At 35.1% G+C, this 1,153,433-nt stretch overlaps 1 protein-coding gene and 2 long non-coding RNA genes across 12 annotated transcripts; 1 reads left to right on the forward strand and 2 right to left on the reverse strand.

Annotated features, from left to right (window-relative positions):
* Window positions 1-14,428: 14,428 nt before the first annotated feature.
* On the reverse strand, window positions 14,429-16,751 carry LOC138919732 (uncharacterized). The gene is made up of 2 exons (XR_011430191.1): window positions 16,550-16,751; window positions 14,429-16,149 (listed from the first exon to the last, which is right to left on the reverse strand). It is a non-coding gene; the product is annotated as an uncharacterized lncRNA (long non-coding RNA).
* Window positions 15,985-952,998, forward strand: CDH12 (cadherin 12). Of its 6 annotated transcripts, none has more exons than XM_070245950.1 (15): window positions 15,993-16,629; window positions 204,671-204,779; window positions 310,752-310,831; window positions 555,789-555,935; window positions 674,850-675,265; window positions 754,341-754,635; window positions 857,772-857,891; window positions 869,650-869,817; window positions 892,516-892,703; window positions 907,123-907,376; window positions 923,000-923,136; window positions 941,216-941,337; window positions 944,945-945,062; window positions 948,230-948,481; window positions 951,638-952,998. In XM_070245950.1, exons 5-15 carry the CDS (start codon window positions 675,035-675,037, stop codon window positions 952,135-952,137), a joined length of 2,385 nt encoding a protein of 794 aa, XP_070102051.1. In that variant the 5' UTR covers window positions 15,993-16,629; window positions 204,671-204,779; window positions 310,752-310,831; window positions 555,789-555,935; window positions 674,850-675,034; the 3' UTR covers window positions 952,138-952,998. The 6 variants fall into 6 exon arrangements, with proteins under 6 accessions (XP_014590415.3, XP_070102051.1, XP_070102054.1 ...); XM_070245952.1 differs by having other exon boundaries at window positions 16,332-16,629; window positions 555,793-555,935; XM_014734929.3 differs by lacking the exon at window positions 204,671-204,779 and having other exon boundaries at window positions 15,985-16,629.
* LOC111769827 (uncharacterized) lies at window positions 493,906-556,008 on the reverse strand. Of its 5 annotated transcripts, XR_011430188.1 has the most exons (8): window positions 555,908-556,008; window positions 542,386-542,545; window positions 540,357-540,494; window positions 537,033-537,188; window positions 517,805-517,907; window positions 517,099-517,321; window positions 502,022-502,195; window positions 500,374-501,724 (listed from the first exon to the last, which is right to left on the reverse strand). It is a non-coding gene; the product is annotated as an uncharacterized lncRNA (long non-coding RNA). The 5 variants fall into 5 exon arrangements; XR_011430189.1 differs by lacking the exons at window positions 500,374-501,724; window positions 517,099-517,321 and adding an exon at window positions 493,906-495,721 and having other exon boundaries at window positions 502,022-502,237; XR_011430187.1 differs by lacking the exons at window positions 517,099-517,321; window positions 517,805-517,907 and adding an exon at window positions 505,494-505,582 and having other exon boundaries at window positions 500,370-501,724; window positions 502,022-502,237.
* Window positions 952,999-1,153,433: the final 200,435 nt, after the last annotated feature.

Consider the following 1,153,433-nt stretch of genomic DNA (forward strand, 5'->3'; position numbering starts at 1 on the left):
AGGAAAACAAACGTTTTCTCCTCTAAAACCAACCATATTTCATACAATGAATATACATTCGTACAATGTATAACAGAGCAATATGGGAGAATAAGATAATTTTTTTCCTTTCATAATGTCAATTTTGGTTTGAGTATTCTAAACTTCTCTGTCATTCTACCATTCTGCAAGCAGGAAATTGTTCCCTTTCACATATATATGCTGATTAGTACATCTAGTATCAGAGGAACTTTTTGTATTTTCATGCAGATGACTTTATCTTTTGACTCTCCAGTCATTGGAAGGTTGACTTTAACTGTAACTTCTGCCATCGGGTAAACCAACCAGTTTCAAAGTTGGATGCTTATTCCACGTGAAAAACAAGTAAATTAATAGTTCTTATTGTCTCAATTAAGTTTTCTCCAAGTTCTTCATTACAGTCTGGGAACTTTCTGAAAAGGTGTTATTTCTTTTTGCCTGGACTATATTTATATTCATTCCACTTCAGTATGTCTTTTCTTTTTTGCCAGTCATATCTTATTTCAATCATATAAAGCTTACAGTGAAGTAAAACTCTTGTTCATACTCATGCATGATGCTATTTAGACAGATTTTTATCACCCAGGACTTGTAGATTTGAGTGAAGCAACAGTAAAGAAATTTGACATCCTAAAATTTGTCATTTTGTAAGGTAATGATTTCTAGTATCCCTTAAAGTTTGTGCTAATCAACTTTTTATTGCAAATGGAATGAACTTTGCTTGGCCAGTTATTAGAAACTCTGCCTACCCTTGGGTGCTCTTGGATAAATATAACAACATAGAATGGGCTGTTTATCACATAGAGCCCCTAAACACCTCAAAAGACAGCAAATTTACATATTATTCAGTTGAATCCAGTATGTCCCCTCTAGGACTGAATAGGATGATGCTACAACAGATATCTTTCTATTGTGTTGGTTTAATTTTATGTTTTTATTTTGTTGTTTTTTGATGAGGCACACATCCACCTCTCCATATTTTAAGATTTTATTATTTTCAAGAGTAGTCTTTGGACTTTGGCTTAGCCCTCCTGACACACAACGCTGAGTGGATAATATCACTAAATGAGGGAAATGACCTTTACTTGCCTACTGCCTTCATATTCTTCTTTACTTAAAAATATAACTTATCCACTATTAGCTGTTGTTGGGTTGCAACTTTGGGAGTTTCCTGGGTGAAATCTAAAACTGGCTCCCAGTTACGGAGGGCAAGAAGAGACCAAAGAAAGAAGCAGACCACTCCAGGTTGCTAAGTGGCAGGGGTTTTTTTTTTTCTGCTTTCTCTCTCCAAATCCCCCCTGGTACATAGTTGTATATCTTAGTTGCAGGTCCTTCTAGTTGTGACACATGGGACGCCGCCTCAACATGGCCTGACAATTGGTGCCATGTCCGTGCCCAGGATCCAAACCTTGGGCCGCTGCAGCGGAGCACGCGAACTTAACCACTCAGCCATGGGGCCGGCCCCAGTGGCAGGTTTAAGTAAAGAAACTTACATGAGGCTTGTCTTGGGCAGCAGCGAGATGAGTATATCTTTGCACCCACCTGCCAGAATCTTAAATGTTTATAGAGAGGCCTTACCTGGCTTCACTCACGTATACACCATCCAGATGGTCTTGACCACACACTGCTCCCTCAAGGCTCCCTCTTTGAAAACAGCTCCCACTGTGGGAACCGTGGTCAGCACACACATTCCAAGGACAGAAGAGGAGGTGAGAGGCCTCCGACTGCTGGACTGCCTGAGTTCAGATCAGGGTCAACTGGAGGTCACATCCTGTTGACGACCTCCTCCAACAGCTGTTTGTGGGCTTCTTTAGGCTGGAGTCAGTTTAGAGATTGTTTAATTCTATCATTCAGAGTCGGTCTGAGTTGTAGGAGCAAATAAAGGACATCGATAGCCAAAGACTAAATTAATGCAGGCTTCTCTGAGAAATGTTTGACTTCACACATCAATGGTCATGGAAAGAAATCTAAGAATAACAAAGGGTTTTGGAAATAACACAACCCCTTTTCTCTCTCTCTTTTTTTTTCTCTTCTTATATATACTTATGTAAAAATATGATTTTTCCCCTCTCTGATTATTCTATTTCAGTGGCAGACATTTTACCATAAAACCTAGCATTACAACAAGCACTTAAAATATATCCTTTTTATTTAAATGTCTTCTTAAAGAGAAAAATAGTAAAGACAAATAAGAATGTTGCCAATCCAATTAAGAAATAAATGAACTATGAAAATACATATAGAAAGAGGAGATTAAAACTGTTAAAATGGAAAATAGGATATTGATATAAAATATAGCTCAGTATTTTATATTAGTACCTCCAATTTTGAGTATTTATACTTCCAGAGGATATATCAGAGATATATTGTAAAAGTTACTAATCAGGAAAATAAGTAGATTTTGTTTTAAAATCAATACAATATCTATAAGAAAACAATGTTTGTTATCAAACTAAGCAATTGTTCAGAACCACAGAATGTATTTATTCAATAAAAATTAGTTCTATATACATTTTATAGAAAAAAGTATGAAATATACTTTAATTTAAAAACATTATTTTTATATCAAATATTTATATAAGATTTGGTCACAAAATTTAAATAATTTAAATTTATGATAGATATAACTTACAGGCAAACAGAAATATAAAAGTGTCAAAAACAAAAAATATTCAAATTTTAGGATTTGCAATGTATTCTTTTTTTATATTTTATTTTTATTTTTATTTCAGTAGCATTGGATTATAACATTGTATAACTTTCAGACGTACATCATAATATATTTCAAATTCTGAGTAGATCGCGTCATGTTCACCACCCAAGACTAACTATAATCCATCACCACACATGAATGCCCCATCACCCCTCTCCCCTTGCCCAACCCTCTTTCCCTCTGCTAACCATTAAACCAATCTCTGTTGCTATGTGATTGTTTGTCGTTGATTTTATTTTCTACTTATGAGTGAGATCATATGGTATTTGACTTTCTCCCTCTGTCTTATTTCACTTGGCATTATACCCTCGAGGTCCATCTATGTTGTCATAAATGCCCGGATTTCATCCTTTCTTGTTGCTAAGTAGTATTCCATTGTGTATACATACCACATCGTTATCCATTTGTCCCTTCTTGGGCACCTAGGTTGCTTCCAAGTCTTGACTATTATGAATAATGCTGCGATGAACAGAGGGTTCATGTATCTTTATGCATTTGTGTTTTCAAGTCCTTTGGATAAATACCCAGCAGTGGATTAGCTGGATCACATGGTAGATCTATTCTTAACTTTCTGAGGAAACTCCATCATGTTTTCCATAGTGGCTGCACCAGTTTACACTCCCACCATCAGTGTACGAGGTTCCCCTTCTCTCCACATCCTCTCCAACACTTATGGTTTCCTGTCTTGTTAATTATAGCTATTCTGACCAGAGTGAGGTAATATCTCGTAGTTTTGATCTGCATTTCCCTGATAGTTACTGATGTTGAACATGTTTTCATGTACCTGTTCGCCATCTGTATATCTTCCTTGGAGAAACCTCTGTTCAGATCTCTTGCCCATTTTTTAATTGGGTTGTTGGGTTTTTTGTTGTTGAGATGTATGAGTTCTTTTTATATTTTGGATATTACTCCTTATCTGATATATGGTTTGCAAATATCTTCTCCCAATTGTTAGCTTGTCTTTTCGTTTTGTTGATAGTTTCCTTTGTTGTGCAGAAGATTTTCAGTTTGATATAGTCCCATTTGTTCATTTTTTCTTTTGTTTCCCTTGCCCGGTCAGACATGGGACTTGAAAATGTGCTGCTAAGACCAACGTCAAAGAACATGCTGCCTATGTCTCCTTCTAGAAATTTCCTGGTTTGGGGTCTTAAATTCAAGTCCTTAATCCATTTTCAGTTGATTTTTGTGCACCCTGTAAGATAATGGTCTACTTTCATCCTTTTACATGTAGCTGTCCAGTTTTCCCAAAACCATTTATTGAAGAGACTCTTTTCTCCATTCTATGCTCTTGACTCCCTTGTTGAAAATTAGTTGTCCATATATGTGTGGGTTTATTTCTGGGCTCTCGATTCTGTTCCATTGATCTGTGTGTCTGTTTTTGTGACAGTATCATGCTGCTGTGGTTACTGTAGGCTTTGAAGTATATTTTGAAATCAGGGAGTGTGACACCTCCAGCTTCGTTCTTTTTCCTCAGGATTCCTTTGGCTATTCAGAGTCTTTTGGTGTTCCATACAAATTTTAGCATTCTTTGTTTTATTTCTGTGAAAAATGTTGTTGGAACTTTGAGAGGGATTGCATTGAATCTATAGATTGCTTTTGGAAGTGTGGACATTTTAACAATGTTAATTCTTCCAATCCAAGAGCACGGAATATCTTTCCATTTCTTTGTATCTTCTTCACTTTCTTTCAAAAATGTTTTATAGTTTTTGATGTACAGTTCTTTCACCTCTTTGGTTAAATTTATTCCTAGGTATTTTATTCTTTTTGTTGCAATTGCAAATAGGATTGTATTCTTAAGTTCTCTTTCTGCTACTTTGTTGTTAGTGTATAGAAATGCAACTGATTTTTGTATGTTGATTTAGTATCCTGCAACTTAACTGTATTCATTTATTATTTCTAAAAGGTTTTTAGTGGATTCTTTAGGGTTTTCTATATATAAAATCACGTCATCTGCAAATAGTGACAGTTTCACTTCTTCTTTTCCAATTTGGATCGCTCTTATTTCTTTTGCTTGCCTGATTGCTCTGGCTAGGACTTCCAATACTATGTTAAATAAGAGTAATGACAGTGGGCATCCTTGTCTGGTTCCTGTTCTTAGAGGGATAGCTTTCAGTTTTTCTCCATTGAGAATGATATTTGCTGTAGGGTTGTCATATATGGCCTTTACTATGTTGAGGTATTTTCCTTCTATAGCCATTTTATTTAGAGTTTTTATCATAAATGGATGCTGTATGTTGTCAAATGATTTCTCTGCATCTATTGAGATGATCATGTGATTTTTATTCTTCATTTTGTTAACGTGGTGCATCACATTGATTGGTTTGCGGATGTTGAACCTTCCCTGCATCCCTGGAATAAAACTCAATTGATCATAATGTATGTTCTTTTTTATTTTGAGGAATATTAGCCCTGAGCTAACATCTGCCACCAATCCTCCTTGTTTCGCTGAGGAAGACTGTCCCTGAGCTAACATCTGTGCCCATCCTCCTCTACTTTATATGTGGGATGCCTGCAACAGCATGGCTTGAGAAGCAGTGCATAGGTCTTCACCCAGGATCCAAACTGGCAAAACCCAGGCCGCCTAAGTGGAATGTGCAAACTTAACCACTGTACCACTGAGCCAGCCCCTTTATGGATTTTTTAAATGTATTATTGTATTTGATTTGCTAGTATTTTGTTGAGGATTTTTGCATTGATGTTCATGGGTGATATTGGCCTGTAATTTTCTTTCTTTGTGTTGTCCTTGGCTGGCTTTGGTATCAGGATAATGCTGGCTTCATGGAATGAGTTAGGAAGCTTCACCTCCTCCTCCATTTTTTGGAACAGTTTGAAAGGGATAGGTATTAAGTCTTCTTTGAATATTTGGTAGAATTCACCAGGGAAACCCTCTGGTCCTGGACTTTTATTTTTGGGAGGTTTTTGATCTCTTTACTTGTGATTGGTGTATTCAAATTCTCTACTTCTTCTTGATCCAATTTTGGAAGGTTGTATGATTCTAAGAATTTATCCATTTCTTCTAGATTATCCTGTTTGTTGGAGTATAGCTTTTCATAGTATTCTGTTATAATCTTTTGTATTTCTGAGATGTCCATTGTAATTTCTCCTCTTTCATTTCTGATTTTATTTATTTGAGCCTTCTCTCTTTTTTTCTTGGTGAATCTAGCTAAAAGTTTGTCAACTTTGTTTATCTTTTCAAAGAACCAGCCCTTGGTTTCATTGATTTTTTTCTATGGTTTTTTTAGTCTCTATTTGATTTATTTCGGCTCTGATTTTTACGATTTCCTTCCTTTTGCTGATTTGGGGCTTTGTTTATTCTTTTTCAGGTTCCTTTAGCTGCACAGTTATATTGTTTATTTGGGATTTTTCTTGTTTGTTGAGGTAGGCCTGAATTGCTATTAACTTTCCTCTTAGAACTACTTTTGCTGTATCCCATCGATTTTGGCATGTTGCATTTTCATTTTATTTCTCTCCAGATTTTTTTTGATGTCTCCTTTGATTTCTTCATTGACCCAATCATTGTTCAGTAGCATTTTGTTCAACCTCCACATTTTTGTGGCCCTTCTGACTTTCTTCCTGCCGTTGATTTCTAGTTTCACACCTTTGTGGTCAGAAAATATGCTTGGTATAATTTCAATCTTCTTAAATTTATTGAGACTTGTTTTGTGGGCTAATATGTGATCAGTACTGGAGAATGTTCCATGTGCATTTGAAAAGAATGCGTATTCTGTGGTTTTTGGATGGAATGTTCTATATATATCTACTAAGTCCATCTGATCTAATGTGTCATTTAAGGGCAATGTTTCCTTTTGCTCTTCTGTTTGGATAATCTATCCATTGGTGTAACTGTCTGTTAATAATTGCTTTATATATTTAAGTGCTCCTATATTTGGTGCATAGATATTGACAAGTGTTATATTTTCTTGTTGGATTGTTTCCTTTATCATTATGTAGTGTCCTTTTTTCTCTTTTGGTACAGATTTTGTTTCAAAGTCTATTTTGTCTGATATAAGTATTGTTACCCCTGCTTTCTTTTCTTTGTCATTTGCATGAAATATCTTTTTCCAACCCTTCACTTTCAGCTTGTGAGTGTCGTTAGGTCTGAAATATGTCTGTTGTATGCAGCATATATGGGTATTCTTTTTTATTCAGTCGGCCACCCTGTGTCTTTTGATTGGAGCATTTAGTCCATTGACATTTAAAGTAGCTATTGATAAAAATGTATTTATTGCCGTTTTGTTACTTTTTTTCTGGGTGTTTTAGTAGTTCTTCTCTCTTCTTTTCTTCTTCTCTTGCTCTATTCCCGTATGGTTTGATGGCTTTCTTTAGTAATATGTTTGATTACTTTCCTCTTACTTATTTGTTTGCTTATTATAGGTTTCTGGTTTGTGATTACCATGAGGTTTCTATATAATATTCTGCATATTTAACAATCTATATTGAGTTGATAGTCTCTTTAGCTTGACCTCTTTCTAAAAGCTCTACTCTCTTAATCCCCTCCTCCCACATTTTATGTCCTTGAAGTCATATCTAATCTCTTCTTTCGTGTGTGTCTAACCATTACCCTCTTATCACTGAATAGATAATTTTAGTACTTTTGTCTTTTATCCTATATATTATCTTCATAGCTGGTTGATCTGCTACCTTTACTTTATTTTTGCCTTTACCAGTGATTTTATTGCCTTTTTTTTTGGAGAAATTTCTTATCCCTATTTGCGGTCTTCCTTTTCCCACTTTAATAAGTCTCTTCAGCATTTCTTGTAAAACTGGTTTCTTGGTTATAAACTCCTTTAAGTTTTGCTTCTCTGGGAAGCTCTTTATCTCTCCTTCCATTCTGAATGACAACCTTGCTGGATAGAGTATTCTTGGCTGTAGGTTTTTTTCCTTTCAGTACTTTGAGCATGTCATGTCACTCTCTTCTAGCCTGTATAGTTTTGGCTGAGAAGTCCACCAATAGCCTTATGGGCTTTCTTTTGTATTTCACTTGTTGCCTTTCTTTTGCTACTTTTAGGATTCCCTCTTTATCTTTAATTTTGGACATTTTAATTATAATGTGTCTTGGTATGGGCCTGTTGGTGTTCCTCTTGTTTGGTGCTCTCTGTGCTTCCTGTACTCAGATATCTGTTTCCTTCCTTAGGTTGGGAAAGTTTTCAACTATTGTTTCTTCAAATAGATTCTCTGCCTCTTTGGCTCTCTCTTCTCCTTCTGGGTCACCTATAATACTAATGTTAGCACACTTGGTATTGTCCCAGAGTTCCTTTAGACTGTTCTCATTCTAATTCTTTTTTTTTCATCTGTTCAGCTCGAGTGATTTCTGCTCGTCTTTCTTCCAGCTCACTGATCCGTTCTTCTGTATCATCTACTCTGTTAATCAGTCCCTCTAGTGAATTTTTCATTTCCAGTATTGTATTCTTCCTTTCTGATTGGTTCTTTTCTATATTTTCCAATTCTTTGTTGGTGTTCTCACTGTGTTCATCCCGTCTTCTCCCAATATCAGTGAGCCTTTTTATGAGTTTTTGTTTGAACTCTTTGTTGGGTAGATTGCTTATTTCTGTTTCATTTAGTTCTTTTTCTGGGGTTTTGTCCTGTTCCCTTGCTTGGAATGTATTCCTTTGCCTCCTCATTATGCCTCTTTCTCTGTGTTTATATCTTTGTATTAGGTGAGTCAGCTATGACTCCTGATCTTGGAGAAGTGGCCTTATGTAAGATATGCCTTTTGAGGCCCAGCAGTGTGCTTCCCTCTTGTCACCAGTCCAAATGATCCACAAGTGACCCCTGTGTGGGCTACTTGTGTCCTTCTGCTGTGGCAGCATTGCTCTTACTACAGGTACCCAGGGAGTCTAGTCTTTTCCTCCCTGGCCAGCTGTTTGTAAACCAGATTTGGGGAACCCCAGCACTGTTGGATACAAGGACTAATAGCACACTCATGTTATAGTTTTCTTGTTAATTGAGTAGGTACCCAGTGTAGCTGGTTGCTAGGCTCAGGGGCTTACAGTTGCTATAGGCCTCTGATCTGCAAGGCTGTTGTCAGCTTTCTTAGGATTGCAGCTGAGTGGGGCTTACCCTAGGCATGGGAGCACCGAATTGTTTTAGGCTTTGGAAGGTGGAGCCAATCCTCTTTGTGGCTGATTGTGAAGCACAGGTCTTCTGCCACTGATAGGCCCCAACCCCACAGCTCCACAGACACTGTCAACACAGCCCTGGTCTATGCAGACTTCCTGACCTCCTAGAGTATACCCAGCTGCCCCACTGCAGAGGCTCCCACCTCTCCACCAATGCCTCCCACCGTTCACCTGGTCCTCATACAGTCCCTGCCCCACAGACACGGACACACTTGCCTACCTGTAGAGGATCAAGTCACCCAGTCTATGCAGGCCCACAAATAGCCTGAGAGCTTGCTATTGGGTATCACCAGTCCCTAGGGCAGGCTGCCTACTCTGGCTGAACTGCATTAATTCTGGGCTCTAGTGGGTGTGGCAGACCCCTGGGCTATTAGGCCAGGGGAAGAACTTCAATGACATCTGCCAGCATCTGTGTCAGCACAGCTGTACTAGGTCACAACAATGGCTTCCACCAATGTCTCAGTCTCTGGAGAGGTCACACCTCTCACTGAGATGTGCCCAGAGCCTACCAGGTGAGTCTCTTTTCACCAAAGAACTGTGCAGCTTTCTTTTTTGTGATTTTAGGTTGCTCTCTGAGATGGGGGAATTTGTGCATGGGCCCTTTAAGAGCCAGGTTTTATTGGCTTTCCTCTGATAGCTTTTCTGGGGGTATTCCCCATTGCAGGTAATAGCCAGTGAAGCCAGATAGTAGGACATTCGTCTCAGTTGTGCTGAGTCTGAAGAATACTTACGGAGGTAATGTGCCCCTGATAAGGTCCCCAGTTCTCCAGGGAGGACTGCGTACCTTAGAGTGGCTCCTGCCTGGTTGGCTGTGAAGCTCTGTCACTCACAAAGGTGGCTTTCTTTCTCTCCTGAAGGAATTTCTGCCTCTTCTGCATCAGTCAGGACTGTCCCTTGTTGTGGGCGTTCTTTTTATCCAGTTTTCAGTTTGTTCTCTAGGGTAATTTTTCCAAGAGTAGTAACCTGGTGGTGTCTGTGGGAGGAGGTGAGTTCAGAGCCTGCCTACGCTGCCATCTTGACGAGATCTTATGATGTACTCTTAAGCTATTAACATATGTTTGAATTTTTAGATTGCATACTCTGACAGCAGTGAAATATAATGTATGTCATATAGTACTTTTGCAATGATTTATTTACATTATTAATTTGTTGCTATTATCTTTAGTATAAAGTTGACACCCAGATATATAATTATATCATGGATTAACAGAATATTTTTGTCACTTAAATTTTCTTTGTAAAAATGAATATTAAACCGGACCCATCTTTTCTCTACAAGTAATGCTCACTCCAAACTTCTCAACATCAGACAATGGCACCAATATTTCATTAGATATTTAAAATTGAAAATTCAGATTAACGTCTAATATCATCCAGTGCATTGTCATCTATCTCCAAGAAGTCATGACATCTTATAATTTCTTATTTTAAAATTTCACTTTCATTTCTTCCTCACTCATCTTAATCTATGTCCTACCCATCCCTGAATAATGATATTTGCTTCATAATGGTGCCCCTTCCTCAATTCCCAGTAGATTAAAATAATAACTATTTTATAGTTGATCTAACATATGTTGAACCAATATACATATTAATTTGCCATAACACAAGTCCTATACCCCAACCAGGCTGATTTGCAGAAGCTTTGAGCCTGAATATGTGAATCTTTCTACTTACTCAAATTGTACTCTTTTAGCACCCTTAAAACCCAGTGATGTTTTGTGATGTTCCCAATCAACTTTAGGACATATTAGTATTGCCCACATTTCTTGTGTTTCTCATTTTCACATGTTCACTAATACCAGGGGCTGTCCCCCAAATATACCTAACCAGAGTTTTTCCAATTGTCAGGAGTACCTGGTGGTAGGAAGGTGCGAGCTGAGATTCTACTGATTGATGGCAGTTCACAGGCTAAAGAGTAAGTATTAGTATCAGGTGGTGCTAAATAATAACTCAGTTTGGGCATGTGTCATTTTGAGAAAAAAAAAAAGAAAAGTATTAGTATGAGATACACTGAATATGAATCATGATACTGAATCCTGACTGATTGATTGTCTGCATGGCCTTGAGCACAGGATATTTCCCCTCTGAGCCTTAGTTATTTCACCTATAAAATGGCAATAAAAATATCTTCTTACATTATGGTCGTGAGATTTAAATGAAGTAATATTTATGTCAAACACACACAGGGTCTTTAAAAATTAGTTCCTTCCATATAAGACTGAATTCCATGTACACTTCTAATCAAGATAGTAAGACAATTACTGAATAGGTCTGATCACCTGTTCGCCCCTTTGCTGAGTCTGAAGTTTGCTGTTTTGTGACAAAGGCTTCTGCTAATTGCATCTTTTCCTTTTCAAATGTTATATTTATTTCTGTTCATAATGGAGATGCGTTTATAATCTTGGGACAAAACACTATTTTGTTGTAAGAATATTTAGTTTGCATATAGTTGGTGGCAAAATATGTAGTTGATGTAAATTTCTGTGGCCCAAGGCTTTTTCTTGAGTCTACAGAGATTACAGGGTTTCCTCTTTTGCATTCACCATTCACCCCTAACACAAAGCAATGTACACTGTAAAATTCAACAATTATTCGTTCAATGGGTTATTAAAATATCAGTCATCTTTTGAGGGGAAAAATGCTGTTTCTTAAGAATCAATATTTCTCCCACCGTTGAAATCAAAACCCATAAAGCAATATTAGAGGCAAGCATTAGAGTTTAGTGATTATGAAAATGAGCTCTGGAGTTCAACTGCCATGATTCAAATCCTGACTCCACTGATTACTCTGTTTATGACCATTATAGGTTATTTAACTTCTCCATGACTTTGTTTTCTCATTTGTAAACTGGAGAAAATAATATTACCACCTTCACACGCACTATGAAAATATAAGTGAAATATTTAACCTGACATAAGTGATATAATAAGTGAAACATATAGTGAAATAATATGCCTGACATCTAGTAAGTGCTTAGTAAATATTAGCCCATTTATTATTAGTAATAATTGTTGTAGTGTTTTATTATTGTTATTGGATGACTAGTCAAATCTCTTATTTCCTGCTACATTCTCTGGCAGTAGGCTCTGTCCAGTTATTTTGAATCATCAGCTCACCCTGGACAATCTGGGTCTTCTGCTTTGATCTGAATCCCAGAATATTTGACACGACATTTTTATAAGTTTACTTTCTCCTTTTGCCCTTTGTTATTGACGTAACTGTTATCTTAGGATATCAGACGAGAAGCTTACACTTTTTTTGGACCCCCTGATTTCAGTTGCAGCTGAGAGGCACTGACCCATGTGGTTGTGATCCACTTTTTTACTCAAGGTGAATCCCTCAAGTGAGCACAGCTTGTCCTTGCTGAGGACAGGCTCCTTTTACACTGAAAAGAATGATGGGAGTCACTGTGTCTACATGTGTATGTATCAGCCTAGATCAATAAAAGGAGGAAGCTTCTAGCCTTTTGATTGGAAAATTCTTGGAGGTATTCTGTATACTTCTCTGGAAATCCCTGTGGAACCAAGCCATGTTATACACAGCTGCCACTTTGATCAGGCCCCTTTGCACTGGTTCTGGAGATCACCTGGTACGTAAACTACGTGCTCACGGGCCTTTGATTCATCCTCTAAAGAGAATACCAGCAAGGATGCATAATCTCCCAGATTTAAAACAATGAGCACTGATTTTTTTTCCTTCTCTCTACTGTCTGCACCCACATTTAATAAAATCTCAATTATTCTTATGCAATTTCTTATATTCGTCTTGTTTGTTTGAAATTGTTTCAGTTTAACAATAAGTACAAGATATGAAATGGCAAAACAAAGGTAAAGAAAATATGATCTCTATCCACCTGGTAGGCAACCTCATCTTTTAGTTTTAGTATCAGAGGAGAATGTGGTAGATCATACTATTCTCCAATGTTTCTCTTCCTCTAGGAAGGTTATATGTCTCTGTCACATTGACATCACCCTTAGCAATGTGTCTGATTTTATTTGGCCAAGGAAATATAAACAGAAGCGATGTTTGTCACTTTTGAGCCCAAGTTATTCTTTTTGTTGCTTGAACAAGGATCTCCTGGTTTCTGTGTCTCCTCATCCTCTTCTGTAAGATTGGAAATGTTGTGAGGCAAAACTATACTTGACCAATAATAGACATGTCGAGGATACAGAGGTGCTCATTAAGAGATGGCTACAAACTTCCAAGGAAGACAGGTGAAAGCCTGAATCAAGACAATGACAATTGTGGATAAAATAAATGATGAAACGACGCTTTTAATGGTATTTAGGAAGTCTAGTTGATGGAACTTGTTGAGTCATTGAATGTAGGTACAAGGGTGACAGTGCTTGAGTTCTGGCCCATATTACATCATGCTTTAATGTTTCACAGCCTTGTGATGAATTTTCTTTTGTTTACTGTCTTTCTCTCTCTCCCTTGCCAACAGAGTAATCTTCTTATAATTTTGATGATGTCATTCCTTTTCTAAACAGCCTTCCATGGCTCCCCATTGCTAAAGAATTACTGTTCTTTCCTCAAAATGATTTTGAGTTTCCCATTAAATACCTTGTCCCAGTCATCACTTTTGCTTTAGCACTGGTTTCTTACCTCTAATTCCTTTAATTCTACTTATTTGTTTTAGTCAGGTTAGATTAGGTTCTTGGGTGGCAACATACTCTCCCAAATTTCAGTAACTTACAAATGAAAGCTTTATTACCCTTTTAAGCTACAGTTTCAATTTTAGGACAGCTAAGACTCCAGTGTTCTCTTCATTCAACAGACCAGGCTGATAGGAAAGCCTCTATATGAAGTGGGTACAACCTTATATTTGTTCTTCAATATTCTACTTGGAAATGATAATGTTCTCTTTCATTCATCTTTCAAAGCCAGTCATATACCAAAACTGGAAAGAAGTAAATTGCTTCCCCAGGGTAGAACAGTAAAAATCTGTAAAAAGCACACTAATATAATTTCCCACATCATCGTTTTCACTCTATTCCAAATCCCATTGATTTCATAAATCCAGTTGTGTCCACCCCATCTTCAAATGTCACTTCTTTCTCAACTCTTGCCATCTGTACTAATTATATGGCACATCTTATAATGCCCTAGGCAAGGGTTGGCAGATTTTTCTTAAAGAGACAGACAGTAAACATTTTAGGCTTCAGGTCCGAGGTCTTTGTGTCAACTACTTAACTCTGCCAATGTGGTGCAAAAGAAATCATAGAAAATACGGGAAGAATAGGTATGACTGTGCTCCAATAAAACATTGTTTACAAAATTAGGTACTGTTGTGCTGCAGTAGCTCGCAGACCCCTTCCTTAAGCAATGACTCAAACTTGAGGGTGCCTTGGAATCATCAGAAGGGATATTAAAACATGGAATTGTGGATACCACTCTTATTAGAGTTTCTGATTCAATAGGAATGAGGAAAGGCCTGAGAATTTGCCTTTTCCTTAAGTTCCCAGGTAATGCTTTTGCTACTGGTCTTGGGACCACACGTGCAAAAACTGTTGACCAATAGAACAAAGACAATATTCTGTAGTCAATGGCTTGTTATTTGTGATTAACAAATGAATTCAAAGAATTGAATACATTTTATTATGAAAGAAATAAACAATGTTTATTATTTTCATTTCATTAGCATATTCCTTTCTTCATGAGAGCCTGGTGACTACACTTAGCCGGAGAATGCCCTGAATAAAATTTTCTTGCCTACAGGAGTGAGTTACAACAAAGTTATCGTTCACCTTTTTATAGCGACACAGCATACAGTGCTGTAAGTATTAGGCTTTTCCATGCCTCCTTCATATGATGGACAGGTAACAAAATTGTTTTGTTTTTAAAGTCTCCCCAAGCTATTTCAACTTGTCACGATGCACAAAGCTTGGCTACACCAAATGCATCAACCCATTTGTCTTTCTTCAGTGGAAGAAAAAGATTTCAGAAAGACACATTTATTTTATTCTTATTCAACAGTGACATCGAAAAGATTCTTATTTGTGTAGTTGTTCAAGCTACCAATCCTACCTGTACTTATGTATAATATTTAAAACTGCACAGACATTTTGTACTCCTGAGATTTTTTATATACTTAGGTTAAATGGATGATCTCAAATATTGCTGCATTCTTTGACATATAAATGATAAAGTCACTTAGATTCTTGGAGAGAAAATAAATGATTTCCTGATGAACTTTTTTAAGTAAATTTTTACTCAATACTTAGCACTTCAACAGTGAAATTGTTGGAGCTCATTGAGTGAACGTGACCGCCAATTGACCCGTGAGCTGGATCTCAAGGATTAGAGGCTCCTTATCTGCCTCCTCTGTACTTGAAACATACAGTTGGTCTCTGTTCCATACTGGGAGCCACTTCAAGGTTGCAGCCTTGAGAGTAATACCCTTTTACGACCATTTGAACTGTGTATGTGATTGAACTCCGTTAAGGCCTCTATATAAACTTTTAAGATTCTAGCAGTCGAGTGGGTGGTAAGTTCCCTTCCTCATTAAACCTGCCACCCACCAATCTGGAGTGGCCTGCCTCTCTTTTCCCGTCTCTCCTTGCCCTAAGTGCACTGGGCCAGTTTCAAATTTCACCTTGGGGAACTCCAGAGGTTGTGAACAAACAGAAATATAAAGAAAGATCACCATGGATAAAGCATGCTTGGTGGTTTTGGAATTTAGAGGAAGTAATATTATTGTTTACAACAGTGTTACTCTTCATTATAAGAGTTTTTTGATCATTATAGTACTCTGTAAAGTTGCAAGTAATCGCTAACAAACTCCCTCACTAAGAGAAATTTATATTAATTTAAAAAATCTTACAATAAATAAATACGCCAAAATTAAACAAACGAGACGAATTTATATAGTCTGAACACTTTTCAGTTGCCTGTAGAATCTGGATCAAGTTCAATAGACACAGGTAAATAAACTAGAAGAAATTGCTTGAATAAGGTAGATAGCATCACTTAGCAGCTGATTCTTGTTCCGACAAAATTTAGAGAGTAAGACAACTTTCAAGTAAAATGGACTTGATTTTCTTGTTCCCCAAGAGAAAAGAATCAAGCTACTTAGGTAGGTGGAGTGAGGACTAGAACCGAAGCCTTCTGCCTCCCAGCTGATAGTTCTCTGATTTTCCACAGTCCTCGAGCATTTACACACCAGCTCCAGGCGCTACCTAAGCCAGGTGCTCTCACTTTTCCAGCCCGGATCTTCACTCACTCCTAAGATCCTTTAACGAGTGTTCTGAGAGCTGTGCAGTCCTTCGATTCATTCAAAGCATTCTACAGCGAACACTAGGGGGGAAAAGAACAAACAAGATAAATTTCAAATATAGGATTCAATTACTTTTCACAACTCGATGATGTGTCAAAGGCACGCTGTGTTTTGTTTTGAGGGCGGGGAGATGACTGGGAGGGAATCCTGGGCCCCCATTGGCTGGCCGCTCTCCGCTGCAGTTGAGCTCCAGCCGCTCGGAGAGGATTATTGATCTGAAGGGTAAACGTGGAGGGAGCCACAGAGAGGGGTCCAAGCGTTTCTGAGAAGAGAGGCAGCCTCTTCCAGGAAGAAAGTGGTGTCTGCTGGCTGCCCAGCTTGGAGAACCTTCTATGAATAAACGGGGACAAAATGCAAGGCAGTTTGTTGCTACAGTGATTTAGAAGGAAAACAAGAGGGAGAGAAAGAGAAAGGTCTCACCTTCCGTGCGAGCCGGGGTTGTTGCATCCTGCTGCTGCCGTCTCTGCTGCTGCTCCTGCAGCTGCCGTGTCTGCCACCAGGTAAGGCATCCTTTTTTGACTGGGATTGCATCGTGTGTGATCGCTCCAGGGCACATGCACAGAAATTCATCCATGATTAATAAAGTGTTGCCTGGCATAGTCAGAAGCTGAGCGAGGCTGCACACAGATCTGGCACCTGAATTAGGAACTGGTGCGTGGTTTTGCTTTGGGAAACTTCGATAAGTTCTAAACAAGTCTCCAGTCTCCAGAGCGAGAGGTTAAATTAAAAGGGGAGGGAAAGAAATGTTTTAACCACTAGTATACCTTACTTCGCACGGCTGAATTTTCAAATGAAAATAATTATGTGTGCTAGATGCTCAATTGGTTAGGTTCTAAATGGCTTTATTGATAGCCAGTTTTACACAAAATAATTAATACCTTATTTCCAAACAGCTTCTGTAAATACCCATCTCCACTGATTTTTGTTAATATAGGGTAACACCGCTACACCCTTCTCCACTGATTTTTATTAAGATATGTACATTTTAAAACTTCATTCTTCATGAAAAAATACAACCGTAAACCAATTGAACTGTTTTAATAGCTATCCTCGCTCTCGGTGTACAGCTATATGAGTTCCCTACCACAAAACTAATTTGGGACAAGTGGAAGAGGTACAGATTACCAGCTCTGCTGCGGGTTATATAATATGCATTTCAAAATTATCTTAAGGGTATTAATCATTTGGTGGCACATTTAAAAAGGAAGACATATGTGCAAGATAGGGCATGCTAGTAAATCATTTTTCAAGGAGACTTTCAGCATTTTACAAGCACTTTCTTTTTAAACATCATCAGTTGTTTCTCTCTCCATGGGCATCACAGTCGTTTCAGACGCTGTGTAGTTCAGGGAGCTTGATGTCTCTCATAGACATATTTCTCTGTACTCTCTGGGGAGGGAACTGACATACTTTTGGCTGATTCTGTGACCATGTCATGATTCTCAATTTCTCATCAGGTATTTTGAAGCTCATTCACAAACTGCTCAGCTAGAAAATTACCTTACATACTGAGGAGGAAAAAAAATTAAATAGAGTAGCTTCTGAAAATGTTTACAGTTTCAGATTACACTATACATGATCAAAACATGGAAATCTAACCATGTCAAGCAGATATTAGTTTGCATCTCTTTGCAGCACACTTGATTAGTTTTAAGATTTATAAAATAGCACCCAGACACACAATGGTACAGAAATATTGAGCCTCATTAAATGGCATCACTTATTCATTAATTATCCTAGGCAATTTGAGAATCATGTCAACTTCTATGTCTGCATTATTATTTCTAGAAAGGAATTTAACTGAATAGGTTTTTATCGTAAATATTTCCATGATTCCAGCAGAAGTTCTCTTCAGAAGAAAGGCAGGTGGTTACTCTTTCCAAGTCATAAGCAGTTGATTGACTAATTGTTTTTGACTGCTCGAGAGCGTTGCCACACACAAAGTAGGAGCTTCCACTTAACTAATTTCACTAACTGGCTCATCAGCTTATTCAGTAAGAAGATCTAGGGACGATTCCATTCCTCCACCTGCTATAGAAACTACTGGACTAAAAAGAGGTTTCATATTAACTTGAATTCAATTCCAAAATGAAATATATTTTCCTTCATTAAAAGCTTTTATTTCAAAAACTAACTTCCAAGTTTAATTCTGCCATTGTTAAGTCTCTTCCCCATTTTAAAAAAAAAAAATTTCTCTTGTGTTGTGTTCAGCAAATCTCCAGTTTCTGGATTCGTAACTTCTCCTGTATACCATTTTCAAGCAGTAGGGGGAAGTTTTCAAGCCAAGAATGCTTTTTTCCTGCTGGATCTCATTCCTTCCACTGATCTGCTTAGTGATTTGATCATTTTAGATAATTCCCACAAAAAGGGGGAGCTGAATTATTACGGGAGGGAGCTGTCATTTGTCCTACATGTGGGATGATATTAAGTTCTCATCGGAGCAAAAAAACTGCTTAGTTTATGGAAAAAATCCCTGTTAATGCTTCATGTGACAGACTTATACCTCAATATGACTGCATCCTTTAAGGACGGAGCACTAAACTGATCTCCTAAGACTGAGCATCTTTCGCATCTGGTATTTTGGCAGAACGTATTTCATGTAATAGCCTGTGATATTGGTTGAAATCAATCAAGGATTTATCATTTAGGTTTTATCATTTTGTGGTTGATAAGAATATCTGTCACTCCTACCCCTTAAAATGCACTGTGATGAACATCAAACCCCTCGTGCTGATGAAATGGAACTGCAAATAGTCTGCTTAAACTGTTCTTACATGAAATGTGAAATATTACTGTGTTTTCACACCTATGCCTTTTAGATGTCACATCATTAAATCTATCAAATAATTGTGATAGGAGGATGCATACAGTGATGGTTCTCTTCAGAAGTGAGCCATGTTTTCATGTAAAAATATCAAATCTAAGGACTTGTACAATAAATTAACATCCTAGTAGACTCTGTCATAAATGTCTTCATACTTCCAAAGGAAAAGTGTGATTACAGATGTCTCATTTAAGGTAAGATACTATTCCTTTAGTCTTTTAACAAATTATAGCTGTTTTTAAAGTAATTATGTCCTGTATTACCATGTCAGCATTACCACATCAATAGATAACATTTTGATTATAATGTGGCATCAATTCATGATTCTATTTATATTACGTGTGAAAATTATTTCTCCTTTTCTGTTTAACAAATATTGAGTCTTATTTTTATGAATAGGCTCAATTTATATGGAGAAAAAGAAAATAAACTTACTCATTAAATAAGAAATGAAAATTTATTATTTGTACTGGGAACTTTTCCTTTTACTTTGCTAATACATGATAATTGAACAATTTACATTTTTATAGCTTTTAAAAGCGTTTTAACTTTTGGCTTGAAGGCAATTGCATTTTTTTTTTGTGAATTACTGTGCTAAAAGGGTCATATGTCATCACGAAATTTTAAAAGGAAAATGTGTGTGTGTGTGAATGTGCATAATGCTGCCTGTGTTGAATGTCAGTAGTAGTTACTTAAAGTTATTTTTAAGCATCATGTGATAAGATGACTAATACTATGGAGTAACATTTTAAAAAAGGCTAGGAGAAAGTTATGACTATTGAAAAATCAAATAGCAGATGAACTTCACATAATGTTATTCTACTTTTTGTGAGATCTTGGATAAATGTTCTAAGAATTCATTTATTCAATTATTCATTATTTCATAATTTAATAAGCACTTGTTAACCTATTGAAAACAGGGCCTAGGTTTACTATTTTTATGAGTTTAGCTTCATTCACATTTCTATCACTTTATCATGTTACAGCTCATGGTATCAAGGGATCAATTAAATCTTCAGTGTGCCTCAGTTATTTTTTTAAATAAAGGGCTATGGTATTCTTTCATAACCCTTGCTCTGTGAATAAGTCATTACGCTATAAATGCATTTATATTACCTTGAGTATAAGGGAATATGAGGAGTATGTTATTGAACAATGTAAAATTCTTCTTAAAATATGTACATCTCATGCATGTATGTGCGAAGATTCTAGTGAGAGAAGGTGAGGCCACAATTTGTGCACAGGTACTCATTAGAGAAATACAGAGCTTATATATTAACTCCTAAATCTATGCATTCAGATGGCTGAATGATGCATACTTAGTTCCAAGTACAAAGTAGTAGTTAAGCATTAGGGCATAGTAGGTTGTGAATATAGACTTATCCACAAAATACTATGCTAGTGGCAAGTATGATTGATTATGCCTTAAGTGTGCCATATAATCAGTGGGTTCTATAAATCCTATTTGCTGGAAAATTATTATAGCATACAAAGAATGTTTTTCTCCGTGCAAAGATGAAAGTCTTGATTCATTGTCTGCATGATTTGGAAAGATCAAAACTTGGGAGTCAGACAATGGTTTGAATCCAAATTTTTAGAATTATTCTGTGGGCACTTTAGGGCAGGTTACTTTTTGGTTCTTGGTTTCTTCTCTTGATTTAGTATATTACTTCATAGACAATACTCACTAATGGTCAAGTCTTTCTCCTTTTAAACTTCTATGACCATATAGCAAGCTAGATTGTTAGAGATTAACTACAGCCACTGCTGGCCTGCTGGGTTAGATGAAAATATGTAATGGCCAGGATTTGTTGTGTGCTTGAATTTACTTGACATGCTGGGATGGAAATAGTCCTCAGGTCACTTACCTAAAAAAAAAAATTCCACTTATTTTTGGCAAGAACACTTTCAATAGACAGGCATGGATGTTTCTGGTAATTTAAAGAATCAGTGAAGTTTAGATTGATGAAAATTTTACCATTATCTTTCAAGATTTACAAGTCAAGCAAAGAGGAGACTAGGAGGTAGCTAGAGAGAGAGTAGAGAGTCAAGGGAAGTTTGTGGGATTGTGTTTTTTCTGGAGACTTGAACATGTGAATAGATGAGGTGGAAATCATTAGAAAGAGAAAGGAAAATAAATGTTGGATCAAGGTTTTAGAGTTTTGGAGGAGGTCATTGAGAGGGCATGACTGCTCATTGACCTGCAAGCTGGACCTGGGCACTTGGACGTTTCTTACCACCTCACCTGTCTTTGGAACGTACATGCTGCCCACCATTCCCACACCAGGAGCTGTTTCAGGAACGCAGCCGTGAGAGAGTAAGGTATTGTTGAAACTATCTGGACTGAATATTTGACTGACCCCAGTTAATGCCTCTAAGATTCTGGTGGGCAGATGCAGAGATCTACTCATCCTTCAGCCACCCAAGACAGGCCTCTTGTGTAAGTCCCCTTGTTTGTTAAACCTTCTACCTATCAATCTGGAGTGGCCTGCCTCTTTCTTCAGTCCCTCCTTGCCCTCCTCTATGGCGGCCAGTTTCAGATTTCACCCAGGAAGCTCCCAAGTGTGTGAACCAACAGAGAGAAGATGAAAATTTATAATATCCAGGGCAGAGGTGGAAGAAACAATTAGATGTCATTAATTTTAATAATCCAAGTGAAATAGTATTCAAAAGCCAAATATCAAAGAATTTTAGCTGACATTTTGACATTTATTAAAATATCTTGAATGTCAAAAAGGATTGTTAGGAAATAATCAACCAAAATGTGATCCTAATTAATTTATCCAAAGTAATACTTTTAAACATAAGTGATAGAGATACAAATGCTTGGTAAATGCTGAGAAGTAGAAAAAATTAACATTAATAGATTCCATTCTTCCAATGAAAAAAAAGTGTTGGAGTGCTATCATTAGCAGTAAATGGTATGATGCATTTAAAACTATTTCTGAGGAGCAGGATATGGGAATGCTTGAAGCAACAAGCAAATAACAATGTATCCAAAGTGAAATGTCCTCCCACAACTTTGTGAGTCAATATTTATTTCACTTGCTGCAAATGATGTGATTTCAGGCAGATTTAAAAGCAAGATTTTACTGAAACTTGACTCTTCCCTAATTACTAGCAATAGGATAGTGATTGAAAAGTGAAAAGTAAGGTCTTGGTGAGGCTTTGTTATATGTTTACTTAGCAAGAATGCAGAGCCCAGAATAATTTTCTGAAACAGAATGATGTCTCACAGTGAGATATCTAGTTATCTTAGTCAGCATCCAGTATTTACGCCAAACTGCCTACTAAAAGGAGGTCACCATTATTAGATCCTAACAGAGAAGGAAGTCCAGTATTAGAATGTAACTGTTGTAGCCAGAATTAGTTGTGTCAGATAATAGAGCAAATACAGTTCATTTTTGTGTATACTAAACATAAATAATAGAAATTGTAACAGCCATATTAAACAGATAGTTATTCTATAATACATTCAAATCTCATTATTTCACATGTTTATTTAATAAGGAATTTTATATGCTTATTATTATATAACAGCAGTGATGAGGAAAACAACTGTATAAATGAAAATATAGGGTGTGTGTTCTGCCCCAGCCCAGAAGTTTACACACACCTCCAAATTAGAGATATTGTCAAACAGGTGTTACTTTTGACAAACATAGATTACAGTCAGGCATGTTCAAAAGACACAATCACACTACAAAATTACAGGCTGATCTTAAGAGAGTTTTGGCTGGATTGTAAAATGTGGAATCTTTTTGGAGGGAATTCTCGCAGTATCCATCAAAATTCAAAACGCGACAATTCCAGTACTCAGATTATTTTCTGCATAAGTACTTCCCAGCGCTGGTCAAGGCCTTCTGATTTTACTCTTCTGTCACTAACTGCTTCTCTTTCTCCTTTGCTGAGTTCTCTGTCTTCAGATCTATAAGTAGAAACTTAGCCTATCCCAGATCCCAGTCCTAGGCCCTACTCACCTTTCTATATAGAAACTCACCTAAGAGGTAATCCTATCCAGTAGCACAGGTTTAAATGCCATCTGAATGCCTCTTTCCAAATCTATATCTTTGTCTCCAATCCCCATGCTGAGCATCAGACTCCAATTTCCGAATGCCTACTCGATAGTTCTTCTTGCACAACTATATTAGTCTGCTCAGGCTACCAGTACTAAATACCATAGACTGAGTGGCTTAAAGGAGAGCAAATTCTTTTCTCACAATTTTGGAGGCTAGGAAGTGCAAGATTAAATTGCTGGCTGATTCAGGTTCCTGGTGAGAGTGTTCTTCTTGGCTTGTAGATGGCTGTCTTCTTGCTGTTTACTCACATGAACTCTTGTTAGTGCTGGTGCAGAGAGAGAGAGAGCAAGCTCTCTGGTGTCTCTTCCTATAAGACCACTAATCCCACCATGAGGAACTCATCCTCATGACCTCATCTAATTGCTTCCCAAAGGCTCCATCTCTAAATACCATCACATTGGGATTCAACATATGTGGCCCCTGAATTTTGGGGGGACACAATTTAGTCCATAGCAACTTCTAATAATCATTTTATACACAGCATGGTCAAAACCAGACTCTTGATTTCTACCCCTCCTGACCTAAACCTAAATACACTCATTTTCCTCATTTCAGTAAATTCTATAATTATTTATTTAATTTCTTAAGAGCTTAGGGTTAGCTCTGAGGCCTTGCTTTCCTCCCTTCCCCCCGCACTCAGTGCCAATATTGAATCCACTGGCTCCATAGCTTCATTGTCTAAATATAGCATTATATTTAGGTAATATATAGTGCTCACCTCCCCCATAGCTCCCTGTGTTCCAACCACTATTGTCTCAATCTACAAACTGGTCTTCCTGCTTCTACTTTTGTCCCCGTCCCCCAATTCATTGCACAGTAGCCAAAAGTAAGCCATCCAATATCACTGTCACAGTACTTTCCATGGTTTAAAGCCAATATCTGGCTTAGCCCCGCCACCCCATCATTTTCTATCTCATTAGGCTACATTCATCCCTGCCACAGGGACTTTGCACTTACCCAGCTTCGCCCTTTACCTCCTGTAGCTCTTGGTTTAAATGTCCTTACTTTGGAGGAGCATTCTCTAACCACTGGCTGTAAATAGCACTTCCTTCCCCAGAAGAATTATCTTTACTGTTATTCGTGTTTAATTTTCTTTGAATAGGACCTGCTTCAGCTTACATGACATTGCATTATATTGTCTGTCTTCCAAAATAAAGTGCAAACCCCATCAGGGAGACCCTCTACTAGCAGCTGGCATATAGGAGACCTCAGTAAGTCTAAGTGTTTGATGAAGGAATAAAGGAATGAATGAAAGAACAGATATGGGCACATAATAAACATACACCTGCATAGAAAAGGAGTTTGAATGATTTACATGACAATATGTTGAGAGCACTATCTTTAGGGACAAGAGTGACACATACTTGTGAATTTTTTGACTTTTTATAGTAGTATATTCATGCATATAATTTGGCCTGTAAATGTAATAATCATTAACGAGTCATGCCATTTGTATTAGTACTTGTTACTGAAACAGTGTTCTCCTGTTAAAATGATTAGGGGAATAAAAAGAATATAATCTGTGTCAGCCTACCAAAAAAAAGATGATCTTAAAGTTAAGGCAGAATAATGTGGATGAGTACTATAGCTATCTTTTCAACTCAAGATTCAATACTATGTCTGTGTATAATGTCCCTGATCCCCCATGGTGTCTACAATTAAAACAAACCTCCCAGGATACACTAAAAAGGGGGAAGAAGGCTTTTAAAGATTTGTCTTAATTGGCTCTGAGATGCAGTTGTGTTATCTGAAGAGAACAGAGGAGAATCAGTATTAACACCTGGACTCCTGTCTCGGCGAAGTCCAGAGCTCCTAAAGTAACAATTAAATGGCTTAATCTGAAAACCCTCCAAGGTTTCATTCAGTAGCTCTCTTCAGAAGGGCACTGCTAATTCTTCCTGAATTGCTTCTAACTGCACTGCCTTAATTTGAACAGTATTCAAAATTCCATTCTCTCTAATGGAGTTAATTGCATTATGAAAGTCGGCTTAGAGTGGAAACTTATTTCCTCTTGTGGAGTCTCTCTCTACAGAGCCCATTCTTTTCCTTTCAACTTGACATATAGCCACATTTGTGTAGGATCATGTCACAAACGCACTGTGTTCTGTTTAAACTACATTTCGAAGAATATTCTTTAAAATATTTATATACCCAGCAAAGCACATTAGCTAGCCAAAGCCCCTACAGTTTTGTACATGCTCAGGTTGTCTGATCTAATAGACTCTAAGTTCTGGGAACATTAACAAATCTCTGAGCTTTTAAACAGGCCATGACCTATCATTTAGAGGGCTACTTCAATAAAGCGGAGGCTCACTTAGGTTAATGACAGATCATGGAGCTGTTTGATTTGCAGTGAGCCAAGTTACCCATTATCCCGAACATTCATGTGGCTCGTGTTAGCACATCCAAATAATGAGTCAAGACTCTTCCCTTGCTCTTGCAGATTTCCAAGTCATTACAAGACATCCTTGTGTGCAAGTCCGTGAAGCTTTATGCCTGATGACTTCAAATGCATTACTATTTTTGCCGAAAGTATGAAATTTCAGATAGGGGTCAATTTCCTCATGAGAGTGTCAGCTGCTTATGCAGAGTTCATCTGGGCATCTTTTGAACAAAAAGGCAGACATTCTCTCCCTCTCCCTCTCTGTTTTTGTTTGTTTGTTTTGTAATTTTCTTTTCTTGATGAAGGATAGAGAACCATGGACGGCTTTACATAATTAAGTATCCCTCTAATTATATTCACATTTGCCGTCTACCCTTGTTCCTCCATGCATATATACACAAACATGCACACTGGCACGCAGACAAGACCAGTAGACATTGAATCAGTCTGTAATTAAAAAAAAAAGTTACATCAATTATAAGCATCATAACAAGGAGCCACAATCTGCTTTATAATGTCAATATAGTGATTGCTCCCCCTCCATGTCTGTTTTCTGTTAATTCTATACGGTCTCTTTAGAGGCACCTGTCCGTGATAAGAAATCTTGAAAATTAAGGAAAATACACGGGAAATATATTTTAATTATTTTGGAAAGTATTTTTGTAATGCCCTCACATTTATGCTTATCAGCCGTGTGTGCAGACGCACACACAAATGTTAAAAGCAACTTCTTCAGTAAGATCTCTCAGGTTAGCTAAATGTTTCTGATAGAAGGCAATAAACCCTTTTGGCATTAATCCTTCCCCAAAATGAAATACTTCTACACTATAGAGAAAGCTATACGAAATATGAATGACAGGAGGAAAACAACTTCATTTATTCTTGTGCTGTGATTTGTATTGTACAGATGACAACCATGGGGGAGGTGAAAAACGGTGAATTCTTCTGTGTTTGGTGCTAATTTTACAGCACTATAGAAAAAGAGCATTGTGCTATATTCTGGATCTCTAAGTGGGTTTAGTTAAAGATGGTCCATTAGTTCATGTCACCATAGATAATTAGCAAGTTATGTGTATTTTTCCAATAGACTTGGGAAAAATTTCCCAGTATCGTTGATTCACAGAGAACTACCTTGCAGGATTACTACATTTTGCTTCCCAGTCACAGAGCTGTGATTAATAACTTTAACACAGAGCCAAGATATTTTCATTAATGGTTACGTAACTAATTTTTGTAAATGCATTTATTCTTCCGTTCTTTAATGCCAAAGAAAGTTTCAAACTCCATGAAAGTAAGGACATAATTGTAGGCTGAAAATGTAGAGCCATAATTCGCTTTACAGAAACAAACAGAAAATGTACCTTTCTCTGACAGAAATTAAACAATTACAAAATGTGTGAAGACATTTCCTTACTTTTCCCTTGGTTTATTACTAACAATTAAAATGCATTTAGAAAACTGTATTGGGAGATTTTACCATGACCAACATCAATTTGGAAATTTTTGATGTCTGAGAAAATATCGAAACTTCTCGTAGTTTCTATTCTCCATCCATTCTTTATTTCTCAAAATATTTTCAACTTTTTCTCTGGTCCCGTACTAAAAAATCCAGGCAGTTTAACATTTCCTATTTTATTATGGAATTTTATCTTTTGTTCTGGAGTGACCACTCACCTTATAACTTACTATTCTGGAAATATCTTGCCTTATTCTTGATTTACTGTGTACCTTTAGCCTGTAAAGGCAGCGGATCGTTGCTTAATACTCTATTCCAGGTTGTTTACTTGACCTTAGCTGTGGTCTCTGACTGTTCTCAGCCTCTGTAACAGTCAATGGCACTTCAGTTCTCCCTTGTGAAAAACTCTCTTGGGCCATGTCTTTCATGGACAGCCTTGTATTGGATTACACAGCCCTCCTCTTGAGCTCTACAGCCTGTTTCCATCCATGTTCAGAGTCACAGAACATTTATTTCTCCCTTATGTTGTATACAGCCTTTTCTTAGCTGTCTATGTACATAATTTTAGCTATCTGCCATTTAAACTATTTTTGAGATTACTTATTTAACATTATCCATTTCAGGTGACATGTTTACATTTTAAAGGAAGCCATCTGGAAGTAGTGTTTAATGCAACTAATGACTAACAGAGTTTGGGATTCCATTACAGTTCCATGGATGCTATTTTGAAGATTTTTTTCCTTTTCAAATATAACCTATTTGGTGTTTTCATCAGTTGTCATCTGATGTATTTTGTCACCTAGATGATGATTCTTATTTTTCTTAAGTATATTTTTGTATTTTATTATAAGTATAATGCATGCTCATGGTGAAGAAAATCAGTTTGCTGAATGTGTTGAACTGAAATCTTCATCTCCCTTCTTACTCATGTGTTGTTTCATTTCCCAGAGGTAATTGCTCACACCAGCAGTTTCCTATGTGTTCTTCCAGAAACTTTCTGCCAACTCATAAATGCATATAGAAGACCATTCTTGGTCTTCAATTTACTTAATGATTGTTTGACCTCGTTACTTTCTTTCTCCTTAATACAAATTTTTTTAACTTGAATTCCCAGATGCCCGCATACCTTTGGTTCTACCCTTTAACTCATTAGCAGTCCCTTCTCAGTTGTATTTGCTGGTTCCTCTCTTATCCCCTTAATATTGAAGCAGCTTTGGTTTTCTCCTGTCTATCTACACCCACACACATGGTTCCAAGTTCATCTTTTAAAACACCATATGTTGACAACTCCTAAATATATCTCTCCAACACAGATCTCCCAAAATCTTATCTTCTATCCCCAACTGCTTTCTTGGCATATGATACACTTGGATACCTAATAGATATCTCAAATTCACATGTCCGAAATGAACTGTTGGTCTTCACAAATATATTCTATTCTCAGATTTTACCGTGTCTGTTGATAAACTGTATCCTTTTAGTTATTCAAGCTAAAATTTCTCAAACTCTCTTACAGCCAGTCTCTCACATTGCGTATCTAACATGCCAGGAAATCCCATTGGCTCTACTTCCAGAGTATGTGTAGAATCTTATCCATTCTTAGCAGTTTCACTGTGCTCACCATGATTCTAGGAGTAATAATTGCTTACCTGAATTACCACGTTAGCCTCCTAACTCGTCTCCTTACTTCTAGCCCTCTGAACATTAGCCTTAACAACAAGGGTTATCTTTTAAAAACATGTTAGATCATGTCATTCCCTCTGTTCCAAACCAATTGATGGCTCTCCATTTATCTCAGAGGAAATGCCAAGGGTATGTGTGATCTGTGATCCCTCATTTTATTTCTGATCTATTCTCCCTACAGTCTTTCCTTTGCTCATTCTGCTGTCACAACTCTTCCATTTGCTTTTCCTGGAACTTAATGAGGCTTACTCCCACCTTCTTGGCCATTCTCTCTGACTAGAGTGCTGTTTACCAGACACCTAATTGGCTAGCTGTCTTCCACTGTCTGTTCGAGCTCACTCTTCTCTATGAGATATCCTCATTACTCTATTTGATAGTGTGAGTTGCACAAAACTCTCAGACAATGCAACCTTCTTTAATTGCACAAAATTCTCAGGCAATACAACCTTCTTTATCCTGTTCTACATTTTTCTTTTTCTATATTATGCATATTATTTATTTCCACCTCTCCTTTCTGGAATACAAACACTTGGAGAACAGGGTTCTTTACATCTTGTGTGCTGATATATCTCAGGAGATAAGACTAGCAACTGGCAGACTAGCACATAGTAAGCACTTGAGATATTTGTAAATAAATTTTGTATGTATGAATAAATGAATGACAAATTACTCCAGATTTCTTAAGCCTTTTGTGTATTACAAGCGTACATGAGCATACATTAGCATGAGCACACACACTCACTTTTTTTTAAAGGAAAAAGAAAAAATGTAAGCCATATTTATTTATAATGAGAGAAATGCGGTTGAATTTTAGGGCTGTGAGACGAAACATCTACAGGGCTTAGTTGGTTCTGGTTTGTTGGTGTGTGACTGTAATTTTGTGGTTTCAATTGCACTTGATGAATTGAAATCAGAGTTTTAACCTGATTGTTTCTGAAGATTGTTTTCAGTGACAGTGGAGGATAAACAAGGTAAAAATTACCTCTACCTACTGCTCTTCTTGCATCTAATATTCATGAACTTTACCCTTTGTACTTTTAAGTGTTCAGTAATTTACAGGGTGAAAGTGTACGTGTGGATGTCTATGAGCACATGTGTGCAAACAAGTGTCTATTTATGTGTCTGTTTGTTACTAAGCTGACTTGCAGCAAATCAGAATTTGTAAGTTTTCCATGGTGTAAGTCATTTGAGGTGTAAACTAGACATGGAAACATATATACATATACATATGCACATCCGGAGAAAGAGAGAGATGAGGAGAAAGCAAGAGAGAGAGACAGAGAAGGAAATTTAAATGATGTTTGTGAAGCATAAGAATTATGCCCTTTTACATCAATTGTAAATATCCTTTATAAATATTTTAGAATGATATTTAACCCCTTAATTTTTCTCACGTCACACAAAGAATCTAGGCTACACTAAGAAAACAAGAGAAAGAATTTTTAAAAATGTCAAAATATAGTTAGTAAATAATATTTTGTTAATATAAAAACAACAGCAAAAATCAACTCTTAAATGGAAAACTTGCATAAAAGGCTAAAATGTGCCTTTTTTTTTTTTTTTATGAGATGTCTCTTGCCTTTAGGTATATACCCGCTTATCCTCCTGTCTTAGTTTGTTTGGTTACTATAAAAAAATTCTGTAAGCTGGATGACTTAAACAGAAAACATTGATTTTTCACAGTTTTAGAGGCTAGAAGTCCAAGATCAGGGGGTTGGCAGATTAAGTGTAAGGGCTACACTTCCTGCTTTATAGCCGGTAGTCTGCTTGCTGTCCTTGCATGGTACAAGGGGAGAGAGAGCTCTGTAGGGTCTCTTTTATAAGGGCACTAAACCCACTCATGAGGGCTCCACCCTCATGACCTAATCACTTCCCAAAGGGCCCACTTCCTAATACCATCACAAAAGGAGCTAGAATTTCAACGTATGAATTTTGAAGGACACAAGTATTCAGTCCATAGCACTGCCGTTAGTGGAAGGTATTGTTGCTGTTGTTTCAATATTGATAAAATTAACTGTTGAATCAGTGTATTAATTAGGATTTAGTCGTGGAAGTGGAGCCCACTCTAAATTTCATGAGAGCAAAGGATTCATTTTCAGAATGAATTTACACAATTGAGGGTGAGATGGGGAAGGGACAGTCTGGACAGGGGTGCAACTGGGGATCAGAGAGAAGCAGCCTCTCCCCATTCTGACTGAAGCACTAGCAGAGGTGGAACAGTCACAGCCAGGAGGAAATCTGGGAGTCCAAGCATTTACGGCCACTGAGATGGCAGGTCATGATAGGAGCTCCTGCAGAGATCTACAAGAAGCTGTTGCCTCAGCTGAGTAACTACCTCTGTGGGTCTGCAGCCAAGAAAATAGGGGAGAGTGGCCTTGAGGCTGCTGTGCATCAGCATGGGCAGCCATCCAGAATTAGGAGCTGATGGAGGAATATAGCAGAGCAGCGACCAGCTGGGCCCACTTGTCTGTCTCTGGGTCTGTCCACCAAATTATCTGTCCACCATGGTCTTTGACAATAATGGTTGCTTCTTCACCTCTGTCTTCCAAATTGTGCTCCTGGTCAGTTCTCATCAGCAACCATCTGAAAGGAGAATCTATGAAACATGTTCCCAGCTTCACCAAGCTGATCTAGGACAATGCAGCCAGTTTATTTCTCATCACTCGGGCATCCAAACACACCTCTTTCCACTATGTTTATTTTATTTATTTATTTATTTTTGATGAGGAAGATTGACCCTGAACTAAGATCTGTTGTCAATCTTCCTCTTTTTGCTAAGGAAGATTTGTCCCTGAGCTAATATCAGTGCCAATCTTCCTCCATTTTGTATGTGGGATGCCACCACAGCATGATTTGATGAGCAATGTGTGGGTCTGTGCCCGAGATCCAAACTCGAGAACCCCAGGCTGCTGAAGAGGGACACACGAACTTAACCACTATGCTACCAGGCCAGCCCCTATGCTATATTTAACTTCCACATAAAGGAAATAGCAAAATTAGGCTTCCACCTAACATGATAATCCTATGGTTCAACATCTAAGTGCAGTTTCTATGTAAATTATGTTTAATGTCTGATAGCTTATTATATTTAATCAGCCTGTTTTTACTCTGTAGTCTAGTATACATTAAGTAATAATGAAAAGCAATATGTAATAAAATGTTCAACACTATAGTTGATCCAGAATGTACATGGAAAAATATGATGCAATCTTTGGCTTCTCTCTTCATAATAATGAACATATTTTTACATAACTAAAATGTCAACAACCTATTGGTATTCTCACTTATGTTTATGTGTAATACGAAATGTTTATCTGACATATGGCAGCAGTCTGGAAAGCCTGATAATATGCTTGAAATTTTATCCTCATGTATTTAGAATTATTTTATTTTGAAGCTGATGTCCCATGTCCATATTAGTTTTCATTCTTTAGTGAATATGTGTTTAGTAATCTAATATATGCCAGACCCTGTTCTAAGCACTGCGTATATAGCAATGAAAACAACAAAGTCCTCATCTGTGTAAGACTTTATACAATATTCTTCTTTTGCCTCTAATTCATATATCCCATTAAGTGATAACTCATTTGGAGCTAAAGAAATTCAGATAAGGAAGTTAAGAAAATTAGTGTGGTAGTTCTGGATTAGTCACAGTCTTGACATTCCCATGAAAATGGTGGGACTAATGATAGTATTTATTGTGAGGGAACTTCTTTAGTTACTTCTTCAGTTTATTTACTATGTCTCCGATAATCACTTGAGCCTAAAATAAAATAAATTCCCTCAACGATTTTTGTTAGTTCACATAGCTTTCTTTTTTTTTAGCAGTAAAAGTTGAAATGTAGTTGTCATATAACCTGATATTAATTTTAGGAGTATAACATAATGATTTGATATATGCATATATTACGAATGATCACTACATTAAGTTTTGTTAACATTCGTCACCACAGGTAGATACAATTTCTTTTTCTTGTGATGAGAACTTTTAAGATTTCCTCTCTTAGCAGCTTTCAAATATACAATACAGTGTTATTAACCATAGTCACTGCGCTGTACATTACATCCCCAGGACTTATGTATCTTGTGACTGGAGGTTTTTACCTTTGACCACCTTCACCTGTTTTACCCACTCTCCCACCCCTCTGTTTCTGACAGCCCCCATGTGTTCTCTGTAGCTATGAGTTCCTTGTTTTGTTTTGTTTTGAAATTCCGCTTATAAGTCGTATCATACAGTATTTGACATATTTCACTTAACAGAATGCCCTCAATGCCCGTCTATGTTGTTGCAAATGGCAGAATTCCCTTGTTTTTTAATGGCTGAATAATATTCCATTGTGTGTGTGTGTGTGTCTCTGTGTGTGTGTATCACATTTTCTTTATCCATTCATGCACCAGTGGACACTTAGGTTGCTTCTCTGTTTTGGCTGTTGTAAATAATGCTGCAGTGAACATGGGGGTGCATATATTTTTTCAAGTTAGTGTTTTCATTTCCTCCTGATATATACCCAGGAGTGGAATTGCTAGATCATATGATAGTTTTTTTTTTAATTTTTAGAGGAATCACTGTACTGTTTTCCAAAATGGCTGTGCCAATTTAGATTCCCATGAACAGTGCACAAGGGTTCCCTTTCCTCCACACCCTTGTCAAAATTTGTTATTTCTTGTCTTTTTGATAATAGCCATTCTAACAAGTGTGAGGTGATATCTCATTGAGGTTTTGATTTGCATTTTCCTGATAATTAGTGATGCTGAGCACCTTTTCATGTACGTGTTGGCCACTTGTATGGTCCTAGTGCAGTGGTATTTACAATTAATTGGCCACAGCCAGTCGCATAGGTTTCTGTCACCTGGAGGAGAATATTAATTTGAATCAAATTGTCTTGATTCTATAGAGAGAGATTGGATGTTTAAAAAAAAAGCCCCTCCAGAGGTATCAGGTTTTTCCCTGCCTAGCTCATATAATGGTTTGTCTTTCAATTAGGCCTCTTTTCCTGGTGTAATTCTTCTTGCTACATTTGAAGTTTTGTGTTACACAAAGCACCCTTTATAACTTCTTTTGAAGAAAAGAATGATACACTTCCTGTGCAGACATTGCTACAGTTGACCAACAGCTCCCCCTCTCTTTATGGGATCAAAGGAAAATCGTAGTTTCAACAACATTGACCTTAGCTGGCCTCTGACTTTGTTTACTAAATGGAATTTGACCCACAGGTAACTCATTACCTATAGGAGAAGTTAATTGCTGGGTTTTTCCTCTCCAATCTTTCTTCCACTGCCATGTCAACCAGCAATGGGGGAAGAGTGAGATGCTTTGGAAGTGAACTGAAGAGCCATTGCATGGAGACAGCTGCCCTAGAGAGTTGCCCAGACCCACAGTTGACTTTGTATGAGTGAGAAATAAATAAATATAGAGTAAAGGAAGGTGGGGCTAATGGTTCATTGGTGGAAGATCCTATAGTGAGTGCAAATACAATCCCCTTGCTAGAAATAGGTTACTGGTGAGATAACACCATTGAAAATTGTTAGATTCACAGAGGGATAATGACAACTATGCATGATCACTGAATAAACTTATCTCTTTATTACTGAGATTATTCTCCTTGATCTAGTCCTGATTCAAAGAACAAACGAATCTTTAGTTATATTTTTACTCCTAACACCGGAAAACTATTCGAATAATATTTAACTCCTCAAGTAAATGGTACAATATATTTAAAATATTAGTGTATTTTATAATGCTGCTTCTCATCTGTAATCATTCTTTTAGGACATTCTACTTCTCAATAATTTGTACATCTATTAATCATTTGATTGTTTTCTGTTTCCAGAATATTTTCCCCATTCAAAAACTAGAAGCTATAGCAGGCCTAAGAATTTTGGTCCTGAAAAAGCAAAAATTAAATATGCTATGTGTTAATAGAGTATGGATAGGAATATAGGAATAGTAATAATATGATAATTACATTCACATTGAGTGTTCCTCTAAAAGAGTTGTGCATTTTAACAGAAGACTAACAAATTCTTACAGGAGAAATCTTCAAAATCCCTTCTCATTGCAGTATTTTGCTAAATAGAAATGCAAATTTTATTGCCAGATTGTGTGGCTTTTTGTTTTCTGAGCACTTGCAGTGCTTTTCATTTGCTGAAATGCTAAGTTTATTTTCCATAGTGACTTTCTTTCCTTCCTCCCACCTTCCTTCCCTTTCTTCCTTCTTTCTCTTCTTTCCTTCCTTTCTGCCTTTTTCCTTCTAAATTTTTCTTTTGAAATAAAATATCCTGGGCCCTCTGTAATTGGGGAGCATTTTTTCTAATAAATTTTGTTTTTATCATAACATTATCATCCCAGTTAAACTTCGTTCCTTAAGACACCACTCCACACAATAAACAATGCTATCTCTCAAGGAATGTGGTTCCTTAATCTCTTATTTAAAACTTTACCTAATTTTTAAATTTTCCCTGAAAGCTTTTGTCCCTATTTATTTCTATTCTTTTACCATACTTATTCTTATTTGTAGGTCAGCTGTATGGTTTTACTTATATAATGACTTAATACACTATGTTTTAATCTTTCTCATTCATAATCAGTTCTTATCTGTTGAGCACCTACTATTTTCCAGTCCCTCATTCTACACTGTAAATCAAAGGATGACTAAGATGGACATATTCCACCTGCCATAACTCCCTTCCCTAGTATATGGTGAATGGCTCATTCTTTGTAAAAGTACTATGTAAAAATATGATCATCTAGAATACTTGTTAGTAATATCTGATATGATATACAGTTGAAAATAATTGTAGTTTCTTAACAATGTTCCAAAAATAACAATAATAGATTAACTGGCTTCCAGGATATTTGATCTACTCAGTGTGTAATTTCTACAAAATGAGTATAACCTACTTTATTCAGGGTCATGTTGAACTTTTTCTTGCCTTTGTATTGAAAGAGAATAAGATTGGAAAAGGGAGCTTTTGAACTATACCTGTTTTAAAGTCATGGTGAAAGAGTACATCGTTTTGTAATAAATGTGCTCATTACAATTAACATTTAATTACTACATATCTAGGAGAGCTCTACTTGGAAACATTTTTGTTAGCATCAAGGTCAAATTAATTAAGTACTTAAATTTTCTCAGTAAATATCTTGTCATTCTTTCTAGTCTTCCCTATAATTATTATAAATTAGTTATTTTTTTTTTCTCCTCGTGCTCTGTAAAAATCACCACTCTGGGTTTTAAACATAGGACCTAATAAAAGCCATTTAACTCTGCCTCTTCCCTAATTGGCACAGCTGAAAGGTACTGATGCTGACCGCTCGCCTATTCCAAATGATAAGGATGTTTAACGAATGAAGAGTTTTCCAATTACAAAGTGCAATAGACACAGGAAAAATACTTTGTGTTCAGTAGTTGAAGGTCAAGGATTATTAACTAAAACATCTGATAGTCATGCTGTCCAGCATATCTCAATATCTCATGGGGAAACAGTGAGTACAGAGTTAATGGGTGGGTCACGTCCTTTGGTTCAAAACAAAACTAAAGAGGATGATTGCACATCTTAGATGGAGCCGATGTTGTTAGTGAAAGTTTATTTCCTGATGGCTTTACTTGATTTATGAAAATAATCATGTTACAGCACTGATTATCTGGTTAATGAAAAAGTGATTTTGCAAAAGTGAGGGTGGAATTTTGGTGTATCATAACGTGTCTTGATTTAATCAAATGACCATTGAAACATTACACATTATGACTATTACCAAAAAAAACCTCAACAGAACTTGGCAATTCTATGTCCCTGAAAGAATAAATTATTCCCACAGAAAGTTTTTAAAATACTTAAAAGTTCTGAATAAATTAAATCAAGGATACTGTGATCTACTGTTTCTGTGTTTTCTGAAATAAGAGTATTTCCACGTATGTACCAATTCTGACTTTGCGAGTTCTTGATAATTAAGTGAAGATATTTTGTTATGCAATTTGTAATATGGTACTTCATGATCAGTTCTTTAACACAAGGAGGGTGGTTTGTCATTCACTTTTCCATCACCAATTTAGCATAGTTTGCATTTTAAACTGGCTTTATGATTTCACGAAATCTGTGGCATACAGGGCATTTTCACTGAGTCACAACTATGTGGCAAGCACTGTATTCTTGTCGGAAGAGATTACCATGAATGCAGTTTTATCTTTTCTTTCTTTGCTTTGCTGTCTAGTCGGTGTCCTACCAGCACAGTGCATTGTGACACTGTCAGGGACATAGAAAATATTCTGGATCTGTTTAAGTTGATTCTATTGGCTACATTCCTTGGTTTTGTGAGGCGTTATATCTGTATTCTAGCTAAAATTAAAAACGCAATCCAAACTACCAGATATCTAGTTAGAAAATCATTAAAAAGTAGTTAATCCAGACTAGGAAAAAAAAATTACTCATGCAAAACCTAAACTAATGACTGGGTATAAAAGAGATTTCGTTGGATATATATTTTCAAGAGGAGAATTTGAATTTTGAAAATAAAGTATTTACTGATTAACAAAAAGACAATGATCTTGAAAATTAAAATAAAAAGTTCCTGAATGTTATTAAAGATGTTCATCAAATGTGAAAGGATAATTGCCCTAGATTTATTAGGACGTCATTGGCCTCCAAAGTCTCAGGTCAAAAATAATATTTGTATAAAAAACTGTTTGTTAGAAACTGAGATGTTTACTCCTTCTCGTCCCCCACAATTGTCCCTGGATCTCCTGCAAAGTCACATACTTATCAACTATTGAAATGAATTATAGGATAAATGGACAAAAAGGTACTATTTTTTATTCTGTCCTTATAACAAATATATTTAGAATATTTTGTTATGATTACATTTTACAGTATTAATCTTTTTACAATTCCTTGCCCTTAGGTACCTATTTCTTTGTGTTTTCCTTCGTGGATGTCTCCCATTTAGCTTTGATAACATCCCCAATTTCCATACCTCTTGGCTTATCTTACCCCATACATTCTTTCCAAGAAGAATCACCAATCTAATAAACTTAATGAACATGTCTATGATAAATATTCCCAGGGGACGTCTAAAGCGCTGTCCAATTCCTTGAACTTCAGACTTTGCTGAGACATAAGAATGAAACTGTGACACTCATGTTTCTGTAATTACTCCCAGTATTTACAAAAATATTGGCTAATGTTTTTAAATATTTACTTAGTGTCAGATACTATGTTAAGTACTTTCCATATATTATCACAGTTAATGCTCCAATAACCCTCTGAGCTATTACATTTTCCATTTTACATATGAAGACACCAAGTCTCTGAGAAAGATAAATTCAATGGCAAGGTCACAAAACTATTAAATGGAATAGCAGAGGCTGGAAGCCAATTGTGTCTGATGCCAAAGCCCATCCTCTTAGGTATGATTTATACCTCCTCTATTTTTCACTGTAGTCAGTAATAGCATCTTCCAGCCAGTCATGCAAATCTGTAACCTGGGAGTCTCCTTGACCCTTTCTTCTCCTCCACTCCCCCACCTAATCAATCACCAAGACTAGATAAATTAAGTTCTAAATATCTCCCAAAGATATTCCTATTTACTATTTTTTTCACATGGGCTCTAATTATTTTTCCTGCCGAGTTAGCTTGTACCTTAATTGGTGGTCTTGTTTTCTGTTTTCATAACTCAACTTTTGAGATATAGCTAATGCAATCTATCCAGGAGGAGTTGGCCATACCCTTTCAGTTGAGCTCCTCAATTTACTTTTTATCAGCTATAGAGTAAAGTTTGAGGGCCTAAAATTGGTACCTAACATGTTCTGCCCCACCTTTTCCACGTTCATTTGAAACACACACACACACACACACCCACCCACCCACCCAACCACCCACCCATATTTCTTTGCCTCTTCTATTGCATTTTCCAAGATGACTCTCATTTTCCTTTGCTTACACACACTCGTGTTTGAATACTCGATCATTTTCTAAGAAAGCCTTTCTTGAGTTCTCCTTACCTTCAAATAGAGGAGTGACATCTTCTGTTTCTTCATGGAATTCCATGCTAACTCTCTCCTTCACCTTATAATGTTTGATTTATTGATTTGTCTCTCAACTTAGACTGTATGTACTTGAAGGAATCAATAGAGACTGATTCATCTTTGAAACACAGAATATTTTAGGTAATAGGTGTTCACTTATGCCTGAACTGAACTAAAATATGCTACACAAGTTATATAAAATAGATGATTTAAGGAAAATTCTATTGATATAGCTAATTGATGAAATGGAAATTATGTTGACTTCACTTTTATTATGTTTATTTTGGTTATTAATGTTAGATGTCAGTCATATACTTTATATAGCAGTGATTGACAAAACACAGTACATACAAATTTTGGAGAGGAGTGGAGAATATATAAAGTTTTTAAAAATTCTCTCCCTCTAATAGAATCCATTAAAACTAAATTAATATAAGATAAAATAATTGGACTTGGAATTTAAAATCAAATTTAAATATGTTTCACATTAAATTCAATTCTAAGGACAGTTTGGAAGATCACTCATGAACTGATTTTTTTGGAATCATAGAAAATAATTAGATAAAATATAAGAAGGGGTGTATATAAACATAGAACAAAATTTTATGAAAAGGAAGGCAGTTAACTGACTATTAGATTTGGACATGAAGGAGAATATTAAAAACAGAAAGTTCCTCTTTATTAATTCTTTGTAATTGGATATTTTTTCAGTAATAGAGATTTAGGAGACATAATCATTATATTTGAAAACATATAAGCAAATAAGTCAAAGTTCTGATTAGGGTTCATTTATACTGTGGGATGATATTCAAGCGCTAGTCTGTAACAAGTTATTATATATATCATATAGATGTTCTGTGTAAATTGCTAGTTTTAGAGTTTTTTAAACTATATAAATATTATGCAATTTTCACATACCTACTAGATAGAAATATATTAAATAAAATTTTTCCTAAACAATTTGATTGTCTAATAGTGTATTTCAAATAGATGAAAATTTATGTTATGAATTCAAATCACAGAAATTCATGATTCATCTTCCTTACTATGCAAAAATAGATAAAATAAATAGTCCAGGTTCATTAAACCTTTCAATGAGATTAAATGAGAAGGAAATTAATTTCATTTTCAAAATAAGGCTTTGATTAACATTTTAAAAAATTGTCAACCTTTAGTAGTGATGTACTAACCATGTTATATATCCTAATATTTGACAGATGTTATATGCTATTGTAATTTCAAAGGAAAAAACTCTAATGTTACAGAATTTTTGGTTTTTCACATTCATCCATATCAATCGTCTACTGTCAAAAAACAAGCATTTATTCTCATGCTCATGTGTTTACCAATTGACTATGATTTGCTTGATCAAGTCTGTCCTCGGCTGGGCCACTCTGTTTCAGGTTCTAGTTAGCTAGGTTTAGGTCACTGTAAATGTAGTCATCCTGGGGAACTGTAAGTGACCATGACCACTTGGGGCAGAATCTTCACATTATGGCAACAGAAACAGAGGAGGGCCAAGCCAAAACAAATGAGAACATTTATCATTTCTGCTCTTTTTGAGGTTCCATTGGCCAGTGGAGACACATGCTCAACCCGAAGTCAAGGTGTGGAGAAGAACATTCCTCCTACCAGGAGGCCAGGACAAGACTGTGGTCATATAATTTTATTACAAATGAGTAAAAAACTGGGGCCACTAATTCAATCTACCAAATCATTTCAGAATTTTATGGAGGGAATGTAAAATACAGCCACCTCAGTTTTCTCATCTATAAAATGTTACATATCTTAAAGGGGATGCAAAAACTGTGAGCTTTTGTGAATTATATGAGATAGTTTTTATAATGTGTCAAACAGTTCTGAGTTTACCTGACCCTGAAAATCTTTGTTACAACTGCAGAGAGTTAACTAACTTTCCCAAAGTCTTCCAGCTAATAAAAGAAATGGAATTTAAGTCTACTTATGTCTGATTAAAAATCTGTGCTTTTCCTCACTATCGTATGCCTTCTTCTTTTCCAATAACTCATCTATTATTAGAATTCCTTCTAAGCAAATGCATTATGAAATTGACCAAACTTCCTTTGATTCCTTCAATATCAAGGACCAAATTCTTCTGGAGGCTGCTGTTTTGATCTTCAGAAAAGTTGAGAATGATCTTCATCTAACTTCTTTTTGAAAGATCCTTGTTTGAACCCTAGGAAAATATAGAAAAATAATAACTTTCCCATCAGAATATTTAGGAAATCAGTAAAATATTTGTTAAATGAATGAAAACACATATACACATATAGACAACTACCAAATTCACCATTCCCAACTTTTTAATCAATGCCTCAAATAACATATTTTTCACTTACATCATTCTTATGTCACATTGCTCTGTCTAAACTTACCTGTATTTTTCTGTACCTGGAAAAACCTTTGGTTTTCTAATGCAGAATACAGTGAGAATCATGACTTCCATCTATTCAAGACATTATTGTCCAAATAATTTGCCCTCGGATCATATTAGTTTATCTGGTAAGCATAAATATTTATTCCTTCTTTGCTACTCTTACTAATTTCAAAAATCCTTAGGTATTTTTCACTACATGTTGTTATTGGATTCAGTCTTTGAGATCAGCTTTTCAATTTATGGCAGGTTATTAACTATCCCTTCCTACCTCATGTCAACCGGAAGCATGTGTGCAACCTCTAACTTGGAAATATAGATGAGTGTTTAAATAAAATGAAGTTGGTAACAGATCCCAGTGACATTCCGAAGAAATGCATATCAAAGTTTTCTTTAATAAAAAATCAGCATCGTTTTGGTAAGGCCATTTATTCAGGTGACAGTTATCTAATTTTTAAAATAGGTTTGCCCAATATCTTTAAATTTTGTCCACTCATATATAACCTATAACCTATAGAGAGAATATTTGTAGACAATTCTTTCTTTTCAGGTCCCCTGAGCCATAAACTTTGTGATATTTGTAGGGTAAAGGTTTACACTTATATATGCCCACTGTCATGAAATTGTTTTATACTTTCTAATAAAATTCATTGTCCTTTTCGTATGCTATACTTTCTCTTTTGTGTCTGACTCCCGCAATAGAACCATGTAATCCAACTATTCTAGTCTCCCTCAGAATGTGGGGTTTACTGGGTTTTATGAATGTGGAATTTCAGAACTCAGACCCATGCAATTTTACTTTTAAAATAGTTTTTATTAAATATTGAGTAGACACAAGTGAATATTTGTAAACTATATGTGAAGCACAATGAGAAAGGACCCAAAGAAGACCAGAGTAAAGAATAAAATTAGTGTCATTAACTTTGAATGCCCTGGGCACCGTTTGTAGTTTCCTGCCCTCATTCTCCTTTTAAAGGCAATTACTATCCAGAACTATGAGTTTATCATTCTCTTGCTTTCTTTATGGTCTTAGCAAATGCTTATTGCTTTAAACAATATAATTTTTTAGTTTTAAAGTTTTTTTGATTGACAGTAATGATTGATGTTATGTGTTCCCTCCTGAGGAGTATATGTATAATTCAGAAAGGTTTAATAAACATGGGCTCAGTAGGAAAACTGTCTAGGTTTGAGTCGTGACTCCTCTACTTATTAGCAAATTACTTAACTTTTCTGCACCTCAATTTCCTAATCTATAAAATATGGAGAATTAATGAGCCAGCTCATATTGTTAAGAGGATTGGCTAGGTTATAGTATTTAACAGGTACAGAACAATGGTGTCACATAGTAAACACTATCTAAGAGATTTCTACTAGTTTCTTTCTTGAGGTTAATTCTATGTTCTCAAGTTTCATTCTATTGATATATGTAGCAAAAATAACTGTGATAACATGATTCTTGATGTCTGATACGTCAAGTCCCAACTTTGTGCTATGTGTTTAGGAGTCTAATAGCTATTCTTGATACTTTACTCGTTTTTGTAAAGTTTAGTTTTAGCTTGTCACGTTCCAGATAAAAAGCAAAAAACAAAACAAAACAAAAAGGCTCAAGTCTGGGGGCCGGCCTGGTGGTGCAGCTGTTAAATTCTCACAGTCTGCTTCAGTGGCCAGGGGTTCGCCCATTTGGATCCCGGGTGCAGACATGGCACTGCTTGTCAGGCCATGCTGCGGTAGGCATCCCACATATAAAGTAGGGGAAGATGGGCACAGACCTTACCTCAGGGCCACTCTTCCTCAGCAAAAAGAGGAGGATTGGCAGCAGATGTTAGCTCAGGGCTAATCTTCCTCAAAAAAAAAAAAATTAAATAAATAAATAAAAAGACTCAAGTCTGTTGATTTATAGATCCAATCTGGAAACATCGACATCTTTTATCTGAGTCTGAATAAAAAAATAATTTGTATTTCTTAATTTATTTAAGATTTCCTTAGTTTATTACAATAAAGATTATACTTGCAAAATTCTATCTCCATAATACATTTAGAATTGTGGTATTTCCTAAAAATGAATTATATCATCTGTGAGTAATTAGGTTTTTTGTCTTTCCAGTGCTTATTAACTTTGCTTGCATTCTGAGTTGACTAGGACTTCCAGTACACGGGCCGATAGAAATGATGATAGCAGCTTCTTTGCCTCCTCACAGAACTTACATGCTTACTGGTTATTGATTCTGTCTAATTCATCAATCGGGGAATGAGATGTGCCCCACAATATGTATCCAGACTGACCAAATGTCAACATCTACCAGTCAAGTCACCACTATCCTTTTTCTGATTTTCTGCAATGTTCTCCCTTCTTCTGCCCTTTGTCACTTATAATCTATCCTCAACAAAGCTGCTAGATTGATCCTTCTCATATGAGAGTTAGGTCACTATTCCGCTCTGCTCAGAACTCGCCAAAGGCTTCAGATCTCATTCAGAGTACAAGCCAACTGTCTAAAGAGGACTTAGAGTGGTTTAGAGGATGCTACATGATCTACCTCTCTGACCTAACCTGCTACCAATAGTCTTGCCCTTACTCCCTCATTCATTGACTCACTCATTCTCCCACTTACTCACTGACAGCTATATCGGCCTCTGCTGTTTCCTAATCAAACCAGACACCCTCCCAGTTCAGAGCTTTTGTACTTGCTGTGCACTCTGCCAGGAGCATATTTTCAGATATCTGCTTGGCTTACCCTTTAACCTTCTGTTCAAATAGATCTATTCAAACATCATCTCCTTCTCCATGAGACTTACTCTGATCACCCTATCTAAAATCGCAACCCTAATCCAGAGTCACTAAATCTTTCCCAGACATTACTTAATATATCTAGTTGATTGTCTCCTGCTTCCAAAAAGTACATGTGTATGTATATATGTACATATGTATATATACATGCTTGTATGTGTGCCTATACACACACACACACCATAAAGACAGAAGGTTTTTTTTTTTTCTATTTTATCTTCTTATATCATCGATGTCTAGAACTGCACATGGCTCCCAGTAAACATTAAAAATAACTATTGAATGAATGAAGAAATAAATGAATGGATGAATGTATAATTGTAGATATATCTCTTTTTATAGTTGCTTGTTTTCTATATTGCTGGGTGTATAGAACATTAGATTTCAAAACCTCTCAGGAGAAGTAAAACTTTTTCTCACTGTGCAACATTGCATATAGTTTCTTCAGCTATATTTTCTTGTTTATTAACTTTCTATTCAGTTGTGTCTGAACTACTATTAAGCAAATCTATTTACTGTTGAGTTTCAAATATATTTTTTATGTCTGGATATCTATCTTATTTGTACTTAGTTTCCTGGAGTGTTTTTTCTGTCTTTCATCATTCTTATTTTCTTTTCCCTTTTTATATCTTTAAAACATCAGACCTATATTTTATAAAGTATTTGATAGTTTGCATTTTTTTATGTGCCTGATACTCTTGTTTGTGCTGACTTATGCATGTGGTGGTTTGTTTCTTTGTGGGGTGTGTGTGTGAGAGAGAGGCTTTATCTGTGATATCATATATCTTTCGATATTAAATGTAGGCATTTTCTGAGGCCTGCATTGGGGTGGCTTTGCTCCAGAAGGAATTTGCATTTACCCCTTCCAGGTGCCTAATGAAACTCTTAGCCTAGACTATTTTAAGCAAATTCTCAATTTTAGGTTTTTTGAACTACCTATTTTATTATGGTTGCAAACATATATGAACGGTGGCTTTGGATAAATCTTTTTAAAGAAAATATCAACCACCCTCCCTCCTTCCCTCCTTCTCTCCCTCCCTCCCTCCCTCCTTTGCTCCCTCTCTTCCTTCCTTCCCACTCAGCACCAAGTCTTCAGACTGGATTCACTGCTGCGCTTGACGAGTTGGGTTAATTTCAGTTCACTTTTATGAACTTGTCATTTTGTTCCTATCAGACTTGGCATCTTAGGCAGTACCACTTTGTCACCTGTCCCTTTGGCTCTACGACCACGAAAAATAGACTCGAGTTCTCAGAAATACTGGCAGACTGTATGCCTGATGCAATTTCTGCTTACATACCACTTAGTTCTTGGCCTTTGATTATTTCTTACATTTTTTCCCAGCTCACTGATTCGTTCTTGAAAGATTTTTAATCAAAACTTTTAAAATTGTTTTTATTAAGTGGGCTGGACAGGATTCTTAGACTGCCGTACTGCTAGAAACGGATGATAACTAATTGCCTTGAAACCAATCTCATCTCTCACTAAACACATATTATTTCCCTCCAGTTGACAAAGTATACAAATATGGCTACTGAAAGCAAATTACTAGCAACATGTTAGCTCTTTAACACAACCAATGAATTCTATTTTCTAGGCATATTTCAGAAATAATGTCAAGCTATTTTAAAACCTCACTTCGCTATTGCCTGTGATCAAGTCTGATTGTAAAAGGAAATTATAGTTAGTCAGTTTGATCTCTCTGCAACCATTAAAATCATTGAAATGTTTAATTTTTGTAAGTTAAAGTATGACATATTTACCAAGAATCATTGCTTTAAATATTTAGATTCTTAAGCAATAAGCAAAATAAGATTTTAATTTTAGATTTTATTTTTATTTCAAAGGATGTTATTCCTTGCTCCTCTTCATGCCACTGTCCCGAGGAAAAAGCAAATAGCTGGCATGGCCATATTCCTCCAACTTCAGCACCCCTTTCCATCTACCGCACACACACACACACACACACACGCACACACACGCACACACACACATACACAGTCGTATGAGACCTAGGGAAATTAGGCAGAGCTGTTTCAATCAAGAGCATTTCTTAGAGGAGAGAGAAAGGGAGCATGAGAATGAAGGATGGCAATGAGGTTGGGTTGGAGGGAAGCTTCGGTGTATAATACACAATATGAAGCAAGTAGAACCATTTCTTGGTAAAACTGTGATAGAGTAAAGTCTTACAGGCGAGTAGAGCTGACTAGGACTGTGAGGGAATGAGAGATGCTGGGTCTGGACTTTGCAGTGGGTTTGAATGGCTGCCTTTATAGTATATTCTTAAAGTCTCCCTAGGATAGCACGTCTAGTCTAATTGAAAATGCAACTTTGGAAGGGACAAAGTGCTATTTGCAGAAGGTCTTTGATTCTGGTCTAGTTTCCTGATATTTAAAAGCCATTGTTGAATACATACCACGCTTTGCTGCAGTTTGATTTTTATGTTCTATTTTTAAGCACAACCCACATACTACACAATTCTTCCACTTTTCATTCTTCAATACCTTTCACTCTCCATGGTCCACAAAATCTATTTCAGGGTTTACTTGGAACATAACTAACAGCATGCCTGCAGTGAATTTAAGATGAACAACCCTAAAATTCAAGAATACCAAATTTGTGCTTTATAATTCCTTTCATACGTGAGTTATGATATTAGGCAATACAGTTTTACATTTTTATTGGATAAATGGTTAACAAACTATGCCGTGAGGAACTTGTGCAGCATAGTATACAGCTATCTCTTCTTAGGTGGTTATAATTTTATTGAGATCACATGATTAAAAGTATACATAAAATATTCCATGTGGACCTCTGGTTGAAGTTATTAGAATTAAAACAGATGATTACTATGTAAAGGTATGCAAGAACATAGAATTTTCTGAACCAATTTATAAATAATGTTAATTTTATTTTATTAAAACTATTTGAACCCATTAAATTAATTTGACACTTAGCATTTTTGGCTTTTTAATACAATTTTCAGAAACATATAGGCATTCCCATAAGATGATGAAATCCTAGCACAGGTTAATATATATTTATTTGTTTAAATTCCAGAACATGTTTTATTTGTTCAAATTCATGTTTATTTAAAATAAGGTTGTGATTTTGTGTTTATGTTTCTGTGTTATATAATATGGTATATTATTTTTATAATTACAAAACATTACAGCTATGCTAAAGAGAAAGGATACTTACTACTTCAAAATTAAGCTTTTTCAGATTATTAACAGAGAAGCATCACAGAAATCACAGAAGTATTAGGTGAAGTTTCTCCCAATGCCTGTCTTCTATTGCTCTTTTATTGTTCCTATTTTCTTTAGGGTTGGTGAATGTAGCCCAGTACTTGAAAGTTTTCTGCCAATAAATGGGTTCAACAAACTCTAGTGGTTTATATGAAATTCATGGTGCTATTGATGTCTGGTGACACAGTTATCATTAACATTAATGTAACACTTAAAAAACTATATCATATATTCCTACCAACATTATAAATGGATCCAGCATTAATATCACCAAATGTGTGCATGAGTGAATGAACAGGACCATTTGAAGAAAGGTGAAAGGTGTGCTCTAAATTCCAAAGTATTTATTTGTTGTCTGATATGTTATTTTGTAATTTTTGTATGTGTGAGGAAGACTGGCCCTGAGCTAGTCTTCCTCTATTTTATGTGGGATGCCACCACAGCATGGCTTGACGAGTGATGCTAGGTTCACACCCAGGATCCGAACCTGCGAACCCCAGGCCACTGGAGCGGAGGGCGGGAACTTAACCACTACACCACTGGACCAGCCCCAGTAATTCTTATTTATGGACTTTTTGGTTATTAGTTTATGACTACAGATATGACATCTCTGCAGTAATGCAATGGGGATTCTTTCTGCCTCTTCCACTCCTGTCAGTGTTGTCCCTTGTTTTGGGTTTCTTTCTATCTAGTTTCCAGTTCTCTCTCAGGGGAAATTCTTCCACAGGTAGTTGTAGATTTGTTGTATCCATGGGAGGAGATGAGTTCAGACTTTTCCTATACTGCCATCTTCCCAGAATCCACACTGGGGATTCTTAAAGACATCAAGCCCTTTAATTTTTACAGCCTATGTATATTAGTCAAATAATTATTGGCTTTAGTAGAATCAAGGATTGATGTTGAAATCATGATGCACAGGTTTTGTACTCTGCCCGGCAAAGGACTTTGAAAATCAAGATTGAATTTAGATTTTTGAGTAGAGTCAAAGATGGACTAGCTAAGTAATCAGATCAATATATCTCATTATAGAAATTAAATGAATACATATAAAACTACAATTAAAATATCAACTGACAATTTTGAAATCTGTATTTTTATAATTAACAGATATTTAATTTTTCATGTGGTTGAAATATTTGTGAGTCAAATTAGCAAATTTTTAGTTTGAGAATATAGGTGTTTCTGATAAATTTGAAGGAGCATTTGGGTCCTTCAAACTTAATTATATCATTTTATTTTAAAAGATTTTAAGTAGGAAATAAGGAGGCTTATTATGTCACAGGTTTCTAATGTGAACAAAATAAATTTGGAAACCTGAGCAGAAATATTATGACTGGTTGTAGCATTGTCTTTGTATAGAGACTACCCTAGGGTGAGGCTACTGGGAGGTGGAGGGAGATTGATTTAGATCTGAGTTAGATAAGTTTAGTTTAAAAAGAGGAATGTTGAGCAGGCAGAAAAAAATATATGATTAAATCTATTATGAAAATATTATTTTCAGTGGAATCATTAATTATATCTGTTTCTTTCCTAGTTTTGTGGCAAATACTTAGAGATATGCTTGACTTTGACGCTAGTTTGCTGTTGCAAAGGGAACTCTCCGCTCAAATATCTGGGTTGACATGGCAGAAGTTTACCCTCCATTGACTTCAAGAGTGGGTTGTGATGGGGCCGAATAAGTCCCTTCAGGGACTCAGGCTGAAGAAGGCTCTGCCATAGCTGTATGAGCTAAAATTTTGTCAATTTTCTGTCTTGTGCTACATCTAATCAATGCTAAAAGTGTTTGAAAAATTGGTATGTTAATTTATCTATTTTGCATGGCAGCAAGTAAGTGTTTTGACTCAATAGTAGCTACATTGGCCTAATCGCCCAAGAAAAGTAGATGTTTTCCTCTATGGTTCATGTCAAAACTGACAAATTGATCTTTCTTGGACTATTAGCTAATGTATTCCCATTTGCCTTTTCAGTATCCCTGATTAGGCAAGCTCTCTGCACTTAAAAAATCTAGCTATTATAAAGATTTCAAAAAGGAATTCTGCAGTCCAGAAAGAAATAAACGTATAAGCTTCATGGACAAGGCCTTGATTTGAATCCTGTCAGGACCACTTCCTCAGGAGAGTTGATTAACTTCCTTGGTGTCAATTTCTTCTTCTATTAATTGGGCGTAATAAGAGAATGACCCATCACAATGCAGCAAAATTCAATTTCATTCAAATTTCTCAACTTCAAGTCAATTTAAAAATAAGAAAGTAACTTTCAAGTAATGTTGGCAAGCAAAGAAAATGAAATTTATTTGTGGTAGTATGGTGCTGAAGATGAAGCTAATTTTATTCCCTATGAAAGGTTTCTGATAAAATCAGATTAAAATTATCATATTCATCCCAATAACATTGTCATTCCCCTTCCTGTTGTAAGCACTGGCCATACAGGACTTCTGTCAAGTCCTTTCACTCCTTTCATAATTTGCACCTCCTTTTTTTCCAAACCTAGAACATAGTTTGTTTCTCCTCTAATATGATAACCCATCTAAGGTCTTGCTCTTTCAGGTCACAGCCTATTCAGGTTTCCCCTCACAGATTCTCTCTCCAGGAGGACACCTCCATGTATCCTGATGTCTTACAGATCTCCGTATTTCCCCTCCTGTAGTCTACATCATTCTTAATTGTAATTACTTGTTGAAATTTGTGTCTCCTCTCACCCTTATAATTTACATAAAGGAAAAGACTCCATCAGTCAGGTTCATTGTTGCATCTCTAGTTTCTATGCTGAAACCTCTCAGATAACAGATACTCAGATATGGGAGAGTGACAAAAGGAAGAATAATCTATTTAATTTCTGCATTACTACATTACTCATTCTGCTCAAATTTCACCATTGACTAAGGTTGCTCTCTATGCAACCAGCTTCATTTATGATGAGTTACATGTTGTGTCCTCCTGCCTGAAGCAGAAGTTAAATGTGATCATCACCAACTTATTTCAGGATCTAGTGCCAACTCTTCTCTATTTGGCTTTCGTTTCCTCCTCCCTAAGCAAAAATCAGACCCTCTTCTCTATGCCAAAAACAGTAGGTGTGCAGTTAATATTTTCTGACAGCTTGACACTTCTAATATATTATTTCTATATCCATTTTTTTCTCCCCTAAAATCATCTGGCAGAAGATCATGTATAATTTGTAGACATTTTTTGTTATTTATCATTATAAAAAAACTGCCTTTTTCATCAATACCACTGTTGTATACATACAATTTATTTTATTTTATTCATGTATGTAAGCAATCTAATCATTGTGAGCAGTATGTTTTAAATTAGACGTAATAAACACTACCTATCTAGTTACACTAGGTGAAAAAAATCTTAGAATGACCAATGACTATATTCTGAAAACACAGTAATAACCACAATAAACCAAAAAGTTGCTGGAAAAATTATGCTTAGCTATGAATACTAAATTAACGTTAGAATTTTTTCTTCTTTTGCAGTTAATATTTCCCTTAAGTTGTTGTTTATGAAAGCTTGATTTTACGCCTATTGAAATAAGAAATTATTTGCTAAATAGGAGATCAATTAATTAATAGAGGCATAGTGGTATTTATGACTTGTCATGTATATGTCAAAACAGAGACATTCATAATCCTATGAATCTTTGTGTAATTTTCTTATCCTTATTCCTGTAATTTTTAAAATAGCAAGCACTGAATTCTTAGTAACTATTTGTCTATTTAATATGTAGTTATACAAATTTCATTTTGGATTTAGATTATCTTGGTGAGGCAGGCAAGGCATTTTAGTGTGTGACTAGAACATATGTTTGTTTTTGGCATTGCAGGTTGACTGATGGGGCGATGTCTGGGTAGGTCCCCATCTGGTACTCTCTGTGGGCCAAGCAGCTATAATGCTTAATGTCCTTAGATTATATAAGGAAATAAAATGTCTTCATTCCCAGACAGACATTATTTTTAATGGCCAAATAACAGATACTCAAGCATTCCTTAATCTCTTTGCAAACTGTTTAATGTGAAAAAGTGGGCTCTTGTCAAAGATATATATAATTTTGGAGAATGGGATTCTGACATGGTATTTATTTTCTATTACTCCTTAACGATATTACCACAGATTTAGAGGCTTAAAACGACACACACTTATTGTCTCATGTTTCTGTGCGTTAGGAGTCAGGGTGTGGCTTAGTCGAGTCGTCTGCTCCAGGGTCTTGGAAAAGTTCAGTGAAGGTGTTGGTTGGGGCTTCATTTCTCACCTGAGGCTTGACTGGGAAAAGATCCAGTGCTAAGCTCACATGGTTGGTAGCAGCATTCACTTCCTTGTGGGATCATTGACTTAGAGCCTCAGGTTTTTTGCAGATGAGCAGTTGGTCAGGGTCTGCTGTCAGCTCTTTGCCATGTAGGCCACCCCAACATGGCTATTTGATTCTTAGAGGCCGGTGAGGGAGAGCAACACTCCTTGGAAAGATGGGTTACAATCTTATGTAACATTGCTATAGAAATGACACCTTTCCTTGTATTCTGTTGGTTAAAAGAGAGCCCCAGGTCTCACTCAAAGATAGGAGATCACCAAAGGTGTGAAAACCAAGATGGGGGGATCATGGGGACAACCTTAGTGTGTTTTTCCACCACAGAGATAAAGAAGTAAGTTTTTATGGTGGTAAACATAAGAAGAAAGGACAACTTTTTGTGTGTGTGAGGAAGATTGGTCTTGAGGTAAGTGACATCTTTTGCCAATCTTCCTCTTTTTGCTTGAGGAAGATTGTCACTGAGCTAACATCTGTGCCCATCTTCCTCTATTTTATGTGAGATGCCACCGGAGCACAGCTTGATGAGCAGTGCTAGGTCTGCACCTGGGATCTGAACCTGCGAGCCCTTGGCCGCAGAAGCAGAGCGTGCAAACTGAACCACTACCCCACCCGGCCAGCCCCAAGGATGACTTTTTATAGCCTAGATTCTAAAATGTATAGGATGTTTCAAGACAGAGCATTTATTAAGTTTCAGTAATCCTACAACTTTTTCACAAGACTTGCACTTCCCTCCCTGGCCACAGTTAAATTTGGAATCTGTTCATGTTACTACAATTTTAGTTGTCCTCTGTAGTGTAGGCTAATAATTGTCCCAGATCTCCCAGAGCACAGAAGCAAGAGGTTTTATTCATATCCTAGTAGCTCTATTTACTCATTTACAGTCTTACAAAAAACTGTTTTTTATTAGGGTTATTTTATTAACTCTTTCTCCTCAACCCCAATATTCCTCCTGATCTCATCCTTGAATTCATAAAGAAATCTGACACTTGAATCGTTGTCTTCCTCACTATACCTAAACCAATTCCCAACTAGATGAGGTCAGCCACCTTGCGATGGTGACCTTTTGCCTGCTTCTCCCCAGTCACAGGGATCGACTCTTCATCCCTCACACACACATTCACTGTCAGTTGTCGTCTTTCTTCTATTTCATTCAGCTCCCTCTAGTCACAAATTTTTTTGGCTTCACTTGCTACTACACATTCTTTGAAACAATGACATCAAAGTCCTATTATTTGACTATGAACTTTATTCCGGGCTTTGTTTTCCTCCCCAGGTCCTTTTGAGCCTGTCCTTCAGCTTTATTGGAACTCCAGTTCTTTGAATCCTCTGTACTGCACTTTTCCCACACCCCCAAACATGAGGCTTTAGTTCAGTTTAGTAACTTTTCTTTCGAGCAAATTACAGCCATAGATTCCAAATTTTGGTCTGCTAAATGGATCACTTTTTTTTTTTTAGTTTCTTTTTCTTTTTAATATTAGATATTTTTATCCACATCAGTCTGCCTATGTTCAACTTTGCTTAATGTTTTATTTAGGTTGAGCGTGGAATACATGAATATGTATATTTCTAAAATATATATACACATATTTAAAAGTATTTTATTCAGGAGATGTGTATCTTATTTATATACATATATTTCTTTCTAGAATATGTCCTTTATAAGAGTTCCTTATTTTACGTTTTAACATTGGATCATGTGGTTCGGCCTGACAGAAATAACTACGCCTGTACTCTATAGAATTATTCTTTATTCAGAAGTCAAAATATATGGTCTGCTATCTTATAACTAACTCTTGTAAGAGGAAAAGATAAACTTGTGATAACCTTCTCAAAATAGCAAGTGACAAGTGATATGCCTTAATGAATAAAATATAACTAAAATTTCTTAAATATACTTCAGGCTGTACTTCAAATTAAAATTACTTCAAGCTGTAGGAGTCTCAGAATTATTATTATTTTTTTTTTTTTTACCATTTCTTTGCTAGCAGATGGGTTTAAAGAATTTATCCTACCTTATTGTTTAGGCATTTCTGTTCTTTTATGACATATTTCTCAGTGCAACTACTTGCTTCAAAAGATCATCAAAACTAATGCATTACATATGTGCCTCAATGTGGAGTTGAATATTGTGTGAAGATGTGCCTATTAGTATATCTATATAAGTTTATGATATTTATAACAAAGTGACTAAATTGCAGGCTATTCTCTTTGCTCCTAGTTTCATCACATGTAATAAAAAATATACTAATACAAGTCTCTTGCTTTTAAAGTAATTAAAATCTCATTTAACTCTATTTTTTAATGTTCAACAAAGTAAGCCTTTTAAAACCTCTGAAAAAGGGCCATAAAGATATCTCATTCACTGTTCTTATTAATCAAGCGTGATTTGAATCCATCATAGTATCTAATAAAGTAGTTTGTAAAGCAGACAGTTTGGTCTCTGAAGTATCCTTTCCCTCTGCTTTACATTACTTCGTTGTGTTAACTAGACTATTCCGTACGGAATGGGGAAACACTTGGAGTAGATAGCATGAATATGATTAATTCTTATAACATTCAAATGAATTCTTTATGTAGATAATGTGGACCACTCTAAACACTTGTGTGGAGTCTTTTATCTAATTCAGTTCTTTTGAAATTGTATTTTGTATACAAGCTGCTGCAGGATCTTTTAGTCTATTGTTGTTTAAATATTTTCATCAAGGAAGAAGCTTCCTACATTATTATTTCTTATATTTGAAATTTATTTAATTGTATATGATGTATGGATTAAATAGTCTAAAAATATATAAACATTACTATGTGCATGTATGCACTCAGAAGAATACAAATCTGAAATTTCAGAGAATAAATTAAAATAATATAAATGCCACCTGTCATCACATCACCCAAAGTTAATCACTCTTAAAATTCTTCTAGAATGGTTCCATATTATTTCCCCTACACATCTCATAAGTATATAAATATTTAACAGATTTGGAATTATACTGCTATGTACTCACGTTCAGCTCTTTTCAATCAAGACTTACATCAGTGTTTTACATGCCTCAAAACACATTTTAGTAAAATAAATGTAATTGCTAATTTTTTAATAATTTTTATTTGAAATATATTAACTATACCAAAAAGGACATAGTATATAATAAATATATAATCACAAATTAAATAACTTTATACCCAAAACTCATGTTAAAGATAGAAAATCAAAAATACCTTTTAAACTTTTATCATGACATTTCTCAATTGCATTCTAAGTCCTCTCATTGAGAGGTAACAACTATTCTAATATTTAAATAATCTCTTTTTGTGTTTATTACATTGTTAAGCTATATTATTTAACTTTGAATACACTTTTGTATAAATGGGATCATTCTGCGAATAATCTGATTGTGAGGCCGGTCACATCGACACATGAAACTGTAGCACATTCAATTTCATACTGTGAAGTACATTATTGTACAAATATACCCCAATTTATCTGCTGTTCTGTCAACTTATATTTGATATGTTTCCTTTTGTTCTATTAGCATAATGCAATGAAACAGTGTATATGTGCAAAGATTCTCTGAGAGCGGCAATTGTTACATCAGAGATTTGCACATCTTAAAATATGTCAGATAATATTAAATTGTTTTCCCAAGTCATTATATCATTTTACGTTCCCACCAGCAGTGTACAGCATTCCCACTGCTTCATACTTTTGCCCATACTTCATAGCTTTAACTACTTCTAGGTGACCTTGTGATATTCACTATTATAAAAAAAAGAAGAACAAGGGGCTGGCCCCGTGGCTGAGTGGTTAAGTCCGCGCGCTCCGCTGCAGGCGGCCCAGTGTTTCGTTGGTTCGAATCCTGGGTGCGGACATGGCACTGCTCATCAGACCACGCTGAGGCAGCGTCCCACATGCCACAACTAGAAGGACCCACAACGAAGAATATACAACTATGTACGGGGGGCTTTGGGGAGAAAAAGGAAAAAATAAAATCTTTAAAAAAAAAAAAAAAAAAAAAAGAAGAACAAGAAAGAAACCACACTTACTTTAGCATGCTTTACTCAACAAGTTAAGTTTCAATGGCTCATACAAGAGTGTTTGTGCAATTTCATAATTATGTAGCGCTTAATCTTATTCCATCTGTGACAGTTACTTTTATGTGTCAACTTGGCTAGACTATTGTACCCAATTATTTAATCAATCATTAATCTAGTTGTCTTTGTGAAGGTATTTTATAGATGTAGTTAATGTCTATGATAAATTGACTTTAAGGGAAGGAGATTACCCCTGATAGTTGTGCAGCCCTCATCCGATCTTTTGAAGCTCTTAAGAGGAAAGACAAGTTTCACAGAGAAGAAATTCTTTCCGAAGGCTACAGCATCAAATCTTGCCTGAGGTTCCAGTCTACCAGCCTGCCCTACAATTTGGATTTTGTACTCAGGATTGCAACATCACTCCTTCCTTAGTTTCCAGCCTCCTGGCCTGCCCTACAGATTTTGGATTTGCCTGTCCCCAGATGCATATGAGCCAATTCTTTAAAATCTCTCTTTCTCTGAGTCTCTCATACACATACACACACAGCTTTAATTTTCTTCTATTCAACAAAAGAGAAATAAGTTGGGGAACAAACTCTGAAACATTATTAATATATGCATAGAGATCTAATATTAAACATAGGAAAAATATGTGTCCAAATTCAAATGTAGAAATTATAAAATATTTCTCAGTCTTTGCTATATTTATTTTGTTTTCCATTTAGTGGCATCTGAATATTAGGAATGAAAAACACTTTCTGAAGTAGAATGAATCTAAATCAATTCATATAAACATCAAAATGTAGCAGTATACACTTTTACTTTTCTGTGCTTGAAGAAATTTCTTCATTGTTCAGAGTATGCAAGCAGTTCTTTCATTTTTAAGTATACTTTTAAAGAGTAGCTCTTGATTATTTTTTCTGTAAAAAACATATGGACTTATAATAACTCGAATAACTCTCAAAGAGGTGTAATGAAATTTACATCTTATAAATAGCATTTTGCCAAATACATACTTTGCTATTCCACAGAAATTGTATAGGCTCCCATCCAAAATTTGAGTTGGATGTCAAGACTGATGACACCACACACACACACCAAGGGGCTTTGAGAAGGTATATCACTCACACTGTGAGGCTTTCTGGGGAGAGCAGCAGCGAGGATCCCGTGTATCCAACATGGCCTGAGGGAGCAAGGAAATGACATGAGCTTGTTTATTTGTTTTTTGGGGATTTTTTTTATGGTGGTAAAGGAGTGTGGCCAGAGTGTGGTTTGAACTTCCAGCTGATGCTAAAAAAGGGACAATCAGAGCTTTCATATCACCTTTCCAGATGTGGAACAGAAAAGGAAGAGGGAGGGATGAGGCTTAAAAGCTCTCAACAGTTAAACATAAACAATGGAGTCCTACTCTTTATTACATATGGGTCACAGGAATTAAGCATAGGGTGAAGCCATTATAATTTATTTTAAGGGGTTTTTCATTCTCAATAATCCTCGTAGTCTTAACTATTCTGGAGTTATTATAATAGTAAAAAGAGAAGAAAGTTCTTATCATGTTTTTGGAAATTTTATGGAACTTATACATATTTTTATCATTAGTAGTCCACTCACATTCTCAAGCACAGTTTAAAAGTGAAATTTTACAAATTGATTATTTAGATAAAATTATAACTTCTGTTATTGGAAATGTAGTAGATTAAATAACTTGAAATAATGACTGATAGAAACTTCTATAAATGCAGTCGTTTAACATAAAATAGTATTTTGAACACAGAGAAAAACTTGAGAGAAGGAAACACTTCCCCACTGATAAACACCATTTAGGGTCATACGTGGGAGAGCTGATGATGGAGCTTCCTGTAGTAGGGGGTTGGGAGGAAAAGCTGATCTTTGAAACACAAGTAGAGGCTTGGGAATTAATAACACTTGAGGCCAAGACCTGGGATCGTTTTGATGAGTTTCCATTACAAGTTACATGTAAATTTATAGCCTTGAAGCAACTGACAAATTAAATGAAAACATAGACTGGAAATAAATTAGAAAATTTACGCTCTAGTATAAAGTTCCAAACTCTGTTCTCCATAGACTCTGCTTAGAGAAAAAAGAAAGTTTATCTTAAGAACTCAGACCATGGATTTGTGCCTGTTGTATGTTTGGGATACTAATTTACATTACTTACCTGGTCTGGTAGAAACCAACATGAGAAATTAATACAAAATTAATCTGGAATTGATTATATTCCTGAAATTCTTGGTATAAGCAAATGAAAAGGCACTCTGAAAATTTAAGACTCAACCTGGTATCTAGGGGTGCACTCAGAATAAATCTGTCTAAATATTGCCTCATAATTCAAAATGACAAACACATGAGGATGAAAGAAAATGTTTTATAATGACTGAGGGTACATGACCCAAAAAACAGAAATACTCTAATAATTTATCATAATAAAGAAACTTGAAACAATAAGAAACTTTTAGGAATTAGAGTTTAAATTCAGTTTGACTAGCAAAATTAGACAAAGGTGAAGAGAGTATCAGTGAATTGAAACAATAATTCTGGGAAATGATATGTAACACAGTGTAGCAAGTTGTGACATGGAAAATATAATGGATATTAAGGATAGAATTAGATGCTACACAGGTACTTAATAGAAATTTTAGAATGAAAATTTCAAGAAAATGAGAAAGGTACTATGGATAGAGTAAATTAATAAGAACTTTTTAGAAATTAGTTTTATAATGACCCAAGCAGAATGAATTAAGTAAATCCACATCTGAACATTATAATGAGACTGCAGGAGAACAAAAAGAGAGGGCACCAAAAAAGCAGCCATTAAATAATAATAACAAATCATATACAAAGAATGACAACAGGAATGAAAGCAATCTTCTCAATAGCAGCAAATTATGGCAGGGGTCAATGAAAACTATCTTCAGAATCTGAGAAGTGATTGTCTAAAAGGTTCACATTCGCAGCTAAATAATTCTTAAAAATAGAGGGTGAAAGAAAGGTTTTAAAATAAAATTCTGAAAGAAATTTTAATCACCAACAGTGAAAAAACTATTAAAGGACATGCTTCAGAATTCCAAAAAATGAATGCTAAAGAAAGGATAAAGGATTCAAGATATTTGGTGAGCAAAGTTGATAAATATACAGGTAAATCTAAACAAGTGATGGATATTTAAAACAACAGTAAAATTAAAAGTTAATATATATTTATTACTTTGCCATATCTTGCACAGCTGCCCTGACAACAGTTTAACCCTCCTTCGGAAACATTTTCATGTAAAAAAAAAAAATGCCACAGAAAATTAATATTTGAAGGCAGGAATAACATTTGGAATCATAGATCTTCCCATTAAACACATACAAGTCAGCAGGTAAGATATATATTGTAAATATTAGGGAAGGTAATTCCATCCATGAACTTGACTCAGAAATTTAAATGTTGTTTGCTAAGATTAAAAGTAGAAGCAGGATGTCAACAACACTGCAGGATGTTAAAAGACAATAAATTCACCAGCCAGAGGGAATCAAAGGGAATTGGAAAGCAGTATAAAAAGAGCATAAAATATTCACTAACTTAAAAAAAAAAATCTCCTTTTAAAAGTCGATGACCTAAATAGCTCATCCAAAATCTCTTTAAGCCTTCCTAAAGATGGCGTGTTGTTGCTCAGTTGATGAAGGCTGCCTTGTTAATTAATATCTTTGACCCATGAAGGTACCCCCGGGACCCAGTCCTCTGATGTACTGAAATATTGCAACTAAAGTCCGTGGAGATCAAAACCAGGAAAAACCTGACCATGACCAGTTCTAAACTGTAAGAAAGAAAACAAATTCCTTTAATCAAGAAATTTCAAGTTGGGTTGAACAACGACATATTTGTTGTTATTGTTGCTGATGCTGCTGTAGATTTTCCATATCAGTAACAGCAGAAAAAATACACACATCAAAAGTGAAATTGTATTTCTGGTGGTATTTATACCAGGCAGTTTACAAAGCACAAATATAGCTTCTCCAACAAGCTCCGAATCCTTGGGTCCTCCAAGCTGAATTAGCTACTCCCTTCTCGGTGATTACCAAAACATTTCCCCACACTTACTGTCCTAACTTAGATTATTGTGTATTACTAGGATATGTGCTGGGTCTACAATAAAGTCCATTCAAATATTATGAATCCAAAGTTAATTAGATTCAAATTTCCTAGGAATAAGTATTTATTATTAAGTAGTCTTCTCGTTTGTACAATTTTTGTTGGATTTCCGGGAATAAGACTTTGAGAGCAGGAATTGTGCTTATTAATATGCGTATGTGTTGTTTTGTGTTTTGTAAATGTCTATATCCTGTTGTACTTCAAAAACTGTGTATATATACATATATTTCCTAGCATAAAATAAGTGTTCACAATGTTCAATAAATATTCATTAATGAATGTGCAGGAGTACTTTAGATTAATGGAGATAATTATCTGTTGGAGATTTCAACAAGATAGTTGTTTGGAATTGCATTAAGTCAATTAAAGAGCAGAGGTGTTTAAAGAGGGTGTTTGATGTGAAAGTTCTCTCACTATAACATCTCATCATCCCAGGTCGAAAATAAAAGTTTAACAGCTATTCCTCTCTGACCATTTTAGTGTATAAGTTTCCAATCCATTAGCTCAAACAAGTTAATGCAAATACAATTATATATTTTAAAAATATACCGAAAGTGCTATATATTACAAAGATAGAAATTATAAATTATTTTGCAATGCATTTACATCAGCAACCTTTGCACTAGTCTATCCATTTTAGGGAAGAACATATTTCTTCACTGATTTTTAATGTTCCTATAATATGTTTTTTTCATGATCTCTATTCTAAATGCTTTATCAAATGCTAGGAATTATTCTCACTGCAAATTCAGTTTCTACACAGAGAGGAGGATCCTTAAACTAGTGATTCAATGAACCCAACGTATGTAGACAATTTATTTTAATCATTATGAAATTTTTAACTAAAACACCCAACATTTAGAAAACATACTCTATATAATTATTTGAGAGTTTCCATTATTAAAACAAAAATATTTATATAAAATATGTAAAAATACCACCTCATGCAATAATATAAAATTAACTTCTAAATACATCCTTTATTAGACTATCTTGTGAATGCTTTTGAAATTATTTTGTTAGGTTGGGGCTAGTATTGTATTTTATATCCGTATTATTATTCATAAACATGTATTTTGTGATAATAATCAAAGTATGTGTGTATGTGTACATAGGTATCTGTGGTAATGTGTGTGTGTATGTATATAGATTTGGATTTATCAGTCTGTCAATAAATTAATATATAAAACAATTATAATTTTTCTTTTTTGAGGAAGATCAGCCCTGAGCTAACATCTGCCACCAATCCTCCTCTTTTTGCTGAGGAAGACTGGCCCTGAGCTAACATCTGTGCCCATCTTCTTCTACTTTATATGTGGGACGCCTGCCACAACATGGCTTGCGAAGCAGAGCATAGGTCCGCACCTGGGATCTGAACTGGCGAATCCTGGGCCGCAGAAGCGGAACGTGCAAACTTAACCTCTGTGCCACCAGGCTGGCCCCAAAACAATTATAATTTATAAGTAGCAAATATTTACCAGTGATATATTCAGCAAATTAACTATCAGATTGTAGACCTCAGAGGAAATAGGAAGTTGAAGTATCTACATTTAGATTTAAATTGAAGAGTAAGAAGACTGAATTTTGGGGAATTATCCAAAGAAGACAGGACTAGATTGAACATTATAAAGTGAAACTGAGGATAACCTGGGGGATTTTTTGAGGGAGGGGATAAGAATAGTATATAAGTGTAAAGTGAGAACCAAAATAGGTGACAGTAGGAGGATAGAAAAAGTCTATTTTTTATAGGTTTGCCAAAATCTTCCTGAATAAAACAAAGCTGGTAAGAAAATGTTCACTTTTCAACGAGAGGTAAGACTGAAATAACAATATGCACATGACTGTGTTATGACATTTATTCCTCAAAAGCAGCCCTATGAGCCAGGACTATTATTATTTGCATTTTATACCTAAGAGAACCAAGACCCACATTTTCTAAAAATCACAATAAGGGTCTCAAAATTCCAAACCAGATACATTCATTTCTAATTAGAAATTATATTTCAGTAAAAGCTTGGGAATTAAAAGTTAAATGAGATAAAATAGTAAAATCCTCTAATGTTTAAGGCAAAGGGAATTTTCTTGATTGTTAAGTGTCACTGAGAATCTTTTATTTCTACACAGATGAAAATTCCTTCTCAAAATTTTCTCCAGTGACTATTTTTCTTATTCTTGTTTCTTGTTCTGCGTTTAGGAATATATTCCAAGTAAAAGGTATGTCATTTCTTAACTTTACTTGTGTGGTCTTTATTAGACCTAGAAGCCAATTAATAATAGAACAAATGTTTCTTGCCTGGTGAAAAGTACATACCTTCTCCAGGTATCGCTTATCAATAGTATTCTATTTCCCCAATGGCCCCCTCCCGTCTTTCTATGTCTGAGGTGGATGATTCCACTCCTTATTCCCTCTTTGCAATGCATTGTGTGATTAGACACAAGGTCAGTTTTAAATAAATAGTATTATTTTCCAAGACTTATTTCTTCTTTTGGGATATTTCTCCTCACTGACTGTTTTATGTACCTTTAAGACATAAAAAATAACAAGGCAATTAAGAACAGAGATAATCTGACTTAAAATAAAGAATATAAATAAATAAAAGTAAGGAGTATGTCTATGGAAATCTGTAAATGTGGTGAGTGTCAGATATAGAAAAATACATTTTCTCGGAATTAAATACAAATTTCATGTTGGTAGGGAAATTAAGATAGCGTGCAATTGTTAAGGTGTGCCTGGAAAAATCCTCTCAGAGTTGATGTAACATGCATGTGGCTTAAATGTCTCAGTCTTCGATTTGACTTGGCTTTCTTTTTTTTGCCTTTAGCTTTTGCTTTATCTACCTCCTGGCAACAACTTACTGTCGTCTTTCCTCTCTCGAGGTTGCTAGTCAGCCAGCGTCTTCCTGTTTGGGTAGACTGGTATTTTATACTTATGATTTTTGAGGTTAAGGTGGCATCTGAGTATTGATGAATATGGCTTAACTCTTGATACAAATTTTAAATATAACCCTTTGTGTTAGTTTTCTACTGTCTCAGTAACAAATTATCACAAATATAGTGGCTTAAAACAACACAAATTTACTATCTAGCATTCTGGAAGTGAGAAGTCCTAAAATCAAGATCCCAGCATTCTGGCAGGTCAGAGTTCGAAGAGCAGGCTCCCTTCCTTCTGCAGGTCTAGTGGAGGGTCCTTTTCCCTGCCTTTTCCAGCTTCTAGAGGCCGTCTGCAGTCCCGTGCCTGTGGCCCCTTCCTCCTATCCTCAAAGCTCTTAGCTCTCCTCTCTCTCTCCATCTCCTCTTTCACTTTGACTCTCTAGCTTCCCTCTTCTACAAATTCTTGTGATTACATGGTGCCCACCTGGATAATTTTTTCGTCTCAAGATTCTTGCCTTAATCACATCTGCAAAGTCCCTTTTGCCTTGTAAGTAACATATTCACAGGCTCAAGACACTTGGACGTGGATATCATTGCCTGGCATGGGGAGGAGTTATTCTGTTTACCACACTTATCTGTGTGTTTTCCCACATCTATTTTTTTTTATTCTCTGTAAATCTTTGTCCCTTTCTGTGAATCTTATATTTAAGATCAAATTTTAAAAAGTAGAGTGTTTTTTTTCCCAAGGAGAGATTCTCCCTGAGCTAACATCTGTTGCCATTCTTCTTTTTTATTTTATTTTCCTTATTTTATTTTTTTTCCTTCCCCAAAGCCCCAGTGCATGATTGTATATCCTAGTTGTAAGTCTTTCTAGCTTTTTTATGTGAGTAGCCACCAGAGCATGACAACTGACAGATGAGTGTGTGGTTCCATGACCGGGAAGCAAACCTGGGCCGCTGAAGTGGTCAGAGCACCGACCTTTATCCACTATGCCATCAGAGCTGGCTAGCTCTCTCTTTTTCTTGTTAATTGACAATTACTGGCTCTTTTGTCGTCATTATTGAGTGGGTTTCTCATACAAATTCCCCTCATAGATAACAGGTCATCTTATGGATGGCCTATTTGACTCAGATTAGGCCCTCGACCAGTTAAATTGGGGTCAGAGTTGACAGGTCACGTGACACAAAGCATGTTAACCTGTAATCAGAATTATATTGGCTACTTTATTCTGATGGAGCTGTGGATATGACAGACATTCAATGTCTAGTGGATTCTTTGCTAGTTTTTCTAGTTGTGAACAAAGCTGGTCAGTCAACCCCTTATCTGTTTGTCTGAATGCTTCTGGATGAGATGAGGATTGAATAGATGGGAAAGCTTTCAGACAGCAGGAATGCCTGCAGGAAAACAAAGATACGTGAATAACATGGAGCTTTCTGCGACACATCAACTGTTTGGTACAGTTGGGATGTAGGTTATCATGGCCATGAGATGTGGAGAATTTGAGAGGTAGGCAGAAGTTATGGCTAGAGAGAATGCGTGTTTTGGTATATTAGCTCCAGTGACACCTTAGAGTTCGTATATAAATGATGCACCATAGGAGGCATTAAGATCAGCTAGAAAATGTGTGATGGTACTTAGAGTAAGTGCAAATTGTTAAAATCAATGCATTAATAGTAATGGGAAAAAAGTTTTAGTAAGGGTAACAAGTTGTTAAGAGAGGTACTGCCAGGATATAGTGCCCGTGAAGGAGGAAGGGATTTCTTTAATCTTTATGCTGCTTTTTGGTGGTTCCATAAAACAGAATTGGAAATGTCCAAGAAAAGCAGTTAAAGGGTGAGGGCATGTAATGAGTTCACGTTTTATTCTGCTGCTTAGGCTTCAGCAAGCATTTTGTAAGACTATGTCACAGCAGTTTTCCCTCTTTTCAAATAAGAATGTTAGACAAATTGATCAGAGAAATGCAGTAGATTGATTTTGTTCAAAGCGTTCCTTATAAGATTCTGGTGACTAGGACATATAAATCTGAACATGATGATAAAAGGTATGGATTCCTAACTAGGTGAAGGACAGTATACAATGGTGTTAGTCTAAAGAGAGGGTTCTAGCACATCCCTAAATTCAGTTCCTTCCATTTCAGTAGCTGTAACCAGTCAAGTGGCAACTTGAGAACTATAGAGTAGTTATAACCAAAGATTTGAGTATGACAAAAAGCAGGGAGGCTTGGTGCATACTTTATATTACAGAATAAACAACCCACAATATTTGGACAACAGAGAGTGAAGGACAAAAACTAAGAAGCATTTTAGAGTGATAAATGTAAGGTCTTGTCCCCAGGTCCAAAAAGCCAACCATAGAAAGGAGGGAATCACTTAGCAATAGCATGTGTAAAGGGGATTGCAGGTTTTACTTGACAGCGAGATCAATACAAATCAATAGTGTGATGTACCTCCAACAGAGCTAATGGGATCTTATATTTCATGAACAGAAATATAGTAACAGATTGAAGAAGTGATAGGTGGGCTATACAGGAGTCTTGTCAGTTCTGGGGAACATACTTTGAAGTGCTTGGGGAAATTAGAATAAATTCAGAGAATGACAACCTGAGAAATGAAAATAATTATTGTTGAGGGCCCCCTAAGTACCTAACATTTCATAACCGCTTTATAGAAATTACTTCCTTTATCTCAAAAAAAGAGAAAAGTATGAAGTAGGTGATGATGATGAAATATCTATGGGTGACATCAGGAGAAGTTATCTGCTTGTCACCCAAGGAGACTCTCTGATACAATTATGCTGACGATCCAGCATCTGGTTCCTGGCCACACACTGGATCAGAGACTGGATTTGATCAGCACAAGAGAAATGGATATATCTCTCAGAGCTGATTCAAGTTCACCAAGTTCGCAAAGCCAGTTTTTACCCTGTTTGACAATTTAATAGTTCTGGGAGGGGAAAAAAATTAACTACAACAACAATGATAACTAAAACTGATAAGGGACCAGGCATTTCTGTTTTCTCGGCAACATATGTTGCTGCTGTATACATGGTACACCAAATTGTAATCAGAAGGTGGTTATACACCTGTTACCTTAATGGGTCTATATTTGACATAAGCCACATAAATAAAGCCCTGATTCATGACATTGTCAGCTCTAAAAGATGTTTCTGTGGGCACCACCATTGGTTTATATGATTAAAATTAAACCATCCCAAGTTAACTCTGACACACCATTGAATAGAAGATACATCTCAATTTTAGGAACATTACAATGTAAACAAAATAGTGTAGAGTTGGTGAAATATGTTGCATATAGTCCTGCCAGCCTGAAGAAATGTTTGTTCACATTACAGGGAATTTTCATATCTCAGCTCTAGAACATTACATACAGATTGAACGCCTAGTGGTATTGTTATTTGCCTATATCTCTAAGGATGGATGTAGGCATTCTGTTCTTTGGTGGTGGGTACCCCAAATAGTGCCTAACAGCATTACTCTTTCTATTTTATACCCATAAAAGCTTAGACTCAGGTAAAGAATCTTTCCTAGTTATTAGGCTTACAATGCTTTTTTTTTCTGGCACTACACCTCTGCTGTTGACTATCTCATATTGCTCTGTAGACCAACAGGCAAGAAGGAGAGTCAAATGAAGCTTCAACTTAGAGTTTCAATAAGTTTTAAGGAGACTGTAGTTGCTATGTCATTGATACGTTTTTCCAAATGAAATATGCAAGATAGCTCACATTTCTTTATGTTCTTGGACTAAAGTTAATTCACAGCTATAGTCACCATCCCTGAGGACTGAAGGAAAGCTAATCTTGGGCATATGGACCCTCCTCCAAGGGTCACATAAGATTCTGAGACATTTATATGGTATCTGTTGAGGAGAGGAAGGTCCCTTGTATTTAGTTCCTCATGGTTTCCATACATATCCTCTCAGGAGAAGCTGGCATGATCCCTAAGGCAAATGACTGTTTCTCCCATGCTAAGCAGAACACACTGGGGCTGTGACTGTCTTCCTGCCCAATCTCAATAATTCTTGCCCCCAGGTAGTGGGACATGGCCTCTGACACTTCACATAGTGGCTCAATTGATTTAGGTGTTCACAAAAGGCAGGAGAAAATATGTTCAGGTAGATTTGCTTTGGCCATGCAAACTTCCTTACCCACAAAAATATGGCTAATATTGTGAAACAGGATGTGGGATGAAGAGGATCAGAGATATAGTGCAGAGAAATCATAAATTAATATCTCTGCAACATTTCCTTAAAATGGCTTTCTTCAAATATTTGAAAAATTGCCAGGCAGAAGGATTCATTTTTATTTCACATATCTCCAAGGAGCAATATGAAACCAATGGATAGATTTTCTTTAAAGACCAATCTTAGTTTATATAACAAAGATATTTCTAAGTTAAGATTCTCAGTAATTAGGTGATCTGGCACAGTAATGATTCTCTATCTGCAGATGTGATGAGAAGATCTCTCAAGATCAATTCTATAAAGGGAGCTTAAATATGAGATTCCTTCATTCAACAAATATGTACTGAGTATCACTATGTACGAGGTCCTGTTTTAGATATGATGATTACAGCACTGAAAAAGCTTTGATAGGATGGAAGTTACATGGATCATTTTGCTAGGTTATTCTAACTTGTAAGTACTGATTTTTTATGAGTAGAAGTCTTTGAAATAATCCATTTATAGTTCAGCAAGTAGAATACCCTTATAGAATTGTAAGAACTACTGGTTGGTATTGGCTTTCTTCTCAGATAATAGGAATATCTAATTTATCTGTACCCTGTTACTGATCCCATTATCTGTTTTGTTAATGGCTATCACTCCCCGAACCATTTTTTTCATTAATTAATTGTATTTATTTATTTAGTGAGGAAGATTGGCCCTGAGCTAACATCTGTTGCTAATCTCCCTCTTTTTGCTTGAGGAAGATTGTTGCTGAGCTAACATCTGTACCAGTCTTCCTCTACTTTGTGGGATGCTCCACAGCATGGCTTGATGAGTGGTGTGGGATACAAACCTGCGAACCTTGGGGCTGCTGACGCAGAGTGTGCAAACCTAAGCACTACGCCACCAGGCTGGCCCCTCCCCCCACCTTAACTAGGCTTTTTCTGTCTCTTGTCCTTTCTTCTTTTTTTTTTTTTTTAAACATTGGCACCTGAGCTAACATCTTTTGCCAATCTTTTTTTTTCTCTTCTTCTCCCCAAAGGCCCCCATTACACAGTTGTATATTCTAGTTGTAAGTCCTTCTGGTTGTGCTGTGTGGGACACCACCTCAGCATGGCTTGATGAGCGGTCCCATGTCCAACCCCAGGATCTGAACCCATAAAACCTTGGGCTGCTGAAGTGGAACGCATGAACTTGACTATTCGGACATCGGGCTGGCCCATCATTTCTTTTTTAATGGAAAGCCCATCTCCTACTATATGTCACCTGCTCAACAGACCACATTTTGTTTCTTCTTTGTAGTGAGCTGACCAATCACTTTTCAACAGTTTTAGCATCATTTTTAATATTAATTTTTTTGAAAGGTGTTCCTCTCTCATGAGCCACATTGTCACTTGACTTAAAAACAGGCCGTTGCTTTTGTATGTTATGTTTGTTAAAGTTCAGGAACTGCTGTTGTACCAACCAACAAATATTTTTGTCATTTTTGTATCTGTATCTGATAGGAAAAGATAAGGAATTTTAGATTCTTGATTATCTGAGCTTTTATTCCATTTTAAATAAGTCCACTAAGTGGGAAAAAGTAACATTAGAAAGAATTATTTAATATGTAATTTATATTTTATTATTACAAATAAATATATAGCTATAATACTTACCTTATCATTGGTAAAATGATCTCACTTAAAGGTTCATATTTCATATTGAACCAAGCAAATTTCTGTGCTGTATTTAAAAAAGAAATCTTTTAGTTTTAAAATTTCTGCAATTTGAGAGTTTATCATCCAACAAAAGTAGCCTGTTGTAAATCAGAGATATAAAATCACAAAGCCTATGAAAAGTTGTGTCAAGCATGAAATTAATACGTCTGAGACACTTTTATGAGAAATATATTAAATCCAATAAGTTGCTTTGTTCCAGAACCCTGCAGACTTTAGTGAAATAACTATAAATTTGTCTCTTTTAACTAAAAGAAATACTCGTATTAACATTTTATGCTGATATTAAGTTTTATTACACACTACTGCTTCATTTTTAAACTCCAAACATGATTAATGTGTGTTTACAAATCTTGTTTTCCTGGGGCATTTACAATTATATCTATGATACAACCTTTTTGTACTTTATCTCATTTTAATTTTTAAATTTCAGAGTGTTTCATTGTGCTAAGCTTTACCTGTATACTGATGCTGTAAAAATCCATCCTGATTCCTTAACTATAATATCAAATTCAAACTAAAATTCCCTGGAGTTTTGTTTTTCTCTTGCCTTTCATCTTTTTTTTCTTTCATTCCTTTCTCTCTCTCTTTGTCTTATTTTTCAATTGTTTTCCTTTTTTCTTTTGTCTTCTTCCTTTTTCTTACTCTAATATGCAAAGCAAGGGCTTAAATTTATGACCTATTTTTTTATTTTACGCTCATTACAGAAAACTTAAATTGTGATACTCATTTATTCATCCAATGAATATTTATTAATTACCTGACATATGCACTGAAGACATAGTCCCTCATTTGCATTTTTTCAAAAACATTTATTAATTGAGTTTTAAGACAGGCTTTATGCTTGATTCTATGTTTGAATCCATGTAGGGAGGTATGATGGGGTTAGGAATGTGGGCTCTGTAACCAGACTCCTTGGGCTGAAATTCTAGTTCTGATAGGATGAACTTAATATATATATATATATATATATGTAAAATTATATACATATATATGTTTATGTGTATATGTAAATGCTAAACATACATAAACTAAAACATATATACACATGTATATAAAATGTGTGTATATGTATATACTAAACATATATAAGCTGTAACAGTATAAAACATACACACTCATGCATGCACACGCTCTTTTGGCTTCATCACGTTTATTTTCTTTCTTCATATTGTGGGAAGACTCTAAGTTGGTCTTCAAAGATCCTTGCCTCCTGTCATTCATGTCCTTGTTGAATTCCCATTCCTTGAGTGTGGCTGAGCTTACTGACTTATCTCTAATGAATACAATACAGAAGACATCTTGATATGTCATTTCCTAGATTAGGTTACAAATCAGACTTAGGCTTCTGTCTTACTTGCCTCCTTTTGCTCTCTTGCCTGCCCTGAGTGAAACTGCCATGTTGTGAACTGGCCTATGGAGATGCCCAAGTAGCAAGGACTGATGATGCTGGATTATAGCCAGTTGAGGATCTGCCAACAGCTACGTGAGTGAACTTGGAAGCAAATTCCCTGTTGGGCCTTGCAGTGTCTCTAGTTACAGTTAATACCTTGATCGAAGCCTACTGAGAGACCCAGAGCCAGAGACACCCTTAGAAACTATGAGATAATGAATCTTTGTTGTTTTAAGTGAATAAGTTTTGAGATAATTTGTTATACAGCAATGGATAACTAATACACTGCTGCTGTCCTGGTATTGATTAGGACTAAAGTCCTTGAAAAGGAAACATTCTGTGTGCTTTTTGCAAATGATGTGAAAAATGGTAGGTAGATATGTTAGGGTAGCAGCTCAGTGGGTTAACAAGAACAGTGTCACATTAGTGGATCAGGAAATCAGACAGTAGGACACAAATGGCTTTTAATTTAAATATAATACAATTGAGTGCATTAAAATTAAATTCATTAGAATAGAATGTTGTGGAATAGAATGAAATGAAAGAAAATAAAATAGGAGAGCAAAGAATAGAAAATACCTATTTGTTTTGGAAGTAAGCAGGATAAGTATTGCGGGGGGGAGTGCGTATGTGTGTTTGTGTTAGAAGTCCTAAGAACATGTGCACATTGAGTGATTTGCTAGAAGGACACAGTACTCAGAGGCAGTTGTGCTCATGGCTATATTTTATTAACACAGTCAACAAGGGAACAGATGGATTAGACTGAGCCTGGAGGAATGCAGGAACAGATTTCCAATATTCCCCTCTACCCCGACTCCCACTACACACACACTGGGGCAGGGCGGGGTGGTGGTCACACAGAATGTATTCCTTAATCTAGCAGCAAAATGCAACAATGTGTGTGCAGCCCAGGAAAGCCTGCTTGACACTCAGAATCCAAGGTTTTCACTGGGGACTGCTTATGTAGGAGCAACAACCAGCCAGAGCTATTACAATTTCAGAGTTCAAGAAGAAAACTGGGTGTTCAGTGGCCCAGGTCGGTAAAACAGCAAGGTGCCAGCTGCCAGCTAAGGGCCAACCACAAAAATGGGCTGTGTTGAAGATGGCAACTTCAGGCCTTCTCTGTTAACTCTTTCCTGTGTAGTGTGTGTACATATTTGCAGATTTGAAAATGGTAGCCTTTCTCTTCATATCAAACCTGAAATAAAAAAATCCTTAATAATATTCATTCCATGTCTCCTCAATAATATTCAATCCATGTTTCGTCTCTGAACTCTTTCTTAATTTCTTCACCTGAACTTCTACACAGTATTACTTACGCTTCGATAAGGGAATGTGTTTGGTTCTTGCAGCTATTATCACAGATGTTCACTCTTACCTGCCCTCCTAACCCAGTGCTCTGTGACAATAGGCGTTAGACTCTGTAGGGAATCAGAACTTGCTACCTCAAGATGTGTCTCTTTGATGTGAGGATTATTTTTGTCTGGTTATTTTTTTAAAAACAACAGATATGGGAAAAGCTCTGAAAACCAAGTAGAAGTTACCTTTTGTAAGAGACATTTATATTTGTAAGGGAAATCTCCATTTGTAAAGCTCTCTCTGTACCAGGAAGAAGGAGATGACATTTTCTCTAGAAACTCTTATCAGTGCGGAAGCAAGGACTTAAATCTGCATGATAACTTTAGTCTTATTTTTAGTATTTTTTTCTGGTAATTTCCTATAACTGACCCCCCCACACAGAACATCCTCCTTTGTCTTTACCTGAAGATGGTATTTAAGGTGGTGACCTCAGCCATTCTGTCAAGTTGCTCAATTTTCCTGGGTCTTTCCCATGTATACCTGTTATAAAGTTTTGTTTGGTTTTCTCCTGTTATTCTGTCTCATATCAATTTAATTTGTGGCCCACCCAAAAGGACCTAGAGGGTAGAGGAATTGTCTTCCTCCCCTACAGTTTGGCGACTTGGATTGGATCAAACTTCACTGGCTGGGTGCTGCTGGCTCCTGGACTACTGCAGCCGAGAGATCCTGCACCCCTGACAAGAGCTAGCAGGAAGTAAGAGTTCTTACCACGTCAGTCTCCCGGATCTCTGCCTGCAGGGTCCAGTGGAAGCAAGAGTGGTGAGGTTTTTTTCCTTTTCTAAATTTAGATTAGCAGGAGAAAATATTGGTGAAACTAGCTTCTTGGACTCAGTGATGCTAGGAAATTTGGTTTGAGTACTCATTGGTTAATTGATCCTTTTCCTCCCAGAGATAATCACTATTTTCCCTTGTCTCTGTCATTTTCTGTCATTTGTCATAAAAATGAAAAAACATGGGGCAAGTCGCAAGACACACGCATCTGTAAACCTGTTGTCTGGAAATATGCACATGAGGTGAAAGCTGTTGCTAAGGGCATCTCAGAAGCCAAAAAGGCCGCACATTTGGTGGGCATGGGTTGAACAGTTAAGAGCCATTAGGGTGCTTGCCACTTCAGGAAGATTCCTGTGATAGGATAAGTTGGACCATAGAACAGAGTAGATGACACAGGTCCCCTGCCAACTTCAAGAAAATGTCTGTGCAACAACCGGTGACTCTGTAAACTACACACATTGCCCACCCTGCAGCACCTTCCTCCTAGGTATTAATCTGGCTCCAAGAGACCCAAGGCTTAGCTAAATTGTGACTGTGTATATAAGGTGAGGTTTTTTCTTTTATCTTGATCTTTGTATTGAGAGCTTGGCTTTATGACTTTTCTAGTCTCCACCATCTGGAGGATGCATGTACCAGCGTATATCTTGGCTGTCAGTCAAATAGACTGTGGTTCTGAGACATATTCTTTGTCTGACTGTGTCAGCTCTCTGGGGAGCTTGTCATAAGGGGTCCCAGTTGCTTTCATAAGGGGTCTTTATCATCTCAACCATCATTGCTTCTTGTGTAACAATGACCTTTGCTTTCTTAGACTATTTTTGGGAGTGAACTTTCTGGATTTCTTCTGGAGACTCCTTTTGCATCCATGGTTAAGCTTATTGGCTTGAGATACTGTTAAGATCCTACTTGTCAATGCGACCATACGAGCGGTCATTTAAACTGGAAAAACTTCTAGATTGGAAAGAAATTTTGAGATCTTTTATCATAATTGTTTTAGTGGTACCTATAAAAAGGCCAAATTAATAAAAAGAAATACAAAAAAATAATGACTAGCTTTAAGATCCCGACTCGAGCTACAATTGAATTGAGAAAATGTAAAAGTATATGTGTTGATAAGATTATAAAGGTTGGAATGTTTGAGCTAATTTTATGTAAAAAAGTTATATCAACTTTGCCTGAGTATATTTTAAAAATGTCTGACTGGGAATGCTTCCCTTATCCAATACTATAAGACCAGTACCTATTGATAAAGTCCTAATGGAAATTATGACTGTAGCTATAAGAGTTGATGGAGTTCAGATGAAACTTTTAGAAAAACTGATATATTTACAGGCTTTATGTGGGTTATTATATCTCTTCTTGCCTATGTATTTTAGATTATATTGTGGGGATAGACCTTGTGTCTCACTGGGGGACATTTGCCCTGCCTGATTGTAAGACAGCATAAAATCTGCCCTTTAAATAATGTTAATAAAACTTACAAAAGGGAAGTCAATAGGGTTGAATAAGCCCACAATGTATGAGGGAAAAACTAGAGGCTAATATCGGACGCAAAAAAGAAATGATAATAAAAACCCCTTCCCACAAGTAAATTGGTCTAGGCTTAAGTTGTACACTTAGAAAGAGGGCCTTTGTTGAATGCTATATGCAGACTTTTAAAGGTTCAATACATTGTCCTGAAGTTTTAGAACATAAAAATCTTCTGATTCCCCTCTTAAGTTAAAAATTTCGCTGATATAAAGAAGCAATTGGAAAAATGTAGCTGGAAGAGTGGGCAGCCTCTTTTTGTCATTCAACCTCTAATCCACTTTTTTGGGGGGAACTAGAAGCAACTGTCTTTGTCTTGCAAATCTCTGCAAGGTGGAAGGTATGGCTCTAGAAAGCAGTTCAAAAGTTCATTTGTCCTTTGGCAATCTCAAAGCCTCCCCCATTCCTCTCAAAATACTCCTAGATATTGAGACAAAAGATTAAGACATTAGAAACTGATAAGGCAAATATGCTCCAGAAACTCCATCTTGAAAAAAAAAAACTTGACTGGTTTCTCTGTGCGTTTATGATGTAAATTTTCTCTTCCCTTCTTCTCTAAGATCTAAGAGCCATTATTTGAAATGCAAATGTTTCTCATAAATTAGTGAGTTTTGTATTGCACCTGATTCATAAAAATTTAACAGAAGCTATAAAATCTCTGTCTATGTCTACCTGTGTGTTCATATATATCTTTATGTATATGTTGTAAATGTGAGATATTTTCTACCTGTGGATGGTGTGGCCAAAATTAAGAGTTCTGTTTAATTGGCTTAAAGTAAGCGCTTGCATGAATTATTTCTAAATATAATAGAAACTAACCCAAATGTCTTTCAAGTTAAGATGATATGAAATAATCTTTGGTGAATGAAAGCTTGTTTAAGTTTGTTGGTTTGATTAAAATAGATGCATCCTAAGAGTTATCAGCATTGGATATGATTCACACATGCAGCCTGGGTTTATTAGTGAAAGAAGTTTATGTTATCCCTGTTACAAATTTGTCAGCAAAAATACCTTAGAATGATAGCTAATTTTGTCTAATGTCTCATGAAGTTTTTGTGGGTAATCTAAACACAATTGTTGGAAACAAATCATTTAGATGTAAGTGACATAAGAGTTTATAGATAAACTTTTAGCAGTAATTATAGTTTATGGCATGTGTATTTAAAATAATTTTCAAAATCTCTGGTAATTTGAAACTTTGTTAGGGTAAATTAAATAATAAAGATTTATTGAGTATCTTGATCATTTACAAATAAGATAAAATACTGAAACATTAATTGCTAAACATGTCTATGTTTACCTACTTTTGTCTTGTTAGAGAGAAACTAAAATGTGTTTGGGTATATTAGTAAACGTGTCTTGTATTTTATTAAAAGATTGTACTATGAAGTAATGTGTTTCTAGAAATTATTAAAAGTGTTTATAAACTTGCCAAGCCACAGAATGCTAATGTAAAAGACAGTTTATAATTGCTTACTTAGTTTTTACTTAGAAATTAAAGTTTCTAAGGGTTAAAAATTCTAATATGTGGTTAAAGTTACTAAAAATTAGGGAAAATGTGTTGGTATTCAAGGAAAGTAAGATATACATTTTCAATAAAGAAAATGGAAATATTTCGGTCTGGTTGGTTAAGAAATAAATTTGTCCTGAAGTTCTAGGAGGAAAAAAAAGAAGGTATGGGACAAATTCTGAATGTAAAAAATAAAAAATTGTAGACATTTTGTGGAGGAGGAACCCTGAGAAAAGAGTTGTACATGGTCAAGAAATTCTGTTAATCCAAATGTCAGAAAAATATTTGGCAGACATAACCAGAAGTAGTAGAAAATACCAGATTTCATGGAATGAAATTTAATTAGCACTGATCTAGTTGAGAATCAAGAATGTGCTGAACTTGTCACCGTCATCTTATACTTGATAAAAATATAAAGTATGAATCAAAGTTATAAGTGATGACAATAACACTGACACTTGAATTTAAAAAATTCCCTAAAGTAAGAATAAGCCATTCCTGAAGCAAAGAAAAATAATTAAAATATGTTTCTACTATGTGAAGGATCATGCAAATTATCTCATAAGCCAGTGTTTCACAAACTGCATACTATCTTAACTATTATTTATGTATTTTTTAAGTTTATTTAATTTATGTAAAGAAAAACTTTAAAAAATAACTTAATAACAGTACTGTGAATGTAAACCTCATATCACTTGTCATACATAGACCATGTACTCCAAAAGGAATACACTGGAACAATATTTTACAATTTTAATTAGATATTGTTGGCTGCCAATGCATCTGAGACTGAAAACCTGCTTTTTGGTACAGGAGGAAAATAGAATAATAGAATTTATCTGGGGCTAGGTTATAATGGGTCTAGTAAGAAGAACAGATTAGAATGAAGTAGGATGGGGTGGTATATGGTGAGTTTTTTATCCAGGTAAGACATGATGACAATCTTTTAAAGAATAGTTTTAGTAGGAATTTGAGGAACATTTAGGAAAGAAAAATTAGTATCACATGGTGGTGACCAATTTAATTAGAATGAGTTGGTGAGCAAGAGAAGAATGTAGTTGGGAAGAGGAGTGTTTGTCCCAAGTAGGAGATATGTGAAGTGGACAAAGTTAAGAGGGAAGAGAAAGAGTATAAATGTGAATTAGAAAGTGGCAAAATATAGTAAGAAGCTAGAAATACAAGTCTTGGGGTCAGGACAGAGGTTGGCTGTACCAAGAAAAATACTAGACTAGAGAGAGAAGGAGGTAGGTTGTAATTAAGTCATAGCTGGAAGTATGCTAGTAATGTAACACTATTTGTACAAGAAAATGAAAAATAGATGAGAAATTTTTACAAAAATTAGAAGGTGTGTCTTGTGAAAAAAAATAAATGATAGACTAAATACCGATTGATATATTGACAATATATGAGTATGAAATATGTTATATATTTAATTCTTAATAAAAATTTAGAGAAAAATAATTGAATGATCCTCTCCCTCACCAAAAACACACGAAACAGGAGAAAATCTTGCAGTGAATGACACATCAATACATCTTTGTGATTTTAAAAGCAAATGAAGCAAATAACTTCTTCAGAACTACAATTTGATGAGTTGGGTCTCAAAGCATCATCTGAATAAGCAAAATATGCATCCACAATGATAACAAATCATCTTATTATTTTATATGGCAATTCTATAACTATAGAACACATTTATTAATGTTCTGATTTTTGACTCCTCTTCCCGAGAAAACCTCTTTTCAGTGAATCATCTGATTTTAATGAGGCCTGTCTTAACCCAATTTTCCACAGGGGTTAATAAAGCCAGAGTGAGGCATGGAACTCAGCAATGTTCTGAGAGAACCAAGCTGAATTCATTTCTATTAATGTCTAGTTATTCACAGCTTTACCTTAACTTCAGCATAAAATTCATTGGGATAGTGTCTCTCAGATATTTATAAACAGAAGTGAACTTTTCCATGATGTTTTATGAACATTACTCTTGATATAACATTTAAAGTGTCACATGTATATTTATGAATATGTTTCAATGTGTAACAGGTCCAAACTGTAGGTGTGATTTTGAACTTTGGTCCCCAATGTAAAATCAAGTCATTTTCACATGATATTAAATTTCTCAAAATTTAATTTTTGCATTGTATTATAAAGTAGCCAAGTGGTATTCATTAATTTTTAAAGCGTGGAAAAATGACATCTAAATCTGTCTCAGTTTGATTTTATATTATACTTAACAAATGAAGAGATCCAGATGTAATCTGTTTTTAATGTAAGTGAATGTTATGGGTGGTGTTGCACAGAAGAAGTAACTGGAATTTCCAATTCAGTTTTATGAATTAATGCTCCATGATTGAGCTCATTTATTTGTTCCATTGTAAAGACTTAAAGTGTGCTCACTGACACATGATCTATACAGGCTTATCTACCAAATCCAATCCATAGTTTCCACATAAGTTTTCCAGTTGAGAACAGATAAAAAACAAGCAAACAAACAAAAATCCCAGAATTTTATATCTCATAGGAAGATATCATCAAATAGCATTCAAATTTTGGACTGCCAATGACTAGGTAACCTAGTTCATAGATAAGAATCTCAAAAACATCCATTTATTTTTGAACATAGTCTTTCCAAAAAATCATCTTCACCATTTCCTGCAATTTCTAGAAGCTTGAATCTCCCTCATCTCATGATTCTTCCCCCGTAAGTGAATTCTGGCCCAATAAGCAGGGGAAATTAATAGGTTCAATTACTCTGGACCAAAGAGAACAGAGTCTATTAAGGGACAATTGCACTCACCTATTTTCAAAGGAAAGCTATCCATTGCTGCTGAGAATAACAGCTAACAAAGCTTTTCAATGGCAAGTTGGAGCTAAAATGAAGGCAAATCGGTCAGTAGAAAGGGAGAAATGAGAAATGAAGAGTCCATTGGTGGGAAGAGACTTGAGGAATGTTAGCTTAGTTACTGCAGAGCCAAAGAAAAGAAATAGACCAGAAGGAGGAAGAAAGGATGCGTTGGCAAAAGCCTTATATAAATAAATTACGCTTACCCTGTGCCCCAAGTACTTTTTACTTCTAATTCCTGTTGCTGAACCAAAAGATCTGTATTGATTCCAGGCCATGCAAAAATATTTAATCTTTGGGATGATTAATGACATTGAATGTGACCAAGGTTCTTACCACAGTTTTGAGCAGCAAAGCTTTGCTGAGAAATATCAAGCTTCATTTTTTTCCCTTTTTAAGTATAACACTTTGCATAACATCTTACAGAATTGGAATGTACACTTTGCAGAGGATTCAAAATATATTTAAAAATGTAACAACTTGACTATTTGAAGTGATCAGCAGACTAATCCTGGCTGTGAATAGTTCATCCAAATATTCACTCTTTTCATCAGTGTGTCATGTTTATAGTGAAGAGAGAGGATTTATAGGAATGAATAAAGTTATATACTGTTTGCTTTGCCCAAAAATATCTTATCAGTTGGGGTGCTTGTGTTAAAACTGACAGTGAGCTGTTCCTATTGTTGCTAGAATTACCATTTACAAGCTATGAAAGCAAGTATTTCTACCAAGAGTATATGGAAAAACCTTTTTATAAAAATTATAAATACATCTTTGTCCATAGATCATACATTTTAAAAACCAAAAGCCAGCATTATAATTTTTCTATAAGCAATTTTTACTTTATTATAGAGAGAAGATAGGTTTTGACTATATAAATACAATAATTTAGAATGTATTGATTGTGTATTATATACAATGACCTGAATTCTGTGTGATGCACTGAGGATATAAAGATGAAAAAAATGAAGGAATAGTATCTATCTTCAATGACAGGGTTAATTATTGTCTTAATTTTTGCTGATTTTTTATTGTTTTAATGAAGTTCTCTGATCAAATGGATGACTCAGAATAAAAATAAGTGATTAAATTTATTTTATTACTTTATGTAACTAGGTACACATGATCTAAAATCTCTATGTAATTCCTTGTCAAAGATAGGAAATGTCCCTTGTGAAATGTATGTGTTTATAGTGAAGATATTTTCTCCCATATGTATGAAACATATTTAAATATAAATCATTTGGAGACATCCATTGCTGCATTTTTTGCTCAGTGTTTCTCAACTAGAAGGCTTTGATAAACATCAAAGTGCTGATGTTAAAAAAGTAGAAACTTTTAGATCCCAAGGTAGACAGTAATTTAGTTGTACAAACTTCCTTCAGGATTGAAGTACATATAAGTCTTTGAAAACTGAAACCATAAGACAAACTCCAACAATTGCATAATAGAGTTTTTAAAAGCTATCAAAAGTTTACTATATTATTTTAATGAAGAGAAATTCTAGACTAGATTTCTGTCTTTGGCTTTGGAGAGTAAACTCTTTTTGTTAATGATTTTGTCCTAAAAATAAAATTGTATTTTCATGACCACTCAACAGTTGAAAGGCATATTGTTAAGTAAAAATTTTTTAAAAAAAAAATGAATAGATTTGGGACTGTACTCTTCAATACTTTAGTTTTTGAGCTTTTGTTCCGTTTGGGAAAATGACAATGCAACCCAATTATTTCAATTGAGTAAAATCTGTTAAAATATAAGCTCTCTAGAGAATGATGAAAAAATTTCAATCTGTGAAATTGATTTAGGAGTAGAGATTGACTTTATATTGCTGATTAAAAATAGCCCATCTTCTTGAATAAAAATAGAAATTAGAGAAATTTGAAGGTGACAAATATTTTCATTTAGAACTATGTTATACTTGATGGATGCCAAACACATTATGTTTAAATAATTCAATCAATTTCTAATTTTTATTAGCTTTCACTGTATGTTAGTTTGTTGGAGGAAGAATACTGAGCCCCCTCTCCCTGGAGTTAGACTTCTCTGAGATAACAATCCTGATCTCTTGCCCACCTGCTCTTCTCAACAAAGAAGTAATAATTTAAGGGTGGACTAGAAAGACTCAAAAGGTGGGAGAAGTATAAATGATTCCGTCTCAGCCATTTCCTCACATTATTTTAGGAACATATCTGCTTATTGCAAATGCAAATTCTCTTTCTTCCTTGCTTTGAAGAACAGGTCCCATGAGAAGAGGCTTCATTTTGTGAAATCTTTCAGTGATTTTACTGAGTAAGCTGATTAGTGGGAGTATCGAGATAGTAGCAAGCCCAAAAGGCTGAAAAATGCAAGTTACATTGTTCAATCACAACAAAAACAGCAACAGCCAACTGAAGGAAAACACGTATTAATGTTTTTAAAATTTGGAGTTGTGAAAATTTTTCCAAACATATAATGAGACTCATAGAGGAAAATATTTAATATGTTTATGGCAAAATAAACATAAATAAATTGAAAGGGAAAATAATCAGTTGAGAAAAAGAGATTTGCAACTCACATAGAATCGATGATTTCCTTACCCCCAAGAATTTCTTCCAAATTGAGAAAAAAAAAGAATGCCAGTCTTTTCTGAGCCTCTACCACCAGAAAAAGGGTAAATAATGTAAACAAACATTTCACAGAAAACCCCCACACAGTCAAGCACATGAAAGATGTTAACTCATAGCTGCTGGAAATTTAATGCAATGATTTAAATAATTCAGATAAGGTCATGCTTAACTAGTATACATGTCTAAACTTTAATAAGACTAACTCATCCCATAAAATCCTGACCCTAAATGGGAAGCAATTAAATAAAGAATATTTCAGTAATTCTAATGAGAACAATTGTGTATTGATCCTAACCAATACACCTAAACAATCTCCACAGAAAAAATATATGCATCAAGCAAAAAAAAAGAAGTTTGTATAAGTAATAGACAACAATTTACAAATAAGTAAATACAGGTGATGCATTAAATGTAATGCATTGAAGGTTTACATTACACGCTAAAGGAAGAAGAGCAGACTTGATGGGTAGTAGTTGGTGGAAGAAGTGGGGAGAATATCATTCTTTAGAAGAATTTTCCTCTTTCTGTGCAATTTCTTCATCACTTTTTTCCTTTTCTAGACAATGAGACAACTCATGGCTATCTAGCACTTAAACGGCATCTAAACACAAAGTTATCACCCCAGACACATTTAGGACAACACAAAGGGTAAGACTACAATACTTGGAAATGTGCAAATCATGCAGGTACACAAGAGACTAAGATATGGTTGATGGTGCCAACTCTGCAACTTTTTCACTTGGCATACATATGTATGCTAAATTGTGTGTTTGGGATTATCTGAACAAGGCGATGCATAATTCAAATGTGTTCCATGTGATATTTCTAACTAGAAACTATTATCTTAATTAGTTGTTGTGCCTTTGCCTGAAACTGTAATGTCAGAATATCATTTCTTTTAGCTCATCAATTTAGCATGTTTTGGATCAAAATGCTGGTAATAAAAAACAATAGCCATTCTGGCATAAAGTTATAAACTGGACAGTAAGTAAGTTTGTAATATATATACCAAATTCAACATATTGGTCACAAATCATTTTCCTGATTTCAAATACTCTTTTTCACAGCTCTAAAATTTCTCACAACCCCCATATCTTCCTTTTCTAGAAAAATCCTGCTCCCCTAACAATTTAGAATATGCTTCTCTCTGAAAGTCCTTTCTGATCTCAGAGTTTGGTTAGAAATATGTCCTTCAGTGCCTACAGAGCTTTGTGTAAGCAATTATCGTAAGCGATAACATATTGTACTGTAATTGCCCAGTCCCCAGTCTGTCTCAGCTCTGCACACCTGAACACACACACACACATGGACAAAGGCTGTGAGCTCCCTGAAGGATGGACATGGGTCATGTATTCCTGTGTCACTAGTGTTTCTTAAGTTGTAGGTGCTAAATATTGATTTTGTTGAATTAATTATTTATAAAAATGATCAAAAGATGTAATAATGTAAAGTGGTAAACTAGCCATAGCTTTCTTGTTATTATATTTATTTATTTGTGGTGGATTTGTTGGCTTGCTGTTTGTTTTAACTAGTCCAAGATCTGGATAAATATTTTAGCTATTCTACTTACTTACTGAGTGTCCCTAAACTTACTTAGCCTATCTAGAGATAAATACTCAGGGTAAGTATGAAGAAGTATTGGGAACATACAATCAACATGTATATATGTACTTTGTAGCACATGTAGAATATGCTGCTTACGTTTCAGTGTACCTTCTCTTCCTTTTCAACCTCTGCACAGACCTCATGAAGCCGACTTACAAAATATGTGCTAATCTCACCAAAACGAAGAAAATGTAATATTTACCTCAATGTTGTTATTATCCACAGTTCTCTGTTACTCAAATATATTAGTTTTAGTTCACAATTATTTCTTTATTTCAACATTCTACTTCTCTGAATTAAATCAAAATGCACATATTAGAATAAATATATTAGATTGGTTAAAATACAATTTTCAGTTTGGCTCAGTGGCTTGGCCAACTCAGGAATCTCCCCTGTTCCTAAAATGAGATTTTCAAGTATATCATTGTGAACCACCATGACCCTAGGGTAATTTTATGGACTGTGATTTTGTGTCAGTGATATATTGGTTTCAGAGAAGGCACAAATCTAGTTTTGATTGTGGCATCCTTTAACCTGTAACTTCTATGTAACAATGATAAATTTTAAGGTTATAATGTAACTCCTCCTGTCAAGGCTAATGCATCTAAACACAACCAAGTCAGGATTTCACTTTACCTTGAGAAAAACCTGTGCTTCTTCAGTTTAATTCATTGGAGTAATAATTACCCATGGGAAAAAAATATATATGTATTCTCATTATCTATACATATGTTTAGAAAATATGTATAGATAATATGAATGGATATTATATATACATATTTAAATGTGTATATATGCAATATATAATGGGCAAAGTAATTAATTTTAATTAGTTTTTAACATTTTTATTTGCATACAGATTTTTGAAACTGAATTTCTCTTTTGAATCCACAACATTATTAAAAACAAGCATGTTTAAGCGTCATTAGGCCTCTTTCCAGGTGCTAGGATTTTTGCAGTCCTCATCAAAGAGCATTCTTAGTCCTACAGGAAGTATTTTGAGATTAAGCTGTGGAATATATTAGAATTTAGAGTGTACAGATATACTGACCATGCATCCTTGCATTAGTTAGGCATGGTTTCTACCCACGTTGCATGGCACTCAGCTCTCACAGACATTTCCCCCTCTCAGCTAAATTTAAGTTCAGATTATCACAGAAATGTGTAACTGGTTTATTAAAAGACCTAGGATTTGTGAGATATAAGCAGAAATCAACTTTATTTTTCTTTTCTGGAAAGACTTGCTCTTGCACCTATTCTGAGGGTTGATCCTTTGACTCTTGAGTGAAATCAGTGGAGAGTCCGCGGCTTTTCTATGCATTGCTTTTCTTATTTGGTCATTTTCAAATGAACTCTCAACCTTGACCCCTGGCTTCTGGCAGTCCACTCCACTTTTGAGGACACCTCGTGCTTCTTGGTGGTCTTTCTGAATGCAGTGAATTTGAGAGCCCCCAGCACTAGCTTCTTTCCCAGTACTATTGAACTAGAGCTCACTTCTAATTCAACCATCTTCATGCACGTGTTGCCAGGACCACTCTACATACTTGATGGAATACCTTATTCGTAACTCTTTATACTGTCTTCTTTTCCAAACTTATTCCCTCCCTCCTTCATCCAATATCTTCTTGTCAAGTCTCAGTGGCCTTCTTGCTGTTCCTCAAGTACACATGACTCGGGACTTTGTGCTTTTAGTTCTCTATGCTGAGAATGATCTCTCAAAGTTTCCCATGGCTAGTTTCATTTCTTATTTGAGGTCTCTAGTAAAATGTCACTTCTTTAAACTGACTTTCTCTAATCATGTTATCTAAAGTAGCACCCCTACCATACCATACCACACATCATTCTCTTACACCTACTTTCTTTCTTATAATCCTATCCACCATCATTATCTAAAATTATGTTATATAATGACATGTTTACCTGTTTGTTTTGTGTGACTCTAGAATTAATTGTGTCACTTTTATTAGTTAGAGAAACAGAGAATCAGTATATCTGTTTCTCTCCAGAGAAACAGAACAAGTGTATATCTCATATATATTTTTATATAGCTATATGATATAATATAATAGTTATATGAAAACTTTGATCCAGTTTTTGATTACTCTTTTATCCTCTCCCTTTCATCAGTTGGCTCATTTGTAAATTGAAAGAGTGGACTAGATTATCTTTTGTTTCTTCAAGATCTGATATAATATGCTTTCGTATAAACACAGTGTCTTTTTTCAGATTTGTTTTCCTTTCATTATAAAATGTGGTACTAATCATTGTAAATGCCTGTCAACCAGGGACTTTCAAGAATACACTTGGCAAAGTTGGGTTAATTACTTGCTGTAACAAGAGAGACTATACATACAGAAAACATTGGATTTCTCAAATAGGAGGAGGGAGTGTTAGCGTAGAATATTTGTATGATTGAGGACGTGGAATGAATCACAGAATTATCTTGCCAAGGATTTGACAGAACAAACCATGATGTGTTTGGAACAGTCTGTAGTGTTATCATTGTAACAATTGGGTTCATCAGGATTTACTTTTAGATATGTTTATCTCATATCTTAAAACATATGTTCTAAATTAACTTGTGTGTTGAGTTTGAGTTAGATAATCTGTGATGGACGCTATAACTTAGTGTGGCAAAGTTTGTTAGTTTTGCAAGTATGGTGCGGTCCAATTGGAAAAGCTCCACCTGAAAAACTAGCTACCAGCAGAGACGTTTTTGACTTTATTGTTATAGTGCTCTAGGGTTGTAGCAAATGTTTAAAGATAAAATATGAGTAAAGCACTTGACCTATGGAAGGCACACAATAAATATCTATGTGAAGATTAGGCATTACTCACCAATTATCAAAAACAATACAATATTAAATAAATAGGATCACACAGTTAAACTGGATCATAAGGCTACAAATAGAATGGAGACTATATTGTAAAGCTGATAGCCAACTGCTATCATATCATTCGTTGCACCTCATATGTATTTGTTTTAGAAGATCTTTTTTCTCATTAAATGACACTGTGTGACTAAAGGAAGCAAACAGAAATGATCTCTAATATTCTTATTTAATCTAAGGATATGTTAGCATTACCATGATGATCAATCCCGTATACCATAGGGAAACATTCGTCTACTTTCTTTTTCTTTTGTGGTTGGAATGGGCAAAAAAGGAGCAATTCTAGCCAACTGAAGCCTCAAATAAATATACAGATTCTCAAGCATCAGAAATCTGTAGGAGTTGCTGACACAATCAAAACTTGATGAAAAGAGGGAGTCAGAGACTTAGTACCATAAGCCCTCTTTCTCTGTATGCCAACTTTGCTTTTGCTTTTCCTTACGTGTTCTCCTATTGTAGACCTGGTACGCATATGTCTATGAGAAAGAGAGGGTTTAGGCTTGCTTTCTACCAATCCCCAGGGAAGGGCTCTTTGGCCGTCAGCTGTTAGACTTTACACTCTTGTCAGGAGGATGGGATACTTTAAAAGTCCATGCCTGGGGCGTGTGAACACCTGTGGAACCATGGAGGAGTCACCTGCGCTGATTGCCTGATTAAGACAGATGGAAGATCAGCAGTCAGTGCAATCCAGTGAGTGTAGCATATTTTATATGAGTCCTGTTGTAAGAAGTTGCGGTGTGTGTCTGTCTCTGTCTCTTTAAGCAAAGAAGCTTTCAGAGACACTGGCTTTCTGCTGGTTGAAATATAAGCCAAAGTAAGATGGGCCAGTAAATAGACAAGTTACTGGGTGTTCTTCACCAAAAATTATCAGGAGTCCTATCTTGGATTTCTATAAAATATCGTAAGAAAATATTAGAATTGTTTTGATTACTTGTCGTATCTCTCCTAAAGTCAACTCATTTGGCAAGGATGTGTCTGAGGAGTTTGCTCATAATATTGCCTATTTAGCTCTTCATTTTCCTCCTTTAAAGAAAAATTTTAAAAGAATAGCTTCCTGCCTGTGAGAATTAGTCAGAGGTAATGAGAAAAAAAGTACAATTTTTGTTTTAGAAAAAGCTTTAAGGTTTTTTTGTTGTTATTGGTTTGTTTTTTAGGGGTTGTTTTGCTGCAAGGGATCATATTGAGTGCAGATGTGAAAACAGTCTAAGCAGAGAGAGTATATTTCTTTAACGAGTTATATTTTAATTATTTTAGTTTTATTCTTTCTACAATTTTTTATCTCACTACAAAATAATGATATTGAAAGAGGAATATCTACTTACCTGTGTGGAGTTATTTGTTTAATTTTATTTGTTTTCTCATAGTTATAGGACGGCAGGTTACCTCGTCTATCTTATTCAGTTTATATCTAGACAATTAAAAATGAGACCCAGAGAAAGTAAGTGATTGTTCATGACTGAACAGGAAGTCAGTAGCAGAGACTAGGGTGGATCCCATGTTTCTCCACTCCCAATGTTGGGATCATCCCACCAATATTCTTAATATTTGCCTTTTTCTCTTTGTAGGTGAAGTTAAAGAACTGAATATAGCTCATTATTAAAATGTTAATGTTCTGAATTCTAATCACCATTAATTTTCAGAAAACAAAACTTATTTACTCTACAAATATGATAATAAGAAATCACTACTATATGGAGAAATCACCACTCTACACTTCAAACCCATTTGGATTATCAGTTCTTTAGGGCTGTTTCCAGATCTTTTCAAAATTGTGTCCCTGTGTCTTGGCTCAATTCCTAGAAAACAGTAAACACTCAATAACTAATGTTTTTGAACGGAGTTTTTGAATTCAAAGTCAATTCTATTTATTTTGGAATACATTATGATGCATATTTACGTACCAGATGATAGAACTATCCAACTACGTTTTGCGTAGAATTAAGATTTCTCCTTTCTTGATGTAGTCTTGACAATAAATTATAGAAGAAAATAGATTTTATGAATTCTGTAGTTTATGAGAAACATAACCTGAGATGAAGTAGATATAAAAAGTCAAAAATTGATTTAAGTTCAGTCTTTCTGCTATCTCCTAGAAATAGTAAGAACAGTTAGATAACAAAGCCAAATACTGACATCAAGTTTTTCTTGAATTTATTCACTGAATTTATAACTGCAATACCAAATAAGCACATTGAATTATACAATCAGCCTATTAAATAATACTTTCCTTTCTTTAATCAAAGACCCCAGTTTAAATGTCTATGCTTTATACCAAAAATATGAGGTCAAAGAGAAATACTGCCTTTAAAAATGGCAATATTCTAAAGCCCAGGTATGAGTTAGTATTTTTATGTGAAGCTTTGATATAAGGGAAAATAATATTTTGTTTAACTATAGTAGGTTGTCATTCCCCATCCTCAAAACAATATATTTTTAAAGAAATTGTAGATATAATTTTGTTTAATGCTGCTCATTGCAGGTGGCTGAGTATAATTAGTGTTATTAATTTGGTTCACAACTCTTTGCAATAAGCAGGATAGTACATTAAAAATCCATAAATAAATATTCTGTAGTGACTATAACATTCATATATTTAGGTGATTATTAAATTATAAAATATTCCTGCTTTTTTTTCTTTTTAATAAACTCTGAATTGAACGGTGTGGGGTTGGCTTAATCTGTTTTACCACTCAATGGACCTAATATTCTCTTGAGGTAGCTGCATCTTGATTTAGTTCATTTTCTCAGATTTAGTTGAAAATGCAAACAAAACAGTACTATGAGTTCAAAAATAATGTTTTTGTGTTGAATTGCCAATGTAAAGCTGTCAATCAAAAATGGCTGTTGATTAATAATCTAATGCTTCTCTCCAATTAAGGGGTATTCAAAGTCCAAGCTGATTTTAGTGTTACACACATTCATGGACCTCAAGAAAACTGGGTATTCATTTTGCCTTTTTACCATTGCAGTGGCTTAGTATTGAAAAGTCCTATGATTTTATATAAATTATATTAAAGATAAAATCAATTCCTAGACAAAATGGATTTTTTTTAATTCACAAATGTTAGATTCAGTATAGTCTATTTTGCCAACATTCCAATCATAGTCAAATACATACAATAAGTGTAAAAGTATATAGGTATCTTCTGAAATTTCTTATAAAATGACACAGACAGTTAGTGGGTACTGTCTACGCATCATCTATCTTAAGAAATAAAATAATACATATTAAGTTGAAGTCTCCTAAATGTGTATTTCATGTTCTCTTTCTCTCCCATCCCATCAGAGTGTATTTCTAGAGTACTGTTTGAAATATATTAAAGTTTACAAAATGGACTTATAATTTGCGAATCCTTCTGCAGTCTGAACTTGTCATCCATATAGTATTCTAGTAATTTATCCATAGCTGCAAATGTTTTTCAGTTTTGCACATTTTGACTGCTGCACAATTCCAGTGTATGTATTCTGGTATTTACTTATCCATTCCCTTGTTGATGTAATTTTTTTCCAGCTGCAAATGAAGTTGCAATAGAGGTCCTTATGCATGTCTTTCTGCACTCATACAATCATTTTTCTAAGATATCAGAAGGATTTTGTATATATGGTATGTGCATTTTAAATGCATGTGTATTGAAATTATTCTTTAAATTGGGTATGCTGATTGACACTGTCGCAAGCATTGTATAGAGTTCCCATTGCTCTACATCCTTGCTAATAGTACTTGGAAGTCAGATGGTTGTTTTGCCAGTATGATATTTGTTAAACTGTATCCTTTTAGGATTTTCATTTTTACTTCCTTGAGTATAATGAGATTTAGCATTTTCTCAAAAGTTTATTGGCCATTCTTGTTTTCCTTTCTTAAATTACCTTCTTGTACTCTTTGTCCATTTTTTTTCAACTTATATGTCAATCATTTCATTTTAGACTTGTAGGAATACTTTATATATGTTCAATAATCCTTTATGTTAATGTTTAAACTTTAAGGTAGTTGACTTTATGAGAGATTTTTTTGTGCTTCATGATGTGTGTATCTTGTTTAAAGAATTATGCAAACTAAGGACATAAATAAAATATACTATCTTTGTTTCTAGAAGTTTTGAAAATTTACTTTTATACATGTATTTCTTTGTACCCAGAAATTTAAGGGGTGTGTAATTGCAAAATAGATTTTAAAAAACCTATTAAAGGTGGAATTGTCTCATAAAATTTTTTAAAAATTAAAATAATTGATGGGATGTCTTCACGTCACACTGCATGCATCACCAGATTTAAAAATTATGAAACATGTCAGTAAAACATTTGATTATGTTTAACTATAGTAAATGCAATAAACTAGCTATGTGTGGATATGGTAAGGTTTGGTGAGGATGTATCTATTGAGTGCATTGTATTAGATTATAACTTCTGCAAGATTTGTGTCAGAAGGCTCAAATTTAAAAACCAGTCTTCTTCTGATCTATAATTTTACCTGGCCTGACTATGTAGAAAGGAAGTTGCACATACACATAGAACCAAAGTGAAAAGCAAGCTACTTTTAAAAAGCTAAAGTGTTTTTTTTGAGGAAGTCCAGCCCTGAGCTAACATCTGCCAATCCTCCTCTTTTCGCTGAGGAAGACTGGCCCTGGGCTAACATCCGTGCCCATCTTCCTCTAATTTCTATGTGGGATGCCTACCACAGCGTGGCTTGCCAAGCAGTGCCATGTCCATACCCAGGATTCAAACTGGTGAAGCCTGGGCCACCAAAGTGGAATGTGCACACTTAACTGCTGCGCCACCCAGCCGGCCCCTAAAAAGGTAAGGGTTTGAATGGCAGATAAAATATAGTCAATCTGACAAGTTTCCTGTACTTTAACTAGTAAAACTGATCTACCCTAGAAGATACTGGTGATAGTCACTAACTCATGTCATGTGGGACTTGAGGTCTCTCACAGTCTTCTATAAATCTGTGGATTATGCAGGCCAAAGACAGAGGGTTTTCATATTCCAACAGATGATTGACTCTCTCCAATGGATCCATAGCAAGGAAAACTTTCCTACATAATTAATTACTATGGTAGACTAGACATATCCTTCTCCACTACAACAGTCATGCCCACTGGGAATCATACTTAAATTCTGTATTTAGTAGACATTTAAAAATTAACTCCTTAGGCTATCGTTAGTGTCACTCAGGTGCTTTATGTCTAAGACTGTGCACTTTTTGTGTGGGCTTCCTTTACCAATGGTGAACGTGAAGCGGTCTAAGACTCAGTGATTAGGCGAGCAGAAATGGACCTCATTTACTGCCATCCTCTGATGCTTGTCCATTATCCTTAATCATGGGAGTAAAGAATAAAATGGTTATTCTTTAATGCAAATTTGATTGCCATGTATCTTGTAATGCAGTGTTTTCATTAATGGTGATTTCTTTTATTTGGGTTAAGAAAAAATACAAGCAGAATTACCTTGGTGTCAGTTTTTATGATAGGCGTACAAAATATATGCTAATTCCTCCGTCCAAGATTTAATGCATTCAATTGTCATATGTCTTGAATATCCTTGTATCTGTAACAATTTCTCAGACTTTCTTTGTCTTTCATGATCTTGTTATTTGTGAAGAGTACAGGCAAGTTATTTGGTAGAATTTCCAAGAATTTGAGTTTTCCAGATACTTTCTCATGACTAGTCTCAGGTTAGCTGTTTTAGGTAGGAATGCCATAGAATTGATATTGTACCCTTCTCAGGGCGTCACGTCAGGAGGAATGGGGTGATAGCTTGCCTCATTAGTGGTGATGTTCCCTTTGATCCTTCATCAAGGTGATTAAGGTGATGCTTGATTATAGAGTCAGTATTTTGCTTTATATTTCAAAAGTAATTTTGGAGGAGATTGAGATCATATAATATCACCTTTACCCTCTAATTCATTGTCCATTTTGATGATTCATTCCACGTTTATTAGTTAGACTTCTACTGTAAGAAAAAACTCTGCCTCTTTCTTTCCTTCCTTTCTTCTCCCCTTCCTCCCTTCCTTCCTTTCTTCAATTATGTATTTTTATAACCATGTTAGAGTAGGGGAAAATATGTATATAAAGGGCAACAGTTGAATATAACTCCAGATTAGATTTGTTAATTATTGATGAAAAGTTCTTCCTTTATAGTAATTATAGAGTGGTTTTGTGTGAGAAATAGAACTAAAGAATTTAGGAGTACAAGAAAAAATATCTGCAATTTATTTTTAATTATTTCAGTTAAAAAATGCATTGAGTGTTGAAGAGAGAGTGCACAAGTGGTAAAGTAAGCAAAGCAAAATGTTAACAATTTAAGAATCTGGATAGGGGCTGGCCTGGTGGCACAGTGGTTAAGTTCACATGTTCCGCTTTGGTGGCCTGAGGTTTACCAGTTCGGATCCCAGGTATGGACCTACACACTGCTTGTCAAGCCATGCTGTGGCAGGAGACCCACATATAAAATAGAGGAAGATGGGCATGGATGTTAGCTCAGCGACAGTCCTCCTCAGCAAAAAGAGGAGGATTGGCAGCAGATGTTAGCTCAGGGCTAATCTTCCTCAAAAAAAAAAAAAAAAGTATCTGGATAAAGAGTGTATGGAATTTTTGGAGAGTTATTCTTTCAACTTTTCAATAAAATTAAATTATTTCAAAATTAAATGTCAAAATGATATGTCTGTGTATTTACTCACTAAACTTTAATTAGATTTCTTTTCTAAATTTGTAAAGCTCATACTATCTCAACCTTTTCTAAAATATTAAAATGTATTACACAATTTTGTAAGCCACAGAGAGAGGGGCCCCAAGGAAACTGAGGTTTATAAATATCTTAGACTTATTTTTTTCCTTGGGAAGATTCACCCTGAGCTAACATCTGTTCTCAATCTTCCTCTTCTTTTATGTGAGCCACAGCCATAGCATGGCCCCAACAGATGAGTGGCATGGATCCACGCTCAGGAAACAAACCTGGCCCACCAAAGTGGAACATGCTGAACTTAACCACTAACCACTAGGCCTTCGGGGCTGGTCCTCTTAGACTTTATTTTACTAATGCACAGGGAAATTGGTTGAAGTTCTATATCTTAATTATTGTTCACTTCCAAACACTGTGTATTTTTTGTGGTTCTTAGATATCATATTGTGTAAGTAGAGATTAGTGAATTTCACTTGGTTAATAAATGTAACTAAAATTTAGAAATGAAATGATCACTCAGTGATCAGAAAGAAAATAATTAAATTTTATCTAATTTGGAACATCTCTAGCCAGTGGCTTATCATTCTTGTGGCATGATGGAAGAAAGGACATGTGGGTCCGTCTTTTAAACTTTCTACTCTTACTTTTATAGATTAGAAACCAAAAGGCTGAACAAGCCACTATTTAAAGGAGAGCATGGATTGACTGAACAAACTTTCAGAGATTCAAGTAGAAAAATGTGAAATTCATGTGCAAGAACTGTTGGTAAATTTCATTTTTGATGTGTTTGTGGGAATTCACATTCAGGCATTTTCCAATTTTAACAGAATTGACCACGTTTAATTATTTAAATATATTCAGTTATGTTTACAATTAAGTCATGACACATACGATGACTATTTACATTATTTCACAAATTAATATTATAGTCTAAATAAAAAGATACAAAAGTGAATTGTGCTTTCCTTTAGATTTTGATATTGATAGTTTTAGATCAGTAATGTTATTTGAACTAAAGGAAATATATATCACATGAAAATACACTTTCCCACTAAGTTACATAAAATATGAGGCAAATTTTTATCATTCTATAGATGAAGAAAGGTAAGGTCTAGAGAACCAGTTCTCAGATTTTTCTCTTTTTATAAAGACACATTTAAGTTACACGAATGTTCAATTATTCAACATATTTCTAAAGATATTCTTAGATTATTAGGTTGCAACAAAGATAAAGAATCAGTAGGTTGTCACTTGTCAACTCTCAAAAAGATGATAAAAAAAATAACAATAAAGCTCTGTTTATTAGACCTGTGGCAGTAGGGTAGAATATCAAAGTGAAGATTCCTATTGGTGCATTAGAAGTGTAGCTCTAAACATAGATAATTTTAGTGTTTTGTGTTTTTAATATTTGGGGATCTGAGCTCACATGGTTTGTGGAGGACATTTACATGCAGGGAGGGGGTTGGGATTGAGCAAAGTTCATAACATAATAGTTTGGAACTGACCATGCAGGAAAATGTAGAGACCTTGAAGCAAGTTACAAGAACTAAACTGTTGTTTGCAGAGACAATTGTTTGCTCAGGTAAGATAACTAATGTCCTGATAAAAAAACTTGTTTGCCCGGTTGAATAAAATCTGTCCAGATAAATTTGTTTACAGGAAGTTCCTGAAGCAAACAGTGAAATTATTAGTTTACACCTTATCTTCCTAGAAAAGGATGGCCTGGCCAAAACAAATTATGTCAGTTTGACACAAATGATCTCAGTTCTCCGTCCTGATCATTAAGCTATGTGGATTCAAGTATTCTCAGCTCCATTGTCAAGGTTATAAATGGTTCTCTTGCTAAAAAGGCGATGATATAACTTTCTGCCCCATTCAGGAAATGATATTGGAATTGTAAATCACTGAGAGGGATAAATCACTCTAATTTTTTAACATAAAATGAATTATTCACTAGTGTCATTTTTTCATGAATAATACTATTCTATCATATTATTTATTAAAAAAACCTTTAAAACACAAAGATGTAACACTCTTTTTAAGAACCACTGCCAGAGAAGAAATCTAAATGCCAACAAATTTGTATGATAAAATTGAAATTTCTCTTTTCTAATGCCAAGAGAAAGATGTGTTAGTAAGAACCTATTCCTATGATTATTATTACTCCTTCTACATAAGAACCATGTACTTTAAAATACCTAATTTCCTTTATGCACATTTATCAGAAAAATTTAGGTTAACCACATGTACCCACATACACACTCAGTATGCACACACACATTTAGTAAAGGAGGTATTGGCTGGGTTTTGGAGTAAGATATAATTGACTTTGATTTTCAGTTTAACTATTGACTAGTTGTTTGGTCTGAAACACTTCTCTGAGCATGCCATTTTTTTCTGTCTGCAAAATTAAGACATGGAAGCCTATAATCTTTAAGATTCCTTTTTTACCTTTTTCATTTTATAAGGCTAGACTGTGCTTGTGTGTGAGTGTGTGTTTGAAAAATTGTAAACTCTTAAAGATTCTGTAGAAGACTAAGGCACAATTGTCATTAAGACATGGTAAATCACATACAAGTCTGTATTTTAACAGCTTTGTGAAAAAAACTAATTTTTTCTTTTGTGATTTATTATATATTTTCTTTAGAGTTAACTATAAGCTCAACAAGAGAAAAGATTTGCTGACATTTTTAATGACCAATTAAGATCAATTTTACTAATAGAAGAGTTGCTTTCCCAGTAAACTCTTGGTATACATAAATTGGTTTACAGGAATTTCCTCAATCAAACAGTAAATTATTTGTTTTCACCCATATCTAATGTCATATATAAACAGAAAAGCTTATTCTGACTGGTAACTTCATAGGAGATTTGGCTTATAAGGTTCAGAGAAGATATTATTGTTTGTATCCATATCATGGGTCTCTAGAATATTTCTTAATGTTCAGATTGAAAGAAGGGTAAACTCAGAAAAATATTTCCTTGTGTAGTCAAAAGTACAGAAGTTTTCAGGGGCCGGCCCCGTTGCCGAGTGGTAAGTTCTCGCATTCCACTTTGGCGGCCCAGGGTTGGGATCCTGGGTGAGGACATGGCACTGCTCCTTGGGCCATGTTGAGGCAGTGTCCCACATGCTACAACTAGAAGGACCCACAACTAAAAAAATATACAACTATGTACTGGGGTGATTCGGGGAGAAAAAAGCAGGAAAAAAAATAAAAGTATAGACGTTTTCGGTACAGTGAGTCTTTTAAAATGTTTTTCAGGAGGTTTAATTCAGTTTAACAAACATTTACATAGCCTTAATATTGTAAATAATCATTAATTTGTAATGACAGACTCCTAGTTGGCATGCCCTGGGATGCATGTCCTTCATAAAACTGTGCAAGGGTACCCCTTGTCCAGGCAGTTTCAGTTTTTAACGAAAATAAGAAAAATGAGTTACTTTCAACACATTTTTATAAAGATTTAAGAGATGACATATGTGAAAAATCTTTTAAATATGAAATGCTATGAGTATAAAACCCAGGATATAAATCAAGGAGCAGAATGCTTCTTTAGTCTTCATGAACAAGATGGCATCAATTTGATTTCAGGTATCTTTGTCACCTGGCACTTTTTGAGCTGGAGACCTTTGAATACAAATTACGTCTGGCATCTTTAAAGTGTCATTTATTAAGAAATGAGAGGAAATATTAAGGAGAAGTATGACCAAAACTATGATATCTAAGGGATAATAAAATATTGAACTCCGTTTGTAAAACAGTATAAGGATGCAAACACCATCACCAACGCAACTGATATTTGCATGAATAATGAAGAGTTTTTAAAATTTAATTTCCCATATGGAACAAAATGATTGTCAATTATAATAAAAAAAAGATTGAATGCTTTCTCTGTGTGTTGTGAGACTGAATATTTGTGTTACACACACATAGGGCTATGCTATAATTATATGTCTGGTATATATTGAATTTCAATTACTGAAATACAAGAGAGTTTCTACAGGACATATGTTTAGATAATGAGGTTGCTTTGAAAATATAATCTCCTTCTCTGCAAATAGTGTACCAGAATATCTGACATTTTTTTGATTCATATATTTTTCAAATATCTATTGAGTACTTCCGATTTGTTAGTCAGTGTTTTAGGCACTGAGAGTAATACAACTAACAAAATGGAAAAAACTCCCTTCCCTCGAGAATCTTATCTTCTATGTAGATTCTAGGGTTAACCAAGAAACTGGATTGTCTTACTAGTTAGGACACTTCCACAAAGCGCCTAATGCTTATGAATGGTGTGTCAGCCGTCAACTTCTCAGAAAGACCACTAGAAAAATTGTTGATCAAGCAAAACTAAGTTTATTGAATTTGCTGCTATAAGGGATGTGGTGGTGAACTTTATGTGTCAGTTTGGCTAGGCCACAGTACCCAGATAAGTGCTGAAAAACTTCTGGATATTGCTGTAAAGGAATTTTTTGATGAGATTAACATTTAAATCAGTAGACGTTGAGTAAAGTAGATTATGCTCTAAAATGTGGGTGAGTCTCACCTCAACAGTTAAAGGCATTAAAAAAAAGACTGATAGATCTCATTTAACTTTCAAATCCATTTGGACAAATTCATCGAACAACTTATAGTTTTAAATTTTGTAATTTGTAAGATTTAACCATAAAATAAAATGAAAAGTTCTTAATGTCCTACAATAGATAACTTTAAAAGATAATTGGGCAAGCCATATGATGGAATATTATACAAACATTTTTAATCATGTTTTTCAAGTTTGTTGAATTGTTTGCAAAATGCCGATTAATTGAGAGATGTTAAATGGAAACAAGAGAGGATATATAACACTGTATTCAATGTGATCCCAAATATATGAGCTTGTATATGTGCATGTGTCACTGTTTGGGGGATGAAGGCACTAGAATGAAATCTATGAAAGTTTCACAGTGGTGATCTCTAGGTATAATATGCTAGCAAATTTCTATTTTTCTATTTATTTATGATTTTCTAAAATTTTGGAATTTTCTATACTAAATATTAACATGTCTTTGTTCTTTTACAATTGAGGAAAAAATTAATTTTATAAATGACTTTTGTCCTTCAAAGTAACTCTCTGGAAATCCACACAGTTATTGCAATGATGCTACTCTTGTTCACTTTTTTAATTATCTCCAAACTCCGTCCATGGCCAAATAAAAAGGAATGATTTTACCTTAAAGAAAAAAAAAAGACTCATCTCCTCTGAGGAAGGGAGAATTCTGCCAACACATTGCCTTTGGACTTGAACTGAAACATCATTTATTCTCTGGGTTTCTAGTCTGTTAGCCCATCCTGCAGATTTTGGACCTGCCTCCACAATCATGAGGCAATTTCTTAAAATAAATCTCTCTCTATATAAAAATACACATCAGAAGCTTTTCAGTTTGATGTGTCTCATTTGTTTATTTTTTCTATTGTTTCCCTTGCCTGATCAGACATGGTGCTTGAAAATATGCTGCCAAGACTGTTGTCAAAGAGCATACTGCCAATGTTTTCTTCTAGATGTTTTATGGTTTCAGATCTTACATTCAAGTTTTTAATCCATCTTGAGTTAATTTTTGTGTGTGGTATAAGATAATAAAGGAAACCATCAGCAAAACAAAGATAACCTAACAATTGGGAGAAGAGATTTGCAAACCATATATCTGATAAGGAGTTAATATCCAAAATATATAAAGAACTCATACATCTCAGCCACAAAAAAACTAACAACCCAATTAAAAAATGGGCAAAAGATCTGAACAGACATTTCTCCAAAGAAGATATGTGGATGGCCAACAGGCACGTGAAAAGGTGTTCAACATCACTAATTATTAGGGAAATGCAAATAAAAATTACAATAAGATATCACTCCACACCTGTCAGAATGGCTATAATTAATAAGACAAGAACTAAAAAGTGTAGGAGAAGGTGTGGAGTAAAGGGAACCCTCATACATTGCTGGTGGGATTGCAAACTGGTGCAGCCACTATGGAAAACAGTAGGGAGATTCCTCAAAATGTTAAGAATAAAACTACCATATGACCACCTACCCCACTGCTGGGTATTTATCCAAAGAACATGAAAACACAAATGCATAAAGATAGATGCACCCCTATGTTCCTTGCAGCATTATTCACAATAGCCAAGACTTGAAAGCAACCTAGGTGCCCATCAAAGGAAAAATGGTAAAGAAGATGGAGAATACATACAAAATGGAATACTAGTCAGTCATAAAAAAGAGGAAATCTTGCTATTTGCAACAACATGAATGGACCTTGAGGGTGTTATGCTGAACGAAATAAGTCAGAGGGAGAAAGTCAAATACCATATGATCTTACTTATAAATAGAAGATAAAACAACAACAAACAACACATAGAGACAGAGTTTGGATTGGTTGTTACCAGAGGGGAAGGAGATGAGGGGGCAGGATGAAAGGGGTGATTAGATACATGTGTATGGCAATGGATTGTAATTAGTCTTTGGGCGGTAAACACGACGTAATGCACACAGAAATCGAAATATAATGATGTACACCAAAATTTATATAATGTTGTAAACCAATGTTACCTTAATGAAAAAAAATACGCATCATATCGCTTCTGTTTCTCCAGAGAACGCTGATTAGTACAAGTGACATCAGTATCTTGACAGTGTCATAGAACATCTCAGAAGGAAGAAATCAGGGACAGATACATATAAAATTTCATTAAAAATGATTTCTTAATACATCTGGATAATTTTAAGTCAAGTCTTGCAATTCAAGGAACTGGTTCGGCTTGGGCAGAGTTTATGACCTAACAGCTCTGGAGTGACGGACGTGGAGAGGAGAGCGTGTTGAGGCAGGTACTGAAAGACAAGACATTAGTGCTGATGGTGTGCCATTTCGGTTGGTTCAGGGACTTCAAGGAGCAAATATCTCCTGGGGCAAGCAACAAAATTGTTTTGCCTAATCCTAGTAATTTTTTTTTTTTTTTTAGCACAAAAATAAGGAAATAAAGTTTTCCTGGAATTGCTTAGAACTGGGACAGGAAAGTATGTCATTTCAGTTCTAAGGTGTACATGTGTATACCTGAGGATGGAGAAAAAGAAATTACAAAGAGTGACACAAGGCTTTGGAAGAAAGAATCCATTTGTCGAGGCCTCTTTGAAATCAATAGAAGTATTTCTTTTTTTTTTTTTTTTGAGATTGCAGAGCTGTCTCATTAGTGGAATACATGCTGGATCACCAGTCAGAAGTCCAGGTTACCAGTTCTGATTCTGCCTCTAACTTTAGGATTCAGCAAGTCTTTTGACTTCTCTGAGTTTGTCCACCTTCCCTATGGTCTCCTGACTAGGATCTTTTTCAGTTTTAAAGTCCCATTATTTCCTTAATAGCGAATAGAAATAGAGAATGCACACTCTAATTATTAGACTCCTAAGAGAATGTCTGATAGAAAGATGATGGAAGTGAAATTTTGGGACAAACTAGAGGATGGTAGATTTCTCAATAGTGACTGACCGTGTTGAATATAGAGATAAATATTTGAACCCTGCTGTCTTTCCCATGGTATTTTAGTAGACAGTTTTGCAGCCCTTCCACTGGCCACTATATGTAAGTAATTAAGTAACTAACTGACTAAATAATAAAAATCAGGTTGTTGCAACTACGAAGATTTAGTCATTAAAGGGATGAGCAAATCTTTACAACTGGAACAGATGATGTAAAATTCTAGTGTTATTAAAGCAAACAAAGTTTACTCTGCTTGGTTAATGCAGTTTAATTTTACCTAATAAGAGAATTCTTATTTTTGTGGCTAGAAAGACACCAAGTTCTGGAAAAAACACAAACAAAACTCCTACCTATTAAATGGATGTTAGAGAATTTAATATCATGTTTAATCTTTACTTTCATAGTTCACAACTTTTATTTGTTCATCTAGGAATAGTTTTTGTTTGTTTGATTTTCTGTGGGGTACGAAGCAGGGCAACATGTACACCACTGCTGCTTCCTGGTAGGGACTATGGGCTGTCTTATTTAGAGATGCTTTGCTAGAATCTTCTAAGATAGTTGTCAGAACAGTTTCATGTATTTTAGAAACAATCTTCTTTATTTTTGTTACATGCTAAAGGAATAAAACTCTATAATTTGTGCTATAAATAATGCACTTATTCAGTAAAATTAATGTTGCGCTGCACTGTTCACCAGTTCACAGTTCTATGGCACTGGGTGACAGGGAGTTCCTGCCACAGGTATCAGCTGCCGCCTGTGCTATCAGTCTCCAGCAGTGGTTCTGTTAATTATGTTGCCGTGGTGTCTGAGGCAGATAGCAATCACTCCTAAAGAGCAGACAGATTTAAAGAGGCAGAATTAATTAAAATTGATTCATACATTGTGCCATGTGGAGATCTGCTGGGAGCCTTTCTTCAGTACATCCCTCCCCACTTCATGGTGTTGTACAACATGGTACGGGTGGGAAGCCCTCCCTTGGAATACTAATTATGGAGCTTGAATGGGATTAGCCGCAGTGATTGGCAGTGTGATGCATGAAAGGATTTTGAAATGTATTTCATTTAAGGGATTTCTTAAGGGACCAATTCTTTCTTCTGACTTTTATAAGTGGTTATTGAGAGGTTGACAAAGCTGAAAATCCAAGGTCACTAAGGATTATCAGAAAACTTGCAAATGATTACATATTTTGATAGTTGTTCAACACTGTATGCTTTAAAAAGGCATGTGAAGTATTGGAAAGATGATAACAGCAGTATAAGTGTATCAATGTATGTTAACAATTGTTGTTTTTCTTAATTGAAGGAATTTGAATTATAAAATTTATACCTGAACATGGGAAAATAGCTAATAAGAAAACAACTTGATAGTCATATCGGTATTTTTATACCACGTGTAACTAACCGTTACCAATTTCCATGAAAAAGTGAGACAATATTACCTTTAATGAAAACAATCTAATCCTGGACACCATGGGTTGTGTGTTTTTTCACCAAGGAAATGAATTATTTGATATCAATTCTAAGCTGCTGTAACAAAGAAAACCTAAATACTTAAGCAAGATAAATATTCTCTTTCATGTAACCAATGCAAATATTTAAATGGCATAAATGTTATCTTTTATGTAAGAGTTCAGAAGAGAATGTTCCAGGGATGGTAGTGTGCCGTCTTCATCTTCAGCACAGCTTTTACATATGAGTCCAGGTTCCACTATCACATTTTCAAGAAGAAGTTACGTGTGGGAACATCACCTCCAGGAAGGAAGAAGGCGTACTTCCTTGCGTTTACAACTAGGGCCCTGAACTTGTAAATATCCCCTTGATAATATACAATCAACCAATCATTATTTGGGTGCTGCTGCCAAGCTAAATGCCCATTACAATGGAGGAAAAGAGGATGGATATAAGTGAGGAGTTAGCATCAACAAGAAATACAGAAATAAAAGGAACAATTAAAATTAGCAAGTTGAAAGATTTAATAATGGCCTGAGTTTTCTTTATGTTTCTCATGATTTCACATTTCATATGTTAAGAATCGATTTTAGAGTTAGAAATTTAGTATGGAAGATAAATCATTATTTAGATAACAATATAAGTCATATGAAATATTCTTTTTTTGACATATTTAACATATATTAAGAAATAGTATTTTAAATACAAGTGTAAAATCAGAATAGGAATAAATAAGGATTGGAATAGAAACTTAACGGTTATGTTTGTCTCTTTAAGTATTCTTGATGTCTTAAAATTGACTGAAATGTGTCATTTCTTATAACAAAAGTTTCAAGAGAATTTATACTTCCTTTAAAGTTACAAATATCATGTATGAGTGTTGTTACTATCACATAATAGTGTTTTAATCAAGATTTGCTATTTTAATATGTGTTTATTCTATCAACAACCATATAGAGACCACCAAAAATGTGTGAATATGCCGTCATGGATTTTAAGCAGTACACAGCAAAATGAAACAGGCAGGACTCATTGCTTCAAGGCACTTAGAAAGCTGTCATTTTTAAAAGAAGGAAATTTTCAGAGGAGAGTTACAGCATCAAATTTTCTTAAGAAAGTTTTAGTGAAGTTGTCCAGGTCAAGAATTAAAATTATAGTCAAAGCAAAGGATGTAATATTACCTTACAGATACATTGCATCCCTTTTCACAATTCTAACTTGTTTATCCAAAAGTATAGCATAACAATTTAGAACAAATTAAAATAATTAGAGAATATTGTCTTTTTCGATATTTTTTGCGGGCTATATATGAACGAGTATATACCAAAAAAATGAAAGTTAGAAAAGTCTTAAAACTTTAGAAGTATAATCTTCCTGAATTTCCTGCACATCCATTTGGGTAAGCAAAGTTTAGAAATACAAAGTTTGAACGTTCTCTGCTTAACATAAAACGGGAGTGATGTCCAATTGTTCTGAATTAAATACTTTTGTTTCTAACAAAAGTAGTTTTATGAATTAATATATATTGTCTTTATTTTTTAAAATTTTGCTTCAAGTGGCTCTTTATGTACTACATTTGGAATAAAAAGCATGTGATTATATCAATCTTTCTTAAGATAGCCATAACTTGGAGAATGGTAAAATCTGCATTTACATTCTCTTGCAAGTTGGAGAGCTGTACTGAAGAATAGATATGAAGTGAGTCTAGGTTTGTTAACATTTCCTCAAAGTACTATTGTTTGGGGGAATTTATATGTCCACATATGCCAATGACTTTCTCTCTGAGGCAAAGAAAATTGATGGCTGTCTCTTCAAAGTAACCTGATGTGGAGACAGGAAGATGAGGATAGATTAGTTATTCTTCAATGTATTGCTCACAAGGTGCAGATGTAGAGTTTTGAGGTGGAAAGAATCAATTGTAGCTATGTGAACATATGACCTGTAGCTGTTGAATATATGGAGGCTGATTTTTCAAATTCACATATTATTTACACTTATATCACTTTAAATTCGTTATATAAAAATATATTCCTTGATTATAACTAGTTAATAAATTGAAACAACTTAGAAGTAACAGTAGAGTTTCACAGGTTTTATATTCCATAGCACACTTCAGCATATCACATAATCTTTGTGGCTTACTAAGTTAGATGTTAGCTTTGAGAAGAGGAGGTCAATGCTGTTGTGATTTTGGAGGAGGAGAGAGTAGGGTAGTGTTTAGCAATACTTGGGAATTAATTTTACTTTCTCCCCTCCCTACTCCCTCCCGCACCCGCCATATCTTGAGAAAATGGCTTCCCTGATGCAAACTGTGGATCAAGAATTAAGAATGCCCAACATCTCTAACATTCACTAAATTGAGAGGACTTCATAGCAGAAACCTTCTTTAAGGGGGCATTACATCTACGGTGCTGTAAAAACATATCTAATACCCAAATAAAAATGTGTTATTCCAGGATTGACTTTATCACTTTTGATACCACTATGGTATAAAGTCATTTTGCTTTTTTTAATCATAATATTTATGTTTAAATTTTCTAGTTTAAAATATAACAACATTCTTATGTAACGATAGAACCATAACATTAATAGATTTATTCCTTTTTACCATGTGAGAAGATTACTGAGAAAAGAATAATGATTTGATTAACTGAGAACGAAAATTTTGTAGGTATTTTGCAAAAGTATTTAGTTCTTTCTACCATTATTTTCTTTTAAAATTATAAGGAAATATATCATAATTTGATCATTTATTTTTTGTTAATGTTGAAGTATGCCTTAAAGGCCACTATTTCATTAATTTACTCTCTTTTTAATGCTTGTATTAGTTTTCTATTTGCTTCTATAACAAGTTGCCACAAATCTAGCGGCTTACACCAGCACAAATTATTTATTCTTACCGTTTTGTAGGTTAAAGTCTGATGTGGGTCTCACTGGATGAAAATCAGGATGTTGGCAGAGCTGCTTTCGTTCTAGAAGTTCTAGAAATGAATCTGTTTTCTTGCCTTTTCAGCTTGTAGAGGCCTTCCACATTCCTGGGCTCATGGCCCTTTACCTCCGTCTTCAAAGTCAGCAACGTTGCATCCCTCTGTCCCGGCTCTATGGTCACATCTCTTTCTCTGACTTTCCTCTTCTGCCTTGCTATCCCCTCTTGTGATTAGATTGGGTAGATCAGATAATCCAAGATAATCGCCCCACTATAAGGTCCTTAACTTGATCACACATGCAAAATTTTTTGCTGTGTAAGATAACATAGTCCCAGGTTCCGGGTATTAGAATCTGGGTGTTTTGAGGGGATTGGGGGTTATTAACCTGCCTAACTCAATTCTCTGGTTTTTTTTTCCAACTGGGACACCTTAGAAATTGCAGTAAGATATAAGAAAATAGATATTCAGACTAGGAGGAAATAATTGCTTGAATCCACACCAATTCCAGTTTTATATTCAGATTATTTCTGTCTTTCTCATTTTTAAATTATCATGTGTTATTCTCTCCTTGCTTTTACTGAAACAACACATAATTTAAAAGTTCAAAATACTTTACAAACAGAAAAGCTGCTTCCTCACTCTTTTAGAATCCAAACCTTATTTGAGAATATTATTCTTCCCATTGTTTTATAAAAATTATATTTGAATTTATTGAAGTTTAATAAGTAATAAGTATAATAAGTCCATCCTCCTAAAGATAATAAAATAAACATGTGATTTTTCTTTAAATAAAAATAATATGCATTAATGTACATAAATAAATAATGCTTAAAAAGTATCAAAGTGCCAGGAAGCATATATATATATTCTTGTGTACCTTCAACTTATTAATCACAATAGAATTTGGAATGTTTTATTTTTTTAAACTTCAAACAAAAATATGACTGAGTCATGAATATTATGTTCAAAACCAATGCTTTTTACAAATTGCTTAACAGCAAAAAATAATAATTTCTATTAGAATAAGATATATTGTATATGTTGGAGTTATAAGGGAATAAAATATTTACTGACCTCTACTTCATAAAAGAAATTTCCTACAGCACCTTTCATTCATCGATACAATAGCGCTAAGTTGTACCATTATTTTTCCAAATTACAAATGGAGAAACTGAGGTTGAGAGCTCATAACCTAACTGCAACATCAATAATGGCTAAGAATTAGGCCCATGTTTGAAAATTAGTAAATTTCAAAATTGGTAATATTTCAAATATGTAAAATGTTTTACTTCTTCATACACCTCTCTACCCTGAAAACTTTTCGCCGTAAGTATACTTTATTTTGTTCATTATTTTAAAAGAGTTAAAAGATTGTAAAAAATATCATCATAGTACAAAACTTAAACTGCAGCACACTTAGGATTTCCTGAGAACCTCAGAACTTGTTATAATCTTCACTTATTAGCTTCATCAAGTTGAATAATTTACAGCTGACAAGTTCTCTGTGATTTATCATTTTTAGGGAATGCACATGATACAAAAGCCGCAAATACACTGTATCAAATGCATAATATTTTGAATAAAAACCAGTAAATATAAAATTTTTATCTATAGTGAAAAATGATATTAGAAAACTGTACTATGAAACTTTGATTTCAGATTTGTCACATTAAATATTTTGTGAATGAAACCAGCACCCATAAAATTGGAATGGATAAAACTAACTGATTTAAAGACTAAATAATACAAAAGACATTAGAAAAGCGGTACTATGTACCATCCTGTACATTCAGATTTTCTTGTACTTCCAGAAAGACCTAATTTCAAACCCCAGTGTTTCTGGTAGAGATTATCCTCTTTAATTTAATTATAAAAATATGTGGTTAAAGAATAAGGGGTATTTATATTCACAAGGCAGAGAAAGAACCCATGGGTCTTGTTCTCCTCTTTCCCTCTCCATCTAATAGAAGGTCTCAAGTAAGACAATAAAATTTAAATATTCGTATAGATATATGACAGTACTGCTACAAACTCCTAACTGTTTCTTTCACTTCCGTCTTCTCCCCTCCAGGCCATTTCCCCCTGCTGGCAGGCTTGTGCAGCAGCTCTTTCATGGTCTCATTTCTCCGATCTCCTTCCCTGTCTCCTCTTTTCCTTGATGATTCTACTTCTTCAGGTCTCCTGTTAGACTCACCACCACCTACATTCATCCTCTTTCCACTGAAGATCCCATAATCCATGTTCTTCCCACCATCTGCAATACTCACCACACTGTTTTTTGTTTTTGCCTATTCACTTGTCTAAATCCCACCCCCGGTCTGTGATCTGTATGAAATCAGAAACACTGGTTTCAGTTGTTACCCTAGTTTCTAGAACAAGCTACTACAAATATTCATTTAGCAAACACATGGACATTTCTTCTTGTCAACTGGTGCACAATGTAATGGCTTTATTAGTCAAATTTCTGAAATCTTTCACATGGTTTGCTGGTATTTTTTACTGATTCAGTTGCTTCCATAAAATGGTCGTCTTTATTTTGGTTTGATAATGGATGACTGCCAGGTTATTTTTGTCATTGAGATGACTAAGTCATATTTAGTGCTTTTGATTTCAAATAGTCAATCTGGATGATTATATTTGAATTAGGCATCACAAGTTCAAGGACTGCTTAATAATAGACTTGAAGTTTATAAAAAGAGTGTATGGGTGATGGTCAACAGCTGTTCCCTTTTTCACTAAGAGGAGAAAAGGAGGAGATGGGCATAATAATTGCAACAGAAAGGATGCAAGTTAGATAATAGGGATTTTGATTTCTCTGGTTTTTTGTTAACAAAATAAATAGTTGCTGAAAATTCATAAGAACTAAGAGAATAGTAAGATTTCTTAAAGTTAAAATTTAGAGGACCGAAAGAAAATCAATCCAGGGGGCTTTTCTTCTACTCAACTACAAAAATATATATTTCAACTATTTCTTTCTCTTTCCATTCCTTCTGATTCAACTCTATTCCAACACCCTGCAATATGCTCTAATGGCAATCTTGGCTTACACACTTTCTTTTCTTTCCTTTGTTCAACATGTATCTTCAAAAATATTTGTTTTTCTTTTAAAGCCTATTGGATCATCCCCCGCTGCAAGCAAATGTTCTAATGCTTTTGTTTTGCATTTGGAATAAAATCCAAACTCCTCCCCAAGGCCCACAAGGTCCAGTGTCATCTGCCCTTTATCTGTTTCACCAAGTCATCTCCCACCACACCCCTTCAGTCAGTATATCCAACCCGTTGAACTTCTTTCTCATCCTTGAATGATCAAGCTTGTTCATATCTTAGTCTTCATAACTGGTGTTTATCCTGCCTGACTGTGCACCCCAGGATCTAACACACCTGGCTGTTTCCTGTCCGTCTGATCTCTGCCAAAACCTCCACACAAGATGTTCAACGGCCATCCTATTCTCTCTAAGGCTGCCTTCTTCTGCATCCCTCTTGCCTTCTTTGTTTATTTTCTCCATGGAAATTAATACTATGCAAAATCATCATGTATTTAGGTGTTTGTGTGTTTATTTCTTCAAGATAAGATGAATCCCAGGAGAGATGACTTTTTTTTCGTCACTACATCCCCAGAACCCAAAACAGAGCAGGCGAAGCTTGATAAATGAATACGTAGGGAAAGTCTCATGTTTAGGGTACCACTAGACTCAGGAAACAAGAGCAGAAGGAAGAAGCATAATGCTTCATGAAAATAGTTGTTAAGACAGTCTTCATACTTTTTTGTTTCTTTGAAAGCCTAATTATTGAAGTCACTCTACTGTTAATTAATTTAGTACATGGTACATTACGTGGTTTTTTTTCTGTAATGTTGTATATTAACAAATATTGAAAGAATCTCTGTGGGTATTTGAGTGCAACCATTTTCTCTAACGGGACTACCCATGGAGAAAATTTTATAAATCTATGCCTAAAACAATATTAATTGTACCTGCCGTGAAGCAAAAACAAAATAAATAGCAGCTGTTGCTATAATACATTTAGTTTTTAATAGCTAGTACTAGATTTGCTGCTTTTTCTTTTGAACATTTCTACATGGAAATGACAGCAATTAACTTAAACTATAGAGCATCTGTGAGCTGACTTTGTTTGGTCTTGTAGCTGATCACTTTTCCAAAAAACAGGGTAGCATCTGCTGGCTAATTGTGTAGAAAATACCATCCAAATAGAGTGTTATGTACCAACAGTCTTTAGACAGAGGTTATGAAATGTTTATGTACATTTAATGACACTTTATTATCTCCAAAATAATAAGTGTGTATGGTAGCATCCTATCATAAGTGTTTCAAATAGAATATGATCAAAATATTACTGTGAAGTGTTGTAAGATTATTGAATGTGTTTTTCTAGCTGGCAGTGTACCCCAAACTAAATCCTTCAGAATTATCAGTGAGCATATGACACTGGTTTGGCAGCAGATATATTTGAATGATCAACTGCAATTGCTTGTAGACACCTTCTAAGTGGGTATCAGAAACATTAATGTTCTATGTTACTTTTCTGCTCTATTTTAAGAATGATGATAAATCTTCTAGAGGCTAACAACTTACTTCATCTGCAAAATAATAATGATTTATATGACATCTAGAGAAGCTATGTTAATTAACTTAAAATGTGAACATAATCATGGGTATAAAAGACTCTCAGCAGTATGTTGTCATGACCAAAAGATACTGAGACCATGTATTCTGGGGAAGACAAGGTCAAGTACTTTAAAACGTTATATATCTTAGTCATGATGTAATAATTTTATCTTTGTGAATTTCTATGTTACTCAGATATTCTCCAAAAAGGACCTCTGGGCTCTCTTGATCTATCTTACAAACATTCTTAGATGAGTTCCATCTTAAAGAAATTATATTTCCTTTTATCTTACTTTTTAAGCTGTGACCTAAATCTTTACTTTCCTGCAAATGAAACCAAATTAAATTCCTGAAAATGTGTTTGTCTCTCCTTCTTTTACTTCTCTTTCCTTTTCAATACATTTGACAATTCTCAGTAGTCATTTAGTATCCCAGCTTTATGAAATGTAAAGGTTTATTTTAAATTCTTAGTTCTTATTCCAGAGTTATAAACTTTTCCTCATATTTTCTCTCCCTACCTTTTTTGAGTATGTATTTCCCTAACGTTAAATATCAACTGCTAATGGCCACAAATCTATATACTCAGTTGAGACCTTTCTTTTGAGCTGCAGAGCCACCTATCCAGGTGTTAAATGGCTTTACCTTCATATCTTCCAATACTTCACTATTATTTTGTTCCGAACCTAACTCTTTTTCTTCCATTACTTCCCCAATCTACTTCTAAACATGAATTCTCTACTTTAACAGTATCATCAACATCCAGGATTAGAACTCTAGTATATTTTACATTATTCTGGCTCTTATACTGCCCTGCACAGATTAGTCACTAAATCCTCATTCTTAGAGAAATCTCTCTTTGGATGTTGGCTCTTTTCTATATCTCTATTACCACATCTAGTGGCTTGTAAATTTTTTGGTCCCTTAGTTCTAGTCCATTGCTGTTATCTTAATTAGGTTATCCTATCCTGTTATCTGGACTACTGCCATGGTTTTCTAATTGGATTCTATGCCCATTGTTCTTCCCTATCCAATCCCATTACTTCTGTGATTCTGTGAAAGTAGATCTCATTATACCCATGGTCTAAAGACTTCAAATGGCTGGGCATTACCTTTAGTATAAAGTCCAGTTTCCTTTACATGATATTCAGGACCCTCCACAATTAGAACACAGTTTTCCTTTTCAGTGCCACCTCCCGTGGTTCTTTGTGTTCTAGTCTCAGTTTAAATAGTAGCCTCTATAGTTGCTTTCCTATTCTCTCCTGGGGGGTGTGGGGGGATCCATGTCTGATCCACTTTGCTCCCACAACTGAAATAGAATACATCTATTATAATATTTAAATATGTAATTGTAATACAATATGCATTTTTCTCCACAGGAAAAATGTGTGTATTAGGTTAGGTATAATATTTTTTCAGAGGGGTATTTTCAAGATGTAAAATAATTAAGGAATGTGTAGTGAATGAAGGAGTGATAAATTGATAATTCTCATGAATGGGGAAATTGTATGTCTGTATGTGTGCATAAGCGAATATGTGTGTGTTTATGCAACTCATCAATAATGGTACCAGAACACAATGAGTAAGTACTATTTGTGGTAGGATGTGTGCATATACTAGGGCGGAAGTATCTGTTTCTGAACAAGTGTTGGGTGGAGGGGGCTACTTCTCGGTGCCCATTTTCGTGTTCTACCAGAATTCGATTTTGCCTTTTGTTTCATGAAGTAATCACCCTAAGTGTTTGGCGAGAAATAGATAATAACATACAAAGTGGATGTTTAAAAACCTTTGCCTTTCTCAATTGGATTTCCTGGGGCATTAGATGTATTCTACTTATACAGTAATACAAATTTGATGTTAGTTAAACAAAAAGTAAATGACTTTGTCTCTATGTAGTAAATCTGTAACATTTCTTCCTTGGTTTTATAATCTGGTCCCTCTTTTAGTGTTTAGATCTGCAAGACCATTAAAATCATTAACTCTAATCTAAAGAGAACTTGGGGAAACATCTAATATTCCAATTATGTTATTTTACACTTCATCAAAATATAAAATGCTGCACCAGCTTTGCAAAGCATTCATTAGGCATTCTGTGAAACAAAGAAGTTCAAGACAATAGAAAATTTTCTAACACTGGAACCATATGTCCCTTCCCAGACTCATTTCTCACCTGATCTTCAAGCATGTCTTTACCTGAAAGTGCCAAGCCCTCATGCCTCTGTGCTCTGCATCATCCTATTGCTTCTGCTTATAGTTCCAACTTCTGCTGGCAAATTACAAATCATGTGTCAATGGATCAGTTGTCTGCTCCAACATGGCCGCTATAGCCAAATACTGCGCAATTAACCACTCCTTGCAAGTGTCTTGAAAGCATTGTGTTTAAAACCTGTCAGCATCTTGCGTTGCCTTCGCACATCAAGTTTTCTGCATCATAGTCATTCTGTGCTACACCTCTTTATGTTGGTCTCCTTAACCAATGGGTTCCAAGGGTAGATGTGGCTGGAACATATAGAACTCAATATGAAGGCAATTAATAATTGATGAACTAAAGTCAAAGAGCTCCTAATAGTATAAGCCTTGAGAGAGATTATTTTTGTTTTTTTTTTATTTTCCCATTAAAATATAATGAAACAACATTTCTAAAGAAATTTGATGGGAGACATGGCAGTTAATTTAATATTAAGATTTCATTACATCATTACAATATCCACAATCTCTGCTAAATATTTTTCTAATCTTTCATTTCTGTAAATATAATACTTGAAATTCAGTCTTTGATATACTCTAAAAACAGAGGTTGCTTTAGATCTTAAAAGTGTGCTTTTCTTTCTTTGAATTATAAAAGATAGCCTAAGTCTTTCATTAAGCTTCTGGAAACAGTGTCCAAAAGACAACAAAATGCATCTTTATTTTCATTCACACAATATTCTGCACTGAGTCGGTCAAGGTTTTGAGACCCTGCTTTTATCTTTATCTTTTATCTTTTCTTTTTTTTTCACCACCACCCAGGCCTCACAAATGTTTCACTCGGGTTCTCATTTTCAGTGCTGCCAATGTTATCTATATTTTGGGAGTACTTTGCTGCATCCAATCTACCCATTTATGTCTCATGTATTCCATCATCTTCTTTTATACAGAACCACTTCCAGTACTGTGGTGTTTGAGCACTATCTCCTATATTTCACTTAAAACTGAATGGTACCAGAAATCAATTTATTCAGTTGTGTCCAGAAAATAGAACTTACGCTCATCAGCACATTTGTTTCATTTTTTAAAACCATTCTTTATTTGTGTCTTGTGGTTTAGCTTTACCACATTTTATTTGAAGATATTTTTCAAATAGTTTATTTCCTGAAAAAATTTTAAACATTCGTTTCTCCAAAGCCTTCACAAAGGCAAATATCTTCACTTCGGCACTTCATCAGTTCTGTTTTTAGTGATGATAGCGTCCCTGGGCTCTTTATGGGAAATGATTCTTCTCTACTCTAATTTATTTAGATGGAGACGAATGTTTCTCGAATTACCCAACTACAAGAATTTGAAAACTGTAAACATACCCTACTCCCAAAGCTATTTACAACTTTATTACTGAATTAATTTTGACAAATAAAAGACCCTAACTGATAATAAATTACTGCTTCTTGTTATTGCAAGGCAAAGCTAGAAAAACTAGAAATTATAAATTATTATTTGAGAGTCATCCAGTTTGTTATGCTCTTATTGAAGAAATGAGTCATAAGAACTCAATATGCAGCTCAGTTATAATTAAACTACTTATAAAGGAAGACAAAATACCCACTTGAGTATAATATTAATTTATTTGGACATATGCTTTGAATATTTTAATATCACCATAATTCTAAAAATTACAAGTTATTGCCTATGGATAAAGTCTCTCTATAAAAGAAACTTACAGTAACAAGCATTTTTATCATTTTTCTTATGGACTAATTATTCATGTGGCCTGGCGTTTTGTGTTTTAACTTATTCTGGCCCCATATTTAAGTTGCTAACGTACACATTGCTTTCAAGGTTTGGAAGCATTGAGGGAGCTGAGCTAGGACCTCAGAATGAAGGCAGTAGATATCAGGAGATGGGGGTGAAATTCAAGTCACCTTATATCTCACTACTTATACAGTTCTCAATTTTTAAAATTTCTATCAATGATTCTGTGCACAGCTGCATTTCAGAGGCTACTACTATCTGTGTCCATCACATAATGAATATTGCTTTTGTCTTTCTGTAGTCATGGTTTGAAGCATAAGAATTCTAATGTAAATATCTAAAACTAAATTTTCTTATTTAAATGTGCCATAGAATTTTATAAATGTATTTTGCGCTGAACTAGAGAACACGCTGATTTGATATGTTATGTCGTGATGCTCGGTTAACAGATGTCTAATAAGTAACAATTTAATACATTGCAGTGACAGGTATTGAAAATTAAATGAAGAAGAGCGTACAAACATAATACGCTCATTAAATTTCAAAACAATAACGTGTGGCTTTAAATATCTTGCAGTTCTCTGAAACGAGTTGGCATAAATAAACAGACACGTGCACACCTGTAATGTTTAACTGTTTTTATTGTTGTTAGTTTTCCAAATGCAAACAACTACAGTAAAATCCCTACTTTGGCAAAATTGACATTGTATCCATATTTGCAGCTTTTTTAGACTAATCTCTGTTAAAGCAGGTATAAACACAATAAAACAGTGATATTTGCTTTGCCTTCCTTATGTCACTTTTTAGCAATACTCATTAGTAGAAAGAGAAGGTGACTTTATTTGTATATTTTAATTGTTGTTATTGTCATGGGGTTTGGGGCATTGATAATTGGATATTGCCAAACAGCCCCTGGAGACCAGTTAGCAAAAGGAAAACTTGCAACGCTCCCATCTATGTTTCACTTAAATGCCTACTTTAAGTGGTACTCAGTAAAGCTACGAGTTCCATATATACAAATTGTCTTCATGCTATCCTCATACACAAATTATGCTTTGGACAAATTAATTACTAAATACTAAAATATTTTCTTTCATTTGACAGATGAACCAATTATTATATTTTACACCTGGACCAATTATTATGTTTCACCTACTATAAATATTTTCGACCTTTTAAATTGTTCTGTCTTTATAAGAATATAACTTAGATCCTAGAATGACAATCTAAGCAGCACTTTTTTTAATTATATGACTTGGATGTTCCTGAGTGAAAAGATTTAATTTTGAAAACATGTCAAATCTTTGCAAATTGGTCTTTACTTTTAACACAGATATAATTTAAAAATATCCCCATGGGTGCTTATTTATGCGTTTATTTGCTTAACTCTTCATTTGAGAACTTGATATAATTGGCACTAATATTCGTCTATAGAAGCACAAGGAAGAGAGATTTGAACAAGACTGGCATGACATTTCTGACTTTATGATTTAGTGACGTATCATAAAGCAAGGATAAAGTTTCCTTCCAGTGTAAGTATAGACAGGTCAAAGAGGAGTCAATAATTCCAGAAGAAGACCCAATATTTAGAAATATTTAGTATTTATAATATATAGGTATATTTAGCTAGCCAATGCTTAGTTATTAAGTGTTAACTAGGTATCAGTTTCTTTTCCAATTTTATTCTTATTTAGATTAACTTATTCTCATACCAACCCTATCACGTATATACTGTTACCGTCTCCATTTATAGATGAGGACACAGCTTTCCCAGAGTGAGACAGAGAGTAAGGGCAGAGCACTGTTTCCTGACATTGCACATTAAACATTATGATAAAGGGGATATTTCAAGTCCATGGTAAAAACATGACCAATTAACAAATTTTTTTTAGTTTAGTGCCAGATTTTTTGGCAAAACAAAAATTAAATACTTACCTGATGGTATGTGCAGAGGTAGATTCTTGCTTAATTTAAGATTTAAACTACAGGGGCCGGCCCAGTGGCTGAGTGGTTAAGTTCAAGGGCTCAGGGTTTTGTTGGTTTGGATCCCGGGCATGGACATGGCACCACTCATCAAGCCATGTTGAGGCAGCGTCCCACATAGCAGAGGCAGAAGGACCTGCAATTAGAATATACAACTATGTGCTGGGGGTCTTTGGGGAGAAGAAGAAAAAAAATAGAAGAAGATTGGCAACAGATATTAGCTCAGGTGCCAATCTTTAAAAAAACAAACAAAAAAACCCTCTAAAACAAGATTTAAACTACAAAAAGGAAAAAAAAAAAAACCCAAACTCCAAAACATAGAGATGGCTACCTATAAAGTTTCTGGGAGAAGCAGAGCTTTTAAGGTGGCACACCATTAATCCCTTTAAATTATAAAAAGCTCTTCCATGTTACTAAGGGGGAAAAATGATATCTCAGGAGAAAAATTGGCTAAATAATATAAAAAGATAAAATTTTAATTGCCAATGAGAACTACTAATTAACCAAACTTAATTAATGAGTATTTTTAATGATAAAAATGGATCTGTAAAATGTTAATAAAGAGCATTGGCCAGGATATGATGACAGGGAGCCTGGTTTATAATCCTGGTGTGATACAAGGTGGTATATATTCTGACAAGGCAATTTATGGTTCTATGTCAAAAATGTTAAAAAATACACTTACTATTTAAACCATAAATTCTACTTCTAAGGAAGTATTACAACATGCATTTCAGATAACAAAATTGCCAACGGTATAAACCTGACTTAATAAACTATTGAACATGACATACCTCGTAAAAAAGGACTTCAGACAGTCAGGGGCTGGTAGGCAGGAAGTTACCTATCATTAGTGTGAAATAACGTCAGCCATTGAAGAGTTTGACTGTTTTAATACAGATTGTGTATTTTTTTCATAAGATAGAGATAAAAATTGCTATTCCAGTGAAAGATTTTATAAAATGTATTGCTAGCTTTAACATGTTAATATGCATTTAATGTGAAGATGTAATAAAGTTAATCTTTCAAAATATATAACTATTCTGAACTATAAGTAAAATAATCAGTATAATACTTTATGTATAAATGCCTTTAATAATTTGTCTTCTCAAAATATTAACCTGAACACACAGTCTTAGAAATAAGAATGCTAACAACCTAGATGAGTGCAACCTGAGGAGAATAGCATTTTGTGTTAATTTATTAACACTCATGAAGGACAAACATATCTTATCATTTGTGTGTCATCACTTGTGTTACAACTTATCATGTCAATACTCCTTATATCATCCACTCTTGTATCACAGCATGTATTAGTTGAGGTTCTCCAGAGAAACAGAACCAATCAGATATATTTACTTGTACATATATATAAAGATTAAGTATCAGGAATTGGTTCACGTGATGCTGGAGGCTGATACATCCTAAGAGCTGCAGGGTGAGTCAAAAAGCTGAAGACCCAGAGTCTAACGTGTAGTTGCAATTTGAGTCTGAAGACCTGAGAACCGGGGGAACTGATAGTGTGGTTCCAATCAGGTCTGCAAGCTCAAAACCCAGGAAGAGCCTCTGTTTCAACCCAAAAGCAGTCAGGCAGGAGGAATTCTCTCTTACTCTGGGGAGGGTCAGCCTCTTTGCTCTAGTCATGTCTTCAACTGATTGGAGGATGCCCACCCATGTTAGGGAAAGCAATCTGCTCTACTCAGTCTACACATTTCAATGTTAATCTCATCCAAAAATACCCTCACAAAAATAACCTGACCAATGTTTGACCAAATATCTGGGCACCCTGTGACCCAGTCAAATTGGCACATAAAATTAACCATCTCTTGAAAGAATGTGAATGTGTCTGTGTGTATGTAAAATAATATGTTATAATATATAAAATTGTATAAAATATTTAAATGTCCTTTTTCAGTTGGGCAATAGATCCTAAATATGTCCATCAATATGCTTTTGTTAATTAATTTGAGCAGCCCACTATGTTGATTTGATAGTTCCTTCATCTAAATGTCAATGGTATAAAATGGAGACTTCCTGAATATAGAACTTTCTGCAAGTTATCTGCTTTGGCTATCCTCTAAAGAGAAATGGCAGACTACAATTATGCACTGCATCACCATGTTTTGGTCAACAATAGACCGCATATACAATGGTGGCCCCGTAAGTTTAGTACCATATAGCCTAGGTGTGTAATAGGCTATGCCATCTAGGTTTGTGTAAGTGCACTCTGTGATGTTTGCGCAAATACGTAATCACCTAACAATGCATTTCTCAGAATGTATTGGCATCATTAAGCAACAAATGACTGTAGTCCGTTTCTCATCTACTTTTCCTTAAAGACATTTTCACAGGCTTTCTGAAGATCAGGCCCCCTCTGATTCTTTATCAGCTTTCTATCTTAGAGCATACCATGTGGACCCATTTTGCTTTCTTTTCTTATTACTGTTCTACCTTGGTTTTCTTGTTCTTAAGACAGAGGGCAGAGCACAATCTGGTCCTTAGGACCTTGATTACACTGAAGATAAACCCTGTTTTTTGCTCTTCTTGTTGTTATCCTTAAGATTCCTAATGCATTTTAATTAAAATAAGGAAATCTTTGTATAGAGGTCTTAATAGTTGACTTCTCAATATCTGTTTCACCCCAAATCATGATAAGCCCACGCATCTGCTAGAGATTGAGGTATTGTTGAATGTTTGACCCAATGCTGACCACTACGGTGTAGAGAGAAGAGTGCTAAGAGAGCTTCTGGGAAAGGGTCACTTCTCCTATGAAGGAGACGGATAAAAATAGTGCTCTCTTCTTCCTCTGAACATTACCATAGCTGGATGTTATTCCTACATCAGCTGCAGCCACCTTGTAACAATGGGGGAGGTTAGCTTAACAGCAAAGTCTTTTTACACATTGACCATGAGACAATGGAAACCAAAAGGTAGCCTATGGAGTTATCAAGCTGCTGTGTCACCCAATTCTGGAGCCCACCGACCTCTAGTCATCATGCTTGGGAATACAAACAAACAAAAATTCTCACTGTTTAAGCCAATTTGATTTGAAATTTTCTGATATTTGCCACTCTTAACTGATAATAATGCTATTAATAGAAGTAGCAAATATGGGAAATAACCTACTTGTTTTATTACAAGTTCATCTTGAATCTATAGAAAGACACATTTAAATTAATAATATAAAAGCAAGGAATCTATCATAGTCTTCACAGATTTTCAAAGTGTAGCTATTCTGAAAGTGTAGCTAACCAAGTGCAGCTAATTTTGGTGGGCATGTTTCATGAAAACTGCTCTTTTTCACTGAAAGTCATCTGGAAATTTTCCTTCATGTGGGCTTACCTTTAGACAGGATGATACAATCCAAAGAGAGCAGTGGATGCCTCCTACCTTCACTCTTCTCAGATAATTCACTCCTCTCAGAAACTTTTGACTAAATATCTCTTGAGTTACACTAGATGTCAGTTTCAAATATTTTCTTTTTTTTTTAATTGCTTTTTCTCCCCAAATCCCTCCAGTACATAGTTGTATATTTAAGTTGTGTCCTTCTAGTTGTGGCATGGGGGATGCCGCCTCAACATGGCCTGATGAGTGGCACCATGTCTGTGCCCAGGATCTGAACAGGCGAAACCCTGGGCCCTGAAGCGGAGTGCGCAAACATAACCACTCAGCCATGGGGCCAGCCCCCTCAAATATTTTCTAATGTCTCTTCTTCTACATAACTAAGGTGTCATATTGTGGGAGATTTTCAAATTAGAGCAAAGAAGGAACTTGAAATCCCTTTTTGTTTCTAAAGGGGACTATAGTTATATTTTGCTTTTATAAATAGAGACGTTTAACAAAATAACAAGGTTTAATGCATTATTTTTCAAGACATTATCTTTCTTACACTAGCTCTCAGATCTTCATTTAAGAGGCCAAATTTCGTAGATAATACCATCTTAGCCTATTGAATGGGAGCATGCAAGTGTTCTTTGATTCACAAGACTAAGCTCTCCCTTCCCAACTCTAGGGAGACCAAGAATTAAACCATCTGCAGAAGGAATCAATAACAGACTCCGGAATGCACATAATTCTGTTTGCCGTATCTTGCCCCAGTTAGAATATATCCCAAATGTCTCAGCTCTAAAAATACTTGTAGCGATTTATCTGAAGAAGCCATTTTCTTGAATCCATCCATATTATATAAATATTATGTCTATATTTTTACAAATTGGCCCAAAATAATCAAATTAATGGAAAATATTTCTATTCCCATAACTATTAGTATACTGTCACTTTGAGATTTTCAATTAGAGCCACTGTCCTATGTGGTTTCATATCTGGTCTAGGTATCACGCTTTGCTTCTTTAAGTTTCAAGGAAATATACTACTTGGCACATTAAAAACATCAAATAAATATTTAACAATGACTTGTAACAATCACTTCCGTAAACAGAGCAAGAATCACAAACAATAGCCTCTTGAACAACTCATCCTAAGACATAATTGGAGTTGAGTCTTCCTTGTACTAATGAATATGTAAGTAGAAAGAGTATTCAGAGTAGCTGAATGAAGTCCACATTATATAAATAAATGGCATGAAATTAAGGAAACAGAAGCTCCTTTTTCTGAGAAATGCAGTGTTAGTTCAATTTCCAAGTATTGAAGGCCACACTGCAAGATAAGGAATCTGTATGTAAATAAGGACATTCTGTTTTTTATTAGAGACTAGAAAGAATGTTAATATTAACTACACAGAAACATATTCCTGTTTGCCCAAGGCAAATTGCTTAACATTCTAATTGAGAAATCACAAATTCGATTTAAATTTAACATCTTAAAATACATTAATTCATGATAAAGACATCCAATTTAGTGTCATTTATTCCTCCCTACATCGAGCAAGATCTAGGGGCATAATGTACCCCTGATTCATATATCTGGAAGCTAAAGTTTAGGGAGCTTGCTTAAGGTTACAGAGAAAGTAAGTTTCAGAATTGGAACCTAACTCTACACATTTCCGTTTTACTGGTTCTTACTAATATTAATACGTAGTAATAGAGGCTAAAAAGGTTCTATTTTTTCTACCCTAAAACAGTAAGTACAATTTGAAATAACCCCTTAAATTATAATTTGGACAACATAACTTATGTCCCCTGAAGTAGAATAAATTCAGTTGAATATTAAAAATGTTTCCTCCTAAAGTATTTCTTCCACATAAAAGTGTCAAAACTAAACTGTGTGTAATAATTTGTACTCTAAAGCTATTCTGGAGACTGAATTTTTGAGGTCCAATTGAGCATATATTTAGTTATTATCTCCCAAGAAACACTCTTGAAGCATCAAAAAAAAAGATTTATTCCAAAATATAATAAATGTATAAACAAAACACACTGAGAATGACAAAAGAGAGGAGCAGCTAAAGTGTGATGCATTTCAGGAAGACAGAACTCAGGCAAAACCACACTGATGGATATGTGGAAGCAGAGGACATCGCTCAGAGCATTTACAGAAGGCTCTTCTATGGGCAGGAGCTATTTTTCATTGCAGAAAAACCTTGAAATAGATAAGTATGGGCAACTAAAGCTGGAAGAGGACAGAGGTGAGTGATTTCCTAAAAGTCTTTGGAATGACTTCTTGCACGCTATTTCTCTGCGTGTGTACTCCTGCCTCCCTCTTCACTCTGTGCACACACCGTGTGCAGTAGAATAAGTTGCGTCTAGATAAATTAGGGAAATACTTTCTTAAAAAATTGATTCACCTGCATTGGAACACAGAGAACTGCAAAATTGGAGATTGGAGATTGACAGTGTAAATTTTTTTTTAAATGGGAGAGGATGGAGTGCTTTTCTGACTCCACTTGACATAAATACTCCGAAGTGAAGCCACTGAAACAAGGTACATCATTGTCCATCTGTGACCAAAGGCAGTGATTGATAGATTAAAATAATCCCCAATATATATTTATTCATTATATAATTATGGAATTAAAGTTCATCAGAAAGTTGGAGAAAATTAGCACCAAGAAAAGATAATGAGGAGAGTGGAAGACAGATCTGATCCCTGAGGATGCAAGTAATGCAAACAAGAAAAAAGGATCATAAAAAGATTTGAATAGGTGAGATTCAAGAAGATAGGCAAGCAATGAAATAAGAATATGCTATCTTGGAACAAGAAAATCAGATGGGGCTGGTCTGGTGGTGCAGTGCTTAAGTTCACACGTTGAGCTTTGGTGGCCCAAGGTTCGCCATTTCGGATCCCTGGGTGCGGACATGGCACCACTTGGCACGCCATGCTGTGGTGGGTGTCCCACATATAAAGTAGAGGAAGATGGGCACGGATGTTAGCTCAGGGCCAGTCTTCCTCAGCAAGAAGAGGAGGATTGGCAGCAGATGTTAGCTCAGGGCTAATCTTCCTTTAAAAAAAAAAAAAAGGAAAATCAGATAAAAATAACTGTTCTTTGAAATTTATAGATATATCAATGGAGATAACTAGCTGTAGCTGTAGATATAGATCTACTTATATAGATGTGAATATACAGATATTAGAGAGAGAGTGAGAGAAATGTGACTGCCAAAATTAAAAATAAAATTAAGCAAGAACTTTTAAAGAAATAGCTAGTCTTCAAATCCAGAGACTCATCCAACCCCAGGAACGACAAAACAACATAAAATTCTTCAAAGGGATGCATTTCTTTCAAATTTAAGAACACATTAACCAATTGCACACAGGCCTTGAAGTCGGAGAAGAGGTATTCTGGGGAATTCAGTTGGTGAAAATTATTTTAGTTACTGATTTATTTTAAGGCTTAATCCTCAATCAACTTGCTTTGCAAACGCTTAGAATGGCCTTTTATAACTTATTCAAAAGATATATGAAAACAAAATAAAAAACCTGGAGACCTTGATGAGTTCTTGATGTCTGGAGGTATCTTAGGAAGAGGTCATATTTTAACATGTTTAGGAATTAGCGACTGATTCTTGCATTTTCTAGTCTCTCTCAGTCTTTGGTATGCCAGCCATTGTCTTGAAGGAGTACTTCTTCAGTCACTTCTGTAAAGTTGTGGGGAAAATTGTACCTAATTATGAAGGCATAACTTTGGAAAATCAGTCTCTGCCATGTTAATTCACTCTAGGAATATGAAAATAACCATGACTACATGTCAGTATCACAGAACCATTTTAATAAGTTTGGGGAAGCTATCTAAAGATACCATCTTTTTGTTTTTCACTTAATACATAATATACATGTAATGTCACCAATCTCTAACCTAATCTCATTTTTAGATTCCAACCACTCCTTGACACCTATAAATGGGGTTAGAATGAGTGAAGAATAGACTACGGTAAATTACCACCTGCCCACATTTTTGATATCTGTCTATCCATGTTCTATCTGTGTTTCTATCGGCCAGCTATCTATCTATCTATCCACTTATCTATGTATTACTGTTCTAAAGCTTCAGCTTCTCAACATCCTGGTGGAGCAGAAATGTATCTTTTGTACTAATCAGTTAGTATCTGGGTTCTTAAAACTCTCAATTCTATATCAGTGATGTAAATATCTATCCTAAAATAAAGTAATATCCTGTCTTGATTACTTTCACTTTGTAGTATGATTTGAAATTAGGAAATGTGAGTTTTCCAATGTTATTGTACTTTTTCAAGATTGAGTTGGCTGCTCTGAGTCCCTTGATTTTCTACATGACGTTTAGGGTCAGCTTGTCAATTTCTGCTAAAATGTCAGCTAGAATTTTAAAGGAGAGTTCACTTAATCTGTAGATTTCTTTGGGTAGCGTAGCCAACTTAATATTAAGTCATGCAATCCATAAACAGTGGGTTAATTTCCATATATTTAGGTTTTCTTTAATTTCTTTCAAGACTGTTTTGTAATTTGTAGAGTGTAAGTTTTGCACTTGTTTGGTTAAAATCATTCCTAGGTAAAGTATTATTCGTTTTGATGATATTGTAAATGAAATTGTTTTCTTAGTTTCATTTTCATCTTGTTCATTGCTATTGTATAGAAATACAATTGATATCTGTACAGTGAGCTTACTATATACATGTTATCAGAATCTACTTCAGATTTGTTCCAGAGAGAATAGAAACTTTACTCCTCTGTATCCTTATTCCCATTTTTCATGTTAGTAGTGTTATGGAAATGGTATCTCTATATCTTGAAACTGAATGATACATTATTATAATTATTACATTGTATAATTTTGTATCTTTTTTAAAAAACTGAGAAAAATAGAACAATTAATTATTTACAAGGTTTATTATATTAACCTTCTTATTTACCATTTCTGGTTCTTTTCATTAGTTCCTGTGAATTTCAGTTGCCATCTGGTGTTATTTCCTTTCTCTAATAGAGCTTTGATTACACCTACCTACTTTGTGCTGTTATTGTCAAATATAGTATATGTCTATATATTATAGTCCCAATAATGCAATTTTATACACATTGTTTTATACAATCACTTGTCTTTTATGATTATATAATCACCTGTTCTGAATTCTTCCTCTCCCCTCATCAAATCAGTGTGCCTCTGCTCCAGACATAGGTGTGGGGATAGTGGCCTGCTATTCTTGGAGTGACAACCCTGCTTTATGAGCAGAAAGCTGGGTGGGGCAGGAGTCTCTGATCTTCTCTTCTTGCCTCTCCCAGGGTGGAACTTTCATGCTATGAGTGACTTGGGATAAGGGTCTTCAGGGCCCCAGTATTCTCATCCCGTTGCATATGAGGGAGAGCTTCCCCTCTACAAGTTGGAGCTAGATGGAGGAAGAGATAGCAGACGTCTCAGCCACTCTTGCCTAGAACAGAGCCTCTGCCTGGGATAATAAGAAATGGTAATGCCCTGCCCCTCCTGGGGAGATTCTGTAGCCCTGGACTAAAAGCCAAGGGAGGAGGAAGCCCTGTGTTCTTGGCTTTACAAATCCAGAATACAGCTTCCCTTATGCTAAACTGGGAAACCTGGGAGGGATGAGCAGATGGTAGCTCAAAAGCCATGGACTCTGGCTGTTCTTATACAGATTCAGTTGATTTTCTTGAATAAAAGTTTGGTTTTTTTTTTCACTTGATGTATGCCTTTAGGAAAATTTCCAGAGATTTTAGTTTTTAATTTTTTTTTTCACCAGTTGTTGTTTTGTTGGAGTGAGTCTAGAGAATTTCTCACATGACTATTCTGGCAGTCTAGGTTGTATTTCTACAAGTAGACTGACATGTAGAAGTTTTGTACTTGTTTCATCTTATGTTTCTGTTTTAGCTGCTCAGAAATACTAGGGATATTTTCATTTTCTCCTAAAATATCTGTTTACAAAATGATAAATTAGACTTTTTATTTTCTTTTTTTTTTTGAGGAAGATTATCCCTGAGCTAACTACTGCCAGTCCTCCTCTTTTTGCTGAGGAAGCCTGGCCCTGAGCTAACATCCATGCCCATCTTCCTCTACTTTATATATGGGACACCTACCACAGCATGGCGTGCCAAGCGGTGCCATGTCCACACCTGGGATCCGAATCGGTGAACCCCAGGCCGCTGAGAAGTGGAGCATGTGAACTTAACCACTGCACCACTAGGCCGACCCCCAAATTAGATTCTTAAATGTAACATTTTCCCAGGAAAAAAAAGTGGGTAATGGCTATTAATACAGATTTTAAATGTATTATGGGTCTCAGAATTTTTTTATTTTAAGATTTTTTTTTTTCCTCTTTTTTTCTCCTCAAAGCCCCCCAGTACATAGTTGTATATTCTTCATTGTGGGTTCTTCTAGTTGTGGCATGTGGGACGCTGCCTCAGCGTGGTTTGATGAGCAGTGCCATGTCCGCGCCCAGGATTCGAACCAACGAAACACTGGGCCGCCTGCAGCGGAGCGCACGAACTTAACCACTCGGCCACGGGGCCAGCCCCACAGAATTTTTTTTTAAGTAAGATAAAATAAAATTTTTTAAACTCAAAATGTAGTAAATATAATTATTTTATTGTAGTCCATAATAAGTAGGATGTAAAGAAGTTAGGTTTTTTCTTTCTACACATTAAATTTGCAATCTTTTTTGTGAAAGTGATTGTAAAATAAAATTACCAATAAAAATTTGTTTAAACCAACAGAACTCTCCTATATTTTTTTCCTTTATTGACATTAAGTCTTTTCTTTTAATCTTGATTTCTATCTTAAAAGATGATAGGTGGCCCTGGCCAGTGGCACAGTGGTGGCACGTTCCTCTTTTGTGGCCTGGGGTTTGCCAGTTTGGATCCCAGGTGCAGACATGGCACAGCTCAGCAAGCCATGCTGTGGTAGGTCCCACATATAAAGTAGAGGAAGATGGGCACGGATGTTAGCTCAGGGTCAGTGTTCCTCAGCAAAAAGTGGAGGATTGGCAGCAGATGTTAGCTCAGGGCTAATCTTCCTCAAAAAAAAAAAAAAAAAAAAGAAAAGAAAAAGAAAAGATATGTAGGGAATAAGGAATACCAATATATAGTTTTCTTTATTTAGAACAAACAAGAGTATACTAGAATTTGTGTATGAATAGCAGAGCTTTTCCAAAATTCACTACATCTATCTATGGCAGTTGAGTAATATGAAAACTTTTATTATTCTTCCTGAGAAAATTAATTAGAACTAGAAAAAAGTGAATCTATTATTGGGTTTAAACCAAAAACTTAGCGCTCTGACATACTAGTGTATTTTGTCCTTTTGTATCTTAACTGCTTTCATGTTATACCTTCAAAGTAATATACACATTAGTATGTTAAATCTTTATCCTTGTGGAATTTCATGGTTTTACTAAATTGGAGTTTATATTTCTCTGACATATTAGCACATTTATGGTGAAAAAAATACATTATTTGTAAAGGAGTTTACAAAATTTTTAAACAACATGTCCCCTTGATGGACACTTTTACATATTCGTCATAATTTAAGATATTACCATTCTCCAAAACCTCTACAAGCTATAGGAGCTAATGTCTGTAACAGTAGTGAAATTTCTCTTACCTGTCAGGTGTCTATCTCATCACCGTGTTGGGGAAGAGTGGCAGATGGAAATGTTATTCTTCATCTCCACCAGTTCAGTTATTCAGGTGTAACAATATCAATTAGTCAGGTCAAGTTTCGGAAACAGTCATTTTGCTCATGGCTGAACCAGACATTGTCAATTTTGCTACACTTTAAGTTTAAGAAAATATTTTTGTCCTGAAATTTCCAAAGGCGGATGTCTGTAACCACAAATTACAGCAATAAATCAAGCTGGAGCAAAGCAAATGTTAGACAAAAGAGGCTATTACCGTTGACCTTATATAATGTAATCTCTGCTCTCCTATAAAGAGTCGTGAGGACCGTAACCGTGGGATCTGCCGATGGACCTTGCTGTGCTCCCTCTGTGGCTCTTTCCTATTCTGAATAGTTTCCATGTACTCAGTGTTTTAGGTTCTTACTTCTCACTGGGGCTTCCTATGGTCTTCATTGATGTATCCTCTCCCTGCAGTACAATTTCCACACTCTCCAGAAACTATGCATTTCTTCTCAGATGATCACAGCTAATGCCCTTTATACAATTTACTCCCTTTTTCCAAGTGTTTTATTTTATCTAGAACTGGTTAAATGCCTTATGATAATTTGAACTAAGCGGAATGTAGAGGGAGAAAATTAATAAGAAAAAGACTAAGATATATTAAGTTAGGTTGTTGCTTGGCATTTGTATAATTCTGAATGGGTTAAATGAATCCCTGTAGTCTGCATTATTTGATCATTAATGTTCATTAAAACCGTTTAATGGAATATGTCTGTATTCCACCAAGAGTTCCAAGAGAGGTTAATGATTTTGGGGGGTTTTTTGCTGAAGAAGATTCATCCTGTGCTAACATCTGTGCCAATCTTCCTCTATTTTGTATTTGGGTTGCCACCACAGCATGGCCACTGACAAGTGTTGTAGGTCCATGCCTGGGAACTGAACCCAGGCCGCTGAAGCAGAGCACACAAAACTTGAACACTAGGCCATGAGGCTGGCCCCAAGAGTAGTGTTTTAAACAGTTAGTTATTACGTTTTAGCCATATAATACCGTATTTTAAAACACCTGTTCTTAAGGTATCATAAGATTGTTGCTGACTTTTTTCCTATACATTTTATTTTAGGTAATAAAAAGGTAATAAAAAAGGTAAGCTTTTCTAAATAATGAAGCTCACCCTCAATTTTACATCTTCTACTCTAAGTATTTTATTTTCTTCTTTCTAAAGCTATGTCCTTTTACCTCTTTTTCTCACTCAATAATTGTTTATTACACAAATATGTACTAGGTGGGGAATTAATTATACTAATAATTTTTAATCAGTTAAATCAGTAGGTAAACTAAGGTAAAGAAAAGTATTTCTGAAATAAGACTAAATGTGGTCTTTTGAGTTTCATTACTACTTATGCTCTACAATGTAAACATTTTGTTATTGTTTTTGTTATTTACTTTCTGGCAAAAGATTAGGTAGAGATCACACTATGAAATTGGTTTGTATGAGACATTATTAATTTCCTGATATATCTTAAAGTGAAGATAGGCACATCAAAAGATTAGAAGAACTGTGCCTATGCTCAAAATTAAACATGTAGGATAAAATATACAATATTCCCTGGTAAAAGAAGACATATAATATGTGCTGCTTTTCTATAAAAATCAGTGAAAAGCCACCGAGAAATAAGAGAAAACAGATTTAGTAAAACCTTGGGATGATTCTAAAATATTGCTATGGGATGCTTTTGTCTTTATGTCTCCTGGAAAGAAGCAAAAGTGTAGTTTTAAGTATATATTATTCCATAAAGATTGTGTCAGTAGAAATTTCCCTAAATGATTATACTCTCTGAATCAAATTTCTAATAAAGTGTTGCTTCTACTGAATATGGGCTATATTAACAGTACCTTCAAGTTCTATGTGAAATGCACACAGACTACATTCCAATACTAGTTGGAACAACTCTACTGAGCTTTGAAAATTCTTCTTGTGAGGAAAAGGATAATATGAATATAGCAAGATTATGTTGCTATGACAACTATGACTTCTCTATTTCTAGCATTTCAACTTTTAGCCTTCGGGTTGTATTGCCATTTTCCCCCCTTATCTATCTGATACATATGTGAAAATGCTGACTAAAGTATAACAAGGACAAAATATTCATAGCAGTTTTTGAAATATTATCCCTCAATAAAAAGTACATTAAACTTTAAAGTAAAAAATAAAAAAGGCTGACTCCAACAGACCAAATACTTTATTTCCAATAATATCACAAGTATGTATGTGTGTATAAGGAATGTTATTAAGAGTATACGCTTTTGTTAAAAATTTGACTCGTAGAAAAAAGCAAAGGCAACAGCAAATTAAATACAATAATTTCTCTTGTATATGCATTTACCAAATAACACAGGAAGGATTTTCTTGGATTCAACCAATGGATTATCTCATCTAAATTAAAAAAGTAATATACACACACATCTATATATACATGTTAGTTAATTGACCTAAAATATCTTATTTGTGGAAGATATCTATATTTTTATAGAAATATAAACATTATATATATAAAAGTATAAATTATACTGCTAGTAGTTTATGCAAAGTGCCATACATAACCTTTACAACCATGCTTTCGAGTAAAACTATTTATTCTAATTTTTTTAGACAAGGAGTTCCAGAGTCAGGAAGTTTAAATAATTTCTATAATTTAAGTGAAATGATTAAATGATTGTTAGATAATAGAAGATCAGAATTTGAATCCATATGTATTTTGTAATTATTCCAGAGTAATATTTGAATCAGAAACTTGGTCTCTTACTTCTGTTATTAATCTTTCAGAGATTACAAGATGACTTTTGGTATAGACATTTCTTTAGATTGTTTTGCAAAAATTTATCACAAACTTTAGTACACTGAAGCCCAAGCTCTCAAATGAGTAATACATTCATTTTTCATTTATATAAATAATATTTTCAGTCATGGCTGCGTTCACGGATGTTTCATCCATTGATTTTTTTTGCAGGGGTAGATGCCTCAATTCCAGTTTCTTTACAAGTTCCAAAAAGATTAGTTCTTTGATTTGATTTGTAAATAGAAAAGTTCTTCTCTCCTCTAAAGGATGTGTCTGTGTTTACCTGTGTAAAAGACTACTCTAGACATATACTCAAACTTACACAAGGATCAATAGATAACATGAATAGCCCTATACCTGCTACACAAATTTACAATTAAAGACCTTACAAATAAAGAAAGTAGCTGACACAGAGGATTTCAATGGTGTTCCATGAAACATTTAAAGAAAACATATCAATCTTAAACAGTCTTTTTCAGAAAATAGAAGCAGAAGGGACACTTCCAAACTCATTCTATGAGGCCAGCGTTATCCTAATATCAAATCAGATAAAGGTACTACAAGAAAAGAAAATTACCTCATGCACTTAATTAGATAATGTATGAAAAGCTATGTTACACAGGAATTAGTGTATATTTAGTTCCCTTTTCTTCTTTTAAATTAGGAGATCTCAACAGTTTTTGCAAATGTATCCTCATGGGTATAATTTATTTTATTTTTTTCCATTTTTAAAATTATGTTCTAAAAAGGTTGAGAATTCAGAGGTCAACAAATAACACCGGTATTTACTATACCGAAATACTGAACAATTAAAAACAATACAAAAGACCATCAGGTGGCAGTCAATGGTAGTGAATATTTATTGGATGCCAGATACTTTCCGAGCATTTGATTTATTAGCTCATTTAAATTTTACAAAAGACTGGAAGAAGGAGATTGTAGTGTCATTTTTATTTTAAATTTGAGGAAACTGAAGAACAATGTAGTTAAGAAGTTTGTCTAAAATCACACAGCTAGTCAATACGTAGGTTGGAATCATACCCAGGTAGTGTGTTTTTAGAGATTTAACTTTATATCTGTGAACTCCTTGGCTGGAGAAAGGTGTTGTCAGATGGATATACCAATACTCTCCCAATCCCAGGCCTGGACAAGGCCCTCTATTTCATCCCAGGATAGCAACCAGAGTACACCTTTGCTGAGAGCTGGCCAATCCCAAAACAAACACAGAAGAGGCTGATAGAAGTGTTCCTTGGTTGCTTCAGCTAATCTCACTGATCAGTCACTCCTGTCCAGGAGGGAACCAGTGAGGCCAACTGTGTTTCTGGAAGACAATTTTCTGCGCAAGGAAAGAAGAGAAGTTTGGAATGAATGCCCCGTTAATAAATAACAAGAACACCTAATAACATTATTTTTATTTCATTTGTGGTTTTGACCATGCTACACCATCTATTATTCATTTTGTAGATTCGAGCTTATGAGAGAAGAAGAGAGGCTGACTTTACATGGAAGTGATGTATAGTTCATCAAAGTTTTATATTAGCAAAAATATGACATCATGATGCATATAAATGAACCGACAAAGCACTTATAGAAGTTAAAAGAGGAAAAAGTGGTGGGAGAAATGAATCACAACATGACACATGGGATGAAAACGCAGAACTAAAAAAAAATAATGACTCACAAAGAAAATGGCAGTTTAATTTCAATAAAATTTGTGGTTCATATAAATGTATATTTTTGAATTTTACTGATTTTTTACATATTTCTTTTGAAAATATGTTTAGGATTATACATGTATAAAAGCTAAAAATGAAAAATTCACACCACATTTTATTTTTGAAAATATTTAATTAATAGCATCATAAAACTAATTAAGTAAACAGTGATGACAAATGAGTTTTCTTTTACTCATTCAGTAGAACTCTGTGAATAACTCAGAAAGAAGTAAGGTAGTTTTAATCTTAATTTGAAAGTTTACTTAAGGCCAACTGGTATTTAAGATTGTGTTAATTATCTAATACTGGTTCTTAATAGAGATAACTTCAGCTATTTCTCAATGACACTCTAGTTTTTCCATGATACACTTGATACACAAATTATTTCAGGCAATATTTTCATGATTTGCTTAAGTATTATGAATTATTAAGTTCTATAAGTATATATAAGCATTTTAAGTATTAAGTATTATTGCTAAGTATTATAAAATTATTTCATGATATATGTGATACACAAATTATTTCAGATGATTTTTAATGATTTACTTAAATATTCATTTCATAAAAATGAAACAAGTTTTGCTTCATTTTTATCAATATGGAAAGAGTATTTCAAAAGGAGACACGTTGGTTTCCTGGGGCTGCTGTAACAAAGTTCCACAAACTAGATGTGTTAGAACCACAGAAATTTATTGTCTCACAGTTCTGGAGACTGGAAGTCTGTGATGAAGTTTTTAGCAAACTTGCTCCCTTCTGAGAGTTGCTTCCTTCCAAAGGAGAGTCTGTTCTGTAACTCTTTACTGGCTTCTGGTGATTTGCTGCCAATTTTGGTTTTATTTGGCCTTTAGATCCATTAATCTGATCCCCATGTTCATTTTCACTTAGTGTTCTCTCTATGTGAGTGTCTGTACTCAAATTTCCCCTTTTTATAAGGACACCAGTCATATTGGCTTAGGAACATACCCTACTCCAATATGACCCCATTTTAACCAATTACATCAGTAATAACCCTATTTTCAAATTAGGTCATACTCTGAAGCACTGATGAATTGTGAATTGTGTCACCCCCAAAATCATATGTTTAAGTTACATCAGCTAGTACCTCAGCATATGATTGTATTTGGTGATAGGGTCTTGAAAGCAGTAATGAAATTAAAATGAGTTCGTTAGGGTGAACGCTAATCCAACATGATTGGTGTCCTTATGAGAAGAGGAGACTAGGGACAGACTATACAGAGGAAAGACCACGTGAAGACACAGGGAGAAGACAGCCATCTACGAGCCAAGGAGAATGGCTTCAGGAGAAACCAACCCTGGCAAACAACTTTACCTCTTACTTCTAGCTCCAGAATTGTGAGAAAAAAATTTCTGTTCTTTAAGACACTCGGTCTGTGCTACTTTCTTATGACAACTCTAGCAAACTAATATAGACCTCAATATATGAATTTTTGGAGAATATAATTTAAACCCTAACAGGGGATTATCTTCTCTGATTTTCTTTTTGTTTTTCCTTCAGTATTGTTATATATGTTTGGTCAGTTGTTCCAACTTACCTTAAATTATGATTAATACTAATTTTGTGTTTCAAGCAATTCACTTATGGCATTTTAATTGTTTAAGAGGAAGCTTTTTTTAGCTGAGCAATGTCATAGTTGTGTATAAAAAAACTGAGAGTTGTTTAAATTAGAGAGCAATTCTTTCATTATAAATTGATCCATAAAACAAAAATGGAAATCAGGTAAACAATTTAGAAGTACATTTAAGTTCAATGTAAGGAAAGACCTTCCAAGAATTAAAGAGTTACAACAATATTGCCTATCCCTTCTAGAAGTAAATTTGAAATGTTCAGAGATCATTGAGTATTTGTGAACAAAAGATGTTGAAGAATGCAATTGAGATTTTGCAGAAAGTTAAATTGGATTGCCTCCATTCATTCTCCAACTCAAAGATTTTAGCCTTTTGTCTTAAAATAAATGAACAATGTGTATTTTAATTTCCATATTTCACTTTCCATTGAGACATTGAATTGTATATTTGACTTCAGATAGGAAAAGGAAGTATTTAATTTACCTCAACTTTTACAAAAATCCTTAGTTTAAGAACAATAATACACTTAATTTCATAATCTGTAACATCCATATTAATTTTTTGGTTTTATTAACATACTTTAAGTAGACTTGTCTTTTAAATACCACCAACTTCTAACCTACAACAGCTCTTAAAGCCCTGGTTCTCAAACTTGGTTTACATGAGGAACACTTAGAGATTTTATAAAAAATTGATGACTGGGCCATACTCCAAGGATTTTGATTAATCTGTAGTGAAGCTAGGCATAGGATATTTTAAAAATACCTCCTAAGGTTTTTAAAATGTGGTAAAGTTTAAGAACCACAGTTTGTTTTGTTTTTTGTTGTTGTTGTTGTTTTTTTTGAGAAAGATCAGACCTGAGTTAACATCCACTGCCAATCCTCCTCTTTTTGCTGGGGAAAATTGGCCCTGAGCTAACATCCATGCCCATCTTCCTCTATTTTATATGTGGGATGCCCGCCACAGCATGACTTGCTAAGTGATGCCATGTCCACACCCAGGATCCGAACCGGCAAACCCTGGCAGCTGAAGTGGAGTGTGTGAACTTAACCTATACGCCACTGGGCCGGCCCCAAGAACCACAGCTTTAAAGGATGCTTTTGGTGAAAATGAGGCAGTGGAAGAAGAAGATTAGACACATCTGGGGAAGAAGGTTATTGAGATCACTTGATTACGAAAAAACTTCCCAATGCTTAGCAACAGCATCATTCTAATATTTTAATTGTGTAATGGCTAATAAAGAGTGATAAATTTGACTATAGATATAAGGCAAGAGAATTTTTAGTGGCTGCTATTTTTCTGTTTTAATTTTTGTCTGTGTCTATATTATTGTATTTTTCCTAGAGGGAATTATTTTTATGTGTAAAAGGAAGAAGTTATTTCAATCCTAATGGAAAACTTTTAAATGACCAAAATTATACAAATCATCATTCCTATATTTGATTTTTTTCCCGGTGTTAGTTTCCACTTATCTAAACTCCAATTACTTAAATTTTAGAATTCTCAACTTTAAGATGAGCAAAGTATTTTGAATAGCTACATCTGTTCAAATCTCACAGATGGCCTTTTGTGCTTTTTTCTGAGTTCTTTATAATTATGTGTGACACTGTTCTTCTTTGAGAGTTGGTGTGAATGTACTGGAACATTATATTTCAACTTGAATTCAAACATGTTCAGCAAGGTTTGCATTAAAAGCTGTAATCATATCCTCTGTACATGTAGCTCTAGGGCTAAGATTAATTTTTCTTACATTGTCTTCTGCCTACGGCTGAAACATTTTTATAAAAGTATTGTCATAGACTGGCAAAAACGTATGTAGCTCACTAAAAACTGATCCCAGGGCAAGACAATTTGTCTCATTTATGATAATAATTTTCTAAATATCGACTCCAGGGTTTTAAGAATAATCAAGGCCAAAGAAAGATAGAAAGGTTTAATTTTATTCTTATTTCTTTTTTGTCTGTTTGCTTTTTAAATTTCTGGTTGTAATTTATCCTTAGGATTAATATGCGAAATAGACAATGAAGTCCACTCTTTCTAAAGATGTATTTTCCTTAGGATTGAAACATAGATGAGAAGCTTTCTTTCCAATTTATTTATTTTCTTAATATAAATACGTTCTTCTAAAGTTTGATTAATCTAAAAACTAACATTCTGAAAACTAACATTTACTGTATAAGTTTTAGTGTTCTGTGACTTTATATACCTTCATTTATTACCAACAATAATTCAATATTTTAGGTAATATGATTACAAATTAATGAATAAGAACACTGAGTCCTAGAGAAATGAAGAACTTTGTAGATAACGTCATAGAGTAAGTGACAACCTTGGATTTGAACCTGGTTAGCCTGTTACGTAAGGCTACGTTCTACCCCCCTATGCTGTTAAAGTGGAGAAAAATGCAAGACAAACTTCTAAAGCGCTGAATGAAGCTTGACAAAGAGGATTTCTGCTTTCAATAATAGCAGAGTAAGTATTCAGGCCAATGCTTTGGCTGAGGGCGACCAGCAAAAGTTGAAAAATATTAAAAAGAAAAAAAAAAATCTTCCTAAAGATTTGAAACATGAAGAGAATTTGTCCAGCCTTCATTGGCCTGAAGTTGTAGGGGACTGTGTGGAAGATGTGAGGAGGAAATTACTTCTACCAACAACCAGTGAGTTTGGAAAGGATCCTGAGACTGAAATGACAATCGTAGCCCTGCCAACAACTTGCTTTTGGGTTTATGAGATCCTGAGAAAAAAATCCTGCCATGGCATGCCCCAACTTCTGACCTATAGAAACCTTGAGAAAATGTCTATATTTTTAAGGTGCTAAGTATGTGTTAAATTATTGTGACAGTAATAGAACATTAATACAGAGAGCTAATCTATTGTGAGGAACTGCGGCTCTAAAATTTAGAGAAACCAGCATTTGTGAATGCTTTTACACTGGGGGATATTTGCTAATCCTGAAGAGAAGACTTGGAAGCCAGGCAATACAATGCCACCCTACATCCTAAGGAAAGCAAAAGTAGAGGCTAGATCCAACTATATTTGAGGGCTCTGATAAAAATCTGCATTTTGGATGAGGACCAGGAAAGACTATACCTTACATTTAAGACTAAAATAAGTAAAGCAGTTATCATGTGACTTGTAGCATAGCTTCAGTCAATTGGTAGTGCCAGTGAATCTCATTCGCTGAAATTGGGCTAAGCCAGTGGATCTCAACTGGTGGTAATTTCTCCTCCCAGGGACATTTGGCAATGTCTGGAGATATTTACGGTTGTTCAGAAGTAGGGAAAGGGGGATGCAATTGGTTTCTAATGAGTTTAGAGACCAGGGAGGCTGAACAATTCCCTACAATACATAGAACAGTCTACTATGACAAATACTTATTTGTCACCAAATGCCAAGAATTCTACAGTTCATAAATCCTGTGTTAAGTTGCTCCCCGATGGCTACTGCCTGCAATCGCCAAGGAGAAGCAAATGCAGATCTTCTCTGGAATAATTTAATATTATGCTGGTCTGCAAGATCTTACCACAAATGGTTTTAGGAATAAAATATCCATCATGAAATAAAAATTAATAAAGCAGTTGAGAAGACAACATGAATGACAACCAAAAGAAATACAACTATTCTAAGAGACCCAGAGGACTTCTGGATGAGTAGAATCATCATAGACTTTAAATAAGTACCCTATTCTACTTAAAAGGTAAATGACAAGATTAAAAACTACGGCAGAGAACTAGAAAATATAAAAAGTTGCATAGCAGAATTTCCAAATAGAATGACAAAGTTACCAAATAGAATTACTAGAAAAAAAGAGCAATAACTGAAATTGAGAATCCAATCAATGGATTTGAAAGTAGAGGAGATAAGATAAAGAGAGAATTAATGATGAGGAGGATCTGGATCCATGAATCAGAGAGAGATGAAAAGATGGAAGATTTCATAAGAGATAAAACTACTTTGAAAGTAGAATTAGAAGAACTTACATATTTATTTGGAATCTCACAAGGAGATAAGAAACCAAATGGGATAGTAGTTGTATTTGAAAAGATTATTACTAAGATTTATTAGAAATAAATGAGACAGTAATTTACAGATTCAAAATATTCAACAACTTTTAAAGAGGAAAAATTCAGAGAGATAACTTCAGAGCTAGTACTAGAAGTGTAAGAATGCAGACAACAAAAGTAAAAGATAAGTTAAAAACTTACATAAGAAAAATGATACACTACAGTGAGAGGAACAATTGAGAACTGACTTTAAAAAAAAAAAAAAAAAAACAGTAGAAGCCACAAGATCATGGAGTATCTTAAATGTGATGAAAGAAATGGAAAAAAAAAATTACCAAAGTAAAATTCTCTATCTAGCTAAAATATCCTCCAAGAAAAAAGGCAAATAAATGCATTTTCAGGTTAAACAAAAAGGAATTTCTTGCCAGGAGATACCAACTTAAATAAACATTAGTTGATTCTCCTAAAGGAATACTAGGCTATATTTCAAAGATACTAGAAACAACAAGGCACAAAATGGTAAACATGGGGAAATCTAAATGATACTGACTGGATGAACAAAGTCATATATAAATAAAATGCACAGAAAAATACTATAAAAGTTATGGATGCAGTAAATACTGTTCTGATTTTCCTGTCCTGCCTGGCAGGATGAGTTACAGTACCAAATAAACTAAATGGCACTATCTTCTTTTTTTAGCTAATAATAAAGAAATAGGAATCAAAAGTTAAATCCTTCAAATCTTCTTTTCAAAATATTTAGCCAAGAAAAATATATACTAAAATAGACTGATCAACAGCCAAATAATATAAGCAATTGATATCCTACTTAATGTTTCATGTAGTTATACTTAATACTGGATGGAAACATCATGAAAGACCTGTTCAAGTTCTTGTCCATTGTGTTTTCTATATTGCCAGTTCCTTGTTAATTCTTAGTAACACATCTGATAGAGATCAAAGTGGAAAGCTGATGTTCACAATTCATCTAATAATTAGGAGCCTTAAACCTCTTTGTTCTTAGATACAAATTGGTGAGAAAATCTCCCATTTATTCCTTTCATCTCTTTGTAATAATTAATTAAATCATTTCTGAAAAATGCTTTTTGGGTGCTAAAGGAAAGAAATGGATAATATTAGTCTAATGTTATATATTTTTAAGAGAATAAGAATGCTTATAAAACAAAACAATGTGTAAGTATTCTTTCAGTTTTTATTTTAAACACATAATGTACTGGCCCAGCAATCACTTTAGGTCCTGTTTGTACTACTTCTGGAATGAAGGTCTGAAATTCTTTGTTCTAGGAAAAGTGAATCATCAATTTCCCCAAGAATCTATTCAATGGTATTGAAATAAGCATAGAGCTTTTGTGAACTTTGAAGTTTTCTCTGCTATAAAAAAAATCAAGTCAAGATGTCACTATGAACCTAGTAGAATGGCCAAAATTCAGAACACTGACACCACCAAATGCTGACGATATGGAGGAACAGGAACTCTCATTCATTACTGATAGTAACGCAAAAGGATGTAGCCACTTTGGAAGATGGTTTGCAGTTTCTTAGAAAACTAAACATTCTCTTACCATGTGATCCAGCAATCAGGCTCCTTGGTATTCACTCAAATGAGTTGAAAACTTATATCCACACAAAAAACAGCATGTGGATGTTCATAGCAGCTTTATTCATAATTGCCAAAACCTAGAAGTAACCAAATTGTCCTTCAGTAGGTGAATGGATAAATAAACTGCGATACATCCAGACAATAGAATATGATTCAGCACTAAAAAGAAATGAGCTATCAAGCTGTGAGAAAACATGGAGGAAACTTAAATGTATATTACTAACTGAAAGAAGCTGATCTGAAAAAACTACATACTATATGACTCCACCTATATGACATTCTGGAAAAAACAAAACTATGGAGATAGTAAAAGCAACAGTAGTTGCCAGGGTTTAGAAAGGAGAGAGTGATAAATAGGCCAAGCGCAGAGGATGCTTAGGGTAGATACATGTCATTTTTCATTTCTTGAAATGCACAGAATAGGCAACACCAAGAGTGGACCTCGGTGAAACTATGGACTTTGGGTGATTATGATGTGTCACTGTAGGTTCATCAATTGTAACAAATGTACCACTCTGGTAAGGAATGCTGATAGTAGGGGAGGTAATGTTGGGGGTGGCTGGTGAGTAGGAGATTTATGGGAACTCTCTACATTCTGCTTAATGTTGCTGTGAACCTAAAACTGCTCTAAAAAATAAAGTCTATTGAAAATTAAAAATTAAAAAAAAATCTAAAACAAGTATATGTTATACATCTTTATACTTTAAAATAAGATCAAATTTTATGCATCTCAATTTAGTTTCTACTGTCTGCCTCATGACCATAAAAGAATATAGATCTATTAATGTCCTTTCCATTGGCAATATGCATTGTATATTTGGCATAGTATTTCATTAAACTCATACAAAATGAATAGGTCAGAGCCAAGGATAAAATAGAGACTGAGCTACATTAGCTTCAGAGCTATAAACAATATGAGCCTTTTCAGAGGTTCCTGTCCCGTAGTAAAAAATATAATTTTCCATTCTTTATGTTTTCAACATCAGATACCATAAGTTTGTATGGCACTTTACAGTTCAGAGAGCATGCTGACATATTATTTTATTCCTTTTTTTTTAAATCACAGCCGCTAAATTAGAGGGTTCATATCATAGACTTATTTGGTAGGTGAGCAAACAGAAGCTTAGAGAGAATTTATATGTGATGTCATAGAGCTTGTAATTGTAAGAAGTGCATTCAAATCTGGAGTTTCTGGAGTTTCCTTCCTATCCTACTATTGCACTTCGTAGAAACAATCAGAAGAGTTGATGAGAAAAGGCCCATCATAGTTACCTTAAACACCACAAAATCCCAACACACTAAAATTGTCAATACAATTTTATTTTACTGAGAGTTTGATGATCTGAGTATTCTGATAGGCTCCTGATGAAAATAAAATTCGTAAAATTCTATTGGAATGCAATTTGAACAATCTATAGAATTTTTTTTAAGTCCATAGTCTTTAATTTAGTAACAAGATATTTATTCCAGGATTATCAGAGCTGAATTCATAATACTGAGAAAATGGAAAGATTTTTAAAATAGAGGAATGATTAGGTGAACCATAATACCTCTAAAAAATGGATCTTTATGCAACCATTTAAAATTATATTTTGGGGGGCCGGCCTGGTGGTGTAGTGGTGAAGTTTACACAAACCACTTCGGTGGCCTGAGGTTCCCTGGTTTGGATCTGGGACATGGACCTACACACTGCTCATCAAGCTGTGCTGTGGCAGCATCCCACATAGAAGAACGAGAAGGACTTACAACTAGCATATACAACTATGTACTGGGGCTTTTAAAAAATTAATAGCGTTATATTTTGAAGAACTTGTGGTGACATTGAAATACAATTTTGTGGGAAAAAATGTGAAGTATTGTGTTAACAGTGGGTAACTGCAAATTCTCCTTTACAGTGGTTGTGAATTCAGACCCCAGTTCCGGAGTGCCTGAGTTCACCGTCTAACCTTGGCAATTGCTACTGAGGAATTAACACAACCTTTCTGTTCCTCAGTTTGCTCAACTGTAACATAGAGAAAATGGTAGAACATATTAATCATGTTGTGAGAACTGAGAAAAGAATTGACATAAAGAGCTTGGAACTGTTCCCAGAACATAGTTCACTTACTTGTTATTATTGTCACCCTGTGAACTGAGAGTTTAGGTATTCTATTTCTTTTTTGTCATATTTTGTTTCCAGAAACTGTACTTCAAGAAACCAGAGGACATTATTCCTAAAATCATTTACCAGTTCCAAACAAACAGTTGAAGATTACTTTACCTCCTTCCTCTTTCCCACTTGTAATTACCCAAATAAATCCTAAGAAAGATAATAGGAGGAACAAATATACTACCTTTTCTTTTTTTTTTTTTTAAAGATTTTATTTTTTCCTTTTTCTCCCCAAAGACCCCCAGCACATAGTTGTATATTTTTAGTTGTGTGTGCACTTTTAGCTGTGGCATGTGGGATGCCGCCTCAGCATGGCCTGATGAGTGGTTCCATGTCCGCGTCCAGGATTCGAACCGGTGAAACCCTGGGCTGCTGCAGCTGACTGCGCGAACTTAACCACTTGGTCACAGGGCCAGCCCTATACTACCTTTTCTTAAAGTTACTACCTTGAAGTTTAGAATCAACACAGAAGGTTCTGAAGGTACTGGGTTCAAGGACAAATGACTCTGCCCAGAGGTGACCTCAAGTTTTAGATCTTTGTCTGGTGTGAGGGGCATTTTGTTGTGTTATCTGTTCATTGGGCCTTCACAACCATCTTAGCTCTTAGCCCCTGACTGAACTCTGGTTTTATATGTAGTATTCTTATACATGTTCTCTCTATCCACTATCAGACCCCAATTTAGGATTAACACTTTTAATTAATCCTCTGTCTTCTATTATTTTGGAGCAGTTTATAGAAATGCACACAGACTTATAATCTATCAAGTTTCTTTGTACTTGTCATACAAAATAGTACATATAATGTGCTTTGTGTAAAACTGATACTGCTACGTGTGATTGACTGAGGAACATGGGAAGCGTGTGAGTTTATTTTTTTTCTTCCAACCCCTTTCTACCTTTTGTAGCTTTGTGGATTTTTGAAATTTTCCACAATGAGCACAACTTGCATTTGTAATAATAAAAAAGGCTATTAAATGAAAGCCTGATAAACCTTTTAGAGGAAAGAATTACCAATTATCTTCTTTACGGTAGCATTATATTTTCTGATCTCCTTCAGAGTTACTATAGAGACGTATTGAGTTATATTGCCCCTCGAATACAAAGTGCTTTTCAGTGTTTACAAGCTATATTTAAGGGATGTCCCCAGTGAAATGCAGCTTCATTTAGGGTGATATTTTACAATAACTCTGTGCCAGAATGATGCAACAGAAATAGAAAGACCAGAATTATACACTTTGCTCATATACAACTCAAGGTGCATAAACACATATGGGTAGAAACACAAATCTAGCATCAATTTTAGAGTTCTCCCTTAGAGAGCAGTTATTTCATCTGTACGCTCATTCTTCTTTCATACTTGATTATGCAAGCACACACTATTTCCTGAGTGAATATGGATATACATCTGCTTCGAGGGGACATATGTATGAAGTAGCTAAAGTCTGCAGCTATGTGTATTCATATTTGGGAATACATCTGGGTGGATTTATTTTACCTAATTTAACTGCAAATCTTATGTGTTTCACTTGAATTTGTGAACATTTAAATCAATTGCAGTCTCTTGATTCTGCCCTGACTTAAGATTTATGACATTTTGCACTATCTATCATAGTTATAATTGAAAATGTAAGGCTGAGTTGTGTATTTTAACTGTATAAGCTTAAGGAAACATCTCTTATTTATTGTTAAAGACCATGGACTTTAAAATAAAGAGTGGTTTTAACATAAAGGATGTCACAGCATGGCTTCGTTATATGACTCTGCAAGGGACTGAATTGTGACTTGCTTAAAGGTGACCAAGACACCACCATGCACTCTAAGTCTCCATGTCTCAAGGTATTTACTTAAGATGGAACCATGCAGACTACCTGCCGGGCGATGTGATTGTTGCTGGGGATACGGAGATGCATGAGATGTTAGTGATTTCTAAGAGCTCACAGTGCAGGAGGGAAACAGATAAATATGTACAGCCCAATCTGGTAGCTTCTATAGTATATGTTCCAACAGTATCACAAAGATGAGAGGAGACATCTGAAGGTGTGGTCAAAAGACAAAGGGGGATGGACCTATGTTACTAAAAACCTGTCCATGGAAGAGCCAGTTTGGAGGTGGCACAAAGGAAATCATTCTATTCTACTTTTTTGAGGGGTAAATTTTAGTGCTGAGGCAGCAGCATATAGATAGAGAAGAATAGACATATTGCCCCTGTGTCTTAAGTGTTGTTGAAAGTGTGATTGAGAGGCTTCTGGGCTTGTTTCTGCCAAGGCAGGCCCTGAGAATTTTGTATGAAGTCAGTATCTCTAAGCAGCTCTAACACTCAAGGAGCTTGCTGTCCATTGCAGGAAATATGCATGTTATTGATTATTGGCATGAAGAGCAAAACTGCTGAAGTCTAAAGTGTGCACAGAAGGTTGGGAGGAGCACCAAGAGGGGACTTGCTACCCTCAAGGAGGGATGTCTGAGAGTATAGTTTAAACATATGATGCATCTTGCTTTTAGACACATTAATGTCAAAAAATAGTATTTTAGGATTGAAGAAGTTCTGAAATTAAGTGTTCATAAAGAATGTAAACAGTCTTATCACATATGTGGAAGGAAAGCTTTTCTGTGTGAGGATAATGACATAGCAAAATTGTGAAATCAAAGACAGAATATGGACCCTCCTAAGAAAGATAATCTTTTAATGAATGCATTGGGGATACAGATGTATATTTTAAATGGTGCACAGGCATGTTGATAACTACAATAGTTTCATTATGAGGTCAAGGATTGTTAAATAATATTAATGTGTTTTCCCAGAAGAAATTAATTTATTCATGTTACATATTAAATATGTCCCTGTTTAACTTGAAACATCTGTGAGAAAATTTTTTTGTGTGTTTTTTAAAGATTTTATTTTTTTCCTTTTTCTCCCCAAAGCCCCCTGGTACATAGTTGTATATTCTTCGTTGTGGGTCCTTCTAGTTGTGGCATGTGGGACGCTGCCTCAGGTGGTTTGATGAGCAGTGCCATGTCCGCACCCAGGATTCGAACGAACGAAACACTGGGCCGCCTGCAGCAGAGCGCGCGAACTTAACCACTCGGCCACGGGGCCAGCCCCTGTGAGAAAATTTTTTTAATCATTTCAAGTGTTTAAATTTAATCTCAATATGGACATTTTCTGAATTAATATTGCACACAATTTCCCTAAGTATATTTTTATTATTTATTTTCATTTTGTGAATTTTTTTTGAGTTTTATTGTGATATAATTGACATACAGCACTATAAAAGTTTAAGGTGTACCACATAATGGCTTGACTTACCTATATTGTGAAATGATAGCTACAGTTAGTTTAGTTAACGTCCATCATCTCATATAGATCCAAAAAAAACAGGTTTTTTCCTTGTGATGAGAACTTTTATGATTTATAATCTCAGCAACTTTCAAATATACCATTCAATAGTGTTAACTATAGTCATCACGTTGTATCTTATATCTCCAATACTGACTTATCTTATAACTGGAAGTTTAACCCTTTTGACCACCTTTATCCAATACCCCCAGCCTCCTCCCCTGCCTCTGGTACTCTGGTAACCACAAATCTGATCTCTTTTTCTACGAGTTTGTTTTTTCTTGTTTTTTAGATTCTACATATAAGTGAGATTACACATTATTTGTCTTTCTCTGTCTGATTTATTTCACTTAGCGTAATGCCCTCAGGGTCCATCCATGGTATTGCAAATGGTAGGATTTCCTTCTTTTTATGGCTGAATAATATTCCATTGTGTGTATATGTGTGTGTGTGTGTGTGTGTGTGTGTAAAGAAGTTGCGAGACATACGTATATATATATGTATGTCTCGCAACTTCTTTATCCATGTATCTGTTGATGGGCACTTAGCTTGTTTCTATATTTTAGGTATTGTAAATATGATGCTGCAATGAACATGGGGTGTAGATATCTCTTCAATATTCATTTTATATTTTAACAAGAAAAATATCCATTATAAGTATCAATTGTAGAAATGTTTTGGGTAATAACTAATTATTTAGACTCATCTCTCCCTATCATCCCATGATCTGAATTACTGGAGAAGGTTTGCAATCTGCAGCCATTTCTTCCCATCCTGGAGTGAGGAGAGAAGAAGGAAGGACACAAAGAAGGTGTCTTTTCAGAACAGAAAACCCGATTTCTTGTAGTTGACAGAAGTAATAAAGCTAATATGTTGACAGGCATTAAGTGATTTAATCCACATAAAAGTTATTTGAAATAAATGCTAATACTGCATCCACATGGATGTGGATATGTAAATGAAGTCTGAAAGAGACTAAATAATAAGTCGAAGGTCATATAGCTAATAAATAGGAGAGGGAAGAATCTAAGATCTTTCTGGAAACCGTATAGAGTCTGCTAAGCCTTTAAAGTGGAATAGTGAACAGTATGTTAGAAACTATAAATTATTCTCCTTTTCTTTGTCCTGTACACCTCTCCCTCAAGCGAGGTGTCTAATGCCTTGCCACTTCCTGCACTGGGCCAAGAAAATCCAGAAATTGTGGCCCACGGGGAGGAATGTTTTATGACTTCAAGCTGAGAGAACAGTCTCCCCAAGACTGCCCTCATTTCAGACACCAGCCACAAGTTTGAGGGTCCCAGGATCATTTCCCCTTCAAATCAGCTGGTTGCAAATTTGAGAGTCCCCACCGTCACTCTCAGGTTTGTTAATTGACTAGAATAACTCACAGAACTCAATGAAAACACTATGTTTACATTTAGTAAATACAGCTTTTGGTGGCTAGAGTTTTAGTTGGAGCTTGATCACATACTGCCTGCTCTGGCTGACTGTTAGCCTCCAGCCTCTCCCAGAAGTTTGGGCTAATACCTTTAGTCTCTAGATCTCTGCAGGTTAGACCTGATAGCCAGTGTCCCAAAGCCTCCAACATAATTTACACTGTGGGACTGTCTAGTGGCCAAAGTTCTAGTAAAATAGAGGCACTCCTATCGGGCAGGACATTCCACATTGTAGTAACTGAGGGCTTGCATACTTCACTACACAATGTCCCATAAATTTAGCTTAAGGAACTAATATTTATAATGCCTTTTTAAAATTAACCTAAATTCCTTGAACAAAAATCATAGAGAGTGTAAACTACAACAACAAAAATATCTTTCTTCCATTCCCAATATAAGCACCATTGGAATCTGTCGGATATTTTATCCCACGTCTGTGAAAAGTGCTTACCTTCTGTTAAATTCTCCAACTCTCACTTTATTGGCAGGGGTGAGACTGGCGTGGATGGAAGGAGTGGTTTGATTTTTAAAGCTAGTATTTACCATTGTATTTTTTCACTACAAAGCACAATATAGCTTCCTATAATCTACATTGTATAACTGGTTATAGACATTACTTTCTAAAGACCTAAACTAATGCTCTTTTCAAGAAATGGGAATTGTGTTTTTGATGAATTTGAGTAATTTTCCCAATAAATGCATATCTAATAAACATGTATTAGCTAAAACAGCCATTCTTAAAATGCAGGATGCAGTCAGAAGGTGACAGCATTAGTTGTCTTAGGACTCTGCTTGTCAATTAAACGCACATGTGCTTTATGAAAAGCCAAAATGATAGAAAGCTCTCTCCATTAGAAGTCCTCCTGAGGAATATGCTTATTTTGCTTCACGGATGTAGATACTAATCTTTTAGGCAATATCAGGAACCATGTTAACATTTAGACAAAATGGTCTAGGTTAAAAACAAATACTACAAAGCTGTGTGGGGCTGGGCAGAAAGTGGTTCCCTGATTGCAAACCTCAGGCAACAACATGAAGCACTGTAGCAACAGGTCTCCTTAAAACCAGTGGACTGGGACCGGCCCGCTGGTGTGGTGGTTAAGTTTGCGTGCTCCACTTTGGTGGCCCAGGGTTTACCAGTATGGATCCTGGGCATGAACCTACACACTGCTCGTCAAGCCATGCTGTGGCAGTGTCTAACACAGAAGAACTAGAGGGACTTACAACTAGGATATACGACTATCTACAGGGCCTTTGAGGAGAAAAGAAAAAGAAGAAAACTGGCAACAGATATTAGGTCAGGGCCAATCTTCCTCACCAAAAAGGCATAAAACCTTAGGGAAAAAAACAGTGGATGTTTACCCACCCACCCCCACACCTTAGCATATAATCCAAGTATTTATTCTAGAGATGGCACCTCTCCAAAAAATGACTTCTGGAAAAGAGATTTTTTCTGTATTATATATCTGCCTACCATTTCTACACTTGCCAGGCGCTTTGGGTCACCTTTGCACGTCCTTTCTTCTTTAGGGCAAATACTCCAGTTACCTGTGTTTTCATCCTTCCCTTCCCCAGTCTATCAATAAAGATTCGGCAGCTGTCTTCCCACTGGCTTCAACCGTATTTTGGTTTTCACTTCTAGCTTTCTGTTATCTCAGTGTTATCCATTGAGTTACACGTATTTTAATGAACAGTTTCTGTGTTCTAGTTTGAACTCTGAGAGGCAAATACTCTCTTTTATTCCTTTCCATTGGCTCCTACGTCAGTCATCATGTTTAGTACAGAGTTTCAGCACAATAATTGATTGATGAATCAATGAGTAAATGAAAGAACTAATACTTTCAGATTTTTATCAAGGATGCAGGTGCATTCTTCAGATGGAATTGACTTGTATTGTTCTTCAATAAACTGAATAAATAATATCAAATTATAATTCATGAAAATATGCTTAGGCAGCTGAGGTAACATAATCAAAGTGTATTTTTCAGAGAAACTAAAAAGATGGATAATTAAGATTCTTAGATTTACTGATTAATACCAGATGACTCAAGAAATACTGTGATTTTAGGGTTTAATTTTTAACAAGCACTTGAGCGCCTGTGCTCCTGATTAAAGAGGAATTTAGATGCTCTAGATAATAGATGTGCAGGATGGCAAAGTTAATGTTATGTTAACTGATAGTCTGGAAGCATAACTTGCACTTTGCCCAAAAGGAAATTCAGTTCTCTTGTGCATGGAATAGACTTCCCAAGGGCTGGTGGTTAGGGATAGCATTTCTTCTAAAAACAGGATTTCAATCTGTTCAACTACTCAAAAAATTCCAGGTTAAACCCAGGAGTTTGATTCCAAATAGCATGGAAAGGATCGTGTTGACCTGAATGCTTTTTTCTCTTTGGTGAGGAAGATTCATTTTGAGTTAACATCTGTTGCCGATCGTCCTCTTCTTTCTTTCGCTTGAGGAAGATTATCCCTGAGCTAACATCTGTGCCAGTCTTCCTCTATTTTGTATGTGGGTCACTACCACAGCATGGCTTGATGAGTGGTGTAGGTCCACGCCCAGGATCTGAACCCACAGACCTGGGCCACTGAAGCAGAGCGCACCAGGCTTAACCACTATGCCATGGGGCTGGCCCTATTGGCCTAAGTACTTTTTTGGAACAGGTTTCCTGAAATAAATGGACCTCAATATGACTACTGAAGAACATCTGGTTTAAAATATTATTGCAATATTAGGTGGATATATAATAATATATAATATACAATAATAATATATAATATAGTAATAAATTAGCTGTTAAATGTAAGGTGTGGTGGTAGTGAGTTCTTCAGTAGGGCAGGGTCATTTAAATTTATGAATTATCTCAGTTTTAAATTAGCATTAAATGAGTATTATACATTTTTCTCTCTTTTTCCCCCTTCTCTTCCTTCTCCTCCTCCTCCTCCTTTTTTTCTTATCCATATCTAGTGAAAAGGTCTAACTGATTCTTGAAGTGGGCTCCTCATGACCTATGATCATAGAGTTTATTTTATGATTATTTTATGCAAATATGTGTAATTACCATAACTGAAAGCCAGAAATATGTAGAAGGGGCTGGGGATCAAATGAGAAGAGCTATTCTTGCCGCATGGAGCTGATGTTCTATTCCTGTGACACACCACTCATGCCAGCCAATGACATACTCTCCCGTCATGCTGGGTCTACTCTATTTAGGAAGTATCCTAGCAAAACCTAGAGCTGAGAGAGAGCTCAGGCTTTGAGGACTTGGGCCAGCTGATGGCCTAGTTAGAACCAGGTGTTTGAACTGCTCTATTTTAGAAAATAAAAAGATCTAGGGAATAGGAGGGCAATCAAAAGGAGAAACGATCATCGTTTGAGTGCTAGCTCTCCGGTTGAAGGAATCTGGTCAGAGCATTTTAGAAACTTTCATGTATAATATAAAATGATAAGTTGTGAGGCAGTTGGGGAGTTGAAATGAAAGAGAAGCATTGAATTTTATTTCTAGAATGACATAATGTGGAATAGACAACAACAGTAAGCTAAGTTGGTTCCAGCATTGAATGTATAAATAAGAATACTGATTTAGAGCCATAGATGAGAATGGGAAGATTGTATGCCCCCAAACTTGAAGATACGTTGGTGATGCCCTTAGAATTGCCAGAAGCCATGCAATGGGTAGAACTTGGGTTATAAAGGTCAGGATCAATAACCTGACTTCTGGATAACATGAGAAGTAGGAGGAGGATGTTGTAGGACTAAGCAATAGAATGAAATAATGTGTCTGATAGCACACACCTGCCCTCTCCCATCTTCTGTCTATCATGATTATACATATCTCCATAGCCACTATCTTATTATACGTATCCCTAGCATGTAATTGATTGAAAACACTTATGGAGTGGATATTGTGTGTTAGACATTTTTCCAAGGACTTTCCACATGTCATCTCACTTAATCTCACAACAAGTCTGTGAGACATGTCTGTTATTGTTCTCATTTTACAGTGGAGGAAACGAAGGCAAGGAGGCTAAGGGACTAACCTAAGCTCATTTGACGAGAAAGTTACGGAGCAAGGATTTGGATTCAAAGCTGGGGATCTTAACTATTCTCCTCTGATGTGACGCAAGTGGGCACAGTCACCTGCTGTAGACATCTCGAGACACTATTGTGGAGCCCAAGACCAAGTGGATTGTAAATTATCTGCTAGAATTTAATAGAAATTTTAAAAGGAGCTTGTCTATAGGGTTCCAAATGTTTATTTATAGCTATTTAAATATGTTCTACAATGTCCATTTCTTCAAGGGTACATATGATATTGGAGAAGGTAGTATATATTACTTATTCCTTAGAAAAATTATTTCTGGAGAGTCACGATTTCTTTTGTACAAATTCCGGCTCCACCTCTTATTAGCTTTGTGACTTTGAAAACATAACATAAACTTCATTATGTCTTAATGTTCCCAACTATAAAAAGGGGCCTTTAATGGATACTTCACAGAGTTTATCATAAGGAATAAAATAATATATACTTTAAACTTTTAGAACAGTGCCTGCCACAGAGGAAGCCATCAAAAACATTACTTATTTTTATACCATAGTTATCATAAAGTGGGAGAGCTGTAAATAGTAGAGCTGAGAATATAAGCATCGAATGCTCCAGGATCATCTAGACTAGTTGCCAAAAGGCCTTTTGTTGATTAAAGCAAATGCAAAAAAAAAGGCGAGTTTGATACTAAGCTTGTAAAGTGTATTTTATATTTTTAATGAAATTAAAAGTAGATAAAAGGTATACAACTCTCATAACCAAACACATTTTTATAAGCACAAATGAATATAGGAATTTTCAGGCATAAGTGTTTGAAATCACATTTTTATGTCAAAGCATTTTTTTTTTAAAGATTTTATTTTTTCCTTTTTCTCCCCAAAGACCCCCAGTACATAGTTGTATATTCTTCGTTGTGAGTCCTTCTAGTTGTGGCATGTGGGATGCTGCCTCAGCGTGGTTTGATGAGCAGTGTCATGTCCGCACCCAGGATTCGAACCAACGAAACACTGGGCCGCCTGCAGCGGAGCGCGCGAACTTAACCACTCGGCCACGGGGCCAGCCCCAATGTCAAAGCATTTTTTAAAAATAATTGTATTTACTATTTTAAAATATACACTCAAATTTCATGGAAAAGAAGGAAGCATTACTGTCAAGGTCATAATAACACCTACATCACTTAGCATTTTACTATATGTCTGGCATTGTTGGAAGTGATGCAGGTTAGGACATTGATGTAGATGTAGATATAGGCATATATATGTATAATATTTATGAAATAAAATTTAATTTGGGCTCAAAAATGCCCTGCCTACTAATGGAGTGAATATTAGAGAATATGGATCTTAAATGGTAGCTTTTAATCCAAAAATTGCAAGTTAAGCCTTGGGTACGTTATGAATTCAGTTTTGTGACACATGCCCTCAAGAATTCCTTTCAGAGAGTGTAAAGTTATTACCTCTGTACTGTCAACACATTTATTTAAAGTTTTTTTAAAAAATTAGTAAATCAACTATTAATTTCTCCTTTGTTATTTCATAAACATTTTTCAGTTTTCTCTAAAGAATTGAATAAGTAAACAAATTGTTTAGGAAAGTTAATTAAAAAAAAAACTTCCCTAAGACTATGTATATGGTAAATACTATACTCATTTAGTATAGATTCATTTACTGGGAATTCTTAAATCTAAACATAGTGCCAGATTTATTTACGTTGGTTTGTTTGTTTGAAGAGGGAGTTTTGCCCTGATCTAACATCTGTTGTCAATCTTCCTCTTTTTTTTTTTAGCTTGAGGAATATTGTCTCTAAGCTAACATCTGTGCCAATCTTCCTCTATTTTGTATGTGGGACTCCACCACAATGTGGCTTGATGAGCAGTGTGTAGGTCTATGCCTGGGATCCCAACCTCCAAACCCTGGGCCACTGAAGTGAAGCACGAACTTAACCACTACACCACGGGGCTGGCCCCAATTTACAGATTACTTTAATGATTTATGATAAGATCTGCTAGCTAGTGAACTTACAGGAATATTTAATTGCCAAGCAAGTAAAACTATGAATTTTTTTTTCTAAAGATGAATTTCATTTCTTAAAGAATGTGATCCGTTTTGAAGTCTGTATGTTTTGCCTGTGGGGTGCTGAACCTTCTAAAATATTGTCACACTACATATGGAGTGGCAAAGACTCTATAAAACTATTTTCACGCCCTGTGATTTTATTTAACTCCCTGCTGTTTTCTTTAGCCATTTAATTTGCCACTGTGGTTTGGTGTCTAGAATCCAATGGAGAGTAATGTGAATACCCAAAGTCCCAAATGTTGCCATTATATTACTTTGACCTATCATGTTCATATGACACTATGATATGTTTATATTTTTTATTACCTCCTTTATGGTAAGTTTTGTTCTTTACCATTGTCTTTTTTTTCTGGATTATCTCAATTTTACAAATGGTTTGTTAGGAGAATACTGTGATAAAGAGCACCACCTGATACCATAAGAGAGAAACAAACAGCTTAAGATGAAGACCCTTGATTATAGGCAGTTGAACTGATACAAGACATTCGTGCGTGGTGCATTGTGACCAAATAGGTATTAAGGAAATAATACATGCACATAATTGTCCCAATAAATTTCAAATATATCATTTTTTAATCATCATAACAATTCTATGAGGTTACAATTAATCTATTTTTTTATGAGGCCGTGAGCAGATAATTTTAAGTGGCAGAACCCAGATAGACACAGCTTCTCTGACCCCAACTACCATGCCATTTCCATTGAGGCCATCAACTAAAACAGGCAAAAGACCAGCTAATTGTGAGGCAGACATTAACAATTCTACATTCTGTGATGGGAGGGTGTAAATAGTTGGCCTGCTGTATTTTTGGTTGTGTTTTCTCTTTAATTGCATCTGAAGCCACAAAGGCCACTATTATACTGTGTATATTAGGCAAAAATCCTTAGCCCCCAAAGGCCTAGATAAATAACATTAAGAAGTGGTTTTGCAAAAACCAATTCATTGATCCTAAGTAGAAACCTTTTTCTGAAAATCATTATGTAGCTCAGCTGTCAACAGTCATTACCATTGTAGCTTCTCTGGCTGATGATGTCCTTGTACCTATGTTAGAATCTGAACTGCACAGTGTGTGGAAGGACAGCTTGAAATGTGATGGATAAAAAATTGTTTTGAAAGTCAACTCTTACTTTAAATACTTAAGTATATTTTATTTCTGTTTACTAAATGCAGACTAAACTTAGAAGTGGAAACTATGAAACATAACATATTAATTTCTCAAAGTCAAAACTAGGAGCTGGAAGTTACCTGAGGTAGTCACTCTATATTTTTGAAATCAGTTTGAGTTTTATACTAATTAGGAAATAAGCTTGACTATGAAAAAGAGACAGAAAATAATATACATTATAATACATGAAGGATTATTTCTCTTTCATGTAGCAGTTTGGGTTTCAGCAATCCAGTAAAGCTGGTCTCCGGGTTCAGAACTATCAGGAAGCTGACCTGCTTCTGTTTCATTCTAGGGTATGTGTCCTAATGGTCTGAGGTAACTCACAGACACCAAATTCCCACCAGCCAGAAATCCTACGTATCATCATCTCTGAGCACAAGGGAGCTAGAAAATATAGACTCTACCCCAGTGTGGCTATCCACCAAGGAAAGGGAAAAAGATTGATGTTTTAAGATTATCATAGAAGCACAACTCTCAGTCTCTGCCATAGGCTCAATGATCTGAGCTCTTCGTTTTGTTCATAACAAATTGTATTTTAAACTTTGCGAATATTTTACTCCAAAGCTAATCTATCAAAATTACATGGGTTTCCACTTTTTGATGGATTATTCATTTTTAACTTACAATCTCTTCTATTCGGTGAAGGTGGTCTGGATGTTACATTAATTCTTTGAACTTTGTTGAGAATGCTTTATGACCTAATATAAAACTAATTTTTGTAAATAGTTCATGTATACGAGAGAAGAATATGTATTTTCTTATTATTTGGTACAGAAATGCACATTAGGTCAAGACTGTTAATTGTGCATTTTCACTGGCACAAATTTAAATCTCTATCATTTTTTTTCTGTTTGATTGAAGAATTAATGAGGGAGAGATTATTAAATCTTCTGTTAAGATTAAGGATGGCTCAATTTCTCCCTGTAGTTTCATTAATTTTTGTTCTACATTTCTTCAGGTTGTTACGTGCATACACAATTAAAATTTCTGTGTATTTCTGCCCAGTCTTTGCACCTCCTTGTGCCAAATATGGCTTTTTAAATCCAAACTGTTTCTTCTTCTGGTTATTTTTTGCTTGAATTATCACTTTCCATTCTTTTTCTTTCCCAAATCTCATGAGGACTGGCCTGCATTTAGGAATTCTCAGGGGGTTTTCCTGCTCCTTTTCATGCCATCATCACATGGGGACTGGCAGAGGCTGAGCAGCTGTCTTGATGTCTCCTTTGTTGCTGGGGAAATTTTCCCGCATCCACCCTTTCGTGTTGGAGTGCTCCTCTTTGTGTTTTGGTCTCAGTTCAAGCTCCTGCTTGCTGGCACTAAAGAGCTGTTCCCTCTCCCCTCTCATGGCCCCGTGTCCAAGCTCCTTGTTTATGAATACAGCTGAGTGACCACAGTGGTGGCAGCAGTTTCCGTGGCAGCTTGCACATTGATTTTCAGCTCTTGCTTGCTTCATTTTGCCTCTTGAGGACTTCCCTGAATTTTTTGCAAATTCAGTTTTATAAACATATTTATCTGGCATTTCTAGCTGTTTTTAGTTTTATCTCCAGGATATTTGATCCTTTTTAATGTCATAAACAGAAATCTCGCAAGATTATGGCTTTTGCTATTCCCTGATAATAGCAAACTATATTCTACATGTGGGATAACTACTCCTACGTTTATGATACATACTTTTCTTTTACTCACCTTAAATATCTTTTGTCTGCATTGTTACTAAATTTTAAAAATAAACATATAGATTTGGATATAGGATGACATCATCAAATCTAAACTAAATAACTCCAGCCCCACATGTATGGCATCCACCACATATTGGGCCATGATCTCTCTGTTCCCCAAATATGCTGGCTTGGAGATTGTCTGCTTCCTCCCTCTATACTGTCTTTGCACATACCATACAGCTGTACCTTTTGCCCAGGGGTGTGTTTCCTTCCCTTTCACAAATCCCTCCAACCTCACTGTGATCAATATTTTCTCAAAGGAAACTTTTTTGACCTCCCTTACCCTATCAATTCACAACTATAATTTCTCAGTGTCATTGTGGAGATCTTAGAACGGGTGGTAATTCACATTTATGTGAGCCTGGGAGAATGTGTTTCTCTGTGTGCCTCTGTTTGTTTTTAGTAAGAGTGTTTTTAAGCCATGGACCCTGTGTGTCAGAGCTAACTTTATATCTCACGTACTAACCACACTGTCTAGTACAGAGTAAACTGTAAATATATGTCAGTTTCATAAATGAAATACTGTGTGAATGATCTACTTGAGTGACAAAGTGAGGCAATAGGCCTTGGTAATATTTTCCATTTGAATGCACAGCATTTTTTTTTCTTTCTTTCTTTCTTTTTTTTTTTTTTGCTGAGGGAGATTTGCCATGAGCTAATATCTATTGCCAATCTTCCTCCTTTTGTCTGTGAGCCACTGAAACAGCATGGCTACTGACAGACAAGTGGTGTAGGTCCACACCCAGGAACTGAACCTGGGCTGCTGAAGCAGAATGCACTCAACTAAACCACTAGGCTACTGGGGTAGGCCCTGAATGCACAGCATTTTCTGAGATAGTGATGTGTTTATTTACAAGAGACTAGTTGTTACCATTTCTAACATTTCTACCTCAGCATAATTTTGGGCCAGCCTCCAAGTCATTTTATTGAGAATGGATTTGGCCTTATTGCTTCAATGTTATGGAGCCAATTAAAAATTGAAGACTAGATTATTTTCCTAACAACTACAGTTTCCCTGAACTAGCATATTTTTTGGAAACTGTTTGTTTTAGTGTCTTCCAAACTCCTATGATCAAAATATACCTCCAAAATAAACTTACTACTAATTTTAACTTAGAAGAAACTGTGCTCTAATATGAAGTGTGTGACAGCGGAGAGTGTAAAATTTAAGCAGATCTTCTGGTTTTTCATTTTAAAAAGGATGAGTGCAGTAGATTTCAGATTTGAGCCTAGAGTAAGTGAATAAAATATTTCACATGTCATAATGGAGAAAGAAATTGTTTTTTATGAAATTTCCAAAAAAGATTGGTTTCCTCACAAAACAGTAATTTTTTGGAAGGGCCACTCAATGTGATGGTTTTGTCATTGATGTTTGATTGTTTCTGTCATTGCAAATGACATTGATGATGTACAAAGACTTAAATACACCATTTCTTCCTTTAGTGAACTTAATGTCTAGAATATAGATGGCAGATGATATACAGAAATGACTAAAAAATAACTCGGAAGGACATGGTTGAAATAAAGGTACAATCTTAGTTAAGAATTAACTATCATTTCATGGGGCCAGCCTGATGGCATAGTGGTTAAGGTTGTGTGCTCCACTTCAGAGGCTCAGGGTTCTCATGTCCATATCCCAGGCATGGACCGACACGCTACTAATCCAGCCATGCTGTGGCAGTGTCCCACATACAAAATAGAGGAAGATTGACACAGATGTTAACTCAGGGCCAATCTTCTTCACCAAAAAAAAAAAAAAAAAGGTAACTATCATTTCACTAGAGAAGATATTTCTTTCCTGTTGGTATTGTACAATGAAATTTCAGGGAAAAAAATTACAAAGAAGAATTTAATTTGAGCAAATAATTGCACTCACACAGTTAAGGGACATTAACAATTACTCTGTATGTTCAACATGAAAATGATCCTGCAGAGTTTTGATTGAAGGGATTTATGCATATTTAGTAGGTTTAATGTTGTGTCTTCTTGAATCACTCTGCTGTTTGATGTGGACGGGGGGTGATTAGGTTGTAATAAGACCAATTCACAGTGGTGCATCCAAAATGAGAGTCCAGATGTGTGATAAGTGCAAATGGGACACTACTGAAGAAAAATGTTAAAGCTGCAGAAAAGACACTGGTACTTGGCTACTTGGATCTAGGAGATATTCTTGAAATGAGCCTGTCTTGTTCCTGCTCCAGTTCGTTTTGTTATGCAGTATGGAATGTGATATTAGAATGAGATTTGCCTCCCCTTTCAGAAGAGTGGTGAAAAACAAACGGAGATAATGAGATCACATATTATAAAGAAATTAAAACCTTCGCTTCTCTGGCTTTGATGCCTGTGAACAGTGTTTAAAATGCCAATAACTTTTGGCTCAATAATTCAAATAATGGAACTTTAATGTAATGAAAATTTATATGAAGAGATACTCATTGTAGCAATGTTTATAATAATATATTCAAAACAAGTATTTATCCATGGATGAAGGACTAATTAAACTATGATTATTAAAGTAGTTAAATATTATATACTCTCTAATTGAGAGATATATCAGTCTTCTAATGCATGGGAGAACTTACTTTAAGTAAAAAGCCAAAATATTAAATTTAATTAGGAACACAAAACCAAAGAAAATAAATCACAGAAAAAATGAATAAGATAAAAAAATTTATATTATATATAACAAATTATGATTTGTTATATATAGTTTTCTTCCCTGGTTTGAACTTTTTAGTGTGTGTATATGTCCCATAATGACTCCATTACATTTATAATATGGACTACAAATTATAAATTATCAAATAAAACCGGGGTAGATTTTTTAAATACTAAAATTGAAAACGACAAGCATGCATGTTAGTTTTAGATAGCCAGGGCGATAATTATGAGTTAAATCCATTTGGTTATTAATAGAAAAATTTAAGAACACTTTATATATGTATTTTAAAAGACGCAAAATTTATGTAGAAATGAAATGGGCTGGGTGTCTGTACCTGCCAGCAAAACCTACTAATGTAGTTAATGCTCTAGAACTAAGCAGTCAGGGCCAGCTACACTTTATCTCAAAAGGGACTTTTTTCCCCCAAAGCTCCTTTAATGCTTTAAGGTACCAATTCTGTAACTGGACATTTTCCAGCTATCCAAAGTCTCTTCAAAATTAAATGATGTAAATAACACGTCGTATCAGGTTTTATGACAACTATTCAATAAAAAATGCAAGTAAACCACAATGTATAGAAACACCTTCCTATTTACCTTCTTATAGCCTTTTGATAAAGTATACCATTAGCATAGGAAAAAAGTGATGCTGGAGATATTATCATCATTTTTAGTCTTATTAACAAACACATAAAGGTAATGATTAAATACCAAACAATGTGCTAATGTTTTCTTTTTTCGTTTTATTGTATCTCTTTATCCCTCTGTGCATATTAAAAGGAAAAAAGTAATTATCATCTCACTTGGTGGCATATGTAGCCTTATTTTTTCAGCTGTGCCATTTATTGAATTTGAAGAATGCTCTTTATTGTTTCCTCCCAAAATACTTTAATATTGAAAATGTTTTAATAAGTTTTATTTTGAGTTGCATAATTTGGGAAATGTATATGTCTGTGTGAGTGTGTGTTGTTTTCTTAATGAAAGCCCATTTTTCTCCCAAAAGTTTGCTTTGAATTCATATTGTGAAGTGGAAGCTAGAGAGTTTATATTGCTACCAATTTCCAATAGAATCTGAAGCTCAGTGATATGATTTTGGACTTGTGATAGAAAAACGGTATGTTTTACTGACCTTGTTAATATCCTTGCTGCTCAACCATTCATTAGCTTTGTTGCCCTGAGCAAGTATATTTCAACTTTCTGCCTCGCAATTCCTTCTTCTGTATTCTGGGGGAATATAAATCACTACCTCGAAGAATTAATGTAAGGGAGATATGTATATATTTTTCCCTTTAATTTACATATATAAAGATGGCCAGGTCCATACAGTATTCAAAGATGATTAGTAATTTATTCAATGAGATTTTTTTTTGTACAAACCAAGGAGAAGATCTATCTTCATTTCTAACATTATGTTGTTTGCACATGATGGAAGGACAGTGGAATTTTATAAACCAAACCATAATGTGTGAGGCAAAAGAAAACTGATTGTAGTGAGTGCATCAGAAAATTTGTCTCTCCAAAAGGTGAGACCTACAGCATAAATACCACTCATATGATAGTGTAGATTCAACATCTGTCTAAAAAAATTGGGTTCAGAGTACTCTAAAGAACATAAAGGATGTGGATGACCTTATCAATAATGGTAAATATTATTTATAATGTTTTCCAGAATATTAAATATGTTATGGTCTCTCCCTCTGAGTTTAAGTGGTTCTGGATTTCCTATAGTTATTATTATATATTATAAATATTCTACCAAATTGTTTTTAAGCTGCCATATGTACTAAAACTTAGTTACACAAAATCAACCCTGAAAGTAGGGTTTGCTCTTTCAGTTTCTTGCCTGTGAATTTCCTGCTGGACCTTTGGGACTCTAATGACATAACCCTAATATTTTATGTGATTTCCCTTGGGAGTATTTCAAAGTAGTTCTGGCTTAGCTGAAAATACATTTGGTTGCAAATAACAGAAAGTAACTTGAACTGGATTAAGCAAACAGATTTTATTACAAGCCTATAGGGCTATTTTAGTGTCTCCAAGGCAGCGGTACCCTTTAGCCAGACATTTCTCTCTCCATTTCTCTGCACACCATTTTTAGCTTTAACTCTTGGAAGTGTCTTTTTGCTGTTTTCACTATCTCTCCATATGCATAGGAGAAAGTGGCCACAGAAAGTTTCCAAGTTTTGAAATCCTCAATTGCAACAGCTTTTAGAATTTGTGTCTGAAAAATATTATCAAATTTATGGTGGAGAAAATTTAAATATCCTAAGTTAAAACGCAAGTCAATGATGTAGAGAGCACATGACAGAAAGAAAAAAATGTTTGAGAACTTGCTGGATGCCCCTTTTTTGTGGGAGAATCGCTTTCAAAGAAAGGAGGATCTTTTATACTGGGCAGCCATTCCGGAACACTTCAGCCATATTACCCTTAACTATTTGTCTGTAAGTCTTAATAAAAATAGCATATATACATATTATACTGACTTTATTTTCTTTATGAAGAGCCACTAGTATGACGAAGGAATATTTGGGATGGAAAACTAGTTCCAAGTTCCAACATTTCCTATTAAAATTGTATTTTAAAATATCATTGTCTTTTCTATGATACTCAGTTCTGTCATTCCTCTTTCATATATATTTTATTTTGATTCATTGATGTACAGCAAGAATACCAAATTAACCCCAATGGGAAAAATAAGTATAAAGGTAAGGTTCAAAGAATGATAAGGATACTTAAAATTTTTCTGTCATGTTTTCCTTGGCTCTGGACTGTCATTTTAGGGCTTATCATTCCAAATAAGATTCTTATTTGGAATCTTGTTTTGCAATTATAGAGACTTGATTAAACTTTTCACTTAGACACTCATTCTGTCAATAATTCGTTTTGAGTACCTCCTCTTTTTTTGAGAAAAATGTGCCAAGTATTGTAAAATATTGTTTTAAATAATTTTCTATGAACAACTAGTCAACAAACAATCTCAGGTGAAGGATAGTTGTCATGGAATAATGTCATACAGATGGTGTTGGATGTTTGTACAAATCAAATTCAGAGAAAAGGGAAATCATATTAAGCTATGTTTCTCAGAAAAGGAAAGATGACATTACAGCTGGGAGTCTAGACAGATGAAGATGCTGTGGTATCCAAGTTGGGGAAAAGATTATCCAAAGATACACAAAAAGAGCACAGTGTCTATTGGTGTGGACCAGAAAGATCCCTCTGACAGTAACAGAAATCCTTTTACATAAACTGAGGAAAGAAAAGTTGGAAATGTTGATAAGGATTAGAGTGTGTGTAGATTTATGGTTTTACATGGCAAAGAGTGGGAGAATATTCTGTAGGAAAAGGAAAACTAGTAAAGATTTATGGGCAGGGGAATGAAATAGAGAGGGGGAGATACAGTAAAATTCACCTTTGTTCTTTGGCAAGTTGGGTTGAATCGGGGAAGGAAAAATGAGAGGAATAATTATTCATTGCAAAAAAAAATTAGTTTACTCATTCAACAAAGTTGTTTAGTATTAATGCAAAAGGAGGTGATAAGCCTTTGAGGAAAAGATGGTAAAGTTTGGAGCATTGTTAGATAACTTTATGTCAAGAGACCACGAGTCTCAGGCCAACCCAGATGAGATTCAAACTGCTCCAAAGATCTCTACAACAAACACACATAATGGAAAAATCAGCAGAGAAAAGTGAAGGTTGCTTTTTGTAGTTATCAAGCTTCTGTTCCAATATGTGCCGTATAGAGCTATGATAAGCTGGGCTGGGAGACATGACCAAGCCAGAGGGAAAAGAAAAATGTTTTCTTTCACCTTAGGCAATCCTCAGATATAAGAAGGTATTACATTCCTACCAGCTACATGAGAAGTCAAAACAGATCAACAGATCGAGGAGAGAGAGAGAGAGAGATTGCTTGATTGAGGGAGAAGGGGAGAATTTCTCAGGCCATTGTACCACTTAGTTCTCATGGGTGTAAAGAAAAAAGAAAACACCAGAGAAGGAGGAGGCTGAGCAGTGGAAGAACTTGACCATAGAAAAGGCAGGGATTACAATCTGAGTGGTGGGAGATTGTCAGAAATGGCCTCGAGTCAATCGTTCCTATCAATATATAGGTAGAGGAGGCTGAAGTTCCTAAGTACCTTTCTTGGGATTGCCAGTGGGTACAGGCCTCCTCCTAACCAGGAAAAGAACCAGAAATCTTTCTACTTAGGCTGGATAAAATCAATGACTAATAGAATAATATTCAAAATACGTGGAGCAATTAGTGTGTGCTAAGCACTGGTCTAATGGGAACTCATGCAATCCTTACAGCAATCCTGTGATAGGTAGTGTTATTATTATCAGTAAGTCTATGGGGACACGGAGGAAAATAACAGTTAAGTAATTTTCCATATATCACAAAGTTAGTTAGTGGAAGAGGCAAGATTCAAGGATAGGCCTTGTAGCCCCATGATGTGCACTTAACCGTAATATGTTACTACCTACTACCTTACCAAAAAAGAAGTAGAAAAAACCAAACACTTAGAACAAACTATATAACATTTAAGAAACACTGATGCCAAATACAAGCCTCCATTGTCAAGCCACGATCAAAGATATTCATGATGCTTGTTATCTGCCATTGTCTTTAAACTGAAGCTACTGCAATGATTTAGAAAAGTCAATTCCTTGTTCTCAGAGAATTTATATTCTAGAAGGAAGAAGTCCAAAATTAAACGTTAACAAAGTTATTTCAAGAGTGTTAAGTACTATGAATAACACAAAGATTTTATTCATTTATTTAAAAATACTTATCAATCACCTGCTATGTTCTAGACACCCTCAGACAGTGGTGATACAACAGTGAACAAAACAACAAAATCCTGCCCCCCAGTAGCTTGAGGTCTTGTGTGAGAAAGTCCACAATGAACAAGTAATAAGTGTTATATCAGATATCAGTAAGTTAAATGGAGAAAAGTAAAATAGGGAGATTTGGGGAAAGATGAGAATTCAGTGAGTGAGTTGGTACTTTAAACAGCATTGCCCATCAAGGCTCCACTAAAAACATAACATTCACCTGGTGACCGCTAATGTTTGAAACATTGTGCAAATTTGTATGGGTGATGTTACAGAGAATATTGGGAAGGGAAACTATTTTAGATTGAATAGCGAGGGAAATCTTGTCAGAAGATTATGGTTGAACAGAGATTGTGATGATGAAGCCTGGCAGGGAAGATCTGGGAGTCAAAGTTCTTCCAGATTGATATAAAACTAGCAAGAAAAGGCAAAGCTTTAAGACATGATAGGTATTAGAGATCTGGAGCAAATCCAGAGAGGCTGGATTTTATTTAGGGAGGATGAATGTAGTTTTAATTGAGGTCATAGAGAGAGGCAAAGCCAGTGTTTGTAGGATTTTTCCATGATATTGTAGGGAGTTCAATTTTATTTTCGGGACAAGAAGTCATTGAAAATTTTAAGCTGGGGAGTGACAAATCTGATTTTGTTTTTTAAAATTCTATTGCTCTAGAATAGGGATAAGATGATGGTGCTTAAGACAAAGATTGTAGCATTTCAAGATTGTGGATATAGAGAGCATTAGGATGGTTAAGTGATGTTTGGAGATAGTGCTATTTATGGATTATAAATCAAAGAGGATGTAATTTACTAATAAGGGAAATATTGGGAGAGCTTGGAGAGTAAGGATAGATGTATTATATGTGACCACTTTGAGATAACTATCAGACATACAAACGGTATGTCAACTGAGCAGTTGATTATGGGAGTCAGGAGCCTCTAGATAGGTCTTTCTGGAGATATAAATTTAGAAGTTTTAGGCATGTGGATAAAATTAAAGCCGTGAGATCTGATCAGATTAACCATAGAAAGAGTGTGGACAGGAAAGGAAGTGAGTCAATGACTGAACCCTGAAGAAAAACTGATAAAAGGGCAAAAAGATAGAGTATTCAGAGGAAAAGGAAGAAATCCAGGCTACGTTTTTCCTCTGTTAGTAGAAACAAGCAAGAAAATGTGAAAAGGGATGTCCTGAGAATGTCTTACAACTCTCTATTTCTTAAAAAATGTTTTCGGCTGTAATACAAATGCAACTTTAAATTGGCTCATAGTTAAGGATTAGTTTATGTCTCATGCACCTGGGTACTCAGATGTAGAGAGGCCATTAGGACTCCTGAATTCAACAGCTGATCGATGTCATCAGAAATCTAGACTGTTTTCATCTGTTTGTTACTGGCAATATTAGCTCTGTCTTTTGAGTAGTAAGAAGTTGGCTTGTAAGACAATAGCTGTAGCTGTCCTACCTATGATATCCAGATTCAACAATACTCATAGGGAAAAGAATATCTTCTCTTGTAACCACAAGAGAACTCAATCCACTTTGAGATTTAGAGCAAATCCAGAGAGGCTGGATATAAGAGGATACATATAGAAGATAAGGAACTTTACCGAAAGTCATTCAACTTATTTCACTATGTGTTTCATAAGCCAGAGTTAAAGAACATAAACATATTTGAATTAATCACTGGCAATAGATAAAGCAATAGACCAAGAGCAAACCAGGTCTTATTTGAGTTAGGACTGCTGTCAGCCACCCTAAACACATTCCTGTGTATCATAGGGAAGATTCCTAGACAGAATCAGAGTGCCAACAGGAAAGAAGAATGTGGGAAAAGATGCCAGACAGCTGGTAGCATTCAATACAAATCACTTGTCCACTGATGTTTGAAGGGGAAGAGAAAAAGAAACACGTTAATAAGAGAAGAGCCTGGAGGACATTTCACAGAGTTTTAATTTGTCAGCCTGTCTTTAGCACTCCCCAGATAAAAAGCATACACCAGTAGGTATGTTCCTTTAGTTCCTGTGGATGCATGAGATTAGCATAATATAATGACAATAGACATTAATATGATTCACCCAATTCTCCCTAATTTGAATTGTACTGAAGCTCATTGGGCAATTTTCTGATTGTAATGTAGCTTTTCATTTGAATATATCTCCAGGAAGAGAACATTCTGTCCAAAACAGAAGTTTCTATATCTCTCATGATGCCTTCTGCCTTGTTTCTACGTTTACACTTGTGAGTTTGCTTAACATGTATTAATTTTCATATGATTGATGATATTTGTGTATTTTGGTAAAACATCTGTGGTATCCTTCTCAGACTGGATCTTCCAAAGGCCTGAAGCCATGTACTGCTTCCATATGGCCCTGCTTAGTATCCAACAATTCTTCCCCAGGGGCCACTGTCCTCCTGTTAGGCTGGATATTTTTAGTGATACAATTCACGTGTACTTTAGAGGTTTTCTATAGTAAAGCTTTTTCAATATTTTAATACATCAGTAAATCCTAGATAAGACCCATGGGAACCCTTTCACACTAAATTCCACTTTCTAGTGAATTGTGTTAACACACACTTATTGGTAGCATTTCTAAGTAAATTGTTCTAAACTGAACCCTATCTGGCAAAGATAATCACAACTTTAAGGAGATATTTTCAATTATGAAATCACTAATGCGGAATAGGATCTAGAAGATAAATAAGAGTGGATGATCTTAGAACTCTTTTGTGCTAAAGAACAAAACACACCAGATATATAAATAAGTCTGAATCGTCTCCTTTTATTGCTCTTTCAGCTCGTGATGCACACGAGAAGAAATATGTAAGTGCTCACAGCCTTTTATTTCTTTCTTGTTCGCATCACTGCTTTAGAGGCAATACACCAAATTATTTTTCAGATCAGTACACCCTCATGCATTCTGTTCATAGAATACACAACTTACTTTTGTCTTAACAAGCAATGCACATCAAACACAAAGAAATACAGGTATCACAGCTACAACTATCTTGGAACCTTAGGTCATTTTATTCCTTTTTTCTCATACTGTTTATATCTGTACTTCTTATATTCTCCAGAGAGAGAGGAGCTACATCTATCCATAGATGGATAAAATTCACCTCCTTTCTCCCACCATGAAGCATGTATATGAGAATATGTGCTGTTTTTTATCCTTGAATTACTAAATTTCTATTCATTGTCTAATTCTCCCTCTCTCTCTCATACACACACACTATACATCTATAAATCTGGGGATTGCATGCAGCTAGATGTGATGCTTTTTACTAACAGAATCTGTTAGTGAGAATGGCATCAATTAAAACTCTGTGATGGACACACGTAGGCAGATTCACCCTTTCAGTCATCCATGAAATAGGCATGCTTGCAATTTTTCATATAAATATCACAATGTATTTTAAGGTTCTAGTGAGTTTGCATGACTAAGAGAGTCTAAGATTATGTAAGTCAGTAAAGCTGTGTTTTCCTAGTAAAACACCTTCATTTATGTGATCATTAAGAGTGTATGACCTATGTGATAGTTTCCAAAATATAAAGTGAGTGTGATTGTATTAGTCTGCTTGAACTGCCATAACAAAATACCACAGACCACATGGTTTAGACAACAGAAATTCATTTTCTCATAGCTCTGGAGGTTGGAAGTCCAGGATCAACGTGCCACCAGGATTGATTTCTGGTGAGGCTGCTCTTCCTGGCTTGTGAACGGTAATTTCTCTATATCCTCATATGGCCTCTTCCTCTTTGTATAAGGACACCAGTCCTGTTGGATTGGTGTCTCACCCTTATGACCTAATTATCCTCCTTAAATGCCTTAGCTCCAATTACAGTCACCTTGGGGAGTTAGTGCTTCAACATGTGAACTTGGGCAGGGGGAACAAAATTCAGTCCATAACACCAATGTTTTGCTAAAGCAATTGGGATCTGCTTAAGAGTGAGTAGTTGAATAGATGAAGTGCTTCTCAGGGTCTGCTTATGTTTCCTCATATAAAGCAGGGGCTAGCTCTGAATTTAACCTGTGACGTCTCTGAATCAAAGCCCTTTCCACTGTCACCTGAAACACATCCTTTCTCTATAATTTAATATAATTTGCTTTACCGTTCCATGTGGGAAAAAAAAAATAAAGACTACAGTAGCATGATGTGTCATCAAATGAAAGTTTTTATAATAGTACCCTAAAGAAATTCCCTGGTGAACTGCCATATGAAACTAACCTTGGTCTCAGAATCAGTAGGAAATTCCAAATTTTCTCAGGGAGATTTCTTCTTAAATCACTTCCATCTGTATTACAAGATAGGAATTATTGTTAAGATTTTATTTTCTTTGAAAGTTATGTACTTGATTTATGCCATAAGGACAAGGGATGTGGTATACACTTCCTGGTAACTTAGTTGTTTTAGTAGTAATGGAATTACTGGCATTTCAACCTTGTGATAATATGGAGCATATTAGGTAAAAGACTCCATGTGTAAATATTTTATAAACACTAAGATGAGATACTGATTCTGTTGAAATATGAAGTGAAATATTTATTGGTGTCAAAGGAGGGACAACATGAGAAGCCATTCTAACTGATAGAAAGCTACACCTTAAAAAGAAGCCTATTGGGCCGGCCCGGTGGCGCAGCAGTTAAGTGCACACATTTCGCTTCAGTAGCCTGGGGTTCACCAGTTCGGATCTTGGGTGCAGACATGGCACTGCTTGGCATGCCATGCTGTGGTAGGCGTCCCACATATTAAAAAAACAAGTAGAAGATGGGCATGGATGTTAACTCAGGGCCAGCCTTCCTCAGCAAAAAGAGGAGGATTGGCAGCAGTAAGCTCAGGGCCAATCTTCCTCAAAAACAAACAAACAAACAAAAGGAAACCTATTTCCTTATTAAGAAACGTATTGTTACTATTAAATTACCTATGGTTATGTGAGTACAAAATATGCACTGATCAACATGCTGATGAATGTAAAAAGAAGAATGAGGATGTGGAAAAAATATATATTTAGCCTGTGAAAGTGCTTCATAAAGAAAACGTATTAGCACAAAATAAGTGCTAAAATGTATTTGACAGAATTTGATATCTATTCCTTTCAAAAATAGAGAATTTCTGTCCTCATAATAAAGTCAATATGCTAATTTACTTTGATACACATGGAAATAAAGTGAAATTATGGGGAAAAATTTTACTTTTAAAGTACCAACACTGAAATCAAATTTTTTGGTGGGGGTTAGAGACAGACACTATTTGGACATACATTAATATAACTTAAAAAACAACTAAAAGAACCAGTGTTGACAGAGTATGATTGTTGGATACAAAATTAATATTCATAAAATTATAGCCAATTAAAATAGTGAATGGAGAAATTTAAATCATAATCTCCTCCTTGAGAAAATAGGAGGGAAAAAAACTTTACCAAGAAATATATAGAACATACAGGAAAAAAATATAAGAGCTTCCTGAAGAACAATGAAGAAAACTTGAATATATGGATACGAAGTTTTAGATGTCACTAGAAAATGTTATTCCAATTTCAAGTATTACACATTTCACCTTTAAATTCCAAGTGATTTCAACTGGAAGTATCCAAAAAATTATTGCTATTATTTATTAAAAAGAATAAACAAACAAAAATTGTCAAGAAGAAAGTAGAAAACTTAGAATAACAAAGATTTAACACCGTATTATAAATAATTTAAAAATATAATATTCTATGATAACGAAAGATATTAATAATAGAGGAATTGAGTAAGTGGTGTAGGGAAATTGTACTATCTTTGCAGATATAAAATAATTTCTAAAGAAGTTTAGTGGAAAATGTATGATAACTCTTCAGTAATTACATAATAAATGTATCATCTAAAGAAATAGGGAAACTACAGAATATTTAGTAATAATGTTAAACAACTAATTATTTGGAATTAATTGGAGAAATATTCTCACTCAACATATCAAGTTAATTTAGAAGAATTTTAAAATCCTGATATAGAAATGAGACCACATCAATAGCATGATGAAATGTAGGCAAAATTTTCTTAGGTTTTATGATGTAGAGGGATTTTCTAAGGTGAAAAATCATGGATGGAGGTTGTAAAGAAAATGCAGCCATTCTCAAAAGCAATTTGTCATTTTATTTCAAAGCTTTAACAGTGTTTCTTCTCAGTTGTCCAGTAATTCAAGTTTTGCAATTTACCCTAAGGTAAAAATATCCATCATGTAGTTATTTCATCAACGTGAAATAGTAGAATAGATGAGTAAGTCATGAAACAGTGAACTATTATGCAACCATTAAATTAATAGTCTAAAGATGTATTTCATAACAAAGCAAACACACAAAATTTTTATATGTATACATATATTTGTATTATATAGCTTTAATAAATATATTTGATTGGTAAATTATACAGCATAAAGTTTGCGTTTTACTTAATAGGACATTCTATTAAGTAAAATACGTTTCATTTTGTTTAATTTACATACATATAAATTTATATACATAATATATATAGTATGCATATAATATTTAAATATTGTAATATATTCAAATCATATATGAATAATATATTCATATGAAATGTTTGAAGTGAACCAAATATTAAATTTATGAATGGTTTATAGATAGTGGTTATTTATTCTTTTTACTTATTCTTATTTTTAAAAGGAAAAGAACACAAAATGCAGAATCTCATCAAACTTTGAAATCATTCTACAGGAACATCCAGATATTGTTATTCTTTTTTTTGAGCTGACATATGAAATCTATTTGCCAACTTTGATGTTTATTTCCTTTTTTCCAAGCTTTTTTAATATTGTGCACCTGACATTCCCCTGTACTGGGGTGACAAGGTTGAATTAAATAAAAGTCCCATCTTCAATGGCCTCATGATCTATTAAGTCAGGAGGCCATGGAAACAATTAGCTGAAATGCCATATAAAGAATGATATTGTTATTGTGATAGACACAGTGAAAAAAGAGACTGGAAGAACATTTAATTTTTCCTTCCTTCCTTTTTATTTATCTTTTCTGTGATTCCATTCGTAGTTTCTCTTAATATTTAATAGAAGTTTCCAGTGTGTTAGGAACCATGCTAGGTTTTATTTATTTATTCATTTAAAGATTTTGGCATGAGCTAACAACTGTTGCCAATCTTCTTTTTTTTTTTTTGTCTTCTTCTCCCCAAAGCCCCCCAGTACATAGTTGCACATTCTAGTTGTGAGTGCCTCTGGTTGTGCTATGTGGGACACTGCCTCAGCATGGCCTGAGGAGCGGTGCCATGTCAGCGGCCGGGATCTTAACCTGGAAACCCAAGCCCCCATGCTAGGTTTTAAGAGAAAGGAGACCTCTATGCTGAGGGCAGGGAAAGCAAACAAAAGGGGCGTATTTCAACTTTGTCTTTAAGGAAAAAGTGAATCACAAAAGATCTCAAATGGCTTCTGCCTGGAATATTCAAGACCCAGGTGATGGTGTTTACAAAAGTCCTGAAGGCTGAAGGCATGGCTTCTTCGTGGAAAGATTTTGAGGAGCTACTGTACTCTGTGTATTCGAACTCATTACATTAAAAGTTTAAAATGTCGTTGCTCTATGCTCAAAACACACCTTCCAATTAGGTATTATGGTACAGTTTTTAACAGCAGTAAACCAGGATTCAAATAAATTGTATTTGAAGTTGTGTTGGTATTACTACCTGTAGTAAATGACAGAGCCATGGTCCAAGTCCAAAGTCTTAGATTTCGCTGTTATATCAGACCCCAGCTGCTGTGAAGAGCTATGTTATTATACTTACGGAGGGACTTCTCACCAAATCTTGGTGAAAAGATAGTGAATTATGAGCTGGATAATGTAACTATTAGTTAACACGGTATCTAGTGGGTTTGACAGGAGCTGAAGAACATAGATCAATGTAAAAATGAGTAATGCCCAGTTGAAGCGTATGTTTTTCTCTGTCCTACTCAAAAAATGCATGCATAATTTTTTGTATTTCCATTTAAAATGTTATACGTTCAGCTGCACAACTGTAACTTTAAAACATTTCGTGACCTTGTTGAATTTCCTGCAAGTTATACATAAGCTGTTGCTAAGGAAAGAAAACAAACAAAAACCCAAGTCAATCCTAAGCAGTTTTAACAAAATATTGTATCTAGCTAAAGGGAGATGAAACTCACTGCATTGATCAGTCCATCTGTGGTGTTGAGTTTAGTTGTGGGCATGGTAGTCTGAAAGATGTTAGCAATGTTGTCCAATGGAGAACTGAAACAATGTTGCATTGTCTCATGAGAAGTGGTGAAGAGGCTGAAACTGTGTACCTGGGAAGGACAATATAATGGGGAAGAAAGTACAGAGAGAACAATAAAATCTTAAATACTGAAAATGACTAAAAATTACCAGCCAATGATTTTTAATCAGAACTTAGAATTTTCTAATTCCCTGAGAGGTAAATATCAAGCACAGAGAGTTATGGTACCAGGCCTTTTCCCCACTGCACAGTATGCTGATGACCGAGTTTTGCAGCAGAGAAAGGGTTTATTCTTAAGACTGCCAAGCAAAGAGACAGGAGAACAAGTCTCCAATCTACCTCCTCAAAAATGGGGATTAGGGACATTTATGGGATAAAGGGGCAAGGTGGTCTGAAGTGTGGGGGTAGATCATTGGCGTTAAGGAGAAGCGAGGTAATTGATGATCTGAACAAACACAGTCAAGCTTCACGGCTCTTCATAGATGCATGTTCATAAAATGGTGGTGTTAGCATGATTTGAGGGTGGAGTTTTCCACACCTCTGACATCAGAGGGTCACCTATCAGATACCTGTGCAGGCCTGGTTGATGGGTCAGCGGTCTCAACCGGCCTGAACTAGACAAGAAGTTGACTCTCAGTTACTGAAAAGCAACTTAAGCACCCATTACCATGGTGACCCAAGGGTCAGAGATGATATCTATAAGGAACCTAGTGGGAGTCTGGTAATATATTGCTTATCTACCCGACCTTTAACAACAAGCAGCGCTGCTAACATTGGGTGGGCAAACGACTAAAGGCTACAATTAATAACTACCTGGAAAAACAATTTAGTTCCTAGCTACTTAATCGTTAATGGCTATCTGGCCACCAGTTTCGAGAGGGATTAAGGAACTTGCCGAGTGGCAGAAAAGACAAGTGATTTTTCTAATCTTACAAAAAAATTTTGAAGATTGTATGTCTTTGGACTCAGCCCATTTCTCTTTCCACCATACTGTTCTTGTTCTTATGATACATTCTTCTTCTGTCCCTGGCTCACTCACACACACACACACACACACATATATATGTATGTATGTGTGTATATATGTGTATATGTGTGTGTATATGTATATATATATATATATATATATATACGCATACAATATACTTGAGTTAAAATAATTTCCTTTGTCGTTCCAGAAGGAGGATTTAGAGTTTGCCAGGGAAGGGAGTCAGCAGAAGGCTTAATTTAGTGAAAAACTTGCTAACAATTAGAATTTTTCAATTATGCCATTGACTTCTTTAAAATATTGTGAACACTTTTCATTTGAAGTGTGCAATAAATGCTAGTGGCCATTTTCTGGGCTAAAGTTCAAAATTCTCCTGCTGGTTATTGTGAACAGATAATGTTTGAGGTCACTTCAAATTTCCACACTCTGATTTGTAATTGAGTTATTATCAGGGTAATTTAGTGGATTCTCTAAAGCCAGGGCAAACCAAAGACAGACAAAAAAAGTTTCATGGGGGCCCGCCCTGTGGCCAAGTGGTTAAGTTTGTGTGCTCTGCTTTGGTGGCCAGAGGTTTCACCACTTTGGATCCTGGGCTTCAACATAGCACTGCTCATCAAGCCATACAGAGGTGGCGTCCCCCACGGCACAACTAGGAGGACCTACAAGTAGAATATACAACTATGTACTGGGGGGCTTTGGAGAGAAGAAGAAGAAGAAGAAAAAGAAAAAAAGATTGGCAACAGATGTTAGCTCAGGGCCACTCTTTCAAAGATAGAAAAGTTTCATGGACTATAACATGTAGTTTTATACAATAAACTCACTTCCAATAATATGGACTTTGCTACTTCATACTTCTCTTTCTGCAAGCCTAATCTTACTAGGACAGCGAAAAAAATTCTAGTCACGTTCAATTTTCATTTTTCATTCCTTTTCCAAGAAGGTAATTCTTCCTTTTTTTGTGTACCTTTCTAAATCTCACTCATCCTTTGAGAACCAGGTGAAATACCATTTTCTCTGTGATGTCTACCTTCCAAAATTCAAGTTCAGAATTAATAAGTTCTATCTCTTTCTTTTTTTCTTTTTAACTTTTTATTAAGATTATGATAGTTTACCACCTTGTGAAATTTCAGTTGTACATTATTGTTAGTCATGTTGCAGGTATAACTAAGTTACATGTCTCAGGCTGCTATAACAAAATATCCTAGATTGAGTGACTTAAACAATAGATATTTATTTCTCAATTTTGGAGGCTGAAAAGTCCAACCTCAAGGTGCTGGCAGATTTGGTTCCTGGTGAGAGCCCACTTCCTGGGTTGCAAAGGGCGACCATCTCCCTTTGTGCTCACATAATCTCTTCTTTATGGGGGCATATAGAGCTGAAGCTGTCCTTTCTCTTCCTCTTCTTATAAGGGCACTAATCCCATCATGAGGGTGCCACTCTCTTGACCTCATCCAACCTGATCATCTCCCAGAAGCCCCACCTCCAAATACCATCACACTGGGGATTTGGGCTTCAAATATAAAATTTGTGAGGACATATTTATATCCTGAGGCAAAATTCTTCTCCAGCTGGGAAGCTGTGACATCAGTAAGTTATGCACTTCCAAAGTACAATGGTGGGACAGGCATAAGGTAGACATTCCCACTCCAAAAGGGAGAATCAGAAGGAAGAAAGTGGCGATGGGTCCCAAGCAAATCCAAAATCAAAATTCTATGATAACTTAAGGCTCAAGAATAATCCCCTTTGGTTCAAGGCTCTGTCCACTGGACCTAGTGGGGTAACAGAGTCACCCCCAGACCTAAGCAGGGTGACTCTGCCCCTTTGGCCCTACAAGCCATGCCCACAGGACTCTCTGCAGAAGCCCCATCCACAGCCTCACTCTTAGTGTTCTCGTCCAAATGTGCTTTCTCCTTTTTTTGCAATATGGTTAGACTGAGAATTTTCTAAATCTTTAAGTTCTGGTTATTTTTTACCTAACAAGTCCATCTTTAATTCATTTCTCTCTTCTCACATTTTATTATAAACAGTCAGGATAGACCAAGCTGCTCCTTCAACACTTTGCTTAAAAATGTCATTGGCTAAATATCTAATTTCATTGCTTGCAAGTCCTATCTTCCACAACCACTAGAATATTAACACAATTCAGTTGAATTCTTAGCCATTTCATAACAAGGATCACCTTTTCTCCATGTCCAATAACAGTTTCCTCTTTTCCATCTGACACATCATCAGAATGGCCTTTACTATGCACATTTCTACTAACATCTTATTCATGATTATTTACATATTCTCATAAATAATTTTATTTTCATAAAAAAGAAGATGGAAGCTTTCTCTATAGCTGGCCTCTTCACTTTCTGAGTATCCACAAGAATCGTTTTTAAAATCCCTTTATGGCAATCTTGGCTCCTTCGAGCATATACCTCAAAACTCTTCCAGCCTCTACCCATCACTCGGGTCCAAAGCTGCTTCCAGATTTTTAGATATTGTTATAGTCGCACCCCAATCCTGTTACAAAAATCTGTATAGTTAGAGTTCTCCAGAGAAACAGGTTTATAAGTCTTTTTCTCTAGAGGTCTGCTTCTGTTTCTCTGGAGAACTCTGACTATGCAGAGAGAGAGGGAAGAAGGAAGGAAGGAGAGAGAAAGAGATTATGAGGAATTGGCTTATGTGAGTATGGAGGTTGAGAAGTTCCGTGATTTGCCATCTTTAAGCTGGAGACCCACAAAATCTGGTGCGTGTAGTTCCAGTCTGAAGGCCTGAGAGCTAGGAGAGCCAATAGTGCAAGTCCCATTCTAAAGGGCAGGAGGAGACTAATGTCCCAGCTCCAGGTAGCAGATAGAGAAAATTCTCCCCTTCTCTGCCTTTTGTTCTGTTCAGGCCACCCAATGGATTTGATGATGCCCACAGGCATAGGAGAGGCAATCTGCTTAACTCAGTCTATTGATTCAAATGCTAATCTCTTCTGGAAACACTCTCACAGATATAGCCAGCAATAATGTTTAACCAGACATCTGAGTATCCCATGGCCAAGTCAAGCTGACATATAAAATTAACCATCACATTATAGAATTTAATAAAATGTATTTTATTATATTTATTTGTACCCATGACTTTGCCCATAGACTTTGCAAAACTGAGGAATAAAGACCACATTGTATTTCCACTTTGATACAAATCCCTAAACCCCATCAATTTCAATTTACCTCCTAATCTATGGACTTTTTTTATTAAATAGTATTTGGATAGAACTGAATATTTGGAAACTAAGTAGAGTTAGTTGGACATACCTGTCCAGTTTGTACCTCATGTATTATCCCAATCAATTTAATCTTGTTTTGACTGTAAGGCTCTTGTAATTTATATGAATGAATCCTTTTGGAGATAAAGATGTGAGTTGACTTCTTAGTTATGTATTTCTACTTAATGTGGGTAAAGTGTCTTCCAATGTTAATCACTTTTATTTTGCTATTTATAACTGCTTCATTGTAATGTTAGAAAAGGACCTCAAGGATGTACTCTGAATACTGTGTACCTGTTCAACATATGTCATCTTGTTAAGGGTTCTAAGAACAAGTATTTTCTTGGGATATGCCTTGCATATTTCTACTGTTAGCTGAGGACCAAAGATATCATGATGGCCATGTGGATACTACTTAAGCCCAATATCTCCCATCACACCATTCCTTATATAAGTATTTTCTTTCCACCTTATGCACCTGTACAAGAATCTCTGTGATTCCAAATGTTTGAAACCAAGAGAAGATATGTATTGCTGAGGCTTACTAAAACACTAGAGATCACCCATGGTGATAATAAAATTATGTACAGAGTTGTTGTTGTTAATTTTTACTTGTATCTAGACCACTTCTTCCTTTTAAAAAAAAAAAAAAAAAAACTACTTCTTTTAGTTTAGGCTGTCAATATTTTTCACAGCTCTAGTTACAAAGCAGAATATATTATTGCACTTTGAAATCAATCATTTAACACCTGCTCAGCAGTAAATAAATGTTAATTGGCAGTTTTGTTATCATTCAAAATACCCTCTTTCTAATTAATTCAGAGTGAGATTCTCAGTCATCATCCAGTTCTAACCTAAGTGCCAAGAGCCTTAAAAATATGAGATTTCAGTAATTAATAACATAGAGCATTACGCCACCATTGATAATGTTTGTGTTTATGTGTTACGGTTTTATATAAAGTTATACAACATCCCATCATTTTTGGCACTCTCTTTTCATCCAATGCAATGACAAAATGTTTCTTCCATTTGTTTTTCTTGAGAAATTCCCTTTCAGTGGGATAATTACACACTCCTTTGATTTCCAATGATGAGAAAAACACTCAGGTTGGCAGATGGTATTATTGGTTATTGAGAAAGTAATATAATAGAAATGTTCCATTACTGTAGGATCTGCTATTAGTTGCCCAATGGATCCAAAAATCTGCACAAGATGAATTCAATGTGAGGGAAAAAAAGAGTTTCTAGTTCAAATGATTCACTATTTTTATTTGAAAGCTGTGAGAATAATTTGAATATACACGTAATTCTCCAATCAGTTTATATTATTTTATATGATTGTACCCATAGAACTTATTAGGATATTTTAGACATTTAAAAAATAATCATTATTTTTACCTTCCCAAATAACAATTTAATTTTAAATTGTCTGTACTTTTCTCTCTCAAATTGGAATTAACTTGTAAGTTAATATTTGTCTAGTTTGCGTCTTGACAGCATTTCCACATATACTACCTCATTTAAGTCTCATGAAATTCCTGAGAGCTATTGTTACTCATATACAACAAGATACACAAGTGTATGTAGGGGAAAACAATTCTGTCGAGGTCATATATATGGTAACTTGCAATGTTACCTGTATATTTGATTGAGTCACCTGTACTTTTGAATGAACAGCTGTAAATCAAGGATTCCCAGGACTCCCTCCAGTTTGATAACCTGCTAGAGTATCTCACAGAACTCAGCAAAGTACTTTGCTTACTGTTACCAGTTTATTAAAAAGGATACAACTCAGGAACAGCCAAATGGAAAAGATGCATAGGGCAAGGTATGGTGGGAGCTTCCCCACACCCAGCCAGCACCTCCAGGTGTCCACCAACCTGGAAGCTCTGTGAATCCAATTGTTTAGGGGGCTTTATGGAGATTTAATTACAAAGGCATGATTGATTATTTTATTGGCCATTGGTGATTAACCCAATCTCCAGCACTTTCCTCCTCCCCAGAGGTTAGGAGGGTAGAGTGAAAGTTCTAAACTTCTAATCTTTTTGGTGACTAGTCCTCATCCTGAAGCTATCTAGGGGGCCACCAAGAGTTGCCTCATTAAAACAGAAGCTGCTCCTATCACTCTTATCACTCAGGACATTCCAGGGGTTTTAGGAGTTCTGTGCCAGGAACGAGGACAAAAACCAAGTGTCTTTCTCATTATAACACAATAAGGGACACTTGTTATTTAGGGGTCTTCAATACACAAATGAATAATGTTAATAAATGTTAGGGTACTGTATCGACATGGAAGCAATATAGTTTCATTAAAGAATAACATTTTAAAGTATGATTTACCTCATCACAAATTTCTTAAGCAGTGACTGAGAGAGTCACATGGAAAAAATTTCATTTATTTATTTAGCTAGCAGAGGGAATAAGGAAAAAAAGAACATTTTAAGAATGGAATTCTTTCCAGAACAGCAGATGTATAATGAAAAGACAATGCAGGGGACAGAAATAGGTAAAGATACCCTATGGAGATCTATTAGGAGCTAACATGCAAGCAGTATGTGTTAAATATGATATTAGAAGTTTTATATGTATTACTGAATTCAATCCTGAAAATAATGCATTGAATTAGGCACTTTTATCAGTCACCCCCATCCTGGTAATGAAAACACGGAGGCAAGTATCTTATTCAGTATTCAAAAACCAACCAGCTAGACTCTTTAACAAATGATGCTGGGGTAACTGGATATCCACATGCAATATATGAACTTGCACCCTGCCTCAAAAAACTCAAAAAATTAACTCAAAATGGATTATAGACTAAAATATAGGAGCTATATATTATAAAGCTCTTAGAAGAAAACAAGAGTAAATCTTCATGACCTTGGGTTAGGCAGACTTTTTAGACATGATACCAAAAGAAGAAACAAGAAAAGGAAAATTAAATAAATTAAATGTCATAAGAATTATAAAAATATTTGTGCATCAAAGGATACTATCAAGAAAGTAAAAGACAACTCACAATATGGGAGAAATATTTTCAAACCAAATATAAGAGAAGCATATTGTAGAATATAAAAATAATTCCTACAACTCAATAAATAGAAAAATAGCTCAATTTAAAAATGGACAAAGAAGATAGACAAATGCCTAAAACCATATAAAAAAAAGTTCAATATTATTAGTTATTGGGGAAATTCAATTTAAAACCATAATGAGATACCACTTCTCGTACACTTGGTGGCTATAATAGGGTTGTGAAGATTTGGAAAAATTGGAATCCTCATGTATTGTGGATGGAAATGCAAAATATGTGGAGCTGCTTTGGAAACATTTTCAGAGTTTCTCAAAATGTTAAGTATAGTGTTACCATATGACCCAGCAATTCTACTCCTATATATACTTAAGAGAAATGAAAATATATGCCCACACAAAGACTAGTTAACACTTGTTTATGACAGCACTATTTCTAATATTCGAAGAGCAGAAATAACCCAACTGTCCACCAACTGATGAATGGAACAAAAAAGTGTGTTATATCCATACAATGGAATATTATATGACACTGTAAAGGAATGAAGTACTGATGCATACTACAAGGATGAACCTTAAAAATATGCTAAGTGAAATAAACCAGTCGGAAAAGACCACATATTGTATGATTCCACTTATATTAACTATCCAGAATAGGGAAATTTATAAAAACAGAAAATAAATAGTTGTCCCATAACTGAGGGTGGAGTGTAGGTACAGTAACTGACTGCTAATGAGTATGGGGTTTTATTTTGGGGGATGAAAGTGTTCTGGGATTGTATTACGATGATGGTTTCACAACACTATGACTATATTAAATCCATAGAATTATACATTTTAAATGGATGAATTGTATTTTATACGATTTATATTTAATAAAGTCATTTAAAAATCAATGGGATAGGAATCCAAGAAGTTTGACTTCAAATAACCAGATAAAATATGTATCTAAATTGTCCACCAAACATTTACATTTATTGTCAAAGGTAGAAACTTTCCCCTTGGCAAAAGTAATTTTGCACTCCACTTTTTTGAGCCTATTATCAGGAAACAAAAACCTTCTAGTATTATTAACTGAGAAACACTGTTTAGTATTGACTCGATTGAAGGTTAAATGTAGTTTGGTATTGATTGTGATTGAAGGTTAAAAGCCATTGATTCAAGATGTGTGTGTATTTAGGCACACAAGTGTGCATGTGAGCTGTTTAATGTATGTAGAAGTCTAATTTGAATGGAAGCTCAGACATAATTCTTAGAAGCCTAATGCCAATTATGGTAGCCCTTTGATGTAAACTCTTTCAGTAATGGGGCAGAGAGAAAGTTTTCATTTTATGAATGCAATCATATTTCTTTGAGATATTTAATAAGTCCAGATTCTTCGAGGTTTTTGAAAACTAATAAACAAGTTGTGGCCCTTGGGTTATGTTTAACATGTAATTGCACTATATAGCTAAGTAAAAATATCAGCAATTCTCACTTTGACTTCATGAATCACTCTAATGACAGTGCTTACGATGAGTGTATGTCTAGACCCTCAGCTTTTAACTCACCATCATTTCTTCTCTACTATGCTATTTAGACTCAGTTTTTAATTAATAAATTAATTTCGCTAGTCAAAAGCCAGGGACCTTGCACAAGTAATCTATATCAGAATATTTGTAGCTGTGTCTTGCTTTCTGTTTAGAAATCACTGGACAGTGGGAAGCAGGACTATTAGTGAAATATATGTTGGAAGATGTACATTGAAGTCCATAATATTGTCTTTAACTACAGTTATATCACTGCCGTTTATTGATATTGGCTTTATGTTAACCAAGAAGGATTAAATTGAGTGACTAGAGAGTACTGATTCTACACATTCCTCGTGTAGGCCTTAGGGCAAAGGGATCTCAAGCCGACTTCTCCTGGCTCCGTGCCCTGCGTCATTTCTGGGAAAGACAGGATCCCTAGAGCTGGGTAGCATGTGTTGTGTTGGAACTATGTATGCTTGCAGGTTATTATCCTAAATGAAACCTTTTCCCTACTTTAAATCTGTTTTGCCCAAGTTTCATTCCTAGTTATTTGTCCACTTTCTTCTTGAGCAAGGAAGGTGGTAAAAACTAAAGAAGGGAGGGAGAGATGCTGATTTATTTTAGGCACTTAGTTCAATTTGCTTTTTACTTGTTTGGGAAATTGCTTTTTCAATGCAGAAAAATGTGTTGCAGTGAAGTAATTCCATGGGTTTGATGACACTGCAGTGTGTTCCCCCCTATATCAGTTCCCAGTGTAAATGAAATGCACGGACAGCAGGATTACCATTATTTACTCCCTTTTATTGCCTCTCTCTTTCTTACCTACTAGATTACATGTGTGTTAACCGAAGTTACTGTTTACACTTATTTAACAGTATTGACTGAAATAACCCTGAATCTCCTCCAGTGAGGACTGATTTAGCTACAAATCACTGTTCCAGCTCTGAAATCATTAATCAGCCTTAGGCAAGATCCATTATGTGGGATTTCAGCGTAGAAGAAATATTAACAGCTCCCTGGAAGAAACGTTACCTTCACATTGGCTGCAGCTCCCCGCTGGAGCAGCAAATTACCCTCAAGTAATAATTATAATACATTAGTAGAGGTTTAATTTCCAATAAGTGCTGTCTGTTTAAGAAATGGCAATCTCACCATGGCTCAGAGAACAATAGATCATGTTACCAGCAAGAATAAACCTACATGGAATTAAATGAAAGATAATAAAAAATTCATTACAGTTTGAAAACTGTAGAAAAAGAGAAGCCAACGTGAATTTCTCAGTTGCATTTTTACAGAAAAACTTCATGTTTGTAGATCATTTCACTGGATGATATTAGGTATGGCTGTGAATTTTTCTTCTTTACTTGATAGCAAAATTGTTCATTTCTAGTTAACATCTAGTATGACCAGTTAGTAATAGCTTTTTTCTGAGCGATGGAAGTTACTGAAAAGAGGAATAGAACTGTAGGGAAAATGCGTTCTTTAGCTTACTATGCACAGTGACCCACTTTCTGCATCCAAATTAATAATTTTAGTAAAAATTTTCAAAAGTATAGGAACATTAGAATTTCATAGAAGAAATTCTTATTGAGATAATTCTACTTCAAACTGACCTTAGAATATTTCTATGAAGTTGGGCTTGTAAACAATTTAGAAAAATAATTCCTGATTCCTATGAAGTTTTTAGAATAATCGGAGTTACAGGAAGGCAGTAAATCTCCACTTAAAATTTTGAATAGAATCTCCATTTTGTACAAGGTACCGTAGTAGGCATTTTTATAGTGTATGTTGAATTCTGTCGACCTTTTGGTGTGAAGTGTAAAACAAACATAAATATACCAAGACTTTCTTAACTTTAAGCGCAGTGAATTTTATTTATATTACTTTTTAAGTTTTACCAAACTCTTTATTTCTTCAAAAATTATTAAGTGTCTAGGCAGTGTCTATAAATAACAGAGATATTTTGAAGTTTTGACGTTTGGAAGTGTCTTGTGCTAAAGCAGTCTGTACTGTGAAGATGTTTTTATTTTAACAGCTGAACTCAGTTCGCATATTGAACACGTTCTAGTCCACTGCATCAAGCAGATTATGTATGTGCCAGTGTTTGAAAATTGCTCTTCAGGTTCAGTGAACTATTGATTGAAGGAATTCAAGGTGATTCCATTACTGGGTAAAGAGGTTCATATTTTCTTAGCACTGTAGAGTTTGTAGTTTGATTTATGTGTCCATGAATGTATATGTTTGGAGATTTGGTTTTTTCTTCTGTTTTACTGTTTGATGGATTTCGTGTTATGCTGTCAGATACAGAAACTAAAATAAAAGAAAGCTGTCATAAGTAGGCTCTGCCCCCATTCTGTAGTGAATGATGCATTACGATTGAATTTGTACAAAATTCATCAAAAACAAGCAAAAAAAAACCCTCCTAATTCTATCTAGAAATCACACTGGAGACTTAGCTTAGGAAATTACCATGTTTTTCAAAATCTGAAACAATTGCAATGTTTCAAAGCTTATTATATTTAGCAACATTTTTGAAAATATATTGCATCTTTAGTTATAGATATCTTTGGGAGGTGGAATGTACAGAATTATTTAGATAATTTAAAAAGTTGAAGTCAGTCATTAGCTCTAAAACACCCACAGATTGCCCATTTTATGGTTAAATATGCAGCAACCCTCAAAAATGACTCCCTAAATTCATTAAAACTAAAGTGATGTGACAGATCACGGTTTTGCAGCCCCTGTTTCACCCAGCATGCGATGATCTCCACTAATTACCTGAAGAAATATGAGTCAGGCATGCAATTTATCAAAAGGCTTTTACACTACCAGATTTTTTTCTTAAGTTAGAAGGAGATGAAACACAATTAAAAATGAACTTTACTGCTTCATGCTCATTGTTAAAATATGCCATTTGGTAATAAGAGAGAAATAGCTAAGAGGCATTTTATATATATATATTTTTGTTCTTGTTGTTACATAAGTAGATAACCAAGGGCTAAATCACTTTGCTCAACAGTTATAGCTGTTGTAACACAGGTAGTACAAAAATGTATAATTTCATAGCACTCCTGTGTTAAAGTATAATTTTAGAGGTTGTCTATTTAGAAATAATTCAAGTGGCTTAATCATGTGGTAATTAATTAAAATTAGTGGATTTTTCAGACACCTTCTACTTGAGTTCACAGCCCATAAGCATATAGTTGCATATGAGCAACAAAATATCCTAAGAATTTTAAAGTACATTTAAAAAGTGTAATGAATGTTAAGTAGTCATGTTTCTCATAGACGAGTATTTCAATACCTGTGGATAAGAGAAGGTATATAGCATTTGGTGTACACTAAATGTATAGTGATATCACCTTGAGATGAAATTTTTCAAGGGTACAGAGGGTGAGGGTTAGTGAAGGGTCCATTCCAGAAAGAATGAGAAAGAGATGAGATTTGAATAGGAATGTAAATGAAGAGTGAGTAGTACATCCTATTTAACTCCAAAAGGCTTGACCTGGCTGTCCAAAGTGTATCTTGTAGGAATAGCTGAATCAGCCAGTCATTATCCACATATCCTAAAAAGTGGTTGTCAAGGACTCCTGCTATCACACGGTTCAGGTATGGTTATTGAAAGAGTGATAAACATAGAGTAAACAACTGCATTTCATTCTAGACCCTACCATTTTCCAGCTCTGTGTCTTCAGGCAAGCCATCAAAGAGCTCTGATCTTGTTTCTTCACCTTTTATGTGGAGTAACGATGCTTGACTTGAAACAGACTCATAGATGCAGAGAACAAACTAGTGGTTGCCAGTGAGGGGATGGGTGAAATGGGTGAAGGGGATCAATAGGTAAAAACTTCTGGTTACGAAATAAATAAGTCCTGGGGATGTAATGTACAGCATAGGGAATATGGTCAATAATATTTTAATAATGTTGTACGGTGACAGATGGTAACTAGATTCAGCATGGTGATCATTTCATAAAGTATAAAAATATCAAATCACTATGTTGTACACTTGAAACTAATATAATATTGTACATCAATTATAGTTCAATGATAAAAAAATAATAGCAATCTTTGACCTAATGGCTACCTGCTATTTTTTTAAAAAATAAAAAGAGAAGACACGATGTATTAATAATAATATGAATCATAATAATATCAAAGATAATTAACAATAATAATAGCAACAAGGTTTCGTCAGCACTCATTGAGTCAGTATGCTAAGTGCTGTTCACATATTTCATTTCTTATGTTACCACAGCTATGTGAGATAATTAATATCACTGTCTTCACTTTAGAGTGAAGAAAATAGAGAAAGATTAAGTTATTTACCTAGGTCATACAGTTAGTGAACGAGGGCGCACATTCAGTTCTGTCCAACCCCGGAATCTAAGCCAGGAGCTAAACAGTCTGTGTTGCCTTCTCCACTCCCTGTTGATTAGGAATTGTTTACAGATTTCTAAGATAGACTTTTCAGGACAGTGTTGTTACCTGGTTACTGGCTGCTCCTGAGAAGCTTGCCTTCTAGCTCACTGTTCTATAAATATCAAATCGAGTAAATGAGGCGGTGAATGCTCAGAACCTACACAGAGATATGGTCTGGTGTTCTATCAGACCTCTACATGATAAATCCAGAAAAATGTGGTTTTTGTCTTAAGTGTAAGTAGCTTATTTAATAAAAATAGTTCCTCTCATTTTAATTGTTATATAGTAAGTGGACGTGTCTTTATAATTTTACCTGTATTAACATCATTGTGCCATATCTTCCAGACAGTAGCATCTACAAAATATATTACCATCTGGAATAACTAGGGAGTAGAGGGGCAAATGATTATACCTCATATACCTCCAAGATTTTGCTATTATAATTAACAATTAAACTAAAATTCAAATTAAGTGATATATTCTGTGTACAATTTCTTTTACTCTCCAAATAATTTGCCTAGGAGATCTGCCCTAGGCCAAAGGCAACACAATCACTATGAATAGAAAGGGCCAATTAACATATTAGAAGAAGTTTAGCATCATAGATAATCTCCGTAAGGACTGACCCCTGGTCATGCATCTTTTTTCCTCTAGCTGAGAATCTTAGAGAAGACAAATCAAAGGTTCAGATCATTCATATTGTTATAACTATGTAGTAAGAAAGAACATTAAATTTCTTCAAATTGCATTCTCTTCACACAAAGAGAAGAAGGAGAAGGAGATGATTTTGTTGTATGTGAAGTTCCTAATTCTTTTTTCGTGAATGTGAGATTTCATCTTGGTAGGAACATACATACATCATAATTCTGATTCACCGATTTTCCAATTTTATTTACTGATAAATATATTTTATTCTATTGTCTAAAATTATACCTAATAGTTTTTGATTGTAATAGTGATGACATCATTGTATTCACTTAGGAAATGAATTATTGGCATATGCTTTTACTATGCCTGAAGGCATATATTTTAAGACATTGCAGTTACAGATTTTCATTGCAACACATAGCTGGCGATTACTGTGAATGTGCCTTGTCTGATTGCCCTGTGGATAACCTCAAATACACTTCCATAAACTTGGAAGTTTAACAGAGATATATTGATTTCTTAATTTAATGGAAAAATGTCTGTGTAATATAAAATAATGGATTCATTTAATGCAGTTACATCTAAGAATACAGATCTCTGAAACTCATGCCTAACATGTACTTAAAGTGATTAATAATGAAACAAAAGGTAAAGAGAGAGCTTTCCTCGTTGATGCTGTAGGGTAAGACTAAAAGAATTAGCTCTTAACATTTGGAATTCCTAACTACTGAAAATAGGCAAGTACATTTTTTATTGTCCTTTTCTTCTTTGTTTGAAAATAACTAGTTCTAAATAAGATCAAATATTAGAAAAACATTTTTGGCTTTTACTTTTGTATTACCTCCTTTTATGACTAAGTAATAAAAGCAAAGGTTATTTTTCATTTGTTTGTTTGTCTTGCAAGGAAGGATTCGCCTTGACCTGACATTTGTTGTCAATCTTCCTTCTTTGTCTTTTTTTTCCTCCCCAAAGCCTCAGTGCATGGTTGTTAATCCTGGTTGTAAGTTTCTAGTTGTTCTTTGTGAGCCACCACCACAGCATGACAACTGACAGATCAGTGGTGTGATTCTGCAACCCGGAAGTGAACATAGGCCACCAAGGCAGAGAGCGTGGAACTTTAACCACTAGACCATCAGGGCTGGCCAACAAAGGTTTTTTTCATTTTTTTTTTTTTAAAGATTTTATTTTTTTCCTTTTTCTCCCCAAAGCCCCCCGGTACATAGCTGTATATTCTTCGTTGTGGGTCCTTCTATTTGTGGCATGTGGGATGCTGCCTCAGAGTGGTTTGATGAGCAGTGCCATATCTGCATCCAGGATTCGAACCAATGAAACACTGGGCCGCCTGCAGCGGAGCACACGAACTTAACCACTTGGCCATAGGGCCAGCCCCCCAACAAAGGTTTTTAAGGTTAATATAAAGTACAGTAGCACCCCCTTACCCACAGTTTAACTTTCTATGGTTTCAGTTACCCGAAGTCAACTGAGGTCCAAAAATATTAAATGGAAAATTCCAGAAATAAACAATTCATACTTTTTTTTTTTTTTGGCTGAGGAAGATTCACCCTGAGTTAACATCTCCTGCCAATCTTCTTCCTTTTGTCTGTGAGCCACCACCACAGCATGACCACTGACAGAAGAGCAGTGTAGGTCCACACGCAGAAACCAAACCTGTGCCACTGAGGCGGAGTGTGCCGAATTTAACTACCCAGCCACCAGGGCTGGCCCAGCAATTCATAAGTTTTGAATTACATGCTGTTCTGAGTAGTATGATAAATCTCTCGCTGTCCTGTTCCATCCCACCCAGGACGTGAATCACCCTTTTGTCCAGCGTATCCATGCTGTATACACTACCTGCCTGTTAGTCACTTAGTAGGCCTCTTGGTGGTTATCAGGTAACTGTTCTGATTTTGCAGTGCTTGTGTTCCAGTAACCCTTATTTTACTTAATAATGGCCCCAAAGTGCAGGAGTAGTGATGCTGGCAATTCGGATATGCCAAGGAAAGCTGCAAAGTACTTTCTTTAAGTGAGGAGGTGAAAGTTTACAACTTAACCAGGAAAGAAAAAAATCATATGCTGAAGTTGCTGAAATCTGTGGTAAGAATGAATGTTCTATCTGTGAAATTGTGGAGAAGGAAAAAGAAATTTGTGCTGGTTTGCCTGTTGCACCTCAAATCGGTTTGTATAGGGAAAAACATAGTATGTCTAGGGTCAGGTACTACTTGCGGTTTCAGGCACCCACTGTGGGTATTGGAATGTACCCCTCAAGGGTAAGGGGGCTACTGCTGTACATTTTCTGGTTTCATTTTAGCTCTTCCTTTTAACACTGCCTAGAACGGGCATGTTTTGAACAATTTCAGAGGATAAAACTAATGTTCTTGTCATACATCATCAAATTCATTGTTATGAATCATTGATTCATGTGATCCACAGAGGCGGGGAGTAAAAAGGATGAATTTGTTTTACTCTTTAAAAAAACCAAAACACGTTTAATCTTGGAAAAGATTATCCTTTTATTAGTTTTATAATATCATTAAAGTTAATTTTCTGTTGTTTTGGACAGTAACACTAACAACTTAATTAAACTGTTTGGTAACATTTCATTGTTAAACACACTCCCAAGAATATGCCTGGGCATAGGTATCTAAGAAATACATTTAATATTGTTTTTCTTTGTACAATGAATGTTGGTTTATTGAAGATTTTTCTAAACCGGGTATATCCATTAAGACTGGTTCAGGATTAAATGATAATACCCAGTGATTGTTTCTAACCAAAGAAACAGCGATGTGGAGGTGTTTCCAGGAAGGATGGTTTTACAAGCAGCCTTTGGGAGAGGCAGCTGCATGTGTCGCATCAACAGTGCCTTGGGGCCCCTATTTCTCCAGCTCTCTCACTTGTCTGTGCATCTCCACTGAGGTTCTCCCAGTCTCTGAATAGCCTAGTTTGAGACAGGAGCCTGAACTTTGGCTAGACATTTATGATTAGGGTCAGAAGCATCAATAAAACCCATCCATAAATCAGTAAATATCTCTCACACAATTTAACTTGTGTTTGCATCAGCCAGTAGCATTCAACTACCATTAGGCACTGTTTGGGGTCAGAATGTCTATTTCTTTTAATCAGTGTCCCCATCCACCTCAAAATTATTAAGGTGGAGGACACTATTGATTATCTAATCTATATCACAGTATCTGATAGGTTATATAGACGCACATACTATTGAGGAATCTACTCTCTCAACGAGAAAAGAATTATGATTATTTATAAAAAATAAGTAAAATGTACACCTAACCATTAGTAGAACTTAGTCCCCCCCCTCCCCCCGAAAGAGGTCACGCACTTTTATTCTTCATATTTCTTCAAAGGAAAATAGTAAATCCAATGAAGTACTCTCATAACATGCAAATAGGTATTATGGAACTTACCACACTATGGATGTTTATTTGACTTGTCTACCTCCCAGAGTCTAGAGCAAGGGCTGACTTTGCAGACAGTCTGTATTGTCTTCTCCATGTTTCCAGTAACAGCAAAGTGCTTGACAGTGTGGTAGAATCCCCTCCCCGCATTAAATGGTTAGTGTACAAAACGGTTTGTATCTGGCTGGAATCATCATGGAGTAAGATGTTCTTTATTCAGTAGGCATATTCTGAGTGGCAAGTCTGTGGAAGGCCCTGTGCTGGGGGTACAATGAGAAGCAAATGAGTGTGGCCCATGCCCTTAAGTCTAGTGGGGGACAGACAGCCATGAAGTCCTGCAAGTAAGTGGGAAATTAGAGTTATATGTTCTCTGAATAAAAGCTACATCATGCCATGAGCATTCATGAGGGGGTCTTGACAGTTGTCACCTGGTGACTTCCTAGCGGTAGTAAATGTATTGGGTATAGTCCTTTAATTTTCTGGTGAGTTTTGCCTCAATAAGATTTACTCACCATTTACCTTATTTATGCCATATTATAAAAATTTCATACTGATGTATCAACCACACAAACAACATAGTACTGGGGACGTATTATGTTGTGAGTGTCTGAATTTGTTGAGAATAATTACCAATTCAAAAGTTTGGGTAAAGAAATTTATGAAAATAGTGTTATCTCTAAATATTTTCTGTTCAGTGGTTATGATATCTTGAACTGCTTTGCTGTCTTCCATGTTCTTTAATGAATCTGAAGACCCTTCTTTAATAATAAAGCTATAAAATGTACAATTATAAGAATTTAGTCTCAATGTTCCCAAAGCATGTAAACTTGCTTGCTTAAATTTTAGCACTGATATTATTTGATTACAAAGAAATGAGTCTTTAATAGTCTACAGTATTTGCCTCTCTCTGTTCCCAGAATCACAGAATTGTTCTGTTATTTTGTTCTGTTGTGCTGTTATGCCTCTATGAGGGGAAAATTTCTCAAAACAGTCTTCTGCTTCATAGACATGTTCCCACAGACCTGATCTTATTGGATAAGTAGATTCTGTTCTAAAGGATCTTATATTTTCTTTATTTGTTATGAACTTGCTTGCCCAGTTAAGTGCATTGTTTAGAGGTATCCATATGAAAATTGACCTTTTCATTATCTGTTTCAGAGTGGGAGTATGGAATAACTGTTTTTCCGTATCACCATTAATCTTCAAAATTACCTTTATAAACAAGTGCTCAACTTCACTGTAGAGAGGTGTTGTGAGGACTCTGGAGACGGGGTTCATGTTGACTTACATAAACAATTTCTAAAGGTACCATTAATAAGTACACTTAATTTTCTATAGTTTGGGGGCGTCTGGTGAAGTTGGATGAATTAGACGCCAAGGTAATCTACACAACTCATTTTTCCTTATAGTTAGAAGTAAGTTCCCTAGCAAAAACTCTGCAAGACCTATTATTTGCAGTAAAATCAACTTCATTAAAAATATATTAATATGAAAAAAACATATTAATATGAAATCTATGTTAAAATTGTTACTGGCTGCCAAATTTACCATTACTCAATGAAGAGATAAAAGATACAAAGTTAATATTAATCAAGTAAGCAATAGTACAGGAAGCATAATAACCAAGGGCAGCCTTCTTTAGACCACAATCTTTTATCAACCAACAAGAAAAGAATTAAATGCAAATAATTTATGTTCATTAGGTATTCCAGGAAGAACCTTTATTTTGCCAAAAGTTGTTACTGTATTTAAAATTATGATAGGCATTTGGGAACAATATAATTGCATTTCTTTAAGAATAAATGATCAAGTTTATTTTTAGTGAAAACACTATGAAATGTTATTAAAAAGGAATTATCCAGCTGATAATAAAAAATCAAATTATGTACTGCATAATTTACACTCAGAACACTTATGATTTCAAAAGAACTAGAGATAACTCAGTGAGAGCTGGAGTATTGATAATTGGCTTCTTGTACAAGGGGTTCCTGAAATACGAAAGATTGGTTTATAATGAAGATTATGTCAGTCCAGCGGGGAAAATAGAACAATGTCCAGGGTCAGAAAAATGAAGATTGCGGCTGTCATGGAGAGAAATTAGAAGAGTGAGTTTTAGGTAGTGTTCAGAAATGACATTAGGTATGGAATATGTTGCAACATTTTGGAATACCTTGAGAACTCAGGAAACAAATTTAGGCTTTCTTCATATGACTAAAATTGTGTTATAGTATGCAGTAAAGGAATATGGCAAAATTCAGACCCCACACATTTAAACTGGACATTGATCCCATCATTCCCAATCTAATCTGTCTTACTTCCAACACATGATTGAGAAGATTTATCTATCTTTATTGACTAAAGACAATCTTTGGTTATGGTAATATGCAGACAATGATTGATAACATAAGAGTTTAAAAAATCAATAGTAATCATTTGTCTAATTTCACTTACTGGAGGGGAAAAGCTCTTTCACCACATGTATAACACTGCTTCAGTGAAGGTGGCATAATATAGAGGAAGCATGCCAGGTGGACTTTATAAAGGGGGTTGAGGCAGTAATGAGGGCAAAATACACACACAGCAGAGGATATGTATTTTTTTCCCTAAAAGATGTGTACCCAAAAAAGAAAAAAAATGAGGAAAGCAAAAGTATTGTGTAATAGTCATAGACACTTCCTGTTATTGATCAAACACTTTTTCTCTACTTCCTTGACTCACAGTGAGCTTACCTTTCTTAGCTTTTCTTGCCAGGAATGTTGCCCATGGCTGAATTTTAGCCAGTGGAATATAAAAATGGTAAGCACTGTTTCCAGGCTTGGCCCATAATCAGGTTCCCCTATGATAGTGCTTCTCAACCTGGGGACATTTTGCTCCATAGGCAACATTTGGAAATATCTGGAGACATTTTTTATTGTTACACTGGAGTGTCAGCTACTTACATCTAGTCAGTAGAGGCCAGGGATGCAGCTAAACATCCTATAATACACAAAACAGTCCCCACAACAAAAAGCATTCTGATCCAAAATGCCAGTAGTCCTGAGGCTGAAAAACTCTATTCTGTTTTCCATATTGCTTCCAGAATATTTAAAGTCTAGAGCAACCTTGGAAGCCAGATGTTAAGAAATTTGTGAGAAAAAAGTAAATTTCTTTTTTTTACCAGAGGAAGATTAGCCCTGAGCTATCTTCTGCCAATCCTCCTCTTTTTTCTGAGGAATACTGGCCCTGAGCTAACATCCCTGCCATCTTCCTCTTCATTATATGTGGGATGCCTACCACAACATGGCTTGCCAAGCGGTACCATGTCTGCACCCGGGATCTGAACCGGTGAGCCCCAGGCCCCAAAGCAGAACGTGCGCACTTAACCACTGTGCCATGGGGCCAGCCCCGAAAAAAGTAAATTTATATTACAGTCTGTCCCTACACATTTTAAAAATATTTTACTTATAGTAGTAACCTTACCATAACTAATAGAGAAATAAATAGATTAACTTATTGACATGCATCATAAGCTACTTCCTCCAGCAGAAAGTGGCTGGAGGAAGAAATTTTTAAAAGAAAAAGAATCATAAACCTATTACAGCACAAAGTAAAGATTCCACTTGATTCACAACATTGACAATTTTAATTTTGAATGCTATTTGGTGTATCGTAATGAGAAATAGAAGGAGATAAACACCCACATTATTGAGGAAAGTGAAAATTAACATAAAAGGTCTACAGTTTATTTTAAAAATATATCAAAACCTTAAAAAGATGTATAGTCTAGCTTGGACTTATATAGAGGAAAGATTTATGAACTCTATCTTAGTATTTATCATGGGGAATGCTTGTAAAGCACCACATTTTCTGAAAATAAGATAGTTTAACAACCCCCTGTGGTATATATCAATATGATGAAATATTTTCCACTATTAAATATCATTGGTATTTAAAAACAGCCTATCATATTATATAGAAATATGTATAAGTGAAGGAGAAAGATTTATAATCCAAGAAGAGAGCAGTGGTTGTTCTAGGGGGTGGAAGAGCGAGTTGTTGGGTTTTTTTAACCTTATCTCTATATTCTAAATTGCATAAATAATGTTATTTTGGTAATCATAAAATCTTATTTTAGAAGAATAGGCTTTAAAAAGCTGCTGAGTCTACATCCTGCTCAACGCATGGGGCCTCAGCATAGTGCTGCAGGACATTCCTTGAATGCCACCCACCAATGTTTATTTTCCTTTGGAACTTTTTCTTACATTTTACCTTTTGCTTAACTCCTGACACAAAAACCCTGCTGGCGATCAAATAAAAGGCCAAGAAAAATGGCTTAATAGTGAAAATCAATGCATAAAAGAATTGGGGAAGTAATATAACCAAATATACAATGTTCAGTCTCCTACACTACTTCATAATTCTGACCTCTTTCTGCATCATAACGAAATAACTGTATGTTAGGAATATGCTCAGCTGCTCCTAACACAAGACCCAAATCATGACTCACACAATAGACAATATATTTTGTTCATATAGAAAGAAATATTGTCCATCCATTTTGTCACAAATGACAGGATGTCCTTTTTTAATGCTGAATAATATTTCATTGCATGCATATGCATATATATATGTGTGTGTATATATAGATATATCTATATATACAGAAAATTTTCTTTATCCGTTCCTCTGTGGATAGACAGTTTCTTTCCGTATCTTGGCTATTGTAAATAATGCTGCAATGAACATGGGAGTGCAGGTATCTCTCTGAGATCCTGATTCAATTCTTTTGGATATATACCTAGAAGTGAGATTACCAGATCATGTGGTAGTTCTATTTTAAATTTTTTTAGGAATCTCCAAACAGTTTCCAAAGCTGCCGCACCATTTCACATCCCACCAATATTGTACAAAGCTTCCAATTCTTCCACATCCTAGTGAACACTTATCCTTAGTGACATAACTTATCTCTGCCAGTCACAGAAGGATGAGTACTGCATGATTCCACTTATAAGAGATATCTCAAATAGATGAATTCATAGAAGCAAAGAATAAAATAGTGGTTGTCAGGGGCTGGGTGGGGTGGGGTGGGGAGAATGAAGAGTTGTTTTTAAATAGGTATAAAGATTTAGTTACGCTAGCTGAAGTTCTAGAGTTCTGCTATGCAGCATGGTGCTTATAGTTAGCAATATATATTGTGCACTTCAAAACTTGTTAAATGGGTAAATCTCATATTAAGTGTTTTTACTATGTAAAGCACAAAAAGAAAAAAAAAAGACAAAAATCCAAAAAGAAAGGAGCACCAGGAAACTTTGGGAGGTGTTGGATATGCTTATTACCTTGATTGTGATGATGGTATCATGGGTGTTTGCATATGTTCAAATTCATCCTTTTGTACATCTTAAATATGTGCAGTTCTTTGTATATCAATTATACATCAATAAAGCTATTTTAAAAAGGAGGAGGAGGAAGAAAAGGAGAAGGAGAAATCTAGAAGGAGAAATCTGGAAGGAGATGGTGTTCCTGTTTTTGTTCTAGGCTACATGTTGAAATGAAGGACCAGCAATGCCCATCATGTTTTTACCCTTATGGCTGAATCCACAGTGTCAATGCTTACATTGCAATCAATCTGGGGTGATAAGAGGAAGGGCAAAAGGCAAAAGCTTCTTGCAGAATGAGTCCATGCCATTTAGTAAAGCCTTGCTGGGAACAAGACCCAGTGACTTGTGTTTATATTTCATTGGTCAGACCTGGGTCACATGGCCACTTCTAGTTGCGGGAAAGACCAGGAAATGCAGCTTTTGGTTGTATATGTTGCCACCCTTAAACTTCCTTAGTAAGGAAGAAGAAGAGAATATATTTTGAGTGGACAACTAGCTGTGTCTGCCACAAATACACATACTCTGAATCCCCAAGACTTTCTCTTTTCTCAGTCATCTTCTCCCTGTCCAGCTCTACTCTTACAGTCTCTCTAATTTTGAATCTGGTTGCATATTTAACCATATAAAACTATTAGTGTTTCCTTCAGTTTCGAATGAGAAAGTTCATCCAGCACTAATTCCTCCCTCGGTTGAATCTTTATCATACAGGCTACGAAAATAACTGTATTTCGACCAATCTACAGATCTGTTTAAGGAGAAAGTATATTAGTATGCTGTATTTGAGAATGGATTCTTAATGAAAAAATGGCTAGAGGGGAAAATGTAATTTTATTTTCATCAGCCTGAGGAAAAGAGCAAGTGTTATGATAACACATTTGAAGACCTATACCAGTAATGAATTCTGGCGCCTCAAGTTAAACTAAATGCTGGCATTGTTAAGAAATATTGAGGTGCTTAAAAAATAGGAGTGCAAAATCAAACTATGAGAGAGAGAGAGAGATTGAAGAAATGAGGAGAAGGTGGGAGAGGACAGAGTGGAGATATAGGAGAGATGACAGAAAAATCAAGAGAGGCTTCAAAATGGAGACAAAGAAGTCTGAAAGAATTCCTTTAATGTGGAGAAAACCCCTCTAATTATAGCAGTGAAGTTAGAAAGATAAGATACAAAGGTTTACTTTTGCTGTAATAAAAAAGTGTAAGCTGATAATAAAATAAATTAGAAAGACTAAATAGCACAATTGAAATGGGAAATAATGGGGAAATGTTCAATTTTTATTGAAAAAAAGACAGAGTAGTGTTTCATATTTGCTAACCAATATGGATTTTTAGAACTGTGGATGATTTGAGGAATTAGAATGATTTTTTTCTTACTATAATTTAAATGTTCTTTCTTATAATATAGAGAATGAAATAGTCACTTTGATATTAAGTGCGTTTCTTTCTAATTTCTTCATACAACCTTAAGGTACAATTGAATGGGAAAGAAGCAAAAGCAGATAAAGTGCATTACCGGAAGCGATTATTGTCACTACGTAGATCAGGCATGGGACATATCTATTTACCCTTAGAGCACACTTCAAATGTTTAGGGAAAATAGGTAAATAAGTTCTTAAACTTCTGTGAAGATTTTAACTGTTCTGTTGGAGGTCTTGGTAAAAATCAGTTGATTCTGGATACCCTGGCACTCATCCAGCTAAGAAGATAACTGTTCATAATCACCTAATTATGCAGTATCACTTCGACCCTCAAAGCAGAAACCACAGTAATGTAGATCAGAAGAGATAATCCTGAACACACACAGCCTCACGTTTTAGAAGGTGGACCCAAACAGCCCAGAGGCCAACAGAGCTACCCCATGGAACTGTCAGGCTGCTTATTCCTAAGGATGGGTGGTTAAAACTGTTGCCAAAAAGCATCTCACATGACTCTCATTGCCTAAGGTAACTGACTACTTAGCACACAATTCTAATATGTCTTATTAATACATACTTTCAACTCACACACAAACACAAAGACTAGAATGCAGAAATTGAAGAAGACGATGGAGGGCGATAATTCTTTGAGAATTCACAAAGGGAAGTCTGAGTTAACACAACTGAAATCCTACTAAAGGGAATTTGCTCCTAAGTAAAATGCCAAGATATGTAAGTATGTTTCTTTTCTTTAGAGAGACATGAAATCCTCCTTGAAGTGCTGCACAAAACAGAGACAGTGCATATTATTTAATTCTGAAGGATCTGTTGCGCATTCTGTGTAGAAGGACCTATGTGTGCAAGCTTCCTGCCATAAGAGTGAGGGGAGGAGAGGTGACATGGCCAGTGCACAGAAAGGATAATTAGCTGAAGCACAGATTGAGGCAGAAAGTCAGAGGTGGTTGGAGTCAGAGAAAAGAACAGAATATGCAGGGCCTTATAGGCCATACTAAACATTTTGTTGTTTATCTTTAAGAGCTATAGCAAATAATAAAGGTTGAAACATGACCAAAATGAGTAATTGCTCAATTAGTTTGAGTTTTTATATGTAATCCTGCTATTTGCAAAATATTAAAATAGCCAAAACTCTACCCAAAAAAATTGAATGTGATGGCTTTAACATTTTTATTATGGAAATTTACCATAATGAATAATTCTTTAAAGCCGAAAGCTTCGAATAGTAACAAATAATTCTCTTTTAATAATATTTTATGTGCCTGGTACTGTTCATGCTTTATATGTGTTATTTCTGCTTGTCCTATCATCACTGTTGAGGTTGGATTTAGTCTCTCTTTCTCTCTGTCTTATTTTCCTACCACCTCCTACCTTTTTCCTACCAAATTACCCTTATCATTTTTTGCCTTCTTTCAGCCGAATTTCTACAAATAATACCTGAAATATTTGAGCACATCTAATTGTAATTTAATGTTATAATATTAAATTCTTTACTGAGTTCAAAGCAATTATTCTTATAACATAGCATGGCTCATTATGTATGATCCAAAAATCTATGTGGATGAAATTAGGACTTCAACAAAATTACATCCTAAAGTTAAAAGAAGCCTGCAGAGATTTCACTACATTAAAGTATGTGATGAACTGTCATTTTCCTGAATATTCTAGATCAGCAAACGTTATTAAAATGAAACAAAGCCTTACTACAGTGAACATTCATATGAGGCACTAAACATTCTCAAAATAAGTACTTTTACTTGTAAAGAGCAAATTGCTTTAGAGAATGTAGATTATTTACTATTCTTCGTAATAGCCTAGGGCAATATATAGAATATTTAAATTTCTGATTAAAAAAACTAATATTCAGCGATATAAAAAAGTAAACTGTAAGAATAATGAAGTATATAATTTTAGGATATAAGTGGTGTGTCGTCATTGTTGGTTGCATGACCTTGTCTTCCATTACTGTGACAGCTAGCTGTCCAGTTTGCAAAATGCGAAGTCCAATACTGAGGTAGTCATGGGGAGTGGTGTGTGAGCTTTTCGTGCAGGAGATGGAATGATTGAATGAAAGGTGTCTGGAAAATGTATGACCCTGAGGAAACAGTCCTTTCTTTCTCTTCTATTTTGTGTCTTTTAACTGATTCTCATAGTTTAGTTAAACATGCTATAATTTTTAGTTTAGGTCATCTCCAGTTTTTTATTGTTATAAATTTGAAATGAGCATATTTGGGCATAAACTCTTTTTTGTATACTTAGACTTTCTCTGGGTAGGTGCAAGGAGTAAAACCTTGATCCCAGGTGTATAAATATTTTTAGGATTTTTATTGTAAGTTTATATGCCCTGTTATGTATTAATGGGAGAGCAGATGATTATTGGTAAAATTTGGATCCAAGACCAAGTTTTTTGTTGATATTTTCCCTGAACTTGCAGTGTTTTAAAATCGGAGTGTCCTCCCTGTTAGAGAAGAGTGACTGACTATTTAGTTATAATTATACAAATATTGGCAGCAATCAGGCTTGTTTTTCCTCTTTTGCCCAGCAATCCGATTGCAACGTTATTAACAAACACTTCCCAGCGAAAAGATATGGGATCCTATGCCAGAATTACATCTTTAGGGAACAGCTGACAACAATTTCATCAAAACTTTTAAGGCTCACGACTAATTATCAACATTAAAATAACCTATTTGTATCCTGGCTGTCTGCCATTGCCATATAAATGAAGCACAAGTGTGGGTGGACTGATTTTATTTTTCCCCTTTCTGACAGTTTGATTTATTTTTTAACAAAGTATTGGCCAAAATATGCCACTCTTTCTTTTACAAGACCCATGCTAAGGTGCTAATGTGTGCCTTCCCTTTTATTTCATATGTCTCCTTCGTTGTGTCTTCCATTCCTACAAAAATTCATTCCGCAGTTCCCCTCTAGCTGCACTTTTCCTTCCTATGAGGTTGTCCAGGCAACCCCCACACCATTTCCTCTCCCAGCTTATCTTTCCTTCAATTAAACCTCGATATCATATGCCTTGACCCCCTAAGACTCTGGTCTTGCCTGAGTCCAAATGACAATGTCTTTCTAGATGATGATGGTAAGACATGGTTTAGCATCCCTTAGATGTAAGTTTTAATATTTTAAAGATAATCTCTCATTCCTTAAACCGGAGACTGAATAATATGGACAATTGATTCTGTGGTGCTTTTCAGCTTTTTTCACAATCCACACTCAGGATTAAACTAAAGAAACACATGTGAAGAGAAAAAAATAATGAATTCTCTCTTTGTGAATGAATGATTGTGGTTAAATATATTTTATTTTAAATGTTCATTTCTTGTACAAAATGAAGCAATTTACAAATGCTAGTAATTGAATTTAAGTAAAGATGTCAGAGAGAGTCAGCATTTTGCTGTGGAAATGAATCTGTCCTGGGACTCTAGGAATCTAAATTATTGGCCACTATTGTTACTCTAAATTGCAGAGCAGCCTAATTCTATGTTTTGGTTCTTTGATCTATTGAAGAATGGGGTTATATGAGTACTGAAATCATTTAACATATTAAATCTATGGCTAGGGTATATTGGAAAGCATAATCTGTCTTAACTAGTATTTAAAATAAAAAAACTATTGCATAGTTGAAAATGAATCATAATACTTCCGAAAAAAATATTATGTGCACTCAGAAAGAATGTTTATTTGGGATTTTCTTATAATTCTGTGTTGGAATAACACTAAAAATTATAATCCCTCCTGAAACTTTTAAAGACAACGAAGTGGATGCTTTTAAAAGAGGGACCAGCACTGATAATGAGGTTCTGGCATTCAACCCAGGTCATAAAAAGACAAACAGGAGGAAAGCTAATTTCCTTCAGGATCTTCAGTTGGCTGCAGCTAATTCTTTGTTAGGAATTAGATTAAGTGCTGGAGTTGTATCTCTGAAATGATCGCGTATTCACATTGATTGTACCATCTCATTAGCTTTCTATTTGTGTAAACAAGGTTTCTTTGCTTCCCCTAATTGCGCATTAGAAGTATCAGGCTCTACTGGGAAGGAGAAATGCAAAATCTAATACAAGGTCTATAGAGATGTAATTGCAAAGAATTTGGAAGTTGCCCTGTTCAGACTCCTCACTTCCTTAACGTGAAGTAATGAAAACTTGGAACTAGTCGTTTCTTGTTTGTATGTTTGCTTTTCCTCCTGAGAAAGCAAAGTGTATTTAATCACTGCATTTTTAAATGTTATCACTACATCAAACTCATATTTAATTTTTAAAGGGCCACTACAAACTGGTGGTATTACTTAAAACCTCACACTTTAAGAATATCTAAATGGAAACAGTGTATTAAATCCATGAGTAAAGGAAGTGCACAATATGTTTAAGAATTAAGACAATTAATAAAACAGTAAACCAACATTAGTATTGGAGCCTGAAAAAGAAAATTCCCTCTTTGTACCTTTTTGAGTTAGCAAACAAATTGGCTGAATTTTCGTTTAATTGTTTTCTGATTTGTAACGTTATTTTCCCAATAAAATATTATCTTAGAACTTCTAGTATCTTGGTAAATGTTGCTAGGACAAAATTGGTCAATACCTTTTGTAGCTAATATGTATAATTTCTAACATAGCTGACTGATGTGAGAGAATTAAAGTAGTAACTACTGCCAGTCAGGTATTAATCTCCAAATAAGAAACCGGATTGAAGTTTTAATGTAGTGAGGAGTGTAAATTCCTGTCCTGTTACACATCCTGCTCTGTAATTTAACTGCCAATGCATAGCAATAAATGGTTGGGCCTAAGCCAAGCTTTGCAATTAGAGTAACCCTGAAATAGAGCAACTTTCCTAAATGCACTTTGTGTGTATTTTTGTTTGCACAATACATTTTCACAAGAAAATATTAACTATGACTTAGATAATAGTGTGATATCATATTAAATTTCCTGATTTTCATAATAGCACAATTGCGGTTATGTAAGGTAATATTTATGTTTTTAGAAAATCACTGAAGTATTTAGGGATAAATGTGAGTGACGTCCGCAACTTAAAATTTTTTTAGTAGCTCTAAGAAAACCCATGTGCATATATATTTGTGCATGTATGTATATAGAGAGAGTATTTATAGTGTATATACATACATATCTATCCATCTGTCTGTCTATCTATCTATCTATCTATCTACCTACCTATCTATCTATTTATAGAGTGAGAGAGACAGCAGAGAGAAGAGAGAGACTGTGATAAAGCAAACTGTGCAAAAGTTAGTAGCTGGTGAAAACGCACAGTGGTAAATTATACATGTCTTCTTTGTTCCGTTCAAGCAATGTTTTTGTTTAGTTTTGAAATTATTGAAAAAGTTACATATGCATGCATAAATGTACAAGTATATTTTTTTATTCTGGCTCATGTTTTCAGACAAGGTATGCATAAAGCTAGCAAATTCAACTAGAACTTTTTCTTAAGTATAGAATTTCTTTCCATTAGCATCAAATAGAATCCATTCTATCACACTATTCTCTAACTTGCTAAGCGTTTTTCTTACAACGTTGTGAGTCAGGTATTATATCCTCTAGTTACATGTGCTAATCCAAGCTTTGAAAAGTAGGCAATTTCTCTAAGCTAATAAACAGCAGAAGCAGACTTGATAGACAATTGTGGATTCCCAAATCCTGTGTGTGTATGTATACACTATCAAACTTCCACTTCAAACAGTACAGTTAAAACATGGCTGACCTAGAGGACATTGTGCTAAGTGAAATAAGTCAGACAGACAAAGACAAATACTGAATGATTTCACTTATTTGTAGGATCTAAAAAATGAAAAAAAAAAACAACTACCAAACAAAACAAAACAGAAACAGACTCACAGATACAGAGAAGAAGTTGGTGATTGCCAGAGGGGTGGGAGGTGGGGGCTTGAACGAAATAGGTGAAGGGGATTAAGAGGGACAACCTTCTGTTTATAATAAGTCACAGGGATGTAAATACACCATAGGGAATATAGTCAATAATATTGTAATACCTTTCTATGATGACAAATGATTGCTAGACTTATCATGGTGATCATTTCATAATGTATATAAATGTCAAGTCACTATGTTGTACACCCGAAACTAACATAATAGTGTATGTCAACTATACGTCAATTAAAAAAAAATTGGCTGAGATTATTCCATTCCACATATGGAAAGAAATTGTTTCAAATGGATACAGAGAAAAATAAACAAATTTAGATCTTTCTTTAAATCCTTCATTCCATTTTTATTCCCAGTGATATTTTAATTCCAGGACCCCATGTGAAAATTGCCCTAGATAAATTCATCTGTTACCCCCATTGATGATTTTACTAATAGAAATATATTTAAACTTTTGAACTCTAAATGAAAAATATAGAATAATCACCTCTCACAAGCCTTTGCTTTGGAGAAAATAATAGTATTATGGAAGGCAGTTTCCTTCAGTGAAATGTACCTAATTTATGGAGAAAAGCAGTTCTCAGTTTTGCTACATTGCAAGATTTTTTTGGTTTATCTCTGACTCTGACTCGTTCAGCAGATCTTGACAGAGCAACAAAGGAGTTTTATTAAGGGGCTGGGCAATAAAGATTCAATAGAACTCTTGAGACATGATGATTTTTTCCTTATGTGGGAGGATGCCTTCTTTCTTAGAGACTATGACCAGCTGGAATTATCCTATTGGCTGCCTTTGCATTACCTCCAAGACAAGCATAAACTAAAATGAAAGATTTCTGAGAATTGCTTTATTTCTTCCAGAATAAGAACACTTGTTTTATTACAGCTGATTTCTTATCATGCTCTCTTTTAGTCAGAATTGTAAATTCCATTGAGTTTAAATAGATATCTATAATACGTCAACTTTCCACACACATACTACAGAAGAGAATATGCAACTTTTTGTGTTAAAAAATCATAGACTAAAATTATATACGCAAAGCGAATATATAGATAAGCTGTGTTTGCTGTATCTCAGTGGTTCAGAACACCTGACTTGGGGCGAGATAAATCCAAGGGCAATACCAATTAAAAAAAATTACTTAGCAGGGGCTCCTGTACTCTTCATTAACCCACAAATAAGCAGGGAATCATGAAACGGGAGCGGACTCTCCTAGGGGGTCTCCTGCACTAAAGGGGTTTCTAGAACATCACTTATTGCTGTGCTCATGTTGTTTACATGGCTCTGTCTAACCTTTTTTTAAACCTAATTTGGATCTCAAGAGTAGTAAGGAAACCCGAGTTGTGAGACCTTGAAATTCATTATGGAGACAAAAAATATAGTTTTTTGGTTTTTGAAGAAAAACAAAAAGAAAATTGAATTTAAGTTATTAAAAAAAGACTCATGGAAAAATCATTAGGGTTTTATAATTTAAACAGAAGATTTCTGAAAGTGCTGAGTGTTTTAAATTCTTGTTAGTAGCTGTAAAATTTTATCCAATGAGATCTGATACTAAAGATTTCCACGTAATGTTTGGCCATCAACAGTGTTCTCACAGAATATCTACACATTAGGTAAAGCTATTTGTATTATTCCATTTTTAAACGAGGAAAATATAACACTGAGGTTCAGGAATATTGTGCAGTGATTCAGGGTTTTCACTTATTTATTCATTTGAAAACACGCTGTACAACCCACTGAGGCAGATACAAGGAAGAGTAAGAGATGAATCTTTTCCTCAAGGCATAAATCACAGGCCGGGAACTAGAGTTGAGATTATCCTTCCTAATCTAGTGTTCTTTCTTCTAGAGTCACAGCTTCCTGTTTTAAGTGGATGTTTTCACTAAATGATCTCTATTGTGCTTCTCAACTCAGAGTCTTTTATTCTTTGAAATTTTATCAACATTGGACTTATAGGAAAGTAGCATGAACTAATGCTGCTACTTTTAAATCTGAAATGATTTCTCCGTTGCTTCCAAACATATAACACCTGTTCCTGTATTAGCCCAGGTGCATGTTGCTATTTCTTTTCCACCCTCTGAAGCTCTCATTCTTTTAAAACATGGTACTGAAGTGAATGTAATGTGTTGTTGCTTGCGTTCTGGATATCTGTATTTCTGATTTGGCAGCTAAAGATAAGATTAGCTCTTTTGGCAGCCACATCAAATTCTAAGCATATATTAGTCCTACTGTGGACTAAAACATCCATGTATGTATAAATACATGAATACATGTACACTGTGTCTTTTGATGTGTCTCAGGACATTTTATAAATTTGAGCTGGGCATGAAACGCTGCCCAGCAATTATCGAACATTTTCACGCAGTCTCCTCTCTAGGCGACTGCTTCACACCTTCTTCGTTTCTGAAATCTCCAATCATTTCTTCCCCATTCTCCTTTTCAACCAATTACCTTCCTGACTATTTCATTGTAGAAATGAAATCCATCAGGATAGATTAACAAATCTACCCACTTCATCACCTTCTATATCCAACTCCTCTGTTTTTGCTGTGGATGAAATTTCTGAACTTTTATCTGAGGCTGACCTCTCCACATATGTTTGAAACCCTTTACATACTGAAGGACACTGTTTCAACAATTTGTTTCTTTATCAATAATCTTTTTCTCTTTGCTGAATGATTTCATTATTCACTTTTTTAAAAAACAAAATAAATTTAAAAATGAAATAAAATAAACTTTTCTTTTCCTATCACCTGCCACTACACTTCTTCCAGCTCAGCAGGAAAATTCCTAAAAATAGCTGCTTTTATAGATTACATTCAATTCCTCTCCTCTCTCGTTTTTATTAAACTACTTTTATTTGGCTTTCTTCTCCCCAATCCACTGAAACTACTCCCGTAAACGATATCATAGTTCTTGACTGAGTGCAATCACTGGTTCTCAGTGTTCATCTTACTTGGCCGATGAGACGGTTGACCACTTCTCGTCCCGACCCAGAGTCCACTTAGCTTCTAGGTCACCACAGTCTCTTGGTTTCACTTCTACTCACTTTCCAAGTTCGCAAACCTCCTCTGCTGATCCTTGCCTTCCCCCTGATCTGCTAAGGTTATACAGCCTCGAGACTTTGTCCTAGTCTCTTTTCCACCTAGACTTCCTTTATTGGTGATCTCATCCAGTCTCCAGGCTTTAAATGCCATCTGACCTAGATGATCCTTATATAATATACAATAATAAGATCTATTCTTATTATATATGCATATATATCTTATATATAGTAATATTATGATATATGATATGCAATATTATATTAATATATTATATATATCTTATATATATTTATATCCCTAGCCAAAGTGTCTACCCTGAACTTCAGCCCGATGCATTCAGTGGCTTACATACATTATCACTTAGATGTCAAAGAGACACTTCAATAATGAATATGTGTATGGTAGACAAAAGAGTGTCCCACAAAATGTCCTTATCTTAATCCTCAGAATCTATAGATATGCTACCTTACATGGCAAAAGAGATTTTGCAGATTTTGATGAGGAGACTATTTTGGATTATTTAGATGTGTTCTATATTAAATTGTATGGGTCCTTAAAAGTGAAGACCCTTTCCAAGCCTCATGGAGGTGTGACTATTGATGAATGATCAGAAAGATGCAACTTTGCTAAACTTGAAGGAGAAAGGGTCACAAGGCACAGAATGGGAGTGCTCTCTAAAAGCTAGAAAAGGCTGGAAAATGCGTTCTTCCTTAGAGCCTCCAGATGGGGAAGTGGACCTACTGACACCTTGACTTCATCCAGCTAGTTCTGGAGGTCTTCTCCCCTCCATAGCTCTCAGATGATAAATGTGCATCATTTAAGTCATGAAATTTGTGATATTTTATGACAACCATAGAATACTAATATGATGTATGAAATTGAAACTTTACTCACAAATGGCTACTGGAATCAGTGACAGCCAAGATGGCTCATTTGCAATTTCTGTCCTGTACCAGGTTGTATGTTTGCTGTTTTCAGACCAGGAGATTTGAATTTATTTAAAGAAACCAGGTTCTCTTTCAATTCCGAAGCCACCATGAACTTTCATTGTTTATTTTTCTAATTTGTAAGTAATAAATGCTCCTCAAAATTATGCTTAATCAGTCACCTTTCTTTTCAAACCAAAAGTAATTGTACTTCAAGGACAAGCTAAGAGAAAACTTAGACATAATGTTTCTTGCTTTCTTTTTCGTCAAATATTATTACTCTCTGTGCTCAAATTATTATTTTATTTCTTCCTAATTTTTAATTTGCTTTATTTTGAATGAACTTGAGTTTATACTATGGAAAATTCTGTTATAAGGCATTATGGAATAAATGTAGAAATACAATTCATTTGTTGGTTGTAACTGTCACCATAGAAATATTTCCTCATCATATTAGTTTAAAAATATGGACTAGCTACGTCATAATACTGTGAATAATAGAGTAGTAAAAATTCATGTACCTGTGATAATTAACTGGAAGCCCCAGAGGGCTTCAGTCGTAAGTAGTGTAAAATTATATGATACAAAAAGAACTAGTGAAAAGAGCTATGTTTTTTGTGTGTCTACTATTATTAAAGTTTCATTTACATACAATGAAGCACAGAAATCCTACATGAATCATTGATGATCGTTAGATAGGTATAAACTCATGTAATCAGTCTCTAGAGTATGGTATAGAACCGTACAGCCCTGAAGCACCCACGAGGCCATTTCTAGCTAATCCTTGGGTACTTCTCCACTCCAAATAATCATTATTCTGATTTTATTTTTTTCCAGTTTTTAAAATTTCATATAAATGGAATTCTAAGTACATCATCTTTTCTCTCTGGAGCTTTCACTTTGAACAATTTCATCTATATTGTTTCATCTAGACATAGTTTATTTTATTGCTATGTAGTATTTAATTAAGAATATAAAAATGTCCATCACAGCATTATTCACAATAGCCAAAACTTGTAAGCAATCCATTTGCCCACCAACAGGTGAATGGATAAAGAAGATGTGGTATATATATACAATGAAATACTAGTCAGCCATAAAAAAGACAAAATCATGCCATTTGTAACACGATGGATGGAGCTTGAGGGTATTATGCTAAGCGAAATAAGTCAGACAAAGCAAGACAAATACCATATGATTTCACTCGTATGTAGAAGATAAACAAACAAGCTCATAGATAAGAGAATAGATTGGTGGTTACCAGAGGGGGAGGGGGTGGAGGGAGAGTGAAAGGGGTAAAGGGGCACATATGTATGGTGATACATAAAACTAGACTATTGGTGATGAATGCGATGCAGTCTACACAGAAGCTGAAATATAATAATGTACACCTGAAATTTACACAATGTTATAAGCCAATATGACCTCAATAAAATAATTTTTAAAAAAGAATATAAAAGTATATGTATTCAGTATATTGTTAATGGACATTTTGGTTATTTCTAGTTTTATCAATTGTAAATAAAACTTCTATGAACATTTTTATGTATGCCTGTTTGGGGCACATACGCATTGAATTCTTTTGGGTTTATATAGGAATAGAATTACTGAGTTATATGGAAGGCTTATGGTTAGCTTTGGTACATACTGCCAAAGCTGTTCACAAAGTGATTTTTTAATCACTTTACACTCCTTTTAGCAATGTGTACAAGTTCCAGTTGTCCATATATTTCCTAATATTGAGAGACTTTTTAAAGTTTTAATATCAGCTACTCTTGTGGTCATATATCTCCTTGTGTTTTTAATTTAAATTTTCCTGATGATTCAACAATGTTGTGCACATTTTCATATGCTTATTAGCCATTTGGAAATTTTCTCTTGTGAATTGCCCATTCATGTCTTTTGCACATTTTTAAAACAGGTGGCCTATTTTGAATACACTTTTAATAAGAAATATCCAACTTGGACTCAGCTTTTTTCCCCTCCAAATAGCAAGAGGCTATAGAAACATCTACTTTTTAAATTCAAAATTATGCAGAGCAAATCTACAGAACACAGTAATTGGATTATTAGAATAAAAGAAAACTCTTGAAATATGAATACTTTAATCCAAAAAAGTCCCCCAACATATAGAATATATAAGAGCTGTGGATTTTGAGGAAAAAAGGTCACATATATACACACATACATGTTTGTATCAGCAGAGGCTTTAACGCTAATCTCCAACATATACAGCAAGGATAAATTTGACTTGCCTGAAGTCTGGTGATGATGCAGAACAGCATTTGCTTGACTTCTCCTCTTCCGCTACAGTGACACTTGAAACATTTCCAAACCAGTGTTCTGTGTCTTGGTGATTGGTACATTCATCATCACTGTAATGTCCTGTATAAAAGTAATTAAGTGAAATTAAGCCCTACACAAGAGACACACCTGTGGGTAGACTTAGTTAAGATTCTAATTCCTATATGCAGAGCACCTTCAAGGATTTCTGTGTGGCTGAAGGAAGGGAATTGTGAGATGAGAGAGATACGGAGCATAAAGAGGAGCAAATGACGGATCCTGTGGATCACGTAACCCATGGTAAGGACTTTCAATGTAATTCCTCTGTTGAAAATGCAAAAAGACTTTCAAATATGGGGTCCTTCTTGAAAAATGGAGTAACATATACAAAGACAAAATGGATCTTGTTTACTTGGAGAAATCAGTAGGGCAAGACGTTGGTGGAGTATGGAGGAGGGGTTATAAGTAAAGTAATCGTGTATGAAGTTATGAAGGTTTTGATTGCTGTGCTAAGTGTATTCATTTTTTTTTTAGGAGAGGAGTATAAAGGAGGATCATTGAAAGTTTTTTTGCAAGGAAGTGACACTTTATAAATTGCATTTTAGAATGGTCACATGGGAGTGGCTTAGATGACAACAGATCTGGAAGTAGGGATATTGGTGAGGACGCTGTTGCTAGCATCTAAGCAAGAGGTGATGCTGAATTAGTCCAGGGTGTTGTCAGGACGGAAGGAAGTAGATTGAACTGAGACATATTTCTGAGTTAAAATTGACTAAACTTAATGATTGATTGGTTGGATAAAGGCAATTGACATAAGCATTTGGCTTAATAATGGTGGTAGTAAATGAAGACAAAGAATTCTTGGCAAGATAATGGGAAATGAGAGGGGGATAAGTTAATTTTTTAAAGCTTTCAAGAGCAATTGCGTATTAGGAAATTGAATGTTGTAATCTGGAGCTTAAAGAGAAGTATGGGATGGAAACAGAAGCTTAGAAATAATACATTGGTGATATTTCAAACCATGAGAATGGATAAAAGTATCCGGGGGAGACTGTTATGTATGTATGAATTTAGTACATAACGACAATATGGTGAGAATAAACTCAGCATGTTGAAGAAAAAGCAAGATCAGAATGGAATACTGGGAGTAAAGTGGACCAAGAGCTTGGATGGGTAAGATGCAACCTGATCACATAGCTACCTGTGGACCTTGGTATGGATTTTGGATTTTATCCAGAGGATGTTATGGGAAGCTGTTAGATGATTAGAAGCAGGATTCTGACAGAATCTAATTTGCATGTATAAACAGTTATTCTGGCTCTTGCTGATTTGTGGAGCATTGGAAGCTGCATTACAGGTATTTTAGGAAGGTATTGCTATATCCTAGGTGCGGGATGACAATGGATGACAAAGAGTTTGGTAGTGGGAATGATATGAGATTCAGAATATATTATAAAGGTAGAGCTAACAGGAATGGCTGATGGACATATTATGGCATTTGTGAGAATAATAGAATTCAACAATGAATTCTAGGGTGTTTACATTTTACTCAGAGTTACGACAAATGATGGTTGCACTGGGGAGCCTTAAGAAGAGGAAGGTTGTTTGAAAGTTGGTATAATTAAGAATTAAATTTTCAAATTCCTGTTTTTCACCTAAGTGAAGATGTTAAAAGGTAGTTGAATATATACAAATCTAGAACTTAACGAAGAGCTGAAGGCTGACAATATCAATTAGAGATTACATTTAGGAGTTATTTAAAGCCATGAGTCTGAGCAAGGTGACCTAGGTAATGAATATGTATAGAGATGAGAACAGGCATGTAGCTCTGGTGAAGACAATGATGATGATTATGACAATGCTATTTATTATTTAGAGGACGTGGAAAAACTCCACCCATCTGACTAAAATATACCACTCTTTCTAGTATCTATAATTAAAGCCTATTTTCTGAATATTAGTGAGTTTATAGGAAGTGACTATGTTGCGATATGTTTTGTGTTCCCCATAAAATTTCCATCTAATATTTGGTTCCACTCTACAGTTGCTTTGGGCAAACAGCCATTCAGCCCCCTCCCCCTGTCCTCTTCTATCATGAAATAACCAGTCTCAATGCTCTCATATACAGAAGTTTCTAGGTGTTCTCAGGAAGATTCAAATTTCTCGCTAGTCATTTTGCAGATGATAGTTTTTACTATCTGAATCCCTCGGAATCTCTTTCCCACCTGAAGCAGTTTATCTAATTATTTCTTGAAAACACATACATTTTTGAATAATGCTTGTATATTTTCAGACAAATATTATAACTAAATAGAAACCTGATTTTTTGTTCTAATTCGTATTTTTGAAATCCTTTTTTTTTTTTTTTTGAGGAAGATTAGACCTGAGCTAACATCTGCTGCAAATCCTCCTCTTTTTTGCTGAGGAAGATTGGCCCTGAGCTAACATTTGTGCCTGTCTTCCTCTGTCTTATATAAGGGACATCTACCACAGCCTGGCCTACTAAGCAGTGCATAGGTCTGCAACCAGGATCCAAACTGGTGAACACCTGGCCACTGAAGTGGAAAGTGCAAACTTCACTGCTGCGCCGCTAGCCTGGCCCTTTGAAATCCTATATTTGATATTAGCTATGTAATTGGCATACAGAGTTTAAAAATTAAATCTAAAGAAATTTAATTTTAATAATGTATTTAAGGAGTTAGTGCAAGATGAGATTATAGAAAATGGTGAGAGAACAGATAGTAAAAGGTAAGACAGGCTTTATGGAATCATTTGAAGTTGTTTAGAGGGAGTTGATCTGAAATGTGGCTACTCAAACACTGCCCCATAATTCAAGAACTGGTTTAGAGCGTGTGATCCAGTTTGACTGATGGTTCTGGTGATATGCTTCACTTACTCTATGATAACAGTGGGCTAAAGAATGTCAAGAAGGAGACTCCCTTTTTAATATATCATCTGTAATTTTCCCTCTGGACAACACTGGTGTTGATTACCATTGTGCTCTGTGGTTGTATGTTATTATCTCCTAAATATAGTGCAAGAGGTGATTTACATAAAGAGTTCATTCATCTACTCACTCTAAATCCTCATTATATTGTTACTTTGCTACTCTCTCATCTCAGTATATCTGTTACATCTTGTCTTCATTACCTTACCTTGGACATGTTTCACATTTTAATCTTTTGCCATTTCATCATTACTATATATATGAATATACTATATATATATATATATATAAATACATATATATATGTATATATGAATTCCATCCTAGAAGTATTAAACAGCCACTCAGAGCCTAGATTTTAATCATCTGATGTATTTGGACTGTATATTACCTTCACTGTTGTGCTTCTACTTGATTCTTAGTTTTTAGAATTCTAATTGTTGTGGACTGAATGTTTGTGCCTCCCCACACTCCCACACCAAATTTATACGTTAAAACCCAAATTCCCAGTGTGGTGGTATTTGGAGATGGAACCAGTGGGAAGTAATTAGGCCATGAGGCTGAAGCCCTCATGATGGGATTAGTGCCCTTATAGGGGATACTAGAGACATTGCCACCATTCTTACTTTCCACCATGTAAGGCTACAAAGAGATATCAAGGAAGAGTGCCCTCACCAGACACTGGACCTGCCAGTACTTTGATCTTAGACTTCCAAACCTCCAGAACTATGAGAAATAAATATTTTTATTTAAGTCACCCAGTCTGTGATATTTTTGTTATAGAAGCCTGCACTGACTAAGACACTAATGCTTCAGTGTTAGAGAGAGAACTCCCCTGTGATCTTCAGAACCTAGACTTTGGGGAGATTTGCTCCTTTATAATATTTTTCTTCAACAACTTTATTGAGATGTAATTCACATCCCATACCATTTGGTTAAAAGTGTACACTGAAAAGCATGCAAGTGCCATTTAAAAGTGTGCAATTCAATGGCTTTTAATTTATTCACAAAGTTGTGTGTGCATCATCACAATAGATTTTAGAATATTTTCTTTACCCTAGAAAGGAACCCTGCACCACACAGCTGTCTGGTATTTTAAGTAGGAGAAAAATAAAGCAGAGAAGGGATACAGAAGTGTGGGTTTTGGGTAGGGGGAGGCAGTTTGCAATTATAAATGGAGGTGTCAGGGAAGGCTGAGGAGGTAACTTTTAAGTCAAGACCTGAAAGTTGATATGGGCATGGCTTTTACTTAGAGTTAGATGGACTTTCAAAGCTCCCTTCATAATCTTTTAAAAATATTTGGGGTGTGGTGGCACTTGATGCTGTAAAATAGCGAAGTCCCTCTCCCTGTACACTGAGTAAGGAGTCTTGGCATTTTCTGCTCTAGAAAGACTTTTCTGATATTAAATATGAAAATCCACCAAATCAAAATATTAATTACAGCGCTAACAGTAAAAACATGCAATGCGCATATCAGCAGTTCTCCTCAACTGTCTCCATGAAAGACTCTCACCACACAGTGTAAAGATTCCCATTCAAATAGGCTAATATCCCAATGCTAGTTCTTTTTGTAGCCTACTTGCCGTGGCTCATAAGAACCCGCCATTTCTCTTCTTAGTAATTCAGATTCTGATGCTGTAAAGTGGCTGTGTGATGGGTAGCATACAGAGAGGCTTCATAACCCCAGGTCATTGCATACTTGTTATCGCTCTCTCATGCACAGAATGAAAGAGGTTAGCAGGCACAAAATGGCCTGGTAGACATAGTACAGTGCTTAATGAGCAGAGCATTCTTTTCCTCTAACTTCCAACTGTCTGGGGCAGTTATGGCATCTTTCTAATCATTCTCTTGCAATGTATACATATGATGTTGTGTGCAAAGAACGTTTCTAAGGGAGTAATTGATAACCAGTTATCTCTGTAAAGGGGACTGTGATTACTCTCTAAGTATTCAGTTTAAATGTCTCTTATATTTCCAACCACTGCTTTATTCTTTGTTTATACAATGGTATCACAAAATATGCATGCAAAGACTAAATATGTTATATGTAGCTTAAGAAAATAATAAAAGGAACAGGCTTATACCCAGCATCAAGCTTTGGAGATAAAACAAATCCTTCCCTTTGAAGGATCCTGTGTGTCTCTTCACAAGACTTTATTTTCCTATCCCCTTGGTGGTAACCACTAATCTTGAATGTTTTATCAATCACTGTTCAGCATTTCTTCATAATTTTATCATGTGGGTGTATCATTAAGCAATATATTGTTTCCAGGGATTTTTAGTTTTGACCTTTATATAATTAGAGTCATACTAAAAGTATTCTTTTATGATTTAATTTTGTACACATTGTCTTGACATTTATCTGTTATATGGATACACAGACACATATATATACATATATATGCACTCAAATAAACTAATGTATAAACTTATGATTTATATGTATATCTAGATGTATCTTTATATGTGTGTATGTATATATAAATATATGACTTTTATTTATACATTAAAGCAGTGTGCTCAACAGTCTTGTGCATATTCCTGATAAGAACTGAGGTTCTCAAGGAGTGGATGTCAAGATTTTATCATATCAGCCCTCTTCAGTTTTACTAGGTCATGCCAAAAAATGCTTTCCGAAGTGATTGTAGCAAATTTGTACCATCGTCAATTCATGAAACATATACTCTTTATACAATATCACGTTATACTGTCAAATGTTAAATTACCGAAATGCTATATGGTATTTGAGATCATAAGTTTTCACGATGTTAAGTGACAATCACTGAGATAAAACTCAACTCTGTTTTCCTACGGTTTCTCGGTCCTTCTTCTTTACTGTCCCACTTGGATTATTATGAGAAGACATATGAGTTTCTTTGCTCTCCCAGTCTCAGATGTGTGGTACCACAATAGATGGAAAGAAAACTAGCATTGGCCAAGGAAAACATCCGTGTGAGGCATAGTTCTGCCTAGCCTTGGGCAATCACCTATCCTTTCATTAACTCAGCCAGTTCATCTGTAAAGCCTATTCAAAATAATGGTTGCTGTAAACACTGGAAATGTAGTATTCACAAGCCTGGCAGAGTGCCTGGTGCATTTTAGGCAGTTAATAAAAGGTAGTTAACATTTTTATTATGGGGATTTCATATCGAAGACTTTAGTCCTCATTTCGCCTTCTTAGATTTTTTTTAACAATCTCTTTTCTTCTTGTCCTTCACTGACCAGTTTTACTTTATCCATCTACAAATAGCTTGTAACTGAGTACATTTTTCATGTTAGAGACTAAAAATGTCATATTTTAATGATTGGTATTTCACTGAACTGTGTATTTGAAGCCTAAATCCCAATGTTTTTACTTTTTTCTTTCTTTTCCTTACTCATAGATTTTCTTGTTAAGCTAAAGTAATTGGCAGGAAAAAATCCTCATTTTAAAATGAGAAAGATGTCATAGGTTATGTAATTCTTAGAAGGATAAAAGACAACTGTGGGGATTTACCCTTTAATGTTGCATAAATAGTGGACACTACACTGAAAAGATAGATAAAATAAGCCCCTCAGAAAACAACTCCACGTTACAAACTTGGCCTCTGAATACGTTGATGATTGTGTTTGGTCCAATCATATACCCTTACCTGTGCCTACATGAAGTTAAATCACACTGACAGGTTCCACTTATAGCTAATCATGCCTGAAAAACTGATGGGAAGAGTTGTGAAAAGGCAGCTCCTAGAAGATAGTCTGGCCAAATTTTCCTAAACCCAAGACAGTGAGCTCAAGAGAGCATACAACCCTAGTCATTGGGATAGAGTGAAATTGCTGGTAGTCAACGCCATCTGGTGCCCAGATCCATTGAGGTCTATTGAGGGTATAAGGTAACAGAGCTGACCAAGAAACATAGAAGAATTTACCTACTCAATCTGTAAATCACTGTAGTATATATTGTTCTGTTGTCTCGAGGCTGTCAAAGTTCTACTCCACACAACAGTAGGACTGAATATGATGGTAGAAAAGCAGAAGACGAGATCACTGGGTGACGAATTGTGATACTTCAGTTAGACGTGTCTGACTTGCTAATGCTCAGGGACACTTGGAGGAGGGTGTGCTTCTGGGAGATTAGAAGTTCTGATCAGCAAGTGGATGCAATGACCTAATTAAATTTCAGTTTTAAAAGTAACCGGATTTCTGTACATAATGGAGTCTAAGAATATTTGAGTTGAACTCGACTGTGAACATTAGTGGCATATTATATTTAGCCAATTCATATATGATGAAAGGTCAGCTTGTATACTCCTATTTCTGTCATGAACTTCTGTATTTTAGGTGAACAGTTACACTGAAAATAAAAATATCAACCTGCATCAGCACTTGTCAAATTTATCTTCTGTTTCCACATTAGGGTGGAAGATAAAATACGCTTCTTAAGAACCACTTCAAATTGTAATAAAGTGAATTATTGGCAATTCACAAATGCTTAGTTAAGAATTCGAGTTAGAAATGAGTTTTCAAAAATGTTGATAAATCAGAGATGGTGTATACTTAAACCAAAGTCTACTTTTCAAAACAAAAATATAATATTGGGTAATTTTCAACTTAGAAGAAAGGAAACATTTATAAGACAATGTTAAGTGAGACTTTCTATAGGAACATGAGTTCAGGGATTACCTCGGAATGAATTGTCGTAGGATATTAGTCCAGAAGTAGTCGACAAATAAATATTGTAATTATAATAGCAAATAATAGTATCAGCAATAGAAAATTTAGTAGGAACTTGATATGGACTGAATTGTGTCCCTCCCAAATTCGCATGTTGGAGCCCTAACCCCCAGTGTGACTGTCTTTGGAGATAGGGTCTTTAGGAGGTAATGAAGGTTAAATGAGGTCATAAGGGTGGCGATCTAATCCAATAGGACTGGTGTCCTTCTAAGAAGAGGAGGAGGAAACATCAGATTGCTCTCTCTCTAGGCCGTGTGAGGACACAGGGAGAAGGCAGCCATCTGTAAGCCACAAAGAAAGCCTTCACAAGAAACCAGCTCAGCTATACTGATAACTTGATCTTGGAATTCCTAGCCTCCAGAACTCTGAGAAATAAATTTCTGCTGTTTAAGCCACCCAGTCCATGGGCCTCTGTTATGGCAGCCTCAGCAGACTAATACAGAGCTAAATCATTATAGAGAATAAAATGAAAATGTTTTCATAATGGAAAATGTTATAGGATTTAAATATTAATAATATATACTATTATTGAATTTTAACCTTGTACCAGTCATTCCCCACATGAGATAACACTATAATTTTCCCGATGGGGAAACTGAGGTACAGAGAAGATAAGTAACTTGTCCAAAATCAGTCACACACTGGAATGTGGGAGAGCCAAGTTTCTAGGTTAGGCAGTTTGGCTCAGGAATCCGTGTTCTCAATACTTACAAGTGAATGAGGGCCTTTAGATTATTTGTGCTATGAAGTTATTCCCCCAGTAATGCTTCCTTTATGTGAATATTTTTTTTTTCCGAATGATCTCTTGGGTTAACTGAAAAGAGGAAATCTTCAGAGTAGTTTACGAGTTATGAGTTTCAGAAAATTAGTTTCATTACTTTTCCTAAATGACCATTTATTTGTATTACTAAACTGAATGTGTGACTAGTTTTTAAAGTGCTCTATTTTTTATTAAGCATATAAACTAATCTAGGTCATGGATCTTATAGTAATTTTATAAGCAGTGTTCTCTAAATGCATCTGGCAAAGAAATGCCATTTCTTAAATCCTAGTGTGGTATAAAGCCGTCTAACTAGAAATTAGGAGACTTGTATTGTTCAGCGTTCATCTCACTAACTAGTCTTGTGACTTGAGCCCCATCTTTAAGTATTTCAGGGTTCTTTTTGAATCTATAATGTTGCACTAATATTTGCTCTGATTATTGCCAGTGTGTTGAGAATCAAAGGAGAGGAGCAATTATCCCACAAGTTTCAGCATTCTGTTGTTGAAAGATACTTTTTAAATCAGGTAGTTAATCCTCTCCTTGGGAATGAGGAAAGTGCGGATGAATATTGGTTTAACTTATTTACATAGCTAATCACTATAGGAGCATGGTTATAACTCAGAACTTCTTATTGCTCATGTGGTTTTTCTTCAGGAATTGAGATTATTCCCAATTTATGCCTGAGTCCTAACCTACCACTTAATTCTTCGGGCATGTATAGGAACTACCAGAGTGGTTGACTAATTAGTTGACCGATTCATTTTCAGTAGTTGTATTTCTCCTTAACCTATTCCTCCTAGCTCAGGGAAAAGAAAGGAAAGCATACTCTTATGTGGAATTTTCCCACCTCCATGATGCAGTATCTTTTATTTTTATCAATGTCATCTTCTTTGGCTGTTGCAAAATGGCACTCTCTGGATACGCAGCATATTGTTTCTTTTAAACCCGGAAGTTTTTTTAGTTTATTTCTTTGTCTGATCTATTTCCTTTTACAAATTTGCAGAAGATCTTTCAATTCTTAGAATGTTTAACGTGCTCAACTTTAAATTCATTTGACAAGAACTTATCATTAACTTGTTTGTTTGTAACATTACCGAGAATGTGCTGAATAATTTTCGGTGTGATATTGCCCACAATTCCTTGCCAAACAGAACTTAAATTTTGTGTATATTCAGAAAAAGACTAGAAGAGGTTTATAGTAATTCTCTTTTCCCTTCATATGAGCTATTTTACTGATTTATTGGATTCATTGAAATATAGCATTTGCAGCAAAAGGAAACTCTGTTTTTAATCAATGATAGGCAGATCACACAAAATTCAGGAGTTCTATCGGGACCTAAAAAAAGTAAATCATGATAGTAAGTGGACATTAATGTGAAATCAGGTAACTTCCCAGAGTGAACAATCGATGTGATTACAATAGAGATTTATGGGCTGAGAAAACGATTGGGAGTTGCTATTAAATGCTACAGCTATTTCAAATCTTAATGTTATTAAATTTTTGCAGTCCCTTTCAATCTTCCTTGCACTTTTTGTTTTTCTTAATGCTAGGAGAATCAGGTATCTCTGTGACCTTACTTTAATTTGATTTGGGCATCAATACAAAAGCTTCATAGGCACATTGTGAAGTAAAGTGATTTATTTTTCCATTATTACCTCTGGGAATTATGGGGCATCCTGGACATAAATTCCAGGAGAGCCCCATTCACCTGCGCAGTAACAAAAAGAAAAGTCAGTTCTAGAGACAAATACTTGCATAGTAAGTTAAGGATGAAATTGGACTGTGTATAACCGTTAAATTATTCCTTTACATGTAGAATTTTTATCTTAACTTATTTTTATGTAGTGTTTCACATTAACTTTGTAAAATTTTACTAAATAGATGTTTTCTAGTGACCCTTAAAAAGCAATATTTTGATGATGTGAATGTTAATAAACTACGTTCATTGCAAAACTTGCTTTTAATAAAATATAACAAAATGATAAAATTTTTGACTAGGTCTTTTGACTAACTTACTTATTGCTACAACTTGCATTGCTGGCTTTCTCATTTTCATAGCTATTGTGCTCACAAATAAGATTAACCTGGTGCCATAAATATCATGAACTTTATTCTTTTAGAAGTCAGCTACCTTTCTTTAATATCAAGGTCATGGATTTCACTCCTAAACCCATCTGACTCTTTTTCAAAGGAATGTCATCTCAAGGTCATAGGGGAGAGAAAATTTATGAATCACAGAAAATCAGAAAGACTTAAAGATCGTGCTTCCTAAAGAATATGCCCCAAAGGCTCAATCCTCATGCCAGTGAGCAAATTGTGTTATTCTAGTAACCTAGGGACATGAAATATTTATATATCGTTTAGCTCAAGAGTAAGCCATGAATATTAAATTACTCATCTTTTCATATAATATTTCATTTATGAATGGGGGAAGGGAAAACTACAAATTATCTTTCTGTAGAAAAGTATTTGAAATTTTTTGCGTTACTTTGCTCTATTACTGATGTATATTAGTAAGTGACATTGAATTTTCCTCTTGCAACAGTGAGTTTACATTGATACTTATCTGACAAAAATTTGAGATCTTACTACATCTCAGACCCTGTGCAAAGATTTGGGCTTACAAAGATGGAGGCAACATTTGTTCCTTGGCCACCACCACAGATTGCTGTATAAATAAATGACTAAGATCCATTCATTCTCCAAAAACATGTATTGAGTTCCTCCTATAGCAATGAACAAGGCTGAGAAAGGCCCTCTTTCCTGGGTTTATATTTCAGTGTGAGGAAACTGATTAACAAATAAAAATAGATTTTAAAATATCAGAAACTAGATCATGTGGTCTTGGAACACTTCTTTGTGGAGACATTGCTTTGGCTGATACTGAATGACAAAGGAGCCAGCTGAGTAAGGATCAGTGAGAAGAGCATCTTTACAGAAACCTTGATAGTACAAAGGGCCAAAGCAAGAATAAACCTAGCGTCTTCAAGTAAGAGAAATAAGTCTAATGTGGCTGAGGCTGAACACACTTCACATTTATTTCTAATGTGAAATAAAGTGATGGGGGGGCAGGGCACACATCAGAAAGAGCTTTAGAATAAAATATTTTTATCTAATTTTAAGGGGAGGCTATAATTTTAAAGAACTTTAAAACTGAGAGTGAAATGATTAGTCTATATTCTACAAATGAGTCTGGTGGCTGGTATGTATGGATGTATGAATTGTGGAAAGAGAAGAAGCAGGGAGACTTAGTTGTCTAAGTAAGATGTAACAGTACTTGGATAATGGTGAAGATGAGAAGTCGATGGGCTTTGTATGTTTTGCTCATTGATAAGATGTGGGCATGGGAAAGTTAAAAAAATAATATTTTTCAATGTTGGCGTAGTAAGGAATGGTCAATTAATGCTATGTGAAGAAAATAACACATTTTTCAGAGAAAATGACAACTGGACTATTGAAAATTCAACAGCAGCAAAAAATAGGATGTTAAATTGTAGGTAGAGGAATGAGCTAAGGATGTAGCTATCATGCTCAGATAATTCTGAGTATTCCAAAGTGATTAGAACAAAGAAGGAGAGAAGAAAGGGAGAAACAATATAATTAGGACTAGTTTGTGAATGTGCTAAGTAATTTGGGCAAGGCTGTAGGAAATGGGAATAGAGAGAATATGTGTTTTCAGGTTATTAAAATAATGCATGACCAAATGATATTAGGTTTTCTGTTATTTGTAGTTTTCAAAGGCTTTTTATACATACTATTACATTGGATCACACTGTCTAGCTAGAGAAAAAGGAAATGTCATCCTCTCTCCCAGCAGATGCCAGCATAAAGAGAAGCTGTCACGGAGATTGGCAAAACTGTAATGAATTTCTGGGCAAAATGTGATAGATAGAATCCATATCAAAAGAATCAAATGAGGATATGTTTTCACTGTGTGGCTGTTTGCCACACAAATAGCATAGTATTCAGGGGTATTTTGTTACAACTTCCTTTATTATTTATTTTCTGTCTCTGCCTCCCTTTTCTGCTAGAATATAAATTAAAGATGGTATAAGTTCTTGTCCATTTTGTTCCCAGGTATATTCCGTGCACCAAGAATATATTCCATATACCTGATATCTAGTTGGTATTCAATGTATTTGTTAAATTTGTTAATGTCTTTTTTTAAAAAAAAATGAATGAAGAAAGAGGAAGGAGAAAAAGTCTTATTAGAAGATATTGAGTGAAAGATTTTCCTTAGCTAAGTCTTCCAGATTAATGGATTGACTACATATGAATCGTTGGAGACTCTAAAACAATAAAGATTTGGGGGGCTAACCCTCAAAATTCTCATCCAGCTGTATTGAGGTGAATCAGATTTAAATATTTCATGTTTTAGTACTGAGTCAGGTCATCATGGGCATCAGAGAGCTAACCAGAATGCAGCTAATAAGTGAAGATAGCATCAAAAAACTGAGTTTAATATGTAAAAATGAGATGATATTTTCACTGACAAGGACTTTAGTCCTTGGAAACTGGAGAGCAAAATGTTATTTCTAAATCTCATAAACTAGCGTGTACAGAGCACTTGCTAGCCTAGTGATGGTCTGAGTCCCTCTTGGTTGTAGTTCAGTTCAGGGCATTCTCCAGGTTGGCTCACGATCACTGTGGACAGTGGCAAGATGGCAACTTTTAGACAGTGATTTGCTGTTCAATCAATGACAATTTGAAAGAGAGGTCAGAGGTCATCTCAGAAAGGTTAAAAGATTCACCTACTCATATTAGTAGTTACTGGCAATGTTGGGACAAGGACTCAGGTTATGTAACTGTATATAACTCTGGGAGTGTGAATTGATACAACTTTTACTGTCTATATCATTCTCTACTTCGTGCCAGGATGCTGGGTTGATTGTCCCTTCTCTACATGTATCACATTACTGCTCAGCCTCCTACTTTGGTTCATGCTATCTTCACTCCATGAAATGCCCTTTCCACTAATCCTCTTCTTCATAACTAACTACTACCCATTCTTGAGCAGTTTAGCCAAGATATCTCCTTCAGGCAATCTTACCCAACAACTATCATTTCTGGCAGGGTAGGTGCTCAGCACTTTTCCTCATGTAACTTTCTGAGCATACCTCTAGCATTAAGATTTAATATTTATGTATTAAGCTCCCCCGATTGACTCTCAGTTATTTGATGATTGTTGTATAGGCTATTCTCAATCCAGAACTTAATATAGTTCCTACCACATAGAAACTGAACCATGATTTATTTTTGTTATTTGTGTGTGTGTGTGTGTGTGTGAATGAATTGAGCCATACTCTTTGGTTCCTCCATCGAGTCTTCATCCTTTGAATATAATATTTCCTGCCAGAAGCATTTTCAGGAAAAAAATAATAATGACAACAGCATAATTAATAATAATAACTCAAAACTGAAGAAATGGTACTATATAGAATCTCTATTTGGTTTATAAAGTTGATATTGCTAGCTCTTGTTTTCTCCCTGAAAAAAATTGCCATAGTAATTGACTAGAGAGGAATAAGTTTTCATTAATATACTCGATATACTTTGATGATTGAGACTCCTAACCAATTACAATTAAGAAGATAAAACAACTTTTACGTCAACTAAAAAGAAAGAAAACATAGCTTTTGTTGATTTTTTGCAAGAGGCTTTAATGAGACCGTGCTCCTTAATCGTCTGCTGATCGTGAGAGAGGAAGTGCAATCTGCGCCATTTTGATGTTCTGACTGGGCAATTTACTGTACTTTATTTCCTGACTGTGAAATTGAGTACTTTTGTCCTGTGCTTATGCTGCACTTTGTAGCATCTGCTTGTTATAGTAGATGTTTTAGTTTCGCATTCTTCTTTCTTTTTCTTTAAAGTGATTATCACAAGTGTAATGAAGGATTTTTCAGAGTTAACGTGTAGCTGGTAACATGTACTTAATATCCACCTGAAGGGTGGTGGGTGGTTGCCATTGCCTAGAGATGAGATTAGCACAAACAGTCCTGAGCATGTTTGAAATAGAATGTCGCTTAACAGACAAGTTGACTTATTATTGGTATTACTAACATTTATAAAGATTCTTTTGAAATAATTGTAACCTTATTTTGTTTTACTCCCAATAAGGGGTAGTACATATCTCAGTATGAGTTTTTCAGTATAAGAAAATGACAATTTTTTTGTGACTCCAAGAAACACTGTACGTTTATATTTTCTAAGGAAAAGAGAAACATAATGTGCTATTTTAAACATTGCTAAACATCTAAAGAATGCCCTATTTTGTGTTCATAAGCTGAAATTTTACATATGAACATAACACATTAAAGAGTTAACTAATATTTTTATGAATAGATATATGATTGCTGCCTATCATGGTAGCTTAAAAAAGAAACATTAGTGGAGTCTGGATTACCTCAGTGACCTTCATCCCCATAGCCAATCAATGAACAAGTGTAGCTTTGATGGGTGGTCCTTCCTTAGCATCACCATCCTAAGGAAAACCAGTATCAGTCTACCGGAACATCCATCCAGGTGCCCTTGGATTCAACTTGTCATCTTCCAGTGCTCCACAAATGCGCGTGCATTTATTTATTTACTTTTTAAAACATCTTTATTGAGATATAATTCACATGCCATAAAATTCAACCGTGTAGAGAGTATAATTTAATAGTCTTTAGTATATTCATAGAGTTGTGTGACTATCACCACAATTTAAGTTTAGAATATTTTCATCACTTCCTCCCAAAGAAAGGCACCCATTAGCAGTTACTACACCTCTCACCCTCCCTCTAGCCTTTAGCATCCACTAATTTTACTTCTGTCCTTATAGATTTGCCTATTCTGGACATTTCATATAAATGTATTCCTACGTTACATGACTTTATGACTGGCTTCTTTCATTTAGCATAATGTTTTCAATATTCATCCATTTGAAGCATGTATTAATACTTCATTTTTTATTGCTGAATGATACTCCATTGTATGGATATACAATACCTATTTATCCATTCATGAGGGTTTTTTTTTGACATTTGGGTAGTTTCTATGTCTAAGTGTTATGAATAATGTTAATATGAACATTCAGATTTAAGTTTTTATTTCTACATATGTTTGCATTTCTCTTGCATGCACATTTAGAAGCAGCGTTTGCTAGGTCATATGATAACTCTGTATTTAAGTTGATTTCTATACACTGACCTTGTGTCCTATAAACTTGCTGAACTCATTTATTAGTTCTAATAGATTTGTCTGTGTGTCTGTGCTTTCCTGCAGATTTTCTAGATAAAAGAGCGTACCATTTGTGAATAAAGATAGTTTCAAATCTTCTTCCCAATATGAATGTTTTATATTTCTTTTTCTTGCCTAATTGCCCTAGCTGAAACTTGTGGTCAATATTTCATAGAAGTGGTGGGAGTGATTTTAGTGGAATGCTTTCAGTCTTTTACCATTAAATGTAATGCTAACTGGTTTTTTCATTGATATCAGGTTGAAGATTTCCCTTCTATTCATAATTTATTGAGTGTTTTTATAATGAAGAGTGTTGGATTTTGCCAAATGCTTTACTGCATCTATTGAGAGGTTCACATGGGGTTTTTTTTCTTTATTCTAGTTAATAATATTAGGTTGACTGATTTTCAGGTGTTAAACTAAAATTGTATTTCTTGGATAAATCTCAAACAGTCATGGTATACAGTCTTTTTTGTATGTTGCTAGATTCATTTGGCTAATATTTCATTGATAATTTATTAATCTATATGTGGAAGGGATATTTGTAGTTTTCTTTTCTTGCAGTGGCTTTGTCTGCTTTTGCTGTCAAGGTAATATTGGTCTCATATAAGGTGTTGGAAACTGTTGTCTCTTATTCTTTTGAAAACTTCCAGAAGGATTTGTATTACTTCTTTAAATGTTTGTTTGAATTCAAGAGTAAAATGATATGAAATTGGACTTTTCTTTGTAGGAAGCATTAAAATTGTTAATTCATGCCTTTACTTGTTACGGCTTAATTCCTATTTTTTATTTTCTATTCGGTCAGTTTTCGTAGTTGATGGGTTTCTAGAAGTGTTTCCATTTCATCTAGGTTGTTTATTTTGTGGGTATACAGTTATTTATGGTATTCAGTTAAAATCCTTTTTATTTCTCTAAGGTCAGTAGCAATATCCCATCCCATATTTTATTCTTTACTTTGGAAATTTGGTTCTTTTCTCTTATTTTTCTTTGTCAATCCAGCTAAAAGCTTGTCAACTTTATTGATCTTTTCAAAGTACAAACTTTTGGTTTTATTGATTTGTCCCTTTTTAAAAATTCTGTTTTATTTATCTCCTCTTTAACCTTTAATATGTCCTTCTTTCTTCTAGCTTTGGGTTTAATTTGTTCTCCTTTTTCTAGTTTCTAAAGATGGATGATTAGGTTATTGGATTGTGACCTTTCATTATTTTTAATATAGGCATTTGCAGCTATAAATTTCCTTCTGAACATGGCCTTAACTATATCCCATAAGTCTGGATAGGTTGTGATTTTATTTTGATTCATCTCAAAGTGTTTTCTAATTTTCCTTGTGCTTTCCTCTTGTATCTACTGTATGTTTAGGAGTGTACTGATTAATTTTCTCATATTTGTGAATTTTCTATTATTGATTCCTAATTTTATTACATTGTTGTGGAAGAATATACTTTGATTGATTTCTATGCTTTCAAATTTATAGAGGTTTGCTTTAGGGTCTAGCATATGGTCTATCTTGGAGAATGTTCTATGTTCACTTGAATATATACTCTCTCTATATATATTCTATTTTTGTTGGGTAGAGTGTTGTATAGATGTCTGCTAGGTCTAGTTGGTTTATAATATTGTTCAAGTCTTCCGTTTCCTTGTTGATCTGCCTAGTTGCCTATCGATTACTGAAAGTGGGTTATTGAAGTTTCCATCTCTTATTCTTGAATTGTCTGTCTCCCCTTTCATTTCTGTCAGTTTTTGCTTCATATATTTTGGGGCTGTGTTGTAGCTCCATATAAATTAATAATTGTTATGTTTTCCTGATAAATTGATACCTTTATCATCCTATTATATCTTTCTTTGTCTCTGTAAAAATTTTTGTCTTAAAGTATATTTTTGTCTTTTGTTTGTATAACCACTCTACTCTCTTCTACTCGTTTTGGCTCCTATTGGCGTGGCATATTTTTTTCCGTCCTGTTACTTTTAACCTCTTTGTTTCTGTAAAGCAATTGTACCTCTTGTAGATAAGATAGAACATACAAAAGCATCTTTGTTTTTATTTTTAATCTGCTCTGTTAATCTCTGCCTCTATGCCTTTAGATTGGAAGGTTTAATCAATCTATATTTAATATAATTACTAATAACATAGTATTTACTTCTATCATTTGATCTTTGTATTCTATATTTCTTTAGGTCTTTTTTGTTCTTCTCTTTTTCCATTGCTGCCATCTTTTGTATTAAATATATAATTTCTAGTGTACCGTTTTGATTCCATTTTACTATATTTTTAAACTTATCTTAATGGTTGGCTTGGTGATTACAACAACCATTTTAACTTAAAGCATTCTTGTTCAAATTCATGAAAACTGAATTTAATAGTATACAAAAGCTTTACCCAGAAAAGCCCTTTCCCTCCCTCTTCTTATGTGGGATTATTGTCAAATTACATGTTTATATATTATAAGCTCATCCAAAGATGTTTATAACTATTACGTTATGGAATCTTTTTCAAATAATAGAGAAGAAAAGATTTACAGATCAAAATACACTTGTACAGCTTTTATATCTACCTATGTAGTTACATTTAGTATGTTCTTTATCATTTTTTGTGTAGTCAAGTTACTATTTAATGCCCTTTGATTTATGCCTAAATGATTCCCTTTAGACTTTTTCATAGGGCAAGTTCATTAGCAATGAATTCTTGCAGTTTTTGTTTACCTGGGAATTTACTAATTTCTTCTTCATTTTTAAAGATTAATTTTATTATATATAAAATTCTTGATTAACTGCCCTGTCCCTTGTTCATTTTGAATATGTCCTCCCACTGACTTCTACTATCCATCCTTTCTGATGAGAAGTCAGCTCTTAACTTAATTGACGATTCCTTGTATGTGATGAGTCTCTCTCTCTTTCTCTCTCTTCTACTTTCAAGAATTTTCCGTTATCTTTGCCTTTCAACACATTATGGCGCATTTAGGTCTAGGTGTGCATCTCTTTGAGTTTTTCCTTTTTGGGGTTCATTGAGTTTCTTGGATGTATAGATTAAGGTTTTCATAAAATTTAGGAATATTTCAGCCATTATTTATGTATACTTTCTGATCCTTTCTCTCTGCTCACACTGAGACTCCCATTATGAATTTGTTAGTACAGCTGATGGTGCCCCATGAGTTTCTGAGGCTCTGTTCATTTTCTTCCTTATTGTTTTTATTTCTCTTCCTTACCCTGGATAATCTCAATTGACTTGTGTTCATGCTCACAGAGTCTTTCTTCTACCAGCTCAAAACAACTTTTCAACTCCAGAATTTTATTTTCTTTTAAAGAAAAAAGTAATTTATCTTTATTGTTATTGTTTATCTGATGGGACATTGTATATAAAGTGTCCTTTAGTTCTTTAAATATATTTTCCTTTAGTTCTTTGGATATGTTTATAATAACTAATTTAAAATATTTGTCCAATAAGCCCATTATCTCATCATTTTCCAACCATGTTAAATGTTTCCTTGATATTTTTCCAAATTTACCAACTCCCTCACTGAATTTTACTGAACTTTCTAGCCTCTTATGTAAATATACAGTCCTGCATAAATTTGTTCTTGGAGTTAAAGTTCACTTGGCCATGATGCCTTGTTTTTAAATGCATTTCTATATTTGGTTTGATACTAAACACAAAGATTTTAACAAATGTATTCTTGACTGACTCTGGCCTACAATTCTGCTTTCTTACCATCATGTGGCTACCTTTTTACAGCCCACAGCCAATAACTACAGGATAAAATACTTTTTCTTTCCTATAGAAGTGTTGTATAGGCTAAATTATTTAAACTTTGAATCTTTGGTAAAATTTAACAGAAAATGATTGAATCAGCATCTGAATTTCTGTGTGTGTGTGCATGGATGTGAGTTAGGGAGAAGCTTTGCTATTGATCCTCTTTATTTACCATCTACAAGACCATTCACATTTTATAATCATCTTGAATAAATTTTGGTAAGCTGTATTTTTTTAGTAATATGTATTGAATCTGAAGTTTTAGATTTAATGTTGTAGGGTTGTCCATTGGCATAAGCTACAGCAATTGTAGTATGTCCCTTTTTTTGTTTCTAATGTTGTCTAATTCGTTCTCTACTTTCTTGATGAATCTCGTCAATGGCCTTTGCATTTTATTAATTTGTTCAGAGAAATGTTTGTCTTGGTCAGTGTTGTTTGCTGTCTTTCTATATTACAATCTTTTTATTCACAATTTTTAGCTAGTATTTCATCACCTCTAATTTCTTTAGGTTTATTCTGGGGCTCTTTCTAAGGTTTCTCAGGTTTCATGTTCAGTTCACTAATTTGGAACTTTTCTTATTTTCTAGTGTAGACGTTTATAGGTCTAACCTTGAATACTGCTTGCAGTAGGCAGACTAATAGCACCCAAAAGATGTCCACATACTAATTCCTGATTCCTCTGACTATGCTATCTTATGTGACAAAAGGGACTTCACAGGTGCAGTTAAATTAAAGACCTTGATGCATGAAGATCATCTTGTATTATCTGGATTGACCCAATGTCATCACAAAGGTTTTACAAGTAGAAAACAGAGGCAGAGACTCAGAGATTTGAATGTGCCATGTTGTTGACTTTGAAGACAAAGGAAGGTGCAACGAACCAAAGAACGCACGTGGCCTCTAGTACCTAGAGAAGTCATGGGAAAAGATTCTCTCCAGGAGCCTCCAAGAGGAATGCAGCTCTGCTGATGCCTTGATTTTAACCCAATAAAGCCCATTTCAGAATTGTGACCTGCGGAACTATAAGATAATAAATTTGGGTTGTCTAAGCCACTAAATTTGTGGTAATTTGTTACAGCAGCAATAGGAATGTAGTATATTTGCTGCATCCAAAAATTATGTAGTTTTGCCACTTATTATCTTTAAATATTTTGGAATATCCATTAAAATGTCTTCTTTTCACCATAAGTTCTTTAGAGGTTTGTTTTTTCTCTTTGATTTAATGTCCAAATGAATGTTTCCTAACTGAATTAGATTATGGTTAAAAAATGGGGCCGATATGACACTAACCCTAATGACACATATGGCTTATTACTTGATCATTTATTATAAATTTTATGTTTTATTCTACTAGAAACTTATAGAATATTGCACTCTAAAATAGAAAAGATACAATATTCTATAAACTAGAAGTACATCAAGTTGTTAATAATTGCTATTTTGATTTGCTATGTTTTTGTTGATCTATTTTTTTTAAAGTTTGTCTTTTTGCTCAAATAATTGCTGAAAGAATGTGTTAAACTCTTTCCACATAATGTAGTTATTTTTGTATTTGGTTTTGTGTTTGTGTTTCAACTCTATTTTTAGTCTATGTTATTAAGTTCAGACACATTTAGAACTGCTCTATCTTCCTAATAAATTAAAATTTTAATCATTATATATAGCAACCCTCTTTATTTTTCACTTATCATTTTCACTCATTACAAATCATCATGACAATTTTCCCTCATTAGTAACTTGAGCGATACATTTTAAAAGTTGTTTCTTAAATTTCGGTATTAATTTGTAGCTTCATGTGGAATGGCTGTTCTGGGTATCTGTTCTTCCATACTGATGAAATTAAAACTATAATTTGTATCTTATATTCTGACAATCTAGTTTCATTTCATATCTCTACACTTAACTATAATTTTACAAATACACTGGTTAATATTATATTCCCCAAGATTGTGAAAGAATCTGAAAATATCTTCAGTAAAATGATGTTATCCTAGGTTCTCTCTACTTAAAAAGAATATGATTACATTCAATATCCATGTTGCAAAAATGATTATATGGAAAGGATTTTGCTTCTATTTTAAATTTACACAGTAAAATAAAAATAATTTTAATTTACTCTGGTTTTCTTGAAAAAATAAAAAGTGCTTTGCTGTTTCTAGAGCATCCAAGACACCAGCAAGGATCAATTTACAATGCTGATAAAGCAATCGTGTATACATTCACTAGGGAAAAACAGAACACTAGTAAACAGCAGAGAAATTGTTTGTTTAGAAAATATGGAATTAATTTGCAATAAGTCTCAATGTATTAAGGGAGATCTCACTCCGCAGGAGAACCAAAGCCCAGGTTTTGGTGAGAAGCATAGGAAAAAGGTTGAAAATTTGGTATAATATGCAATTCAAATGAGTTGAAGTACATATGTGTTGGTATAATAAAAAAAGGCAGAGTTCAGATAAAAGATTCGAATACGAAAAAGAAGAATTGTATAAATCCTGATTAATTTGTACAAGTACAAAGCACAAAAATTGTTAACTAGAAATGTGTATTCAGGAGTCAGAGGCAAAATCATAAAAGTATAATTGAAAAGCCAGATGCCCATATAATAAGGGCTCTAGTCAGTGTTTAATATAAAATCAGCAGGGGCCGACATCCATTTGGATCAAAGTAACAGAACTTGCTGTGCCATCTTGGCAATTTGCTCAGATGAGTTCTCCCAGAATTGTGCCTCTTTTTTAAACAATATGCTGAATTTTTTGGTAAAGTTCAACTTATAAAATATATAGTCTTTCTTCTTCTGAAAAGCAGTGCAGTGTATGAAAGGCATGGAGATGAAAACAAATAAACAAAAGAAACCCTCACTGATATAAATGAATCTTTTCTGAGTCGACCGGTAGAAATCTGGCACACACAAATAGTAAAACGAAATAATAGAAAGCAAGAAGGGCTTTAGAATTTCATGCCCAAAATGTTTTTTAAAACATGTCTTTGAATAACCTACAGAAGCAAGAATTACCCCTCAGTTACTGACCCCTGACTTAGATATTCAGGAAATGTGAGACTTTTTCAATATTTGTGGTGATAGTCAGACAGCAGAGAGCTCAGAGCTGAGTCCTGCTGCCAATTAAGGTCAGCACACAATTGAAAGTTCAGGCACAGTGCAACAAGGGCTTTCTAAAGGATGCCCTGGGTATTGACAGAAGCTTCCTAGAGCACCCGAGTGTAAACCCAGGACTATGCCTACAATTGCCATTGCAGGCACATCTCTGACTAAGGCTGCCGTGGGTTTCTGCAATGTTGATCACAGAGGATCCCTGGCCTTGGTGCCCAGGCCTCTGGAAACCTGCTGTTAAAGGCCCACAATATAGAGGATTTATCTATATCTGGCAATCATATTGCAATCATTATTCTAATAGGAAATGATATGTAATACTGACTTCTGAAAACTAAATATCATCTTAAAATATAATCTGTGTTGTAAAGGAACGGGTATTAATTTCGGAGGCAGAGAAAGCTGAAATAAAACTCCCTTCTCAGATACTTTTTAGCAAATTGACCTTGGCCAAGTTGGTTGACTTTTGATTCTCAGTTTCTGCATCTGTGGAATGGGCATAGTTTATCTCATACATTCAGCTTAGCATCAGTAACATATCAATTGCTTATGAACAGTGTTAGGTAGTGTTTTCACACCTAGATTCTACATTTGGCAATTTCTGGGGAAGAGTGAGATGGATTTCCTGCTCTTGTAAAATGAAATTACTTGGCACCAGAAGCCTATGCTTTAGAAAATACAGATTACAACTGAGTTTGCAAGTTATCCTCTAAGTTGGGTTTGGATAAGCTACTTCTCTATGTTGTTCTCCTTGCTTGAAATGAATTAGTTTCTATGTTCAGATAGAAGCAAACAAGGGCAGAGTCTATTTAGTGGACATTCATGAAGAATCTGGTCAATATCAGGTTACCAAATGGAAACTGGAAGTTCTGAAAATAATATCGGGTGCTGAGAAGATATAACAGGATTGGGCAATGAGTCAAACTGTAGGCACAAAGCAGAAATGTGGTAATGGGCAGACTTCAAATACAACAGTTCTTAACACTTATGGACAAAGACCTTAAGAAAAATCTTAGGTATTATAAAGCAATGTTCCTCCTTTTTTCATAACAATAAGAAGTAGTTAATTATTATTGATGCTTTGAAAATGTCTTTATATTTTTTCATTTTGAAAAACCTCAAACAAGAAAAGTAAAGGGGAGAATCTAAAAAATATGTCACAATATTATTATTGAATGTTAGCTAGATAAATCAAATGCTCCACTGATTTTCCCTAAAGAATTTTAAACATAATCACACACATCTTGATATTTCACCCTGAAATATTTCAGTATATACCTGTGAAAAAATGAGAATGGTCTCCTACATTTCACAATTACATTTTAACTCTAATTCCCTAATCCCGTCTAATTCATAGTCCCTATTCCAACATCTCCTATTTTCTCTAAAATATCTTTTATACATTCTTTGTTTAAAAGAAGACACAACCAGTGATTACAGATGACATTTTGTTCTTATGACTGAATTCTTTCTCCCCAATTTTTTCATAACATTGACTTATTGAAGAAAACAATCCATAATCCATTTGACGTGTAGGTGTTGACTCAATACAATTTAAATATCTTTGACATTCATACTTCACAAGTGATGCTGTATATTATTTCAAATCACAAGGTATCCAAATCTTTGGTCATCCCACCCATAACATTGCCAAGACTAATCATCGATCCAAGGCAGTGACATCCAGATCCCTGTAAAGACTTGCATCTCAAAAAACATATCATCTGGGGCCGTCCATGGCCAAGTGGTTAAGTTCACATGCTGCACTCCAGTGACCAAGGGTTTCACAAAGTCGGATCCTGGGCGCAGACATGGCACCCCTCATCAGATCATGTTGAGGCAATGTCCCACATGCCACAACCAAAAGGACCCACAACTAAACTATACAACTATATACTTGGGGTATTTGGGGAGAAAAAGCAGAAAAAAAAGGAAGATTGGCAGCACTTGTTAGCTCAGGTGCCAATCTCTAAAAAAAAAAGGAAAAAAAAATATCATATGAGCTGATTGGTAGATATCATGTGAATATCTAGCTCTCCATTAATCCTCTACCCAAAGATTTCAGTATGTGTGGATGCTCACTTCCTTGGAGGCTAAAAATTAATTTCCAACCCTGCCATTCACCATACATTCATTATCTGGTATTCTTATGTAAAGAAGAACTTTTCCTCATCACTGAGGTTATTTGATTAATTTGAAATTAGTTTCTAAAGGAAAGGCAGGATAAATAATTATTTCTTTTCCTTTATAAATTTTTAAAGTAAGAAAAGGAATATGATAGTCATCTCTAATTGTGACTTCTTTTTCTTCTTTGCTCTTTTGTTAGTTTATCTTGTTTTGGCTCTCTCTCTCCCTTTAATTCGTAGCAGGAAACAAATTTGGTTTGACAGGGATCTCAAAGAGTAGCATAATCTTCCATTCATAAAATCCTTGCTAGTGCCTAAAATTTCTCAAGAACTGGAAACCTTTCTTTTCCCAATATTTCCAAATATAAAAGTGAAAAAAGTTTCTGATAATTTTTTACACACCAAGATTATTTCCTTTAGGTAGATATAGAAACAGTTTAGCACTACAGAGAAGCATTTCACCTGAGCCTAACACAATAGTGAAGCAAAAAGGATATAGTTTTCAGTCATTAATTATGGTTAAAAAAAATAAAAGCTGTGATTACCTAATTAGGCACACATTCAAGACTTTCATATAAAGACCTAATCAAATAAAGGCGATGAAGGAGTCATGGAATTCTTGTTCTTGCTCGTGATTAGAGTCTTGGTTTCACATTTTATCTAAATGAAATTCTATCACGGATTAGCTAGGAATAGGGATGCAAACACATAAAACACTCACAACCATCTCCTATGACACGATCTGGCCTTTTCTAACATCTCTGTCAACTCCTTTTCATAACATTCTCTTTCACACTAAAACATGCTCTCATGTTTTAGATTTCCCTAAATTAACTAGTATCTATCCAATTAAATTTCCACAAATGAACTTATCTCTTTGCAATGCTGTTTTCCCCTTTTAGATAATGTTTCCACAGTCCCTTTCCCACTGTCTTTACCTAGTTGATCTGCTCATCCATGATGGCTCAGGTCAAAATAGCTCCAAATAGGAAAATCTTTCCTGACCTCTCAGGTAAGGTCAGGTTCCCAGCTTTATTAATAGCCTGCAATCTTCCTGCGTGGCATCTATGCAGAGCATGCAATTGCATAGTCATTAGGACATTTGAATAATGTGTGTCTGCCTCTCCCAGTTCTCAGAGGGAAGAGTATGTGTTGATTTCTCTCTGCCATTGCTTTGCAAGAAGCCCAAAAGAGAACCTGGTGTATCATAGACATTAATAAATGCATGTTGAATACATCAGTGCAACCTGATCTTTCATCTCTACTAATAGCATCTATATTGATTCCTGCCCTATAATTTATACGTTATAAAATGAGGCATCTGTACACAGAAAAATATATAGAGAGCAAGATAGGAGAGGAGACAGGCTCTCACTTCCTATATGTCTGCTTTAGACTTTTTTAAATCGAGAAATATATTCTTTCTGTAATTAAAATGTAAAATAAATCTAATAAAAGATGTTGAACCAAACCGTTTTGTAGCTATTTGCTAACATCCTGGGAATCTATTTATTTCCATACATGTCACACATATGATTCCCAGTGAATTAAAAGAAAATATTTAGCCAAAATATTCCCCTACCCTTCATCAAAGCAATCGCCTCTCCATATCACTCAGCATTGCATTCGCACTCATCCTTGCCAAGTTATATTTTATTTTGTCACGTATGTATTTTGATCACATTTAATCCTTTCTGGAACAAGTCAAGACATGCATAAATACATACCTAACAGTTTGGAAACAGCATGTAAAGATGTTTTGGCAATTGCAGATCTATACTGAATAATTTCAAATGTATAGTTTAAGGCACTGATTTATTTACTATGTACTGAAACAGATTTGTGTCTCATAAATCATCACAACCTTGTCAGGGCACTTGAGCATTTTGACTTTCAATGTAGCTACGAAAGCTTGCAGAGGATGCCCACTGTGTGATTGCACAGGGTTACAATGATCTAAAAATACTACTTACATATATTTCTGTAGATATTGTAAGATTCAATAAGGAGGCATTAAAGTCAATATCAATATTTATATTCACTACATTTAAAAATATTATCATCCCTTTATCTGATGATTCAGTCTAGAGCGTAACCAAAACTTATTTTTGTTTGAAGTCATCACATTTCAATCTACCAGGGTCAAGAGTGATAGATATTTCAGGCTTTCCATTTCTGTCTCCTATTTACAGAGGTTCATAATTCAAAAGGAAAATTAGCTCTTGGATGAAATGTGACATGTAGATTTTATGGATGCCATCATATTAAGATGCGTATCACTCGCTTCCCCTTTTTTACCTCACCTAAACCTGCAAGAATATGAATGATGTGGAAGAGGCTGAAGATAAAGTGAATAAGGAAACCATCATATTCTGCTATACTCAATCTTCATTATCTGTAGCTTTTTCTATTTCATTTCTTCCAAGTTATTTCTCTGCCTTAAACTGGCCAATATTTTGGTCACCTAACCTTTAAATAAAATCTTTAGGGAATACGTCAGGTTTCAGGAGCAAATTTTATGCCTTAATTGCTTCCAGAAAAGTATATGGATGTTACTGAGTTGCACTGGAAGAGCTCACTCATACATGGAGGAGAAGGGCAGAAAAGGACAGAGATCTAGTTAGATAATATGATGTAGTAGAGAATCCACCAGACAGTCAGAAATACTGAATTATACTCGATTCAAATACCAGAATGTGCATCAGAGTGAACACGTAATTTAAATTCACAGCACCTTAACTTCATAGTACAAAATGGGGAGGCTCAACCAGATGAAATTTATATTTGCATCCACTGCTAGCATCACATGATTCCATGAGAAAAGGAAAGTAACAAAGATAGACAGATAAATTTGTAAGTAAAAATAAATGTATTTAGAAAGATACATGATCATCAATAATTGTCACAATGCCTTTCTTTTCTTAGTTTTATCCAACCATCATATTTCTGAACATATCTTATGTACCAAATACAAGATACTTCACAATAATTAACAGAAAGTGTTCCCTAATTCAAGGAATGCAAAATATAGATCTCACAGATATGCATACACTACATTGCAGTAAGACAGGTGTTAACTTGTATAAAATCTTACAGAAATGTAAATGATAAACATCAGTTTTTGCTGAAAACTAATGGAGCTTCCACAGAAGAATAAATTTTGAACAAGATATTGAAGGGAGAAAGGGAGCTCACCAGAAACAGAGTAACAATATAATAGCTTGATTATTTAAAATAGCATGGTTTTAGAGCATAGAGTGAGGCATATAACAAATAAATAGGGGCCGAATTTTAGAGTCTTATATACATGATTAAATATTTTGTAGTTATCTCTCTGAACATGCAGGGATTCCATTCAAAATCTAGTGCATTTGAAAATAAAAATCAGATTTTCAATTTTGAAAGAATACATTGGTTTACATCAGAATGCCAAATTAGAGGTTTGGGCAGAAATTAGGAAAAGTGATGATGAGAACCCAAACAAAGGTGTATCTTCCATTTGCCTCTCCCGATCCATTCTTCATCATTGTGTGTCTTGATCTTTTCCCTAGAAGGCAGAGCTAAGTGGATTGCACTCTGTTGCCATCTGATCTCTGATTAGATTCTGCCTTCAACCAATGGAAAGTAGTGACAGAGGATTGGATAATAGGTAGAGAGTCAGCCAAATTTACTTGGCTGTATCCCTCCTGAATCATTTCTTTTCCAAAAACCACATCTCTAGCCAAGCCACCCTCTCCACATTAGCAGCCCCTCTGGTTTCTGGTAACTGTTCTTTCCTTGCCCTTTCAAGCTGACTTGTGGTAAGGGCTACTCCAATATTGACAGTCCAGGGTATTGCATTGTCTCTGCTGATCTCCCTATGCCTTGTCCTACAAATAGTACCCGTATTCAACATTGCTCATTCAGCAGATTTACTGAACCACCTTTTGGCCACTGACAAGCTTACTCATAGAGATCAAGGTGAAAGGGTGACACCAAGAAGGATTAAAGAACCAGAATTGGCAGATCTTGCTATTTATTCAATATGACGAGTGAAGTTGATGAGTTGAGGGTGATTGTCAAGTTTGTGACTTAATTGACAAGGTGAATGGTTTTGCAGTTGATTCAAGGTTAAATATAGAAGGCGTGGAAAGTTTAAGCGTGTATAACATGAGTTCAGCTTTGGAATAAGTTCGTGGTGCCACAATAACCTCCATATATTAATATCTAGGAGATGGTTAGAAATATGTATCTGAAAGACATGAGTGATATCCAGGATAAAAATGTAGGTTTTCACATCATTAGAATATAACATGTGAAGTTAGGAGAGCAATGAAATTTCCCAGCAACAATGAGCAGAATAGATTAGTTGAAAAGACTGATAGATACTACAGTTTACATTAAAGAGTTTGGGTAAGGTATCATAGAGTTACATTTGAATTCTGTATCATGCTGGGCAAATTAGTCATTGGTTCCTATCTACCCTCATCTCTCAAATGGAACAACATGCAGAATTGCAATAATATTCATATAGTTATTATAGAATTACTTGCCACAGTGTCTGGATCATAGCAAGTGATAAAAAAATCATTTTGTTTTCTCTTCATATTGAAGGAGAATTGGGTCTAATTATTAACAAAGTATAGTAAGAGCACATTTGATATACTAGCATAGCAAAATATATGAGAAAAACCACAACGAATGCTAAAATAAGACGTTAAAAGTTAGGATTACGAACCTAATGTTTGTTTGAACCAATTGCAATTATAAAGGCGAGGAACACTTTAATTTCTGCACTAACAATAGTAAATAGGAGACTGTATTCTCTTTACTTGAATATGTATCAGAATTTTTGAGAATCCACAAAATATAAAAGAATTGAGAATTGTTGACATAAAAAGTGTATAGTATAGAAGCCGTGTTCTCCTATATCCATATGACCTAATACATTTTTACTAGGCGGTTGTTATTTTTTAATTGACTATTTTCCTTATGTGCATTAATACTGAAATCTTGCATATCTGTGAACGTCCCTAAAGATTCTAAATGTATGATGACCCAGATGGAATAAAAATTTATTTCTTGCTTTCCTGAAATCTAAGATGAGTGTTCCATTTGGTGGGAGGTTATCTTTCAAGATATGATGAAAGAGCCTATTCTCCTTCTATCTTTTATCAGTATGGTCTTTTCATGTATTTTCCAAATTTGCTGTACTTGTCTCCATCAGGCCAGCAGCAAAAACAAAGAGTAAACAGAGCCACCATGAGAAGTTTATATTGACCAGAAGAGGTCTGGAAGTTCACATTATTTTGGATAGAACTTAGTCACAAGAACAAACTTAGGCACGTTTGGAGAATTGTAGTTTAGCAATTTGCTCAGGAGGAAGAGGAAATCAGATTAGCGAACATGGAGGCAATGTCTACCACAGACGGGACTGCAGAAGTCCACAAGTTTTCTCATCCACCCTGTTTCAAAGTTTCTTTTACTAACATATTAGTTCCATTTATAGATCATCTTATACTCTAACACATGCATTACCTCTTCTGAGCACATATAGCATTTAGCTAATTTATTTGACTGCCATAAAATCAGAGCAGAGAAAACAGCAATCAAACACAAACGTGAACACACAGCTTTGACTCCATGGTACATTTTACTGAAGACTGACAGAATTTCCTGCATATTTCCTAAGTAGAACTGATTGACTCTATTTTTTTCTTTTTCTTTTTCCCTTCCAGCCTTCTGCATTGTACCTAGCATTCAGAAACAGCTTATCAAAGCATTTTGTTAAACAAAGTTCTCTTCTTGGAAGGAATACTGATTTCAGTTACTTAGATTTCAGTATTCATCACCACTGTATCTGTGTGACTACATATACTTATATTTTTGCACATGTAGAATTTTGCAGGCATTTTGAACTTTTATATTCTGAGCAATCAGCTAAGAATTAGAGATATAAAGATACATAATATATACTAACTATTTTTAGAGTGTAGCAGAGAAAGCACTTAGGCCAGAAATGTTAGTGCATATTATATGTGCTACAACAGAAGTGTGTTCTAAGTACAATAAGAATACTAAGAGGGAGCTTATGTCTTAGTGGTGATTCCCCAGATGCCAAGATAAGGAAAAGTTTTCCCAGCTTAAGGAATGACATGAGCGAAGCACTAAAATACTTTACGTGCGTAAATATGAGCAAGTGGTTGATAGGGCCTGCATTATCTTGTGGTGCATTGTAAGATGACACTCTAAAGACTGTAATAAAAAAGATGTTGACACTTTGGTGAGAGTAAGGGCTGGGTGTGTCTTCATCGCTGAGAGAGGCCACCCCCACCCCAATCTTGGTGGTTCCTCCAGGATTTGAACGGGCCAGATACCCATCTTGATCCCGTGGCTGTCCCCTCCTGGCTCCCTTGTTGTTCCCTGCTTTGGAGTGGTGTGCCATGTTTGAGAGAGCACTGGAGCTCACCCAGATGGGGCAGGGCTCTCTCCCAGGGCTTCAAGTAGTACCCCCCCCCAGCTCATGATCACCTGGGTCCTGAGGGTCCAACCAGAAGGACTGGATCTTCCAGGGAGCTGGTGTTCCTGGGTGACCTGACAAAGGACAGTCGTCTTCAACTCCTGCTGCAAGACCCTGTGAGGCAGGTGCAAGATGCTGCTCACCTGGCTGCTGATGGCCTGCACCACTGCTGGGAGTCCTTTTGGCATTTCCAAGCCTCCAAGATGCCCGTCTGCTCCCAGACCACCCTGGAGCAAGTCATTGGCTACAGTGCACACTGATCCTCAACTGGATCTACCACTCTCCAAGGCCCCTCTCAGAGGAAGTGTTCTTCCACATCCATGGCCTGCAGCAGTCCTTGCCGACAGCTCCCTTTGGAGTTCCAGTTCTTGCTGATCAGCTTATTGGTTAAAGGCATTGCCATGATAGGGTGGAGATGCAAACCAGTGCTGATGTCAGCTTGCTCAGACACCAGAATTAGCCTGGCTTTTCTAAGCTCATGCTGTGACCCAATCTGATGCATGTGGACTTCACGGGCTGGCCTCTTGGCCATAATATGCCCAAGAAGAAGATGATAAAGAACCCACCAAGGTCTTCCTGGAGCTCAAAGACGCCAAGTGCAGCCACAGACACTAGGACTTCTGGCTTGAGGAGAAACAGACCAGATTTTCCTCTATATTCATCAGGCCTGCAGGGAACAGGGGAGGAGCTAGCAGTGGGCCCTGGCCAGGCCTCAGCCTGGCCTTGGGTGGAAGACTCACTTGACGCTGATCTACCTCCTGCCAGGCTTCACTTTGGCCTTCACACTCCCCTTCAGGGATGGGAGATTGGAGGGAGACAGATTACATTGCAGGAGAGCCCCTTTCCTCTTTGTGTTCAGGAGAGATGGCACGGGGAATATAGTTGTGCGGCCCTCAGGAACACTGTAGTAGACGTGAGACATTAGCCTCCTTGTGCAGCCCCAGGACAGAGAGACAGAATGTCCTCGAGCTTCACATGAGGAAAACCACCACACACTGACCACTTGTTCAAGGAACTCGGAAGAGAAAGGGGTGTCCTTACCTCCAGCCACTCTCCTGGGTGTTACCTGCCAGAGATGATGGTGGAAGAAAGTGAGTCAGGGTCAGTAGCCTTGCTAGATACATTGGTGTCCTTGGAGTGAGCGAGAGCCCTGGGGAGCAAGCTGTGCCTTCGGCCACATTTGAACCCAGGAAGCAAAGTGGGTAGGCACAGTGGGGTAGCCATCTGCCACAGGGTCCCCAAAGCACTACAGGCCAAGTTGCGAGAACCTTGGCCAACAACAGGAGAGCATCTTGATGATTTTGCCCTTTTTAAAGGTTTTTTAAAAATACATTATTTTTGTTTACTACTTTGTTTTAAATACCTACAGCACTTTGGTTCTAATGATGGTGATTTCACTTTTTGTAATGTTTTTCTCTTAAGATTATTTTGGTAATTTTTTTCCCCTTTAATGTGTACTTTTGCTGATTGCTCATCTGAGGAGAAGGAGTAGCCGTTAATTCTGATGGCTTGGGATTCTTTGTAGCTTCATGTGTGGCTTGGGACAGTTCTCTGCGTGTGGGTTCGGCAATAAAAAGTAGGTTGGGTTAAGAATCAGAGATTTGTGACAACTGACAGAGCCCTGCCAGTTCTGGTCCTCTTAGCTATGAGTGCTGAGCACAGGGGAACTCATTAAATAGCATATGCATAAAAAAAATAGCTGATATTTACCACCTGTAAAAATTCACCACCTTTCAGTAACTTTATAAACATAATCTGTTGTCTTCACAGTAGACTGGCTGGATGCATACTACGTGTCCGATCCACACACTGGAATTTCCTGTATTCTAAGACATGGCGTGCATAATTCCTCCTTCCATCCCACAGCTATAATGAATCACCTGTATTCCCTAGTGAGGCCAGATGCTCCACCTGTGAACTAGCTCCTCTTGCCTCTCACCTTTTCAAGGAGCTCACTTTAGCATCCACCCACTTTCTCCCTCCTCACCAATATCACTCCTCTGTGCATCATTCCCATTAGCATCAAATCCCTCTCCTAAAGCCATTTCCCATTTGATCATCCATTCATTTCTTGCTCCATCTTATAGGAAAGCTCCTTTGAAGTATTGTCTGTCTCTAATATCTGTCATTGTTCATCTCCCATTTTCTTTTGAACTCTATAAATTCATCCTCTAATACCCATTATTTCACCAAACCTGTTCCTTTTAAAGTTACACTGTGAAACCACAGGGTCCGTTCTGTGTTCCCTTTGTCTCCCAGCAGCATTTAAATAGTACATTACTCCCTTCTCCTTGGAGCATTCCTTCCCTTGGCTTCTGAGTCACCACACTTGCCTGGATTTTCGTTTTCATCACTTCTCACTGCTGCTCAGGATTTTTTGCTGATACATCAGATTCCATGATATTCACCATCATAATGCCCTGCCACTCCATCTTTAGTCTTCCTCTCTTTTGCAGCTATGTGTGTGATATCTATATTTCCACGTCAGCTTATTTCTTCTGCCTCTGGGCATTTTTATTTGGATGTTTCATTGGCATCTCAAATTTAACATTTCCCAAACTGAACATCTCATTTGTACCAACATCTAAGCAGTGATTATTGTAGTGCAGTAAAGTGTTTGTGTGAGTGTGTCTTTTTTTGAAATTGTTATTTTTTTTCTTGGGCACTCCACCCATTCCTGCCTTTTTCTATGACAGCTTTCTGACTCTATATTTCTTATGCCTTGCTTCTGTGTAAGCTTCTTATTTGAAAGAAATTTTTCTGCTTCTATAATGGACTGGATGATCTATAATACTTTGATTCACAGGCTGACAAAACTTTCACTCAAGTCAGTCGGAGCTGTGCTTGAATAAGGAGAAAGAAATCTGCCTCTTACATCTAACCTTTGTTTTCTAAGTTGAGTGTATGTTTCTTCCGGAGGTGGTATTATGTCAATGACAGACTTAGAGTCAATTATCTTCAAACAAGATCCTTTCTCCAATCAATAAAGAACATTTTCCTATTTCAGTTGGCAGACATGAGTTAAATGTTGGCACATCGTTCAAATACTTATCACTCTGTTAATGAGGGTATTATTTTTTTGTAATCCCAAAGGAACTGGTATCACAAAATGCTAGATATAATGTAGTGTATCATGAGCGACAAGTGCTTTTAGCTAGTAGTAATTATAATGTACAGTTATTGACATGAGAATATATTACCTGTCACCTCATAAGGAGCAATATATTTTGGGAAAAATATACTATTCTGGTTAATTCCTATTTGATCATTTTATTCACAATATCCTCTCACCTAGCACATTTCTTGAATCTTCTGCATGACTTTTATGGTTTCATTCCATGCAAAGCTTGACTATTACATTAGGAAGACAATGACTGGCTGATAAGTGACCTTGAATCTGGAGGAAGCAATGAAACAAGAAGCAAGATTCATTTTGCTTTCCTTTTGTTCAGAACTCGTTTTAGTTATTTATAAGGTAATGATACTTTTCCTTAATTGTTGAATTATCCTGACATGCCAGGCTTATTTAATTTCACATGGCTAATCTCAGTAGAATAGCGAGATTAAGCAGAACACTGAGTCCATCATCCCAGTAGTTATGAGACATAAATTCTTGGCTGAATGGAACCGTCTGGCATTTATTGAATCAACATAATCAAAGCAGGTCATAGGTGAGGCAAGTTTTGCTTTTTTACAGAATAACACAAGCTTGTTTCCTTTATGACAGCTAATTATATTGGCACACATCAATAAATTATGAATTCTTTAATAGGTGGAAATAATCAGGAGTTATTTTAAATCACCATCTTATTCAAATGTTAATATTAAAGGAAAATGCGTGGTTTGAATCTTTACTTAATGGTTGATTTCCATACGTAGGTATTTTCCTTTGAATGTGTCTTAAAGGTCTGGTATACTGCTTGTGCCATTGGTGTATGGTTGCCATCTAGAGATATATATATATATTTTTTTTTTCTTTTTTTGAGGAAACTTCTAATAATAGAGAAGGGACTGTGTTTCGGGATAGTATATCCAGTTTTCTCCTTTCAAAGGAAAAAAGACATTACTTCAAAGTGAGGTCAACCTAGATTTTAACCGCATCTCTGTCCCTGAATAACTACTTGTTTGAGATGTAAATCGGGACTCTCTAGCCTCCTTTGTCTTTTCACAGGTGTTGAATGTCATAACTCCAGCTCTAGAAGATATAAGGATTATGTGATCCCACATATAAAGAAAGTGTCAGGTAGAGCAACTTAAAATAATTGGCTGGCAAAAAATAATATTTTTCTTTTAAAATGGGAGAAAAGGTTCCCAAAAATGAGTTACAGTTTTTGGTGAATGAAGCCATAATGATGTGTGATTAGCTCGATTGCTTGGGACGCCAGGAGACCTTGGTCCTATCTAACGTTTCATATTTTACCACATTTATGCTTTAGTATTATTTCTTTGTATACCACTTTTTAATTAGCTCTGTAGACTCTCATTTCAGAGCCTCCAAAGAGAGTCAATCTTCCTTCTCTTAAATTTATGTTTTATTATTTTTCTTAGGGTTGATCTGAGTGTGTCCCATATTTTGATAGAAATATATCACTTAACAATATCTTCCCAGAAAAGTTTCTGTCACAATGTAGGTTCACAATAAAAATTCTTCAATGGCCACATCTACCCTGATAATAGCTTCATTTTTAAATGTCAATTATAAATAACTTTATCATGTTGTATTTGTTAACAGTTCTACATCTTTCATTTCTTAAAGGGAAGACTTTGTGAACCTGTTAGATATAGAATTATCACTGTCTGAAATCTACTGGAATTGAAATATTTAGAAGTCCAAATGTTCGAAGTTAATATGAATCCTGCCTATTATAGGTTGTGTTTTCCAAATATATCAAGCAAAAATGGACCTCCAGCTTAGTCCATTAAAATATACTGTTATATAAAAGATGTAATAAAAAGGTGAAAAAAATAGTGTACCCTAAAACTTAGAGTAAAAACTTACCCAAAAGAAAGCTAGCGTTATTAGCATAATTATTTAAAAAATCGCAATAAAATGAAATGTATATTCATAAGAGAATGGAAAACTAAATTATTTCATAGTGACACATGAAGTAACATAGAAATAGAAATGAATAAACTACAACTATATTAACACTGTAGATAATGTTAGAAATGCAGTATTAAGTGGCAAAAATAGCTTCACAATCTACATGCAATAATACACCATCACCACCCTCTTTTTTTGGTGAGGAAGATTTGCCCCGAGCTAACATCTGTTGCCAATCTTCCTCTTTTCTTGCTTGAGGAAGATTAGCCCTGAGCTAACATCTGTGCCAGTCTTTCTCCACTTTATATGTAGGTTGCTGCCACTACATAGATGACAAGTGGTATAGGTCTGCACCCGGGGTCTGAACCTGTGAACCCAGGCTGCCAAAGTGGAGCACACCAAACTTAACCACTACATCATAGGGCTGGACCCCCTACAATTTTTAAAGAACTCAAAAAATGAAAAAAAAATACATATACCTGTTATAACTAGAGATACACACATGTCTGCTGAGACTATAAAAATGAAGATAAAATTTAAAATAGATTTTATTACAGTGGTCATCCTTCAGCGTAGAATAAAAACAGGTTGATGGGCTAGGAGAATAGTACAGAGGTAGATAACAACAGCAACATTGGTACTAAGAGCAGACATTTAATAACACTGTGTGCCAGACACTGTTTCAAGTGTTTCACACAGAGTAACCCATTTACCACTCATAATCATCTTATACAACAGGTACCACCGTCACCCTCATCCATAGATGAAGCAAGTGAAAGATTCTGCCCAATGTTATGAAGTTATTACCACAGAGCCCAGATTAATCCCAAATTTCTGAGTCTAGAGGCTGTGTTTTTCATTATGGAGATAAACTGTGGTGTCCATATGATGTTCAAGTTACTTTTATTATTATGCTAGTTTTTAAAAAAAAAAATGAATAAGTCAGAATCAAGTACATAATATGTGCCTGGAAGCTGCCAAAATACACACACACAAAAAAAACAATGGCCGTTGTCCAAGGTGGTGTTCTTTGAGAAAAGAATGTACAACATATGATTCTATTGGGATCTCTTTATTTCCTGGTTAAGAGCAAAAGACAGTATGTGCTATAAATATCCTAATGATAATGAAGAATATACATATTTAATTTAATATTTATGTAAGTACATTTGTTAATGTTCTAATGAACTGTTGTTCACCTTGACTAATTTTTAAGCTTTCTTCTTGGGAGGTTGTATCAAATATTTTATATAGTCCAGTGTTGTTTGACTCTAAACTGTTATGTTTTGCAGTGTTTTAATAATCCAGAAGTAATTTCATTTTATAGAGCTGATAGAAGTGAAAATATCCAAGGACATAAAATTCCAGTGATAAGAAATGTAGACAAGTTTTTAAAAAGGATGTATTTTTAGGGTATTCACCAAAATATACTGGAAGAATTCATTGGAGAATGGCCAGAGGTCATCATTAAATCAAATATTTGATCAAACATTTTTTGGATGCTTCATAGTATATTTTCACTTTGTATACTCATGAAAGAGATATTTCCCTGTCACAGAAAATATCTAATTTTTTGTCCAGTGATATTAAAGTCACCCAGACTGGAAATTCTCAAAAAGAAAAATTGTCAGTTAGGGACAGGGAGACATTGACTATCCTTCCTTTTGTTTAATTGTCCACCTCCTCGAGTATTTGCTTTGGTACTCTCTATTACCAACTTTACCCATTCCCAAATCTTATGTCTTCTTTCCTCCACCCAAGGTTGATTGAATGATATAGAAGATGACTGTTCAGCCAAGTGGATAATGAATGTTGTCATTTTCTGTGCTGGGGGATATGTTTAAAGAACTAGTTTAGGAAGAACATGTTCAGAAATGTTGAACCGTAGGTAGTTGTAGGTTGTCCAACTGACAGCATTCAGTAGGCCATTGGATATCTGGAGCTACATCTTATGAGAGAGATCTCAAGCATCAGACTGAATTTTGGCATCCAAGTTGAAGAACAAATGAGAGCAGATAAAGCATAATTGGGCTGCAGACAGATCTAGCACAAAGGAGGAAATAGCACTGATATTATCAGTTAGAATATTGACTTAGTCAAGAAAGGTCAATGACTGCCAGCTGTGTACACTTTGGAGAATCGCTTAAGTTCTCTAAACATCAATTATCTTCCTGTGGGGGGTGCAAAGGTACAGGAGGGGAAATGGAAGGATGCTGCTATCCCTGATTATATTTGTTGATACATATATACATATGTATAGTCGTGAGGGTCAATTAAGATAATGTAAGTGAGAGTACCTTGTAAGTTACTAATTAAAGTTTAAATTATAACTAAAGTATTAAACAAACAAGAAATATTACTATCATCGTCATGAAATACAAATTATTGGCAAGTTTTTCCTGCTTCACAAAAATACTGGGGCATTTATGAATTCACCAGGCAATACATAATTATTTTTGCATTCACAGGGGAATGTCAAAGTTATCTTTTCTTCTTGAAGTCCATTTCATTCACAGAACCTTAAAGGTGAAGTGGAACGTCAGGATCACATCATCCAAGCCCTAAATTTTATATACACAGAAAATACACACTTAATTTGATACAATTAGAATTCAGGTCTCCTAATTTGTAGTTTAGTTCTAAAATTTACACAGTGTGCAATTAGCCAATTGATTTAGAGTTGACTCAGCTCTTCAGAACCTTCCTCATTTCTAATCAATTGATTCAATTAACTCATAAAATATTTTCTATTTCTTTGATTCTTTGTAGCATCTTTTTATTTCGTAAAGTTACTCTTATGAAAGAGAATTTTTTGAACGAGTGAATGCATAATTGGAAATGACTGTGAAGATTAAATTGTTCTTAGGCTCATCATGGCCTGGCACATCAACTTCTGCAATAAAATATCTATTGCAATTCCAGACATTTTTCTTGAGATCATCTGCCAAAATGTCTTTGTATCTGTGTTTAACTTGGATGTGACCTGTGAATAGATGCTCAGGACGTGTCAGATATGCTCTTAGTGTTTTCTGAGATCATAAGTGATGTACTGTATTGAATTCTGTATCCTACATTAATCACACTATACAGATGAAGTTTCTACATCGGAGAGAACCAACACCATAGAAATATAGGTTTATGAAGGGAGAATAATTGTATTTAACTATATAAAGTAGATTAGTGTGTTTTGTGGCAGTTTTTATGTCACTTTTTTACATGGACTTTCATTAAAAACTTAATAGCCTCTTTGGTTTAATTGTTTGAGCCACAGTTAAAACTGCAGGAAACATAGCTGTCTGTGCAAAATATGGTGGAAAGGATTATTTAATCTTGGGAAAATTACCGTGTTCTGAATAGCTGAAAACTGCACTAAAGCGTTACGATGAGAAGTAACTCCAAGGTAGCTATGGATCGTTGAGGGAAGGCTGATGGAAAAGTCCATTATGCATTAAATTTCAGAAGCATTGGGAGAGAACAAAGAACGGCTAGTCATTGTTTGTTTGTTTTTTTTCAGCATGCATTCCTGAAATGAACTTCAAATATCAAGATGCAGTAAACAAATCATTTTGTCCCTACAAAGATTAGATTAATATAAATACATTGTTGTATTTTCCCCCATTTGCATCAGCAAATTAAAATCCTCATTTCAGCTACTTCCTACAGAGTTTCAGATGCTTACAAAGACTTGAGTTCACGGATTTCTGGTATTCATACTGTACACCAGGAATCATCCAGGCAACTCTTCTCAGCATTATGCCCAGTGCTGAAATCTTAAAGCAAGTAATTTATGGCCCATACTTCAGGAAGCCAAGAGTGCCAGAGTGGCTAGGATTGAGCTTTTAGAAGCTAGGAAGTGGTGAGAATTGAAATAGAAAAGCCAGCTGGGCAGTGCGTGAAGGGCTTTGTATGCCACATGCATTTGGAGTGTACTTGTCAAGTATCAGACTTGTATGTTAGACAAATATAATAGGTATCTGTTATTTAGCTCATTGAGCATTTTCCTTTTTGAGTATCAGGCCCTCTCTATTCTCAGTCGTTTTCGATTGAATAGATATTAACACACTCTTCATTATAGGACGTGTATGAGTCTCAGACTTGGCCACTTGAAGCACAACTTCCTCTGATCTTTCTTATAAGACATATGACAAATCAAGTATAAATAATACTTATTGATCATAGATAATTGTTTGAAACTATCAGGTAATAGGTATTTTATATTGATCCCATTACTAAATTGATATAATATAGCTAAGAGCACCATTATGAGAACAAACAAAAGAGCTTGAGATGTAAGCCAACAAAGGTAAGTGAAACTGAAGCATGGAGAGAGACAAGTGACTGATAATGTTATCTGTATACTTGGGTCCAGTCATGCCTGAGGCAGAAATTTATTCTGAATTTTCAGTCACTTTGCCCAATGAATTCCTGTCTTTGATTGTTTGAATCAATTGGAGTTAGATTTTTGCCATTTTCAACTATGAAGAAAGATAATTAAAATGGAGTAGTGTGATTTTTTTTTAAAACAGATATGGAAAGACCTGAACCAGGAGAATAAATAACAGCAGGGAGTTTAGGTATAAAATTAGAAGGATATAATGATTACATTTGAAGGTAAAAAAGAGAATAGTAATTATTATTCCAAAGATATTAACTAAAACAGGGAAAATGAAAAAGAGATGGGAAGACTTCTGGGTAGCTAACAGGTGATGATTTTGTTTTGGGAACTTTGGGTTTTGGTTACCCATTTGAAATTAATGTGAAATTTTAGAAAGTATTGGACATATTAGTTGGATATTTGAGAAATTTTAGGCCAAAATATACAGATATAGGATTTGTTAACATTGTTGAGAAAGAGAATGCTTGGAAGCTAATTAAATATACTAGTGCCTCGGATATTGAGGGAAGAGGATGTCCTATAGAAAGGAATTGAGAGCTTCGTAATCAAGAGTAGATTTTATGCAAAGTAAGGGTCAATAAAAGACTGATGGATCTTGCATGTAAAACATCATCAACATTCCTTTCAAGAATAGTAAAATGGTGAGAGCAATTATCAAATTGCAGTGAATTTTAGAAAGATTAGGGGTTAAAAAATTAAGCCAGAAAAGGCAAATCATCTTTTTTAATAAATCTGACAATGGAATGAAGGCAAGATATTGGTTGATTCCTAAAGGAAGGCAGGTCAGAAAAAGATTTAAGCAATATTAAAAAAATTTAAAATTTTTGTTCTGAATTTATGAAAGTAGGAGGAAAAGGAAGTGAAGGAGGAGGACAGATAATAAAAGATCAAAGCCACAGGAGAGAAATAAACTAATTTTATATGATTCTGGAGGAGGCAGAAGATCGTAACCTTGGGAAAGGGTGGGAAATTGTTTCACCGGAGCTTGGAGGAAAGAGAAAGTGAAGATGAAAATTAGTTTTGAGATATAAGGCAGGAAAGAATAAAACATTACTGCTTTTGCTTCAGTGAAGTAGGAGGCTAGGTGATGTGCTGAGAATAAGGCCATTGGGAGTGGGGGCCTGAGAATAAAGGTTCAAAACAATGATAGCGGAGAATAAAGAAAAGGCCTAGATGAATTGATTGGAGATAATTTTTTAAAAATCCGTGAATGTAGCTGAGTTTCCCGACAAAGTTAGAAACCTTCCATTTGTAATGGAGCCTTTCTGTGAATATTTCCATTAATGATGTTGTGCTACCTGACACAGGATCTGAAAAGGAAACGATTGGGGGTACTCTGGCTTATTTTGACTGCATGATTGTGGTAGAAGTTAGAGTAGCAAATAAATTAAGACTGATGGTGGAAAACGTGGTTGAGAGGTTGCCATGATGAGCACAAGTTCAAACTGAATACCTTGTGAAATGAACTCTCAAGGGGGCAGTACACTGGGAGAACAGGTTTATTAAAGAGGAGCTAGCTAGAAGGGTAATCACAGGGAAATAAAGAAACTGTAGTATCAATATCCAGTTCTTAAAAACCATATGTCCTTGGTGATGACAAGGCCTGGGATATATCTGTAGGTAAATAATACCATTTAATATCTATAGTACTGTACACATTATAGGAAATTCAAGTGGAATAGAACTGAAATTCATTGTTATGATGGGGGTAGTGTTCTGGAAACTAGAGTATTGAAAATGAGCTAAAAATGTGTATATTATGAGCCATTTTGGAATTGAATAATAAAACTTGAAGAAAATGGTAAGAAAATAAGAACAAGAACTTTTCACAGATTGGCTACATTCAAAATAGCATGTATCAAAAAAAATTGACCCCATATTCACAGTAAGAAGTAGATTTACAGACTAGTAATATATTTTCCACTGTAAAATGAAGAGGATGTCATTTTTTAATATTGTCTAGGACATAACTTCTGGGATATTAATTCCTACAGGTCTTTCATTCACTGATAAATCTAAGAAAGTTACTTTTAAAGTGAAGTTTATTTTAGTTCCATATTACTCTTAGTTGACTATACTTAAATATTGTATTTTATAAAGTGTCAGTATGGCATCTGAAAAGAAGTAGTGATATTCCACCTTTCAAGAAAAGTGGTTGGTCTTATATTACTTTGTGGTATACGATTTAATAAATGACCTACAGGCAAGCATTTGTGAGACTGGATGTAGGTGAGGGGGAGTTTAGAGATTATAAACAAAATTGCATTAACGCTAGGCTGGAGTGACTTAGAGAGAAAAGGAAAGCGATAGATCAAGTTTAAATGTGCAACATTAATGGGAGTTATGGGCACACATCTCAAAATGAATATACCCAAAGAATTTATAGAACACCTCTCATAATTGGAAAAAGACAGATTTTACAATTATCCTCAGGACAAGCCGCCGATAGAATAAAGTACATAGCTTTACTGTCAAGAGAAATGTATGAGACAAAAGGGAGACTTAGTTGAAATTGAAAGAAAGAAAAGAGGAGGAAACATATGGGCTTTGCAATAGAATAGAACTACAAATAGGTCCTCATTGGAGTGGAATACACTGAAAACATGTATATGCTGGACTAAAATTAAAATAGTGTTTGCTACTAAAAAACTGTAAATATTGTTTCTTGAATAAAACAACAATTTAATAAGCATTCTTGTCACATAAGTAAATATGTTAAATCTTTGATATTCTTACTATTTTGAATCAATTTTAGAGATTAATCTTTACCTTGGCTTATCTTGGATATGTTAAAAATCACTAAAGAATATTTTTCAGGAAAACATTCTCTGTAAAGCAGTGTTTAGCAATTTTAATTTTGCAATCAGTTTTGTATTAAATATTTCCATGTTATGTGGAAGATGATTATAATCTTTAAAGGCCTAAAATTTAGATTTCTTTTTAATTCTTTAGATATATCAAACAGTAATTTCATGTGCCATTGTATAATTTATACCTATATAGATGTATCGATGTATAAAGGATTTTATTTTTTTTCATTTTATTTCTTTTTCTGCTTTTATTTTTTGATGCTCAAGATGTTCAGATTTTGCCATTTAAAAGAGAAAAGGAGTACATATTTAGGGAGATGGCCTGTTTGGCTGCCTTAAAACTAATGTAAATGCATTTACTGCCACTGTCAAATATCATTTAAATTCCTTAATGATGAGCAGTCTCATTTTCTTAAATAACCTTTTGATCTTATAATAGCCTTAGATTTACAGAAAGTTGTAAAGATAATGCAGAGGATTCTCATATACACCAACCTCAGTTTCCCATGTGTTACTTCTTGCATTAGTATGGTGCATTTGTCCTAATTAATGAACACATGGTAAATTTAAGATGCCTCTTAGAATCTCAACTGAAGTTGACTAATAGTATTTAGAACCCAAATGAGAGGTGTGGGTTAAATATATAAATTTGGTAGTCATGATCAAAAAGATGATGAGATAAAATAATCTGGGATGTGATTTTACAGAAAAGAGAAATGTGGGTATATATGGGGAGGAGAAAAAGACCAAGAACCAAATTTTGAGGTATTCCAACACGGAGATGCCTCTTTTTCTTCACCTAACCTCTTTCTAAATTCCGTCACTATTCTGATCCCACTCTTTGCTCTGGTGGACTTTTGTTTTACGTTATCTCTCAAAAACCATGATACCCCAAGGCAAATAATCTCCTATGTGTGATATAAACAGAACAATGGAACTAAATTGATTTAGACAGTTTCTTTGCCTTAAAGGAATCTATTATTATTTCACTATCCCAGTTTAGCCTTTTCACCATAGTTTTGCTTCACATAGCCATGTGGTCAATTAAAATCCACCAATTTCTCTTTAGCCAGTTCTCCTTTGTGTATTTATATACATGAATTTTAAAATATCAATAAAAGTGTAAAAGTTTGTTTTCTTCGTTCCTGTCAATCATGGCTACTGAGAGCATTTGGTCTTGCTATTTTTCCCAGTTTGAAGTTCTCCTTCTACTTGATATGTATAGTTTCAGTGTCTTCACTGTGATTGATCAAAATGTTGAATGCAACTGGGTATAGAACAGAGTCCATAAAGAGAGCTTCAGAGGAAGCTTCCCAGTCGAGAACTTTAGCTAGAACCCCCTTTTCAACTCACCAACCTACCCATCTCCTGTAGAGGATGCTGTTGCTGCTGTGCTCAGATGCCCTGGAATTCCTGTTCCTATTTCTATGTGCCTCTCTACTCACTTCAGCGTGTGTGATTCCAGGTGTTACTCTTCTATGGGAGATGACCCTCCAGCAATAGGAGCTTCATTGCTTGAACAGAGAACTAGAAACACCTGGAGGTATATATCACCCCCCCCCCCCATGCTGGCCCATAGCCAAACTAAATTCAGGAGTATAATGTCCATCTTCTTTGCCTCCAGCTTGACAAATTCAGATGACATTTTGTCCATCTCGTCTTTTAAGAGAATTTCAATGGCTTTTTTGAATACAAGATGCACAAGCATTCTCAATATGACTTTTGGCGAACACGTTCTATGGTAACTTAAAAAGAAGTGATACTGATAATTAAGGAAATGCAAATTAAAAGCATGATGTGTTTTGACAATATCATTTCCCACTAACAGGATAAATTTTAGAAGTTTGATTAAACAAAGGTTATTAAAGATCTGGGACAGTGGAAGCGCTCATATACTCCTGTAGGAACCATTTGGGATATCTGGGTAAAGCTGAAGATGCAGGCTCCCTGCTGTTCAGTCATTCAAGCCTTGTTGTGAGTAGACATGTGAAGCACTCATACATTCTTCATGTACAAGAGAGTTCAAAGCATTATTTTAGTGAGAAAAAAGAAGGAACTATCCAAATGAGAATTAACATAAGAATGTATGAATATAAAAAAAATGGATGAGTATATTTTGTTATGTTTGTAAATGAATTATGGCTGCATGTATCACTGTGGATGCATTTCAATAATGGAATATGCAGGTCACGGGAAGAAAGCTACATAAGAATAGATAAAATATGATGTCATTTATATTAAGGAGAAAACATTTCTTTGGTTAGTAAATTTAGAAATACATACATATGATATAAAACCACGTAGAACATCAAAATTGAGCTAATGGAGGGGGGCAGGTATAAATAGAAGCAATGGGAGAAGAGTATACTGGAAGCTTCCAAGGTCTAGGAGTGTTCTCTTTGGGGCCAGATGGTAGGCACATGTGTTTTTTTAATCTTCAAGCTATAAGTACATATTACCTATAGGACTCTGAACATCATCCTAATTTTTAAAAGGAAATAAAATTTAGTTAGCCATAGGAATAGCTCTTCTAGTCATTACTGCTTTATAAGTGTTATCAGTGTTAATCTCTTATAATGCATCGTATCATGTTACCAAGAATACAAGTGGAGCTTAACTGATGTGTTACATAACTGATATGTAAAATGTAACCTCTTCTCTTCTTTAAATATCTAGGATATTTTCCCACTTCTAGTTGCCTGATTGACACCAGCCAATCTTGCTCTCATAAAATTTACTGTGAGTTTTAGTGTTCTCAGAAAGAATATTTTTAAGGCGTAGGAGAGTTCAGAAGAGAAACTTGTTGAAATTCTTCCCCCTCCCCTGTTTCTAATAGAAATGTTTCAGCCCATACCTCTCTTTTCATAGGGTAAGAAAACTTAAAAATGTATTCAGAATATTTCTAGTTCAGTCTTTGGACTATGTCTCCCACATCTTGAGTATTCTTAGAAAAGCAAAATGCATAAATAAAGGAATGGATTTATACATATATAAATCATAAATAATAACAAAATCCCAAACAAAATTTATTTTGCCAATTCAATATAGTACATATGGATGAGGTAGCTACTCAGTATTATCACCATTATTTAATTAAAGAAACAATATTTTAAGACTAAAATGGAGAAACAACATTAATTCAGAATAAAAAGAATTCTCTCCCAGGGAAAAATCAGCTGTTGACCTCATAATGTCTGACATGTATGAATAGATGAATTTTCATCATCTTTTTCATTTATCATTGAACTGGAGACAATGTCACCCAGGGAGGCATACACACCAGCATAAAGGAACCATTATCCATAAGCTCCCTACTTTGAATTAGAAGGACATCATAACTATAAATTGCACATAGAGATTGGAACACTTTATATGGCGATTAGGTTTGAGGATTTTAATGCTGATGTTAAGCAGTACAGTTTGTAGAAGTGCTAGAAATTCTAGGCCTTTGTTATGTCTCTAATTGTCCAAACCAGAGAAAAATAGAATGCATGCTGAGATAAATGTGATCACTCACAAAGCAGTTTCTTGGTTAAATCATTTTATTTAAAAGGCGCTCACCACTGGAAAACAACACTGTAATGTCAGTAATTGAACTCTGAACCTAAAATACAGCAACACAAGAGAAGGAACAATTCAAGACCGAAATGATCACATCAAATTAAATAGCGGTTTAATTTCCCTTTTGGAGAAATGTGTATTTAAGTAATATTTCTACCAAAAAACAAAAGGAGAACAGGAAGGAAAGCAAGAAACAGCTAATATGTTGTAGGCTGTTTCTGGATGCGCATGAACCCAGGGATATTAAAAAGGAGAGATTTTGATTTTCTGGGAAGGCAGTGGGAACTGGTTTATTTAATTATTTCTTCTAAATTTATAGTCATGTACCCTTTGCTGAGCCTGTAGGCATATTTATAATCCAAAACCATATTCTATAAAAGAGTGGGACTTGTTTTATGAGCACTTACACACAATCTAAATTGTACAACATAAAAGTGTAATACTGACTCAATTACTAGCTTGTACTAATATGTTGAGAACACCACCCTCCCCCCCGGTATCACTGAAGAAAAACATTAATAATTCCTACCAGAACTTTAGAAAAAGGTAATACAGACTTAGAAGATGCCGTTTTTATATCCTTTCTGGAACATGAGCAATTTTAAGATCAAGATGCATGACAAACAACCTTATGGAAAATATTGATACTTACGGCTATGGCTATTGAATCTTTTCCTTTTTAAACTTTTTGCATGATATTCCTTTATTAGAAGTAGATGAAGAGAAACTGACATAAAGCAAACATTTAAAGAGAAATGTGTAAAGATAATGGAAAATAAGAGTGATGAGAAATGATGGAGTTTTTGGCTTTCGGAACAGCCAGCCAAACCGCACAGGCTCCCATCCACTAGCCGGGTTATTATAAATGCTAATACATTTAAATGGGTTTGGAATTATGTCCCCGGTGATCCTTGAGCATACTCAAGTATTTACAGAGGTTAATTTGGGACGACACGGTGAAGCGCTTTACCAGCTGTAATTTAGGTTAGTTGTTCTTTTTAGGTTGGGAGGCCATCACGTATTCTTTGCACTAAGGGAAAATTTACGTCTTGTCACAAATTATTATAAATACAGCTAACTTTGCTGTATTATAAATACATCAAACTCCTTTGGTGAGTATTGTAAAGATGTTTCTGAAAGAGAAGACCTTGGAACAAGATCAGTACTTCAATATGTTTTCTGCTACCCGGACATAGTTGTTAACTGTCTAATTTGCCTAAATTATCTCCTAGTGTCCTCTTAAGTGGAAGATATAACCTTATCCTCACCATTCCGTTAACTGCCTATAATCTTTGGAATTGTTTACACTTTATCGAGTTTCCTTCTGGGCTGCCTCCCTACCTCAGCCTACACATTCTGGAACTGCTGCAGGTTTATTACTGTGATGTAGGAAGTTATTAAAATATGTTAATTTACTTGACTGAGTTGACTTTAAATTACGCTCTTATAACTCCCTGCCTTCCAGGCCGTCCACACTAAATAATACCTGGAAGAAAATATTATTCTGTGATCAAACAGTTATTCAGAAAAAAAATTATGAGTTTCTCTTGTAACTGTGACCATTTCCACTGTATCAGCTCTATAATTTAAGGAAAATCAGTGGTAGCTAATGTGTACAGAATGCTTGCTCTGGGTCAAGCAATCTCCTACACACTTTGCATCTTCTAGGATGGTCTATGTTTTACAGATGAGGGCTGAGAGGTTGAATAAGTTTTACATCGTAGAACGAATCAGAGGTACAACTGACAGTCCCCCCAGGCTGCCCGGCTCCAGGGTCATGCTCTTAGCTATCGTAATATGCAGCCTTTTAAATGTTGTGATAGGGAGAAAGAGGGGCAATCTTTCCACATTCAGAAAAGATATCAGTACCATTTCGTAAATACAATTCTAGTGAAATGCAGATAAAGCCTTGGATTTGTTCTTTTGGGAAATGAGGAGTGCCTGAGACAGTTTGTAAGAAGTTACGGGACTTCATCAGATTTCTGTTTCAGAAAGCAAACTCTGCTGGGGAGAAAAAGATTGGAAAACATCCTTACCTTGGCACACATGATCTTTATGATCTCTATACCCCCAATTTTCACTTCCATCCTCACCCTCTCTCTCTAATTTCAATACTCACTCCATTGAACTATTTTCGGTTCCCCCAAGATGCCAGGACCATGATCCCCTCAGAGCCTCTTCACCAGATGTTCCCTCTGTCCTCTTCATACCACACCCCAACTTTCATGGCTGCTCCTCCTTCAGGACTTTGCTTCAGGGGTGTTTCCCCTGATACTGGCTCTTTAACTGCCAAGGCTGTGTTAAGGATCCTGCTCAATGCACAAAACTCCATTGACCTCAACAGTACAGCAATTGCATTTTAACATATCTGTTTCGCTACTCATATAAGGGCACTAGATGTCTCTTATTCATCCTACTTCCTGGTGTGCTATTCAAAATATCTAATAACTGGTGAAGACAGGCATTTGGGGACCTAACACCCACATGAAGGTTGCCTTCTCTTCCCCGTCCCCCACCATGGTTTTATCCTCCTGGACAGTGTTTGTGTAGTGGGCATGGCTTGGCTCTCTGAAGTGTGGGTAAGGAACCAATAATGGAGCCCATAAGCCAGCCAGTGGGAAATTGTAATGGGTAGCTGGACATGGCTGTCATACAACCAGAAATTCTCCTGGCTTCAGCACTGGAGCAGGACCCACGATACCTCTGCTGTAGCAGGCATTAAAATTTAAGTTGAAGTTTATACATCATAGACACGTGGGAGGTTCCCAGAAGAACAGTAAATAGAATGGGGACTTTGGAGGTCTCTGAGAAGTGGTTCTTTACCACAGTGTTGGGTGTTCATAGGCATTTTCAAAGCCACACAGATGTATACCAGCTGGACATCAGTTCTGCTTATATCTTCAGTTCAGAGTGCACGAAGGCAATCAGCTCAGATTTATGGAAGGGTAGAGAAGAGGAAGAGAATGAAGGAGGGAGACAGGAAGGGGTGGAGGGAAATATTTTACCAAATTTTAGGAAATAAAGGAAGAAGTGGCTGCACCATACACTCAAACACAAGGTCCACACTGGCTCGAGCACACCACATATGGGGCAGGGCTCTCCCTTTCTGCATCCTTGCTGTTAATTGTAAAATCTAGCTTATTGTCCGTGTCATGAAATCCAAGTTCGTTTCTAACTCCTACTCCTTGTAGAGATTATTGAGATTCATTTTACTAACATGAACAACTATAATATTTTTTTCAGAATTGTCTAGACACAGAAACCAACACAAGTGTAATTTTAGCTGGATGCAAAATGTGTAAAATAAAGTCTGTATTGAGTGCTTGTGTTTGTGATTGCAAACATATTTTTACCTGTTGGGGGCGTGAGGAATCTTTAAGTGTTGGGACATTCATCTTAGAGACTATAATCAATAGAGCAGAGTACGCTAGCTCTGAGAATCATGTTTCTGGGGTGTGAAAGCCACCATCTCATACCCTGACTGTACCTGATGGCATGTGAGTGAGTCAGAAGGCAAAGAGTAGTTCCTAGGAGTCTCACGAAGGCCAAATTAGGAAGCTAAGATGTAGGCTTTTTACAAAAACAAAAGACAGGGAACACATATAGTAAAAGAAGTTGATCACATGGAATTTGAGAAAAATAGAATGTGTTATGTTAATTCATTAATTTATGAAATAATAAAGCCTACTATGTGTTGGAGGTACACACTTAATAAGACGAAGTTGCTGCCTCCATGAAGTTGACCGTCTAGAGGGGAAGACAGGCTGCATGGAGTTAAACAGAAATAAATGGTGCAATAGAAGCTAGAAATACATTAGGTGAAGGTACATTAGTAAAAAAAAGTAAGGGAATAGAAAAATGAAACCTGGAATTGGAGAGGGTAATGAAATTCAGATAAGATGTTCAAGAAATGCTCTCAGCACAAGTGACACAGGAAAAAAAGAGTTGAAGGATACAATGGAGTCAGTGAAGGGAAGTGTGGGCAATAGAGAACCTGCTGAGGCTTCAGCCAGTGCAGACCCCACATACAGGAGGTAGATTGGATGGGTCCATGGTGAGTGAAAGGCCAGTTTTGCTGGAGAAGAGAAAGAGCAAAGGGAAAAGCAAAAGAATAAGTTCAGAAAAGAAATCCCATCATGTGGCCTTGGGAAGGCGGGGGTAAGGAGTTTAAGTTTATTCTCTTTTTAAGTGTAATAGGGCACTATCATATTTTATAAGCACACCACGTGTGTGCCCAAGTGTATTTGACATTAATCATCCAAATACCCAGAAGACTTTTAGTTATGATCATCTCTGTATAGATAGATTAGAAAGGATTTGTATTTTCCTGTCATGGAGAATTATAAACAGGTTTATATTCAGTAACATACTAATAAATCCTCAAGTTAAATGCAGTTCACTTTGTAAAATGGCAAAAAATACAGATCATAGTGAAAAAGCAGTATTTTAAATATTGTTTAAATTCCCATGTAGTCCTTTCAAAAAATAAACACATAACAAATATTTTCCTCAAAAAACATTTTAAAGAACAAAAATAACCTCCAAAGGTAATTAACCCACTATGTAAGCATTATGTTTTGTAATAGTGTATATAGAAAGAGACAGCACTAATGATAATAATTAGAGAAAATGTGGTATTACATGAAAAACCAAAAAATCAGAAGAGAGCTCCCTGATCTAGCCAGAACCACTTTGGGGGCAAATGTAGCATAGTCTATCTTCTAAGGTTGGAAGAGAAATAAATATTCCAAAAATATGCTTTGGCAAAAATGAGACTTCTTTCCAATGTAGTTGATTTTTTAATTAACATTTCTGTTTTCTTGATATAATATTTTATTCCAGGAAAGCTAATTCCTACCAGCAAGGTTTTCTATGAGATTAAGTAGAAAAGATGAATTAAGAAAGTTTTCTTATGCCCTCCATCTTTGACTTTTGCCTTCCTTCTTATGAGAGGTAGTCTTGGGGGCGTAGTCAGTCTCCAAGCTTCTTCCTGCTTCTAGTTTTGGAGAAAGGAGGTGAGCAGGGGAAAGAGGAAAAGTAGAGCTTATAAGGCTTTATCAAATATTACACAAGAGACCCCAGCAACAAAGACTTTTGCACTTCAAGGAGAGTCAGTGCTGTGTGACACTTCACTGGGGAGCTAGTTTCTTCCGAAGGGAAATTTGATTTCAGCGCTTTAGAGGGGGCATACTGTGTGTCTTCTAACATGCATTGATCCTCCCCAGCCCAGCATAGCAAATTCATGCTGTGGATTCTGGGAGATAGACGTAATCCCCAGATTCAAGGAGTTTATCTAACACTTTGTTCATCAAAGATCTTAGGGAACAAACGTGAACAGTTGAAGAAAAAATAAACATCGTGGCATATAGCATATATAGTCCTAAATAGTCCATTCCAATACACCATAGCATTTTACCACTAAAATGGACCTGAATAATCGACAGCAAAATTTTCTTTTTTAGAAGTGATTTCTTTCTTTCAGAAAGTCAATTAGAGTTAATATGTACCAGTCAAGAAATGATTCTGGTCATTATTCCTTGTTTGTTTTCTTTCTTTCTCTTTTAAACATTTATTTCACCATTTGTGGATTCGAGCAGCGATTTATATGAAATGTTCAATAAACTTTAACGCAGTTAATTTGTTCAATTTGGGGAAATCCCCTCAAAAACTGAACGTATAACATTTAAGTTTTACCTTAAACCTCCCAGGAAGTCTTTGAGACTTGGAAACTGGATTTAAAAAAATCAGAAACACATAAGATATAAATTAAATATGAAAAAATACATATATGGTATGTCCTTGGGTAATAAACGCACTGATTCATAATAGGAGAATGTTGCAAAAATTTTTTCAAATAATGTTCTGTTAACAACTCCGGGTTTTGTATTAAAGGAGAAATAAAACAGCTTTTACTGGCTCCCATAGGAATATCTCCCTCTTGTTAGCACAAGTTCCACCAGTAGCGCAAATTTAAAGAATTTCTTACATCAGCAAAAGAGGACATTTCATGAATCTTAGAGACGGACGTTTTGCATTGAAGCAAAATGAACATCACAATTTTGTACTCTTTATTTTCATTACTCAACTTTTTAAAATACAACGCATTTCAGTTCTCAAACCTACGTAGAATCACTTGAGGGTGGAATAAAATAGATTGATGCCTGCTGATAGTTCTGAGTTGTAAAATAGTTGTTTCACCTGCCATGTCTCTGAGAGATGAATGAGGATCACATTTGGATCCGTTTTTGGATTTGTGTAAAGGTCCTTTTAATAGAGCACACAATAAAATTACAGTACTATTTCTTGACACTACCTTTATTCTTTCAGAATAAGTGAGGTAAGAATTTACTTAGAAACCAGATGAGGGGAAGAAAATCCTAAGTTTTAGCCTTTACACTATTTAATTGAAAAAAAGGATGTCTTTTTCCCTATATATTATTATATAAATGGAATTGATGTTAACCTGAGACTTCTACAAATCCAATGTAACAAGCCTTGCTTTTTACACGGTTTTAAAATGAGTTCAGAGTAAGGATTTGAAAACCTTGTTACCATCTGAAAAAAAAAAAAATTAATCCCTAGGGAAAAGGAATTAGAGGAAAAAGGAACCCTGCATGCAAAATTACGTTCCACCAAATGCTTTTGTGAAAGGAATAAAACAAGTATGGGGTTTTCTTCTATTTAAGTAATGAGGAGAGACAGTCCCTTTGATTTAATTGCTCAATGCTGGTATATTTCTGTCAAATAAATTTTTAAGGAAGGAAATATTGTCCCACTAGTAGTTATTTTAGTATTAAATGTTAAGGAAAAAAAGACATTTTATTTCATCATATATGCCAGTACATTTCAGCACCTTGATTTTGTTCAGTAAGTTAGAATTGCAGGCCATGATAGGATGTTACATGGCATGTCCTTGAATTAGTTCCTCTGAGAGATGAGACGTATTTAAATTATTAGAGATCTAAGTATATTATTTAGTTACTTTGTGTTACTAGGATCCAGTGTGCTCTTAGCATTTAATCTTCCTCTTTAATGTATTCTTTAAATGTTTGTCTTAAGAGCTTTTATTTAACTTCCTGTTGCCTACATCACTTAGAAATTATTGAATTTGGGCACAGACACATTCACTATTTAACACATAAAATTAAATGTCACGTCAGAGTGGAAAGGGATTGTCTTCATTTCTTACAAGCATTTGAAGCAACTCTAGCTGATGTCTACAGACAAGGAAGCTGCAAATCCAGACAGATTTAGTATCTGATTCTATTGTCATGCTTCCTCTACATACATGCTACCCCAGGAATGCTCACGTCTTTCTTTTAAAGAATCATCTAACTCTTGCAAGTACTTAGCCAGCCATGTAATTGACAGCTTGAGTCTCAAGTTTAATAAGTTCTCAAAGAAGGTAAATACTACATAAAAGGAAAATTAAAGTGCCAAGCATTTTTACTGTACTTCTTTAATCCTATGCTGATACTCTAAAAGTAAACTCTCATTAGCGTAGGTTTTTAGGTGGCTTAAATTCTAAAAGGATTTATATAGAGTTCAAAGAGCCACTAGAATCTAGAGTATGATCCATTTGTTTTCGTTTTTCCCCTCAATGCCTTAGTAATAAGTCAAAGCCTTCCACATTATTTTACTGTTATTTTAATGTTTACATATAAAATTAGACGGAAATGGTGTCTTGCAAAATGGTATGTTGCCAACACTGAAGAAGTTAAGCAGTAATAGTTTACCTGCGTTGAGGAATGGGGAATTATGTTCACAAAAGCTTAACACAAGTCCACCGTAGGGTTGACAATGGCAAGAATAAGTCCAAATATAACATAGGACATGAGTGTCAAGAAATGTATTTAACAAGGTATAAAGTATGCTGATCCCACACCTGCATCTGTTTACAGATCCACGCAAACATTTACCAACTACCAATCGCCAATCAATAACTAGTCCAATTTTTGGTGATTAAGGTGTGTTCATTCAAATTATATTACAGAGCCATAGTAACCAAAACATCATGGTACTGGCACAAAAACAGACACACATCAATGGAACAAAATTGAGAGCCCAGAAGTAAACCCACACGTTTACGGAGAGCTAATATTCGACAAGGGAGCCAAGAGCATGCAACGGAGAAAGGAGAGTCTCTTCAATAAATGGTGTTGGGAAAACTGGACAGCCACATGCAAAAGAATGAAAGTAGACCATTCCCTTACACCATGTACAAAAACCAACTCAAAATGGATTAAAGACTTGAATGTAAGACCCGAAACCATGAGACTTCTAGAAGAAAACATAGGCAGTACGCTCTATGACATTGGTCTGAGCAGCATATTTTCAAGTCCCATGTCTGACTGGGCAAGGGAAACAAAAGAAAAAAATGAATAAATGGGACTACATCAAACTAAAAAGCTTCTGCACAGCAAAGGAAACCATCAACAGAATGAAAAGACAACCTAACAATTGGGAGAAGATATTTGCAAACCAGATATCAGATAAGGGGTTAATATCCAAAATATACAAAGAACTCATACAGCTCAACAACAAAAAAACCAACAATCCAATTAGAAAATGGGCCAAAGATCTGAACATAGATTTCTCCAAAGAAGAAATACAGGTGGCCAACAGGCATATGAAAAGATGCTCAACATCATTAGCTATCAGGGAAATGCAAATCAAAACTACAATGAGGTATTACCTCACTCTGATCAGAATGGCTATAATTAACAAGACAGGAAACAACAAATGTTGGAGAGGGTGTGGAGAGAAGGGAACCCTTGTTCACTGCTGGTGGCAGTGCAAACTGGTGCAGCCACTATGGAAAGCAGTTTGGAGTATCCTCAGAAAATTGAGGGTAGATCTACCATATGATCTAGCTATTCCAATGCTGGGTATTTATCCAAAGAACTTGAAAACACAAAGGCATAAAGATACTTGCACCCCTATGTTCATTGCGGCATTATACACAATAGCCAAGACTTGGAAGCAACCTAGGTGCCCATCAATGGATGAATGGATAAAGAAGATGTGGTATTTATACACAATGGACTACTACTCAGCCATAAGAAATGATGAATTCCGGCCATTTGTGACAACATGGATGGACCTTGAGGGTATTATGCTGAGTGAAATAAGTCAGAGGGAGAAAGTCAAATACCATATGATCTCACTCATAAGTGGAAGATAAAAATGACAAAAAACAAAAAAAAAAACACATACCATTGGAGATGGGACTGGTGGTTACCATTGGGGAAGGGGGGAGGGGGAGGGCAAAAGGGGTGATTAGGGTCACATGTGAGGGGATGCACTATAATTAGTGTTCGGGTGGTGAACATGATGTAATGTATCCAGAATTTGAAATATGATGTACATCCAAATAAAATAAAAATTGGAAAAAAAAGATGTGTTCAATCAATATTTGCGAAACAAAACTTTGACACGTTCCATCTCTGCACTTAACAAAGAAACAAAAAAGCAAAAGACAGCCTTGTCTTCAACCGCTTCAGTTTGTCTTTGTTTAATATAATTAAGGAGAATAAATTGTACCAGAAAATATCCTCTCTTTATAAAACCCCACTTGGTCAAATAATTTTCTAGCTTTTGAGAAATAACAGACATGCATTTAAAAATTGCCCTAAATGTTCCATGGTTCTGAGAAGATTTGAGGAAATTGGAAGGTCCTGATTAAATGGAATCGGTTGCCTTGTACGTTGGGAAATGAGCCCTGACAAGGAACACATGCTCCTGCCAATCAAACTTCCTTGGAGCAAACAACCTTGCTTTGAAAATCTTCTGAGATGGTATTTCTAGTTTTAGGATTTTCAAATTGGACTTTCAGGTTAATTGTCACTTACATTAAATGGTGCCTGTGTAGCACTTTTTCTGGACAACGGTAGAAAGTGAATCTGACATGGCATGGACAACTCAAAACCATGGGATGATGATGCCAAGTGAGGCATCTTTGAGAAGTTATTTTGACACATAGTTGTTATAGTTAGCTTGAAAATATTACTCCTTCAATATTACAGCAAGGATATTAAAAAATACTAGAAGTTATATTTAAAAAAATACACAAGTTATACAGGCCATGCTTACTCTACGGATTAACTCTTTTGCAGTCTCCTCACTTAGTCCCTTAGTCACCTCTTATTTGTCATGATGTAGTTCGTGTGTCGCAAAACCAATGGGAGGAAAATGGGCACAATTATAGGGAGCATATCTATAAGCCTCTCTTACAAAACAGCCTTAACAAAATAGATCAAATGGTCAAATGTTCTGCACATGAATGTCTCCTGTCAAGTGTGTTATTAAAACACAGAGAAAATGGCAGCAATAATACATCACAGAGAACCACAGCATGATACTATTCAGCAGTGGGTTTTTTTGTTTATTTGCTAGCCCTGCGTCTAAACTGTTGAGTACTTTTACTAAGTAATTTGACATGTAAGTATCTCATGATGTACTAAGTGGGGCCTAAATTCTGGAAGGTAACCTGCTCACTTTGCTTGTCAATAGTTCATAAAAACAGAGAAAGAACAGTCCTGAGAAGCCTCATGCTTTTTTTTAATTTTTTTTTTTTTAGTGAGGAAGGTTGGCCCTGAGCTAACATCTGTTGCCAATCTTCCCCTGTTTTGTATGTGGGATGCTGCCACAGCATGGCTTGATGAGTGGTATGTGGGTCCATGCCCAGGATCCAAACCTACGAACCTTGGGCTGCCAAAATGGAGCACGCAAACTTAACCACTATGCCACTGGGCTGGCCCCTCGTTATTTTTTTTATGCCACATTTTTGTTACAGAATAACATAGCAACTCGTACAAATATCTTCAGGTTTTCCCATCAATAAACATAATTGGTGATCTGACCATATAATCTATTTTTTTGCATCATTCATCTATTCTTCTCTTTGACTGGAAGCTGGAATATGCTTCAGGTATCAGTCCAACTCATTCAATTTGCAAATAGGGAAAGTAAAACCATAGGGTTTTACACTTTGAGTGTTGTTACACTTTGTGTAATACAGCATATGCAAATACCTGGAAGAGGGTTTTGCACACAATAAGGGCTCTTTAAATGTGACTTTTCTTTCTCCCTTTTGTTTCCCAAAGCAAATAAAAATTGCATATTTAGGGAAACAAAGGAAGTGTATCATTTACATTTTGGAGGACAGATAATTTCTGAAGTATTTTTTTGTACACTGGCAAATCTCAAAATTCATCATTAAAGTAAATGAGTTAATAAAAAATAACATACTAATATATAAAGAGTTCATTCCCAAAGACATTACTTAACAATTTTTTTCAACGTCAACTGGTGATCACTTTCATAACTTTTGAATATACATGTATACCTGTATTTATTTATTTATAACCCCCCACAACATAGCTTAACTTTTGCACGTGAAAAATATAAAGATGTATTTAATTTCTTCTAGCCATCTCTTGTTCTATTCAACACAAGGTTTGAATTTATATCAGTCATATTCTTCTTTTGGTACTCTCTGTAACTTTAAAAATGTACATGTGAATATCTTTTTTACTGTGTTGTGAGCTTTGGGTGATTTTTTTTCAGCTTCTTGCATTGTAAGAAGAGGGCATTAACTCCCTGATATTTGTCCTAGTTTATTTCTCTTTAAATTTTTGCCAATTATACTTTTATTTCTACAATCAGTGGGATTAACATTTAGATTCCTTGCAGCAACCCTAAACATCTCATTTCACTCTGAACAAAAGTATACTATAAACAATGAGAAACAAAGCACATGCTTACAGAACAATGAATATTCAGTTTTTGAATCGTGTGCTTTTCAATGCAGGAATGTGAAAGTATACATCTCCTTCTCTAGAAGCTCTCTCTCACAGACCTGGCCCCAGTGTGCCTCTGTTCTTTGACTCTTCCTTCCAGGAGGTTTCTTTTGCTTTAGTTTTTCCTTTTATTGTTTTAAAAATTTGTACTTTAACCTCTAAGAGACCATATTTCCATTTAAGAAATGTCTCCTTAAATATCTCTTAACATGATGGATGAAAATATAATCATCTTCTGTGTCCTGTGTTATCTCTCTTTCCTCTGGGGTCAAGTTGTTTGTGTATGTTGGCATTTTTTGTGGTGTTCTTTGATTATTCATTCATTAAAGAAGAATGGCTGCATAACTGGCTCAACTTCTCTCAGTCAGGAAAGCAGAAATGTTTCCTTCTTTGATCTCCACATTCTGGTGTTTTCTTTGCCTGTTACTTTCATAAGAAAAGGAAAAATCAGTCCCTCTCAGTTTCCAATTTGCAGAAAGTCATCAACCTTCCACTTTCTTTGCTGATACAGAGGTTTCCTTTTTTAAAAATCTGCATACTTATGTTATTGCTTAGTAGGAGAGACTGGCCATGTCAATTTCATTTTGCTTTCTACTTTGTCACGTTCACCTCAATAAATGAAGCATGTATTTTTTTTCATTCTCAGAACTTTAGTTTTTGTATCATCATCTCTTATCTACACTTGTTAAAATGATGAGAATATCCCTTTTACCCTGCATAAGCTGCCTTATGATTTGAATTTTAGAAGACTGTATTTCTTTATTTCTCTTCAATAAGAAGATTAATCCATTCATGTTTTCGTTCATCCAAATATGTTTCTACTTAATAAATATTTAATATTTTCTATTCATGATCATAAGTGGTTAGGATTAAAGGATGAATAAGGCTTAGTTCTTACTGTAGAAGAGCTCAAACTGATGTGATTGTTATGCAATACTTGACACAGGGCTAACTTGAAATTTTGTATTCTCTATGCAATTTAGAGATCCTGTATTCCAGATTCTATTGCACTCCTTCCTGACTTCAGCTTCCTTTGGCAAAAATTGCTACCCTCGTCTTTCTATATAACTCACTTAACTCGAAGTTGAAAGTGAATTTTTGCCTGTATGTATTAGATAGACTTCATATTCTGGGAATTCTCACATATAATGTAAAATCCTCACCTGAAAATGCTATGAAGAATTACTTCTAACTCTCTGAGGTTAAAATTTAAAAAAAAAAATCACGAAGAAGATTATCTTCTTAGAGATCCAGCTCTGCTTTTAATCAGAATTTGTTTTAATATATATACTATAATTATTTCAAATTAAATTATAATGAATTATAATTATTTGTTAGGTTAGAATATTCACCATTGAGCTGATGAAGGGGAAATGGGATATTTGAATAATACACACTGTGCCTACGTGTGGGGAAGAAAAACAAGTTTTCCTAACTCACTGGTCTTTGTCTAGGATGCCTATAACTTTTACGCAACCTAGCCAATTATGATGCTTTTTCAGGCTATTTGAATTTTGAATGTCTCCAAGTATGACAGCTTTTATTGAAGTCACTTTGAAGCTCAAAAAATTTCTAAAAATATTGACAAATGCCATTGTTCAAGACCTTTATTTTTTAACCAAAACTACCCTAGGAATTGAAAGTGAATATGTTTTCATCAATTTGTTGTTTTCTTTATTTTTAAATGCAAAAGAAGAATGATTTGAGGTGTGACAAACATCAAAAACATAGTGTTACCATCTTTTGTATCTCTTGTTGGAGCAGAATATCAACTAGCCTCACCTTCTATGTACCAGACAGAAGAATATTTAGTTAGGCACAAAACAGCATTCTGCTCTAGGAAGCTTACAATTCATTTTGCTGTTTAACCCTAAAGAAAGCAATTTTCTGACTCTTAGAAAATCCACAATGTTACATAAGTTGTAGAAATCAACAGTTTCCTAAAGCGTTCTAATATAAAATAAATTAAACATCTTTATAAGGAAGATAAACCAAAACTTGACTTTTGTAACACATCACGTCCTTTTCTGTCTCTTTATTTTATGAGGATTCTTGGAGGAAGTGATTTTATTTTCTTATATCCCTTCAGATAATTTAAATTTGCAATATTATTTTTGCTGTTCCTGTTTTTGTCTCCACATTTCATTAATCTTATGGTGGGTAGGGAGAAAAATGTTCCAATTAAGCCTATATAAATAAGAAATTTGAGGTAATTTTAAAAGTATCTTAATCAGTTTAAAGATGCCTTCACTCACATAAATTATCATGAAAAATACAGCTTTTCCCCGGCAATGACTTAGAGAATAACATGTAAATACATAAATATTAGATAGTGCTTCTAAGGTCCGCATGCTGAGTTAAATCTCAAAGGATCTATTTAATAAAAGATATAGGACTAAAGGCATTGCTTTAGAAAACAAAACAAAACAGATATTTCTTTGGGGGTTAAAAGAAATTTAGGGATTGCATATAGGATGCAATATGTAAAAACATGAAAACTACTTTGATTCATAACCTAGAGATGCTACAGAACTTAAGGTCAATAACACTTGATGAGACATACCATTGCCATACCGGTGGCAAACGTTAGTCTGGCTTGTCCTTAAATCTTTCTTTTGTGATTGTATGCACAGCTGTCTTAACTTTCATACTGTTACAATTTGCAGACATACTGAGAAGAAAACATGGAAATTTATCTATGTTGAATATTACAAGCAATTAAAAACATCTAAAGGCTAGCGTCACTAATAGCCTCTCCTTTATGAGTGTTTGGTTAGTTCTTATTTTATTTTTTGGAATAAAATAAGAGGGTACATAGCACTATTCCAAAATGGTTTATATAATTTTGAATTGAAAATAAATGTCATTTGGTGTTTTTCTGATATATATGTTCATGAAGTAAAAGGCAACAAATTCAAGAATCTTTACCCTGCTGTTGTTTTCGCTTTTGTTATTCGATTTCCCTTTTATTGGGATTCTTGTACAACCTAGCCCATGGTTCCTATGACCTTTAAGTTGTTTTATGGGATAAAGTTACTTATCTGCCAGTTGCACTATCAAGACCAGAAGAATAACCTATTTATTTTTATTTGAGCAACAAATCTACAGCTAGTTTCCCAGTACTCGGGACTTTAGCACTTTAGCGGGTGTTGGATGGGGTGGTAAGGAGCAGAGGGAAAGAAAAGAGAGCTGTGAAAGGCAATCACTTTAGCAGTCAAAAACAAGCAAGCAAGGACTGGCCTCTCTTTTCTCTTTTTCCATTAGTAAATACCATTTCTATAAATAATATTTTTTTCACTTTACATGTTGTCCATTAATTTCCTATGATACAGAGGAAGGCTTATCTAAGTTCCACCTCTCCCTTCCCTATTTCCTTAGAAAAATGGTTTCCGGTCGCCATTTTGTAAAATAAGGAGATAAACATTCCCACGCTTTACCATCCCTTTCTCATCTCAAGCCTTTTAATTGCATGTTCTTGTTCTACAGATTCTTCTAATTATATTAATGAGTGATTTTAAATTTCTCTTCAGTTTCCTAAATTATCATCTCCTTGGGTGCTAGAGTTTTTCTCTCCTTGTTTATCTTGGTGTTTTTATTTCATATTAGAGATTTTCTCATCTCTATTCACTTTATGTTGTCTCTTCATATTTAAGGATGAAGCCACATGAAGGCTAACTCTTAGTGGGTGAGGGTTGTCCCCTGCAGACTTCACTTCGTAGTTGTTTGATAGGAGCCGTCATACCCTTGGGAGCCTCCCCAAATGCTAAACGAAAATGGTTTAACACATTGTAGCTACCTTTTTCAACAAATATTTCTTTTAATGCATTTTGTGTGTCCCCCTATCCCGTCTCTCTCCTCCTCGGTCGCCTAATAATCTTTTCATTCCTTTGAAGTAAATGCTAGGCTCCCAGGTATGTGAGGTGAGAAACAAGGCAGTTCCAATTATTTACTTTCAATTAACCCCTCTCATGAACACTCTTTCCACTTTTCTTTGTAACTGCTCCCTCTGATTCAAAAGCCTCTCAGTTTTTTATTTTCCTCAGTTTTATTGAGGTGTAATTGAAAACTAAACCTAAATATTTTGGTTGCACAAGGTGGTTTTTTTAAGATTTCTTAACAAACATGATGATTTAGTATATATTTCCACTGAATACCATTAAGTCAACACATCCATCTCCTCACAAAGTTAGCTTTTTGTGTGTGTGCAGTGATAACACTTAGGGTTCTACTGTCTTAGCAAATTTCAAGTATACAGTCCAAACACTGTTAACTACAATCACCATGCTCTGTATTTGATCTCCAGAACTTAATCATCTCATGGCTGAAAGTTTGTATCCTTTGAACGATATCTCCCCATTTACCCCACTCTCCGCCCTCTGACAAGCATCGTTCCACTCTCTGGTTCTGTAAGTGTGACATCTTTAGATTGCACATATAAGTGAGCTCATACAGTATTTGTCTTTCTATGTCTAGAAGCCTTTCTCTTTGGCAGAAACTTCTCGCTTTAACCCTCTGTGTATGCTCTCGGTCCTGACCTCTGCAAATCATTCCATTCTGCCTCTTTCATGAGTTTGTTGAAATCTCTGACTCTCATTGACTCCTCTTCATTCTCCTCATGAATACAAGTTTTTACCAGTGTTTCTCTTTTATTGTAATTCTAGTTAAGCCTTAGGAATGAGCCTTAGGACGTAAACTCAGCCTGCCATGTAAACTTGAAGCAGCGTTGTCTTTTCTCAGGGTGTAAATAACTCGGACAAAAATTCTTACTTTTCAAACTTAAAAATAAAAAAATTACACATTTAAAAGTTACTGACAATTTTATGTTTCCTAAAATAAAAGATTGAGTATAATTACTTAATTCGAGTACAGTCAGCTATCCTTCACAACATGAACTTCTAGCGTAGTATTTTATTGATTTATTTTGTAATTTCCTTTTAAAATATTAAGATTTATCATTTAAATGATTATGCAGTTAACTATTGGTTTCCAAATTAGGCCCAAATAAAGTAACACATGGAATCTTGACTTGAGCTTTCTATAAGTTTACGAGATTGCCCCACTGAAATTGACTTTCAAATATTATATTTATGTTCTTGTTTCTTTTTCCTTTTGCATTCTCTCACACCCTCTTTCTGTTAGTTTATATGATCACATCCAATGCATATTTTCTTTGACAGAAAAGCTGAAAATGACTATCTCTGCTTTGGTCATCTGTAAAAATTACATCAATTGTTCAAGTTTCCATTCAGGCAAGATCTCTTAGGCAATGTCATCATGGCCTCTCAGAGCAGAGTAGGATGTGTTTCATCCACTCTCCCCTGACCTATTATGGAAATTAAATTGCTAGATTTCTCTCATTTTGCTTGCAATTTTTTTTAGGGAGGAAATGTGCTTTTAAATTATTGAATTCTGTTTTTTAACTTGGTCCTTTTCTCTAGGATATGAGAAAATATGTGTATTTAAAGAATAATCATGTGCATATGTGTTGCATATATATTGTCAAAGAAAAATTGCACAGGACACATTAAACAGGCAAGGAGGACTTTATTCAAGGATGTTGCCATAGAGAAGATACATGAAGCTCAACTCCCCTTAAATAAAAGGTGGGAGAATTTTAAACACTGGGGGGAGCTATTGGAAGAGTACTGGAGATGTTAGCTCGGAGGTTGGGCCGTGTGACTGGGCCATCTGTGTTTGCTCGTTGGCCATCACTGAAGTTACGGTCCTTTCTTCCTACGGAGACTAGGAGATGGGGCTCTATCTTTCTTGATGATTGCATTTCAAGGGGATGGCTCCCCAATGCTTGAGAAAAACTTTCTTGTGTTATAAAACTAGTAAGAAGCTTAGAGCAGATTTACATCTCCGAGGGGTAGAGAACAAATTTGCAAGTTCAAGTTTTGTAAAGTAAGTGCTCTAAGAAAAGGGAGGTCAGAGGCCTATAGGGAGGAAAAAACCTTTCTAAAGTTTAGTCAAGCTGAGGGGAGCATGAAGGATGTTTCTGTCAATATTCTCTAATAAAAGATCTGAGCTACATCAACTGTCTTATATACAATTAAGAATTATTTATGTATACTTAACCAAAAGCAACATACAAAAACACTATATATGAAGTGCAGTCATCAATTAAAATTCTAAACTGGCCAGTAGTTACCAGATAGCATAATGCTAGATCTCTCCATAGGTGTTTGTTTCAATAATAGTCTGGACTGAAGCATTTCTGGATACACATACTGAATATTGACCCATAACTTGTTCTTGAGAAAATATTTTTGTTTGTGCCTTAAATCACTACCTTTCCTCACTTTTCTGTGAAGATTGAGTATCAATCCATGAGGTTGTATTTGTCCATTCTTTTTCCATAAAAAGTATCACAATTTTTTTTAAAGATTGGCACCTGAGCTAGCATCTGTTGCCAATCTTTTTTCCTTCTTCTTCTTCTACCCAAAGGTCCCCAGTACATAGTTGTATATTCTAGTTGCAGGTCCTTCTGGCTCTGCTACATGGGACACAACCTCAGCGTGGCATGACAAGCAGTGTTAGGTCCCCGCCCAGGATCTGAGCTGGCGAAACCCTGGACTGCGGAAGCAGAGCACAGGAACTTAACCACTCGGCCACGGGGCTGGCCCCCACAATTTTTATTTAATAAATGTTTTGCACATTCCACTGTGTCAGTGATTGGGATTAACTTTAATAACACTCATTCCCTGACTTCGTGGATTTTACAAGTTTGTTTCCTGTCCAAGACACCCGCAGAGTTGCTTTGAGGAGATGTTAACGCGCTATGCCCCTGCCTTCAACAAGGCCAGGGCACTGGTGTGAGTGATGCCCTTGCCAAGTTTATCTGGTGCCTCTCTAATTGTGTCCTGTTTTATACCACATGTTAAAATTTGTTTTTGAACTGAATGTAGAAAAATATTTCTTCCCTTGAAAAACTAAAGTATTTTCCCTAGCAGATAATGAGAAGAAGGTGGCTGATGATGTTTTTGCTTTTTTGTGCTTTGATCTGCAAAAAATTTATCAAAAAATACAATTTGACCTGTAGCAATTGTACATCTAGTACATATATGTCTTTGTTTTAAAACATTTTCTTTTTACTGTAATGCATATTTTTCTTGGTTTTTATTTTTTATTTATATTTTGTTATAGTTTTATCATGCTTTTAATAAACTGCCTGAAAATCTTTATGATATGTTGTGGAGAATAAATATAAATAATCTTAAATACATGGATGCTTAAATAAATAGATGCTTAAGGAAATAAAATAATACTTAAGGAAATGCTGAGAGACATGGGTTTAAATACACATCTATTATAATGTCTATAAAAATCAACTGTTGAAGATGACCATAAGTTGAAAAAGAATTTTGAAGTATGTGGGGAAAAAGATAGTGTCTCTGGCTTAATTATTTTATGTTTAAAATCCATAATTCTAAAGAGGACTTTAAAAAAATTGTATCTTTTGAGTTTCTATATTTTGCAATGTTTTGTCCTTCTGGAAGAACCAAAGGTTGGATATTCTTCCCACACACCACTCGCCTTGAGGATATTTTTAGAGATGGCGTTTTATTCTCCATAGGCATACTGCCGCTTTCATTGTGTGGTTGGTCTATTGTAAAGGCATGATGGCGTGGTGTAAATGAAGCATCCGAGGAAAGATTTAATCTGGAGCTGTTTGGTTTAGTCATCTTTGATTGTTTTCCTGTGAGAAAATTCATGACCTCATTTGCTTTATTTGGTAATTTATAAAAGAATATATGAAATGTGTCTATAATATCAATTTAAGTCATAGAGTTTTCCCTCTCCCTCCCCACCTCTCTCTCTCCCTCCCTCTTCCTTTCCCTCTTTCCCTTTCTCTCTGTGAGAGGAGAGGGAACATGAAGCAGCATTTAAGATGAAACTAGGTGTTTGGGAAGAAAGATGGTACTATGAGATAAGCAGAGTGACAAGGAGGAATTTCCATTTAATCTGCTTCATCCCGCAGTATTCTGTGCCAGATTAAGTAACATTATCACTCATATGAGATTTTTTCAAGGCAAATATGAATAAAATGTACTCTCCTTGGGTAAGCTATGTTTTGTATTAATTTAATTATAGTGTCCTATCACTGTGATTAAGTGTTCTTGAGAGGGTAATAGCTAGATCACTACAATTAACTTATTTTAAGTAGATTTTAAATGCCCTTGTTTGATTTCTGTTTTTATTTCTTCTCTGTGAGAAATGACTTATGTCACAGCACAGGCATGTAAAATAAAGTAATAATCTCTACATGCAATTAAAGGAAGTCAGTAGCAGTAGTAAGTTACTCTATGCTGGCAGACATCATTACATAGTTAAATAGCCCACTGTAGTAAGTATCATTTTCTGAGAAAGATATACTGGGTAACATCGTGTTGCATTTAATAAGATGTTCACCGTGAAGTAGTTTTAGACATTGAAATAACCTTCAATTAATTCATTAAATGAATATTCCCAATGTACTCTTTTTTGTGATATATAGATAGACATTTTTTTGAGCTGTTCTAGGTTCACAGCTAAGGTGCAGAGATTTCCCATATGCCCGTTTCCTCCATACATGCATAGCCTCCTCCATAATCAGCATCCTCCCCCGCAGTGGTACATTTGTTAAGACTAAGGAACCTATGTTGACAAACATAATTACCCATGTTCATAGTTTACATTACAGTTCACTTTTGGTGTTGTACTTTCTATGGTTTGGACAAATATTTGACATATATCCACCATCATAGAATCATAGAGAATACTTTCACTGCCCCAAAAATCCAGTGCTTGGCCTGTTCATCCCTCTCTCATCCCTAACCTCTGGCAACCACTGATCTTTTTTACTATCTTCAAAGTTTACCTTTTCCAGAATGTCATATATTTGTAATCATACAGTGTGTAGCCTTTTCAGATTGCTTCTTTTACGTAGTAATATGCATGTACGTTTCCTTCATGTCTTTTCATGACTTGACAGCTCGTTCTTTTTAGGATGAATAATATTCCATTGTCTGGATGTAGCACAATTTATCCATTTACCTACTGAAGGACATCTTGGTAGCTTCCAAGTTATAGCAATTATAAATAGAACTGCTATAAACATGTATATTCAGGTTTTTGTGTGGGTGTTCAGCAACTTTGAGTAAATACCAAGGAGCACAAGTGCTGAATAGTATGGTAAGAGTATGTTTAGTTTTATAAGAATCCACCAAACTGTCTTCCAAAGTGGCGGTACCATTTTGCATTTTCACCAGCAATGAGTGAGAGTTCCTGTTACTCCACCTCTTCACCATCTTTTGGTATAGTTTCTGTTCTCGATTTTGGCCATTATAATAGGTATGTAGTGGTATCTCATTGTTGTTTAACTTGCATTTCCCTAATGACATATGATATAGAGCATCTTTTCATATGCTTATTTGCCATCTATGCATCTTCTTTGGTGAGATATCTTTTCAGATCTTTGGCCCACTTTCTAGTTGCCTGATGTGCAATTGTCTCCTTCCTCCTGGTCTGGGTTGGTGTCTGTCTTAGTCTGCTCAAGCTGCCATGATGGAATAGCACTGACTGGGTGGCTTTAACAACAGACATTTGTTTTCTCACAGTTCTGAAGACCGGAAGTCCAAGACGAAGGTATCCAGCAGGGTTGGTTTCAGATGACGCCTCTCTGGCTTGCAGATGGCTGTCTTCTTGCTGTATCCTTACACAGCCTTTCCTTTTTGTTTGCAGGGATAGAGAGAAATTTCTGGCATTTCTTAGTTTTCTTATAAGGACATCAGTCCCATTGGATTAGGACCGCACCCTTATGGCCTCATTTAGCCTTAATTACCTCCTCAAAGGCCCTATCTCCAAATATAGTCATACTGGGGGTTAGGGCTCCAATAGATGAGTTTTAGGGGGACATAATTTAGTCCATAACAGTGTCTAATGCAGACAAGTTTTATAACTTCTGAATCTATTGATGTTGAGTGTGACCAGGTGTAGTCTTGGGAAACTGTACATTTGGTTGAGCCTAAGGTAGATCCCCTGGGGGTGTTGCAGTAACAGTTAGCAAATTTATATTTATGTCATACAATAGTGATAAAAACTGAATCATACTTGTGTCACTGGTTGTCAGGACAATTAGCAACTCAATTAAATGAGATGTCTGCAATGTGTTGGGAACTATACTAAAATCTTTACTGGGTTTCCAATTTAATCCTCACAACATCCAAGGAGGTCATCCTCTTATTATTAGTACTGTTCGGATGAGGAAGCAAAGCCTCTAAAATGTTGTGGTCCTTACCCAAAGCTACATGCCACTGTGTTGTGTAGCCAGTATTTTATTAAAATAGCTGAGTTTAAACTTTGGTCCAATAATCACCTAAACAATTTTGAACACCTAATATACCTAAATTTTAGCTACATGTATCTCAGAGATAAGCTTAGATTTGTTATGTCTTTGCTTTTCTTAATTGACATGTTGATGATTTCCAACATTTGAATTACTGGGTCAGTATTATTCGCTTACTAATAGTATCCAATATTACCACCATCTAGTAAGTGCCTGCTGTATTATAGACACTTACATGCATCAGCCCACTTCTCATAGTAACTATTCAAGATAGTAGAACTTACTGCTGAAATGTAGAATAGAACACTATGGTTTCAAGAGACCAAGCAACCAGCCCCATGTCATATAAAAAATGAGTGGACGACATGGATTATTCAGGTTCTTCCACTCATTTATCAAATACATATTGAATGTACACTATATCTAGATATTTCTTTTCTGGATGTTGGGGACAGAAGAAAAATACCTGGCTGAAGCAAAGTAAAGGCAGAATGGGCAGAAAGGTGGAGGTAGAGAGAAAGCAGAGCCCATAGATAGGGTTTTATGTGCCATTGTGAAGAATTAGGATGCTATTATAATTGCAAAGGAATGCCAATAAATAATTTAAGCAGAAGAACGTAATGATCAGATTTAAGCTGGTAAATGATTATGCTTCATACTGGCTGGGGAATGGCCTCTAGGGGCAGGAATACTATCAAGGAAAGCATTAAGTTTGCAATATGTGGACAAAAGTATAATGATAGCTTGGACTCAAGTTGTAGTAGTAAGGATCTTAAGCAGTCAATTCTAGAGATGCTTTGGAATTAGAATCAACTGGATGCTCTGAAGCTTTCAATGTGTGGTGCATGAAAGAGAAATTAAGAGCAACACCTTGGGTTTATCCTGAGTATCTAGGGGAATTAAGTGACATTTACTCAGAAGGAGAAGCCTGAGAGGAGGGATAGGTTTTTGTGGGAAAATAGGATTTCTTAGTTTGATGTCTAAATTTAAGCTGGTTATTAGGCAATCAGATTTGTTAAATTGGCAATGGGAAATGCCAGTCAGGAATTCCTAAATGAGATCAGAGCTCAAGATCCAAATGATATTTAAAATTGTGTCACTAGAGGGAATCAGTTAGGGATTGAATGAAGAATAGAAGAGAAGACCGAAAACCAAACCCTAGAATATTTCACTATCCAGTGACATGAGGAGAAACCAGGAGAGGAAAAAGAAATTTCTTCTGAGATGTGAGTGAAACAAGGAGAGAAGGAGTCATGGATCCCTAGGGACAAGAGGGTTTCAAGAAGTGGTTGTGTAAAATGTTGCTGAGAAAGTTGAATGAAAGGAAGACCAAGAAGTAACTATTGCATTTGGTGGGATAAAGTTGTAGGTGAATTACTCTGAAGGTAATTTCAGTGAAGTGGTTGGATTTAAGTCCAATTTGGACAGGAAGTGAGTGAAACAACCAAGTAGAGACAGCAACTGCGGTGAGAGCTGTCAAGAGTTGTGCTGTGTAGGAAATCTACAAATGAGAGCCATAAGTGAGAGTACTTTGAAAAATGTTTCCCCTTTAAGTTAAGCCATGTTTGCTTTTTTGTAAAATCTGGAGATTGTCAGTCAATACCTGATATCCATTAAGAAATCAGTGTTCACTGGAAGAACCTGCAACTAAGATATACAACTGTGTACGGGGGGCGGGTTGGGGAAATAAAGTAGAAAAAAAAAAAAAGGAAATCAGTGTTCAATTATGTCACAATGGATTTTTGGTTTGGAAATTAAGCATGACACCAATAAGAATAAAAAATCCATGAAATATCTCTCTATATTAGAAAGTTCCAATGTTTTAGAACTACATATCCACTACTGGAAGAATTGCAACTGTTGTACTATATAAATATTTCCTTCTTCATTGATGAACAGGTTATATACAGAATGGATGACCATATTACATTGATTTGTTAGTTAAAACAAATCAAATCTTTCAAAGAACAAAATATAGTTGATAAAAGGACATTAAGTGTCTTGGCTGTGATGTGCATGAATTGGGATTTGAGACCCTACACACAGCAGTGTTGGGAGATTCAATGATGGAGAAGCAGATTTTTTATAGCTTCATCTCCCTCCCACCTCCAGAAAAGGAAAAAAAAGATGCCTAGGTTTGGGTTTCTCTAAAGCAAATCTTGAGGCATGGGCTTGGGGTCAAATAGTTTTGAGGGGAAGCAATTTCAGGAAGCACAAAGAGATAGTGGGAAAGTGAGACGGGGAGGGGGGGGTGACAAAAAAGGGTGCACAGATTACCACTATGAGAAACTGTGGTTCAGTCCTGCTGGCAACCTTCTAAGATAAATTGTGGAAATTGCCTCCAAGTTTTCTCACTGCAGGATGAGGAATCTGAGATATTTATTAACTGTCTCTTTCCTCTTAACGGTTGTCCTGCCCCACAGCTGGTCAGATATGATATAGTGATACACACAAGAAGCATCCAGTCTTGAGGAAACTGCATGCAGCCTAGAGAATCAGCTAAAAGGATAGGGAGAGACCCTGACAGCTTAGCTATACCCACCCAGCATATTGACCTCTTCCTAAGATCTTTTACATTCTGTGATGGGTTTATAAGGGGGGTGGGGGCAAAATTAATTTCTCTACATTTCTAGAGGTTTTAGAACTAGGAAGCACTAGATATACTGCTTTTATTATTATCTAGACACGTAGAAATACACTGAGAAGATTTACATTATAAAGCCAGATAAAATATGAGAGTGTTGCAGGAGCATTAGAGCAGACATTTTAAAATAATGATCTCCACTCTCTCCACTTTCATTTACTACTTTTATGGCAGGAACAAAAATGAGAACAATGTGTTTGCCGAAAAAACTGTCTCAGCTATGTTAGCAAGACCATCCATGCCAGCACATTTTTTCTTAATTGATATATTTTGTGTACACCCAAAGTCTTTAAGGTTATTAGGGAATATATTGAATGACAGGTTAAAAGGAAAATAACAAATGGACCCATCACATAGATTTGTTTTTGTAGACCTTAGATTCAGGAAGTGCCATGACATTTATTAGACAGGCTCAAAGAAAGTTTGAATTTAAGATCAAATTAATTATGCAAATTGACAGAATAATCAAAATAAATTATTTCACTCCTTTGGATCTAGTGTAGTTATTTGCCTGTGAAAACTACACCATTGGGCCAGCCCAGTGGCGTAGCAGTTAAGTGTGCACGTTCTGCTTTGGCGGCCCTGGTTTACCAGTTCGATCCCGAGTACGGACATGGCACTACTTGGGAAGCCATGCTGTGGTAGGCGTCCCACATATAAAGTAGAGGAGAATGGGCACAGATGTTATCTCAGGGCCAGTCTTCCTCAGCAAAAAGAGGAGGATTGGCAGCAGATGTTAGCTCAAGGCTAATCTTCCTGATAAAAAAAACAAAAAACAATTAAAACACTACACCATGTAAGGTTAATAATAGAAGTAGGTGGGGAGGAGGAAGGTTTCCAAGGAAAAAATGGTTCTCAAGAAACTTCTTTTCAATGCCTGCACCATTCCATACTTCAATACTCCGCTCAATGTGTTTAATTCACTGAATTTTTGTTTCTATAAATTTCCTTAATTTAATTCAGACCAGTTACCCATTTAAACATTGAGTGAGCTATAATTTAGGTTAATTAACTCATTATCAAAACACATTGAACAAAATATGATATATTAATTGATACATTATTTATAAAAATGCATGTTTATGTTTTTGTCCCAGATAGGCTATATTAACAGCCCTGGAATATGTTGACACACATTTTAATTTTATCTCAAATTCAGAATGTAATATAAATAGAACAGGGAAGTACTGTTTACTGAGATTATCTAATCAGGAAAATGGTATAGTTTAGAAAATATAACAATAGTGTATTATCTGACAATATTCTTTCAGAAACAAACCCATTCTTCATTGAGAAGAAAATGGGCTGACAGCTAATTAATGCATTTATACTCTCAGAGTTCTGAATCACCTTTAGCTTCTCAAGAGAGGTATATCCCTGTACAAACTCTGAAGCCTATGCATAACTATGTAACATATCTCTTGTTCTCTATAAACAGATCCAGTAAATAATGGACTAGACATTCACAAGATAACCTTTAAAAGTAACTCACACTAACTCCCTATTCAGTTCTGCTACATGACTGTTTTAACTTTCTAATTAGAAGAGTTCTGAGATGAACTTTCTTGAGGACACTGTTTTCAGCATATACGCTATAAAACAGCCCCTGAATGGGCATCAAAATGAGTCAGTATGATTTAAACTGCAAAAGTTTTCTCCTAAGGTATGACCATCTGAAACACTTTACAACCCAGTTTTGAGATGTATATGTGTGTGTATATATAAACATGTATATATATTTTTTTATCTCGGATGAAATACTGAGTGGACTAGCCTATTTGTTTTGCATTTGCTTGAGATCAGAGTAAAATAAATAGGTTCGCCTTTTGTAATACTGTGAAATATGTAAATACTAAGATGGTAAGTGGAGCTCTAGAAAATAAATTTACTTTGACACATCATGCAAAAGGCTTTCAATATGTTATTAAACATGTTATACGTATGAATTGTAGATCTTGTGTCTTTCCTAGAAAGCACATTACACTTTATTCCTTCTTGACTATGTAGAAGTGACGCACTTTACTAAATTGGGATGCCAGGCAGTAATAGAATGTTCCTGATGTAATGTGCTCTGTGATTTATGGTAGAGTTCAGCATAATGCTAACTGAAACTTCAAAGAACAATCTTTTCTCCAGATATGCAATCCAGGGCTCACAGTATTTTACAGATGGGGTATTGCTTAATATTATCTAAATTAAACTGACTCGAAGTATGGAAATTCAATGATCGCTTTGTTTACACATAGAAATTTAGGCAATAAAATGGTCTGAAAATTCCAGAGAGTTTTCACAAATCTCTGTTTTTTTAAATTTTTACTCACTGCTGCTATTGCTTTCATAATTTGTATTCATTAATATGCATTTTTATTTCGTTTACTATAGAATTAATAACATGAATACACTGAGCAAAATAGTAAACTGTGGTTTTATGCCACAGCAAATGTATACGGTGTTTTACTGACATTATTAACTCATACACATATTTAATAAAACAAATATTTCATCTAATTCTTCACAAATAAACATTTTTCTCAGTTGCTCTGATAATTTTACCTTGTACTTTAGCGATTATCTATTCAAAGATGTTAAAGATGTTCAAAGATGTCAATAAATGAGAAAAATAGAATGAGTATAATTATATTTTATATTATTTATTAATATAGCATTTAATGTATAAAAGGAAATATTTTATGGATTAATGCATAATTACTAATGATTATGTTGTCTACAAGACATATCTTTATTGTTATGAATGCTTACCAAATGGTCTAAAATATATAGTCTGAGCCCACCAATGATAAATGTTGCTACCCTTATTGCAGGCTTGGCATAGAGTTTGTTATGACCTTGCTCTTCCTGTTCCCCAGGCATCTCCTGAATCATCTATGGATCTGTATTTTAGCAGGTTTATCTGTCTTTACTTTGTCCTACATGTCTGTTAGTATGTTAATTCTTATCACACAATTTCAAACAATGTCATGGCTTGAAGTGGCAAAAGCATGACCTGCCATTGCTGAAACTAAAGATAGTTCTAGCTGATTGAAATGCTGTTGTAATGGCTTTCTGTCTACGTATTCAAGATAACCCAAGACCATTCTGTACAGGCAGAGTGGCGCCAGCATGGATGGATATGGAGCCAGTAATAGAGATGGCTTCTTTAAGTCCTTTGAATTACATTGCTCTAAGAGTCTCAGCACAATGACATCATAAACTTAAGGGTAGGAAACTGTTCTCCCTCTTTGTACACATATTCACCTCAAAGGTAGACAGAAGCACCTTGTAAAAACCCGTCACAAAATCATGTGGTGCCTAGGCAGAAAAGTGATTGAAAAATCATGTTATGTGTTGTGTGTGTGTTTTTATATAGACTGGTATAGTATATATATATTTTTCAAAGGAAACACAGAATCAGAAGTGTTTTCACTTTTTTTTTTGCTGGGAAAGATTTGCCCTGAGTTAACATCTGTTGCCAATCTTCCCCTTTTTTTTTTCCCTCTCCAAAGCCCCAGCACATAGTTGTATATTCTAGTTCTAAGTCCTTCCAGTTCTTCTGTGCAAGCCACCACCACAGCATGGCTACTGACAGGTGAGTGGTGTGGCTCTGCGACTAGGAACCAAACCCTGGCCGCCAAAGTGGAGCATGATGAACTTTGACCACTAGGCCGTCAGGACTGGCTCTGGTATAGTATTTTTTGCCAGTTGTCAGTAAAATATGCTTTACACTTGGCTTCCTCTAATTTGAAAAATGAAGGTCACCTGTAGCATCTCCTTCCAATGGGGCACATTTGATGCTCTGATCATATAGTCATTGCATGGGAGGGAAGATGTGTTACATATATGTGTATATATATAATGTGTTCTACTACAGGGTATTTTTAATGTACTCACTCAAAGATGGATTATCTGAAATTCTAATATAATGGATGTTCTTTTAATCTTGTACAGAATGTAAGGGTTCTTAGGCTTATAGGAAGGGACCTGCTCTTGCTACAGAGTGAAAGGGTCTGGAATGATGGTGTGGAGTTAGTTGCTGCTACCAAATAATTATATGTCATTATAAATGGAACTGATCTGTCCTCATCAATTATCTTCTTGTCATTGTTTTGGCTGCTTAATTTTTCATCAGATTTTAAACAGCAAGAACCTCCACTTGTGAACAATGTGTAATTTCATATTGCAATGCATCAGTGGAAGGCAAGGATGATGAGGAGGAGAGAACCTAGAGGAGAGAAGAGAAAATGGACCCATTTTTCCCACATTGTTGTCTTTTCTCACTGCTTCTACATACTTTTCTTTTTAATTTTTGGATATGAAGACAAAGACAAAAGTCTTGATATTTTTCCAACTTTATTGAAATATAATTGACATTTAACACTGCATAAGTTTAAGGTGTATCATGTAATGATTTGATCTATGTATATATTGCAAAGTGATGACCACAGTGGGGTTAGTTTACACATCCATCTCTTCAGATAGTTGCAATTTTTTTCTGTGTGGTGAGCACTTTTAAAAGTTACTCTTTTAGGAGCTTTCATATATGCAATACAGTATTGTTAAGTATAGTCATTAGGCTGTACATTACATCTCCAGGACTAATTTATCTTTTAAATGGAAGTTTGTACCTTTTAACCACCTTCACCCATTTCCCACTCCTTACCCCCTGACCCTGGCAATCACCAATCTGTTCTCTGTTTCTATGAGTTTGGTTTCTTTACATTCCATGTGTAAGTGAGATCATACAGTATTTGTTCTTCCCTGTCTGCCTTATATCACTTAGCATAATGCCCTCAGGATTCATCCGTGTCATCACAAATGGCAGCATTTCCTTTTTTTTTTTTTTTGTTGAGAAAGATTAGTCCTGAGCTAACATCTGCTGCCAATCCTCCTATTTTTTTGCTGAGGAAGACTGGCCCTGAGCTAACATCCATGCCCATCTTCCTCTGGTTTATATGTGGGATTCCTGTCACAGCCTGGCTTGCCAAGCAGTGCCAAGTCCGCACCTGGAATCCAAACCAGCAAACCCCAGGCTGCTGAAGCAGAACCTGCAAACTTAACTGCTGCACCACCAGGCCAGCCCAGGATTTCCTTCTTTTTTATGGCTGAATCCATATACATATATGGATGTATATAACATTGTATATATTATGTATATATGTGTATGCAACAATGTATATGTATATAACATTTTCTTTAACCATTCACTCATCAATGGACATTTAGGTTGTTTTCATGTCTTGGCTGTTGCAAATAATACTGCATGGGGTACAGGTATCTCGTAGGGATATTTATTTCATTTCTTCTGGATATATACCCAGAAGTGGAATTGCTGGATCACATGATAGTTCTATTTTTAATTTTTTGAGGAACCTCCATACTGTTTTCCATAGTGGCTGTATCAGTTTACTTCCCCACCAACACTGTACAAGGGTTGAGAGGAAAGTCTTCAGATTACAGACTTGTCCCAGGGCAGTGAAATCTCTTAGGGGTGCCAGGAGCTGCTTATTTAAAAACTGTTGTGTATTTGATGCATCGTATTTTTCACAAAACTAGGCATGTAGTTTGAAATATGTTTACAGGTATGGGTATTGATGCATAGGGAACGTATCTTAGGACCAAAGATTTGGACTGTCATAGGACATTAGCTGAACTTGGAAATTCTGAAATTCAACATCATTATTTTAGATATAAGACCAAAGAAGTCCAGTCCATTAAATAAGGTTAGCGTGACAGAGCTCGTTTGCGGTAAAAATGTGAACAGAGCCTAGATTGTCTGCATCTCTTTTATTCATTTTCTTTCTATACTGTAGGTTCCAAGAATGAAGAAAATCACATTTATTTCTTGGGTATACTCTTATTTTCCTTTTGGTAGTTCAAGCTAGAGACACTGCTGACTCCAGTGCCCATGTTCAATGGATATTAAGCGAAGATATCATAGTTTGATTATTAACAAATTTATTTTTAGTCTAAATAATTGTTTTGAAATAGTCTCCAAATATTCTTGTCAGTCATTAATTAGTGAATATTGACTGGAAACTTTTGAACTCTCACTGTCCAGTATCAATTTAATAGCTCAATTCGCCAGATTTTCTTACAGGCTTTTTATATTCAATAACAAACGGAAAAAGAAGTACATTACAGCATTCAACAAAATTTTTAAAAAATCTTAAAGTAGTGTGTGTACATGAAACCAGAAGAATGTACGTACTATATTACTGGAACACAGTCTCCCTAGGTTTTGTTGTTACCAAAGGTGTGTAATTTATTCTCTTTTTATGTGAGTGACATTAAGAAATTTGTTGGTGATTTACATGTTTTGTGTGTGTTTATCTCATTTGATCCTCCTATATATCCCATATTGTATATGGCCTAGGCATTTTTTACCCCATTTGACACTTAAGAAACAATGGATAAAAGATAATTTATTTGCCTTGTCTCACAGTAAGCTAGATAGAGAGATTGAGAATGAACACAATTCCTCTGGCTCCAATGTTATTGCTCTTTTCCCTTAATTGAAGAATTGTAGGAACTTGTAGTCAGAGTTTTCTTTGACCTTATTAAATAAGTTACTAGAAAATTAGCTTTTTGTCTGAGAAGACACACATAGGAAATGCCTTGTGAAAAAAATCCTATTTATTGGTATTTGCCTATATAGATGCTAGTGTCAAAAATAATCAATGCCGATGAACATAAAATTGAAGTCAAACATCTGTGACTTCCACACACACTTTTGCAGAGACTGCTATAATCTGTATCACTAACTTAACCAATTAAGTTCAACATCCTAGTTTCTGTTGGCAAGTGTTACTATTTTTAGGATTTTTCGTCATGTCTTACGTTGCTTTGTTGCTCTTACACCTCATGAGAGAAAAAATCACATTTATGTTAATTTTTTAAAAATTCCCTACTGTAGCCAAAGGGTGATAAACATGAACTGTCTCAGTAATTAAGTCAAAGTGCTACTCGTAAGTTCCACTGAGAAGAAGCCATTGCTAAAGGTGGTTACTTTAAATACAAACCAATCATTAATTTCAAAGCCGCTTCTGGGAACTCTCCTGGTGATTATAAATCACTAAAATTGGTTTACAACTGCACTAATATACTTTAAAATAACTTAGTAGAAATCATGATTGAACAGCCAGTTGGCAATCTGAATCATTTTCTCTTCTTCACACATTTATTTTTCACCCATTATTCTACAGGAAGCTATCTGTTGGATTTCAGTGGTAACGTGTAATTATTTATTAAAATAAAAAACAATTTTGCTTTTGAAAACAAGGTAGGGTTTATGTAATAAGAAGTTGTGTGTCATCAAGAACATGAGAGTTTTACTAAGAGAGATAGTAATATTATCTTTACTTATTCTAACCTGGAGGTAAAAAGTATCTTGCAGTTGTTACCATGGATTAAACATTATAAATTAAAACCATGATCAGAAAACTGCCATCTCTTAAAAGTAATGTTATAGTCATTTTTCTAAGGCATGTACCTCTTTCGAAACTTAGTAGAATGATCTATGAAAGTAACATAACAGAAATAAATCTCATCTTTAGTGGCTTTGCATTCTGAGTAAATAAAAGCAAATGCCCATGAATCAATTCTGCTCAATTCAAAACTAGAAATACCATATGATGCAGCTATTCCACTTCTGAGTAGTTATACAAAGAATATGAAAACACTCATTCAAAAAGAGATACGCATTCCTATGTTCATCACAGCATTATTCACAATAGCCGAGACTTGCAAGCAACTTACGAGCCCATCAATGGATGAATGGATAAAGAAGATGTGGTATATGCATACAATGGAATACTACTCAGTGATAAAAAAGACAAAATTTTCCATTTGTGAAAACATGAATGAACTTTGAGAATATTATGCTAAGTGAAAGAAATCAGACAGAGAAAGACAAGTACCATATGATTTCACTCAGATGTGGAAGATAAACAAACACATGTATAAGGAGAACAGATTGGTGGTTACCAGAGGGGAAGGGGGGAGGGGGGAGGGTGAAATTGGTACAGGGGCACATGTGTATGGTGATGGATAAAAACTAGACTATTGGTGGTGAGCACACAGTCTGTACAAAAGCTGAAATATAATAATGTACATGTGAAATTACACAATGTTATAAACCAATATGACCGATAAAATAATTTATTTAAAAGAGATATGTTAGTGAGTTATAAGGTGCTGACATTGGGTTCAAGTCCTGGAAGAGTCAGAAAAATCCTCATTGGAGTCCTAATATTGCCAGGTGTGTCTTTGGAAAAGTCCCAAAGCTTAGATCCTAGTTTTACCCTCTTGTCACTTGAGAGGCCAGAATTATGTCTCTAAGATATAGGTCCTCAGTCTCTCATTGGTAACTTTGGAGGCAAATGGATTTTGAAATTCAGGCCTTTTTGGACTTTAAAATGATAATAAGGCAAAAACAAAGTATATTACATAACATCACCACTGAGCTGTGCGAACACACCTTGTCATGAAACACACAGGGGACCGCCAACAACCTCAGTAAGGAGACGCTTTCCCTCTCCAATGGCCTCACAGCAGCCTGTCAGGTTTTGCCACCAAGTGAGTTTGTGCCAAACTTTGAACAAATATTTTCTCCTTCAGTATACTTGAGATATTAGAATTTTAGAAAAACACGGTGTCTCACACCACACAGCTTGATGAGTCTAAAATTACATCCAGTCTAGATGCTAGGGCTTTATATCATTTTGCTGAACCTTGAGTGTTTCATCTCACACTTCATGTGCAAGAGACCGAAGCAGGAAATGATGAGTTTTTGGCAAACTGCCAAAGCCCTGCAACAGCTGCATGTCCAGGTGGGACTTGATGGGGCTTTGACAGGGAAAGTGTCACTCAAGTGTCTGCCACCATTGTTGTCTCATGGCAGGAGGTGGGCCATTTGATGCCTTAGTGGGCGTGATAGCTACAATTAATCCTCCTGGCAGCAATGGCCTGTGCTCAAGACTTATTCATCATTTCTAAAAATACAAATCTAAATACCAGAAAACAAATGACTTCCCTCGGAGACCAAGAGACTGGACCTCACCCCTCCCTTACTCACATAACCCTACCAATAAGAGTGAGACCATTTTTACATCTCCACTAAGAAATGCTTAAAATATGGAGACTGCCAATCATGAAACACAGGTGTGGGTAATTAAAGCATTGAAAATAATTGCTATGTATATATAAATGCATGAGTGTATATCCAGACATTATTGATGTGTCACTCATCAAGTGATAATTTTTCTTAACAGAATTATATCTTTTTTTTTTTTTTTTTTCCATTTTTGGGTCTTTCTATTAAGTGAGCTTTCTTGAAACTCTTAGTGAGCAGAGGCCAGGAATGTTCAAGTGAACCTGGCTTTACAAATGAATGTATTCTTTAAATTTGAAGGTAGGTAGAACCATATTTTAATTTCACTAGAGTAACAGGATACTAAAAGTATTCCAGTGTGAATCATTTTCTTCCTAATGCATATAACGTCTAAAGTACTGTAGGCTTGAGATTTTACAAATCGATTTTTTTAACTGTATAGTAATTTGTGAATTAAAAATAGCTTCAGAGGAAGTTTTTTGTACCATACAACTACTAAATGCTTTCAAAATGTGATAGATATATTCTTCCTTTTCTGATTTCTCTTCTAAAGATTGAATAATGTTTATGGAAAATTTTAAATTGTCAAAAAAGCCCTCTTAAAATGGCTTATTTGGACTTAAGCACAAATCATAATTTCTACAGTGTTGCATAATTTTTCCTTAAATGTAATATTGAATATTGAATTAATGATGTGATACAGAATTGCTCTCTCTCTCTCTCTCTCTATCTCTCGTTCCATAGATAATATATACAATATGGTATCTGATACCACATGCATATATGGACATGCTCATCCTCAAGCTATGCTGTGTGACATTTCGGTAATTAAAAATCTAAAATTACTGTATGCTGAAAAAATAAATATTGTCTCTTTGTCAATCAGCACACACGTTTTGTTGTTCGCTTGGAATATTGGCTTAAAAACAAGAAATCAGAGTAGAACATCTCATTGACATTCAATAGGAAAATAGTGCTGACAGAATGTTACAAGAACTAGAGTGGATCCAGTCCAAGAGAGTAAATTAAAAACAGTCTGATAGCTGTCTTAACGTTTTACAAGGCAAGCAATATGATCAAGTTGTTGAACTGACATCATAAAATCATTTGAAACCAAGATTGGGTTCTGTTTCAGAGATACGATTTTTATAACCTTGCTACTTTGATTAAACAGTGCAACTCTGAAGCTTAGGAAAGTAGGGCATCCATACAGATTGCATACATAAAGCCCACTCATTCACTCATACATACTTTTATGTACATCCTCAAGGACAAATGAGCAAACTTTTCCTGGAATTGAATTTGGGCATCACCTTATTTATTTGGCCACTTATCCGTGTCTTGCTTTATAAACATCGCATATTTACACGAAGTTCTGACATGTATTTTCATACAATTCATCCTCTTGACAGTGCAAACCGTGGACAAGTGAGAGTGAGAGTCTGCTTTGCCACCTGACACAGGAAGATTTTTCACCACCCTTTCCAGGAAAATCTTCTGCTCCATCAGTTTTTTATTCACTTGTTCATTCATTGACTGGCAACATGGTCAAAACTGAAATAATAATACACTCATTAACTTGGTGTGTATTTATTGAGCAATAACTGTGTGCTTAGCATCATTCTCAGTGATTTGCAGGTATGGCCTCTCCTCTTACAGAGTCCCACTTCAATGAAATATCTTTCATTGAGGTCACCTTATTTATGTACATTAAAGGAAGAAAAATGTGTCATTCATTCATTCACCCAGTGATTCAAGAAATATGTGTGTAAATATAAGCACATACTGCTTGGTAGTACACAGAATGTCAATATGCACATGTATCATTTACTCTTCTAAAGAACATCCTGACATTTTGGATGTGAAAGCTGTACCTAGATCTGTGTACAGATTTCTATCTATGTAGTGTAATATTATTAAAATTGTCATATATGTTATTATGTAATGGATTAGTACAACTGGCGAGATCTGTGGTGTTCTATTTCAATGTGGTACATATGCTGTGGCTACTCCTCAAACATTTTGATATCTGAAAACAACAGACAAATACATAAATTGAGCATCAGTGTTACATAAATGTTTTTATAAAAGTGTCAATCTGAAACAGATCAGAATTAAAAAACCCTGCTCCTTCACCAAATATTACTTGAGAAGTCTTGATCTGGACCAGCGTTTCTAAAATGGGTATGACTCTCTCCTCCTCTTCTCTGTCTGTGGCATTTGGGAATGTCTAGAGGCATTTTTGGTTGTCACAACAGAGGGACTGGTCGTGTCACTGGAAACTATTGGGTAGAGTCCAGAGCTGCTACTAAACATCCTACAATGTGCAGGATTGTCCCCCGTAATAAAGAGGTTTCCAGCCCGAGATGTTAGTGGTGCTGATGTTGAGAAACCCTGCTTTAAAGCTAATCATGAAAGCTTGGAGTTTATAGCATAGAGATTACCCCATCTGTGTTATCTCTTCTTAAAGAGAGAATTTCCCTGAGAAAAATGTTAAAAGAGTTGATAGTAAAGTGATATGAGATGAGACTAGAGAGAGTAGAAGGCCTGAGAGAGTGTTGCAGTAATTCAAGTGTGAAGAGATAGAGGCTTTGAGACCAGAATAGACAGGGTAGTGAGTAAGAAAGAGGAAAACAAATGTGAGCTGGATGGGATGGGGTGGAAGTGAAGAAGGAAGGATTAACTTTAGGCTTCCTGACATGTCAATCCCTTGTGGCCCTGGGAACATACTGCTGGTGGTACTGGCAGTAATTGGAGGAGACTGAAATGGGAAAGATGAGCCAGTTTTCAGATGTTTGTCTTATTGCATGATGCTAAACATCCTACAACACACAAGGCAGCCTACAACAAAGAATTATGCATCCCGTAATGTTTATAGTGCCCTAGTTAGATAACTCCAGTGTTGTGGACTGAATATTTATTTCCCCATAATTTGTATGTTGAAGCCCTAATCCTCCAGTATAAAGATATTTGGAGATGGGACCTATGGTAGCTAGTTAGGGTTAGATGAGGTCATGAGGGTGGGGCCCTGTTCTGATGGCATTAGTGCCCTAGTAAGAATACATGTCTGAGAGCTTTTTCTCCCTTTCTCTCTCCACCACGTGAGAACACAGTGAGAAGGTTGTGTTCTAGCTGCAAGCCAGGGAGAGAGCTCTCACCAGCACCCAACCGTGCTGGCACCCTGATTTCAGACTTCCAGCTTCCAGATCTGTAAGAAATGAATGTCTGTTGTTCAAGCCACTCAGTGTTGTTTTGCTAAGGCAGCCTGAGCAGACTAATATACTCAGTCTAGACCATTTCAGACACTAAACACAACAGTCATTCCCAGCTTTTTCTTAAAGTGTTAAGAAGTGATACCACTATATAAAATTCCTCTTAGATTTCACAAATATGTTATTTTTATTTGGAATAGACCTTTTCCTATGCCAACTGGACTGGATTTAAGATTGTTTCTCTTTCCCGTTCAAGCATCACTCTTCAAATCTGCTTTATTAACATCACAATTTAGCAGCAACATTCTTACCCAGTTGATAGTTGGATATAAAGAAGATTTCTTTACCAATATTTAATCCCAGTACCTTAAAGTTTTGCTTAATGTGTATATTACTAGAAATTTCAGCCTGTCTTGCTGCTCATTTTCTATTAACGGCACAGTAAGAAAATTTCTGTCTCAAGGTCATAATAAAAGGTGTTTATTTGATCAGAAGCAAAGCCTTCGGTATATCAGCAGTAACCAGGTCAAAGCCCAAAGGTTAGGGCTTTAATCTTTTTAATGAATTTTGAATATTCCTTTCAAAATTCAGTGTTATTTCTACAGGTCACAAACGAGGCCATTTACATCAGGAAAACCGTAGAGAAATAAAACTAAGAAGAGGTTTTTGTGCAATCAAGTGGACTCAGAGCTGAGCTAAGCATTGGAATGTGTAACTTAAAGTTCATACAATTAACCTGCCATGTAAATAAACGAAAAATAGTTCATGGTCCCCAAGTAAATTCAGTTTTTTATCACTGCTTCAGTGGTTTTAGCTCCACGTTTTTAGCTATGCATGTTTTGTTATATACCCTACAGAACTTCTAGGAAAGAGGCAGAATTTTAGGTAGGATAATCAGTATGGCCACACTTTATCAACGTCATATATGATGTTGGCTGATGCAACACATTAGCACAGTTCGCAACAAATAAATAACTACATTAGGACCGGGAAAAGCACTATTTCCAATATCTAGCAAATAGAAATGCCTCAGCTAGGTAACAGCGACAATAACAATAATTGCTAACATTTATAAACACAAGCAATATGACAATTACTTTGTTCTGTTTGGTGGCCCAGGGTTTACTGGTTCGGATTCTGGGCATGGACCTCTCGGGCCGCTTGTCGAGCCATGCTGTGGCAGGCATCCCACATCTAAAATAGAGGAAGATGGGCATGGATGTTAGCTCAGGGCTGATGTTCCTCAAAATAAAAAGTTATTAAAGATAAAGAGATTATATAACAGTAAATTTTTTTTTTTAAAGATTTTATTTTTTCCTTTTTCTCCCCAAAGCCCCCCAGTACATAGTTGTATATTTCTCGTTGTGGGTTCCTCTAGTTGTGGCATGTGGGACGCTGCCTCAGCGTGGTTTGATGAGCAGTGCCATGTCCGCACCCAGGATTCGAACCAACGAAACACTGGGCCGCCTGCAGCGGAGCGCACGAACTTAACCACTCGGCCACGGGGCCAGCCCCTATAACAGTAAATTTTTTTAACAAAAACTGTTTAGTATCCGTTTGGTTATGTAATTGCTATTACCCTGTTTTAGTTATCTAAAGCTCTCTAATCAACCATTCTCAAAATTAGTGGCTTAAAAAAACGGCAATGATTTATTATTTCTCAGTGGGCAGATGTACTAGTCAGAGGTTCCCCAGAGAAACAGAAGCATAGAATCAATTGGATATATATACAAAGATATGTTGTAAGGATTGGCTCACACGAATTTGGAAGCTGAGAAGTCCCGTGATCTGCCATCTGCAAGCTATAAACACAGGAAAGCCATCGGCATAATTCAGTCCAAGTCTAAAGGTCTAAGAACCAAGGAAGCCTACCGTGTGAGTGTCAGGCTGAGGGCGGGAGATGACTGATGTCCCAGCTCCATCAGTCAGGCAGAAAAAGGGGTGAATTCTCCCTTCCTCTGCCTTTAGTTTGATTTAGACCCTCAGTGGAATGGATGAGGCCCACCCACCCTGGGAAGGGCACTCTGCTTTACAGAGTACGCTGATTTAGACGCTAATCTCATGCGGAAACACCTTCACATACACACCCGGAAATAATGTTTAGCCAAATATCTGGGCATCCTTGATCTATTCTAGATGACACATAAATTTGACCATTACAGCAGGAGTGAGTTGTATGTATTTGCTGTTCCACACAGTCCTGGCTTTATTCACAAGCCTAAAACCCTTCACTCTTCCACATGGTCAGTCTCTCTCTCTCTCTTTACACACACACACACACACACACACACACACACACATTGGGGTGGTGTCTCCTTTTTCAGTAGTCTAGCTTGGACATCCTCATAGCATGGTGGCAGGTCTCCAAGAGGAGGAAGTAGAGGCTGCTTCTTCTCTTAAGATGGTGCTCACAGGTCCCAGAACATCACTTCCACTGCAGTCTATTGGTCAAATTGAGTCTACCAGGCAAACTAGATTCTATTCCTTGATCTGAGAGGATATGTATGGACTGTCTAGTCAATGATTTTTAGCAAATTTTAGAATCAACAATAAAGAATGTTTTAATTGTTTTGGACATATTTAAAGCATAAGGAAAATAAGACAAATAAGGACTTTCATTGCACATTTTATGTGTTACTGATTAGTTCTAAAAAAGTTTCATAAAAGCAAGGACTAGAACTTCTAAAAGTTCAAATATGACAAAAATGGCTATTATAGGGCTGGCCCAGTGGCGTAGTGGTCAAGTTTGTGTGTTCCACTTTGGCAGCCCGGGGTTTGCTGGTTTAGATCCTGGGCATGGATCCACACACCACTTATCAAGCCATACTGACAGGTGTCCCACATATAAAATTGAGGAAGATGGGCACAGATATTAGCTCAGGGCCAATCTTCCTCAGCAAAAACAGGAGGATTGGCAGCTGATGTTAGCTCAGGGCTAATCTTCCTCAAAAAAAAAAGGGTATTATACATGTATATATTCTTGAAATTGATATACATGCAAGTATATATTAATCTAAATAAACAAGCACCTAAAAACTCCTCTAAATTGAACTCTTAAAAATTTTACAGAATTTTTATTATGTTTCTCAAAATTCTTGAAATGTCCTACTAGCCCCAAAATTTTCTACTGTTCTCAATAAACACTTGAGGTTTCACATGGAGTTACTACAGCGGCTACCATACTCGAATTTTAAACCAGACCTACATTTCAACATGCGAGGGGCCTATGCTTTCTTCTGTTTTATTTTTGAGTTTTCAATATGAGGTTTCTTTAATGAATTAATTACTTACCTGAAAAGCGAGGATAAAAATCTCACCACACAGCTTACACTCAGAGAAACAAGATCCATGATAGATTTAATGGTTTATTCAAGGTCAAATAGCAGGTCTATAAGAAACATGCAGAAAAAATGTCTCTTGACTTTGAATTTTTGCTCTTCAAAGTGACAGTGTTTTTTATATCATAACTGGTATATTTTGACAATAGTAGAATTATACAGGAAAAGAAGAATTGTAAGAAATATGAGAAGATGTAAAACAGGCTTCTTAGCCTTGGGACTATTTATATTTTTTCCCAGTTAAATATTTATTGTTGGAGGCTCTCTTGTGAATTGTAGGATATTTAGTAGCATCCCTGGCTTCTATATAGTGGATGCCAGAAGCACCTGTTCTACAAGTTGTGACAACCAGAATGCCTCCAGCCATTGTCAGATGCCCCTTGCGTGGCAAAATCTCCCCCAATTGGAACCACTTGTATAAAAAAATTTTTTTAAATAGTTGATGGTTGGAGAAGAACATGAGACAGACAGAGTACAATACGAGAACATCCATTTTCTTTGATAATTCAGTGAGGGAATTTTCAGGGTTCCTTCTTTCAAGCATCAAATAGCATAGAGATTTGCCCTGTATATTTTTGTACTATAGATTGCAATAGTTTAATGTTTTCTACCTAATGTACTTTTATTATTGAATGAAATAATAGCATTACACAATGCATAAGATATTATTTAATATTTTAAATTTTTGATTATACGCTTGTCACAAATATGTCACAATCAGTATAACCATTCCACAAGAGCTTTTTAAACTTTACAATTTCCATCAATTCTAACACTTTTGGGGATCACTTCCAGGTTTTAGTTGTGCCATGTTAATATCAATTCACATCTGAGACTTTGTAAACAGAAGTCATCAAAAAAGTTAAGTGCAAGAAGGATTCAGCATACTATAAATTTAAAAGTCAAAGCTAGATCTGTACTTCCCCATGGTGAAATTAAGTCAAGTCTTAATTCAGCAGAAATTTAAATTAGCAGAATTAGAGCTTGGATAAGTTATTTTTGAGCTCTTGGAGGCATGCTTAAAAAAAAAAAAAAAAACAGCTGGTATGTCTTAGATTGGTTGGACCCAGATTTTTTACAAATTACTGAATTTTTCCTATTAGGAACTCTGAAACTATTGGATGCAGACAAACTATGAGATAGCTATCATTTGACCATCAGAATTGTCTATACCAAAGCAAATCAGATAAATCAGATGGTAGCTCTATTCCTGCATGTATCATAGTATTACAGATAAAATCCCCTTAGTATGAGCAAAGGAAGCCTTGAGAAAGTACAGGAAGTATAGGCCAGACAGAAGGCCTGCATGTTATTGTGCCTGTGTAGGCGTGTTAGCAATTTCACCTCACTTCGGTGGGATTCATACCAACATTCAGAAAGGATCTGAGGAAGGGCCCACGGATGGGCCTTGTACCCACAATCCATCCCTTCCTTGGAGGGTTCTTTCCTGTTCAGTGTCATGGATTTGAAAGGAAACCAAAGCTGAGTGTTCAACAGCACAAGCTTTATTCAATGGCCAAAGAATGCAGAAGCGGGAACAAAGTTTGCCAATCAACTTCTCAGCTCTTGGAGCAATCAAGCAGCTGTTATAATGGGTCAAGGCAATAAAGCGGAGGAATAGTCATAACAATACAGGGAACTGGGCAGGCTTTTCTTGAAAATGGGGTGTCCAGCTCTTTTCTTTCCTCATTTGGCCTAGTGATTCCTGTCACAGCAGCAAGTAGGTGTGTCATTTAGTGTGGTAGTGTATTATAATGAATGTATAATGAGCTGTGGAGTCTATGTCAGCTCAAGTTAGACCACCATGTTGCCTTCAACCAATTTAAACTGGTCCTGACCACAGATCTTAACTATCTTCTCCTTTCTCCCTTTGTGGTTTCCTGTAAGCTAAAGGTGATATGGTAGGCTTGTTCTGAGTAGGTTGTGGTTAATATTTTATGGAGCCAGGGACCAGGGTAGCAGGCATCAGAAAGCCTGGTGAGATGTGTTCACATGCATTGCAGTTAATGTTTTCTCTCTTTCATTTTCTACCTTCTCTTATTTTCTGTTTCTTATTCTGGACCTCTTGCTCAGCCACATATAACTTCTTCCTCAAAATCCCTGAGATGTTGACCCCTTTCCACACTTCATGGTACTCGAGAGAGGCCCCTGACCATCCCCAATCTCAGGATGGCATCCTCCTCCTCAGCCCTGCCTAGTGGTCCAGAGTCCAGAGACCCTCTGTGGCAAATTCTCCAGGACTAACCTGGGGCTGTCATCATGTTGTGGGAGGGGCTGTTTCCTGGCTGTACAGGAAATCACAGAGAATTCAAGGTCTAACTGCTTCTCCTACAGACTTTGAGCCAGTCTTTCTAATTCTACACCCATGTATTTCCTTACATTGGAAGGCACAGGTTGCCTCTCTTTCTGTGTCTTTTCTGCGTTCTTTGGTGTGAATTGGACTTCCTCTTGGCATTCTTACCGACAAATTAACTATTATTTCTCTAGTGTTCTTCACCACTGCCCCATCTACTTTTTAGTATGCCAGATTTTGTTACTGTTTTCTGTTCTGCTCTGTATAACTTTGCGGGTGTTTGTTTTTGTTTCATTTAACAATTATAGTACTGGTTTTTCAGGAAGGAGTAGTGATAAACATATCATACCACTATATTTAACTCTCATGTTTAAATCTCTGAGTAGTTCTTCAGAGTAGAAAATTTAGGAGGTAATTGAAAAGACTGCTTAAAGTTAAGACAACTTGTAACTTTGATAGAAATTTACACCTACATGAACTGAGTGTTATTTTACCTTAGAAAATTAAGATATTTTCACAAATTAGAAGATTGTCATTTAATATTTGGGTTGTTGGACCCAGTGCTCTCTATGTTGATTTATATGAGCTGTTACTTGTATCTTTATTTGCATTTTATAGTGTTAATATGAGAAACTCAGGATAATAGGTATAATTATTTTAATAAAAACACTAATAAAACTTAATATGTTACACATTTTTTTACATAATATGTTACACATTAGAATATATACATTTTCTAAGTTCAGGGTGATGTTCAATCCCTCCCCTCCCAGCTACACCCCATGTTTTGCAGATGAATGCACTGAGGATTAAAGTGCGAATGTTCAGTAGATCATGTTAATGAATGTGATGGATACAGCAGCCATTCAAATTCAAAGTTAAAAATTGGCCATGCCATTCTTTTGTCCTAGGCATTTGTTTCTAAGCCATTTCTAGTGCACCATTTGATTGTAGGAATGTAAGATGAAAATCAGTGAAAAGAATTAAAGAAGGGAAACACTGAGATGACACCGTAGCATTCATAACAGCACTCATTTATCTTCCCCCAACTAAAAAGCCTGAATTTCCAACAACAATTGTATAGAGCATATTGTGATTAGACAGCAAAATGAAATTGAGTTGCACTATTTGTCTTCAGCATGTAGCGTTTGGTTTTTAAGAGGTGGGAGGTGGACAGAAGAAGATGATGGGGAGGGGAGTAGGTATTTATGGATTTGGGGAAAAATTTCCAAAACACACACATACAGAAAAACTTTCATGAGATGAACATGTGTATATTCATGTAAAAAGATTCCACAACAAATATTAAAGTTCTGTAATGAGGAATGTAATTTTCCAAAGAAGAAATTAGCTAGGATTGATAGCCCCCTTTCAGAAATTTATAAATATGTAAATTGCTTTGATAATCCAGTAATAAATATACCTATAGATTAACAGAGAGTAATTAAAAATTGAGAAGAGCTATTTACTATTTTATTTGCACAACTACAGATATGATTAAAAAGTTATAGTTATCCCAAAGCCTTTTGTTACCATTGACAAAACTTTGAATTTTAAAGTATATTATTATTTTCATCACTATTACTTTTAAGATGGTTTAAGAGATCCATTCAGCCACTTTTGGAAAAGTTCAATATAAATCATTAAATATAGCTATTTTTTTCACTAGAAAAGAAATTGCACTTTAAAGTTCAAACCTGGCAAACTGAGCATTTTAATGAGGCAAGTATTTCTACTGGGCCAAGTTTCTTCAGAGAAAGAATAATTCTATGCTTTTAGCAAAATGTTAGACATCTTTAAACACTGCCCTTCTGAAAACATCTGAAGCCAATATATTTTAATAGACTTCAAGATAATCTCTTGTCTTTTCTTCCAGATGAGTCCATATAAAATTCATTTAGGTTAATGTGGACGTTAAATATATGAAAAAGCAGAATTAGGACAAAATGGAAAGTTACACGCTCTTATAATATCCCAAAGTTACCTTGTCCCACAATTTCATTTCCTGGAACAAAGATGAGTTCTTTTCCAAGTGTGATTTCATTACAGATCCCATTCCTGCAAGACCCATCCTTCAGAAGGGACTTACTTATTGCTTGGTGGTTTGAATTTTACTTAAAACAGACATCTTTAACTTAATAATAGCTAACAATTTGAAGCAGGAATGGCAAAAGTCTAACTTGAAAGTCAGTTATTGTACTGAATAGAGAACTTGAATCCTAACAGCTTAATTTCAAGCTCTTAGTGTTGTGTTGTTTCTTTGATATTTCCCGGTATATATACTGTTTCCCAGAAGAAGTTTCTTCAGGTAACAGATTTGACAGTCAGCAGTATATGAGTCCACAGAGGGTCCTTTTATGCTGACCCTTTGTTTTTAGATCCTGGAAGAGAATGATCCTTTTGTAATATATTACAGAGCAAAATTTTTCTCCCTATTGCCAGTGCCTGCTTGCACTGGGACAAAGATGACCAATGTCTCTAATGCCTTGCTCTAGTCTAAAGGGGACGTGATGGTTAATTTTATGTGTCAACTTGACTAAGCCCGGCAGTGCCCAGATATTGGGCCAAATATTGTTCTGGGTGTGTCTGTAAGGATATTTCTGGATGAAAGTAACATTTGATTCAGAAACCAGGTAAAGCAGATTGCCCTCCCTAAGGTGGGCGGCCCTCATCCAATCATTTCAAGGCCTGCAGTGGTGAGAGAAGTGAAGAGGTCAATAAAGTCAACAATAAAATGGCGAGGCAGGAGGACTAACCTGCAGCGGTGATAGGATAGGAAAGAGGTCATTGGATATAAATGATATTATACAGGTAGAACATGAAAATTTTGATATCTGGGAAAATAAACTATGAGAGACAGACCGAAATAGTTCAAGACAATTCAGAAATTTGAGCCATAGATGATTAGGAAAGATTGGTTTCTTTCCTGGGTGTGCATGAGGTGAGTTTGTTTTGAGCCATATTACATTTTAATGGATAGTGGTATATTCATGGAGAGATGTCAGGCAGTCTATTGAAAATGGAAGGAAGAGAGTCTGAAGCCTGTAAAGCATATACAGATATAGAGGTTACATAGAAAATATTTGAATATATGAATGTATGTGAGACTCCCATGGAGAAGAGTATGAAGAGAGAAACAGTAATGACACAAAATCAGTACTGGCACCTCTTTTAAGGGAAGCAGAAATTACTGAAGGAGTCCAGGGAAAGATAAAAGAAAAAGAAAATCCAAGAACGGGTTTTCAAAGTCAAGAGGGAGATTAACCACATGAATTTCCACTGAGAGATCCAGATACCTAGTGGTAACACCAATCAGGAAGGATTTTCCTCAGAATTGCAGGACACTCTTGAGAGATCCATTTCACCAGCCTAATGATGGCAGAAGCTATAGTGCCCAAGGATACGGTGTATGAGTGGTTGGCAAAGTTGCTCCTTTAGCTTAGGAGTCAGCAATCTTTGGCCTGCTGGTCAAATCTGGCTGGCCAACCTCTTTTTGTAGAGAAAATTTCATTGGAATACAGTTATGTTCATTTAAGTACTGTCTATGGCTGCTTTTACAGCACATTGGCCTCATGGAGCAGTTTCCACAGAGACCTTATGGCTTGCAAATCCTGAAATATTTAACATCTGGCTCTTTACAGAAAAGATGGCTGACCTTGCTCTGGCGATAAACTAATATTGCTAGTAAAATGGTGCCGTAGTGTCATAGGACACCACTGCAATAGTTAACATTCGTGTTTACTTACGAAGACTCTCCATCACTTTGTGGTTTGGTACATGGATTAGGCTCTCCATTCATCTGGAAGTTGATTGAGGGTAACTATTATATGTCCTTTCTATTCTGTTTACTAAAGACCTGACCATAAATACAGGCTCCAAAATTTTAATATTGCTCCTATTTACTTTTTTACTTACCACATTCAAAGAATAAAATGTTAAACATTATATGTGCAAACTTCAGAACTTCCAAGAGACTAACAAAAAAGATGAGTTTAAAAGTGCAATTAATATATATTACTAAGATAAAACATCATTAAATATTAATATAATAAAATATTAATTTCGATCAATGATTCTGCTTCCCCTGTTTAATTGCCCATTAAGTTGCAAACAGATAAAATTCAAAATTCTATTTGACAAAAGTGGAAACAAAACACTTCCTACAGGGATTTTTTTTTTAATGAATTTTATATTACCAGGAGCATGTTAGGAACAGGAAGCATACCATCCCCTCTCCTCTTCCCACCTTCTCCCAAGATAAGGAACTATCTGTTAATAAGAATATGCTCTGGTGAGAAAAAGAAGGGATAAAGAAAGCAAGCTTAATAGCTTGTCTCACAAATAATGCAACAGAGCAAAGACGTCTAAAAGGTAGACAGCAGAACTGCACAATAAATAATTAACTCAAACCAAGTGCAATATATTTATGCATACCTATGATAAAACAATGGATGGTCCTTTTAATCTAGTTCATGTCTAGATGCCAGATATTTCATTATATTATGTATGTTAGTCACAAATGTAGTTATCTACAAATAACTACATTGTCTTTCTAAAATATTGACGAAGAAGTCCATTTTGTTACATATGGGGGTCACTGAAGAGCTACTTTACTTACACTTGAGTTGATGCTGTTAATTAGAACCCTAATTTACTGAGCTTGTGCTGTGTTGAACAAGGAACGGGCATTCCTTGTACCAATGAGAGTGCTGTTCTTCTTCTCCATGGGCCTTGCCCATCTCTCTCCTGATGGCAGGGTCGGAAGTCAAGAGTGAGGCCAACATTGTTAAAAGATCACATTCTTGGAATTCAAGGATCATGGTATATCTAGTCCAAGAAAGGTCATGGTTGGAAGATGTAGTGTTTGACAATTATGCTGTAAAATTCCCAACAGCAAATTTAACACATCCGGAAAGAAAAAAAGATCTTTCCTATTTTTTAAACTAATCTAGGAGAGAAATGAATTCATTGCCATCATTACCAAAACACGGACACAAACTTTGGGAGGGTCACTGAAAGCCAGTGTTCATGGACAGTTCAGTGGATGAGTAATGGCATAAACTTTATTAAGTAAGTGGCATTAGGGGACTGCAGAGGCAAGAAGCTCTATATTGTTTCCATACAAGTGGACTTCAAAAAGCCATTGTGAGTAATAATACAGCTGCTACCTTTTTCTTGTGGCAGAACATGTAAAACTAGCCAATAATGGTGCCTTCAATAGTAAAGAACACAGATAGAGTTTCTGGACCTGAACAGAGTGAGATGGTGCTTGGACACTAGGAAGAATCTTCACATGCACTGTTTTGGCAATACCCAAATACATTAAATCCTCTTTTCTACCCTTATTCTTAATCTTCATCAGTAAATCACTACACCTCAGATGAGGTGGGTTATAGTACAAATTTTAATCAAATTGTTTGTATAGACAGGGGCCCACAGAAATACCTGCTTGGACCCTGTGCAACCTATGGGTAAGTCTGTAGAGAGCTGCTGTAGGGAATGATCATGAAAGTTGATGGAAATATCATGAAAAATATGCTAGGAAGCTTGGCGGGCCCAGTGGAAGTTGGAGGCCAGGCAATTGTAATGGCATTAATCTATAAAATTGTGAGATATTCTCTCCCCCAGCATCTAGATGTTGGTCGTTGGAACAGGAAAAAATCGTCTTTGCTTAGATTCTGGTAAAATGTAAATAGAGGAAAAAAAAGACAAAGAATAAGATTGTAGATACAAGGGAATAATTAACTACCGTTTTGTGGTACCATGGCTGGGTTGGGGGAAAAATCTTAAGGAAAATGTAAGGGTCTGGTGTTCTTCACAATTTATGGCAGCAAATACGGGCATCTTATTTTTATGTGGCTTTGATGGCCACTATTTTTTTGTAATCTTTCAGCAGGTTACTTTGTTTTGAAGCCATATCTAAAGGTACACTGATCCCGGGACCTCTACACTGTTTTTTTGTTTTTGAGGAAGATTAGCCCTGAGCTAACATCTCCCACCAATCCTCCTCTTTTTGCTGAGAAAGACTGGCCCTGAGCTAACATCCGTGCCCATCTTCCTCTACTTTGTATGTGGGATGTCTGCCACAGCATGGCTTGATGAGCGGTATCATGTCTGCACCCAGGATCCGAATGGGCAAACCGTGGAGTGCCAAAGTGGAACATGTAAACTTAACCACTGAGCCACCAGGCTGGCCCCCAAACCTCTACACTTTTAACCTCATTATTTCTTCTTTCTGAAACCACCTGTTATTTTTCCTTTCCTTGGAAAATTGCTATTTATCCTCCAAGATCTACTTCAAATGTTTAAACATTTGTGAAAAACCTAATTCCCTTGGCTGTGTCAGTTAATTTCTTCATCTTTGTGCCTCTATAGAACCTCTTTTATATGACTCGCAATATTGTATTTCAAACATTTGCTTATGTGTCAATTTTATCTTTGATTTTGTATATTTCCTCAGGACAGAAATTATATCTAGTCCATTTTCTTAGTTGGTATCTATGCTGTGCTTAATAGTTTTCTGAATAAACAATAGAATAAATAGTAGAAATGAAGCGTGGAGAAAAAAGTAATGAACATACTTTCTCTCTGGCCTTTTTTTCTTTTCTTAAATAACAGTAGTACTAAAAGGATGGTTCTCTGCCTTCCAATTCAACAAGTATTAATATATGTTTCTAAATATATGCACGTTTAATGCCAACATAACTTCCATAAATACATATGAACAAAACACAAGAAATATATGAGCTTGAGACAGAAATGCAAATTACCAATTTGAATAAACCCATTTATATTGATATTAGGAAGCTTAAGATTTGAGAGGCACAAGTAATCAAAATAGAAACTATAGATCTTTTTCTTCTCTAAAGGAAATATTGAAAAGCCTATGTCCTGAATTTTTAATTTGTTACTAATTTATTGCTAGGAAAAAATAATGAAAACTGTAGCTTTAACAAGTTTCCTGATATGTAAACCCTAAAATATAAAGTATCAGTAATTTATGTGATAGAGTTCAAGCTTGTTAGTCCTGTGGTTAATTTTCTAGTTTTAAAGAGGGTTTTTGTTGTAATAGTGTGATTTCCTCCCACATCTGGAAGCTCTAAATCATTTTTTTAACAAAGTTTTTCTATAGTTTCCTATTTGATAATATTAACTTTGTTTTAGAAATGATATTTTAAATTCCCTACAAGCATAAACATTTTTAAGTGAATAAAATGTGACTTTGTTATCTGAATGATCAACCTAAAAGTATAGAACTTACATTTTATAGATATTCAAGACAATTAAATTTTGGATTTTCAGAAAGCGAAATTTTAAATATAATAATATAAATAAGTGTTAAGGGAAATATTTAAACAATGTTTACAAATATAAATGTTAACTCTAATTTTCAAGCAATTTCAAAAAATATTTCCAAAACTCTAAATACTTTTTATTTTGAAAATATAAAATATTTTAGAATTGTTTTATGTCTTGTGGCTTTTATCTTTCCTTCATTGGTCTGTGTTTAGAACTAATGCTGTTTTAAAAGGCACATTATTTTCTTCTACCGACATATAACCTCACTATATGCACTTTAGAAAATAAAAAAAGACACTCAAAATTCAATGATAAAAACAACATAAGTTAATTTTTTGTGTGTAAAGAAGTGTTCCCCTCATCTTAACTTCTTTCATCTGGTATTTTTGTCCATTTATTTTTTTAACACCTCTCTGATGTTTCTTTCTATTTCTGTATTTATATCTTGTTTGCTTTATAGCATTTTTTCTAGTTGATATAATGAATATACATTTCAATTTTATTGCCATTATCATAAGTGTTTGTAGTTATAAATGTAGTTTTCTAATTACCATTACCAAGAATTAGAACATAGCAATTCACTTCTTACTAAAAATGAAAAAGTACTTAATTTTTCATAATTTTATTTTACTACTTCCCAGAATTTCTTGATATAGTGGAGATGTTACATCTCTTCTCTTTCAGGAATAGTAATTGTCATTTATATTCTATTTTATCCTTGTATATAGAATTATTTATACTTGTGTCCTTAAGTGTCTTTTTTGGTTGTTTTTGAGTTTTTTTGTCAGATCGTTTATGCCTAGAGTCAGAATTTTGGGTTATGTGATATTCAGGAGTGTGACAAATTATTTGTAGGGTAACTGTACCAATTCGTATTTTTGCCAGTATTGTATTCAATTCAATTCAATTCAATTCAAATTGTCCTCCAATTTCAACACTGGCCATTTTTATACATTTTATTTTTGCCAACTTAGGTGTTGTAAATTGCATCTCACTATGGCCTTAATGTGCTTTGATCTCTTCACTAGTAAATTTGGGCATCATTATAGAGATTTTAAGAGTCAGTCATATTACTTTGTTTCAAAAATAACAGTTTAAAGTTTCAAGTAGTTTTATAGTAGATTGTTTAATTGTATTGTAGAGTTACTTTTATAATCCAGTTAATGATTATTTGTCACATCCATAACAAATATTGTTTCTCAATCTGTGCTTTCTCTTCTTATTTTATTATGTCTCAATGAACAAAAATTTTTAGCGGTGTTATAGAAATTTATCAGCCTGTCTTTGTATGGATAGTATATTTTAGTACTTTTCTAATAATTTTCTATGCCATGTTAATAACTATATTTTATTATATTTTGTCAAAAACTTAATACTTTGATCTTTCACATTCAAGTGTTTGGTCTACCTAGGATTGATTTTTGCATATTGAATGAGGTACAGATATAGTATTTTTTTAATCAGAGATAATCCAATTTCTCAGTACTGCTTATTGAATGGTCTATGGTTCCCTACTAGTTTTTCACATCTGCCCTGCTCTATGTCTAGTTTTCATTTGTGTGTGTATGTGTGTGTTTCAAGGCTCTCTCTTCTATTTCATTGATCAATAATTCTTTCCCATAGCTCGTTTCCTACTGTTTTAAATAATATATTTCATGTCAGTATTCAGTAGGACAAAACCATCTCCTTCTTACTTCTTTATTAGTATTTTAGATATTTTCAGACTTTAATCTTCCATATTAGTCAGTATCAATTTTACAACTTCAATGAAAGAAGCTTATTCTTTTTGCCTGGGATTATTTGAACTGGTAAATTCCTAAGATTGATTCAATAAACAAGATATCTCTGTCCACTTATTTAGTTCTTATTTAATAGTTGTCAATCAAGTTTTACAATTGCATCAATAACGGTGTTAAAAGAGAAATGAGGCATATTAAAGTTTTTTAAGAATTTATCTGAGCAAAAATCAATTTGAATTGGGCAGTGCCAAACCGGAAGTGATTAGGAGTTCTCTGCCAACAGGAGCTCAGGAAGACTTCTATAGAAAAAGTGCAAAATAAAGAAAGAAAATCTTTTGATTGGGTGTAGCTTAAAGCCTAGTTGGCTGTTTGTAATTGGTTGTCCTTAGGTTTCAATTTTGTGACCTTGAGGCATTTATGGGCTTAGATGTTGGTTTGCTTGTGGGGGCTACTGTGGCATTAGAGCCACCTCAGTCTAATGGCCGCCTTGTTTAATTAATTTAACAAGGGTATTCTACCCCTTTTTGTTAAGTTTATTTCTAGATATATTTAATGAATATTTATAAGGTGCATGATTTTAAAATTGCACTTCTTAATTCTTGTTTCAGGTCTATTGGAATGCGATTGTCAAACATTGTTCAGAAACTTTGCTAAAATCTCTTATTACTTGAAAATCTTTCATGGATAATACTTTCAATTTTTAAAGCAAAATACACTTACATCTCCAAATAATATTCGTGTTCTTCCTTTATAATCCTATCTCTGTTGTTTCTCATTCTTTTCTTATCTTACTGAATATAAAGGACATTCATTATGTTTGGTGATTTTCGACTACAGCCCTTTTTATTTGTTGGAAACTAGCCTTCAAATTTCTTTATGGTGTATGTTGTGAGTTCTTTTCTACCCTGATGATTATTGTCATTTGGAAGCATTACGCACCCAATCCGCTTTAAATTTGAATTTGATATAAGGATTGATTTTGAATCAAACAAATAATGTAAATTAACTCTCCAAACTCAAATGAGAACCTGCCACCAAGGACTCGTCCTCAGAGCAGACTGTTTTTAAATAAAAAAAAATCCCCAGGAGCTGGCCCCATGGCCTAGTGGTTAAGTTCGCACGCTCCGCTGCAGGCGGCCCAGTGTTTCATTGGTTCAAGTCCTGGGCGTGGACATGGCACTGCTCATCAAGCCGCGCTGAGGCAGCATCTCACATGCCACAACTAGAAGGACCCAAAACAAAGAATATATAACTATGTACTGGGGAGCTTTGGGGAGAAAAAGGAAAAAAAATAAAATCTTTAAGAAAAAAAAATCCCCAGACACAGCGATGGAATTTCTTTGTCTTCTAGTTCAAGAAAGCCTTTTTATTTTTCTGTATGTGTAGCTTTCCTAGAGCTATTTATGCAGTTTTCTCAAATTTACCACCATCTCTGTGCCATTTCAAAGGCTTCACCCACAGAAGTTTTAAGCAAGCAACCCCTCAGATGCTCAAATAGTGACTGGTCTAATACTCACCTATCCCCATGTACTTGTCCTCCAGCTTTGCTTCTCACTCTGGAACACACCTTTTCCTTGCATTCGGACTCATCCGTTAATCTAAAAATCTGTTTGTGTGTTTCTGCGTATTATGTTTTATAACTACTATGTTCAAGTAGTTTAGTAAAATTTCTATCCCTGCATTTTTTGGGAAATCATTAATGTTATTTAAAATGTTATGTTACTATCAGTTACCTTAATTCAGATAGATGTATTTTTATCTTATTCTGTTGTTGTAATAACTTATCTCTCATATTTTGCTTCATTTGCCCCGTAGTTTCTTTAATTTTATGGAGTGAATATACTTGTGTCACTTTAAAATGCATCTTTCTTTCTTTCTTTAACATATTGTTTTTCTTAATGTGTTCTGCATTTTAAGTACTCTATCCTTATCTAATGCAGATTCCTTCCCAGGACTCCTGATGTATTTTGAATATAGAGATTTCAAGTCAAGCCTAATACATATTGCAAAAGGCAATACTTTGATACACAGGTGATGCTGGAATGCTCTAGGGTCTGAAGTTAGAAACCTGGTGACTGTGATGTCCTCTGCTGTGTTCATCAGTCAGTGGCTGTGAGGAGATGTCAAGGGCCTGGAGAGCGCTTATAGCTGAAAACCTGTCAGTACATTTTCTTTGCTGCCTCAGTAACCAACTTTCCACACCTGCTTTGGTTGAACCTCCTTCCCCAGTAAAGTTCAGCTGTGTTGGGAGAGAACTTGGCAGCCTGCAGATGTCCCATTTGGTTTGGTTGTGGTTTGTTGGTGGACCTCACAGCGTGGCTGCTTTTGAAAGTTCTAGAAACAAAGCCTTTAAAGGAATTCTAAGTGCAGTGCAGTGAATGCACCTAAGTACCTCAATCTTTTAACTCAAGAGACATTAGTGGTATTTTACCAGCGTATTCTACCTATTTTCTTTCATAACATTTCTTTGGAAGAAAATTATTACAAGTATGTTGGGATTACTTTTGAAATAGGCACGTGTCATATTTTGGGCAGAGATCTGCTTCTGCTCCCTTTCAGTACTGTCCACATTAATACAGGTTTTACCTCTCTTTCAAACCCTTTTCGTTGTGGTAAGGACGTTGGAAATGAGATATTCGTCTATGCCTAAATGGCAATTTTTGCAGTGAGTCCTTTTACCTGACATTTGATAACTACTTTTCCTCAGCTGGTATCAGTCCTGGGCATTCCCACCTCTGCTGAATAGCCTCATGACCGTGCCCTTGCAGACTGTACCTGTGCTGACCTAGTGCCCTGGGTCTTGATGCACAACTACTACCTGTTTTTTTTGACAGTTCCCTCAGCTGACATTTTTCTGGTGCCATTTATTTTCATTGCTGTGCGTCTTTACCAGTACCCCACACTGAAGTCGGTTAGCTAATTATAAGGGGCTTATCTTTATTCCAGAAGCAGGTTGAAGAACACAAAGCAGTTTATCTAATTCTTTGGTATATCCTCCTTACTGAGAAAACGGGTATCCGGACTCACTGTTTTGTCACCTAATAGCCTTAACTAAGTATGATATTTCTCCTGATACTAATGTTGTCCTCTTTTATTAAAGTTCAAGATGCTGGCCCACTGTGTTTTCAAATATTTATGTATTCATAACTCGTCTTACTAATCATGATCTGTTTTTGTGATTATTCTTCTTGACTAAGTTAGGTGTGATAATTGTGATTATGACATAATAAAGCAATCCTTTACCTGCCTTGTTGGATGTCATCCATACTCGACACACACATGCAAACTCTCATACATACAATTATACGCACACATATAGATATCAAAAATAAAGATATTTTCCGATAAATTATGAATAAAAATATTTTCATGAATTTAATGGTTGAAATAGTTAAGTAAAGCAATTAGCTGTATCTGCATTTGTTATGAATCAAAAGCTTTCAGATATGTTTCTAGGAATTTGAACAAAGCTGCAGTAAACACTCTTCTGCATATCCCTTTTTGCACATGGGCAAGACTTTGTTTAGCAGATGCATGCGGGAATGGAATTGTAGGGCAGAGGTTATCTGCATTTTCACCATTGTTAGATATTGCCAAATGGTTCTTCAAGGTAATTGTATCAATGTTTACTTCCAACACAATTAAAATTTTCATCACTCCACATCTTTGCTAAATGTTGATAATTTCAGACATTATATTTAATAAAAAAATTTTTTTTTGCCAATCTAATTGAATATGAAATGATCTATCATTGCTATTTTATTTTGCATTTCTCTGATAATGGCTGACATAGAATCCCTTTTTATATTCTTATTGTAAATCCTGGTCTTCTTTTCTCTAAATATTCAACTTATAGCCTTGTAAATTCAATATTTTTTTATTGATTATTGAAGTTCTTCATGTAATCTATACTCAAAACTTTGTTCCATGAATGGCAAATATCTTCTCACAGTCAATGACATGATTTCTCCTTTTGTTTGTGAAGTTTGATTTTGAATACCTGATTTTAATTTTAATTCAAATTTATCATTTTGGTTGGTACTTTTAACATTTTCTTTAAAGAAAGATTTTTTTATTTCTATGTCATTAAAAAAATGCTATGCTTTTTTTTTTTACATTTATAAGCTTTTATTTCTCTGCACGCCTGAAAGTTATTTTTTGTGTATAGTATGATGAAAGAAATACCCATCTATCTCTGTAACAAGTGAAGATTATATCAGTCCTATATTGCCTTTAGTATTTGAAAACGATGTTTTCCTTGTGTTTGATTATATGTCTGATGCTCCCTGAGCTATACACACCGTCTTATGTGAAATAGACTCAGGAGGAAGTTGTTTTATCCAATAATTTTTCTCTCTCCTTTGGAAGAGGATAGGAAGAAAATCTACAAGGTTGTCTATAGTAGGCTGAAAAATAAACTCACAAAATATCGCCAGATCCTAACTCATGAAACCTATGAATGTTACCTTATATGGCAATAAAGGATCTCTGCAGATGTGATTAAGTTAAGGATCTTTAGATGAGGAGATTATCCTGGATTATCTGAGTGGGTCCAAAATGCAATCCCATCTATCCTTATAAGTCAGAGGTATAGGAAGATTTGGCTCAGAGGGGAGAAATCAATGTGAAGGGGAGCAAGAGATTTGAAGAATCTAGCCTTGAAGAATAGAGTGATGTGACCACAAAACGAAGCATGCAGGCAGTCATTAGAAGTTAGGAGAGTCAAGGAATGGATTCTTCCCTAGACCCTCTGATGTGAGGACAACCCTGCTGACACCTTGATTTCAGCCTGGTCTTACTGATTTCAGACTTCTGACCTCTAGAGCTGTGAAAGAATAAATTTCTTTTTCTTTGAACCACTACATTTGTGGTAATTTCTTGCCACACCCAAAGGAAACTGATACAGATTTTGGTACATTTGTACAAAATTTCTAATATAATTTAAAGATATGAAATGGCTTAGAATGTCTTTTGAATATCATTCTTTATTGTTTTTAATCTTTAAGATTTTATTTGACAGGTAAACAATTATAGTTATCAGATGTCTTAATTTGCTTGGGCTGCTATAATGAATTACCATAGATTGGGTGGCTTAAACAGCATTTATTTCTTATGCTTCTAGAGGCTGGAAAGTTCAAGATCAAGGTGTCAGCAGATTCAGTTCCTGGTGAGGATGCTTTTCTTGCTTTTCTGATGGCCGTCTTCTCCTTGTATCCTCATGTGGTAGAGAGCAGACAGAAGCAAGCTTTCTCCTGTCTCTTCTTATAAGAGCACTAAACCCATCAGGAGGGTTTAACCTGTATGGGGGTTTAACCGCCATAACCTAGTGACCTCCCGTAAGCCTCACCTCTAAATACCATCACACTGGGGATTAGCGTTTTAACATATGAATTTTAGGGGAACACAAACATAGAGTTTATAATACCAGAATAACAGAGTGATAAAAAGAGTTGGTGATTTTACTTCTAGAAAATAGCAGTTATGAATCTAGCCTATTATTATCTATATTTTTCACCCAATTTTCATGATAGTGCTGAAAGACTTATAAGTATTCTGATTGCCATTTGGTTATAATGGCTAATATGTAGATATTAATTTTAATTATATTATAAGTTCATTAAAAATAAAATTTCTCAGATAGGTAAAATTGATAGAACTCACACTTCTTGTCTTTAAAAAGAAAAGTTGAACCATATGAAAATACAGACACAGTAATAAGATGCATCAACAGAAGAAAATATGTTAGTTCTTATTAAGTAATCTATATTTCCTCATGCTCTTTTTATTGTTTCATTGTATGACACTCAGCAAAAATCGATCAGGCAGCTGTGCCTGTGTGCACAATATTATTAAAGCCTATTTTCCTTTTTCAAGCATGATGAACTTTAATAGGGATGAATGATAACAAATGTCCATGGGCTTTCTCAAAAATTCTTCAGAATCAGGCACCAGACACGTATTTTCTCACTTGTATGGGCATCTATTTTAGTCAATCTGATATATTACTCAGAAAGGAATATTTCAAACAGAAATGTAAGATGTGTTTTCAATAATATACTCTATTATACCAAAGATGCTGTTTATTTGAAAAGTGTTATGGGATTAGAGTCAGAGATATCAGTATTAAGTAATGTTTGGCTTCATAGAAACAATTATGGATATGTGCATATCCACATTAGTATGAATACATATATTTCCCAGCTCGGTCCACTGAGCTGAGAGGGATTAGAATCAATGGCACCCCAGCATCAAGGAACACACCTAAGGCCCAGATGCTGATTTCTACCATTCACCAATAAAGGAACAAGAGATAATGCTGAGTCTAGGGCTGAGGTGGGGAATATATAAGATTAGCATGAACCATCTTGTAGTGCCAGAATGTAAGGAAGTGCTCAGTAAACAGACTAATTGTGGTATGTCAAAAGGTCACAGAGTCAAGTGAAAGAGTTCATAAAGGCCAAAGCTGGAACAATTAGAGCAAAAAAATAAATAGTTTAGTATTGGGTTATAATACAATACAAAATAAGTATCTTTGAGTTCACACTGATAAACATAAATTACTGACTGAGTGAGTGAATGACTGAATACACAAGCAAGCAAAGAAGCAGATGGGGAGAATAGACAAATCTTTCTTGCAGAAGAATTTAAATTTTCTGTCTTTTTTTTTTTTTTTTGGTGAGGAAGATTTGCCCTGGGCTAACAACTCTTCCCAATCCTCCTCTGTTTTTTTGCTTGAGGCAGGTTAGCCTTGAGCTAAGATCTGTGCCAATCTTCCTTTACATTGTATGTGGGATGCCTTCACAGCATGATTGACAAGTAGAGTAGGTCCACACCTGGGATCAGAACCTGGGAATCTGGGCTGCAGAAGAGGAGCACACAGAAATTTAACCACTAGGCCATGGGCTGGCCCCTCAAATAAATTTTGTAGATCTTTCCCCCTCAAGAAGGTGGAACTTAACTCCTTACCCTTGAATGTGGGCTGTGTCTAGTGACTTGCATCCAAAGACAGTATGAAAAGGAAAAGCAAAAGTCATGCTGGGGACATGCACCCTTAATATGAAGTGATGAGAATGACATTACCTCAGTGGTCTTCCTCCAGAAACCAATCTAACAAAAAAAATTAGACCTTCCGTTCCCCCTATTCATGAGAAAAAAATAAGGCAAATTCCGATTGAGGGACATTCTATAGATGTCTGATCATTACTCTTCAAAACTTTCAAGGTTATCAAAAACAAGGAAAGTCTGGGAAGCTGCCACTGTCCATAGGAGGCTGAGGAGTTATGAAGACTAAATTCACTGTGACATCCAGAACAGAAAAAGGACATTAGGAGAAAAACTAATGAAATCAGAATAATGTGTCAATATGGGTTCATTTGATTGTGTGTATCAGTGTATCAAAAGTTGTGACAAATGAACCATTATAATGTAAAATGCTAACAATAGGAGAAATTGCATGTGGGTTATACAAGAACTCTGAACTATCTTTGCAGCTTTTAAGTAAATGGAAAATATTCTAAAATAAATATATATTAGAAAAAACATTTGACATTAAAACTTTGTGTATGTTTGTCTTTCCAGCTTTGGCTCTATTTGGGAATATAGTCCATTTGGAACTCAGTAGCACTTTGGAGTTATAAAGAATGCCAGACTTTTTAAAGGTAGGTGACATTTAAATATCATCAAGACATACACTTTTCACCCCTTAATAAATACCTCAAAATTCAAATTCTTTTTAAAACTTCTTTACTTTTAAAAATACTGATTTCATTAAAGATCAGAATATTCAAATATTTATATACTTACAGGAAGTGGCTGACATAAATGTGACAAAATCATGAAACTTAAGCAATCATTTCTCTTATCAAGAATTCTATATTTTTAAGCTTCTTTATTGCATTTTTTCACACTGTTTCAATTTACATGTAGATTTGGGAAGACCTGGTGGCTATGTGCCTTCTAAAGACAGAAATTGATTTTCTCTTTTTATGTTCTTTTTTTGGTGACACTTTGCCTACTCCCTCATAATTAGTGGATATTACTTTTGTTAAATTGGATATGTTTCATTTCAAAGGCAAACCTCTGATGAAGCTCTGACACCGGAAACAAAGAGACAATGTCACAAATTTTCTTATCTTTATTAATATTAATATGACAGAGTCTAGTTCAATTGTTTCTTGGGCAGGCAATTGTAGGCTGCTGTTCCTTTGTGCATGGCAGGAATCTAAACCCTGAGATTTCGACACTGCCTACTTGGTAATTGTGGCGTCTATTCGTAGAGTATAGTCAAAACAAGCTTTGTATTTTCAGTTCTCAATCAGTGATCAATTAAGATTAACCGTTTATATAATAGCTCTGAAAGAAAGGTTAAAGAGATAAGGCAAACATCTAATTACACTGCTGTGGGTTTATGGGTCTTACTGTGATATTCATTCAAACTTTCTCTGCATACTCATATTTAATAAGTAGAAAAATCTTTTCCTTTTGTTTTTAACTTTCCTTTTATGAGATACATTTACTCAAAAAGCATTACCCATGAATCTAGTTTTATAACTATCAAATAACTTCAAGTGTCAGATTTGAGTAAAATCTATACAAATTTTAGATATAATTTTTCAAGATTAAAAGTGTGAAATGAAATTAACCATTTTGTATCTCAAATACTATTGATTCCTAATCCCTGTTGTCATCTATTTTATCCTCCAGTTTGTTCTCATCAATATTCAAAATTTCCATATAGAAAATATCTTACTTAGTATAATTTTTGCATTTTATGGAAACTTTGACTAATTTTTAAATCTCTATCTTGAATAATTTTGGAGTCGGGGTTTCATTCCAGATCTTATGCTCAGATTGATAGGGTAAGAGAGGTTAATATTTCAAATTTAATTCTTGTAACTGGCAACTTGTCCTTCTTAGAAAACCATGATTTCATCAACATAAATATTATCTGCAATGCAAGTATGAGGAATAAAAAAGTAATAGCACACCATTCTAATTATTAATATAGGACTTTGTATCTTTTTCTTTAAAGCTTGATGAAGCATTAAACATCCAAAGATCCAAATAAAAAAGGAGCACACTCTTCTCAAGGTCCTTTAGGTGTCTCTGTGCTATAACCAAAGATAAAAAGAAATATATAAGAGTTTGATAATCATTTTACATAAGAATAGTTTAAAGATAATAACTTGAGAAAGGGTAAATTTAAAGAAATTAGAATGTTCACTTGTTTTCATTCAGGAAAGAGTTCAAATTAATGCAGAGGACATTTGAAGAGAATTGTTTTCCTTTTAATGTAAGGGTATTCATAAGCTTCACATATGAAAATAGACCTGAAAGTGATCTCATTGGAATGATATAATAAAATAAGGAGTAATATCCAAGAATATTGAAGATAGAGGTGTCAAGCCAAATAAACTTAGTATTAAAATATTTATCTTTCATTAATTTAATTTTGAATAGAGTAATGTTCTGGGGCCTTTACAATCTCACCATCTCCTTTCATAAACTCTTTTTTGACCAATCTAAGGAAGAGAAATCTATTTCTCCTTTAAAATTTTACAAAATGGACCGTTTGTTCTACTCACTTATCAATTATATCCGTGATTGCCTAACAAGTAGTTAGATTAATTTATTATAAATCGTGCAAAAATGAGAAAGAAATCACTCTTTTTACATATGGTCAGAGTACTCTCATAATATGTAGAATACTTTTTTGGTCCAATATGACAGATGCTATGGTTGTAGAGAAGAAGTGGGCTGGGATTTCTTCTGCATGTTATGGTTGAAAGGGAAGGGGAAACACAGAAAAGAGACATTGGAGCTGGACTTGAAAGAGAAGTGGATACAAATAAGTAAAGAAGAGGGTATAGATGTATAAAAGGCATGACAATATGTAATATTATTTCATGTTTGGTGAATTTTAAACTATTTGGGGAGATAAAGAATGCAGTGTATATCAGCTATGGGGGTAGTTGGTAGATAAATCTAGAATATGAGGCCCAGATGATGAAGAACCTTGAATGAATGTAAAAGCACATCTGGGCTGTGGGATTCATGTTTCATGTGTTGTGGAGCTTTATTTGTTGTTGCTGCTTATGAATGTAGAGAAATAACCTGGTCAGGGGCATGTGCGTGTGTGTGTTTAAGAAAATGATTGCTGGCAATGTATTGGGAGATTATCTTTTTATATATAGTTGTCTAATCTTGTGGAAGCTTCAGTTTCATCTTATTTGTGTCTATCCCCTGTAATTTCTTAGACAATGAATTGTAGGTAATCAATATTCAAAACATTTGTTTCTTTAGAGATATATTTAAATAGTTTAGGGTTTTTTAGGATTCCTTTAATATTTCATTTCATGAGGACAAGGAGGCAAACTGCAGTTGCAAAAAGAAAGTTCTGGAAATGAACACAGAAGCTGACACAGAGGTAAACAAATCTAAGATCTATCTTTAAAAACAGTCTTTAGAGCCTTGGTATGAATATCAGGTCCTGACACTCAGAGAACACCACCTCTCAGCAGTGATGAGGTGAAACAGAAACTGATGGAAACACAGAGAGAGCAATAGATCTGCTCAGCCAGGAGTGGATTTGAGCATTTCTGATTTTAGTGCTCACAACACCCTGCTGAGTTGACAATAGGGTTCAGAAAATGAATTGCAGAGCCATCTGTTTAAAAAAGAAATGCACTTTGTAAGGCATTACTAGAAATCATTTTATACATTTTGTTAGTGTGGTTTTCCCTGATGGGTTATTGTTTGGGTTGCAATTAGCACATCTGAAGAAAATAAATGCTGGGATATTTCTAATTTTTGGTAATTGTCAAAGGTTAGTCATTTGAGACAGGCCTGTTAGGATTACACAATGGACTTGTCACTGGGAATTATGATTCATCATCTACACAGGATAATAAGAACAGAAAGGAAAGGAAAATACAGAGGGAGTTGGCTATTTCAACTCAGACTCTGCTAGGCTTTTTATGCAGAAGCAAGAGTTGTTCCAGTTGCTCATGATTGCTGTAAGCTTCCAGGATTATTAAAACAGGTTTACTACAAGGGACATCAGTAGAAGAAAAACAAAATCTAAAAAAGATACACTGATCTTCCATTTATTTTCCTGTATGTAATTTTCTATTTTTTTCCTCAATTTTTAGTTTAAAGAGCCATGGGCCACAAGATGCTCTTAAAATCTCGCACACTCAGAGACTCAAAGGTCACTTATTTGTGTCTTCATTCCATGGCACATATTTTTAGTTAATTTTAAAGGTCAGTTTCCTTCCGTGAACCTAAAGATGGTATTTGTTAAATAAAGAAGAGAGAAATAAATAAATGGGAGCTGTTTTTTCTAGCTTTAAAGTAATCCTGTGTATATGTCATCCTGCTTTGATGTTATGTGGCAGATCACGATCTAGGTGATTGTGCTATCATTCAGGTTAGCTTAAAATTTCTTCAGTACATAAGCAAGGGGAAATGCATGTTGTTTTTGTTCTAATAAAAACAATCCTGCAGGAGAGATGAAGAGAATGCTTGATTATGGTCTATGGGACAACAATCCATAATTTACTTTGCAGATGTCTGTGTAATTTAAGCAGCAGGCAGAACAACCACACAGTTGTAGCTGCTCTGGGGACAGGATACCAAGAGGCTCATAAATCATAGTAAGGATTAAAAGCAATGAGCATTCATCTTCTGAACCTCATAAAGGCAATATTGGGAAGCCAAAGATTAGAACATATAGAGCCTGGAATCTCTGTGCAGGCATAAAAGGTGTCACAGTTTTTAAGGCTCCTCTCAATTAGCATTGACCTGCTATTTACAAGTCAGCAGAACATAATTTTAAAGTTGATTAAAAAAGGGCCCCATCCACATCAAAATAAATTAAGTGATAAGATATATTTCTAGGGTATATTAAAAATGAAGTCAAATGATATGGAAACGCTAATCATTTTTTTAGATCGAAACATGTTTCTTCTTGGATAGTATATGGGAAAAAAAACCCTTAATATATCCAATACAAAAAGACCTTCTTGTTGAGCTAAACATTTTTAAATCGTGAAATGTCATGAGGAAATTCGAACTTCAGATTAGTCAAGTGAAGGAGAGACTGACAGCTGGATCTCTCCTAAAACATTTAGTAAACAAATGGCCTGTTACTAATTGTTTATATTTGAAAAATTATTCTCATCAAAGGTCTTTGGATGCAAATGAGTAAATCGTATACAGTGAGAGGTTTCATTTTTGTTGAAAATTGGAACTTTGATCAAATTTTAAAGCTTTTGAAAAATTCTCATTTGTTAATTTTCTCAGTATTCTTTTATATCAGGTTCATGGTATAACTGAACATGGCAATTTTATAAAAACACCAGACTAGAGCAGAGAAGAATAAAATCACTCATTCAAGGATAATTATGAGCTTATTAAGGAGACCCAAATAGGTTCCAGTTTCTGATTCCCTAGTTTAATATCAAATATCCCTTGAAAATTATTATTTTAATGTAGCCACTACATAATTGTCTATTTTAGTTAAGGGAGCTATGGTGTGGCTAATCCAGAGTGGTGATAATGAAAAATATATAATTGTGTTTGGCATTGAAATGTATTTTGTGTTGATATTTGAACATGATTTCATCTGACATTTAGAAAGGCACAACTGCTCCATCTTTGAAAACAACTAGACTAACATAGCAGATATTGGAATTTGGGCTACTTCTGCACTGGGTGTACTCTATTCTACATGCCATTCTTGGGACAAATAACGTTTCTTTCCATTTGGCAGGCAACGCTATAGTATTCTAATTTAGTTCAAATATCTTTTTAGCTACCACTTTCCTTCCTCTGGAAAGGTGATTAAGTATCATATGCTTTGATACAAGCTGGCATAATGATTTTATAGTAAGATAGCTTTATTGTTTTGTGTATCATTGTATTTAATTGTTCCTTTATCTGGTTTCTAAAAATACTGTGCTGAATTACCAGCAATAACTCCAGAGAAGGAGGACCTGGAACTCTGAGACTCAGCTAGGCTTCTTTGCTACATAAAGTAAGACTAGTGCTATGATAAATATATGGGGGAAGCATATTGTATATTTTTGGACTAAGGATAGACTACGTCACTTTTGACTTCATAATAGCACCTATTTAACCATAAAATCATGGTTTCCAAGATCTGCTAAAAAACAATAAGCTACCATTTTAAAAAAATCAAGTATTTGCCTCTATGTCTACATGTATGAATTATTATTTAAATGCTTATTAAGTAGGGAGGATATATTCGAGACAAATGATATTATATGTTAAATGTATTTTTAAATGTAACATTTTAAAATGTTCTTTTATATTTCAAATGCCTCTGTAAAGTGGGTGACATAAAGACAAAAATAAGTCACTTTTTCTCTTGATCTTTTTCCTTAATTTTCTCCCTAGTTTACATAAAGCATCCAATGCTTGGGGGCGAGGTGACATAGATTCATGGGTTAATTTACTCAAAAATAGTTATTGAAAACTATCTATATGTTACTTTGTGTACATATACACAAAGAACTCTTCTCTGGGTCGTGGATAAATTTGTGAAAAATATTAAAAATTACTAGTCACATTGGTACTTAGAGTCTAGTGAGGAGAGTGAAAGCAAACAAAGCATGTAATATTTAAGTTATGGAGAAATCTGTTTATAGAAAATGGTAAATGTTATGCAGAAGATGAGCTGGCAAGAGTGAGAGGACGGTTCTGTGTTACAGAGGAAAGGGGAAATAGTATTTTGCAAATTTTAAAAACATGATTAGAGAAGATCTTCTCAATAAAATAATATTTGAGAAGCCTTGAAGGAGATGTGGGAGCGACCATGAAAATATCTGAAGAAGAGCATTCCAAAACAAACTAAAAACTTCCAGGCTCCAAGGGGGAGCCATTTGAAGTGCACAATCAAAAACCAGCACCAAGACCAAAGTGGCGGAAGCTGAGAGAGTGGGGAGGACTGTGGGAAGCGAGTTCTGATAGACAGCGGGCCTTGGAGGGCAGTGTACAGGCCTTGGAGGGCAGTGTATGGACCTTGTTTGTCCTCTGAGTGAGATTAGAAGGCGTTGGATGGACCTGAGTGGAGCAGTACCATGATGCATTTTATCTTTTAAGGGGACTTCTCTGGCTGAGGCATTGAAGATGCACTATAAGGGCACAGGAGTGGAATTAGGGAACCCTTTTTAAGGCGGCTACAATGACCCAGGTGTGTAATGACACTAACCAGAAGTACAGCAGACCAAATGGTGAGAAGTAGGGAGATTGAGGCAAAATGATTTGGGGGCATGTCATATGTGTGACATGAGAAAATAAGAGAGCTCCAGAGTGACTCTATGATGTCTGCCCTGAGCAATTGGAGGATGGTTTTGCCATTAACTGAGCACATGAAGTCTGGAGCTGCCTTTGGACATCTAAGAAGAAATGTTGACTGGCAGTTGGATATATTCACATGAAATTCAGAGGCAAATTCACTCTAGTATATAAATTCTCTGATATTTAACTTACGTCTATTTTTTAACAAACACTTGCATAGTACCCCTGTCTATCAGGTGCTGTTCTAAGCATTTTGTATGCATTAGCTCATTTAATTTAATCCTCATAACAACTTTATGAGACAGGCACTATTAACATGATCCTCATTTTGCAGATGAGGGAAATGAGGCTAAGTGGGTAAAGTAGTTTTCCAAGATTGCATAGCTGGTGAATGACAGAACTGGGATTCACACCCAGGTTGTCTAGTGCTGGAGACCATGTTCGTAACCACTACTCTATTCTCACAACAAAATGGGTTTAAACAACTCCATACAGGATTAGATCATTAATGGAACAAGTTTAGAAAAGAATAGGGATCCAAGAACTAATCTCTGGGGCACAGTAGTCAGAGAGATGAAGAGAAATGAAGAGAGACTGAAAAAGAAAAAGTGGTCAGTGCAAGAGGAGCAGCAAGAAGAGTAATTGATTGAAATGAAGTGAGGGAAGTGGTTCAACTGGGTCAAGTGCTGCTGATGAATCAAAAAAGATCAGGACTGAGAACAGACCATTGGAATTCACAATGTGGATTCCATTGTTTACATTGACAAGAGCAGGGTTAATAGACTGGTGAGCAAAGTTTTGATGAGAGAGCTTTGAAAGTAAAACAAAGGCAGAGTTAATTTTCAACATCAAGGCAGAAGCTTGAAAGGAATGTGGAGAAAGAATAGATTTTCTAAATATCTTTAACTCCCATTTAGTATTGAGAATAGGTGTTGAGAATGAAATCAAGAAGTTTCTCTTTTATATTTCAGTGAGGATGAAAGCTTGGAGTGGTAAGACATCAGCACAAGTGGTGCTTTCAACAACAGCTAAGCCATGAGGCTTATCGCCCTGTTACTGATTGAGAAAATATGACATAATGAAAGGAAAAGAAATTTCTTTTCTTTACTGCGGGCTGGTTTTATGGGGAAACATGTAAGATGGACATGAGGGAGAGTAGCAATCAATTTATCTCAAGATGTGAAAGGTGATCCATTGAATGAGTAGAGCTAAGCACAACAGAGGGCAAGGGAGTCCTTATCAGTGCTTTGGGGCACTGGAGAAGACAACAAGGTGGCCACACCGAAAATCTGCAGCCTGAGGAGAATTATGAGGTTGGAGCAGCATGGTTAACTGAGGAAAGGGCATGGCTGAATTGAGAAGAAAGGTTGACATATTTATTGGCCAAAAATATCAATAAGATGTAACAATTATCCCTAAGGAAGCAACTGAACTCAACATACCTCAGAGACGCCAGCCACCCTACAATGCAGGATCACCACAGTTCCAGGAAGTCCTCTTCCTCCCAACTCTAAGGGTCACGTGAGCCCATTTTATCTTAAATACAAGCCAAGGGAGGGATGGAAAAGATGGAATAACACACCCAAAATACTGACATTCATCTTCACAAATTACTGTAAATTTTGGACCTAACAAAATCTAAAACTGGAGGAAGGATTGCTCTTGATAAAAGTCATATCAATTCTGAAAACAAAGACATGAGATTTTCATTCTATATCTAAATCTTACTGCAAATATAATCTGTGACATAGCAATCCATGCCACTATGAAAAGAATGCATAGGACAAGTGACATCTTATCATTTGGGGGCACTGGCTAAAACTAATCTTAAATAATATATAATATCTCAATGTTGTTTTAATAAATGCCCTTTGTGAAAATATAGGTAGATGAAGTTTAAAAGACTACTTTTGATAATGTAGGTATAAGGACTTTTCAAACTTAATTACTATATATCCTATTAATGGAACTGTCTTATGAGAAACCTCAAAGTAAATTTATATCTGATCTTTGGATGTCACAAAGATATGGTTCTTGGAAAATCAGAGCAAGGTAAAATCGTAGGAAAGGTTGTAATTTGTATCTATGATAAATCTGAGGGAGCTGCCTTTTTGGTTTATAATCAGGATACAGCATGGCTTCTAACCCTATAAAAATCTCATTATTTAGCTTTGGTGATTGGGGTGGGTAGATGCCTGAAATGCTTTACTCATTTCTGCTATTGTCATACCCTGACTCCTGTTGAGACTTTAGAGTACCCCAGTAATTGAGTTTGGATCCAGCCATTTTAGGCAGTTCCAGTACCCTGGCAGTGATGTACTGTGTTTCGTATTCTGTGGTTAGAAAACCTCTATCATCATTTCTTGATAACATCCCTTGATTTTTATAAGCAACTCCTTTGGCAACACAGAGTTTCATCAACTCTTACCACCATTGTGAGTTTCGTTGCGACCTTTTATCTTATTCCAAAACCACTCTCAGGATTTCTGCACCGTCTCTTGATCCTACAGCCTTGCTGGGTTGAGTTTCAATGGTGTGGCCCTTTTCCCGCTTCCTTATAAGAGCACCCTTGGAGGGTACCACTTTCTCACAGATATTATTGCAGCAAACCATGCAGCTAAAATATTGGGCGACATGCAGATTATTTAGGTGTAATAGTTTGTCTTTAAACCATTTGGAATTTTATGCTATTTTAAAGCAAACAGAGACACACTTGTGATTCATGGTTCAAAATTCACAAAAAAAATGTGTCATACACATTTCAAATTATTAAGGAAAGATTATAACAAAGTGACACAGATCAAAATAAATCTACATTATGTATCACCACTTTTCCTAGAACACGTAACTCAAAGCCAGAAAAAAACCTTTTATGTCATCAAAATTAGGACAAAATGCATCAGTCACCATATGGTTAACAAAGTAATGTCTACTCCATTGGGCCTTTTTGAGTTGCCTGGATAGTTTAGGTTCCAGCATTTAGATGGAGATGTGGCACCAAATTGTAGAAGTTATAAGCACAGACCTTCTACTGCATTTTCTGGGTTCCATTCCAGGACAGCCATTCATTGGTAGTGTGAACTTGGGTGAGTTATATAACCTCTCCATGCCTCAATTACTTTATTTATAATATAGAATATTATAGATCTAAGAGTAGTGTGCATCTCATAATGTTGTTGAAGGATTATGTGAGTTGATATTTGTATATATTATTTGTAAATACATAGAACAGTGTCTGACCTGTAATAAACCAAGGTAAGTGGTTTTTAATAAGTAAGTTATGTTTTTCTTTGTTTTTCTCTGGGATTTGGAGGGAATGGAATGTCCTCCTTCTTCTATATTTTTTTATACCAGAAAGCCATGGGTCCCTTTCAATTTCAAGCCGGCTAACTCCCATTGCTGACATTTGAGAGATTCATACTCAGTTTCTATATCTATTTTTTTTTTTCATAAATTCTGCTGTATTCTTAGTGGTTGTTTTTTCTGAACTTTGTTTTTCTCGTATTTCCAAATGTATTCTTTATGTTGTTCTCCTAATTACTTCATCATTCAGTTCATGAAATGTCTTAAGATGAACACCTACTTCTGATATATATATAGAGAGAGAGAGAGAGACAAGTATATGTGTGTGTGTGTATCTCTCAACTGGTCAGGCTCTTTTCATACATTCTCCACAGCAAGATTTCACTGCCCTGTGGAAGCTGCTACTTAAACTGTGGACAGACACAATGTTCCTTGGAAATAATAGAGTAGTCATATAAAACACATTTTGCCGAATAACCCTGTCAATTCAATTAATATCTACAAAAGTATATCCTCTTTTTCTAGCATTTACTAATTCTTTCCTAGACATGAATAGCCTATTAACATAGTCAATGTTCTGAGATTCTCACGGAACATTTTTAAGGAATGTTCTATGAAGAGCAGTAGGCTCCTTTAAAGTTTTTGCTGCATACGGTGAGACAGATGGAGAAATTCATTTTTTTAAGCATGATATTTATTCCCTCCTTCCACATTGTTTGAAATTCATTCTTCCTCTTGCCCCTCAGGGATGCCTGTCATCTAAGCACATGTTGGAAACTAGATGGAAAGCATATGTCCTGTGTGTCCCCTGGGTCTGACAGAGGGTGAAATATAGGATAACTGCTTCTTCATTTGTGCAAAAGGGATTTTCCTTTTTGCAGCCAGAATCCTTTCCATAGTGCAGGATGCTGTGTTGTAGCCTTCTGATGGTTTATTTATCATTGCAGTTTATTTCATAACAGTACAAGTCTTCTCAAAGTTAGGGAATATTGAAACTTGGCATAAAGGTCTCTGGGATATTTATATGTCTTAAATTGAATTCTCTAACATTATCCAGAGTACTCCCTGTGTTTCCAGAACAGTGATAAGTAATTCTCGTGATGACTTTATCCTGACCTTATATATCTGAGAAGGCGATTCTCCATCCTGTACTCCATGCTAAACCATATACGCTACAAAACTGTCAGTTTCTCAGCTACAGCCCTACTCACTTAAAGGACTTTCACAAGCTCACACTTTGCCCCCTCCCCTCCTGCCCACCTACACACACCCAGACTAAAGCAGCACTAGAAAGAAGCTGGACAACAACTGCTCAGTGAACCAACATGCTATCTTTATACACTGATACTTAGTGTTAAAAAAATCTTCTTCAAATCTTAAGTTGAACCATTCATAACTGCTGTTTTTGTAGAGCAAAACTGAGTGATATTGGCAATTTTTTTATTATTCAAACTATATGCATATAAAGAGCATTAGTTATGAAAAAGAAGAAACATTGGTTATTGATGATGTTAACAGACTGTTGGATGGGGATATTATTTATAAGTTCTGAATTTAAACTCTGAACATATATAAACTATTGCCCATAAGGAGAGAATACTTATCATGATCAAATATTTTTGTTTTGATTTTCTTCTTTTCACCTTGTTGGTGAAGGAGGGATTTCTGCCCAAGGTTATAGCAATGGCTAAAAACACAACACCTGACACAGGACAGATGAGATTGACAGCTGCTTATTAGTTACATAAACTCGCAGTCCAGGGCAAGAGGACAGTGCACTGTACAGGGACACATGGGGGTTACGCTTGGGAGGAATGAACAAGCAAGGGCTGTGGTAGACAGGCTTCGTATTAACAAGGGCATGAGATGATCTCTGGTTCCTGCAGGAGCACTGTGATTGGTTTGTGTCAATCATCCTCCAGGCTGTCAGGGAGCTGACATTTGCTCCTCAGGGATAATCAGGCATTGTGCCAGCTCCCTGTGACCATGAAGGTTGTTTGACTAGGGGATCTTATTGGTCAGAACACATTAGGGAGGAGAACTTGCCTTGAGGACATTCGAAGTCTCCTGGTTTTCCTCAGATGCCAAGGCACGCGTAGTATCAGGCCTTATATCACATGTGGTGGTGGATTTACATGTTACATAATAGGAACATAATGGAATGGTATTTTTTTAATAGGAAGTAAATTTAACATTATCAACAAAGTAATTTTCAAATTTTTCTTATAGGAAATCTTTGACACCGCTCCAAGTTTTAAATTTAAACTTAAATTAACTAATATTAAATGAAATTGAAAATTCAGTTCCTCAGTTGAACTTGCCACGTTTCATGTGCTTGATAGCTACATGCATGTGGTTCATGATTACTGTACAGACTACTGTTTTGGATGAAGAAATGAACACTCAAAAACTTCACTACTTAGACTAGAGAAAGCAGAGATTACAACTTGGTTCCAATCTTGCTGAAACTGTCACATATTTGTATTTCTTGATTTGCATTGTATGGGTAGCTGAACTAGAAATGTGGAAATAACTCCCTATAAGAGAAGGTATTGAAGGAAACACATACACAGATGGAGGTCCAAATCAAAATTATGAAAAAAATGATTTAAAAGAATGGAGAAATTGAATCTTCTCTGTCTAATTTAAAAATTTTATTCTAGTGCCAGGGATAATGACATATTTGAAATAATGTGTGCTCCCTGAACCTTAAACCTATTCTCAGCGCCAAGTATAGAAGTATAGTGTCTAGCATGTATATATTCATTGATGCTTGAATGAAATTTATTATGTGCATTCATCCGTTGGTTCATTCATTGATCTGACAGTTTTCCCTGATGTATTTCGAGCACCAATTTGATTGCCTTTGAACAGTGTTGAACAATCCTGATATTTTTCTGCTCTTTTGGAGTTTACATTGTGATTGAGAGTGACATAAGATTAACAAATAAATTATTTATGTGTAAGAAATGATTAGAGATTAATAAAGCCCAATAAAGTCAAACAAACAAGTTGATGTATTAGGGAGACACTGGGAGTTCACTTCTGATTGGTGGTCAGAGAAACTGACTGGAAATCATTTAAGCCAAGATATGAATGACCAGGAGGAATTTGTGATATGACCACATGCATGGAGAGTTTACCGGGGAGGAGAAGAGCTAATGAGGGCACCCAGGAGGAGCAAGCTTGATATACTAGAGGGACAGAAGAGAATGCCATAATGACTGGAGTGGGTGAACAACATGAGTGAGCGAGAGGAGGAAGTCCAAGAGATTGTCAGGAGCCAAATGTTACAGGGCTTGTTGGTCATAGTGAGGAATTTGGATCTTCTGTGTGATCAGTGGTCATACGAGTGTACCAAACAAAGGAATGCCATGATGACAAAACACAAAGTATTGCTAACTTCTGAGGAAAGCAGAGGAGGAAAAGCTGGTCTACAGTACAGGTATGTGGGAATAACGACACCCTGGAAGAGTTAGACATTGAGACAGACTTAGAAGAAATAGCAATATTTTGACAAATTTAAGACAGGAGTGCATAATAGTAGAGGAGTGAAAAATTGAAAAGTTTTAGGAATCGGAAAATCATTTGGAATAGGTGAGTTACATGATTAGAGTGTGGTATTTGTCTAGAAAGAAGTTTGTGAAGGTAAATTGAGTCTTGTTACCGTCACTGGATGTCTCTTTATAGATTACTTGCCCTTCTCTATCTCTTTTGCACACCCAGCACACTGAATTCTGGAGGTGAGAGGAAAATATCCATGGACCTGCCATCTCTGCTTCTGCAAAACCATCTCTTGGTCACAGCTTCCAATAATCAGGAATGTTATCTGTTTTAGGCTGAATTTTCTCACCCCCCAAAATTCCTATTCTGAAGTCCTAACCCCTATTATCTCAGAGTGTGACTTGAGATAATTTCCTTACAGAGGTAATTAAATTGCTGAGGTCGTTAGAGCGGGCTCTAATCCAATATGACTTGTGTTCTTATACAAAGAAGTACTTTGGACACAGGAACAGAGAGAAGATGATGTGGAGACGCAGGGAGAAGACTGCCATCTACGAGCCAAGGAGAGAGGCCTGGGACATCCTTCCCTCATGGGAAGAAGCCAGCCCTGCTGACACCCCAATCTGAGATTTCTAGCCCCCAGACCTGTGAGACTGTGAATTTCCGTTGTTTAAGCCACCCAGTGTGTGACACTTTGTTATAGCAGCGCTAGCAGGCTAAAACACCATCCCACGGCCATTTTATGAGCCATGACAATGGTTTGTCTACATAAATGGGATCCAGGCAGTTTCACATGCAAGAGGGGGAAAGCTGGGTTGAACAGAGCTGTGCTTCCACCTCTGGGCCCCAGTGCCAAACCTTGACAAACACTTTACTGCTTCTTTACAAAACCTGGAAGGTTGGTACTCAAAGGCACTAGGAGTATGTCCTTCCTACACTTTTACTATAAAAAGATCTCTTTCCTTATAGAGGAAATAATGTTAACAGTGGCAAGGAATTGTATGAGTTTTATTAAAATGTTTGTATTTAGGAGAACAAAGCTGGCAAGCTATCCTTATCACCACATTTTGAAACAATTGCTGAATAAGGAAATTCTAGAGTTAAGAAATCTGCAGAAGACCATATTTTTCTCCTTTTCTTCTACGGGTTTTCTGTCTTTATGGAATCTCGTCTCATGAACAGGAGATATTTATTAGCACTTGGTTCTCTGTTCTCCTGTTCTCTGACTTATATCCCACTATGAGATGTCTTGCAAGGCAGGAATTTCTTGCTCTGATTGACCCATTACTAGTCACTGTAATAAGAAAAAAGCAATTCTGTATGGAATCTAGACAAAATGGATTGCTTTGAATCTAGGGCAGTGCATCTGGGATCAGTAGGAAAGGAGTGTAAGACAGTGATGTGAGAAAATAAATACTAACTTTATATAACAGACATCTTCCCTGCATTGCAGCCAAGTTTGGCTTGAAATCAGTAGTTTAAGTTTTTCCTGTGAGTGAGTGGTGAGCATAACATCACACCATAAAAATATCCATTCTCTATGGTTGAAAATATTTTTCCAGGTAGAATGAAAAAAAAAAAAGTGAAGGCAATGTACTTATCATTATTGTTCCAGCCATTAAGATTGTACTAGTTATATTCAGTGACAATATAATTTAAAAATCATACCTTTTATATCTCAATAGGCAGTCTCAAAGAGTATTAAAGAATAATATGAAATTAGGATTTGACATACATTTAAGTAAAAGTTTTTCACTGTACACGAGCCATCATGAGGTAGTCTAAAATAATAAAGTTACGCTTGCAACTGTAAAATTGCAGCTTACACAGCTCATGTTTTTAATAAACTAATGTCCGATTAAAATTTAAGCTAAAAATTATTTTTGTGGCCATAGCTTCAATATCCAAATTGTTCCTAAAATTATGTCAATAGTCGAAAGGTCATTTTTAATTCTAATGTCATTGTTTAGCAAAATACAAAGCTGTTATCAAATGGCCTTTCTTTTCAGGATTAATAGAATAGACTGCTGGTTTTTTTAATTTTGTTTTTGCTGAGGAAGATTAGCCCTGAGCTAACATCTGTGCCAGTCTTCCTCCACTTTATACATGGGTCACTGCCACAGCATGGCTGATGAGTGGTGTAGGTCTGCACCTAGGATTTGAACTTGTGAATCCGGGCCACTAAAGCAGAGCATGCCGAATTTAACCACTGTGACACAGGGCAGGCCCTAAGACTGCTGTTTTAATGGTACCTGGGGGGCCAGCCCGGTGGTGCAGCGGTTAAGTTCACATGTCCCACTTCTCAGTGGTCCAGGGTTTGCCAGTTCGGATCCTGGGTGCAGACATGGCACTGCATGGCATGCCATGCTGTGGTAGGCGTCCCACATATAAAGTAGAGGAAGATGGGCACGGATATTAGCTCAGGGCTAGGCTTCCTCAGCAAAAAAGAGGAGGACTGGCAGTAGTTAGCTCAGGGCTAATCTTCCTAAAAAAAAAACAATTTAGTGGCATCTGGGATCTGTTTTAATCAGATGTGGGAAGACATGCAGACTTGGAAATGACTGTCATGAAGGAATAAGTTTTTGCTCATAGTTCCCTAGAAACAGGAGGCATGGCACACCACACAATGCCACATGGGGAAACACATGGTTGAGAGGCAGAGGGTATAAGGTGGAAATGTGGAAGAAGAGAGCATTTATGGAAAGCTTTGTGGTTTCAGCAGGAAGGACTGGGTGAGGTAGGGTAAGCAGGTTTAGAGCTTGCTAGTTTGAATAATTTCGTGGGCTTTGAGGCATAGTTGTTTGATGCCTAGCTTCAGGTGGATAAAGGCCCAGAGTGTGAGATCCCAATAGAGAAGGTAGTCGGTGAGTGGGCTCTGATTGGTTTGCTTGCATAATGAAAGGGGCATTCCTAGTGAGTTGTTTGCCATCTAAGAATTGGCTACACTCTGTGAGGGGCAGTCCCTCCAGGGCCAGCAAAGACTCAAGGTGTCAAAGCACCAGAATGTAGAAAATGAAAGGCATAGTTCATACAACTGTGTTCCCTTGATTTCCTTTACAAAAATTGTGATTTTTTTATCTAAATTTTTTATATAGTCGCGACACTGGAAAAATAAAAACATTGAAATAATGGTAGGGTAAATTGGCTCCAATGGAATAAATATTTCTTTTATTTTATGCTATATTAGCCATAAAAGGCCTTCTACTTATGATTTAAATGACTGTCATTTTTCCTGCATAATTTAAAAGTAATGAAGGAAAAGCAGACAAAGAATATTATCAGATTTTGTTTGAAGACTGACTTAGCTGTCAGTTTCAGTACTTTCCTATAGAGGTGTGTAAACCATGTTAAATATGAACACTACATCAGTATGTTTCTTTGTTGCAAAGTACTTTCCTCTGAGTTACATCATTTCCAATTCTAGAATATATTACATGAATTTTGCTTTTCCCATTAACACTTTACTGTGATGGATGTTGTATACAAATAAGTTATTGAAACCAATTGACATTTATATTATCCGACATGTCTGTTGGACAACATAACTATGATGGATTTATGTAACCAATCAAGTATGTAATTTTGACAAAATTAAACTTCAGTATCTAGTGTTATGTGCAAATATTAAGCACTGTTCTCAGATACTTACATACTGTCCTTTGTTTGTGTGAGGTATTTGCTCATATGTGTATATGTGTACACATGTTAACACGTGTGCCTATGCTAGTCCTGTGGGAAGCGGTTTTTGCCTTCCTAAATGTTGTACCTGAGTTTTAGCCATTGACCAAAAAAGGAAAGGCAATTCTTGAAAAAAATTTTTTCTTCTCTGACTTAGATCACTGACTTTTCTGCAACTCATAGACTCGGTGTTTGGCTCCGCTTTGTATTTTTGGTTTTTCTTTTGATCATTCATGCAATGTATTTCCATGTATTTCTTTCTTTCTGTGTCTTCAAGTTTCATTTTCTTCCATCTGGTTGCAGAGTTACAATTTCCTTTATCCAATTCAAGACATCTCTGCTTTTTTCTTCTATCATTCATCGTGAATCAATGTGATTTATATTTTACTCCTATTTCCCACTTTATCATTCACCAAATACTCTGCTTTAGCAGTCAATATCATTTCTTGTTTTTTTTGTTTAATCAAAAATTTGCATTTTTCTTAGCATGAATTTAATCTTAAATAGTCCTATTTGCAGTTTGTCCACAGACAGCACTGTCTGACACCAAAGTTATCAGAAGATCCTTACAAACACTTGATCTTTCTGAATGTCAAGATGTGGATGTAAAAATTGGAGATAATGACCACCTCACCTCACTGTATGACTCATGGTGATATATACTTTATAATTATCTATGGTCACTATGTCTGGTTTTAAGTAAGGCTTTTCAAATCTGCACCAGAAGGGCATGAACTTTCAGCTATAAGATGAATAAGGTCTGAGGACCTAATATAAAACATGGTGATTATTTTGTTGATTACCTGTGTTGTATAATGAAATCAGCTAAGAGAATAGAATTTAAATGTTCTCACACACACACAAAAAAGATAAACATGTGAGGTCATAGATATGTTTATTAATTAGATGAGGGGAACCATTTCACAATGTATACGTATATCAAATCACCATGATGCACACTTTAAATATCTCACAATTGTATATGTCAATTATGCCTTAATTAAGCTAAAATTTTTTTTAAAATGTCCCAATGGAAATTTTTTAAAAAGTTATTTTTCAAAATTGTTAGTTAGCATTTCTCATCCTTTTGCTTCATCTGCAAATCAAAGCACATTTCTACTTGTATTGATTGAGATAGTGACAGGATGAGATTTTTATTTTTGTCTAAACTCTTAAATCTGGAAAGCAAGTAAAGTGATAATACGGATCAGTGGGTGAGGGTTTTTATGTGTTGGGCTACAATGTCCTGAAGGAACTGGTGGAAGAGAGGAGAGGAGAAAATTTCAGGGACTATAAGTAAAGCTATGTTTCTGAGAAGGGAGAGTTGACATGAAGCAGTAAGTTAGAAAAGGGAGCTGTTGGGAAGAAGTAGAAGGAGGTTCTGGCTGGGTTAACCAAGAGAAGAGGCCTGTTGAGGTCTGATGACCAGAGGCTGAGGGCAGACATGGGGCAGCAGCTAGCAGTGAGTGGATGGCACTCCACCTCCCGCGTTGGTACTGCTGTCCTGTGGGTCCCTCTGTAAACATTCCCAACCCTGTGCTGGAGACCTCCCAATATTGGACAAAAAGTGCTTGAACCTTATTGCCACTCTTGGGTTATATATCCTTGTTGCCCTGGTATTCTCTTAGCAAAGTGCTTCTTAACAAAAACATTACAAGTGTATGAGCAAATAGTAAAATAGAAATGTGGATATTAACTTCATTATTTTGCTATGATTAATTCCTCCCTTGTAACAAAGATGTATGCCTCTATTTCCTGGAAAAGTATAAAATGATTTCTTGCATGTTCTGAAAGTTTCCTGAGTCCATGTGAATATATAAATTGAGCTAAAATATTACTTAGAGCTATAATTTAAACTTATGGCTAAAGACATCAGGAAGGAACATGGAAGATAAAATTATAAAAACAGTAGCCTAAATTTAATTTAATCAAAATAATTTCTAGAGAAAATCTGGATGATTTAACTCTATGATATAAAAGAAAAAAAGCATAAGAACAGAAGAAGGAAGAGAGATTTTTTTTAAAAGGGCTTACAGAAGGTACAAAAATTTCTATAAATAATAAACTGTAAATAATATTCTGTAAATAATTCTGTAAAAAATAAACAATTGAGACGTTTTTGTGCAGCTAAGCAATATTCATGTTGAGGATCTTCACTGAAATGCCAACAAAGAGAAGTACCTCCAACTTACCTTTTTTACAAAAAGCAAAATTGCATTAACATTTTCTACAATAGGTAAAGTTTTATTTCCTTTAATATTCTTTAGACATTTTAAACTATGTATCCAAAGAGTCTTGAAGAATGTAATACTATATTATTGTATAAATCAAAAATTGAAGAAATATACATTAATTTGAATAAACATATTTGTGGAATACAAACAATTGCTAGAATTTGTACTACTTTTTGTGAAGTTCACATATGCCAGGAGTACCTTGGATGACCCTCATCGTTTCTGATTACGTAAATCTGTGTATTTCAGTTGCCATGGCATCTCCTTGATGATTAAGTCTATATGTTATTTAAAAACAAGTTTATCTTTACTCTCTGAAAACTTTTGCAGGTTTGAAGACCTAGAGTACACATTAGCATGTTAGTTCAAGTTCATGGTGATCATCTATCATTCCAAATTCAGTGATTATTGTGTACACTATTCCTTAGACAATTCTCACTATGCTTTCCAATCCTTTACATGTCTCAGAGTGACCACAACATAACAAAGGAAGTAGTGTTTGGGGAAAGATTTCAGATCTAAATATAGCCAGAGCTAGGCCTACTCTATTGAATACCTCAGTTTACTTTCCCACAAAATTATCTTTCAAATAAACCTCATATGACAAATCTGCTATTAAGACCTACCTGTGAAATCACTGGCTTTCAAGAAAACAACTGTTGACAATGTGGACAATCCTCCTCTTTTGACTTGAGGAAGATTGTCCCTGAGCACATCTGTGCCAATCTTCCTCTGTCTTTTGTATGTGGGGTGCTGATGTAGCATGGCTTGATGAGCAGCGTGTAGGTCCGTGCCCAGGATCCGAACCTGCAAACCCTGGACTGCCAAAGCAGAGTGTGAGAACTTAACTACTGTGCCACTGGGCAGGGCCCCCCAGCATAAATATATTTTGCAGTATATAATTTTACTTAAAAAATTATAGATATTAATTTTTAGAAAACTGAAAATTTGCTAGAGGGCAAAAAGAAAATAATAGACATTCACAGCCCAGCATTCAAAGATAACGTTCGATATTTTGATGTGTAATTTTCTTGAATTTTCTGTGTATTCCTTCTAATTTGTAAGTTTAGCAGCATTATACTTCATCATCCTCTAGATAAATCATGAATCACATAGACAATTCCTTACTGTTGAACAAAGTTTATTTCTGAACTTTGAGTTCCCAGCCCTGTACGACCCCTGCCTGACATCTGCTATCACTCACTTATTCTCACTTTCTATACCCAAGTCTAATTGATCCTGAATAGGTCAAGCTCGGTTCTGCCTAAGGATTTCACATTGCTGATCTCTCTGTAGGTCAATTTTCCAGCAGATATTCACAAAGCTCATTCCTTCACTTTGTCCAGATCTCTGCTCAGATGTCTCCTCATTACCGAGGTCTTTCATCACCACGCGATTTTAGGGTGGCAACCCCAGCAACTCTCTATTCCCTTCCATCGCTTTGCTCATTTGCCTTGTATCATTTGTCCTGCACCGTTAGAAAGCAATCTTCATGAGAGCAAAAACCGTGTCTACCAGTGTATTCCCAACACCTCAAACAGCTCCTGGCACAGAGAGAGTATACCCTAAATAGTTATTGAAGGAATAAGTGAATATGTTTGTATATATTTTTGTTTTTCTTGTTTGTACTAGCTTTGTTTCTCTAACTACATTATGAGAAGCTTGAGGCAGCAATAGTGTCTTACATTCTTTGTGTGTCTTCTGAACTTTGAAGAATGACTTGACAAGGCAAACTTTTGACATAGCATTGTTTCAAGCTAATTTTTTTCCAAATTTTTCTTTACAAAGCCTATATTTTCTTTTCTAATTGGAATGATTAATTAAAAATCAAACAAAAAAACAAACCTTTCTACCTTGAAAGGAACAAAGAGAAGAGAAAGGATGGTAGTTAGACATGAGAGATATATGTGCCTTCCTATAAACCTTCTGAAAGTCACTAGATAATTTTTTAAGAAAGTTGAACGAAGTACCAGCTAGGCAAATGAAGCATTAAATTGACAGAGGGTGTCCATCACTGAAAGAACACTCTGGCCAGATGGATGAATTGACTGCATTAGCTTGGACATTTTATAATGGACATATATCAATTCATCATCTCCCAAGGTGAATGGTATTTGTTGGGAAAACCTCTGACACAATCTTAGTTATCACCTTGGTAGAAATTTGATGATAGTACATAAGCTTAACATATGACAGGGAGTAAAAGAAAGAATATTCAGAGGAATGTATTTTAATAGCTTGTTAAGGAACAAATTGTACGATTCTCTCATGTTGATAATATCAAATTTTAATACTTATATGCTAACAATTTGCCTAAACCATGCCTCAATTAAAAAAAAGTCTTATGAAATGTGATAAATTACTGTTTGTTACTGACAATTTTATAAGAAGGGATGGATTCCGTTACCTAAGAAATAAATTTGAAATAATTGGTTTACTTTTAAGAATGTTTACCTCTTGCTTTGTTCCACTTAATGGCACAGAGAGAGGCAAACTGCTTTTTGGGTTAAACTGGAGATTTTTTGGACCATAAATCTAGACAGGATGGAGCTAGGAGAGCAAATGATCAGTTAACATGTCGAGCACACTGTGAGGTATTTACAGACAGTGATTTTGTGAAGAGAGAATGCTCTTTTTGCGAAATACATGAAGGAGTCCTCTGGAGTATGAATCAGGGATCCTAGGTCTTTCTGAACTTGGTTTTCTCATTTGTAATAGGAAAGCCCAGTAAACAATCTATAGGGTTGTATTTGTTTGCATTAAAACATGTTGAACAAATATTCACTATAGTCTACCATGGACTGTTCCAGAAATTAAGAACACTAAGATAAAGGAATCACATTTCTTTTTATTGTATAATGGGGGAGAGGATATATAAGTCTACAAATAAGAAAACTGAGGCAAAGAAAGCTTGAATTTGAAGAGTGTTAAATGATTAAATCCATTTCTCTACTAAAAATTGACAGAGATAGTGAAGAATGGCAAATCAGTCATTAAAATAATAGGGAAAAATAAATCATAGGCAGGTTATGAAGATTACATTTAAAACTACTGTACTATCCTCGTGAGTTGTATCTGAAGCCAGAAAATGTTCACTGTAAACAGTGTCCTCAGGAACACCAGGGCGCACATGTGTCGTTGGCACCAGTGTTTGAAATATGTATGATTGCTTTTCTTTTTATGTACGCAGTTAATGGCTCCTAAATCACTCAATGGATAATAAGAACCTGAAACATAAACATGCTAGAACACTTTGAAATATTAATATAGTTAATTGGATTTATAGTGTCATTCTCTATGATAAAAAGAGAACAGAAAGCTTTTTCCTCCATTTTCACTCTTCGGATACACTAGAAAAGAACGTTCAAAATTATCTAAATGATAATATCTGTCCATTAGCATTTTTAGAAAAAGGAAAAGAAAAATAACACCCAGGTAAAGATTTATCATATATCAGATTTAATTATATTAGTAAGTGGATACACTTTGTGATTTTAAATCCATAATTAACAACAAATGGATTTCCCCCCCTATTAATGCAATCCTTCCAGTAACTAGACATTTAAGGCAGAGCAAGTCTTTTAGGCTTAGAGAATAGAAGTCAATGCACATCATAGTATATTTGCTTTTAATATTATTTATGTGAATACTTTGACAGAGATAGCTAAACTTGCACTTCTCTATTTGAACGTGCATTTCTCTTTCAGATATTGTTAATATATTTAGCTGCTAATGATTGTTTTAGACTGTTTGCTTAACAAAATTGACTGATCAAAAATTATTTCTGAGCTTGAATATTTAACATACAAACACCAACGAAAGTTTCATTTTTACTTGGCAATTTTCAAGTAAAATTTGACTTTAAACTGGATTCTTCCCTCATCAGGAACACGCTACACAGAAACAGTGAATCTTTCATGGTGCATAATAAGAGTCAAATCCACAACTGGTATTCAAAGTGTCTTGTCATGTTGCGAGTGATGTGGTCTTATTCAGAAAATGCCAGGAAATACAACTGATAGTGGAAAGGTTAACTCATTTGTACCATTCTCAGAGAGCTAAGTTTTCTTATCAGAGTGGATTTGTGGCTATGATTTAAGATGTGAAACTTTTACATTATCTTGCAAGACCATTTATTGTACACGGTACAGGTGAAAGAGTTGAAGCTGCTCATGAAGTTTTCTGAGGTTTTGGTTGTTTGGTGGTGGTTGTTATTGTTTTGCTTTTCAGCTGTGGCGGTGATCCAATAGTGTAATAACCACCCTAGGAACAGTGTGTGTGTGTGTGTGTGTGTGTGTAAAAAGTTGAACAGGTGGATAAAGCCTAATGATTCTCTAGGTGTGGAGGAAGAAGACCTCCTGCTGGGCCTTGGGACAGATTTTTGATAAACCACCTCAGTCCATCTCAATATGATGACTTCTCTACCATGTTTCTACCGTCTTCCCAATTATAAAAATTGATAAATAAATGTTTGGTTGGGACTCATAAGTTTGGAAAACATTTGAAGTTAGAGATTAAATCATCCATAATACACTAAAAATTTCTGAATGGCTAGTATATCACCTTATATAGAGAGTATTGGATAAATACTGTATACAGTTTTAATACATAAATTTGAAGATACATCTATGAATTAAATTTTAAAAATACTTCAATATATTAATAACACTTATGCATAGTATTTTATACAATTAAATATATTGATCATATAAGATGACAGAATATCCTTTATGGTCAATTTAATCTTGTCATTTGCAATGATACTAAGTGTGGTTAGGAAATGAGAAGGACAGCAAAATGGGTGCAGAAGGGGCGTGGGACTGAGTGACATTTCACAGGTACCATTGATGGTATTACTGGCATTAAATTTGGTAAGGAGAAGAGATGAGCCTTGATTGGTTACTTTACAAAATGTGTGAAGCCCATAGTTTCTTAAGACATGAATTTGATATTTAAGTTCGGTTAATCATTTCTTGAAATCAATTTAATTGCACTATGAAATGCACCATTTAATAAATAGTAAACCATCTCACTTGACTTTATTCTTAACCTCAAATTGTCTTAAAGACAATAAAATCAGATAATTTCTATAGTAAAAATTACAATTTATAAAATTCTGATCTGCTTGCATTATCAATCTATTCATCTAAGTATGAAATCGTGTGGAAATTGACATCGTAATTAAGGAAAAATAAGCAGAATTTCCAAACAGGAGAAATAGACAGCTGATAGACCACTAAATGTGTATTAAATCAATCTTGCTTTACCTCAAACTTCTATAAAGATAGATAAGTAGAATAGGTATATGAAGAGAGGCATAATTTGAAAAGCAACTATACAGATGAATGCTTAATATATTTTGTAAAATATATAGCTAAGGATTTAACATTTAAATGGAAGGCGCTTTTTGCATTACTATTTTTTTATTAGTATATTCATGGGTCAGAGGAAAAATAATCTCTAGGAAATTCTGTGAGTGATTATGAAATGCAATTTTTATAAGACCAGGTAAATTACAGCTAACATAGCTTCTAGTATTTAAAAGTGATCTGAAATTTATGTTTAGAATATCTTGTTTCTTGGCAAATATTTTAGTTCCTGGATATGTTTTTCCAACTATGATGTGTGTCTTTAAAGATTAAAATGCAATTTCTTAGTTTTGGAGTAAAGAGATTTGAGGAAATCTGAATGAAAAAGTCTAAGGGAAACATCTCTAGTAACTGTCCGTTATAGAATATTTATAGTTTTCTTTATGTAACAGACTAGATTTAACCTCCCTGTATTTCAGTTTACATCATAGTGAATCTAATATCAAATAGAAACTATATTTTTTGTTGTTAAATATCCAGTATCATTATGCATCCCTTCTACTGGAAATATATTTATATTAACTTAGTCAATGTTTTTTACTTCCACTCATTCTGTTAAATATTTTCATTATATTCTCTAATACTTTTCTCTTAAAAATATAAATTATTGAGTCACAAAGTTTGTGTTGAATAATTTCCTATTAGGGGACGAGTATTTTTCCTGTATTGAATGATAAAATTAAAATGCATGCTGTTCCATTTGTAATATAAACTTAAAACATTTCTGAAGAAAATTCAAACAATAGGAAATAATATAAGTATGAAAGTTAAAAATTATGCTAGCTCATATTGTCCAAGTGAAAATGCTGTGTAAATTTCAGAGACATCAGTTTGGACAATGCGACTTTTAGATTCAGGTAGGAGGGCCTCCTGTCCTGTTCAGGATGTTCTCTGGCCCCGCCTCTCACCAAGATGGATAGATCAAAGGGTTCCAGATAAAGTGCCTACAAGATACCCAAACACCCTCTGGCCAACCTATCAGAGACTGCTTCCAGGGCCTGGTTGATGGTGGAGATTGGACTCCATCCATCTAACCTGGACATCCAGATTGTTATAAAGGTTTGTCAAGGTAGGAGAATGGAACGTATATAATAATTTGTTAACTTGATTCATCATCTTCGACTGTTAAGACATATGCTATCTGGTTCTTCATCTGTACTTTTGCCTGAGCCCTGTCAATGTCAGAGTTGAGCCTGCTTTGGAGACATCTTTCTGTGATAATGTGTATACACAACAGAAAAATCAAAAATACTTTGTCTCATATACTGATCGAGGTATTGTATATAACCATTAATAACCTCATGTTCTATATATAATCTTAGTTTTATTATACTATTAAATTTTTATGTCAATTTGGCCTTATTCATCCTCTTATTTATGTTGCCACAATGGAGGTAATCATTGTTCATCACATAACTCAACCAGGTTAATTCCCTTCCCAACATTCTCCTTTACTATCAGTTTACTATGATGTTTTCAATCACCTGTGGCGTTTCTCAGGATTAGTTTTCTATCATTACCTATATTTATTTGACCACTAAGTTTTGCATCTTCTTCAATACTCAGTTGGATTTACCTCTTTATTCTTTATCATGCCATCCTGATGAGAATCACTTACCTCAGTCTAATTTCTGCAGTGTTTCTTGTTTCTCCTGACATCACGCCTCTTCTGCCCCAGAGTATCTGTCCAGGTTATCTGCCACAGCTACTTGAAAATAAGGTTCTCAGCTTTTCCTTTGGGACCTTGCTGCATCAGAGTTCTTTGCTTTCTCACCTGACTGCAGCCATTCTACCCTCTGACTAGATCTTCAGTATTATCACCTCCTTCTCCATTTTTCAAGACACACGTAAAAGAAAATAAAAAATCCTCTTCAACATCATGCTATACCTCTGACTCCTTATTATTAAGTATTTAATTAAACAGCTCAACAGTATGACAATGTTGTATATTATGTAAGAAGATGAGCTCTCCATTACAGTTCTGTTGCTTCACCATTTAGTAGCTGTGTCACTTTGGGTCAATTAAAATTCGCTATGTCTCAAGGCGTGACTTTTCCTTTTCTTCAAATCTATAGGCTTTTATCATGTATTCTGATTGAATGTCAGTCTGTGATTTCTTGAGATAGTGCACTGTTATTGAGAAGAATATAGAGAATGACAGAAACAAAACCCTAAGTTCCAATTTACACCAATTTACACTTATATCAGCTTTATCACTCATAATCTTAGAAATTGACGAAGATAAAATCCATATGTGTATACCAATTTAGACAGGGTTGTGATGTATATAATCACATTAGTTAGGGCATTAATTCCTTTTTAAAGCTAAGGACACTTCTACCAGATTCAAGTATTTTGCAATTAATAAAATACAGACCTAGTTTTATACATCTCTCCAATTTTAATGAGATTACTTCTATATCATCATGTGTAAGGGCTTTATCTCTGTGCTTCCTATATACTTTCTGATGCGGGCTTGGTGAGTCAAGGAGTTGAAAGAAAGATTTCTTAGACCCTCAAGGTCTGGCAGTAGTGCTCTTTTATTCAGAGAATAGAGTGGAGTAGCATGCGGACAGGACCCATGGGAGTAACAGCTGCAGGCATGGGGACAGGACCCATGGGCAGTGAAGAGCTGCAGGCATGGGGACAGGACCCATGGGCAGAGAAGAGCTGCAGGCATGGGGACAGGACCCATGGGCAGAGAAGAGCTGCAGGCATGGGGACAGGACCCATGGGCAGAGAAGAGCTGCAGTGTGTGGATGGTTAGAGCTAAATTTATAAGGCATAGGTATGTGAGTTATTTCATTACAAGACAAAAGAAAGATCATGAAAAAAATCATACAAATGGTAGCAGTGTAGGTGGGGTCTGGTTATTGGGTGGTCCTATAACTTTAGATAAGAAATCAGATTGGATTAAGTCAGGAGTCCTATGCTTCCAGAGGATGATACAGATCAGTATGTAGAGCAGGACACCTTGGGCTTCTCCCTGGGGCAGGCTTGATCCTCATCACTTTCCAAAATGAAAAATATTGAACTTAGATGAACGCTTTGTGTACTTTTATTCATTCAATAAATATGTATTTAATACTTGCCATGAGAGTTTTAAAGTGTCAGGATACAGCAGCAAAAAAAATTCAAAATGCCTCTTATAATTTAACTTATTTCTTAGTAGGGAGCAGCAGGCAAAAAATGTAGTAGATATAAATAGATGCTAAGTGCTATGAAGATATAAGTCAGGGTAAGTACATAAAGAGTGATGGATCAGGATGTGGCTCTATTTATATAGAGAATTTGGGAAGGCTTTTTGAATAAATTGATATGTGAGCAGAGATGTGATTTAAATAAGGAAATGAGTCATATCCAAAATTAAGGGACAATTTTTGGAAGAGGGAAAATCCAGAGCCAAGGCACAGATGTGGGAGTATGTATGGAGTGTTCAAAGCTCATCAGTCATTGTGGCTGGAGCAAAATAAGAAAAGCAGGAAAGATGCAAGAATAGCTGAGGAGAGACAAGAATTCCAAGGACAGATTGGGTAGGACCACAAAGGTCATGGTAATGAACTTGGATTTTATTGTAAAGATCCTTGTAAAATGGAAAGTCCTAGAGGGTGTTGAACAAAGAAGTAATGTTGTATGATTTGCATTTGAAAGAGATTGCTTTGGTTTCTGAGTGAAGAGTAGGATAAAGGAGGACAAGTGTGGATAAAGGGAGACCTGGTAGGAGGCTGGCCAGATAGGAGTCAAAGGTCTTATGAGCCTAGATGGCGTTGCTGGGTGTGGTCAAACTGTGGATCTCTTTTCAAAATTAAAGTCACAAGGGCTTGATAGAGTGATGTGGGAATGAAATAAGAAAGTATTAAGGACTACTCCACAATTCATTGTGATTTGTTGAGATGAGAACCATGGAAGGCAGAGATGCTGATCTGGGGGAAAAAAAATCAAGGATTAGTTTTTGGAAATGTTAAGGTGTAAGTTAATATAAGTAATCAAAGTGGACATGTCTAGTACCCAGTTGGATATACGTATCTGCATTTAGGGAAAATAGGCAGATTATAAACTGAAAGATGAAAATTAAAAGAAGATAGATGGAATTGAAAGCCACAGTATTGCATCAAATTACCTAGGAGGTAAATATAGATAAAGAGAAAGGGCCTGAAGACTCAGCCATGGGGCATTTTAAAATTCAGAACTTAGTAAAAATAAGTGAGATGTGACAAAGATTCTGTCCTTGACCAAACTTTAGTCAGTCTCCACAATTTTGACCAGGCCTTGACCTTGGCCCTCATCCTATCTTTGACCTGAACAGCCTAGTCTTAGCAAGACTCCTGATAAGTCAGTTTAGTGGGAATCGCCCTACCCTTGATATCTGATCAATTTCTTCATTCCCCACCTTTGATGTGTAAGTCCTTGATCTGCCTTTGGCAAGAATCATGTTAAGTCAGTTTTGCAAGAATCCTTTACCCTTGATGTCTCCTCTTAATTTTCATCCTTTGACCTCTTCTTTCTGCTCTTTGGCTCTAAATCCCCAGTTGTCTTTGCTCCATTCAGAGCTGAGCACAGTCTCTCTCTCTCCAGTTGCAATACCTCCATTGCAATAGTCTTGAATAAAGTCTTCCTTACATTTTAACAAGCGTCAGAATAATTTTTGCCTTAGTAGATCCAGCAAAACAACCTAAGACGAAGTTATCCACAAAGTTGAAAAAAAGAGAGTGAATGAGTCTCTGGAGAGTGACGTCCTGGAAACCAAATATTATTGAAAGCGCTTCAGAAAATAAGGTGTGGTTGATTTGTGTCCTATGGTGTAGAACAAGGTAATGACTGTGAACTATTGGGATGTGAAGTCATTGATGACCTTAAACAAACTCTGACCTGAAGGAATGGAGATGAAATATTTGGAGTTTGTTCCAAAGAAAATGGCAAAAGATGAATTGGAGACAAGAATGTACAGACTTGTTTTCCCATAGGACTTTTATTTAATATTGGAGCAGACATAGCCTTGTATGTGGAGAGGAATGTGGGATCAAGGAAGTATTTTGCCTGTTTTAAAATAGAATGTTGTATTATCGAATAGTTTTACATCTCCTGTTGTGATTCAACAAGAACTAAATAAAATAATGATGTTGGAAATATGGAAGACTGTTGTAAGAGCAGAATGTTTGAGTAGGAGAGATGTTATAAGATCCCATACACAAGGGACAGGTAGGCATCAGACTTAGATAAGAGCATGACAAATTCTTCCATTTTAACAGAAAGCAGGGCAGAGAAACGCACATGCGTATATACGAGTAGGGAGTTTGTAGATGGGGTTTTGGGGGAATGTATGCAATTTTTCTTCAGAATGCTTCCTATTTTCTAGAAAATAAAGGGAAAGGTCATCAGCAGAGAAAGAGAAGAAGGTATTTGAAGTTTGACAAGAGAAAAAGTGCAGACTTCTCTCCTTTGTATGTGGGAGAGGGAATTCATTAGGGAATCTATTTGGATTCCAGGTAGCACTAATGGTCCCCTTCAGGGAGATGCTTATGAATTTAAAATAAGAACAGTTACCGTGATTGTGTCTTTTTCTCCAATCGTCAAATTTCGTTTTTCAGATGCAGATGCAGAGGGGCAGGGATGTTGGATAAAGCAAGAATCAGGGTTTTGTAAGTAGCGTATGATGGAGGGACAAAGGAACAAAGAAGCCGAGGGCTGGGAAACACCCTATAGTTAGCTCAAATATGGAGATAGTATATCTGCATATGTATCAAATAATCTGAAAACCATTATCTGTCTTAAAAGTGGAAAAGAATAATTGTATCAGGTCTTCATAAAATGAAAAAATGAAGGGAGATAAAGGTTTAAAATATCAATAATAGATGTGCAACCAAATTAAGAAACCGATAGTTTCCTATAACTTTCATAATCCATGGTTCTTTTAAACCAATTACATAAGATAAAATCTTCAGAATCTACTGCCCAGATCCTCAAAGTATTTGCTTATAAAATAAGAATCCTTTCAAAACTTGAGATTCGTATGCCTCCCCGCGTCAGGACAGGATGCTTAAAGCAGCAGATTGTGCTCTCCAGTGCTCATTAATTGTTCATCACGACAAAAGATGCCATGCTGGAAGGCTGTACCTTGTCTTTGATCTTTTCACCTCCGCCAGGGTTAACCCAGCAGTTTTCATTCTCTTGTCTTAAGGGTTCCTCTTTTTTCCTCAAAACGAAAAAAAAAAAAAAAAGACATGCAGACTCACTTGATTATGTCAAATGAGAAAGGAGAATTTGCTGCAAGGCTTTGAGGAATTACCCCAACTCTGAAGTTTTGGCAGAAACAAATTAGAAACTTCTCTATGAGGGTGAACAGTGAGGACTTTTTGTGCTTCCTGTCCAGGAAAGTGTCTGGACACGTTCACCTTGATCACAAAGTCAGCCTCTACGCATATATAATTCCCTCAAATGGTAGAGGGAAGAAAGTTTAGAAAGAAAATGAGAGATGAATATATACCTGTTAATAATTAGTGAAATTAGATATAGATAGATAATACTGGAAAATAAATATTTGCCATTGAATCTGTGGTGAGTTGAATTGTGTCCCTCCCTCCAAATTCGTATGTTGAGGTCCTAACCCCCAGTGCCTCACCTTATTTGGAGATAAGGCCTTTAAAGAGGTGATCAGTTTCAAATGTGGTCATTGGGGTGGGCCCCAGATCTGATATGGCTTGTGTACACAGAAGAAGAGGAAATATGGATACAGACATGCATAAAGGGAAGATTTAAAGTGGCTTAGGGAGAAGACAACTATCTATACGTCAAGGAGAGAGTCCTAGAACAGATCCTTCCTTCATTGCCCTCAGCAGGAACAAACCCTGTCAACGCCTTGATTTTGGACTTCTAGCCTCCAGAATTTCGAGACAACAAATTTCTGTTGTTGAAGCCAACCAGTTTGTAGTACTTGTTACAGCAGCTCTAGCAAACTTACATAGAACCCATTTAATTTTCAGTTAATAAACATTTGTTTGCTTTCTACTCCATGCTGGATATAGCTTGAGGTGCTCTGTAGGGTCACACGCCATTTGGGAGTTCTGAGTTTACCTACTTGTTTGATGATGACAATTGTCCCAGTCCCTCATCCTCACAAGATGTTGAATTCCTTGGTCTGAGTTAAGGTCCAAGAATGAGAACATTTATTAAGTATCCCAGGCAACCTTAATCTTCAAGCAAGTTTGGGAAACTGGAATTTATTAGAAGTTTTATCAGTAATGTAAACAGTTACAAGAATTTCAGGTGTGTGAAAGAAAGAAGAAAGTGATGTATGACATGAGAAAAATCTGATTATTTTCAATATATTAAACATTGTAAATACTTTATTACTTTGGAGAGGATCTGAGTGTATATATCTGTATCTATATGTAAAATCATATCTATCATATATATGTGTGTCTATATACTTATATCTGTATTTATATATCTATTGATATAATGTTTTATTATAAATTTTACATTAAAGGAAGAGGAGGCAAAAAGCTTTTATAGTTTCAAACTACATACACTATAAATCTCTAACGACATCCTAGGTATCTAAAACAAAACTACCGAGAACTATAGAATACAAAATGCTCTTAATAAACATCTTAATAAAAGTGAATTAAGTTCTGTTTTCATGAAAGAGGTAGGTGTGTCATTAATTAATAACAATTGAGATTTCTCACTGTGCTTCCCATATACTGAATGTTATATTCAGAGAATGAATTACCTGCAAATTGAAGGGCAAAGATATTTCACATATTTATTTTAGGTGGGTTAACAAGAGCATATATGGAAGCCCCACTATTACATATATAATTTTGAATGATATATATGATTATGTAATTAATATATCACAAGTCTTTAAAGTAAGAAATTTAAAGAGTAGTTGGAGAGATATTAATGCATTGAGTACTGTTTTTGTGCCAGTCCTAGTGGTCTGGTGGTTAAGATTTGGCTCTCTGCCATGGACTGGGTTTGTTTCCGGTTAGGGAACCAGACCACCCATCTGTTGGTTGTCATATTGTGGAGACATGACCCTGGGGAATTGTTCCGACTGAGGGCTTCAACACAGGCCCTCCTCTCACAAGCCAGGCAGCTGATACAAGAATATAAATGGAGATCTACATACCATCTCTGTCAACATTCAAAATTTTAATGCAAGCTGGCCTATCAAGGCTCCCTCTCCCCTGCCCAGATCTATTCTCACCTCAAACTGGTGTGAGCCTGAGGGGTAGCATGGATCTGTGGGGACTGAGGAATGACAGCTCTTGAACCTGGGACAGGAGAATCTTGTCAATCTCCTCAGGGAGCTTCTCCATGTCTCATTTTTCCCAAGGATTTTCAAGCAGTTCTAAGTCTCTCTAAAATGACACAAAATTAGCAGAGGTAAGGTGAAGGAATTAGAGTTGGTATGCACCCACTTTGGGGCCTTGTGGTAGCCAGTCAAAACCAAAGCCTCCTCTCTTTTTCTGGCTCAGCAGTTCAAAGCCTGAGGTTTTCTCCTCTCTGCCCTCCTTCCTACACACACACAGACACACACTCAGACACACCTTCACAAATGCACAGACTCGCATATTCTCACACATTCTCTTTCATGCTCAGCCATTCTCACACACTCACCCAAATCCATTCACAATCGCACTTTCACTCATCTCACTCACTCTCATACTCACATACACACAACTACAAAACTCTCACATACTCTCACTCATACTCAATCACAAAGATTCACTCATATCCTCATAGATCCACTCACACACCCACACACACACATACTCTCTATCACCCAAATTCTTTCACAAATCACCACACACCCCTGCACAAACTGTCACACACTGTCATACATTGTCAAACAGACTCACACACTTGCACAAACCACACACAATCACACATGCCCACGCTCACTTTTTCACTCTTTCAGACTTACATCCTTTCGTCTACAATTCAACTTTGTCTTAGTTCAGCTTTGGGGTGACCATCTTCCCATAATCCCCAAATGCTCATTGGGTTAATGAACTTCTTAGAACATTAAAAAAAATCCCACATCATTTGAAAAAAGGAAAAAAAAAAAGAAACATTTTGTGTTTCAGTTATTTGTGATCTGAAGGGTCTTCTAAAGCATAGGGTTTGGGAAAAGGGGTTATTGACCTCTGGGCAAGGTCTGCAGAAGGAAATGCTTCCAGGCCCTACAACAAAAGAAAGATTTGGCAGATTGGAGAAAAAATAAGATGTTACATAGAGTTGACTTAGTCAAAATAAGAATAAAAACTGTGTTGTAAATGGTGGCAAGAAGACAGGTCATGTGAGGTCCTGTAAACCATGGTAAGGAGTCCGAAGTTTATGCTGATGGCAATGAGAAGGTGCTGGTGAGTTTGAGTAAGAGAATGAATTAATCTGATCTGCTTCATGAAACTAATAAATTCCAGTGGACAAATGTGGATGCAGAGAGAGTTACTGGACTATTACAGTTTAGATAAAAGTAATTGTGGTTTGGATTATGGTGATAGTAATGGTTATGGTGAGCAATGGATGCATTTGTAGTCTGTGTAAAAGATAGATCCACTGGGTCTTGCTAATGGATTGGATGTAAGAAGTTCAGGGAAATAAGGAATGAAGAATGACTTCTAGCCTTTGACATGACACACTGGCTGTGTGATCATGCCATTTACTGAAATGTGATAATAATGTTGGAGATAGTTGTGGGAGAAATAAGTCAAGAGTTCTGCTGTGACATGTTTGTTTGAGATATCTATGAGACATCTAAATTGGAAACATAGAGTAACTAGTTGGATATTTGCTTCAGAGATCAGGTCAGGGCTGGAAATATAAATTTGGAGGCAAAGATATATTTGATGCTTTAGAAATGTTGTTTTTCCTATGAATACAAATAGTATACAGATTTCCAGCAGGCAATCGTCTAGATATATGATAGCAGTCCTGGCTGGAAATCAGTACTGAATTTAGAGATGAAAGAAATTCCAGAAGCTTAGAGCTAGGAGGACATTTTTCAAGTTGACTTTATTGATTTCCATTAAATTTGGGGGAGGAAAGTGACTTTTCTCACTCTTTACATGTCACTAGGAAATCCAGGATGTGGGAATCACTCCCCCAAAGTTTCCAAATATCAGAGAAGTGGGGGAACTTCGAGGAAGAGAGACACAGAGATAGGAAGAAAGATGAACAACGGCAAAACTATCGAGAATTTTAACGTTTAATAGAAGAAGAATTGGATCCTATAAAAGGAGATATCAGTCTTGTCAAAAGAGTAGAAATAGAGAAAATTTCACTAATGTAAATAAAGGGAGGAAAGTTTAAAGATTTTTCTGGAATGAAAACTGCTGTAAGAAAGATAAGATAAAATAAGATAAGGACTGATGAAAGACTGAAAAGAAATGAAAAATACATTAAATATAGGCAAAATACTTTGGGAAAATGTTTGTATTTTAATGTAATAGAATTTTATTCCATAATCATTGCTATAGACTGAATGTTTGTGTCCTCCCAAAGTTCATATGTTGAAACCCTGATCCACAATGTGATGGTTTTAGAGGTGGGGCCTTTGGGAAGTAATTAGGTTTAAATTGGATTATGAAGGTGGTGTCCTCAGGATGGCATCAGTGCTCTTGTAAGAAGAAGAAGAGACCTGATTGTTCATTCTCTCAACCTGCACACACCAAAGTAAGGCCATGTGAAGACACAGCAAGAAGGCAGCTGTCTACAAGGCAGAAGGAGGGCCTTCACCAGGAACCGAATCTGTCTGCATCTTGACATCCAGACTCCATCACTGTGAGAAATAAATATCCACTTGTTAAGCCACTGAGTCTATGGTATTTTGCTATAGCAGTCCAAGCTGACTAAGCAAACCATTGGAGAAAGTTATAGACTAAGATAAGAATTTAATATTTGGGTGGGATTAGTGAATGTGTTTTATTTTCTGAAGGGTATACATTCTGAATTGGGTTTTAAAAAATTATCTGCCTTTTACTGTAAAATAATACTTAGAAATTATTAAAAATTAAAAGAGATAAATAACATTTAATTTATCCAGTAAATTAATTTATTAATATATTAAAAATAATTTACTTAAATGATTTATAATTCAGTGGCTTTACTTTTAAGAATTTTATGCAAATATTCTCAAAACTTTATTCAGGGTTTAGACAGAGGTGTTGTAGCTTTCCTTTATTTCTCACCCAATATTTTTTATATATATATATATATATATATAAATGAATAAATATATATTATATAATATATATTATATATAATTATACATATAAATATATAATATATAATAATAAAATATAATATATAAGTAAATATATATATATTTACCCTTCTACTTTGATTTAACTACTCTTCCATTTGTTTATATATTCAAAAATATTTTTAAATAATTACACACCAGGAATTTGGCTAGTACTAGATATTATTATATTTTCAGTAAATACTGTTTTTTAGAATCCAGGCAATAATCCCCTGGGTATATATGTTTTTGTTTATATAATTTAACCCCATATGGTAAAATATTTTCTGTATCCTTATTTCTACTATCAATACATTTATATTTACAAGACATTTTACATTTAGGACAATTTTTATTGAGCAGGCTCTCAAAAAAGGAATTAAGAAATCAGTCATTGACTACTTAGGACTCTACATGAACATTATCAAAATCCTATTCAGAAGTGTTGTACCATTGACACACACACACACAAGCAATTATGAAAGCAATTCTTTACAGTTGTTGTCAGCATTGATTGATATATTTTACTAATTAGATTTGTGAAAAAGATATTAATCATATTTTATCTCATCTTTCTTTTATTGCTTTTATTTTAAACATTTTCCCCGGTTTATTCCTAATTATACTTTATCTTCTTAGAAATTATATGTTTGTGGTCTGCCTATTCATTTACTAGAATCATGGTTGTTTTATTCTTATATCGTTTCTTCACTTAACGATATGTTGTTCTCTTGGCATCTCTACTGAAACAAATTTTCCATCATAGATTTTGGTCATGATTTTCCAACCTCCTTACTACTTGCCCAATTAATGAAATTCACCATATTTCTATGGAGTGAGTTAGGTTCTTTTCTGCTCTGGTGACACTCTTGTGGCGGTAAGTTTTTCATGTGTTTTCTAGTAGTTTGTGGGTTTATCTTTAGTGGGTGCTGTCTTCTCTAGGAATTTTGTGGGTATTCTGTGTTTATAAACATCCTATGTGCAGATTTTGTTTCTAATTCTGCTAGGATCCAGTGGATTGTATTAGTTCTGGTTCAGTTTTCATGTTAATGTCTCCTGAGACTCAAGTTTTCACAGGGGAGGTCGCCACTGATTTTTCTCCGATGACTCTTTTCCCACCCGTCATCCAGAATAGGTAGCATGCCTCTAAATCATGTCCCAGGCCAGGGGTATTTTTCTATTTCCGGTTTAAAACGCTGGAAGTCCCTTCTTAACTCAGGCATGTACAGGAAGCCCATTTCCAAGTACCCTCCAAATGATGGGGATAGCCTTGTGTCCCAGAGTTCCACAGATATTCAACACTGGCTTTTAGGTATGTATCTATGACAGGTTTTGACCATAGAGGTTTTGTCATAGAGAGGGCTCCCTTCCCCCTCTCAGGTCTCTGGCTCTCTTTGGTTCTGACAAGTGGTTTCTGATTTTTGTTTTTCACTCACCCATATATGTTTAATGTTTTTGACCTATTATTTGTCAGATATTGATGAGGAATTTTCCTATAATATCCTTAACTAATTCTTTATTTCAATGTGCATAGTTTTTGGGGGTTATTTTATAGTTTCTGTTAGACCTCTAAGATTCGTAAGTTTTCATTCTTTTAGTGTTCCATAAAGATTCCTTATAGTACATTTCAGTTTGCTTTCAATGACACTTTGGTCCATCTGGAATTAATGAATGTGTAGTATGAGGTAATTTGTACAATGAGGTAAGGCTTTAAATTGATTTTTTTCAAATGTTAAATTTCAGCAATATTTATTGAATACCCTTTCTTCACTCTTTCCTGTGATGTTTTTATACAATGTTTAATGAATTTCTATAAAAATAGAGGAGTATAATGATAAAAACTAAAAGGACCATCAAGATCATCTCCCTAGTAACTGCAATTGAAATAAATAAATAAATAAGAAGAAAATAAATAGAGACAAAATAAGTGAAATATGAAATCTTCCATCACCCTCCACCCAGCGCCTTCCCAAAGGATTGCATGTATTATTTATTTTAAATTAAAAAAAAATTTTTTCACACAGGCAATCATAGTACACACATTTTCCTCTACCTTACTGTATTCACTAATATGTCTTAGAATATACTTTTCTGCCCTTTGAGATCTACCTCATTCTTTCATGGATGCACAGTTTTGTTTTGTTTTGTATTTAACCTATGAAAGACTCATAGTATGTTTAACTGGTTGATCTCACTTGAATGTACAGCTTTTCCTTACAATAACAAAATAATTATCCTGCACTCACTTCTTGTGATTATTGGGTAAAAATAAAGCATATTTAAATATTGCTAGATATTGCCAACCAGTCAAGTTGCATCCATTAATTTAAATTATCATCAAAAGATTATGAACATTCTCATTTCCTATGCCATTGATGTTACATTGATGGATATCATGAAACTTCTTAAATGTCTCTCCCATGAGTGGGAAGTTAAGGTTCCATCTTTGTTTTGATTTGCATCTACTAAATTATGAGTAATTTTTGAGCTGTACTTTAAAAATTTGAATGAATGAGGCTCAAAATTAAACTAAATAATACTATACCACAATTTTTGTGTTTATTCATCTTTGTCTTTTCAAAAGAAAGAGAAAAATTCTCTAGGTTTTTCAAAGTCTTTTCTAGAATTTTGGCGTTTTAAACTTGATATTTACTATTGCCTTTATTTTCTACTTTTTCCTATTTCCTGCACTTGCTTTATCTGATCTTCTACTTATTTGGGAAGTCATCTATTTATTAATCCATAATTATTTCTTTTCCTCATTTTATATGTCAATTATTTCATTCTTTTAAATTCATTGTCTTATAGTATTTTCCTTATTATTTTCCTAATGTGCTCCACAGGAGTATGATTTTCTCCTCCACATGCTGCAATTTTACAGCAAAGTTATCTTCTGTTTCTATTACTATTACAGTCATATGCACCTCACTCACTCATTTGAAAAATTTGAACTGACTCATCTGAGAGATCCTTAATCTTTATACCCCTTTCACCTACTCTTGGCTCATACAATAATTGATTTGTTTGCTTTATTATTGATCTTTTTACTTATTATTTGATTTAAAAAAAGCATAGCTAAACAAAATTTTAATGTTAAAATATATTAATTTTTCATTGCTTGTATAAGATTATGTAAGAGACATAGTAACTGCAATCTTAATTTTGGCATTAAAATAAGAATGAAATGTTATGACTGATTACACTTATTTTAAATTTCATAATATGAATGGTATTATGTACATCAAACAGACCAAACAAATAAAAGATAGGTAAATAAGAAAATTTGCTTCATGACCTGATATGATGAAATGTCTTTTTAAGATGAAAAACTAAAACATGAATGGTAGATAATTAACTTTTCAATTACAAAGGAGTACATGTTGTACTGTGAAAATTCCTGGAGAGACACCTAAAGCAGTTGGACACTAATGCTATTGCTGAGGGTACAGTTTAGCTTCATACCATGATTATAGCAATAAAGTTAATGATCTCATTACAGTCACGCCAACATTTTTATAGTGCTGTTAAATGGATATACTTATTCAAGGTGCATGCAAGGGAGCAGGTTTTAATGGATAAAAAATTAATGATATTTTCTGTCATTTAGAATTTTTTCAACTTGAAATGAACAGGAAGCATGATTAACTATAATAGAAATACATTAAAAGGAACAATTGAATGAAAACACTTTGAACCTCACATTAAATAAAAAGTAATTTTAATTTGAGTTTATAAAGGAGTGTTATTGAAATACAATTGTAAACTAACTAACATGCAACTTTAAAATATCTAAAAGAATATATTATATGTTAAATTTGAAAAGAATAATATTAATTTTGTGATATCTTTTTCAAAATTCAGACATTAACTGTGTAACAGCAATTGTGTAATAATTAAATTCTTAATAGTTGGTCTGTCAGCTAAAATCTATGATACATTCAAGGGGATATTTATTACTCTTCTAGAGACAGAACAGGCCATACTTAGTAACGTGTTGTTTTAGGTTGAATTGTGTCCACAAAAAGGATATGTTGAAGTCCTGTGTACCTATGAATGTCCCCCAGTTCCTATGAATGTGGCCTTTTTTGGAATAGAGATTTTGCAGATGTAATCAATTTAGGATGAGGTCATTAGGGTGCGTGCCAATCCAGCATATCTGATGTCTTTGTAAGAAGAGGAAAAGATGGAGACACACAAGGAAAAGACAGCCTGTGGCAATAGAGGCAGAAATTGGAGGGATGCTTTGCAAGCCAACTAACTCTTAAGAGTTGCTAGCAAACCACCAGAAGCTAATAAGAGGCAGGGAAAGATTCTCTCCTAAAGATTTCAAAGAGAGCATGGCCCTGCTGACACCTTGATACTTCTAGCCTCTGGAACTGTGAGGCAATATGTTTCTGTTATTTTCAGCCACTCAGATTGTGGTATTTTGTCATGGCAGCCCTAGGAAACTAATACAGGTATGGAGCATTTGGAATGTGTCCTCTGGCAGTTATAAGGGCATTTGTTTGGCAAAGGAAAATAACTTGGCTTTGAGTGAATTTCACTCATGCTCAAAGTTTCAGAATCTAGGACAGTGTCTGGGGTCTCTGATAGCTTTCATTTTAGGAGAAGGACTCAGAATTTTCAGAAGATAAATTAACCTTGGTTTTCTTTTATTTTGGAAAGAATGACTTCCTTGGCACAAAGAAAAAAGAAAAATCCATAAATAATTCAGTTCAAATCAATAAGGTTGAAGTCCCAAGCTTATTCAAAACTATTGTGCACCCTCTTGATCTACTTTGCTATGATTATCACACTTGTCTTTTTACCTTGAAGCTCCAGCAAAAGTCAACCACGCAGAGATACTGTATTCCTAGGTGACATATATCCTAAGTTTGAGAAAATATGTCAGGATTTTGCATAAATTATGTCAGATTTGAAAGTTGCATGAGCTAATACATTTATATCATGAATATAATTCGAATGAGATTTAACCTTCAAAGGTTTGAAAGTCTTCTACAGAAATGCTCTTTCCACTCAAAGACTTTGGAGCTATAAGAAGCAGGTCATAGATGTACTAATAAATTAATAATTTTATTGTGTAACATTCCATAGTCAGCTCTGTGCTATTTAATTTAAGAATACGTATTACACAGTACAGCATGACCCCACACTTGCACAGCTCAATATAGTAGGCAATGTAAAGTTAACAAATATGTGTTACATATATAAGAGTATCAATATAAGAGATTCATAGGATCTGGGAAAACCTCACTGGAAGTCTTAGATCTGTAAGCAATGATATACAGGGGTTGGTTCATACAGGCCCATGAAAACTGGTTAATTCTCAGGAATTTTGCAAGGTAGATGTTAAACAGAGCCATTATTAAAAATTAGTTACATATTTATATCTAATTATATATTAATTACGTAAAACATTGGTAATAAATATTAACAACTCATTTGTTTCTTATTATTTTTTTATATTTTCTATTATCAATGTTTCTGAGGCTGTTTTATATCCATTGTACCAAATTGCAGAAATACTATATAATATGATGTTATTATATGTCTCTTGCCAACTCTGTACACTATTCAATGATGGCAGATTGGTACCTTGAAATCAACCATGCTGGGAGTATTTACAGAACAGAAATTGGAAAACATTACTAATCGGTTTTTGTATTTTTTTTTCCCCTAGAGATCTAATTGTTAAACATTAACCCTCACACCACTTTTTAAGGTGTGCTGAATTTCTCGTCTTTCCTGGCCATTGTTTACCAATTCCTTCTTTTAAAATCCTTTTCTTTACTCAGTTTTCATACTATATCACATCCCTAGCTTTCTTCCTGTCTCTCTGGGTGCTCCTTTTTTACAGGCTACCAAAAACTCAAAATGTTGGCCTCAGTCCTGGCATTTTTCTTCCATCTCACTCAGTATAGGTAACTTCACCCATTCCCATGGTTTTAAATGCTATTTGTGTGTGGATCACTTCCAAATTTATGTCTGTGTCAGACTTCTGCTCTGAAATCCATAAATTCATATATATGAATTTCTGTAATTGACGTTTTCTCATGTATAGCTTACAGCATGGTTCTCAAATTTCAGTGTTTGTTAAAATAAACCAGAGTGTGTGTTAAAATTCAATTACTGGGCCTCAACTCTATGAATGTCTTATTCAGTATTTTTAGGGTTGGGCCTGAAAATCTTCATTTCTAGCAACTTACCAGTGATGCTGACAAGCCGAGGACCATACTTTGAATACCACTTGTTTACAGATAGTTAAAGCCTATCATTTCTTAAATGTATCTGTTGATATTTTCAGTTAACCAGCTACTCTCTTTTATCCATCTCAGTAAATGTTAATAGACTTTCAATTTTTTGCCAGTTTAGCTGATGTCATGCTGGTGTAAGCCTCCATCAACTTTCAACTGGGACAACTGCAATGGCCAATTTACTGGATGTTCTGCTTGCAATCTTGCCCTCTAAAGACACACTTCACATCACAGCCAACATAAACTTTTAAGAACCTACATTCAGATTTTATTTAGTCTTGTCAAATTTTCTCATATTTTTAAAAAAATTTACAAAGGTGCCCATATCCTCATTCTTCTTTGCCTCTTAGGGCTCATCTTCTTCTCCACCTCCATGCCTTCACTTGACTTCTGTAAAGCTCTTTGGCCATGCCAAGCGTCTTTCCCCACTTAGGATCGTCTCACAGACTGTTTCTTCTCTCTTTTGGTAGGGGTCTCATTAGTGCTGAGGGACTTTCAAAGACAATTTAAACATAAAAACAGAATATTCTTGTATCAATAGAGTTTAAGTGAATACTTTACTATGATATATGAAAAACTTACTGTTCTTTTCATGCAGAAATCATGTTTCATCTTAAAAATCATGTTTCTTCAAATTGAGCTAGAAACTTAATGATGCTTGTTAATTTCTAATGACTAAAATAAAGGCAAATTCAGATTTCCCTTCCTCACCATCCTTATGGACTACAAGTTTTAACGAGAGAGTAAGAATTCAGAGAATAAATTGTGTATTAACAACTGCATTTTGTTTGCACTGAATATGCATTTAAGGATTTCCAGAAAGTGACATTTTCCATTTTTAACTTTTCCTTCATATTTTACCTCTATAATTATAGTTTATATCCAAAATGTAAATATCTTCTATATTTTGGGTAGTATAATAATTTTAAATACCACATGTTTGTGGATTAATGAAAACTGCAATAACAATACCAAATACTGTATATTCTTTCAAAATGGTCAAATGTAGGTCCACAGTGGTAAGTGGAGTCCCCAAGACTGGTAAATCAGACTTTGCTAACCAGGGAAGGGTTGAATTTTATTTGAAATAGATGGAAATCATTGGTGGATTTGAGACAGAAAAATTACATCGTGCAATTTTATGTTTTAAAGAATTATTTGATCAGCTGAGTCATATGGGTCAAGAATTGAGGTGGGATGCCAAGTTAAGAAATTGTTGCAATAATCCAAGTGCAAGATTATAGTAGTACTCAGAAAGAGAGAAAAAATGGACAGAGTGAAAATATTATTTCAAATTAGAGTTGGAAAAATATTCTAAAATAAATTGATATGAAGGATAAGGAAAAATGTATAAATATAATCTCTATATTTTTGTCTTGAAAAATTGGATAGGAGGGGTGTTCTTTGACAGGAGAAGACTTTGAATGAGCAGACTTTAGAAGGAAGGTAGATCCACATTTCCCTTTAGCCATGGTAATTTTTAGATTTTACATGTTTATTCATGTGGAGATATCAAATATAATTCTAATACCTGATGTATGGCAAGAACATGGGGCATATCATGTGGCCACTAACTTGGAAGGTTACTTGGCTTTGAAGAACTAAAAAATAATGTAAGATATGCTTGTAAAATTATTCACTGATTTTAATGAGCTTTGAAAGAGATTATTACAATTTTCGAGATGTCATAGAAATGACAATTGTGAAATATCTCCAACCATTTTCTGTAATTTTGGTTCACTCTATTTTCAAGGACTTAGTATTATAATTTTATTGTTTTATAATCAGGTAGTTTTGTAGACATTTAAGAAATAGATCTATGAAATCACCAAGATTAAAAAACAAAAAGAGAGGTTGTCAATAAAATAACAATGCAACACTGTCCATATCAATGAACTGAAAGGAATGTGTTAGGATCCTCATGTAGATGATCTCCTCTCCAGTATGGCTCATATTTTTCATTTTACAGGAGTAATTTATATTTCATCTTGCCTATTGCTCATTAAAAGAAATAGGTCCATATAATTGATATAAAATAAGTTCTCCTTGTGTTTAGCCATTCTAGTATTTTCCTTCATTAATGAGGAGAACATAGTGTTGAGTGCAAAGTTAATTACAATCAATTTCCAAATCATCTCATTTAATATAAAAAATCATTTTATTTTCAAAGTTATTTTCTGGTTATGCTTCTATTATATCAAAGCTTAGAACAGAGTTGGTCATATACACTCTGTAAGGTTTTATGTTGAGTCTGAAGACACCTAAGAAAAATATTATTTTTGAAAAATACTTGTTATCCAAGTGAAATTGATATGACACTCCCACTCTTACAATTCAGCATATCTGAAACATTCAAAGAAAAGACTGTGAACCCTCCCAAGATCCACATGTGTCTTTTGTCAAGGGAGTTAATCGGGTGAGAGATGAAAGAAGAAATGCATATTGTGCTTCCTGCAAAGAGATAGATTCATATTGCACTCAAAACAAGGAGTTTTGGATTTCCTTAAGTTGTATACAAAAGAAGTGCATAATTCTGTGCAAGGATTATTGAAAACTCTTGTTCATTTTGTCAGTGTTATTTGTTTCTTATCAAGTATTATATTGGTTTCTGTATAAAATAGGCAATAACACTGAAAGGTTCATTCCATGACATCGGAACAAAAAATTAATAAAACAATATATTCCAGGCATTATATATATATATATGATCAACTGGAAACCTTTGTACTTTCTCCCTCTTTTGTCCTTTTTAAATTTTGCTTTTTGCTTTATGCTTTTTGTTCTTTTTTTTGTTATATGAAGACATTTGAAGTGAATAAGAATTCTTGTGACTCTAACACAATTGTACTTTTTACTCAGTTGACATTTATTGAAAAGAGGATCATCATAATGTATTTATACACATTATTTCCGTTGCTGCTGCTCAGTAGCAAAAGAAGCCCCAATTATTACACCGTGTTATGGATGCCTGAAGAAATATATTGAAAAAATGTAAGAAACGTATACTCTTCGCATCTAACATCAGCCTGTTTTCTTTTACCTTTACAAAAATACTAAAATATTAATTTTAAAAACTTTTCCTTTAAATGATTTATAACTTTAAATATTTCTTAGTGCTGCCTTTCTACCATATCTGGAACCATTCAGTCAAAAAGAGATTTAAGTTTAGTGTAATTATTCAGGGATTTAGGCAAACGTAGGATAAAGTCCCCTGGTGATTGTTCTGAATTATTTAAATTACTTAATTGTATCACCATAATTTACCAGATAATGGCATTTTGATTTGGGCCTCTACATAACTTCATGTTTGTTGAATTCCCCTTTAAAAAACTGGATCTTATTATGGTTATGTGGCTTAAAATGTGCCTGTTTTATTTATTTTTGGGGGACCAGGTAGGAAAAGGATAGAGGAAATTGAACTCATTAGCATCATTTTTATGCATTGAGTAATGTTAAAATTTGAAGATGTATTAAGGAAACTCACAGGATAAATATAATGATTTAATGTTTTCATTTTTATTTAAATTTGTTTTTTTGCATTGCATAATGTTTGTCTATATCCTTTAATATCATTACTTTAAATAAAATAGCTTTATTTTAGGTATGTTGTAGCCAGTGGTAAACCTGTTCCCCAGATATGTTGTTGTTTTTGTTTTGTTTTATTTTGTTGGTTTTGTTGTCTTCAAAAGTTGGGAAATACAAGGGACATTGAGAAACTAGCAATAGTTTTCATTTGCTAGCCAATCATAAATAATTATCTTGAAAGACCTGTATAACAATTAATAAAACCAAATTAGAAAAGTAATTTAGTAAAAGATTAATTGTATATCTACAGTTACTAGCTCCTAAATTTAGAATTGGTCCATACACGTTTGGTTTCATTCATTTAATACAGAAATAGTTTCCTTCCTGTGTCAATATCTTCACTGATTGACTACATTAGAATTTTTTATAGCAATCCACAATTTTTAAAATGAGATGACACTAGCCATCCATGAAGCTTGTTAAATCCTAGTTTGAAATTTAGTAAGCTTTGGTGTTGTTACTGAATAAGTGAAAAGTTTACTTCTTGTGAATTTTCTTTAGATCTCCCAGTCAATATGTCTCTATTGACAAAAACAACCAAACTGTACTAGAATAACTTGTCCAAAATAATTCATCACAGAGAATTATGTAATAAAGGAGATTTGGGGCAAACTGAAATACAAAAGAGTAGTCTATGGATAAAAGAACAAATATCAATGCATAAAAAACTTATGCTAAACTACTGGAATTAGGACCATTATACAAGAAAAGTTTATCACTCTTTCTCATAGTACAGTATTCAATAATATAAGGGAATATGCATTCCTATACAGAGTAGAAGAGTACATGTTGGAATGTCTATTTAGTATGCTAATGCATGGAAGCATAATGCAAAGGAAGCATCTTGTACGTAGATTTATGGTTAGCATTATTGACAAGGAGCATACTTATTATTCAGAAGAACAAAACATCTACCTCATTGATGGCTGTAAGAAATGGATATTGGCTATTTCAATTCAATGACTACTTACATCATTTATATCTCAATCTGGGTTGACCTAATAAGTTACAATATTAAGTTCTTATATGATTTAAACTTGAAAAATACTATCAGTCTTTATGTGTATTTTATAGATATGTTTTAGATGGTCACAGTTTGAGTACAAACAATTTTGAAAAATATACATTTTCAAGGAATAAATCAATTCATTGGATGAATATGGCTATATTCAGTAAACCTAATTGTTTCTGGTTTTGCTCATCTATGTTCCACGAGCGATGTTTGATTCTTTCCGGGTTCCTTCTAGATTTTACAGTCTGATATATCAGGGAAGAACTTGACTATATCAAAAGGAAATCTTTCCATCTCTCCATTTTTCTGTTTGCTTATGAAGATTCCATCCCAGCTGTATGCAGATACCCTCCTACAAAGGTTGTCTATGGAAGGTCTATGTAGGGGAACTACAGGTAAGATATCCAAGAGATTTTAGAGTGGAGGAGGGAGTTCTGATGAATTGATACAGTGCCACCTGACAGAAAAGGCAAGCTGCAAAGGGCATTCATAGCCACAGGGTACCGGTGCTAACACACCAGGTCAGTGACCAGCGAAGGAGAGCTTTCCTGCCTTCACTTCTTGTCTCTCCTCAACTGTCATTCTTTCTTTCTACCTTTGGAGGTGGTGAAGAAAATTCCTTTGTGTTTAGCTTGTTTATCCTGTTTTTTAAGACCCCAGGGTCAACCTCACTTTTAGGCCTCATTCATTTATTTAGGAATGTCAGTCTTTTGTAGGGTTTGTATCTACTCATTTCCCCAGTCAAACTATAGTTTTCTCAAGAGAATTCTGAGATAGTTCTTTGTGTTTCCCATTAATTGGTTGCATTTTATGCTATATCTAAAGAAATTTCACAGAGTATTTGTAGCATATGTATGGAATCCTTTCCTTGTTTCCAAAGTGAATTTACATATTTTACATTAAAAGAAAAGTCTTTTGTAAAATCCAGTTGTCTTCTTAGAGAGATTGTAGTATCTCTGACTTACATGCCTTCCTAAAAATAGTATTTGGTTATTTTAGATAACATAACTTCTAAGTATTAATTTTGAAAAAAAATCAGTCAAATCTTTTTGAGTCTAGAATCTATATAATCTAACGACTAAAATACTTAAGCAATGTGATACATTTTTCTTCTCTTTTTTTCTTTTTTAATTTTTTTGTGAGGAAGATTGACCCCAAGCTAACATCTGTTGCCAATCTCCCTCTTTTTGCTGAGGAATATTAGCCCTGAGATAGCATCTGTGCCAATCTTCCTCTATTTTGTATATGGCATGCCACTACAGCATGGCCTGATGAGTGGTGCACAGGTCCACACCCGGGATCCCAACCTGTGAACCCCGGGCCACTGAAGTGGAGCACATGAACCAGGCCAGCCCCTATTTTTTCTTTTAAAAAATAATTTGTCTTTATTAGTGTATAAAAGAGACCAAAAAACTACTGTGATATATTGGGAATTAGAAAAGCATTAGCGACCTGAGTTACTTTTAAAAAGAAGAAAATAAGACATTTATTTCTTACATTTTACAGAAATGTCATTATATTATCTACTCTGTGATAGTATATTTTATTTCTCCTTATAGCAGATAATGCCCAAAGAGCACATGACACATTTCTAAATTGTCTTTTTCTTCCCTTAAAATTCTTTCCATATTGAAGGAAATAGTCAATAATATTCAGAACGGTTTATTTAGTTTGTAGTTACTTAAATCATTATCTGAAATACTCCTCAAATGGAATTTGTTTTCAGTAATGTATTTCTGTTTAAAAGTCTCAAAATATACTGCTGAGTTAAGCAACTGTAGGAAATGGGGCTTTGGAGAGTTATAGGTTATTCCCATTTTACCCAAGTCGTCTTTCTTGACTGGAAGATTAAAAGCTGTCCTCAAGCCAGGTAAACATATTTTCTGAAATTTTGCTGGAAGAAAATGTTAAAACTGTATGACAGCATCAGCAACTTTGATGGATCTTTGCATCTCTAGGAACAAAGCACGATGGCAGGTTGCCTTTATTCCTATCAGTCAGTCCCACTGAGGAAGATATAGTTCTCATGGAGGTGATAAATATTTAGCATGAATAATATCAGCTTAATTACACAACCACAAACTAGAACAAAAAACGTCCTTGAAATACTTTTTTCCTATGAGAATTGATGTTTTTGTCCCATGGAAGCAGCAAAGAAGAATAAAATATATGGCAGTACATTGTGTGTGTGTGTGTGTGTGTGTGTGTGTATTCACAGCAAATCGAATGGATTAATAAAGCTCCAAGGCTACTTTAAATGTCTTATATTCACAATATGACACCTATTTGACAACTGTTATCTGAGACTTCTCAAAGCATCAACTCTTACACATAATTGGTATGCGACTTTTTGTTTTCATGGTAGTCTTAGGATTTAACAAGTCACTCTGGGCTCATTTTACATATGACATCCGAGGCCTTGTACTTAAGCAATTAGTTGTTAATTACCAAGGCTGCCTTGAACCTTCTCCACAAGATCATTCATAGGTGTATGACCTAGTGAAATTTTAGTGTGGGTCTGTAGCCTGAACAGAAAGTCTATGAGTAGGAAACAAATCACAAGAAAGTCATTTGAGATTGAATGGGAATCTTTGAATAGTCTTCTATTTCAACTGAGAAGGTTGCTCCTGTAAATATGCATAGATATTAACTAACCTGGAACTTTTTTACTCAATCTTCTTTTGAGCACTTGAGCATTGTTTCAACAGAGTGAAGGAATCCTGATGAATAATGCTCTGTTTAAATGAACATGAATTAAAGTTGGCCTATGCAATGCCTATGCCATTACTAGACATTGAAGAAAAAGCATTCAAGATGTTGTCTCATCAACATAGTGTTGATAATAAATTGTTATCAATTGGGGGGATTTTTTACATCTCAAGTAACTTAAAAATGATTAGTCTGATGATTCAGTTAGTTACCTATACCCAAGTTTGGAACCAGGAGCCCTCTTTACACCTTGGATGGAACACTGATTTCCCTCCAATTCTCCACCCCACCCCCCAATCCTGTCACTCAAAGATAATGTGTGATAACACTCTGGGCTCTTTGTCCATTCTCAAGACTCCTGATCTATTGACTGACTGTGGATCATCCTCATGACTCCTTTCCCAGTGGATGGAGACAAATGGGAGGTTGTCTCATACTGAGTTGCCTGATCATACACAAGCATTAGCACAGGAATATGAACAGAATAAAAAGCAGGAAGATCTCAGAAAGTATCTAGTGTCCCAACGAGACACAAATACAGGTCACTGAGACATCAATCAAATCTGTTCCTCAGAGTATTAATAGTGTCTGTTAAAAATGTAAAAACGTAAAAGGAAAAGACAGCAAAGAAGTGAAGGGCGCCAAAGTGGAAAAATGTGGAAGAAGGAAGAGTCGGCAAGATCAGTGCTAAAAGATAGTAATCTTATAGATTATTTTTGTCACTTTCTTTCACATATCAGAGTCGTTTTCTCCACTGAAACACTTTTATAATTTAATGAATGAAGATAATAATGCAATCATGAATAACATAACTATGAGAAGAATTAAATGACATTTTAAATATAGCCATTCAATCTGTCACTTAGTATCACATTAAAAAAATACTCTTGTTATTTTTAGACTTCCTGGAAGGAAAGATCTCTTATATTTCCTCCTTCTATTGACACAAACTAAGCATTTAACATTTTTATCACTAACCAATATCTATAAATAAAAATATTTCTATGTCCAATATCACAGTCATTCTCAAACTCATCATATGCTGACTAAAAATTCAGACCCCACTTTTTATAGCAGTACCATTCTTAAAAAGAAAATGTACACATCAGGATATTGGTACTACTTAATTGTTGAAAGCAAAAATTCATCATTCCTTTTTTGGTGTTGGAGTTGCTTTCTTTTACTATGTAATTATTTTGCTACAAGAATATTTAATAAGGAGACATTTTACAACCAAAATTATACTTGAAATCATGGAAAACACAACATAATTACTTGAGTTTGAAATCATGATTAGAAAGCCAGAGGAAAAATGTGGTGATCCTCTAGAAAGATTTTAACAGGAAAAATGCAGAGGTGACAGTTAAGTCACTGAGTTTTGAAGGGATATCTCTACTGTAATTTTTTTCAACAAGGTTGGATTTGAATGCTGACAATTAACTGTCTTAACTTTAAATAAATTATCCAAAATTAAAAAAAGAGTAATTCTCATAGTGCTAATTATTATTTGAAGCATTTTTTTCACAACTAATTTTCCTGATAATATAAAATGTTTGAGCTTTTAGTATTGTTTTTATTATGGGATCATGAGTGAAACCACGGCTATAATAAATCAACCTGTATTATAGTAGCTATGATTTCATTCACTATGGCAGACAAATTTATTTTCTTAGAACCTTAAATCAGATGGTAGGCATCATCACTTAAACTAATCTGCTGAAAATATTCTGGAGGTATCAAATAGTGAGCTGAAATATTTTAGAACAATTTGTCTTTATTAAAGCAGTGATAAGCATCTGTATTTTCATATTAATATCTGGACATTCTTTTATTTATATTCCTTTATAGTCTCCTTTTTTTCACAATTCTAGATTACATTAGAATACAAATAATGAAGCCTACAAAATATATCTATATTTTTGATTTTACTAACAATTGTCTGCATGCTTGTAATAAATGGAGAAAAGTAAAAAATATGTTAATCCAGTCAATGTTCAGTTGGAATGATTAAAAAAAGAGAATGTTTTACAAATTACAGCCGTTGACCAGTTTTAAGTTAATGCAATCAAAATCCACAATTAAAGGATTGGAATAATGTAAAAAAATATTTTAAGCAATTTTTTAGATTTTTCAAGTACATGATGTTCATTATATTGCCACATTCCTCTTATTCTAGCAATTGTATATCTGGTGCATACTAAAATATGCTGTCAATGAAAGGTCATTAGTTAACTTCTAGAACATACTGTCAGATAAAAATATATCACTCTATTAGCTTTAAAACCAACTCTCTAACGAGGGAGTTGTTATCAATTACCTCCCAACAGAGCATGAAAAAGCAAAAGCAGAATAATTAAATATACATGTATATATTCACAAATATTTACAGGTATATTTTGGAGCAAGAAGCAGATACTATCAGATCAATCACACAATAAATAATAGACCCACCATATAAAACTGTGCTCTTTCTGTCCTGCAAGAAAGCATATGGCCAAGGCGGCGAAGCACTGGCTGAAATGTAACCTGTGCTCTGCTCAGCAGCATTTTCATTCTTGTGGTTGTACCCACCACAATGAAGCATATTGTTCTAAGCCAGCTTTAAGGCAGGCTGAATAATTCCCACCCCAAATATCCACGTCCAAATCCCCATAACCTGTGAATATTTTACCTTGCATGGCAGAAGGCACTTTGCAGATGTGATTAATTTAAGGATCTTGAGTTGGAGAGATTGTTCTGGGTTATCCAGCTTGGCCCAATATAATCACAAAGGTCCTAATAAGGGGGAGGGAGAGGGTAAGAGTCAGAGAAGGTGATATGAGGATGGAAACAAAGGTTAGAGTAATGTGGGGACGCAGGCCAAGGATTGGCAGCAGTCTTTCCAGAAGTTGGAAAAAGTAAAGAAAACAGATTCATCCCTATTACTTCCAGAAGGAACACAGTTCTCCCGACACTTTGATTACAATCCAGTGAAACAGATTTTGGAAGTCTGACCGCCAGAACGATAAGATAATAAATTTGTGTTGTTTTAAACATTCTGTTGGTGATAGTTTGTTACAGCAGCAAAAGGAAAATAATACAACCTTACAGATTAGAGTTGACTCTGATGGTGGAGGAGATTCAGGAGGATAGCAATTTCCAATACACATCAAAACTACACTAAGATGTCACCTTACACCCATTAGAATGACAAAAATATCTAAATCTAATAGTAACAAATGTTGGAGAGGTTGTGGAGAGAATGGAACCCTCATACACTGCTGGTGGGAAGGCGAACTGGTTCAGCCACTATGGAAAACAGTATGGAGATTCCTCAAAAAATTAAAAATAGAACTACCATACGATCCAGCCATTCCACTACTGGGTATCTATCCAAAGAACTTGAAGTCAGCAATTCCAAAAGTCCTATGCACCCCAATGTTCATTGCAGCATTATTTACAATAGCCAAGACATGGAAGCAACCTAAGTACCCATCAACAGATGAATGGATAAAGAAGATGTGGTATATATATACAATGGAATATTACTCAGCTGCAAAACAGAACAAAATCATTCCATTAGCAATAACATGGATGGACCTTGAGGGAATTATGTTAAGTGAAATAAGCCAGTAAGAGAAGGATAATCTCTGTATGACACCACTCATATGAGGAATTTAAAAATGTGGACAAAGAGAACAGATTAGTGGCTACCAGGAGAAAGGTGGGGTGGGGGTGGGCACAAAGGGTTAAGTGGTGCACCTACAATACGAATGACAAACATTAATGTACAACTGAAATCACACAAGATTGTAACCTATCATTAACTCAATAAAACAAAATAAATTAAAAAAATAAAGGATAGCAATTTCCAGTTTTAAATGTACTGTGGGTATCATGATTAGTTGTGGATAATCTCTATTCCAACATCTTGCATTAACAGCAAATCTTGATCAAACATACATCACCTTGCACTTTAATTCATACTTTGAATTTCTCAGTAACTATCAAGGAGCATCTCAGTTCCCACTTCTATACAGAGCTTTTTCTACTGTTTATCCCATCTGAGAGAATCCCCATGAACAAAACGCTTTTAAATTTGTTCCCTGTTCCATGCCACACATACTTTGATGGCATACCATTCTATATATCCTCTACCACTTTACATTATACTAGCTATTTTATAGTATAGTATACTACACTATACTATTTTTTTTTTCCTGAGGAAGATTAGCCCTGAGCTAACATCCATGCCAATCTTCCTCTATTTTATCTGTGGGTTGTTGCCACAGCATAGCTGGCAAGTGGTGTAGGACCGCACCCAGGATCCGAGCCAACAAACCCAGGCCACTGAAGCAGAGCACACCAAACTTAACCACTAGACCTTTGGGCCAACTGCTATACCAGCCTATTTTTAAGAACCTGGTCTTATGTTCATAAGGGTGAATATGAGACTGAAATTCCTCTTCTATCTGATACAGGTATAGGGACAGAAAACTTTTCCTTTCTTCCCTTCTTGGTTTGTTCTCTGGTCTAATAATCAAATTGATATAAGATAGATTAACAGGAGAAAAACAAATTTATTTGCATATGTACAGGAGCCACACAAAGACATGAAGACTTGAAGGCAGTCAGGCAATTGAGGCTTATATATCCTGAACTAAGGACAAGTGGGTAGCAGTCTGGAGCTTCAAAGGGGAGGAAGACAATACAGGAAGATGAGAAGAACGAATGTTTGGTAAACAAATGTTTGCCATGACATGAAGATAAGTCTTTCTGAAATTAAAAGTTATTTCTGGTAATAGCACTTTTCTTGGTACAGGCCCCCCATCTAAATTCTTTTGTGCAGTTAAGGGAAAGGTAAAAACTTTTCCTGAGTCTGCTGGATCTTAATCACCTTAGCACAAAATAATCCACATGCCAAAGTGGCACATTTTGGTGTGGTGCATTCTACTCCCCTTCATGGTTTTTAGCTTCTGAGCAGAGATAGTGCTCATTAATACTGTGATGATGAGCAGAGTAATAATAATTATTTTGCTGGTGTCTCAATAGCAAAAGTTATAAATGTAAATATATATAGGAAAAGGACGCAAGAAATTAGTTGTCTTCAGAGAGCTCCCTCTCACATGAACATTAGCACAAGTTCATTAATAAAGAGAATTTTCAAGCTCCCTAAAAGTACCCAGATGATACTGCCTAATTCAGGTTCCATTTAGCAATTCTGCAAATTCTTCAGAAAATGTAACTTGAGACATTTTCATGGGGATTTTTACATCCAGCTGACCACCCCTAAAACTTTTAGAGGATGTCCACCTTTTTGCATGCTTATTTGATGGATGTTGGCAGTTGGTAACAACACTAGGTTTTCTGAGTATTTATTTTCTGAACAGGAGATTCGAAGATCAATTTCCAAGAATAGCACACTCTAAACAGGATCAGGACTTGGGTCTCTGTGAGATCTATTTTTGGAATGATGCCTTAGTATTTTGAAAGACAAAATGTCTATATTACCTTCATTGAGGTCAATAGTTTTCAGTTTTGAAATGTTAAAGGACTTCTCAGTTTGGTAGCATAAAAATTGGTGAAATTGATGGCTCATTGTTTCCCTGCACTGAATCATTTCCTAAAGAAACTAAATCCATTTTTACCCATGAAACAATTTCCACATCACAATAATTTTTTAAAGATTATTTAGTGATTAGGAATTTCATAAATATTTTCTTCAAACATAATGAATTATAAAGGTATTTTTAAATATAGACAGTAACATTTGCCTTTTTATTTACGTCTTTTTGCCAAAGTAAGGAATAAGTTTTTATTTCTACATAGTATACCTTGTCACTGTCCAAATGTCCTTGGCTTGAACTCTACTAATTTTAATAATTATTTGTATTAACCAGATAATAGTGTCAATTTACATATCCTAAATTAATATTGGAGGTCATAATACATTTCTTTATCCTTTCTCTTTATTTGACTTATCCATGGTGATCAAATTAACCTGATCTTAAATTTACATTTTGCTTTGTAGACATAAGCAGTGTCAAATTATTTGTCTTAATTAAATCTCTCCCATCAAAATGAACCTAATTCCTTACTGTCATAAGCTTAGCTAAATGAGAGGCTCATTCTTATTTTCACATTACTATATTTATATTGTTTTTAAGCTATACATTAACACTATTTAACGTAAATTTACTTCTTAAGTGGGATTTTTGAATTTTTGTGGACTTTTAAAAGTAACTCTCCTTAAGAATAAAGAATTCCTAGCTAGGGACATTATTATAGTACACATAATTAATATTTAAGTTTTATCAGAGGATTAATTTACTATTTTTGTATCACACTTTTTTGATAGAGTCAAGCATAAGCACTGCTGTCCAATAGAACTTTCTGCCAAGATGGAAAAGTTCTGTACTCTCCAGGGTGTTAACCATTGACTACATAAGGCATTGAGTGTTTGCAATGTGTCCAGTGTGAATAAGGCCCTAAAATTTTAATTATATTTAATTTAACTAATTTAAATTCAAATTCACACAGCCGAAAGTGCCTTATGGCTACCATATTGAAAAAAGTAAGTCTAGAATAAAGAATCATGAGCTATGTTTTAGATCTGGACTCTTGCTTAAACTTGCCACTGAGTTGCTGGTTCTATTGGAGACAGTCACATCTCTTCTCTGAGCATCAGTGTTTTCATTCAATCAATTACAGTTTCTTACTAAGTATCTATAAAATCTGTGAACTGTGCTAAGTACTATGGATACTGATCATGAAGTCAGAATTGGTACCTCTTCCCATTCTGTAGAGAAAAATGATGCTAAAGATGCCATAATTGATTGTTTAGTTAAAATTGTGATAGGTACTCTGGAAGGAAAGTACAAAGTACTATGAAAGCTTGTGAGACAGGAGAGTTGACCAGGTCTGATGGGTCTGGAAAAGCTTCCCAAAGGAAGTGATTTTTGAGTTTAGCTTGGAATAAATGGTAGACATTTTTTTTTTTTTAAAGATTTTATTTTTCCTTTTTCTCCCCAAAGCCCCCCAGTACATAGTTGTATATTCTTCGTTGTGGGTCCTTCTAGTTGTGGCATGTGGGACGCTGCCTCAGCGTGGTTTGATGAGCAGTGCCATGTCTGCGCCCAGGATTCGAACCAACGAAACACTGGGCCGCCTGCAGCGGAGCGCGCAAACTTAACCACGCGGCCACGGGGCCAGCCCCAATGGTAGACATTTTTAAGCAAAGACAAGTGAACCTAATTTGCTGTGCACTCTGCTAGGTGCTAGAGACTCAAAGAGATTTTACTACCCTGAAAAAAATGATGGGGTAACAAACAAACAATGTAGGGATTGTGCTATCATCAATTCCAAACAAGTGTTCCATTAAGTAATCTTTATGACAAAAAAAGATGATTTTTATGTTCCAAGATATTTAGAAAGCGAGGTTTGACAAAGAAATTTCTGTGTACTGAGACTTATTGGAACCTTGGGTATATTTAAAGTAAAACTTATTGGCACCTTGGTTATATTGCAATCTTGGGTATTACAAATCTTGGAGAACACCTTAACTAAGAATTCTTTCCCTAAACTTTTGTAGCCATAGAAAACTTTTTCTTTTCTTCTCTTTTCTTTTCCTTCCTCCTTCTTCTCTCCCTCCTCTTCTCCTCCTTTTTAGGTGGGAATTCTTAGCAACATAGATTCCATCATTGACTTATCCAAAAGCAATTTTGGAAAACTCAATTATATTTATATTTCAAGTCCCACCATTATAAAATAAGGCTATACTTTTAGTTGAGTTTGATATCGTTTTATTTGATTTCCTGTTTTTAAATTACTGACTCAGCTATAGTCTACTTTGAATTTTTCTGTTATTGTTTGTAAAATTATTTTCATTATATAATCATTTTTCCAATAAATAACCTGAGTTGATATGTGGTCAATTAAATGACAGGGGCCTCTTGTCAGACGGTGCTCCTGATAGGTTTGCTGGAAGTTTTTTTTAACTAACAGTTTGCTTTTTCTGCAATATTTCGACATTTCACCAAACCCAGATTTTCCAATCTACCACTAGTCATTTAATCCATCCTCCCTGATTCAGGCATTCAGGAGGAGAATAGCATCAATGTTTTGGTGTTTCTTAGCTTGGCTCCATTTCCTCCTCCTGTGTCGTGCTCTTGTAATATCCAGTGTACCTGCCAGATGGAGGCAGCGACAATGCCATTTTATTTAGTCTAAAAAATTCTTTCCTTTATGGTGTTGTTTGTTTAAAAAATGAATATTTGGGGAGTGTTACAATCTGCATTTATTAACCATTTATTATTCACCAGGCCCTTTTGCTGGTGCTACGTGGTTGCGGCATTATCTCATTTACTTTACATAACTTCCCCAAATAGATATTATTATGCTCCCTTGAGGAAACTGGCATTAGAGGAATGAAGTCTACCCAAGGTCTACCTGTGTTTTCTCTACCACATCAAAAAAAAAAAAAGGATAATTCCTATGTGGTTTATTTGTGACCTCTTTTTTTTTTTAAAAAGAATTGAGATATAATTGACATATAATATTATATCAGGTATACAACATAATAATTTAATATATGTATGTATTGTGAAATGATCACCACAATAAGTCTAATTAACATCCATCCAGTTATATTATAAATTATTTTGACTTTGGGGATAACACTCAATGCAATGTGGCTACTGAGACTGGACTTTGTATCTTGACTGAAAAAATTGTTTTCCATTAAATAATATTATAATCAAAGATAACAAAAAATAATTGAGAAGATCAGATTTCCTCACAAATTTCTGATATCAGTTTATAGATTGACTTGAGTAAATCAATTATATTACCTTTGTTGTGCTAAATCTAACCAGATGAAATTTATTTCAACATTTTGGCAAATTTTATTATTTAATTTAGGTACCAATGGCTTGAAATAAATTTTGTGTCTGATTCATTAGGTTAAAAATTCACTGTAACTCTTGGAGAGATAAGGATTTATGTCTTAAGATTCAAGCTCTCCAGCTTATTACTCTTCTCTCTTAGATAAGAAAGAAATTAAAATCAGTTTTTAAGGACATTATAATTAAAAGATGTAACTGACGTTAATTTTTACATTGAATTAAAGATTGACTTTCCTATTCTTTTCAGATTTTTATTTTTATTTTTTTCCCCAAAGCCCCCCACTGCATGTTTGTATATCTTAGTTGTAAGTCCTTCTCATTCTTCTGTATGATCCATCACCACAGCATGGCAACTGAAAGGTGGTGTGGTTCTGTGACTGGGAAATGAACCTGGGCCACCAATTCTGTGAGAGTGCCCAACTTTAACCACTAGACCATCAGAACTGGCTCTCTTTCTGGATTTTTGAAAAGTATGCCATGTTCTTGTATCTGCTTATACTTGTAGTTGTACATGCAAATACAAAGGCTTGAGAGGACTCTACATCTTCTTGGTTCTACTTACAGGAATAATCATCACACAGACTCAGCCTAAGGTGTGATGGCCTTCTCTCTGCATAAGAACACAAGCCACACAATTCATTTTTCATGAAAGAATTATAGAACTGAATTATTTTGCTAATACAACAGCAGCAACAAACAAAAAGACTGCCACATTTTTCCCTTAAAAACTAACACAGACTAACAGCTTTAGCATCTTTGAAAATTTTGGTAGGGAAAAGGGAAAGAAGCTGGGACTAACAGATAAATATTAATATGCTTTAATCCATGGAATTATAGAGACAAAAATAGCATAAATTTCCTGAGAGGATTTCAGACAGAATCAGAGAAATAAATCTCTTATCTCAGTCATGAAATATGTAATTTTAAAGGAGGCAATGGAATTGGGAGAGTAAATAAGATTAGATAATAGATCCTGTGTTAAATGACATGTACAATCCATATTGTATGTCTAATATGATGACAAGATGCAAGGAATATGAGAGGAAGGCATTACAATAGATTGTGTTGATTATTATTCTATTTAACTGAGCAAAATAGAGGTGAAAGATCATTTAGAAGTAAGATGATGAGGTCTACTTTGAACACGTTTTATTTAATGTTTCTGTAACACACTCAAATGGAAATATCTGGTAAGTCAATGGAAAAGAAGGTGGTCAATTTAGGACTAGAAAGGAAATTGAAATGGAAGAGAAAATTTGTGAGTATTGGATCACGTATTTGAAGATATAAATATAAGTACATATGTAGAGAAAATATGTAGAGAGAAATTTCTAGTAAACATCAAACTTCAAAACATCCAGACTACAATGATTTGAGGGAAAAATTCTCCTCTGATTTGATTTTTACCTTTTCTTTATTCTCATCATCCATTTCCCCAAATTCTATCTACTATGTCCATATTTCAACAAGTCAACATTCTGTATAGATCATATGTTCTGAACAGTTGTATAAATATATTTGTGGAGTCATTTCTTATGCATCTCTATAATTCTTTTGTGTTTTTGAGAAGAACTGATTGAAAGTTTACCATATAAAAGGTGATACACTGGGGCTGGACATACTTAGATACATGAGAAATGATTTGGGACCAGAGAGACTCAGAGAACTTGTAGAACACAAAGTCTAGTAGGGGAAACAGGCTCCTTTACAAGAGTGCAGGCCTACATATTATTTACATTCCGTGGTAGATTTAAAAGGCTATGATTCTGAATTCTGAATTTTAATCCTCATGCTAAACTCATTATTCATTTGCATTTCTAAAAGTTACTTCCGAAAGGTAAAATGTGTACACACGCAGTTAGTTGAAGGACGCTTGCACTGTGGAGAGCGTGTCTGCGTTTGAATTCTTACCCAACTAGTAAATATTGGGTCTCCTTGAGAAAGTGCTTAATTTTCATAACTGTTTGTCTACAAAATAAAGGCTACCATATAACTTATTTTGTAGCTTTGTTGTAAAGCTTATAGTATATTTATTAAATACCTTGTACAGATCTTGTCATATGGTAGGGGAGCAATAAATATTAGCTATTATTTTTATTTTAAAATTTTATTATTATATTACTTACTATATGGTAATTATTTATTGACATATCTGTTGAATCCATTGGATTGTGAATTCCTTAAAGAAAGAACGCATTCCTGTGAGCTTTAATATTTTCAATACTACCATTGTATCAGGTACTAACAAGGCATTGAATGAATTTGTGATGAATTAATGAATGATTGCACAAACACAGAGAAGAATGATAACAAGTGAAATTTGAATGTGTAATTATGAAAGAAAAACTTTTATTAAATAAAGGGTGAAAATGTGAGCTTATTCAATGTCTGGGCCTCAATTCAAAAGAAAGTTAATCAAGAAGTGTATAAAGAGAAATGAGTGGGGGAAGAAATTTAAGCATAGGAATAGGGGACGATAAAAGAGATGTCAAAAAAAAAGAAATATTTTTTCTATATTAGAAAATGTGAAGAGTAAATTATCTGATAAGCATCTTGTATCTATTAAAATAGTTTCGAAAATCCAATCAATTAAAATAGCAATGACATACCACTACACACCTATGAGAATGGCTAAAATCTGGAACACACTCAACACCAAATGCTGATGTGGATGTGGAGCAACAGGAACTCTTATTCATCACTGGTGGGCATGCAAACTGGAACAGCCATTTTGGAAGACAGTTTGTCAGTTTCTTACAAAACTAAACAAACTCTTATCATATGATAAGGAATTGTGCTCCTGCGTATTTACCCAAAAGAAATGAAAACAACATATGTTCACACAAAAACCTGCACACAGATGTTTATAACAGCTTTATAGATAATTGTCAAAATGTGGTAGCAACCAAGACGACCTTCAGTAGATGAATGGATAGATAAACTGTGGTATTTCCAGACAATGGAATATTTTTCAGTGCTAAAAAGAAAGGAGCTCCCAATTCATAAAAAGACATGGAGGAAACTTAAATGCATATTACTAAGTGAAAGAAGCCACTCTGAAAACGCTACACAAACTATGATTCCAGGTATATGACAATCTGAAACAGACAAAACTGTGGAGAATATATTAACTGTGAGTGTGAGGCCACTGCAAGCATATAAGCATAAAAATCTTTCTAAATTTAATATGTTCTTACTTGTTAATATGAATAGGTCGCAGTGTGATGTGCCAGGTAAATGTTTATATTCACACCCTTTTACTTAAAATAAAATTAGCAGCATACTACAAAGAAACGTCTAAAGAATGTTTAACCTGCAGGAGCTTGAAAGTGAGCTACTTGCCAAGAAAGAAAATAGTTTTTAAATTTAGCTTCTTGGTAGGCAAGAAACAAAACCAAATCATCGCTGGCTGTCCCACTATATACAAGGATAAACAATTCCATTTGCCAATATTTCTACTGTGTGATAGCCACTTATTCCAGAGATAGCTTCTCAGTTACTTAGTAACAGTTTGTTGCAGTGTACCTATTCAGAGTTAACATGTGCTAGAAAAGATAGGAGGAGAGACAGATGTAGTCTTGTAGTTGATTTTCAATAACCATAGCACTCAGTGAGAAAAAAAAAATTAAGAAATATGAAAAATGCTAGGCAAATAAAACTAGACTGTTAAAATTTTCCAATTCAATCTACTCAAATGAATATGAATTCTTATTCATTTTCTAAATGAATTTTCCCCAAACCCAGTACTTATATTCAATGATATATTTCTTTCCTCTTCGCTCCTTCATTTGCACAACATAGCTACCAGTGTCCTGTTTCTCTTTACCTAAGAGATATATCACTGAAAATTCTTTTATCTTTCTGCCACAAGCCATGAGGTTCAAGTGATCCTCATGAGGTTTGAGTGATCCCCGTTATTACTGGAAGCACTATTAATTTGAACACTTGAAAGATAAAGTTTCTGGAGCATGTAAAGACTACACTGGAAGTCAATGGGAGATTACTTCTAACAAATTAATTTAGCAGAAAATCACTCCCCCACTAGGACTGCAAGTATTTAATGTATTTCCTTAAGTAGTAAAAGGATCTTGGGGATATATATAAAAGGCAAATAGAAAAATAGTCAGTCTTAATCATGATAAATGGTAGGTTCTGTAACCAATACATTACCCTGGGATAATTCCGGTGGTGTCTTTGCATTGAGTTTTTATTAGTCTCTTTCAATTGTTAATATCTCATTATTTGGCCATCAATATTGGGTACTCTTCATCTCTCATTCAAAGGTGCCATGACTTTGAGCAGGCCAATTAACTATACAGACTGATTTTTTCAATGTCACAGATACAACCTAGTAACTTGCAAATTTGCCATTAGAGCTTTGTATAGATGTTGCAAAGACTACAAAATCAAATAGATTCCAATATGGATAACTTAGCATGAAACATTTCTACTTCAAAAAGAGTAATCTCTATGGAGAACATTTTTGTTACTTTGACCTAATAAATTCATGTTTACTTTCTAGAGGGTTTACTGAGGCAGAATACAATACTAGATATACATGATGCTACAGTGGAAAGAATAGAACAGTGTCAATAGGAGAAGTGGAAAAGAAAATAATATGCATCATAGAAAGAGGTGCAAAATTAGTGATATCTAAGAATTTTTTTTAAGAAAGTTTTCCTTGGAGGATGAGATTAAAGCAGTTAAAAGAAGGTGGAATATTGATTGACAGAAAGAAAATTGAGGGCTAAACAAGAAGTAAATCAGTAGTTTCAGAGATTATAATAAAGATATTTTATATGAGGATTGCTGAGAAGTTGATCTGTTCTTAATTGAGTTCCAGTCACAATATAATGTGAAAAAAAAAATGCTGTAAGGTTGAAGAGAGCATTTTTGAAGTCTTGGAGATTATGTGATTTTGCTTTGAGGTATTTGGGATCATCAACATATTCCCAAAAGAGGATTATTCTCTCAGCTTAATAAGGAATTTCGTGAAGCCTGGCAAGTGGATATGCTAGAAAAGAGAAGAAAACTGCTTTAAAACCAAGACAAACTTTGACTGTGAGGCTAGTCATCTGCCTTCGTTGGATTTCCAAGCTTTCCACTTTTCTTTGCCTCACTTTGTTCCTCTGCTCATGCTATAATGCCTCTAGAGTGTTTGACTCAAGGCCTAACACATAGCAAGTGTCCAAATAATTGATTAATAGAAAGCATATATTGTAATAGAAAGCCTAGTCGAATAATAGAAAGCATATCTATATATAGTCTATAGAATCAGCTACTGTGACATATATGTATACATGTATATATATGTGTGTATGTATATGTATATATGTATATCACAGTAGCTAATTTATTCACATCAGTTAATTGGCTGTAAACGATTTTGATATTTTGCACATGACATGATTTTGATAGTTTTTCAGATCTCTCTCTCTCTGTGGAAACCCTCCAATACCATTTACCATGTATATATTCCACATTAATGTTTATGCTTTATGTAAAAGAAATTATAAACTCCTAGTAAGATCAAAAAGATTTCTACTATGGATAAAAATATATCTTTATAATGTACAGATACCTACAGAATATTATAGAATATCTCCTTTCAGAATTGGACTAGAAGAAAGCTATAATATATTTAACTTGTTCTATAGAGTTGCGATGTTACCTCTAAAGTCTAAACTCGTTCTCAGGCTATAAAATTAATAATTGGTACAATTTAGTAAATACTATAGTAGAACCTACCAATAGTCCTTCAACATCTCTTCTCACTTTCTCTTATAGTAAGAGGAGCCTCAAATTTTAGCTCTGCATTTAGTTTTTCAGAATAAAAAACTATATTTCTAGTTTTGTTGTGAAGCTAGATGTGGCCCTGTGACCAGTTTTAGACAAAGGAAAGAAAGCAGAAATATTGTGAACAGCTTTGGAGCCTTTGTTAAAATAGAGATCATAATGTCCTTTGTTCCTTTTCTTCGGATGACAGACCGTCAACTGGAAGATGGCTTCATCTCTGAGGGCTTTTCGGAGCAAAGTTGCTACACCTTTCCTGGATAACCTAGATCTATCTAATGTTTACATGAGAGGGAAGTTTTGTCTTCCAATGAGTTTGAAGTGCCTGCTTCACAGAGTGAAATATAATCCTGAATACTACAAGCATATCATGTATGCTGGCCATTATTTTCTATGTGTTTTATATATTTGATCATGCGTATTTATACTATAATGTGTAAGGTATATTACAGCCATGCAACAAAGACATTCTATCTTCAGTTTATACAGAAGGATATTGACTTTCTTGCTCTAAAATAATCGAAAGCTTTCATGGAAAGAAGCAATGTCTTGAAGTCCTTTAAACGCAATTTGCCAAATGAAAGTCAATTTACCTCCTGAATGTCTTGCAAGTACTTACTATAGGAATACAAAAAAGGCAAAGACAAAGGAAAAAAGCAAATAGAACTTAAGCTCTGTGTTAAATGGTTTTAGTTCCATGACCAAGTGGGCTAGTTCAGAGAGAAAGTATTCCATTTATTCCCTGAAGAGGATAATTGATAGTTACTTAGTATCCACCTACCTGTCCAGACATCCATCTCTAAAAGGGAGAAGAGCAGGAGAAGGAGTGGCACAGGGTAGAGGGTACAGGGGAGGGAAGAGGAAGAGGATGGAGGAGGAATTGTTTGGAGAGATAGAGAAGTTGAGGTGGGGTGGGAAGAACGAAGGGAGGGAAAATAAAAATTTCGTTCTATGAAGTATTGGGATGAGTGTGCTTAGGCGGGGGATAGATCAGGCAAACAATCCAAGCCCATAGTGTGGTTTTGACTAAAACTCCAATTTTCTCTATTTGTAAAATGATACAACACAAGAAAAGAATGACTATGGTTAGTATGACTAACTGCAATATAAAGGAAAAAAATAGGCCATTTGTAACGGTGGAAGACAATTGTCCCAATATGGGTTGATTTACTGGAATTAAATTTAGATCCATTTGAATGGCTGGGAAGCCAATGAAATCCATCTTCATATTGATATTGCTTCGCATAATCTTTGTATTGATATTTATTTATATCAATAAATACTTAGTTATATTTGAGGCTTACTTTTTTTGAAGGCAACTGGAATATTTGAAGTATATTTCCCTTTCATTTTATATTTTATTTACCCGAGGCAACTTCCGATCATATGAAGTCAAATAGCAAAGTATTTATAAATATAAAAGGAGTATAAATGGACCAGAAGTATGATTCAACACTATATTTATTTATACTTTATAAGGCTCATTTTATTCTTTGAAAGCAAACAAAAATTAATAGTCTGTGAAAGAAAATAGATTTGAAACAGTCATGGGACAAAATTGAATAAAACATTGTAAGAGGATAGTGGCTTCTGTGTATCTTAAACAATAGCATTGCACGGCACTGTATACAAATTTACATGTGTTGGAATCAGCTTTTCTAGAAAGTCTGTGTTGATGATACAGGAACATGTGAATATGTGGGTGAGTTTATTATACAACATCCTTAGAGGTGTGTGTGTGTGTGTGTGTTTGTTCCTCCAAGTAATTTGATTTTATGTGATTGCTAAATGAGGATATTTTCTTTAAATAAAATCATCGAAATGGTCTTATTATTTTTATTGTTATTTTGGTATACAAGTAATACATATTAAGAAACTAAAGATCATTCTTTCTCCATATAAAAAAACACAGAGTACAATTTGGACTAATACAGTTTAGACATGCTAATTATGTAATGTATGAAAGCAAATATCTTTGTTCAAATAAACTGAAGAACTATTTTATCATCGGTTGTTATCATTCATATTGTAAACATATTTTACAATGATAACAAAATAGGTCAAAATATTTATAGACACCTACTACATATAATAACATTACTCTACAGCAACTGCTAGATCTCTCAGTGACGCACTGCAATATAAGAGTGTAAAAAATAAAGTTCTGTGATAAGAGGTCTTTTAGTAAAACAATTTCAATTCTAGGAAGTTATTCCAGAAATGTAGTCTCACATGATGTATTTATCCGGACACTCATTGGCACACTATTTGTAAAGGCAATACAAAACCTCACCAAACAAAATGAAACTAAATTATGACATCCACAAACCCATAGTAAATAACAAACCTAGAAACAGCCTAGATATTACTAGTAAAAATAAATTATGATTCATATAATTGAATATTATACATTCCTTTAAAAAGAAGTAGATATGAACATGCTAATGTGAAAAATTCTCCAGAATCTATCATCAAATGAAAAAACAATTTGCCGATTTTACACAATCCTTCATATCAATGATATGTAATATAGAAGGACTTCTCATTTTTTATTTAATTTTCCTTGTGTTATGTTTATTTGTCCTACATATTTGATATTTTTTATTTAATATGAGTTTTAAATAAATTTTTGTCTCGTATCTGATTAGCCATAATAAATCATTCATTTCTTTTTTCTCAGATTACGTTATTTATAGTTATATTATGGTTAAATACAAAATCAACCATATGGGTTTTCCATTAAGTCAAATATAAAGAACAGAGACAAAAGAACAATGTTGAGAATAGAATGAACAAGACTAGGTAAGGAGAGCAAGGCTAGGATAATCCGAGAAGAGGCAATGTCATGAATAAAGAGGAATGTGATCATACATAAAGAATACTGAATTCTCCAGGAAGACGGAACCTAGACTGCATATCAGCTTTTATTGAGTAACAAAACACCACATAATACCGTGGCTTAAAACAGCTATCATTTATTTACTTTCTGATTCTGAGGGATGGCAGTTTCTTAGGGCTCAGTCAGTAGTTGTTCTTTTGGTCCCACTTGTGTTTCTGTGGTCACTTGCCACTCAGTTGGGGTTGGCTGGTTTGAGCTGGAGTGGTGGGGATAGCTAAGCCATATATCTCATTCTCCAATATGTTCACCTGGACTTTTTCACCTGGTGTCATTCACAAAGTTCTTAAGAGAGCCAAGAAAGAAGACAAGCGTCACTGCATCAGTGCTGACATCCTGTTTACTGTGATCCCTGTACAAAGTAAGGCACACTGCAAACCCAGAGTCAGAGTAGGATGCTGTTCACAGACACGTGGCAGGAGGATGTGGATACAGGGAGAGGAAGAATTTGAGGTCATTTTTACAATTTGTCACACTGGTCCTCTAGGCACAAATTTTTCATGGACCTCACACAAATGTAATATAGGCACCCCTTTTGAGTACCACCAAAATGTCAACAAATCAAGTAGACCTATCCCGAATTCAAAAACGTCAGGATGGTAAGAAATGCAGAGAAGTCCCAGGGTCATGACAATTCTAAAATTCCTCAGGTCAATATTGCCAGACTTAACCTACTCTGGAGACAGAATTTTTCTTGACTAGATTCAAGTTCTGCTCCCTGAGAGTGGCTCCAAGTCCCTTGTTCTCTACTGTTTCTGAGGCAGGGTTCCTGAATCTAGCAATTCTCAAAGTGATGCTTGGACATCTAGGGTACCCTAGGACCTTTCAAGGGATGCTGAAATCAAAGCTATTTTCATAGGGACATTAACATATTATTATTACTATCATTATTATTATTTTATTGTTATTATTTTTACTGTGTTCACAGCTGCACTGATGGTGCAAATCAATGATAAGTCAAATTGCTGGCATGTTAGCACAAACAAAGGCAGTGACAGCAAACTGAACTGGGAATATTCTTCGCCACACACTCATAGGAAGAAAATCAAAAGCCTGTTTGACTTTGAATATCCTTGAAGAAGCAGTAAAAATTATTAAATTTATTAAATCTCACCCCTTGAGTACCTAATATTTTAATATACTCTGTCATGAAATGGGAAGTGCACATAAAGTCATTTGATACACACTGAAGTGTGACACTTGTATCAAGAAAATGCACATATGGGATTGAGTTGCCAGCTGAATTAGGCATTTTTTTCATGGTCTAGTTTTTACGTGAAAGAATAACTGATAATCTAGGGTAATTCAGACTGGTTTATTTGGTGGATATTTTATCAAAAATGAATGAACGAAGCATGTAAATTCAAGGAAGATAAATGACTGTATTTGTGGCCAATGACAAAATTTGAGCTTTAGGCAGAAGCAAGAATTTGAGAAAATCTGTTTGTATCATCACAAGCTTGACAGCTTCCCAATACATAGAGCTTTTTTTTTTATTAGATCAGTGGTGATATTAACAAATACCATTTTATATTATTTAACAAAATGCGTCAACCTTAAAAGATGTGTATAACTTAATTACCAACATTCTCCAAGTGACCAATGTATGATATCACAAAATCATGAATGAATAAATATCAATTCAAACTGCAAGATAGTAGAATTGATTTTAACTTTTAAGAATCCATAACTTATCAAGTTTGGGGCTATTATCAAAGAAGAATATTGACAATAATCTGAAAAGGCTATGAAAATATGCTCCTATTTTTCTGCTATATATTTGTGTGAGGCCGAATTTTCTTTATATGCTTCAACTGCAACAACATATCATGACAGATTGAATGCAGAAATACATATAAGAACGCAACTGTATTCTATTTAGCCAAACATAGAAAAATTTGAAAAATTTAAAACAAGGTCCCTCTTTCCACTAACATTATTTTGTTTTGGAAAATATATTTTTTACAAAATATGTGATGTTATCAATTAGTGGGTTGTTTATCATTATAAATAAATCAATATTTTAAAATTTACACTTATAATATTCTATTGGCAAATAAGAGATATAAACACGTAAAGAAAAGTTCTCTGAGGTCTGAACAATTTCTGTGAGAACAAAGATTTGAGGACTCTCTTAGTAACCTTTCAATCCAAGATGGCAGGATAGCTCCCTTAAAAACTTTGCAAATTTTCTATTTGGATCCATCCTATGACCTAAAAGCCATATTCACAATTCTTTTTAAGACAGTCTTCTCTATACTTTGAGTGACCAGACTGGTGTAAATAACCTTAAGAGTTTTAAAAGCTTCCTTTTTTCCTAACTGAAAGATTGTACTAGTCACTGCCTTAAATCTTTCAGGGATCTCAACCAGGCGTAGTGGAGCTACACTTTTGACTTTATCTTTACTCGAAGGTCATTTGTACTTTCTGGCTTAAAAAAGGAGGAATTGAGAAAGAGGTTAAATTTCCAAACTCACTCTAATAGTTTATTCTTCCCATTCTGTGCATTATTATACATAGCTTATGGCAACCCATTGGTACTTTTATCATATTCCAGGAGATCATCCTACCAAGATCTATGAGTACATTATACTTAAACTTCCTATCTGCAAATTTACAAGAAGACATAGTTTTGCCATTTGTTGTACAACTATATAATATGTGTTACCATTTTTCAACCTGCTCTAACAGTTTCCTCCCTGCTTTTATAGCCTCAACTAGTTTTTTTGTTGTTGTTTATTTTTTATTTTTTTGTTGTTGACATTTTCAAGTCTTTGCTGACAATTACCTTGACTCTTTTCCATTGCCCACCAAAGCCTGTTTCCAAGGATAATTTCAAATGTTGTAGGGTTTTTTTTACAATTGTACCTTACTCCTAGAACCAATTTCTGTCTCAGTAAGCTTTTGCTACGTAACAAAACTTTTCTGCCCCTTTTAATTATTTGGCTTGGTACTTTGTACTCAGCCTGGCTCAAATGGCTTCACTTACTTGTCTGTGAGCTGCTTCCCTCAGCAGGGCAGCCCTATTTCTAACTGAGGTGCCAGGGCCGTTTGTCTTTCATCTTCTAGAGGGCCAGCTTGAGCTTCTTCTCTTAATGGTATTGGCAAGAATCCTAAAATAGCAAGAAAGAGGACAAATCCCACTGTGTAAGTACTTTTCAAACATTTGTTATTGTCATTTTTGCTAATATCCTATTGAACAAAGCAAATCATGCAAATGGAGCCAGAGTCATAATGGAAGGCAAAATCTCACAGAGTGGGTATGTGTATAGGAAGGGAAAGACTATGGCCTTTTTGCAACCGACCAAGAAGTGATACACATTTTAAATAGTTTTATTAGTAGAAAAGGTAAATCCTGATAAACTGCATTTCATTTGATTTCTGAAATTTAATAATTGAAGTTTAATAGTTGTGGTTGGAACTTTAATGTTAGAATTGTGAATATGCAATGTATTTTTTGTTTCGTTATCAAATCTGTGATTCAATGAAAAAACCATAGTGAGGCTAACCATTCCAAATATATGAATTACCTGGTATGAGGTTAACATTTAGAAATTTTTCATGAGTACATTGAAAAATTAACTTCCATGAAAACTGCAATTCAACTGTACCCCACTAAGATTTTAAGCTACTCAAACTTCTTTGCTCTTGAAATATTCTGCTACTGACCATCAATTATCGTGTAGGAATATGGCACATGTAAAATCTTTAGCAGAAATAGGAATTTAACTTTGTCATATTGAGCTTGTTAATCTTTATTCAAAGATCGATATCATGATATTGCAAGAGTGTGAATAAGCAAATCTTTCTATCATTAAAGCGGTAATTGATTAAAGGTTAATATTGTGTCTAAAAATCAGTCTGCATTTTTGACATCAAAATAAGCATGAAACTGAATGGCCAAACTGCTTTCATATATAGCAATTATGTTAACTATGTGTGTTGATTATTTAGACTTATGTCTGGAGATGTTAAATAGATTTTAATTCTACATGTTCTTGCCTAACTATTAACTTAAACATTTTTGGTTTGAAACAAAGCATATAGTTATAAACACGAAATATGTTCATTTATGTACACACAAAAATTACGTACATAAATCATCTGAGTATAAATTATTTTGTTTGCATTTGGGGGCTAAATATAATTAATCACCTGGCTTAGAAAATTTTTCATTAAGCAGTTTTTAAAAAATAAAAAGTAAAAAATACTAGTGATATGTACACAAAGAGAGAAAGCATTCAAAATTAGCTATAAAGAACAGAAAACTTAGATTCACTTGGCATTATTTTTCCAAAATAGACATCAACATATCAATAGATTCTGAAGAAAATTAACAAACTGAAAAATAAAGGAGGGAAAGCTGAATGAAATAGTGGAAAGCTGATAAAGTAATGTGAGGATATAGTATGTGTGTGTGTGTATACCCATATGCTATGCTGATGTAAAGAAATGTTATTATTTTAAAACACAACTTTGCCTTAAGCTCATATGCCATAGCTATTATTCTGTAACTTTCCATCCACAGCCAGATGCCTTGAAATAGAAATATGAAAGATTGTGTCTGGATCCTCACTACCCATTTATTCACCTTTCAAAGCAGTATAATCTCATTTCTACCGCTACCCTTCCACTGAGGCCTCTGTCAACATGTTCACTATGACCTTCTTGTTGGTATAGTCAATCTTGCTTACCCTTTGTGTGGCATTTTAGACTTCTGATCACTTTTTGCTCTTGTAATTCTGATCTCTCAGTTTTCTTCCCAGGCCTCTGTCCTGGTTTTCCTATAAATGTTCTAGCCAGAATGCTGGTTCAAGTTCTCTTCCTTTGTTTTTCTTAAACCCTAGTGCACTTTGAGCTCAACGCTTTCTCCCATGGACTTTTCACGCCATATACAATCCCTGGGAAACATTTTGTCCTCACGTAGCTCCAGAAATCATTTACATTTTGATGATTCTTGAATCTACATCTCTAGCCTCAAAATTTTCTCACTGTGGGACTACTAACTGGATAGGAGTAGTATACAGAGTTAAGCAAATAAAATATTGAATGAGCTATTTAAAAACTAGCAAGAGCAATGAAGTTCTCTTTCTAGAGGAATTGCTGTTAATGTAAGACGAGAACTAGAATGATAGCTGATGTCTATAGGGATGCAGGCTTGAAGGAATATTACTTTGATGACAGGGAAGTATTGAGCATTTGAATATTTTGATGAAAACAGCTAGAGGGAGAGAAATATTGGAAATACAATAGACTGTGGATTACAGATGGAGCAGAATTCCTACAAAGGAAAGAAAGAATAGGAGCATAAAACACTGGTGGAAAAACTGGCCTTGGGCACAAAGAGAAACATCATTTCCTCAAAGAAAGAAGGGATTAAAATTATATAGAGCCTATGTTATAGACCAAGGAGTAGGCATGGATTTCTCATGCTCGACATTAGGCATCTTTTTATAATGTGATATTTCCTTCATTTAATTATGCCATATTTTGCTTCTCAGTAATGAATATAATAAATTTACACAATACTTTTCAGATGGTTGTTGTCAAAGTTATATAGAAAAGGGAAAACCTATAAATAGTAAAGATAATTATGAACAATGTAAGTCACAATTAAATGACTATTTTGGTAAAGAAAATGTAGGTTTTAGCTTCTATTTTTGAGGTAGCTTTTTTGCTCACCAAATAGTTTTATATGCTATCATCCTATTTAGTATTACTCTCCATGAAGATAAAATAACAAAATCAACATCAATTTAATAAGTAATACATTTATTAAACACATACTTATTTGTAAAATATGACTTAAAATTGTTTTGTATTTTATACAAATAATGGTTAACTCTAATGGCTAACTGTCATTGGTCCTATAAAAGAAATTGAGAACTATACACACATTTCTGAATTGCAATAGAACTTTGAGTTCTAATTCAGCTGACTATACCATATGGACCCAGACTGAGTTATGTACATGTTTTAATAGTAATATTATATGAATATGGTGGTTGATATTTCATTTTAAAACACAGGAATGTCTTTTTATCTCTGTTGGAATTAGAATGGTGGAAGCTAGCTGATTCTTATGCACAGTAAAGTTTGAAAAACACTGATCAAGGGAATACTGATATTTTCTTCCAAAGATGATGGAAATTTCACAACGTTGATGTCTGGGGGTGAGGGAAGACATTTTAAATTAAAAACAATTATGGTTTAAAAACACATAGCACCTTAACCTACATATTCTACTGTCACTTGTCAACTGAATAAATTGAATGCTTTTAGAGAAGAAAACAAAAACATTACCATTGAGAACAAAACAAGAACATTACCATTGAGAACACATTGGAGTGCAAGATTACATCATTATTTAATTAATCTAACTCAGTTGTCACCTCAACAGATAGATTGATGAGGTGTTCCCCCGAAGTCTTCATGAAAATTCACATAAACCTGTCCTGTAAAGTCATTATTTTCTCCGGAAGCTATATAAGAACCATGGCTATTGTATTAAAGAGTAATATAAATTGAAGCTGTCTTGTTTAGATTTCTAAAATACAGCAACAAAAATATGTAAGTTGAAAAATAAGCATACTTTTCAATAATGTAAGTGAATGAATTACACTGATTTGAAAACTAAAATTTATGTATTTCCTTCATTGTCCTCTGGGGGAAAATAATGTTTAAAAGTAGTGACATAGTCCAATCTTTTGAGCTCAAATTGTGCTAGCCAATATATTCTTAGAAAGGCTTGTGGTTTAAAATCACGTGGTGGAGTTTCCCAAGATGAGCTGCAGATCTCATGGACTGTCAGAAAGTGGAAGGTATGGGGTCCATCTCTTACCAATTGCTAATCATGCAATTTGAGCAAATGACTTACACGAAACTCAGTTTATCCTCTGTAAAGTTAAGATGATAATTCTTACCTTGTTGGTGTATTATTATCATTAGCAGTAACATATGGTCCCTGGAATATGGGTTGTCAATGTTATAATGGATCTGTTAAGAAAAAATTATACTATAAAACACATTCATATTTTTAAATTATTGTGAATGGACTTTTAGAAATGAAATCCATTATTTTATTTTCTCGTTTTTACCTTCTTTTCTATTATGTATTTTGCTGTTACTTTTCTAAACAATTTATTTCTAGATACTTCTTCCCAGTCAGAGGCATCAGCATTCCCCTTTTACAGAGTGTCTTTATTCCAAAAATGATATTCTTTGCTTTAGATTCCATCTTTCCTATATGCTAGCTTCACTTTTCTTTCTATTTCTCACCTATTCCATTTTTCTCATAACCTTGGCCAACTGGAAATGGTGGTTGGCGTGCCATATTCAAAGTCATTCATTTGTTATGCTTTGTCTTCCCCCTTCCTTCTTTTGGGCAGGTGCTGTCTCTTCCTTTCTTAGAGTGACTTTCCTCTCTCAGAATTTGGTTGCATGAAAACTAATAGACACTATACTCTTCTGTATCCCAAATAGATTTTTTGTAATAGTCATCATCTTCTTTGATAGAATGATATACACTTATTTATGTCCTATCATTTTTACTATGCATAATCCAAATGGAATGTCAGTCTTAATTTAACCAGGAAGCAAAATTTTAATAATAACAATAAATATAACTTCATTTTCATAAGGTAATAATCACAGTCTACACTTTTTCATATTTACTATATACCAGCCACAATCTAAGCATTTAATTTTCAGTTGTGAAAAATAACAGTAAGTGACCCAGACATCCTTCCCCAGATCTACCACATCTCAGCCCCAAACCTTCAATAACACCATGCTCTAGGCACTTGTTACCAATGGTGCAGCGCTGGAGTGCAGGCCTTGACCTACCCTCCCTTTCAAAAATAAGCCTGTTTGCTCTATTTCAATGGTTCATCACACCACTGAACTTTTATTAATTTTGTGTATGAAACACTAAGTAGAAGCAATAGATTTGTTTTCAATTATGATATAGAAAAAAGGAAATCCAACCCAAGATTAATTAAATCCAAACCAGAAGAGGTTCACATTTGGCTGTTAACTTCGATTTTGTCGCAAGAGACAAAAGAGACTTGACCCTCATATTGTGCTTATTTTTTCAAATCAATATGCTCTGCTATTCCAAAGCAAACAGTAAGTCTCATCCTTAGGTTGTAAAATAGATTAGTTTTCTACTGGGGAAATAAGAAACATAAATAAATAAAACATGGGGTATATTCCTCTTTTTTGTTTTGTTTTTAATTCATAGACACTCTTAGTATATCTACTTAGAGCCTTGGAGCATGCTGTGATACATTTGTGAGCCTCAAAGAAGCAGACTAGAAAACACAGATGAAACCATACGTAAGAGCTTTCTCCATGAGGAGGAGAAAAACACAATTTTCGAAGTGTCAAAGCGGCTTAGCTGCTGTGGAAGTCTTTAATACAGAAAACAGAGCTCCAAGAATATGCTCTCTTTTTCTTTGAGAACTTACATAAGAGACTTTTACTTTCTTACTTTCTCTTGCACAAAAGATACTTTGAAGTATTTGTAGATAATCCCTAGAGATGTACTTTGGTTACTCTATGTGTAGGTAGTTTTCTGGAAATTTACATTAGTACATTAGTATAAATATCTAGCCTACAGCATATAGTTTACTACTTTGGTGATAGGTAAGTCAGTATGGCAGATTGTGAAATACTGATAATAGATGCTCAGAGAACTTATTAATTATCTACTGAGAAAAACTTCATTATTTAGTGGAAACAAGATCTACTACTATTTTGGGGAGAAAATAAAGTGAAAATAGAAGAATAATTTACCAGTAGAATTGGTCATCATTTGAGGTTTTTTTCAGAATGTGGCAGAATCTGCTTCTCCTGTGCATTCTGGTTTAAATGATGTTGGGTCTAATTTAGCAATGTGGGCTGAAATACAAATACATGCACACTAATTTATATGCAAATAATACATTTATATATAATATGTATTTGTGTATATAATAATAATATACAATTATAAATAATCCATACATATAGTATTTGGGTATGTATAATATACACTTCGAATCTTAGAATGCTCATTGGCAGTGAGTTGAAATTTCTGATTGCTTCTGTTGCTCCAGGTCATAAGCTTGCCAGATATTTTGAAGAATGTCTTAAAAATTATTTTGACAGCTAGAAACCTGCACACTGGGTAGTTGACCTATATTGGGATCAACTATTTTGAAAAGTAAGCAGGGTGGAAGAGGACATTTATGTAGGATCCTTCTGTGCTGGATCGGCCATCACTGTAGTGCTGGGGACATTGATTTCAGTTAACAACTGCCAGCCCCCAAAGAAATTGTCTCTGAAACTCTAAGTATCTCAGGTTTGTTACCTTTAAGGATTTAGCTTGTTTAATCACAACTTTTATAAACAGACATAAAAGTGGAAATCACACCATTCTGCTATGGGTTTTACTTACTTGTGCTCCTTTATTAAAGACAGTATTTTAGCTAGTCCAGATGACTCGATAACAATAACTAATGAGGTTTTACATTCAAAACTTCATGAAAACCAAAAATAAATTCAAAATCCCAGATTTTAAGGATGGGATGGAGAACAAAAAAGTATGGTGTTCCATCCCCAAACTCGCAACCTGGTGGAGAGAGAGAGAAAAACATAGGCAATTTCCATACTGTATTGTAAATGGAAGGAAGATGTAAAAAGCAAGTCATTTGTGAAGATGGGGTTGAACAGGTAGTGTGATCTTGACAGAGAAAAGGAAGGTTCAGTAAAGAAAGGACAAGTAATTGTTTTTGTTCGTTGAGTAAAGTGGAAAAAGAGAAAGGATAAGAATTATAAATAAAAGGAAGAAAGGCACAAAGGCTTTGTAGAACTGAGCAAACTAGTGGCTTTGGAAGTTTCAGTATACTGTGCAACTAGTGTGATAGGAGGTGTGGGTGATTGGTGAAGAATGATGCCAGATGGGTAACCATAGAAAAGATCACGACATATGTCAACCTCAGGCAGAGGGCCATGAGGAAGATAAAAAGGGTTTTTAATTAGGTAATGTCATAATCAGTTTGGGATTCAGAAAAGTCATTCTTACTGTAGAGTGCAGAAATAATTAGAGAGGAATAGAAAGCTTAGAGTCGGGGATATTTTAGTAATTCAAACAGGATATGATAAAGGTATTAGCTGAAATAATGATAGATGGACAAAAGTAAGTAGATTGTAAGCTATTAAAACCATTGAAGATAGGATTTGGTGATTTCTTGGCAATGGCTGCTATGAGAGAAGGAGAGATAAAGGGGAACACAGGATTGTGGTTTAGGAAACAGGGTGGATTATAATGGTGCCTCTCACTAAAACATGCAGTCCTAAGAGGAGATGTTCAGAAGAGATGGGATGGATAATTAGTTCAAATTGTAATTTTGGAGTTTGAGATGGCAATGGCTCATTCAAGGGGACATACCAGGAGCCTGTGCATATAATTGTGTATACACTGATGTAAAATTCTGCTGAGAGAGCCAGGCTGGATTTTTTTTTTCTTGTGTCACTCTCTAAAACAGGAACAAAATTGAACCCAAAGTTTCAAATTTTCTCATTAGTTAGGATTAGGTCAATGACCATATCCAGGTAAGAAGAAACTCATAGCATTTAATCTGATTTATATTCTTTCATATTTGTGCTTTTCTTCCCAATATGAGTTTGTGGGAGTATGTTGCTTTATTTTCCCAAGGCCTATGCTCATATGCTTGTTATAAGTTCATTACAGTATAGGTATAGATTCTTTCGACTCTATTGCATATTGCTTCCTTTAAATGTATTTTTCAAAAATCTGTTTGTTAAATAATCAACACTCAATAAACAGGAATAATGTTTCTCTAGTTGCTACTATCTAGTTGCTACTATTAGTCTCTCTAATCTTGGAGACTTTGTCCTGAATATCTTACAAATATGCTTATTGGATCATTGTTTTTGCATGTAATTGGCCCTTTTTTAAATCTCATTAATCTTTAGCGGAAAGAATAACCTCTTTTTGGGAATCTCAACTTGAAACAAATCACCAGATTCAAAAATCACGAACATTATAAAGCCTTTCAGTATATTCTCTGTAAACTATAGCTCAGGAACTTAAAATTAATCAATTTACCTTTAATATCATGTTGGCAGCATTTTTATGTCAGTGACTGCAAATTAGGATAGTGGAAAGGTTAAGGGACTGAGGAGCCCCAGTGTTGAGCGATGACTCTCACTTACCGTTGCACTTCACCTAAGCTTTAATTTGACAACTTTACCTCCTAAAGGTTTGTATTCTCATCTAAATAATAGGGAAGTGAACCTTTCACTTTCCAACCTAGTAAGAATGTTGCAGAGATTAAAATCAAAGGAGATTATGTTTATGAAAGCATTTTGTAATCTTCAGCTACCTTATAAATATAAAGAAGTGTTATTACAGTGTTGGCTTTGCTCTGGCTTTTGAGGACTTAAGATTCATTAGGTCAGTCTGGTTAATGTGGTTGCCTCCATTATGTCGCTATTAAATCACATTGACTGATTGTAATGAGATTTATTTTTAAAAACATCTTCTTTCCCACTCTGCCTACCATTTTCTCTATCTCAAGTAACCAATTAAGATTTGAGCTATTTTTCTTTTTCCATTGAGTTCCTATCTTTGGGCCGATAGAATTCTGGTTAGAGAGCAGCCCTTTGCTCCTGCATTGGAATATGTGAGAGCTATTGAGGTTTCAGAAAGAGGTGTCAACTAAATATTTTCAGAAGGCTGAACTAATACGGTAAAGATTCTGGAGAATTTTGCTTATTTTTAAACTAATTTTTTAAATATATGTTTTTTCAGTATTGATTCCCAGTGCTATAGAATCAATTTACTAAGGACATGAAAACAATGAAGCTAGTAAGATATATACACTAGATTTAGAAAATAAATCGCTACCGGCTTGTAAGCAAAATGATGATGATATGTTTTTGACACATAAATATAAAGTGATTCAAGGTATTTAACTTTAAATATTCTCCATGGGTAAACACTCATTTTCACATGTAATAGTTTCTATTATCTTCTAATTGCTAAAACACCACGCTGTTCCTAAGAAGGCACAGGGCAAACAGAAATCCTGGCATGCCTCTAATTGCAAAGTTGTTTCCTCAAACACACACTTCCTTTGTAATTATTCTTTCCTTGCTCATTTCTACAGGTATTGTGCTGTACAATATATCATGTGAAAGGTCTAGTCGTTACCTTGATGCATGAGATTCATTTTACTGGTTAGAAAGGCATGGCTGTTATAGCAGTTTAATCAAATACATAATTTAGGCAAGTATGTAAGAACATTTGTTCTACACGTTAATGTCCTCCTATGATGCTGCTTCTATGTATTTTAGCTAATAAAACGGCCAAAAAGGAGCAGACAAGGCAGGCTGCTTGATTAGAGGGATAAAATGAAATGGGAAGTACAAAGCCAAGTTTATATTTTTTATATCACTAAAATGAATATCAGAACTTGTAGCATATAAAAGGTCTAGAGATTATAGAACATATAGAAAGCAGAATTGAAGGGAATCAAGGATTTTTATTCTAGTTCAAATTCTACCCTAATCCAGGTAGATAAACTTCTGTATGCCGACAGCCTGAATTTCCTCAATTCAAAGTGAAGGATTTAGGGGGTGGCCCAGTGGCACAGCAGTTAAGTGCACACGTTCTGCTTTGGTGGCCTGGGGTTTGCTGGTTAGGATCCCAGGTGTGACCGTGGCACTGCTTGGCAAGCCATGCTGTGGTAGGGATCACGCATATAAAGTGGAGGAAGATGGGCATAGATGTTAGCTCAGGGCTAGTCTTCCTCAGCAAAAAGAGGAGGATTGGCAGCAGGTGTTAGCTCAGGGCTAATCTTCCTCAAAAATAACAACAAAAAAATGGATTTAGATGGCCGTATCTCAAAAGTCATTCAGTTTTAAAAATTGCATATATATGTATGCATACATGTGTATATATGCGCATATAGTTTATATGTACACTAATATATATTTTATATGGTTTTATATATAAAATTATAAGATATATATCATTTCTAAGGCTACTGACTTAGAACTTCCTAATATTTGCTGGTACAGATTGTGTGTTACATGCAAACATATACGATAAAAATTAATCCTATGATTATTCTTGAAAAGTACCACAATTGCTCTTTCTTTCCTTCCTCGAATCTTGGCATTCACCTACCAAAAAGACTTCAAAACAACATGTCAAGTGGGTATTATTAGTATCTAAACATGATACACTAACATGATGTAGTTGAATATTATATCATGCTGTATTATATTTAAGTATACAATCATTATCATTTTATAGTCATTTAAAAAATCTGAGGCTGGGTGAGGTAACTGATGCACCTTGGGTACCCCTCTAACTACTGACTGCGTAAGAACAAGAACAATGGCAGCTACCTAAGTCTCAGTCACAGTATCTCACCACTGCAACATATATCCTACTTTCTTTACTTATTTCGTACTAGTAATGAAAATCTAATGATGTTGATTATAACAAACTTATGGGCTGTACTAAGCCCCTGTTGTAAATGATGAATTGCCATCCTGCCTCTTGGTCTTCTCATGGCTGTGTGAGAGTTATTTCTATTCAGATAATGCCATTTATGACTGAGGCTGCTCTGAAGTCTTTCGTTGGCGATATCTTGGCGCAGGTCATAGAGCCTATGTTTATACCCTGGTTACATGCATGTTGTAGTTCCTACAGGGATTGTGGTTTCCTGAAAAATCTATTTCTGGAGCATACTGGAATGACTACAAACTGAATGAATCCCTTCATTATCTGTTCAGCCCATCACTATATGTTGAGCTGCTCAAAAAAGGAAAGTGCCTCCCTAGGGATTTCATTGAATAATTAATTCTCTGGAGTAGATTCCTAGGGTGCAAAAGCTTGCTTTATTACCTAGTAGTTGTGTGATGCTACTGATGTTATTTAAACTCCTCAAGGCTTCATTTGCTCACATATAAAGTGAATACACTCTATATCAGCTTTCTAACATTTCCACAACAAATTGCCACAAACTGGGTGGCTTAAAAGCATTCACTCACAGTTCTAGAAGCCATAAGTCTGAAATCTAGGTGTCAGCAAGGTTGGTTCCTTCTGGAAGCTTTGAGAGAGAATGTGTTCCATGCTTCTCTCACTGCCCTTGGCAGTAGATCCACTTCTCTCAGCATCCTTGTAGTCATTTCTCCTTTATTTGAAGGTTAGCACTTTCAGCTGAGTAAATTTCTCAGCCCACTTCCTACATGAAGAATTCTTTCTCTTCTAAGGACACTCTCATTGGATTTAGGGCCTAGCCTAACTGGATGATCTCACCTTGAGATCCTTGCTTTAATTAGATGTGTAAAGACTCTTTTTCCAAATAATGTCACTCTCACATATTCTGAGGGATAAGACTTGGACATATCTTTTGGGAGTTCACTCTATTATTAATTATGTGTGTGATAGTTTGAAAATTGAATGAGATACAGCATTTGGCATGCAATATACCTCAATAGATGGTATCTATAATTAGTGTGTATCATTCCTTGAGTTTAAGGCTGTCGTCTTCCCACCATAGCTGTCAAAAGAACATAACAACAAAAATATTATGAAACTACTATAAAATATAATTAACTTGTGTTATATAACAAAATACATGCTGTAAAACATAAATACCGAATTCAGAGAAGGAAGACATCAGCGATAGATGACTATTTTTCAGTGAGTAAAGATCCTGATAGAAATAAAGAGTAGGTCCTGTGTGTTTTAGCGAATGGGGAAAAATGTTGTGATTGAGGTGGGGAGCTCTAAGTTTTAGGTCTTAGATGGCAATTATAGACAAGATTATAATTCAAATTGTGGCTGTGCTACTGAGTGGATTTCATATGCAGAAGAAAAGTTCCAGCACTGTCCAGAAAAATGAGAAAAAGTGAAAACAGTTGTCTGACAAGTTGTCTACGTAACAGTTTAATTTGCCAAATCTCTTAGTTATGATTAAGCTTGGCTAGAAATAACAAGGATCACAAATAACAATAGCTTTACAAAATAGAAATTTCTTTCTTTCATGGAGGAATTCAGACGTGTGGAAATTAAGGACAATAAGATCCTCTGGTCCACAAACCACAAAACTTGTTACTTTTATCATGTTGCACCTTATATAGCCACAAATCCCAAGGTCAACTCACTTCAAATTGACCAATCTACAACAGCCATCTCATCTGTGTTCCAGTCATCAGGAAGGAGCAGGTCAAAAAAGAAGAGACAAAAGTGGCATACTAACCATCATTTAATGAATGTTTCTGGAAGATGCATATACCTCCTCTTACTTCCCATTGGCTAGAACTTTTTTGCAGAGCTACGCCTAACAACAAGACCAAAAGAATGCTACTTGCACAGCAAAATATCTGACAGTCTAATGATATCAAAGAAGTGAAGAAAATAGATTATTTCTGCCAAAACCTGTCTGTTTAGAAAGTTAACTACTTGAACATACCATTCAGTTTTCTGTTGTATACATTCAGCCTCTCTCCAAGGGTAAAAAAATTCCTAAAGTCCCAACAGGTTACCTCATTCAGCTCAGTCTCCAAGATCTCTTTATGACATACAGACCCCTTTATCAGATCCAGATATAGCTCTTCGTTGTACTGTGACCTCTGTAAACAATAACCTCTAGTGATTTTCAAAAACATATAATAAAAAACAGCAACAGCAAACTGAATTTAACTTGCCAGGCAAAGAGACTCACCAGTGCAGGAAATTCAGAGTGCTTCATGAAGGGGGCAAATTTGAGCTTTCTCACTGCTAGGAAGGGTGGAAAGTGTGTTATCTTATTTCTTCTTCTTATACTAGTGAGATTGACAATGTGTTCTCTGGTTAAGAAGGAAGAAGTCTAGGAGTCTGCATACAAATGATTAAAACAAGAGCCATCGTTCAGTGGTCAGGCCAGTGAGGTTCTAGCCTAGTGGAGTCATTCAAGATGATTGTATTAATAGCTTTTGTTCATTGTAATGGTTTGTGATAAAACACAGCAGTCAGTTTTCCCATTTTCTGTTCAAGCACTGCTCTAGGTAGAAACATTTCCTTTACACCTGTAAATCGAAATTCAGGTGATGTGTCCCTAATACTTGCAGTATACAATTGTATTGAGGTAATGAGTAGTCCATTTCAAAATGCACCTTCAGAAAAAGGAAGAATGGAAACCACAAGGCAGTCATTAGTCCGGGCAGGACTTGAAGGCTCCTTGCACTGGCTCTGCAGTTAATTTCTGGTAGACCATCTGTTAGTGGCTGGATTTGCTCTCTGGCAGGAGTTACCGTTTTCATTGTCCTCTCTGGCCTCTGGATCCCTCTTTCTGGAAGGTTTATTTTTATCCATTATACTCTCTGTCCACATGTGAAGTTGGCAATGAAACAGATGTCCTTTTCAGAGGCCGAATGACTTTAAAATGACAATTATATTGATGTAGATTTGTTGGCCTGGGGATTGTGTTGAGGAGTGGCAGGCTATGCTTGCAATATTTTGGGGATTTTTGCAATATGATTCTCAGAAATAAACCTTAGAACATTTCTTACACATTTGTTCTTTGTCATATCCATTTGAATATATATATTAAGTCTGAAACTGAAGAGTTTGATATGTTACGCTACTTGTACAGATAGCTAGCTAGCTAGCTAGATATAGATTGGAAGATGGATACAGATTACAGATATAGACTGATAGATACACACACACACACACACACACACACACACACACAAATATACTAGCAGAAATACCGCATACCGTTCAGAGACAAAAAAAAATATATCTTTTTATTTACTCCCAGAACATCTACTACTGTTGCTGTTTACCATCCCCAGCCCCTCATGGGGCTATGTAAAACAAGCCAATGTCCCATGAGCATAGAGAATCGTCTGCACCGTAGGAGAGGAACTCTAAAGTTATGAATCTTGAACCTTATATAGGTTCTGACGCCTCTCCTCCTCCCATCTGGAGTTAAGAGAAAGAACTTATCTTTATTCTGGAATGTAAACAGATCTTCTCTTGGGGAGGAGGAAAAATTCCATAACAAAGAATGTAAACCTTGGCTCCTGGAGAGATAAGAAAGGCTTTATTATCCTTTGAACAGGAAGAGATGTCTCTGGTGAAAGGAGAAAAAAAAAGGCTTCATGTATCTACTACCTTTAGGATGCAAAGAGCAGATGGTACTGGGAGAAAAGAGAAGTCATTCTCTATTATTATAACACACAAATTTAAGTTGTTTAGGAGATCTAGCCCAAGCAGAAATACCAAAAAATCCAGAGGATTGCCTTGCAACACCACCAATCATCTTACTAGATGAAATCTTTAAGTCTAAACACTTATATGGTTTGGGTTCCATTCACAATGACATCTCTCCTAATTTTGTGGTTGATAACTAGAAATTATTTTAAAAGGGAGAGTTGGTTTGAGGTAGGAATCCAAATCAGATATTTTACCCAGGCTGATTTCCACTGTTTGGTTAAGAACTCATAATGGAAGGTGCTGGAAAAAGACCTGAGGCCCAAACTTATCTTCTGCTGAGGCTTCATCTTGAGATCCAGTGCCTAGAACTGCTTTGTTGTGACATACAGCAGCAGTTGACCTTTCAACCCAGAGATGTACCATATTACTGGTCTGCTGTTAATAATTGTATGCTGCCTTCAGAGAAGGCCTTCCTCAATATAACTGTATTCTTCTTCATTTCTCTGAGCATGTGTTCCTCTATATGCTAAGTTATTCTCTTTCTTACCAGACTTTCCTAATAGTGGCATGAGCAGTTAATACACAATTTATTTTGATTTTCTCTGTATTAGTTTTCTAGGATTGCCATAAAGTGGTGTCATAGCTTGAGTGGCTTAAATAACAAAAATTTATTCTCTCACAATTCTGGATGCTAGAAGTCTAAGCTCAAGGTGTCAGCATGATTGCTTTGTTCTGAGGCCTCTCTCTTTGTCTTATAGATGACTATCTTCTCTATATCTTCACGTGGTCATCCCTCTGTTTGTGTCTGTTTCGTAATTTCCTCTTAGAAGAGCACTCATCCTTTTGGATTAGAGACTACACTAATAACCTCATTTTAAATTAATTACCTCTTTAAGGACTTTGTCTCCAAATGCAGTCACATTATGAGGTACTGGGGTTAGTACTTTAACACAGGAGTTTGGGAGAAACATATTTCAGCCCATAGCAATTTCTTATAACATCTTTTTATCATTCAAATTCACCAGTACCTGATCTGGCTTAAGAGGGAAAAAGGAAATTTTTACCATATTTTGTTATTACATTATAAGTCCACAGTGTGAGTCCTTGCCATCTGCTGCTGGACAACTTCCATTAAACCAATGACACATGTTCTGTTACTTCCAGCAACTCACTTCCAAATTATTAAAAGTCTGTGTCACTTGGGATTTAACAAGAACCACACCTAGCGGCAGGGAGCTGAGAGAATGTTGCCTTTCTTCTAGGTGACCAAATGCCAACTGAAGAAGAGTAGGATGAATATTGAGTGTTGGGAGGCAACCAGAGGAGTCTGACACACTCAAGTTTATATATATATAGCAGAAGAGAGAAAAGCAACGATTATTCTTTTTAAGCCATGTTGACCCAGAAATAATTTAAGGCAATTAAGAGAGAAAATATGAAATCATTCAAGAAGACAAACGCTACTGGAGATATTTTAGAATATGTGGCAGACAGTGAGAGTGACTGGAGAAACTTTTGATTCAACCAGATTTCCATAGTCCTCATTACCTTCTAATGCTGATCTCTCGAGCATATCTCTATGCCCTCATTTTCTCTTTGTGCACCAGAAACATTGAACAGAAAAATGACTTTTTAAAATAGGGGGCCAGCCTTGGGGCCCAGTGGTCAAGTTCACACACTTGGCTTCAGTGGCCCAGGGTTACACCGGGTTCACACGGACCTAGCACTGCTCATCAAGCCATGCTGAGGCAGCATCCCACATAACAGAAACAGAAGGACCTATAACTAGAATATACAACTATGTATTTGGAGAGAAGAAGAAAAAAAAGGATTGGCAACAGATGTTAGATCAAGGCCACTCTTTTAAAAAAAAACAATATTGATATGATTTCAGTGATATTTCAATACAAATCCTTTGTGGAATATTTCAATATAATTTTTTGTAACGAGAAACAGCAGTAAAAATTTCAGTTTAAAGAAATCTTACAAAGTATATAAGCCAATCATTGTCAATACAAAGCAATCTCAACTTCTGTGAAGATGATTCCAGGAGGAAGAAAAGGAGTAAGTCTAAGATAGGAGGTGAGGGATGGGATTAAGGATGAGAAGGAAGTTAGGCACTATCTGGAAGACAAACCACATTGCCTCTTCCTTCTTGGTCTCCTTCACTGGCTCATTCTCCTCCAATAGTGTGTGAAATGCTGGAGAATTCGAGGGCAAGACTTATCCCTCTCTTCTCATTTATTTTCATCATTTTTAACAAGTTACCTCACACAGTCCACATCTTTAAATATCATCTGTGTGTCAATGTCCACTACATTTATTTCTCCAGGATTGGTATCTCCACTGATCTTTAGACCCATGTATCAAACTGCCTACATGACATTCGTACTTAAATGTTAGGGGCATCTGATATTTAATATGCCCCAAATAAAAATATTGATTCTCAGCTCCAGATAACAAAATATTCTATCCCAGTTATGTCTGTCCAGGCACTCCGAGAGGCAGAACCCAATATGAAATTAAATGTGCAAGGATTTTATTGGAGAGTATTAGCTTCCTGTGGCTGCCATAACAGATTACCACAAACTTGGTGGTTTAAAACAAAAGCAATTTATTCTCTAGCAATATTGGAGGGCAGAAATCCAAAATCAATGTGTTGGCAGGGCCTCAGTGCCTCCAGACACTTAGGAGAAATTTCATTCCTTGCCTCTTCCAGCTTCTGGGGCCCGTTGACAGCCCTTGGCTTCCTCAGAATATGGTCACATCACTGCAATCTCTGTCTCGATGGTCACATTGCATCCTCCTCTGTTTCTCTTCCATGTGGCTCAAAGATTCCTCTGCCTTTCCCTTACAATGACATTTTTTTTTGGATTTAGGGCCTACCCAGGTAATCCAGGATTATATCTTCATCTCAGAATCCTTAATTTAATTATATCTACTAAAACCATTTTTTCAAATAAATTAACATTCACAGTTTCCAGGGTTTAAGATGTGGAAATATCTTTATGGGAGCCACCATTTAACCCACTACAGTGTACCCGCTAGCCCTCAAATTCATATGCATCCCGTGTGCAAAATATATCCAACACACCCCCAAATTTCCAGAAGTTTCAACCCATTACAACATAATATAATATAACATAATATAATGATAATAATAATGATGATGTAATTATCTATAATATAATAATTATCCGTATATCATGATCTTAAAGATCAAAATTTCATCATCTAACTCAAATCAGATGTGGTTGAGACTCTGGGTATGATCCATCTTGAGGCAAAATTGCTCTTCATTTATGGACCTGTCCAACTAGAAAACAAGTTATGGGCTTCCAAAATACAATGATGGCACTAGTGCTGTTAGGATAGACATTCCAATTCCAAAAGGGGGAAATTGTAAGTAATAAAAAGGTCACAAATCCCAAGCAAATTTAAAATCTAGAAAGACAACTTTTATTAGATTTCAAGGCCTGAGCGTAATAATTTGACGCATAGCTCCACTGTCTGGGCATGTGTCTCCATCTTTTGGGCCTGAGGCTCTTCCTCTCTCTGCCTCAGAGTTATTTTTCCTTTTCCTTGAAGGATTACACATATTTGTCACTGAGTAGCTCTATATTCCTGTTGCTTGCCTGTAGAATTTTGGAAAGCTAACAACTTTCTGTCATATTCTTCTATGCTTTTCTTTCCAGTCCAAGATGGCAATATTCCTGCTGATATAACATGCTCAACAATCTTGTGGGTCTCCTGTGTATGTCACAGTAATCCAGACCATTTGACAAGAGGGTCCTCCACAGATCTTTCCTGGATAAACTCATCTCTATTCTTGGCTTTTGCTAAAACCTTTGAATTGATCCATAATTCATAAACCTTTGATGTAAGGCACACTCTCGGACCTCTGTCCAGAGCACACATTCCCATTGTCGAATTTCCTAATTTTAACATTCTTTGTAATTTGAACAGGCTGAGAACCTCTCAAATCACCAATTGCTGGTTGCTTTTTCCTTAAGAGTTCCTTTCTCAATTTCCCTTTTTCCTCTCACATTTCCTATAGGCAGCAAAAAAATCAGGGTGCACCTTCAAGATTCTGTTTGCAAATTGCCTCAACTAAATATGCAAGTTCATCACTTAAAAGTTCTACTTTCCATGCAACAGGAGAACATAATTCAGCCAAGTTTCTAGACACTGTATAACAAGGATTGTCTTTTTTTCTATTTTCTAATTACCTGTTGCTCATTTCCTCCTGAGCCCCCTCTAGCAGTACATTTAACACTCATGTGCCCACCAATATTCTATTTATGACAATATATTTCTTCTCTAAGGCTTTAGACCATTTCTCTACCATGCTCCTTAGTTCCATCTAAGCCTTTGCCAGAATTGACTTTGGCATCCATATGTCTAGCTACAATCTCTTCAAAAGCAATCCAGGTATTTCCTATCATACTTCTGCAAATTCTTCCAGCCTTTAACCATTACCCATGTCCAAAACCACATCCACAGTTTTAGGTACTTGTTACAGCAGTACCCCACTTCCAGGTACCAAAAATCTTCTTTAGTTTCCTATGAATACTATAACAAGCTACCATAACAAATCAGTGGCTTCAAACAAGAGAAATTAATTTTATCATAGTTTTGGAGGCCAGAGGTCTTAAAACAATGTATCAACAGTGCCTCATTCTTTCTAGAAGCCTAGTAGAGATTTTGTATTTTGACTCTTCCAATTTCTGTTGGTCATCAGCATTTATGGATTCTTTGGCTTATGGCCACATCACTCGAATCTCTGCCTTTTTTGGTAACATTGCTTCTTCCTCTTCTCTAGGTCTGTCTCATATGCCCTCTGACTTTCCGTTATAAGGATACTTGTCATTGGATTTAGGATTCACTGAGATAATCTAAGATAATCTCTTTATTTTAAGATTCTTAACTTTGTTAAATCTACAAAGACCTTTTTTCCTAATAAGGTAATATTCACAGATTGCAGGGGTTAGGATGTGGAGCTATCATGTTGAGGGCCATCATTCAACCTGCTACCTATAGGAAATACCCATGTAAGAGAGATAGGAAGCCTGCAGGTGGTCACAAAAGAAATCTGAACACAACAAAGATCTCTCCCTAATCATGGAGAGTGGTTGAGAGGTTAGCGTGGAAGTGTTACAACTGCAGAGCAGTATATGGAAGGTTTTCCCAAGCAATCTCTCTGCCACACTCAATCTATCTCTGTAAAATTGTTGTCCAGGCTCATATCAGCATCACCTCTCATCTAGATTACTGCATTTAACTCTAATTGAGACAGAGTGAGTTTTAGTGTCTTGTCTGTTACAAAGCCAATAATGGTGCAAAAGCAGCTGAGAGAGAGATTCAGGGATCAAACAGATGGAGATCAAGTGTCAGCTTTGTGAATTACTGATAAAAGATGGAAGGATGGAGTGTAAGTGTAATACATGGGTTCCTAATAGTCACATTAAAGTAAAATTAACCAACACAACTTCAAGCTTCTCAGCAGACCATAGGCACCCTCTGTTCAGGCAGGCTGATTAGAAGAGAAGAGAACCCAGAAAAGACTTCGTCATTCATGTCCAGGTTTTTCCCCAAAACACCAGTCAGTAAGTCTCCCTTACTATTCTAGACCAGACTGAATGAGGGAGTAGAAAAAGAGGCCTAAACTGTTACCCAAATAAATGTCCCTTCACATGGAAGCCTGAGGCGTGAGGAACAAGTGTTTCCATCCAACATTCTCCGCAAGCATGTTCAATCCCTCACCTTTTTGGTAGCTTTCATTGTTGCCCCTTGCCGAATCTCAAGTTCTATGATTAAATTCCTTTGTTTTAGTCACCATAGTATTATTTGTATGTAAAAAAGAAGAGCTTTCTGCTTAATAAAAACTGATTCTGTTTTCAATTTTAAAGTCTATATATTGTGGACACATCTGCTTTCTTAGTTTTCCTGCTATGGTTAGTCTTATTTGGTTGGTTTATATTAACCACTATATTTATGGGGTAAATGCTTGAGTCTTTATATGATTTCTTATTTTCAGATCTGAACTGCACAGGGAAACCTCATAACATTTTTTTTTACACAATTTCATCCATAATAAATAAACATTTTATATTGATCGTTCAGGAGGGACACTGATTCCACTTGTAATGGATTTTATGTAATATGTTTACCATTTTACCATATAGTTATAAAATATGTAATCTGTGGGCATAAAAATGAATCACCATGAAAGAGAAATTCTCCTATTATTGATGTGGGATAAGAGAAGGAGTAAGAGACAGGGAACTTTGTTGCATATAAGCCTTGAAATAATTCAAATAAAACTGCTGAACCCAAATTTTGATGAGGTTTTTGAGATCTATCTACACTCAAGAGGCTGGTATTCAATATATATTTGTTGAATAAATGAATTACTAGTGATTGCTAAATTACTTGGAATTGTTTAATTTTTTCTATTTTATTTTACATTAGGATTTTGAACAATAAGTCCCTACTACTTGGAATGACTTTCCCAGAATCTTCCTATTTATCCTTCAGGTCTCATTTTGAATGTCCTCTCATGTGGTAAACATCCCTGACAATACCCGGATGTTTCTTGTAGAACATTCTGCACATGGCACTGTCATAGAAAAAGATGTAGCCCTCTGTTCCCATCACTAGTACAGAGTGACATCACTGTTCCTTACTCTGTCATAGAGTTGCAACCCTCTATTACTACTCTATCAGGGAATGTATCAACATCCCAACCAAACAAGGTCTAATCCAACTCTGCCTCTTTAATAGCTAGACTTTTTTTCCGCATTAACATTTGAGTCATGTTTTTAAGGTCAAGATATTAAGGCTGCTATTTTTAAGTTCCCATAGTCTTTGGGCATAACTTATATTTATGATTGTAGAGTAAAAAGTACTATGCTGGAATGATTTATATATAGCCTCATATGATGCTTTTCATGCAAGTAAGGTTTGCCCTTGTGTTCTTGGCCACGATTCTGTCTTTCCCACTGTTAATATAGCAACTGTCGAAACAGCTGCTGCCCTAAACCTAGAGGATGCCATTTTTTTTAACAAGTTAAAAAATTACATACACATATATATATAAAACTACATGAATATATAATATGAATATAATAGTTATCTATATGAATATATATGTGTATATATATATGTGTGTATATATATGTACCAGGGCTTTTGGAATTTGCAAGGTAAGATGTTACACAGATTTGCTTTAAATGGAAGATGTCTATAATAAAAATATTTTAAGAATTATCAGTATAGGTAGATATAGATTAATTTTATTTCAATTCTTTAAAATTTCTATGGAAGGAACTCAAGTAATTTTAGAATACTCTCACAGAGAAAAGTTGTGATCATTTGAAATAAACTGAATTATTATTATAGGCCTAGTTTTATAGTTACTTGCTATCTAAATAAAAAGGATTGGGTGTTACAGGTTTTAATTTGCCTAATTTTGTTATTGCAAATTCAAAAATGTTAAGCCACATTTCATCTGCTAAGAAGTGCTTTTTAAAGGATAAAGAACAATAAATCCAACTGATAAGATTTCTTTTTAGGTTTCTATTTTTGAGTCCAATAGTCGGTATTAAAAAATATTTGCTGAATTTAATTGTAGGCAGGTCTAGAGTTTTGACAAATGTATCATACTGCCAAAATACCCATTTTCTCTGATAATAAGTTTTCCATAATTTTTCCGTGGCTTCTAGGCCAGCATATTAAGAGGTATATGCAGAAAAAGCCTAAATGGTGTATGTCTGCAAGGATCCTAGAATACCTATGAATCTATACCAATACCAATACCTATATCTATCTGTATTTTTATATGTTTACATATATGTAATATAGTATATAAAAACATATATAGGGAAGTGAGAGATAAGAGATCGTCTCCATGCAATGTTGATTATTTATTGCCTTTACTACTCATTTTTTAATCTCAAAAGCAAGTCTAACTACATTATTTATCAAATCATATAAATTATGGTATTATGTATTTCTTAAACTTTATTTCTGTAAAGGAATAGAATTTAAGTCTGTGTCCTCCTCACCTACATTTTATTTGCATACCAAGCAGTGCATTTATAGTCTTGCCTTGATATTTCGAGGAAAACTCACTTTCACTTGAATGAGAATATTGTTCATTCTTTTATAAAACTGAAATTATGAAGCCTACTTATTCTTTAAACCAAAATTAGATCCTCAGTATGACCATACATGGATTTCAACTTCCTAAGAATTGTACGTGTAAATAAAATATACACATATGTGGTTCTTGGCAGTATGTAAGCTATTTTATGTCAGCTTATTCTTATCCATTTAGGTCTTTTTTTCTTACTTGAAAAGTAAGATAAAATTAAGAAAGGGTGATATTGTTAAGGTCATATTAATCTATAATAAATTAGCTTTTAATGTGCCAAATAGTAAGTCCACCCAAAAGCTCATCACTTTTCATTTTATGTATTCAAGTAAATGAGTCTGGGAGACTGATAGCCACCTAGGAGGACATCACTCTTGAAAGCCCAAATGTAACATAAAGGAAATGGACATTAGTTGGAGCTTACAGTAATCTCAGAGGATCTTTATAGGTATCAGCTTAGTCATAAATTGACAAAGAACCTTGTTTGCCCTCGGCTGTCAAGAAGCATAAGAAAAGATGTTTAAATGCTTTAAAAAACTTTAATGGAAGGCCATTTGTTTAAACTCCAGCTGTGGTACTTTGCTTGTATTATTTCCTTTTCTTGGAAGCATTACAAAAAATAAATATAAGCCCTCCAGTTATAGATTTTCATAGCTACTCAATGCTTCTTCTGTAATCCCCAAAATTGATCAAACTACATTTAAGAGTTATCAAAAGAGTTATATTTAAGTTAACATTTAGAGCTCTTCCCAAAAGCATTTCACATTGAAGTGATGATATTCTGTGTATATTTAAATCTACTATAATTTTAAGAACTTTTTAAATTGATTCTATTTTGTAAATAAGATTACTGTACGTAATGTGTCATAAAATTGTATTTTGTTATGATGCTTTAAATTGAGATTTATGAAAAAGATCTGATATCAAAAAATAATATAGGCATTATAAATCCCTTTTTCCTTGTCTTGGAATTTGTAATTTTGATTAATATCCTTCTCAGATCTTAACATGAAATTTTTTTTTAATCTTTATAATCTCAGCAAATTTTGTTTATATGTTGGTCTTTATTTTTTATCTCAAATGAATTGTCATATGATCTGTAACTATTTAAACACCTCTTAAAATAACATGCTTTTTTAAAAATAAAAAACCTTATTATAAATTAATAACATTTCACTTTCTGATCTCTTTACCTATATTTCCTTTACATGTGAAAGAGTACTTTTCTATTGTATATATTTTCATACTATAGGGTATGAAGTAAAACTCACATGGATGGAGAATACTCATTTTTGAAACCAAATCCAGGCCTCCTATGTGTTCTGGAAGTCTAATCCCACAGTGACTTCAACTTCCCAATATCCCGGTAGCAGTGACTCTCTTTAGACGCATGTAGCTCTTAGTAGAGCCCAATTATTGTTTTTTTACTGGAATTACTGCAGTACGGAAGAATATCATCTTGACCGGTCTTACTTATTTCTCCAAATGGAGGAATTAGGAAAGGGTACTTAGTACTTATAGGATTGGTTTTAGAGCCGGGACTGGGTGATTTTAACACTGATGTTGTAACACCAACAATTTGTTGCATTAGACAGAGGTTATCACGCAATGGCTTTGGATTTCTGGGCAAGAGATGAGGTTAGTTTTTGAAGTGAATATTGTGGAACAAGTTGCTAGTCTTGTAAGCTGTTTAACTGGTTCATGTCATATATGATAGAAGGCAGTGGTTCTTAGAGCAAATTACTTAGGTTTATGTTGGTGTCAATTAGCAGCCCCTCCCCCCAAACTTTTACCATTCTTTAGTTCTAAGCTTAAAGATATAACATTGTAATGAGACCTGATTGGTGTAGATCTCCACTACTGTATAATGTATGTATAATATATAGAATGATCATGTGATAAGTTTTTGAAGGTAGTTGTTTCAATACGTTTGTCAGGGTTTTTTATTCTCTTTGCTGGAAGGTAATTTGTTGGATCATTTGATCAGTAGCAGTTGCACAAAACGTTGAATTCTCTTAAAGTCACTCATTTGAGCACTGCAACACTGCACATACCAAGCGAAGGATTATGATCAGAACTGTAGTTCACTTCTAAGGAAGGAGCAAAGAGAGCTCAAATTAGAGAACAAGAACGTATCCCATCCACTGGTCCAAAGAACCATAGAAGTCCTTTTGGGTGTATTAGCCAAATTATCTAGTTTCCTGATTTTTTTCCTAATTGTTTAGTAATATTCAGAGTAACAGGTAAATCTGTAGGAATGTAAATACAATAATCTTACCCTAAAGCAATATAAACTCTACCTCACTCACAGTTACTTCTCCAGCTGCCCTATTCGAAACGCTTCCTATCCAATTTCAAGAACCCCTTTGATAAAGAATCTTATGTTCTTAGTGACAATATTCTAGTTCTGCTATTCTCTGAACTATAGCATGAAGGAGTCTGCTTATTTCCACGACTGCTAGAAGACATGAAAAAAGAGATTTGGGGACAGAAATTGGCATTGCAAAATTCTCCTTTAATAGTTCATTTGTGAACTCAAATACAGGTTGTTTTTCTCCTTTTAAAAGTTAAATTATCTGAAGAGCTCTTTCTCATTTCTGAGAAGGAGCCAAAATAAATCCCAAGTTATACTGGGGGCGATCCTGGGGCAGATATCATTCTACTGAGATAACAGACCCCCATCCAATTTGTAGATAGCAGCCAATAGGCTCTTGTGCCACAAAGTCAATGCCCATCTTTAGAACCACCTGTGGCCTGTTTGCAGTTAAAGTCACTTGAGCAAACCCAAAGATAGTTTTTTTTTTCTTCAAGATTTTATTTTTCCTTTTTCTCCCCAAAGACCCCAGTACATAGTTGTATATTTTTTATCTGTGAGTCCTTCTAGTTGTGGCATGTGGGATGCCACCTCAGCATGGCCTGATGAATGGTGCCATGTCCACCCCCAGGATTCGAACCAGTGAAACCCTGAGCCACTGAAGCTGGAGCGCGCGAACTTAACCACTCAGCCATGGGGCTGGCCTCTCAAAGATGGTTTTGTTTCAAAGATAGCTAGAGTGTATTTTAGTAAAACAAAATCAAGAAAGGGATTCAGAAGCAATAAGCTATAACAACTAAGGGTAACACATAGTTATAGGCAATACATTTAAAAATATACAGTAATTTTTAGGAATGTAACTTTTTAAGGCAATTTTGGTCAAAATAACTAAGCAATTTGTCAAAAGTTCAAAGAGTTGATGAATATTTTGGTGATAAAAGAAAACCTCTGTTACCTAGGCACAGGATAATTTGTCCAGTTTACAGAAAGAAGTTCAAATTCTAATTTTAATTCCTACAAAACATCCAACTCACAATTTGTAGTCAAGCCTTAATAATCATATTACTTTATGAATTATTCTGTGCATATTGAGTCAACTTTATCAAGCAAACTTAATATAATTCATTTCTTTTAAATGAATAATGGTGCATATTATATAAATTTCAGCAAAAAGATTCACATTTCTAAACTTTTTACATTTATGGCATGCCCTCAAATTTATCTTTTATTATATTTTTAGCTATTAATAAATTTTAGAGTTAACCTCAAATGTTCAAATGTGACTATGTATTTAAACACACAATAGTGTATAAGTATGTAAATAGATGGCATAATTAAAACTTTTAATTTTGGCTTCAAAATATAATTAAACTTGTCACCACATTAAATAATACAATGTATGTACTATATCATTGATTTCTCATCTTAATGAACAATAACAGACAAAATATTTATTATTGCATATACATATTGCAATTTCTCTGTGAAGATATATATCAATTATCATATTTAAACCAAGTAATAAACTTTCTTTCCAGATACAAAAGAAAGCTAGAGAGCAGGAAGCCGAGAATTATTCAGATAACACTTTTAAATGAATACATCCTTTATATCCCTGTATTTTTTAAAGTGTCAAAGAAAAATTGCACTGGACAGAATTAAGCCAGAAAGCTTTTATTCAAGACTTGCAATAGGGTTTCACACTATTGCAATAGAAGAGAGAGATTGAACTCAACTGCGCTAAAACAAAAGGCAGGAGAGTGTTTAAGAACTGGGTTGAGCTGGTAGAAAAGTACTGGAGGGTGTTAGCTGGGATTTTGGTCAATGTGGTTCAGCCTTATGTGTGTTTGCTAATTGGTGCTTATGGATTTTAGGCTTCGAACCTGGCAGATAAGGACTTCCTCTCTCTCTCTCTCTCTCTCTCTCTCTCCCTCCCTCTTTGGATTACATTTCAAAGCGATGACTCCCAGGTCCTTGAAAAAGACATTCCTGGGTTGTTAAATCTACAAGAGGCTGGAAGAAGATTTACTTTACTAGGCAGCAGAGAAAGAATATTCATTTGAAAGTTTTCTAAAGTAAAGGATCCTAGAAAAGGGAAGTCAGGGACCTAGAATCAGGTCTGAACCTGTCTAAAGTTTAGTCAAGCCCCGGGGAACATTAAAGTTATCTTGGTCAAAAGTGACAAAATAAAGAAAATTACATATATAGAATATTATACTATATATAATCAATATGTTATTCTATATTTTATATAATATATATTATTATTTTATAATAATTATGTTATATTATACTCTACATTATTTGAGAACATAAGTATATATTGCCATATATACTATATATTATATGTGATATATATAAATGCTAGATATATTAAATATGTAAATATATATTTAAAGAGATTTGCATCTCCACAGTCTATTAATCTTTAGCTACCCTATATATAAAAATAAGGAGGAAGTGCAGTTTAAACTTATATTTTGTGGCTAATATGTATATGTTTTTCTTAGTTGGAAATTATCTAAATATCCAAAGAATTGCAATTTAATATTAATTTGAGGTCTTAAATTTTACAGAAGACAAATAACAGTTTAAAACAACATATTAAGAGTTTACGATTTGTAGTATTACAAGAATTCATAAGATTTCACCCTTGTAAACTATATCCATTAAAAAAAAGACACATTATTACAATTGCATTTAGTTTAACACTTTTTCGTTTTAAAATAAATCCTATTTATTGCTAAATTTAGCCAATTTGTAGAAACAACGATAGCATATGGAACCCATAGAACTAATGTAGGAAATTTATAACATTCAAATCTTAGGAATTAAATCCATCTTATTATCTAATGTGTATTGTGTTATTTTAACATTGTGTTACCATAACAAAGAGGAAATAGAGTTATTTGTAAGCTAAAATTCAGTCACTTCAATTTGTTCAAAAAGTCATACATTAATCAGTTCTGTTGTGTGAATTGTTTCTAATGTAAATAAACTTCTGTACTCATACTTCAAAATTTTTGAAGACTTCTAGATTCATGCCAAGAGCTTTAGGAGTCTAGCCGGTCTTGTTCAGAAACCTAGGCCATTACCAAATTCACAGTTAAACTTTTCTTCTAAGTTACAACTTTGGTAATGGACAAAACTACCGGAGAGAATTTCTTTTGGAAATTCTATAATATTTATCTAAACTACATTTCCTTGCAGTTTGCATGTAGTAACAAAACAAAGTTTCCTAAGAGAGGGAAAAAGAAAGCAGAGTAAAAGAATTGAGAGAGAGCTGTCTTCAGACAGATATGAAATAATTACTATAAAAGTCTAATTTTCTTTATGCTCCAAGTTTGGGAGAAAGCATACAAATGAGAAAGGGAGATCTCCAAATGAGAAGAATTTTTTCTTTTGGTTATAATTAGTCTCTTAGATGAACCTCTGTGTTCATGTGAAAAGTTTCCCAAAGTAACTAAGGAAATTTTATATTTTTCTTGGTTTTCTAACTAATACCAGTTAGAGAAATATAAACATGATTTAAAAGATTATTTTGGCCTGGACTGTTTAATTGTCTAAGACCCTTATGAGAAGGAACTGCAATGACCAGTAAGAAAGGAGCTCTCAGAACATGAAATTCTACCAGCAATATTTTTTCTACACTCCAACTTTATTCCATGCTTTAACAAATGAAACTATTTAGTGATGTCACGTACTCAAATGCTCTCTTGCCATGCATTTGCTTATGGTCTCTCAAAATGACATCCCCAGGCATGGCTTTCCTCATCTCTATTAACTACAATAACCATCCTAACATTCTTAAAATTCCTCTTGATTGACACTTTCCTAAGTCGTTTTGCATTATTCTAAATGTATATCATATTCTGTGTGAGCCATTGGATTAGTCCAGGCACGTTTCTAAAGGCATTTCCCTGGCTCTTTCTAACATCCTAGTCATTTTGTGGTAGTTATTGAATCTCCCCCATTAGAGTGCTAGTCTTCTGAGAGCAGCAACTCATTCATCTTCAGATCCTAGTAATGCCAACACACTTTTTCCAATTATGTTTATTCAATTAAGGAAATTTTAATACTGAATTTAGCCCAAGGTTGATCCAGTCTCAGTTCTTGCAAGCAGTATTTTTCTATTTTTTTAATATAACACTAATACTAAATTCTGATTTCACCACATTTACAAAATAAAGGAAGTTAAAGATGGTAGGCTGTATAAATACATTCTAGCCCCCCACTCACTGACTCCTGAAAAACCCATTAAAACATTTTATTAGTATTATAAACCAACTAGCAAGGAATTTGCAGCGGATATATCATCAAAAAGTTTTTGAAGATGAAATCCAGACACACTAAGTAAAGCTTAACCAATGGGCCTGAGAGATTTAGATCTCGAAATGACAGAGGAGAAAGCCAAGAAGCCTCACAATGCAACACTCATGACGCAATCCTGTAGGACCTACTAACCACTCAGTGACTGGTGTCATTGAGAACCTTTGTGAGAAGTGAAAGTGGGCTTACAACAGGAGGATTAGTTGAAGGTCCATATATTTAATCTCTGTTAAATTCCCTGGTTCTCTTTTTGTATTCATACTACCATATGAAAATCTCTCCCTAGTCTGGGCAGAAGACTGAAGATTTATTTTTTGGAGAAGTTTCTTTTGTGTCTGTGACTTAGAGAAAACCAGATAGATTTGAAGATAGGTGTCCAATGTGAAAACAAAGGGATAAATTATAAGTTTGCGCACTGAAATTTTAGTCCCCCAGATTTATTCCCTATCCTAATTCAAGAACTATGATAGAGGGTATTATAATCTCCATAGGAAGAGTTTTCTGTTAAGATTTTGACCAATCCTTGCCCAGAGAAAAAGGAGACAATTGGCCAGGGTGCCTAACATCTGAATAATAAGAGATACAAGAAACGAAAATAGAGAAAGTGTATAGGAATAAACCATTAAAGAAAAAGTAATAAATACAATGTTTCAGAAGTACTTGTTTTCATATTAGAAGAGGTCACTGAATGGCCAAACCAAAGGCTGAAAATACTCTTTTCATTAAAAAACAGTCTATTTACAGGATTTAAAAACAGATTTTCTGAATATAGTAATTTTGACACCTTTTTGTTTTCTTTTCTTGATGAGGAAGAGTAGCCCTGAGCTAACATGTGTGCCCATCTTCCTCCATTTTGCCTGTGGGATGCCACCACAGCATGGCCCAATGAGTGGTGTGGGTTCATGCCCAGGATCCCAACCCACCAACCAGGGGCCAGCAAAGCAGAGCATGCGAACTTAACCACTGCGCAACCAGGCTGGCCCCAATTTTGTCATTTTGGAGATATTGTAAATAAAAGTTTATAGGCCAAATGCATAATTTTTAATTGACTACTGCTTGAGTGTTTGGAATGTGCATAATAGTTTCACATATTCTCAAGGAACAGAGTCAATAAATACACTTTTATTCCACTTCATTTTGATAAGCATATATGAGAATGACATTTTTCCTCAAGGGAAACAGAAAATATTGAAGTTGTGATCAACTGCATCAGTTTTTATTCTCTTCTGTTAAGATCAATTACTTTTTTTTCTATTAAAATGAACATTGTCATAATTTGTCTTCTTTATTATCATAGAGGAAAAAAAAGGGTGGCTCAGTATTGTATCCCCCAGCATTTCTTATGTAGTACCTCTTTGAATCTCAGTTACATGCTTTATGAGTATATTTATTGTACTGAAAGCCGATTACCTAATGGTTTCTACGTTGTTCAAGGCAGTAAGCCAGGATTTCTCTAACTTATAAGCATAAGGATTTTGATAGTTAAGAAAATTTGAGATTTTTGTATTAATGTACTCTGTTTACATAAAAATGAGATTTATGTCATCTGTGCATTCTTATTATGCACATTTTCAAAATTATGAGACAATTACATGAATTGCTAAAACAGTAAGAGATGGCTAATTTAATTTAACAAGGTGTAACTACATCATTATTCATATATCATAAAAATAGATATATTAGACTTGGAAATTGTAATAAACTGTTAATTTTAAGAATGCATGTAGTTCTTAATATATATGCCTATCTGAAAATAATTAATTACATTATGAAATATATAGTGATTTATATTTTATTCATATTATTACTTAAAACAATATGCTGTGACAAGTAAATGTTGAAAACATTGTATTAGATAAAACTCTATTACAAATAAGGTATCTTAGGAGAGGCATTTTGAGTTGACTCCATTCTTTTTAGATATTCAGAGAAAGAGATAATAAAATAACATCTGAGAATAAATAATTTAAAAGGGATGAAGAAATTTGTCTATGTAAAGCCTTTCTGAAGAAATAATTAGTATGAAATACATTTAAAAATTCCCAGTGTGGGTTAATCAATTTATTTTAATGTTGCTTGAGGAGTAATGATTTGGCCACCTTCTGTTAACTCAAAAGTCTATGCCTCAATTCTTCTATGAATTTATCCTTCTTTTCCTTTGTCCATCTCTATTCTCCACTATATTGTAATATCGCAGTAGTGGTAAAATTAGCATTTCTAAAGTTTGGGTGGAGCTTTACAATTTAGCAAACATATCAAACACATTCTGCCACTAGAACCTCACTATAGTCCCTCGAAAGGTGTATTAATATTCCCAATACATTATTAAGCAAATAAATGAGGACCAGAGGCTTAAGGTTACACAGCAGATAAATGGAAGACATATACTTGAAGTACAGATCTGTTAACATTGGTTTCAGTAAAAAATTCTGTTTCACAAGTGTCACTTTTTTATTACCCAAGTAAACAAGTCATTTACTCACGTCAGTGATCTATTTGTTTCATGTCCAATGGATGATCCATTCTTGGATCGTGACTTGGGCGATCCACAGTAACTTGAACCCTTGAGATATGGAAATCTTAGAAACATGTATTGTCTTTCTAGCTAGAAATAGCTAAGGTGCTATTTTGATATGTACTGACCATATCTCCTTCCCATCTTTCCAACTCTTAGAGTAAGTGAAGACTAATTTTACCCACAAACAATTCATCCTAGAGCATGATCTCTTTTTATCAGTTGTATTTTGCCACAACTTGGCAGTTTTTTCCTTAAAGGGCAGCAAAATAATTTTTATGTTTCCCCAGGACTTCATGAGTTTATTACTGGAGTTCTGTTACCCTCCATGACTTATTTTTCCTAGTATCTAGACAACTATCTGTGCTTCTCAAACTCTCTATGGTATTTACTTTGACAATCCTAAATGTTTCTTTTTTTAGTTTAGTTTCAATATGATACTATGTAAACAAGCAAATCTATAAAACAAGAGATAGATTTATTAGGTAAAAAGCAATCAGCATCCATTCCATTGTATTTGACTAGTTTTACAAGTTAATTCAAGTGAAAGTTAATCATCAAGCAATAAATGTAAGCATATATGAATCATTACACTTTGTGACCTGGAAAAATAAATATCATTTCTCAAGACAATTTTCTTAGCTGTAAGTAGTAACTCAACACTAGGTGAATTTGGATCAAATGTTGCATAATTCTCCAAAAGCATAATGTAACTTGCAAAATTTTGTCGCTATTGATTTTATTCTTAAGTTTAGGAAAGATTAGTGACTCATACGAGGAGATGCTACCCAGTGGCTTTAAACAGCCAAATATATACAAGAAAAGTTCTTTTGAGTATAAATACTTATAAAATAATCCCTCCTTTGTTTCTGGAAATTATATTAGTGGTCATGTTAAGTGATTTAAATCCTCATTCATAATTCTTTATTTGAATCCATCTGAACCAAAAGTTTATTTTTCTGCAACTCTATAAACTATGTGATTTTACTTATCAAAACTACTTTTGCTATATAACTACTTTTGCTATATATGTCTACTGTAGGTGAGTTATGGCACTGCTTCTTCGGTTAATGGTAGCGTTTCAGGCTATTCATCATTAACCAAACCAAAAGATCCTGCATAAATATTTGCAATGAAATAGTTTTTGGGCAGGCTATAGCAATATGTGTGATCTATATTTATCAGAGGAAAAATATGAATTTCAAGAATGAGGAAAAAGTCCTTCAGCTGATTCCCTTCCAGTACATTAATGCATTTTATCTTGAATTTCAGTAGTTTTGGAATAGCAACTGATTCTGTATATGCACATATTGGTTTTACCTGTACGTGTTACAACAACTCCATTCTGGGATGATAATTTTCAGGACCAAAACTAAAAATATTAAAATGTAAACTTAAAGCATGTTTTTGCACTTTAAGTAGTAGGGGGGAAGTCAAGTGCTATTAATCATAAAATACAATTTTCTAAACTTTAACAAAGGTTACATCCTCGAAACTATTTTTCTCCGTTAGTGAGTGAAATAATAGTAGCATTATAAATTAACCTCTACGACATTTCTGGAAAGTTTTAGAAGCAATGCAACATGGTATGACTTTTCAATTGCAACAGATCACCTTTGGTGTTATCATGGCCACTAAATTAAATGAAGCATATGTGAGTTATTAGTGTTAGGCATTTAGGGTGCCATTCACCCCTTCTTCCATAGGTTTAAGGAGATATGACACAAGTGTCACTAGTCAAATGAGAAATGAAATATGCCTTTATCAAGTGTTACTGAAAACTGAAAGCATCATATCGCAAATTTGGGACAAGAAGTGAGGTGTTGAAAGGAATAAACTCTTTCCCAATGGGGATGTACAGGACGGAAAGTTGGGGAGTAGCAGACTTTTGCGGTGCAGTTGTGAAACATTTGGTTCAACTAGTTCAAAAAGAATAAAGCTCATGACAACTTACTCTGTCTGTCCTGCTCTCTTTCTCCAGCTGGATGCAAGTGAGGAAGCATCTGGCCCTCACTGCACTGGAAGCCATCCTATTCCACCAGCAAAGCTCACTTTAGACTAAAGCTAGAACTATTCATCCCAGTGCACATAGAGAAACTGTCATGGGCAACCTTGTTGAGCTACTGAATCTACCAATGTTTTATAAGCTCTGTACCTACCACTGGATAGTCTATTTCCTTGAACCAATAAAGCCCTTTAATATGTAAGTTTTTCTATATAATGGAAACCAGTTTACAATGCACCTAAACTTTTGGACAGAACTATAAGATTAAAAGAATATGTGTCCTTGATAGTGTTGAATTGCTACATGAGCCAAAACTGAAACTCACATATTCACACACGTATACTTACCTAGAATACAGCCTTAAAGAAACTGGTATGAAAAATTTAGGAAGTTGTAGTTTGAGGTCCACTTATTGCCTTCAGTAAGGTCCCATAATACCTGTGGTGGTAAGTAATAAGCCAATACATTATCATTAATGACTCAGCCCATTCAAGTGTGAATTTCTGTTTAACAGCCATCCAGGGCATCTTAACTGATTATTATTTTTTCTCCATTAGTATGCCAACCATCCTGACCTAAGCTGGCATTATCTCTAGACAAGTTACTAGGAATAGCATTTTCTCTTAACTAATTCCAAATTTGTCCTGCAATTCATTCCTCAAAGTGAATGCAAACTTTATGTTAGGAATACAAATCTTATCATATGTTGTCCTAGCTTAAAATTCCCCAAAGGTTTTCCAGATCTCTAAGGATAAAGGACAAAAGCTTTACCATCTCCCACAAGGTCCTTTAATGGACTAGCTCCTATACATTGAACCCAAGAACACAAAATTGAACTTATTCTTCTATACTCTTTCACTACTTTTTGTGCTCCAGTGAAGACCTTCTCTCAATTCCTTGAGGGCAGCTTGATTCCTCTTGCATAGGTGCTTGGTATATGATATTCTATACGTCTAAAATAAATATAATTGCTTTTAAAAGCCGGTTAATTTACATAATGTGTAGAGCACGGAGATGCTCATAAAAAGATTAATGTTCATATAGATTAACTACTATATTGATAAAGTCTCTATTCGAAGTATTAGTTAACTGTAATTAACACTGCTTGGTAATATAAAATAATTAGATGGGAATGCATGGAAGACGCAGTGCAAATTCAGTTTATTTTTTGAAAGTAACATCTAAAATTATGTTACTCTATTGATAGAGAAGTAAAATCATATTATTTTAAAATTTAAAATCAGAATTCTTTCTTTCTATCTCTGCAAATTTCAATTTATGAAGTATTAAATTATATTGTTTACAAAGACATTGTGTTAAAATCAGTATAATTTTGCTTTGCTTTATCTTTTAATATTTATATGTACAAACATATAGAGTATATGTGCATTTATCTGAGACTTTTCCTACTTTAAATCACAACTCTTTTCATGATATTTCTTTGAGTTCAATAGTTCAACAAATATTTCAATTGTTTTTAAATTATCACCTAGAATAAATTACACTTATTAAATTCTCCAGCAATTAAAAACAAACACACAATCGAGAAAGGAAATTCTCTTCAGTAAATGGTGCTTGGAAAACTGGACAGCTACATGCAAAAGAATGAAAGTAGACAATTATCTTGCACCATACACAAAAATGAACTCTAAATGGATTAAAGAGTTGAGTGTAAGATCTGAAACCATAAAACTCCTAGAAGAAAATATAGGCAGTACATTCTTTGACATTTGTCCTAGCCACATTTTTTCAAATACCATGTCTACTCGGATAAGGGAAACAAAAGAAAAAGTTAACAAATGGGACTACATCAGACTAAAAAGCTCTGCAAAGCAAAGGAAACCATGAACAAAACAGAAAGACAATCCACCAACTGGGAGAAAATATTTGCAAATCATTTATCAGACAAGGAGTTGATTTCCAAAATATATAAAGAACTCATATAACAACAAAAAACAAACAAACAACCCAATCAAAAAATGGGCAGAGGATATGAACAGACATTTTTCCAAGGAAGATATACAGATGGCCAACAGACACATGAAATGATCCTCAACATCACTTATTATTATGGAAATGCAAATCAAAAGTACAATGAGCTATCAACTTACACCAGTCAGAATGGCTATAATTACCAAGACAAAAAACAACAAATGTTGAAGAAGATGTGGAGAAAAGGAACACTCATACACTGCTGGTGGGAATGCCAACTGGTGCAGCCACTATGGAAAACAGTATGGAGATTTCTCAAAAAATTAAAAATAGAAATACCATATAATCCAGCTATCCCACTACTCGGTATTTATCCAAAGAACTTGAAATCAGTGATCCAAAGAGATTTATGCACCCCTATGTTCATTGCAGCATTATTGACAATAGCCAAGATGTGGAAGCAACCCTGGTACCCATGTATAGATGAATGGATAAAGACAATGTGACACACACACACACACAATGGAATACTACTCAGCCATAAAAAAGGCAAAATTCTTCCATTTGTACCAATATGGATGGACATTGAGGGTATGATGTTAAGCGAAATAAGACAGAGAAAGACAAATATTGCATGATTTCACATATATGTAGAAGATAACAAATACATGGGTAAAGAGAACAGATTAGTGGTTACCAGAAGGGAAGGGGTTTGGGGGGTGGGCAAAAGGGATAAAGGGGCACATATGTATGGTGATGGATAAAAATTGTACTACTGGAGGTGACATGATGAAGTATATTCAGGAATTCATAAACATTAGCATGCACCTGAAATTACACAATGTTACAAACCATTATAATCCCAATAAAATTACTTGGAAAAAAATAAACAAGTAAAAAAACATAAAAGAAACAAAACATCCCAAAACTCTTAAAGAAAATTTCAACCTGCAAAGAATTTTCTTTTTTATTATTAATCATACCCTGACCTATATTATCATACTTTACCTTGAATTATTTGCTAATTAGAATATTTCTTCCTGCTGTCCTTTTTGTACTTCTTCTCTCTAAGCTCTTTACTACATTTTCCAAATAGAACTCTCATTTGTGTGGGTGTTTACTCCTACTATATCCCAGCATGGGACATCTCTTTGTTAATCCTGAGGGCCTTGTTAATCATTACATCTTCTCCTAGAGTTTTTCCACCTGTTTGGCTTTCTGGTTTTTCTAGTTGATGTCAGAGTAAGTCAGGTTTTCTAGTTCTTGGTCAAGTCATTGCTGTATACATGGCCTACCCCTTTATAAGTTGCCTTATGTTTTTATTCTGTTTCCTCAACTACACCAAAGTTTCCTCTTGAACTTGGCCATATTTTATCTCTTTAATGAGTGTATAATCTTGACTAACACAAGTCTGGACACATTAAAGATGGTGAGCTTTTTAAAAAAGTTTTGAATATTAGGTATTTTTCTATTAAGACAATGCTTAGGTAAAGATGTTAACCAAAGAATTCGACAAAAATGATTCCATAAAATATTAAATTTTCTGAAAGAAACCTATGTATGATAAATCCTGACCAAGGAAGATGTAAAAGGTTTGAAAAATTTATTCACAAAAAATGATTTACAAATTTATTTACATGACAGACTCTGTTGTTTGTCTACTCTGTAGCCATCACTTCATTGCACTCATCTCGTCTTCACTCACGGTCATAAAGGAGACCATGCAAGCCGAGGGAGAAGTTTTAATAGTCTAAGTGCATTATGATGGGCTATTTTTTCTTGATGGTGATTGGCTGAAGAATGGCATGTGTACAGTGAGACACACGTCTCAACAATGAAAAGTAATTGAGATCTTCTGGGGTGGAAGGGTGTCTAGAAATAATTTGTGTCTCTTGAAAAGGGACACAAGACAGGAGTGCTTCCTTTTTTTCAGCTCTTAATATTCCCATTTGATTGTGATACACATTTTGGTCTATGCAAGTGGCCAAAGACAAAACATTGACGTTGACAGAGTGAAAGGAAAATAGGCTTCTGATGATGGAATCACTGGAATGATGTACCTGTGGAAATGTTTAAAGTATATTAATAATTCATATTGCTTAAGTCATTTTGGGGAGGATTTTTCTGTTATTGAATCTGAAGCCATCTAAACTGACACAGTGTATTAAGGAAAATGTAATTGATGACAAATTTTCGTTAATAGTTAGTAATTAGTTACTAGTAAACACTAATAGTTAATTTATTCACTATTTTACTTCGTAAGACAGTCATTTCACATGTCCTGACAGTCACTATCAATGATTTTGAGTGTTTGAAAATAGCACAAAGGGACAAATTTAATTTTTAATCGTCAAATTCAGCAAGTTGACAGCTTGAGATTTCATTTGAAGATCTTAGAAGGATAGCATTAGCACTCTGAGAATATGGGAAGATGATGGCATCTCTTCAGGCCTTCAAAGGCAGTGATGCCCTCATTTTGTGTGGCAGAATTTATTACATTCATTTTAAAGTACATTTAAGAAGTCAAGTGAAGCTGCTTCCTTAAAATCTGAAATCTTAAAAGCATGAGTTGATTTTTTTTTTCCCTCTGCATTTTTTAAGAACTCTGTTATGCCCAGAATTAAATATGATACCGTCTCTAGGGTGACACTTTTATGACTGTTTTCTAGAAAAAAAATGGTGGGAAAATGTGTTTAAGTGTATTTAAAGAAAGACTATTTTTTCTTCTGAGTTATTAAAATTTTCATGAAGTGCTGTTTACGTATTAGAAAATAACATCATAGTATTTCCTAGAAGAAAGTTCAGCAAAAATGTTTTCTTCTTGTCCACTTTAGCGTGTGAAGGAGAAGACAATGCTTTGCCCTTAGATGTTTGTTAACACAGGTTAGAGGGACATGAAATTCCAAAAAAAAAAAGAATAAAAATATCTTGAGCAACTATTTTAGAACTTCAGTTCTGTAAATGGTATAAATATCTGGCAAAAATATAAAACTAAAATATATACAGTAAAGCTTAAATTTAAACACTTACATAATTACTGCTGATTAATAATGAAAATGTATTTGGTTTTAATTTCACAAATATAGAAATTGTCTTAACATGTTTCTATAAAAACAGAAGGCTGAAGAAGTTACATTTCACTTTTTCTTGAGTATCAGTACAAATGTTTGATGATTATAATTAATTTTGTAATTCTGGTGAAAATTCATAGAGAAATAAAAGGCTGACTTTGATGTACAGACATAGGTCATGTATTTGTAGGCAAAAATAATGTGTTAATCATCTCATTTATAGAGAGAATTAATTTTATGGAGATAATGTGTCATATGAAAGCAGCGGTAGATACAAATCTACAAGGAAACTGCAATATTTAACACAATTTTCATTTGTTGAATCCATGTAGAGGTCATAATATTAATTTTGCAAATATTTATGAATGTTTAAGTATGTGGAAAAAAATAGGTGAATCCTGGAATAACGAAAATGCCGCGGTGTGATCTGTCCTCTCAGAGAGGAGTGGATTCCTGTGTTTACCTGATCTGATCATTAAAATATGAAACGGAAAGACACATCATGAGCCAAGCAGAAGTGGGAGGATAAGGAAGCCTTTGACTATACACTCAGTATCGAAAAACCTGTAACTCAAAATATGACTGGGGTCCCTGGGCATTCTCTGCTCTCACAGAGTGTCTGCCTTGAGGTCAAACTCAGCTGTATGTTGCATTTCAAGCAATATAAACACAATTCTGAAACTATAGCCAACTAATGTATGTTTTACTAAATATTTGTGGGAATACAGAATGAGGGAATATGTAATACACTAGATTGCAAACTATCAAATATCCCATGCAGATCTCATGGATCCCAGCTTCTCTTCTTGACTTCCTGTTCCTGGATCTCCTTCTTTTCCCACCAACACCTCAACACTCCAGCACTTCCTCCTGCCCGTTCCAAATGGCTGAAAGGAGTGATATAGACATGATTAGGACAATTAGATCAGCAGATGCCTACAGGAAAGTTCGTGCAGCAAGGAGAAAGGACAGAAGAAGATTTCACTGTATGAAGTTTAAAAACAAAATCAAACAAACACACAAAGAAGCAAACAAAGAGCTTCATAGTTCCCTTTATGCTATTTTCTAGAAGTAGTTCATTCAGAAATACTTTCTAGATAGATGCACTGAGTGTTATCAAGTTTTATTTTTCAGGCTTCTTCAATTAAAAATAACCACTGGATGCTTGTTGAATGAAAAATAAAATATTCATGCCGCCTGCCTTTTTTTTTTTTCCTGCTAATCAATACAGTAGCTTAGACTAAGTAAGTTTTTTTTTTTATTTTTTCCTTTGTTTTTCAAGTGACTCTGACAAACTGAAATTAACTGGCAGGATGATGATGTTGAAACATTTTTCTTGGTGAGGGAAGTGGTTAAAAATAATAGCTTCAAGGAAGTTGTTGAATTTTTGTGGATCAATTAATTTTGGAATCAAAGTTATACTAGATTTATTTAAGAAGATAACTTTTCTCCATAGAGATTTAATTAATCTGGTTGGTTAACTTTCTCTACTTTACGCATCCATAGAACTTCTTTCCCTTTTCTCATGTTGTGACATTTATTAATATCTATTTATCATATGCTTATTTACATATATCTCCTTAAGGAATTATAAGTTCTTTGAAAATGACATCGTTATCTTATTCTTCTTGTGTAATCCAGGAGCTGTGCATCAAGAATTTATTTAATAATAGCATTAGATGAATGTCTCAGTGACAAAATCACTTTCTAAATATTACAATCCAAGTGTATTTTTGAAAAAGCAGAAATGAGATAATTTTACTGGAACAGTAGCATTTATCAACTAGACACGATTTCTGTAGATATTTGAAAAGATTAGATTCTGAGTTTCATTATTTTTTTCAGGTTATCACCCATTAACAATGAAAAATAAGATTCACACCTTCAAAATTGTGTATGCTTATACTCTTGCAGAATTAGTCCTGCCTGTTATCTCTTACAGAGGGAGAAATACACATACTAATGAATAAAAAAGTGAAATGCTCAGTTATGGTGATATAAATATAAATATTTGAGTTTTGGAGTTGAGTGAACTCAGTCGTATTGACGGAAGGACGTCAGTTCCACAGCTAGTCTACGGTTCAGTTTGAAATGTTGCTTAATGTGTTTGTATTTAGAGAGTAAATAAGTTTTTTCTATTTTTGCTTTTTCTCTGTGAGGAGTGTTTACATTGATGTCAATGTGGACAAAAGTTTGAAATACTTAAATTTTGTTCTTAACCTAATTTCTTATATTTTAAACACTCCCTTTGCCCCAGATGCACTCATGTGCAAATTCTGCCCCATCCTCACATTCACAGTAGAGCCATCTGACCCAAGACCAAATTCATAAAAGTATTAATCTAGAGATGGCATGATGCTAAGATAACATTAGTGAATTATTCTGTTTTAAAATTCTCTGAAGCTATTCAGTTATCCAATCAATTATTGAGTAGTAACTATGTGACTAGCATTCTTCTAGGTCCCAAGATGCTTGAGTCCCATTTCTTCCCACCTCATTGTTATGGTACAGCTGTGCTTCGGTTTGATCCACCCATTCTTCTACATTTATTTTTCTCACCTGTAGCTTTGTTCTAGAAATGTAAGCCTCCCTATTTCGTGCCGTAAACTGCCACATAGAAAAACTTCCATGTGAAATCTCAACTGCCACAAGTTTATCAGAAAATTATCATGAACTAAGTGACTTCCCAGGAGATACACAAAGTTAGATTGTATATCAGATCTCCTTGTATTCTATGCAATTCACCTAGAAATCTTTTCGGTTATTCTTTTTACTCCTTAGACTGCACCATTTATTAAAGCATAGCCCTTTTCTTCCCAGCACTCCTATTCAGGGCACGTGAGCTTCCCTTCTGCCTTCTCTCTTTGTCTTTCCTCCCCATACCTCTCTAACCCATAATGAATACTAACCTGAAAACAAAACAAAACAAAGCTGTATGACTTCATTTCTTCTAGGTCATGCAACACCTTTTTGGCACAAAGCCATGTACTCATGTTTTAAACCTGGACTGTATGAAATTGGAATTTACAGATACCTTTCTCGGTATCACTTTCAATACCTATTTTACTGCTAACCACAGACCCTATGGTGGCCTATTGGGGTAGGAGAAATATGAGAGGAGGAGCAAGAGGGCAATGCCTTTATAGGCCACGGGATAAAGGCACTAGTTATGAAAACCATCTGATTAAAACAATGTGAGAGTTGGCAGAATATGAGGAGCCTTTCAAGGAATATCTATTTTCCTCCATCTAATTTTCTCTGTTATCTAATAAGAGATGATGAGCTTTTACTTGGTTTGATTAATGATGATGCAAGTATTGACTTGACTCCATTTCTACTCAATACGTTTTGTCTAAATCAACATAATATCTTCAGTTCCCAGAAGGTGCATTTTTTTAAAGCTTTAGATATGTAAGGTTCTTATTTCATTGTAGGATGATTCAAACAACAAATATGTTTCTGAACAAAAAAATGTAATAATTATGGACTGAATGTTTGTGTCCCCTAAACTTGGTATGTCAAAGCCCTAAACCCCAAGGTGATAGTATTTTGAAGTGAAGCCTTTGAGGGGTATGGAGGTTTAGGTGAGGTCGTGACGGTGGGGCCCTCGTAATGAGATTAGTGTTCTTGGAAGAAGAGAAGGAGACCAGAGCTCTCTGCCTTGTGAAGATGCAGCAAGAATGTGGCTGTCTGCCAGCTGGGAAGAGGGCCTTCTCTAGGAACTGACTCTGCCTGCACTGTGATCTTGGACTTCTTAGCCTCCAGAACTCTGAGAAATAAACGTCTGTTGTTTAAGCCATCGAGTCTATGGTGTTTTGTTACAGCAGCTTGAACTGAGCAAGACAGAAGTCCAGGTTTTCTGCTATTGTACTCTTCAGCTTTCCAAGAACGTGTACCTTTGGGGGAAAAAAAGCAAAAAAGGAGCTTATTAAATCTCAATGTTTTGCCTTTTTGGAGGCAATTTCAATCACTAGATATTAGGTATGAAACAGGCATTCTAGAAGAGCAGAAATGTCTTCGTATATTTTATAGACATCACACTCATATTTACCATACTCTGCCTATATAAAAGGCACAGTTAGCAGATGATTTAATGGTTGTTTTCATTCCCTAAACTCAGTGTTTCTCAAATGAACTAACTGCATTTAAAGATCAAAATATTTAATAAAAATTTAAATATACCTGGAAAAACATATACTGATAAAGGCCATCTGCATTTTTCTATTAACTTTGCATATTGATAAATTTAAGAAACTTGTAAAGATATTTCCATTAATCATTTACAAACTCAGTTAAGTGTCACATTTTAATTTTATTTTTCTTATCAATTTTCTCTTCTCTTTATTTTTCTCTAAAATATATCATTTGAAAATATGTATCTAGTTAACTCAGTGCTTCATCTATTTCTATGTCATAATTTTTAAAAGTTCTTTATATGTCTTCTAGGTAAAAACGTAAACACATGGAAATTTTGTTCTGAATAGTATATTTATTCTCTACATTAAATAGCTACCTTGGTAGTTTGGAATTTCGTGAACCATCATCAACAAAACTAGGATTCAGTGAATCAATTTATATGGGCTACCACCAATTTATTCATTGGCATGGGAAAGTAGAATATGAGAATCTTCTTTAATCACTCCTATTGTTACCATGGATGAGACAAATAACATATTTAGTTAAGTTGTAAATGAACTTTCTCTGTGAACACTTTTTTCTTTTTACAATTTCTGCCTAATTCAATAATTCTGTATGAATAGGGACTGGACCACATAATATTGTATTCGAGAAAAAAATCGGAGAGCGTTTAGTTTTATTAATTTTTGTTTGGACTTATCTAGGTATGTTGTATTGTTGAATTATCCATATTCATGACACTCCAGATTGTCAGTGAAGTGTTAAACATTGAACAGACCTGTGAACTCCGGCCATTCTCAAGTTCTATCAAGGCAGGATGTGCCCTTCTGTTTTTAGCATCAATAAATCTACCCACTGATGGCTATATAAACAGCTTGAGAAAACTGTTGATGTACCAGCACAGAAAACTAATTAGTGCTGCCTAGATTTTTCAATGCACTTTAACAGTATGGGAAGAGCTATAGGTAACAATATTGATCATAAGTTCAAAGTCCATATTTGATGAAATATGCATTAAAATATCAAGCAGAAATGCCCCTGAGCTTTTATAACGTTAGAATTTTTTTGACAAGAAAATATGTATTTTAAATAGAAAACAGTAGCTGCTGTTACAACACTACTTTGTCTTCTACCCATTCTGTCTATACCCATTCTGACTATTTGATCTTCTGTATATGTCTCACATTGAAATGCAAGTAATATGAGTCTTGCATTGGTTCTACACCTGAAGGAGAAATTGGTCAATGTTTACCTGTTAATGATAAACATAAATTTATGAATTGCTTACTGACATATATTCCCATTTGTAATGGAGTACTTTCTTAGATCAATCCAAGCCTTTTTACTTGAGTTAATGTGACAGTAGTCTCTTTTTTTAATTATAAAATACAAAAAGAGATTAATATGATTATATATTGACAATAAGTTTACCCATTCCCTCATTAAATAGAGGCCATTTTTTAATTAATTGGAGTTTTTTCCTTTTTTACAGTCGTGATGGTAATTATTATTTTATGGATTATGCTGTCGTCTATTTGAAGGATTGACTTCATATTTAGTAAGGAATTTCTGTGAGCAGACAACTTCGAAATCTATGCAATCTTTTTTGATATGTCAGTTTTAAAATAGTTGTCAACTGTCCACCTAAATAAAAGCACAGGTATAAGTAAATACCAGAAATCACAAATAATTGACAGTAGCTGCAAGAATAAATAATACACTGACCTCTCATGGGAGTACTCAACCTAGACAGTTTTGTAATTCTGCTGATTTTTTCTGTTTCTGCCATTGTCACTCTCGGTTTATCAGAAATAACTATATTATCAGTTTGTCTTTTTTTAAATGGCAGAAGAAATATAAATAACGTCTCTCCATCTATATATCTATCTATCTACACATAGATACATATATAGAAAAGGATCATTCAACCAAAGTCTTTTAATTGTTCAGAAATTATATATAGTTGCCCAATTTAGGTAGTACTTTATAAGAAATAAACACCCTTTGCTTATAGCAAGGAAATAATTAATGACTTTAACATTTGGGACCAGTTTTGTAAGAAGTCATGTGGCCTACATTTAGGCAAGCCATTTTGGTGGTGGCAGATAATGACCTGAAGACATAGTTTGGCTGGAGAGAGCAAAACAAGGAGATGGGAAACAGGGGAAAGATGGTTAGCAGAATATGTGAAAAGAGTTGGTGTTATACAGTGGGAGACTGATTCATAAGGATAAGGTTACAGACAGATTTAGCACCATCAAGCTGATTCCAACTCCTAGAGATTCTGTGTGTAGGAGAGCACAAACCTGCCCAGACTTTTTGCACAGTCTTCTGGTTCTGTATCAGACAATGCTCTGCTGTTCATAGGGTTTTTGTGGCCAATATCTTCAGAAGTGGTTGGCCATGTCCTTCCTTGTCTGGAAGTTCTGCTGAAACCTCTCCACCATGGGCAGCCCTGCTGGTATTTGAAATACCGGTGGCGCAGCTTTCAGCATCACAGCAACATGGAGCCACCACAGTAGGACAACTGATAGGTGGGTAGTGTGATTCCCTGGAAAGGGGGAAATGAACGTGGGGTATGGTGGTGAGAGCGCTGGGTCTTAACCACTAGACCACCAGGGCTGGCTATATGGATAGATGGTCAGTGATCAAATGGTCAAAGAAAATTTAACCACTAGCAAATCTAATATTCAGTTTTGACCTCTTTGTTTTCTGACATGTAGCCTTCACGTTTCTTTGCAGAAAGGTAAAATTTACTACATATCGAATATGAATGTTTTTAATTTTTTCATTTGCAAACTCTAAGTAAATGGGGTTTATGTGGATAAAAAATCATACATCAGCTCCAAGAGTGAGAGGAAAGTGAGATTAGGAACTCAGCATTTGCTGTGATTCAGAAACTTGAGTGATGATGAAAATCAATCAGTCTGAGGATTAGTAAACTTATTATGGAGGCTCACCTGAACTACTCCAGAAAACAGCATAGGAGATTCAAGAAAAGTCTACTTAAATACTAAGGGCAGTGTGAATTCAGTTGACGTTCAGGTTATTTATACATTGTAAATGGAATATAAAACATATTTAAAATGACAGCTTGGTTGACTTTAAATTCAGCTAAGCAGTATAATGAAACCCATGTTCGTCTAAATGTTATACGAATTATCTTTTTCTAATATATAGTGTCATAAAGTAAAGTTTTAGAACCTGTATGATTTCATTGGTCATTAGTGGGGGCTTTCATATTTAGGAAATATTACTATTCTTCCCAAAATTTGCATAAATAACACAAATAGATTGCCTTGATTTTATGAAGCTCAAAACTAATACATGTTTGAATTTGACTTTTATTTATATGTGATAATTCTTAGCCTCTGGGCAGCAAAGTTTTTGCACTTGACTATGATGAAAAAGTCTGTTTGACCATTCTAGTTGTTTTTATTTTATATTTGGTTAACTTAATACTAAAAGAATAATGAATAGTTTGCTTATTTAATGGGGCATTCTCAGTAGGCCTGTGGTGGGATACGTGGACTGATCATCTGTTTAACTGGTTGGATAATCCACTCCAAAGATTATTCCTGTACCTTTCTATAAAGATATTCACCAATTTCTATTGTTTAGTCATAGAGAATTATGACTCCTTTTAAACTATAAAGTTGTTCGTGTGTATGTTTATGTATATTTGTATGTATTGCTACAGGAATATGTTTGTTTCTTGATTCATACCCAAACCCATGTACGCCATCCTAAGGGATCCAGTGAAGTGCCAAGAATGCGAAACTGTGGACGACTGGGCACTGGATGATGATCTGGATAAGATCTGGAACCAGGATCCTCTTTCTGAGGACGGCTTTTTTATATACATTGATACAGAATAGCTAGCATGCATTTACATGGACAAACCAGTTCGTTTAAAAAGATGCTACCACATTTTACTTTAAAAGATACCAAAAAATAGTAAAAAAAAGATGGTATATTTTTAAATAAAAAATCTGGATGGTACCGGTATTTAATCTGTGAAGTTTTATAAACAAAACACCCAACAACTTAACCAATGTTTATTATCCTTTAATTGCTTATATTAGGACTTCAGTACATCAGGACTGTTCCTAGGTGACAATTTTAGTTCACTAAAGGCAAGCTATATTCTGATTTCCAGTGTTGCCAGAGCACATTTATTTAAGAGCATTATTACTGTATAATGAGAGAATCCCCCTTAGCAGCAAATTATCCACAAAAAGGAAGATATTACCCACATTATTTCTGCTTCAAAATGTAAATTTGTTTAGTAACAAAAGTAATTATGATGCCCAAATGGAGCAGACATCTAAAATCATTTGCAACAATGAAATTAATTGTACTCAAAATGAACACCTGGCTGTAAATCATTCTCCTTATAGGTGTATATGGTCGTGAAAGACAGCATGGTACATGGATTGAATAAGGGCAATTAGATGGAGAAGTCTATAGTGTGAGTCCCAGCACTGTTGGAACTCATGGCCTCAATCAATTCAGTTAAATTTCCAGTGCTTCAACTCCCCACTTTGGTAATATAGTAGTGTTATTAACCCTGTGATAAAGATCAAAAGAAATAATGCAATAAAACTGTTTGAAAATTATAAACCATTACATAGATGATATTTATTTGTTTTATTTAGGACTATGAAATATAGCGGGCAGATGAAAGAGTTTTTAAATAACTTTAATAATCATCTATAAATGTGTATGTCTTTTTATCTCTTAAAAAATATTTTCAGGGCCAGCCCCATGGCATAGTGGTTAAGTACAGTACACTCCACTTTGGTGGCCTAGGTTCATGGGTTCAGATCCCAGGCATGGACCTATCATCATCTATGCTGTGGCGGTGACCCACATATAAAGTGGAGGAAGATTGGCACAGATGTTATCTAAGGGCTAATCTTCCTCAGCAAAAAAAAAAAAAAAAAAAAAAAAAAATTCTCCAATTTAACAATCTAATTCATCTGAAAGTGCTGCCTTTGGAGTTGGCTCTAATCAGTGCTACAAAACATGGAATAATGCCATTCAATTCTTTCACTATTTGTTCCTCCATGGTCACCCTTTAATAAGTCCTGGATATCCCTATCTAACCTAGATTTTGACATTCAGCCATCTTCAGTGAGCTTTACCTCGAACCAGGACCAAGAGCAGAGAACCTGTGCTGCCTTCAGGAGTTCTTGTCTAATTTATATGTGCTTTCTGAAATAGTCTGCTATCTTCTATTTGGGTGTCCAGACATCTGGATGTAGCAGATAGGAACTTCCCAAAACTACTGACTCCAAATTTTCTTTTCTCACCACTTGTGGTGGTGGGGTTGAGGTGGTGGCAGGAGACAGCTTACTCTCTTTCAGGAAAGATTCCTTCAGTTCTTCGAGAATGGCCAGATACTTGGGGCTCCGGTGCTTATGTACTGAAAAATAATTTCTTGCCTTATGTTGTCAAACCCATTTCCACTTTTTCCTCACCTATTCTCTAGATTACTGTAAGATGATCTGGTTTTGCCTTTGATAGTCCGACAGCAACTGCTCTGAACTCCTGAATCTGGGAACGTGGTCCACTGTTAGGTAAGATTTCACTTCTAGGACAGTGCTTTGCGGGTCTTGAATATGAGCGTCATCCTTTCCCAAGGGAATTTGTTAATTGTTCTCTCCCTTGTGTTAGTGGTTGGGCATGGGATAAAGGTTTCAGCCTCTGCAACTTTCCGCCATTCACATTTGCATTTCTTTGTAAATTAGTTCTGTCTTCTTTCAAGCAATCCATGTACAATCCATATATACCCGGGGTTGTAGACATGTAATGCCTTGTGCTTCTCAGAAACAGCTGTATTTTAAATGAATGTCACTAAGATAAGTTGATCTTCAATAAAATGTAGAAAAATGAGGAAATTTAAATAAGCAAAATTGGTAAACCAAATACAGAAAATATCTATCAAGGTTTTGGATGGTACTCTTCTGAGACTTTCATTTTGCATATATCATATATTTTCTTACAATAATAATGAGTTCTAATCGTATCCATATTTTGAAACTTGTCTTTGTGGTTAGTAACATATAACATGTATTCATTTAAAAATATTAAACTATGAAATAAGAAAATGTCCATTTTAAAGGTAGACTAAATACCACTGTTTGGATATATTGTATTTTAACCAATCCCATAAGGTGGGACATTTAGGAATTATCTAGGTATTTTGCTCTTATAAGAGCACATATTTGTTCCTACAAGTTATAATTTTTAAATATAGAAAACTATTAGACCACACAGGTTAGTCTTAGGAATAGTCAAATTAGAGTCTTTGGGCATATTTCAATGGGCCCATTCACTCCCTGTAATTATGTGGAAAATGTTTGTGTCTGTGCATAGGTAATTAATTCCTAGAAAGGAATTCCATATTTCATCAAATTTTCAACGATTTAAAAGATCAATTATGTGGGGTTTTTTTTCTAGAAAGGGCATCCAATGAATATAATAAGTAAATAAGCACTATTGGCGAGACCATGGTGGTCTAAGGCTTTTGATGACTCTAACAACTTTATTTTCAGCTCTGTCATAGTTCTGTCATGTGCTGCATAATGACATTTTGATCAATGATGGACTGCTTATATGACGGTGGTCCCATAAGATTAGTACCATATAGCCTAGGTGGGGAGTAGGCTATACCATCTAGGTTTGTGAAGGTACACTCTATGATATTTGCACAATGACAAAATTGCCTAATGATGCGTTTCACAGAATGTATCCCCATCATTAAGTGAGGCGTGAATGCATTCCAGAATCATCTCACATACTCTATCCCTCTAACTAGCATAAATGAGGACCTGTTTGATACCCAACTTTGGCAATACCACTAGATAACATAGATTTTGTGGTTTACAGGACTGATTTTGAGCCTCCACTTTATGTTGAGTTATTATAATTACTATATACTTTGATCTAGTCCTAGTCTTTTAATTTTAGTCCTCAGTAGATTGTGTTACTAGTTCTAACACTGAATACACTAACTCAGCTGTTTCCAAATGTCTATCTATAACCATTTCCAGCTGCATTTAGTATACTGACCAGATGTCAGAGGGGAGAAGGTGTACACATTGTTCTGCTTCAGGTCACGTAACTATTTCACAAAGAGCTCCACCTCCAGTGTTTCTATTAATCTCGAACAGAGAAGCAGATGGCAAACTGATTTTCTTTTGTGACATACTAACCATTAATAGTATCCCCAACTTGATTTTATTTCCCAACTCTTGGTGAAGAAGTCTGCGGGTAAGATTTATAACATTGTCTTCCATCTTCTATTTTTTCTCTCATTGGTATTCTTTATGGGGCTCATAAACTCAGCAAGTCGGCAGGCTAATCCTGTCAGATTTCAACTTTTTCTTTTCTCTGTAATTCTGTTGCTGCCAGAAAGCAACTTTTACATTGTAGAGTTTTTTTCCTTTCCTTTTATTTTATTTTTTTTACAATTCTCAGCATCGCTGTGCCTCCTAACACTAGGCAACATATAAGAAGGAAAAAAAGATCAGAAATATGAAAGAAAAACAGGATAAGCAACTACAAACACAAACTACTGAGTAACAATAGACTAGTAGACAAGGATAGACTCAATTTTATTGCCAGCGGATAGCAGGCATAAAAATAATGCAGGTTTGTGAAAACTTAAAGGGGGAACTAGATAATAGAGAAAAAAATATTGCTGAATTTCCAAGTACAAGAACGTGGCTGAAAATATGACCCCAAACACCTTACAGGGTTTTAAATAGCAAACATTTTGATGAACTTTATTTTTTAAATATGTTATTTCTTGATAAATTGGAAAGTAAATAGTGACACCAAAACTCAAATTTGATGCAGTCGTAAAACAAAATATACCCCATTTCATTCAGAGAATTAACTGTGTCTCTTTCCCAAGAGAAATGCTTGCTGAGTTATTTTTCTTTCCAGTTAGTACTATCTGGGGCATTGAAGCTGATAGTAAGGAAAAATTCTATTGTCAATATAGTCTAGAACTTTTCATTCCTACCATGATTATATATAAATGGCAAAGTTTTAAAGTGACCATATTCTTTAAAATAATTTGCATGCCTTAAATATCTGGAGAAGAAAAAGATCTTTGCCCTCATGGATCATAAATCACTATATGACTATAATAGAATTCTATGGGGGAAATGCATTAAAATAATATTTTATATGAATATATTAGAAAGCTGTTGCTAATATTCTAACTTTCATAATGCATGCTACAACTATGGCTTTTGAAATCCATATAAATTTACTGGTAAGACACGCACATGCAGCCTTGAAAACCTGCATTTTAGAAAGTGTGATGGCATATTATTAAATTATTAGCTAATTAATTTCAAAATGGCAAATGACGTACCATTTTGAAACATTATAGTTTTTGACTCAACTCCCCTTGTCTTCAATGAGAATCAGTAAGCTTGGGGCAATGTGATAAAGCATCCATTTGTATCTTATTTATGCTAAGCCAACATTCTATTTGAGGAAACTGCATGCTTACGCATTCCAGTTGAGCTCATTGGCTTGGCAAGGCAATCAGCTTTGGTTGACTTATCCCTATCCATCACTGTGCAAAGCATGACTTAAGCCTCCACCCATTATTCCTCTTTTCTTTGCATCCATCGTCTATCAGTCTAATCTATTTAAAGACATGTCCTCATTTATTTCTATCTTTGCTATTTTGTGTTTTTCTTCATTCAAACAAATCACGATATAATCTTGGGAAGCTCTTATAGGACATGGTAATATGTCTATGCATTTTTACTGCTATTGAGATTTCACAGCTACTTGGACATAATATACCATTGTGTTAGCAGATGAAAAAAATTGAAGCTAAAAACTTTATTCTATGAAGCCTGAATATACCTAAATCCATTGTCTTGAGCTTAGTATTAAAAACTTGTTTTGGGCTGGCCTGGTGGCGCAGCAGTTAAGCCACACATTCTGCTTCGGCAGCCCAAGGTTCGATGGTTCGGATCCCAGGTGTGGACATGGCACCGCTTGGCACGCCATGCTGTGGTAGGCATCTCACATGTAAAGTAGAGAAAGATGGGCACGGATGTTAGCTCAAGGCCAGTCTTCCTCAGCAAAAAAGATGAGGATTGGCAGCAGTTAGCTCAGGGCTAATCTTCCTAAAAAAAAAAAAAAAGAATTATTCACTAAGTAAAATGTAATTTGAAAATCTGAAACCAAAGGAGTAAGTCTTATAAACAGAACTGAAATGTGAATAAGGCATATATAAATAGAGAAAAAGAAATTATAATTTCCCATTGATAGAAATTCAGGTATAGTATGATTGACATCATTAACAAGAGATTATCATTCTTTCAATCTGAAAGCGCCTTAACACAGTGGTCCAGTCCAGATGAAACTGGCATTTATTGAGTGCCTGCTATTCACCAGAATAGACATTTTTTTTTTGTCTATTCTCACGCAGACACAGAGTTTGAATTCTGTGTCACTGATGAGTGCCTGGCATAATAGACATCCCATCTATATCTGTTAAGTAAGTGAATTAATTCAATCCATATAGTATCCTGCTAGATTGATTCCATTAGTACCAGTGACAGATGAGCAAACTGAAGCTGAACACTCAGGGTATTAGAGCTAGCAAATCCCAGGGTAATGATTTGATTGCAAATATCCTTGCTTTCACGTATCAAGTGCTGTCTCTTCATGGTTCTATAGGCATAGAAAAAAAACAAAATGAACAATCACTTATTTCTCTTTTGTCTATTCTCATGGTATATAGTTCCGTGAAAAAACACATTTCTGAGTTGAAGCTTTAAATAGTGAACCAAACTTAAGCAAAAATGAAAGCCTTTTTTATTCTAATCAAATTAGTGTTGCATTGACTTAGTTCAGCAGACAAAACAACTTTCCATACCAGAAATAAACGAAAGAGGATTCATGATTTCTGGAAACTGACAGTAACTTCCATGCCCTCCTTGAGGTTTCACAGTGGGGTGGCATGCTCTCCTCTGCTTCAGAAGCTCCCAGGCTGAAAGGGAAATAATGATTTTTTCAGGAAAATGGCAGAAGCCTGTGCTGGGGGCGGCCAGAAGAGACTGTCCAGATCTTTACTCTCTCAGGGCTGTGGTAGTTTCTGCTGCCTATATTCTTGGTGCCCGATTAGACCTCATTGCACTACTGGCCTTCTCCAAAATAACAGCTTTCAGATTCTGCCCCTCACAGCAAGGTTCTCTGGCCATGAGCTTCAGTTTTGGTTATTGAAAGGTAAAGCATCCTAATGGAGACCTGAACAGCCCCACAGGCAGAATGCTTAACCAAGTTCCTGACCTCCGCTTCAGAAAATCTTACTGTAAATTATTGAAATCCATATGGAGTTGCCTAATTCTGATTGCATTACAGACAACATCACACTGGGGTGTTAAAGCTTTTATGATTTCATATTAGTCTTACTACTTATACTATAACTAATGCTAATAATAATACTAATGGCAATACTGCTAATACCATAAATAATAATATTAATCACCACCATACACCTCAAATAATGTGTGGGTTGAAAGTAAGCAATAATAGCATCTGATATTTATCCAGTACTAAACGTGGCTCTTACAGCCACAATCCCTTGTATCCTTTGGAAATGAATCCAAGGTGGATATTAAGCTCACTTCATAAATGAAGAAATTCCATCTGCAACTGGTTTGGTCTGTTACTCAAGTAAGATAACTAGTGAGTAGAGATGGAGAACTCAAGTCCAGCTCTCCACACTTCAAATCTTTATTTTTTGCTTCCTTCTCCATTACCTACAGGTGATCTGAAGTGTACACACTCCACTCTGTAGTGAGTAAAACTTCAAAGAGTCGTTAAGATATAAAACTCCCCAACCTTAAGGGTTTTGACTTTTCCTCTGACCTCTTCCAGCAGGTTATACTATACATGAATAGATCCCTTTAGAAAGAGCTCATAGTGGGCAATCAACCCTGGAACAACTTTCAACTATCAAGCGATGTCAAGGGCCCCTGTAGTGAGTACCATCGTTCAGTTTCAACCTTCCTGTGATGCACCAATTTCCAGGTTAAGATTTCCTGCACGAGATATTTTCAGTAAGTTTTTGAAGTGTTATTTTTATATTACGAAAACCTAGAATCTATTAACTGGGGATTGCATTCACAGATTTTTGTGTGGAAAGTGACATCTATGATATTTTTCACAGTCACTTACGTGGTGTTCTCTCTCAGGGTACCTGGAGCAAAGGATAGGAACTGTTTGTGTTAAATTTTGACCACAGTGCACCAATTAGTGAAGTAGATTTGAGGTTAATCTGGGGAGAAAATAAATTTATGATTTTAGAAATTCTTTAAGAAATTAGGTAAATAAACCTAAAAATGAAAATGATCCCTTTTCAAAAGTGGTATAAAAGGAATTCTGTGATATAGGGACGGTTAAGATTGAGGTTAACCCAAGGGAAATTTCTAGAATAGCATTTAAGTATGCATAAGAACTTAAGACAAGCAGTAATCGCTGAAGCCAATCTTAGCGTCAGAAGAACATTGTGAAAACTAGTTCCGTTCTTTTCTTTTTTTTATATAATTAGTAAACTACAAAACCTTGAAACTGATATGATTATATGTAGTGTATCTTGATTTTCAGTAAACCTTTGACAAAGTTTCTTTTAATCTTCTCTTCTGAAAAATAGATAAAAGAGAACTTGTGATGATGCAATTCAGTGATTTTAATTGGTTAAGCAAACATACCCAAATAGAACCAATTAATGAAACTGCAGTCGTCAATCTAAGGTTAATAATTAAAATATCTTTAATATATCCGTATTTATTCATGTTGCATATACATTTAGCATTTGCTTAGCAACTTATGTGAAGACAGCAGTACAAGTTAAAGAGTCTGTGGCTGACAGAAATCCAGTTAGGAATCTGATGCCTTAGATTCTAGAACTGTGACTCAGAAAGATGTCTCTAGATTGCAATGATGTACACTATTTAACAAGGCGTAGGAGAACTTTCCATGTTAAATTTCACAAGGACCAACAGAGAGGGAAAGGGACTAGATTAGCAGCATTTCCTGTGAAAATGGACTACAGGTATGGGGCCACAACTGACTGCAAATTCACTGTGGGCCAACAGCATGATGCGGATGCCAAAAGAAAAAAAGACCAAAGTCACTTGGGCTGCGTTAATAAAAGAATAATTGTCATAGTAGAAATGCAGTGGACCTTATTACCCAGTCCTCACCACATCGGTGCTGGGGTGGGCTGTGAAGTTCAACATCCTGTTTTATTTTGAAATTAACACATTTCAAAATCAAAAGTAAGGACACTGGCAATTTTGAAATCTATGTCAATTAGAGAGATGAATCATCAGGGGAAAGGTCATATTAAAAGAGTTTTAATAACTTATCTAAGTGACTCTCAGACTACCTTAGTGAGGAGAAGATGAAGAGAGTTTTAAATTTGAGTGATAAATACACACACAGACACGTACATATTATCTATTCAGAGATGAAGCAGCACATTACTTTATGAATTGGTTGTCACTGGAAATATCTACAAAGGTCTGTGTTGTTAATGAAACATCTTTACATTTATATGATATTTTATGCCAGAGTCAAATTAATCCTGGGAAAGTCATGCTCTTTTTCATGTTTTTTTTAGTTTATTGATATATAATTGACAAAATTGTAATGTATTTAAACATACAATGTGATGATTTGATATACATATACATTGTGAAAGAATTATCACGATCAAGTTAATTAACATATGCATGACCTCACATATTTACCTTTTTTTTCTGTTTTGCGTAGGAACATTTCTATCCTCTTAACAAAATTCAATAACAAAATATAATATTATTAATTATATGCACCATGTTACACATTAGATCCTCAGATTTTCATCTTATAACTAAAACTATGTAGCCTTTAACCAAACTCCCTATTTTCCCCACACCCTAGCATGGGCAACCACCAATCTATGCTAAGTTTCTATGAATTCAACTTTTTTTTTTTTGGTAAGGAAGATTCACCCTGAGCTAATATCCATTGGCAATCTTCCTCTTTTTTGTATGTAGGATGTCTCCACAGCATGGCTGGTGAGTGGGTTAGGTCTGTGCCCAGGATCTGAACCCGTGAACCCTGGCCACTGAAGCAGAACGTATGGAAATTTAATCACTTGGCTGCAGGGCCAGCCCCTGAATTCAACTTTTTTAAAAACTCCATGTATAAGTGGTACCATGTAGTATTTGTTATTCTCTGTCTAGTTTATTTCACTTAGCATAATGTCTGCCCAGTCTAACATGTTCTTGCAAATGGCAGTATTTCCTTCCTTTTTAAGGCTGAATAATATTCCTGTGTGTGTGTGTGTATGTGTATGTATATATGTATATATATACACACTACATTTTCTTTATCCATTCATCCCATCAGTGGGCACCTAGGTTGTTTCTATTCCTTGGCTTTTGTGAATAACACTTTTATGAACATGAGATCTATGAACAGATATCTCTTTGAGAGAATGATTTCATGTCCTTTGGATGTATACCCAGAAGTGGGATTACTAGGTCACATGATAGTTCTATTTTTAATTTCTTGAAGAACTTCCATACTGTTTTCCATAGTGGCTGTACCAGTTTACATTCCAACCAATAATATACAACAGTCTCCACATCCTCACCAACACTTGTTACCTCTTGTCTTTTTGATGATAGACATGTTAACAGGTGCGAGGTGATGTCTTATTGTGGGTTTTGATTTGCACTTCGCTAATGATTAATGATGGTGAGTACCTTTTCATATACTTGTTGGCCATGTGGATGTCTTCTTCATAAAACTGTCTTTCAGATCATTTGCCCATTTTTCAATTGCATTATTTGGATTTTTTTGCTATTGAGTTGTACAGGTTCCTTGCATATTTTGGATATTAACCGCTTATCAAATAGGAACTTTGCAAACATTTCTCACATTGCAAAGGTTGTCGTTTCATTTTGTTGGTGGATTCCTTTGCTGTGCAGAAGCTTTATAGTATGATGTTGTCCCACTTGTTTATTTTTGCTTTTGTTGCATATTCTTTTTGTGTCAAATCGAAAAACTTATAGCCAACACGAATGTCCAGGAGATTACTACCAGTGATTTCTTTTAGGAATTTCACTGTTTCATGTCTTATTTTCAAGCTTTTAATCCAATTTTGTGTTGATTTTTGTGTATGGTGTAAGATGGAGGTCTAGTTTCATTCTTTTGCATTGAGATCCATCCAGTTTTCTCAGCACCATTTATTGAAGAGACTGTCCTGTCCACATCATATCTTCTTGGTGCCTTTGTCAAAAATGAATTGACCATATATTCATCGGTTTATTTCTGGGTTCTCTATTCTATTCCATTGAATTTTTTGCCTTTGCTTTTGTTTTCAATTCCCAAAAACCATTGCTGGGACTAATGTCAGGGAAATTGTCACCTATGTTTTCTTTTAAGAAATTTGCTATTTCAGGTCTTATATTCAAGTTTTTACTCCATTTTGTGGTGATTTTTTGTGTGTGGTATGACACAGGGTTCCAGTTTCATTCTATTGCATGTGGATATCAGATTTTTGTGTCAATGCCATAATGTTTTGCTTACTAGAGCTTTGTAATATAGTATAAAATCAGGGAGTGTGATGCCTCCATCTTTGTTCTTTCTCAAAATTGCTTTGGCTATTTGTGACTTTTGCGATTCCATAGGGATTTGAGAATTGTTTATTTCTATTTCTGTAAAAAAATGCCATTGAAATTTAGTTAGAGATTGCACTGAGTCTGCAGATTACTTTAGATAGTATGGACACTTTAATAGTGTTAATTCTTCCAACCCATGTGCATGGAATAGCTCTCCATTTATTTGTGTCATCTTCAATTTCTTTCACCAATGTTTTACAGTTTCAGTACAAAAATCTTTCACCTCCGTGGTTAAATTTATTTCTAAATATTTTATTCTTTTTGATGCTTTGTAAATGGGATTGTTTTCTTAATTTCTCTTTTCAATAGTTCATTGTTAGTATATAGAAATACAACTGATTTTTCTATAGTGATTTTGTATCCTGCAACTTTGCTGAATTTGATTATTTGTTCTAGTAGTTTTTAGTGGAGTCTTTAAGGTTTTCTATATAGAATATCCTGTCATCTGCAAACAGAGACAGTTTTACTTCTTCTGTTACTGTTTGGATGCCTTTTATTTCTATTTCTTGACTGATTGCACTGGCTAGGACTTCCAGTACCATGTTGAATAAAATTGGTGAGAGTGGACATCTTTGCTCCTCTGATGGAATGAATTCCACTGCCATGTCTTTGAGTTCGCTGATCTTTTCTTCCACTTGAAATAGTCTGATATTGAATTTTTCAGTTCAGTTATTGTATTCTTAAGCTTTGACTTCTGTTTGGTATTTTTCAAATATTTTATATCTCTTTGTTGAAATTCTCATTTTGCTCATGCATTGCTCTCCTGACTTAGGTGAATATCTTTATGACTATGATTTTGAATTCTATTGGGTAAATCATACATCTCCATTTCATTAAGTTTGGTTTCTGAGATTTATCTTGTTCTTTTTTTTCTTTTTGGTAGTAGGGTGGAGGAGATTGGCCCTGAGCTAACATCTGTGCCAATCTTCCTCTTATTTTGTATACGGGTCACTGAGTCACTGCCACAGCATGGCTTGATGCGTGGTGTAGGTCCACACCCTGGATCCGAATCCATGAACCCGGTCTGCCAAAGTGGAGCACACCACATTTAACCACTACGCCACCAGCTGACCACATGTTCTTTTGTTTGGAACGTATTCTTATGTTTCTTCATTTACCTTGACTCTCTGTGTTAGTTTCTACTCACTAGATAAAACAGCCATCTCCTCTAGCCTTAGCAGACTAGTTTTGCATAAAAGATGACTCTCATTAATCATCCAGACCTGAGCTCCTGGTTGCCTCTCAAATATTTGTGATTTTCCAAGCCACAGTGTTTATTCCTAAATGGCTCCCAGTAGTTGAGTGTGGGTCAAGAGCCATCAATGTCCCAAATGGGAGGATTGCAGTCAGCATCTAGATTTAGGCTGATTAGAAGCCAGACTCTCAGGCAGCATCTGGGAAAGCATAAAGTCAAATCCTTCCAGGGAAAGTCTGTGAGTTGGACATTTTGCTGCGCTTTGTTGGGATTGCAGCAGTGAGTGCTTGCATGCCTGTTAAAAACTGCTTCTGTTTGCCAAATTACTGTGGGACTCATGAATGCAAGCCTCATTGACTATCATTGTTAAGTGATTAGGGGTCCTATCCCTTGGATGGGAGCCTTCAAAGTTGGAGTACCAGGTGTGTGGTCCAAACCCTTTCCTCCTGAGAGAGAAGCTGGGAGTTCCCTCCTGAATGTGTAGCAATGTGCTGAGGGTGGGGTTTGTGGGGAAAGTATGTCTCAGCCTTTCCTCCCATTTTGTTGTGAGTATTTTCTCAGTTACTCCACCTACAGGAGTCACTCAAGTAGTTTCTGAATTTCTCTCAAAGGGAATTGTTCCATGCTTATCTGTATATTTGGTGTCGATTGGAGGAAGGAAATTCAGGAGCCTTCTGTGTCACCATCTTGGTCCACAGTCTGAGTAGAATTTCATGCTTATTTTTAAGGGAAGTCTTTAGAGTGTGACAAGTTAAGCCATTTTCCTATGTTCATGTATCTAGTTAGCAGCTGATCTGTAACTGTCTTATCTGTAATTCTCCCTTGCTAGTACATAGCTGTCATAGCTACATAACTGTCAGTCACCAGTGGTTATTGCTATAGATGAAATATGAGCCTTATACTACCTTAAAATCCTATAATGAATTGAAACAATTCTAATTTTATTATAGGTTAAGTGGCCAAATTAATTTCGTTATTGATTTTCAGATTAATCAGTATCTTAATATTGTCATTGCTTTGTTATTGATCCACATACAAATTAGTCCTGATATATGGCATTTTCATCACTGGTGTAAAAAACAAAAACAGCAATTAGCTTTAAAATTTTTTCCAAAGTGGTCAAATATGGTCATGGTTTAAGGATTCAAAATGATTGTTATGTATAATATAACAAGAAAACAAACATTATTTCCTGGGGGTTCACAAAAATAATTGAAAATATATATAGTAACCATATATTTGTGAGTCAGCTATCTTTGATGTCAAGGACCTGAGGCCCAATTTTTGCTTATGACAAGGCAATTAGTTTTGGATGGCTTCCTCCAGACATTTTTCACCATCATATTATATTAGAACTTTATTTCCTCCAAGCAGAAGACTGTAATCCATTTTTCAAGCCCTTTAAGTTGTTTCTTAGGTGATTTCTTATATTTGGCTTATCCCAAAGTAACAAAGCTTTGAGTATTTACAAAGTATAAAGAGTTTCAGCCTGTTATTCTCTTAAATGAAGTAAAGATGCGGTACATTAAGGAGGAAATTAATCTACAAAATGTGCCATGGTAAATTGAGCAATTAACACTAGATATTTATATTGAGACTTTACTATTGCTGGATATTCTTGAAAAATTGGAAGTAACTGTCAAGTATGTCCAAGATGTACTTTAAAATGTCTTGAGAGTTAGGCTTTCAACTGACCTGTATCAATTCTCACCAAGAAAGAGTGAGGTATGCAGCTTCTTTTCCCCTTTTATCACCTATGATTCTGTGTTGTGTGTGTATTATATGTTCTCTTTAAACTAGTTTCTGAGATTTATTTTTGTCTGATTTAAACTTCTTAAAAGAATTTGATGGGTGGAGAAGTGTGAGTATATGGACAATTTTCCATTTTAGTTTATATCCTACCTTTAAAATATCAGGAGATGTAGAAATTTGATAAAACTCAGAAGTAGCAAGGCTGCCTCCTGAAATCTCAAGAACAAACAGCAATAAACTTTACTGAATGCTCTGGAATTTGTGCAGCCTATGTTCCTACAGGTTTTGAAGAGAGATGGTATATTAATTAATGTATTACTCAAATCTCTGATAAACATTGTAGGGTTTCCAAGAGTTGTCTAACAGCTCAGATAGACTTAGGATATGTTATTGACTAGAACAATTCTCTTCCCTCTTCCCAACTCCTGCTCCCAAACTCAGCAACAGTCCCTCTGTCTCTATAAAATGAAAAGATCCAGAGAACAAAGCACTCAGGTTACATAAAAAATCCTGGGTTTGCCTCCTGGTTTTGCAAAAAAGATAAGATTGCCTAATGGTAAAAGTATCTTATCTAAAAGTTTTTGATGTAATGAATGGTAAAAGCTGAGTGACTGAAACTACTGCCATCTGAAATAGTAGCCTCTTTGATGTTGCTCAGCATGTTCCTCACCTCTGTTTGGTAAATGCATCCCTCTGCTGCTCACCTGACGTAGCCACAGGGAGATGAAGTGGGAACTGTGACAATAACAAGCCAACACCCTTTACTCATGGCTTTTTATTCTGGGTTCATAATGAAAACCATGTTTATTGAATCTTTGTATCACATCTCAGTGTCCAGCACAATCCTCTCTCCGGGAAGTCCAAAGGGGTTTCCTTATATTCAATTTTGCTAGCTCTAGAGTATGCTTACCTTTTCAGTAGCCACTCAAATCCAACATAGCCTCTATTATAAATCTCACCATTCTTTATATTGAAAGATCATCTGTTTTCATGGGCAGCATGATTTCTGATTATTGAGAAATTAGGCAGTTCTTAAAAAGGAACAATTTATATTAGCTGAAGTTCAAAAAGCATACTATAGTATAATAGAGTAAGAATCATCCACATAGATTATAGAATGTTTTCAGATCTGTAAACCAAATGACAGGCTGCATGAAAATCTAGACCCAAAACTTAACCTCAAATAAAATTTCTCATTTATATTGCAATTATAAAGAAACCAAGGGATTGACTATTAAGACCGCAACAGATTCTGAATAATGGTTTTCTTGGAAAATTGTAGAGATTTTTCTTCAGTATCCCAAGTCATTCTGAAGTGTAAATGGAACATAGATGCTTAGCCTTCAGTAAACTGAGACGGAAAAGCTCTGATATTTCTACTATTGACATCTACGATAGTTTAAAATATTTTATAAAACTTCACAAGACTAAGATACAAAACAGAATTATTGTCTATAGAATATTTGACTTAACTTCTCAAAACAGCCATGGTAGGCATTCAGTTAATATTTGGGAATAAATGAGTAAATAAGTGAGTAATTCCAAATAAATGAACATTTTTTGAAGAGCATTTTCTAGTTATCAAATTCACTAAAGTAGAGTTTAAAAAACAGCATTTTCAGAAAATGTCACTAAAGATGTCATCTCATGGGGCTAAAGAAACTAAGTTTGATAACTTAAGGAAAGTTGCAGGAAACAGCATTTTCCTTAAGTGTGCTAATGTTTAACATACATATAATGTTCGAATAGCCCCAATTTGTTTAAAAGACACTCTGTAAGTATAAAAATTCTCTAGAGTAAATTCATTTTAATGTCTTTCCTTCTTGTAAGTGTTTAAAATAAGACAGTTGAATAGATATTCTTTGAATATATATGTGTATATTGTTTTTATACTGTGGTATAAAAATTTGCCAAATACTTAGTGACTTAAAACAAGAAACATATACATATATACACACATACATACATGCATGCACACATTCACATATACAAGAATATAAGAAATAATTAAAAGTTTAAATTTCATAGAATCCCAACACATTATTGAGAAAAATCCTTTTTGTGTATATGTGTAATGTTTATCTCTCACTCTTCTGCTCTTTATTTTGAAGAAAAAAATAAATACTTTACACTGATACTGGTCATCTGTTTTCTTTCATTTGTTTTTGAGGACCTGCCAGAGGCTTGTGAATTCTGTTTAGTAAAATTATTGAATGATATTTTCACTTTTCAAAATGAAAATCTGGTAAAGCCAGATTATGTTTTCTATAGTTACATTTATTCACCTTATTCTTTACTCAGCGTGTTCCTCAATCCAATTTCTTTCAAGGTTATATTCTCTAACAATCTCCTTCTCACGAATCATTAGCTTCATCTGTCCCTTCTCCTCACTCCACAAATTAGCTCAATTATTTTTCTTTAAGAAAAACAAAACAAAAACTGCCCCAAACCAAACATTTATAAGCATAACTAACATTTATTTGAGCACTTTCTAGGTGTCAAGCTTTCAACCTGAATTAACGAACTTAACCTTCACAGCAATCCTCTGTGATAATAATATTCTTACCTTCTTTGACTAATAAAGTCATTGAGCTACAGAGAACTTAAGTAATGTTCACGACACTAAAGAGCTAGGATTCAAATCCAAGCTCAGATATATTTTCTGTTTGCTGAGTCTGTTAGCTCTGATGTCTCCAAGGCAGAAAATGCATACATGATTCCTTTCTAGACTGTGTTATTTTTGTACTTTGGTATAAAAATTTTACCACAAATTTTGTGGCTTAAAACAAGAACCATTTATTATGTCACACTTTCCATGGGTCAGGGGTCTGGACACAGCTTGGTTGGTTTCTCTGCTCAGAAATCACAAGGCTGCCATGGAAGTATCACTAGATTTTGTTCCCTTCTTAAATTCTATGCCCTCTTCCAAGCTCACATGGTTGGTGGCAGATTTTAGTTCCTTGCGGTTGTAGGACTGAGGCCATCACTTTCTAGTGGGTGGTCAGCTGAGGGTGACTCTGCTGCTAGAGGCCCCATTAGTCCATCACTTCCCTTGCACATGGTCCTTCACAGTCCCCCTCAGAACATAGCATCTTAGTCCTTCCAAGCCAGCCAGAGAATTTCCCTCCCCAGTCTGCAAGGAGGGAGTCATATACAGTAACATAATTGCAGAAGTGACGTCTCATCATCTTTGCCATATTCTATTAGTTAAAAAAAATCACAGGCTCTCAGGGACAGCAGATTGTATGAAAGTGCAGCTCATTGCGAGCATCTTAGAATTTGACCTAACATACAGACCTCTCTGTGCTCCAAAGCTTTGTGCTTTCTTGTTCCCTTCCCAGTCCAGCCTCTTAAAGGAAGAGTCCCTATTTGCAGTCTGGAACATTTTCAGCTTCTCTGTGAATTTCGTCCTATTTAAATCTGACCCTACACTCAGTTTGGTATTATGTTCTGTTCTGTTTTTAACCTACATTCTATTTAACCTTCCTCTAGCATTAATTGATGTGATATTATTTGACTATCCTATAGAATTGATTATCAAGGTCAATTTTATTGTTCTAAATTGAATGTTAATTCATTGAGCCTGTAATACTCAATTTATTTGAAAATCCTCTTTTCTTTTAATTTTGTCCTCTCTTTATCCTGGTTTATCCGCCTTTCTCACTCCTCCTCAGTTTTCTTTACTGGCATTTAAATATCAGTGAACTCAAGTTTCTTTCCCTAGACTCTGAGGCTTCTTAGTCTTTCTACTTCCTTGGAACATCCCATATGCAACAATTCCTAAAATCAAGCCCTAAATCCAGATTTTTTAAAAGCCCATGACAGATCTGATCCAAAATCCAGTTCAGTATCTTCTCTATTTTCCTCCCCACAAGCTACTCCTCTCCTGTAACAGTCTTTGACTGGCTTCTATTGCCATATGTAGACATTTTACGCCTTCCCCATTTTTTCTATTCCTCTCCTTACATCTAGATGGACACCAAATCCAAACGTTTTACCAAACAAATGGCTCTCCAATCTGCTTCCACGTCATTTAGCCACTTCTTTGGTTCTCATAATCTCTCACCTAGAATATAAAAACACTACCTCACAAAATGTTAGAGGTTTTTTTCACACATAAATATTCCAATTTATTTTTAGGACATGAACACAGACAAAAGTGCCCCCCCCCCAATCATTAATGACTGGATATATGGCTCTCTAGGACTACATATTGGCATGGTACATCCATGCGTTACATTTTTAATAAATGTATGTTAAGCAAATAAACAAATTCCTACATAAGCTCTTCATTTATATGCCTGATAGATCTTGTAGAAATCATATTTAAAAGCATAAGTTACAAATTCTAAGTGAAACCATTTGACAGAAATTCATACCATGTGTGAAGAATAGTAGAACTGGAAATCCTAATCCTGTGTTTTTAAAAAGTAACAGATTTGGTAAGGTAGAATCAATCACTTAAGTGTTAATTAGAAGTTTAAAAAGTATAGTTTGTGGGCCTCCACATTTTGTGATTCAAGATAATCTGTGCAAAGGAATGCTTGTTAGCACTGTATTCTTTTTTCTGTCTAAACCCAGCCACCCATCTCCATTTTCAAATACCATCAATTAAGCCATAGGGACTATATTCTTAGATTAGACACTTGTTCTTGTACATTACAGTTCCTAAATATATTTGCAAGTGTACATACAGCCAGCTAACATAATTAACCATTATAGTCCATTTACATTTATTGTAGAAACTTATTTTTGGGATCTATTTATCAGATTAGAACTGACAAAATCTCTCATGGGCAGATCATAGGACAAGGTCATTTTGCTTAAGTAAAGACTTCCAAAAATTTAGTCTGATGTGTAGCCTTGAGAGGGGAGTGATCCTACGTATCTTAGCAGGAGATGACTCCCAATAGAATAGGCAGAGAATAGTAACTCAGAGAAGAGTTATAGGCTCTCAAAACTTGAGAGGTAATGGAGTAATAAGAGATAAAAGGAGAAATATTTATTCTTTACCTAGGATCAGCCCCTCTATGACCCTCCAAGGGAATAATTTATTTTACATGGATGTATCTTGAGAATATACGGAAAGTATCAGTCTATTTTATGTAAATTGCCTCCAAAATGCAATTGTAATTTTTAATAGAAAACACACTTATGTTATACACACATTAGACACATACACACGTAGACACATGCAGACACATATCTTGTCTCCCGGTCAGTGGCCCTCTGGGTAAACTGTCATTTCTATACAAAATAAGAAAATACTGACAGTTCATGAAAAACATTACCATTTAAATGGATACCTTGTTTTTTGCTTATTTTTATAATAAAAAAATGGCTTTTTGTGAGTGTGTTATGGGAAAAAACAACAATTCTTCCTTGGTAGGTTTGGAGATATTGCGTGTTGACCTTTCATTTCACAGGAGTCCCTGAACATGGGGACAAAGCCATCTGACCTTGTGTGACACCAATTGGACGTTTCTATTGTATTAAATGTCTAATGTCAACCAGAAAATATACGTTTTTCTACTCTTTTGTGACCTTTAAAAGAGTGATATCCTTCCTAACAAAATGAGAAATAAGTACTATGAAATGGTCATTTAATCAAAAAAAGTTTTGTTTTTCTTCCCTCAATGTATTTTTTCTCTTTACTAATTGGAAAGAACAAGATTCCAAGATTTCCTAGCCAAGATGATTTGCTTCAACTCTTTTGCTACTTTGCATACTTGAATATTATTTTCACAGTCAGGCTTTGAGACAATGTATACGAAACTGGAATAAGTGAAATGCAGCATATATTAGCGTCTTTTGAATATTTTCAAGTGTTAAACCTTGCCCTTTTATACCATCAGGATCAGTGTTGGAGCTAGAAAAATGACCTGATATGCAGTATATTCTCACTGTCAAATACAGACACAGAATCTGACAGGGTTTTACACGTACCATTTTTCACAGCTGAAAAGGAAACATTTCTTCCTTATGTCTATTTCTTGTTCTACAATCTAGTCTGTCTAGGACACTTTTGATCATGCATTTGATGCAACGTGTTGTTGGATGCCTGGAATGTTAATGCGGTTATTCTTTGTAGTTTCATGAGATGTAAAACCAACTGGGAAATTAGAATCCTGCAGAAATAGATAAATCCTTGATTAAAAGCATAAATTTTGTTTTGCTTTGTTTCCAAATACTGACATTAGGAGGGAAAGGGGAAAAAAAACTTTTGTTAAATGCGTTTAATATCTTGAAAAATATAATATTTCACCATGATATTAACTACCCACAATTGGATTTATTAGGGCCCATTCCTTTCTAGGATCGTAGTATGGATTTCCACCTCATTAACCCAATTTATCTATCTCGATGATCCGTATTGCTTGTGATTACCTCTGTTTGGAGGTTAGTTACACAAATGAAATGCCTTACTCAGATTGGAAAGTGAGTTCTATATTTCTAGAGTGCTGATCATCGATACTGTGGATTTAGATCTTTCAGTTTGTTTTATGTAGCTAATGTGATGTGGTAGAAATAGAATTTAGGTTGCTTTCAGGATATGACATATATTTTTTCATAATAGTGTTATATGAAATCGACATGGTAAAACTCTCAACATTTATATTTCTAATATTGTCTAATTAGACTTTTCTCTCCTTCTAAAAGCAGACTTTTCAATACACTTTCTAGCTTTCTGTTTGTTGTTTAATATTATGACGTTTATTTGCTATATAACAAAATGAATACAGGTTTAAATGCTATCAAAAGAAGCCTATTTTTTTGCTATGATTTATGTCTTAACATTATTTGCATATAAGCAAATAAATAATTTTGGGGGGATTTTGCCAAATTTTAAGAGATATATTTTTAGGTCATCAGCAGGTATAATTCTCCAACCCAGAACACTACTATTTGCTTGTGGGGTAATTTCTGCTGCTGAGGCCTGTGCCCTGTTTTCCACTGATATTGAATTATTACCTACAGCTATAAATCTTGAGTCAATTTCCTATGAATGGTATTTTGCAGGTAGAGGGTATACTAAGCCTACCTCCCACTTAGATAACAATCTCCCACCATGCTTTATCAAGTTATCCAGCTTCAGTTTATGCTGTCTAATGTAAACTGACCTCTAATTTTCCTATAAACTATTATATTTGATTACAAGTTGGAATGATGGAAATCTCATTTTCAGATTTGGGATAAAGAGACTTGTTGCATTCTACTATTAAAGAACATATGAGACAAAGGAGGACATTGAAATAATTGTAATTAGATATAGGTCCTTGTATTTACTTAAAGCCTTATTAAGCTGAAAATAATAGATATAAATATATATATATATTTTTTCCTGCCATTTAAAGTTAAGTGGTCAGATAAAATTCTTAAATATATTTTGCAAAATAATACTATTTGATTATTTATTGTAATACAAGAGTGTGAATTTTTCTCATGTGTACTCTGTCTTATGTTAGATTAGAGCTTGAGATCCACTCTTAGTAATGAGCCTTGATAAGTTAGTAACTTTCAAAATTTTCTTTACACAATTCTACGTGATGCATTGCAACTTATAAGGAGCACATTGTCACCCCATAAGTGAGGTTGTATAACCCAAGGCTATTTCAAAATATTGGGATATATAAACCTGGCTTACCTTTTTCTCATGAGTAATAAATGGTCTTGCTTTACACAAAAATCTATATGTTAATTTACCAATAAGATAAAAATTCTATAATCTTAAACAAAATGTTGAAATTCACTAAAATACTTTCTGACTTCTTATTTATTAATAAATTTTTAAGTAAAATTTGCATCCACAAATCACTTTGACATATGATTTGGATAAAATTTCTTCATTAAAAGGTCATCCATGCTGACGTCATCTGTTCATTGCTTTAAATTTTGTGTTTTGTGTTAAAAAAATAAATACGTTTTATGCCTATGCAAAACTAGCAAAGGGATTTAAACAGCATTCAATTTCACTACTGAATGTGAAAATTTACATTAATAGCATGTTTTATTTGGACTAAATTACTAGGAAATTTATCTCATATTTATCAATTTGATGGGCCTCATGACTCTTTGAGATAAGTAAACTACTATTATGTACATTTACAGATGAAGAAATGAGGGTTCAAAAAACAAATAATTTATCTAAACTTCAAGCAATGCTGAGATGTAGACTCTAGACCTAGTATAGAGCACGTTTCTTCTTCCTCTCCTCTCCAGAATTAAAAGCAAATACAAATTAAATAAAAAACCCAAAATATTCCAACACTCAATCCTGTGCTTATTGTGATACAACTCTACGTCTGCTTATTTTAATGTCACTTCTTTATTCCTTTATTTTGTCCCTCTCCTGGATCTTGTGCTTACAGACCACCAAGCATTTGGGGGATATGTTGCTTGATTCTTCATCAAGCAAATGAAGCCTTCACACTATTATTTTCCATGCTTTGTGTTAAGTAACATGCCAATAAACACAAAACTTATAATCTATTTGAATGTCTGATCATAGATGAGTATTTTATAGTCAAATAAAGGCCAGTGGATAAAATTTACATGATTTTTCTGTTCATGAAAAAGTCAGTATTCATGAATCTAAAACTGCTCTAAAAAAAGGTCTTAATGAAAAAAAAAGTCAATGTAAATAAGTAATCCGTCTCCAAGACAGCCCAGGTGACTTTTTTCCATGTCATGAGTGGTTTGAAAATATTTTTACAAAAGTAACAGTACACATGCATAAATGTTTATGTCTAATATAGTTTTTAATTATAATACTGTGAATCGTGAAGATTGAAAGTAGATCTAGTTTAATTTCTATATTTTTAAGAGGTAAGAGATATGAAACATACAGAGTATAGAACTACTCTAATTCTGAAATAATTTCACGTTTGAGGTGGAATACCCCACTGTATAAGTTAAGCTTTCTGATAGTGGTACACAACTCATGAATGATAAAGCATCATGCCATTGCTGATCAATTACAAATGTGACTGTATTGCAGCAAGAAATTGTCTCCTGCCTAAAACTGATTATTCTTATTACCTGACAAGTCACTTCACAATTTTAAATGAGAACTGAGGACCAATAATTCAGATTGGTTGCACCCTTAGGGTGATTGATAAGGATTTAATTATAAATCATATTTTAATTCAGTTACTCTGCTCAACCAAGTATAACTTATGAAATTTAATGTATAAAATATTAATTCATGCTATAATTGAGTTTGTAGTTTTACAAGGCCTCACTGGCCCAGAATGCTGTGCATGACATCAAAAAAGATAGCTCACTAACCTGCCCAGTGAATGAGCCTAATAAATAAATCCTGCACCATCAATAAAAAAGTCTGTGTTTGCAGTTTCTTCACTTCTCATCAAAATATAGCAGAAACAAAACCGAAATAAATGTGATTTCAAGTTCTTTAGAAAGACAAATTCAAAGTTAAAATGCATATGGAGTTCATAACTGATTTTTCAACCTGTGTCTGTGTCTCTGAGAAGTTATCATCATCATCATCTATTTCTATTTATTGAGTTCCCACTGAGTATTCAGCACTGGGGCAGACTAAGCAGAGAAAATAATGATAGAAAATATTTCTGGACTCCTAACCTTCACAAGAGTATTATTTCATGCATTCATAAATAACATTAAATCAAAGCAGGTTGCCACTTATTGTTTTAAATTAAAATACATTTACAAAACTTCCCAGTATTTTTTTTAAAGGATCATTTTTTCTGCTCCTTCTGATAATATTTTTGCCTTTTAAAGAGTGGCCTTAACTCCATGAGAAGAATTCTAAGCTGATGTCTTTTGAGAATCTTTTGAAGGCATATTGTTATGCTTCTTTTTCAGCAGACCAAAATGGCCTTTATGCTTTTCATTGTCTGCTATGGTTTTTAAGTGCTTTTTAAGTTTTCCTGACTCGCATCCTACACAGGAAGCTTCAGTGAATACAGAATGTGTGGCTGCAGTCAGGAAAGTCACACTCATTAAAATGATATTCTGAGGTTGCCCATTTATTTGCTATTTATGAAATGCATATCGAATTTGCTTATTGTGTAAAAGTCAAAGACTGATTGTTCTGTCAGCACTGGAGACAGAGCTTTTGATCTGAAATTTAGCTCTCTATACTTTTCGTCTCTCCTAATCATTATAAGAAGGATTTTCTAATCCTGAGCTTAACCTGTGGTTGCTATAAGGATAGCTTGCTGCTTGCTAGTCTATACCAGGAGGGGCATGTGGACCAAAAGATCTCCACTGAGCTACTACAAAAATAAAGCGAAAAAATTTAACTCAGCCCGTAGGACAACAAATTGCTATTGAAATATAAAATGCAAATAATGTAGTGATGCTTTTAGTATTGAATTGATTGTTTTGGAAGACAGTAATTTTCTTCTTGTTCCCTCTCAGTTGTGTGGCCCTTTTACTAAAATTTAAGTTTCATAGAATGAAGATTGCAGTATTATTAACCTTTAGTCAAAAATAATTATTTACTGTTTATTTTGTGCAAGCTGGCATGGAGCAGCACAGAAGTACTTAGAATAATTTCCTTGCCCTTTGAGAATGTGTGATAAAGTCAGACTGTGGTACATTGTGTTGCTTTTATTCAACATGTGTTCTGACCCTCCCTTCAAGAATTGTAGACTAGAAATATCTTGGATTGGGGATCTTCCACTAGCCTGGAACCCAGAGTGAAGAGAGAGACCGATGACGGACATGTGCTGTAAGCAGGAACTAAACTTTTGCTGTTAAAAGCCCTGGAGATTGGACAATTCAGCCTAAGCTGATTAATACTGTGAGAAAAGTAAAAGATAGCATGTACAATTTTTAAATTTAAATCTCTTTCTCATGTGGAGTTAAATACTCAGTACAGGTATAGTCAGTAAATAAACATCACGGATTTGATTCCTGGGGTTTTGCTTATTTCTTTGTTTCCATTTTACCCAGGTATGCACTGCTTTAAGAATATTCAATATGTGATCATTTTAACTCAGAAATAAAAACTTGGGAACTTTATTTTATAATATGCTTTATTGAAGTTATTTTAAATGGAAAAAAGCCATGCAATTTTTAAAATAATGAGTTTACACATTTAAAATCATTACTGCATAAGTTGGACAACTCCTTTGCAATTTTCCTACCCAAGGTAATTAAATAGAGTGACTTCGATGTATAACCTCTCTTAATTATTTTAGTAGCATATATTAATTTTTAAATCTCCCCTATGTGAACATAAAATCACTTACAGTTAATTTCTTCACTTTTAGTACTCTATGTTTTCTGGTTTCTTCCCAGGCATTGGTTGATTTCTGTTTGCTGAACTTTTATTTTTCTCATTTTTGCACTTTTTCATGTAACGTGTCAGAAACTAATCATGGGAACAAATGTCAACCTCTCCTCCTGGGTCAGAATAAGGGAGGACCCAAGTGGGTTTAGTTCTTAAAGGGCTGCTTTAGTTGAAGGTTGAAGACAAGAATATGGTTCCCCAAGTATTTTACAACTGTGTAGTAGATTTAAATCTCAGTACCTCTCAGTCTCTCTTCCCTTCTCTTCTCCTCCTCTTCCTCTTCCTTCTCTTCTCTCCCCCCATCTCTGTAGGAACCCTAAAATGATCTCAGTGGTAAGGATGATGTTTTATTCCTCTAGTTCACATGCCCTTTATTTTAGTATGAAATAAAAGTTAAACTGAGAGATTCGTAAATATAGTTTGCACATATGTTTGAAGAACATTTTGTTAGTCTAATCACAATACGTTTCTATTAATTTCCATTTGCATAATTAAGCTCATGTTTTTTAAGTTCTTCTGAAGCCAACTATATTCTTATAAGTTAAGAAGTTCCAAATAGAAGAAAAAATATTTCTATAGAGTACTAATAGCTGTGTCAAGTTTGTTGTCTTTTATCGCTTCCTTTCCATAGAGGACTTTGGTTTTGAGTTTTGTGGGTTCTGTTCTTCCCTTCCTAAAAAGGGGTAAGAGGTTGACATCTTAGCTTTCCAGTGAAACTTTTGCTTCTTCTAGACTCCACTCCTTATTCTCTCCTGTTTCTAGAGTATCATGGATGATTCTATTTCTTTTCTAATTCACATAATTGGAGCACCCATCTGCATTGCTTATCCTTCCTTTAATGCACAGTGCTGAATTAGCCTCTCTAAAATATTTCCTGATTCGCTTTAAATCCAAAAACCTAAATAGTTCTGATATTTCCATGCCTTTGCTACATAACACAGATTGGCTGTGAGATTAAATGTCCATTTTCTCTTGAAAACTGAGGTTATGGGAAGTTATACTATATAACATTGTCATAAACGATCATATATTTTTTCCAGGCCTTCAAAACTTTGAGAATTTTTTTTTCCTTAAGCAGCAACCTCTAACTATATAATTAGTGTGTGAAGCCGTCAACCACTGTTCCTCTACTGGATATATATTTTTAATGATTGAGTTATACAGGCCCAAGGATCATCACATATAAATAATTAAAATAGTTTCAACATTTGAGAAATATGCTTGTACATATACAGGTGTACTAATAGAGGCATGTATGTATGGACAGACAGGACAAACTGAAAGGGATTTCTTCTAAAGACAATTTGCAAGGTTGACCTTGTAGATGCCCTGGAAGAAAATCTACTTTGAGTGAAAATCAAATCTGGCATGGTCAGCAATGGCCTGAAGGCTGAGAGGTCAGTGACATGGCTTCAGGTACAGCTTAATGCCTGTTGCTTGGATTGCCTCCATGCACGCTCATTAAACTTTTGTGAACAGTCATTGGAGAGAAAAATAACAACACTATGGAGGCCGTGCAATCTTCTAATGGAACTTTGATAAATAATACTCATATAGGACTAAGAGAGCCTCCCCTTACGTGTTTCACACGAGTAATGAACTTTGATTCCAAGCTGACAATTTGATCACGAGGTTGCATACACTCCTGAATGGTAGGTCAGCAAATGCAGTGTGGTTAATCCTTGCAGGAGGCGAATAGTCAGGAGCTGGTGATATCAGAGGCAGCCCAAAAAAAGGCAAATTGGCCAAGTTTATTAGGGCCATGTGATTTCTCCGTAGACTCTGAAATACCAGCAATAAAGGTAGCTGTACGTACAATTGAACAAGAATTTCTTTGTTCCCACCGGCTCTTGAGATCCAAACACATGAGGACTGCTTTCTGAAGTGATTTGATTTGACAGTTCGCCTCGCACATAGAAGTTACTCTACTGACTGTTTACAAAATGAAGTCAACTTCAGTTCTTTAATTTCCTCAAAGCAACTAAAACGATTCCTCCCTAATAGAGATTCTGGACTTTGTAAATTAAGATGGAAGAAAGAAGAACTTGTAAGGACAGGTTCAGAAAAGGCAACATTTGCCTTAGTTTCTTGAATGATTATGGGACTTATTATCTAAACACTGAAGTGCAGTTCTGACCAAACACACTAATTAAAACTGAATTTTTCTGTATGTCAACACATTGGCGCCATATCACAGCTGTCTTAAGTGCCCTCTGCTTGGTGCATAGAAACCAAATCTGAGGATTTCCCTTTGCATCTAAACCTATTATAACATCATTAATTTTATTATAATTCTACTATTAGTATCATTAATGGCATGAACAAGGATTATTCATTGTCCAAATGCTTATTATACTTTGTTTTCCCTATAGCTACAAAGTGCAAAGTAGATATTTTTTTAACAATACGTATAAAAACTTCTCTTTTTGTAAGTTAAAACAACCAGAATTATAGGGAATACCTATCCAGATTACAATCAGTTCAACAAACACTGCAAATGTATGACATTCTATGATTTTCTCCTTCTTGGTATTTGTGGTTGTGTTACTATTTCTTTAAATATATATGTATGTATATGTAGATATATGTGTGTATACACACATATACATATATATACGTTCAGTTGTATATATGTATGTATACACAAAAATACATACACAAAAATATATCTATGGATGAGGATTCTTGTTTCAATTAAAATATGCAAATATTTGTAATAAATATTTTTTTAGGCTCCTTTTACTAGTTTCTTTGTGACCTGAAATTGTCTACTGAACTCTTTAAGACAGTCTGTTTCCCTTTTAGTAGAGTAGCAATATACTTCCTGGCATCTGGATGCATAAAACGTTCCAATAACGTTATCTTTAAGTAAAGAAAAACAAAATTAAATATTCCGAGGCATAGGGAATAATAATAATTATGGAACTTGCCCATAGCTTCTGGCACATATTATTTGTTTGATTTCTGTCTTTTTCCCTACTTATGCGCAATTATATATCATGATTGTAGAAAACCTAATTATAGACTTTGTACACATCTATAGAGTGGTACATATCACTTCCTCATCCTTCTCTTTTTAGTATGTTTAAAAATTAAACACTGTTAGAGTTAGTTCCATACAGTATGATAAATGGAGATTTAATTTGGGGAATCTGAAAACAGGAGGTATATTTATGGAATAGTGTGCTGGTTTCAAAAGCAAGCAATGAAAATAAATCAGAATACATGTGATTGCTATTCAGGAATAAAACAATCGTTTAATTTGGTATCAAAATCCCCTTTAATTCAGAGAAAGCATCATTCAGTCTTAAGGAAATGAAATAAAATGATATTGGAGTCAAATGGAGCTAAGAGATTAGAGTTAAGATAAATGAAATTAATGCAAAGAAATATTTTTGTAAAATTTTAAATGCAAAGAAATCCTTTTGCAAATTATCTGTTTGTAACATATTTTGTGATGCGCGTGTGTGTTTGTATATGGGGGCTTATTTGGAAATGGATTATTTTGTATCTGAGCCTTATACCAATGAGTGTATGAATTATTTAATATAACATATTAATACTAAAACTAGAACATTTCTTAGCATTCTCTTAAAATCTTTACTATTACATGACTATGCTTTAGAGATAGTTTAATATTTTGGGATCCTCAATTCACGTCATTCATGTCTGTCTAGCGCACTTACGAATATCTATGTACCATTCTGAAGTGTCCCAGGTCATTAAGACTAAGATCTGGAGGTGGCACATATCACATTCTCTTGTCAGGACTTTGTCACTTTTTCACTTCTAGCTAGAAGGGAATTAAGAAATATAACCTTCAGCTGAGTGGTGCTTTGCCCAGTTAAACCCTAATGCTATGGAAAAGAAGAGGTATTAGCTGTCTGCAACAGGATTTGAAAAAATGGAATTTTTAATTTCTGTTTCAAACCTCATTCATGGAGTTCTCAAAAGGCGTTTGGCAATGCAGTCCCCTAGTTCCTTAAGCACAAACCTAGATGCCACCCTTTGTTACTCCACTCTCTTTTCTTCTACCAATTTATATTCTTTCCAAAAGGTATTTCCAAATTGATCCCCAAAAGTTCAGAAATCATTGTCCAAACTTTCCCCCAGACTCAAAAAATGTACTTATTTCTATAACCAGAATAGAATTCACAGTCTATGTTCTAATCCCTCACTTTCAGACATATGCTCTTTCCAAACCTTGGGCTTTCACCTTAATTTTATGACTCAATATCTCAGGTGCACATGTATGACTCCCCACTTGGCTACATTTTCTTAATAAATTCTCTTTTTCACTCTCAGAGATGTTATCACATCTCCTGACTTCTAATTCTCCATAAGCCTCATCTATTTTCTTTCTCTCACTTGTTAAGTGAATAGAAACCTTCGTATGAAAGCAATCTCATCTTCTTGACACAAAATCTAAGCTCTCTGCATACACTGTTTTTTCTACCATGATAAAGGGGTAAATGATCTTTTCTCCTGTATAACAGAACAGCCCAGAGACATATGCTTTCATCCACTCAAGGATTCAAGCATGTTGTATACAAACATATTGTAAAATTAATATTTTCCTAACCAACTTTTTTTAAAGACTCCTGTAAACCCCATGACCTGTTATATTTATGATCTTTCTTCACTTCTTTTCTTGGGTGTCTACCTTCTCAAGGTTTCTATTCTATCTCCTCAATTGTACCTTTTTGATCTGCTTAGACAACTTTCTCCCTTCTTCCCATCCTGGACATTTGGAGTGCCCTTTACTCATCCTCCTATAGCTACAAACTCTCCCTACATGGGATACCATCAAATGCCATGTATATTAGTCTACTCAGGCTGCTATAACAAAATACTACAGACTGGGGCCTAAACAGCACAATTTTATTTATTTATTTTTTTTGCCATTCTGGAGGCTAGAAGTCCAAGGGCAAGGTTTTGGCAGGGTTGGTTTCTTCTGAGGCCTCTCTCCTTGACTCACAGATGACCACTTTGTCCTCACATGGCCTTTCCTCTGTGCATGTGCATCCCTGGTGTCTCTTCTCTCTTCTTATAAGCAATCAGCTATATTGGATTAGAGTCCCACCCTAAAGGCCTCATTTTAACTTAATTATGTCTAAAGGGCTTCTCTGCAAATATGATTCTATTCTGAAGTACTGGGGGTTGTGACGTCAACATGTGAATTTAAGGGGTCACCAGCCAGTAACAACATCATTTTTTAAAAAACTGATTACTCTCAAAATTATGTCCAGGTTCTTTAGCTCTAGGATTTATACATAAAGTCTATTGACCTTGCAAGTTTGATGTGTAATATACATCTCCAAATTAATGTATCCAAAATAGAACAAAACAATACCTGGAAAAAACACATTCATCTCTTGAATGGATATTGCTATAAACTCCTAATATCTTACACTTTCTGTCAACAAGCCCTGACCCCATCATATATTTTCAAAGCAATCAGAGTGATCACTTTTAAATAAAACTTACATAGTCTGATCAATCAATCTGGGTTGCAGAGCCTGAGTGTTCATAGGAAATGAGACTAAGGGCAAAAATTGAGACATTCCCAGGCAAACCAGGATGGATTGGTTACCTTAAGTTTATGAAATGTTACTCTCTGATCAGAAAACCTCCAAAGGGCATTCGTCTCACCAGAGTTACTGTCAGAATTATTTTAAAGATTCACATCCCCTTTCTGACTTCATTTTCTGCTTTTTCTCGTCCTAATTTGGCTTCAGACAGGCATTTATAAAAGCGTTGCATATTCTCTCTCCAAAAAGTCTAGCTTCAGAACTTGTTGTCTTGATAAAAAGTTCGAATATTCACCCTGAGCTGCCCTGGGACAAAGATCTCAAGGGTCTCTGAGGCAGTGGTTTGCAGCCACAATCCCCCTCCCGCCCAGGAGGCAGCCCTGTCCAGGAGACTGGAGACATTTGGCAACATCTGGAAAGAGTTTCCGTTGTCACAACCTGCAAAGGGGGCGCTACTGGCGTGTAGTGGGTAGAGATCTGGGTTACTGATGACGTGCGCAGCACAGCCTCCAGGACAAACTACGCAGCACACAATATCAAGGGTTCTCATAAACATTGTCCTAAGAGATGGGATGAGACAAAGGAGAAATGTTTTAAGAGGAAAGTAGAATGAATCTCTTAAGTATTTGAAAATATATTCTTGTCACATTCGTTAACTTGTTTCTGTGTTCATCTGTCCACCTCTATACTCATACACCAGAATGTAAGCGGAAGAGACTGTATTTTCATGACTAGAATCCTCAGTGCTTGGAAAAGCAAGTGCCACAGAATACGTGCTCAATCAATCCCTGCTGAATATATGAGTGGAGAAAGAAAAGACATATTGGTGTTAGAAAGCAGAAAACAATTGATTTACAAAGAGGTAAATAAAGACTTTTTCCCTCTAAATTGGCAAGATACTGTATATAGGTTTCTCATTATTATTATCAGTGTGGTATATTTGCAGCATCCCAAATGCACAATAAAGCACAGTGAATGAAATAATTCAAGTGAGTAATCTCACAAAATACCCCTTTTCATCTCCACACCCATAAGTAGAGTGAAAAGGGAAACTAAAAGCTAAAAACATGTGAATGAATGAAGAATAATGAATGAGTGTATTAATGAATAAATAGGAAATTAAAATTTTAAAATGTAGGTATATTTATTTTTTAATTCTTATTTCCTGGTGTCATCTAACTTTTTTAATTAATGTCTTTATTTTAAGATAATTGTAGTTGTAAGAAATAATAGATTCCGTGGATCTTTTACCCAGTTTCTCCCAACATCTTGCAAACCTGCAACAAACTGTAACAACATATTTTGAAACAAACTAGATTCAGAACATTTTTATCACCTCAAGGATCCCTCGTGGTACCCTTTTAGAGCCACACTCACTTCTCACCTGGCCCCCATCTGCTCGGCATTCACTAGCAACCACTAATCTTGTTCTTCATTTCAACAATTTTGCCGTTTAAAGATTGAAGAACATCATATAAATGGAACCTGAAATATGTAAATTTTTGGAAATGGCTGTTTTTTTCGCTCAGCATAATTGTCTGGATATCCACCTAAGCTGTGGCCTGCATCAATAGTCTGTCCTTTGTATTTGCTGTGTAATATTCCGTCACAGGGATATACAATATTGTGTTTTGTGATTCATCCATTGCAGAACATTAGGTTTTTTGCTAGTCTTGGCTATTATACATAGAGCTGCTATGAATGCTTATTTACAGGTTTTTGTGTAAATATATGTCTTCCTTTCTCTGGCATAAATGTCCAGGAGTAACCCAGATCCTATGGTTGTTGCATGTTTAATTTTCTTTTCTTTTTTAAGAAACTGCCAAACTGTTTTCCAGAGTGGTTGTACCATTTTACATTTACACCAGCAATGTTTGACGGATCTTGTTTCTTGGAAGCCTTGTCAAAATTATTTGTTGTCAATATATTTTATTTCATTTTATATGATTTTACTTTTCAGCTTTATTGAGATATATTAAAAATTGCACATATTTAGTATATCCATTTTGATGAGTTTGGACATATGGACACACCAGTGATAGCATCACCACAATCAAGGTAATAAACATATTCATCATCTCCAAAAGCTTTGTCGTGTCCCCTTGGCCTGTGTGTGTGTATATATGTGTGTGTGTTAAGAACACTTAACATGAGATCTACCCTCTTAATCAGTTTTTAAGTAAAAACACCATATTGACTACAAGCAAAATGTTGTATAGCAGGTGTGTGGATTATTCATCTTGTGTTCCTGTAAGTTTATACCCATTGGATTATAGCTCTCCTTAGCGATAACTTGTGATTTTAATAGTGCTATTCTTTTTTTAACATTTGTTATATTTCTCTGCTTAAACTATCTGTTCCCAGAGATTTCTTTTTTTTGGGGGGGAGGGGGTTAATTACACATTCAATTTTCTTAGAAATGTAGAGGGCTATTCAGATTATCTGTTTCTTATGAGATGAGTTGTGATAGATGCCTTTCTCAAGGAGGTGATCCATTTCATCTAAGTTTTCAAATGTATGCATTTAGAGTTTTTCATAGCATTTCTGTATTTTGATGTCTACAAGTTCTGGTGTGATATCCCTGTTTCATTCATGACATTGGTAATTTGTGTCCTCTCCCTTTTTTTCTTTGTCAGTTTTGGTAGAAGTTTGTCAATCACATTAAACTTTTTAAAGCAGCAGCTCTTTGCTATATTTCTTTCTATATACTTTTTCTGTTTCAATTTCATTGATTTCTGCTCTTATTTACATTATGTCCCTCCTCTTGTTTGCTTTGGGTTTATTTTACTCTTTCTAGTTTTTTGAGGAGACAACTTAGATGATCAATTTGAGACTTTTTCATCTTCTCTTGTATATTCTTTGGTGCTGTAAATTTTCCTCAAAGCTATGCTTTAGCTCGTTCTAACAAGTTTTGACATGTTCTATTTCCATTTCAATTCAGTTCAATGTATTTTATTTCCTTGAAACTTCCTCTTTAGCCCATGGATTATTTAGAAGTGTGTTGTTTAGTTTCCACATGTTGGCAATTTTTCTGTTATCATTCTGTTATTGATTCTTAGTTTGATTCCACTGTGCTCAGAGAACACACTCTGTATGATTTTAGTTATTTTAAACTGAGCAAGCTTGATTTTATGGCCCTGAGTATGGTCTATTGCTTTTGTTGCATGTCATGTTACACATGTCAATTAAATCCTACTGGTTGATGGTGTTGAGTTCTGTATCCTTGTTGATTTTCTCTTCAGATGTTCTGTCAATTGTTGAGAAAGGGATGTTGAATTATCTAACATTAATTGTGGATTAATCTATTTTCCCTTTTGGTTCTATCAGATTTGACTTCACATACTTTGTAGCTCTTTCGTTTGTCACATACAAATTTAGGATAACTATATGTTCTTGTTGGATTGACTCTTTAATCATTATGTAATATCTCTCTCTGTCTTTTGTAATTTTCTTTGCTGTGAAGTCTTCCTTATATGATGTTAATATAACAATTACTATTATATTTTGATTAATGTTGATGTGATATATCTTTTCCATCCTTTTACTTTCAACCAACCTAAATCATTATATATGAAGTGAGTTTCTTATAGCATATACATCATCTTTTTAAATCCACTCTGCCAATCTCTATCTTTTAATCAGTGTATTTAGATGATTTACATTTAACATAATTATTGATAATATTGACACATTAGGGCTGCCTTTTTATTTTTGTTGTCTGTTCTCTGTTTTTTGTTCTTTCTTTTTTGTTTTCTGCCTTCCTGTGGGTTACTTGAATTCCATTTGATATATCTATAGAATTCCATTTTGATATATCTATAGTGTTTTTGGCTGTGCCTCTTGGTATAGCTTTTCTTGGTTACTCTGAATATCAAATTATCTATGCATAACTTATCACAGTGTACTGCTGTGACATTTTACTCATTCAAAGTGTAGAAGTCTTACCTTCCTTTATGTCCCTTTAGTTTCCTACATTTATAGTATAAGTGTCTTAAATATTTACATGTAATTAGAACCACACCAGACAATGTTATAATTTTTGCTTGAACCATGAAAGATACTTTAGAGAAATAATAATAGAAAAGTAAATGTAATGTAGTTACACAGATTTTTATCTTTCTATTGTTTGTTCTTCTTTCTTAATGTTTGAAGGTTCCTGCTATCATTTCTTTTCAAGTTTGAGATGTCTCTTTAACCATTCCTTTAAGATAGGTCCTTGGTGATAAATCCTCTTAGTTGCATTCTTCTAAAACTGTTTTGTTTTTTCTCTAATTCCTGGGATATATCTTACTGGATATAGAATTCTGAGTTGACAATTCTTTTCTGTCAGTACTTGAAAAATGTTGTGTCATTTTTTTCTAGCCTCCATGGTTTCTGATGAGAGATCCACTTCATTTATCTTGATTTTCTCCTATCGCTAAGGTATCATTTCTCTCTTGCTGGTTTTTGAGATTTTTTTTCTTTATTTCTAGTTTTCAGAAGCTTGACTAGGATGTGTTTTCAGGTAGATTTATTTAGGTTTATCTTGTATGGCATTCATTCATATTAGTGAGTCTGTAGGTTGATATCCTTTGCCAAATTTAGGAAGGTTTTAGTCATTATTTTTTTGAGCACTTTCTAGCCTCACCCTCTTTCTCCTCTCTTTCTGGGATTCCAGTGACATGAATATTAGATCTTTTGCTATAGCCCCACAGGACCTTGAGATTCTGCTCATTATTTATCTAGTCTATTTTCTATTTGGTTTTTAGACAGCATGATTACAATTGTTCTCTGTTACAGTTCACTGATTCTTTTCTCTGTCCACTCCATTCTGCTGATGAGCCCATCCATTAACTTTTTTGTTGTAGTTTTCAGTTCTAAAATTTCAGTGGTCTCCACTGAGCCTGGGGGGCAGGGGTGGAGGTTGGCTGCATTACCATCAGTGAGGATAAAATCTCAGCTCCCTACTTGACCTTCTCTGACATAACAGTGACAGTGTGGTTTGGGCACCTTGTTACAGCCTGACACGTATAGAAGTCTTGAGTTCCCACTTGGCTTTTCCTGGCATGGATGAGATAAGGCAATAGGTTTTTCCCTGTAGTGTTTTGCTGAAAGACAGCCATTTCTATCTAAATATTTCTGTATTGCTTAGCTGACCCTTTCCTAGTACTTTGGATGGAGAGTGCAGGCCTTTTTAGGGCTTTTTCTCTTCACCCACTGGCATTTCCAGGACACCAGCTTCTTCAGCTCCAATCTAGGATATATTAGGTAAAAAAGAAGACCTAAAGAATACATCATTGTGTCATTTTGTGAGTTCTGAGGTCTCTAGTTTATTTGCTTTTTTTCTCTCTACCTTTCAGAGTCTTCTATGTTCATTTTATATATAATGCTCAGGAGTTTGGGATGTACTTAGTGGGAGGAATAGGGAAATACACATCTACTCCATCTTTCTGAAATTAGAAATCTGATCAAGTCTTTCAATTCTAAAACTTTAAGAGTTCAATAGTCCAAAAGCCATAAATAGTCACTTATACTTTAGAAAACCCAAAGCAGTAAGGTGAATTGTCTTGTCCAGCTCTCAGGGCAACTTGCTAACAGAAAAGATCATAAAATTGGTCACGAAATCTTTTTCAATATCATCCTGTTTCTTTACAATTTAAGATAAGGATAACTAAAGATGACTGTGCAGTTCCATTAAAGTTGATTATCAATGCACAGATTCAGACATGCCACCTATAACTTTTTTTTTCTTGTCCTCTTCTTTGTCCCCTAGAGTAGCCATGTAATGCAAACAACTGATTTCTGACATCTTTAAGAAAGCTGGTAGTCCTGTAACCCTTGGTCCTGGTACCAGAGAATATAAAACTGAGCCTCCAGTGTGTCTTAATCCACAGGAAATAAACAGTGTCATACAAAGACATTTACATTCTATTGGATCAATGTAGCCTAATTAGTTTGTCCCTTCACATTCTGGAAGCGTGATATAAAAGGCAATGCTGTCAGACTTGGGTTTTAGTTCTCGTTCCGTCTGTGGCCACTATGCAGACTATGAACTCCTCCTCTCCATAAGATTTCCAACAATGACTGTATTCAGCATTGTTAAAATGATTAAATGAAATGATGTATGTTAAGGTCATACAACAAATTACATATTTAATAAGTGGCAGATATCAGATATGTAGTCATTTTGGGGGATTTTTAAATTTGGACAGTGAAATTACACAAACTGTTAGAAACTTTTCTTTGGTTGTGAGAATGTTTATGACATTTTTAAATAGTACATTGGCTTTAATCTATATTTGTCTTTTCCGTGAGACGATTTAAAATTTTTCTGGATTCATTAATTGGCAAAGGTTAATGATACGAAGTCATCATGGAACAAACAATTTTTTTTCTCACTATGACCTTTTAGAGACTTATCATAATGGTAAGAAAACGTGGTGATGTGATAGGTCATCACAAAGCAGGTTCTAGTCCCTGCAAGTGACACGGACCAGTTATGCAGCTTGTCATTAAAAAGAAATTACCTTACAAATCAAAAACCTATCATATTCATTCATTCAGGGTATACCCATTCCATAATCCAGTCAACATATTTGTAAGAACATCCAAGTAGATGATATATCCACTCAAAATAATCCATTTTAGGTCATAATTTCTAAACATATAATTTATTTTTATTAACCACAATATATAATCTTTTGGCAATAATGTATTTCTAAATGAGCATCCTCACCTTTTTTTGGAGACAAGGAGTACATATCTATTTCTAAATCCAGTGTAATTTGGCAGCCATCCTTGAAATGTTCCAAAAAATGACTAACTCGGTTATTTGAGTATGTATTCTTTTTAGCTTGCACCTTATAAACTGGCGCTTCATAAGCATGAAAGTTTAAGGAACACATCATATTTCAATGTATAGACACCATTTGTAAATATTGTGAAATTAATAAAACACAGGAATGTATTTTAAAATGTATATTAGAGCGTCGCTTGTTTCAAAAAGAACTTCAGGTGAATTAAATATGTTCTTTAAATGTGACAAAGCAATATAAAATAAACTAGGGAAGTAATATTTTAAGAAAGTTAAAATAAAAAGAATTGGCAATAAAATAGAGGACTTTACAGCTGTAAAATATGCAAATACTCTAAGAATTACATCCACATAATTAACCAGAATACCATCTGAGTTGCCAAGGAAAATAATTTTCATTTTCATTACTGGGTGGGAAGGAACATCTGAGACTTCAGATGGTGAGTAAGGGTGACTTTGCCCTAATTCATGAAAATCAGGACAGCACATTTCAATATGATCAAATTACAAAGAGCCCAGGGAGCATCCATGACGATAAAAGATGACTACGATTAAAACTTGTGTTATTTAGACATTGTTATCAACACCATAAGTATCACCATGTGCTCTGCAAGCTGCACTGTGCCCTCAAGGTGGTCATATGGATAACAAGATCAATTTTTCCTCTCTATTAAAGGCATGCTATGGGACACGCTTGCTTGAAATAAAAAGAAATTTCAGCATGCCAAAAAGGAAAATGTCAAACTGGGGTCTTATCAAATTATACAGGAGAGTTTGGTCGAATGAGGCACTGTATCATGAATTATTGCATTTTGGTCTATGTTGTTTTGTTCTGGTTGTTTTTAAATCTTGATGTTTATTTGTTTGTTTGGCTGTTTGTTAAAGGGAGGACTTAGCCAGAGGATTTTAGAGAGCTTTGTCATTTGGTTCACACTCCCCCAGGGATAAAGCTTGTTGAAGTGGTTTATTTTGGAAGAATGTTGACTGGCAGAAACTACCTAAGGAGGTGGTTGTCAGTCCTGGGGGAAACTCATTTGGAATGCGAATTTTCTGATGACCTGCTCTAACCTTAAAACATTGTAAATTCAAAAATTATAGTTTGGGGCTCATCAGTTAGCATCTAATAGCTTACTCATATTTGCATTTTGAATATTCAATGGTATCCATACTTTTATCCACTATTTCCTCTGTTTTGCTCTCTTTTCTTTCCCTTTTTACTTTGTCTCTATGACTATCTGTGATTCTTAAGCACATAATGTTTTTTGTTGTTCTTCTATTAATCCTCTAAATTCTTGGGATATTTAGAAACATGCATTCTCTTGTGACTTTCGCTAAACTGATAGGCTTACACAACAACTTTAGAGAACAGGGAGTAATTTTTGAATACTCTCTTTGTAACTGAAACTATATTTTTTTGCCAACCTCAACATATAAGATGAATTAGAATTTGTATTGAATTGAATTGAATTGAATTTGTATTTCCATGTGAGTTATGAGTGAGATATTATAAAGCTTGTATGTTAAGTGACTTGCATCTATCCCATTATTGAATATGTTATATTATATTGTAAAATAGATTACCTCTCTCTATGTCTGCTTTTCTCTTATTTAGAAAATGATTTTTTTTTTTTGAGGGTGTGAAAATTTGCACTTAGTGCATTGTGGTAAGCTGAATAATGGCCTCCCTAAAATGTCCACATCCTAATTCCTGAAACTAGTGAGGATTAACTTATTTGAAAAACGAGACTTTGCAGATGTGGTCAAGTTAAGGGTCTTGAGACAAGGAGATTATCCTGTGGGCCTGGGGAGTCAGAGTCAGAAGAGAAGGGGATGTGAGGAGGGAAGCAGAGATTGGGGTAAAGAATTTTGAAGATTCAGGAAGGGGCTACAAGTCAAAGAATAAAAGTGGCCACCAGAAGATGAAAAAGGCAAGGAAAGGGATTCTCCTCCCAGAGTCTCCAGAAGGAATCATCATTGCAACACATTGACTTTAGCCAGTGAAACTGTTTACAGACTTCCGACTTCCAGAACTGTAAGAGAACAAATCTGTGTTGCTTTAAGCTACGAGGTTTGTGGCAATATGTTATGGCAGCAATAGGAAACTAATGCAAGCATTTTTTTTTAAAAGAGGCTTTATTGAAATTTAAATAATTATTACATTTAAGTTTAGTATATTTACAGAGTTGTGCAGCCGTCACTATAATACAACTTTAGAACAATGCTATTACTCTTAAAAGAAATCCCATGCCCACACTTTAAGATATATTTTTATTAAAAATAACACCACTGCTGCTTCATATAGGTGGCAGCATCCCAGTGATAATTGCTCAAAGTAATTCAACTTTTGTTAGGAATGGAGCAGGGAAGGGAATAGGAGTGAAGGTGGGTAGAGACCTTTGGGGAAATGCCTGTGGTTCCAGATCATTTACAATAATACTCTTCCATCTAAAACATCGATTATAATAAGTCCAGTTTAATCTTAGAATAGAAATGAAATTTAGACAGCATCTCTTTCTTTCTTCTATCTTGCTTATTTCAGAAAGAATCTCAGATGACTTCAAAAGAATCTAAAATAAAAGCAGGGAAAATATATATAGAAATTTAAATTTCACTACAAAAGATGTCTGGGAATTAAGCTAAAAACTGCACACTGTAGTGATCCACATTAGTTACCTGAGTTAGAACAGAAGTTGGTCACTGTACGGGAGGAAGACATTTTCTCGACCCGCTCTGGATCCTTTTGGCCAGAAAATGAATTAAACTCACATGAGACAGAATTATAGGAGAAAATTAAATAAAGCTTTATAACATGTATACATGGGAGAGGCTCAGGAAAACTGAGCAACTTGCCAAAATGGCTGAAGCCACCTTAAATATTATCTTCAGCTAAAGACAAAGGAGGATGTTGGGGGTGGGGGGAGTCAGTTACTGGAGGTTACCAGACAAGTACAGTAAACAAGAGTAAGATTATTATACAGATTTATGTCCTTGCCTTCCACATCGATAGGAGTTTCTAGAGATAAGGTCATCACCCCTTCTTCCTGGTCCAGAGAGGGAGACACCTTTACAGATGGAGATTTCCCTTACAAATGTAAATGTCTCTTAACAAAAGGTAAGTAAATCCTACTTTTCAGAGTTCCTTTTCTGTCTGCAATTTTTTAAAAAGTAACCAGCCCCAAATATTCCTCACGCCAAAGAGACATATCTTGGAGTGGCCAATTCCAGTCCCCCACATCACTAAGCTTTTGAAAATTCTTGTGAAATGGTACCCTTTGTCATCCCAATCTTAAATGGCCTTGAAATAAAAATCAACTAATTGTCCAGGGAAAACATGATACTTCTTCATATACTAATTAGAAATGGATTTAAACTGAATGGTGTTCTGATGAAGGCACTGTAGCAAAGTGGAATCATTCATCCACAAGTATTTATTCAGCCTACTATGTGTTGGACATAGATGCTAGATGCTTAGGATGATCAAAGAAGAAAGAGATAAAATATCTTGCATTCAAGGTACCCAGATCCTTTCAATCAGCCACTCTAATGTCCTTTAAAGAAACTTGGCAACAAGTTACCTATAGCTGGCGGCAACCCTCACAGTCACAACTTAGTAAAACCATCTATAAAGACAGGCAGGACTGTGTCCTTGAAAATCATTTAACGTCACAATTCTTTTAGTGAATTTTGGCTGACATTGATTTGAGATTTTACTCCCTGGCAAATGCCAGAAATACGGATCTTTTATCCAGCCATGGGAATTCAGAGCCATGTTTCTTAGGAATAGTCAAGGTGTGGTTAGGGTTATAATCCTTTTATGGAGACTTAAAATCTCAATAAAGCCATCTGGGGTGAGCAGTGGGCATGTCCACATTCAGGACTCAAATTCGCTTTAGAAAATTGTTTCGAATCAGATTCACCCAGAGAGCTGTGATAATGAAGGATTCCAGATCCACTCTATAAAGCAACTTAGTTTCACTCAGAAACAGTGTTTCTATTAGTGGATAACTAAATATGTTTGGATGAAAATAGTGTCTTAATAAAACACCCATAGAACTTTACATTGAAAAGTGATACTTTTCTATATTAAAAAATAACCAATTAAAAAATGTGACTAACATTTTAAAACTGTAAGATTTTTAGTGCAGGGGCATGGCACCCTTAAAAAAAAATTTGCTCACCATTTTATCCCTAATATTTAGATTGTCATCTTATTAATTATTTTGCCAGTAAGTAGAATGGACAAAAATTTCATTCATCTGACCCCACAACCCAGGGTTTTAATAATTATAGTTTATTGAGCACAAACTGTGTGCCAGAAACTGACTCAAATCCCCATTTAATTTCTATGATGTTTTATTAGTAACATTTTAAATATTTGGTAAATAAAACTCAGAGAGGTAAAGTAAGTTTGTTGATGTCACACAGATGGTTCTTAGGCAAATGGATTGTTTAAAGCTCTTCTGCGACTTAAAACACTTCATTTTTAACCAGTTGATTCTTCGTATGTCCACCTCCAACCTCTTTCTCTCTCATGCTCTCATGCTGAGTCTCATTTTCCTTAAACCTAAAGACAAAACATATTGTCAGTGCCCACAAGTACCAGACACTTCACTAGGAATTGTTCAGATAGGTGTTACTCTATTATTACCAAGGAGACAAGCTAAGATGTCCTAAAGTTTTTGCTTGATATGAACCTGGTTCAAAGAAGAAAATGATAAACTGTTGATGGTGGGAGGAAGCATTCTTACAAGGAGTGAACATTTACCGGGCTAACTTGGAGGCAAGAGAAAATATTAGTATCAGAAGAAGACCCTGAACGAAAAGATGAAGATCTTAAAGATCATGGCATAGAAACAGAATTACAGCAGTTCAGTTGGTCAGAATGTAGGAGAAATAGTGTTAAAGAAGTTAGCCGAGGCCGTTATGGACCCATCTAGAAGGCAGGGGAAATTTGATATGTAATTTGAACAGGGAATGAAAGAAGACCATTCAGCCTGCCCTAGCATAAATGTAGGCCAGGAAATAGCCACAAATATCAAGAAACAAGAAAAGGCAGTCAGGAGTAAGACAGCTGCAGCAAAACTATAAAATATAGAGCAGATAGAAAAAACGAGAGTCAGCATTTATGAGACCTCGTGAGTGAGTGCTTAGATATGGGAGTGACAGGTAGAATGCAGTAGACACTGTGATACATCCCCAGTTTCCCTGCAAGGAAGGACTTTTTCCCAGCTTCCTGCAACTGGGAGCTCCTTCAGGGTGCTCCAGTTGCACAGCGACACCTCTTCTGAAGCCACACCCTTCCCCGAGGCAGCCTGCATCCCATGAAAGATGAAAGAGGGGATAGAAAGGTCTAGCCTTTTGAGGCCTGCTGAGGACGATTTCACAGACCATTCTAGCCTGCCAGAGCTCTGCATGAGTCTTCATCCGCCAGCGTGGCGCTCCAGCTTCTCCCACTACCCCATCCTCCTTTTTCCCCTTTCTTTGACACAGGCTGATCCTTAAAAATATTTTACACCTCAAACACCATCTCAGTATCTGCTTTCAGAGAACCCAATCTGTGATGATGCCCAAGTACCTGAATTGAGACTTCATTATCAAAATAGAAAATACCAAAGGGGAAAGTGGTGAAAAGTAATATACTTAGTTTTAGAATATTGTATTGGGATAATACTGGATGAAAGAGATGAAGATCTCCTGCAGGTAGAAAGATATTTAGGACTGTAGCCCAGGAGTAAAGAGTGAATGGAAAGCCATATCTATTTTTTTTTAAAGATTTTATTTTTTCCTTTTTCTCCCCAAAGCCCCCTGGTACATAGTTGTGCATTCTTCGTTGTGGGTTCCTCTAGTTGTGGCATGTGGGACGCTGCCTCAGCGTGGTCTGATGAGCAGTGCCATCTCCGCGCCCAGGATTCGAACCGACGAAACACTGGGCCGCCTGCAGCGGAGCGCGCCAACTTAACCACTCGGCCACGGGGCCAGCCCCTCTGAGAACTCTTTTTTTTAAAACAAATCCAAAATATCTTTCATGTTTCGTATATGTTGTAGATATATTTCATAACCGATTTTTTCCAAGGTTCTAATTAAAAAACTTTTACAAAACTATTTTGTGTCCATTATGAGCAAATTTTAGCAATCTTTTTATCATTTGGCTATTTTAATATTTATAAATTAATTCTGCTGTGTAATTTGGCATCCTCTAGCGTGGCTGAAGGCTTACAGCACACAAGTCCACATCGAAGTCAAGATCCCATTTCCTTAGCAGCTCTCTCCAGATGTGGCATCTTGTATGTCAATCTCTTTTCTTTATTGCCCAATTTTATACATAACTGACAGGGCGTCCCAATTGCCTGGTTATGATATACTTGCTTCTTCTTTGGTGGGAAAGTGATTATGTTTTAAGGGGCTTTCTACACACGCATTTGTCAGCTTTTAGCTGTAGCTTATGTCCTCACGTTGTAATTGATACCCAAGGGTAACTTGTACATTTAAATGAGAACAGTTAGTGATCATTCACATCATATCATCTATAAACACAGGAAGAGATACAAAAGAGTCACTTTCTTTACTTTCATATCTCCTACCTATGTATTTGAATGCTGAATGCCATCATCAGGTTTCTTTAGTTCCAATTGAGCCCTTTTATGCCATTATGATTTCACTTATCTTTACTTAATAGTATTGGATTCGTGCCAAGTAAATAATATATACATATATGGCTTTGAAATTAGACTTAAGAATGCATAACAAGAGAGGCGTTTACTGCTAATAATCAGATGAAAATGACTATGTATGTACTCACATACACACACACATACATTCACATACATCCTTTGTCTTAAAAAGGTGATGTGGAGCGCTTGCTCCTATAAAGGACACAGAGTAGCTAAATATTGGTTGGAAGAATTAACATAAAGATGCTATGCTCTCTTATATCTAGTAAAACAGGCAAAGATGTTCAAATGAATGTGCTCTGTGGTTGGGGAGACTTTGTGTCCTGGTTTGCCTAGGATGGTCCTGGCTCATGCCTATTGTTGCTACACTGTCATTGACAGCATCCCCGTAACTCTCCAAAGTATCTAGGATTGCTTATTCAGTCATATGACCTCCTTACCTAGAGTACTTCTAGATTATAAATAATCTTATCAATATGCCAGGTAACATGTGACCTGTCATAACCTTTTATTGAATTTTTTTAAAATAATTTTGATCTATGAACCAAATCATTAATTCTAGAAGGAAATATTTTTAATGCTTTTGGAATTGTTGTAAAGTGCTTATTAGAATCCGTTTTGAAAAAAATACGAATTTAGCGTTTAAAAAGTAAAATGGTCTTAAAATATATTAGTTCATGAATCCTGTGGCATCGACATGATGTGGTAGAATGACCCCAATCCACAACGCAGCAGAGTCAGCCGTGTTTTGATGGGCTAGCAGACTTCACTTTCAGTGTCCTCTACTGACATGGTTGAACAAGGGTGAAATATCATTTTCTAAAGTGTTGTGTAGGCTCAGAAGATTAAGCCCATAAGATAATCAGTTGTGAACTGGCTTCTGTGCTACAAATCCCTTCAAAGTATCTATGATTCTAGGAGTACTTGGATAGTGATAATTAATTCATTGCTTTTGTGAACTCAGATTGGCTTTTGTTTTTGTTACTGCTGACTTTATGATGTAGACATCGTGATATCGGTAATAAAAACATCATCTCATAGTATATATTTATTCAAATTTCTTACATAAACATTACTTCTCAGATAGAAATATGCTATATTTTCAGTCAATTTGTGTATTATAATCTTCAAAATTGTGATATAAATGTTGCATTAACATTATAAACACTCCTGTGTCCTATGATAGCAGCTTCATGATGTCATCAAAATAATGTGAATAAAAGTAATTATTTAATTTAGGCATGATCAGTAAACTTAGGTAACAGATATTTTCAGTGGATCGACTTTTTATACTGAAACAGGTTTGTCATTATGTGGACAAAGGCCATTCGTACTTTTTTTTCTTGTAATTACTCCAAGGGGTCGGATTTTTTTTTAAAGAAATGTTTTCTTCATCTATTTGAAGTGTTCCTTTTCAATGAGTTGTCTTCCTGTCATAATGATTTGACATTTAAATCAAACTTACTATCTTCAGCTTTCTAATTTTTAATATTTTGCCTTAAAATATTTGCATCTGCTCTTTTTTTAAAATGTCTAGTTTTCTTTCTCTCCCTTCTTCCCTTCTCAAACAAATATTGACAAAAGAAGTACGCATTCCTTGTCTCCAAAACCTCAACCATACTCAGATTTCAACATTTATGATCCAGGTTAGCCTTTACCTCAATGCTTAACATTATTCTTTGAAGATTGCCAACAATCTCTTAGCTGAGAGAACGAGAGCGTGTGTATATGGGTGGTCCACGTGTGATCTGACATTCCTAGAGCATTTGACATTGATCGTGATTTCTTCTAAAAACTTCCCCTTTTTTTATATATTAGTACAAAGTGTTCATTTTACTCTTATTTCCAAAATCATTCCTTTTTTGGTTTCTTTTTCTCTGGGTATACATGTTTTCAAAAAACCTGTGCTGTGACAACGTTTTTACTCTTTTACAAGCTGTCCTCCTTTGAGGATTTTGTATTTTCGCTTGACTTGAACTTCTATGTAGATGATTCTAAACATTTTAGACTCTCCTAAAATGAGAATTGCATTCCCGACTGCTTCCTTGACATCTCCATCTGGAGTCCCTGTAAGCAGCTTAAATTCCCCACACCCAGAATTTAATACCCCCTTCTCAGAAAAATGTCTACTCAGCCTGCATTATTTACACATTTTCCCAGTATCCCAGCAAACCTCCTGAAGTAACCTTTGATGACACCTTCTTTCTCACACCATACATATACTTGGTTGCCAACTTATATAAATTTGATTCATGCAGTGCCTGGTTTAAATACTTCCTTATTTCTAATTTCTTGACATGTGGACTAATTTGCCTATGCCTGTGTGAATATGGATATTTTCCCCTGCACTTGTATACTCTGTAAAACACTTTGTATATTTCTTTGTTACTTTCTTCTTACTCTAGCTTTGTTTTTATTTTCTTGATTGTCTAAATTAAATTCTCTTTTCTACAAATTCAATCACAATCGATGTATAACATCTAAACCTGACAGGATGATTTTTTGTATTTTATGAATTCAATTATTTAATTTAAATGAATTATTTTAACATATGCTTGAAAAAAGTGAGTGAAGCATGTTTAAGTAGTTAATAAGTACCATTACTATAAAATTAGAGGTATTAGTCACATCCTTACATGACCGTTATGGATTCTGCATGGGAACAATATTACACATACTAAACACAAAAATCAAATACTTAACGGCCACATTCTTGCATTTGAGAAATGTTTTGTAACATTTCACAGCATTATGATGAAATATGTTATACTAAGAATTGAACTTTATTGCAGAAGATTAAAAATGTATGGCTTCAAAATTGTTGTGATTCACGGTTTTCAAGTGAAAGCTATAGAAAGATAGGGATGGTAATCAGTTCTCTGAAAGTGACAGCTGTAATAACGTGGCAGGGAATTCTCAGAGTAGTTCATGATTTTGACCTTTGGAAGGTATAGATTTAAAGGGAAATTTCATTTGGAGCCACAGATGGAAGAAACATCTACTTTCCTTGGCTAATATTAGACAGTCATTTAAAAATCGAGAGGCACCAGTTGTAAGCTTTGCACAGAGGAGAGGAACCCCTGTATATGTATTGTGGCTTCTTAATAAATGTTGTTGTCATAGCTGTAGCTTTTACATAGCCAAAGTGCATACCACAGACCCCATGGCACCCACAGTTTTACTTTGTGGCTTCTGGCTGTCCACATCTTTAATGCAAATGGATGTACCTTTTAGGCAACACTATTTTTGTGTGGAGTAATTTCGTTTTCATCCAAATGTCATTCTCTTCAGCATTTATTCACTCCTACTACTGTTCTACCTTAGAATGAATTCCATCTACCTTTGCTTAAATGAATGCATATGGATTTTAAAAGTGGGATTATAACCTCTCAATCTATTACCACCCTCAGTTTCTATGCACTTCAGTGAAACTCAGTTGTAAGCTTTAGCTAATTTGCTTAGGATTTATTTTTCTGAAAAGGGTGTGAATTTTCAAGAGTTGGACAAAGAAATAAAATGACTATCTACAATTATTACTATACCGTTACTATACCAAATTAAAATTGTTTTCTGACCGAGTATCAAAAAATGTTTTGGCTTTTTCCTAAGCAACAAAAGACAGTTTGACAAAGTAAGTAGAAAACAACTACTGATTTATCTGCTTAACATGTTGTACAAAGCACAGGGACTTGACTCAGAGCACAGAGTTAGGGAAATTTGGAGCTAAGGAAACGTAAGACATCATACCTGACAATGTCTCTCAGCCAGTGGAAAGTGAAGCCAAAGATCCTCAGTGACTTATTCAGGTTCACAGAACTAATTAGTGTCAAAAATGGCACGAATCCCGCATTTCCAAGCTCTTTTAAAGAAGTTCTCTGCATTACACTATGTTACTTCTTTCATAGTGATTTAAATAATAGTATTTAAATGCTTTCTTAGCAGCAGCATTTCATAATTTTTACGAATTCATCCACAAGTAGCCTGAGTATTCCAAAAATTTCGAAGTCAGTCCTTACATCTTCTTTGCAACAAACCATTCATTGGCTCCCCCTCTTATTGAGAGATAAAGCCGAGCGCTTTCCAGTAGCCTACATGGTCCCAAGTGAACCATTCCATCCCTGCTCTCAGTCACCCCAATCCCTAGGGTTCACACTTCCTCCTTTCTTTTCCTGGAATGCTCTCCCCCGAGACAGAGGTAGGATGCAATCCCTTACTTTCTCTAAATCTTTAAGTCTCACATTCTAAATGAGTCTTTTCCTGACCAGCCTACTTAAAGTTTCTGTTTTATTCACTGCCATATCTCTACCATCAATAACAACATCTGGATAAGGGGAGACCATCAAACATTTTGCTGCTAAATTCCTAAATTAAAGAACAATGCAACAAACATGATATAAGGATAAAAGAGAGTGTGAATCAAATACTTCTTTGTTGATTTCCCAAGGATTTCACAGAGTTATTAGCAAAACACAAATGAAACCTTGGAATTTTTCAAACCTTACCAATATTACTTTCCCTGAATAAACTGCTTCTGTTTCATTCTATCCCGTAGTGTTCCTGCTTCTTTCTTTTCCTGTAGTCTTGGGGGCTAAGAGATATTTAAGTCTCTTTGTCATCACCAGTATAATCAATTAGTGGTACATTGAGAAAAGTGGATATTTAAAGAAATCTTTATTCTTGAAAGGATAGAAGTGATGTCTATATTCAAAAATTATATGTATTCTATGGGAGTTATGTTAATATTTGGAGATAAAAATAGCTTCAAAATATATTCAAAGCTTCCAGCTCCAGAATCCATCAGTGGAAGAAGAGTAAATAGATCAAATGTGGTAGCCACATTTTATGGAATATTATATAACAGTATGGAGCAGCAGAATAGATGTGTACACAGAAACATGGAGAGAACTTTAAAAAACACTAGTTATTGAAGAGATAAGAAAGAACATTATACACACACATATATGTATATGTGGCATGTGTATACAGTGTGTATATATGTATATGTGTATATATGTGTAAACACATAGAGCTTACTAAAAAAGTAAGAAAGATCATTATATATACATATGAATACATACCTACATGTGTATACATTCACAGAAACAGAAATATAGACCTGTAACCTTTATGTATGTAAATTAAAAAGCATGGATAAAAGTCAGAATATGGATATTTAAAAACTTATGCAAACAAAAAATAGTATTAAGTACATGAAAATGTTCATCAATAATTAAAGAAAGAGACAGAAAATAAGAAGAGATAAACGAACAAGCAAATGAACAAATGAAGAAAAGGCATTTCAAAGATAAATGATGATAATATGCCCTGATCTGAAGAGTGCGATTAATTAAAATCAGCCAATCAATCAATGTTTCTGGTGAAATCAGGACATTCCTGTTTCTACGAAAGAAAATATCGAATGTATATTAATTTTACACTGTCAAAGCTAATTCTATTAAGACAGTACAGCAAAAGCCTTATTTAATAATATTTTCCATTTTTTTCTTGTAGACACATAAGCTAATTGAATGAATTACATGTGAATTATACCACAGTTGTTACTAATATAGATTTCATAACTCTTTTTGCTAATTAGTTATTACTTTGTAGTTAAATATTTAACATAGACAATGACTTCCAAATTTATTGGTGTACCCCTCGCCCCAAAACAAATCTGGGAAGTTTCCTTTTTCTCTTGAAATATTGACCTATACAATTTAGTGAGTGTTTCAAAAGAGAAAGTACCAAATTATTTTGGGAGCAACTTATTTTAAGGTTCTGCTCTATACATCTGCCCATACCAGAAAATATCATATAATGTAGGGAAAATCCTAAATAGCTAGTGAAGGGGGGACAAGCAAAATAGATGCTGTGTTAACTAAATGGCCCACTGTTTATTATATGCATAATAATTTGCAAAGAAATGGTTTACCGGACTATTGCTAGAGAAAGAAGTAATCTGAAAACAGAAGCAGTACCCATTATTGCTAAATAAAACAATATTCTCTTTTACATGTTAAACACTTCGTTCATTCATACAGTAAACAGATATATATTAAGCACTTTTAACTGTCATGAACTTGGGTTCTAAGCAGTGGAGATACAGCAGTGAAAAAAATGAGAGACAAAATTGCTCTCCTCCTAGAGTATATACTTATGAAAGCTAACAAAATAGAAATACCCTTTTTGAAAATAAAAGGATAACTAAATTCTCTTCTGAAAAGTAAATAACTAACTTAAGTAAAATTATGTTAGATAGTTGCATAAACAAAAGAAAAAAACAGGAATCTTTTGAATTTCATTAGTTTAAATTTCTCTCCTGCATACATCATTTATGGAGAAAATAACCAAATGGACTTGATTCTTTGAAAACTGAGGAGCAAGTATAAAAACATCCCAATTTCATTAAGCTTTCTCTATCCTATAAAACCTTAGTCTTAGGAATGGTATTTTTCTTCCATAAATTCTCTGGTCCAGCTCTCTGTAAGTTCTCTATAAGTCTAAGAGTCTTACCATGAATAGTTACACCACAAGAACATTACTGCTGAAAAGTGAGGCCTCAGAAAAGACAGAATTGTTCTGTGAAGAAACAACAAGTTATTTAAGTTTGTTGATAATTTCCAATCACCAAAAACTCATTCTGGGAGTAAAGATTCTAATTTTTAATCTTATATTAAATAGTATTTTTAAATATGAATTAATCAATGTTCAATTAATTTTATAACATTACTTTTACAAAAAGAGATATAAAGCTAGGTAAACAGATGTAATAGAAGTGTGGCCCTAAGTCATTGAACACCAAATAAGAAGGTTTTATCTTGTTTTACAGTCAACAACCAGGGGATAATTACTTTGTTTAAAATCAACATCTGCCATCTATGTTTGGATAAAAGATTTATTTCAAAATTTGAAGATAAGAAACAGGAATTACACAGAGATTAAGTGATTTAACTTAAAATCAACAGTGTCTTATCTCCACTTTAAAATCTTTTCCCATCTTCAGCTTCAATCCAGCAATCAAAAGTGATGTTTGGAAAATATTTTAATCCCATTTAATATCCTTAATAATTGAAGGGAAATTATGAATGCAAATACAATTCATGTGCTATAAATCAGGTTTAGAAACAGCTTCAAGATAGTAAAGAAGCACTTTTTCTCCATAAATGTTATTGGTTAACTTTGGTCAAATCTAGGAGCGTTGAAGGAATGCAGATAAAGTACTGAATTGTGAGGGTACTCTAATAAGATATCAGCATAAATACATATTTTTTAAAAGCGTTATGTAATTTAAGTATATGATATTATTCAACTCATTTAGAAATACATACTGATATACGTACACACATATATACCTCAATTTGCCATGAAAATAGAAATATACACGATAATCATTTGCTTTTCCAAAGGAAGTATTTGTCCTCTTGTGTGCTTTCATAGAGCTGCTTGTTCCCTCTGTGCTAATGCTTTGATAATGTTGTACGTAGGAGTGAAGCCCAGCTGCATTGCCTTCAACATTTAATTGTCTATTGAACAAAGTGGCAAAACTTTATTGCTTAGAAAGCTTTACTGAAATCATTTGAAAGCTCTTAAACCAGAACCAACTTCACTCTTCTAGCAGATTAGCACAATTGAATTTCCTCTATTAATAAAAATGCTATTTCTCTAAAATAAATAATACATAGCTGAAAATATAGAAATCGAATTAATTAGGAGAAACTAAAATCTATCCAATAGTTTGTTAAGAAATATTTCATACTTCTTCGTTTCATTATGCATTGCTTTTCTACTTTGGAGCTTGCTTAATTATAGGAGGTTACGGTGAACTACAAAATAAAGTTTCTCTCTAATTTGATAAGTATTTATTATAAAGTGAAGATTATTACATCTAAAAATATTTACTTTAATATTCATGATCTAAACCAAAATTCTTATTCACTTGATCCTTGTTCAGTTAACAAGTTCAGTTACCAAGTATTGAAGAAAGTTAATACACAATAACCATTCCAAGTGGTTTCTTTCTTTCTTTATTTAATGGATACATTAATAGCACCTCTTTATTTAATGGATACATAGATTAAGCATTTAACTAATAGATGAAGTTCTAGGGATATATTTTTGGAGTAGTTTCCATTTTCCGAGTTTCCTCTAAAGCAGATTGGCAAATTACTTCATGTGCCCTGTAGTCTCATAGATTATTAGCTGGATATTTTGCTACTGCCATGATCAACAATTCGTTTGCTAGTGGGCCTGTGTTTCTAAACAACAAACATATATTACAATTTTTCAAATACATTTTTATAAAGATATGCCTGTGTTGTATTTTTTCCCCCTTCGAGCACAGTTTTTCTCCTATAGGTGTCATACACTTAGTGTCCATTAAATCTTTCCATACAGAATTAGTCAATTCCAACAAAATTAGATTCCCATTAAAAATGTTTTGTCGAGCCAGCCCTGATGGCCTAGAGGTTAAAGTTCGGCATGCCCTCTCTTCAGTGGTCCGGGTTCGTCTCCTGGGTGTGGAACCAGGCCACTTGTCCGTTAGTAGCCATACTGCGGCAGCAGCTCACATAGAAGAACCAGAAGAATTTACAACTATACACAACTATGTACTGGGGCTTGGTGAGGCAGGGGGAGGGAAGGAAAAAGGAGGAAGATTGGCCACAGATGTTAGCTTAAGGCAAATCTTCCCCTGGGGAAAAAAAAAATGCTTTGTGAAACTTTAAAGTAATAAAATGATGTGTTTGCTAATAACTATAGAAATGATGCAAATTTTTATAAAGAAAATGCAAGTATTACTTGGCCCTTCTAATGTTTTTCTTATTCCCCAATACCTTAGAAAACCAGTATTAGTTTGCCGGATTCTTTTACACTTCTATAGAAACATACACAGAGATTCATCTATAACTTTACTAAATGCATATAACATATAACATGCAGCAATTTATTTCTCTTTTTAATTTGTTCACCCCCTGATCAGTATTTATTTGTTATCAGTATAAGAAACATCTAGTTTGATTTTTATTTGCTTCAGCATGTCCATGATGCAGACATAACACATATTTATTAAACCTATTGTCACTGAATGGAGCAGTTAATTTACGTGTTCTAGCCACTAAAATAACATTTTAATAAATATATTTGTATATATGCCCACAGGCGTTGATGCTTTTTTTTCTGTAGTCTAGATTCCTAAATGCAGTAAGCTGGGTCAGTGAGTATGGATTTGTAATTTTGATATGGACTGCAGATTTATTTTCGGAAACAGTGTAGCAGTTTAGCGCCATCCAGTGATGCCCATCTCCCTGCATTATGGTGCGCAGTGGTAAACACTTGAATCTTTAATCCATATGATGTTTGAAACAAGGAGCCTTGTGGTTTTAATTTATATATTCCTAATCAGGATTGAGGTGAATCCTATTATTGCATTGTTTTTATCATTTAAGTTCCTTCCCTTGGAATTTATTATCCATGAAAAGAGAAAAGATAAATTGTACCAGATGCAGGCAAAGACTTTATCCAAGACTATTACAATAGGAAAGAGAGACTGAATTCAACTTTGCTGAAACAAAAGATGAGAGAGCTTTTAAGCTCTGGGGTGAGCTAATTGAAAAGTATTGGAGGACACTTGTGGGCAGGTTAGTCAATGTGATTAGGCCGTCTGAGTTTGATAATTTGTGCTTGTTGAAGTTAGGCTCTTATCTTCCCATTGAGACTTGGCGATAGGAGCCTTACCTCCCCCACCCCCAGCATTATGGAGATGTAATTGGCATATAACACCATAAAAATTTAAGGTGTGCAATGTGCTGATTTGATACATGTATATATTGCAAATGGTTACCACTATTGTATTAGCTAGCATCTCCATCCTGTCACATAATTACCATTTCTTTTTTTGTGGTAAGAACATTTAAGATCTACTCTCTTAGCAACATTCAAATATATTATGTAGTATTAGTAGCTATAGTCACTGTACTGTACATTAGATCTCCAGACCTTGTTAAGAAGTCTATCTTTCTTGATGATTACATTTCGAAGGAATGGTTCACAGGTCTTGGAGGAAGACATTCCTGGGTTGTAAAACTGGGAAGAGGCTGGGGGAAGATTTATATCTCAAAGAAGCAGAGAAAGAATTTACAAGTGCAAGTTTTCTAAAGTAAATGCTCTAAAAAAAAGGGAGGTCAAGGAGCCTATAGTTAGAAAGAAACCTGTCTAAAGTTCAGCGAAGTTCAGGAGGACCTTGAGTCCCTCTTGGTCTCTATATACAATGTACCTTGTGCCTGTGGCTCCCTCCTGTGAAGACGATTTACTTGCCTAATCCTGTCCCCTCAACCCCCAACTAGATGAGAAATTAGTATCTTTTAATCCTTGCTTTACTTCTGCATTTTGCTGAATTTATCTATCTCATCTATTTTTAATTCAAGACTATTAAATAGTTACTAATATTGTAACTCCTCTCAATAAAAGCTAAATAACTTTTAAATAATGCATTAAAAATTCTAATTCTATTATTGGCTAAAATGTGTGTTTATAAATATATTGTGAAATTCGTGGTTTCCTACATTGCCTTCTTATCTTTATTTCCCATTTTTTAACAACTCTGTCCAGATTCTAAATAAAAATAATTTCTCTAGTGTTGTCCAAAGACACGCAGGAGACACAAACTCTGACTTTTCCGATGTTTGATATTAGCTTCCTTTTTATGTTAAAACTGGAATTGTAACAGTTGACTGTGCATTACACTCTTGAGCAGCAGATACTTTCTTTCCGTCACCCACACATTGTATTCCAATGCCCTTCAGTTTCCATTGAGTTGATGAGAAATCCCATGGTTGGCAGATTTTCTATCCATTGTAGGAAAACTTCTTTTTCTACTCCAAAGATTACAAGATTTTCTCTGTATTTTGAATTAAGGATTTGTATAAGGATATTATGAATTGTGTGTCATTTTTTATTAATCCTGTCTGGGACTTGATAAGCACTTTAAGTCTCCAGGGTCAGAGAAAATATATCTCTTATTTGGTTTTCTTTTTCTTCACTTGTTTCTCTTTCTGGAACTCCTTCTTCGACCACCTCTTGTTACATCTGCTTTGTGATACAAGTTTGTTTGTAGTTCCCTGTATTTATTCAATATTAAGAGCTATTTCCTCTCTCCGACTGCAAAATGCCAATTGAGTTTTAGTTGTGATTATCCTGTATTTACATTTAGTTAAAGAAATTTTAAATTCAAAGTGTGTTAATACCAGACATTGTGTTTGCTTTCTTCCAAGTAAACATGGCAGCCCCCTGTAACCCCCAAGAGTTTAGATTTAGTTGTAGCTCTGGGCCAGGTGCTCAGGATCAGCAGGATCAGGCAGCTCTGCATAGAGGCACAGGCCTAAATGGGAGCCATTTTACAGGTGGCAATTTGCAACCCAACTGCCCTTAGAAAACATGACATTTCTCTTTATAACTTCAGGAACATCCTCTCCTCCAATTCTGGTTTTCAGTCCTTATCTGGTTCCAGGGAGAACAAATTATTTTCTAGAAAATCCTGAGGAAACTGTACATTTAGATATACTTTCTATATTCAGCTACCTTTTTCACCAATAGAAGAAAAGGGTCATCAACATCCCACTCTAAGTTTTCTCTAACAGTTCCTTGTCTATATATCTCAGCACCTTCCTCAAAAACACAAAATACGCACCAAAAGGCAGCTCATTCATATCTGTCATTAACTTATTCTCCTTTTCTTTTCCAAAAAAATCACATCTGTCATTTCTAACTTTAATAATATAAATGAAATAGAAAAGAGATACAAATATAGAAATAGATATGGAAACGTCATTCTTTTTCAATGTATGATGACGTTGTAAAGAGGCACTTAATAAACTAAATGTATATATTGCCTTCAACATTAATGTTACAGCCGTACATTTATATTTATATATAATTTAAGTAAATTGATCACATTTACCCTAGATACTTTTCACTTCTCTAATAAGCAGTAGATTTTTGCTGATCTTCCCTATCCTCGAGTCGAGATAACTATGGTTCAGATAGGAGAGAGAAGGAAATGTATTTACATTTGTTCTCAATGAGCTAGAGAATGGGTACGGCTTTTACTTAACAATCAGACATTTTAATCATGGAATCCAAGAAGATCATCTTAGGGTACACTAAAATCTGAAATTATATCTAAAGGCACCCAGAGAGTCATAATTAAGTAGAACTTACACATAAGCACCTGTACACCATCCAGGATTCATTTGGTCGACTGCATAGAATGCTCTATAAACATTCAAATGTGTAGACTACAGAGTCTACACAGAGAGAATAGCTATAGTAGTTCCTAGAAAAGGAACTGAGCATGGTTCTCTAGAAACGCGTTAGTAATATTTATCTTGATAGCAGTCTATCTCAGAATATTCCATTAAAGAATCTCAAACCAAAATTTATATTATAACTAATTTACTTTTATATTTTATGTTGTATCATATACTTTATATAAAGTATTTTATATATTTTATTAAATTAATTTTATTTACATTATGCAAAATTTATCTTTGGAAATAGAAATTGGCATTTATATTATCAAATATAAACCAACCTCCTTCTGAGTTACTTTAGCACAATATTGGAACACTTAGTGGAATATTAATAAAACCTAAATTTATTTAGCATTCTTTGGCTGTTGGTAAAAGACATCAAAACAACCAGATTTAAATGGCAAAAGGAAAACATTCTTATAAGGCTATAGAGATGTGTCATGGGACCAAAGGCAGGAATATGGCCAAGTGTCTGAAAGCTAGAACAAAGTATTAGAAGAAGAACCAGGCTCTCTGTCTCTTATGAGCACTGCTGTCTGTACCTCTACTTGATTAAAACACATTGGAATTTCTTTTTAATGTCTAATGAGTCGCCAAGGGACCTTCTAACTCACAGGAACAGGAAGGCAAAGCATCCAGAACAAACTGCATTGCATCAGAATGTCTCAATATCACCAAATCCAAAATTATATATAAACAATAATTTCATTAGAAGTAATACAAAATATCTTAGTTTTCAAACAAGCAAATTCAGTCAAATATGTGGTCATATCAACTCAAGTGGTCAAATCAAAACTTACTACAAATTATTGACTCACTGCTTGATCTAAGAGCAGAAAACAATATATGATTTATTTGTTGAAAATGCTGTGTAGACAAACTTCTCTCTATAGGTGAATTTCTGTTATATTCATCCTTCTTGACATGCTGGTTGACATTTCCCTTATATTTCACAAAACATGGATATTACTTTTGTTCCTCACCTTGACCATTTAACACTATTGCAGAAGATGAAACCTGACTCTGCTTTTCTTTAACCTTGTGTGTCTTGAATTTCATTTATACTTTTAGGTTTATATAGCAGAAGTGCTACAAAGTAAAAGAATGGCCCATCTACTTTAGGTGCCAGCCAAGATGGATGGCTTGTCTTAGATGATAGATACTTTTTCAAGCCAATTGAGTGTCTGATTAATTGAAGAGGGAAAATTATGGCAAAAGTTGCCAGCATGCCATTTATTCTCTTTCTGTTTTGCGTGACTTGCCTTTGTGAGAATTATATTTTTGATCGAATTTCTAGCTGTATTGTTTTGGCCAGAACATTACATCTAAGTCATTTTGATTCTGCAGAAATTGGGAAGCAATGTATAAGATAAAGTGCAGGAAGAAATCTCTGAGGCTGCAAGAAATAAGTAACTATCAATGTATATTATAAATGAAACTAAGAATATTTATATTGCCAATAAGGCATAAATCTGCTTATTAATGTTATGTGATAATTGATAAAGATAATTATAAACGTAAAGATAAATTTATAAAGATAATTCTAACTAGAGTGTATATGCATTTATTCCATACATGCCTACACGTGAACAGGAACGTTATCTCCATGAGACAGCACCGTCACCTTCTTCTCTGCTTGGTCCTCAGAGGCAAGAAAGGGCCTGATACCTAGACACCCTCAGCAAATAATTGTTGAATGAATGAAGGACCTGACAATCTTTTACTACTCTTTCTAAAATTTCCAGTGTACAGAGAAAGAAAAAAGAGCAAATTACAATAGGATGTTTCACAACCAAAAGTTGATTTTGATGCCAAGATTAAAATTATAAAATCCAGATTTTTCCCTCTAGTTCAGTCTGATATAGGGTTTATATAATTCCATATAATACTAATTCATTCATTCAACAGATAAATAGTAGACATCACTTAAGTGTTCAACCAAGTGCTAAGCAGTTTTATTGTTAATTCTCATAATATCCTGAAATAATTATTGATTTTCAACTTTTACATGAGAGAACAAGACTCAGCATATCTCTTCCAAAGCTATATGAATAAATCAATTATCTGCAGGAAGTGTACATAATTATAATACTGAGGAAATGTTTGTCTAGGCTTCCAACAACGCAACCAGTCATACATGTGGAATTTTGAGGCTGAGTTGGGAACAAAGCAAGAACAAATACACAAGGCTAACAGATCTTCACGTACTTTATAAGTCTTGGGAAAAGATTTTACTCCTGTAACCATGACCAAAGTTTTTTTCAGGAAAAATAACTTATTTTTCTAGTTTTAAAAATCATGGTTTTGATGGGGACAAAATACCCATATTTTTCTCCATTATTATTCAAGTAGAGAAATATATATCCACCTATAAATTTTCTTCACTGCTTCTCTCATTTTGAGTGAGGACTAATTGATTTTTTTGGTGACTTTATTCCATGACCTTGTAAGATAAATAACCTATTTCTCAAAGCATGCAATTTCAGCCCCAATAGTAGACTTTAAAATTTAATGATTCATTTTTTATTTGCTTAACTTTAATTGTACTTTGTTTGGTTCATTTCTCATCTCCTTTTTTCTCCTTTGTGTTTATTCTTTTCATCTTATTTTCCTATTCTTCCTCCTTCCCTCCCTTTCTCCTGGCCTTCTTTTGTTTGTTTCAAACTTTGTTCTTTCTTTCCTGTTTCTTCCGACTCTAAGTTGCCTCTCAATCATTCTCATCTCCTGAAAATCACGTCTTTTGTAGAGTCCTCTCCCTGTGAGTGTTGGCTGGTGTAGCGACTTTTTTCTAACCAATAGACAGTAGCAAAAGTTTTGGAATGTAATTTTCATGATTGGGTTGCGTAAGATTGTGACCTGCACTTGCTAGCAGATTCCCTCTACTGCCTATTTGGTTTTCATGCTTTGCTGAAACAAGCTGCCATAGTGTAGAGGCCACATGGTGAGGAGCTGGTGGTGGTCTTCAGCTAACAGCAGGTAGAAACTGGAGCCATCAGTCCAACATGTCTCGAGAAACTGAATTGTGCCTAAAAGCCTGTGAGCTTTGAAGTCGATCCTTCCCCAGTTCAGATTGAAAATGAGACAGCAGAGCTGACTATCATCTTGATTGTAGCATGTAAGAGGACCCTGGTAGGTCTGTGCCTAACTCCCAACCCAAAGAAACTGTCAGCTAACAAATGTCTATTGTTTTATCCAAAGTCTTGTGGTAATGTTTTATGCAGCAAGAAATAAGAAATACATAAGTTTTTCTGTGTTACTTGCTACATTTTTCTTCATATCACCCTTTTAAAAGATAAACTGTCCTTCAAAGGCATATTTTAAAATTTGTTTGATAGAGGCAAAGAGAAAATGTTCGTGCTTTGGCATGCTGAAATTTTAAATTTTTAATTCTTTTTTGTATTCAACATTAGCTTGACTACCATCTTGATTACCAATAAAAAATGTAGTTGGTAACTCAATTAAAGCCTTTATAAAAGTGGCAATAGCTCTTATTTTGAATGGTAGAATATCATAGTATTATATAGACCTGATTATGAATTATGTGCACCGCAATCAATTCCAATTTCATTCTTAATTCAGTAAGAACACTGCTTTTGCCCCAAGATTATGATCCACCTAAATTTGTATTTGTCTTATTGTTGTAGAAACAAATAATTTTATCCTTCATGTTGAATTTTTAAACTGAATGTCCAATAATATTAGATATGTTGCTATGACAGACTGAATTTTTGAACATTCTTTTTGATACCATGAACTGGATGAAAATATTGAACTTATTGGAATTAATAAATTTTCTATTTGAAGCATATAACAACCAGGGCTGGGACTAGGGTGAGGCAAGTGAGGTGTTTGGGTCACAACATCAAATAAGACACTCACTGTAAGAGCTAAGCAAGTGTCAACTCTGCATTTGCACATTTAACTGACAAGATCTTTTTCTATTATGGTGCCCATAATTAGTTATCATTACTTCACATTTTGTACATGTATCAGAAATCATAAAATAAAAACGAATGAATTTAATTTAGAGGAACTATTTATTTGGTAAAATAAAAAGTCTTGCTCGCAGAGTGATATGTACATACATCTTTTGTGGTTACACACTGTAAGTGCAGTCTTGGAGCGTAATCTTCTTAAAAATAACTGGTAACTTTTAAGAAGATGTTAATGCTTCTTCCATAAATTTTTGTCTTCTATTTTCCATTGACATTACTATCAAACCCATGGCAGACATTGGGCAAATATTTTGCGCAGGTTTTATATTCATCACTGCCTTTCTTTGTAAACAGAAATTTAAGACTTAATTTTTCATTAAGCATGCATATGTTTAACTTAGTGATGCCAAATCATTTATTGTAATTTTTTTAATGTGTAACCAAGAAATAAAACAAACATCAATTTAGACCATACAATAAATGACAAAACTATATAGAGGAAACTTATCCATCATGAACCCTATCTATTTTCCTGCTCAAATTAGATTGGTTTTCAGGTGTCCCTATTTGAGATTCAGCCTCTACTTCGTTTACATATTTTAATTACTCTATAGTTTCATACTTTTCCTGCTGACCACTGCAACCAGCAGCCTGGCTGCTTGATTTATCTGGAAGTTGGTTGCCTGGGTTGCAGGATAACTGTCTGCAGGAGCATCAAATATCTGTCCATCATCATCGGAGACCAGAGGGAGTACCTGTCAAGCATAGTTTTTTATCATACTCCATGGTGTCTTTTAAAGCACAGAGCATCTAGAAAGTGTCAGGAAAAGAGATATGGATTACCATGGGTCATCATTCACATTTAGCCACATGTTACAGTGAGAACTGTTCTTGGCACACGCATCTCACAGACCACTAGGCAAGCCTGTGCAGAACCTGTGAGTACAAAGGGGAGTCCTGCCAAACCATTCTAGAGTGTTTTATTGCAAACATTATTAATAGTCCTTTGTTTAAAAACCTGGTTAAAATATGGGAAACTAGACAGTACACCATGACAACAGGCACAAACATCAATTGCCCCAGTCTTACAAAAGGTAGTTTTTGATGTCCATAAATTGTGTCTTATGCCTATTTTAGAAATAACAGAAAGTATCGTAGAGAACCCACACATCCATCAGATAATTAGTAATAGAGCTAAAAATTGAAATTAGGTTATCTGGGTCTAGAATCCAATTTTTTTTTAGCATTACACTGTTCCACAAAAAATAGAATACTATTTAGTGGATGAAAGGTTATTGCTTCCTCGTTTTACTTTAACCGTAACTTCCCTTTATACAATATCATTATCATGTTTTCATAACTTTTCATAGATAGGCATTTCAAATTACCATATACAGCAGATGTAACAATTTGCAATGTGTTTTGTGACTTTGTTTCATGATGAAATGTATAATCAAAATTACGTCATTTAGGAATTAATAAGATGTAATCAACATACTTCTTTTCCTTTTAGATTTAGAGTAATCATACACACTAAATTAATATAAACAATGTATAGAAAAAACTGTTCTTTATCACTCAATAGAATGAAATGAATGGTAGTAGTTTACCATCCAAATTCAGTTGACTCTTCAATCGTTCATAGAAAATTAATAGGAAAAATAGAAAAAAAACCCAAATCATTAAAAATAATGTTCTAAGTAAAATTTTATAGCATCAGAGATGACTACACATAGTTTCATCAAGGCACAACTTCTACTAACTTTGACCCTAAAGCCTACTAAAAGTACTAGGTGAAGCTAACGTATTATGTAGTAGTCATGGAGCATAAACCATCCACTAAACTCGACTTACACTTTTTGTTCAATTTATATTACTTTTCAGATGTTTCCGTGTTTTAGTTGGAATGCCAACTTTATTAATTTTTAAGTATAGATGAATATTTATATGCATTATAGATGTGTAAATATTTGTCTATAAGTATGGATATGATATATAGCACATCCATATGTGTGATATTATTGTCTTTTGCCAGCTATTTGAAATAACAAGGGTTTGGGAACTTTGAAGTGGAAATATTTAGATAAATTTGTCTATAACTCGTACTGTTTAGTATCCTTGGTGAGCCACTCAAAGACCTTGTAAACTCATCCAAAGAGATTTGAATGATATTTCTACATTTATTTTGCTGCTATTTTAGCTTCCTCTGATCTCTTGAAATAATGACCCCTACAGCTACCTTCTCCTTTGGTCCTTGGAAAGCAAAATTATTTGTTCTTCAAAAGTAGGAGAGGAAAATACACACCTAGAGGGAGGGGTATATGCTACATAATCCATCCAGGAATATGTATATTAAGATCAAAGCTCTAAAGAATTAAGATATCATTGAGTAATAATTAATATGTATTTATGTTTAAGAAAGAAGATATTCTACGCAAATGAATTTTCAGAGAACATGGATTTATCCTTTCAACTGCCAAAATCTGACTTAAAACAATTTATGGCTAGAAAGATTTCTACAATGCCGTCCTCTCTCCTTCTCTTTCAGCAGAATCAGGTGATTTGTGTCTTGTCATTTGTATAACTCAGCATTTTGCAAGGAGGGAGAGTTAGATACTCATTTGAACGCTGTCTCTGGTGTCTCATTTATTTGATTCATTTTCCCATCCTTCTGGCTGACACAGGTTCAGTAGTTAGGCCAGGTGGTAGAGCCAACAAATCTTCAATGGGATGCAAAGTGTTGGCAAAATCAACAAAGCTCAAATCTGAAATGTCACACCAGCATTTTCATTGGCCTTGCTGCTTTGCTTTATTCAATTAAGCGAGAAGTAACTTGGCTGGTGCATTACTGATTTCTGTGTTCTATTCTATTTTTAGTTACAATATTTAAAATATCTCCTTTTAGTACAGATTATGGTACTTTTCCATCATTTGCTGTTTAGCAATTAAGTCAACAGTTTTTCTGCTCATCTGTTTTTAAGTGAAATGTCCCTTTTTCTGGAGTTTTGTGCTCATGTTCCCAAGTGGCCACCATCAGAAGAAAATCAGTCTCTATTTCTGTAAGACCGTTCCCATAAGTTGTACTATCCAGCTAGCCTGGTGTGCTGCTCACTCGTGTCAGGATAGGAGACACAGTCTTACCTTGCTTCAACCTTACTTGGGTATTTTCTCAGAGCATCTGTGTGTCATGAAAGTCACTCGCCAAGGCAGAGTAGCACCAAGTATCTCAGAGAAGAAATCTCCAGGCAGAGTGACCTGTCCTAGCCACCCCGCCTTCTCAAGATATGTTCAGTGATGCAAGATTTCTACCAAACAAGCCGGGACTTTTATGGCCCGAGTCTCCTCCAGTAGAACAGGTTGACGAAGGTTCTGGGATCCGCCATCTGAGTGCTTGGTGACAGCAGAGACATTAGGTCAGCTGGAGTCAGTTTGCCTGCCACTGAAAGTGCACTTGGCAGAGGAATACTGGTTGTTGTTGCAGGGAATAGCAGCAGTAGAACCAGCTTAGGCAGAACTATCTAGCAAGGCTTGATGGCTCTGGTTGGGAAGCAGGTTTCAAAGTCTGTTGCCCAAGGGTTAGTTATTGGGGTTAATCTACTACTTCAGCCAGCAGTACAAGTGTTAAGGTTAAGGGGACATAGAGTACTGAGTAAGATTACAAACACTGAAAACTGACTTCTTGAGTTGAAATTCTGGCTGTATGACTTAGCTACCCAATCTTGGGCAAGTGATTTAATCTTTGCCTCCATTTTGGGCATGATATTTGTAACCTAACCCATAGGATTGTTGCAAGATTGAAATAAATTATTGAAATAAATTGCTTAAAATAGTGCCTGGTACATCATGATTACTAAATAAACATAATTATTATTGTTATTATTTGCTCAGATGCAGGACTTCTTTTAGTGTCAATGTTCATTTGCAAACTGAATGATAATTTCTGCTCCTGCTGAGTGAATGATTCTTTCAGTCCACTCAGATTATAAATCTTCCATCAAGAGTATGGGTTGTGACAAGTCAATGCGCTATTGTTTCTTTTGACACCAATATTTGTTTATGCTAAATCAGATACCCCATAACATAAAATATTAGGTCAAGATAATTTGAGCTGATAAACCTATCTTACGGATGTTTTTTGACTGATTTATCTTTATTCTCCCACATGTCAAAGCTTTACTCATATTCCAAATTAAGATACAGTATCAGATTTCTTTTATCATCCATCCCCAGAATCTCTCCTTTAATATCCTATTGTCCAAAGATACAGTTTACACTTTATAGGTTGAAGGGAATCATTCAAATAGTGGTCAGAAAGTACAATGATGCTTTTTGAAATAATTCAGTTTCACAACATTTTAAACTTGATTAGCACAACCTCAGTCTAAATTACTGAGATAATGATTAAAAGGAACGGATGTGGTCCAAACTCTCTATTCAATTCCAAGAATAGTTGTTATCATGCTGAAGATCTTAAAAATGATATGATCCTTTTACAGTTCTCCATATTTCATGATAACACATGTTAATTTTAAGTATCAAATACATGTGCTATGGAGGATGCTTCTTTGTCATGGTAAAAAAGAGCCCAATGGGCAAAAAACTAGATGTAGGGATTTCTCTTAATCCAAACTGGCATTTCCATGTCTTCAAACAACTTCTATGAAATATTACACCTTTTTCACCAGCCTCAGAAAATCTGATTTACATAGTTCTATGACTAAGCCACACAATGAAAGAACTCTTACCACGCCTTTTCAGTTATGCAACAAGGTGTTTGAGCTGATTTCTTAATTATTGAAATGAAGGGATAAAAATAAATGATTTAAGCTGCTTACATTAGAAATATTTTTTAGAGCCTGATTCCAAATCTTCTGACACTGATTTTAAATCTTTTAATACAGACCCCAACATTCAACTTCCATGATTAAAAACTAATTGTAAACATCTCTCTTCTCTATGGCTAAAGCAATTTTTGTATTCTTTCCATTTCCATGACATGATTCAGTTTAATGAAAAATAAAATATGAGTAGATTCTTAGTTTTAGTTTTTTTTAAATGCAGATGTTATTCAAGGAAGGTTTTTATTGTGAGATACTGCAGGATATTAGGACTCAGAAGTTGGTGTACATTTCTTTTGTTGAGTCAAAATAAAAGATTTTTAAGTGATTCCTTCATATTGGATCTCATACAATATAGCAAAAAATCTAAGTTTGGCTATTTATTTTTATTAAATCTGGTTATCGAAATGCACCTGAAGTTTAGATTGAGAAATAAAAATCATAGGGGCTGGCCTGGTGGCACAGTGGTTAAGTGCGCACGTTCCACTTTGGCGGCCCAGGGTTCACCAGCTCACATCCTGGGTATGAACGTGGCACTGCTTATCAAGCCATGCTGTGGTAGGCATCCCACATATAAAGTGGAGGAAGATGGGCACGGATGTTAGCTCAGGGCCAGTCTTCCTCAGCAAAAAGAGGAGGATTGCCAGCGATATTAGCTCAGGGCTAATCTTCCTCAAAAAAAAAAAAGAAAGAAAAATCGTAGATGCATATGACTAAAGTCTTGCATCTAAATTATATTCCAATTTATCAGGTAAATTCACTTTGCATAGTGAGCTGATAAAATCTGCCTCTAGACTAACAGGCGCTTATTAAAGTATTTCACATAATTTTCCCTCTAGACTAAAAGACTCTTATTAGAGTGTTCCATATAATTCATCATACAGATCCACACAGACTTTTGTGTGTACATTGCGTTTTTATGGGTATGCAATACAGAACACGAATATGCATATATGCCTGAGTTACTGAAAATAGTAACAGAAAAATAGTAAAAATGATACACACAAACTTATATTTATGTTTAATGTATTTGTTAGCCCTAAAATATTTCCTTTAAAAACATTGATATTCCAAGTCTAAAGTCTAAAACAGAAGTCTCAAGATTTCAATCAGGATTTCTTAGCAAATAAATCTTATAAATTAATTTTAAGTATGGTTCCAGACAGTTAAAAGTAAAGAGTATATGTGGTAAATCCTTTTTTAATTAGATGAAAAATTCAACAAAATTGAATTATAAAAATTGTAATATTTATTTTGTTAGAGTTTGTATTGTTAAAATTACTTGGAAATATTCACATGGATTTTCTTTTACTTTCTTCATTAAAACCCCATGCCCTTATCCCAAAATGTGTACTTTAAAAGAAAATATGTAGCATATACTTAGCACCATACTTGGCACATAATACTACTAAATAATTGCTCACTATTATTGTTTAATTCCTATTATAACTAAGAATAATTGAAATAATGCACACAATGTGCATAATACAGTACCTGGTATAATGAATTCTCAATAAATATTAGCTACTATTGTCATTCTCTTGGTGAGGCCCTAAGTATTTATAACTGTGCCTATAAATTCAAGAGTTTGCATATCCTTTAAAAGTCCCAATTTAATTCTTTTTGATGAATATTTCTGATTATACCTCTCTAGTGCTGTGATTTTACACAGCTTAAATCAAGAAAGATAGAATATTTCACTTCAATAGATTTCTGTTTCCTCACCTTTTACGTTATGATTTTGAGTTAGAAGGAAGATATATGAGTAGATAGGGTAAGGATGAGGAAACAAGCTAATCAGTCTTCCTATTTTGCTCATAAAAACCAAAGTAAAGCAATACATTTTGGAGACTTTCCTGGCACAACCTGGTAAGTGGAAGCAAAAGATTAACTCTATCCATGCAACTTCTTCTTCAGGCAGTAAACACAGAGCTAAGGAGCTGAGAGTCTCCATTGATCAAATGGAAATATACAAGCTATTCCAATCTTATGGTAAAGTTTAATTAATGAGATCATACACATAACATTTCCCAGAACTGTAAGTGATATTATTTGGTTTCTCATCCTAGTACAAGGAGTCAGATGGCCCTTGTTTCCATTTAATGCTCGAGGTGTTGACGAGAAGAGAAATGTGTGACAATACTTTGTCAAGTAGTATGTTAAAATCCTGGTAATACGGACTTGAATTAACTAGTTACTTGTGAAAAATATGTGCTTTTTTGGTAAAATTCAGAGCCTTTTTCTAATTTTTGATAAGAAGAGTTGCAGTTACGGCAAGGATTTTCTCCAGGCCAGAACTCAGAAGTTTACCGAGAATATACACTGCTCTCTGTAACTTTGGAACAGGGAAGAATCCTTTTTATTAAAAAAAAAAAAAATTTTATTTTTCCTTTTTCCCCCAAAGCCCCGTGGTACATAGTTGGATATTTTTAGTTGTGGGTCCTTCTAGTTGTGGCATGTGGGATGCCGCCTCAGCATGGCTTGACAAGCACTGCCATGTCTGCGCCCAGGATCCAAACTGGCAAAACCCTGGGACGCTGAAGCAGAGCGTGTGACCTTAACCACTGGGCCACGGGCCAGCCCTGGGAAGAATTCTTAAAACAGCAGAAAGCTCAAACTCTAAATGAAAAAGAAAAAAAAAGAGAGAGATACATTTGGCCACATTAAAAGTATATAAAATGAAATATAACATGAATTTGATAAATTATAAATTCCTCAAGCAAGAAAATTTGCTTTAAAACAAATGTAAAAGTCAAGTCATCTAGGCATGATTTTGTTATTCATCTTTTCTCCAATTTCACCTAGGTAGTTATATTAGTTTGCTGGAGCTTCCATAGCAAAATACCACCAACTTGGTGACTTAAACAACAGAAATTTATTTTCTCACTGTTCCAGAGGTTAGAAGTCCCTGATCAAGGTGTTGGCAGGTTTTCTTTCTTCCGAGACTTGTCCTTGGCTGGCAGATGGCGTCTTTCTTGCTGAGTCTTCATATGTTCTTTTCTCTGTAGGTACATTCCCAGTGTCTCCGCTCATGTCCAAATTTCCTCTCCCTATAAGGTTGCCAATCACATGGTTTAGGGTCCACCTTAATGCCTTATTTTAACTTAATTATCTCTTTAAATACCCTATCTCCAAGTACAGTCACATTTCAATTATTGGGGATTAGGGCTTCAACATATAAAGGAAGTGGAGGCGGGGGGTTGATGAAGGGGGGTTGGCACAGTTCAGTCCAGAACCTTAATATAAAATGGTGCAACATAAAGATATATTTTATTTCAAAGTTTAAGAAAAATATTGAAAAGAAAATGAAACACCAGTAAGTGGGAGCCGAGTCTAAAAAGGATATAAAACACTCAATCATATCTTCAGTCTACTTAAATCCAAATAAAATTAGTATAAATTTAGTACCGTAGTATGACTACTGGGGTGTGGGGGTCAGGAGGAAATACTTTGAAGGCCCCAGTTTATTGCTCATGTCTTGGTGAGTAAAAGCCCAGACTGCTCTATGGGCCGTGCATGGGTGCTAGAAATGAAAATCCAGTCCCTGGAACCTCTGTGTCTTCTGAAGCCATCAAGGTCTGGCTTTGACTTCTCTCCTCCTTTCTACCACCAGGGCATTTTTCTGTCTTTCAAACTGGGCTATATATTTAAAATTTTATGTTATATTTTATCCAGAATGTTCTGTGTGTTTTTAGCAAGATATAGATTGTATGTACAAGCTTAATCTTCCATGTTGCCCTCAGGCTGATTTCTATTTCTTTTCTTCCACCTCGGGGTTTTTTAATATTATTATGTCCAAGTTCTAAGGTCAACCTGAATAGTATTGGAGGACAAAAACAGATGCCTCATATCATAATTTGCTCCTTTTACTTTTTCAATTACTTTTGTTATTTAATATACCTTTGGATTAAAGAAACTTCTAGTGGAGGTCATACCACCAACATCCAGTTAATTAAAAATAAAGGAGTTATTTCTCAAACTGAAAGTCTGGTCTTGAATCTAAAGATAAATCTCATTTATTAAAGAAAAATATGATGAAAAACTATTTGTTCTCATTACAAAGAGTGTGCTATTTATATAGCAAAGAGAAAATAAAGTTAAAATGATATGAAAATACTTCAAAATTTATGAAATCAGACATGAAATACCATGGAAGACAATTGATAATATTCCTTTTACTTTTAGTAACAGGAATGGAAAGATGAATGCAATGAAAAGAGGAATACTTATTCTATAGTTTCCATCTTGAGAACATCAAGTCGTTAATGAGGAAAGTGGGATACAGAGAAAGAAAAATAAGAAGACATTTAAACAATAAACAGAATTCTAAATTTTCAACCCTTCCCACAGATGGCTTTAATTTAGAAGATACCTTTATGTAAATAATGAGTCACATAACATAGAATTTAAAAAAACTACTTTAAAATATATGAATATGCATGCAATTATCCATACTGAAATCAGTAGAACCAATCACCATTTTATAATGTGAAGTATCCTTCCAGGAAATGCTTGTGTCCTGATGATGGTAATTTGTTTTTCAAATTAAAATTAAAATTGGTCTCAAGTTTGTGCTAGACATCTATGTGGTACCAACTTCAGTGATTTTAAACTATTTCCGTGGAACATATTTGGTACTTTTTACTCTTGACTTAATGCAAAAATATAAATTATTTATGCCATACAGAAATGTGTAATTGACCTCAAAACATTCTGTAAGCAGAGGACCATTTCGGATGAAGGATGGAAATGTTGTCTGGGGTTTCTCGTGTCATGAACTAACCAAATATCTTGCTCCAGTCTAAGACCAAGGCACTTGATTCCATTTTGTTCTTTGTGGCTAGTTTTACATTAATTTCAACATGGAGTAAATTACTCTTATATAGATAATATGAGAAAAATTATATGTAACAGAAGTTTAAAATATGCTTATTTGGAATAGATTCTATATATTTAGGAAGAAATTCAACTCAGGGTGCAAATGACGAGGTTAAGTAGATTTAATAACACACAAATAAAATTACTTTAGAATAAGGGTAACTAGCCTAAAAAAGTGGGGAGAGGTTAGACATAGCTACAGATGCCAACAATGTGGTCTGTGTTAGATATTTTGAAGAATGGAAAAAACCAAATTACAGAAAGAAAACAGTTGCGTGTGTTAATTTAGTATCTTCCCAAAACACTGTTTATTTTTAACCAAATGATAATAATAACATCAATTAAAATGAAATCTAAAATACTAGTGCTAACGAACACTTATTTTTTGCCAAGAAGTGTCTAAGCACATGTATTAATCATTCAATACTCACAGCAAGCCTGCATGGAAGATACTATTATGACACCCATTTCACAGATGAGAATGCTGAGACAAAGGGAGGCCAGCAAATTTGCTGAAGTTCATAAAGCGTCTAAGTAGGAGAGCCAGGATTGAGGCCAGGCAGGATGCACCAGTGCTGATGCTTTCAACCACTGTACTAACCAATCTTTTTAATATGCATATGTGTGTGCCTCCTCAGTCCCTCATGAAACGTATATAAGGAGGTTGCACCTTGTGTATGGTACAGGATGATATATAAGAGATGCTCAATAATTAAAAGCAGGCTATTACATAAGAGGTGCTCAATAATTAAAAACTATCATTTTCCTAAAATAAAAAGTTATTTTTACAAGATGGATGTTTCTACTTGCCGAATTATACTACTATGTACGTTCTGCAGATAATGAAAGTAAAAGAATTATAAAATTAAAAGCAACACAATGCACAGTCTGAATAACTATAATTAGTTAGACATGGACATTGCCTCTATGTGAACATCTTATGATAAGCAGATTTCTTTTTCTAAAAGTAAAATCAGAAGTATATGTCAAAATTTGTCTTCTTCAATTTAGACACAATATGTATTTATTTTATAATTTGGACTAAATTTATAATAGTTTGCAACTATACACATAACATTTCTGTTCTCATTAGAGTTGGGCATTCTTTTTCTTTTTCCTTTGGTTTGCTAACCAGGATTAAAACTACTGTTTCTCTGTTTCATGCAGTTTTAGCAAACAATATTGCCTTTATTCCCCAGAAAATGCTTCTCCTCTAAAATATAATGTATTCTATTTGACCAACAGGGTATGTGTTTATATATATATATATATATATATATCATGTCGTATCATATATCATATATCTAATCATATATATAGTGTGCATATATATACACACCGATACATATCTATATGCAAATTCCTGTGTGTGTATGTGTGAAAGAGAGAGAAGGAACGAGAGAGAAAGAGATTGCTTTGAAATTTCTATTCAAAGCAATAACTGGACTCATTCTGCATGACCATTAGTGGGTTTAAGGCAATGTTGACGCTTCTAACAGACTTTCCCTCATGTCTCCCCATATCCCTTACACACTCCCCGTTTCCTACCTACCACATGTATGTTAATTGTTCCCAAGTTGTGGCTGAAGATCATTCTACTTTCTTAGATGCTCCTGGAAATGCCACATTGATCTTATATAAGCACAAAGTTTATGTGTAACAGTTGGAAAGTTTAAAACTGCAGGAAACAGAAAATGCAATTTAAAAGCACAGAATGTTATTTTTTCCAATGTAAAGACTTGGGAAGTCCACATCTAGGCTCCAATTCTGTTTTCTATGTTTTTCTTGGTCTTATCTTCCTCTGTATTTTGATACCCTCATTGAGGTGGAACTGGCAACAAACACACAATAAAAGGCCTCTCTTCTTGCTGCTTTCTTTTAAAGAGAAAGAGAACCTTATATGAAGGACGCCATCTGTCTCTCTGTCATTTGTTGGTTAGAGCTATAAAGAGGGATCACTAATATTAGTCAATATCAATCAGAATTTTCCTGAGAGTGATACAAAAACATTCTACCCTGAATCAATAGGTGGACCTTCTAGAAGTAAATACCTTTTGAACATAGCTGAGGTCCCTCAGGGGAAAAAGAAAAAAAAGGATGACTGCTTGGTGGGCAGCATACAGCGTCTGAAATGAGATGTTATTCAATGGCAATAAGGATTTGAAATAAGGCTGTCTTTATCAGTCTGGAACATAGCAATCCAATTTCATAATCATATAGATCAAATAAGCAATGCACTAATTTTTCAGTTTTCACCTAGTTTTGTCAGATTCCAGAAGTCATGGCCTATTGACCAACACTCAGTATAGAGTTCAGAGTACTGAAGAATTAAGACAGATTACGTATAGCCAGTCAATCAATGGAATAAAATTATTCAACTAGTTTCTCCAAGAATAATGGATTTTCACCTTTATTGCTTTTCCAATCTCTCCTTCCTTTCTCTATAAACACAAACACGATAATCATGCATTAGCAGTGATAAGATATGCCACAAAACAAAGTAGTTTTGCAGACAACAGAAGAGGTGGTGGTGAGGGAGCTAAGGTGACTAAAACTTCCTAACTCCAAGTGTCTCAGTTTTTGTTGAGAAAGTGCAGAAACGTACATAATTGTGAGGCTTTTTAAAATTTTGTAGCTTTGAAAGAAAAATGCGTAACAATGATAGATGTGGTTTAATCTGCATGTATCACAGGCGGTCTAAAATATGATTCACAGAACTCCAAATTATGTTTGACAAAAGAAAAAATGTAGTGGCTCTTTCAGATAATGAAATCCTTTTTTTCCCCCCAGAATAAATAGAAACGTAGTGAGTTGAAACAATTCAGTATGTAAAAGAAGGTTTTACTTTTATCGAAGTCACTTATAAGTGCTTTTCTTTTAGAAATATCCATTGATCAGTAGACTATATAAAATACATTCCATGTACAGATTAAATTGTACTCTGCAATCCAAATGTTCATTTATTTCTTAAAAAAAATGGATGTATACCTTAAATGTGCAGAGAAAAGTTAAGTCACAAGGACTTTTACATACTTCTCCACTCTAAAAATGGGTGTATATAGTAGTGACATGTAAGAAAATTATATTAGGCTTGGTCATATTGAAGTGAATTTAATTCTATGGTAAATGGATGACACTGTTTCTAGCATCCTGTCATGTATAGTTGAATCTGTCAGATCTTCCCAGAACAATACCCTCTCCCAGACAAAAACAATTGTCCATCCAAATAATCACTAGGTCTTGCTATACCTAGTACGTATTGTCATACCTAGTATGTCATACCTAGTATGTGTTGTCATATACCTAGTGATTACGTATTGTCATTTGTAACTGTTTCTGAAACACTGTTAATTATTTTAACCTGTCTCTCCCCACTATTAGAAGATGTCTTGATAGAACAAACTGTTTATTATTTATCATTGTTTCCACAGCCCTCATAGCACAATATTGGATATATGTATTGTGTAAATGAAATAAATGTTTGTAGAAGGCGTGAAAGAAGGAAGGAAGAAGAAAGGGACTAATCTAATTAAGAATGATTCATTTTTTAATAACTAACATCATGTGACTTATTAAGTGGAAAATAATCTTAGAAAGAAACAATCTGACTCCACTATTTTCTTAAGTGGTTTTAAAGCCTAAAGTGAATTGTAACTTATAATAAAAGGAAGGCTGGACCATATTTGGGAAATATTAATTCCCCATAGATATGCCAACTATGAGAATATTTTACAGATGAATCACTCTTTATGATTACATTAATTTTAAAAAGATGTACATGGACCGTTCTTAATCTTATAATTAACAAATATTGTAGCTGGAAATTAGTAGGTGACTCAATTTTCGGATAGTAGCTATCCTTGCTTTGAAATTTTCAACAACGTTCTCAGTTGCCTGGAGACTCCATAGCTTGGCAATCTCGCTGAACTACACATTCCTCTGCCAACAGTATCTGCCATCCACAAGACTTTGTCCATGCAAGTTCCCTGCTGTGGGCTACCCTTGCCTCCATCAGCAACTCCGTGGAATCTCAGAAATCTCTCTGTCTGGCCTAAAGGCCACTGCATGAGTACATCATCCCTCAGTGTTCTCAGCGGCATGCCCATCCACTGGGTGTTGCAGGCACAGGGCCTGGGGCCTGATAACTTTGCAAGGGGCAACAAAATATTTAAATCCTGGAAGAAAATCAAAATGAAACTGCAAATTTGAGATTAATGTTTAATTAAAAGTCAACAAATCATAGAATTCTGTTAAGTAGCACACACTATATTTGAAGTGAGATGTAATAATACATTAATATGTTTAATATACCGTTGACTTAGCCTCGAAAATTAAGTGAGCCCAATGGCTAAGGGAATTTTAACGTGACCCAGTTTTTAAGCTTCTTCAATCTTTAGTTGCACTAATTGTGTTTGTATGTATTTTATTTTGCTTTGTACATGTTTATATCATTTTACATGTTTGTATCTTACCTTCTATCCTATCTTAGAGCTCCTTGAGAGTAGGAAACACTCCTTTTGAGTGGAGGCTGTTATTGTCCAGAGTCAGGGGGACACCAATTGAGTTAGTTTCTATTTTAGTACATTTTTCCCAATTTGTATTATAAAGTTGTTTTCACAGCAGTCTTTCCAATTGATTGAGAGTTCCTGGAAGACAGAAACCATGTCTTCTCATCTTCAACTAGTATCCTTTAAAATGAGTAGATTTCAATGAATTAATTGATTATTGTCAAAATAATATACCCAGATAAAAGAGGCTAAATATTCTCACTATCAATTCTATTCCTAAATAAGAAAACTAAATGTGAGAGAAAAAGAACTTTGTTCTTTAAAGAGAGAGTTGAATTGTAATTATAACAAGCCTAATAGTTAAGTATTCTAGAAGTTGAAGAAATTATAACTAGATTGTTAAAATATACCAAAATTGCATCACAACTGATTATTTCAGATTTTCCAGAGGTCCTGATTTCTTAACACTAATTGGCGAGAAAAAAGAGTTTGCATTACAATCAGTCATTATAATTTCTGCTTTAAAAAGTAGCCCATATTTCTCCTATTTCCAATTTCCTTTTCCTCATTTCTCCTAAGCATTCTAACCTTCTGTCGATAGATGTTATACATAACAGATACCCCACTCATATTTTGTATGTAGCATTTTGTCAGAGACCGAGTCACATACATCTGCTGTTCTCTGGCCAGAGCTCTTGTCTGATTTAATTTGTTGTCCTTGAAGTTTGGTGGCTAGCTTCTCAGGTAGCTAAGAAAACTTGAAGCTAACAGAAACTATTCGGAGAAAAGTTATTGTGAAAAGATTGTTCTCAGTTTCCAAACTGAGGGTCATTTACAGCAGCATGACCTTGACAAATGTCTATAAGTCTACGAATGTCTCGCCATAAACAATTTGGGGTGACAGGCCTATAACACATTGCAGACGCAGATTGGATTCCCAGCAGGGCCCATGCCAGCTCACACTTCTTGCCTTACACGTGCAATACCAGAAAAAGTTATGGTTAAGGAAGAAGAAATTTCTTTCTTATATTGAGAAAGCAAAATCTTATATTGCAACCAAGTAAGTGAAACATGATCTCATAGTCAAATTGCTATCAAGTTTAATCAAAATCTACCATCACATACCTCAGAGGGCATTGACGGTACCCATAATATTATCTGTGATCATTTTCTTTCTATAAATAAATTCCTGTAAAACACAGTCCTGGACTTTCGGGAGCTAGGTATGAAATAAGATTGGATCTAGTCTTTTTGAGATGAATTAAGACCCCAAATGCCCACTCTAACCTCACTGAACTGACTAGATATAAAGTGAGAGAGAGAATTAGCCCTTGTGCCCGCTTTATGCTGTGTGACCTTTTAGATACTTCCGTCCTGGGCAGACCCTCATTGTCTGAACATCATTTAAATCACACACTCCCTCAGGGGCTCTTAGCCTTCAGGGGTCTGACCCCTTCTCAGAATAGTGTTTCTAAATTTATCAAATGAAAAACTTGGATTAAAAAAACCCAGATTTATCTGAAATATATTTATCAATATTTACATTAGGTGACATAGTAATATATGCATGTAATTGTTAATATATTAAAAAAAAACCCTAGTAGTGGACCTAATAATTACTACAAGTAAGTATAAAAAACATTTTGTGATATTTGCAACAACTGTAGGTGAAATGAAAATAACTAAGATTGTTTCAGCAATAAAATCACAGACATTGACACCACTGCTGTGGTTTGCTGCCTAAATACTTACTTGAAGGAAACACTAAATTTCTGTTAGAGAATAATGAGAACAAAGATGTAAACAGTTTCCACCCAAATTCATGAACCCTTAGTTGTGATCCCTGAACCCATGGAGCAGAGGACAAGTCCATCTCATTTAGATTCTCATCCAGAACCAGTTCTCTTCCCCAGTGCAGACGGCTTCACCATTCAAGATCTGAGCTGTGGTCGTATCTCTAATTGGCTCAGGAAGATGTAATTCATTATCAAACTACTCAAAGTTTCAAAACTGCTGGCATGTGAAGACTGTGACCTTGCTGTCATAACCGTTCCCAGTCATATCTCCTACCAACGGCCCCTGACAAATACCCCCACACCTTAGTTGATTTAGACCAAGCCAAATTAAATTTCTGACTCTGTCTTGTATGTACTGAACATTTTCATACCTCTATGCCTGACTTCTCTGTTTACGAATAGAATTAAGCTGTCACTAAACCTAGTAAATTTTACTGCAAATGCAAATTAATTTACATAACATAATATAGAAGTAATGAAAGAGTATGGAGAGAGATTATGAGCAAAGTGAGGAAATAAATTTATTTAAACATTTAAAAATGTTCGACTTCACAAATGGCTAAAAAATAAATAAGATCCCATTTCCTAGCTGTTCAACTAGAAATGCATGTGTCTATTTGTGCCTGTGTGTACATACACACATAGCTAATTTTAGGTTGACAAGGATATAGGTTAATAGTTATATTCAGTAAATAGAACACGATCAAAATATATGTAAAGTAGGTGCATACATCTTTGTTTCAGGAATATCATTTCCAATCATCAGTCCCTAGGAAACGATAGAAAACTAGTAGACCCGTATGTGAGATGTTCAAAGTGATGTGGTTTCTTAAAAGGAATGACAGGAAATAACCATTCTTTCAAACAGTAGAGAAATAGGTTTTTAAAAAAAAACTAGCAATTTTTTTGACATATTAAATGAGAAATATCTAACACATTGGTGAAGAACACATAATATAGATATGTTGCCTGCCTTTGAATCCTAGCTTTACTATCTCATAATCATGAGAACTTGAGCCAGTTACTTAAACTCACTAATTTAAAGTTCCCTCTTGTGTATAAAGTAGAGTTAATAATAATACTTAACTGGGAAATTGTTGTGAAGATGAAATAAGGATACTTTAAGCACATAGTCAGAGCTATGAAAGTTTTAGCTATTATTATGATTATGATTTTTATCATTATTATGGCTATATAAACACTATAAAGTTTTAAAATAAGATGTAATAAGATCAAAATAAAAATTGCATCATTACATCTGATAAAAACATGGATGCATATACTCCCCAAGTGGAATGGAATTACAAAAAGGCCAGGATGTTATTAGGGTGATGAGATTTTCTTTGACTTTTAGCATATATTATAGTGCTTGACTTGTATTTAATAGTAGACTCCTGACCTTGCATTCTTTAAAATAGCTTTTCTATATGAATGGCTTCTCCTGAATTTTCCAGAATGGCAGTATTCATGTTGCAATGGAATCCTTTGTCTTTCTTTTTCTCGTACTCTTTTCATTTCTTTCCTTTCTATTTTTTCTGTTGTTACTTTACATAAAAGCATTAGTGTGGTTTGAAAACGGTTGCCTACAGACTCTGAATGATTTAAGTAGGATATATCTTGAAATAGAGTGTCCACCCGACCTTTTTCTTTCCAAAATCTTTAATTCCTGGATCCAATCATGATACAAACTCACTTCTCTTTGACTGTGTCTTTACTTTTGGAAGCATATCTACAGAAACAGAATGGGAATTGTATCATTAGTGATATAAAATTGGACTAGTATATGGAATAGGATTGTATAAATTGCTACTCTTTGGTAATTTCAATATTATATGAAATGAGGAAAATGTTTGTGGAGTTTTATGGTATTTTTCAAATGGTTTGAGAAGGTTATTGATATGACAGTTTCTTTTTCTCAACAGAACTTTAACATATTTTACATAGTTGTCTATGTGAAATACTGAGAGATTGGGTTGTTGTTTGAGGAATAAGCCACCTGCCATGAAGGCTATTTATTTTATGGCCACATATGTTAGTGTTAGTTGCTTGGAGGAAAGCCATCATTTTTTGCCTTCTCTCTCTCCTAGAACTGTTCTTTTAACACCTGTGTGGGATACATGCAAATTTAACAACAACTAAATAACTTGAAAATAAGTATCAGCCAAATGGTTATTCTTATTTTGGGGGGATACATTTCTTCAGTGTTTGACTTATGTTGGCACCACTTAGAGTATTGGCTATGTTAATTTGTTTGAAAATTGGTAAATTGCTCCAGGCTCTGACCTTATATGCCAAGATGAGCCCAGTGTGAATTCTTACAGTTGAGTTATAAACCTCTGAAGAACAGTTTTTATTATAAAAATGCTGACATTACCTCAACTGTAGCAGGGTGCATGATGTGGCTATAATTTTGTTAAAAACAGATACAAGTAAAGTAGCTTATGAACAACCAGTGTATCTTTAAAGTAAAATGGCATTGAAGGCAGAAAAAGCTGAAAAAAAGAGAAAGGTTGACAAGAAATACATTAAGAAAAGTTAGACAGCTCAGAGGATAAATAATCAATCTTTTGGATATTTATTTTTAAGCCAAATTAAACATATGAAGAATACTCCAACTTCAGTGAAGGAATTATGCACAGTATTTTATATGGGGTCTATTGAAAGATGGGTACTTTATAGTTTGTGATGAAAGTGTTCTGTAGCATGAGGTACATTAGATTGTTTCAAATTTGTATTAAAGTGCTAAGGTTTTAGCATTTGTACAATAAATTAAAGTATTTGTTATAATGCCCCTTGCTTTATATGTATCCAGTCTGACTTAAGTAGAATACACGTACACATATTTTCTCGCAGAATATAAATTTAACTGTTTATACAGTTATGATGATTTGCCTAACCAAAATATACTCTCAGTTTTTGGTGCACTATTATTAAAAGAGCAGAAGTAAGCCAGCTAACTATTTTAGAAGTAAATTTTATGGGTCAGAGCTGTTATCCTTTTCAAAAAGTTTTCCCACTTTATAATGATAAAATTTGATTTTTACCAAATGATATGGAATATATCATAATCCTGGGCTTAAGTATTGCAAATTAGTCAATTCAATACGACTTTCTGATTACACATTTGTATCGCTATTCTCTAACAAGTATAGTAATTTTAATTTATTGTTTTGATTCTTTCTTTCATTTTCTTTCTTTCTTTTTCTTCCTTCCTTCCTTCCTTCCCTACTTCCTGAAGTCCAGAACAGCTTCATAATGTAATCGAGACACACAACTATAGATTGGTATTCCCTGGATTTTAATTAATATCTATTAGTTCTTAATTTCTACACTTAAAGTTTCTTAAAAATCCACAAACAATTTTGGTTAAATATTTGAATAAAATAGTATAGATGGCTTATTAAACATTCAGCTCTCAATTATTGAGAAAACTAAAAGCATTTACCTGGAACAATGAAGCATCCATTAAGTTTTCAGATATGTTATAATTAACCACAGGTGTTTAATATATGAACATCGGAAAATGATTGTAAGGATGCAATTATAATTATATCATAGTTGTATAATGTGTTTATCTTAGGAGCACCTGCATTCCTTAGCATAAACATAGAACTATTGTGCACCTTAGCATAAAAAAAGACAGGATCATTAAAAGGCAAAAACTAAACCTTGTCTGAAGGATTAACTCAGTGATCTGATTGATCTTTTATATCTTTGATGATGTTAATTTATCTCCCTCGAAAGTGGCAACTGGTACCTGACTCCTTTCAATTTAATCTCCAGAAATTTAAAATTAATTCTGCTGGTGAGAATTATATTTTTAAGTAGTTCTACCAACACTACTAAAAAGAATGAAGTACAACACAAGTAGCCTGATTTTTGTTTGTCTGTTTTCTTGTATCTCTTCCCAGAATGAAAATTCCTAAAAAAATATTTAAAACATGGGCTGTAAAAGATTTTAACCTAGCCTAAGGAGTTTGGTGTTAGTCAAGTTCACTGAAAATGATTCATTAGAGGGACAAATTCCCTATTATCTCATTTATATGTGGAATCCAAAACAAAATATCACCAAACTCATGGATACAGAGAACTGACTGGTGGTTGCCTAAGGAGTGGGGTGGGAGGTGGATGAAACGGGTGAAGGTGGTCAAAAGGTATTAACTTCAGTTATAAAATAAATGTCTTGGGGATGTAATGTATAGCACGGTGACTGTACTTAACAATACTGTATTGTATATTTGAAAGTTACTGAGAGAGTAGATCCTAAAAGTTCTCATTACAAGAAAAAACCATTTTTAACTATATGTGGTGATGGATGTTAACTAGACATATTGTGGTGGTCACTTCATAATATATATGTTTAGCAGGTCATTATGTTATATATGTGAAACATATAATGTTATATGTCAATTATATCTCAATTAAAAAAATTTAAAAAAGACAGAATGCATTCCAGCGACAGAGGGGGGTGAAGTTACATTACTCAAAATGATCAGTTTTGAAGATATAAATAAAACAATATTGGATAATGCTGCTTTATTTTTTGTTTAAGCCACTGTCTTGATATGAAATTTCACACACATACACAAAATTTAAAAGAGAGGGTACATGTAGTTTGCTCAAAATCCTCTTATTTCAAACTGAAAAATTGGCACTGAACAATAAGATACTGTTTTCTGATTATTTAAGAAAAATCTATATAGCACGATTGTGAAGGATAACCCATTTTTATTTTCTTGTACAGTCAGAGACGGTGTTTGATGGTGTCATTTCTAGATTTAAAAGACACACGTGCCAACTTTTGGAAGAAATATTTCCACCTATGTATTTTTAATGATGCTACTGCGCTGTTTCTTCCATCTGTTAAAGAACAGCTCTGCTCACCTTTAGGGTCTTATACTACTAATCTCCGTATATGTTTTATTATTAATTTGCCAGAATTTGATCTAAGGATCCTCAATTCGATCAACTTCAAAGATTACCTCAGCAGAGGCTGAATTAATTACACTTGAATAGTTTGTTCTCCAAGGTAAATATCTTTAAAAGTACATCAGTGCCGGTAAAAAAAGTCCTTTGCATATCTTAGATTACCTGCAGATCGAGGAATAAAATGAAAGAAAAACAGCAATAACCCAAGTATTGTAGGTTTATGAATGAAAACGCCGTGATAGTTTCATTATTCTTAATCTCAACCCATAAAAATAGTACACTTTCCTTGGGCTCAATGAATTAAAACCTAAAATTGGCAATGTTGATATATACAATGGTCTTTTGTGATGGAAAAATTGCCCATAATTAGAATGATGGCTATTGACATTTTCACTCTCTCATTTCAAAGTGTTTCAGAGCTGGGAAAGTATTCCCACAATCTGAAATAACCAGCTTATTTATGAAAATAAAGAAGATGATTTCTTGTAACTATGATGGTTTAGACCAGATTCAGTCTTCAAACTGGAGTATTAGCAATCTACTGGGACATAAGAAGAAAATTTTTAAACCTACAGTAATATATGTTTTCCCCATCAACATTTTCTTATGGTTGCAGATTACAATAAAAATTACTTGTTGGTTATGTAGAATATGCATATATCTAATTTTAAAAAATCATGCATAGAACATTTGAGGGTCAAAATTAATGGGTACTCAGATTATCTGAGTGAAAGACGTTTTGCTTGTTTTTGTTCTAATTTCCAGTTTATCATGAGCTAATCTTTGTATCTATATACTGTTCAATGAGGAAGGTCCATTGACCACTGTAACTTATGCTGTTTGCCTAAAATATCCAAGTAAGCACAGTAAATTGTTACATTTGTGTATAGAGAAAATACATCTAAATTGAATGAACCCGTTGACACTGGCTACATCCGAGATTTGATTTAGGATAAAACAGTATGTGATGTAATGTATTAACAAGAGATTATTGAATAATACAATATTTTAAAATAAAAGATAATATTTGGAATATTATATGATGTTTGAAGTATAGTATAGCATAAAGAAACGTGACTTTTTCCTTCACAAATATCTAGCTTTCGTTTATAACTGGTAAATAAAGCTACACATACTTATTTATGATTCTTAAACTAAAATTAGGAAATTTTCAATAATGATACTCAAAAATTAACTGAGGTTAAATAAGTGACACAGCTAACAACTTAATTGAAATAATTACAATTTATCACAAAAATACATGTCTGGATAATCTGATAAATGGCATGTTTTAAATCATTTACATATGTTTCTGTGCCTTTTTTCATTTTGCTCAAAGGCTTATTTTCATATTTTATTCATATACTCCCTACAAAAACACTTTATTTACATTGATCCTCAAAATAATGATTCTACGTGCTTTTCTCAACATTCTCTTTCAATCTAGTTCCATAATTTCAGAGGTCTAAGTGCTCCCTCTGCCGCGTCCTCCACCTCCTCCACCTCCTCCTCTTCCTCCTCCTCCCCCTCTTCCTTTCCATTGCATTCTTATGCTATTCTCTCTGAGTGGAGGTGAATAGAAATGATGGTTAGTAAATGATGCAGGATAAAAATGAGAACAGAGTCTTTTAAAAGCCGGTTTCAAGGTCACTGAATAGAAGTAATATCGCTGAACATGTGCGTTATACATTTACAAATATTTCAGTATCTTTCACAAATATCCGCAAATTAGGATCACAACAAGGAATCAGGTATTTGAGATAACTGTCTTTGAAAGAAATTTGAGCAGGAAAAAGAACTTGAGACGTAACTTAGCTTACATTTCCAATGAAGCTAAGTCTCTTTTTCTAAGTCTCTTTTTCTAGTCCTGCTCCAGCTTTTTTCTTCTCTTCCTCTTTAATGTAACCTGATTGTGCTGAAACTTTTAGGCAATACACTTAAACAATTAGGTTTAGATAAACATGAAAGAAAAATACCTTATTTCTAGGAATTGGATTAAATGAAGGTACAGAATGAAACATTTCTTTGAACTCTTTTGAAATTTGGTAACTCAAGGTCAGGAAAAAATTACTGAATAAAGAAGAAATTAAACTAAGACTTCACAGATGTGGAAGAGTTATTTAGAAAAAGAGAGACAGGAAAGATATTCGACTGAGAGGGAATAGCAAGCATACAAGCCCCTGGAGGGGAGGAATAATGGTGTATATATATCAGCGACTGAAGCCAGTGTGTCTGTAGACAAGAGTCTCAAAGATTTGTGGAGCTTGAGCGGACTGGGAAATGAGGCAGGTGGCAGTGCAAGCAGGAGAGAGTCCTTGAAGTTGTGGGGCAGGGAGATAATATGATAAGATTTGACATTTGAAAAATAAATAAGGGCCTGGCCCTATGGCATAGTGGTTAAATTCAGCATGCTCCACTTCAGCAGTCTGGGTCTAGTTCCAGGAATGGACCTACACCACTTGGCAGCAGCCATGCTGTGGTGGCAACCTACATACAAAGTAGATGTAAATTGGCACAGATGTTAGCTCAGGGTGAATCTTTCTCAGCAAAATAAATAATCAATCAATCAATCAATCATTCCACCTAAGACTGAAGAACAAATTAGGGGGTGTAGGGGAGGAGGACATTTCCTCTCCGCAAATGGGGGTTCATCTGGCCAGAGAACGAATTAAATTCACATGAGACAGAATAGCAAGAGAAAATTAAACAAAGCTTTATGAGGAACCATGGTCCGGGGCCTTTCTTCCCAAAGGAAGAAAGGGCACCGAAGAAGTGGGGTACACAGAGTGGTTATATACCCCCAAACAGGGTGTTTCACATATGACTGAAACGTCCCTTTTACAATAGTCATGAGGTTGCCCTGTCGGCACAGTGCTTGATGGACACAGCAGGTAGTGGTCTGCTGTCTCAGAGGGTGTAGCCGGAGGCAAGTCAATTATCTGGAGCTGGGCCGTCACAGGTGAGTGCAGCAATCAGTTCCTAGCCTAAAGAAAGATGCTTAATCCTTAAAGAAATGCCAAAGTTGGGAGGGGGAGGGAAGTCACCTACAGGAGGTTACCAGACTAGCACAATAAAATGCAGATTTAAGTCCTTGCCTTTGGCATTGATTAAGAGTTTCTAGAAAGAAGGTCATCTCCTTTCTTCTTCCTGGTACAGAGAGGGAGGCACCTTTTACAGATAGAGATTTACCTTACAAATGTAAATGTGTCCTAAGGAAGGGCAAGTTCCATTCCTCAGAGCCTCCTTCCCTGTCCCAGTTTATCAAAAGCAATCAGCCTCAAATAATCCTGATGCCAAAGAGACATATCTTGGGGTGGCCAATTTCAGGTCCCCACAGGGGCAATATGTCCCAAGGTACCAGTAGGAGGCTGTTGCTGTAATCTAGGAGAGGCACTGGTGGTTCTGGTGGAGATGATGAAAAATAGTGGTCTTTGGGGGAGATTTATGAAGGGAAACTTTTTAAAGCTTGTGATGATCTGGATATTGGCTGTGAGAGGGAGGCTAATATAAAGATACACCTTAGGTGTCTTATTAATTATTTAGATTGTTGATTATGCCATTCAGTGAGAGTGGGATATTGAAATAACAATTTGGGAGGAGGCAAATAAAATTAAAAATCTGAATAGAAATTTTTATTCAGTAAAAGAAAGTGTTGGAATCCAATCTCCAATCTCTTCTTCTTAATGTGTTCTTTGTAATGTGCAATCATGACATATCCATAATGATGCTACAGAAAATTGCCCTCATCATACATAGATAAAAATATGGTTGTTCCATGTACTCTATGTGCTCATTCCATTTTTTATTCATTTTAAAAATTAAGATGCACCTAACACCTAGATAATCAACATTATTCTTGTAGTAACTTTTACTATAGTATTTTACTCTTGTTCTGTTTTCTTTTGTTCCTGAAAAGCTATTCTTATTGATGACATATCATAGAAAATATGGCAACTGAGAACCAGGGAAATTATTTATTCATCAACTCATTTGAATAATGAGGGATTGACCATAGAAATCACCAAATCTGTTTGCTGAGATGCTGTTTCAAAGAAGAAATTTAGTAGTAGTATGTCTATATGTTAAAGGAAATGTGTTATTTTAAGATATGATTATATTTGGGAAGGTTTAAAAAATACTCATATGTTCATTATTATATGGTGTATTTGGGAATGTTTTCAAATATTCAGTCACAAGGAAGTGAATCTATTTTTTTCTACTGTTTGGACAATGTTCTGTTCATTTAAAAAATATTTTGTTAAGTAATGTTTTCCCCAAAGGGCAGAATTAACACAGCTCTACTAAGATTGCTCCAATGTAGAGAAGATGGCAGCAATAGTCGATGTTGTCATTTTTTGTGGTCAGAGTTGTTTTGGTTTTATACAACTATTTCTTTAACTTAATAAGATTGGCTAATGTTTATATGAGTGTACTCTGTGTCAGGTACCAGCCTAAGTGTTTTTCTTAAATTAAGTCATTTAATAAAAAGCATCTCTGTTTTACAGATGAGGAAGCTGAGACATACAGAATTTAAGAAATGGACCCATTTTCACAAGTAGCAGAGCAATGAGAGATAAGGAAAATGTCTTGTTCATGCACCTTACTTTTGAAGATATACATTAGTTCCAATGTATACTGATGTTTTTCCAAACTCAGTAATTTGCACAATATTCTTCAGCAGGTACCCTACTTCAACAAGTTGTGCCCTCTCTCACCTATACCTTATTGGAGCCTCTGCGTAGCCTTACCACCATCCATCAGTCTCAGTAGAAGACTGTCCAACACCTAACCATTCCTCTGGTGTTCTCTATCAGAGGAGCCTGCCTTCCCCACAGTCTTGCCCTTCCAATGTATCTTCATCCTCTTCCAATGAAATCTCAACCTGACCCATTTTAAAACAAAGAAACAGGACAAAAATAAATGAAGTATCAGCTTTTCATCTGCCTCCTCTAGCTCCTTATTATCCAATTTGTCCCATCCCTTGAGTCGCTAACCTCTATATGTACAGTTCTCAAGTTCCCAATGTTTCATTAGCTTTGGAAATTGCTTCTATCTTTTTTCTTCCTTCTATATTTAACACTCAATGCTAAAATTGCTTCCAAATTACATAAGTTTCACTCCTTATCTTTTTCCACCTCTCTGTAGTGTTTGTCTTTGTAGGTCCCTTCCTCTTTCCAGGAAGTGCCTTATCATCTGCCCTTTTTTTTCCACTTTTCCTGCTGTAATCCAAGGTGACATTGCTACTTTCTGCAATGGCTTTTTAGCTGGTCTCCTTCCATTAAATGCAAGTCCTCTCTTATCAGTTCTCCACAAAGCTGCCTGAGAGTAGAGAGCCTACCTAAGCCACATATCTGATAGTGCCTCCTGTCTGTTTGAAAGCCAATGGGATGCATTTTGACCTTTTTACTTTAGAAACAATATGATATTACCGGGTTTTATTTTTCAAAAATGGTTATGCAAAAATATCCTTTCTACATGCTCTTCTCCAATGTGTTATTGACTTTTATACATTGAGAGATGGGGTCTAATTCCCCTTCTCGTGAACATAAACTGTATTTAGTGACTAACTTCTAAGGAATAGTGTGTGTGAAAGTAGGATGCGTGACTTCTAAGACTGGGTGACAAAAGGTGATGCCCACCGTGGGAACCCAACACATATCTGTAGGAATTCTGATCAGAGCCCCAGCTGAGGTTTCAGCTGACTGCCAGCATCAATGGCTCAACGTGTGAGTGTTGGAGCCTTCAGGTGATTCTGAGCACTGATGGGGAGTGGGGCAGAGACGAATTGTTCCTCCCAAGCCCTGTCTAAATGGCAATTCATAATAGGTAAATGTTCTCATTTTTTTAAGCCACTAAGTTTTGTGGGTTTTTCTTACATGGTAATAAACAAAACAAATATTTTTCTTCTTTTTTTTAATCTTTTGCCTAATCCTCCAGTCTCTAGTGCATCCTTAGCTCAAATTATATTAAACTCTGAAATTCCCTATAGTCACCATGTTTTTTCAGATCCCAAGGCTTTTGCAAATTCTATTCAGTTCTTTCTGGAATACTTCCCAACCACTGTACTTTTTTTGGGTGGGGCTATATTTTAACGCTCAATTCAAGGCACTTCTTCTAAATGACTTCTCATAACCCCCAATTTGCATTAGAATTCCATTCTTTCTTCGCATCGCATATAATGCTATATAGATGTTGGATTAATACAGAAATGAATTAATAAGTTCTAAGTGTATTACATTGCAATTAAAATCCATAATATACTAAAATACGATAAAAATAATGTAACAGAATTTCTCTGTTACCTTTCTAGTAAAAGTCAACCTTAGTAACTAATATTAATGTCAGAATCTTAAATATGAGCTGACAATAACAAACGGAGTAGTGTTAGCTCTGCTATGTTTCTGTTTCCTATCCTAGGGGAAATATAGTTGGTTGATGATTCCATTCATGAATTGTAATCTTATCATTTCAGATACCTAGGAAGTAGCGACAGTACTGGCATTTTATTGTTGCTTTTGAATTGTATTAAAAGTAAACCATCTCCTTGAGGCTCTTTGATGTGTAGAAATGTTCTTCTCCCAGATTTGAGTTATGGATACAGATCTTGCTCTGTAAACCTCATCTCTGCACAGTTCATCTCCCCTGTCAGTGCTTTCATTATCTCTCATCCCACCTCCACTTCCCCCACTACCTTATCTTGTCTCCCCATGCAGCTGTCTCCAATCACACTCTTTCGTGACCACTCCACTTCCTTTCTCTGCTCTCCTAGGACTTTATACCCTGTGTATACCTGTAGCAAATTGTTATGCTTCCTTTAACCATGGCAGATAATTCACAGGGGTCCAGTGAATAGCTGTATGACTCTAACATCCACAGCTGTTCTATGAATTTAAAATTAATTGACACTATGGTTCAGTGATAATTTTTGTCATTTTTTTCCTCAGTAAAAGAGATATCAGTCATGTACCGTCATGCGCTGCATAATGATGTTTCGGTCAACAACATACCACATATACAGTGGTGGTCCCATAAGATTATAATGGAGCTGAAAAATTCCTATCACCTAGTGGCATCATAATGTCATAGCACAACACATTACTCACGCATTTGTGGTGATGCTGGTGTAAAAAAACCTACTGTACTGCTAGTCTTATAAAAGTATACCGCATAGAATTATGTACAGTACACAATACTTGATAATGATAATAAACAACTATGTTACTGATTTATGATTTACTGTATTACGCTTTTTATCATTAATGTGGAGTGTACTTTTTCTACTTATATTTTAAAAAGTTTACTGTGAAACAGTATGCAGTGTTATGACGGCAGCAGCCTCATACATCTTGTGTTGACCATGTCTCCTAATTGCAACATTTCTCTTGTGCTTGATTTAGTCTCGTGTTGTTTTGTTCATCATGGCCTCTAAGCATACAAAATCCACTGGTAATGTTGCTAGTAAGAGGCTATATCCAGGAATGACCTGGAATCAAAATTAAAAGTGATTAAGGACAACAAAAATGGAAAATTAGTGATGGTTATTGCTTCCCAGTCAGGCATGTCCCATTCTACCATAGCTGCGATCTCAAAGAACAAGAAAAAAGTGGCAGAAGCAGTTAAAGGATCTGCTTCATTGAAGGCAAAAAGACTCTAACAAAAATTTCCTAAGGGCTTATGTCAGACATAGGGAAACTTCTAATGACCTGGACTGAAGACCACACACAAAAACACATCCCTCCCAGCACCAGGATGTAAATAACCAAAGCAAAAATTTTGTTTGCGATATTGAAAGAAAAGGCTAGATCCAACTACAATGTCGAATTTACTGCTAGCTCAGGGTGGTTTAAATGATTCAAGAATCATTATTCATTACCTAACATGAAAAGGAGTGGTGAGTCTGCAAATGCTGATGTGAAGGCAGCTGTAGAAATTTTGGAAACTCTAGATAAGCCAATCATGGAGGAAAATTACTTGCCAGGGCAAATATGCAATATGGATGAAACCTCCCTATTCTGGAAAGGGATGCCTGAAAGGATGTTCATCCATAAGGAGGCCAAGTCAATGTCAGATTTTAAGGTTTTTAGGGACAGGATAACAGACTTGCTTAGGAAAATCTTGCAGGCTACAAATTGAAACATTTTATGATCTGGCATAGTGAGAACCTCAGGGCCTTCAAGTGTATCAATAAGGACATACTGCCAGTATACTTACAGGAGCAATAAGTTGGGTCATGGATGACCCAGCTCCTCTTCCAAGATGCCCTTCTGAATTGCTATGCCAGCAAAATGGAGAAGTACTGTTTGGAGAATAACATACCTTTCAAGATTTTGCTTATTGTTGATAATGATTCTGGACATCCTCCTTTTATTGATGACCTTCATTCCAATATCAAAGCAGTATTTCTCCCTCCAAACAGCACCTCTTTGACCCAACCAATGGATCAGGAGTTCTAGCAGGTTTTAAGGCCTGCTACCTGAGGAGGACCTTTGCCCAGGCTATTGCTGCAACCGAGGAAGACTGAGAAGACACTGATGAAATTCTGGAAGAAGTACAAATCTATGACTGCATCAAGAACCTTCGTTGACCTTAGGGTAATGTCACCAAGGAGTATATGAATGGCATTTGGAAGAACACACTCCAGAGTTTTGACCATGACTTCAAAGGATTTGCCAAGGATGAGGAGGTTACAAAAATCTACAAGACTGTGGTTGAGATGGCAAACAACTTTAACCTGGGTGTGGATGAGGATCACATTGAGGAGCTCCTAGAGGTGGTTCTTGAGGAGTTGAAAAATGAGAAGTTGTTGGAACTGGAACAGAAACACATATTTGAAGAAGAGGCAAGAGAAAATAAGTGCAAGAGAGGAAAAAGAAGGGACCTGAAGAAAATTCAGTCAAGGGTTTAACAGAAGCTTTTACAGACCTCAATAAGCTACTTAAAACTTTGCAAACATAGACTCAAACACTGAAGGTTTTTCATTAAGAAAACAGCACCATGGACATATTTCTGAAAGGAGTGATACCTCTTCAAGAAAAGCTTCAGGCAGGTCCTTAGGAGGTATTCCAGAAGAAGGCGTTGTTTTCATAGGAGATGACAGCTCCATGCATGTTATTGCCCTTGAAGACCTTCGGGTAGGACAAGATGTGGAGGTGGAAAACAGTTATATTGATGATCCTGACCCTGTGTAGACATAGGCTACTGTGTGTGTTGGTATGTTAGCTTTTAAAAAAAAGTTTAAAGAGTAAAAAGAAATTAAATAGAAAAAAGCTTATAGAATAAGGATACAAAAAAGGAGAATATTTTTATACAGCTGTGCGATGTGTTTGTGTTTTAAGCTGTGTTATTACAAGAGTCAAAAAGTTAAAAAAGTAAACGTTAATAAAGTAAAAAAATTACAGTAAGGTAACGTTAATTTATTATTGAAGAAAAAATGTTTTTTGTAAATTTAGTGTAGCCTAAGTGTACAGTGTTGATAAAGTCTACAGTAATGTTCAGTAATGCCTTAGGCCTCCACATTCACTCACCACTCAGTCACTGACTCATCCAGGGCAACTTCCAGTCCTACAAGCTCCATTCATGGTACGGGGCCTATACAGATATACTATTTTGTTTTATTTTGTTTTGAGGAAGATTAGCCCTGAGCAAACATCTGCCGCCAATCCTCCTCTTTTTGCTGAGGAAGACTGGCCCAGAGCTAACATCTATGTCCATCTCCTGTAGTTTATATAGGTGGGACACCTACCACAGCATGGCTTGATAAGTGGTGCCATGTCCGCACCTGGGATCCGAACCAGCGAACCCTGGCTGGCCAAAGGGGAACGTGTGGACTTAAGCGCTGCGCCACCAGGCTGGTCCCAGATATACCGCTTTTTATCTGTATTTTTTCTATGTTGAGATATGTTTACATACACAAATACTTACCATTGTGTTAAAATTGCCTACAGTATTCAGTACAGTAACATGTACAGATTTGTAGCCTAGGAGCAATAAGCTATATCATATAGCCTAGGTGTGTAGTAGGCTATACCATCTAGGTTTGTGTAAATACACTCTATGATCGCACAGTGATGAAATAATAAGCAATGCATGAGTGTAATCACAATTGCATGGCAGCATAGTATTTTCTTTGCATATTCACAGAAAAATTCTAAAGGGGTTTATAAATTCATCACTACGTATAAGTCCCAAGTTTTAAATTTCATATTGATGGAATGGAAAATTGTAGAAAGAAAGGAAAATAAAATTTTGCTTAAAGTTGTATATAATGAGAAGTTAAATTTCTGTATAACATTTTTATTGAGAGTATTCTTATGTTTATTAGAAATATGTGATTTTTTTAAAACACTATTGTATGATAATGTTCTCTTATTTTTCTGATAAGCAATAGATCATAAGTTCAAATTTGGGGCGCACTATAATTTATAAATTCAGCCACGATTAATACACAGCTGTCAAACTTAGAGAATGTGAAAAGAAACTTGAAAATAATATGAGGCTGACTCCTCAGCAAACACAACAAATGTATGATTCGAAAAATAAGTATTCTAGTCCCATATCTTCAATCTCTTTTTATTTTCATTTTGTATTTCATTCCTTGGATTAGCCAAAAGGGTGGTATCCAGAGGGGATTCTGTGCATGCAATCAATTGCAAATAGACTTTTCAGAATTTACTTATGCCCAAATACCCTTTGTGTAAAACAAGAAAGACTACAGAGGTTGCAGAAACATTATTTTCTCTCTGATTTGAAATATCCTTTCAAATTGTTCAAGAAGCCTGAAAATACTCCTGGGAGTCTTTTGGTGTTTAGTATTTGAAATATTAATAATGAAAATAGGCCAAAATTGGAAAATGAGAGCTTCTTCATATTAAAATGACCTACCTTGCAAAAGGTGGATTACCAACTTTAAACTCTTGGGCTTCATGCAAAGACATTGAATTTTTCATGGACCTAAGCAAGATTTCTTCATTTAAATTTTGAGCATACATCTGCCCACATACCTCTGTGCATTTGTTTAGAACTGAAGTTTACATGTAATTTTTGCTCCTTATAACTATTCATTTCTATAATAAAACAGTTCACTAGACAGTAAAAGACTTATAGATCTTTTTCAGTCACAACTTTTATTAACATGGAGGAAAAGTATAGGTCAACTTTGCCAAACTTTTTTAGCATCCTGTGAGTGTGATGGTTTAGCCTGATGCACTGTGAGGTGAAGCATAATGAAGTTTTTCTTGGGCTGAATGGCCATTGTAGTCACTTAGATTAATGGTTCCATGAGAAGATAAGGAGAAGTAACTGTGTGTTTACTAAACATTACTAACCCTGGTACAGCATGTGTAATTGTCTACTAGGCTTGACTCTGATACTAATCAGTAAATGTCCTTGAATAAGTCATATAAACTCTCCAGGCTAACTTGCCTACTCTGGGAGTATTCTAAACTGACATTAAAAGTCTTTTTAGCATTAAGAGTACAGATGTCTTAGATTCTTAACTGTGGATAACCCTAGACATATCTTAAAACTTAATGTTAGTCTAGAAATTTATTTATATAATTGAGATGATTGATATGATTAAATTGTAGAGCTTAATCACTGTATTAAAGGTTTGGAATATGAAATGTTAGCCTTTTATTTCTTTACAACAATGGTAACTTTATTAAGTGGAAATTTGACTCATTCTTTTGAAGAATACAAAAGTATTTAAGAATGAATTAATGTAAGTAAAGTTTTATAAGTAAAAAATAGTTCTAATAAATAGATGAATGTAACTTCATTTCAAATACTTTTAGTTGAAAACCTGTCATATGTCATTACCAAAGCCAGGTTCATAAGTCCTTATTGAGAGAATGTATTTTAAAGTTGTTCTATGAATGACAGTTAATAATCTCTTACCAAGGAATTATGTGTTTAGTTGAATTGTAGAACTTGGTTTTAATAAAAATAAAATGTTGAATCTTGAGCATTTCTCTGTTTTCTTTTCGAAGATTTATCCAAAATGACTTATGCATTTTGTCTTTGAAATAATGCCAGCGAGATTGAAAGGATACTGCCTTTTCAATATTGTCTTCATTCTATGTTTCATCATTTTCTTCAGAAATGTGAAACTTGAGTCACTGAAGGAGGGCTGCAATTTCAAAGCATACACCTTGGAATGGATTTTATTTTTGTATTTTTAGTTCAATTCTGGTCTACTAATTTCTGTGATTTCCAGACTTTAGAGATTGATGTTAGCTTTATTAGGAAAATTGTACAAATAATTTTAGACTACAAAATATTAAAGCTGGCATTATGTCTCACTGCTAAATGTACTGTCTCCAGTGCCTTATACTGAGTATGTCACTAACAACCATTTTTACTTTAATTAATTGACACTGAAGTATACTTCAACTTCAAGTATAGTCAACTGGACTTCAAAAATATTTCTTCTTTAAAACACAAAGCATCTCCTGTATGACTGATGTCACCAAGATGGTGACATAGTGCCAACAAAAATAATCCATAACCAATCTATAAATGCAAATTTGGGTGAGTTTATTCAGAGCCAAAATGTGAGGACCATGGCCTGGGGCCTTTCTTCCTGAAGGAAGACAAGGCACCAAAGAAGTGGGGTGCACAGAGTGGTGATATACCCTCAAAGAGGATGTTTCACATATGATTGAAATGTCCCTTTTACAATAGTCATGAGACTGCTCTGTCAGCACAGCGATTGATGGACACAGTAGGTGGGTCTACCATCTTGGTGGACATAGCAGGGTGGCAGTTCTGTCGTCTCTAGGTGGGTGGTCACAGGTGAGCACAGCAAACAGTTCCTAGCCTAGGGAGAGAAGCTTATCCTTAAGGGAATGCCAATGTGGCAGGAAGTTGCACCTTTATTGTAAGGGCATTTGCTCTTGCCATAGTAAAAATGTTTAAAGCAAATATACAATGCATGCTCAATGGCTGTGTCAGGCCCTTTTGGATAAACAAAGACAGGCCGAATTAGGTTTACACCAATGGCTTCCTCATATACTCTAATATACCCTATTGCTTACCATTTCTATTTGTCAGGAGGCTTCTTAATTTCCCTCCTCCCTGTGGGTTTATTGGTTAAACAGGTACACAGTGATCAGTTTCCTCTAAGAGAAATCCAGAAACTAGTTGAGTGAGTCCTACACACTGGGTGGCTGAGAAAATGCCCATATAGAAATAGGTAGGAGAAGCTGGAACACACTCTTGGCATAAACTTAAGGCCCTTGAACAAGGCCTTAAGATTGAGAGGGAACCTCCAAATCCCAGCTTCTCCCTGAGGAGCAAATGGTTTGGATCATGCATATAGCACCTCAATCTTCTGCCACCCAAGGGTTAGGCCCCCAGCTGGCCTAGCTCTGAAAACCAATGGACCTGGCTTCCAGGAATCCCAAAAGACTATAGCAAACAAAGAAGCAGTTGTTAAATAGGGGCGTGAGCACTCCTCTCCTCACAGCTGTGCCCCCAGGGTTAAAACAGAGGAAGCCAACAAAAACACCTGTGTCACAGTTTTTCCCAGGAAAGGGTTTGACTGCATACTCTACCAGCTGCTGCCTGAGGGTCCAGCTTCTAATCAGCCTGCATTTTAGAGCTGACTAAGATCCTCCCCAGAGCCCAAAAGAGCAGATGGCTACTTCTCCCACCTTCTCCCTCCAGCTAGCTTCAACAATAAAAGCAAATCACCAGCATCTCCCTGGAAGGAGTTGTCCACACATCTGGCACTCCTGCTTTTATGGCTGCCACCTGAGGGACAGGCCCTGAGATCAGAGTATAAACAAATGAAGCAGAGCCTAGAAAGACAATAGAAAAGATCAATGAAAACTAAGAGCTGTTTTTAAAAAATATAAACAAAATGGACAAATCTTTAGCTAGACAAAGAAAAAGAATAGAGAAAACTCAAAAAATAAAATCAGAAATGAAAAATTAGACATTACAACTGATAGCACAGAAATGCTAAAAGATTATAAGAAACTACTATGAAGAGTTATACACAAAAAAATTAGATAAACTAGAAGAAATGGATAAATTCCTAAAAACATGCAGCCTACCAAGACTGAATCATGAAGAAATAAACCATTTCAAATAAAGAGAGCCATTACTAATAAGGAGGTTGAATCAGTAATCAAAATACCTCCAATAAATGTAAGTCCTAGACCAGAAGTTTCACAGGTGAATTTTATAAAACATTTAAAGAAGACTTAATATTAATTCTTCACAAACATTTTTTAAAAAATTGACTAGGAAGGAACACATGCAAACTGACTTTATGAGGCCAGAATTACCCTGAGACCAAAGCTAGAAAAGGGATGCTAAAAGAAAAGACAATTACAGGCTAATAGCCATGATGAACATAGATGCTCCTCAACAAAATAACAGCAAACTGAATTCAACAGTACATTAAAAGGATCACACACCATGACCATGTCATATTTATTTCTGTAATGGAGGGAGGGTTCAACATATGCAAATCAGTAAATGCAACACACCCCGTTAACAAAACGAAGGGTAAGAATCATATGATCATCTCAATAGATACAGAAAAAGCATTTGACAAAACCCAACATCCTTTCATGATAAAAACTCTCAACAAATTAGGTATAGATAAAAGGTACTTCAAAATAGTAAAGGCCATATATGAGACGCTCACAACTAACATTATACTCAAGGGTGAAAAGCCGAAAGTTTTTTTCCCAAGATCGGGAAGAATGCCCATTCTCACTATTCACTTTTTCAGCATAGTACTGAAATTCCTAGTCAGATCAATTAGGCCAGAAAAATAAATCAAAGCATCCAAATCAGAAAGGAAGAAGTAAAATTGTCTCTGCAGATGACTGATATTGTATATAGAAAACTGTTAGATTCCACCAAAAAACTGTTAGAACTAATAAACAAATTAAGTGAAGTTGAAGGATACAGAATCAATATACAAAAATCAGTCTCATTTCTATACACTAACATCAAGCTAAGGGAAAGAGAAATTAAGAAAATAATCCCATTTAAATAATATCATAAAGAATAAAACACTTAGAAATAAATTTAACCAAAAGGATAAAAGCTATGTACACTGGAAACTGTGTCATTGGTGAAACAAATTAAAGAAGACACAATAAATGGACAGATATTCCATGCTCACAGATTTGAAGAATTAATATTGTTAAAATGTCCATACTACCCAATGCTATCTACAATTCCAGGCAATACCTATCAAAATTCCTATGGCTTTTTCCACAGAAATAGAAAAAACAATCCTAAAATTCTTACGGAACCACAAAAGACCCCAAATATCCATGGCAATCTTGAGAAAGAAGGACAATGCTAGAGATGTTATAGTTCAAATGACATTACAAAGCTATAGTAATCAGTATGATATTGGCATAAAAACAGACACATAGAAGAATGGAACTGATTAGAGGGGCCCAAAAATAAACCCATGCATATGAGGTCAATTACTATTCAACAAAGTTGCCAAGAATAGACAACAGAGAAAGAGTATTCTCTTCAATAAACAGTGTTGGAAAAACTAGCTAGCCACATGCAAAAAAATGAGATTGGGCCCCTATCTTAGACCATAAACAAAAAATCAACTCAAAATGGCTTAAAGAACTGAATGTGAGACCTGAAACCATAAAGCTCGTAGAAGAAAACGTAGATAGTAATTTCCTTGACATTAGTCTTGGCAGTGATTTTTTGGATTTGGCAACAAAAGAAAAAATAAGCAAGCGGGACCACGTTAAACTAAAAAAATTCCACAGCAAAGGAAACCATCAACAAAAAGAAAAGGCAACCTGTGGAATGGGAGAAAATATTAGCAAATCATATATCCAATAAAAGGTTAGTATCCAAAATATACCAGGAACTCACACAACAAAATAGCAAAACAGTAATCCAATTTAAAATTAGCAAAGAAGCTGAATAAACATTTTTCCAAAGAAGACATAGAAATGACCAACAGCTACAGGAAGAGGTGTTCAACCTCACTAGTCATCAGGGAAATGCAAATGAAAACCACAATGAGATATCATATCTCATCTGTTAAAATGACTATTGTCAAGAAGACAGGAGGTAACAAGTGTTGGCAAAAAGGGAACCCTTGTAGACTTTTATTGGGAAAACAAATGAGTTAAGCCACTATGAAAAACAGTATGAGGCTTCCTCAAGAAATTAAAAATAGAACTACCACATCCAACTATCCCACTTCTGGGTATATAGCCAAAGGAAAGAAATTGTTATCTCAATGCAATATCTGTATTCTCATGTTCACAGCAGTATTATTCATAATAGCCAAGGAATGGAAACATCCTAAGTGTCCATTGACAGATGAGTGGATAAAGAAAATGTGTTTATATACAGAGGAATATTATTCAGCCTTACAAAAAGGACATCCTGCCATTTGGGAGAACATAGATGAACCTGGAGGGCATTATACTTAGTGAAATAAACCAGACAGAGAAAGAGAAATACTGCATGATATCACTTATCTGTGTAATCTTAAAAAAAAAATTGTAGAATGGTGGTTGCCAGGGACTGTGGGGGTGGGGGAAATGGAGAGAGATTGGTCAAAGGATATAAACTCTCAGTTGTAAGATGAATAAGGTCTGAGGATCTAATGTATAACCTGACGACTATAGTTGATAACACTGTCTTGTATGGTTGAAATTTGCTAAGAGAGTAAAAGTACTCTTACCAACAAAAAAAAAAAAGAGAGAGAGAGAGAGAAGGGTAAACATGTGAGGTGATGGATCTATTAGTTAACTCAATTTGGAAATCTTTTCACAATGTATACATATATCAAATCATCACTTTGTACACTTTAAATATCTTACAATTTTATTTGTCAACTATACTTTAATGAAGCTTTTAAAAATATCCACTGCATAATTTGGATGTAAATTAGTGTTAATCTAAATGGCTAATGTAATAATTTTATGTGAAATGGAGCATCAAGATAAACTTTCAGATTCAGCTGATATCTCACTACTAATTTCAGATTCAGCTGATATCTCACTACTAATATGCTGCACCTTCTTACCTGGCTCTACCACTGATCTCCGCTCCCCACGCCAGACCTAAGTTGTACATTTATCATGAATGTTAATAGTAGGAAGATTTATGACCTGGAACATTCATGATTCAAAAAGAATTGATTTAGATTATCATAATAGGAGGATGGTAAAACTGAACAATTTCCCTGGTGTAGTGTTACTATTTATCTGTATTCTTGCTAATGCACACCTATAATTGAGATTTAGACCAGATCCCACTGGATATTTCCCAGAAGACTCCCTCCATCCTCAGATATATTAAAAAAAAATCTGTATCTCAAGAGCTAAAGGTAATGATATATATTTAATTACAGTCCGCATGAAAATTGTGCCCTATAGGAAGGAAATCTTCCTTGGGTCTTCGGTTCTATTTCATTACTGCTAGTTTTAACATGTATATTTACAATTGAATTAATTAAAGCATTATAGTTTTAAATTTTATAATTTTCTTAATTTTATTTCATAGTCTTGAAGTCCCTCTTGTTCCTCATCTAATCCATCAATAAGTCCTATTAGGCTTTCTCAGAAATAGATCTGGAATCCAAATGCTTTTCATAACATCTACAGATTGACAGTGATCAAAACCATCTTCATCGTTTATTTGAAAAATATTCTCCAAATGCCACCCAGCTCTCATTCCAGATCCTCTTTACTCATCTTTTCACAGTAGCTAGATTTTAAACCAGAATACATCCTTTCTCTTCTCAACCACTTCAACAGCTTTGCATCTCTCTAGGAATAAAACCCAAAATCCAAATGATAAACAATATGGTCCAACATCGTAATCATCCTGTTACTTTTCTGATGTCTTCTCTGAGCACCTCCTGTCACACTCAATGTCTAGCCACCATGCCCTCACTACTCCCTCCAGCATGTCAACTCACTCCTGCCTCATGGTCTTTGCACTTACTCTTCCTTCTGCCTACAATGCTCCTCTCCAGATACCTGCATGTTTTGCATATGTGTTGAGTAACTTCCCTTCAACAGACTTTTATTTTTCCTTATAAATATCCATTACTAGAAGAGCTCTAATAAATTTGTGGTAACTAGGACATTCACCAAACTCACATTTCCCGTATTTAGCTGTTCCATTTTCTATGTCAATCCAGCTAATTCAAAATACATACTGTTATGAGTAATTGAAGGAATCATACATTGTTATGTATTAAACAAAGGATAGAAAGAAAGTTTAAGAGATTAATATTTGAGAGGTAAAATCTTTTAGAGTGCTGCAGTCTAGAAATAAAACAAACAAGGCTGGCCCCACGGCATAGTGGTTAAGTTCAGCACAGTCCACTTCAGTGGCCTGGGTTCATTGGTTTGGATCCTGGGTGCAGACCTACACCACTCATCAGCCATGCTGTGGTGGTGACCCACATATAAAGTGGAGGAAGATTGGCACAGATGCTAGCTCAGGGCTAGTCTTCATCAAGAAAAAAAGAGCAAGATTGACAGCAGATGTTAGCTCAGGGCTAATCTTCCTCAGCCAAAAAAGAAAAGAAGAAGAAGAAAAGAAATAAAACAAACCAAGGCAAGTAGATCTATCAACAGAAGGCATTTAATATAGAAGATTATAGGTACTGGACAACTGAAAAACAAAACTAAAAGGAAGATAAATCAGAACTAAAACCCACAACAGGAAGCATCTATCACAGGAAACAAGACTGAAGAGGAAAGGAGAAATGATTGGCTTCATCAAAGCTAGTAGCTCAGAAGAGTCGTCCTATCGAGTTGGTGCTCAGCTATCTGTGGAAAGAACTTTTCCTGGATGGGACTGGAGTCTTTAAGAGGGTACAATAGCATGATATGTTTGGCTCAGGAGGAGCTAAAAGAAGCCGAAGGCTAGAACCACCTATCATTGCTTGGGATATACTCCTTCTGCTGGAACAAAAATAAGGAAATCCTTCTTTTACCCCTTTCCAAAGCCCTCTAGTGCTACCAATCATCAGCTAGGAAGCCAGCTGGCAAAAGCGTCAGGCACTGAGGTTTAACAATGATTTGCTGTCCTAACATTGGCAGTACAGACTATAGAAGAATGGATTTAGAGACAAGAGATTCGAGATTCAAATTTGAACATCATTTTCTAGTCTTTCTTTTTGGAGGGGGGGAAGATTAGCCCTGAGCTAACATCCTCTGCCAATCCTCCTCTTTTTGCTGAGGAAGATTGGCCCTGAGCTAACATCTGTGCCCATTTTCCTCTGTTTTATATGTGGGATGCCTGCCACAGCATGGCTTGATAAGTGGTCCTAGGTCAGCACCCGGGATTCAAACTGGCGAACCCTGGGCCACTGAAGTAGTGCATGCTAACTTAATCAGTAGACCACTGGGCCAGCCCACGTTTTCTATTCTTTTGGAATGAATATATTAAGTTAAATGATCAAAAATCTAAGTCCCTGAAATTTATTGGTTCTGCCTCCTGCTTAAATGCCTACAGATAGTTATGATTTAATATAATAACGTCAAACAAAAAACATTGAAAGAGATAGAAGTGGCATTTTAGAATAAATGAAAATGCATGCATGCATATCCGAGGATTCACGTATAAATATAATTTGGTAAAATGGTTGAAATATCCAGTGCCGTTTAAATGTCTTTACAAATGTTGCAAAAATTCCCTAATTATTCATATATGAATGCCCGCTCTATGCTCTTTAAAATATTCTTCCTGATTGACTAATATTTAATACAAATGTAGGAAAACACTCATTTTATGATTAGGAGAATAATAGTTTGATAAAAATAGATACAAATAAAACATATAATGAATGTCAGTAGTGCTATTTTTAGAGCTTATTATAGAAGCAACACTATTTGATTGTTTCAAAAATTAGGTGAGAAAATGTTGGCAGAGATCTTATCACCATACCTTTACACATAAATGACAGTAAGAACTATAATTAAATCTTTTCATATATGATGTAAATATTATGCAAATTTGCAATGACTCATGAAAATGAATGTGCATGTTCCAGACTTAATTTAAAGAAATAAATGCAAAATTTATTCAAAGATTCTATTGCTTATTTTCTTATTGTAATTCAAAGATTATAACTTTGGTTGGAATTAGTTTCAACTATTTATAGCATATATTTGTAGATATTTATCAATAATGTTTTAATTAACTCTCTTGTAGTCGTAGTGAGAAGTAAGCTGGAGTTATTTATGTTGATAGTGGGTCTTGTAATTGTTCTGATACAAAGCAATTTCAATCAGAAGGTTGAGTGTTTTTTGTCAACCTTTTAGAACAAGAGCTTTCTAAATATTCTGAGTGCAACCCACAATAAGGAAAATATTTTACTTTGTGTGTATATATATATATATTTTTTAATACTTGAAACAATACTAACTCTTACAAGATAAAACTGCATTTGATCTAGGAATAGGAGTAGGAAAATCTATCTTCTATTCTATTCTATTCTATTCTATTCTATTCTGTTCTATTCTATTCTATTCTATTCTGTTCTATTCTATTCTATTCTATTCTATTCTGTTCTATTCTATTCTATTCTATTCTGTTCTATTCTATTCTATTCTATTCTGTTCTATTCTATTCTGTTCTATTCTATTCTATTCTCGTTTCCATTCTTCAGCTATTCCTCTTCCTCTTCCTTCTTTCCTTTCTCTTCCTCCCCCCTCCCCCCATCCTCTTCTTCCTCTACTTCCTCTCTTTTCTACTGTTTCTTCTTCTCTGCTGACCATAACCTACTATGTGAAAAATAACTATTCTGGGGATATGTTAACAATAATTACTTTAGAAATGTTATTCTTCCACCTTCTTGCCCATAATGATGGAAATTGTGCTTAAGTTCTTCAGTGAACTGGAGGAAGGGTTTTGTGTGTTTCTTTGTTTATGGCTTTCACGTTTTGAACTGCCTTCTTGTTTATCACACGCCTGGTGACCTTTCCTTTATCCATTGCATATCTACATTAAAACCTAAATACATGTCATTAATTAGATTGCATTATTTTTCTAGTGCTCATTTTTACATATATGAAAGTAACATGGATGAAAACAGTCACAGTTCAGTTGTCTAAACAAAAATGTAGGGTATCGAAAAACTCATTTAAATAAAAAACAATATTTATCCTTTTTATAAGTACCTAAATATTCCAGAAAGAGTGGATGGAGCTGACTCTGGAGTTAAGAAAGTCTAGACTGGTGTTTGAATTTCTGTGAGTAAATGAATTCCCTTGAAATGCACATATGGCTATGTAACAAATGAGGGGAAGTGGTTTTTAGTGAATTCTTTTAAACAGGTACATGTTACAATATTTCATATTAAGGAAGATAATATATTGATTGTAAAAACCAGTATTGGGGTGGATGTTCTGATACACTTCTGGAAATGCTGTAGAAGGAACTAGTACCACAATGACCAACATGAATCTTACGTTTTTAGTAACTGTAAAATGGAAATGAAAAAGTGAACAAAGTGTCTTATTCTGCCCTGGTACTCTGTGTATCCGATACCTGCTAACCTATCACTCTCTAATAATGGATTATTTCGCTTCCTGATACAGTAATCTCAATTTATCTTTAAATTATAACTATACTGGCAGTTCTCATTCTATCTATCTATCTATCTATCTATCTATCTATCTATCTATCTATCTAGATACATATAGAGAGAGAGGGAGTATACATGCAAGAGAAAGAAAAAATCTGTATCATATATTTTTGTCTCTTAAGATACAATGAATGTTTCAATCAACTTTAATTTTGATGTGTTTTAACATTTAAATCTTTGTGTAGTGGATACTGTGAGGGCCTGCTTAGCACTGATTCCTCCCTTCCTTTTTCCTTACGGAATCCCAGTGTTATTCTATATTCTCCTCTCCCCGACAGGGCTCTGTCCCTCAGTGGCTGCTTATCAATGTGCATCTCTTAAATCGTTTTGTCTAACGGTAATCTTATTTCCTGGAGAGTAATTGGTTAAAGAACAGACTTATACCCAATTCCGGTCAATTAGTGTTAGGGAAATTCACTGGGAGTTTTCTGAGGAAATAGCAATGCTTCTGAGAGACAGAGAGAGAGAGTAAGCTATAGGAGTAAATCATCCCTTTCTTTCTATGGATATGGATGAATCTCAGGACTATGTAGTCATCCTTCCAATAAAGAATCAACATTTTTACTAAATTTTGTGATTAATATGCATTTTTCTTTTGATGAGTCTCATTGATTGAAACACCATGTGTACTTGCTAGAAATTCTTGTATGTCATTTAGCATTTCACCAAATTATATTTTCTAAAGAGAGTTCAAGAAAAAAAAAAATGTGCTTCTTTCCCCAACATCTAGATTTAATATGTAGTTATTTTGAGAAGAAATGTTCTCAGGATCTTCTCTAATGTCTAAAAATTTTGGCATAACTTGATACCGAAGACTATCATACATTTGGAGCTTGCTGAACAGCCATGCTTTCTGTTTCAAAATGAACAAGAGGACCATAAATGTGCAATCAAATGAAACTGTAGGCAAGCAGGCTCTTACTATGATATTGTATTCCATGCAAAATATATATATTCCTCCTGGCAGCTTTGGGCTTGTTATGGCCATATTGGCTTTTAAAATTAGCAAAAACCTTCTTTCACACCTATTGGATAAAAAAAATTTTGATTACCTGCCTTATATTAGTACTGGCCAGGAAAAATCTTCCCAGTGCCTTTTCTTTCCTTCTCACAATCTTTCCCCTTTGCAAATAGTGCTCATAGTAAGGTCTTCTACAGCTTTACCTGCTTTAAATTATGGTCTTTCCTTCAGGGCTCAAAAATGCTCTTGTGGATTTTATTTACACTGAGAATTGTTGCATTGGTATATAAGACACACAAGAATGTTAATTATCCATTTGAATTCTCATAATTATTAAGCCCTGAAAAAAATTAATTGTTTGACTAGTACCCCAGCTTCTTCCTCCAAGAAGACTCAATGTGTTACACAGGCTTCAGCAGGAAAAGCCATACAGGTGAAAAATGACAATGTTTGCCAACTGCTAAACACGTGTAAACTCTTTGAGAAGTTCTTCCCTGTTGTAGCGGCAGGTGTATAGCTGTGTTGTGTTGCTTAGGAGCAGAATCTATTTTAAATGTTACCTAGAGAGGTTGTCTGCTCTTGAAGCTCCTTCAGGAGCTGGCATTCAGAACAGGGTCAATCGAGAAGGATGCTGGCTCCATGCCTGAATCTTCTGTTATGTTTAGTTCAATTAGATTCAAATATTCAAAACATGCCAGTGAGAAGAGAAGGTCAATCATTTGGAAATTATATTAGCCATATCTTGGAGGTAATTTTTGCTGTGTCTAGTGTACCTGAACTACATATACAAGAACTAAGGAGAGCAATATAATCTCTTGCCATCATGTGCGGAAAAACATGTTAGAATCAAGACAAAAATTTATATATTACAATAAGCCAACCAGGGTGTTAAAAATCGTCCCACTTAGCATATTACCTTCATCAACTTCTGTTTCACAGACTGAATTCTCTTTGCATGTACCTTGCATGTACCTTAGCAATATCATGTTTTCTAAATGCTTTTGCCCTTAATTTTCACAATACCAACTGAGATGTAAATGGGAAACATTTTGGGCAGGTCACTTGAAAAGTCAAATCACCAGCATTATTTTATTTCTTCATACTCAATATGCACCACACTCTTTTGTTTCTTCTATTACTCCTTTATTTTATACTATTGCCCTCCATTCTTTATAACTGCTATCATTTATTCTAAATAGATTCTAAAATTAGAAAAAATAACGTGAAATTTAATGTTTCTCAGAAGAGTTGATTTGAAAGAAGATTGTATAAAATAATTTTTAACTGAAGATATTGACCTGTTTATTTTTACTATACATACTAATTATTATGGGATATGTCGTATTAGATTGATGTATTTTGACTTAGTATATATGCATGCATTCGTTTTCCCCCTGATTTGTAGGTGAAGTTTTAAATTTTAACAGACATAATTAAAGCAAATCACAGAGTATATTTGCAAGATGATGATCTAAAATTCAGGTGTGCTTAAATAATAATATATTATTTCTAGAGTATGGTCGGATATTATTTCATATGCTTACAAGCTATTTTGCATGTATCTCCCACTCTACACCTTGTACTACCTGTATAAGTCTTTTACCAAGTTTTTGATGTGCTTGTCAGACTTGATTGATTTGTATGAACATGTATATAGTTAAAAAATAATAATAACACTGTCTTTCAAGTGAAATGAAAATATTTTGTTTGGATTTACATTTTTAAATCATTATTTTAAATTTTATATTTTATACTTGTCTATGTGTTTTATGGCATTTGAGTTTTCTCAATGTCTCAATGTCTTTCTTAGAAAAGCATAGATAGAAAATAGATAGAAATAGAGATACACACACATTCATAGATATATAGATATAGCTTTTTCTGTATATGTAATGTTTTCTTCTATTGTTGCTTTATTCTTATAGTTTTCTACATTGTGCATATTATTTAGGGAAATTAAATATCCTAAAGTGATACTTAAAGGTTTTTTTTTTTTTTTTTGCAAACAAGCAAATGAGTTTGAAAACCTACAAATTAATTTTTTTAAAGGAGAAACATTGGTAACTGTCATAATATTTTTTACTCTCTTCATTTTAAATTTTCCCTATCAGCTTGTAAATATATACACATTTTACACACTTTTGTTTAAAATAATTCAAGTGAGTATATAAAATTTAGTAATAAATGCCACTCTTGGGGCTATAGATTAACAATTATTTTAATTAATGGAATTTTGTCACTTGCATTGCATGTCAAAATGTGCTTCCTGTGATTATAGTGTGAAAGACTGCCAACCAATGCAGTCCCAACTAAACTTCTGTAAAATATGAGTCACATTTCTGTGTGTTGTCTTGAAATTTATAGGCCTTATCTAGTTTTCCTTGTCCCAGTTTATATCATTCACTATCAAAAATATAGCCATGACGCTGATAAAATGTTGCTCTTCGTGCTGTTCAAAAATACTGTACCTTAGGAGAGACTCTCTATAAAACACCATTCTGACTGAAAAAATGGCATTTGGTGTTTGATCACTCGCATTAATATTGTTTTATTTTTATATAAAACAGTAAAACGGCAGTAACGTTGAGTTACTGATGACATTTTTATTAGCAAACTGTGGACTTGAGATGATGCTTCTAGTTTACTGGACATGGTAGCAAGCTAACATGTTAGAGTGTTGGAAACATTCAGGGGCTTGTATATAAGCAAAATTTCCTTTTAGCCACACCCATGAGGTCCCTAAATATCACCTAAAATAAATATATATTGAATTGCAGAGGTAATTACTAGGATTCCAAAAAAGAAGGAGAAAGACACACAGAGAGTGAGAGGGATGGAAGGAGGGAGAGAGGCTTGCTTCTCAATCATGAAGACAAAATATTTCTTTTTTTACAATGTATTAGAATGATCTAGAAATTAAAATAACAATTTCCAGCACAATATTCTAATATAAAAAGGATTTCATTGGACACTAAGAATAACCAGGCATTGAAATTTGTAATACTGGGGCTGGCCCAGTGGCGCAGTGGTTAAATTCGCATGTTCCGCTTCTCAGTGGCCCAGGGTTCGCCGGTTTGGATCCCTGGTGCGGACAGGGCACCGCTTGACAAATGCCATGCTGTGGTAGGCGTCCCACATATAAAGCAGAGGAAGATGGGCACGGATGTTAGCTCAGGGCCAGGCTTCCTCAGCAAAAAGAGGAGAACTGGCAGTAGTTAGCTCAGGGCAAGTCTTCCTCACAAAAAAAAAAAAAAGAAAAGCAAAAGAAATTTGTAATGCTGTCTAACCATTATTTTAGTGTCATTGATGTCCTCCTAAAGGTCGCTGCTAAATGCAATAGTTCTGTGTTCATTAGGCAGTTATTGGTAGGAAATAGGGGCATTTATATTTAATGTACTGAATATTTTTTATCATTTACAGTTCTTTAAATTTTTATTTTGCTACTACTTCCAGGAAATGACTTATAGTTCTGTGATTTTATAACTCAAAAGTTGCTTTCAGGGTTATATAGGAAATATTACAAAATTGCTATTAAAAAATGTAATTTTTATATATAACTCTCTGGAAAATAATTAAAATTCACAGAAGAGGTTTTCTGTTGCTTTGAAATCCAAAAAAAGGTTGACTTATGTTTATTAAGACAAAATATCAACTAAACAAACAAATTGAAAATAGAATATAAAATAGTGATTTTTCCTTTTTTGTAGTTCTTTAATATAATCTTATATATGAAATACACATTTTCTGTAGTCCTTAAGAATGTAAATAACTAATCCTTACAGATTATGTTTAAAGGACTATTACCAAAAAAAACTATATTAATAGTTAGAGAATCTCTATAATATCTTCTGAAATAGCTATATTCTTGTTTACGCATTTCCTTCTTCAAGAACTTTGCCTGGTTTTTCATATATGATATAAATTCTCACCTTCCTTATTTCATTCACTTCAGTAATTATTTTAGATTGGTATACAGATGAAGCATTCATAATGGTGGTTGATTTTATCATTGCAATTCAAGCAGGTCAAGAGAAAGTTCTGTTTTTATTTTCATATGTAGTAAAGCTTTACAATTTTTGCAATTTTTCTATTCTGTTTATGTAGCACCACTTTTAATATCCCATAAAGACTGTAATTTATGATTTAAAGGAAGCATGCTTTGTTGTTTATACCTCTATAGGGAGAAAGGGATAAATATGCCTCATAGTGTAATAGTTTTCAATAGAAGTGTTACCTTGTGAAATACTGTTTTCATATGTATCTCTTGGTGCCTACTAAATAGAGAGTTTTTTTTAGCACTAGCATCTTTCTTACATGCTACTTTAATGATACTATATATCTTTTTCATTTAATTTCATTAGCAGTATTAAACATATAATCCCCTAATGAACAGTTTGTTGAATACCCATTAAATTAAAAAGAAAGAAATAATCATTAAAATAATTAAGAAAACCATAGTTATTCTTCACAAGTTCTCTATAATCTGTGTTTAATAATATCCCACCAATGGGAACAAGTTTGAGCCAATAGATATTGTTCTATTCAAAATTCTTGGTCTAATTTATAAGCTATAATGACTATTATAAATTAGGAATTTTCCTCTCTATTGTTAATTTTCAGATAATTCTGTTGCATAGTAATAGAATACAAATAGACATTAAAATAGAATGTAAAGAGGGTCCATAGATTAAAATGGGTTCTGTTTATATACAGAGAGTTTCCCAGTATCATCAAAATCATTATCTTGAGAATATAGTCTTGTTTTCCCATATTCTGTAAACATTGCCATTCAAGTCACAAAATATGGCATTGTTATGTGAAAACAGTAAAAGAACAAGAGAATTGACCATTTCAGTGTGATTTACAAACTGTTATTACTCTATTTATTTATTCATACATCTAACAAAGATGAGTTGGCATTCCACCCATTTCTTATAACAGGGTAGAGAAGGAAAGGAGGTATGCAAATGAGTTGAGCAGTCATTTTCCATGAATCATCTCGGCTATTAAAGAATTATGAACTCTCATTTTTGTGACAATAGTTTGTAAACAAAACAGAAAGTTATTTGGCATGAATCTATTTTCTAGTGAATGGAAGTAGTGAGAATATGAACAGGGCAGTAAGCTGTCCAATTCTAATGTGCTATTAAGAATATTGGAAAAATAAAGATAACATTATGATGTATTGTATTGTAACAGAAATGTAGCCCAAATAATCCTTTACTAGCTGCTCGGCAATTTGCCTTTTGTCCTTGATAAGCAAAGAATAAAAAGGAGCATTAATTCATCTCTTTTCAATGCTTTTGGGGGAGGGGGGTTGTTGTGTGTGTGTGTTTGTGTGTGGATTTTCTGCATATTCTTATCAACAAATTGAGGTTCTTATCCAAAATAGTCAAATACTTTTGAGCCAAGTATTTTATGTTTTTGTTTCTAAATTACTGTCTCAAATTGATTTTCTAAATCAGCATATCTTTATAGCATCATAGTCACACCCACGTTCATTTATCAATAGATGTTACCTTTTCATTGATTTTTCTTAACCTTTAAAATGTCACTTGGAAAGAATTAAAAATTACCAAAAAATAATTTTATTATTTACAATAAAGTATAGTGTGGATATAAAATAGGGTAAAGTGTGTATGTGTGTGGGACTCAGAAAGGGGAGCCCACCTGGTGTTAAGACGTTGACGTTCTTGACTCCGCTGACAGACTAAACACAGAGTATCTGGAGTGCAGGATAAGCTGCAGATGCAGAAGGAAAGACCACTACACGGGCACATATTTCAGACGTGAGCTTGAAATGTAAGTTAAATCAAACAAAGCTTTCTAAAAGATCAAAAAACAATGATCTAGAATTATTTGGGGAAAAATACCTGAAAGTTTACGTAACTTTCATAAGCATCATTACAAAACGTATTTTACCAAGTAACTGAATAATCGACATTCTATCTGAGGCATTCATGTAATTTCTGTGATTTGAATTTATTTTTCCATCCTTTCAACATCATGTGAACAAAGCCAAAATCTTTTTTAGATATACCAGCTAGTAATTTTTTTTTTGACAAAAGCAGAGAAAATAAAGCAAATTTGCATTGCAGGTATATTTGATCCTAGAAGTGATAGCAAGATGATTAAACAGCAGAATGGGTACAAGTATGCATTTTCCTTCCAAAAAATGGGAATGGAACACACCATAATAAATATGCTTCTGGTGGAAGTTGGAATTGCGTTATTAAAAGGAAGAAAGTCCCTCATAATAACACCGGAGGCACTAAAAGAAGAGAAAGGATTTGCAAAGTTGCTCAGAGAGTGTGATAATTAATGCTATGAATTTGATAGTGTAAAATTCTTCAAAAATACTAGTGGTTTTGGTTGGAGATCTACTCAGTTGAAGAATTATAGTGCCTGTATTACAACTTAAATATCCCCTTCCAAGGAGACAAAAAAGCAGCTTTATTAATATAACTATTAAAATAGGTTTATATATAGTGACACAAAAGGTGTTCCTTTGATGAATTGATTTTATCTTTAATTATGTTATATTTATTATAGAAGCTATGATTTTAATTAGAAGAAATAATTAGAAGAAAGAATAAGATTTTTTTTAGGATATAATAAATTTGTCATGTAGAGGTGGTGACCAAACTCCACCCTTAATATCTGATTAAGGAATTTCTACTTTTCCAGGGCATATTCAGGCTAATTAAAATCATGCTTGTGTTTTCATTAATGGGAACACAACAGTAATTCCTCGAGCTCATGATAAAAATGTATACTGCCTGATATCAAGTTGAGTTTCTGCTTTGATTATCAGAGGTCAGGAGAGTAAATGATTCATGGTCTTCCTTTATGAAAAATGAGTAACTATTTATTTTTACCAAAACAGAAAGGAAAAATGTTTATACATACAGAGATGACTGCAGTTTTCCTTTGGAAACATACTTTACCTACTAATAAATGTTAAAATAGTAACATTAAAATTCTGCAAGTCTCAATTCTTTTATTATTTAACAGGAGAAAAGTAATGTATATACTCCCATCATGGTCTAAAATTTAAACATCATATGCTACTTCAGAGTAACATTTGACCCATGTCTGTTTCCGATCCTGTTATGTTTGCATCTATTTTTTTCATAAAAGTATTGCTACTTATTATTAAAGCTACATTGTAAATAATATTTTTTAATTGTAAATATAATTTTTACAAAATTACTTGTAAATAATAGCAAATAACAGCTTCCATTTATGAAAAATTAAGTATTACTGAGGCTTTCCCGAATATTTTACTGAACTTAGCTCATTTCATCTTTTTTATAAATATAGTAAATGTGGGTACTGTTATTATCCCCACTTTGCAGTTATTAAATAGCAAAGCTGCGACCTGAACAAATTCTAACATTGTCCAAATCTACACTTTCTACAAAAAGAGTGACAGATGTGGAATAGTTTTGAACTTGAATTCCATCCTGATCTAAGACAATCTAGAAGAGTTCACCTTACTTATGGAAAAATAACCAAGGGTGGCATGTCCCTGCGCAGAAATTACTCTGTTGCCAAATAATGGAGTTCTCATTTCGTATGCAGTCTACTGGGGCCATTATGACCATGTAAGTGTTAACATTGGGAATGGAACATCAGCAACCATGGAACTAGAGAATCGTAACCTTTCCACAGGTTTACTCTTAAGATCTTTTTTTCTCCTCCCCAAAGCCCCAGTACATCGTTGTATATCCTAGTTGTAAGTCATTCTAGTTCTTCTAGGTGGGATGCCGCCTCAGCACGGCTTGATGAGTGGTGCATAGGTCTGCACCCAGGATCCAAACCAGCAAACTCTGGGCTGCCAAAGTGGAGCATGCGAACTTAACCACTGGGCCATGGGGCCTGGCCCCCTGGTTTTAATATCTTTGAATTTTCTCAGTGTTTTGAATAAATGAAAGAGAATATATTATAAATAATTGCATAAAATGGTCTGTTGTACTGAGATGCTCTATGTTTACCCACGCAAAGGAATGTTCTCAGATACTAGTTGAGATTTCAGGGGTAGCTGCTCTTCAAAGTTCTCACTATGCAGAGTATGCAAATTAATAAATCTCAAGAAATTCTGGAGAAAGCCTCCCCAAAAAATCAAACAAAACATTCCTTTGTCAAATTATTTCTGAAACGTCCAAAATTAAGCCACTATTAATATGTTTCTAATTTTAAAAGCAAATTTATGTGGGACTTCATTCACCTACATAAACTGATTCATTTGATTCTTTAATCTCTTGATCTCTGAGTATCTGGATGATCTCATCCTGCCTCCAACACAACTTATATATACTTTGCCTGCTCCATTAGAATAGAAGACTTATTGTATTGGGATTAGTACTTTGTAAGTACTTAGTAAGTACTTTGTACTTAGAGAAGGCCCAAACTTCTGGACAACTCTACTCTAGATTCATCTAGTTCCTTTTTAATTTAGTGAAAGGCCATTGGGAAGCCTTTCTATATTATCTATATTTAGTCATGATTAATTTGGATATGTCAAATGACACAATATGTCACACGCCAAAAATTAAAATGGAATAAGAAGGCACATGGCTATTGAGACATCATCAATGAACATTATCTTAAAAACTGGAAGTACCCAGTGTTATTCTTTTTTCTACGTGTGTTATATCGAGTCAACACATATCAAAGAATGGGGCAAAAGGCTAGTCTAAGTAAAGTCATTAAGGTCAGGATTTAAGGTCCTCTCTGGCATTCCCTTCATTCATATAATTGACTTCTGTGTATTGAACACATATTATGTGCCAGACCCTGTGCTAAGCACGTGTGATACAAGAAATAAAATGTGCTCTCATTACTAGAGAGATGCAGATAGAAGAAATAAAATGTGCTCTCGTTACTAGAGAGACGCAGATTTCTTGCAAAGGACAGTGTTAGTTTTCTCATGCTGTGTAACAAGCTACAACATACTTTGTGGCATAAACCAATACCCATTCATTATCTCACATTTCTGTATTCCAGAAGTCTAGGCAGGCTCATCTGGGTCTTTGACTGGGGTGTCCCAATGTGGAAGTCAAGGTTTCAACCAGGCTGGCCTCTTATCTGGAGGCTCCCAGGAAGAGTCAGCTTTCAAGCTCATTCAGGCTGTTGGCAGAAGTAAGTTCCCATGAGTGTAGGACTGAGGTCCCCATTTTCTTGCTGGCAGTCAGCTAGGAGTCTCCTTCAAATAGTAGTGGTCACTCAGCAGGCCCTTTCCTCCATCTTCAAGCCAGCAACAATACCCTCTTGTTTCAAATCTTTGACTTCCTCTTCTGTCCCTTGCTAGAGAAAATTCACTGCTTTTAAATAGCACATTAATTAGATCAGGTTCACTGGAATAATCTCCTTATTTACTATTAATTGTAACCTTAATTACATCTGCAAAAATCTCTTTTGCTATTAGGGTCATGCTCCCTTAATGATGGGGAGCATTAGGTGATTTCGCCATTGTGGGAACATCATAGGGTGCACTCACATAATCCTGGATGGTATAGCCTACTGAACACCTAGGCTGTATGTGCTAATCTTCTGGGATCACCATCATAAGTGCTGTCCATCATTGACTCAAATATCCTTATGCGGTGCATGACTGAATAAAAGAGTGAGCGTCATTGGGATTATTTTAAAATTCTACCTACACAGACTACACTACACTAACAGGAGAATACAAAGCATAGATGGGTAAGGCTTTGGAATGTTATCTTTACACTTGCATTTGATGAAGCACTACTCAGTAATGCAAACATCTGGATGTAAAAGGAAATGTTAGAAACAGAAAAAGGAAGATTGTGGGGAAAGTAGCTAAGGGAGGTTCCAAGCCTCTCTTTTCCAGACTGAAGCTAATTAATAATCTGTATCAGATTTGTTATTCCGTGCTCTGTTTTATGTTATACTCTAGATCCCCTGGTGTTTAGTTTTCAATGCTGCTACTGTTGTTGTTGTTGTTAGCCAACCACTCTGTATTTGATGTTAACGTTGTAAATGATTCACTTTCCCTTTGGGAATTTTGCAGAAAGTTTTTAAATCTTTAATCAAGTGAATGTCTAGGTGTATCAGTCAGGATTACGCCAGAGAAAAAGAACCAGGGGGTATATAAGAATTTTATTGCCAGGTATTGGCTGATGAAAATGCAGGAGGTGGCTAGGCAAGTCTGACATGTATATGGTTGGCTGTCAGAGGGCAGTCTGGAACTCTGGGGAACAGGCTGAAGCTGCTGTCCACAGGCAGAATTTCTTTTGCTTCAGAGAAGGCTCAGCTCTGCTTTTAAAGACACTTAATTGATTGAATCAAGCCCATACAAATTGTCTAAGATAATCTCCTTTACTTATGTCATCTAATTATGGACTTTAATCGTATCTACAAAATGCCTTCACAGCAACACCTAGATTAGTGTCTGATTACGTAGCTTGGGACAGTAACCTAGTCAAGTTGACATATAGAAAACACCCTTACCAGTTTCTGCTTTTTCTTTTAAACAAACAAACAAAAGACTTACTTTCTTTCCAAAGTGTTGTTAGACCACACTCTATAGAACCATCTCTTCCTTTTTACACTGATTTCCTCAAATGCATATTTAATTGTCAGATACATCCACCCAAAGTGTTGTAAGCAAATGCTTGATGGCCTTGTACATGATTCAACCATCATGGTATTTTAGGAATGATCTTACACTTACATACTTTAATTTTTTTAAATTTTTTTTTTAAAGATTTTATTTTTTCCTTTTTCTCCCCAAAGCCCCCCGGTACATAGTTGTATATTCTTCGTTGTGGGTCCTTCTAGTTGTGGCATGTGAGATGCTGCCTCAGCGTGGTCTGATGAGCAGTGCCATGTCCGCACCCAGGATTCGAACCAACGAAACACTGGGCCGCCTGCAGCGGAGCGCGCGAACTTAACCACTCGGCCACGGGGCCAGCCCCTACATACTTTAATTTTGATGAGCAAAATAAGTAAACACCAATAACACAAATAACATTATCTTTACATATTTTCTAACCTTGTTTTAACGTAAGTTAAGAGTCTTCCTACACTTCAAGTTTTAGAGCTGTTCATTGATGTCCACAGTCAGGGTAGTAAAGTGGTTTCAGGTCTAAGTGGCATATTCTTTCTACTCAGTGTCTTGTTTGCCCATATTCGGAAGAAAGACCTTGAATATGCTATGATAGAGAAAGGGAACACTTATTAATTTGGCAAAATTTTGTGGTTGGCTTGGTTCTCAGAGCACATCTAAGGTTTTTCTTGTAGACTCAGATTCCATGTCTTTTCTAAGATTACTGCAATTCATACATCAGACTATAGAATGACAAATTGACACTTTGTTTTCCCATGGTAACTTTTAAGTGTACAAATAAGAGGAGAAAGAAAAGGTTATCCATTTATCTACAAAAATGTTCAGTCAATAAACTTTTCTCTAAAAAACAGTGCTATTATCTTGAAACTTTCAAGATAAAAAATATTAAAAGCTTATGGAAAAGCTTTAATCCTTTTTAGCAATTTTTAAATGTCATTTAAGTTGTATTACCAATAATTGCTGTTGCTGTCTTCATCATTTATTCACAGAGAATATAAAGGCCTGGAAAACTGGAAGACAAACTGACTGGTTTTAATTGTTATGTGAAGAGCATATTGACATTTTTTCTTATTTTCCTACTTAATAAAAAATCCCATTTATATTTGAGTCAAAAATCTTTTTTCCAAAGCTTACATGCTCAGGTGAAATCTTTCTAAGGAAAATACACATTAAAGAGCTATGCTTTTGTTTGCTTATGAGCTTAGAATTCCTTTCTACATTATTCTAAGAAAATATTATAATTATAGTTGTCACAAAGTATTCATTCTCTGGAAATATTGCAAAGTATGCAACCATATTGTTATGGTGGAGATTTCAGATACCTGAATGCCTTTGGTTTATTTTTGAAAATGCTATGAGATATACTGTGGGATTATTTCAATCCACAAATTTTACCTATGGAGAAAAAACTTAAATAAATCTACTTTAATGCAAGTCATGATAATTTTATTTTGAAAGGAGTTGGATTTGACAGATTTTTAACTGAAATCAAAATATAAATGTATATAGAAATAGAATTTTGGAAACATTCTTTTATAAGTTTGTGAATGTCGCTATGTTATTTCACAATGTGTTCTGTGTAAATCAAGATTTATGTAGGTTTCTTCTACACAAAACACAAGTTAATTGAGTAAAAGAGATGTACAATGATATAGCACTGTTCGACTCATCATTATTAGGTTAAGTTGATACTGCAAATAACTATTCAAGCCAGTGTTGATATAGTCTAGGTTGATAAACTATGGCCTGTAGGTCTAAACAGACTGACTAATCATTTTTGTATAGCCCACAAAGAAAGATGTTACATTTTAAATTATTATATAAGTACCTACATAATATCCTCAATTTTGCCTCTTTGCTGCAAACTCTAAAACATTTGCTATCTAATCCTTTAAGAAAAAGTTTGCCAACTTCTATGTCAAATGAACATAGAAGAATGCGGAGTCCGAAAACCTGAAATGTAGTTTATTGTTTTTAAATTGTTCTCTGTATGACCTCAGACAGGATGCACTTAATTTACGTTAGCCTCAATTTCTTCATCTGTAAAATGGGCATAATAATACAATTTGCTCACCTTATTACATATAATACTTCTCAAAGGAAATAATGTGTATGCAATCTCTTTGAAAAGTACATAACACTATTAAATGAATGTATGATGGAATCAGAATATACGTAAGGCTTGTCTTTAAGAGTAGGCTCTGGAGCAATTGCTGAATTTCAATCCCAGATAATTTACTCCCTAGCATTGTTGACTTGGGGAAAGTTACCCTAAATTAATCTGTTACTTTACCTAGCAAGCTTTCTATAGCCTGGTTCTTTGAAAGAGTTGAGATCCTGCTAAGAAGTAGCTGCTGGCAGGTCCCTGTGTCCCTGATTAGTTCTGACCAGCTTCCCTCCTGGAAATCTGCCTTCATTGCCCATTGGCATTGACAAATTTCCAGATAATGGCTGGTTTCTTCCAGAATGGGCTTCCTATGGGACTGATCCTCTTTGTGGTTCAATTGCCTGGAAACAGCTGACTCTGATCTTGCTCTGCAATTCAGGCAACGTGTCTTTTATTGCTATGTTATTGCCTCCCGGGCCACCTTTCATAGGTGCATCATTTTCTCATAGCCTCCTCTCACATTAACTTGAAGGTCTTTCTTCCGACTTCATTTCTTCCTCAATAGTCTTGGAATGCTGAGGGGCTATTGCATAAAGTGATTGGGTAGACTAAGCCCCAACACTGAATTCCAAATAGATTACGTTGTTAGAGTTCCTATTATAAAAATCCCCCTTTTCCTGAGTGAATGCCATAAATCTCACTTGTTGGCATAACAGCAGGAATCAGAAGGCCTAATGTAAAACCTAAGAATAAAATTCTTCTACTGGATGTTTCCATGTTGTATACCAGTTCGTGAAATCCAATGGTACATTCATGCTCCTATGCTTAGTTCATCTGAGAATCATACCAGTAAACATCCCTCATAAAGATGCCCTTTCTGTATTAAATCAAGCACAAATATTTGTCTTAGACTACTGAAATCCAGGTTTTCGTGATGTCTTTATGCTCAGGAGATTATGTCAGCTCTCAGCTTAGGGCAATTTAAAGGACACCTTCAACTTCAGCCAGCTTTAGGGCTCATCCGTGTCCCTGAGTCACTTATGCTAACCACCAAACTTCAGACCTGCTGAGCATTAAGTATTTATCCCTAACATATCAGAATTTTCACACATTTGTGATTTGGACCAGCCTATTTCCCTAGTTCTTCTAAACTAGACTGAATTGAGTAGATGATCCTAAGAGGGTTGTCTCCACAGAAATCCTTAGCTGAAATGTCCATTCAAGGACATGTCAAAACTCAGTTCAGAAAAGCCTGATTTTTTCCACCAATTTGCTCACTTTGAAAGCAATCAAAGTTCACTATAACAAGGATAATAGTCTTTCGATTAGAAGTAAGTATTGGAGAGAAAACATAAAGTTTACATTGTAGTAATTCTGGAATAATTAGAATTACTTCAAGTTATTTATAAAAAGGTTACTCTTGTTGTTCTTATTGGAATTTTTATTTAATTATTGTTAAATCATCTTGCTTTGGAGTAAGTTTCATACTTATGTGAATTTTTTCTTAAAGTGAGAGAAAGCAAAGTGTAGCAACTTAGTTTTACCATAATCCATTATCTTGCAACTAACTGCAAGTATGTTTGTCCTCTGTCATTAATATAATAAATTGTATGCTTTAATTATAAATGAAGGTATAAATTGTGAAATATTAATTTTCTCAATAAATGTTTATTAATAATATATGATTCTGATATTTTCATATCCATAGCACTGAGTTTAAAATTAGTAAAAAATAAAAAAACTTAAAATGACAATTTTATATAATAAAAAATAGCTCATTTTTAAGTGGAGAAGAGTACATACTCAGTGAGACTGAAAAACATTCAATTAAATCGTAAAGTTGGCTTGTCATTATGAAATATGACTTACATAAAAAGGCCCCTTGAAATAGCTCGTGTTTTCTCCACTGGAAATCAAGAACCTAATTCTTGGTCTTTAGGTAAGAAAAACAACACTCTGTGATAAAGGTAAATGATCCTTGCTTTGTAGCCCCTTTGATAGAACTACCCTAAATGAAATAGTTCTAGTGTGGTGAATTGTGATAGCTTTTCATATTCCCAAGCAGGGCAGAAGCATCTGGAAATCTAATTCTCCAAAGATTTTTCTGTGCTGCTTTTAAACAGAATAGTAAAATGATGGAGCAGGTAAACATCTGCCAGTTACAGAAAACCAATATTTTGTTCAATAGGACATTACACTGTGTGTTCAGCAAATATTTACTGAGTATCTATTTTGTATGTAGTACTTACATTAAATAATGTGAGAGCTATCAAATATATAGTCCTTTTACACAAACACGTATGATTAAGTTTGGAAAGAAGTCAGACAAGATCCAGGAACAAAAACCTAGAGATTGAGAAATTACAATCCGATAACAATTAAAAGGACCAGCTTTCATCTTTGAAATGGTGGGAAATCACTTTATAGGCAGATCAAAGAGAATTTTTAATTATAGGCCAGAAATTTGCATTTTATTCAATAAGCAACTGGGGACTATTGAGGTTTTTTTGACCAAATGAGTGACATGTCAATTATTAAGCTTTATAATATATATCTTCATATGCTATTCTTAACCATATAAAAGGGACATGTTGGGAGATGGGGGTAGTTGCTTCTGGAATCAAGTTTAAAGTATTATTGGCCAGATAACTTCTTAGTGACGTCTGTAGTAAAATAGTGCCAACACTCTATAGTACTAGAGAGAACAAGAATGCTGTCCAAATGCTGAAAGCTGGTAACATAGGCTAAATTGTCAAGGAGGGCTTATTAGCCTTAGTCACTTAATGGCCTTAAACAAAAGAAAACACCCTGTGTTAATGATATTATGGATATTCTGCAAAAAAGAAAAAAGCAAGCCTTTATCTTTTCCATAGCACACTGAAATATTTTCAGATAGACTAATATAATGTCAGGGATTTGCTTCGAAAGTACACAAGGTGAAGTAAAAGAACAGGGTTAGAGAATAAAAGGAACAAGATTGGCCACAAATAGCTAAATGATGAAGCTGGATTTGGGGAACATAGATATCTTTTAATACAGTTTCCTCTACTTTTTATGTATGTTTGAAATTTTGTAATAAAATGTTGGAATAAAAAATTTGAAACTGAACAAAAGAAAATAGTCTTTTGTCTATTTTTACTCCAATGCCCAATATGAATCTCAGATTTGGCCCCTCCAGTACAAACTGAGGGCCTTCCAGAACTCATCCAACAATGAAAAACAGAAAATTACACAAAAGCTTGGGAAAGATTTTGCTCAATACTGGAATATTTATATTTTTTGGCTAGACACCTTTCTAGAAGCCACACCCCTATGCAGTAGCTGATCTGTTTCTCTGTGGTATTGGAATCCATTTTCCTCACTTTTACCTATTCTCAATGGAAGAGGAGCGAGTGCAAATGAGAATACAGCTAATCCCACTCATCAACCATAAGGAGCTGGTCATGATTTATTTCAGTTGATACACCTGCCAATGTCATTTGAAACACAACTATGAGTGAATCAGCACCTACTGTAAAAGCTATATATATATATCCCTTTAACTTAAAATATTTAAAACTGAATTTTATGAAATTATCTAAATTGTAGCTGCTTCTTCTCTTTGTTTATATAGATATATAAAAAGCAAAAAACAATTGGAAGAGGAAGGGATAAATAAAATAAAGATTATCCTGTATCTTCATTTTCTCTAGCTTATACTTCTTACAAATAAGAAATAGTGAGTTAATCTACCAAAACTCCACTGTCAATCAAGAAAAAGTTTTTAGTTTCTTATGATGCATAACCTTCTTTTAGAAACATATATATATATATATATGTAGGCTTATATCATATTATAATCTGCTTTTTTTCATTAAAAAACTGTGAAAACATTTTCATGTTAAAAACATTGCTAGAATATGTTAATGGATGCATTCCTTCATCAAATTTTCATATTTATATCTAATAAATCATACTATACCTTAGGGTTTACAGTTTTCACTATTGACAATGATATAACACACAATATTTTCTCAATGTACATCTGTGGAGTCACCCAATCTATGTACAATACACACATGCATACCTACACACACCGTTTTGTTACAAATATCAAAATTGCTTCTCTGAGATATAGTAGCAGTTTATATGCCTACCAGGAATTTATTGTTATGCCTTGTAACATTCTTGCTAAAAATGGGACAGTATAATTTTATTTTACATGTTTAATGGGAAAAATTTCCTCAGGATTCACATAAACAACAGTATGACATAGATTTAGCCCAGTTCCAATTGGACATAATCATTACAATTAAAAACAAAGTTTTATTTAGGGTTTACATAGTATACATGTTGATGGTTTAACTAATAATAGTCACCGATATTTATTGAGCCTTCATTTTGGAGTAGTTACTTTCTCGGTGCTCTATATCTATTAACTCATTTAATCTTATTTCTGCATATCCATGAATTCATTTCATACTATTTTATCCTCCTTTCTAATCAGAGGAAACTGAAAATGTGGTTTATGCAACTAGCCCAAGGATTCAAAATTGCTGTTTGCAGTTACTGTGTTATTTTAATACCAGGGAGTAAGGCACCAAAGTTCCTGCTATTTTTATCACTATTTTTACCGCTGCACCATGATTACCAAAACTTAAGTCCATATATTTGATGTACATAAAGCAGTAACAGTGTTATTTCAGACTACTCACCAACAGTCTGGGATATGTTAAAACCCTGTATCACTTTGGAGATTTTAATAAGGAAATTAGAATGTTTAATAAATTAATTTTTTAAATAAATTAGAGTTTTTAATAATTATTTTAATAAGGAAAATAAAGTCAAGAAGGCAGATGGAAGTCACCTATTCTTGTGTTGTGGCAGCAGATTATTGACTTTTGCCAAAAGTGAAAAAGAGCAGGTTGACATGAGAGGAAACTGGATGTTACAGTCAATGTAACTGAGGAGAGAATGAGACAGTCACCATGACACCCAAAGAAAAAGTTCAGTTTAGTCAATAAGTAAGTGAGAGTAAGATGAAGATCCTTTTAGAGGCATTCTCTAACAATACCAACTTTACGATGCGATGCAGTGTGTTTTCGTCTTAAGGCCTGTCAAATGCAGTTAGAGCCTGAGTCTGAAAAAGCCCAATTATTTTTTTGTAAAATAGAGTCACCTGCTGTGGCGTAGATGCTGAAGTTATGCTGGGATAAGATTTCAATCCACATTAAAGAGAACTTAGAAACAAATGGACAATGATATATGTGTATCAAGAAGTAATTAAGCATTTCACAGTGTCATTGCTTGAAATGGAATGGCATTTTATTTCCCTATATAAAATTTTACTGAACTATTATCTTGATAGGTACTAGGACATTAAGTTTAAAGTTGTCTTAAACTTTGATTGAATGGGGAACGCTCTCTACAATTTAAGAAACTGTTAGAAATATAAAGTAGGTGATTTTATTCCATCTTCAATATGGTTTCTTTAGAAAATAGGAAATAGAGTCAAAGGCATGCAGACTGTTATTTTATTATGGATATAATATGGCATTAACCATTTAATTATGGTAATGTTTTATTGAAGACAAAATGAGGAAGATGAGTATTTTTACAACTTTATTGACGTATAACATATAACATAAGCTGCACATGTTTAAAGTATAAATGGGATGAGTTTTGACAGATGTACACACCCGTGAAGCCACCACCATAATCAAGATACTGAACATTTTCATCATCCCAAAAGGTTTCATGTGCCCCTTTGCCATCCCTTATCCCACCCCCAAGTACCATCAACCACTTTTCTGCCTTCTGTCACTATGGTTTTGTTACCATCTTTTAAAATTTTACATAAATGGAATTATATACTGGTTACCTGTATGTTTCTGGGTTTTTTTCACTCAGCATAATGATCAGTTATATCATTATGCATATAAATGGTTCAGTTTGTGTGTATATAAGTAGCTCGTACCTTTTAATTGATAAGCACTATTTCACTATATAAATATACCACAGTTTATCCATTCCAGTAGATGGACATCTGGATTGTTTCTGTTTTTTTGCTGTTACGAATGAAGTCAGTCATTTGGGTACAAGTCTTTGAATACATGTATACTGTCTCTTCTTTGGGGTAAACATCTTGGAGCAAGATAGCTGCATCACACAATAGGTATATGTTTAACATTTTAAGAAACTACCACAATGTTTTCCAAAGTGCTTGCACCATTTTATATTCCCACGAGCAGTAAGTGAGAGTCATAGATGTTCTGCATCATTGCCAATACTTGGTATTGTTAGGGATTTTTTCTTTTTAGCTTTAACTATATATGGTGGTAGAAAATAATTTAAATGATTAAATATATGGTTATATAGTTTCAAATGAATAGTTCTATCTAAATTAGGATTTTTTTTAAACCTAGGACTTTTTAGTGAACAGTAAATTAATTTGATACTGTTCATCACATTAGTGCTTCCAGATCTTTCTACATTCCATAAATTTACATTACTCTACCTTCCCCCCTTTCTGACTCTCCAAAAAGGGTAATATCTACTCAATAAAGGAATAAACATGCCTGTCTTTTTCTATTAAGCGATACTGTTCATTAAATAGTATTTTATGTATATTTGTTTAATAATATTTTTAATCATTGCTAAAATGTGTGTGGTTTGGATTTTATATGCATTATTCCAGTTATCACTAATGTTCAATAGCTTTTAGTGAATTTAATATAAATTGAAATTAATATGCTTAAAGTTTTATATATTTCATTTTTCTTGCATTAATAATCATATCTAGAAGATACAAAATAGAATAAATCTGAACTAACAGGAAAGGGGTAAAATGCCAAGCAATGATGTCAACTGAAAGCCATTTCTTTTCTTTTAATTATGCACTATGCTTTTTTGTTATTTTAAGATAACTGCCTACTAAAGTGGAAATGTGGCTTTAAAAATACAAAATATATTAATATTATATGTTCATTTTTCAGTTGTGCTTCCTAGTTTAAGTTCACTCTCAATCATTTTGATTAAATCACCTTTCATTTTCAACTGACCAGGATAAAAAAGAAAAAGGCTAAGGATCCATTCTAGACATAATATAACACCTATGTCCTTTAAAAGAAATGCATTATAGTCACTTAAAAATATCAAAGAATATTCTTGACCTTAGCAAGTTTTTTCATCTATTCCATGTGCAATTTCAAATCAATGACTCCTGGCTGATTCTTAAATTTCTTTAACTATGAAAACAAAATATGCTTGTCATAATGTCATTTATAGAATAAAATAAAACTGTCAGGGCAGAGTGGAAGAGGGGAGAAAAAGTGTATTTTCAGACAACTTTTTCTTCTCAACTGCCTGATTATTTCAGAATTAAATAGAGGATAGCACAAATTATTAGTCAAATAGGTAACATAATTTCATAGCTGACTGAAATTTTAGAAATAGTATAGTCTAATTTCCTCACATTTTCCAATGAAATTATTAACTAGAAGCTTTTTATATGACTCAAGGTTATAAAGCTAGTTAGTGCCGGAATTTTTACTATAGTCCAAGCTTTCTGAGATCCAGTTTAGCTTTCTTTATTTCCAGAGTTCATAGTATGTCAATACATGAGTATATATGAGTGAAGCTGGCTTTAAAAATGTGAAAAAGTTTATCTTAAAGGTAAATTCAGTCATTCTACCTCCATGACTTAACATAAGCAGAAATATGTGTAATATATGAGAATCTATTAGCATTCAGCAAACATTCCTGTGTTAGTATTAGCTCGATGCAGTGGTTGAAAGATCAATTTGTTATTACTTTGTTAGGCTGCTTGTTTATTTTTTGTGTGTTTAAAACAATTAACGTGAATGTTCTGGGATTTCTTCTCTCCTGATAATTAAATCACCACAAAAAGATATAGAGAGGTAATATTTGAAGCTGAAGTTTGTAGAGAAGCAAGATGAGATTCACGTAAGAATCATAAGACCAACATGTAAACAATTGTATTAATATAATAATAGTCATGCTCAAGAAAAGTCGAGAAGAAATCAAAGTGGAGAAATTCTTGTATCTATAAACCACAAGCTTCCTACCAGCTCAGAGTAATTTTTCCTTCATTACATCACAATCACAATCACAATTCTCATTCTTTAGAACAAACCCAAGTAAATGAAGAAAGAGTAGCTTCCATTTAGAAATCCATTTAGATTCTGTTTGACTACAACGTGATGCAGACAAACATATTTGTTAGACAAGGCGGAGAATGAAAAGCCTTTTCTGGAAAGGAGGACGTCAGCTTTTCCACTAAAGTATCAAACATCAAAGGACAATCACTCGCTCTTCTTCTTCCTAAATCCCCACCATGAAAATATGAGTAAAATACTTATCATAACCTATTTCACAAGATTCCTGTAAGAATCAAATGAGATAATAGATGGGAAATTTCTTGGCAAAGTTTAAGGACTGAATTGATTTGAATTATCATCATTTCCTTTTAGATAGAATTTTTATTAAAAGCTTTAAGAAAGTGTGGTCACAACATTTGTCTGTAAGATTATGAATGTGTCAGAGAATTTCAACAGACCATATGAAATAGTCGAATTCGTGTGAGGTTTAAGAAACTTCTAAATAAAGCTCAAACAAACTAGAAATGAATTTTTCAGCTCCGTAGTTCTTTTGAGCTTTGCTATTACTATACTTCTCTTCGAGAAGTGAGATATCAGAAATCATTTTAACTTTGGCCTAATTCAGTTTTGGTAAATGACTTTGAGATAGCCATATACTAGAGTAGGGTCACTTTCCTGTTTAAAAAAAAAATGATAATTTCTATTTTTGAAAAATAGAGGAAATGAATTGCCAAAGAGAGAAAAATCTTTTTAAACTGACCCATTTGTGCTAATGAAATGATATCATTTGGAAGTTCTGTATTGAATTTATTTTTTAGGCTAAAGTTTATTTTTGTTGAATTTCATTTTCTGCTAAAACAATAGATAACAATGGTGGCCAAACTGTTATGATATAATATTTTATCAGTCACAGAACGCAATTTTAAGGATGCAAAAATGTATTTTGCAAGTCATTAAAACAAGATAATTTTCCTAATTCTGTTGGAAGAAGGTATTTTTGTTGATTTTAACATTCCAGAATTTCTAAGCATCTATTAAGATTTTACAGGTGAAGTGACCTGAATTTTAATTCTGGGATTCCTCTGTACTGTCTGTGTGGCATTGGTAAATTTACTTAACTTCTCAGAGCCTTATCTTAATTAATAAAAATTTTTAAAAGATAATAATGCTTGTTTAATAGGATTATTATAAGCATTTCATGGACAATAGATACAGCTGAAGCACAAACAAAGCATCTGGCACATAGCAAGCATTTAATATATGGTACCCGTAATTATCACTACTGTATCCTCTCTATACTCCTACACAAAATAGTATTGATTTGTTACTCATGCATATACTTCCACATAAAATCAATTATAATATAGGTTAAAAAAATAATGAAAATTCGCTCATACTTTCTGTAAAACATGTTTGTAGTAAGAGACCCTTGGATTCTCTGAGGAAAAAAAAGACTAGGAATTTGCAAGTATCATCAATGCACACTTATGCAGTCATGGCTTTCCAGGCAGAAAGTACCTACTGTGGCAGCAAGTTAGCTTAGTGTGCACTTATTTTAGTTGGTGATGATATCTGCTGTCAGAAGAGGTTCAGGAAAATAAAGACTGTCTTAAGGTTTTAAAAAGTTTTAGAAAGAGGTCACTATTTAAGTTAAAAATCCTAAGAATGAGGCTTAGACCAAATACAAGAACAGAGAGCTTTTAACTGCATGACCAACCAAACATCAAACATGGAATCCACAAGATTTTCATTTACAAATGCTCTCTTAACAACTAGTCAGGATCTTCGCAGAAGATATTAGCAGTTATATTTCCTGTTTACTATTTACTTATAATTTATCTATGTGCCTCAGTTTTTATTTAAACAGTGTCTTTTCTACTAGAACACTCTAATGCCAGTCTATGATTTCATAACGGGTTCCCTCTTAGCAGCAGAAATTATTCTCTCTCTCCTGAAATATATCTACTGGCTTTCTTCATCTTCAGCTCTTACCCTCTACCAGATGAGGGAGCAAGAGACCTCCTCTGCATGGAATGCAGGCTCAGCCCTCCTCCTGAGGCTTCTCATGGGCGCATCTCCCTTTTAAGTTCAAGTGTCTGCCCTATTATAGCAACTTAGTTACACTGAAGTTCTATTTCGTCCAAGAAGTTTCGTCAAAGAGTTTTATTTTAGTGAGACACTTTTTTGAAATTTACTTGGAATATATACGGCAAACAAATTCTCTATTATGTATGTTTTGGGCATCCCTTTACTGAAACTTGGAGTTTTTCTAAGAAATATGTAAATATTACAATGCAAAATAGCCTCTCACTCTCTCTTCCTCTCTCTTTCTCTCTCTCTCTCTCACTCACACACACACATCAAGAGAATGCCACATGTCTCGAGTGAGACCTAATTGGAAAAAGAGAAATGCTGAACATTTCACACAGTATCATTGTGAGAGGACATTTGTCAGTTTCTCCCTGGCAATGAGATTTTTCTCGCCCTCAAGACATGCAAATGACTTTTTTCCTCTGTTCTTTTTATGTTATTTGAATAATTTTCTCCTATAGAAGTGAGAGCTGTCAAAAATTAACCATTTGGGACTACTGCATTTAGTTACGTGAATTTTTGCAGAGAACTAGATCTATTTTGGGCAGTGGTGACTTTTGATGTCAAAGATGTTGAGCAGCTTCTCGAGTGGTCCATGGATGGATGTCAGCAGGTTGTTAATGGCATGTGACTACATTTAAAATGTTTGACATTTGGGATCCTCTCAGCCTTGCTTGTTTTTGTTTTAGAAAATCAGTATTTCAACATATAAGAGAAGAAATGATTCAGTTAGGTGTAAATGTTATACTCTTCTATGTTATTCAGGTTAATAGTATAATGCAAACATTTCTCTAAGTGTGATGCTAACTTAAAATGCTGTTTGAAAAACCACACAAGCCAGTCTCTGTTCTCTATGCCTTGATTTGAGTGCTTGTGTCTGTAGGAAACTGCCAAATACGCTTATTTAGTATGAATACTTCCTTTTTATGAATCAGAGAGTTGCCCTCTGGAGGACTGTGACAAACCTTTAAATTCATTTCACTTAGACAAAGGTGGAAGTGTGTACCAGGCTTGGGGCAAAGACAAGCGCAGCTCTCTCTCTTATCACTTTGCTTTAAACATTTTTCAGCTTTCGGCTTGTCTTACAAATCTGCTCTCTCAGTCTATTAATTGCTTCACTGTACCTGATATCTAACACGAATGCACCTTGCAAAACAGCAGGAGAACGCACATTTGTTTAAGTCCTTCCTGACTTAACACTGTGGGTAATCTCCTTGCAAATTACAGTCGTAGTTGTAGTACATCCATAAGGTTGAAAAAGACAAGATTCCCAAGTGGCCCTGGTGCCTTTCCAATTCCCAGGAGACCCACCAACCCTCCGCGCGTGTTGCCTGCGCACAGGGAGTGTTCCCTGCTAATCAGGTCAATGATTATCGCCCAGCTCCAGGGACCTGACAGGAGCCTATCACAGCAGTTAGGGAGCCACCAAACGCAGCACGCTCACGGAGGATCTCCCGTTAAGAAACATCGCTTAGTCCTCATTTACTCACTGGAACCTCTGAGGATTTCAGCTTATCTTTTTGTCCTCTTAGACAGTGAGGGGATCACCATAAACAGGAAAAAGAAACACAGCATGCAGCTACTTGGAGGGTGTTGATTGAAAACTTCGATCTCCCCACCCCATTCACGGTTGATTTGACTGATTTCTCACCTCGTTCACAGAGAATATTTCAATTAAGGTAAGTGCTGCTCTCGATCTGCGTGACTGCATGGCACTGAATTTCTGCATTGAAAGTTCTAACTGACTAAACTGACATTCTGCACTGCAGCAAGTGACTGTTTATGTCAGGAAAAGGCTTAGTTTATAAGCAAGTGTCCTAGAATGAAAACCGGCGTTTGGGGATAATGATATTTCAGGGCAATTTCTTTTGATATATGTCTTCTGTCTTGCATCAAGAGAAAATAAAAAGAAATATGAAGAGAGAGCTAATGCCTCTTTTTACCTTTTTAATAATCTAGAGAACTGTGTAATGCTAAGGTTACTTGATTTTGATTGAAGTGTTTTGTTGATGTCATATTGTAAAGTCTCTGAGGCTAAAAGCTTCAAAGTTAAATTAGATGGAAAGAAAATTTGCAAATGAGAGTTGAGATTTTGTGCAGCTTTCTACTTTAGCAACATTCCCGAGCTCCCTCTGGGTTTAAGGATTTAAGACTAAATACCTGAATATTTCAATAGTGTCCATTTAGGAATTAAAATTTAAATGATAAAGTTTCTGATGTAGCTGCTAAGAAAAATGAACTGAAAAGAACTGATATACCATTGATATGATTTATAGTTCTTATACAAGAGAGATGGATTTCTTTCATGAGATAGATTAATAAAGCAAAAGTAGAGAAAAATTAACTTCTTTCTAAATGCTTATTTTTGAAAGGAGAATTCTTCAATAAGAGATTATGTTTTTATTGAAATCTTGGCTTTTATTTTTGAGGTTGCTCTTTGTTATCAAACTAGAGTGAATTGAGGTTAAGCTTGAATTATACATAGTTTAGGGCAATTATCTAAGTAATTCAAATAAACTAGTCCACATAATTTCTTCTAAATCCATTTTCCTCCTGAGTTTGTTAAAAATATTTAAAGAGAATGGAAGCAACTTTTTTCGGAACTTAGATTTAATTATCTGAACTTTTGCTTTTCTACTTTACTTTGCACATATAAATAGAGTCTGATGGTTTCATTCCAAATTATAATAAATTTCTATGTAATCAAGAACAATAAAATAATTCTATCACTATAATTATATATGACCAATTGATTGATTATGTATGTGAGTGAATAATAGTGAATGATAGCAACCACTTATCTTGTTATAATGTGGTACATATGCTTCAAAATGACTTCCAAATATTGAAAGAAATACTATTTAAAATATAAATATTTTATGGCATTATAAGATTATATATATATATATATATATCTTAAAGGATGTTACACAAATCAAATTTCAATAACTAATCTATGTTAAAGCACCATGTAAAAATCCAGCTGCTTTTGTGTAAACATTTATAGTAGTATGTTAAGTGTACTTTTTAAAATGAGCACTCATATTTCACGAAATGTTGGTTCTACCTCCCTCCTATGGGTATCCTGAGATGGGAAATTTTATGAAGATGTCAGAACACTGTTTATATTAATTGGCCATCCTTCTGAAATCCCCTGGAGAGCTTTTCAGGAGGATGTTGATGTTACTGCTTTTCCTGCAGGAATAAAAATTTTTAGGATACTCGAAGGCACTGACATGTACTTGCTGATTGTCTGGATGTTTTCCGCCAAAGCCTGAAGATATTTCCCTACCTCTGTTGCACTGAGACGTCTATTTCTTTTCTTCAGGGTGGTTCCTCAACTGATTCAAAGAAATGTGAGAGAAGAGTGTGTTGACTGTAGTTACTATCACTGGGTCTTTGGTGTTTTTTTTCAAACAACCTTTAATAACAAGCAGAGGTAACACTAAACAAAGAGGGCCATATTTGCTGGTAACAAAGGATGTATATGACCACTGAAGGATGTGTTTAGTATATACTGAAATGTTTACAAATGACAGCAATTGTAGTTCTTATTCAAAAATATATACCTAAAGTTTTTAAAGGGCTTTTGTCATTGTAATTTGCATTATATCCGCTGAAAGGGAATGGAGAAAATCTTGGGTACAATTGAGAATTAGGAGATGTTTATTTTAGGTAGCACCTGCCCCCTCGATCAGACTTCCTTTTTTATTGTTATTATATTATCCCCAGATGCCAATTTACCTCTAGATTTTATATTGAATCCATTTTTCACTCATTTGATGGTAATTTATTCAGAAAACATCTTATAGGATAACCTCACTTAGAATAGACAGTTTCAAAATCTAAACCACAAAGTCTGGTAAAACTTTAGTAAACTTGTTTTAAGATTTATAACCTTCTCCTTGGTATGTGATATTTTCAATAAAAGACAATGGGGAGAGGCAGTGTCTAATATGCCTCTTAAATGCCAGACAGTTGGAGTATAAACTGTGTATGTATGATTATATAAGTATCAAATCAAAATGATAATATGGAGGTTATTTACCCCAACTTTCTGGATGAGTAGATGTTGTGAGATGACACGTAACTGGGGCAGGTGGACCATAGTTAGTGGACCTATGGGTCAAACTCAGTCAGACTGTATTTAAAGCTCATAATCTTTGCACTATACTTCTTTATCACCTTATATGTGGTGACCTTTTCCAATATTTTACGTGATACTCATGAATATTTTAAGATGGTTTTTAAGATAGAGCAGCTTAATTATATTACCCTCAGAATAGTTTAACTCTAGGCTCATTCAAAATAAATGATTGTGTAAACTCCATAGCCTACAGTGTTTGAAACAAGCATATACTTTGTTCTTTTAGGTTCTGAAAGAGGTTAATGCTCAAGTCTGTGCACCAAGCTGATTCTGATTACTACTGACAGAAAAAGCACTCTACTATACGGATAATCAGTACTGAAATTCAGTATCTGTAATATGTGTATCTTCCCAAGAGAGGTGGACATACTTTTCAGGATAAAATCAAATAAAAAGTAGCAATACAAATTCAATGCCATTTATATTGCAATGAGATTAAAAAGAAGTTAAGGAGAATTCATGTTCTTGGCAAAAGAGATCCACAATGTTAGAAAAAAACATAGAAATTAACAGCTGGAATTGAATGTTGGAAAATGGGCTGAAAAAAACCCAGATTTAAATGTATAGGAGTCCATTTGCTTTATTGACTTCATATAAACCTTCTTATATGCATACAGAGATTTGCTATAGATAAATTATGCTGATATTGTGACAATAATGTCCAAAACAAACTTTGGTCCAATCCATGACAAAAAGGGGAAGATGTTATAAAATTAAGGTCGAGCTGGAAAATTGAATATGATTAGCTGTCATATCCAAGGATGTGCTGAGATGGTGACTGGAGGTTAGGTTGCATAGTTATAAAATATGATCATTTATTGTGCTCCAACATGTTCTCAAACATTTAAAAAGATAATATTGTATCAGACACTGCAAATAATGAATTCAATAATCATTAAAAGCATAATCAAGAGATATATATGTATATTCTCTAACCACCAGGCAGATTAATTTTCCATTCTCTAGGTTTTATGGTAAGTTATCCTAGTTGTGTACAAGAATAACATAAAAACAAAGTGTATATAGACAATTTCCTTTATTACTGCTCCAAAAGAATGAACAGAATCTGTAAAAAGCAGTATTGCCGAGGAGCTTCTTAGGCTGAGTGTCCACAATGTATATGTCTCTCTGCCCAGAAACGATGACCGTGTGTCTAGACTCCACCGGCAACAGTAGATTTGACCAGAGATGAATGGACTTAGATTTAAGATAGCCATCTCTATAGTAGCCAGTGACCACTGTGTGGCCTTACAAAAGAAGCATGCCAATAATGGATGCTCTGTGTTGTTAAATAGCAAATACTGAACTTGGTGACTTGAAATATAAAATAAATACAGATAACCTGCAGTTGGTGAGCAGAAGCCGAGGTTGAGAAACATAGAAATGGTAGTCTGCAGAAATCATGAATAAGCGAAAGTTATGAGATTGGTAAGAAGGAAAGAAAAGAGGTATATTCCCTTAGGTCAATTAGAAGAGACACATTTTTTGACTCATCATCATGGCTAAGCCAAAGAAGAGAGTGCTTCCTTGTAGAGGGACAATGAGGTTGGTTATCCTGGGTGATATTCCAAAAACAACTTACAGCAATGAGACTTTTTCCTCTTTTCCACATTTATCTCTGTGGTTTCAATCCCATTAACCAATTCAAGCTGAGCACATCTGTGTTCCTTACAAACCAGAAGATTATAATTGGCCCAACATCATACATATTCATACTCTTGGTAGACAATGGATAAGGTAGAGATGTGTAGTGGCTATAAGTACAGGATCTGGGTTCATATCCCACTGAGGGTACTTGCTAGCTCTGTGACCATGGGCAAGTCAGTCAAGGTGTCCAGACTTTGTTTTTGTGATCTTTAAAATGGATCCAATGATAGTACCAATCCCACAGCAGTGTTGTGAGAAATAAAGGAGACAACTGATATAATATACTTACATTTACTCAGGTGCTCAGGAAGTGATACTCGTTATTATACACAAGAAACCTTGTTATTAGTCCCTCATCTTATCTGTCAAGTAGAGAAAATCAGGACCATTCTCTCTCCTTAGCAACAATGCACGCTTGGACCTTACCAGAAGCTCGTGGACCCACTTCATGACACTGTGTTTATATAAGTGAATGTTTCTTGAAAAACAGTAACTCAGTAGACAGTTTATAGAAAACTTCCTATTTTTGTCAATGACTGTTTGCATGCTGTAAAACCAGATTTGAATAGTTGAACACAAAGAGATTAGAGAGGCTGCAAAGCTGAAAATATTTGCTGTTTTGTGTTTTGCAGAAAATGTTTGCTGGCTTCTTATTTAGAAGAGAAACTAACTCATGTTGCGTGATATTTTTATTACAAGCATAATAAATATTTGGTGGAACATTTTTAAAATATCTTGAAGATAACTATCTAAATGTCTATTTCCAGACAGATTCAAGCTTATCATTTCCTCTTTTCTACTAATTCATCCATATTTTACTATAGGACTTAAATCCTCTAATTATAAATGTTGAAAAGTTATCAATTCCCAGATATATGTATAGATATAGATATATGCACAAGTATTCCAAATTTTGTATATTGATTCAAGTAATAAGCATAATGAAAATGTATTTTCTGCAGTAGCGTTCATTATTTTCCATCCTCCCAGCCACACATTCTTATATTTTGGTATATATACAAGAATCAACAGCTATGTGTCTTAAAGCAGCCAATCCCTGGGTCTCATACCTGGAGTACTGATTTAGTAGGGCTAGGAAAGTTACCCAGGAGCCAATTTTGAGATATATGCAGGTTATTCTGATAAAATCAGAATGCATAAGAAGGTGGCTTAATTGGGATTTAAACAATTTCCCAGGTAATTCTAAGACGCAGTCAATGCTGAGGACTGCTGCTGTAAACCGAGGACTCCCAAGCTCAAATGCACATGCGAATTATCTGGGGATCTTTTTCAGTGTTTCTGGAGTGGAGCCTGAGATTCTGCATTTCTAACAAGCTCCCAGGGGTGCCGGTGCTGCTGGTCAATGAGAAATGCTCCTCTCCTTATGGCCCCACTCAGCCCTATGGTTGCCACAGGCGGGTAAATGTTCAAGGACCTACCACAGGACGTGACTTACAGCCCAGCTCACTTGGGTCAACAGTTGATAAAACTTTTCAAGAAAGTCTTTCCATCACAGAAGAGTGATGGGAAGTTCTGAGCCAGGTCAAAACCAAGAAACATTTTTTTAAAAATCTATTGTTGATTTCCGCTTACCCCCTCTGAAAATAGAATAATTGGATGTTTTAGAAAGCAGCATAATTACGTAAGTATTGCTAACACAGATAAGAACCTTGTTTTGTTCACTGCTGAAGCCTTAGCACCTAGATCAGTGTCTATTGTATAGCTAGTGCCTATTTGTTAAAGGAAGGAAAAAAGGAAGGAAAGAATGGAGGAAGGGAGAGAGGGAGAGATCAATGCAGCTTTTAGTCTCACCCCTCCAAACTTTTTCTACCTATTTCTATCTTTTCTTCACTATCTCGGTAGCTGACACTATAACCTACTCAATGGGTCAAGTTAGAAACCCAGCTGTCATCTTTGCTTTACCACTTCTCATTCTCTACACATCCAATCAAATCTGGTCCTTTCAATTTTGCCTTCTAAATCTCTCTCTTGTGGATTTTCATCCTTGCCTCCCCACAGTTCACACCACCTTCATCTGTCACTTGCTTATCATCTCTTTATTATTCTCCTCCTCTCCACAAAATAATGAGCCCTAGTGCCAGAAGACTGACATCTCTAAACACAAACTTGATCACATTACTCCTATGCTAAAGGTTTCCCTGATGGCGTTCCCTCTCTTTTAGGATATAATTCAAACTTCATGAGGCACCATTTGTATGCAAGGTCTCAACACTGCATCCTCTCTAGTCTTGCCTAATCTCTAGCAGTCTATTTCCCAGACATCTTTTGGTTCCTTATTCCTGAGATTTCATGCCTGACGCCTGTCATATTAAGCTGACTTTTTACCCAGCAAGATCGCCTGACATTCAGAACACAAGATGTCACTTCATCTAAATAGTTTTTGGCCACTGCCAGTCAGTTTCTATAACACACTTTATGCTCCTTCCACTCCATCCCTGAAACTCATTCCTTCATTTAGTAATGCTAAATTCCAAACTCTTTGATGGTGGGCTCTGCATGTTTTATTAACTACTGTATTTCCAGTGACAGACATTTACAGGTACAAATCCTTTGTAAACAAAGGACAGATAGTGTTTTTCTCTGAATTCAAGAACAGTCATGTATTGTAAGCTTCTTCCTTCCGCTTGGGCAGTTAAATTCCTGCCATTCAGAATAGAATTTTGCTCCTCCATGTCACCTTCATGAAATGTCAAAAAACACAAAAATATAGTAACAATTAGATTAATTCAAAAATTTGCCGTGCCTGTAACCGCTAAAATGTGACGTATTTCATACATCTTATTCACCTTATGGCCTATGTAGATAGCTTATCCCTTAATCAACAGTAAAAATTGTTCACACACATGTGGTAAAGGTCACCTGTTTTCAATCAGCTCCTCTCTCTGTAATAACTAGGTGGCATTTCTCATCCATTTGTGATCAATGAATATGCATATTTTAACTCAAAAGTCCCTTCTCTTAAAAGCAACACTCTTATAGCTTCTTATTCCATAACTAAATGATGTTTAGTGCAGGGGAACTACAATTATTCTTGTTCTTAGGCTTTTTGATCTTTAGAGGCAAATAATTGATAGTAAAGAATAAACAATGGAAATTGGCTATAATAAAGAACACACCATAGAAATTGGCTCTACTTGAGAATCAGTAGTCAGAAAGCACATCCTGAATAGATGCTCTTTGATCTTTCATGTTTAAGGAATGATTATGCTATTATATTTAATATTACCATAATTAAACTGTATTTTATTATTTGCCCTTTAGATGGAGTGAGGTGAAATGGTCTAAAAATCAATATAGGGTAAACAACAGCATTCATTCTGGAAAGTATTTCTCTCACAAATATTTAGAAGCAATCTTCCCTGGAACCATAATCCTCAGAAGGAAATTGCTATTCTTGCAGGAACACAGTTTGGGTCATCTGGGTCCAGGCCTCTGGATTTTTGTAAAAGCCTTCACAAGGCACAAATGACATTTTAAAAAGCTTGTCAGGAAAAAAAGTGATTTTTAATGCAGATCCACCTAATATAATGTTTTTTATCAGTGCCCCTGAAGGCAAACATCTGAAAGGCAGAGGGATATATAATACCAAGATAAATGTTGTGACTAGTGTCTAAGGAGGAACATAATATTAAGATAACAGAGAAATATCTCTTGTCAGAAAAAAAAAAGAGTAAACAGGTTTAATATCCCACGATTCTATATCTATTCAGAAGTATAACTGGACATCAGGATTTTTTTTCCTCTACTAGATGCTAATCCATTTTGTTTTTAAGACATTTTAAGAAAAAAGAGCAGACCTGATTATGCTCTGGTCTGTGGGCACAGGGAGAGGAGGCCAAGACACAGTTAAGCAGCAGCGAGCAAACACAGTTACAAAATCTTTTAGGAGAAGTGATGAAAATGTCACACTGATTCCTTTAAAGAAGTAAAGTTTGTTGTGTAATAATGGTTTATGTTACCCTTGTTCTTGACCAACGTACCAATTTATGAAGCTTCAAGTCGTTTTATAGCCTCACTCCCTTCTAGATCTTTCTTAGTCCAGTTTTTACAAACTCTTAAGTTATTTACCCTCCATGACTAAGTAACCAAACAACTATAGACATAGAGGAGATGACAAGGCCAGCAATATAAGCAAGAAAATAATCCCCAAGTACTTGTGACGGAGCCTCTTTAATTGTCTTTTGTTTGTGTGTCTGTAGTAATAGTATACCACTCAAGAAGTTTGGACATTCTGATTTGAGTAAAAGCAGTAAAGTTAAAATGTTTTGTTTCCCAGAGTAGTTCGTTCCATCTTTGGAGGAACCCGTCTGGGAAATCTTTTCCCCATTGAAGCAGAATTCTGTACTCATATCTCTCATACTTCTTAGAACCATATAAATCAAATATTAATTCTTCAACTACATTTAGTTGGTACTGAAAAGTGGGATTACAAATTAATTAACAAATCAGTACCCACGATAAAATTCTCTTCTGTATGAAAACCCATTTAGTTATCAGTGATACCCAGGATCTGCATCCTCAATGATTTAGTGCTTCCTAGACAATCAGTGTCTAGGTTCATGCTCTTCTCCATTGTCCCCTTTTGGACACAATGCAGCTTGAGGTTATTGAAAGATCATTCACTCTCTTTCCTCTGACCCATACCAAATACAAAAATTAGGCCCTAATTTCCTACCCGCTTGCTTTACAAAAAATTAAACCCTTGTCAGGGTTGGTAAACATTTCAAAATCTTGAGAGTTGGTAAGAAATGTGACCTGCTAGTGTTACAGTCATTAAAATGTTTTGAAGGCTTTGTATTCCAAGAGGAAATTCCAGAATTAAAAGTATTTTTGTCCACATGAAGCCATTGAAATGAAGGTACAAGGTGCCTTCAAAAATCAGCCTTGAGGTTTGCATATAAACTGCTTAATAGATGTCACAGAATTGTTGAAGTCATAATAAAAGATTTCCATAGATTCTGGAGCTACTTATCTAAATCTGACAAGAGCGTGACACAGGCAAATGAAGCAAGCTTGGTATTTAGTTTTCTAGATACAATTTAAATAGAAGAAACAGTTTGTTAGGAATTATGCTCTTTTGGCATTAGTTATGATTCTACGTAAAAATTTTGAAGAACATCAGAAATGCCTATTTCCAGTTTTTTCCACTTGGTAAATTGTGAGATAATGTAACTATCATCTATCTATCATATTCATCAAAGATGTTCATTAGGTGTGCAAAAGGCATTTGAAGCCTAGTTTCAATCTTGTTAGTAATTATATAAAATGAAACTATAATGGAAAGAATAAACATGTTGTAGTATTATTCATTTAGCCAACACTGTAAATGCTTTCCTTTGGGGGATTGACTGAGAAGGTATAACAAAAGGGAGGCTTCTAAGGTGCTGGAAATGGGCACCTCATTGTGGATGGTGATGACATGGAGATAGATAGATAGACAGACAGATAGATAGAGAGATGATTGATAGATAGAGAGAGAGATAGGGATAGAGACATAGATATATACACTTACACATACATATGTAGTATGATTTTTAAATAATTTAAAAAATTATCCATTCTGCATAGTTAGCTAAGGACTTTGTTGTAATTATAAATAAATTATCTGGTTTTCTTTTTTTTTCTTTTCAAATAAGATTGAGACTGATTTCTATTGTGAAGGAAATAATATTCATTTTCTTTGGTTATTTTCATCACAATGAATTTTGTCCCACCAATTTACAAGTGAAGAGGACCCTGGAAAATCTTTTATAGTTTTCACACTGATTACACACAGATACTTAAGAAAATAAATAAGGAAGCATGTAAGAATTTTCTGCAAGGAGCATGTAAATTTATAAATCAGAAAATCCATATTTGTTTTGATACTTTATAAATTTTAAAGGTAATGATTTTGTGTATGAGGAGATCATCTTGGGAGAGATTCAAGCAGAAATGAAATAATTGCCCCAAACTTTTTACTGTAGAGATGCGTTTTATGAAAAAGTGATAATAATATCGTAATTTTAGATGAGGACTCTACAAGAAGGACACTTTACCAATACACAATATCATAAAAAGCAATAAGAGCCAATTTAGAATAAAACAGAAGAGTTGCCCAAACAGAATACAAGTAATGCTGCTGAAAGCTACTTTTCTTCCAAAGCATCTCCCTGGAATTCTCTGACAAAATCTACATTTCTCAATATTATTTCCACCCTTTAAATTGGGATTCTAAAGCCTCTTGTGCTAGAAACACAACTAACAATTTCTTACTAAACAATATCTTATCATGGTGTATTTTTATCTGATTGGCTGGCATTGAGAAAATGGGACTGACCCACTCTGAACACTAAGTGGGGTGAAAGGAGGAAAGGTCTATTGCGTGAGATAATCAAAGGGCCAGAAAACCCAGCAAGGAACTACAGTTGCCCCAAGTTCACAGGTACTTGACATGAAGGGAGAGAGGAGAACAGAGGCAACAAGGAAAAGGGTACAAAGAGGCCAAAACTGGGCGGAGGATGCTTCCAGAATTTTCTAGGCCCAATTTGCATGTTAGAGTAAATTCCCTTATTCCTTCTGCAGATGTCCAGTTTTATGGGAACTAGTAAGGGGATTCTGAAACCTGTGTAAAGTCTTCCACCTACTTGAGGTCAATTCAAGTGACTATACCTGTGGCTTACACACAAGATGCTACTTGGAATAGAGCAATACAAATAACAGTCAAGAAAATTATGATTTTCTCTCAAAAATGAATAAAATTATTATATTTTACATACATACACACATGCATGCGTATACCCATGTATGCACATATATGTACTTTTATTCATTAATATACATTTATACATATATACACACATATTCACACATGCTATTTTCACAGGACTTCTGTAATGTAATGTACAAAGTCAGATGTAGCATGTTCTCCTTTATCTTCTTACTTAATTCCATCTACACATCTAGAGTTAAATCCTGTGGCCAACATAAGTGCATACTTCTTTTTTGTTATTACTAATAGGTTAAAAGTGAGCGAACGTGATTGGGGCTGTGTGTGTGCATGTATGTGTGTGTGTGTGAGAGAGAGAGTGATACCACATAGGAAAAAGAGTGAGCATTTTACCCCAGGCTTTTGTTCCCTCATCTTTGAGCTACATTCAGCAACAAAAAAGTAAGAGAAAGAAACTGGCAAAACATGTTCTGTTTTGCAGAGGATTACGGAAGAAGAGAAATCCTCATAAGAAACAAATTTGGCAGCAATAGACTAACAGTAAGCTTCTTGGTGTTTAAAAGGTATAAACTATACATTTTTATATTTCCTCATTGGTTGTTTTGAGAATTAAGTGAGAGAATGTACCAGAAAGCACCCATCATGGTGCCTGATGAAGAGCAATTTCTCAAAGAAAGACAAATAATTGTTTTACCTTGGTCTTCCCCAACCTTAATGGAGTCACCAGGAAGCACATCCAGGACCGCAAAGTGCATCAGCAAGGGGTAGGGATGTAATAGTTAAAGGAATGGGTTTTGCAGTTCAACAGATTTTCAGTGTGGCTTCACCACTTCTGTAGCTACCTATGTAGCTGTAGGCAATTTTCTTAACTTTTTAAGGCCCTGGTTTCCTTCTCCAGTAGTCTACGGGGAATAGGCATGACCTCAGGGTTGTTATCTAATGTGTTGCCATAATACACGGCCTTAGCAAAGTGCCTGGCTTATAGCAAGCCCACTGCTGCTGTGGAGGTGATCATTATCACATTCCCTGGATGGCCCGGGTCCCTGTATTTCACTGGCATTCCCCGTGTATTCTCTCAAATTCTCTAAGTTTCAGAGTCATCAGGATCTTTGTCCCTGATCCCAGCTACAATCTTGCCCCCCAGGGTCTCTCATAATTTCAAGCTAAGAAAGTCACTCTTTACCCAGTGGATGGAAAATTAATTTTTATTCAGACTTATGGCAACCTCAAATGCCTAGGCCTGGGATAGTAAAATAGGATTTTATTTTCATCAAGTACCACCTTTATGGTGGCTCAGGACCCACTGCTTTGATTGCTGCACCTGAGCCATGCAACATCTCCCCTGGCTGTTCCTGAGAGCTCCCAAGATGCTCGCTTGTGCTTTCAGACACAAAAGTCTTCTGTCTCCCTCTCTGACCTCCTGCCTTCTGCCAGGAGAGACTCCTACTGCTGGCTTCTCTTGGGAGACGGCAACTCCTCTGGGCAACACTGTCCCCTGTCCTGGTCTCTATTGCTCACACAATTGCAGCTACAGAGAAAGAAAACTGCCCTTCCTTTGGTCACTTTTTGCTGACAGCTTGAGCTTGGCCTTTTCATTGAGGCCACACATCTCATGCAGACCAAGTCGCAAGTTTTTTCATAAAGTAAAGAAATAATGGTAAGGAGTGGAAACAGAAGAAATAAATCAAGTGTGAGGCAAGGTGTCAACTCTCAAGCTGACAGGCCTGGTACCTGAATATTTTGACTTTGTTAACTCCCACTTGTCATCAGCCAGGGGTCAGCTTTCTTTTCCCAACAGGACTGCATTCAAATAAATGCTCCAGCACAGAGACCAGGATTCAGCTCCAGTGAGGTGTCAGAGACGTAACTCCAGACTCCATCCTAGGCTTTGATTATGGAATTCTCATTTTAATTTCCAGATTCTAACTCTAGTAAGTATTGGTTGTGAGCATGGCCACTTATTTCAATTAAAAAAAAAATCATTCTTCACTTTCATGCGCTAAGCTATTCTTAATATAAAGATAAGAAGAAAATAATCCTACATAAATTCAATCTGTATTAGTTATTCTTAAATGACACCTTGTGTAGGTTATCACTCATCCAGTAGGTTGAACTGAGCCAAACCAGGTTCTTATTCATTCTCTTCGGCAGTGAAAGGGTTCAGTGGAGTCTTCTGGTCCGTTCAGCCATCCCCGCGGCTTTTGCTTCTGGAAAAGAACTACCTGAACAATCATACAAACAAGGATCTCCCCAAGAATGTGCCTGGCAAATTTAGCAGATTAAGAAAATTTGTATGTATATACAAGGAAAAAGAATTCAAAGAAGCAGCAAGTTGAAAAAACCTAGCTCTAATCTCTAATAATAACAGAATGATTCGTTTCTTATTCTGAATTGCGTGCATTCAAGAAACAGGTTAATGTTCAGCACAAAGGGGAACCATAACCCAAAGATCTCTCATGCATACACCTGTAATCCTCAATGCCTGTGAAAGTGACCAGTGAAAAGAAGGAATGAGGAGATAGATAATGTTGAAAGCATAAAGGAAATGGGAGTTTTCCCATCATCTAACATTTAAAGCTTCAAAAAACACTGCATCAGAATCTAGTTTCAACAAAGTGATCCCATTACTTTTCTTTATGCTCTTGGTTAGAATTCTGAATGTGTTTTCTCCTAGAAACATTAAGCCTGAATTTGGGAAGTTATAATACCTTTAGTTCACATTAGACTTTACATGCATATAAATTAGTAAGAACATTTATTATTCAAAAACAAACAAGAGGGCCAGCCCAGTGGTGCAGCAAAGTTCACACTCCACTTCTGTGGCCCAGGGTTTGCCAATTCGGATCCCAGGTGCAGACCTATGCACTGCTTGTCAAGCCATGCTGTGGCAGGCATCCCACATAAAATAGAGGAAGATGGGCACAGATGCTAGGTCAGGGCCAGTCTTCCTCAGCAAAAAGAGGAGGATTGGTGACAGATGTTAGCTCAGGGCTCATCTTCCTCAAAAAATAAAAATAAAAATAAATAAATAAACAAAACCAAACAAGAGACTTATATGTAGGACTTTAATTTATGCATCAGATAAGCTAAAATATATCTGTTAAACCTACATTTTCCCAGCGTGCACATTTGAAAGCTGAGTGTCTTCCTAAACTATGATTACTTCCCCCTACACTTCCACCATATATTGCAGTTCTCAGTTTTGCCTCCTAATTCCTTAACTGTGTAACCATGTCTGCATCTTTGCTGTTTCTTTCTTCAACTCAGGCCCTCATCCTCGCCCGGACTCAGTCTCCTCTTCAGTGTTCTGGCCTCCAGTCTCTTCTGTTCCGTGCCTAGTCTCCCCAGCTGCGATCTGTGTAAAATACAGATTTAACCTTGCCACTTTCTCGCGTAAAGCCTCCACTGGCTCTCTATGACCTACAAAATGAGCTCCAGTCTCTCTGACATGGAATATGAGGATGCGCCCTCAATTTCTCCCACCCCCTTATTTCTCCCCTTTCCTTCCCTGTACTTTGATCTCTAGTCACTGTGAACAATTTGCAGTCACATGGATAAACATATACATGCACACACATATCCTTAATGGTATTTGCGGCCCTGTGTGCTTTTCATCCGTGCTGTCCACAGAGTTTGGAATGTATGTGCACTTCTCCTTCTTATCCTTCTACTCTACTCCATGGCTGATTCCTACTTTCTCTTTGAAACTCAGAAGTGATGTTGCTTTCACCAGGAGCCTCTCCCTGATCTCTAGCCATCTGCCTAATTGATGATCTTTTTTACTACATTTTCCATATTGCCTCCTGATTTTCTCCTTACAGATTTGTGTTGCCTGATAGATTATAAACTCTGTGCAGGCCCAGAATATGTCTTAAGTTTGTTCATCTCCTCAGTGTCCTGTACTGTGTCTGTCACATGTTAATAGTTGAGTACTAATTTTGTAATACATGAACACATATATGAAAGAATATTTTCTTTAAAGACTATTGATATGTAAGGCCAAGTTATAAATAAACATTGAGTAGTAACTTCCGAGACCTCTCTCATCCTTAGTTGATTATACATTTTGGCCCTTTTTGAGTCTAATACCATCTTATGATTCATTGATTAATAGTGATTTCTTGGGTGTCAGAAACTGGGCCATATCTAGTGTCACTATAAGCTAAAATGATCAGAAAAAAAGCTTATAGACAGAAATGTGGAAAGTTCTCTGTTGGAGATGTGAATGGTGCTAGAAGAGTATAAAAAGGAAGGGCTTGGCTTGGTGTAGAAAGTCAAAAGAATCCTTCTTGGAAGAACTGATGTCTGAACAGAGATCTGAGGATGTGTAGTTAACTGGTGGAGAGGGAAGGAAGACTGTGCCAGGCTTATGAAAGATGTCATGCATTAGCAGGTGGGAAGTTGGTGTTACTCAGAGGATCTCGAGAAACCAGGATGGTCAAAACAGAGATGGAGGTCACAGCCACATGAGAGGAGGCTGTGACAACTTTGGAGAAGGAGATTTGGAAATGGGACAGAAATAGGAGAGGAAAACTATTATGTTACTTAAGAAATTTATCGGGCTTCCCTACATTGTGGTGATGGAGAGAAATGGGTGGATTTGAGAATTATTTAGAAAGAAAAGTCATTATTTGATGATAGATTGGAGTGATGGCTGTGGGAGGAAGAAGTGAGAGGAATGAGTAGGAAAACCGATTTTCAGAGCTGGTGGGTTCTTTCATTGAGAAAGAGATGGATCAAGAAGGACCAACATCTATGAGGGATAAGCAGAGAGGAGTGATCAAATAGGTCTGCTTGGGACTGTAATTTTAGGTGTCTTTTATCACCAGAGCTCTGCCATATGACATTTTGGGAATCACAGATGTGGACAGAAGGTGGATAGAGAAGAGAAGAAACTCACGGCCAAAGTATAAGAAATTCTAACATTCGTAGCTCTGTGCAGACAAGAGAGAGGTGAGGGTCATCCTCAACTTGTTTTTCTGTATGTGTTTTTATTACCATAAACTTTGTGAGAAAGAGAAAAAAACGCACACTTTTTTGATGTGGTCACACAGCTCCAAAACAAGGCAGCAGCCAAAGTGGGATCCTCAGGAATAAAAATAATAATTAAAATGTTGGCATGAATTGAATTGAAATGAGTACTTGTCACCCAAAGATCACTATAAAATCTACTTGAAAAATGAAAATTATGTATCTATACATAGTGTCATATTTTTAAAAAATACATTCATTCTAGGGGAGAGGTGAGGGATATTTTTAGTAGTGCTTTGCTTTTAAAACTAATTATCTCAATTTGGATTAAGTGTAGACCAGTGGTCATCACCCAGGACAGATCATGATGACTTAATATGAGGATTAATTACAAAAGTAATCATGTTTGTAATCCAATTATTCAAATCTTAATTATGACTCTGCTGGCCCAATTAGTCAGAAGACAAGGCTAATGTTAGAGATGGGTGGATACTCAACATCTGTGCCTAAGTGAGAGGCATCTGTTGCCAAGAGGTGAAGTGATGGAAAGTGTCAACTCACCAGCTGTGAAGTGAGCAAGCCTTAGAAAAGTGCACAGGATCTAGTGCAGTAATTCAGCACACCAGGCCTGTGGGAGGTTAGCAAAGGATGCACCTGTATCTGGGGGCATTTGTCATCCCCTGGGTGGACCATGGATTGCAAACCATTGCCTATGTTATTACTGTGTTCTACTATTAAAAACAGAAAAAAAAATAAGAGAAAAAGATATAAAGATATTTTTGTTCCTTGTCCTTCACAAGTGGATAATGCTATAAAAAGAAATGAGCTAGCAGCAAATTGTAAACTAATAAATATGTTTTTATCAATTCATTAGAATCATTTATGGCTCTAACATTTGCTTGGTCCACATTATGTCTAATAAAAGAAATAGAATTTTAGTACAGGTGAAATATCTATTTACTGTAAATATAATTAATAAAATAATAGAGTCCTTGATTGGTACTATTGATTTTGACTTTAGTAGCATATACTATATAACATCTCAGCATCTGATATATTTATATGCTGTTATTGATTTTGACCACATTATATACGAAGGATTCTATTAATAAAGCTATTGATTTTAAATATATTTATTATTATATTTATCAACCTTTCATGTTGGTATAAAATCTTTACTGAACTATAATCAATTGTTAGTGAAGGGAAACAGTATATAAAGTATGACAAAACTGATTAGAACTTTAAGTACATCAACTTTTGACCTAACTGTGGATTCACATTCACTGTTTGTCAGCAGTGTCATTCATTCAAGTTTCTATTAATTCACATTTTGGAATGTGCAAATGAAAGAGTGCTTACATTTACTGAAGTCAGAAAATGTTAATTTACATGAAATGTGTATACATCTTGCTTCCGAGTGTAATAAAAATGATTTCAACTTTTCACATTGTTTCACAGAAGAAAATTACATTTCAACAAAATTAAGAGTTTGGGGAGCTTTTCAGCATTGCATCTCCGTGCTCCCTTGTTATTGAATCACGATAAGAAACCCTGTTCGTTCTCTGCTACTGAGCAAATTGCTTTCTGCAATTATGGTTTATGTTTTAATGGGGATAGCTTCACATTAGGAGAATTATTCCAAACCAGGATTGCCTCTTGATGCCGCACAGAACAGCACCCTGCCTGTTTTACAAAATCCACGCCTCCCATGTTGCCCCTAAGGAAAATATATAAATAAATGCTTGCTAATCTTACTTCTGAGAGAGTTTTAATTGAGGATAATGAAACATCCCGAGCTCCAAAATGAGAGTATGATGGCCACAAAGCCCTTTAAAATGCTAATAGGCAGAAGACACTGAAGTTTTGTGAGATTATACAGTGTAGTAATCGTGTAGGTAGGTGACAGTTTGTCAAATTTAGCTGCAATGATCAGACCTATTTTCCCTCTTTCTATTTCTGATGCTGACATGAATGAAGGATTTAGGATGGCATACAGTGGTCATCTTCTACATGAAGCATCTGGCCCTTCACCTTTAGGGCATCTACATACCACCCGTTAAAAGAGGGGGAAATGACCAGCAAGAAGCCAAACCATTAACTATACGTAATTTAACGTTTGTAGGCCCCACTGCCTCTCCCCATTTCAGTTGTGTTTCACCCACAGAATACCTGTATCTCTTTAAATCATAGTGACAACATGACCAGCACATGTATACGTTAACTAAGAAACTTACCAATTCAAGTGGGCTGCCTCAGCTGTAAGACATGAACTCAGAAGTGATAAAACATGGCACTACTTCAGTAAAATGGAATAAGAAATCACTTTGACAGAGCCTAGATTCTGGTCTGGGTTGCTAAATGTGTTTTTTTTCCTCCTTTTTTTTTCTCTTTCAAGGTCGATGTTCTTTATTTTATGTGGAGTATATCTTATGTGACAGCCCTGGAAGAAATGTAGGCAGCCCAGGTTAATGCATTTGGGGTCAAAATGGACTTCAAAGTGAAGGGAATTGGCCCTCTTGAGATATTCAGCTAACATTCACAAGTTTAAAAGGAATCTTGATTAAACAGCCCCTGTTATGGTGAATACCAAGAGCTGTGAGAGGCTTGAAAGAAAAACTTTCAGTTGCTTATTAAACAAAGGGAACCCCTTTATTTTCTTTTGACTGGGGTACAGCACAAAGGCAAGGTTTAGAATAATTCGTGTTGCAGCCTCTTCCACCTCAGGGACTCATAAGCGGGATATTTTCATTTCTGAGTTGAAAGTGTTGGTCTCTGGGATTTGAGATGACAAGCGTCTTTCCCCACCTTCATCACCTGCCAGCAACTTAAGCACCATCTGCCAAGGTGCCAGGCACTGGTCTATTGCTCCTAGGGACTTCACCTGCGCTTGTGTGAGTGTTTGTGGAAGAGTAATCAGTCGCAAACCACATGCCCTTATTGGAAACACCAGTAATTTATAAAAAGAACACCTAAAAACAAAAAGAAGAGGAAACCTTGCGTTCTCAACTGAAAACCAAGGTCATAGCCTAATGATCGATTTGTATATGTTTCCTCTTTTTTATTATGAAATTCCTAGTCTGAATATCTATTTTGTTTTATAAATTTATATTTTAAATCAATTAAAATATTCTGAAACACCTAAGCTTGGAGTTTAACAGCATCCCTAAAACTGAAGTTATAATTATTTTCTTCAAGGAATTTACTTGGGTGGATATTTTTTCATTAAAACTTCTTGTATTATTAAATACTTTTCCTAACATAGCTTTATTTCTATCTTACTCCAAAGTTGAAGGATAAATATTCAACTTTCTATCAACTGCATTGTTAAAACTTATTTTGTTACTTCAAAGTGCCTCATGCAGGTTAATGAAAAGCTATAGGTTGTGTCCACAGAATGGCTGCTGTATTGTCACATTCCTGTAAAAAAAATGTGAATAGATTTTCATTTTCTTTGTCTACAAACATTCAGTAAGGATTGACTGTATGCTTAGAGATTAACTTCAAAACTTTTCTCTTTGAAATCAAATCAAAAGGAAGTAGTAAAACAATTTGGCATTATTAAATGTCACTTCAGAGTTTTCACTGAATGACAATAGTTTTGGGGCTTAAAAATTTCCTCATGTTTGTGTGTTTTAAATTGAAATTGAAAGAGGCAGTGTTGCTTTTGCCTAAATTTTATGCTTCGTGTACAAGAAGGCAGTACAAAATTAAGATTCCTAATGATGTTAGGCACTTAACTCTGCCAGAGAGATCCTACTCAAGAGCACTTAAGGAGAGAGGATTCCCATGATGGGATGCCCAGATGAATTTCTATCAAGTGTATTTAGAAGCAAATGAATGACTCAAGTGTGTTTCCTCAAAACGTTCTGGGAATTACAAACATGTTCAATTTGACTAGGATCTACTTGTTGCTATAAAGTCCCTCAACATTATTTTGTGCTATTTTTAGTGAGAATCACGCGGAACTTTTTTCCTTTTGGGAGCCTTAGAATATACAAACAGTTGCATATAGAAGAAAATCTCTTTTGTGGAATGAATGGAAATAGAAATGATCACTCAAAACCCCCTTCATTTCATATTTCAATAATAGATTCTCGGTAGAACTCCTGCAACGATATAAAATAAAATATCTTGCTGCATTGTCAGATATTTTTTTCCACAGAGCTTCTTCCCTTAGCTTATGAGAAATACACACCAGTGTTCTCTCATTTGTACACCTGAATATGCTTGAGACAAGGAATGGTAAATAACATCATCGATGTTAGATGAAAAGAGACATGCTACGAATGTCAAGGTAAAGAACTCTTTGATTCTATAGTACACAGCTATTTCTTCCAAACAGTTTAGCATTCAGGTTCCACGTCGTTTGTACCATTTCTGTAAGAATCAGTTTTATAATAAGCTTTGATGTATTCTTCAAAGAGAAGGATGATTCTAGTCTTTTATATAGATTAGCAAATGGGATATTTTATTTGCAAGGAATTGGAGGGAGGAAGATTTATAAGTAAACAACTTGAGATAAACTGAGTCTTGATAGAATAACAAACAAAACAACCAAAAAACATTTCTTGAATCTTGACTATGTACTAGGCATCATGCTAATAAAACCGGTCTCTAAGGGAAAGCTTGATTTGGCTCCATTTTCCACATGGAAAAATAATGAATGTTGGGCTCCTGATTGAGAGCATGACAATCACAGTGGAGTGATGAGCATGGCCAACTTATACCTTGACTTTGTCTAGTCCTGCACATGTGAAGCCAATACAGGAGCTCTAAGTGAGAAGTCATAGTGTTCAAGAAGACTTTTTTTTCTATTTTCCAGTTAATTTTCTCTTTTTGGGGGTAAAGACTTGCTGTGTTCATTTTTGTGCATACAAATATATCAAAAGCAGTCATTCTTCATTTGCTTTGGGCTACTAGTTGTGCAATTACGAGAGCTGGAAATTTTAGACCCGAAGAAAATGTCTTGCACCAGCTATTGAGGAATGGATGAAGTAGGAGCTCCAGGCAAGGGGTATTTATGGCTCTGAATTATATTCTGCCTTGAACTTCAGCCCAGTGGAAACTGGACATTGTAATTTTTTATTAGTGACAATTAAACACCATATTTTTGGAAATGAAAAACTATTTTTAGTTTCAAAAACAGAGGATCAATTTTATCAATCCATCTCACTATTTCCTTTTAATTTTGGACTCCATCAAGAAGAAGAATGATTTTATCAGTTCTTGGGAAAGTTGCATGCTAAGTGTTTTAGGTATGTTGTTTTATTTATCTCTCCCTACACTCTTAAGGGTAGGCGTTATTGCCCGTTTTATAAATGAAGAAACTGAGTTAAGAGACCTTCAGTGACTTATCTAAAATAAAACCTTTAGTGATTCACAGAACTGGAAGGTCACACTCAGCTTTCTAAACTGTGTGGTTTTTAAGTCGCTAAGCTATTTTACGCTTCCTTTCCAAACTAGCCATCCTTCATATATTAGATGGGACCATAAAAATAAGCCATTAATAACTCTTTCTATTCTAGTCATTGTCATACAGTGTCCTTCTTATCTATTGATTTCTTTATTTTGGGGGTCAGTGCATTTCTGATTTTTTAATTGCTTTCTTGATCCTTTCCGTTTACTGACCTTAAAGAATGCCTTTTGGCTTTCTGCATTTGTAATGTTCCACCTAGACTTTAGTGAGCTCTGTTTTGCTCAACTGATTTAGTTTGTCTTCCGGGTTTGAATGAGATTCTCCCTACTGATCATCTACAGTAATAATACTGTAGCCCCTTCCCTCCCTTCGGAGGGACAGGAAGGGACCTTGGTGACTAAAGTGAGGTATTATAAATACTACAGGGACAAAAGTTTTTATTTTGTCAAAGTTCACAACAAAAACACCTACCTCCCCTGCCTTCTGATCTAGCTACCATCATATTGCTCTTTCCTTTTACAACCAAAAATATTTAAAGAATAATTTGTACTATAACTTCTAGTGCTTTCTGCCCCATTTACTTTTCAACTCATTTAGCTTCATTTCTACCCATTTAACTCCAATAAGACCACACTTGGTAATTCCAGAAAGAAATTTTAATCACCAAATATTATGGATAATATTTTATTTAGTCCTCATGGTGATTCACCACTCTATTCTCTAATATCTCATTTTGCTTGTTTGTCATTACACAACTCTCTTCTTGGTTTCTGTCTACACTTGTAATCATTTCTTTTTCATTTCCTTGGGCTCAAATCCCTCCATTCTCCTTTTAAAATATGATTATCCTCATGGCTCAGTTTCTATGTGTTCTCAGCACATCCGTGGCTTTATCTGCTGCCAGTATCATTGACTCCCAAACTTGTTTCACCAGTCTGTCACTCTCTTTGGGCAATATGTACTTATTTCCATATCCGTCTAGACTTCTCCATATGAAACAACTCAATTTCAGCCTTTGTAAAACGTAACAGAGAATTCACCACAAACTTCTCCTCTACATCCAATTATAACTTATAGAGCCAATCATTTGCTTATGTGGCTTCTCTTTTGTTTGGTCCAGCTCAGTCAGTCAGAAACAAGCCCTGCGTTAACCTCATAAGTATCTTTAATTTCATCTTCACTTCTTTAAACCAACTGCTGTTACTTTAGTGAATATCCTCCATCTAGGGGAGAGCCTAAACTGTTAAAATAACCTCCAAATAACCTCCTAGCCAATTTCCCTATTTATAGAATACCCTCATTCCTTGAGTTTGTCTTATTTTTCTGCTGTGTATAATTTCTAAAAACAAGAAATTAACCATGTTCCTACCCACCATAGTTATCTTCAATACCTTTCATTCTAACAAATTAAATATTTGTTCTTTCAGGTGGAAACTTACAGACATTGAACCATCTAACTATCTAGGTACTGAAGAAACAATGATGGCACTGAAGCTGCGTTTATAGAGTAGGTGAGAGGGACCTTAATCAAATGACCTAGCAAACAAATGTAGTTGTAACCTAATATGTGTTAATAGCGTGTACTGAAGTGACCTGAGGAGTCTGAGAAGTCAGATAAAGAGACTTTAAGTCCAAAATGGAAGAGTGATAAATCTAGGTGAGAAAAGAAAATTCCAAACAGAGGAAACAAATTGAACAAAATCCCTTAAATAGGAAGAAGCTCAGCAAATTTAAAGAAATGAAAGGCTGGTATATTTGAACACAGAGAACAAATAGGAGATTGAAACTGATTATTCAGGACTGTAAAAACCGTAAGTCTGGTCTTCATCCTAAATTGAAAGCAAATCAGTTGAAATGTTTAAGGGTAGAGGGGTAAATGATGTGAGTAGAAAATTGATTGGAGGAGGCTACAGTGGATGTAGAAAGACAGAATAGAAGGTATTGACAAGAGATAAAGATAGCTTGGGATATGAGGATTGCAGTGATTATGGAGGGAAGTGACAAAACTTAAGGGATATTTTAGGAGTAGATTCTTAATTTGTACTTAAAAATTTTAAGGTGCTTTTTAAGAGATTTAATGGAGGAAGAGATGAATCAAAGAGAGGGAGATATCAAAGATGACTCCTAAATGTCTAATTTTCAGAAATGGATGATGTGGATACAATTCACTGAAATCAAGGATCAGGAAGGAAGACAAGTATTGAAGGGAGAAACAGGGCCAGATGATGATGTCAGCTTTTGTGTACATTAGATTCAATGTGCTATGCAACATTAAACATGATGATGCCAAAGAATATACGGGAATAGTTAAGTGTATGAAATAAAACTGAAAATTTTGTACTATAGATAAACATATAAATAAAACCAAGATTGAAATATAAACTTTGGAGATATTGGCACACCAATGGTAATTAGAACTGTAGTCATAAATGTGATTATATAGGGAGAGAATGTATATCTCAAAGGAAAGAAAGTCAAAGATGAGTCTTTAAGAATTTCATCATTTAATGTCTGTATAGAAGATGATAATCCTAGAGATGATGCAAAAGGGGAGGGGGAAGAATGCTAAGAGGAGAAAGAGGAGAGTGCCTTGTGATCAAGGTAAGAAGAAGAATTTCAAGATGAAGAGAGTCATCAAATATCTTTAGGGGTAGGAGTACAGAGAAGACTGCCAATGTTTATTCCATTTGTCCACTGGACCTCTAGGGATGATCTTATCAACAACTCTCATAAATAGTAGGAAACTGATGGCAAATTAGAGTAAGCTGAGAATGCTAGCGAGAGAGAAAGAAGTAGATGAAGATTTAGATAGTACATAATGCTTCCTGATAATTTTGTCTATGAGGGAGAAGAGAGGTTGATGTGCTATCCATCAGATGGTCCATTTGTTTATTTAAATGACTTGAATGTGTTTATGCACCCAGAGGAAACCGTTAGTTAAGAAATCAATGTCAAATATATAAAAGGGAGAAAATGTAATTCAAGATGCCCCAAGTTATGCGCTGTTAGATGTCTAACAAAAAATGTGACTCTGTATAGGCAAAACAACCAACTCTAAAGCAGTAAGTTGTTACAGATTCTGTGGGTATATGCAGTGTCTGCCCTAAGGGCACTCCAATTCAAAAAGTTCAATTTTCCATCAAGTATTGGAAACTTTGGTCAAAGGATTGTTTTACATAAGGGAATAGATGATTCATCTACCATAAAAGAAAAAATTTTAAAAAAAAGGACCATTGTAAATTTTGGTAAATTTGTATGTTTGAGGAAGAAAGGGAGGTAGTTCCTAATGTATAGATCTAATTTTCTCTACTAAGTAGATGAAGAGGTCATCTCCTGAATGTGTAGCTGAAAGTTAGAAGTACTGAGAAAAAAATGAGTGACAGTAGGGTGCCTTAGGTAGAAAAAGTAGCAAGATTAGGCAGACAAATAATTGGTGATCTAGGTTATTTCCTATGTCATCCATGATGTCATCCATGTTCGCTCTAGTAGATGTTATTGGAGAAAGAAAATCTCTGAGCGTTCCTAAATTTCTCGATAAATGAAGAAAGTGAATAAGATCTAATCTCCTTAACATAATCCACACTAACTATCCTTCTGCTTTGGACTCACAGTCTTCCAAGGCAGGCTTCCCATACAAGCACCATAGTTCCTCTGACTGCACCTTGAATTTCCCCTGTCTGTTGCATATGTTAGTTGCTTCCTCTGCTTGATATTATCTGTCCACGCTGTTTGGTGAACTAACGCTACTCGTTCTTTAAGATACAGATCACATAGTTTTCTCACTCTTAATGAGTGAGAAAGTCTCTAAAGTATAGGATGTTGTAGATGCTCAGTTAGTAGATGAAGGGACAAATTTTTCAGTCACTTAATTTAGGGGTGACTTTATTTTGAATTGGTTTCTGATGCCCTTGTTTTATTCTGTAGTACTGTTGATTTTCATCCAGTGGGAATGCTAGCATGATCAAACTGAGAAACATTTTTTTAAAACATTCTATCACACAGGAGCTATGTGCCATAAACTATCAATTTTTTTTTCTTTAAAGTCTTAACCCAGTAACAATCTTTTAAAGTTAATTTATTGCATTTAGGAAAATTATAATTTTAATTTTAGATTTGTATTAAAATAATTAACTTCTGAAACTAATTTGTCTTCAAACTGTAAGATAACGCGCAAAATACAGCGTATATTTAATTTCAATTAAATACTTTTAAGACAAATTCCAAAAAGCTTTAAGTGTTTTCTATTTATAGTACTAAATCTCTTATTGGACAAATGCAATTAATCTGCTTCAAAGAATAGTCTATAATGTGTCATAAACCCATATTTGATAACAGCACAAATAATCCCTTCAAATTAGTTTTGCTTTCTTATATTCATTATCTTTGGAATAAAACATCATGAGGAATAGATGTCCAAGCACATAGTGTGGTGAATTCCATTTTGTTTTGATGAATGCATAAATCTAAGATGCTACATTCTTTGTCAGTTTCCTCATTGCTGTCATTTACTCACTGCCTATTATGTGCTGGGTACTTCTCTAAGTCCTCAACATTTATAAGCTCATTTTTAACCCTACAAGGATAGGTATTATCACCATCACATTCTAGATGATGAATTGTCTCAAGTGCATAGGCTTGAATTTGAACTCAGACCCATTTGAGTCCTCATGTCACAATCTTAACCGTGGTGCAAGACTGTCTTTTCAGAGTGAAACTATTAAAGAGATTTTCAATGCAAATAATTTGAGTGCAATTGTTATTACTAAAGTGCAATCTATTCATTAAATAAAATTTGAAAGCAGATATGTATAAACTAGGAAAAGAAAGTCAGTTTAATCTCAAACTCACAGTGATATTAAGGCTTTATTTCTATTTTCCAATCATCTTTTGGTATAAAAGACCAACAAAATGACATAAATTGTCTCTCAGTGTTGTGAAGTTAAAACAATTCATAAAGCTCAGAGTTTGCAATATTTGGGAGCAAAGGTCACCCCCATGGACTATTGGAGAGAGTATGAATTGGTACAAACTCAGAATGGCAACTTGGCAATGTACGTGAAGTGTTAACACCATGTATCCAGCAATTTTAGCTTCTAATTTGATTAATAGAAATTATCAGAAAAAGATACAAAGATGTATGTATGAGATTTACATTGCATTGCAGTGCTGTTTATAACAGAAAAAAATGATTTTAAACACCAGAAATATTTAGACATCTAAAAAGAAAGTTCCTACAAGAAATTACTGTTTATAAATATAGGTATTTATAATTGTGTGGATAAATAGTATCCTCTATAACAATAATGTATCACATTAACCCAAGGAAGGCTTTAATGAACATGTGATAATGAATAATTAAGTTAATGGTATCTCAGGATATCCATAATAGTTGAGTTAAATCCACTCTTCTATGGATAATTCCTCATTTGGACTAATGGGGAGAAGGTAGCCATCTGGAAGAGTTTAACTTTAGGCTCTGATTTGAAATCTGGATAGAAGTTAGCCAGAAAAAGGGAGAGGTGTTAAAATTCTGCTAGGCAGAGAGGCATGACCAATTAAACTCACAGAAATGAGAGAAAGCCTTGAATATTCAGGATTACATTTTGGTGTTCCTGGAGTATGCTATGGAAGCAAGCCAGAGCAGAAAGATGTAGCCTAAAAAGTGTATAGGAGTCAAAACGTTCCCTTTCTTTCACTATCAGGAGTGATACCAACATTACTAATTGCTTGATTTTCATAATATGAAGATAGTAAAATGTTATTTTATTATTGGAATTAAGAGTTCATAGGGTTATGTTTATTATTGCTGGCTACTTTTTTATCAGTTAAAATTCTCTATCATATTTAAAAACTTAAGATGAGTTGGAAAAATTGAGAGAAAATTCTAGATAGTGTTTTTAGAGAAAAGAACGTGTGAAGCAACTCCACTACAGGTTGTCTGTCTGTGACAGTGTTTGGCTGTGTGGTAGGTGGGTGGTTCTTGTCACTTTCTTCCTAGTCTCACAGAGCAAAGTTGGTCTAGTATAGTAGTCACGAGGGCTGTATTCCAGCCATGTGTGTGATTAATTTCTAAATGCAGAAATCAATCTGTATATAGCTTTAATTACTTTCAAAGCTATATACAGATCTAACAGAAACCTAACTCCAAATCAAAGTCTGTGCTTCAATATGGATTTTCTTTGAATAGTTGGATTTTTAAAGAATTCATGGAATTTTCTAGGTTGATACTATAACTACAATTTGTGCTGCATAATTTAAGCATGGAATTATACTTCCCTCCCCTGTGAGACAAAGCTTTTCAGGTGCCAAGTTCTACAGGGTGATTCCCACACCCAAATTAGGGGAAGTTTCGTCTTGTCTTTGCAATATATTCTCATTTCATTCAAAAGATAAGTACAATTAATAGTAACAAAGCAAAGCCATTGTTATCTGAAGAAAATAGATTGTAGAGAAATTATACACAATTTGGGGATTTGTTGATTCTGCCATACTATGACCATGTGGTTAACACATCAATTAGTGAATATTTCTTCAGAGCCTGCAATGCACTAAGTACTGAGATATAGTAAAAACTAGAAAATCAAATTCCCTGTTTTGCAGCATTTATACTCAGTGAAGCAATAAACAATTGAGTATGTGTTATGTCAGGTTATGCCAAATACTATAGAATAAAAATAAAAGTTAGCATAAGGAAATGGAGTACAACTATATGCCCGTGTGTGAAACTCAGTAGTGAGGGAAGATTTCTCTGATCAGATGGCATTTGAGTAAAGACCTCAGGGAAGTAAAAGGAAAAACTGTGATAATTTCTAGATGAAGAGCATTCCAGGAAAATATGGTTGGAGGATGGTGAGAGAAGCAGAGGGAGGAGGTGGATCATGAAGCAGAAGAGGTAGAAAACAACCAGATTCTACTGGGACTCTTAGTTTGGATTTTCCTCCTATCGGAGGGGATGTGGTATGGTCTGATTAAATGATCACTTTGGCCTTCTTGTGGAAGACGTGAGTTTATGAGAGGGAAAGTGGAAGCAGGGGAACCAGGTAGGATGGCCGTCAAGGCAGAAAGTGATAAGCTGGAGTAGAGTATTTATAATGGAGAGAGAGAGCCCCGTAGAAGTATCAAGAAGATATGTGAGATAGAACCAACCAGACCTGCTATTGGAATAGATAAGAAAGGAATAAAAGATGGCAAACTAAGTTTGGTTATTTAGCTGAGGAAGACAGGGAGAAAGCAAAATATGAGATCATTGGTATTTGGTATGGCAAACTAAGTTGCTGGTTATTTAGCTGAGGAAGACAGGGAGAGAGCAAAATATGAGATCATTGAGCAAAGAACGTCACCTAACAAATGTGATCATATAAACACAGCTATTTCAAGTATAAGACTGTTTCCTAAAACACATTTATTAAGATATTATATATTGATTAGTAAAAACTTACCTTGACACAGATTTTCAAAGGAAAAAAAGGAAGAAAGCAGTGAAGGAATTTACATGGCTGCAAGTCTTTCGCTTAATATGAAACGTCAAGATTTTGCTGCTGCATTTAGATATGATTGTTGTCCTGTATTATAGGAGCCATGGATGCACACATCACCAACACCATAAGATGTATATATAAAATAGAAATGTATATATAAAATTATAAAATATATAAGATGAGAAGTAGGATGATTCCCATGATCCCCCAATCTCTCCATAATCCATAGAGACATGATAAGATCAGATATAGCTGGACTGGAATCACAGCAGGAAAGGTTCCAGTAGAGAGACTCCATCCCTGTAATGGTCTAGAGATTTTTAGGGGGAGGGAGCAAAAGAATTTAAGAACTCTGTTAAGATTGGTGCCTCCTGGTTGAAGAAGTGACCGAGTTAAAGGGAGAAAGCTCGTGAGCTCTGCATCTGGTATCACGTTGTTTTTTTCTTGAGCTAGTTCAGATGAGCTGAACCAGTTGCTTGCTAAATCACTGAAAGGATGAAGGAAATGAGCCTCCAGGGGTATCCAAATTTGTCTCTCCACAGCCTGATTAGACTTCATTCTCCCACTGGCATTTTCACTTCCCATTGCAGTTTGACCTACATAGATGCCATCTCTACAAATTCCTTTTTTAGAAGTGTCCAATTCAACCAATAAATACTTAGGCTGCATTTTTTTAGTTAACATCATATTCTTTTTAATTTACATTATAAAAATTTACTTTTTCTTCTGGTATTTAGAAAAACTCAAACCTGGGAAATAGGCAAAGAAATATGTACATATGTTGTTCCTTTCTTATGTTTTCCATGTTCTTTTGTATCAAGTTGCTCTTTGATCCTGAACTCCTGTGTGCTTCCAGCATTTAACAGAATAACCTAATAGACATGGGAGAAGCTACCACACTTTTATTTGTATTATAAACATATGTTTTTCCTACCTGTGACAGTAGATAAATTGTTCACTACTTGTGCAGACAGAAAATATGGCTGTACATTATATTTTCCTAATTAATGCTATCAAATGTCATGGGCATCAAAATATTGACAATGTGTTAAACCAGGTATGATCAGAGAGTCTATTCAGCCTAAAAGGAAGAGATGAGTTTATTTTTTGTATAATTCACAAAGCCAAGGCTTTTTGTCTTTTATCTGAAATGTCTGATTGATTGAGAAATAAGTATTTTTGCATTACATGATAAATAATTTGATACATATTTTGATTAATTCATATTTAGTTGAAACTTTCAATTTAACTCTGGGTAATTAGATATAGACCATTTGTAACAATTCCACAGAGAAAAAGGAAGACAAATAAAGAAACTAAATAAAGTCATTATAACATTGAGATGGTTTCCAGTGTCTTAGATTCGTAAAATAGCAACATTTATTTTGCAATTAATACAATTTATGATATTTGATTAAAGCTTCCAGCTATACAAAGTGGCTTGACGCCAAGTGTATATGTGGCTATGCATATATAAAACATATTTTTAAATATTTTTTATTATTAATGACAAAAGTGTGGGGGATTTCTGTTAATTACAAATCCACATTAATATAGCCTTTCTAAGTGTACTTTGGCTCAATCTTTACCTGTCCTCAAGACAAATGGTATTGACTAATTCCTGTGGTTCATTAACAGAACAGGTAGAACTCCATTTATATTCATTATGGGCTGGATTAATCATCCCATTTCTTACCTAGAGCTATGTCAGAACCAATTTTCCAATTCATGATTTACAACTGATTTCTTACTAAATTCTAGACTTGTAGTTTTGATAGCAAAGAAGACAGAATTTAATTTCAGTTTTGACAAGGTTTTGGAGATGCCATACGATCTTGAACTAATTGAATAAAAAAGATTTTGTTATATCAATATGTGCACAAAATATACAGTAATATTTCTTGCTTTAATAGTAATTTAGTAGTAAGTCAAATGAAATTAGGAGCAAGTTTTCCCCCAGCATTCACAAGATACAAGGCTCTATCCCAGGTGCTGAAGGAAATACAAAGAAAATGGAGATATGAGCATGTGTTTAGAATTGTGTAATGAAGAAACCATAGAATTTAGTTGAAATTTGAGCCCATTTTGGTTTTAAATTTGTGATGAAGCCTATAACTTCAACTCCATTATCTGTAGATTCAGAGTAGTATCAATTCTTGATCTAACGACCTCAAACGTTTGTTGAAAATCAAATAAAATATATTTTGAAAATATTTTGTGAATTACAAATCTTGACACTAACATTTCCCTAACGTATTTCACAGAACACTAGCCCTGCTATGAGATCAAAAAAAAAAAGTGATTTTATTTTTCGAAGATTGACTCTGACCTAAGATCTGTTGCCAATCTTCCTCTTTTTTTTTCTCCCCAAAGCCCCAAAGTACATAGTTGTATATCCTATTTGTAGGTTCTTCTAGTTCTATGTGGGACACTGCCTCAGCATGGCTTGATGAGCGGTGCTAGGTCTGCACCCAGGATGCGAACTGGTACACCTCAGGCCACTGAAGCAGAGCACGTGAGCTTAACCACATGGCCATGAGGCTGGCCCCAAAAGTGATTATTGATCAAATATATTTGGGAAATGCAGCATACTATATCCATTTCACTTAGAATGGCATGTTACATGTTAACTTTTACAGGTACAACAATTTTGTTTCAACTAGAATTCTCCAGATTTATTTAACTGAAGTCCTTCATCATATGATACCTATTAGCACTGCAAAAAGTTATTGTACCATGGAAAATACTAAGGAAATTAGACATTGTGTAAATGTTAGTTGTGCCTTTATTATTATAGTCTAGTAGGAGTAACAATATAATTATATGAATAGCTACAGCACACAGAAGACTCTCGGTATAATGAAAGCAGTACAAGTGATATCTCACCATCTCATAGAAAAGAAATGTTCACCTATGTTGTGAAAATAAAGTAATGCTTCAACAGACATGATATAACTATCCCAGAGGGTTAGACTTAGAGTTGTGTAGAATCCATTCTAGCAGTAAGAAATGTATGTGTGTATATGTACGCATTTAAACTAAATATATAAATATAAAACATGCACATTACTAAAACTGTGCTAAGTGAAAATCTTAAAAAATGTAAATCATACATTAGAGAGGGCAGAGACTATAAATGAATACACAAGTTAGGTGGCCTTTATGGGTGTGTGTGTGTGTGTGTGACTATGTTGAACTCTACATGTTGGTATTGCATCTAGAAGAACGTTCACATCAGACATAAATGTCATTGGGTCTGTTTATTGAATCTTTTTTTTTTTATTGAAGCTGCCATGTTTTCTTTTTTTCTGCTTTTTCTCCCCAAATCCCCTACACAGTTGTATATTTTAGTTGTTGGTCCTTCTAGTTGTGGTATGTGGGACGCCGCCTCAACGTGCCCAGGATCCGAACTGGCGAAACCCTGGGCCGCTGAAGCAGAGCGCACGAACTTGGCCACTCGGCCATGGGGCTGGCCCCTATTGAATCTTGAATACTATCTGCATTTGAGTTTGAAGAACTGTAGATTGTGGGTCATCCTCAGAGTCATTGAATTAGGAGAGTGTGCACTTCAATGAGGTGGCACGGAATCTAATGGACTAAAACTTTCTTTCATTTTGCTGGATAAAACTTGCATTAAGACATTTAAAATTAATAGCATTTAAATACGTTCATCCTCACATTAAGAATATCAAAGATGGGAAAGAAAAAAGGAAGCACATTCAGTAAAGTATAAGGATAATAGAGACTCTATGCCTTTGTTTACCCAATAGATATCCCCATTCTTCCTTGTTAAGAGAATACTAATTATGTTCCTGAAACCACATTTATGCGCGAAACTACAGGATTCAAGGGAGGATAGCCAAAGCAACATGTGAGGAATATAAAGGAGAAACATGGAAAGAGCCTAGGTCTTTGATGATGATGTTGAAATGCTGAATTAAAAATTAAATTAAACCTCTTTGTCTCTGGATTTCTTCTTTTGCAAGATAATTTATTTTATGGTTTTAAACACATTGTTTTGGGGTTTTATTTTTTTCAGCTCAAATTATCCTAACTGATAAATAATTAGAGAAGAAAATATCTTTTCTATTCCCAGCTGCTATAAAATAACTTCGTATAGCATTTGTTTGTATTTTTCTGCATTGAAGAAATCGAGACCTCTAAACCAAGATTGCACTAAACTTAAAATATCTTAACCAAAGAATAGGAAGTAAAGGGGAGGCTTGACATAGAAAAGGAAGCTCAAGCTGCTATGTTTCTGACTCCCACTCTTCCCTTCCTTATATCTTAATCCTTTCTTAGGTTTTTGTCCTGGTGGCTCTTCCTGGACTAATGTTGTATAGTTTCTCTTCAATGAGATAGATAAGCAGGTAATATATCACTAAACACTTCCACGTTCTTGAGCAAAGACAGGAATATAATATAAATGTAAACATAAAAGACGTAGAGCATTAATGGAGTAGTTTAAGCTTGGGTGGTCTGAAGTAAGTTTTCTGAGAATTGTGTGCTGGGTCTATCACTCAGTAGCTGTGTGGATTTGGGAAAGTCATTTAAGTGTCAGTGTCCCAAGTTCCTCATATAAAGAATGGGCAAATACTATCTACACACAAAATTATCACAAGGATGTAATACTGATAAATGCCTGGCAGATAGTGAGCATTATTACATAAGCAACTGAAAAACAATGTAGGATGCTGTCCTTTGTTTAGCTCATTCGGAAAGTCTAAGTATATTCCAAAAGATATGTTTTTAAATCAATAGGTATTACACTCATATTATCAGAGGAAGTAATTTTCCTCATAATCATGGAGCGGTAAGTCACTGATACTACACTGAAGCAACATCTTATAACAATGCTTGACAGTCATATCGTACATTTATTCTAAGTAGCTAGAAGCACTTAACATATGTTATCCAATTAATCATTACAGATCCCTGTGTGGTAGGTCATAGTTGTTATCTCAGTGTTAGAGATAACAATATTGATATACAGAAGCAGTGAGCTACTTGCTAAAACTGAATGACTGGTTCAGTATGTAGCCAGGAATAGGAGCAAAGGCTGATTCCCTGTCAAGGATGCTGTTAAGTATATCATGCTATTTCTTGGACTAGATATTCTTAAATTGTTTTCTTGTAAATAATATGTAAGCATATCTCATTTTAACTGTTCAAGCTGGAAAGAATAAATGTGTGTGTACCTCTGACAGCTTCTATTTTTAAGTATATATCTACTAACATTTTGCTTTGAGATTCTCATGAATTCTAACAACTTACACTGCTGCTTAATTAAATTTTTAATTAACCATAGCTACTGACAATGAGTAAAATAAGATAAATGTTAATTTTGTGGTTCAGTCTAATTGAAGGTTAGGGAAAAAATCTTACTATTAAGGTTATCATTATCACAAGGAACGTGCCACCAGTTCTCAGACTCGGAGAATTAGATGCCAGAGCAGGGCTTGTAAAATGTTAAACTAGGTATATTCCTTCAATGTAGAAAAGTCAGTCAAGAAGTGGATTGAGAAGAATGATGATTTGGTGGAAATATTGGATTTGAAAAGAAAAAATAAGTATATAATATATATAAAATAATATACATATATGATGGATCCTCGTTTTACCTACCACCTTTCACGATTTTAACTGTGTACTCATAACAAATCCCTCCTAGCTCCTGTTTAGTCATTTATTTAATCGAGGTCAATTATATCTACAACTTAGGATTGTTGTTAGGGTAAAAAATGTCAAAGAAGTAAAATCGCCTAACAGAATCCAGCCATTAGATGTTCAGCAAATGTGCGTTGAGACAGAATGTGGGCAGTCAATTGAATCATTCAGTATATTCAAGTCGCCAAAACCGATATTCCTAGAAAATCAGAACAACTTCGAGTTTTTGATCATATTATTTCTTTTCACTTTTGGATATTAATGCCCTTAATGTAATATCTTCGAGAGAAGCAGGGCTGGCTATTATCATCCTTCCCACCCCAACAAAAAATATTTTAATACTTTTTTGGTGACACTTGGGTTTCTACCCTTATCTGTATGTATTTCAGCTATGCATTTCACCCATTCAGAATTTACTATATGTTAGCTTTTGGAAAAAGATACAGATAAATTCAATAATACAATGATTGTGATGGCAAATCAAAGCCTAGTGGGTTATTCCAGTTAAGCATATTTTTAATAAGCAGTAATGTTATCCAACAAAAACAAATGAAAACCTCATAGGAATATGGAAGCGTTCAGGATGGGCTGATGAAAGAGCTATATTAACAAGGAGAAAAAGATATAATTTGAGTACCCGTGGCGCTAGAGTTGAATCCCAAGCATACCACTTCCTAAACTTATGGTATCAAGCAAGTTAATTTACTTTATTAGAAACCCAGTTTACTCATGTATAAATCAAAATTAACTCGGAGAGATAAACAAGTGACATAGAAAATAAAATGAGATGTTACATACAAAGCAATTAACATTGTGCTTAGTCAGTAATATGCATTCAACAATCATTATTTTCTCCTCCTTTCCCCTACACCATATAATAGATAGATTATAGATTAGAATAGAAACAGAAAGGCATAGATCCAGCTCTGAGAAAAAATGCCTATCATGGTTATAAATTAGACTTGGGAATGCTAGAAGTAAATTATTTTTCTTTCAGGGGTTATTTTCTCAGAACCTGACTTTACTGTGAGGCTTGTCAAGGTCACTGTGTTAAACAATTCTGTACGCATTCTTGAAGTCAGAGGTCTAAATGGGCTGTATAACAGTTTGATGAGAAGGCGCTATGCAAATCTAATGCATGCCGTCATCATTATGGATAAGAGTGTTCATTTTCAGACTCTTAGGAGGTTTGTCGACTGGAAGGAAGAACTTTGGCTCAGTAAGCGGGTTAGTATGATTGATATTTTACTATGCAAGAGAGCAGAACAGTAATGAGTTCAACCTATAAAGTGTAAATTATGTATCTATATCTCTCTGTATATAAATATGGGGAGAAGAGGATAAAGTGAAAATGAGGAAATGCGAAATGGTGTGTGTGGTGCGTGTGTATGTAGAGAGAGACACACACACACACACAGAAACAGAGACAAAAAGAAAAAAACAGAGACGTAGAGTGAGATCCAGAGCAAAAGAGAGACACAACAGAAAGACATGGAGATGGACAGACAGACAGAGACAGGGGAAGACAGACCAACATAAACATCAGGAAAGAGAAACAGCCTGTGAATTAGACAAGAGAAATAGAGACCGAACAGGCAGATAGACAGAGGGACAGATAGAAAGAGAGAAAATGAAATACACCCAAGGTAGTAGTACTTTCTTTTAGTCTGACATTAAGAAAGCATCCTTATTCTTCTGTAGTGAAGTCTAGTTATTGTCAATGGGAGGTCACCAGGGAAGATGTGTGCCTCAAAGCAAGGACTGCTGTCTCTTTGTGGTATTTATTTGTGCAGTGTATGCCCCATGCACACATTATTTACCTTGATTATTCTTTGAAGGAATGTATTAGACCCTTTATTTTTATATCTGACATATATCAGACATTGTACCACATAACTCAAAACAGAACTTGAATCATGTGCAGCACAAATAATATGTGTCCATATTTGAAGGCCACAGTAGAGCCAGGATGGAAAGAAGTTGAAAAGTGAAAAACACACAAACAAAAGCCAAATTTTGCTCATTTGCTTTTAAATTTTATGGAATGAAAAGGAAATAGGAAAAAAAGAAACATTGATATTACCATAAATCTGTATCCATCTGTCTTTTTTATTTGCCTCTATAATGCATGCTAAACTTTTAAAATTAAATGACCCCTTACTTCAAGTAGCTCAAGATGGCAAAGTCTGTTAAAGATTTCTGATGGCAGCAAAATATATGAGCCATCACTATATAAATAAAAGATATCCCATTAGTCAGAGAATTGAGCTTTAACTATGAAATAGAGTTCAGAAAATGACAATTATCAGTGGGTTTAAAGACCAGTAGTCTAATAATGAAAGATGAGACATAAAGAGAAGAATCACGTAATTTTAATTTGCCATCCATTCAAAATTAGTACATACCTGCAAATACATGTATTCTATCCATGCATATAAACATATAACACTATTATACCATAAAGTTGAGTCCCACTTAACCAGAATAAAGATATGTTGGTGCAGAACCCACAGTGAATGCTTAAAACAACTTCCACCCCCCTCTGACTGTCCTCAGTTTCCCACCTTAGTGCCATGAGAATTCACTTGTCCTTGTTCAGCTGCCCTTTATGGCAGAAGTATTGGGAGGAAAATGATGACCTTTAGAAACAACAGAAAAGCTTCCATTTTATTGATGGTGTTGTGAGGCAAAATTGAGGAAAATCAATATGATTGAGAAAGTAAAAGTTGATGTCACCCTTTGGGTCAGATAGATTTTGGGTCAGATGTATATTCATGTGCCAGAAGAAAGCCATTAGAAATGGAATATGGATTTTTTAAAGCTTACCTTTAATGTCATTAGTGAAGCCAGACCCAGAGGAGTCATATACGGCATACTTCATAAAAGAAAATATCCAAACCTATAAAAAATGAGAAAATCTAGTTTTCATCATGATATCATTACCTGTTTATAGTACTATAAATTTATAGTATTTATATGTTCCCAAGTAGAATTAAAGATTTAAATTACGTCTTTAAAAGACATTGCCATGTTTTATTTTCTTATGGTTGATTCCAGACCTACAGGCAGAAGAGAAATGGAGCATGCCAGGGCCATTGAGTCCAAATAGCTATATTTTTGAAGAACTTGTCATGATAAACAAAAATCAAAGCTTTTAAAGTTATAACTCCCGAGAGTAGGAACAAGCCAAGGACACCAATACCATTACCACTGTCAAAATTTGTCCGTGACATTAAACTTTTCAATCCGCTTCGGTTTGGTAGTGTAAGGTCTTTCTGGTTCCCTTGGGTACCTTTCTTTCCGCAAGGCATTGGCTCCCCATGAGTAGTTTACTTGATTGGCATTTATATATTTTGCTGCTTAAAGTCATTCATGTGACCAACAGCCCTCAGAATATAAACGGAGAGATTCTAACACATTGTCCCACAAACCACATCTATTCTTGGACGCATTTTCTTCTCTGACTGAAAAGGGTCTAAACTAAACAAATTGAGGTCTCTATTTTCTCATCCATATTTATGTCTCATGACTACAAAGGGTGAATGATGATTTTTTAGACCAGTTTATTATTCTCAGTTGAAAATCACTTATTTTCTTTCCAAAATATTTCTATGTAAATTTGGAGATTGAGGGTCAATTCGAGTTTCTTCTGTACCTCAAGATGTTTAGTCAGCGTTACTTATCAGCTAAAAGATGTCTGAGATTTGCTTCATATTGACTTTTGCAGTCATTTTTTTACTTTTTTAAAACTGTAAAATCTATTCTTTCTCTCCAGGGAGCAATCATTTACAAAAGTAAGAGATTTTTTCAAATATAAACATTGAATTAAAAACATGAAATATCACACACTAGAGCAGCAGTATTTCTATAAAATGAAGCTCTTCCTCATAATCATTTTACAGTACTGTTTTACTATGTAGTTTTCTATCTGTCAAAATATTTTAGAACTATGTGTACATATTTTGCATAATTTAGCAAAATGGTGCAATATAAGGACTTAGTGCATGATTGTAAAAGTGGTTATTCTTCAGATTTATTCTGATTGACCTAGTCCTTAAATGTTTTTAGCAAAGTACTTGAAAGATCTTAATTTGGTTTTTAGGTTACTAACACTTGAGAATGAGAAAATGTTTTTTCAAACGAACGGTGTTCAGGAAGAGTTAACCGCTCAAAGGACTGTCAAGCAGTATGATATGGACATGAGGAAAAACAATAGCCTTTATTCAAGTGATGACTGGATACCCCATTAAAATGAGCAAGTACATCATTCTAGTACAGTCATTTATTCATTCAAAAATATTTAGTATCTAGTAGATACCAGGTCCTCTTCTAGGCATTTGGGATACATCAATGAAAAAAAGAGATAAAAACCCTTGCCCCTCTGGGAACTTGTATTCTAGCAGATTAAGACAGGAAATAGCCATAAAGAATAAAATATAAAGTCATCATTAATAAGGAAAAAAAAATCACAGTAATGGGGTAGATCACAAATGATTAGAGTGTGTATGTGTGTGTGCATGGGGGGTTAAAATTGCAGTTATAAATATAGTCATCAAGGATCCACCCATTGAGAAAATAAGACTTCAGCAAAGACTTAAAGGAGGTAAAGAAATTATCCTTGTCTGTATCTATGGGAATAACAGCTGAAACATGCCTGACAAATCCAGGGAACACGCAGGAAGCTAGTGGGGCTGCAGTGGGGAAAGTGAAGGGTAGATTGATACAGGATGAGTTCAGAGAATTAACAAGGACTGATCATGTGGCACCCTTGGGACCATTGTCAGGAATTTGATTCTCCTCCTGAAAGAAATGTCAGGTCATAGCAGGGTGATGAGGAAAAAAATATGATCAGACCAACATTCTAACCAGTCCCTTTGGCTGCTGTGTTGAGAATAGAATGTGGGGCAGGGCCGGGGGGGGGGGGGTGTTGGTAATGAAAGGAGCAACATTGTTATGAGATGACACACAATGTTTACAAGCAGGTCTGCCATGAATTAATTCCCTTTATCCAGGCAATGCTCCTGGGAAAGAAGAAAATTCAGTGAGGAGTCTGATCTTCTATTAAACATGACAATGACAGCCCTCCTGGCAATTAAACTAAATGGTTTGTGCTAGAAGGACAGTCCTTCCCTATGGGAAGTTTTGGTAGGATTTCTTATTTCTTCTATGATTGCTTTTGGGAAACAAACCTGGCATCTATGGATTTATGGGATATAGCATCTTGGATAATATAGCATGAACAACGTAACTTTTGAGTATAAAATGGCAATGTTTCATAATCTAAAAGGCTCTCTCTAAATGAGGTGACCAAAGGCTTCATTAGAAATCTCATCTATTTCATGGAACAGACACATTTGATGAAATGAAGAAAGGACATAAGGAGTCACACTGGGGGTCCCAGAATTCTCCCTGCTTCACCTGTATCTCTTATTTGTATACTTGAAATTATTAATAAGCTTGGCACTGGATCAAATCTCTAACTCATGGGCATCTCATTTGACAATCCAATCCTGGGTGTTGTTGCAAATGACAATATTCCAGGCAAGAAACAATGATGGCTCATATCAGGATAATAGCAACAAAGGTGACAATAAATTTTAAATCATAAATATTTTGGATGATATTCTATTAATGGAATGGGTGTAGAGTGTAAAATAAAGAGAAGGTTCAAGAACGACTTCAAAATTTGGGATCTGATTTTTTTTTTTTTGCAAGGAGAGTGGAGGAGCAAAGTTCAGTTTTATATACACCAAGATATACTTTAGATATTCAAGTGGTGAATATTGAGTAGGCAATTGAATCTTGAGTCTGTACCATTTACATAAAATGTAAAGAACAGGAGAGAGGTCTGGGATGGGATTATCTATTTGAGAGTTATCATCATATCAAAGTTATTTAAAGTCCTGACACTAGATGAGAAATCCAATCAAATGTATATAAACAGAATAAATAAGAGGGTCAAGGACTGAGCCTTTAAACATGACATTAAAAGATCAGAGTGAAGGGGTGAAACCAACAAAAGAGACTGTCCAGGAATAACCTGTGTGGTGAGATGGAGAGAATGTGATGTATTGAAAGCCTGTAAAGGAGAAGGAAGGAAATATTCAACAATGTCAGATGTGGCTCAGAAACAAGTGATGTGATTTTGACAAGGACAGTTTAGTGGAAGGTTAATCCTGTATTCTACAATAAACATACATGTTTTCAGTAATCAGACACAATGATCAAGCTACCATGCATGATGTTTATTTACAAATGTATGTTTCTCTAATATCTCAGCTTTCAGGAAGCTCAAACATAAATTTAATTTCTAACTGGAGTTAACCAATACACTCAAAGTGCATGGTCTTTTTTCTTGAACGTGTTTTTGATTATGCTTACACAAGGCATGCTCTCTTTTAAGTGTTTTATCATTTTGAGCTTCCAAAGTTGTCTTATTTTTTTTCATAAGGACCTTTAAATCATCTGAAATCCCCATCCTTAATTTTCAGGATAGAGAACAGAAGAGATGCCACAAATATAAAGAAGTTAGAATACAGTTCTAACAAAGAACTGATTAGGATTCAAGGAACTATTAGAGATAACAGACATGAATGAGAACAGAAAGCATGAATATGGTGAAGCTTCTATGACAGCTCAACTCAACGTACACCTCCTTTAGTTTGCATCTTCTCCCTGAATTATAATATAAAGCCCTAAGAATTTGAGCAAGGTCACAGAGTGTGTGCATTCCAGGTGCCATATGCATTACCGAGGAGCTGAGTGGGACTTGAAGCAAAGCCAGGGGCAGTTTTCCCAAACACAATCGTCAAGGATCCTCTAGCATTAGTCTTATTCTGCTTATGTCATTTAATATTTCTGTCCATTTTAGTTTGTTCATTTAAGGTCATGCCAACTCCCATGAGTAGTTTTTTTTCTGAAAGAATGATTTAGTTGGTTTATCTCTTCCTGCTAAACAGCAGTCATGTGAGAGTTTCTGAAAATATCCAGCCAAGAAGATACCACAGCCTTCCTTGGGAAACACGTCTAACATATCCAACGTAAAATCTTAATAGTTTGCTTTGCTTTTGCTTTTCTGTTAAAAGAATGTCTTCTATGGAGATATTGCTACCAGATTGAATCCATTTTCCATCTTAACTATATGCGCCAAATGATGGATACCCTATTGAAATGAAGATTCTTTGAAGAATTGCAGAACTTTCTGGAATGCATGCCTGTTTAGGTGTGCTAGGACAGAATAGCAACAAAGAGGTGATGTTTTTCTAGTTTTCGTTGTCCTGGGACACGTTTTGTTCTTATCCCATCTATTATTCTTTGTTGTGTCTAACACATTAGATTAAAGGATCATAAAACACACAAACACATTTTGCTATTGTCTTTTGACTTTGGCCATGTACATTGACCTACCTTTTCCAGAAAGGAGTGATAATTTTGATCTTGTTAATAAGCTATTTAAATTATTTCATGGTAATGTTGATTCCAGTACATTTATGCCCATCCAGTAGATGGGCTATAATAAAGTTTACATATTTGAGTTAAGGGAAGATAAGCCATTTGTCTATGAGATGAAAACCCAGGTAAGTTTTTGCTGTAGTAGTTATTCATTATTTAAATATGTGCAGTGTAGACAAAATGCATTAAGGTGAAAATTTTTATTTGGTGACTGAAAAAAAATGATCAATAGCATTTATCAACAGTGATTCAGTTAGAGTTGACAGAGAAAAAATTCTTCTGGACTTTGTAGGCCATAAATAGAGATCATAAAGGAGATAATATGGTTTTTATTCATATATCTGGAGGAAATATGTACAATCATAGGCATATCCTTATTACCTTGATAAGTTTTATCATAGAAAAGTAGTCATTTTCATTATGAAGGTAGTTGGATAATAAATTATGTTAAATGAGAGTTGGAAAGCTCTATTTATGCTTATATTCCCTTCTTTATGTGCCATTGTCAATATATCCCATCTTGTCCTCTGTCTCTCCTCTGGCCTTGCTGTCGAGTGGTACGCAGTCACAGTTTCTTTCTCTTTTAGCTGAGTAGTTACCAGGTGTTTGTCTTGCACATAAAATCCCTCCTCTATTTTCTCTCTCAAATTCACCACTGCTATAAAATCTACTCTGGGAAACCTATGGGCCTTTTAGGGAAAGTGAAACTAATGCCAGAAATGTAACTGCAAACAAATTTTTAAATAATGAATATTTATTTTATATGCAAATTTTAAAATACTGCAAATAAAGCAATTATTAAGAGTTACAAAGTTTCAAAACTGAGGGGGCACGGTTATAAACTTTGTCTTTATTATTCTTTATTTGTCTTTATCATTTTTAGATAGCAATAGTAAGTTGGATAACAAAGATGATGACTAGTGGTAGTTTGTCAATATGCAGTGAATCAAGCAGTTAAGTATATCAGAACATCTGTGGGTGTGCTTGTGTTTATGCTTTTATTTTACTTGTTATTTTTAAATTTTTTTGCTGAGAAAGATTCACCCTAAGCTAACATCTGTTGCCAGTCTTCCTCCTTTTTTACTTCAGAAAGATTACCCCTGAGCTAAAATCCATGCCAATCTTACTCCATTTTATATGTAGGTCACCACCACAGCATGGCTGACAAGTGGTGTAGGTCCACACATGGGATCCAAACCCATGAACCTGGGCCACTGAAGTGGAGCATGCCAAATTTAACCACTATGCCATAGGGCTGGCCCCTATGCTTTTGTTTTAACATGCATCATGGTCATGCAAAAAAAAAGAGAAAGTATATCCTGTAATAATGATATTAAAATTGGTTGTACAAGGGGTACTGCTGGAAAACAATGGAAAACAGACAACCACATGTAGTACAGCAGACACTAGATTTAGAAATACTCTAAACAAAGCTGAATTATCATCATGATGTTTCTAAAGAACACACCCATTCAGCTTTTTATTTGCTCCTGTGGAAAAATCAACCTTTCATGAGTGCAAAGTCTTCATGAATAGATCCTTCAATTAAAGGCAGCTGTGCTTTACCAACCTCAGAATGATTTTTTGTAGACTAATGGAAAATACTAAAATATCACTTAACATATCTGACTTGTGATCAGTGCTCAGCAAATATTATCTATTTTATCATATGCAAAAATAATGAGGGACGTATGCATAGAAGAGGTATATGAAGCTATTTTTCCTCTCCAAATGGTGTCCATGACCAATACTATGCCAGAACTTTTTTTTTTTTTTTCAATATGCTGGGCTGAATCTGAGGCAGAGATTCAGCCTTTCAGAGTAACTTTTTTTTAATTTTATTTTTCCTTTTTCTCCCCAAAGCCCCCTAGTACATAGTTGTGTATTTTCCCCTTTGGTCCTTCTTGTTGTGGCAGTGGGATGCCACCTCAGCATGGCCTGACAAGCAGTGCCATGTCCACGCCCAGAATTCGAACTAGAGAAACCCTGAGCCACCGAAGCAGAGTGCGCAAACTTAACCAGTTGGCCATGGGGCCAGCCCCCAGAACACTTTTGCAAGATACTGTGGACTGCTTCTAGGAACAATAGCTTAGGCCAGCATTATTGATATTCAAGTTCAATGGTACTAAATCGACTTTTCTTGGTTAATACAGGTGCCTAACGTAATTTTTTTTTAAGAAAATTCCTGAATTGTAAACAGGAAAACTGCAAAATGGATATACAGAACCCATTTTAAAGTTGTAGTTGCCCTCCATTTTATATCTTAGGCACAAAATACTTGGTCTGAGTACAATATAGTGAGTTGTAATAATATATTTCACTTACACCTAGACATTATCTTTCATGAATACAGGATAAACATTAATATATTTGAATCTCATTATAATCTTTCCTGGAGAGGAAACACTGGAATAGAGTGGATTTTAGACTCCATGCAGGATATTTATTTAGATTTGTATCCAAATAGACTCACATTTAACTGTAAGTGAGATTCAAATAGGTATATTAAAGACAATTATAATTAATGCTATTGCATTTATTTTTGGTTCAAAAGTATTTCAGCATTGCCTCCTTGGTTTCTATTTATTTTTAAACTAAGTTTACTGCAGAAGCTAGGAAAATATATTCCAGGTATTGTTATCATATAATAATATAAACATTTATTTGACATTTAGACCTTATAAATTATAAAGGTTAGAATAAAATGTAGGGGAAATGTTTTGTTCAAATTTATGACAGGTAACAAATGTCTTTCGCTCTTGTATGCTTGTTGGCAAATGATCTGCATATCCATCTTGAGATCATATTTCACCAATGACCTTGATGGGACACTTTAATTTTAGTTGGTGAGTGTCAGGTCAAATGCGTCAAATATTCCTCAATGTATGTAACTTTCATTCCTGGTGTATGTGTAGGTCTGAGGATCCATGAGAAAATATTATCATTGTGCGATATTCTTGCACTCTAGGAACACCTACAAAATTACTCTTCTCAGCTGAGACATAATGAGTTCCTCTTTATGACCAGGTTCAATCTTCCTTCCTCACGGAACGGGTAAAAGGAAAGAGAGAAATTGCTCAAGATGCAAATTATGTGGACTCCTATGACCCAGGTGAACCAGACCTTACAAACTGCCTGTCAGGGAGATGTAAATTTCTCAGAAGTAACTAGATCACTCGACTCAAAGGGAGTTATTGATTTTCCTGCAGTGTCTCCCAGGCAGAAATGAAAGACTTACAAGTTTGTACGGTAGATGCTTTCTAGTCTTTCTCTTGTTAAGCTATGTCTTTTCACCTATTAATACTAGAGTTCAAATGCATAGAGACATATCAGAAAACATATTTTTCCCCTTGTTTAAAAGGAATACAAAAAAATGGAGAGAGAAATATTCAATAAGGTCACAGTGGGGAAAATTCCAACATCCTTGCATCTCTGTCTATACATTAATCGATACACATTAATGCAGGCTGCATTATGCATATGTAAAAAAACGCTTGCCGTCTTAGTGAAAAATGGCACAGCAATTAAAATGTCAAAAAGGGTTAGATGACAATGTGAGATTAAGTGCAGTTATAGTTTTACTTTAAAACTTCTCAATTCTCCAGTGCTCATTCAAGTATTTTTTTTAATGATTTCAAATTTTGAAACACTAGGAAAACCCAGCCAGCTACTTAGTAGTTTGTGTAAAAATTGTGGGTTTATTGATTACATTCATTCTTCAGCTAAATTAAATGATAATGTGGTCTTTAAAATTTTTTTCTCAATGATTTAAAGACAGCAAATACTCCATTCTTTATTTTTCTTCCTTGAATATAGGTAGATGCAACTTTATAAAATGAAGTATTCAAACAATGACTCCATAACATTATTATTTTTTTCAAGTTGAATAAGACTTCATAGACAAATATTCTTCAATAATAAAAATCGTATTCACTAAATTGTATTTGAAAAATCTCTGTCAATTCTCTTTGCCCTTTTTTTCTCATTAAGGTACAATTTATATTTGCCTTCCTCTCATTAATTGGACCACTTAAGTTATGCTTATTTGCCGGCAATCTCTGAGTAAGCTCAGGTAATGACAAAGACGGAGCATGATTGTCTACTGAATATGATTAGAAACTAACTTCTGATGAGACTCGTAAGATAAAGAGCATGCTCATGCCACACAATCTCCACTTTCATCGTTCTTAGTGAATGCATAAGTGAAAACAGGAATAGAATATCTAATATTCACTTTTTCCCCCTTTTTTGTCAGTAAGTAAAGATGCAAACCTGCACAGCTCCACCTCAAGGAACCCCAAGGGGTACATTTGTGCAGGCACTTAACCGTCCACATCAAGCGGCGAGGAAGCAGTGTAATGAGACCTTGACATGCTCCTGGCTGACATATAGGTTTTATTAGATTAAACGCTCTGAAATGCCCATAAGGCAGAATGAGTCGTTGCATATTCTCCAATTCTAGAAGGCAGAGAATTGTTCTAGTCCATAAAATAATGCATGCAGCTCGTGTCTGTAAATCTTTTTTTAATCAGCAGTGCCTTTGTTTCCTCCTGTTTGGAAATATATTCCCTTAAACACATTAATGATGCTTTTGTAATATTTCTCTTCAATATCAACTTCTTTCCTTCTGTAAAAATTTTAACTTTATTTTTGTTAGAGATTTTTAAGTGCTTAAAACATCTTACGTTTAATGATCTGTTCCAAAACCCCAACCTGGTCAAAAGATATCATTCCAAGAAAATTATGATGGTTCTCTAAAATATAAAATATTCTCAATTGTTCTTTAATATCTTGATCAGATGGTATCATGATTCAAAGGTCTTTTTATATGCTTGAAACACTGGATTTCTAACTATGCCTGTTTCCAAATATTTTGGATCAAATTAAATTTTTCATTGTTTTACTTGAGAAGTTAAGAGCTTTCAGCTCTCCAATTATATCATGGTCCTCTTTATGTTTGTGGTCATCAATGGTCTAATTTGGCTCCCAAGATTCCCTCCCATTGTGACACACTCCTTGCATAATCCTGGAGATTGTGGCTATGATAGATTTTACTCCTGTGATTTGATCGTGGTATATGACACAATCGATCTTAAATTAGGACGTGATTTAATCCTACAACCCCTTTAAAAGCAGAGAATTTTCTGGGGTAGGAGCAGAAGGAAAATCAGAGAGATCTGATGTAGAGGTTCAGTGTGAGGGAGCCAAATACAACTTCTGCCAAATGTGACTTCTGCCACTTCATGAATAGTTTACCTTGAACTTTAATGTCAAGTGGAGGGCAGGGAAAGAGAAAACAAACATCACTGAAAGAGAACCGGAAAGTGTTATAAATAGGTGAAAAGTTGCAGACAGATGCCTAACTGCTCCTTGAGATAAAAAGAAAATGATAATTGTTCATCAGATAGCATTGCTTGACTAAGAAAATGGACCTGGAATTTAATTTGGTTGAAAGGCCTTTTATGGAAGCAAAATACAACACAGAATGAGAATAACAAACAATCATAGGTATGGAAATAAGATATTACTTAATTTTTACAATAAGCGAATTTCTCAGAAACTAAGACTGGATGCACAAAGTTGTTTCCAAAAGAACACGTTTAAGGAAATAATATCGTAAAGACATGTCCATATATACATTTATTACATGTATCAATTTGCAGTAAACATCACTTCTGGTACTCCCCTAAGGTTAGAGCTAAGATAGCTCTATTTCATATGGTCTTGGCTTGTTTGTGTGGGTGTATAAATGGAAAATCCATGGCTTCCCAAGAGGCTGTTGCTTCTAAGTGATACAAAGTAAAGATGATACAACTGTCTAAGGAAGGAACCATGGCACCACTGCTTTGCTCTTAAAACAAAACCCCTTATATTCCCAGTTCGAGTACATAATTATTTTTTCTTCATCTATATTAAGAAATATTAAAAATAGGGATGAATTTGGGGGCATTTTCAATGTTTTAAATTTCAGTTGAATAAAAGCATTCTCCCTCTTACCTACAGATAATTTAATTTCTAGTTGCTAGTATGCAATGCCCTCTTCTTTCAATTTCGTGGCTAATGGTTTATAATTATGAGAAAATGGTGTACCATAATGCAATGGGGGCCATAAAATGCAAAGTTATAAGCACCTTTTTGTTATCAAGTTGTTGTGATTATGTCTTTTTTTAAATTAAACAAAATGTTTATTCATTTTGTGTTAAACAAATTTAACCCCTTTGTTCAATCTGTTGATAAACTGTGTGAAAAATTGAAAATATAACCCTGACTGAGATAAGGGAAAACGTTAAAATACCTAGAACCAGAATGTTTTTATGGCTTTCTCAACAGCAGATTAACACTCTTTTTAGGCTTTTTGATGAGAAAGATCGGCCCTGAACTAACATCTGTTGCCAATCTTTCTCTTTTTTTTCTCCCCAAAGCCCCCCAGTACATAGTTTGTATATCCTAGTCGTAGGTCCTTCTAGTTCTTCTAGGTGGGACACTGTCTCAGCATGGCTTGATGAGATGTGCTACGTCCGCACCCAGGATCCAAACCAGTGAACCCCAGGCTGCCAAAGTGGAGCACAAACTTAACCACTTGGCCACAGACATACAAGCACAATTATTTTTACACAATTGTGTATAGGGAATCACTGTGTATCTATTACAAGACCCTGAATTAAAGATATTCAGATTGAATTTCTGAGCTGTGTCATACTTCAGAAATTTCTATGCTTTCAGTCTCAACCCTTAGATCTTCTCTTTCTCTACTCATCTGTGAGTATGATAATTGATTCCTTCATCAATGTGTTATTCCATTCCATCAAAAAATGTTTATTTCATACCTGCTGTATTCCTCCTGTGTGACTGCCTTGAAACTATGTTGATTCAATAAAGTGCTTTCTGCTATAGTTCACACGATTTTAGAAATGACATACTTGACTGCATATTCTCATGTTTATCTTGCCATTGGCCACCATTCCACTTCTCTTCTTGCCTTGTCCTTATTCAATTCCTATCTAAGTGGGTTAAGAAATGGATAGATAAGTGTATTTATTCTTAGAAAGAGCTAGAGAATAGGGATCCATAGTGACACATCAAGGGCAGAAGCATCACGATGGGAATAACTGTTTTAGAGTTTTACTTGTTTGGAGTCAATGTGAATTTGTTGAGTACCCGTCAGGATCAAGGTGGAAGCCTGATTCAACATCACTCACAATATTTCAGTAAATAATTAAGAACCTCCGTCATGAACACGCTGAAAAATCTAATGGAGAGAACAGAGACCTCATAAAAGAAGGTGATGTGGTATGATCCATGATCCCCTAATAACTAGTTGTGTGGCTTTGGATAAATTTTAATAATTTAATTTTATATATTGATGTACATACACACATACAGGCACAATTATTTTTATGTAATTATGTATACATGATTTTAATATCTGATTTTGTCACAAATGGCAGTAGCCATTTTCTCACAAAAGGCAAATTGACGTGAAGTTGAAGAAAACTGGATTCAAATTACCATGTTCCCAGAATCCCTCATGCCTTTGGATAAGTAACTGCTCAGAGTTTTAGTGTCTTCCTATGTGAAATAATGAAGAATTTCTGTGCTTCAGTAGTTTCTCTGCCTAGAAGTTCAGTTAAATTTTACAAGATTGCCATAATCTGGTTTGATTCTAAGGAATATATATAGTTTATGTAACCAAATAGTATTTAAAAATTACATAAAATGTAAATTTCATAGATCTCAAATAACACAATAATTTCAATTGACACTCAATGCATACATAATAAGAAAAGATGAAATATGATTGCCATTTGAATTAAGGTAATTTGAATAAAAATTATTACTGTTTGAATAAGATAGTATCCATTTTTAATTTTATGTTTCACTTTGTTAAAAAAGTCTAAAATTATTAGATATTTTATTTATTTTTTATGCATGGAGATAATTTTATTTTTTTATTTTTTATTTTTGTATTAATAGACCTTATTTTCTATTTATTTCATTGTAGTAACATTGGATTATAACACTATATAGCTTTCGATGTACATCATAATATATTTCGAATTCTGTGTAGATTACATCATGTTCACCACCCAAAAACTAATTATAGTCCATCCCTTCACGTGTGAGCCTAATCTCCCCTTTAGTCCTCCCCCCTCCTTCTCCTATGGTAACCACCAATCCAATCTGCGTTGCTATGTGTGTGTTTGTCGTTGTTTTTATCTTCTACTTATGAGTGAGATCATACGGTATTTGACATTTCCCCTCTGACTTATTTCACTCAGCATAATACCCTCAAGGTCCATCCATGTTGTCACAAATGGCTGGAATTCATCGTTTCTTATGGCTGAGTACTATTCCATTGTGTATATATACCACATCTTCTTTGTCCATTTGTCCCTCGAAGGGCACCTAGGTTGCTTCCAAGTCTTGGCTATTGTGAATAATGCTGCAATGAACATAGGGGTGCATGTTCCTTAATGCCTTTGTGTTTTCAAGTTCTTTGGATAAATACCCAGCAGTGGGACAGCTGGATCATAAGGTAGATCTATTCTTAATTTTCTGAGGATACTCCATACTGCTTTTCATAGTGGCTGCACCAGTTTGCACTCCCACCAGCAGTGTACAAGGGTTCCCTTCTCTCCACATCCTCTCCAACATTTGTTGTTTCCTGTCTTGTTAATTATAGCCATTCTGACTGGAGTGAGGTGATACCTCATTGTAGTTTTGATTTGCATTTCCTTGATAGCTAATGATGTTGAGCATCTTTTCATATGGCTGTTGGCCATCCATATATCTTCTTTGGGGAAATCTCTGTTCAGATCTTTGGCCCATTTTTTTAATTGGATTGTTGTTTTTTTTGTTGTTGAGCTATATGAGTTCTTTGTATATTTTGGATATTAACCCCTTATCTGATACATAGTTTGCAAACATCTTCTCCCAATTGTTAGCTTATTTTTTCATTTTGTTGATGGTTTCCTTAGCTGTGCAGAAGCTTTTTAGTTTGATGTAGTCCCATTTGTTCATTTTTTCTTCTGTTTCCCTTGTTTGGTCAGACATAGTACTTGAAAATATGCTGCTAAGACCAATGTCAAAGAGCGTACTGCCTATGTTTTCTTCTAGAAGCTTCATGGTTTCGGGTGTTACCTTCAAGTCTATAATCCATTTTGAGTTGACTTTTGTACTTGGTGTAAGGTAATGGTCTGCTTTCATTCTTTTGCATGTGGCTGTCCAGTTTTCCCAACACCATTTATTGAAGAGACCTTCCTTTCTCCATCGTATGCTCTTGGCTCCCTTGTTGAATATCAGCTGTCCATAAATGTGTGGATTTATTTCTGGGCTCTTGATTCTGTTCCATTGACCTTTGTGTCTGTTTTTGTGTCAGCACCAAGCTGTTTTGGTTACTATGGCTTTGTAGTATATTTTGAAATGAGGGAGTGTGATACCTCCAGCTTTGTTCATTTTTCTCAGGAATCCTTTGGCTATTCGGGGTCTTTTGTTGTTCTATATAAATTTTAGGATTCTTTGTTCTATTTCTGTGAAAAGTGTTGTTGGAAATTTGATAAGGATTGCATTGAATCTGTAGATTGCTTGAGGAAGTATGGACATTTTAACTATGTTAATTCTTCCAATCCAAGAGTGCGGAATATCTTTCCATTTCTTTGTGTCTTCTTTGATTTCTGTCAACAATGTTTTATAGTTTTCAGTGTACAGATCTTTCACCTATTTGGTTGTTTATTCCTAGGTATTTTATTTTTTTTGTTGCAATTGTAAATGGGATTGTGTTCTTAATTTCTCTTTCTGCTACTTCGTTGTTAGTGTATAGAAACACAGCTGATTTTTGTACGTTGATTTTGTATCCTGCAACTTGACTGTATTCCTGTATTGTTTCTAAAAGTTTTTAGTGGATTCTTTAGGGTTTTCTAAATGTAAAATCATGTCATCTGCAAAGAGTGACAGTTTCACTTCTTCTTTTCCAATGTGGAGCCATTTTATTTCTTTTTCTTGCCTGATTGCTGTGGCTAGGACTTCCAATACTATGTTAAATAAGAGTGGCGAAAGTTGGCATCCTTGTCTCATTTCTGTTCTTAGAGAGATAGCTTTCAGTTTTTCTCTGTTGAGAATGATATTTGCTGTGGGTTTGTCACATATGGACTTTATTATGTTGAGGTATTTTCCTTCTGTACCCATTTTATTTAAAGTTTTTATCATAAATGGTTGCTGTATCTTGCCAAATGCTTTCTCTGCATCTATTGAGATGATCATGTGACTTTTATTCTTCATTTTGTTAATGTGGTGTATCATGCTGATAGATTTGTGGATGTCGAACCATCCCTGCATTCCTGGAATGAAACCCACTTGATCATGATGTATGATCTTTTTAATGTATTGTTGTCTTTGATTTGCTAATATTTTGCTGAGAATTTTTGCATCAATGTTCATCAGTGGTATTGCCTTTAATTTTCTTTTTTTGTGCTGTCCTTGTCTGGTTTTGGTATCAGGATAACGTTGGCTTTATAGAATGAGTTAGGAAGCCTCCCCTCCTCTTCAATTTTTTGGAAGAGTTTGAGAAGGATAGGTATTAAATCTTCTTTGAATATTTGGTAGAATTCACCAGGGAAGCCATCTAGTCCTGGACTTTTATTTTTTGGGAGGTTTTTGGTTGCTGTTTTGATCTCCTTACTGGTGATCAGTCTATTCAAATTCTCTACTTCTTCTTGGCCCAGTTTTGGAAGGTTATATGTTTCTAAGAATTTATCCATTTGTTCTAGATTATCCAATTTGTTAGTGTATAGCTTTTCATACTATTCTCTTATTGTCTTTTGTATTTCTGAGGTGTCTGTTGTAATCACTCATCTTTCATTTCTGATTTTATTTATCTGAGCTTTCTCTCTTTTTTTCTTGGTGAGTCTAGCTAAGGGTTTGCCAATTTAGTTTATCTTTTCAAAGAACCAGCTCTTGGTTTCATTAGTTTTTTCTGTTTTTCTTTGGTCTCTATTTTGTTTATTTCTGCTCTGATTTTTATTATTTCCTTCCTTCGGCTGATTTTGGGCTTTGTTTCTTCTTCTTTTTCCAGTACCTTTAGATGCACTTTTAGATTGTTTATTTGGGATTTTTCTTGTTTGTTGAGGTAAGCCTGAATTGCTATAAACTTCCCTCTTAGAACAGCTTTTGCTGTATCCCACAGATTTTGTCATGTTGTATTTTCATTTTCATTTTGTCTCCAGGAATTTTTTGATTTCTCCTTTGATTTCTTGATTTACCTGATGGTTGTTCAGTAGCATTTTGTTTAATCTCCACATTTTTGTGGCTTTTTTGGTTTTCTTCCTGCAGTTGATTTCTAGTTTCATACCTTTGTGGTCAGAAAAGATGCATGGTATTGTTTTGATCTTCTTAAATTTAGTGAGACTTGTTTTGTGGCCTAATATGTGATCAATCCTGGAAAATGTTCCATGGGCATTTGAAAAGGATGTTTATTCTGTGGTTTTTGGATGGAATATTCTATATATACCTACTAAGTCCATCTGGTCTAATGTGTCCTTTAAGGGCAGTGTTTCCTTATTGATCTTCTGTTTGGATGATCTATCCATTGGTGTAAGTGAAGTGTAAAGTCCCCTACTAGTATTTTGTTACTATTTCTCATTTTATGTGTGTTAATAATTGCTTTGTATATTTAGGTGCTCCTGTGTTGGATGCATAGATATTTACAAGTATATTTTCTTGTTGGATTGTTCCCTTTATCATTATGTAGTGCCCATCTATGTCTGTTGTTACAGTTTTTGTTTTAATGTCTATTTTGTCTGGTATAAGTATTGCTACCCCTGCTTTCTTTTCTTTGCCGTTTGCATGGAGTATCTTTTCCCATCCTTTCACTTTCAGTTTGTGAGTGTCTTTAGGTCTGAAGTGTGTCTCTTGTATGCAGCATATACATGGGTCTTGTTTTTTTATCCGGTTGGCCACCCTATGGCATTTGATTAGAGCATTTAGTCCATTGACATTTAAAGTAGATATTGATAAATATATATTTATTGCCATGTTGTTACTTTTTTTTTTCTGGGTGTTTTAGTAGTTCTTCTCTGCTCCTTTCTTTTTCTCTTGCTCTCTTCCCTTGTGGTTTGATGGCTATCTTTAGTAATATGTTTGATTTCTTTTGTCTTACTTTTTTGCTTACTTATTATAGGTTTCCAATTTTTTTTTCTGCTTTATCTCCCCAAACACCTCCGTACACAGTTGTATATCTTAGTTGCAGATCCTTCTAGTTGTGGGATGTGGGAGGCCTCCTCAACGTGGCCTGACGAGCAGTGCCATGTCCGCGCCCAGGATCCGAACCCTGGGCCGCCACAGCGGAGCGCACGAACTTAACCACTCGGCCACAGAGCCGGCCCCTAGGTTTCCAATTTGTGATTACCATGAGGATCCTATTTAATATTCTATGTATATAACAGTCTATATCGAGTTGATGGACTCTTTAGCTTGACCTCTTTCTAAAAGCTCTACTTTTTTACTCTCCTCCTCCCACATTTTATGTTTTTGAACTCATATGTAGTCTCTTGTTTAATGTGTGTCTATCCATTACCCTCTTATCATTGAAATAGGTGATTTTTAGTACATTTGTATTTTAACCTTCATATTATCTTCACAGGTAGTTGATCTGCTACCTTTACTATATTTTTACCTTTACAAGTGGTTTTATTGCCTTTTTCTTTGTTTTTGTGTTTTTTTTTTTTTTTTGATAATTTTTTTATCTCTATTTGTGGTCATTGTTTTCCCACTTAAATAAATCCCTTCAGCGTTTCTTCCAGAACTGGTTTCTTGGTGATAAACTCCTTTAATTTTTGCTTGTCTGGGAAGCACTTTCTCTCTCCTTCCATTCTGAATGACAGCCTTCATGGATAGAGTATTCTTGGCTGTAGACATTTTCCTTTTAGCACTTTAAATACGTTGTGTCATTCTCTTCTTACCTGTAGGGTCTCAGCTGAGATGTCCGCTGATAGCCTTATGGGCTTCCCTTTGTATGTCACTTGTGGCCTTTCTCTTGCTGCTTTTAGGATTCTCTCTTTATCTTTAATTTTGGACATTTTAATTATAATATGTCTTGGTGTGGGCCTCTTTGGGCTTATCTTGTTTGGAGCTCTCTGTGCTTCCTGTACTTGGATGTCTGTTCTTAGGTTAGGAAAATTTTCATCTATTATTTCTTCAAATAAATTTTCTGCCCCTTTGTCTCTCTCTTCTCCTTCTGGGACACCTATAATCTGAAAATTAGCACACTTGATATTGTCCCAGAGTTCCCTTATACTCTTCTCATTCTGTCTAATTCCTTTTTCTGTTCAGCTTGGGTGATTTCCTCTAGTCTTTCATCTAGCTTGCTGATCCATTCTTCTGCATCCTCTACTCCACTATTGAATCCCTCTAGTGAATTTTTCATTTCCAGTATTGTATTCTTCATTTCTGGTTGGTTCTTTTTTATATCTTCTGGTTCTTTGCTGATAAGCTCACTGTGTTCATCCAGTCTTCTCCCAATATCTGTGAGCATCCTTATGATATTTTGTTTGAACTCTTTGTTGAGTATGTCACCTGTTTCTGTTTCATTTAGTCCTTTTTCTGGGGTTGTGTCCTGTTCCCTTGCTTGGATAGTATTCCTTTGTCTCCTCATTATGCCTCTTTCTCTGTGTTTATTTCTATATATTAGGTGAGTCGGCTATGTCTTCTGATCTTGGAGAAGTGGCCTTAGGTAGTAGATGCCTTATGAAGCCCAGCAGTGTGCTTCCCTCTTGTCACCAGTCCAAATGATCCAGGAGTGACTCCTTTGTGGGCTACTTGTATCTTTCTGCTGTGGCAGTGTTGTTCTTACTGCAGGTACCCAGGGAGTCTAGTCTTTCCTTCCCTGGCCAGCTGTTTGTAAATCTGGTTTGGGGAGCCTCAGTACTGTTGGCTACAAAGTCTATCAGCACACTCCTATTGCAGTTTTCCTCTTAATTGGGTTGTTACCCAGTGTAGCTTGTTACTAGGCTCAGGGGCGTACAGTTATGATAGGCCTCAGGCCTACAAGGCTGTTGTCAGTTCTCTTAGGAGTGCAGCTAAGTGGAGCTGGCCCTAGGAACAGAAGCACTCAATTGTTTCAGCCTTGGAAAGGTGGGTCTGATCCTTTTTATGGCTATTTGTGAAGCACAGGTCTTCTGACACTGATAAGCCTCACCCCCACAGCACCACACAGACCATCAACACAGTCCTGGTCCATGCACTCTTCTCAACCCCCTGGAGCATACCCCTACACCACACTGATGAGGCCCCCACCTCTCCCACCAATGCCCCACACAGTTCACCTTGTGCTCACACAGGCCCTGCCCCACAGAGGGGGACACACTCGCCTGCCTGTAGAGGACCAAAGCACCCAGTCAATGCATGCCAAAAAGTAGCCTGAGGGCTTGCTGTTAGGTGGGACAGGTCCCTGGGGCAGGCTGCCTGCCCTGGCTGAACTGGATTAAATCTGTGCTCTAGTGGGTGTGGCAGACCCCTGGGCTAACAGGCCAAGGGAAGAACCTCAGTGGCACCCACTGGGGTCTGTGTCAGCACGCCTGGGCCAGGTCAGAAGAATGGCCCCCACCAATGTCTCAGTCTCCGGAGAGGTCCCTGCTCTCACCCAGATGCCCTTAGAGCCCCCCCAGGTGAGTCTCATTTCACTAAAGGACTGTCAGCCTTCTCTCTGGTTATTTTAGGTTGCTGCAATGAGTGAGTTTGTGCGTGGGCCCTTTAACACCCAGGTCTTTTTGGCTTTCGGCCGATAGCTTTTCTGGGGGTGTCCTCACTGCAGTTAATAGCCAGCAAAGCCAGACAGTAAGACCCCTGTCTCAGTTGGGCTGAGTCCGAAGGATGCTTATAGCAGTATTGCCCCTGTTCCAGACCTCACTCCTCCAGGGAGGGCTGTGTACCTTAGAGTGGCTCCTTCCTGGCCATCTGAGAAGCTCTGCTGCTCCCAATGGTAGCTTTTTTCCTCTCTAGCAGGAATTTCTGTCTCTTCTGCCTTCGTCAGGACTGTCCCTTATTGTAGGGGTTCTTTTTATCCAGTTTTCAGTTTTCCATCCAGGGTATTTTTTCCAAAAATAGTTGTAACCTGGTTGTGTTTGTGGCAGGAGATGAGTTCAGAGTCTGTTTACACCACCATCTTGATGAGATCCTAGATATTTTAATGTTGAAAGATTGCCATTTCTTGAGTTAGAGAATGGTAGTAAAGACAATCACAAGATAGGACGATTGGAAATCTTCAGTGATTCATTAATTCACTGACACTGGGGAACATACAACAATAAAAAAAAAACAGACAAAGAGCCTGTTCTCAAAGGACTTTCACTCCAGCAGGAGAAACAAAGAAAGAGGAAGGAAAAAGGTAAAGAAAATAGATATAATGTGATAGTAATTATTGATAAAAGCTGTGAAGAAAGCTAAGGCAAGGCGAATAAGTGAAGGTTTCTTTGAAGAGGGTATTTGAGCAGAGCCCTTAATGAACTGATTTGAGAGAGAGTTTTCCTGGCAGATTGTAGAGCAAAGTCATTGTTGTGAGTCAGGGATGAGCTTGACCTGTTAAAGAAAAAGGAAGAAGGTCAGCAGAACTAGAGTGGAGGAGCCAGAGGGGAGAGAAAGCAATTAAATTCAGAGATGTAGGCACGTGCTGGATCTTACATTCTTTTAGGTCACCACAAATTGCTGAATTTTATTCTAAGGGTGATGGGATACCAATGGAGGGTGGCAAGCAGGGGGAGGGCACAATCTGATTTACATTTTAAAATAATCACTGGCTGCAGTAGGAAGAAATGATTTTAGAAAGTAAGAGCAGGAGAAAATTTAGGAGGTTACTGTAGTAATTTATGGAAGAGAAGATTGTGGCTTGCCCTAACATAGAATGTGGGATGGGATGAGAAATGGTCCCATATGTTTATAAAGAGAAGTTAACAGTTTGCTGGTTGATTTTTTGATTACAAAAATAATGAATTCAATGAATTTTACACATATATAGAAGAAAACTCAGCATTGTTCAAAACCCTTTCGGAATTACCTGGAAGAAATAAATAACATGGTGGTGCAGCAGAAAGTAGATAATTGAAGAGAAAATAAAAAACATTTTTCTCTATCATTTGTGAAACATTGAAATTATATGAGAAAATAGACTATGTAATTATTAGGCTGTTTCTTTTTCTCAACTGCATTTGTAACTAATATTTCTGGAGTCTAGATAAAATATTAAATTCTATGTTTAAAAAGTTTACTTAAGCTAATTTCAAAAATATTTCAATAATTGGATTAAATATTTCAATAAAATTTCTCCAAAACTTTTTAGTTGATATCACAAATTAGTCATTGATTAATTCATACATTCATATATGTCTTCAAATTGTGTGAACATTAGCTGAGAAGCAACTCTGTGTCACTCTATACAAGTTCTAGGTATTTTTTGAAAGGTCAAGATACTAAGATGGAAAACATTTTCAGGAAGGAATTTACAGTCTTGAGAGGTAGCTATATCAGACGATTGTGTGTTTCTGATCTTGGGTAAATTTAATTCAACTTAAATAGCATTGCAAGGGATTTATCTACATTTGCCATAAAATTTACCTGACACCCGTTTCTGGATCTGCATATTTAACTATGTAAATTTAATTTTTGCTGTGTGGTGAGTTGTTTCTGGCACACATTTGCATAATTGATGTCAGATTATTAGTATTACTATGCATTGAAAGATTGCCACTTTTACCTTATAGCAAGCTTGTAAGTTGGGGAGAAATTTTTATTAATTAATCTAAACAGGTAGAGCATTACAATTGGTTAAAATTGGATATAAGGCAGATGCCTCTTTATAACAAATAAAATACACTGACACTTTAATCTCAATTTTCCATTTTACCTGTAATGCAAAAATCTTCATTAAATTTTTAACCATAAGGACAAAAATAATTGAAAGAACTTATATTTGTGTCTCCATTGCACTTGTATATAAAATTGTTAACTAACGCTGTTAACATCATTAATACATTAGTTAAAATGGTATAAACTGGCAGAATACGAATTAAAGATCCCACTCAAATGTTAGTTGGATAAGATTAACTTGAACCCAAATCTACTTATTTCCTGGAAATCTGTTGGACTTTAACCCATAGATGTGATTTTCAAGATTTACTGTTTTTTAGGTCCTACCATTGGCATATTTCTAAGCCACTTATTGGATGGAGAAAGAAAAGATCATTTTATGTTTTTAGAGAAAATAATTTATTATTTCTTAAAATTGTATTCAGGGAGCAAAATGGCGGGGTGAGCTGACCCGGGACTCTCTCCCCACCAAAGTACAACAAAGGACTGAAAAAAAAAACCATGAATTTCAGCTAATGAACCTAATGCCAGGACTCAGAGACCTACAGTATCAAAAGACAGAAGATGGAGCCCCTACTGCCCACCTCGGAGGAGCTGGAACGGGATAAGAGAGAACATTGCTCCATCCCCTAGAAACTGGGATCGCCACGCGCCACGTGGGTCCGGGAAGGAGCGGGGAAGGGGCTGTGCGAATAGGGGATTGTCTAGGACTCCTGCCAGCAGTACAGTGTAAACCTGCTGACGGGGGAAAGCTTCCGTACGTGGGGACCCCATAAACGCAGGGCCCTGGGAGACCAGAGAACAGAACTGATCAAATCCAGATCGGTGCGCGAGAGAAACTGCCCCCGCCCACACCCCGGCAAAGCCCACTGGGCGCCACCATCTTGCCCAAAGGCGGAGAGCTCAGAACACGCGGCTCTTGACCCCCATCTAGTGGCGACAGGCTGTAACTGCAACCGAATTCTACCACCATGCGAAAAGAACCTCTCCTCTGCCTTCCAGCAATTTATAAAAGCCCCAGACCAGAAGGAAAACAATAAAAACATAGAATTAAGTCCTGAGGACTTGGAATTAGGTAAACTAAATGAAAATGAGTTCAGAGCAGCTATAATCAAAAAACTCAATGAGGTAGAGAGAAAGATAGAGAAACAAGCTGAGTTCTGGAGTTACTTCACAAAACAGATTGAAATTATAAAGAAGAATCAAACAGAATTACTAGAGATGAAAAACACAATGGACCAGATAAAACAGAATATGGATTCCCTGAATGCCCGTGTAGACACCATAGAAGAGCAAATTAACATAACTGAAGATAGACAGGCTGAATGGCTCCAGACAGAGGAAGAAAGAGAACTAAGAGTTAAAAAAAATGAGGAAAATCTGTCAGAGATAGTGGATTCAATGAGGAGTAAGAACTTAAGGATCATAGGAATTCCCGAGAATGTGGAAAAGGAAAATGGAGCAGAAAGTGTGCTTAATGAAATTATAGAAGAGAAATTCCCAAATCTAGGGATTGACGGAGAAATGTGTGTAGAGGAAGCTTTCAGATCTCCTAGATTTGTCAATGTAAAAAGACCTACTGCAAGGCATATAGTAGTACACATGGCAAAAAGGAATGACAAAGAAAGAATACTCAGGGCTGCAAGACAAAAGAGAATTACCTACAAAGGAGCCCCTATCAGACTTTCAGCGGATTTCTCTGCAGAAACATTGCAAGCTAGGAGAGAATGGAGTGACATATTCAAAGCTTTAAAAGATAAAAATCTTCAGCCAAGAATACTCTATCCAGCAAGAATATCCTTCAGATATGAGGGAGAAATTAAATATTTTCCAGACAAACAAAAGTTAAGGGAATTTGTAACCAAAAGTCCTCCACTACAAGAAATCCTCAAGAAGGCTCTCATACCTGAAAAAGGAAAAAAGGGAGAAAGGGGTCACTAACCACAGAGTAGGGAGACAGATAAATAGAACCAGAATAGGATAGCAAATATTCAACTATAGCATTAGGATAAAGGTAAGGAAACTACCAAAGCAAAGACGATCTTATCACTCTAACTACGAACTCATAACACAAGTTGGAACAAGAAGTGAAAATAATAATTTAGGAGGGGAAGAGCAAAGGGATTAAATTAGTCAAGGCCAAGTAAGTAAGAAACCACCAGAGAATAGACTATATCATACACTAGATTCTAAATACAAACTTCAGGGTAGACACGAAAATAAACAACAGAACAGAGACACAAAACATAAATAAGCAAAAATCTAAGAAACCCAGCATAAGAAATTGCAGTATCAAATGGATAGGATAAAGCACACAGGAAGAGAAAAGCAGGAAAGCCAGATAATGAGCAACAGATTGACAGCTTTAAGTCCACATGCATCAATGATCACTCTCAATGTAAATGGATTGAACTCTCCAATAAAAAGACACAGAGTGGGGCTGGCCCCGTGGCTGAGTGGTTAAGTTCGCGCGCTCCGCTGCAGGTTTCGCTGGTTCAAATCCTGGGCGTGGACATGGCACTGCTCATCAGACCACGCTGAGGCAGCGTCCCACATGCCACAACTAGAAGGACCCACAATGAAGAATATACAACTATGTACAGGGGGCTTTGGGGAGAAAAAGGAAAAAATAAAAAAAAAATCTTTAAAAAAAAAAGACACAGAGTGGCAAAATGGATAAAGAACAATATCCAACAATTTGTTGCCTCTGAGAAACATACCTAAGCCCCAAGGACAAACACAGGTTCAGAGTGAAGGGATGGAGGACAATACTTCAAGCTAATAGCAAGGAAAAAAAAGCAGGTGTTGCAATTCTTATATCAGACAAAGTGGATTTCAAAATAAGACAGGTAAAGAGAGACACACAGGAACAATATATAATGATCAAAGGGACACTTCATCAAGAAGAAATGACGCTTATAAATATCTATGCAATCAACATAGGAGCACCAAGGTTCATAAAGCAACTATTAACAGACCTAAAGGAAGATGTTAAAAACAACACAATAATAGTAGGGGACCTCAACACCCCACGCACATCAATGGACAGATAATCCAGACAGAAAATCAACAAATAAATAGTGGAGCTAAACAAAAAACTAAACAATTGGACTTAATAGAAATATATAGATCACTTCATCCTAAAAAACAGAATACACATTCTTCTCAAATGCACATGGAACATTCTCAAGGATAGACCATATGTTGGGAAACAAGGCAATCCACTACAAATTTAAAAAAAATTGAAATAATAACAAGCACCTTCTCTGATCATTATGCTATAAGGCTAGAAATTAATTACAAGAAAAAAGCTGAGAAAGGCACAAAGATGTGGAGACTAAACAATACACTACTGAATAAGCAAGGGATCATTGAAGAAATTACAAAAGAAATCAAAAAATACCTTGAAACTAATGAAAATGATAACATGCCATACCAACTCATATGGGATACAGCAAAAGCTGTATTAAGAGGAAAATTCATCACAATACAGGCACATCTTAGCAAACAAGAAAAATCCCAAATAAGCACTCTTAAACTACACCTAACTGAACTAGAGAAAGAAGAACAAATAAAGCCCAAAGTCAGCAGAAGGAGAAAAATAATAAAAATCAGAGCAGAAATAAATACTATTGAAACAAAAAAGGCGGTAGAAAGAATCAATGAAACAAAGAGCTGGTTCTTTGAGAAGATAAATAAAATTGACAAACCCCAGCCAGACTTACAAAGAAAAAAAGGGAGAAAGCTCAAATAAACAAAATCAGAAATGAAAGAGGAGAAATAACAACAGACTCTGCAGAAATACAACAGATTATAAGAGAATACTATGAAAAACTCTATGCTAACAGAATGGATAACCTAGAGGAAATGGATAAATTCTTGGACTCCTATAATCTCCCAAAGCTTGCTCAAGAAGAAGCAGACAATTTGAACAGACCAATCACAGGGAAAGAGATTGAAACACCAATCAAAAACATCCCAAAGAATAAAACCCCAGGACCAGATGGCTTTCCTGGGGAATTCTACCAAACTTTCAGAGAGGATTTAATACCTATCCTTTTCAAGCTATTCCAAAAAATTAGGGAAGATGGAACACTTCCTAACACATTCTATGAAGCCAACATCACTCTGATACCAAAGCCAGACAAGGATGCCACGAGAAAAAAGAACTACAGGCCAATATCACTGATGAACATAGATGCAAAAATTCTAAACAAAATTTTGGCTACCAGAATTCAGCAATTCATCAAAAGGATCATACATCATGATCAAGTGGGATTCATACCAGGGACACAGGGATGGTTCAACATCCGCAAATCAATCAATGTGATACACCACATCAACAAACTGAGGAATAAAAACCACATGATCATCTCAATAGATGCAGATAAAGCATTTGACAAGATCCAACAGCCATTTATGATAACAACTCTGAACCAAATGGGCATAGAAGGAAACTACCTCAACATAATAAAGGCCATATATGACAAGCCCACAGCCAACATCGTACTCAATGGGCAAAAACTGAGTGCCATCCCCCGGAAAACAGGAATGAGACAAGGATGCCCTCTATCACCACTCTTATTTAACATAGTACTGGAGGTCCTGGCCAGAGCAATCAGGCAAGAAAAAGGAATAAAAGGAATCCAAATAGGCATGGAAGAAGTGAAACTCTCGCTGTTTGCAGACGACATGATCTTATATATAGAAAACCACAAAGAATCCATTGGAAAACTCTTAGAAGTAATCAACAACTACAGCAAAGTTGCAGGGTATAAAATCTATTTGCATAAATCAGTAGCATTTCTATATTCTAACAACGAACTAACAGAAAAAGAATTCAAGAACACAATACCACTCACAATCGCAACAAAAAGAATAAAATACCTCGGCGTAAATTTAACTAAGGAAGTGAAGGACCTATGTAATGAAAATTACAAGGTCTTTCTGAGAGAATTGGATGACAACATAAGGAGATGGAAAGACATTCCATGTACATGGATTGGAAGAATAAACATAGTTAAAATGTCTGTTCTACCTAAAGCAATCTACAGATTCAATGCTTTACCAAAGACATTCTTTACAGAATTAGAACAAAGAATCCTAAAATTTATATGGGGCAACAAAAAAACCGCAATTGCTAAAGCAATCCTGAGAAAAAAGAACAAAACAGGAGGCATCACAATCCCTGACTTCAAAATATACTACAAAGCTACAGTAATCAAAACAGCATGGTACTGGTACAAAAACAGGTGCACAGATCAATGGAACAGAATTGAAAGCCCAGAAATAAAACCACACATCTATGGACAGCTTGTCTTCGACAAAGGAGCTGAGGGCATACAATGGAGAAAAGAAGGTCTTTTCAACAAACGGTGCTGGGAAAACTGGAAAGCTATATGTACAAGAATGAAAATTGACCATTCTTTTTCACCATTCACCAAAATAAGCTCAAAATGGATCAAAGACCTAAAGGTGAGACCTGAAACCATAAGGCTTCTAGAAGAAAACATAGGCAGTACACTCTTTGACATCAGTATTAAAAGGACCTTTTCAGATACCATGTCTTCTCAGAGAAGGGAAACAATAGAAAGAATAAACAAATGGGAATTCATCAGACTAAAGAGCTTCTTCAAGGCAAATGAAAACAGGATTGAAACAAAAAAACAACCCACTAACTGGGAAAAAATATTTGCAAGTCATATATCTGACAAAGGCTTAATATCCATAATATGTAAAGAACTCTCACAATTCAACAACAAAAAATCAAACAACCCAATCAAAAAATGGGCTGGAGACATGAACAGACATTTCTCCAAAGAAGATATACGGATGGCCAATAGGCACATGAAAAGATGCTCATCATCGCTGATCATCAGGGAAATGCAAATCAAAACTACACTAAGATATCACCTTACACCCATTAGAATGACAAAAATATCCAAATCTAATAGTAACAAATGTTGGAGAGGTTGTGGAGAGAATGGAACCCTCATACACTACTGGTGGGAATGCAAACTGGTGCAGCCACTATGGAAAACAGTATGGAGATTCCTCAAAAAATTAAAAATAGAACTACCATACGATCCAGCCATCCCACTACTCGGTATCTATCCGAAGAGCTTGAAGTCAGCAATTCCAAAAGTCCTATGCACCCCAATGTTCATTGCAGCATTATTTACAATAGCCAAGACATGGAAGGAACCTAAGTGCCCATCAACAGATGAATGGATAAAGAAGTTGTGGTATATATACACAATGGAATACTACTCAGCTGCAAAACAGAACAAAATCATCCCATTTGCAACAACATGGATGGACCTCGAGGGAATTATGTTAAGTGAAATAAGCCAGTTAGAAAAGGATAATCTCTGTATGACTCCACTCATACGGGGAATTTAAAAATGTGGAGAAAGAGAACAGATTAGTGGCTACCAGGGGAAAGGTGGGGTGGGGGGTGGGCACAAAGGGTGAAATGGTGCACCTACAACACGAATGACAAACATTAATGTACAACAGAAATCACAAAAGATTGTAACCTATCATTACTCAATAAAAAAAATTATATTCATACTAGAGTGGACTAAATGACCTTTTCTAGATCACAATCATAGATTTATGCATGAATAGTAATGATCTGAGAACACTCTAGTAGAAATATATAGATGTTAAAGTCTAGCCTAATGAACAATCAATAAGTCAATAAACATTTCTGAGAACCTACAGTGTTCCGGTTGACTGTCCTCTCCTGGACAAAGGTCTTCCTTTGGCTCTTGTGACAGCTTTTTTCCATTGTTTTTTTCCCTCTACTCAGGCAATTTCTTCTCAGAGTCCTATGCCAGTGCCGCGTTCTTTTCTTCCACTGTATAGTGTGACCTGTGATGATCTCATTTATCTCATGGCTTTAGTTACTGCCTGTACTTTGATGAGTTCCCAAATGAGATCTCCTGCTCACATTCAACTTTAGAACGCCAGACCTACCATCTCCATTTGCACATCTCAGAAGGCACATCATGTTCAGCAGGTCCAAAATTCAAGTCTTATTCATTAACCCAGATTCACCCCTCCAAGGATCTTTGCTTCGGTTTGTGGTACCACTCTCACTTGGTTTCTCATTCCAAAAACCTGGCAGTAATGTTCAAGTGATCATTTCTGGAGCCAAACCACCCAAATTTGAATACCAGCTCTATTATATGCCTGTATGACTTTGGGCAATTATTTAATATCTCTATGCATCACTTATCTATGATATTAGAATAATAACAGTACTACTTCATATAGTTATTATGAGGATTAAATGAACTAATGAATGTGAAACACTTAAAATAATGATTGGTACCAACAAGTACTGTATGAGTGTTAGATATTGCTTTTATTATTATTTTTACCTTTATCTTCCTTGATCCAGACCCTTCACATTCAGTCATTAAGTTCTCCCATTTCTAACTCCAATTTGTTTTTTATTTCTATTCTCTTTGTTTTTACCATCTTGGCTAAATCCACCATTATCTATCATTTGTTGGAGATCTATTCATATCACTGACCTGTTTAATGGCTTCCCAATATTCTTAGGAAAAAGATCAAAATATTTAATAATATAAAAACCTTTTGGACCAGCCTGGTCTTAGTCTACTTCTCATCCTTAACATTTGTCTATCACTTATTGCTCAGTGGGCTCTTTACTCCACACATCTTCCAGTTCCACTAAGGAGCTAAGGACCCTCCCTTCTCCTGATGAAATCCTACTTATTATTCAGGTCTCAACTTAAATGTGCCTTCTTCCAGGCACTTCCCTACATACTCACCTCTCTCAACCAACTAACTTCCTCCACATATATATATTGACACTATACGCTTTTGCCTCATAGATGTTACCACCTTTCTAATTAAGTAGTTATGGGTGTAACTTTTGTTCACATCTGTCTCAAAGGTAAGGTTAATGAGAAAGAGAGGATCATGCCATTAGAATACATCAGTTTATTTTTAGCATCCAGCACATTGTCACCATAGTAGATGTTCAATCAATATCTGTTCCATTAAAGAATAAATGTCTGGCACTGTGCCCTACTCTCATGGACACCGTAGTTTAGTAGGGAAGCAGAGCGTCAGCAAAAAGAAGTGTGAGAAGTGCTATGAAGGAGATATGCAAAGTGTCATGTTGCTCACTAAGAAGACAGTTCCTAACTTCATCTGGGATGTTAAAGAAGGTCTCCATAAGGAAGCTTTGTGCTTTCAAGCTGAGATTAAAGGTGAATAAGAGTTGGCTGGCGAAAGTACTAGATAGAGTGTGTGGTGGGCAGGCACCAGCAAACTCTCTAAAGCAGGAAAAAGTACAGTCTCTGTAACACTAGGATGCAGGCCGCCAGTTCATGGGATGATGTAAGTCTGCATGAGGGCATTTATTTAGTAACCCCTGTGATCTAAGTCCTGGAGGGTCTCCCGAAATGGTCTCTAATCAAGACTTCTGGGACTTTCTGACTTCTCTGAGTTGAAAGGGGAAAACTTAGTTCAGATAATGTCATGTTGGGGACTCAGGATCTGATTCAATTTAATAAAAACAATAACAATAATAAAGAAGTGTGTTGGTTTTCGCTGTATTTGTAGAATAAAAGTTTTAGCTTATACAGACAGTCCCCAACTGATAGTGGTTCAACTTATGATTTTTCAACTTTCCAATGGTGAGAAAGTGATATGCATTCAGTAGAAACTGTATTTAGAATTTTGAATTTTAGTCTTTTCCCAGGTTGGTGATACAGGTACAATCTTCTCTCCTGATGCTGGGCAGCCACAGCAAGCCAAAACTCCCCATTAGCTATGCAATCACAAGGGTAAACAACTGATAGACTTAAAATTCTGTACCCAACCAACCATTCTGTTTTTCACTTTCGGTGCAGTATTCAATAAATTACGTGAGATATTCAACACTTTACTATAAAATAGGATTTGTGTTAGATGACTTTGCCCAATTGTAGGCTAATACCAGTGTTCTGAGCACGTTTAAGGTAGGCTAGGCTAAGCTATGATGTTCAGTAGGTCAGGTGTATTAAATGAATTTTTGACATTATATTTTCAATTTACGATGGTTTATCGCGAAGTAACCCCATCGTAAGTCAAGGAGGATCTGTATATACACACACACATACACACACAAATGCACATAGGCACGTACACAGAGAAAGGTCTGAAAAAGTACATACCAAAATATAAGACTAGTCATATGCGAAAGAGGAAGTACAGCTTTTTCCTTTATACGCTTCTCTCGTTTGATATTATCCATCCGGCGTACCTTTTGGCATTACTTGTGCGATCAAAACTTTTAAAAGCTAAGTAAATATTAAGCAGAAATATCTATTTAATTTAACATACATAGTTTGACAAGTATGCTAGAGGATGAAAAATATATCTTTAGCTGAGAAATCATCACATTTATTTGTCTTGGATAAAGGTAATGTGGGACAAGAGCATGATGCTAGGATTATGAGCTAATATTTGTATCATTTTAATCACTAATATTTAAGACTTTATTTTCTATGCTGCTACATGTGTAGGATTTCTCTGCTTCCAGCCATCTCAATTAGCCATGCAGGGGTGAAAGTTCTAGGGGTTTGTTTGGCAACACGTTTCCGAAAGGCCATTTGGTACAGCTGCCTTCCATTTGTTTCATCAAGAGACTGAGCAAAACTCAAGTAGTTCTCCATGATGAACTGGCAGGAAAGTGCCAAGATAGTTTTATTGCTTAGCTACTTGGCAGTAGGAAATGTTAAAATATTACAATCTCTCACATCTATGAAGTGAGACAGGCTTTCAACGGATGGCTCTCAAGCTCAAACATGATTAAGATGCAGCCACATGGCCTTGGCTTATTTTGAGCTGATAGGAGGAAGATACATAAGATGGGCACTTTTAAACATATTAATAGTAATTTCCCAGGAAACTTTTGCTGGTTTGAGCCAAATGCTAATCTAAGGAATTAAATTGTCTCCGTTTTGATGTTGATAAGCACTGCAATCCGCATTGATCAATAGGATTTTCTTTACATTTGGGAAGGAGGGCTGCATCTATTGAGAAATTGTGTGCCAAGTAAAATCCTGAGATAAACAACTTTATAGAAGGGAAACTGACAGTTTAACATACATTTCCAGAATTTAAAGAGTTGTTGTGGTTTGCTTTCTTTTCGTGCAAATTATGGAATGGATGAAAGTGACAGAGTGATGACACCAGCTAAATGGAAGCATAATGTAGACAGTTATTGCAGATGCCTTATCACACAGTCCTGCCAACACACATGCTTCCTGCAAACCTCCTAAATTTAAACACTCGGGCACTTTTTAACTAATGATGCTAATTTTGCCTATTGATTAGTGGCTTTCTGCTTTGAATACTCACCTAAAAAAAGCACACATCTTAGCTGGTAAATACAGGGTTTTTTTTTCTGTTAATATGAATGCTACTTTGAAAATTATGTAAATTATAAGGATTGAATTAATAAATCACAGTATTTTTTACCCTCCAGAATTATTATTACTATTTTTTCATGGAGGAAAGCAATATTTGGGGAAAAAATGGAAGACACCAAATTTCACCAAAACATCAAATTATTAGATGAAAAATTGTAAAAGTGTATCTGCTTATCTGTTTTATCATAGGTTTCAGGTTATGACTAATATTAAGGATGAGCAGCATTTGTTAAGTGATAGAATTTCCATTTATATCTAGCCCCTCCATGTGCATAGATGCATCCTACTTGTTTATAAGTTATTAACTGAAAATAAAAAGATGGTATTTGTCATGTCAAAATTGGAGAGGAATAAATTGACAGTGAAACAAAATATTAAATTACAGCTTTTGTCTGCATGATATTAAAATTAAGATCTTGTAGAAATGGCTAAAAATGTTTGATCTTACTCATATTCAAACATTCATTTGATGTGTTAAAATTAAACTTAATTTCCATTAAGCTTTCAGTGAGTTCAAAGACAACGAAGTAAAAGACTTTTTTTGCCAAGTATAAAAGGAGCACATTTATTTTCATTTTGTTTTAATTTTCCCAAGTTTAATTTCTTTTAAAATGTCAACAATAGCCACTTTAGGAACAATTTTTAAGAAGGAAAAGCAACTAAAAATTTTTCCAACATAAAAAAATCCATTTAAATAAATCTACTTATGAGTACAGAATTGTTTGTAAATATAATTGTTTTTAATCTCCCTATATTTTGCATTATAAAATTAAATGTCATAAGACTTTCATACTTTTCTTTATATTTCTAAAATTTTCACATTGCACGTGAGGTAAGTAGACCATTGTATAAATAAGCAACCTTTAGAACCTAAATCTTTACGGTTCCTAAGCCAAGCTAAAACACTAAATTATTTTGTTTAAATTGTGCTTTAAAACTATAAATGAGAGCAAGTACTATTTTTAACTTTAGAGGACAAGGAAGGTTAAGTTGAATTTAAATAGCAAATAAAAGTTACCACAAATGGAGCGAACTTTTAAAATGTGCAATACCTCTAGCTCTGCAGTGGAAATCTCATTGCTTGCATATGAATAATTTTTCCATCAACACACATTCCTGTTTTTTATTTAAACGTGGTTAATAAAATATACCCCTAAGACCATGTTTCTTTTATTCTTTGTTTAAACAAATTACTGATATCTTTCAAAATTGTCATTCTATGGAATGCACAGTAGTGTATAAAGAGAAATAAAAAAGCTTATTCAGAGAAATTACAGACACGTCTCTAGCCTAATCTTAATGTGAGTTCATTGCCTGTCCATTGGGCCTGGTTTGTTTAAGCAATTATCAGACTGCTTCATTTATAGCACCCAGGTGCCTGTTTTGGCAATGGGTTCTCAATAAATTACCAAAATAAAATAACAGCACAAGAATAGACCTTACTTTAAAAATAGATGCTATCAGTTACAATGGAAGGAGAATAGTTAGGTTAAGGTTTAAATTGGGCCAATTGCTCCTGGGAAATTGATGGAACAGATTGAAAGGAACATACATCCAGGAATGTGCATGGTTATTTTCCACAATTAAAATCACAAATGTTAAGGGGAACTTACAATAAAGGAGAGTCATTGAATATAATTGTCACTAAGCACTGAGAAATACACAGTAGTATATTTAGTAAATGTCCTAAAGCAGCACCCAGGCTGCCGGGGTTGGGAAAGAGACACAGAGAATGAGTGAGTATCGGTCCCAGGAGGTTCAAAACCTATATAAAGATTCAGAATTATATCAATTATATCAATATTTTACTGTCTGGTCTAATATAACTCCCATGCACAGTTACACACACTGGACCAAATAAAACTTATTACTAAAACCTGAATGCCAATAGATATAAAAAATACAAAAACAAAGCCTATAATTCATCAGTATGTGTTTGCTATCAAGACTGCATCTTGGACAAGTTATAAAGCAAGTTCTGAGTTCTAAGAAGCTCTTAGAAACAGCAAGTGTGCTTTGCAAATCATACTGGAAGGTCGAGTTGAAGAGTCTCATATAGTGGCATTCACAATTAAGACTAACAAATGCTTAGATTTTAGAATGATTCATAAATTTGCAATTATTTTCCTTAGTCATTTTAGCTCATATTTGGTGATTTCATACTGATCATTTCTTGTTCTCTTGCATACAATTCCAGAATAATTTATTTTTGCCAAGATAAGACTTCAGGTCCTAAATGATACCACCTATATCACAATAGTAGATTTTTCCAATTTTCCTTTATCTTTCCAACAATTCTATCACCAAAGTATTTTTTCTGTCCAACTCCAGAACTTCATTACTCAGGTAAAGTTAGCCCCTGGGATTTAAAAATCTAAATAATTGATTAACATGGCACCACAATGGTAGAAAAATTCTTTTAATATAAGTAAAGCAGAAGTTATATCATCAATGGGAATATTAGCTTCTCATCTATTGTTGATTATTATATATATATACACACATATATATAAAACTGAAGGTTGACATAAGCGTGTACACAAATAGACACATACAAGTCTTTTTTATAATGGTACTTTTGGTGGAAAACATAGATCTTTAAAAAGGTGATCAGTGGGGGCGGCCTGGTGGAACAGTGGTTAAGTATGCACATTCCGCTTTGGCAGCCCGGGGTTCGCTGGTTCAGATCCTGAGTGTGGACATGGCACCACTAGACATGCCATGCTGTGGTAGGTGTCCCATATATAAAGTAGGGGAAGATGGGCACAGATGTTAGCTCAGGGCCAGTCTTCTCAGCAAAAAGAGGAGGATTGGCAGCAGTTAGCTCAGGGCTAATCTTCCTCAAAAGAAAAAGGTGATTAGTGGATATAGTTATTGTAGGGTGGCATAATTAATCTTTAATGAGCCCTGACCCATATTAGAAAGAGCTGTTTCATATGGGGACAACATACACCTAGCCACTCCTCTGCTCTCCTGGTTTACAAGAGCTTCCATCTAGTAAACTGAGAGTTGTGCTTTTTCCAGCAAATTCCATCCTTTTAGGTGACCACTCCACCTGAAAATCTCATCTCCCTCCAAGTGTCCATATTGCCAACTCCCTCACTTCCTGAATGTGATTGCTCACATCTTACCTTCTAGCATCCTCCTGTTCTACCACCACACCTGCCCTCCCAGTCCCTTTAGACCTGCTTTGCTTCCCCTATTTTCTCATCACTCATCCCTTTCCAATACACCATTTAACTTACCTATGTGTTCTGAACATTGCTTTTTTGCTATCTCCTTCCTTGAGAAGGATACTTTTTTCTCTTTAGTTCATCCTTTTATGGAAAAATGCTTAGAAAAAGAGCTGGATCATAATAAAGACTATTAATATTTCTTGAATGAATGCATCAAAAATACAAAAATCGATGTACATATTTTTAAAAATCTCTTACTAGATGGGAGAGAAAATTCCCTCATATGCTTAGATCTTTAACTTGATTTGTATTCACCTTGAAATACGCTTTCATCTTATGTAGTCTGTTATTCGAAAGTTAAGGAAAATACACTTTCAAAAATGGATTCAGTCATTTTTACTCACCATGACCATATTATTTAAAAAACAAAGCCAAAAAGCACTTTAGGGTGCTTTTGTTCCTTTGTTTTTGTTTAGTTTGTTTCCCTGTGTGTTCAGCCCCTTTATTGTTAATAACCACTCTCAAACAATCCCACAGCATCCACTGATAGTCTCGCAGTTGCCCTTGCATTCTTTGTAAAAATGAAAGCTCAGTTAAAGACACAACTTCCTTTTATGGTGCAATTTGTTTGCTCTTAGGCTGGATCATTCTCTTTGCCATTTGATTTCCTCAACTGAGCAATTTATGACAGATTTTTAAGACTTACTGTCTATTACAAGCAGCAGGTTTTAAAAACTCCATCATCATCATACGCTTAATGAGTAAATGGCTGAAAGCTCAGCAGCCTGGTGGGGGAAGTGTGTAGGGTTGACTCTCTGACAGCCAGCTTGCTGTTGCTGTAATTAATAATGAAATGTTACATCTCTTGCTTTTTATGTGGAGACAGGGAAAGTGACAGGGATTATGGAGAGAAATAAATTTACTTTGTAGCTTTATAAAGCATCCATAGCTTTAGGGGCTCAATACATACAAAATTACTATAAGATGACAGTTTCCCAAGAAAGTAGTTACAAAAGTATTTAAAGCTCTAGGCTGAAGAATCAGGACATTGTAAGTATAAAGAAGGAGAAAAGACACTTTCTTTTATCCCATCCCTCCTTTTCTGCTGCTTAATTTTTTTCTATCCAGCTGCTTATAAAAAGATCAAAGATATATCTAACTTGTCTCCCTGAGAGAATCTATTTCAGTCAATGTCACAGCCCACCCAATGTCACAGCTCACTCACTTTCCAACAGTGACAGAAGTTCCTATCACATTCCCCTTCTCAGCTCTTCTAATGGATCCCCCAACTGCACCCTCCCGTTCTAGAAAATATTTTATTGTAGAAAGGAAGAGCTATGGGGTTCTCTGAATGAGTCCTGCCCAGTGAACCCAATGCGACTGATCATTAGTCATGTTTACAGCTAGCTAATAGCCCACAGGTCACCATGTTTAGCCTTATTCTTCCCCCAAAGCAGTGCATGTGGATTTGCTTTCTCTGTCTATTCGGCATGATATTTGGAATCCTGGCATCTTTCAGCTCATGGAATCTGAAGGTGTCACAAGGTCAAAATGGTCATTCTAACGTTGTGAATTGGCAAAAAGCAAGTGTAGACTCTCACGATGAGGCAAAAGATTAAAGTTAAGGATCTTGGATATTAGCTCTATATAATTATTTTTATATTTGATTATTCTTTCTCAGTTTTCCCTTTGCAAACTGTCACAGTGTGGCATGGCTATTCAAGAAGTGATTGTTCCTCATCTTCAACCATTTGTCTATTTCAAATCTATCTGAAAACCTCACCTGTGGATATAAATAGTCAAAAAATGAAATTAACCCTCTAGTTAGAAAATTAATAGTATTTTATTCTGAATTAAGTAATCTGATTAAGCAGACTGGCATGATTTATTTGACTTGTTTTTGTTTATTATTGACAAGGGTATACCTTTAGTTATGTATGTGCATATATATTCATGCATAAACTTTGCAATGGACTAAACATTGTGTCCCCCCAAATTCATATGTTGAAATCCTAATCCTCAGGGTGATGGGATTTGGAAGTGAGGCCTTTGGGAGGTTATTAGGCCATCAGGATAGAGCACTCATGAATGGAGTTAGTGCCCTTTTAAGAAGAGACTCAAAAGATCTCCCTTGTCCCACTTGGGAACAGTGCCAGAAGACAGTGGTCTGTGAACCAGGAAGTGGGCCCTCACTAGAAACTGAATCTGCTGGTGCCTTGATCTCAGACATCCCAACCTCCAGAACTACGAGAAAAAAATGCTTGTTGTATGAGCCGCCCTGTCTCTTGTGTTTTTGTTATGGTAGCCCAAACTCAAAGGTAAACCCATATAATATAAACAATTTAACTCTTCTATTAATTCAAATCAAACTGCCTCTTTTGTATTCAGGGTTAGTTGTAAGTAAATTCATATACAGAAATCGCCCTTGTTCTGATAATGAGATTTACACATTATTATTTTATTTAGAATTTATAGGTTAAAAATCCATAACCGAGTTAAAAACTAGACAAAAATTTATAACAGAAAATGCTTGATTTGGATAGACTTACAAATAAGAGTCTATGTTTTATCTCCTCTGCCTCATAGCCTTCAATCTATCTTAACTAATTTCTAAAATGTCAGAAGTGCTCAAATTTTCCTATAAATTTCTGGGCTGGATTTAGGGAAATGTGTTACAACTTGAAAACGATAGATGGATATGAGCATTCACTAACGATCACTCTCTACTGTCTAACTAAAACATACCCCCAAAGACACACTTGCCAAGTTAAATGATCAAAGATACCCAGGATAATTCTTTTGAAGACACTGATACCTTCTAGTTATAAAATACTAGTTAACATGAAGTAGCCCCTTCAGAAATATTAAATAGCAAAATCTATATTACTAATTTGTCATGAATGTGCAAAACAATTTTTATATTATATATTGTCAATCTCTAACTCTTTATGTTAAATTCCAGTTTACGTGTTTGGGATGATCATCAAAGTATTCGAATGAATAAAATCATTTCAGAATTTCATCAATTTCTAAAATGCCATAAAATATTCTGTGGAAATTATATTTTTCTTGAGAATGAAATTTGTGGTAATTGAAAATAAAACTTTTTTTTATCAAAACTAAAGCCAGCGAGCAAAGCATGGAGCTTTGCAATATGAGCCATGACTGCCTGGAACTTATGTAATTATAGCTGGAAGGAGTCGTGGGCCTGAGGTGCACAGCCAAGTTGGATGAAAACTATATATAACCTAAATACCTGCCACTCTCCCTCTTCTTCCATGGTCTCCTTCTCCTAAAGTATTTGAGGAAAAAGAGTTCTGCCTGGATCAGACTGTGCTTTTTTGTTTTACTTGTATCTGACTACAGATGTCAACCCCTGGGACTTTCGTTTTTTCCCTTGGTAATAGCCTGGAAATTCTTCACTATTATTTGCCTTAAACAACTACTCTCTGCTGTCTCCCTCCTGTTGTCCTCAATGAGTTTTTAAAAAATTTTTCCTGCCCTATTTATTCACAATATCTCTTGCACAAGGCTGCTGTGTATCAGATGTCACTGGTGTCTGATATTAACCAAAGGGAAATAAAACTAAGAATCCAAAACCAGCAACAACTTAAAATTGGGGATGTTTAATATAATGGTTCCAAGTGTCTGATGGAAAAGAAAAGTTATGTGAATACAACAGTAAAGTTACCTTGTGGCTGTACCCTAGTTCCAAGGCTTAGCTCCCGGTTTGGAGGTTGACCCTCTAAGCTCTCTTCACTCTCTCTTGAACTTCTTTCCTCCAGAAGAAAGGAGGAAAATCTTCTCCCTCCAGAAGGAAGGAGGAGGTCTTCTCCCTCCAGAAGACTTCCTCTCTTCATTTCTTCCTCCTAACAAACTGTCAGTGGGGGCTTCAGCTCAACAATCCAATGGAGTTATAGCATTTCCAGTCAAAGGCTTTAATATGTGTATGTATGTACGTATCTATCTATGGAGATGAGTTGATTGAAACAGTAGTGTAAGGAAAGTAGTTCTTGAAGACAAAATACCCTATAAAGATTTTGCAGGCCCTCCATGAAGATAAACATATTACCTGTTTGTAAAGAACAGCTTAAATTCTCCTTCCCATAGCTGTTTGCCTTCTAATCATGCCCATTGATGCCGGAGAAAAAAGGACAGTTTACAGTGCCTTTCAAAATAACCCAAGCTCCCCCCAACTAGTAGAGAACCAGCAAAGGATCTGAGATGGCAATATGTTCTTCACAAAAGGCCAGATCTAATTCTTAGGCAGGACTCTCCACCCAACTAATATTTCTGTAAATTGAAAGAAATCAAGATGAATTTCTCTTTCCTTTGGTCTGGAAAATCTGAGGGTGCTTCTTTCAGTTACCTGAAACAGATGGAAAAATACTCCCATGTGCTGCCACAGAAATAGTTCTGTATGAATGAGATCTGGCTGTTGGAAGTGTCTGCATGGATGAGAGAAAAGAGGCAGGCTCAGGCTCTTTCTCTATCAGCAAGGAAGCGGGTAACCTCGAATAGTAGGACTAGAGCCATTTAATCACTCAGGAGAGGAATTTTGTCATTCTAATTCTAAAACTCTATGATTGTTTTGAGACAGGCTTGCAGGAGCTAAAACCAGTAGTATATAGTAGTATATACCAGTATACCAGTATACTAGTAGCTAAAACCAGTCTATCCTATCTCATCAACTATTGACTCAATATGGGTCAAGACTATAGACAGAACCACATAATTAATTGTCTCCAGAGCCTACATACCTAATTAATTGGTGAAGAAACATTTTGTAAGTATGGTGGTGGTGTCTAATAAATTGGAAAACTAATTCCCATCTAAACATAGTAGCCAATGCTGGACTTCAGATGTCTGCTTTTCCAGTTTTCTACGAAAGAGTGATTTTTTTGAACTTTTATATAATGAAGCTCTCGGGTAAATGTGTATACAGAGATTTGTACAAGAATGCTCATAGTAGCTTTATTAATATTAGTCCCAAACTAGAACCCCCTCAAATGTCCATCAACAATTAAATGGATAAATTGGATAAAATGGATAAATTAAATGGCTATTATTCCTACAGTGAAATACATTCAGCAATAATAAGGAACTAATGACTCATACACTCAGTGATATGGATAAATTTCAAATACATTACGCTGAGAAAAATAAACCAGAAAAAAATTAATACATACTTATGATAGCACTTACGTAAAACTTAGAAAAGACAAATCTTATCCACAGTGAAGCAATCTAGGTCAGTGGTTGCATGTGATCAAGGGCTGGGATGATGAGAGCACAAGGGAACTTCTTTGGGTGATAGAAATGTTCTATATCTTAATTGTGGAGGTGGTTACCAGAGTATACAATTGTCAAAACTCATGAAACTATGTAAATTTTATTTTATGTAAATTATACCCCAGTAACTTAATTTTTTATTTTTTTGGAAGATTAGCCCTGAGTAACATCTGCTCCCAATCCTTCTCTTTTTTTGGTAAGGAAGAGTGGCCCTGAGCTAACATCTGTGCCCATCTTCCTCTACTTTATATGTGGGACACCTACTACAGCACGGCTTGACAAATAGTGCCATGTCCGCACCCAGGACCTAACTGGCGAACCCCGGGCTGCCGAAGCAAAATGTGCGCACTTACCCGCTGCACCACCAGGCCGACCCCAACAATAACTTAATTTTTTTAAAAAAATCGTATATATCAACTTCAACTTTTTAGAGCCAAAAATGTTAGGGAATTATATTTATACATGAATCTACTAAGCCACAGATGGATCCAATGGGATCGGATTAGAACTTAACCCTACTTCAATTTATCCTATTCTTTTTGTACTCATATTTTTTAGTATAAAAACATTTTCCCTCTGATGAAAAAATGAAAATGAACAAAGGCATTATTTTTAAGCTCTTATCCTATTTTGCTTCTTTTCTTCTTCTGTACAAATTTCTTAAAATAATAATTAACATTTATTGCTTCTACTTCCAGGATTCATCCCATCTCTTGCATGCTTTCGAACATCCATCCCTACTTTTATTGAAACTTACTCAAAGAAAAAAGTCACTATTGAGCCAGCACCTCCAAAGATTCTCAACTTTTCCAATAATTGCTTTTTATTTTTTATCTCTTCAGAATCTTTTCTACTCTTGACTTAAGATTTCTGGTTGAGACTTCAGATTTCTGGATCATCCTCATGTCAAAGATTGCCTTTCAATAATCATTTTGCTTGGCTTTTTAAACTCCTTCCTGAATTTGGGATTCTAGGAAAGCTTTCTTTCTCATGCTTTTTTTCAGTTACTTCTGGCCTAAAGCTACCTAAATATCTATCTCTAGCTTTTTCTTGAGGTCATTCATCCAACTGGTAAAATGTGGCATCTTGACGCTGTACTACAAACTCATCATATCTCAAATTTTATGTGCCATATCTTCTTCTACCCAAGAAACCTTGAACCTCAAATTTAAGCTTCAGCATATTGTTCAACTCCACTCCTGCATCTGTCATGTATTAGTGAAACCTTAGGATTTTTCTTTGAATCTTTCTCTCATGTCCACCATATACCTGCAATTGTTTTGGTAAACAGTTTACATTTACAACTAGCCTTAATCGTTATAATAGTGCTCCTCTTTTCTCTGATTTACCCTAAACATTGCTGCTAATTCCCTCCTCCCAACAAACTGTCAATGGGGGCTTCAGCTCAATAATCCAATGGAGTTATAGCATTTCACTAAAATATATATATATTTAGTGATATTATATAATAATTTCACTAAAGCACAGCTCAATTTACATCTTTTATCTCCTTGCAGGTTTCAATTGCTATCAGAAAATTTAATTTGAATCAAATGAAAGCCACTCAACAAATATTTTTTGGGAACTGAAAAACATCATGCATGTGCTAAAGGTGGGCATGAATAGATAAAAGGATGTCCAGTATCCTTCTCTTAGCATTCAAAGATCTTCTAATTTTTATGTCAACCAGGCACTTTTGGTCAATTTTAATCTTCACAGATTACTTTCAAGCACCTTTTGAAATAAATCCATTGAGATAATTTTGCCCAGAGCTTACCCAAGTTTGTATTTTTGCTAGGATTTTTCTTACTTCCTGAAATGATGATGATATTAACCATAAGCATAAAAATTGTAATTATCATTCATAGAGTGCTTGATGTAAGCTGTTCTGCCTAACATTTTGCACACATAAGTGCATTTCACCCTCGCAGCACTTTTATGAAGTTGGATTTGTTATGTCCATTTTACAGATGAAGATATGGAAGCTCAGAGATGTTACATAACTTGTTATAGTCACACAAGTGGTAAAATTGAGCCAGTCTGACACATGCAAACACTTACACTTCTCACTTTGCTACACTGCCGTAAGGTATGCCCTCCTTTCCAGCTTTGCCATATATGTATATATCTGATTCATCCTTCACACAACTTTGTTTATAAAAATCTTTGCTCCCTCCAAATGAAAGTTATTAAGTTCTTATTCCTCATGTCCAAAGGAAATTTTGCAATTTAAACTTTTTTTTGCCACTGGTCACTTCATAGCTTACATTCTAGTCATTTGTGCAGAAGTTGTCTTTACAAGATGCTGACAATTTGAGCGCAAGTGTTACACCCCATGTACCTTAAAATCTGCCTTTACACAGAGAAAATACCAAATATTTATAAGATTAAGGGATCTGCGAATGTTCATACTGCTGGTTTACTAGAGCATAGTTTAGAAAACTTACTTGAGAAAAAGGTGAAAAGCAGTCTTAATCTTTTGTTCAAAAGTATTTTTTTTTTTGTAAATACTAATGCCTTCTATAAATTTCAAGGACTATGGTTCTCAGTGAGAAAGAAGGAGAAGTGAGGAAAATTTCTCAGTGAGAGAATATCTTGGAGGAACAGATATTGTTTTAAAAAATACTACTCTGTTCTATTTCTATTATTTACCTTTTATCAAAATATTAAATTTATGTCTACAGTGAAGGGAACTTATAGGAGGACATATTTGTTTATCCTGAGAGACCATGTGTTTAAAATTGATTGGGTCCAGCCGGCCTCGTGGTGCAGCGGTTAAGTTCGCACGTTCCGCTTTGGTGGCCCAGGGTTTATCTGTTCGGATCCTGGATGCGGACATGGCACTGCTTGGTAAGCCATGCTGTGGTAGGCATCCCACATACAAAGTAGAGGAAGATGGGCAAGGATGTCAGCACAGGGCCAGTCTTCCTCAGCAAAAAGAGGATGATTGGCGGCAGATGTTAGCTCAGGGATAATCTTCCTGAAAAAAAAGGGGGGGGTGACACCTTTTTCTTTTTGTCATTTGTGAAATAGGAGAGATATTTTTTAAATGTATAAAATAATATCTGTATTTAACAGAAATAACTTTATGTCCTGTAAGTAGTAAAAAAAAAAAAAAAAAAAAAAAAAAACAGCAAAAACTAGGTGGACCATTTCTCTTAGGATTACATTTTGCTTGGTTGACAATAGTAAAGTCTCTTCACTGTGTAAATTCGTCAATTTAAGCGTAAAGTGCATCATCTTATTGAGTTTTATCATGCACCCTCAGCATCTATTATTCCTATTAACTCTAAGTTCAACCTCCACCTTGCCCTTTTCCTCTTTTAATTGGCAGCGGACAAATCATTTCTGGTCAAGATCAGGAGCTCATCTGCCCATGTAACCCTGAACATCAATCCAACAGAAGAGCGGGTCCCATTAGCATCAGACTCGCAACTAATAACTGCAAAGGTCTAGGGAAGAGCAGTAATGCACTCGGATCCTCCATCAATCTCTGGCACCTCAGAAACTAAGTGTAATGAACAGCAGGTCACAACCTATATCTTTCATAAAATGTCCCAGTAGGGGTAGCATATTATATATACAAAATGGTAATGTAAGATCATCATATCAGACATTTTCTGAGTCAGAAAGTGTCACTGCATATCGAATAAACCGAGATTCAGACATATAATGAGTGCTTATCTTACCTTCATAATATCTCATTTAAAGCTATTCCCAGGGCTGCATACAATATTGCTGGCTTCTATGCTACAGAAAGATGATGGCATACCCTATGAAACACCCAATATCACCCTCAGATAACATATATTTTGCCCATTCTGAAATTCATTTGCGTGATCATGTATTTTGAAAGTGTATGGACAAATTTGAAATTTTGGAATACATGGAAATCGTGAAAGACATGAATATTGCTCAACTTTAAGGTCCTGAGGGGAAGAGAAGACTTGGTTAATGTTCTGTGGTTCAAAATACATTAAAGTCATCCTTCAACTCTTATATTTAATACTATTTCCCCCAAAATGCTCTTTTCCAATTATTTTTTTTCATTACCTTCCTCTTTCATTTATTTGTAACATCTTTCTCCTTTTTTGTAGTTTCTCCTTTACATGTGCTTATTTGAAAAAGCACAATGTAGTTGTTTTGATAGGCTTGGAAATAATTTCTTTGGAGTGCTATGAATATGCCATACTCCTGCCCACATACACACATTTTGAGAATTTTTATCCTTCTCTATAAAATTAGCCAGCAGTCCCTCTTTTAACAGATGTTCTTTCAGTCATTCTTTGTTTGATTGAATTTTGCATTTCCTGTGGCACATCTTTTAACACTGGGGTGAATCAATGTGTAGGAAACCTTAGGAAACCTGTTTAACTGTCTGTTTATATGGCACTGGGGATAATAACCGAAAATGGTCATTTTCTTAAGATCTTGACAATTAGCAAGGAAAATTTCTCAGTGAGAGATTATCTTGGATTACAGGCACTTATAAGGCCTGTAATCAGTTTTTTTTTGACGTAGTTGCCACTTCTGCAAGTGGCTGGGGTGGAGATATGGGTGAGGCCGAAGAAATGAGAGACTCTGCAATGGTGTTTGCTAATAGAGTTACTGCCTACTTTATGAATAGAATGAATTATGAAAGTGTACCTAATATATACAATAAATAAAAGCAAAGAGCATGAAATTTGTATAGTAAAACAAATTTTTCTTGATAGTTATTGCTTCTCATATTTTACTCAAAATATATACAAGCTATTTATATGCAAGATAAATTGATGACTCAACACAACTTGCATTCCCTTGAGATGTCTACACCAAGGCCCTTCATGGGGTGTCTAGAATTTCTGCCCTTCTTTTATCTCAAATCAAAGAAAGATGTGATGCAGCCAGTAGCTTTTTCTTAGTGCTTCATAATACCTAACAGTAGAAAGCATAGTGGAACACATTAGTTGTTATGTCCCTACAGGGTGGAAGTGCCACTAAGAGAATTGATGGCTCCAGGTTGACTTTAGTATAATCCAGGGTTCCTGCAACCTGAATGGCTGGCTGCATTTCCCTAAGTGCTTCACTTAGCACCAAAGAGCAATTGAAGTCTTTGGAGAATGAAATCCATTAGCTTAATGTAGATAAAGAAGTGTCTACTTTTATATAACAAGTCTGTGCACACTTTCTTTACTAAAATCATTGGTATGCTTTACATAAAAAATGAACGTGAATTTTAGAAAAAAATTTGACAATACTAAAGCAGTTTCTAGAATTGTTTCCCAAAAACTGAATGAAATGAACAATAGTTTTTTTAAAATTTGGGTAAAAGCTGAAACTATGGAAGGATCCAACTTCACACCCCAAAATTCAAGAAGCATCATCCAGATCCAGTATAATTTTGGAATAAATTTAAAGAAGATTCCAGAAGTCAACACAAGGCTTTTCTTTGGAGGGGGTCGTAGTTTGCTAGAAAGTGGGAAGAATATCTCAAAAACCTCACTGATGCTCTTGAACTGAGGACAGAGGTGAAGCATACTGGCAACTAGAAGAAAGGTGGAGGTAGTTTACTTGGAACTCATGTTAACATGAATACATGGGAACCTTAGGTCCAGGCCAGAGAAGTGGTGAAGTGTTTCCTTATAGAAGTTGCTAGTAAAAATGGAGTAAAGTTTAAGATAAGCCACTCACTCAGCTGGGACTGAGCAAAACCAGCGAAGAGATGGCTGAGCAGGGCAAAGAAAGAAACAAAAAAGGAGCATGCCTACATCAAAAATCAAATCTTGAAAATATGAACACATCCAAAAACTTAGCCACACATCTGGAAGCAAGGAGAGATGTAAATCTCACAGAGGAAAAGACAAGATATCCTCTTAAATGGACTTACTTTTTCTTTTCTTCTTTGTTATGTTTTCTTTTTAGTTTGGAGAGAAAGAATGCAGTCATAAAGTTACTAACGGTAGCATCACAAGGCCACATCTTAGTTACCGTCTTAGCTGAAGATCAGAATAAATATCTCAGGCACCTGTTTCGAGGGGAATAGTCACAGAGAGATTGGAATGAAAAAGGAGGAAATTCAAAAACAATGTCCCTACACATTCTGTGAGCAAAGAACAGGCCTACATTAGAACTATACCCAGGTGAAGATTACACCCAGAGGAAGATGAGTTTAAAATGACCAATATAGAATAGGATGTATTTATATTAACTATCTAACTAACTTTGTCTAGAAGACAAAGATAAAGAAAGCAACATAACAATGAAAAAGAAGACAGAGTCTGTTTTTCAAGAACACATTCCAGGAAACCAAAGAAAATTAAATTGTACTGATTTTTGTTTTCAGCAATATCCAATAAAATACGAAAACTATGAAGAAAGAGATCAAAGGTGGGAAGGAAAGTGTGATGAGATGGCAAAGGCATGGATAGATCTAAAGAAGTAAATTGATAATAAATTATAATTATATATAAATTAAAAACCATTGAATAAATCAAGGGAAAAAAACTACTTTATTATTTAAATGCTTCAGTCTGGCATAAGAGAAAGCTGGATTGAGGAAATATGTCTGCCATTTATCACAGGGATGATCTTCTTCAGATTATGAAGACTTTCTAAATATCCATTTTCTAATCTTTAAAATCAGGATAATAATAGTATCTCATTTATCTGGTCGCAATGAGGACTAACCTACTACATGAAAATCACTGAGCAAAGAGCAAGAAAGAGAAGCAAAGCATTTGTTCATTTTCAAGATTTTTTTGTTGTATTTTAATTAAGATTTTAGTTTTTTAGAGCAGTTTTAAGTTCACATCAAAATTGAGGGGAAAATATAGAGATTTCCCATATTCCCCCTGTGTGCACACATGCACAGCCTGCCCCATTTTTAACACGTCCAACCAGAGTCATTTATTTGTTATACTTGATGGACCTACACTGATACATCAATGTTAATCAAAGTCCATAGTTTATATATAGTTCACTCTTGGTGTCGTGAGTCCTGTGAGTTTGGATAAACGTACGATAACGTACTCATCATTATGGTATCATATAGACTATTTTCACTATCCAAAAAATCCTCTGTATTCTGCCTTTTTATGCATTCCCTACCCTCCTCCCTGACCTTCCAATCCATGACAACCAGCGATTTTTACTCTCTCCATAGTTTTGCCTTTTTTAGAATGTTACATAGTCAGAATCATATAGTAAGTAGCATTTTCAGATTGGCTTCTTTCACTTAGTAATATGCATTTAATGTTCCTCCATATCTTTTCATGGCATGATAACTCATTTCTTTTTAGTGCTGAATAATATTCCATTGTCTGTATGTGCCACAATTTATCCATTCATCTACTGAATAGCATCAGGGTTGCTTCTAAATTTTAGCTATTAGGAACAAAGCTGCTATAAACATCTGTGTACAGATCTTTGTGTGGATGTAAATTTTCAACTGCTTTGCGTAAATACCAAGGAACACAACTGCTGAATGGTACAGTAAGAGTATGTTTAGATTTGTAAGAAACTGCCAAGCTGCCTTCCAAAGTGGCTGTAGCATTTTGCATCCCACCAACAATGAATGAGAGTTCTTTTGCTCCACATCCTCATTAGCATTTCGTGTTGTCAGTGTTCCAGATCTGGCTATTTTTATAGTTGGCCATGCTAGTAGTAGTATCTCAATGTTGTTTTAATTTGCATTTCCCTGATGACAAATGATGTAGGGTAATGCTGGCCTCCTTCAATGAGTTAGGGAGTATGCTCTCTGCCTCCATCTTCTGAAAAAGATTGGAGAGAATTAGTATAATTTCTTGTTTAAATGTTTGATAGAATTTTCTAGGGAAGGTATCCATGCTTGGGGCTTTCTATTTTGCAAGGTTATTAATCATTGATTAAATTCGTAATAGATATAGGCCTGTTCAGATTGTCTATTTCTTCTGGTGTGAGGTTTGACAAATTGCGTCTTTCAAGGAATTGGTCCATTTTATCTAGGTTTCCAAATTTGTGGGCAGTCATTCGTAGTATTCCTTTATTATCCTTTTAACGTACATAAGATCCATAGTGACATACCTTTGATTGCTGATATTAGTTATTTGTGTCCTCTTTATTTTTTTCTTAGTTAGCCTGGCTAGAAGCTTATTGATTTTATTGCTTTTTTTCACAGAACCAGCTTTTGGTTTCATTGATTTTTTTCTATCAACTTCCCGTTTTAAATTCATTGATTGTCTCCTAATTTTTATCATTTCTTTTCATCTACTTAATCTGGCTTTGCGTTACTCTTTTTTTTCTAGTGTCCTAAGGTGGAAACATCGACGATTGATTTTACATCTTTATTCTTTCCTAATATGTGCATTCAATGTCATAAATTTCCCTCTAAACATTGCTTTTGCTGCATCCTACAAAATTCTGAAAGATTATGTTTTAATTTTCACGTATTTCAAGATATTTAAAAAATTTCTCTTGTGATTTCTTCTTTGGCCCATGTGTTATTTAGAGGAGTGTGTAATCTCCACTTATTTTGGGATTTTCAAATTTTTTCTGTTGTTGATTTAATTCTGTTGTTGTCTGAGAACATACATTGTATGATTTCTATTCTTTTAAATTTACCAAGGTATGTTTCATGAGACAGAGTATGGCCTATCTTGGTAAAGGTTCCTTGTGAGCTTGGGAAGAATATGTATTCTACTGTTGTTGATGAAGAAGTTTATAGATGTCAATTATACGCAGTGGATTAATGCTTTTGTTGACATCAAACATGTTATAATAAAATAAATCTAGTCCTTCCTTCTCATCCCTTGTATCATATCATTACTGTCATTCATATATAAGCATACATGTGTATATATATATACACACACATAATTGAATACATTGCTGGTAATATTATTTTGAACAAACTATTAGCTGTGAGATCAATTAGGAATAAGGAAAATGAAAGTTTTTATTTTACCTTTACCTGTTCTGTCTTCAGTGCTCTTGCTTACTTTAGTAGATCTGAGTTTCTGACCTATATTTTTTCCCTTCTCTCTAAAGACCTTCTTTTAACATTTCTCTCAAGGCAGGTCTACTAGCAACAAATTCCCTTAATTTTTGTTTTTCTGAGAAAGTCCTTATTTTTCCTCCACTTTTGAATGGTAATTTCATAGGGCACAGAATTCCAGGATGGTGGGTTATTTTCTCTCAACACCTCAAATATTTCACTTCACTCTTTATCCTGCTTGGTGTCTTCTGAGCTTCCTGGATCTGTTGTTTGGTGTCTGGCATTAATTTGGGAAAATGTTTAGTCATAATTGTTTCAAATATTTCTTTTTTTCCTTTCTTTCTTCTCCTTCTAGTGTTCCCATTACATATATGTTATACCTTTTGTCATTGTCCCACAGTCTTTGGACAGTCTGCTGTTCATTTCAAGGATTCTCCTGGTATATCCTCTAGCTCAGAGATTCTTTGCTGAGCCATGTCCAGTCCACTAATAAGCCCATCAAGGGCATCCTTTATTTCTGCTACAGTGTTTTTTATCTCTAGCGTTTGTTTTTATTTCTTTCTTAGGATTTCCATCTCTGCTCACATTGCTCTTCTGTGCTTGCATGCTGTCTACTTTATCCATTAGAGTTCTTAGTATATTTATTGATCATCGTTTTAAATTCTCAAACTTATAATTTCAAGATCCTGGCCATGTCAGATTCTGGTACTTGCTCTGTCTCTTTAAATTGTGTTTTTGGTCTGACTTATAACTTTTTTTTTTCCTTTTTGATAGCCAGACGTGATGTACTGGGTGAAAAGAATTTCTGTAAAGAGGTTTTTAGTCATGTGGTGGTAAGGTGGGGTGGGGGAAGCATTCTACCTTCCTATGATTAGGTCTCAATATTTTAGTGAGCCTATGCCTCTGGACTGTGAAGTCACAAGTGTTTCTTCCCCCCTTTAGTTAGGACCAGATGGCTAGAGCAGGCTGGAGTTGGCTATTCCCTTCTCCCACTAGGAAGGCTAGAGCCAGCTGAAGTTGAGTATTTCACTTTCCCAGGTCAGTTAGGCTCTGATAATGTCCCAGTAGATTAGGCTTTGGTTAACTAATTTCCCCTGAGGGCGGGCCTTGTTCAGAACAGAGTGGCTGGCTGGCATATTTCAAAATTGTTCCTTTTCCCCAGCCCCTGCTGGAAGCCTGAGGAGCTTTTTCTCAGATATTTTCTGTGGGAACCTGGTGAAGCTCTTGGAGGTAAATGTCACAATATTGTGTGGGGACGTCACACCCTTGGAGTTTTTTAACTCTCAGACTTGTCTACTCTGAACCCCAGTAGTTTGTCAATTACAGTTCAGGTTTTCCTATCCCACACTGTTTCCTGGGGAGGTTTCTGCTCATGAGTCCCTATTCTGGTAAGCTGGGAACCCCTCTATTCACCTGTGTGTCTCTCCAATCTTGGGGACAGAAGTTTGCCCTAAGTCCTCTCATACTTTATGTATCCAAGAAGGGTTGTATATTTTTCAGTCTGTTCAGCTTTTTACTTATTATTAGCATGAAGTGCTAACCTTCAGTCTCCTTGCTTGAGGAACAAGAAACTAGAAGTCTTTTCCAAAGCTTTAAAATAATGTAAAGCAAAATCAATTATTTGCATGCCTGATAAGCATTTTAACCGGATATCTCAATGAACTTTTCTTCCATTCATAAGTGGAAAAGTGGGGAGAGAGGGCTTGCCCATAATATAGATACAATTATAAAGTCTGAATTCTAAGTTTCAGATTAATTGAAATATAAACCTAGTGTTTGCCATGGTAATTTTATAATTTTGTGATAAATGCCACCACAAAAAATGTCCTTGTATAGAATAATTTTGCTAGATATTCACTTAATTAACAAAATATTTTAAAACAGTTTTCTGTCACTAAATACTTTTTCTTCTGTTATCTCTTTTGGGATTGTCCATAAAAAAGAAAACTTATTACTATAAAATTATTAAATTTGGTAAAAAAAGAAACCTGTGAATTTAAGGTATAGAAGTGGCATATCAGTTGAATGAAGAGAATGACATTTAAGGAGGAGAAAAAATGCACTTTGTTCTATTTGAATTCTAGACCCTTTTATAAAGTCAAAATTGTTGTCATTAGACAATCAAGAATGAAACAAAAGCAAACAAAACCATGTAGGAAGCCATTACATCTGGCTACCTTCCATAAATTATTTCCTTTTCTGTAGTAATTTCTTCACATTTATGTATTTTAAAGAACAAGTAATATATGTTTATTCATTAAGACAATAAATCATATAAAATCCATGCAAATATTCTTTTGTATTTTCTATAAAAATATGTCAACATAGCATTTTATTACAGTGATTTATTTCTTACTTTTTTTTTTTTGCCCGTGAACTTGAATAACCAATTGCTTTAAGAACATCTAATGCAATTTTCCTCATATGCAGAATATTTCAACCCCTGATACAATGTTGCCCTTTATTCTTGGAGCACCTTGGCATGTACCCATGTGTTGAAGAGTAACGGCTAATATAAGTTCCACTGAATATGTATATATATTGTTTTCCTGTTAGGATATTCGTTTTCATGCTCAATCCTGCTGTCAAGGCAAAAGTCATCTTTGTGTTTACATAGTCCAACACAGCTATGAGAATGCTCCATAAAAAGGTGTTTAACCTCTGAGAATTTGGATCCATAAGAAAACAGTGTCCTTGGGAGTTTCAGCTACTGGAAAAGAAAGTGATGATTCTGTTCTGTACACAGCCGAAGGAAATAAAGTATCTGAGATTTTGCCCCTTGATTTCCTAGGGGTGCAAAAATAATCAATAAGAGGCAGCAAGGCAAGTTTGTCACATCTGAGCTTTGTTCTCAAAAAAGGCAACCTTTATCTTTGTGAAATGGAGTTTTCCTGTTCAAATGCAAATTGGTCTCCCCTTTAATAGAATTTTTATTAGCATCCTTTATTTTGAGAAGAATACCAATGTTTAACCATGGAAATCTGTAACCTCCGAGCAACCCAGGAACACTGATATGTATTTGAAGTTATAGCCATTTTAAAATTAGGACGTATATCACATTTTCATTTCCCCCCGTAAATATTGTCTCTACTTTGTGTGAGGGAATAAAAGAGATAATCAAAGCATAGATACTTTGTAGAGATTGGTAGTCCTTTTGGCTGTGAAGACATAAAGTATTGTCACAAGAACTTCCAATTGATTCACTCAAAATCAAGTCCTCCTTTCAGTGCAACTTAGGAAATGGAAGATTTAGAAGTGTCCAATATGTCACTCTCCTCTAGTTATATTGGGTACATTGAAGGCAAAAAGAATTTTCATGCTTGCAACATCATACCAAGAAGAGAGGGGATTTGAAATTAAGCAAGATTTAATATTTGCCTTTCTCCTGACAACAAGACTGCATCTATTACAGTAAACGTGGTCTTTACTCTCTTGGTGTTTGCAGTCTTGATTAGAGGCCAAGAGATGCACATAAGAAGTGAAAAACCAATCTTATTATTATCTTCTCATTCTCAGATTGTTCCTCTCCTCACCATTTTCACTCATTCAACTTTACGACTCTAATTATAACTCCCCAAAACAGAACATTTGGCTGGGGCCTGCAAACTACTTCATACCCAATTTTCCTCCACACCAAATCTACACCTTTTCCTTTTTACAGCAGGAAAAGCAGCTAAAGTGATTGGGGTACTCTATTTCTTAAAGAAGCATCATAACACGACATGTTCTGAGATGAGGACACAGGAGAGGGCAGAGAAGAAAAGAAGCAGGGATTAGTGCAAAGTAGACGAAAGTTTGTAGATAAGGAAGAGAAGAGAAAGAGAATATAGTTTGGAAGTATAATGGTGAGAGTTCCTTGACCTTTTAGGATCCTAGAGAATAAGCAAAGGCAGAAATTTTAATAAAAATTTTTTGTATTCTTTTATTTTTGAAAAGCATATGAGTAAAGAGAGTAAATGCGTAATTTGGGGCTTTGAAGTCAATCTTATAATTTTCAGTTTTTAAGAGCATTTACATCAGGAAGCCATTGCAATGCTTTGAAACTGTGAAGTGGTATATGGTAGTCTAGACCTGGGTCACAAGAGATAATTGTGACTTCAGTGAGATGGTGGTTGTAGAGATCAAGTTAATAAATAGACCCGAGATACATAGAAGGCTAATCAACAGTCTGGGTGATGGATTGGAAATGTATTTTGTTGGAAAGTGCTAAGAATGATTCACTTCAGCTTAATTTAAGTAGTTTCTGATGTGTGCAGCTACTTACATGGAGGTAGCATCTGCATGAATAGGACTCAGTAAAGGAAGACTAAGTTGGAGTGGAAAAATCATGAATTTGGTTTAGAAATATTTGTGGTTTTTGTGACTTTGTGCATTTAATTACATATACTAAATAAATAGTTAGACATCTTGACCTATATTTCTTAGGAAAGAACTGAAGAAGCTACAAAGCAATGGCTTGATTCTGCATGGTTCTGAGTTGGGGGTCTAGGTATGAATAATTTTTCTGCCATTTTCTAAATATATGACTTTGGACAAGTTATTTAGATTAGTGATGCTGCTGCTTTGAGATTTGTAAAACAGGAGTCATGATGCTATTTAAAACAGTAAATTATTATAAGAATTAAATGATGTAATATATGTACAGTTTAGTACATTAAAAAGTACTCAATAAAGGGAACTGGTTGTTATTGGCATTAATGTTATTATTAGTATTACACTCATTAGTGTGAATATGTGTGTACCTTCCACGCTGTAACCTCATCAAGATCAGGGCTTTTGTGTCATTTATCTTCGGTGTTCTTATTTTGTCCAGTGCTTAAGAACTCATTAACGTTTATGGATTTAAAGTGAATAACATTTCTACTCATCACTTCAGATCTGAGTTACATCCAGCTTTTTAAATGAAGGGTCAATAACCCATAACAATGATATACTTTCTTTGGTTATAGAATAGTCCTTGGATTCTGATGCACACATTCCAGAGCTTGATTTTATGCTCTCATTCATTAAGCATTTTTACGTAATTATCTAGGTCATTTCAAATAAATAAGCTATGTAAAAGCTGGTTCTGTGTCTTAAACATCTTTCAAAATCTTCAAAGCTACTAGAAAATAATGTTGTATATACCAGAAGTATTTCAATATCAATAAATATTTCATAGAATTGTAGCACCTTAATACTGATATGAAAATCAGGGTGACCTTTCATTGTGTACTGGTGATGGAATGGTGGCCCAGGGAGACTACCCGACTCAAGTGAGTTTATAAACAGAAGTAAGGCAGAGACAGGCCCAGAATCAGACCTTACCACCCCTACCTCTCATTCCACCCTAACATACTGCCTTTCTGTTCACTTATTTCTTGACAAAAAATAAAAATAAAAAGCACAACTATCAAGTCTTAGAGAGTAGAAATGATGGAAAAACCCACCAGCCTCAAAAATGAGTATTGCAGATGCTTCAGCAGAGCTGCTTAAAGATGGTGCCAGTCACTGTACTGGTTACCTATTGTTGCTATAACAAATTATCCCAAACATAGTGGCTTAAAACAACACTCATTTATTTTCTTACGGATGCGTAGAACAAAAATAGAGCATGGCATGGCTGATGATTTGCTTAAGGTATTACTGGGCTAAAATCAAGGTATTGGCCAGGGCGGTACTTCTCTAAGGCTCAAATTCTTTTCCTAAACTCACTGATGTTGGAAGAATTCAGTTTCTTGCAGTTGTAGGACCAATGTCCCCATTTCCTTGACACATGACCCTCTTTCATCTACACAACAACAATGGTATGTAGACCCCTGCTGCTTTAGATCTTTCTGACTCACTCCTCTGCCACATCTCTCAGACTTCCTTTTCTGCACTAAGCGGGGAGTAAGATGTGCTTTTAAGGTTCATGTAATTAGACTGGCCCCACCCATATAATCCAGGATAATCTTCCTTTGTTAAAGTTAACTGATTAGTAACTTTACATCTGCAAAAAACTTTTTGCCATGTAATGTAACATATTCATGGCTATGACACTAGGGAGTAAAACTCAAAAGGACCAAAATTCTGCTTATCTCAGACACAACCCAAAGTTACAATATCAATAAGAAGCAAATGGTGCCAGCCCTGATATCAAATTTGCTGCATCTCCAATTGGTCAATCAAAGGCAAGCATGTATCATCCTACCACTATAGCCAGTGTATGGAAATTGAACCATTTTATGAATGGAAGATACAAACAGAAATACAACCAATAAAAAAAAGAAAATGGTGCTGTGGACAGTGGATGGCAATTTAACATCTTTTTGTGCACTAATTTTATAATGCAGATTCTGAACTCATTATCATATATGTTTTTGAAGTTAAGTAGCTAAGTAGAAATACATGTTTGTAGCTGTGTGAAGGTTCAAAAAACATTAAGAATAAATGACAATTTCTAAAATGAAATTAAACCATCCACAGAACAAAGCTGTATGCCATAAACATAACTTATGGAAACAGACAACATGATCTTGTGGTTAAAATGCAGGGCACTAAAAGGCTGTGTATAAAGGCAGTCCTAGGAGATAACTCAAAGTCATGTTGTCAATATTATCAACAGCATTAAGACTTGATAGGGTTTGAATGCTATCAGATAGCATCTATGTAAATTAAAGAGTGTTTATCTGGGTGGTTAAAAGAGAATGTAGATTACCCTGGGATTTACAGACTGAAACCAAGATATGAACTTTAAGCCTCTTTGTTCCTGGATTGTTAGCCTCAAGATTGCTCTCCAGAGATTTGCACTTGCTGCCAGAAATAGGTAATGCTTCAAAACCTTTGCCTCTTTGTCTTCAAATCCACTGGGTTGTTTTCTCCGGGAATCATTTCTTTCTTATTCTTAGATGAGAGGCAATTTGCACGCTTTTATGAGATTTCTCCCTTTAAGAAAGATGGTATACAATTTGTTAATATCCTGGATTTTCTCTTGTGGGGGCCAGTGTGAAGAAAAAATTGATATAATGTGCCTTCAAGTAGAAGGTTATGTACACACTCATTCCATATATGGAGACCACAACACTACTCTTTCCCAAAATTGAGCAACAACACAAAAAGAAGAATCTTTTGCAGCTTCACTTTTTAAAACAACAAATATCAGAATGTGAGCAATTTTCATGGTAACCATTGCTATATGCTTTTTTATTTTATTCTCAATGTAATAAGCAAACTACTTAACAGTTTAAGAAATCACCTTTATTGTTCTTTTTTTAGAACTTTCATCCTCTGTGATTATTTTCTATAGTTTGACAAATTTTAACAGTATAAACAACTGTCTAGAGCTCTAAGGCATAATCAAAGGCAAGATAGTATATGCCCTGAGTAAAGACTAAAGATATTTTTTTATATCATTAGGAAATGATCATATAGAAGATGATATATTTTTATATTATGTAGGAATAGCATGAGAGGAAGATTTCAATCACAGATTATATCATTCACACTCTAACCAGGAAAACAAAAAAAGACATTTAGAGTATTTGAAACAGAGGGAATTCAAGGTAAGGAATTAATAACAGGATGTAAAATAGCCTAGAAGCCAAGGGGTATATTAAGAAAGCCTAACAGAAAGCTACTACTAGTGTTGCCTGCAGGGACAAAGGGGGAATGTCCTATTTCTAAAGCCCTGGGGCTGGTTCACCTAGTGGGAGCTGGAACCAAGAGGCATCTCCTGTGGAAACTTGAGCCAGCTTCCAAAGATGCCACCTAACTCAGTGTTGGAGGGGAAGAAATATCCAGGCTTTTTCCTCTTGCTCTCAAGTTTCCCTCTGATGCCTCTGATTGGCTGAAGCCAGGGAGGGTAGCCAACTGATAGTGTCCCTGTAAATCAACCCACAGTGCATCCCAGCCAAACAGAAGAGAGCAAGAGTTAGTCTATGAATGACCTTGAGGTCATTGGCTAAGAACCCAAAGAGCCATATCTTAATGATCCTTCTACCACGCTGCCCAGAAGCTAACTCTGGCACACGGCTTAACAGTATGCTATCATCTTTATTTATTCTTATTCTAAAATAATATTTTTTCTGTCTCTCTGTCTTTCTTTGTCCCCCTCGCCAAAGCTTAATCGTAGTGGAAGGAAAACCAAGATTTAGAGCTTCTAGGGTTTTTTTTTCCTCACAACTCTTTATATGTGTAGACTTCGATAGCATCTCTTAATCATGTGGTGACTCCTTTGACTCAGCTAGAAAAGAAAATAGTATCATAGAAAAACAGTCTCTGTAATTTTTAAAATCCACAAAAATCTAGATTATAAGTTTTTATCAAATTTTATCTTGTCAAAAATTCTTTCTCCTGAGAAATGGTACCCAAGTTAAACCAGGCTAAAATACATAGGAAATTAAATTTAATAAAATGGCAATATCTAAAAATCTAGAAAGATTACAACTGTGAAATATTAACATTGGTTTCCTCTGGATAGCTAGATTTTAAGAAAGATTTATAGATTTATGTGGTCTACTTTTTGCTATATTTCTAAAGTTTCTAAAATGAACATGCATCATTTAATAGAAAAATAGAGACAAAAACAAGATGATTATATTAGGGCTTAATATCTGCATATTTGTGTATATATTCTTGGTTTTATTGAAGTACTCAAGAGACAATATGTGACACTTTATATGATGAATATCACAGAAAGGAGAGATTTTGCTGAAAGCTAGTGCTGAAAATCAAACAACAATAAAGTTAGTTGGATCTTTGTTCCTTTAGATCAGGATCTTCTCCTGCTCTTGGGGAAAAACCCATAGGAAAGAGAAGAGAAGTGAAAGGTTATTAAAATAGGAATGACCCCTACTTGATCTCAGAGGAAATTATAATAAAGAACACAAAAAGCAGAGAGAATCAGAAATTATTCTATTTTTGATGTCTATTTGGATAACTGCTTCTTTGGTCATAATTTAATTTTAATGTTAAAGTAACCAATATTGCCCCTTATTGAAAGCTCACTGTGTGCCACGGACTGTGCTAGTCTTTTTGTGTACACGCTCTCACAACAACACTGTGAGGTGAAAATTTCTCTTAAACTGTCCCTTTAACAGAAATGGATGCGTACAGAGATTCACTGAGAAACAGTAAAGAACACGTATGCACTTATACAGCCAGAAAGTTACAGAGTGGATAATCATATCCAGATCTTAACTTCAAAACTTTGCCTTGACTACTAAACTATGTGCTTCCCTGACAGTATTGCTAGTAATCTTGGCTAATTATTGAGAGAAATATTCTGATCAAGCTTTGCTGAACTTGGAGATCTATATCATCTTAGTATTTGAAAGAGTTTTTTTGTTTTTTGTGGGGTTTTTTTGAGGAAGATTAGCCCTGAGCTAACTGCTGCCAATCCTCCTCGTTTTGCTGAGGAAGACTGGCCCTGAGCCAACAGCCGTGCCCATCTTCCTCTACTTTACATGTGGGACGCTTACCACAGACTGGCTTGCCAACTGGTGCCATGTCCGCACCCGGGATCTGAACCGGCGACCCCCAGGCCGTGGAAGCAGAACGTGCGCACTTAACCGCTGTGCCACCAGGCCAGCCCTGAAAGAGTTTTTAAAATGTAGTTGGGAGTTGAGGAAAAAGAAAGATCATGATAAACCATACAATGAATCTAGATTACAAAATATTTACAGTAAATTTAAAGGTAAGGTTTAGACAACTCTATTGACCTTTTTTGTTTAAGTTAATGTTTCGGTTGGCAATTCATGTAATCATACAATTAGAAAACACAACTGAATCTATACCTTATTGTGTGTTGTAAGAGTAGTCGAAACTGCTAAATTTAATAGAGAAAAATGTGTGAGTGTGTATGTATACACACATATGAATGCATCAAAAAGAACAAACAACAGAAAATATATATATTTTTTCTTTTTGAAATGGAAAACAAGACCCTTGTCCTGAGGGAAAAGCTTCCCAGGAATATGAAAAATTCTCCTATCAGGGTGTCTGTTAGGAAAAGCCAGGCAAAGTAATGCAGTTGAGTTGAAGTCTTTTTTTTTTTCTTTTTTAAGAACAAAGATTTTTGATCTAACATGTACATTTAGTTTTCTTTTCACATTTCCAGAAAAAAGACATAGCAGAAAAGCTAAATCTACCTGATACCCTTGAATGATTTCTAAATACATGATACTTTCTTTTATAATCTTATAAGGAATGACCTAAAGAAAAAAAAATCAAATAATTTGAGTAATATTAAATTATTTTTATATCTCATTATAACTTTAAAATGACATATAGAATTGAAACATCTGTAATCCAGACATTTGGATGTATGTTTACCTACCCAAAGTCATTTATTTCAAGAGATTCCTTCTTAACAATTGTAGTACTTGTGTGTGTCTTTATGCATTTCAATTTTCAAATATATTTGATGGCTGTGTAGGAACTTTCTCTTTGCTTCTGAGAGGTGGATATAAAGCTTCCAAAGGCAGGCCATCGTTCAGCTGGTAAGAGCCTAAAGTGTCTTATTGACAGGACATAATCAAGATGTGTATTAACAAAAATGACTTCTGGGGTGGTGCAATTACCATGCAAAGTCTTGGAAAATATGAAGCATCTCTTGACCAAAATTGAGGACAGATGGTGAACAAGTATATTATATAAAAGTGCAACAGCACAGGGAATATTCAAGTGAGCAGAATGTGATTATGTAAATTAAAAATTCACTTGTAACCAAGAGTGTCAAATACATAGTGAAACTCAAATTAAATTATTCAACAAAGTATAGAGAATGTTCCTGGATTTATGATCACAGCCTAAAAGGTTGGTCTCTGAAAAAATGGGGAAGCAGCTACATATGATCCACACTCCTCTTACTTAACCTTTTTCTATTTCATTTGTTGAAGAATAAATGGTGATTTTTAAAGGTATATTTCTCTTTTCTATAAGTCTATTTTATCAGTGTTCTTATTTTGTCAGATCACTACTGTCTTCTTAGAAAATAATTTGACAAGTGATACACATTTAGTTGTAACATGAATGTTACTTCCACAGTGGCATTACTTGAAAAGAGATCCCAGGGAAAGGGCAATGAGTAATTACTGTCACCCACTGCAATATTGTGGTTTATAAGAAATGTATATTTAGTCACTTAATGATCAAAATATGTTTCTGATATATATTCAGTTTTCACCCACAGTTCTGGCTCACTGCTGCCCAAACCCTTGGAATTTCCTGTGATGAGTGCCATAAAGGTGTCTCTTACTACGTTAAAGAGGTGACTTTTGGACCCCACCTAAGGATGGGGACTGGCTGCCAGGAGAACCAATCATGTGATTAGAGGGTTGAAACTTTCAGTTCTACCCCAAGACCACCAGGGAGGGGAGAGGGACAGGAAATTGAATTGATCGATTGCCAATGGCCCATGACTTAATCAGTCATGCCTATGTCATGAAGTTCCATAAAAACACAAAAGGAGAGGGGTCTGAGAGCTTCCGGGCTGTAAACACATGCAAATGTATGGAGAGCGGTGTGCCTGGAGTGGGCATAGAAGCTCTGAGCCCGTTCTCACATACCTTGCCCTATTCAGCTCTTCCATCTGGCTATTCCTGAGTTATATTCTTTTATAATAAACTGATATTCCAGTACATAAAATATTTATCTGAGTTCTGTGAGCCACTCTAGCAAATTAAACAAACCCCAGGAAGGGTTTGTTGGAACCTCTGAGCTGTAGCCAGTAGGTCAGAATCACAAGTGGCAACTCAGGCTTATGATTGGCACCTGAAGTGAGTGGGAAAGGGAGCAGTCTTTTAGGACTGAACCCTTAACCTATAGGATCTGATGTTATCTCTGAGCAGATAATATCAGAATTGGATTGAATTGTAGGACACCCAGTTGGTGTCTGAGAAAAGCTTGATGGTGTGGGAGGAAACCCCCTCGCCCCACGCCTCCACACACTCACACATCAGAATTAGTCTCAGAACCACAGCACTCACCCATTTAAGAAAGTAATGGGAATATAATGATTGAGGGAACATTCTGCAATACTCAGATGATATGATATATTTGAGTAAGTATTTCAACTAGCCGTGACAAATCCATGGTTGTACACCTTTGGTAATCTGAAGACTCTTTTCTGGTGTATTCAATAAACAAAATATACTTGTTTGTGATGTAGGCACAGGCTCAAACATTCAGAATTCACAGTGTGTCCAGCGGTTTTTCTCTTGATTACTGTTAATAACTGTGTGAGATTTTATCCTACTTGCAAGCTAACAAACTAGCCTGCCACAGTTTCATGGATGCATGAAGGCATGAGACTCATGGGTCAGAGACAACATACTACATTGCTCACAGTGACAGCAGTAGCCAGTGTATCAGCATTTTCTTGTGCCATTCCTTGAACCTTGAATCCCATAAGGTGATCTGAAAAGGACCAAGTGACACTTGCATACACAGTGAGTTGAATTACAGGGGAGGACCCTGGAGCCTAGGAAACTTGAATCACTTATAATGGGTAGTAAGCGTGCTTGACTTTTGCTCTGGAGGGAGATAGTATCTCTATCTCCCAAGGCTTTAAGTAGATCTCCCCTTCGCTCCAGGGAACTAACCCCATCTCTGTCTTCCATCCTTGAAAAGATGATCCAAAGGGGCAGTCAGTGCTTCATTTGCAAGATGTGCAGAGACACAGGAGATGCATGGAGAACTGTCTTCCTCAAATTCAAATATCATAAACAGTGGTGTGAAGTATGATAATCAGCTCCTTGCAAAGTAGGCAGCATTTTTACACACATTGTAATGATGCTTCTTTTTATCAAGTATTTGACTCAAAATATTCTGTTAATTGCTTGGTAAAATTTATAAACTTTCTTGAAATTATACATTCTAAAATCTAAAAATAATTCCCTCAAGTCAGTGATATGTTTACTTTTAAAATTAATATAGTACCAGTGTATAAAACTTTCATTTGCTTAAAGGGGTTACTGGGAAAACATTGATCAATGCTCCAAATCCCTTCCAAATTCATTATGAGACTAATGTGACATAAGATATATTATTACAGAGAAGGCTTCTACAGCCTGTCATCATTTGTCATCTGTGTTATCACTCAGGATGACATTTCTCTAGCAATAAAATCAGTCCATATCTAAGTGTTGGAATCCAGGTTTGAGTTGCCTACATGATGAGTTCCTAGCTACTTTGTTCTCAGTGTCAGACCCCAGGTGCACAAAACTGGGTTGATCATATGCTGCAGGTCATCGCTCACTAGCATTATTGCTCAATGCAATACCTCTCATTCTTTTTTTTTTTTTTTTAAAGATTGGCACATAAGCTAACAGCTGTTTCCAATCTGCTTTTTTTTCTTCTGCTTTTTCTCCCCAAATCCACCCAGTACATAGTTCTATATTTTAGTTGTGGGTCCTTCTAGTTGTGGCACATGGGATGCCACCTCAGCATGGCCTGACAAGTGGTACCACGTCTGTGCCCGGGATCCCAACCTGCGAAACCCTGGGCCTCCGAAGTGGAGTGCACGAGCTTAACCACTCTGCCATGCAGCCGGCCCCCTCTCATTCTTTATATGATTTTCTTCCATCCCTCCTCCATGCTTCCACATGTCTAGAGATGGTCATTCAAGAGTATGTTACATGTGTCATTCCAATTCTGTTTTCATACTTTGCCTTAGATAGTGTCATAAAAATATTGATGTTTTGATTATTCCCCCTGGTTCTTATATCACAGACATTATTTTCGTTAAAAATATTTTTCTATTCCATGCTTTTTCACTCAACATTATGGTTTGGAGATCTATCTGTGTTGCTACATGTAAATCTAGTTCATTACTTCTGATTGCTTTATAGTCTCTCATCTTATGCTCATAACACATTTTATGTTCCTACTGCTACAATGATGTGCCCACTTCCATTTGCTACCGACAAATGCCATAGTGATAAAAATCTTCATGTATATCTCCTCATGGACCAATGGGAAAACAGATCATAGAGTATATACATTTGCTAATTAAGGGCTGGTAACCTTTTCATTATCAACTGCTCCCTTTGTTTCATATCTTCTTGCTTATTATTATGAATTTCTTGTGAATTATTGTTATATATCAGGGATTTTTAAGCATAATCTTCCTTCCTTTTACCAAAGTAATTAATCTTGCCATTTTGGTATCACATAGGGTCTAGGCTCTTTACGTTGAACATAGCCCAGAGCCTACCAATTTAGTCAAGTTCTTAAGCCTCTAAAGTAGATCTATTGCAAAAAGAGTGGAAATGTGGTGCTGCAGCATGTCCCAGAGGCTAGCTTTGACATACATGCACTGGGACTTGGCTTGCAGCAGGCTGGGACTCAGTGGAATGCGCAGCTGGGAGAAAGAGAAGAAACCAGGACCAGACAAGACCAAGTCCAGGGAAATAAAGAAGAGAGACCCTCCCAGTTTCCTCTCCTACCATCTGAGTGATGCTAGAAGGCTCCCCTACAACATCTTTAGTCCTTGAATTTCAAGATTTTATTTCTATTAAGATGCATAAAACCTCAATAGTGATGCCTCTTACACTACATGGAATTGACACCACTGTGTGGCACACCCAGAGGAGTAGGAAAGACATACATAGGCAGACCAAAAAGGTATCTACTGGTCATGCAGTACTTTTAGTGCAAACTGTGGGTAGGGTATTCTTTTCTGGAGTATGAAGAGCTCTTGGACTTGTTCTCAGCTGGGGCCAATGGAGGCCAGGAGCCCTCAGGATAGGCAGGCTGAACCCCACTGTATCTCAGTTTCCTCTTCTGTGAAACGCAGACGATAAAAAAAGTAGAGAATTTTGTAAGCATGACTATAATAATATACATTTTTAGAAGAGTGCCCAGAATATAGTCAGATTCAATAGCCATTAGCTCTTATCATATTATAAAACATTACATATATTAGTTAACAAAAGATATTAGGACAATTGGCATGTCTACTGGATAAAATGGAGCTACCTCATTCTGTATGTCAAAATACATTCCAAGAGAGCCAAAGATTTACATAAAAAGGAAATGAGGGAACTAGAGGAAAACATCAGAAAATAGACAAAATACCCAGATATCTTAATGGAAAGAATAACAAATTGGACCATGAACATTTGAAAGTTCTACTCTTATAGTATTTCATAAACTAATCAAAACACATATGTTAACCTGGAAATAATATTCACAACACATCTGACCAACAATATATAGTGTCTGAAAAGCTCTTGAAATTTAAAGAGAAAAAGATATATTGTCCTATGATGGGTTGAATTGTGTGACTCTTCAGAAAAGATATGCTGAAATAACTCAGAATGTGATGTTATTTGGAAGCAGAGTCTTCACAGAGGCAATCAAGTGAAAATGAGATCATTAGGATACGTCTTAATCCAACATGGCTAGTGTCCTTATGAAAAAAGAGGAAATTTGGACACAGAAAGAGATACGTACTGAGGGAAGACAATGTAAATACACAGGGAGAATGTTATCTGTAAGTCAAGGAACTCCTGTGGCCACCAGAAGCTAGGAAAGAGGCAGGTTCTTCCTCACAATCCTCAGAAGAAACCAACCTGCTGACACCTTCATTTCAGACTTCTAGTCTCCGGAAATGTGAGACAATAAATTTCTCATGGTTAAACCACCCAGTTCGTGTTACTTTGTTGTAGCAACCAAAGCAAATTAATATGTCTCATTTAAAAATGGACAAAAACAATAACAGATAATTAATTATAAATGAAAACTAAGTGCTTTACCTATAAAAGAAGATGAGAAGCCTCGGAGATAATTTGTAAAGTCAAATTAAAACAACTTTATGTACATTTTCCTCTATTATTAGATTGTTAAAGATCAAAAGGTTTGTAAATAAAGAAGATTTTAGGGGATAAAAGGCTACAGGTTCTCGTATGCTTTGGGGTGAGTGTAAATTGATGTGTTCACTTTGGAGAGCAATTTGGCAATATCAGCCAATGTTTCAAATACACACCTTTCTGGACCTGTCAGGATAGATGTTCTCTTGTAAAGTTTTTCAAGGTAGACTCCTCTTCCTGGGCAGCCCTGATCATAATAAAGCTAACTTTTAACTTCTTTTTTCTACTTTTTCTTCCTCCATTCCTCTCTCCCTCCCTCCCTTCCTTCCTCATTTAATCTGACTCCAAATGAAGCAACATCCCTTCCCAAAAACGTACTTCACAAAGACTGGGTAACATACAAAAATGAACATTCTCAAACTTTCATTCAAAACCATTTAAGATGATACTAATTTTTATATGATCTTACTCAAACATCCACAAAGAAACTAGCAATAGTTATTTGATTAGCCAAACGTTTTTAAAGTATTGTTCTAATATATTTATAGAGATAACAGATAAATATTTTTGTACACTGTCCCCAGTATAATGCAGGTACTATACCTATTTACTTGCAGGATTTCTAGAACTGATTGATTAGCTTCTCAATCTATAAAGCTGTAGGTTTCCCATTAAATTTTCTCATAATAGTCCATTGTGAGTTCACCTAAAATGCGGCCTCGCCAGGGCTGTTTCTTTGTTTTGTTTCAATGAATACTACCCTTACAAATGTATTATTGATTTTTCTTCCAAACCATAATGATGCAAAGTGCAATAGCTTCACAAATTTATGCTTATTGCCAAAAACCCGACTTGACAAGCAGGTGTGACTTCTTTACTTACATAGTACCATTATTTCATATACTTGTATGTCACTGATGTTACATTTGGATAAACATTCAATGCGAAATAATGTTATACAAAATAAATGAAAAACATAACCTTCTGATTAAATGAGAAATAGAAATACTATGTTACTTTTTCTGCCTTCTGTACATAACCTTTAAGTCAGAATCAGGGACTTTGAAAACTTAGAATTACCCAGATTTTTTGAACAGATTTATTAATCTGTAATGCAATCTAGTTTCTGGATTTTATTAATTGTTTAATAAGCAATAAATGATTAACTGCATAAGAAGCGATGAGGACCCTGCTGGCAGTAGAGACGGAATGCGATGCAATTTATGAAATTAAAGAAAAGCTCAGCATCTGTCCAAGTCAATATTTGTCTATGTGTTCACACCAGCAAATAGAGAGCAGTTTATTTACCATTTGAGAAATCTGTGCCAAAGAGCAGCTGCATAGGTGCTAGATCCTTGCCCCCCATCATTCAGATTGTTCACTGTAAGAATGAAAGCTACCAGCATCATCTCTTAGAGTTCAACGTTAAGGCATTTTTTCACCTATTTTAAAAGCATGACAACTCCTGAAAGAGAAAGAGACAGGGTGAAAGAAGAAAAAGAATAATAATGACAAAAAAAAAAGATAGTAATGCTGTCAGATCGGCTTCCTTGAGACCAGATACATAAAGATCCCAAACTAGAAGCTGTCATGGAATTATAGCTTTTGTTTTTCTTTCTCCCTCACCCATCTGCTGTCTGTAAGTGCTGAAAGTCAGAGCAGGCATGTGCCGAAATACTGTATTCATTAATCATGAGAGTGGGGAATGTGCGTAAGTCACACCGGGCACATTACTTCAGAGCTTCTAATGATGTAGGTCAGTGCAAATGAGTGTCTATTCCCCACTCTGGGATGTGATGTGTTTACTACTGTATGTTGAAGAGTATCTACCCTTTCATGGCAATCAAGAGACATTATTTGAAAGCTTGTATCTCAATTACAAAGAATAAGTATTGGTTAAGGATGAAGGAAGCTCCCTGGCATTGAAATTTCTCACATTGTGTGTCTTACATTGTAACGTCTTACATTGTAATGTCTACCTCCAATAGATTCCAAAGTTTATTTTAAAACGTTTCATGTACTTGAAAGAGAATTAAAGACATTGGTCTTATTCACATGGAAATTCTGACGATGATATCAAATTATCAGTGACTTTACAGATGACTTTCCACTGTACCTCTTGAAAGGTACTATTCAAATGACCTTCACATTTTAGGGATCGGTAAGCTATGGCCTGCTGGCCAGATCCTGCTGGGTGCCTGATTTTGTAAATGGAGGCAATGGAACACAGCCACTCCCATTTGGTTACCTATTGTTGATGACTTCCCTCAGGCTACAATGGCAGTGTTGGGTACTTGTGAAAGAGACCTTAAGGCCCACAAAGCATAAAATATTTCTTATCTGGTCCTTTATAGAAAATGTTTGTGAATCCCTAGATTATGACATTAGTAGAAATCTGTCTGATATGTGGATCCTAGTTTTCTCATCTAGAGTTTATAGAATTACATCATTGGTATAGAATTTTTTGTAAATAATATTTTACCACTTTCTTTGATTTACGAGATTATAAAAAACCAAACAAGTGTTTTTTATTATATGTGTTTTTACACAGGCCTCACTTTTTGACAATTTCTCTTTCACTTATTTTGATTTTTATTGTCTCCATTTGTCTTCAATAATGCTTGTAAAAGTGGAAAATGTTCTAGGCACACTTGAAGTCTAAGACCTGGCTATTGTCCACAGGAACACTGGAAGCACTACACCTTCCATGTTCTGGGAAAATGAAATAGTCAATGATGCTTTAGAAGTTTTCCAATGAGACTCTGATATTAAGAAAGTTTTGGAGGTCTGCAAATAGAGGAAGAATAACAACGATTACGTTCTACAGTCTTGCAAATCAATTCTCAATTCCCCATAGTAACACACGTAAACAAACAACATACAAACAGAGTACATGACCGATGTTTTAAATATGGGAATAAAAATATTCAAATAATTACATCAACGTCATTTCTATTATCTCCCTAGAGAAAGTATTATGTAAATATAAAATTGTGTCAGGTTTGTTCAGTGATAGGCCTCAATGTTTAAAATTGTGCCTGGAGAATATTAGGTGCTCAATAAATGTTTGTGTGCTGAAGAACTGACTGAGCAAAAATCTGGATGTCAATAAAGGTGATTTATGTTTTCTTTTTATACTGTCCTTTCAAATTTTTGTACAAAGGGAATATCTGATTTTCATAATAAAAAATGAGTCATTTGAGTAAATTACCACAACTGGTATAATTTGGAAATAATACTCTAGTAAAATATTATAGCAAAATAGATCAAGAATAAGTTTCACATGGCACAGCTGATACTTTGGTAAATAATAGGTATCCCTCAATTACTCAAATAATTAAATTATAAATAAAATATATTTCAATGAGTGAAATTATAGAACAGTTCCTAAAAGAATAAAACTCATTTATGTCTCCTGTGGTACACAAAAGTCAAGAGGGTCATAACATATAGGGGTATTTTAATAAATCAAAACTGTAATGCAGTAATTTGTTACTTAACTGAGTATGTTTTCCAGAGCCGGCCCTGCGACCGAGTGGTTAAGTTTGCACACTCTGCTTTGGTGGCTCAGGGTTTCGCTGGTTCGGATCCTGAGCGCAGACATAGCACATCTCATCAAGCCATGCTGAGGTGGTGTCCCACATAGTAGAACTAGAGGGACCTACAACTAGAATATACAACTACGTATGGGGTCTTTGGGGAGAAGAAGGAAAAAAAAAGAAGATTGGCAACAGATGTTAGCTCAGGCCCAATCTTTAAAAAAATGAAGAGAAATCCACAGCTTTGCAAAAAATATATATATATTTTAAGAGGTAGACTGGGTTCTATAAATAAAAAATTAACAAAAATAATGTGGCAGACAGTAGATAAAGCAGCCATAGCTATATTGGCATGACTTTATAGAGAGTTATATAATAGTTTTGGAGATTCAGATTTGAAGCTTTATAATGAGACACATCAAGAGTTAAACAGAGAAGAATGTAAGGTAATTCTAAGGAAAAAAAGGTCTTATGAGCCTGTACGATCTTAGTATTTTCTGAAATTATTGAATTAGAGAATATGTTCTGATTACTGTTTCTCTTCTCCTGTAGCAGCTGCTTTTCCTTTTGCCCCCACTCCTCTATTTTTCTCTTTGAAAAATCAAAGTCCAATCCCCATTCAAGATCTTGAATATATGTCTCATTATTGGAAGGCCAAGAAGTTACAAGAAGACTTTCTCTGAGATTTTATTTAAGGGTTAAGAATCATAAAATCATTATAAAATTGTTGGCAAATACAAGCACTTTTTATTTAAGAAAGACAAATTATTTTCTTGGGTTTTAGAAATAAAACTGATAGTTTTGTCGCCTCAATTATATGTGCCCTGAAATCTGTACTGATACATATCTGGGCCATCCTGATGCCTTTTTATGCCCATTAACACCCTCCAAATTAAAATTCATCTCCAAAATCTCCTTCCCTCTTTCTGTCCACCCCGCTACACTGCTACACTCACCTACCCATACCAGATGGTGCCCCCTCACTGTCATGATGTTCTCTTTGTCATTGCTTTCTTCCTTATGTGCATTCCTCTTGGAAGTATACTTTGTGCTAATCTCAGGCTGATTTTCCTCCAAGATTTAGTCCCTTTGGAATTCTGGTGAATAAAACTCCTCACACCACTAAGTATTGGTATTATTTAAATCTGTGTTTCTCCATAAAGAGTAGCCTTGAATCTATTTCTGCAACCCAAGGGCTCTTTTGCTTACAGTGGCTCGTATTTCTCTGGGGCATCTGTAAAGGTGCTTTCAGGACCTAGTCTAGGAAATAAGTCAAGGCAGGCATTCAGATCCGTCTTTCACCCAAGTTCACTGCCTCCAGTGATGTTTGAAGGAAGGTACTGTCTTTGTGTATTAGAAGAAAATCATACATGTAACAGCACGACTATGGATTCCCATGGAATCAAGACGCAGCATAGGTGAAGCAAATGTGGGCTTATCTCCAGCCAGCTGGTTTCTGTAAAAATTCAAAGGATTTATGTTATGCCTAGGCACTCATGGTGAAACCCTTAGGCACTAGCAGTAGTTAGTCAGTGAGCATACTCTTGAACGTGAGCCACAGGTGAGTACTGAGGTAGACCCTGATCACTGTTGTGTAAAATATATCCACATGTTCATTGGGACCCTACTTGATTCAATTTACTTCTAGAAACAAAGACAATTTCAGGTGCACTAATTTCAGACCAAAATCCTGAGTATGAAGTCTACCATTTGGTCATTTTTTCTTAGATGCTTTTTTTTCGGTTGCAGCTTTATTGTGATATAATACCACACAATTCATCCATTTAAACTATGCAATTCAATGTTTTATTAGTATATTCACGAGATTGTGCAACCATAACCGCAATCTAATTTTAGGACATTTTTGTCCCCTATAAGAAACCCCAAACCCATTAACAATCGGTCCTCACACCCCACCCCAAGTACCAGCCCCAAGCAACTGCTAATCTACCCTCTGTCTTTATGTATTTGCCTACCCTAGACATTTCATAATATGTGGTCTTTTGTGACTAGCTACTTTCATTTAGCACAATGTTTTTAAGGTTCATTAATGTTGCAGCATTGATCAGTACTTTATCTCTTTCAGTCCAGATAATATTCTATTGCCCAGTGTTATATAAATGAGCCAAAGATGGATCCTGTAAATTGGCCCCTGGGTTGTTTATATCTTCACTGCAGGTTGAGAACCATTAGCTCAAAAGCCCACATTTATAATAGCTGTTTTGAAGCCTGTGCCTTCTAAATCCACCGTCTAAGCCCTTCAAAGGCAAATTCCTCTGACTGCTTTTTCCCGCTGTATTGGTCACTCTTTCCCGTTTCTCTGCATGCCCTGAATTGTTGAAAACTGGACTTACTTTATGAATAATATATTGTGACGGCAGTGGTTATTGAAGCTCCAATCCCCTTCCCTGGTTTGTTCTTGTTGTTTGTTTGATCATTTACTTGTTTAGTGGACTGGGTGAACTCATTCAGAGAAGTTTGTTACCTCCACAATGTCGGCCTCTGATGTCCCTGTTCATATGTGTTTTCTTTTCTTGATCTTTTAACCTGGCTGCATGTGCTATTAGCCCTGCATCCACAAATGGCCTATTGATCAACGGCTGTGCTTAAGCCTCTTAACCAGGTAGATTTTTACTCTCTACTACTGGATATCTGTGTGACTTGTAGGCTGCTATTACTAATCAGTGAATTTGTGCTTTTTGCTCCATGTTCAGCTAAGGACTGGTACCCAGAAGATTCTATCTCTAATTGCTCCTGAGAGGGCATAGAATTGGGGATACACAAATTCTCCCAGACTGCAAGGGATAAGTATAATTTTTAAGCCTGGCTTCCTAGGAGCTGCCCCTGGGTCAGAGTAACTTACTGCTCAGTCAGTGTTGGCATGAAGTTGTATTTAAACCCGTGGCACTGTGAGGCCCCTGCCCTGTGTCTATGGGTCTGGGTGCAGCTTTGGAAATGCTCTCACATCTGCTTTCTTCCCTGCAGTGATCTCTAGAGAGTGAGTATAGCTTAGCATATGTGCACAGCCTTCCCAACCCCCAGAGTGACTGATCCCAAAGGGTTCTTCTTGGTTGTCCTTTTGCCTGGTTCTCTCTATGAAACTTCTGGCTGCCCTGCCATTTTGCTTGTATCATAGATTTACCAAATTCCTCGTAATTGTTCTTCACCAAGATCTCCATTATCTCCAACAACATGCTTAGCCAAGGAGTTCACATTCTGTTAGAAATAAAGTGGCAGACAGAGTTGTGGAGCTCTTTGTCTTTTTGGCCTCCCTTCCCCCTGGGAAGAATGCCTGCAGCAGTGCAACAAAGATGGGAGCTGGGACCCACTCTTCCTGTGGGGCCACCCTCACTCTATGAGAGGACATTGGTGGTGGTGGTGGTGGTCATGGTGGTAGGGGATAGCAGCCCGTGGTCCTTTTGCTTTCTCCATATAAATGCAGAACCTTTGCCCTGCAAGTGGGCTAGGATGGGATGACTGGGCTCGGTATTCTTAACCTGCTGTGTCTGGAGTAGATCTTTCAGTCTCTGAATTGGGGCTCATGAGAAAGGGAGTCACATCCTCTCTGTGCACACCTGAGTGAAATAGCATTTCTGCAACACAGGACTGGGGAGGAGGGATGTGAAACGCCACTGCCAGCCGTCCCCCTCTGCCTCCCGGGGTGAAACCATAGCTTGAGACTAGACGCTGAGTAGAAAGGGAGCCTCCAGCTTCTTGGCTGCACCTGCCCAGAATAGAGAGCTTGTGTAACACAGACCTGGGATATACACATTACAAAATATCATCTGGGGACACAGGTCATGGCTCAACGTCACAGATTCTGGCTGTTTTTACCAAGATTTAGTAGATTTCTTGGAATGACTGTTTCTCCATTTGCTGCATATGCCTGAGACAATTTCCAGCAACTTTAAATGATTGCTTTTCAAAAATTTTCTCAGTAAATTTGCTATTTTACTGTGGAGAGTGTCTGCAGAACTCCTTACTCTGCCACTCCAGAAGTATTGTACCCTACTGTTTAGTTTTGCTCTCAGAATGTACACATTATAATTTTTTTTTTTTTTTTTCCTTCAGTCCTGATTAGCTTTAGAAGAGTGAAAATTCAGGAAGACTGCTCAGGGGTGTGATGAAGGTTAAGATCCTTCAGACAATCTTGGCTGTTTTGCTAGAACTGGGATTTAATCCAATCTTACTCTAAGCTGATTTTCTGAGCAGCTTTCCATCAGTCCCTAGTGGCTGGCCTTCTGTAAGCTTTCTGCAATCTATCGCAGCTGGTGCATTTCCCCTTATTCTGTTGGTACAGAATTTGAATGCGGCATAAAATTCAAACTATTTTTCAACATAAAGTATACTTCTAGGCATTGCGAAGTGGTAATCAAAATGGAGATCCTATGGTTTTCAGCCTTTGAATTATTTCTAATACAGAAGATTTCCATCATTTTCAAAGGCAATCTCTAAATAGGACTCTAAATAAGTTTTCCCTCCCATCTTGTCCCATTACAGTGTAAATTTCTGCTGTGTTTGGTAGAAAGTAGGCTGTACCATTTTTTAGCCATTTGCCAAGCCTCTAGATGATATCTCATCCATTTATCAGCAAATATTTTGAAAATATCTCTTTTATTTGACCACAATCTCTCAATTTACAAAAATAGTTTCAAATTCTTAAGAAGTGGCTGTACATTGAATCTTGGTTAAATACAAATGTCAAGTAAATATTTGCATAAGTGTGTTGTTTTATGTCCTAAAGTGGATAAGCTCATAATGCTGCAAAAATTATAGTTTTGTCCTTGAATACAAACATATAATTATATGATTCAATTTCATTTCTGGTAATTTTTTTGTTTCCAAGGAATTAATAATTATCTTTTTATTTGCTTATTTTTTTATATGTTAATCATTTATTCATCAACAATCGCTGCAATGAAATGTGAATTTCCTCCCTGTCATTTAAAAACACCATGTAATCATTAGTTTTAATTCATTAATTTCCAATCCTTGTTATATCCTTGGAATTCTGTCTCCAATCTGGACCGGTGCTGCCTGAGCCAGCATACACTTCTCTTCCTAAAATTCCTCTCTACTATTTCACTGGAAATTCCCTTTGTCTTTCTCTTTTGTTAAATTCCCTGTTACTGAATCCCACGTCTTCCTTTTTTTTAAAAAAAATAAACTTTACTTTTTTGAACAGGTGTAAATTTATAGAAAAATTGAAAAGATGGTACAGAGAATTCTCATATATCCAGTACCCACTTACCACTATATAATTAATATCTTACATTAGTATGATACATTTGTTACAATTAAATAATCAATATTGTAACTGAACCAGGCTCATTTTGCCCACCACCCAGTGGGCCAATCACCAAAATGATGAGTTTTGCAGCAGAGAATAGGTTTATTCACGAGGCAGCCAAGCAAGGAGACAGGCAAACAAGTCTCAAATCCTCCTCCCTGAAAATGAGGATTTGAGATATTTATGGGATCAAGGGATGCAGTTATCTGAAGTGTGGAGATACATGAGTGGTGGTAAGGAAAGGTGAGGTAATCAGTTATCTGCACAAGCACAGTCAAGATTCATGCTCTTCACTTGACACATGTTCACAAAATGGTGGCATTAGCATGATCTGAGGGTGGAGTTTTTGGCTCTCTGATGTCAAAGGGTAACCTATCTGACATTCTTGCAGCCCAGCTGCTGAGTCTGTAATCTCAACTGGCTTGAGCGAGACAAAGAGTCAATCCACAGTTCCTGAAAAACAACTTAAGCACCTGTCACCATGGTGACTCAAGCATCAGAGATGTTACCTATAAGGAGCCTAGTGGGAGTCTGATAATACATTGCTTATCTACCTGACTTTTAAGAATAGTCATTAATGGCTATCTGTCCACTGCTTTCAATATTGATACATTATAATTAACTAAAGTCCATACTTTATTCAGATTTCCTTAGATTTTATCTAATGTCCCTGTTCTGTTCCAGAATCCTATCTGTTACATTTAGTTGTCATGTTTCCTTAGGCATCTCTTGGCTGTGGCAACTTCTCAAATTTTCCTTGTTTTCAATGACATTCACAGTTTTGAGGAGTACTGGTCAGGTATTTTGTAGACTGTTCCTCAATTAGGATTTCTCTAATGTTTTTCTCATGATTAGACTGAGGTTTGGGAGGAAGACAAAAGAGCTGTAAAGTGATATTTTGAGAATATCATATCAAGGGTGTCCTAACAATGCAGCTAAAAATCACACCATGAAAATACGTGTGTACTCAAATCTCTCTTCTCATAGAGAGAGAGATTGTGTCACCTGTCACCATGTCCTGGAAAGATGTCCCATATTGAGTTTGTCTTTTCACAATATTTTTTCTTGGCTTACTGGAGACACCTGTACCATTTCGGTTGAAATATACATCTCTGTGTGTGCAGTGGAGAATAAGATCTGAACAAGTCAGAGAGCAAGGATCAATGAACTCCGCATATTAAGATCCCAGAGTAATTAGCACCTTCAGTCATCTTTGTTTCTCTCCAAAGAGGCAACAGAAATGGTTTATCGTCCCTACTTCTCAGTGTCAAAGTCATAAAATAGAAGACTTGTGGTTAAGGTTTTGATGCACCAGAGAGAGGGCAAAATTTCCTTTTGGTGTGGGTTTACTAGGACCCAGAGAGTTGTGGTGGGGATGTTTGCTCACCCCCAAGTCATTTCAAGAATGACTTTCATTTCTGAATAAAGGTTAAACATTTTACATAACAAAATCTCTGGTAAAACCTTCAGAAAACTTTTCTAGCATCAAATTCTTAAACTATCAGATTTCCCTGGAATCTTTAAATACTTATTGATGATAATGCATTTATACAATACGAAGGAGAAAATTGAAAATGTAAAGTTAAATCACATTTAAAAAATTACGTTTTTAAGGTAAAGTATTACATGAGGACAGGTATAAAGTTTATTGTTGACATTTCAATAATTTTGGGATTACATAATTATTTTGCCATTTGTTGTTGTTGTTATATGGAAAAGAATAACTCCTTTTGTATTATTTTTAAAGTAAAAGACCATTTATTGATAAGGAGCGGTGGGCGGACTGTAAATATTCTGTTGGTCTTTTTTTAAACTTTAAGAAGTACCCTTGAAAAATTACTCCATACCCAATAGGCATGGTCACTATTAAAGAGCTATCTAATTTGCAGGTCACCTGAGAATGTTACCTGTAATAAAGAACCTTTTGTAATAATTAACATATCTGTCAGCCTAATAAGACATTTTCTAACAAAGATAGACTCTTTCAGTGTAATTTATATGAAGTAGATCCCTATCAGGAGCTATTCTTAAAAGCAAACACACCCAAAATTATATAAATAACTACAAAAACAGTACTCTTTGGCTATCTCTCAGCTTTAGAGACACAATAGAAAAACTGCCAGTGGGTATTTCACATCTAAGTATCCTCTGCTTTGATATATGAGCATTTTTAAAATTCTCTCTTCTGCTAAAAGGAATGTTTGGCTCCCAAGATTCATCAGCAGGTTTGGGACGTCTTTGGAAAGCCACATGGCTCTACGAAAGTTTGGGAATAATAGACAAATATAAATTTTTAAACACTGTGCTCGAAATCCAGTCTATGGAATAAAACACACCTCTGGTGGCGTCCTTTGTAATAAATATGTCTTCTTTAAAGTTCACATGTTTCCACAGTGTGCTGACACCTCAGAATAAGTCTGCTTTTCTTGTTCTTATAACAACACCATTGGCGCTCAGCAAGTGTACCCAGGTCGACAGCTTGGTGTAGTTTTTCCTTGTGATTTAGGCTTTGTTTCATGCCTGGGGGAGTTGTACTCCTTTCACTTAAGAGTCAGGGTCCTTCAATATCCTTGCATTACTTTTGTTGTGATATAACACTTTAAAAGCTCCCTGGCTGGCAACTGTGGCTGGAGGCAGGGATCCGGTGGGAGCAGCATCGTGCACTGAAATAATATCTGTTTATCTGTTCACTAAAGGATGGCAGGGTTAGAGAGCCTTGGAATGGATTTTTAGGATCATACTGCAATAATACGAGTTCATGCACATGAACACGTGTTCTAACTGAATGGTGAGATTAACATATATTTTATTTTATCATGTATATAGCCCCACAGACGTAGAACTGGTTGATTGTGTCCACACAATTCAAATGCTGTTTAACAGATAGTTACTTAGCATAAAACCATGCTGTGACTTCATTAGCAATTATTCCTCAGATCTATTTTGTTCCAAAGCCCATCTTTTTATTCCTTTATTTTCTTGTGATTTGTTTAAGTATAACAAGGCTGGAAGCAACCTCAAATTTGGAGTCGTCAAGCAGGTCTAACAGGCTGCCTTCTCCTCTGACTGACTCCAGCACAGCATCCCCAGTTCAAGCAAACTACAAAGAACCATGCAGAGCTGGAAACCACCTTACCTTCCTCTCTGTGCAACACCTACTTCCGGTCTCCTGGCCTGTCTAGTGATCTTGCTGGGTGCATTAGCTTGGCTGTTGTGCAGTTTCTTAATTTCCAGCCACCATCCAATCCTATTAGCAAACTGGCCCTGTCAATTATTCCATGTTTTTCTCTGCCCAGAACTATGTGTCTCTTTTTATATCCTGGTGGGTGAGTGCTAGGAATCCTGAATCTCCTGGCTTCAAAGGAACTATATTGACCTGCTGGCTTCAAACTCCAGATCTATATGAGTCTAAGAAAACTTAAGCTGCCCAATATTGAAATACCCACTTAGCTTTGGAAAAAGAATTTGGAACTCAGATCTTTAAGCTCATACTCCTTGTCGTGCTAGGATTGTAAACCCTTGCTGCTTTCATCTGTTTATGCAGTCATTAATAGAGGGGCAGCATAGATCAGCATCCAAGAGAATGGGCTCTGGAGTCACTCTGCCCAAATTCAAACCTGCCTGATATGTACTAATTTGTGGACAAAGGGCAAGTCATTAAATTTGTCTATTCCTCCATTTCATCTGTAAAATGGGCACAATAATGGCACCTCCTTCACAGAGCAGTTGTACAGGTACAGAACATATAACATTATCAGGAACAAAGTAAGCTTTCAATAAAAGTTTGCTACTATCGTTCAATGACTAATTCAATCAAACTTAACAATTATGGATTTGGTACCTAGCACATGCCAGGTAATATTGCAGACACCAGGAATACGAGAGGTGACAAAAGAGGCATCATTGAGCCTCTTCTCTCTACGACTCCACCGACAAAACAGTAACAAATAATCATACAAATACATCTATAAAATAAATTATCCCTAATGTTATTAATAAGAACTAAAGGATTTGAAGTCGAGAGATGGAGAGACAGGCGAGGCTCATGCAGAGATAGATCATGCAGGCCCTGTTTAGCTCACGAAAGTCATGCTAAAAATCCTGGATTTTAAGATTTCCTCTCTCAGCACCTTTCAAATGTATAATACAGTATCGTAAACTGTAGTCACCGTGCTGTACGTTACATGCCCAGTGTGCGATGAGAGAAGTCTTTACGTTTTTAATTACAATGTTTCTGCCACAACATGACATCTGAGTTCCTTCAAACTTTGCATTCTGTAGAATTCATACTAAAATGGCAGCATTCATGGGAAAAAAATGAGATTACGTGCAGATCCTCAAAACCTGTGCAATCATCCTGCTGAAAACGTCAGCAAAAACAAACTACTAATAAATAAACATAAAGCTCCATTTTAAGAAAAAGGGAGAAAGTAATTTAAGGGCAAAAATATAAGTAAGGATTAGCCTACTTAAAGAAAGGGAAAGAGGGAAATGCACAAAAAGTGGAAGAACACAGCATGCTGAGATCGATTGTGTGTCCAAAGAGAGCCAAAGAGAAGAGCAGAATGTGGACGAGAGGGAAACGAGGGTTGTGTTTCACACTGATCTCCCCATGGCTCCAGTTAACTTCAGCCTTATTACAGTATTTTGTGTTTAGCTGCTGTTTTTGGTGGTGTGAATCTTTAATGTCCTGGGGAATTAGCTTATCAAACTACATACTTTCCAGGTTATATTCACATTCTTCTCGACTTGCCCATCATTTATGAGCGCATCCCCTCATATTGCAGACACACATTCTAGAGTAACAGAGGGGAATGACATGAGTAGATTAGAATTTCTAAAAGGTTACTATAGTAGGGGATCAAAACTCAAATTTTAGACATCTTTGACTTCAAAGAGGAGAAGATAGCTGAAATCAGACTGGTGGCAGTGATGATGAATACAGCCAGAGGTCCAACATCAAAAATCTCCATTATAATACAAAAAGACACTTGATTAGAGAAATGACCTTAGATGTCAATGCTCTCTAAAATCTGAGTTTTGATACCTCACACCCTGAACAAAGTGGAGCAGAAAAGTGTTATGGAACAGGAAGGCAAAAATACAACCTAGTTACATACAATAGACCAGGTGTGAGAAGTCATTTCTTGCCATCCATCTTTTCCACTCATGTTTGTCTCCCGATCTGTTCTGTATATGCCTGGGCAGGATTGACATGACGATGAGAAGAAACATGGATGAAACGGAAAATTCAAGAAATTAAAACACTTTGGATGTTGATATTTTCAATTTGAACCTGAAAATCAAAGGGGGAAACTGTACACGCTACGTTTATACAAGCTGATTGAAAATCGATGCAAATATTCTCTGATATCCTAAAGATTTTGTCACACAAACATGATACATTTCATGTTAGATATTTGATTTTGAGTGTTAAGTATAAATTGCTTAAGTAGAAATCACAGCTGTGGTTTATACTCTGTTGTTTAAATCAGTGCTGTTCAATAGAAAATAATGCAAGCCACAAACGCGAACCGCACATAGAATTTTAATTTTCCAGTAACACGTTAAAAAAGTAAAAATAAATAGGTGAAATGAATTTTAAGTATATATTTAATTAATCTAATATATCTACAATATTATCATGTTAACTAGTAATAAATAAATTAATTATGAGATAATTTATATTCTTATTTTTGTACTAATTCTTTGAAATTTGGTATATAATTTAAAATAATTTGCAATTTGGTATATATAATTAAATAAAGAGCACATTTCAATCTCAAATAGCCAGATTTCAACTAAATAGCCATGTATGGCTAGTGGTTACTGTATTGGACAATGTAGGTCTAAGTTAACTTTTTATGAGTGTTATTTTGCCAGAATGAAAAAATACAATAAAATATATACTACTTCTGTTTTTGTCAGTATCTGACCGATGCATCCCTTCAGACAACAGAAAAAAATGTATCCTGTTCCGTTTCTCTTTTTGGAGTGTCCTTATAGAAAACTTTCAGAGTATAACTTGAACATTCTCCATCTCATATCTCAAGTATGGTGAATGGGTCCCATGTTAAATGTTTAAATTTGAATATTTGTGAAGAATGCATTATATTGTTTATTATTTTATATGTGACTGAACAAGCATTGAACTGAATTGCAGCTGACAGGTTGACAAAATGGCATGTTTTATAGATGTTTGATTAAGCATATATTGACTTTGATTTTAGTGCTCTTGTTTTGGAAGCATTGTATATAATTTCTGGCCTCCAACGTTTTCGACTGTTGGAAACCTCACAGGCTGTGGACATTGTGCCTCTAGTGCCAATTGCATAAAACCACCCGGCTTGAGTCATATTTTCCCCTGCCTGCTTACAGAATGTGGGGTTGCTCTTATTCCTTTAGCTCTCAGGGCAATTGTCACCTACAGCAGGCTTTTGCTAATTTCAGTTTTACCATCAGGATATTCTGTTTGCTTTTTTTCACAGAATTGGTAAATTGCTCTCATTTATTTGTTCAATTGTTTTTTCATTTATTTTCTGTTTCTGATTTTGAGAGAGGAATAGATTGTATATGTTTTCCTATCCACTGTACAGTAGAGGATTTTGCACATCATAAATGCTAAATAAACCATAGATAAGTGAATGCAAAAAAGCTTGTTGTAAGGAAAAGTTTAAAGCCCATTTTATCTAAATATAGAGTAGAGGTTGTCCATCTCATAGGGATCCAAAGTATCTCTGAGCTGCACACCTTCTACAAAATAATTCCTACATATCTAAGCTACAGAAGTATTTTTTTAATATAAAGCTTATAAAGGCTTATAAAACCATCTTACATTTTATTAATCATTTACATTTCAGTAAGATTATTTACTTTTAGATTTTGTAGTTTATCTTGTTCTTTCCTGGGTGGTCTGATTCTTTCTATTCTCTAACTTTGGGGAATTTTTTTTTTTTTTTAAAGATTTTATTATTTTCCTTTTTCTCCCCAAAGCCCCCCGGTACATAGTTGTATATTCTTCGTTGTGGGTTCTTCTAGTTGTGGCATGTGGGACGCTGCCTCAGCGTGGTCTGATGAGCAGTGCCATGTCCGCGCCCAGGATTCGAACCAACGAAACACTGGGCCGCCTGCAGCGGAGCGCGCGAACTTAACCACTCGGCCACGGGGCCAGCCCCTTGGGGAATTTTTTTTACTTTTTGAAAAATTATTTTCTTTTTTCCTAAATCTGTTGGTCTCAATCTTGGCCTATTTTGCTCCTCCCAGGGGATATTTGGCAATGTCTGGAGATATTTTTGGTTGTCATAACTGGGTGTGGGGAAAGAAGCTATCATCTATTGAGTGGAGGAAAGGAATGTTGCTGAAACTCATGAAATGCACAAGGTAGCTCCCTAGTAACAAACAATTATCCAACCCAAAATGTGAAAAGTGCAACATTGCAAAGCCCTGCTTTAACTTAGTTCACATTAAAAATAATGTTCTGTGTTTTAGTCTTAAAACGATTACTAAATTAAAAAATTGCTTCTGTTTATGATACACCTTTTTCTTCATTGTAGCTTATTTTTTCAAGTCTATGAAAAACTTAGTTTATCCAAGTTTACAGGTTGAATAGCAGTGACTATTTACCAGTATAATTTTTTCGAGTCTTTCCTCTCTCTTTCTTTAAACGTTGGCAGATATAATGAGAGTTTTGATGACTATCATCATGTAATTCTACCAATTTAATGAATCTTTGTTAACTTGTTTTATAGGTCCCTTTAGATGGAATATAATACAGCCAAAGGCTTTTCATCAAAAGGATTAATGCCTGCATTATCATTTCTGCAATAAAACAGAAAGCTAAGTGGTGGAGGCCACAGACACCTCAAACCTGGATTCCACAATTCTGCATTAAGTGCTGGAGTTTTATTACTCTGCTGTAGGAAAGCCTTTGCCAATGCTTACAAGGAACTGTTTATCCCTGCTTCTCTGGGTCCTGTTTGATGGAGGTCTCCTAACACCACTTCAACCACAGCCACAACAGACTTTAGCCACGGAACCAAGAGAAAATGCTATCCACCTGCCAGGGCGGCGACCACATTTCCAACGAGTTAAACGTGGCTGGGTATGGAATCAGTTTTTTGTGCTGGAGGAATACATGGGCTCCGAGCCTCAGTATGTGGGAAAGGTAATGGCGTGTTTCTTTTGACAACCACTTGATAGCAAGGGGGATTATGCATTGTGTATTGTGTATGGATGTTTTGCACAGGAGTTGAACAAACCAGTGACTAGAACACTGGAATTGAAATCCAAGAGACCTGGTTTCTCTTCCTGACTCAGTGGCCCGGGTAAGCTTTGGAATATCATTTAATCCTTGTTCACTTCAATTCTCCCAGGTTATTTTAGTGAAAGTAATCTATATTTTTGTTCCTACTTTTGATATCCTTTGCTTAAGATATGAAGTTAAAATATGTAAATGTCATTAAAAATGTTATTATAGCACATTATTGCTTACAGACATTCTGAAATTGTTTACCAATAACAGACATAGAAAAGTATTATCTGTTGGTATCCTTGAATGACCATGATGATCTGTACAACATACCATTTGGATTTTGGCTTTGTAGTATTTGACTGGGCTTGCTTATGCTTTAGAAATTATTTATTTATTATATGTTTGGCAAGCTAGTTATGAAACTATTTATGGCCAAAGTAACAAATGTTAGAACCCAAATACATGCACGTCAATCTTCAACACAACACACAATTTTTAAGTCTTATGGCAAGTTTATAGAAATTTTTTTTTCACAAAAATGCTTGTTGACAACTGTCTATTTCAACACATTCATGCTTTACTGCTAATTTCCTTACATAAAATTTATCAATGACACCAGAAAAAATATTTTTCCAAAAAAATGAATATTTTATTTTGATTTCATTTATTCTGTTTATAAATTTTCTAAAAGATTTTGCCATAGTTTTAATAAAAACATATGTGCTTGAAGAGATTTTTAAAATAAATCCAAAGACAGAAATGGAATTAGGAGCCTAATATAGAAGGATAGAAGAGTTAGGAGGCTACTATAGATTATGTCTCTTGAACATTAGAGTTCTCAGAGCTTTCTGGAAGCCTAGATGAGTGAGAAACATGCTGAGTCTTACGGTCGCAATGTTAGGTCAAGGGAAGCAAATCCATTCGATATCTAAATTATTTGCAGTACACTTTTGGAATTTACCTTTTAAAAATGTATTTAAAGAATATTAAATAATACAGTGAAGAGGGTCTTCAAATAGAACCTTTGTTAGAAATGACCACATAGCCAGGGTTGCGCTTAGGTGTATGGGGCCACAGGCAAACATTTTCTGTGGGACAACTACCTACATGTAAAATTTGAGTCACACAAAATCAATTTTTGAGTACCATTCTGGCGGTCTAATTTCTAGTGATTTTGTGAAAAATATGCAGTGCCATTAAGCAGGAGCAATCTCCTTGACAAGCTGCCGAATAGGAATCAGAGCCTGGTCATGTGGCCCTGGGACAACTCCATAGATGCTAGTCCTGGAGTTCCACGGGGTATCTGATGGGCTCAAAAATTGAGTAGAAAGTCAGAGAGAAATGGCTTTAAAGGAGAGAAATGGCTCTGGGCCCAAGCAGTTCTTGCCCAGGGCACCTCACCCAGATAGCATTGCTGCCCACATATAGCCCTGGGAACAAGAGGGGTCTTAGAAAATTTTGAGGAAAGCACTCTAAAGCATGGAAGTTTCCTGATATTACTGTTCATTTCTTCTGCTTATATGATTCCTCCATATGATCGTGGAATATAATAATCACTAAAACATTTCTAAGGTGAACTAATTTCATGTTATTCTGGTACACTTGTTTCTTGTGAATTAATTTAATATAAGGATCAAGTTTTGAAATTCAAGACAACGGAAAGGGTAGCATAGCTCTAAAACTCTGCCTCATTGGTAGCAGTTATTTCATCTCTGCTTAAAACGAAAACTAGACATCACATTGAGGTACCTGGCAAATGTCTGACAAGCAGGTATTCTCTGGTTTTGATTGAAGCGGATCCATAGCCTTTATTTGTCCAAATTTGATGTGAGAAAGTTGACATTTGGTTGAATGTTTTTTTTTAAAGATTGGTACCTGAGCTAACACCTGTTGACAATCTTTTTTCTTCTTCTTGTTCTTCTTCTCCCCAAAGCCCACCAGTACCTAGTTGTATTTTCTAGCTGCAGGTCCTTTTAGTTGTGGTATGTGGGACGCTGACTCAGCATGCCTTGATGAGAGGTGCTAGATTGTGCCCAGGATCTGAACTGGCGAAAACCTGGGCCGCTGAAGTGAGCGTATAAATTTAACCACTCGGCCACGGCCCAGCCCCTTGGCTGAAGAATTAATGAAACTGACTAGAGTAATAAGTAAACAGGGTCTAGGAGTTATTTATGCAAGTTTTGTTTGATACTCCGGAATTCTATCTTTATAATTGCTACAATAGTATGGAATTCATCCAATTCACTTAAAAGATGAATTATTATTTACAAATAGATTAAAAGGGAGTAATTCTAAGATCCAACTTATTATTAAATTAAATATTATTTTCACAGGTACATGGCTCCACATTTGTAATATGTAATGAAAACCCATGGTTCTCTGGTAATGTACATTGCAAATGAAACAACAGTTCCAAAATTTTCTTTCTACATGGAAACTAATTAAAGTTTAATAAACTCTGTCTTGATCATTCTAGATAACATTGGGACCAATTCAAGCCATTACATGTGTGTGTGTAAACACATATAGATGTATTTATGCTCCTGCTCTTTCTAGAAAGGCTTTGACACAGTTTATAGAAAAGTAAAGATTTATAAATAAAATAGAACTCAGGGCTAAAAATGAAGGGCAAATTCAAATGTACCAACACAATGGTCAACTGAACCACTATAATTGAATTTCAGATTTAACTCTGTTTCTTTGCAGCAAGAGCATCTATAGAAAACATTAATTCGAATAGTTCCCATTATTGAAAGCTCCACTTATTGAGAAGAAAAATCAATTCCCCTATTTTAAATATAAAAGAATCTAAAAGAATTTCTTCATTTAGAAATTTATGGCAGGCGAGGTGGAGGAGGGTGTCACTTGAGTGGCTTAGTGGACATCAGCATCAACAATTGTTATATTTAAAAGGAGCATACGTTAATGTTGACATCCTTTCAAGAAAGACCAAACTGTGACATTGCTTATAATGAATGTTACTTTACTTTATATACAAAGCAATCACAGGAGTGTCCAGAGGTAAGGCCAATGCTTTCTTCAAACACACATTTTGGATTTACTACAGTACCTGGATAAGTATAAGGTGCCATATTACAGAGTAACATGGAAATTAATTTGATAGGCAAAAATTTTTAATTCAGATGCTATCAATGCTCAAGTTCACCATAAAAAAGTATTATTAAAGACACGTACACACACAGTAAGTTGGATGCATATACTAACATGTATAACTGGGTGCTTCTGTCTGTGTAGTACTAAGTTATGTCAGGCTCAAAGGTCTGTATCAAGAAAATGCTGCCCATTTTATCCTCAAAGAATAATTTAGAAAATTGAGTTGTCATTTTAGATGACCTTTGTTAGCAGCAATTTTTAAATCTAAATTGTTTAATATGGCAAAAATATTAAAAGTGGAAACATATATAAGCACTAATTTCAGAGGCATTCACTTGTTCATCATATTTTTAACTGAGAATGCATTACAATTTGAGGAAGTGTTAAGTCTTGTGGGGGTAAATTTAAGTATGAAGATCCCTAGATTGCAATTATAATAGGTAAGCTGTATTGAGTGCTTCTTTGAGCACTGTTTTAATCGCTTTGTATACATAAACTAATGTAATCTTCACAGCAGCACTATGAGGAAGATTATCAGTAACCCCATTTTACATATCAGAAAACTGAGGCACAGAAAGGTTAAGTAACTTCCCTATGGCCATCACCCAGTAAATGCTAAAAGTAGGATTTTAAGCCAAGTAATTTAAATCCATTGCACCAGAAAATATCATAGTTTACCTTATAAGGATCTTAAGAGCTAATAATATTTTCAATAGTCTGTTAAGAGTACTGTAACGGAGACCCTATAAGGGACAGTGGAGACAAAGGAAGGTCTATGACTTGTCTAGAAGATGGAGGAATTCAAGAAAGTCTTCACAGAGGAGGAAGCACCTGAGATGAGTCTTGAAGGATGAATTTATCTTTTCAGAAGAGAAAGTCTGAGGAAAAGTTTTTATAAGCACTGAGGCTTGAAAGTTCAAAGTGAGCCTAGATAAGCATATTTCAATATAGTCAGAGAGTGTGAAGCCAGCTGTTTAGAATATGTAAATACAGAAAGTGTGGAGAGCCACAAGTCCGATACCAAGATCAGTATTATTTGCTCTTATTGTCTTACTTATTTATCTATTTATTTTTGATGGAGGTATAATTGATATATAACATTATATTAGTTTCAGGTGTACAACATAATGATTCAACATTTGTATATATTGCAAAATGATCACTCCAATAAATATAGTCATCCTCCATCACCATACGTAGCTATAATTTTCTTTCTTGAGATGAAGACTCCTAAGATTTACTCTCTTAGCAATTTTCAAATACGCAATATGGCGTTATTAACAATAATCCCCATGCTGTACATTAACTATTACTTGTTCTTAAAGGTGTCAAGATCTACAAAATGTCTTGGTTGAGGATTCCTATGGACAGAATTGCGGTTCTAGAATGAGCACTCAGAGAGCCATTTAAAGGACTCATTGGAGGCAGAGCAACAGGCATGGAGACAGAGAACATATTCAGGAGAAGGTTACAGTAGGCATGTTAAGAAGTAATAAAGGAGATGGGATATTACAGGTGAAGATGTGAAAGGCAGTGGCAGGATAATCAAAGACTTAAAGATCCATTGGTCATGGGAATATAAAGATGACACAAAAAAATTAGTGGAAAGATGTATGTAAAGAATGAAAGAGAGGGAGAAATTTTAAAAAAATGCCGCAGATTTCTGACTTTGATTTTACTAGTATCCTATATGGGTTTTGCTCTAGAGTAAGAAATAGAATCATCACTGTTAGACATTATATATCTACTTAGGCACTTAGAAGTATGCAGGTAGAGTATCTCAGATATTTAGATATGTTAATCTAGAGTTCACAAAAGCAAGGCCTATGGTAGACACAGACATAGGAGTAATCAGTACACAGATGGGAGTCAAAATCTCATAAGTGGATAACACAGTAGGAGAAATTACGGAGAAGATATGAGAATGCTGATTTTTAACTGCAAAGCAGATGAAGAATAATTAGATAGATCTAGCTAATAAGAGATAAAAGACAAGCATTAAATAGAGTCATGGAAAATAAACTAAAAGAAAGTTTTGAGAATAAGGAATGGCAAATAATATTGAACTCCACAGGTCAAATTAAACAATGACTGAGAAGACTGTATGGTTTTGTCAGTTAGTGATCCAGAGCTGACCTTTATCAAAATGGTTTGAATAGTTTTCTGTAGAGCTTAAAGAAAGGAGAAAGAAGTGGGTACACCCAATAGATTTCAAAAGTGTAGGTGAAAGAGATTGATCTGTGACCTATTGATATGACTGGTTTAATCTGATATGTATTCTATTAGTTAGTGTTCTCCAGAGAAACAAACCCAACAGGATGTGTGTGTGTGTATTTACATATGGAGAGAGAGAATGTGTTATTTTAAGGAAGTGGCTCATGTGACTGTAGAGAAGCAAGTCCAAAATCTTCAGCGTAGACCAGCAGGCTGGAGACTCAGGGAAGAGATTCAGATATGCTGAGTATATCTACTCCAATTATGGAATATATATATATTATACAAAATTATGGAATATATCTATTCCAATTTATTCCAGTTATGTATTCCCAAACTGGGGAAATAATTACAGGATGGATTTGGGGACCCACTGGGCCCATTGTGAAATGAACCTGAGCTGAAGCTCCATTGCTCATCTGACCTCCATGAGCCCCTGCTCTGATAGTGGGCCACAGTGAATTTTGAATCTCCTGGAATTAGTGTCAGTCCAGAGCCAGTGTCCGATAGTTCCCTAAAGGTCTGATTATTTCCTTTTCCCATTGCATAGTCAGCCCAGTAAAGGTCCCTTTGAGGAATGTTGGAAGAAAGATTAACAGTATAAATTTTTGGAAGTGTAACGGAGACCAGGGTACCAGGTCTTCCTTTCATTCCTCAAGGGGACCGGGACTTCCTTTCATTCAAGGGGTGTTGAATCTGTAATCTGGCTTGAGTCTGGGAACAGCTTGAGAAGCCATGACTCTATTTTTATGATTCAAGTTAGACTTTTGTTCACTTGACTGGAATTTTTCTGCATGTACAGATCAAATAAGAATTTGCTAGGTTTCCTAGCTATTTCATTTCTAGGAAAATGATGATCAACTAGTCAATGCCATAGGTCTCTTTGTGTCAGACTATTCAGGTTGCTACTTTATCTCAGCTGTCCATTATGGTAACTACACTGGCCTTGCCTTGGCCATTGAATGCTGCCACTTGATCCCTGTCACCCCAAGATCCAAGTATCCCTATTGCATTTAGGTTTTCCAGTTCAGTGGCAGCAGTTCCCACTGTAAGTTCTGGCCTACAGAGAAGAGCCATCACAGAGCTCTTCAAGGATCCTGGAGCTCCCCTCTCAAACTTACTTCTCACAGTCATGGTGAGGGATGTGTCCTCTGGAAGCTGCCAGAGTGGGTGAGTAGGTCTTAAGTGACAAATCAGTTAGCATTCCTATCTCCCTAAGCCTTTGAATCCCTTCCTCTACAGTAAACCAAGGCAGGTCTGGCATTTCAAATCCATGCTGTGGGCAACCTTTTGCTCCATGTTTCATCCGAGTAAACTTACAGCACTCTATAACTCCCCAGCTGTGATATTAAATGCAACATTAGATGCAGAATATCTGCTTAGTTGGCCCATATCAATAAATTCAGCCTGATCCAACTTTACATTCCTTCCACCATTATCTCATACCCTTAATATGCATTCCCACAGCTATTCCCTGGAATTCTGTTTAGAAAAATTAAGTAGTTCTTTTGGTGTGTAGCACATCTACTCATAGGTCACACTTTGTATTTCACCTTTAGGGGCATGCTGAGACTTGAGTCTTGCTATAGATCAAAAAGCAAAAAGGAATGGTGAAGGTGGGTCTTGAAGGATCAGCAGTGTCTTGCATGGCAACTGACTCTGGCAGGCCATTACAGTTTCCCCAGGTGTTCAGGGTTAATCTCCTCCAATGGGGGTGGAGCAGCTGCTTTGCTGGCAAGGAAGACTCAACAGAATTTAAAGTGTCAATGTCCCCAGCTTCATCAGGGTCTTTCCACATATCTGCATTTCAATTTTCAGGACCCCAGTCCTTCACAATCAATGTGTTCACTTTAAAAGTAGACATACTGCCTGACTGGGAATTCAATTTGTATTGTAATTCCGCCACTCGCTGGGTGAGATATTGGGCATTTCTTTTTTCAGCAGTCTCTGTTCTGTGGCTAAAGGAGATAACGGTCTCTTTCAGGCAGACATAGAAGCTGTCAGGTCAGTTATGTGGTTCTTGAGCTGGGAATTCAAATCCCTGAGCATATCGGTTTCTTTTCTCGCTTTTTACAGTGCCATGGATTGAAAGTTTTTGTCTCCACAAATGTATATGTTGAAATCCTAATGTCTAATGTGATAACATTAGGAAGCAGGGCCTTTGAGAAGTTCTTAGGTCATGAAGATGGAGCCCGCATGAATGGGACTCGTGCACTTATAGAAAAGGTCCACAGAGTTCGCTAGCTTCTTCTGCCATGTGAGGATACAGCAAGAAGTCTCCAACCCAGAAGAGGGCCATTACCAGACCATTCTGGCACTCCAGTCTTGGACTTCCAGCTTCCAGAAGAGTGGAAAGTAAATTTATGTTGTTTGTAAGCTACCTATCTTCTGGTATTATAGCAGCCCAAACAGACTAAGACATCCAGCGACACTAGGAGCAACCAGCCAATGTCATTATAATCATGAGTTTGACAAAAATGTTCAAAGGTATCAAATATATGGTCACTCAGATGCTTGCCTCTTCTAAATGTTCCCTTAGGAGTATCCGATGGTGATATTTTGCTTATCTCTATTGCTATATCACACCATGGACTATCAGTGCTGTCTTTACTACTGGAGATAGAGTCATTAGCATCTTTAAATCTAATCAGATTACAGAGTCAGTTCCAGGAACCATAGAACCAATTCAGAAAACTCATCCATAAGATGTTCCTTTAGAACCACTCTTAGTACCAAAATCTGTACTCATCATGGTTCTCCAGAGAAACAGAATAAATAGGATGTTTATATATATATTTATGTTAATTTTAAATATGTTTGGGGGGCCGGCTCCGTGGCCGAGTGGTTAAGTTCGCGTGCTCCACTGCGGTGGCCCAGGGTTAGGATCCTGGGCGTGGACATGGCACCGCTCGTCAGGCCATGTTGAGGTGGCTTCCCACATCCCACAACTAGAAGGACCTGCAACTAGGATATACAACTATGTACTGGGGGGGGGGGGGGGGTTGGGAAATAAAGCAGAAATAAATAAATAAATAAATAAATAAATAAATATGTTTGGTTCATATGATCGTGGAGGTGAAAGTCCAAAATCTTCAGGGTAGGCAGACAGGCTGGGGACCCAGAAAGAGTTACAGTCCTCGCTGAAAGGCCTTCTGCTGGCAGAATTTCTTCTTGCTCCAGAGAGGTCAGTCTTTGTTTTAGTAAGGCCTTCAACTGATTGGATGAGGCCCACATATATTATGGAGACTAATCTGCTTTACTCAGAGTCCACCAATTTAAAATGATGATCTCATTCTAAAAACACCTTCATAGAAACATCCAGAATAGTGTTTGATCAAATATCTGGGCATCCTTGCCCAATTAAGTTAACAGATAAAATTAACCTTCAAAGGAATAATAGAGCCAATCTGATGCTGATAAAAGATGAAGTGAGTTGAAGAAATTTAGAAGAAAGAAATTCTGGTTGACTCTTAGGATTTAAGAGACAGGACATTGTAAAATATTTTCAGGTGGTAGAAATAATCAACAATGTTGACTTTCTTAATCAGCAGGAGGCCCTAGGAAAGGAGGAAAAGGAGTAGATGGTTGTTTCACTTTGTTATTTTGCCAGTGTGATAGGAGAGAGAGAAGGGTACTAAAAAAGGAGAAGTCCAAGAGAAAGTAGGGTGGAACTACAAACACTAAAGTTCCAAAGAGACTTACCAATAAAATATGTTCTTTTATATACATATATATATGGAAGTCAAGACAGTGGCATAAAATTTCACTTTCTTTTGTAATTATATGTAGAATTTAGTTTTAGATTAGTAAAAAAAAAAAAAGAATAAGAAGGAAAAATAGAAGTAGTTCAATAGCTTATTAAAATAGCTATAATTGCATTGCAAAAATAATTTGCTTATCTGGAGTTTCTTATAAATTAATACAATATTAAAATGATATTTTCACTCATGTATATAACCCTTTTCACCCAATAAAAATGCAAATTATATCATAAAGTTATACGAACACAATTTAAAACTTGTTTTCATAGCTCAACATTATCTATCTGTGCGTCTGTTTGTCTGTCTATTTATTTATTTGGTTTGTGAGTCACGTAACTTTTTGAAAAGCCCGTAATGTAGTTTTCACGGTTCAATTTACTCCTAAAGTGGGAGCTTTCAATATTGGAGTAATTCCTGTTCATTTGAGATTCACCGTTCATAATACCAACTCAATCTTCATATAAGATTTGAAACCTAACGCATCCTCTTGACTACAGTCTTGCTGCATATCTGAGAACATTTGCAGTATATTCAAATGCCTAAATCAAGGTCTTGTTTCTAATCCATGCTGCTGGCAAATGGATTGATCTTCCTGCTAATTAAAGCATCTTTAGCTACCTGCTCTTTCTGTAGCAAAACACACAAAGGAACCATTAGGTAAGCCTGATAATGTTTTGCACACCTTGGTTCTTAAACCAATTCCTGAGTTTTATATTTTCTCTCTATACTTGAGGCTGTCTTTGAGATAATCATCTTTGGATGTTATTGGATAGTAATACATTTAAAAGGAAAATTGCTTGAAATGGAACTTGAACAAATAAATAACAATATACTAAAGCGCTTGTCAAATAGATGATGTCCATTGTATTCCAATTCTTTTCTCCCCTTTTCAACGTATTTCTTGTTTCTAGCATGCTGGTTGTTTCACAATAGCTACGCAATAAAGGTTTAATGTGTTTAATTGAATTGGCTGGACCTTGAATAAATTCAACTATCTTTAAATCAATATATGAATTACTAAAACCAGCATTTCAGAAATACCATGGACAGTATTAAAGTTTGAGCACTGTTTTTTAAATTTCTTTTTCTACTTCTTTCTTCCTTCTTTTTCCTTCTCCTTCTTCTGCTATATTCCACCTTACCTCTAATTATCTTTTAATTCTTTATTTTCTTCTAACAATTTCTCTGTATTATTTATGGATGCTGCCTGACTGTAGTTACTTCAAAGCTAGGAAAAAGAGTTAGGAAGTTTTGATTCTAATTCCAGGTTTTATAATAATTATCCACATGAGTGTGCTTAAGCACATGTGTTGCAATTCGTATAATTAATGATAGAGTGGGATATCACATACTCAGATTATATTTTCACCAGAAATATCTCAAGTGCATTTGCTACAAACTTCACAGTATAGTCAATTTTGTGTGTGTGTGTGTGTGTGTGTGTGGTGCGTTTGTGTGTAAGTGTACATGTGTTTCTAAAACTTTTTCTATAAAATATTAGATTATTTGGAAAGCAGTACTCGCAGAGGTCTAACAGTGTTGAATCTCCACAACTTTCATATTATACCAGGTGATTCTTCTAACAATATTGAGTTTATGAATATATGCCATGGTTATGCCACTCAAACATACTTTTGAAATACAAATGAGTTCTTTTGGTACACTTTAAGTATAGTATGTTTAAGTGAGAAATATTCCTTTTTCTTGACTCCTAAAAAAGTGAAACCACTATTATGAGAGGAACCACCTGTATATGTTTCATTGTTCATGAAACACACCATAATTTATTGCAACTGACATTTAAGCAATATAACTAATACATGAAATTACTTTTATGAAAGCATCTATTTTCTACTCCTGGAATTTCCCATAGAGATTGCATAAAGGAGATTTCCCATATAGCATATATCAGTGTAACCACTTTAGAGTAGACTTTTAATGCATACTCATACTTATTATTAAAGAATGCTGTTGTTTTTATTGTTTTTGTTGTTTTATGTCATGTTAAGAACTGTTCATCTTTGACCGTTTCATGAACGTTGGAAGAAGACGTGAGATACCTGGGTCAGAGAAAAGAAACATTATTACTCACAGCACAGCAACAGTATGAGCATCAGCATAATTGAGTTAGTGCCCAGTACCCCATGTAGCATAGGAGCAAAACGGATAGGCCCAGATGGATGCAGGATGTACAGTGGGTTGCATTATGGGAGAGGAAACCTGATGATTTTTGCCCTTTGCTTAGGAGGGAGACATTATCTATATTTTACTGGGTAGTAAGCAGCATGTCTACTTTTTTGCTTTAGAAGATAACACTAAACTTGTCAAGGTTGTTTCCTATATTAACATTCTTGAAAATTTAGTCTTAAAAAAAGGGCATTCAGCGCTTTCTGTGTAAAATCTGCAGGAACTTGAGAGATGGTGGAGAATTGTCTCACAGTGCTATGCAGTGTGTCGCCTTATTAAAGCTATACCATATAATATAGTGACAGTGAAAATTAGAAACAATTTAAATACCTTCTTCTGTTGGCTAACTGAATTACTTCATCACTTAGTCGAATGATGGCACCTTCTCTCTCTCTCTTATTTTCAAGCAACATAAAAAAAGACTTTCCTCGCAGAGTTGATACTCTCTTCTGTCCTGAATCTTGGATGTAGAATTGTAAATATAAAAGAGGGTTGGAACTGAATATATGAAGAAATGTCCCAAGTCTACTTCTGGCCCTTAGTGACATTGGTCTCCAAAAAATAACTATCTTATCAATAAGTATAACCTTTGCAGTATACATACTTATTTTTCTTACCTGAGTAACAGAAGATAACTTATCTTTCAGCTACTGGATATTAATAATTGTTTGGGATAAAACCTCCTCACAATTATGCTGATAGTCTCACTCCCTGATTAAAATGTAAGAATTATTTTTCCATCATAAATACTGATTTATTATAATGAGTGGGGAGTTTACATAGAATTAAATTTCTCTTTATTTTACAAAGTATTCAGTGCTATTGAATTTTGAAATAGCCCGAGATAGTTTGGAAAATTTATAGGATTTTATCATATTTTCAACCATTTATCATAAAGAATATGAGATTGTAATTCAAAATGTTGTTTTCAATATGATGGGCATTGAAAGAGGGCAATGATATTTTCCCATGACATATGCAGTCATCCCTCGGTATCCACGGGGGATTGGTTCCAAAGTGGATGCTCGAGTCCCATATTTAAAATGGCAGTAGTATTTGCATATGACCTAGACGCATCCTCCCATATACCTTAAATCATCTCCAGATTACTTATAATATCTATAGCAATGTAAATGCCATGTAAATAGTTGTTATACTGTACTGTTTAGAGAATGATGACAATGAAAAAAAGTTTGAACATGTGCAGTCGAGATGCAACCAGTATAGGCCTTTTCATCCACAGTTGGTTGAATCTGCAGATGCAGAATCCGTGGATGTGGACGCTGGGGAGAGGGAGGACCTACCATAAAAGGCTCTAGATAAATTCTCTGTGGAGTAGACTTACAAACGAAACAATGAATTGGTGGCATTGAAAGATGGCATGACAGTTGTGCTGACCATGTCAGCTACTGTTGCAAATATGTTTCAAATAGTAACTTTTGAAGCCATCCCTGAAGAAGTGTGTTGTAGCTTTAAAAAGCAAAAAAATTAAATTAAAACACAAGGAAAGCTGTACTTTGAAAATAAAGCCAGATAGTGAGGAATGGTTGAAAGCATAACCCTCCAGTAATTTTTCCCTTCAGTGAAAACATTGCGATTATCAAATAGGAAAATATTTAAATTATTTTTATTATCCATTCATTACATGATTGTGATCAGGAAATTCCTTAAAATTTCTCTTTTGGTTCATAACTGTCTACAAGTTAGATCAATGAATGTTTTCCTTAAACCCACAGCTGCGTTCACGTAGTGCCAAAGAAGTACATGGAAACTAGCAATGGGTTGATTTCTCTCAAATGAGTGAAGAAGCATTGTTTTATTTAAACAATCAAAGGTTCTTAACTCATTTAAAGCCTAGCTTTAAACTGACAGTTGAAAATAAAAGTGAGACCAAAGATAACATAAGTTAAGTATAATTCTCTTTCTTTTTTTCCTCCTTCCTTCCTTTCTATCTTGATTGGAAAAGGTGTTAAGAGACGAAAAGAAGGGGAAATTCAGGAAAAAAACAAAGGCTATTTTAACAGGTTAAAAACAGTAAATATATGCACAAAAATACACTAGACTTCCTTTTAGATAATGTTATTAAAAACTTCTAAAAATTCCTAAATATATTTTCAAATGTCAAGGAATTAGTGCAGGGGACACATTTTATCATGAATCTTTGCATATCCCTTGGCTCCCTAAGGGACACAGAGTTGTGAGTGACATATCTGATCACTTTGCTGCCTTTAAAGAAGTGAAATTTCATCATTACTCCATGAAACCTTGCACCAACACTCTATTTGTTTCCAGTTAATTGAATGCTTGTAAATATGTGGCTCTTGTGGATCATGAAACAGCAAGGATACGTCCTCATAGTTTCGTGGCGGGGAGTAGTGGAAATGAGGAGAGAAATATTTTCATGTCCAATTAGTCCCGAAGAACTCTACGTCCCTGAATTCCCAGTGTTTGAACTGAATTGAACAGGTCTTTCTAATCTACCTCCTTATCTGATTCATTTGCTTTATATTTCAAGGAAGAAAAGAGGGGTTCTGATACTGAGTTTGTTAAAGAATCTTAATCACACATTTTTTTTCTCTAATGATGACAGGTATCTAAGCATCCTTGAAAGTGTGTCTTCACTTAATGGTCACCCCTGCTTATGCTATCCTTTATCTCAAGGTCAAGAAGTTCTAGAGAAATATTTTGCAAAATAAAGGAAAACTTAAACATTAACAAGAACTTTTCAAATATGAGTTTAGATGAAGGATTAGGAAACTATAGCTCTCGGACCCAATCCAGCCTGCTGCCTGTTTTGTAAATAAAGTTTTATTGGAACACAACCATGCTCATTTGTTTACATATTGTCTGCCGCTGCTTTCACACAAGATGTCAAGGTTGAGTAGTTATGACAAGAACTGTATAGCTCACAAAACCTAAAATATTTACTATCTGTCCCTTTATAGAAAATGTGTGCTGACTCTTATTCAGATAATTACACTCCACACAACAAAAACACTATACGGACTTAAGCCTTTCATTTGTGGACACTCAGAACTGCTCTCTCAGTCCTGTCTCTGTCTTGAAAATTCGGGATTCTCAGGGACAAGGGCTAGTTGTCAGTAATAGGTCTCTTGAGAGAGAACCAACAGAACTCAGTGAAAGAATCATGGGCTCTTTAGTGGCTTTGAATAACCTTACTACCTCAGTATGCTCATCTGTAAAGTAGAGATGACATGGAAAGAAAATAACAAGTTTATTGTGGGGATTACTTAATTCTCACAAGGGACAATGTATGTAGATTCTCAGCCAAGTGTCATTAATGTCGCTGTGCTATCTTCACTCCATACATTTTGCCCAGTGTAGGAATTTTACTATTTCTGGATGGAATGTGAAGATTTGGGCTTCACAGAAAGGTGTCTAGATTCGTCAGAATGTACTTTTCCTTCCTTGGAACAAGAGAATCATATAGGAAGAATCTGTCACATTCTCTGGAGTGGACATAAATATGGACATAGATTCGCATTTCCACTATTGCCCCTTAGTTTCCCAAGACTCTCCCTGCACCACAAGCACACCCATGTTCCACACTCTCATTTCCTCATCTAAGTGTATCCATGTAGCTGGAACAACAGTATAATATAATCTGGGACACATAGTCACAATAGCTGGAGAAATTATTACTAGAATTCAGGAAGCTCACTTTATTGGAAGTGCAGTGATTTCTATCGTAAAGCAAAGATGAAACAAGTTTATTCACAGTTAACAATGTATTGGGGAAGTCAGGTTAAAACCAAATATATTCATGTGAATAAATGAACAAAATCAAGACCACAGAGACGGGGTCGGTCCGGTGGCGCAGCGGTTAAGTTGTCACGTTCTGATTCTCGGCAGCCCAGGGTTCGCCGTTCAGACCCTGGGTGCGGACATGACACCACTTGGCAAAAAGCCATACTGTGGTAGGTGTCCCACATATAAAGTAGAGGAAGATGGGCATGGATGTTAGCTCAGGGCCAGTCTTCCTCAGCAAAAAGAGAAGGATTGGCAGTAGTTAGCTCAGGGATAATCTTCCTCAAAAAAAAAAAAAAAAAAGAGACCACAGAGACTTGTGGTGCACTAAAGATTAAATAAATGTTAATATGCATAGTGGAGAAAAATAACTTAAACACTTATTTAAAAGATCCTGTTTTCTTTCCTTTGGTTGGTTTAAACATTTATTTATTATATATAATGTCTTCCTCCTTTATATTCATTACAATAAACACAAATGAATTTTGTAATTATGTGTATGTTTACAATTTTTGCATTTCATGGAAGAAATCTAGATTTCATATTTTTATTTATTTATTTATTGCTGAGGAAGATTAGCCCTGAGCTAACATCTGTGCCAATCTTCCCCTACTTTATGTGTGGGTCATCACCAGAGCATGGCTGAGGCGTGGTGTAGATCTTCAGATCAGGATCTGAACCCACGAACCAGGGTCACCAAAGCGGAATGCACCAAACTTAACCACTATGCCACCAGTCCAGCCCCTAGATTTCATAGTTTATAATGCCAGTGTTTAAATTCAAAGTTTAGAAGTGTTAGTTATATTTTTATCAATGTGTGTAAACATGCACTCATTAATTAATTTGCCAAGCATATTTCTAGTTTTTGCCTCCATTGGTTAGGTTTTTCTGTAACATGCAATCTTTCTTTAAATACAAACTTAGTTATTATATAGCACATTAAATATATTTAAGAAATGATTATTTAATTTGTATCATTCAATCAGTTTGAAGTATAGTCGTTAATATTTCAAAGGTGATGCCTTTATTAATGGCCATGAACACATATTACTAAGTGAAATTTTTTAATCAAACAATGATCAAGAGAAGCTGGTAAGTTAATAATTAAGTAACTCAGTAGGGGAATATTCCAGTTCAATTAAGTAAAATAATTACTTACAGAAAAATAATTATGTGCACTCTCAATACACTAAGCTTCCTGAGTGAGAGTTCAGAAGAACAAATAAGATATAGGTAAATGGATAAAAGCAGGGACTGTGAGAATTTTAGGATGAGTAAAATAAGAGCTTAGATAAAAGGGAAGAGTGAGTGTTGTGAGGAATGAAAAGCATAGGTTTCAACATACTCCCCTTTGGTTCTAGGCTTCAATAATATATATCTACAAAATCAGGTCGCTCTTACTTGCTATTTTGAGATCATTAGAAAACAAGTCCCCATGTGCCAATTGAGCGGGATGTCTAGTCCTTTCCCATGTGGCTTGCACCTTTCATGAATAGGTTCCTTGCAGGTGCTTCTGTGCGGAGTGAAGGGCAGACTACAGCATTGTCATTGTCCCAGTTCTGCTTGGCCTTGCAGTACAGGTCTCTGCTGGTTTTTCAAAGCCAAGTCTGGTCCTCATGATGCAAAGGAAGAGGTGTTCTCTTCTCAGCAATAATCCAGTTGGGTATAGGGTAACACCTGATTGTCGGGGTGAAATTATTAACAGCATCCATTTTTGCTTTCAAAAGTGTTTCTGTTGAATGACAAATTGTGTGGCCACCTTAATGTGTCCATCATTTAGAAAACTACCAAGGCCTTAAAGGCTATGTCAGTACTGTTATAGCTCTATTAAATCACAACATGCAGGCAGTAAAAGTTTGGCCTGGGGAATGCTCATTGCAGGTGATTGGCAAAGCGTCCAGAATCAACTGTATTCTGGGCCTAAAATAACATCACTCTCCCATGGCCTAGTCTTGGTTTTGATTCAGAATTTTCTTGATCATTATTGTCACTTTTCTCCTAAGGGCCCCTATTGTTCTTCTGATCATCTGGCCTCAATCAGGGACTCTGCATATATTGGACGTACTTAATCACGTTAATAGCCTCTGCATTACTACCAGGAAATTATTCTGCTCTTTTATAAACTTTCAAATGTAATATATACCTAGAAGAAAAGTGCAATCTAATTTTTTTTTCTAAGATTGGCCCTAAGCTAACATCTGTGGGAACAATCTCTATTTTTTTTTTTACTTCTTCTCCCCAAAGCCCCCCAGGGCATAGTTGTATATTCTAGTTGTAGGTACTTGTAGTGCTGCTATGTAGGATGCCACCTCAGGATGGTTTGATGAGCAGTGCTGTGTCCATGACCCGGATCTGAACTGGTGAACCTGGGGCCGCCAAAGTGGTGTGTGATAACTTAACCAGTCGCCACAGGGCTGGCCCCTGCAATCTAATTTTAACAGTCAATATTAACTGAGACTTGAGCCAACCTTTCCCAAACCTAAATGTCCTATTAGAAAACTTTGCCCACACATTAGTGGGGAGGTTCTCTACCATGTACCTGTGTAACTACGGTAAGCCATTCTATTCATTCTTTTCAGATCTAAGAAAAAGTTTGGTCCAAAAGTAAATCCTAGTCTTCTTCTTAGAAGGCAGAAACTATATGGAAAGTTTCTAGTTGAAATTTTTCTAACTTCAAATATATAAAAATCAAAACTTCAGATACTCACAAATATTATGGCGGGAGATAATTTAGCTATAAACTCACTGGTTCTTCCAACTCTAGGAATTATTTGCAATTTTTATAGAATTTGAGTAGATGAAGAAGTTGGAATAAGAGATGATGGAGTGGAGTTGGTGTTTGTAGAACAATTTCTTGAAAGAGTAGGATTTCTAGTGTTTAGCAAGTGACCTATATTATAGCTTAGAGGGGAAGTACAAAGGAAGATTAAAAAGTTTCCTTGACCAGAGTAGATGGCAAAAACAACATTAAGAACAGGAGATGAACATGACCAAGAAAAGAACAAGAATCAAAACAATAAGTCTACGTCCTTCAAGTTCTAGCCTAATTTGATTTCCTAATACTCTTGGAAACCACCTCAGCTTCTGGAAAGTGACACAAGATGATTTCCGGTAACAGTAGAAGGTTATACTTGCTGACTAAAAATAATTACTTTGGTGTTACTTAAAAGATAAGGATTTAGGCATGAGAAACTATGGCTTTATTTAAGGCTTAGGGATGATAAAAATGGGATACGTTTGAAAACTCCTGTGAGAGATAGAGTGATTGAGTAAAAGCGAGAGGTGAGTTATAATATTGTCAATAATCACACCTATAATTTAATACTTTCTGATTTCTATGTGGAGTACTCAGGAATTATTTCATTAACTCTCTCAGCATCCCCAAGAGGGGAATGCTATTTTTTTCTGCATACTAATGATAAGAAAGCTGAGGCACAGAGATGTTCTGTCATTTGTCACAAGTAGCTTGTAAAATCAAGGAGCTTGGGTCCAAAAATAGGTCTCCTTGACTATGAAGCCAGGATACTAGCCACCGTGATCTAGGGAGATGTGCCTGCATAGCCAGGATAACATTTGCCAGTATTTAATATGCTTTCTGGCACATAAGGCATGTTAACAGAGAGTACAGTAAGCTCCCAAATGAGACCAGGCTGTTAGTGAAAAGCTCTGAGAAGGCAGGTAGTGTCACACATATTATTCGTTCTCATGATTTCACTTTCAAGGAGATAAAGAGATGATGGTGAATGGCCTGTAAGTTAAGACATATGTTAATTCAGTCCCTGAAGTAGGACATCACAATTACTCAATTATTGGATAAAGAACTTCCAAGGGAATTTATGTTTCAGTGGAAATAAAGAGCTTCAGAGCAGCAAGACTTATCAGGCACCACCACAGATGGTTCTAGACAAATCAGGAATGCAGGGTGGAACTGAAGGCCTTCTTCTTCATCTAGCTGGGATGACTTCTTTTTTTTTTTTAATAAGAGAGATTCTCAGATTTCTTAAATGAAAAAACAAGCTGAAAAAAATGCAATCATTAAATATGTAAATGTATTAGAGATAAGAAAACCTTCTTCAAATATCTATTTTAAAATATAACTACAAAACATTCTTGCTACACGAATATTATATGGCAAAATATACAATGATATATTCCTAAGTTTTGAACTGTGCTTTGAATAGTCCCTTGGTTGAATCTTATGCTGTGAATTTGTTGTTATTCTTTGCTTACCTCCATGATACAGTGTATAAAAATGAATTCCCATGTTCTAATAGGCTTTAAGATAAATTTAACGAATGTAATGAACGTTTATTTTACCCAAGGAAGAGATTCTGCAAAGCTTGACAAGAAAAGTGATGTGAAAAACAACAAATGTATATACCATTTGTCAAAATAAGTTGTCAATACAATTTATTGATTGTGAGGGAAAAGCAATTCTTGAAAATCAAAACAAAATGAGTAAAATTTATATTCTTGTCTCGTTAGAAAGCAGAAGGGTGAAACAGACAAGCAAAAACAATGCCTCAGAGTGGGTGCACAAAAAATGTCAAAATTAAACTTCAGGTCCGTGTCCACCCACAACTGGTTCTGTGGCTTTATGAATAGAAGGGAGATTAGATGGAGGCAGGGTGGGCTGTCATAGGTGAACAGTTCTCAAGAAAATAGTCACAAACACTGGCTGAAAGAAGAAGATAATCGCTCGTAGTTTTAGGTTGCCAGTTAAGCTCATTGAAGTGAAACCAATGAATTGTAAAATAAAACAGCAACAAAAGTCCTAGTCCTTTATTGTTGTGAGGATATGTGGGAACAATGTAACAGAAATATACTTTAAACAAGATTATGGGAGAAGAAAAGTAAAATTTAATAAATAACGTTGATTTTTACTTGTGCTTTGTCTGTGCATGGCAGGGGGCTGGTGACTTTTTATGCATCGCTTCCTTTACTCCTCACAAAAGTTTTTTAACCAAGAGGTTGTGAAATGTATGAAGCTGTGACCCACTTGTTTAAATCCCAGACAAGAACTGCAGTTGAAAGAAAATATTCCATGTGATAAGAGAAATTTCAAAGTATTCAGATCATTTACTCTCAGTTCTTGGAGACAATGAATGTAACACATAATCCTCAAGTAATATTTCTTTTTTTTTAATTTTTATTTTTACTTTTTTGCTGGGGAAGGTTCACCCTGAGTTAACATCTGCTGCCAATCTTCCTTTTTTTGTATGTGAGCCGCCACCACAGCATGGCCACTGACAGACAAGTGGTGTCAGTCTGCACCCGGGAACCAAGCCTGGGCTACTGAAGAAGAGCACACCTAACTTAACCAGCAGGCCACTGGGGCTGGCTCAAGTAGTATTCCTTTAAAGTCCTCTTAGTTTTTCTCTCATATCATCTATTTGGTTCTCCATGGAACCACACCCTTCCCAATGTCTGAAAACTGTTTTCCAGTTTTTGTTCTCTTCCACCATCCTTCTCTCACTCTCTTTTTGTCTGATTAGTCATTAGAAATACCCAAGAAGTAGTCTTCTACTTTGTATTAAACTTAAAGATCAAGGGAGGATAAATGACTGAAATGATCCAAGCCAGAATGAGTTTTAGAGAATAACAGAAGGAAAAGACTAGAAGTTCTTTTATTTCAATAATTTGTATTTTGTCACGTGTATTATTATTGCAGAGATGATGAAAACAACACTTAAAGAAATGAGATAGGGCATCCAAGGTCACTGCTCTCATAAGTGGGATAGAGTAGCCAGAGTTAACCCTCCTGCCTCTTTGAAATGAGCCACATTGATTTGGTCTATCTAACAACCACCACCAAAATGTTAACATAGAATCACCTATGTCTTCCCAATTGTATACTCTTTATGGTATACTATAAATAGTGATATTGGATAATTATTTACAGGATAACAAATGCATTTCATTTAAAAATAGCAACTCAATAAAATAAAAATTATTATTTGTTATCTAGGTGATCTTATTTAGAAGTGACTGTGTCATAATAAAGAAAACAGTAACTACAGCTCTTAATTATTAAGTGCCTTCTATATAACAAGCTCAGAGTGAAAGAGTTCAAATAACACCATGAGTGAAGCAGTGGGATGATCCGTCTCCAGGGGGGTCCATATTCCAGAGTCCTCATCCATGTCTATGCAACAGCTGTCAGGTGTTACTATAGCTCTACTTTCCTTAAAGCAGGAGTTATTTAGGATTCATCACAATTACTTGGAGTAGTCATTATAAAAGAAGGAAAAGTAGACTTTTGGGTTCTTTCCTGACAGAGCATGAGTAGGTCTTGGGTAGGATATGAGAATCTACATTTTAACAGGAAACCCTTGTGAATCAAATGTAGGTGTCCCAGTGATCACACTTTGAGAGACATTGCCTTAGAATTCAACAAGAACACTGATTGGTGGTAAAATCACCTTTACACGCTAACGTCAAGATCAGCGCATGTGGGGCAGATGAAGTTCTTACAGTATTTGCTGGTTTTGTGGTTGAACTCTCACTGGGGAATTCTAACTTCCAAATCATCAGCTTTTTTTGGAAACTCTCCATGGAATAGCAAGTATTGAGAACAAACTGTAATTTCCACAATTACTCGTAATGTACTACAGAAAAAGAGTTTGAAATTGTCACAGTAATCCAAGAGTAAATTAATTCCAGGTGTGTGCAACTTAAAGGGTGATCATTGGATGGCAGATGAATTCACATAGTAAGCAAAAAGTGCATGTAATTGTTGTTTAGAAGTACTTAACTACTGAGATGTACAATAAAAAGTTTAACTGGATCTTCTTATTAAAAAATTACAACACCAGTAACCAGTAGATTACTAAATTCGTTTAATTTAGTTAAGCAAATCTTTTGAACCCCTACGGTGTGTCAGGTGTGTTTTAGACATTGGACATGCCATAAGAAGCTCATAATCAAACATATTTGTAATTATATAAGCACAGTACAACATGTCAAAAGATTGTGCAAACCTAGGTTACAGATGTGCTCCAGAAATGAATGGTTAATTCCAATATAGCGGTGAGGGCTCTAGGGAGTTGAGAAAGTAGGTGGCAAAGGAGAGGTTGGACAAAACCCAGGAAGGTTTTATGTAGTAGGTAATAACTGGCTTTAGTTTTTGCTGATAGGAACTCAGCATTTAAATCAATGTGTGGAGAATGGGAAAGGAGTGGGGATACCATAAAAGAAGTTGCTTCTGCAAAGCTTGAGTGCGCATATCAATATGGACCTTTGGTGAAATTCTAAGATGTTCAGAGCACCTAAAGAGGCACAAATAAAGAGTTTAGGAGGGAAAAGAAATGATCTGAAAGCATTCCAAACAAGCCACCTCATGAGGGCTATTCTATGCATGATAAGGCACTTGCTTTGTGTTCTGTACAAAAAAGCGTGCATTTTCTAGGCTTTAAAGCAAAAGGGGTAAATTATCACATTTTCAATTTTGATAGACCTCTCCAGAAGTGCATTGAATATGCATTGAATTTGAGGAAGGGAATTCATGAAAAGATTGGCACAGGATTTGAAATAAGGCAGCAGTTAACATGGAGAGAAAAGGACAAATTAGAGTTATATTTTAGAATTCAAAGCAACTGAATTTGGGCAAGGAAGAAGGAGGAGGACTCAGAATTACTAGTTGACATGATTTGGTGTGTAGTGGTGCAATGACATAACACTCAATCAATGGAAATAATTTTTAAAAATCATTTTGTAAGAGTTGCTAAATTCTGGTCGCCAGACTTGTGTTGATAATATATGTGGACCACTAATTCCCAGCATATGTATATATCAACTCCAGCATATGTATGCATCAATACCAGCCAGAGATCTTTAATTCATAAATTTACTAAACCAACCTAAGAATTTGTTGACAATGATTGAATCCATACTCTGTAATGAGAATTATATGTAAATTGCTCTAGAGTTAATTCAAGCATAAATATAAACAACAAACTATAAATTGTATACTTCATGATGTATAACTCATAAATAATGGAAAATTATTATAGTTTCTGTTTGGAATGTTAATAGATTCATCTTTCCCCTAGATACGCAGATCTTTGTTATTTCATAGACTACTTGTACCATGCAGTTCTATGCTGGATTGTCGTTCCTTCTTTTCATGGTCTTTACTATTATTTGCAGAATGTCCTTGCTGATTCTTCCTGAAAGTAGTTCTGAAACCTTTATCAATATTTTCTATAAAGGCTTTCTATTTGTTTTTTATGCTCAGCAAAATTTGGGCTAACTGTTTGCTCATGCTAACCTTAATGCTTGGGTATCATATTTTGTGCTTTCTCTCTTTCTCTCTTCTTCATTCTCCTCTTATATCCTCCTTGGAGTTCTCTCTCTCTCTCTCCCTCTGTCTCTTCAATTCTTTTATCTTTCCATGTCTTAGGAACTCGATATTTTTTTTCCCTTAGTTCTGTTGTCCTCTGTGATCAATAGTTCACTCTTTTACCAGGAAAAATCCGTTATGACAAGATTTTAAACTAAAAACATATTCTCTAATAGCACCGTTATACTCAGCACCTTTATAGCCTTCATATGTATTATTACCTTATAGTGTCAAATGCCCAGGACATAACTCAAAATCCCAAACAAACAAAAAAAGGAACTCACTGTGCCAAGACCATGAACTATTAAGATTGCACTAAAACATTTCAAGTACCATCAGTACTCTTCTTCATTTCTTTTGGAGTCTTTTACCTCTGTTTTTTTCTTTTAATATATGACTTTATTTTGTTAGATCTTGTGTCTCTACCAGTTGGAAACAATTACCACAGTTGATTTGTTGCACATTCATTCCTACAGCCTTCTGATGAGAGAGAAAAGAGACGTGTCCCTTGCCAGATCTACCTTATCTTCCATGCCCAATGCAGGACCAATATGTGTCCAGGGAGAATGAGTTACAATGATTTATCTAGCCAATGTCATATGATTACCCCTGAAAACAAGGGTATCCCAATTGACAACACTTTCCAGAATGATATTTACATAGAGATGTGAATATTAAGTCTCTCAGAGGAAGGAGATGATATAGATGAACTCAAAAACAAAATAATCCATTATACCCAACAACATTCTTTACTACACTGGTTATATCTCAGAGGCATTCAGTGTGACCATTTCACACATATTATTCTGCCATCAATAAAACGAGGAAATCCTAGAAGGGTATTGAGTTGTTAAAATATCAATGAGATGAGAATAATTTTAGATGTGTTGGGTTTGAGATGATAACCAGTCAAAGTTCAATGTGTTAACTGGACTTAGGAGTTGTGGTTAGACTTAGAGATATGGATTTAGGAGTCAATAGTAAAAGGGGGGGCAGTTAAAAACTGGAAGTAGACACAAGCATCTACATGTGGCAGGAATTCAACTTTGAATCTCTTTTACCTGACCGAATGCTTGGCACAAAGGTATACTGAATAAATATCTGATGAATAGCTGGGGCAAAGGGTGTGGGAGTCTGTACTTTCAGCCTTCAAATTTTCATGGATGCTTGCATGTAATGTGTAGATGTAAAGACTTGGAGGAGGCTGCCTTAAATGTTGGACCACATTGAGCCCAAAGATCTGTGGACTGTGCCTGGTTAGTAGGTGTTTTCGGGATTTAAGCTTCAAGTTGTTGGGGAGATACCAACAAGCAGTTAAGGAGAGGGTGCAGTGAACAGCTGCTCCTAAAAAGACCCTCAAACATCTTTCTTTTTTGCTTGAGCATCTGAGCAGGTGAGCTTTCAACATGTAACCAAGTGGATTTCTAGCACCTTCTTGAAAAAACATGAGAAAAATGCTGAGATCTTCTCCAATTTTTAGAAAATATTTAGAAGATGAAGGCACTTTTCTACCTTCAAAAGTAAGAGAAAAAGTCAGGAGATGGCCCCATGGCCTTGTGGTAAGTTTCAGCACCCTCCACTTCAGTGGCCCAGGTTTGTGGGTTTGGATCCTGGGCATGGACCTAGGCAACTTGTCAGCCGTGTTTGTGGCGGCAATCCACATATAAAGTAGAGGAAGACTGGCACAGATGTTAGTTCAGGGCTAATCTTCCTCAAGCGAAAAAAGAGAAATATTGGCAACAGATGTTGGGGCAGAGCTAATATTCAGAAAAATAAAAGTAAATGAGGGTGAATCATAAGTAATAGTTGTCTCTGAATGCAGAGGATTTTGCAAATCAGACTTAGGGTAAAAATACCTCACACTTTGGTGGTTAACATCTCTTGATAATGTGCCACTGTACCATGCTGCTTTCACACATATTTCAGCTTACATTTTTTTGTTGGGGGGTGAGGAACATTGGCCCTGAGTTAACATCTCTTGCCCACATTACTCTTTTTGCTTGAGAAGATTGTCACTGAGCTAACATCTGTGCCAACCTTCCTCTATTTTGTATGTGGGTGCCACCACAGCATGGCTGGATGAGCACTATAGATCTGTGTCCGGGATTCAAACCCACAAACCCCGGGTCGCCAAAGTGGAGTGTGTGAACTTAATCACTACACCACTGGGCCAGCCCCTCACACATATTTTAGCTTTTGATTCTTCAGAGTGATATTGCCACATCACAGATTGAAGAATCCCAGAGCTAAGAAAGTTAAATGGCTGGCCCAAGTTTCTAAAGCTAGTAACTGTCATGTAGGATGAAGGTGGAAAGCTTTGGATTTGGATCTCAGGGCTCTTTCTGCTTTATGAGAACTACTGTCCTGTTTGGCTGCTTTAGTTTAACTATTGCTAAATTGCCATGGGGCTGTAAAATGAACATTTTTATTAAATAGATAATGTATTTAATTGTAAAACTTGTCAAACCATTCAAATGACCATTTGTTCTCATAATTGTCCAGATTGTGGGTTTGATTATCAATTCAGTCAGAATAGCTACTCTCTTTGAACAAGTCAACAGCCAATGGTTTCCTCAACATTGCTTATAATTTTGTAATTCTCTTTAGACACGCTGTTCTATTTACGTTGGTAAGGAGACTTTCAGTGAATTAGCTCAGTGTTATTAGTTTCCTATGGTGCTGTAACAAATAACCACAAGTTCAGTGGCTTAAACAATGGAAACGTAATACCTTATAGTTTTGTAGGTCAGAAGTCTGACAGGAGTCTCAGTGAAGGTGCTGGAAGGATTGAATTTTATCTGGAGGCCCCAGAGAGAATCTGTTCCTCCTACGTTTTCCAGCATTTAGGAGCTGCCTGCATTCCTTGGCTTATGATTACAATTTTCCATCTCCAAAAACATCAGTAGCCTGCTGAATCTTCCTCAGGTTATCTAATAGGGGTTCAACACTTTCAAAGTCAAATCTCCTTCTTTGACTCTCTCAAGGAATTTTGTAATTACATTAAACCCACCCTGATAATCTAGGAAATCTCCCCAAGTCAAGATAGTTCATTTAATGACATCTGCAAAATCCCTTTTGCCATGTAAGGTAATGTATTCAAAAGTTTCAGGGATTAGGATGTGGGCATCTTTAGGAGAAGGGAGAGAATGTCATTCTGTGTACCATACTGGGTTTTGATTTTCAAGCTTATGGTTTCTAGACACTTTCATACTTTCTGTCTGTGTTCGTTTATGCTTTATTTGTACTCATCCTACCTCCCAAATTCAGTTCTTTTTGTACTCTCAGTTTCTCCATTCTCAGATTTAGAGTTCATCAACAAAACTTACCAGTGAAGCTTGGAAATAAATATTAATTTTCCTCCCATATTCCCTAAAATCAATATCCATTTCCTAAATAATCAAAAATAAAATTCTCTTGGATTAGGGAAAATAATTGCATTAAATCAAGCAATGATTTATCTCAAAACTGTCCTTTGGTGTCTTTGGATGGGAGATCCAGTTAGAAAAATCTATTATTAAAAATATTTTCATACGAAATCTTGATTAAGGGAAATTTTATAAAGCCTTAAAACATCAGTTAAAGCTTGATTAAATTTTACAGCCCCTAAAGGCTAGTAATACTTTCTCTTTCCAGATGACAAAGAAATATGCTCTGTATACATAAGGCTCATTAACGATGTCATAGCCCTAAAAATCTGTATGTAGTAATTATTCCAAAATAATTCTTGGCCAAAAAACCGAAAAAAAAAAAAACCCCTCTAAACTGAGCCCAACAACAGAACTCTATCTCTGTCTTTTGATGAATGACTGTCCATTAGAGAAAATGTTTTCCAACTTAAAGCTTTCTGGAGCAGTCTCCATTTCCTGAGTTTTGACAAGATTCTTCTTTGGATCAGCCCATCATATTGTCATTACCACACCATATTGGAAATGAATCCTGTTATTGTCTGGTAATTCTGCCTATAGTCCCTGGATGTGCCAAAATGTGATTCTCCACCTCTTTCATCTTCAACATTTTATATGATCCTTAGCATTCAATCATCATAAGTATTAGATGCAGTGTGGAGTAGTAAGCCGAAGCTCAAAATATTGATATTTTCCTCCTGCATGAGTACATGCATCAATTGATAAACAGTAAACCAAAGGAAAAAGCATTTCCATTATTAGTTCAGTGCACCAATTGTACCATCTAAGGTATTTTTTTCCCACAAATGCATAATAGAAGCAGTTAATGGCCCTTATATGTCAATGCCAGCAGCCTCTATCCACCAGTAGGTAGTTGTTTCTAGTTTCACCTTAATTGATAGGAGTGGTGGATACTCAGAATCAATCAATGGATTTCTGTGGATTTAAAAGAGGATTCTCATATAATCCTAATGAATTCTGGCAGCTGGCATTTGTATAGCTTAACAGCTGTCATAAATATGAAGAGTTGAAACAATGGTCAAGTTTCCTTTTAGAACTTTTGAAGAGTTTTAGTTTTTCATAATGTTAAATCAAGACCAGATTTTTAGAATCTTCTTCAGAGTAGAGTGTGTGGAGTATAAGTGTGTGTGTGTGTTAAATATAAAAGAAAAAAGTAAATCTTTTCATAAATATCTTTTTTTCTTCGTCAATATTCAATTCTAAATTGAGGCCAAATCTAGAACTCTCCTGATGATTGATTATCTAATTTTCTGATTTCCTGTTGGTAATTGAGTTTTTAGATAAATTTTAGCCCTATTACATTTGCTGTTCTCATTGTATTAAGTAATAAAACAATAAATATTATGTAGTTCCTTACAGTTTTCACAGCATGTTAGCATACTTCATGTTCTTTACTGCTCTCTATAAGATTGGATGTTGGTAGGGCAGTTAATATTGTGTCATATGATATGACCAAGGCCAAGAAAAATTAACTTACCCACCCAAGGTTAATGCAGCTAATAATTTATATAAATTGGATATTTCCCCTTGATCCGTTGATGACTAATAACATGGTCTTTCTATTTAATCTTGCTACTTGACTAGGTCTTTCTGTGCCAGAGAGGAAAACACCATAACTGCAAGTCATTCTAATTTTCCACAAGACCCAAAATACTCATAGAGAATAAAGCACTCAGAATGTAGTCTAAGCAGGGACTGGAATATTAGTGAATAATTATACATGAGCAAAAATGGGAAGTTCATATGAACTATCTGGGATCATTTGCTTATTTAGAACACTGAAAATTTTAGATTACTAAAGTTACCTATATCAAGAATGATATTCTAGATTCCAATATAATTTTAATTTTTTTATTCTTTTTTTTTTTTTTGTGGGGAAGATTCACCCTTAGCTAACATCTGTTGCCAATCCTCCTCTTTTTTTTTTTTTTTCTTTGCTTGAGGGAGATTCACCCTGAGCTAACATCTGTGCCAATCTTCTACTTCGTATGTGGGATGCCTCCACAGCATGGCTGATGAGTGGAGTAGGTCTGCATCCCTGATCTGAACCCATGCACCCTGGGCCGCTGAAGCAGAACACGTGGAACTTTAACCATTCAGCCACAGAGCCAGCCCCTGTTTCTATTTTTCATAACACATTTTTCTTACTTATTTGGAAAATTGACAATTGAATTGTCTTTATTCCCTGACCAGTGCCTCAAAAGTTACAGTAAAATAATTTCCAACGACGGAAGTTTGATTTTCTATAAGGCTTAGTTTATATCAGCCAGTCTGTAAATAATGTCCTTTCTTTGTTAAACAGTGAGCCTAGAAAATTATCATTTGCAAATTAATGTCTTTGGTGTAGCATGAAGTGAAACAGAGCAGGAATCTCTAGCTTGTCATTTGATCTCCACGGTAGGTGCTGTGTCTGTAGAGTTCTTAGTTTGGTATTTTGGTTAGTGCCCAAGGAGGGGGTCCTCTGCTCACTGCAAAACATGCCAACAGTCAGGAGGTGAGGTGGTAGGAGAGAAAGGGTTTCTTTATTACAGCTTGCTAGCAAGAGGGAAGATGGCTGACTAATGTCCAAAAGAACAATCTTACAGAACAAAGACTACAGACTGGTTATGTGGGGGTTGGTCTTGGCATGGGGGCAGACATCTTGTCCCAGGTCCTGATCGTCCTTTGTTTTACTGGATATGCATCAGAGAATGGAGCAACACCCTATACCCTGATCTTTCAGTTGTCATTGATGATAGCTATCAGCATAAGGTCTCTGCCCAGGGGTCATCACATTCCTAAGGAATTCAAAGGAACAAAGTTATCAACTTATACCAGCTGAGAGGGGCCATAAAATCTACAGAGATGTCTAGGCTAGTTAATCAGAGGTCATTCAAAGTTATAATAAGGTTTCTCTTCTACCTTATGGCTTCCCTTATGTCAACCTTGTGTTGAACTGGTATCAATTCTCCTCTTTTGTTGTTCACCCTCAATCTCGAGGGATATCCTATTGATGAGGGGCATAAGTTGTTCCATCTCATTGAAACAGTCTCTCAGTAAGACAGTGATACAGGTAGGTGGGCTCCCAAAGTTAGGCCTATATTGTGTAAGCAAGTGACCAGGAATTTAATAAGACAAAAAGAAATACAAGGTTAATGGTGGAAGCAAATTATAAACCAGTTTCTGAGCCCAGCCAGCTCCCACTCAAAAATATTTCTAAGTGTCAGAGTCAAAGTATCTTTTGCAGCTTGAATTGTCTCTTATGATGTCATTGGGTGTTCAAGTATGTTTCCAAGTGGCTTACACAGAGGCAGACATGAATCTATCTTAAGTTTATATCAAATCCTCCAGCTTCAGTTTGAAAGGCTACAGGAAAAAAGGCCAGGTTCAGTTCTCAGTGATTCCAAATGAAAATGATGGAAAAAATTGAAAATGTTAAAACAGATATAACAAAAACCTCAAAGACAATTAACAGAGCTAGAATCTAATGTCCATGAATATGTACTATAATTTCTACTGAAAAATAATTTTTCTCTCTAAAGTCACCTTCATTTTTTATAAAAGATAGCCAAAGTAAGATTAACTGGCTTTTAAAGTAAGTCTAGTTTCAATAAAACTTGATCCAATTATTTACATAAGTGCAACAAGAATAGCCATTGATCATATAGGCTCTTTTAAATCTGCTTTGCCGTAACGTTTTGTTAAGAATCTCAGAATGAACTCTAAAGGCCTCTTGAGGCCAGGAAAGCCAAGCCAAGGACTTTTAATCATATTTCACCTGTAATACCTACAGATTTTGGCAGATTCCTGTTTTCTCGAAGTCCCCCCAAATATTTCGAGGTTCCAGGCATCTTCCCGATAAGTGATCTTCCTTACTTACTGGGTAGGATTCCTGGAATCCTTGTAAATATGGTACCAGGCCAATATTTCCAAGTGGCTTTTTTCCAAAAAGTCAACTTTTATTCCTGAAAAGCTGTCTTGTCGGGGCTGGCCTCGTGGCTGAGGGGTTAAGTTTGCACGCTCCGCTGCAGGCGGCCCGGTGTTTTGTTGGTTCGAATCCTGGGCGCAGACATGGCACTGCTAATCAAACCACTCTGAGGCAGCGTCCCACGTGCCACAACTAGTAGGACCCACAAGGAAGAATATACAATTATGTACTGGGGGGCTTTGGGAAGAAAAAGGAAAAAAAATTTAAAAAAAAGCTGTCATCATATCTGACTCTGCATGTTTCTCTCAAATATGACATTACAGTCAAAGCCTTGATAATATAACCAATGTTTCCATGTTTCCTGTTATAAGGAGAGTAGATTCTTATTGAACTTATGCAAATAACTATATTGCCATAAAAGCAATACTCACTCACTAGGAGTTTCCAGATTCTGGGCAGATCAGGAAGGGAGAAACGATAAATGTTGTGATTCTGCTCACAAAGGTATGATTTTACCGAATTGCTATAAGTCGCAGTTAGCATGAGAGAAAAGAGAGAAAGAGTTCCTTAAATCTAGAATAATCAAAACATAAAAAAAAATCTGTAATATCTCAAATGAAAAGCTATAAATTATAATCATCTGCATCAGTTCATTTAGTCCTATGTAATCAATTATTGATCTTAATCTTCTATTAGCAGTTTTATGAAGTTATCAGTTTCTCTGTTGGAGTTCTTTAATTTCACATGCAGTTCAGTTTTACAGTCTTCAAGTTTATCAGAGACCTGTACTCTAGAGTAAGCACCAGAGTCCTTTCCATGAATTTCTCTGAAGAGGAAACATATTTTGCAAAAGCATCAGAGTGAAACAATAACTGTATATAAATGACAAAGAACTCAAATATGGAAACTGACAATGAAACTTGGCTACTTCTGGGACATAAAAAACTTTAAAATAACCAGAATTATGGCTGACAACCAGGACAGATCAGAATTGTTGGAGTGTTATATAATTTCTAGACCATTTATATCAACAGTTACCCACACAATACCACCCAAAAAAGTTTATCATCATTTATGTGATAATGTTTCTCATGTAATTTAACACACCAAATAAGCCTAATTGGTTTAGTATTTTCTTCCTTTTAGGAAGAGAGAGTAAATGTCTTTGAGAAGTCTCAGGGGCCCTATGAAAATCCTCAGAGAAATTCTCTTCCTTCTTCCAGGTCAAAGGAAAGCCTTTATTCAGGACTTGAATATTTCTTTGGTCTGTCGGGGGGTGCTTGTCAAAAATATCAAAAGGTTTTAAAACACTTGTTCATATAGGAAACAATGCTCACTGTGAAACAGTGTTCAGTTATCTATACAAAGTGACAACAAAAACAGTCAACAGCAAACAGAGTTAAAACAGTCAAAAAATCTTGATAGAGATTGCTCAGTCTTTCTGAACATAGGAAATTATTTCAACAAAACAGATTTTCTGTATTTTCAGTAGACTTACTCAAAATTAAAGAAAAACATTTTATAACTTCCTTATCAAGAACAGAACAAAGGTTCAAGAAAATTATCCTTTTGAGAGAGAAAAACAAATTTTCATTTTTGAACCAGCTTATTTTTGACATTAAAACATTTATTTAATTAGATTTAGTTTAATCTTTAGCCAACTTGAGCAGGCATAAAACTCCTTTTAGAATTTCTCTTTCACAAACTTCTACAACTTTCTTTTTACATTCAGAATTTGTCCGTTGCTTGCTTTCTTCTCTTCTAGTACTTTAGGACAAATTTATCTTTCTTAACCCAACAACCAAAAATACTTCCATTCTTTATACCTTCTTTAATGAAAATATACATTTTACTTTCCTTGAATACAAAGATGTTTGCCTTATTAATTTCCAATAGCTTTAATTACATATATTAATTAGAATTTTTAACCCTTACACACCCCAGTAAAAACTAAAAAGTAAGAAATCATGAACTGTCTTTTATATCAACAGTCTAAACACTTTTCAGAATTTCTAAAAACATGCTATTTCATAATAATAAAACACAAGACATGTTTATTAATAGACCCAAACACTTTTTAGTTTCTCTATAATAAGAAGTCAAAAGTAGATAAACTTAGACATGTTCAGCAATAATGTTTCAGTGTTCCATCCTATCCGAAAATGACCAATAGACTCAACCGATTTTCATCATTTACCTAAACTTAGCAAAACTCTAAAGTTCTGTTACCAAAAAGAACTTGGGAGCTGTTTTCTTTTTCAAGTATACAGACCATAAAACATAATTATTGCACCCAACAACTCTTACCCATTTTCTTCTATCTAAATCATTTGTTTCCAACAGTTATGTTCAGATCACCCATGAAAACTTCATGAGACGTTAGACAAAATTAGCTGTCATTCTAAGTTATTATGCTGACAAATTTGTAACAGGCATAACAAGAGCTTATTTGACTACTAAACCCAGGCTACATGCCTCCATCATATCCAAATACTGACAACTTTAAGGACACCCCTATTTCAATCAAACCAACAACGTTATACAAGCTTTCATTCCCAAAGATTAATTTTTCATGTTAACTTGAAGGACATTGAGTTAACTTCTACTACATTTAGAATTTATGTATGCACTTACTTGAATCCAATTAAACAGAGCTCTTAATTTTGGCCATGCTATCCAGAGGTAAAATATTATACATTTATAGCATATCTATAGACACACAAACACAGAGTCTCCACAGCTATTGTTTTAAAATGACTGCTATGAATCAGGTACAGTAATATAAAGCTCCCTAGTTATGAATCCAAATTTTGTTTTAAACATTTTTACCAATATTTGTGGAGAAGATACTCAAGATGCTAGATTTTTGGTGAGGGTACTCTTTTGGCTGCTTTTTCCTTTTTTTTTTCCTAGAGTCCTAGGAATTAACTACATCAAAAGAGCACAGAGAAACCACTCAAGTTTTCTCCCAGATGGAGTTTCTGGGGCATAAACCATCCAACTGAAAGTGTTTCCAATGAGTTAAAATGTACCCAAGGGGTGAGTCTCTGGGGATGCTTGGGGCATTTCCCATGGTGGTAAAGCTGATGTCTGACTGACAGTGGCTGGAGAAGGGTGCAGAGGCTGACTGCAGGCATCAATATAGTTACAAGATTTAGTCAAGTCCCACTCAGCCCAGGCACTTAGTCTTTGAGCAAGCACTGAGCCATGGAGGCAAGAGGCAAGGGCCTGGAGCTGGCGTAGGTCTGGGGATCCAAGTGCTGGGGTTGAGAGTTAAGTCCCTAGCAAAGGGTTTTCAAGTTTCTGATGTTACATAAGGTCCAGGTTCTACACAGGTCCATCCCAAACTTCAACTTGGTAACAACAAAGGAGGTGACAAATGAGACAAAGAAAGGAAAAGAGAGGATCAGGACTTGCCTTCACAGCCTCTTCCCAAGGATTATTAAGATAAGGGTCACACAACAGTTCCCATGCTGGGGCACACAACACCAGCAGAACAGTTTACATAATAAATTACAAGTCCTCTACCCTCATAATTAACTCAGTAGGTGCCTAAAATACTCAATGAGTTAACTGCCAAGGGAGGGCACCCCACTTGGGGTCACTAGGGTGATCAGACCTGGAGACCAGAGCAGAGCTCCCAGGGGTGAAACCTTTGACTCTTTAAAGATTTCTTTTTTTCTCTATTGGAAAGCTCAAAAGGAGCCCCAAATGGCCACTGTTACTTTAAATTATCCTGAGTTATCTTGCCAGTTGTTTGACGGTTATCTAGTTTTAGGGGGCTTCTCCCAAAGTGGCCACAACAAACAAGGTAATTTCTAAAGAGAGTTTGTTATGACCACCAAGAAACTCAGTCCCCAACGGCCAATTTTAAACTATTTACCATCACAGAGATACACAGACAAATCAGACACCCATGAACTAGTTCCCAGATTTATGGTATAAAGTCCCACAATCATTCCCACTCAGAGTGTGCACTCAGATGGCCCTATGGGACCCCAGATAGCTCTGCCATAAGTGGAAGGACCATAGATGGAGGGGAAGGGAGTTCATGAGCATCCTCAAGGTGACTTATCCTATTCTAGATTGAGCCCATCGACTCACCAGATGTAGTTGTTTCTCTCTCTACCATAATCAGTGTTAGGAGGCAGCATGTGTCAGGATGGGAAAGCAGGAAGTGCAGTTCCCTGAGACACAAGGAGCCTTGGCAGTGCTAGGGACTTACTTGATGGGTTGCCCGTCCAAGGTTTTCTTGCCACAAGCAAGACATAGGGTCCCTTGATGGTTGCCAAATTGTTACCACCCAAGGAGGGGGTCCTCTACTCACCACAAGACATGCCAATAGTCAGGAGATGAGGCTGTAAGAGAGAAAGTGTTTCTTTATTACAGCTGGCAAGTAAGAGGGAAGATGGCTGACTAATGTCCAAAAGAACCATCTTACAGAACAAAGACTACAGGCCAGTTATATAGTGGGTTGGTCTCTGGGTGGCACAGACATCTGATCCTAGTTCCTGATAGTCTTTTGTTTTACCTGATATGCATCAGAGAATGGAGCAATGCCCTATATCCTGGTCTTTCAGTTGTCACTGATGATGGGTATCAGCATAGGCTCTCTGCCCGGGGGTCATCACATTCCTAGAGAGCTCAAAAGAACAAAGTTGTCATCTTATAGCAGCTGGGAGGGGCCATAAAATCTACAAAGCGTGTCTGGGCTAATTAATCAGAGTTCATTCAAAATTACAATATGGTTTCTCTTCTACAATATGGCTTCCCTTATGTCAACTTTGTGTTGAGCTGGTATCATAGTCTTTCCACAGACATTTGGAAATATTCCATGCATCACATGATTTCTCATTAAAATAAAGAAAAAAAATGAATGAGCTGTTTTCACTCTAGAGAAATAATCAGAAATTTCATTACTTATAAAATAGTTTTCTAGGTGGCAGTTCTGCTGGCACAGTGGTTAAGTTCACATGTTCTGCTTTGGTGTCCCTTGGTTCGTTGGTTCAGATCCCAGGTGCAGACATGGCACTGCTTGGCAAGCCATGCTGTGGCAGGCATCCCACATATAAAGTAGAGGAATATGGGTACAGATGGTAGCTCAGGGCCAGTCTTCCTCAGCAAAAAGAAAAGGATTGGCAGCAGATGTTAGCTCAGTGCTAATCTTCCTCAAAGAAAAAAATAAGTAAATAAATAAAATAGTTTTCTAATCTGTCATTTGACTTTATTTAAATATATTTTGAGGACTTACAATGTGCCAGGCAGGTAGAAAAATATTCACGCTACTTATATTCATAGAAGCTAGCAAGGAGAGTGTTATTAATCGAAACATCACACATGTTTATAATTACAAATTGTGGAGATGCTTCAATAGGAATGTCCAGGGCTCTGTAGAAGGAAGTGCATGGGTATGAGTGGGCTGTCATACTTGGTGGGAAGTTGACAGTGGTTCTTGCCACTTTGTTAACACATAAGGACTATTTTATCTGAATCCAAGTGTTTTCTTTCTTCCTACATTCTTGGGTTTCAATATCCAATCCCCGTTATTTTTGCCTGCAGAAGAATGGTGGTATTTAAAAAATAATAATAACAACAATTATCATTATTTGGAATTAGAATTCTTGCAGAGGCATTTTCTCTTTTTCAAATGACCATCAACATCATAGTAGACATTTCTATCCAGGCAGATCCAAACTGGTGTTTATAGAGAACCCATGTCTCCTAAAACTGACATAGAAATCAGAGATTTCATGTAACTGACTCATCTGAGACATCAGTGTCTGTTTTTCTATGAATAACACTGTTCTGCAACATTTTGGAAGAAGATTTTAAGTCTTTGTCAATTCTGGAAAAATTGAGATAATAGGAAACCACAGCTAGGTAATTACTATGAAACAATTCAAACATGTCTCCTGGAGTACAGAAATTACAGCTGCATTTTCACTCATAGAATTTAGGTAGCCCAGTGCATTTGGCAAAAAAAAAAAAAAATACATTTTAGAAATTTCTACATTTAAACTTATTATAAAACTATAGCTCTTCTGATACTGAAAAATGCAAAATAATAGTTTGAGTAAGCCCTGCCCAATTTTTTTTTTTTAAGAAAGTTGTTTATATAGCCTCTTGGTGTGTGGCAAAAATACGTATTTTAGCAATAGAATGGATTTGGGGGAAATTGTCTCTACTTTCTTGTCTTATTGTTTATTCTCCTCTGTCCCACCATGGCAAGGCTGTGCATGCCTCCTGTGTATCCCATTGCACCTTGAACTTCTGCTCTCAAATCTCTGCACTGGGAGTCCTTCCTCTTTATATATTGTTATCTCTACCTTGAGATGTAAGCTCCTCATAGGCAAGAAATGAGACTGCCTTTCTCAAAATTGAATATCCTATGCTTAACATACAATAGGAAGTCTGGAGGTATTTATTGCAGGAATGCTGTCATTTTATTCCCTTAAGCTGTGGAAAGTTCTTTTATGCTCCATATCAATAATTCTAAGAATGTATTTCTTTTTATATATATATATGTAAATATTATATATATCTATAATATATATTGTTTATCTATCTATCTATGAGACTTATCCATTAATAAATATAAAATGTCAAGAGAGAGAACTCCTTGGGTTAAGAAATTTATATTTTCTGTTAGCTCATGTAAGCCATGTCATTAATTCTGTACATTCTAGATTCTGAGAATTCTAAATACAAAGAAATGAAAAAAATTAAAATTGGTGGTGACTTTTTTCTCTCATTCTCTTTATATATCATTCAGGTCTGTTGTGGTAGTGTTTTGTTTTCATTTTTGTTTTATTCTTAGTCTTCACAGCTAAGTCAATGTTTTTGTTTTGTTTTTAGATTGAGAATCAATTAGATTGGCAGAAAAATTGTTGAAATATACTCAATACACACATCTTACCGTTCTTAGCTGCACTTTTCTAAGGGCAAAATACAATAATTGACGTAAACGTCCAATAAAAAGTTTAAAGAACATCGAAAATGAAGTAATACGGCACAAGGCATTGCATGCATTTAGATTTTCTGTGTGCTCATTTAAATATGCTTTTTACACGATGCTGTATTAAAATTATTTAAGTTTGAAGGTGAGTAATTTTATTTTTATCAGCTTTTTAAAAAGCATTGAGTGTCTCTTTCAGTGAGGAAATGCAAATTATTTCTTAAATTGAAGACTATAGTCTGTTATTTTTTATTTAACATGGAGCCAAAGAAGCATAAGCAGTTTTATATTGCAGGCCTAAAGGATTATTGTCATACAATAGGGGAAATATTTTGGAAGAAAAAGGGACAAAATACTATAATTTATTATGCAGGGGAAATGGGTAATTATCTTCTATGTCTGTGGCCACTGCATCATGTAGTTTTGAAGTTAGTAACATTATATCTTGAATTCATAAAATTTTGATCACCATTGACCCTCCATTTAGTTAATAAATTCACCTCAGCCAGTACTCAAATATGCCCTCTCCAGAGTAGCCAGAACATTTACAGATCATGGATGAGCCATGTGCTCCCACCCAACTCCCAGGTCCTTTGCAGCTAGGTGGGGTCACATGACTAGTACTCCTAGCCAATGAGCTGTGAGTAGAACTGATGCATTTAAGAACTATCCAATGATTCTCCACATCTTTCTTCCTCTGCCTCAGTAACCTGGAAGGCATATACTGAGAGAGCAGAGCCAAATTAGGCTCCATCTTGAAGTACTCCATGGAAGAATGCTCTTAGAATGCCCCAACACACAACTCGATATGAGTTAAACCTTTGTTGTATTAAACCTCTTATATTTATGAGTTAATTTAGCACAGGCTACCCAAGTCTGTTTTAACATGCTTCTGTAAACATTTTGTTATCTCCATGGTACATTTAATATCTTCTTCACCTCTACTTGCATAGCAGTCTGCTTTTTGTCTAGCAAATGTTTAGTTTATTCCACCTAGCTCTGTAGAATGTTATTTATACACACCATAGAGAATGAAAGCTTCACGAGGCCAGAGAAGCTGTCCTAATCATTGTAATATATACCAAAAACTAGCAAATTGTTTGCTTATTCATTCAGCACATATTTTTTGAGGGCTTCTATGTGACAATTATGACACAGATGGTGATATGTACAATTAAAAAATAAATAACAGGGTGTTGAAATGGATAATATGCAAGTGGAGTGCATCCTTTCGAAACTTCTTTAGGAGCAAGTACACAAAGTAGAAAAGTATATGCAAAGGGTCTGAGTCAGACAAGATCTTGATTTTGACAGGATATGAATGCTCAAGTGGCTGATAAGCATGAGGAAGAGGGGAACAAGATGGCATCACAGAAGTCAAGGGTGGATCATGCATGACCTTGCAGACCAAGAGATTTGGATGCTATGCTATATGTAGTTGAAATTTATCGAAGAGATTGAATGAGGCATGTAATATGACCTGATTGATATTTTTTAAAGTTCCTCTGGTTGCTGCTTGAAATTATTGTTGGAAGGTTGATTAGAATGGAAGGAAGGAGAGCAGTTGGATTATTTTGTAGTACGTTGAACACAAGATAATAGAGTCTTTGTTTATGGAGAGAATGGAGTAAAGACGAGGAAGTAAAGTCTGTATATTATTTGGATACAAATCAAACAGGATGTACTGGTAGTAATTTACAGTTGGGGTAGCAAAAGAACAGAAAAATCAAAGGTGATTTCTAGGATTTGGCTTTTAGATTAAATCAAAGTTATGGAGTGTGACCAAAAAGGATAGAAAGAAGGTCTATAAGTTTTAATATTTAGAGATAATTCAAAAGAGTAAAATAACCAAATCCAGTACCTTGCTCTATCAATTTGATTCAGGATATGATAAACTGACACTACATTCAGAATAGAATGTCTAACGTGAATAGCCACATGCCTTTTCTAACTACTTGCTCTAATTACAGAACGAAATTGTCTACCTGCACTTAGGATTGATCAAGTCAACGCAATCTATAGAATTTGTTCACTAACCTGACACCATTGACTCACTGTCTTCCAGTTGAGTGACGTTTTTATTTCCTATTCTCCAGAGTGTTGCTGTTGCTACTTACATTCTTTCCCTGGCATGGTGTGATTTGCTGTCTTGATAAAACGAGATCCTGAGAAGGACCACTGGGAAGTCCTCAGTCACAGCTCTCTGGGGCCATTAGTTCAGGAGCTTTACATGGTGGCCTCTGCTGCTTCTGAGGTGGCTTCTGAGGCCTGCATCAGCCATTCTAAGAAGGTTATAGGAACAAAGCAGCCTTGCTCAGGTGAAAGGTTTCAAGTTCCTCTCACTGCTTCTGTACTTGATATATGGGTGGCTCTTTTCCTACCTATATATCAGGAAAACATTTATTTCAACTGTTTTTAAAAGCTTTATTGTTATAGGCTCAGTATAAAAAATGTATAGTAGTATCAATATGTGTATTTCTACCTTTTCATGTAGTCTTTATGCCTCGGTCCTTCCCTGGAGTCATCCTGCTTTACTCGTGCCTTTGACAGCTTGATTCATATTTCTTCTTCTGACAGATTCCATTTCCCCAGGAATAATACCATCCCTGTGGACCAGTATAATAAAATAGCACTTAAAATAACAATAATAATAGTACCTACCACATATAATATTTAAGAGTATTTAAATAAATTTTTCATATAAAGAGCTTACCAGAATCCCTCTTCTATGGACTGAATTGTGTGTCCCCCAATTTCGTATGTCAAAATCCTAAATTCTAATGTATTTAGACTGTGTTTAGGCTGTATTTAGAGATAGGACCTTTAAGAAGTAATTGTGGTTAAATGAGATCATAAGAGTGGGGCCTAATTCCGTAGGATTGGTGGCCTTATATAAAGAAGAAGAAGGAAAGAGAGCTCTTTCTCTCTCTCCTATCACACTCACATTGAGGAAAGACCACGTAAGGACACAGCAAGAGGGTCACCATCTACAAGCCAGGAAGAGAGTTCTTACTAGGGACCAAATCTGCTGCCACCTTGATCTTGGACCCAATGTCCAGAACTGTGAGAAATAAATGTCTGTTATGTAGCCACTCAGCCTGTGTATTTTGTTATGGCAGCCAGAGCAGAATAGTGCACCCTTTCGTATAGTAGTTATTTTGGTGTTATTATTATTAGCTTTATTAATCTTAGATCTCTAAATGTTTCTGAAACTCACATCAGATCAAACTATTTTGTGCTCCCAGAAGATTATTCCAGTCTTTCTATCCTAAGTGCCTATGTATATGCTTTTTTGTTTTTTTAATCTGAAATGCTATGCCTCATTTTCTCTGCTCAACAAATGGTACAGTTCTTTCTAATGGTCAAAGTCGTGGGGCAAAGACATACAACTTGACATTCAGTACAAGTATTTCTTAATTTGTACTCTAAATTTCTTAAACAGGGGGCCAACCCTATGGCCAAGTGGTTAAGTTCATATGTTTCACTTTGGCAGCCTGGGGTTCACTGGTTCGGATCCTGGGCATAGACCCAGCACCACTCATCAAGCCATGCTGTGGTTGCGTCCCACATAGAAGAACTAGAATGACTTACAACTAGGGTATACAACTATGCACTAGGGGAACTAGAAAGACTTACAACAGGATACACAACTATGTACTGGAGCTTTGGGGAGAAAAAACGGGGCAAATCGGCAACAGATGTTAGTTCAAGGCCAATGTCTCCTCACCAAAAAAAAAAAGTTGCTTAGAGTCAAGAAAAAAACAAAAATTTTCTTAGACATACTCTTTAGTATGTATGTATTTGTTCACGTCTACATCCCCCACCTAAATAGAAGGTAAATGAAGGCAAAGACATTATCTTAGTTATAGATTTTTTTCTCCAACATACAGAACAGGACCTGTGGCAGGGCAGGCTATAGATATATGAAGTATATCTCATATCTCATATATCAAATGATATATCAAAATGATGTAATCAGGAAACATTGAAACATTTTTGTGCTTAACACTACAATAGCCCTAGTCTTCGGTAGATTGTATTTTGATAAATGTTACCGCTCATTCACTAATATTGTAACACTTGAAAATGCTAGTTGTATGGAAGACATTTTAAAAGAATATTTCAATGACTTCTAAATAACAATCATAACGAAAGTTCCTTGCCTAATTCTCCAAAGTCTAATTAGATTCATAGTATCACTTCAATTCAGACAGGCTAGTTTCTAGTCTCAAGAATGTTTGTGCATGTCCTTGTTTATTTCTTCCTTCAGTCATCTATTCAACAAGTAACAGTGCCAAAATGTGTACAATTCACAGTGAACCAAATAGGGGATATTGCTGTCATCATGCAACTCATATTGTTTTTTGAGTTACATTTATCCAGTTAATCCTCATCAACACAACTGAAGTGACATAACTTCTCTCACAGTTCGTGTTAAGATTTAATAACAGTAAGTGTTTTGAAATGATAAAGCAATAAACATGTCTGTAACAGACTTTTTTGGGTGAGCTCTCATGAGCCTTTTTTAGAGTAGGCACTTATCGATCTTTGTCGTAAAGAGGAAGAAACAGGCAATTTGTCCTTTCTGTTAAGTTACTTTTAGTTTTAGAAATTGAAACACTTCAAACTAGGTTAATCAAAAGAAACGAAGTTATTTATTGGAATAACAATATACCTTCTTATTATCGAAGGAAAACAGATAACCCAGACTAAATAATGTAAGAGCCAAAGGGAATGGAGACTTCAGCTAAAAAATTAAACCGGCCCAGAAGTACAGCATCTGTTCTTCCTTCATCTCTCTCCCTAACCCTTTCCTTTTATTTGCTTCTCTAAGTGCATGGCATTCTTGGCCCCAAACTTTATATCTTCTCTGTTCAATTGAAAGACGTTTCTTAAGATTAGTCTTTTCATGATCTTGTCCCAAATTCACAGAAAATAGAATCATTTTGAAAACTAAAAAAAAAGAGTTGTTATTACTCAAATAGAGATTAAAGACTATTCAGCCAATGTACAGTGAGGGTGTCTGGAGACCAGCTAATTCCCTCAACAGCTGGATTGGGGTTTTCATAGGCTGAGGAGAAAAGAGGGCTATGTGGCCTATGGTCTAGCCCAGGTTGCAGTTTTCTTCATGTTTAACTGCTACTGAATTTGTGGTTGGAACAGTTGGAATTTTCTTGTCTTTGATGTCTCTTGTTTGTGATCCTTGGTGCAATTCTTTCCAAAGCACTCTCAGGACAGTTCTTTTTAAAGCTGTTTCTCTAAGCCTTAAGGATTTTCTATTAGTCAAGTTTCAAGGGAGAAAGAGTAGCTAAAAGGAGGAGGACGTGTAGGGGAAAAAGGAGAGAGGGAAAAAGAAAGAAAGGAGGCTAGGGCCAAAGCCAGGTAACATAGTTCTGAGTTAATATTGTGGTCCATATTGACCCAGGAGCCAAGTTTTACTTCAGTCAGATTCATCTGGTGATGGTGGGTCATAGAGGGGAAACAGATGCTGGGGTCTTCCTTAGGATGGGGTCGAGGCAGTTTCCACAGAAAAAGAAATGGGCTGGCACAGAAGGAGACTAGCACAGAAAGTAAACAAGGTCAATAAATGAGGTTTCAATAACTCTGGTTACTGAGGAAAAATGCTGAATTCTTTGGCTAACACGGTGACATGTCAGAGTTGTCTGTAAGTGCAAAGGTTTACTTCAAAGCAGAGTAAAATTACTGAAGTGGAACTGGATAAATGCAAGTGTTGCCTTGTAAGATATTCCTACACTGAATGAAGGTAACACTAGGGAATTTTTAACATCTCTGAAAAATGAATATAAATGGGAGCAGGAAAAATTGCTAAGTATTTGGCTTGTACAAGCCTACATGTACTAGACTTCTGTCACTCAATTAGGATTAGCAAGTAGCACAAAAGTGTTCTGTCTATACTTTTAAACAAGGGCATTTCCATTATTACTGACCACCTAGAAAGATCACTTACTACAATCTGAGGAAACTGTCATGGCTTCATCCATTTTGCAATGTATTCAACGATCCCAAAATATCAGTGAAAAGCAGTTTCAAAACAAGGACATTCATAATTAATCTGATTCATTCTAGCTATTATCAATGGCCATAGATTCATAGCAAATTATCTTTATATAATTCTAAAAGGAATATTATATAACTGCGACACTGTCCTACATAATGAGATAATAATAGATTTCTACTAAGTAGGGTGATATTATGCAAATTCCTCAGTCCACTTACTTCTTAAAAACTAATTACACATTACAGCATATGGTTGGAAATGAAGTGCTCTTTTCAACTAAGTTTATAGGCTTTCCTTTTTTTGACCATCTATGAACATTCACTATGCTATTATAAGGTAAATGAATATATACCGATTATTTGCTTCAGAAATCTCTGGTGTAACTATCTGTCACAGTACTTCACTGTAAAAGAACAAAGCAAGTTGAAAAGAAGAATATACGCGGCATTCTGCTGGGACTCTATTAAGCCACAGACATTATATCATGATTATGTATTTAAGTAGCTGAAAGTCATTTGTAGTCTTAATATGCATGGATGATATAATAAAGGACATGATGAACATGGGCTTCAAACCATGTCTGAGCAAGAGATAATGGCGACATTTGTCTGAATGTTGCATATATTCAACACATTTTGACAGATTTTATTAATGCAAATGATTTTCAGAGAATCAGTGTTCAGTTTCAGAGATAAAAAATGTAAATTTCCATTTCTCTAGTTGAATTACATTCCCCTCATGCTATGTTAGCACTAATTTTAAAAGGAACGGGTGAAATATATATATCTCTATTTAGTGATAAGTTATTAGGTTCTAAAATTTAAAAGTACTACTTTCAGAACAAAAATGTAACACAGAAATGTGAACGAAACACTCACTGAATAAATATTTTTTAATAGGAAAGGCACAGTATGTCAAACACTCTTTTTGCAATGATTAGCTAATGATTTGTAAAGTTAGCTAATGTCATCTCCTAATTAAACAAAATCAACTGTGAGAAAATTAAACAGATTGATTCACAATTAACAGTTGAGCAAACCCTCTTCCAGTTTTATCTCCTGCTTTGCAAGTTTTCAGGAAATTTTCTGTTATTTTTGCTTCCTTACATTTATGGGGAAAGTTATCATGATATTCATGAATGAGCTTATATTTATAACATTTATGCTTCAGCTACACCAATGGGTCTTATATATGCATATTTAAAATCTGAAATATTCTGCATAAATATGATATATTTCAAAGTGCATAACTCTTATATATATCATTTTTTCTCTGCTCTGCTGAAATTTGATGCTATTAAACATACACGCTTTGTGGGCTGTACCATGAGGGACTGAAAATGGTCATGATGTGCTTACTGTAATTTTTTTAAATTAAGCGGTTCCATGGCAGACCAAATAGGTCAGATATCTTGGAAGGCAGTGAATGATGTTATGAATGATTTAAACTTTCCTTACATTATGAATTTTTTCTATCTATGCTTCTGTTTACGTAGTAGGATGACTCTATTGCACACTGTCACTTAACATTGATTTGTCCATAGCTATCCTAAGTGTGATCTGACCCATCCTAAATGAACCACTTATTCCTAACATGTACCATCAAGAAAAGGATTTGTCTATCAACCTTCATTACATACTCTAAAGAATAAATATACACACATTCTATATAAATTCTATATAAATTCAAAGTCATTTGATATGCATGAGATATACTATGTGTGTGTATATATACACATATAAATGTATGCCAAAATTCTATATATTTAATTGAACATGTACTCAGTGAACTTTGATTATTGTCCAAACCCAAATGGCATTGTGGGATATTCTGAGCAAATATGAGACCAAGGCTCTTTCTTTATTTTATTTGCACATTACTGTTACTATTTTCTTTTTAAGGTATGCTTTTTGGTGAGGAATATTGGCCCTGAGCTAACATCTGTTTCCAATCTTCCTCTGTTTTTTTTCCCTCCCCAAAGCCCCAGTACATAGTTGTAAGTCCTTCTACTTCTTCTATGTGGGATGCTGCCACAGCATGGCTTGATGAGTGGTGTGTAGGTCTGCACCCAGGACCTGAACTGGTGAACCCCAGGCCACTGAAGCAGAGCACATGAAATTAACCACTACGCGACTGGGCTGGCCCCTATTTGCACATTATTAAAGCAATTCTTTCAAAATGTAGAATCCCTTCTCTTTTCTTCATGATTCTTTCTAGAAGCCCATGCTAAAGACAGGAAATATATTGAAACAAGAGAACCTTAAAAATGAGAGGCACAAAAGGCTTTTGGACCACACACACAAGAAAACTTAATTTCCTTAATATAAAAATCAATCAGCCTTTGAAAAAATCAATCGAAAGCTTTAAGCCTTCTCTCATAGGATCTTACAGCTAAGTTTTTCTTTCTTCATTTGTTTGTTTTGGTGCTTTATCTTAAAAATAGCTAAAAATGGGAACTTCACCTGCATTCTTTTTATGGATGATATATCACAGCCAATATGAGCAGACATAATCCTAGAGACTCTTAAGCATCTCTCCTGTTATGGAACATAGTTGTGTATTGGGATTTACACCCCATTCATTATCTATCTATTTATTTATAGTTTTAGCATTTGAGAAGAAGCATGCATGATCCTCTGGACCCGATCAGAACTCTTAAACATTTAAATCCTTCCTCCTATGTTTTGATATATCCATACAATTTAGTCGCCTCTCTCTACGCCTTGCACCTTGATGAAAATTGTAGCAAAATTTCCATGTGAATTCATCTCTATCAAATAAGGAAAATACTGTATTTGCATTCCAAAGTGAAATTTTTTATATTCATATAAGATCAAGTTTCACTTAGTAAATAGTTATAAAGTTACTTAAAATCAAATTATATTACACTTTCATATACATTAATTATTTTGGTCTTACAACTATTCACATGAAAGAAGGATAGATATGTTATTTTCTTGCTGAGCAAAGGAAACACGGTTTGAGAGTAATGAAATAATCTGCTGGAGGTTACATATCCAGTAAGTAGCAAAGGCTGACCTGAAATCAAGGTTTTCGGGCTCCCAATTCTCTATTTTTGAATGTTATATAACCCAACCAAGTGAAAGAATATCTTAAGATACAGAATCATCTTTTCTACTTTCATGCTACTAAATCCATTACGATTCTCTATGGAATTACACAGAGACGTTTTAGCAGTTCTGTAAATCATCGGGGTAAAAGCTTTTTGCTTATATAACCAGCTATCGATGGAAAGACAAACAAATTTGACTGTTTTAAAAATAGAAGAAATCTCACTAGGAAGTTAGAATAATGTGCTTTTTCATTCTACTTAACTCAATTGGAATTCAAAATATATTAATTCGTCTTTTTTCTCTTTCATATCACAAATCACTTATTCTCCTTGCCACTATTGTAATGCAAGTTTTCTAGTCTACCAACTTTTTCAATTGTTTGAAAACTGCATTACAGTAAAATGTGAAGAAATTTTTTTTCTCTCTTTTTTGGGCGTTTTAAAATACAGTGCAAACAATGAAAAAGGGCATTTACATGTCATGATAAACCCAGTGTGACATTTGCTTTCATCAGAAATTCCAATGGAAGTTTCATCAGAACTTCCATCACAAGCAGACATTTTCTGAATCTCTAGATGTGTAGACTGATTTTTAATAATTAAAATAACTTTTAAAACATATAATGTGTATTTTAATTACATAAATATATGTGTAAATTTTGAATGCAATTAATTTTTAAACCATTAATCTCTACTTCGATAGTGGAGAGTTGACTTTATTGAGATAAAAACCAGCTAGGACTATGAGCTCTAGCAGTTCTTTAAAACAAACAAAGCACATTGAAGAAATGGTTTTGTTTTCCAAACTCCACTTTTCTTTATTTGGTAAACAAATGTATGCTAAGAATACATGAAATGTCAAATACTAGGTATGCTTTGATAACGTATGAAAGAATGAGATTTAAATTATGTATAGAATATTAATCTTTTTTTGCATATTTGCTTATTTTATGCTTTTTTAAAGAAAGGTTAACATGTCTTCTAATTACATATACTTAAACAGAATGAAACAAAATAAAATTAATTGGATGAGGGCACCAGAATGGAAAGAAAATTAGAGTAAGGAAAATTCTATGAAATCAGGAATTAAAGTAGTATACAAAATCCAAGCCAGAAAGAATTATTTTCTAGAAGAGGGCTTCACGTAGAAGGGCTTCACTTCACTCTAGAAGAGGCTCTAAGCTTTCTGTCTGTCTGCACATAGAATATATAACACAGTTACATAATAAGACTTTCCATAAGCTAAATGCGCACAAATTGGTTTTACTCAGTAGAAAGACAAACTATTCCTTTCACTCAGATAAGAAAATATCTCCCATTAGTCTTGTTGAAGAGGGTATCCAGTAATGAAAACATTCGCCAGCAACATCTGTACAGTTAAAAAATTAAAAAATAAATATCCTTACAGTAAATAATCTTTAAGTTTTAAAGAGCATTTTCTTGTAATGTCCCTCCTTTAGGTCTTTGTAAAGGCATTTTGTAAAAGTATTTCTATAAGATCCCAGTTTTTTGTGGCAGAGGATTAATGCTCTATGCTGGTCTGGCTTAATCTAAGGAAGAATTTCCAATATCCAGAGGAAATGATGGGCCCACTGTCCTTCCAGTAATCCTTCTTAAATGCTGCCTATCTTCCCTAATCTTTCCATATGTACTCAATGAGAGTGTGTTTGTGGTTATTTCCTCTGAAAAGGAACTAGAGTTCGATGAGTCTTTACTGCAGTTTAATTGCATATCATAGGCTTGAAAGCTAATTCAGGGCTTTGTAAGGACACATTTATGAATCAAAGGTCACTACACCTCTGCTCAGAGGGAGGCCTCAAGCATTCCTCAATGGCAAACACCTACTCAAAGACTTTTTGCACGTGAAGGAGTAGAGATTAGGCTCCAAATTCTGAAGCAGAGAGACACAAAATATAAAGCCTATGGGAAGATGAACGTATACACATTTATGCATATGTATAAAATGATATGCATATTTTTTAGACAGTACATTAAGAGAGAATTACAGTTCAATAATAGAGATGACTGAGAGTATTGCTGATTCAGGGAAAGGGAAATTTTGTTTTTGGTCACAATTGAGAATACTGGATTTGTAATAAGCTGAGACAGACAATTCTGTATCTTTATCTATCAATGGAAAAACCAGAAAGTGAGAGTAATAATGCATTAACAATTTGCACATTTGATTCTGAAAACTATCAAGGAGAAGTAAAGGGACAAGAGATTAGCTAAGATATAATTGGTTCTGGGAACAAAAGCAGTAGAGTTCCATGAAGCAAGGAGCACTCATGATTTGGGTGAAGTGGGGCGCTCACCCAGAATAAAAGCCTTGCTAAGTCAACCCTGGTTAAATCCAAGACTCATGAAATACACATAGTTAAAAGGATGGAGGTTAATGGCCATAAATATTTATTCCAGCCTTCTCATGGTCAGAGGAAAAGGAGAAAAGATTTTAAGTGTACATGAAAACCGGCATGGAAAAGGGTAAAGAGAAGAAAATTTTACAAATGATTAATTAATTTTATTAGCTTAAGATGTAGTCCACATTTATGCATCATCAGAATTCTAGAAAATGTTAGGCCAATACTGACACACCCTCCAATATGATGGGAAAGTGGTAGTCTACCAAGTGTAAGAGAAACTCATGATAAAAAAGAACTTAACATGTAAATTTCTCACTAATATATTTAATGTTCTGAGCCAAAGAACCCACTTCGTTACTTTAAATTGACAAGGAAAAGATAGTGTTGACGTTCATTTCTGGCAATATGGGAAACTAAAACCTTCCTCCTAGAATGCCTGGTATTAAACATAAAATACTTTTCTTATTTATTTCATACCACCATTGTTGAGTTGATGTTAATGTATCATAAATGCTTGGAGGAGAGAATCAACAAGTAATGTTGCTGTAGAGATTTATGCTTGTGCTAGAATATTGCTTGTCACTTGTGTCTGTTCTAATCACCAAGGTGTGATTACACACACAAGAGATTTTTTGGGAAAAGGCATGCGAAGGATCAAGCAGAAAGTACCAAAGAAGACAGGGAAAGCCTTTGGATTGTGATGTAGTTCTGACAGCTGTGAAGGCAAGGAGGATGTGTAGGAACACCCTCATACAACAGGGCAGCTCTGAAAAAACAGTATCATTGGCCAGGCAGATGGCAAATCCTCCAGCCAAAGTCATGGGAGTCTGCATCCTTCAAGAATAGGCTGGCGCTAGTACTTCTGTCTTGTTGAGTTATTAGCTGGGAACATCCTGGAGAAAGGATGTCCTTGGCGACTGTGCATCCAGAGGACAGGTGCAGGGTCAATCAGTGAGCTCAACTCGCTGCATCAGTTTCTGTTTGTTGAAGGAGATCTGAATGGTGTATTTCTATGACCATCTTGTCCACTTAGCCTAGGGTATGAAATTTAATGGGCCACACACACAAGTATGAGATAGAAGACAAAGACTATGGCCCCATCTTCCCAGAGAGGTAGAGCTCATCCCAGTACCCCTGAGTAAGGGTAAGACTTTCAAAACATTAAGCAAGTTTCACTGCATAAAAGGATCTGGAAGATAAGCATACCTGTCTTAGAAGTTGCTCTATGTAGAGGAGGAGAAGAGAAACCCCCCTGGAAAATTCTTATCCCTGGGCTCTCATTTACACTGGGTAGTGGTCCCAGAAAACCTTCAAGTCAAAACCGTAGTTAAAAAATGTTCTCATGTTGGACGTGATCCCAGATATCTGGGGGAATGCAACACCAAATTACCTGTTGAGGAATGTTCCTTAAATTCAAGCCTCAAAAATTCCCTGAGGTGAAGTTCCAGGGAAATGATTTCCCAACAAAAACATCACAAAACACGAAGAGACAAGCCACTAGGAGAAAGTTTACCAAAAAAGCAAAATGTATAATCAAACCTGAAGTGGTTGGGAAACTTGAGTGTTCTCATAATAAAAATACAATTTAAAAAACATGCACCTTATGTGCCAGGAAGAGTTCTAACTGCTTTTATAAGTACCTTATTTCATCCTCAAAGCCATCCTGTAAGGTAGGTTCTGTCACATTCTACCACATAGTTAACACATATATGTTGGGTACCCATAGAGTGCCAAGGGAGTGTAGGAATACGGCAATGTTGAGAAAACAGCAGTGAGGAAAACAGAGAAAATCCACTGCTTTTCTGGGCTTGCCTTCTAGAGAACACAAATTCCGTATTAGCCCCTGTTTTATCTCTTTCTGTCTCTGTCTCTCTCTGTCCTTTTCTTGCTCTCTCTCTCTTTACACATGTAAACACACACATACACACATACAAACATTTCCTTGGCAGTTAAAAGTAATAAACAGATGAACAATAACAATGATAAAAATCTAGGAAAGCCACAACGTGGCAAAACAATATGTGGAACAAGTTTTGTTAAACATTAGCCAACATGTATTATATAGCCTGGCAACTGCGTGATTTTATGTTAATAAAAAGAATTTCCAGCTTCACCAGTCATTTTCTCCTAGCTGCCTGATTAGTCCTCTGTATTATCGATTTATATCTCTATAAAGTCATCTTTAAGGATTCTTGACCTAACAATAATAAGTAGAATTAAGTAAACCCAAAAAGTGTTGTAATTCAGACAAGATAATTTCCTCCGCTCTAGGTTTTGCCTACCAGTTGGTACAAACACCAAAATGTCTTATTTTTCCACAGTAGAGATAGGAGGGGCAATAGATATTATTTTGTGGTCAGTGGTTACCATCCTCGTTTTATATTAATGCATGAGGAGACTGAACCCAGTATCTGTCTATTATTACCATTATTAGTGTCCTTATCTAACTCTATTTACTCCATCTTATTAGATTTGTCCTAGTCAATCTTAGAATAGAGATTTTTCTAAAATACTGAATGTAGTGAATTTGAATGCAACTAGTTGTTAAGGCTGTTTCTGTTCTCAAAATGATTTGTTTATGCTTCTTAGGCCAATTTCTTCCACTATTAAATAAAATGACATATTATTTAAAAAGTTTATAATGAGGTAAGCAAGAGGATAAAACAGATAATGATACTAGTTGCAATGGTAACAACAGAAACCCTTTACTGAGAGATTAATGCAAGCCTGTTACGGTATAAACACTTTATATGCATCATCTATTTTTATACCCAGAACAACCCTTCATGCCAGTTACTGTTAGCGATCACATTGTATGGATGAGGGCACTGAGGAACAGAGAAGATAGCAAAACAAATAAAGGTAACAAAGGACAGAGCCTGGACTCAAACCAATATCTGACTCAAAGTCCCATCTCTCATCCATCGGTTTGTATACATTACATCTATAGGCCAACTTACTAAAGCCTTGGGTGATTCAATACTATGGTGTTGTCACATTTAAATTATGAGTAATATGCATATTCAACAGTCTGGAATGTAAAAGCAGAAGTTTAGATGATAGGATTATTTGAGTCTATCAATAATGATCAAAGCTCTAAAAGTGAATGGCATTACCTGAGAAAGCATTTCAGTTAAGAAGAAAAGGTGGCCTGAAGCACAGACAGAGAGTTATCCAATAGGGTGGGAAAGGAGTGTAAGCCTGCAAGGGAACTGATGAGAGGGTCAGATGGAAAGAGGGAATATATAGTGTCTCAGAAGCCAAAGAAAGGCTATTTCAAAGAGAAAATGGCAAACAGTGTTAAAGGCTGGTAGGAAGAGGACTGAAAAATTTCCACTGGATTAAGCCAAACCAAACCGTATGGATAACCTTATCAAGCTGCCCAGGTAAAGGGATGGGGCTGGAGGTACTAAGTGAGCTGAATAGGTTTGAAATAACCATTGCAGAGAGTAGTAGAGTAAGTTGACTAGATGGTCAATTTCAGGTAATATAGAAAAACAGAATTTTGTAATAGCGATTATCTATTTATTCATTAATTCCAAAAGCATTTGTCAAACAGTCTCAGTGTGCAAGGCACTGTTCTAAGTCGCTGGGCACATTTGGGTAGAAAAACAGACAATATCCCTGCTCTCTTGGAAATTAAGGTCTAGCAGGGTGGTAAAGAAACGATGAATGCCAGGGTAAAACGTGTTACACAGTATGTTGGAAAGTGACCAGTGCTATTTAAAAACAAGTAGATGAGAGTTCAAAAGACCAAGAGTGTTTGTGGTGAGAGCAGTTTCCAATTTAAAATGGGATTGGCGAATATACTTTATTTTGGTGATATCTGAGCAATGAGATGGACTAGAGGAAGTAAGAATTAGCTATGTGGATATCTTGGAACAGCATCTAGGCAAGGGAAGAGCCAAAGCAAGCTGCTTGAGATGGTAGGCCAGTATGCCTGGAGCCCAGTGCGCAAGGGGAGAGTATTGGAGATGAAGTTAAGGAAACAATGGGAAGGGGATGTGGGGGTCAGAAAACAGGGGGATTGAAGGCCCTTAAAAGGATTTAGCTTTTACTGAGTGAAATAAGGGCCAGTTATATTGCTAACAATGTGCACCCAGTCCCTGACTTTTTCTAGTTGTGTTCAGTTTGGGGACTATATGCACTGAGAGGTGGCTTCGCAATTGGTTTTGACGGTTACTACAAAAAGACAGAGTGACAAAAGAATTGACTTTTGACAAGTGTCTTATGAAAATGCAGGACCATGTGTTCCCAGCTTGATAATGAACAGAGGGAAGAAAAGAATCAGTGGCTGTACTGGAAGAAAGGAGAGGAAAATGGACTGGGGATATGAGGAGGATGTTTGTAGTTCTCATTCACTCATAAAAAGATAAATACACGGAATATAGATCCAGAATTAGAGGCTTCTTCAGCATTGGATCATCCTGGTTCTCCTTAGTCAAACCTCTCCCGATTCCAGAACTAAATTAATGCTTCAAGGTTCCGGGACAAAGAGGAGAATAAAAAATTCTGAATCAAAAATGTTTGATGCTTTAAATAATACGTTTCAAAAAGAAACTAAATATTACACTTCTGGAATTTACAGTAAGTCTAAATCTTTTTTTGTTTTTTGGCCTACTGGCCGTTCATTCACTCTCATTCATTTACTCATAAAGCTAAACAAAGAAAATGAACATGTTTTTAACTACAAATATTCCTTTTAAGAAGCTGTGATATTGCAATTTATAATAAGAAATATATATTTGGTCTTTGTCTCGTTTCTAGCACAGAGTTTCTAAAACCCTCGAATTTCCTAAGTGATGAGAGCAATAAAGATGTCTTTCATTATGTTAATGTTTTGGACCTCATTTTAGGATGGGGGTGGTTGCCAGGAGAACCAACCATGTGATTAGAGGTTTGGGACTGTCAGTTTCATCCCCTAACATCCAGGGAGGGGAGAGGGGCTAGAGACTGAGTCACAAATGGCCAATGATTTAATCAGTCCTACAAATGTAATATAGCCTCCATAAAAACTCAAAAGGACAGGATTTGGAGAGCTTCTGCGTTGGTGAACACGTGGAAGTGCGGAAGAATGGCATGCTTGGAGAGAACATGGAAGCTTTGTGCCCATTCCCCATGTGTTGCCCTATGCGTCTCTTCCATTTGGTTGTTCTTGATTTATATCCTTTTATAAAAAACCAGTAATCTAGTAAGTAAAATGTTTCTCTGAGTTCTGTGAGCTGCTCTAGCAAATTAATTGAACCCAAGGAGGGTGTCTTGGGAACCTCTGACCTATAGCCAGTTGGTCAGAAGTACAGGTAACAGCCAAGGCTTGTGACTAGCATTTGAGCAGAGGCAGGGAGGGTTGTCTTGTAGGACTGAAGTCTTACCCTATGAAATCTGAGACTATCTCCTGCAGATAGTGTCAGAATTTTTTTGAATTCTTCGACACCTGCTGATATCCAAGAATTGCTTGTTTAGTGGTGGGGGTAAAACCACCCCCCAAACACTTTGGAATTGGTACCAGAACCAATGTAGAAACTTTAAGAAGCACGCAGAGCAGTGATAAAAATGTCTTGTGTATGAATAGTGGAGGTATAATGTGATATGTAGTCAACAGAAACTACACAGGGAAGAACACAACAAAGATGTGGGAGTGCATTAGAAGGACTGGACAAGGCTCCTAAGAGGATACAATGTTAGATGAACATGGTTTAACAGGTGATGAAAGATCGTTTAGCATATTTTGATTAGGAAATCCATCTTTCAGGACCATACACCAAAAGCAAATCAATGTGACCCCCAACTTATTGTTCTTAATTTTATTTTGGGTAAATATTAACCAAAATAGAGAAATGATAATGATTATAATGTGTTACTTATAATATATCGTGTTGAAAGACACAAACACAATATTTGTTAAGAATAAAATCAAACTGATCTACTGAGTTCTATAGAGGTAAATTCTTTTAGTAGAAATAAAATAATATAAAATGTATTCTCGCATATCTTGTACAGCTAAGGCAAATTTGCGTTTATCTGAGTGAGTAGAGAGGAACTAAATTGGCTGTATCCTCCACTTACTGCTCTAATTTTGGGCTGGTTGGACAATGCTTTTCTAGAAAGTCAAGTACTGATACTATAATTTACTATTCAAATTATTTCTTCATTTATCTCCACACATTTTCCATGTTGTAGTTTTTTTCCTTGTATATGTCAATTACCCACTTTGTGAGCCCTGCCAATGAGCAGTGGAACTATTCAATAAAATGATTCTTTCCCATAGTGTTCAGAAGGGCGACCCACTGTGAATGCAATTGAAGCCTTTTCAAAACTTGATTCCCATTAATGTTCATTCTGACATTTTATCCTTGGCTTTCCTTATTACTAGATGCATGATTGAATGAAATTGTTAGCTTGTAGATTACTGGACCTGTTAGTGGAGTATTTACTTTGATTGCTAAAGACTGGCCTTTAAAATTGTTTCACTTACTTTGATAGTGGGACAGCAACGCAAGAAAAATAATCATATTTTAATTAACAGTGAAAGCTGACTGCATTTACTAATTCCAATTAAATAAACCCCTGATTCTTCTCAACTCACACATGATTCACATAAATACTTGGAGAAAATGTGAAGACAGTAGTTCTTTTTATGCATATTTAATATACATGCATCATCCTGAAAATGTTATATGTTATATAAGGTAAGGATTATTCATAAATTTACAGAGGCAAATTCCATTCTCTGACTGGCAGTCAGATCCCTTAACAGTCATATACAGTTCCAACACAGGTATCATTAAAATGAAAAATATTCACTTTTTAGACATACCTACACTAAATCAAAAGCTCATTTTTGTTTAAATATTTTTCTTCAATGATACTATATCATTTTTGAAAGTACAATTTATAATACTCAAAACAAGGCCAATCAGATATCTGTCAGTGGTGAATACATTTCATACTTTTCCTTGGAGTACTCAATAAGCAAGTACTTCTGTTTGTATCCATTTTGAGTCAGTTTTCAGAGAATTATACTTTAATCAGGAAATCTGAGCTCATAAAAATCATCATTATATTGATTTTTTTTCAATATTACTCTACACATTAAGCCTCGTCTCTGATGGCGAATGAAATACTTTATTTCATGATGTGTCTCCAGGCTAATGGAGATAGGAGAAGCGTTATTGCCAAATTTTATATAATATTTTGTATTGGAAGAATTGCTCACACATCCCTTAAAATCACATTTGTTATTTCCTAAAAAATGACTTCTGCTCAAATATAATGCTTACAAATACTCAAAGAGACAACTTAAAAACAGACAATTTGTAATTGGTCTGATTGGATTTTAATTACACTATAGAAAGGATATGGAGAAGAAATCCAATAAAGAACTGATTGTTGTTCAAAGGTATAAATCTTATATTTTATTAGAAAATATAGTTAAACAATGAAAATGGTGTAATTAAAACTGAAGCTTCAAAACAATTTTATGTGACTTAGTATATAGAAATGTATACTATATACTGTTAGCATATAGATCTGATTTACAGCTGAGGGAGCTCTGTGTTTTCAAGTCAGATAATTCCCCTTAAATTTTCTTGTCTTTTAAAATTCTTTACATGATAGTTGTTTCATTATTTATTACAGAGTTTATGATTAAGTTTTCTTTTGCATAGAATATTTACTGAGGAAAAATATGACAAAAATAGCTCAATCAAAAATGTTAAGGGTATTTTTCATGTTATATTTATCAATTGAGTATTGACAGAACAAATTAAATGAGTTTAAGATTCTCTCTTTTTACATGTGTTTTACATAGATTTGATTCCTACTATAAATTTAAATAATTTTAACAAACATAAATACTGTGTGTGAAGAAAAGTATCTACTAAGTAAGAACTGGATTCAGCTTCATGGAACAGAAATCCAACTATAATCTCTTAAACAAGTAGATTTAATTTTCTTGTGTAAAAAGAAGTCCAGAGATATGCATCCTGGGTCTGTACAGCAACTCCAAGATAACATCAAAAATGGCCTTTAGTTTTCCAATCCATGATCTTAAGCTTTCTGCTTTCTTCTCTATGCTCATAAAGTGGTTTCTGCATGTCTAGCCATTATATCAGCAGGACATGAAAAAGATGAAGGAAAAAAATGAGAAAGATGAAAGAAAAGCAGCAAAAAGTACACACCGGATAAGTCTGTCCATTCAAAAATGTTCTCCTTAAAGCCCCAAAAGGTTTCTTTCATGTTTACTTCATTAACCAAAATGGAATGGCATGTCTGGTCTGACTCCAAGGTATTATGGGGAGGTGAGCATTTTAATTAGGCATACTGCTAGCCAAGACACAGCCCATTAATAATAGATTCAACCCATATGGAAGGACTCTATTAATAAGGAGAAAAGGGAAATGGATATTGCATGGGCCACCAGGAGTGACTGCCACACCCATTATCAACTTTGTGATCAGATCCCTAAAGGCTAAGATGTTGTTAAAGAGATTGCTAAAAGTAGAAGTTCAAGTATCTTCAGTGGGATTGAAGATAGCAATTCTCACTGTCTCTTACGATTTAATGTTCTGGAAGAATCATTTACTGCTAGCTGCAACAGGTAAAGGTGGAAAATTTAGAGTGCAGAGTCATTTCCACCTGCATTATGACTCCCCAACTTCTAGCAATGTAGGAGGGCACGTTATTTAGCATCTCTTGGCATTTATTTTCAAGTTTATAAAATGCGAGAAATTTTAGAGTGGGTACATTATTTTGCAAAGAGTAGATACACAATTACCAGATCATGTCCCATTTTTCTTAAAATTCATGGAATCAATAATTTTCAGTGATTGAATAAAATATTCAGGAAAAAGAAAGCTGAGTATCAATGAATTTTCTTGATGACTTCTTTTTTCTGATAATGTAAGTAAACAATTCTAAGTAAATAATCTGTTGATTTTAAGACCTACTAAAGGCTTTGTTTTAAGCTGAGTAGATATTCAATGGAGTGTAAATAAAATTTATAGCAGAAAAATATAGTAAAATGAATTCCATGTTGACTGTGTTTACAGGTATGGTAGGAAAAACAGTTTTGCATTATTCTGGCCATCACTTGAAGATTGACTGTCATAATCTTTGCTTCTTCTATGTGGCAGAGATGTGCGTGTCCTCCTGGTTGCTTCAATATTTCCTGCCTGTAACAACTAGAACATTACAACTGGAAATTGAATCAGCAATAATTACATCACCTTACACCTAGAAACAGTCACAGCGATAGGCTGATTCTGAGTTGCTACAGCAAGACTCAGAAGTCTGGTCCACCCCCTTGTTTTTTGGCCTAGGTTAAGCAGGTAAAGTGCTGCCTGTGTCCAGTCATCCAGCTGTCTCTGAGACTTACACACGGACCCCTTGATCTATTTTGTCTTGCAGAAATCATTTGATCCCAGGGAGATCCCAGTTTCAGGTTCCATGTGGCATTTATAGAGTACACATAGCTGTTGGCTCAGGCTATCAAATACGAGACTAAAAGAACAGAAGAACACTAAGTATAAAGAAGCAGCAGAAGGCAAGAGGTTAACCATGACTAAACCTCAGTAATAACAACAAAAAAATTAGATTGGCTCCAACATCAATGGAGACACGAATGTAGGCATAAGAGATTGGAAGGAAATAATAGCTAACAATACTGCTTATTTTTTTCACACTGTACTAAATTCTTTACTTCTACTATCTTATTTAATCACCACAATTTCCAGTATTTTTCCCATTTTACACAAAAAAATTAACTATTTTGCCCAAGGTCATAGCACCAAACTCAGGCAATTTAGTTCCAAAGTCTGTGTTTTTAAATGGTATTTCCGTTATATCAACATTAAAGTAATACATAAATTTGAAAAGGAAGCCTTAAACTATTGCTGAGTTTACTGCTTTGAGAGAAATCTTGATAGACTGACCTATCCACCTTTATGACTGGAAAATTCCATAGCAGATGGGTACCTGTAGGCTAGACTAGCAGTGGTTCCAAAAAGAGATGCCTTTAACTGATAGTGTTCACTAATAGCAAGATTTATCGCAGACATTATGGAAGACATTTAATGGCTACAGTGCTCTTAGAGACATGTTCTGGGAGTATATGTTTCAGGCTGCTTCAGTTTTTCTCAGATCAAATTATATTTCTTGTGACAATAGCGTAGCGTTAACTGATGGAGCGTCAAACCTGAAGGGATCGCTCAATGGGTTTGTATTCTGAATTGAAAACAAAAGTCAATTTTTATGTGCTCTTAGCCTCATGTTTTGAATCAAATAATATTAGATGCAATGGGAATATTAGAAGAGACTGCCTCAACTTTGCCTTTTAAATGCCCATGCTTCATTTTTAAGACCAGGATAAAAGCATGTGACAAAAAAGTCTCTGGAGATTATTGAACAACAATTTTCTCATGCTGGAACAATATATCAACATTAATTGACACTTGAAGAGGAACTCGTGAGTCTCCGCTAAGAAAACGTAGTAAATAAAAGTTAGTCTGTAAAAAAAGAGAAAGAAATCAATGACTATTATTGCTTTAATAAAGGATTCCCCACACATGTCTTCCTGCAAACTGTCAGCGTGAGAAGCTCTTCAAATCTAAGCATTGTGAATGGAACTGGAGGACCGTTAAGACCTCTGTTAGGATTGCTGAAGTATTTAATTTGCTATGCGTGACGTTTTAAGTGATATTTTGGATGTGTATCAAGTATAGTGAACGTAAGATTCTGCTTTCCTTACACAGCCTATTTTGAAGGAAGGAATCTTTACACTTCCTGTGAGAGGGAAAAGAACAAAGAAAGGCAGAGCATATAGAGCTGGATAATGTACTAAAGGGTGGATTACCTTCTCAGAAGACCAACTGTGGTTCACCAGGGATATTCATTCCAATGACACAAAAGAATAGATTGTCCACCTAGCTTTAAATGTTCTTTTACTTAAGAAACTGTTTACTACTATTCTTCTTGGAATGCTGGCCCTGGAAATATTTTGTAAAGACTTAATATCAATGAAATTTTACTCAGACGATTCCAAATAAGTAGGCTGATTTTCCTGATATTTTGGAGAAACAGCTTTTTTTTGTTTTAATGTATGATGACACTGCAATTATTAATGACACGAAATTATTATAGGAAACTATTTGTCATCTCCATACTAGATAAAATTAACTTGGGATATACTATGTAAGAGAAAATGAATATTGGTGCTAATAGTAAGAACCATACGTGATTTATGGAGGAGAGACTATAATTGCATTATCTTTGCCGTGTATGTGTATATGTATTTTTTAAATTTTGAAAGCTTAAACTTACTCCAGATTTAATAAAGAAGGAAGATTTTAGTTTTATTTCTTTTTTCCTTTATTGACTGTTGTTGCTGCTACATGGCTAAACGTTATCATTGCTTTTTCTTTTTTGCTGTCTATATAGGTAGTGCTTATTATAGTTATTATAATCAATTATTATAATTATTATAACCAATCAGCACTACTTATATAGGGTCAGGGAGGAAGAAAATTAACAGTTATAGAGGAGAGTAAGGAGAAAGTAAAAATAAAGGACAGTTTATACCCTAATATTGAAGTTTCCTTCTGTCTTCTTCACACATTGGTCTTGACCTTCTGTTACAACCTCAATCTACCTAATCAAAGAGTACACAACAAGAAGAGTCCTTCATAAAACTTACTTTGTATACAAGTTTTCCTGCTAAGGAATTATATCCATAGCCCTCAAATTACTTTATATCACGTAATAACTTTTAAAATTATTATCCCAAAATTGAAAACAATATTGTGAGTTGTGAAATCATTGTAGGTTTTATAACTATTCCTAAATAATCAGGTACATTACTTTATATATATCTATTAGCTTGAGAACTTACAGATTTATTTTCTTTTCCCATTTGCAGTGCAAACACAAACAACTATTTAAAATACATGTATTATTTGCCATTTTCATATCTGTTATGAGAAAGAGAAAGAGACTCATGTCCCCATAAAAAGGAAAATAAAATTGTACTCATTGAACCAACTACACACAACTATGTATTGTGTGTAAAAGTGGGGAGATGAGAGTCTTTTTTCTACATTCAAGTGACATAATTCCAGTTATATTATGGCATTTCTAGCTATTTATTGCATAGTTTTCCATGGAGAAATATCACTATAGTTTTTAGTCTTATCTCTCATTGTTTACTTCAAAACTGTATAATATATAGTAGACTATTTATGGGTAAGATAAATTATATTGCAGCTTTAATTTTTCAGGTTTACAGCTCTCACTTGTGACATAGAAAATAAGGAGATTTAAAATCCATTTCAAGTATGTAACTATAATTGCATAAAATTTTATGTTCCACAATATCTAACTTGTGATAAAAGATGTGAAGTGCAGAAAATATCCACCATTACTGCCTCTTCATGACCACAAGTTTTGGGCCTGTTAAATAGGGTTAAATGTTGGTAGGAAAAGGTTTCCTTTTTTGTTGAACAACTGCCAAAGTAGGTTACAGCAAAATTAAAAATAAAATAATAGGGGAAATGTATTATTTAGATTAAGTCAAGACACCTGAGTTTTGTTTCCAGCTTCTTAACTTCCGAGCTGCAATATATTGGACAAGCATTTTAATATCTCAAGCCTCAGGCCCCTCATTCTCATCACTAGGAGGAAAAGATTATTAATGATGTCAAAAGAAGACAATATTTATAAAATAATTAGTACACTTGTATAAATTATTCAAATAGAAAACATTAATTATTAATAATCAAATGATCTTATTTCATTTGATTTATATTGTTCTCTACACACATACCCAAGTCTGATAATGAAGCTTATGTCTACTAATTTTACTCCATGTTATTTTGTCTTGTGTTGCTAATGGAGCTTGAAATTGATGTGGTCCTTTCTAATCCTGGCATTGATCTATTCTCAGTCCCTGATGCCTTTTGGTGGTTCTGACTTTCCTCATATAGTGCTGTAACACATTTACATGTAAAATCATTATGAAATACAGTTAATGTAATTTGTCTTATCTGAAACCACCCGAAAACTAAGGTTCTTTTACTCTTAACTGTTTTAAAGTTTATAGGCACATCATATTTTGATTTATTAAACATTATAAGGCTGCTTTCATGAGCCACCTACCTCCAAAATAGCAGCAGATACTTTCATTTGCTGCGATGGAAAGAAATCTGGGCAGAGAGTTGGATAACCCAATTTCTATTCTGAATTCTGTAATTAACTAGTTCTATGGCATTGAGGAAATAAACCAGTTCTATGATATTGAGGAAATCACTTAGCATTTCTGATTCTCATTTGTGAAAGCAAATAATTAAAAACAACATTCTCCAAGGTACTTTCCAATCTCAAAGGGCTGCTTTTATGCCATGATAGAAACCATGCATAAAGACCATTTTTTCTTTTAATTTTTAAATCTCCTTCTTACCAAGTCAAATCACACTAAGAATATTTTTGGATTATCTGACACCGGTATAATTTGGGTTAATAGTAGCCTGTTATCAACGTAATTGAGAGACAGCCAAGTGAGATCAGTCTCTCTCCAGTCAAGGAATTGTGCAATGGTCTGGACTGGCCAGTCCAAGAGTTGTGGCAGAAATAGTTCTAGAACATGAAAAGACACAGCCTAAACCTTAGATAGGCAGCTTTTTTTTTTTTCAAATTTTGTATTTGAACTGATATCTATTTCTGAGCTAACTGCTCAAATGCCTTATCATTCTCCTTCCTATGAACAGGATCAATAAACTTCAAGCATCATTAGCAGCAAGTGTGTACTCAAAATCAACGAATGATATGCCAACTTCTCAGTGAAGGTTCAGGATATAAAATGGGTGGCAACTTTGTTATATCTGCAAACTTAGAACGATTGTAGAAGCAAAAGTACTCAACATTTTATAAGGCAATAAATGAAGGCTCTTTTAAACTAAAATACAGTGTTATTTGTATTTTTTATATGCGAGGCATCAAAACTTGGAATTAAAGAAAACTTATGTTAAGTGCAAAGTGTTTCCTCAAAAAAAGGTGGGGGGTTGACTTGGACAGCAGCTAAATTGTGGCATTGTAAAGGTTCAGACAGAGAATTTAAAAAGTATTCTATGCATTGTTACGAGTTTTCCGGTGTGTACCTGTGATTCTGAAGTGGGGAAGGGGACTAGGAAGAAACTGTGAATGCTGACCCTGCTTCCTTCAACATATATTCTGCACAATGAGGTAGCTGCTAAGCTTTCATTTTAAAAAGTTCCATGTTAGAAAGGAATGCTTAGGACAACTGTTTTAGAGAATACCAGTAAGAAACATGGTAAAATTAATGAATCTGTGCATTTCATTAAAGTTTAATTAACTGTCATTATTTGAATGGCAGGAGTAGAGGCCCATGTCCCAATGTAATCTGTACAGAATGAGACAGCACATTTCATTTGACTTCCCACAGCAATTTACACAATGAAATCTCTGCCCTCAATCCCGTGCTCACCACACACTAGATCAATCGCCCAGTTTCCCTCAAATTCAAAAGGTAACATTGGCAGACATTTCACTTTGACCTAATACAAGAAACAGAGTTGTTTCAACTTGTATAAAGGATGAAGTAGCAGCCATAGTGCAATATGCTGGGTTTTTTGTTGTTATTTCTTTGTTTGTTTTTTTTTTTTTTTACCAACTTGGATGTAGAACAACAGATTTTCTACCCATATTGATCTTTGGTGACTTACTGTTGGATTTGTCTCCAAATCTGTGACACTTGAATACAATCAGTATATAATAAATGTTAATTGCATAGAAAAAGAAAGTGGGTGGTTCTCCTGGGAGTGACTTAGACAGGATTTCTTTTTTTTATGACCAAGAAAACAAAATTCAGAGTAGGAGGGTTGTGGGTTCATGCTATGGGAAAAGTCCGAATGAATCCTGGAATTGACATGATGTTGTCGTAATGACTCTCTCTCCTTTCTTGATTTCTCTCATCTCAGTCTTGCTTTGTGTGTAGACTTCAGTTCCTTCTGTTTCTTAGGTGCATCCATTATGTCGTCCAAGGTTCAGGGTGAGGTGAGTCCTATCTCAGTAGTGAAGCAGCAACTCCTCTGACAGGAGTGGCAGATGCTGTCATGGGCCAGACCTGAGGTTTCTGCCCATAGTTTGGCCAGAGGGACAAAATGCAGTAATTAACATCACGAGATTCGCAGGGTGGATTGGTCCAGGATCACTTATACAAAAGAAGCAGCAGATGTGTCTACTAGAAATAATGGAGTAGAGACGTGGCAGGGAAAATTGAACAAGCAAATAAATTATATAATGTGTCAGAAAATTGGGACACATAACCAAGAAAACAAAATTGTTTCTGTAATCAAAAGTCATGATTTCTACAAAAAAAAGTGAAGTAACAATAATATTAGATTTCTGTAATTACCCATATGTACTAGTTTTCTATTGCTGCATAACAAATTCCCACAAACTTAGCTTAAGACAACGCTGATTTATTAACTCACAGTTCTGCAGGTGGAAATCCAACATAACATGATGGGGTTCTTTGTTCAGGGTCTTACAAGATTGAAACCCAGGTGTTAGCAGGGCTGTTTATCTCTCTTGAGACTCTGGGGGAAAATATTAGCTTTCAAGCTCATTCAGACTGTTGGCAGAATTTATTTCCTTGCTGTTTTAGAGCTGAGATTCCCTTTATACTGCTAGCTGTGGGGTGGCGACTGCCCTCAACTCCTAGAGGTTGACCCTCTGTGTCAGCAATTCTCAGAATGGGTGTTTGTTTTCTTCCAAGCCAGCTGGAGCATGCATCTCTGACTTCCCCTGTCTACACCCAGAAAAAACCCTTCCACTTTTAAAGGTTGCATGTGTTTGGTTCACGTCCACCCAATATAAGGTAACCATGAGTTAAATCCATAGACTTCACAGTCTTGGGGATTATGCAGGGAATGTACACCAAAGGGAGAGAGATCTTGGGCAACATCATAGAATCCTGTCTACCACACCACATATTGGAGTTCAATCGTAATTGAGAATTAGGCTTGATTTCGATTCAATTCTGTGTTGAGTATGCACAAGTTTTATGGTCTGAAATAATACAATGAAGTGTGAGTGGACGCTGGTTAGTCTCAGAAATTCTGTCTACAACTTATCTTAATCAGTACCTAGTGATAAATGGAAAGAAAAAGATTATAAATAGCAATGGAAGGAGATCAGTAAAGAAATTAGTTTTTGTTTTTCTCTTGGAAAGAATGCAGCTATATAATCTATAATATTCGTACGTCAGTTTTAGGAAAATGTGCTGCAAACACAGACGCATAATTCTATGGATTATATGAATGATTAGGAAAACTTAATAACAAAGCAATTCAGTTTCTTCTGAAAAGCAAAGGAGAGATTTATTCGTCTTTTAAGGTCTCAATCAATGTCAAATTAAGCATCTACTCTTATAACCTTGAATTCCCTGGTTTTTTTTTTTAAAAAAAAGCTTTGACCTTTAAAAATGCAATAGGCTGAAATCAATTTATTTCACTCAGGCATCCAATAATATGTATTTGCGAAAAGCAGTCAAAATTGAGGTTCCAGCATCTGTGAGAGCTGTTTTCATTTTTCTTTTTTTTCCATTCTTCCTTTTTTCCTTTTAAAGTCGAAGTCAAAGTGAACTATTATCTCTTTGGAGGTTTCTTGGGAATCCTATTAGCCCTGCTGGGAAATAAGTGAACCCTGAGAATGATTCCTTCCTTAATGTGTTTATAATGAGAGCTTTTAAAAAAGCATCCCTGGCTAACCTGTATTTAGAACAAGCTGCAACTTACTATGCTTCTTACGCAGAAGCCTGTTTCCATTTCTCATTAACACATTAAAATTTAGCAATAAGATTACTCATTTCATACTGTTGGGCAAAAAAATGAATATTTAAGGTATACATTATCGTGCAAATGAGATAATATTTATGACACTTTGTAGGAGAGAAGACAGAGATAGAAATTGTTAACACTAAATTTCACATAATACAACTTGACTCATAATACAAAGAAAGCAACCTGTTTAAGTACTTGGATTTATTTCCTCTACGTTTGTGATATTATACTTCTAAAATCCGTTTAAACTAGTTACCGTAAAGAGAAGAAAGAACATAAAAGACTTCAATGAGGGGGCTTTGTGCTCGAACACACAAAGCAATCCCCATGGTAATGCACGCTACAGAAAATGGGTCACCTTCAAATCACCCTTGAAAACAAGCAGATAGTGTAATTTCAGATTGTGTTTGTAAGAGCATCATTTTATAGTATATACATCTGCTTGGCCTTGTATTTGCATATGTGAGCACACGAAAACACATATGAATACTCTCTTTCCCTCTCTTTTTTACTCTTACACACAACATGTATACACACGCATCTGAACATGCTCATACACATGTCTATTTGTGTGGTTATTAGTTCATTGTGAGAAAGAAAGTACACGTGTTAATGACTATTTCTCTAATTAAATGGACTTACTCCATTACGTTTTTAACATAATGGATTTTTATATGTTTTAAAGCAAATTGGGGTATAAACAATGTACAGAACCTTAGAAAAAATCATTTTTCATTGAAATATTTTGTTGATGGAAAAGTAAATTATATTCTCTTCAACATACATATTGTTCACTTTTTTCTAGTTATTAATTGTTCCAAATGTATAATTGACACAGTATATTATTGAGATGATTTCTAACTGTAAATGTAATATCACTTTGTATTTTAAATAAAAATACAAATGTAACATGCCTTTTAATTATACAGTATAACTTTATCAAAACTTTTTATGAGAAAGTGTGATTCGAGAGTCATAGAACTATAAAAACAAACAATGTTTTGAATGAATATCTTTGTGGCTATGACCCTTACTGTTCCCCACTGGAGTCCTGTCTCCTTGAGAACAAGTACCAAGTTATGTTCTCTCTTATAGTGCCTGGTGCCAGCACTAATGGGCAGTCCAAAGCATTTTTGAATGAAACTGTTCTCATTAACACATCCATAATAATAGAGTCAGGTTTTGCTGAAACTGATGTCACAAAAATAATTCTTAGTAGTTTGCATCTCTGACTAATCTAATTCACTGACCAAAGATTTAATGTTGTTGTTGTTATTTCTTTTCTCTCAAGAAAGACCCACTTTTGAAGGTTACAAAAAAATGACATATTCATCAAATTAAAAGAGAGCTGATTTGGTTCAAGTGCTGGTCCCAAAGACACATGGGATCAGACAAGCTGATTTCAATCTCAGCCCTGTACTTTGTGTTTGTGTGTCTGGAGCCAACTTAGTCTCTCTGTATCTCGATTACTGTATGTGAAGAATGAGGATGCTAATAGGAGGGTTGTACTCACAGGGCTGTTCTGAGTATTAAGGTGGTTTTAGACATATAAAGCCATTAGAAAATTGTATAGCAAAAAGGAAGTTTGTTAGGGTTTTCTATCATTATTTTGGATTCAAGTAGTTTTTCTGTACCTATAAATATAAATTAATATAAATGGAAACAAATGTTGCTATGCTTGGCTCATTTGGCCGTAAATTGGGAGAAATGAAGGAATAGACAGTATGAAGTTAAATTATATTATCCTTCAAATTTTATGATATAAATATCAGAATCCACATTTTACATGTGAGGATTCTGACGTCTAAAGTAATTTAGTAACTAACACAATAACATCCAGGTAAGAAGAAATAAGTTTGGAATTCTAACTCAAAATTTGATGCTCATGGATTTTAGCTCATCCTATGTTTTACATTAGATGTAAGATTTGGGTTTGTCTGCTTTATTAGAGTTATTAAATGCATATACAAAGAAGTTAGGGTAGGATGTATAACTTTTGAAAATTAAATTTTACACTTTGAACTATTACAATTTAGTTAAAAAGATTTCCTTTATAAGATTTATCATGTTAGCATATCACTGATTAGTTTGAGAATTAAATGAAGCTTATAAGAGACATGGCAAAGTGCCTGGTATTCAGTAAGAGCTAATAGTAAAATAATAACATTAAAAAATAGTAATAGTAACAACAAATTAATAAATGATATCTAGCTATAATAATGTATCATTAGTACTAATAATCCATCATTTTATTTTTATTTTTTTAATTAGTTAAATTTTTTTGAGGAAAATTACCCCTGAGCTAACATATACCACCAATCCTCCTCTTTTTGCTGAGGAAGACCGGCCCTGAGCTAACATCCACGCACATCTTCCTCTACTTTACATGTGGGACACCTACCACAGCATGGCTTGACAAGTGGTGCGTTTGTTCACACCCAGGATCCAAAGTGGTGAACCCTGGGCCGCTGACACAGAACGTATGAACTTAACCACTGCACCACCGGGCTGGTCCCAATAACCCATCATTTTAAACATTTATTTTAAATCCAGAATAAATCATATAAATCTATCTAGCATTCTGAAAAATAACCACATTTGAAATCACACATAAAATTCACTTTTATTTCAAATAGAGATTCAAATAGACTGACAATTTCATGAGAATAGTTTATTTTTGGGGATGTTTTGTTACCTAAAACCTGGCTTTGTGAAAAATGTTTTACAGCTATGGAAATGTAGGAAAGAAATTATTTTAACCTTCTCCTCCCATTATTTTTCCTCCCAAATCCAGGCACCATGCCAGTGACCTCTCAAACTTTTACAGAAATACCTATTAATATACTGTGACACTCTCAAGTGATAAAATGTAATCTGGGTGAGCTGAAGTTGTAAAATATGAAAATCTGAAAAAATAGTTAGGATGCCCCTCACATGTAACCACACATGAAAAATTCAAGGAGAAAATGAATGATCAAGAGAACATCAAGTGAATAGTATATATTTTTCCTTAACGGGATGTATACTATATCCTAACACATGAGCTTTTGTTGCTCACAAGCGTTGCAAATAGTCTTTGTTCTTCCTTGCTCTTCCTTGGCATACCTCTGGGGAGCTGTGGGCCTTTTTGAAATGGCTTTCTACTTTCTTAAATAGAAGATAAAATATTTCCAGATGATAAATAGCTTTGGGTCTGTAACCCAGGCAGGGGAGTTCTCAACACGCATTGGGCTGTTAAAGGAATTCCCAGCCTTGTAAAGTGGTATTCCTCTTGCTCAAATGGCAACAATCAAGCCAGGAAGAATAAATGAGTCCCCTTAGGGAGGAGAATGGAATAGAATGTCAAATATTCTTGAGCATTCAGTAGCTTCAGAAAGAGAGAAATTTTGCATTATAACATTACTCAGGCAGAGTCATAGATCATCTTTGAGTCTGGTCTGCTTTTGTCAGTAAACAATACCTTAATCATAATCTAATGGCTTTGTAGCTAATACAATGGCCGGTGTGATATTCCTGAGAACAGAATAGGCATTAATAGGAAACTAAGCAACTATGTAAAAGGAAACACTAAGTATTTTAGAAGTTCACTAAGGAGAATACTTTGCTTTATACATAATGAAATTATTTCAGCCAAAGAAACTCACACAAAATTTTCTCATACTCATTTTGGCTGGTTTATCTGAATGAATCCTGTATGTAAATAAAAGAGTTACAATATTACTTCAAATCTCATGCACTAATTGATGAACCATAATACTAAACAATTCTACAGTCTTCATAATCACAGATTTTAAAACTGGTAATGAATAACACCACTTACTTGCCCTTATTACACCAAAATTTACTGAGGCTTGTCCTACCAAGGAACCTTTCCCATACATTGAACGTGTTTACAGAGATGGCTGGCACAAGATACTTGCAATTAGTGTTGCAAGGGTCTATATTAACTAGGGCATACTTTTATGCTACAATCTTTCCTCATAAATATTTGAAACTGAAGAAGAGATATTCTAAGACAGAATAGCAAGACATATCAGGAAGATTGTTGTTCCAGCAGACAAATTCAGAGTAGGGGTCTAGTTCCTTGAAAAAGATAATAAAAAATTAATAAGTAAATATTAAAATGTGTGATCCTTCTAAACTTAAAAGTAAAGGCGGAGCCGGCCAGGTGGCGCAGCGGTTAATTGCACATGTTCTGCTTGGGTGGCCAGAGTTCGCCGATTTGAATCCTGGGTGTGGACATGGCAAGCCATGCTGTGGTAGGCATCCCACATAAAAAGCAGAGGAAGATAGGCACAAATGTTAGCTGAGGGCCAGTCTCCCTCAGCAAAAAGAGGAGGATTGGCAGCAGATGTGAGCTCAGGGCTGATCTTCCTCAAAAAACAAAAAGGTAAAGACACAAAATCCAATGCAATGCTTGAAACTTGCTTGGACCTATGTTCAAAAAAATAAAGAAAGAACTGAAAGAGATATTTGGAGAGACAAGACATGAAAATTGAATATGTGCTGGTTATTAGGTGATGATAGGTATTTTAAGTAATTTTCTTAAATTAGATAGTGATATTATGATTACATGAGAATAGAGCCTTATTTTTAAGAAGTTGGTTCTGAAGTGTGAAGTTGTTAATTACTTTGATGCTGGCAATTTTTTTTCAAATTGTCCATACATAGAGATAAAGTAAATACCGCAAAATGTTAATAATTGTTTAATCTAGATAGTGAAAATATAGATTTTCGTTGTAACATTCTTTCAATTTTTCTGCTGGCTGGAAGTTCTACTTAAAACAATTTTGGTAAAGGAAGATGGTGTACCCCAACATGCTTTTCTCTCCTCTTCTGGGACCATCCATAATTTATAATATAGGAACAAAAGTCTTAACTCATAATCCTGATGGGAATGGTGTGGAGGCATTCAGCAGCTTAGCCAATTTTTATAAAATGGTAAGTGGATGAAGGACTGCTGATTGGTTAATCAAGTTCAAAGAAGCTACTTATAGGGGCTGGCCCCGTGGCCGAGTGGTTAAGTTCGCGCGCTCCGCTGCAGGTGGTCCAGTGTTTCGTTGGTTCGAATCCTGGGCGCGGACATGACACTGCTCATCAAACCACGCTGAGGCAGCGTCCCACATACCACAACTAGAAGGACCCACAACGAAGAATATACAACTATGTACTGGAGGGGCTTTGGGGAGAAAAAGGAAAAAATAAAATCTTAAAAAAAAAAAAAAAAAAAAAAGAAGCTACTTATAAGCATTTACATTGAGAGGGCTCTAGCCAAGGAGAAACAAGTCTGAAAAAGACTCAGAAATGCAAACAATTAAGAGAAAAGGAGAAAGATATACAGGGAAAACACAGAGATTAACTGATAGTCTGTATACTGATAGTCTGTACATAGAATTTCTCCCACCTGCATGAGAATGCATTGGATCCAGGATAAATGAGCAGAATGTAAACAATAAAGAAATAATAAGAAGAAGTTCTTCTGTAGAGATCAGGAAAAAATATGGCATTGTTGGAATACCATTATGGTTAGTGATGCAGGGTCAGCGAGCTGAAGAGTTGAAAGAAAGATTTCTTGGACTCTCAAGGTCTGGCAGTAGTGCTCTTTTATTTAGAGAATAGTGTGGAATAGCATGGGGACAGGACCCATGGGCAGGAAGAGCTGCTGCAGGCATAGGGACAGGACCCATGGGCAGTAAGGAGCTGCTGCAGGCATGGGGACAGGACCCACGGGCAGTAAGGAACTGCTGAAAGCATGGGGACAGGATTCATGGGCAGTCAGAGCTGCTGCTTAAAACATAGGTTGAGACTAGGGCTAAATTTAAGGCATAGTCATGTGAGTTATCTCTTTACAAGACAAAGAAGAGAATATGTAAAAAAAGTTGGTAAAATGGTATCAGTGCAGGTGGGGTCTGGTTATTGAGTGGTCCTATAACTTTTAGATAAGAATCAAACCAGATTAAGTAAATGGCTGAAGCCACCACCTTAAATATTATTTTTAGCTAAAGACAAAGGAGGATGTTGGGAGTGGATGGGGAGTCAATCCTGGGAGATTACCACACAAGTACAGTAAACAAGATGCAGATTTAAGTCCTTGCCTTTGGCATTGATTAAGAGTTTCTAGAGATAAAGTCATCCCCCCTTCTTCCTGGTACAGAGAGGGAGACACCTTTACAGATGGAGATTTCCTTTACAATGTAAATGTCTCTTAACAAAGGGTAGGTAAATTCTACTCCTCAGAACCTCCTTCCCATCTGCAGTTTTTAAAAGTAACCAGCCTAAAATAATCCTCATCAGTTAGTGTCCCTAACCAAAATCCGACATCAAAAGAAATGATTGATTGCCTTTCTATTCATCCTTGGACAAAACTCTAGTCAATAAATTCAACCCATGAGCTCAAAACTCCATCCTTAAATGTCAGCAGACAACTGAGAGTCATCAGATGCTTGAGGAAAGTCAGCATTATGAATGACAAAAACTCAAATTCCCAAAACAGAAAAGTGATCCTGAAAACCAGATAATTTAGGGAAAACACACAAATACACACATGATTAGAGTCCTGAAAAAGATTCAAGAATATTCAGAGTCCACAAAATAAGTGCACGATTCTATAAAAAGGGAACACTCTAAGTAAACAAAAGAAATCTTGGCAATTAATTCTGCAAGGTGTGTGTGCACATGACCATGTGTGCACATGTATTGACTTTGAAAATGAGGAAAATAATAAATAATTGTAAGATAAATTAAAATTTTTTCACAAAATAGACCAAAAGATACAGAAATAAATAATGGGAGTAAAACATATATGATACATGGGAGATGCAAGAAGCCTAAAATTCAACATATGAACTGCAGATGAAGAACAGGGAAAACAGAAGATAGGAAATAATCATAGAGGGAAATTTCTCAGTGCTGAAGGAAGATAGTTTTGAACTGAAAGAATTCACTAAGTGCCCAACCCAATGAAAGAAGCACAAGTACACATCAATTCACACTTGGAGACAGCATTCAAAACACAAACACATGCTTGGAGACAATGTTCTAAATAATTAGAATAACAAGATAAAAATAAGATTGTAGACACTTTAGAGAAAGAAAAGAGGAAAATAAAAATATGGACAAAGGAAACAAGACAGGCTCTTTCCTTACAATGGAAATATAATTAAACAAACATCAGTATTACCATTGATTTCCATCAAGCAGTGGTTAAATGCCTGCTCCATTTGGATTAGAAAGAGAGCTCCCTGAGGGAGGTATGTTGTGAAAGGGAGATGTGAGGTTGGTCCTGACAAGTGGGGTGAGCTTAACGGTATGGAAAAAGCAAATAATACAAGCAAACAAAGAAAAAAGACATTATAGGAAAATTCCGCCTGCAAAATGAAAATATACTAATTATATTGGCATTGTATATTACTTGGCTTCAGAACAAAAACATTTACATTATTATTATTATCTAAAAAGTGCTCTCTTTTTTTTGGTTTTTTTATTTCACTTTATGTTTTAGCATCAACTGATAGACAAGGCTTTGAAGGCTTATGTATTAATCAGAATCCTCCAGATGAACAACCAATAGGAGATATATATATATCTTTATTACAAGGAATTGGCTCACACAATTAAGGATTTATTTATTTATTATAAGGAACTGGCTCACACAATTATGGAGGCTGACAAGTCCTGAGATTTCCTGTTAGCAAGCTGTTAGACCCAGGAAAGCCCATGGGGTAGTTCCAGCCTGAAGGTGAGCAGGCTCAAGACTCAGGAAGAGCTGATGTTTCAGTTCAAATCCAAAGGCAGAGAAAAACAACGATGTCCCAGCTTGAAGGCAGTCAGGCAGCAGGAGTTCCCTCTCAGTCACAGAAGGGTCAGTCTTTTTGTTCTATTCAGGTCTTAATTAATTGGATGAGGCCCACCCACATTAGGGAGGGTAATCTGCTTTACTTCCTCTGTGGATTCAAATGTTCATCTCATCCAGAAACACTCTCACAGTCACACCTAGAATAACATTAGGCCAAATGTCCAGGCACCCCATGGCCCAGTCCAGGTGACAAAAAATTAACCATTATAGCTTACTTTTAAATAGACCAAATTCACAAATTTTTAGGCCCAATTCTGTATAATACAGACAATGGAAGCTGGTGGGAAGAAAGGGAAGGAGGTATAAGAGGAAATGTAAAGATTTTAATGCTGTGATCTTAGGAAATGGAGAAGCACAGTTACATTCTATGACTGAACTGAATTCAGAGACAAAGGTACGCACATACTATTTAGACTCGTGTTTCATTGATAACAAGTAGAATAAATATTCTACAAAGAAGATATTACAAGTAGTATATTACAACTCTATTGGAAAAAGAGAGATGGCCTGAGGTTTGCAAGTCAACAGAGATTGTTCAAATTGATAATTAAAGAAATACCTTTATAACATTTATTCATTTACCAAACATTCACATGTCTATTTTATCTAAGAATGTAACAGCAACAGTTAAATTGTGATTTTCCCTAGTGAATGAGATTGGGAGTGGGAAGAAGAAAGTTGTGCATTATAAGCTCTTCCATAGTCTTTGATTTTAGCCATTTCAATGTGTTACTTTGATTAAAATTCTTGCAATAAATTTAAATAATAAATTTATATTTATTGTTACAGCAAATTGTCTATAATTTAATCCATCTAGAAAGCAGATTATAAAACAGTGTGGTACCCCATAATATCTGTGGACACCTGATTAGTACAGTAATCTGCAGGTATATACACCAAATCAAATACTTGTTGAACACAATTTTTAATTTTCAGGCAAATACTATCTTTTCAAAATTATAAGGTTCTTCTTCCAATATACCCCATGGTCTCCCCTTGCCTGGTAACTACCCCCTATCCTGGCAAACAGTAAATGAAAATAAAATCATTGATGGATATAGTAATCTAAAAGCATTTTCTATTTTACGTGCACTTTTTAACCCAGAGAAAATAAGAATAAATTCCTTCTTTGGGCAGCAGTTTCTAAAATATAATCAGAGAGATGCTAGTAAACATTTAAGTTTAGATTAGCTTTCTCAAAACTTTAAAGCCCTGGAATTCAGATTCGCTTACACTCTGAAGCTAGTCCTCAGTATCTTTTTAAAGCCTCTTTTGGCATCTCGTTTTCACGCTCCATCTGAGAGGACTTGGAAAACATCAGAAAATAACACCACCACTTCCACAAAGCAACGGCCTGGACAGTGCATATTTCTACATCCATCATTTATGGAACTGTTTCGGGGAGAAATTTTATTTTAAGTGTCCATACTAAAAGAAGATATTATTGGAGTTGGCTGCTTCACTCAGCAAATACACTCAGCACCTACTCAGAAACATCTTTTTTTAGATAATTGGAATAAGAAACATTTCTTGCTGTTATTTTTAAATCGCTATAAAGGAAAAGAACTTTATCCTTGTGGAATATTAGCTTGCGGTCTGTAGTAGCCTAAAGTCCCTGTGTAAAATGACATTGTGTGATTTTTTTCATAGTTTACGCAACCCAAAATGAGGCAAAATACACGTCTCCTTCTGTAACCTTCCTCCTCCTTTATGCAAATAACACTGAGAAGTAGCTTCACAGCGTAAAGTAAGTCTGAATTCCATTGCTGGAAGATTTACAAAACCAATTTCAGCTATGTAGATCCATTTCTAGAATCATTGAAGATTCAAAAATTTTTGATTGATAAAGTTTTATCCTACTTTTGCTCTGGATAATTATCTTTTTATTTGAGTACACACACACGCACATACACACATTCATCTCATTGTTTATGAAAGGATAAGTAAAACCCATTGAATCATTCAATGTCCTAGAATGAACATAATGCAGACATTAAAAATAATTTTGAAGAATTTCAGGTGACACTGAAAAGTAATTGCTGTATAGTGTTATTGAAAATGTTGATTCCTTTCTTGTTTTTTATATTATGTGTATATGTATGTACAATCACATAATATTATGTTTAAATGTATATATAGATATATTTATATATGTATACCCTTTCAGTTATATTATACATGGTCACTTGTATATAAGTACATATAGCTGAAAGTGTACAAAAATGATAAAAAGTTATCTGCAGGTAAGAAGATGGTGGGGATTTTTATTTTAATTTCTAACATTCTCTATTCAAATTATTTTATATGTGATATAAAGAAAATTCTACAATACCCGACATCAGGCCAGCATCATTTATTTAATATTAGAATTGATGTTGGAAAGACACCTATCCTTAAACTATTCGCCCATGCACCAGACTCAGTCAACACTGAATAGCTAATTTTAAATATTGCCTGTCAGTGCAGGATATTGTAGGTATTATCAGACAATGAACTGCCATAAAATTTCTAAGCTTCTCAAGAGTTTTACGTTAACTTCATTTTTGGTTCAAAATTTTCACGTATTGTCACATGTTTCTTCTGAAGCTTTCATCTTTACAAAACTCAGCTTTAAATTAGAGGGAAAAGGTGGGAGACTAAGCAGGAGAAGCAACTGAATTTATTTTGGATCTTGGCTAGAGCTGAAAACACAGTTGCTTTTTTATTCTTATGTCAATTTGAAAAACAACAGTTCTGAATTTAGCTAAATGAAGATTTTTTTGTAACTCTGCTTGGATCATTTTGAAAAGCCTACTTATAATTTTCACTCGGTTCCCAGGATATTACCACATATTCTTTTGAGCTATTGGCACATTGGATCCAGTTTATGAAGTCATAGCTTCTGCATTGAGCTTTTGCCTGCCTCATATCTTTAGATAAATTTGGAAGCAAAAGCAATATCCCCTGTGTTGAATACCTTTAACAGTATGGTTGAAATTTGTAATTTGAAATTCCTAAGTTCAAAGAACGTTTATCTACAGCTTGATTTTACACTTGAAACTTCCCATGCTTCGTAGTATGTTGTAAAAAATTAGGGGGGAAAACCTTCCTCCTGTCATTCATAGCAATTTTCCTTAGACTTGAGAAAAAGACATAGAAACTATTAAAGAAAAATCAGAATCTTGTACCCCCTTATTGTTTTCTCATTTTTTGAATTATATCGCTTACCCTGGTATAAGTCTTTCGGTTATGCTCTTATGCAAATATACTTTCAGAGCAAATTTTGAAGTAAATACAAATTCACAAAATGAGTATCTTCATTTTAATAACATTAATTTGATGGATGATGTTATTTTACTGAACCTAAACCTGAATGTCGAGTTTAAGAGCAAAGATGTAACCACAGCTGGGTTTTTGTTTTGATATTACTAATACTAATACACAGAAAGCTTGTTTGCAAAAGAATATTTGTCGAATTTAAAATATTTTCAAAGCTTTTTTTGTATCTGTTGAAAACATTAAGAAAAACAGAATTCAGAGCCAGCCCTGATGGTCTAGTGGTTAAAGTTCGGTTCTCATCACTTTGGTGGCCCAGATTCATTTCCTGATCAGGGAACCACACCACCCATCTGTCAGTTGCCATGCTGTGGCAGCGGCTGACATAGAAAAACTAGAAGGAGTTACAACTAGGATATACAACCATTGGGGCTTTGGGGAGAAAAAAAAAGGAGGAATATTGGCAACAGATGTTAGCTTAGGGAGAACCATTGCCTGAAAATAAAAAACAAAAACAGAACTCATTTTTACCCAAAATTTTGAAAGAGAGCTGTGTCCATGGACACTTTAAAAGTCTGACACTTTTTCTTTGGCTGATTTGTTGACTGGAATGACCTTTGAAACGCAAAAGCTTGGACATTGAAATCAGATGGTTGTACTCAAATGAGTGAGAAAAGTTTAAAACATGTTAGATCAGCATCTGAATGAAAAATAATATTTATAAGATTATACATGCTATATAATTTAAATAGAATATATATTTATATTATTTATAAAAATATATATTTATGAGCATATGTATTCTTAGACCACTATATATTGTATAATATTTATATTATGTATATTTTCTTGGGTAATTTATAGATCTCCAAAACTATGTCTATCTTCCATTAATTCTTGGACTCCAGTTTGAAAAACACTGACTTAACAGTATCACAATAATAATTTCTCTTCTCTTTGGTCCTCTCTCTTATGCCATTTATGTGTACCTTATTTCACGCTCTAATATAGTGAATTGCACATGCGTTGAATTTCAAAAGAAATTAGTAGAAGTTCAAAACTTTTCTATATTATAAGGTTTCGAATACATAGAATGAATTACAGAAAGCCATTTATCTGTGACTCTGAAAGGATAATCAGTGATTGCACCCATCACTTGGCTGAGTAATATTGACTAGCTTATTGAAAGTCAGTCTGTTAAAATGAGATTCTCTACAGTACATAACTGAAAACATCCTGGTGTGTCAAAACTCTCCTCTCCTTTCAAACGAAAAGGCTCAATGTTTTCTGAGTTCCTTTCCCTTCTCTCTCACTGGTTTCAGGTCTTTGATTTCTATCTTCAGGATATTTGGAGGGTTTATGATTTTGCATTTATGAGCTAATTTATTTTTATTACAACAATCATTTAAAATGAAATAATAAATACATTTAAGGTTTGTGCATTTCATTTTATGAAAATTTTATTCCTAAAAGTATACAAAGAAGTAAACACAAGTGTTTAAACTAGTTGTATTTATGCATGTTGATGTGTTTGGGGGCTGTTCTTCTGATCTTCCTAATGCATTGAGGAATAATGTGGATTGACAGAAGGATGAACTGAATGGATTCATTCAGAAGGATGGATATGAGATCTATCTATGTCATCAGTCAAGTAGATTAAAAGGTGAATGGTGGACTCTCAGGATACATAGGTATATACAGATGTTCACTGTACATTCTTTCAACTTTTCTGTGTGTTTAAAATGTTTATAACTGAAAAGTCAGTGAAAAAAGAAATAAGAATGAAAGAATAAGGTTTTTCTTTAGCTTTTCTGGTAAAATTTATACTGCAAGTATTTTTAACAGGGGACCATCCCGTTAATGGTGTTCTCTCTCTGTTTCTCCCCCTCTCTCTGAAGCTCCATTCCGACCTAGATAAAGGAGAGGGTACTGTTAAATACACCCTCTCAGGAGATGGCGCTGGCACCGTTTTTACCATTGATGAAACCACTGGGGACATTCATGCAATAAGGAGCCTAGACAGAGAAGAAAAACCTTTCTACACACTTCGAGCTCAGGCTGTGGACATAGAAACCAGGAAGCCCCTGGAGCCTGAATCAGAATTCATCATCAAAGTCCAAGATATTAATGATAATGAGCCAAAGTTTTTGGATGGACCTTATGTTGCGAGTGTCCCAGAAATGTCTCCTGTGGGTGAGTGGGCAAATCAAAATTCTGTCAGAGGCTATGAGGTCTTTTCAACATTTAGTTTCTGTAGGTTGATGTCAACATCTTGTTTGTAACCCAGAAGATTCTTCCACTCTAGAAGACATAATTATTTTCATTTATTTCTTTCAACTTTTTTTCCATTTAATTTTTTCCTTTCTGCTCCATTCTAAACATAAGTAGATACATAAATATCTAGAATTTATAGCCTTCTCATCTATTTTCCAATCTTTGCATTTCCCTAAACTGATGGAATTCCTTTGTACTTTAAGTACGAAACTCACTTTGTAGTGAAATTGATTGTCATTACAATTCCAGATGCCTACACAGTGCAGGAGGTAACTACTTTACCCATCAAATACCAGATAGTAATTCTTGGCTCAAAGTAAATTATCCAAAGCATGTATTGCATCTGAGTTTAGGAGTGGTCAAGAAAGGGGTGTGTTGTATCCTTTGTACCTATCGACAGCAATTCCAGAAGGATGGTATTGTTTCCTTTATGGCTATATGTAACTCATAGTGTTATGCCATCAAACTAGGAAGCAAATATTATTGTGAGGTCATTATTAGAATAAATTTACAATTAGCTATAATATCATCATCATTCTCTATATTTTAAAATGTAATATAAATCCACATTTCGGTATCAGCCTAAATTTACAAAGTCCTATAATATGTATTTTAAGGTCAATGAATTAAGGATTCCAGCTTTAACAACAATTTTAAATTATAACTTTTATTCCTCAGTCACCACTGTCGATTCCTCAATTCCTTTCAAAGTAATTTCTGGTTTCTAGCACATTTGTAAGATAAAGCTACTCATCACTTCAAGGTTACAACTTGAAACTCGTATGTGAGTCATTGCTAATATTTTCTAAGTCTGACATTCCTCAGAGTGCTTCTGTTGCCCCTACAACCCTCCAAGACATGTGGGAAAGATTGCACAGACTACCCTGAGGGCAGAAGCAGGTTAGAGCTTGTAGAAGTTGTCACATGGATTTACCATAAATGCACTTGAAATTGTGTCTGTGACCTTATCAGGCATTCAAAGACCATATTCTCTCCTTGACCTGAGAAATCAGCTTAGAGTAGTTCACTTAGCTTTCAAATTTTAGTGAGCATACTCATGCCTGCAAATCTGTTATTCAGTCTCTACTACATTTTTTTGAGCTGCCTCTTTTATGCGACACTATGATTGCTAGAGATTTGGAAGTATAATTGGGAAGAAATATGTCTTATGAGAAAATAGTCTCTAAAAACAACGAAAACTATTCTTTTAATTGTGCCTTGATTTTGCAGGAGGAGAAAAACGACGGTAATATTTTGAGAAAAAGTGAAGATAATGCTATTTACTACATAATTGGTTTAACGTAGTGCTTGTTTCATGTAAATCAGAAATATTTACATGAATTCATGACTCTTGGTGACTCTTTGTTACTGAAACAGCATCCTTAAAGGAAACACACACATTCCTCTACAGTATTAGAACATTCTGTCTTATTAGATAAACGGTAAGGTCTTTTGTTGTGCCAATTAGAATAAAGGGTAGGCTGCAGAGTCTGAGCCCTTATGTAATAAGTGTTTGCAGCTAGTGCCTGAAGAGAGAAATAAATCTGGAAAATCAGGCAAGGGGTGGGTGAGTGAGAGAAAAAGGTGGTCCCAGCTTTTGCGTGGTATTGAGGTGAGAGGTAATTTGCTGCGCAGCCATGAAGTATCAGAAAGATCTATGGAAGAATAGGTTCTTTAAAATGTTTTGCCATGTGCCATTACCAAAATTTCTCATTGGTTATTCAGGAGACTCCAGCAAATACTAAAACTGATTTTCAATACACCTTCTTTTTATTTTTTTGGTAACAGAAGAGTAATACTTCTGAAAGTGAAACCACGTCACATGCTGTGAGTTCACCCAGGTATTCTTGGATTACATTTATATAATATACTCTTTTCAGATAAATGCTAAGAAGTATAAACACCACTTAGAAATTAAATATTACAAATTAAATATCTGCCATGCACTACTTTGGCCTAGGATTCCCCGCAATCCTGCCTATACACGTATAACCAAGAAATGCAGGAGACCCCATTAGATTTGTGGTATTTGTTGTTTCTGCTTTTACATGACCAAGCTAAAGCCAATCCAAATCTACTGTGCATCCAGACATCATAGTAGTGTTCTTAGAGCAGCTGGGCTCCATTCCCAGGCACTCCCTTCTTACCTTTTGGAAGTGGTTCACCACTCTAAGTCGCTTTGTCCAACGCTTATTCTCTTTCATGTTTTCTTTTCCCACATCCCATCTAGGAAATTTCTTCCTCTGTATCATTTTCCTGGGAGTATCAAAATAATTTTTGGTCAAGACCAGATAGAGCTCACCATGGTATAGCAATTGTTGCAGCAAATCTCACTGTTGGTTTTATATATCCATGTTTGTGGGATGGTATAACCATCCCTTCCCAATAATTGAGAATGTTGCTATTTCATTTTCAATAAAAGAGAAGAATCAACCAATTTAAAAATACATATAGTAAATAGCTTAGTTTGTAATATAAAATATCAAGAAAAACTGGGACCTCAAAACGAAGTTTACTTTGCAAATGTCAACTTAGCAATAATGGATTGTACATCTGAAAATATGATGAACAATTAAACCTGGAATGAAAATTAACTAAAGCGAAAGTTACAAAGAACATAACTGTACAAAGGTGGGCTGGTGGTGAGCAGGGTAGGCAGAAATTTCAGAGGAAAATCAATATTTAAGACTTATAAGACTGATAAGACTTATGGAATATGTTCAGTTCCCAAAAGTTGAAGAAAATTCTAGCGAATCTATGAATTAAGAGAAAGGTCACTTTGTTACTAACTTGTGCTACATCTAATATGCCATGGAACTAATATTCACAGATAAAGTGCTTTTACTCTGACCTAAGGAGATTGCTTAATGATCCAGATATTCCCCAATTCAAAGTTACTCCTTGGAGACAAATTTGGACATTATGAATGCAGTCTTAATTCTTTAAGATCACTAGGGTAACAATGAATTACAGTAATGTGCCGTCTTTAGTATCTGATGGTTATGCATCACTAGGGTATGTAGCTTACGTTACTTTTCCTAGAGTGCTGACAAGTTTAACATCTTTAAATCCATATTCATACTTATATTATCTTCCTCTCTCTGAGATAAGCCATTTTGAAGCAGATGATTGGGCTATTCACAACCAGGTCTCTATGATACATTTCAGTAGATGCCAATTATGAATCATAATTTATGCAGTAAGATCTCCTATTTCTTGAGCAATAATTAGGGGCCAGATGATCTAACTAGAGATTTGTACTCCCTATTTTATTCAACCATTACAATGACTTTGTGCAATATTGTTTACTATTTGATTGTTATTTTTATATGAAAACTTAACTTGTCTGTATCAGAAAGAAGGAATGACTCCCAGGCTCTTTAGAACAAAGTTGACTGCAATCAATTATACCCTTTTCCTAGGGTTAGTGTCCTTTAAAATGTCTTTGGGAGTCTTACATTTAGTTTTGAATTTCATATGAGCTGGTAAGCTTTGGAATGCTTGTTATATTATACTACATTGTATTATATTAATATGAGGATAGGGGTCTCTGCCTAAAAACAAAAATCTGAAGAATAAGTATCTCTTATCCACTGACCTAAAAAAAAAGTTTAGTATAATTTTAAATGAAAGAAGGTACACCTAAAGGGAATTACACTGCTGGCTTAATAAAAAACATTATGTACCCCCTTGTTTTTATCTATGAACTCTATTTTGTTTTGTATGAAGTTTGGGGATAAATGCTAATATGAACGTTTTGGTGGAGTCTTTGTAGGTTATTAAACAGAAAATATCTTCTAGATGGTCATACTCAAATAGTCCAACTCTAAGAAGGAAATAGTAAGAATGTGATTATACTTAACATTAACTTATTACATCATTATTATAATTTAGAAACATGTATATATCTCCACAATTCCTTGCTTTCACAAAAGTAACATAGGAGACAAACCAAGAAATGATAAAGCAGATATATTCTCTGATCCCATGAGCCAGCCATGGCCATAGAGAGCAACTGAAGTAGTATATGTAGTAGGAACAGGTAAACTATCATTGGTTTCTGTCTGTACCCATAAGCAGGGTCTTTCTCAGAAGGTTGGAGACAGAATGTTGATGTTTTCTACAAATAAAGACATTGTCTTATATAACCAAAATACAATGATTAAAATCAGGAAATTAACATGAATGTATTATTACAATCTGATCCTTAGACCCCATTCAAGCTTTATCACTTGGGTCAATGTCTTATATAACAAAACATTTAAGGTCAAAATCATACATTGCATTTAAATGCCAGGTCTCCTTAGTTTCCTTCAATCTAGAACAGTTTCTTACCTTTTCTTGACTTCCATAACTCTAACAGTATTTAAAATTTCTGGCCAGTTATTTTTTTAGAATGCCCCTCATATTGGGTTTGTCTGAGGTTTCCTCATGCACAAATTCAGAATATGCGTCTTTGTCAGGTATGTCACAGAGGCGATGCTCTAGGCTCCATGTTGTATCCTATCAAGTGGAATATGGTTTTGATTTGTCCTGTTACTAATGGTGTTAATATTTCTTACTTGATGAAGGTTGTGCATTAGTTATCTATTACTGCATAATACATTAAACAAAATTTTAGCAGCATAAAACAACAAGCATTTATTATCTCACAGGAGTATGGATGCCCACGAGTGGCTTAGCTGGGTCCCTCTGGCTCAGGTGTCTCAAGAGGTTGCAGTCAAGCTGTTGGCTGGGACTATGGTCTGATCTAAAGGTCTTGATAGAAGCCACAGTCTATTTATAACCTAATGTTAAAAGTAACATCCCATCACTTCTGCCATTTTCTGGTTGTTAGAAGTAACTCCAGCCCACTTTCAGGGAACAAGATTACATAGAATATGAATACAAGGAAACTGGGGTCATTGAGGGCCTGCTTATAGTCTGCCTACCACAGTCTCCCAATGAGCCTTGTTGATTTCATGCCATATATACTCAGCCCCTTTCTAGGATCCCCAGAATTTTGTCTCATTATTGCATGAGTTCAAAGCCCAGAAACTCATCATATCAATCAAGTCCAAGTGCAAATGAGGTTCCTTGCGTTTAGTTCCTCTTGATTGGTAGACTTGTGATGTTAAAGAAACCAATTACTTACCGCCCCAAAACCCAACACACAATGATGAGATAGGCATGAGATAACTTCTATATACATTTGTGCTCAAAAAGGGAGGAAATGCACAGAATAAATGAGTTACTGGTCATCACATTTCCGAAATCTGGTTAGTAAAAATTGAAAACTCTGATTAAATTTGAGGCCTGGAAATAATTGTCCACGGCACTCATTCCACTGTCTGGTCTCTTGGTTCCATCTTCTGAGTTACCCTTCTTTTTTCATGAAATATAGGATGTACTTGCAACTAAGTAGCTCTCTTAGTCAGCTTCCTGCCAATAGGATTCAATGGGTCCAAAGGCCTCTCCTCACTGTGCAATCTCTGATCCCCCCTCCTCAGTCCACGCTTGTGGTATTTCTATTTCTAGAATTCTCTTTAAGAACTCTGTAAGAATTACGGGTATCCCATGAGTCTTTTTGGAGGTCACTGAATTAGGCAACAAATCTCTTCAAATAAATCCTTCTCTACCTTAGACTTTACTAAGATGCCTGAGTGGCAAAGCCCTTACATGAAACAGAATCTTTATTGTTTGCTGGAAAGGATCTTTGAATCATACATATCATTAATGTCCTAAAAGGCCTGACTAGATGGTAAGCCAATGTACTATCCTTGATCTTTCTGAGATCTTAACAAAAGATTTTACAGTCATTCCCATGACATTATCTTTGACACTTTCCTGTGTGCCCTGGATTTGATCTTTGCTTGGAAGCCATTTCTCAATTTTAACATCATTTGCTATCTGGAAACGCCAGGAACCTTTAAGATCAGCAAGACCTGGATCCTGGATCCTTTTCATTTAAAAGTCATTAGGTCCATTTTCTATTGCCTGAATAAATGCAGGTAATAGTTTTTCTAAAATTTTTGTCATTGTATAAGAATGATCTTCCTCTAGTTTCCAATATGATGTTCTTACTTTCCTGCAAGGCCTCATCTGCAACACCTCAAAGTTCAACATTCAATAAATAGTGTGTTCAAGACACCTTATACTTTCACTGATGTTCTCCTCAAAGTCCACTGCCTGACAGCAAAGCCATTCCCACATTTTAAGTGTTTGCTATGGCAGCACCCCACTACCAGGTAAAAAGTTGGTATTATCAACTGCTATATAACAAATTACCCCAGGATTTAGATGCTTAAAACTGAAAATATGTATTGTCTCTTAGTTTATCTGGCCCACGAATTTGGATTCAGTTTAGTTGGGTGCTTCTGCTTCAAAGTATCTCCTGGATTTAGAGTCAAGCTGTCAATCAGGGATGTGGTCTCATCTGAAGAATCACTTGGGCAGGGAGATGCCAAACCCACTCATGTGGTTGTTATCTTGGAATAAATGATACTATCACTTCTGCCATATTCCTTTTGTTAGGACCAACTTGATAAGCCCATTCCACTCTAGAGGGAAAGGGATTAGACAAACGTGTGAATACTGGAGGCATGAATATAGGATGAACGGAGGTCCATCCTAGAGGTTGCCTTCATTAGATGATGATGCCACTGTAACATTATGCTTTACTCTGGAATTATTACATATTTTCTCTAAAGGTATTTTGATGAGGTCCTCGTCACACTTTCAAATTACCCACTTATTAGTTTATATCAGTGTGGTCTCGAAGTTTCTTACTCTATGAAGTTGGTTTTCTTCTGTTAGTATCATTATTTTAATATTGAAATAATTTCAGATTTGGCTAGCAAAACCTCCTTTAAGCTGATTTCTGTGCCCTTTCAACATTACCCCCTAATTATTTGAATACTCCCTTACTTTCTGATCCAAAAATACATTTGGGACTTGTCTTGCACTTTTCCCTCTCCTACCCTGGAAAAGGCTATTTCTCCAAGGAGCTGTCTCCCCATCTTCATGGAGAATAATATTTAGAAGTGAAAATATGGTTGCAAGGTGTGTTCCTTGCTATTGGTGTGTCATTGCTCCCAGGCCAGCTAAAAACATATATCTATGTATATACACAGTGGGCACAGCTAAAAATATATATTTGCACATATACACATATATAATATTTATTTCTTTATTCTTCTACATATATTGAAAACTATGATTTTACACCAATAACTCCAACTCCAATCTAGCACCACCATTTATTCAAGGTTTTTTTTTTTTTTAAAACCCTTTTATAATTTAGAACTCTCTTTTCTGAGAGTGAGAAATCTAGATATTGTTCTCTTTACTACATTTTCTTATTTGGTCAAGCCCCCTGTGCGTGCCCAGTCTTTCATTGCTGGCACTCCTCCAGACCCCTTGCAGATGCCATGATGACTCCATTCCAGCTTTGACTATCTGCATTGGCTGCTTCCACTGTCTTCTCTCCCTCACTGTGGAGATTTTTCTCACCTTGCTGGGGCTCTGAATCCCCACACTGAGCTATGTTTCCCACACATACACGCCTTCCTCACACCAGTCCATCTCTGACACCCTCACCAGCCCTTCTGTGTGGATGCCTTCCTCACTCGGCTCAGGCTCCAATACCCTGCTCTTTGTAGCTCCTTCTCAACTCCCACATCTCCACATCTCTGCCAGCCCAAAAAACTACCTCTCCCGACAACAGGTAGTCTTTAGGACTAAACTATTCTAGATCAGCAAAGTGGAAGGGACTCTGATTCTTAACGGGACTTAGAGTATTCCTAGAAGTGCCTACCCCGGTTATATTTTTCACATGCATTAGCAGCGTTTAAATCAGAGTCCTTCACTCGTTTTAAATTTCCTTCATAATTTGTTGAGCTGAGTCCAAATTTTGATGTGAGAGGTCAAAAATGATATAGAAAGTGGTAGATAAGGCCAAAATCCATTTTGTCAAAATACTAGTTTTTGAAACTTCTTTTTCATATTAGGAAGCATCTCTTTTACTCTTTCAGTCAACAAAAAATATACTTCTACAGAGAGAGAGAGGACAGAACTCTGTGGTAACATATTCTAGTCATGTAGTATGTGGGTGTTGAACTTGTTAAGAGTCCAATTCCCTGCTCTACCGTTTCCTAGTTTTGAGTATTTGCACAGGTTATTTGACCTTGTTACGCTTCAGTTTCCTTACGTGCAAAAGAAGAATAAAAATACCTTATTCCAAGAATTATTGCAAGTAGTAAAGGAGAAAATGCATGTGTAGTACTTACCACCATGCCTGGAAAAATGTGATCAATAAATGTGGAAGGATCCTGTTAATCGTTTGATGATCATTCTCAGGAAACTAGCAGGAGAAAATGTAACTTGTAGAGGTTCCAGCTAATCGTCTTACTCCTTTTTTTCATGTAGCCGCTCCCTCTGACATATGAGCTGGATATTTACTCTTGTTTTTTCTACAAACTAGACCAAGTCTATTTAAAAACCTAACAGACTTTCTATCCTAATCTACATTTCTCTGGTGTACAGCACTCTTTTACCTTAATGTGTGGAGACAAGCTGTTGATTCGGAAGAAACACCAATTATCAGATTACACTTTTGCTTTGCAATCTGCTGAGTCGCTTTAACACATTTGATGAAACTGAGCAAGGCCCGGTGATCCCTCTGGTGTCAGCAGTGAAGTGTCCACAGCACACAGCGTGGCAGAACTATGTTCAGGGCCATAGGATGTTATGACTGTGTGTTCCGGGAGCATTTTATTCCTCTGTTTGATTCCTATGTTTTTAGTAGTGGTACAATTGTGAAGGTAATGCTCTTGGCAGTTTTTGTGTGGCCTTGAGAGAAATGTATGAATCGTTTTAGTAGCAGCACAGCGTGTCCCTCAACATAAACCATGCTGCATTGATAGTTGCTTTAGAAGCCACTGATCAGCAATAAATGTTAAAAATTAACAAGAAGTTCCTTTTTTTCCTAACAGCCAAATGACTCTAAGCATTAAATATACGTTAGTAGGAGTTGCTTCTTGGCCACTGAGTGCTTCAAAACATTAAACATATTTTCAAAGTATTACTCTTTCCTCAGCCTCCAAGTGGTTGTAAACATTAAATATGTTTTATAAAAACTGCTTTGCCAGCTACTGGCAGGATAGCTATGAACATCGTTTTTCTTTAAAGTTGCCTTCCAGCTGTGGGACTGGTTTCTCTTATTTGCTCTATTCTATTTATTTTTTGTATACAAAAGCAGACAAGAGGCTACCTCGGCTCAATTGTCTCTTGCTTTATGATAAGCTATCATGGGGGAGCAGTAGCACCTATATAAAACCCTGCTGGCAAGGATTTCTCTGAGGTTCAATTGCTTGTACTGTTATTCCACATAGATATCAACTACGTTTTCCAAAATAATTTTTGTTTCTGCTTTCCATTCTGCAATGTGTTAAGGTATGAAAATGAGTATAAACTAAGCTTAGTATTATGGAAAATAACTTTAAGCAAGCGGACACTGATGGATTACACCCATCCATAAAGGTGAAAATATTACATCAAGTGAACAGGCTCAAAGACAGGCAAAATGGCAGAACTACTAAGTTAATGAGATCTTTAACCCCAACAGGATAAAAGACTTGAAATCTATGTCTGGAAATAACTCAGTGTGGCAACTGCATGCAATTCAAAGACAGCATATAAAAGTCCCTCTAGGAATTAGCCCAGGAAATCTGTTTATTTTCAAATTCACATGAAAATCAAGGGTGGCACTTGAGTCGACTGAAAAAATGAATCCGCTCTATCGTCCCAGAAATAGTAATTTACCATCAATCCAAATAATTACTCAGGAAAGCCTTGATTTCTACAGGATCCAAGTATTTTCCAAATCGTTTAATATTGTATTTTGCTAGATGTTATATTCAAGGTGTATGTTCAACAGATTTAAGTATCTATGGGATACCTATTATGTACCAAGCACTTTTAGGTGTTGGAGTTAGAACTGTGAGAAAAACAGACAAAACTCCTGCCCTCAGAAAGTTTTCATCCCAAAGATCTAGTGCAGGGGCAGCTAGCAATGCTCTTGGGCTAAATCTAGCACTTCAGCTGTTTTTATTGGAATACAGTCATACTCATTCATCTTCATATTCTCTGTGGCTCCTTTCACGCTACAATGGCAGAGTTGGCAACAGACACCATATGGCCCGCTAAAATATTTACTGTCTGGTCCTTTACAAGAAAAGTTAATTGAGCCATGAGATAGAGGATTCAGTATCAGAGAAGAGGTTAAGATAAGGACAACACTTTAAATAAACCCATGAGGAAGAAGAGTGTTTACTCTAGAAAATACTTCCTCAAAAAGAAAAGAAAGAAAGAAATGGCAAGACCAGAGATAAAATGAGAGTGGAAGCAAGTTCCACACAAGCATATTGTATGTGTCATGAAATCAGATGCTCCCATTTAGTCTGCACTGAAAGGAATAGTTTAACTTTTTTTTTTTGAGGAAGATTAGCCCTGAGCTTACATCATCCACCAATCCTCCTCTTTTTGCTGAGAAAGATTGGCCTTGAGCTAACATCCATACCCATCTTCCTCTACTTTATATGTGGGATGCCTGCCACAGCATGGCTTGACAGTGATGTGTAGGTCCGCACCTAGTATCTGAACTGGCGAACCCCAGACCGCCAAAGCGGAGCACACGAAGTCAACTGCTGCACCACAAGGCCAGCCCCAGGAATAGTTTAACTTTATTAAAATCACTTAAGCGCTAGGTTAAATTGTTAAAGGATTATGATAAAGTACTTTTTATTTTCCTGCAAAACTAATTCTTCTTTCAGTTGTGTAATCATAGTTTTTAAATTACAAGTAAAAACTCAAAACTAGGAAGGTTGAAAGAGGCTAACCTTTAGATTGGGTTGAAACGTTCCTTCCCCATATGATTTCTCCAGATTCATAACTTCTTTGCCTCACTGAATAAAAGTGGTGAAAGAGAAATTGAGAGTTACTGAAAGCAAATTTAAAAACAACCACCAGTATTAACAATTACTACCCAGTAAGTGTTAACAAGAAACTGCCTCCAAAAGTAAGGTTAGGGTGAGTTTATCGAGGGTTGGCATTATTTTCATTTCTGACCAAGAAAATGAAACTTGAAAATAAAAAAATCAGAAGCTACAATTTTATAAATAATGAACAAAAATAAATATCAAAATACGGTACATATTGTTTAATTGGCAACAGCACTAAAAGAAAAAGAAACATGCCAATTAAACTGTCATTCATGTTAATTTTGCCTCTGAGAAAAACATTGTAATGGGATAATTTCATGAAATGCTTTGATGGCAAGAAAGTGCCAAAATATGATTAGTTACTGCACGATTCAAATTAGACAAGAAAGCAATTGGTGGCAGCCTGGATATTGAAAGATTTTGTTCCATGACTTTTTTTTTCTCTTTTTCCCTGTGGTTTAATCAACTATATGCTCTTTGACAGTGAAATGATTTATACAAAAAACATTTTTGTTACAAGAATTTAGTAGAAACTTCACTACAAGAGGAGAAAACACATTTCCATTTTTCAAATCTTTTAAAAAATATAATTACCATTTCTGAAAGAATGTGTAATCTTCATAGAAGTAATTTTTTGGTAACTAATATTATGTGTATTTGGCCAGAGGCCTTGATTAGAAGCAGCTCGCTCATATGATTATGTTTATAGTTCTATTGTCAAATATATTCATTTATTATTTAAACTCGGTTCTCTTTTATTATTCTCATTTCAGCCCAGTTAGTCAGAATGAGTATTCTAGAAATTTACAAGGTCATGTAAATTTTTACTATTTATATTTCTTATCCCTGTTCCTTTAAAAAGTTATATGGTATATACCGAAGCTAATAAAGAATTCTAAACATCAGAAAACAAATGGGATTAGAAGAATTCATTTTCTGGGTCTGGCCTGAGGATGTAGTGATTAATTTCACGTGCTCTGCTTGGTGGCCTGGGCTTCACAGGTTCAGATCCCAGGTGCAGAACTACACACCACTCATCAAGACATGCTGTGGCAGCAGCCCACATAAAATAGAGGAGGATTGGCACAAATGTTAACTCAGCAACAATCTTCCTCAAGCAAATGGAGGAAGATTGGTAACAGATGTTAGCTCAGGGCCAATCTTCCTCAAAAAAAAAAAATTTCATTTTTTCATAGATCTCAGCTCTATACAAATGATTTCTTAAATCCAATGCATAAAAATTCTATTTTGTATTTTTTTTAATATGATTTATGTGTCACCCTAGCCATAACAGATCCCTGTACTCAATCACCAAGAACATTGTCTTCATACATTAACTTCTAATAATTCTAAGCAGTAGAATCCTAATAATTCCAGCTTTAGAAGAGTTATTAGGGTTAAGTGGTTTTGAGTATTTTTCCTGCAATAATAAGATTATAAAGAAGACTTTTAGAGATTATCTTTTGAGTCCATATATTTGTTTCTCATAAGGATGACTTGTGGAATGTTTCTTAAAAAGGATGAGTATGACTGAGGCTAAAAGAGTGTTTGCAGAACACTGATAATAAATAATTTCTTAATTCCAGAAAGGCAGAATATTATAGGGAAAACAAATGAACCATGGAGTACCAAAAATCTGGACTCAAATTTTGATGGAATATGGGGCTGTGTTTAGAAAAGTTTCCTTTTTGTAAAGTTTAGGTGGTAAGTACTATTTACCACTAAAAGTGTTGTTATAAGGATTGAAAGAGATACTATTTGTAAAAAAACAAAACCCTAGAAGAGTTTCAATAAATGTTAGTTATTTCCTCCCTCCTTCAGTCAGCAGCTTTTTCTCCTGAGGGGTTTTAGATTTGGAAAGCTAAGAGTCTTCAATTACTTTTCTTTTACATCTTCATCCTTGTAATTGTTCCTAGTAAATCACATAAGAAGATCATTTCTAGAAACATCTCCTTCCAAGAATACATATATTTTTTATGAAATACTGTTAATCCAAAATATTTGAGTAGGGGCTCAGAACACAGGAAATGAGATATGATGGGTATAAAATATAAAGAAATACTGTGCAAAAATGTGTCTAGTGGATGTTAGAGAAATGTCTTACATTCAAATTTATGAAAATGAACTGAACAAATAGATTTATTTCTTCTCTGTTCCAAAATACCATTGAAATAACAGAATATAATATTTATAAAAATAACTGCAAGAAGCTGGGAAGTCTTCTTCTAGCAGACCAAAGACTAATGCATTTCTAAAGGATATAAATCATGTCAGAGGGACTTTTGGTTTTAGTCACAATGGAATTATTGGTATTATGCTTGTCTTTTCACTGTAAACAATGATAAGATTGGACAATATATATGAGGCAACAGTTTCTATGTAGGTGACAAGTAGTGCAAGCTTGTCATCCTTAAGAGAAGGAAAGACACAAGACAAGTGCCACATTTAGCTGGACTCTGATTAGGGGTACTTTTCCAGTCATAACAGGAGGTGCTAGACTATAAGAATCATGAGTTGAGAGGTAGAGATTAAAGCTTGGAGCTGCTGCAATTTGAGAGCTGCTGAAATGGCTGGAAGGCTAGGCAGAAGGAAGCACTCCAGAAGCCAGAATAGGGGTTTACCATGGCTTTTCCCCAATGTCTGCTCTATGCGTGAACAATTAGCCCCTACAAGCCCTGCTGAAAGCAGATTCTGTGCGGCTGAGATACTGGTAGTAACACTGGGCGGAGATGTGATGAAGTTACTGACCAGCCACCAGAGAGAGATTTCACCAAACATCTCAGACATTTATGTGAGGCAACAGAAAGGCTATGCATTAGGAGGAAGGGCCATTTCCTCCAGTAATGGTTATGCCCTAAGCCTAAGAATAAAAGTAAAAGAGATTTTCCTTAACAAAGAGTTAAACTAGGCCTGACAGGATCAAAACGATCTTCCAGTAATTTAATTGCCCTCAAAGCAGTCTCTTAAGTCTTTTTATAAGTAGACAAATCCAGATTTTCTACAATGTATTATTCAAAATTTCCAGCACACAATAAAAAAAATATAAGTTATGCAAAGAAGCAGGAAAATTTGATCAATAATCAAGAAAAAAACCCAGTCAATTATAATAGACATCACAAGAAGTCAGGTGTTGAAATTAACAGATTATCTATTATAAATATATTTTAAGACTAATGGAAAAGATTGTCATAATGATAGAACAAATAAAAAAATTATGGATAATAGAATAATTGAAATAACAAGTGAATATATAGAAGTAACAATCCACTGGTAGGGCTAAGTAGCAGATAGCAGCCATCAGAGAAAAGAAAAACGACATTGAAAACAGTCTTTGAAATTCTATAGTCTCAAGCAATGGAGGAAAATTATTGAGCTAAATAAGAGATTGAGTCACATGGGATGATATCAAGTCACCAAGCATATGTATAATTAGAGTCCAAGAAGGATAAGAGACAGAAAATGAGGCAGACGAAAATATATTTGAAGAAATAATTGCTAATGTTTCCAAATTTTTTTAAATTTTTTTATTGAGTTAATGATAGGTTACAATCTTGTGAAATTTCAGTTGTACATTATTGTTTGTCAGTTGTGTTGTAGGTGCACCATTTCACTCTTTGTGCCCACGCCCCACCCCACCTTTCCCCTGGTATCCACTAAACTGTTCTCTTAGTCCACGTTTTTAAATTCCTCATATGAGTGGAGTCATACACAGATTATCCTTCTCTAGCTGGCTTATTTCACTTAACATAATTCCCTCAAGGGCCGTCCATATTATTGCAAATGGAATGATTTTGTTCTGTTTTGCAGCTGAGTAGTATTCCATTGTATGCATATACCACATCTTCTTTATCCACTCATCTGTTGATGGGCACTTAGGTTGCTTCCATGTCTTGGCTATTGTAAATAATGCTGCAATGAACATTGGGGTGCATAGGACTTTTGGGATTGCTGGCTTCAAGATCTTTGGATGAATACCCAGTAGTGGGATGGCTGGATCGTATGGTAGTTCTATTTTCAATTTTCTGAGGAAACTCCATACTGTTTTCCATAGTGGCTGCACCAGTTTGCATTCCCACCAGTAGTGTATGAGGGTTTCCTTTTTCTCCACAACCTCTCCAACATTTGTTACTACTAGTTTTAGATATTTTTGTCATTCTAATGGGTGTGAGGTGATATCTTAGTGTAGTTTTGATTTGCATTTCCCTGATGATCAGCGATGATGAGCATCTTTTCATGTGCCTATTGGCCATCCATATATCTTCTTTGGAGAAATGTCTGTTCATGTCTCCAGCCCATTTTTTGATCGGGTTGTTTGATTTTTTGTTGTTGAATTGTGAGAGTTCTTTATATATCATGGATATTAAGCCTTTGTCAGATCTATGACTTGCAAATATTTTTTCCCAGTTAGTGGGTTGTTTTTTTGTTTCAATCCTGTTTTCATTTGCCTTGAAGAAGCTCTTTAGTCTGATGAAGTCCCATTTGTTTATTCTTTCTATTGTTTCCCTTCTCTGAGAAGGCATGGTGTCCAAAAAGATCCTTTTAATACTGATGTCAAAGAGTGTACTGCCTACGTTTTCTTCTAGAAGCCTTATGGTTTCAGGTCTCACCTTTAGGTCTTCAATCCCTTTTGAGTTTATTTTGGTGAATGGTGAAAAAGAATGGTCAATTTTCATTCTTTTACATGTGGCTTTCCAGTTTTCCCAGCACCGTTTGTTGAAAAGACTTTCTTTTCTCCATTGTATGCCCTCAGCTCCTTTGTCGAAGATAAGCTGTCCATAGATGTGTGGTTTTATTTCTGGGCTTTCAATTCTGTTCCATTGATCTGTGCACCTGTTTTTGTACCAGTACCATGCTGTTTTGATTGCTGTAGCTTTGTAGTATGTTTTGAAGTCAGGGATTGTGATGCCTCCCGTTTTGTTCTTTTTTCTCAGGCTTGCTTTAGAAATTCGGGGTCTTTTGTTGCCCCATATGAATTTTAGGAGTCTTTGTTCTAATTCTGTAAAGAATGTCATTGGGATTCTGATTGGGATGGTGTTGAATCTGTAGATTGCTTTAGGTAGAACGGACATTTTAACTATGTTTATTCTTCCAATCCATGTACATGGAATGTCTTTCCATCTCCTTATGTCGTTATCCAATTCTCTCAGAAAGGCCTTGTAATTTTTGTTATATAGGTCCTTCACTTCCTTAGTTAAATTTACACCGAGGTATTTTACTCTTTTTTTGCGATTGTGAAGGGTATTGTGTTCTTGAGTTCTTTTTCTGTTTGTTCATTATTAGAGTATAGAAATGCTACTGATTTATGCAAATTTATTTTGTACCCTGAAACTTTGCTGTAGCTGTTGATTACTTCTAAGAGTTTTCCAATGGATTCTTTGGGGTTTTCTATATATAAGATCATGTCGTCTGCAAACAGCAAGTTTCACTTCTTCCCTCCCTATTTGGATTCCTTTTATTCCTTTTTCTTGCCTGATTGCTCAGGCCAGGACCTCCAGTACTATGTTAAATAAGAGTGGTGATAGACGGCATCCTTGTCTCGTTCCTGTTTTCAGGGGGATGGAGTTCAGTTTTTGCCCATTGAGTATGATGTTGGCTATGGGTTTGTCATATATGGCCTTTATTATGTTGAGGCAGTTTCCTTCTATGCCCATTTTGTTCAGAGTTTTTATCATAAATCGTTGTTGGATCTTGTCAAATGATTTATCTGCATCTATTGAGACGATCATGTGGTTTTTATTCCTCAGTTTGTTGATGTGGTGTATCATGTTGATTCATTTGAGGATGTTGAACCATCCCTGTGTCCCTGGTATGAATCCCACCTGATCATGATGTATGATCCTTTTGATGAATTGCAGAATTCTGGTTGCCAAAGTTTTGTTTAGAATTTGTGCATCTATGTTCATCAGTGATATTGGCCTGTAGTTCTCTTTTTTCGTGGTGTCCTTGTCAGTTTTTGGTATCAGCGTGATGTTGGCCTCATAGAATGTCTTAGGATGTGTTCCACTTTCCCTAATTTTTTGGAATAGCTTGAAAAGGATAGGTATTAAATCCTCTCTGAAAGTTTGGTAGAATTCCCCAGGAAAGCCATCTGGTCCTGGGGTTTTATTTTTTGGGATGTTTTTGATTGCTGTTTCAATCGCTTTCCTTCTGATTGGTCTGTTCAAATTGTCTGCCTCTTCTTGAGTGAGCTTTGGGAGATTGTAGGAGTCCAAGAATTTATCCATTTCCTCTAGGTTATCCATTCTGTTAGCATAGAGTTTTTCATAGTATTCTCTTATAATCTGTTGTATTTCTGCAGAGTCTGTTGTTATTTCTCCTCTTTCATTTCTGATTTTGTTTATTTGAGCTTTCTCCCTTTTTTTCTTTGTAAGTCTGGCTAGGGGTTTGTCAATTTTATCTTCTCAAAAAACCAGCTCTTTGTTTCATTGATCCTTTCTACTGCCTTTTTCATTTCAATAGTATTTATTTCTGCTCTGATTTTATTATTTCTATCCATCTGCTGACTTTGAGCTTTATTTGTTCTTTTTTCTCTAGTTCAGTTCGGTGTAGTTCAAGATTGCTTATTTGAGATTTTTCTTGTTTGTTAAGATGTGCCTGTATTGCGGTGAATTTTCCGCTTAATACAGTTTTGCTGTATCCCATGTGAGTTGGTATGGCATGTTATCATTTTCATTTGTTTCCAGGTATTTTTTGATTTCTTCTTTAATTTCTTCAATGATCCATTGTTTGTTCAGTAGTGTGTTCTTTAGTCTCCACATCTTTGTTCCTTTCTCAGCTTTTTTCTTGTAATTAATTTCTAGCCTTATAGCATTATGATCAGAGAAGATGCTTGTTATTATTTCAATTTTTTTAAATTTGTAGAGGCTTGCCTTGTTTCCCAACATACAGTCTATCCTTGAGAATGTTCCATGTGCATTTGAGAAAAATGTGTATTCTGCTTTTTTAGGATGAACTGATCTATATATGTCTATTAAGAGTACTTGTTTTAGTTTTTCATTCAGCTCCACTATTTCCTTGTTGATTTTCTGTCTGGATGATCTGTCCATTGATGTGAGTGGGGTGTTGAGGTCCCCTACTATTATTGCGTTGTTTTTAACATCTTCCTTTAGGTCTGTTAATAGTTGCTTTATGAATCTTGTTGCTCCTGTGTTGGGTGCATAGATATTTATAAGCGTTATTTCTTCTTGATGAAGTGTCCCTTTGATCATTATATATTGTCCCTGTGTGTCTCTCTTTACCTGTCTTATTTTGAAATCCACTTTGTCTGATAGAAGAATTGCAACACCTGCCTTTTTTTTGCTTGCTATTAGCTTGAAGTATTGTCCTCCACCCCTTCACTCTGAGCCTGTGTTTGTCCTTGGGGCTGAGGTGTGTTTCCTGGAGGCAACAAACTGTTGGATCTTGTTCTTTAATCCATTTTTCCACTCTGTGTCTTTTTATTGGAGAGTTCAATCCGTTTACATTGAGAGTGATTATTGATGCATGTGGACTTAATGCTGTCAATCCATCGCTCATTATCTTGTTTTCCTGCATTTCTTTTCCTGTGTTCTTTAGCCTACCCATTTAATACTGCAATTTCTTATGCTGGGTTTCTTAGGTTTTTGCTTATTTATGTTTTGTGCCTCTGTTCTGTTTTTTAGTTTAGTGTCTACCCTGAAGTTTGTATTTAGAATCTCGTGTATAATATAGTCTATTCTCTGGTGGTCTCTTACTTACTTGCCCTATACTGATTTAGACCCTTTGCTCTTCCCCTCCTAAATAATTATTTTCGTTTCTTATTCCAACTCATGTTATGAATTTGTAGTTAGAGTGATAAGATCATCCTTGCTTTGGTAGTTTCCTTACCTTTACCCTAATGCTATAGTTGAATATTTGCTATCTTGTTCTGGTTCTATCCATCAGTGTCCCTAGTCTGTGGTTTCTGACCCCTTTCTCCCTTTTTTCTTTTTTCAGGTATGAAAGCCTTCTTGAGGATTTCTTGTTGTGGAGGGCTTTTAGTTACAAATTTCCTTAACTTTTGTTTATCTGGAAAAGATTTAACTTCTCCCTCATATCTGAAGGAAATTCTTGCTGGATAGAGTATTCTTGGCTGAAGATTTTTATCTTTTAAAACTTTGAATATGTCACTCCATTCTCTCCTAGCTTGTAAGGTTTCTGTAGAGAAATCTGCTGAAAGTCTGATAGGAGCTCCTTTGTAGGTTATTCTCTTCTTTTTTCTTATTTCCCTGAGTATTCTTTCTTTATCTTTCCTTCTTGCCATTTGTACTAATATGTGCCTTGCAGTAGGTCTTTTTACATTGACAAATCTAAGAGATCTGAAAGCTTCCTATACACGCATTTCTCCGTCAGTCCCTAGATTTGGGAAGTTCTCTTCTATAATTTCATTAATCACACTTTCTGCTCCATTTTCCTTTTCCACATTCTTGGGAATTCCTATGATCCTTAAGTTCTTACTCCTCATTGAATCCACTATCTCTGACAGATTTTCCTCATTTTTTTTAACTCTTAGTTCTCTTTCTTCCTCTGTCTGGAGCCATTCAGCCTGTCTATCTTCAATTATGTTAATTTGCTCTTCTATGGTGTCTACACGGGCATTCAGGGAATCCATATTCTGTTTTATCTGGTCCATTGTGTTTTTCATCTCTAGTAATTCTGTTTGATTCTTCTTTATAATTTCAATCTCTTTTGTGAAGTAACTCCAGAATTCATTGGCTTGTTTCTCTATCTTTCTCTCTACCTCATTGAATTTTTTGATTATAGCTGCTCTGAACTCATTATCACTTAGTTTACCTAATTCCAAGTCCTCAGGACTTAATTCTATGCTTTTATTGTTTTCCTTCTGGTCTAGGGTTTTTAGAAATTGCTGGATGGTAGAGGAGTGGTTTTTTCGCATGGTGGCAGAATTCAGTAGCAGTTACAGCCTGTCGCCACTAGATGGGGGTTGAGAGCTGCGTGTTCTGAACTCTCCGCCTTCGGGCAAGATGGCGGCGCCCAGTGTGCTTTTCCAGGAGGGAGAGGCTGCTAGTATCCTGCGCTGATCTGGATTCGGATCAGTTCTGTTCTCTGGTCTCCTGAGGCCCTGGGTTTATGGGGTCCCCATGCACGGAAGCTTTCCCCCATCAGTGGGTTTCCAGTGAACCAGCGGCAGGAGTCCTGGATGATCCCCCTGTCGCACAGCCCCTCCCCCGCTCCTTCCCGGACTGCGCAGCAGGGATGGCAGACTCTAAGGGAGGGAGTGACGATCTCTCCTACCGGTTCCAGCTCCTTTGAGGCCATCAGCAAGGTCTATGTTCTCGACCTTCTTGGTATTATAGGTCTCTAACGTGTTGGCATTAGATCTATTCTCTGAAATTCAGTTTTTCCAATCCTTTGTTGTATTTTGGAGGGGAGAGAATCCTGGGTCAGCTCACCCCACCGTTTTGCTCCACCCCTTCTCCAGAAGCCCTCCTTCCCTAAATCAGTTAGAGACCGTCCTCTCAACAAGGATCCAGGTAATGATTTCATAGACAGGCACCTTCCAGGATAAGGAGACAATCCATGTCTATCCAATTCCTGCCCTGGCCTCTCTGAGGTACAGTATTTCCTTTTCAATGCAGCATATAATTCAGGAGTTTTGAGGAAGGTCTAGGGCCTGAAATAAATCCTTCAGCGTGGGAAGCCTCCCCGCATCCTCCCTAGAAGGTCCATTTTCTGCCAAGAACCAGGGGGGTGTGGAGACGGATACAGAGGAGTGTGGAAACTAATGTTTCCAAGTTTTGATTAAAATTTCAATGTAGAGATCCAAGAGTTTCAAACAAACAAAACCACACACAAAATGGCTAAGAAACCAATGGTGTAACTAAAATGGAATAATGTAAAATATCCATTTACTCCACGGTAAGACTGGAAAAGTTAAGAAAGGAATAACAATAACCAAGGAAAAAAAGACCCCTCAAACAAATAATAAACAAATAGCAATGTGGTAGTTTTAAACATGATTAAATATCAATGGTCAAAACACTTGTATTTGTTTGCTGTGGCTAATGTATCAAAGTACCACAAACTGACTGGCTTAAACAACAAAAATTTATTATCAAACACTTCTAGAGACTAGAAGTCTAAAATTCAAGGTGTTGGTTCCTCCTAGGGCTGTGGAGGAGAATCTGTTCTTGGTGTCTCTCCGTGGCTTGTAGATGACTATCTTTATGTTCACATGTTGTTCTTCCTGTTGATGTGAGAGTCCAAATTTCCCCTTTTTATAAGACATCAGTCACATTGGATTAGGATTCTGATGACCTCATTTTAACTTGATCCTATCCCCAAATCAGTTTATATCTTGAAATATTGGGGGTTAGGACTCCAACATATCCTTTTGGGTGGAAATAATTTAACCAATACCACATTCACATTAAGAAGCATAATTTTCAGACTGGATAAAAAAGAAGACTAAACTACATGCTGTTTACTATGAAGGCACTTTAAACATATAGACAAAAATAGATTAAAAATAAAAGAAAGTGAAGAAAGACATGCAATGGAGACATTAAGAATAAGAAACCTGATTTATCTTTTTAACATCAAAGTAGAAATTAAAATAAGATGAGTGACCAGAATAAAAAGAGATATAAAAAGGGTACATTCTTATGGAATATATTATAATTCTCAATGTATATTCACCTAATAACAGAGCTTTACAATACATGGAGTAAAAACTGATACAACTAAACAGAGAAATATAAAAACCTTTACCTGTAGTTGGCATTTTTAACACTCAGTTCTCAGTAATTAATATATAAATAAATAAAAATTAGTAAGGATTTGGAAGAATTCAACAACACTGTCAACCAATGTAGTGTAATTTTCAATTATAGAACATTATACACACAATCATGTGATAACATTTTTAACAAATTTACATGGAACATTTATGAAGAGGATCGTGTATTCTAGCCCATAAAATATGTCTCCAGAAATTGCAAAGATTAAAGTTTCTTTTCTGAGGTGAAGCAATGGTCTTTATCTTGTTTGTGATACTGATTAAATATATGTCTACATTTGTGAAAACTCCATAAATTGGACACAAGTTCTGTTCATATTACTGCATCTAAATCATAATCAATAAACAGAGAGACAGATAGATAGATAGATAAAGTAAATTTTAAAAGTAAGCAAGCAAGTCAATCAGTCCTGTGTACAAATACTGGCAGTTAATCCCAGTAAAGGTGAGTAACCCATATTCCATGCTGGCAAAATGATTTTCAGCAAAATGATGTTGTTTGTTTGAAATCCAAAAATAACCCAAAAATCAGAAGTAGAAATAATGGAATTTGGTGCAAACTATAAGAATTGGCCAGGGAATTTATTACACATCATCTACTTTCCCAGACATAATTAATGTTTGTCTTGGGGGAACATAACTATATGATTGAATGTAAGAGCAACTATTTAATAGAATCTTTCTGGGTGGCCAAGTCTTATTTTAAAGATGTCAACATTTCCAGTTTATTAATTCAATATATTTCTGATCAAAATCACTAATTTCTTTTTGTGTTCTTATTTCTTGCCTTTATTTTCTTTTTATCTTTCCATTCTGAATTATAAATTTCTTCTAACCTAAATTTCAGTATATTAATTCTACTTTCAATTGTGTCTAATCTGCTGGTAAATATACTCCAACTTTTCAAAATTTGAGTAATTATATTTATATTTCTAAAAGTTCTATTTATTTAATCTACCATATAATATTTTCATAGTTTTTTCTATGCAATTATTTTAAGCTTTCCCTACATTTTTGAACAGTAAAATAGTTATCAGCATCCAATATTGTCCAACCTTAAAAATATTTGTGGGTTCAGTTTCATTTATATTGTTTCTGTTCTTTCTAGTTTGTTTTGCTTTGTTTTATTGTACTCCCTGAGAATATTGTAAGGTTTAAGATGAAGAGATCTTTATAAAGTATTTGAATTTGCTTCTTCCTGGGCACTACACGAGTAAGGCTACCCAACACAACGTTCAAGTGTTGAGACTAGCTGGTCATGCAGGCACACAAGCCCAGGTTGGAGATTCAGAATAGGCCTGGTTTACATCTGGTTCTTACTCTGAGAGTGTAGGCTTTGGTGATCTAACCTCTTAGAGAATGGCTCTTGTTAGACTTAACATATGCTAGAGTTGGACTTTCTTTCTTTCTCTTTCACCCTGAAACTGTCAAATAAATCTTCATATTTGTAGGAATCATAAATTTGCTACTGGACAGTAATATCCTTATCTCTCTGGGTTCCTCTTTTCTCTTCAAATTTGGCCTGATAACTCATTAAAATCTTGTAAACTCTCAATGCTTTCAAAAGGGTGTTTAAAACTGTACCATAACTGGTTTTTTGGTTGTTTTCAATGGGATGCATAGTTCAAATAACTGATCCCTGCATTGCTGGAGACTGAAATCTTTGCTTATTCATATATGGAGTACATTTTATATTGAGGCATTTGTCTTCTTCTGATTAATTTCATTTTAGAACCCACTTTGGAACTTCTATTTTATGTGAAAAGAGATTGGCATTTAAGACAATATTAGCTCCACTAATTTCCACCTGAATGACCATAGGCAAGTGCTTTGACATTGGCAAGCAAGTATTTTCTCATTCGTAAAATGAGGATACACAACTGGACTGTATATGGATTAAAGACATTAATGTATAAAAATCTAACAATATCTGAAAATAATAAGTGAATAATCAGAACTCTCAGCTGTCTTATCTGTCACTAAAGTTCTTGGATTTGAATATCACAGGGGAACACAGTGTATTACGACTCTGCTCAACAACATGAATTGCATTGTTGTCTTCTGGGGCAAGTACTTCTTCCAAACAAATCAAACCATGTCACTGACACTGTTTTCCTCTATCTCTTATAAATTCCTGCTATTTTCCTGTTTGCATTTAATAAACTCTTTGCTCATAGTCATAATCAAATAGTGACTGAAGAATAAAAGCTATTGAGACAAGACAAACATTGATTCAGTTAGTAAGTGATCTCTCACTCTTTCAGAGCATCAGTGGTTCCTCCAACAGTGAAATCTCTCTCATTTTACAATTAAAAAAAAAAAAAAAACAGATAGAAGCTCTAATAGTTACAAGCAACACATAGAGTTTCAGAATGCAGTCTCACTTCTGAATTTTAGCTTGTAGGCATTTTTTTTTTTAATATCATTGAATTTACTAATAAAGTTACACTAACTTGGTAACTGGGAAGACATGCACTTTTCTCCTCATTGTGGTAAGGCAGAATGAGCTAGCAACTGGTTGTCTTTATTTTTGAATAATGACTCGACATTAATTTAGATATAGAAGAAGCACACACACAAACACACACACTATTCTGAGGGGATGTAAGATGGGAAAATGAAGCACACATGCTCAGATATACACAGAAGAAATATGTAACATCTAATTTTTATTTTAGTTTATTTTTTTGGTGAGGAAGATTTGCCCTGAGCTAACCTCTGTGCCAATCTTCCTCTATTTTGTATGTGGGATGCCGCCACAGCATGGTCTGATGATGGCGTGAAGGCCTGCACCCAGGATCTGAACCTGCAAACCCCAGGCTACTGAAACAGAGGGTGTGAACCTAACCACTACGCAACTGGGCAGGCCCCAAGTAGCATCTAATTTTAACTTCAAGGCCAGGAGGAGTCCCAATAATCAAAAAAAAATATTATAAGGGCTTTTGATTAGCTAATCTGTGTAGTAAAGTAGATATTTTCTTGCCCATTAATATGCCAGAACCAAAAGTACAGCAACGAAAAAACGATTATCATTATCACCATTAAGTTATAAAAATAATATTTATGTGCTCAACAGTGTTATCTATATATTCTGACTAAATGGTATGATACTGAAAGCTGAATGGGTGTATAGCTTATTTTACATCTTAGAATTCTTTTCCATCCATGACAGCCTTGGGAATAAGAATTATTGCCATTTCAATGTTATTTATTTGTTATTGGTGTGAATTTGCTTGGAATTTTTTTCCATAGCTCTGGTCCGAGAGACATCATGTTGTGATTTTTATCAAGCTTCCAAGAAATAAAGTTTCTGTTATGACTAATTTTTATTCTTAAATTTAATGAACATAGTGTGCATCTATCCATACATATACTAAATCTGTAGATGCCAAATAGTGAAAGAATTAATAGAATTTTAAAAAATATTGTAATTATATATATAATAAATAATGTAAATAATAAAAATAAGGTTTTTTAAAAGCACTGTTGCACTATAATACAATAGCTATGAACTAAAGGGACTTTCCACCATTCCACTACAAGCCACATCTCTACAAAATCTTTTCCACTTTCACTTTAAACAACCAGAACTAGAAAGAAGAATTTGAAGAATTCCCTCTTCCTCTCCACTCTTTTTCTCTCCCCTCCATACCTATCTAAGCATCAGTCACACGTGAAAATACTTTTTAAAGATCATGACCTGCTTCACTTCTCAGAAGCACAAATACACTCAAATATCCTCTTCACGCATGTGTTTACTCAAAGCCTTGAATCCTCCCATAAAATAAAATTTAGTGTCTCTCATCAAGTCTGTCATCCCATCTCACAGCATGTAGTCTCCTCACCCTCCGCTGCATATCTCTCCCCGACATTGTCCAAGAACTCTGGGGACATAGTCATTCCAAAAGACGCAAGAGGGGTGGGTGTTCATGATCTCCACAACAACCGGTCACCGAGAGAAAGAAGACTGGATGGATAGGTGCTTCAGCAGCTTCCATTCATCATCATTGTTGTAGACTGGTTCTCCAACACTTTGCCGCCATGATCCTTTTGCTAAAGAGCATTGCCTTGCGAATATCCTGGGGCTTTCGCCTACTCTCATATCCTTGACACCCAGCTTTCCGTAAGAACGTGACCAGTCCAGATGGCTATGATCTGGGGAGATTCTAGTTCCAGTTGCAGAGTTCCACCTACCAACATTTGTCTCTGGGTTAAGAGAATATTATACTCCAAGTGAAAATTCGCCACCTCCCAACTTGAAGTCCCAGAGTGAAGTCCAAGTAAGACTCTCAACCGGCAGTCACTCTTTGAACAATTATAAGTATAATTATACTTATAATTATAATAATAATTGTATAAATATATATAATATATAATAATATATTATTATATAATATATAATAATAAGTATAATTATAATAAATACTTAAATCATGATAGCTAATCTCAGTACTCTAGTGTTATGACTATCCCCATTTTCCAGATGAGAGAACTGTGAAGAGGGTTCAAGTAACTTGCCTGAAGATACGGAACAAGGGATGAAACAAAAACGGAACCCAGACATTCTGAGCCAGAGTAGTTTTGTCTAGCCACTCCTCTCTACTGCTCCTCCATTATCTTTTCTTGTCAGTTCAGATTGAACAGGCATAAACCAGTCCACTCCCAAAGGTTTTCAACCTTTAATTGAGGTGGAGTAGGGGTGGTGTGGAACAATTTTTCCTCACTAAAGTCTCTGTGCATAAGCAATTGGTTTACTCTCTCTGTATAAGAGAGAAGTCCTGCCTCCTCTCCTTCAATGGAGCTTAAGCTTCTTCATCTGCGTGATTCAGACAGCACAGTGAAATACTTTTTTTCATTATCAAGGATATCTGCTTCAAAGGGACTTTCTTTAAGCACAGAGAAATAGCTGGAATGTTTTTGTTGCTGTTATTTATTTTTATTTTGCATATGAATCTATTTTAATTCAGTCTCACCAAATAAAATAGAATTAAAAAGGGAAATTATGAAGTCATTCCAGAAAGAAAGAAGATAAAGTTTATAAATATTAACACTGTTTTTTTTTTTTTTAAAGATTGTGGCTGTGTCTATATCTAATGATGCTTCTTTTACCATATTTAAAACAATGTTATTTTAGGAAAGGTAATGCATTATAAAATATTTTAAAACAAATTTTACTTTTTAAAAATTTGTGTTGCTGATATTAACATTGCCTTCCTTGTGTGATTTAAATTAATATTTGCCTAATATATCTTTATCTTTTTACTGTCATCCTACCTATGTTGCATTTGAATTTAGTTTCATGTAGATAGTACATTGCTGGCCTTTTTTTTTTTTTTGTATCCACTCTATCAACCTCTATCATTAGTCGGTTTATTTAGACTATTTATCTTATGTTAACTATTAATGTGTATGGCTTAAGTTGCCATTTGTTATTTGTTTTCTGTTACTTTAGTAAGTTTCTCATTCCTCTGTTTCTCTTGTTTTTTGGTCTTCCTATGGGTTATGTGAACACTGTAGGATTGAGTCCATCTTTATTTATAGTATTTGTGAGTATATGATTTTGTTTAACTTTCTTAGTTGCTCCATCAAAATAACATATATACGTAACCTATCACAGTTTACTGTTATTGATGTTCTACAACAGTGAGTGAAGTATAGAAAACTTACTTCCATGTAGGTTCTTTTACCCTTCCTACATTTTAAATATAATTATCTTAACTATTTCCTCAATATTTGTTGAGCACCTCATCAGATAACGTAATAATTTTTGCTTCACCTATTACAGATTTAGTAAACTCCTGAGAAATATGATATCTATTATATTTACCCCTATTTTTACCCATTTGGATGGATTTTTTTTTTTTTTTGAAATTCCAAGCCTTCTTCTTTTATCATTTCTTTTCCATTTACAAAACTTCGTTTAGTCATTCTTTAAGGCTAAATTTGCCAGCAACATATTCTCTTAGTTTTCCTCTATTTCACAATGTCTTTCTTTTTCATCTTTCAAGGATATTATTGCTAGATATAGAATTCAAAGTTTACAGTTCTTTTCTTTCAGTACCTCAAAAATCTTGTTTCCTCACTTCTAGTCTTTATGGTTTCAGATGAGAAATCTGCTGTTATTTAAATTATTGTTCTCCTATAAGAAACTTTTGTCATTTACTTTCATAAGTTTAATTGTGATGCGTCTTGACATGGATTTCTTTGGGTTTATACTATTCAGAGTTTACTCTGCCCCTTGAATATTTAGTTTTATGTTTTCCACTAAATTTGGAAAGTTTTCAGTCATTATATTTTGAATACTTTTTTCCCATATCATGCTCTTTCTCCTGTCTGGGACTCTGATAATAGTGAATGTTAGCTGTTTTGTTGTTGTCCTATAGGTCCCTGAGATTCTGTTCTTTTTTTAGTCAATTTTCTGTTGGTCATTCAGACTGAATAAATTCTATTTGAATGTCATCAAGTTCATCAGTTCTATCCTCTGGTATCTCTGCTATTGTGCCCATCCACTGAGTTTTTTATTCCTATTATTGTATTTTTCAGCACTATAATTTCCATTTTGCTATTTCTTATAACGTCTAAATCATTGTTGGATTTTTTTTTTAACTTTTATTTGTTTCAAGAGAATACGTAATTGCTTATTTAAATATTTTTATGATGACTGCTTTAAAACCCTTGTTAGATGATTTCAACCTCTGATTCATCTTGGTTTTGGTGTCTGTTCTCTGTCTTTTCTCATTCAGGTTATGATTTTCTGAGTTCTTTGCATGATAAGTGATTTAATATTGTATCCTAGATATTTTCAGTATTATACTATGAGACTCTGGACTGTATTTAATCTTTTCTTATTTTATTTTATTTTTTTAGCAGATAGTCCTCATTGATAAGTAGCGTGAGAGCATGAGGCCTAGAAGGGTGTGCATATTCAGCTTGCTGCTGGGCTCTACTAGCATCACTCTACCAAAAATGGGGTGGTGACTCGTACTGCCCCATTGCAGACTGGTGAGGTGGACGTTCAGCTATCCCTCCACCCACTGACAACCTCCTGGTGAAAGTAGAGCATTGACTCACATATCCCTGTTGCCTCTAAGTGGGGATATAAGCTCAATTCCCTGACGCACCCCATTGACATCAGGGAGAGGGAAGTGAGTACTGACTCATACCACTTGGTTGCACTCAAGGAGTGGGGATGGGGATAGGATATGCAAGAACTTGGTCTGATAATTGGAGTGCCTGTTACAAGTTCTTGCTTTTATAGTACTTATCCTCATGGCTCAAAGAATCCATGCCAGCCTATCACTGTGGAGTATATGAAAGATAGTATTGAATATTAGTTCATAATGTAGATTGTGGGGCAGGCTTTGAATCCCAATTTCATACTTAAGCGTCAACATATTTATACATGCATAAAATACTCAGATGCAAAACTAGCCATGTCACCCATCTGTGTCTCAATTTCCTTATCTTTTTAAAATGAGAGTGCTGAGAGCTCATAGTAAGGTTCTGACAAAACAGGAAGTGGATACAAGCAAAGCATTTAGAACAATGCCTGGGAAGTTGTTAAATTTCTTTAGATGATAGCTTTAGTTACATGTAGCATAACATAAATCCTGTTTTGCTCAAGACAGTACTATTTTCATTGTTGTCTTGACATCATTATTACCAGCACCGTCATTAACTATCCAAAGTGTGCCAGTTTAGAAAATAAACTATATAATTCCTACACCTATGTTTCTTTTTTATTACATTACAATCATCCATTCACTTATTCCCTCAAAATTCTTGCATTCTACCTATGTCATCAACATTCTTTATTCTGCTGAATACATTATGAAACATTCTGTTCAAAGACAATTTCAAAAAGTGAATTAGAGCAGAAATATGCAATTCAATTTCCTAGTGATATAAAGCAGGAAAGTCTTTTGCCATGGTAGAAGGAGCACTAAACTGACAGTCAGGAGAAATGCATAAATATGTTTAAAATAATGTTGCTTTTATTTCTCATCTCAATGCCTGATATAATTAAAGTGCTCTGTGGTTTTGTTTTCTCCTTTGATCTTATAAAGATCCTTCTAAAATCCAATTCTGAGATTGTATATAGACATAACTCTTGATACAGTTATGTAGATAGAGATACAGGTAGGATTATGGATAAAAATATGGATTTGAGCCCTAGCCTTAAACTTCTATGTTTTATAACTAACTCATTTTCAAAGCTGAAGGTATGCATCAACACAGGGCCATGTGCTAGAATGGCTCTGCTTTGGGTTAATTTTCTGCTGTCACCAGCATGAAGTTTTTTATAATTTTCAAACAAGGTGTCCCATATTTTAATTTTACACTGGGCCCTGCAACTTTTGTAGCTCGTCCTGTTAATTTGTTGATGAAAGTCCTCTTTAGAAAACTACTAAGTTAATAAGGCAATGATTAAGAACATAATTTCTACAGTCAAACAATAAATTCTAAATCATTTTACATAGCAACGGTAGCTGTATTGACTTCCATTTTCTATTTTTTTAATTGTGTCTGTTCTTCCTAAGCTTAAATATAGTCCAGTCTTGAGTTGCTACACAAGTGAGTGAAATAGCAAAAAGAGTAGCAGCAGTGTAGAATACCAGTGTGTAGTTCTAAAGCCATGGTACATCCTCGGGTGAACCTGTGGTCTGTTAGCACTGACTGGGGTGTTTATGTTAATTCAAAACTTTAATTGATTAAAACTTTAGGCTCATATTTTCCTCCTACACACCAATAATAGAGAGAAGTACCACACACAAAAAAATTACTATCTGGAATAAAATAAAGTCAACTTTGGATTTAAAACATATCTCAACAATTGGTTGCATACACTTTTAAGAATAAATTAAATATTAGGTAAATGTATTTAGTTAAATTTTTACTGTAAGCTTTTTGGATTTTTTAGCTAACTCTAAATAGACACAAATATTACATATAGAAATATATGGACTCTTCGTGCCCTGCTTGTGTATTGCTCACACTAGTCAATGCCAATTTATTGAAGGGTCATCTTGGGGTTTGACATTGTTCTGGGATTAAATATTGGGATTTTACATTACTACTACTCTTGTGGGGGTTTTTTCAGTCTAGTGTAGCAACTCAGAAATGGACAGTACTTAATCTTCCAAAGAAAAGATACCATTAAACAAGTAGAAATGAGAGTTATATTGCTAGTGGTATGATGTAAACTGTTTTAGAATTTTGAATATATGTGTTTATGTATGTGTGTTTCTCTCTATATATGTATTCACATTCCTACATGATTATATGTGTATATATGTATACATATATTCTCAAAATTTCTCTTACTATAAAAATTAAAGTATAAGAAAAAGTTAATAGAACACCAGTTACATAAAACTAAAAATATAAGCTCCTAGGCAGAGAGTCAGAAAATCTACATTTAGATCTAATACTTTTCCAACTATATGTATAATTGTGTTACTTTCTTATAGGGGCTATAACACATTGCCACAAACTTAGCGGACTAGAACAATACAATATTGTTATCTTATAGTACTGGAAGTAAAAATACCAAAATGGACTTACAGGTTGAAATCAAGAGCTGCACTGCTTCTGGAGGCTCTAGAAGAGAATCCATTTCTTTGCCTTTTCTACCATTTAGAGACCACCTGCATTGCTTGTGTGTGGCCCTTTTCACTACATTAGAAAATGAAACTGGCCACACCAGTCTCCACCCTGAAACTTGAGGATGGCTGCATTATTCGTTCTGATTCCACGTGGAGAGACATTCCAGATAATGCCCTTTCCACTGTGTACCTTGTCACTTGATGTCTCTCTTACTTTGAAGTCAAAGAACACTAGCCAGTTTGCCAAAAATAGAGTCTAAAAGTTTTGGTCCAAAAAGTTCTTAGAATTCAACTGCATCTAAGTACACAATCACTAATTTAAGCTTGATTTAGTGGAACAAACTTTGAGTTGAGTTTCTTAATGAGAATGACAAGTCCTATTTTTCAAGTTTAAGTTTTAGGCATAAATTGGCAAATTATTCATCATTTGAAACATTTGGGCTCAAAAATTTTAAGAAGAAATTTCTGTATAATGAAAACTGAATTTATTGACTTAAGTATGCATGGTACTTAAATTACACGTTATCTTAATTTCTGTCTTTTCATAAATGTTGAACAATCTCAGAAACCATTATCTTGTTCCAAAAATTGTCAAGCAGGTGCATTTCCTTTTGATGTTTAGATAGGTAGCTTATTTCACTTCTTTCCCTTAGGGATTATCTTGCTCTCCTAAAGCTTGCCTTTGGCTGGTGTCAGCTGCCTGTGAATTTTTACCTACCAATAGTCATAGAAAGCTATTGCAAATTAGTGCAGCTTCTGGTAACTAAACTAACCTGCAGCTAGCTTGCAGGCAACAGTGAATATTAAAATAAATGTGCTCAAGTTCATTTCAGAACTTCAGTCCCTTTTTAAGTGAAGGGAAAATTCGCAACTGGGAAGTCTGGGACTCTTTCATGAGCATAATGGATTTCACATACAAACATAGGCTTAAAAACTGTTTACAGACAATTTTGGGATTTATATCATAATCTCAGATTGATGATTTTTTTTGTCGAAATAAATATGAAGGATAGTGAGGGGGGTAGGGGGGAGAGAGAGAGAGAAAGAGAGAGAGACATTGTCCAAACATACATATAAAGTTTTCTGTGACCATTATATCTTCATTCTTTAGTAATGTGGTTCACTTTATACTGCATGAAGTAACTGTATATGTCAGATTACATAAATCACTTTCTGAAGAAAAATAGATTTAATTGGATACTAAACTAGTTCCTACAGCTTATTTATTCTCAGGGGTGTGTGTATTGGGGACCGTTGGTGGGTTTTTGTAATTCAACTAGTTTTTGAAATAGTTGTGAACTTCATAAGTTAAGTAAACTTGACAGGAGATTTTTGCATGTGGAGAAAATGTAGTGATATTCTCACATTTATTTCAAATAAACATAAATTGTAAAGGTTTTACTTTTGCTCAAAAATAAATGAGAATAAAATTAATACATTTTAAGCAGAAGCAGGCTCACACCCCCTCCAGGATGATGCCCAAAGCCTTAAGGAAGGTTGGCCTTTTCTGGGAATTTGAAGCTTATTTCAATAAATCATGGCTATCTATAAAGCTTTCCATATTTTTATTTAGTAGGAACATGCAGTGAAATCATTTTTTCAGTATCTTTTTCTCAGATATTTTTAATCATTAGGAAGAAAGGAAAAATGTAGGTTCATTAAATAGAAACTGGAAAAGCACATCCAAAGTAGAAATAAAGTTTCATACATACTTAGAATTAATAGTCAAATACGTATTCAGGTTTTCAGAATTAAAAGCATAAATGCATATTTTAATCTCTTTTTCTATTTTGTGTTAAATATGGCTACCATGCATAATTATTACTGCATTTTTAATACAACCCCCTTCTTTGTTCCTTTTAGTAATTAAGATGCATTATTTGTGGTTATTACTGAAATAATTCCTAGTAAGCTGAAACGAATTTTCTTTTATGATGAATGCAAAATGCTTTATTTCATTTTTTCATTTTTTGGTGAGGAAGATTGGCCCTGAGCTAACATCTATGCCAGTCCTCCTTCACTTTTATATGTGGGATGCTGCCACAGCATGCCTTGATGAGTGGTGGGTATGTCTGCACCCAGGATTAGAACCTGTGAACCCTGGGTCGCCAAAGCAGAGTGTGGGAACCTAACCACTATGCCACTGGGTCAATTCCAAACTGCTTTATTTTAAATAAGGAAAATGAGAAGGAAATAAACAAGCATTTTATTGAATGTAAGAAATTGAAAAAAAATCATGTTAAATTTAATTGTGACCCTGCTGTATACGGAAACCTCTTTAAAATGTATATTTTGCCAAAGCTTCAGAGGGCCCGAGCAGTGCTGTAGTGGTTAAGTTCGAATGCTCTACTTTGGCGGCTGGGGTTCACAGATTCTGATCCCAGGTGCCGACCTAGCACCACTCGTCAAGCCATGCTGTGCTGGTATCCCATGCAAAACATAGAAGAAGACTGGCACAGATGTTAGCTCAGGGCTGATCTTCCTCACACACAAAAAAGTATATTTTGCCAAAGCTTCTAAGTCCTAATAAAATATTTGTATTTATTAATTTATTGGCATTTAAAAAATATAGTTAGATATGCTTCAGGAGATTCAAATATTCAGTATATATAAAACTCAAAGTGCAACTAATTTGTCCTATTCTTTATGTACGCACAACCTTTTTTCTATGATTTTATATTTTTGAAGAATATATGTCAACTATATATATATCATTTATCATTTTAGTACAAGTTTTATTAAGGTATATATATTATTTACATAACGTTCTTTTTTTTCCTTTGTTGGCACATATGCAGCTAATTCATGTCTTAGGTGACTGCATATTTTTCTATGACATAGACACACTGTAATTTATTTATCCAAGTCCTTATTAGGGGATAATTAATTTGCTTCCAGCTTTAATTATTATAAATAGTATTTCAGTGAACAGCTTTCAACATCTATCTTTGTGAGCGTGTAAGAATAAAAGTGTTTCTGTATGTACCAGGAAGTCTAACAGTTAGATTAGAATGCATATACATTTTTGATTAGGTAGATATTTCAAAATAGCCCTGAATTTTTCCAAGAATTTTTACTTATTCAATTGCTCACCTTCTAAACCTGGTGGAGGGAGAGAAGGAAATAGAGAGGGAAAAGAAAGAAAAACAGAATTCTTCTTTCTGGGATGTTGTTAAGGGACTTATGAGAAGAAATAGAAAGAGGGTCAGAGAGAAAAAGTGTAATTAGGGGAAAAGTGTGGTTAGCAATAACTAGAGTTAGTGTCTTGTCAAATTTTGAACCAGTATTTTTCTGCTTAAAATGCTTCTCATTTTCTAGAGTAAAATCTCCTTTCCCATCATATAAGGCCTTCAGGACCCGACCCTCAGGACTTCTGCTATCCCATCATGTTGCCCTGTTGTGCACCTATGGCGTCATAGAGTTCTCAGAATTTCTATGAGCTCTGGAAATTCCTATACCGTCATCTTGCTGACATCACTCTCTCTTAGGCTGTTTTAATTCTACATGGCTATGCTTTTGATTTCCTTTGCTAAAATGATTCACTCCATCCATACTCCAGTTGATTACCATAATTTCTCAAGTACTCTATTGAAGTGTATCCTCTTTGCTAAGATTTTCCTGACATCAACATAAAGCAGATTCTACATATTTTACTTTCTCTTATCTCTTCCCTCTACAATTAGCATAGCTTTGTGACAGGGCTTACCAGACTGTGTAGCTGTTTCAGCTTAAATGACTGTTTTCTGAATGCTTCTTAAGAGGCGTGGACCTTATACTGTATTCATCTGTCTATGCTTATCATGTAGTACTTTGGCTGAGACAAGGTGTATACTTAATAAATGTCTACTAAAAAATAAGTAAGTAAATGAAAAAATAGATGAATGAATGAATGGATTAATGAGTGCAAGGACCTAGGAAGTGGAAGACAGACTTATGACTGTTTAAACATTTTCCCTCAATTAATTCAGAAATGTGAGAAGAAAAGTCAAGGAGGAAATGTTACATTTTCATTGACCAGGAATGCATTAGTTTGAACAAGAGTTATTTTTTTCCTGCTCAACTCTTTCAGATTTATAAAGCTTTAAAGTTTGCTAATGTCTGCAAAACCATGACTGAACTTAATAAGAATAAAAATAACATGTATTATATTTTTCAATATAGAAAATGAAAACAAGTATATCAAATTAGCCCATGATCCCCTCACTGAGAAAATACTGTCATTTTTTAAGGTTAACACAATATATGGTCAACTATCCAAAGTCAATTGGAAGAGTTAGAAGAATAGGAGGAGGAAAAGAGGGAGCAGGAATGAGTGAAAGGGGAGGAAGAAGTGCAAGAAGAGGAAAAATGGGGAGGAAAAAGAGGAGGAGAAAGCTTTGTTCCTCCCCCACGAGCCCCTCTCCCCACCAGAAACCACACACACCCATGCATCATATAGAGATACACATGGACACATATTGTGTGTCCTTTTGTGTGTATATATCTGTGCATGTATCCTTTTCTTATTTTTAACAGAAGCTTATTTTATACCTTTGTTTATATACTAACATTGTGTCTTTTCTATATCAGCTCATACTTGTCTTTCTTCCAGAAATCTAAGTAGTCGACTGTGTGGCTACACCATGATTTAGTTGAACAGTCCTCTGTGGACGGATACGTTGTTCTCATTTTTCTTTTGTGCTCTTACATACACTAGGTTAGAATTTCCAAATTAGTTTCAGATTATAATAAAAGAATTTTACAGATACTTGGAACTTTATAATTTAAAAATGTGTCCTATATATTACCTTATTTAATTTTTACATCAGCCCATTATTTTACACAGAATATATATAATGTGGAACAGAAAAGATACCTAATAAAGATTTCTAAACAAATGAGAGAATGACTGAACGGTTACATCTGCCTTTCAGAGAGGGTAATTGAGACTCAGAAATTTTAGCAATTGTCCTCATGGTCAATGAAACTAAGCAGAAAGACGGAAGTAGAGTTCATATCTTTGGATTCTTTATTTGTTAACCATTCTTGTTATCCTAACTGAGGGTTTATTAATTTAACCATGTACGTTAGAAGTATTTCAATTACTTGGTTAAGAAACCCTGATATTGTATACTGACAAAAGATTGTCATATGATCAACCTAATGCATCAACTCTGTCTAATGATAGAGGACACTCTGAATAGCATTGTGATTAAAATATGAGACAACGGGGCCGGCTCCGTGGCCGAATGGTTAAGTTCGCTGGCTCCGCAGCGGCCCAGGATTCGGATCCTGGGCGCGGACATGGCACTGCTCGTCAGGACACGTTGAGGCGGCGTCCCACATCCCACAGCTAGAAGGACGTGCAACTAAGATATACAATTGTGTACAGGAGGGGGTTTGGGGAGATAAAAGCAGGAAAAAAAAAAAAAAAGAAGATTGGCAACAGTTGTTAACACAGGTGCCAATCTTTGGGAGAAAACAAAAAGGAAGATTGGCAACAGTTGTTAGCCCAGGTGCCAATCTTTAAAAAAAACAAAAAACCAAAAAAAAAGGAAAGAGCATGAAAAGAAGGACAAAAAAAAAAATATGAGACAACTTTTCAAGAAGCAATCTATACTCAGGCAACCACTATTTTTCTATTACAGTAGTAACCTGCATTATGGTAATACTGTGTGTTATTATTTGGAATAATTTGAGAAACAATTACTGAAATTTTGTTATATGATAGAAACCATTTCTTTTTCCCCCAGCATGAATTCTGAAATATATAAAAAATTTTTATTCCTTGTTCCTCCTCCAAATGGGTAAATAATCTTCGTGAGATAGGAGTATGCTTTTATTATTATTAAAATGTTTCTGACAAAAGTAATCATCTGTGGCTAAGATGACAGACTTACTCTTATGAAATGTACCAATTAGAATGCATATCATTTTGGCGAAGTGTGTGTGTTTCTATAATATGGAATTGTAACTTTGTAAAAACTGAACTTGAGAAAGTTGAAGTGATATAACGTTTTCCAAAGAAAAACAACCCATGACACAATTTGCTGTTTTCAAGCAATCCTTTTGTCAAATAAATCTTCTGGCTGTGCCTAGAATCCATAGATAGTAAAAAGATTTAGTGACTGCTCCGTGCTTTCTGTTAGTTTTATCTTCTATCTGATTACAAAAGTTTCACATGGCAGTACACTGCCACGTTTGAGTTCAATGAATAAACGTGTAATGAATTCTCCCTGCCTTACTCTCCTCCTCCACCTCCTTTTCCAACAGTTGCCATATATAAATGGCTTTCCTATATGTCTGAGCTCAGGTCCATTACCACCTTCTGTTCCTATGTCAGTATTTTCTACCATTTAATTTACATGTCTACAGCAACCTTCCATTTATCACTGGAAAATCTCCTTCTACCTGCTCTAGTCTGTTGCTTGTTTTCTGAACACAATCTTGAGTCAAAAGGAGATCCCTCAGGAGTATTATATCCTGTAGAATATATGGTTCATTTTCCAGCAAAAGTTGTTTCTAAACCCCTCCCCTCACTTTGCAATGACTCTTGATATGCCCCAAGTAATCCTACCTTAATTATCTAGAAGTGTTGTTGGTTATAAGCATGATTTACTTGATGTACAGTCTGGAATACCAAAAAGTATCACTGATGCCTTGCCCTGTTCCTTGTCAGAACACCGTCTTGGAGGCCCCATAGGTTTTTTTTTTCATTTTAGTAATACATAAGGCTCATTAGGTTACACAGTTTATTATCCTCATATTTAATTTTGATATACTAGAAAAAATAGAAACACTTGATGTTCAAAGTAATAAAATTAACAACAGACTAGGAAGATGGCATTCAATTAAATAGTTATAAATTGGAGATACATATCATGGTACTTTATCTACTTCAGTTTTAAATTGTCTTGGTGATTGGGATCTAAATATTAAACCCTTATGTGTGTCAGGAGAATATTTTCCATTTCTTTATATATTAGTTACTTTACTTAATGAAGATTGATGATGGTCTGATAATGTTGAATCTACGCTTTTACGTGTTTTTCCCTAAAATTGAAAATAGCTCTGGCAATATACTAGATATAATGATAAGGAAATTAAGAGTTTTGTTGTATGAGTATTTTTAACCCACACTCAGGGGTTAGAAAAGAAACGGCAAGAAATCGCAAAGTTCTGGATGTTTCAAACTTTATTACGTCAGAGTTCCCTTCACAGAGAACGGTGGATATTTTTTATCCCAAAATGAAATAATTGATTATTTCACTCCACAATTTGGATTTTAATAGCAATAATATTTTATATTTGTATATTTACCTACACACTGAAAGTGTTTCTTTATCCAGAGATGGAGTTATTATTTCATTTTTCAGGGGAGAAAATGGAGACAGTGAAACATTGAAGTTTGTTGCTAATTTGGCTAAGTAATAGAAAAATGAATATTAAGACTACAATTTTCTGTAGTCTAGAAGTCTCTAGACTTCATTTTTATTATGATTCAGCCTGAAGTCCTATTTACTAGATAGTTTTGCTGGTGCAAATCATATGTGATAAAAATATAAAATATTCTTAATTCCCAACACTTCAAATAAAAATTACTGTTATATTATGATGAAAAAGAAAATTTATTTTTATGCTTTCCCTATTTGTTCCTATATTTGTATACAGTGTGCTAGTATTGTTTTGTAAAACTCAACACTGTTGATAGATAATAGACATCAATACAACTAGTAAAAATCCAATGACTCCAAAATTGAAGAGTTAAAAAACAATTCTTTCATCATTCCCAAGATGCACATTTCAAGTGCTGATCATTTGTGCTATGGCAGCGTTATTCTGATTTTGAAAAATCTCCATAACACCTTCACATCTAAACCAATCTGACTGGTAAATGAAATATTTATTAATTAGGTTAAACAGGAAAAAAATGCCATTGTATTTTTCCTGAAAGGCTAGTCTTAGTAGAGAAACCAAGAAAAAGTTTGAGGATAGAAACATGATCATAGTTGGCCAAATTCTTTGATAGTCTAAAGAGCAGTTTGTTTGGATTTAGATGTATTATTGTCTTTAAAAAATTGGATTTAAAATTGGAAGACAACTTAAGCCACAAGGTAGCAGTGAGTTTATCCAAGAGTCTAATGTGCATAGCTTTTGTATCTTATTTTATTCACTAACCTAAAGGTAAGTCAGTCTCCGGCAGAGTTATTATGCATTGAAGAAACAAGTGGCATTTTGCTCCTTTCAGGAATAACATTGTTCAAGCACAGTGATTAGTGACTATTTCTTTTGTTCATTGATCCAGTAGTTCCTGCAACCTTAACTTCTAGCCCTCTGGGATCTGAACTGCCGCTGATGTTAAGTTTATTCTCAAATTACTTCTTTAAAAGCCTATTCTAGGTAGTTTCTAATTAGACACTCCCAGATGGTATGAATCAAGCAGCTGTAATCCCAGCTGGGAACAAGTGTGAAGGAAATACTCATCTTTTTTTTTTTCTTAGCCTTTTTTTTTCTCTCTCACAACTTTCAATATTCTCACAATTTTCACAGGCTTTGAATACTGTAAATTGTTGGATCGTATGCTCTGGAATACTAATAAGATGTCCTGTTCTAGCAGTAAAGATGCAGGGTCTATGGATGGAGTGAGCCACTTAGACATCTAAATGCTCCAGCTAAAAGTTACTTCACAGAAAATATGCTCATGTATTAAAATTAATGCCAAGCACACTACATATTTATAGCTCAAGATCTTTCGCGGCATACCCATTTTCCTTAGCTCTCCATGATCTTCAAAAATCCTTTTAAAATCCCCTTTAGGCTATTGGTTATGGAATGTACTTCAATAATCCACTTGTTTGGGTCTATCTTAATTAATACATAGTTCACTTGAGACATTTTTTTTCATAATAAAAATGAAGTTATTATTAACGACTAAAATTACAATTATCAGGAACTTTATATGTTCTTTTTACTGTGCAAAGCTGTTAATCTACACATTATTTCCCTCATCCTAGCAACTGCATGTTTATCCCTACTATACTATATTCTTACTCTGTGGGGGAAGACACTGAGGCTGGAAGAAATTGTATAATGTCCCAGTAGCAGACAACAAGGAATGTGGTAGAACTGGGAGTTATTATCCTAATAATAATGACCACCATTTATTGAGTATTTATAAAGAGCCAGACAATGTGCTAAATTTCAACAAATAGGTTATATTCAGGACAGCCTTATAACGTGTCTTCCAAATTTGGATATTTTGATCTAGGACAAATGTCAGCTAGATGGGATGATGGGAAATGGCTGTAAAGCAGGATTTACAAACCTGACAAACCAAGATGTAGGATCACTATGATCCCATCTTGTATAAAAACTTTCAGGTAAATATAATCACTCGCTGCATTTTAAACTTGGAAAAGTGAGACTTAAAAAACGTTCCTTAGCAAATGTAACTTGCAAGCAGTAATGCCACCAATCTGGTATCAGAGTCGAACAATTAAGCATTGAACTATCCTCTCCACTCAGAATCGCGACTCAATTCCTTTTAAGGTCCCTTTTCTTGCTCCAAACACAAGAACCCAGTGCCCTCACAGCTCACTACAGCCTGTTCTCTTCCTTTCCCACTCTCCCCTCATTAAATCAGTGATTTGAGATGCTGTTTCTACTAAACCACAAATATTTCCCATATTTATTATGTCATTAACTAACTGGTAGAATTTCCGATGTCATTAATGAACACTAAAACATCAGTGAATTGAGTTGTATTGCCCCGAAGAAAACTATTTGGTATTTAACATGAACGAATCAGGGTAGAATTTCAGGGCAGCATTTTGGGCTGTGGAACTTTTCAGGTCAAGTGAAGGCAATATCATCAGTCATATTGGCTCATGAGGACTTATCAAGAAAACAAATGATATTGGCCTGAAAATATTCAGTTTTCCTGTCTTTCAAATATCCTCTGTGCGACTCAAAATTAAGCTTTTATTCATTCTGATTATAAGAGTAATACATGCTTGTATTGGAATATTCTCTATGTGCCACCACAAGAAAAATAATCCAAATCCTTCACTGCCCCACATAAGCTTAGGAAAAGAACAGTAGAGAAAAGGAGAGTGAAGGAAAGTAGGAATCAAGGACATGATAAGAAGGAAAAATGAAGAAAGAAGGAAGGGATGTAATGTCTTGGAATCATTAATGGACTCTAATCAATATTTCTGTCTCTCTTCCACTCTCTCCTGCCCTCACCACTCCTATCCCCCGACCCTGCTTAAGTTCTCATTAACATGCCATTTGCTTCCTGGCTAGTTGGAGAATAAGATGTATGTTACAAAAAGATACTTATCACTATGTGATATTTTCTTCCCTAACATAGATTTTGCACATAATCACCGTGTCACTACATCCTGGAATGGAAATGTTTTATCTCCTTGTATCTTAAAAGTCTTTTTTAACTAGGAGAGAGAAAAAATTATATACAGTCAATTTTCACAAGTTAAAAGGGCATTTTGTTTTCCAAACACAGAAACCCTTTTCCCATTTCAAGACCACAAAGACAGCTACTTGATTTCATATTGTTGATGTTGACTTGGAAGTGAAAATATTTAAAAAAAAAAAAAAAAAAACCCTTCCTACAGCCCAATTTTGAATATCTCTATGGCTTCCCACTTCCCCTTCATTTTCTAGGAGTGCTCTCATTATCATAAATCTCCTTGTTTTTCCCACCGATATTGAAAATCTATGCAGGGAGAGTGAATTCTGACTTTTCTAGTATGATCCATATTATAATCTATGGATCAGCAAAGAATGAAGGAGAAAAATCAAGAATGTTTAAAGAGCCAAGAAAATGTGTCTGCTTTGAGAGAAAGAACATAAAAATTGAAGGAATAATTTATACAATTGTTATAAATCACCAAAAATACAAGATGGAATATGGATTTTGCCATTTTCTGGATTATTCAAAAGACTGGTAAGATTGCATTGGAAACACAAAATATCCAATGGCATTAATCAGTTTATTAGCAAGGAAATGAAGGATGCCAAAGTAAATATGCATGACTCAATTAAGAATTAGTATATATGGTATTTTAAAAAGCTCTTGATAAAATTAACAAAAGACATGAGCATACATTTTCAAGAAGAGGGACACAAGTGGTCAATGAACTCTAATCCCCATGGAGCACTGCATAGCCCCTCTCCTGCCTCCATGTCCCATCCTTCTCCAACTCTTGACATCTGTCTAGAATGCTCTTCAGAGGATATGATTCATCATAAGCAAAGTCCCATATGTCCTCAATCTGTTATCTCTTACTTTCTTCATCTTCTTGCTCAAACCAACTCTAGCGTCTTCCTTGAGAACAGTTCTTCCTCGAAAATTCTTCTCAAAAGATGGCTGATTTTTTTTCCCTGCAGCCTTTGTGCTAGAAACTCTGGAGGGGAGAATGAGTGTTTCATTCTCCTTGCTGTCATTTCTGGATCATTCTTCTTCTTTCCCTAAATCTTCTTGAAATAGACATAGCCCATTGTTAGTCTCTCTCCAGTATTACTCATGTCATAATTCTTGGTGATTTCAATATTCATAAAGATAATACATTATCATCCTAAATCTCTAGCCTCATTTTCTCATTTCCTTGGACTTTCTCTTTTTCTCTCTCTCTGACACACATCACACACCTACACACCTATACTCCTACACACGTGCACACACGCATAATGATTTTGTCATTTAATTACTGTAGTCACTCACTCTTATGGTATAGTCAAGTGTTTTCATCATCCTCATTAATGTTTCCGGTAATGGTAATCTCCATTGCTTCAATTTCAAGCATCTCAATCCCTGATCACATCTTTCCAGTTTTTTCCCTCTAGTAATACAATTCCAGTAATTCCTGCCCCCTGTCCCCCCACCCACTGGAACCTTGTTATTCATTTATTATAATATCTTTTTACATTTACTCCTTCCCATCCAAGGCTTTCCATCCTTTCTTGCCCATCTGAAATTTTATAGTTGATTGTTATCATGACTCTCTTGCATACAACTTTAAGTTCTCTGCCCTGACTCTGGTTAACCCACCTCTCTGCTTACTCCTTGCCTGCAATTGTGACAGTGCAATGTGGCTGGAAGAAATATACGGCCATGCCGACTTGTCTGCCATGACCACAAACTCCAAGTGGTCCCACCTGCTTCTTGGCTATCCTACAAAATTCCGCTTATTCATTCAGTCTGCCACTAGTCTAGAAAATCTTCCTCATATGTTATGCTGTTTCCTCAAAACTCCAACAACTTCTCTTCCATACTTTCTTTCAATTGATGTTCTAGTTCATTTTTTCTTGAGAAAATAAAAGCAGTCAGAAGAGAATATCCTTCATCACTTCTACGACTGTCACCATATCTGTGCACATATACTTTGCCTTCACTCCTACTACTATGCGTGAAGGCCAACCCCTCCACTCACATGTTGATTTCCACTCACTTTTGCTTATTCAAGGACATCATTCAAGCAAGTCCTCTCTTCCCTTGCCCCTTTCCATGGAACCAGGGATATCAAACCCTGAGTCAGAGCATCAAGGGGGTAACTTAAATGTTGGGATAAATAAAATGCTTTTTGTTATTAGTCCTGCCTTCAAGATTTCATTTGACTTCTCAAGCCATAAAGCTGGCACATTCCCAGATGCCAGTAAAGTTAGTTGTTGGAATGGCCTTGCCTAAAAGATATTGGTACCTAAGGAAAATCACACTGAGAAAGGGGAGGGGAGGAGAGTTTGGCATTTGGCATTTTTTGGAAACTGGACTAAAATGTTCATTGGTTCTAGTCAACACTTCAAGGTTCCTTCTGAAAATATCCATCAAAGGCTGTAAGTTGAAGAAGGACATCTTGTCTGTGTAAACCTCAACTGCAGAATTTAAGCCACATCAACAATTACGTCATTGAGTTGCCTAGGGCAGCCCAAAGTAGGGCAGTCTGATTCCCAGGGCACTCCAACACCATCCTAAGGTCAGTGGATAGTGTGTGAAATTCAATTTGCATTTCTCAGTTATGGTCCGCAAGAAGCCTTGTAGCTTCCTGAGCCAAAATATGCACAACACATCAAAGTGTCTGACATATGATGTTTTTTTTTTTTCAAAAAAAGGTTACAGATCAATCTGAACTTTCAAGTGAGATGAAAGACTCTAACATCTAAAGAAAGATGACAAGATGTGTATTTTCATGACAAAATATAATTTAAAACCTCTTCTGATCCTCCCCCACAAGATGCCAGAAATCATTTCTTTTTTTCACCAAAAGTATATTATTGGAGTCATAATTCACATCCAAAAAACGAAATAGAAAATCAGTAGGATATAACAGTCTACTTTCAAGAGTTCTGTATGTGCTTCCTGGCCTGCCTTTGCTACAGTCCTGGGTCTCACTGTGTGTGTATCCTTCCTGTTATTAATTAAACATTAAATATTGGGGACTAATGCCTAGTGATATAAAAAGTATCCACTGTTGCATATAGGTGACTGAACTGATGCTTATAGTTCTTACATCTAAATTTAGCTGAAGGAATGCAAAGTATGCACAGAAAAGGCTAATCGAAGAACCAAATTGGTTCCAATGAATAAAGACATGGAAATATTTCTTATAACTGAATATGTCACTTTATGTGACGGGAGTAGCTTCTATTAAAATGTCACACAGTACTTTTAGTTTTGACCATATGTGGCACTTAGTTAAAAAATATTCCATGGGTGGGGCTGGCCCCGTGGCCGAGTGGTTAAGTTTGCGCGCTCCGCTGCAGGCGGCCCAGTGTTTCGTCGGTTCGAATCCTGGGCGCGGACATGGCACTGCTCGTCAGACCACGCTGAGGCAGCGTCCCACATGCCACAACTAGAAGGACCCACAACGAAGAATATACAGCTATGTACTGAGGGGCTTTGGGGAGAAAAAGGAAAAAATAAAATCTTTTAAAAAAAAATATTCCATGGGTTTTGATGGAAAAATACTCATCGATGAATTCAAGAGTCACACTCAGGCATTCATATCAATACTACAGGCACAAATCGTATTACACCAGAATGTTATTGTCACTATAATTAGAGGCTTATCTCGTTTTCTGTTATTTCACTTAAATGATAAAAGTGTCTATTTAATCAAATGTTGCAGAAATACAATGTTTCAGAGACAACTTGAAAGGCAGTTTCCTTTAGAGCCACCGTTGCATGTACTCAGGAGTTTCTTTTCAATTGTCTTTTTTTTCCCACAAGGGACACAGCTGTAATATGGATTGAGATTTGCAGGAAGACTCCACATATACTAAAGCAAGGTGAATGTGGCCTCAGGAACATTCAGGATTTGATCCTCCAATCTGTGTTTCTGTGGTAATGCTGTAACCCAGTTTGTTCTCTTTGTTTTTTCAAATTTTTCCTCTTTGTTTTGCTTGTTCTTTGTGTTTTGTTTTCAGTTTCTTCATACAGAGCAAAGGATAACTGAATTATTGATTAAATTAAGTATGTAGTATTCCTCACGAAGACAACATTGACATAAACTATTGTATATGATAGTTCTAATTGATTATCTCAGCCAGGAAAAAGCATTAGTAAACTGTAACATAGTGAGTATAGATTTCTAAATAATATAATTATTTCTAGTATCAACTGAAAATTCTAAGAATAAATAGCCTTAGGAAAGTATATGTAACATATGGCTACATTTGAATAATTGTTGATAATAAGTATTCAAAGCAAAATTTTCACATAAGCCTCAAACTTAAGTCACATAAGAGAAAGCTATTAAGTCCTTGCATTGTCTGACAGTAATATCACTTAAAGGGAACTGTCTTCCAACTTTCTGAAATAACCACATAAGAGACAGAATATGGGTTAAGGACAACAGTGGGATGAATCAAACAATGAAAGTTGTTTCTGCCACTTTAAGTTTTGAGACTTTCTAGAAATAAGAAAGGATTGCAGGTAGTACCTGAACAGCTAACAGTTGAACACATCATCCTCCCCTTCATTCGTTCTTACTGTCTTACTATTTCTCCCCCAGTTCACAGGAGAAAAGCACCCGGTGACTGTAGTTGCAACTGTTAGTTTTCCTGTTTCAAAGTTTGAATCAGCAATAGCGTTAGTGAAGTTATTACAGTTTGAGCATTGATTGCTTTAAATGAGAAAAGTAAATTAGTACAGAGAGGAAGAAGACTATAGGCTAATTCTTCTCTGGCAATGCAAAGCTCTCAACTTTCTGCACTGTGAATACAATGTACGTCTAATATATCATGACTGCTCATAGCATATCTGCATGTTCCAACAATCAACCACAAGCTTCAATTCTGTAGAAGAGAAACTTTGATTCACCTACGTCAATGGTGATTTAAAAAAAAATACAACTGATCTAAAACCCTACCCAAGCCTGAGAAATGCTTTCATAGAAAGCAAGAAGCATTGCAAAGGCTAAAAATTATACCAAATATCTCTATGACTTATAAGATCTCCTTTGAAGTAGCACCCTAAACTTATAGAAAAAAAATAATACTAGAATTGTCAAATGTTAAACAACAAAAGACTTTTAGGCATGGTTGTTCTAGAAGGACTGCTGTATAGTCTCTACAGAATCACTAAAGAAATCAGAAACAATTATAGGTAACAGAAGACATAAGGAGCACGAGAAGATATAAAAGCTGGCTTCAGGTGTGTAAAGAGCTGGAAGGAAGACTGCACAATTTAGTTTTGCTTTGGGAGACAAAACAAAGTCTACTAGGAAGGTTAGAAGGAAGCTACTCTTGGGGGTGAAAAGAGAGCTGAAGGAGGGGTGAAGGTAGGGTTGTAAATTGGGAGAAGATCTCAGTTCAGTGTAATTAATAAATAACACTGAGAGGGATTCAATAAGAGTGAATTATATATGGTGATTATATATGTAATAATATATGTAATCTCTATCTCTGTCTATCTATCTATCATCCATCTATCTATCTAAAAAAACTTGTTAAAGTGTTCATGCAAATGCTGGAGATGGCTTCTCAAACACCTTAAACAAAGGATTCTTGCATTGGGTAGAAATTTGAATTAGACTACTTGGAATGTCTTTTCCTATTTTAAAATTCCCTAGTTATTCACACATCATAACATAACCTAGCTGTACTATAGAGAAAGAGAGGACCATGACAGAGGCAAGATATTGGAGGGTAAGTAGTCAATAGACGTGGCTTGGCAGAGAAAAAAGATGCCATAAGAAGATGGGAGAATCTAGCAAGGTTTGCTATTCCTTTATGCTCTCTGGAAGCACATAAGTGGCTTTTAAAAAAGAAGGAGGAAGGTAGGGTGGATTGCAGGTAGTTTTTGAGCATCTGAAAGAAGGATATAGTAACATTTACATTTCTTTTTTCTGGTAAATCAGTATCTCTGTCAGCGATCTGAATCTGAGTGAGCCTCCTAGGCGATGACATTCAATTTAAAATACGTTGTTTAATAACATCTTATCTTCTACCTTTACCTGAAAAGTTTCTTGTGAGAGAGAATTGAACCTTATGCAGTATTAAGAACTCTTGACTACATATTATAAGAAAGTTCTGATATTAGCACATGCATCTGCCTATTCAATCCTCTTTTTGGTAAGCAGATGTAGATTTGATGGCTGATCATTCCTCATTTCTGGAAGAGAAATAATTTTAGACTTTAAGAAGCAAGGTTTGCCTGAAAGTATTCTAAACGAGATTTCTCATTTTTCCTGGAAGTAATCCTGTAGCATAAACTCATTCACTGGCTCTTAGATGCCTCTTACAGATCCTGTACTCTGAAATTCTATGATAATCTTCTATGATGTTTTTCTTGTGAATAAGGGATGAAATGCACAAATAGACACTTCTAAAGAATTTTCAGTTTGCTGATAATATTTCCTCTGGGACTTGGGTAAGCTATTTCCGAACTATGGGAAGATGATACTAAATGCAGTAAATAATCAGTGGCTACTCAGGGAGTACACATCACAGAGACTTTTCTCTCTTATTCAATCAAGTTGTCGGTCAATTTGGGCACCCCCAGGATACAAGAAATTACTGTAACCAGCTTGGCATTTATATATTATATGAAAAGACTCTTGTGCTTTTCCCTTGCTGTTTAGAAACAACTTGAGACTTTGCCAATGAGTTAGTCTGAGGAGATGCAGATAAGTGAGCATTTTAAAATTAGCAGATGACAATGGAAAGAAAGCCAACAGTTTATACAGGGAAATGGTTCCATATCTCTCCTTGATGGCCTCGAGGTTTCTGAGATATATTTTGTTTATTTTGAAGTCAGCAGAATGCACAAATAATAGATTTTCAGTTCATGCTGCACAGAGGGAAATTCGTAGTGGCAGATTTTTTTACCCCATCATATCTAAAAAAGAAAAAGGAAGTGGCAAGACTGAGGTGTAGAGAACAGAAAGCCTCATCTTTCTTTTCCATCTGGTGACTGGGCTGACCCCAGCACACTTTGCTGGGACTCACAGAGGCTGCTTTAACTCATTCAAACAGGAGCTTCACGGATGAGATGGTAATGGTCTCTAACGCTTGCTTCTGGCCTCATACAGTTCTGGTTGCAAAGAACAGAATGTCCCTCAGTAGCAAATAAAGGAAGACAGAGAGGGAAATTGCTTTAAGAGGAACTAAGTTTAATTCAAAAAAGAGAACATCCACTTCCCTATGGGAATAAAGGAAACATTACCAGATGGACGAAATGCAGGATCATTCTTGCTAAACTTATCTTGACGTCATGGCAAGTACATGGATAATGCTAATTCCCTAAAATTTTATCTCGTTTATGATTTCAAGGTTTAAAAAAAGAATTTACGATAGTAGAACTCAAAGCCGTATAATTCTGTACTTCTAAACTGTGGGCTATCATGCCTTGTGCCTTTTAAAATTTCTTTTCTTTATTTTTCCCAGTTCCCAAGAATAAACTTCTCAACAAAAATGCTGTTGATCAACTTTATGTCCTTCAAGGACAGACACAGAAGAGAGATGACAATTTTAATGCTTTAGAGGAAAAGGTTTTCTATATGTAACTGCATCCTAAATTGTGAGCAGCAGATGTAGAATGAGGAAAAATTTGCAGTTTGCAAGCATCTGCTGCAGAGGAGGTTTTCCTTTGCTGAAGCAAATTTGACTATCTAAACATCCATGATCCTCTTTATTTGCCTTATTGCTATTCCTGTTTTATCCAGTTTCTTTCTTACATGCTTTTGGACTGTTGGAGGCTCAGAAAAATGAGATAAAATTAGAGCAGCGAAGACACCACACTTCAAACCTATGACGATAACTTCCTAAGATGCCACATCGTATCTCTAATGGCTTCTTGTGCGAAGTCACGAAAAGGCTTCCTTGACTTTGGGGATTGTTGATAGGCAGTTCCAGAGTTACTAAAAGTAACTTCTGTTCTTCTAAAACTTTAAAAATCTGATGGAACTAAGATATCTGACTTCAGAGACAAGCCACTCTCTTTCAGTCAAAATCCTCTATTTATTGTAATTGATAAGATTTTTAACATGTCCACCAGCATGTACACTCCAGCAGGGCTGGGGCATTTGTCTGATTTTTCTTTATTCATTGGTGTATCGTGTTTAAAAGGATGCTTGGACACTGTTGGTCTCAACAAATATTTGTTGAATGAATGGACGAATGAGTGAATGAGTGAATGCCTTATACAATATTCTGAAGGCCTTGCAGTCAATGTGTGATGTATGTATCGATAATTATATGTTTTAAATAATATATAATAATATTACTAAAAGAGAAATGATAAACAAGTAAAATGAATAAACCATGTTCAATATTTTCTCATTTACTTCTTACAGAATGGATATGAGGATGTTTGCCTTAATATTCTCATTGGGAGCATCAACATGGTAGTACATATACGACTTTTCTTTCCTTAAATATTTGTTGGGTAGTCATTCAGAAGCCCTAACGTTAAAACTCTGACAACGAGAATATTTGTCAATGCTTAATCCTCATGCGATAGGCTCATAATGAACTTTAAATAGGAAATATAATACTAATTAAAATTTTAATGCATCCGAATGCTCCCTCACAGATAGTGTTCACTTTTAGATTTAATAAATTACGAATTTCTCTTTCTCCGTGAATAGTCCATCTGTGTTTGCTTTTGCGAAGAGAGTGGTGACATCTAGTGGTGAGCATAAATACTGCAAATGGCTATGTTGAGCACACGTGGAAATTTGAGGTCAATTGGGGAAACCTGACAGTTTTGCTAAGCGAAACTAAGAAGAATTTGCATGAAGAAGGGGGAAAATAGCTTATGAAATAATGGCACATCTTGAGTGGAATTGAAGCGTTATTAACATGTTTGTTTTTGGGTGCAAATATGAAAAAGAAAGAAAGAATGTAAAGAACAGGCTTACAACTTTACAACTAAATCACCCTCTTGCATCTTTGTGTTTTGGTAAGGAATATTTTGTAATTTAACGAATCCTGTAAGTAAATGTGATCCAACATTTTAGCATACGCCATTGCAACAGAAAAGTGACTGTGCAGAAATAGCTAAGCTGTGTAAAATGTTGCTATCCAGGACATGAAGCCCAGTTAAAACAGAATCACCCTTACATTTGAAAAAGGAGCTGTGACCAGGAGACAATATTTTTCTTCTTGATTTGAGAATACTTCGAGTTTATTTTTTTCAATAGAATAGAACCTTGTAACTAAAAAATTATTTTAATGCAATTGTTGTCAATCCCTCTGTCTTTGTAGTAATCATCATACTGATTTAATGGTATTTTATTGGGCTTTACAATTTAAAAGGAGCCAACAGGTAATGCTTGCATTACTGGTAGGCATAAGGTAAAACTTTTATTTTTCAAACTTCTAACTTAGATGTTTCTCTATCAATATGACTTTGTAAAACTGAGAAATATATAGGATATATGATAGAGATACTGATAAACAGTGATGAAATAACCAGAATTGAATTTATTAAAAATTCTAATTTGGATAATCATGTAATTCCCACCTGAATTAAGATAAGTGACAATGTGATGGTATAATTTATACCAAAAATGATTTCAAATACTTTGCTAAGAAAAATGAATTTTTAGATACAAGGTATGTTTTAGAATAAAATAACCTTATTATAGTATCTAGATAGGAATTATATTACTAAGAAATTAAAACTACTTTAATCTCAATATGTATTTAAATGCATGTAGGAGACTGGAATAAATAAAATTTTCCAGTGTATGATGATTAATAGTGAAATAGTTTTTTAAATCGTAGTTTGATAAGTGTATTTTAAAGTAAAATGAAAGATTTGAAGGTCTCTTTTAAATGACGTTGTGTAAATTTTCATACTATATATAAAAATGCATCTTAAAGTTATTAAAGGAATATTTTCAATAAAGAGGCAAACTCATGACTTTCATGCAGAGCTAAAATGAACAAGCATTAAAGATTTTATTTATCTCATTATTGAAGGGGAAACCAGTAAGATGTTATGACTGGGATAAAGGAGAAATCCGAGAAGCATAAATTTGTACGCAGCAAAGGAATGTTGAAATGAATTTGAAAATCTGGTCTATCCACAGGGCAATAATCAATTGCATTCCAGCAACTATAAGTAATTTGCATTTCTATGGACAAGAAATATTTTCATTACTGTCTTTCTCTGAATTAACTTCTATTATCAGAGTTGTTTAAAATAATCCAAAGACAACGTCTAAACCTCGTAAGATCAGATAACCTCTGAAGGCTCCAACATTTCATTGAAAGGTCATTCAGGAATCTATTTTGCCTATACCAAAGTCTAATTTTTTCCTTGTAAAGCTTAATAAGTTCATCACATATGAAATTAAAGATATTTTAATAGTTTCTACTCAGTGTCTAGCACTGAAAGTAATTTCAATTTACAAGTATAAAAGTAACCAACGGTGGGAACTCTAAGAAGCCCTAAGAATATGAGAGAAACATCTGAAACTGTCAAAGAAAGATAAACATTTTACATAATGTCTACTTCAGAGTTGCAGTATCTTGCAAATAAAACTTCAGCCAAAGCATATTCTATTGTATATTTCCCTGCCTTAATAGCGAAAAAGGAAAACAGTCTTCTCCTTTTCTAATGTGAAGATCATTGCACTGATTCACGTAAAAATAATGAAAATATTACTATGATCAATGAGCATCTGCAACAGAATACAGAGTAAAATTAAAAATCAAACAGAAATATTAGTATAAGCTATCTCTTTCTCATTAAATGCCAAAATTTGAAATATGATTGCCTCTTTCTTTCTAAAACTCATCTCCAGACACAATATTGTAGAACAGTAACAAACTCTTTCCTTTCTTCACTACAGTTGAGATAGTGGGTTGACATCATAATGGCTTTATAAAGTTTTCTTCATTATTTTTTGGTTTATTTGTTTCAGTCAATGAAGATTTAAAATATTGGAGCCACATCAAGAACTGAGATAAATCTTCCGACATGTAACATATACATAAAATATCACTGATTATGGATCATTTTTGGTTTCTTTGTTTTCCCCCCACTTTTGGGAGTGATAAGTGTTCTGAGCAGACTATTTAGGTCTTATGATGAAAATATGTATGTCCTATAAAGCATTCTGCTCAAATACAGCTGAGCCAGGATTTTGATCCTCTCAGTTAGAGGTAATCTCACTCCTAAATTATAACTCTTAAATATCTCTCTTAAATCATTTTTCATCTTGTCTTATATTTTCTCCCTGGCTATCCTGCAAGCTCTTTGAGGGCTGCGTAGCATTTTTGGAAGTCCATGTGGGTTGTGTAATTACATGAATCTGTATTTCAGTTTTGTTTTGGCTCTTACTAGCTATAAGATCTTGGGCAAATTTATGTAATCTCTCCCAATATCAACTTCAGATATAAGATGTGAGTAAAATAACTTTCTCACAATAGCTCCTCAAAGAATTGGATGAGATAATATTTTCATGCTAACCAATACACTGGTTTTAGATAGTAGATGCAAAACAAACAAACAAAAGCTTTGTTTTTCACAGAGTTTAATATTCTTTTGGACCTAAGAGGGACTCAGCAGATATTTGTTGAATAAATCTCTCAATAATACACAAATCAAATTCAAATCTCTCTATATTTTTCAATTGGTTTTTGATTCCTCCATGTCCTAAGTAAGGCCAAGAGTTTGGACAATGGTTGTCCTACTGCAACCTTATTGACCTAATCTAAATGGTGGCTTGTTTTATTCTCATGAACTGAAGCAGCACTGAACCCAATCACACATCTCTGTTTAAAAAAAATAGTCAATGGATGCTACACCTGCATATTCAGTAGCCTTGGATGTTCTGTCAAAGAAGGAGGCATAAACTTAGAGATTTCCAGAATGAACTATCCTGATTTTAGGTGATTTGGCTATTCAACTGGGATAGCTGATTAAGCAGATTCTGGATTATATAATAGAGGAAGAAACAGTAGGCTTCCTTGACAGCGTTTAGCTGCAGAAAAATGATGGATAGAATGAGAAGCTAAGTATGAAACATTATTTCTATTTTGAAAACACAATCACTTTCTTTCTTAAGCCTTTCAAGCATTATACTTCAACAAAAAACATTGTCTAAAATAAAGGTATAAGTGTATTTTTATATTTACCTACCCATTTGCTTTCATTTTTCTTTCCTCTGATCAATAAATATATTAAAAATAACTTAGAGATAAGTTCAGAAACTGATAGTAAGTGAATACTGAGTACTCTTCAATACTATTTCAGCGTCTAGGTTCTTTTTAAAAATCTAATCTTAATAATCATTATTAAGACTTTCTAAAAATCATTATATTACTATTTCTCTAAGAAAAAAAATAACCTCAAGAGGAACAAATGAGATTTGCATGTATAAATTACTTTTACAGAGGAAAAAATTAAAAACCTAAATAATTTACTTTTCCTTTCTTAATGACTCAGAAAAATGAAATATCTTAGCGAAACTACTTTTAATAGTTTTACCTTTCTAACCACATTGGAATGAGCCTTAAGAGTCTTTCCAAAAGTTTGATGTACTTTTCGAGTAAATTAGAAACTTAAGATCAAGCTTAGATATTATCTTCTGTGTGTCAAGGACACCCAGAATTCCATAGATTCTCATTTTTCTATGATGACTAAGGAAAGAACTATGAATTAGGGAGGAATGAAAATACAAGATTTATAGAATATTTAAAATTGTATGAAAACGGAAATAAATGCCTACATTAAACCATTATAGTTATTAAAACTATCCTTTTGCATCTAAAAATGCATCTAATTTCTTTTTCTTTGGAGTTTTAGGGGATGTCAAGGAATGATATATGTGCTTCTTCTTGGAAAGAGAAATTTTTAAAGTTTATATAGTGGTGAAACTAAACAAGATTCTGCTTGGGGGCATCATTCACTATTTTTGCTTCAGTAACTTTAAAAATTTTGTGCAAAATCAAACGATGCATTCAAAATCCTACTTTTGTTATGATAGCTTATTTTACAAATCAGTTAAAATCTTTCAACATTAATCATGTTTATATATAAAATATTCCACACATATTAATTAGAAGACAAGTGACACAGTCTCCATAATTTGAAACTATAGTTTCTTAGTATTTCATGAGTCGGGTCCTTTCTCTGTGAGAAAGGGAATAAAGTGTATGTCACACGTAATAAGTGTCAATATACACAGTCATTTTTCCTCCCAGTCTCAGTCTCTGAAGGTGACAGACACTGTCAGTTCCTTATCATAAAAAGTCCATTGAAGTGCACTTCTGACATAAGAAAGCTAAGATGGAATCACTAATACTCTTGCTTTTCTCGTTAATGGAATATTTTTGTGCATCTTCTAGAAGCAAAGTAGTATGAGAGGGTATCAAAGAATCCATATCTAATAAAGTCGAAAGGCAGTAGAGCGTTAAAATTTGGACAGGAATAATGGGTGGTATAATTCAGAACAGGCAACATTTCAGAGGAACACAGAGAAGAGCCAATTGCATCAATCAGGATTCTCCACGGAAGCAAGCCAACAGGATATATGTAGCCTATATTTCATGCATTTCATATGTATATATGAAAGCACTGTATCTATCTATCTATCTATCTATCACCTATTGAGAGATATTTTAAGAAATTGGCTCACACAATTATAGGTGTTGACAACTCTGAAATCTTTAGGGTGCATCAGCAGCCCAGAAACTCGGGCAGGAGATGATGTGGCAAACTTCAGGTGGAATTTCTTCCTCTCCAGGAAACCTCAATTTTTGTCTTCAGGTCTTCAACTGATTGGACGAGGCCCACTCCCATTGTTGAGGGAAGTCTCCTTTACTTGAAGTCAACTGATTGTAGGTATTAACCATATCTACAAAATATCTTCATAGCAACACCTACATTAGTGTTTGATTAAATAACTGGGTACCATAGTCTAGCCAAGTTTAGACATAAAATTAACCACTGTACTAACTTATTTCAACTTGACAGGGCAAGTGAGAGTGGTTATGTGTTTAAAGTGTAAGAAATATTTGAACTGTATGATTAGTAAGCAAAGGCTTAAAAATGCAGAGACCATGTGCGCAATAAGACGGGACAGATTGTGCTTTGTTAGGCCTGGGTAGGCGGTGTGGAGAGGATGCCTGTGGATGAAGCAGGATGGAATACTGTCAAGGCAGGATAAGCCAGCCGGGAAGGACCTGAAAAGTCACTGTTTTCTTGAAGGCAACCAGAGGCCATGAGAGGTTTTCAGCAAAAAGTATTAGATAGGATTTTTGGAAAGATAAATCTGATATTATTATTTTATGGCATAGGTTGAACAAAAGACTAGAAATTAATAGGGATTAGGGTCAAAGGTTACTTTTACATTCTGAGTGAGACAACGTTTGACAGAATAACAGTTAATGGAAATAGCAGTTTGGAGAGAAGAAGGTAAATGTGAGGAAAAATCCTCAAAACCCTAGGAAATTGAACTGCTAAGATCTGACCAGTTAAATGAGAAGGAAGACAAAGACAATTATTGGGACTTTTGAAAACAACACAATGAATAATCCCTCTCATGACATGAATTTTCAGCTAGTTGAGAATAGACACAGGAGGAAAGCATTTGGAGACCAAAATACCACATCTACTTCTAACAAGATCCGTATTGGAGGATATAGCTTATAATCCGCAGAGACGGAGATTTTCAAATATGACATCTCAGATCTAGACGGATTTACCTATTAGCCATGGTAGACTGGGTTACAACCTTTGCTGTTATCTCTCCTCCTCAAGCCAATCAGTGGAGGAGCAGGAACTCATTCTCCTTACTTAGGGTGGAGGATTGAGTAAAGGTATGAGGTTTGCAGCGAGGGCAGTGTGCAGGGGAAAATCAGCAGCAGGAAAGACACGTTCCACTCTACCACCACCACCCCCAGCCCCTGGCCGCCAACCCGTGGGAGTCTTTTCACGTATGAATTATTTCAGGGGTGCCACAAATGAATGATTCTATTCTTTTTACATTTTAATTTTACTTCTATTTGTAACCATTTGCGTGTGAGTGTCTGTGTGTGTGTATTTGTGTGTTTAAGAGTGCAAAGAAGTGGGTAAAATAGATTAGGAGAGAAAAAACTAAAGTAAGGGACCAGGGTGGGTGAGGGGTGAAGAAAACAAGACTTCAGTACTTGTAATTAGCAAAAACATATAAATTTAAACTATTAGTGTATGCTTTCCTACTTCATAATAAAAAAGTGAGTGTCTCCACAGTACCAATGAATATAACCCTAATTCATACTTGCATATTTTTTATCCATCTATCTATTCGATAAATATTTTTGAACACCTATGATTGTCAGGTATAGGTGATACCTGGCCCTGAGACAAATACTACTATTACTGCTAATAATAGCAACACATCAACAATAATGATGATGATTATGTAAGTGTTCTATCTACAAGGAATTCACAATGTTGTGTGCTAAACAAACCACACACCCACATAAATATAATTCTTTTTGTTTGCTTTATACTTAGCATAGTGTCTGTCAATTAGGAACTTAAGGTAAATTACACGTTTTTGAATGACTTGAACTCAGGAAGATCACAATTATCGAACAGGTTATTTTTTCTACTCCACTGTCTTCAAAAAAGCTCCATTGAAATATTCTTCTTGCCTTTAGATTAAAACTTAAATGTCAAATGAGTCTCATTTGTGGTTTTTCCAGAGTCCAATTCTCAAATCCTCTCTTTGCTTGCAGATCAGGTCTTATTGGAAGCCAGCTTTGGGGAAGTAGGAAGGAAATAATTAGTTTCTTCCCTCTTCCTTGCCCCTCCTAACACCCTTCATCCTCCTCTACTAACTGTCAACTGTTTTTGGTCCCTCTGAAGTTAGGCCTGGAGTAGGGGGTGGATGGAAAGAAAAAGGCAAAGTTTTAGAGGAGAGTAGAAGTGAAATCTTGATTGGTGCTCTCTGGTTACAGCTAACTCCAAGTTCAAAGAGTGCCTCCCCACTGTGAGTTCTGTGTGTGGCTTGGAGACAGCCCACAGTTCTCCGGCCCAACAATGCTTCATTTTATTACCATTTGCTTTTACAGTCCCGTGGACACAGTCTCTCTTTGTGGGGTTTTCGCAAACTTTAAAAGTTCTTTTTTTAGTGAAATTCCTTTCAAAACAACTCAAGAATAGTTCTATCTTGGGGCCCGCCCAGTGGCGCAGCCGTTAAGTTCACGTGCTCTGCTTCAGCAGCCCAGGGTTCTCCAGTTCAGATTCCTGGAGTGGACCTATCCACCACCACTTATCAAGCCATACTGTGGCAGGTGTCCCACATATAAAACAGAGGAAGATGGGCACAGATTTTAGCTCAGGGCCAATCTTCCTCAGCAAAAATAGGAAGATTGGCAGTGGATATTAGCTCAGAGCTAATCTTCCTCAAAAAAACAAAAAAAGTTCTATCTTAGAACTTCCATCTCTGGCTCATACGACACCCTGTGACGCAGCTCCTTTATCCCATAGTCTGTGGCGTAGACCTCTCTCCTACTACAGTTCTGATAGTACTCTGGTTCTTTCCTTCTCACACCAGGCCCCGTTTGGTGGTCCTCCTTCCTTTAAAATTTCTCAGTAGGAGGTTAACTGATCTCTGGGCCCCAAACTTCCCAGTACACCCATCAAGGCTTCTCAAGCTTTCCAAAGCCCTTCATTTGGCTTGAGCACCACGAGGAGAGAGAGCAAAAAGCTAGAACACTGCATGGATTGTGCCTCTAACCTGGCCGCACTCTGGAGTCACATGGGAGCCTTAAAAATTACCAACTTCTGGGCTCGCCGGTGGCACAGCTGTTAAGGGTGCATGTTCCGTTTTGGCGGCTCAGGGTTTGCCCGTTCAGATCCCAGGTGCGGACATGGCAGCTCTTGGTGGGCCATGCTGTGATAGGCGTCCCATATATAAAGTAGAGGAAGATGGGCATGGATGTTAGCTCAGGGCCAGTCTTCCTCAGCAAAAAGAGGATTGGCAGAAGTTAGCTCAGGGCTAATCTTCCTCAAAAAAAAGAAAATTACCAATGCCTGTGTCCCACTGCCAGAGATTGGGCTGTAATGTTTCAGGTATGGCCTGGGCATCTTTACTGTGTCTTCTGTGTAGTCAAGGTTGACAGAGCTGCTCTAAAGACACCCTTCTCACTGACAGTCCCAAGAATGCCTTGCCTTTAGACCACCTGGGGTGTGGTTAACGGTCCACTCATGGCAGACTGCTTTTGGATTGTCCTCTGGGCCACCCTCTCAGAGATAGTTGCAGATCTTTACAAATGTGAAGAGTTTGATGTATTTTATTCTCAACGGTGGGACTGCAATCAAAACTCTGAGAAAGAAGCAGTTCCATTTAAAATCCTATTGTGTAAGTCTTGTTGACCTGACTGAATGCAGAGCTGATGGATAAGATTAGGACTTACATAAGTCCCTAGGACAAAATTGAGGCTGCTTAACAATTTTTTGGTCCATTTTCCTTCTGTCTCTCATTTTATTTTCACTCAAAAAGCATACTACGTTCCTAGTGTTAAATATCATATTCACTTTACTTACTATTTACCAAGATCAAAACGTGTCAAAACTAACCATCTCAGAATCACACAGCTTGATTCTCTTGGAATATCTAGGATGAATAATTTTTTTTAATAAGTTTTTTGAGATAGTCTCTCTCTCTTGATCTCCTCTGACTTGTACAATGAAAACTACACCAAAACTAATTAAACTAATTTCTCTTTGTGAGTCTCAGAGTTTTGTTAGGCAATGGGTTTTGCAATCGGGGTATATAAAATAGTTCAACGCACGTAATATAATTATCATATTTCAAACAGATTTAATACAGTCACAGAAGTTACAAACTTTTCCAGGTGAAAAAACAACAAGAAAATTTTTTTGAGGTTGAATTAAGCTTGAAAATAAGATAAAACATGAATATGCTACACGAGAGGACTGATATTTGAATAGTTACGTGGCATTTTATATAAAATAATTTTGCTTCTATTTTTCAAGCTGACCAGTGATTGTGTTTCAAAGAACAGAAGCATACCTTTCCCCTGAAGAAACACAAGTACAGATGAATGTTTTCCATGTAGTTAGAACAAACTATGCCAAAGTTAAAATGTTGTCCTTTGTTCATAGTTTTAAATTACATTTTATTAATTTTCATACGGAAACTCTCCAATGAAGCAGAAGCTCTTAATGACTTCAAGAAAGTTTAATCATTCTTCTGTATATTCTAACATACCTTATGTATGGTAGTTTTCTAATAAAAATTTTAAAAATTGTTAACAATAATATTGTAGTATAATTTTGTATACCAGCCCCTCTTTTAGCCCTCTAACTAACCTTAGACAAAAGTCAACCAGTGATCAATTATTATAAGAATTCTGTAAGTATGTTAAATCAAACATTAAGTGTGACCTCTGCTTTACAGCCCAAGGATGATTCTATTTTTATAGGGTGTATTGGGATTTGATACTTCTACACACTAGGATTGAGATTCTTACTTTAATGAAGAACTCAGGGTTTTTCTAAGAGCTAGTTAAGCTACGACAAATAATGGAATGGCCATCAATGGAGAGAAACAGTTCCTATGTCTGTCTAGGGCCTTTTTAAGAGTAAATTTATTACTTGCTTAGGGTGAAGAAGACAACACATATGTTATTTTCATTTCTTGCGGTAAATTAACTTTGCAAAATAATTTCTTTTAAACACTCCAAGGCTTATTATTAGGTTGTTGCCTGTAACGAGGCGGAAGCCTTCAAGAAACATCCTTTGAGAGCATTTTGGGTCCAGAGACAGAAGTTGCTAATTGGATTTGTACTGTTGAGTCCTCCAGTTCCTTTACCCTTTGGGATCTGAGTTATTGAGGCCTCTGGAAGGGCAAACACGTAGGGCCTATCAATCAGCTTTCCCTTAGCACAGAAGAGGGGACATCCTGTTCTATGTAAACCTCGGTGGAGGGTTTATGTAATGAGGTTTCTTAGAGTAGTGGAATCTGTGTTTTGACCTGCCCAGCATCCCAGCATCTTCTCTTCCTTCTTTGGTTAAAAAAAATAAATAAATCCTTCTTTTATTCTCAGGAACTACCTCTTTCTCACTTTTTTCCACTCTCGTGTGTGGGTTGCAGCAGCATCTGCTCCAGAAGTAAAGGAGATTAGACCACTCAGTCATAAGTTCAGCGATGCCACGAAATCTGTGTCAAACCAACCTGAGCCAATGAGTTCCGGTTCTAAGGTTTATGTTGGCTCTATCTTGTAGGGACGGACATTTTGTCCCTCCTGAAGTGGCTGAGAGAAAAAAATATAAACCCGGAGCCACTTGCAGGCCTGTTGTCACTGTGTCTGAGAAACAAGGCACCACAAATGAAAAAAGAGCTCCAAGATAAAAAGCATGAGTCCTGATGACATCCTTGAAACCTCTGGATCTGATATCCTTGAAGCCAGACCATTCGTGACTTCTAGGCTATGTGAGTCAATGAAGTCCATTTCCCCCTTACGGCAGTTTGAGTTGATTTTCCATCACTTGCAGCCGGAAGAGTTCTGAATAATGCATCTAGGATGCTCAGTCTGCAAGTACACACACATTTTCCACATGGCAACTCATTTAGATAAGTGGTCGCCTGCGTGTTAAATGCTAAACCTACTCCTATAGATAATAAAATAGCTGAGAAGCATAGAATTTTCTAAACTGGAACAATCTAGTTCTGTGTCAAATAACAGCTATTTTCCCTCTGTGGCCAGAGGAGGTTTCCATTTGACCACTTTAGCATTTGGAATTCCATACCATCAAGTACATCTTGAAATGGGTGAAGATAAAGATATTTAAGATAATGATTCTTAGGTTCCAGTCTATGATGGTGTTATCACCAACGAGTGACAAAATATCAAGACAAAGACATGCTTTTCTTTTCTTTTACAGCTAAATTGTCTTTTATTCTGAGATTATCTCAATTTTTTGTTTTTGCTTACCAATGTCTCTAAGAAAATTAACATAATTTGTAGTAGATTTTTGTAATGTTTATTTTCCTTTCTTAACTATCCTTATTCACTCAAATAAAGTATGGATAATCATATTACTGGCCCCAAGTTTGTTATTAATGTTGTTGTTATTGTTGTTATGAAGATGATGAAATGAATCTAGTTTGAGAAACCTCAAATTGTAGGAACTGGTATTTTATTGCAATTAAATATTCTGTTCTTGATTTTAATTGCAATGTGTGACAACTCATTATGTCTCTCACTACTGCGCAGTGCAAAAATGTGAGCCAAACATAAAGTTTACAAAATTGTCTTTTCCTGTTTTCTTGGAGAAAGTTTTGATTTACCTGTATGCCCTTCAGCATTGCCTGATGCAAGGAGTTTGGGGTAGACCCCAGCCTGTTATGTATCCTCTGGGACATTAAATAAATAGGTTAAATACAAGTGAGAGTGTGATGCAATCATAGAGGCATGGATAAAGCCTTCAACATTGTGAATAATTGTTACTGGAGACATGATACGTGCCAGATTCAATAGACCCAGGAAGGGAAGATATTGGAAGAAGGGGATAAAGGCTTCTTAGACACTTGGGTAATGGCGATACTCAGACAGGTATAGTCTAAATTATTGAACGGTGGAAGAGGAGTTGTTTTCATTATTTTTATGTGGTCTGTTTGCTTTAAGAAGAGAACACACAAAGAAAATAACAGGCACAAGCAAAGGAAGAAAGATCATTCTCCAACACTGAGCTCAAGGAAACTATTAAATCGGAGAAATCCTAGTAAAACCCAAACAAACATGTGCCCTTTTTGGCACCCTCGTTTATCCCCTGCTCCTAACTTTGAGAAGATCTCACAAGCAGTTACATGAAGCAAGCAAACAACTAGCCTACACCCATAATCTGATTTCAAAAGCATTAAAGAGCAGTGACAGCCTGTTCTGGGGATTTATTTGGTGATAAAGAAAGAGGATGGAGTAACATTGTATGGAAGACTAGCACCTTTTCCTATATTCATGCCCTTTGTTATGGGGCTTTTTCCTACTACAGGCAGAAGATGCCTCTCTGCTTCTTGATTTGGGGTTTGGTGATATGACTTGCTTTGGTCAATGGGATGTTAAGAATTGTGACACAAGCAGAGACTTGACATGTGCATGCACAGTTGGGTTTTTCTTTTTATGCTCTGAGAGTGCCACCGAGAGAGCTTCTGCCAGATATCTGTTTATATGTGAACTTAGGCCCCGGAATAGAGACACATGGATGAGATCTTACCCCAACCCACAGGGGGCAACCTAGCATAGCTGGACCCCCAGATTGAAACAAAGCCTATCAGAACAGCCCAGCTTGAATCAGCAGAACCATAAGCATGGGAATAATTGCTTATTGTAGCTTGCAAAGGAATTTTGGGGTATTTGTTACACACCATTATGGTGATAATAGCTCTTACAACTCTTAACACAGAACCTCATAAGAATTCCCTTTAAACACTCTCTCCAAATTCCCAATTGCTCTGGCCAGTGTACTAATGCACTCCCCTTTACCTATTGCTCCATGCTATGATTCTATTCTTCTATTCAACTGCCTCTTAATTAAGTAAAATAACCAAGAGCCTTTTCAGATTGGCGGATTTATATCACTACCTTCTCTCAGCACAAATACCACAAGCACCATCATTAGAGAAACACAGAGAAATCATCCATCTTCTCAACAAGTCAAGAGAGGGGATGGATAACACATTTTTTCACTTAACTGGAGCAGTTACAATGCACTGGGCACTCTTCAGAGCTTATAACATGTAGAAACTCACTTGACCCTCAAAAAAACCCTCTAACTATACCAATTTTATAACAGAGAAAACTGAGGCTTGGTGAGGCAATGATATTATACTGGGTATTCAAAGTATTGGAGTAGAATCTATGTGGGCAAATAATCTTCCATTTTCTGGAAGGGACACACTAGAATCTGCTACTGAAACGTGAATGTGAAATTCCAAGTCAGGAAGAGCAGCAGAAATTTTATCTTCAATCCCATTTCTACCAATATCCTGCCCTCCAGGCCTTGGGTGGTTCTAAGATTTTGGTGAGGAAGCATGCAAGTGGGTATTCTTTCATTACCACCTGAGATAAAGCTGGGGTAGGAACTCCCAGATACAGAGTAATCATATTTTACTTCCAACTTTAAATTGGTTGCAGCAATCACACGCTTTTCTGAAGCTATTTCCGTCAAGCTTACATTGCGTGATGCAGATTATCCCGGTGCTCACCTGCAGCCCCCTCCCTCTGCCAACATAGAAGTAAATTATATTTCACGTGCTTGCTTTGCAGTTTCACATACAATCTGCACTTAAGTCTCACCCAGTGCTCTCAAGATTAGTGAGAAAATCGTGCCCCTGTTCTCCTTACCATTCCTATCTGGGTCACTGGCTTTGTGTGGCCATATCTTTCTCCACCCTCCCCCCCACCAATCCCCATGCTCCCACTCCTACACAAACACAAGAGGTGTTTGGCAGAAAGGTTTTCAGTTTAACTTTTCCCTATTGGGATTTTTTTTTTTTTTTAACCCCTCATTTCCATTATCGTCTCCTAACTGGCAGCTACAATACAGATGTTCAGCAATTCAGGTTTTCTAATGCATGGTGGGGTGCTGTTGGAGTCCGTATGATTGGTCTCCCCGGTAAGTAATAGTACTGAAGTAGGTTCTATTTCTGTAAAAGTGAGGCTGTCTTTAGTAATAGCCAGTTTATCACATTTCACTGCTGATTTTCACAGGAACTGGGCTCTATGTCAAAAAAACCCATCACTTCTTACTTCATATTTGCAAATAATGACAGGGGGCAGATGGAGAGGGTAGGGGCTCTGAGGAAATCAAATTGGAGCTAAGAAGTGTTGCATCAGGTGTGGAAGGACAACAGTGGGCACACCTGTAGACTCAAATAGTGTCAGGCCTCAAAGTTCTTATCAAGTTGCCTAAACTCTGTGATTTAATAAACAATAAAAATAAATATCTCCTTAGGGGAGTTGGAAAAGATAGCAAAGATCATGCAAAGGGTTATATTCTCTGAATCTTGCAAGACAACAGAGTCAGAAAGTGACTCATCCGTGATTATTATTCAGCACCTCTTAACACCTTTTCCTTCCCTGGAGAGTAAAGTGACAAGAAAAACTTCAGAGTTGTCTGTTTTTCTCATTTCAGGATCTGTTTATTATTCCGTAGCTAATAGGGTGTTGCTATCTTCTAAAGTATGTGTCAAAACCTTATTATGTTGGACATAGAGAATTACAAACTTCAATTTTTGCTAAATATATGAAACAAAAGTCTGCTCCATGAGTAAATATACCAAGAACCCTAAATGGAATGGCTGAACTCATGAAAAACCCTGACCTCTCTGCTTCATGGAATTATAAACACATCTGGAGAAGATTCTAGTTCAAGAAATTACCTTAATTTTTTTGAACTCTATTTTCTAAAACTTCCTAAAATACTAGTCTTTAAAGGATTTAAACGTTACTTAAAGACTACAAGTTAAAATAACTTTATAAATATGTGCACATAGTAACATACTATCTGGGTTTATTTTAATCTTTCATTTCTATCTGTTGTCTTACTTTTTCCTTTGCATTCTTCCTTTTTTTCTTCCAAATATTAATATTGAGAATCTAATATTTACCAGGCAGTGTTCTAGACATCATGAATTTAGAAACAAACATGTGAAAATGCTCTTGTATGTCTTAGCTTCTATCAAAAAAAAATGACAATGACCAGATAAACAAATGCATATTAGATCAGGCGGTTATAAGTGTTATAACAAAAAAATAAAGCAAGGAAAGGAGAAAGGGGAAAAGCAGCTGACTGGTAGGTCTTCTATTGTGTTTTATTTTAAATTTTTTCCAGCTTTACTGAGATATAATTGACATATAACACTGAGTAAACTTAAGGTGTACCATGTGATGATTTTATACATCTCTCTCTATATATACATCTATGTATAGTGAAATGATTACCAGAGCAAACTTAGCGCACGCATTACCTCACATAGTTAACCTTTTCTGTCTGTGTGTGTGGTGAGAACATTTAAGAATTACTCTCTTAGCAACTTTCAAGTATACAATATAATATTATTAACTATAGTCACCATGCTGTACATTAGTTCCCCAGATCTTATTTATGCTGTAACTATAGGTTTGTACCCTTTGACTGGCATCTTCCCATTTCCCCCACCCCAAGCCCCTGGCAACCCCCATTCTACTCTCTGTTTCTATGAGTTTGATGTTTTTATATTGTGTATATAAGTGAGATCATACAATATTTGTCTTTCTCTGTCTTACTTCTTTCACTTAGAGTAATGCTTGTGAGGTCCATCCATGTGGTCACAAATGTCAGGATTTCCTTCTTTTTATGGCTGAATAACATTCCATTGTGGGTGTATACATATATATGTATATATACAGGCTACATTTTCTTTATCCATTCATCTATGCACAGAAACTTAGATTGTTTCCATGTCTTGACTATTGTGAATAATGCTGCAATGAACACGGGAGAAGAAATATCTTTTCGAGATGGTGATTTCATTTCTTTCAGATATATATCCAGAAATGGGATTACTGAGTCATGTGATGTTCCTATTTTTAATTTTTGGGGGTAACTCCATGCTGTTTTCCATAGCGACTGTACCAATTTACATTCCCACCAACAGTGCACAAGGCTTCCCTTTTCTCCACATCCTCTCCAACACTGGTTATTGCTTGTCTTTCTCATAATAACCAGAAAATCTAGCATAGTGCCACTTAGAAAGTACAGACTTGACACAGTGTGAGAAAAGCAAGTTTGGATATGGTCAATCAAGACCCTAATTAAAGAGCTTGTTATCGACTAGGCTAAAGTTACAAGCTTTCAGGTTTATTGTGTTGGGAAAAATCAAGGATATGCACTCTTCAGGAGAGAAAGAGCAATCTCAAAATTTAAACTCATTTAAAGTTCAAAATGCTTCCAATACCTGAGGGCTTCTAATGGCAAAGCAATCAGAGTTTTCAGAAGCATTTGTGGCATGTCCTTCCTGTAGTTTATAAAGACATTTTTTAAAGAATCACAAATAGAATGAATCTGTAACAAATAAGAAAGTTATGTGGAAGTTTAATTTAAAAGGACTCTATTTAGCAACATTATTATTAATATTAATGTTATTATTCTATTAACTATGAGCCACTGAGAAAAGCCAGCCCTGGCAGGCTAGTGGTTAAGATTCCGTGCTCTCAGCGTGGTGGCCTGGGTTCACTTCTGGGTTAGTGAATCACATCATCCACCTGTCACTTGTCATACAGTGGTGGCTGTGTGTTGCCATGATACTGAAAGCTATGCCAACAGTATTTCAAATACCAGCAGGGTCACCCATGGTGGAGAGGTCTCAGTGGAGCTTCCAGACTAAGATAGACTAGGAAGAAGGACCTGGCTGCAAATTTCCAAAAAATTTGGCCACGAAAACCTTGTGAACAGCAGTGGAGTGTTGTCTGATGCAGCACTGGAAGGTGAGAGGATGGTGCAAAAAGACCCGGCAGGTTTCTGCCATGCTGTACACAGGGTCACTAAAAGACAGAATTGACCTGACGGCACTAGCAAAAAACAGTGAGAAAAGCATCACGAATGTTAAACACTCAGAGAGGCAAAGAGCTGGGGCACCACACAGTCACCTTCAAAACCCTGCCTAAATAAAGATGAGAACTCCTTGATCAAAACCCCTGCATCATACAATAGGAAAGATTCCAAACACCATGAGAGACACGTGGTGAAATGTAAAATGAGATGTATTGGCAGTGATTTAAGGCAGAAAAGCAACAAAGCAGACAGTGTTCTAATTATCCAACAGAGAGGGGGACTAAGCTTCAACTAAGATGGATACTTCTCTGAAGTGACTACAGAGGTGGACCCCTGATGTTTTGAAAATTCCCAGTTTTGTTGTGGGTCTGCTTTTATCCAGTGTGCAGGGCTCTGAGTGAGAGGTTTTAATATGGAAGTTGATGTCTTTACTTCTAGGAAATAAATTGGAAACTACATTGTTGATTTTTCCAGGTCCTATTTTCTGTTCTCCTTCTAGAACTCCTGTTATTCAGATACTTGTCTTCTAGTTTGGGATCCTAGTTTCCATCTATTTGTCTTTTTGCTTCACTTTCTTGGAGTTTATCTCAACTGTATCTTTTGACTTTTATTATTCATTTATGTTCTTATGTATTGTCTGTCTTGGCTGACTGCTGCTGCTGGAACCATACTCTGAGTACAAGGGGCTGAGAAAAAGCCTCATTTGGGTTTAGTAAGCCTTCGCATTTGTTTATCATTTGCAAGTCCCCCTTCATAACCGAAAAGGGACAGACCTCTAGGACAGATCCTACAGGAGGCAACAATATAGAGATAGAATTTCATAGTATCGCTCTGTATGTATTATAGTAATTTTAATAGATTCTATCTATTCAAACCTTCATCTGTTCATTTGCTTATTCAACAGATATTCCATGAGTGCTCACTACATAAAAGATATTATTCTAAGTTCTATACCTACCGTAGTTAACAAAACAAAAAAATCCCTTTCGTCACAGAATGTATGTTATCCATTCCTTCATAATGATTATGGTGCCAGTAATATGAAGATAGAACAAAAACTTTTAAGGAAATAACTGAAGTTTGGAAAACTTCAACATATAAATGACTGAAGAGCTGTGACGTTATTTGCCAAGACTAGATTAAATGCAAACAGACCAAGGTAAGGGAAAACATCTGGTTTCTTGGGAACTCAGAGTTGCTGGAAAATCCTATGTGCAGATGGTTAGTTGAAGAAAGGCTGAAGACTTGACAAACACCGTATCCAGAGAGATGCAGTAGTAGTCATTTGCTAAAATTTGATGGGCAAAGCATGAAGCTTATTTTGCAGGTAAGAAATCAGAAAGCACTGAAGCAGTAGTTTCAGAGATATAAATCAAATTGAATTGAAATATATCTTTTAAATTCAGTGGGGAAAGCATGCCATGGAACTAGAACAATTCCAACAAGTTTCTGACAAAGAAGGATATTTGAAAATTTTGAATCTGAAGCTACTTACCCGCATCGAAAATGGTTGAAGTTTTGCATGGGCTCTTATCAGGTGTGACATGGATCCACACCAGTAAGAAATAAGCCATAATTGGGCATAATTATAAAAAATGTGTTTTGCCTTGTTTTGCCCACTTTCAGAATTGAAATCTTAACTCTACTAATTAAGATGATTCCTAAGTCTCAGGCATCTTATGTACTGTATAGAAACATTTTTTTATGTATATTGGACACTAGAAAACTCAAACATATTCTTGAAAATGACTCAACTTACATCTTACAATGACAAATATATAACTTGTGCTACAACATGTACTACCTCCCTAAAGATTTGGAGAAAACCTTGAAGAAACATGAGCTATCTGTTTTCTGGCTGAGTCTAGATCAAACTTTTAAATCCATTTATATTATTTGACAAAATTTACTGAGCAACCGCTCTGTTCCAGAGACTTAGTACGGCAGAAACAATAGTGAGAAAGAACCACATGGAGCCTTTTATTTGCAGTGTGATACGCGCACATGTACTGTGTGGGCTGTGATGCTCACTTATTTTCTCAAGGAGTTCTCGTCTTTATTTAGGTAGGAGTTTTAAAGGTGACTGTGTGATGCCCCAGCTCTTTGACTCTCTGAGTGTTTAGGATCACTGATGCTTTTCTTACTGTTTTTTGTTAGTGCCATCAAGTCCATTCTGCCTCCTAGTGACCCTGTGTACAGCATGGCAGAATCCTGCCCCAGTCTTTTTGTGCCATCCCCTCACCTTCCAGTCCTGAATCAGACAATGCTCTGCTGCTATTCATAGGCCAATTTTTTCTAAAGTAGGTGGTCACGTCCTTCTTCCTAGTCTGTCTTAGTGTGGAAGCTCTGCTGAAACCTGGCCACCATGGGTGACCCTGCTGGTATTCCAAATACCAGTAGCATAGTTTTCAGTATCACAGCAACACACAGCCACCACAGTATGACAACTGACAGGTGGGTGATGTGATTCTCTGACCCAGAAGCTAATCTGGGCCAATGAGGGAAGAGCAGGGAATCTTAACCACTAGCCTGCCAGGGCTGGCTTTTCTCAGTGGCTCATAGTTAATAGAATAATAACATTAATAATAATAATAATTGTTGCTAAATAGAGAGTCCTTTTAAATTAAACTTCCAAATAACTTTCTTATTTGTTACAGATTCATCCTGTTCGCGATTCTTTAAAAAATGTCTTTATAAACTGCAGGAAGGCCGTGCCACAAATGCCTTCAAAAACTCTGATTGCTTTGCCATTAGAAGCCCTCAAGTATTGGACGCATTTTGAACTTTAAATGAGTTTAAATTTTGAGATTGCTCTTTCTCTCCTGAAGAGTGCATATCCTTGATTTTTCCCAACACAATAAACCCGAAAGCTTGTAACTTTAGCCTAGTCGATAACAAGCTCTTTAATTAGGGTCTTGATTGACCATATCCCAAACTTACTTTTCTTGCACTGTGTCAAGTCTGTACTTTCTAAGTGGCACTATGCTAGATTTTCTGGTTATTATGAGAGATGCAACAAGAAACCAGACTGCCCTTGCCTTCAAGAGATCTAGAAACTAAGAATGAAGCTAACTGTGTTTGTGAAGATGTGTAATACCAGGTGGCATACAATAAATACTTTAATAGAAATAGTGTTATAGAAGCACAGGGGAGAAGAAAATCAGTTCTAGCTAGAAAGGTCATGCATAAATCCGTGGTGGTTATGATACCTAAATGTAGATTTCAAGGACAGGTAGATTTACAGCAAGTATAGAAAGTGTGGGAGGAAAGAACTCCCAGATGAAAAGAAAAGTATGAATTAAATCATAGAGATGTGGGAACTGAGAAGTGAAGTTTTTCTGGAAGACAAGACAAATAGTGAGAGAGAGGATGGAAAGAGAGTTTGGGCCATGGAGAAATGCCTTTTCTGTTATAGATTCTTTCTCAGCTCTTAGGTCAAATCATTTTTGTTTAAGTTTCCATGACAAAACCCAAGTTATATGGTCACCATTTTTCTCTCCATTCTTTATTATTACTTCTCCTCATTCAGCTCAAATTTATTGTTCACTTATCAAAAGTTTCTTTCATAAAATTTAAATTTTCTTTCCTCAAATTGTTTCTTTAAGAAATCTTAATTTATATTTCATGGCCACAAGTATGGATTCCTACTATAATTCCTTCCCCAAATAAATCAACCTTGTGATTAACTCTGATGATTTAAGCAGTCATTAAATATTCAAAACAGTACATTTACTACATAAGGTCACACTTGTCATTAAGAAGGAACATGTCAATTTTATGATGACCTTAATAAAAATATCAAAGCTATTATAAACATTAAATGGCATATAACCTACTCAACTTTCTTTACATTTATAATGATGTTGTTCTCTATAATTTAATTACGGCATATGAGTATTTAAAATTTCAGTCTTTTGGAAGTATTTAGTTGGTGTCATAAGACTGGAAGAAACATTCTAATACATTGCAAAAGATAAAATTTAGGTGAACTACTTTTACACTTATTTTTTAAATAACTTCAATAAGTGTTTTACAATGCTGAGTTTTTATTGTATAGATTATGCCAGGAAAATTTGTGAAATGTTAATATAACATTTTTATTGCAAACATATGTATACATAGCTAATGTAATATATTCATGTTTCTGTGATCGTTTTACAGTTGGCTTAAACACAATTAAAAAAGAAAAACCTGACGGTCCTCTCTGTCAGTATTATTTTTGAGTAACTCAGAAACTTTGAGGCATCTAGGTTGGGCTAATGGTACTGTCCCTAGAAATTTCAGACCATCTTTGTCAGTAAATTTTCATTCAACATAACAGACGTTCTGTTCTTCATTTCTCTTCAGTAACATCTAGGTGTCACTTGGGAGGATTTTTTGTTAGCAAAATACAAAAGAGATTGATATCATAAGCTCTGAGAAGGCAAGAAACTTTCTAGATGTCAAAAGTCATATACACTCAATATTTTTGACCAATGAATTTTAATTCCTGGATTGATGCAGAAAATTTTTCTCAACCGTATTTATAAAGACAATCTGTGACCGTTAGTTGATGTCAGGACATTGAAAGTTACAATGCCTGTCTGTATGATTTTGTTCACAATTTTTATTTCCTAGCTCCTTACCAAGTAACATTTCCATTGATCATATTTTCTAGTAATTTCCTTTGAAATAACACAAATTTTATGTTGACCTTTATCGAATAATTTTTTCCTATTTAGTCATAAGCAGTTTAATTTTTTGATTGTTTTGTATTTTCCAATTATTCTGTGAAAAAGGGATAGAAAACTAAAAGTTCTACTTATTTTCTTTTGACGTTTTCTCCAGCCATATTCTAAATTGCTTTTAACTGGTGATTTTAGAAGAATTATCTACATCAAAATAAATAAGAAAATAAACCTGGAAGGTGGTAAGCTACCATACGTTTAACACCTCAGGAATCTACAGCATCACTTTTCTAAACTGTCTGGGGAGTCTAGGGTGTCTACAGTTTTAGCCATCTGTCAAGCATTGAAAAGAAGTGACTCTTATCTTACACATTTTCAGTCATTTGTCAATCTTAGTGAGTTGACTTTTTTTTTTATTTCAAAACGACAGCTAAATTATATTTGTTTCCACTCAGTTGAATTGTGGATTACCTCGAACTGTGCTCAGTGTCTCTACCGAGTTCAGTCGTTAGAGGTTGTTATGACAACCTGGTGTTTTGTAGGTGAATGGAAGGGAAAGATGTGGATTTCTGCTAACCTGCTGAGAATTGCTCTAACCTGCATTGCATCGTATTCATGCAACAGCTTCTGAAATAATCTGCATATACTGAAAATAGTGTGCCATCTCTTAGATATTTGAGCTGGGAAAAGTTGTATTTTGCCACTTCTTAATTGCCCAAGCTGTGAAGATAATTATCTATGTTTGGAAAAGAGTTGGTATTAAAACATATTGATTTTTTTATAAGAAGGATTTATGCATTATAATTCTTCAAGATCATATATATATTTTTTTCTCATAGTCTTTTCATTGCTCTCAAATTTTTTCAATGAAGTATATGTGACTGGCTGTCTATCATTCCAGTAAGCAAGGCAGATATTGTGCCTCATTTATGACCGGAGTTCTGCACTCAAACCTGACACCGTGTGTAGGCAGGAAAGCAAATCTCCCTTCCCTCAAGGTGTCTGCTTGCTCCCAAGGAAAGGGAGTTGTTTAATGTGGTCCCTTCTCCTGGTGCTCGGGCTGCAGCCAAGAGCTATACACTGCTGAACGGAAGTGAGATTTGGGGAGCCCTGTCCAGTGCTGAAGTGAGCTCCCACACTCTGTTTGCTGTCGAGCATGGTGTGGTCTTACTGTCTTTACTATCAAGCGTGATTATTTTCAGGCAGTCCGCGCACTACACACCTTTACGTTCAATGATGGGCACTTATGCCTGCCCGCTTGGGTAGGGCTTGAACCCCTCTGGGATGGTAGGATTGGGCTCCCTTTCCTCAGTGGCTGGGGTGGGGAGCAGAGACCCCTCTGCACCCTGACACACATCTGATGTCAAAATGTAGTCTGTTGTCAGCAGCTCACCTGGCTCTGACAAAAGAAAGAAAGAGCAGCAATGTGTATAACAGGGTGATGACTTTCCCACGTTGACGCATATGGAGCTTGGGAGAAAATCTCTGCTTCTCTAATGACGGAAGACTGTTTCTGGAACAGCAGGTTTTTCAGTGTAAGGATGGGCCCTCAGTGATGTGCTCAGTCAAGAAGTCTCCATGCATTAACAAAATACATGGATATAGAACTATGGTTTCTGCTCTCTACTCAGTGCTGGGACAAGCCTACTAATTCCTGGTTTTGTCTTCCCACATGGAACCACAATGCCGTCCTTGCTACATTTTTCATTTGGACCACATAGGTTAACTCCAATAGTATCTCCAAAGAAAAGGTGTGTGAGGAGGGTGGATGGTGGAGGCAAAGTTTGTTTTTCTCAGAAAGTTCTTGGAAGGTTCATGCAAACTTACCTATTTTCTCCCTTTAGCTCTGTGTTCTTACCTACGCTACACTCTACCCCTCCCCTTTTATAACGAATAAAGCTAAAGAGCCTTAAATCAACTAATTAGTAATAGAATAGCGGGTTAAAAAGTAATAGTTGTCTGACAACCAGCCCTTTCTAAATTTATTTACTATATAGGTCATTTTAATTCACTTGAGCAGATATTATCAACCACCTGTGCTCTATGTGGTCATTTTTGTATATGGAGCTCTTAGAGGGATGAGAACAGTCATAATTCATCCAGAAAGAGAGACTTATACTGACAATGTTGGATTCCTTTATATGCTCTAAAGAGATAAAGATCAAAAAGCAATCCACTCTATGGTGGTTTCAGAGGTTTCTCAGAAAAACCTTCTGGAGGTCTTGAATACATTTCAAATTCAAAAAAGGAGTAATACTCTGTATATGATTTGAATTAAAATGAAATCATCTGGATTTGCCCCTCCTTCTCTGCTGTGCCCATTTCTAAACTTGTTGTACATTTCCAGACCTAACTTTGTTCTCTCCTCCCACTCTCTTGAATTTTCCTGTTATTGCAATCATTCGTTCTTTCAGATCCTATTCGTGTAATTCCTGAATCCCATCTTCTGCCCTCAGCCACAGCTTAGACTAAATAGTTTCTGAAAACACCCATTAGAGGGATCCATCCGTGCTTGACATTTCACAATTAACTTGAAAGGTAATGATCAAAACTATTCTTAGTCATTTAAACTGCAGTGCAAATGAGATCTCTGCTGGAAGATATTGATCTTCAAATCATGGGGACAAGAACAAGATGCAGGAGAATGTTGTTAAGTAGCTGGTAAATGCTGGAGAATGGGGATACAGGAATCAAAGGCAATCCTGGTCTACTCAATCGCTTAATCCAGAACAAGACCATTTCTATGTGAAGCATTGCAGCTTGTTCTCTTACTCTCTCTGACCATTACTCTATACTATATTATTAAACTGGGGGATATAATTATTTCATTACTTATGTTGTTAAGTAAATTTATTGGATCCAAAAAGTTTTGGAAAGAAGAAAACAGATGAATATTATGCTTTTGCTTTTCCTAAAACCAATTCAGGCAGCATCAGTTTCTTCGAGGATCATAAGGGCCATAGGTTGGATCCCTGAGAACCATTTTCCACTAGAGCTTCCAAAAGATTTACTATTATAGACAAACTTACTTTGGTATAAACATTTTTATAAACATACATATTTATGTTCATATATTTAAACCAAGGTAAATGTTTTTAATATATAACATGAACTTCTGCCACAGGAAGAATTTATGACTTAATACTCTGATGAATAAAATTAGGGTAGAAGAGGAAGACTTATTTATCGCAATCCAAATTAATCTCCGGACCTAAGTAACTGGCAGTGTACGATTGGGAAACCTGAGAAAAGTGACAACAATGAAATATACCACTTACTCCCACTGCTATCTTAAAATGACCATCCACTCCACAGGTGTGGGATTCTCTAAGGGGATTTTTGTTGTATTCCAGGAAAAACCATGTTAAACACACAAGACAACTCATCACTATGATTGATAAGCACATCACTCTGAGCCTTGCCAAATAACTGTATGACTAAACCCAGAAGCTATTTAGCAATCATTGGTTTTCTGTTATTAAAACAATTTTTTAAATGGAATTACTAACATCATTATAGGAGTCTTTTCAAAATGTTATGCATTTTTTATTTCCAAAATGGAGTTCAGCTCTATAATCATTCTTACGTTTTGCTGAAAAAGGTAGGAATTTAAACATGATTTTATTAACCTGAAATCAAAGAAATTATAATGGATTTAAAACTGACTGTCTTATATCACCTTAGCCTGAAGCTAAATTTCTCAGCACAGGGTTGGAACAAGTTCAAGAGCACTCAAATTAGTAGCCATCAATTTAGCATAAATTTGGAGTTTTTCCTAGTTTTCTTTCTTTTTCTCTTCTGTCTTATCTCCCTTCCTCTCTCCTTCCTTCTTTTCTTCCTTCCTTCCTTTTCTTTAAAGTTTTGATTTGATCCAACCACATACTCTTGCCTTGTTTCTAAATAATTAATATGGTACATTTAGCAAGGAGAATTAAGTAAAGTAAAAGTAGAAACTATAACCACGGATTATTGATTTGCTCGAAGAAAAGTTTCATCATCCCACGTAGAGATAAATTCAGCTACTTTGGCCACATCCAAATATAGATCTCTTCATCGAAAGGTTGCCTCCTGATCATTGTTTGGTCTGTGGAGAGGCCTTGCAGAGTGTTCTTCATTATGAAGAGGAGCCACAGGAAAGGAGGCAAACATCCATTAATTGTAATTGTATTTACTCATTAGCCACAGCATTCACCTGCCCTCATACCTTTTCTGTGTAAAAAATGTTGATGGAGTGAAGATTTTCCCTAATGGTGGGCAGAGGAAAGAGCACTGCTTTGATAACAAAGTGATTTAATATCTTCTCCCAACTGTTATAGAAACAGAACATGTGAAGCGTAACTCAGTGAACATTCTCTGGCAGTTTTCCTCATCTCAAAAGATGGAGGATAAAAAGATATTTTTACCTTAAGTAACATTTAGCTCAAAAATTCTGAGTCTATGAAGCAAGCAATGTTAATATGTCTTGTTTAATTTTCCAGAAATGGGGCTGGGCCTGCTAATTCCAAATTTTTAAGTTGAATTTGTTTTAGATGTATAAAGGGGATTGAAATATAGTATTAAGTACCTAAGGATGTGTTTTTCAGACTCTAAATCTTCTTCTAATTTTGCTTAATCTCAAATGTTATGCTGACCCTAAAATGAATGAGATCTTATGTTTCATATAGAACTATACATTGCAAATGTGATGTACACAACTCAGGACATGGCTACTGCGTCATTCTTTTGGGAAGGTGTTTTAGGTACGTTGATATATCATAACTTTTGGATTTAATGTCATCACTTATTGGAATTCTAGTCCACATTTTCTGAAGATATATTGATGTTTACATAATTTGGATAGCATTGACAACAGATATGTCAGTTATAAAAAGTCAGATTTTTATCTCTTTCAACTTGCTTCCTTATTTGGGTATGTTTCTTAAATATAGAGCTATATTAAATTTATTTTTTTTACTTTAAATTTTCTATTTTTACTTCTAAATAGTGTTATTTACCCGATAAGCTTATTATCAAATAAGCTACTTCACAATGCCCCTGTATTTTTGGTGCAGTCTTGCAAAGTGAGCTTTATTGAGCTAATCTACTTTTCAAATATATAGGCAGTCACAAAGATTCTTGTACTTTATATACATTTATGTTGCAAAATCTACACATGTACAGTCACTCTATCTCTAAAATTCTTCCTTTAATGAGTGTGGAACATATCTATATTTATTAACATGGAAATACAAATAAACAAATGTAAAACATGTAAGTATTTTTATGCCTCTCCACTGAGTTTTAAGCCCACTGCAAGGTAGAATACTGAGAGTACATGAGAAATATAGCAGTTGAAATATTTTCTTAACCAAATAATTGACTAAAAGTAAGACCTCGGTTCTCTTTACTCTCTTATTTTCCATTAACTATTACACCAAATCATTGACTTTATTTATTTATTTATTCAAGAGGTCCATTCATAAAAAAAGTTATTCATTTAAGCAACCATTAATTAAATATTTGTGGGGGATGCTGTTCTGGATGACGAGCCCAGGATGGGGAGACAGGTGAGGGAAATGAACCTTAACAATTAAAGTACAATAGTTGTTTAGATGTTGAAATAGAAGGAAACACATATAAAACACACACACACACACAAAGGTGAATGTTTACCATAATTTGGCAAAAGGAAAAATAGGATATTATTTCTGGAATTGATTCGCTTAAGTGACAATCATTTAAACTTGTTTCCTGTGTTTCCTGAAACATAGAGTGAAGCTTTGAGATTTATATTTTGTTTGTCAAATATAGTTTGTATTATAAGAGGAAGTGTCTTAGACTACACCTGATACTTTACCTCATTCTGTAGGCAATAAAAGTCAAACCTTGCCAGTGGTGAGGTAACTGATATGCTAAGAAAAGCAACTTTGACCTCTGATGCTAGCACAAAAAGAGTTTTAGGCAAAGGCAGCATTCTTAATCATCTATACAGAGAAACAGTGTATTATTGCTTTTACAGATATGGTTACTTCCTACGGCAGAGGGAAAGAAAAAACACATACATATATGTTTTGTGATGTCTAGAGTGCAAAAGAGCACTTCTTCTTGATTTTGTTCAGCATTCAGGATATCAACGACACGTGTTATCAAGGCCGCACACATGTGAATACACAGCCTAGGAAGAGCCTTCTTTAGGTATAATACTTTGTTTCACATTACTTCTGTAAAAGCAGCTTCTGGAATCTAGCTTCAGAGCATATTACTGGGAATATTTTTCTTTGAAAAGATAAGCTCAAAAAAGGCTATGTTGGCCTGTCTCTTTACAGGTGCAGGCAACTACAGCTTTACAAAAGCCGGCGGCGACAGGGAGGGGAATGTCTTCAGAGACTAGCGGGCCCCATGATTGGAGTGGCAATGTTCCTCCATAGTGAGACAGGAATCAAATCTCCCTGCTCCCCACTTTGTTTTGCTAAATTACATTAATATTTAAAAGAAAAATGTCCCTTACACATTTTTGGGTTCAGAAATGAAGACCAGAAGTATTTTTAATGATCCAATTCTATTTTTTAGAAAATACTGGTATCATTTTCCTCTTTCCTTTATTGAAAAACTGTTTAAGAGAGAAAATATAAAAACATCATATACAATGAGGCGTGTGGGTCTTATGTTTTCCTAGTTAAAAACATAAGAGTAGCACCTTAAATATATTAATTTTCCTATCAGAAATATATAATCAGATATTCCTTTCTATTTTAAGTACTTAGTACTTATTTAAAAATAAACTAATTCTCTAATATGTATCCATTTGTATATGCAAGGATATACATCGTGCCCTTATTTATAATGTGAAAGCTTGAAATAAACCAGATGACAATTGATGATGGATTGGCTTTAAAAATATAGTGCGATAATTCATTTGATGAAATATTGTGTACTTTTAAAAGTATATCATCAATAATATTCAAAAATTGAATGGTTATCACTATACATTGTTAAATTTTAAAAAGTAGGTTATAATATATTATGAAGAGTATGATCTCAATTTACTTAAATCTTTGCAGAAATGACAGTAAAACTTAAATGTGTAATCAGAACTGGCTTCTGGATATTGGCATTATGAATGAACTTAATTTCTATGAAGATATGTTACTTCTGTATTTAGATAAAACATTACAAATTATTTTCTATACTGAGGAAAAATTAAAACCAGGTGCTGTCTATCTCCTGGCATTGTTAGTGAAATCTATTTTTTATGAGGTAACACGTGAGGTGTTTTCAATTAACTAGCAATTATCTTCTTCAGCTTGAAAACTAAGTCACTGTGTTTCATTTCAGAAAATAAACATTTAATAATCTGAATTTATATTAAACAAACTTCTGGGAGAAACAGAAAGGAAAGCACATGTCCTCTCATTCTTTCTCAGATCTGCTACACAGTTCGGTTGACATCAATTTAGAACTTAACCTTTGCGTATATTATAATCAAATCTTTGCCTGTAAGATCCTGCCCCAGATCTCACCAATGTAGCACTTTTCTCAGACTCTCCTTAATGAACCTGTTTTTTTATCTTACATCCATAGACTTTTTCTTTGGACCAAGTGCTCAATTAATTGGTTCATTAATTAGTGCTAATGGAAAGAAGCTGAAAGAAAACCTGGGGCTAAGAGAAGAAAGACTGGACTCAGGCAGTCCCTACTTATGCCATCTACTCCCAGCACTGCTCAAGAGCATTCTCATTCCAAGCTCTTCTTCCCCAGTATATCATTAATTACCTAAAAGAGTTAATACAGGCTCTGATTAAATTAATGTTAAAGGGCTGATTTGTCCACATCTCAGGAATCCATTTCTGGGTGTCAGGAGTGACATTTAGCAGCACCAGAGGGACCAGTTGAGGTCAGAGCAAGAAGTACACAGTGAAACCATGTTATACAAGGAATAGTTGAAGAAGTATGGGTATGTTCAGTTACAAGAAGAAAGAATGAGGAACATGAGAGCTGACCGCAATATTGGCAGGTTATTATGTAAGATATAGATCCTCAGTGTCTCCAGAGAGCAAAATGGGGACAACTTGGTGGAAATTACAGATTTTAACTGTGTGAGAAAGATCTTTCTAACCAACAGAAGTGCTCCATGTTATTGATGTTCATGCAGAGACAGGGTGTTGGCTGGTCAGCCATTTATTAATATCTTAGCACAGTGCTTGCCTGCTATCTTTTTATTTAACAGTCTGCCTGCCTGTTATCTTAAATGCTGATGAGGTGGAGCCAGTGAAGAATTTGAGATTAAAAAATTAGAGAAAAGAAGAGTTGATTTCTTTAAGATAATATTCTAAGTAGTCAGACAATTTCGTTTTTGATAGCTAAAGATTTTGTATCATGATAGAAGAAATCCTTTTAACATCGTCTTCTACTAATATTCAAAGCTATTTAGTCTGTTGATCAAAATAACATGAACAATTCGATTGAGGCTTGTGGTATGCTCTTAGGAAACTTTTGTTAAATGTATAGATTGAAGACCTTGGGGGAGAAAGTTATGCACATTCTGACCCCAATCATTTTCATTTTCACTTCTTCATTAATACAACTCATTCTATTCCTGAGCAATTCCCTTGTGGGTTTGGAGGAACACGTTCATTTCTACTTCCTGGCATTATCTTATATCACTTCATCACTTGGACAGTTTTCTTCCGGCCCTTCTTGCCTCTAAAACCTATTCTTCAAATTTAAGGCTCAGTTGCCTGTGTACAACAGATGTTTTCCAATGACTCTCAAGATGTAGATTGATCTTACCAAACCATTTTTCATTTGATTATCATAAATATATGTTCTGTCTGTCCATGTTCTCATTATTAAATGTATCTTACAGTTTGATTGCAAACTTCTTAAAGTCAGACAATAGAACATGCATAAAATGGGGAGCACATTTTGCTTTTGTTTTGATTGGTACACCAAGTTCCTAAATCATCAAAAATCTAATAGGGAGATAATTAAACAATATATGGATTCCAGAATCTCCAGTGATTGAGTAGGAAAATCTTTATTTAAAACAGAAATAAATAAAACACTGAGGTGATAGTCATGATCTGCCAATAATAATTTGGAAGAGATAGCATCACTTTCTCTTTTCATCCCCTCCACAGTCACCCCGCCCTGGCATTTCACAAACCCTTACATACAGAAGTAGTCGCCTCCATACTTCTACATGAACCAATGAGATTAGTCACATAGATAAAAGAGGGAATTTTGATGAAAGGTAGGAAATGGGAAAAGACCTTGATAGATTATGAGCAGTTTTGATCCTCCTTGTGGTGGGATTAGAAGACAAAATGATGCAATATCCAAAAGAGGCTATGAGTATATTTCAGCACTGGAAAAGCATCTCCATAGTCCCCAGAGAAAAAATGTGAAAGAGGGTTGAAGAGTTAGCTCTTAGCAACATTCTCCACCCCTGGAAGGAGCCTGGCAACATCCTAGCTCATCAAGAAGTGGAAGATTTATGATGTTCCTCAAAATGTCTTCAAGATGAGAATCATCATGTAGTACTTGTTAAAAATACAGCTAACCAAGCACCTCCAGATAACTGGTTTTACAGGTTTTGGAATGACATCCTGTAATTGGTCTTTTATTTTATAAATTAATGAATATATACATATACAATTTTCACAAATATGCATTGGTCAATGTCTTGCTAGGCACTATTCTAGGCACAGAAATACACACAACTGAAGGCAAAATAGACAAAATGTCTGCCTAGAAGGATTTATATTTTGCTGAATCTGTTTAAATACGTTCTAAGTTGTAATATAAAATGCATACCTTATCTGATCAAATAAGTTTAAAACACTGATCTAAAGACATCACTGTGTAGACTGTTAATATTTAAAATTGTAGTTGCTGTGCTTAAAGGAGCTAGAACCGTAAGGATAGAAGTACGAAGCATTTGATAGAGGAAAAGGGTCTCAGATCCTTCTACATATAGATGGGAGAAGGTTCTGTGATCCTGTCACATGTAGGTGGGAGCTATTGGGCTACATGGTGCTTAGAAATGGTAGGTGATGTCTGTGATTTGAATGTGGGCTGCAAAGCCAATCAATTCTGCAAACTTCTCACAGATTTGCCTGTTATTTGATATGTGAGCACTGAAAAAGGTCTTAACTTCTCTATTCCTTAGATTTTCATTTTGAAGTGAGAATAACATTATTTGAAGATTTGTGCTCTTATTATTACTATTTTGCTGATGAGGAAACAGAACTTTAGAGATGCTAAGAAATTTGTTGAATCATATATACATATGATTATATGTATATATATTACATCATATTTATATATATTATATGGATCATATATGAATATACATACACATAAAAACTATATATGTGAACAATATGCATATATAGACATTGAAAATTCTTGGTTTCACCAGTTATTTCATCCCTAATTATGTAAACCTAAATGTTAATTAAGTAGTAGTAATAGTCATTGCTTAAGCTCTAAATAAGAGACAGAACTTAGAGTGAAATAATCTTATCTGTTCTATCACAAAGGGATGAATTTCTTCTTCAGCTATTTTCTCATAATATTAAATTTAGTATATTTTTATATTATGGTTATGTATTTATTTTTTCCGTCTCTATCAAATATGATAAGCATCATGCTTAAATACTATATTCACCATATCAAATAGTGTCTAAAATTCCACTCAGTAAGAGGAGGATGAATGGGTAAATGAAGGAGACTCAAAGAATTATCATCAGGAGAAATTCTAAAGTGGGGAGATAAAGATAGAGAACAACAGAAAGTCTGCACAGATATTGTCGAGTCTAGAAAAAAATAAAGAATAAAATGAATCAAGTCAATCAGTACACAAATCCTGAAAATCCTAAGAACTTTCTACCACTTTTCATATCACATTTGATCACATGAATACTGATATTAGTAAAATACTGATATTGTCATATCATAACACATGTAGATATAAGAGAATTTGCATAGAACACTAGAGGAAATTGACCAAAGGCTATTGGCTCCCAACTATAATGGCCACAACTATTGGCTTGCTGCTTCATGGGCAGAGGCAATTAATCTCTTGACAAACCTGTAACACCTTCACAGCACACCATTGGTCCGTGGCATATTGTTAGAAGGCTCTGCCCTAAATAAACAAATTCTGACCACATACACAGAACTCTCAAAAGGATTTTATTGTTCCGTCTTAAAGGACAAGTCAAAAGCCAAAGACCATCATACGTTCGAGGCAAACAACAAGATAAAACACAGAAAAGAGAAAAAATAATGATCTTGAATGAGAAAGGTCAATTAGTAATAAGAGATCAATAATAATACTTCTCACTTTCATCAATATCCACAGAAATTCAAGTCACAATTATACGTATAATAAAACAATAAATCTTAGAAAATGGAGTAATTAGAGATTAAACACTTATACATAATATTTGAAGACACATTTAAGAATAGATGAGGTATTTTCCAAAGAAGCAGAGCAAAGTGTCATATTTTTTAAAATGTAAAACAGGAATAACAAAAATCATCAACCAAGAAAATATAAGACTAATAGATCCAGAAAGAGAAGACTGAGAGAATGAATGTTAGACAATTATGCAAGAAATAGTACATTTCACAAATAGTACAATTTCACAAATCTGTGGATAGGAGGTATAGACTGAAAATTTTCACCCAATGAACAAATGAAAAAAAGAGATAAACTTCATTTTAAATACCAGAATGCCAAAGATGAACAGAAATTACCAAAATTTCAGAGGGGGGAAAGAAATATTAAAAAAATAAAAACAAAAAAGGAGAAAAAGCAAATAAAACAATTCACTTTAAATGAAGAATTAGATTTCTCAAAAGCAATATGATGAATGCTAGGAGTTAATGAAGCAATGGATTTTATGTTACAAGGAAAGATGATTTCCAACCAAGAACGATCAATCCAAATGAAGAAATCTACTCCAAGGATAGATTCAAGGAAGTGCACATACAATATACATTCCCAATGCACTTTTGGAAATTATACTAGGAGTTACTTCTTCAAAAATAAGGGACTAAACCCAGAAAGAGTTAAACATGACCTGGAGAGATCAGAGGTATCCATCCAGCAAAGCAGTGAAGGAAAGCAGGCTGATGGACGACCATGAGGAGGAACTACTTAAAAAAATAGAGGGCCGGCCCCCGAGGCCGAGTGGTTAAGTTCGCGTGCTCCACTGCGGCAGCCCAGGGTTTCGCCCGTTCGGATCCCAGGCCCGGACATGGCACCACTCGTCAGGCCACGTTGAGGCGGCGGCACACATGCCACAACTAGAAGGACCTGCAACTAAGATATACAACTATGTACCATGGGTGATTTGGGGGAGATAAAGCAGAAAAAAAAAAAAAAAGATTGGCAACAATTGTTAGCTCAGGTGCCAATCTTTAAAAAAAAAAGAAATAGAGACTTAATAACACCCTGATATTAATGAGTGTTTGGAAAGCACTGATGACATAGTAATGAGAAATAGTGTAAAGAATAAAGTTAATTAAAACTCTGTAAAAGCCAAATACATTTATAAAAAGAAAATGTAATAAATGGGCTAAGGGTGATTGCTTTTAGCTATAAGATGCTATTCTTTAGTAGCCTAGAATATATTTATACTTCATACATATAAATCAATATATAAGGCTTATACTGAGATGCAACTGTAATTAGGAGTAGTGAAATATAAAATTATATTTTCCAGGTCATAGGTTCAAGTTTGCCATATACAAGTGTGTTTAACCATACATGGCGAGCTTGCATGGATCTTTTATTGAAAGAGTGAAACATTATGAAGCTAAAAGTTATGCTACCAGCCACCCAATTCAATTGGCAGATAACCATTTTGATGGAAACTAACAGACTGTGTGGTGTGGAGATTGAGAACAGTGGCTGAGGAATCAAACCAACTGAATCATCAACTAGTTCTTAGTTGTCTGACCTTGGGCAAATGACATAGAGCCTCATTGCTTTAGTTTCCTCACCTGCAAAAAGTAGTGATAGTGTCTTTCTCATGGTGTTGTTGTGAAGATTAAATGCAATAGTATAAGGGAAGTGCTTAGAACAGAGCCTATTATAATAAGTTATTACCATATAGGGTAGTTGCAAATATTAGGTGAATATGTTTAAAAAATGAAACCTAAGAAGATCACCTAATATAGCACTATGAAAAAATTAGCAATTCAATGTAGTAGCAGCATAAATGGAAACACACAGACACCCGCCAAAATGTGAGAGCAGTATAGCCAATCTACTTCTGGTTCTGATAACTTGTGTTTTTCTCATTAAAAATTCAATTGAAAATACTGATAAAATAATAATAATATGTCTTTTTAATAATTTCCGCAATTGCTTTCCATGATCTTTGCATGTGTCTGTGTGAGCGTGTAGCAATAAAGCAAATTACATATATATCATGAACATCTTAACCTAAGAATAAATTCGGACAAAACATGATTTCCAGTAATGGGCGCATCAGCGTGATGCATCAGAGCCCGATTTATTGTGGCATGAACGAAGAAATTCACTGACAGTAACTTGTGCTAAAAATGTAGTGCTGAAACCTGGGCATTGCTTCTTAATTAAATATTTGCAATACTGTTTGATATAATTTTGCAAATGTTGCTTTGTAATCTATTTTCAGTATAAGACACTTATTATTTATCTTGAGTTTCCAAATCAATAAATCATGAAGTATCAAAATGCATCTAAAGGCAGGGCCTGGATACAAGATCAATTTCCTCCACTTTTCTGAATGTGAACCTATGGGCTACAGTGGGGCTAGACTTTCAAATAATAAAATTAAAAGAAAAACATCCAAGCCTCAATGCCCATTATTTCTATTTAATCTTAGATGTGTGTAATTACTTTGAAAATGTCTTATTCACCCTCTAAGTATTCAGTTAATTTGAAACTTTGTGTTATATGTAATTACAGATCCATTACTAACCATTTAGTATCAAACTAAAACTTAACAATAATGCCAAATTTAACAAAATAGACTATTTGACTACTTGAATTAAAAAAAGAGAGAAGTGTAATTCTTTTTTTATTGTGGTAAGAACACTTAACATACATGACATCTATCCTCTTAACAAATTTTTAAGTTCACAATATAGTCTTGTTAGCTATAGGCACAGTGTTGTATACCATATCTCAAGAATTTGTGCATCTCGTATAACTGAAACTGTTTACTCACTGAACAGCAGCACCCCATTTTCCCCTTCCCCCAGTCCATGGAAACCACCATTCTACTCTGTTTCGATGAGTTTGACTTTTTAAATACCTCATGTAAATGGAATCATGCAGCATTTGTTCTTCTGCGACTGGTTTATTTCACCCAGCATAATGTCCTTCAGGTTCCTCCACGGTGTTGCATATGGTAGGATTTCCTTCTTTTTTAAAAAAGCCTGAATATTATTCCATCGTAAGTGTGTACCACATTTTCTTCATCCATTCATCTGTCAATGGGCATTTAGGTTGTTTCCATATCTTGCCTATTGTGAATAATGTTGCAATGAACATGTCAGTGTGGACATCCTTTGGAGAATCTGGTTTCCTTTCTTTCAGATGTGGGATTATTCCCAAGAGAAGTGGGATTATTCAATCCTGTGATAGTTCTGTTGTTAATTTTTTGAGGAATCTCCGTACTGTCTTCCACAGCAGCTGCATCATTTTACATCCCTATCAACAGTGCACAGGCATTTCAATTTCTCATCTTCTCCTGCACTTATCTTTCTTTTTTCTTTTGATAATAGCCATCCTAACAGGTTTGAAGTGATGTCTCATTTTGGTTTTGATTTAAATTTTCCTGATGATAGTGATATTGAGCATCTTTTCATATAACTGTAGCCTATTTGTATGTATTCTTTGGAGAAATGTCTATTCAAGTCCTTTGCCCATTTTATAATAGGATTGTTTGCAGTTCTTCTTTTGCTATTGAGTTGTAGGAGTTCCTTATATATTTTGGATAATAATTTCTAATCAGATAAATGGTTTGCAAATCTTTTTTCTCATTCTGTAAATTGCCTTTTTACTCCGTTGATTATTTCCTTTGCTTTGCAGAAGCTTTTTAGCTTTATATAGCCCCACTTATCTATTTTTGCTTTTGTTGCTTGTGGTTTTGGTGTCATATCCAATAAATCATTGCCAAAACCAATGTTATGAAGATTTACCCTATGTTTTCTTCTAGAAGTTTTACAGTTTTAGGTCTTATGTTTATTGTTTAATCCATTTTGAGCTGGTTTTTGTGTATGGAATAAGATGAGTCCAATTTATTTATTTTGCATGTGGATATCCAGTTTTCTCAGCACAGATTGTTAAAGAGATTATCATTTCCCTATTGTGTATGTTTGGCTTCCCTGTCAAAGATTAGTTGAACACATATGCATGCATTTATTTCTCAGCTCTCTATTCTGTTCCAATTGTCTATATATTTAGCCCTGGGATATAAGGATGGTTCAACATACCCAAATCAATTAATGTGATACACCACATTAACAGAATGAAGGATAAAAATTACATACTCATCTCAATAGAAGCAAAAAAAAAAAAGCACTTGACAGAATTCTACACTTTTTAATGATAAAAATTCAACAAACTAGATAGAGAAGAAATTTACCTCAATATAATAAAGACCATATTTGAACAGTCCACAAATAACATCATACTCAATGGTGGAAAGCTTTTCCTTTAAGATCAGGAAGAAGGCAAGGATGCCCACTCTCACCCACTTCTATTCAGCATAGTACTGGAAGTGCTAGCCAGAGCAAACAGGTAAAAAAAGAAATAAAGGCATTTATAGCTGAAAGGAAGAAGTAAAATTATTTATCTTTGCGGCTGACATGATCTCATATGTAGAAAACCCTAAAGACACCACAAGAAAGAATTAATAAATCAACTTAGTAAAATTACAGGATACAAAATCAACATACAAAAATGAGTTTCATTTCTATCACTAAGAACAAACTATTCAAAAAAGAAAGTAAGAAAATAATCCAACTTACAGTAAAATTTGATGTTACTTTTAGTAAACTTATTAAAGGTGGAGGTACATTGAAAACTACAACTTAGTGATGAAAGAAATTAAAGAAGACACAAATAAATGGAAAGACATCCCGTGTTCATGGTTTGGAAGATTTAATATTGTTAAAATGTGCATACTACCCAAAGTGATCTAAAGCTTGCAGTTTTTACAGAAATAGGAAAAACAATATTAAAATTCATATAGAATTACAAAACTCTCAGAATAGGCAAAATAAGCTTGACAAAGAGGGACAAAGCTGCAGGCATCAAACTTCCTGATTTCAAAATATAGTAGAAGGGGATAAACCTTAAAGCAAGCAGTGTGTTTCTAAAAGCTCAATTCCAGATTAAAAAAAAAAAAATTGTACCAAGTATGCCCAAACAGAATGGAACAGCTTAGTCACTTTACAAAGAGCTCCTGTGTTCCCTGAAGGTGGTCCAGGGTAGTGGCTGTGGACAAAGGCTTTGTTGTCAACTGCCTGAATTTTCCCAGCTCCACAGTTTACTAAGTGTAATTTAGCATTAGGAAAAATGGAACTAATTATAGAAGGTAGAATTGTTTCAAGCATTAAGTGTAATAATACATATAAAATATTTTCTGCAATATTTGATACATTGCATTGGTTTTATATATATTAATTGGTATACTCCAACCCTTTTTAGGAAAGAAGAGGGTGTCAGATGAGAATAATTTTTTGAGTATCCCAAAGAAATCATATAAAATGAACTTAAGTTCTTTGAATACTATTTTTTAAGGGCAGAGTTTTCTTCTGTTTTTGTTTCTTTTTTATTCTTTTATTTTCAGTGCATAGTGTAGTGTTAGCTGCCACGACAATGGTCATTTAATTGGTGCCCTATAAAGGAAAAACTACGGGCATTTTTTTCTCCCCAGAGGGTACTGACGATACCTGGTGTTCAATGTATATCTTTAGAGCCAGTTACTAGATAAGTGGGTTGGGATTCCTGTGTTTCTGTGTTCTGGAAATTATGGAAGACTCAAATCTGCACTTTGGTGCAAAATCTCAAAATCTCATCCTTCAGAACTAAGAGATGGAAGCCCTGAGACCCTGAAGCCTTCTCACTCAGAAAATCCTAAGAGATAGAGTCCACTGCAACCCTATTTTCTAATACTTAGAGTCTGTAGGAAGTGGATGCCTGTGGATAAGGAAGTATCATGGCAAAAAAGAAAAAAATTATGAAACAAAAAGCAATATGTGTAGAGCAGCCTAGTGGGAGGATGATCCCCCATGGACAGACAAGTCCTAGTTTAATGCCCTGAAGTCACAGACTAGAAGGAAGCCACACTCTTGGACCCGACTCCAGTGGAAGAAAACCATCAGAATCTACAGAAAAGACAGTAGGGGAAACCTCAGGAAATATGACTTTGCTTGAGTCATAACTACTCAGTTGTGTAGGATTTGGGGAACAGACCAAACTCCTATCCAAAACCTTTAAGGAACTTTCTGCTGAATGTGGCCCCAGGGCCAGTGCTCTAAAGGAATAAGAGGAGAACTTGGACCTGAATCTCAGCCCCAGAATGCATTAAGGACTCTGGTTAGCCAGGTGGACTTTTGGCCAGCTGCTAAATCTTTACGAGCAAGGACATCAAACTCTTTCCTGAAATTTATCTTCCCATATCTTCTTTTCTAATACCACTGACACATAATTTGTAATTATAGCAGGCAAAACTGCCCTTCGCCAAGTTTTCAATCTACCTTTCAAATCAAATATGAATAGAATTCATGACTTTAATACGCTGAACACTCGTGCTCCTGAAGCATTGTCTCCTGCTGTCTGTCTACTTTTCATTTGGTCTCTTTTCTCTCTCAGCTGGGTCATAAAATAAATTCATGGGTAATCCCATCTAGCTATAACATTCTCTCTTAGACTTTTAATCCCCTTTTATCTTTTAATCTGTGCTATTTTATGACTGGCTTACAACTTGAAAAATTTTTTAAAAATACTACATATGAAAAATTCCATATAATGATATATTCATCAAAATATTGAAAAAAATAGTTTTAGTATAATGGGAGAAGGTTCATGATAAATAATGGAATCATAAAATAATTAAGAAATATATCTTTCATTTGGAAATAATGGCATAGTTAATTCTATATTTGTTATCCAACATATATTTAAAGTAGCATCTATACATGTTTCATTGCTTTAAATAACAGGAATTCCTTCAAGATATCTGCATCTACTGTACAAGTACTAGGTTAAGTTCAATGTTCCATATAGTATACATTAAATTATAGCTTAGTGATATAATGGTTTTTAATTTCTTTTTATGTCCTACTCTGAAAAGTTCAAAGTGGTTAATAAACAGATCACTGTCCCATAAGGTAGTAATAATACATATGTAATTTTTCTTTTTTATGAGTTTTAGAACTTATGTCCAACTTGTAAAGCTTTTTATAAATGAAAATGTACATCACTACGAGAATAACTATATAAGAGCTCCTTCAAATTCAAATCTTAGGTTCCGTTCTCAAGTGAGAAATGTTTATGAAGTGAAATGAAGATGGATAAATCTATCAAAGTTTAACCTATCAAGTGTCAATTTAATCAGGCTTTTTTGCCTAGCATCACAGCGTGTTTGAATAGTGGAATCCAAAAGCATCTAGTCGAATCCTCCCATTTTATAGATGAAGAAACTGAGATCAGATTAATTGACTTAACCATTGTCATTTGCTCATCAACTGGAAGAATTTGAATCAGAAGGCATATGAAATTTAGTACAGTTTAAAATTTGTTTAGTTACGGTGCATTTCTGCCCTGATGAATTGGGTTACAATGAATATAGAAAAACAAGTAGGTTTCCAAGTCTCTTATTTCTGTAACAATTACTAAAACCCAAATCCAAGGCTAAATCATTGCAGCATTTAACCAAAGCAATACAAAAGGAACAGAGCCTTAATATTACATCATAGGACTTACACACAAATAACACACCCTTCTCTATTAGCTATGAATATTTAAACAGTAATGGTTACAATTATTGCTACTTTGTAGCTAGTCACTCTTTCTATCATTATCTATGTGGATTTTGGAGCACTTTTGCAAATATTGAAAGTCCTGTGACATCATCATGTCTTTGAGTTTGCAAAATAATCAAGTAAGATCAGGTGATTCCAGTTTACGTCACCTGCCGTAACAAATTCTAGCTTTTTGTAAGGAATGTTCCACACATATGATCTCAATATAGTCCTCGCTTTTACAAAAGTTCATTTTCTTCCTTGAAACTGGGAATAGAATTGTATACTCTTCTGTAGATTTAGCAGGGCTTGACGTCTCAGGATTAGCAACATTCTAGTAACTGATTTCTTGTATTGTTTTGCCACTCCTACTGAGTTCTCAAGACACTTTTGATTTGAAGCTGCTCCTTTGATTTCTGTAACAGCCAGCAAAGCAGCATCACTGTCATAACAGTTGACAAGAGAGAACGTTGAGCCTTTTGCATGAGTCAAGAGATATAATAAAGGCTTTCTTGTAAAATACTAACATCGGCTAATCAAAATTATTTTCTAAACCAAACTCATTTTTTTAAATTTACTTATTCAAGAGGCATGTATTAAGTAACTATTATGTACCAAGCTCCATGGTAGGTACTGAGATTTCAAAAAGAGCTATAAACAGTCTTCACTTTGTTGTGCTTGCTACCTAGTGGAAACATGAGAGATGTGAAAAGAAAATGCTCTGTGAACACATGGAAATGAGTTTCTGGAAGAGGAGATATTGAGGCCAATCTTTAATTTGGGCTGAAGTTCACCTGGGCTGAAGAGGACATTTCTGATATCCACAACAGAATCTATAAAGAGCAGGATATGAAGTAGCACTATGTCTTAGGGAAGTAATATTGTATTGAGGAAGCAGAAAGGAGGCAGAAAGTGCGGCGAGAGATGAACCTGGAAATGCAGGTAGAGACAGATTCACAAAGACGTTAGAGATAGTGCTGAGGACAAAATCAAATTTGCATTTTTGGAAAGCAAATGTGGTTTCATGTACACAAGGTGGATGGTAGGTGATTATGACAGGAAACAGGGATATTATTAAATATTATAACACCATAATCCAGGTAAGAATCAGTAAAATTTTGAAGAAAAGTAATGGCAGAGTGAAGAAGACAGACATATTTTAGCAATGTTTAGTCAATGAAGGATACTGGACTGGTTATAAACAACAAGTGATTAAAAAAAAGTTTAGAATGTAACCAAGAAATTGACTGTGTCTTGGTCTAATTTACTTGTGGTTTTGTTTTTTAAGCAACTGGAAAATATAAGCGATGGTCTAGTCACTAGCACCTAGGGGCAAATATGGGTGAGATTGTAGAGCTAGGCATATAGAGTGTGAGACAGAACTTGGGGACCAGGAACCTTCAAAGAACAGGGAGAGGAAAAGGCGGCCATAAAGAAAACTAAGAAATTATGATCACAGAATGGGGAGAGCCAAGAATAAATGATGTTGAGGAAACCGACCATAGTTGGAGGTAACGTGAAGAAAGAGATTGGTATAAACCAGTTAAATGCCCCTGAAGAAGGCAGGTAGACATGAGGAGCACCTTCACTCTTGGCAGGAAAGATCGGTTAATCAGAAGCAGTATTGGAAAGCTGAAGGAATGCAGCTGTGGGCTTAACATGCACTCTGGGGAGTGCTAGGCTCAGGGGAAAGCAAAATTTCAATCAAGGAAAGGAGCTGATGGAAATATTCTGTGAAAGTGTACCAATGAGTGAATTTGTAGTGCTTCCAGTGGTAGACTGGATTACAGGAAGTGGCTGGGGACAAGGCAATAGTGGAAGAAACCAGAAGGAGGTAATTTACCTATGTTGCTTAATTTATACTTTACAAAGCCTTTCTGGAATTCAGATATATGTTTTCAGTTCTTAGATGAAAGGCTCACAGTTGTTACCCAGAATTAATTGGCAGAGCACTAATTTTTGTTGGATAGCAGATAAAACAAATTTCCCCAAGAGGACATTTGGAGAAAGTGAGGAGTTAAATTCTAGAATGAAAAAGCAGCTGGATAGCAGACTGCAAGCAGGCTTGAAGGAGATCAGACTGCACGTAACGATTCCTGGCACATCACTGGAGGATTTAGACAGAGCAGTGATATGTTCAAAATCCTGTAACCAAAAGATTAATCTGCAGTAATGGGAAAGTTATTTTGAAGATATGTAAGATTGGATTCTGATTCAATTTGTTGAACAAGTTACCAGAATTAGAAGGAAACAAGGAAATCTTAGCCCTTCGTTATAAAGTTGAAGAATTTTAACAACAATCATTTAGATGTCGGCTCCCCATGTGCCACTTATTATGCTAAGTAATTTACATGCATTAACTCATAAATGAGTTCCATGAGGTCCCATCTATTTATACTTCCATTTTCAATTTGACATAACAGAAGCTGGGAGTGTTTAAGTGATTTGCCAAATTTTGTTAATTTGGAAGTAATAGAAAATTCCAGTCCAACTTAAAGTATAAAATCTCGCACAAAATGAGATTTATGGTCTCAAATCATCAGTGTGCTTGGAGGTTGAGCTTCAGGCAGGGTCGATCAAAATTTACCATTTCCTTTCTTGGGATTCCTAACTTTGTAGCCTCTTGTGTGTGACTGTCTCTTGTCACATTTCCCCCATGGTGTTGAAATGGCTATAGCTGTTCCAGACATCTGCAAAATAGCATTCAGAGCAAAGGAGAGGACATCTCTTAGAAGATCTCAGCAAACACATCTCTGGTTTTATTGGCTTGAAATGGGTTACATTTACACTCCTTAACCAATCACTATTAGTCAGAAAAAAAGGCTTGTTTGTTAGTTTAGACTCGAGCCAAATGCCTTCACAGGAGTTAGGCTTATCCTAACACACACAGAAGTGGGAGGGAGATAGCGATATGTGAATATGTATATGGACAGTTTTAAGATTAGGTGGGATTAATATTTTGGGAGGGATTACTACACTGTCCACTAAAATTACATTATTGTCCTTATAGAATTGGAATAATTTACAAAAGTCATATGTCTATTTAATTACAGAGCTGGTTCTAGGATTCAATACTTCTGGTTTACACACACACACACACATATATACAATCGTACTTTTCCTTTCACTAAAAATAGACAGAAAGATAAATGGGTGGGAAGATAGTTAGATACATAATAGGAAAATGAATAGATGGTGGATGGATGGATGGATGGATTGATGAATGAGTGAATGGATGGCTAGATAGGTAGGTAGATGGATCTTTCTCACACTTAAAATGGCAGAATCATTCATTCAAAGAGAAACAAATAATTTTAGAAGAGTAAGGTGTGTATTAAATTAATTAATCACATTGACTGGTCCTTAACACCTTAGCCAAATTCATTTGAATAGAAAATGATTTTTTTATCCCTTAAGAATATAATGTTACACAGAAAAAAGACAAAGCTTACTGAATTATCGCTGAGAGCCACTGAGTGAATGAAATCCAAGCTCATATATTTCATCTTGATTTCTATGGAATTTTCTCGCAGCATCTGTGAAATAATATCCAAATAACTTTAGGCAGAAAGGAGGCAACACTGTACCACCACAGAAATCAGAGCTCAGTATGTGTCACTGAGAGCCGGCATTAGAATTCATATTGGTGTTCATGGTACAGAATTCTTGGCACCCAACGGAGAAAGTGCTCATAAAAATGGATTCACTTATCCATCAAAGTACATTTGAATCATAAGACGTAAATATGTATAGTCTAAAATACTTAGGACATCTCTAGGAGGAAAATTTAATAACCTTAGTCCTTGGACTGAAAACATCATAAATTGACATTACAATATTAGGTGTGTCACAGGATACTCTGAAGCCAGGCCCAGCAGAGTGGGAGTGGAGGGTGGAGAAAAAACAAAGTGCCTGCTCTGATCCGGAAGTACAGTTCAAGGGGGCACAGCTTCTGCTCTGGGGGATTTTTATGACATATGCTTTTTTCTAATCTTTGAAAGTTCTGGTTGTTCCAGGCAGATTTAACAGGTATCCAAACTCTTCTTTCTTGGGTGTCTGAGAAAGTGGTCTAATATCATCATAGTCTACTTGTTTGCATTTTAATGTATTTTAAATGCACATCACAAAATTGCATTTTTCTACCACACAGGAGATAAAATCCAGATCAGTATTTGAATATTAAGATGTGAGACTTGAGGACAAGAATCATGCCAGTGTTACACATTTGGGAATTGTCACCTTATTTGTGATGCAGGAGAACACAAAGGGAGTGTGTATATATTTCATTTTATATACACTTAGCATATGCTAGAAAACTCTATTATAATTTCTTTATACATATTAACTCATTTAATACTGCTAAATAATGGGTTCCATTTTTTTCCTGCATATGAGGAAATTAAAACAGAGAGGTTAAGTAATTTGCTTGAGGTCACACAGTTGGCCAGTGGTTGATCTAGGATTCAAACTTAGGCACTAAGTCTCCGAGACAAAGATGGCAGTCACAATGGCATGCAATGCAGCCTTTCCTGATTGAAGAAATCTTCTAGGGGACTTGTGTAGGACTGGGCTCCTCAGCCCCAGCTATTCATCAGAGTCATCTGCAGAGATTTTAAAAATTTCTGATACCTGGCACACACAAGAACGACTAAATTAGACTTTCTGATGGGGGCCCAGGAATTGGTGTTCTTAATAATTCTTGTAAATGCCTTATAGGCAGTTCCTGTTGAAGATACAGAGGACAGAAGAGCTATTTACAACTTTAAGGGGCAAATATAGGACGAGAATTCACAGAAGGAAGCTAAGAGCCATGCGTTCATGAGCAGTGCAGTGAAATCTAATGTAAAATTGATTAAAGATCCAGTTAAAGACTAAATCACCTGCTGTGCATCTATGATTAATTTTATTTTGTAATTAAACTCTGTTTTAGCAGACCTATGTTTCAATGTCTTATAATATCCTTTCCCTTTGTAGGATCTCATACACATGTACGTACACACACACACACACGCACGCACACACACACTCTATCTGACTTAATTCTGTAAACGTTTCTGCTTCACATTTTCCTGCTGCTTAATGTCTTCTTTATATAATGAAATGTACACTTATTTTCCAATTCTATCTGAAAAGAAATTTCTGTGTATTTATTGCTCTATGCCTTTCTAACTCTAACTGTATTATTTCTTATTTATAACGTAATGTATTCACAAGGCAAAAGCAAAAAGAAAACATGTACCCTGAAATTTCTCTCTGTTTTCCTGTTTATGCAGCAGTCCTGAAAAGGGTTAACATTATTCAGTACAGAAATTGATATTAACTCTTCTGGGGTTTGCATTCCTCGTTGTGGCTAAATCTTGCTTATGTCATTTTTAAATGTAATGTCACTCATTTTTGGTTCTGCTTCTTGAGGGAGAACAGTGATATACATTAGAAATTCAAGGCAAGTTAATCTCCCAATTTAATATTAAGACAAGACTCTAAAGGCCATGACCACCTGCCAGGTCACCCCTTTAGAATATTGTGTGTATACTATTTGTGTCTTTTGTGTGTATATATATCAGTACCATAAGCATCCAGCCAATAAACGTTTATTTGGACTTACTTCATGACAGACACTGGATGTACAAAGAATGAATATGAAAGGGCAGTTGATGCAAAAGATTTGTAGTCCATGAGAAGAACATACGATGTACTGAGTTTTCTGACAAACCAAAATGTACTAAGACTCATGGCAGTACACAGGAAGGGACGTATTGTATCTGCCTAGGGACAGAAGAAAGAGAATTCAAAGAAGTGATGGTGGAGCTGGGACATCAAGGATGAGCAGGATTCTCCAGTTGGTGTAGGAGAATGTCCTCCAGTAGCAGAGACAAGAAAGAGCCTCAAATAAACAGTAAATAAGTAAATGCAGTCACAGCATGGGGGCTCTGGCAGCACAGTCAGAAACCAATCTGAGAGGGACATTTGAAACCCATTCATCTCATGCTGTTCATAGTACGTCAATGAGTTTAGATGATTTTTCTTTCCATAGAAATAGAAACCCATTAGAGGTTTTTTGTTTTTAATTTTGACTTTTTTTTTTTTTTTTAATGAAGGAGAGTAACAAGATCAATCTTGTGCTATGGGACAATGATGCTGATGCCTCCACGTAAAAGTAGCTGGAGGAGGAAGAAATTAAGATGCTTTTTAGCTTTACAACTGTGAGAGTGAGGACGCAAACCAGCTGAGACAGTTGCAGGGGTGATAAAAAGCAAAGGACGTATTCAATCGGTAGATTGAATACACCCTTATACATCTGGGAAATTAAAAAAACATTTTATAGAGCCCATAAATTAAATATAATCCACTTGTATTTTCAATGTATTTCTAGGAAGTTTGTTTATGTAATACCCTAAATGCAAAAAATTGAATAGACTATAAATCTGTCATGCTGAAAGTGGCATTTGATATAATAAATAATTATGTACCACAATGCTTTTTATTCTATGTTGAGAATAGTACCTGGTGAATGGTGGGTACCACTGAACATTTGTTGATTAAAAGAAGACATGAATGAATCAATAAATTAATGCCTACTTTATCTGAAAACATGAGTTATTAGAGCTCAGTTCTACTCCCACCTCTCTGACATTTTGTGTGAGAACGTCGTTAGTATTAATAAGAATGATTTTAACACTCCTGGGCTTCAATTCTTCAACGGTAAAATGCAGACATTGAGCCAGATTATTTCTAAAAGTCATCCCTGTCTTGATAATATTGATCTTAATGAAACCAAATAAAGAAAGCACAACTATCACATGACACACCTACAAGGAAAAGTAGGCCATGTGTGGCTGTATTACAAAAGCAAACTGGCTTGCCTGCTCCTGGCTCCAGAACCCACATGCTCATTGAACAGAATTCAGGAAGAAGGGATAATGCAAAGCACCTAATCTCATCAAACACAGTTATAGAATAGTACTTTTGAGATAAGTATATATGCAGGCACACACACATAAACATATACATATAAAAGAAAACCACTTAAAATGATCATAAAATGAAAAAAGTGACTACAAACTAAGTCAAAATAAGCTAGTAAATATACTTTCAATAGGTAGATTGACAGATAGATACAAGCTATGAAAATAAAATGGGTTAAGAATCTGAGTAGAGTTTATACACATACACACAAAATAAAAATGACCAATCCACGTATGGTGCTAAATTCACTCCTAATCTACAAAATCAAAATAAGAACAATGAATGCTGGTGAGAAAACTGGAAAACAGACTCTGTTGGCAAGAATGTAAATTAGTATAATCTCTAGGTAGTCACATCTTGACAATATATATCAACATGCTGAATTCATATGCTTTTGGACCCAGCTATCTCAATGGTAGGAATTTACCAATTTGTAAAATTGTCAGTCATAGGAAAAACACCCCAAAATCCTTTAAACAGAGTGTCCACTAAAAGAGATTAATTACAGATGATTATGTGTGTTTATTATTTAATAATATTTATTATTTTAATAATACTTATGTGCTTTTATAACACGCCTCCCCAATTTATTATTTAATGAGTGAAGTAGGGTTCCACAATGTGAATAGTTCCATTCTCTTTCATGAAAATGAAATACAGATTAGTAGGTAAGAAGATAGATAGGTAGTTATAACAAGATAGATGCATGTTGGAGGGGTAGCTAAACTCTGAAAGAGTCCTAACGGTCGCTTAAAAACAGTGGCTTCTCCACCACCTCTCTATCCCATCTGCTTTTCAATCCACAGGGAAGGGGGCTCTGATTTCCTTGAGGTTCCCCTCAACACTTCCAACAGCCCTTGCCTCAAGACCATTTTGTATCTACAGTTACCTCTGCGTGGCATGAGCTTTCATAAAAAAAAAAAAAAAAAAACCTCTTACCTCTCACTTCATTCATGTCTCACATAAATGAGTTTTCTCAAAATTGCTTTTCCTGATCATCATATGAAAAAGTCCCTTACCTTGTCACTCCTTACACTGTCATATTTTATTCCTTAGCGCTCATCACAATGGGATATCATCTGTCTCTCTCTCTCTCTGTCTATATATTTGTTTATTTTAAAATTTATTCCCTCTCTTTGGGGCTGGCCCCGTGGCTGAGTGGTTAGGTTTGCACACTTCACTGCAGGCGGCCCAGTGTTTCGTTGGGTCGAATCCTGGGCACGGACATGGCACTGCTCATCAAACCACGCTGAGGCAGCGTCCCACATGCCACAACTAGAAGGAAACACAATGAAGAATATACAGCTATGTACTGGGGGGCTTTAGGGAGAAAAAGGAAAAAAACAAAATCTTAAAACAAAAAAAATTATTCCCTCTCCAATTCCCCTCTAGATAGAAAAGTATCATAGAGTATTTTGGCCTCTCAATTTCACTCGTGATGTTTCGCTAGTACCCTGAACAGTGTGCCTGGCACATCATAGGAAGTCTGAATATTTGTTAAACGAATAACTGACTGAATGGGTGAATGCATGCTCATAACTTTGAGAAAACTGTTAAATCACTCTTTTGTGTGTGTGATTTCCTGTGTTTGTGTAGGTCTATTGCCCAACCATATAAAATATTATATGTAGGGATTCTCAAACTGGGATTACTAAGCCAAACACCATGTCTTTAATTAGTCTTCAACATAAATGGGAGAAAATATTGACTAATTTAATTCATGTAGGTAATGTATCCCTGTTTAATATGTTTTTTATTCAAAGTGTTATGATGATACGAATGTTTATTGGCAAAAGATTGAGATCACATCATATAGTGACTGTGAATTTAACAACATGGAACTAATTTTTCAAATACATTTTGATATATGCATATATGCGTACTAAAAATGATATCCAGATTGGTTCTCATACGAGCTATAATGCACAGTTATTTTTAAGTGTTTTAGCAAAACCCCTGTTTGGTTTTCATTTTATATCACATAGCCTTCTCCTAATGTTCGTTCTTTCTTCCTGATGGTGCCATAACTCTCAATGATCAATTTATTTGTTCTTGCTTTATTATTTATATATATACACATATATGATATTAGTACATATTATATATATTCACTTTTGAGTGACTGCTTAAAATTTAGTTTTACTATTGCTATAAATTCAGAATTTTACTATTACTAGTTACTATAAATTTTACTATTACTATAAAATAACGTTTTTAGTATTAGCTTTGATCTTTACTAAAAATTACACTAATTAATTTACTACTAATGAGAGCAGTGTTGCATGGAAAATTGAAGTGATTCAATGCTTTCCATTGCCCATTCTGCACTCCTTCTCCAGCTGCTCATAAAGGAATGGTTTCTCTGTGAGTTACATTCTTTCCGCACTTTAATGTTTGGAGATATTATGTTGTCATCCTAGATTTGAGTGACAAGAGACTAAATTTGAAAATGACCGCTACATAAGACTACACCAGTTTTGTGAACATCATTGATTATATTATTTCCTTCTTGCACATTAAGCATGTCCCCAACCACAACTCTTGGGCATTTAGTGTTTAATAGTGCCGGGAACTGGTGTGCTATACAAGCACTGAGGAAGTTAGTCTGGAGATTTACATGCTGCAGGCAATTAACCGAGTCTTCCTAATGAAGGGCATATGAAATCTCTCTTTTGCATTAGTGTGGTGAAATTCATGAAAGAACCGGTAAAACAAGCTGATATAATGGTGTTTAACTGTGTTCTTGGAAACATCTATTGAGGCAGCTCTAAGCACTTTCTAATAACTAACATTGGAATCTGTTTTTTCACTAAACCAGAGTTAATCTCTACTGTAACTGAGTGAACAGTCTTTTTTTCCCTTTTGCTGAGGAAGATTAGCCCTGAGTTAACATCTGTACCAATCTTCTTCTATTTTATATATGGATCACCACTACAGCATGGCTGACAAGTGGTGCAGGTCTGCACCCAGGATCCAAGCCAGCACATTGGGCCGCTGAAGAGGAGCACACCAAACTTAACCACTAGGCCATGGGGCTGGCCCCTGAACAATCATTTTTGATAGTATGGATGAAACCGGAGAAAAATGCTACAAGTGCAGTTATTCTTACTATCCATTGATCCTTTCGAGTTGCATAAAGTGGAATTGAATAACACGTATCTGCTGCTTCTATGACTTATGGGAGTGGTTCTTAATTTGCTCTCTTAATATTGAGCTTTAAAGAAAAAAATAATGAACATAAAGAATGCAATACCACTTTTGTAAGAAAATATTTTCCTGCATACTTAGTGAAGGTTCATATTAATATTAACAACAAAAACGTAAAAGGAAAGATACTATTTTATTTGCCTCTGTATTCCCCATTGAGCATATGGTGTGAGTCAGGTAAAAGTTTATTTGGTTTGCTACAAAATAGTTTTTGCAGATAAAATGCTTTTTTCTTCAAATGTGTCTTCAGAGTTAAATAATCCACAGCTTTTCGACTGCAATATTTATGTCTAGAATTTGGGCATTATTTAATATTTGTAGACTTTGCCCACACAACACATGTGTGATGAAAGGATAGTGAAGATCCAGGGGGAAGAGCAGAGGGAAGAGAGAAATTTACTCCTGATAAACTATTCATCCCTATAGCATTAAGGAGGATGTAGTTTTGATGAATCTTTAATACAGGTCCCCAACGCCTATTTGTCAAATAATTATTAATGATGGTACTCATATTGATGATAGTGATGACGATGATATCAGTTATCACTCTTGACATCCTAGTAATGTTTGCTTACTTTCCTTTTAGAAGTTTCCTTTCCTGGGAAAGGCTGCTGTAATAAAGCATATTTTTCATCTGTTGATATAGCTGGAATTCACCAAAGCATCTTAAAATAAAGCATTTGGCATTAAATATCTACTGAAAGTTATCATTTCTTATTTTTTCACCATTCTAACACTTTATTTATTAAAAAAATAAAGGTAACAAGATAATTCATTCTCTTAGCTTTTAGAGCAAACCTTTAAGATTTAGTTTCTTCCAATTTTGTACTGCCTGAAGAAAAAAGCCTGAAGAAGTAACTGAAAGGAAAGGAGTAATCTTGCTTTCCCAAAAGCAAGCAGTTACTGTGAATGCCTCCAAGAGATGAAGATGTTCTGTCCATTGTCTAACTTTGGATGTACAAACCACTCCTTTATGCTTAGTAAAGATTTTCTTCTGACTACCAGAAGATGCTACCGTTACAATATCTACTGACATATTTATTTTATTTATATCATTTGACACTTTTAATTTTACTTTACTCTCAACTCAGAATAGTAATTTTGAACATAACATTAAGAAGAGATACCCACTTAAAAACTCCTTGAGGAGGACTTAACTATGATTGTGAATACATAGACAAAAATGCAGGAACAAATCTCCCTTCAACTTCTCCTAGTACATAAATAATATGACCAAATGTCAAAAAATTAGCAAAGCTACAGGTAATTTACATTGCCTTCAGTGTTTTCCTATGTCAATGAACCCTTAAGTTAATTCAGTCATGAGGCATAGAGGTGCTCCTGTAACTATAATTAATATTATTTTCAGTTCCTGAATTTCCTAAATATTCGGTCCTTAATTAGGCTTCCTAACGCCATATGTTGTTGTTGATTTTTAAATTGCAATTGCAAATTACTTAACACCCTCTAAATTTCAGTAAGCCTTTAAACCTTTTAGCTTCTCTATTGATATCCTAATCATAGAATTAAAGCGGATGAGCTAATGTAAGCAGTGTCATGTTTTCTTTGGTGTGCAAATCAATAAAGCTATCATGATGACTTCCAGTTCAATGATCTAGGTACTGGAAATGGACACAGCTCTAAAAATAGATATTTAAAATATGTATCATTTGCACTAATGGCTAATATCTGCCCAACATTTTGGTTATAATAGTTAAATATTCTCAGTGACATCATATACTCACAGAATCATTGAGGAATGCGAAATTCCAAAGGAAAGTGGAGCCAGCAGATGACAGACATGACCTTGAGCTCTGTAAAACAAAGATGCTAGAGTCATATTGTCTCATTTTCCAGGTGCCTATGTGCTCCAGGTCAAGGCCACGGATGCAGACGACCCGACCTATGGAAGCAGTGCCAGAGTCGTTTACAGCATTCTTCAGGGACAACCTTATTTCTCTATTGATCCCAAAACAGGTAAATTTTTGATTAGAGACAAATTATCACCACCCCTTCAAATATTTAAGCTTTAATTAAATCTTGGCATGGATGTTGCCTATTCTAATAGTGCAATAAAGATTCAATGTGCTGCACATTAAGCAAAGGAAGATAGACTCTTAACTTGCTGCTGCAGAACTATTCCCTTTCGATTGAAATTTGTGTAGACATAAACCATTTCGTATATAGGTGTCAAGTCCAAATTTGTTAGCTAGGGATTCTCTGTATGTTCCACTTTAAATTTTCAAAGATCTGGGCTTATTTGATTTTTGATTCTTCTGGCTAAAATAGCTTTTCATTTCAGGTTTTCTTGGTTGGGTTCAATTATATTCAGTGTGGGACCTTGTCAACACGTGGTAAAATCAAGGAGCTTCTATTGCTATCTTTATCAAGGGTTAGGGAGAATGGATTTGGATAAATCTAGACATGCTTCTCACAGGGGAAGGGAGACTAACTCGGAAGACCAAGGTCACTAATTTTTCTGGTCTATGCTTTTGAAGCCAGTCTCATTTTTAAGTAAAACCATTTAAATTGCAGTTTTCAAAGCCAAATATATAAGAATCTATGGAAAGTAAAGAAAATGGCAGGAGGATACTCAGGAAGATTTGGATTCCCTTTTAAATGAAATGAGGTGCCCTTGTTTCTAGAGAATTTATTTTTGAATGCTGTAGAGTTTTTAAGGAGATCCAGTCACGTGACAAGTGATCGAAGTAGGTGTTCATGTCACAGTTAAAGCAGGAACTCCACAACGACAGTTATTTTATTAACTCTTACATAGTACATTATAACATATTGTATATTGAATTCAATAATATTTATTATATTAGCTTAAAATAATGGAATAAATTGTTAACATACTGAACTAATAAATTTCTTTTTCAATTTGTAAATAAATCTTTAAAGAGCTACATCAATTTGAAAGGTATTAATCTCAGACAGTATACATGCAAATAGACTAAACAGTTCAAAATTTATGCTTCCTGGTAAGTGTGTGCTAAAATCTGGAATACCAATTAGATATAGGTTAATTAGTAATTAACTATGTATTAATACTGCCTAGAAACGCAAAGTCAATTAAGTGGAAACAGAGAAACTGCAAACTTTCTGTCAACTGAGTCTGCCATTCTCTCCTCACTTCTTACTCTCCTCAGCAAGCCAATAGGGAAGAGAAGTCATCAAAAAGTTAAGAGAAACAGGCAGGAAGTTGCTCCCTATGGTAAACTTAAGAAAAGAGTAGATTGTCGTAAGGACCACATCAGGCCTTTAAGAAGGGATCATCAGAGCCGAAGAGAATCCAGAAAGGTTAGGAGAAAGAAGCTCTTTTAGTTTGGAAATAGGATCAGAGACCAAAAGCCAGAGTGTCAAGTGTTAAGAGTGAGTGTGTGATGGGGAGGTTACACCTAGAACATAAGTTATTTTCAAGAAGCACGGCAGTGAAGATAAGATGTTTGGCAAGGTCAGTGTTAAGGAAGCTTTGTGGTGGTTGTTGTTTAACTGTGGGAAAATCATATATATTTGTAGAAAAAAGGGAAATTTGTTGAGGAAAGAGTTTGGGGAAGTTGTTCAATGAAGTTTAAGGTGGTAGAACATTTCGGAACAATTAAGAAGATTTGGATAATAGGCTGAATGTATAGACAAATAATGAAGAGAAGTTATCTGAAGTATCATACATCCTTTTGTCAGATGGGAGTACTATGGGTTATTTTTCTTATATAATTACCTGTCTTTTCCAAATTTACCATAATGGATATTCTGACCGGAAACAAAAGTATGGGCAGCATATGTCTCTTAGATCCTTTCAAACTCTGAGAAGCACTCCTCAGAGATAGAGGAGATGGAAGAAAGAGAAAGGAGAGTGTGTAGAGATGGGTGAAGACGGGGGTTCAGTGTGAGGTACACTTATTGGGTTGCAGTGATTAACTCTACAGAGTGGGTGAGATTATATACTCAGAGTAATGTGGCATAAAAAAGATTAAAGATTTAATACTGGTGAAATAACTATAAATAGAGCCAATATCTAACTTAAAAAAAGCAAGATAAAATCACATAAAGATGAACATAAGCATAAAGCATGGGTTAAGAATATAATTGCTATTGTCATACTAATACTAGACAGAGGATAATTATATGAGTCAAAAGACTTGCTCTCCCCTTGACTTTACTTACTCAATATCAACTTTAGATGAATTCTAATGCCTTTAGAAAGTATTATCTTGCAGAAGAGCATGAATGTTCATAATATGACTTTTATAATTGTGTATGTATATTTTGATGTGATGCTTATTATTTAGAACTAAAGGTGAGGCAATTCTGGCATAAACTGTGGAATAGATTTTTTGAGCATTGATTTTCACTGGAGACAGAAGTCTTGATATTAACAATGCCTCAGACCACCAGGCAGGAAAAGAGTGGATGATGAGGCACTTCATTAATAGAATGATAACTAGTTCTTCATGCACAGAAACCATTAAGAAGACTTTTTGTCAAATTTATCACCTTGCGGTGGATAAGAGTAAATCAAAAATCAAGGATAATTGCAATTTCTCAGAAATAGTCTCCATTTGTTCCAGCCATATAGCTTCCTTTTATGATTCCTTTTGCTATTATTAAATAAAATGCATGAAAAACTAATATTATCTAAAATTTTCCCCATTTGAGTGTAGAATACATTTTAAAATAATTCTTAAAGGAAGAATCTCATCAAAACTTCTGGTGCCTAAATATTTATGAAGAGATAAATATAACCATTTATTATTCATTTGGAATGAGAAACTGAAAAAGATTTCCTTATTGATATTGCTATTTGACATTCCTAGCATCTCTATCGAATTAAATACAGCAAGCTTATTTATAAACAATATAAATTAATGCATTTTATGAAATAAGCCAAGAAATAATATTTCTCTTTAAAAGTGTCTACTTTGGCAATAATTTGGCTTAACTATGAAATTACTTATTGTGAATTGAAATTTACATACATTATGTATATGCCTCAAATGATATTTTAAAAACTCAAAAATGTAGCTTAACATATAAAACATTAAATAAAATTCATACTGATAATGCTTAATGTTTATAAAACATAAAAATGTCATATTAGCATATTAAATCATTATATTATATACATTTTTATGCTTAATGTTTATTATACACTAGGAAAATACTTATAATCTATAAAATGTTAAACAATAGGCATTGTAATATTTTATCCAGTGCCTGAAATCAGGATGCTAAACATCTCCATAGCATTGATAATAGAATAATTTCATTTAGGCAAACAAAATTACTATAAGTGATTGATCTCATGACTTAATTTATGTTTAAATTCTTTTAAAGTATTTAATTTTCTCCTGAAATGATTTCAAAAACTAGACTGAAGGGGGAACTAAATATTATCATTTTGTGTATCATGTGGTGATAATGTGTATTTTTCGAAATGATCTGATCCCTACTTGAGAAAGCATGATGATATTACTTTCTCTCAAAATCTTTTTAAATTTATAAACTTTGCATTTCTCTATTGTGATAAAATAGACATAACATAAAACTTACCATTTTAACCATTTTAAGTACAATTCAGTACCATTAATTACATTCATAGTGTTGTGTAATCATCACTACCACCCATCTCCAGAACTTTGTCATCAGTATCTTTTCCTTTATGTGCATTGTTAAAAACAATGTGCATTTATAGGTTTTTATTTTATATATTTATACATGCATTTATAGAATTCATATGAAAACAATAGAGTGAGAATGGAGTTGCATGCATGTGTTATTTTCTTTTTTTCCCTTTATTTACTATTCTGATATTTCATACTCAGAGATCCTCTCCCAGCCTCTGTTTACAGAAATCTGACAATGGTTGATGAGAGAACTGAGGCTTTCTCAAGATTTTTGCTCTTTGACTCCAACCATCACCTTTTATTCAGAAACAATACAAGCCTATGTCCTAAATGAAACCTTGTCCCATATCCTGACTGGTATTTATTCATCTAGGTCTTTAAAAATGTGTTGGTCTTTGAAAGCCGTATATTAAAATTAAAGCACGGGTTAGACTATACTTTGAGCTAATGCTATATAGTACTATATAAATACTTACAATGTTTTATGGCTTGAAAATGCTTTTGATATTAACTCAGAGGAAAGACTTACAGGATTCAGATATCTCAATTGGTACTGGTGAGAGAAAGATAGATTCTCCTCGTTCTTCAAGGGCAAACTAAAAGAGTATTTGCCTACACAAAATAGTCACTCTAATACTTTTTACATAAGACAAGGACTGATTATTGACATAGCAAGAGCAAGGAAAGCAATAGATGCTTATTCATGTGAGGAAGGAAAGATGTGTCAGAGAGATAGAAAGTTATTAGATTTAAACAACACATGTTACCTACTGGGTAGTTTTTACACATGTGTAGTGAAGTCCCATGACTAAAAATGTACTGCAGGCGATGGTTCCCTTGTATTCTGCATTGTCACACTTCATGAGAATTCTATGTGAACTCCACTTGCCTTAATTTAGAACTCCTGGAATGCACACACCAGCAGCTAGAACTAAGAATGTTTGTCCTTGAATGGAAAATACTCCAGGGGGATGTGGTACATGCTTTTAGGAAGTTGCAGCATTGTCATGCAGAAAAGGAACTGCTGTATTCTGTGCTGCTCAAGAGGAAAGGGCTGTCAATGGCTAATATAAGTGACAGGAATAAAGAATTTCAGTTTCATATCAAAAAAAAAAAGATGTTAGTACTTGTCCATAAATAAGAGGAGCACCTCATGAGATCGTGAGCTTCATGTTGCTGGAAGTGTTAAAGCAGATGACGAGCCATGAGCTAATGGTGTTGGATTTGGTTATTATTAATTCATTTGATGCACATTTATTTATAACCAATGGCCTGACAGGTACTTTGCTACTGAGGTGCTGAGATGAATCAAGTAGATCCTCAAGTAGATCCCTGTATTTTAGGGAGATCATCAGGTCCTCTGAAGATTACATTCGAGTTTTATAGGCTAAAAATCCATGATACATCATGCTATGGCTGGGTGCTAGATATAGACTGATGGAGGCAGGAGAAACTTCCTGAGGCAAGAACTCCTGAGGAAATGACTTCCAAATCCTAAAGAATGGTTAAGGCATGTTATCAGTGAGAAGTTGGACCATATGGTCTCTGAATTTCCTTCTGATGAAAATAACCTGGTAACTCTTCTTGTCTCCAAAAGACTTATTGGCAAAAAATTTTTTAAAAACCATATACTTCATCTGTGTAGTGATGGACACATTTTTGTTAATATTCTTTAAGAATGCACTAGCTTTGCAAACAATCCACTTCACATTTTAGTCTATTTTAAGACTGTGATGAAATGAAACTCTAACTTTTCATATGAACTTCTGCAAAGCAGATCTCTCATAACTGTTTTAAACACAATTAGCTGTGAATTGTAAAAAGAAACTTACGTTATCGCAGATAAAGTTAAGGTTCCCATCTTTAACTATCATTATTTTACTATCCTGCCATCTATTAGCTATTCCCAACAGATTTGTGCATTAATGCTTCCTTCAAATCATTTTAAAAGTTTAACCACGACATGGCCAACACTAGAGTCTGTGATCTACTAAAAGAGATCATTTTCAAGTGAGAAAATAACCTTTAACTAAGTTGGGTTTTTTTTCGTAATACATTAGTTATACACACAGTATTCACATAGGTCTAAACTAACAACTCCATCTTACTCAAAATTACATCTTGAGTATTTTGGTCAATAATATCCAAGATTACTAGTAATATATTAAATCATATTCTGTCTTGAAAGATACATGTTCTTTTCCACATGTTACCTAAATTGTTGTTAGATGTTAATTCATTTATTTCACTAATATTTATTGTGTACCTACTATATTCCTGGCATTACTCTAGAAATAGATATCCTACAGCGAAGAAAAAATAAAGAAAAAACCCCATCATAAGGAATATACATTCTGTTTTGGGGAACACGAAACAAACAGAATAAATAAGTGAAATATATGGTGTTTTGAATAGCAATAAGGGCTAAGGAGGAAATTATAAAATAGAGAAAAGGCAAATGACATGCTGGGATATGACATATCTGTTGTAGGCAAGATAATGATTTCCCAGAAACGTCCGTGTCCTAGTTCCCGGACCCTGTGAATATGCTATGTAACATCATGATGGGGAATTAAATTTGCAAATGGAATTAAGGTTTGCTAATCACTTGAAGTTGAGGTGGGGAGATTATTCTGCATTATCTGAATGGACTAAATTTAATTGCATGTGTTCTTCTAAGAGGGATGCAGGTGAGTCAGAGCCCAGGAAAGATTTGAAGATGCTATGCTGCTACCTTAGAAGATGAGGGAAGACAGGCAGAAGTCAGAGAGTTTAGGCATCTTCTGGAAGATTTAAAGTCTTTAGAAAGGAATTCATCGTGCCAACACCTTGATTTTAGTTCAGCAAGACCCATGTTGGACTTTTAATGTTCAGAATTGTAAGATAATAAGTTTGTGTTATTTTTAGATCAGTAAGTTTGTGGTAATTTCTTACAGAAGCAACAGGAAACTAATTCAGTATAGAATTTTAGATGGGATGACCAACAAAGTCCTATGATGATGACTTTGAGAACAGATATGAAGGAAGTGGAAGAGTCGTTCTTGAGTAAACCTTGGGAAGAACATTTCTGGCAAAGGGAAGAGAGTGTGCAAAGCTCTAGTGAATGAAGGAGGGAGTTAGGAAAAATAAACTCAGGGAGTTAAGTGGGAAGGTGGGGATTGTGCAAGGTATTTACCCGGAGTGACCCGGACAGTCTCTGAGCATTTCAGAGTAGAGGGGCACTGTGACCTGGTTCATACTCTGACCTCACCACCATGGCTGCTCTTTTAAGAACAAACTAGTGGCCTAGGACTCCTTTGGACTCTAATCTTCAGTGAATGGAAGATAGAGCCATTCATCCACTGTTTATCTATCTTTCTATATCTATCTATCTATCATCTATCTATCTATCTTTCTAATAGTCTCAAAATAATAATGAACATATTTCCAGCTTTCTTGAGATATAAGTGAAATATGACATTGTGTAAGTTTAAAGTATACAACGTGTTAGCCAAAGCCTCTATCACATCACATAATTACCATTTCTTTTCTGTGGTGAGAACTTTTAAGAGCTACTCTCTTAGCAATTTTTAAGTGTATAATACAGTAATATTCACTACAATCACCATGCTATACATTAGATCCCCAGAACTTATGTGTCTTATAACTGGAAGTTTGTGCCTTCTGACCAGCATCTCCCCCGTTTCCCCAACCCCACATCCCCACTCACACGCACATATATACTACATCTTTGTCCAGTCATCTGTTGACTTAGGTTGTTTCCATACCTTGGCTGTTGTGAATCATGCTGCAATGAACAGGGAGGTGCAGATATCTCTTTGAGATCCTGCTTTCATTTCCTCTGGATATATACCTAGAAGTGGGGCTCCTGGATAATATGGTAGTCCTACTTCTAATTTTTTGAGGAACCTTCATATGGTATTCCATAGTGGCAGTACTAATATACATTCTCGCCAATAGTGTACAAGGGTTTCCTTATCTCCACATCCTCATCACTATTTGTTATCTCTTGGAATTTTGACGACAGCCGTTCTAATAAGTATGAGATGATATCTCACTGTGGTTTTGATTTGCATTTCCCTAGTAATTAGTGATGTCAACCAACTTTTTCATGTAAGTATTGGCCATGACTTTTTTGGAGAAATGTCTATTTAGTTCTTCTGCCCATTTTTTAATCAGATTGTTTGGTTTTTTATTATTTAGCTGCATGAGTTCTTTTATATTTTGGGTATTAACCCCTTATAAGAGATACGATTTGCCAATATTTTCTCCCCTTCCATAGGTTGCCTTTTCATTTTGTTGATTGCTTCTTTTGCTGTGCAGCTTTGTAGTTTGATGTAGTCTCATTTGTTGAGTCTCAAGATGCTTCCTCAGAGGGTTGATTTATCTTTGAAAACTACTATGTTACTTCTTCTTTCCCACTCTGTGGTCTTATTTTACATCATCCTTCCCCATAGTGGTAGATATGCTGCAGCCATATCAGCCTCTGGCTGCTTTCTTGCGCGCCTTGAAGAAGCAGTGCTTTCCTGTTTTCCCTCCCTAGGATGCTCTTCCCTGTGTTTTCAGCTCTGCCTCCTCCTCTTCTCTGGGATCACAGCTCTAAAGCTTTTCTTCAGAAAGAACCTTCCTGACACCATCTGCAAATGCGCTTGATTTCATTTTCTCATAACACTAATCGCCATCTGAAATTATCTTAATTATTTAAGTGCCTCTTTATGGTCTCTTCACCACTCCACATGAACACATATCTATTAAGTGTACATTCTATGAAAGAACCTTGTACAGAGACTCTATAATTTATTATTCCAGATGAAAACAGATGACACCCAATTGGGCAATTTGAAATTAGCTAATAAAAAGACTCTTTGTGAAAGTGCGAGCAGGCTTCAGGGAAGCTATAAGGGATAGGGCAGAATCTGGAGAAGGAATAACAAGTAGCTGTGGTCACCACACTAGGGCTGAAGGAATGAGCGGGGCCCGGAGACACATGCATGTGTTCAGTGAGGGACTATGGCCGGGGACAGTGTGGCTTATGGGGGATCCACGGAAAGAAAACTCAGCCTCATTCCCCTTATACCATCCAATCTCCTGCCAATTAGCAACCAGAAGCGGGAGAGCAGAGAGAAGTCCAGAAAAGTATACAAAGTGAAAACGGAGGGGCCAATGAAAGAGTATTAACCATTATAACCTCAAACCTAATAGCAGCACCTGCGTGAATATTTTAGTACAAGTGTTGACTGAATTTATTGTCCCATGTCTCAATCATGCAATTCAACACTCAATTCAAGAAATAACTCTGTAAAACCATATCCTGGATTATCACATGTAATGTTTTATGATTTTACAAAATTAGCTGAGATGCACCAAATCTGGGGGGGCTTGCACACATGAGGGTGATTGCAAAGGGAGAATGTAGCCCCTGGCAGATTAGTGTCTCTTGATATATCATTTTAAGTTTATAACTCTCTCAACCATACATGTCCACGTATATTGGCAGAAACAAAATCTGATTATTTTACTCATTCTTGTTTTCACTCTAATTGTCTTGATTAATGTTGGAAAGTTCATCGGGTACAAGACACTCAAATTATAACAGGTTTCAATGTATACTTGCCTATCTACACTTTTCATCCAATAAATATAATTTATTTAAGAAATATTTCAAATGAATTAAGTTTGTGGAGTATTTATACTATTTTATGAAACATGTGGGGTTTTTTTTCTTTTTAGGCTTCAGCTATTATCATACAAGCCTGTCACTATATCTTTGTATACAAATACTGAAAATAGAGATAGACACATGAACTTAAACCTGAGAACTGAAATATTAGAATGTAGCATTTCCGCTGCTGGTTACATTCTATCGTTGCAGTGCATTAGCCCAGTGCTTTGCAAGTTTTCTCCTTACTCAAGACCGTGCAGTCCATTTTTTGCTTATTTGTTTTTAAATGTTAGGCAATTACTAAACAATGGATGAGCATAAAAAAGCAACTTCTTGAAAAGGAGATTTTTCTTCCCAGGCTTTTTCAGTAGACCACAGTATTTGAAGATTTCTCTTATCACATTGAACTTGGTAGTCTGCCTGATTCCCTAGATTCAACTCCAAAAATTCTAGAAATGCCATATTTTATTTCTCTAGGACAGTGGTTCTTAAACGGAAATGGTGGTGGAGAAAGGGAAGCCCGCCATGTTCATCAGAGAAGATTTTCTTTGAAACTACGCATACAACCCTTTCCTCTCTCTGGATTCTAATGATTCTAATCTACAGTCTTCCAGTCGAGCCACATTCCACTAACTGGAGGGCTGGAAGCCACAGATAGGATAGAGCAGGAGGAGGGCAGGGCAGTTTGGGGCCTTGATGACAATTGGAACATATCAACAGAAAAAAAAATCTAGTCTTAAATAAGTCTAATCATGCCTATTTGCTCTTTTTTCATACCATCTTACTATTTATGTATTTTTTATATAAAGTATAAAATTTATATATATATAGCATATTTATAAATTTTCATATTGGAAAATTTTTATTAGAAATGAATTGAGAAAAGTAAAAATTATATGTATAACTCATATTGGAAATGATATATATATGTATGATTCATACGTGAATCATATATATTTGTATTCCATATTCATTTTGGAAAAGAATTGAGTAAAGATAGATCTAGCTAAGAACAGGACAATAGCACACATATGAATTAAACCCAGGCATTTATCTAGAAGATGTAAATGTTATAAGACAGGCAGAAGTCATGTAGCTTATGGCATGTAGGGCCAGGCCACTGAGATGCAGAAATAAAGAATCTTAGTTAAGAGTCTTCGAAATGAAACATAAGGAATCTGAGCTGAAGAGAGGACAAACATTGAATTAAAATGGTGTCAGTACCAGTGTATGAATAGAGCAGTTGTAGCAAAAAAAAGAGCTTGCCTTTTTTGCAACTATTTCCTGCCAAGGGTCAGAAGAAATTTTAGATTGTAGTTAAGTCTGAATTAGCAACAGAACAGCATATGGTTAAGTTGATAGTGGAAAGTGCAGATAAAATGAGGATGCATATTCAGTCTACGATTTGGGTGCTATACTTTGTGTTGATGGTTGATATGATCTTTGTTATTTATATATGCTACTTTATTTAAGAAACAACACTATCTAAGACACATGGGTTTAAGACAAATGCTTGGCGATCTCTTCCTAAAACCGTTGACTACAGATTGGAATTTGGTATAAAATTTATTCATAATTGTACTTGCAACAAGTAGAGAAGGTTTTAGTTATTTCACTCTGAATAAATATAAATATAACTTAGTTCTACATTTAGGCGCAAGGGAAGAAAATGAGTCAGATATGTAAATATGCATATGTACTGTATGATTCAGAACCGTAAATTTAATTATCTATAGATTCATTCATTCATTCAGCCAGTCATTCAACTAGTCAGTTGGTCACCACGTTCTTATTGAGTTCATTTTAAATGGCAGGCACTATCCTAGATGCTGGAGTATCTTGGTGACAAGAGAGACAATGTCCTTACAATGGGAAAGCTTAATGAAATCTAAGTGAAAAATTCTGTGGCTAAAATAACTGAGAGGAATCCTGAAAGACAAAATAAAATACACAAAGGAGATATTCCATGTTCTAAAAAAGTGAAGTAATATATTTATCCTAGAATGTAAAGATAATGAAGAGGAAAATGGCATTCTTTAGAAATCTTACACTCAATGTAACCACTTAATTTTTTTAGTACACATGTCTTTATCTATATTGTTTAACAATTTCATTCTCTTTTAAAGCTAGGATTATTCTGTGTAAATCAGGTCTAACCTGACTGACTTAATGAATGAGGACCATGTTTTAGAGTTGTTACATTGTTCTTTAACCATATTCCACAATGCTATACAGCATTTCGTTATATGGCTGTTCATTATATGTATAATGTATTTAATTATATTCTAACCATTGGAAATCTGGGGTGTTTCACTTTTTAAAAAACACACAATTTTTGTTAGCATGTCTTTGCTAGTGAATCTAGATAAAATCATTTTCTTGTGGACTATTTTATTTTAGAAAACACAACTTTTGTGATATTTATCTTTTATTATTTTTTTCCCTTAAGGTATTATTAGAACAGCTTTGCCAAACATGGACAGGGAAGTCAAAGAACAATACCAAGTCCTCATCCAAGCCAAGGATATGGGCGGACAACTAGGAGGGCTAGCTGGAACAACAGTAGTCAACATCACCCTCACTGATGTCAATGACAATCCACCTCGGTTCCCCAAAAGTATGTTTTCTCCTGTTCAGTCTAAATTAGTGCAGCTTTAAAAAAAACTGCTTACGTTTCATTGAATGTCATAGGAATTGTAATAATTTTCCAGACACTTGGTCTTTAGGAAGCAGAAGCTAATGGATAAAAATTAAATGACTTCATAATTTTAATTTTCCATTAGAATCATGTACAATGTGACTTTAACAGAAAATAATATAAATTAGTCAATAACTGAACAATGAGTTTTATGCTATTGATTCCTATTAAAGTAAAATATTCACAACAGGTGGAAACCTTGCTGTAATCTCTTATTAATTGAAAAAGTAATATAAATATAAAAATTCCAATGTAATTTAGGACTCATATTTATGACACATATGCCATAATATTATTTGCTATATCATATCATTAGCATAAGACTTCTCTGTCTTCTCTTTAGCGATTATATGTGTTGAATCCTTTTCATATACTTCCGTGTATCAGATGATAATTACAATGATGCTATTTACATTACTTTAGTTTTATTTTATTTTAGTTTCGCAATTGGTGAAAATTGCTACTGCTTCTATGATAATAGAATGATTCACACCTGTGTCTTCTCTGTAACTCTGTTTCTTATTGAAAATGAATACTTCTCACTTGTGTTATATCTAGTTTCCTTTTAAGTATTACATTTAACACCAATCAGTACCTGTTCGGTTTCTGGTACATTTTCAAGGATTAGTTTAGCATTCCTAGGACTTACAATACAGAAACTGAACGTTTCTGTCACTGATTATATAAAGAATTTGATTAAATCACTAGCTACTCATTTGCATCGACAGTTTGAAAAACCAAAACAAAATGATTTTTCTCCTCCAACTTCAGAAGGAGAATTGAGTTCACTTACTCAAGTGTATAACACTGAGAATGCTTAACTAAGTGGACATTTTATTCCTTTTGCTATATGGTTTTTCATATTTTACTATTTTGTCATTTTTTTCTTAAAATCATCAACCTGTATTTTTCAATGGAAATACTTTTACTCGGTGAGCAGAAAGTCTGATGGCCAAAAGTTATGAGTGGTGATTCGAAATAATCATACTTTAGCAAATGGAAATTATGTGACAATTGGCTAGTACGCAATATGTTATGATTAATAACAGAGTCTTAGAGCAACACTTTCCCCTACTTTGCTATTAAGGGAAACAGAAAAAATATAAATAAATATTCAAAAGGAGAAAGAAATAATGCATTTGATTCTCTAGCATATGGCATTAATAGAGAATATGTTCCCAACTCAAAAAGCACTAATTTTTTTTTTTTTGTGCTACTTATGTGTGGCAAGTTGTAATAGCCAATTGAGGAGGATAGTTTGGGAAATGACTCTGCTTTTATATAAAAGGTAGCATTGTAAACTTGGTTGCTGTTTTCGGTTTTACATGTATAAAATATGTTCAGTCTAAAGTACAGGAAAGAGCAGGGATATTCCTAGATAGTGTCAATATTCTTATTCACAAGGATGATAGGGAGATGTTTCAGATGAGGAATATAAAATTCAGCCAGTGGAATCATACAGCCCTGTGTGTATGGATGAAGGATGGTTCGTAAAAATTTGGACAGGGATGCAGACAAATAGACTGGAGTACAGGAAAATAAATGTGTCTCAATGGGAGAGAAACTAGAGTATGCTTAGGAAAGCTATATGGTGTGCTCCAGGGCCACTGAAACAGGAAGATCACTTCTAGAGTCTACGTAATGAAAAGCGAATCTGGATAAAGCAGTAGGCTTGGAGTTTATTCAAGCTTGAATCCATAGATCTAAGGGTAATTAGATGAAACCCTCTAGATAAGCTTGTGGGGGATTTGTGTACTGGAAATTTTAGAGCATTTACATGCTGTGTCAAGAACTTTATCCTTATCTTATTTTATTTTCACAACAACATACTGAAATCTCTGTTTTCCACATTTTACTATTAAGAAAACTGAGGCTCAGAGAGATTAAATAACTTGCTTAGAAAGATTAAATAACTCACCCAAGGTCAACAAAATTAAGTGACAGAGGTCTTTTTTCTTTTGCTCTGAAGATCAAATTCCTTAATTTTAACATAATATGCAAGTGAAAAGTTATTCTTTTCTTTTACCTGCCACTCTAAAGCCATATTTTTTTAGAACACATCTGCAATAAAAGTCACGTGACATATGTTGAATTGTGACTATAAACAGAGAAATGAGAGAACAGAAGAAATATACCAAGTAGCATATTTGAGCTATAGTCTGAAACTATAATAGGTGAGAGAGATTTTTGAATCGTGAGAAAAAAGAGGGTTTTCACATTTTGCATGAATAAAAAATTAATCCCCTTGAAATTTTACATGCCTTCATGTCAAGCCCTTTTTACTGTACTGTCATTTTGAATTACACCCTTCAGAGGAAAAGACGGAATACATTTATAAACAGAACAGCCGTCTCTTTAGAAGCTGACGCTCTTTTGGCAGGAATATTTCTCATGTTGGGCAATTAAACTGCAAATATGACATAAAATTACAAACTAAAATAATAGCCGTTTGAATGTAAAAGTCAAAAAAAATATATTTCATACATAAATAAGTTAAAAGAGAATTCCCCATAACTAACTGTCTTTGTTCATGCCTGTTAAACAATTATGTTGAACAAAAAAATCTTCCTTCCTGAGCTACATTTTTCATTGCTTAAAAATGCAGGAGATAATTTCTTAACATTCACTACTCATTTTTTTTGGCTTTGTGTGTGTACATATGCATATGAGACATTGTTAAGTACCCATTTCCATCCATTTCCTTTTATAAATCTGTTAGAGATGAAAAGAAAATTGAATGCCATACACATTTGTATCATGAAAGTCTAAATAGTTTGCTGTTTTAATGTCGCAAAATAGATGATTCCTGAGATATCAGAACTTCCTGCCAATCTGATATGATGATGGTGACAATGATATTGACTAACAAATTACTATGTGTCAGGCACTATGCAAAGTGATTTACGTATATATTCACACTTAACTCTCACAATGACTATATAGTATTTGCTCAATTTTACAAATAAAATGGCAAAGCTATATTATTAAGGAAGATTCAGTAATTTGTCCAAGCTCACACAGCCACCAGATGAGAGAACCAAGACTAATCTTACACGGGGACTTCAGAACTTTAAACTTTTATCAATCTCCTTGAAAGACAATCTGCCTTTGATGCCTGTGTTTGGCCCAAAAGGTAACCCAGATAATCGAGAAAACTGTCCACAACTGCAGGTAGTAATACAGTTTTGGAAATGGAAATAATGCCTGGCATGGTAAAAGAGCTCTACCTGAAGTCACATAAAGGCAAAATATTTTCTTTGAAAAATCTGTTCCATATAGTTATAAAGCTACCATCTCCTATAATCATGGATATCTGTAGAGGATCTCCATCTGTGAAGTAAGCTACAGAAAAATGCTGATGGTTTCCATTACTTGAATTTTAAATGAAAAAAACACCTAACAAGCTGATCTAAATTACACAGTATGAGATCAAATCAATTAAGTGATGTGGTTAATTAACATTGGGAAAAATATTCGTACTTCTCTCACTTGGTCTCTTTCTTCTATATAACAATTTTGTAATGAATAAGAAAATGACAAGTGAAATAAAGTACATCATACACAAATTTGCATGAAAAGAGATAACTTATAGGAAGAGTAAAAAATTGCTTATTTCTCTTCTCTTTCTTTATCAATATAATGGGAGAGTAAGAGAACAGTTGACATGGTAAATAAATTCAAGTGTAGAAAATTTCTTAATCATAAACAAAACAATATTTTAAAGTATGTTTTAATCAAATACCTACCAAATATGTTTATATTGACTATTTCTAGCAATAGGAATGCTGATTCAGTTACAAGTCAATCATACACTATTTGCGCGATAAAATTATTATATAAAAGATATAATCGTATCCACGTTATATTTGTTAACTTAACAAATAAAACACTTGTAAATGTTATACTTCAACTCAGGAAAAAATTCTATTGTCTTGAAATTAATATAAAAATAAGCTAAGTAAAATTAAAGCATTAAATGCATCAACCAAAATGTCTACTGCACAATGAGCAATATTTGATCTTTTACTTTACACAAATGAGACTACTGATCTATGCATAAAAAATGTATATATGCATCTATATAGTCTTTCTTCTGTTGCACATTCATGACATAGAAAGAATACAGGAAGCTTAGATTAATTGTTGAATTATTAATTAAATAAATGTTGATATCTGTACATTTATTTAGTGAAAAATATTGATGTGTTTAAAATATATTTCCTCTTTTCATTATGTCATTTCTGTCATTATTTTCTTGTAATCTTAGTTAAGATTGGCTCTTTTACTCTCTTGAAATTTACAACATATCATTTATTTAAAGAAATATTCTTTACAATATATAATTTTTACAGATTTTTATTAGAATCAACATGAACTCAATTATATCCAGGTGGAGCCACAAAGTCTATTTATCTTTGTTTACCATTTAGCATCGTTATACCTGGAAAATTGTAAGCTTCTATACTGAAATTTTCGTGGTAAAACCATGTAATAAGTCACTCTGAATACAGAACTAAAGGCTGATTGAATTTTAACGGTTACTGGGATCCAGCCATAGAAAATGTACCCTCACATTCTTTCAGATGTTCAATGTTTGATGGTCATGGGGATGACTGAGATTGACCATTAAAGATACAGATTCCGTGATTTAAGTTTATATACACATATCACAACTTTGCATAGATTTTTATAGAGCTAAAGTCATAGTCTCAAAATCATTACATAATATGATAGGAAAAAATATTCCCTGAACCTTGAGTGCAGAAGGCAATCTGCTACCCAGGATGTGCCTGAATACGTAAATATGGTGAGTATGGCTTCAGTTTTCTTCCCAATCTCCTTCTGTTACTGTGAGGGAGTGAATACTATATAACTCTCACTTCCCAACTCACTTAGAGACTCTGGCTACTGGCCTACTTGCTACCTAAATCCTTCCTACTTCCTGCTTCCTATCAACTACCTGCAGGAGTAGTGCAAACATAACCAAAAACACCCCCAGCATATTCCTAAATGATTCCTCTAAGGATGAAGCAAAGGCTGAATTTCTGCTCTTATCATTATCTCCAATACGTTATCTCAGGTGAAGGGATGGAAAAGAGAATATGGTGGCTATCACTATCAGAGTAATTCCAGAAATTACTCTGAAAGAAATCCCAGAGGAAACTTGGCTAACATAACGGGTCTTATGTGAAATCCACTACTATTTAGATGAGGATTCCTACTTCAGCTTCATTCAGATATTTGAGCTTGGGAGGGTAGTGTGGGCCAATTTGGTCTCCAAAGTTATCAGTACAAAACATATTTAATATAGAAGTTTTAACTACAGGTGCAAGTTAAGGCTTTCCTTAATTGGTAGAGGTTTAAAATAGTAATAAAATTACTAATGTAGTAATGTGTTGAAATAAAGTCATATTTATTTATATTTCTCAAATTTAGTACTGGTGCTTATTTAGCATCAACTTTAGTACACATGTTAATTCCCACAATTCAATTTTTACTATTATTTAAGTAATTTGAGATAGAGAGCATTTTTCTAGCATCCTTGGACAACAGCCTTACCTAGGCTAGGGATTATACGGGCTTGCTTGTTTCTCAGAAGTCTCCAGAGAGAGAATGTAATTTTCAGAGCCAGTGTTTTATGTGCTATTCATATGTTAACCCAGATTATGTAGATACTACATGTTAATATATGACCTTTTAGATCAGTACCTCTCAAAGATATGAAGGAATAAGAAAAAAATTAGACAAGTAGACTTTTGATATTGTATGTATGATATATGACAATTATATATATTATACATATTTATATATTATATACACATATTTACATATATTATATATACATACACTCCTCATTTGTGGGAAACATTTAATAAGCATAAAAAATGAATTGTAAATCTAAGAGATTTAAAAAAAGTTAAAGAAAGAGCTTATATTCAGTTATTAGCTCGGTCTCATATCGGTTGCAGGCATGAGTCATCACTTTTGATCACTCTATTCCTATTCTTGAAAAATAAGCCAGGGCACATTATAAGACTGGCTTTTTACTAAATGGAATAAACGCTTCTGGTTTAATTCCCAAATGGGTCTTTGTCTACTTCAATAGAAACGAATAAGAAATAACTATTTCCTGAAGACAAGGCAGGCAAATAATAATCTGCGTCTTATTCACAAGTTGTTCTTCCAGTGGTTCTCAAATTGTGTTTGTCTTAGGAGCCCCTTGGGATCCTGTGCCCCGGGTGATGGAAGTTCTGTTTCAATTGACATAGCTTGGATCCAGAAGTCTGAATTTTAAATAAGTGTTCTGGTAGATCCTGACATAGGGAGCTTGCAGGGAAAATTTGAAAATCACTGGGTTATTGTGATGAAGCAGCAAGTGTTTGTTCTCTGAGAAGGCATTCTCATTATTCACTAAATAGAGGTAATGAGTTAATTATCGTGTCTGATGAGAATTATTTTTATTCATGCAAAATCCTATTCCTACAGATATATTTGGATGGAGAGTGAGTATGAAAATTTACTCATTTTAAACTAAGTCTTTTGAAAAGCATTTTTTTAATTAAACACTCACATACAGTCATATGTCTTGTTTAAAGTCTTCCAAAGAGCTTGCAAATGTCAGATACTGATGCTTTGAGTCTAAAACTGAACTGAAGCCAATGTCAATGCAAGCTCAGTGAAAACTCTGAGATTCACTCATGAGAAGGGAATAGCGAGTTTCACTAGACTCTATGTAGGCAGACGTAAGCAAACAAAAAACATAATTTTAAAATCATTTCTCATTGCTATGATTGTCACATTAATAATACATTGTGTTTTGCTAATGAGAGCATGAATCTTTTTAAATAATGCTGAAACCTTTTGACTACTCACTTGGTCATTTTCCATATCTGGCAAAGGGCAAAGATTGTGGCCTGGTTGCTCTAAGGCCTCATTACCCAATTTGCAGAAGAACTGAGCTTATGAGCTACAACATCTATGGGTCTTTAGGAAATCTGACTCTTAGTTTTAAATTATTTTCATGAACCACATTAAACAAAGTTTTAAACTGATGTGATATTAAAAATATGTGCTTAAGCTTACCAACATAACCAACAATAATAATAGCGTCTAAAGATTATAGGCCCTACAAATATTTAAAATATTTGTTAATATTAATCTGTGCGCTTTCCAGCTCAGATAAGATGCATTTTGAAAAATTAAAATCTAGGTGGCTTGAATGTGTTGGCATTGTATAATCCACAACTCAAATGTGAGAATTTACCTATAATATAATAAAACTTATAGGTTCCTAAACAGACAAATAACTTAACACATAAGAAAATCTAAATGTGAGAGTTCCCTCGTCCACAGCTTCTAGCTTTCCTGCCAAAATAGGAGAAAAATATCTCTTGTAACAACTTCCTGTCAATCAGAGCACGGAAGTAGATACCAGTAACAGAACTGAACTGACTTAAGTAATAATAAAACCTCTAGGCCTCTGGCTGCAATCCATACATACCTCTTTTTCACTTATTCACTCTTCAAGTTCACAAGTTCTCAGTCTACTTTTCTGCGTTTGCCTGCTAGAACTGAATTAGCCAGGTCCAAGCTTTTCCTTAGGTGGTCCACTTGCCACTTCTCTTTACAGAGCATGGTGATGATAACAGTGAGAAGAGCAGCTAACATTTGTTGCACCTGTACTACGTAAAGGCACCATTAAAGCTGGATATTAACTTCTCTAATCCTTATGAGTAGGTTTTGTTTATTTATACAACTTTTAAACGAGGAAATTGAAAGTAAAAGAGATAGTAAGGGATGGGAGCAGAGACTATGTAGTTACATGTGTGATCCTGCAGAACATAATGGGGTAACTCGTTAAAGCTGTGATTTTTAAATATTCATGTTTATAAAAATATAGATTACTGCTTCTTCTAACACCAGAATTGAGCCATTTGGTAGGCGGAGGAGCCCTGAATGGAAACGCGGGGCATTCAACCCACTGCTCCACTAATCAAAGCTGAGAAGTCATTCTCTTCAAGTGTCTGTGGGTATTCTTGTGTTTGTAAAGTGATTTGTAGAACAGAGAGAGCCTCGGCTTTGGGGAAGGTACTGATGGAAAGCTCAGCTCTACTATTTAGTCTCTGGGGCCTGAGTAAGCTAAACAAACTCGCACTGTCTCATGTTTTTACACCATCAGATTAAGATAGTAAATAGGGTGACCGCATAGCCTGGTTTCCTAGATAGTTCCAGTTTACACTTGTGGTCCCAAATTAATTACTAGTAGTGATTCCTTTTACTCTCAAAGGTGGCTCTGTTTGGATAATTAGTTATATAGCTGTCTTAATAATAATATACAGTGCTTCTGGGAGACTTAAGTAAAATAATACAATTGAAGCATCTAGCGGTCAAAGTGTTTATTTTTCTCTTCTCCCCACTTCCACGTTTTCCTCCCTCCCTCTTTTCAACCTCATCCCCGTATCTCCTTTGTATCTCTCCACCTAGTGTGTGTTATATGCCCTTCTTATATTATTCCTTTGTGACTTCTGCTTTTGCTTTAACAGAATTCCCAATTAACATAAAGCCAAACATAAAGTGAATAGAGAAATAGCTCAAGAAATAGCTCGTGCCTACATTCATAGCTGGTCTTACCAACAGAAAAAAAAATCAAAATCTTAGGATAGATTATGTACATTTTACGAACATGGAAAAATCAATTTCAAAACTTGTAACGCCAAAGAAATTCTTGGGAGGGGAATACAAGATAATTCTAACACCAAAACAATATTATCTCTAACCTTGGCCATTTACAACAACTGTATTGATTTAAATTTCAATATTCTGATTTCATTTTACTTTGGCCTGGATAAAACACTCTTGTAAGATTAAACTAATCTATGAAGTCATATTTGCTTGATGTGACATTAATAGCCAAATAAAAATTCCTGCAATTTTTAGATAATCAAATATATATATATATTTATTGACACTTGTTCTTGATTCTTAAGAGAGATGAATTGATTAATACATAGTTACTTTTCACAGCCAATAATGCACTCCATAAGACAAATATCTAGATATATAAATATATTATAACCACAATAAAATTCCAAAGTAGGACTATGATCAGAATAACTATTGGCATAAATAGGATATGGTAATTAGATCTAACAGGGATTATTAGGAAAATATTTATGAAGAACTTAGCATTTGAGAAGAAATGTGCAATAAGAATTTAACAGATTGAAAAAAGAAGATGTTGATTACAGACTGCCATAATCCTGAAATATAAACTTATATTTAAATATGTACTTGTGCTTTTGAGTAGAGGGGCAATATCATACATAAATATATTAAAAACATAACTTTAATAACTTGGTAAAGACTAAAATAGAGAGTAGATATGGAGCAAAGCCAAGACAATTGTCTGGAATAGAGAAGTGGAGTCAGAATTGAGAGATGTTTCAGTAGCAGAATGGAAAGGACTTTGCGATCTACTGGATCCAGAGATAAGTAAGACAAAGAGCATGTGAAGAAGTGATTTAAACAGGAAGATGGGCTCTCTGTTAATATGCTGAAATTTGACTGGAGGTGAGAGCAGAGGGTTGGAAATCCAAGGATCCTCAAAGAGAAGTCAGGGTCGAAGAAGTATTTCTAAGAGACAAACAGAGGTGATAAATGAGGTCTGAGACATGGATAAAATTAATCAGATTAAAGAAGACACAACTCTCTTTAAATTTTGTGTATGAGGAAATACAGGAAGGGGAATGAACAGAGATACGAGGAGAACCTTAAATATAACCACCTCAAACCTTTAATACATAGATTTCTAACGGCGGCAAATTTTAATCATAGATTAGAAAATTGTGAAAGCTCTTAAATTCACCATTTATTTCACATGATTTAAGTTTCTCTTTTTCATATTTGCCTTGTTACTGGTCTTAGCGTTTATATAGGCAAGGAAATTGGAGTTCTAAAGTATTTCTTGGGGCTGGCCTGGGGGTGCAGCAGTTAACTTTGCATGTTCTGTTTCCGTGGCCCGGGGTTCACTAGTTTGGATCCTGGGTCTGGACCTACACACTGCTTGGCAAGCCATGCTGTGGCAGGCATCCCACATATAAAGTAGAGGAATATGGACACGGATGTTAGCTCAGGGCCAGTCTTCCTCAGGAAAAAGAGGATGATTAGTGACAGATGTTAGCTCAGGCCTAATCTTCCTCAAATAAATAAATAAATAAATAAAGTATACCTTTATGAGAACTAAACCAAATTTAAGCCATAATAAAAACCATGGAAACAAAACATTTGATACATAAGAAATTTGTTTTATTAAAAGATATCAAACACAACAAATTATATCATTAATAAGTAATGTTTCATTGATCACTAGTTTTATTGAGGTAAATATAAAAAAGACTACATTACTTTTTTGGTAATGTATAGGAGATACAAATTTTTAATCTCTTCCCTCAAGCAGCCCAGTGTATAATGGGGAGATTCTTAAGTTAATGGGCAATAATACTAATTAAAATCAGATGATAGAGAAATGCACACAATGATATGTAAATGTATAAGGACACCCAAATCGTTACAGAGGAGATCTGAGTGGATTTTGGAGGAAATAACATCCACTTTGATTTCTGAAACCTGTAGCAAGACTTAGTCAGTGGGAGAGCAAATGTGTATTGAAATATTTAGAGCATTGCAAAAAATATGGTATATTATTTAAAGGATTGCATGCATAGAATTGTGAAAAGTGGAAGCCCAAAAACAAGAAAAATTTTCATCGAGAAATGGCTGTAAGTTGCCCTGCAAGAATGGGAAATAGAATTTATATAGAGAGAGATGAAGAATGGTAGGCAAATTAAACATTTTAAGCATAAGCAACAAAATAGAAAAGGCACAGAGAGTATTCAAATTATATAATACAGACAATGACAGAAAATTTCAACCATTGTGTATATACATGATACATGAATATATGATGAATATTCAGAAATAAAATTTGTAGATCAATGAATTGAATGCTACCAAAAGAATTAATTTGGGCTAAAAGAAACCAAAATATTAAGTGGGAAGAGACTGTTACTAAATTTCACTTTCCAGACTACTCTCATAATGTTTCAGAAAAAATCTGCCGAAACTCTAAGCTTTGGGTAAATAAATATTCCCAGGTGAATTTGAATTCCAAACATTTTTCAGGAGCTTAGTTTACAAGGTGTCAAATTTATTTATAATTTGTAATAAGACTTCTAGTGTTGCATATTTTCATGAAATTATTGGGCAATATCACTGAGAACTATCTACCTTCCGTATTTTGTTAGATATATGGACAAAGACCAAAGAAAGTTTTCCATATTTAACAGAGGTTTTAAGGAATATTAAATGTACTCCATAAAATAGGTAAACAATGGAAAGTTCTTGATGCACTGGAAAGGTGAGCTCTTGCCAAGATCTCCATCACATTTACTATTATGTAATGGGATAGTGGTTATATAAATCACATATTTTAAGCATACATATTTTTGAGAATCAGAACACTTTATTCTGGCATTCATTAATTAATGCAAGTGGGTTGTGTTTCATAGCTCATTTGGAATTGGTTTGGTTGGAATTTCCAATGCAATCTCTTGAAAAAATATATGCTATAAAAAGCAATTATTTTTCAAGGAAATACAGGTATGTGTTTGTTGAACCTTCAAGTTAGTAGAACTATAGTATTCAACATAACAATCTGTACTTGAAAGCTGGTAGCTACGTAATAAGGAAAGGAGAATTGGAAGGATAGAAAGAGATGTAATAAATTTTCCTTCCTTTCTTGGGTGCAGATGCAGAAGTCATTTTAATTTTAAAGCCACATCCCCTTCCCAGAACTCTTACATGCTCTTTTCTGTATAGCTACATTGATTTTGTTCTCTAAGCACTGAAAAGAGAAATTTTTCCCAAATCTAGGCAACCCACTCAATCCACCCTTAGTTGGAATTTGCATTCATCAAGCGTAGCTGAAATTAGAATGTTGAATTATTTGCATTTTAAAGGAGGTTATTTTTTGACCCAATATTGTCTCCATTTGAATGAAATTCAGGCAGTAAAACCAAGGAAGTGAAATGAGCAGACCAAATGAGGGATTGTAGTTTAAAATCAGAGATTCCACTTCATTGGATCATCTCACTGCCTGTAAGTAACTAGTTATATGCACCATTTCCTTATCTTCAGACTGGTAGAGTGACGTCCCGGAGCTGGCTCTATCAGATCCTCGGAAACAATTGTGTGCATGTCCTTCCAACTCTGTGTTTAGTGATGTCACGTTGGCTTGAAATCAGCCACGGTGGAAATTTTTACACCACAGAAAATTGACATACATTAAAAATCAGGGCTTACATCTGTTCTCCCTCCCTCCTTTGATCTGATCATTAAATATTTGTTAGGACATTACTCACTGAGAATTATAATAATAGTATCTATATGACAGTCTTAGTGAGAAGATAAAATTAGTTAAAAATGGGAAAGTGCTTAGAAACATGCCTGGGAAATATAAAGCACTGTACCAATGGTTGCTAATAATATATAATATAATATATATATATAACATTTATCTATTCTACTTAAGAGTAATCTCTATTTCGAAAGTTCTTTCTTTCCTTCGTGTTGACACTCATAGATTTTCTATAAGTTCATATATTTTCTCACATCAGTCTTCTCCATAACAAAAGAAATAGATTCTACCTGAGAAAGATAGAAATGACCCCTTCTATCCTTGCAGTGCAGCATGGAGAAGAGATTGCAAATAGAGAGAGCCAGGAGAGGAGACAGGAAAACCAGGTAGCAAATACCCGTAGCAATACAGACAAGGAGTGTGAGTCATTGACTCTGTGATGGTGGTGCCGATGGTAATTGTGAAAAATGGCAATGTGTGGTTAGATCTGAATGAATTGAGGAGGTGAAAAATCAACAATACTAATGAATTTGCTGTGGAGACGGGGATTTTAGTTTGTGGAACTGGAGAGATGGTAATACTACTGCTGAGACAGTGGATATTAGGAGAAGTCTTCTTCTAGGGACATGGCAAGTCAGTAAACTCAGTTTTGAATATGTCAAGGCTGAGATAGCTTAGAGATATATAAGTGAAGTTTTGGAATAAGATAATGTTTTACCAAGTATGAATGAGACTCAAAATACATATATATGCTGGAGTTGAAATATAAAGAATGTTTAGCATAAAGATAGTAAATGAAGTCAAATGGGTAGATGAAATTACCTGGGATGAGAAAAACCTGGATAAACACAGCCAGAAACAATGTTTCTTAACCATGATTGCAAAGTACCACTGGAGGAATTTAATCAATTCTTTTGTTCAGGTCTAAACTCAGAACAATTAAATCGGAATCTCTTAGGTGGCCCCTAGGCTTCAGCCTTTCTGTTTTTTTTTTAACTTTTCATATCATGCCAGTATGTAGTCAACTTTGGGAATCACTTATCTAGATCCTCTTTGAAAATGCCAACAAAGGAAGCTAAGAAGGAACAAGCTATGAGGTGGGAGAAAACTAGAACTGTAGAGTGTCACAGATGTTAAGGAGAAATGTGCTTCAGGAAAGCGGAAGAACAAGAGTGTTGAATGCTGCTGAGAAGTCGTCACTGGATTTAGTGACACGGATGTCATGGAAATCTCAGGGGAAACTGTTTTGATAGAGTGCTGGGTTCAGAAACCAGGTTAAAGCTGCTTCTGGAGTGATTGTTAGGTAGGCACGGGTGACAGTGACTGTCTTTGAGAAGTTTGGTTAGGAGAGAAAGAGAAAATTAAGGAGTTAGCTGGAATCAGATTTTGGCATAAGGGAAAATTTTTGTAATATGATCAAATATGAGCAGTTTTTCTCCTCTTGGGAATATCTCATTTAAGAAAAAAATATTGAATGCAGAGAAGATAGACTCTTTAATAAACAGTACAATGTGTACAAATTGCTGGAGTTTAGAAAGAGGAAACAGAAGGATACCTCAATTGAAACTTGAGAGAAGCAGGAGGAAGTCTTACAGATATAACAATAGGTTCATATGAAGTTTCTATTGGAAGTTAAGATGCAATGGATACCGCATGGCCAAGGAGGATCCCAGAACACAATTCAGAATTTACAATAGGAATGTCAGGATGTATTTAAGACTCTTGAAGTCCTCAATCCCAGCAAGGCTATTTGTACCCTTTTTAATTACTTTTATAGAGAGTGTGGAATGGACGGAGAATTTTGCAGGGGGGATTTATTTGGAGAAAGCCCTGCTGAGTCCCCATCTAATAAAAGTAAGGGTAGGGATGCACTTCTTTCTCATCTCAGGTCTGGTAAAGGGAGCTTTCCCTTCAACAAGGACCAACAATAAAGTCCAATATACTTTCCCAGAAAATAGGAGAAATGCATGGACGGGTGCCTGCCTCATGCTTAAGATACTGAAAACGTCTTTGGAAAGAGCAGAGACAGATGTACAAGGCTTTGTTTGGAAAAGTAATTCCAAGATAACAGGAGGAGGGGTTAGGAATGTGTAAGCAGAAGGGAAAAATATCCCAGAGTAGCTTTAAGTCCTACCAAAGAGATTTTCCTCCTAGGGAGAATCTGTGTGTGGAATGGATCATTTGGAGATCCAGAGACTATGGGGAATGTTGCATCAAAGCAGGGGCAAAGTCTTTGTCATGGAGTGTGTAGTTGGAGAGGCTTCCAAGAGTCTCCCAAAAGTGCCACTGGGAGAGTCACTCTCTGAGAGGAAAAACTATCAATTCTAGTAAAAACAGCCCAATCCTCTGGCTTTGCTGCCTCCTAAGGTGAGGTGAAAACATCCCTGGCAAGTGAATGGTGAGACAGCGGCAAGCCTGCCAAACCATCCATACGCTAAATGAAGTCCCATCTGCTGTTGGCCCAGGTTGACTTGAGGCGGGCTGGCAGACAGGAGAAGTCTTACTTTGCATAAGGAGCAAAGTACTAATTAATATGATGCATTGGGAATTTCTAATTTCAAAATCTAGATGTTGGGAATTAAAGTGAACAAAAGACTGTCTATTATTTAAAGATAAGGAGAAACATCATTGGTTCACCATAGTCTTCATGCAAGAAAAGACAAAGCTTATCCTCACTGAATAAAGTCTAAAGGAGCTGAGAGAGACAAAGAAAAAAACTTTTTCTTTTATTTTTTTGCTGCAGAAAATTCACCCTGAGCTAACATTGGCTGCCAATCTTCCTTTTTATTTATTTATTTATTTTTTTTTTTATGAGAGCCACCACCACAGCATGGCCACTGATGGAAAAGTGGTGTAGGTCTGTGCCCAGGAACCAAACCTGGGCTGCTCAAGTGGAGCACACCAAACTTAACCCTTAGGCAACCAGGACTGGCCTTGAAAAAAGCCATGTTTTTATTACATCTTGCATGTTGTGCTTTTCCAAGCTAATAATAACACTGATGCAGGATTGTTTGAAGGTTCAGAAGCTGAGCAATCTCCTATGTAATGAGTTTGTTCTTTCTGTGACATACAAGACAAGGTCAGCAACTGAGAAAGGAAGTAGTAAAAATGGTAGAGGAGAGGTGTGTGGAGAGTAGATCAGCTTAAAAGAGAAGTCATGGAGGACGGAAACCTTTGCAAGTTTGTATCCTTTGCAACCAATCTTGAAGGTGCATTTGAGGTTAATGATCAAAATTTATAGTGATTCCTAGCTGCATCTCTTTGAATTTCCTCAGTCAACCATGCCTCATTCTTGAGAATGAGGATAGTTATCACTATGAAGGGTTGAGTTTTGCCAGATTGCAGCAACAAAAGGACATGGGCAAGATATATAGGCCATAGGTTAATTGAAATAATAAAATGTATTTCAGTTGGATGAGGAAAGAAGACAGGGAAAGAAATGATAATGGATTGTTGAATGTAGAGAGATTAATATACTAATATTAATTAATATTAAAGTATTTAAATTTTCTTTTCTTTTTTTTCCTGAGGAAGATTCACCCTGAGCTGACATCCGTGCTGATCTTCCTCTATTTTTGAGTCTGTGGGCTACCACCACAGTATGTCCACTAGCAGAGCAGTGTAGGTTGGCACCCGGGAACTAAACTTGGGCTGCCAAAGCAGAGCATGCTGAATTTAACCATTAGGCCACTGGGACTGGCCCTAAAGTATTTAAATTTGATAGCAAAGTTGAGGTTACTTTATATAAAATATATGCTTATGTTACATCAATATCTGATATTAAAGTTGATAGGTTGTAGTGGTAGTAATTGAACAAACAAAATGGGAAGGCAGGAAGTTATGATCATATCAGCTTTGTCATATGGTTACTTGTATTTGGAGTATTTTTTACTAGCTGACCTCACAGGGCCAACATCACCCAGTTGACTCAGTTCAAATTCTCAGCTTAAATGTTATAAAAAGTGAATAGAATTGTGTAACTTTCCCTCAGAGCAGTGATGTCACTTTGCAATTTTACTTTGATTGTTTAATTAATGTCTACCTCCCCCACTAGACTATACTCGCCATCAGGATAAACACAGTCTTTTTGTTTGTTTTTTCTTCATCATTCTGTGGAGGATGTCACTAAAGAATTGTAGTTGAATTAAATATCAATAATCTGAGTTATTGGAAGACATAACAATTAATCTACTATCCGAAGAGAATTTAAAAAGAACAACTCAATATCTAGCCCCAAATTTTTGTGTCGTGTTTGGCTGTTCAGAACTAGAAAGTTTAGAGAAATGAATTTCTCATTGCTCAGAGAAAAGAAATATTGTTATCAATAAATATAATTTATAAAAGTTTATCCACTATTATGGTGGATATTGTGTGCATTGCAATTCATATTCACGTATGTGGTTAATTAAAATCTAGATTGGGAAATTACAGCCTTTATAAAGGTGAAGTAATTTAGCCAACACGGTAGACCTCTTGATGCCAAATACTGGACACTTCCAAAAATTTGTTCATCCTAGATTCATCCCAAGAATGAGCCAGAGTGGATTTCTCTGTCGTTGTTGAGAGATTCCATTCACTGTATTTAGTACGCTTACTAAAATCCAGCTTGAATCCATCTTCGTTGTCAGGAGAGTTCTTCCTTGTGGACTCTATTTCTGTTACTTTAATTTGAACTTATTGAAAATACTCATAGCTTGAGGCTTTTGAAGAAATAGAGGGCATAAAATGTTCTTCAGCCATCAAAATATTTTTATTCCTGAATCCTCCAATTTTCAAGATATGGGAAAAATGTTTCATTTAAATCAGAATGACTTTTCAGAACTCTTTAAACACTTCCCTTTCTTTTATCTCCACACCTCTATAGGCAGTTTCCTATTAACTATTGCCGTTCCTACAGGAAAATATTGTAACATAGATGTAGAGATTATCTAGAAACATACTATTTAAAAAATAGCCAGTAATAATAGATATTACTTATGGAGATTCATGCACTATTGTATAAATGACTTATCAAAACCGATCTATAATGCAGACGTAATAATAATGATAACATTACTATTATCATTACATCAATTTTAAAGATCAGGAAAAGAAAGATTAACTGTTTTGCCCAAGGTCACAGAGCTAATAAGAGGTTATAATAGGCACACAGTTTATATAAAGTTCCTTTTTAGTCATACAGACATGTTGTTTGCTTTCGTTTCCTTTTGATTTTATTCAGATACGGTGAAATCATTTTGTGTGCTATTATATTTGCTTACTAAATTAAAACAACAAAATATTGATAAAGCGATATTTATTTCTATTTAATTAGATGGTAAACACATGCACACACACATGCAGGATCACTGTTTTAGCAATTTAATATCTGAATGCAATCACTGAATCAACAGTTTTGTGGTAACATTCATTTTATATTTATTCTATTTATTTTCTAAAGTTTAAATGTAGTACTTCAAGTAATTGTCTATTTAGGTGGCCTCAAACATATGTTTTCAAGTTCTTAAAAGTGTTTAACATTCTTATCAATTTGAAATAATTTCTACTTAAACCTTCCAAAATTTCTAGTATTTTTACATACTAATTCTCTCCAAATTAGTTACTTGCCATGGATAGGTAAGTTTTATGTGCAGCTGAACATTGACCTCATACATTATTTTTGAGTAACTTTAAATTAGTTATTATTATCAGCATAAAATGTATGTCAAAAGAGAATTGGTAATGGATCATTCCATCTTCCTTTTATGCTATTCTTATGGCTGAATGTTGTTACAGTATTGTATAAATCATTCATTCACTTAATATATTTATTCAGGCCATAATAAATAATTATTCAAAATAATTATTATTTCTAAGCAAATTGTAACATATTCATTTATATTTTGTTGAGTAAATATATCTCTTCTGGTGTTTTCATCTATACTTGGAAATTTCCTCAAAGAAAAAAGGAAGGAAAATATATTGTATATTCTTTATCCTTAGTTATCAATGAATGCCCCCTGACAAATACACACACCCAGTGTGAGCCCAGATAATCAAAGTATAATTTTTTAAACAGCATAGTCACTGAGAAGATGCTCACTTAGATTATAACTGAGCAACAGATGTTTTTACCTTTGGAATTAACAGGGAACATTATCTGCAAGAAGTTGTAGAATTTGATCACTATGATTCCACTTTAGTTCACTGCATGCAATTTTCTCCTTTTCCATGGGAACACGGTTATTTTGGCAAGCATAGGATATGTATTTGATGAATATGTAAGTATATATTCTTATTGACTCTGTGAACAATTTCTTGTCACAGTTTTATTTCTTAATCTGTGTTGTACAGGTAGTGCCATTAAGATATTTCATATGCATCAAAAGTAGGACGCCTGGAAGATGACGGCAGTGTAATGACGTAGTACATCATAAGCGATCTGACTTTGGCACAGCTGAAGATTACTTCAGTTTTGAATTAATCTGAATGACCCCAGCTTTACTGCTGTTGAGTTTCTAGAAATGATAAAATGTCAAGTCATTGGAAATAAAACGACAGAACCTAAACAATCTGACATGACAAATGCATAGTTTCTCTGACTTGTTCCATATGCTGTAGACTTTATTACCAATGACAATATTTTATTCAGAAATGCTTGTCTTAATGAATGTGAGTGTCTTCGGCTTTACTAGAATGTATATCTGCTATGTAAAGAACAGGAAATTCAGTGCTGAGGGTATGTGTGTTTTATGTATACTAAAACCTCAATGCACAAAAAAGATGTAAGTGGTGAATCACTGACTTCTATTATATTTTAATTTGGGTAGGGTATATTAGTGGTATGCTATTGAGTCAATCTCTTTTGGACAATGGTACTGTTTCAATTTATCACAAGTTTCCCAATGCCGTTAGATAATTAGGAAATTTGTGGGCATAGTGTATGCTGACAACTTTTTAAAAAACTGCCATTTAACTTATATTGATACAGTGCTACAAAGAATAGCTGTCTTCACATTTACTGTTATTGACCTCATAAAATCTTTTTATAAAACCTAAAGTTCATATCTCAGCAGCTTGTCTTGAGAAAGGGGACACTTTCATCTACATTTCGTATTATCTGATGTCCTTCAGGTTACCTTCCAGAGTTTTAAAAATGCTTCTGACGTTGGAGGGTCTCAGTGTCAGAGTTCTGCTAAATTCTTCATCCTTCACTACCCATAATCCCTAAGTGATGACACCAGACTAGATTATTTCCTTTGATTTTTGATTCTTTTAGTTCTGCTTTTAAATGTTCAAATGAAAAGCTAACATAAACTTGATGAGAAAACTCAAGTTGTTCCCCTTGAATGGATCAGAGTAAGCAGAAATACCCCAAACTTTTTAAATTAGATGCCCATATTTTCCTAAAGATTCCGTCCAACCCTCCTTCTGCCCAAAGGCCACACCACCATCACCACCATATGCGGCTGGTCGTGCTTAAAATTTGAAATCCACTATACTTGACAGCTTCCTATCTCTCTCAACTCTGTCTGCCAGCTATATCTTTGATAATTTTTAGTCGTAAGTTTCCTAACTAAATACCCTGTTAGAGGAAGATTTACAGTACATTATTCAACATGGGCCTCCAATGCTCTATTAGGAAAAAATTCTAGACCTTTACTAATACTTATTAATGTCCCATGAGATTGGACCATGAGTGATCATACTATAGATTCAAGGCTTTTGGTGTTTCTTCAGGTTTTTTATCACCATCACACAAGGAGCAGCAAAGGATGTGGTCATGTTTCTGATAAATCATATTTTCTATTTACTAAGCATTAAGAAAGGAAGAAAAAAGGAAATGAAAAATAGCACATTTCTGTGCTTTGCCCTTTTTCTTTGAAATTCTTCTGTGAGAAGTTCAGTACAACTTTACATAACAGTGTCACACACTTTCTTGCCACATTAAACAGGAATTCAGGCATCCTTGGATTTGCTAATATCTCAGGAGTGCTTTAATAGGATCAAGGTTTAATATGACTATTGTGAAACTATAGAAAGTAGGTTGCAAAGTCACATTAGGCTCTGCTTATGTAATCCTGGCTATTTGAATTCAAATGAATTCCCCTTGAATATCTGTCTTTATCCTTCTCGTAGACAATGACTATACAATGCGGCCTATAGTTTTATTCTTTCTCTTTACTCTGGTTGCTTCAGATTCAAACACTGCTTTAAGTCCACAAATACTGAGCCTCTCTGTGTGACAGCCACTGTGTTAAGTGTTTAGGGAATAAAACCTAATGAAACATGATCCTAGCCTTTGAAAACTTGCTAGCTTGCTTGATTTTTTTTTTTTGCATACATGTTGTACTTATTTTTTTATTGCAGTAACATTGGATTATAAGTTTGATCGATTAATATGACTTTTTTAACCAAAGTTTTTTTATAATGTCTGTGTAACACTCCATTATTGCCACTTGGAATATTTTTTTGTCTATGTTTGTTTATTTATTTATTTAACTTTTAAATTTGTTCTTTTAGAAATATTCATCATATCCCCTTTGAAGGCAGGTATACTACTAATTAATGATTAAGCTACTTATTTTATACCACTGTAAAGTGTACTTTATGTCTTTTACATGGAACCAAACAAGTTTTAGGTAAAAATTTAGCTCTCTCGAGACTTAATATACTAAATATCCCATTGAGGTAATGTCCATTGGATGTAAATAAGGCTGATGTTAACATTATAAGAGCAAATGGTTGCTACCTTCTTTTGAGTGGAAGGGGAGGAGCAGATGGTAAGATTTGAGTGTTACCAAGGCAAATGAAATTACCAAATGTTAAACCTGACTGCGAAAGAACTAGAAGAACTTTAAAAGTAATTGGGAATGAAAAAGAAATTATTTTGCAGAATCTTTACAAAGTGTGATTATTTTTTTTCTCATACCTCTTGAAGCCAATGATGTAACATTGTAATGCAGTTTGTTGAATGAACTTCACAATTCAAAAAACATGTTAAAGACCTTCCTAATTTAATTTCTATAAATGTAACTAGAAGTCCAAGGCAAATTAATGACCCTGATTGCTTTCCCCAGGGGAGAAAGTGCAGTCCAAAATCCATTAATAGAAATTTAAACGGAAAAGTCAATATCAAAATTTAAACCTTGCATTTATGTGTTTAATTTTCCTTTTGTATTTTTATTTCCTCCTACTCTATTCCTTTCCATATTTTGATTTGAACAGACTGCTGTTTAATCCATTAGTGTTTACTTTGATGAGATGTCAGTAAAATAACCTATACTATCTTTTTCTTCATGTTTTACTTAAAAATTTTTGAAAACTCTTAAGCAATGTATATATTTTTATATTTGTCACATATTATAATGTTTCGTGATTCTGGTATATTTTATATAGATAGAGCTTTTTCTAGGCTTTTCTGATTCAGTATCAAATTCATAGTAATGTCAGTGCTCCACCTGGTGGTAAAAAATAAGCACTTTACTTTTTTCAACACTAAAAAAAATTGGAAGATAAAACTTTATATCCTGATTTTAAAAGTGTGTTAGCATACCTACCAGAGCACCCAGTAAAAATCTACTAAACATAAGCTGTATATTAGTCTATAATAGTTTATATTAAATATATCATGGATTAAGATTTTAACTATACATATAATCATTTTACAGGTCACTTTTAGTTTAATGATTGAGTAAATAGTCCAACTATTTTTATATTTATATATGTTAGGAAACCTAACTTTAACTTTCTATAAATATCTAAACATCTATCTTCTATCTATCATCTATCATCTGTTTATCATCTATCTATCTATCATCTGTCTATCATCTATTTATGTATCTTCTTATCTCTGGCTTGTATCCTAGATTCTGTTGTATTAGTGCTAATTAGTTTCATCTGTACTCTCATCTTCACATTTGATATTAGGTATATTTTGATGCTGTTATTATGTAAGGTATTTCCTCACAGTAATTTCAATTTAACACACTCTACTATTTTTAATGCTCAATTAAAATTCCAGAACAGGATCTATTGAATGGAAAAACAAAGTTATTACTCCTAATTATAATCCTTAACTTGACAGCAAATTGCCTTTCGATTTTGCACTCTTCTGTTTTAAATTGGATTTATTTTCCATAGACTATATTTTTCAAGCCTGGTAATTTTACTAAATGCTTTACTAACTCTACTGCCAACACAAATTATACGTGTCTTATTAGGCATCTTCCATCTGAAAGTTCCTGAGTCTTCTCCTATTGGCTCAGCTATTGGAAGAATAAGAGCTGTGGATCCTGATTTTGGACAGAATGCAGAAATTGAGTACAATATTGTTCCAGGAGATGGGGGAAATCTGTTTGACATCAGCACAGATGAAGATACACAAGAAGGAGTCATCAAATTGAAAAAGGTATATAAACCTGTTTTTGGACAGTTGTCTACCCAATAATAATTAAGAACAGAAATGCTAAAACTTGAAAATGACAGCAATTTTAATTTTCCTTCAATATATTCATTTTAAAAAAGACCAGGTGACTATGAAGTATTCACTCCCACAGGCATTTTTAGTCTGTAATTCAAGAGGCATATATTTTATGTTGAAACAATTAGGCCTATTAATTTGACTAAATCATTTAAACAAATCCTACAGAGTTTAACTGTAATTTACTTTTTATTGTTACAAACTTAGACAAAAAGATTAATTTAAAAATAAAATCTAGGAGTAAACTCTAACCCAACCAGGCTTGACCTTGACGCTTTTGTGACTTTTCTGAGAATACAAATATTTAATTCACACGTTGTTGGTGAGTGTTGATGTCACAGTGGAGGCATCCTGGTGTGGGCTAGCTGTACTACTGGAGCAGTGGAAGAAGTGAGAAGGGGAAATGTTGGGCTCGAGGGGCCCATAATGAGGTAAGTAAAAAGAAAAATTATTAAGAGAGAGAAAAAAGGTGGACCTTGATGGACAGACATTTAGTAATGTTCAATGGATTAGTATAGAAGAGGATGCAGAAGGGGAGAGAAAAATTCAAAATATTAGGAATAAACCATTATTTTTAATATAGGTATCTTGTCTTTTGTCGGGTAGTGGCATGAAGAAGGAGTATGTAAATGTGAGAAAAAGATAAATCATGATTATATTTGAGGTGTGTAGATTGTTTCCAGAACAGTGAAGCAAATTATAGGAATTTCCAATAATGGAGTGTAGACAAAAAAGTGAACTTTATTTACGTCATTGCTGTTTTCTCCTCTCCTCTGAAGCACACTCTATCCCAAACCACAGTATATTATACACATTTGTTAATTGTGATAATTTTAACCTACAAGAATTATTTTTGCATTCAGTCCCATTAGGCACTGAATCAGTCCCTGATTAGGCTGCTGTTTCCATATTGACCCAGGAACTCTGAATTTTAACAAAGAAACAATAGATATGGTAATGAAAATAATCCTAAAAGAAATACCATTTTCATATAGATTATTTATTATTTTTTATTCCCAGTATTGCACGTAAATTGTGCTTTGTCTAGAAATTAATTTAACCACATGATCCCGTTCAGGAAAATTACATAGTTATGCTGAATTTTCAAAGTAAATGTAGAAAAATATTTGTGTCAAATTCTTATCACCTTTACTCCTTTATTATTTGTTGTAGTTTTGCTTGTTTTTCTCTTTTCTATTTGATAACAAATCAGTGAAAAGCCTCGTCTCTTATTTTCTTTTTAGAAAAGATCTCCCAAAATAACTACATTTAAATGGTTTAAAGACATCAATTCAAATGGAACTAACGTAAATTCTCTTAGTAATATGAGAAATAATAGGAAATATTTTACATCAATGGTTCAAAGTATAAAATTAAATATAGTTACAAGGTAAAATTGAGATCCAGAAGAGTCATATTACATGTGCTATATATATATTTATATATTTACTTACATTTATATACTTATTATAAATGTTTTTTATATTTACACATATGATTTTATATTTTATTTACCCACATTTACCATCTATGGCAATAAATAATCAATGTCTAAGTGTCAATCTGGAAAAATATGTGGCTTTCTTATTTATTTTTTAACAAGATTGAAAAGGGTGTGATGTGTTAACCATAGTCCTTTATATTATTATGTCAAAATGGATTAATCTTTCAGTTACACAAATCAACTTTTTATAAATATTTATTAATTATATATCATCACTAAAGCAATAAAAACATATCTTCTGCCTTTTTAGCTTATGAAAGTGTTATAAAGGGTATGACATTTATTTTGTGGTATTTATTTTGTTTAATTTTTTGAGAATTTTCTATTCTTTAGAGTAAAACTGAGATTTGGGAAATTATGATACATCTTTATTAAAATTCATTTTTTATATAATTTACAAAATAATCTGGAAAGTATACCTCCAAGTAAAAACAATATATGTTTCCTTCTGCAGTGGGTGAATAACTGTTGTCCATTTTGTTGGCATAAAATTTATCTAAATAAAGGTCAGTGCCGATAATTAACATCACTCCTTCAGTCAACAAATATTGCTGGAACAGTCACTAAATCCCAGACCCTGCTCCGGGCTCTGAGGATAGAGCAGTGAATGAAACAGACATATTTCCTGTACTCAAGCAGCTTCCATTTAATTTGCAAAGTTAGATGATAAACAGATTCAAAAGCACTGTGAACAGTGCTAAATTTAACGTTGAAATAACATAAATCAGGGTAAAGGGTATGACAAGTAGTGTGGAGAGTGGTGGCTTGTATAGTGAGGACTTCATAAAAGGCTGCTCTGTTAGGCTGAAATTCTGGCAGAGATCTGAAAGAAGCAAAAGATAAGTCATGTGGTGTCTGAGCGATGTGTGTCCCAGAAATAGTGAGCAATTGCAAAATCTCTGAGATGGGAGCGGACTTGGTAAGGAGGCCCAGAGCAGTGAATGAAAGGTCTGTAGCAGTGGAGATGAGGTCAAAGATGCAGAGGAAGGGCCCATTACGGAGAAGGACAGAAATAGACCAGTTAAGAGACTATTGAAATAATCCAGGAAACTAATGATGGAGCTATGGATCATCCTGTTTGTAGCAATGGAGGTTGTGAGAAATGGTGAGATTCTGGCTAGATTTTAAAGGAACCCCCAAAACAGAGTTTTATAAATATGCTGATGATCCGGTAAGTTACATTGAGCATTTGAATAGATTTGTTTTCAGTGTTGTTGTTTTGATCTCTAAATGAGGAATCACCAGAGGCAATCTCTACCTGCTAAGCTATTGTTCCACTGGAAAAGAAAACTGCAACCTATAAACTACAACTAGTAAATGTTTAAAAAATAATTCAGGAGGACATTTTTGTAACAAAATTTTAGAATTATCTATCATCTATCTAGTTATCTATCTATCTACCTACCTATCTAGCCACCTGTAAGGTGTATGTATTGTATTGAGCCCACGTGTGTGCACACATACACATATAGATATATGACATGGCAGCATGATTTTGTAAAAATGAAATGATGAGAAAATATTCAGTTGAATAAAGCCCATGAAAAACTCAAAAGTAATTTGAACTACAGTTCTTTATTATGATTTTTTATTGAGGTATAATTGACATGCAGCATTTTTTTAGTTTCAGGTGTACAAGATAACGATTTGACATTTGTATATATTGCAAAATATCACTACAATAAGTCTAGTTAATATCCATCACCATACATAGTTACAGAATACTTTTTTCTTGTGATGAGAACTTTCAAGATTCACTCTCAGCAACTTTCAAATATGCAATATTATTATCATTAACTATTATTATTAACTTATAGTTGCCATGCTATACATTACATCTCCATGATTTATCTATTTTTTAACTAGAAATTTGTACCTTTTGATCATCTTCATCCATTTCACACCCCTCCCCCCACCACCTGCCTTTGGCAACCACTAATCTGTTCTTTATGAGTTTGAGTTTTTTTTAGATTTCCACATACAAGTGAGATTATGCAGTATTTTTCTTTCTCTGTCTGGCTTATTTAACTTATGATAATGCCCTCAATGTTCACCTATGTTGTTGCAAATGGCAATATTTCATTCTTTTTTATGGCTGAATAATATTCTATTGTGTGTGTATATATACATATACATATATATACCACATTTTCTTTATCCATTCATCCATCATAGACAGTTAGGTTGTTTCCTTATCTTGGCTATTGTAAATAATGCTGCAATGAACATGAAGGTGCATATATCTTTTCAAGTTACTGTTTTTGTTTTCTTTGGATAAATACTCAGAAGTGGAATTGCTGAATCATATGGCAGTTCTATTTTTAATTTTTTGAGGAACCTCCATACTGTTTTTCACAGTGGCTGCACCAATTTACGTTACCACCAACAGTGTGCAAGGATTCCTGTTTCTCCACATCCTTGCCAACACTTATTTCTTGACTTTTTGGTAGCAGCCATTCTAACGTGTGTGAGGCGAGACCTCATTGTGGTTTTGATCTGCATTTCCCTGATGATTAGTGATGCTGAGCATCTTTCACGTAGACTGTTGGCCTGTAGTTCTTTAAATTGTTTTTTTGAATGAAGACTATATTATAGGGCTATTTATGCATGTATGCAGTAAGTTCTTAGAAAACTTTATCTTGAACTTATCATTAGGAGTCCTACAAGAATTAGATATATAATAATTCATATACTAAATATATATTATTATACAGCAGCAGTGTTTCTGCTCCATAATGATCTTAAAATTACATTTTTGAAAGTTTCCCTTCAATATCTCAGCATAGAATTATAATGAAGAGTTTTGATATAAAACCAAATTCGCATCGGAATCATGTTCTTAAATATACTAAAAGCATTTAGAAAGTCTAAAAATATATATTCTACCTTTGAATATGTAACTGTTTGTTAAACATCAGCTATTTTAATTGTTTGGCTCACATCAGAGCATGATATTCTTTGTTTTCAGAGAGTTTTTCTCTTTCTAACTCACTTAAAAGTAAATTAAAATGTTTAAATTTCTCTGAAGCACATCTTTTCAGTATCGTTTTATCTCCAAAGTCTTTATTTGCCTTCCCTTTACTGTTCGCTCCTCTCTCCTCTTTCTCTGCGGACAGTGGGCCGAAGTAGATAAAAATGATGGTCAAGGTTTATGTGAGCTGAGAAAAAGGTATTTTTATTTATTTTATTTTTTAACCTTAACTTGGATTCTGTTTGTGAGCCTGTGACAGAATGCCATTTCACTGTGTCACTTCGAATTCAGGACATTATGAAGATTTATAAATCTCTCCAAGGCATAAGATATTGCTTAAAAAAACAACTACTCTTGTTCTATACTTGTGTCATACTGCACTGAGCAAGGTATAAACAAATGAAAAATGCCCTATAAGTATTATATCAATGAAAATACTAACAAAATCAGGATACTAAAGCATTTTCAATTTTGTATCCTGTGTAAAAATTAGGAGATGGGCTACATTTAAAATGAGAGAAAAAGGTGTCTTAAATGCAGAAATTTCATTTTTAAGTGAAAAGCTAAATGCAATATCTTTCCAGTCGGTAGTGATTTTTTTCTACTGGATAAATGAGAATAAAGATATACTTATTGGATATAAATATAAAGTTACACGAATTAAAACATTAAAGGACTGAAAATACATATATTTATAGAAGCACTGTGGCTTTTTGTTACTGATTAAGAAATTTAGGCAATTAAATAGTGGGATGAATACTTAAACTATGCAAAAGGACAATTTTACTTTCTTGCATAATTTCTCATAAACGGTTCCATACCATTTCTGCAAAAATATCTATCAGAATTAATAAGTAGTGATAACATCTGTTTAAAATAGAGAATGACAAAGTGATTTCCTATTTATTTAAAAATAAGTAAAACTATTTTAGAATTTTAAAAAATCCTTACTATTTTGATGTTACTTAGCAATATTGTTTCATTTCAAATAAACATAAATGTGATCACATTGAATCCAAAGCAGAATTATTTTCTTTTTTTCTTAAAAACATAAGACATAAAATACTTACTCTTCACAAGGACCCTTTAATAGATAGGCTAAGCTCTCAACTGGGCGCATTGGAAAATTGTACTTTACTTGTGCCCTGCTAGTCACTAAAACTAGTTTGCTATTCTCAGTCTTAGATGTCAAGGAAGTGAGTTCACATCAAATTATTTGGTAGCATAGCACCATCCTGTGGTTAATTTTTGAATAACTCAGAAAAAAATGAAAATAAAATTTGGAATAACATTTCATATAGCGAAACATACACTTCAATTTATTAAGTTTCAAAAGCTCCTATTTTTAGCCATACTGGCATGCATACTTTCAAAGAAAAATAAGTGGTGTTCTTTATTTGTAAATACTATGTTTATTTGTAAATATTATATTCCTGTTCTGTAAATGTATGTCCTTGCCTTCTTTTTTAAACATCTTGCCTAACTTCCTTAAACAGTCGCATCAGCTCTAAATTAGCCCCCAAACTGACATAAGCAATGCAGATTGCTGCCTTGCAGACATTCGTAACTGTGTGTTCCATGGTCTTTTGAAACTCAAAATGTCCAAGGCCGAATTCCTTCTCTTCATCCAACAAAAGGGCAGATGCTCATATTTTCTCCTTCAATAGATTGCATGAGCACCAGATGCTCTATTAGTAGAAATTCCTCTTCCTCTTCCTCCTCAACCACCCGAAATGGTCTCAGAACAATTTGGGGCCAGCTTGGTCCACATGGTATTTCTGTCTCTTGGTGTCACTGATCCACTCTTGGATAAGGTTCCACCTCTTCTCTAGTTTCGTAAATCAGAAATCTAGACTTCTTCTTATGCTGCCTCCATTGTCATCAACCTCCTATTGCCAAATAGGACATGAAACCCAACCACTGATTTCTCCTGAACATATATTAAGATTTCCTCCTTTCTCCTTCTGATAGGTTGACTTAAAACCCTCTTGCTTACTTCTTACCACTACTGCAATGTCTGTTTGAGTCTCACAACTTATCTTCATCCACCTTTTCCTTCCTCCATGAGCGAATGGTCAAAACCTAACTCTGTTCCTCTTACTTTCATGCTTAAATCCTTTTTTGGTTCCAATCACTTGTAAGATACAGAGAAAATGGTATATTTTCTATTACCATCGCCTGCACGTACACACACACACACACACGCACACTCTCTCGTGTAGGCACATGCGCATATGCACACACATGGACATGCTACATTCCAATTACACCAAATCCATTGCAGTTTCTACCAAAATGCTGTGCTATTTTTCCTTTTGCATAGAAGGCACTGTTCCATGTAAGTAGTTCAATTAATTCTTTCCTCTTTTTCAGCATTTCTCTCTCATATCTCACACCAAAGATTTCCATGCATCCCTCAGGCAAAGTGGATCACATTTAACTTTCTTCCTAAATGTCAATAATTCTGTTAAAACACTTATATACTTAAGGCATTCATAGTTCAAACACATCTTATTCCTCCTACTATATTTTAAGCCCCTAAAGCCACTTTATCATATCTATATTTGTGTTGCCATGATATAGGAAATACTTGAAATATATAAGGTGTTTAAAATTTTTGTTGAATAAATTAATAAATATATTGGTTTACTGTTTTAATTTGTGTAAAATGCATTATTTTTCTTAGTTCTCACGTAGTATGTAAAGCTTAACATATTTTTTAAATTATTCAGAAAAATAGTGTTTTACTGATTATACAAATGGAAAATATGAAGCTCAGAGATGAAAGATAACTTTTTCAAAATCACACTGCTTGCAGTAAATTATAGCATATGTTTGAAAAGCAGACACTTTCAACTATTGTTAAGAACAACATATATTAGAGATAAAATGTGAAATTGGTCATTTAAGGAAGTTAAAAAGATAATTGCTCTCCCCAGATGATCATGATTAATACTGTATGTGCATATAAAGCATGTATTTTACTTTAAGACTTTATAATAGTTAATGAAATCTTTTCTCAGTTTTAGGAAAAATATCACCAAAACCCTCAACTAGAAGCACCAGAAGTTCTTTCAACACTCTGTTTTGCTTTGTCTTAGTTAGTGAATTTATTGCAAAAATTATTGTTACTAAAATATGGGCATAGAACTAATGCCCAAGATTCTTATTTCCTTAAAACTATCAAAAATTTGCAGTGAGGCCGGCCCCGTGGCCAAGTGGTTAAGTTCACGTGCTCTGCTTCAGTGGCCCAGGGTTTCACCAGTTCAGATCCTGGACGCGGACATGGCACTGCTCATCAGGCCATGCTGAGGCGGCGTCCCACATGCCACAACTAGAAGAACCCACAACTAAGAATACACAGCTATGTACCGGGAGGCCTTGGGGATAAAAAGGAAAAATAAAAAAAAAAATCTAAAAAAAAAAATTTGCAGTGCTACAAGAAACCAGAGTATATAAATTGCCCAGAGAAAAATGAAGCACATTGTTAATAAATAGTTCTGTAACAAAGTTATAAAGATAAGTTGTATGAAATGTTTGTTTCGTCATTGTAATATTTTTATTTACAAAACACTTTTTGTCTGTAATTCTATTGTCCCTTTAAGATTTTTTTAAAAACTTTAAGCCTGAAATACTGTTAAAATTTGTCAAAAACTAAAATCCAGGTTTTAAAAATAGGCACATTTGAATGTTTTCCCCTTTGTTACAGGGGCATTCTCACATAATACTTCAACAACTTTTATGCATTAAATAATTATTTTAACTATATTTTATAAAATGCTGAGTTGAATTCCTTCCTTAATGATGATAGGATAAATCACACATAACACACACCTGTCTTCCAAATTTTATACTTTTCCATAGCGCTTATTACCACCCAACATGCTACATGTTTTGCTTATTTATCTTATTGTTGTCCATCAACTCCCAGAAGACAGCAAGCTCCATGTGAGAGGCAATTTTTGTCTGCTTTGTCCAGTTGCAGCATCTATAGAGATGTCTAGAACATGGTAGGATATTAGGAAATATTTGTTGGAAGGAGGAATAACATGCCTCAGACCTTTTCCCCTTCTGCCCTTTCCTCAGACTCATTTCCCTCTGACTTCTCCAAGCCTGGTTCTTCTCCCCTCAGTCCCAGTATTCCATCTTCAGAGATGTGCTTCCTAGCTGCTCTATGTAATGTCTGTCCCCTCCTGTCTTTCCGTCTCATTACCTTGACTGTTTTCCTCATAAATCTTATCACTAACTGAAAATTATGTATTCACTTATTTTTTACTGTGACTCCCTCTCTACAATATAAAATCTATGATAAAATGGGCTTAATTTAACTCATTAACCACTATATCCTCAACTCTACTGTGACACACAGTAAAATCTAATCAAACATTTCATTCAATTTAATTGGATTTTAATTGACTTGAATAAATTGAAGAGGTACGTATAGACATCATCTATGGATGATTTACTATGTGGCTTGAATAGTGGTAGAGTTTTAGAATAGCTCCTTATGGAATGGGAAAGTGCTAGCAACAAATAAACGAATTGACTACTATACTGATCATAAAACTAAATTTTGGGAAACTTGATTTTCCTTTAAACTGATACTTGATCTGAAAGCCTTATCTTTGTAGTTCAGGCTGGTATGATAAACCTTCTTTGCAGGTACTTGTTCTTACTTTCTTTTCATCATGGCACAACCTGCTATAGATCGGTTTTCTAGCTGCTTGTCTTGAAAAGCATCTAGTCTGTTTCAGATAAATGAGCAGTCTTCGGTCATTTGGATTCATCGACAATTTTCCTTTCCACTGACCTTTAAGACCTACTATATGACTGAGAGAGCAGTGTCTTATTACTAAAGGATGTATTTTGTTAAGAGTGATGACTACCATGTTGGTGAAAATGATACATGTTCATCATAAAAACTGGAACAAAATAGAAGAAGGAAAAGTAAAGAGGGATGGAAGCACAGCTCTTGTGGGTTAGAGTTTGGTATAATGGGGTCCTCTGCTGAGGGTCTCTCAGGCTGAAATTGAAGACTAGCAATGGGCTCACTTCTGCTCATGTGATCTAAGCCAATTAATCACGATTTAGCAACTGAGAAAGGAAGTGTTAATTTGATTAGCCAGCATAATCAAGAAGATGGCAGACTAATGTCTCAAAAAAACCATCTTCCTAGGCCGGCCTGGTGGCCCAGAGGTTAAAGTTCGCACCTTCTGCTTTGGTGGCCCAAGGTTCGCCAGTTTGGATGCCAGGTCCAGACATGGCACCACTTAGCAAACCATGCTGTGGCAGGTGTCCCACATATAAAGTAGAGGAAGATGGGCACGATGTTAGCTCAGGGCCAGTCTTCCTTAGCAAAAAGAGGAGGATTGGTGACAGATGTTAGCTCAGGGCTAACCTTTCTCAAAAAAAAAAAAAAAAATTCTTCCAAAATTACAGAATCCTGAGGTAGTGATATAGAGAAAATGAGCAGTAAGGAGGGGGTTTCCTTCAGGCATGATGGACTCCAGGGTCTTTCATTGTTCCATTCTTCTGTGAGCTGTGATGGATACCTTGTAGGTGTATTTCCTGCCTGTGGTCAGCTTGTTCCAGGAGAGAAATTCGTAGAACAAGGTTATAATTTATCAAGCTATCGGGGAGTACATATGTAAGTGGAGGCCATAAATCAGGAGAGCATGTGAATTTTTTTAGAGTATGTGCAGGGCAGCACATAGTCACACAGAGGAGGGGGTGGGGTCATTCAGCATCAACAAGATGGCCTCGCTTATGCTCACTTACAAAATTAAGGTGTAGACCAGAGCTGTGATCCCATCTGGGGCTTAAAGACCTTTCCCCGGCTTACTGGGAATGGCAGAATTCATTTCTTCATGGCTTTACGACTGATGTCTCTATTTTTTTGCTAGCTATTGGCCAAGAGTTCCAGTCTCATTCCTATGAGTTCCCCTTAGGGACCTGCCGGGTGGGGTCCCACATCACAGGTTTACTTCTCCAAGGCCAGAAGGCAATCACCTGTACTGCCTCTTTCTTTTAAAGACTCACATGATTAGATCAAACCTCTCAAGTAAAATCTCCCTTTTAATGAATTCAACATTGAGTGATTAAGGATCTTAATTATATTTGCATAATTTATTTTTCCATAAACCCTAACAAATTCATGGGGTGATACCCCATGCAATTCATAGGCCCCTCAGAGACTCACGGGCAGGGAGATTTTACAAGAGTACAGGACATTGGGGGTGGGAATCTTGGGGATATATTGGAATTCTGTCTACCAAAGCTGCTGTTTTTCAAATTCCTCAAAACGTAACTATAACTATCCATCTCCATTCAGCAGTATCTAGAAGCATGATGAGGCCTGGGAAGAGTCCAGAGAGTTACTCTTTTGGATTTTATGCCAAAAATTATTTATCCCTCTTTGAAGTGAGAAAATCATTCAGCACTTAATATTTTATGTAGTTTTTCATGACCTGGATTACAGCAAAGTAAGAGCAGAAAAAGTGGCTAAAAAAGAAGATACAAAAAGGAGATATCTTGCTCAATTCTTCCTTTATATGCTGAAAAACAACTAAATAAATCACATATTATTTCTCCACAGTTATTTTTTTTTACTGTAAAACTCCTTACAATGTGAATTGTGTCCTGAAAATTCTTTTCTCACTAACTTACCTTTATTGAAATACCCTTATGAGCAAGAGGTTACTCAACCAAATTCTCTTAGTCCATCATTTTCTTATTTTTCTAGAAAGGTTCATAAAATCGAATGGGCCCCAAGTAATGCCACAAAGGTTTCTATTTATTGTGCATGAACCAAATTATCTCAACTTCATAATAATGAATTTCTGTCAAGAAATATGATTAATTCTAACAATAAAAAATAAATCTTTGTTCTACACTTATTTCAAATATTAGAGTTTTTGTGGATTGTAAAGTTAAATGAATTTCATTTTGGGGGAACCCTCTCACCCCAAAAAGTGGAGAGTAGTCAGTCAGATGGGTTGGATAAAGTCAACTAGAGGAAGATCAGTATTGATTCTCTTTGCTCTTTCTGAGCTATTCAGTTTTATAAAGTGGCATTGCCTAAGGGGCAGGCTCATGAAGAAGTAAGGCCATCTAGATATTATTATGGCATTTCTCTTACAATTTCCTCCAGTTCTTTGATCACTGCAGGATACAAGTTTTCAGTCGCAAAAAAATTTGTATGGACAGAAAGTTTCTTTCATCTCACTCTGAATCTCCCTGACTGCCAAATATTTGCCTGCTGTAATAAGTTCGAAGTTCTTAAAAGGTATAGACTATGTCTGATGTCCTAAAGCAATGTACAAAAGATTTCAGAATTTTCCCTTCATTTCTGGGCTTGAAATAGACTTTGTAGCGAGTCAAGTCCATCAGACAGTTGCGGCATGTTGATCAAGGATAGAAAAATTATATTGTTTAACATTCGTAGAGGATTTAGAGTTTACAAAAACAAAATACCTTTCGAATTAGCTAGTGCAGCCTTCTATCTTATTATACATTGATCTTTCAGACTCCTCTTAAGGCATCTGATTTCTCATGAACACGTCAAATGATAGGGGACTTAGAATCTCTTCAAAAGACCCATTCATTAAACAAGATGGCATGCTTCTCACTAATCTCTAAGTCTGATGAATGTAGAGAGTGAGCAAGCTCTATTTGTCTTTGCATCTTTCTCTCCTCCCAGGACATCTCTCTGGCCTTACCACCTTGTAGGCCATAGATATTTTTTTAAGTAATTCAATTCTGAATAGTTTAACTTGTTAGAGATTTCTTCCCTTTTTTTAACCTAAAGTTACCATTTTAATAATTTAAATTATTGTTAATTCTACTAAGAGACTAACAGAATAAGCCTAACTGATATTCAACATGATAGCTCTTCAATATTTAAAAATGTGTGTCCTGTCTTGCTTTGATCTTTATCATTCCAGGCTAAACATTTCCAGTAATTGTAGCAGTTCTGTATTTTTTGTTTGAATAATGTTTTGCTATCTTATTCTGGCAATTGGTTTGTTTTTTGAGTTTAATTCTTTTAACAAAACATGCTGGTCAAGCCATAGGCTGATCAAAATAAGAGCATTGTGGGACTATCTCCTCTCTTTTTCTAGATATTATATTTCTATTCACATAATCAACAGCCATAATATCAAACACTTCTTTCTCTTTCTTTCTTCTTATGTATGTGTTTTTGCTGAGTAAGATTTGCCCTGAGCTAACCTCTGTTGCCAATCTTCCTCTTTTTGCTTGAGGAAGATTTGCCCTGAGCTAGCATCTGTCCCTATCTTCCTCTATTTTATGTGAGTCACCGCCACAACATGGCCACTGACAAGTCGTGTAGGTCTGCACCAGGGAACCAAACCAGGGCCGCTGAAGAGGAATGCTCTGAACTTAACCACTAGGCCATAGGGCCAGCCCTCCATTCTTTATTTTTATTGGCTTTAAGATAAGTCAAAATTGCTAACAAGAAAGAGATGGAAATTGAAGAAAATCAATATTGTATATAAATAATCATGATGGGAGTAACTAAAAATAAAGTAAAATAAAGCATTGAGTAGAAAACAGATTAAAAATACATGAATAAGAATTGGAGAATTAGATAAAATAAAGGGAATAATTACAGGGAAAATAAATGTAGACCCTCCCGAATGAAAAAATTACTGTGAAAAAGAATGTCAAATCCAAGAGGTGTTACTATTTGCTATAATAAACTCCATGGAATTGTGAGTTTTTGAGGCTTTCACAGTGATTTTTTCGAATTTTCTTTTTCCATCCTCAGCAAAAATGCATAAAACAGCAAGATTGTCCTTAAAAGAGAGAAATACACCTCCTTTATTTCCCCAGGTGCACTGGGCAAAAAACATCTGTGTTGACACAGCAATTAGTAAGTCAATGGAGTCATACTAGAGGGAATTAATTTAGAAAACAGAAACTTTTAAAGGTCTCAGAAAAATTACTATGTTAATGTTCATTTCATGTTGTCTTAGTTTTTCACAGGGGATTAGAAATCAGAGCCGTTGACCTTAACGTTTTCATTTAAGTAAAGCACCTCAGCAACATCATATTTCTAGAATCTAATATTTTCAGTTTATTAAGAACATAAAGCCAATATTCAGAATAAAAGTGAATGTAAGTAGTGGTAAAGTTAAAATAGAGAATCAGTGACTATTGACAAATGACTTCCAAATGTTATGTTTCAGTTGTCTTTAATTTGATAATATATGTTCAAAGCCTTAATTATTGGTAAAATGTCCTGACCATGCAGTACAGTGCCTACTAATTACATATACAGTGCCGAGAACACAAAAGACCAAAACTCTTCATAATTACCACTGTGTATGTTTTTAAACCCTGATACAGTCTTCTGTTAGCAAAAAGGTCTAGATGTTCAAAAGTGTTTCATAGAGAATGATATTATTGTCAAGAAAAGAAAAGTGGTCCAAGAAAAACATATTTTGTTACACCAAATCTTAACTGGAATCTAGAGCTATCTTCAAGCATCCTATTTCAATTTTGTTTTATTTTAATTACTGCTTACCTCCACTAGATGTCAGTATTGTATAAGAGCAGAAAATGCTTCTCTTCAAATGTGTCCTCCCTGTGTTAACTGCTCATATAAAATGAATGAACCCTACCTAAGGATGTATGTGTCCACAGATGTCATCTAAATGTATGCAACTGATTAGCCTCATAAGTTACCCGAAATATTCTACACATAGGTGATTCTTAAAATATTTCCTTACCCACTAATTATAAAGGAAAATGAAATTTTGAAACCAAAGCAATTAGTATTAACTTGCAAATGCTCTGAAGCAATGCTCAGTCTTTGCCATCTCCTCACTTCTGATTTGTCCTCGCCGCAGCCATTAGATTTTGAAACAAAGAAGGCCTACACTTTTAAAGTCGAAGCCTCCAACCTTCACCTTGACCACCGGTTTCAGTCTGCGGGCCCTTTTAAAGACACGGCCACCGTGAAGATCAGCGTGCTGGACGTGGACGAGCCGCCGGTTTTCAGCAAGCCGCTCTACACCATGGAGGTTTACGAAGACACTCCGGTTGGGACCATCATTGGCGCCGTCACTGCGCAAGACCTCGATGTGGGCAGTAGTGCTGTTAGGTAAGAAAAAGAAATGTTTTCTTTACTGTGTGTCAGAAAAAGAAAGAAAAAAAATTGCTCTGTCTAAAATTGCATGAATGATTTAGTTTTGGAATATGGTGCTTGAAAAACGTAAGGACTTTTCATGATGAGTTTTAGAATAAAACCCACAGGATTTGAACAAAACCTCTGATATCAGTCCCTGCCCCAGGGTTTAGCAGTGTGTGGTGTTGGACGTGCCAATCAAGCTAACCAATCTCAATTTTTCATCTATAAAAAGAATTTAATAATATAACCCCAAAGGATGATTCTCATGATTAACGATATTAAGATACTTTCTTGGTGCCCGGAACATAACAGACATTTAATACTTTTTTCAATTACTCTAGAATCTCTGCCCCTTACCCCAAGTTACTGTTTGAAAAAGATGGTTTTACCATTCGCAATTTGTAGTTCATTTTTTCCCTGCGACACTTATGTCTGCTGATGGAAGCACAGTCAGAGGCAGTCCTGTGGTGAGGTGGATTATGGAAACGCTCGAAGCCCAGACTTTGCAAGGAGCTCCTGTTGGCATGAGGCAGCTGGGTAGTGAGTCAACACGGTAATCAATAGTGTAAGAAGGAGTTAAGAAACAATCTCTCTTCACCTTGGCCACCCCCAAACCCATAAATTCCACATGCACTACTGAAACGTGATGGGATTTCTCTTGTCCTCACTTCTACATTGATCCTGCAACATATTTTGAGACTTGTTTTGATTCAACTTTGCTCCTTCTGTATGTTTAAATTTCCTGCCACACATGAACCCTGATCTCAAATGCCTACAATTACCGGGAAACCAAAAATAAAAGAGAAATAAACATGATTTGTTCTGAATCTTGCACTTCTAAAGAGTTGAACCAGACGAAAGAGAACATCAATGCAAACATTTTAATGCCAAACCGCTACTTTATTGACATCAGGAAAATGTACACACATATCTCATAAGATTTTATGTCATAGGGTAATGAATGAATAAAAATAATGGATCAACCATTCATCAGCTGTCTCAGCACATTCATAGATACAGAAAACTCTCAGGAAATGGCTTGAGAGTATGCAAGCCCTGCTCTCTGTATTCATTTGAATGCATCCTCCAAAATGGCCTGAATATTTTCCTTCTTGAAGTATGTCTGTGATCACAAGAGACCTCTAAAAAAGTACATTCGTCTTGGGAAAGGGAAGAAAAATAGCAATTACTGAGCACCCGTGTGTCGGGTTGAATGCTGGCTAATTTACTCATTGGTTTCAAGCTGTTGTTCTCCATGTCCGTATTAGAACATGGTTCACTTTCAGTTAAGCTTCAGAAAACTATATTTATTACCAGTGTTTGTAGGGGCATTGTCAAGAATCTGCCACATTAGCAGTTGTTATATATTAACCTATCATCATTCATCAGTCTTGTTCCTGATGACTCTGATGTGCTGTTGATAGTTGTGAAAGTGGGAAATACCTGGGGAGTAGATTTAGAGGTAATTTCAAGAATATAAACAGTTATAGAAGAAGTATTGAAACTTGTAAAGTAATAAAAAGGTAAATAACTATGGATTGAAACTCCCCACAGTTCAATAACTGAGAATTTCTGAACATAGTGGAAATGGTTTCTTAGAGAATACGCTAAGTTGTTTAATTTACTCTGTTCTATTTCTGAAGACTGATGAAGTGTGATTAGGTCAAAATATTAATAAAAATATGATTGTAATGCCATACTTAGAAAATGCCACCTGGTAGTGTAAGATGAGAGTTACAAACTTTCAAATACAAAAAATGGTTAAGAGTCAAGACCCTGGTTTAAGGATGAAGGAAGTCTACGTTTTAAAGAAATTCTCCAGCTACAGGCCTGGTTTTTTTATTTCTTTGTTTTTTAATGTCACAGGAACTAATGTCTGGCAAGTCTTCTTTATGTGAATAAAATAGTTTCCCTAGTTTTACTTCTAATGGGGAGCAGCCTACTCTCTAAAGCCGTAGACGCGTGTGGTTCTAATTGATCCCCGTGAGGGGTTGTCAAAAGAGGGAGCTGCTTTGAAAGAACATGAAAGTTGTCTTACTTCCACGTCCTTGGAGTAAACAAGAAGCTTGAATCATGTCAGCTGAGGAATGTGTGCCGTGAATCATCTTTTCTTGGTCTGAAAACATGTTTGCTCACTTAAGAGTGATAGTAAAAATATGTTGTGAAAAATAAGCATCCAAATGTGAAATTGCTTGACATTTTTCTCTAGGCCCTGGGGGGTGTTTTTTTTTTTTTTTCTTTTGCTTAACTGTCTTTTCATAGGGTTATTGTGCAAGGTATTAATTTAGAACTATGTTATTTCATACCACTGGGTATTTTATTATTATTGTTATTTTATCATCACTGAGCACAGCAAAGAGCCAGAATGCAATGACGTTAACAAAGGGTTTAAACAACTTAGAAGAAAGTTCAGTTAGATTTGATGCCTCTAAAGGTACCATGGCTGGTCCCCCTGCCCCGAGCTTCATTTCTAGTTATTGTTTCCTTTACTTTTCTAGCCTTTCCCTTAAGATGCGCTGAATTCCCGCCTCTGGTGCTCTATGTCCTTTGACCCTCTTATTGTATAGTTCATGGGAGTTATTTCTAAGTGAGTCAAATATGAGTGCAATGAGTGTACAACCACTAGTGAGGTAGAGGATTTTCACAACAGTAGTCTCTTAAGTTAAGAAATGAAATTTAAAACAGGTGACTATTCAGTTACATTGGAAGTTAGTATTTGTTTTGAATATGAGTGATTTGAGTTGTAGAGAGATTTTAGTGGATAATTTTCCTCAATAAGTGGCATTTTTCTTTTGCTCCAAATATGTACAAATCTTAGTTATTCTATGAATGAATTTTAAAACAAAGTTTGATCAAGTTAATTGTGTGTATAAATTGAGAAAATGAACAATCTGATTTTAAACTCACTCCAGGTACGAAGTGTTGGGTGATAAGATACTGACGACATAAAGTAAAATTTATTTTATGCCTATAAACTTCCATGTATAAATTCAAAACGACAGTATATAATAAAACAATGGAATAGTTTATTTTTCATGTTACCTTGTTTTGTTTAATGATATTTCCAACCAAAATCCACCACTTAAAATCAAGTAGTGAAATTGATTAATAAATAGAAAATCATTATTAATTACCATGAGTAGATGTAATATTTAAAATAATTTATGGGGTCTTTATGGGGTCAGCCCGGTGGTTCAGTGGTTAAGTTCACAGGTTCCACTTCAGTGGCCCAGGGTTTGCCTGTTCGGATCCCAGGTGCAGACATGGCACCACTTGGCAAGCCAAGCTGTGGCCGGTGTCCCACATATAACGTAGAGGAAGATGGGCATGGATGTTAGCTCAGGGCCAGTCTTCCTCAGCAGAAAGAGAAGGACTGGCGGCAGATATTAGCTCAGGGCTGATCTTCCTCAGGGAAAAAATAAATAAAATAATTGATAACTGGTTGTTAAAATATAAATGTCTATCTGTGCCCTGCTTAAAATTATCTAATGTCTCAAACCTGGTCTGTTCACCACATTTTTGGAAAAATTTCTGAAATCAATTGTAACTGATTTTTTCATTGTGGGTTAACAAGCTATCAAAGTAGCTGGTTTTCTTTATGGGCTCTTCCCATACATCAGGAATCTTATTATATACGTAAAAACTTAAGCTCAACTACAAACCACATTTAGGGAGTGAGAGGAAAGAGAGGCCCAGGTTGTCAAGTGGTGTCCTATAGCAACATGTATAATTGATTTTAAATATTAATTAAATTAAATGGTAAAAAGTTAAAAATTTGAGAAATTGCCCATTTTCTATTTTTCACTTATTTAGCACAATTTTTGTGAGGATTAAATGAGGTATTGATATACAGTGTTTAATTTTTAAAATTTTTAATAGATTTTATGTTTTTAGAGCAGTTTAGATTCACAGAAAAATTGAGAGAAGGTACAAAGATTCTCCAGGTACCCCTGCCCATACACAAGCATAGCCTCTGCCATTATCAACATTGCCCACGAGAGTGGTACATCCATTACGATTGATGAATCTACATTGACATATTATTAAGCAAGTCCGTAGTTTACCTTAGGATTCACTCTTGATACTGTACATTCTCTAAGTTTGAACAAATGTATAAAAACATGTACCCATTATTATAATATCATACAGAGTATTTTCACTGCCCCAAAACTCCTCTATCCTCTCTCTCTTCATCCCTCCCCCGCAGCAACCTGTGGAAACGATTTATCTTTTTACTGTCTCCAATAAAGCCGCCAGTTTAACTGTTCCTACAATGTCATATAGTTGGGATCATACAGTATGTAGACTTTTCATATTGACATCTTTCTCTTAGTTGTATACATAAAGCTTCCTACATGTCTTGTCATGGCTTGATAGCTCTTTTTTTTTTTTTTTTTTTTTTTACTATTGAATAATATTCTGTTGTCTGGATGTATCCATTCACCTACTCAAGGACACCTTGATTGCTTTCAAGTTTTGGCAATCACATCCATGTACAGGATTTTACGTGGACATACATTTTCAACTCGTTGTGTCAGTACCAAGGAGATCAATTGCTGGCTCATATGGTAAGAGTACATTTACAGTTGTAATAAGTCGCCAAACTGTCTTCCAAAGTGGCTGTACCATTATACATTCCCACCAGCAATGAATGAGCATTCCTGTTGTTCCACATCCTCACCAGCATTTGGTGTTGTCAGTGTTCCAGATTTTGGACATTCTCATAGGTTTGTAGTGGTACCTTATAATTGTTTTAATTTGCATTTCTCTGATAACCTATGATATGGGGCATCTTTCTTCTGCCTGTTTGCCGTTTCTATATCTTCCTCGATAAGAAGTCTTTGACCCATTTTTTAATCAGATTATTTGTTTTCGTATTGTTAAGTTTTAAGAATGTTATTTTTTTCCAGTCCAAACAAAATAAGCAGAGTATACTAGTAAAGGTGTTGCCTTTTTTAAATATTGTCACTGCAGATACAATTCTATTGTAAGATAGAGATTTTGATAGTTGAATAGCTTGATAAGAGCATGTCTGAAGCTTATATATACTCAATTGTCTCACTGGAGGTGGTTTCTGTTGAGTTTCTGAACAATGGCTTCCCAAGGAGATCAGGACAGATTACACATATGCAAATTAAGTCACTGAAAAATTATAAAACTCAGACCTAGCATTAAGAAGTCTGAAAATTAGGTTCACCAAAACTCAACTTTTCTCATTACCTTTGTTCACAATTCCATTCCCTCCAATTAAAATATTTTCTCATCCTCTATTTCATCTCCTTCATCGTAGACTTCTGCCGTCTTAGGTGGCAAAACCACATGTATACTCACTGGCTATTCTAACTCACTTCTCCTTCTCCCTCCCAATATTGTCTTTTTCATCTTTCATATTCACAAAAGACACCATATTGAACTTTATCATTGTACTTACCATTTTTGCTTATTGCATAAATTTGTAGTCACTGTTTTAACCATCGTTCCCCAAAATACACAAAATGAGAAGATACCTGAGAGGTGGGACTATTTCCTTGTTCTCTCACGTACTACATGCAAAATTAATTTTGAAATTCTCTTGATGTAATATATTTCTCCTAATATATAATGCGATGTAGTAATGAAATGCGGAATGTATTTGTACGTGTATGTCTGCGTTTGTATTCGTTGTAAGCAGATCCAGATCTAGACCTAGATATATAAATATAGAGATTTTTTTTTGCTTTTCAAGGGTTTGTAGACCTGGGTGTTTGGATATGATCTATAGAGGTCTTAATCTCTGCTATCTTAGCTCAATGCAGTCAAGAGCATATTTTCTTTCTTCTTTTTGCTTTTTTTTGGAAAATGGTTTCTCACTTCCTTTGCTTCTTAAATGGAGCTAATGGAAGCTAAATGCTATCACTGTTACCTTGTAAAGGGCACAATCTGCTCACTCCAAGACAAATACCAATCTGTCAAGAGGCAAGATGATGGTACAGAAAGGACTTTTATTAAGTGCAGAGCTAGCTAATCAGAACATGGTGGACTAGTGTCCTAAAGAACGGTCTTAAGGCAAATATAGAATCTTTAAGTAGTTATATAGGGCTAGCGGGCTATAGAGGAGAGAGTCAGGAGTGTTGACCATCTGGCACCATAGACTGAAGGATGCCACACCAGACCTTTCAGCTGTCATTGATGATGGATGCCAGTATAGAATCTCTCTCTGGGGGTCATTGGAGGAGAGGCTCAGAAATGTTGTCCATCTGGTGCTGTAGACTGGGGGTCACTACATTTCTAAAGAAATCAAAAGAACAAAGTTATTGTCTCTTCATAACTGAGAGGTATAAAGCTAAGCAGGGATCATAAATCACAATGCATCAGTTTTCTTTATGCTTCAGTTATTTTTTATCCAGCCTATGTTCAAGCCAGATATGTCCAGCTGGGTTAATTACTTAGAGATTATCCATAGTTACAATATGGCTCCCATTCTACAAAATGGCTTCCTTTATGTCAAGCTCATGTTGTGCCAGTATCATCAGTACATTTGCAAGTAGACTTTATACAAAAATCAACTTTGGAAAAATAATTCTCTTGAGAATCCTAAACAGTAAGTATAGGACAGTTGTGAAAAAGTCAAATAGGGAAAACTCCCCAGATATTAACACATTCATCTATTACTGCAGTGTTTAAATTCTGCACTCCCTTTTATTTTTTTCCCTGAGCTTCTTTGAAATAGTCCATAATATCAGATTCTATCTGCTTTTTGTTTCTATGTCTACTACTTATACCTAATGTCTCTATTTTTTCATTTAACATATTTTTGGATTGTTTATACACTTATGTTCCCTACATACTTTCAAATGATCTAAGAATATACCTTTTAGCGGTACTTAGTCTTAGCAGTTAAATGCCAGTTGTTATTGCCACTTAGAATTAATTAATTCATGAAAGATAGTTTCTGATACAGAGACTAACACATTATTTTTTTCTTAAAGCTTTAAAAATACTTCCTTATGTAGAGCCCGATTTCTTGTTTTGTGTAACTCTAGTCACTCTTTTGTATTATAGTTTTTATTGTTTAGCAGAAAGCAAAATAATTTTATTTTTATGGCTTGTTTTCTTAGAAAATACTGAAAATTCAGATAGCAATGGGAGAAAACATTTTATCCATAAGGTTATATAAAATATTCATTAAGATAAAATAGTTAATCCTTTTTGAGGTCTGCTTACCTTATCTCTTTCTTTTAGCATTCGCAATGTGAATTTTAATATATATTTGCAAAAGACACATTTGATAAAGGACTTTTCCTCAAAATATACAAAGAATTCTTAAAAGTCTGGGGTTAAGGAGATGAAATAGAGGGTGAGAAACTCTTTTAATTGGAGGGAATGGAATTGTGTGAACAAAGGTAGTGAGAAAAGTTGAGTTTCGGTGACCCTCATTTTCAGACTTCTTAATGCTAAGTCTGAGTTTTATAATTTATCAGTGACTTGATTTGCATATCTGTAACTGCTTCTTGATCTCTCTGGGTAGCCATTGCCCAGAAACCCAGGAGAAGCTACCCCTCAGTGAAATAATTAAATATATATAAGCTTCGGGCTTGCTCTTATCAAATTATTCATCCATCACAATCTCCCTCTTACCATGGGATCATATCTGTAGTTGACAATATTAAAGAGAGTCAACACCTGTTTTAGTACTCCTGCTTGTTTTGTTTGCAGTGGAAAAAATGTCATTCTCTCTAAGTTTATACCAAGTGAATGATTATGAATAATTCATTTGAGAAGTTGTTGATAGAGAATTTAACTCAATATGAAGAACGAGAGATGCCTTTGTGAATAAAATTATTTTGCTTTCCCCTCAAATGACCAATTTATTGACAATATATAAAAGGAGCTATTGCAAAGAACATGTACAAGGATTGACAAGTTTACTTTTATTTGCTTCGGTGGCAATGAACTGTCAACATATAGTGACATCGTAATAACTAATTTGTGCCTGGCTTTGGGCTGAGCGCTTTGGTAAGATTTGTTCAAACATCACAGCTGATATTCTTTCACAGAGGGAGAAACTGAAGTGTAGGAAAATCTAATTATGCCTTCAGTAAGGATGGGAAAGAATTTGAACATAAAAAGCTGCCAGATCCTAAAAGTCAAACTACTAATTGCTCTGCTACTTAAGTTTAATTGAGATACTCATCTAAGTTTTTTGAGTCTTTTGGAATTCTAAGATTGTTGAAAATATAATTAAAATTTCATAGTTTTCAGTAGCTTAATAAACAAAATGGATAGAAAGTCAAAACAAGTCAGTAAAAATGTACAATATTTGATTCTTTAAAATATGATAACTATGGACTTCATTATATACCCGAAAGTACTCTAAACACTTTACATATGGTTCCCTGATTTAAGCTTTACAACAACTGTAAATCTGAAAAGTGTTTAATTGAGCTATGACAATATTCATGCTAATCAGGCTGGAAATGAAAAACCAAAATATACAGTTGTTTTATTAACAAGTTTTTTTAGTATGTATGCAGAAATACCTTATTACTTGAGAGTCAGTACCTTTTATTTTTCTAGACAATCACGAAGTTCTTACAGGATTTAGACATAATGATTTACTGACAAAATTCAATGGATTTGTGATAAAGATCTATAGCTCTAATTTTTATAAGGATAGGATCTTGATAGCCAATGATGAATTTGGTTTTATTTTTAAACAAATTGTAAATTATTCTGGTGATACACTGCAGAAAATCTCAGTAGTTAAGTGTCCAGGTATTAGTTAGGATGGTGAACTATTTTTAAGGCTATTTTGTTATGCTTCACATAACTCTTCAAAATGATGGAGTATTGAAGTCTATATATTGTTCATTACTGACCTGAACTTTTTGGCTTTACCTTTTACCTGCTAGAAGTTCCTGTTCTTTGCTTTATCTTGAAGTACTGAGGGAGTACCCTATGTAAGGTACAAATTTCATAGCGCTTTCCCTTCTCTTTATAATTTCTTTAATTGATTTTAGAAAGTAGCACTTTTATCACACTTATTTGAAATGTGTTATTTTAATTTTTTAAAGATTAGTTACTTCAAATATATCGTAAGTAGATACAAAACCCCCTCCTTGGAAAATATTGTAATGATCATGATCCAATTCATAAGCTGCCACAGACTATTTAATGAATTAAAAGAATGTGAGTAATTTTCAGAGTGCAAATGAGCTAAAGAGCAGACAAATCACAAGGAGGAGTTGCAAGCTTAGTTATCAAAAAAAAACCCAGAGAAATAAAATCTGTCTTTCAAATATGATGTGTCTATATTTGGGTCTCAAATGGTAAATGACTCTAGTTGAAATGGCATCTTTTTTCAGAGCCATTTAACCATGGCCACTAGAGAGAGTAAAGAAATCCAACTGTGACCTGGAAAAATAGATGTTTGATTCAGTTCAAGGGAGTAGTGATGTTCAAGCTATCTGAAAAAGACTTCAGAATAAATATGATTGAATATTCAAAGTATAAAATAAATGACTGCATGCTTGAAATGCGATCAGGTCATTATTAACAAGAACAGTCAGATGTTTTCATAAAATAATTCAACTCTCTATGCAAGTACAAGATATAATGGATAGAAAATAAATTCAGTTACAAATTCTTCCTGCTCTAAAGCAACTTCCTGTATAATCCACAAAGCAAAATACAATTATTTTGCTATTCTCATTGAGAGAGACTAACACCAATTAAAATAGATAAATAAGATAGAAGAAGTAAGACGATAGATTTTTGTAAGAAAGAAGGAATAAAAGCTGCCTAGAGGGATTTTGCAAGGCTTCTTGGGAAGAACATGAACAAAGGCATAATGATATTCTTTACTTATTAAGTCAAGTACTGGGGTCCATATTTTTTAATACATGAGAAAACTGAGACTCCGTGTTTAATATTGGAGCTCTTATGTGCAGAATCCCAATTTAGTCAATATTTGCCTAAACTTTACTTTCTTTCCATCAGAGCAAGCTGCTTCAAAGTCTCTGAAGAATAAACCAAAGTTTGGGTAAAAAGCTTTGGGGGCAGATAGAAGTTGGCATCCAGATACATAAAAGGGTACACAGTCAGAACACCATGTGTGACTATTCAAAAATGACTTTAAAAAGTGACGAAAGCTTAAGCAACTTGGAGGGAAATAAAAATATAGCAACCATAATTTTAATAATATGTAGATGATGTTGTATTTCTCTTTCTTTAAAGCTCTATTTGAATCATATTACACACCTCCAAATGGAAAATTCAAGGACAGAAGAGTTATGGCTTTATAAATTCATTATAATTTTATGAAGTGTTTAGTTTCTCATCAAACACTTAAACAAGAGAAGTTATCTAAGGTCTAACTTTTAATTCTATTAAGTGGAAAATAAGAATAAGGAGGAGGATTAGATTAAAAGAATCCAAAAAGGAGCTAGTAGGAAATTAGCAACTACTATTTAACAAAATTTGAGAGAAATATATTGGGATTCCTAAGAAAAAAATTTAATTGTAATTGTTGATGAGGCCATTAAAATCTAAGTGTTGCTGTATGTGGCTTAGATTCTCAATAAATGTTTGTGGAAACAAAGCAAACCACGTTTACTTTCATTTAATTATCTGCCACAAGAAAAAAAATTAAAAAAGAAACAGCGAATAAGAGAAGACAAGAATAAAGAGATTCTGATCTATTATTATTAGTACATTAACAAAAGAGGATTTCCTACCTTAGCCTAAACCGTTACTCCTGCATGTTTATTGCTTAAAGAAGGAGATGTGGTACTTTTAAAGTAACTCTGTACCATCAAGTACTTTTTATAAAGTGTGTTTGAGAATTGGGACAGGGTCAAAGTTAGCTTTTATATTAACTGTGACAAAGTTATCAGGCAAATTAAAAGAAATGATTTTAAGGAGAATGCTTACCTAATGAAGAGAATAAAACTTTTTAAGGCATTTCTCAGAACTCATTTACAGAAAAGTAATAAAATTGTACACTTTTAAGTGGCCTTCACAGATTAGGTTAAGGCTATAATTTTTGATTTCCATTCAATTGTTAAAACAGGTTTCTTAGCAACAGTCACTTTGCATCCTTGTAGGAACTGTAGATTTGTTTCATTATATATAGATCACAAACATCTCTTTTGTTCATTTGAATCTCATCTACTCATCAAGTAAACATAAGATGGCTCAAATAAATTATGTATTTGAGGGGTTTTGCTCATTTAAACTGGTGAGTCAGGTCAAATTAGACAGTTCATGTTATACTGTTGCAATTAATTGCAATTAAAATATCATTCTACCCTTATATTGGATGTGGACTGTAGCAAACCCAAAGTAAACATGATGGTTCACTCTGGGGGGTGTATCTCCTGAAAATGATCTAGACATTTTAGAACTGGATCATGTCTCCTCTGAAAATGTCCAGGAAACGTAGGAGTGGTTTCATTGTCAGTTCACTGATGGTCGTTTCTTATAAATGTCTCCTAATTGCTATATTGGGCAAAATATCATAGTCGAAAATGTTAGTTGATGTCTCATATTTATTGTTTATCAGACACAGGGATCTGTCACCATATAAAGGTAGGACATGAGGAAAATGCCAGCACCTGGTACTAGACCTACCATCTTGGAGTCTGACCAGCTGTGGGAAGAGGCAACAGATGCTCAGGAGTAGGAAATATTCAAACAAGTTTCAGCAGTACTCCAGAAGAAAGCAGTGAGCTTTCTGAGAGTCTAACATCCCAAGAAAGGGAGATACCAAATCTCACGTGGTGATGGAAGTAAAAACTAGATGTCAGAAAATAGTGAATGAGAGTCAAACAAGAGCGCCATTTTGTGCAGTAGGGCCTGGCTGTGTGTATCCACTGTTTGTACTTCAGGGCTTTGTGTGGGAGCTTTGTAGTTAAACTACTTTAAAGTTGAAGGCTATATATGTCACAACTTGGTCCCACAACTAAGCATACATTTGTATGTTAGGAAGGATTTTTTTATCTGAGAAGTAATATAAAATAATCAATAATGCGAAAAGACAGAGGAAGAAAGGGATACAGACACACACACATACACACACACACACATAGGATTCTTTGCTGAGGCATATATATGTTATCTCATTTCATCTTTACAACAACACCCACTGTTGCACTGTTAGGTGAGTACTATTTTCCACATTTTATAGACGACTAGGAGAACAGGTATTAGAAGGGAAGATTCATAACCTGACAGCACAAGGTGAGAAAAAGAATTAGCTTATCTCCCTAGTTCTGTCTGTCCAAAAAATTAGTGCTCTTTATGCTATATTTCATTGCATGTCAGTGGTGGTTGATTTATGTCAGTGTTAGACTGAACCGTTTAAATACATGAAATTTGCTTACTAAGCTTGCATGCAACATATTGGATTTTGGTTGATAGATATACAGAAACATAAAACAAAGAGATAGATACATTATTTTATGTGTGCATTGTCTAAGTTCTTGAATTTTTAAACATGTTACCAGAAAAACTTAAAGTTACAATTAAAGATGACCTTTGTGTGTGTAGCGATTCATTGTATGAAGACAGATTTCTGTTTGAATCAGCTTTGTAAATTATAACACATGCTGTAAGTATTAACCAGAAGTAAGGTGATCAACGGTCCCAGTTTTGTCTGAGACTGGGGAGTTTTCCAGGCCTCAGGACTTTCAGAACTAAAAGTAAGAAAGTCCTCAGCAAACCAGAAAGTGTCAATTGTCCTAAATAGGACTTTCTTAAAACCTTAAATATGTTCCTTTGAAGTAGAACTATTTAACTATCTTAGTTATATTTGTCTGATATCATAATTTCTATAGAATCGATTTTCCTATCCTATCTCCATTCCACTGAAACAAAACAGGCAAATCTAGCAACTGCTTCCCATAAGTGTCCCTATCAAATTCAAGGCAGCTAGCATGTTCTTATATCCTTGTTCCTTCAGCCTGCATTTCCCTACTTATTTCAACTACACCTCACAATCCTTTGAATCGATTCTCTTTACAGCCCTGGTCACTCTCTTGGTCTCTTGGCAAGATTATGATGTATAGGAAATGCTTACAACCTTGTCCCTTTCAAATACATCCACCATATGCCTTAAAAGTGATTAACTTTTAATCCATACCCTAACTGCCCCCGCTCAATAGTGTTCATTACCCACAGGATCATGTCTCACCTCCTTACTATAATATTTGAGGCCCTCCTTGGTCTAAATCACTTATCTTTTTTTGTGTTACTGTAACTCACATATTTTTCCATAATTCCCAACAGCTTAAGGTTCCCCACACAAACTTCATGGTTTTGCTGCTGCTATTGTATCTTCCTGAAATACCTTTCCCCTGTCTTCACTGTGTCTGCCTCACTCTTTTGAATAATTCCTGTACAGTCTTCTAGTGTCAGCCAAACAACATGTGAAGGGCGATTTGCCTGAACCAAGAGGTTTTGCTTGTTTTAAATTGATTTTATTGAGGTATAATTTATAAATAGTAAAATGCACCCATTTTCATTGTACCCTTTGGTGAGTATTGTTGCATTTACACACCTATGTAATCACCTCCATAATGAAAATATATGGCCCGTGGCCATACCACCCTGAACACCGCCCACCTTGTCTGAACCAATAGGTTTTGAACTAAGCATCTACTTTGCACTCCTCTAGAGTCTTCTCTGTCCTTCTAGCAGGCATTGACATCACCTGTTATATGTGTCTCCCTGACTAGACTCTTCACTGGTGGGCATTGCACTTTACCTATTTTTATATGTCTCAACCTTAGTACGGTGTCTAGTGCATAGTGGGCACTCAACAAATATTTAGTAAATGATATAATTGAGCGCAAGTAGTTTACTCCAACAGTACTTCCATAAATGCTATAGTCAATAAAGAGATTCAATAGCAATTTTCTTCTAAAATTAGGCATGTGCCCAAGTTGAATTAAGGTGCTGAAAAGGGGTATTGTGAGAAAATGCTTTTTTTGCTCAGGAAAGGAGATTCTGCAATAGGGAGAATTAAGCTTATTGCATCCTATGCTCCATGACTTTCAAATGTGCCTTGACATCATTTATACTTTGAGAGCATTCCTATGAGACAGGACACTACACTGAAATCCTGAGGCATCAATGCCTTCTCTCCCCACCCCTGCTCAGTCAACAGCAGAAATATTGAAGGCAGATGAACAGCATTGGTCATACTCTGATCCTATCAGTTCCGAACAAATGTGGATGAGTTATGAGTTACAAATCTCATCTATAAAGCAATCTAGTTTTGATCTAGCACTGAAATGATATGTAAACTGCCCCAGTTTTAAATAACCAGTTTGTCAAAATAATAACTTACTATTTTGAAACATATGCCTTAAATAATTTTCATGATGACCAAGCAGATCGCTTTCTTTGGCCTGGGGATTTGATGGGCTGACCGCGATGATGTCATCTGCTTTCAGCCACTGTTGGTAATGACCTCACCTTGATTCTCAGGCCAGAATAATGGTGATAAATATATTGTGGGTTGAGCCTTTTGAGTAGCAGAGCCCTTTCACATAAAGTGTTCTATTTAAAATTCATAAGGCTATATATAATGATAATTATATGGAAAACATTGATGACCTGGTTCAAATATCAGCTCTAAAACTTTCTAGCTATGTGAACTTGAGCAGATTCCTTAATGTCTCTATGCCTTGCTTTCCTCATATGTAAAATAGGGAGATTAATAATGCTTATCTTTTAGGACTTTTGTGGGAATTTAATAAGTTGATATATGTAAGTATTTAGAAGAATGTCTGGCACATGGTAAGATTTCAAAACGTCTATTATTATTACAATTGAAAATATGCGTTTGAAAAATAATTTTACGTATGGCACTCTTTATGTATACTGTTACATAAAGATTTATATAAATGCCATGTTTTTTAGTTCACTTTCTTGGATTTCTTAGTCCAGCTGCTTTACTTAAAGACGGCAACATTTGTTGTTATCAAGGTTAGCTAATAAAGAAGATAAAAAAAATTATTAGCCAAGGTCACTATTTTTTTAGAAACTTGTCCTGATATATAGAGTAATAAAACAACAATGGCCCTTTTATGTGTGTTTGAGGGAAATATTTCTGTACAATTACCACATTGTCAGTTAAAAAATTTCCCTTAGTTTCCATAATATGTTTTTTTCTATCCATGGAAACAAAGATTCTATCTCTGTTCTGACCTAACCTACCTCTGTTCTGTTGTAGCTGATTCCAGATGCCTCCCCTACCCCTACCTTTTCCCAAAGCCACCATTAAGGAATCTTTGACTGCTTGAAAAAGTTTTAATATTCAGCAGGTTAAGGAAACCCATGGTCAGCTTTAGAATTTTAGTCTCTGCTGAGCTTTCAAGGTGTCAAGACCCTAAAATAATATGAACAGCAGGAGTACTAAATCTTTCATTATTTCCAGTTTCCCTTGAGCATACTGGCTTTGCAATAAAGAAGCTGTCATTTACACTCTTCTTTATTGCAAGGTGGGTAATAGCTACAGGGAGGAAAATAAGGAACTGTGTCAAGTTAGTCTGACTGCCATTATGATTAATGTGTAATCATTGCACATTTGCATCTACTCTTTTTATATACAGGTACTTCATAGATTGGAAGAGTGATGGGGACAGCTACTTTACAATAGATGGAACTGAAGGAACCATCGCCACTAATGAATTACTAGACAGAGAAAGCACTGCGCAGTATAATTTCTCCATAATTGCGAGTAAAGTTAGTAAGTATGGCATGGTCTGAATCAATGTTATACTGCATTTCTGTGGATTTAACACTCTTAAACGAGTCCCTGCTGAGGTGTTTTTCATTTTTAGGCTGTCAGCTGAGTGGTCTCCTGGGGAAATTCAGAAACCTGTTCCTTTCCCTCATAGCATAAGTCCAGAAAAATTGTGACAGTTGCCATTGAGCCCTGTTTGCAGGACTGCATGAATATCTAGTAGTACATTTCGTGGTATGACCTCATCCCTTTCCACGCTGTACCCTCAAAAATCCACCATAGTTCCAACTTTTCTTCCACACTGGATCCCTGTATATATAATTGGGAGCTTCATAGACTAGGCAGGAGGAAATAATTATCACTTAAAATCACCCACTCTGAAATATTTTCTGAAACCAAAGAGAGCATTTTTCAAGTCATCCCTCTTCCTTCTCTCTCCTTTCGTTAGAAGGTAATTTTTCATGAATATCACTGTGGAATATACAGGAGTTTTAAGTGCAATTCTTCAAGGAGTCATTCAGAATCTATAGGATTGTCAGGAATGATTCGTTGTGTTGGTTTATGCTTGGTCCAGAAAAGAATCCTCTAGACTGAGAGTGATTATAGGTCTTGTTTGTGTGGCTAGACAGAGAATATTATTGGAACTTCCTAAGGTAAGAGATTAGTGTGGGAGTGATGACATTTGGCTATTAACATGGTTTTTTGTAACAGAAGTGCATCTTACCAGTCCTTCTGTTTGTGGTCTCTTGAACGATTTGGGGAAATCCCTTCTGAGTATCTTTCATTTTGTTTTCTTCTTATTTCATGTGGTGCATCTGGTACACTTTGGCAGCTAATTTCACCTTTCAATGCAGGGAAGAACTAACTGTGACTATTTCTGTTGAGAGGTTTTTGATCAATCTCAACTCAGTGGGGTGTAAATATGAAACAGTTTTATCTTCAACAACTGGTTCCAAACATGAATAGTCAGACATCTGTTCCCAGGCCTTAAGGACATCTTTAGCTGATTTCATTATTTTTAGGTCATCCTGATTATTAAAGGTAAGCCTAACACAAAAGAACATGCAGCTTCTACCTTGTTTGTCGTCGATGATAAAAAACTATTCATTAGAAAACTAATTTAACCTAAACCTTCTTATTAATGCCCACACAGAACATGTGCGTATTTTTTGGAGTAGGTATAGTAGGCTCCCGTACCTTAACTCAAGATAAAGGTCTGCAGATAGTTCATTCATGACCTATATTGTAGCTCTGGAAAATCTCTCTCCCTAGTGGCTAACTAGGCCACCAAAACCATCATCATGGTATGAGGGCTCTTCTAGTAGGAGGTCTGGCACCTCCAGCCAGAACCTTGAGCACCAACCATTTGGAAAATGGAGGGAGAGTATGCACCCTTGCAATGGAAGCAAGGATCATTGATCCTCAACAGCTTGGATTTTTTCAAACTCAAGGAACCCTATTTATTAAGTTATCTATATGATTAGGGCACATGCTGGCTCTGCCACTCCAACCCTTTTGCTGTAGTTTTTACCTAAATCCAAATTAGGAAACCCTAGTGTGTAGGTTCTCATAAGTCATGTTCGTCCTTACTGGAACATATGTAGAACTGAGACTTAGACACACAATCCACATAGATACCCCATATAAGAGTAAAGCCAAAGTGATATTTCTAAAGTATCTACCCCTGGTCTATTCCAGTACCTATTCAAAGACCACTGTGTGGATTTTAGAGCCCTTGAGGAAGACTGCTGGAGTCAACACTATATGTTTGTGTGAAAAAAAGAGACTAAACACATACTTCGTGGTCATTGAAGATTCAACAGTAAGAATAGCTTATTGTGGGCTTTATTTTGCTTGAATTTACAGAGTTTAAAGGTAAATTTTATTCATATTCTAATGCATAAGGCAGTTTTCATTGATCAAACGAGCCAGCTGAGCTGGAAATGATCATCCTGGTGAATGACTGAGAAAGAAATAGTCCACACTTGCCCTGCCAAGAAGAACAAAATGGTGTAAATATACCTTATTGCAGATTGAGCCAGCATATGTTTTGGCCCTGACCCTTTTATAAAAACTCTCAGGTGAAATGAAATGGTACAATGAACAACTTCCAATTAATTAAAAAGCAGTCATTAATCAGTGTTGCTGTAGTTGTAGGTCCAAATAATTCTATTAGACTCCTAATAATTCTTTTATGCATTACTGCTTGGCTGTTTTTATGATACTAATCTTGAGAATTTTAAGAGACCAAAGCTCTAAAATTCTTTTCATTCAATTATCAGAAGCTTTCAACACGCAAATGTTTCTATTTTTTTTTCTGTGTTTTTGTGTTACTATAACAAATATCATTAGGCACAGATAACTAAAAATAACTGCATTAAAGTCCTAAAATATATTTTATATAATTATAAAATAAACAGATGATACCAGAGACAAATCTTTTCTTGGTCATATGGTTATCCAAATGGCAATGGATTGCTTTCATTCATTGTGGAACTGGTCAAAAATTGGAGAATTGACTTACTACGTGCTATATTTGGGGAAAATTTTCAATGTGAATGTATCATTATAAGTTGAGATTAAATTGTTTAGCAATTAGTTTTTAAGGGTATTTGGTCTATAGAGCTATTTTATCATAATGTCTCTTCAAAGTAATTCAAGTGATACCATCTTCACATGTACAGAAAAATCAGACTCTGAGGTTACTATCCATACTTCAGGCACAAAGTAAATTCATACATTTGTTTTTATAAACTTGTATAGAATATTATTTGTGTGCAAAGCCCTATTTGTTGTGAGTTAAAAAGAAACTGACCTGAAGTCTGTTCTTAAGCATTTTAAAGTTTAGGAGTAGTTAGAAATTGACCAAAATAGAGAATTTTGGTAAGGTATAACTATGCAAATTATGCTGAATTCCAGGGACTTCAGATTTAAATGTACTCTCATATAACCTCCAGGTGGGACTTGAAAAAGGTTATGACTGACCAGTGTGTGGTCATTAAGTGATGAAGGATTTAAACAGAAAGAAATAGATTTTGTAATAGAATTTTCTGAAGGAGTTCATCTGCCTGTAAGCCAAATAGTTAGCCATGAAATGATGTTCTTAGATCAAATAAGAAGAAAGTAACTAATTTTATTGACAAATAGTAAGCAATAATATAAACTAATAAACTAAACTCTTCTAATAGTTTTACTCACATTAAGTCAAGGTGAGTATTATCGTCCACATTTAGGAGTGAGGAAATGGAAACTCAGAGACATTTTGTTTGTGGCCCTGTGCCACACAGCGAATGACGACCAGGCTAAGATTGGAATCCTAGACTCTATCTTACCCAAAAACATAATTCCACAGGGATAACTACTCACTTCTCTATGCTTCACTCTACTTATTTTAAATAAATCAGTAGTAAAACTACTCAAGGGGGTTGACATATACATACAAGATTAAGGTACAGTATAGTAAAAAATTATATATACATTTGCAATGTACATATAATTGAATCAAAATTATTGTTAGCCTTGAAGTCTATCTATCTGTCTATCTATATTTAATCTTGTTAGACTGCTTACCTATGAAAATTCTATAATGAATTTGAATTTTAGAAATAAAATACAGAGACAAAATATGAGAATAGGGAAATGTGTGCACAATATTATGTGCATGACAGTGGTGAAGTTAGGTAGATTTCCATCTAGACCCAGTAAGTATGTATTACTACATCAGTCTCAAGCTGCAACAAAAGTTCCTAAAGAGTTTGTTCTGAAGGATCCTTTTTGATAATTTACCTGTATGTTGAAAGATTCTGTCTACATACACTATGTCATCTCCTACATGCTGGCCACCCTCGGGGGCAATGCCTTCCCTAGTGCCAAGGACATCAAGAAGATCCTGGATGGCATAGGCATTGAGGTGGACCGACGACCAGCTCATCAAGGTCATCAGTGAGCTGAACAGAAAAAAATATTGAAGATGTCATTGCCCAGGGTATCAGCAAGCTGGCCAGCATGCCCAGCAATGGGCTGTGGCCTTCGCCACACCGAGATCTGCATCTCCTGCTGCTGGTTCTGCCCCAGCCATAGCAGAGGAGAAGACAGACCAGAAGGGGGAGTGGGAGAAGTCAATGAGGGCATGATATTTGGCGTGTTTGATTAGAATCCCACTCCCCTGCAAAAGTGATGAGATTCCATTTCTGACATCCCTGGTATCACTTCTGCCACATTCTATTCAGCAGAAGCAAGTCACTAGATCCAAACTACACTTAAGGGCAGGGAGTTATGTGAAGGTAACTCATATGGATATCCGGAAGTGGGGATTATTGGGAGTGGAGATTATTAGAAGGTTCCCTAACATATGTGGTTCTTAGCAATCAGTCAGGTCACTCTAAAAATGAAGAAAGTTTAGAGACCATATTAGCTGGCCACTAGGCACTGAAAATGCTGAGAGAAATACAATCTGGCTGAATTCCTTAAGTACACAACCAAAAAACAAAGTGCTGTAAGAAAGAAAATCATTAAAATAATTGTTTGGGAAGGAATAAACATAGTATGTCACAAAAGGATTGTCATTTGAGTTGAGTTGAGTCTTTGAAAGATGAAAAGAATATTGTAAGGGAGGTGAGGAGCGTATTCTAGGTTGAGGAAACATGTTTAGCAAAGGCATAGAGGTATCAAAGTTCATGATGAGATCAGACATTGCGGATAGGTTGGTACAGTGTGTGTCAAGGGTGCGTACAGGGAAATAGAGAAAATGCATTCAGAAGGGAATCTACTGAGATCTACTCTCAGCTCCTTTCAAATACACAATACAGTATTATTCACTATGGTCACCATGTTCTACATTACATCCCCAGGACTTATGTTATAGCTGGAAGTTTGTACCTTTTGACCCCCTTCACCTTTTTCACCCACATCTCACCCCCTGCTTCTGATAACCACTTCACAGTATATACAAATATCAAATCATTATCTTGTACACCTGAAACTAATATATCAATTATATCTCAATAAAAAAAAGAAAAGAAAGGAATACTGAGTTTTTGTCAAAGAGAGCCTTAAATGCCTCATTGAGAAATTGCAAAGAGTTTTAGGTGGGTTTGTGAGCCTACCCTCATTCCTGTTGTTTCTACTGTGTAGCCCCAGCTTAACGTGCATCCTGAGGCATATATCACTTCTCCATCTTGTCCATTCTAGTGAGTGTGGAAGGTAGTTATGCTCTGGCCCCGCATTCCTATAAGCCAGCACTGACTGCCTTACATTTATCCGCCTGGGTGACTATGATTAGCCTCACCAAGATCAAGAGACAAGGGTGAGTCTGGATTCTCTGCAGTGTCTGAGCAGCAGACATTCCTCCCGAGTTTGGCCGGTCTTTTTTTCAAAGAGGACTTATTATTTCTACGCACGCTAATTGAGAATAGGCTCGCTTGAGTTGGCCCTTTCTTCTGTAATACTCTTCCTCAGCTTCTCGGCTATGATAACCTGCTTCAGAATCACCTGGGACAGTTTTCGAAGGACAGATTCTTGGACCTGTCATTTTCAAAACATATTGAATCAGAATTTCTGAGAGTATTGCCAAGAAATCTCCTTTTTAAACAAGCTCCCTAGGTCATTCTAATGGGCACTGATTTTGGAACCAACATGCCAATCTCTCCAGTGTCCTAAAGATGAGCATAGATTTTGGGGAACAGAACAGTGGAATCAATTATCATGTATTTAGAAAGAATATAGTTCACTTTTGAGGACTAAATGTAACCATTGGTTTCAATTCTGGATTGAAGTCATTTTTTCTTCACTCCTGCCCAAGTAATTGCCTTTCTCTTACTTTTCATGGATGTCTTACTTTACATTTATGAGTCTAGGTAGTTTATCTACAATTTTATAATTTTCTTTCTTTTTCCCAAGTAACTATATGAAACTATTTTGTATTCTTAAAGAAAGGTAAGTTTGATTTATACTAATATTGGCAACATTTCAGTAGTACTTGTAAGAGTAATACTTTGAAGAGAGAATCCCTTATAAATGTTCACACAATTGTATAAAGCCTTACAATGTATCATATACCTAGAAATAATAATAATTAACACCACCATAATCCTTAATTTAGAAATGATACCATCTTTCTCCCCGTTATATGCTGTGTAAATATAATGGAATCCAAATTAGTGTTGTAATAGCTTATATTTTATTTTAAACTTTCAACTGCTTATGGGTACACTACCATAATCAAACTGCTTAGGAGTACTTTAAATCACTATAATTGCTCCATCAAAATCACATACACAACAATAATGCCAGGCTTATTTGTTTTTCTTAATTAGTATCTGATTTTCTCAGGAAATTAAAACTGCATGATGAGCTTTTCAGCTAAAAGTTGAAATTTGGACAAAAAACTTATATTTAGATATACAAAGAAAATTCCTTTTAATATAATGTGCCAAAAATGGAATTCAAAGATAGGAAACATTTTTACATGGAAAATATTTTTTTATTGACATCATACACTATATTGTATTTCATCTATTTGTATTGTGATCCTCTCAAGTAAAACTTCTTAGTATCAAGGACTTCATCTTATACATCTTTGATGCTCATGGTCTATCACACTCTCTGAAACATATGCATATGTACATAATTAATGAGTAAATTGAGTAGCTTTGCACTGTGTGAAATATATGTTATATCTTAGGTGAACAATTTTATATCAAAAGTTTTATTTATTATTTTTTCAAGAAATTTGTATTTATCATGAATGTAAATGTAACAGGAATATTTTACTACTCATTCATTTCTTTACTCCTTGGTATATGGTAAACTCCATCCTTCATGTTCAGGACATAAAGTTTACAAAGAAAAAATATTTTCCTCAGAGAAGCTATAGTCTAATGGGCTTCCACATGATAAACTGGCAATAAGAACACCATGCTATCGGTATTGACATAAAAGCAGACACACAGATCAATGGAACAGAATTGAGAATCCAGAAATAAACCCATATGTCTGTGGACAGCTAATTTTCAACAAAGGAGCCAAGAACGTACAATAGAGAAAGGAAAGTCTCTTCAATAAATGGAGTTGGGAAAACTGGACAATCACATGCAAAAGAATGAAAGTAGACCATTATCTTACACCATACATGAAAATTAGCTCAAATTTATTAAAGACTTGAATGTGAGACCTGAAACCATAAAAATTCTAGAAGAAAACATAGACAGTACACTCTTCAATATCAGTCTTAGCAGCATATTTTCAAGTACCCTGTCTGACTGGGCAAGGGAAACAATAGAAAAACTAAACAAATGGATGGCAAACAGGCACAGGAAAAGATGTTCAGTGTCACTAACTTTAGGGAAATGCAAATCAAAACTACAGTGAGACATCACCTCACTCCCGTCTCAATGGCTATAATTAACGAGACAGGAAACAACAAGTGTTGGTTAGGATGTAGAGAGAAGGGAACCCTCGTACACTGCTGGTGGGAGTGCAAACTGGTGCGGCCACTATGGAAAACAGTATGGCGTTTCCTCAGAAAATTAGGAATAGAACTACCGTATGATCCAGCTATTCCACTGCTGGGTATTTATCCAAAGAACATGAAAATATGAATGCTTAAAGATACATGCGCCCCTATTTTCATTGCAGCATTATTCACAAAAGCCAAGACTTGGAAGTAACCTAGGTGCTTATCAGAGGACAAATGGATAAAGAAGATGTGGTACATATACACAATAGAATACTACTCAGTCACCATAAAACAATGCTATCTGGCCATTTGTGACAACATGGATGGAGCTTGTGGGTATTATGCTAAGTGAAATAAGTCAGAGGGAGAAAGTCAAATACCGTATGATCTCACTCATAAATGGAAGATAAAAAGAACAATGAACAATCACATAGAGACAGATTGGATTGGTGGTTACCAGAGGGGAAGTGGGGCAGGAGGAGCACAAAAGGGGTGATTAGACACGTGTATAGTAGTGGATTATAATTAGTCTCTGGATGGTGAACATGATGTAATCTACACAGAAATTGAAATATAATGATGTACATTTGAAAAAAAATAGTACCATGCTATAATGTTAACACAGAAACTAAGCAAAGAAACAGGGCCTTATGGGAGCACACGGAAAGATATGATGAAAATCCTCCACAAGAACATAAAGGAGAGTAAAAAAGTGTTGTAGGTGATGGAAATGGAACATGCCAACCTCTAGGAGTGGGAGAAAGCCCAAGATGCACAAAGGAATATGAAGCTTTTCAAAATAAGAGAAAATAGAAATTAAGGGTGAATAAAGGGCTAAACTCGTCTCTCTGTCTCTCTCATTCTCTGTATCTCTGTGTCGGTCTGTCTTTGTCTGTCTGTCTGTCTTTCTCTTTCCATTCTTATCTCTTCCTACTCATCCTCTCGCAATAATAAAGAGAAATATGTTGTTTTTTTTCCCAGCATATTATGAGGTTTTGGTTTTATCCTGCGGTAAATAGGTTATCATTGGAGAGAGATAATCAAAGACAGAACTAGATTTGACTAGTATTTTTGAAAATATATGCTAGCTGCAGAATTATGAAACAGTTAGAAGAAAACAGGCTGGACAACGGTAGAAAAATTTTGCAGTAATCTAAGAAATAAACTCTGATGATTTAGAGAGTAGTGGCGGGGATGATGAAAAGAAATGAGGATATTTGAGAGAAAGTTTATAGGTGAAAATTATGAGAATTGATATTGATTGGATGTGGGAATGACATGAATGAGGAGTCACCCTTAATGGACAGGTTTCTAGATAGACAGCAGGGAGGCTGGTGGTACCATAAACTCAGGTAGAAAATAGAGAAATAGAAACAGTGGTAGTGGGCAAAAATTCTGCCTTCAGTTTTGAACAGGTTGAATCTGATATTCTGGAGACTTATACAAGTAGTCACGTAGTCATTGTGTATACTGATCAAGAAATCAGGAGAGGGATTTAGGTTTGATAAGTAAATTTGGGATTAATCTACATATAGATTATAATAAGTATGTGAGTATGAAAGATGAGAAGAGAAGTGGGTCAATGATGTGCACTTAAACCATTTAATGGATAGGCAAAGAGACAAACAGAAAGATGAGAGAACAAACTTCTAATGAGTAGAAGTGACAGAGAGATATTTAAGTGATAGAAACAACATTTTAGTCAACTAATTTGATGAAGAGTGTAGGGGAAAGGAAAGAGTAGTGGATAAAACATAGCTTTGAATTTTGTGCATTATATTCTCATTGCTTCTGTGACAGTTGATTATAATGAATAGAAAATAAAGTATAATCATAGAATATTAATAGCTTATTATATTTTTTCAGAAATTTGATTGTTTACTGACTGACATCTATCATTTACTTATATAAAAATCACCTCTTTTTTCGGGGAGGGGTGAGGAAGATTGGCCATGAGCCAACATTGGTGACTAATCTTCCTCTTTTTGCTTGAGGAAGATTTTCCCTGAGCTAATATCTGTGCCGATCTTCCTCTATTTTGTATGTGGGACGCCGCCTCAGCATGGCTTGATGAGTGGTGTGTAGGTCTGCCCTCAGGATCCGAACCCACGAATCTCAGGCCACAGAAGCAACATGTGTGAACATAACCATTATGCTGCTGGGCTGGTCCCAAATCCCATCTTTTTTAATTAAATCAATAATGGATTTTTACCTGCCATCAAAATACTTATTTAATCTTGCTGTGATTATGTTAAAGGAAGTCACTTGAGAAGAATTTTTTAAATTATAGATTGCTTACCATAAAGTGAAATGGCATCTAAAGTTGTCTTGGTGACCATGGGTGAATTCAAAGAAAATATGTTGACTCTCATGTCAGTGGGTCATGATCCACCAAGTTTCCTGTGATATCAGCTGTGTCTATTCCACCTTTGCTTTTCCATTCAGTCTATTTTTGAAAGTATATTTATTCACTGGTATTAAAATTGCTAACATGTACTAGGCACTGTGTTAATCTCTGGAGGTTTAAAGATGAATATGACAGCTCCTGCTCTCGAAGAACTAAGAATGCCTAAGGCTATATGTTATTGCAAATATTTGAAATCAGTGATAGGTTTCCCCTACTGTTTTCATTGGAAACATAAATTGATTGGTAGTATTTTTAAAGATTTCTTTTTCTTTGGAGATCAGATTTTGTCACCAGCAGCATTGAAGGCAATCTTTGACTTTAGCATAGTTATATACTAATAATTAAATCCTCTTTATGGATTTCTCAGTCTACCTACAGATCATACTACTGTGACTGAACAGAACTACTGTTAGATATGGTTTATCTTAACTTGTAATTTAAAAGTGAACTGATTTAAAGAGAAAAGACAAAGAAATCCTGTGTTATTTATTCACTATATCTTGATCAGTTTGCACTATCATTCACTTTTTTTGGCATAAAAAGCTAAGATTCCATTCTTGAAGTTATCGTAGTTGCAATTTAGTACGCATTCACAAAGTTGAATACTCCTATAGTTATTCAAAAGCAGTCATTTTTAAATAAGGAAGCCTAATAGCTCCGGTGTATTTTAACGTACTAAGAACCTGGTGTTTGTTAGTACTTCACTGTTTTCAAAACACTTCAATTACACTTCTCATTTGGTTCTTGAAAACGTTCTATCATTTGGCCAGTATTTATTGAGCATTTAATATATAATTAAAAAAAAAAACGCACACACTACCTTGACCCTCTAATGTAAACTGGGCTTCTGCTCAGCTTGATGGCTAGATGGCAGTGTAAGCGTGACTCATTGAAAGTCAGTGATCATCATTTACGTGGGCAGATCTCAGGAAGTGTCTTCTTGCTCTTTGAGTTAGTTGATGTATATCCTAGGCAGTGAAAAGTATAGTAAAGACTCTTGGATTCCAGTCTTGGCTCTGACACAAATTACGGGGCAAGATTATGCCAAAGTTTTCTCACCTATAAACGAGTATTTATAGATCTGTAAATATCAAACTTTGTAGATCCACAGGACACTCTATCAAATGAAATCTTATGTGGAATCCTGATATACTACATAAAGAGAACTGCAGATAAAGCCAGTGACTCCTCTTTGAGCCCATGAAACCCCTTAGCACCAAGAAGGATGACATGAGAACAATAAGTTTAAAAATTTTCAGATTTAAAATTTCGTTGTTTTTAGTATTTATCAAAGGTTTACAATGTTGTATACTAGAGAACCCATTTGTAAAAGAGATCTCTGGTTATAAGTTCCAAAGATAACCACACCTTTTTATCTATCCCATCCTACATGTTCTTCTGACAATGAGGTTGACATTCCTTCTATCAAGAAGTGGAGTCTATCTTCCCGTCCCTTATACTGGAAATAGGCTGGTGACTGCCTTGACTAACAAAGAGGAGATGTATTCCTATGTGACTGGGTTAGGTCATAAAGGCAACAGTTTGTCTGGATTTCTCTCATTCTTGAATTCTTGCCTTTGAACTTTACCCACCATGCTGTGAGGAAGCTTAGTCTACACAAAGGGACCATGCAGGAGTGTTCTCGTCTATACCTCCAGCTAGGCTTCTAGCAAACCGCCAGCACCAAGCACCAGATATATGAATAAATGAAACTTCAGATGATTCCAGCTAAAAAAGCATCAACTCAGGGAGAAACACCAGTCTTCCTTCCTTTTTTTTTTTGATGCCTTAGGTGCATTTTATTGGTTTTCTTTCAGAATCCTTCTACAAAAGAGCAAAGTCAAAACCCAAGGCCCTGACAAGAGGGTGAGAACCCTTCCTCTTCCCCAAGAGTCCTCCCACTCGCTCCATGTTCCCCAGCTATGTCACTTCTCCATGAGGGTGGAAGGCTTCCTACTTTCATCTCCCATCAAGCCAGAAAAGGGAAAAGACCTACCACCGAACACTCCCGCCCCTCAGCCTCCTCCCCCACACATTGATCCTGGTCACAGGAGGCCGTGGTAAGAATTGTTGGGATCCACTCAGAATTCTGAACCCCTGAAGGCCATGGTCAGGGCACAGTCCATGAAGATCACTTTGTCCTCTGATTTGGTGCCCTCTAGAAACACTGTTGTGCCCAGAACCTCACTCCCAGAGGCCAGCTGCACACTCTCAGGCCAGGCAGGACCAGAGCTCAGGGCCTTGAGCTGGGAGCTGGTGGAGGTAAATGGAGTGCGACTTGAAAGGACAGCAGCCATTCTCCCTCATGAAGAAATGGCATGGAATCTGGCTGCTCTGAGCCTTGAAGTTCTTGATGAGTTGCTCCTTCTCAGCCCCATTGCTAATTTGTGGGAGAAGATGTAGCTGGAATGGACACAGCACGGGGGACAGGCCTTGATTACATCTAACAAGACATTCTGTTGGCTTTTCTGACCATGTGCACAGGCCGCCCAGGCAGTGGGCACAGGTTTAGTTGGACCAGATGCTAAAGATTCTCTCAGCCACTGGCTGATCCCACATCTTGTCCATGCACATGCCACACATGACATCCTGACTGTCCTGCTCCGTCTCAAGGTCCAGGCTCTGAAGTGGGGCCACAATCTTCTGGGCAGGGTCTGACTTGGGCTGAGACTCCTGGGTGTAGCTGTGAACCTGCTCAGCAGTTGATGGAGACAGGGACTTCCAGGAACTGCCACCAACCTCCTCAGCCTTGCTGGCCAACTCCTCTAGGCTAGGCTCCATGCCCCAGCAGACCGTGGCCCACCCCAAGCTACAGCCACAGAGGGAAGGTAGGTGGGCTGGGAATCCCTGTGGGTCAGAGCAGGATGACATGTGGCTCTGCATGGTGGCAACTCCACTCTAGGTGGCTGTGGGGCTGTGGGTACTGATAGCTGCATTGATCTCCATGGAAGCAGAAGCCTTATTGGAAGTATCTCCAGACCTGGGGCGCCTTCCCTTAGTAAATAAAGTGGCAGCTCAACCCCCAGCGACAGGCCACTGGGGCAAAGTTTCTGCATGGCCACTGGGAGGGGGGCCTGCTTTTCCCATTGTGGCTACTGCCATTGGGCACTGCATGGTCCATCCCAGCTACAACCCCTAGTGAAAATCCTTCTTTCATTTTAATATATATTTTAATATTTTTTATTACCAGGATTAGTTATCTATTACTGCATAACGAATTATCAAAGAATTTCCGAGTCAGGAATTCTAAAAGGGTTCATTTGAAAGGAATGGCTTAATATCTGCTCCAGGAAGTCTGGAAGACTTGACAGCTGGGGGCTAGAATCTTCTGAAGGCTCTTGGACTTCAGAAACCCAAAGACACTGAAACCTTTTCTTTCTGCAGCTAATCAAGCTCCAATTAAGGAGCAATGTCAGTCTTCTTTTCTCATCAAGAAAGCATAATATATTTGAGGTTCATTCATGGTGTTGTAGCATGTCAGTATTTTGTTCCTTTTCATTGTTGAAGAAATTTTTATTGTATGAATATTTCCACATAATGTTTAAGTGTTCACCCAAAGGTAGACATCTGAATTGTTTCCAGTTTTTGGACTATACAAATAATACGCCCATGTACATATATGTACAGGTTTTTGTGTGGACGTTTATTTTATTCTCTTGGATAGACACTTCGAAGGGGAATTGAAGGGTTATAAGATCATGTTTACTATTTTTAAAAAGTTGCAACCTATTTTCCAGAGTGACTATATAATTTTATATTTCCACTAGTAATCCTTTCCATCAGCAATCAATCTATTTTATTTCTTTGAGCAATGATTTGTGAATTTCAGTTTACAAGTCTTGCATTTATTTTGCTAAATTTATTCATAAATATTTTCTTTTTTTTTTCTCCTGCTTTATTTTCTCCACAAATCCCCCAGCACATAGTTGTATATTTTTAGTTGTGGGTTCTTCTAGTTGTGGCATGTGGGATGCCGCCTCAACATGGCCTGATGAGCGGTACCATGTCTGCGCCCAGGATCCGAACCAGTGAAACCCTAGACTACCGCAGCAGAGCATGCAAACTTAACCATTCAGCCATGGGGCCGGCCCCCATAACATTTTCTTACCTTTCATTTTATTGTGAATTGAATCATTTTTCTTGGTTTCATTTTAAGTTTGTTCTTTGCTAGTATATTAAGTATGCAATTGCTATTTTTCATATTCCTGTCTTATCCCATGGCCTTGATGTACTCCTTTATTATATCTGTTTGATTCTTTGTGGATTTTTTAGAACTTCCTACTTACAGGGTCATATTTTTGAAGAGATATAGTTTCTTTCTTTCCAATCTAGATACTTTTTTAAAAAAATTATTTTCATTTCATTGCACTGAATAAATCCTCAAGAATGATGTTGAATGTAAGTGGCAAGAGCAGAAGACTGTACGTTCTTGCTCTGTGCCTATTACTAAAGAGAAAACATTGAGTCTTTCACCACTGAGTATGATGTTAGCTATAGATTTCTTGTATATAGACTATGGCAGCTTGAAAATGTTGCCTTCGATTCCTTCTATTCATTATTTGTTGAAGCTTTTTTTTTTTTTTATCATGAATGGATGTAGGATTTTGTCAATTGCTAATTCTGAGTCTATTGAGATAGCCGTGTGATTTGTTTGTTCTTTCTTCTATTAATATGTTGCATTACATTGATTATTCTTGGACATTAAACTTGCACCTCTAGAATAAATGTCATTTGGTCATTGTGTGTTAGCTTTGTAATATACTTCTGAAATTGATTTACTAATATTGTGTTAAAGAATTTTTGCGTCTGTGTTCCTGAGCAATATTAGTTCTTGCTTTTGTTTTCCTGTGATGTTTTTGATTGGCTTTGTTATCAGGATAAGTAGAATGAGTTGGTAAATATTTCCTCCTCTATTTTCTGAAAGACTTTGTGAAGACTTGATATGATGTGGTCTTTACTTGATAGAACTCCCCAGTGAAACCACGTGGGTATGAATTTTTCTTGGTGGGGAGATTTTTAATTACAGTTTCATTTTCTTCACTTGTTTTGGGTCTATTAAGACTTTCTATTTCTTTTTGAGATCGTCTTTGGTAATTTGTGTCTTTCTAGGAATTTGTCCAGCTCATCTATGTGGACTACATTTTTGGCATAAAGTAATTTACAATATTATCTCATAATATTTTAATTCATTTTGATAAAGAGTGATGATTTCTCCTTCATTCCTGATTTTCATAATTTGGGATTTACCTTATATTTCTTAGTTCAACCTATACTTTAAAATGCTAATAATAAGGCAGTTCTAACTCAAATTGACTCAGAAAGCTAGGGAGCTACCTCAGATATTAACAAGGGATAGGAAAAGAAGATCTAACAAACATTTTTGAAGGCATGAGGGATAAAAATAGAATTACTTCTTTATTATCTTATATGAGCCCTTAATAAGCTGGTTATTAAATATAAGCAACATGGATCAATGAAAACTGGAGTTTAAATGGTTTGAATACTACAAACAGCAATTAATTGTGTAAGATTTTTGTTATTTAATACTTACTAAGTTCATATATGAATTTGCTTTCTAAGTAGTCAGTGATAACTACATGGCAAAAGGTGTATAATAACGCTTATGCTGAATCAAGGTTAAACAAATTTCACTATTGCTGTCCCAAATAAAGATTAGATAAATCAGAAAAGAAATAGATCATTACTTTTTCACATAATTTAGTGAATTATATACATAAATGAAAAAAACTCTGTATTACTCTAATGAATTTTATTCTTTTGTGAAAAGTTCAGTGCTTACTTGAGTACCGTAGCTCTTGAACAGAGATGTTACTATTTCCCTAGCTGGCATTTAAAAACACAAGGTGACATTCTTAAACCTTTAATTATGAAAAGTTTTACACATATACAATAGAAGAGAGAACAATATAACGAAACCCATAAGCTTATCACTCATTTTTGACAACAAGAACATGCTGTTTCTGATATTGTTATAGTTTTTCCTCTATCTTTGTTTGGGAATTTATTTTATAATTGCCAAAATGATGACTAATAGCATTTAATTTTCAGTAATTCTGCAAATCCTATGGTGCACGGGAAAATCTCACACAACAAATATTTTTCTTAGCTAAAATACCGAAGCATACCTTTGAGAAACACTTTTAATAATAAGATGTTGCAATAGTGGTTAGTTTTTGTGACCTATTACTCATTGGAACAGTTGTTGAAATAGATGTTGCAGGAGGATAAGTAATTTAAAACTACCATAAGGGAATTTCTTACATGTAAAAAATTGGCTTAAATTAATTTTAATAATGTATTTATACATTATGAAGGTAAATCTGTATTGTGAATATAATTGTGGGAGAAGTCTCATCTCCTTTGGAAGACATCCCATCCTCACACTAATTTAATAAGATAAAACTGAAATTCTGGAGAAATAAAAACAAAATTCTTTTCATATGGCATTGGGACTTGTACCTTATGTGCTAAGTAAAATAGAAAGCAGAAACTGATTTTTATGTTGTACAGAAGTTTAATAGGTTAAGTTATTCACGTGCGTTTACTAAGCTTCTCTGTCTAATATGAATTAATTGTCTATTGTTGGGAATAACAATAGTGTCTATATCAGAGTTGCTGTGAACCCTAAATGAGTTAATCTACATAATGCATCTTAGAATATAGATACATTGTAAGCATTATAAAATATTAGGCATTAATTTTTGTTGTTATTTTTGATAATTTCCAGTTTGTTTAGAAAAGTGAACCTAGTTTAACCAAATTGTTGTATTTTATCTACATTTTATGCTGTATGAGTAATTAATACCAATAACAGAAGCAAGCTAGATAATCTCCACAAAGTGCAAGTGGTAATAAGAGTAATGATAATTTACTAAAAGTGACCTAACATTTTGTAACCATCATTTCATTTAATACAACAAACCTATGGATTAGAGTCTGTTAATATCGTGTGTTTCATATGAAAAAACTGAGTTGGAGAAAGGTTAAATAACTTGTGAAAACTCCTTTTCTATCAAATAACATAATGCCTTGTGACCAGTATTAATTTTTCATAGCAGGTGTTTTCTGCATACTTCTCCAAGATTACTCACACACCTTCTATAAACCCCTCCCATATTAAAAAATATACCATGTGTCAATGTCTGTCCTGGTACACAATGTGTCATATGTGATTATGTGACATCTCTTAAGCGACTGCTTACAGTGCTGTTTATTTTTTAATAAATTTTAGTACAACAGGGTATTCTAGACTTGGTAGAATCATTCATGGGGTAAGATTTTGTATGCATTCTTTCAAAGAATCCAGATAGAGATCTAAAATACAAATATTAACAACCTTCAGTGGCACTGCAGGCATGAGGAGTTTAATGCATAAACCAACTAATAGAGAAGACGTGGTGGAATGAACATGGTATTTGGCTTTCCATAGTCCTGGGTGTGAAACTTAACTCCCCATTCCTCTAGTTGTGTGACTCTGAGCAAGATTCCTTCAACAATTTTGGATAGCTGAGGCTAAAACTTATGATAGGATTTTGTCAGATACGTTTTTTTTCAAATCAGCATTCCTTTTGATACTGTAGAAAGCAAGCCTTGTTTATTTTTCCTTTCTTATCACCATCAAGTAATTTCAGGGTGTATTCTAGCTTTCCATAACCTATCTCTTCTACTTTCTTAAATCTGTTTTTTTAATTTCCATTTATGAAAAGCCCTCTCTCTTTCATTCTCCTTGTAATTTATCATCTTTCTTTTTAGGAGGAATCATTTTGAGAAAGTTGTTTAAATGTGCAGATGATTCTCCCCAATAAAATTTTAGATATGGACACAACATAGAAAAACATGTTTTATCCAGTGAAAAATGTCACCCTTGGTGAAGATTGTTTCTGTAAACTAACCCTGGTATGATGGCTACACAGTGATAAAATGCCAGCTAAATGGTTGACCTTAACTTTGCTGACGATTTTCAGAGATAAATGCTGGGCTAGTGCCCCGCTTGTGTTCTGACAGGGAAACACTGATGCCACACTTATTCATCCTTTGTCGTTTATATTTGACGCAACACCTCTGAGTTTGCCGCAAAGAAAGGATCGTTTGGATTCTACATAAAAGCTGATTTTTAAAAAGTTTTAAGACTTTTTAATATAAAAGCAATAACTGATCAGGTTTTGTAATTGTCTTTTCTCTTTTTATGTTTTCAACAGGTAATCCATTATTAACTAGCAAAGTCAACATATTGATTAATGTGCTAGACGTCAATGAATTTCCTCCAGAAATATCTGTGCCATATGAGACAGCTGTGTGTGAAAATGCCAAACCAGGACAGGTATCTTATCAATATTGTTAATTAAGAGTGGGAAAAGACCCACTATCTGCATGTGTTTTCGGTTATGAGACCATATATATATAATATATAATATACTAAAATATATATATTATTTTTCTGGATTATATGTCTTCATAAAAGAACTATAAGAGTTAATAAACTCTTGTAAATTAATAGTACATAGATGGATATAGAAGTAATACCATAGGAGATAAAGTGATGATGGCCTAGAGAATATTCCTTGTGTAACTAAAAAGTCTAAAATTGCAGATTCTGCTGTTTTCCACTCTTTACTGTGGAATTTCTAATGAACTTGTGACTATAAACCCACTCAGCAAACAATTTTAGAGAGCATTCTTCTAGAGTATTTCTTGCTTTGTACACATGCTTTTATGAAGGGGTACAGAAAAACTTTTAAGCCAATGAAAAATATAAAGCTTTTTTCTATGGTGGCCCTGAAAGAACATCCAGGTTATTCAAAATATCTGGATTACATTTTCCTTGTTTAGTTAGCATTGCTAAGGGGAGGTTCTAGTGGGGAGATGTCATGATGGGAGACCACATAGTTAAGGAAAGTTACTGTCAAAATCATAGATATTATGTGGGCAGTGGTGGGTAGCCAGTTTTTTTCTACGCTGTTATAAATGAATGAATAATATAATATAATATAATATAATATAATATAGTAGGAATCAGGCATGAGTAAATGATGAGAGTGTGTCATGAAATAAAAATATGACTAATCCAATATTCTGCATCTAGTTTCCAAAGGAAAAATATGTCAGTATGCTTTGGTTTGCTGTACATTTCAATCACCTTTAAATAGCATATCTACTCATTTAAGGAAATTTGAAGTTTTAATTCTTATTTGAAAAAATCTTAATATTTGAAATGGTATCTTTATTTGGAAAGGTCATTCTTTGATCTTTAGTATTTGTTTCAATTCAAACGTTTTCTACTACTCTGTGGAACATTCATCCCATAGTTCTAATCTTGTGATGTCCACTAGCCACATAGCTATTAAATTAAAATTAAATTAAAAATCAATAAATCAGTGTTCTCATTCACACTAGCTCCATTTAAGGGCTCAATAGCTGTATGTGGCATTTTGATAGCTATTTTGATAATTTGGAGAAAGTATTAATTTTATTAGAATATGACTTATTTAGTCATATTTTCCAAAGTGATAAATTTTCATTCTTAATTTTGAATAGACACAGGAATGCATTTAAACAAAGTTTTAGTGTTTTACCACCTTAAATGTAACAACAATTTATATGCGATGAACCCAGTGCCTCCTTTAGTGTCTGAAATAGTAGATGCTGCATAAATGTTTACACAAATAAGCAACCTGATTTGGTTATTTGGAAAATTATAAGAGTTTTACCAAAATTCCACAACCTAGCTATTGTCCACTTTCCAGATCCGTCCACAACACCCCCAAAAGCCAATCTTTTATTTTTTGGGTTTTAGGGACATTATTTCATATCAATTACAATCTTGTAATGCACTAAATGAAAGCCTTTTGGAAACAGAACTCCATTTAATGCTTCTATATTTGTCTAGTAGATTAAAGTTTAAACCTTTAGGAATAGTAGAAGTTACTAGAGATAACTTGATTTTGTTATATCTGGACAATGAGGTGAGGAATCTGTGGGGACCTTGGAGATTCTTTGTCTAATAAATATCTGTTGGGCTTTTGGTGTCCTACTGGACGACATCTATGTACAAAGCATAACATTGAAATGTCTCTTGAGTTTTCAGGGAGTGTAGTATATGAGGATTTTCTGCCTTTGTCCCCAGCCATTCTGTGCCTTGTCTAAGAACATGCATATAATCTATTTATCTCTTTTGGACTATAATTGAACATATATGTATATAAGTGTTATCTATCTGCCTACCTATCTATCTACCTACTTATCATGTATCTATCTAAAGAAGAAAGAGGAAAGAGAGAAAGATGATGCTATGTAAATTAATAATGATTTATATGGTGAATCAGTGAAGTATGGGAATTGTTTTCCTTAGGGCAATGACTTCCAAGTGTCAATTCCAGATAAGTGCCAGTTTACACAGAAATTTTCATTTCTGTATGCTGTTTTAAAGGATGTTTCTTCATTCTAAAGTTATATTCTTGATATGTTTTGATGTTAAATACCTTTAATTTAGTAAATGACTTGCTAGTTGATAGTAGTTAAAGGCAAATCAAAACAAAACTTGACAAAGCAACCCTTCCGAAAATTTACAGAAATTTTATGGATGAGATATAGTGATCTGAGCATACAGGTTTATGTGAAAGAAAGGTAAAGTTTTACAGGGCCTATATGGTCATTCTTTGACTAAATTGCCACATTCCATGATCTGGCCTTTGATGTTGAATAACAAAAGTCTCATCCATGACAATTCTAAAGGGTAAATAGATCCTATGTGACTGATTTGCACTGAAGCAGGGAACAGCAATTCTCATTAGAAGACCAATTTGTCAAGTTACAGATTTCTAATACTGCACCAGAGACTCGAAGTCCCAGTATGTTTGTATGTGAGAGCGTGTGTGTGTACTCATAAACACAGCCATATGGGAAAATCATAGTCATAGATTGAGTTTTAACCATGGAATCAAAACAAGTAGTAGTAAATTAATCAAACGTTTAGTTACATCAATCAAAGGTCACATGATGCCTGTTTTGCCCACTGGGACCAGGGTATAGTAATGAAATGTAAGATCTTTCTTTGGCAAATTCAAATTTAGTCTAAGAGAGTGGTCACCTGACCAGCACACTGAGCTCACCTTCTTCCACACTCCTTTCCTGAAATCCTTCCTGATGCAAAACCATCGGATATGTTAATAAGCAAACGCCTCAAAGCCGTTCTGATTTGCTTATCTACATAGTGAATGATCAGTTTCATAGTTTGGCTCTCAGAAGTTATTTTTAATTTCCAAATTCTTAAGGAAATCTTAGTGAAGTATCAGAATTTTGTCTACTAGATACACAACCTGGAGCAAATTAGGGAAAATTTTGAAACAGGGTTGATAGCATTTACTTCTTTAGAAAACTTTATAAAAACAAGCTTTGTATTCTTACCCATTGGGAGAAAAAAAAATAACAACAGAGACAGATATACATCCTTTGTATCTCTCTTTTTCATCATTTTATTTATTTGTGAAAATAAAATTCATTCTCACAAACATAGGTATACTAAAATTTTGCTATTATAAAGGCTTTTAAATAATCAGAGATTTTGTTTCCAGTAAGCATTTTCATATTTAGGTTAGAAAGCATTTATTTCATCTAATGTAAAATGCAAGCAAGTATATTTTAATTTTGCTTATTAGTGAGAATTTTCAATGCTGTTAAGTCTTTTAGTTATGCAAATATTGACTTGGAATCAATCCATACCCTATAAACATACTTGCCATTATTAAGTGTAACTGTTTATATATTTGTTTATAAAAATTATGTGTAAATAATTGGCCCACTGATATGAATCCTAAAAACATCATTTCTGTCTTCTTGCATGCTTCGTTAAATAAACTTATTAGCTTGGTCTACAATGTTCCCTATGAAACTGATGGCTGACTTCAAGTTTCATCTCGACTTTGTTTCAGATAATTCAGATAGTCAGCGCCGCAGACCGAGATCTTTCACCCACTGGGCAGCAATTCTCCTTTAGATTATCGCCCGAAGCTGCCATCAAACCAAATTTTACAGTCCGTGACTTCAGAAGTAAGTTTAACCACATGAAAATTTACCTCTTATCGTGTAACTTTGTAAAAAGACACAAAGGTGGACATCAATGCTATCCTGAAAGCACTGAAGTTCATAAAATATGGAAATCCATATATGTGAAATACAAAATTCTATAGCTAGCAGTAAGTGAAATGTTTAACCTGTATAGACTGTATCTAACGAGGCAAATTACTTCCGTTTATAATGTGGACAGTTCCTTAATGAGTCAAGCAAACAATAGGCTATCTGGGAAATTGAATGCTTTTCATGTTTTAAATATATCAATTGTTCCACATGCACATTATGTGTACATACGAATAGGTAACTTCCTAGTACCTGTCTTATTTGAATAAACCTAGATACAGACAGATTAAGAACACAGGCTTTGTATGTGAGGATTGTGAGGAATGGCTGTAAATGAAACAGGGTCCCATATATGAAGGGCCTTATAAGTAGAGAGACTATATTTTATCATAAAAACTAGAACACTTTTGAAGACAGAAGTGGACAATATTAGTAATTTTAATTGGAACAGCACACATGAAATAGGGCTGTCCAAGACAAACTGAACCATATGGTCACCCTCTCTTTAAGCCATTTAAAGAGAGCATAACTTAAATCCAATGACTGGAGAAGTCTTTGAAAGGTTTATGCAAGAGAATATACTTTGTTCAGATTTGCATTTTAGGGAGATCAGTTTGGTTCCAGTGTGGAAAAGTCCGTGGAGGAATATAAGACTATTGATGCTATTGTGGAAATTGGGTGACAGAGTCTTAGATTAGGGTAATGGCCAACAATGGAGATCAATCGATAGAGATAGAATTAACTGGGCTTGAGGCTAGATCCTCTGGATTCCATATGTAAATATGATGGAGAAGAGGAAGACTCAGACCTTGAGATCATTAACTTGGGAAACGAGGTAGATGGTCACATCATGCAGGAACCTAAGTATTGGCTATTTCCCACCACGTGTCTTTACTGGAGAATCTATATCTGGTTAATCATGATAACATGAATCAGATCATCTTGCCCCAAAGCATAGTGTTTTCTCATAGTCTGAACATGTATTTGCCTCTCATATGCCATTTACCATATTCCCTGTTTTATCTTGGTATATTTTAATTGTAACCATAAGTTTTTTAAGTGGATAGAAGCATCTTTTAACCCTTGCATATTTACCCTTTTTTTAGTGAAAACATATAAGTTCTACTCTCTTAAATTTCACTTATACAATACAGTGTTATCAACTATAGTCACCATGTTATATGTTAGAACCTCAGACCTTACTCATCTATAACTGAGGGTCTGTACCCATTACCAACCTCCCTATTTCCCCATCCCCAGGCCCTAGTGACCACTTTTCTACTCTCTCTTTCTATGAGTTTCACTTTTTTTTAGATTCTACATATAAGCGATACTGTGCAGTATTTGTCTGTCTTTCTTTGGCTTATTTCACTTAGCGTAACACCCTCCGGGTTCATCCATGTTAGCACAAAACGCAGGATTTTCTTCTTTCTCATGGCTGATTAATATTCCTGTGTGTGTGTGTGTGTCTCTGTGTGTGTCTGTATGTGTCTGTGTGTATCCGTTCATCAATAGAAACCATTTTCAGGGTGAAAATGAGGTTTAATATATATATTTTTCCCATGAGGGACAGCACAATAAATTGTACATGGTCATATATCAATAATAATAATGGGTTGAAAATAAACATTAAAAAAGGGTAGGCTGCCTTTTGACACAACTTGTGTTCAAGAATATCAAACCCTCACTCCCCAAGTACAAATACACCAGCTTTTCCAAATTTCTAATTCTATTAATCATTTGCACCCAGATTTTAAATTTTAATCCTTTTTCCAAGACTCAAGTATTCAATCATCAATTGCTAAAAATGTTGATGTTAATTCAACTGGTCCCCATTTTTCCATTCCCACCGTCACCACAAGTGCCTGGCATCACTAACTCTCATTGGAAATATTTAATAGACATTTAGCATCTTAATATTTTGTTTCTCAATTTAAAAATACCCTCCATATAATAATAAATTAATCTTCCTGTGCCAAAGTCTATCTTATCATGTAAAATTTTCTCAACTTGATGCTTCCTATTGAAAGGGGGATAGAGAATTTTCAGTTGTTGAAATTAGAATCTACAAATGCATAGATGCATGGAATATTATTGAGATAGTAACTTTTTCTGACATACTTGTATTTTAATGAGTAATATATTTTTCTAAAATTATTTTACCTGATTCCAAAGTGGGTACCATGTATGACTATAATAAACTAAATATCAATACATTTCTAAAAATTGCAAAATGTTTCTAGGGCTTACTTTATTCGATGCAAAAAAATAAAGTAGTGTTATGAATAAAACAAAATTTCCACCTCTATGTATAGAAATAAAATAATTAAAGAACAAATAAATGCAGTATAACACTTTCAGTGAACTACTAATTGCACTTATATAAATTTTAGATTTTTATTGCCTTGGATTATTCCAAATAACTATTGCTGTTGTTGGTTTTTACAGAATTAAAATGAATTACTTTTATAACTATATGAAAGTGGTGATGATTATAATTCATAATGTTTAAAATTTTTAATGAATCGATTTTTAACACACTTTTTCTTTGCATTTTCTTACGCTAACTGATGTGCAAAAGTTAAAGTGCATAGGTAACGTTGATATAGACTTGGGAAAAAATTAAAAATCAAGTTTTCATCTGAAATAGTAAATTGATATTTGTGATATTTTAAAGAACAAGTTCTTAGGTAAGATATTTTACAGATTCATTTTTTGTAATCTTTGCTTGTCTGTCATGTAAGAAAACATCCACAGAAGTTTTTTTTTCCAATGAGATTTTGATCTTAGAAAAAAATGGGTGAACACAGCACACTTCTTGTCTTGTAAACCATTTTATATTCTTTCTGAATAGAAAATTTAATTCTTACACCAGGCAAGATGAGTGGTTCTTCTTTCTCTAAGGATTATTTTGATTACATTTCATTACATTTTGGCAGCTTTCATAATAATAAAAGAATTAAAATATGGATGCATTTTACTGATTTGAGAAGCGCTTCCTACTGTTTAACAGATACCAAGTTTAAGATGTGAAGTGCGGCTCGTAGCAACCATCTTATCATAAACGTCATGTTTTGTAGACAACACAGCTGGAATTGAAACCCGAAGAAATGGATACAGCCGCAGGCAGCAAGAACTGTATTTCCTCCCTGTTGTAATAGAAGACAGCAGTTATCCTGTCCAGAGCAGCACAAACACAATGACTATTCGAGTTTGTCGATGTGACTCTGATGGTACCATCCTGTCTTGTAATGTAGAAGCAATTTTTCTACCTGTAGGACTCAGCACTGGAGCTTTGATTGCAATCCTACTGTGCGTCGTTATACTCTTAGGTGGGTTGTAGTATTGATCACATTCTCTCTCTCCCCTTTGTCTGTGTATCTCTCTCCTCAGTTTACCATGTAAATCAGTTTTTCTTTATCAAGATGCCACATCTAGATAGAAGGAAGATTGTCTATCTATATTAAATTATATTTTTATTAAAGTTAATTTTCCATTTCATACCTCATGGATATTTATAATTAGAAATACATAAATAACCTCATCGAAAATAGAAAAGTATGTTCCAGCCCTAGGGAATTTTCAAGTAATAGCAGTTTGTGGCACTTGCTGCAATGAAATTTTTTATAACAAACATCCAATTTACAGCAATGGTTTCTCAATTCATTTTACATCCTACTGGTTATTGCAGACATTATATAACCTTTTAATAATATACTAGATGAATGATAGTTCTCAAAAACCAGTTCAATAAAGAAAGAAAGAAAGAAAAGAGAAAGGACAGGAAAGAAACAGAGAGAAAGTAAAGGGCCTCCAGATTTGTTTTTTTCTGTTTAAAATGCCAGCTAGAAGCAATTCTTATTCCACTCTTCTCACATCTCCTCACACTAAAATTCTAACCATTCCTTCTAGAACAGAACACACTAAAATATCTAAAAGCACAGAAAAGGGAAAGGATTGCAGTAAATGCATTCTGTATCATCTCTGTGAGAATGAATATAAACCTGCTACGGGGGTTCCCTCTTCCATCAACTCTGTTCAGCTGACTCCCTTTCACTTATTAATTCGCTACCAGAAACACAAAAGTAAAGAGACATTCTCTATTTGTCGAGTCATCTCTTTAAATTTACACTGCAATGGATATATAGCTGGGCACTATGGAATCAGTTTATGTATGTATGTTTATTATTTAACCAAAATATTTTGCCAAATGAAGATAACTACCTTTATCTCTAGGATAGAAAGCAAAATTTTAAAAAATTCCTAGGGTGTAAAGCATGGAATAAGGCATTATATAGAACTTCATAAAGAACCTTCTCTGGGTCAGAAGCTCAGGTTGGCTTGGAGGGTAAAGTTCTAGTCCAATTTTCAGGGTGTAGATATTAATTAGACACAAGTAACTTTGGTGTGTAGAACAAAGCATTCTTTATATCCTTAGAATTTATAGTAAATTATATCTGATATCTGTTTGTGCTGATTATATAAACCTTAAAAGGACAGATTCATGGGCTGGCCCTGTGGCCTAGTGGTTAAGTTTGGTGCACTCCACTTTGGTGGCCTGGGTTTGCAGGTTCAGATCCTGGGCTCGGCCCTATACCATTCATCAACCATGTTGCAGCAGCGACCCACATACAAAATAGAGGAAGACTGGCAAAAATATTAGCTCAGGGCTAATCTTCCTGAAGCAAAAAAAGAGGAAGATAGGCAGCAGATGTTAGCTGAGGGCAAATATTCCTCAGCAAAAACAAAGAAAGAAAAAGGGCAGATTCAAAATAACATTCTCACATCTGAAACTGAACATTATCAATTAAATATTTAACTTCAAATCAAGTGTTGCTCTCTCATGCTCCTCTCTTCTCTAGGAGCTACCTGAGTCCCAGATTATTTCCATACCAACCCAGCATGACTTGGCATGTTCTGGATGCTCGCCTTTGGCCTCTTGCCCCTCCTGCAGTGTAGCAATTAATCTGGCTCAGGTCAACATTATCATGCACTGCCAGCTGCCGCTCATTCATCTGAAGACTTGCCAAGTGTCCACAGTGCACCTGCACTGTTCTAGCATTGTGAATCTGCTAATATACAACAGTGAATGCTGACACTCTTAGTCCTACCATGGGATCTGCTTAAAAATCCATCTATTCCTTGACCTCCTTAACCGATCTCAGACTATTTTAGATTTTCCAGCTTATTCTTGGCCATTTTTATATCCTTCCTGGGGTACAGGGAAACACAAGAATCTTGTGATGCTTGGGTATCTTCTAGGTAGTCCTCAGGCACATCTAACTAGTTCCTTTCTCAGCCATGGCAACTCTAAAGCCATTTATATGCAGAGCTCTCTCTGAGGCTTGCAGTCTCTCACATACTCTCCACATGAAAAAACAACAGTCTAATTCTAGGACTTCCCTAAACCCTGGGAGGAGCGCAGAGTGCTAAACAGCACTCTAGGGCCCATTGTACAGAATCTCTACCTTTATCTCCTCCCTTCTTCCAGCTGGCGAAATTCTAATTCTGAAGGAAGAGGAAATAAATGAGCTTTCATCCTCATGCCATCTCCTCTATTTTCTAATCCTATGACAAGAGTCTTGCAGACTTTGCTGTGGGAAATCAAGCACACTTTGGCTTTCAACCGATTGCTGCTGCTATGGAGGAGAAGGGGTCTTATGACAAGCAAAGTTGAGCACTGACTTCCTGGTTTGAATCTGTGCCCATTCACTCCTAGGAGAAATAAACACTATTGATTTAATGATGGTTATGAGTCAACCAAAAACAAAGAAATATTTCAATAATTAGAGTATATAAATTAACTGTTTCAAAATTTTATCATGCTTCATGAAGCTAACCTGAATACTAGGCATTTGGTTTGGAAAATGTCTCAATATGGCTGGACACAGAATTTAAATAGAGACCTTAGTTGACATCATTTGTAAAACTAAGGCCCTTCTATTCTATATTCTTCCTTCTCTTTTTCTTTCTTTTTTTCTTATTTAATGCTTTTAAAAGTGAATGTCACATGAAGATTTGTATATATTTCAATAGAAGCACATTAATGTTACAACTGGGAAATCTAGGTGTGAATAACACCTAAATGTTATTTACGGGCTATAATATTCGTATTTTGTTATGTCAATGTTACACAGCTCTTGGTATGCTTAAAACAACCATTCTTTCATCTTTTTTAAATTTTATAACACAAACTTTTTTCCCTGATGCCAAAATATTTAAATATAATGCATGTTAAATATAAGACTATAATTGTTTGAGTTTGTCAATAACTTTGCTATGGTTTCTTGTTAGGTGTGATTTCAAAAAGAAGTTAAGTTTAGACGATGAAAAAAATATAAACATAGATATGACCCTTATTGATTACAGTATATTAACTTTGAAAATAATAGGATGTCATTAAAGAAACTCAGCCAGCCCCAATCAATTTTAGTTTTTACAGGGATGAACTGACATATTCTCAAATTGCCATTTCTCTCTTGTTCTAGCCATAGTTGTGCTGTATGTAGCTCTGCGAAGGCAAAAGAAGAAAGATACCCTGATGACCTCTAAAGAGGACATCAGAGACAACGTTATCCACTATGATGACGAAGGAGGGGGTGAGGAGGACACCCAGGCTTTCGACATCGGTGCTCTGAGAAATCCAAAAGTGATTGAAGATAACAAAATTCGCAGGGATATAAAACCAGACTCTCTCTGTTTACCTCGTCAGAGACAACCCGTGGAAGATCACACAGACATAAGAGATTTCATTAATCAAAGGCTACAGGAAAATGATGTGGACCCAACAGCCCCACCATACGATTCATTGGCAACATACGCCTATGAAGGCAATGGATCCGTAGCAGAGTCTCTTAGCTCCATAGACTCTGTCACCACGGAAGCTGACCAGGACTATGACTATCTGACGGACTGGGGACCCCGCTTTAAAGTCTTGGCAGACATGTTTGGTGAAGAAGAGAGTTATAACTCTGATAAAGGCACTTAGGGGAGAAGCGAAGGCTAAAACACAACCAAGAAGAGACATTTAAAAGAAACACAAATGGAAATCACATATACACACACATACACACGTGCACCGCCCTCCCCGCACCCCCCCCCCCCAGGCTTTATGAACAAGATTCCTTTGATTATCTGGTTTCTAGCAAGTTGCTATATTTATCATATTGTCAGTTTGGTTTTTTCTGCCAACACAAGATAAATCCTATAATACGTACTTGCTTGGTTTTGTTTTGTTATTTTGGAAATACACTGAGACCTGCTCAGGCCGACTAAGTACAATTTACTGACATGACAACGTAGAACGAAGATAGCTATGTGGCATCACGGTGGAAGAGTGTTAGATTTTTCTTAATTCCACTAAAGTGCCTATTGAAACTCTTATCATTTAAAAATGGTGTACAGTACACTCTGCTGTGATGGCATGGCAGGATTCAGAGACACAGAGGACATAAACAAAGACACTGGCTTTATGTCAAGGAGCAATAGCAACATGCTGACTTCTAATTCCTTTTGAGGAAAAAAGAAGAATACTTTCTGAACTCCATCTTCTTATAATTCAAAGATTTTTTTTTTCTTTTTTAAACTGTATGCCAAAAAATATTTGTTTTTCCTACCCTTTGAGAAAATTGAAATAAATGAGATATCAAATTCAATATGTAAGTTCCGAATTTTAAAAGCAATGTTTGATCTTCACATTAGTTCATATTAAAGATATTCATTAAAATGTTACTTTTTTTCCAAAAAAATAAAATTTTGAAAAAGGAAATTTTTAAAAATTCCTCTTTATAAAGAGAGGCCTCTGGGCTGAAACTCCACATTAAAATAAATACTGGTTTTGTTTTAATTATGTGCTGGTGTGTGGAAGGTTGGTTTTAACAAGTTACCAGATCATTGAAGTCTTCAGTCATAGATAAAATTTTAAGTTGTGTTTCTATGAAACTTTTTTAGGGAAAAAAGTGCCATTGATTTATACATGGGAGGAGAAATTCATTATATAGCTTCTCAGAGTTTCTTACCATCCAGTGATTCTTTGATGAGCAAGGAAAATAAAAAATATATCAAATAATGCAGGATGGATTTAAGGCATGTCTAAAAAATATTTATTATACATTACTGAACAAATAAAAAATCATAGACTGCAGGAAATTCAAACCAATGACTGACTCCTAAAAAGAACACAAATGCAAAGTCAGGCAGATTATTTATTTATTTTATTAACATAGACAAACTTTGTGAACATTATTATACGAGAGCTCAGAGTTGCTCCTTTATGCTGACATCTACAATAGCTCTAATATAAATGATCCCATAAATCTTCTCTGTAAAGATCTTTCACCTTTTAATTTGATGCAGATTTCTAAGATGTGTTAGATTTTGTAAGCATACAGGTAAACTACACTCATATAGATTAATTTCAAGTGAATTGTACACTATCTAGAACTTAAAATAGATAACTTACTACAAAGTAATATATTTTCTTAATATTATAACTATACAAGTGATTACTGAAATATTGAAACTACATATAGGAAAAAATAGAAGTTGCTTCTGGATCCATCCTGAAGATGTGATCAGTATCTAGTTGTATTTATGAAATATTTATGAACTTATTTATAATTGCAAGATTGGAGGTAAAAAATCACACATGGGAAAATGGGTAGAAATATGGATAATATAGGCAAATTATATTCAAGCCTATTCATTATTAAATGCCTACTTCAGAGATATATAGCTAATAATTATGCTGTGGCAATTTGGCCATTTGAATCTGCAGTTCCCATTCCTCTTTTGGTGTCTCGTAGTTGCATACTCTCCTTGTTGTCCATATTGGGCAGAAGTGTTGAACTCCTTTTCCTCTTTTTGCCACTTCAGCTTTACCTTTGTCTTATCCCTAGGAATTGTATTAGAATATTCATGTAGTGTAATAATTTAGAGTATAATATGCTTTGGGGAATATTTATGTATTTATTTTTAAAAGTTGGCGATGTCATAACCATACTGGAGAAAAAATTAAGGAAACTTCTGAGTTTGCCCTAGCAATGAGATTTGCTATGCAATGATGCACGACCTTTTGAAGAAGGCTAATGTGCGAGATCACTTCCGGCTGACAAAATGATTCTCATCAGACATTATTGCATTTTGCATCTTGCTAGAGAATCTGACTGCCTATGCATGCAATCCTATATCAGAAGCAATGAGGACGTGAAGGAAACTCAGGAGGGGCAGTCATTTCAAACCACATGACTGAGATGCTAAGCAAAAATATGAAATTGGTGGGTCTTACTTTCTCCAAACTAATAAGCCTTTTTTTAGTACCTCCATCTTTTACTTTTGCTACCCCACTACATTAGTCTGCTCTGGCTGCCATAAAAAGTACCACAGACTGTGTGGCTTCCACAATAGAACTTTATCTCCTCACAGTTCTGGAAGCCAGATGTCCAAGATCAAGGTGTCGGCAGAGTTGATTTCTTCTAAGGGCTGCTCTCCTTGGCTTGGAGGTGGCCATCTTCTTTCTCTGTCTTCACATGGTCTTCCCTCTATGCTAATTCCTCTTCTTTTAAGGACACCAGTCACACTGAGCCCACTCACACGACCTCTTTTTACCTCAATGACCTCTTTAAAGGTTCTGTCTTGAATACAGTCATATTCTGAGGTACTGGAGGCTGGGACTTCAAAATATGAATTTTAGGGGGACACAATGCAGTTCATAACAACCACACAGATGTTAACAAATTTTTCAAAAAAGTGTTTGATTTATAACAAACAAGCAAACATGTAAGAAATGAAATAAAATCTTGGATAGAAATCACTTCAGGTATAATGGGAAACCAGAGGAATGATACGGTGAAAAGATGTCATTTGGGGCTCATAAGGTGGAAGCATTATGGGATAACTTTAACACTACTGAAAGCACTAGGTGTAATATTTCAATACTTATCTTAGAATTCTTCATTTTTTATCATAATACAGTCACTGGACTTCATTCAGGCACTAAGCAATATAAAAAAATGCTTAGAATTTACGTGCGGCATTTGGACTATTAATAATAACCGTACATAACTTTTTAATTACATTGAATGATAACGTGTATGTTTCTTACATAGTTTTAAAAATGTAAACTTTGTGCTGAAAGAAGTGTTAGAAAACATAAGAGTGAAAGAGTGATATGCCAAAAATACTGTAAAATTGCTTTGGCCAAATTCTATCACTGACTGGACACAGCCTCCCAGTGTTCTAGTCTCTTTGGTAAAATTAATTTCTTGCTCTTATTTCTAAGTTTCCTCTCAAATTTCTTGACTCTTAAGTTCTAGTTACAATTACATGAAGTCCATTTAATCATTTACACATTGATTACATAAAGTTATGCTAATTATGGAGATATTTAAAAGAGTTTAAGAAACAAAAATCTTTGAACTATGGGTTTGATTGATTATACATTGATTCACCATATACCACATTAGGAGAGTGGGAAAATATTTATTAAGAGATAACTGTAAAAATTCTTCAACAAGTTGGAATGGTAGAGCTGTGCATAGCAAGAAAGAGAGAAGCATTAAAATAACTAGAGCCCAGATCTTGAACCAAAGAGGATAAAAAAAGTCAAAGGAAGGAAAGATTAGAAGGGATGTGTTATTCTTTGTCTTTAAGAGGAGGACATTTTTAGAAATCTTCATAAAAGTTTCAGCAACTATTGTATTAAAATGGGAATTTTGAAAAGCAGATGTAAGTATGCAGGCATTGTATTTGAAGTGGGCTGCAAACTATGACTATATCTGAAAGGAGTTAACCAAATGTCAGTAAACAACATCGCTTCCCAAGAAAAATGAAGTTGAAGGCAGATAATTTTAAAATCTCTCCATGTTTGAAAATTTCTTTTGCCTCCTCGCCTGATTTATAGTTTAGCTAAGTATACAATCTTCATTTGGAATTATTTTTTCCTTAATATTCTGAAGGTCTTTTCTATCATATTCTAGCATCTACCCCAGCTGATGATATAGAAAGATGAATGTGTCACTCCTTCCTTTTGTGTGATATGATTTCTTTCATGATGCTATTCATATTTTTTCTTATCTTTTACATTATAAAATTTCACATTAATGCATCAAGATGAATTTTTTGTCATCCTCATGACTAGGCGCTCAAGGGCCCGTTTCACTATGGAGCCTGGGATCCTTCATTTCTGGGAGATTTCCCTGTATTTATTCTCTGATGTGTTCCTATCCAGTGTCTTTTAACTATCACTTTCTATCTTATATTTTATCCTGTTTTCATGATTACCTTTTCACCTTTGTCTTCCAGTTCTATTAATTTACTTTCTAGAGATTTTTTTTCTAATTTCAAGCTTTTTTTTTGCCATTCCCCTCTCTCCTGTTATTCTGCCTTTGCTTTTAGATGATTTGTTCCTTCACTTCCTGGTGGTGTTAATAGTAGCTCTTTTGAGAATTTTTCTAATAATGTTTTTTCTCTGAATTTTGTGTTTCAAACAAGGTAGAAGGAAAGAGATATATGGGCATCCATTTTAATTTATTCTCTTTCAACTCACGTCTCATTCCAGTTCTCTGCCATTTTTAGTATGTCCAAGTCCTGACACATTCCAGGATTGTGTCGAGAAGACAAGTCCTCTACTGTGCCCAACCCTGGTTCTCTAGTCTGCACGTTTATGCAGTTTCATTCATCACCATTCCATCAGCCTTCCAACAATTTACCCAAAATACTGGTCTGCCAATGGACACTATGTCATTTTGTTTATTGTTATGGGGGTACACACACGCAAATAAATATGTTTGCACACATGTATTACATAGAAATGAATGCTATTTCTCTCTAAAGAAATAATATATACGTGTTATTTGTAAATACATATTCCCTTATCATTAAGTTATATAATTACTGTAACTTTGTCTTAGCATGAAAGGGACATACATATGTAAATGCAATCAATCATAATGGCCTGAAGTCTGGAGAAGAAAACTTATAATTTTTTCTTTTATACCCATTGTTATAAAACAGATGAATCTAGTGGGAATGTGTACACACACACATATACACAGAAATATATATATGTAATACATGGTTGACAATTCCAATTTGCAATAAGTTTTGGACCACTACTTATTTCCTTTATTCAAGTCCCGTATATTTCTTAGTGTAATGGATTTTCAGAGCAATCAGTTAGACTCACTGAATTTCTCAAAAGGTCTTAAACTTTGTTAGGAGTTCAATTGTATGTTGTTTTTATTGCCCCACTTTAAGATTAAAAAAATCGAAGGTAAGAGTCTCCAAATAACTTGTGTAAAACCAAGAAATAATAAACTGATGGGGGGTGAAGGCTTTCAGTTGTGAAGAGTTTAAGTACATCTAATCTCAGCTTCCATTCCGAGGTTCTTTCCACTGTTTTGCCAGTGTCCATGTGTTTTATACATATACATACATAGTCCACTCCATGACAAGTGTAATTAACAAAAAATCTTGGGAATTCTGGGTCATACTACAACACATTATTGTACTTCCTTAAAAGAAGAAAGAACCTGAACATCCTTGACTCTGATGTCAATATCTAACTCAAGAACCAGGAATTCAAGACACAGTAGTATCCTACCATACAGTAAAAACTCTATTATACGATTAAAAATATTGATCTCTATATTACGAAGGATCAATGTATTTGAAGCTAACCAGTTTGCACCTCTTTTTAAACATCTACATTAATATCTGTACACTATTTTGACTTTAACTTTCCTGAACTTTTCCATCCAATTATGGCTATTTTCTCTTCTTTTCAGCTTCCCATGGGTGAGGCTATACCTTAGCCCTTATTACGGCTTAAATTTCCGATTTCTAAATTGAATTTACTTATGCTTGTCCTAGGCCATCATTCACTGAGTTTGGTATTTTCTATGACTGAAAATTCCAATATATTGTGACTGAAAATTGTCTCAGACAACCAGTACTTCTCGTTTCTCCTCTTCTGCTGTCAACATTTTTTAAGAAGCGATAACGTTAATAAAAAGAGCTATCGATTATTGAACATATACTATTCCAAAAATATGCTACAAAAATTTAATGCTCACAATCACTTGATGAGCTACTATGTTATTATTATTTTTGTTTTACACCCACATAAACTAGGCTTGGACATGTAAAGTAACTTGTCTATTTAGACACATTTAACAAAAGGCGGAGCCAGGACCTTAACATGATTATGGTATACACTCTCCAGCCCTTTATCCATGATGTATTGTATACTTCATTCCACCACCTCACTCACTGATAACCGATCATTAACAACCTAAAATCTGGTTTCTCTTCCTACTATGCTGTTTTGAACAAACTAGCAACTTCGTAATTGAAAAAGCTCAATGATCCTTCCTTTCACCTTTCTGCAATATCTGTAAAGTTAAGCAGACTTTCATATCTCATCTTCAAATTTTATTTCCGTCTCTTAATTCACTCATTGTTTCTTTTCTCTCTTTTTTTCGGTGAGGAAGACTGGCCCTGAGCTAACATCTGTTGCCAATCTTCCTAGTTTTGCTTGAGGAAGATTGTCACTGAGCTAACATCTGTGCCAATCTTCCTTTATTTCGTATGTAGAAGGCCACCTCAGCATCGCTTGATGAGTGGTGCATAGATCTGTGCTGGGGATCTTAATCCACAAACCCGAGGCTGCAGACGCGGAGCACTTGAACTTAATGACTACACCACTGGGCTGGCCCCATCTTTTCTCTTTTAATGTTTCATATACCTCTCACACAGTCTACATAATAAACCCACAGAGTTCTCCCATCTAGTCTCATTTCTTTTTTATATCATTCACATTTGGACATCTCTTGTTATAATAGTGACTTTCCATCTTTGTAAAAATAATATTCAAGTAATCTTTAAACCTATATACGTACATTTTCTCTTTTAAAAAAGATGAGGGAGTTTTACTTGCTGCTTTCAGAACATATATACCTGGCCAATCCATTGGCTTCGAATTCATTAGATCCAAGTCTATATCTTTCTCTTTCAGAGTTTCATATTTCTGTTGTTACTTGAGCTCTGAACTGTCCTTGTGCTCTCTCTCTATGTGTGTGTGTATATATATAAATAGTCATTTGTAACATATTTCATATATAGTTATTTACCCTATAATATTGTTCTATGTCCACTGGAATATTCATGATCTTCATTTCTGGTACTGTTGTCCTCTTCCTGATAAACTCTCTCATTACATTGCTATTTTACTGTTGAAATAACCCTTTAAAAATAAACTTTTTAAATTACTAAGGCAGTACAGAAAGTTCCCATGTACTCCACACCCTGCCGTACTAATAACATTTTAGATTAGTGTAGTGCATTTGTCACAATTAATGAAGCAATATGTATACTTTTTATTAAAGTCCATATTTTATTTTTCTTTATTTTCTTTATTTTTACCTAATGTACTTTTTCTGTTCCAGGATCTCATACTTGCTAGCACATCACATGTAGTCATCAATTCTCCAGAGGTTTTTCATGTCTATGATAGTTTATCAGACTTTCTTTGGTTTTAATAACCTTGATAGTCTTGAGAATGACTGTTCAGGTATTTTATAGAATACCCTTCAATTGGTATTTGTCTGATTTTTTTTCCCTCATGACGAGACTGATTATATGAGTTTTTGGGGAGGAAGAACACAGAGGTAAAGTGCCATTCTCATCACATCATATCAAAGGAACATACTATCAACATGACTTATTACTGTTGATGTTAACCTTCATCATTTGGCTGAGGTCATTTGTCAGGTTTCTTCACTGTAAATTATTCATTTTTCCTTAATCCCATACTGTAAGCCTTTGGAAGAAGGTCAATTTGCACAGCCCACAGCTAAGGAGTGCAGAGCTATGCTCCACCGCTTGAGCTCAAAGCAGCGACATCAAACATTTGGAGTTCTTCTGCATGGGAGATTTGTCTAGTCTCCATGCATTCCTCCATTCATTTATTTACTTATTTGTGTAAGGAAGAGTGCCCCTGAGCCAACATCTGTTCCAATCTTTCTCTATTTTGTATGTGGAACTCTGCCTCGGCATGGCTTGATGAGCAGTATGTAGGTCCGTGCCCTGGATTTGAACCTGCTAACCCTGGGTCTCCGAAGTGGAGTCCCCCACTTAACCACTACACCAGCAGGCAAGCCCTTCGTCTCCATTTATTTGTTCAATCATTTATTTATTTGAGTAGGGATGCATAGATATTTATTTGATATTCTGGTTCATAATCCAGTACTACTTTATTTATAAAGCTATTTCAGTGCCATTTCCATGTCCTCTTTGCCACTTCGTTTTTGTTTGTTTATATGCCCTGAGCACTTTCTTCCTTTCTGTCACTAGAAACTCTGGTCTCATTTCTATATTTCCTGCCCCAGTTCTAGAATTAGCCATTCCTCCAAAAAGCCTTGCTTCCTTTCGTTGGAAAATTATCTTACAGACAAACATCTGGATGTTAAGTGTGCTCCTTGCTACTGAGGTGTTGATGTTTTTCAGGTCCTTTCAGATGACAGAACAAGGAATATATGTGTGTAACAACTGGTATTTCTTTATATATATATATAAATGCTTTTATATGTAACCATCCATACCATTATTAAACTAAAAATGAGTTCATTCTGATGTCTCTGACTCTAATCCATTACCACATGGATCATTGTATATATCCTTCTCTCTCACTTATATGTAATCTCTTTACTCCAATACTGAAAAACCTACTTCCCAACATTTACTATTCATTTACTTAGTTGTTCAGTTCCAGCACATATGTATAATACAGCAGAATTGATAATCCATACTCTCATGAAACTTTATCAGAGTTGTTTTACATTTAGTCTTACAGTCTCAACTCGTTTCCAAAGTGACTTAGGTCCTTGTTCACCTTTTTCACCCACCACTTTCAGTGAGGTTGTTTCATCCATTTGTTAAACAGATTATTTTGTCATATTTTTCATTCAATCCTTAGATCCTCTAACCTCCTAAAGAAGATATATGCTTTTCATTTTCATACACTAAGATTTACTCTTTATAATGTAAAGGTCTACAGATTCTGACAAATGCATGGTGTTGAATATCCACCATTACCCTCCCCTACAAAATAGTTTCACTGATTTAAAAAAAATCCCATGGGGGCTGGCCTGGTGGCACAGGGATTAAGTTCACCCATTCCAATTCTGTGGCCCAGGGTTCACCAGTTCAGATCCTGGGTGTGGATCTATGCATCGCTTGTGAAGCCATGCAGTGGCAGGCATTTCACATATAAAGTAGAGGAAGATGGGCACGGATGCTAGCTCAGGGCCAGTCTTCCTCAGCAAAAAGAAGAAGATTGGTGGCAGATGTTAGCTCAGGGCTAATCTTCCTCAAACAAAAAAAGAAAATCCCCTGTACTTCACATACTCGACAGCTTCTTGACTTCTGGAGACACTGATGTGTGTACTCTCTTTATATTTATGCCTTTTCCAGACCATCGGATAAATGGAAACACACATTGTATAGCTTTTTCACATCGTTGTTTTCACTTAGCAATATGAATTTAAGAGACATCCATGTCTTTGTATACTATAATAGCTCGTTTCTTTTTATTGCTGAATATCATTCCATTGTGTGGATGTACCAGAGTTTGTTTATCTAGTCACGTACTGAGGGACATTTTGGTTGATTCAAGTTTTTGCAACTATGAATAAAACTGCTATAAATAAATGTGTACAAGTTTTTGTATGAACATAAGTTTTCAAATTGCTTGGGTAAATACTTAGGAGTCCAATTGTTGGACTGTATGGTAGGACTGTTTTCTTTTGAAAGAAACTGCTGGAATGTCTTCCAAAATGTCTGCGTTTTTTGCATTTCCACCAGTAATGAATAAAAAAGCTCCATTGCTATTCATTCTCACCAATATTGGTGTTGTCAGTTTAGATTTTAGTCATTCTAATATATATGGAGTGGTAACTCACTATTCTTTTTAATTATGTTTCTTAATGACAAATTATGTTTAGCATCTCTTTAAATCTTTATATGCCATGACATTTATATATCTTCTTTGTTAAGGTGTCTATTCAGTTCTTTTGTCCACATTCTTTTTATTGTTTTTATTTCTTTTCCTATTCTTTTGTCTTAAGAGATTCTTGGGTATTTTGAACACAAGTCCTTTATGAGGTATATGCTTTGCAAATGTTTTTTCCCAGTCTGTAGCTTGTCTTTTAATTCTCTTAAAGCATCATTTACAGAGCAGATACTTTTAAGTTTAATAAAGCCTAATTAATTAATTTTTTCTCTAATGGGTCATGCTTTTGTGGCTGTATCTCAATGTCATTACCAGACCCATGATCCCTTAGACTTTCTCCTACATTTGCTTCAAGAAATTTAATACTTCTGTATTCTAATTTTAGGTCTGTAATCCATTTTGAGTTAATTTTTATGAAAGCTACATTGTGTGTTAAGAACATTTTTTTGCATATGTATGTCCAATTGTTCCAGCAGACTTTGTTAAAAAGACTATCGATTCTGTTGAATTGTCTTTGCACCTTTGTTGTAAATTAGATGATTATCTTTGTGTTGGTGTATATATGGATTTTCTATTCATTTCCATGGATCTCTGTGTCTATTCTTTTGCAAAATCAAACTGTTTTGATTATTATTGCTTTATGTAAGTCTTGAAATCTGGGAGTCCAACTTCATTCTTCAATGTTTTGTTGGCTATTCTAGGTTTTTGCCTTTCCATGTGAACTTTACAGCCAATTTGTTTCTATCTACAAAGTAGCTAGCTTGCTGGGGTTTTGACAGGAATTGCATAGAATCTATAGATCCAATTGGAAGAATTAACATTTTAACAATATTTTCTTCCATTCCATTAAAACAGACTCTCTCTCCTTTAATTTAGAATTTTTATTTTTTCATATTTTTTTACAGTTTCTGCATACAGATCTTTACATAATTTGTCAGATTTATACCTAAATATTTATTTTTTGGTGTGTATTATAAATGGTATTTTCAAAATTTGAAATTCTCATTGTTATTGCTGATGTAAGGAAAGCAACTGATGTTTAAATTGAACTTATATTCTGAAATCTTGCTATATTTGCTTATTTCAAGTTTTTTTTTGTAGATGATATGAACTTTAGACATCGGCATTCATGTCATATTCAAATAAAGAAATGTTTATTTTTTTCTTTCCAATAAATATATTCCTTTTATTTCTTTTTCTTCTCTTATTGTACTAGCTAAGAATTTCACTATTATGTTGAGCAGCAATGATAATAGCAGACATCATTGCCGTGTTCCCAAATTTAGTGGTGGTGTGAAGTCCCTCATTATTGTGTGATGGCAGATATATATATATTTTTTAGATTTTTTTTATCAGGTTAGGATTGTCCCTTTTTATTGCTAGTTTGCTGAGATTTTTTAAATTATGAATGGCTGTTAGATTTTGTCAATTTTTTTCTGTGTTAAATGCTATGATCAAATAATTATTTTTCTTAGCCTAATGATATGGTAGATTTAATTGATTAAGTTTTGAATGTTGAAACAGCCTCAAACCTTGAATGAATCCTCCTTGTTAGTGGTATATGTACATCACCCTAATATCAAAACCAGAAATATCATTGAAAGAGAGAAAAAATGCAAAAATCCTCGAAAAACGTTGGCATATCAAATCCAATTAGATATAAAATATAGTAGTCTCCATTTTCCCTTTATTTTAAAGTCATTTTTGGTTTAGATGTTAGGGTAATGTTGGCCGCATAAAATGAATTAGGTATTATTTCTCTTTGCATATTCTGGAAAATATTTGTACAATTGGCATTATTTCTTCCTTAACTGTTTGGTAGAATTCCCCAGTGATATAACCTGGGCCTGGTACTTTCTTGCTGGAAGCTTATTAATTATGAATTTAATTAATGTAATAGATACAGTCTCATAGTTATTTCTCCTTGTGTGAGTTTTGGTAGTTTGTTTCTTCAAGGAATTGATCCATTATATGCAAGTTATCAAATCTGTGAGCATACAGTTGTTCACAGTATTTATTTTATTATCGTTTTGATATCTGTAGATCTGTAATGATGCTCCTCCTCCTTTTATTTCTAAAATTATTCATTTGTGTCCTCTCACTTTTTTGTTCTTTGTTAGTCTGGTTAGAGTTTTGTCAATTCTACTGCTCTTTTCAAAGAACCAGGCTTTGTTTTATTAAATTCTCTATTTCTTTGATTGAATTCTAAATTTCATTGATTTCTCTTCTAATATTAATTTCCTTTCACTTGTTTCAAGCTTAAATTGTTTTTCTTTCCATAGCTCTCCAAGAGAGGGCCTTAGGTCATTTATTTTTAGATCTCTCTTCTTTTCTAATATATGCATTTAATGCCATATATTTCCCTCTACACACTATATTCACTGCATCTCTCAAATTTTGATAAGTTGCATTTTTATTTTCATTTAGTCCAAAATATATTTTTCATTTATCTGGAAACTCCTTTAATCTATGTGTTATTTAGAAAAGTGTTGCTTAATTTCCAAGCATTTGAGGATTTTTCAAGTTATATTTCTATTATATATTTCTGCTTTAATTCCATTGTGCATTGAGAACATGTTCTGTGATATTTTAAAATATATTAAGGTGTGTTTTATAGACTAGAATGGGGTCAATCTTAGTGACTGTTCCATGTCACCTCGAGAAGAACGTGAATTCTACTCTTTGAATGGAGTATTCTATATATTCTATAAATATTCATTAGACAATGTTGATTGATAGTGATCTTTACTGCTCTGTCTATAGTTTACTGACAAAGAGATGTTGAAGTCTCCTATAAGAGTGGATTTTTCTATTTCTCCTTTAAGTTTTGTCTGTTTTTTCTCATGAATGTATTCAGGATTATAAATCTTCTTGGAGAGTTGATTTCTTCTTTATGCCTGGTAAATTCCCCTCTTTATCTCTGATAATATTCCATGTTCTGAAGTCTGCTTTGCCTGAAGTTAATATATCTAATCTGGCTTTCTTTTGATCAATATTAGGATGGTATATCTTTCTCCATCCCTTCAATGTTTGCCTCTCAGTATCTTTATGATTTAAAGTAGTTTCCATGTAATATACAAAATATCATTGTGTGTGGGTGTTTTTAATCTTCTCTGATCTTTTAATTGGTGTATTTAGAACATTATACTGGAGCCCTTTTGTGTGGTGGGAAGGTGTTGAGCAGGGGGAAAGCTTTATAATCTTCTGATTAAATCTCAATATTTTAATAAGACTGTCTCCAGTCCGTGATTTTCAAAAGTACATCTCTAATGTTATAGCTTTTTTTTTTTTCTGCTTAATCTCCCCACCCACCCCCCCCCCCATACATTGTTGTATATCTTAGTTGCAGGTCCTTCTAGTTGTGGGATGTGGGACGGCCACCTCAACATGGCCTGAAGAGCGGTGCCATGTCCGCGCCCAGGATCCCAACCCTGGGCCACCGCAGCGGAGCGCGCAAACTTAACCACTCGGCCACAGAGCTGGCCCCAATAGCTTTTTTTTTTAAAGACATACTGACCCACTCCCTTCAGCGTCTTCCAGTCTATTTTATTTATTTATTTTAATTTGTTTCAAGAAAAAATTCTCATCCCATGCTAATATCTACTCTCATGTATTGTTGCCATAATTTTCACAATACAGAAATATGTACTTAACATAAGAAGCCAAATTTGCACTTCATTGAAATAAGCTAGAATAAAATGTAATTGAAGAGACTCTAAGAAAACACAAACGAAATAAACATTCAATTCTAGCATTTTTTTCGACATGAATTTTAAATGTGACTGCTTCTGTGTGTGTGTATACTTGCATACATGTATCACTCCAAATATTACATATGGTGAATCTATCACTTCCTAAACCCAACAGCATTATTAAATGCAGGTAAGATTTGATGTTTTATAGCTGCTACATACATATTTATTCACCTACAACAATATAGTGTACCAAGTTTCTATTTAGAAAGGTAATGTGAGAAAAATCATGCTTTTTTTAACAAGCCGTTAAGCTGATGGACACAAAGAATGAGCAGAGAAAATTCCAGCCTTACCTTCTTATAGTTTATAATGAGCATTTATTCTAACATCTCTTAAATTCTTGAAACAGTGAAAAGGCCATATGAAAAATAAAATGATAAAAATACTTTAGGTGCCAAGCATATGAATGCTATAGTTGTAGACACAAAAATAGAGGGAAATCTGAAATAATTAGCCTTAAAATCCAGGTTCACTATAGCATCTGTAAACTAGCTAGATAAGATAAAGTCACATTAAGAAGACATGTTACAGATATGCTTAAATCTTTCATTTTTATAAGGATGTTACATTTGGCTCAGAGCATTTGCTCTCAGTAATATTATTTTGCATATATTCAAGTAATATGAGTAATTTACAAAGCTTAGGGAAAACTTCTATAGAAACAATATTATAGTTCTTAAATTAGGAAAAATATTTAGATATTAGTCAAATTCTTATTTTCAGATATATAGGCATGTAATTTATAATCCTGGAAGAAAATTTGAATAAACATTTAGTGGTAACATTGTTCCAGTCACAGTTATATACTTTTATATCTTTAATTTCATCCGCACAATCCCCGGGAAATTATTACTCCTCATTTTATAATGCAAATACAAATTCTCAACCTGATTAAAAATAATATACCTACAGTCACTTTGCTCTTAAGTGACAGTTCTGAGGAGAAAAGTGAAAACAGCAGCAACAAAAACAATGATAGCTACAAAACCTTCCAATTTTATACCTTACAAAGAACTATTTCTGAATAAATGTAAATAAATACATATGCTCTCATATCTGTTCATTTCAGTATTGAAGATGCCTGACTTCTGAAGTGGACCACTCTGTCAAAGAATTCTAATCTAAAAGAAAATCAGTACATTAGAAATGTAAACTTCTTTCTTATTGTAACACACATGTCACATTTCACCTTGCAGTTCACACAAAAGAAAAGTGTATCTTCATCAATTTCTTAGTTATAACATTTGAGCCTTTAATTTTTTCCAGGTGTGAAAACTGAGGCACTGAGAAGTTATATAATTTCCCATAGTCTCAAAGCTAATAACTTTCAGAATCCTGATATGGACATTTGTTAGACTGACTTCAGTGGTTAAGCTCTTTCCGTACCATTTCTCTGTCACCCCTTGACATACCTAAGCTAGATAATCTTTTGCTTATCTCTAGCTTATTTCATTTTCCATTCTGTGTAGAAGTTGGGTTCATTTCCAATCACTGCCATACACCACTCCTCCTACAAATCTCAGCAGAAAATTAAGCTTCCAACTTTATAGAGCGACTATTAATTCTCTTTATTCCATAGATTTTCACCCATTCTTCTTCCCTCCTTTCTTATTTTGGGGCGACTGCTTACATAATTTTTGGGAGCGCCAATACCACAGTCCCTTGCACTAGTGCATAATCTTTGTGTCCATAAGTGTTTAACAACTTGAGAGATGAGGCTCCAAGGAATACAATTTTTGGGTCACTATACTTTTTATAATTCTTTTTCTTTATTCAAACTGATTTATTTATATTTTATTTTATTTTGTTTTTATCAGATGGTCAAGACTTTCCAGTTGCTGTGAGCAATAAAGATAGGTGTTCATATTCTCTTGGGTGCCTTCATTGTCATTCATTCATTCCCTTAAGAAATATTATTAATTGTAGGTCTAATTTGCACCACTCAGTAAAGAAGCTACATGGGAGAAATTTATACTTATATTCTGTTTTTATGTGGATTTATATGGACAAGGATGGAGCGATTATAAAGAATTTTGAAATAAAAAAGAATTTTGATTGTAATTTTTAGAAGTATTCACACTTGCACATACATACCACAACTAATATATATCCAATGGCTCTTTCTTTAAATTACTACAAATAGGAAAATGACATGTTAAAGGATGTTTTAATGTAACCCTCTTTCTTTTCCAAACTATCAGGGTCTGGTTATTATGATATCTAATAAGTATCTCTAAAGCATTTAAAAATAATTTTTTCTGGGATTCATATTATACTGTTACATTCTGCATCAGAAAATTGACTATTTTCATAGTAGTTGTATAAAATGATGAGCTCACTTATCTACCTAGATGTTAAGTTCATTTTTAAAATAATCTACAGCAATATAATAATATTTCAATTTAATTATTTTATTTTTCACACTTTTCAACATTTTATTAAATTAGTTGACATTTTTATTTTTGTTATTATTAAAAATGCATTTATTCATATAACAAATATTTATTGATGACCTACTCTGGCTAGACATTATGCTACACATTGGAGAAGTAAAGGTTATCAAAACATTTACATTCCCTGATTTCTGGAGAATTAAATCATATATACGTATGCATACACATACACACAAATATATATGTATATATCAAACAAACGTCTAAAACTGGCACTCTTCTAAGTCCAGAGCCTTCAGAGAGGGAGATTGTCTATCTGTGCTTTATTCTTATGATGGACTGATCGATTGCAGGTTTTCCCCTGTGCATAGAGTATCTCCTTAGAACTCATAAAAAGTAAATTGTAAGCATCATGCAGCACAATCATTATTTATAAATTATATAGTTGTACAATTAATGGGGTTCCACTTTCAGCTAACTTTTTAACCTTGCACTTTAAAAAAATTGCTACATATAGTTTTTGGCAACTCTTCCATTTGGAATTTGATATGAATAGTATCACTTCAGTTTTATATTCAATAATAAAATAGAAAGCAAATTTTAAAAGAACAAATAAAACAACAAAGTGTCCAATTGTTGTCTTTGTGCTTAAGTTAAAACTTTAATAGGTTGAAAAACAGTAAACAAAGGAGTGAATTTTGACAAGAATATTCCAACAGGAAATTACTTGCCTCGCCTATGAGGAGAACACGATATCTGATAGCATCCCACCTCTTTAGTCTTGACCACCTATACCCTATGTCCACCCTTAACACTTTCCCTTTCCTGGTGTGTCAAGAAACTTGTCTGAGAAATTCTTTTATAGTTATAACATTTTTGATTGAAAATATATTATTTTGTTCAGTGACATTTTGAATTTTAAAAAGGTAGATAGAAGCACCTGTTTAGCTTAAGACAAACTAATAAAGTTTTAGTTCGTGGAGTTGTAGACACCAGTGCACTGGGTATCTTGAATGGCTGAAAATCTTTTCTGTAATACCGAGAAGGGATTGTCCTGGATCCCTGATACAATCCCTTGTACTGTACTTGTACTTGTACTGACTCTGCATACAATTTTTATAATAAATGAATTTGGAGAATTGTAACAGAAGTGCCACCCAGTGATGTATGCATTCTCAGATCCATGCCCAGGAAATTGACTGTGGGCCTCATCATGTGACTTGAATTGGCCATTTGGGAGTTTAAAAATGTAATGCAAGCTGAGGCTTAAAAGTGCTTGCACATTGGGACATGTCCTTTTTTCTTGCTGCCTTTTGAACCTCGTCGCCATATGAAGATGTCTGGGTTGTCCCCGGAAAACATGCCTGGTAGCAAGATTACCAGTAATATAAGTAAGGCCATCAACACCATCTAGCCCAAGCTGAGTCTCCTGATGACTTCAGTCTCACCAGTGACCACAGGAAACCAGCTGAAGAACCGCCCAGCTGGACCCAGGCCCAAGTGCTGACCCCCAGAGTTGTGAGGAAATAAAATGTTAATATAAGTCTCTACATTTAGAGGAGTTTGTTATGTAGCCATGTAATGCAAAGACTTATATATTTAGATTGGTCTAGCCACAAGTCCAAGGTGACTATTGTGAGATAAATGTAGTAATAAATAGCAACTGCATAGTACTTTATACGCAACACATCTTCACAGTAATGGTTTTATTTGATTCCACAACCTTCTAAATTCTTACTGTATTTTTTTGTTTTTGTTCATTTGTTTCTTGCCATAACACATTCTTAAGTAACTACATGCAGTATGACAAAGGTATAAGAAGAATTTAATGGGCCACTCAGTAGAATCAAAAACATATGCTAAACTTCAATAAAATAAATACATTTGTCAATTTTGGTAATAATTTGAAAGTTAAATTATGAAATAATTTGAAAGTTAAAGTGAATAATTTGAAATAATAAAAAGTGAATAATTTGAAAGTAAAAACTCTGGCTATTTTAGTAAATAGGCTAAATATATTTACAAACATCAATACTCGGATACTTGATAAATTAGTTCTGAGTTACTATAGTAAGCTGAAAATATTCCCCCTAAAGATATTCATAGACTAATCACTGGAACCTGTGAATGTGACCTTATTTGGAAGAAAGATTTTGTAGATATGATGAAGTTAAGGATCTTGAGATGGTCAGATTATCCCGGACTATCGGAGTGGGCCCTAAATGCAATGACATGTATCCTCATAAGAGAGAAGCAATTGGAGATCTCAAAAAATATAAAGGAGAGAAGCTATGTGAAGACAGCATAGAGTGAGATGTGAAGATGCCAGCCTTGAAGACTGGAATGACATAGCCATGAGCAAGGGAATTCCAGCGGCAACCCGAATTTGGAAGAGGAAAGGAACAAGTTATTTTCTAGAGGCTCTGAGGGGAGGGCCTGAACCTTAATTTTGGCCGAGGGAAATTAATTTTGGATTCGGGCCTCAAGAACTGTGAAGCATAAGTTTCTGTTGTTCGAATCCCCCAGATTTGGGTAATTTGCTATAGCAGCTATAGAAAACTAATAGAGCTATGTTCTATTAAAATAGTAAATCAATTTGAAATTATCTTTAAAATTTGCATTTAAAAATTTTTAAATAAATTACGCTGAGTCATTAAGGTACATAAATAATAGCTTGTGAACGTTCAAATGTTAACTTAGATTAATCACTATTGTATTAGTATTTATACAGAAAGTTTATTTGATGTCTTAGGTTTCATTCCAACGCGTCATCAAATAAGTAATGAGTAGGGGACACATTCAGAGTGGTGACACATTCAGCATATTATGACCATAGATTTTCAACGTGATGGGAAGCAAAAATAAAATGGAAAGTTTTCATTGAGGAATTGACATACTTTATTTACATTTAGAAAGTTTACTCCAGCAGCTCTAAGGAAAATATTATATAATGAGAGTGGAATCAGGGAAAATAATTAGGAGGTTGTTACTGTAGACCAGGTAACGGGCGATAGTGCATTTAATTGATATGGCAAAATTAGTATTTGTCTCTTTTTTTTTTTTCACAGAAGGGCAGAGCCCCCCACTGTTCTTACCTGTAACTTTAGCAGTTGTTCTAGAATAAAAATGTCTTAGTTTGAAGGCTGCCTTTGGTTAATTTCCTCTGCCTTGAAACAGTTATTTATTTACTTATTTTAGCTTTAGATCATTTATTAAAGTTCTACCATTAGCACATTTATTTTGAGTTAACAGATTATTCATTTAAAACGCAAATGGCCTTTGATTTTTTCCAAGTAATTTTATTGAGATCATAATGATTTATAATATTGCGTAATTTCGCGTGTACATTGTTATTTACCAATTTCTGAATACACTTCATCGTGCTCACCCCCAGTAGTCTAAATTTGTCCATCACCATATATACGTGCCCCTTTATCCCTTTCGCCCACCCCCCGATCCCTCTTCCCCTCTGGTGGTCTCAGTTGTTGAAAATTTGGGTGATTTCTAGTTTGGGGCTATTAATAAAACAGGACTGAGCATTATTTAAAAATCTATTTGTGTTCTTTGCTTTCATTTCTCTTGGGTTAAGAACCAGAAGTGGAAATGGTGGGTCATAGGGTAAGTGCATGTTTTTCTATGAGAAACTGCCAAACAAATTTCTGAAGTATTATGCTATTTTACATTCCTATTACTCTGTCTTCCTCCTTTGTCTGAGGCTCCAGTTACAAATTTAATAGGCAACATGTTTTCGTCCCACTGGTCCAGTCTATCTCTTTTCAGCTTCAACTTTTTTTCTTTCTGTACATCAGTTTGGATAGTCACTCTTACTCTGATTTCAAGTATATTGATCTTCAGAGTTTTTAGTTTTATACTGATTAATCTACTGTGTTTAAAGTTTTCTTCAGGACCTAAATCTGCTCTTAAGAAACTTCAGTGAATTTTTAAATTATTCAGTGAATTAAGTTACTCACTGGGAATTTTATTCATTCAGAGTTGCCATTTCCCCATTGAATTATTCTATTTTTCTTTTTTATGTTTATGGTTTTCATTAAAAACTGAAAATGTTTTAATGTCTTTTTTCTTATGCTAATTGCATAATATCTGTCATTTCTGGACCTTTTTCTGCTGTCTTGTCTATCCCCTAGTTATAAGTCAAATTTTCCTGCATTTTTACAACTTTAGTAATTTTGATTGTCTGCTGAACCTAATGGATGCTACATATTTTATGTCTAGATTTTGTAATCTTCCTTAATAGAATGTTGTGTTTTAATTCACTATTCATTTAATTGACATGCAGAAAGATTAGATTTTTTTTCCCCCTGAGGAAGATTCACCCTGAGCTAACATCTGTTGCCAATCTTCTCCTTTTTTTGCTTGAGGAAAATTAGCCCTGAACTAACATCTATGCAAATCTTCCTCCATTTTGTATGTGAGTTGCCACGGCAACATGTCTGACAAGTGGTGTCAGTCTGCTCCTGGGATCTGAACCTGGGAACCTGGGTCACTGAAGCCAAGCACACAGAACTTTAACCATTCAGCCATGGGACTAGCCCCCAGATTAGATATTTTTGATGCTCATGTTTACACTTTTAGGGCAGGTATAGAATAGCTTTTACTCTAAGACTACAATAATATGACCCTAACATCATTTCAGGGGTCTCTACTAAATACTGTAATGTCCGTAAGTGTCTCTTAATTTTGACTGTTTAGAACTCAGTTATTTCTTAGCTTTACATGAGCTCTGCTGGCGTAGAGCTGAGAGTTACTAAACAACGATTGTTTGCCTGGTTTTGTGAAATCTTAATCTATTCATGTACAGTTTTATATTCTCAGAAAGTTTGAATGGGACTCCTTTTTAGATTTCTGGAAGTCTTTCTCTCTCAACCAATTTTTCTCAGGTGCCCTGGACCACACAAATTTCACCCTATTTCCATCCACTGAATTCTGAATTCCTCTTTGCTGTGGCCCAGTCCTGAAGGTACCTCCAAGCAGAAAGCCTGGGTGGTGCAGGAGTCTGCCTCATTGTTTTTCCTTCCAGCGAGTATCACAGTCTTGTGCTGCTTCTTTCCCCTGTGTCTGAAAACAATTATTTTATACATTTTGTCTTTTTTATAATGGTTTAGGGTAGGAGGGCTAGTCTTGTACCAGTTACTCTACCATGGCTGAAATAGCAGTCTCTGCGGTAGTTTTTGAACAAATAACAAAGAATGGATCCTGTGCATGGGTGAAGGGGTTAGGCTTAAATAGGATCCAAAAAGGTTAGTCCAGAAACCTTGAATACTTACACAACCAAACTTATAATCCTTCTCTGTCTTCTTTGTTTCAGGGGTGGGTCACATACTACTTCATACCAACAAGCCTTCTGACAACACTAATCTGCGACCTCCTTTGCCTTCCCTTTCAAATCCAATATCAAATTGTGTAGATACCTATGGTCTTAATGTATCTGTCCCTTCCTCTGCTTTCCACTGTAACTGCCTTAGCACAGGCTCTCATTACATCTTGACTACATTATATATAATAAACTCTCAGTTTATCCCTTGATTTAATATTATGCTAACAAACATATATTGCCAGAAAGTAATGGCATTAAGACTTTATAAATTAGTCTTAGGCTGCCATAACAAAATACTACTTGTGGCTTAAACAACACAAACCTCTTTTCTCACAGTTCTGGAGGCTAGCAGTCTAGCCAGTTTAGACTTTAGTGAGGGCTCTCTTCCAGGCTTGTGGTTCTAGTTCTGTCCACACAGGGCCTTTCCTCCGTGCCTGAGGGCAGAGAGAGAAATGAGCAAGCTCTCTGGTGTATCATCTCATAAAGAGACTAATCTATGAGATCAGGGCCCCACCCTTAGGACCTCATTTAACCTAAATTACTCCCTAGAGTCCCATCTCCAAATACAGCCCACACTGGGGGGTTAGGGCTTCAATAAATGAATTTGGGAGGGGGACACAGTCAGTCCATAACAGACTACCACTAAAATTAAATGTATAATGCCATTAAAAAATATCAGTTTAAAGGTTAATCTTAAATAGTGACTTTCAACAATGGCTATAGATATAAAAAGCAAAACAAAATTTCTTTCAATCTGTTCCATATTTCTTTCCTTTTATTTCATTGATTGGTGGCACAGCAAATCATCTTTTCCCATAGATTTAGGACACAGTGTATTTTCTTTCATTTTGCAAATTCACCTGTTAGACATGCATATACACACACATACACACATAGATATAAAGATACATAATATAGTAATTGTGTGTGGATATATACATGTATATAGATATATATGATAGCATATATGTAAAATCCATGTCTCTTATTATCATTACCAGAATAACAATTTTATTAGACTGTAACTTTCAGATAACATTGAGAGGGAGAAATTGTTATCTTCCAATGTTGACAAAGTAAGGTTGTATAAATTGACATTCATAATCAGAATTATTTCTGCATGTTTCTTATTAGCTGAGTTCCATGATAGATTATTACTAAGTGAATGTGATGGACTTCATCTGAGTCACACTTGGAATTTATCATTGCCTAAAAATTCAAGGAGATGACGGACGAAAATGTAGGGAATGTGGTAATTAGACATGTACTTAACTGGGTCTTATTTTAGTACAGCAGGGGAAAATTTTATAAAACAGAATTTTACGTCACATAACATTTTTTCAGTGAGTAGTTGTATAATAGAGAAAGAAAAAAATTAAGGAACTTAAACTAATACCTCATGAAATATATTAAATTCTAACCATTAATTTAAAAAACTATGAAACTAGAAAAAAGTACAGATATTAATAATGAATATATTGACATTACTGAATATCTTCAGGAAATTTTTATATATTAGTTGCCATATAATGAATTAGAATAACATAAGAGCAGAAGAAAAGTTAAGTAAATCATCACAGTTAATCATAATTTATCCAAGAAGTAATAAATTTCACAGATAATTTTGTATCTTACAAGTTTATATTGTCATTTAAATCATGTGTGATAATTATAAATTCATATCCTATATAAGTAGATACTGATATTTTCCATAAAGTGGTAATAATGTGATTTTCCACAAGTAAAAGTTTGAACCCAAAATACATTTATTACTTAAAAATATATATATATATTATAATGCAATTGGTAAGAATGCAATAATGCTGATTAAAAGTACTCTTTGCACAAAAGAATTTGATTACAGAGCTTTCATTCATTTCTTTCAAAATATTGCTGATTTATTCAGCTGAGAGCATTGTATACATTTTAAGACCTCACAAATAATAATATTACATCAACATAACATGTTTTTAATTTTGATCATTATCTGCAAATAACTCATTGCTTTTTTTCTCCTTACTCACCGTCAAGTTATTTAAAAGCAAGTCAGGAGTAAAATGTCCAACTGAACACCAATACATTGTTCCAAAGAATTGGAGAATGGCACAAATGTGTTAGGTAATAATTAAGGAATTTTAGCTTTCATTAAAATTCTAAACTTTGTTTAAGATACTACGCAAAATAATTACTCAAATTTAAATATCTATTATAATTACTTAAATTAAAACAAAACTCAAAATGAGTAAATACAGTACAAAGGAAATATATCAAATAGCTTTTTATTTATGTCACTTTTTTATTTAGGAAAGAAATGTTGCATTGTTACAGCTTTTCTTTGTTTTTATCCATTGATATCAATTTGATTATAAAAAATTGTTTCTTATCATACATACCTTTCCGTCCACCAAAATTGATTTAAACATAAATTTCAGTTTAAAAATAATTATACAAATTTTCATTTTCAGTTGCTTTTAAGAAAATACTGAATATACTTCCTTGTATTATTTTTTATTTCACTTGTATATAGATGCACACACATGCATCTGTTCTTGCTGTTGATAACTATGCATAGTAATCTCACATTCAGAATTACCTACTCTTTAGAGAGGAATGAGTGTTTTCTTCATACTACCATATAACAACGTTACTTATATAATATTTTCAAAAACTTTTCAGTGTAGAGATTTTATGTTGGTTTTTCTGCCTCACATCCATTTCTTCTTCTCAGGAAATTGCTAGGTTTTATTTGTGAGCTACTTGTCCCACACTGCTAGCCCATTGGTTCTGGTGTTGCTGACCACATCCCATTCTACTTACAGCCATGCCATCCGGCTGTGACTAACTGGTAAAATCATATTTCCATGCAGATTGCTTGAAGGGTGGGAACAAGACTAAAGCCATGGACAAAACTATTTTAAGACTTTTGTTAGAATTTTTGAGAAAGAATAATTTTACTTGCATTTTATGTGGTATGAACTTGGAAGCAACTGACAGCCATGTGGTCACAATGAAGCACGAGACTATCTGCTCACAGGGAGAAGAAAGGCAAGCAGAGAGATGGAGAAGCACAGCTGAATCTTGATGCCATTTTCTGAGTCTCTAGCTGCATCAGAAGGTAGTAATACCTTTGGATTATTTATATTGTTAAGAGCCTGAATTTCCTATTTTGCTAAAAAGAGTATGAACTGGGTTTTAGAACTTTTCTATGGATGAAGAAATTTTGGATTAACCACGGTAAATGATTTGTCCTTTGTCCAACAGTGAGAGAAGAGGTTATAATCAAACTTGATGTGTCTCTTTAGAGCTTTCTCAGTTCATGATTCTAAATATTAGTTTCAGTTGCATTAACAAATAAATATGATGTTATACAGGTAAATGTTGACAGGGATTCTGTCAAGTCTATAGTAAACTATTGATACAATTAAAAAGTTGTTTTGTGAAATCAAGTATTATTCATTTCATTTTTGTTTTGTTATTTTCCTAAAATATTGATTAATTGAAATTCCAGGTGGTTAGAAATAAAATTACATGGCATCTAAATTTCACCTTATTATATTTATTAATATGCTATAGAAAGAAAGCCCTTTTTATCCTTTGAAATTGTTTAACGTTTTGATCAAATGAGAGAGAGAAAGTCAAGTGTTCTGGATACTGATGACACCTGTTGTTAGCTAGTCATGTCACCTCGAGGTAATTCAACTAAAATTTTTGGATTTCCATATCCACATATAAAATCAGGGAAACTGACCAGATCATCCAGAATAGATTTTGCAGTTTTACTAAGTTTAGTGTTAAAACCAGCATATTATTAAGGATACATGTGCACTAATACAATAAACCAGTACTCGACATCAGAGCTCTCAAAAACTGCACATATTGTATTTGGTCTGTAACGTAGAGCTTTAGTAAGTCTGCCAACATTTAACAATTTGGAGAGTTCACATAGAATTTAAAATTCTGAACTTTATAAGGAAAAAAAGTTAAAAAATAAAAATGCAAAAGATTTGGCTGCACTGGTTCAACATGACCATATAGCAGAAGGGCCATTTAGTTAGGACCTGCATTCTGAGTCACAGTTTGCACAATCTCACATTTTTTTTTAACATATTGTTTATTAATGGGGTGGAATAGTGATCTTGTTCCAGGCTGAGTATTTCACTAATTTACTTTATTGCCCAGACCCTAAGGACATTTGGATTTGTGACCCCTCACATATGTATTGATAAATATGGATAGTGTTCTTTATAAATGCAAGAGTCAGGCACTTAGTTGCAAAATTATATCTCAAGTCAAATTACTGAGGTTTGATCAACTTTCAACATTAAAACTATGTGTTTTACAGTATACATTTGGCTGCAGGGTCTAATTATGTGATGGAAATGGATGACACTGATGCAAAGCTGTTTACGGTTTAAAAAATTAGATGTATTTGACAATAAGTGATGTGGACAGAAAATGCATGCAGGAGAGTGTGGCATTATATTCTATTTTATGTAAACTGCAGGGAAATAATAGCAATAAAAGAGACCTGCTGTGGTATAGAAAATGGAGATTAAGCAGAACACAAAACTATATGTACAATTTGATCACAGCTGTGTTTCAAGTACTTATGTTAAGACTGTGGAAAAAACACAAAACTCAAAGGATTTGCTTAGGTTGAGTGATTTTATTTCTTGTTTTAAATTTCATTTAATATTCTCTATATTTCTTTTATGATAAAAGGGATTAAATTACAATTGTAAAGTAAATCATTTGATTTGAGAATAGTCATCTTTATATTTTTAAAGAACATCACAATGAATCTAATTCATTCAACAGATATTTATTGTAGACCTACTATGTCATACACTTGACTACACATTTATGACTTACAGACAAATACAACAAAAATATTCTCAAGATGTCTTATGTTCCAGAACACCATTTTCCAAAAATTTTTAATTCATGAATTTTATAGTAAAATTGTATTAAAAATTGTATTAAAAAACTAAATAGTTTTTTTAAATAAAAATGAACGGTATGCATACATTTGTAAATTATAAACTTGCATCACAGTTAATTTATATAAGAAATATTTGTGTATGCATCTCTATGTTCATTGTGGCATTATTCACAACAGCCAAGACTTGGCAGAAACCTAGGCGTCCATCAAGGGACGAATGGATAAAGAAGATGTGGTTTATAGACATAATGCAATACTAGTCAGCCATGAAAAAGATGAATTTTTGCCATTTGCGACAACATGGATGATCCTTGAGGGTATTATGCTAAGCAAAATAAATCAGATGGAGAAAATCAAATACCATATGATCTTACTTACAAATAAAAAATTAAACAACAACAACCAAACACATAGAGACAGAGATTAGATTGGTGGTTACCAGAGGGGAAGGGGGAAGGGAGGAGGACATAAAGGATGATTATAAACTTGCATTGCAGTTAATTTAAATGTGAGATATTAGTAAAACATAATCCTTTCTTGCCTTAAGATTAAAACAGCATATGGATAAAAAAATCTAATAATTTTGTGGGAGATTTTTGGTTTTTTTGTTCTTATTCATAGATCAATGTTCTAAAATCTTAGCATGGGAAAGGCATATAAGAAGCTTAGAATCCAGATGGGAAAGACAGTTATGGTTTCTTAATGAGTAATTGGAGACCTACAATTGAGAAGGAACTGAAGAGAGTAGCAGCAGTTAGAATGAGCTTAATAGGAAGATAAACATTTTCCTCAATGGGTTCCTTAGGCTTTACATACTATTTATAACCTTTTACTATTTCCATCTCCCCCACCTCTTTCAAACTTTACTTCTAATAGAACAATTTATCCACCTGTCATCCTCCCTCTTTATTGGGTTCAGTTATTAATATATTTACATAATTCTTTTTAAAAAGAGAACTTTTTGTTAACCTCACTGAGATTTGCAAAAGAAATCATGTAGTTTAAACCCTGCTGTAATAAATACTGCATCTCTCACTTCATATAAATTGGAAATAGTGTTGTATGCTCACATAATTCATTGTCTCTTAGCATCAACTGTATTTAGTAAATATGCGTTATCTTTATTTTATATTATCCTTTGATCAAGTTTCTCAAATTTTTAGGGAAGCCCAATCATTCTATCAGAGACTGTTTTAGGAAAAATTATGACATAGGATTTGTCATTAATGGCCAATCTTTCCAAATTTTTTCTTTATACTTAATATTCTTGAATGTATTTCCTTATAAAATGCCATTACGTAACACTGTTTTGGGGTATTTGAAAATATTTGTTGAGATTTTTCATCATGAATGATCATGTATTACTTTGTCTTTATTCTTTTAATATGTTGTATTACATTAATTAATCTTACAGCATAAACCAACCTTGCATTCCTAGGGTTAAATACTCCCAATTTATTCAGTCCTTAGACATTCCCAGCATTTCCAATACACTTACCAACATTCAACACATAAACTATATACAAATACAAGATTCAACAGTGTGCACATCACAATTTTTACACAGAGGTATAGATATAAAATCTATATTTCACCAATTTCACTTTCACCATCTCATGCAGACTGTAACTTTTCTTTAGTGATATTCAAATGATTTCATAGAATGTACTTTACTAGGCTGGAGAGACACCTTTCTAAATATTTTTACCTTTACCTTTCTAGATATTTTTCCTGAATATGACATAAGATAGTGAAAAGTGTAAAATGATTTCAGGATATGACCATCTCTTTTTATTCAGGTCAGTACACTAAGTCTCTAACATATTTACATTGCTGAAATGAGGTAGATTTTAAGAGGCTATGCACCAAAATGGCATGTTCATAATTCTAAATTATTTTGGTGCATCAAATGTCAAATGTCACCATCACACTGGACTCCTATGATAACATAAAGCATGTCCCAATCTCACCTCTACCAGGTCTGAATGGAGAAATTAACTTTTCAATTTAATCCCTTTAGAAGATGTGAATTTCCAAAATTACTATAACAAAAGCAATTGAATTGTTGGGTAGACAAACCAAAGAGATTATTACACTTTTTGAAGAACAGAAACATGTAGAAATTTTTTTGAAAAGTGACACAATGCATTTCCAATATTTAATCAAAAAATATACTCCAAACACTCAATCCAAAAAATATAAAAATATAATAAAAACACACATACATTCTGGAGAACCAGTTTTTCCTGAGTTTTATACCAATATGTGGACAACCTTAAGAAAAAAAAATGATTTTGTCACATAAAATTATATGTTTTTCCTTTATTCACTAAGCACAATTTATGTCTTCCACCCAAGGAAGGCCTCGTTAGCCTTCAAATGCTGTATTTCCTCTAGAGACAACATATCCCAAAAACTTTGAATGAGAATATGATTTAAAAAATTTTTTAATTTACTATAATTAAAGATAATTTTTAAGTTAATGAAGGTATTTCTTCAGGCTCTATCTTTGCACAACACCCAAAGTGCAAATGATCCTGCTGTTCAATCATAGAAGCGTCTAGAACATTTTTCTGGAAATGAAGTCTTGCTTGTTTTTATGTCAAACACATAGATAGACTAACAAACTATCTCTATGGCACGGGGTTTAATAGGGGAAGACTAACAATTGAGGACTACATAATGTTCTAAATTATTTAGAATATAGCACGACCAATGGGCTGACACAAGTTAAAAGACAAAAATGTAGTCATCACGAGCACATATGTCTGCCTCAGAGTCTTCACACTAGAGAGTGAGGATGATGGAATATTTTCCATCAAACCACTTTGGTCACTCCTGAGGGTTGCTCCCCATCGAAATTAACTTCTGTGAACTTCCAGCCCAGGCACAGTCCAAGATCATTCAGAAAGTACAGGAACAGTATAGTTTCAGGGGCATATGGGTGGGCACGGACATCTTCTGCCACAGATTCCCAGGTAAAGTGACTCTGGAAGGGAATATCTATACTTTCTACTTAGACCTGTGCTGTCCACATAGTAGCCTCTGACTTCATGTGACTTTTTGAATTAAAATTGATTGAAAAGAAATAAAATGAAAAATTTGGTTTTCTTCAGTATACTAGTCACATTTCAAATGCTCACTAGTCATGTGTACCTAGGTGTATTGGATAGTGCAAGGAACATTTCCATTATTGAAGAAATTTCTATTGAACAGCAATGCCCAAGAGATAAAATTAAAGAATGGCAGAATTAAAAACTAACTAAAAGCTATGGTGAAATAAATATGATATTTTCAATGGACAGTATCACTCTAGAAAATTAATGTATAAAGAGAACACATGCATTTCTATCAATTTGAAAGTTAAAACTGTAAGATTATTCCCTTTCTGTGGAGTTCAAACTTTCATTTGAGGTGCTTTGTGTTTTTGCAAAGAACGTTACCATTCATTTGCTGATTAACTTAAAATCATGTCATACACACATCTCTGAAATGTCTCCACTTGCTCCCTAAGAATAACATAAATCCTCATATTATTTATATGATATTTAAATAATTCTGAGTGCATTTTACTGAATATACTGCGTAATGATAATTTATAATGAAAACTGAAGGGGAAACACTTTCAAAACATGAACATCTTGAGGAAAGAGTTAACATAGCAAGTCTGTTTCACTCAGTTCTTCGTTTACCCTAAAGCCATTGATAACCTTTGGTAAAAGTCTGAGAACTAAAATACTGGAACGTTCCCAGAGTTACCTGGTAATGATGCTATTCTGTGCCCCTGAGGCAGTGGATTAAGATCAACCAGGTTGTCAGCATGTTTCAAGTAAGCATGAGTACTCACAATGCCTGGTGCCTAGTTTGGGGTGCACACCATGGCTGTTCATATGGCAGATGTGTGATGAGGTCCTTTTGCAAGGTTTGAATTCCAAAACTCAAGTAGTCTTTCCTTGGCAGGATTTTCTCACACATGTCCCTGTGGTTTGGAGCTAAAGAGAAAGGTGCATCCTTGCAATTCCAGCAGAGTGAGGATAACAAAGCCTGAATTTGACCTGTCTGGCTTTAGCTTGCGTATATTGTTTTCCTGGAGTTCCTGTACTGTTAACTTCATTGTAACAAATCTTATCTGTGGGTATAACTTTATGTTGAGACATGTTAGTCCTTCCAGCAAATCATCAAACTGGTAGATGGTTAAGGAATCACCAAGACAATTTGTAATCATTTAATCTTAACACATATTTTAGAAATTAATATTTAATTCAACTTTTAATTTTGGCGGTCTTTTTAAAATTATTAATAAAAACATTTGAACTGGCTTTAGTTATTTTTGAATTGTAGAGATAGTTCTTGAAGACGCTGAATAGAAAGTATATGAAAATAGAACAGTATATATAAAATGCAGTCTTTGTCATCCCTACTCAAGAAGTGATAACAAAAATCAAAGAAAGATATTTTAAATATAATCAAGAGTACTTATGTGCTATATATTATACAGCATACAAATACAGAAAATAGTTTACATAGTTATTTTGAATTAGGGTAAGAAATCAAAGCCAAGCTATTTTTTATAATACAAGTATCTTCAGCGAAAATGAATATATCCCACTAGAGCTGAGTCTATGAAAAGCTATGTCTATATCATCGCTATAATAACTAAAATAAATTAACTTATTATTATAAAAACAGCAAACTGCCATAATCAGTGTGATTTTCTGTAAAAATATTGTAAAGGATACTATGAGGTGAATCAATTTGAAAAATGGCATTTTTCATAATATCAATAATATCATTCTTAAGAAACATAGTCATATTACCACAAAGATTGAGAATTTGTAAGTATACCTAAGTCTGATTTTCTGCGTTCTCTTCTCAGTGTTCTTTTCACTAAGTCGCACTTCATTGGGATTTGGGAAAATACAATGTTAAACCTCAGAGTGGATTCCGATCAGACACATAGCAAAGCTTCAGATTAATCTTGAATATGTATATTCAATATTCATATTGTTTTAAATTTCAGAGAGAGTGAATTTACCAAAGCCTACCTTCCACTCATTATGACTTAGCTTTGATACGAGAATAGTTCACTTATTCACCTTTCTTAGAAGATAGACATGCATGCCCCCCACACACACATACACGAACAAACAAATCCAAATAACATTTTGCTACAGTATATGTAGCCTAAATTTCATTTTTAAATTGTTATTTATATAAAGTCTTAGTGAGCAAAATGCTCACAGGCTTTCGTTAACTCTGCCTGTCATCATTCTCCAGTGGGATAATTTCCATCCAAGCAAGAAATCTTTTTCAGCTTTTCCAGTTTTATAATAGAATTTTAAACTTAACGTTTATTTTTCTGGTGTTTAAAACAGATAGTTCTGCACTCCACAAACAATACACAATAACAGCATAGCAGGCCCCCAACCAGTGAGTGAAATCCTGAACTGTTCCATATGCGACCTATGGAGAAAACAATTTAGAATTCTCTTTAAGCTTCTTAAATAACAAGAAACTACTGTGCCAAGTTATAAAATGCATCAGGATGGCTGCAGTTTCTATCTCAGAGAAGAGAAAAAACATTTTATATCTGCAATTAAATTATCATTCTATTTTTTCCTACAAATAATCATATATATTGAGACCTTCTCTAAAAGTTTAATGACACATACTGCAATATATTGTCATCTATAATTTATTGTCTTGTATGCTGAAGCAAGTATAAATTTTATGGTATGTAAAATATACCTCAATAAAACTGTGAAGACAAAGTGTGCCTCATTGGTTCACTTCATAATATGCTGCATATTTACAATGACAGAGAACACCAATAATGTCAAAACTGTTTCTTGCAATCTGATTACAAATGCAGATCCCTCACTATTTAACTAAAAATTCTAATAAGAAATGAAAAATTGCTGAAGTGATCTTCACATCCTGTTTACTAGATACTCTAAATTCTATCCTGGAGTTATATAGAACCGGTAAGTGACAATATGTTTGAGCATATTATCTTATCTTTAGTGACTTGATTTTATTAGGAACTTCCATCTGAAGCTTGTCACTAAATTTGAAGTGAGATTGTTGATGAAGATGTTGCATGATTTCTAAATGCTCTTTTCTTAGGATGGGCTGTATGAGAACTTCTCAGAGTTTGCCTTTAGGAGAAGATTTGCTCTGTGTCATGATTTGCTATGCTTTATACTAGTACACATTTTGTGAAATTCTGTGGAAGGAGTTGATATGAGAGAGAGGTACTTGAAAATGAGATTGGCTTGGCATTGCTGTGATTGCTAATGACTGAGCCTAGAATTAGACAGTATGAGAGAGTAGCTGAGGCAGAGTCGAGAGTAAGACCAAGAAGACAGGGTTAGGGAGAAGGTAGGAAAAATTGTATAAAGCAATAATGAGGAGGAAAAAGGACACCCATCCTATCTCCTGGCACAGATATATGAAAAGTGTGAGATCACGGCACAGCCACAGGAGAGGCTAGTGGAGGTAGCAGGTTCCTTAGGGTAGAGCAAGGTTTTATGAGGACAAGTTGAAGGGACTGTTATTAGCATGAAATGAAGACATAGCGATATAGAGGGTTTTACAGATGAGTAACAATGAATTCAAGAAGGTACAGTGGAAGAACCTCAGGAATTGAATGCGGTTGTGAATGTGAACAATTCCATGTGTTCAACCCAGGGCTACCTCCCAAGCCATTGCTGGTTTCAGGCCCTCTTCCTTGGTATCCTCAGTACCTGACCAGCCTGGGGCAAGCTAGAGACTGCCCCTCGGCAGAAACAATTCAGAAATCTTCAAGAGTTAATGTTGAATACTTCAGATATATAAACTACCCTTTGTGGGTTCCTTCTCACAACGTAATGTACAAGAAATTTCCTGAAGGGATCAGTGTGATAACATTACGCAGAAAAGCATAGTCCCAACTTTCTAGTTGGATCTTCTCTTTCTCCTACTGGCTGCAATGCTGTGATTGCAACTGTCTCCAAGATGTCCTTCTTCTGAGAGGGTAATAATCTAAGTATCATTGCTTCTTATGCTCTACTAACATCCTCAGCACCATCCTTTCTAGAGTTATCTGACTTAGAGGAACCCCTCACTTGGTTATTAGAGAGGGCTTTAATTTCAGTATAACTAGATATGGTGTCAAAGTTCAATATTCCCATATATTAAGGCTCTTCTCCCATAATTCCTTAATGATACCACAGTAGGTAAGAGGATATTTAGGTACTGCATTACCAGAAATCTTACTATGTATAAGATTGAGTATAAAAAGTATCCAGAGGAGAATTCAATGTTTTCCTATTTCCATTGGGTCATACAGAGTTCACCTCAGAGGGCTCTCTGGCTACCTCCTCTTTCTTTGGTTCTTTTTCCTATCCTCTTCTCCCATCATCCTTTACGTTCTTTTTGTTTTCATTGTTTCTCTTGCGTACCTCTGCCCACCCCCTGACCCTCTCTCACCTTCTATTTTTCTCATTTCTGCCCTATGCCTCAGCTCTATCCTGAATGGGGAAAGTAAGAATTTCCTATATTGTGGGTCCCTGAAGGCAGCTCTGATTCCTTCGAATTCTTCAGAGAAAATAATCTGTATCTAAAACAAAACTTTAGATTATTCATCTGGGCCATGTCTCAAGTCTCCATCTAATTATTCAACATTGTCTAAATTTTCGAAGAAGGCAATGGGTTGGATGAGACAGGAAGGATAAAATGTCCTGTCACATATTCATTTTTCACTATATTTTCTAAAATTGAGATAATATGAAAAGACTGTAGAAATGTTTATATTAACAATTGTGCTTGTGAATGTCTAAAGAATCCATATCGTATATGGAAAACAAGGTATTTAAATTAAGTTGAATTAGTATATATCAAAATTAATTATGGAAGTCAAATGCAAATGTTAATTTTTGTTAAAATTAAATGTAAAAAAATGTATTTAGACTAAAATTCACAAGCATTTATGACTTTAAAGAATGCCTCATGTAAAAGTAATGAATTTTAGTATGCTATTAATTTTCTTTTTATTTACCCACCTATGTACTGTTTAATATGTAGGATATATATAAGAATAGTCCTTGAATTTATGTCAACTTAAAAAAAAATGAATTGGACTAGTGTGTTTTAAATTAGGTGAATATTTTTAAGTTAAAGACATGTCTTTTTGGATTAATATTGTATTCATTTTAAATATAATTTCTTTTTTACTTTCATAGTTTTGTATTAAGAACATAAAAATTAGTATTTAAGTGAAAACCATCTTGTTAACAGGGAAGTACTGCAGGTGGTCTGATTAAGAAATTGGTCAAAGATTAGAATTCTTCCAAGAAAGGCCAGGAGAAACAAGAGATTTATATTTTATTGTAATTGTTTTGATATATTATCATTGTTTCTATCATATGAGAAATGTAAGCTTTGTTCTGACAATTTCTCTAGAAAGCAATTTATTTTCCTTCTTTTGGTTACAGTATTGTCAGTTTCAGATTAAGTTGCAGCTATGTGATGTGTTGTTAAACGAGAATTCAACTTCCAGTAGGTTTGAAATAGAAAGCCACTGCCTGACTTCAGGCTATCTGCCTGGTAATTGCAGAAAGAACTTCCTTAGGTTCATGTAGAATGAATGAGCACAAGTTCTATGAAATGCTGTACAGATAATCCACCCAGCTGAGACAAGACTTTGAAGATGATAGCCTTAGGAGTCCTTGAGCACACAGGCTGAAAGAGTGACTCTAATTCAAAGAATGCAAACCTTCTTGATTTTTGTGAAGATAACCACTAGCACCACTGGGAAGTAACTACTTCATACAGGACATAATTGACATTTTAAAAACTTTTTATCTGACTGAGTTAGCAATGCAGGTGGAAATAGAAACCAATTTACTCGTGTTGGAGTTTTATAATCACATCTATATTACATTTAAATAAGAAATACAAGGATACTGTCCTGAATTGAAAGTTAAATAACAAAAAAATAGCCAAAGATAGAAGTGCATGGCCAGTGTTATCATGTCTGTACATATTGCAAATTAAGCGTATATATTTTTTTAATTTAGATAAATAAATGGCAATAAAGGAGAAAGTTTAAGCAGTGAAGAGTGTAGGACCACAGTTTTTATGGAAATTCATAGTTATGCCCCAATCTCCATTTTCCCCTCTTTCTTATAGAAGCTTCAATTATTTTGTGGATAAATGGCTGCATATTGAGGTGAGGGGAACGCACATTTTTCACACTCAACCATGTGGTTAAGTTTTGGTCAAAGACATCTTAGTAGAAGTGGTGAGAAAAACTTATTCTCAAAGGGAGAGAAATTTCTTTGGTCCTTTCTCCTCCTGCTAGCTGAAATGTGGACTTATTGGTTGAAGCTCAAAAAGCTTTCGTGGAACTCCAAGTAGAAGCTATATGTAGAAATGAATGATAAAAACAAGAAGCCACACCCTACCCTCCCTAGATCGTCTATTTCAAGATTGTTCTATGTGACAGAGAAATTTCTATGTTGTTTAAGCTGTGGATATTTTGATTAACTCTCACAGGCAAACTTAATCCTAAATAATGCAGAATGATATATGATCATGCCCTGCTTAGTACTTTTATCAATAAATTTTAAAAATAAACATTTTTGATGAACATAAAATTAAACTACCTCTTCCACCATTGTTCTTATCTATGAACTCAACCCTTGACCAGTGTGAGCAAGACCCTTATGCTTTCACTTTTCTGAATATTTCATTCAAGAAGCAGTCACTGAGATTCTTAGTCAGAAAACTTAAGTTTGGTGACTTAGGAAAAAGGATCCAACATATGACAAGGCTTGAATGGTTAAACAAAATTACACCTGCTGCTTTGATTGAGAATATTTCATAATGTGTGGAACTAGGAAGCTTACTCTCCATATTCTAACTGGTAGGAAAGAGCTAATCTGAGAGAGATGTAGTGCACATTTTTCTCTTTCCTTTGAAGTTCTTTGTATTTTTTGAGGAAGATTAGCGCTGAGCTAACATCCGCCCCCAATTCCCCTCTTTTTGTTGAGGAAGATTGGCCCTGAGCTAACATCTGTGTGCATATTCCTCCATTTTGTATATGAGATGCCTACACAGTATGGCTTGATAAGCTATGTGTAGATCTGCGCCTGGGATCTGAATCAGCTAACCCTGGGCCCCCAAAGCAGAGTGCATGAACTCAACTGCTACACCATCGTACCTCTCAATAGTCTATACTACTAAGGAGAGAGAGAAAGAGAAGTTAAACTAGAGAGCTGAAGTGATGGTGAAGTTCCTTTGAGGTCATAGGTATTCTGCAGTTAGAATTTTTACTTAAATAATTAAAATCCCCAAATTAGATGTTTGTCTTGTGGTTTGGTCATGACAGATTTTCTACACAGCAGTCGTTCGCCAAGTGGAGCATGCAGCACTTGGCTTGTAAAAACACTGCTGGGCCCCAGACCAAGAGCTTCTGGTTTAGTGAATCTGAGTGAAATTTGAGTTCCCAGTGATGCCAATAATGCAGATCCAGGGGCCACATTTTTAGAAACTTGCTCTAAAGCACTAGGGATTTATGTCTACTAGCCCAAATGAGGGTAGATTGCAGGGTAAAAGGGATTGCAGTTGTTAAATGTTTATGTCCTACAAAATTCCTATGTTGAAGTCCTAATCTGCAATGTGATGGTATTAGGAGGTGGGGCCATTAGCAGGTCACGAAGATGGAGCCCACATTGAATGGGATTAGTGCCCTTATAATAGAGATCCTGAGGAGTTTTCTCTCAATTTCCACCAGGTGAGGACACAGGGAGATGATGGCAGTCTGTGAACCAGGAAGTGGGCCCTCACCAGACACCAAATCCTCTGGCACCTTCATGGGCTTCCCAGCCTACAGAACTATGAGAAATGCATTTCTGTCATTTAAGCCACCTGGTCTGTGGTAATTTGTTATAGCAACCCTAACAAATTAAGACAGCATTGTAGACAGAAAAACATATCTATTAATACCACCAAAGATCATCCTACCATGTTTTTGAAAATGTATGGCAGCAGTGCCAAAAATGGATTGAATAAAAATAGACCCATTTGTGTTCACAATGAAAGCCTGAGTTTAGGTGCTGACATCAGATATGACAAGTCAGATTAACTTTAAAAATAAAAAAGAATTTGTATAGACATTTCACTGAAGAAAATATACAGATGTCTATTCACACGAAAAGATGTTCAACATCATTAGTTATTAAGAAAATGCAAGTTAAAACCAAAATAAGATAGCACTACCCAAGGACAAAAAGGGCTATACTCCAAAACACTGTTAATACAAACTGTTGGTAAGAATGTGAGAAATCAAAACCCTCATACCTTGCTGGTAGAAATGAATACATACAGCCATTTTGGAAAACAGTTTGACAGTTTCTTAGAAAACTTCAACATGTAGACCACCCAGGATTCTACTCATAGGTATCTACGCAAGGAAAATTAAAACCTATATCTGTGCAAAGACTTGTAGCAATTGTTCAGAGAAACAAACTGGAAACACCCAAATAGTCATCAACTATTAAAGAGATAATCAAAATATGTCAATGCAATGGTGTACTACTCAGGGATAAAAAAGTACAAACCACAATTACATCTAACAATTTGGATAAATCTCAAAAGCATTATTCTAAGTGAAAAACCCAAACTAAAAAGACTATGTTTCATTATTTCATTTAAATAAAATTTTTAGAAAAACGAAAAACAAGTGTGTGTGTATAGTATATACATGTATAGGCATTCATTCATATATGTGAATATGATATACAGTATATATTTATAGATTATACAGATACACACACACTATAGTTACCTGGCACTGGATATAGGAGAGGAATTGACTGCCAATAGAAACTTCAGAATACTTTAAAGTGATGCAGATATTCTAAAAACTGGATTGGGTGATGGGTGCACAACAGTTTGCATTCAATCAAAGTCATAGAATTAGAGTTACAATTGATGAATTTCATGGCATGTACCTTTTTTATTCCTCAAAACAGAGATATGACAACTAAAAAGAAAGTCCTACATAGACTCACTACAAATAAAAAGAACAATCCATCACGTATAAGGCAAGAAAAATTTTTGGTCAAATTAGTCAACAAAATCTACTAAACACTAAACTTAAGAGAGATTTAATTAGTTAGTAATTTATTCCTTCTCTTTCCTCCCTCCCTCCTTCTCTGTTTCATATATTGCGTGAATTCTTCAATGGGATCAAATATCAAGATATTTTAAGTGATTATTTTGTTTTATTTAAAATATTTTAGATGATTTTAAAGACAAATATTAAAAATTTAGATAAGGAAATAAAAATCCATTGATACACATTAAAAGAATCTAAAGGTCTTTTACTCTAATAAACAATTTGAAATAGGTTCCCCAGCTTCTTTCTAAGGGAAGGTTTTTCCGGAAACACATTAAGAAGCTTAAATTTCTAATCCTTCAAAACTGCCTGGGTGCTTGAAATCTGAAAATGCCACAAACCGGTAAATTGAAACTAGTCCTGTATAACATAAAACCCATGAGAGGAACCACAATTAAGAAAGTAAAAGATTTAGAAGCCTGGCTTAAGCATTTTAACAAGCATGATCAGATTACAAACCTGGCAGACAATGGAAAGAGCTGAGCAAAAATGCATCTTTGGGTTCTTGGCTTTCTTCACTTTTCTATTGCAAAAATATTTATTAGAATTAGTCACTTTTAATATAGACACGCCAAGAAGCTTAGCAATAATCTTTTAGTTTTATTCTCTCTTAAACACCCGCATTTATTTGACAACACCTGTGCTTTGATTTAGCTCAGAGCCTCGTGGAGTTAGGGTGGATGGGTTGAATGGCCAGACTTGCCAGGGATTAAAGTCAGACTCGGCTAAATGGGCTAATTCGAGGCAAAAAATAAACAAATGAATAAGCCTTGAGAAGAGATTTTCACATATTGAGGTATTTGGGGAAACTATTTGGGTTCAAAACTGATTTGGCTTGAACTAAAGCGCCTGACTTAAGACCTAGCAAACATACATTGTCCATCTGCTTAACCATTAAAGAGTGCACTCTCTTACATAAGAATGCAGACTTCTCCTACGCCCTATCCTATAATGCCCTATTGGTAACACCCATGTTAGTTCCTTTCTGGACATCAGGGTCTTGTTGATCTGCTAATTTGCAACTAAGTATCTCTTTGAAACTTCGATGAAAATGTATCCTGACTGTGTTTAATGTATGTTCTTTGTTCTAAAAAGATGTAAGACTGTACTAAAACCCACGCTTCTCCCAAATGCTTTCTAAATCCTTCCTGGGTTATAATTTGCACTCTGGCTCAAGTAAAACTCACCTTATTTCTCTTATCCCCATGGAATGGTCATTGGGTATTTTGCATTGACAGCCTCAATTTTGTCAGTTACCCAAAGGAATAGTAACATTTACTTTGGCACAGTCTTAACTTTTAGGGGTTGAGACACGTATTTAACAGTCTTCCAAATAGTAAATGTTTAGGGTAGACAGACTTTTTTTTTAATTGAGATAACATTGGTAAACATTATATAAATTTCAGGTGTACATCATTATATTTTGAGTTCTGTATAGACTGCATTGTGTTCACCACCAAAAGTCTAGTTGCCATCCTTCACTGTACACATGTGCCCCTTTACCTCTTTCATCCCCCCACTCTTCACTCATATGTTCAAGATAAACAAACAAACACATAGAAACAGACTTCTGAAGATGAGCCCATCTCCCAAGATTTCTGACACTTGTTTATTGAACCAAACATGAAACTGGTGCTGCTATAAAGAGATTTTAAAGATGTAAATAAAGACCCAAGTCAGTTGACCGGTAAGTACTCAGATTATCCAGGTGGACCTGACTCAGTTAGGTGAACTCTTACAAAGAGAATTTGCTCCAGCTGGTAGCAAAAGAGAACATCAGAGATTCAAAGTACAGGAGGAAGTTAATGCACCATCACTGCCTTCAAGCTGGTGGGCGCCACAAAACATGGAATCAGGTGGGCTCTAGAGGGGAGAGGGTTTCCCAGCTGACAGCCATCGGGGAAGAGAGGATTTCAGTCCCGAAACCGCAAGAACAGAATTTGGCTAACAACCTAAGTGAGCTTGGAAGTGGAATTTTCTCTCAAAGCCTCTAGTTTGTGTGATGCTAAACAAAGGACCCAGTGGTGCTCACCTGGACTTATGAACTATAGAACTGTGATGTGGTAAGTGGATGTTGTTTTAAACCGCTCAATTTGTGGTGAATTGTTACATGGCAGTAGAAAACAAATGGAATGCTTAATACAATATGGTTCTCTCCCTTTCATATACCCAAAGAGAAACAAAGCTTATTAACTTTTTTTAAACACAAAAGTCTATTGTGTATGATGATTGCATGCTGATAGTAAGGTTTATCATAACTGCTAAAATTTGTAGAACCCCTTTATAGGACTCTGAACCTTCTCTGCCCATTAGGATTCCATGGGGCGGGGCTTCATCCCCACAGGCCAAACCCAAAGTTCCTTAACGTTAAAGCTTATTTCAGAAGTAACAAGCATCTTTGTAAAAGTTTACCTATCTCTGGTCTAGTAATAAGGAAAAGTGCTTTCTAGTCCTATGACTGCTGTTAACCAGCTGAGTAACAGTAGGTAATGTACTTGCTACTCTTCCCATCAACATTTTATTTATAAAATGAAATATTCAGTTTGTAGAAGATATCTCTAGTATCTATCTATATGCAGTAGTCCCCCCTTATCTGCAAAGGTTTCATTCAAGACCCCCAGTGGATGCCTGAAACCACAGATAGTACAGAATCCTATATATACTATATTTTTTCCTATACACACATACTTGACGAGAAATAGCAAAACTAGCACGAATTTCTTTTCCCTTCTTTACAGCAGAAGATTCGTTCATATCATAGATCTTAGCAACCTCACCATATGATTTTTTTCTTTTCTTATTAAGTTGTAAACTTTCACCTTTTCACCTAAAGGAAGCACCTTATGACTTCACTTTGGCATATCCGAACTGCCAGGATTACTACTCTTGCACTTTGGGGCCATTGTTAAGTAAAATAAGGGTTACTTGAACTCAAGCACTGAGATAGCACAACACTCATGTGATCACCACCAACAGGGCCTCTAAGTGACTAAGGAATGGGTAGTGGATATAGCGTGCACACACTGGACAAAGGGATGATTCACATCTCGGGCAGGACAGCGCAACATTTCATCTCGATACTCAGAATGGAGGAGCAATTTAAAACTTATGAATTGTTCATTTCTGGAATGCTCCATTTAATATTTTCAGACTGTGGGTGACCACGGGTAACTGAAACCATAGAAAACCTAAGTGAATAGGGGGCACCACTATCTCCCCACATAACAGGGATCAGATTGCCTAGGGTTAAAGGTGATGATTTATTTCTTTTCTTTCTCCTTGCAGGAACTTGAGCCAGTTATTTAACTTCCTCTCTCTCATTGTCTTCCTCTGGAAAAGGGAGGTAAAGTTAGCTCCTACCTTATAGTATAGAAATAAATAAGATAGTATATGTATAATTAAACAATACTTGAAACACACTAATCTTTTAAACATATCCTCTATATGTTTTAAAATATGATAGACTATATATGTTCAATATTCTCTTCAATATTATATATAGGCAGATTTATATAACATAATATTTATATTATTATTAATAATATATGATATTTTTCTGATATACCCTAAATTTGTATATTGCTTATGTTAAGATTTATTTACATAACATCAATTCTTACAGTATAAATTAGAAGTTAACTATTTTTTAACTTTTTAGGTGATTCGTTATATGAGAGGATATGAGTAACCTCAACATGAACATCATGTTTACCAGTCTCAAATACAGTCTTTTATGGTAAACAAATATAGGTTTACATTTAAAGCCAATTCAAATGCACTCCTAAAACATGTCATAGGTAACAATACCAAACAAAGAACAATGAAAAAACTCAACTAAACTCCACTAATGCTTTTATGCACCATGATCTGTTTGACAGTATTTGTATCGCATCATTTGGTATACATTTCAGACGAAAATGCTATTCGTTTCTTTTCAAAATGGAAAATAATTTATTCACAAACTGTTAACATATTTTAATTGGGTTTGCTATTGGAGAATGTAATTGCTCTATTTTATAATCAATTAGTGAAACAGCTACAAATATCAGCAGAATTGAACAAAGAAAGATGTTTTCTCTAATTTCATAGCCATTGTTTAAAAGCTTACGACTGAGAAAAGAGATAATCAAATGACATTCTTATTATTAATACTTACAGTGCCAAATTTTTAAAGCATCAGCCCTAAAAATCGGAGTAAGTGTAGAGGGCCTAGGTTTGCTTTCCACAAAGCTTGAACATTTATTTAAAAATATCACACCTGGATAGAATGATCAAATGCCGATATGCATTCTCTCAACATGACACCAAGGCGAATATAAACAGAAAAAAATAACCTTAAAGACATTACTTTTCTTTTAAACTAAAGAAATATTTATTTCAATCTCTTCTGCTTACCTTAAATACATTAATTTATTACCGAATTTTTTTCTTCATTAAAAATATTTGCCTTATTTGGCTAGTTATCATAGTAAACATGTTATGTTTATTACATTGTAAAAGGTTTGCTTAATGGAAATATCTGAAATAGTAGCACAACCTTCTTTTGGAAACTTAATGTAATTATTTTGTGAAAATAAGCAAATATAAGCAGAACTAAATTTGTTTCAGTGAGGAGTGTTTCGGGAAAGATAAATAAAGAGAAGTGGCTGAAGTGCATGGGATATATAAAGAAGTAAGAGAACATGAGGGAAGAAAGATAACTCCAGGCAGGTAATTAATATCTGATTAAGGGATATAGATTTTATCAAGTGGACATGGGCGAAAGTGGAGACATTCCAGAGTAGTGATCAGGTCATTAAAATGTTTCTAGAAAGGATGGGAAATGACAGTTACTGAGCTCCTTGTTTTCTAAGGGTTAAAGTTCACATGGTGATGAGAGGAAGGTCTAGAATATTAGCTAAGAAAAGTTTGACTCCAAAGCTTGCCTTCTGTCCATTACATTGGATTGCAAAGCAACGAAGAATAAATGGGAAGAGAAACAATGTTTAGATTTCTAGAAATATCAAAGTGAATGCAAGGACCTACTTTAGAAAATGAGGCCAGGAAAGAGAAGGAATAGTGTTTTTAAGTTTTAAATATTTGCACAAAGAAAATAATGATGAAATGACATAGAAGTGGGGATGTTGTCATGATCCACAGCTGGTAATTCTTTTTCCAGTGTGCGCTGGGGTGGGTAAGGATAGGATGTTACAGAGCATAGAATGAAATGGTAGTAAATCCCCTGGAAACACAGAATGAGAAGATGTTAAAACTATAAATCTGGCATTAAGACAGAATTAGTCCCAGGGCACACATGGTATGTAGTAAGATGCAATAAACCAAGACAATTTTGTCAGTGACAAGGTTGAAAAAGGATAATGAAGAAAAAGCTATTTTATTCGTAGATTAGAAAGTCACTCTTGGCATTTAGACATGAAATCAGGTGTCAACAGAGGATCACTCAACAGAAATGAAGGACTAGTTGAAGTTTGATAAAATGAATTGCTAGAACTATACATTTTCCTTAATATACTTTAGCAATTTCTTGAAATGGTAGAATAGGGAAAGAGAAAGTCGAAGATATCTGACACATTGGACTGACTTGATAACCATTTATTGAATCGACTTTAGTACAATTGAAATGTGAAAGCAAAGAAAGTTTTAACAGCAGGTGTGTAGCAATCACTGTTTGCTAGTTAGATGAAGGAAAAATGAATGATCCTAACTAGATATCATTGTAAAAATGTTAATAGTATTCATTATTAGTAAGACACTGGGCGCTCCTGTTTATAAGACACTTTTAGCAAGATATATCTAGTCTATATATATTCCCTAATGTAAACCCAGAAGTTATGGATTTAAGAGACACGGCTGACTAGAGACTGGAACATAATAATATAAGCATATTCCTGTTTAACTAACCAAGTGTACAGAGAAGGAGTTTTGAAATCAAAACAGCTTCTTTTTTTGTGACCAATTGCTTAAAAACCTCTTCTATTAATAGGAAATCACAATCTGTTTCAATGGGGGATGTAGGGGCATTCTTAGAAGTTGCATCAGACACGGTTGTTTCCTCTTTTGTGTTTGTTGCTTGTCTGCTTCATTTGAATCATTAGTAAAGTTTGGTGTAAGAATGTCTGTGAGTCTGATTGAACAGTTCGTCTTTCTTTTAACATAGGTGATTATCTGGGGCGTCTTCAAAAAAGTTAGTATTTGTTTTTATCCATTGAGAATAAAGGCAGTGTTTGGTGTTATTTTTATAACTGTTGTCCAGATTATACACATGGGGAAAAGCGAACTGTTCTTTCGTTTCTACTAGTGTCTATCCATTGAAGAATTACACTTCCACTGGGATTTCTTATTTAAATATTCACATAATATTGATTTTCGGCTCAATTATTTTAGAATTGCCTTGAACATTCCTTAATTCCATCAACATTATCCAAGAAAAGACTAAGCTTGACTGAGTATCTAATACATTCTTGCCATTTTACACACATTAGCAGAAATAAACCTCAGAACACTCTGTGAAATGAACGTTTGATTGATTTTACCCATGAGACTAATGAGGTATAGAAAAGTTAAGAAAAAGTAAGTTACTCTCAATAAATCTGAAGGGTTTTTTTGCCCTGGGGTGATATTTCCCTCATATTTTGCACTTGTTAGAAATATGGCATATTAAGTAACAAAATTCCCATGTTTTGACCTATGATCTCCCTTTTATTTCACTTCTCCTCTTACTGTTTTCAGCATGGTTTCATTTTCACCTTCTCTTCTTTTCCACTCTCTCAAAGGGTCGTTTTTGTATTCTGTCCTTGTCCCACCTCCAATATCTTTAAAAATTTGTTGATCTCATCAAGTAATCTTTTGATACGTCTCTGAAGGCAAAAAAAATAACTTCTAGGGAAATACGTGCTGGCTTAAGATCTGAGGTTCTATGAGCGACAACTAGTTTTCCCTAATTTGGTCCTTTTATATATCAAGACAGCCTAATTATGTCACTACAATAAACACCCCACAGACCTTAAATCTCAAAGATTTGGAAGTTAGGCTCTGGGAATCTTCCCCGTCTCCTCACTCCAGGATCCAGGCACTATTATTTTTTTTTCCTGTTGGAAAATAATTGTTCTCCACTACTTCATCCATTTCGTGATTTGTCCATGCAGTACAGTCAGGTACTAAGTGTTTGTGAAATATCAATTTATCTCCAGGTACTTTGCTATGTGTTCAGAATAAAAGGTGTATTCGTTTGTGTAATATTTTGCTCTAATGTGTTCTAATGAATCTAGCAGTTTATTTTTGAAGCATACATGTATTGCTTCAGTTTTAAAAATTCTTAGGAAAAGCAAACTAGAATTACATACTTATGGGAATTTACACATTATATTCATATATTAGACATATGTATATAAGATATACATCTTTATAAGTTTATGTGTAAATCACACATATGTATATACACATACATAAAGACATGCATAAATATGTGTATGCATGCATTATACATATACATACAATATATGTAGGTATTTATAATTCATAACAAGTAAAAGACTAAAGAAGCATATAGTAATGGGAATGTAAGAACTTGGTGTTTTCAAAGGTAACCTAAAATGTATGGTACGGGTGAAACATAGCTTTTCAGCTATTGGATGATTCACCTTAATGTGCCCACTAATTATTCTAGATATCTCACTTTGGGACCAGGAATTTCATCAAATAAACTACTGAAGAGTTTTACTACTCCTTCATCTTCCAAGCAGAGATGAGCAAAACTCAGATAAGCAAAATCGATGCTCATAGGCTGTATTGAAAAAGTGCTTAAAAACTCAAGCCAATGCGTAAATCTACCTTGGATTAGTATGTGAGTTTCAATGTTAATCTTATGGGCTGAGTTTTATGTTCCCCCCAAATTAACATATTGAAGTCCTAACCCCCCCAGTATCTCAGAATGTGGCTATATTTGGAGATAGGCTCCTTAACAAGGTAATTATCTTAAAGTAAAATTAAATTTTTAGGGGGGGCCCTAAACTGATACGACTGGTGTCCTTATAAGAAGGGGAAATTAGGACACAGATGGGTACAGAGGGTAGACCATGTGAAGATGGGGAGATAAGGGCTGTCTGCAAGCCATGGAAAGAGGTCTCAGAAGGAGCAAATCTTCCTGACACCTTGATCTTGGACTCCCAGCCTCCAGAATTGTGAGGAAATAAATTTCTGTTTTGTAAGCCAGATAGTCTGTGGTGCTTGGTTCTGGCAGGCCTAGCAGACTAATGCATTACAGTTTAAGCATTTTATCCTTTTACAATGTGAGTGTTCCTTAAAGTACTAATTTTTCTTCTGTTTTTGTCACAAATGTTATTTTATGAAATTAACAGTATATAAATTACAAAATTACCTTTACACCCATGTTGTCTGATGAGTTTGTGTAATAAACAATTGTATAGTGTGCTATATATTTGAAAGAAAGTATTCTATATAATATTACAAAGAATGATAGCATGAAAAGTAATCTTCATATTTGTATTTGATCTCTGAGTTTTGTTTTGTAATTGTTTTATAATTAAATGTATACTTTATTAGATATGACTTCAATTTAGGAATAGCTAATGTGAGAAGGAAAAATGATTTTCCTAATGGTTTGAAAGATATTGGTAGTAATTTCTCTACAGCTCAAACATCCAGAATAAAACTGTGAAATATTTTGATAAATTACAACATAACCAGGTTAACTTCATGCGATTTAACTCATTTTTGAAAACAGGGCATTCTACAATGATATAATCTTGGAAAGCGCTAGTTAAATTTTTACCCAATTAATTCCATTCAATTGTTTTAACAATGTAGCTTTAATTAATAGGTATATGTGTATATTATAGTTACATATATATGTATGTGTATTTGTACCTCTGCATGCATGCATAAATGTGTGTGCTAAATCATGTACACTGTCGGGCCTTTTGTGGCACGTAAAACAGTAGAAATGCCCACTGGCCTTTGAAGCCAGATGAGAATGGGTAACCTCACGAAGTAAAGAGTTTGCTAGGGGCTGCTCGAAAAGGAGCTATCTTAAGTTTGAGTGTAGTAAGCACTGTGATACACAATCCTGTCCTTTGACTAGAGATCTAAATCACAACTGGTCTTATTCTGTCAGCAAAAGGATGCTTTTTCTGTACTTTTTCTTTCTCTGCTTTAGGTACCGTGAAAAAGACAGAAAAAAAGATTGCTGAAACTTGCAGGGAAATATTTCAGTACCAAACACTGAAAGAAGAGTTGTTTTATTCTTGAAATTGAAGTATCCATAGCTAGTGCATGAGAAGAGTTATAAGAATGTTTTTGGCAAGCTCTCTTGAATCCAAAGCAAATTGTAGGCCTCAGGGATGAATTTTGATTATGTACTGGATTTCAAAGTAAGTTGGAGAAAATTTAATCAAAGCTTTTGCTTAAGATTGGGTCTGGAATAAGTTGATAGCACTAAGAAATTATTATGAAAATTTCAAAATTGTTGCTAGGAGTGTATATTCTGGTTAATTTCAAAATGTTCGCTTTATAAGAATGATCTGCATTTTAATAGTTTCTATTCTTCTCTATTTCAGTGATGTTTTTATTAATAGATAGCTTTATTTCAGTTAGTTATGTCAGAAACTCAAAATTAAGCACATAAAGCCAAGATATTTATTGTCATATATTGGACCTAGTTGAGGGAAAAGCACAATAGAGAGGAAATATTAATAGCAATAATTACTCTTGAGTTATCAAACCAAACATTTAAAAAATTTTCTGTATTTCCAAAAGGATTTCTAGTAGATTACAAAAATACAGATAGCATAGGAACATAGAGATCAGAAGGCTTGAAATAATAAAGTACTATTAAACCTGTAAGAGCCTAAAATAGAAATGTGTGCAATGAAATTCGGTACAGTTTTTAAATTTGGATGGCAAAATCAGCTTGTAGCTTTCTAGCAGCCAAAGCACAAAGAGAATTATGTCCAGCTATAACTTTCAAAACTTGTAACTGATATGTTAGTTTTATAAACAAGCTTCAAAATTCATAACTTGTTCATAAAATTAATATGCCAGTACACTAAGGAATCATAAAGAGAGAAATGGTGCAATTCTGGCTTAAGTAAGGTGGAGATGCCAGCAGAAAGAAAAACATCACCATTGCCCAGAGATAAACAAGACAGTATTGAATTCACAAGGTTTCTCTGGAAACCTATAAATAACTGAAATTACTTTCCCTTATAACTGAGTCCGTTGGCTCCAGGGCAAACTGCTCTTGATAGTTTTGAGCAAATCAGCTTGCTGAGGGAGGGGAAACTAAAACAAAACAAATTCTTACACATTTTCCTTTTCCCTTGACTCTCTTCATTTTTTTCTTTATAAAACTTCTCTTCCCTTTGATGATAATCAGTCTATATGTGATTAATGTCTCTTATATGTGAGTATTTTAAGTTGTACATGTAACTAAATCAAATGTTGCAGTTTTTTTTTAACACTTTTCAAAAAAGTAAAGATTTTGTCTCTTATTGACATCTGAGACCGTTAATCCTGGATACTTTCTTTATAAAGAAAATCCTTAGTGATTTTATATGACATGTTCAACAACTTTCTTATAATAAACACAATCAAGTTTTCTATGTACAGCTATAATATTCCTCAATTAGTTCAATTGTCCAACTATAAGTATATTTCCAGAAAGCAGTTCCATGTAGGAACAAGCTACTCGTGCTCTTCTGTGATATTTAGCATGATTTAACCATAAGATTTTGAATATCTCTAACAGTAGTTGTAAAGTTTTGGTGTGAGATTCAGTAGGACAGTTTTTAAAGCACAGATTCTTCTCCTACAACTTCTAATCACAATTCTGCTTATTAGGTTTGACTTGTAATCCAAAATTTTTTTAATAGTTCACAAAGTAAGTCTGAGGCCTATGGCCCTGGACAACATATTGAAAAACATTTATTGGGGTTTTGAAAAAAGTGGTTTGTAAATCTCTAAGAAAATGTTTTATGAATTTTTGTTCTCCCAATTGAAAAATTGATTAAAATACAAGTAGCAAAGAGTTAGATTATATTCTTAATCTTGGAATTGGCATAATCCCTGATACTAATTACAGCACAACCATGTGAAAAAATCAACAAAGTAGAAGCTAGAGTTGACATCCTCTTAACATACTTAAGAATAAACCTACTCAAATCTACCAAGAACAAAACAAAACAAAATTTAGATTTGTCAAGGTGACAGGATACAAATTTGAAAATTTAGATAGAAAAATAAATAAATAGGTTAGTTAACAAAAAAAATTTTATTTCTAGATACTAGCAACAAACAAATGGAAAATGCAATAAAAATATAATTTCGTTTATAATGGCATTCCAACAAGAACATGATATACTTAGTGATAAATTTAATAAGATATGCGTAAAACTTGTACATTAAAAACTATAAAACATGGCTGACATATTTAAAATCTAAATAAATGAAAACATACATCATGGTCATAGATTGGAAGAATCGATACAGTTTAGATATCAAAACCTCCAAAGCTCATCTGAAGATCATTCAATACTAATCAAAATTTGTCCAGTAAAGTTTATCTTTCTTCAAAGACAGGTTTGACCTTTGCCCTCATTTCCTGTGAGGTAATCTCTAAGCCTTTGGAATTTCCTACATGATAAGAACATCTTTGTTTAGCTGGAAACCTATGGCTATTTTGCATAATCTCTGCTAAAAGGTGATTTGTAGTGGGGAACATTGAGCCACATGGTATCAGCTCGACCTCTGAAGGGTATGGAGATAAAAGTCAGCTACATGGGTGAGGAACCACTTTTATGTGATCCAGCCCTAATAAAAACTCTTGACACCAAGGCTAAGATGAGCTTCCCTTGTTGGCATAGTCTATGCATATCGCCACATGTTATTTCTTGGAGAAACAGGTTATTCTAGGCAAGACTCCACTGGGAGGGCAACACTGCAAGCTCCACACCTTGGTATCTCCTGCACTGTGCCCTCTGTGCCTCTTCCCTCTGAAGGTGTTAATCTGTATCTTTTTGCTGCAATAAGCCATAGTTAAGAGTTGAACCTGAGAGTAGTCATGCAGACCAGCAAATTTGTCGTTGGAGTCAGAAGGGAGAGTTGTCTTGGTGACTGTACCAAGTTGAATAGTGTTTCCCCAAAATTCCTGTCCACCCAAAACCTTTGAATGTGCCTTTATTTGGAAATAGGGTCTTTGTAGATATAAGCAAGTTGTGATGAGGTCATACTGGATTAGAGCAGTCCCTATACCCAATATGGATGGTGGCCTTATAAGAAGAGGGAAATTTTGACACAGAGACACAAACACACAGGGAGAATGCCATGTAAAAATGGAGGCAAAGATTGGAGTGACACATCTACCAACCAAGGCACTCCAAGGATTGCCAGTGAACACAAGCAGTTAGAATGAGGCAAAGGACTCTTCCTTAGAGCTCTGCTGATACATTGATTTTGGATTTGTAGACTCCAGAACTGTGAAAGAACAAATTACTCTTATTTTAAACCAGCCAATTTATGGTTATCACAGCAGCCCTAGGAAACTAATGCAAGGACTTCCAAATTTAGCCAAATCCCAGCAATACTTTTATAAAAACTGACTTTCTGATTCTAAAATCAAATTTTTATGGAAATGCAAGTGACTTAAATAACCAAAGCAATTTTACAAAAGAAGAATACAGCTGAGGACTTACACTAATTGGTTTCAACACATACTATCGAACAACTTTAATCAAGATAGAATGATATTGGCATTACAATATACACATAGATCAATGGAACAGAATGGAGTCCAGAAAAATACCTGTATGTATATAATCAGTTGATTTTTTTGTTTTTGTTTGTTTGTTTGTTTTTTGCTGAGGAAAATTTGCCCTGAGCTAACCTCTGTTGCCAATTGCCAATCTTCCTCTTTTTGGCTTGAGGGAGATTCACTCTGAGCTAACATCCGTGCCAATCTTTTTCTGTTTTGTATGTGGGTTGCTGTCACAGCATAGCTGCCAACAAGCAGTGCAGGTCCACATCTGTGAGTGGAACCCTGACTGCCGAAGCAGAGCATGCTAAACTTAACCACCAGGCCATGGGGTAGACCCCATCAGTTCATTTTTTAGCATGTTTCCAAAGGAAATCAATGAGTGGAAAGATAGTCTGCTAACTAATAGTTCTGGAAAAGCATGACAACAATTTGGGGGAAAAATATCAAACCTGTTTCACACGATATATAAAAATTTACATGACACAGATCTAAAGGTAAAAATATTAAAGTATAAGACTGGTGGGGGAAATACATAACAGAAAATCTGTGTCTTTGGAGTAGGAACAAATTTCTTCGGATGCAAAAAGCACAAAAAGAAAAAATGAAAATTCTGATTTTATAAAAACTGAACACATCTACTCTTTGAAAGACACCTCTTAAAACAAAAAGATAGGTTAGAAATGGAAGAAAATATTCTTAGTTTTTATATTCAGCAATGGATTTCTATCCATAATTGATTAACAATACTTACATTTCAATAATAACCGCACAAAAATTTTAAAAATACAAATGGGTAAAATTTAACATGAAATTTTACAAAAGAATATATGTTGTATATATGAATGGCCAATAAGCATATATAAAAGTGCTGAGCATCTTTTGTAATCAGAGAAATACAAATCGACACTACAGTTTGATACACCATACACTCATGAGAATGTCTGGAATTAGAGGAATGTTGTGGAATCACCACAACACGTATACAGTAAAGTGATTCATCAACTGTGAAAACTGTTGGTGAGTTTCTTGTAAGTGTACATATACACTGAATGTATTATCAGTCACTTTATTCTTATGTTCGCACACAAGTCTGCACATGAATATTTATGGCAGCTACATTCTTAACAGTCTCAAACTGGAATGAAATCAAATGTCTATCAACAGATGAATGGATAAACAAAATGTTGTAGAATCATATAATGGAATGCTTCTCAGGAATAAAAAGGAATGCACTACTGCATCTATGCAACAACTACAAGGATGAATTTCCAAATAATTATGCTGAGTCAAAGAAGCTAATATTTGATCCTATTTATATAAAATGCTGTAAAATGTAAACACATCTGTAGTGAATAAAGTAGATCCAGGTTTCCTGGAGCTGGGGCAGTGGACGGGATGAACTACAAAGAGACATAAGCAAACTTTTTGGGTTGATGTAAGTGTTCTGCTTCTTGGTTGTGTTAGTGATGTCATGGACATACAGAGATGTTAAAGTTCATTACATTGTACACTTTAAATAGGTGAAGTTTATTGTACATAAATGATATATCCATAAAGTGGTTATTTCAAAGAAGAGGAAGAAGTAACCTAATGAATCTTTCATTTGAACACAGTTATTCTTATTCAGTAATGGCAGAAGTTTTCCAAATAAACTAGAGTGTAATTGTTTAAAAGAATAGCAAATAAACAACCAACATCTTGTAATTCTATGTTACACAAAATGTTTTTCATTTTTAATTTTAAAATGGAATATTTTCAAAGAAGGTATTATCAATTGCCTGGCTCTATGATCCAAAATTCATCATTAAGTATAGATTGGTTTTATTCCTTTGATATAACACCTTTACAGATACAAGTCATTGATAGAGTTTGGGCAGAGAAACCTCTTTCTCAAGTTACCTAAAATGAATTCAAGTGATTTGTGGCAAAACTCAGTCACTTTTCTGTCTTTAAAATTTCACCTGACCAATTTGTATTCCCTCTGGGTAGGCTTGACTGCTCAGTCCACAGCCCAGAGACTGATTCCACAGGTTGTGGAGTATGGTTATGCAGAGTTGTAATCTCATTAATTGTTCAACATTAACAGGTCTCATAGGGAAAGGGTATTAAAGGGGAAAGAATAGAATCTTGAGATACAGGATTGGGATATGTAGACATAGAAGCTGCTGAAAAATTTGAATAATCAAATTCTCCTGAAATTCCTTTGCTTTGCAGGCAGCTCAATGCCTTATTTCCCAAGAGAATTAACCTTCATCAGCATTAAAAGAAAATGTATTGCCTGATCCTGGTCACTAATCTTACAATTCTTCTCAGGACCGTTCCCCATGATCCCTCATTGCCTTGAAGCCTATAATAACAGCTAGACATACAAAGCTCAGATGGCTCAGATGGAGAAGTACATGTCTTTTAGCATAGGTCTTTTTATATGGCTTGCTTATATGCTTAAAGTATTTCAGATTCTCTTTATCCTTTATTGGGTATTGGGGTCTTAGATCAAGGCGAGTGAAACATAATGCTGGATTGGGCTAAATACTGTTATAGTTTTCATCATTCTGGATTCAGGATTTAGTATAACAGCCCAAGGAGCTGGAAGTGTTGTTTATAGGCTTCTAGGTTATCTAATTAAAACCTGGACCTAAAAATGACTCTCTATTAATTAGGTTGAAATGCCAGAACTTCCCTGGCAAACTATGATGTTTGAAGGCTCTGGGAATGAGCATAGCAATGGGCCTACTTTGTACACGTGTTCAGTCACTACTTATCCATATCACCCCGAAAGACCTGGAGTGTATTCCTTAAGTAGGATGTCAAAAGAGGCTTAGTGAGAGGGCACCAGTACCCTTAAAAAAATCGGTGGTGCTTGTCCTTTGTACATTGGAGTTAATGATGACGGATGCTGCAATTAAAATGTTTTCCCTGATTTTAATGGAGGTAATGAGATTCGGGAGACGTAGAGGCAAAGTGGCAGCAATTAACTACCAGAAGAAAGTGCAGGTGTCATTATCACAATAAACCACAGAAATAGACTGCTAATAAGAGTGTTTCAGCGTTCAAAGATCTGTGAAGATCTCTGGGTGACAATGAATGAAACAGTTCAGTCATCTACTCCAGCGATATTTGAAGAAGAGAAATTCTACTTGGTGGGCAGCCCCCAGTTTTTGAGGAAGCCCAAGCATTCCCATGGAGGGGCCATGGATGTATTCCTAGTTACAGCCGGCAACAACTCATCAGTATACGTGTGTGAGCCATCTTAAAGGTGAATCCTTCTGCCCCAGCTGAGTTACTCCATCTCACACTTCATGCGGTAGTGGTAAGCCTTTCTCTCTACACTCTGAGTTTTTTCCAGATTGCAGATTTATGAGAAAAATGAATTACTTTTGCTATTTTAAGTCACTGTGTTTTGAGGTGTCTTTTTATGCAACAATAAATTACTGGAACAGGCATATTGGAATTTTCCTCTAAATTGAGAGATAAGTTGCTATAATTTGTACTGTTCACCACAATATAAGGTGGTGCAACCCTTAATGTACCTCTTCAAATTTTGGAGACAACATATACCACATGGAGCTACCTTGCACTGATCTGTATTGAAAGCAGTTCACGGCTTGATACCAAGACCTCATAGGAACTAATGCCTAATTCTTAAACCCTCAGAGAACTTGTGAATTTAACTGCTTGTCATGAACTTGTTAATACAGCATCCACCACACCATAAATTTGGACATGTGCAGTAGGAGTCCATTGTTAAATGGAAATGGTATATATGAACCTGATTCTCTGCATCTCCTTCAATTCTTTTCTGAAGTCTCATGATGAGGTTTCTATGATCAGCTAAAGGAAGAGAGAGAAAAAGAATGAGTCTGGACTATGGGTGGTTTTGTCCAGCACGCTGCACTATATGCACCTACCTTTTCCTAGCCCTACACAGAGCTGACCCTGAAGACATGGATGAAGTGAAATCCTCCCAAAGAGCAGAAACACCTCCCTTTTGGATAGTGTATTAGATTTTTCACACTTCACGGAAGTGAATGTGGTCTGAAGTTTGGACCTTAACACAAGGACAACGATTGATGGTACGGATGGCTGGACATGGGCTTGAAAAGAATAAGATTGTTTAATTGGTAACATGGAGTCCTAGTGGAATTGTCCAAAGGGTAATTGATTCTGATTTTGATTATTTTGGAGGAAATTAAGTTGCTATTACAAAATAGGAACAAGGAAAACTATTTCTGGAAACCAGGACATTCAATGAAATGTTTTTTCCTAAGAGTCCGGGTCTGTTGAAAACTGTAGTAATCCAAAAAAGAGAGGACCACCAAGGTCTTAGATCCTAGGAGAATGAAGATAAAGAACATCACTGGACAGAGTATATACGTATATATATGATCTATATATAGAGAGATCATATACATGTATAAAATTAGTCATCGAGGAAATGTAAATCATAACCACACTGATACCACTTCAGATACACTAGGATGAGTATAATAATAAAAAATTAACAAGTGTTGAGGAGCACATGGATAAACTGAAACTCTCATACATTGCTGATGGGAAGGTAACATAATGGAGCTGTTTTGGAACAATTTGATAGTTCACCAAAATTGTAAGCCTAGAGTTATCATATGACTCAGAAATTCTACTCAGGAATATACCCAAGAGAATTGAAAACACACATCCACACAAAAGTTCATAACAGCCCTGGTCATAATAACTAAACCTAGAAATGACACAAATTATGTCTAGCTTATTGTCTGAGTCCATAGACAAGTTCAGAGTGCTTTGGAGAGACAGCAGTTGTAGGAAAAAGTTGAAAATGCTGTTTTCATAATTAATTGTATGAAACAGACGCAACAGTCTATGCTCTTTGATTCCCAGGTAGAAAACTACGCCCTACAATGGGAGGGATGAACATTCTGCTTATGTATTTGTAGTAAACTGGGTTTCTCTGGTCCCATTTAGGCTCCGGCTCACCTGTGGTTCTATTCTAAAGATGAAGAGCAGAGCAAAACTCCCAAAAGAACTTCTCTCTCAGTGCATCTGAAGCATTTTCTCCAGTTGCCCAGACATCGCTTAGGGATAATTTGCAGATTGAGGTACCGTTGTCAAGAAGTAGGGATGACACTTCAACAAAATGTAAATGTTATCAAATGACACCATTTATACTTGCTGTGGATTTGAGGTATATTTAAAGTATAAATAAAAAATTTAACTATGAGATCTCCAATGTTGACCCCAAGTGTCAAAAAAACCCCAAACAATTACAACCCCAAAACAGAGAATAAATTTGTTCTATTTCTTAATCAACATGTTAGGTCTCTTAACAGAATGTATATGGGAGAAAAGTACTTCCATTCTTCCAAGTACTGAAAGAGGTTCCTGTGCTGAAAGGCTTTTATATATTCTAACTTTAACTTACGATATCTGTCAGGAATATGTTATAAATGTATCACAATATGCATACTAAAGGACTGAAGAAGCTGAATGTCTCTGCATATTTTCATAGATAATCAAATTTGTTCTTTTCTCTTTTGGAATTTTTCCAGGTCTGGAATTTAAAAACAAAACAAAACAAAACTTCCATCTGTAAAAGCAAATTCAATAGAGGTACTAAAATGTACAATAATTGACTCAAATTACTACTTCAAAGCTACTTTATAGGCTTTCCTCAAGATAGACACTAAGAGCTAAGCATTCACTGATTTTCCCTATAGAATCATGCAACTCTTATCATCACTTTATCAATTTATAATGATTTTCTGACAGTAAAAGGCAGAAAGGGAATAGCACTACTCTACCCTAATAATAGTGTTCAGGGTCACTGAGAAATTTTAATGGTTATAAACCAAATTATGGGATTAAAGAGGTCAGAGGGAGCAAATTGTTTTATATTCTGGTTTATACTTCTCATTTCAAGAACCTCATGAAATAAAAACTATCTTTGAAGCAGTCATAAAATGTGAAATTTATCAGGCAAGGAAATGAAATTTTGTTTTTAATTTACCTACTTCAAGGAAAAAATTATCCCTTCTCTATGTTGCATCTTCAGTAGACTATCATAAAATTGAAACTGTTTTCCATTATAATTTCCTCATTTACTTTATGATTGATTATTCATATATTTTTCTTTCCATATGTTAAATGAAGCATCTTTTAAAATAATGGAAAATATATTTTGCCATTAATGTATGCAATACATTTTGAACATGAAATCCAGTAAATAAAACAAAAGCTTTCAATTAAATTACATCTAAACTTTCATTAATTGTTCTTAAATATTCTATTTAGTAACCTTGATACTGGCTTAACACAAGGTTGACATGCGAGAAGCCATATTGTAGAAAAGAAACCATATTGTAACTTTAAATGACCTCTGACTAACCAGCCCAGACCTGCTCTGTAGATTTTGTGCCCCCCCCCCACCCCCAGCAGCTTTAAGATGATAGCTTTGTTCTTTTGAGTTCCTTAGGAATGTGATGGCCCCTGGGGCAGAGAGCTTCTGCTGATAGCCATCATCAATGACAACTAAAAGATCAGGGTATAGGGCGTTGCTCCATTCTCTGATGGGTATCCAGGAAAACAAAGGACTATCAGGAACTGGGACCAGATCTCTGCCCCACCCAGAGGCTTGTAGTCTTTGTTCTGTAAAATGGTTCTTTTGGACATGAGTTGGCCATCTTCTCTTTTGCTAGCAAGCTATGATAAAGTCCCTTCTCTCCTACCACCTTGCCTCCTGACTATTGGCATGTCTCTCAGTGAGCAGATGACCCTCCTTAGGGAGCAACAACTTTAGGTAATCTAGAGTAAATTTCATAAACTCTATCTTTTTCCAAAAAAAACAGTTCCAGTAATTCTTCAATGCTTACTGTTAGGGACAAAAGTCCTCAAGGAGGTCTTTGATTTCTTCTACATACATCTCTCATTATCTCTTAAAATAGGTATATATTTATATATACCGTTTTCTTCCTTGGATACTTTATTTAAAACATTTCCCAACTTTTCTCTTCCACCCTACTCTCTCATTTTGAAATAATATATTCCAAAATCATTATAAAATATCATTTTATATATTCATGTATATAATCCTGATTAAATAAATAGTATGTGGTCATTGTAAACAATACTGAATATTCAGAAAAATTAGTAGAAAATAAAAATCTATCAAGATGTCTACAGCCAATTATAATTCATATATACATATATAAAGATATATGATAATTTTCTGGTAGCAAAAAGGGAAAGAAGGATAACATATACTGCTTTAGCTTCCTACTTACTGCTATAACAAATTATCGCAATCATACTGGCTTGAACCACAAGAGCTTATTATCTTACAGTTCTGACGGTCATAAATCCAAAAATCTAAATGGTTGTATGGGACTGACATCAAAATGTTGGAAGGGCCGCATGCCTTCTGGAGGCTCTAGAGGAAAATGCTTTTCCTTGCCTTTTCCAGCTTCTAGAGGCCACCTACATTCCTAGGTTTGTGGTCCCTTTACATCTTTAAAACCAGCAATCTCATCTCCCAGACCCCCGCTACCATCATTCCATTCCTCTCTGATTGTCTTGCCTCTCTCTTCCATATGTTAAAGGCCTTTCTTACTTCAAGCCCACCTAGAAAATCTAGGATGATCAGCCCATCTGAAATGTTTGAACTTAATCGCTTCTGCAAAAGCACTTTTTGAATGGAAGGTTATATATTTACACTTTCTAGAGACTAAGATGTGTATATTAGTGGAGACCATTATTTTGCCTAACTATACACAAATAAAATTAGTCATTGCAGTTAATGTAATGATTAAGGGGCTTAAAATGGAGCCTCTAGTCAAATCCTCCTTTTGCTTTGTTTTTTAAAAATTTAATAGATGCTTTCTCTTGTTTGCAGCCAAGAATACTGACAGATTTGAGTATTTCTTAGGCTGAACATGAAATTCCCTTCTCTTTCCCCTAATGTTCTGTGAAATTTTGTCATGCACACCAATATTATGTTAGTAGTGCTTGGAGAATAAAATTAAGCAGTACTTTTTATACAGTTGTTTACAAAAGTAAATTTATAAAAATACAATCAGGAGGAGTGGTGGAAGACATATGATTAAAATGGGAGTGATACCAAACCTTCTCATCTCAAGTTACTGTGCCTGATGCACAGTAAGCCAAACACTGAGACATGGGTGCTTGGAGATGGAGATGAAATTGCTAAAAACAAGACAGGGGCAGGATAGGTTCTCTCAAATCTACCTTCACAAGAGCAGAAAGCAGGGGCATTTTATAGAGCTAAGGAGCTTGGCAGAAGGGACTTCGGAGAAACAAAGGGGTCACACAGATAAGCTCCTGGGCGTTCTGACTTCTAGACATCAACAGCAGCTGGGAGCTGGCTATTGGGTGACAACAACCTCCCTCCAGGCAATCTCTTTCCTCTGAAAAACAAGCTCACAAATCCTTGCAACCCCTGAGTCACCCCTCAAGTTAAACAAGAAAAAACAAATCAACAAGATTCATCTATGTCTGTGTTAGGAATAAGGTCAGAAGGCAATCATGTCCTTATTGATTACCTACAGTAATCCTCAGCTTCAGAAGGAAGGAAAGAAAGAAGAGACAGAGGAAGGTAGGAAGCTCAAGATCAAGTCCTTAAATCAAGAATTCTTAAAAACATTTGGTAAGGAACAGAATTTCCTTCAGAAATATTTGTGATCTGAATTGTAGTTTCTCTCCCTCTCATCTATCAATCTATTGATCTATCTATCTATCTATCTAATCTCTCTATCTATCCATCCATTTATCTAACATCTATCACCTATCTATCAATCAATCAATCAATCTATCTATCTATCTAGCAACTGTCTCTCATGTAATAGTCATGTTTATATGCATACTATAAGGCATACATCTTCCCATTTAGAAGTAATACCATTCAAAATAATCAAAGAGCTTTTGTTTTGGTGCAAAGTTTTTCAAATAAAAACATACACAAGTGAATATAATCTTTTCTGCCTAAAGGCCATATATGAAGTTTTTCTTTGAGAAAGGAAAATGTGAAAATGGAAATATAAGCATCTTTTTAAGAAAGAATTCAAATTTAATTAAAGAACAACTATAAATCTATTCACTTGGACATAAAACTATTTCAGTTATACATATACTTTGCTGTCAAGAAAACAGAATATATGGTTAGGAAAATAAAAGCTTTGCTCAACTATCATGTTGAAGTAAAGATCCCTTATAATAATTTGACCATGTTTTCTTCTTCTGAATAATAAGAGAAAGTTTTACCTCTTGTTTTTTCTTGCCATCAAATGGAAGGAGATAAACACTTGCTGTAAAACTGTTTTTAAGCAGATAATTTTACCCAATAAAATGGTCAACATTATCAGTGTAGATACCAGTATTTGTGGAATAGGACTTGGATAACTGGGGATAAAACAATATAACAAAGCTAATGTGAGAGTTAGTGAAAATTGTTAATTACCTCAGACATAAGTGAGTTTCCAAGGTTTTGCTATTGATTTGTCTTTGTTTTTCTGCCTTGTTTTAAATGCTACATAACAGCACAAATATACGGTGTATTATTATTTTATTTATGTGACAAGAGATTTTCATATATTGATGTATATAGGATAACAATTCACATTCAAAATTCATTTGGCTTGAACTAAAAAGCCTGACTTATGACCTATCAAACATACATTGTGCATCTGCTTTAACCATTAAAGAAGGCATTCTCTTAAGATAAGAATGCATACTTCTCCTCCTACACCCTATTGGTAATACCCTATTGGTAACACTCATATTAGTCCCTTTCCAGATGTCAGGGTCCTGTTGACCTGGTAATTTGCAACTGAATACCTCTTTGAAACTTCGATGAATATGTATCTTGGGCATATTTAATGTTTGTTCTTTGTTCTAAGAAGATACAAGACTGTACTGAAAACCATGCTTCTCCAGAATGCTTTCTTCCTTTCTGGAAAAGAACTTCCATATTATAATTGATAAACAAATGGCAAGCAATGGGCTATATTGGAGTATATGAGGAAGCCATTTGGTGTAAAACTAATTTGGCCTAACCTTATTTTTACAAAAGGGCCCGACATGGCCATTGAACATGCATTGTATATCTGCATTAAGCATTTGCTATGACCCAAAGACAAGAACAAATGCCCTTAAGATAAAGATGCAACTTCCCTGACACTGGCATTTCCTTAAGGATGAGCATCTCTCTTGAGGCTAGGAATTGATAGCTGTGCCTACCCTGTGACCACCCAGCTGGAGACAATAGACCTGCTACCTGCTATGTCCATCGAGACAGCAGACCTTCTACCTGCTCTGTGAATAGCTATGCTGTGCTGACAGGGCAGTCTCATGACTGTTGTAAAAGAGATGTTCCTATCAGATGTGATGTATGCTCTGCGTTCCAAGACAGAATATAACCACTCTGTACACTCCGCTTCTTTGGTGCCCTTCCTTCCTTGGGGAAGGAAGGCCCCAGGCTAGTCCTCAGATCTGGCTTATAATAAACTCATCTCAATTTTGATTTATAGATTGGTTATGGATAATTTTCATTGACATAACCCTCACTCTGGCTCAAATAAAAGTCGCCTTATTTCTTTTATCTGTAGTATTGGTTACTTTGTGTTGATATGTTTTATCATTTATATTTTTTACATTAAATTTAACTTAACCCTGGAGTTATTGTCTCTATATATGAATATGTGTGTGCATTTATCTTTGGTAGTGATTCCTAGCAGAGATGCAATTTCATGTGCTCTGTTGAGGGAATTCTCTTCAGAAAAATTTCTGAGAGTGAAGAAAGCAAGGTAGTTATAGCGAATGGATCCAAGACAACAGAAAATACGGTCTCAGTAAATCAGCCTTGGCCTTATTCACAGGGGAATCTGGAACATAAATCACATCAAAAAATTGCTTTTTCTTTGAGGCAATGTGGCTGGGCTTTTGTATTCAGATATAATAATTCAATGTTGAAAACAGGATTTCCCTGGCAGGGGAAGGAGTCCTCCAGCTTAAGGAAGTTTTTTTCAGCTTTAAAGACAATGGTCCTGATAAAGGGGATTGCCTTGAGCCATTAGCAGCTGACACTTATCCACAGCTGAGGAATGGTGAATAGGTGGGTTACCAACAGACATATAAGGCAGCTCACCTCTTGTCCCACCCAAATTCCCTTTTTTCTAATTTTAAGTTCACTACATCCAGGTACAGCTACTCTAGGATTCTGGATGATCACAATTCTTGGGGAGAGTTACAAGGGGAAGGTTAATGGAATGAAGCACCATCCGCATGGTTGCCATCAGTTCTGAGGCCTTAACTGATACCCAACATGTCCTTTTTCTAGCACGCATTTAAATTACACTGACTCTTGGCTAGCATTTCTGTTGTTTAGGTGTCTTGCTTTGTGGAGATCCACAGAAGGTCCATAGATCCAGAGACCCTGATTACCAAGATTTTATCAGGTTGTTGTTGTTGTTCTGTTTGCCCATTGAAAATAAGAGCTGAGCATGAGATTACCAAGAAGCTCCGTAGTGGATCACTTTAGCACCATACTCTTCCATGTCCATACTATGTAGCATCAGTCTTACCTGCCCATGATGATCAGATTCAATTACTTCTGCTGCTGTGGTAATTACTTTTTATGCTTCCTAGACTACTGGCATGAAAATACCAAAGAAAATCATTGACAAATGTAACTGTAAATTTAATAAGATTCTTAATATGTTCCCTGTTGGAATGTGAAGCACAAATTTCACAAGTGATGGTGAGCAGCATCCTTGCTACCTTCACTCCTGGACCCTAGATCCACACGTTCTGCGTGCTGGGGACAGCACCTAATCATGGCCATTAGTTTTAGAATTATACAGAATCATAAAGCATAGCTTCCTATTCAATGTGGATATAATTAAACGTGTGTATGATGGAATCCTTAAAGTCTTTGCCAATGGCACTTATCTCTGCTATTCCTGTGGGATGCTATATTCTTTTGAAATTGCTATATTGGCCAGGGGCAGTAGCAGTGTGTTGTGGAGGTTCCAAGGACTTTCCTTTGGCTTTTCCTATGTCAATCCAACTTACTCGAAATATCAAAGAATCACTGTGAGGGAGATAATAACTGCTAAACATGCCCATTCTGATTTTGTTTTTAGTCAGGAAAAATAATCACTGTGTTGGTTGCTGGCTTTAGTAGACCTACTCTGAGATGGACCTGAACCTGTGCTCCATGAATTAGCTGACCCCTATATGTCACTACACTAAGATGGGGGTCATGGTGGTGCTTTGAGTCCATGGGTTTGAGTATAAACTCAGACCACAAAATCAGTAGTCTCTACAAGCTATGGGTACTGCTCTTTCCCAAAAGTGTGGTTATTTCAGTAAATGGCTATGATGTTTTGGGGAAAGACTGGGAAAATACCCAGTGGGTACACTTGCCACAGAATTGCAATGCCGTTCCTCATGGAGATCCAGCATCTCCTTCAGTAGATGGCTTCTATCTCTGAGAACTATCATCTGAAAGCAGCTTATATAACTGAATTTCTATTAGACACTTCAACATAGGCTTGAGCTGACAGTAGGAGATGCTTTTATAGAACTGGGCTTTCCAGTATCCAGGAGAATGATAGAACTTTGGTATACCAGAATCCAAGTGATAGCATTTAACTAGCAGACTCAAGGGAGGCATAATTGTAATGTACAGCAAGATTAGAATGTCTGTAAGGGGCCTCTAACCACAGGAATATGTTGAAATATCTACCTATGCTTTCTTGTTATGAAATTGTGATGACATCCACCAGTCACATATCTTGAAATAGCACATACGTTAATGAAGACTTCTAAATTTATATATTCATTTCAAGCTATCTACTCAATGTTTCTAATTGGATATCCAGTAAACATTTTGAAAGGAGCTTATCATATACTGAAATCATGATATTCTCTACCCATCAGAACTGCTCCATCCACTTTTGATCATCTCAGGTAAAGATAAATCCATCATTTCAAAATCTGAAATGGAAAACTTTGGAGTTATCTTTAATTACTCTTTTTATCTTTTACCTTCATATCCAATTATCCATTAGAGTTTGTTGGGGAAACATCAAAATATAATGGAAATCCAATGACTTCTCTACTGCCACAATCTCATCTGGGCTATTTAATGTCCTCTTAATTGTTCTCCCTGCTTCCATATTTACTACTCCCCACTTCCCTCAAGTTTACTCTCAAACTAGAGGGAAGATGATCCTGTTAAAATGAAATCATTTATGTCATTCATCTTCTCATGCCAGTCATAATTAGAGTAACTAGATTATCCTATTTGTGTGCAACAGTCCTGGTTATATCCAGTTGAGCATTTTCCTTGATTTTTTAAAAAATATTTCAAAACTAGAAAACTTAGATGAAAGAAATCAAAGCAGATATAAATAAGTGGAGAGATAGTCAATGTTCATGAATTGGAATATTCTATACTGTTACGACTTAAATTCCCAACTTGATCTATAGATTTAATGAAATTCTGATCAAATTCCAGCAAGCTACTTTTGTGGATATGGACAAACTAACTCTAAATTGTATGGAAAGGCAAAAAACTGATGATGATGATAGTGAACTTTTGCTGAGGATTGACATTCTGTAAAACACTTTTGTAAGCGTTTAGCATGTATTAAATCATAAAATTTTCTCTCTCTCTCTCTCACACACACACACAGTGAGAAAAGTATTTTAAAGAGAACACTGAGGCACAGAAAAATGAAATAAATTCTCCAAGGACATCTAGCTAGGAATTGTGGCTGACATACTAACTCCAGTAGTTCAGCTCTGGATGCCAAGGTCTGAATCACTATCCTAATAACTCTCTGGATAGACCGAGGAGGCAGAAGGTGATTCAATTTGTATTTTAGAATGTACCAACAAATAGAATAGATGTCGCTTATGTCCAAGGAAGAATTTGTCATAAAAGCAAAAATGGCCATTCTGCATTGGTTACACATCTATAAAGAAAAGGCTTTCTAACTCCGGTCCAAGGAGAAACTTTCTTTACTCATTGATAATGAAAGCTCTGAAGTCAACCAATGGGATATATTTTATAAAGACAGAACAGGCAATTTTGGGTTCCAATATATCATACATCATATAATTTATTTTCATTTTTGCAATATTTTATACTGTCTCTGGCTAAGGGGAAAATTCCATCTTGTCTACTGTTTGTCTAGGAGCAGTATTTGATTGCTAGCTGAACTCCTGCCAGATACTTTCCATCAACAAAGGAAAACAAATACATTTTTGAAGCAATTGTTTCATAGTTCAGTCAACTGGGCTTTCAGAGAATTCTTTTGGGCTAGTTTTAAAGAAATGTTTCATCTAATAATAAGGACTTTCTACCCTCTTGACCACAAAAGCACTCTGTAACAAGACCTATGCATTTATAGTGATCAATATCTCAATATTGAACTAAAAATTATTTGACTTTGTGGAAGTGTTTGGGTTTTTGTTTTTTCTCAAGTTTGAAAATTTGTGCATTTACATAATTTTGAATATGTTTTGTAATGCATTGTTGAAATGTAACTGAACAAAATCCTAAGTAAAAACTTCAATTTATGGCATAAGATAGGTGAAATAGTACTCCAGTTATCTATTACTATGTAAAAAACTATCATAGAAATTGGTTAATTAAAATAATATCATTTTGCTACATTTGAAGATTTTGTGGGTCAGGATTTCACCTGAGTGATTGTTCAGCTGCATGGGGGGTAAACTAGGATTCTAGGTAGTGTTGAGCTGGCAGCATCTCTGGTCAGGAAGGTCCAAGATGACATCACATACAAGCATGGGACCGTTGTAGGATGACTCAAAGGGTGGGCTCAGCTGGGCCCCTCATTCCTGTTCAACTAGGTTTCCCATGCCATCTCTAGCTTCAGGGTGGGCACACTTTTTACATGAACTCTTGGGAATCCAAGATTCCAAGGTAGAAACTACAAGTTCTCTTTAATGCCAGGTCAGGGGCTGGCATAGAGTCATTCTGGTCAAAGCAGTCACTGGGCAGTTCACAATCAAAGGGAGAGGAAGTGGACTCCACTGCTCAATGGAAAAAATGCTGAGGAACTTGTAGCAATATCAAGCATGACAAATAATGCTCTTTCTTTCTATAGTTTTTAAAATAGTAGCACAAAGTCAAGAGTATATGGTATCTAAATTTGTTTTTCTTTCTTTACACCGTATTCTAACATAGACTAAAGAATACTTTGATCTGTACACATATAAATACACATCAGTTGCTTTCAGATTCATCTTTGACTACAGCCTGGAAAGAAGATTTTTATAATCAAGTTTTCACAGCAAAACAATGTCTCAAAAATAAATTAAATTTTCATCAGGATCAACTGATGAAAGACTCATAAAACTCAAACCATTAACTAACACCATCACTGAATTCTTGTTTTCAACACAAAGACTCAAAAAACAATCAGTCTTTTGTAGTGATTATTACATTATATATCCAGTTTTGAAAAACTATTTCTTATTTCTCTTGGAATGTAAAATTCACATTATTAGTTTTTCTTGGCAAGTAGGCAGTGAATTACACCATAATATAATAACTATACATGTTAGAAATATTTGCATAATTAATTCCCTTAGTAAATTATGTTTTATGCTCAGGAAGCTCTTACACCAAAAGAACATATAATTGACCCTCTTGTAACTTTTTTAATTTTAGCTTTATTGAGGTATAATTGATTTATAAAATTTTAGAATTTTCAAGTGAACATCATGCTGATTTGATGTATGTATATATTGTGAAAGGATTCCCCTGTATCTAGTTAATTAACACATCCATCACCTCACATATTTATCTTTCTTTGTGTATGAGAATGGTTAGTTTCTACTCTCTTAGGAAATTTCAATTATACAACATAGTGTTATCATCTGTGGTCACCACGTTTTACGTTAGATCCTTAGAGCTTATTCATCTTAGAACTGAAATGTTATACTCTTTTATTACCAACGTTTCTCTATTTTCCCCACTCTCAGCCCCTGGCAACCACTTTTCTACTCTGTGTTTTATGTTTGAATATTTTTTTTCAGATTCCACATATAAGTGATACTATGAAGTATTTGTCTTCTCTTTATGACTTATTTCACTTAGCTTAATTCCCTCAAGGTCCTTCCATTTTGTCCCAAATGTCAGGAATCCCTTCTTTCTGATGGTTTCATAATATATATATATACCACATCCTTTTTTTATCCTTTCATCCATTGATGGAAATTTAGATTGTTTGCATATCTTGGCTTTTATGAATAATTCTGCAATAAACATGGGAGTGCAGATGTCTCTTTGATAACATGTTTTCATTTCCTTTGGATATATACCCAGAAGAGGTATTGGTGGATCATAGGGTAGTCTTGTTTTTACTTTTTTTGTCAGGGATTCACCCCGAGCTAACATCGGTTGCCAATCGTCTCCCCCTTTTTTTTTCTCTACCCAAAGCCACAGTGCACAGTTGTATATCCTAGCTGTGAATTGTTCTAGTTCTTCTATGTGAGCCACTGCTATAGCAAGGCAATTGACAGACAGGTGGTGTGGTTCCGTGACTGGGAAATGAACCTAGGCTGCTGAAATGGTGCTCACCAAATTTTAACCATGAGGTCGTCAGGGCCGGCTCTGGTTTTAATTTTTTGAGGACTCTCCATAGTGTTTTCCAAAGCAGCTGCACCAGTCTACATTCCCAACAGTGCACAAGGGTTCTTTTTCCTTCATATCTTTTCCAACACATTATTTCTTCTCTTTTTGATGACAGCCATTGTAATATGTGTGAAGTGATATCTCGTGGTTTTGACTTGCATTTTCCTAAGGATTAGTCATGTTGAGCATCTTTTCATGTACCTATTGGCATTTGTACATCTTCTTTGGAAAAAATGTTGGTTCATTCCCTTTGTCCATTTTCAAATCAGTTTTCTTTTGGGGGGGCTGTTGTTGGTATGAGTTCTTTATATACTTTGGATATTAACCCCTGAACAGGTATATGGTTCACAAATATTTTCTCCCATTCCATAGGTTGCCTTTTCATTTTGTTGATTGTTTTCTTTGCTGTGCAGAAGCTTTTTAGTTTGTTGTAGTTTCACTTGTTTAGTTTTGCTTTGGTTGCTTTTGCTTTTGGTGTCAAATCCAGGAAATCATTACCAAGACCGTTGTAAAGGAGTTTACTCCTATGTTTTCTTCTAGGAGTTTTATGATTTCAGGTCTTGTGTTCACATCTTTAATCCATGTCGAGTTGATTTTTGTGTATAGTGTATAGTGTAAGATGTGTCCAAATTCATTCTTTTGCATGTGGCTGTCCAGTTTTTCCAACACTATTTATTGAAGAGAATTTCATTTCTCCATTATATATTTTTGGCTCCTTTGTTGTAAATTAATTGACCATATATGTGTGGGCTTATTTCTGAGATTTCTATTCTGTTCCATTGATATATGTGTCTGTTTTTATGCCAAAACTACACTATTTTTATTACTGTGACTTGGTAATATAGTTTCAAATCAGGAAGTGTGATACCTTCAGCTTTGTTCTTATTTCACAAGATTGTTTTGGCTATTTAGGGTCTTTCATGGTTACATACAAATTTTAGGATTGTTTGTTCTATTTCTGTAAAAAAAAATGCCACTGAAGTTTACAGGATTGCAATGAATCTCTAGGTTGCTTTGGGTAGCATGGACATTTTAGCAATATTAATCCTTCCAATCCATGATCATGGAATATCTTTCCATTTATTTGCATCTTTGAATGCTTTCATCAAAGTCTAATAGTTTTCAGTGTGAATGTCTTTCACGTCCTTGGTTAAATTTACTCCTAGGTATTTTGTTTCTTTTTGAAGCAATTATAAGTAGGAATGTTTTTTTAAATCTCACTTTTTGATAATTATTAGGGTATAGAAGCAGAACTGATTTTTGTATGTTGATTTTGTACCCTGTAACTTTATTGAATTAATTTATTAGTTCTAACAGTTTTTTTATGAAGTCTTTAGTGTTTTCTATACATAACATCATGTCATCTGCAATGCATACTTTAATTTACCATATTTCACTTCAACACAAAATATGGAACTAAAAGTCCTATAATAAATGCTAGTATGCTAAGAACTTACATACTCTGATTAAGCCTTTCTTGACTTAGGCTCTGTAATTTTACCAACTTATTTCAATTGCTTGTTTTCTAAAATCATATTAATTTATAATTAACTTTTATTTTTGCACTCTATGTTCTAATGCTTTGCTTATATTTAAAAATGGCATTTTTTCAGTACTAGAGTACTTTTTTTTCAGTTCATCAGTCATTTTCAATTCTAATTTTAACTTGTATTAGAAAACAAACAAGAAAGCAAACAAGCAAGCTGTCTCTCAGGGCTAATGGCATAGTCTAAACTCTAAATATTTTTACAGTGGTTGATGACATACAATTTGCTTGGAATTATTACCCAGTTGTATATTTAATATAATATTTCTATTTAATTTGGGTCCTATGGAATATCAATATCACAATGAAACCTACTCTTCACTATGTTTATTCATCAGCATTTTAATCATTGTGCTCATCCTGCCTTTAGGTGATTAGAACTTCATTATATCCAAAGATATCTGATTAAATGAAACAATAAGTGGTGAGTGTGAAATGGAGATTGCTATTTTAGATGACATGACTTGTTTATACAAACATTAGTAGATCACAAACATATTTATTTCAAAAGTTGAAAATTTAATTCTAAAAACCTTTTAGAAATTATTTTGTTCCTCCAGGTGATGGGCTAATACTCACACTTTAAAATCTTAAAATGTCTGTTTCTTATTACGTTTTCACCTTAGGGGGGTCCAACTCTTCACCTGTGGATCAATGCCAGTGCCAGCCCAAATAAATCATGTTGACTGTCTGAGTCATTTCCCATGATACTCAAAGCGCAATGCTCTATTTGGGTTGGAAGCTCATAAATCTTTGAGGTTGAGTGTAGTGAGATTCCTAAGTGCACTGTTCTGATAGCATTAAAGATGAGATTTGAAGCTTTCCCATGGCAGCGCTATAGTTTAGCTGTAGTTGATACTATTGTAAATGACAGCCTAGAGGTAATCTAATCAATAATTTAAGTTTTCTACTCTGGACCGAAATATCCACAAGGGAAGGAATTCCTGAAGTAATACATTTGATGTTTGGATAAAAGAGATTTAGCATTTCAGAGTAGTGCTTCATCCAAATTGAAATGTTCTATTTGCAAACTCTCCCACACTTATTAATGATTTGAAAACACCTACTGTCTTTCATCAGTATATTTTTCCATTATTTATTTCCACCAAGGTGGGAATAATTAACTTTACTTTTTCCCTTCCTGGTTGTGACTGAACAAATATATTTTATGGCATGTTACACCATATCATTGTTTTGGCATACTATAAACTTCTCACCTGACAGGAGTGTTGAAATTGTGGCTATACAGTTAACCTTTAACTATTTTTGTTCAATATATTCATAATTTGTCCACTAACATCCATTCATGCATTATTTGTAGCTCATCTACTTCTAAACTTAGTTTCAAGTGAATTATTAACTCAGAATTACAAATGAAGCTCCAAGGGAAGAGTGAAATGTTAAATAACAGCACACGTGTAAAATCACAACGTCCCTTAAAGAAAGAAAGAAAGGAAACAACTATTCTGTAATAATTTTCAGTTTACTTTTCTGATAGAGTATTAGAAACTTTGAGGTGATCACATCATGTATTTTATATTTTAAAAAGTTAATATCATGAAAGTTTACTTAAGACTATATTTTTTAAATCAGAGCAATAATAAATTGAATTCCATAGGACATCAGAAATTTATATGTGCTTATTTAGTTATTACAATCTGCACCCCATGTTTTTTCAGTTGTTAACTCTCTTTTTTTCTAAGACTAAAAGATGGAATATGTCATCTTAGATAATGGAAAATTTATGAAAGTAAACATTTTTGGAACAAAGGAGCATCATTTAGTAAACCATGGCGTATAAGTAAAAATGATTCGCGTGGTAGAAAACATGAAACTTAGTCTCTTTGCCCATTTGCAAATATATACCTAAAAAATGCATTTATGTTTTAGAAAAATATAATCCTAAATTTTCTTAGAAAATTTTTGTTCATTTGTTATTCTACCCAATGGATAAAGTGTTACTGATAAACACAGGATTATATTTGGAAATGAATTAAAAGGATGAAAGGCAGACGCTTTATTGGAGCAGTCTTTTAATATTGCAGATATTTTATTTTTAAATATTTTTATTGAAATATAGTACGTATGTAAGAAAATGTACATATCTTAAGTATACTATTCAACTCATTCTGAGAAATTGAACACACCTATGTAATGAGCACTCTGACAGAGAAACAAACAATACCAGCACTTCAGTGTCACTATCAGCATAACCATGAGTAATCATTATCCTGACTTTTAACCCGCAAAATTAGTTGTGCTTGCTTTTGTACTTAGTTTAGTACACACGAAATCCAGTAGAAAGTCTCAGGTTTCTTTTGCTCAATGTTATACCCGTGATATTCCTCCATATAGTTGCATGCTATGTACATCATACATTATCACCATTGTGTATGATTCAATGTATTGAGTACTGTAAGTTGATTTTTTTATTTTGTAGTCATATGACTGCTACAAAATAAACTTGAGACTACTCTCTCATTTCTCCTTACATTTAGAAATTAAACTTTCTTGTGGAAAAATTCCCTCTGTGGGAAGACTTTTAAAAATATTAGATTTCTTTAATAGATATAGAAATATTCATATTATTCGTTTCTTCTTGAGTGAACCGTTTTTAGTTTTTCTGTGTCCATTTCAGCAAAAGTATCAGATTCATCGGCCTAAAGTTGTTCATGTTATTTCCTTATCATCCTTCTAATATTGGTAGAATCTGTGGTGGTACCACCTCTCTCATTCTTGATATATTTACAATTTGTGTCTTTTCCCACTCTTTTTTTCTCTTCCTTAATCAGTCTGCCCAGGGATTTATCTTTTTTTTCTTTTTCAATCTGAACAGAGAACCAGCTTATCGTTTCTCTATTGCTTTTCTGTTTTCTATATGTTTGATTTCTCCAGGGATCTTTGTTCTTTCTTCTGTTTACTTCAGGTTGCATTTGCTTTTCTGTTTTGGTTTATTGTGGTGGAAGCTGAGAGACATTTCTTCTTTTCTAGATGTTCAGGCTAAAATATATAACTACTACTTTAGTTGCAGCCAACAAATTTTTGTATGTTGGTTTTCATTTTCATTGAGTTCAAAATACTTTCTAATTTCTCTTTTAATTTCTTATTTGATCTATGGATTATTTGGAATAATGACATTCTGTTTCCAAATATTTAGGGATTTTCCAGATGTGTTTTTGATATTTATTTCTAATATAATTGCATTGTGGTCTGAGAAAAACTGTATTATTTGAATCTTCTAACATTTATTGAGCCTTGTGATATGACACAGAATATAGTCAATATTATAAAAATACTATGTATACTTGGTAAGACTATGTATTATGCTATTTTTTAGAATGTTCTATAAAGGTCAAGTCAAATTGGTTGATAGTTTAATTCTTCCATGCTTTTACTTAATTTCTGTTTTATCATTTTATTAAGTATTGAGAAAAGGGAGTTAAAATCTTATACTATAATTGTGAATTTGTCCATTTCTCCTTGAAATTCTACTGAATTGTTCTTATGTTTTAAAGCTTTGTTATAATGTGCATAAATATTTAAGATTGTTATGTATTCTTGATGAATTGACCACTTTTTCATTATGAGTGACCATCTGTATCTCAGTTGATATCCTTAGCCTGAAATATACTTTTTCTCATATTAACAGTTTTAGTTTAATTATTGTATACCCTTTCATTTTTGTATAATGTCTATCTTTATTCTAATGTGGGCTTCCTAGAGGTAGTATATAATTTTGTCTTGCCTTTATTCAATGGGAGAATTTATACTATTTGTGGTGTTTAGGCCATTTACATTTAGTGTGATTATTGATTTACTTGAGATTATGTTTAAAATTTTAGGAAATGATATAAGGTAATGCAGAATACCTAAAGAACTATAAATAAAAAGGAAACAAATATTATTGAAAGATTTTAAAAAGTCACTTCATGTAGAAGAAATCCCGATGGACAGTAAACTTATGAAAATATACTCATCTTCATTACTAATCTGGGAAACACAATATAAAATATAACTATGTACTTTTTTATACCCAATAGATATGTCATAAACTTTTAATTCTGGCAACTAAATGTAACAAGTCATCCTGGATGAGATTCTTTTACTATAAAGATTGTTTATTGGTACAGTACTTGAAACATGTTCAACTATGATCAAGAATTGACATGTAGGACTACCCAAATACACATAGAATGCTAATCAGGGTGCATATTGCTATGATCACTTTGGAAAGCCATTTGTTATTAAATAATAAGATTGCATTTATGTTAAAATTATGATCTAAAAGTTTCATTTCCAGGCATCTTCTCCATAAAAACTCTCACATGTGACCACGAGGTTATATGTATGATGGTGTTTATAGCAAGTCTGTTTTTCAAAAAAAACAAAAATAGTGAAAATAATCTGTGCCCATCATAAACAAAATGTAGAAATAATTTGTAATATATTTTTTTCAACGGAAGACAAAGGAGTGGTGAAAATGACAAACATGCTACACATGTTTGAGGAAAACGTTTTTGACTGAAAAAAAATCAAATTGAAAGCAAAAGAACAGTGTATAATTTTTGGTACTGGATATTTTCACTTACCTCTCCTGATCTATTTTCCATCATTATTCTGCTGTGCACTGGAAACCTGGTGTATGTATAAACTATAATAAGCCTACATTTTCCTGTGATTTCCAATACACTCACAGATCAGAATGAGGGAGGAAAGAGAGATTAGATTATTTATTCCCCAATATTTCTTAAGCAGCGTTGCCTTTGAATGTTGTCTTTCATCAAAATTCTAAGCTGTTTTTCAGGCAGCTTCCTCCACATAGTTTCCTCTGTCTTGGTTTCTGTTAAGTACTTGATCTCATTACTGAAGGCTCAGAATTGGTTACAGTACTTCTTTGTAACTGATCACAAGAGACAGTGTTATTCCTCATGATTTTTCTACATTTGTTCTTTCTGACTTTTGTAAGTAATCTCTTGATTAAAGTGTCCTTATTATCTTAACTTGAGTAAGTTATTGCTTTTCAGCTGACAATATAGCAATTATATGATATTTAAAATAATATATTTTTAAAGATTTCAAAAACATTTTATAAAACTATAAATAAAGCATGCGAGTAATAAATTCAACAGTTAATATTGTGGTTAGCAGTTTACCTGTGAGGAAAAATGGAAGAAGATGGGATCAGGTAGTATATAAATCATGTTAATGACCCAAAAGAATAACAAAAAAGCCCTAGCAAGTTTGTGTGTGTATATATATATACATATTCCAGTTTTCAACAACAACAAATGATGAACCGTGTAATAAAATGAGAAAAGTTTAATCATATGGACAAAAAAAAAGGAGGAAATAGAAATTTCTTGTGAAAGAGCCCAGATCTTAGACTTAGGAGACAAATACTTCAATGCAGCAAGTATAATTATGTCCAAATAAATAAGAGAAACTGTGCTTGAAATAGTTAAAATGGATAGATAACATGTCATCAAATATATAATAGCAATCAAGAGAGAGAAATTAAGAAAAAGAATCAAATGGAAATTTGGAGATGGAAAAGTAGAATAATTGAAATGAAAATTACACTAGCTGGAGAGGAGATATGATGTGGCAGAAGAAAGGAATAGTTGATTTAAAGGTAAAACAATACAGATTATGAATTCTAAAGAACAGTGAGTAAAAAGAATGAAGAAAAATTAACAAAGCCTCAAAGAAATATGGAAGACCACTGAGAACAGCAACTCATGTATCATGGGAATACTAGAGAGAAGGAGAGAGAGAAAAGATCAGAAAAATATTTGAAGAAATAAGGACCAAAAAATTCCTAACTTTGGTGAAAAACAATAATTTACACGTGCAAGAAGCTTGAGAGAGTCAAAGTAGGCTAAACCCAAAAAGATACACAACCAGAAACAACACAGTAAAAGTGTTGAACGACAGAAGAGAAAATCTTGTAACTAGCAAAAGAAAAACTATATGTACTAGGAAACCTTAATTGGATTACAGATGACTTTTCATCAGAATCAGTGAAGGCCAGAGGCAGTCAGAGACATGTTCAAAGTACTGAAAGGAAAAAAAAAATGCTAACCAACAATCTTATAGCCAATAATATCATCTTTCAAAAATCATGGCAAAATAAAACATTCCCGGAAAAACAGTAACTGAAAGAATATGTTACTGGCAGAATCACTCAAAACAGAACCATTAAGAGAAGTTCTGTAAGCTGAAAGCCAGTGATCCCAGACATTAATTGTAGTCCATATGAAAAAAAGAACAACAAAAATAGTAATTATTTAATTACAAGAGAAATTGTAAATCTAGTGCCTCCTCTTTCCATCTCTTAATTAATTTAAACAGTAAATTTCATAAAGACTATGTAAATGATTGCATTATTGGGTTCAATTTGTTTGTTATATTTCTTTTGTCTTGTTTAATATGAAAAGAATTCTGAAGACTTTCTTTGACTTTTATAACAGTGTGGCTTTTGAAGTTACTGGCGAGCTTTGTTCTTTTTGATGTTTCATCATAATTATATTCAGATTGTGCATTTTTTTGGTCAAGAATATCATTGCATTCTCCCAAGTTGTACACAATTTTGATTTGTCATATTAGTGGTGAACTAATTTTGATCACTTGATGTGATGAAGTCAGCCAGGTTTCTTCACTGTAAAGCAACAGTTGGCCCTTTGTAATTAATAAGTGCTTTTGGGGGCAGGGGGCTATTCTGAGATCATGCAATTTTCCATTTTTCAAGGAAATTTCACCCACAGTTTGTGCATCCATTGATATTTTGTGACAAAATTAATCATTGCTGTCATAGTTGCCATATGGTGATTTTCTAATTCCAACATTTCTTTTACATTTGTTAGTTGTCTTTTTACTGTAAGAAGGAGCTTCCTCTTCTCTGTATTCATACATTCATTTGTTTATTACATCATTATAACTACTTATAGTAATTCTTCTTAGGGAGTCTTGATTCCTTTTAGTGGAGAATGTAATTATAGGACAAGTTTTCAGTGCTAGTTATGCTTCCAGCTCTCACTTTTTCAAAGGATGAGGCTAGAACACAAACACACACACACAGATTTACATTTATGTTTTTCTCTATCCATCTATCTATCCGCCTATCTATCTATTGAAAACTATGTGTTCTCACTAATACTTTCAATTCTAATTCCAATTCAAACAAGATGCCATAATCAAGTTCCCTCCCTTTCCATTTGTGTATCCTCTGATTATGGGGTACTACAGTGGGACTTACTGCTCTCTTCATTTTTCACAAAAAAATATTCCACTAATTTCCAGGTTTGAGTTTTTTACATACCTGATGCGGGTTACTCATCTAAAAAGAACTTAATCTGAAATTTCTTTGTGAAGATCTGTTTCTTGGGTCACTTTTGGTATCTAGTACCATTCAACTTAACATTTTTGCTGAAACTTATATTTTGGTTCCCTGTTATATGTATGTTTTTCTACCAAAATAGTAAAAAAAATCTTATTTACCCTATACATTATTCTTTAAAAATAAAAGATTGAGGCAGAACATCTGAAAAATTTTAATATAATTATTCTATAGTTTATTGTGTTTTAAAATTGTCTAGTCTAAAGTCAATAAATCTTAACTGCATTAGTGGAATACGTCATATTACTAATAATTGTTTTCACCTTTCCTATTCTTACCACATGACATCATCTTATATAACTATGATTTAGAATCAAATTGGATCTGAGTTACAATTTCAAACCTCATTCTAAATTGATAAGGGAAGCAGAGCTAATAATTATTTTTTAATTGCCAACTATGCAACCATACTAAAAAATGTGAAATTTACATGCATAATATGTGGGAAAAAATCCACAGTTGAATATGCTAATTTTGCCCTAAATCAATAAATGTAGAGGAAAATAGCAGAAATAAAAATAGCTCTCTTCCAATTCTAAATAATAAGTAATAGAATATCATGAAACAGCAATTTTTAGTTCAATTTATTACTTTTTAAAATAATTGCTTATTTTTCCAAGCCTTTAGAAATTATTTATTATGACTCCCTTTGATCTTTAACATATAATTTTATTTATTTTCCAAACTTTCATAGAGGAAATTGTTTTTTGCTACATTAATAAAAAGTTGACTGGTGGGGCCAGCCCAGTGGTGCAGCGGTTAAGTTTGCATGTTCCACTTCAGTGGTCCAGTATTCATTGGTTCAGATCTCAGGTGTGGACCTACACACCACTTCTCAGGCCATACTGTGGAAGATGTAAAGTAGAGGAAAATGGGCACAGATATTAGCTCAGGGCCAGTCTTCCTCAGGAAAAAAGAGGAAGATTGATGGCAGATGTTAGCTCAGGGCTAATCTTACTCAAAAAAAAAAAAAAAGAAAGGAAAAAGATGACCTGTGTGAAAGCATCCCTGAAAGAGGCATATAAATCAAATCACAATATAGTATTTGTGCTTTCAAAATGGTACTTGATGTAAATTTTTGTCAAAGCCTATAGCTTAGGCTTATAGTTTCAATAAACTATTAATGAAGAATATTTGGAGAAAACAGGATAAAAATGGTCAAGTGAAAATATATATATATACATACACATTTATATGGTGAACACTGACTTATTCTAATATTTTTGTCTACACCTATCTTCCATTATAAAATGAAAATAAATGTTAAGTAATTCTAATTACTTTGCTGCCTGCATTGTTCTTGAGGGGTTGGGAAATAAGTATCAGTTCAGCAAATATTGTCTTTTGAGTAAATGCAGGGTACAACAAAATTCATAAAAACTGCCCAACAGATAATTTATCATAATCTTTGAAAGTATTCCTGGAGTGGTATGTACGTGGAGAAAAACATAATCAAGGGATTTAGAATATAAGTTCTAAGATCTTTTAAAGTTCTAAGATTCCTTAATTCTGTAATTTTGTGATTCTAAGTATTTTAAATTTAAGCCTAGTCATTTATTACTATTACATAGTTCGAAGGCATAAGTTATTTCAAAATGTCGGTTAATTTTGTGTTTTGGGTGTGGTCAGCTATTTCCTATAGTTAATTTGCCAAGAGGGCTCATAGGGTAGTCTTATCTTGAGGAATCCATTATGGGTCAGAATCTATCCTATATTTTTAGAAGGCTGATGTGGTGCATCCTTTTTTCTAAGTTGGATTCATATTAACCTGATTCACAGGGCCTGATGCAAGAAAGACATAATTAAAATGATAGATAGGACTGCTTATAGCACTGTTAATATTCAAATTGTTTAATGATCAATACATCATGGACATCAAACAATAACTGTGGACGCCAGTACAGGTTTAATTAGTTGACTCTAGCAGCCCTCACTGAGGACCCCGAAAACTTGGGTAGCAGATAAAACTTATCAACATTGTCGGTAGTTCTAAAGAGTTAGCCAAGTTATAATCAGAATCTTACTTGGACAGAGTGAAATAAGAATGAAGGGAGTTAGCTGGTCATTCAAAGGTGATGGACATTGCCAGGAATCAGCTAGTATTCCAGGAATCAGGGAGTATCTTTCCTTGGATGCGGTCCACATATCTCAGTTTTCTCATGTCAAAGGACTAATAATACACAACCACGTCAACCCATCCCAGGAAAACTTCTGGTGTCCTATTCTGGCATTTCCGCATATATTTTAGCTTGACCAAAGTCGTTTTGTAATGATAGCTTGGTTTCAAGCCAACTTTCTTCTTCAGAATTTCACAAAATAAAATAAAATATGCAATTTGCTTGAGAGGAAAAACTTTTAAGATTAACATATATTAGAAGCTATATATAAATGAAATCTCAAATTTCAGAAGTTTTACACAGACATATTATTTTCTAGTTCACATAATCTTTCTATGAAAGTATTCTTGGTTGGTGAGTCTTAGCACCACATGGTGATTCAAACACCTGGGCTCCTTTGTTATTGCTCTGCCATTCACCAAAAGCACAGCATCCAGTTAGTAGGATGGTGCAGGTGCCCTGCTCCAGCAAACCTTGATCTGAAAGTCACATACACCATTTCTCTCCATTTTGAGTGGAGAGAGATTAGTCACATGGCTATATCTGGATTCAGTGAGGTCTAAGAATTGTTGGCCCTGGTAGGCAGCTGATTCTCATTGACAACTACACACTGTAGAAGGGAAATCACAAATTTGTGTTTGATAACCAGTTATCTCTGCAATATTTAGATTATCAATTCCATTTTATATAGCAAACTCAAGACGTTTTGAGTCATTTTATATATGACTCAAAAGGTTAATTTTTCCAATATTACACAGTTAGTACATGATAGAGTTGTGATTGAAAATTTAATCTCTCTCTTTATTCCACCCCCTAAAAACTGTTTCTTTTTTATTTCCTTTGCCCTTTATTAAAAGATAGTATAATTATTCACATGTGCAAATAAAAATATTGGCAATATTTATAAACTATTGCTCATAAAGTTTTTAAATGCTCACTCTTTTTCATAGACTGAATTCTCCAAGGAACAGAATCTGAATCAGAGGGGTTTTGCACTTTGATGTTACTCAGGAGTTCAGAGAGAAGGAGATTATATCATCTCAGGTAAGAATGGGACTCATTGCCATGAGAACCAACCATGGAACTTTCAGTCCCAACCTCCTGACCTCCTAGGAGGGGAGAGGGGCTGCAGGTTGAATCCATCACTAGTGGCCAATGGCTTAATCAATCATGCCTATGTAATGAGGCTTCCATAAAAACACAAGGACAGGGCTTGGAGAGCTTCCAGGTTCTTGAGCACATGTAGAAGAGCATTGAAGCTCTGCAACCTCTCCCCATGTCCTGCCCTAAGTACCTCTTCCTTCTGGCTCTTCCTGAGTTACCATCTTCTTATAACAAACCAGAGATCTAGTAAGTAAAATGTTTCCTTCAGTTATATGAGCCTCTCTAGCAAATTAACCAAACCAAGGAGGGGTCATTGGAACCTCCAGTCTATACACCATTGGTCAGAAGGACAGGTAATAACCTGGACTTACAATTGGCATCTGATGTTGGTGTGAGGTTGGGTGGCATTCTTGTGGGACTGAAGCCTTAACCTGTGGAATTTGATGCTATCTTCAGGTAGATGATAGTGTCAGACTTGAGTAGAATTGTAGAACATCTATGTCAAAGAATTGCTTGGTGATGTGGCGAATATCTCCTCCCTGCCCCCACCCCCCTCCCACACACTGGGATTGCAATTGGGAGCTGAATCATTATAATGAAAGAATCATTTTATTTTTTATATCTAGTGTCTATATAATTAAATTAATCCCTTTAAACATACTATTTTTAAGCTGGAGAACTAAACTCACTTCAGTCTCATTAAAGCTCAAAATGTAGAAATAATTTAAAAATAGTGCTATAAAAACACATATTCCCAGAAGATTAATGGAATATTTTAATTGCAACAATCACTTTGATTTAGAATTATTTAAAATGTATACACTTATCATTTAATAGATCTATTCAAATCTATATCTATATTTATATCATTTTTTCTTCGAAAAACAGCATAATTTTCACTATTGTTTGAATTCGTCTTATTTGAATAAAATATATAACTAGAAAAAGTTTCTTGTTTTATATTCCTGAGTCAACCTATTCATTTGAGTGTGTCTTATTTATAGGATTAGAATATTTTCTTTAAGGATGCATAAATAATATTTGAAGTTCCCATATATTGTCAAATATATATAACGTATACAATAATTTCCAATTTTTAAGTTCTACACAAAATTATACTATTTATCCTATTTAAAATAGCCTATTATGGTACAAGACAGAGTTTAAAATAACTTGCTGTCACCAGTTTGACTGAAGTATTTGTTCCCTAGCAGATGCTGTTAATAGAAAGCTTCCTACTAGATATTAAATAAAGCCTTAGTGAAGATTGAAACTGGGATAAGGGAGAGATGACCTGATTAAAATTCATCATGGACAATGACAGTAACCCTTCTTACATTCAATATCACACTCTCCTTGAAGGGTTTTGGGAAGTCACTGAGAAGCAGGTATGCCTGGTTTACAGGGGTTAATTTCTGCCTTTCAACTTCAATTAGAGTGATACATTGTTTGAGTCTACAGACAAGTTCAAGCGGAAATTTTTGCTTTGTTGGAGTTGTTTGTATAGCTAAAAGGTCCACAGGCTTGATCTCTTCAGTTTAGCAATGGCCATAATTACCTCCCAGATGCAAGAAAACAAGACAACAGCAGGAGAAGAACAAAAGAGCCTACTGGTGTCTCTATGTAGTATTCATGATGTCTCTTCTCTGCTATACTGAGCTCTTATGTGTCCCAATGCATAATCTACAAAGCTTCTGGAGAAACCCCACTGCCCATGTGAGAATGGGCTGAGAACTCCCAAGTTCAGGTGAACAAACTGTTAAAAGCTGAAAAAATGAAATTCTCAAGTTTTCATGATAAGTCTGATTTTGTGCAGAAAGAGTAAAAGGGTAGTTCAATAATCCATTATGTGTCCTTTTTTTGGTATTTATTTATTTATCTGGGAAAGATTCTCCCGGAGCTAACATCTGTTGCCATTCTTCTTCTTTTTTTTCCTCCTCAAAGCCCCAGAGCATAGTTGTATATTTTAGTTGTAAGTCCTTCTCATTCTTCTATGTGAGCCACTGCCACAATATAGCAACTAACAGATGAGTGGTGTGGTTCTGTGACTGGGAAATGAACCCAGGCCACCAAAGCAGTGAGAATGCCACACATTAACCACTAGACCATCAAGGCTGGCTCTGTTATGTGTCTTTTTAACCAGGGGGAGCTGACACTGTTGAGACTGCATCCCTGTCAAATTCAAGTCCGTGTACCACAATGCCACTTATGCAGACACCTGTGGCTCTCCAAAGGCTTTATTTCTGAACATGTTCAAGTGCATCACCTGCTCCAGGCAAGCGCGGAGTGTCATAAATTAAAGGCCTGAGTCATGCAAAAGTCATCAATCAATGGAAGAGGGAGAGTTGGCTTCCTTGCTCCCAAGAGGGTAACTCCGAGGTATGTGTTACCTCTCTCTGATTTTGCTAACATGACCAAGACTCATTCACCAACAGCAATAGCCTGTGTCATAAGGCACACTTCACTGACTTTCTTCCTATCCTATCTAATTTTCCACTTTCTTCTATTTCTTCCTGGATTGTTCTCAAATAAATTACTTGTACTCAAATCGTTGTCTCAGTACCTGCTTCTGGAGGAAACCAGCCTAAGAAACAAGGCAGTCCTATACATCCTTCTTAAATGGTACTGCTGTTTTCTACTAATGCCGTTTGTCCTCAGGTACTCAAAACCAGACCTGTAAGTTTTATATAATATTTAGGCATACTTTTGCTCATTAAGTCCAAAATATGCTTTTTTTCCTCTGTTATGTATTTAGAACAAATCATTTAATTCTCGTGTTGAGCATCAGAGGAACTGACTTTAACTGGAGAGATATGTTATAAAAAAGAAGTAGCTTTAAAACCTGGGATCCTTTTAACATGGTGAAATGTCCTCACTATTCAAAATGTGTGTGAAATGGGGATGACTGAAGAAACACAATGTTAGAGTGTCCTTCTCATATCCAATCCACATGATCCGTGAGTGACTTGGCAGGTAGGACACCCTACTCTATTTTCCCTTCTGTTCTAGTCCTATTGGTAGAACAAAGCATTGCTTATTTGATTTGATCAAGAGGCTAAAATTGAAGGATATTTTCTCAATAGCTTCTTCAACAGTAGGGGGAGCTTTTAGCTTATATGGAGAAGAACAGAATTTCTAATTTATTTTTTGGTAGAGAAAATCAAAGAAATGAAACATTATGCTTCTTGCAAAATATATTTTAGACAATTAAGCAGTCTCTGATTCCATTTTCATGAATAACATGATATCTTTTAACTTGCTACACACTTAAAGAACACAATTGAAAAAGAAGTATTGCTTCTTGTTGACTTACTGAAGCGATTTGGTCTCATTACTGGATTACTAAGTGTGGTTTATATCCTGGAACAGTTTGAGAATATTCTAGAGCTCTTGAAAGTATGTTACGATTGGCAGCTTCTCATTTCTTAAGGAAATAGATCTTTGGCAAGCAGTAGTGAAAGAAGTATACAGTGAATAAATATATTCTTTGATCAATCAATCAATCAGTAATGAGGTGTGAATTAGCCCAATCACCAAAGAATGAGGACTATAGTAGCATGCATACACATTTTTGTGTACATCTTGAATTAAAAAACATTCTGAATAAATGGTCAATTACCTGGAAGGAAAAGAGTTAAATTTTTATATCAGAGTTTTCCTAATTTCTAAGATGCTTCAATGTAGAACGAAAATGTATATTGCTTTTTCTTTCCAGCTAAATAATTTATTGTTTCATTAACTATCTAGGTTTGAAATTGTGTATGAACACAAGTCACTGAAATCATACTCAATGACCTGACGTTATGAAAATGCAGACTGGAAATGGAAAAAAAGGCTACGGGGAATTGTTTTCTTACATGAAGCCATTCTCTCCTTGACTAGTTTTGTGATATAAATTACATGATCCTTTGTTTAGAATCCCTCTGACACAGCATTCCTTTCTGTCACTATTTAGAGAGACAGAATAGCATAGTGAAAGTAGCTCAGCTTTGTAGTATAAAACCTAGGCTCACAAGAAAATGATATTAATATTTATTGAATATATACAATCATGCACTGAATGATGTTTTGGTCAATGATGGACAACATGTACAACAGTGGTCCCACAAGATTATAATGGAGCTGAAAAATTTCTATCACCTGGTGACAATGTAGTTGTCGTATTCTTATAGTGCAACACATTAACTCACTCACGTATTTGTGGTGATTCTGGTATAGACAAACCTACTGCTCTGCCAGTCATATAAAAGTACAGCACATACAATTATGTATAGTACATAATATTGACAATAATAAACGACTATGTTACTGATTTATGTATATACTATACTATACTTTTTATCATTAATGTAGAGTGTACTCTCTACTCATAAAAAATAGTTTACTGTAAAACAGTATGCTCTGTTACACCATTAGCAGCCTCATACATCTCATATTTACCACGTCTCTTGATTGCATCATTTTCTCTTGTGTTTGATTCAATCTCGAGTTGTTTTGTTCATCGTGGCCCCTAAGCATACAGATCCACTGCCAATGTTGCTAGTAAGAGGCCATGTTAAGTGACTGATCTGGAAATAAAATTAAAAGTGATTAAGGGCTATGAAGGTGGAAAATCAATGATGCTTATTGCTCGCCAGTCAAGCATATCACATTCCACCATAGCTACAATCTTGAAGAAGAAGAACAAAGCAATAGAATCTGTTAAAATATCTGCTTCATTGAAGGCAATGAGACTAACAAAAATTTGAGAAGGGCCTATATCAGATATGGTGAAACTTCTAATGACCTGGATTACAGACCAGGCACAGAAGCATATCTGTCTCAGCACCATGAAGATCATGTCCAAAGTAAAAAGTTTGTTGAAAATGTTAGAAGAAAAGGCTGGACATCACTATGATGTTGAATTTACTGCTAACTGTGGCTGGTTTAAAAGATTCAAGAATCATTATTCACTACACATTGTGAAAGTGAATGGTGAGTCTGTAAGTGCTGATGTGAAGGCAGCTGAAGAATTTTTGGAAACTCGAGAGCTGATTGTGAAGGAAAATTATTTGCCAGAGCAAATATTCAATATGGATGAAACCTCCCTATTCTGGAAATAGACTCCTGAAAGGACTTTCTTCCAGAAGAAGGACAAGTCAATGTCAGATTTCATGACTTTTAAGGACAGGATAATAGTTTTGCTGGGGGGTCAATGTTGCAGGGTACAAATTGAAACCCTCTGTGATCAGTGAGAATCCCAGGGCCTTCAAGCATATCAATAAGCACACACTACCAGTGTACTATGGGAGTAATAAGAAGTCATGGATGACCCAGCTCCTCTTCCAAGTTGCCCTCCTGGATTGCTATGCTAGCAAAATGGAGAAGTACTGTTTAGAGAATAATATAGTTTTCAAGATTTTGCTTGTTGTTGATAACTATCCTAGACATCCTTTTTTTATTGGTGATCTTCATCCCAATGTTGAAGCAGTGTTTCTCCCTCCAAACACTACCTCTCTGATCCAACCAATGGATCAAAGAATTATAGCAGCTTTTAAGGCCTACTGCCCATAGAGGACTTTTGCCCAGGCTATTGAAGCAACTGAGAAGACATTGATGCAATTCTGAAAAATTACAGCATCTATGACTGCATAAAGAATATTGCTTGGGCTTGGAGTAATGTCATCAAAGTGTGTATGAATGGCATCTGGAAGACACTCAAGAGGTTCATCCATAACTGCAAAGGATTTTCCAAGGATAATGATGTTGCAAAAAATCAACAACGCTGTGATTGAGATGGCAAATATCTTTAACCTTGTTATGGATGAAGAGGACATTGAGAAAATCCTAGATGTGGTTCCTGAGGAATCGACTAATGAGGAGTTGTTGGAACTGGAACAGAAACACATAGCTGAAGAAAAGACAAGAGAAAAGGAAACTGTCGGAGAAGAAAAAGGAGAGCCCTCAAGAAAATTCCCAGTTGTGTTTCTCAGAAGGTTTTGCAGACCTCAACGAGCTCCTTTAAAAGTTTGAAAACATGGACCCCAACACTGAAAGGTTTTCATTAACAGAAAGGAATGTTCATGGTACATTATCTGCTTATAAGAAAATCTATGATGAAAAAAAGAAACAAACCAAGCAAACCGCCATAGATATATTTCTGAAGAGAGTGACACTTCCTAAAGAAGAGCCTCAAGCAGGTCCTTCAGGAGGTGTTCCAGAAGAAGGCATTGTTATCATAGGAGATGACAGCTCCATGTGTGTTGTTGCCCCTGAAGACCCTCCAGTGGGACAAGATGTAGGACTGGAAGACAGTGATATCAATGATCCTTACCTATGTAGGCCTAGGCTAATGTGTGTGTTTGTGTTTTAGTTTTTAACTAAAAAGTAAAAAATAAAATAATTTTAAAAGTAGAAAAAGTTTATAGAATAAAGATATAAAAAAATAAAATATTTTTGCACAGCTATAAAATGTATTTGTGTTTTAAGCTAAGTGTAATTGAGTCAAAAAGTTAAAAAAATAGGTTAACAAAGTAAAAAAAAGTTACAGTAAGCTAAGGTTAATTTATTATTGAAGAGAGAATTTTTTTTAAGTAAATTTAGTGTAGCCTAAGTGTACAGTGTTGATAAAGTCTACAGTAGTGCAGTAATGTCCGAGGCCTTCACATTCGCTCACCACTCACTCAATGACTCACCCAGAGCAACTTCCTGTCCTGCAAGCTCCATTCATGGTACATGCCCTATACACATATGCCATTTTTTGATCTTTTATACCATATTTTTACCTTGCCTTGTCTATGTTGAGATATGTTTATATACATACTTACCATGGTGTTACAATCATGTACAGTATTCAGTACAGTAACATGCTGTACAGGTTTGTAGTCTAAGAGCAATAGGCTATACTATATCACCTAGGTATGTAGTAGGCTATACCATCCAGGTTGGGTAAGTACACTCCATAATGTTTGCATAACAATGAAATTACCTAACGATACATTCTAAGAATGTATCCCTGTTGTTAAGTGACACTTCTGTATTGTGTCTTTGTTAGATATGTTGCATGATCATCCAGTTTAATATGACCCTCAGAACAACTTTATGATACATCATAAATCGTGGATGTAAACTTGCTTTGGAAATGGAGTCTTGGGGTTAGAACCCAAACTCTACCACTTTTAGGGTGTGTAATCTTGGGAAAGTCACTTAGCTTCTCTGTGTTTCATTTGTAAAACTGTAGAAAGAAAAAACTACAAATGATAATAGTAACTACATTATAGAGTTATTATGGGGATTACATCTATTCTTGTTTCTAAAGTGCTTAGATTATTATCTGGCAAATAATGAGAACTAAATAGTGTGAGTTTTTATAGTCCACAATTTTAAAATTAAAAGATTATTTAGAAGAATAATGATAACTGTGTAAACGAGAGATTTTTCTAATAGGCAAATAATGTGTTAGCTAGGATTTGCATCTGGATCTGTTTGAGTAGGTATCGCTTGCTCCTATATTATAAAATCGTGAGGCAGTAAACTACCCAACATCCTAAAGATAAAGAGAGGCAAAAGGAGAATTAAAGCTCAGTGCCTGTGACACAGAACACATTTAATGTATATGTGAATGTAAGATGAATGAATGAGTAGGTTAATAACACGTCTGACTTAGGAGTCTTTCCATTATATCAGGTTGCTTCTAGCTCAGGCAGCATGCATATCAATTGGAGGAAAGCCTTTGATCTCCTTTGACAAGTCAGATGAGTGGTATCATCTATCCTGTCAACCACAACCCTGTTATGATGAGTTTCTCACATGACAAATGAGATAGGTTATGGGAAAGTACTTTGGAAACTGTAAAACACCATTTAGGTGTATAGTGTTGTTTGGCAGGTGATATGGTACATGTTAAAAAACAGACCTAGATTTAATCTTGCTAGGTTTGTGACTTTGGTAATTACCCAACCTCTTTAAACTTCAGATATCTCAAGGGTAATGAGTGTAATAATTACCAACTTATAGTGAGAAGTAAAGGTGGCAGACAGCACATGTAAAGTATTTAGCTTAATCCTTATTGCAGTGTTTATCAGCACAGAAAGCTTTCAATATCAGCTAGATGCCACTATCATAATATTATTGTTGTAATCATCATTGTTGTTTCAGCCAAACACATTCATAGGTAGCATTTCTTCAGAGAAATAGCAACTCCCAGACATACCTGCCACTATGTCCCCATCCTGTGACCATGGCAGATGTTGCTAATTCACTATGATCTTTCTCTTCCTGCTGCACTAGGCAACTGGGACTGACTAGAATGGTAAATGGGATGCAAGTTATTTGCCATCTTTTCTCTTAAGATTGTTTTCATAGACTGCACTAAATATGAAAAATTAAGATAACAAATAACTGAAATGCAATTTTTAGGCAAAGAGTACTGGCAAAAAGATGGTGAAATAAGAACTCTTAGACCTCTTTCCCCCACAGAAGCACTGATTTCAAAACGATGTACAAAATACAATATACAAATCAAATAGCTTTAGGAGAAATTCAGATTCAAATTAAGACATTGCAGTTCCCCAGAGGAGCACAAAACTGACTGTGAACAGTTACATTGAAAGAAGTAAAAAGAGCAATTTCACTTTACCTACATCAGTCCCTACCCTAAGCTGGCACAACTCAATGCCTAAAGAAATCACCTCTGCCTGTGACTTCTCCCTTGAGGGGAAAGAGAGAGTGCAGCCTCACTCCATTGTCCCAGGGCTTTTGGTGTACTGCCTGACAGACAAATTTCTGTTTTGCTTCACCCAGAATGCTGACAGAACTGGCATAGTTTGGATGCCTAGGGGCAGCTAAGAACAAAAGAGAGCAGAAGTCAGCTTGCTGAAGCTGGCACAGCTCTGTAAGACTTGGAGAAGGTGCAGAACCTGAGGCTGCTCTCGCAAGAGGGAGGGAAAGGAACGAAGCATCTCCAACATCTAAGCCTGTGGTAAAACAGTCAAAACCCAGAGAGTGCAAGTGACTGTAGGCTCATGAAAAAATAAGTAAATACATCTAATCAGTAATATACATGCACAAATTCAGAGAAGACAAATCCATAGGAGAGGTTTGAGAGGCTCCCTGAAACTGTAGCCATGTTGATTGGTAAAGGTCATTCCTTGTCAAAGCCAGTCTGTAAAGACTGGCAGAGGTGTATTTTCAAATGCACAGACACCAGTGCAAATCTACAAGCAATACAAAGAATCAGGGTAATATGACCAAATTAGGAAGTCAAAATAAATCTCATCCTAAAGAAATAGAGCTGTATGAATTAAATAAGAGAATTCAAAATAACCATCTTAAAGAAGTTCAGTGAGTTACAAGAACACAGACAACTAAAAATCAGGAAAACAATACATGAAAAGAATGAAAAAAATCAACAAAGAAACAGAAACTATAAAAAAAGAACTAAACAGAAATTCTAGAGCTGAAAATACAACATCTGAACTGAAAAATTCACTAGAGGAGTTCAACATCAGATGTACTCAAGTAGAAGAAAGAATGAGCGAACACAAAGACAAGTCACGTGTTATCCAGTCAGAGGAGTAAAAAGAAAAATGATTGAAAAAGAGTTAATAAAGCCTAAGGGACTTGTGGGACTAACAGCAATTAAACTAAACCGTGACACAAAAGTATAAAACTCTCTGGTAAAAGTAAATATATACAGACTATGGTAATAATGTAATAGTAGTTTGATTGTAGTACAAAAGTATTAAAAATAACTATAACCCCTAAAATATGTTAATGAATATACAACATAAAAGATGTAAATTTTGACATCAGTAATAAAATTGTTTGTAAAGGGGAGAAGTAAAAATGTAGTGTTTTTGTATGTAATTGAAGTTAAGTTGTAATCAGCTTAAAACAGAGTTTTATAACTCTATAAGATGTTGCTATAAGCATCATGGTAACCACAAAGAAAATACCTATAGAAGATATGCAAAAGAAAAGAGAAGAGAATCAAAGCGTATCACTACAAAAAATCAGTGAATCACAAAGGAAGACAGCAAGAGAGAAAAAGGGGCAAAATAACTATAAGACAGAAAACAATTAACAAAATGGCAATAGTAAGTCCTTACATATCAATAATTATTCTAAATGTAAATGAATTGAACTGCTCTATCAAAGGATACAGATTGGCTGAATGGACCAAAAAATGAAGATCCAATTATATGATGTCTAATCACTTTACATTTAAGGACACATATAGGCTGAAAGTGAAAGGATGGAAATAGGTACTCCAGGCAGATGATAACAAAAAAAGAACACTGGTGGCTATACTTATACCAAACAAAATAGACTTTAAGTCAAAAAATTGATGTAAGAGACAAAGAAGATAAATATATAATGCCAAAGGGCCAATTCATCAGGAAAATATAACAATTGTTTACCCCAATATCAGAGCACCTAAATATATAAAGCAAACATTGACAGAACTGAAGGGAGAAATTGATAGCAATACAATAATAGTAGGAGACTCAATACTCCACATTCAATAATGGAGAGAACATCCAGACAGAAAATTAATAGGGAAACAGTGGATTTGAAAAACACTATAGACCAAATGGACCTAACAGATATGTGCAGAACATTTCACCCACTAGCAAGAGAAAACACGTTCTTCTCACATGCACATGGAGCATTCTTCAGAATGTTAGGATATAATACATTCTCATACGTTAGGTCACAAAGTAAGTCTTAACAAATTTAAAAAGGCTGAAATCATACTAAGTATCTTCTCAGACCACAGTAGAACGAAACTAGAAATCATTAACAATAGGAAACCTAGAAAATTTCATGAATATGTGGAAATTAAACAAAACATTCTTGAACAACCTATGATTAAAAGTAGAATTTCAAATGGAAATTAGAAAATATGTTGAGACAAATGAAAACCAAAACATGACATACTAAAACTTATGGGATGCAGCAAAAGCAGTCGTATATTAAGAGGGAAGATTATAGCAATAAATGCCTACATTTATAAAGAAGAAAGATCTCAAGCAATCTGAGTTTACACCTCAAGGAACCAAAAAAATAAGAAGAAACTAAATCCAAAGTTAGCATGTGGAAGGAAATAAAGATTAGAGGAGAAATAAACAAAACAAAATAGGGGGCTGGCCCGGTGGTGCAGTGGTTAAGTGTGCACATTCCACTTCGGCAGCCTGGAGTTCACCCGTTTGGATCCCGGGTGTGGACTGGCACTGCTCGGCAAACCATGCTGTAGTAGGCATCCCACATATAAAATAGAGGAAGATGGGCACGGATGTTAGCTCAGGGCCAGTCTTCCTTAGCAAAAAGAGGAGGATTGACAGCAAGTGTTAACTCAGGGCTAATCTTCCTCAAAAAAAATAATAATAATAGGAAAAAATCAATGAAATTAAGAGGTGGATATTTGAAAAGATAAATAAAATTGATAAACCTTAGCTAGGCAAAATATGAAAAAAGAAAGAAGACAAATAAAATCAGAAATTAAAGAAGAGATATTACAAATGATGCCACAGAAATAGAGGGATACATTCCTTGAAACATACAATATACCAACACTAAATCGTGAAGAAATAGAAAATCTGACCAGATCTATAACTAATATAAAGTTTGAATAAGTAATCAAAAACCTTCCAACAAAAAAAGCCCAGGACCAAAGGACATCACTATTGACCTCTACCAACCTTTAAAGAAGAATTAACACCAATTCTTCTCAAACTCTTCCAAAAAATTGAAGAAGAGGAAGTACTCCCAAACTCCTTTCATGAAGACAGTCTTACTGTGACACTAAAGTCAGAAAAAGACACTACAAGAAAAGAAAACTATGGGCCCATATTCTAAATGAACAAAGATGCAAAAATCCTCAACAAAACATCATCAAACCAAATTCTACAGCACATTAAAAGGATCATATGTTGTGACCAAGTGGGATTTATCACTGAGATGCAAGGGTATTTCAAAAGAGCAAATCATTTAATGTGATACAACACATCAAATGAATGAAAGAAAAAAGTCTCACGATCATCTCAATAAGATGCAGAAGAAGCGTCTGACAAAATTCAACACACTGTCATGATAAAAACACTCAGTAAACAAAAGTATTAGAAAGAAATTACCTCAACATACTTAAGGCCATCTATGAAAAATCCACTGCTAACATCATACTCAACAGTGAAAAATGGAAAGCTTTTTCTCTAACATCAAGAACAAGACAAAAATGACCACTCTCATCACTTATATTCAACACAGTTCTGGAAGCACAAGCCAAAACAATTAGGTGAGAAAAAGCAATAAAAGGCGCCCAATCAAAAAGGAAGAAGTAAAATTATCTCAGTTCACAGATGACACGCTCTTAAATATAGAAAACCTAAATAATCCACACACACATACACACACACACATAAACTGTTAAAACAAATAAGCAAATTCAGCAAAGTTGCAGGGCACTAAAATCAACATACAAAAATCCGTTGTATTTCTATACACTAACAGCAAACTATCCAAAAAGAAAATTAAGAAAACCATCTCATTTACAGTAATATTAAAAGAATAAAATACTTAGGAATAAATTTAACCCAGGAAGTAAAAGTCTTGTACACTGAAAAGTACAGAAAATTTGTGAAAGAATAAAGGAAACATAAATAAATAGAAAGACATCTTGTGTTCATGGAAAACTTAATATAATTAAAATGTTCATACTACTTAATGCAAACTACAGATTGAATGCAATCTCTATCAAAATCTGAATGACATTATTTACAAAATTAGAAAAAATAATCCTAAAATTCATATGGAACGACAAAAGATCCTGAATGGTCAAAAGAATTTTGAGAAGGAAGATAAAGATGGAGCCTCCTCACACTTTCTGATTTCCAAACATACTACAAAGCTACAGCAATCACAACAATATGACATTGGCATAAAGACAGAAATTGACCAATAGAGCAAAATGGAAAGCTGAGAAATAAACCCATACATAAACATCAAATGATCTTCAACAAGTGTGTCAAGACTACACAATGAGGAAAGAATAGTCTCTTCAGCAAATGGTGATGGAAAAACTGGACAGTCACATGTAAAAGAATAAAATTAGCCCCTTATTTTACATCGTACAAAAAAATCAAGCCAAAATGGATTAAAGAATTAAATGTAAGACATGAAACTTTAACACTGTTAGAAGGAAACATACACAAAAATCTTCATACCATTGGTCTTGGCAATAATTTCTTGGATATGACACCACATGCGCAGGCAACAAAACCAAAAATAGACAAATGGGACTATGTAAAACTAGAAAGCTTCTGCACAGAAACGGAAAGAACCAACAAAATGAAAAGGCAACCTATAATATGGGAAAAAATATTTTCACACCATATATCTGACAATATATCCAAATATATAAGGAACTCCTACAACTCAATAGTGAAAAAACCAAATAACTTAATTATAAAGTGGACAAAAGACTTGAATAGACATTTCTCCAAAAAGCATACAAATGGCCAACAGGTATATGAAAAGATTTCAGTATCACAAATCATCAAGAAAATTCAAATCAAAACCACAATGAGGCATCACCTCATACCTGTTAGAGTGGCTATTACCAAAAACAAACAAAGAAAAGATAACAAGTGTTGGTGAGGATGTGGAGAAATTGAGACCCCTGGCAATACCAAATGGGTGAAGACACTTTGGAAAACAGTATGGAGGTTCCTCAAAAAATTAAAGATGAAAGTACAATGTGATTTAACACTCTTACTTCTGGGTATATATCCAAAAGAAGTGAAATCAAGGCCTCAAAGAGACATCCACATCTTCACGTTTATTGCAATATTAGTCCTAACAGCCAAAACACGGAAACAGCCTAAAGGTCCATAACAGATGAATGGATAAAGAAAATGTGGTATATACATACAATGAATATTATTCAGACTTAAAAAGAAGAAAATCTTACCATATGCAACAATATAGATGAACTTGGAACACATTATGCTAAGTGAAATAAGCCAGTCACAGAAGGACAAATACTGTATGATTCTACTTACACGAGGTATCTAAAATAGTCAAACTCATATAAGTAGAGTGGTGGTCGCCAGGAGCTGGGGGAGGGGGCAATAAGGAGTTCCTGTTCAGTGGATAAAAAGTTTCAGCTATGCTACACGAACAAATTATAGACATCTGCTGTCCAGCGCTGTGCCTATAGTTAACAATACTATATTTTGCACTTAAAAATTTGTCAAGATGGTAGGACACATGTTGTGTTATTACTACAATAAAAAAAAGAAGGCAGCGCATATTATGACGTGAATAGTCATAAATATGCTAAGTAAATTACCAAATTTTTAAAAAATGTAATTTTTAAAATATTCCTGATTTCTTTAATAATCTTGAAGACGTATTTTTGATGCAGAAGTGAAGATTCCACCAGTAACTGTTAGAAAGTGAAGACTTTAAAAGGTTTTCTTATTTAATCTTCTTACATACCTACAAATACTATGTGTTTGAGAAACTGATAGTCGGAAAGGTAAGTAACACATCCAAGGTCGCACAGCAATTAACTATTGGACAAGTAACCTGGGCATCATTACCAGTAAACAAAAAAACAGCAAGCCTTTGTATAACCTGAGGATTCTCAGGAGATGAAGACAACCAAGCTTACTCATTACGACATGAAAACCCAGCTCAAATCTGATCTCCTTGCTGTAGCCTTGTCTACATAGTTTAATTTTTTACTCTCCTTTCAACATTTCCTCATTTTAATAATCACTTAATAACTATTTTAATAACTCTTATGGAGCACCTTAAGTCACAATCTAATGATGATATAAGATTCATATGCTAATGATTATAATACAAGGAAATGCCATAAATACAGCTGGCTATGGTAAAATATTCTAATAGAATTCAGAGACAGGAAAGGTCATTCCAACTTGTCTGAGCAGAAATAGCTATATAAAGTGGTGCCGGAGCTGAGCTCAGAAGTTGTCAAAGACAGGAAAAGAAAGAAGGATCATGAAACAATGGAGTGTCCTTAGTTTTGCCAGAATACTTGGATTCATATTGGGAAAGTGTGGGAGATAAAATTATATAAACATATTGAGGATAGACTGGAGACAGTTTTGAATTTCAGGTCTATATTTTGGATTTTGTGGTTGTAGTTGATATTGTGCTGAGCAGTTCAGACTCACTCTCAGGAATGAGAATTAAGTTTCCATCTGCTGGGAGGGTTGGTGGCAGACAGCACTCATCCATCAAGCTCTTCCCAGGGGCTTCCCTCATCCAATGACTGGTTGCTTTGGCTATCAAGGTTTGGCCCTTTACCACAATTCAGGATAATGCTGATAAGTTAACTCAGCTGTTGTGAAAGCATCCCAGCGTAACTTACTCTGCCCAGTGCTGCTTGCTTCCCTTCTCCCTCTGGTGTTTATCTGGGAGCACTCCCTAATAAGCTTAACACACACTTCTCCACACCTCAGAGTCAGCATTCTTGGGAAGCTGACTTCCAATAGTTGCAGTTGATGGAAAACAGGGGATTACAAGGTGTTTGTAAACAAAAAATACATTTGGAAGTTTAGTATGATTGCTTACCTTTTAAGATGGCTAATTGAGTTCAAGCTTTTGTTCTGCTGTTTTCCAAAGCACCAATAAAATTATCTCAAAGCAATAATCTTGTAACAGCAAAAAAAGAATAAGAGGGAGCCTTCAATTAAAAAATATATATTTCTACAAATTGACAAAACAGAAAGAGTTGGGAACCAGTACTGACGAAAAGGAAAGCAATAAAAAGAGGTATTCCAAGATAGAGGAAGGGGCTGCAGTGAAAGAGAAGGCAGAGGTCGTTAAAACAGGAGGCACAAGTGAAATTCTTCCTCAAATTTTATGTATATTTTAGATGTAAAAGGATATTCGATAAAAGCATTAAAATAATAATTTGTATTGATTGAAAGGAAAGAGATGAAGTTTTGTATCTGTGAACTAAATTATCTTTCCTAGAAGAGCATCGAGATAGTATGCTAAATTGATAATTTAGAAAAAAAATGTTTGTGTGTGATCTCCAAAGAGCTGTGTCCAAATAAATATGACTGAGTTGGAGAAATTGAACTAGGAACAGGACATGGAGGAACAGTCAACTCTCTTTTATCGTAAGTCCTCTGAGCTATTTAGTACATATATATGTATATATACGTATATTTGTGTGTGAGGAAGACTGGCCCTGAGTTAACATCTGTTGCCAATCTTCCTCTTTTTGCTTGAGGAAGATTGTCACTGAGCTAACATCTGTGCCCATCTTCCTCTATTTTATGTGGAATGTGGCAACAGCATGGCTTGACAAGTGGTGCTAGATCAGCTCCCAGGATCCAAATCTGCGAACCCCAGCCTGCCAAAGCAGAGCACATGAACTTAACCACTACACCACTGGGCCAGCCCCTATATTATTTTTTTATGTGACTGAATTCCTATGGTAATATTTAAAACAAGGAGTACATTAGTCCAATATCAACAGTTAATCCAATATAAGAGATGAGTGGGAAAAGGATGGAAATAGATTAAAGATTAAGATATCACTCAAAGTGATAATGATTGCAAAATTATGATGGTGAAAAAATGGAAAGTATCATTATCAGTTTTCAAGATTGGATGACTGAGACAACAGGAGTAGGACAAGAGGAAATAGTGAGAGAAGCAGGTTTGAAGGATCAGTGTGAACACTTTTAGGTTTAGGTGCATGTAGAACAGATACTAAAATATGATCAGCAGGTGACTGGAAATGTGAAAATAAAGCATGGGAAATAGTTAAACTGTAAATTCTATTATGTTACTTTAAAAAGAAAAACATCTTGAAATATTAATCATTGTGCTTTCTATACACCCTGTTCCTTCCATTTTCATTTGAAGGGATTGAAGTCCTTGAAAATGTCTAGAGTTGCTATAGCAGAAATGCAAAAAAATAGACACAACTTCCGTTTTTAAAAAACATTTCATCACCAGCCTCTAGACATCAAAATAGTATGGATGGAGGGGATGTGAATATCAAATTGATCCCATAGAAAACATTAAAAAAGGTATGGAGAGGAAAAGAAAGAAACTATTAGCAGCCCATGTAAGAGTAGAGGAGACTCACACAGGATGTAAATGGGGTAGAGAAGATGGTGGGGTCATGGCCATGAAGGAAACCCGGTATGAAAACTGAAGGGTGTAACCTAGGAGACTTAGAGGAGAGCATCAAAAGAAAGCAGAACCATATGTAGCCAGCCAAGTGGAAGACTGAAAATTTTAAGTGTGCAGCTTACCTCTCCTGAACAGAAGCCAGTGAGGCTTCACCTTCCAACAGAACACATGCTTTCCATTAACCATTGCCTATATATCACCAGAGGCTCAACAGAAGGATGTCCTCTCATGCGATGAACTTTTCTGAGTCTTCCTTGAAATTGCTTTGTATGAGTAAATACCTCTCAGCCACAGCCAAGGACATTTATAAGCATCATCAAAGCACAGAGAGTCTTTGACTTCTAAGGGGAATGTGGTAGGATGAACTTTGAAAGGTTGTGGGGCTGGGCGTGGGAAAAAGCACGCTTATTACACTATACAAACTAGGAGTTAATTTTATACTGAAATATTGTCACTGTATTTTCCAATGTCTGTAAGTGCTGTCTTTCTCAAATTTAGTAAGGTCCTAGTGGAAAAGAGCAGTTCTTATATAACAACCTCACATCTTTGCATAGAATGAGGTCAATAATGCACACTCAACAATTATTGACTTAAAATTGTAGGTGGTGGAAATGGGAAAATACTGGTCAAAGGGTAAAATCTTTCAGTTATCTAATGAGTAAATTCTGGGGATCTAATATACATAATGGTGACTGTAGTTAACGATACTGTAGTGTATAATTGAAATTTCCTGAGGGGCCAGCTCTGTGGCCGAAGGGTTAAGTTCATGTGCTCCACTTCGGCAGCCCAGGGTTTCACCAGTTCAGATCCTGGGTGCGGATATGGCACCGCTGGTCAGGCCACGCTGAGGGGGCATCCCACATAGCACAACCAGAAGGACCCACAACTAAAATACACAACTATGTACTGGGGGACTCTGGGGAGAAAGAAAAGAAAAAAAAAGATTGGCAACCTATGTTAATTCAGGTGCCAATCTTTAAAAAAAAAACAAAATTTGCTGAGAGTATATCTTAAATGTGCTTATTACACACCCACAATGGTAACTATGTGAGGAGATGGATGCATTAACTAACTTTATTGTGGCAATCATTTCACAATATGTACTTGTATCAAATCATCACATTGTACGCCTTAAACTTACACAATGTTGTATGTCAATTGTATCTCAATAAACCTAGGGAAAAAACCTTGTAGATTAGAAATATTTCATTATATTCTTTGAGAGTTTTTTTTAACCCTACATAGAGTTATACCATATTCTACAAAAAGACTGATTTAAAAAATAAACATAAATGCATGAAAAAAGTATTACTATGAAATAGACTATTCTCTCCTTTCTTACTCTTTCCCACCTACCTTTCTTGGTAGTTCTCTCCATGAGAACAGGAAACTCTTCAAACATAAAAAATTACCCAAAGAAAGAGAGAACATATAAAGAAGCTTGAGTTAGTCTCTGAAATATTTCAAAACCTATACTCATCCTTTTTTTCCCTCTTTTTCTTCAGGTGTTCACTTCCTTGCTACTGCAGTTTGTAGCCTTTCTCTGATTTATATTTAAAAGCCTTTAAAGATGAATGCGTTTGAAATCTAAATATTTTTAAAGCAAACTTTCCTAGCAAAAGGGGATTGAGATTTCTTTGACCTCTGACTTCCTGATGCTGCTAGGACATTTATTTTCTCCTCTTGTGTCCATTCACCAAAAGGTCCACGAAATCATTTGGTAATGACTTTGAGAGACTACTCACTAGTAACCCCATGTGCCTGTTATAAGAAATTCTTCAGCAAGTTTGCATTATGTTTTTATATGTAGGCACATAAAAAACACACCTAATTAGTTTCTTAGCTCCTAATAAAGTGACATAATTCTGACCCATTGTACATGTTCATAAACAAGTAGATATATAATTTTTGCACTGATCTATACCCTTAATGCACAAGTGTCACATATACGTACCATATACTATAAACCATAGGTAGAAGCTATGTCTTTCTTAAAGTCACACATCTGCTTACTTTTTTATTAACTCTAAATAGACTGTCAAGTACAAATTTGACAGCGCCAACTCAAATAATTGAGGAAGAGAAGGAGGGAAATGAGTCAAAAGAATCATCTTGTAAGAGTGTACTCTAAACCCAGCTATGTAAGCCGGAACTGGAGGCATGAGCCCTGGACCTCCCTTTCCCTCTCACCCCACGACTAAATTTTCACTAGGTACTTTGAGTTTGATCTTCAAAATCTTTCTCCAATGCAACCATCTCTATAGTATCAAACTAGAACAGGTTAAAGTGTCTCTTGGGTGAATAAAATCCAGATTCATTCATATTTATTTCCAATATCTTTGATGAATTCAAAGTGATATTTTTAAATGGAAACTTGAATATTTCACATCAGACTTTTTGCTTAAAAGCATTCACCAGCTTCCTATCGCTCTTAGGTAAAAGTTCAAAATTTTACTCAAGGACTATGAGACCTTGAATAATCTGACCCCACCTCTCTTTACAGTCCTAGCCTTTGCCGTTCTCTTTAATCTCTCTCATCTCTCTTTTTAAAAATTTCTTACAAGCAAACATGATCCCTGTCATTACACAACATCTGCACATATGCTTGCCTTTGCCTCAATACTCCTCTCTTTCTGCCAGAACATTTTTGGATGGATGACATAATACGTAGCTCTCACCTCATTTATTGTTTCCTTTGTGAAGATTTCTTAAATTCCAATATTCCATCATATAATTTATAGCACCTAGTGTTTTCCTTTAATCATATTTTTAAAATTATTTATTTGATAGATGAGTGTGGGCAATTGTTTGATTAATATCACTCACTGCTCCACTTGGACTTTGGACTTGATGAAAGAAGCTATCATGTTTATTTTTCTCACTACTGTATCTTAAGTGCTTTGTATTTTGCCAACCATACAGTCAGCTTTGGAGATGATTGAATGGATAATTGAATGCATGGATGAATAAACTAATGGAGTAGAATGAAATATTATTTGCAAATCATTAATCCACGCTTCGTGATAAGACTTGCTATGGCTAAGGAAATATGGGTGGATGTAACATAACATCATGCCAGTTCCAAGATGAGACTTCAAGAGACATTATGTCTCAGCTTACCCTTTTATGCTTTATCATCTGCCAAGAGAAAACATACCCCAGGTAATCATGATCCCAGCACGTGGATAGATATGAAGTAGGCTTGAACCCAAACCACAGCTTAGGGTCGAGTAGCTGATATTAGTTGAGCTTAGCAGATCTAGAGCTGACCTACACACATATGAGTGAGACATAAATTCTTTGTATAAACTAGTCAATATTCAGGTTGTTTTCAGTAATAACTGATTGATAAATTCCTAAAATATAAAAATACTAGATTATTGTGGGAAACAAGGCCATTTATCAAAATTAGGCAAATATTTTAACCTATCTTAATTTTATATATATAATACCTATATATGATTAAACTAAATAAATATAAATATGTATTATTATCATATGTAATATATGTTTAAATTACCTCTTTCTATCTAAATAAGAAAAATATTCTGGGACATTAAAAAGGCTTAATCAAAGCTTACAAAGAAGAAAACGTGTTGGTTTCTTTCTTTTACACTTGTCATGAAGATTGTTTTTTATTATTTTAACTCCATACTTTTTTCAAGTTACAGCCACATTAAACTTAGTATGGCTTTATCCTTTTAGCTAAATATATGCATTGGAAGAAGTTGAATCTTATAACTTCCTCAAATTCTTGGTTTCATCTTCTAAACCATGTACTTCTGTTTGGCGGGAAATGTCTTTGAAACATAAACTAGGGCTAGATTTTATTTTTCCTTGTTGCCTTCCAAGAATTGAAGAGAAATTGGAACAATAAGCTTATGTGCTGTAGCATTCACTGTAGTGCTTAGCGAATTGCTATTACTTTTCATAAGAAGGCAGACTGTACACTGGTTACCCGCAGGGCATGTGTTTCTGATAAATGGCAAGTGTGGGATGCCTCAGTCATTAAAAACTCCAGGCAGAATCTATTCCTAGAAACACATGCTGATGCTCACAGGCAGTGGTGCATAATAGTAAGAAATGAATAGGAATTATCTTTTTTTTTAATAGCACATGCCTTTCAAGTTTTCCAGAAGGATGTATTTTAGGTTCAATGGTTTCTAAATGCTATATCATATCAACATCTAGTTTATTAGTCTCTTCTCAGACTTCTTTAAACTGCAAGGACCATTAAAGATCATCTAATTCAGTTTTATACAACTTCTGGGGACTTTAACATATACTAATGCTCAAACCCACCCCAGAAAAATTCTAGTTATTGGATTTGGGGGTGAATATTTTTTAAAAGCCCTCAGGTTTATTTTAATATGCATTCAGGTTTGAGAACCTTGACTCTAGCTTAATTCCTTTATTTCATGAAAGGGGAAACTGAGGCCCAGAGAAGTAGGATAATTTACCCAAGGATAGTGTTAATAACGCCATCAGAGTCTAATGTTTTCTAAGTCATATGACTGGAAGACTCAGAAATGTCCAAAAGATCCTTCCTCTTTTGCTTTGTTTCTAAATGTCTCTCTGGTAGGGCCAGGGCTGTCTAATGCCCGTTTCACTGCAACAAGGTCATTCATTTTTAATGAACAAAAGTTAATTAGGCCCAAATGTATCTCTTTTGGTGTAACTGGTGCTATCACAATTTGAATAGTCTCAGACTGCTGGGCACAGGGAGGAATAATTAGAAGTGTATCTCAGTAACAATGTCAATCTAGTATTTTTAATGGAAGAAATTCCATTGGGAGCAAAGGAAAAGAAATATGAAAGGCCTAGAAATTATTTAAGGGGAAAGAGGACAGGAAATTTGCAGAATGAATTTAAGACAACTATAGACTGCAAATAGAATATATAATAAAAAAAGATTGCAGAAGGCAATTCAATATAAATGTTAAACACAGATTCCACAGCATTAAACACACACACACACCCCCACACATTGTTGAAATAGAAACACTTGGGCAGTCTGTTAAATTTGATCAGATTCAACTGAGGGTATTTGTTTGTTTATTACTACAATATGCTAACAAGATTGCCTTTTCTGTTTCTTCTAAAAATTAGTCATATTATTTTTCAGTTGAAATATGTTCAGATTGACCCACCAGTTGTTTGCCATAAGAATGTGATTATCTATTAATAAGGAATAGGGAATTAAACCGAGAGAATGAAGATAGATTTTTACACAATAATAGTTGTGGAAATATGAACTAGTTTATGACTAGAGATTGAACCAGATAAAGTTGTTCGTTTTTACGTCAAAAATTGTCAATTATCTGCAATTCTGTGCGATTCAGCACATGAGGAGGCACAACTGTCTTTAAGAATGATGGAAATACACAGAGAAGTATCTAAATCATGAGATTTAATTCAATAAGAAAGAGACACCAGCATATGCCTTGACAAAAATAATTTCATAATAAAGTTTCTTTCAAAGAAATACTAAGCAGCCTCTCTTACCATCGCAACTCTGTTGACTGACTCACCAAATTCCATGTATTCTCCAGAGTCCTTGGAATCAGCACCTGGGACAGCGTCTTCTTTTCCCTCTTACCTATAGTCCTCTACAGTCATTAAAAAATAACTCTTCCAGCAGCCTGCTCTCCTGATCTGTCTGCCTTCAAGCACAGCCACATTTTTACATTTGTTATTTCTCTGAGAAACTTCCCCTATGAATTCTTGAACTCTGGTGTTTCTCATATCCAAAGCAAAAAAGGTACTCAGAAGTCAAATCTTAAAACAAAGTAGAAATTTAGAAAAATCAAATGTATCATCACAACATATTTCTTAAAAATGTGAACTTAGACGTCTGAAATAAAGCTTTAAGAATCATTTTACCCCCATGGTTCATTTTATAGCCCCCTTTAGAATCAACATGGAGGATGAAGGTGAGAGCCACAATGGAATATTGAGGGTAGATTGGACAAAATAGATTAGCTGATTTTTTTTCTTAGCATTTGAAGAAGAGGATGAATATAAATGTGAAGATTACTATTTGGAACAAGAAGAGAGTCAAATCTCTAAATAAGTCAATTTCAACAAAAATGTCTAGTTATTTCCTTTATGTTTTCAATATTAGCAAGAATAAAGAAAAATTATAGAGTGCAGAAAAACGCAACATATATGAGATAGAATTTTCCTAGTATCTTTATTGTAGGGGGATTAACAATATCCATTAGCTTCTACAAGTGATGGTTTTAGTTTCAATATCTGTCTTTAAATAATTACAAAATCTTAATGATGACTTAATCTCCAATTAGATATTGTTGGTCTGAAATACATTACTAGTGTATCTAGTTAGTTTTCACTAAGCTCAATCATTGTAAATATTTTAAAACCATCCCATGCTGGCGCTGGCCTCATGGCCGAGTGGTTAAGTTCGCACGCTCTGCTGCAGGTGGTTCGAATCCTGGGCGCGGACATGGCACTGCTCATCAAACCACGTTGAGGCAGCGTCCCACATGCTACAACTAGAAGGACCCACAACAAAGAATATACAACCATGTACTGGGAAGCTTTGGGGAGAAAAACGAAAAAAATCAAATCTTAAAAAAAAAAACATTCCATGATATGATTAAGTGCAAATAAAAGAAAAAATATTATCTTATGGGAAGACATTTTAAATAACTTCAAATTTTGTTTAGAATTGTAGATTTAGGATTTACTGCAAAAGTAGTGTGGTATAATATTAGGATACAGAATTGCATTTCTAAAGTAGAATTGCTGTGCCTATCTTGGTAAATTTTAGCATATCGCTTAAGCTCTCAGCTATTGGTTTCCTCATACTTCAAGTGAAAAGGACAAAAGTTCAAGACTCCCTTACAGTTTATAAATTTTGAAATTTATTCTAAGCTATATAAGTAGGATATTTTAAATTACTCACTGTTGTTCTTTTCAGCAAGCCTATGTTTTTATACACTTTTTGATATAAGTTTGTAAGAAATTCTAACAATATTAAATAAGAAATTTTATTTATGATTTTCCACTGACCATTCTCAAGAGAGCAACATGTCGGGTTTCTCAGAAAAACTCATTAATAGCACTTCAGGAAAGAAAATGATCAGTGTAAATTTATCTTGAAAGTTACTGTCTGTAGATGTGTGATTATTTTTTGCTCCAAAAAATAAAGGGCTATCATTTGTGATTCCCAAATCAATCCAATGTTAGAGAAATAATGTTCTTTGGAGATCCAGGTAGGGAACAGTGATAAATTCTCAAATGTATATTAAGGTTTTTATGTACTTTAGGTATTTATGTTCTGTTTACAACAAGAGGCAGAGTATAGTTGGCAAACATATTTGTGTAGATTTTATAACCTATTTTAATACATGTGACTTCTTGTATTCATAACATTTTTATTGAAGAGTCCTTACATCTAAGACTCCGCACTTGACACTTTGGTGATATGACACACATTCTAATGTGATAGTAGTAGTCTCAAGAAACATAATTGCATTCCAGTAAAAGATAACATTAGAGTGATAACAGGGAACTACTATAGATGTAGATAAAGTGTAAAGGAAGAGAGAGAACACTGTGGGCAAAAGTAACAAGATCAGACTAGAATGATTCCTGAACTTGGTCTTTAAGGATAGATGTGCCTGAATAGCAGATGATGAGCAAGGAGTGCATGTGAAATGTAGACATACTGGGACAAATAAGCATTCAGAGGCAAAATCTTAGGTGGGTGGCCTTGTGATGTAGTTAATAGTACAGACTTAGCTCAGGCAGGCTGGATTCAAACCATCAATCTGATCCTAATAGCAAGACAGTGAGCAGGTTTTTTAACTTCGGTTTTCTCATTTACACAGTGGTGATATTAATAGCGCTTACCTTGTAGAGTTGTTATGACAATTAAATTAAATCAAATTATAAAATTAAGGTGATTGAAATAATGCCTGGCACATAGTTAATTACTATTAATTAACATAACTATTTCATGGAGCAGCTTAAAAGAGATTTGTGTGTAAAAATTTTTAAATACTAGGCTAAAGGGTTTGATATTTTGGCATCAAGATTGCCTAGAAAGTGAAATTTTTTTAAATTTTAATTGGAAGTTTTAATTTGTGACAGTGTATATTAGTCATTAAGACTGATTATAGAAGAGTGAGTAAAGGAAATAAAAGAAAAAATAGCTGAGCAATACTAGTGGATAAACATCAATAGATAGGCCATTGAATATAAAAATGATGAGAATTTAGAGTCAGGGATGACTCCAAAATTTAGAATGAGAATGACTGAAAGAAAAGATCCTCGACAGAAATAAGAAAATAATAAGGAAGAGCTAGTCTTGGCAGAAAGACAATGATTTTAATTTGATATATTTTATGTTTGAAATGACATCTAAACGTCAGCGTATCTGCCAATTTAGAGATGCACTTCCATTGTAAGTCAACTTGCTTTCATATTTGTTGAAGCCTTGTGATAGACATGGGGCACTATACATACGAAACCGGAAAAAAATCTGATTTTACAGGTGGACGGCTAAGGAAATAGAGACCCAGTGAGATGATTTACCAGCAAAGCCGGGTCCCCTAACTTCCAGGACATTATCTTTCTATTCCATCTTATGGAAAACAATGTGAAGATCTATGAGAATAATCTTAAATATTAGAAAACGTGGCCCTTGCCCAGTTAAAGGTCACCTCCAGGTCAAGTGTGCCTATCAGTTTAAGAAAATTTTTAAAGAGAAAATACAAGGGGGCCATATTTGAATGTCATTATTTAAATAATTTATATTAAACCTTGTGTTTTACATATATTTCAAGAAACTCTTTCAGTAAATATTTAGGGAAATTTGAAATTATTAAAAAAATCCATTAAATAGGGTAAAGAGTTTTTCAACCTAAATAAAGAAGTAAACTGAGCCAAACTTGAATTACAAGGAATTGAGTTTATTCAGGAATAGCAATAGCAGAGGAATGGCAGTTCAGGAAACACACGCTGTAGCAAGCTACAGGGACGTCCGTTCAGGGTTTGGAGAGGGCTGTATTCAGGGATAAGGATTGCAAAGAGGCAGAAGATTCCAAAGAGGCAGAAGCAGTAAATTAATTGGCTTGAGCATGGGGAGAGATTTTGGGAGGATGTTCATAGGTTAAGTGATCAGTCTTGATCTTCTGTCAATCAGGCATTAACCGGAAGTCAGTCTCTCAATTCTTAAGTTTCCTTCTGAGGGCGCACGTGTGAGATTCTCCATTTCCTATCTCCAGGTTTCACTTTAGGTTGAAATCTTTTCACAAGTTAAAAACCTTACACTTCCAAAAGGTAGATTTATATGTGCAAGCGAAGGTGATGCTACTTTGATGAAACAATGGAATGCTGATTCAGTCACTCTGTGTCTAGGCCTATTCATGAATATTTTTTAGATGTTCTGCAAGTGATTCATACCCATCAAGAATATTGAGAACCACTGTCTCTTGTGAAGATGAGGACCTGCCGCACAACCTAAACTCCCACTAATTTCATTCTGGGGTGATTGTTACAGGGGGAAAATACCCTATTCCTCAAAATAAATAGCCCAGCACCAAAGGATACCTGGAAAAATGCTTACCAAGATTGCATTTGGAATTTTTTTGGAAAGCCTGAACATTGATAATTATGCCACAAAATGCTAAGCTCATTAAGTTTCTATTCCACATAGAATCTTATTTGTGACTCTCTGGAATCTAATCTTATCATAGACTTTGTTCCCCTAGGCATTCTATATGACCATGCTTTGGGTAATGAAAACTCCCCACTACCCTTGTGGTCTAAGTATTTATAGGATGCACTCATCCACACCTCCCTTCTCAAATGTCTCCACTCTGTCCTTTGACATCTTTGTAACTGGATAGAGACATGCCTTATGTGATTACTTTCTTTATGCACTGCTTTCTCCTGAGTATCCTGGGACTATGAAAAGAGGAGAACTGTGATAGACGGAAGGTTTGTGTCCCTCTAAAAATTCATATATTGAAATCCTAACCCCCAACATGGTGTCAGGAGGAAGTGAGGCCTTTCAGAGGTAAATAGGTCATGAAGGTGGAGCCTTCATAAATGAGATTAGTGCCCTTTAAAATGAATTCCAGAGAGCTCTCTCATCCTCTTTCTGCCATATTGAAGACACACCCAGAGGTTGGCTGTCTGCCACCCAGAAGAAAGTTCTTACTAAAATCCAACCAGGCTGGCACCATAATCTCAAACTTTCAGCCTCTAGAACTGTAAGAAATAAATTCCCGCTGTTTATATGCCACCCAGTTTATGATATTTTGTTATAGCAGCCTGAACTGAGTAAGACAGAGCCCGTACAGAATAAGTTGATATTCTCCAAGGGCAACCATTTCTGAGGGATCTCACCAGCACTGTAGGGAAAGACAGTTATTGTAACTCCCACATGTAGGCCATGTCTGGAGCTCGCTGAGATAGACACATGGCAGTGTTACAGTACTCCTTTGGCACCTATATTCCCAGGCTCTGGAGAAGGGCAGTGGTCAATTACTATGCAAATATTTATAGACAAGCATTCCAGGAGAGGGTAGCAAGTACAAAGGCCCTGAGGCAGGATGATAGCTTCCATGCTGAATAAACAGTAAAGAGGCCAGTATGCTTGGAGTAGATTCTAATGCATTGTCAACACAAAGGAAACTATGCAGATATGGGAAAGTGATGGTTGACTTCAAGGAGTAGAATACTGAATGGGAAATTGAAATTAAGCATGGAACATTCCAGGGAAACCATTTTTTTGGAGGGAGATATGGAAGCCTAAGACCTAGGACAGTTGTAAGTCAGCAGAATTTAGTGGTTTCACATGTACTTACAGCAGTATCAAATTTTTACATGACTTGGTAAAAGGTCCAGGGAGTTAGAGCAATAACGTACTTTGCTGAAATGAATGTGTGGCTTTTGTAAGGTGGCGCATGGCTAGGCTTTATTGCTCTAAGTAAAATTTTGATTGGAATGGGAAATAAGAATGTTTCTCCTTGGGGTTTAACAGTTTTAATTTAAATACAAGTGTCATGAAAACTTAAAAGCAATTATCTCTATTCTGTTGTCATACCGATTTTCATCATTGAGGTCTAAAATAATGAGGCCAAGGAGTCTCTTGTGGTTATCCCAGGACAGTCATGCAACCAAGTCCCTCAACTCTATCTTGAGATTCTGACAACAAGAAGATCAGGCTGTCTTCAGGCAGTCTTTCCACCTTGGCTAAGCAGAAATGCACCAGCTTTGGAGTTGAGGAGTGTGCTTAAAGAGAGAACAGATGGGATGAGAATGAAAAATTAGAACAGCCCCAGCTAGAAGGGAAGGGTGTAGAGGTAAAAAGAGAGAGTTATTCTATGTTCCTTTCCATTCACTTTCTCATAGTATATCTTGGGGCCATTTCTGAGTAACAAAGGATTATGGGTAGAGGGAAAGACATTGAGAGAGAAGGACAAAGCAAAAACTTGAAGACTTAACGTTGTTTAAGCTGTAATTTGTTCTACCACCTGGTTTAGGGTTGTCATTCTTTTAAAGGCAGTCTTGAACACTCTTTAAAATACATTTACAATACTTGAAGCTGTTCTCAGATGCACTCTTGTCACCTTTGTAACCCTTGAGGTTTTCAGCGGAAGAAATAGAAGGCTCTTAGGACATTAAGGGAGAGCTCTTTTGAGTGAAGATATAAAGACATATGTAGTATGTTAACCAGCATGATTAGACATGGTTTAAAAGTTATTGAGTAATATTTCAATCATATATTTGTAGAATAAAGGCATGCATTGTTACCACAGAGGATGAGACACATACACACTTGTCTCTCTTTTTTTTTTTTTGAGGAAGATTAGCCCTGAGCTAACTGCTGCCAATCCCCCTGTTTTTGCTGAGGAAGACTGGCCCTGAGCTAGCATCCGTGTCCATCTTCCTCTACTTTATATGTGGGACACCTACCACAGCATGGCTTGCCAAGCAGTGCCATGTCCACACCCGGGATCCTAACTGGCGAACCCTGGGCCACCAAAGTGGAAGGTGTGCACTTAACAGTTGTGCCACCGGGCTGGCCCCCACACTTCTCTTTTTCCTTTTAAAGCTCATGCTGTGTACAAATGCTCTGTACTGTTAACTTTGGCAACTTCCTTAATACATTGGCTAATTTCTGTGAACATTTCCCATATAGATCTTATGTATCTATTAACTACTTAATTTTAAAAGTAAGAGTATTACTGATTGCATCTCATGTATAATTTAGTGTCTGGCACATGGTAGGTACTTAACACGTGTCTTGTTACATGGAGAAATGTATAAAAAAATGTATTTATTAGCTGAAGGATGTCTGGCAGAAACTTGCAAACCAAACACGTATTTAACCAAAGTAAATTTTTAAAAAATCACATATGTTCTAATTTAAGTTTTCTGGAAAACGTTACATATGTATGGCAAAGTAAAATCTTAAAAAAAAATCTTAAGTAAACTTTCTAAAGGCTGTGTATCTAACTTCAAAGAAGTTTAATTGTATGTATCCTTGTAGAATATTAACAGAATATTATTTAATAATTAATGCAAGTCAATAAAACTTTGTAGAGTTCCTATTATATGCATGAGATGAAAATGCAGGAATAAATGAAACATAGTTTCTGTGTCCAAGGGCTTCATAGGCCATAATGGTGACAGATAGTATTCAAATAATTGTAGTATCACATCAGAGATAGATATAAATATACACACATATAGATGTTTACATACTCATATAAATCAATATACTTATTGAATAATCAAGTCACATAACTCTTCTTTAGTTTCCTAATCTATAATCATACACAACATAATAGAATTTAATGTTCCATGTTTCGTAATTTTGTCTTTGAACTATCAGTTCTTGGATTTGTTGTACAGGAAATAACTGCTTGTTTTACTTCTAATTGACACATATCATAACCATTCTTAAGGAGAAGTATTTTGGTCTTAGAATGATATTAAATTCATTGTCATCATCATTTGATATTTTTGAGGAATCTTTGCTTCGACATTGCTAAAACCATTTTTAGAATTACACTGTATGACAGAAGTCTTTGACATTTTGAAAATTTCCTACTGCTTGAAAACAATTTATTCAACCCAGAAACATTTGTATTACTCCAGGGTACTCTCAGCCTTAATGTTAACCACCTAGTGGTTTACGATTTTAAACAGGCACTCCTTTCCATTTGGGTATTCGGATTTGTTTTTTCTCTCTTATTGACATTTAAAAATGTGTTTGGTTAGTGGTTTGGCACTGCCCTGTTGGCAGATCATTGTCGAAGACAGCATTCATACAACATAGGGATAATATTCTGACTTTATAGAGATATCATTACTAATTTATTTTCAAAAACTTTTATATATTAATGGCTTTTCAACTAGTAGGAATGATTTTGCAGCAAAATTTTCCCACTGTTTACCAGTTTCCTTTGCAAGTGTATAAACAAAATAAATTTGAAGACAAAATCTGTCCCTGGGAAGTACCTTCTCTGTCTTTATATTTATCTGGCTTATACACAGATTACACCTCAATCTGGGCAGTGCCATCTTCTATGGAATGTGCTTGTAGCAGTATCATTTTCTCAAGAGCCAATTTCCCAGTACATACTGTTTCTTTAGGCCTTGCACATCCTAAGGATTCTCCTAGTCTCTTTCCATTTATCAAAAGTTCTTGAGTCAACATTTTACATAAACATTCATATTATTGAGACTGTGTTAGAAGGGAATGCAGATGGAGGTAGGACAAACAGTTAGTTAGAAGGTAATTTTGATAATCCAGACAAGAGATGCCAAAACCCTGCCTTATTCTGAAACAATAGAAATTTATTCAACAAACACTTATTGACTACCTGTGAGCCAAGCACTATTCTAGGCTTTGGGGATACTCAAATTAAATAGAAACAGAAAGCATTTAAAAGCAATGGCTGTTCTCAGAGTGCACACTTGCCAGTAGAAGTTTACATACGAAACATGAAACAAGTTAGTTATACAATATATTAGGAGATGATTAGTGCTGGAGGGAAAAAAAAAATCAGGGAGGGAGCTTGCAACATTCAAAAGTGTGGCCAAAGATTGTGATATTCAAAGGAGGTAAGAGAGTGAGCTCTACTCATCACTGGGGGAGAGGAATAACTCAGGCAGAGTGAAGTGCAAAGACTCAGAGATGAGAACAAGACTCACATATTTAGAAAGCAAATTGGCCAAAATGGCTGACATGGAGAAGAGTCGGTAAGGGGTTAGTTCGGGGAATTGGGAGCGGAGAGTCAGAATATGTTGAACCTTGTATCATCTGATTAAAAGGACTTAATTAAATCTGAGTGAGAAGCCACTGAAGGTTTGAGTAGAGACTTGAAAGAATGGCATTGATGCGGTTAATTACATGTAAAGAAAATAGGAAACGATGCTTTGGAACGGATTGAGAGTGACCCTGAAAACCTTTCTACCCACAGAGGTTTACTGGCTATCTTACTGGCAATGTAATAAAAAGATTTAGACTTCATATTCAATGCTGTATATAATAGCAAAATACAAAACATCATATATCACCGGGGAAGCACCTGATCTTTCTCCCACGGTGAAAAGCAGAAATATCTAGAAGACTATATGACAATAAAGTAAAATGCAATTCTTTCTCAGCAAATACTGCTTTAAAAGTAATTGAAAATATTGCTGCAACTTTGAAGGGAAGAGCATTAGAACAAATTAGTCTGTGTGGGAGGTTTGCTATACAGCAGAGGAGAGTACAGATATTTCTAAGATGAATCAGTTTGAGGCATTCGCTGAATTCTCCTTCAATAGCGAAATAAGTGAAAGGCTACTTTTTCAATGAGGCACTAAAAAGAAGATATATTAGAGACATATATAATCTCAACAGTAAATGACTTCTTCAATAAAACCGTGTTTTAGGAGAAAATTGTATACATATAACCACTGATGAAGTACCTACACGACATGAATTTTTAATAAGAAAGATACATTGAACAAATATTGTGTGCTACAAGAACCTATTACTTTGCTACTTAGTGCTAGAGATTATCTATATATTTTGTAGTTGAAATATGCAGATATAAATGGCTTTTTATTTAACAAGAGTCATGCTTTGGATAATATCTTATAAGCAGACATTCTATCCAGGTTTAACAAGGAACTTCTTTTGTGCTAGCTGATGGGTTTTACTTATTAGATCATGCTTTGTGAAATAATAGATCTATCCTTGTGCACTGAGGGTCAGTAATTCTGACTCCGTAGGATAAATTGAGGGATAATATTGCAGAGCTAAGAAGACTCTATGGAACATCCTACATCTCTCATTTTCTGAGATCCAGCTGATAACAGTATAGTTTTTGTGCTAGAAAAGTAAAAGTATGTTTTAGACATGTTGTTAAAGCTAACATTTGGCTGCTTTTGAATGATTTTAAAGCCATTTCAAATCACTATGGAAGAGTATCTAAAGTTCTTTTGTTAACATTCAAACATGTTAACATTAATATCCTTGTACATGTAATTGAATATATGTGAGAGTGGTCATTTGAAATATCCTTTCAACATATGTGTAACTTTTGCTGTCCTGCAGTCTTATTTTTAATGATTCAACAATAACCATTATGTTTTTTCTGTCATAATCTCAGACTGATTTGTTTCCTTTCTTCCTCCTTTCTTTTTACTTTTTCCCATTCTCTTTCCTTAGCTCACTATCCAATCACCTTCTCAGTTTATTCCCTATCATCCACTCTTAAAAAAAAAAAAAAAACCTCTAAAAAGATCCAAATAGAAATTCCTGCAGACAGTAGGAAGTAGTAGACAGTAGTAGGCTGCATGACCACTCCCCACCAACAAACGACCATTCCCAAAACTTATGAATATGTTTACCTTAAATGCCAAAAGGGACTTTGTAGATGTGATTAAGGTAGGGATCCTGAGATGAGGCAGTTATCCTAGATTGTCATGGTAGGTCCAATGTAGTCACAAGGATTGTACAAGAGGTGTAGTGGAACAGAATATGCTACCCCAAAATGTGTCTCTCTGGGCTTGATTATTTTTAACAACAAAAGAGTCAGGAAGAAACTTTGACCTTCACCCTAACTGCCTAAAAGTATTTAAGATGGAAGGTCTGTTCCAAAAAGGAGCTATCACCATGGATAACTACAGTACAATATGAAGTAGGTGAGGTAGACAGGGAGGATAGCAAGACCTATTTGGTCAAATCCTCTCCATGTGCCATTGTCTTTGCAACGCATGGTCAACATTGGTTTACCAAACATTTGCTTTTCCATCTCTATGTGAATTGCCTTCCTCCCCTTTGAAGTCCCAAACCACTACTCCCAACATCCTTTTTGTCTTTAGCTGAAGATGGCATGTAAGGTGGTAGCTTTGGCCATTTTGGTGAGTTACTCCGTTACTCAGTTTTCCTGGGTTTTTCCCATGTATACATATTATTAAACTTTGTTTGATTTTCTCCTTGTATTCTGTCTCAAGTCAATTTAATTTTTACATGAACCAGAAAAACCTTGAAGGGTGGGAGGAAACTTCTTCCTCCCCTACAGAGGGAGGCAAGAAGATTAAGTCAGAGAGAAAGGGATGTGATAGCAAAAGCAGAGCATTATTGGGAGGAAGGCTTACAAGCCAAAGAAATCAGACAATCTCTAGAAGCTGGAAAAGACAAGGAAACAGATTCTTTTCTAGAGCCTCCTATAGGAACTCAGCCCTGCCAACATCTTCATTTTAGGTCTTCTGACCTCCAGAATTGTAGCATAATAAATGTGTGTTGTCTGAAGCTACAAAATTTGTAGCAATTTGTTATAGGAGCAATAGGAAACAAATATAGAGAGTGACATCTGCAAATGCATGAAAGTTTGAGATCTTAGTAATATTAGGACATGTTCAGAAATTCAGCATAGCTAGAGCATTAGATGAATGCAGAAAAATAACAAGTTATTAGACATAATTCATACTTTTGTTTAAATCTGGCTAGGTGCCTCTGCTTTGGATTCTCATACACAATTTTCATACCTTATTTTATTTAACTATTTATTTTTCCATCTTCCCCAATCTTCTGTAAAATCTGTAAATGAAGATCAGTGCTGGTTTGCTCATTGTTATATCCCCAGCACCCAGCACTGGGCCTCAACTGAGATTTTTTTAACAATTGAAATAACTTCTCAGTAGTTTGATCTTGGATTGGGGTCCAAATATTTATCCTATGTGTCAGATACTTTATTTCCTATAATAAATATCTTTTCTCAATGATAATGAATACATTTGGTCCTGTCAATGAAAAGTTTCTTAGCGCTATCTAGTTTAATAGAGTCTAGGTTGTAGATTACGTGGTGTTTTTTGGCTTCTTACCTCTCAAGAGTCCTTCCGTTGTGATCCTCCTTCACCAAATGGCACCTGGGTCTCTGGGTTTCCTCATGGCATTGGGAAGTGCTGCGCTGTGTCTCACATTTGTCCCCAGGACCTCTCTGTGATCACAGCAGATTTGGTCTCCTACATCAGGAAGATTGTTTGCTCATCCTGACCAATGCCTAATGGTTTTCCTGTGATGACTTACTATGGCTGTCTTGAGTTCAACTGCACTTCTATAGTCCAGTGGTGACCCTTCTTTACCGATGTGGCTATCTACTCACCCCACCCCTCCTAGTGGTGGACTTCTTGTTATTCTTCTATCCAGCACCCTCAGCTGTATTACTTTTGCCCCACTGGGTACATGGGAAAGTTTTGATCATCTATATGTTGTGTGTTGTCTGAGAAGAAGCAGGGGAAGTACCTCAGACCCAGGTATATAAGTACTTTCCTCAGCATCAACATTCTCATACTCAGACTTCATATTTGACTTCTTGTTAGGGCAACTGTAGGATCCTCTGAGAAGAGCACAGTCTTTCAGAATTGTAGGGTAGAAAACAGACATCAGCTTCCTGTAATTGGTCTTATAACCAATTGCTTTTCAAACTAACCCTTGGCTAAATCTGGGAATAAAGACAGGATTCATATCTAAACTTGTGCCTTTTCTTTTTCTCTTCTTCTCCCATCATCTTTCAGCAAGAAAAACAGTACCCATTTATCTCTTCTCTTTCAGCAGACCATTCTGTGAAGACTTATACTTTCCCAGTTGCCTTATAGACTAAAATAGCAATGAAAAATGAAGCAAAACACAACAACAACAAAACTCTCTGACCCGAGACAACTAGGCTTGGATCCTAACATATAAAGATTCCACTTTGGGAATTCTGAGACATCTTCCTCTCTTCTCCAAGGAAAACTAAAACATCAAGAGTATTTGCTTTTAGCTTACTTTCTTGTCTGGACTTGTAGTACACAACTGCAAAAATATCTTGAGATTCATAGAAAAACAGTGACATCTCCATTATCAGCCAAATTCTGCCCTCCTCATAAGGCATGAAATGCTTTTTATTTTATGGCTAAAGGAGCCTTAAATCAGGTAGGATCTAGAAACCTCTTGGAACAAACTGATTTCGGTTTAACATCTTCCTCCTATCCAAACTTTATTTTGGAAGTAGTTGAAAGTCTCTCAAGGATGTTGAGCAGGGGAGTGACATAGTCATAGTGCAGGTTTGAAAATCAGTGCAGTAGGTTGGAGTGTTAATTACTGGATCATGATAATCCTGGAGGCAGGGAGATTCTTTCAATACTAGGTCAGTGATTCAATTGGGATGCGAGATGGCTGTGACCTTAGATTATGATGCTTCAGATGGAAAGGAGAAGGTTGACTCAAGATATAATTTGGAGATAATGTCATGACTCTTTGGATGTAGCAGAAAAGAAGCAGTGAAGTGTCTTTGGCTTTATGTCATTTCTGGAGATAGGAAATGGAGGAAGAAGAGCAAAGTCTAAGAAAATAATTAATTATCCAAGAGCCTTTAGATATGCGGATTATGAATATGGGTATGGAAATCCAGATGTAGACTCCAAAATGGGATTTCAGCAAGAGATATGAAGACTTAGAAATGTAAATGTATCAAGAAGACAGTTCTAAACTCAAGGAAACAATTCATGGTAAAAATTGATTTTTTTATATTGTTATGGAAAAAAGTCAATTCCCTTTTTCTATAGCATGATCGCCAGTTCCTGTGGTAGAAGTCAATAAGCAGACATATTAGGCATATATTCTCCGTATGTTGTAAAAGCCTTTTATATGTGTACAGACCATTATGGGAACAGTTATTTGCCTCTTTTTATATATCTATTTTCCTCTGAATAGTTCTCATGACTCTGAAGTCTCCTCCTCTGTTTTCCCCCTTCACCTTTCCCTCATAAGCCCTAAGTGTTTATGACACTGTCTAGGGCAATTGCCTGTTAGAAATTATTACAAGCCACCCCCTCTTCTCCAACATATTGACACATACATCTCCAGGTTTGTAGACATGGGTACAAGTTATAGGACTAACAGCTATCAAGAAATCTAGGAAACTAGTTAATTTTATGAGAAGATTTTTTTTGTGTATGCAACCTGGACTACATGGAGTTACACTAGTTATCAAGTCATATATAAAAGACATTTTAGGAATATTTTTTGAGACGATAAGCATGTCTAAAAGTCTTTAAAAATGGACAAGTTTACTGAAAGTATGTCTGCTTAATTAATAAGCATTCATCAAGATATATGCATATAAAAGCAAATACTTTAAATATGATACACAGGAAAAAAGAAGTGATTGCTTTGAAATTTGATACAAGATTATTTCTTAATTTGATTCATGCATTGGTGATCAAGTATGGAATAGAAGGTAATTTTTTAGCCTTTAATATTTGTGGCATTGATTTTAATATCAAACAAGTTTAGTACTTGTATTTTGTAATTGAATAAATATAATATTCCTCTCACTATAATACAATCATTATAATTTCTGATAATACATTAAAATGGGTGCCTTTACTATAAGAATCAATCAAAGAAAGCAGGAAACAGATCACATACACATTATTAGTCAAAAAATTGGAAAGGCATTTTATATTTTAGCTTTAGCGAAAGCATAATTTGATGACATTTGAGCGTTCCCTCTATTTAGGACTTTGTCATGAAAATTGCCCTATTTTCTACGCACATTAAATATTCTTTTAGAGAAAACATAAAATATTCCTGGATAAGTTCCCAGGTGCTGTTAAATAAGTCCATTTTCCCTTGTAATTTGTACATCGTTCTCTCACATGATCCTATTCGTGTTATTGATGGACCCATTCATTCTCAGTTGTAGGCTTCCTGTCTTTGTAAATTCTTTAGATGATCCTGCCTGTAATTACCGTTATGCTAAGCCCTTTCACTGTTATTTGAAGAAAGTTTCACAAATCACATTATGCATACACAATAGCATTGCTATGTGTGAATTCTATTCTGTTCCATGTCTGAGGCTTCATCTGAATGTTGAAAAGAGGAATAAGAAATGGCCTGTGGCCCATTCATCTTCGTATCCTTCCCCTGAAGGCTATATCACAGGAGCTTTACTATCCTATTTAATATCCTCCTGGGAACAACCTCATTGTTTAGGGACACATTCATCTCTGTATAATTTGCCTTAAATATTCTGAATTAATCATCCAAAATTGTACGTGGATATCATTGACATTTCCAGATTTACCATGTCCAGAATGGTGTTTCACATGTATTTTATCCTCTCTGTTTAACAGAGATTTTAATTGTCCTATAACTTTCATCATTTTCTGAACTACTACCAGTTTTAAGAATTATAGGGTTTTCAATTTATTTATCAACCTCATATATTTATAAAATTTATAAATTCTTACTTGTTCATGTGAAATATATTAAAAAAATAGTTTGCTGTTCTGTGACAACCATTATTCATTTCTTAATATGTTTACAGTGCAGATTACCTCATGTCTAACAATTTTTAGCTGAGGCACACCTGAAAGAAGTCCATTGTTCACTCTTTCTCCTGGGATGCTGTAGGATATGGGCATGTGGAAAATTATTAACAGTGATAAATAAAAATGGCTAGTAATAGAATATATTGGAATATATGAGGAAGCCATTTGGTATAAACCTAATTCGGCCTGACCTTGTCTTTCCAAAAGGGCCTGACCGAGGCCATTGAGCATGCATTGTATATCTGCTTTAGAGATTCCCTACGGCAAGAGCAAAGGCCCTTGTGATAAAAGTGCAACTTCTCTCCCCCTCCCAACATTGGCATCTCCTTAAAGATTAAGCATCTTTCTTTAGGCTGGGAACCGATTGCAGTGCTCATCTGTGACCGCCCAGCCCAAGGCAACACACCTGCCACCCCGCCACGTTCACTGAGACAGCAGACCTTTCTGCCATTTCCATCAATCGCTGTGCTGACAGAGCAGCCTCGTGACTATTGTAAAAGGGAGATTTCAATCATATGTGAAACATACTCTTTGAAGGTATATAACCACCCTATATACCCCGACTTCTTTGGAGTGCTCTGTTCCTTTGTCGAAAGACTCTCCCGGGTTATAATCCTAAGATTTAAGCTCAGAATAAACTCACCCAAATTTTCATTTATAGATTGGTTATGGATTATTTTCGTCGACAGTTCTTGGCATAGTCACAGCAGGATTTCAGAGAAACCCACGAGAGGCCACCTGGAATCTACACTGAACCGGCATTCGGTACCAATAAAGGCCCATTGAGCCCCCCCGGATCACTGCATTCTTCAGGTGACCTTGGTGACTTCTCCTGAAACCCGGACCTCCTTATTTTAAGTTGATGGTCCAAGAGTTTATATGAGCTGGGTAAGGTCTTAAGACTAGAAGTTTTGAGGGGTACCAGTACAGTTCCTAGGTGGAGAAAAACCAAGAGAGAATTCCTAAGCTGCAGGAGCTTAGAGGAGCTTGGAGTGAGCTGGGTTGGTTGTCCTTTTAATTTGGCTTTAAATTGGAAAGAATTGTGTTTATAAGGTCTGAACAAACTGCCTGATAGAGAAATGAGAGACTGAACGTGTTCAGCTCCAAAGAAAAGGGACACTTGCTCCTCCTGGCCTTTACCAAAAGGCGCCCTTAGGTGACTAAAGACCTCAGAGGGAGTGTCAGAGGATCAATCCTCTCGAAGTGCAGGGGTCCCATAGGGAACTCCACTCTCATTCACGGTAATTAATTACAGGCTCATCCGGGGACGTGCACATAAGAGCTGGTCACTCACGCTCCGAGCCCCATGGTGGTTTTAGACTGCCAGAGGAAAACCCGAGGCACGTAAGAGAGTGTTTGTGAACTTTCTATAGGGAGTAACACTCACAAGCAGCACACTTCTGACTCACTACACTGTCCTTAGAAGTTGCTCAGATTTTATTTAAAAAAAAAAAAAAGACAAGCAAAAAGAAAATGGGAAAACTGTGTTTTTAAAGCCGGCCAGCTCCCGGATGGACAACCTCCCAATAGGACTCCAGCTGGTTTCCTGTATGGAAACAATGCTTGCAAGTATCTAACAAAATGGGAAGGATTAACTAAGAATGACTTAAGTGGCCAAAGTGGGGAACGTTCCATATCTCAAAGCTACTGTATTTGCGAGCACAGGTAGAAAGAGCTGGCTCTAAAACTAAAGCAAAAGAATGGGAAGCTTATTATGATTGGCATTTAGAGGCTTCAAAATGTAATAATGATAAAGTGAATTCTTTACAGGAGACTAACTGTAAATTGGCAGAGACTGTATCTGATTTAAAAAAGGATAAGAAGCCAGAAACCGTCCCAGCCCACTTATCCCTTTCATCTCCTCTGCAGCTGCCTTTAGAATCTCAGAGCTCATCTCCTTCTTCTCTAAAGAGCTCTATTCCATTGACTTAAAGTAAGTGCTTACAAAAGGTTTTTCTAAATAGAACTAACCCAAATGTCTTCATCTCTCTTAGAGTAACAATGGCCATTTTCGTTTCCTTTTGAGCTTTGCAACCAGGAAAAAAAGAAATCTTTAAAGAGTCAAAGGCTCCACCTCTGGGAGCCCCAACTTTGGGTTTCTGGGCCTGATCACCCCAGCAACCCTAAGTGGGGTGCCCTCTCTTGACAGTTAACTCATTGAGTATTTTAGTCACCTACTGAGTTGGTTATGAGGGTAGGAGACCTGTGATTTATTCTGTGAACTGTCATGCTAGGGTAGTGTGCCCCAGCACGGGAACTGTTGTATGACTCTTATCTTGATAACCCTCTGGAAGAGGCCATGAGGGTGAGGTCTGATCTCTTCTTTTCTTTGTCTGTTTTGCTCATCATCTCTTCTGTTGTCACCAAGTCGAGGTTAAGTTCAGGCTGGACCTGACCAGAACCTGGACCTTCTGTAAAATTGAAAACTTGAGGGGTTTCTCTGTGCCTTTATGATGCAGGTGGACAGGTAGATCAACCTAGAACGTCATTCAAGTTACAGTCCAGTTTCTGGGAAATCAAGAGAAACTGTCCCTAGAAAATCCTTGAAAGACTGGAAATACTGCTCTAGAGGCAGTTGAGATTCCACCCAGTGCCTTTATCTTGAAAAGGATTATCATCTCCCCTCTCCAGGAACTACTACCTAGCCCACCACTAATTCCTAAGACTGAAGAAAAAAAAAGGGGGGGGGAGGAAAAAACAGCTTCCAAATTCTTTTTGGTAGCAATCTTGAGTTCTGCTAAGTTAAGCGATAAAAATCTGAGTATCTGGGTAATTTTGGCTTGGATAGACCAAACGTTGCTAAACATCTAAGTTTATCTACTTTTGGTTTTTATTGTAGAGATGCTAAAAGCGTTTGGGTCTTTTACTGTAAAGTGTGGTGTGTTTCTAGAAATTATGAAGTGTTCAGAATGCTGATATAAAAGACAATTTGTAATTGCTTACCTTTTAGTATTTACTAGGGTCTGTTAATGGTTAAAAGTTCTAATTAACATATATTATTAAAGCTACTGGAAATTAATAAGGAAAACAGCTCTGTATTCAAGGAAAGTTAAAATGCATGTTTCAGTAAAGAGGGTATAAAGAAATGGAAATATTTTGTTTGATGGGTTAAGAAAGACAAATTTCTCCTAATGTACTAAAAAGGAAAAAAAGAAAGACTTTGGGACAAATTCTGAAAGGCAAAAAGAAAGTTGTAGAAGGTTTGTGAAGGAGAAATTCTGAAAGGAGTTTTATGCCTGGTCAAGTAGACTAAGATTAAAGTAAATCCAATTAAGCAAATGAGTTTTAATGTTAAAAAACAAGTTGGTGCAGAAATTAAAATTTGGTTTTCTCTCTCAAAAGGATGATTATCTTGAACTTTTCGGCCTGCTCTAAGTCTACCTAAAAGACAGAAAATCTGTTTTGTTAAAATGATTTTCCCATCTTCAGAAAGAGATCTCTTAAGATTTTGACTGTTTCAGCTATTTACCCTTGACTATTTGTTGTCATTTTGAGTATATACCTGAGCATTGTTTCACAGTGAGTGTTGTTTCCTATTTGAACAAGTGTTTAAAACCTTTCGATATTTTTTGACAAGCTTCTCCCTCAAAAATATTCAAGTCCTGAATGAAGGCTTTCTTTGACCTGGTAGAAGGAAGAGAATTTCTCTGAGTATTTTCAGAGGGCCCCTGGGACATCACAGAGAAATTTGCTCTCTCTTCCTATAAGGTGGAAGATTCTAAACTAATTAGGCTTATTGGTCTGTTAAATTACATCGGAAGCATTGTCAGATAAGTGATGACAATCTTTCTTAGTTGGTATTATGTGGGTAAATGTTATTGATATAAGTGTTTTGGAAATTATATAACATTCCTAAAATTCTGATCTGTCCTGGCTATCAGCCATAATTCTAGTTATTAATTTAAGTTGTTGTATATCACAGAAATAACCAAGTTTCTCTGTCAATTGCCATTTTTAAGTCTTTTGTTGTTTACAGTCAGTTGTTTTGCTCTGATGCTTTTTGCTTTTGCAAATATGTCTCATCTTCAGAGGGATTTATGGAAATGACTCTGACACTTACTCTGGAACACAGTTTTCTGATAAACTTTCAGATCATAGAACTGAGCTCTGGGTAAGAAATTACAGAAATCTAATGGAGAAACTGATGGCCCCATAAAACTGCTAACAGAAGATTAAGATCACGAACTGATTATACAGAACTGAATGAACTGAGGATGATAATTTTTTGTGACTTTTATTTGAAATATTGCTGATTTTTGATGTTTTGTTTTGTTTTCTCAGATTCAAGAAAATCTTTTTCTCTTTTCTCTTGTGCTAACTATGACTTAGCAATTTGGTGAAGTTATACCTTTGTGAGCAAAACTGAAACATTTATCTTTTTCTCCCTACCTGATCCCTCCAGAATTTGGAAACTCTTTGTGAGTGAGTATGGTTATTTCATGGCAATATAGTTATTTGCATAAGTTCAATAAGAATCTGTTCTCCTTATAACAGGACATATTTGTTATCTTACCAAAACTTTGACTGGAATGTCATGTTTGAGAGAAAAATACAGACTCAGATATGACAATACTGCCTTTGAGGAATAAGGTTGACTTTCTGGAAATAAAGCCACTTGGAAATATGGGCCTGGTACCTTGTTTTACAGAGAGAGATTCCAGCAATCTTACCTGGTAAGTAAGGAAGCTTGCTTATCTGGCAGGTGCAATGAACCTCGAAATATTCTTGGGAATCTCAAGAAAGGAAAGAAAGTCACCCAAATCTAAGGTATTGCAGGCAAGGCCTGATGGCACAAATCCTTGGCTTGGCTTTTCTGGCCTCGAGAAGTCTTTAAAGTTCAATCTGAGATTCCTCATAAAAATTCCAGCAAAGCAGATTTAGGAGCCTATATGATCAATTTCTATTCTTGCTGTAAATACTTATGTAAATAATCGGGCCAAGTTTCTTGAAACTAAACTTATATTGCAAACCAATTAGTCTTAATTTGACTATCTTTGGTAAAAATAAGGGTGATTTTAGAGAGAAGAATTATGTTTCAGTGAAAAAACTATAATGCACATTTTTAGATATTAGATCCTAGTTCTGTTAATTGTCTTTGAGGCTTTTTCTACCTGTGAGCTGGACTGGATCCTGAATTCTTCTACTGAAATATCTGGTTACAGACCTCCAAACTAATGTTTTCAAGTTTGACCTCATTTTCATTTGGAATCATTGAGAATTGAACATGCTCTTTTTCCTGAAACCTTGCAAACTGAAGTTGAACGACTTGATAGAAACCTAGGAGAGAGTCCTATCTGTTGCTGTGTAAGCTGTAAGCCACTCAAAAAGATACCCGAATGCCCGATGACATCATCAGAGACCTTTCAAGCTGCAAAAAGGTGCTTTGACTCTGACATGTAGAAGTCTTCTTGACTGCCTACCCCCTGGACGCAGGAACTAATTTATAATTTGCTCCAACCATTAACTTTGTTACCTTGCTTCCAACGTCACAAGGGAGAAAAAACCACGACTGCATTCTATTGTTTAATTTGGTTTACAAATGAGTCTTACTTAAATGATAAGTGAGGATGTTACACTGTCTAGCCTCAAGAATGCCTGCTACTTTCTGTTAACTCTGCTAAACCAGTAAAAGATTTCCTTCTACAGGCTCAAGAAATTGCCACAGAACAAGAGGAACAGATATGGCAGTCAAAAGGGGGAATTTTTGACACCCCCTCACAGATGTGGTTCGGGCCCAATAAGAAACCCACTCCATGGGTCACAAGGCCACTTTCCCCTTCCTAAGGGACTCTTTGAGGTGTGGCAATTGGACTTTGTCCAAATGCCACCATCTCAAGTCTATAAACACATCTTGGTAATGATTTGCATGCTTTCACATTGGATTGAGGCCTTTCCTTGCAGAAGAGCAACAGCTTTAACAGTGGGTAAATTACTATTAGAGAGAATAATTCCTGTTTGGGGAATTCCTACTGAGTTACGCAGTGACTGGGGAACTCAAATCTGTTTGTAATGTTTGGCCAATATTGCAGCATTTCCACTGCGCTTACCATCCTCTATCCTCAGGACTGTAAAACTAATGGCACAACTAGAACTTAATTGGCAAGCTTTCAGAAGCATATACTCTCTCACGGCCAAAAGCTCTTGTGCTAGTGCTCCTTAATCTTAGATCTATACTTTTTTGTAAACATTGGCTGTCTCATTTTGAAATAATAATAAAACAGCCTATGCAATTAGATGAAGAAATATATGAACCAGCTTTTCTTAAGGGATATATTACATTGTTGTCACGGTCTTATTGAGGTACTTAAAGTAAAATGAAAGATTGGTAGCTGATTCTTTCACAGAGCTCCCAGAACTTAAGGATCTTGGACTGTAACCTGAAGAATTTATTATCGAAAGAGACATCAAATAAGACTGTTTGCAGCCCTGTTGAAAAGGACCAAACCAGGAGGAGAAGAAGATGACATCTGTTGTAGACAGCTGTCCCAAGACTCCGGACCAGGCCTGTATTCCCAACCTTATATCTCCTCATTTAAACATTTTTTATGCTTAAACTGTATACCTATTTTATAATTTATTTGAAATGCTATCATACTTAAAGTGATTAATTTGGAACAGAGTGGTCTTGAAGGCCAGGAATTTGTCGAGTGACTCCTAATGGAACTCAATGGTTATGTGGAACAAATCTTTGGCCTTGGCTACTGCCTGGATGGCTAAAACACTATACCTTGAGTTTCCTTTAAAAGCAGGGGAGGAGTCAGGCTGAGTTAAAACCTGTTGCCAACCTCCCTCTCTTTAGGGCCAGATGGGCTTGTTCAGTGCTCCACTGGTATGGCTATATTTGCAACTATATGTGCTTCTTCTTTGGGGCTAAAAGATGTCATTATTACATATGGAAGATCTGACTAAATTTACTCAAGAAGCCCTTAATGATAGTCAAGCAGGAATAGTCTTATTAAATACTGAAATGTCTTTAACGAGAAGGCCTGTCGTTCAAAACAGAATGGCTTTAGATATTCTTACTGCATCCCAAGGTGGTACACATACAGTCATTCAGACTGGACTCTGTGCTTTTATACCTGATGAGTCTTCCAATGTGTCATCTCTGCTAAAACACATGAAGAAGCAAGTGGATGCCTTATGCGATCCGACACGCAGTCTTGAATTGTTTGGTTAGCTCCCTTTCAGTACCTGTTCCCTTTTTCAATCCGGATTGGAATTCCTATTTCTGTTACTTATTGGAATCCTTGTACTGGTCATAATATTCAAACTAATTGTTGTTTTCTTTACTCAGTGTTGTAAGAGTAGCATACAAACTAGAGTAATGATTGCTCGACGGCTTGAGATGGTTGATCTATCTTAAAACCCTGGACAAATTGCCTTTTCTGATAAGGACTATGACTAAGAATTCATTTCAGACTAATTCTTTTAAAAATGCTGAGTTATTATTGTTACTGTACTTGTTCTATAATCATATACAATGTAAATGTGAAGTGTCATAGAAAAGCACATATACAATGTTTGTGCAACAATCTAAAATTAATTGGAAATTACATGACATATGAAATGCTTCCTGTGTTAATATATATAAGTCTATGCTTGTCCACTATTTCCCCCAACGTGGACGACTAGGCAAATAAATGAAATAAAAGCCTAGCATCGAGGGACATGATGGACCCAGGGCAGGCAGCAACCACCTTGGCGCCGAGGGACAATATTTTGATCATCAATGCTTTCTATTGAAAGATTAGAGGTCAAAAGGGTGAAATGACAAATAAAAATGGCAAGTAATAGGATATATTGTAATATATGAGGAAGCCATTTGGTATAAACCTAATTCGGCCTGACCTTGTCTTTCCAAAAGGGCCTGACCAAGGCCATTGAGCATGCATTGTATATCTGCTTTAGAGATTCCCTATGGCAAGAGCAAAGGCCCTTGAGATAAAAGTGCAACTTCTCTCCCCCTCCCAACATTGGCATCTCCTTAAAGATTAAGCATCTTTCTTTAGGCTGGGAACCGATTGCAGTGCTCATCTGTGACCGCCCAGCCCGAGGCAACACACCTGCCACCCCGCCACGTTCACTGAGACAGCAGACCTTTCTGCCGTTTCCATCAATCGCTGTGCTGACAGAGCAGCCTCGTGACTATTGTAAAAGGGACATTTCAATCACATGTAAAACATACTCTTTGAAGGTATATAACCACCCTATATACCCCCACTTCTTTGAAGTGCTCTGTTCCTTTGTCGAAAGACTCTCCTGGGTTATAATCGTAAGATTTAAGCTCAGAATAAACTCACCCAAATTTTCATTTATAGATTGGTTACGGATTATTTTCGTCGACAACAGTGTATTCTTTACCTTTTTCAAAAATCTAATGAAAAACTAAAACAAAGAATAATTTTAAAAAAGGAGGCTGTCTTTAATTAACCTAATTCTACTAGATCAGTCATAATATTTTAGACAGGAAAGTGATACTGCATAAGATTTTATTTGACATTTTCTTAGGTATTCCAACAGAAGATTGATTCTGCCATATATCAATAAGAGATGCAAGGAAAGAAGTCTTGCTTGGTTGAATATATCTCAAGAATTGTGGTAAATAATGAAAAATGTATATGTTTTTATATTTTAAGATTCTTTAAAATACTTAAATATATTGTGATTCTCCAATACAGGAATGCTAATAGCAAATATTCCCCAAAGTTAGTTGACTATAAAATATTTTGAAGTATTTTAAGAGACTATTGTTTTAATGATTAGTGTGGAAAAAAAGCAGTAGATAACAATCTCTATCTTAATATAAGAAAATAATTGAATCCAGAGGGGTTGAGTGCAGTGTATGTATTGTGGGGACCTGGAAATGGCCACCCCAAGATATGTCTCTTTGGCATGAGGATTATTTGAGGATGATTGCTTTTGATAAACTGGGACAGGGAAGGAAGCAACTGAAAAGTAGAACTTGCTTGCCCTTTTTTAGGAGACATTTACATTGTAAAGGAACTCTCCATCTGTAAAGATATCCCCCTCTCTGTACCAGGAAGAAGGGGAGATGACCTTGTCTCTAGAAACTATTAATCAATGCCAAAGGCAAGGACTTAAATCTGCATTTTATTGTGCTTGTCTGGTAACCTCCTGTAACTAACTTCCCTCCCCCTCCCAAGGTTGGCATTTCCTTAAGGATTAAGCATCTTTCCTTAGGCTAGGAACTGATTGCTGCGCTCACCTGTGACCACCCAGCTCAAGACAATAGACTTGCCTCCTGCTATGCCCTCTGAGATAGCAGACCACTATCTGCTGTGCCCATCAAGCACTGTGCTGACAGGGCAATCTTGTGACTATTGTGGGAGGGACATTTCAATCATATGTGAAATATCCTGTTTGGAGGTATATAACCACTCTGTGCACCCCACTTCTTGGGTGCCCTTTCTTCCTTCGGGAAGAAGGGTCCCAGGCCATGGTCCTCATAAAGCTTTGTTTAATTTTCTCTTGCTATCTGTCTCATGTGAATTTAATTTGTTCTCTGGCCAGATGAACCCACTTTGGATAGAGGAAAAGTCTTCCTCCCCTACAGTATTTACCTAACTCCTTGGTGGTGGCATTATGATGGCACCTAGGCTTTTTGAATCCAATGTTCTCGACTCTCATCTATGTCTCTTTATTCCTTTTTTTTAATTGAAGTAACATTGGTTTATAACATTATATAAATTTTGTGTGTACATGATTATATTTTGAATTCTGTATAGATTACATCATGTTAATCACCAAAAGTCTAGTTACCATCTATCACTGTACAAGTGTCACCATTTGTCCCTTTTGCCATTCCCCTATGTCTCTTTATTCTTAATAAATTTGATCACTCAATTAATGAAACATGTATTGAGTATTGAGTACATACCATGACCAGACACTTTGTCAGACTCTGGAGATATTGTGATTAAAAAAAAAAATGAAAGACAGTTTACCTTGTTCCTGTAGTCACAGAGCTTATAGTATGGTGAAGGATGTGGAAAATTAAAGAGGTGTATTTGTTTCATTTTGCTGCAGCAAAAAGTTACGACAGACTTAGTGACTTAAAATAAGATATTTATTCTCACACAGTTTTGTAGGTAAAAGTCCAAAATCAGCTTCAGTAGGATAAAGTAAAGAGTTCAGAAGGACTGGCTCTTTTGGGAGGTTCTGAGTGGAAAACTCCATTTCCTCACCTTATTCAGCCTCTTCCGGTCGCCTGAATTCCTTGGCTTGTGGATTCTTCTACCTTCCAAATGCGTCATTCAGTCTCTGCTTCACATCACCGTGTCCACTGACTGTGACTCTTCTCCTGTTCCTCTTGTAAGGGCCACTGTGGTTACAGCAGGCCCACTTGGGTAATCTGAGATTGTCTCTCCATCCCAAGAACCTTCGTTTAATCACATCAGTAGGCTTCCTTTTGCCCTTTAAGGTAACATTTCCAGGTCCCAGGGATTAGGATCAGGACATACATATCCAGTTTGCTACAAGAAGTAAGCATGTGATTGCAATAAAGGAAGATAAATTCTGTATAATAAAAACGTGCTATTATGGGAACATATAGGAGTGTAACCTGAAACAGAAAGGCAAAAAAAAAAAAAAAAAAAAAGCGTTTTTTGTTTGTTTTAGTTCACTCTTTATTATATTGTCTTCTGTTCTTATTTCGCAGAAGCCCAGATTTCTACATCTTCAGTTGTCATCATGCTCTTTGAGCCTCCTTCATACGTTTGGCCTCTAGTAAAATTAGCCTGACTCCATAGCTGCTGGGCTCTTTGCTTGCAAGACTTGCTACTGCCACACCCCTTAGATCAAATCATCATTATTTTTTATCCCTTTTCAGAACTATTTTATGCTCCTGTGTGCTATTATACAAAATATACCCATTTTATTATACTAATTCAATTGTATTTGATCCGTATTGCCAAAGAATGATGTATAGTCTGCCTATAACAGGTTTTGCTCCATCTGACTGTGTCTGATATTCCACACTTTGCACCATTATATATCCTGAAGTCTGGCTCAACTTGACTAAGACTAATTTTTATTTTTTTGTATAAACATTCCATGATTGTTTTGTTCATGACATTATAATTCTGTATAGTGTTCTGTATAGTGTATTGTTTTTAAAAGTCCAATCTAAATGCCAACTGAGTCAAAATGGATCCTTAAATCCATCAAATCAAAGTTCTCTCTACCTTTTGGGTGCTTCTTAAATATGTAGAAAGTACCTTATATTTTGATTATTTACATTTGTTTTCTATTACCTTAACTGTTATATATACTTTTCTCACAAGTTGATTGAGATATAATTGACATATAACATTGGGTAAGTTTGAGGTGTACAATTTGACACACTTAAATATTGTGAAATGCTTACCTCCATAGGGTTAGCTTAGCTAACACCTCTATCATTATCAGGTCACATAATCTCTATTTCTATCTCTATCAAGTCACATAATTACCTTTTTTTTTTTTTGTGGTGAGAACATTTAGGATCTACCCTCTTAGCAACTTTTAAGTATACAGTACTGTATTAACTATAATCACAATATTGTGCATTAGATCCATAGAACTTATCCATCTTATAACTGGCAGTTTGTACTGTTTGAGCAATATCTCCCCGTTTCCTCAACTCCCCAGCCCTTGGTAACCATCATTCTATTCTATTTTTCTATTAGTTCAGCTTTTTTAGATTCCACATAGAAGTGAGATCATACAGTATTTGTCTTTCTCTCTGACTTATTTCGCTTAGACTAATGCCGTCAAGTTTCATCTATCTTATTGTAAATGGCAGAATTTCTTTCTTTCTCATGGCTGAATAATATTCCAAGGGAATAACATTCCATTGTACATCTTCTTTGTCTGTTTCTCTGTTGACCTAACACTTGGGTTGTTTCCATATCTTGGCTACTGTGAATCATGAGGCAATGAACATGAGAGTGCAGATATCTCTTTGAGATCCTGATTTCATTTCCATTGCATATGTACCCAGAAGTCATATATATAATTTTTGAAGCATAAAGCATGATTTATTCATCTCAATATTTCTCACAGCACCTAGCACATTGTTTTAGAAATAGGAGATGGCCAATAACGACTAACAGAATTAATTAAATCAATGATGTATAAATTATTCCTACTTTACACTAAGATTTCTTCCAAAAGGGATTTTAAGCAACTAATAAATAGACAAATAAAATGTGGCGAAGTAAAATGAATCAGAAATTGGTAAGGGATACAAAGGAAAAGTTAAATATGAACACTAAATTAGATTTTGAATAAAATTATTAAAAACAAATTCCAAAAATTATTATACAGTTGTTAGTGATGAATAAGTATTAACAATATATTTCAATATGATCCAGTATCCATTATGACCTCACCATCAGGCATCAGGTGAGAATCCAGGGGTGAAGGAAATATCTGCAGTTTACCTAATGCAGAATATTCAAGAGCTGGCTCTAACCAGAGTTTTTCAGGTAATACGAGGATAAAGGAATCAAAGCCAATATATAACAGGTTCATTAATCCAAGGGGATAAATGGAGAAGAGGTCCAAAAGTAAGGAACAAGACTGGGATCTGTGAAACACACAGCAAAGAAACATGATACATGCAAAATGAAGAGATATATATAGAAGTTGCTGATGTCCATGTTTTTGATATTCACGTCCACTTTGCAGATGTGCCTACTGGCTATGCTGGATTAGATGAAGGGAACAAATTTAGAAGAGAACGTCATCTTCGTCTCTTTTCTTCCCCAGTATCAACCACTACGGGAATGGATGGAATGGAATTGATAACTAGTTTTGTTAAATTCTCAGAAAGTTGTCCCACAAAATTGAAAATTTAGGTATGGCTTATACAAATCTGAGTCACAAAATAGTTGATTTTAAGATATGAAAACACAAATATAATTAGTTATTTAATCTAAGTGCAGAAATGTTAGATTCGTTGTACAATATAAGCTAAATTTTTTATATAAGCTGAACTTTTACCATCAACCATAGCCAAAAAAGAAATAAACTGTTATATTAACTTGAATGCTTATATAAGATATAGATTATATTGTTTAAAACAGTCAACACAAATGGCAGCATAATTACAAGTTTGGTTGACATACCTGTTTTCAAAATACCTTAACATCAAGGGGTTTAATGTCCTATTACCAAATTTCATTCAGTGACCAAAATATCATGATAAACCTGATTTGATCTTCAATATCTTTTTTTAATTTCTTGATGACGAGGACACATAGTTTCAATAAACATTTCTTTAGTGGCAATTATGTGTTTGTCTAGTTTTGCATACGGCTAAATGAAGTCTAATCCTTGTCTCCATGTATCTGAAAATCTAGAAGGGGAGATAGACAAGGTGGTACCAGTTATATAAATCTTTTTCTAATTATGAAAAAGGTATTAATGGGAATAAAAGAACAAGTGTCTCTTCCAGACTAGGAAAGTCTATTGAATGGAGTTAACAGTTTCTAACTTTCAGTTAGAAAAATATTTTTTTCTGTTGTGGAATTACTCTGATAGGAACAAATCTATAATGTCAATTTTGATTGGTTTTAATGTGTCCAATATAGTAAATTGAACCTACAAATATTTTGATGTTTTCTGCAGGTTGTTGCTTTTGCACACACCACACACACACATACATGTGTATGCATCTTAGTAGATATGCCTTTGTAATTTTCAAAATGTTCTCATAAGTAGGATATCTCTTGATCCTCAGAGTAAGCCTCTCAGATAGATAGGAATTATTCATGGAAGAGAAAAGCTAAGTTGTCTCAGGATATTTCTTGCATCTCTACAATAGACAAAAAAGATATGCAACAGAATAGTTTATTTTAAAATTAGAAAATATAACAAGAATCATAGGTACTTTATATCATTATATGATTTGTAATTTACTACTTTATGAGCCTAAAGTAATCTAGACTTTATAAACATATTTGTACACATTCAATTGCCACTCAAATAACATATGCAAATAAAAGAAGCAAGAAAGCAATTCATATTCAGTAAACTGGTGTTAAAAGGAAATTTTAAAACCTCATTAGGAAAACAAATGACTTAAAATATCGGCAAACATAAATAGTCAGATTATAGCTACAAATAAATCAAGTGGTCTAATATTCATTGGTTGCCAGGAATTGCAACAGTGTATATAATTAGTAATTTGGATAAAAATTCACCAGCTGAGGAAACTCTGATTATATCCAAATTCAGGCTTGATGAAGTATAATCAGTTGGATCATAAGGGACGAAACAAATATCTGCAATTCTATTCTCCTAAGGAAACAAACTTAATTATAGCTATTAAATCTGTGGGTTATAGTACCAAACTGGGTGATGCCAGCTGATTAGTTCTAGAAGTTCTAGTACAGCTGTCACTGAGTCCACTTGATAGTGGGGGACTTGATGTTTTGTCTGCATGATAAACTGGCATGTCAGAATTGACCTGGAAAGATCTCTGGTAAATCTAAACAAGTTTAATATTTAAGAAATTGTGCAGATTTCTGGATAAAAAAATTATGCATTTTTGTTTCATAATTGGAAGGGAATGATCTGTGATTAAAAAAATTATGTAGATAAAGCTTTTTTGAATAAAACATAAAGCCCTGAGACCAGGGCTTGAGGCAGACAGGACCAAAGATAAAACTAAACTATTCTGTGTAATCAATTGACAGGAATTTGGGAATGCAGAGAACAAAGAGAAATGGAAGAAGTCTGTCAGGCAACGCAGCTAACCTTAAGAGAATAACCACTAAGAGAGTGTTTGCAGGCAGATAACCAAAGGAAGGTCAAACATACTATTTTAAGTATTTTGCACTCCTTTGTTGCAAAGCTTTTCTATTGCTCCAAACTTTCATTCTTATTTAGCATGTGCGGCAATGTCTTGAGTGGTGGTAATATAATCATCATAATAAAAGAGTGAGGGAGGTTATCACCAAGAAACCACCTTTCCAAGAAAAGCTAAAGGGACTTATTTAAATGGAAAAGAGAAGACTAATGGAGTGAGTGCTTAAGAGAGAGAGATGTCTTTGTTCCCTCACCTAGAAAGAAACACAATGCTACTTTAGAAAGAAATGCAATTCAGACTCAAAGTAATGACTGAAGTTAAATTCAGACTGAAATCAAGTTACTGGGGACAAAATGAAAGGGTATTTGATTCCTAAACTCACATACTTGTGCATAGGAAAGGATATCTGGTCGCTGTAGTATTTTATGGAGTGAAAGCAAAAAGAGAAAAATGGAGTTTCTAGACAGGAAAAAACCATTGTATAATATCCTATGCAAAATAACACTTACCAATATTTGAAATATCACTTTTCATTTGTTTTCTTCTTTATTGTCTCCTCTTCAAAAATATAAGCACCATGAGGAAGGCATTTTTCTCTCTTTTTAGCTTCTGTGTAATCTTTGCTTACAATAATGTTCTTACTCTATGAATGAAGAGTGAGCTCAGGTCTGCAGTGTACAGGAAAGCATTGTTTATGAATAGGTAACTCCTAGAATTATGTGATTTACAAAAAATAAACTCAAACAGCTAACCTATAACAATTATTAGTGGAATTATAGACATCAGGGGATATTTTAATTTAGAGGTAGATTCTTGGCCTTAAAAATAAATCATGTAAATACAACAAATTTAAAGACGTATTTTTGATACACACAGGAAGGTAAGTCTATGCTTGAATTTAAACTTTCTGAAGATTGAGGAAAATAGTATCAATGTAGATAGGAGAAAACCATTGTATAATAGCTCAGTAGCTGTACTTTACCTCCAATAACATAAATGAAAGTGTGCTTGGTGGGAAAAAAATTCTTTGAAGACAGGGTCTGTGTCCAAATATCTGTGAACTGAGGATATACACAGAGACTGAAGTCAAGTAAATATTATATCATTGACTTTTTTTTTTAAAGATTTTATTTTTTCCTTTTTCTCCCCAAAGCCCCCCAGTACATAGTTGTGTATTCTTCTTTGTGGGTCCTTCTAGTTGTGGCATGTGGGACGCTGCCTCAGCGTGGTTTGATGAGCAGTGCCATGTCCGCGCCCAGGACCCGAACCAACGAAACACTGGGCCGCTTGCAGCGTAGCGCGTGAACTTAACCACTCGGCCACGGGGCCAGACCCTATATTTTAAGGCAGTGACTGAAATAATGATTGAGGACTAGACAGAGTCAGAAAACAGTCTTTTCCCAGCTGTGCTGTCCAATGGTGTTATGGTCCGGGTGAACCACTTCTTCCTTCGTGCCTAAACTTCTGTATAACAAAGGGACGTGTTCTCCTCTTTAAAAGTCTATAATGTACAGTGTTGCTGTGCTGTTTTGCTTTTGTTCTTATAGCAATAATGAGGAGGAATAAAGAGGAAGTCATTATAGAATTATGAAAATTTGCTCAAGACTGTGATCAGAAGTTCTGAATTGCAATCTCACTTCTGCTACTACATGACCTTTTAAAGTCACTTAATCCTTTCCACAATTTCCTCTCATTTAGAATTGTATCTACTATCCCCTCTCATGCTAAAAGACAATGATTTGTAGGCAACAATCTGAATCAAGCACACAGGGCTGGTAAGGATGCTGTAACATCACCAAATACCTCTTTACAAACCTTCATGTTGGTGGTTGAACCTTCTGAAAAAATGAATAAATAATGCAGAACGTGGATGTGCATATTCTAAAATGGTCACAAAATTCCTTTTGCTGTTCCTTTGTTTGATGGGGCCAGCACATCACAGCCCATTTAGCAAAAGGCATCTGATATTGAAGAATTTCAGTTCTGCAGAAGGTCATGTATTTTCCAAGAATCTCTTCAGAATGATAGTGATTGCCTTTGCCAAATTCTACTGGAGCTTAGTCAGGGATTTACAGCAGCTGAGAACCTCCAATGTTTTAATATTGCTTCTTATCTAAAAGTTTCATCTCTAACCACTAATGTTTCAGAGGATTAAGTCTTAATGATATGAATTGTATTATGTAAGTTCCTAAAAGGATATGAAATTTTGAAGAGTAATTTCAGTGCCAAGTTAATTACTCTTATAAATCTCATGTATTTCCAGGTAATTAAATTTAATTTTTAAAGATCTGTTTCCTTGGTCACTTTATATGAAATGTGAAAATCTTTGTAAATTGAATTTAAAGTTGTTTTATTTTTAAACAAGATTGTTAAGAAATAGTTCATTATGCAAATAAACAAGGTAGAAAATGAAATAAATTTTCTCAGAATTCCTACCTGCCATATTTACTCTAAGGTGAAGAAACTGTAGATGTACTCATTGGTGCTTCTCCTGGAATAAAACAAAATAGTATACCTTTCTATCTTTGTTTTCTTTTTCCTTTTCCTCCATAAAATGTTATGATGGTCATATTTCTTTGCCTATTCTCAGTGCAAGAGTTTATAGATGCACAATATAATCACTATAATTTTCTGGGCATTCTCATAACCCATTATTGAATTCTGTCTGCTCAAGTGGTCTATGCAATGGGAAAAGCCAGTAATTACTACTGTATCATTAACTATTACTTGCTGTACTAAAAATAAGAACTAAGAACCTGAAATTTCTTGACTTAGGTTAAAAACTTTAGGGACAAATTTAGTCTGTTCCTTACATAAGGAGTTGCTATGTTGAAAAAAGATACTATAAAAAAATTGGAACTGGAAGAGTACACTGATGGCTATTAAATACATATTTACCAGTAAGTAAGGTAGACAAGTGTCCTGACTTGTGACTCTCTCTATATACATGTATATGTATATATATATATATACATGTATTTGAGCATACATATACATAGGCATATCTTGGAGGTATTGCATGTTTGGTTCCAGACCACTGCAATAAAGTGAATATTGCAATCAAGGGAGTCACACAATCTTTTTGGTTTTCCATTGCATATAAAAGTTATGTTTACACCCTGCTGTAGTCTATTAAGTATGCAACAGTATTGTGTCTAAACAATCAATGTATATCCCTTAATTAAAAACATACTTTATTGCTAAAAATGCTAACCATCATCTGAGCCTTCAGTGAGTCCTAATCTTTTTGCTGGTGGACAGTCGGGCCTCGACGTCGATGGTTGCTGACTGACCAGGGTGGTGGTTACTGAAGGTTGGGGTGGCTGTGGCAATTTCTCAAAATAAGAGAAAATGAAGTCTGTTGTATAAATTTACTCTTCCTTTCATGAACAATTTTTCTGTAGTATGTGATGCTGTTTGATAGCATTTAATCCACAGTAGAACTTCTTTCAAAATTGAAGTTAATCCTCTCAAACCCTGACACTGCTTTATCAACTAAAGTTAATGTAATATTCTAAGTCTTTTGTCGTCATTTCAACAATCTTCACAGCATCCTCACCAAGTGTAGGTCCCATCTCAAAAAGCCACTTTCTTTGTTTATCTATAAGAAACAACTCCTCACACATTGAAATTTTATCATGAGATTGCAGCATGCCTTCCTCTCTAAGCTTAATCATTTCTAGCTTTGATTTAAAGTGAGAGATGTCTAATTTCTTCCTTTCACTTGAACACTTAGAAGCCATTGTAGGGTTATTAATTGGCCTAATTTCCATATTATTTTGTCTCAGGGAATAGAGAGGCCTGAGGAGAGGGAGAGAGACAGGGGAACACTGGTTGGTGGAGCAGTCATAACACACACATTTATCAATTGTTAGCCATCTTATATGGTTGAGGTTCATCGCCCCTCAAAACAATTACAATAGTGCCATCAAAGATCACTGACACAGATCACCACTACAAATATAATAATAATTAAAAATTTGAAATTTTGTGAAAATTACCAAAATGTGACACATAAAAGTGACCAAATGCTGCTGGGAAAATGACTCCACTAGACTTTCTTATTGCAGGGTTGCCACAAACCTTCAATTTGTAAAAATGCAATATCTGCAAAGTGCAATAAAGTGGGCTGCGAAAAAATGAGTTAGGCTTCTCTCTCAGTCTCTCTATCTCTCTCTAATAATTATTGGAAGCCTGATTTTCAAAGAGAACAATGAATGAGATGAATACAATTGGCTTTATTTGATAATGATTGCTTTTCAGCAGATGCATTTATTAGAAAATGCAAGCTCACACAGCACATATAGTAAAATAAGGTAAACCAAGCCCCAATGTTTACATTATCCAACTTCATAGGTCATAAACTCATAGTCAGTCTTATGTCTACTAGACTCCCATTCTTTGTCCACCCTAAAAGATTATTTCAAAGAAAACTCTGGCATATCATTTCATTTGAAAATATTTCAGTATACATCTCTAAATTATAAGGACTTTTTAAAAATAAAAATATTATTAACACTTCTTTAAAAATAAACTATAATTGCATCAAACATCCAGTGTACAAATTTCCTTGTTTGTCTTATAATTTTAACTTGCTTATTCAAATCATGATCCAAAAATATTTTATATATTTCAAGTGGTCATTTTTTTTTGTCTTTTTCTCTTTGACTTCTTTTTCTCTCTCTCTGTCTCTCTCTATCCCTATTGTTCTGTCCCTGCCTCTCTCTGTCTCTATCTTTCTCTTAGATATGAAAGGAAAAAAACACAACATAGAAAAACATATGGGATGCAGCAAAGGCAGTTCTCAAATGGAATATTATAGCAATGAATTCCTATACTTGAAAAAGTATAAAGGTCTCAAATAAACAACCTAATTTTATACCTTCAGTAAAAATGAGGTGAAGTGGGAAAATTCCTAGAAACACACAAATCACCAAAACTTACTTAAGAAGAAATGGGAAATATGAAGAGACTTATAATAGGTAAAGAAGTTGAATCAGTAATAAAAAAATCTTCTAACAAAGAAAAGTCCAGGATCAGATGTCTTCACTTATGAATTCTATTAAACACTTAAAGAACTAATGCTAATCTTTCTCAAATTATTCAATAAAATAAATAGGATGGAACACTTCCTAATTTATTCTATGAAGCAGGATTTTCCTGATACTAGAGACAGATAAAGACATCATAAGAAAGGAGAACTATAGAATCAAATCACTTATGAATATATATGCAAGCATCCTCAACAAAATGGTAGAAAACCAAATCTAACAGCATATTAAAAGAACAGGAATGCAAAGTTGGTTCAACATAAGAATAACAATCAATGTAATAACCACACATCCATTGAACAAAATAAAATAAAACAAAATCCATGATCATCTCAATTGATGCAGAAAAAGCATTTGACAAAAATCCAACACCCTTTCATGATAAAATATTCAATAAATAGAAAGGAATATTGTCAACACGATAAAGGCCGTATGTGAAAAAGCCATAGCTAACATCACTGTCATGGTGAAAGCCTGAAAGCTTTCCTCCTAAGATCAGGAACAAGAAAAGGATGCCCACTTTCACCACTGCTATTCAATACTGTACTGGATGTCTTAATCAGAACAATTAAGCAAGAAAAAGAAAAATTATCTAAATTTGAAAAGAAGTAAAACTATCTCTATTGGCAGATGATGATCCTATATACAGAAAATCCTAAGGAATCCATAAAAAAAAACAACTAAAACTAATAAAGAAATTTAGTAATGTTGCAAGGTATAAGATCAACATGCAAAAATCAGTTACGTTTCTATACACCAGAAACCTACAGTCTGAGAAGGGAAATAAAAACCAATTCTATTTACAATAGAATCCCAATGAATAAAATATGAAGAAATAAATTTAAGAGGGGGTGGGGGGTGAAAGAATTGTACACTAAAGGATACAAAATGTTGCTGAAAGAAAAGATCTAAATAAATAAAAAAAGCTTTGTGTTAATGGACTAGAAAACTTAATATTGTTGAGATATCAATCCTACCAAAAGTGATCAATACATTCAATGTAGTCCCTATCAAAATTCTAAATTCTAATGGCCTTTTTTTTTTTTTTTTTTTTGCAAAAAAGGAAAGATGATCTTCAAATTCATATAGAATTACAAGGGACTTTGGATAGCCAAAATGATGTTAAAAAGAAAACAAAGTTGAAGGATTCACAGGTCCCTATATCAAAAATTACTGCAAAACTACAGTAATAAAAATAGCGTGGTACTGACAGAAGAATAGACACAGAGACAGTGAAAGAGAATTGAAAGTCCAGAAATAAACCCATATATCCATGGCGCTATTGATTTATATCTTTAAAGGCCTACCTCCAAATATGGTCACATTGGGGGTTAGAGCTTCAAGATATATGCTGTGGCGGAACACGATTCAGTCCACAACAGGACACTCTCAAGAAAATGAAAAGAAACGACAGAAGGGCAGAAAATGTTTGCAAATCACATACCTAAAAGAGGTCTAGTATCAGGAATATATAAAGAATGCTTGCAATTCAATAATAAAAAGACAAACAATCTATTTAAAGAATGAGTGAAAGGGTTGGATAGACATTTCTCCAGAGAAGATATACAAATAGCCAAGAAGCACATGAAAAGATGTTCAATGTCATTAGTTATTAGACAAATGCAAAACAAAACCACGAAGAGGCACCAAAGGGGAAAATAAGTATTGATGTTGATCTGGGGGAATTGTAGCCTTCATACATTGCTGGTGGGAATGTAAAATGGTTCAGCCTCTGTAAAAACCAATTTGTAGTGACTCAAAAAATTAAAGATAGACATAACCTCGACTCTGCAATTCCACTTCTGGAATTGAAAACAGGTAGTTAAAAAAGTACATGCACACATATGTTTATTGGAGCCCTAGTCACAGTATCCAACAGTGAATACAGCCCAAATGCCCATCAATGGATGAATAGATAAATAAATTGTGACATACACATACAAGGGAATATTATTAAGCCATGGAAGCAAATGAAGCATTGATGCATGCTACAACATAGCTGTACCTCCAAAACACTATGTGAATTAAAAGAAGTCAGACATAAAACATCACACAGGGTAGGGTTTAATTCATATAAACTAACCTAAAATCCATAAAGGCAGAAGGCAGATTTGTAGTTGCCAGGGGCTGGGAGAGGGGATGATGGGGAGAAATGCTTAATGAGTGAGGGGTTTCCTTTGGATGAAATTGTTTTGTAACTAGATAGAGGTGGTGGTTGTACAACCTTATAAGTGTACTAAATGTCACTGAGTTGGTCACTTTAAAAGAGTAATTTTATATTGTGCAAATTTCACCTGAATAAACTATTTAAAAAAAAAAAAAATGAAGTAAGGAGATTACTCCAATTAACATCTTATGGAAAACCTGAGGGCTTGGAGTAAAAGGCTCTATGAGAAGACTCTCTCTCCACATATTACCTCTGAATTCCAAGTAAAAACCAAGTATTAAAGTGTAATAAAGAGTGGCTGGACTGGAGGCGTAGTGGTTCTATTTGCACACTCCGCTTCGACAGCCTGGGGTATCAAGTTCGGATTCTGAGCACAGACCTACAGAAGGATCATCAAGCCATGCTGTGACATTGTCCCACGTACAAAATAGAGGAAGATTGGCAACAGATTTTGGCTCAGGGCCAATCTTCCTCATCAAAAGAAAAGGTATAATAAAGAGTTACTGAAAAGTAAGTTATGCAAACTCATATTTATAAAATGACTAAAAAACCATCAAAGGGAAAAAATCATACTTCATTTTTAAAAATAAATATTTCTCAAAAAAATTTCTCTAATCTCAGTGGGAAAGGGGCCTTACACAGCCACACTCAATCAGAAAATACAAAGAGCAAGTAAGTGACTTGTGGTACTAGAATTGAATGAAAGCTGATTCTGGGTCAATATTAGAGCTGTGTTTTATCCACATAAAAGACTCTTTTATGCTGTTGGAAAGTGCCTCTTACTATGCTTTACCTGGCTTGTTTGTATATTAGGCTAATGTGAGAGCTTACTTTTTGAGGGTGTTGTTACTAATTTATGCTCATTTAGAAAAGCAAGAGGATATTTTTCTTCTCTTCTGGAACCCAATTATCTATCCCTAGGACATACATCTCATCACCATCATGGAAATGGATTTAAAGCCATTCCATTTATATTCTGTTCATCAGGAAAGGAAGAAAGGTAAAGTGGTTGTAAAAGCCATCACTTGAGGAAGTTTCCACAAGTTTTGATATAATACTAGTGTTTACATCCCATTGGTCACTGTGTGGACATATGAATACGTCTGACTGTAAAGGAATTCTATTTATCGGTGTCATTATTCCATGCACCCACATACCTAGGAAGAAATCAGACATCTAAAGGTAGGGAGAGTAGCCTTTGGGACAGGCAAACAGAAGTCTCTATCATGATCTGTCCCTTTGACTACAATATATCCACAAATATTTGTCTTCCTATGTATATAAGACATTCATCCCCTTTCAAGGGAAGCGACCCTAATATTTCCTCCATTTACTCACGGCCATTAACAACTAAACATTCAAGATCTCTGAGTGACATGCAATTCTTCTTACCAGATCTAAATGAGGCCCAGAAAGTTCCTGAAATCTACAAACTGAAACACTCAGTGTACATGTACACCCAATAAACTGCTGATAGAAGAACAAACATTCCATCAGAAGGAGCAGAGTCTGGGAAATACATTAGCTAAAAGCCAATAGCAATTAGCAAATAACGTTCTGCATGAAAAACAAAGACTCTGTGCTGGCAATAGAGTAAGTTTCCTGACTGGCCCATAGCATAAAACCTTGATTCTTCTCTTTGGAAGGATCTTTTTTCTCCATTGCACACTGTGGCCCCTGGCTTTGCATTTGGGGGTGTGGGAGAAAGGAGAGGATTGCATGCTTGTTCAATACCCTTCCGTCTTCATATCTCAGATACGCATTGCAGAGGTTGCCATTCTTGAGGGATGTAGAGGTTTTGTAGCCCGTTTGTTGTTGGTGTCATTTGGACACTGAGATTGCTTAAGGCTTTTAGTTATAGGTCAAATTAAGATTTATTTGGCAATAAAATAATGTACTCCTGAAATTACACAATGTTAGAAACCATTATGACCTCAATAAAATTATTGAAAAAAAATTATTTGGCAATAAGACTCCCTGAAAAATGTGGTAAAATTCTAGTTGCTCCTAGTCAATTATATATGCAAATAATTACAGTCACTCTTTTTGTCTAGATAGAGTTTTTAAAGTGTAACTTCTCTTTTCTTGTCTAGCCTCTGGGTTCTGCCCATCCTCCTTGTGATATAGTAGGCATCTCAGCCAGTAAGATCTTGTTCTTTGTAGAGACGGACACAAGTTCACTACGGCTGTGGATGTGTAGACATCCCTTCTTTGGTTTCAATTTGAGATAAAAGCAAAGTTGGATTTATCCACCTTGCAAGTTTTCCCATCTCCTGATCATAGATTCCAGGCAGAGAAAGCCTTCTTTAGCGAAACTCTGTCTCCTTTCTTTTTTTGTGCTGCATCTACCCGAGTCATAAATTAACCTATCATTGGTAGGACTTTTCTGGAAAGTGCAAAAAACCAGTCAACACAATGCCAATTTTAAAAAATAATCTCACAATTTTCTGTAATATGATACCCTGAATTAATATGTGATTTGTCTTTCAAGGTAAAGCAGATAACTTCTTCGCTAAAACCTGACAAAGGTCGCCAGATTTTCATCTTGTGATATATAGCTTTCTACCTCTCATTACCCTTCCAATTGCAAAAACCAAGTCCATAGTTGAGGTTTTGTTCCTTGCAGAATAGCATTCCTGGTACCATATTCTGTATCTGTGTGGATTATGTCTAGGTGTGAATAACAGAGACGTTAAAAAATGGCTTAAAATTTGGCAGCTTATTTCACTGTGACAGTGATATTCACATGTAGATAAACAAGTTGGCCAAGAACCGGACTGCTTTCCATTTCCTTGTCTACCATGCCCATTATAGCGCCTACCCTTGTGGTCCACCATGAAACTGCAGCCATTGTGTTGGCTAATCCCAAGCAGTAGTATAGAAGACACAAAAATGCATGTCAGTAGCCCTGTAGGAAATTTCTCAGTTTGAGCCGTGAAGTAATACTTCAGCTCTTGTCCCTTTAGTCACATGCCGCTCCTCAAGTCAAAGATGAGAAATGCATCTTTTATTCAACCGGCCTTCATGTCAATTAAAAATGAGGGGTGCTTTCTGGAGGAAAAGGCCATAAGAAAGATAACTAGCAGTCTCTGCATGGAATATTTTATTGTTCTTTAAGTTTGCCATATTTTACAATCATTTTAGCAATTAGTGGGAATGACCTTTACATGATATTAGAAGGCAGTAAAGGGCCGTCGCCCTCCTGACTTTGTACTTTTTGAAATTTATTTTTCTTTTATAACTTTTACCCATCATTGTGCCCTCTTTCCTGTGATATTTCATGGATCTGACCTCAAATATAAGAAGAAGATTAAATAAGTGGCCTTGATTATTCAGTTGACAGATATTAAAAGTAGATGTAACATGGGTTGAAAAAAATGAAATTTCTATGAATGGAGACACAATTATTTGACCAGTTCTTTGCTGATGTGATGATTACTTATTCTGGTAGGTTTTAATTTCAAATTGTGAGAAAACAAAGATAAATACAACATTTAATATACAATTTATTCTTTAGCACATCAGAAATTAAAATTAATTTGTTGATATAGAAATGCAAATTGATATCTTCCTGTACTTCCTTGGAATATATATGCATGTTATAAACTGTAAGACGTTAAAACTAAATTTTATCTCAATTAAATACATAGTTATTGCACATCCAAATTGTGACAAATGCTATGCTAGGTACCAGATCACATGATGCTCAATGTGCTCATCTGCCTGCTGTTCAGGACCATTTTCACATGTGAGTCAAGGTGCACTTTTTAATTCTATGTCCCCAATATGCTGCCTCCAAATAGTGTCGTAAAAAGTTCTGCCACTATGAAAGTGCATGAAATTTTTAGAACTTCATATAGTATTTCCATGAGGGAATTCCTCCCTGGCATTTCTGGGAAAATTGATATAGTTTTCCAAATCTCTAACCTTGAGAAAAACCAGTCCAGAATTTTGGAAAATAGGTAAAAGTATTATAATTCTTCCACAGGAAGTGAAGCTTAACAACCAAGATAGAGAAGTTATTGGACCAAGGAATTCACTGACATCAAGTAGAAAGCAAGAACAGGAAGCCTGACAGGCAAAGCTACAGTTAAGATCAACCTTTCTGGGAAGAAAGAAAGGAACACATTAAGGAGAAGCAGTGACCATTAACAAGATCAAAGTACAGATGATGGTCTGGAAAAAAGATTTGCGACTATATCATAGAAAAAAGAGTAACTTTCCCTAATGTACATAATAAAATTTCACTCGTTATTGAGAAAAAGAATAAACAGTTCAATTGCAAAACTGTCGAAGGATATGAGGACTTTCAGAAAAAAAACATAAATGGATGTTTGGCATATGGAAAGATGCTTATGGTCACTCATAAAATAGATGCAAAGAAAAATTATAACGAGATATTGTTCTTTTAAAAATTAAGTGATTGACCAACACTGAAAAATTTGCTAACAGACAAAGTTTAACTCAAAATAGCAAACCTCCATCTAACCAATCTCCACACATTTATTCAAAAAGATAAATTTATTCCATAGCACTTAATATCTAACATACTTCATATTTTATTTATACTTTAAATAAACTGCACATACCTAGAGTCTCATATAGGCTACAGATTTTGGGATCATGCAATCCAGTCCTTGAGGCCAGTGGAGAAAGTGCTTCTGGGCCGTTCCTTCTTCTCCTCTCTCTCTCCCTACCCCCCTTTCTTCTTTTTCTTCGTCTTTGTGTTTATCTTCATCTTTGTCTTCATCTTCCTCCCTTTCTTCCCCAGGTCACCTAACACAAAGCTTCTCTTTCAACCACTGGGAAAACATAGGTTCAGTGCAAAAAATATCTTCGGAAATCCAAAACTCAATGATGTTGTAAAGAGTGACATTCTAAACTCTATGTTGAGGTGGGACACAGATCTTCATTTTCATTTGTTGTTATTTTACAGGATAAAATAATTTTATCAAGGGAGGAAGAAGACAGATGTCTGTTGTGCTGAGCTCTGTATAACCTCTAATCCATCTCAAAAATTTATCCAATGTATGATTGATTTAGAAGCAACAGTCTACAGATTCTCCTGTCACTAGGGCTAATAGTAACTTTGAGCATTTTAATGATCACGAAGTTCAAGGATCATGACCATGAGCCTTCAGAACTGTTCTTTTCCTTCTACATAAACAATAATAAGAACTAGAAATCAAAATCAAATGGTTTGCGGTGAAGGCTATACCAGTTTTTGTCATCAGCAATATTTTCTTGTCATTGAATATGTTTTCGTTGATCTGTTACAATAGAGGTAAGGAAGAAATTGTGGGATAGGGCAATAAAGGAATAAACTAAACATCTATGGGACTCATGAGAAATAGTTCATATATAAACAGATAAGATCTCCTTTCACACTAAGCGTTATTTTGTGTTTTTCTTCTCTCTCAGCTCTTTCTAGATGCTATGCCTGTTTTGTTTTCAAAATCTCACCTGAAACATCCTCAAATACGACATCTAATTTCAAAAGAGGATTAACTTGCAAAAGAAAAATATACACTGCCTCCATCTGGTGATAGCTTTCTGTCTTTAGAGTTAGACATATGGAAATAAAAAGAGGGGCTCAGTAGATCCCAGAGAGCCTGCAGAGGTCACCATTGCTGCTCTTCACAACTTACACACTATGACAGTGAGATCCAGAGGCTCTATTCCTCCGTAGCACACTCAATGACTTAATTTTACTAAAACTGACCTTTTATTATTGATCATTTTTCCAACCTCAAATATTAACATTTCTCTTTGGTATGAAGAACATTATTATCACGTATCCTTTTTATAAATTTTTCCTTGTCTTAAGAAAAGTGTATTAATCTGAAACAGGAAAGCAATGTAGCCCATTTAATTATGGAATACTATAAAAAGGGAGCATTACCTTGTCGGTTTCAGTATGCATTTCAAGGAGACTGAGAAATCTTTTCCGTTTCAGTTATGTTTCCTTTACTGCATTGTTTCATACTAAGGCACATTGCAGGGTTAACAGCTTTTAAAGCGGCTCATAATTTTGTGCACATCTCTGCCATATTATTGCAATCTGCATTCTACTTAAGGTTTAATTTTAAAAATAATTGCCTCTTATTAAAATCCCCCGTATGACATTATTGCTGGTCATGCAGAAAATTGCTTTGCTGCAGGAAACAAAACCATCCAATACAATCTTTTCTCCTTATAGTGGAGAAGATAATTGGATTAATCACAAGTCAAAATCTTGGAAGTAGAGTACTTTGTTGGCTAAACTGAGCCGTGCCTGTCATTCAGAGATGATAGATAATAGAGCTTCTGTGATGTTAGATAACCAAGTGCAACTAGTCACCATAATAATGAATTTTTTTAAGTATTAATAAGGATAATATGTTCATTATCCACTGAATATGATGAGAAGCTACAATTGCCCGATGGGGAACTAGTTGTCTTCTTAAGATGTCATCATATAGCCATGTCCACTTTGGCAACTTTCTTTTCAGCTTACTCAATACTATTTTGTAAACATCAAAAAAGACTTGGTAAAGTAAAAAAGGTCTTTACATTTTGAGTTTTTCAACTCGTGGGCCTACTGTGTGGCTTTGGGGATAATATTGGATCCCAACACTGCCCAGTGTCTTGACTCCTCACTGGTTCTGTTCATATTTGTTAGGATTGAAAATTTTTAAATGTACATTTTAGAGCAATGACTATATTAATTTTTTGGAATGGAATGAATAATAAAAATTGTAATAAGGAGTTTGATTTGAGACTCTTTAGGCATGTGTCATTTTTATGAAATTTTAGACATGAAAGCAACTTTAAGTTATTTCATATTATAGGTGAAGAAAATAATATACAGAGGAGCTACATTACCTGTGGAGGAATATATCATTAGTGCAAGTGTTGGAATGAGAATTGATGTTAACCATGCTCAGTAAAATATTCATTGCATTACTCAAGGCTATTGAGGATAATCACAAAATGAATCACTTAGTATGTTTGGGCAATTATAGGAGGACTTTTTTGTTTTAATTTAAATGTAGCAGACATAAAGAAAAAGTCACAAATCTCAAGTGTACAACAAAAAGAAAGACACATTGGTGATTACCTTCCAGGTCAAGAAATAGTATATTTCCAGCACTCCAAAGCCCTCTTATGTTCCCTCCTGATCACTAATCCCTGTTCTTCCCAAAGGAAATGACTGTCTTGATTTCTAAAGCCATGAGTTAATGTCATATATATACAACATGTGTTCTTTTATGCCTTGCAAAATTTGCTCAAAGCTATGCTTGTAGGATTCATTAATGTTCAAGTACATAGCTATAATTCATTCAGTTTTATAATTGTATAATAAATCATCATATAAAGTATACACAAAATATTCATTCTACTAGTGATGGATTATTTATATTATTTAATTATTATGGCTAGTGTGCTTATAAACATCTTAATACAAATCTTTTGGTGCAATAATCATACATTTTGATTATATACCAAAGAGTGAAATTGTCATAGAAAATGTTTATGTTCAAATTATGTGGAAAATGTCAAAATGTTTTCCCAATGTAGTGATGTCACTGACTAGTTACCTCGAGGAACTCAAGGGTGCTTGGATATTTTAACTTTTTCCAAATTGTTCTCTTTCATTTTGTTATGTTAAGGAGATGCAATCATCAACCACCCTGAACCAGAGCAAGCCTCACCACAATATCTATGCCTGTGACCTTTGCCTTATTTTTAATGCTAAGATCTCTCCAGGAGGAGCTCAGGCCTCATTACCGTAACCTGCAGTGTATGTGGAAGCATGCTTTCCAATTGAGCCTGTGTAAGTGAACATCCACCTCTCCCTTTTGAATATTCCTTCCCCATCCAAAATAAATGTCCCTGCTTCCCTTTGTTTGGGGATGCCATGACTTTGGAAATGATTCCTCATGGTGTCCTATTTGCTGCAAATATACTTTACTTTGTGAGACAACTACTTCTGGCATAGAGTCTTATTTAACTTGCCAGGAGGGAACCCCTTTTGGTTTTAGTAACATTCATAGCAATTTGCAGTCTTATCACAAGAGAATAAAAGCTGTCTTTCCTCCAAATTCTTGCTAAACATTGGTATTGTTAGTCTTTTTTATTGTAACCATTCCAGTGGTATGTAATTAGTAAGTTTTCAACAATTTGATGAGTTCACACAGAACATTTACCAAGATAGGTCACATTCTGGGCTATAAAACAATGCTTAACAAATTTCAATGAACAGAAATCATAAAATCTCTGTGTTTTAATTGATATATTTAGATGATTTACATTTAAAGTGATTATCAGTGTAGGTGGGTTAATATCTACCATGTTTGTAACGGTTTTCCGTTCATTGCACGTTTACTTTTTGTCCCTCTTTTGCTTCCTTCTCTGGTTTTAATGGAGATTATTACCCGTTTCCATTTCATCTCCTCTATTAGCATATTAACTATGCTTCCTTTGTAAAAATGTTAGTGTTTGCCCTTGTTTTTACGACATACTTTTTTAAATAATATTTTATATAACTGCTTTTTAAAATACCACTTCTCCTTGTAGTACAGAGATCTCATATCGAGCATATCCAATTTCTTCTTCCTGCACCAGGTGACATTGCTGTTATTCACTTTTCTATCTGCTATAATTATCCTATATATTGTTAATAACATTACTTTAGACAGCTATCACTTAGATCAATTACAAATAAAAATAAAATATTTTATTTTACTTAGAGCAAAGTAAGCAGATCTCAGATGCTGTATTTTTCTGTATCCAGATTTCAGGGTAGCTGGTATGCTTTGCAATCTTAGTTTTCTGATGGTCCAAGAAAAGTTGATGATTTTCAGTTTATTTAACTTTTTCTTATTATGATGGGAGTGTTAACTTCTTAACCTTTTATATGGTGGAGCTGAATCCACAAATCTTCCAAAACTCAGTTTTTTATATTATCCTTTTAGCCAAAAATGTACTATAGTGACTTATAATACTAATAACTTACACTCAGATTATTTTGGATTTTCTATACATGCAGTCATGCATTTGTGAATAGCCACAGTTCTATTTCCCATTTTACAGTGTACATACCTTTTTTCCTTTCCTTCTTTCCTCTTACCCCTTTCATTACTTTACTGGCTAGTATCTGCAGGTCAGAGTTTAATCTAAATAAAAGAAAAATTTGAAAATATTTTGACTGAATAAAAATAAAAAACGTTGAAATTTGTGAGGTGCTGGCAAAGGAGTGGCTAGATGAAAATTCAAAACTGTAAATGCTAATAAGAGAGAAAGGAGTTGAAAATCAGTCATATCAGCATCTACCATAAAAAGCTAGAAAAAGAAGAGCTTACATAGTAACTAAAAGGAAGAAAATAAAGATTAGAGCAGGTATCCCTGAAAGAGAAAATTCACTAACAATATAGGAAGCCAATAAAGCACAAAACTGTTCATTTAAATAAATTATTAAATTTGACTAAAAATGTAACTAGGTTGTAAAAAAAATAATGAAAATGTAGACCTTACTACATATCTAACAAGTGGTGGATATAGAGAATTATTGAACAACTTTATGCTACCAAAACCAAAACACTGAGATGAAATTGGCCATATCTAAAAAGGCACAAATTACCAAAACTGATTTAAGAAGAAATGGAAAATCTGAATAGTCCTCCTACTAAAGGGACACAATTGTTAATCAAAAATATTTCTATAAAGAAAACTCCAGGCCTAGGTGGATGCTTTGGTAAATTCAATTTAATATTTAAGGAATGAATAATATAAATCTTATCTGAGGAAACAGAGGAAACGCTTTCTTATCTCGTGTAATGAGGCAAAAATTACCATGATACTCAAATCAGAAAAAGAATAAAAGATAACAATAGATATTCTTTACATAGTGAATATGTATTTATTTACATAGTAGATAGGTGCAAACATTGATTCATACATAGATGCGATAACACAGACATAAAAGTCTTTAACAAAATATTAACTAATGGTAACTAGAAATATATAAAGAGTAATTATATTATAACCAAGTGATGTTTATCTCTGGAATGCAATATTGATTTAATAATGGAACATTCATAATTGTAATTCACCATTGTACCAGAAGTCCTAGAATGTATGTTAGAACAAGAATAATTAAAAAGCACATAGAGTAAAAATGAGGCAGCAAAACAATTTTCATTTGACGTGATTGTTTATGTAGAAATTCCTAAGGTATCTAAAAAAATACTATTATTAATTAGAGAATTTTGTGGGTTCATAAGAAACATGGTCAACATACAAAAATATATTACATTTCCATACAGTAGAAAAAATTAGAATATGGAACAAAATATAATTTACAACAGCATCCATTACGTAAATTCTTAGAGATCCAATTAATGTAACATGTAATATCTCAAAACTGAAAATTCCAACACAGTCCTGCAAGAAGTGAAAGAAAATCTAAAAATGAAGTCCTACACCATTTTCAGTGAATGTAAGATTCAATATTGTTACGATATCCTAAATCTACAGATTTAATAAAATCTGGACCAGAATCCCAGGAATCCTGTATGTAGATTGCTAAGCTTTTTCTTTTTTCTTTTTTTTTTTTTTTAGAGAAGATTAGCCCTGAGCTAACTGCTGCCAATCCTCCTCTTTTTGCTGAGGAAGACTGGCCCTGAGCTAACATCCGTGCCCATCTTCCTCTACTTTATAAGTGCGACGCCTACCACAGCATGGCTTCCCAAGCGGTGCCATGTCTGCACCCGGGATCCAAAACTGCAAACCCCAGGCTGCTGAAGCAGAACAGGCGCACTTAACTGCTGCGCCACTGGGCCAGCCCCATGCTAAGCTTATTCTAAAATGTATATGGAAATTCAAAGGACCTAGAAGAGCCAAAACACGTGAACAAGAAGAACAGAATTGCAGTCCTTTTACCATTTGCTTGCAAGTCCTACTATAAAGTTACAATAAAACTGTAGATGGATATTACAGTTAGAACAGATAGAGAAATAAATGGAAGAGTATAGATAGCCCAGGAATAGGCCTATAGATATGTGATCATTACCTTTCAGTAAAGGGGCCATGGCAATTAAAGAAGGAAAGAAACGTCTTTTCAAAAAATGGTGCTGAGACAACTGTATATAAAAAACATAAACTTTGAAACTGAACTCATGACATACACAAAATTACTGAAAATGATTCATAGACCAAATGTAAATGTTCCAATTATAAAACTTCTTGAAAAAAACAAAAAGAAATTATTTGTGACTTTGGAATATGCAAAGATTTCTTGTACAGTTATTACAAACATTAAACCTAAAAAACTTCACTAAAGTCATATGCAAAGTACAGTTATCTAAAGATGATTTTTGAAAATTAAGCCATTGATAGTACTGCAAATTACTGGAGAAACAGATATGCACAATAAGATTGAAGAAATCCAGATAAGGAAATGATGAAGTTTCTCTGTCAGAAGACCTGGGACAAAGCATATATTACAAAGACAACCACCCAGTTGGAAAAGAAAATAAACAAAATGAGATTGAGGGAATAAATTTGAAATAGGTTTAAGAATGCACGGGATTAAAAACAATGCAGGGCCTTGGTTTAGTGCTGGCAGTAATTGCACGTTATGTTTACTTTGTTTAGAAACAAAACAAAGCAAAACTTGCATATCTGAATAATTTGTGGATCAGAACCATCAAGGAATTTTACTTGCAAAGGATCAAAGCATATCCTGCCTGGTCAATATCTTTTCTTAAAGCAAATCAGGTTTGAGCAAAACAAGCTTACCCTAAACAAAGTGGGTTAGGGCAGAACTCATGATGAATTGTTTTTAGTTTAACATTATGTTTATAATTCAAATTATCCTACCATTCATGACCCATGAGCTCATGTGTGATTCTCTTAGACAGAAAACTACAAATTTTGATTGACAAAATTAATAGGACAGTTTTGCTAAGGTTTCTATGTGAGATATTGAAGCAGTGGTAAACTTGCTTAACAGAATATGCACGTGTGAGGGAGGAAACTACTTCCTACTCTTGATTTTCTTTGGATCACACTGAAACATGTTATTAATGTGGTTTCTAAGGATATGGTGGTTGGCCCTTGTTAGCCAAGCCAACTAGTTTGCAAACTCAAGTAGAATACCTCTTCTTTGAATCTTAAAGAGTATTTGGTGATACGTTGAAGGGCTGAGATTTTCCAAAAGATAGATTGAAATAGCATCAAGGAATTCCTGTTTTCTTTATTTTTTTTAATTGCTCTTTTTTTTTGAGGAAGATTAACTCTCAGCTAACATCCACTGCCAATCCTCTTTTCGCTGAGGAAGATTGGCCCTGAACTAATATCTATGCCCATCTTCCTCAACTTTATATGTGGGATGTCTGCCACAGCATGGCTTGATGAGCAGTGTGTAGGTCCACGCCCAGGACTCGAACCAGCTAACCTCGGGCTGCTGAAGCAGAGTGTGCGAACTTAACCACTGCACCACCAGGCTGGCCCCTCCTGTTTTCTTCATGTTACTTCGGATATGAATATCCTAGGCCATAAGTAAGGAATTGGTAATGATTGGGAATAGTTGACAAAATTATTTATAACAGCGATTAAGTTTTATGGGAATCTGAAAATGGATCTAAATTAGGTAAACAATATTTTTATTTCTAATGATGAAAATCTTGGAGGCAAAAATATGTTTATGAAACTTTTGTGCTACTTATAGCTGTATGAACAGTAGAAGCACACTGGCATTTCAAATGATTCATTGTATGTTAGCATAAATTTGCATAGTGAGAGTTTTTGCAGGTGCATATTTAATGGAAAGTGTGCTAAAGAAAATCTTCACAGCGTCCCACTCCCCCCACATGCACTTATCTTCATTAATGGCAATCTGCACCCAATTTGTGGACAACACACCATTCATAAAGTCAGTTTCATGTTCATCAACAGGTGAATATATATGGGCTGATTTTCATTTTACTTCAGTGAAAATCAGAGCAGATGGATGTGAGAGAAAACATTTCTCTGTTTAGCAAGAATAGCACGTTCATAACAGGATTTCCAGATACTGAGGTAAGTAAATTGCAATTGGAATCTCATGGTTTATGCATCTTCTGTTCAACTACATCCATCAATTTATCTTTAAGATTTACATTGTTATCTGTAAAAACCATTTTTTCAGTTCTGATGTTTATCAATTTTCTTTAAACAGTGAGGGGAGATAGTAATAGAGATGTCACAGTATCAACAAAGCATAAATCTGTCTGCGTAACATACTGTGGAAATGAGTACTATTTCAAAATCCACTTTGCTGGATTGAAATTAAATATCAATGCGTTGGAGACATTCCTGTCTTATTTTCTAAATTTAATTCATATTGAATTCTTGTGACTACCTTAGACAAAGAGTATAAATCTTAATAGCATTTTTAGTGACTTGTTTAAAGCAGAGAAGCATTATTTTTTTTCCAGAGAGAATCTTCTTCTGAATGTCAAGAACTCAAACAAACACAGAATTTTTAAAATGTTTGCTAAGATTTAATTAAAATTGCATTTTGCATTAGCATACTGCTAAGAAAAATCCATGTGATTAAAAATAGCTGTGAGCACAAATATTTTACATCTTAAAAAGGAATTAATTTTCCATTCATTAATATTTAATATATTTTGTTATATATGTAAATTTGCATGTAGATATTCATGTAAAAATTCATAGAAAAAATCAGAAAAAATGCTGAAATGTTGATAACCACTCTTTAAGTAAATTAATCTTAAGAATTTAGGGTAACATCTGTCAAGAAAGTTGAATTTCACATTTCATTTGGTACACTATTTATATCTTTACTCATTCTACAAACATATTTTAAGGTACTTTCTATCATTACATAATAATAACCAATAATAAGAACAATATTAGTAGTCAATTATTGTTGCAATGTGCTAAGCGAATATCTTCTAGTAACACTTTATATTTACTTACTATTTCAGTCCCACAATAAACAAATGATATAGTTCATATAATTATCCATCTTTTCCCAAGGACCCATAGCTAGTTAGTGATGGCATAAGGCAGCTGGACCCCAAAGGCTCATTTTTGAATGAAATATACACCACTTTATCATCATGGAAGGCAGAAGTGAGATGAGTATGCATAAATGATATAACATCTAATATCCAGGTTAGAATGTTAAAAGAAGTTTGTGCAGAGTAATCTAAATCATCACTTTGAAACTTTTTTATAACGATTTATCCAGCTTTATGTGCTTATCATAGAAAAATTTTCTTCATTTCCCTCTTTTCTGGAGTAGAGAGTTTTCCTAAACTCTCCTGGACATGGGTTTCACTCCAGACTCCTACTCAAGAATGTTGTGTGGACAATGGGAAAATTAATGTATCAAATGACCTGAGTGTGGGTGCTTCAGTCTCTTCCTCCTCTGTTTTCCCCCCTTGTAGTAGTTGTAGTTTTCAACCTAGATAAGTGAGTTTGCAGAAACAGATGGACTGTGCGAGAGTCTAAACTGGCAAATGGAGAGACGAGTTAGGCCAATTTAGCTCATAAAGTGATGTCTTCTGACTTCATACTAGAGAAAAGCATTTTCATATATAGCTTTTTTTAGACTTTAGGTGACAGAAAAATTTTGAATATTTTACCTTGTTTTCCAGCTAGGTCTGCGGGAGATTGTTGTAGGCAGACAACATCTAGACACTGCTCTAGATTCTAGTTCTCTTTTATGTGCCGAATTGCCTTCAGAATCAAGAGAGTTTACTGTTCAGAGTTTATGCTTATCACTGTTTATCATTTGCAATCTAAAGTGAGTTGTTGCTTTTATAAAAATTATTTTAGTATTATTATTTTATACTTCCCTTCACCACTTTCGCAGTTACTTATCAGAGAATGAATTCTTCTTTTTTCTCCACATACTTGTTGCTCTGTGGTGGTGCTGGCGTGATCTCTTTTTCTGTTTCTAGTGCTAGCCACAGGCTATGATGAAGAATTTATCCTGCTTGAGTTGTTTTTTTCTGTCTAGGAGCATCTTCAGGATTTTCATGCCTAGTTTGACAATGGACTTATGCATAAACATGCCCTGCATTGTCTTTCCTGTGTAAAACTGTTAGTTATGCTTGGCTACCACTGTTCAAGGACTTTCAACTTTAGATGTTTTCCTCCCAGTATCTTATATCTATAATCCCTTTTATAGGCCTCGGTAGAAATTTATATTTTTTGATAAGCTAATGTTGAACATATCCAGAGCCTGTGCTCTCAACTTATTCCCTCTGTCTCTGGAATGCAGTGCTTTGTGTAAGTGCTACAATGTACTCCAAAGAGGGCTTGCTTCAGAGCAGAAACACAGACTCTGCAGGAGCAGGATATTCAGCAAATGGAACATGTATGCAATCAAGTATTATTTATATAAGTACTTAGGAAGTTTCAGCTTATCCTAAGTCCCACACCTCACGTTAACTTTCCCATACACCAAACACATTTGCTGATTTTAAGGCAAGGATCCTTTCAGATCCTCAAACTCAGATAAAAATGCGTTATATTTAGGATAAAGCTTCTCCTCTATCCCTTGTATTACTAGATTATTCTGCTTTGACTCAAAGAATCCATTTACTTGCTTTATTTCTTCAGCTGCCCTTCTCTCTCTGCAGACTTCTGAGCTCTGGATGTCTTGCAGTTCCCTCTATCTTTTGTTCCATCACCAACACACTATTTTGCTCTATGTTTTCAATTCTAAGGTTGATGTGTAGGGGAGAAAGAACTACTCCTCTACCCTCTTGGTCCTTCTGGCTGGTGTAAGAATTAAATTGACATGAGACACAATAACAGAAGAAAATCCAACAAATTTAATAACCTGTACACATGGGAGAAACCCAAGAAAACTAAGTAACTCACCAATTTGACTGAAGCCACCACCTTAAATACCATCTTCAGCTAAAGATAAAAGAGGATGTTGGGAGTAGTGGTTTGGGAATTCAAAGAGAAGGAAGACAATTCACAAGGAGATGGAAAAGCAAATGTTTGGTAAACAAATGTTTGCCATGCTCTGCAAAGACAAATGGACATGGAGGAGACTTTGATCAAATGGGCTTTGCTAGGTTCTTCCCTGTCTACCATAACTAGCTCATGTTGTACTATAGCTATCTGTGGTATTATCTCCTTCCTGGAACAGGCCTTCTATCTTAAATTCTTTTAGGCATTTAGAGGGGAGGTCAATGTTTTTTCCTGAGTCTTTTGTTCTTAAAAATAATCAAGACAAAGAGATACATTTTGGGGGACCAAATTCTGCACCCTGACACTATTGTCAGAGTGTAGTTTAGTGAAATCCACCAGAAAACTTCAATAATAAAAGTGTATGCTAATTATAATATTATTATAATTAGGTTATCTTATTTGGGGAATAAGAAATGTCTTTGAAATGCACATGGTACTAGTTAATGCTGTTCCAGTGTAATTCTATGGGGGAGGTAAGATCTGGGACAAATATAATGTATGGGCTGTTCTGTGCATTATACACCAGCCACTGGAGGTCGTTCTCTAGCTATAGTTTGTAGCTTGTATTCTTTTCAAGAGAAAACTCAGACGTTGAGTCCCATTGCTGCAGAAACTGATTTGTAAAGGTATTCTGAGACTGTACAAAAGAGACAAAGGCAATACAAAATATAACTCCTACTCTATGTTTCTATATTTCTTTTTTATTCCCCTCAGAATTGCATTTGCAGAATTTCCTGGCTGGATGCCAGCCCTATCCTAAGGCACTTTAAAGTGCTCTTGACTATGCTGTTCATTCATTATGTGAATACAAAAACAGTGAGCAAAAGAAGCCTGAAACTTAGCTCACTGATAATTGCTTCTTTATTTTCCTGAATGTTTCTTTCCAAACATAGGCAAACTTAACATCCTAGTTTCCCTTTAGCTGGTTAGAACCTAACGTTCCCTGAAGATTATCTTTCTAGCTGGACATAGGAAATGTTGACTCTGCCACTTCAATCCATCCTTTCAGCAATGCCATGCATGGATATTTTAATCTTGATGTTTCTGTCATGATGATTTTGACTGTCTGCTTGTGAAAGCAGATATTTCTATCATTTTCTATAGAATTGATCAACCTTCATAGGAAATGTATTTTCTGGAGCAAACTCCCTCAAGCCTTTATAAATTTTTCATAAATTGTATTTATAACATTTCTATGTACTTTTTATATTTAATTTATATTTTATATATAATTATTTTCATCAAGATATTCAAAATATTACAATTGTTATTTATTTCATCTATTTGTTTTATTTCATTTCAGAAGTTGATAATTATACTTGAGTTATCACAGGTTTGCTATTCTGGATGTTACTACCACCAAGGCTAATTGTCATGGGTAAAAGCATTTGCAGATTTATATTTTTCTAAAGATATTTTATTCTTTCATCAGTTTTGAATACAGAAAAAATTTCTCATTTCTATTTATTCTTGTGGTACTACCATCTAGGTTTTCCCAGATATCGACTACCCTCTTAAGTTCACTACATTGCCATACACCAAACACTGCCTGCTGAATTTTAAAGAAAGGTATTCTCTTTCTATATTGCTCTATAAAGCTCATATAATTTCAAAATTTGATATTTTCAAATTTTAAAAAATTTTGATATTTTAAATCTCAGTGTGCTCCCTCAATTAGTTTGTTGTTTTTGTGGGTACTAATTGTTATTGTGTGTACATTTTAGAAGTGGATGATGTGATTTGTGGTGATGCGGTCCAGCAACATGTTTGCTGTGAAGTAAATAAATGTTGAGAGTTAGTTATTATTTCCTAATGATTATATAAGAAATATTTTAACTTTTCTGCATATGGTAATCTGTAATTTATTTGTTTTTTTTTGGATTTACTTATTTCAATGTCCAAGTCTTAAGTATAATTGTGTGTATATTTTAGTTTAGAGTTCATATAATTAGCAGAAGAAAGATGAAATTCCTAGTGTAAAACAATGATGTCCAAATGTCCTTTGGGTCAAAATATAGAGGTTAGGATATTATTTGTAATCTAAAGTCCTGAAACTCAGTACTTTCTGCTAACAATGGGGGTGTTTAATTTATGTGTTTTAGTAAAGATGCAAACAGGTAGTCTCAAAAAACATTTTATATTGTTTGCATTTGCTAGAGATGCCATATTTAAGTCTTTTAAATCTATGTAAGAAAGCTACTCACTGATTTTCATTCAAAATTTTTCCTAAGACAAATATGTATTCCTAAACATGGCCTAAATATTTTTAGGATATGCTGAGAAAATACTAACTTTAAGCCAAAGAGCCTCAGAGAATTGGCTATGTGATAATTCTTCCTTCTCCTAGGAAAAATAGCATAAAACGTGTCACTATGTTTCCTAACACAAGATGCTGCAAAGCTCCCTATACATTTAAACTCTGGAGGTAATCTGTATGTATTTCAATAAACTAGGGTAAATAAAAATCTGTACTGTTTGGTAGTATTCTCATAGTATCTCTATTATAAACAGAAACAATCATACTTGCTGCTTTCGTTTTTTTAAATTCCTTTTTCCCCCAGTTTAACTGAGATATAATTGACATGTTACTTTGTGAAGTTTAAGGTGTGCAACATGTTGATTTGGCACACATATATTGCAAAATGACAACCATTATCCCATTAGCTATCATCTCCATCATGTAACATAATTACCAATTCTTTTCTGTGGTGGCAAGATTTAAGATTTACTCTCTTAACAGCTTTCCATATTTAATACAGTATTACCAACTATAATCATGCTGTGCATTAGCTCCTGAGGACTTGAATTCATCTTCTCTGTTGTTTTCATATTTCTAGTTTTTAACAGAAAAAAGAACACTTCTCAATGTCTTGAACAAGAAAATATGTTGTAATTATATACCATCACTTTCCATAATTTCTGCTTAAGTGTAGGTGATTAAAAGTAGAGTACTTCTTTCCTTTGAAGCTGTCTTAATGTGTGGCTTCCCTGGGTGAAGAATGTCTTTTACTTGGGTACCTTAACTCAGATCTAAGGGTATATGACATTCCTTGTATCTGCTAATCTTATATTCTTTAGAGTTCTCTTCTCGTTAACCAATTCCTCATTATTCCAATCCCCTGTTGTAGTGAAACTTTTTATATACAACTCTGAGTGTGAAAATTATCCTGTGGTTTCACTCTCCTGAGTGAACCTTTATTGATACAGTGATATATCACAATTTATTGAAAGTAAGAACTACAATTAGTACAATATTAAATGTCAGGTATTTGATTCTGAGGTAAGTGGTCTCCAAGAATGGCTGCGAACAATTCCTCCTATGCCTGTATGTACATTTCACTCCTCACTTAAGAGGTGAATTTATTTATATTTCTCCTGATTTTGGACCAGACTGTGTCCTGCTTTGATGGATGAACTGTGCCTAAAGAGATGTGCTATTGTGGAACCCAGTAGCCATGCTTTAGGGAAGCCATTCTAGATGGTTGAATGACTAAAGACCATGTGCAGAATGCTTTGGAAAATGAAAGACCATCTTCCAAACAATCTTTCAGCTGAATGCTGCTTTGCAAGAACTCCAAGTGAGACTAGCAGAAGAACTACATAACTGAGCCCAAGAAAACTTACAGAATCATGAGAAACAAGAAATTGTTATTTTGGCTTGTTTTGTTAAGTAGAAACAAATGTCTAAAACAGTAGCTTAGAAAATAATGGTTAAAATGGACATTCGTATTCCCAGAGGCCTGACTAAACCAGGACAAGTCAGCCAGCCTTCTCACAACTCAGACAATTACTTTCCTCTCTTCAAGAAATTTCTGTCTAGACAGACATTATTTGAGTTTTATATCAAACCCTAGAATCTGACAGTCATTCCTATTACTCATCTGGTATCAATAGCAAATAGGTAAAATACATTTCCAGTTTCTTGTGGGTATGGCAGGTGCCATGCTACCCCAGTGATTGTAAAATTAAACAAGATATACAGACAAGACAGACAGGGATAAATTAGGGGCTTTGGAGGACCACAAAAAAGATGCCCTCATCATGGCAATATAACTCTTTAAGATGTTAGATGTCCAAGGATGGCAATAACAGGAAGTAAAACAGGTAGATTACAAGGGTCCAATTTGTGAACATGTAAGCAATGATATCTTTCCCATGGAAAATTTTTAAGGTGAACTTCTTGGCAGTTAGTGAAGAGAGGCATCATCTTTTTACTTTCTATTTTTTTGCTGGGAAAAATTCACCCTGAGCTAATATCTGTTGCCAATCTCCCTCTTTTTTTTTTTCCCCTCCCCAAAGCCCTAGTATATAGTTGTATATTGTAGTTGTAGGTCCTTCTAATTCTTCTATGTGAGTCACTGCCACAGCATGGCAACTGACAGACAAGTGGTGTGGTTCTGTGCCTTGGAACTGAACTCATGCTGCCAAAGTGGAGTGCACTGAAATTTAACCACTAGGCCATCAGGGCTGGCTCAAGAAAGTCATCATCTTGATCAGATGATTAAAGCTCAACAAGATGAGCTTTAATATCATTGAAATTCAAATAAATGTGTTTTCTTAAATGCAATCTACCTTGCTGGCAGCTTTTAACTGAGGATGAGCTAAACCCAGAAAAGTTCAGAAGAACTGAGTAATGAAGGATTTGCTCAGCCAACGTGACAATTACCTATGCTAGATGGACACAAGTTTTCTCGGGGTTCATTGATTTTGGAATTCCAGGAGTCCAAGGTCTTGACTGGTACACATGATCACATCCACTTGCAGCAGTAGCTGTAGTGATGTTTCTTGCAATGGCATCCATAGCCTCAGTGACATGTACCCCTCCCAAATGAAGAGAGCAAATTGAGGGAAAAAAAGAAAGTAGGTTGTTTTGGGTTGAATTGTCTCCCTCAAAAGGATGTTGAAGTCCTAATCCTCAGTACCTCAGAATGTGACCTTATTTGGAGATAGGGTCATTGCAGACAAAATTAGTTAAATTAAGATGAGATCATACAGATGTGGGATGGGCCCCTAATCCTACAAGACTGCTGTCCTTATAAAAAGATGGTCATATAAAGCCAGAAACACAGGGAGAGTGCCATGTGAAGATCAAGGATTGGAGTGGCATATCTACAAAACAAGGAATGCCAAAGATTGCTGGCAAACCACCAGAAGCTAGGAAGGGGACAGGAGGAATTCTCCTGTAGGTTTCAGAAGGAGTATGGCCCTGCAGACACCATGATGTCAGACTTCTAGTATCTAGAACTATGAGACAATAAATTTCTGGTGTTTCAAGCCATTCCATTTTGGGTACTTTGTTATGGCAGCCCTAGGAAACTAATACAAAGGTCAACCTCTGCCTGCACACCACCACCAACACACAGACGCACACATCCTACATAATAAGAACTGCTGCAGCAACAACAACACCAGCCACAAAAATGGAATTGTCCCAAAGCTCCTCATTGGATTTATTCCTATCCCTGTTTCTCCAGATTGATGACATGAAAATCTCTCCGTAGAGATATAACTTCTATGCCTAGTTCTAAATGTTTCTGACAAATGTTGACCTTGAAAAATTGTGGAGCTTTTGGAAACAGAGATAGTATTAATGATCAGTGATATTGAAGAGAAAGAATCTGAAGCAGCAGAATTTTACTACGTGTCCAGGTTGGACACAGAGAACCAAACCAATTTTCTATAAAAGCTTTCCCCATTCTTTAAACTGATGCTGGGATTAGTTTGTTGTGACCCTGGGAGGAAAAAAGCATTCCTGAAAGGATGAAAAGAATGAGTGCAGGGACTTCTTCAGTGCACATGCAAAGTGCTATTCCCAACGTCCTCCTGCCACAATAAAATCATAAACATGAAGTCACAATTGTCGTACTTTAGGGGGGATAAGCAAAGTTTTAATTCTAATATGGAAATCAGAGTGGTATGGATGTCCATTTGCAACATTGTTCTAATTATGATCTCAATTTGGCTGGTACAAAAGTCAGTTTTGGGCCATTATTTTTAGAATATAATTACAATTATTTATAGATTTAAAACGGTTGCAACAATTAGGTGAGAACTGTGACTGACCGTACTTTTACATTGAAAGATGATTCTTCATTACTCCTGATTGGTATGCAGGCATTGGTTTGGCTTATGTGATCTTAGGAGTCCCTGTAAATGCTGGCTATCAGGAGCAATTTGCTCTTTTCTCACAGGGCCAGCAGTTTGATTTACTGTTTGTACAACGACCTGGATATTTAAATTATCTGGCATGATATCATAATTCAGTAAGGTGGGCTTTAATCAGGTGGCCTAAACCTAATTCAAATGCTAAGTTACTCATTATATTGATGCCATATTAGCAGAAAGTAATTGGAAAATAATTGTGTTTGAGGCTCTGTCTTCATTATTGATTTTATTGCAGAAAAGGATGGGATATTATATTAAGGAGAAAATAAGTTTAAGGCTCTCCCAGGAAAATATGCTCAAGATCAGATAAAACTTTTATTCTTGAGTCCCCTAAACACCAAGAATAATAATTAGAATTCTTATTAATGAATAAGAATAATACTTAGAAAGCAATTTGCTTGCTTTATTTCTGAAAATGGCTTATGTCACATCTAGCATGACTGCTCCTCTTCATCGTGTTAACAAAACATGTCAAGAGAAACACAAGTCCTAAACAATGTGGTGTGTTAAAGGCCAAGCATGCCTCCCATCTTCTGGCCTCATTTATTCATTCATGCAACAGGTATAAATCACTTACTATATGCCAAGCACTGTTCTAGTAATTGGGACAATAATCATGGACAATTAAAACAATATCCTCAAGGAGATTATATTCTGACTGGAGACAGACAACACATTTTTTAAAGTATAAATGCATCATATGTCAGATATTAATAAATCTTATAGAGAAAAGTTAAGCAGGGTAATGAATCAAGGAGTAATAGGAAAGAGACATTGTTTTATAATGTGGATGGTTAGAAATGGCTGCATGACTGTTAATACTTAAACAGAGATGTTGCTGTGGACAGAGAGGCTAGATTGGAGAGAATGGAGTGACCAGAAAATTAATGGATGTGGCACATACAGGAGAGGACGAAGTCTGGATCCACAGCCTGGCATCACTTCTTCTGACATTGCCTTTCTCCTGGTACAACACTGGCGGGGATCATGAGTTGCTACCTCTTGATATTCTAAAAACTTTGAAGTCATCCCTTAAAAACGTTGTCAAGCTTATGGACTGCTTTACTAATACTGCTTCCCAGATCTTGGGAGATGATGAATCAGCCTTGTCAGGGCTGGTAGAATTAAAAAGAGTGTGTATAACATGTACATATATTCTAAAGCACTCCTTAATAATGTTTATTTCTATATATTCCTAGACTGCGGCTAATGGATTGTCTAATTGTTCAAGTCATTGACCTTTCAGTAATTGGAATGATGGACCCAAATCTCTGTGAACAACACCTTCTAGGCTCACTTACTTGAGATTATGAGAAAGTCGAAACCCTTGTTTCCCATGTAGCCTCTGCTGAAACTTCATAGTAAATCAATTATTGATACTCTGACAAGATCAAAAGCCTTTTATGAGCAGCTGAAACCCAAGACACAGTCCAAAGTGTATACCGGTGGTTTATACTTGGAGAAAGAACTGCTGTTCACTATCTTCAAAATCCATTTTAGAAATTACTGTATTCAAGAGCAAACATGGTCCTTAGGGACCACGGAAGATGGCAGCAGAGCTATAATTATCTTGCACAGGTCCATAATTGGTTGAGCATTGCCTGGGATCCACACCTTTATAGAAGCCTATATTTTTAGGAAAATGATTAAAAGACAAAGAATTTGATTAAAAAATCAGCAGAATATCTGAATAAACATTTTTCCACAGAAGACATACAAACGGCCAATAGGTACGTGAAAACATGCTCAACATCATTAATCATCAGGGAAATGCAAATCAAAACCACAATGAGATATTACCTCATACTTGTTAGAATGGCTATTATGAAAAAGAAAAGAAATATCAAGTATTGGCAAGGATGAGGAGGAAAAGGGAACCTTTGTACACTGTTAGTGGGAATATAAATTGGTGCAATCACTATGGAAAACAGTATGGAGGTCTCTCAAAGATTAAAATCACAACTACCATATGATCCAGCAATTCCACTTCTGAGTGTTTATCTGAAAACATTAATTTAGATAGATATATGCGTCCGCATTGTCATCGCAGCATTATTCACAACAGCCAAGATAAGGAAACAACCTGAGAGTCCATCAATGGTAAATTGATAGAGGAGTTGTAAAAATATATATGCACACAATGGAATATTATTCAGACATAAAAAAGAATGAAATCTTGTCATTCACAACAACATGGAGGAATCTTGATGGCATTATGCTAAGTAAAATAGGTCAGACAGAGAAAGACAAATACCAAGTGATCTCTCTTATATATGGAATCTAAAAACAAAAGCTAAGAACCCCCAACTCATAGATACAGAAAAGAGACTGATGTTTGCAAGAGGCAGGAGGTGGAGGGGGGTAGGAGATATGGGTGAATGTTCTTTTTAGTTTAAATAAATTGAATAAAAATTAAAAGAAAAATGACCATAAAAATGTGACTAATATTACGTAAATATTTAGAAGCATCTAGTTGGTCTTTCTATTTTCAATTTAAATCCTGTGTTTCAAATTGGCTGCAGCCACTTCATGAGATTTAAATTATAAATTATAAATTTGCCTAACCCAAGTAGCCTTCACCACCAGCATGTTGGAGACAACCAGCAAAATATATTAATATTTTATGGGAAATTGGAAAAATTTACTGTTCATCTGGTCACCCTGAATTCAACCAGGTGATAGAGATTTTATGTGTCCTGGTTTCTCTAATGGGGTGGAATGTATGTAACTCAGCCATGGATCTACTTGCCTATAGTTTCTCTTAATCTGGCTCAAATAAATGCTCACTGAGAATGTTCACCTGCAGCTGGGTACCCATGAGCCCAGCAAATGCTTAATGGATCTCTCGCTTAAAATAAGAAGAGTAGACTCAATTTTAGAAGATAGTTAGAAAAATCATCCAAGTTTTTCAATAAAAATGTATATATCATAAAGAAAATATAGAGTTGAAATTATTTGTTCCCAACAGCAAGATATATATACACATATATAATATATTATATATAATATGCATAACTAAGTAGTAATAATTTTAAATTTGTATGGAAATATAAAGGTATTCTCTGTGCCAAAGATCAGTACCCTTCTCTTTCTAAAATATAGAAATAATTGGGTGAAACCTTCTAGCTAACTTTTACACACTCACTTTAGCTTGAGGACTTTTGAATTTTCAAATATAGGAATTCTTCTTTCTTCAGTAAAGGTTGGGGATGACATACTTTAACTAGTGATGACATTTTGAGACACATTAATTAAATGAGCATTTACATATTCTTTCCAATGTTCATTGTTAAGAAAGCTATTTAACTCACACTGAAAAATAAAACAAGGTTACTCTGCTAAATGAAATATTTTATCCAATTGGGTTTATATATATTGGATTAAAGAAAATTAAAATGAAACATGTATATTAATTCTAAAGCAACTTGAAAGAACACCTAGGTCATCTGTGGACAAAAAGGAATCACGTTACAGACAGAGAGTGGTAGTACAAGGTGATATAACAAGGCAGTTTCAGCCATCCGAACTTCATTAGTCCTGTCACTCTCTGTCCCATTGATAAATAGATGTTATAAATAGAGGCTATGTGGTACTTGATATTAAGAAACTGAAAAAAATAATTTAAAAACTAATAATCAAATATTTAGAACTTGAATAGGAAGTTGTAGCTGATGGATATTTACCCTCATTTCTGTGTAATTTAAAGCTACTTTGTAAAAAAATTTCAATTTACTATCATCATGGCACCCTTGAATTTGCTTCTAGGTTAAATTCACTTTATAATTTTCATTTATTAATTGCATCAAACAGTCACACAGAGGTATTTACTTCTCTATTGCTTCCAGATGGTGTGTGTTTGTATGTGTTTTGCACTTTATGATTTCTAATTAAATAAAGTTTAGATGAAGAAGTGATAGCACCATAGATGATGTAGCTTTTGATGACAAGAAGAAAGGATAGAGTGAGAAATAGGCAAAGAGATCTGAACTTTTTTTAAAGAGAATATCGCTAAGAGAAAAAAGAAAAGAAGGATAAAATATTTCACACACCACTTTAATATTAGGAATATGTAGAAGTTTGAAAGACAGAATGAATGAGATGTTGCGATTATACACATTTGAGTAGATCTAATGGTGGTTATACGCGAAAGAGCAAGAGAGGTGCCTGAGAAAACAGTGAAATTCTGGTTGGAAGGCTTCAGGTAGCACTGGAATCAGCTGAAGTTATAATAGTAGGGAGTCTTTGTTGGGGAGATTTTAGTGAAAAATATGTAATAGCTAAACTGTTCACAAGTTAGAAGTACAATATTATCATTGCAATGGCTTTGAATGTCTAATTGCATCTTTAGTAACCAGAATAAGGGAAGAAGCTTGAACAGTTTTTCCCCAGGTTCAGTCTCTCACTCCATTCCTGAGAGAAAAAATGAGATGAAGAAGGGCATTACAATCTTTTTCTCCAACTTCCAAACATAGTAACTCATTGGAAGTTACCTGGAGGATTATCTTCTAACAAAGAGCTTGAGTTTTCTTGTGCAGTGTGCATGTGTGTATGTGTGTAATCTCATTTGTGTGAAGACTACAGGCAATAGTCACATACAGAGATATTGATCTCAAAGGACTTGGCTGACAGAAAGCAGTGATGTTCATCGGGGGAAAATAGTCAAGAAGCTTCTAAAGAGTGTGTCCTTCACACCTGCAGAAAAAAAACATTAATATAAACTCAGTTCACTTGTTGAATCATGGATAAGTTGCCCTCTTTTACGAATCTTGGAGACAGACAGGTAAAATGCATTCAGTTCATAAACAAATGCATCCCCAGTCAGCTCTTTCCTTCTGCAGCACATTGCTTAGTTTCATTTTCCCATGACTTCCATTCTTATTTCTGGGCAGGGGAACCTTAAACTTTATCTCTAATCTGACCTGTGTCCTGAAGTTCGATATTTTCTAATTGCCCATTTGATAAGTATAGTGGATTTTTCTGCCATGAATCCTAATTCCATATATCTAAAAATGACAAATTAGAATAAGATTTCATTTTGCACCTCAGTACGTTTCACTAGATTCAAAACTTGTATTCTCTGTGGAAAAAATCATATATAGCAAATAGTTTTCTTTAGTGTTTAAAATATGTTCATAAAGGAATATAATGACATTACAAAGCATTTAGCTTTCATTTACTGAGGTAATTAACATTTCATAATAATTATTTTCAGATGCTGTTTGTAGAAAACATGCTTTCAGAAAATAGCTCCTTAATTTCTTTCTTATTGTGATATTTTAATAAAGAAACTGATCTTTAAGTGACAACTGCCATTTTCAACTTCAGTTCTGAAAAGCCGTTTTTGTAATCTGTTTTTCCAAGCTATGTATCTGAAGCAGAATCTCAATTTTAATTTGCATTTGCTCTATGTACTAAGTATAACAATCTTGCTTTTACTTACATAAGAAATTTAAAGTAAATTAAATAGTGTGAAACAAATGGTAAATGGAAAAAGCTTAAAATTTCTTACATATTATATAACATCATTCCTTGTAGAAATAAGAAGCCATATAATAGTATTTTGCAATATGCTAATATAAAATATTGGTTCTAAAATAGTTTTATATCATATTTCATGTAAGAATGTATGAAAAAGCATATTAGAGTAAAAGCATATTAAAATTCTTAAGAAATTTTATGTTTCTATATTAACATGTAACAAAAAATCATTGGAATTTTGCTGTAAGTTAAACTATGATATTGGATGATTTTAAAATTTGCGTGTTAGAAAAATCTCTCTACCTTTGCTACTGGTGAGTGAGTCACTAGAAGAACAGGAGTCTAATGCAATTTCTAAGGCTAGGTACACTATAAGCTGCATTAAGATACTGCAGTGACAGTGGGTTTAGAAAACAATGGTTCAGTACATAGCACTTTAAGAAGGGAAGATCTTTAATATTACAGTGATGAGTGGATATAGGTTTATGGAGAAAGACTCCAGAATGACTCAAATTTTTGGTTCAACTGGGCTTATTATATTATTCACCCAAATACCCCACAACTGGGAGGAGCCAATATCATTGTAGATGGCAGGGAAGTGGAGAGAGCTAGAGAGAGAGAAATGATTATGAGTTTGACTTTGAATTTGTTGAGTTAGAGATTCTATGGGACATCAGACTGTAGTTGACAAATGTGTGTCAGAAATCAGGGCTGGGGATAAAGCAATGGGAGATAGGGGAGTAATCAGCATTTATTTTTGTCTGAGTCCCTTGCTGTGCAAATGACTTTATATACATTTTTACTCTTCATCTTCTAAAAAATCTTGGGTTAAGTTCTCATATCCCATCTTAGCAATGAGCTTTCAGAGGGCCCATGGATGCAAAGACTGTTTCCCAAATTTTCCTACAGAGTTACAAAGTTAAGCAGTAAATGCCAAAACTTCAGCTCAAGTCCAGGTCTGACTTTCTGCAAATCCTGTGTTGGAGACCCCCTGAGATGTGCTGTTCACGTTGAGCAGCTGAGAGAAATGGAGCGGCCCAAACAGAGCTCTGGGAAACATCCACATTAAAAATGCAGAAAGGAAGACCTGCAAAGAAAACAGAACTTTAAGAGGAAACCCAAGAAAGAGAGGAGCCTTGAGAGATAAGTGGAGAGGAAAATATGTACTATTTTTCAGTGAGTTTGATTTTGAAAAAGAAGAAAAGAACGTATTGCAAAGGATGAACACGGTGACTGGGGATGGCTGTGTCATACGTTTACAAAGAATTAGTCTTCAAGTTATGAAGTCAGGAGAGGTAGAAGATTGTCAAAAAGGTCTTACCTTTTCAGGAAAGTTGCACATGTCCTCCTTGGAAAGCCAGGTTTTACACAAGGCAGAACAGCAAGTGCACCATGAGACTGCCTTCAAATTTGGGGACCTGATAAGCCAACCTTCCTAGTAGGGATGGGCTAGTATTTAATTAAAGTGAATTAATTCTGATTTTTAATAAAGTGTGGCAGAAATAAACACTGATGAAAACAACTTTATTCCAAATGTGCTAATGTTTATTCAAAAGGTTATAACTGTGATGATAGTCAAAAGGCTTAGGAACATAATTATGTCTGTGATAGAAGAGCATGTTAGACATTGATTAAAGATAAATCTAAAGTAAATGGGATAATATTAATATTTACCATTACTGGGGAGAGTCTAATATAATTGAGACTTAACTACGATATCTACTTCTAACAATTGCAAACGTTGATGGCATTATGACCATTCTAACATAAGCAAATAATCTCATAGATGCTAAATAACTTGTAGACTCAGCTCGGCAATTGTAGAGCTGGAATTCCATCTGGTTCTCTGGCTCTAATGCCCTCTTCTTCTAAAATAACACACAGAAAAGAAATAATCTTCATTGCTATGGAAATTTTAATTCTTTTTCATGGGTACAACTCAGGTGTAACATAAAAGAAACTTCTCTTCTGCTTAAAATAGTTTTATTAGTTTCTTGAAAAGTCTTTCATGGAGAGTGAAAAAAAAATTAATGAATTAAAATTTGAGAAATATACTGGTATAAGCCAGTGCGTCTTTGCTGTATGAGGAACTTAGAGAGCAATGATGTATTTCTGTCTTCACTGATTTTATTTTACCTCTGATTCTATAAGGTCAAGTACCAAGCTTTCTTAATAACAACTCTAACTATTCGTTGACTATTTAAATCTCTTACATACTTAATTATTTTTATGATTTCTGTCTATAGTCATTCACTGCATGATGTTTTGGTCAATGACGGACCACATACATAAGGGTGGTTCTATAAGGTTAGTACCATACAGCCTAGGTGTGTAGTAGGCTATACCATCTAGGTGTGTGTAAGTGCACTTTATGATGTTCGCGCAGCAAGTCCCTATCGACACATTTCTCCGAATGCATCCCCATTGTTAAGTGACACGTGACTGTATATTCGACTGTTTGTAATCAACTATGAACTCCTCAAGTCCTTGTAACTCAGAATAACAGAATAATATTGAAAGTTTTCTCAACCTGTATAAGCATTTAGATATATAATTCCTATAATAAATTTAAAAGTTCAGATCAATAAATCTTAAACTTGACTTTACAACCCATAACGTGAACTTTCCTTTCTAATCCTCCACTTTGTATAGCACTGTGGTAGGCAGAGTAATGTCCCCTGAAAGACGCCTATGTCCCAATGTCCTGACCCTGTGACTTTTACCTTTCTTAACAAAAGGGACTTTGGGGATGCGACTAAGAATATAGATTTGAGATGGGAAGACTATTCTGGATTATTTAAATGGGCCCAATTTAATTGCATGAGTTCTTTAGAGCAGAGAACTTTTCCTAGCTCTGTTGTGAGAAAGATATATGACAATGAAAGCCTGATCACAGAGAAACTACATTGCTGGCGTTGAAGAAAGAGGAAGCAGTCCATGAGCCAAGGAATTCAAGTAACCTCTAGAAGCTGTGAAAGACAAGAAAATAGATTCTCCAAAAAAGAACACAGCCTTGCTGACACCTTTATTTTAACCAGTGAGAACTATTCAGACTTCTGACTACAAGACCTGTAAGATAATAAATTTATGTTGTTTCAAGCCACTAAGTTTGTGACAATGTGTTACAACAGCAATAAAAAATTTAATATAGTCACTAAAGGACCTGTTATTATTATTCTTGTGCTCTGGTAAACCCTAGAGTCTGCCTTCTCTCAAGAATCGCTTTAAATTCAGAAAAAAAGGTATGTGTGGCTGCTGTCTTCCATAGCCTGTCTCCCCATGTTTCTCTAGGCGGGGCCATGGGCCTCCACTGCTCTGCTTTTGCTAGTCTCATGGGACTCAAGACTTCCTTTTTCTTTCCAGATAATCTCCCTGCCCATGAAGGCCCCAGTGGAGGCTCATATTGTGATGACCACGTTTACCGTTACTGTCCTGTCACTTCTAAGTTCCCATAAGACTGCAGGAGGCTGTGTGTTGGTGACTTGTACTTAAGATTTCGCAGAAAGTATTGAGAAAGCAATGCCACACAGAGTGGGGGGCACCTTAATAGACAACAGGAGATATCACCATTCCTGAAAACCGTTCAGCCAGTCTACCATTTGAAAAGCGTACCAGACAAATTTGTTGTCTTGCTCCTCAGATACCACCCCAGCCCTCAACCTCTAGCTTATATATTCAGTCCTTCACGAGAAAGCTATTTAGTTTTCTTCTTGCAATCTCTACTTAAATTTTGCACAAATCAGTTAAGGAGTCCTGCTAAATCAAGGGGTTAGTATTCTGTTCTACAAACTTAGCAACTGAATAAGCTGTAGCAAGTTTAATAATTATAACTTTTTCAATATATTCTATATGTACCAAATTTTAGGCAATATGTATCTAAGTACTATGTGAACCTGTTAGTAAAAGAAAATAATATGTAATATATAATGTATAATACATAACATAGGTACTTTTCTTTTCCGGAGAATATTCCAAAGTTTTGAGTTCTGTTTTTTTTTCTCTCTTAGTTACAAAGATAACAGCAGAACCTACAGCAGGGTTTTAAAAATGAAATGGGACAATGGCTAGGGCTCAATAATCTCCATATTTCTTTCCCTTTCCCCATTGCATTTCTCTCACATCTTTCCTTTTACTTCTTTGAGTTCTAGAATGTGCTCTTTGATGATCTTTGCTCCTACATTTTAGCCATGGTGAGGTAGGTGACAATTCATGAACAATGACAGAATTTTAAAAAAATTCAAGGTTTGCATACTAGGATTGTTTCAATGGATGGGAGGGGGCCATTTCTAAAAGCAAGACTTGGTTGCTTCCAATGTGAAGAGCATGGGAAGATAAACCAATCGTATTTCTACTTTGCTACTGAAATTTTCCAGGGGTAGAAACAGAGCCAAAAGTGGCATAGAGGGGTTGGCCCGTGGTATAGTGGTTAAGTTTGTGTGCCCTGCGTCAGTGGCCTGGGGTTCACAGGTTCAGAACCCAGGTACAGAACTGCACACCACTCATCAAGACATGATTTGGTGGTGTCCCATATACAAAACAGAGACAGATTGCCACAGATGTTAGCTCACTGACGATCTTCCTCAAGCAAAAAGAGGAAGTTTGGCAACACGTGTTTGCTCAGGGTGAGTCTTCCTCACCCAAAAAGAAAAAAAAGGCATAGAAATCTCTGTTATCATAATTCAGTGAAAGGTGATATCTCGTCTTGTTGGTAGGGAATCAAAAAGGTTTCTTGAAGGAAAACAATTACAAATCTATAGATAAGATTCAATAGTTGTAAATAAATGTAAGTGCAATACAGATAGAAAAACAGTGTCAGCAGTGGGAATAAGATGAAAAAAAGGGCGAAGTGTATGTTATACAAAGTAGTATCCAGATTCGTATGAAGGTTAAAGGTTGACAAATCCTGGACAAGTCCCTTTCTCATGACCCTTGTGGCTAACCCACACCTCGGCACGTGTCTCCCTCCCTCTCCAGCTTTCTCTTCATTCTCAGCAAAAGGACTTCTTCACAATTCATGGAGAAAATTATGACCATCAGGAAATATTTCCTTCAGCCGCCTAGTTCTCTACCTGTAGAGCTATCGGTAACCCTGCCCCATTGTAAATACTCTGGAAAACATTCGTTTCTAATTGCCAAATCCAGTATATACAGACCTTCTTTTACTTACCAAATGTCTCTATTCTTTAGAACTGGACTATCCCTTTCTGCAGGCTTTCTACTCCTTTGAATTCTTTGACCACACAGTCATTTTCTTCTAAATTTCTAATGATTTCTTTTGGTTTTCTTTCCTGTGTCTGCTTGTGCAAGTGGGAATTCACAAGAATTCTAGTCTTGAGATTCATCTTTTCTTGCACTAAATATCCCTCCGTGGATTACTGCACAAAACTGATGACACCAATGGACACTGAAATCCAATGATGTCCAAATCTAGACCCCACCGCAGACAGTTCTTTGGAGCTCTAGATCTATGTATGGTGTATTCCACTTGACATCTTCCCCCAAGGATCTAATGACATTCTACTCAGTATTTAGGAGCTATCTTTGATGAAGCTAAATCTGGTTAACATCATCATAATTTTAAAATTATTTTTTAATAATTTTCTTCTTTGTGGTACAAGAAAGAGGCAAATTTGCTGTTAGCTATTAATGTCTGATATTACCATGATACAACTTCTAGAGTAGGTGACAATTTTTGACCTGCTAGATTATGTGTAGCCATACAATATATCAACTCATATTAAGTAATAGATGTCCTGGAAGTGGTATAGTAAGGGAAAAATCAATTAGAAGGATTTCTATGCCAGGTTCACAATTGGTCCCTCCAAAGATAGCAAAACATTATGCTTTGCCTTCACATGACACAACTTTACTGGCCACCAATGGGACAGTGATTTGAAGTTTATCAGTTTCAATGAATTTAACTTAAATGTAGTCAGAGAAGAGAGAAAACCAAAAAAAAGGCAATTTCCCTTTTATGACTCTGACATCATATATCTTAGGAATTGTTCAACTTCATAACAACCGAATCATATAAAACATCATCACGTAAAACATAAATATGTATAAGTATATATAACTAAAGATTATTGATAGTGGTTTACAAAAAAATAAATACTTTATTTGCTTCATTTGATGTAGTATCTGTTGAAGTTTTAAAATTACTTATTCAATAGGTCTGTTAATAGTATACATTGGATTTTTTATTAATATATGTTGACTAAAGACATTCTGAAGTCTAACATCACTTTACATATAAAAAATACCTTGAAATCCTGCAGACATTCTGTTCCAAAATTTCATCTTAGCAGTCCTTAAAAGTTCTCATATGACAGTCATCAACCTGAATCTGCACAGTTAGAAATAAAAAGTCATAAAAAAGAAGACCCGATGGCATGTATTCTCTCATTTTTGTGAGTCTATTGAAGTTTCAAACCTTGCAGGGCTCGATGACACTGTAAGATATCACCACTGGGAAAAGCAGAGCAGGGCAATTGGGTGGTTCACACAGATAGAACTAAAAATAAAATGAAATATTTCCCTCCCCTTATGTGTTCAAAGATTGCATGGGTGAAAATTACCAATTTTATTGACTAAAGTTTCTTACCCAAAGACTCTCAGAACTTACGATTTTCATGTAGTAGAAACTGTCTGACAAGAAAACAAAAAAAAGAAGTTTCAAAAGTAGAGACAAGTGCTATTGCAAACTGATTTACTGGAATCTAACTTGCACACAAGCTGGATTCCTTACTCATAGCCAATGGCCCATGCTCCTGAAATTACCTTTCGTAATTTTTTAGTGGCTTCTTGAGTTATAAATTAAAATTGCTAAATTTTCTAAAATTCCTCATCTTAAACATACCTTTTTAAAAATAATATTTAAAGAACTGAAGGACATCTAAATTTAGAAACACTGAAATTACTTCAAAATAAACAATGATACATTAGATACGTGTTTAGCAAAAATTACGAATTCACATGTTTTAATAGGCTTCAGATTCAAAGAAATTATTTATTTCAAAAATGTGATTGATCTGATAGCCAGGTATAAAGCAGTGGGCAAAAACTCAATATTCATTTCTTTATGTTCAAAAAGGATTCACTAAAATCTATTCTTTTGATAATTTATTATACGAGTCTGTGAAATCTCAAGTTATTGTGATCTATTGTTTTCATTAGTGTTAGGAATGAATCTAAGATTTGGTGTTTTTTCCCCCAGGGTAAATTCTAACTGAAAGTATGTGTTACCTTTGCAATTAGGTAAAATAAAAATTATTTATCAACAAAATATATTGGCCCAACTTTATTACTAAAGAGGAAAAGTAAACATATGTGTATTTCTTCATTTCTCAAGTCTCCAAAATACAGCAGACTTCCTCAAATGAGGTCTTAATGAATGGTGCTCAAAGTCACATGGAGTCTCTATTTTTGTTGTCCAGACTTAATCCATGAAAGAAAGCAGCAAGAGATGAAATGTATTCAACGATGTGCTGCCACTTATCATCATAGTTTAGAAAAGACAATCTTCTTGTCTAATATTTTTAAAAAGTCTGGCAATTTTATACAAAATCCAGTATATTGATAATTGAAGGAATAAACAAATTATTCTACTAGTATTTGGAAAAAAATGTAGGTTCTGGTAATTATTTTAAAATTGAAAAAGAATGTCATTATGTTTAAAATACAGTTGGTATTTATAACAAAATACTAAAAGGATTTAATAATCATTATATAAAAATTTATTTAATTTCCTAAACTAAGAGCAGCTATTAGCCATTTCATTACTCATATCATGATCAAACTCTTAACGTCAACTTGATACTGGCCCAACACAAGGTTGACATAAGGGAAGCCATATTGTAGAAAAGAAATCATATTGTAACTTTGAATGACCTCTGATCAACTAGCCCAGACATGCTCTGTAGATTTTGTGGCCCCTCCCAGCTGCTTTAAGATGATAACTGTTGTTTTGAATTCTCTAGGAATGTGATGACTCCTGGGCAGAGAGCCTATGCTGATAGCCAACTGAAAGATCAGGGTATAGGGTATTCTTCTGGTCTCTGATGCATATCCAGTAAAACAAAGGACTATCAGGAACTGGGACTAGACGTCTGCTCCCAACCAGAGACCAGCCCCCTATGTAACTGGCCTGTAGTCTTTGTTCTGTAAGATGGTTGTTTAGGATATTAGTTGGCTATCTTCCCTCTTGTTAGCAAGCTGTAATAAAGAAACCCTTTCTCTTCTACCACCTTGCCTCCTGACTACTGGCATGTCTTGTGGCAAGCAGACGACCTCCCTTGGGTGGTAACAAACTGAAATTGTGATATTATTAGTTTGCCATTATTTATATTTCCTCATGATTAATCCTAATCATGGAAGACTAAATAATGTGAGAAAAAAATTCTCTCTCCTTTTAAAACCCAAAGAATTATGGATAAAATGTTTAAAATTTTTAATCAATTCTAATATGTAGGTAAACTTAAATGTACAGGAAATTCCTGGAGCTCTAACACAAAAAGAAATGGATAGAGTGGTAGGCATATAAGCTGATGGTGCAGTTGTAAATGGCCAAATTACATATTTGCTTCTCTTGGTAATTGAGAGGTTGGTGTTCATGCTCATGAAGATATATCAGATGAGATGTTATGTGTGCGTGAATTGAAAACATAGATCTGGAAGCCAAATAAAAGTCAGGATTTGTGAAGTTATACAACCTTAGAAAAATAAGAAACAAAATTGTTCCTAGCAGCACAGAAAAAGCACCAGGATATTCAACTTGATTAGCCTGAGGTTTAGGTGAGTAAAAGGTTTCTATTGTGAATTGTAACCGGGAGTCTATTCCTTAAATTGATGTAAGGATTAAATTGATAGTAATCATGAGATCTGAAGTCTGAAGTCAAAACTTAACAACAGAAGAAATGGTTTTAGGACAGTGAAATCCTATGGATGCCCCCCACAGAGGAGCACACGACAGAAAACTCCTCTGAAGGAACAATTCTCAGTCTTCATTGCTTAGGATTTCTGCTGAGAATATCCCTGAATTTGTACCAATTTAGAGTTAGCAGACAGAACAAACAGTAGGATTATGCATTCAAGAATTTGCACATTAAAACCATTGGATATAAACATTGTAAAACATCACAACAGACCTTAAGATATTAAAAATAAAATAAGATGTTACGAAAATTTTTATGCAAGTAAATTTGAGCATTTAGATGAAGTGGATGACTGCTCCCACAGATAAGAACTTTCTGCCTGAGAGACGGCCTTAGCAACCAGTCATGTATGGCCAAGAAGTCACAGTTATTGTCAGCATCAGTCACAAATCTTGCAAAACAATCTATGTAATTTGTCGCCTTTGGCTTTTATAAACTCCTCTCTCCTCTGTCTTCCTTGGAGCAAATTTGAGTTTCTACTCAAATCCTCAGATATAAAAATCACTTTTCTTCTCTTGGCAGAGAGTAAATTGACTACAGCTTTGAGATAGCAGTTTTTCCTTTTCTATTCCTCAAGGCTTTAAAAACCTCAGCTATCACCCTCAACTGCTGGATCAATGTAAATTAAGATGTAAGTAGAGGGAGATGCCATATTTTGGTATAATTTTATCACTATTGGTGTCTTTTCAGGTTCTCCTGCACCTTATCTTTTTATGTGCCTTGTAGTTAGAATTTTAGGATTTAGCAAATAATGATCTCACGTGCCCAGGTAAATTTGAATGTTGGATACATAATTTTTTAATGTAAGTATTTCCCAAATATTGGGACAAATGTTCTCATAAATCATGAACACACTTAGTGTTAGTATGTCACAAGCAATATTTGGGATACACTTATACTAAAAAAAATAGCATTTAATTAAAATTCAAATTTAACTGGGCATCCCAGATTTTATCTGCTAACTTGTAATGACTGCTGTTCACTTGCAAGGGTCTAGAATCATACATGGAAATGGATAACTTCACTATATATAAATGTGTCTATACATTTCATGGAATACAGTACTTTTATAAACAAAGCCTATAACTTCATAACCACTTTCTAATTAATATAAAAAGACTTTTAAAACAATCAAAATTTTTAATAACGTCTTGTTTCTGTGATCTCCTTCTAGTCAATGTCTGTTACAGTTTTCTCATTCTTTTATTAAAAAATTTTTTAATGTCTGCTTTGAGTAAACATTGACTCCAACATTCTACCTCCTTTGCCAAGTCTGCTTTGCTAAAGTTTTAGTATTTTCATGAAAAAATAAACACAGAAATCAAATCTCAGTTTAACCTTAACTGTCAGTTAAAATGTGTAACACAAAATGTGCAATTACTGAATATGACACAATGGGAGATGACAAAAGATTGTTTCAGTTCTACTGCTAGAGTAAAAATATACTGTTATTAATGACTATTTTCTGCTATACATGTGTGTAAATGTTTCTAGATAGTTGTTTATCTACAAAGATTTTGTCACCTAGGATCCACATAAGCAAATTTTGCTTCAATAATTACAATATATTAAACAATCTTGCTAATATATAGAAAACAAAATAAACAGATACATTTGGCCTCAAAGAAATCAACTGTTTTTGAACACCCCAAAGACTTTAGTGTAGAAAACAAATACCAATGCTAAGGAAAGAAGAATGTCAATGATACAGTGTAGGATTTGGTATAGGTTAATTGTGAAATATCTAACATACTTTCTGTACCTTTCTAATACTCTAAAAATATGGAGATTTAATATTCTATCTAGATCATTTTAATAGTAATAGACATTTTTTAAAAAACATTTTCTTCTTTCAAAAACAATGCATTTCTTTCAAATTGACTGGAAGGACTGGCAATAGATAAAATTGTAGAGATTGTTTTAGTTAATTTTGATAATTTAAGGATACATTTATAGTCCGAGATAAGGTCCTCAGACATTCTCTAGTACATTTTTCTAAGAATAGAAAATAATGTATTTATAAAATAAACAAATTAAGCTCTTGATTTCCATATCCGTATGGCCACTTTATCAAATTAAAAGTTATTCAGTAGGTTGATGGCTTTGAACTACCTTAGATATAGATAGATTTAAGACATGTGAGTACCCGTAGCCTATATGTTTTAATTTTTGTTGTTAATAATAAGCCCTGCCTTTTTTTTTCAATGAATGTGTGAGAAGTGAGGCAATGTTTGAATAATCTGTTTAAAAGTCTATGAAGAATAAATGACCCTGAAGAAACAAGTGACACAAGAGGGAGATGAAAACAAGAGATGAGGTATGGAGTTGCTTGCCTGGTGTTTCAAAATTTAGTTTGGCAGTGATGCCTGAATTGTTGATGCCTGAATATGTTTTCATTTCTAGAGATTTGACTGTAATACAGGCTCAGATTCAATGAATAATCAAGCAATAAATGAATAAGAGGAAATATCATTCTTTCTCAGGCATATGAACTATTTTCAAATCCTTCAAAAATCCCTTCATTTTCATGAGGTGACTACAGGCACTTATGTCTGTTAGGCCCAGTGGGATTCTGGTCCACTTTCAACAAACTCTTTGCTTAGAGTTTTCTTATCTCGGGAAACAATGCCTTGAGAAAATTTGATTAAGTTCGCTATGTTTCCTTACCACCAGAAAAGAAAATTTTAAATAATTTCAGCTGATGGTTTTAAGAAGTTTTGCTTACCAAACATAAAATGTAAATTAACTCTCATTATTCATTTTGCTGTGGGCCTCAGTAATTAAAGTAATTACCCAGTTAACCATGTCAAAGTGTTAATTTCCACCCCTGGAGTCAGAGTTTAGGTATCTTTAGTGAGCTCCATTCAATGAAGTAGCTACCGGTCTCATATACTTCCTCCATCTGAGATAATATAGTGAGCACACAGTTACTGTCATCAGGGAGTTTATCTTCTAAGAAAAATGATGACCTACAATTAGCAACATTAAATAATCTAATATAGTAATAAAAAGCAAGCCAAATGCAATAGTTATCCTTGCTCAGTAAATGCAGCTCACTGACAGGAAGTGACGCTGATTAAATCAAGAAGTGATTTGTCATGAGCCATACTGACGGACGTTGTAAAAGTGTAATCTTATCTATTCATTGTCCTCGACATGGAAAGGGCATATGCTAAAACAACGAGGAAATCAAATGTATCTTCAAATTTAAAATGTCTGAAAGTTAACGTAGAAAATAGTAGATATTTTCCAATTGCTTTAAGCAGTTCTACTGATTGTATGGCATTCAAATGAATTTAGCTTAACAATGCATAGTTATTAGCATTTTGAGGACTTATTGTGTGCTGACATTTTGTACTTTTCTTTGATTAAAAAAAAAAGAAATCAAGGCACACATATAAGGAAGTTGTGAAGTTTATCCATAGTCATACAAACACACAAATTACAGAAATGATTCCTCTGTTGTCTTAGGAGAGTCTCATCATAAAAAGTTAGTTAATATTAGAAAAAGCTTTATTTTGTGTATATGCTGTATTTTTTGGTTTTCCCTTTTGCAGTCAAAGTTCTTAAGAATTGGTTGAAGTACCCTCACAACTGGGCAAGTAGGCATATGTTAGGATATGTACATATTATACTAGTATTCTATGCTACTTTTTGACAAAAAATTATGACATTCTTATTCTAACGAGAGTTTTACATTTTCTTCAAAGAAGAAAAAGAAACACATGGAACCAACATGTTTCAAAAGTAATTATATGCAATCTTTACTAAGCAATAATTTATTCTCCATTGTAAGAGTAACTGTGGTATCATATATATAAAAGGTATACACACATTATTTCTGGTGCTGGAATGAATTAAAAATATTTACAATTTATATTGTCTTTATCCAACAGGAAACAAAGGAAAATTAACATTTGAGAGAATTAATGTTTAATAACTAACTGTCTGCAGCTAACAGATATAACTGACAGGATATATTGCAATGGAATAAATAATAAATAGTTTAGAGGATTTCCTACGAAATACATTTTTGAGAGGAAATAATAAAATATCCAATTAAACTCTACTTCCACTTAACAGTTACTACTGAATTCAAAGTAATGTAAAGGAATGCATTTTGGAGAGTAGGCAAGGTGATTTTAAGATGAGTAATTTGATATATGATTAGTCATGTTACAGTATGGTGGGTTTTAAGGGAATGTGATTTTTGACATTGGCTAGATACATTGCTCAATTTGTATTTTCCTATGTATTTCAAAATTAGATGTTAATGGGTATAATTTTATGATGTTTATTTTGCTAAATCTAAACAGATATTATTATATATAATCAGTACCCAGCTTAGCCAAATTATCCATAATGCCATGGGAATTCCCAAGAGGCCAGTCTGGTCATGAAAAAGTCTTAAAAATTTGTTGAAAGTGAATGTTGCAGATGTAAATAAGTGAATGGGAAAACTGCAGTGTGTAATTAGCATAACACATTTGTATGAGCATAGACTTTTTATTATGAAATAGTAATGAGAAATGCTTTGATAGTTAATTAAACACAATGCTATTACCTTAGAAGAGCTCAGAAGAAAAAGTATAACTATATTTCACCTAACATATTTATTAGTAGACTTTGCTAATTGTCTTTGACTCACATCCTTGTTCTTTTCATTAGAAAGTAGTGTTCTATTATAGTGTATTAGAATTTATTTTGATATTGTAATCATCTTCATTTAATAGAATGCAAAATTAATTATGTTAATGTTCTGTACCTTTAAGAAATATGCAAAACTAATTTCTTCAATGGTGCAAATTCAGTACCAGCAAAGGACTTTGCAATTTATTCTGAATTAATTGTGGATAATTCAAGATTGCCTTGAGGGTAGTCCTTTTTTTTCTTTTTAAAGATTTTATTTTTTCCTTTTTTTACCCAAAGCCCCCCAGTGCATAGTTGTATATTCTTCGTTGTGGGTCCCTCTAGTTGTGGCATGTGGGACGCTGCCTCAGCGTGGTTTGATGAGCAGTGCCATGTCCGCGCCCAGGATTCGAAGCAATGAAACACTGGGCCGCCTGCAGTGGAGCCCGGGAACTTAACCACTCGGCCACGGGGCCAGCCCCGTAGTCCTTCCTTTATATCAGGCACAATCTCTTGTGCAGAACATAGTACTATATATGTTTGCAAAACGTCTATAGGTGCTAATTTATTACCAATAAAAGAAGCTCTCATCTTTCATAATTTATTGACTCTATTCCTGCTGCACGTAAAGATGATCATATTGATGGTACAATATTGTGGCCTATAACCCACAGAAAGTCTGGATTTGGGATATTGTGGGTGTGGGAATGTGGTTAGAAGGGATCTTTCTTACTGTAAAAGAAGATTGATATTTATATTAATGTAATTGTTTTCCTTCCTAACCCTTTCCATTTCAATGACTAGGATATTTTTAGAAGTAGCACATTCTACCTCTCCTGATACTAAAAGTAAGTAGTGTTGAGAAAGATAATCCTCATAAAACACCCCATAATGTAAGCTGTGAGCCTGGTTTATCTTTTCTGTAAAAAAGTAAAAGATAATAAACTCTAGGTAAATTAAGTAATATTCACTAAATATTAAATGGCAGATACAGTCATTAGGTTACTTTAGGTTACTAAACTCAAGTGAGCTCAAACAATCACAAAAAACACTGGCTTTTGAAAAAGAAGTCCAGAGGTAGGTTAAGCTAAGATTTGACTGGTCAAGTTCCTCACTATTTTCCTCAATCTGGCTTCTATTTCTCTTGTTTTTTTCTGCTATCTATTTACAGAAGGAGATTTATGCTCAATAGAAGAAAATCTAGTTTCTTGTACTCTTGGTTAAAAGTGAGAGAGCTCCTTTTTCAGATGCCACCAGTTTACCTCTCTTTGGTTAAATGAGCCTAAGTCGGCTAATATCAGAATCAATCAAACAGTTCCATGGAAGAGAGGAGAATACTTGGACACCAACAGTGTCTGTAAAAAAATGTAAAAAAATGGGAAGTGGATTCTGGACAGGCAATGAAGCATGCTCAAGGAATGAGAAGTGTCTATAGGTTGCCAAAGAGTTGTGCAATGACTTGAAGGCATAAGAGAGTGAAGGTAGTTTTGGAGATGGTGGGTCTGAAAGTCAGAGCACTGAAGAAGAGATGGAGACCTATGGACACATGAAGCCATCCCTACACTGTGACCCTTCTAAAATATTTAGCAATATTACCAAGATATAAGGAAATATGATTATGATTAGACTTCTGGGAGAAAATGGAGATGCATATATTTTCATGTTGGATGTCTGCCTTAGAATAGAAACCATGAGGACAGGAAGAATAAGCAGCAGAGGAAATAAGACAAAAGAAAACAAGTAAGCTATGGAACTAATGGGGAATGATTTGAGTAGGTCCAGATCCTTGAATTTATTCCAGCCACGTTTCCTAAATCTCAGAAGAGCCAAGAGGACCTGGAAGATGCACATATATATATATATTTATCTCAGTTGTGTGAATCTTTGTGAAGAAAATGCATACAGAATAATGCATCAGGAATAAAGTAAAAGGTATATCAACTTCCATTAAAAAAAACAATAAATAGCAACCCTGAATTCTCCTCTTTCCCAGAAGACTCTGCAGGTCTTTTGTAAAACCTGGAGTCACGGAGAGAGAAATAATGGGCAGCCAGAGATTACTTTACAGCATGGTACATTTCATGAATTCCAGGGAATATCAGAGACAAAAATTTACTTAGGTATATTATTTCCTGCTTTGCTTCGTTATATAATGTATGGTCATATTAATCAGCAGAGCATGGGGAAGCCTAGCTGTGAGGTATTGAAGGTTTCACGTACAGCCAGGGAAGGAACAAAATTACAAAGTTCATTACAGATTGTGGTCCTGCGGGAATTCTCAATGACCACATTTGCTCTTCGTAGTGACCAATCCCCCTTCTCCAAATGGGGGTTTTGAATGAGGACTGCCTCTACAAAAGGGTGCTAAAGTTTACTGGAGTTCTTAAGTAGTTTTCTCCTGATTAATAAAATATGTCCCTTTATGGAGGCAGGGGTTACATCTGAATTAAGAATTTCCAGTTAATTATCAATCAGAGAGGGACAAGAGAACAAAATGATCCAACATACAGTGACAAAAATGCTCATTGAGAAGACAGCCTATGAAGCAGCAGGAAATCCAAGAAAATACAATAGCAGAGACACAAGGCTGAGGGGTGCCAGGACAAATGACAAGGAAATTATCTATCTTCTGTGTTTTTGTCCACATTCAATATTTGTGTTTTGGGTTGTATAAAATGTGTCTTCAATATTCAATTGAAGAAAATGAATTTTGTTGTAGTATGAATAATTGACAACACTCTTTTAAAGTATTACTCTTAAATGCCTGTGTGTTTTAGAGAAAATTAATACAGCATCCCTGACTGAATAGAAACCTCCATTCTAACAGAGAAAATTCCTGGGAATATTATTGTATGGATTCAAAAGTTAATTAAATTAATCATAATGAACACAAATTTTAATTTTTCCAATATGTTTATTATCTGATACTCTCAACTGAAGATCTTTTTTCCAAGTGTTAGATTTTGATAGGTGGATATCAGGTGAAAAACTTTGTTTACAGCTCCATCAGACTGCAGTAGGCAGATTAAAGTTCTTTTAAGATTGATTTAAATGTAATGGCAGAACCATCTGTTTTTCTATCGAAGTTTATTGGGCGTCCAAAGAATAATAAGCTATAATCTAAGTGCATGCCATAAATGTGCCAAGCCACCAATACTTCATGCTTCAAACATTAGCAAAGAGAGGAATTCACTTTTAGCAACTGCTAATCTTACATTTTCAACCCAATAATTAGTTCAAATGAAAATTGAAGTTATAGATGACGTGTTTAAATGTCTCTACTGAGTCGAATTCATCACAGCTTAAAAATGTTTTAGCTTAACATATTTAGAACATAATACTTCTTATCTCAATCTAGAGAACCATTGCTTTAACTTCAAAATATTTAGGAATCTTCAGAACTCCTTTTCACTGTAGAATAGCATTTGAATTAAAATATCGCAATGTTAACTCTTTTTCAATATAACCGTTCACCTTGCAAATTCATAAATGTTAAATTTTCCCTTATTAATTTGATTTGTGTCTAAGTGACCATACTCGGCAACACAATTTCTGTGATTTAACATGCTTCATGAATTGTTGCTACAAACTCTTAATGGAGTGAGGCGCTATTCATCCTTGATTGTGTTTTGAACGGCTTCATTGGAAGCAGAACGGAGCCACCTTGATCTGCTGAAATCACTGTTCAAACTCCAATATTGAGTTAGCTCAATATTTGCCATGACTATAAAAGAAAGAGAAGCTTTAAATAAAGTCAGTTTAGTGCATCTGAATGGAAAGATTAACCTCAGGAAACGGTCTTGTTAAAGGTTAGATACGCAAGGCAGTCCCTTATTGTAATGACTCCAGTGGGTGCCTGTTTCATAAAATCCTCACTCTTCCAGGTTTTAATGGGTTGATTTTCCTGTCCTAATATTGAGGATTATTGTAAATTGGATTCTCTATGAAGCAAAGCCTGAGGTATAGGCCTTTTGAGCTGATAATTTTTTAGGGAGAACAAAGTCTGTTTGCAGGGAAATGCAAATCAAAAGCACAAGGAGATATTACCTCACGCCTGTTAGAATGGCTATTATCAAAAAGACAAGAGAAAAAAGTGTTGGTAGGGCTGTAGAGAAAAGGGAATCCTTGTGTACTGTTGGTGGCAATGTAAATTGGTACAATCACTATGGAAAACAGTATAGAGCTTCAAAAAATTTAAACTAAATATCAGAACTACCATGTGATCTAGCAATCCTACTTCTGGGTATGTATCCAGGGTTAATGAAATAAGGATCTTGAAGAGTTATCTGAACTCCCATATTCCTTGCAGCTTTATTCATAATATCCAAGATATGGACATAACCTAAGTGTCCATCTACAGATGAACAGATAAAAAAGATGTAGCATATATATATACATAATGGAACATTATTCAGCAATGGGAAAGAAGAAAATCCTGCCATATGTGACAACATGGATGGACATCGAGGGCATTGTGCTAAGTGATGTAAGTCAGTAAGTGAACTAAGTCTAAAAAAAGAATAAGCCATAGACACAGAGAGTGAAATAGTGATTGCCAGGGGGTAGGGATGGGGTAAATGAGGAGATGTTGGTCAAGCATACAAACTTCCAGTTATAAGATGAATAAGTTCTGTGATCTAATGTACAGTATGATGACTATAGTTAACAATACTGTATTATGTACTTCAAAGTTGCCAAGAGAACAGATCTTAAATGTTCTCACCACAAAAAATAAATGATAATTATATAAGGTGATGATGATATGAACTAAACTTAATGTGGTAATCATTTCATGATATATATAGTGTATCAAATCACGATGTTGTATGCCTTATCTTACACAATGTTATATGTCAATTACCTCAATAAAGCCAGGGAAAAAAGATTTCGTATTTCTTCATTAAAACTAAATAGCTCTCTCATGTAAATATGATATAAAACTGGGCTTTAAATTGATATAAATATTGAAATGTGAAAAATATATATATAGTGTTAGGCAAAAATAATTAAGTAAATCCAAAAGATTCAACATATAACAGCCAAAGTTGGAAAAAACAATTATAAAATAAATGTAGAAAAACTAAAAAATAAGGCAAATTAATAGAATTTAATGTTACTTTTAAAAATGTGATATTTAAGGGCTTTTCTTGAGTAAAACAGAGATATCTGAAACACAAAATGTACAAAATTAGGAAGCCAACATAATCACAGTTGTGTAGATTTTTAAAAGATAATAAAGAATAATGTGCACTACTTTATATGAATGTTTTAAAAATGTATGTGAAGTGGAAAATTTTTTAGGAAAATGTGAATTTTTCTAACAAAAACTGACAGGCAAATATCAGTAGGAAAAATTTTGAGAGTAAAACAGTAATGTTAGAAATGTCATCAGGGCCAAAGGGCTTGAGTCCAGAGCTACAATTTATATATATTTATATATTATCATATCTATTTGTATATTAGTATATGCATATATACTTACATTTTATATATTATTATATTATATATTTATATATTATAATTATATTATTACACATAATTAAAAACCTGATGAAATGCTTTCCAGCTTCTGTAATAATCTAGAATAACTAATGACCAAAGTCTAATAAAACTAATGCAACAAAGAATATTTTAGATTAATCTTCATTAGGAATATAGCTACAAAGTTCTGAAGAAAAATTTTAAGATTTTAAACTTACTATTTATTAAAGGATGCTAAAATGTGATTAATTTAGCTCTTTTAGGAAATGTCAGGTTTATTAAACACTGGAGAATCTTGTACTATAATTCACCCCATCACATAACTCTGTGTTGAAACTTTCAAAAGGACAGGTGAAAGGGATGATTTTTCTAGAAAAGTGAAAATTACCAAAACCCACAAATGAAAGTTGCATTTAGTTAAGTGTCTCTCAGGGTCCCCTTCATGTCAATTCCTCGGGTCAGGGCAGAGCGGCAGATATCCTGTAAACCCTCAGCGTGTGCTTGTGTGATGTGGCACTGAATGAAGGCGTAAATAATAAATGAAGAATAAACGACTAAAGCAGAATGACTTGTGTATCAGAAAACATTTCTTTCAAATTAATAACCTTTGGACATATTTTAAATATTGTTTTTCTCAATTAATTTTACAATGTATTTCACGTCTTTCAAGCCCCTACTGTTAGCTTTGATTATTTCCTCCTTTCATTCACATAAATTCTAATTACGAGGACAAAACAATAGCATCTCTTCTCTTCAGTTTTATAGTATTTCTTTTCTTTTCCTTCCTACATTTAAGAACAAAATTATAGTTTTATCTAACCTGCACCAACTTTAAAAATATGTAATGTATTCTAATGTCTATATTTGTATTTAAAAATATATTCCTGGTATTTAATTTATTTTGGTTTATGAAACAAAGACATATTGTTAATCAGTAAAAAATATCCTTAGGGATAATCCAAGATGAATAAATATTCTATCAATTCTGGTTCTTTAACAAATGATATTTTATGAAATTCTAGTGTACTTTACTGCCTACTAATACTATATATGGATGTTCTGTTACAAACTAATTGTAAGTATATGAGAAGATGTATATTTATTACTTAATTAAAGATTCAGTCCTATAGTTTGCATGTACCACCTCCAGGGGTAATAAGTATCTTGGACACATATCTTCCCCTTGTTAAGACATTAGATGTCAGGCTACATTACCCTTGTAACACTGTCCTTTATTCCAAACCCATTCCCAGATGTAACTATTTGTAATTTTAATGTGCATCTTCATTGCTTTTTAAAAATGCATTTGTATTTCTGTACAGGTAACCTTGGAAACATGATATTATTGCTCTGTTATTTTGTTTATAAAAAGATTATCTTTTTGCGTGCATGAATAATATGGTTCCTCAACAAAAACATTTTTACACATAAATTCAGCAGTCTGTGTTTTTTTCTTTTTTAAAAGATTGTTGAGGTTATATTGGCTTATAATACCGTATAAATTTCAGGTGTATATTATATATATATCAGTTTCTGTATAGATTGCATCATATTCCAACAACCTCTGTTTTTTCAATCAACAAATTCTGTCAGAGAATGTAACCACCCAGAAGAATGAGGTTCCTAAATATTTTGTAGTACTTATAATTTTTAAAACAGCTCTTGGTACAAATCCATTACATTTTCCAGTCTTTCAACTACAAAAATAGTGTTTATTAAGTAATCTGAATTTATATAGTGTTAGTACACTCCAAATTCAAAATGATATTGGCTGTACTTTCTTTTAAAGAAACAACACCTAGTTTTAATACTCACCCTTTTAATGATTGAAACATAATTTTAATAACAATGATCCTCATTCACTGATTATTTACTATGCTCCAGGCATTATGGAATATAGGTAAGCAGGTATAATTTAATTTGATAAGTCACAAGAAGCCTGAGAAACAGAAAACTACTATTATATGAACAGTGTAGATGAGAAAATTGAGGCTTCTAGATAATGCAGGTCTTGCCCATCATCACAGAGCTCCTGAGCTACATGGGAAGGCTTCCTGACCTCAAGATCCCCACGCTTAAATAGTCCACTATTTGCCTCAACTTCTGCAAAACTCACCTTGTTTTCTGAAAAACCTGGTAGAATTTTTCTTTTTAAATCATCATTTTGCCTTAGTAAAAGTATCTATCTTGCCTGAAGCATGTGCTTGTGCAGAGCCCTGGGCTTCTGGAACATTGCTATTCAATATTTCTCAATCCTATACAAAACATTATCTTAGTAGTTTCCATGTATTATCTGCTAATGGAAACTCAAACCATCTCCAGACATTTCATACATACATTTTGATATGTTATATTAACTAGAATTTGTTGCAAAGCTGGTAGCAATATTCTTTAACGGAGACTAACGTGTACTATCACAAGAAAGTGAAAATGTAGGAGCAAAATACTAAGCAGTATATGGTCATCAGTACCTTTTAGTAACAAATTAATACCCAAAGGAAAGCAGTTTTATATTAATCTCCATTGGGATTGATTAGTATGTAACTGATTAGATTGAGATGAAGTCATCAACTTGGAAGATCATTAAACAAATGGATTGGCTGCGCTACCTGAGGTTTAGTTTACCCATCACAGGTGGAACTGGTTAGCAGTACAAAGAGCAACATTCAGAGCCATACTCAAATGCTTATGCAGCATTTGAGGGCACACTGGCAATCAACCCAATTTGCTTTCAATTTTCAAAGGATAATTGGGCAATGGTGAAATATATCTTTCTATTCTTTTTATGCATCTCTTAAAACTATCTATAGTTCATACATCTATGGTTATACATCTCTCAAAACTATATATATTTAAGCCTATATTTCCACACATTCTATTATGAAAATTTTCAAACATACAAAACACCTGACAATTTTACAGTGAACACCCATAAACCGGCCACTTAGATACTAACACTAACATTGGACTATAAGTTGTTTTATCTGTTCGTCTTTCCGCCCCTCTACCCATGAATCATCACTTCTTAATTTTGGACATCATTCAAAATAAACTGCAGCATCAATATACTTCCCCCTAAATATTTCAACTCATCATATATTTTTATGTGACAAAACAGAAAATGTTATTTTGTTTACTTTTGTTTCCTTGGAGAATAAAGATTTTTGAAAACTTAAGCAGTTTTGGTACTGTTATCTACTCATCCCTTCAAATAATGCAGCTATGCCGCTGTCTTGATTTATAAGTAATAATGCTTGTAAAAAGGAAATGACTGTTGTTGTTTCTGGCCATGCATAACATGTCTAAATTAAAAACAAGGTTGTAAACTGAAGATGCTGTCACCTTTGCTGCAGCTCAGTGGGCAAATTTAATTCATAAATCCTTCAGCAGCGCAGCCTCAGACCTCATCTGGAAGCATGCACATCCTCATCATAGAAATCTTTTAATTACCTTCTTCAACCGCAAGTGAGATGTTTATGGCAACAGACAAGAGTGTATGTCAGGGGTCTGCAATGTCATTGTGGCGACCTTTTCGGGAACAGCACAGCAGACATAGCTGCTGAAGATTTCAGGCACTTCAGGTTTTGATCAAGAGAACTCCATTGGAGGCAGTTAAATAAAACATTACTGAACACGCCAAGTTGAAATTATTTCTGCCTAAAAAGACTTTAGTTGAATTAATATGACCATGTTTTCCTACGGACTTTTGAGCTTTCACTTTGAGAAAACTGATTTTTGTTGTTGGGTTTCTCGTTGCCCCGTTTAATCAGTATTCCAACCTCATGAAGACAGTTTTAATTTCAGCTGGCTTTTTGTCCTCTCTTTCAATAATTTCTGCTGATGTCTAAAAAATGTTATGGCCCATTCATTGACCCAGCCCCTTGTGGAAATCAACATGAGAGCTACTGCGGAGACAAAAATGAGCTGCCCATGAGGGTCTTATAGTTCTAAACTAAACACATGAGCAGTGGTATATAAAATCTTTGGTTAGAATTTACCCTTGCAATAATTAGCAACTAGGTGTTATCAGATAAGTAATAAAAATGTCTGCATAGAAATAATTTTATTTTTCTTGATTAGATAAGGATGATTTTTTAAGTACCCATATTCATATTTAAGAAACAACAAAATACGTCTCCAATTTCTTTCACTTTTCCTTTCAGGGACTTTCTTATTACTTATAAAATAATGACAGATAAAACGATAATGGTATGATAATAATATAATAAAATAATGTATAACTAGAACCAGAACTATAAATAAGATAGCAGCTTAGTACATTGCTTTTTATATAGTGATTTATTAGTGTGAACTGCTCCTAATATTATCATCACTCTTTTTTTTTCCGCTTTTTCAAAGTGATAATGAAAATGGTAATAATAATTTCAGATGTGACTGTAGATTGAATTAGGGAAGCTGATGCATACCTCAGGGATACTGACCATTAATTTGGGGTTTCCAGTTGCTCAAGGAAAATGGGAAAAGATTAGGAACATGATTTCTAATGTTCATCATTCAGAAAACTATTTTGGCTGAATAAGAGATGCAAATACTCCTATTACAGAGTCATTGAAAAATGTCTCCCATAAATTAAATGGTGTAAATTAGTTAATTTTTAATAATAACCTTAACAATAAATTAGTAAACAATAAGGTCAACACTCTTGCATAAGTAAATACAAGAGTCACAGAGCTATTCTTTTAAAATCTCTCAAATTTGGTACATGGCACTAAACTAGCTATAGTTTAATAAAAAGAATTCTATGTTGGGCCAACCAATGTGGTCAAGTTGATAGTTCTCTGATTAGCTGGATACACCTAAGTCTATATTTTGAACATCTAATTAAATGGATAAATTGCATACTCTTCAAGAAATTATCTTTAATTTAAATTAAATCTGAGGTCACATGTAGCTCATTATCGCCACAGTGTTATACACAGAGAGAGAGGTCAGTCCAAAAACTCAAGAAGATGAAAAAATACTTAAATCTCTTGAAGAAAATTAAAATAAATGCAATATATAGCACTCAGTCCTACTTTTAAAAGTCTCCTTTTCTCCCAGGTGCAGGCTGAACTAAACCACTCCACAAATTCTTGGTTTTCCTACCTTACGATTTCATGTTCTACATTAATTTGCTCACACATATCAAAAAGCATCACCAGTAATAATATCTGCAAGAACTTCCACCCCTAAGACTTATTCTACCCAGTGTTGAAGCTGCTAAACATGGATCCATTTCTGTAACATATGATAACTAGGATAATGGCCTTTATCTCAATCCCTGATATTCTCACGCCCATAAATTTTTCAGGATGCCGATAATAATTAGCCTGAACCCATAGAGACAGCTTCTGAAATCTGTATATTCAAAAGCCCCATCACAGCAGTCATTTCCAAAAAAATTTAGTCTCTATCTACTGGGCAAGTCAGCAGCTCGGCATATCCCCCATCATTTGAGGGGCAGCTGCCATTTGTAATAATATCCTCATCTTTGTGATAATAGAAACATCGGGTTCTTCTGGAGAACTATTCCTCTTAGAGTTAGTCCCAGTTAGCTAAGTCAATAAGCATAATCCACTCCCCTTACCAAAGTGATGGATACAGTGAAGGAGAAATACAACGTTTGCTGAGCTCTGGAAAAGAGAAATCAACTGGTTTATTAAGTGCAGCCTTATTTCTTTAACTACATTTTCCTCTTTATCTCTGAATTTTATCCCTTCCTAGAGCCACTCCATTTTCATACTTAGCCTTTCTGTTCTCCTTCATTCTCTACAGATAAAAAACAAAAAAAACAAAAACGTGAACAGCTCCAACCCCCAGCCCTCCTTGGGCAATGGATGCACTGGGAGAGAACACCGCGGTATCCTTGGCTAGTGCAGTTTTCTTTTTCTCTAATTACATTTCTTCCCAGGTTATTGTCAATCTTGCAACCCCCCCTCACTCCCCAATGAGCATCTGTCACAATTGGAATTTTTAAAGTTATTGAGAAATGGTTAGTTTAAGGTAAATATTTTTGTCAAATAATTCAGTTATAGATATTCTTTTTCAGAATAACTCCTGACCAATAATGCTTTAGCTGCCAGACAAAATAAAGCAGGCAGGATATACAATGATGGAAGTTAAGAAATGATTCAGACATTTAATATTTTATTTAGTAAAATAAATGATTTAGTCATTAATACTGAATATATTGGTTATATTTGCCTAGGCTCATAAAGGTATATGTGGATATGTATGTGCATAGCTATACCTACTATATCTATTATCAAGTGGCATTTAGAAATGATTCTAACTATATAGTAAAGGGCATCCAGAAAGGATGACAACAAATGCTATCCCAATCTGGTTAAGAAGTTGATTTAAATGAGGAAATCCTCCTAAATGGCTTTATCCAATTCAGGAAAATGTGTTCTGATAAAATTTGTTTGAAGAGTGGATAATTTTGCAGTCCCTGAAATCACTAATTAAGAAATATTTAGATCAATGAATGTCTGGGCCAGGGAGAAAAGGAAAAATACAGGGAAAGAAGGTGTTCTAGCTAAGCAAAGAATAGCAGCCCTACTCATATAAGTCAGAGAATGACAGGGACTGAATTAAGCGAGTTAAATTGTACACCTTGACTGAGTCCTCTTTAAAGATAAGAGAAGCACTAGAAGGTGGAGGAGGAAGAATGATGTAACAAACAGAAGATTTTTGCAAGGAAAGTAAAGCAGAATGAAATAATACTCAAAGCACGGAGGATCAAAATCTGAGGAGAGAGACTGATCACAGAGCCCTGGAATTAGTCGTCCCCTGACCCAGAAGCATCAACAGTTGTGTCAAATCATGAGAATGTTGAGGGTCTCTTTTCCAGCTGAAATAAAGTCGAAGTGATGGAGAAAATGTCCTGAGGAGGCTCATCTCACAACAGACACAGATGTGTCACAGAACTGACAGTGAACAACGACAAGGGAGTTCTGATGCTGTCACCAGAGAGCACCCATATTTAATTCACTATCGAGGAATTTTAAACAAGAAACACAAAGAGAAATTGGAAATGAAGAGGGTGAAAATACATAAATAGAAAAGAAAGTCACCTCAATTCTATCATCATGGCCCATTTCTCAAGTTTGCAAGAAGGCAGACATTTCTCGGGTGTCATTTCTTAGACACCACCATCTGAGACGAAAACTCTCAATATGGTAATCATAGTTAGACTAGGCAATGGAAAATTTCTCTCGTTTAAAGTTTTGTTCAAAGTAATGGACATTTGACAACAGCAGAGGTGGGATGTCACCCTGGCAAATATGTGACCATGATTGGCTCCATCAATCCTTTTCTCTCAGCTACAGCTGAATCTCTGCTATCATCTTTGGCACCTCAAGGTGCCCAATCCTGAGAAAACTTGAAATGACTGCTTTCACTTGGCATTGGCTGTTTTCTAAATTTAGTGGATGTGGGGACCTTGTCACATTATGTGTGTCCTATTATTACTTTTGACTCTTAAAAAAAATGAAACAATGAAGAGCCTAGGCTTTGAAATAAGAGAACTCCTGTAGCCCAGGAAACACTACAGTTATTTCAATGAAAGACAAACAAAGCTTTCTGAAACAAAAAAAAAAATCCACCTGGATTGGCTTAGACTAACCAGGTTAAAACTCTGAGGAGGATTAGGTTGGGACATTAATTCCTTTGAACTTTAATTCATAAGGCAAAGTAATTTTAAATAGATCTTCTATAAGCTATGTTGGGCAATATAGCTCAGAATAATTCATGATAAGGATAGACTAGAAAATACTTAGCCTTGATTACAGAGTAACATCAGAATTAACTTAATAATTATATTTTTCTTACCCATTTTATACCTTCTGCCATAAAACCTACTCAGCGTATTTGGTCCCAGGAGAGTTTCCAAAGGACAAGTGATTGGCATTGAAGGAACAGAATCAGAGGTGAGAGAAGAATCCTCCTGATAGAATTCGCATTCCTCCAAAGGGATAGTCACAGCCTTCTTTCCAGGATCTTAAAGTGATGTTAATTGGGTTGAAAACAACAATGACAACAACGAAAAGTGGGGTTTGGTTTGTCTGGCCAGGAGAGATATTTCTTGTTCTCCCCTCATAAATTTTGTCCCCTGAAGGAGGAAACTCTACTAGTACAGCACTCCTGTTAGGAATGAATTGTGTCCCACTCAAATTCATACATTGAAGCCCTAACCCCCAATGTAACTATATTTGGAGATAAGCCCCTTAGGGAGGCAATTAAAGTTAAATAACGTCATAGAATGGGGCCTTAATTTTATAGGACTGGTGTCCTTATAAGAAGAGGAAGAAATATAAGAGATCTCTCTCTCTCTCTCCACTTATACTCAGAGAAAAGGCCATGAGAAGCACTGTCTACAAGCCAAGGAGACAGAATGCACCAGAAACTAACCCTAATAACAGCTTGATCTTGGACTTCTGGCCTCCAGAACTGTGAGAAAGTAAATTTCTGTGGTTTAAGTGACCCAGTATGTGGTATTCTTTCATGGCAGTCTGAGCAGACTAATACAACTCCTGATCTGTTATTTGTTTGTATTCCTTTAAAGTCATTAACACTGGGCTGCATGTAGGTCAATATGATCATTGCAAAGAACTCTCAGGTTTTCTATACAAAGCATTAAAAATGAACTCTAAAACTGTAGCATTTAAACCTTATTCATAAGAATGTAAGTTTTTATTGGCCAAAAATTACTGTATCTCTTACCTCTGAATAGCATCAACTTTGAAATGTGTGTGTGAGTGTATGCGTGTGTTATTACCTTAGACTTCTGTGGTATGAGCCTATATAGAGCCGTATGGTTTTAGAAAGAAAATGGACAATATTTACTAGTCTGAGAGACCCACAGAGACGTGCATCTATAGCTTAGTTTCATCTCCCTTGCAAAACTACCCCACCAATGGTAAAGTATGGACTTTGGGTCATTATGGTGTGTCACTGTAAGTTCATCAATTGTAACACATGTATCACTCTGATGAGGGATGTGCTAATAGGGGAGGTGACTAATATAGGGGGCAGGGAGTATATGGGGAATCACTCTAATTTCCTCTCAGTTTTGCTGTAAACCTAAAACTGCATTAAAAATTTACTTAAAGAAAAACTACCCCTAAATCTCATCAGCCTCACATAATAAAGTACATATTTTATGCTAAAAAATTTAGTTCACCTCCCAGGACAACTGTCTTCCAAGCAGTGACTCAGTGATCCACACTGTTTTGATTTTGAGGTTATATCGTTTCAACAACAACAAAAACCTGCAATTATCACAGCATGGGAAGAGAAATTTAGAATATCTTTTACTATAAGTTAATACATTGTTCCATACATAAAGTTTATCACTTCCAGTCATCTGTTGGTGAGAACTAGCCACATGGCCCCACTCAACTGCAAAGTGTAAGATAATATTATCTTCTTGTCTGCTCAGAAGGAGGGAGAACAAGTACAGGCGAGCAACTGAAGTTGTTTCCTCACCCAATTGGTCTAATCGCTATTTTCTGTTCCAGTAAACAAACCCAAACTCTGTAGATTAAATCACATTTATGTGACCTTGAAACTGCAGCTCTCTGGTGATTGTTCTCTAACCGTCTTTCCTCCAGAATTTGATAAACTGGATAGTGGTGGGAACCCTTTGATTGGCCTTCAAAACTGAGTACATCTGTATTCTTATGTTTGGGCAGAACTCACTCTACTGTGCTATGTCACATGACATACAACACCATAAAACCATGAATCATCAGAGAGAAGCATTTCTAATTACATCTATAGATGGAAGTTCCTGGAAAACACTTTGGCCTAAGGCAATTATGCCATTTTCACATGCCTTTTCTCAATAAGAAAGTCCAACTCATTTGCTCATTGTTACTGCTGCCAACTAGCTACCTTGAACTGCATAGAGCAGCAGGGAATTTCTGATAGCTGTTGTAGAGGAGGAAGAACTATTTTATACCATCTAGATTCTTCTGGCTGGTCTAAGAATTAAACTGGCAGGAGATGGAATAGCAGGAAAAATAAAACATAGTTTAGTAATATGTATACATGGGAAAAACCCAAGAAAGTGGAGTAGCCAAAATGGCAGAATCCATGACCTTAAATATCATCTTCAGCTAGGCACAAAAGAGGATATTAGGGGTAGTAGTTTGGGCTTTCAAAGGGAAGAAAGGCAATTTTCATGGAGATAGAAAAGCAAATGTTTGATAAAAAAATGGTGACCATGCCTTTCAAAAACAATGAGACATAGGGAGTACTTTGATTAAAACACCTTTATAAGTTCCTCTCTGTCTATCACACCTAGTTGATATTGTACTATAGTTACCTTATGGCATTAGCTTCTTCTTTGAACAGGTCTTGTCTCTTAAATTCTTTTAGTCAGTTATGAGGGAGGTCAGAGTTTCTTTCAGAGTCTTTTGTTCCTAAAAATAATCAAGCCAAAGAGACGTATTTTGGGGTAGCAAATTCTGATCCCCCACACTCTAATGCCTTTTCTAACTATGAACTTCTTTGACAATTTCTCTAATTTAATCCTCTACTTCTAACTTATCCTATGCAAAATACTAAATAAATATCCATATATTAATTAGGTTTAAATATTCCAGTTACATATTTGAAAGCCTAGTATAACAGGATTTTCTATACATTCTAGACTCACCCCCTCCTTCAATGTGACTAAATTAAGTATATGTGATACTATCATTCAAGATTAGGCTCAGAGTTTTTGAGAGAAAATCTAAAGTCACAGATATTTATACATGAAAAATTTTATTCTTTCACATAAAAGCCATGTGAAGAGAAGTAATTTAGGGCACGTATGGAGGCTCCAAAAATTCATTTGGTTTTTCAGAACTTCTAGTTCTCCTCACTGTCTTCCTTAAATGGTTCACTCTACCTTCATGGACCAGGATTGCAAGTGGAGTTCTAGCCTTGGCATCTGCATTCTGGGATAATCTTGAGGAAAAGACGAGAAGGACCCATTCTCTCCTTTTAAAGAAACATCTTACAGGTCATAATATAGCCATATGGACATAATTGTCAGCAAAGGAAGCTGGAAAATGTAATCTTTTAACTTGCTGGCAATATATACAGCTGAATATCAAGTTTCTCTTACCGAGGATTAATAGAGAATAGATATTTTGTTAGACAACTAGAAGTCTCCACCCCAGATGTCAATTAGAGGTTATGAAATTTCATTTAATTGTTTTTGGTTTTCTTCTTTTCTTTGGTGTTTGGGAATGATGAAAATAATTTTCCCAAAATTTTAACTAACCATGATCTTTATAGTAGCCTAAGAATCATAACAATTTTATATAGATAAATAAATCTATAGCTGTCCATATGGAACATATATGAGACCCACACACATTGCTTGACGAAGTGCTACTCCTTTACTTCCAAATAACAAGTTAATCTTATCACATTTATAAAACAAAAAGAATCCATATAGCATGTGCTATGTAAGATAACTGAAATGTATGAACAGATCACAGATAAGTGAAGAAGACACCAATATGTCTTTCCCTTCTGTGTAAACATTTAGATATAAAAAGAAGATATTCATATATCTTTCCACCCAGTCTAAAAATATAGATATCTTTCAGACACTTGTTTTGAAATGATTATCTTTCACAGATCTGTTCTAAATATATCATGCTGCACAACTGAGTAAATGGAGTTTGAATTTGATAGTACATGCTTGGTAAGCAACTCTTCCAAACTTTGTCTTTAGAAGCATTTCCTTCTTTGTGAAAAAAATGTGTTTGTCTCTAAACATAGAATATATGAGAAGAATAAGTTAATAATATACTTGCATAAACATTTGAACCATGATATTATATCCACTTAAATATTTCAATAGCTTGCATCTGCTCCAATTCTCCACAAAGCTCACTCTAGTCATATATCCTGGCAGTTCCCTTTGCCTAGAATGATGGGATACCAGCTCAGCCAACTCCTCCACCTTCTTTAAATCTTTACTCAAATTTCACCTTCTAACTTTGACCAATCTTAGACATCTTATTTGATACTCCACCAACCCCCTAATATCACATTCACATCTTGATCTATTTTACTCTGCTCTACTTTTTCCTTTTTCCATAGTTCTTATCACTTCTTAGAGCACCAGATGTTTTACTTATTTATTATTTTTAATGATTATTATATATTTGCCCATAAATGGACGCGCCATGAGAGTGCAGATGTTTGTCTTCTCCTTCTTTTTCTAGTATAAACCAAATAACTAGAGGAACACTGACTAGGTGTTCAATAAATATTTACCAACTGAATGAATCGTGTAGATCTTTGCTTGCTGGACAGAGTTACAACTCTTTATGGGGTCGTAAGAAACATTCATCATGTAATTGTCCTCCAGTTCTCTAGACGCATCTGTCCCCAGGCTCTCACAACAATTCTATATCTCATCTACAGAAAATCCACAAAATGGACCCACAAAATGATTTCTCACTCCTGCTCCAGCCAAACTGATGATGGTTTGAGCATTTTTCTTTTGGACCAGGGATTGAGCTGTCACTTAGATCTGGTGTCCCACAAACCAATGAATAAAGTTCTACTTATCTTTAACTATGACCCCTCCATGAAGATTTAACTGTATTTCCTCATATTCACAGGAAGGGTTTTGTGGTTTCTCCTCTATGCTTTGTGCTGCTTCTATTTTTATATTTTTCATATCACATTATTGTTTCTTTACTTTCATGTTTCCACAACTAGATTCCAAATTCTTTGAAGACAAGAATTTTTATTTATTACTTTGGTATTTCCTGCATCAAGTGGAAAGCACAACACAGAGAAACTATCCTTTAAATACTTATGCAGTGTATGAAAGACACATTCAGGTGAACTCTTCATTACTCTTATATAGTAATATCTAAGAATTTTAAAATGTAACTTGCTAATATTCAGTGTTACTCACAATGGTGTGTTTACTCCTTTTAGTATTTTTTCTATTTCCCTTCAACGCATGTTAAAAATTAAATTTTTTTCTCTTTCATTATATCAGTTTAAATCATTATCATTATCTCCATGTCCAACAGCCTGCTTCTTTCCCGTTTGTGAGACAGAGGATCCAGGCAGAACCAGGAATATAAATGACATGTGAATAACTCTGGTGTGACACAAAACTTATTTTAATTTCTTTTTTTTTGTATCATCAATATGTATAGTAAAAATGTAGTTATTTTCATAGCCAAGTGGGGAGAGAAGGAGCTGCTTGAAATTACATACAGAATTAAGCCTGATGAAGTTAGCTGACCTAATATAGGGAAAAGTTGAACGAGGAAATTAATATTTCATGTTTGGTGAATAGTGTGAGAAAACTTCTAAAATAATAGCATCAGAATGAGTGGAATAACTTTTTAACACTAGGCACTATTTTTAAAATGAACCTAAATTTACATGATAACAGTGATTAAAATATTGAGACTTTATTTCATAAGTAACTGAAAGAAGTAAAGGAATAAATTCACATGTAACCCTTCAGCACACATATTGTAATTGTACTTACCCGTATCCATGAATGTCTTCCCATTGCACCACACTGTAAATTATTGAAAACTGTGATGCTGCTGGCTGAATCCTTGAAACTCCGTATATGCTATCATCATGAGTTGAAGTAAACTGACTCATAATCTCTTAAACTATTTTACTTGTCTCAAAGACAAAAAGAAATTAAAATTTCAACTGTCTCTAAATACAGAAATTTTAGCATTCAGCTTTAATTATTAGTTTATGCTTTAAATATCTATGCAGATAAAGTATCATATTGTATTTTTCCTATTTTTATTATAAAATACATCAAACGGATGATTCTGAGTAGATAAGTTCAATAATAGCGCAGTTCTTAATTTTTCTGAGTCCCTTTGTAAAAGTAGAACAAGTATAAGATAAAAGTAAGATCTGATGGACAAACTTTTCAACAAAACTAAGTGACAAAGTATCCCCACAAACTCCAAAATAGAAGTGGGTGGGGACAAATCACCAAAAGCCAAAAAAATCTGTATGGTACAGGACTTTATGTGGGGAAAGCTATGGGGAGTAATGGAATAACCCATAAATTTAGCCATCTAGAAATCACTGAACAGCCTCAAGCCAAATTGGGAATATCAGTTGACACTGGAAGGGGTTTTATACCGTCTAAAAGACGTTGAATGAGAAACTCCAATAGTACATCTGAAGGGGCTGGAGAAGAGCAGCTCTTACAAACCCTGGAAAGCGAGCCTCCAGTGATCCCTTCAGTACTGGACCCAAACTGAGGAGAAACTTCTGGGAGTGAAGTAAAAATATGAGGAACAATAGAGAAAAAAGAAAGAGAAGGTCCACATAAAAGTGA

The sequence above is a fragment of the Equus caballus genome, chromosome 21 (assembly GCF_041296265.1).
Source record: "Equus caballus isolate H_3958 breed thoroughbred chromosome 21, TB-T2T, whole genome shotgun sequence".
NCBI classification, from domain to species: Eukaryota; Metazoa; Chordata; class Mammalia; order Perissodactyla; family Equidae; genus Equus; species Equus caballus.

Bases quoted from the DNA above. Each gene is read 5' to 3' on its own strand.
- CDH12 (XM_014734929.3), top strand. From the start codon at position 675,035: ATGCTTACAAGGAACTGTTTATCCCTGCTTCTCTGGGTCCTGTTTGAT. The intron at 675,266-754,340 runs GTAATGGCGTGT...CTCTCTCTGAAG, and splicing joins AGCCTCAGTATGTGGGAAAG to CTCCATTCCGACCTAGATAA. The intron at 869,818-892,515 runs GTATGTTTTCTC...GTGTCTTATTAG, and splicing joins TCCACCTCGGTTCCCCAAAA to GCATCTTCCATCTGAAAGTT.